At 42.5% G+C, this 1,153,433-nt stretch overlaps 2 protein-coding genes and 3 non-coding genes across 8 annotated transcripts; 1 reads left to right on the forward strand and 4 right to left on the reverse strand.

The window, feature by feature from the left end:
- Positions 1 to 53,519: 53,519 nt before the first annotated feature.
- On the reverse strand, positions 53,520 to 815,158 carry LOC126162664 (atypical protein kinase C). Of its 4 annotated transcripts, none has more exons than XM_049919308.1 (15): positions 815,022 to 815,158; positions 814,619 to 814,781; positions 812,260 to 812,381; positions 795,967 to 796,056; positions 283,896 to 283,946; positions 261,002 to 261,087; positions 255,305 to 255,485; positions 254,781 to 254,879; positions 250,376 to 250,551; positions 247,317 to 247,551; positions 242,651 to 242,831; positions 229,407 to 229,525; positions 226,587 to 226,756; positions 220,928 to 221,043; positions 53,520 to 55,350 (listed from the first exon to the last, which is right to left on the reverse strand). In XM_049919308.1, exons 2-15 carry the CDS (start codon positions 814,681 to 814,683, stop codon positions 55,263 to 55,265), a joined length of 1,779 nt encoding a protein of 592 aa, XP_049775265.1. In that variant the 5' UTR covers positions 814,684 to 814,781; positions 815,022 to 815,158; the 3' UTR covers positions 53,520 to 55,262. The 4 variants fall into 4 exon arrangements, with proteins under 4 accessions (XP_049775265.1, XP_049775266.1, XP_049775267.1 ...); XM_049919309.1 differs by lacking the exon at positions 220,928 to 221,043 and adding an exon at positions 222,105 to 222,220; XM_049919310.1 differs by lacking the exons at positions 795,967 to 796,056; positions 812,260 to 812,381; positions 814,619 to 814,781; positions 815,022 to 815,158 and adding exons at positions 677,092 to 677,475; positions 716,668 to 716,820.
- On the reverse strand, positions 114,472 to 114,545 carry Trnat-ugu (transfer RNA threonine (anticodon UGU)). Its single transcript has one exon. It is a non-coding gene; the product is annotated as a tRNA-Thr (tRNA).
- On the forward strand, positions 114,829 to 114,903 carry Trnat-ugu (transfer RNA threonine (anticodon UGU)). The gene has a single exon. It is a non-coding gene; the product is annotated as a tRNA-Thr (tRNA).
- A 69,485-nt stretch (positions 815,159 to 884,643) lies between the features above and the next one.
- Trnas-gga (transfer RNA serine (anticodon GGA)) lies at positions 884,644 to 884,727 on the reverse strand. The gene is given in 2 exon segments: positions 884,644 to 884,678; positions 884,688 to 884,727. It is a non-coding gene; the product is annotated as a tRNA-Ser (tRNA).
- Positions 884,728 to 952,808: 68,081 nt separating this feature from the next.
- Positions 952,809 to 992,168, reverse strand: LOC126162665 (F-actin-capping protein subunit beta). The gene is made up of 5 exons (XM_049919313.1): positions 991,876 to 992,168; positions 991,299 to 991,510; positions 989,578 to 989,750; positions 972,805 to 972,998; positions 952,809 to 959,978 (listed from the first exon to the last, which is right to left on the reverse strand). The coding sequence occupies exons 1-5, from the start codon at positions 991,876 to 991,878 to the stop codon at positions 959,736 to 959,738; spliced, it is 825 nt and encodes a 274-aa protein (XP_049775270.1). The 5' UTR covers positions 991,879 to 992,168; the 3' UTR covers positions 952,809 to 959,735.
- Positions 992,169 to 1,153,433: the final 161,265 nt, after the last annotated feature.

The following is a 1,153,433-nucleotide window of genomic DNA, read 5'->3' on the forward strand; positions in this document are numbered from 1 at the left end:
ATCGAAATGGCATAGTTACCACATATTTCCCAGCCATATATTACGCACAAAGAGTTTATGAATAAAATCAATATTTTACGCAAACAGTCACATACAAGCGGAATGACCGAGCGAGGTGGCGCAGTGGTTAGACACTGGACTCGCATTCGGGAGGACGACGGTTCAATCCCGCGTCCGGCCATCCTGATTTAGGTTTTCCGTGATTTCCCTAAATCGCTCCAGGCAAATTCCGGGATGGTTCCTTTCAAAGGGCACGGCCGACTTCCTTCCCCGTCCTTCCCTAATCCGATGAGACCGATGACCTCGCTGTCTAGTCTCCTTCCCTGAAACAACCAACCAACCAACCAACAAGCGGAATGGAATGAAATAAAAGAAATCGGAGTTCTCCGGTTCTTCCACGGGCGATGTGGGTTATATGTTCCCATGTTGCGATATTTTAATGACTTGTCATTAGAGGACCAAGTGAAAGAGAATAAATTTTCGTGAACTTGTGTCTTCTTTTTCAATGTATGGGTGAGGCAACGCTAAACAAGTTATTAATCGTTTCACTGTCCATCCTCAGGAAGTTGATGTATTCGTCAGGTTCTGAGAGAAACATTTCCATTAGTATGTTTCGAGTAAAATGTTACTCATTTTAAACCATTCCCTGGACCAGCATCCTGTTGTCTTCTTCTTTAAACACAGAACCAGAGATAATGTTAGAAATGTTTTTTAGACATTCACACTAGTGCCAAAATACAACAGACACGAAAAGTGTCTCCTTCAAAAATAAGGTTAAATTGGCAAGCCTTGTTAGAAAGTTTACGGGCTTAATTGACACATCCGTGGCTATACAAGAGCAAATTTGACAGCCAAGTTTGCTCTTTTAGGAGGGACTTATTAAAACGTTTCGTTGTCCATTCGAAGAAACTTCATGTACTCATCGGGTTGTGAGAGTAATATTTCCTTTAGCGTATTTTCATGAGTAAATGTCTCATTGTAAGCCATTCCCTGGACCAGAGTCTTGTTTTCTTCTTTTTGTTCTTTAAACACAATGCCAGGCCTGCTTTGTCTACATTTGTGGCCGTACTCACAACGCTCGAAATACACACGAAAACGAATAGCGTCTGCTTCAAAGTGAGGGTAAACTCAAAAGATTGTTTGAACGTGTACGGGCTTGCTTGACAAATCCGTGACTACATAAGAGCGATTTTGTCAAACACATTTGATCGTTTACGGGGGCCTTTACCCTCAGAAGCAAAGCCTGGATCTGTTCCTGATGAGTTTCGAAGCGTCTGTTGAGCCGAGCTGCTGTGGGCGGCAGGCAGCAGACGCTCGCAGCAGGCGGACCGCGTGTTTACGTGTCGGTCGGCGCGTGTGCGCCCGCGTCCGCCTTTAGCCTCGCGGGGGCGGCCGTGTCTGTGCCTGCCGCACGGCGCGCCGCGTTGCGCAGATCAGGGCCGGCTGTTGCGCAGGGTAAACACCGCCCCTCTGCGCCCCTCCTTCCCTTCCCCCTCCGACACGTCCCACTGGGGTACGCGACCTGACCTGCCTCACGACAGAGCCTCGCGCTGTGACGCCACCCACAGCAGCTGTATGCTCGCCACTGTCCGCTGCTGCGCCACAGGAAACAGCTTCTCTCTATGACTGCATGTTGGGCGAAGGTCAACAGTGCTTGGGGCACAGCACTCCTCCTCATCGAGTGCTGATCGTACTTCGGCTGTAGTGTTCACTACAAACTTCACCGCACAAAACGTTACTCGCGCCCTTTGGAAAGCACGCTGACCCCTCTGGTAGTTATGGGAAGAACTGAATGAAAACAATCTAGTCAGCGAGTTGTTGCTACGTATCGGGTGGACTAATTATTCATTCTTTTGACTGAAAGCAATCTATGCTAGCAACCAGGTTTAAACAATCCTAAATGACCAGACACAGCTCAACACTTCCCCTCTCCTAAACGTCATATAGTCATCTTTGTTGTTCATTACTTCCCACACTCTCTCTTCCAACATATTCCCATTTTCCTGTATTCATTAAGTTGTTTTGTTTTGTTGAAGTTGTCTTTGTATTCCACATAGACTGTAGTTTCAATAGTTAAGGCTTTCTTTTAACCGGTACTCGTATTACTGTCGATGTTTAACACCCCTCGTAGTTGTCTCATCAAAGACTGTTCATATTTTAGTTTGCTCATTTACTTAATGAAAACTGTTACACAACCACTGCTTTGATTATAATGTTAATGTTAAAATGCAGTACCACCACACTCTCAAACTGTAGGTTCTCTCAAACACCTCCATTTTCCTACATTTATTTATTTCTGTTCATCTTATTGATATTGCTTCACTTCCTTATGTATTCTGTAGTTACATTGATAACTGTCTCTTTAATTGGTTGAGTATCACTCTCCATGTTTCATACCTCCTGATGCAGCCTTGTCTAGTACTAATTTTATTTTATTTTATTAGTTTTGTTTATTAATAGAAACTGTTATGTAGGCATGCTATTCCTATTTTGTGCTAAACGTTTTCCTGTCTACTCCATTGTTATTTATGTACTGCTCAGTTTTTACTTTTTTTTTGCAAAGATGTTACTTACTGTATGTTTCTACTTCAGTCTAGATGTGTTACTTCTCTTCCGATGTTGTTTGCTAACATTTAGCTTCTGTGGTGATAATACACAGTAAATGTCTGAAGAAGGCCTAGTAAGCCGAAAACCGGTTAACAATAAAAGTAACATTGTAGAACAAAAGCAAACTGGTGGTTTTCATTTATTAAAACAATAGATTCAATCGGTTGTAGTTTTCGCATTCGTTGATATATTACCCATTCAAAAAATGGTGCAAATGGCTCTGAGCACTATGGGACTTAACATCTGAGGTCATCAGTTCCTAGAGTTAGAACTACTTAAACCCAACTAACATGAAGACATTACACACATCCATGCCCGAGGCAGGATTCGAACCTGCGACCGTAGCAGCAGTCCGGTTCCGGACTGAAGCGCCTAGAACCGCTCGGCCACACAGGCCGGAATTACAATGAAGCCAGTGTGCAGGGGTAGTAGATACAGTCCGTTGTTAAATCCTTATTGTCGACTGCATCCTTATCCTCACCTGTCGCCACTATTACTATCGTTTCGATATTTGCTTTTTAATGAGTACTAATAAGCATCTTTTAATTCAGTTGATGTTGAGAGGATGAAACCCAGTTCCAGAGCTTACATTACTCCTCTCGAACAGCACTAAGATAGTCGTTTAACTTTAAGTTCCCGTTCATTGGACGCATCGCAGTCGACAGTTGTAAACTTGGAAACGTTGGAAAATCAGCCAACCAGTTGCAAATAAAACTGTACTGCCGTTTCCTCTAGTACTCCGGTGGACACATCCGAAGGTAATGGAGATGTAGGTAGTTAATTCTACATCGCATTTTTTTAAAATCCAACCAATGTTGACTGTGCTTGCTCAGACAGCCGAAACTGCGGAACTGTTTAATATCGAACGGTACAACAGTCAAGTCTCGATGTCATACGACGATTCGCGCCGACGTGTGTTACGGAGTTTATTTAACACTAAGGCTCAGGGGCGGTCTAACTTCATTCCTTTCTCCCTCACTCTCTCTCTCTCTCTCTCTCTCTCTCTCTCTCTCAAAGAGTTGTTTTTGTGTTTCTGAATATGTACGACTTCTTCATAAAGCCTAGCATAGTAAAGATTGGACCTTGAATAAATTTAGCTTTCGAGAATGGAATTTGGTTGTCCTCTGATCCGAAAGCATGATCTTCTACCGCCATTTTAGCTGATTTTCCCACACGCATATCACTCGGTGTCCGTTATACCTGGTGTCGATGCTTCTTTCAGTAGTTCCGTCGTACGCCTGACCACACGAGCAAGTGATCTGCTATAAAAAATGGTTCAAATGGCTCTGAGCACTATGGGACGTAACTTCTGAGGTCATCAGTCCCCTAGAACTTAGAACTACTTAAACCTAACTAACCTAAGGACATCACACACAACCATGCCTGAGGCAGAATTCGAACCTGCAACTGTAGCGTCTAGAATCGCTTGGCCACCCCGTCTGGCGATCTGCTGTACTCCTTCCGGGGAAGTTGATTGGGGGAGGGGAGGCGGGAAGCGCAATTCCTTCACAGTATTCCGATATTCACGAAACTTTCTTGTCGCTTTATCACTGAGTCAAGACCATGTCTATTTAGCACCTTTTTATTGCTATATGCGACAGTTTTAACAAACTGGAGGAAACTGTCCCTTCAGGTGATCGATTTTCATCAGAGATTTGGATCTTTCAGATTGTAGTGCCCGTGGTTGCTAATTGAAAGGTGCAGACTATGTGCAGGGTTTCACTGTCTCAGATTGTTTCTTCTCACAGATATTCAATAAAAACACAACGCCATCATGTTGTACACGCAACATTACAGTCATGTTTACAATGTAGATACCGTCTACATTTCATTTGAGGTTGAAAGACAATGGGAAATCTTCGATATGAAACTTCCTGGCAAATAAAAACTATGTGCCGGACCGGGACTCGTACTCGGAACCTTTGCCTTTCGCGGGCATGTGCTATATCATCTTTATACATATAAATCTCAGTTTGTGCATTCTCGTTCGTTTCATCTGTTCTGGGCAGACGTCGCAAGACACCCGTTTCAGTTCGTCGTTGATTCCTTTACTCAGTCTTTTTGTTACAGAGTGCATTTAACCCTCTGACCGAAAATGCTGAGTTAACGTGCCGACGTCATCTGAGCTACCCAAGCACGGCTCATGGCCCGTCCTCACAGCTTTACTTCCGCCAGTACCTCGTCTCCTACCTTCCATCGCAGGAAAGCTTCTGTGAAGTTGGGAAGGTAGGAGACGAGGTACTGGCGGAAGTAAAGCTGTGAGGACGGGCCATGAGCCGTGCTTGGGTAGCTCAGATGATAGAGCACATGACCGCGAAAGGCAAAGGTTCCGAGTTCGGGCCTTGGTCCGGCACACAGTTTCAATCCGCTGCAGAGTGAAAATGTCATTCTGGAAATCTTCGATAGCACTTCATGCAGGGAAGTTATGCTGAATTCCTGCATCATCACTGACATTACGAGTATGACTCTCTATGTCCATTTTCCACACATGGTTGCGAGATCACGGCTGTTCAGTACAGAATGCCAAATCAAACATCTTTCAGGCGTCTAAATTTCCGAATTGTTATTTTATTGGGATACCAATTTCGGTAATATATTACGCCATCTTGACTGTACCAATGGTGGGAATCTTCCTATTCCTGAAGATGGCGTATATCGTCGAAAGTGGTAGCCGAATAAAATAACAATTTGTAAATTTAGACGGCTGGAAGGTGTTTGATTTGACATTAGGAGTATGAGGCTGATCTTGACAATCCACTTTAACACCAAATTAGCCACGCAATAACCACGATGATGAAGAGGCAATATTATGGCACCTGTGAAATCGTGAAGGAAATAATGTAATGCCTGACAAAAAGAAAATACCGCACCCAGAAGAGGAGGAGGGCAAGAAAGGAAACTTCAGGATGTCGCCAGGATATGTTTTGTTATTTCGGTGACTAAGAAATCGAGCCAAATATTCAGAGAAGTTGTCGGTACCAGACCAGTTATAAGTATTACGTTGCACCCACTCTGAGTTGGATGCATGCATTGATTCGATTCGGATGTCATAAAACCATTATATCCTCTCCTAATGTAAGTTGGCCCACAACAGCTGTAATCGTTCATTGATATGCTGGACAGTGTCACAGCGACGGAGCAGACGTCCGAGCTGGTCTCACATGTATTCTATCGGGGGCGGAGATGAGACATTGCTCGCCTCCGACTACCTGAACATCACGCAGACAATTCGGAGACATGTGCCATGTGTGGACCAACATTATCCTACTCAAAAATGGCACCACGTTGCTGGGAGGTATTATATGAAGACGCAGCATGTCCGTGTCGTAACGTTGTAATGTTAGAGTTACCTGAATTACTACCAGATGTAACCTGTAGTCATTCCCGAATAGCTCCCCACACTATGACACCGGGAGTGTCACCGCTGTGCCTCTACAAAACTTTGGAAGAATGGGTAGTCTGCCAGGCCGCCGCCAGACTCGTCTTCGACGCTCATCTGAGGAACTCCAGTTCCGCGATTCATCGCTGACACAGTGCGACGCCATTCATGCTACCGGTCAGGGCAACACTCCAAACTCAGCCGTTTGCGTTGTTGTGTTAATGGCAGCCTACGGGTGAGCTGCTGCTGCTAGATTTCGATCAATGATTCTATACGACAGACTGTTGCAAGGTATCCATCACTTTTTCTCGCGCAGTAGGCACAAATTTCGATGTTCGTGGTGCACGATACGACGATCCTGCCTTGTGTGGTGAAATGTGACAGACTGGAACCTCGACGAAGAGACGCCTGGTCCCATGTTCCCATGCGGTCCGACATTGGGGCGTTGTCATATCCGAGCAGGGTGCCTCACAAATCTAGGTATTGCACAATTTGACCATTCAGCCAAATGGAGACCGACAATGAGGCCCGTCTCAAACTCTTCAAGGTGCTGATAACGCTGTCTCACACAAGTACACAGCATCTCCGTGTCATCCATGGTAATCATTTCCCATCTAACGCTGCTCATGCCTCCTGTAATTCCCCACCTGGCCTTGGTAACAACACTGAGCACGAATAACACTAGTGCACTCTGGTGGCCGTTCTGCCTGTTACAGAGAATTACAACTTCAACCATTTACATACCCGCCAATGGTGGGTACATGTGAGAACTATTACGTCCAACCTTGTCTTCTCGTTGCTTCACTTTTTTGTCACACAGTGTATTTCTTCTTCTTCCTCTACTTATTTTGATTTTTTAATATCTCTCTCTTATGATGGATTGAAACGTGCACCTCGTAGGATCGTTTCAGTGTGAGCGTGACCTGATGAGACTCGGCAGGTGAAAGTGCTCTCTGTCTGTCACACTTTGGTGTTCAACACAAAGCGATAGTTAAACTGGCGTAAGCCACATAGTGCCTTAATCCAGCAAACTATTAGTCACAGAAATCGAAAGTGCTCTGTGATTCCAAAATCGTTAAACATAAATGAGAGCAATTTCATCAATCGTTTGTCATGTAAATTAATCAAATATTCCTAGACACATACTCTGAACACCCAAAGAAACTGATACACCTGCCTATTTTTTAAAAAGTGGTTAAAATGGCTCTAAGCTCTATGAGAATTAACATCTGGGGTCGTCAGTCCCCTAGACTTAGAACTACTTCAACCTAATTAACCTAAGGACATCACACACGTCCATGCCTGAGGTAGGATTCGAACCTACGACCGTAGCAGCAGCAGCACGGTCCCGGACTCAAGCGCCTAGAACCGCTCGGCCACACCGGTCGGCTGCCTAATTTCGTGTGGGGCCCCCGCCAGAAAGCAAAAGTGCCGCAAAACGACGTGTCATGGACTCGACTAATGTCTGATGTAATGCTGGAGTGAACTGAAACCATGAATCCTGCAGGGTTGTCCATAAATCCGTAAGAGTACGAGGGGGTGGAGATCTCTTCTGAACAGCACGTTGCAAGGCATCCCAGATGTGCTCAATAATGTTCATGTCTTGGAAGTTCCATGGCCAGCTGGAGTGTTTAAACTCAGAAGACTGTTCCTGGAGCCACTCTGTAGCAATTCTGGACGGGTGGGGTGTCGCAAATCCTTCGGAATGCACAATGGATATGAATGGATGCGTACGTACGTTTCACCTGTCAGTGTCTAGACGTATGTCTCCCATACCACTCCAACTGCACACACACCACACCATTACAGAGCCTCCACCAGCTTGAACAGTCCCCTGCTGACATACAGGGTCCATGGATTCACGAGGTTGTCTCCATACCAGCTCACGTCCGTCCGCTCGATACAATTTGAAACGAGACTCGTCCGACTAGGCAACATGATTCCAGTCATCAACAGTCCACTGTCGGTGTTTACGGGCCCAGGCTAAGCGTAAAGCTTTGTTTCGTTCAGTCTTCAAGGGTACACGAGTGGGCCTTCGGCTCCGAAAGCCTATATCGATTCGTTGAATGGTTCGCACGCTGACATTTGTTGATGACCCAGCATTGAAATCTGCAGCAATTTGCGCAAGGGTTGCACTTCTATCACGTTGAACGATTCTTTTCAGTCGTTGTTGGTCCCGTTCTTGCTCGATCTGTTTACGGCAGCAGCGATGACAGATTTGTTGTTCTACCGGATTCCTGATATTCACGATACACTCGTGCAAGGGTCGTAAGGAAAAATTCCCACTTCACCGCTAGCAAATCCCTACTTCATCGCTACCTGGGAGATCCTGTGTCCCATCGCTCGTTCGCCGACTATAACAGCACGTTCAGATTCACTTAAGACTTGATAACATGCGATTGTAGCAGCAGTAACCGATATAACAAGTACGCCAGTCACTTGTCTTATATAGGCGCTGCAGACCGCAGCGCCGTATTCTGCCTGTTTACATATCTCTGTATTACGCATGCCTATACCAGTTTCTATACCAGTGTATATTCCTCTGTACAAAGGTGCCTACTTCACGACAGAAAACCGTCACAGTAAGTCCATAATTCAGTTGTGCAGAATAAATCGGGCATATTTCTTTATTGTGGGTAGCCTAACCTAATTTGTTGTAGGACTAAAGAAAAGAAGGAAAACAAATCAATTATTTTAAATACTGTATTTATTTTCCCTAAACTGGTTCACAAGTAAAGTGAATATTTTCTCTAAAATGAATCTGTGAACAGTTTCTTATTTAATTCTCAGATAAGAGGCAAACTATCTCTGTAAAAATCTAACAAAATAAATTTCCACCATGGAATGTATGATCATGTACCCAAAATTACAATAAATGATCGTTTGAACAAAGCTCACCTCGGATAGGCTGTTCTGGAGACAAGTGCTGGAAACCTGTAATTGAACAGAAGACTGTTATGCAACCGCAGTTGGCTTTCCAAACTCTGTGCAGCTTGCAACCACAAGTTGCAACCAGATCCAAGATCCAAACAAGTGGAGACACTGAAAAAGCAACATAAGTTGTGGCATTTACCTCGCAAATTGTGAGTTGCTCAGAGCAAAACCCACGCTATCTCTAAAGAGGCGACACTTACTCGGTCAGTTGAGCACAAACTGCCAGGCTGTGATCAGGGGCCTCTCTCTCTCTCTCTCTCTCTCTCTCTCTCTCTATGTGACCTCTCGTCAACACGTTCTTGCACTAACTCTATGACTGACCAACGTACCTCCCCACTGTAAGAAAACTACCGCCTGGAGGGAAAGATTTCCAACTTTCGTCGCAGTGACGACCAAGAATTCCTCTGAACACAATGAAACGCCGGAGAAACCTGCCACAACTTCTCCACTGTCGCTTACACTATGCCCATTACCTGCCCAGAGGTTGGTACACTGTATCTGCTGTGTCGCCACTCACTGGCTCAGACATTTACGCTACAGCGCCTATCCTGATGACTTCTGATCGGCTGACATTATCCGGACAGTTACTTTCTAGAATTTTCCCACACAACACGGCACAATGCCTGTGCTACATACCTGCAACCGCGACAGTAAATGCAGACCCGTCACACCAGAAATGCTCAGGAACCTGTGTTCGTCCAGCAGTCTTTCTACACGGTGATGCTTCATGGACACCAGAAATTGGACAGCAGGTTGCCACAACATTTCTACGAACCAGCAGCCCAGCAGCAGAGAGCTTAAGCTGCTACATATTCTTAGTGTTGCGACCTCCCAGGCCCGCGACTGTACCCTCAGAGGCGTGCCTCGTCGAAGGGAAATTCACCAATCCTACACCAGAAGCCACTAATGATGTATTTCCTTCCAGCACTGTTAAAAATGTTAAGCCACCAATTTTACTCGTTTACGTTCACAAGTTGTCAACTGGAGCATCTCCATTGCGGCCGGTTGTAAGCATCTTGCTTCATCTGTTTGTGCGTTCATCCTATTTTCATGTCATCCATCATTCCAATTGTCGTCTTATGTCTTCCCCTAATTCTTTCCACTTTTCCTTCTATAATTCTTTTTTGCAGACAATTTTTACGCAGTGTGTGGCCCAACCATGATTTTTTCGTCTTCCTGATCACTTCCAATAATCTTCTTTATTTCCTTATTTACTTATCCAGTTCTTCTTTCTGCGCCATATCTATATTTTAAAACTTTCTAAATATCTCTCTTCTGTCTTTTTAACTGTCGATGATTGACTGCTGAATAGCAGTACACTCCAGTCCTAACATCTAGCAAATTTTTTCCTTATCTCCACTGGAATTCTTCTACCTATTAGTAACTGCTTCAGCTTTTGAAACGTTCTATTTCCCACAGATGTCCTCCTTCCCATTACTTCTGTAAAGCTTCCTTTCCATGTCATTAAACTTCCCGGGTGCAGAAAGGATATTTGTTATTATGTCTATTATCCATCTATGTTAACTGACTTTTCGTGATTCTTTATTCTCATCGCCTTTATCTTTCCTGTATTCATCTTTATTCCATATTCTTCGCCCCTTCTTGCAGTACTCTACAACATTTGTTCTAGCTCCTCTTCTGATTCCGCCAGTACGGCATGAACATCGGCACATTGTGTCGTCTTTACCCCTTTCTATCAGTTACAATTCCTCTTGATTTCTCTGTGGCCTTACCTATCAGTTGTTCTCCATATTTGTTGAACAGCTTCGTGACACTAAGCATCGTTCCCTTAAACATATTCCAATACTGACGTCTTCAGTCTCCTCGGTCCCTATTCTTACTGTCACTTTTTGCTTTGTGTACATCTTCTTTACTGACATATCTTGTTACTTTATTCCAGCCACTACAGTCTGGAACCGTGCGACCGCTACGGTCGCAGGTTCGAATCCTGCCTTAGGCATGGATGTTTGTGATGTCCTTAGCTTAGTTAGGTTTAAGTAGTTCTAAGTTCTAGGGGATTGATGACCTCAGAAGTTAAGTCCCATAGTGCTCAGAGCCATTTGAACCATTTTTTATTCCAGCATTCTTTTTCAGATTCTCAGCAGTAAGCTTTATTGACTGCCTTCTCCCAATAGATAAAACAAATATGTACACCCTTCTGCATTTCTGTCATTCTTTCTTTAGTCATCCTCGTACAACCTGTAGCATCTCATGTTCCTTTACCATTTCTGAACTACAACCTCGTATCCTCCAATATTTTCGTCAATTTGCAGTTCTCCTTAGGATCACTCTCGTTACAACCTTAGCAACATGACGACAAAACTAATTGTCCTATAGCCTTTGCATTAGTTTTTGTTGCACATTTTAGGTAAGGGATCTATAATGGTCTTAAGTAGAGCTTGGGGCCAGTTGCCTGTATCACAAATTCCGTTAACTACCTCAATAAATGTGGCTATTTATCTGGACCTAAACTTTCTGTGCCTCAGATGGAACAGTGTCATAGCCTAATGTTATGTTTTCACAGAGCTCCTGAACTGTTTTCTCCAACTCCCATTTCAGTATCTTAGGTCCTTGGTCTTCTTCATTTCTGTTTCCTTCCATCTACCGAAGCCAGTCTGGTGTCGACTGCTGTCCAATGTATTACTCTTCTACGTAATCCATCCAAATTTATTCTCCTCTTATATGCATACTGACCTCTTACCATGTTTATCTGACTTCATTGTGTGCGTATATATATTTACTTCTCTAATTCTTAAATGTTTCACTATTGTTCACATTTTTTTCAATGTTCCTTTCTCTTACATTATTTCTCATTCCTCAGATTGTTTCCTGGCCAGTTAACCTTCTTAGTTCATTGGTCTGTTTTCTGTATTTTCGTCAGTCTTCTTCGAGTAGTTTTTTTTTTTAATTTCCTGAACTCATCCATTTTTCCAATGTACTCCCTGTCATCTAATCTTTATTATTCCTTAATCTTTTCACTTTCCCAGTTTCTATCTCGAATACTTCCTATGTTGTATTTCTTACGGTATACTACTCTTCAATGACTTCCGCTCTTCGCCTTACGTGTTCCAAATTATTTCCGACATAGTTACTGTACTCAAGTTTCTGACGTTTATTTTTGCTCTCCCACAGTTTTTCGAGCTCCAACTGGCGCCTGCACGTGAAGAGCGAGGCCACGAGGCCGACGCAAATAAACGTGACTCTTTGGCCTTTCGGCTGGGTTTTTGCCCGAGTGCAGGCGAGGCGTGACGTCAGGACTCAACAAACACAGTGTCACACACAGAGAGTGCGTGGGAACCACGGTAAGTGGAGGGGACTGTTGAAAGACGGCAGGGCGTTGGCCCGGAGCTGGCCTGCCCCACGCAGACACAGTTAAGTATAGATCAGGTCTGCACAGCGTCTGGCGTCACGAGACAGCTGTTGGCTCTCTGCGAACAGCGGGTGATTCGTAAACACGGTTGGCAGGTACCGAGCTGAGAAGTCACAGACCCCTCACTAAACGAGCGAGAAGGTACTCATGGTACCCATGCTGAAACGTAGCAGTTTGATGGCTTGTCACGATTGCATCTGTGTGGCCACGTTCCATCTCGTCTCTTCCATGGGGTCGTTAACCTAGTGTTATTGTAAGGAAATCTAACTCTCCTTTTTTGCATCTTTGTATAAATAGGAGATAACAGCTGTCAAGAAAAGTTGTTTTAGCAAATCTCTTTTACGGTTTGTGAGTTATGACGTGCTGAATTTTCGTATTCATAGGGGTAGTTCATATAGACTCTTTAAAACCTTTTCTGGAAACGCAGAGGTGGAATATCTGTGGAGTATCGTACTGCACGTTACCAAACCGAAATAATCACGTGACATTGAAATTACGCTGCTTTTTAAATTTTGTGCTAAGACCGACAAACATACATTACGCTTATTTGCCCTGTTTCCATACATTTATTTGTTAGTAACAGCTATGGTGTTGAATTTTTTATGTTATCGATAGAACACGAAATTCCTCAAAGGACAAAAGTACAACAAAGTTCTAATTATAGCTACGACAATAGTAAGAAGCGCTTTATGTGTTGACTAATATTGAGACACAGTGCAATGAAAGCATAAAATCGTAGAGCTAATGTATGTGATTGTACGGCCATATATTTATGAGATAAATGTAAGATAAAGTGGGATATACAAGGTGGTCCATTGATCGTGACCGGGCCAAATATCTCACGAAATAAGCGTCAAACGGAAACACTACACAGAACTTCACTTGTCTAGCTTGAAGGGGGAAACCAGATGGCGCTATGATTGGCCCGATAGATGGCGCTGCCATAGGTCAAACGAATATCAGCTGCGTTTTTTTAAAATAGGAATCCCCATTTTTATTACATATTCCTGTAGTACGTAAAGAAATATGAATGTTTTTGTTGGACCACTTTTTTCGCTTTGTGATAGATGGCGCTGTAATAGTCACAAATATATGGCTCACAATTTTAGATGAACAGTTCGTAATAGGTAGGTTTTTTAAATTAAAATACAGAACGTAGGTATGTTTGAACATTCTATTTCGGTTGTTCCAATGTGATGCATGTACCTTTGTGAACTTATCATTTCTGAGAACGCATGCTGTTACAACGTGATTACCTGTAAATACCACATTAATGCATAAATGCTCAAAATGATGTCCGTCAACCTCAATGCATTTGGCAATACGTGTAACGACATTACTCTCAACAGCGAGTGTTTCGCCTTCGGTAATGTTCGCATATGCATTGACAATGCGCTGACGCATGTTGTCAGGCGTTGTCAGTGGATCACGATAGCAAGTATTCTTCAACTTTCCCCACAGAAAGAAATTCGGGGACGTCAGATCCGGTGAACGTGCGGGCCATGGTATGATGCTTCGACGACCAATCCACCTGTCGTGAAATATGCTATTCAATACCGCTTCGACCGCACGCGAGCTATGTGCCGGACATCCATCATGCTGGAAGTACATCGCCATTCTGTCATGCAGTGAAACATCTTGTAGCAACATCGGTAGAATATTACGTAGGAAATCAGCATACATTGCACCATTTAGACTGCCATCGATAAAATGGGGGCCAATTACCCTTCCTCCCATAATGCCGCACCATACATTAACCCGCCAAGGTCACGGATGTTCCACTTGTCGCAGCCATCGTGGATTTTCCGTTGCCCAATACTGCATATTATGCCGATTTACGTTACCGCTGTTGGTGAATGACGCTTCGTCCCTAAATAGAACGCGTGCAAAAAATATGTCATCGTCCCGTAATTTCTCTTGTGCCCAGTGGCAGAACTGTACACGATGTTCAGAGTCGTCGCCATGCAATTCCTGGTGCATAGAAATATGGCACGGGTGCAATCGATGTTAATATAGCATTCTGAACACCAACGTTTTTGAGATTCCCGATTCTCGCGCAATTTGTCTGCTACTGATGTGCGGATTAGCCGCGGGAGCAGCTAAAACACCTACTTGGGCATCATCATTTGTTGCAGGTCGTGGTTGACGTTTTACATGTAGCTGAATACTTCCAGTTTCCTTAAATAACGTAAGTATCCGGCGAACGGTGCGGACACTTGGATGATGTCGTCCAGGATACCGAGCAGCATACACAGCACACCTTTTGCACAATTGGTAAACGGTCCATTTTAACACGGGTAATGTATCACGAAGCAAATACCGTCCGCACTGACAGAATGTTACGTGATACCACGTACTTATACATTTGTGACTATTATAGCGCCATCTATCACAAAGCGAAAAAAGTGGTCCAACTAAAACATTCGTATTTCTTTACGTACTACACGAACATGTAATAAAAAATGGGGGTTCCTATTTAAAAAAGAACGCAGATGATATCCGTTTGACCAATGGCAGCGCCATCTAGCCGGCCAACCATAGCGCCATCTGGTTTCCCCCTTCAAGCTAGACGAGTTTCGTTCTTTGTAGTTTTTTCGTTTGATGCATATTTCGTGAGATATTTGGCCCGGTCACTATCAATGGACCACCCTGTATGCGAGTGTGCTGTTGGTCAGTCTGTTGAGTGCATATACATATCGAACAATTTTCACCTGAAGATACAAATTTTGCACATCACAATGTGAGTCATTGCCTCAACATCATACAGATCTCCTAACTGCTGTGTCTATTTTACAATAGCGTCGATAGGAAACTGCAATAAAAATACCTATGTCGTAGAGAATGAGCATTTATGTGCGTTCAATATTTTAGTTATTTCATTGTGAACGAAGATTAAACACGAGGTACCATAAGGTAAAAACCGAACGATTTAGTCCCTAGAAATACTTCGGTCTTCGGTGCCTGATAAATCGCCCATTTGCCGAATCTCTACGCTCCAAATTCAATCTTTTTCAGGACACATTCATTTGGTGGTTGGAATATTTCGCAATGTGACAATAGCATTATTTATGAAAATACAGTCAGAAATATGATCAGATGCAGTACAAAACCGAAAGATGCCTATCAGTTATTTTCCAACAAAAAAAGCATACCAGCTGTGGCAAGAAATAAAATGACTGTGCGTTTATGTTATAGGATTCTTCCATAATACACACAGTAACCGAATAAACTGATTTCATTTTCAATATTCGAATATACACGTCGATAACGGTGAGCAAACAACGAACTGCCAACAAAACTAAGAAAACATCCATCAGCAAAGCTACTTCAGTAGACCAAAGGATAACATTTACATTTTTAATGGCAGTCACTTGAAAATGCTTCTCACACAAAGCCCATGCGGTGGAGCGGAGCTTCTTGGAATGTACGGCTATCGTACCCGTCGACCTGCTGCAGTACAAACAGCTCTGGCTAGTCCTGTGGAAATCTCCGCTGAGGCCAGAGCGGCACTGGGGCTGTGTGACGAGGCCAACTACTGGGTTGGGTCGAAGTCGTTGAGTCAAGGGTTCTGATCGTTGTCAAAGGGCGACTGGTATTAGCAAACATGCCGGCTTGACCTGTTCCAGTGGTGGTTTGCGGTTTAACATTATCTGCACCATATCTTCATATCCGTTGAGTACTTGGCGATTGTAATGGTGGGCGGCCGGCCGGGGTGGCCGAGCAGTTCCAGGCGCTTCAGTCTGGAACCGCGCGACCGCTCCGTCCGCAGGTTCGAATCCTGCCTCGGGCATGGATGTGTGTAATGTCCTTAGGTTAGTTAGGTTTAAGTACTTCTAAGTTCTAGGTGACTAATGACCTCAGATGTTAAGTCCCATAGTGCTCAGAGCAATTTGAATTTTTGTAATGGTGGGCGCACTTCACCTTCCTTAGGATAAGGGCCCGGGTTCGATTCCCAGCTTGGTCGGAGATTTTCTCCGCTCAGGGACTGGGTGTTGTGCTATCCTGATCATCATCATTTCATCCCCATCGACGCGCAAGTCGCCGAAGTGGCGTCAAATCGAAAGACTTGCACCCGACGAACGGTCTACTCGACGGGAGGCCCTAGTCACACGACTTTTTATTTTTTATTTTTACCTTCATTAAGACCATATGCGAGCACTAGACTGTGGACGAAGACTTTCTAGTCTCCATGGCGGGATGCTGGTGAAGGACGTTGCTTAGAGGTTTGTATCTTGATTGTTAACGTAAAAGTAGCAGCTCCTGTTCAATTGACAGCTACTGTGCCGAAAGAAACATTCCGATAGCGGGATTCCTGTCTCCCATAAACCACTTCCGCTATCGATGCTCCAGACTCGCGTCTAAAACTGTGTGCAGGCGCAGCAGTACCAGTGATAGGGCAGTAGTCCAGCTGTTTCCCCGACAGGTAAGCGCAAGTTTAACATTCTATGCCAGCGTTTTACCATTCCATTAATTAGGGCAAGGTATCTGGTAGTACACTGGTGTTGGAACCCATACGCGTTGGGCAGTTCTAGGAACAACGTTGAATAAAATGTACGTCCTGGATCCGTATTGAAACGAGCTAGACAGCCGAAGAGGGAAATACACTTTTAAGTTCCTGCTGTTGTTTCCGCTGAGATGTCACTCACTGGTGTCGCCTCAGCCCAATGAGTGTATCTGTCAATACTTAATTAAACTGTCCGCCCCTGGCAGCTGAGTGGACAGCTGGCACGGTAACTCAGCGTGTTCGGTCAGAGGGTTACGTACCCTCTGTAATAAAAAAAAACTGAGTTAATCGATCAACAACGAAGCAAGTCACCGAAGAGGTGTCAAATCGAAGGACTTGGACACGGCGAACGGTCTAACCGATGGGAGGCCCTAGTCATACGACATTTACATTTTTTATAATTAAACTTTCGCTACGTGAGCCAGTGTAGACGAAAATCTATTTACAGTACCAATACACAACTTTATAGGAACAATTTTCAGACCGTGCGCTGCAGGATTTGCATTGTTTCTAGTGTTAGTGTCATGACTTCCCGTTAGGCGCCGGTTCTGGTACGGCGACGTAGGTTCCAAAGACAAGCATCAGTGTGCAATTAAACTGCACACAGTCAAAATGGGTTTGGGCAACGTGAGCAGAGCTTAACTCGTAAAAATGTTTTATCAAACCAACAGCACTAGTGCTGCTACTCTTCGTGAGTGTCGACGCATTGAAGGAGATGTCCTCTTCCCGCCACCGGGATTCACGAACATTATTCGAAAAGTTTGGTTTAACTGGAGATTTGGAAATCGCTCCCGGGAGAGGACGGCCAATTGCGCCATAAATTGTGGTTACTATTATCATGGCTGAGAATGCTGGACGAAATTAGCGATCTTCAGTCAGTGCACATTTGAACATTCCACACTCCATCGTTGTTTCGGGCAGCAATTGAGCAAACGTAGCTGCGGTTCCAGGCCGTCACGGATGCAGATGACCTTCGCATTGATCAGCATTTGCACCCTGCAACTTGAACATGGTAGGCAATTAACAAATGTTATCCTCTCATGTTGAAATTACAATAAAATATGTTTCTTTCAATGCTTTTTTCGTTATTTCTCTTCCGTTTGTCCTTGCAAATGTTTACGCAAAGTTTCGTTGCCCTACGATCACACGTTTGTCATGAGGACTCTCTCAAGTGGCGAAAGTCTAATTACAATCATCCTGTACGTATCGACACCCCTCTGACGGTGGAACCTGGCCCTCAAGATCTCTGTGTACGTGGCAGAAACGGCCTGTTGCTTCTGGAATTTCTGCCAATGGCTTGTGTATATATCGGTTGACTTTGCACTGCTGAGATGCGACATATGTTTTGACATCTGGCGACGAGTCTTCTTTGCTTTTAAAAAATAATAATGCTGAGCCATACAAATTTCTCTGTTATTAACTTAATGGTGGCTTTCGTGCTGGGATGGGCGTGGTTATGAATGTTGGCAAACAATGATTTACGTACAATTTCAGACAGAAATGGTCGAAACACATCGCGCCAAATAAGGTCTTTGGTGTCTATGACCTGTGTATGGGCTGGAGATAAATTGATTTCCCTTGTAAATACTCCTGTAGCTATTTGTCTGTGGCTGCAATGAGCTGACTGTAATTTAATGTGCAACAGATGACACCAATCCTGGAGAAAAAATTAGCAACTCTTCTGCCTCCTTTGACGCATTTATGTCCATCGTAAATTGACAAATGAACTCCAGTTGGCGAAACTGTTGCGTATAACAACCTGTGATGAGTCCCCCGGCTTCCTAATATTGCCACTGGACATCGTTATGATGTTAGTTCAGCTAGGATTCCACTGCTGTATCCACTCAGAATTTCTATGCTTGTCTTTCGACACATGTTAAAGCCTCGTTGGCGTATCACAAAGAATCCTGTCAGCTTTCCTGACTGATTTGACCCTATACTCCTAATTTTTAGATACATTTAAACTTCCTTTCATTTTCTACCTTGGCGCGTTTGTTGCCCGTATTGGGACTCTCAGCTAGCGATGGGAAAACCGACAGGTTAAAATCTATACCGCTATTTCCGTTCTGAATAAGCTGTATTTTTCGGTATTTGATTGGTTTCGGGTGTAAGAGGTTTTTTCATTTTTTTCTAATAATTGGGTACAAAAATCAGCATATTAATTTGCCATAGCAGCACTGCGAAAATTTTAGATTATCATATAAAACTTTTTTTAAAGATGATAAATGTGCATTCATTAAATTCTATTGCTTTGAAGTTTTGGATTATTATAGAATTTCGAAAAATCGATCAGCATAAGTTTAACAACAGCGGCTATAGATAGAAACTAGCAACAATACATGACGTAAGAATAGGTACAGCACTGCAGAGAAAATGATGTACCTGCTCCCGTGTATCGTGGCCTGTTACATGCTGCGCATGTACTTGCAGTATGAAAGACTTACCCCATACGGTGGTTTCTCGCTGTTGTCGCCGCACATCAGTTGCATTGCAGAGTTATACCATACCTAGTCTGCAAGTATTTTACGAAGTGCGTTAGCAGTGAAGTACAATCCTCAATTTGCTTCAAAGGATTAAAAATGGGAGGAAGCACAACAAATTTGCAACATCTTATAATGAGAAAACGTTCACTATGTTCCGTGGAAGAGAAGTTAAATTTGATTACTATACTCATAAATTTATTGACGTGCTGTAAACATGGGATAATAACTGAACCCCTTAATTGTGTGGGGGAAAAATTCATGGCATCTAAAAGTGACTATACAGGACAGTCAACAACCTGTCACATTTCGCTCTCTGTCTCCACCCCGTCTCCTTCACCTTCGCAATCTTTGCTAAAGACAATGAGACCGATTTCTGCCGCAGCTTCGACCCTTATATCGATCACTATCTCTTACTCCTTCACATTCATTATAACTTTTCAATCTTTCATCTCATTTTGCATTTATTACTGGAAGCAAAAGCAATAAAAAACTGAAAATCGATTACTTCAGAAACCAGTTATTTTGAGCGGTTTTAACAGTCATGTTAAAACGGAGACGAAAAGAACCTGTGTAACCGAAAACCGGTTGTTTCTGCAACTGTCATCCCTACTTTCAGCGGCCATCTTTGAGAAAGCAGACTGGGTACGTGTCTCGCCCGTCCACTCTGGGTCGTAAAATGTGTACAAAACGGAACGGCAACTCCCCCGTGTCACGTCGGCAGTCCGCCAACTAGAACACTCTCCCTTTATTATGGAATCAAACCACTTTACCCTGCTGCTGCTAAACTACGACATGTATCTTCTTACATACGGAAGAACCACTTTTCACTCTCAATAACAACACTGTTTGCAGTTGGCAGAACAACACTGCCGCTATACCAACTTTGATTCCATAGAAGAGGTGAAGCTCAACTTATGCGCTAAGAATCAAAACTGCTTATAGCTTCTACTATCAATTCTGAGAAAAAGGCTTAATGTGAATAATGACGACTCCAGCAACAAGCACATGAGAAATAAAATCGTTCAGTCAAAGAACATGTCCACAGTTATAGGTAATGTTGATGTCCATTTACTTTTCGTCAGCATGAGGATGCGGAGATGGCAGGCTGTGTCCTGCATCCTCCAGTCTTGTGTTCCAAGCAAAGTTCCTTGAGAAAGTATTAAGCGTGAGGGTTAGGAATATTTAACGCTTCGGTGATATAAAAGTTCAGAAAACCAATTCCGAACATCATATTCCCCATTCATTGACGAAACAGTTCTGAACCAAGGCGTTACACCATTTATGGCTGTTACTGGATGATGTCCCAGCAAGTCTCTAAAGTCGTTGACCTTTTTCCAATCACAGGAAGTTTTATGAGATCCTTCCCTATACAGACTGTGTGCCACGAGCCGATTTCTCTCATGTTTCTGGCCGGATTCCTCCAGCTTGGCTCTGAGCACTATGGGACTTAACATCTAAGGTCATCAGTCCCCTAGAACTTAGAACTACTTAAACCTAACTAACCTAAGGACATCACACAACACCCAGTCATCACGAGGTAGAGAAAATCCCTGACCCCGCCGGGAATCGAACCCGGGAACCCGGGCGTGGAAAGCGAGAACGCTACCGCACGACCACGAGCTGCGGACCCTCCAGCTTGACAGCTGATGTTTCACCGATGGTGGTGGCTGATGATGGTGTGCTGGACCACCTTGTCAGAGGCTGAGATAAATGTTGGCAGCCTTCTGAAGTGTCTACCGCCGCCCAGGTCGCTTCCACTGTAACGTGTAGGTACCACAATGAACAGACCATCCACATCTGCCCAAGGGTTCTGTCACTAGCGACGACCATATTATCGCTTCCTTCAAGCCTTCCTCCACCAGGGGACTCCCCCGTTGGTAAGATTTTTCAGCCTCCTGACTCTTTGTTATACTTAACTTTTGCTTGATCCAGAAAATAATGTACATTCTATATTTACAGTTTTAGATTAGACTCTAACCTTTTCCTCTTTGACAGTGCTAAGTGTAACACTGGAAGTACTTCTTAGTTACGTTAGAAACGTGCTATTTGAAGCTCCCTCGCTGCCTCTCCACCAAAGATATGCTTCTTGCTTGTTTCTGAGGCTTCTCGCCCCTCCCTGCCCAGGTTCATGATCCCACAGCAACTAAGGCATCGCCGGCCAGTGTGGCCGAGCGGTTCTAGGCGCTTCAGTCTAGAACCGCTCGACCGCTATGGTCGCAGGTTCGGATCCTGCCTTGGGCATCGATGTGTGTGATGTCCTTAGATTAGTTACGTTTAAGTAGTTCTAAGTTCTAGGAGACTGATGACCTCAGATGTTAAGTCCCATAGTGCTCAGACCCATTTGAACCATTTTGAACTAAGGCATCCATTTTTGGTCCCTTGAAGCCTCTTCACACAACATTACTAAAATTTTCAAAAAAATTCTTTCGCCATGACATGTGTTTCATAAACACTTCTTGAGTTTCTTAAAAGTGAACGTAATCAGTTTATAGTCATAGACTACAATCGGGCTCCTACATAAGGGCGAAAGCAGTACAGCTCCACAGATGGCCAGAGCAGTTCTTGGTCATACGCACTCCAGTTGGTTTGTGCCTCCATCAGTTTCCGGGAGAAAAGATCTAAAGGTTTCAAATACTTTCCAAGATATCGATGGAGAACTGCACTAATAGCATACTGCCTAGCATCTGCCATTACCGCTAATGTAGCATTCTGGACTGAGCGAGACAATGAAACTGCTTTATACAGGCTCGTTTTGACCTTTTGAAAGGTGTGTTTCACCCTGGCGTCATGGAAGGGGGTGCGGGCTATGGTGTTGTTGCCCATCAGTGTTGTTGGTGGTGCCTGTGTCTCTGCTGCTCCTAATAGAAGTAGTCGGGTAGAATTTAACAATACCCAAGAATCAGCTGCTGAAAGTTAATTGAGTATGGTATGTATTTAAGGACATCGGTCTTCTCTTTGAATGAACAAATACTGGCCACAGAAATTTTATGGACAAGGAATGTTACTTGTTTTTGGTTCAGATGTATTTTTTCATTCACTGTAAAACTGTATTTTGATATCTGATTGATCACCGCACTGACAAGTTTGTGATTTTATACTGTTGTGTAGATGGATATCAAAATATCGCCTATATAGACAAAACATAAATTCAATCTCCATAGTATTTCATCTAAAACATGCTGCCATGACTGGGCAGCATTTTTCAGACCAAATGGCATGTGTAGATTCTCAAAATTGGTTCAAATGGCTCTGAGCAGTATGCGACTTAACTTCTGAGGTCATCAGTTGCCTAGAACTTAGAACTAATTAAACCGAAGTAACCTAAGGACATCACACATATCCATGCCCGAGGCAGGATTCGAACCTGCGACCGTAGCGGTCGCTCAGCTCCAGACTGTAGCGCCTAGAACCGCACGGCCACTCCGGCCGGCGTGTAGATTCTCGAAAATATCAAAATGTGTTTTCACTGTGGTCTTCGTGATGTCTTCTTTTGCCACCGGAATTTGGTTACAAATCTTTTTACAGTCAATCACACTAAAACTTGTAGCTCCAGCTAATATATTCATGAAATCTCTTACATTGGGGAGTAGGTAGCAGTAGGACTGGTATGTGCATTCAGTGTATGGCAATTTCTGCAGGGCCTCCAGGTTCCTTCTTCTTCTCCAGATGTAATGGTGCTGCCCATGGGCTGTCAGATGTGCATATGATACCCATTTGTACCGCTTCCTCAAATTCCGCTTTTACTACAGAAAAGTGGTTGGTTGCTGGTAGTCTCTGCAGCCTTTGAGCGACTGGTTGACTGGGTGCTGTCTTAATGCAGTGCATTGTGGTATGTTGTAGTTCGCCGAAGCGGCCAATAACTACGTGTCTGACTTCTGGTACAACATAATTACAGGGTGAGATGATGATGTTCGTAGAACTTTCGGCTGTATTACTTGTGACTATCTCTATACCTATCTTGAGCTGTGTTGTACAGGGGCTTATTTCCAGTCTTTGGTGGTGAAAGAAATCTGTTCCCAATATTGGCTCAGTAACAACTGCTAGTATGAACCTCCATTTCAACTTTTGATTAAAACCCAGATCAACTGTTACTTCACGTCCGCCATATGTTGCAATAGGCGAGTTGTTGGTTGTAATACGGCACAGAGATGTGCCCATTGGTGCAGTTTCGTTCTGTGTGTATGAAGTATATCATATCTGTACCTAAATCAGTAAGTTAGCGAACGGTTTACTTATTTGTCCATCACATACAAACGGTGCAATGCTCTAAACAAGTATGCTCGATTCACTGCATGTGTGGATGTGATTGCTTTGTCAACGATAATTGGGCCTATTTTGCGCTTGCTGTTTCAGTTAATTTCTCTTAATTGGTCGGTGGCGTTTCCAGAGCTAACGATGTCTCCTTCATGCATGATTCGGCGCTTTTGTGGAATAGTGCGGTCTGCTGCTCCTACTACATGGCGCTGGGGAGATTTGGCAACGCGCATGGAGACGAGCAACCTGTGGCCACACCGCCTAAACTCCTGTAGTACCAGCATTCCAAGTAGGATAATAATATTTCCATTGTGCCATTTGGTCGCCGATTGGTTCTGCCAGCAGAAAAATTGACTATCTTCTTTACTTTGTCTGATGCAAGCCGCGTGTTTACCCTCTGTGCAAGTAACAGCTTCTGAAGTGTGTCCATTCGACATCACGAAACTGTTCGTAATGTTCAGTCGCTGATCACGTTGTATAGCACCAGTCTCATCCGAGCTTCAGTCATTACCTGCTTGCGTGTTCCATTATGCGTGAACTTTATCTGTTACTTATAGTGAAGATTTAATATCACTTTTCTCACAAGCCAGCAAAGCTCTTTTTACTGGTAATGGCAGGTGTGTCAGCGAAACATGACGTTGCGTTCCACCCGTAATTGCTTCTTGGCTCAAATGGCTCTGAGCACTATGGGACTTGACATCTGAGGTCATCAGTCCCCTAAAACTTAGAACTACTTAAACCAAAGGACATCACACACATCCATGCCCGAGGCAGGATGCGAACCTGAAACCGTAGCAGCACCGCGGTTCCGGGCTGAAGCGCCTAGAACCACTCGGTAACAATGGCTGGCTCATTGCTTCTTCCTCGACGATGTTTCTTAGGTCGCGCCAGATCTCGGTCGGTATTATATCGACGATTCGTTCAGTCTGGCATACTTGTTGCGTGCCTTGGTCCACCACTGATTTACACATTTAGCTGATTAAGGTGATCTCAAGTGGGGATATTGTTGTTGCAAGGATCGCATTAATATAATGTTCGAAACCATTCTGACTGCTCAGGCATATGAGCTGTTAACTATTGCGGCAAATTTTTTGCGTGAACGCTACGTCCTGATTTATCAGGTAGGAATTTCGGAATATGTACTTCCATTTGCTGTATGGAAAGTACGCTGGTTTCGGCGGGTGTATTGTCTGTCATTTTTGCGGTCTGCCTCGCTGCTTGCGAGAATAACTTAATATCACTGCGTCTTGCACTTTGAGTTTGAAGGTCAATAACCCGATTTTGCTGATGTCGTTGCCGTAAAAGTTAGATTTGTATCTGAACTCGTTTAAAGTCATGATGCGAAGTCATTGTTGATCTTTGCTCGTTAACTGCGGTTCTTATGTTCCTTTGTAATCCAGGAGGCACCAATTCATAGGAGTCTTCCTTAATACACACAATAATAATTCAGAAATACTCTTTTTACGAATAAACTTATTTTTTTCAGTATTCGGAAATACACATCGACAACAGCAAGCAAGCAAGCAAGGAATAGTCAACAAAACTAAGAAAAAACATAAACATCGGCAAAGTTAGATCAGTAGACCAAACAGCAACATAAACTCTTTTAATGGTTGTGACAAGTCGACGCTTTCTACAATGTCTTCAAAAGTCTTCAAGTCCTCGAGTTCACTCCATATGCAAATTATTAAGATGCGTATGAAGCTCGTGTACAGAATCCACAGTACTTTTGAATGAGATCTTTCAGTATGAGCGATGTTATGACATTCAAAATTTGCGTCACTGTAAAACACGGAAAATAGACGTTGCGCAAAGAAAGAGATATAAAGATGATGATATTGGTTCGTGGGGCGCTCAGCATCGTAGTCATTAGCGTCCATAAAACTTCCCAACCTCTCCATTTCCAATCTCACCACTTCCAGAAACGATGACGAGATAATGAGGAAAAAAACAGAAACACCCAGTCCTCGAGCGGAGAAAATCTCCGACCCGACCGGGAATCGAACCCGTGATCCAGAAACAGCAACGCTGGCCACTAGACCAGCTGTGGGAAATGATACAGCAATATAGGTAACTTAGAAATGACATCGATAGAAAATGCTGGAAAGCTAAAACAAAACTGCTGCAGAAAGAAAAAGTATAGAAAAGGAAATGGTCGTCGGAAGGACAGATTCAATATATAGAAAAGTTAAAACAATTTTCTGCTAAATTACAAGAACAGCTGTCAACATGAAGAGTGCAAAAGCATCTGACCTGCTTAACGTAGAGGCGAGAGCGGGTAAGTGGAAATAGCACAGGATGATTGTAATTAAACTTTCGCAACTTGAGGAAAAACGAGAGTGATCGTAGGACAATGACATTTTGTGGAAAATTTTGTAAGGATATGAGGAAATAAAATAATAGATAACTCAGTGAAAGAAACACATTTTAATTTCCACTTGACAGCGTTCATATCTGGCGATCATGGTGGTTTCGCATCTTGAAACGATAGGTCAACGAATCGATTTTCTCATGGGAGAGCCGACAGCCAATTGCACCACAAACTGGTGGAAAAGTTACTGTTGCCATGGGTGAGAATGCTGGGCGCAATGTGCAAATCTTCAAGCAGTGAACGAGCTGTGTCTCGACAGCTGAACATTCCGTGCTCCACCATTGGCAAAGTGTTGCGAACAACTGTGAAACGATATACGTACAAAATTCACATTACTTACCAACTTTTGCCACGTGACGCAGACATTCGAGTAGACTTCGTTCTTATGTTTCTTGTAAGAGTTGAACTTGACAATAAGTGGCCTTGGAATATTTTGTGAAGTGACGAAGCACACTTTAAGTTTACTGGGCACTGAACACTCTCTCGTATTTGCGGTTCGTCACCGCCTACGAACTTTCATGAAGTTCTCCAGCACATCGAACGCGCCCCTGTAAGATGTGTCTTCATGACACAGTTCATGATGGGTCCACTATTCTTTCAGAATCTCGGACCCCAAAGACTAAGTGACATGCGACGTGAACAGTACACGCCAATCGGATTTGCTTCGACAACGTATGATCCCTGCTCTACGGGAGAGAGGTGCTGTAGACTCAATTGTTTAGATGGACGATGAACACCATCCCACATTGTTCGTGAGGTCACTCGTAATACAGTTCAAGGAAACCGCATCATTCGCCGATAGTTCCAAACTGCATAACCACCTAGGTCACGAGATTTGAAGTCTCATGTGGAAATGAAAATGTGTTTCTTTCAGTGGTTTATTCAGTATTCCTTTTCGGCATGTTCTTACAAATGTACAAATGTTTCTCCAATGTTTCGTTGTTTTTTGATCATTCTTTTGTCATGGGACCCTCTCAAGTATCGAAAGTTTAATTACAACCAACCTGTATATTGATGGACTCTATGAAAGGAACGAAGTGCGTAAGAAAAGAAGAAATGGGTGCCGATTAGGAAGGCATGCAGGATCCAGTATTAGAATCTGAGTCTGACAGAGCTTTGGAAGATTTGCGATGAAACAGGTCAGGAAGGATGGATAATGTTAGTTTGGAATTTCTAAAATAACTGGGGAAGTAGCATCCAGTGGGTTATTCAAGACCGACTCTACAAGGCTGCAAGACATATCATGGGTGTTTTGAAGTAATATCGTCTACACAATCTCACAGATAGCGTGGACAGAGAAATGGGAGATTTATAGAATCACCGTAACAGCTTGTGTATAGTTATCTCGACTTACAAAAGCGTTCAAAAACAAATTGTTGGGCGATGTTTGAGATTCGCAGTAAATTAGGTCTAAGCTATACGGAAAGAAAAAGAAAGGTAACGTACAGTAGCTACAAGAGCCATGAGGGAACAATAACAATGTACGACCCAGACAGATGTGTTCACATTAACAAGGGCGCAAACAAGGGACGCATTCTTTCTCCCTTACTTCTCAACCTGTACATCGCAGATGCAATGACGGAAATAAAAGAAAGGTTTGAGAGTGGAATTACAATTCAAAATGAATGGATTTCAGTGTTAATATCCGCTCAGGACAATTGCTCCACAGTGAAAGTATGGGTGTATCACAGGAAATATGGAACAGAATGAACAGTCTTAAATAATGAAGAGTGGCAGAAATCACATTAGCGATTAAATTAATGTCAAAATTGGTGACCTCATGGGAGACGAAATAGAGAATTCTGCTCTCCTTGAAGTAAAACAACGAATAACAGACGAAGCAAGAAAGGCATAAGAAGTCAAACAGACCATTTATGGCCAAAAGAAGTGCATTAGTATCAGATATAAACGTTACTTCGAAGCAGAAATATATGAGAATATTAGTATGGGGAGCAGCATTGTATGGGAGTGACTCATGGAAAAGTGGAAAAGAAGAGAGTCGAATTTTTTGAGATGTGACGCTACAGAAGAATGCTGGAAATTACGTGGACAGATAAGATTGCACTCTGCAGATTGGCGAAGAAAAAGATGTGTGGAGAACACAGACAAGAAGAAGGGACATGTTGGTAGGGCATGTGCTAAGACATCAGGGCCTAACTTTCACAGTAGCAATGGAAAAATCTAGTGAATAGGACCATACATAGTAAAGTGCTGTCGCGTTCAAACCAGCCTCATCACTTGAGAATAGCTTTGCTTAATGACCTACAGTGTACTATGAATATGTAAATGCTATATCTTCAACGCACTGTACTGCTACTTACACTACTGGCTACACCAACAAGAAATGCAGATGATAAACGGGTATACATTGGACAGATATATTATACTAGAACTGACATGTGATTACATTTTCACGCAATTTGGGTGCATAGATCCTGAGAAATCTGTACCCAGAACAACCACCTCTGGCCGTAATAGCGGCCTTGACGCGCCTGGGCATTGAGTCAAACAGAGCTTGGATGGCGTGTACAGGTACAGCTGCCCATGCAGCTTCAACACTATACCTCAGTTCATCAAGAGTAGTGACTAGCGTATTGTGATGAGCCAGTTGCTCGACCACCATTGACCAGACGTTTTCAATTGGTGAGAGATCTGGAGAATGTGCTGGCCAGGGCAGCAATCCAACATTTCCTGTATCCAGAAAGGCCCGTACAGGACCTGTAACATGCGGTCGTGCATTATCCTGCTGAAATGTAGGGTTTCACAGGGATCGAATGAAGGGTAGAGCCACGGGGCGTAACACATCTGAGATGTAACGTCCACTGTTCAAAGTGCCGTCAGTGCGAACAAAAGGTGACCGAGACGTGTAACCAATGGTACCCCATACCCTCAAGCCGGGTGATACGCCATTATAGCGATGACAAATACACGCTTCCAATGTGCGTTCACCGCGATGTCGCCAAACACGGATGCGACCATCATGATGCTGTAAACAGAACCTGGATTCATCCGAAAAATGATGTTTTGCCATTCGTGCACCCAGGTTCGTCGCTGAGTACACCATCGCAGGCGCTCCTGTCTGTGATGCAGCGTCAAGGGTAACCGCAGCCATGGTCTCCGAGCTGATAGTCCATGCTGCCGCAAACGTCGTCGAACTGTTCGTGCAGATGGTTGTTGTCTTGCAAACGTCCCCATCTGTTGACTCAGGGATCGAGACGTGGCTGCACGATCCGTTAGAGCCATGCGGATAAGATGCCTGTCATCTCGACTGCTAGTGATACGGGGCCGTTGGGATCCAGCACGGCGTTCCGTATTACCCTCCTGAACCAACTGATTCCATATTCTGCTAACAGTCATTGGATCTCGACCAACGCGAGCAGCAGTGTCGCGACACGATAAACCGCAATCGCGGTAGGCTACAATCCGACCTGTTTGTGTATGAGAAATCGGTTGTAAACTTTCCTCTTGTCAGCACGCTGTAGGTGTCGCCACCGGCGCCAATCTTGTTTGAATGCTCTGAAAAGCTAAACATTTGCATATCACAGCATTTTCTTGCTGTTGGTTAAATTTCGCGTCTGTAGCACGTCATCTTCGTGGTGTAGCAGTTTTAATAGCCAGTAGTGTACTTACATCTATGTATTTCAAACACTTTTACTTTCATTGTGTGATTATCAGTATCACATTCAGGTGCCGTGAATCCACACACATCCTCATTTGTATTTTAATTTAGTGTCGTTATACTGAAGTAATTATTCAGTGTTGTATTTATGCTTAAAGTAGTAGTCGAGAAGCTTATTCCCTTGGGTGGTGAAATGTCATTTATAATTTATGTCACAGTTATCTCTTACATTTGAGTATTAAAGCAGAGAGAGTGTGTGTGTGTGTGTGTGTGTGTGTGTGTGTGTGTGTGTGTGTGTGTGTGTGTGTGTTTGGGATCTCCCTCGCCCCCCCCCCCCAAACCTCTGGATCGATTTCAACCAAATTTGGCACAAAAACATTAGGCCTCATGAGCATCAGATCTCTGGGATTCATAACCTCCCAGCTCTAATAGGAGAAGAGATATGGGTTAAAAAGTACTTTTTCCAGCCCCTGACATATAGATTGCACTGCACAACAGGCATGTTAGAACAGTATCAACCTGCAAAATAAACCTGCTTTGCAGGGCAGCCTTCAAGTCAGAGTAAAGAATTGTTTTCCAGGCCCCAAAACATAGGCACCCCTGCATGACAGATCTGCTTTATCAACCTGCTTGTATGGCAAATAAATTATTCTGAAGTCCCTGATGTACAGCCTGCTCTGCAAGACAGGTGTGTTATGGGAGTAGTATCAGCCTCCTTTATTGAACTTCATTGCATGCCGATGAGCAAGGCTGGGGGCAGATGGAAATGGTTAGAGGAGGGGATGGACAGAGCGAGGTGTAAGAGGAAATGGACAGAGCAATGGGAGGACAGGCAGGTGGAAGTTGTAGAGGGGTTGTTAGCAGCTTAAAAAGGTAGAGGGAAAGTTGGAATGCGAAAGAGGGAATAGGATAGGGTCAGAGGGAGTGAGGAAAAGGTAAGGCCAAATTGAGGGGGTTGAGGAAATAGAAGAAAAGAAGGGGAGGAGGAGATGAAGAGACAGTGTGTAGAAGAGGAGACAGAAAGGTAGAGGTGGGAGGATGAAGTGGGCACAACAAGGAAGGAAGAGGTGCACAGAGAGATCGGGAGGAGGAGGTATGTTCAATATATGTGCTGAATGCATAAGTGTGCAATGATATGGGGAAAAGGCCAGTGTAGCAGTACAGTTCAAATCAGTTTATTATGACGCTAGGGGCAACACAGACTTCATTTAGTGTGTCTTGGATGCAGCTAGCGGTCTTAGGAGATTTGTTATAGGTAATTTTGTACTGGATGGGTATTGTCATCAAAGTGAACTTCAACATGGAATGGACGTAATGTTCTTCGTAATATTTGCAGTAAAAGTCACCAGAATGAAAACACATGTGACAAATAATCAATATTGATATACAGTAACAAAGTCAAATCTCGTATGACGAATTTCTGTTTGAATTTTACTTCTCCGTCAGAATTAAACAAGCGACAACAAGAACTAGCACTTATGTCATTGTTCATTACCTTCCTAATTCCAAAACTTAGAAACTGTAATAGTGAATAGTTTAGACTACTTATACATATTTCCATCTATGTAGACACTGATATACCAACTGGGGGTACATCATTCCATAAACTCAATTAGTAATGAATATTAAATAATGAAAGTATATTCAATATTATTTGTATTGTATGACTATGGTCTTCCTAAGCCGTCCAATAAACTTATATACTGTTCAACAACTGTTTTTATCGAGTGTCAGTTTGACTTGCTTCAACGTACTTTCACATGGATAGCTGAAGAGTGCAAGAAAGGAAAAAAGAAGACTGGCTTTAATGTCCCATTAGCATCGGTGTCATTAGAGATGGAGTACAAACTCGGATTGTTTCAAGGATAGGGAAGGAAATCAGCCATACCCTTTCAAAGGAATCATCTCGGCATTTTCCTGGATAGATTTAGGAAGATCACGGAATACCTAAATCTGGATGGCCGGACGCGGGTTAGAACCGTCGTCCTCTCAAATACGAGTCCAATGTGCTAACCACTGCGCCAACTCGTAAAGAGTGCAGTAATAGGGAAGTTTTCGGAGAATCCCTCAAAGATTTTTTTTTCACTCAAGACGAATTTTGCATTCACTGTGGCAAATTATTTTCGAGGTAGTGCACGTCAAACGTAAACAAAACATGATTTCTGACGCATTGTCGAGGCTACCAAGGATTAAATGAATGTTTAGAGCTCACCGAACCAACTTCTCATATGTGCGAATTACTTATGCGGATCAAAACACACCAACCATATGATGTAAAAACGTGCAATAGCCTCGAGCAATCGCAAGAAGAGAATCCGCGCTGGAAAAAGGTAAGACTCAACCTATGTGAAGGAGACGATGATAATAACTTAAAAATGTTTATACTATTTATAAAGGAATACTGTTTCACAGACGTATACTTAACTGAGATTGGTGGTGCGTAGATTTACCTGAAAATTTTGTAGATGAGTTCTTTCTTTACACTCACAACTTATGGGGTCATCACGGTGTTTCTAAACGCACCGCTACGGTAAACACTCACTACTACTTCCCTAACATACGGCGCCGAATTCTCCGAGTAATTCGAAAATGTATACCTTTTCAGAAGGCCAAACACTCCAACAACCCGAAATTAATTGAACTGCATCCAGTAGTTCCACAAAAGCTTTAGAATTAGTATCACTGGGTGCACCCGGTCCTCATCCAAAGAAAAAAGGGGGTGTTAAGTATGTAACTGCCTCATATGATGTTTTTTCCACGTACGTTAAATTGTATGCATTGAAGTCAATGACCGCCAATTCTATTATTAGAAGAACCACAGATGACTATCTCCCGGGATAAGGATATAGCCGCAGATACTGTTAACTGATAATGCGTCGTACTTCACAGGAAACAGATGGAAGGAGGAATTCACGATCAGAAAATAAAACACATAAATAGTATTTCGATTCCACCCCAAGGAAGATTTATATAAAGGGTGTTTAAGGAATTTAATACATTTATACGCTGCTCCACACCACACAAACGAACAGAATGGATCGAGTTCGTCTCGCCATTTCAGAAAATCATTAATAACTTGCCACATACTTCGAGAGGTTTCACACGAACTTAATTAAAGTTTAAGAAACGACAAATGGACGTGAAGAAAAAACCAGTGCCTAAAATTCCCCAGGTACATATATCACCCGAAGAAAAAAATACGCCAAGCTCTGTTTAATCTAGGCGTAAAGGCCGAGCAGAGAATTAGGGCTCACTGTACAATTCCACATAGTGCAAGGAATTTTGTTGTGAATGCGCCCAAAGTCTACCAAACACGGAAAATATAACCGCAAACGCAACACCTGTACACTGGCCCATTTATAGTTACACAAGTTCCTCATCCAGGACAATACAGACTACCTTACCAAATAAGTGTAAAGGACAAGAGCCTTAACCAACACAAAGATTTAAAGTAATATGCATGTTAAATGGATTTGAAAAAAGGGTAAACCAACTCATGAAGTTGTTACGCTTAAGTATACTAAAATGTTTCACTATAAATCACGAAAGATGTTCACTTAGTTTTATGATAAGTTCCCTCATGTTATTTATTTGTGTGTAAACAGATATAAGGTAAGTCTTTAGATATTTAAGATTTTTTCAGTGAAAAAATGTTGTGAAAATCAGTAATGAACTTTATTTGAACGCCGTCATGTGAATTCACTACTAAAAATACATACACCTTCCAACCACAGATTGACAGATGTGGTGCGAAGAAATAAATGTTGCAACATTTGCAACTAGAGCAAACGCACAACCGCAGGAAAAATTTGCATCGCAGGATAGTGACCACGGCGCATGTGTGAAGACGAAAGAGTCTAACGTGCTGCCCAACAAGCCAAACGCTCAGCTAACATTAGTATCAGTAAACCAAGTAGAATATACCCGAGAGGTTACGAATATAAATTAATTACTAAAATAAATACCGAGGTCTGCACTATAATAATAAAATTAATATAAAAAAAAGAGAACTATGAGAAGAAAATATTTATATGGAAAGACAGAAAAAGAGGTAACTACGGGAAGATGTCTACACACTAGGCTACTATTTTCAATGAATAAACAGAAATCTACTTTACGGCTGTATACGAAAGAAGCTAAGCGCTACAGCACAGAAAATCTGAATATGCCATGAAAGAATGAATAATTCTTTGGATACTCTCACGCTCTGAATAAGCTATGACAGACAGGAATGACATTGTCCCTCGTTTACGAAGATACCTATCAGTTTCATCTGCACTCATTCTGTGAATATGGAAGATGCAGAAAGGTAAGTCGAAGTGACAGAGAAGCTGTTAATATTTGCGCTGTCACAAAAATGGGTTGATTTCTCAGAATTAGTCAGAAAATAATGAACTAAAAACTTGAGCATACTACATGAAAATGTATATGTTATACATGTGAATGACACGTTGGTTGGCCTTGGAGCAACTACATACTTACTTTATAAGTTAATATAATGTTTTTTACACGAAACAATGCACGGATATGTCCCAGTAAAGGGAAGAAAGAGAATTTAGGTATCTGGTACTAAAGAACCTTGCCACAGCGCAATACGAATAACTATTTATATATAAATATGTGTATAAATATGATACTGTGCATATTATGTGTGAATACAAAAAAGTTACAGTACGTGAAATGTTGTGAAATTAAGTCACTGTCCTGTACTACCAAAGGATAAGAATAAGGGGTCGGACCGTACACTTACAAAACGTTGCAAATTTAGAATACATGTGACCTAAGGAACAGTGTATATTACAGTAACAAATAACAGAATGAAATTAGCAAATAAAAAAATGCGCCTCCACGCAGGATGGAACCCTCGACCTCCTCCATGCTAACCCAAAATTCTATCCAACTATACAGCACGACTAATATGTGCTGAAAGAGGTAGTTACCGTACAGGTGCTTAAACTGTTGCCACATTGCCACCCTTCAACATCCTTTTTCTGCTGCATGTACTCGGCGGACGAAATTTTGTGAGAAATATTTTTATCTGTGGCATGTGAAAGCGTCGCACTGCAACGTTCGAGTGTGCGAATTTTGCTTACAACCCAAACACACACACACACACACACACACACACACACACACACACACACACACAATATATACACGTTGTTGTGATCTTCAGTCCGGAGACTGGTTTGAGGCAGCTCTCCATGCTACTCTATCCTGTGCAAGCTTCTTCATCTCCCAGTACGTACTGCAGCCTACATTCTTCTGAATCTGCTTAGTGTATTCATCTCTTGGTCTCCCTCTACGATTTTTACCCTCCACGCTGCCCTCCAATACTAAATTGGTGATCCCTTGATGTCCTACCAACCGATCCCCTCTTCTCGTCAAGTTGTGCCACAAGCTCCTATTCTCCCCAATTCTATTCAATACCTCCTCATTAGTTGCGTGATCTACCCATCTAATCTTCAGCATTCTTCTGTAGCACCACATTTCGAAAGCTTTTATTCTCTTTTTGTCCAGACTAGTTATCGTCCATGTTTCACTTCCATACATTGCTACACTCCATACAAATACTTTCAGAAACGACTTCCTGACATTTAACTCTATACTCAATGTTAACAAATTTCTCTTCTTCGGAAACGCTTTCCTTGCCATTGCCAGTCTACATTTTATATCCTCTCTACTTCGACCATCATAAGTTATTTTGCTCCCCAAATAGCAAAACTCCTTTACTACTTTAAGTGCCTCATTTCCTAATCTAATTCCCTCAGCGTCACCCGACTTAATTCGACTACATTCCATTATCCTCGTTTTGCTTTTGTTGATGTTCATCTTATACCCTCCTTTCATGACACTGTCCATTCCGTTCAATTGCTCTTCCAAGTCCTTTGCTGTCTCTGGCAGAATTACAATGTCATCGGCGAACCTCAACGTTTTTGTTTCTTCTCCGTGGACATTAATACCTACTCCGAATTTTTTTTTGTTTCCTTTACTGATTGCTCAATATACAGATTGAATAACATCGGGGACAGGCTACAACCCAGTCTCACTCCCTTCCCAACCGCTGCTTCCCTTTCATGCCCCTCGACTCTTATAACTGCCATCTGGTTTCTGTACAAATTGTAAATAGCCTTTCGCTCCCTGTATTTTACCCCTGCCACCTTCAGAATTTGAAAGAGCGTATTCCAGTCAACATTGTCAAAAGCTTTCTGTAAGTCTAAAAATGCTAGAAATGTAGGTTTGCCTTTCCTTAATCTATTTTCTAAGATAAGTCGTAGAGTCAGAATTGCCTCACGTGTTCCAACATTTCTGATCCTCCCCGAGGTCGGCTTCTACTAGTTTTTCCACTCGTCTGTAAAGAATTTGCGTTAGTATTTTGCAGCTGTGACTTATTAAACTGATAGTTCGGTAATTTTCACATCTGTGAACACCTGCTTTCTTTGTGATTGGAATTATTATATTCTTCTTGAAGTCTGAGGGTATTTCGCCTGTCTCATACATCTTGCTCACCAGATGGTAGAGTTTTGTCAGGACTGGCTCTCCCAAGGCCGTCAGTAGTTCTAATGGAATGTTATCTACTCCCGGGGCCTTGTTTCGACTCAGGTCTTTCAGTGCTCTGTCAAACTCTTCACGCAGTATTATATCTCCCATTTCATCTTCATCTACATCCTCTTCCATTTCCATAAAATTGCCCTCGAGTACATCGCCCTTGTATAGACCCTCTATATACTCCTTCCAACTTTCTGCTTTCCCTTCTTTGCTTAGAAATGGGTTTCCATCTGAGCTCTTGATATTCATACAAGTGGCTCTCTTTTCTCCACAGGTCTCTTTAATTTTCCTGTAGGCAGTATCTATCTTACCCCTAGTGAGATAAGCCTCTACATCCTTAAATTTGTCCTCTAGCCATCCCTGCTTTTCACTACTTCATCCCTCAAAGTTACCCATTCTTCTTCTACTGTATTTCTTTCCCCCATTCGTGACAACTGTTCCCTTATGCTCTCCCTGAAAATCTTCTCAACCTCTGGTTTAGTCAGTTTATCGAGGTCCCATCTCCTTAAATTCCCACCTTTTTGCAGTTTCTTCAGTTTTAATCTACAGTTCATAACCAATAGATTGTGGCCAGAGTCCACATCTGCCCCTGGAAATGTCTTACAATTTAAAACCTGGTTCCTAAATGTCTGTCTTACCATTATATAATCTATCTGAAATCTGTCAGTATCTCCAGGATTCTTCCATGTATACAACCTTCTTAGCAGTCATGGTTTTCCATATATACTGGGTTTGGTCAAAAATATGGATTCACCACGAGCAATTTAAGTTTGAACACAATGCAGATGCTAGCCAAGCCCACAGACTGAGCCGTTGTATTTGACCACGATCGGCATTTGTCCAATGTCCTCTGTGCGCTGCAAATGTCAGTCGTGGCCAGAACTGTGTTCTGTGTGGTTTTGAGTGCGTTATGTTGGAGCTCAGTGAATTGGAACGTGGGTAAATTTCTGGCGCTCGTATGGTGGGAGCGTCCACAATCAAGGTAGCCGAAGTGTTTGGTGTTTCAAGAGGCACCACGTCGAAGAGTTACACCGCTTGCAAGGAAAGTAGTAAAATATCATCCGTCACAGTACAGACGATCGTGTGTGTAGAGTGATCGTTACAGACGGTCACTGAAGTGGACTGTGAAGGAAAATAAGAGGACGACAGCTGTAAAAGTCACTGCAGATTCAATGTCGCACTCGCAAACCCTGACGGCACTAAAATACCATGAAGGGAGCTACATGATTATGGAATGCACGGCGGACTGGAATTCGAAAACAACTCATCAGCGATGCAGGCGCCCGAACAGGAAAACGTGGTGCCGAAGATACCAGACATGGAGTATTGAGTAACGGAAAACAGGAATTTGATCAGTTAAGTCTTGCATCACGCTGTTTCCAACTTCTGGCAGAGTTTACGTCCTAGGAGTGAAACGTGGCGAGCGTTCGGTTGTGATTCACACAGCCATATTGTTGTATTCCATGGGCTCCGTGGCTACTGTGCAACGTCGCATTGTTACTAAGGAATATGTGATCATTTTTGCTGATCATCTCTGTCCCACGTACAATGCTTGCTCCCAAATGGTGATGTTGTCTTTGAAAACGTCAGGACGCATAATCCAGGACTGGTTTTGTGAGCAGGAGGATGAATTGTCACATCTCCCCGGCGACCACAGTCAATATTATTGGGCCTTTGTGGTCTACTTTCGAGAGAAGGGTGCGAGGCTCCATCATCGTTCCTGAACTTTCCAATATTTTCCAGGAAGAGTGGTATAAGAGTCCCTTTAAAACCATCCTGGACCTATATTTATGCATTCCGAGACGACCGGACACTATTTTGAATGTTAACGGTTTAACTACGCCATATTAGACGTGGTGATGTGTTTTTAGGGTTTTCATATTTTTGTCTGTGTAACACGATGGATCTTTATTTTCAGAAAGCTCCACTTCCGACTCCGCCGCATCTGACAAAATAACGACACTGACGTAAATGGGAAGTGTTACGCCACTAACACTGGGCCGACCTTTATATACACTAATTATTCAGTTCTGACATATATTATGTTTGTCAAATTATTCATGTAAACAAAGATTACGTCGTGAGTCTAAAAATTAAAGAGAGTACTACCTCATCGTAAAACTTGTAAACGCAAGTGATTTATTAATGGCGAGAATTATTATGAAATAACTTGTCGCTAAAATGTTACCTTATGAACTTTGAAATCCAAAACGACTTCTTAAATATTGAAACTTCCTGGCAGATTAAAACTGTGTGCCCGACCGAGACTCGAACTCGGGTCCTTTGCCTTTCGCGGGCAAGTGCTCTACCAACTGAGCTACCGAAGCACGACTCACGCCCGGTACTCACAGCTTTACTTCTGCCAGTACCTCGTCTCCTACCTTCCAAACTTTACAGAAGCTCTCCTGCGAACCTTGCAGAACTAGCACTCCCGAAAGAAAGGATATTGCGGAGACATGGCTTAGCCACAGCCTAGGGGATGTTTCCAGAATGAGATTTTCACTCTGCAGCGGAGTGTGCGCTGATATGAAACTTCCTGGCAGATTAAAACTGTGTGCCCGACCGAGACTCGAACTCGGGTCCTTTGCCTTTCGCGGGCAAGTGCTCTACCAACTGAGCTACCGAAGCACGACTCACGCCCGGTACTCACAGCTTTACTTCTGCCAGTACCTCGTCTCCTACCTTCCAAACTTTACAGAAGCTCTCCTGCGAACCTTGCAGAACTAGCACTCCCGAAAGAAAGGATATTGCGGAGACATGGCTTAGCCACAGCCTAGGGGATGTTTCCAGAATGAGATTTTCACTCTGCAGCGGAGTGTGCGCTGATATGAAACTTCCTGGCAGATTAAAACTGTGTGCCCGACCGAGACTCGAACTCGGGTCCTTTGCCTTTCGCGGGCAAGTGCTCTACCAACTGAGCTACCGAAGCACGACTCACGCCCGGTACTCACAGCTTTACTTCTGCCAGTACCTCGTCTCCTACCTTCCAAACTTTACAGAAGCTCTCCTGCGAACCTTGCAGAACTAGCACTCCCGAAAGAAAGGATATTGCGGAGACATGGCTTAGCCACAGCCTAGGGGATGTTTCCAGAATGAGATTTTCACGCTGTGAGTACCGGGCGTGAGTCGTGCTTCGGTAGCTCAGTTGGTAGAGCACTTGCCCGCGAAAGGCAAAGGACCCGAGTTCGAGTCTCGGTCGGGCACACAGTTTTAATCTGCCAGGAAGTTTCATATCAGCGCACACTCCGCTGCAGAGTGAAAATCTCATTCTGGAAACATCCCCTAGGCTGTGGCTAAGCCATGTCTCCGCAATATCCTTTCTTTCGGGAGTGCTAGTTCTGCAAGGTTCGCAGGAGAGCTTCTGTAAAGTTTGGAAGGTAGGAGACGAGGTACTGGCAGAAGTAAAGCTGTGAGTACCGGGCGTGAGTCGTGCTTCGGTAGCTCAGTTGGTAGAGCACTTGCCCGCGAAAGGCAAAGGACCCGAGTTCGAGTCTCGGTCGGGCACACAGTTTTAATCTGCCAGGAAGTTTCATATCAGCGCACACTCCGCTGCAGAGTGAAAATCTCATTCTGGAAACATCCCCTAGGCTGTGGCTAAGCCATGTCTCCGCAATATCCTTTCTTTCGGGAGTGCTAGTTCTGCAAGGTTCGCAGGAGAGCTTCTGTAAAGTTTGGAAGGTAGGAGACGAGGTACTGGCAGAAGTAAAGCTGTGAGTACCGGGCGTGAGTCGTGCTTCGGTAGCTCAGTTGGTAGAGCACTTGCCCGCGAAAGGCAAAGGACCCGAGTTCGAGTCTCGGTCGGGCACACAGTTTTAATCTGCCAGGAAGTTTCATATCAGCGCACACTCCGCTGCAGAGTGAAAATCTCATTCTGGAAACATCCCCTAGGCTGTGGCTAAGCCATGTCTCTGCAATATCCTTTCTTTCGGGAGTGCTAGTTCTGCAAGGTTCGCAGGAGAGCTTCTGTAAAGTTTGGAAGGTAGGAGACGAGGTACTGGCAGAAGTAAAGCTGTGAGTACCGGGCGTGAGTCGTGCTTCGGTAGCTCAGTTGGTAGAGCACTTGCCCGCGAAAGGCAAAGGACCCGAGTTCGAGTCTCGGTCGGGCACACAGTTTTAATCTGCCAGGAAGTTTCATTCTTAAATATTGTTAAGCAAACATCGAAAATGTAACAAATTCATGTTCAAACTTGTATGCAAGTGAAATGTAGTAGACCTCACGGTTAGCTAATATTAAAATGACATTTATATGCAGTTATAAGGAGCAACTTTTAATTTCCTTATGTAAACCAAGTAAAATTTTACGCGCTTGTACAAAGACATGTTAGATAAACTGTATATGAAAAGGGTGTTTAACATATGTGAAATAAAAAGGGACATCAAGAAGAACTATCCACATGTCATATGTTTAGCGTGTGTTAAATGAAGAATGCACCCTCGTGTGAAGCAGTTATCAAACTTGCGTGTGCCCTTTGTAGTGGCGTTGGACACCGAACTTTACTTCGAAGGAAAATTAAATCAAGTAATTTAAAGACTTGCCAGGAATATTTTGAACTCTCGACGTGGTGCCAAAGATACGGTACGGCCTTTTGGACACTGAAATGTGTGGTGGACGACGTGGTCTTTGCAACCATGGTCCGAACTTTATGGCTTCTTCGTCGTGGCATCCAACTTTTTAACTAAAAATATATCAACGTGCGCTTTTCCTACAGAGCTACCCTCTAGACGCAATAACGGCATACAGTTCGTCGTCGTCTACAGCGTTATAGACCCGAGACTGAACTGTTCTCCGTAGCTGCACTGATGGTACCGCACATCCAACACCGCTTAACGTTTGGAGATGTGGCCGCGCTTTATGAGTGGTGGTTACACTTCAATAGTGGAGCGAAGGACTCTAATTCAATCATGCCCTTTGCGAATCATTATCTCTCAAACTGAATCTTCCACGTTTTGTAAATTTGATGCAAATTAATTGTAATATAAATAAATCTGACCTTGCAGGGGATATAAACTTGGTCACAAATAAAGGGATCTGATACCCTGCCAGGCCAGAAAGTAGTTTAGGCGGCACTTGCATATGAAATTTGATTATTTAAGTAAGGTATGTGTGTAAAATGCACCACTACTGTATACTGTCGTTCAGTACTCATGGACAACGTCAGTTTACAGTAGGGGGAAGAGGGGCAGTTATGATAGATATTATTTTGGTTTAGCCGTAAAGCATCTGCTATTAAATAAGTAGCGGCACACTGTGCAGGACAAAAATGCAATATAAATATGCCTTCGCCGAACACACACACGTACGAAAGGAACAATGATCATTCTCTTAAGATGAGAATTAATATGTCAATCAGTTCCGAATATTTTAGTGGTAATTGTAGCGAGAGACTGTGGAGGCGCGAACTTAAGCGTGTGAACTGCTGCACACCACGAAATAATCCACGTTATTCGTGCCTCCCTTGCAGAGCCAACATTCAAGTGACCATTATAGTCTCAAGCGTGAAATCGTTGTTTGTTATGGAAACAGTCTTTTGGGACCTCATCGTCAACAGACTTCTTGTTCCTTCTTGTTTTTATCGTGAGGAATGTCTGCCACACTGGCTGCTGGTAGCTGCTTGTTGCTGGTTTTGTCGAAGCTGTGTTGGGCACAGCCTGATTGCTGGGTCTTCAGCGTGGCTGCAGGTGCTGGCCGTAGTAGTAGCTGCCTACCCTGTACCTTTTGCTTGAGATCATTGCAGGTAAAAGATTTACAACAGATAGAAAAACGTTTAGTTATAAGCTTGAAAAAAATCACAATGACAACGAAAATAAGCGTTAGTCCTCTACTTACTCACTCTTCACGTGAGATACTTTTCCCAAAGACTGAAGACTTGGCGGATATCTTGGTTGTAGAAGTCTCTATTTTAGATGAAAGGGAAATGTTTCACCTTGAAAATCACGTGGTGTCTGTCCTGGAAATGCCTGTCAGGACTTAGTTCTTTCATCTGAGAAGAGAGGAAGAATTCACTGGCTTCCATGTCAACAGAATTTCAGGCTGAAGCAAAATTTGGTAGCCAAAAGAATCAACATGTATGACTGCCTCCTTAGCAGAATGAATGGGGGAGTTTGTCGTGGAACAGAAAGACCTCGTTAGACAACTTGTTGTTTTCCTTTTTCAGGACAGCCTCCCGTAACCTCTTCGGGTGATTTCGGTGGTGTACTTCTGCGGCAGTTTATCCATTATGGTTATATTCTGTTAGCTCCACATCAATTCCGTCTCCAAAAACACCCCGCATCAACTTTGTCTTCAGACTTCTGTGACCACATTGCAAGTGTCTGCAACAGATAGTCACTGTGTCACATGATAGTCCGTTGTTGCTTTATAATTTCCGCCACCTCAGCAAAGACGTTTACAGTGTTTCTCCCCTACTAATGTAGGAAACGAATTACTGCTCGGTAACCCACTTCATCAGTGAGGTGTACTATATTGTTTCTGCTGCTCTAACGACAGGATAACATTCTGTGGCATAGCGATTTCAATTTGTAGTACCGTATACCATATTCCACTTGCAAGTATGTGCCTATGAACAAATTGAAAATTTAATTATGTAACTTTATTTTTTTTTTATTTGATAGTTAAAATTTTAATACTACCTATTGTAGTTGGAAGTCCTTCCTTCTCCATGGTGATTTTACACATTCCACAGTGTGAACGCCAGTGCCAAGTCCCTCTTGCTCTTATCATACATCAATGAGTTCCATTGAAAAGGGAAGATACTGACGGCTAGTTTCAGTAAACTCGTGGCAGTCGAAGGATATGTATAATATGGTAGTTGCTATCTGTTACGTCTCTGCCACCTTCCTGCAAAGACATGTCCGTACACAAATTATTGGCCACTGGTTTGACTGCTAATTTCGTGCCGACACAGGTCTTAAACTCCTCCTGCGGGTCACATACCTGTTTTCATACTTTGAGCTAGAACAATGAGCGGTAGCCGCATCTCCATTGTGGTAGAGATTTCATCTACTGGAGCTAAATACCGCCGACTCCGCAGCGATGGATGCAGCGCTGGAGATCTGAATTGATATGGCAGTGTTTTTTTTTTCAGTGCATGACGTTTCATATATCACAAGTAACCTACTTCCGTTTTGAATTTGCGCTCTCTTCTACTTTGCTGACTTAATTGCATGTCCAGATCTAGAAGAGTACACTAGCAATTCCTTGGTCCCATCACACTTCGTGTGCTTTGAAATTGCGATTCTGTGACACAATCTTGAGCCTGGATGAGGTTGATGCCACAATCAAGTCACTTGTTCCTCTTTAGCCGTGTCACGATCCAAACTAGCTCGCGACTCTATACAGTGACTTACTTTCAAGTCTTGGTTGCACACTTAGTTGTTCACGCCCGTAACAGGAAAACCTCACGCCGAAGATACAAAACCTGGAATGTGGAGCAGTGGAAGAATGGTTCAAATGGCTCTGAGCACTATGGAACTTAACTTCTGAGGTCATCAGTACCCTAGAACTTAGAGCTACTTAAACCTAACTAGCCTAAGGACATCACACACATCCATGCCCGAGGCAGGATTCGAACTTGCGACCGTAGCGGTCGCGCGGTTCTTGACTGTAGCGCCTAGAACCGCTCGGCCACTCCGGCCGGCGGAAGAAAGGCATCTATTCGGATGAGTCTTACTTCACACGGTTTCCAACTTTTGGCAAAGTTTACGTCCCACAAGTGAAACATGAAGGCTGTTCGGTGGTGACTTTGGGAGCCATACTGTTGTATTCCATGGGCTCCATGGTTACTCTGTAATGTTCATACAGTTCACATCGTCCAGGACAATTGTAGTATCTCCCTGACCATCGCAGTCAGTAGGTTTCAATATTATTGGGCATTTGTGGTATACTTTCGAGAGAAGGGCGCGTGATCCATCTCCATCATTGTTATCTGAACTTGTCACTATTTACCAGGAGGAGTGGTATAAGAGTCCCTTGAAAATCACACTGGACCTATATTTATCCATTCCAAAATGTCTGGACGCTATTTTGAATGTCAACTGTTTTCCTACACCGTATTACGCAAGGTGATGCGTTGTTTTTGGTGTTTCCGTATTTTTGTCCACCCCTTATCTGTATAACGGCCAGTGAAACACACTGCACCCTTATTATCAGGAATACGCACTCCCGGCTGTGCCACGCCTAGGATAAAGTAGCTACACTGACGTAAATGGGAAGTGTTACATCACTAACACTTGGCCGAACTTCACAAGCTGATACTATAGTATTTTGAAGACCTCGGGATTATGTTGGTTAAAAATCTCATCATTATGAGAGCTTATTTTTAGAATTTTCAGTACAGCATATGAAATTCCTACAGATGACTACGATGTCTATTGGGCTTGCCTAATAATACTCGAACTTTCCACGTGGACAGCACAACACAACGTCAAGCGCGTGCACGTGCACCTTATCGTCGTCTTGCGGACTTTGAGAAAGTTCCAAGCATTGGCAAAAGGGCACATGAGAGCATCACAGGAACAGATCGCACAGACACATCTACATCTGCATAGATATTCCGCAGGCCACAGTACGGAGCGTGGCGGAGGGCACTCTGTACCACTACTAGTCAATTCCTTTCCTGTTCCAGTCGCAAACAGAGCGAGGGAAAGGCGACTATCTATATGCCTTCGTACGAGCCGTAATTTCTCGTAACTTACCTCCGTGGTCCATATGTGCGATATATGTTGGCTGAACGGAGTGGACAGTGTCTTGAAAGGAGGATATAAAATGAACATCAACAAAAGCAAAACGAGGATAATGGAATGTAGTTGAATTAAATCGGGTGATGCTGAGGGAATTAGATTAGGAAATGAGACGCTTAAATTAGTAAAGGAGTTTTGCTATTTGGGGAGCAAAATAACTGATGATGGTCGAAGTAGAGAGGATATAAAATGTAGACTGGCAATGGCAAGGAAAGCGTTTCTGAAAAAGAGAAATTTGCTAACATAGAGTATAGATTTAAGTGTCAGGAAGTCGTTTCTGAAAGTAAAGTCTTGTATGGAAGTGAAACGTGGACGATAAATAGTTTAGACAAGAAGAGAATAGAAGCTTTCGAAATGTGGTGTTACAGAAGAATGCTGAAGATCAGATGGGAGATCACATAGCTAATGAGGAGGTATTGAACAGAATTGGAGAGAAGAGGAGTTTGTGGCACAAGTTGACTAGAAGAAGGGATCGGTTGGTAGGGCATATTCTGAGACATCAAGGGATCACCAATTTCGTATTGGAGGGAAGCGTGGAGAGTAAAAATCGTGGAGGGAGATCAAGAGATGAATACACTAAACAGATTCAGAAGGATGTAGACTGCAGTAGGTATTGGGAGATGAAGCAGCCTGCACAGGATAGAGTAACATGGACAGCTGCATCAAAACAGTCTCTGGACTGAAGACCACAACAACAACAACAACAACAGCAACAACAACGAGCCCTAATTTCTTGAAACTTACCTTCGTGGTCCTTATGTGCGATATACGTTGGCGGCTGTAGAATCGTTCGGCAGTCAGCTTCAAATGGCTCTCTAAATTTTTTCAAAATTGTTTCTGGAAGAGAACGTCGCCCACCCTCTAGCGATTCCCATTTGAGTTTCCGGTGCATCTCCATAACACTTACGTGTTGTTCGAACCTACCGGTAACAAAATCCAGCAGCCCGCCTCAGAATTGCTTCGATGTCTTCCTTCAACCTGACCTGGCACATATCCCAAACACTCGAGCAGTGCTCAAGAACAGGCCGCACCACTTTCCTACATGCAGCCTCCTTTACAGGTGAACCACTCTTTCCTAAAATTCTCCCAATAAACCGAACTCGACCACTGACCTTCCCTATCACAGTTCTCACATGCTCATTCCATCCCGTCTCGCTTTGCAACGTTACGCCCAGATATTTAAACGACTTGACTGTGTCAAGCTGGACATTAGTAATAGTATATCTGAACGTTACTGGTTTGTTCTTCCGACTCATCGGCATTAACTTCCATTTTTCGACAGTCAGGGCTAGCTGCCATTCATCACACCAACTAGAAATTATGTGCAAGTCGTCTTGTATCTTCCTACAGTCACTCAACTTCGACACCTTACCGTACACCATGGCATCATTAACAAACAACCGCCGATTGCTGCCCACCCTGTCCGCCAAATGATTTATGAATACAGAGAAAAGCAACGGTACTGTCACACTTACCTGGGCGCTCCCTTGTCTCCGATGAACACTTGCCGTTCAGGACAACAAACATACTGGGTTCAATTACTTAAGAAGTATTCGAACCACTCACATATTTGTGAAATTCTGTCAGTGAACAGATAGCTGGCGGTGGTGTAATGACACCAGAACAAGTGGTGACTAGATGGGTTCAGGACAACAGTATGGGAAGGGGAGGAGGCACGGATCTTTCCAGAATGACTACACCGCGAGATCTCAGGATTTTTCGACTGATTCTGTCCGACGGACGGAGTGCAACAGCTGGAATCAGTGAACAGGTTATAGATACAACACAATCTCGAACTGTCAGGGACAGATTATTGGAAGCTGTGTTCACTTCTCCAGTTCCCATGCACCTTTTACCAAGGCAGCAAATCGCAGGACAACAGAAACATGCAAGCCGTGGGGCCAGCGTCAATTGGACATTATGTGGCTTTTGTGTTCAGCGATGAGTCTCACTTGCATTCATGGAGGTCAAAAGTACGCCAACGTTTGAGCAGACGGAACAGTGAAAGGTTATAGGAAGCCCAAGTCTCTCCAACCCCTGGAATCATGGTGTGTGGAGCTACAGGATATGGTAAGACTGATACATAAGGGAGGGTGAATGCTTACCACTATGTGGCAAGAAAGATAACTCTGTTGTCATATCCTTCATCATCCGGGTAAAAAATGTCGTATTTTGGCAGGATAATGCAGATAATGGCACCAACGACTTGAGTGGCCTACCTGATCCAATCACCTGACACACACAGGGCATGTTTGGGATGCCACGGAATACATATACAGACTGTCCCACAGAACACTGACAATGTTCAGTATGCTGTTCAGGAAGGCAAGCTGTTCTGTTTTCAAGGAGAAACCCATATACGGAAATGTCATGGCTTGAGAGCTGGAGAGTGTCGAAGCCTGCATTCCACATTACATCAGCAAACCCTAACACGAGTAGCGCAACGCACTGTCTACATTACAAACGGGCTTTGAACTGCGTACCTTCTACGCCAATACAGAGCGTACACCGACAGTGCTGACCTCACGCACGAGGCAGTTTGTGTCTTTGATTTATTTTAATCGCTCTTTGTACTCGAGCAATTAGGTCCTCTGCTGACGTTACAGGTCTGCCAGACACCGTACTCTTCACACTACTCCACATAAAATAATCGAGAGGTGTAGGATCTGGCGAAAGTGGCGGTCATGGAGCTGGTCCACCCCTACCAATCCATCGATTGGGATATGCGACGTTGAGGTCATTCCACACTGCGGCATCAAATTGTGCTGGAGCTCTGTTGTTTGGAATCACATGTCCATCCGAACATTTAGTGGCATTACATCATCAAAACATTTCTAATACATGAGAGGCAGATCAGTCCTTTTAGTCTGCTTGACAGTAGATATAGCCCAGTGATATTGTCACCAATTATCCCGGCCCAGAAGTTAATACTGTCCGGTATTGGAGGTCCTGGATCACCCATGCATGCAGAGTTTCATCCGCCCAAACGTGCAAGTTTAATATTCTGTCTTTAGTAAATGTGAATTCATCCATGAATGCGTACCAAAGTCAGGAATTGTGACTGGAGTATGTTGTAAATAGCACTGCGCAAACTGTACCTGTTGTGGATAGACCTCTTCCCGTAAAGACTGAGCTTTCTGGAGCTGGTATGGACGGAGCTGGTGTTCATGGACACCAAGCCACATGGCACTTTTACCCGTGTACTGCACGTGTACCAACTACCAAGTGCTGGTAGCGGGGTCCTCTTTGAACATTGCCAACGTGTCCTCCTCCAACTGCAGTGTTACTGCCAAGCGTGGACAACCTGCATCAAATTTCGGCTCCCACCAGAGGCCAAACTGCAGAATGGAGATAGTACTCGCAAGTAACAAGTCTCTTGATGACTGTTAATGTGAATGATGTCTGTTTGGAAAACATTCCGCATACAGTCTTGCAGCAGCTCTCTCATTGCAATCCGCCTTGGTGTATACAAGTCCCATGTCGGTCATTTCCGCGGCTGTGTTCTGGTACATGTCGCACTGCTGTTAACAACATTACTGTACTGGCAGATCACACCTGCAAGGTGCGAAGTAAGATGTGCACAATGGCTGTGTGGAAGAATGTAGCGTTTCCAGACACCAAAACTAATCGGAAGAAACCGTCACAAGAGTTCGTTTTCTGACTTCTATGCTCTACAGCGCCCAAGCCGCGCATTTCCAGATATGGGTTCCTTCTTGCAAACCGATCAGTTTGCCTCCCACCAGTCTCCAAGCAGTAATCTTTATAAATTGACACAGTATGTGTTTCAGGCTTGAGAAAAAATTCCTGGAGATGACATTGGGTTGTTGATTGCTTCCATGCCGTGGGCGTCACTAAAACTGATACTGATGATGGACGTCAGTTCTGAATGGAATGCTCGATAATTATCGTAGTGCAGCTTCATGGTGCAACACTTCCCATTTTTGTCACTGGATCTGTTGTAGCGTTTTTTTATGATCGAATGTTTTTAGACATTACGCGTTTCTTGCCTTCTGACAGAGCGTAAGCAGCACTTCTGTAAGAAAATGTTCGTTCAGCGTCACTCACCTTTTTCAGTAAGTTGAAAATTGTCATTACATTAAGGACACAGTTGATTGTCGAAACTCAGTGTGCTGTGGCAAATGACTCTTAGGGAACCAAGACGTTTCTTTTTTTTCACATTTCGTACAGCAATTTAGAAATGCAATGAATAAATAAATAAAACACCTCTCCAACAACTTCTTGCTCTATAAAATGCAATTTTGGCTGCTGGGGAACTCAATTCGGCACATTTTCAGTGTAGTTCTTACAGAAGTTGTATGAGTGTCCACGTCCACAAAATTTGTTATCCTACGTTATCAGCTCGAAAATGACGGTTAGTTAAAAATCATTTTAATCACTGATAATACAATAAAATAAACTCACCGCTGAAAATATTAGTTATCCCCTTAAAAGATCACACTAGTCGCTTTGCAGCACACAAGATATTGTCAATTCGTGCTAGGTGAGTATGCGACCCTACACTGCTGATTCTAAGTCATAGTAGTGAAATCGTATGTATGTGATAATCAGCTGTATCCAACCAGAGCGATGAGATCGGTCGACGTGGAATCATGACAGAATGGCAGAAATCAGCCATGGTGTTTCAACGTACCCATGACCACACCACAATGAAGTTGCCTCATTGGTTGGCGTATCTATGGAAACTGTCCAACGCGTGCATGTGTGAGAGCCAATAGTGGCCGTAAAAGATCCTAACCGACAGGGACACGACACGGGTATCACATACTGTTAATGACAACTGAATTCAATCCCGACAGAAGTTGTTACAGTCAGTAAATTAAGGTGAATGTCAAACAATTTTTGGGTGCGCTTTGCGCACGTAGCTGCGTGCATTGAACATTTGGATTCGGATGCCTCGTAAAATGCCACTGCTCACAACTGAACACTGAACATTAAGCTGCACGTCTTCAATGGACCATGCAAGAGACAAAGTGAACAACAGGATACTGGAGGCGAGTAGTGTAGTCCAGCGAGTCGCGATTTCACCTCTTTAGAAATTACGTAAGCCATCGAGTGCATCGACGGCTGAAAGAGGCGATTAACGTGTAGTCTGTGGACGATGCAGTTCAGGCTGGAGGTGATTAGTGTTTTGAGAATGTTTTCCTTACCATGACTTGGGCCCAGGATACGTGAGCGTAAACCAGTATGTCTACAGGTGGTGCCTAATTTTTTGCTCGTGTCCGTAAGTACAGGAGGCAGTACAACGCAGTCATGAAGGCACTAGCGTAAACAGTGCATGAACTTTGGAATGACGTTGAGGTGTATTAGGGAAACTTTATCATCGCATGTTTCCTTATATACCGATTTGCATCGATCTCCAAAAAATTGTTCAAATGGCTCTAGGCACTACGGGACTTAATATCGGAGGTCATCAGTCCCATAGACTTAGAACTACTTAAACCTAACTAAGGACATCACACACATCCATGCCCGAGGCAGGATTCGAACCTGCGACCGTAGAAGCAATGCGGTTCCGGACTGAAGCACCTAGAACCGCTCGGCCACAGCGGCCGGCATCGAATCTCCTTCTTGGCTTCTAGCTACTGACTTCTGACAGAGAATATACGTTGAGATTGGTCCGAAGTAATCGAACCCCCCCCCCCCCCCCTTGTTAACTAATGTGCATCACATAGTTTTACTTAAGTCAGTTCTCAATGCATGAGTTATTCACAGAAGAGAAGCTGCCTTCTGCTCCCAATGACACTGCAGTGTGTGTGTGTGTGTGTGTGTGTGTGTGTGTGTGTGTGTGTGTGAGAGAGAGAGAGAGAGAGAGAGAGAGAGAGAGAGAGAGAGAGAGAGCAAGTGGGGGCTGGAGAGGGAGGAGGAGTGGTTGGACGATTAATACACTGGATGGCAGGTGACAATAGTGGACTGTGTTATAGGTCAACACTACAATGAAGCATTTTTCGTTTTGCAATTTGTGGGTTCCAGCACTTGTGCTCGACAGCTTCACGGCAACAGTGTGTCAGATCCCATAACAGTTATTAAAGTTATAAAAGTTGTTACAAATTACACATCTCATCTGATCACCTAATTGTTTTGAGCAGTATAGTACCAGCACTTCATAAAATGTTACCCCAAAAGGATTCAATCCTGCAGAAATACTTTAACCGACGAAACAATGAGGTCATAAGTTGAGATATCTAGGTCCTGAAGTATCGTCATCGGCAGAAGGAACTAAAATGGTTCGACGTCTTTCTGTCGGATCTACGGAGTAGCCGGCCGGTGTGGCCGTGCGGTTAAAGGCGCTTCAGTCTGGAACCGCGTGACCGCTACGGTCGCAGGTTCGAGTCCTGCCTCGGGCATGGATGTGTGTGATGTCCTTGGGTTGGTTAGGTTTAATTAGTTCTAGGTTCTAGGCGACTGGTGACCTCAGAAGTTGAGTCGCATAGTGCTCAGAGCCATTTGAACCCATCTACGGAGTGGAGACAACAACATTACTGTGACCGAGATAGTGGTAATAAAGGAAAGTTGCTGCAGAAGCGTTTGGTGTTCACTTGCGTTTACTCTACCAAACGAATTACACAAGCAGTTGGGTTCAGATAGCGTAGTGCAACAACAACGTGACTTACCTGAGAGCCATAGGACGGTTACAAGCGGGACAGACACAGAGGGAGGTGGCTGCAGCTATTGGAGTTTCCCGAAACTTAGTTTCCAGGACCTGGACGCGATTTCAGATAAAAGAAACCGTTAAAAGAAAGCAACGCCAAGGTCGTCCACGGGTAACATCAGCAAGAGATGACCGTTACCTCCGGTTAACAGGCCGTCGAGAAGGAGACTGAATGCAACTCAGCTGCAACGCACCCTCCAGGCAGCAACACGACGCGCAATATCAACACAAACAGTTCGTAATCGCCTTTGGGAATGTGGCCTCTACGCACGGAGGCCTTGGTGTGTGTCCCATTAAAACCACGACACCGTTTAGCCCGCAGAAACTTGGCGGAGGGACATCAGGATTGGAGTCGTAACGCATGGCGCCGGGTGTTGTTCACAGATGAGTCAAGATTTTGTGTTCAGTGGGACAATCGTCGCTCCTTCATCTGGGGAGAACGTGGAACTCTGAACAATCCTGCTTATCTGTAGGAAACACCGCCGAACGAATGGTGTGGGCTGGAGTCAGTATTGGCGGACGTACGGACCTCTATGCCGTTCAGAATGGCGCTTTGACTGCTCAGAGGTATAGAGACGAGTTCTTCGACCTTTTCTACGCTGGTGCGATAGGAGAAGGGTTATTTCTGGTGGACGATAACGCTCGTTCCCACAGAGCTGCACTGGTGGACAACATGCTTGAAGTTGAGGGAACTGAACGAATGGAGTGGACACCTTGTTCACCGGACTTAAACCCGATTGAGCATGTCTGGGATGCACTTGGCAGACGCATTGCACCCAGACCAGCACCTCTCGTAACGGTTGGAAAGCTGGAATTGCTCTCACGAAAGAATGGGCAGATGTCCCTCAAGAGCTGATTGATAACTTCACACTGTCCATGCGACGCAGGTGTGCAACTATACTGGCCGTCCGAGGTGATCACACGCCATATTAGAGGACAACGAGAATGACTGTTTCACTGTTACGGTAGACTCATGGTGCCTCGCTCTACGTAAACGCCATGTAAACCTCAGGTAAAGAGTTGAGACACCAAAATATCGCACTGTATCACACACAGATTACAATTGTAGCATATATCTGAATAAATTAAGTTACCATACGTCTATTTTGTATGATGTCTCATCTGATCCCCTAATTGTTTTGAGCAGTATAGTACCAGCACTTCATCAAATGTTACCCCAAAAGGATTCAATCCTGCAGAAATACTTTAAACGACAAATTGAGCCCTATATATTCCTCGACTAGTCCTTAAAAATAGCGTACGAGGGCAATTCTTTTTCAACCTCCAGTCAATCGTGAAACGGGAACCACAGTGAAAATCATAATGCTTTATTTGCAACATTAAGCTACACCTTCCAGCTTCTTCTCAATCTAGGCGCCGTTCTGACTTACTCATTTGTCGTAACGTGGCACCAAACTAGCATTCCAATACCCTCGTTATAGAAGACAGCCGCCTGTGTTTTCCGCCAGTTCCCTACACTGGTCTACCCGCGGTCTGTGCCATGATGCTCTTCTGATAGCCAACGGTTCATGTGAGCGAGGAGATGAAAATCTGAGGGAGACAAGTCTGGTTTGTGTGGTGGGCAATGAAAGAATTCCCGTCGGAAACGTTGCAGGAGAGCGTCTTCGTTGCACCTGCTGTACGTGGGAGAGAACTGTCATGAAGCAGAATCCCAAAATATCAGGATCAAACTTAAAGTGTATTTACATTCGTGAAAATCGTACACTGACATTACCTGTCCATGATCATACATGCTTTCTAAATTTGCACCATCTCGGGTAAACCTACGATGATCATGACTATGTCAGGGATACTTCTGAAAAATCTGGAAAAATACGTCTTTTGAAGATATACATGGTAAAACAAAAAAGTTTTTAAAACGAATTTTTGGTGTCCCTGAAGACTGTGTGGTTTCAGTCCATCTGTCCATCATTTTGTTTCCCTGATTGCAATATGAGTCACGGAAGTTCTTTCAATATCTGGAAGTTGAATAATTACATACAAGTGAACGAGAGTTGTAGGACAAGTAATCAGGGCTAGTTTATTGTTGGTGATCTATTTTTATTTCAAAACATATGCATGAGATACATAATAACAAACTTCACGTCTGTTTTACATTTAGTTAATTACATAAAAATAAGTAAAGCACTTAAACACAAAAAGTTTTCTAAAGTACAAATATCCATTAAGAATAAACTAAAAACTCGAAAGCCAAGCACATACTGGAATGTTAAGGATCACCCGTCTACACACTGCAAACAATTGCTGTCAACAAAGCAGCAAGTCGACACAATAAAAACAACAACAAGCTGACTTCCTCCTCAAGGCCAAAATTATCTTCTTCATTAAAAACAGTGTTGACAAGACATCGTATAGAAGTCGACCGTATGGATCGTTTCAAATCAACTTTTCACAGAAAATATCACTTCTCGCTTCATTTTTTTGAACTACATTAAATCTCCGAGAAAGATTTAACCGCAGCATGAGAGGACCAGGAAAACACTACAGAGAAGCTAGGCTGTTGAAATTGTTTGGAATATACTATGAAGATTAACGTTACGTGTTTATACTTAGGTATACATACTGGCGGTGTGGCCGGAGTACGCTAGTCGTTGACAGCAAGTTTTCTCGTCCCGGCTTTGTTATCTGGATTGTAATCCCAATTTCTTTTTCTTACTCGTCAAATACTGCAAAAACGTTATTCACAAGCGAAGCTACATAAACTTTCAAAATGCGAAACTTTTCTCCATCCACGCTGCCTGTAATAAGAGATTTTTTTCACGCGTAAAATACGTCAAAAAGAGTGGAATGTACGGTAATAATACTTGTTCCTCTAGTACAAAGGAACAGATACTTTTTTTTATATTTTTTGTCGGACTACTACACGACGTATCGTTACAAGAGCTGAACGACCAAACTGTTGTACAAAGAGCACACAAAAACGTAACGCTAGCACACGGAAAGAGCACCGCGCGCCGTTCGGAACACAAGAAGTTTCCGTCTCGACTCTTGTGTTAATTAGTGGAGGAGAAAGACCACTTTGCACCAAAACATCGTTAATACTTTCAAGTGACTCTTCGGAAATACTGAGTTTTACTCCACAAAAATAAACGATATCAAATACAACAATGGTATGTATATTTATATGTATATATAACTTTTTATACAGTGCGCTATGAAGCGCCACACTTTAGTGTCACGTTTTCATTTTTTTCATAGCCTCCAATACTTGGAGTCCGATGATCTAAGTAACCATCTACGACTTAAATCTTAATCTACAGACCTGCTTCTCCGTCGTTGAAGAATTTATAACTCTTACATCTAAATTACTTGATACGTAACGCTCTCTTTCTCTCTCTTTTTAAATACACTTCTCTTCGAGAACATCCTTTCTTGCTTCACACTTCCTTTTTTACAGTATAACAATAGCATTATGACAGAGCTAGCCTCCATTGATTTTTTTTGTTTGTTTCTGAGTGACTGTGCAGGAAAAAATTAGGCCTGAATGCGTGAGCCGTAGAAGCAGAGAGAACACGCGGGCGGCAAAGTAGTTTTAGGGTGCGAGTGTCGAGCAGTCCTCCGGCGCACACGGGACAGTGAGGGAGTGTAGTGGCGGGGGCGGGCGAGACGAGGACAAGAGGGCCAGGGATCCAGATAACGCGGCGCGCGGCGACGGTGGCGCCGCTAGAGCGGCAGCGGCAGGCACAGAAGCAGCGGGCCCGCCGCCGCCCGCGGCCGCGCTGCCGCCCCCGCGCCGGGGGCCGGGACTCCTCGCCCGCGTCGTCACACGCAGTCCTCCAGCGACATCAGCAGCGGGTTCACGTACTCGAAGCCCTCGAACTCGGACTGGTCGATCTTCTCAATCACCCGCCTGAAACACGACAAAAACACACACACAACAGTAACTCGGAAGTTCCTCCATCAGCCCACTAGCGCTGCACACAAAAAAGACGTATAAAGTCTTATCTTCCTACATCCATGTTTCGACAAATAATGGGACGGCAACTCAGCTGTCACTATATATTCATGTAATAATGATGACACATTAAGCTATATTTATAGGCCTAATTTTATCTCCTCCTCTGTGATACCAGATGATCATGTGGATATCGGGAAATAACTAAAAATGTGTGTGAATTTCTAAGGGACCAAACTGCTGAGGTCATCGGTCCCTAGAATTACACACTACTTAAACTAACTTATGCTAAGAATAACACACACACCCATGCCCGAGGGAGGACTCGAACCTCCGACGGGAGTGGCCGCGCAGTCAGTGACATGGCGCCTCTAACCGCGCGGCGGGGAAATAACTGTTACACATCTCACGGAGGGTAGCAAAAACGATGTCCGCTGTGCTGAACCTTTTTTCCAGCTTGTGCAAATTTATTTGGTGTGTTGCCGCCATGAACATCTTAAGCAGGAGAGACGAGCCTGCATCGGTATTTTGTACCCTCCACGAGATAATGATTATCTGTCATGGGATCATAACCATATAAGCTGTAATACCGTAAGATTGTGTACTTTAATTATCGTGTATAATACTGTCCATTGCCTAAAGTTAAGTTTATAATGTTCAACAACATAGAGAGTGAAAGTTTCTGGCAGATTAAAACTGTGTGCCGGACCGAGACTCGAACTCGGGACCTTTGCCTTTCGCGGGCAAGTGCTCTACCACTGAGCTACCCAAGCACGACTCACACCCCGTCCTCACAGCTTTACTTCTGCCAGTACCTCGTCTCCTACCTTCCAAACTTGGCAGAAGCTCTCCTGCGAACCTCGCAGGAGAGCTTCTGTGAAGTTTGGAAGGTAAGAGTCGAGGTACTGGCGGAATTAAAGCTGTGAGGACGGAGCGTGAGTCGTGCTTGGGTAGCTCAGTCGGTAGAGCACTTGCCCGCGAAAGGCAAAGGTCCCGAGTTCCAGTCTCGGTCCGGCACACAGTTTTAATCTGCCAGGAAGCTTCATATCAGCGCACACTACGCTGTAGAGTGAAAGTTTCATTCTAGAAACGTAAAGAGTGCTTAGTTTAACAATTTCTCAACCAATATCAAGTCCTTACGACATTTAGCATTATAACAATTTGACCTGTAATATTGTGTAGCTGAATTATTTATTGTGCTTAACATCGTCTGTTACGAAAATTTTAATTTTAACGTTACGAAATAAGTTTCATACACAACACACTATGCACGTGTATTGTATCTTTATGTATAATGTTTGGTTGCATAAGAACTAGCGTCCCTTTCAGACATCAGTCAGTTGTTTCCTGAAGATGGCCTAACAAGCCAAAAACTAGTCCGAGATTAACCAAAAATCAGTAGGACAAAGACAGTGCACTTATTATTCAAACTTAAATATGTAATTGTTCTACCAAGTAGTAACGGAAGAATCCATAAATAAAAATGTGTGCTTATAGCACGTTAGAGTAGAAGACTAACAAACCTAAATACCCTGGCTTTTGAGATCTGATTGTTCATGAGGATATCTTTTGGTTGCTCAATGAATAGACAGGCCTCATAACCAACAGAGTATTAGGCATTTGCGGAAATGTGCTGCATCATACACTCTTAGCTGTGTACATTCCCGTTGTGAAGTGCATACGCCTCTACATCCATTCTCTGCAAACCGCTGTAAACTTCACGACAGACGATGCTTCTCATTTTACCATTAGGGTTCTTCCCATTCCATCCCGTGGGGAGCGCGGGAAGAATGATTGTTTAAAAGCACCTGTGCGCACTGTACTTAGTTTACTTTTACTCTCGTGACATCTCCCGGAGCGATAGGTAGAGGGTTGTAGTACATTCCTAGAGCCATCATTTATAGCTGCTTCTTGAAACTTTGCAAGTAGACTTTCTAGGGATAATTTACGTCTACCTTCAATAGTCTGCCAGTCTTGCAGCATCTTCCTGGCACACTCACGTGGGTCGAGCAAACCTGTGACCTTTCATGCTGCTTTGTTTGTATCGGTAGAATGTCCCCTGTTAGTCGTATTTGGTACGGGTAACACACACGTGAGCAATATTCTAGGACGGGTCGCACGAGTGCTTCGCAAGAAGTCACCTTCCTAGACTGACTCCATTTCCCAGGTGTTCTACGAATGAACCGAAGTCTGCAACCTGCTTTACCTACAACTGAGTCTATGTGATCATTCCAGTCAATACCTTTACAAATAATTATACCGAATTATTTGTATGAAATTGCCCATTCCAACAGTGTTTCGCTCATATTCTAGTCACAGGACACTAAGTTTTTTTGTTTTGTGAAGTGCACATGGTTCACTTACAATTATAGTAAATAAAAACACGTAGCATGGCACATGTGTTCTCGACTAGCTACTCTTTCCTTAACACATATCTTATAAGTCGTCATGTCTGCTCCACGTTGACTGACTTTAATTAGCCTGTAAATAACACAAAGCTACGTATTACGTTACTCGTGTCACCGATAACAGCCGTTTATGGAAATACCATTAAACGTGACACAGACATACTACGGCATCGTTATTTTTAGTCTAATTCTATGTCGTAACATGTCATCGAGTCTTATAAGTTTGTGAATGTTAACAGACTCAGAATGAGATTTTCACTCTGCAGCGGAGTGTGCGCTGATATGAAACTGCCTGTCAGATTAAAACTGTGTGCCTGACCGAGACTCCAACTCGGGACCTTTGCCTTTCGCGGGAAAGTGCTCTACCAACTGAGATACCTAAGCACAACTCACGGCTTGTCCTCGCAGCTTTACTTCTGCCAGTACCTCGTCTCCTATTTTCCAAACGTTACAGAAGCTCTCCTGCGAACCTTGCTGAACTAGCACTCCTGAAAAAAAGGATATTGCGGAGACATGGCTTAGCCACAGCCTGGGGGACGTTTCCAGAGTGAAATTTTCACTTTGCAGCGGAGTGTGCGCTGATATGAAACTTCCTGCCAGATTAAAAACGTGTGTCATGATAATAAGAATCCTTACAGCTCACAGGGGCAGTAAGCATGCTCACCTTGCTTTAACACGGCTTAAATGAAACCATTTACGCGAAGGACTGGCGTGAAGAAAATATCGCTTCTTGCTCACGCACGTACTTGAGTTCGGCCATCAATCCAACAGTTCGAGCGCAGAAGGCCACTGCCGCTCCTATACGCCGCGTCGCAGGTAAAACTGGCCCGCGCTGCATAAAAAGTTCCCAAAGGGCGCCATTACGACGGAGCTGACGCCGCTATTCTCAAGGTGGACGGGGGCCCGGCGCACGGCTCCTTCGCGACGGCGCAAGTTCTGCTAGGGCCTTTGTCCCTCCCCCCTCCCCTCCCCCCTCACGTGGACGGCGTTTTATGGCCGCATTAAAACGGGTACGCCACCGAGTGGGTTTTGTTCCCCCTTATTTTTTTAATTTTTTTGCGACTTGGCTCCTACTCAGCCGTAAAAGCGTGCGGAACGCGTTTCTGAAGGGTTGCACGCACACCGCGCCGCGGTTAATGAAGGGCCGGTGCCGGGCGCGCGGTGGCGTTATTAAATAACTCGGGGCTTCCCCGCAGCGCCGCAGACACCGCCACAAATTACCACCCAGAGGGCTTTTCCGGCGAAAATCCGCGCCGGATTCGTCGGGGTAATTGGCAGCGTTCTCCCCGCGGTAAGAATAACATAGTGTGGTGGATGATAAACGACCATCTGCCGGCCAGATACGGCCATAAAGAGGTGACGCCCGGGTTATAATACCCAGTACAAAGTTTTTGTCATACCACCAGCGGTCGTGGCACTTCACATTACATACACAGATATAGTATTTGCTTAAAACACCTCTAATATTTTTTTACTGTGAAATTTTCTTTCCCCGTATGGTAATCGAGACCTCTGAAATCATGTGCATGTTTAACGAAACCAGAATTAGTCAAATCTGACGTGAATCGCCTCACAAAGAAAGGTGGGGTATGTACTAAATGTGAAGATCATGACTGTTCGACAGTTGGTACAGCTAGGGTTCCACCCTGTTATCTTACGTTTACGTGACAAAACAAGTGAAACTGCACTATATCAACAACTTTGGTGTCCCCATCAAGCACACACAAAGACAGAGAGAGAGAAAAATCTCAATACTTCTCCCTTTGAAGGGCTCCTGAAATCAGTACGTAACGCATTTAACAAAGAGTTCCCAGTATCTATTACGCTGTTCTGTATATTGATACGTTTATGAAAAATTACGGGTCAGTCCGATGACAGTATTTAGGTGCACTGCATGAAACAAATGAGACCAAGCTAAACATTTAAAAAATGAACGGATGATTTTAGTGTACTGTCATTTTTGATGCAAATTTCAAGTCTATCATTCTTTTACAGCAATCGTTTAGAATGATACCTGGTGTAACTTAAAGTGGATAAATTGTTCTGAAATGCTCGACGTACAAGTGACGAACATCTGAAGAAAATACGGCTAGTGAACTTCCATATAAGCGAATGTAACGCAATATGCAAAATATCCAATATAGTTTCGTTACACCTTTATTAAACACTCTGTATAATCAATCACAATTGTGAAAGATTTATAGGAACCTGTACGGAATGAGTGAACATGAGAAGGTCAGAAAGTCATGATTTATACGTTGTTTCACTAGAACCTTTGGCCGGCCAGAGTGGCCGAGCGGTTCTAGGCGCTACAGTCTGGAACCGCGCGACCGCTTCGGTCGCAGATTCGAATCCTACCTCGTGCATGGATGTGTGTGATGTCCTTAGGCTAGTTAGGTTGAAGTAGTTCTAACTTCTAGGGGACTGATGACCTTAGATGTGAAGTCCGATAGTGTTCAGAGCCATTTTTGAACTAGAGCCTTTTCTATTATTATTATTCATGAGGCATTATACTTATTCCAAAAAAACTTATTCCACAAAAATGTGAATGGTCCATCGGACAAAAGAGGAAAGTAATCCAGAAAGCTACGACATATAACGCATCCTCACTGTGTGGATTGATATCTGGCTTTCATCAAAGGTCGAATGGTTTCCTCAATATCTTTTGTCGGTGTAGTGTGGGTAACAATCAATATACGTTGTTTATGTGCCTGATGTAGTTGTTTAAAACGAACTCGACGATACATATTCCCACTGAGTGTGCGGTACGTTTCGATAATAGGAAGCTCGGGAGGTGAAACATGTAGAAAGCTAATGTCAACTTAAGGAAATTTACGGTTATACAGTAAAGAACGAAAAATGAGAAAAAAGTGTGAAATGCCGAGCCAATATTTTAAGAAAGTGCAGGTCGAAACTCGACTCGAAAATCCACTGCTCGTCACATACGATTTGAAGAGTCAGTCGAAGAATTAAACTGTGCAAGATACCGTACCACAAAGTAGATACGTTTCCTGGACGTGAAACGTTTTTGAAGCCAAAGCGAAGAATGCTGTGAAAAACTGCCTTAATGGACGGCGGAAATTCTAAAGCTGATTAACAGATATGACAACAGGTTAAATGCAGGAAATGGCTACGTCGATAAACAAAGGAAGCTTCAAGTGATATGTATTTTATTAGCAAAATACAAGCTCACAGAGTAAAATACTACTCACACCCTGGAAAGGGGCTACTAGTCGCTTTGGAGCGCTGCAGATGATGTAGAACTCGTATCAGATGCTCAAGTGACTATCCACTGCTGACCTAAGTCATGTCAGCGAAGTGGTATTTGGCAATCGCTTATATGCAATGACAGTGGTAAGGTAGAATGCTGTGCGGCTGGTCCCGGCGGAGGTTCGAGTCCTCCCTCGGGCATGGGTGTGTGTGTGTTTGTCCTTAGGATAATTTCGCTTAAGTAGTGTGTAAGCTTAGGGACTGATGACCTCAGCAGTTAAGTCCCATAAGATTTCACACACATTTGAACATTTTGAAGGTAGACTGACGTGTCAGGCAGGCAGAGAAGCGGCTGTTGTGTTTGTATTTGCGGATGAGCACATCGTGATTTAAGATTCCTATTTGTTGGTCTCACGTGCCTGCATGTAATGGCGTACCACACATGGCCATGCAACACAGCACAAGAACAATAGGCGTAAGGAGTACCTAACGAACAGGGTCCTGAGACGGGAGTCCCGCCTTGTCAATGGAAGCCGATTTCAAATCGGGCAGGCACTGTCAGTGAATGATGCACGTCCAATTCAACACGTTTCCGAGGTAATAACTGGAAAGAAGTCTTTGTTCAAGTACAACATACAGTGTAAGAATTTGGGGGTTACAAAATCCTGGCGTCATCTTGAAAGAGACTCACAGAAACTGAATGTGTTTCGTGCCTTTTTTGTTCACAAAGTTCGTGGACCTTTCTTTTTTGTAGCGGAAACTGTGACAGGAACGTCATACCTCGATATGCTGCAAAATTGATTGTTTCCTGGGTTTCACGAAAATTCCAGTGATTTCATTTTTATGTGCGACGTCATCCCGACTCTTTAACTTTGAGGTGCGGCGTTATCTTAACACCACCATCCCACAACGTTGGCTTGGAAGAAGTGGACAACAAGATCTTGTTCATTATTTTTTGGCCTCCCAGGTCACCAGGCCTCGCGCCTTGCGGTTCTTTTATGTGGGGGTATACACAAGGCATTCTTAGTCCCACTTAAGGCAGCTATTCTTCAAGAGTTGAGAAATCGAACTATTGGAGCCGTCGATTTAGTACGCAGGGACCTGTTGATTCGAGTGAGGAATGAAATGGACTATCATTTCGATGTTTCTCGAGCAAAGCATGGTGCTCATGTTGAGTGCATGGTATAGCGTCTCTGCGAACATGAAACTTTGAACCTTCCTCTATCCAGTGAGACGAACAATGAATTTCTATCTTTGTTTGTCTGTAATAAACACCTTATAGGTCACTGCTCACACTGGTACATATCTGCACGACAGTAACTGACTGTAGGCGTGTAGTGTGGTCCGAAAAGTTGCAATTTTCCCTGTTCTGAAATGCTGAGGGGCGTTAAGTGCACCTATGGCCCAATGAGACGATTAACTCTCAGTGTGGGAAGTGTACAGTTCAGGCCAGTGGCTGTTCTGTGATGTTTTGCGGCTATTTTTCCTGCCGTGACTTGAGCCCACTTGTCTATGATACGTTAGCATGAACCGGTAAATATTTTTCAGCATACTGTTGACCAAGTGCGGCCCCTTGTTTTACGTCTAGTTGACGAGTTTGCTGCGGGTAGTCCTATCTTTAAAGAAGACAGCCTCGACTGGAGCGCTGAACCCCCTGATCTTAATCCCACAGAAGTTATCTCGAACAATTTGGAGCAGCGAGTGAAAAACATCAATCAACATTCCCACGGCTTGGTAAGTGTACAGAGAACCCTCAGATATGCACCATACCCTGGCTTGCGGAGTTTGCACGTAGCACTCGACGTGGCACAGACTCAACAAGTCGCTGGAAGTCCCGTACAGAAATATTGAGCTATACTGCCTCTGCAGCTGTCCACAATTGCGAAAGTGTTGCCGGTGCACGATTTTGTGCACGAAGTAACCTCTCGATTATGTCCCACAAACGTCGATGGGATTCATGTCCGGCCATCTGGGTGGCAAAATCATTTGCTTGAATTGTCCAGTACGTTCTTCAGACCAATCGCGAACATTTGTGACCCAGTGACACGATGCACTGTAATTAGTAAAAATTGCATCGTTGTTTGGGAACTTTAAGTCCATAAATGGCTGCAAATGGTTCTACGTAGCGGAAGATAACCATTTCCTGTCAATGATCGGTTCAGATGGACCCGAGGATCCAGTCCATTCCATGCAAAGGCAGCCCACATCATCATGCAGCCAACACCAGCTTCCACAGTGCCTTGTTGACAATTTGGGTCGATGGCTTCGCGGGGTCTGCGCCACACTCTAACACTACCATCGGCTCTTACCAAATGAAATTGGGTCTCATCCGACCACGGCACGGTTTTCCAGTCGTCTAGGGTCCAAAAGATATGGTCACGAGCTTAGAAATGCGGTCGTCTGCCGCCATAGCCCACTAACGGCAAATTTCGCCACACTGCCCGTTGTCGTACGTCCCTCATTGATTTCTGCGGTTATTTCATGCAAGGTTGCTTGTCTATTACCACGGGCAACTCTATTCAAACGCCGTCGGTCTCGGTCGTTATGTGAAGGCCGCTGGCGACTGTGTAGTTCGTGGTGACACATGCTTGAAATTTGGTACTTTCTGCACCTCTTGACACTTTGGATCTCGGGATATTGAATCCCCTAACGATTTCCGAAACGGAATATCCCACGCGACGAACTCCAACTACTATTCCGCGTCCAAAGTCTGTAAATTTCCGTCGTGCGCCCGTAATCACGTAGGAAATCTTTTCACGTGAATCACCTGAGTACAAATGACAACTCGGCCTATGCTCTGCCCTTCTATACATTGTGTACGCGATATTACCGCCACCTGTATATGTGCCATATCGCTATCCCATGACTTTGGTGACTATAGTGTGGCGGTAAACTGAACAGCGTGCGAGCGAGTCCCCACTCTGCCAACAAAGCTACGTCACAAGTCGCTTCTACAGGCTGTTTCACAACATACGAGGGCAGTTCAATAAGTAATGCAACACATTTTTTTTTCTCGGCCAATTTTGGTTGAAAAAACCGGAAATTTCTTGTGGAATATTTTCAAACATTCCCGCTTCGTCTCGTATAGTTTCATTGACTTCCGACATGTGGCAGCGCTGTACGGAGCTGTTAAAATGGCGTCTGTAACCGATATGCGTTGCAAACAACGGGCAGTGATCGAGTTTCTTTTGGCGGAAAACCAGGGCATCTCAGATATTCATAGGCGCTTGCAGAATGTCTACGGTGATCTGGCAGTGGACAAAAGCACGGTGAGTCGTTGAGCAAAGCGTGTGTCATCATCGCCGCAAGGTCAAGCAAGACTGTCTGATCTCCCGCGTGCGGGCCAGCCGTGCACAGCTGTGACTCCTGCAATGGCGGAGCGTGCGAACACACTCGTTCGAGGTGATCGACGGATCACCATCAAACAACTCAGTGCTCAACTTGACATCTCTGTTGGTAGTGCTGTCACAATTGTTCACAAAAATCTGAACGAACTTCTCCTTATTCATGACAACGCAAGACCTCACACAAGTCTTCGCACCCGAGAGGAGCTCACAAAACTTCAGTGGACTGTTCTTCCTCATGCACCCTACAGCCCCGATCTCGCACCGTCGGATTTCCATATATTTGGCCCAATGAAGGACGCCTGCCGCTTGGGTTCTGAGGCCATCCTTGGTTCCTTCCGGCGGCTGGCTGATTTGGTGAAGACAACCAGCATCGCACGCGGAGTGCAAGCTGAGCTTAATATCTGCAGCATAGTGCCCAGAGTCGATCGCGGTCCTCTGGTTTGGAGCCGTGTGGAGGGTCTAAACCAGAGGCTCAGACGACTCTGCGACTATAATGGTTGCAAATTCATCGACCTCCGTTATTGGGTGGAGAACTGTAGGGCCCCCCTAGACAGGTCAGGCGTGCACTACACACCGGAAGCAGCTACTAGGGTAACAGAGTACGTGTGGCGTGCACACGGGGGTTTTTTAGGTTAGAGGGACCCCCCCTTGGGCGAAACGATAAAATACCTGACGGCTTACCAGAGAGGACATTATCATCGTTGATAAAGAACGTCCGTCCTCAGAGACCAAAAACAGGAAAAGTTAACGTAATATTGGTAAACTGCAGGAGTATCCAGGGCAAGGTTCCTGAATTAGTATCTCTTATTGAAGGAAATAGTGCGCATATAGTATTAGGAACGGAAAGTTGGTTAAAACCGGAAGTGAACAGTAACGAAATCCTAGACACAGAATGGAATATATACCGCAAGGATAGGATAAACGCCAATGGTGGAGGAGTATTTATAGCAGTAAAGAATTCAATAATATCCAGTGAAGTTATTAGCGAATGCAAATGTGAAATAATCTGGGTTAAGCTAAGTATCAAAGGTGGGTCAGATATGATAGTCGGATGCTTCTATAGACCACCTGCATCAGCAACTGTAGTAGTTGAGCGCCTCAGAGAGAACCTGCAGAACGTCGTGAAGAAGTTTCGTGATCATACTATTGTAATAGGGGGAGACTTCAATCTACCAGGTATAGAATGGGATAGTCACACAATCAGAACTGGAGCCAGGGACAGAGACTCTTGTGACATTATCCTGACTGCCTTGTCCGAGAATTACTTCGAGCAGATAGTTAGAGAACCAACTCGTGAAGCTAACGTTTTAGACCTCATAGCAACAAACAGACCGGAACTTTTCGACTCCGTGAATGTAGAAGAGGGTATCAGTGATCATAAGTCAGTGGTTGCATCAATGACTACAAGTGTAATAAGAAATGCCAAGAAAGGAAGGAAAATATATTTGCTTAACAAGAGTGATAGGGCACAAATCGCAGAATATCTGAGTGACCACCATCAAACGTTCATTTCTGAGGAAGAGGATGTGGAACAAAAATGGAAAAAATTCAGAAACATCGTCCAGTACGCCTTAGATAAGTTCGTACCGACTAAGGTCCAAAGCGAGGGGAAGGTCCACCGTGGTATAACAATCATGTACGAAAGGTACTACGGAAACAAAGAAAGCTTCATCATAGGTTTAAGAGTAGTCGAATCATAGCTGATAAGGAAAAGCTGAACGAAGCGAAAAAGAGCGTAAAGAGAGCAATGAGAAAAGCATTCAACGAATTCGAACATAAAACATTGGCAAACAATCTAAACAAGAACCCTAAAAAGTTTTGGTCATATGTAAAATCGGTAAGCGGATCTAAATCCCCTATTCAGTCACTCGTTGACCACGATGGCACCGAAACAGAGGACGACCGAAGAAAGGCAGAAATACTGAATTCAGTGTTCCGAAACTGTTTCACTGCGGAAAATCGTAACACGGTCCCTGACTTCAGCCGTCGCACGGACGCCAAAATGGAAAATATTGAAATAAACGATATCGGAATTGAAAAACAACTGCTATCACTTAGTAGCGGAAAAGCATCCGGACCAGACGAGATACCCTTAAGATTCTACAGTGATTATGCTAAAGAACTTGCCCCCTTTCTATCAGCAATTTATCGTAGATCGCTGGAAGAACGTAAAGTACCTAGCGACTGGAAGAAAGCGCAGGTCGTTCCCATTTTCAAGAAGGGTCATAAATCAGATGCGAATAATTATAGGCCTATTTCGCTTACGTCAATCTGTTGTAGAATAATGGAACATGTTTTGTGTTCTCGTATTATGACGTTCTTAGATAATACAAATCTCCTTCATCATAACCAACATGGATTCCGCAAACAGAGATCATGTGAAACTCAGCTCGCCCTATTTGCCCAAGAAATTCACAGTGCCGTAGACACTGGCGAGCAGATTGATGCCGTATTCCTGGACTTCAGGAAGGCATTTGATACGGTTCCGCACTTACGTTTAGTGAAAAAAATACGAGCTTACGGAATATCGGACCAGGTTTGTGATTGGATTCAGGATTTCCTAGAAGAAAGAACACAACATGTCATTCTTAACGGTTCAAAATCTGCAGATGTAGAGGTAATTTCGGGAGTACCGCAAGGAAGCGTGATAGGACCTTTATTGTTTACAATATACATAAATGACTTAGTTGACAACATCGGTAGCTCCGTGAGGCTATTTGCAGATGACACGGTTGTCTACAAGAAAGTAGCAACTTCAGAAGACTCGCACGTACTCCAGGAAGACCTGCAGAGGATTAATGCATGGTGCGATAGCTGGCAGCTTTCCCTAAACGTAGATAAATGTAATATAATGCGCATACATAGGGGCAGAAATCCATTCCAGTACGATTATGCCATAGGTGGTAAATCATTGGAAGCGGTAACGACCGTAAAATACTTAGGAGTTACTATCCGGAGCGATCTGAAGTGGAATGATCACATAAAACAAATAGTGGGAAAAGCAGGCGCCAGGTTGAGATTCATAGGAAGAATTCTAAGAAAATGTGACTCATCGACGAAAGAAGTAGCTTACAAAACGCTTGTTCGTCCGATTCTTGAGTATTGCTCATCAGTATGGGACCCTTACCAGGTTGGATTAATAGAAGAGATAGACATGATCCAGCGAAAAGCAGCGCGATTCGTCATGGGGACATTTAGTCAGCGCGAGAGCGTTACGGAGAAGCTGAACAAGCTCCAGTGGCGGACACTTCAAGAAAGGCGTTACGCAATACGGAGAGGTTTATTATCGAAATTACGAGAGAGCACATTCCGGGAAGAGATGGGCAACATATTACTACCGCCCACATATATCTCGCGTAATGATCACAACGAAAAGATCCGAGAAATTAGAGCAAATACGGAGACTTACAAGCAGTCGTTCTTCCCACGCACAATTCGTGAATGGAACAGGGAAGGGGGGATCAGATAGTGGTACAATAAGTACCCTCCGCCACACACCGTAAGGTGGCTCGCGGAGTATAGATGTAGATGTAGATGTAGAATCCGTGGGAGGCACTACGCGGATGATGAAGAAGTTATTGATGCAGTACGACGTTGGCTCCGACATCGACCAGTGGAATGGTACCGTGCAGGCATACAGGCCCTCATTTCAAGGTGGCGTAAGGCCGTAGCACTGAATGGAGATAACGTTGAAAAATAGTGTTGTGCAGCTAAAAGATTGGGGAATAACCTGGTGTATTTCAATGCCGAATAAAACAACCCCTGTTTCAGAAAAAAAATGTGTTGCATTACTTATTGAACTGCCCTCGTAGTACCGGCCCTGCGCGGCGCCCGCTTTAAATCTGTGGCGACGCCGTATACAGATACGTCTCGGCTGCGTTCATTTTTAGACAAATGCATTAAGAGCATAAGGAATTCAAAAAACGATAGCTTCTTCCGAAACAGAACATTATAGAGTAAATAATATTAAGAACGGAAGTCAGTATTATACTACAAACATAGAACCGAATGCCTGTTCACGTGAATATATATTCCTCTATTACTATCTGTAAAACGAACCCCATGTACTGCAATCAATCTGTAGAATTTGGCTTATTCTTACTTTGTGTTTCTACTAAAAGGTACAAGTTTTCTTTGAAGAACTTGCAACACGAAGAGTGTTTAAAAAGTAGTCACAAGTTTATAATTTTGTGTGTTGTATTAGTCCGATTTGCACTACCTGTCACTGTCTTCGTAAACATGTCTCAAAAGTATGTGTACAATGTTATGCATATTGGGTATTTACTCTGTTGTCAGCTGTCGAAAAGGTTACATTTTTTTGCGTAGCATCAAGGATTTCTTGTTTTGTATAAAAACAAATTAGAGAATCTGTATTAAATTTTGTTATAGGAATGGAATAAAGGGTATGAAATTTTTAGAAATGTTCAATAATGCTTTTGGTGAGCCTGTTATGAGCGAACCAAGGGTATACAAGTGGTATAAACATTTCAAAGCAGGCCTTAAAGGACAGCAGTTTTACAAGCATGGATGAGATTAAAAATGCACAGTTACGAGACCTATAAATTATCCCGAAGAAACAGTTCCTAAAGAATTTCGGGAACTGGAAAAAGAACTGACACAAGTGTATAGTATGTAATAGGGAATATTTTGAAGAGGACAACATTGCTGTAGATTAACAAATAAAGTTCTTACCAAAGAATAAAAATTAATATGTGAACGCACCTCGCATGTCAAGCTTTTTGCTTAGAAGTCCATAATCGATGTACATGTTTCGAAGAAAATTTCAGCAGTGTTTAGAATAGCTACTGCGCACATATTTAAAGCAATATGCCTCAGAATCAGTTCAAAATGGCTCTGAGCACTATGGGACTTAACTTTTGAGGTCATCAGTCGCCTAGAACTTAGAACTACTTAAAACTAACCAACCTAAGAACATCACACACATCCATGCCCGAGGCAGGATTCGAACCAGCGAACGTAGCGCTCGCGCGGCTCCAGACTGTAGCGCCCAGAACCGCTCGGCCACAACGACCGGCTCAGAACCACTTGAATAGTGACCGAGATAGAGATTTTGTGTTCCATAAGCATCAAAGGGTTTACGTGATTTTGAAACTTTCTACAACGATCGGTTTCCTCGCAAGATTATTAGTTTTCCTTCGTGGCGATTCCACTAAACCATGCGGCTCGTTTTCGCGTTCGTTCTTTATGCGTCCAATTGGACGAGACTTACGTTTGTATAAATTGCAGCCCTTTGATTGGGACTGGTAATATTAGCCAACAGTTCTTTTTGGGCCGCCTCTTTAATACACGCTGTAATAACATTAGAGACGATCGAACGCTCGTGAAAATACCTCCTCTTCCTCGTATTCTGCACATTTTCTTGCAATGCTGGGAGATTATCCGTCACTTCCGGATATCGAAGTATATCAGTAAGTATACAAATTTAACTGGCTGCCACTGGCAACTAAAATTCCACGAACACAATCGACGTATATCACTGCACGCCGATCTACACCGCTAGACAGGTAACGGGCAAAAGATTTTGGGTGCCCCCGTAGGCCGGTAGCAGCGTTCTTCCGGGAAAGGCCACTTCCCCCACCAAAAGCGGTGCTCGGTCAAGAGTTTACAGACAGACTATATGTGTGAGTGGAACCATTGGTTTCCTACAGCGTAACGTAAGAACAAATTGCCTGCAACACACGTGAAAGATAGTCGGTAAACCTCGCATCTACATCTACATTTATACTCCGCAATCCACCCAACGGTGTGTGGCGGAGGGCACTTTACGTGCCACTGTCATTACCTCCCTTTCCTGTTCCATTCGCGTATGGTTCGCGGTAAGAACGACTGCCGGAAAGCCTCCGTGCGCGCTCTCTCTAATTTTACATTCGTGATCTCCTCAGGAGGTGTAAGTAGGGGGAAGCAATATATTCGATACCTCATCCAGAAACGCAGCCACTCGAAACCTGGACAGCAAGCTACACCGCGATGCAGAGCGCCTATCTTGCAGACTCTGCCACTTGAGTTTGCTAAACATCTCCGTAACGCTATCACGCTTACCAAATAACCCTGTGCCGAAACGCGTCGCTCTTCTTTGGATCTTCTCTATCTCCTCTGTCAACCCGACCTGATACGGATCCCACACTGATGAAAAATTCTCAAGTATAGGTCGAATGAGTGTTTTGTAAGCCACCTCCTTTGTTGATGGACTACATTTTCTAAGGGCTCTCCGAATGAATCTCAACCTGGCATCCGCCTTACCAACAATTAATTTTATATTATCATTCCACTTCAAATCGTTCCGTACACATACTTCCATATATTTTACAGAAGTAACTGCTACCAGTGTTTGTTCCGCTATCATATAATAATACAATAAAGGATTAGTCTTTGTATGTATTCGCAATACATTACATTTGTCTGTGTTAAGGGTCAGTTGCCACTCCCTGCACCAAGTGCCTATCCGTTGCAGATCATCTTGCATTTCGCTGCAATTTTCTAATGCTGCAACTTCTCTGTATACTATAGCATCATCCGCGAAAAGCCGCATGGACTTCCGACACCATCTACTAGGCAATTTATATACATATTGTGAAAAGCAATGGTCTCATAACACTCCCCTGTGTCACGCCAGAGGGAAGTGGACTAGGGTGTAACAGTGTCGTAGTTGCGCCGTGTAGTGCGTACAGTGCAACGAGTGGCAGAAGACGTATAAGCGTTAATTGAACAGCGCTGGCGAGAGCGGAGGCCGGCGTGTAGCCAGTGGCGGGTGGAAGCGGTGGTTGGGGTTGCAGGTGGGGGAGGGGGGTGGGGCCGCGGCGTCGCCGGGCCGCGCCGGGCCGGCCACCGACCGATCAATACGCGCCGCCGGGGCGCGCGTGGGCAGCGAGGCGCTGCGCTGCAAAAATAGTCGCGCGCCGCTACCTAGCCGAGCCCGGCCGGCGCGGCGGGCGAGCGAGCGCGGCAAACCGCACCTTGCCTCCCTCCACGCTCCAGTCTCCCTGCCCTGCCTGTGCACCTCTGCTCTCCTGCTCGCAACCGGGCACAACTACAAGCAATAGCGGAGACATGTGTGACGTTTTATACTTCTGTCATTAGTGACGTCACCACCTCAGCACTTTCAGAAAGGTAATGACGAACTATTTCAATCAGACGAGGCTCAAAATAATATTATTGCCTCGAAACTGACCCTAGGGTGCATCACTGATACACTGTTCTATGTCGCAATTGAAAATAGTTTTCTGACAGGCCCCACACACACATTCCGGTTTACCTGTCTGGTGTACCTGCACCAGTTAACGTGAACAAACGTGGCACAGGAAAAGCACGCCACAGTACACCTGAGAGCACAGTTTTGACTGAAGGCAATGAGTTGGCTGTAAGTTTGTTACTTGTTTTCACTTTCAACGTTTTTGTGCAAACAGTTTCTTGCCTCCCTTTAAGGAGATCCTCCTTTTTTAGGGTTCCGTGCCTCAATATGAAAAAACGGAATCCTTACAGGATCGCTTTGGTCTGTCTGTATCTCTGAGCGAGTATTAAGAACCCATTTTCTCAGGAGCAGATAGATGGTCCAAGTTCAAAATCATGTCACATAGTGAAGTCTATGGTCGTTTGTCGGTGTAAGAAATTTAAGCTTCTAAATCAATACAATCCAAACATTCGGTCATTTATGTCACATATTTTGACACACGCAAATGCACTCCTCAAAACCTATAGCGTACTATCCATTGACCTACAAACACGAAATTCGGAGACGAGGTACTGGCAGAAGTATAGCTGTGAGGACGGGACGTGAATCGTGCTTGGGTAGCTCAGTTGGTAGAGCACCTGCCCGCGAAAGGCAAAGGTCCCGAGTTCGAATCTCGGTCCGGCACATAGTTTTAATTTTCCAGGAAGTTTCACGAAATTCGGCATTCGCAGGGCTTCACGGTGTAAGTAAAGTAACAAATCTGAAACTTGTTACGCTGTAATTATATCACATAAAAAATATCTTTAGCCATTTGAATATACATTGCATTCATCATCTGTCAAAACCATAATGGACGAAGATTACTACAGCCAGACACAAAATGTAAGTTGCAGTCATGTTTTAGTAAGTAAATAAAAATGCTGTATAAATCTTCTCTCTCTCTCTCTCTCTCTCTCTCTCTCTCTCTCCATATATAAAATGAAACCTCCGGCTCGCTTTTTTTGATATCGAGGAACTTCTGTAGAGATTTTGATACGGTCTTGGAATTCCCGGGAAATATCTTTCCAGTATCGATATTGGTAACAGGCAATCGTTGGGATTCTCAATTCGCAGGGTGCGCGAGTCCTACTAACACTCTCCCAATTTTTATTTTTCGCCTAGTACACAGGAGCGGGATTTATACAGTATAGCTCAATGATTTCCCCAGAGGCATACCTTTAACGACATGTCTTGTTGCAAATCGAACAAACCGTCTGAAAAACAAAGGTCAACACTATAAACATTACAAATTAACACAACTAGAACCACAACAAAACATAATTTTTAACTATTCACGCGGTTACTAAGACATACTAGAAGCGGCGCTGTGATAAGACGCTGGATTCAAACTCTGCATCTAACACGGTATGTGACGGACGGTACGTCAGGTATCACTATCCGTTCCCTCCTTTCCCAGTCTATTCAGAATGGCGCGTGGGGAGGACTACATTCGGTAAAACTCCGCATTAGCTCTAACTTCTCGGATACTCTCGTTGTGGTAATTTAGTGACACATACACAAGTGTTGCGACAAACTTTGAGGGGTTATAGAGGGGTCTCTTGAAGTACAGATCGAGGAGGATAGGACCTAGTGTTTGGAAACGTCATCCAACGAAGCTTCAGAGCGTCGAAGTTATGGACGTCGGCGCCTACCCCTAGGCCACCCCTTCGGCAGCAAACGTGACCTTGTACGCTGACGGACGTAGGCGGAACATCTCGCGATGTTGTTCTGTGATCGTGACTGATTGTCACCATCGCCAGTGGGGAAGGTGGAGCTAGCTACTGCTTAAACAGGCCTTGTCTCCTATGACAGCGAGGCTCATTTGAGTTTCCATCTGCTGTTTATTTATCTCCTTGAACACTCTACAATCTCCAATGTTTTTCTGTGTACAAGAGAAAAATAAACTTAGGATGAAAACGTATGTCCGAAACTGTCATACACCAAGGTAACAGAGCATTGCAGTCATAGGAGATAAGGCCTCTCCATGTGACAGTTAGCTCTATCTTCTCCACTGGCGAAGGTGGCAATCAGTCGCAATCAGAATAACATTGTGAAATGTCCGTCAGCATAAAAGGTCACGTGTGCTGCCGAAGGGGTGGCCTAGTTGCAGGCGCTTATAACTACGACACTCTGTGGCGTCGTTGGGTGACGTTTCCAGACACGAGTTGCTATCCTCTATTTGTTCCTCAAGACATCCCCTACAACCCTGGCAGTCTGTCGCAACATTTCTGGGACACACTGTACATCGGAGGAAGTAATATGTTGCCTGACTCTTCCCGGTATGTACTCTTTCGATATTTCGATGGTAAATTTCTCCGTGGTGCTCAACGCCTCTCTTGTGACGCCTGTGACTGGAACCTGCTGAGGATCTCCCTACCGCTCTCGCGCCTACTAAACTATCTCGTGACAAAACATGCCCCTTTCATTCCATATGCTCTACCTGTTCTGTTAATCAAACCTGGTAAGCGTCGCAGACTCATGAGCAATAAATGTTTTGCAGACATTTCTTTCCTCGGTGAGTTACATTTTCTTATGAGTCTCCTAATGAATCTCAGCCTAGCATCTACTTTTCGTACCATTTGTTTTACGTGCGCATTCCACTTTAGATCGGTCCATATGGATACTCGCACGTATTTTACGGGACTTTGTGTTTCCAGTGATTACTCATGAATAGTGAAACCGAAGAGTAGAGGAGCATTGGTGTGAAGCTGGTACGATGAACGCTCTACCAGGCACTTAAGTGCGAATTTCAGATAAGTCATGTAGATGTCGTGTATGTCGATTTATTCGCCTATTTATATGCAATACATAACATTTATGTTCAGTGTCGACTGCCTATCACCACACAGCTCATTAATTCTCTGCAGGTCTTCCTGCAATTCGCTAGTCTTCTAGCCTGCGAAAAGGCTCATGGGGCTTTCGATCCTATCATTTATGTACAACAAACAGTAACCATCCTACCACACTTCTTTGGGGTACTCCCAAATTACCTTTATGTCTGTCGATTCTCTACTTTTAAAAGCGACGTGTGAGATTCTAACTGCAAGGATTACTGAATCCACTCAGAAATCTGTTCCGATACTGGATAATCTCCGATATCTATGACTTCCTGTATCTCATGAACGGCAAAGCTTGTGGAGTTTCACAAAATCTGTATTTGCGGAATCCAGATTGATTATCAGAGGGGAGATGATGTCCTCCAAAAAATGTCATAATATGTCATAATACATGAGCATAAAACATGCTAAACAGTTCTAAAACAGATTGACGTCAGAGATTGTTGCTTATAATTATGGACATCTGTCCTACAAGGACGACAGTTAAAAGGATCGTCCGCCCATCCAGATTCATTACCTCTGTGATTTTCCTAAATCGCTTCTGTCAAATGCTGGAGTGGTTCCTTTGAAATCGACGTTAAATCTTAATTTTTCTATGCTCTCAAAAAAAAAAGGCGCAAACTGAGAGCTCTTGAAACCTGTGCAGGTGATTAACACACATGCTCTGGTCTCGACGCACTCGCATGGAGGAAAAAAATCGAATTTCGATTCTTCTCTGACCACCGTGTTCGTCTGCATAGTTTTGTTTTGACAAATGATACGCTCCATCATTTTAGGTATACCTAACAAGTATACCGGCAAGTGTTTGGGTCTCTTAACGACAAAATTAATACAGACGGTATGGGATTTGCGTAATTTTGAACCTAAATGTTTGTGACACCTTGTAGGTCGAAACTCGGTTGGTAATAGGACACACACCGAGAAAAGCAAGGCTTCAAGTTGGTATTCCAGGTCGCTAATCAGCTGTTAGCTGTCGAGAAGTTTCATTAAAGCTTAGACGGCGCTACACAGCGAAGGGATCATTACGATAATATATACTGTTTGCAGTATATGATATTAATATTTCTTATACAATACTTTACTCTTCCAAACACTAAGGTATTGGAAAATTGTCGCTGTTGAACCCGCAATGCTCACAGAGAAGATTCTGTGCGTATACACTGGCTGCCCTGACTGATCACAGGTACGACTCATCAGCGATGTGGAAGATAATTTTCTTTTAGTGTGAAGAGATTTGTTTCGACTCCTGTGGGTCATCTTCCGGGCGCCAAATTTATTTCTGAAAACGACACTGCTAGTGAAAATGCAGTTCTACGAATTGTTTTTGAGCCCTGTTCTTGTTCTCTTAACCGCAATTCATATTTTTCGTCTTGTTTTGGATCTCTGTCGGATGCCTCCTCCTACTGGTACTATATGCATTTTTTTGACACCTCTTCTTGATATAGCTTCACTTTTACTTCATACTTATTTTCCCCAAAACTTTATTTGATCGGACACTTACGGCTAATGGCACCTCACAATGAATATGGAGACGGAAGTGTTTGCTCAAATAAAGTTTTGTGGAAAATAGGTGTAAAGTAAAAGATTTTTACTCATTGTCATTCGAAACTGTATAAAAACGTGTGAAAACAATGTACAAAATAGCATTAAAAAGAGGTATGCACCACACCTACACAATAGGGCAAAAAATGACATACTGCCAAAACGATAAAAAAGGGCAACAAAAATCGATCTGAAAAAATGTGTATTTGCTAGCAATGTAATTTCCAGAAATAAATTTTAGACTCAGAAGATGACACACTAAGCTAGGTATCTAAACATACCTGGGTCAATGGAAAGGCGTAAACAGTGTTTTGCATAATGCGGTGTTCAAAAGCAACCAATTTTTTATCATCACGCAGTGTAGGATGATTTTGTAACTGTAACGGACTGCGCGAATTAAAAAAGTTGCGTTTATAAATGTGGACGTACACGAAGCGTAAACAGTTTGGTTACTTTCAGTACGACTTACAAACGTAAGGCTTGGAAGTGGCTCCTACCAACTCATGTAGACAGGCAGATGGTGTACTGTGGCGTTCCGGCCCGATGGCATACAGGGTTCGCGGCCACGGCACTTGGCAGCAGTCAGTTCAGCCGGCCAGATGTGAGTCGCTGCCCCCGCCCACGACTTGGTGATCCCCAAAATACGTCGGACCGCGCTTCGTGTGTTCTAAAAAGACGCCTGTCACACCGCTCCCAGAATAGTGCGGCCGCCGTTCCCGTCTCCTCCAACACCTGCCGCGTGTGTACGACTCGACTGCAACCACAGCACCGGTCGAGCCCTGCCACCCGTGTGTCAGACTGGACTCTCAGAGCTACCTCCGTCCGCCCGCAGGGAGTGTCACTCCCTGCTTTCCACTCTACAAGCTATTCCTTCCTCTTGTGGAAATCCCTGGGAGTTTAAAACCCAATGCCGAAATAGACTGAGACATCCAGGCACGAATCTGACAGCAGCTGTCCCCTATGAGTGGACAGACGTAGAGATGCGATGGCGGGTCGAGAGTCTTCCATAGATTACTTTTGAATACATTATTGGAGTGGCAGTGATCAATGTGTTACAAATATTTGCTATTAAAAACAGTCTTGATCACGATTTATTTATGAAGGTGACCGGTTTCGACCACTACTGTGGTCATCTTCAGCCCATTGAGCAGGAACCTCTTTCTGTTGGAGAATCACTACTGAGAAGTGATTCTTCAACACAAAGAGTTTCCTGCACAATGGTCTGAAGATGACCACAGTAGTAGTTGAAACCGGTCACCTTCATAAATAAATCGTGATCAAGACTGTTTTTAATAGCAAATATCTTCCATAGATAGCTTAATCGGTTAGAGCATTGCCTCCGCGTAGAAATTGTTTCAGGTTCGCGTCGTAGTTCGGCATTCCGCACACTGACTACTCCATTCCTAACGCGATTTCTACCTCACACTGGAAACTGCGAAACGAACCGCTTACAATTAAGACGACTAAGTAATGGTCTTACAGGTTTTCAATACGTCTACAGGCCGATGGAAGCACTTTTCTATTTTAAGTTAGTAAAAATATTTTTTCCTAGTGTAAAATTATTCGCTTTACGCAGTCATCACATATTTTCGAGCTGCATTGAAGACCTGTTATTGCTGATTCCCGCTTCTTTACGTAACGAAGAACGCAACTTGTAGTAGTAAATATTGGAGCGACCTCTCAAAGCTTAAGTATTTCAGTCGAGAACAACAAAACAAATTATTATCATCTATTCACAACAAACGCTTCACATTTGTAGTCTAAGGGAGTGCACTGGCTGCAATTATACCAGTACGGGAAGAATATGAAATGATCGGATTACTGCATTAGTCTGCCTGTATCGTCCCGGAAGTGCAAACCATCAAATCCTACCGACAACTGCCAAAAAGAAACAACATCCATTTAGTATCATGTAGCCAGTTAGGAAGTATCAACGCATCGGTACTGAAATCCACTAATTTGCTAGAGGGAAAGGCAGTCTATATACTCAATTGGACATTTTCCAACATGCTGCATATAACCAGCTCCCTTTTTGCCCCTTAACAAGATTCGTTCGTCGTGTTTGCACAGATGTACAGAATTAAAGAAACAGAAAAAAATTTCACGTTTAAGGCCGACAGCGATTCAGGAAAGTAGAAAGAATTCTTCAATGCAGCTTTTGATCGAACCGGGGACACACGATTATCTTTTTCAATAAATGATAATCTTCGGACCTGTGTTAAGTACGCTTGTGCAGAACCCCATAACGAAGTTCGTTGATAATAATGAACATGAACTCAGATGAGAAAATTGCCATCACTGACAGAAACAATACTCACACACTACTGTTGCATCCGAAGACTGCAAGAAAGATCCTTTTGAATTAGAACAACTTTCCTTCGAAGGTCAAGTACAAAAATTTTAGACGAATGACGAAAAATCGTTCTCATATTTTTCTGGAACTTCGTTTAAACTACTATTTTACACTCATTACAATAATTTAAATGATTTAACAATTACAAACGTACAGCAATACGCTATAAAAACAAGACTGCAGGACACAGTATGGCCACTAAAATGGCAATGGAAACATGACATACGACGAAAATAAGGCATCTGGTACATCTTTATATTTTTTTAATTTGATTTTTATTCTCAAATGTCGCTGCACATTGACTGTCAGGCCCCGACAGTGGCCAACGTTTCAAACAGTCATCTGGTGCACCCATATTCCATTCCCAAAAAAGCAAAGGATTTTCAGACATGGGAGGACCAAAACGAGACTTATGAAGTCTTGTGTGGAAGAAAGAATGAACAGCGTTTAACGAAAGGCTGGTCACAAGGAGTACGAGACAAAGTGTAAACACACATCGGGCAGTGGCAGAGAAGCGAATCAGACTGACAGTTCCACATAAAGCGCCCCTGTATTCGTCACAACTGATTTAGAGAAAGCTCTGTAAATTTAAGTATCGACAGCAGGAATTGTATTTGCATACCCTAACTCCCAAATGTGAATCCACTAAGGTAATCAGTGTGGAACTTAGTTGAATAATCTCTGTCAGATGTCAGAGAAATAGTGATTCTCGTCTTGAAATTCAACACTATTGGCCACCGATAATAGCTCTGTCTTGACAATGCATCCCTGATACTAGTAAACCGTGGTGGCACTGAGTATTATCCAATTTGTACCCTCGTATTTTGCACCATCACAGAGAGAAACACTGTACAGTACTCAAATTACATCCATTTAATGTCCAAATAAGGAGGACAGGAAACTACACCACAAAATTTATTTCCAGAGCTGCAAGAAATCTGAGACCACAACAGGCAGTGATTTGACTTAGCAGACGATGAAGAGTTTAACGCAGGGCAACCTACGTGCCATGATCCTGAAAACCTTTTCTTGCCCCCTGACATACAGGCTGGCTTGCAAAGCAGCTTGATTTGGTAAGCCAATACTGTTCCCACACAACATGCCTGTCATGCAAGGCAATCTATGCACCAGGCACTGGAAAAATACTTTTTCGCCTGTATTTCTATTGCAATCGGTGCTAGGAGGTTATAAGCCCTACAGTGCTGATACTTGTGAGGTCAGCTGTTTCTGTGACATATTTGGACTAAACTGATTCTGTGGCTTGGGAGGAGATTGTCTTTTAGTGAACTGGCCTATTTTGGGGTGTTGAGAGATGTGCGCAAACCTGGCCGCCCCCCCTCCCCAATTCTCAATCTGTATGAGAAAACCAATTTTAACAATGGCCCCTCCCCAGGGAGAATAAACAGCCTACCACATTATACACCTTTAGCAATTAATCCATCTACGAAATGCACTAGCGATGCCCACCACAACCGCAAATGGCAGATTCGACATGCCATTTCGCTCTCTAACTTCAAAGCACTCTTCTGCCGGTTTTGGAAAGCAGGAGTCACACTATGACGTATTGGAACTGCGAGGCGTCCTTTGTCCATGAAATGCGAGGGTCCAGGTTCAAACCCGAGTCTGAACCCAGTTTTAATCTAGCAGATGTTTCATCACACAGCGTGCACTGAAATATTCCTTTCACTTCACAAACTGGGCATTCTGATTAACTGGCGCAAGCACTTGGAAGGGAATGAATTCAAATCTCTGTGAGCACTGTAAAAGGGGAACAAAAATACACTACTGGCCATTAAAATTGCTACACCACGAAGATGACGTGCTACAGACGCGAAATTAAACCGACTGGAAGAAGGTGCTGTGATATGCAAATGATTAGCTTTTCAGAGCATTCACACAAGGTTGGCGCCGGTGGCGACACCTACGACGTGCTGACATGAGGAAAGTTTCCAACCGGTTTCTTATACACAAACAGCAGTTGACCGGCGTTGCCTGGTGAAACGTTGTTGTGATGCCTCGTGTAAGAAAGGCGAAATGCGTACCATCACGTTTCCGACTTTGATAAAGGTCGGACTGTAGCCTTTCGCGATTGCGGTTTACCGTATCGCGACATTGCTGCTCGCGTTGGTCGAGATCAAATGTGTGTGTGTGTGTGTGTGTGTGTGTGTGTGTGTGTGTGTGTGTGCGTGTGTGAAATCTTATCGGACTTAACTGCTAAGGTCATCAGTCCTTAAGCTTACACACTACTTAACCTAAATTATCCTAAGGACAAACACACTCACGTGTGCCTGAGGGAGGACTCAAACCTCCGCCGGGATCAGCCGCACAGTCCATGACTACAGCGCCTCTGACCGCTCGGCTAATCCCGCGCCGCTTGGTCGAGATCCAATGACTGTTAGCAGAATATGGAATCAGTGGGTTCAGGAGGGTAATACGGAACGCCGTGCTGGATCCCAACGGCTTCTTATCACTAGCAGTCCAGCTGACAGGCATCTTACTCGCATGGCTGTAACGGATCGTGCAGCCACGTCTCTATCCCTGAGTCAACAGATGGGGACGTTTGCAAGACAACAACCATCCACACGAACAGTTCGACGACGTTTGCAGCAGCATGGATTATCAGCTCGGAGACCATGGCTGCGGTTATCCTTGACGCTGCATCACAGACAGGAGCGCCAGCTATGGTGTACTCAACGACGAACCTGGGTGCACAAATGGCAAAACTTCACGTTTTCGGATGAATCCAGGTTCTGTTTACAGCATCATGATGGTCGCATCCGTGTTTGGCGACATCGTGTGAACGCACTTTGGAAGCGTGTATTCGTTTTTTTTTGTGGTTTTAGGGCGCAAAACTTCTATGGTCATTAGCGCCCAGCGTGTATTCGTCATCGCCATACTGGCGTATCACCCGGCGTGATGGTATGGGGTGCCATTGGTTACATGTCTCGGTCACCTCTTGTTCGCACTGACGGCACTTTGAACAGTGGACGTTACATTTCAGATGTGTTACGACCATTCGATCCCTCCGAAACCCTACATTTGATCAGGATAATGCACGATCGCATGTTGCAGGCCCTGTACAGGCCTTTCTGGATACAGAAAATGTTCGACTGCAGCCCTGGCCAGCACATTCTCCAGATCTCTCACCCACTGAAAACGTCTGGTCAATGGTGGACGAGCAACTGGCTCGTCACAATACGCCAGTCACTACTGTTGATGCACTGTGGTATCCTGTTGAAGCTGCATCGGCAGCTGTACCTGTACACGCCATGCAAGCTCTGTTTAACTCAATGACCAGGCGTATCAAGGCCGTTATTACGGCCAGAGGTGGTTGTTCTGGGTACTGATTTCTCAGGATCTATGCACCCAAATTGCGTGAAAATGTAATCACATGTCAGTTCTAGTATAATATATTTGTCCAATGAATACCCGTTTATCATCAGCATTTCTTCTTGGTGTAGCAATTTTAATGGCCAGTAGTGTAAAAGTAGTTGCACCAAACAGGAGATCTATTCGCAAAACGCCCGGAGCGAGGCGGCGCTGCCCTCGGTGACGGCGGGGCTTGGTTAACGAGAGTCGAGCCGTGTACCTGGCGGCGGCGAAGCGCATTACCAAATTGCATTAGGGGCGACCCTGTCGCCAGCTTCCGGCGACAACTGCAATCAGTCAGCCGCGACCGGCGCCGGCCATTCACTGCGCGGGCAGCTGGAAGGCGGCGCCATTAGCGGAACACGGCGCGCAGGCCGGGGAACGAACGCCGACCCCGCCCTGCATCAAGATTTACAGCGGCAGCCGGCAGCTACCCACGCGGAAAACCTTAACCTTGCCGTCTTTAAAGCATTTTGTTGTTTTTTCACGATTTAACGTTCCATTGGCTAAGAAGCTGACCAGAAGCAGAAATGAGGGTCAGTGGAAAGAGACATGCTGATGGAACTATCTGGCGTTCACCTTAGGAGACGTTAATGTGTCTGCGGAAAAACTCAAACATGGCGTCCGAATTGAAATTACTCCTGGTCATTCTACACCAACCTCATGTTCAGCATGCCACCTAACGGTATGTGGCGTACACGTCCGTACTGTTTTACGATTTAAATTAGTAGACGCGAGACGAAGCTCCACAGCTGCGACGCCGTTGCGCCAAGTAGATTGCAGGCAGCCACCACAGGGCTCTTTTCTCCGCATGAATAGAAAATCGCGTTAAAAATCTGTCTCTTACAGAACAACAATAAACAGCTTAGACGTTTTACTGTGTCTTTCCATTGTACGACGGTTGGAACTTAAAAAGTGAGAAATATTTATTTAAAATTTATGCACAATAGATGTTTCCAAGATTTACTGTCCTTCAAAGTAGTCACCAGCGCTGCGTATAACGTGTTGTCAGTGATACGGAAGCCACAGATTGCCCTCGGCAGCGCCAGTTGTGTTGGCAGTTTGAATGAAGCGGTCTGTTGCCGCACAAATATCTATATCTGTTCTGAAGCAAATGCCATGAAGTGCTTCCTCTAATTTAGGAATTAAATTGAAGTCATAAGGGTTTAAATCCGTGGAGCGTAGTGGATGGTGTACCACTTCCCAGCCCCATCAGTCGAACAGATCAGTCACAACTTGTACCATAAGCGCCCGAGCATTGTGCTGCAATCTTGTTCATTTTTCGAACAAAGCCTGCGAACAGTTCAGGCCACGTCCTATATAAGCGACAGAAGCAACTTACAGCGCGCAACAATTTCAGGCGACAAAAGACAACCCCCAGATACAGCTAAGGAAGTGTCCTACATTGGTGACATAACTCTCCCTGCTTGTCGTCCACTACAACGGGCGACGTTTGAATGCAAGCGTGTTTGAATGTTGTGGCTGCAGCCCACGTAACAGTGACAGCCGAGTCTTCTCAGCAAAGCGCTGGAGCGGACACACCGGTAGCTATGAAATACTTATTGTCTGATTTTAAAGGGAACTATTTGGTAAACAGATTTGATTTTTTTCTTATCTTACAGCTTGATACCTCCGCTCGGTAAAGGACTGAATTTCTTTTCGTTATTCCTCATAGTGACTGTGCTGCACTAAATGAAGTGAACGACTGCACGAAGTTTTTACAAGTTTTCAGAGGTAAAACCGCATTGCATATCTTTGCGTACGGTTCATTTTTGGCCATGTATCATTATGTATGAAATGTACCCAATATACCGAAATTGCTTATGAAGTTGAGAACAGAAGTACATCTCTCTTCATTCTCAATATACTGCTTTTTAACGGACCGGTCGTGCACGCCATTCCAAATTCCTTCCCCCTGAATGTTTTGGTCAAATGTTGGAGTGGAGGGAAAATACGACTCCCTATAAATTACACAATGGTTTTTTTATCTGAATATATTCATAGCCAAAAAAGACTGAGAAATGAAGAAATGGGGTGTTAAACAGACCAGTGTGAGCTCTAGTTTTGAAAGACGAATATTTAATCACTTGAAAGTAATTGGGGGTAATTAGGAAATATTTAGTGAGTTGAGGGAAAACTGAAATATTTCACTAATACCTGCTACTAGCTACATAAATGAAGTGCCAAAAAGTTTCTCTCTTCCAGGTTTAGCTATTTTGAGCATAAAAAGATGTACTGGTGTGATGAGGTAAGTCTGGAACCGCGCGACCGCTACGGTCGCAGGTTCGAACACTGCCTCGAGCATGGATGTGTGTGATATCCTTAGGTTAGTTAGGTTTAAGTAGTTCTAAGTTCTAGGGGACTGATGACCACAGAAGTTAAGTCCCATAGTGCTCAGAGACATTTTAATTTTTGTGATAAGGTAAGGCTGTATGGTCCGGTAAAGGCTCTTTCGAATCAAATATACGATATTTCGAGAACCTAAGACGTTAGGAAGACAAATGAGGTGTCAGTAACATCACGCTTTCTTAATAATGCTTGAAAATAAAAATAATTACAAAGAAATCGGTCAAATGCTTTGTGAAATTATTTATCTACGAAAAATAAACTAAATTACAGAAACATTTTGCGTGTCTTTGCATGATGCCTGAAACCATGTACAACAAGAGAGATGCACCAGTTGTTCCTCTAATCTATTTTAGTTCTTACTTATAGACAAATCATTTCACAAAACGTTTGCCCTTTTTTTTCAAATATGTTGTATACTTTATTTATGCAGATTCTTTACATTAACTGAAACACTTGCTATTAATATTGATTACGATAAATTACGTTCCTAGCAATCAAATGTCAGCGAATTTCCTTGGTTGTGCAATGTGTTTTATTAGGAATTTAATGTGTGTTATGTAAGGGATAGGTATGTGTACATTTAAAAACCAAGTACTTTGGCAAGACCTTAACAATATGCTGTGAGGTACAGTGTAAATAGTATAAATGAAACAGAGAACATGTCATTGGATTATAGGTGAGTCAGGTAAATTACAGGAAGTAGCTAGCTCCTAACCCAGGACCCACGCCGTTTCACATTACTAACACTACACCACAGACACCTCGTGTGGGAAGTCCCTTATTTTTCCATACCTGCGTTAAACAGTCATTCTTCCACAATTATCAGCTACTGAAAGGTCTTGGTCACATAAGAAACTCTCTCTTTTAATTCATTCATGAGACAGTCTGACGTCTCTCTCCTCATCCGCGTATGTTCGAAGAATTCGTCCGATTCTACCGTTTATAGGCGCCGGTTTATGGAAACAGCTGGTCGGCTCTAGTAACTACTTCGTAGCAGAAGTTCACCTCCAGCACGCTGGACACTCCAGCGTATGGACCCATGCTGCACCATGTAGCAGGAATTATCCAGAAGTCGCCCGCTGTCAGTCGCGTTTGTCACTTATGGTAAGGAAGCAGCCTAAGGGAAACAAGCGGCGACATTTCTGCACGAATCGCCCACCATTTTGCAGGACAATGCTGAAGCGCATATGGCGTACGTTGTGACTGTTTTGTCTGATCTCGCTCTGTCGGAGATTCGAGTCCTCCCTTGGGCATGTGTGCGTTTTTTTTTGTTTTTTTTTTTTTTTTTGTCGTTAGTTTAAGTTAGATTAAGTAGTGTGTATGCCTAGGGACTGATGACCTCAGCAGTTTGGTCCCATAGAACTTACCACAAATTTCCAATTTTTGTGTGATCGATGGAGCTGGAAAGTGCAGTACCACACATCACAGTCTTCGGATCTAAGCTCTTGTGAATTGATTCCTAAATTGAAGGAAGCACTTCATAGCATTCGCTTGAGAACTATTACGGAGATTCGTCAGGCAATGGACCGCTTCACTCGAACTATCAACACAAATGGCGCTGCTGAGAGTATCCTACGACTTCCGCATCGACAGTAATGGGTTATATACGATGCTAGTGAGAACTTTAAATAATAATAAAACTTTGGAACACACATGTAATTTCTGTAAGTTGTAAATAACTAGTTGTCACCATTAAAGTTCCAGCAGCCCTCATATCATTAAATATCTACGCAAACCCTTTTTAATCTGAAAACCTATATGTAGAAACAAAAATCTTGTAACATTCAAGCTCACTAACTCCAAGTGCCTTGTTAAAAAGTGGAAACGAATATGGGTGTATATACAACCACTCACGCGCAGCACACAAAAAGGCGTTTTCGTGGTAACTACTGCAATTTGAAAGTATATGTTTCCATAAGAAAAAGTAAATACATATTTGCTTCAATGTCTCGCTTAATAGAACAGTTAATTTCATCATCCCCGCAACAGAGTCACGTGCCTCTCTTCCTACTACAATTTTCTGAAAATGCCGTTTCGAGATCTTGAACCATTCACGAAATAATAGTGGTGCAAGTCTGAGGTGATTACTTTTGTAAAATAAGAATGGATAGTACGTACAATGAAAGTGGGATGGGGTGGAAAGCAAAGCGAAGCAACTGATGGTTTCAGCTGCATCGAGACTTTCGGCGGGTACGGCGGCGACGAGTGAGAATGTGTGTCGGTGTGGGACTCAGTCACGGGATCTCCTGCTTACTAGGGGTAAACTACACAGTGTTAATCGCAAAAGCGCGCACCATCTCGGCACACTCCCCGGCCGACCCACACTCGCCACCTATCCGCACAGTCCACGTACATGTTCTTCGTGCTGGCTAATTTTAGATTCCCGTTGGAGGTCGAACGATATTCAGCATCCGCACTGAACGCTGCGCATCAGTTGCCCATATAAAAGAATGTGCAGGCTGAGAATGGCAAGAAAATCAGGCAGAAAGAGGTGGTACAAAGCTATATAGAATTTCGAATAACGGAGTTGCTTGCTTGTTGTGGGTACGGTAACTTTAATTTCGCGCACAAGAATATGAGACACCCAACAGGAAGCAAGGTTTCTTTATTTGTGCTTCACTTCATTAGTTTCCTGCCGGTGCGCAGTGCACTGGTGCCTCTCTATAGAGAGAGTGGCCAGAAAATAGCGGACCATATGAAAACGAATCCGTAGCAAGCGGAGGAATAAAATCCAATTTGGAGGCGCACAGTTGAGGTCAATGCTCGTCGGCGAGGTTGGGAGCGGAGTGAAGCCGTAACAGCAGCGAGCGAGAGAGAGAGAGGCAGTGGCTGTGCCGGGGGAACGCCACGCAGTCGCCAGCGCCACCGCGAGCGCGAGCGGATATTGGCGGCCCAGGCCAGCGCCGCTTTGATGCGAGTGCGGCGCCTCGATTTCCCGCGATCGCTCAATAAAGGCGGCAGGCGGCGGGCGGCGGCCGCTTCTAGGGAAACGGGTCGGCCTCGTTCTGGGCCGGCACTCCGCAGGAAGCGCCCGCTCCTAATAGCTCATCCCAGTCTCAAAGGCAGCGCCGCGCCGCATCGCTCCACCCTCCTTGTTTCCGAAGGGATTACGCTCTCCACTGATAAAGTACCAAATGAGAGGCCTCAAGTAGGAAGGCTAGGCCTTGGAGACGAGGGGTGTGTGTGTGTGTGTGTGTGTGTGTGTGTGTGTGTGTGTGCGCGCCAGCACGCACATGTTAGGGGGAAGGGGGGGGGGGGGAGAGAGGAAGCCGTTACGTACCTACACAATTTAAACATGTGCCGAGATTTGCGCTGAAAAACTGGTCTACACAGATGTACCCTTGTCCATTTCACTATGAGCAGCCATTTCACAATAATTAGACAAAGACCTGAAACTTCCTGGCAGATTAAAACTGTGTGCCGGACCGAGACTCTAACTCGGGACCTAGGTACAGCACTTGCCCGCGAAAGGCAAAGGTTCCGAGTTCGACTCTCGGTCCGGCACACAGTTTTAATCTGCCAGGAAGTTTCATATCAGCGCATACTCCGCTGCAGAGTGAAAATCTCAATCTGGAAACATCCCCCAGGCTGTGGTTAAGCCAAGTCTCCGCAATATCCTTTCTTTCAGGAGTTCTAGTTCTGCAGGGTTCGCAGGAGAGCTTCTGTAAAGGTACTGGCAGAAGTAAAAAAAAAATGGTTCAAATGGCTCTGAGCACTATGCGACTGAACTTCTGATGTCATCAGTCGCCTAGAACTTAGAACTAATTAAACCTAACTAACCTAAGGACATCACACACATCCATGCCCGAGGCAGGATTCGAACCTGCGACCGTAGCGGTCGCGCGGTTCCAGACTGTAGCGCCTAGAACCGCACGGCCACTCCAGTCGGCGCGGTAGTAAAGCTGTGAGGACGGGGCGTGAGTCGTGCTTGCGTACCTCAGTTGGTAGAGCACTGGCCTGCGAAAGGCAAAGGTCCCGAGTTCGAATGTCGGTTCGCCACGCAGTTTTAATCTGCCAGGAAGTTTCATATCAGCGCACACTCCGCTGCAGGGTGAAAATCTCATTCTGGAGACAAAGACCTCTTTCCAGGACTTCCACACAGCAAAGCAGCGTAGAGGTTCAAATACTAGACTCGTATTCAAAGGGACCAAACTTCAAATCCTTGTCCCATCTTTCTGATTTCGGTCTATGTACTTCCTCTGAAACGCTTAGTGCAAAATTACTGATTCCTTTTCAGAAACAGACTGTCAATGTCAATTGGCACGCTTCCCAGATTCCTAGCTTGTACTACGTCTAACATAACCTCCTCGACGACTGGGCGTGAAGCCCTGATCTTCCATCCTCCTCACCTCATGTGGTAGGAAAGACTGTGGCAGTACGCCATCGGACAACCTAACATGTTTTTCCGATCATAGCTCTGGTGAAGTTCCATTCTTGCATTCTGCTGGTCTACGAAACGGACGGTACTAGCACTGAAGCACAAAAACGCCGTTTGTGCAGTTTCTGCCTCCCTGTTTAATCTTTATGAAAGGACTACGAAGTAGACAAAGTTAAACAATTCTGCTATTTTTGAAGTAAAATGACACGTGACGGACACGCAAAGAAGAAATAAAAGCAATTATCACAGGAAAACAGGACATTCTTGGCCAAGAGAAAGCTTCTATCAAACATCGGCCTCGAGCTGAGCAGGAAAATACGCAAAATGTGCAGTGCAGCTTTGTATGGTAGCGAATGATGGACTTTGGGAACACGGGAAAGGAAGAGAATCGAAACGTTCGAGATGTAGTGGTTTAGAAAGATTTTGGAAACTTGCTGGTCTGGTGCGGAATGAGAAGGTTCCCCACACTATCGGCGAGGAGAGGAACATACGGAAAACGGTGACAAGAAGTAGCGACAGGATGATACGACGTGCGTTACGGGACCCGGGAATAAGCTCCGTGCTACTAGTGGGGGCAGTAGAGAGTAAAAACTGCAGGGGAAGACAAGAGACTGGAATACATCCAGCATACAATTGAGGATGTCGGGTGCTAGCCCGATTCTGAGACGAAGAGGTTGGCACAAGAGAGGAACTCGCGGCGGGCCACAGCGAACCGATGAGAAGTCTGGTGAGCCCAAAAAAATTAATTAAAGCCTTTAGTGTTATGCAACTATTAACTGAGACGGGACAAGAGACGGTACACATCAAAATATTCCACATAAAATGTTTTGATATATTTAAAGGTCCATTTTCATTCGCACTCTTTCAGTACAGACGCAGCATGCTCCAGATCTTCAGGCTTAAAACAAGTTACAGAGTTAACTAATTCTTCCGACGCTTCTTTACAGACAGACGTCATAATTATAAATGAAAAGGACAACACTATGGATAATCTACAGTTAAATTTACTTTCGTTACCCTGTTTTCGGTTTACAAGGTCATGATCAGATTCATGATGGCCTTGTACGCTGAAAACAGGTTAACCAAATAAATTAATGCTGTAAATCATTCTCAATATTGCGCTTTTCATTTACAGCTAGCAGAGGATCCTAAACACAGTAAGCTAAGACTTGAACTCGATGTTTACGTATTACTGGCATAAACAACTGGCGACAGTAACTGTTCCAAGTTAAAGGCATCAGCTTCAATGCATCCTTTACCGCGGTAGACAAGCCTTCCAACCAGCTTCTCTACCGTTTGTAACGCAGTTTCATACAACAACGAGTTCGTGTACACCCACAACAACAGCAACAAAAATCACACAGAGAGATATCCAGCTAAAGCGTTGGCCATGGAACGGAACCTCCCCTTTCAATCCGAGAACGAAGATACCTGTACTCCCGAGTGACCACAGACATTACTCATTTCATCCTCTTTCACTCGCAAGTCGCCGTAGTGGCGTTAAAGAACTTGTGGAGCGGCGGCCGAACCGCCCCGCGAGGGGTCTCCATGCCACCAATGCCATACGCTCATTATTACTGTCAAAGCTGGACGGTGCAACGTGTGTTTCAACCACATCATGTCGCAGGCAAGAAAAGTAACAGTTGATAACAGCTGTGGAAGCAAATGAAGTCCTGTTAATCGAACTAGCAGAATTACAGCATTATACCGCTTGACACATTCTTTCATTTTTCGATTCTGTGCTGTTTATGTACGACGGCATGGTGAAACTAATGCCTCCGAATCTTTTATGAATCTTTATAAATAAAAAGATTATTAACATTCCACATCTTTATTCTTAGTATCTACGTACTTGCAACCCTCTGCTGTCGAAGGGCTCGAAATTTTAGAATATGAAATGCTCGTGGTTAACTGTGTCGGGGCCTTAGAAACAGTCCTCAAAACACTGGAAGCGTGAATTCGAAAAGTTCCTCCTCACAGGGAGCACCCACTTCTTCAGCATGGCAATACCAGACCACACACGAGCGCGGCGATATCTGCAACAATCCAAAACCTTAGGCTCACTGCTATCGGTTTGTCTACATAGTCCCGACTAGGTCTGTTCATCTGTTAACAGAAACGTAAATAACACCATCGAGGGCTCCACTTCGATATTGAAGAAGAGGTGCAAGGAGAGGTGAGATCGTGGCCCCGCCAACAAAGCCCCATATATGGAAGAATGGTTCAAATGGCCCTGAGCACTATGGGACTTAACATATGAGATCATTAGTCCCCTAGAACTTACAACTACTCAAACCTAACTAATCTAAGGACACCACACACATCCTTGCCCGAGGCAGGATTCGAAGCTTCGACCGGAGCAGCCGCGTGGTTCCAGACTGAAGCGCCTAGAACCGCTTGGCCACCGCGGCCGGCTTTCCACTTTCGAGATCAGGGCTACTGCTGCTGCTCCTTGCATTCCTGAGGCCTACACCAACGCTGCCGACTCCTGTCTCCTAACATGGGTTGCAAGTCAGTAAGTACTTCAGGTGGGCCGAGGAGGTAAGGGGGGAGGGGGGGGGGGGGTGGCGACGTCAACGAGAGCACTTTGGAGATCTATATGCAGGGCTGCAACCACCAGCGCCCATGGGTCGACGGCCACCCTGTGACCTAGCCAACGCCACCTGAGGCTTCGTTGCGCTGGTGGAACCACAAGTCGAGCATATGCAGCCCCTCTTCCGCTGATGACGCCACCGCTCTGCCGGCCTAGATCTGGCGCGGCGCTTTGCAAGAATATCGTGTACTGTTGCTTAATAAATGTGTTACTGTCAATGATGTTTTCTTCGCGTTCTCGAGCTCAGCTTCGTCCTCATCACTGGATTTTGCCCAGCTCCCTCCTGACGACCACAGCAGACCGAGACTGGACTCTTTTTAGGTCTACCGACTTCACAGGTGCTTCCGGAAAGTAATCATTCCGCGATCACGTTTCTTGCATTATGTACCATGTACCCGCTGGGTGACGGGAGAAGAAAATCGAAAACGGAGCGGCAGCGGCGGCTGCGGACGCTGGCCTCATCATCGGCCACGACGCGCCGCGGCCTAAGTGCGCCGGCGCGTGCTCCGATACCGCGGCCGTAAAACGCCAAGTCTGGGAGCTGTTAGGGCGCCAGGCAGGCACCGTAGCGACGTAAAAGCGGGACGCGGCATTTGGACGCAATTCGCTTGAGGGGAGGTGGGAGAGGGGGGGCGGCAACAGAAGCGGAGCCACTCGTAAAAAGGGGGCCCGGCTGGCGCGACAGATAGCGGTGGGATGCGACAGCGCAACTCCTGGGCAAGATGGGCCTACTCCTGGTCCACACTCGCTGTGTCTGCTGTGGGTTATCCTGCTTCTGCATACGTTCTAAAAATTATGGTACGGCAAGCTCACCGGACAATAAATAACTTGCATCCTTTAAAAAGATGCACACTGCCCCCACTGCAGCCCTATAGATGGTGTAGGACTGATAAGAAGCGGTCACGTGACCCTCCGCCGCCGAAGCACACAGGCTGAACAAAAGCATGAATAGACCGCGAGGAATGCGTGCTCGAACATAAACGCAGATGCCAGCCAAGCCTACAGGCTGTGCTACGTCGTCAGTAAATTGCATGTGCCAGCCGTGGCCAGGACATTGCTCTGTGTAGTTGTGAGTGCATTATGTCGCAGTTAAGTGAATCAGAATGTGTGCAAATTGTTGCGCTCACATGTAGGATATTTCCGTAACCAAGGTAGGCAAAGTGTTTGGTACTTCAAGATGCACCGTATGGAAGATTTCTAGTGCATACCAGGAACGGGGTGATCGTGAACGGCAGACGAGTCTGACGAAACATAAGAAGACTGCTACTGCCAAACTCACTGCAGAACTGAATGTCGCAATCGCGACTCCTGTCAGCACGAAAACAGGAACGGAGCTTCATAAGCAGAAAATTGCAGCTAGAACTGTAATTCCAAGACCACTCGTCGGTGATTCAAATTCCCGTAACAAGAGAACAGGGTGCCGAAACGCTGGAACCTGAACTATAGAGCAACGGAAGAAAGTTATTCAGGCGAATGAGTCTTGCTTCACACCGCTGGGATGTAATGGCTACATTAAAACGATGACAAACATCCGTGGTCCGACCAAGATTCGATCCTACGACGTCTCGGTTTCTAGCCACGCGATTTATCGCTACACCACTGAACCCGACATGTACGTAGATAGTTCCAGTTTTGATGAGTGACTTTGAGTGTATCAAAACATGGGACATAAGTAGCCGTGTCTTTTGATTTCATTGACTTGGAAGCATAAATGTTGTACTCCGCCAAGGCACTGTAGACAGTAGTATCTGACAAATTTCAACTCGACGTCTCTACCCGTTCCTGAGGTGAAAAAAAAAAAGAGTCTTAACAAATGCACAGACAGACAGGCAGTCCATTTCTATCACATTGAGGTATAGAACCCTAAAAACAGCTGACATCGTAATAGCTTTGGTGTATACTGTAACTTCTGTTCGTCAGACATCAGACCCAAGAAACAGATTCTAAATACCCATGTCGGCCGGAGTGGCCGAGAAGTTCTAGGCGCTACAGTCTGGAACCGCACCACCGCTACAGTCGCAGGTTCGAATCCTGCCTCGGGCATGGATGTGTGTGATGTCCTTAGGTTAGTTAGGTTTAACTAGTTCTAAGTTCTAGGGGACTGATGACCTCAGATGTTAAGTTCCATAGTGCTCAGAGCCATTTGAACCATTTTTGAACCATTATAAATACCCATGCTGGAGCACCTGAAAATCAATCCATAGGATCTGAACCGTCGTTGTGCGTTATTTTATAGTTATTTTGTAATTGGAAGAGGTAAGAGGGTCATTCGGAAAGTAAAGAACTTTTTTTTTCCTACAGAAAATTTTATTTGATATAATAACTGAACGAAACTCTATTTACATACTATTTTACACCCAACCTACTTTTCTGCGTAGTCACCACTAAAATCAATCATTTGAATGCGGTGGCGTTAACCCAGTACTTCTCCACAAGTATAACAGCACAGTCATTGTTCGCACTTCTCTCGTGAAGTTAACATTAGCATTTGCATCTCGCAACAATATTTGCACGAGATGGTGAGTTATGGAAGTTCTGTGTCTAGCTGTAAGTACATATTCCTTGGAAATAGTCTAGTTAAGAACCTTGTGGACTGTCTCCCTCCGCTCAGGCGTTACTACCGCTACCACCAGAAACGTGACCTCCAGTTCAAATCGTTCTTTTACGCCACGAACACCACTAATATACAGACCACGGTCTGTGTTTGCATAATATTAGCGTTTTAGTCGATCGCAATTCCAAGAAGCGCTTTAGACTTGAAATGTCTCGGTGCGGTCAATAATAACGAAGAGGGAAGAAATTACAGGTCTGCAGAAGCAGCCACCGCAAAGTAGTCCGATATCCCTGTTCACCGGGACGACACCTATTCCGCCGGCGCGGTGCGAATCACTAATGCATGCGCTGGCGATCGTGGCCAAGCGGCTGGTGTGTAATGACCACCATCCATCGTTTCTAATGGAAGTGCCGCGCAACGAGCTACCCGACCTCCCACGTTGCTGCTCCACGGCTCGTCATGTCGACGCCACAGCTCTAGGGGACGAAAGAGCGCTCATACACTGAAACGGTGGAGAAACTGGTATAGGCATGCGTATTCAAATACAGAGATACGTAAACATATAGGTACGGCGGTGCGGTCAGAAGCCTATATAGGACTAGAAGTGTCTGACGCAGTTGTTAGATCCGTTACTGCTGCTACAATGGCAGGTAATCAAGATTTAAGTGAGTTTGAACGGGGTGTTACAGTCGGCGCACAAGCGATGGTACACGGTATCTCCGAGGAAGAGATGAAGTGGGGATTTTCCCGAACGATTATTTTACGAGTGTACCGCGAATATCATGAATCCGGTTAAAATCTCAGACATCACCGCAACAAAGGGCTGGTGGTGTTGATGTTGTTGTTGATGATGATGATGATGATGATGATGATGATGATGATGATGATGTGATGACGACGACTACGACGATTCGATCCCGATCAGGTTCGCCTCTCCGTGTCCCATAATCAGCACGTTAAAGCGCTCAGCTATCTGGGGCGATACACGGTACTGATTACACTAATGATTCACTGGAGTCTGTAAAACAGGCAGTTAGTACTGAAGCTAGCTTACCCGCCTTCAAACATAATGTCACTGTTCGAAATTCACTCCGCACTCGATCATGATGAATTATCAAGCCCAGATTTATTAATTTAATTCAAGACATTTATTGGTCACTGTTGTGTAGCACAGAACTACGCAAAAAATTATACAAATAACAAAGCAAGTTTAAAAAATATATTACCTTCCAATTTTCCTTGCCGTCTACACACCACAGCTCCATTCTTTCTATGTTACAACCTCCTGACCACCACCACAACAACGTCTAAGTGCCGAAAGCGCGGGAACTCAAAGATCATCTCTAAACTTATCGACAAGTCACAGAAATTTTACAAGAAACTCAGCTTACTTATTATATGCAAAGATCGAAACTGTGGGGCAGCCGCATGCAATGTTCCGAATCGAAACCGGTAAACTGTCATAAATCCACCAAATACGATCAAGACACTTGTGTGCTTTACTGATAGATTATCAGTTTATGTAAGACAGCGCATACACGCGTCAGCTATCGTCATAACATCTTCCAGCGCTGCAAAACTTTCTTTTGGAAGAAGCGTGAAATCACTTCACCGGGGTTCACTGATGACGCTTTTAAGAAACTATTTACGACGACAATATGTGGCTTACTGGTAGTAAGTGATCCCGCCCCTTAGCAGTTTTTTGAACCGAATCAAGCGACTGGCAGTTCTCCTGGTATTATTACGTATCTGTGCAACAGTGGTGGTGCAATTGTTTGAATATAATGGGAAAATTCTCTAAGAACAATCTGCAGACCACGACTGCAAACAGAAGCGTTTCTTCTTTGAATCACGTAGTCCGTAGAGCCACGACCCGTAAGTGCTTCCAGCGGCCCCCCCATGTTCGGCCTAATGAGATCGCACAGCGTTAGTCCGTGGCCCGCTCATGAAATATGCAGCGCCCCGCAGCCTGTTACGTCACGAGCAACAGGTGCAGCACGTCCCCTGTGCCGTGGAAACCATCACGTAAGAGCCTGCGCGCTACCAAACGGCAGCGCCATTTGTGACACAAATAAATGCTGCTTTCATGGGACCACCTGGGATCCTTTTGCAGTAACCTCCTAGTGTACAGCATCTCGAGTGCGAGTTCCAGCAAATAAGGATCGTGCATGCCTCTAAGAACGTACTGAGCGCATTCTGGTTCGACTTCACAGACGCCATAGTGCTAATAAGTGTGTGGACCTTAACATGACTAATAAAAAAAATCCAGTACATTTGGCTTGCACGATAAATCACACAAATTTTAATGGTTGACGATACAGCAAAATACCTGGGGATTACATTAACGAAAAACTGAAAGTGGGACTATCATACACAAAAAAGTTGTGAGGAAGGCACACCAAAGATGGCGTTTTATTGGCAGAAGAGTCAGAAGGTGCAAGAAATATGCTTAAGAGACTGCCTAGTCTACACTTGTCTGCCACTTCTGGAGTATTGCTGCACGATATGTGGATCAGCACCAGATAGGATTAACGGAGGACACCGAAAAAATCCAAACAAGGACAGCTCCTCTGGTGTTATCGCGAAATAAGTGTGATGTGCCACGGATACAATAAATGAGTCGGGGTGGAAATCATTAAACCAAAAGCTTTTTCGTTGTGTAAAAATCGTCTAATGACAATTCAGTTACCGATTTTCTCCTCCGAATACCTGAATATTTTGTGTACTCCTACCTGCTCAGGGTGACTCGAAAGTCCGTTAACAATTGAAAATTCAATACTTCCTGGGATAACATAGGTAGAGACGTAAAAATTGACACAAAAGCTTGAAATGACACGGTGTTTTATTGAATCCAGAAGAGTGCACAAATGACCAACAGATGGCGCTTCATATTACACAAAAGCGATAATTAGTATAAAGACGATGTTGCTTTTAGCAAATGCTCAACGTGTTGGCCGTCATTCATCAACAATACCTGTAGTTGAGAGATAATTTTGTGAACAGCACTGCACAACATATCAGGAGGTATGGTGAGAAACTGTCGTCGGATGTTGTCTTTTAGTATACGTAATGAAGTCCGCGACGGACTTGCGACTTCATTTGTTGCAGGGGTTACCTGATCACACGGACTGACGTCTGGGGACGTGAGAGGCCAAGCATGATGGACGAGGCGGCTCAGCACCCGATCGTCACCAAACGATGTGCGCAAGAGATCTTTCACACTTACAGCAATATGGGGTGGAGCGCCATTCTGCATGGAAGTAGTACCTTCCAGCAGGTGTTTATCAGCCAAGCCAGGAACGAACTGACTCCGTCACTACAGCTCATTTTTGGAGGTTCTAAAGCGGCGCACTGACGTGTTGCTGTCCAGCAGTATCTGTTGGCCAGTTTTTGCATTCGTTTTTGGTTTCAATAAAACGCCATGTCATTTCCCAACCTACTTTATTTCGTGAATTAGTAAGTTTTCAAAAGTTAACGGCGTTTTGGGTCACCCTGTCGAATAACAAAAATCAGAACTTGTACGGACAATTTTCGTGTTCATTTTTCCCACATGCTATCTGAAAATGAAACGGCAGAAAACCAGCATGAAAGTAGTGCTATGAACCCTCTGCTGAACACTTCCATGTGAACAGCATAAGAATCAAATAGAATATTAGAGCATCAAATATAATGGGCATGTTTTCCGCCGTCTGCTCTAATACTGTTATCACTTCGTTGAGCACATTTTATTATTATTCCATGAAGATCGGCAAAAAATTTGCACACCGTTTAGTTCTTTTTCTCCAGAGATAGAGATGACGGAACAAATTGTCTGCATTCTGCTTCAGAGTATATCTAATAACGTTCAATGATTGTATCATTACATTGAGTGATCCAGATCAACACAATAAAATAAAGCACACACGTCACATTGGGATATGCCCAGTAACTAAATGTACCGCTTTCGTGTAGTCGCAATCGCATCATATAGATTACAGAGATGACTTATAAGCGCATTAGATTTAACTTCCAATCGACAGTAACGTCATCAAAGTCAGCAATGAAAAAACGAGCTGTGGCCTTGTAGATATGACCACACCGGTATTCGTCGGGAAATTAGAGTAGCTACACATATTACAGTTTAGAGTAACATGACAGGAATTTGAGTACATCATTTTTTTTCCACAGCCTGTCAGCGTACTCATACTTTAGTAGCTATGGAAGTACGTAGCTCTTACTGGTGTGCTGCATGAAATTAAACTGATGACGTATTAATACTCGCGATTGTACAGTGTGTAAACTTATAGATGGCAGACCTCTCCCTAGTCCTGAATCGGTAGAAGTCGGTAAACGTCGGGAGGCTTCGGTAGGCACGCAGTTTCGACTGCTGCCAACATTACGTAGCTGACTGTGTTGTACAAGGTAGCCATTGTCGTCTGCTTCGTTATTGTTTTGCGCTGTACTGTTCTGCGTGTTTTTATTGTGCAGTTGTGCTAAACATTATCAAAATTAGTGAAGAGGCAGTTGCTGGCCCATCTCGGGAGTCGCCAACAACCCCTATCGGTAGGCCTACGGTTAGAAGGAAACCAGTATTACGTAGAGATGCTCGCAAAATTATATTGCGTGTGATTGAATGCTGCGAAAGGGAGCAGAAAAAATTGCTTCACCCCATTTACAAATCTTCAATGAGAGCTGCTACATACACAGAACAAAGCATGCGTAGCATTGGAAGATTCAAACAGTTTTCCAAGAATCATCCTGGCGTATCACCACAAACGCCTGGCAAGAAAAGGTGAGTTTCCATTTCAGATATTTTGTTAGTGATCACTTTGAAGGAGCCCCCTATTTCGTCCGAATTACCTTATATTTCATTTTTCCTTGCTACTGTATTGCTTTGTATGGAAACATCACTGATTACTGTATTATTTCGAAACACATTCATATTACAGTACATTTCCAAATTTAAAAAAAATACATGAAGTGCAGAAGAAATTTTCTTATAAATTTTTCTCTCTCTTTTAACTTAGGAAAAGAAGTGGAGAAATCGAAGTAATGATCGATGATTTCAACCAGCGTGTCATTCGCGACACGATAGCGGAATTTTATTCAGTGTGGAAGATTGTGCCGATCCTGCGAACACTGCTTCCAGTTTTGCACGACAAAATAGGCTGGAAGTGGAGTATTGTCTCGCTGAGAGTACTTTTGTCTATCGGATTTATATGGCGTAAGGTGGAAAACAAGAGGAACGTCCAGACATTGTGCACTGGCGATCTCGTTTCATTGTTGACATGACGAACTTCAGGGAAGCAGGCAGAGAAATATTTTATCTCGATGAATCGTGGATCGATAATAACTTAACGTTTCATAAGTGTTGGCAGAGGAAGGGTGACTTACGTGAAGAGAGTGTCGTTGGTGTCACAACATGGGGGAGCGCATAGTAGACAAACATATATATATATATATATATATATATATTAATGTACATGACGATTTCAGTTTCGTTTACGAACAACATTTAAAGCGAGTTTTACTTCCAAGCCTTTCGTCTGCTTTCGTGTAAACATGACGGGCAATTTGTAGTGCCAGCACTGCAACTGGTAGGCGTGCCTTGTCCCCTCCTCAACGGCTCCTCTCCCCTCGCCAGCTAATGCTTGCTTCCTCCTCTCCCCGCACTCCCCCCACACAACTCAGCCGTCTTACAGTTAACACACTGTAAGTCAATTAGTCTCAGTATTGCCACAGGAATGATAGCTAGAATCACACACGCTCACGTCTCATACTATCAGAAACTAACCAAACGTCGCTACAACCAAACAAGCGCGGAGTACATCTAAACTGTAGCGGAATCGTAAAGTGGATAGTGCTGGACGAATTACTGCATTGAAATAATTAGGATAGTTACCTCCGCGAAAGCTACTGACCTTTGTCCTAGCGACTTAAGCTAACGCGTCTGTTATTATTCGTGTGAATGAAATGAGAATGTGGGACCAGAACTTTCAGCTGCATATTGCGCAACTGTAGATGGCAAGACTGGAGTTTGTGATTACGCTAAATGATATGAGGCGCACAGGAAGGCCTTTGACGATCTGGGCAATCCAACATTAACAGTGGCTCAGGCTTAATTCGGAGATGATTCCACGCAAGTATCGGTGCAGGGAGCTTAGTCAGCCAGCGTCAAACTCGCCCCGACGCACAGTAATGAAGTTTGTCAGCCCTGAAAAGGTGACTCTCCAACGCAAACACTGGGCTAAATCTCTCCGTGTTTCATGTATGCTGGCAGATCAAAAGAGCCATTGGCCTCCGCTACCGCTAGTGCCACGATTAAACCATACAGAACGTAAACCACATTCAGGCGAGAATTCAGGCAGCCTAGTCAAAAGAACATACTAATCTGCTCTGTTTAGAAACAGTCGCCCCAATGTCGTTATCCTACCATAGGTGGAAAAAAGGTAATTTGTGTAATACTTCTGAGTTTATATGAAGAGAGGTAAACAAAAAAATTATAAACAGAGCCAGCAGATAAAAATCAGAGCGAAACATATCTGTTAAAGAAAATGGAAAAAGGAGGAAATGAAAGAACTTTAAGTTGTATAACAGAAGTAAAACGACGTGAAGGGCACAGAGAATAACATACGCTTTATCAAACAGAAATGAAAATATCTGCGAGACTCTATAGCGCAATTACTCTGATGAGCAAAGCACACGCTTTATGCAATTAACTTCAACCACACAATAGAAGAGTATCTACCACACGCGAGTATTTTTGGCAGTTCTGCGCACTCACGTAGCTGAACGCTTCATTGTTTCGTAATACTCTCTCAAGCCGCGATCAATAATAATAATAATAATAATAATAATAATAATAATAATAATAATAACGGAAATACAGTATCGCTGTGAATGCTAAATAGGAGTATATTCAAAAAAACAAGATTATGATATGAATAAATAACAAGAATAACTTGTTACAAAATATGAAGTTAATCGTCGCTGTTACGAGAAATGTACAGCGCATGCGCTACACTTGGTGCAACTCAGCCAAGAGGCGGCAATATGCAGTAACTCAATTAAAAAACAAAAGAGTTCAAGAAAACTATTACTGAGCACTTAATTTTAAGTAACGATTCAATGCCAAGAGAACGCTACCACAGAGGTTATAATTCAAATTGCACTGCAAACTTTAGTCAAATTTAGGAAGGAAGGGGAAGAGAAGGGTCAACACGAAATGAAGTCATCATTAGACAGCAGGAAAGCTTACTGTTGAGTGTTTGTGCATGAAAATCTGAAATAGAACGGAAAATCGCAAATGATGGTGGAAAAGTGATTTCAAAAGAGGAGAAATCCATCTGTATGATCACCATCACCATATTATTATTATTATTTCTTTGCTTTCTCAGACGTTATGTCTGGTTAAAAATGGAAAGTGACGCGGACCTTGATCAAGCGTGACTTCCTTTTAACTGTACGGTATATGTTACATTGCATTTAGGAACTTTCGGGTAATTGAACATGTATCAATAATTACAGATTTCTGTAGTTGTATATATACGTTTGGATGTAGCTGTATTGCCTTGATGTACTGGTGGATATTGTGTGGTATGACTCCTGCAGTTGATAGTATAATTGGTATGATGTCAACTTTATCCTGATATCACATGTCTTTGACTTCCTCAGCCAGTTGGATGAATTTTTCAATTTTTTCTCCTGTTTTATTCTGTATATTTGTTATATTGGGTATGGATATTTCGATTAGTTGTGTTAATTTCTTCTTTTTACTGGTGAGTATGATGTCAGGTTTGTTATGTGGTGTTGTTTTATCTGTTATAATGGTTCTGTTCCAGTATAATTTGTATTCATCATTCTCCAGTACATTTTGTGGTGCATACTTGTATGTGGGAACGTGTTGTTTTATTAGTTTATGTTGTATGGCAAGTTGTTGATGTATTATTTTTGCTACATTGTCATGTCTTCTGGGGTATTCTGTATTTGCTAGTATTGTACATCCGCTTGTGATGTGACCTACTGTTTCCATTTGTTGTTTGCAAAGTCTGCATTTATCTGTTGTGGTACTGGGATCTTTAATAATATACTTGCTGTAATATCTGGTGTTTATTGTTTGATCCTGTATTGCAATCATGAATCCTTCCGTCTCACAGTGTATATTGCCTTTTCTTAGCCATGTGTTGGATGTGTCTTGATCGATGTGTGGTTGTGTTGGATGATACGGGTGCTTGCCATGTAGTGTTTCCTTTTTCCAATTTACTTTCTTTGTATCTGTTGGTGTTATGTGATCTCAAGGGTTGTAGAAGTGGTTATGAGATTGCAATGGTGTAGCCGATGTATTTATATGAGTGATTGCTTTGTGTATTTTGCTAGTTTCTGCTCGTATAGAAAGAATTTTCTTAAATTGTCTACGTTTCCATAATGTAGGTTTTTTATGTCGATAAATCCTCTTCCTCCTTCCTTTCTGCTTAATGTGAATCTTTCTGTTGCTGAATGTATGTGATGTATTCTATATTTGTGGCATTGTGAACGTGTAAGTGTATTGAGAGCTTCTAGGTCTGTGTTACTCCATTTCACTACTACAAATGAGTAGGTCAGTATTGGTATGGCATAGGTATTTATAGCTTTTGTCTTGTTTCTTGCTGTCAATTCTGTTTTCAGTATTTTTGTTAGTCTTTGTCTATATTTTTCTTTTAGTTCTTCTTTAATATTTGTATTATCTATTCCTATTTTTTGTCTGTATCCTACATATTTATAGGTTTTTTTCATCGCTTCTATGCAGTCGCTGTGGTTATCCAATATGTAATCTTCTTGTTTAGTATGTTTTCCCTTGACTATGCTATTTTTCTTACATCTGTCTGTTCCAAAAGCCATAATTACATCATTGCTGAATACTTCTGTTATCTTTAGTAATTGGTTGAGTTGTTGATTTGTTGCTGCCAGTAGTTTTAGGTCATCCATGTAAAGCAAATGTGTGATTTTGTGTTGGTATGTTCCAGTAATATTGTATCCATAATTTGTATTATTTAGGATGTTGGATAGTGGGTTCAGAGCAAGACAGAACCAGAAAGGGCTTAATGAGTCTCCTTGGTATATTCCACGCTTAATCTGTATTGGCTGTGATATTATATTATTTGAATTTGTTTGGATATTAAGTGTGGTTTTCCAATTTTTCATTACTATATATAGGAACTGTATCAATTTAGGATCTACTTTGTATATTTCCAATATTTGTAGTAACCATGAGTGGGGTACACTATCAAAAGCTTTTCGGTAATCAATGTATGCGTAGTGTAGCGACCTTTGTTTAGTTTTACCTTGATATGTCACCTCTGCATCTATTATCAGTTGCTCTTTACATCCTCGTGCTCCTTTCCAACAGCCTTTTTGTTCTTCATTTATAATTTTGTTCTGTGTTGTATGTGTCATTAATTTCTGTGTAATTACTGAAGTTAATATTTTGTATATTGTTGGTAGGCATGTTATGGGGCGATACTTATCTGGGTTTGCTGTGTCTGCTTGATCTTTAGGTTTCAGATAAGTTATTCCATGTGTAAGTTTATCAAGGAATGTGTATGGGTCTGCAATGTAGCTGTTAAATAATTTAGTTAGATGTGAATGTGTTGAGGTGAACTTCTTTAGCCAGAAATTTGCTATTTTATCTTTTCCAGGGGCTTTCCAATTGTGAGTAGAATTAATTGCTCGGGTGACTTCATGTTGCAAAATTATCACTTCAGGCATTTGTGGTATCATTTTGTATGTGTGTGTTTCTGCTTCTGCTTGTATCCACCGTGCATGCCTGTTATGTTGTACCGGGTTTGACCATATGTTGCTCCAGAAGTGTTCCATGTCTGTTATGTTTGGTGGATTGTCTATTTTAATGTGTGTGTTATCTATTGTCTGGTAAAATTTCTTTTGGTTTGTGTTGAATGTTTGGTTTTGTTTCCTTCTATTTTCACTTTTTTGTATCTTCTAAGTCGTTTGGCCAATGCTTGTAATTTCTACTTCTTTTCCTCTAATTGCTCTATTGCTTCTTGTTGTGAGATTTTACCTAACCTTTTTCGTTTTTTGTCTGATATTTCATTTCTCATAAATTGTGTTAGCTGTCTGATGTCTTTTCTCAGTTTTTCTATTCTCATCTGTAGCCTGTGTTGCCATGCTGGTTTTGTGGGTTTCTTCTGTGTGTTGGTTGGTTCTGATCTCTGCCTAGAGTGTAGATTTAGTGTAGTGAGTGCTCCTATATAAACCAGTAGTTGTAACTCTTTCATAGTTGTGTTTTCATTTATTTTGTTGTGTATGATTGTGTTGATAGCTGTTATTGTTGTTTCGACTTGTGGGTTATTTGGCGGTCTATGCAAGAATGGTCTAATGTCTGTATTTGTGTCTTTGTATTCTATATATGTCAGCTGAAATTTTTCTTCTATATCTAACATGTGTGTCACTTTGTGTCCTATTTGTGCTTGTTCTGGTGGCTGTCTTAAGATTTCGTTTTCCTCTGATTGTTTAATTGATGCGTGTTGTTCTTTGTTTGTTTGCTCTGGGATGTTTGAGTCCATTACTGTATTTTCTTCTTCTTCTGATTGCACGTTATTTTGTTCCAGTATTTGTTGTACTTTTTGTTTGATGTTTTCTAATTCTGACTGGGGTATCCTGTTATTTTTTATTATTACACGGATCTGATCAGCTAGTTGTTGTTCTGTTAAAAATTTTAATTCCGGGTATCTGGTAATAAATGTTGTGTATACTTGTGATCTGTATCCAGTTGTGTTGGTGCCTAGGTTTGTTGCTTGGTAATAACAGAACATGAGGTGTCGGTTAACTTCATCTGACCATCTCATCCTCTGTCTTTGTTTTCCTTCTAGGGTGGTTGCTAGAAGCATATCCTGCAAAACACCTCTATTTGGATGTAAATCATTTTCCAGTTGGCTAGCAGTGTCGTTACCATTGTGGGCGGGCATAGGGTTCAAAGCGTCGTCCCCGACCATGACGGCGCTTGTCCGAGGCTTCTTTAGTTCTGTCCTGAACCAACTAATCACACTAAAAGGGGGGTTTAGCCCTATTAGAGGTTTGTTCTTTTCGTCGCCTTTTACGACTGGCAGAACATACTGAAGGCCTATTCTTTTCCCGGGCCTCCACGGGGTTATTATTATTATTATTATTATTATTATTATTATTATGTGACTCGTTTTCCGCAAGAAAACGACATATGACCGTTCTGTGATTTCTAATTTTCCCCTAGAAACCACACGCGGAAAACGAACTAGAAGGAAATAATACCAGAAACAACTGGAGTATTGAAACGGAGAAGTACATACTAAAAATCGAATGAAGGGGAATAACAAAGCGAAGAATTGTACCAAGGCATACAACGATGTCAAACGTACGTTCCGTATGAGGAAGTAAAATACGAACGCCCACAGGTTAAGCAACTAGTGAAATGGTCGCCATTTCAAGATGGAACTGAGCACTTTCACTCATTTTTAGTGTGAACTCGAACGGTGTTTATAAGTTATGGAAATTGAAAACAATAATTAATCATAAAGGGCAAACAACGTATGTTCAAGTAGCCCACTAAAAATATTCACATACTGTAACTGGATGGGAAGTTACTACGGTTAGTTGCAGTCTCTTAATCGGCTTATTTTCTTCAGCGAAGGCTGGTATCGTATTGGAACTTTAATTATTGTATGTGGCTGTGAAAAGTGCATTGATGGAACGCAGCGCCATGCTACTAGGGTAGAGAGGGTGATGGGTGGAAGGGGACGGTCACCATACGAAGGACAGATGGGTTTCAACTGTTTCACCTGGCAATACGTCATGAGAAACTACAAAGGAGACTGATATCTTATCCCATCGCTGGAAATCATGCACAGACGACTTCGGTTCCCCTGATTTTCCCTGACTTTTCGACCACCAAGGCTGCAACCCGGTGCCCCACGGACGACTGCTAAAGTTCTGCAGCGCGAAAACAAACGCGGCAAAAAGGAGGTGTGACTAGAGATTCCAGATTATAGCTGACAGAAGCGCTACAGAACTGTACGTCAAAAAATTATTGCAGTTAGCTATAAAATGCGAATGCCTGTCAGATAATGATTCTGTGTGGTTATGATTTTGCTGTCAGATGACACTGGTTCGGTTCAGTGAACGATCTCTTACTCAGAAAGGACGCTGGCGTGAATGGGCGCTGACGCATAGGCCTGTGACAGCGGGCATCTATCTCTGACAGGACGTCAGTTCATCACTTTCAAATACAGAGGAGCTACGACGCCGTCCGTCTCCAAAACCCCGACAAGGGCGGCAAAAATACCGATAATGGCTGCAAAATTATTAATCATCATCTCCATGACGAGGCAACGAGTGTCACACTGTATTCATTACTCTTACGTACTACTCCTCCGGCTCCGCGTTGGAGTTCCAAGCTTCGTTGCAACGATACTGCGTACACCGGTTGATTACAGGGATTTTTCGTCACGTTCCCGTAAAACTGCAACGGTACTGTCGTCCGCAATAGCGGCACGTGGCTTACATCTGCGTCTTAATACCTGCCAACACACACACACACACACACACACACACACACACACACACACACACCACGGTGCTTCCTGTTTCGCGCATTACAATACGACACGACACTTCACACGCACACCGCTCTTTATGCAAACTTTGCGCCATGCAGAGACCTCGTTTGTAAATAGAAATTGCGTCTTTATCAGATCGCACTGGTACGCCCAGGCTCACACACATGGGACTTTGCTCTGAAGACGCTTGCGTTTGTTGTTATTTCTTCATCCAAGTCGCACTATATGAATGTTGTTGGTTTTCGCAGTTGCTCTAACGAGTTTTTCGTAAATAATACTACTGGTACGGAAGATATGTCTGACAAACGTCACCTTCACACAGTAAGAAAACCAGTGTTAAAGTGCACAGTTCGGTCGAATGCTGTAATACTGTATCAAGCATGTTGTTATTCCCTCTCTCCTCCTCCTCCTCCTCCTCCTCCTCCTCCTCCTCCTCCTCACCTTCTTACCCAGCTTGGCCGGCCGTGGTGGTCTTGCGGTTCTAGGCGCTGCAGCCCGGAACCGCGGGACTGCTACGGTCGCAGGTTCGACTCCTGCCTCGGGCATGGATGTGTGTGATGTCCTTAGGTTAGTTAGGTTTAAGTAGTTCTAAGTTCTAGGGGACTGATGACCTAAGATGTTAAGTCCCATAGTGCTCAGAGCCATTTACCCAGCTTGTGACTGTGATGTTTCGGTATTAAGATAGGAAATAAGCGGTACCGACAGATTGTTGAATCTTATTGTGAAGTTCTTTATACAAGTAGTACACCATCTGTCAAAAACTGGTTTAATAGACAAACAGAAATTTTAAGATGGCGGTTTTAATGGTTCTGATGTTCAACGTAGTGCCGCCGTGTCCCCCCCCCCCCCCACCCCACACCCCTCACATACAAACTTTAATACAAGGCATGGAATGTTCATTCAACCACGTAAAACTGACCGAAAAGTTCTTCTTTGAGAGCTCGTTCAACTAGTCCGTCATATTTGCATCTTCTTCGGTCTTGGCGAACCCATCAGAGATCCATTTTCCACTGTGGTATTTGTGGTAGGATGTACTCATGACACCAACTCTTTTTTAAATGTGTTCTTTAGGCACTACATGAGCTATAAACCTCAGCAATACGGTGCCAAATTCCATCATGTTATCAAAACCTCGTTGCTCAAATAGGCCGCGTACTTCCTCTACATAAATTCCTACAAAACCAGTAGGATTGACCGTGGATTTCCCGATACGCAGGAGAGACAAACATTGGTTGTGGGATTTGATATCTAAGTGACAATTGTAAAAATATCTATTAGGGGAACTCGTGACAGAAGAGGATGGGCACGACGGCATTACGCTGTTTCCTAGATTGGGGAATGCTGCAACCTACTGTAGTGACATGAAACTAATTCTCTGAATGGAATGAAAAGTGCGACAGTCATTTTGACTTGATTTGGAGTGCGAATTGCAACTGAAAGATTGTCCTTAACGTTTCTAATTCTGTTTTTATAATTCTTGCTGAATTTAAACGCAAGGTAGGGCCGTTAATTTTTAATTGTACGCCCTTAAATAACATGTGATGTAGAAATGTATGCCATTCGCTGCAAGTTCGTACATAAAACGTTTAAGTCCATCAGTTATTATGCTCCATAAAAGTGATCAATCTGGAATGTGATCTCAGAGTGGAAGAGGACGGCGCCGAGGCCTTCATGTTTTGATGCAAGTAGATTTCAAGCTATACATTCCCTTTCCTCCCCCCTCTCGCATTTCCAGACGGCGTGAACTAACCTAAGAAAGACTGTTAGATAGCAACTGCGTATTAACTCAATGGAAATGGCAGTTTCACTCACTTAATCTTCTGAAATGGGAATTTTAAAAGCTCGTAAGAAGTTTAACGCACCCAAATCAAGGTTGGAAAGATATGTTTATAAGGCTAACAATAATCCCAACTACAAAGTTGACAAATCAAAAGTAAATTGCAAAATGTTCAAAATGACGAGCTGGTAGCATACTAGAAGTCAATGGGGAACAAATTCTATAGTCCAGCGATGAAATATCTCACTGTCAGATCATTAACTACTCGCAAACCGGAAAATATATCTGACGCACGAGCGAAGGGATTCAAAAAGTAATAGTAACTTGGTATTAAGCATTAAAAATAAATTTATACTTTTCAAAATGACAAAATATTTTCTCCTGTTAACTATTTTTTGACGATTCCATATTCCTTAGTCCAAATTTTTCATCAAGAAACCTTTTGTGTTGGTTTAAGCTGACATTCCAAATAATTTAAACGTTTATGCTATAATTGAAAAAAATTGCTTATCCCATTGTGCCGTATGGGTATGAAGAACGGGAAATATGTAAGCATTTCCTTGATAAAACGTAAAAAATACATAACACAGTTTTAAGTGATTTTCGAGTAAAGTACGTTAGGTTATACTACAAGTTTTTTCTTTTACTCTTTTATTCAACGACAGTCGTTAAACATTAAGTATCACGCTCTGTCCCTGCTTCCCTTACTAACTGAAAAGGTGTGGACAAGCTTGAGTATACTCTTGGAATGACTTTGCAAGCTGAATTTGGATTAAGTTATCAGATCCACAAGGTAAATCTGAATGACCTCACTGTATGAAATGGTATTTGCACCCCATACTGCAACATAGCCACGACTCGCCACGACGCAAGGTGTGTCTTCTTTCATTGAAAAACCTGGCCGCAAAGCACAGCCAACGACACTGCATCTCTTCAAAGCAATTTCAGCTCGCTGTTTCACAACGATAAACAAGCACGAGTAACGGGAGCAAATCTTTCAATCTCAACTCACTAATGCCGCCACTGCGTGTCAGTTTCTCACTTATTAACACAATCGTCATCTCATTTGACTTTATGTGGCTGAGCGAGCCCAGTTTCAGACAACCTCAAGGAAAAAAATTCTTAAATGGTTACGGGAGTTGAAGCAAGGAACAGCGCAACAGTATTCTGCGAGGCTAAGACAGCGCTTTCTTTGAACGCTGTCGTTCACAAGTGCGACATAGTCACATCAACAAACGTCTGGTATTTTGAAGAAATGGTGTAAAATAGGACTTTATGATATTCATGGTTTTGATGAATCTCTGGAAGTAATAACACAGCTGATGATGAGGCAAGCTGTCATACAGGTCATTAATAACGAATAATTACTGAAAGACACACTACAATAACGAAGAGCACCCACCTGTGTCGTATGAGTAGTAGTCATATCGTTTTAATTACCACATCGAGAAATAAAATTAAGTAATTAATATTTCTGTATGTTTGCAGGTACGCGTCTCCAGTCCGGGTAACAATACCATTTCCCGCTGATCGAGCAGCCAAAGCTAATCGGCGCTGCCCACTGAAAATACACTGAGATGACAAGAATAACGGGATAGAAATTTGCACTTATATAGAAGGCGGTAGTATCGCCTACACAAGCTATAAAAGGGCAGTGCATTGGCGGAGCTGTCCCTTGTACTAAGGCGATTCGTGTGAAAAGGTTCCCCACGTCATTTTGGCCGCACGGCGGGAATTAACATATTCTGAACGCGGAATCTTAGTTGGAGCTAGACGCATGGGACATACCATTTCGGTAATCGTTAGGGAATTCAACATTCTGATGATGATGATGATGATGTTTGGTTGGTGGGGCGCTCAACTGCGTGGTTATCAGCGCCCGTACAATTACCCAATCTTTGCTCAGTCCAATTTCGCCACTTTCCTGGATGATGATGAAATGATGAGGACAACACAAACACCCAGTCATCTCGAGGCAGGTGAAAATCCCTGACCCCGCCGGGAATCGAACCCGGGACCCCGTGCTCGGGAAGCGAGAACGCTACCGCGAGACCACGAGCGGCGGACACAACATTCTGAGATACAGTGTTAAGAGTGTGCCGAGAATGCCAAATTTCAGGGATTACCTCTCACCACGGACAACGCAGTAGCCGACGGCCTTCACTTAATGACTGAGTGCAGCGGCGTTGTGGTGTAGAGTTGTCTGTGCTAACAGACAAGCAACATCGCGTGAAATAACCGCAGAACGTATCCGCTGGATAGTGCGGGGAAATGTGGCGTTAATGCGTTATGGCAGCAGACGACCGAAGCGAATGCCTTTGCTGACAACGCAACATCACCTGCAGCGCCTCTCCCGAACTCGTGATCATATCGGTTGGACACAACACTACTGGAAAACTGTGGCTTAGTCAGACGAGTGCCGATTTCATTTGATAGATCTGATAGTAAGTTCGAGTATGGCGCAGACCCTACGAAGCTATGGATCCAAGTAGTCAACAAGGCACTGTGCAAGCTAGTGGTTGCTCATAATTGTGTGTGTTATGTTTACATAGAATGGACGGGCTCCTCAGGTCCAACTGAATCGATCATTGACTGGCAATGGTTATATTCGCCTACTTTGAGACCATCTGCATCCATTCATCGGCTTCATGTCTCCAAACAACGAAGCAACGGTGGAATTTTTATAGATGGCAATGCGCCATGTCTGTACATCCTAGACAATTCGAGCGAATTTATTTCGTCACCCTGATCGCCCGACATCAGTCCCATCGAACGTTTATGGGGCATAATCGAGAGGACAGTTTGTGCACAAAGTCCTGCAGCGGCAACACTTCCGCAATTATGGACGGTTACGGAGGCAGCATGGCTCGGTATTTCTGTAGGGGACTTCCAACGACTTTTTGACTCCATGCCACGTCGAATTCCTGCAGTACGTCGGCCAAAAGAAGGTCGACACGATATTAGGACACATCCCATGACTTTTCTGACCTCGGTGTAAGCGGAACTGTTGAAGCTGTGCCAAGTCAGGGGAGCCTTCCATGATTAAAGCTAGTAACTACAATTTCATTCTATGGGGAGGAGACCGCTTTTCTGTAGTCTTCCTAAATGAGACAAATTATCCGTACGTATCTTCAAGGCAGCGGTAACTGATTCATTCCTCCAGCTCAGTTGCTTAACGAGAGTTCGGTTTGTAATGACAGAGACGTCAAAATTACATTAATTTCACAGAAAAAATGATAGTGTGCTAGCGGGTGTTCAGTCGAGTTGCTGCTTCTGTTTTATGCACAATATTTTGATAGGTGCTGTGAGTTGTACTGGTACTAAAACTCTCCCCTTGGACTCAACCGTTGGCGTCGAGCCGCTGTTTATAGCTGATGCCCGCACTTTTGTTTTCCAGAGCGTGCAACGCACATTCTTTCAGTGTAACCCTGGCCCAGAAGATGTGACGACCGACAAGATTTTAATAAATCGACAGCCGGATCACAAGCCTTGTTTATATTGAACCTCCATACCTGTTTATTATGTTTTCCGACATATTTATTTCGTTATGCTCCTTAATTATGCTGTCCCTGAAACTTGGTAAGTGGACCACCGATACTGGTCTCATCGTATTTCCCTTCTTGATTATTTTCAAGACAGTCCTCGCAACAGCTGATTTGCTCAGGTGTTGTAGTAGTCGGGTATGTCTTTCATATTTATTGCATGTCTCATCAACTGTTCTAATGGCCTACCTCAGGTAAGACATGGTACATTCGCATGGAATGTCGTACACACTCGACTTTCGGTGTCTTAAATCGTTCTTTAGCTTTTTATCCTTGTTATTGGAACTGAAATATAATGGACGTTACGTTTCGGCAGGAGCCTACCTATCTTCCCGAGTAATGGGCCAGTAAGGTAGAAAAACGTTGCTTGATTTCACTTTCTCTGGAAGAGTCTCAACCTGTCGCTCAGTTAGACTATCGGAGTGCGCTTTCCGTCGACATACGAATCGCAGGCAACCCTCTCCTTGTGTGAAAGCGATCGAGCTCTAGCTACATCTACATCCACACTTCGCACGCCACTGTGTCGTGCATGGCAGACAGTATCTTGTACTACTACTACTACTACTACTACTACTACTACTACTACTACTATTAGTAGTAGTATACACGATTACTGTTAACATAAATGAACACGTTATTATTTTTAGTCCCACTCTTGGCGGCAGTAGACTCGTGCTGCAGTCGACGTCACCTGCTGGTTCTCAAAATTTTGTCAATAGTATTCCTTGAAAAGAATATCGCCTTCCCTCCAGGTACCTCCATTTGAGTTCACGAAGCATCTCCGTAATACAAACAGGTTGATCGAACTTGACGGTAAGAAATCTAGTAGTCCGTCTTTGAACTGCTTCAGTGTCTTCCTTTGGTCCGACCTGCCGCGGATGTCAAACACTCAAGCAATACTCAAGAATGGATCGCACTAGTTTTCTATACACAGCCTCCTTTACATTTGAACAACATGTTATAAAATTCTCCCAGTACACCAAATTCTTCCATTCGCCTTCCCTACTACAATCCTTACATGCTCGTTCCATTTCATATCGCTTTGCCACATTACGCCTAGATATTTAAGCACACTACTAATACTGTATTACAGTATTGCGGGATGGGTTTTAGCTACTCATCTGCATTAACTTTCATTTTTCTATATTTAGAGCAAGCTGTGATTCATCACACCAACTAGAAATTTTGCCTAATTGTAAATCATCTTCAATCCTCCTACTGTCGCTCAACCTCTAAACTTAATCGTATACTACAGCGTCGTCACCAAACAGTCGCAAACTGCAGCTAACTCTGTCCGTCAGATCATATATGTCTATGGACCATAGCCTATGACATCTGATTCCTTTACGGCGAACGGTGATCGCTCGGGGAATGGAGATACAAGTTAGGGTGCCAGCATTTGTTTCTTCACTGTGATGCAGAGGAAGAACCTGAGGGATCATGCGTTGTCATTATTACGTGGATCGATTGTAAATCGGAGAAGGGACCGAAAACTAATACGTGGAGCTCTAAGGCTAGTGGCGACAGCTCTAGCGACGAAACGCGTCACCATTTAGGGTTTGTCGTAGCGATTGAAAAGTTATCGCCCCGCGGCAGACAGCGGAGCCAGCACGGCGAAAAATAAACGGAAATTGGTTGGTTGCAGGCGGCGGCGGCGGCGGCGGCTGCCGTGGCGTACATTAAACATGGGGCGTGCAGATTGGCGGGCGCTGCTGAATTATGCATCGCGCCGGCTGTCGGCTCTATTTGATTTGGCAAGATGGATGCGCCGGCGCGCGCCATCAATCAGCCGGCCGCATCCCGCGCTCATTAAGCGCCCTGCCCGGACCAGGCTGCGCTGCGCTATGCCACACTGTGTTGTCTATGCTATGCTATCAAGCGCTGTCCGCTGCTGCGTGTTCCTTACAGTGGCGGTGGCTCATGCCAAGCACCGAGCACTCGGGTGGTGGTGGTGGTGGTGATGGTGGTGGTGGTGGTGGTGGTGGTGGTGGTTGGAGGGGGTGACGGAGGGAGTGGGGATGTAAGCAGGGAGAGAGGTGGTGTTCGCTCTGTGCAGTGCCCGTCTGACCCAATTCTCTCTTGCGTTTGGTGGCGACAGAAACACCAACACTACATCGTGAAAAAGCAAAAATTGCCTCCGTATCTGCAAAGAAGATCTTGCAGACTACTCATCCTCCACGTCCTTCACAATTATGTCACTTGAATGTGCCTAGGACAAATGATACCCGTCTTCGAACTGGCTCGAGATTTCCCGAAGCGCAACAGTGCTCGGTACACTAACGAGCTTGTTCGAACCATTGCCTGACATTTGGCTAGGGCGTCGCGAGTGCAAGAGATACGCGAGAAATCACAAATTACTCGACTCGTACAATCAATGCTTCCACTTAAAATTTCCTGAGACTCACAAGGAAACAGTATTAAATCTTACCACTGTACAAATTCATGACGTATCTAAAAAAAGTCGGCCGCTGATGGCCGAGCGGTTCTAGGCGCTTCAGTCTGGAACCGCGCGACCGCTGCGGTCGCAGGTTCGAATCCTGCCTCGGGCATGGATGTGTGTGATGTCCTTAGGTTAGTTAGGTTTAAGTAGTTCTAAGTTCTAGGGGACTGATGACCTGAGATGTTAAGTCCGATAGTGCTCAGAGTCATTTTATCTGAAAAAATTTGCAATAAGAGTTATCGTATAGGTCTGTATGGATATACACTGTTGAGTACCACTAATGTGACCGCCTGTCAACAGCCTGAATAACCACCTTCTGCGGTGTAAACCACTGCAAGACGTGCAGGAAGAGAGAGAATGAGATTCTGGGAGGTATCGACGGGCAGTGTGGAGCCATACCGACACCAGTGTCGTGACCAGCTGCGCTACGTTTCTCGGTTGAGAATCCATGACGCGAACAGCCTGACTGAGGTGATCCCAAAGATTCTCCACTCGTCTTAAATACGGGAATGAAATGATAATTAAATGGACACCCTAGCTGCAAAGAGGCGTTGATACACTTCATTGGGGACATGTTGAAAATGTGTGCCCCGACCGGGACTCGAACCCGGGATCTCCTGCTTACATGGCAGACGCTCTATCCATCTGAGCCACCGAGGTCACAGAGGATAGTGCGCCTGCAGGGACTTATCCTTTGCACGCCCCCCGTGAGACCCACATTCTCAACATGTCCACACCACTACATTAGTAGTTAGCCTAATAGATGTTTGCCCATCATAGTCATTACTTGTGGCAGATTAATCTACCAAGTCCGGTAAGAGTTTGGGCATAGCGTGTGCGTTCGCACAAGAAGGGCAAACGTCTATTAGGCGCACTACGAATGTAGTGGTGTGGACATGAGAATGTGAGTCTCGCGGGGGGCGTGCAAGGGAAAAGTCCTTGTGCCCTCGGTGGCTCAGATGGATAGAGCGTCTGCCATGTAAGCAGGAGATCCCGGGTTCGAGTCTCGGTCGGGGCACACATTTTCAACATGTCCCCAATGAAGTGTATCAACGCCTCTTTGCAGCTAGGGTGTCCATTCAATTATTTCATTCTAGCGAAAGCTGCAAGGTCATCAACGGTAACTGTTCTTTCTAGAACAGTCACTACCTTCATGCATAAATACGGGACGTTTGATGGCCAAGGGAATTGGGTAAACTTGTCCTGGTACTCTTGGAACCACACACGTATGATGCGAGTTGTCTGACACGTCGCATTGTCCTGCTGGTACATGCCATTGCGCCGAGGAAAACTAAACTGCATTTAGGAGTGGACATAGTCGCGAAGAATAGATGCAAACTTATGTTGATCCATTATGCGTTCCAGAATTATGGGATCGCCCATCGAATGACCTCTGACCAGGGGTCTTCTGACGACTGCTGCACAGTGTTTGGTTTCAGACGTTTCACGTCGTACGCGCCAACGGTAATCTGTTCGATGGAGTATAAAACGTGGTTCATCTGAGAAGCCTCCTCCAGTCACTTAGTGGACGTCCAGCTGAGGTACTGGCGTGTAAAGTCTAGATTTTGTCACCGATGGACGGCACTCAGCGTGGTGCATGAACCAGGCGACTGCTGCTGAGGCCCACTTCCAGCATAGTTCGCTGAACGGTCGTTGAGCAGACACTGCTGCTGGCCCCTTGGTTCGCCTGGGCGGTCAGTTACTCAGCAGCTGCACGTCTACTCGCCCTAACACATCTCCGCAGCCGTAGTTCACACCTGTCATCTGGTCTGACGTGCACTAAGGTTGTCTCACCGCCGGTTTTGGACTTCGCCATGCACGGTATACTTCATCCACGGCGGAACGCCAACAGCCTACAAACTCAGCAGTTTCGGAAGAGCTTCCACCCTTGGACCAAAGGTCAGTGATCATGCCCTTTTAGACGTCAGATAAATCGATCCCTAACCGCTATATGACAACGACTGCATTGTTTTCTGCGTCCCCACTTCCTCCGTCACGCTCTTTATATCCTCCGCTGCTAGTGCTGCCCCCGTCGTCTGTGAGTGGTTACTCCAAGTCGACGTCTAACACAGGCTGTGCATACATATATGTGACTGGACCGTGTTTAAATATTTGTGCTGATTTTTGAGTAAAGGTAACAGGCAAAGGCGAAAACGTTATGCTAAAAAAGTTATCCATGTACAATATCTTATTTCTTTATGAGGAACTAATAATTTAGGAAGTGGTTTGCGAAATAGCATTCCAGTTCTTTTTACACGTTATAATAACTGGTATGAACGTTACAAATCGGTTTGAAAATAAGATGGCAACATTTAGATGAAACAAGGGAAAAAATTCAATCTAGAATTAAAAGTGTAACAAATGAAATATTTTTTGGTAAACTGACTGAATTGTTGACGCGAGAATAAATTAGAGCGGCAAGACCCGCGTTGAAGATAGTACCACCAGACAACACTAGATCGAGAGACGAGCGAAATTTTCAGAACTGGACAGAATTTTGACATCAATCTTTTATTTATTTAGTAGTAGTTTTTGTTACACGTGACTTGCACCCTAGACCATACTGTAGTCCATGCTTCACAGTTATTTTTAATATCAAAGTCCACAGTGCATTAAAAATTCTAAAACAAGTGGCAGAGATAGTATAAAAACAGCCACTAGACTGCGGCCCGATTGAAAGATCGAACAGAACACGTGGTTTCCCGAACTGTGACGTACACTGTTCGAGCAGTTTGAGTCGTGCTCAAACACAGCCCTAATATATCCACATCCAATGGATCACTCTGCAGTTATTAACACCAAATCATTTCCCAAGGATTCATATTACCACTTTGCCTCTACCTTTTCACTCTCTAACACCACGCGAGAAAATAAACCCATAAATATTACCGTTTTCTCTTACTTCATCACGATGGACATTTCTCCCTATGTAGAAGGAAGCAAATAAAATATTTTGATATTCGTAGAAAAATACTAATGAGTTATGTTTCGTGAAAATTTCACCGCAACGGAAACAGCCCTTGGTTTTAATAATTGCTACCCTTACTCGCCTATCTCACCCGCGACACACACACTCTCCCCCCGTTAAGTTGTTCGTAACTGTAACTCCTAAGTATTTAGTTGAATTGACAACCTTTAGAGTTGTGTGATTTATCGTGTAACCCAAATTTCAAGGATTTTCCTGTTTAGTACTATACGGAAGATATCACACTTTTTATTGTTTCGCGTCAATTGTCACTTTTCGCACGACGCAGATGCCTTGTCTGAAACGTTTTTTAATCCGCCCTTGTCTTTTAATGACTTTAGTAGACAGTAAATGAGAGCATCATTTTTTAAGGGCTACTCAAATTTTCCGGCAAATCGCTTATCCAGGTAAAGAGCACTAGAGCGCCCGTAACTCGTCATTGTGGAACTCAAAATGTAACTTGTCAGTAACTACAAACTGAAAACTAAAACTTTCCGACAGAAAATCACGAATACAGTTGCACGACTGACACTACGTTTGCAAGACACGCAGTTTGATGAAAGGTCATTGTACCGACTTACAAGCGCGTTGATCTCACGAAACGCCTGGGCTACCGACTTCCCTGCGTAACATGTGCGTTTAGCGGTACACCTGACTTTCTTGGCCAGGCGTACTGTAGCGCTTCAATGCGCTATCGCGAAGGATAGTATCATGTCAACACTTCATTTTCCAATGGAAAAATACATATACAGGGTGTCCCAGGAGGAATGGTCAACATGCAGGGATATGACAGGAGGGACCATTCGAATAAAAAGTGTAGTAAACATAGGCTCTGAAATGCATTCCTTGAGAGCTATTTCAAAGTAAGAAGATGAAGTACAATGCTTAAGGCATGCATTGCAGAGCCCATGTTTACCAGACATTTTTGTTTCGATTGATCGTTCCTCTCACATTCCTGACTATTCACCATTTCTCCTGGGACGCCGTGCATGATGTACAAACTTCATGAGGTTTAGCTCCGTAAATGACACGTATAGCGGCGACTAAAATCGCTAATATCGTAAATTAACACCTACAGCTTCCCCCTCTACTTATTAATGCTAATGGAATGCCGTTACGATACTAACATCTTGTGTTCACGACTTTTATTTGTGTGTGGTATGTGAGCGACACTTGACTAGTCACGTGACTAGCTGTCGAAAACGTAAGGACAAGCACAAACATTTCTCCTCACAATTCGTTACGACACACCTTTACTGATCATTTGTTTCCGTTTTTAACATGCAGTGATGACTGCGTATTGTATAACTTACGTACAATATGCATGAGTTTCTACGTAAGACGGCAACAAGAAATCCACTTTCAAATCCCCTATTATCTACAAGAAAAAAAACACCAGTAATTTGAATAACTGCACTTGTTTCTATAATAGCACGCCACCAGCACAATGCAAGCTCAAACATGCTAAAAAATGTACTACACGACAAACGCATTTTATAATGGTAATTATTTCCCGAAAAGCTTCGTAAAGAAAACAAACACACAAAAATCTAGCCTGGAAGTAAAATAGAAAAGCAATTTTTTGTAATTAGGATTGCCTAATACGTTTGTTCGGATTTACGGGCATTAGAACCTGCAGCAGCATACATTAAATATACGTCTGAAAGTCCATGCCACGAGCAATACTGTATGATTGACAATCAAACACGGACTATTAATAGCGGTGAATTCCACTGTGCGGTCAGGTCGCAGAGGAGTGTTCAGTGTTTTGCAACGTGGTGCTGCCAACTTCGTCGGAGCAGGCAGTAGTTCATTGCGAAACATAATGTGGTTTACTAAGGTCATTCGCATGCGTTCCCCATTCAAAAGGCACACCGACAGACGTATTCATTTCTCGTGCTTTACGTCTACTACATGCCCGTATACGCTTCGGAAGCTACTGTATATTGTAATGTGCATATTGTATTGTGTATATTCTAATGTGTAATATCGTACCTGTATTACCGAGTTTTCTTTCCCATTTCCTCCTTGTATCGAGCGAAACAAAAATGACTGCCAGTGTGTCCTTAGCTCTCTTATCTTACTCTCGTGATCTGTATGCGTGATACACGATGGCGAAAGCTTAATGGCCGCAGTCTTTCTTGAATAAAGTCTCTAAATTTATCCAAGAGTGTTTCACGAGAACTATATCGTCTTTCTTCCAAGGGTTCACATTTATGTTCCCCGTAGATTTCTGTTACACGTTCTTAACGACTGTAACCGATTCGTTACGATCCTAGCGGTGCGTCTCTGAATTTTTTTTGCTTCTGTTGGCACACCTACTTAATAATGATTCTAAACACTCGAACAATACACAAGAAATTGTCGCACTAGCTCTGTCTGATGAGATTTCCTTTAGGAATTCAATGCATCTTACCAGAACACTTCCAACAAATCCAAGTCTACCATGCACGTGCCCTAATACTGATGTTACGCGATCGTCCTACTTCGTATCACTTGTTAGTAGTACCCTAATACGTGCTCAGAATGTTCACCAGTCATCTTGTAATCGCATACACTCGGGTTGTATCTCTTTGTTATAGGCGTTATCTGACATTTATCCGTATTTAAATATAGCTGCCATTTATTACACCAAAGTGCAAATTTTATCCAGGCCTGTCTGCATTTTCTTACGACCGTCCAACGTTGATACTTTCCCCTACACAACATCATCATCATCATTAAACAATCTGTTAGGATGCTGATCCCATCTGATGAATAGTTCATGTTTACCGAAAAATCTGCCGATGCCTTTACGCTCCTTGGAGCACACTTCAGTTTGTGTGTAATATTCACCATCCAGTATAACGTGCCTGGATCTATTAGTCAAATAATCGTGACGCAAATCACATATTTGCGGAGATATTTCGTGTGACAGTCTGTCGGTCCTTCGTCGACGACGTGGCACAGTGTCGAACACCTTTAAGGAGTCTAGAACGACGGAATGTACTTGTTCAGCTGCATCTGTTGTTTGCAGTATGTCTATATGAAGAAAGCATGCTGAATTTGACACGAGTGGGTTTCCCTTAATCAGTGCTTGTGTTCCAGAGAAGCTAGTTTTTCCCCAGGAACATCATAATGGATTAGCTTAGGACCATGAAACACAGAGACTTCAGTGGTACAGGTCTGTATTCTATCTTTTAATATTTTCGTAAAACAGCAGTAATTTCCACTCTTTTCCTGTCACACTGACTTAAAAGCTGCGCAAGATACTCTCGATAAATAAGAGGTAGGAAGTAAGCTAGTTCTGCTGTGTATTAGATGTAAAATCCAGTGCTTCGCAGCAAACGTGCTCTGCGAGCGGCGGGCACTGTACCCCCTCGGTCGTCATAAAAAATAGGGTGGGTGGTCTGTTTGCAGATTTGTGTAAACGAGGTAATCAATCTTGAGGGAAATGCTTGAAGAAATCTGGACAGCACAGTGCCTGTCACATTCACTGCAGATCAATTATTTATTTAAAGCTGTGTTGTCAGCATGTATTGGGCACTGCGAGGTTTTTCGTTTTCCCACTCAGCTCCGCTATGAATCCTGATTCATTTCCCAACATGACTGACGTCCTACTGCAGAAAACTAAACTAATAAATTCCTTGACAAACTTACATTTTCTACATTCACTTCAACGCTGAAGAGAATGTCACACCAAGCTATCTGCCTTTGATGTTCTCACTGCTACAGATATGCAACATGATTCTTACAATGATGTTGCGAACAGTCATTTGCCATAACCTGCGTCGGACACATGATTTTCATAGTTTATAACGTTACCAATCGAAACGTTCTACATTAAGCGGACGTAAAATGGTCAGCTGCAAATACCAATTACGCTTTGAACAAATCGCAATCCGTGGAAGGGTGCAAGGACTTTGCTAAAAATAGTGCAGTTTCGCACCCCGTCTGAATGGTAAAAAAAACCTCTAGTACACGGCCAAGTACATCACATTTTGCATTTCCGTACTCCTTGACGTGATAACACATGTGACGTTTTCGTAAACTGGACTTTCTGAAAGTAATCAGTGTCTTACGATACACCAAATGTTTTGCGAACCCACCTTTTTTTTGCGAAAGAAGATTCCTAGCACTGCGGATTGAAGGACGAAATCATTGACGGTATTAGACAACATGGATTCGGCATTGTTGCTATTATAAGGCATCCCTGTCAAAATCTATCCTCCCCGACTTCGTAGTTGGCGCTTCTCCCATGTTCTCGCGAACACATGGTGCGCGCGCATTTCGGTCACTCGCCACCATGCCGCAACTGCTCTGCTCGCGAGCGTGAGCAGGCGCGGGTATAGAACCAGGGACGCTTATGAGTATAGGAAGGCGCTCCGCACCGTAGTGCGTGCGCCAGGTTACAAGTGGTAACAGAGCGGTGTCACCAGGGAGGGAGAAAAAAATGTGTGTGAAATCTTATCGGACTTAACTGCTAAGGTCATCAGTCCCTAAGCTTACACACTACTTAACCTAAATTATCCTAAGGACAAACACACACACCCATGCCCGAGGGAGGACTCGAACGTCCACCGGGACCAACCGCACAATCAATGACTGCAGCGCCTCAGACCGATCGGCTAATCCGCGCGGCAGGGAGGGAGACGCTGCTACTTGTTGCGTACGAGCGACAGGCGCATGACTCAGCCACAATCCTCATACCTGGCCGATGTCCACGCAACAGATTTTTCCCGCCAGCAGCGCGCCGAGCCGAGCCGTGCCGTGCCACGCCTCGTCGTGAGCTGGCGTCCAGGTCCGACCGACCGCCCGCGGCTGCAAGTCAGTGCGGCTTCTCGCCGCCGCGCCGGCCGCCCGGGACGGGGTCGTTAATCCTGGCGGCCACAGCCGGAGCACGTGTGCACGCGGCGCTGCCCGATTTGTTGCGCTCGCGAGCGCCATTCCGTTTCGCTCGCTTCTCCGCTTCTGCGGGGCCTCTCTAATTACCCTGTTTGCGTCCAACAGCCTCCAACAAGTTTACAAACGCGCCGTTTCCACGAACTTCTCTAGTTAGCTCAACATGCGATGCGGTGTTAATTAACGCTGTCGTAAATTCTAGCTTTCTGTGAAGTCTCTGACCAGTAGTAAAGGTGGCTACACCATGATTGTACCTAAGCGTGCACCTCTTCGTCCGAAGCAAATCGGCGGCCACAAATTTGTCTTTCTTCAGGGCTCCAAAAACATGTGAACTGCATGGGGAGAGTTCGGGACCGTACAGAGGGGTGTGCGGACGTTTGCCACGCCGGACATTTGCCACGATTTTACCTGCTCCGAAGGGTTGGGTCCCTTGTCTCCTCCCCCCCCCCCCCCCTCCTCCTCCTCCTCATCGCTTACTGAGCCTTTCCGCTGATTTACTTAACATAGAACCAGAATCTGTTTGGATTTCCCGCAACATTTCTAGAGAGTGTTTCGTTGCGGAAACATTTAAATGCATTTCGCATTGAAATCCGTACCAAATTTCGAGCCCCAGTAAAACTTCGCCAATCTTCGAGATTTTGCGTTCGTCTAAATTATACTTGCCTTTTTCGGTGCTCCTGCAGCAGCTTTCTGTCGTGTTTTGTGTACCATGGAGGATCAGTTCAGTCTCTTATTAATTTATTAGGTATGAATCTCTCGAGTGCCGTTGATACTATTTCTTTGAACTTAAGCCACATATGGTCTTAACTTACATAGTTTGGAAGGATTGGAGACTCACTCTCAGAAAGATTTCAACCGAATTTTTAGTTACTTTTACAAACAGATATATTTCGCGTTTAGTTTTGGTGAATTCCTTTGTTACGGAATTGAGCCTCGCTGCGACTGTGTGTTCACTAATCCCTGTACCCGTCGTGATGCTCAGAATTATTTGTGGCTAAGAGGTCAAGTGTGCTTTCCTAACAATTTACAATTTGAATGGCCTCGTGAACTAATTGTTCAAAATAATTTAAAAAAGCAATTAGAACAATTACGGAAGTTGTTTTCTATCTGCAATATGGTCTGAAAATGTATTTTTGTCAACATACGGAAGATACACTCCTGGAAATGGAAAAAAGAACACATTGACACCGGTGTGTCAGACCCACCATACTTGCTCCGGACACTGCGAGAGGGCTGTACAAGCAATGATCACACGCACGGCACAGCGGACACACCAGGAACCGCGGTGTTGGCCGTCGAATGGCGCTAGCTGCGCAGCATTTGTGCACCGCCGCCGTCAGTGTCAGCCAGTTTGCCGTGGCATACGGAGCTCCATCGCAGTCTTTAACACTGGTAGCATGCCGCGACAGCGTGGACGTGAACCGTATGTGCAGTTGACGGACTTTGAGCGAGGGCGTATAGTGGGCATGCGGGAGGCCGGGTGGACGTACCGCCGAATTGCTCAACACGTGGGGCGTGAGGTCTCCACAGTACATCGATGTTGTCGCCAGTGGTCGGCGGAAGGTGCACGTGCCCGTCGACCTGGGACCGGACCGCAGCGACGCACGGATGCACGCCAAGACCGTAGGATCCTACGCAGTGCCGTAGGGGACCGCACTGCCACTTCCCAGCAAATTAGGGACACTGTTGCTCCTGGGGTATCGGCGAGGACCATTCGCAACCGTCTCCATGAAGCTGGGCTACGGTCCCGCACACCGTTAGGCCGTCTTCCGCTCACGCCCCAACATCGTGCAGCCCGCCTCCAGTGCTGTCGCGACAGGCGTGAATGGAGGGACGAATGGAGACGTGTCGTCTTCAGCGATGAGAGTCGCTTCTGCCTTGGTGCCAATGATGGTCGTATGCGTGTTTGGCGCCGTGCAGGTGAGCGCCACAATCAGGACTGCATACGACCGAGGCACACAGGGCCAACACCCGGCATCATGGTGTGGGGAGCGATCTCCTACACTGGCCGTACACCACTGGTGATCGTCGAGGGGACACTGAATAGTGCACGGTACATCCAAACAGTCATCGAACCCATCGTTCTACCATTCCTAGACCGGCAAGGGAACTTGCTGTTCCAACAGGACAATGCACGTCCGCATGTATCCCGTGCCACCCAACGTGCTCTAGAAGGTGTAAGTCAACTACCCTGGCCAGCAAGATCTCCGGATCTGTCCCCCATTGAGCATGTTTGGGACTGGATGAAGCGTCGTCTCACGCGGTCTGCACGTCCAGCACGAACGCTGGTCCAACTGAGGCGCCAGGTGGAAATGGCATGGCAAGCCGTTCCACAGGACTACATCCAGCATCTCTACGATCGTCTCCATGGGAGAATAGCAGCCTGAATTGCTGCGAAAGGTGGATATACACTGTACTAGTGCCGACATTGTGCATGCTCTGTTGTCTGTGTCTATGTGCCTGTGGTTCTGTCAGTGTGATCATGTGATGTATCTGACCCCAGGAATGTGTCAATAAAGTTTCCCCTTCCTGGGACAATGAATTCACGGTGTTCTTAATTTCCAGGAGTGTAGATTGAAGCCATTGCCAACTATAATTGTATGAGTAGGGTATATATTAGTTATGAGACTCAAGTTTTCTTTGAACTGTTCAGCAACTGTTTCATCTGAGACCGGGGGGTCGGTAAAAGGACCCAGTTATTAATTTATTCCGGTTGTCGAATATAGCCTCTGCCCATACTAAGTCACAGGAACTATCTGCTTCAATGCCGCTTGTGAACTGGAACACACATTACATTATTTTTCCTTAAGTTGTGCTTCTTGTTTCTGTTGTAGTGCAGATCATTACAATTACAGCTTTTCCTTCCAAAACCTAGGATGATTCCTCTGTGACTATGTAAATACCAGAGCTAAACAATGTAGAACAACAACGTACGTTACAAGCACAGCTTTCTGTATTAATTCATTTCCTTATTTCTAAGATTTTAAAATTGTACGTCGACTTTAGATGACATGTCAATCATAGATGTTCTTATCTCTATTTAGTGAACGTATTTTCAGCCATGTTTTGAACATTGTCCCGCTACACTTTATTAACTAATGTTTCGCCGAAAGGGATATCGCAATTTAGAGAGTAAATTAATATGGAGTATGTCGTTCTTCTTTTCACACATTCACATACCCATTTCTTCTTTCCTTATTGTCTTTTTGGCATGCAGTTGTAGTAATTAAAGTAGGCACAAATGCAGTGATCAAAAAGAAATGATTGGCGTACATTCGCATTCTCTTTACATCGTTTCTTTCCTGTTGCTCCCATGGCGTGAAAGGAAGCTACCGTACAGGCAGAGGGATCTATATTTATACTTGCCAGAACTAATTACATTCTGACATAATCGTCGGTATTGCTTTCGTTTCCCAAAAGTTATAAATATTTCGACTTCGGAAAAGAAGCTCTCTATTTCGCTAAGATGTCGAAGAAGAAGGTCCCTTACGTACTGGTTGTATCGAGTAAGATGTGGAGACGGCGGTTTGAAAGCGGACAGAAGTAGTGCGAGGAAGGGGCGTCCCTTACCAGAGGGATCGCTACCTGGCGAAGGGGCAAGTGTGGCAAATGTCCGGCATTCTATAGAATATGTCCAAGTGCTTCCCTGCGAAAATTCTGCAGCATTGTCGAAACAACCTTTGAAACATGTGGGCCGGTCCACAGACCCGATCTCTCCCGTGCGTGTTCGTCATTTTTGGATCCCTGAAGAAAAACATTCGCAGCCGTTGATTTGCTTCGGACGAAGAGGCGGACGGGCGCGTAAAATCATGATTGAACACGCAGTGGCAAAGATTTTTCCATGAAGGAACTACACGTCTTGTCTCACTGTTGGATAAACGTAATAATAATTACGCCAATATAATTGCGTCGGCTTCCGCGGCCAGGGTCAGTCGACATAAAAGTTTTCTGTGTATGGTAGCGCGTCATAATGTATAAAACTAATGCTGCTGGAGGAAAAAAAAAACTAACGTTTCGGTCACGGTTGCAGCGGCCTTCTTCTGGGTCTACTCAATAATAATAATAATAATAATAATAATAATAATAATGGAGATTATTTTTCAACTAATAAATAGTTTACTTAATTTTTTTTCATCTGTCTCGTTTACATTTGACTGCCCCTTATGTATGAAACTGCAAGCTCTTTGCTATTACGAACCTTACTATGGATGGACATGTCCGAAAAAACAGACACCACGTATTCACATAACTGATTCGTCGTGATGGGCAATAAATCGACAACTTTCAGTGCGGATGCACATCTACGTTCAACATCCTGCGGGAATCTAAAATTAGCCAGCATGGAGGACATGGACGGGGGCTCGGGACAGGTGGCGCTAGGTGAAAATGAGTCGGCCGGGTAGCGTGCAGAGGTAGTCCGCGCATTTGTGATAAACACTGTGTTCGGATGACGGAGTAGTTAACGCAATTGCCTCGTAACCAGGAGATCCCGGGTTCGAGTCCTAGACCGGCACAGATTTTAACTCACAGCCACCGATTCCGCATAACGTTCTGATGCAGCTGATATCATTAGTTCCTTCCTCTTCCATTTCTTTCGCCCCCCTCCCCCTTCCACCTTCAATTTACATAAATAGCAAAGAGCTTGCAGTATATGTGTTTCACAGGAGCAAAGATGAACAAGGGCTCAGACTCTTACGATGTGCGTTTTAGAGCCCATTTTTACTGGTCATTTTTTTGGTCCATGCTACCGCCTCTCAAAATACGGAATAGTTTTCTCAGGCCCTGCATATACACGAGAGAGAATAGCAAACTAACAGCGCTACACTTGCAGCTATTGTGTAAATCTGTATGAGTCTACCAATCCTTGGCAATCCTGTGCTTAAAACACTGAAGCCGCGTTCCGCTGGACCGGTGCTCAAATCCCATTCGGCCCTAAAATAAAAGTACAACAGAAAGTTTACCGGTACGGCTGGTTCTTTCTATCCTTCTTTTAGAATTTGAGTGAATAGTGACTGCTACATCTGTAAGTGCTCTCTGTTGGCCATCACTGTAGTCAAACCTTCTAGCGTTTCCTCCACCCTCCCATCACATGCGCCTAAGCAGGTTATTGGATCAACTGTTTTGGAGCTCACACCATACTACTTTTATCATTATGCACTACTCTCAATTAATTTCACAAACAAGACAAAAGCGAAGTCCCTTTGTCAAGGCGGATCTCTCATCTGAAAACAGTACGCTATAAGCTCTCGCCTGTCAGTGCAGGAGAGTACTCCTCAAAAGAGAAAACATACAGCACGATTACGTACGTTCCGACTACGCTACTTAAATGGAGGATATGTAACAGTGTTCTTCCCGGAACAAGAGTAGAACAAAAATTTCTTGTTTGCCTCTTATTTGTCTGTAAAATACAGGGAAAAACGATGCTTGAGGAATATGATACAACATAGCTACATCGGCACCCAGACTACACAATCATGTCGTCTCAAATGACTATTTATTTCAAACCTGCACATGCCCCCACTCCTTGCATCTCCTAAAATGAATACATTCACGGAAAGATCGCCGCTGCACACGGTTCCTCTACACTGTATATTATGGATACAGTATACAGTATCACGATCGGGAGGGCAGAACCACCACGCAGCGAACGCCGCAACACTGATAGTATACGAGTTAAGCCGCGTCCACACCGGCTGCGCTGCGACGCACCGCGCAAAACCAAGAAGAGATGTTCGGCGCAGCGCGGGGCCTCTGGTGTGGACGTCAAACCACGCCACTCTGCGCAACAACGAACAAGTAGCCTGCAGTGTAGGTACATTGAAGGAAATGGTTCGTTCATGCGCGGCTCTTTTTGGACGTTTCCCATTGCAGTGACGCGCGAGGGCAATGGAACATTACTGCGCACCTACGAACACGCTGCTACAGTCTGCGCAGTTCTGTGCTGCTCTGCGCCTTTCTGCGCTGCACGTCCTTAGTGGACGCGGCTTTACGTTGAAGTCCATTTACAAGGTGGCTGGATTCTGCAAAGCTTCTCACTGACAAGCGAAATACCCCAGTTCGAATGTCTAAAACGGAATACAAATTATTTAAAAATACGGAGATGTGTGTTTCATCAGTTATCAAAGTCATTCATTCGTAAAATTCACAGTTTACATTCATTCGTAAAACTCACAGTTTACATAAGGAAGACTGTAACAAACGTGTCGATAAGGTTCCCTCGTCAATCACATCCAAAAATCGATGTATGGAAAGTGTTTCAAGTTGTTTAGGAGAGAAGTATTCGAAGCGTAAGTTAACATTTCACGGTTATACAGCTCCTTTAGATCACATTTTACGACGGAAGTGAGGCTTTTTGATCGAAACCCTCGTTTTCGCAGTATTATTCCAATTCCACGTGCGGAACAAAGTAATTTGAAACACGGAAACTGCTGTCTCATATTTTCGAGCAGCACACGTTGAAATAGTAAACTCAGGATTAAGATGGATTTAATTAGTTCCGCATCTGTTTCTGCGCTTGAACGAGATTCGCAGATTACAGGCGGTATATATCTACGAGCACATTACTTTTTACAGAGTCGATAACAAGGCGCAACGAGCGGAGCACCTGCCTCTGTCCCTGGAGGCGTTTATTAAAGCCATCAATCGCGACAGTAATTTAAAGTTAATCAAGAGAGAATAGGAAGGAGCAGACAGCTCTCTAATAACGGCGCAATTAGGGCCCGCAGGCGCGGTGCGCCCGCATCGACCGCGTAATCGTAATGGCTCGCGCGAGGTCCACCGCGGTAGCCAGCCCAGGGCAGCGCCGAGCCGCGCCGCTTACTACCGCAGGCGCACGTCTCGTTCTCATTACTGCCTCCACCACCTCCTTCTCCTTCTCCTCCTCCTCCTCCTCCCCCCTGCCTCCTACATTTCAAAACGACAGCACGAAGCCCCTAAGATACTGCTCGTGTACTGAGCCTAAGTATCCGACAAAAAGTCGCCATACTCATCGCTTGTGAGTAGAACGGTAGAACTACTCATACTTTAACCTGACCCTGGATTTTTTGCTTTGTTACTGTGCATGCGCCACTGAGCACACACAGCCCACTGCCACCAATGTTTGGAGGGTCACTGTGACCCTGGAGTAGACATTGCGCAACTGTTCTTTTATTTAGTGTGAAATGGCTCGTATGAATGACATTTCACCACCGGGAGACGCTAAAAGAGAAGCACTGTTAGAATAACTCAATCGTCAAAGTGATGTGAGTTTCGTGAAGAAAGTAATTCTGAAGCCGATGCTCCTGTCGCCAGTTATGGATAATAGCGAAACTGATCAGTCTGCCGAATCTTCAGCCAGCGACGAAGAAAACACCATCTTCCACAGTAGGAACGGTCATTGTTGGAACACAACTCTCCCAAACAGAACAGCCCTGCCAGCTACTAACATTGTAATCCATATGTTATCCCCAATGAATGGATTTATGAATAACTGAGGACTTCTCAAAATATTCGTGTAATATATTCATTTCTTTAAATGAATAGCATCTTCATCTAATTAAAATGCAAATAAAGTCCTCAGATCCGGATCATTTTCAAGTTTCTTTACTGGAATTTTTTATGAATTTTTTACTTAGTTTCTAATTGCGAATGTATTAATACTAATACTGACTGAAAAAGTACATGAAAAAATTGAAATAAATTGAGTTTGGTATATGAGGGACCACTTTCATCGTAAAATATTTCTCCAGAAAATACCTGAGGGTCACAGTGACCCTTGTGTACAAAATGGAAATTTGTGGTAAGGACTATAGGACCAAACTGCTGAGGTCACTGGTCGCTAGGCTTACACACTAATGAAACTACCTTAAACTAACTTACGCTAACGACAACACACACATCCATGCCCAAGCGAGGACTCAAACCTCCGACGGGGGGAGCCGCACGAACCGTGACAAGAAGCCCTAGACCGCACGGCTAGCCTGCGCGTTGTGTACACTTGATGTGACAATTTCAGAGGTGTACGCTACTAGGGTTAATCGTGATTTATCAAATGGCTGAGAAAAAATTCAGTCTTTAGCAACTGAATATTTGTATGTACAAACCATGTTTCGCCTATTCATGCTAGGCATCTTCGGTGGTCTGTAATTTAACGAAATGTTTTTCATTACATATCTTTTCATACGAGATTCTTAGTTATTACTGGCAGCTCATTTAAGTTACATAACTATTCACAAATATATACTTGTGGTTTTTTTTACACTTACATTCAATTTTATGTCATTTTCATATATCTATATGTTGTCCTATCAGTGAATTTTTTTTTATATAACCAAGATCTCTGTGCTGTTAACTTGAGTTTGTTTGCTACTTGAGAATCACTATTTATCCTTAAATTAATGTACTTTCCCAAGCAGCACATATTCTCAAGTAGTACACAATGCCAATTTAACAGTACAGAGATTTGGTTGTGTAATGAACTAGGTGTTAACCGCAGCTTTGCTAACGTATCAGTGGTTTCATTATGACAAGTGATGCTGAGTAAATAAGCTGCTGTACGTACAAAAACCTCAGCTCTCCTCGTGTGTCTGCCTGTTCGGGTATGGGTACCTCGTGATGCGTTCCGTCTCCACACCCCTCCCCACTGCCACAACGCACGACGATGTAGCACGCAGCGTCAATGTCGACTGGTACGTATGAAAGGGCGTCAGCAGGAGCGCGCATTTGTGCAACGTCCTGGCCCTCTTTTTTTAATTTATCTTACTTCCTAAAGTAGCTTATGTTCTTCCGCAGACTACACGCTATCTCAATGCCGAATTTCGATCGAAATCAGTTCAGCGGTTTCATCGTGAATACGTAGCAGACAAACTTACTTTCGCATTTAATAATATTAGTATGCAAGTATGGATTAAATACGTTGTATTCGTTACGTTCAATTGCATTACGCACAATATATCAACCAAAATAATCATTTGTACAAATATATTCAAACATTAAATACACAATGAAAGTTCTGACGACCGGATGTTTTAGTAGCTTGTGAGTCTTCTGAGTTGTATGGCTATGGTCAAAAAAACTTTTCAGTTCCTGACGTTTCGTTCAGAACTGTGCTGGACATCGTCGGTGGTGCTCCTAGCGCCACTAAGTCATGCCAACAAACGACTTGGACGTTGGAGAGCGACATAAATATTGCGTAAAATTGGCGTAGTCGAGTTTACGCGTTATCTGTAGAGATAATCTTCGTCATAGATGAAACTTAATTATCAACTGACGCCAGTCAAGGATAAAAACTTATTCATCTATTCTCCAGAACAACTGGCCAAAAAACGTATCTGATCAGATCGGAAAGATTTTACAGAAACTTGGCATCAAACCAGTTTTTACACCAGTTAAAAAATTTGTCAAGCACTCCGACTTGTTAAGGATAAACGTCCTCCTCTGTCAGCATGTAGGGTATACAGGATTCTATGTTTTTGTAAGAAGGTCTACTATTGAACTACCAAGAGAGGCGTGAATACAAGACTGAAAGAACGTAGAAGTCTTTGCCGACTATGGCAAATAGAACAACCAGCTGTAGCAGAGCATATTCTTCAGTCAGGAAACTACGAAGTGAAGTTTTGTCAAACCACAACTTTACCTATCACGTTAAACTATTATCTACGACCATATAAAGAAATATCTAAGCTTGGGGATAGTTTCAACAGAAAAGGAGACACTATGATACCTACTGATATACGGGCAATGTCTCTGCAGAATCGACGGGTAAGTTTTGATCCTTGACAGACCACAAACAATAGTTAAGTTTTATCTATAACAAGGTTTATCTCCGCTGATCAAGATTAAGTGTAAATTCGACCACGCCCATTTTACACAGGACTTCTGTCATTCTCTGGCGTCCGACTCGTCAGTCGGCAAAACTCATCATTGTCAAGAGCACCTCCGAAAATTGTCCTTTTCAGTGGATTTTTTTTACAGCTTATTTTTGTTGAAATTAAATTCCCAATGTACCACATGTTTCCAAGTTTTTATGCCAAACGATAAATAAATAAATAAATAAATAAATACATAAATAAAGGTAATCCCGATGTATAAATACGCTGCGATAAAAATCTGAAAATAAGAGAGAATTAGTTCCACGAAATAAACGAAGTAGTGTAACTTGGCCTCTCTGATACTTGTGATTTTTGCTTGTCTGTATGGGTTCAAAAATGGCTCTAAGCACTATGGGACTTAACATCTGAGGTCATCAGTCCCCTAGACTTAGAACCACTTAAACCTAACTAACCTAAGGACATCACACACATCCACGCTCGAGGAAGGATTCGAACCTGCGACCGTAGCAGCAGCGCGGTTCGGGACTGAAGCGCCTAGAACCGCTCGGCCACAGCGGCCGGCTATCTGTATGGGTTTATGAGGATCAACACAGATTTGCTTGTAGAGATAACGATCCCAAAGAAAGAAATCAACGATGTTGTGAACTAAAACTATCATTAAAGTGTTAGAATGTGCAGCGAGACACGTACAGAACGAAAGACTTCGCGGATGTGTCACACACGAAAAAGAGGCGGTGGGTGCGGGACGCTGTGTGTGACAGAAGCAAGAACACAAATGAAGGCTATTGCGACAAAGTGTGGTTTATATCTCCATCTGCTACACATGTTGCGTATTCGAGCAAGCCGGCAGAGCGCCGGGGGCCGCAAAGGATACACCATTTAATTTACGGTGCAGCAGTAGCGGAGCGCAACTTTTATTGCGCAGCGTGATGCACTTTAGGCTTCTGTACCAGCTGCCGGCAGTCCTTGGCAACGAGGTCGAGAGCCACGTGTGCACACTTCGCCTGAAGCTAGCCACTCAACCTAGCTTCCACTACCATCAGATGTCCGCTAAAACACCTGTCACTGGATCACTTCTTTCAATATGTCTTATCTCGACAGTTCAGCACGGCGTGTCGATTCTTACAGCTGTAACAATGAACTTGGTACAGATTTTGTACAGTCTTCAAATTTCAAAGTTTTGCAACTGAAAATTATTGCTTATGGACACCTTTGCAATCCGCCCGCGTTCTGGCTCTGATGGGAAAATCGGGACCGATCGACCGACCGACTTCTGTGTCATCATCCTCTGCCAATGACATTAATGGACGCGGTATGGAGAAGCGTGGGGTCAACACATCGATCTTCCGGGCACTGTCGGCCTTTTTCATCTTGGAATCGCTACTTCTCACACAATCAGTGTATCAACTGGCATCACGAGGCTGAGTGCAGCCCGTTCCAATCCCTCCACCAAGGAAAAATCCCTGAAAGTCTCGAGAATCGAATTTCGCTTTCCAGTCCACCGTGCTGCCCACTGAGAGGCGGAGGCTGACATTTATATTATCAGCATGTAACTAAATCACGAACGCCGACGTTGTGGAACTGTTTTGTTAGAGACATATACAGTTTAGCTGAGACCATCCCTTTTTTTGCCAGTTCATCAAAGCAAGTTCCGTTATCATTTGCATCATCACTGTCACTCCTTTCTCTTTATCACTAGATTCAATGACGTTAACAGCCCACGCGGCTACGCACAAGGACATCTTTCGTGATTGCTTCCCATGATTTCTCTATGAGGTAACAGCGCGCACTACTCTGATTCGGGCCAATGCTGCATCTTATCTTGAGACCCAGTTAATTTCGTTTGGGGGATTAAAGGGACCAGACTGCTACGGTCATCGGTCCCTTGTTCCAAGACTTGAAAACACCAACACAGAGTAAAAACGAAAAATGGAAAAGACGACAGACGACACAGGACAAGAGAAACTTAGACAAAGAACACACAAAACGAATTAAAATCATACAGTGTGACGGTGGTTGGCCGACCATAGAGAGAAAAAAAAAAAAGCGAAAAGCCAACCACCGAGAAACATATTAAAAACTCACGCTAAAACTGTAGGCCACAAGCCAGAGTCAATACTAAATAAAAATAGACACATAGAGCAAATGATAAAAGCCCCCTGCCCGAATAAAACGCAAAACTAAGCCCGCCATAGCAGGGTCATCAGATAAAAGGGCAGGGAGCGTATCAGGCAGCGCAAATGTCTGCCGGAGCACGGCTAAAAGCGGACAGGACAATAAAAGGTGCACCACCGTCAAAACCACCCCGCAGCGACAGAGAGGCGGGTCCTCACGACGCAGTAAATAGCTGTGCGTCAGCCGGGTGTGGCCAATACGGAGCCGATAAAGGACAACGGAGTCGCTGCTAGTGGCTCGCATGGAGGAACGCCACACAGTCGTCTCCTTTATAGCAGGGAGTTTATTGGGCGTGGTTAGATCGCGCCATTCAGCGTCCCAAAGCGCAAAAACTTTTCGGCGGAGGACTGCTCGCAAATCAGTCTCCGGGAGGCCAATGTCCAGAGATGGTTTACTGGTGGCCGCTTTCGCCAGGTGGTCGACATGTTCATTGCCGGGTATCCCAACATGGCCTGGGGTCCAAACAAAGACCACAGAGCTGCCGCAACGGGCAAGAGTATGCAGGGACTCCTGGATAGCCATCACCAGACGAGAACGAGGGAAACACTGGTCGAGAGCTCGTAAACTGCTCAGGGAGTCGCTAAAGATAACGAAGGACTCACCTGAGCAGGAGCGGATATACGCTAGGGCGAGAAAGATGGCGACCAGCTCAGCAGTGAAAACGCTGCAGCCAGCTGGCAATGAATGTTGTTCATAGTGGTCCCCTAGAGTCACAGCATAACCGACATGACCAGCAACCATCGAACCGTCTGTGTAAACAATGCCAGAGCCCTGATAGACAAAGTTAGTTCGCGTTATGGCCGCGACTGGGGTTCGTTTTGTCGAGTGATACGTACTTTCGTCGTCTTTGGTTCTAGACGAGATGATGGACGACTGTCTTATGTGGCTCGTTGAGATGTTACTTGTTTACAGAATAACTCTGTAGAACAACACACTTTACATTTTCTTTCATATTTGTGGAAGCTCTCTCTCTCTCTCTCTCTCTCTCTCTCTGTCTGTCTCTGTCTCTGTCTCCCGTACCAAATTGGAAGATTTACTTCGACTACAAATTCTAGCCAAGACTGCTAGCTTGTCCCGCGAGGCACCAGGTTTTACAACCCAACAACAAGCGGTGTCCGAGGCGGGGAACCAGTGCCCGGCGGACCTTTATTCACTCAGCCACAAAGATAACTCGCCAGCGGACATAAAAAGCAGCGCGCCCAGAGTAAAACTAGAGCTGCAGGCCGGAAAAACCAATAAACGCCTTGGGCCGCTTCTCGAGGCGGGCGCCCGTCGTAAATCTGCGCCAAATTAACCGGCAATCAGGGACTCTCTGCCGCTCCGCGCTGTGGCGCTGCGTTGGGCCCGAGCTGAAAATTCAGATTTACGAGGCGCCGAGAGGACCCGCACATGAGGGAATGAGGCACCCCATGTTTATGAGGTGCGAGGCGCCGACCGGGCCCAGGGCCCTAAAAATAAAGCACGCCCAACCGGAATCCCTGCCCTCCCGAGCCCTCGACGCTGGTAAACCACGCATTCGGGAAGGTGCGAAGAATGACAGCCAGCTTCTACATACACACTCTTCACCAGGACGAATCAAAAAGCATTAGCGAATACACTGTTGAATCGCATGAAGAGTATTATCACCATACCGTGGATAGAGAGGTCAGGATGTGTTTCATGACTAGAGTTGTAAAACTACCATGGCTACCGACGACTATCATAAGTAAGCGTACGCTACGGCAGTTTTTCTAGTAGCTCTGATCAGTTAAGGTCCTACCCATGTCACCTGTGCGTTGTGTGTGTTGTATACCCATTGGGCGTTACCTCGTAACAGTCGTTTTCCTAACGTATGCGACCAGTGTCTTACTAGACTCCCCTCCAAAGCGGAAGCAGTATATCACCGCCTAGAAATTGAAAGAAGATGTACACTAATGGAAAGAAAAATCGTGGTACCAAAAAATAATTGATGTACAGTACTGAAATTTCGGAAAACATTGCATGATCACAGGTTAATATAAGTGCGAGATACGCCGTTGCAAATATAAAACAGGGGTACATTAATGTGTAACTGCCAAAATGTTGAATTCAAGCATGCAAACGTGAATGCACGGTGTTACACAGACGAGAAATGTCAGTTTGTGGGATGGAGTACCATGCCTGCTGCACTTGTTTGTCAATACAGGGACAGTTAACGCTGGTTGGGTATGACTCTGGAGTCGTCGTCCGATGATGCCCCATACGTGCTCGATTGGAGAAAGATCTGGTGATCGAGCAGGCCCAGGCAATATTTCAACACTCTGTAGGGCATCTTGGGTTACAATGGCGATATGTGGGCGAGGGTTATGCTGTTGGAAAATACCCCGTGGAATCCAGCTCATGAATGGCAGCACAACAGGTCGAATCACCAGACTGACTTACAATTTTGCAGTCAGGGTGCTTGGGATAACAACTGAGTGCTTCTGCTGTCATACGAAAGCACAGCCCAGACCATATCTCCAGATGTAGGTCCAGTGCGTCTAGTATGCAGACAGGTTGCCTGCTGGCCCTCAACTGGCTTCCCCGTAGCCAACACACGACCATCACTGTCACCGAGGCAGAACCGACTTTCATCAGAAACACAACAGAAGTCGTAAATGTTGGTGGTTCAGAGGAATGCATGCATATGGGCGTCTAGCTCGGAGCTGTCATTCAAATAATCGATTTGTAATAGTTCGTTGGGTGCCAACTGCTGCGCAGATTGCTGCTGCAGATGCAGGTCGATGCGACAAATCCCTACGCCGAACGAGATGGATTTCTTTCTCGGTAGTGCCATGTGGCCATCCGGATCGAAGTCTTCTTGCGACCGTACATTCCTGTGACCACATCGGCCAGCATTCATGTACAGTGACTACATTCCTGTCAAGCCTCATGCACTATCGCAAAAGGAACATCCAGCTACTCGTAGCCAGATGCAGGTCGATGCGACAAATCCCTACGCCGAACGAGATGGATTTCTTTCTCGGTAGTGCCATGTGGCCATCCGGATCGAAGTCTTCTTGCGACCGTACATTCCTGTGACCACATCGGCCAGCATTCATGTACAGTGACTACATTCCTGTCAAGCCTCATGCACTATCGCAAAAGGAACATCCAGCTACTCGTAGCCATGTTACAGACCTCGTTTAAACTCAGTGAGGTGTTAATAGTGGAGTTTTTGTCGCCTTAAAGGCATTCTTGACTAACACCAAATCATCACGTCCAAGTTCAGTGGTAACAAACACTCACGACTGTAACAGTGTGTATGTAACTGAATCAAACCTGATTTGCATCCTTATTGGGGCGCTACTAGCGCCATTCTTACGCGACTGGCGCGAAGTTGAACAGGGGTCATGTTTCAGACGCAAAAATACGCTCACTAATTTTACAATCGCACCATATTTTGTTTATGTCGCACAACTCCTTATTGCTGTTGCGATTTTTTTCGTCAGTGTATACAGGACAGTGAAACCTATGGAAAAGTTTTGTTCTACATAGTTACCCTCTTGTCTGTTATTCAAAAATAAACAGTATTTATAGCACAACTGAAACTGTCAACGTTTAATTCACGTTCTATTCTATACTGCTGGTTTCTAACGTGAAACAGAGGAATGCAGTAGTAAAAATAAAGGAAACAATACAAATTTGTCATATAGCACTAGAAAACGCAATTTTCTCAATGAACAGGTAAAATAAAAAACCTAACCACAAAAACATATCAAACATCACTTCAATACTTCGTGGACCTCACATAAAGCAAGTTTCTGTTTCTTCTTATACAACTTTCGAATTTACAAGGTTACAATTATTTATCTATACGAAAAAACCATACATTAGTTACAAACTACGACGTTCACGCACTTTATTCAACACGTAAACGTCGCTACAGATACTAGGATTTAGGTTATGACATGTTCGTTATGCCTGCCATCATTGAGGATAACGTACCGCGGCCAAAAAGCGAAATTCTGCATGACTCCCTGAAGTGTTGGAATACCGATGCTGTCGATGACCTCCTGAATGGCTGTCTTCTGCTCAGCAATGGTTCTGGTATTATTGCTGTACACTTTGTATTAAATATAGCCCCACAAAGAGGAGTGACATGTGTTTAGATCCGGAGAATACCAGTGACCTCTGTGCACGCAGAGCCAGAATGCGGTCCCTGAAGTGCTCCTTCAGGACATCAAACACTCTCCTGCTTCCATGGGATTGAGCTCCGTCTTGTATGAAACACATCTTGTCGAAATTAGCGTCTTTTGGATAATGGGGATGAAATCGTCTACCAAAACCTTCACGTACCGTTCGGTAGTCATCGTGCCATCAAGAAATATCCCATCGATTATTCCGTGACTGGACATTGCACACCACACAGTCGCCCGTTGAGAATGAAGAGACTTCTCTGTTATGAAATGGGGATTCTCAGTCCCCAAAATGCGCTAGTTTTGCTTATTGACGATGAAAGTGGGCTTCGTCGCTAAACCAAACAACAATGCGCGCACTAATTTCCATCATGCCCCGAGACCAACCGTGCAGTTTGAACGTCCTAACGCAAACCGTTCAGAAGTTGTGACGATTTTATTTCATGCAATTCAATAAATGTTACCCTATATCAATGGTAAGAGAAAGCTCTTAGCTTTGATCATGATGAAGGACGTCCTACTGAGTACAAATAACAACAAACTATGCTTGAATCAAAAGTAACTGCTTTGGTTAAACAAAAGCACAGAACTTACGCAATCATCTAATTTTTATTACTTAGAAAATGCAGTTTATGTTTTGTAAGGATACAAAATACACAATGGAGAAACACTGAATGATGTGCTGTTCCAATTATGCGCAAAATAAATAACTAAACAAACAAAAAGCAAGTGCAAAAGAAACCACTAAACAAAAAAAGAAAAAGAGAAGTAGTCGGGTCTCAGTTTCTCTCTTACACGTTCACTATGTTTCTTTCCCTACCAGTGCTGCCAATACCACCGGTAATCCTACCATTTACTACGTCATTTGGTAGAAAATGGCTCTCAGCACTATGGGACTCAACATCTTAGGTCATAAGTCCCCTAGAACTTAGAACTACTTAAACCTAACTAACCTAAGGACATCACACACACCCATGCCTGAGGCAGGATTCGAACCTGCGACCGTAGCAGTCCCGCGGTTCCGGACTGCAGCGTCATTTGGTAGAGCCATTCTACTCCTGATGTGTATCATTTGGTGTGCAGATATCTATATTACGTGACTGACAGATGGTCGGTATGTGTAAGAGTGCGTCTATGTTTAAGCTGTTGTCCACAACAAGAGTTTCAAAGAGAGTAACGACTAAGGCAAAACGTGACTCTTTGGCCATCACGTCATGAATTACTGTTCCCAGTAAATAACAGTGTCGTGGAAAAATATCTCTCGGCCTGCTTAAGGCGATATAAGAATTCCGGCGATAGAAGTGGCAGCACGGAAATACTATCACTAGAAGAGCTCTCAATTTCCGATAGCCTACTGTGTTAAAGTCACTTTTGGTTGAACAGCACAACATAAATAGTGAGACCAAAACCAATCAACTGACTATTAACAAACCAACTCTGTAGGGATCTCCTCCGCAATACCGTAAGAGTGGCGTCTCATGTCGTCTGTCGGGGAACGGCAGCTAGGATGGGTCACATAAGTCAAAACTGGTAAAAAATTCTGTTGTTGTTTTGAAAAATGTGTAACTGCAAAAAACCTTTACTTGAATATCTGTTTTGGTGTGAATGGTGAAAAAGAGATTTCTAAGCAAACGGACACTCAGAAATAAAACGTTCTATAATACTTGCAATCCGAGGTGTTAAGAAAAATGTCCGATAGTATGGGCCATACATAAAAAAAGCCTGTTTTTGTGGTTCACAGACTAATCTGATTATGTATCAAAAATATAAGATGATAAAAACAGTTGGTTTTAAGCAACCTTCAACTTAGATCGAACTCGACACACCGCACTGAACTTTTCTGTAAGTTCATGAAGTTTCGATAGAAATCCTTACCTGCCCATTTCTATGACGCAGTTTAGATTTTCTAGCTTTAATCTAATGTAAATCTCTCTATGGACAGTTGTTCATAATTTTCCTCAAAAGTTCGCTTGAAAAACCCTGTATGAGGTGTCACAGATGTCTGCCGACTTTGTACAATAATTTTATCTCCTTTTCAGTGTAGTTTTGCGAACATTAAAACGATCGGCGGCAGTCCTTTCGGTCATTTCGAATTCCAAAACACCTGAAAGCGCATCTTTCATTGTGGTTGCGGACCACTCCCTGCGACCCTCACCGACAGTCTGCTTCTTAGTCTTGGCAACGCGCCCTAAATACAAAAACAATTCTTGTATGACCCATAGCATCCAGCTCCTACTACGCGACTGATTCCGCAGATTAGAAAATTGCGGGGGAAAAAAGCAGGCTTGACTGAGCGGAATTTCAGTAGTATGATACAATACACATTAGACTACTTTAATGTTAATACTAGTAAAGTAAGGAATTTTACTTCTTACGATTAACAGTATAAAATGGTGCTGAAAATTACGCCGACCACGACTTCGACATTCAAAAACTGATTTTAATATGACATCAACTCAAGAGCTACATCACTCAAGTTTAAGCAAACGGCGGAGTGCCGCCTGCGCTTTATTCCACGCACTGCAAGCGTCAGCCGATTTGCGTCAAACGCGAGAAACACCAAATGGCCCACACTAACCGCCGTTACCCTAATAGCAAATGGACTCACCGATCATTTTCCCCGCAGTACCATAAACTGTGACACACGTTTTCATCTCATGATAAAACAAATAATTCTCCTTCTGTCTTAACAGTAATTTTTCATCCGCAGCCTTCTCCCTACCCTGTTTGCCTCCCGTGTTTGGCCCCTCCATACCCAGAGATGTCATCTGAAAGTCTGTTTCCTGTTTTCTATTCCCTGAAATTCGCTAGCAAAATCTTTTAATCAGTCCTCAGAATAGGCATTACACTGGCGAAAACGTTTGCGACGAACTAAGTACATCGCCGTTTAGCGGATTCAGGAGGGAACGTAAGTGCTAATGATATTACATACGTAAAATCTGGCAAAATTCCAGCGAGAATCCTCTTAGTGTTTTCCGTATTCCGTGGGGCCAGTGCCATGAAATGGAGAGCCTTTGTTATGAACACTACGCTGTCGCATCTATAAGGAAACGCCGTGGACGTTAATCTTACAAACAGATGTAGACACCTTTACTGGCGCTTGTGTTTCGTCAAATACAAGCACTATGGAATAAACAAATCTTACGTGAAGAAGGGCAACAGTCCGTGAAAATATACGTCTCACATTTGTTGCCTCGAAAACTGTTTAATTGTTTCCTCCGACTTACCGAAACTTGTACCGCTAGTAGAACCCCAAACAGATAAACTGTGTGTTGAAGAACAAACACTAAACCAGTGTATCCAAATGACATATGACACTAGACTAATTTTCGTACTTCACACGTAGCTGGTGGGTTTAATGAGTGGCTTGTACGTGCACTGCACCTGTCACCACAGGGACTGAAAATTTCTCAGTCCTTTCGAATGGATCTAAATATGCAGCGCGGTCATCAATGAAGATGGAAGTGACTACAGGGCACACGTACTAGGCAGGGGAACAGCTTGGAGATGCGATTCTGCGCTGCACGCGTCATGTGCCATAAAACGTTTACGGCAGTAAATCTGCACAGCCCCCATATTTACGACACACCATCTCGCAATAAAGTATCCAGGCGACAAGTGTATCAAAAAATACATGAAAAATTGATATACCGGGAGAATATCGAAAATGTGTTATCTCCCCCCCCCCCTCTCTCTCTCTCTCTAGCGTTCTACCAATGTTCACACGTATATACATCTTCACGAGTTGAGGGGGTATGTGCTGTTATTCCAGTGATTAAAAAATGGAGTCAAATTCACAAAGAGCTTAAGTAGTATGAACACACTTCTCGGTACGACGCTGCACCTTCTCTGGCCTGGATGCAGGCACTGGATCGGTTGGGAAGGCTGACAGGAAGCTGTTGTATTCTCTCCTGAACCAAGATGGCCCACAACTTTGATAGCTGCTCCTTGATGTGGATACTGGTGCTGCGACGGAGATGGCGATCGAGCTGGTCCCACTAACATTCTGCACCGCTGTACCGCCACAGTTCCCTCCGTCAAATAATGTGACCCTCACCAAGTCGCAGTCGTACTAGCCGATGATATCGTTCGAGGTAGCGCACAACCACGGCTCATCACTGAACACAATGCGATGCCACTGATTGGCAGTGCATGCCTGCCGGTCGCAGCACCATTCCAAATGCAGCCACTTTTGTTGTGCCGGATGCAGACTAAACATGGGATAGTAATACCCTACTATGGCAATTACTAGTCTCCGTCCACTGCTGCGGGATGACACAGAATGCTGCAGGGAATCCATTACCTGTTCTCGGATGGCAGGGTCCTAAGCTTATTGTCTAGTGGCTAGCGTTGCTGTCTCTGGATCATGGGGTCCCGGGTTCGATTCCCGGCTTCCAGGACGGGTTGGGGATTTTCTTTGTCCCGGGACTGGGTGTATGTCTTGTCCTCATTATTTCGTCATCATTCGTGAAAGGGGGCGAGATTAGACTGTGTAAAGATTGGGAATTTGTCCGGGCGCTAATAACCGCGCAGTTGAGTGCCCCACAAACCAAACATCCTCGGATGGCAGGCTCGGTTGTGAAGGAGTTGGGATGTGCTTGGCGCACAATACGGCGATCAGGCGTGGTTGATCGGAATATTGTAGACGTCACGTCATGCCTGCTCTCACACTGTCACATCCGGACACACCACAAATATGGATATTAAACGATTCGGCCAACAGGTCGAATGGGGATGCACAGTGAGGATCCTTACAAATTCTCTAAGGTGCTGATAACACTTTCTCTCATGAGTACGCGGCACTTCCGTGTCTTTCACACGATCACTCAACATGAGTTTGCTTACGCCCTTACACACCTTATCTGGCCTAATAACACCATACACTAATATTCTGTTCTACCTGTCACAGAGAGTTGTACTTCTGGATTAGCACCAAGCGTATGTACGAGCATGGAGTTGCACTGACAACCGACCATGTCTCCTGGGTGCGTCACTGCTTTTGCAGGCAGTGTATACAGTACTTGATAACGGAACCTATAGTTTTCGTACACATGAACCAAATAGTTGCGTAAGACATGTTAGTACAACATTATCTCTACAGTTTTACCCTTCTGACGACATTTAATACAATATAAACGTGTCTTATACAAATATTTTGTTTATATCTACGGTAACTTCCAGTCCCATTGGCCAATACTATGCGTTTTGTTTGGAGTGATTCATAACAGCTTCTTGGAAGTCATTTTTTCTACTTCTGATTCCACAACAATATGTTCATAATTTATTTATACAGTGATATAGCCAAATACATGACACGTTTTTTCTCCATTGCTAGACAGGCTCCCTGACGATGGCAGTGTCAGATTGAAAATTTTAGCAAATAAATGTTCATATTCCTTAAATCTTTACGACCTGTAGGGAACAACCTGCACAGTATTTACTGACAGTTATCGGCATATGCCAGTAGACAGCACTTCAGTTTTACATCACGCAACAGAAATGAGCCAGAGAATTCTCGTACATACTGCAGACATCGTAACATGCCAGTATGGTTGCATTGTACTTTAGTTGATAGAATAATACAAAACATCCGATAATAATAGCAGGAACTACTACCCGCTAGTTTGGATGCAATTATTTGGACAAGATTCTTTTGATTTTAGAGTGAGGCGTAAACAATATTTTTCTACACTCTACTCGTTGCAACCCGCGCTTTTTAGGATCACTGTGCATACTGAAGAGCATGGCTGCTGTGGGAATTTGCGCAGACACGTGCACTTGGGGGAGGGAGGTCTGTAGCGAGTCCCCTGGTACGGCGCAGAAGGGCGGAGCTAATAGGGCCCGGGGCAGGTGGCATTTTAATCTCGGTGTCGCTGCATTAGGAACGCGCATGTCCGATCAATTAATCCGGCGGCAGTGCGGGGGCATTTAACGAGAGGGTAGAGCACACACGGAGGGAGGGGGAGGGAGGGGGGGGGGAGAGAGAGAGAGAGAGAGAGAGAGAGAGAGAGAGAGAGAGAGAGAGAGAGAGAGAGAGAGAGGTCCGAGCTGCCAATCAGCGGCCGCGACGCGAGTGATGGGGTCAGGCGGAGGGGGTGGCGGAGGTGTCAGCTACCCACTATTCGTCACCAACGCTTGGACGTCACACGAATGGTACTCGCCACACAACCACGCCTCACAATGGCTTCTGCAGCAGCTGCCAATGTGAAAATTCTATTTCCTTAAATCACTTTCATGACACAAGTTTAGATGTGAAACTTCTTTATACTCACAGATGCTTATTAACATTAAATATAAATCGAGTGCCCCTCCTACGAGTCGTCAAGTGCATTTTCTCTGGTGTTTCACCACATATTTCCAATTTCGTCTTTACAATGTGTAGCTCGATTTAGCCCAAAGAAATACTGCTCATGAAGTCTCTAATACGATACCCTGTGTCAAGAGAAAACATCGATTTGTTTATCGTTACATCAAAAAGATTTTTAAAAGCGGAATTTTATGTTTTGTCGGTATTTATTAACAGGGAGAGTAAAACATGAAGAATAAATAATATTCCAGCAGCGACTACGTGCCGCCCTGCACGGCGGAATCTGCTACCGCAATGCAGCAGCGCTACTCAGACGCTCGTGGAGTACTGCGTATCGATACAACTAATATTCCACTAGACTAATTTGGAAAAGATGTATCGGATGGGCAAGTAAACTTTCACTTTAAAATCATTCTGTTTATAACAGGGACAAACATGATTTGTCGGCCAGTGTGGCCGAGCGGTTCTACGCGCTACAGTCCGCAACGCAGGTTCGAATCCTGCCTCGGGCATGGATGTGTGTGATGTCCTTAGGTTGGTTAGGTTTAAGTAGTTCTAAGTTCTAGGAGACTGATGACCTCAGATGTTAAATCCCGAAGTGCTCAGAGCCATTTGAACCACAAACATGATTTCGCCGTCGCATTAAATGTGTAATAAGCAGTGATTGTTTGGGCATACTCCATTTGTGCATAGCATAAAGGAAAGAGCAAATATCTGCCGAAACACCAGAGAAAATGCGCTAGACAACTCTTAGGAGAGGGACCCCATATACAGGACTAAAATATAGCATTATTTAGTGACTCCCTGACCATCCATGACGCCACAGCTGGTATCGCGGCTATGTGCCTACAAATACGAATCCATCGACTTGACGGCTGTCAGTTACCAGTTGACATTGACTATGGAGTACTCAGTCCAAAATCCGTAAACCTTTGGCTATGTAGCCTGGCTAGAAATTCAAAACGACTTTATTAACTCATAACGATGTGCCACCTTGCATTACTAAATACTGGACGTCTGCACTCCAAACATAATTTCGGAAGTTCGTTTTCTGATAAGGCTGCAAATCAGTTAAACTGTCTTATTTTCTGAAAGAAAACTATCACCTTATGAAGGGTTCTGAGCCAGCAGGACTTCTGTCAGTGTTGTGGTGTTATTCCGATCTATAGTCACCCCAGGACTTAAATCGCTTAAAGAGATTTTCGGAAAGGACGAGCTTGATTTCCTTCTCCACATTTTACCAATCCCTACAGGTTTCAGTCTCAAACAACCTCGTAGTCGTCGGTAACTCCAGTCTGTCTGTCTTCCTTCCTTCCTTCCTTCTTCAATATGCTGAATTTTCTATTCCTTTTTAGGTGGTACGGCTCTGCCAAGAGTCGCAAATGTAGTAGGCACATCTAAGGGAACTGTGTGTAGTGTGTGTTATGACGGCCAGAAGAATTCATGAGAAAACTTGGTAAGCCAAATACAGCATCGAAAAGCAAATTGAATTTATCGTCACATAGAAAGTCTTTACATTATTGAATTACATTAACAGGATCACTAACTATGGTAATAGCATGATCAATAACACAGAAGTGGTCGTTAAACTGTTTACATGGATCGGAATACTGTATCAACAAAAACACTGCGTCGGGAAAAACACTGCGCTGCGTCGGGAAAAACACTGCGTCGGGAACTTTATAGACAAAGCATGAATCGCAAAGCAGCGGTTTCAACATATCCTCCAAGCCAATTTCATTTAATATGAGATTTCAAATGCTGAATGCGGACAAAACACAGAAAACCGACCAATGCACATATCGAACGCACACCGCCGAGTCTGCCACTCTATTGAACCCTGTCGCCAGACGTCTTTAGGTACTGAGAATACCATAGGAAGAGCTTGAAAACACTAACCTAAGTGCTCAATCCAAAGTTTTGGAAAACTAAGGACAGTATTCTGTGCAAAGTATGAGAACACCAAGAGAAGCGCGCAGAACAGAATACCTTCATCCTTCTAAGAAACATGGCAGAGCATCTTTGTATGGAGCTCATTTCATTGTTGCAGGACTGTTAACAGTGTCATCATTTAAGCTGCGGGAAAAATCAAAGACGGCAAATGAACATTTGGACGAAGTAGCGCTATTTAACTAACCTCTGTAACGTTGAACTGAATACTCTCGAGCCACTGGTAACAAAACCGAGAGCCTTTCACCCTCCTCGGCCACTTGCAAAGCGTAAAACCGTTGTGTATGCCTGTCTCAATACGCTAATATCCAAAACTACAACGCGAATTACATGGGGTTTTCACAGGTACCTTGAGCTTGTCTTTGGGCAACATACAGGGTTTATTTCATCAAAAGCAGATTAAGGAAAAAAATACGTCGTAATTTAAAGTTTTTTTTTCCATACTAACATTATACACTGAGGTGGCGAAAGTCATGGGATACATCCTAACACCGTGTCGAACCTACTTTTGCTCGGCGCAGTGCGACAACTTAACGTGACATGGTCTCAACAAGTCGTTGGAAGAGCCCTGCAGAAATACTGCGCCATACTGCCTCTATAGCTGCCCATAAAAGCGAAAGTGTTGCCGGTGCAGGAATTTGTGCACAAACTCGCCTCCCGATTAAATCCGACAAATGTTCGATGGGTTTCATATAGGGCGATCTGACTGACCAAATCATTAACTCGAACTGCCCAGAAAGTTGTTCAATTGCGAACAACTATGGTCCTATGACATGGCGCACTGTCACCCATAAAATTTCCATCGTTGTTTGAGAACATGACGTCCATGAATGTCTGCAAATGTTCTCTAGGTAGCCGAACATAACCACTATCAGACAATACTACGTCCAGTTGGCCCAGAGAAGCTACTCTCTTTCTCGTAAACACAGCCCACATCATTATTGGCTCACCACCAAATAGCACAGTACTTATTCACAAATTTCGTCCATGGTTTCGTTGGATCTGCGTCACATTCAAACGCTACTACCAGCTCTTACCAGCTGAAATCGGCACTCACTGACCAGGCCACGAGTTTTCCAGTTGTCTAGGGTCTAACAGATATGGTCACAAGCCCGGGAGAGGTGCTGCAGGCGATATCGCAATGTCAGCGAAGGCGCTCGCGTCGGTCGTCTACTGCCGAAGTCCATTAAAGGCAAATTTCGCCAAATTCTCCTAACGGATACGTTCGTCGTACATCCCACACTGATTTCTGCGGTTATTTCACGCAGAGCTGCTTGTCTGTTAGCACTGACAACTCTACGCAAACGCCGCTGCTGTGGTTTGTTAGGTGACGGCCGTCAGGCACTGCGTTGTCCGTGGAAATGCCTGAAATTTGGTATTGTCGGCACACTCGTGACACTGTGGATCTCGGAATACTGAATTTCCTAACGATTTCCGTAAAGTAATACACCGCTGGCCATTAAAATTGCTACACCAAGAAGAAATGCAGATGATAAACAGGTATTCATTGGATAAACATATTATACTAGAACTGTCATGTGATTACAGTTTCACGCAATTTAGGCGCAAAGATCCTGAGAAACCGTTATCCAGAACAACGACCTCTGGCCGTAAGAGCCTTGATACGCCTGGGCATTGAGTCAAACAGAGCTTGGATGGCGTGTACAGGTACAGCTGCCCATGCAGCTTCAACGCGATACCACAGTTCATCAAGAGTAGTGACTGGCGTATTGTGACAAGCCAGTTGCTCGGCCACCATTGACCAGACGTTTTCAATTGGTCAGAGATCTGGAGGATGTGCTCGCCAGGACAGCAGTCGAACATTTTCTGTATCCAGAAAGACCCGTACAGGACCTGCAACATGCGGTCGTGCATTATCCTGCTGAAATGTGGGGTTTCGCAAGGATCGAATGAAGGATAGAGCCACGGGTCGTAACCCATCTGAAATGTAGCGTCCAATGTTCCAAGTACCGTCAATGCGAACAAGAGGTGACCGAGACGTGTAACAAATGGCACCCCTTACCATCACGCCGGGTGATACGCCAGTGTGGCGATGACGAATACACGCTTCCAATGTACGTTCACCGCGATGTCGCCAAACACGTATGCGACCATCTTGTTGCTGTAAACAGAGCCTGTATTCATCCGAAAAAATGACGTTTTGCCATTCGTGCACCCAGGTTCGTCGTTGAGTACACCATCGCAGGCGCTCCTGTCTGTGATGCAGCGTCAAGGGTAACCGCAGCCATGGTCTCCGAGCTGATAATCCATGCTGCTGCAAACGTCGTCGAACTGTTCGTGCAGATGGTGGTTGTCTTGCAAAGGTCCCCATCTGTTGACTCACGGATCGAGACGTGGCTGCACGATCCGTTACAGTCATGCGGATAAGATGCCTGTCATCAAGACTGCTAGTGATGCCTTTGGGATCCAGCACGGCGTTCCGTATTACTCTCCTGAACCCACTGATTCCATATTCTGCTAACAGTCATTGTATCTCGACCAACTCGAGCAGCAATGTCGCGATCGGCTATAATCCGACCTTTATCAAAGTCGGAAACGTGATGGTATGCATTTCTCCTCCTTACACGAGGCATCACAACAACGTTCCACCAGGCAACACCGGTCAACTGCTGTCTGTGTATGAGAAATCGGTTGGAAACTTTCCTCATGTCAGCACGTTGTAGGTGTCGGCTCCGGCGCCAACCTTGCGTGAATGCTCTGAAAAGCTAATCATTTGCATATCACCGCATCTTCTTCCTGTCAGTTAAATTTCACGTCTGTAGCACGTCATCTTCGTGGTGTAGCAATTTTAATGGCCAGTAGTGTATCTCATGCGTCTAGCCCCAAACGCCACACCGCGTTGGAAGTCTGTTCATTCTCATTAGTGCCATAATCACGTCGAAAATATTTTCATATGAATCGACTCCGCCAATGCACTGCCATTTTGTAGCTTGTGCACGCGATATTACAGCCATATGTATATGTGCATATTGCTACCACATGGCTTTTCTCAACTCAGTGTACTCGCGTATTCGTATTATTTAGTCTAATTCGTGTACGAGAGGCGTGTGACACGTCTGACCCCATAGGACAGCGCCATTGTTTCAGCTCCGTGGAGGTGTGATATCGGTTTCTGTATTTGGTAATAAGATAGCGACCGACAACAAAGGTCCCAGTCTTGAGCCTAGAGGGTTACCCACGGAAGTGGCGGTGCTCCGAGCGATCGGTGCGCGGTCTGGGCACGTGGTTCGCGTTATATAGGGCTGGGCCTGGGACGCACAAAGCGGATCATTAGGGCTGCGGCGCTCAATGGGCTCTGATTGCCTGCCTGCCGGCCGGCCGGCGCTGGCGCTCGTCCGAGACGGCTCATTTCGCGCGCCCAGCAGCGCCGATATGCCTCATTTACTGTCGCCGTCTGCGCAGCCACTCTGCCTGCATGCCGAAGTCTCCAGCGTCGGTCTGTCGCAAGCGGTGAGTAACTGCCGCTACTGTCGCCATCACGGGGCGTGGCTACACGTCGGTACACGTCCTACGAAGGCGGTATTCGGAAGTTTCCGAAATTGGAATTTTGCCTGCAAACTGTTACAAATTCATTGAAACACCACTAGGCGTCTCTACACACAGTCTTCTTCAATCACTGTGACAAGTGGGTGCGAATTGAACAGTTTGGTCAGTTGCTGGTTAGCGTACTACCATTGACGTGTTTGCATGACTTCGCTGTTTTGCGAAGGCTGGCGTGAAAGAATAGCGTGTCAGTATAAATTTTTGTTTAAAACTTGTGAAAACCGCTGCCGAAACGCACCAAACGTAGGAGCGAGGTTTAGGAGCTAAAGTTTTAGGTCAGACGTACTATTGTATTACGATTTTCGTAAAGGGGAAAAAGATCGGCTAATGCTGACGACCGTTCTGGTCGGTCAAATGGCTGGTTCAAATGGCTCTGAGCACCATGGGACTTAATATCGGAGGTTATCAGTCCCCTAGAACTTGGAACTACTTAAACCTAACTAACCTAAGGACATCACATACATCCATACCCGAAGCACGATTCGAACCTGCGACCGTAGCGGTCACGCGGTTCCGGACTGCAGCGCCTAGAACCGCTCTGCCACCACGACCAGCTTGTGGTCGGTCATCAACCGGCATGAGACTGAAAAATGTTCAGAAAGTGAGGTAGCTGAGTCTGTAAAATCGTAACAGACAATCTAAGACCTCTGCAACAGCTGAACAGTAAGTTATTGTACATGCGAACACATTCTGCCAGCGCCATACAATATGAGGAGGATTGCGGCGAAGTTTGTGCCACGGCTCCTTCAGGAAGATCGGAAGCAGCATCACATGGTAGTCTGTAAGCAACTTAAACAGCTGATTCAAAACCGTTCAGAGATGCTTCAAAACCGTCCAGATTTTTGAAGGGTTTTCACTGCTGACGAAAGTTGCTTTTAAGGCCACGACCGTAACACTAAACAGCAATCGTCGCAATGGAAGAGTCCGTCACCACCTCCTTCACATTAAATTCAGCATGTCAAGAGCAACATTACGTCTTGTCCATCAAATTGCTTATATTGAGGAAATTGCTCACTAAGAGCTTGATCCTCCTAGTCAGGTGTTCAACAAAGAATTCTATCACGAGGAAGGACAATGTTTCGAAGTTGAGTGACTGTCGGAGCATGCAAGATAACGTAAGACAAAAATTTTAGTTGGTGTTATGAATGGTAGCTTGCAATAAATGTAAGTAGGGATACAATATGGAAATGTTCGGATACAACATTAGTAGTGTCCTGCTTGACACTGTCACATGATTTAAATTTCTGGGTAACGTTGGAAAGCGATAGGAAATGGAATGAGCATGTGAGGGTTCTAGTGGGGTAAGTGAATGGTTGACTTCGGTTTATTGGAAGAATTTTGGGAAAGTGTCGTTCATCTGAAAAAGAGACCGTATGTAGGTCGCAAGTGCGACCTATTCTTGAGTACTGCTCCAGGGTTTGGGAAACCCACCAGATAGGATTAAAGGAAGACATCGAACCAATTCAGAGGCGGGCTTTTAGATTTGTTACCAGCATGTTCAAACACGATGCAAGTGTTACGGAGGTGTTTCGGGAACTCAGATGGGAGTCCCTGGAGGTAAGGCGACTTTCTTTTGGAGGAACACTGTTGACAACATTTAGAAAAACGGATTTTGAAACTGACTGCCGGACGATCTTACTGCTGGCAACATATATTTCCCGTAATGACCGCGAAGACAAGATACGAGAAATTAGGGCTCACACGGAGGCGTTTTTTCCCTCACTCTGTGAGTGGAACGGGTCAAGAAATGACTACTAGTGTTACAGCACACCCTCTGCCACGCACCGTGGCTTACGGAGTACATACGTAGATGTAGACGTAGACGTAGACAATGCTTCACCCTATACGGCACATTTTATTAGGAAATTTTTTACAACACATAAGGGAAAAATTGTTTCCTACCCGCCGTAGTTACAACACGTAACTGTGCCTAACTTCGTTTTCTTCCCCATGATGAAAAGACGAAAAGGAAAAGCTGGGATACAGTGGAGACGATTCACGCGGAATCGCAGAGCGTATAAACAAGCAAATCCTTCCAGGACGAATTTCAAATGTGCCAGAAACATCGGCGTTGCCGAATTTGCTGCTTTGAAGGATATCGTGCAGAATAAGGTATGACGAAGTAATATTTCGGGAACTTTGAAACTTCAACTCGTATTTCTAAACTTTTTCAAAAAGAACCAGTTGAGAAATAGTCGATGACCAGCAAAGATGCACATTCTCCATTGATGAATGTTAGTGAAGAGGATGCTATTCTGCTGGGCCCCAGGAAGCACAGCGATAAGGTAAGGTTATCTGCTAGGTACTGCAGCAGAGGATGATAGTTACGAAACTTGTCGAAACGTCGCGGTATTTCAACATTGCCACCCCGCTGGACCCGATGTCTTTGCATCAGTAGTATACGACACGGAGCCTTCGGGTTGACGACAGGTTTACCTTTCTACTGTCAGACCCCAAAGAGATTGCTGTCGTGAAAGACTTTGTGGGCACAATAAAAAACGCAGAACACTAGTACTGGAGAGCAATTTCAACAGATCAGTCCGGTATTGGAGATCGGAAACAGGGCGAGGACAGTCTAATGTTCGGGTTGCATACATGGCATTACAGTTACATCAGTACTGACGGGCTTGCTTCGTTCCCGCTGTAGTTCTTAGAGTGTGACGAGTGCGAGAACTGTGGCGTTGCGGTCGCTTCATACTCGGCGACTCGTCCTCTCTTACTGAAGCATGCAGGAATGTAAGGCTAGTCGTAACTTGCTGTTAGTACGGAAGATGAGTGCACTATCTAGCTGCTGTAAAGTAGAACTGACAAGGCGAAACGACCGATTGTCGGGCTCAGATGACTTAACGAAGCTGTATTTTGTGAGACTCTGCTCGATATAAGACGAAAAGAAAGTGATGCAAATACGATAACTGCAGATGGGTTCCATTAGAGGAGAAGTGGTGTCTGGAATAAGTTCCATGCCATAGTCCACGCTTCAGACGAAAGAGATACAAATTTAGTCAAGTAGAAACAAAACGGTTGTATTCCTGTTTATGAGAAAACATATGCGCTGCTGCGTAACAAAAAGGCACAGAGGAACGTCACTGCTTTATCTATTCGACAAAAAAGCGCGCTCGTTCTGTATTCATTTGGTCGTGGTAACTTAAGTTTATGTGCTAACAACGAGTTGTGTAGCCCATCCTTCATTTCGGCAATTTATTTTAGTAATCAATCTCCATTTAGAGGTTGAACTTCATCCTTATGCCATGTTTCCCGGTAGTCGTGCTTCATACTCGGAAACGCCTCGGAAGTATGTGGATGTCAACATAATTGGAAGACATTTTCTGAATAGACATGAAATATTAAAACAGATTAACAGAAGTCTTCGAAAAAGTTTTGTCTATATAAATGTATGTATAAATAGAACCGTAGTACATGCTAACCGATTGGTAGTTATAATGGTACATAACTTGCTTCTGCCATTTAGGCAGGTCGGAGATTATGTGACATTTCAATTAGGACTTGAGAATGGCTACAAAGCCGAAATCATGATCGTGTGAAATAAACGAAGAGTAATTTACAAATTAAACGGCGGAAATTTCTTCCGAAAAGGTTGCGTATGTAGCGGCAATGCCGCGAGCCCGCGGTTACACATGTGAACTCGTGTACTCGCTCTGCTTTCTGAGCGAGTCGAGTCCACTTGTACCTGACTGCAGACGCAGGTGGCGACTAGGCTGCGGCGGAGATTCACCAGTACGGGCACACGGAGATGGCGGGTTCAGAGATGCGTCACATTACTCACTGGCGTGTTTAAAGCGAGTAAAGGGAGCTCATTTCTTATCTCAATCCGGAATATTTGTCCCGCATCAGCACTACTACGCCATCAGCATTTGGATCTGTGCATCTGAGACAGAAGTCAAAGGCGTGAGCGGACCGAGGGTAAATTGGACAGAGGGCTGAGACATATGGGAGCCTGCTGTCCGCACGCCCTGTTTACAGCGAGAGGCGGCAGTGTCCGGCCTGGGCAGTAATTGCGCCGCCCCCGGTCGCGGAATGTATAAATCAGACTTTATGAGCGCCCGCGACTAATGACGGTCCGGTTTTAATATCGCCAGCCCCCGCGATGCCGTAAAATACTGTGCGCTGTCAAAGTGTGTGAGGCTAATGGCACGGCGCGAAGGGGCTGCCGGGTAATCACGCCGGCCCGTGTCGTTTACAGCTGCACCGGGAGGCCGCCGCCGCGCCGGCTGGAACACCGCGACACGCGACAAGTTTTCCCCACTGCGGCGGCGGAAAGGCGCTACTTGGTCCAGTCCTGAGCGACCCAGTGGTACCGGGTCACCAGGAACACTGTGGAGAAACTGACAGAAGCCGATGGGGCAAACGTGCTCTACGAAATCGTGATAAGCTAAGGTTTTCGGGAAGCAAGATACCGAAGAAACAATGAGAGAATGACGGGGAGACGAGAGAAGTGGCACAGTGGTTGCGATCTAGTTCTACTGAACTCATTGTTCTTTCCGTAAATCCGAGATCGATTCCGACCAATAAGTCTATTCCAAACCAATTGCTGTCGATAACATCTGTTTTGTTCGCCATACTCTAAACAGTTCATAATAAAAGTTGGTACCTATGTAATATAACACACACTTCCGGCCACCACATTAACTTCTTCAAAGCATCCGTCCCTTTCCGTATCGATGTTTCTATTTCACTATTTAATTATTGCTTTATTATCTAATTGATCAGCTTTCCTCGTGTGTGTCAAGTTTCATATTTGGTCTTCTAGAAATTATCCTTAGCTTCACTTACATGTACTCCAAGTCAGAACAACTTCTCACTTGCAGTGGCATAATAGGATTGCAGGGGATGGCTTCCGTCAACTAATCCTTTTTCAAAGCCCGACATAAGAACACTGTTCATCTTCTTGCTGCCGCTGCTGCTGATGTATTTCAATGGAAGCAAGACGTCAAAATATATCGATTCCTACAATTAACTGTACTTAAAAGACGACATTTTCATACTATTACTTGATTAAAATATCGAAGAAAAAATATATCAACATCTTTCATAACCCTTTACCTAGACAAAATCCAGTTTCAGTTTTGTACTGTTCTGATCAACTGGAATCGTTTTAGATGCATCACACAGTAACATCCTTCGTGGTTTGTATTGTGGCATTTTTCTAGCGAGTTTTGTGTTCGTACGTATTGCGCCCTCCAATCACCTAGCAACCCGGTTCAGTCAATATATTATAGGTCCAAATGTAACTATAATGCTATCAAAACATACAAATTTGTGAGGAGTTCCCAATCTCATTTGGATGCGCTGAACTGTCTGTAAAACTAGCCGCTAACACAACTTAAACGTACAGGATACTTCAGTCTTCAAACGCTTCGTAATTCAGACTGCGGGCTTGTCTGGTGGCATGGGAATGACCTAACTATCCGCTCGACGGTAACCGACAGCCTTGGCTGAAGGCAGCCACTGGTATATGGTCAGTATGCCGACTGGCTTCACGCGATACTTGATGAATACTATTTAGCAGACGCTTTGAGGACAGGGCTGCAAACGTGCGTATGTTACGAACATCGCGATGAAGGTGACAACGCTGAGGCAGCGAGGTGCTTCAGTGCATCGATCTCATGTTATTGTTTATGTGCACAACAATAATAAACAAACTTTATTGGAAGTTTCTGTTCGTAATTTATGAGATCTAAAAAAGGAAAATCAACATACGAGGCTGCGGACCTGTAGCCCTGTACAGTAAACGACTATAGGGTACGTATATCCACCGGAGTTTTCGATCTGGAAATCAGCAACGCAAAGAAAGTTGGAGAAGCGAAGAATTCTGTTGCTTAGGGATGAGCTAAACTATCAATAACAAGTAATATACAAGGTAAAATGAGGAGAAGCTTCCGCCTTCCACGCGATCTTTACATAAATTACACTCACTCGCTAGGTAACGTTCAATATGACGACATTGCACGAAGTAGCACTAGTTCCATCTTTCGGTGAAAACCAGTGATGACAATGTCGAAGCTGAAAACCTGATTGCAGAGTACATGCAACTTAATTAAATTAAATGATCCCATTACTTCTCGCCCCAGATCTGTAAGTTCTTTATACCCTAAACTGTACGTTCCAGAAGTTTGTTCTATTGTAACATAACCCATACTTCTGGTCACTATAAAAAATTGCTTCAAATTATCCACTCCTTTCCGGGCCGATATTTTTACTTATATATATTTTTCAGTTTTTTTCGTATGGTTCAAGTCTTCTTAACTGGTCGTTTAGAAATTATCCTTAACATGTATTGGAAGCCAGAACGATTTCTCATTGTCAGTGGCATAATAGGATTTCCGGAGGGTGACTCCGGTCGACTAATCCTGCAAAGACTGACACCAGAACACTGTTCATCTTCATCTTGGCTTTTTTTCTGAAATATGAATCACGTTCTAAGAACTTAGGTAGTCACGTGAAGTATCGGATATTACTGTGAAAATATGTATGCATATCGCCAACAGTTACCAAAGCCCGATAATCATGTTTCTAGTGAACTATTCGTTTCGACGATCGCGTAGAAAAATACTGCCGAAAATGTTTAACTCTGCAACGTACTGCAAAACGAAAGCAGAAGTCCAGCAACACCCTCTGCTGTAATACAGTACCCCCTCACACCATTCGCAGCAGGCACACGTGAACGCAAAGGGCATCGCCCCCGCCGAAATCTCGCGAAGAGCGTCCCATCGTTTGTAAACAAACATATCTCCGCGGAAAATTCATATGCCTCTGAAATGGAGAAACCAATAACGCCGTATTACTTCCGATCGGTTTTGCAAGCTCACAACACGGATTTCCGATACGATTTCCTCGACAAAGCGTTCGCGTAACATGCGATAAAGAAAACAAAAACTGTGCTCAGGGGTTGAAGGGCCGCTTTTGTTATTGCAAATAAGGGAGCACTTCCGGCGACAACATGGGTGCGGGGCATCGATGTTCTCCTGCCGCAGGCAGTGCCGTATCGAATTCTGCGAGCAACCAACCACACCACCCTCGAATCCACCCGTCTCACGCAAGCTATCTTACGTTCTGTAATTTGAATCGCGGTGTCCGAACCCACGTGTTTGTACGAAACGGCATGTAGAGCACACACAATAATCTTCTTTGCATGACTAAAAGCCTAAACCATACACGAAATCTTGATTTGGCGTGTCCAATCTTCACAGTGAAAACTCGTTTGATGCACCTTTACTTGCTAGTACATCCTGCACGAACCTCTCAATCTCTGAATAACTACTGTCCCAACAGAAAAACTTACCTGCTTCTCTTAGTACTTACTTCACTTCCAAATTAATTGCCTGAGCATCGTCTGATGTAATTCGACTACATTCCAGTTATTTCAGCTCGTAACTTCTTCTCAAGACACTATACGTTTGGATCAACTGAACTTCGAACTCTTCTATCGACTCTGACAGCATCGGCAAAACTTACTGTTCTTATGTCTTCTGCATGGCTTTAATTTCCTTTTAAAATTCCTCCTTCGTTTCCTTCACTACTTCCCCAACATACAGATTGAGTAACATCGGGGAAAGGCTACACACCGGTCACACTCCTTTCTCATTTACAGCCTCCCTTGCCTGTGTTTCGACTCTTGTATCTGCAATCTGGTTTCTGCAGAAGTTGTAAATAATCTTTCGTTCCCATTGTTTCATGCGCGATACCTAGAAAATTTCAACATTGTCAAAAGCCTTGTGCAAATCTAGGAATTATTTTTTCCTGTCTTCTAGGGTAAGTGGTAGAGTTGCTACTGCGTCGCGTGTTTCTACATTTGTTTGGAAATAAAAACGATTCTTCCCGAGGTCAAATTCCACCAGTATTTACGATCTTTTATAAATACTTCGTACTAGTATTTTGCAACCATTATATATTACAAACCTGGCGTAGAGCCTTAACCATAAATATTTTTTTAAGTAGAAAGAAACATGAAGCAACAACGTGTTTTAAATCGTTTGCTACTGATTTATTTTATTTCACTGCTTCGTGGTTAAAGTGATACATGTGTTCGTCTGAAGTAATATGCAGTTTTGAGGTTGGAGGTCGAAGAATCATGTCTGTCTGGTGCTGCCATTAGAAGCAGCTTTCGGAACCAAGAGAAAAATACTAGGGAGCATACGTTGTACGTAGAGATGATACATCCAATGTCCAATTGAGCTAGTTTGTGTTTATAGATAGCATAGTGTATATGTTTTACGGAAATCACATCTAATCACCATCGTTGCCGTTCGAAGGAGACCTGAACTGAGTAAATGTGTTCCCTTCTGTATTATAGGCATTTTTTTCTGGAACAGTAGTAATTAGGTTGGTTAGTAGATCAATCGTATTTAGTTGCGCCTATACAAGATGTGTGAGAAAAGTTACGCAACTGATTTTTTCTATTCACTGTTTTTTTTTTTCATCCAAACAACAATATTGTCCCCTTCAAGGTAGTTCCCTTTGCAGGCTGTACAACGGCGGAGTCATTGTTCCCGGTCTTGGTAGCAGCGCTCAAGTGATAGGGGGGCCTGTAACATGTGGGTCACATTCTTTTGAATGTTCTCCAGAGTCCCAGAATGACGTCATTTTAAGACATTTTTCAATTTCGGGAAAAGAAAAGGGTCACAAGAACTCAGATCAGGTGAATAGGGGCTGTGGAACAATAGGAATGTCTTTTGAGGTCAAAATTTCCGTGATGGAGGTGGCCGTGTGACGTGGGGCGTTGTCATTATGCAGCAAGCATTTGTCCACAACGTCCGGTGTCACTCGATTCACCCTTCTCCTGAGCCTTTTAAAGATATCTTCGTGAAACACTTGGTTCACAGTTCGTACAGGAGGAACAAATTCCTTATGCACGATACAACCATTGTCACAAACGCGAATCAGTACTGTTTTGACCTTTCATTTGCTGATTCTAGATTTTTCGGTCCGGGAGACTTCTCAGTGTGCCGTCCTCATTTTGACGCTTTGCGTCAGTATCATACCCAAAAATCCAGGATTCATCTCCTGTGATCACATGAACACTGACCCATTCGTGGTCACTGGCAATCAATAAAATCAACGCACATTTATCTTCCATGGTCCTTCTGCTCAGTTGTGAGGTTTTCGGCATATTTTGGGACAAACATTTCGTATGTGTAAATCTTCCGTCAAAATTTGATGTCGCGCAAAAGTGTTCATCAGGTAATCTGTCATCCTTATTACTGAACGTCGGTCTGATCCTACAAGAGCACGGACACGTTGACGTTTTCGTCGGTTTGTGCGAAGTTCATCTTCAAAGTGTCCTCGGTCTTACAAAAAAATTTTATACCACCAAAAAACTTGTGCTCTTGATAAGGAATGTTCCCTATAGGGTTGTTTCAACTTTTTAAAGATCACACTCGCAGATTCCCCAAGTTTAACACAAGACGTGATGGCATAATGTTGCAATAAATTCCGCTAATCCATTTTCGTAACACACGTCAGAGACACAACTTCACTGATGGCGCTGTCAAAAACACGTGATGGCTGTATGGAGTCTGATCTCGGACAAAGCATATGGAAGGGATGAACACACCAGTGCACACAAGCAGAACAACGCAACACTGCCAGATTGCTTGCAGTGTTGTCAGTCTCATTTTTTTTTCTCACACACCTCGTATGTAACAGCAACCTCAGAAAAAGACGTCAAATGCATCAAGTTTTATGTTGAAAATTTTTATAAAGATAAACGTAACATTTTCAAGTCTCTGAAAACAAATGCGTTCTGGTATTGAGTTATTACGATCTTTTTCATAATTAAGAGTCGAAAGTCCCTCACGAAATAATAACAGACATTTGAAAATTCTAGGTTCCAACGAAAACTTCGATGTAGTTAGTTTCTATGTCTCAACTGATTGATTATCTAAATGAGCACATAAAAAATAAAAAAGGAAAGAAAGAAAGAGCTACTAAGTAAAAGTTTAAGATCGGTTTTGAGCGTTTATTTCTCAAATATGTGTAAAATTAGTTTTTACTATGAAAGGGTTAATAATGGTCCGGACCACGGTTCGTCGACAATGGTAACGTGGATGTCGATCTACGGAAGGATGGCCACGTCAGGTGCGACTAGATGTAAAGATTAGGACCAGGTCGGGCGAATACAGGGCTCTCGAAACCAAGCGGAACGCTGACACCTCGTTTCCGGCTGAAATCTGCTAGTTGCGGTATCAGAGGCTGTGGTGGTGATAGTCACACACGGCGTGTGACGTGACGCGGCACTGCGGCGCGTTCGAGTTGCCATCGCTGGTGCGTGGCTGCGGGCTAATTGCGCGCCGCCTGTCGCTGGCAGCCGAGTGTCCGCGCCTCCTCCCCCACACCGCAGGCCCACAGTCGGCAGTTAATTAGCCGCTGTCTGCTACACGGCCGCCGCGCCGCGCCACGCCACGCCGCTCAACGTCAACCACTTTATTCCAGTTTTTCCTGTCACCGCAGCCGTCTTCTTCCTGCGACAAGTTTGGAAGAAGCTGTAACCGTCGCTTAGGAGGGAAACGCAAGCTCCCCGGGCAGAATAGCATACTGGTCAATCCGCCGCCCCCCACCTTTAAAGAGCACAGTGGTCTCTATGGAGCGCTATAGATGTCACAGTGACGCTCCGCCGCTCTGATTAATCACGGCAGTGCCAGTCGACAGCTGCGTTCGACCGAAACTACGGTTCGGTAGTTTTGGTACAGTACATAAATAACGAAGTAAATGGTGCGGTTACCGGCAGAACTGCTAGCATTTGTAGCGAAATAAACATACACTGAGGCGAAAAAAGTCATGGGATCCCTCCTAATATCGTGTCGCACCTCCTTTTGCTCGCCTTAGTGCAGCAACATGGCGTGATATGTACTCAACAACTCGTTGGAAGAGTCCACTGCAGAAATATTGAGCTATGCTGTCTCTATAGGCGTCCGTAACTGCGAAAGTGTCGCCGGTGCAGGATGATGTACACAACTTGACCTCTGGATTACGCCCCATGAATGTTCGATGGCATTTATGCCAGACGATCTGCGTGGCCGTATCATTCGCTCGAATTGTCCACAATGTCCTTCAAACCAATCGAGAACAACTGACGCCCGACGACACGGCGCATTGTCAACCATAAAAATTGTTTGGGAAAATGAAGTTCACGAATGGCTGCAAATGTCTCCAAGTTCCTGAACGATCGGTTCAGTTGGACCAGAGAACCTAGTACTCCATGTAAACACATCCCACACCATTATGGAGCCCCCACTAGCTTCTACATTGGGTTGTTGGCAACTCGGGTGCATTGCTTCGTGGTAGCTTTGCCACACTCCAACCTTCCCACCAGTTCTTACAAGCTGAAATCGGGGCGCACCTGAACACGCCACGGTTTTCCAGTCGTCCAGGGTCCAACTGATACGGTCACGAGCCCATGGGAGACGCTACAGGCGCTGTTAGCAAATGCGCTCGCATCGGTCAGCTGCTGCCGTAGTCCAGTAACGCCAAACTTCGCCGCACCAATGGATATATTCGTCGTGCGTCCCACATTGATTTCTGCAGTTATTTCACGCAGTGTTACTTGTCTGTTAGCACTGACAACTCTACGCAAACGCCGTTGCTCTCGTTCGTAATGTGAAGACCGTCGGCCACTGTGTTCTTCGTGGTGAGAGGTAATGCCATGTATTCTCTGCACACTTTTGACACTGTGGATCTCGGAATATTGAATTCCCTAACTATTTCAGAAATAGGATGTTCAATTTTCTGCTTCCAACTACCATTCCGCGTTCAATGTCTGTTAATTCCCGTCGTGCGGCCATAATCACGTCGGAAACCTTTTCACATGAATCACCTGAGTAAAAATGACACCTCCGCCAATTCACTGGCCTTTTATACCTTGTGTACGCGATACTACCGCTATCTGTTTATGTGCACATGGCTATCCCATGATTTTTGTCACTTAAGTGTAATCTAGTCATTATGAGGCATAATCTTACGTTAAAGATTTAACGCAAAAAATGGCTCTGAGCACGATGGGACTTAACATCTGAGGTCATCAGTCCCCTAGAACTTAGAACTACTTAAATCTAACTAACCTAAGGACATCACACACATCTATACCTGCGGCAGGATTCGAACCTGCGACCGTAGCGGTAGCGCGGTTCCAGACTGAAGCGCCTAGAACCGCTCGGCCATAACGGCCGGCATGTAACGCAATACGTCACGTATTTGAGGTAAAAAAAAGTATGTCTTGAGGCAGCCTTGCTCACGGCGCAGAAATTACCTAGAGTATATTCATGCAATATCTGACAATGAAAGAACTTTGCGACTGCCAACAAATTTTGCAAATAATCTCAAACATTTTGGAAACTTTTTCTCGCTCGCGCCTCCACAGTAAAATATAAAAAGGAAAAAAGTTTATTGGTTACTAAATTTTCGCAATTTATGCAGGCGTGACGTTTTAATTCATCTATTCTTTACTGCTAATGCTATTCGCAACACATTTTGCACACATAGAGGGTATGTGAGAAAAGTAATGTGACTGACAAGACTGCGAGCGATCTGGTAACGCTGTGTCGTTCTGCTTGTGTAGAGAGGTGTGTTCATCCCTTCCAGATGCTCAGTCCGGGTTTCAGCTACGTACAGCTATTGCATGATCTTCGAGAGCGCCGTCAGTGAAGTTGTATTTTTGTTGTGTGTTACGAAAATGGAACAACAGATTTTAGAGCAACGTTTCGTCACGCTTTGTGTTAAACTCGGGAAATCCGCGAGAGTGATCTTCGGAACGCTGAAACAGCCCTATGGGGAACATTCCTTATCAAGCGCACAGGTTTTCCGCTGGCATAAGTTATTTTTTGGAAGGCCGAAAATACGTTGAAGATGAACCTCGCTCAGGGAGATCTTCAACTTCAAAAAGCGACGAAAATTTCGAGTGTATTTCGAAAGTGTGCGTGCTCTTGTGAGTGTGCACCTCCACGACAAGCCGTCAACCAAGGTTTCACAAAGCTGATCTTCAGGGTCTTACAAGAAGGGCGAATCGAGTGAGACCGAATATTGCAGGTAAGAGGATGTTGCATACGACAAAGCCCCCTGTACACGGCCACTTCCATCACCCTGTTTTTGACCTGTAAAGGCGTACCTGTTGTTCCACTGCCCCTTATTCACCTTATCTGAATCCTTGTCACCTTTTTCTTTTCCCGAAGTTGAAAAATGTCGTAAAAGAACGTCATTTTGGAGCTCTAGAGAACATTACAAAAAATGTGACCGACATGTTAAAAGCCCTACCAGTTGAAGCCTTGCAGCGCTGCTACCGAGACTGAACAATGACTCCGCCGGAGTACAGCTGCCGAAGGGAATTACTCTGAAAGAGACAGTATTGTTGCCTGAAAAAAACCAGTCTCATTACTTTTCCCGCACACCTCGCATCTGTGTTATACATGGGAGTTCGAGTCTTTAAGAGAACCGGAGTTAGGGCGGATTATCGGTATAAACCTGAAACGTTCTGGTTGACGCACTGATCCTACTGGTTGCATCAGCCGCCTTTTAAGAAATGATACGGCATGGGAATATGTGAAAACGACTATACAGGCCCTCGAGGGGGCGGGGACAGGGGCTTAAGGTTTTGGTCTCCAACACAACATTGCAGAAGAGTTGTCAATGCGTGTGTTCCGTTGTGCACCACGAGTTTGTATTTATCCGCTCGGCACGTCTTACAGCAGGTACGCACTTCAGCGGGTGACTAGCATTAAGCTGGTGGGCGCAGCCTGAATGCAGTGGGCGGAGTTGGCTCGTCGACTGCCGTAGCAAACTTTTCCAGTTATCAGGCAAATGGATGCAAATCCCCGAATTACATGGCGACGGCGCGGGATTGGCTTCTGCCGCCAACGCCGGCATCTCACCCGTATTCCCTTTCCCACACGCTTGGTTTCCGACTTTGATAACAGCAGGTAGATTCAAGATTGCGATGGAACTCTATATTCTATACAAGCTCTTGCGAGACTATGAAAACGGACGCGACAAGAATTAATTAGCGAAATGCACGACCGAACGCTTCGCTATTTGCGCAGCCTAAAAAAGTGTAATGCTATGAATTCATTTTGACCTGAGTGTGGACAGACCTGACAAAGAGCGACTAATTAGTTGTGAAAAGTGTGTGTGTGTGGGGGGGGGGGGGGAGGCGCGCGCGCGAGAGAGAGAGAGAGAGAGAGAGAGAGAGAGAGAGAGAGAGAGAGATCGCAAACTTCGGTAGGGACTGAGAGACGAACTATTATTTTCGATTCAGTGTTGTCAACAACGGAGCAGAAGGTCCCAAAAGGAATGCACATTAGTCAAGAAATCAGTGTCGTTCTCCAGAGATGCTAGGTGCGTCGATCTGGAGTGCACCACGATGTTACTACGTTACTACAGGTGAATTCCGGAGTCGTTCCCTAAGCAACGCGACTGTCCATTTATTGACAGCTCTGTCCTGCTCACAGAAGTTAAAGATATTGATTGGCGACTCCTTGGCGTGTTGTGTGCACCACGAACAAATAGTGGATAGAATTGGAAGGAAAATCAACATTGGCCGTATTTTGTTGTTTTATTGTCAGCAAAATCGATTTTCGGTCACTTAGTGACCATCCTCAGTGCTATAATATACAATTGAAATTTGTAGGCACAGGTATCAAGCTATAACCACAAGCTTAGAGCTCTAAGCTTGTAAGGTATCAAGCTATAACCACAAGCTTAGAGCTCTAAGCTTGTGGTTATAGCTTGATACCAGTGCCTACCGATTTTAATTGTATATTATAGCACTGAGGATGGTCACTAAGTGACCGAAAATCGATTTTGCTGACAATAAAACAACAAAATACGGCCAATGCTGATTTTCCTTCCAAGTTAGACTCCGTCTCTAATGATATCGATGTCGGATGTTTTATTCTACAGTAAGAAAGCACGACATCAGTGGAGGGAGAGACTCACTGGCACTCTACAGAAGCCCCAAATAATTTTTTCCTGTTCTTGTTCTTTTATGCACTGACTGCGCGCGTACGTGTCGTTATTATAAGTTTTAGGTAACTGTTCATTTTATTAGCATCTTGACAGGAAGGGATTCCAATTTTCTCTATCGGTAACATTGCACGTCCGCATAACATGCCGACCCTATGATGATGTGGGATAAGGCAATGGAAAAGAATAAGAAATTTCATTTTATTCGCACAACTAATGTCCATTTCCTTCTTTTGTAAATGTACAGTTTAGATATGAAAACGTCTGCAAGTCGAAATCAGCTATCAATTTTAACAAAACATCGTATTTCGAAGACATGAGTTTTATAACCTAATCTGATTTAGGGAAGCTACCAATGTTAGAAACCGAACGGTCCCACTAAGACGTAACAGAAAAGAAACCAGATCTAGATCAACATATTTTACTCCACTTAGAGGAAGAGTATGAGATAAGTTAACGCCTGCGAAGAAATTCTTCTCTTTTAGATTTTACTAGATTCCTGAACACGATCTAGGTCAGACCTGTTCATTTGGTCGACAGCTTAGCGCAAAAGGGTAAGGACTGACGATACTCAGGTTCGTAACATTAAAACAAGAACTTCCAAGAAGCTTTCAAGTAAATGGTCATACGCATTGTGCATCACGGTGTGGTTTAAAGTTAAAATCCGAGAGATTGCGTTCCTTTTCAAATTACTCTCCGCTACACAGCATAAGGTGGCATCCGGAGAGTAAATGTAGAAGTTCATTCAAAGGTTTGGAAATCGGAAAGACACGCACGGTTCTGTCTCTAGCACGTATGGATACTTAGTGCGTGAGACACTGGGCTCTACTACAGAGTTAAAATTCAAGTATGGCAATCCTGATTTATGTTTTCAGCGATTTCCATGCCCATTCGGAAGAATGCTCGGCGCTGCTCGTTGCTTAAAAAAACAGCGGCCTGTTTCCTAGAATATTGAATATTCTTATTCAACCGAGTAATTTTTCTCTGTCAGTCTACACACCGACGAAACGCTTATTTCTTACAGCGAAGCTATTCAAAGATGTTCAAGGTTCACTGATCAGTAACGTGGAACAGGCAAAACACTTGACTATGGGCAATAGCAACATGAAAAGCAGCATCTCAAAGTCATGTTGATCTGCGTTCTTTTCCGTGCGTTCGCAAAGACGACGGAAAATAAAGCGAGAGGTGCTGGTCTTCGCGACTCCTCCCCCTCAAAGCCCCACAGGCATGCTGTGGGAAGCAGTTTCGGGACTAGGAAATGGGGCATTAGCCGGTGGCTGCCTCTGCAACGACACGTCGACCGGGGCTATTTTCGTCGAGTGCAAAGGGGAGCAATTAAACGAATTCATTACCATGCCAGCGCGGCGGGCTCTGCAAGATCGGATAAATGGACTGTCGCAGGGGGGAGGGAATAAATTACCGCTGCCGGTGGAATAAATTTCCCAGAACAAGGAGCACCTCCCTGTGCTTCAGCTGTGTTTCGTATACTCGACTCTCGACAATTCCGCTGCGCTGCTAGAGCTTTACTTAGCTGTGCCATTAAAATGGATGTGCTTTGGGAAATCACTACCGTACAAGAATACGGATACTATGAACGAGGCATGTGGGATGAATACCACAAACGGCTCCAGTAACTCTCGTAACGTGTTATTCTGTCGTCGTCTTCTTCTTTGACAAACGCTAGATGTGTTGTTCCACCGACGCTCAGTAAAACAACGCTTATTTACCAATAAATGTACAATTTTTGTCAAACTTACGAACGCTTTTCGTGTTGACTATCATCGACGAAGTCTTTAACGAAATGGATACCGTTTGATACGATATTAAATGTGAAGGAAGTGTTTTCACTAAGTATTTAATTGTTTCCTCCTATCATACATAAATAGTGTCAAAACTTTTATTGTGAACGGTGAGCAACATAAAACTAGCCCGGGTGGAGGATATAAGTTGGGTTGCCTACCTTCAGGTGCATGAAATACAGGGTGGTTATAACTAAAGTCCCGCTACTTTGGAGGGCCCCATGAAAACCGAGTGATCGTAGGACAATGAAACTTTTTGGAAACATTTGTATGGACATGCGGGGGAGAAATAAAGAATCAACAATTGAAAGTTTACTAACTGAAAGAAGGGAGGAGTGGAAAAGGCGCCTAGACAGTCTCAGCGTAAATGCTCGTGTAGTGCAAATGTTTCAAATGGCTCTGAGCACTATGGAACCTAACATCTGAGGTCATCAGTCCCCTAGAATTCAGAATACTTAAACCCAACTAAGCTAAGGACATCATACATATCCATGGCCGAGGCAGGATTCGAACCTGCGACCGTAGCGGTCGCGTGGTTCCAGACTGAAGCGCCTAGAACCGCTCGGCCTCAGTGGCCGGCGCTCGTGTAGTGCACTACAGGAACAGTGTATATTTCGCCAATCGAATCAAAAGAGATGAAGATATACACTGCTGTTTGCAGTGAACAGAAGAAGAGAACGCGAAGTATAGCAATTAACTGGTCTACCATAGGAAATAAAACTTGATCAATACACAGATGCAACTGTTGGAATGGAAATCATTAACAAAAACGGCGATATCCTCTTTTTTTAAATTCAAAATGGACAACACGAGCGCAGAATGATTTTACATGCTATTTTAAAAATGCATTAGTTTCAGAACTATCACCACCACCCACCACGTACGTCCCAGGATTAGTACTTACACAGGTCTTCAACTATCCGGAGAACGTGAGAACATTTTTTAGTATGTTTTATTTTTGAACTTCAAATGGAAGACATCGAAGTGAAAATGGAACCCAAATTACTAGTCGTCCAAACTAAGAATGTGAAATTACTGGAAACGGTACCATAAAGCCTCATGGGATTACTGTTACACCTTGTGATTTGTATTTACTGTGACTGAAAAACATGTAACAAGCTAACTAGCTTACTCTCTGTGTGTACCGCGCAAAATTTTGCTCTCTTTGCATCGGTGAGTGCAACTACATTCTCAGCTAGGAAATCTTTGCAGCTAGAGGATGCTGGAATTAGCAACCGAAGCGGGTCTGTCAGATTTACGATGCGGCCGCCCGAAGAGCTTTAACGAGGTACACATGTGTTTAATGAGGAAACAGCTCCCACGTCATGCAATGGGGAAACGCATACAGAAGCACGGTTCTCTTCGCAACGATTCTTAGAAGTGAAGGTGCGAGGTCACATGCATTTGTCCACGAGTTAAAATACCGCAAGAACCACCGTATATCAAACTGCTACACGTAGAACGCTCACGCGAAAGTAATTACACGAAGAGGGACGACAGAGTTATTCAAAGCCAGGAAGTACATGACCGTTGGCGGTAGCTGTATTGCGTAGTCAGCACTTTTTGCCTCGACCTAAACGTTGTTAACTTTAATATCAATAAACTGTAATCATTTTATCGATACCGACTTGCGACACCTGGAGTTTCCGTCTATTTTTACTTCTGTTTCACAGGAAAAATATCAGGTGATGTCTTCTTCATAGGAAACATACCAGCATTTAGAAAAGTTACGAAATACCTAAAGCAATGCGGACAGGCAGGCGTGATTTTGATCCCTTTTTTTCCCAAAATGCGAGAGCAGTGCTTTATTCACTATACCGCTTCGTCCAGTGGCTGGGGTGAGAAGGCGAGGGCAAAACGGTTTTGAAAGCAAAAACGTGTTTAAACTGTAATGTACACTATCTCTGAAGGAAAATTGGGTGTAAAAGGATACGGTTCATCTTACTGACCAAGGGGCTGCGCTGCGTGTATATATAAACAAATAAGGCTTACACTCATATGTATTGGCTCTTAGTTCAGCACAGTATACGAGAAACACATGAAATAAAAACTATGAATGGTATGTCGCTGGTACCTCTTTATCTACGTACAATATTTGATCAAAAGTATCCGGACACCTGGTTGAAAATGACTTACAAGTTCGTGGCGCCCTCCATCGGTAATGCTGGAATTCAATATGAAGTTGGCCCACCCCCAGCCTCGATGACAGCTTTCACTCTCACAGGCATACGTTCCATTAGGTACTGGAAGCTTTCTTGGTGAATGGCAGCCCATTCTTCACAGAGTGCTGCACTGAGGAGAGGTAGAGATGTCGGTCGGTTCTGCCTGGCACGAAGTCGGCGTTCCAAAACATCCCAAAGTTGTTCTGTAGGATTCAGGTCAGGACCCTGTCCAGGCCAGTCCATTACAGGGATATGATTGTCGTGTAACCACTCCGCCACAGGCCGTGCATTATGAACAGGTGCTCGATCGTGTTGAAAGATGCAATCGCCATCCCCGAATTGCTATTCAACAGTGGGAATCAAGAAGATGCCTAACACATTAATGTAGACCTGTGCTATGATAGTGCCACGCAAAAGAACAAGGGGTGCAAGCCCCCTCCATGAAAAACGCGACCACACCATAGCACCATCGCCTCCAAATTTTACTATTGGCGCCGGCCGCTGTGGTCGAGCGGTTCTAGGCGCTTCAGTCCGGAACCACGCGACTGCTACGGTCGCAGGTTCGAATCCTGCCTCGGGCACGCTTAAGTGCGAGTAGCTCTAAGTCCAGGGGACTGATGACCTCAGATGTTAAGTCCCATAGTGCTTAGAGCCATTTGAACCATTTTTTACTGTTGGCACTACACACGCTGGCAGATGACGTTCACCGGGCATTCGCCGTATCACAGCCTACCATCGGATCGCCACGTTGTGTACCGTGATGTGTCACTCCACTGTTCAATCGTCCAATGTTTACGTCCTTACACCAAGCGAGGCGTCGTTTGGCATTTACCGGCGTGACGTTTGGTTTATGAGCAGCCGCTCGACCATGAAATCCAAGCTTTCTCACTTCCCGCCTAACTGTCATAGTACTTGCCGTGGATCCTGATGCAGTTTGGAATTCCTATGTGATGGTCTGGATAGATGTCTGCCTTTTAAGCATTACGACCCTCTGCAACTGTCGGCGGTCTCATTCAGTCAACAGACGAGGTCGGCCTGTACGCTTTTGTGCTGTACGTGTCCCTTCACGTTTCCACTTCACTATCACATTGGAAAGGGTGGACCTTGGGATGTTTAGGAGTGTGAAAATCTCGCGTACAGACGTATGACACAAGTGACATCCAATAACCTAACCACGTTCGAAGTCCGTGAGTTCCGCAGAGCGCCCCATTCTGCTCTCTGAGTATGTCTAATGACTACTGAGGTCGCTGATATGGTGTACCTGGCAATAGGTGGCACAACAATGCACCTAATATGAAAAACGTATGTTTTTGGGGGTGTCCGGATAGTTTTGATCACGTAGTGTATATACTATGAAACACTGTATAGTGCATGCGAGGAAAGTACTTTGCGCCGCTATTTGCTACTGTCTCCTTCCTATCCTGTTCGCGAAAATAATGAATCTGCATGTTTCTATATGAGTCCTTGTCTTCAGTAAGTGATATGCCTTCGCGACGCGTCTCTGAATTCTTTCGATATCTGCTGTCAGTCCTACTTCATAGCAACTGGAAACTGTACTCTAGAAAAACGAGCACCACTTTGTTTCACGCCCGTTTCCCTAACATACGCATTGGAATTTCTCAAAATCGCCTTCCCAGCCCAGCCACAGACAAATAGCATTTGCCTTCTCCGGAACTAGTTTCGCGTGCTGTTCCGCTGCCCATCGTTTCGTAGTATTAACATTACATGTCGAGACGATATTAAGACTCGGTAGGTTTACTGCTGATGTTATAATCAAATAGTACTGGGTTCGTTCTCCGGTTGAAGAACATTATCTTGAAGTTCTCCGCCTTAAAGCATAACTAGCAGTCAGTACACCAAGTGGAAAAACAGACCAGTCTTTTACGTATGTCACCGGACAAAATATCAAAATATTACTCAATCGCTCACCAAAGTCATGGTAAGGAAGTGGTGAGTATGTGTCGATTGTATAGAATCAGCGCGATAAGTTGGGTCGACGAGGAGACGTGACAGAATGACAGAAAGAACCTGTCGTGTTTAGATGGACTCATGAAGAGGCGCTGAACATAACTGCACGTCTTCATTGGGGGAAAACAATGAACACAGTCGCTGACTGGAGTCGGGTAGTATCGTCTGACAAAGCGCCGTTTTATCGATTTTCAAAAGATGCTAAGAGGCGAGTCCATTGACAGTTCGGTGAGGCAGTAACATGCACTGTGAGCAGGGTGCAGTTCAGCTCAGAGATGGTTCTACGATGTGTCTGGGCTTTTCTTGGGACGTGACTTCGGCCCATTCACCGAAGTTATAGTGAACATGAAGTATGAGCAAGTTTGCTCTTTCGTCTACATCTTTATAATGACTTTAGCGCTGAATCACTTGATCTTAATCTCATTTAAAATGTCTCGGACTGTTCGGGGCAGCGAGTCAAACGTAGCATTCCGTCATGTCGTCATGTAGGCATATCCTTAAGGAGTTGGACATTTTAATTGCACCATTACAATTCATGTATTCGCTAATGGGACTCACCATAAATAATCCTTAACAATTTGAGAAGAACAGTGAAATCCGTATCAACAGCACTAGAGGAAAAAATTGCTTTTATTATCCATTATTAAAACTGCCAGTGGCTCAGAGAGAGGTTCAATATACAACACCAAAAATTTTTGATCATTTGCCCAATAAAATCAAATGTCTGACAGGTAGCAAAGCGGGTTTTAAGTCAGACCTAAAATCATTTTTCCTGGACAACTTCTCCTATTCCATGGGCGAATTTATATTTAAAAACTGGTAGACTGAAAAGAACTAGTTCTGAAGAGTAGTTGCATGAGTAGGAATAAGAAAATACTGTGTTCATTAATGTTAACACTAGTCATGTACACACATCCTGTAAACTGACCCGTGACATATCATTTCGACAAAAGAGTAGTTCAAATGATCTATGGAATGACCGACCGACCGACCAACCAACCCACTTGCCGCAATTTGGTAGCTCAGCTGGATGTGACATACCTTAAGCAACTTGTGAACACTGTTCCTAGCTAAATTAGGACCATTTTCAAGGCGATTGATACGCGGTATCAGGGCGATGTCTCGTGTGGCTGGGACGGGTGCGAAGTTGTCTACAGTTATTAAATTGCTTAGTAACACACAATATGGTACGGCGTGGAGGGCTTCTCGGAACCCCCTCCCACCTCCTCATTCGAGACGTAGCGCTAATACCGCCTAACAGTGCCTCTAACCTCCATAATGGCGTCAATTTCTTCAGGTATGCCGTATCAAGTTGAAGACACTCTTTATCATTACATCCCGCGCCTATCATTTGGTTCACTGTGGCTGCCGCAATCCGCGAAGGTAGCGTTATGGAGGACTTGGGAGCAGCGAGCATACAGCGGTCTGTCTCGGGCACGAGGCCGTGCTCTAACGAGCGCCACGCCTGTGCCGCCGTCTGCGCACCAGCGTGCACGTAATCGCATTACGGCGCGCGACACCCCGCGACAGACACCTGCGCGCGGGCCGCGCTGGGGCGTCCAGCCGGGTGGAACCCAGCCGCACCGGAGAGCGGCCTTTGACGCCCGCCGCCGCCGCCGCCTCCGCTGACACTTGCTAGCGCTTCTCTGGGCACGCATTAATACACGTCATTACACGCAGCCGTATCGGCCTTGAAACAACCTCTGCCGAGCTTCTATCAGCTACAAAAAAATGGTTCAAATGGCTCTGAGCACTATGGGACTCAACTGCTGAGGTCATTAGTCCCCTAGAACTTAGAACTAGTTAAACCTAACTAACCTAAGGACATCACAAACATCCATGCCCGAGGCAGGATTCGAACCTGCGATCGTAGCGGTCTGGCGGTTCCAGACTGCAGCGCCTTTAACCGCATGGCCACTTCGGTCGGCCTATCAGCTACAGTCTGTGGGGATGCGGATATCGGTGCACAGATCCGCAGAACTAATTATTTCGAGGGTAAAAGCCCACAGCAATGAGGATATTTGTAATAATTGTTACTGTGTGGTTAAATGTTACAGGTCAGTATCAATATCATAATTTTCTTCTATTTGGATTACATACCACTGATAACACGGAAACAGAACAAAAAATTGTTCAAATGGCTCTGAGCACTATGGGACTTAACATCTGAGGTCATCAGTCCCCTAGAACTTAGAACTACTTATACCTAACTAACCTAAGGACATCACATACATCCATGCCTGAGGCAGGATTCGAACCTGCGACCGTAGCGGTCGCGCGGTTCCAGACTGTAGCGCCTAGAACCGCTCGGCCACACGGCCGGCGGAAACAGAACATCCCCCGACCAAAAGGACTCTACTAGTATCGATAGTAAGCCTTAATTTAAGAAAAATATTTCTGAGAATGTGTGTTTGGAGCACAGCATTGTATAAAAGTGAATCATGGACTGTGGGAAAACCGGAAAAGAATAGAATCGACGCGTTTGGTGTGTCTTGCTATAGAAGAACGTTGAAAGTTAGTTGTACTGACAAAATAAGAAATGAGGTGATTCTCCGCACAGGAGGAGCAGGACGATAAGACGTGTTTTACATCAATGAGTAACTTCACTGGTACCTGAGGAGCTGTAGAGGATAAAAACTACAGACGAAGACAGAGATTTGGACACATCGAACAAATAACCGAGGGCGCTGGGTGCAAGTGCTACTCTCAACGGAACGCATCAAATCAGCCAGGCACAAGATCGATGACAAAAGAAAGACACACACTACATTCAAAAATTGGCCGTGTGAGATTGGGACCCCCGATCTGAGTGTCACGTACATTAGTTATGGACACAGACAATTCATCCGTCTCGGAAATCCAAAATCTCGACGATTTTTGCCTGTTAACGACACTGATACCCGCAAGGCATCTGTCCTGGGAATTCCAAGAGTTTCTAGAATGTTTTGATTTTAAGCCTCACGAAGATGACGGAGGTAATCATCGAAAGTTCGGGATTTTATCTAAATTTGACGCGGCAAGTAAACCGAGAACTATTTATGCAAGTACTCCGTCGCGAAAATCTTCATACTCATGTTTTGATTTTAAGTTTGAAGTCGGGTGGCAAATGGCAATAGACGCGTTTTTTTCGTGTGATGTAATTGCAAATCAACCATCTTCGGATTATTTCCTTTACTTGTAGGGTGGAACCTTGATTATCAGCAAATATCATGGTCACAGGTCAACGGGAATTGTCCTATAGGTTTCGATGAGCGAGTTTGCGAGCGTCAAAATATGTAACACAAATGGCCGTATCTTTTGACTGCATTGACTCAGAGGCTTCAGTTTTTTATTCCGCCAAGGAACCATAGACTTCACTACAGGACATAAATCTCAACCTGATACGTGTATCCGTCCTTGAGAGAAACGATTTTCAACAGTCGGACAGACGGAGGATGGACGAATAACAAACTGATCACGCAGGAGTTCCGATTCCGCCGACTGAGGTACAGAACCCTAAAAACGCCTGATAGTAATAATTACCATTATTCTTTTTAGTCATTATTATTAACTTTTCGGGATCGATTGTTACTACGCTGTCTGGCATCCTATGTCTGGAGAGGGCAAACACGTTATTGATATTTGCAAGGGCGAAAGGAGACAACATTCCCTTCTCCCCGCTTTTCCACACTATCACATGTACTGTATATCTTACCTCCGCCCTACCTCCAACTGCCCTACATCTGAGTCATTCCTGTTTCGTTCGTATTAACAGCTTTCCTTCTTTTGTATAAAATGCACATACAGAGCACCAGGGAGCAACGGACACGTGTTACTGGGCAAATACAAGATGGTAAAGATATGCGCAATGCTTGATGTACCGCCCAAGCCTAAAGATAAGTGACCACACATCAAATCTGCGAGTTCCAAAACAAGTGCTCTCCACAAGTGCTCTCCTCAAGTGCCTGTTGCACGAAGCATTTGTAACCTACAAATTTACATATGGAACGATATCGACATTTTAATCCTAATTACATTACGGAAAAAACCTAAGAAAATATACTAAATCTACTGGCAACCTAACGATTTCAAAGGTACCTGTCTCAGGTAAACAAAAGTATAGAATATTATGAAAGAAGAAACGGATACATTATGAATCAAACACTACGCCACACCTGCAAAGTACAACAGACTAAAACAAACGCGCCAGGACAAGTAAAATGTTCCGAAGAAAAAACGGTCTTTAATAGGGAGGCATGGTCGTTTTAAAAAAAATTCAAGATGGTGTCACTCTGCCTCGTGATGACTGGGTGTTGTGTGATGTCCTTAGGTTAGTTAGGTTTAAGTAATTCTAAGTTCTAGGGGACTGATGACCATAGATGTTAAGTCCCATAGTGCTCAGAGCCAAGATGGTGTCAAGGGAAGTGACCATGAAAATGCGAATGGTAATGATTCATGGAATCCACAAACAGAAGGATAACATACGGTCTACTCCTGGTTAACTGCAATATTAATATTAATAGTAACCTCCGACTTTATACAGATAATGCAGTTACGTTTAAACTTTATTAATGAAGTACTGGCTGACACAAGCTGCATAAATATTCAGTCATATCTCGATAAGATTTTACAGTGCTGCAAAGACTTGCTTTAAATGTTCAGGAAAGTAAGACTGTACGCTTCACAAAACGAAAAATCGTAACAACCTATGATTAGAATATCAATGTGTCACAGTAGCAATCGGCCAACTCATACAAATACCTGGGTATAACAGCTTGTAGGGGTATCAAATAGAATGATCACAGAGGCTTAGTAGTAGGTAAAAAACGTGGTGGACTTCAGTTATTTGTAGACTATTGGGGACCTGCAATCACTCGTGTGACTTATTATAGAACATTGTTCTAGTGTGTGGGACCCGTACCATGTAGGACTAACGGGGGATATTGAACGTGTACAGAGAAGGGCAGCACGAATGGTAACGGGTTTGTTTGACCCAAGATAGTGTGTCAGAGAGATGCTGAAGAAAACGAACTTGCAAACTTCTGAATATAGATGTAAAGTGTCTCCAGAAAATCAACTAACAAAGTTTCAAGAACAGGTTATCAATGATGACTAGGAATATACAATACCATACGTATCGCTCACATAGGGATGTTGAGGACAAGATAATTCGGCACGCACAGAGGCATTCAATCAAAAATGGTTCAAATGGCTCTGAGCACTATGGGACTTAACATCTGAGGTCATCAGTCCCCTAGAACTTAGAACTACTTAAACCTAACTAACCTAAGGACATCACACACATCCATGCCCGAGGCAGGATTCGAACCTGCGACCGTAGCGGTGGCGCGGTTCCAGGTTGAAGCGCCTAGAACCGCTCGGCCACACCGGCCGGCGGCATTCAATCACTCTTTCCGCGCTCCAAACGTGAAGAAACACCAATAGCTGGTACAACGGCACGTACACTCTGCCACACACTTCTCGATGGTTTGCAGAGTATAGGTACAGATATAGACGTACAACCGGAGGTGTGGCAGTTGTGTGGATGTAAATTCAAACATACGACCAGTGAGGTCCCCCAGAAATATTCTACGACGGAAATGCATTAGAAACAGTTAAAGTCAAAATATCGGAATATACACACTCGCATTATTTCATGCAGTTCGCTAGACAACGAATGTATCGTGGAAGCAGGAAAAAAGGATGCAAGGTTAGAGGCTAATCTTGTATACATTGAGGTCCGAACAGAGAAAAAATGTTAGTTGGTTAAGGATACAGGAAAAAAAAAATCTTGATACCTTTCTTAAATGCAACTGCGTAGAGTTATTTACGTAAAGCACGTTAACAACAAGTTCAGCGCTGTACAATGAGCTCTTGCAACACGAATAGGACTCCTAGCCATAAATCTATCGCCCCTGTCAGTCCACAAGGGGTTTTCATGATTATTTCATTGTCAGCATTAAATTATGGTCTCACTGTATTTCCAAGTGCACAGGTCACCGAGCCAACGTATCAAAAATTGCACTTCACATGCGCGTCAGACTATGCAGAAACGTCAGTTTACTTATAACAACGCTCTATTTTTCTTCGCTTTTTTTCTTAATCCGAGAAAAATCTGATTTTCAGTGATACTTTTATTTATACAAAGCAAAATATGAGACGGTTAAACCTCTGAAGGAGATTTAAGGCCTACGAGAGCCGAATTCGTTTTATATTCAAATACGATGTGCCGGTATAGCTGAGCTTCCACGAAACGGAGATCAATCGAATAGCATCAAACGGGCGAGGAGTGAAAATGCCTACAGACATGCTGCCCCTGCTGTGGGCTGCAGAGGGTTTACACACCTCGAAATCTTATATGGTCGACCGAGAGATTACTCCTTTTTTCGGGGTACGGTATGGACTTCTGTTCGCAAAAGGGAAAAGGAGGAGGAGGAATCTTTCCCCCGCTTTTCTTGCGTTTAGCATTTGTGTCAGTGGGGAACTGTTGTACATCCTCATTGCCTTCGATTTCTTTCCAAGGGGCTGCACCAAGTTAAGGATTGCTTTCAATAAGCAGTAATGATGTAAAGTGTCATGCAACTCCTATCACTGAAGTATAGTTCCACAGATTATTTGGCCAACAGCTTTCTGTTATCTTTTAGTGTCCTGCGACTGGACTTGATTTCTTTCGTAGAATTATTTAGTTGTCAAGGTCCATCAAGAATTTAAAAAACTTGCAATATTTTGTAACTGCTACTGTATCAAGAGATATGTCTGAGGTATTTCGACGTTGGGCGGACTTTACACCCCTTCTGAAACTAATCTATAGTTGAAGTTTTTGGGAGATTTAAAGTAGGAGCCACAGAGTGACGATTAAACTGTAATATCTCATTCACTTCAGTTAAGCATTGATCTGAAAATACTACTTTAAATACTCTTTCGTACCTGGAAGGAGGAACAGAGTACTCTCTCGTATTAAGCGTGGAAAGAAAGGGGTGGGAGAGGAATATGCCGCAGCATTAGTCTGAAGTGACTACGCAGGGAAATGAAGCAATAATAGGAAGGGACTACTGTCGACGACGAGGTTATTAACATGGAACACAGCTGGGACTGGAGGCTAACAGCGAAGGAATTCGGTCATCTTCTTTGAAAGAAACTAAGCCAGCACTTGGCATAATCTATTTAAGAGCATAACAGAAAACCTCGATCTGGATGGCCGAACCAGGAAATGAACCGCCGTCCTCACGAATATGACTCCAAGCTCGCTGGACAAAACATTGGTCGTCGACGTCGTTCCTACTTCCATAAAAGAGCGTACTGGTCGCTTTGGAGCGCTGCAGATGGTGTAGGTCTGGTACCCAACTGTTATGTATCCCTTCACCAGTGACTTAAGTCATGGCAGTGAAAATGAGTCAACGTGGAGACCTGACAGAATGGCAGAAACGAGTTACTGTGTTTGGACGTGACCACGACCACGTAGTGACTGATGTCCGCACCTCTGCACGCATACACTCCTGGTTTGACGTACACTCGCGACGGCGTACTACACCTCGACTGGTCCGCTATATAATGCGAGCTTCATCCCACGGAATATGTCTGAAAGTACTTGGAATAGCTGGTGAAGCGCAGCAGTCAACATCCCCAAAATATAGTAGCTTTATGGGTCTAATCATGAAACATTGCCTAGAGCTGGACCTATTATACCTGAAGAAACTAGTCACTCTCTTACTCGACGAATATTAAGGCTAGAGACGATGTTGCACAGTAGTAGCGCGATGTCACTTGGGAGTGACACGTGTTTTGACCGGTGGGCTTAGTTAGCGAACGAACAAAACTTCTGATAGGTGATACATTGGGAAAACAACACTTGTAATAACAATATCACAATTTATCTGTATGCGAAGTGCTCTCGTGAGAACCGTCTGGTGCATTTTCTCTGATGCTTTGGTAGATGTTTGCAATGTGTAGCAGTGGTCAGCGCAACAAAGTACTGCTCGTCACGTCTTTCATGCAACATCCAGTGTCAAAGAAACCGTCGGTTTCCTTCTCATTACAAACAAAATGATTTTTAATCAAAATATCCACGGGTGTACTGCCGGTCACAGTGTCCAACGGGCACAATATTTCGGCGATCATACACGTCGCCGTCATCAGGTGAATTGACGGACTGAGCTCCTGTGAACGTGCCGGCACGGAGATCCGTACGCTATGGCTGCTCAGAGGGAACTGGGTTCGGTCGCGGCGGCGGCCGATTTAAATACCCTCCGCCCGCGGCGCGCTCCCTCCGCTGTCCGCGCCCCGCGCCACGGTCGCGCGGTGGAACATATTGCGACGGCGTTGGACACTGTAGACCGGCAGTACACCCGTGGATATTTTGATTATCAAATATGCCGGGAGAAACTCAAGAATCAAAATGATTTTTAAATCGGAATTTTACATTATCATTAGATAGAATGGCCAAAGATTAGTCTAGTGAAATATTAGTTTTACCAATATGTATTAACAGGAGCTATAACAGACAAGTTTTAACCAGTACTCCAGCAGTGACAGCAGCGACTGGTCTGTGCAGAGTGCCACTGTCATGCAGCAGTGCTGCTCAGTCGCTACGTAAGCCCTGGTTAATCGTTAATCTCCGACCTGTATTGCCTCTGTTAATACATACTGATAAAAAGCATACCGCACTAGAATAACTTGTGGCCATTCTATCCAATGAGAACGCAACACTCCGGTTTAAAAATAATTTTGTTTACAGCGGAAAACAAATCGGCGCTTTCCTTAGACACTGGGAGTCGCATGAAAGGCGTAACGAGCACTATTGCTTGGGCTGACTCTACCTACATAACCCAAAAACTCTAAAGTTACTCCACCTGCATCCCGTAAGGTAATGAGTATGACTTTTCTAGGAGATGGTTGAGTGCGGAACTTTTTTGGTTTCTGATAATAGTCGACCCAAGTCTCATCGTCTGTAACGCAAATGTTCTCATCCGTCATTACGCGGTGCGCCTGGCCTGCCTCACACAAGTTACATCGCTTTTAAACTTCTTACACTACACGTACACTTACTACAATGACAAACACGATTCATTGTGCAATGAATTTCGATTGGTTTGACACATCTTCACTACACAAAAACGATTCACAGATCGCTGCTCCACCGTGATGCAAGGTGAATGCGGGCTGGCCATCTTGTTGTGGTCGCTGCTGCCTTCTCCCGCTTTGTAGCATCACGCTGCCTGCCACTTATCTGACACTTTCTGAGCCTCGAGGACCGAACACTACTACCACCTACCAACTTCATCATACAACTTAACGAAATGTTGTGGAATTTTAAGGTAAAAATGGGTGTACGTATACTTGTATGTGTGGTGTCGTACCTTACAGACAGCACCCCCGCGCGTCGATTCATAATTCATAGTTTCATACCACATGTTAAGTGCTGGCGCCAGAGGCAGCCACATACCAATCGCGGACGCCCTACGAACACGCACCTCTAGGCCGGCGCAGGCAGCGCCGCCGTTGAAGTGTTATTGTATAAGGGGACAGCCGAAAACTATCATGAGCCCCCTCGTGTACTGTGATCGACGCTTGCGAGTACACAGCCTCTCTCGAACAGTGGCTGCTAAATATGGACTTCGCCATGAATCCGGAAATCTGACTACTCTGTTTGAATCTGACTGCTTTTGTGTTCGGCAAATCACTGAGTTACGTAAACGCCTTTTACCAATCTGCTGTTGCGTGTCTCATTCTCCGCTTTCTCTCTTAGAACCCACGCTTCGTTAAAGGTTCAAATGGCTCTGAGCACTATGGGACTTAACTGCTGAGTTCATCAGTCCCCTAGAACTTAGAACTACTTAAACCTAACTAACCTAAGGACAACACAAACGTCCATGCCACCGTAACGGTCGCGCGGTTCCAGACTGCACCGCCTAGAACCGCTCGGCCACTGCGGCCGGCTTCGTTAAAGGATACAACAATATGTACATACGTATGTTCCAGATCTCCTCCTAGAACAATGGATCAATTACAACTACACTAGAGAGAGAGAGAGAGAGAGAGAGAGAGAGAGAGAGAGAGAGAGAGAGAGAGAGAGAGAGATGGGCAGAGACAGGAGGGAGAGGCGGTGTGTGCCACATACGTGATAAGTGAATACTCTAACGATGACGAAGCCGCGGATAAAAAGCTGGCAGGAAATATAATGCAGGAATAGAATATAAAATAAGTTTAGAGTACAACTTCTAGACAAGCATTTTAGGTCTTATGTACATATATAACATGTTACGCATGAATTATCAACCACTAATAATAAAGATAAGTAATATGTTTTAAACGAATAAATTATCGTTCCCATAACTCCCGTAAGCATTATGTAGGCTACAAGACGATACGCGTATGTACTGTAATTAGCGGTACGCAAATCCGTTACCGCGCTGCACATCCAGTGCAACCTTTGTTACTGAGAATAAAGCAGTCCAAATGTTAGTGATCGGAGGATATGCAGGGTATTTTTTTGTGCGCTCCTCTGGAGCAATACATGAGCAGTGCCTGGAACCCACAAACACGAGCATGACGCGGAACTGGCTGGGTGGGGGCCCGTGTCGTATTACATCCGGGAATGCGCGGACGCTGTTCGCCAATTAGCACAAATTGAGGTAGCAGCCGGCCGGACAGCAAGCGCTTGGGCAGCGCCAGTACAGTACGTAAAGCGCTGTGCGAACTATTCGCCTGCTTACGAGAGCTTACGGACTGGCCCTTTTAGCTTTCCTTCTCGCATATACTCCGGTGCTACAACATGAATTTCCCACAGCACTAAGATGCACTTCTCAAAGACACTAAAAAAAAAATGGATAAGTCTATCTATCAGCAAAAACTTATCAAAACCACTATAGTAGTTCCGGAGAATTGCCTTCACATGCATACAGCAGCAGCAGCAGCAGCAGCAGCAGAAGAAGAAAATACTTATACAGGTATAAATTCTACACACATTAAAAAAAGTTTTGCATCACCCCACCCGTTTCCCAGAACTTCTGAAGATAGACGTTCACTTGACTGTGGTTATTGTATCACACAGTCCCTTTGACTGTTAAGAGATGCAACTAAACCCGCCCAAAGATGTAAACAACCATGCACGAGTAGCGCCTATTAGACGGAGGGGGTCCGACAGCTGATCAGTTCCAGTCATTCCACCAGGAAGGAGGTACACAGCTCGTGTTGCCTGTAGTTCAACCATGCCTAGACGGTCAATACAGCGGTTCGATAGCGTCAGCATTGTTACTTTGTGCCAGGAAGGGCTCTCAACAAGGAAAGTGTCCAGGCGTCTCGGAGTAAACCAAAGCGATGTCGTTCGAACTTGGAGGAGATACAGAGATACAGGAAGCTTTTGACAATACTGGCTGCAACATTCTCTTTGAAATTCTAAAGGTGGCAGGGCTAAAATACAGGAAACAAAAGGCTATTTACAATTTGTAAAGAAACCAGATGACAGTTCAAATGGTTCAAATGGCTCTGAGCACTATGGGACTTAACATCTGTGGTCATCAGTCCCCTAGAACTTAGAACTACTTAAACCTAACTAACCTAAGGACATCACACACACCCATGCCCGAGGCAGGATTCGAACCTGCGACCGTAGCGGTCACGCGGTTCCAGACTGAAGCGCCTAGAACCGCACGGCCACACCGGCCGGCTATCAGATGACAGTTATAAGAGTCGAGGGGCACGAGAGGGAAGCAGCGGTTGAGAAGGGAGTGAGACAGGGTTGTAGCCTATACCCAATGTTATTCAATATGTATACTGAGCAAGCATTGGAGGAAACAAAAGAAAATTTGGAACAGGAATTAAAGTCCACGGAGAAAAAATAAAACCTTTGAGGTTTGCCGATGACATTGTAATTCTGTCAGAGACGGCATTGGACTTGCAAGACCAGTTGAGCGGAATGGACTGTGTCTTGAAAAGAGGATATAAGATGAACATACACAAAAGCAATACGAAAACAAAGGAATGTAGTCGAATTAAATCAGATGATCCTGATGAAATTACATTAGGAAATGGCTCTAGGGACTATGGGACTAGCCGGCTGGTGTGGCCGTGCGGTTCTAGGCGCTTCAGTCTGGAACCGCGTGACCGCTACGGTCGCAGGTTCGAATCCTGCCTCGGGTATGGATGTGTGTGATGTCCTTAGGTTAGTTAGGTTTAAGTAGTTCTAAGTTCTAGGGGACTGATGACCACAGATGTTAAATCTCATAGTGCTCAGAGCCATTTTTGAACTATGGGACTAACATCTGAGGTCAGCATTCCCCTGAACTTAGAACTACTTAAACCTAACTAACCTAAGGACATCACACACATCCATGCCCGAGGCAAGATTCGAACCTGCGGCCGTAGCAGCAGCGCGGTTCCGGACTGAAGCGCCTAGAACCGCTCGGCCACAGCGGCCGGCACGAATTACATTAGGAAATAAGACACTTTAAGCAGTAGATGAGTTTTTTTATTTGGGCAGCAAAAAACTGATGATGGTCGAAGTAGGGAAGATATAAAATGTGGACTGGCAACGGCAAGAAAAGCGTTTCTGAAGAAGAGTATAGAATTAAGTGTCAAGAAGTCCTTTCTGAAGTTATTTGTAAGGACTGTAGCCATGGAAGTCAAGCATGGACGATAAACAGTTTAGACAAGAAGAGAACAGAAGCTTTTGAAATGTAGTGCTACAGAAGAATGCTAAAGATTAGACATCTAGATCACGTAACTAAAGAGGAAGTGCTGCATGGAACTTGGGAGAAGAGGAATTTGTGGCACAACGTGACGAGAAGGAATCGGTTGGTAGGACACATTCTGAAGCATCAAGCGATCATGAATTTAGTGCTGGAAGGAAGGTTGGGGGGGGGGGGGGTGAAAGCCATAGAGGAATGTCAAGAAATGAATACAGTAAGCAGATTCAGAAGGATGTAGGTTGCAGTTGTTACTCAGAGATGAAGAGGCTTGCACAGGACAGTGTACCGTGGAGACCTGCATTAAAGTAGTCTTTGGACCGAAGATCACAAGAACATTTTTTAAATTACTAATTGCATCATGACGCCAGCATTCAAATAAATTAAAATTTGATACAAAAACGCGAAACATCTAATAATAAAACATACCTTTCTTCTAGAGATGATGAATGAATGTTAAAACCAGAATTTTATTTTATGGGAAATGGGGAGGAACTTCGCCATTTTCAGAGGAACCATCCCGACATTTGCCTTAAGTGGTTTAGGGAAATCTTCAAAAACCTAAATCTGAATGGTCGGACGAGGATTTTAACAGCAGTCGTCCTGAATATGAATCCAGTCTCACACCGGCGCGATCTCGCTCTGTTCAGTGTGTTGTCGACACAAGAAACATCGCAGCCTGTGGCGGATTGTCAACCAGCAAACCTAAATACAAACAACAATGCGTAACGACAGTACAAAAATTCCATTCAATACGTGAATAAAACCCGTCACAGGGCTTGATTTTGTCGACATTCCAAGATGAACATTAACGCCCCGCTATCGGACTTGTCGCACGAACGTAAATAACCAGCTGTGGGATACATAAATAAAACCCCTCTACTGGAGACGTTTGTGCCGCTGACGTTTTAATTACTTCAGCAAAGCGAATAATTAGTTTCTTGCAACACAATTTAGGCTCTGCCACCAGAAGGCCCGCCGTATTTCACGCTGAAGCGTCAGAGAAGGAAAAAATTCGCGCAGAGAGCAGGAAAGTGATTACTCGCCCAGAGGCAACTGGCTCCCGCCGCGGCATGGGAATTGCTGCCAAGCACGCGACGCCAGGAAGCGAGCAATCTTAAAGAGTTTTTGCAGCAAAATCTACTTATGCGCACACCAGTTGCCAAACATCCCCTTTGGCAGCAATAGTTGCTACTTTCTTACTTGTCTTGTGTTATTAGGCGAAAACTAACCATACTATAGAGCACCTGAAAGCCAACAAATGGAGACCATCAGATAAAATTCTGAAAACATAATTGACGTGGTAAGCATTTAATATCCAGACTTCCATAAGGTACACTTACTGTAAAACGGGAGATAACAATTTTAAACACTGTCCGTGTGCCTTTTGTTTGTGAGACATGTATTTCCACAAACGTGTTGCAAATACTTCATGTGAATTCATTGCCTTACACGTCGGCGTAACAACTTACCGTAACCACAAAAGAAGACAGTGTATTTGCTCAAGCTGGGAAATCTAACAAGTCTTTTACTGAAGCAGTGCTGTCCATCATACAAAATGTTACATTTCTCCCTTACTAGTAGGGAAACGCTTATTAATGCAACCCTAACAATGCAACTTCTGTAGGAAGTTCTAAATAGCGCGTAACGAAGGAATTGTGTAAAGAAGTCGCATATTTTATGGTGAGATCGTTAAAAATGAGATAAAATATGAGGAACTATTATTACGTTACTACAGTACTTCATTCTTAAGGCCATTAATACTAACTGCACAACAGATTATTGTAACACATTAAACCGCACGGCTTAAGATCCAAGAAAGAGGCTTAACATCTTATTAGGGCCATAATTATTGACCATCAAGTTAAGGCGTAGTATTTTTCCTGAGCCAATTAAAAAGTCGTTATGACTTAAGTAGTTCTCTGTCTAATGATATGTTCACTGTATCCGTTTTGAACAACCCGCATCGGCGATGCGTGTCGTTTCGTTGGCCGTGAACAGTAAGCAAACGGGTGAACTTCAACTGTCGCCGATATTGACCACCAGTATTTTGACGAATGCCATCGCAGTGTTGTGAGAGATGAATAGCAGTTTTAATACTAACTGTAATTATATCAAATGTTTCACAACGCTTTTGCACACTAAAAAAGTAAGATGTGATACGCCACATAACGAAACTTGATTTAAGTCGTTTGATGTTGTGTCTCAAACTTTTCAGGTAAATCGTAATGGCTGGATGACTTGTTGACAGATATCGCAGAGAACAGTAATACATTTCAATATACACGTGCGAGCTAATTCATTCGTATGGAGAAAACTGCTGAAAGAAACATTCAGTCCTTATCGTCTCTAAATATCTATGGTTACTACATACGCCGACGTCGACCATTCTGTAATCGTTATGGTCGGATAGCATCACTGAAGCAAGTATTGACAAGATTCAAGTTAAAAATTGTCAGAAAACCCTTCACAGAGAATACAAAGAACCCTGTTTTGTGTGGAATCTATGAGTACTCCTAAGCTTCACACATACAGATTCGCGAAGTAGAACAAATTAGCCCAACAATAACTCACAGAGGATCATGTAAGCAGCTACTCAGCAGATGTTCCATCTATAAACAGAAGTGAGGAAAAAACAGAACAAAAAATGATCAAAATAATTCTGGTCAATAAAGCACTTCTCGCATTTCGTGACAAAGCAATCTAACCAAGAAAGAGGACATTAGAAACTATCCGAAAAGAGCCTAAACATAAGAAAACGTCGCTTAAGTGAAAGATGGCCTTCAGAAAATAGCTACGACGGATAGCCGTGTAAGAGGGAACTAAAGCCCGTCGGGTCACGTCAGTATTAGAAAGTACCTACTCTTATATCCTTATAATTTTGCGTTGTGTGTTGGTTAAAATTACCACATCATTCCGCAAGTGATCAGTGAATATGGTAGTTTGTGACGGAAATGGTATCGGAAAATTTGGATCCCTAGTTTTTGGTTTCTCATATTAAGACTGATTCGGCCGGTTCGGCTACGTGAACGCGTGGAAAATGCACTATTATGTATCGAAACAATATCGGTGTGTTGCACAGCCACTGCATGATATTCAGAGTTCAGATCGGAGTTTGGTTCGCCAATACGCGGTAAGTTTTTATTATAGTCAGACAGGCAATAGTCCGGCGACTTTTGAACAAAAAATAAAAAACGAATCCTGAAGGATAGTTTAATCAGAACGAAATTTTTTAGTTAACACACTATCATGTACGTGACTCTCAGTAATACTTTTCCGATGTTTCTATTTCATCTACGGCTAAATATGGGAACTGTAACCCTGTAACACGTCCGCGGATGATTTCCTCTACGTACGATTCCCTAGCCCTTTCCTTAACAACGGAGGGTCAATATGTTGCAAAAGCCAGGTATAAAAGAAAATGATTTACTTCGAAATTGCTAATTCCTTGACATCATTTGTATTAGGTGTAGATCTTCTACATAACAGCGACATACGAAAAACGAGAAAGACTGGTAATATATGGTACAATAGGAAGTACTCTTTGCCATGCACTTCAAATTGGTTTGCAGAGAATGGATGTAAATGTACATTGCCTAATCGAAAGTATCTGAAAACCACTAAATAGTGCGGAATTGATACTACATGTCATGAGAGGCTGATCCGTCAGTATAAAAACGGACCGGAAGTGTTCTGTAGTCGGCTCGGAAGCAGCAACAGCAGTGAGGGTCGGTCAGGAGGGGTCAGTGACCTCGAACGCGAACGACTAATTTTGTCACCTCAGTAACAAATCCGTCGAGGACATTTTAATCCTTCTAAAGTAGTCCAAGTTAGTGATGTGATTGTAAAGTGGGAGCGCGAAGGTACGACTAGAGTTAAACCAAGGCAAGGCGCTCTTCATGAACCGATAGACAGGAACCGTCGATCATTGCGGAAGGAGCTTGTACAAAATCGCATAAAATCGGTAGAAAACCTCATGAGTTACAAAGTACTACCACACCCAGTTTATAGAGTTAGAAAATGGCGCTACTGGGCAACGGATGCCTGGAAATGAGTGATATGGAGTGATACATCATGTTATATCTTGTGGCAATCTAAAGGAAAAGCCTGGGTTTGAGGAATGCATGGAGAAAGTTACTGCCATCACATGTTGTGTCAGCAGTGAGGGACAGACGGTGGTTTTACGGTATGGGGTCGCTTTTCGTGGTCAGGTTGTGGTCACCTTATAACTCTTAACAATATCCATTTTACAGCACTGCATAGAACAGAGGAACAATTTGGAGACGATGACTGTATCAGCATGACAATGCATCCTGTCATAAAGCAGCATCTGTGACGCAATTGTTGTTGACAATAACGTTCCTGAAATGGATTGGCCTCCCCAGAATACGGAACCTGAACCCAATAGAACGCCCTTGGGGTGGAACAGAATCTCGACATCGCTCCGTATCCATTCTTCCACAGACACTGAGATACCTCAAAGTGTCCTGCGCCGAGTTCATGCTATCATAAAGACAAAGCATGGCCACACCCCATATTAATATGCACTAACAGATGTCTAGATTATTCTCATCATATTTTTTTTGTAAATACACTGTCCACTCATATTAATGTGACCACGTGTGGAAGGCCTTTTGCACTAAGGACTGGTGCGGGTCATGCAGGAAGACAGTCAATGAGAGTGTCGGAGATACTGATAGGGATGTGGAGCCACGCTGGCTCCAGTGTTATGCTCAGTTGACCTAGGTTTCTCTGTCGAGGATTCATGGCGCCAACTGCCTGACTGATGAGGTTCCACAGAGTCTCGACTGGGTTTTAAATCTCGAGAAATCGGACCACGAACGTACACTGCAAGCTCCGTGACACGTTGCATTGTCCTGCTGATAGATGTCATCATGGCGAGGAAAAACGAACTGCTTATAGGGGTGGACATGGTCCCCAAGGACACATGGACATTTGTGTTGATCCACTGTGCGTTCCGGAATGACGAGATAGCCCACAGAATGCCATGAACACATTCCCCAAACCATAACGCTCCCTCGTCCAGCCTGGAGCCTTCCAACGATAATTGCAGGGTGTTTGCTTTCAGTCCGGTAAAGGAAAAAGGAATTCATCTAAGAAGGCCACCTGTCACCACTGTGTGAAGGTCCAGTTTCGCTACTGACCTGCAAATTCCAGCCAATGAACAGCAGTCAGCACGAGTGCATGAACCAGGAGCCTGCTCTGGAGACCCATACGCAGCAGCTTTCGCTGAACGGTCGTTGAGGAGATATTGTTGATAGCCCCTTAGTTCACCTGGGCGACCAGTTGCTCAACAGTGGCACGTCTGTTCGCCTGTACACATCTCCGCAGCCGTCGTTCATGGCCCGTGGTGCAGCAAAGTTACCTCAACGCTGGTTTTAAATAGTGGCATTTTACCACGCACAGTATACTTTAACAACGACGGCACGCGAACAGTTTACAAACTTAGCCGTTTCGGAAATGCTTCCAGTGGCTCGAAAGCGGATCATCATGCCCTTTTGGACATCAGATAAATCGGTCCGTTTCCGCATTACGATAACGACTCTAATGTTTCCCGCCGTCCATCCCACCGAGACGCTTTATATACACTCTAGTGCTAGTGCTGCAAGCTGACGTCTTTGAGTGATCATTACACGGTGACGTTGCACATGGGCGGTGGTCACAATGTGACTAGACCATGTCTGTGTTTCCAGTAAAACATATCCTTATGTTCTGGATCGCCCACATTTTTCGGTTATCTGTGTGGTCTTGGGTTCGCATTAACTTGGATAACCGGAATAGTGCTGTATTATTAAAGTTGCAAATACCATCACTGAAACACTGGTGGCAGCCAGTCCATGAATATTTAGAGAACTGGTTTATTAAAAATTTATTTGAAAGGCCCCGACCAAGTCTTCAGCACTTTTCTCCCAGAGTAGCTTCGGCTGTGCCTACGTTACACAAGCTGCCTGCCTTTCAGACACGAGGCAGTTTTGAAACTTCCTGGAAGATTAAAACTGTGTGCCGGAACGAGACTCGAACTTGGGACCTTTGCCTTTCGCGGGCAAGTGCTCTACCAACTGAGCTACCCAAGCACGACTCACGCCCCGCCCTCACAGCCTTACTTCCACCAGTACCTCGTCTCCTACCTTCCAAATTTTACAGAAGCTCTCCTACGAACCTTGTAGGACTAGCACTCCTGGAAGAAACGATATTGCGGAGACAAGGCTTAGCCACAGCCTGGGGGATGTTTCCAAAATGAGATTTTCACTCTGCAACGGAGTGTGCGCAGTTTTGTCCGTTTAAAAAGCTACAGACAACAGTAGCCTTCAAGCCCTTTGCTGCAGTTGCTAGCGAATTCACGGCATCAGCTTACGGCGACAGCGAGTGTGGGAGGCAGGTCACTTGAGTGGGCTCTTCAGAGTCCGGAGGGGGGGGGGGGGCGAACACAGTCACAGTCACTTTCGTTATTCACATCTCGAGTAGAACAGACGTCCTCCTTAGGATGCACGGCCTGTGGTTCTACACCCCATGACTGCCCGCCAACAGATCTTAGCGTTAGCTGCCGCCTGTCCCGTTGTCCGCGTTCTTTAGTTTGTTCGACGTCCTAGTCTGGCCTACACCTAGCAACTTCCCACCCCGGGTGCGACCCCATGTATTCCGTACACTGAAATATATGCTCTGTACTAGTCCACATTACATGTTGTATCATTCAACGTTAACCTTGGAAGTCCACTCCAAGTTCGTGACCGCACGACCACCTGTACTGTAGTCTCTAGTCTGCATGTGAGCAGCAATCAAATGCGCCACGCGGAGTACACTGGCTTTATAGCGGCGGCGGCTGGCGCTTGTCTTATCGAAATTGTCCCCTTATAGTTGCTAATCACGTACGCCTAACAGACGTAGAAGACGGACTGTGGCGCGGTGCGGCGCTATCCATTTACACACGGCACGCAGAGCTGGCGCGCCGCCATAAAACCGGCTGCCCGGAGGGAGAGCGCGCCGCGGTGCCGACGCCTGGGCCGCCGCGCACAATTAACGAGCGGAGCGGAGCGCCGCTGGCCGGGCGTCGACTTTGATGAAACCCTGCAGGCGGGCCGTATGCAAATGCCGGGCGGCGCGGCGCGGGCGCCGGGGAGACATAATTTAAGGACGGCCGGCGCGCTTTATTGGCGGGGAGGGAACCCGCGCGCTCGTAAAGCCGGCGGGGAATCCCCGACAGGCAGCGCCAGCAGCGCCGGAGCGGCCACCGACTCGGGCACGTCCGCTTCTGCACGGCGACTTAATGTGGGCAGAGGCCACGTGGCAGCGTCATCGTTCTATACCCACGGGCGTACACAGTGACGGGTGGGGTGGGGTGGGGTGGGGTGGGGTGGGGAGGCAGATAACACCTCCCCCCTCCCTGAAAATAAGTGATCGCAAACGGAAACCGCAACCTGGCCTGCCACACAGACCTAGGTATCAAATCTGTGTCAGTTGGAAGAAAGGCAGCTGAGGTGATTACCAATACACAGTACACTGAAGTGACAAAAGTTATGTGGTAGCAATATGCATATACACAGATTGCTATAGTATCACATATACGAGGTATTAAAAGGCAGTGCATTGGTGGAGTTGTCATTAGTGCTCAGACTCATGTGAAAAGGCTTCTGATGTGATTATGGCCACACAACAGGAACTTTAGACACACTGAATGCGGAATGGTAGTTGGAGCTAGATGCACAAGTTATTCCGCTTCAGAAATACTTTGGCAATTCAATATTCCAACATCTACAGCTTCAAGAGTCTGCCGAGAATACCAAATTTCAGGCATTACATCTCACCACAGACAACGCAGTGGCCGATGGTGTTCACGTAACGACTGAGAGCAGCAGCCTTTCAAACAGTTGTCAGTGCTAACAGAGAAGCAACACTGCATTAAATAACCAGAGAAATCAATGTGGGACATGTTGTTGTTGTTGTTGTTGTTGTTGTTGTTGTTGTCTTCAGTCCTGAGACTGGCTTGATGCAGCTCTCCATGCTACTCTATCCTGTGCAAGCTTCATCTCCCAGTACTTACTGCAACCTACATCCTTCTGAATCTGCTTAGTGTATTCATCTCTTGGTCTCCCTCTACGATTTTTACTCTCCACGCTGCCCTCCAATGCTAAATTCGTGATCCCTTGATGCCTCAGAACATGTCCTACCAACCGATCCCTTCTTCTAGTCAAGTTGTGCCACAAACTCCTCTTCTCCCCAATTCTATTCAATACCTCCTCATTAGTTATGTGATCTACCCATCTAATCTTCGGCATTCTTCTGTAGCACCACATTTCAAAAGTTTCTATTGTCTTCTTGTCCAAACTATTTATCGTCCATGTTTCACTTCCATGCATGGCTACACTCCATACAAATACTTTCAGAAACGACTTCCTGACACTTAAATCTATACTCGATGTTAACAAATTTCTCTTCTTCAGAAACGCTTTCCTTGCCATTGCCAGTCTACATTTTACATCCTCTCTACTTCGACCATCATCAGTTATTTTGCTCCCCAAATAACAAAACTCCTTTACTACTTTAAGCGTCTCATTTCCTAATCTAATTACCTCAGCATCACCGGACTTAATTCGGCCACATTCCATTATCCTCGTTTTGCTTTTGTTGATGTTCATCGTATATCCTCCTTTCAAGACACTGTCCGTTCCGTTCAACTGCTCTTCCAAGTCTGTCTCTGACAGAATTACAATATAATCGGCAAACCTCAATGTTTTTATTTCTCCTCCATGAACTTTAATACCTACTCCGAATTTTTCTTTTGCTTCCTTTACTGCTTGCTCAATATACAGATTGAATAACATCGGGGACAGGCTACAACCCTGTCTCACTCCCTTCCCAACCGCTGCTTCCCTTTCATGCCCCTTGACTCTTATAACTGCCATCTGGTTTCTGTACAAATTGTAAATAGCCTTTCGCTCCCTGTATTTTACCCCTGCCACCTTTAGAATTTGAAAGAGAGTATTCCAATCAACATTATCAAAAGCTTTCTCTAAATCTACAAATGCTAGAAATGTACGATGAATGTATCTGTTAGGCCAATGTGGTGAAATTTGGTGTTAACAGACTGTGACAGCAGACAACCAATGAGAGTGCCTTTGCTAACACCACGACATCGCATGAAGTACCTCTCCTGGGGATCATGACCATGTAAGCTGGACCACAGACCACTGGAAAATTATGGTCTGGTCAGGTGAATACCAATTTCTGTTGTTAACAGCTGATGGTAGGGTTCAAGTGTGGTGCACACACCATGAAGCCATGGATCCAAGTTGTCAACAAGGTAGTGTGCAGGCAGGTAGTGACTCCATAATGGTGTGAGCTCTGTTTACATGAAATGGTCTGGGTCCTTTACTCCAAATGAACTGATAATTGACCAGAAACAGTTATGTTCAGCTACATCAAGGCCATTTGCAGCCATTCCTGTACTTCATGTACCCAAACAACAATGAAGCTGTTATTGACAGCAATGTACCATGTCACAGGGTCACAACTGTTTGCATCTTGTTTCAGGAACATTCTGGACAATTCGAGCAAATGATTTGGCCATCCAGATCGTCTGACATGAATCCCATCAAACATTCATGGGATATAATTGAGAGGTCAGTTCGTGCACAAAATCTTGCACCAGCAACACTTTCACAATTATTGATGGCTATAGAGGCAGGATCTCTCAGTATTTCTGCAGGGGACTACCTACAACTTTTTGAGTCCATGCCACATCGAGTTACTGTGCTATGCCAGGCATAAGGAGATCTGATGTGTATTCCGATGTATCCTATGATTTTTGTCGTCCTACTATATTATTAGTGTGCTGCTTGAAACAGCCATACTGATTAAAAATCTAGTCATAACACCTAAAGTGGTATGAAATGGAACGAACACCTAGGATGAGTGGCAGGGAAGGCGAGTCGATGATTTCAGTTTATTGGGAGAATTCTAGATTAGTGCAGGTCATGCTTAGAGGCAAACTTATAGGTAAGACTTATGCAGCTGATTCTTGAGTACTGCTAAAGTGTTTGGGAACCCCACAAAACAAAGAAGCGATTCAGAGGGGTCCTGCTACATCTGCTAGCACAATGTTTGCTCAACACACTAACATTACACAAATGATGCGTGAACAAAAATGGCAATCCCTCAAGGAAAGATGATGTTTCTTCTGGGAAACACTGTTCAGAAATGAAATTCTTTGTTTGTGTGACCATATTGTCCATAGTTGCTTCATAATTATTGAAGGTATTTTAATTCCACCTTTTTCAACTACAAGAAAATTCGCGTTTTTGTCACCAAATGCATTTCCTTTTATTGAAATAAAACACTATCAGTGGTCTCTAATGAAAGATATTTACAAACTGACTCTCTTTCAAGAATGAAAAAGATTCTTAAAAAAGATGTTGATAACATAAGTAAAATCAAATCTTTTTTAACTGTTTTCTGATCTAGAATGAAAGTCAGTTTGTTAATACCTCTCATTACATTTATTTCCAGTATAACAAAATGCATTTGGTGACAAAAATGCTCATTTTCATCTGGTTGCAAACTTAACTGACTTAAAATACCTTCTGTAACAGTTGGGAATGTTTGGAGTACTGACATCTGTGACTGACTTTAGAACAATCCTACTGCCAGCAACTTACATGTCCTGCATAGACTGCAAAGACAAAATAAGAGACATCATGGCTTGTAGGGAAGCAAATAAACAGTTGTTTATCCCTTGCTTCATTTCAGAGTTCAACCAGAAACAGAATGACTAGCAGCAGTAGGAGAGACATATAAATCTTTCACTCTATAAAATAGTGTATAGTATTGTGAAATTTCCTGAAACATTAAAATTTTGTGCCATATGTGGACTTGCAGCAAAAATCTTGCCTTTTCAGAGCAGTTCCCTTGAAAGGCAAAGTTCCTCTTTCATCTACATCTACATTTATACTCTCAAGCCACCCAACAGTGTGTGGCAGAGGGCACTTTACATGTCACTGTCATTACCTCCATTTCCTGTTCCAGTCGCGTATGATTCGCGGGAAGAACGACTGCCGGAAAGCCTCCGTGTGCCCACGAATTTCTCTAATTTTACATTTGTGATCTCCTCGGGAGGTATAAGTACGTGGAAGCAATATATTCGATACCTCATCCAGAAACGCACCCTCTCGAAACCTGGACAGCAAGCTACACCGCGATGCAGAGCACCTCTCTTGCAGAGTCTACCACTTGAGTTTGCTAAACATCTCCGTAACGCTATCACGCTTACCAAATAACCCTGTGACGAAATGCGCAGCTCTTCTTTGGATCTTCTCTATCTTCTCTGACAACCCGACCTGGTACGGTTCCCACACTGATGAGGAATACTCAAGTATAGGTCGAACAAGTGTTTTGTAAGCCACCCCCTTTGTTGATGGACTACATTTTCTAAGGACTCTCCCAGTGAATCCCAACCTGGCACCCTCCTTACCAACAATTAATTTTATATGATCATTCCACTTCAAATCGTTCCGTACGCATATTCCCAGGTATTTTACAGAAGTAACTGCTACCAGTGTTTGTTCCGCTACCATATAATCATAAATAAAGGATCCTGCTTTCTACGTATTCGCAATACATTACATTTGTCTACGTTGAGTGTCAGTTGCCACTCCCTACACCAAGTGCCTATCCGCTGCAGATCTTCCTGCCCCCCCCCCCCCCCCAAATGCTGCAACTTCTCTGTATACTACAGCATCATCCGCAAAAAGCTGCATATAACTTCCAACACTATCTACTAGATCATTTATATATATTGTGAAAAGCAATGGTCCCCTAACACTCCCCTGTGGCACACCAGAGGTTACTTTAACATCTGTAGCTGTCTCTCCATTGAGAACAACATGCTGTCTTCTGTTTGCTAAAAACTCTTCAATCCAGCCACACAGCTGGTCTGATATTCCGTAGGCTCTTACTTTGTTTATCAGGTGACAGTGCGAAACTGTATCGAATGCCTTCCGGAAGTCAAAGAAAATGGCATGTACCTGGGAGCCTGAAGGGACCCAAAACAATTTTAATCTGGAAGGAAAATTCACAATACTTTTATTTTTATTTGTGATTACAGTTAGCAAACTTTTAAAATCCACCATTAAATGTAACCAAGAGGAATATTTTATTATCAGCACTAATTGTGATAGTTCATTGAAGTCCAATTCATGGGAGATGGGAAATGACAATAAGTACAACACCAGATCTGGTGGATACAGTTTTGTGTGGATGTTCAGCCATAATGTTGTCGTATGCAGCATAGCTGCAAAACTAGAAAAATAGAAATACACAGGAAGAACTGCAGGGGATCAACACTTTGTGGAAGGACAGAGAGTTGACATACAACATAAATAAAATTAACATATTGTGTTTAAATTGGCAGAAAGTCTCATGGCAGTTCAATTACACTATTGTTTATCAGCCACTGAAAAAATATCAATGAGTATGTGTCAGGTGCAACCTACAGTTGGATCACAAAAAACTCGTTATGAAGAAAGCAGACGTTGGGCTCAGAGTCAATGGAATAGTCCTAAGGAAATGAAAGAGATAACTTACAATACCCTCGTTTGACTGATTCTTGAGACCACTCATCAGATTGGAAACCTTACCAAATAGGGTCAGAAAAGAAGATCAAAATGAACTACAGAAAAACGGTGTGTTTCAACAGACAGATTTTCATCAAACTCCAGTCAGAAACAACTAGAGAGGTACTGGGCATCACGGAGAGGGTATACTTCAAGAAAAATGTGGCAACGTATTACTATTTCCCACATACAATCACCAAAATAACTGCAGCACTAAATTTAAAGAAATTCACATTATTGCATATGCTTCACTGCAATTATTCTTCCTGTGCATTGTTCATGAATGGAACAGGATGAGGAGTAAACAATAATGGCATCCAAAGCACTCTGTGTCATTCATAAGACAATGGGTTATGGGAATACAGATAAAGATGTACATTGTAGACATGTTCTACGTGTCCTGCCTGGAGGGCACTGCCACTGAAAGCTGCAGTGCAGCCATTCGAGCGAAGTGTGGTGGGGAGCTGTGGGTGACATCCACCATCAGGTCTTCTAGTGGCCTAACCTGTGGGTCCAGGGAGCAGTTAACAACTGGCATCACAGAAGGGTGTGCCACTACTAATGCCCGCCTTCTGTTGCAGTACACACACTTTGATGGCGCATGCCTTTCTCCTGTTGGAGGCCACAGTGTGACCCAGACCTATGTCACACACTCCATGCATAGCCAGTGGGTGCTTACTGGGACACTGTCTATGATGTCAATGACAGTGCTCTGGTAACCCACTGCCTAGAGCTGCAAACACTAGAGACAGGGTGGACAACACCAACCGAGCTGCGACTAACATGCTGTGACATCATTGGGTGTCGGCAGTGGCCAACATGGTATGGTGTGTATGGTAGCAGCCATCAATAAAGGCAACAGTATATTTTGAAACAATAAATGCTTGTTTGTTAATGATGTTTTACTAGAACCTTCAGGTGCTCATCCCGCAAGGGCTGACAATCCAGCCAGATTCTGATATTGATGACCTAATGCTACCACCTCATCTAGCATCCGGTCTAAAGGCAGTTGCATTATTTTGCAAAAACATCATGCCATGACTGTATTGTCTGAAGAGTACTTCCGCTACAACATTCTCAACATGTTTCTACACACTGAGTAATTCGTAAGTGTGTACCAGGCAAACATCAGCCACCAGCACTTGCCCAATACGATGCTGCAAAGCAGACAATGAAAGGAAGTAAGTTAACAATTTGATGTCTGTTAACATTTAAGTTATTAGAAACTAGCCTGTTTGCTTGTGGATAAGAATGGAAACTGGTAAGGGTCAGTCATAGCAAAAATTAAAACAAAAACAACAGAAATGGTAAATTAAGTTAACTACAGTGGAATTAAAACACATGAAGCCAATGATAACAAATGTCCAAATCAATAATTTGTCAAAAAAGAACATCCTGTTGCTAATCGGCACACAGCTCTCCATATTGACGATTATGCTGCATATACAGGTTTCATTTGTCTAGACATACTTCTTTGCATGCCTGAGCACCAAACACGGTTTACAGCAAATAGACCTACTTTGAGTTCCAACTGTGTTCCACAGTTTTCTTAAGAGCACAAGTGATTGATAATCTCCATGCAGTGGCAGTGCTTTTAAAGTAAACTACAACTGCCAAGATTCTGTATCAATCATACTATGCATACTGCAGATTCTGCCTGCATTTCCATGTTTTCTACCTGTGGCCCATCTTGTATGTGTAGCTATCTGCAGGTAGGCTGAATCATTTTATTTAACAATACTACAACACACAGAAAGCCTTCAACTCACTCTGTTTTAATTCTCAAGTTTAATTAAGCAATCATCATATACACGGTGTTCCAAAAGTATTCTTTCAAATTAATATAGGAGGTATTTATTTATTTAATCAATGTGATATGACAGTACACAGTGAGTTACAGAAGTCTGATAAAATCTGTTAACATTGTTAAGCTATGTTATGGGTAGATTATGGTCTTATAATACATTGCAACAGTATTAACAAAATAGCTCCATTAAGTACAGGGCTATTACAAATGATTTAAGCGATTTCATAAATTCACTGTAGCTCCATTCATTGACATATGGTCACGACACACTACAGATACGTAGAAAAACTCATAAAGTTTTGTTCGGCTGAGGCTGCACTTCAGGTTTCTGCCGCCAGAGCGCTCGAGAGCGCAGTGAGACAAAATGGCGACAGGAGCCGAGAAAGCGTATGTCGTGCTTGAAATGCACTCACATCAGTCAGTCATAACAGTGCAACGACACTTCAGGACGAAGTTCAACAAAGATCCACCAACTGCTAACTCCATTCGGCGATGGTATGCGCAGTTTAAAGCTTCTGGATGCCTCTGTAAGGGGAAATCAACGGGTCGGCCTGCAGTGAGCGAAGAAACGGTTGAACGCGTGTGGGCAAGTTTCACGCGTAGCCCGCGGAAGTCGACGAATAAAACAAGCAGGGAGCTAAACGTACCACAGCCGACGGTTTGGAAAATCTTACGGAAAAGGCTAAAGCAGAAGCCTTACCGTTTACAATTGCTAAAAGCCCTGACACCCGATGACAAAGTCAAACGCTTTGAATTTTCGGCGCGGTTGCAACAGCTCATGGAAGAGGATGCGTTCAGTGCGAAACTTGTTTTCAGCGATGAAGCAACATCTTTTCCTAATGGAGAAGTGAACAGACACAATGTGCGAATCTGGGCGGTAGAGAATCCTCACGCATTCGTGCAGCAAATTCGCAATTCACCAAAAGTTAAAGTGTTTTGTGCAATCTCACGGTTTAAAGTTTACGGCCCCTTTTTCTTCTGGGGGGGGGGGAAAAAAAAAAAAAAAAAAAAAAAAAACGTTACAGGACACGTGTATCTGGACATGCTGGAAAATTGGCTCATGCCACAACTGGAGACCGACAGCGCCGACTTCATCTTTCAACAGGATGGTGCTTCACCGCACTTCCATCATGATGTTCGGCATTTCTTAAACAGGAGACTGGAAAACCGATGGATCGGTCGTGGTGGAGATCATGATCAGCAATTCATGTCATGGCCTCCACGCTCTCCCGACTTAACCCCATGCGATTTCTTTCTGTGGGGTTATGTGAAAGATTCAGTGTTTAAACCTCCTCTACCAAGTAACGTGCCAGAGCTGCGAGCTCGCATCAACGATGCTTTCGAACTCATTGATGGGGACATGTTGCGCCGAGTGTGGGAGGAACTTGATTATCATCTTGATGTCTGCCGAATCACTAAAGGGGCACATATCGAACATTTGTGAATGCCTAAAAAAACGTTTTGAGTTTTTGTATGTGTGTGCAAAGCATTGTGAAAATATCTCAAATAATAAAGTTATTGTAGAGCTGTGAAATCGCTTCAATCATTTGTAATAACCCTGTAGTTCGTGTTTTGTATTTAAACACAATGAACGAAATTACTTTTCTACATATTCTTTTGAAGAGTAAAACCATTAATACAAAAAATATGACTTCACAGCTTTACTGAATTGTATGTTGTCTTCAATAGACGTAATACATATGGGAAGCTTGTTGAACAGCTCGAGGCCCAAGAGCAATGTTCCCTTTTTCCAATGGTGTGTGTTTGCAGCACATAACACATGCAGATTTGAGTTCGTTCTGGTGTTGAATTCGTGTATGACACTTTTTTTTTTTTTAAAAAAAAAAGTCAGGATTGAGCTGGTACAATACAATTTTTAAAAAATTTTACCATTTCAGGATCGTGTAAATAAGGCAGTGTTAGGATGAGGTAATGAACAGCAAAACAAATGTATTTTGACAATCAACATATGGTCTCTAAGTCACCTTATAATGTTAGGGAATATTTTTTAGTGATGACATATGATCTTGTGTTGGTGTCACTGAGTGGAAACGTGTATTGACATTCAAATACCCACAGTTCACACACTTGGGCATGTGAATCCATGAGGCTCTTGAACATGTGCTCACTGACAGAAATTAATGTGTGGACAGGAATTCTCAGTGATAGGTTGATTGGAATGTACATTCTTCCATTCTGCCTCAACAGTTGGAGATATTGCATCTCCATGGAATGTGTGTTACCAGAACTGCTGCAGGATGTACCTCTGAATGTTAGACAAAGGATGTACTTCCAGTACAATGGTGTGCCATCCCAGCATTTTTATGAGGTATCATCTGAGACTCATCTTTGCGAACTGATGAATCGGCTGAGGTGGCCCTGTGACCTGCCCATCCAAGTCACCTGATGTCACTCTGGACTTCTTCCTCTGAGGGCATATGAAGTACCGGCTGTATGAAACCACTGCGGAAACAGAAGAAGACCTCATCGCTAGAACTGCCATTGCTGCTGCTACCACTGTGGACATGCCAGGGGTCTTCGAATGGACATGACTATCAATAGTCTGACAGTGTACTTCATGTATACTAGCCACTGGTTGTACATTCAAGCAGTTCCTATGAATGCCAGTGCTGTAATTATCATTCCAAACTACTCTATGTGTAAATTGTCCCTACCATCAGAAACTGCTGTCAGGGACTATATGTACCATAACTAAATGTATTTCTTTTGATGTTTTCTTCCTCCCATGATAGTCTGAACAAACCGTTTCAGAGCGGCTTGTATAAGAATGTCAAATCCATTAACTTACATTTCAACAAATAGTACATATAACGTATCATCAGGTACTGTCCCCTCAACCAGTCTAACACCACTGGACCCATTGTCGATCAGGGAGGATAGGGTACTCACGATATTTATTACAAACCAATGCATTGTGTGTAACTACAATTTCATCATTTCTTTATTTTTTGTCTATTTGGATTTGACTGTGAAGCAGGAGTGTCCAGAAACAATGGTGGGGCTGCTAATTTACTTATTGTTATCTATACCACATCAACCCCTACTATAATCCATTTACAATAAGAAACACACACATACATGATTTCGTGAAAAAAACGTATTTAGGGACATAGTGCTATGGGCAATATGGTGAAAAATAATGAACCATGTGATGAGTGAAATTTTTAATATGAATAAAGTAACAGCAACTGCTGTCTACAGTAAAGTGAAAATGCTAGTCTGCAACCAGACACAATCAGTTCTGCAAGTGCCAAACATCTTTACATGACATATTCGAACATATACAGTCTGCCTTACAAGGATTTTATGTATTTTAACAATACTGTGACATCGTTGCAAACAAGACTCTGCAATTCAACTACATATTAATGGTGAAATACCAGTTAATACCACCAATAACGTTCACTCAATAAAATAGTTTCACCCATCGTACTTTAATCATATACCGATTGAGATCGAATTACAGTCAACATTATGTTGTTGATTCAGGTTTTCAAGCACACTTTCCTAAGAAGATGTGGCACAAAATGATTACCTATCAATTGCATGTAACACAGATCTATCTGTGTTTCTTAAAGAAAGCCTGTTACAGTACCTTGTAAAATATTAAGTTTCCAGCATCATCTGATGATGTCCCTTTGGTCATGAGAAGGTAGAAAGATTAGGGAAGTTTTACTGGTACCAAGGACAAGGGTGATGAAGGAAACATGTCATGTGCCCTATGAAGGAACAATAAGGATATTTTCCAAAAGTGATTTCACGTAACACCACAAAACTAGTACCTGATTGACTTAATGACAATCTAAACATCACTCCTCCCTTCTTTGAGCCCAGTTTTTCAACAAGTGCACCAATATACTTGTTTTTGATGTTTGTCACACTTATTCATTTCAATGAAATCTGCAAACAATTTGGCTGTGTTGTATCACAGTTACAGACACTGCCACTAATGTCCATTACTGTTACTCTTTGATGTATAGAAACAGATGCATTGTGTAACTCACAGAGAAAACGTAATAATGAAAGAGTAACTCCTGCTCACCATATGAGTATAGCTATCTACATCAAAGAGCCTCAAGTCACAGATCCTTATAATGGATGCTTACAGACTCTTACACTGTTTGCAAGTTAGCTCTGAAAGAGCACATTGTCTGTACACTCAGCAATATTTTAATCTTATTTATGTTCCTCCCGACCAACCACTACCTAGCAAACCATTTTCCGTCTATGAGCAACATCAATATGCAGAAAAGCAGTGAAACTTGCTCTCATCAAACTTCTAGTAAGTTTTAAGTTTAGACTTTACACTGTAAAGACCTGCTTGTTTCTTTTATTTTCACTACTAAAAGAATGTTTACATTGTGTCTTCAATTAAAGACATACTTTACATTTTATTTATTTCAGTAACAGACAAAGAAGGGACAGCAATGCCCAACAACACTGGCAGTATTCTCCATCTTTATTCCATATTTGTAAGAGATCCTTTAGTAGTGAGTGGCCTACTGAGACTATAGTTTATTTATTTACAACGGCCGTTAAAATTATTGCTGGTTCTCTTAGAAACGAAGGATTTATATGTTATTTTAGCTATGTCAGATCTTGTGAACTCTATGGCTGTTAATGAATGTTGGTGAATAATGCAATCAGCCACAACTGATTTTAAAATGCTTTTATTTTAGAGCCATAAAGGATTCATAGATTAACCTCACATCTCTAGCATAAGGAAACAATTTAAGCAGGATAGACTTACAAATGAATGAAATAGTAAAAATTCTGCAGAGAGTTATAAGGCTTCTTTATACAGGGTGTTTCTAAAACGAATGTAAAAATGACACAGTTGTTAGAGTGGGTCATATCGTGCAACTTTCACATAGCACCCAATGTCTGCATCCCATTGAATTTGGCACTAGGCATAATTTAAATAGTATTACGTGCTGCAAGGAAGGTAGGCATACAACCTGCCATCAGAGTCAACACAGTAACAGATCTGCAGGGAAACATTATCAATTTCTTTGTGACATCAAGCTAAAAGAGACGGGGTTCATGTTTCATGACCTTTATTGGAGAACAGTTACAAAAACAGCTTGAAATTATGCCCTCCTGCTTGAATTCAAACCATACAACAATACCAGAGTGATTGTCACACCCTTTCAAGCACCATTTAAAAAGTGGGGATCGCATCAGAGGCTGCCGTAATTCACACTATCAGCTCTTCGTCCATCGCAATAGGTGTTTTGTAAGAAACACGTTTCAGGTGTCACGAAAAGGGAAAAAAATATATATATATATATATACACACATACCTGTCACCATTTCAGCTTCAATGGTGGGTTATCCTGTCTTCCCGCAGGCACATAATGATGTTAAATGACACCTAGAGCTGAATGCTAAGGAATGCGGACATGGGTTGCTATGTGGAAGTTGCTTATTATGACCCATTCTATGCTCCCTCTCATTTTTTTTACATTAATTTTAGAAACATCGTGTAAAAACAACATGAATCACGCCACAAGACAAATGGATTGTAGTATATGTAATGGAAAATGAAATAACAACCAAGCTACAGTGGAATCTGTCGAAGAATATTCTTATCAACACTCTTCAGGAGTGTCACTGTGCCCCCCCCCCCCCCCCACACACACACAAAAAAAAAAAAAAAACCCAAGACATTGAACTCCCTACACCTCAATCCCCTGCTGTAACTTTTCTTGGCAATTTGAGAGTGTCGTTTCAATATTTTTGAATAAAAGACTTCACTGGTCTTCCTCGTGCATATATAATAAAGACTAAAGACATATAACAGCAAAAAGGAATAGAGGGTTCTTGAGGAAAATACTGCTTAATGCAGTGCCATGAGCTCCAATCCTAATTTTCCCTCTTTCATGAGGAAAAGTAGTTCTGGTTTCAAAAGTTATAATTTTTAGTGCAAGAGCATTTGGTCACCAAAACTGATCAGTAAACAGGAAATGTATGGTCTGTATTTGAATGAAATTTTCAGTGTGAGACTACAATAATACATTTTACTGTCCTTTTCATAGCACTTAAGAAAATTATACTTTTCATGATATCTGTTGATAAAGGAAAACCACTTAGAGAATTTGCCAACTGCAATGCACTCTCTGAAGCAGATGAGGTAACAGTGTGTAGAATTAAAAACTGCGATTTCACGAAGAACAAAGCAAAATAAAACTTAAACACATAAAAATTTCATTTAGTCATATCACACACTGAAAATCAATGATAATGTTCCTGCTAAAAATTATTTCATAATAAAAGCAGTAAAAATCAAGAAAAATTTCATGTTTATGGTATATGTTATCACCAGGTAGGTCAGCTTCAAGTTACTTTCATGCTTGCATTAAAGCTGAATATGCTCTTCCTCTGTTCTGAATTAACAGCCCACATTCAGTTCATAATCTTAACTTTTTTCCTTCCAGTGTTAAACCAATTCTGAGGGGAATGAAATCATGACATCACAGTTGTTACTGTATATTATATCCACTTAATTTTACCTACATGAAAGGTCAGGCTTATTGTTATTTATGAAATGAATTACTTCACTTCTTTGAAGCTATTTATACCACATGAAACTTCCTGGTAGATTAAAACTGTGTGCCAGACTAAGTCTCAAACTCACAACTTTTGCCTTTTTAACACATTTTTATTAGGTCGCATTCTCGTCTGTTTCTTCAGTACAAATTTTGCAACTGATTTTAAATTAATTTTCTGAAGAGCTAAAAGCTTGAAACTTTCGACATAGCTCAAACTCAATGACAATGCAGTATTAACCCACTCTCATGTCTGGTGGGTGGTGGAAGGTACTTAGTGTACTGCTGCAACACCCCCCTCTTAGTGTTCCACCCGCAAATGTTTCATAGTAAGAACTGTTGCCAGTAAGTCCCTATGTGAGCTTAAGTCTCTCTCATTTCTACCTTTGAGGCCTTTTTGTGAGACAATTGTAGGAGCAAGCAATGTATTGGTTGACTCAGGTGATGAGAAACTGAAATAATCCCGAAATTTACCACATATCTCTGTTGTGATATCAAAATCTGTGAAATCGATTGAAAAGTCTGACACAAACCAGACTAAAAAGTAGAAAATAAATATTTAAATAATTTTTCAAATATAACACATTTTTAAAATGGACAAAAAGTGTAAAATAATTTCTCCTGGCTCATTATAGATTCCTAGCCTCATACAGATAATACTGAAAATTTGTGTTGGTGAATTTTTAATAGCTATGAAAATACAGAATTTAAATCAAAAAACATGGTGTGTATGCAATACATAATTGATGCATGAACAGATCATCTCCTTACTACCATCTATTGCATGCATCCCACATTTTTTGTTTTGAATGCAACACATATTTTTGTAGCCATTCAAAATTCACCAGCAAAATTTTTCACGTCTATCTGTATGGGATTAGGAATCTGTATCTGCCTAGAAGAAATTAGTTTATACTTTTCAGTCTATTTTAAAATGTGTTACATTAAAAATCATTTTATTTCAATAATTAATTTAACACATTTTTATTAGGTTACTTTCTTATCTATCTATCTGTCTGTCTGCCTGCCTGCCTGTTTGTCTTTGTCTGTCCAGTACAAATTGGAATTGATTCTAAACTAACTTTCTGAAGAGCTATAGACTTGAAACTTTCAACGTAACTCAGGAAACAATGACAATGCAATCTTAACTCACTTTCTAGCTTGGTGTGTTGTGGAGGCACTTTTATACCACTGTCATTTTCCTCTTTCCCTGATCCAGTCACAAAAGTTTACTGATAAGAACGGTTGCTGGTAAGTCTCTGTGTGAATTCTAATATATCTACTTTTCACCATCATGGTCTCTTTATGAGATATACATAGAAGAAATCAATATATTGGTTCACTCAGATGGAGAGAAACTGAAACAAACCTAAAATTTACAACGTCTCCGTTTTGATCTCATCAAAATGTGTTAAATCGACTGAAACACTTGGCACACACAAGACTAAAAAGTAAAGAATAAATTTTAATGTACTACTTTTTTTTTATTGGACTAAAATGTACAAAATAATTTCACCTAGCCATTTCACCCATACAAACAGATAGTGGCAATAACATATAAGAACTGCAACATACCAGATACTCTGAATGACTGTGTGGACCTCTATTGAGAGAAAGTGTTGCTCACGTGTTTCAGTTCTACAGGAAGCATAGTATAAGAACAAGCTTTCTTGAAAGTATCACTTTCAGGATCCTTTGCAGAGCCACAGTGCAGCTGGTTCGATTTTCAGAATAATCTGCACTGTCACTGATACTGACATAAGAAAGCTATTTTTCTTTGTATATTTTCACTCAATTATGTCATAGAAAATATTATTCTGAAGCAGTTCTGGGCTTTCACAAAGGATACTCCTAAGAACAGAAAAGGGTAGCATAACAATTCACAAGATATGTCAGTGGACAGCTTACAGGCCACTGTTGAAGTGCTGTAAAATTCCAACTCTGTCATCACTTAATACTTACTCACTCATATGATTAAAATTTAGTAGTATTGTCTCATTCAGTACAATCTCCCGTATTTACTTAACAAAGACCCAACAGAAAGATGATCTGTCATCCTTACCCTAATATATTATACTAACAATAAGATGTACACTTTTCTGTAGGTTCAATTTTTACTTAGAATATGCTTTCTGTAGAACCGAAACATGTAAGTAACACTTTTTCTCACTGGAGATTCACACATTCATTCAGAGTCTCTGCTATGTTCCAATTCTTGTATGTTATTGTCATTCTCTTATTTTCATGGTGTTTTAAAATTGACTTTCTGCAAAGCCAGTAGGTAGTGACGAACGAATATTACCAATTATCTTTAACTCACACCACTGCACAGAATGTATGAAAAATAAAAGAATACAATAAAAAAGGAAAGAAAACAGTGTGTGACAATAAAGTTACAGAATACTCAATTGTGAAGGAAGTGTTCTTTCACTGAAACATTGTAGTTGGTGTTTGTAGTTAATCACACATTAATTATTTATATGCAAAAACAAATGTTACTATTCTTCTATATAATTATTTGCTGCCAATACCCACAGAGTTCAGATACAGCTGAATTCATGATTTCACAAAATTAGCCTGTTGGCAGTAGAGCAAGTGAAAAATTTCATTTATCTCACTTAACCTACTGAACTTGCTACAAACTCACCTCCAATATCAATTTCAACATTTAATAATAACCGTTACAAATATAGAAATTATATTCATCGCAGTGCTACACACTTAATAATGCGAAAGTTCTTACTGCAGTTGTTAACATCACCTTCATCACCATTTCACAACCTTAAATTTTGACTGGTTGTATCATAACATGTTTGTTATCCCTAACATTTTTTCCATAACCCTATAATGTTTACATATGTTCAGTCCCATATGTTGGTTACATTGATGGTAGTGATGGTGGATGCTGGGGTCTGGAGCACAGCCAACATTCTAGCTCATCTCAAAAGTGTTCCACTGGGTTCAGGTCAGGACTCTGGGCCAGCCAGTCTCTATCACTGTGAATGTTACTGTCCACAAACCACTGCCTCACAGATGCTGTTTTATGACAGAGAGCATTACCATGCTGATACAATCAATCATAGTACCTCAACTGTTCCTCTATTGTATGCAGTACACTATGCCATAACATGTGTTCATATTCTTCTGTACCTAGTATTTTTTTAAGTGTGATAATGGGACCACACCTTAACCATGAAGAATGTCTTCATACCATACCACTGCCTCCTCCACACTTCACTGTTAGTACTACATATGACAGCACATAATGTTCCAGACCCCACCATCCATTTGTCACAATTTCAGCATGAGTAATCACTGCAAATCACTCATTTCAGTCATCGACTGCCCAGGCACAAAGCTCTTCACACCATCTCAAGCGTCGCTTAGCACTGACGATAGAAATAAGTGGCTTATGAGGAGCAGTTTGGCCATTGTGTCCCATTCTTTTCAGCTCCATTCACGCAGTCACTGTGCTTGTTGGTAGCACTTTGGAACTCACGATTGATTCCTTCCACGGATATCTTAGAATTTTTTTACAACTACCATCTGCAAAACTCGACAGACCCTCTCTATCAGTACACGAGATCAGCCTGGTCTTTGTTTAGCTCTGGTAGTTCCTTCCTGTTTCCACTTCACAATCATACCACCAACAGTAGGTTTATAAGGGTAGAAATGTCTTTGATGGATTTGTTACTCACGAGACATTCAGTAACTATGTCCAACTTTTGGCACAGCTAGTGGCCAGTTCAACATTATTTATGGGTATCGGGGTACTTACAGTCAGACAGGGAATGTTTGTTGTATTTTTTGACACTTTTTCTAAATTTATTGCATAGTGTTACCATAGACTGAATGCGATATTACAGCAGCTACTGCATGGTTAAGCTATCTTCAGCATTTAGGAGTAATCTTTGCCCACTGACACGGACAACCCTATTCAAATTGTGATTGTCATTTTATGTGCACACTTAGTGTGATACAGTAGTGTGGGTGAGTCCGTTATTGCTGCTGATTGGCCACATCTGTATTCAGACGTGTATGTTTGGAAATAATGGAAATAATGTACGTAGTCTAATTATGTGTTCTTACAGCCTTAAAGTTTCAGTGTGAAACAATTAATATTGCATGGTAATGTACGGGACATTGTTAAATGGCGTGTAGTTAAACTGGCTTGAAATGTGTAAGAACTTCAGAAATAAATCATACAGACTGTGATCTGTCATTAACCATTATCAACTGAGCCCTTCATAATCCACTTCCTAAAATTACCAGCAAAGGGAAGAATGTAAGTGGATATTTGGAGGTGATGACTCCGTCATGTTATACCATCATATTTAATTGTGAGAAACCATCATGTGTGAAAGTAGCTTTGAAGGTATCCAATAGGACTGTTATTTGGCTGCCACCACCTTATTTTAAGGATAAAGTCAGAATATCTGATAGGTTGATTTCTGATGCTACTGTTGCATATAAAGAAGAAAATTTCAAGGGATTGCAGGAAGAGCTGCAGGTAATCAATCCTTGGTCTTGAAATAAAACTTAAGTGTAAACAAGTAGAGCCTTTTGTGCATAAATAGCAAAAAAATCATTATTCTTTATTTACATGTTTGTTAAACAACAGCAGGAAAGAGACACAGCTGTAAAGAAAAAAAAAATCTAGGTATATGTGCGCGTGCAGAGTGCCTGTAAATAGATGAACACATGAACACCCAAAGAAGTTGTAGGAAAAGCAGAGGCCAGACAGAGAACCAATGGAAGAAATCTCTGTGAATTTAATTAACCTACAAGGCATGAGGTACAATGCTTAGAAAATCCTCACTCAAATGATTCTGGCATACAGCTTACCAAGTAATATTAATAAGAAGATAGAAGACGGGTGCATTTTGTCAAAGGCTCACTTACAAACATAAGAGTATCAGAGATGTTCATCCACCTCTAGTAGCGGATGTCACAGGAGCTGTATCGCGCATCAGAAACAGTTTCTCTATAAAAATACTGAGAGTGGGGATTTCAGGAAGAGTCAAGAACTATATTACTTCTGAAATGGATCTGATTATAAAATCAGAGATATTAGAGTTCATACAGAAGTTTACTGTCAGTCATTCTCCTGAAATCCATTAATGAATGGAGAATGAGATGGATGGAATGATAGTTGTATACAAACTGCTTTCTTCCACACACAGTAAGGTGGCCTGTATACCATGGATATAGACATAGAAAGAATGCTATACACCGATAAGTCATAATCTTTGGTGTGGCTATAATAGAGAGCCATTAGATTATGGATTTAAAGACATTCATTGTTGAAGCATACACTTTGGTAATGCATGAATGGGGGCAAAAAATTGAATGAAACTTGTTTGAAACATTTATCTTACCATTAATTTCAAGTGATTTACAGAAACTTCAGAAACCCTAAATCAAAATAAAACCCACACGGACATGAACTCTGCTCCAACCAAACAGGTGTTCACTGTTTGGTTACTGTGCCATCTAGACCAGTTCCATTTTGTCATAACTGGTCTCATGAGTATTAATGCTCAACAAATAATCCAGTTTCAGAATTACAAAAAGTGGCAACTTACAATATTTGCACGATGCATTAACAATATTGCCTAACACCACCAAATGCAGTGTCATCCTTTTTCCCCAAAACATTTAAAATAAAATCAATTCCATCTTATCACAGGAGACATGAATACTATAAACCAGTTTTTCCAGCGATATGTATGGGCATTTTTAAGTTAGTAACAACATTTATTGCTAATGACCTGTGCAACTTCCATCATTTCAGATGTTTCTATAAAAAGAAAATTAGGAAATACATCTTATATTAAACATGTATGCTGAAAATTGATAATGCAAATATTAATAATTCTATGAGTTTGTAGACAATTGAGAATTTGTGCCAAGCTTCAATTCAAATCCATATTCTTGCTTACCACAAGAGTTGCCATAAGGGAGCAAGCTGCAGATCTAATCCAGTGATTTGTCCATCAGTGATCTCCCAACATTACCACTGGAGGTTCTCTCAAAGAAAGAGAGGCAGATTAGAGTTTTATGTATCATCAACAGTTTAATCTATCATCAACATTGAGGTCATTAGAGACAAAAAACAAGCTTGGAATGCTTCAAGGGATGGGAAAGAAATCAGCCATGTCCTTGCAACAGAACAATCCTACCATTTTCCTGGAATTATTTTAAGAAATCATGGAAAACCTAAAACTGGATGGCCAGACATATATTTGAACCATCAACCTCTCAATCCTCCCAACCACAATTACAGTGAGCTTACAAGTCCAGGGGGCTCACCACCACACAACATCAGTCTGTTCTTCTCAAATGGTAAGCAGGAATAGGACAATTGGGAAAACAGAGTTGAAGGAGGGCTCTGGTTTACCCTGCCACAAAGGATATGTATGAAATGAATTAAATGCACTGGAAAAAAATCAAAGGGTAAATGGTGATTAAATCAAGCAAGATGCACTAACAACAAGAAATATTAGTGAAAACTGATCACAGATGTTGAACCTCCAATGTACAAATCCCGGCCCATCAGTTCTTTCACTTCATTTCAATAATCTAGTGACAACTAAGTTTGCATGAGGCTCAAGAGTGCATAATGGTTAAGATGATTGCTCCCAACAAGATATAAATCTGGGATTGAGGCCTGACACAGCACAAATTTTCAATTGTCTCTACAAATTCAATGCAGATTCAGTACATTGAAATGTTCGCACTGATTTGATTTTATGTCTTAGCATTTCACGTATCTTCAATTCTGTAACTCCATCTACAAACATACTCAACAAATCCCAGTTTCTCTTATCTTCCTGGTACTTAGGCGAATTGTACATGGATGGCAGTAGGATCATTTTGCAGTCAGATTCGAATAAGAGTTATCTACATTTTCTCAACAAAGTTCCCCAAAAAGATCATCATCATCCCTCTAAGAGATTCTCATTTGAGTTGCCAAAGCATCTCTGCAACACCTGCAAGATGATCAAACCTTCTGGTAACAAATATAGCACCCCACCTCTCGCTTCAATGTCTCCTTTTAATCCAACCGGTATTCTATATATGGTTTCCTTTACAGATGAACCATACTTTCCTAAATTTCACCCAATACGCCAAAGCTGACCATTCACCTTTCCTACTACTGCCCTTATGCACTCCTTCCACTTCCTATCACTTTGAAACATTATATCTAGATGTTTAACCTACAGGCACTCACCTGTGATACCTGCCATATAGTACAGTGTGATCAACAAATAGTTGCAGACTGGTACTCACACTATAAGTCACTCCTTTTTTGTACATAGAGAACAAGTGAGGTCCTATTACACTTCCCTGGGCCACACCTGATGATACCCTACTCGACTTCAAGGGCAACCTACTAGGTTATATTACTTAAAAAGACTTTAAGCCACTCATATCTGGGATACTAGTCTGTATGCTTGTACCTTCATTAACAGTACACAGTGAGGCACCGTATGCTTTCCAGAAATCTAGGAATACAGAATCTGCCTGTTTCCCTTCATTCACGGTTTGCAGGTGCGTTGGTTGGTTGGTTGGTTCCTTGATAGGGGGTGGGCATGGAGGTGGCTTGGGGGACCGAACAATGAGGTTGTGAGTCCCATGATCTAAGATGACAGAAACTAAGGGAGGAACAACACAAACAGGACAGTCCAATCAATGGGAAAGGAAAACAGGCAAACAAAGAGACAAAAGGAACGGCAGGATGGCAGGAAGATTAAAAAGAACAAAAAGAACAGGAGGGGGAGAAGGGCATTAGCAGCACAAGTGCTGCACATGATGGGGCTCCAGCACAGGCACTGACCTATCCTTGACCTATCCTGAGCCCTACACCATATTGTATCATGATTGTGACACAACTGGGACAATACTACAGGAAAAAGATACAACAAAAGGGGAAACAAAATGGCACAGAACACCAGACAAAACATTGTGGGGGGGGGGGGGGGGGGGGGACCTGATTGGCATGGATGCAAGGCTAAAGGATTTCCAAACAAACACCAAAGTTAACCAAGGGACTTCAATTCTGGAAGGAAATTCAGGTACTTAAAACTGGGAGGACACAACATGTTCACAAATAAAACAGAATAGTTGTAACCATGTGAGGGTCATCCACTGACAACCACATTAAGAAAGGTGGAGGGAATTTTAGTGTGAAGGGCCACAAGGCAGGGGCAGTCCAGCAAACTATGGATCACTGTAAGGGAGGCCCTGCAACTACAAATGGGGGAGTGGGGGGGGGGGGGGCAGTTCACTATGAGTAAAAATATGGATCAAACAGGTAATACCAGGGGGAAGATGGACAGAGGATGGTAGATTACTGCAAGGAGAGGCAGAGGGAATAACACCATGTGGTGGGTGTCCCCTTGATGGCACAAAGTTTATTAGATAGGGGGTGGCTCCCAAGAGTCAGCACACAACTGAGCAAACTGGAATTTGATGTGAAGCCACAAATCCATACCTGGAATGGTCACAGAGAACAGGGGGTAGGTGGCTGTCACCACAGCCCAACCATTGGTAAGCTCATTATCTGGGATACCCACTTGGCCAGGAAACCAAAGTAAATCAACCAAACAAGCAGCACAGCCAAGATTGGCAAGAAGGTTGTGGATGGCAAAGACCAACATGTGCCAGCAAAAACAACAGGCGACAATCTGAAAGCTACTGATTGTGTCTGTACATAACAAAAATCTGGGTGAAGGCGGACTATTAAATAAAGGAGAGGGCTCGATAGACTGCCATTTGTTTCACGATAAATACTCCACACATGGCAGGCAACAGACAGTGTTTCCTGCCAACAGAAGATGTGAAGGCATATTCCAAGTGATCAGTTGATTTAGAAGCACAAGTGTTAAAAATAATAGCATCCTGAAACTCCCATAACGACAGAAGTGAGGTGGAGTCCAACCAATATATCCACCTGATGGCAGGCAGCAGGTAGGCAACGTCCCAAAGCTGCAAAAATTAGAATAGGAGTGGTGAACAGCGGAAGAGTGGTTAGTGATAGCATTGGAAACCAGGAGCTGGGAGCACCAAACCAAAGGGGGGTGAGCCTGAAGACCCCGTTCATGAATGTAAACAAGATGCGATGGTGCCAAGCCATGTCATGGACCTTATGAAGATCGGAGAAAACTGCGAAAAGATGGTGGTGCTGAGAAAAGGTCTCCTAAACTATGATTTCCAATCAAAGTAGATGATTGAAGGAAGACTGTGCCTCCCAAAAGCTGTACTGGTAAGAAGACAAAAGGTCCCGAGATTCAAGGATCCAAATGAGCAGATCAGCCACTATCTATTCCAGTAACTTGCAGGGGACATTGGTCAGAATGATCAGCTGGTAACTATTGAGGGATGACAGATCCTCACCGGACTTAAAGACAGGACTCATGATACTAACCTTCCACTGAGAGAGGAAAACACATTAGAGCCAAATATGATTCAACACCCAGAGGAAATACTGTTGTTGTAGAGGACTGAGGTTCTGAAGCAAATGGTTATGGATGGAATCAGGGCCAGTGGCTGAATTATGCAAAGACAAGAGGGCCAGAAACAGCTCTCATTCAGTAAAATGTTTATGGTAAGATTCTATCTCACAAGGGTAAAACATAAGTGAGAAACTTCAGCCTGCTGTTTCTGGTGGAGAAAGGCAGCTGGATAGAAGGCTGATGCCGATGCTGTTTCAAAATGGGTTGCAAGTTGTTCTGCAAGAACCAATGCATCCACACGAAGGCCAATCGGAAGTCCAAGGCCTCGCGTGGAAGACCGTCATTGGCAACCTAAGAGTGTATGGAGCATAGCCCACACCTGTGATGAAGGGACAGAAGAACCTACGGAGGAGACAAAGCATTCCCAACACCCCCACTTGCTCTGTTTGATTATGTAATGTGCTTTGGCATGAAGACATTTATAGGTAATATGTCTGGCGGATGACTTGAGCCATTTAAGGCATTGCAAGGCCCAATGGCAATCATGGATGGCAATGGCAATGGCCATGCTCCATTATGGGGCCACCGCACAGTGAAAGGGGCCCATCAAGTAGGGAACAACAATGTCGGTGGCATTAATAACTGTATCGGACATGTCACAAATTACTTCATCAATAAAACCTGACAAAGAGGGGATAAACACATTCTGGAGGTATATAGAGGCCAGTCAGAATGATGGAAAGCCCAGCACAGTAACCTGGTCATTGGGAGGCAGGAAGAGAAAAAAAGAATCAATGGGAAGTAGTCACTATCGCAGAGGTCATTGTGCTGAAACCAGTGAAATGAAGGGGAAGAGGAGAGGAAGTGAGCGAAGGATCTATGGCAGAGAAAGTGCCATAAGCAGTACTGAAATGGGTTAGGGGCACCATCATTAAGAAGGCACAGGTCATGTCCACGTGAAAATGGTCTAGCAAGAGACTCCGACTAGATGAACTGCCCCACAAGGGTTGATGGAGATTAAAATCTCCAAGGAGGAGGAAGGGAGGTGGTAGTTGATGAAGGAGGTGGCCTGTCACACGGGAGGTAGAGATTGCGAACAGTGATTGTAGAGTCCAAGTGGACCTGAAAAACTGCTTTCAATTTGATATGAAGGGAGGAGGGGGGGAGGTGGAGCTCCCTGTACTAACGATGTCCATAAAGACCAACGTGCAGATACCAACGGAAGCCCTCGAAGGGTTGACCTCGTTCCAACAGAAAGCATGGAACCCATGAAGCATTGGTGAGTAATCAGCATGAAAATGAAATTCCTGGAGAACAACACAAGCTTCAGAGTCAAAGAAAACAAAGGATTACAATTTTGGAAGGTAACAGTAGTACCCATTACAATTCCATTGAATAAGCATGGAAGGTGGGTCCACATGGGAGGCAAACAAGCTGAAACTGGTCACACTGTGAGGTCACTATCTGTCACCAACATGGTTGGGGTGACATACTAAACTAGTGGTCTGACTCGAATTGCAAGAGGGGAGTCAGTATCCTCTTCTGTCGAGGTGGGCAGAGCCCAGAGAGTGAGTGAGAGAGAGAGAGAGAGAGAGAGAGAGAGAGAGTAGGCTTCAGTGAGCTCTGGAACTGAGAGTGTGTGGATGATCTTGGGGAAAATGGATTGTGCGTCCCAAAGTTGACTCCTGTCAGCAGACCTCTGGTCAAGAAGATGCTGGGGGCAGGGTTCCCGGGAGAGGGCCCCTAATCACTGGCAGGTGCAGAAGAAGGGAGACACTACTTCTCTAACTAGGTAGGGAAGTAGCACATTGGGGGGGGGGGGGTATATGGGAGCCACAGGGGAGGGAGAGAGGAGAGGGGTTGAGACTGAGGTAAGAAGGAGGGACAGGTGCCCCTGTATCTTCCTCTCCTAATTATGAACTGGACAATATGGTCACCATGGATAGTGATGATTATGACAATTAATATGCATGGGCAGCAGAAAACAAGGGCTTCCCTCATGGAGGGGGGTCTCCACTTTCACCACATAGAGGGTCCACTGTACAGTGGGAAGACATGTGCCTGAAATGCAAACAACAGAAACTCCTCGTGGATGGCAGGATGTATGGCTTCACATCACACTGACAACACACAAACTTTACCTTTTCCCATTGGTACCCCCTCAAATGCCAGACTAAAGGCACTGGTCTCAATGCAATTGTCCTCACGCCCTTTCTGAACATGCCGAACAAAATGAACGCCCTGCTGTTCCAGATTGGCCCAGAGTTCCTAATCAGTTTGAAGGATGAGATTACTATGAAAAATGACTTCCTGAACCGTACTGAAAGACTGGTGAGGAGTAATGGACACCAGGTGGTTGCCAAGACAGTCACAGGTGCAAAGCAATGCAAACTGTATGACAAAAGAAGTTCTGATAAACAGCAAAGCCAACCATATCTTACTCAGAGAGCCCACTTCACCAATCTTGTCTTCAGTATTTCCCACAAAAAATAATGGCTTGATGGTGGTGAAAGTGTCACATCAGTCTATGTGGAAACCTGGTAATAGGGAAAGGATTTCACACCAAGCCAGCAAGTCTGCCCCCCCTCCCCCCCCCTCCAAGAGTGTAGCCAGAGGAAGGAAGGCCGTTGTGTTATAAGAAGAAGAATTAAAAAATCCATTGGCAACTAAAGAGATGGCCACTGAGGAAAGGCCAGCTTGAAGCTTAGTGCATTTCATACGTAAAGTACCTGCCCCGATACCTCCAATCCAATCAACAGCTCTTCCCATGGGTGCTACCCAGGCACAGCAAGCGCCATCTGGCATGGCAGCCATTGCCGGGAAATCCAATGGTCCACAATGACAAGCAACCACTCCTATGCATACATGGGGAGGTATCAGCTCAGGTATCAGAAGTGTGATCTCTCTGTTGTCAGGTGCTCAACCACACAGACTGGCTGCTGTGCTGCCTAACTACTTTTCAAGGAAAGAATGGTGTTGAGGAAAAAATGAAAGAAGCAGTAAGGCCTCATGCTAAAGTGGAGGTCAAATTCCAAATGGGGACCAAAAATGCTGAAGAGGAAAGATGAAAATGAGAAAGCAAGAGGAACAGAAACCATAAGGAATGTCAGGTGCAAGGAGGACAGCCAGGCCAATGTAAAAAATGACTCGAGGACTCACAGAGATGGAAAGGACATCCCGTGTGTGCCATGCATGAACTCACGAAAGAGCTGTAAGCCCCTATGGGACAGCGCAATTAGTACATTTCATACTCCTATATAGGAGGGCTAAGGTCCTGCAGGATCCACAGCAGTGATGAACTGTGAGGATCCTGCTCAGCTATAGGCACTCTTTTTTATGTATTATTTTACTTTTAGTAAGATGTGAAGGTAAATGACCAATTTTCATTTCACTAATTTATGAACTTACACATTCTATGCACTTTGACTGTTAAAGCATTATCTGATAAACTCATAAATATTAGTAAGGGCACTAGAATTACTTATCATGGTATATATAGCACGGGAAAATGACTGCTTAGACAAGTAGTTAAATGTCATCTCCTGTTCTGTAACTGGACCGCATAAGAATATTGCTAACCCACAGAGCTAGTTATACAGTGACATCTGAAGACTGTCAAGTAATGGAAGAGAGTGCTGTTCAATTCTAAGTCATTCTGAGCCAGTTATCCACTCTCATCTAGGTCCTGGTAGGATGGATGTGTTCCCATTTAAGTTAAGAAAAACCAGACAAGTGCAAGTGGAGTTTGCACCCTGAGGGTTCTGTCATCATCATCATCATCATCATCATCATCATCATCATCATCACATTATCCTCGTTTCCCCTCTATCCAACATATGGTCAGGTTGGGGTATCAATGGTACTTCGCCACTTTACTCAGTCTTTCCACCACTCTTCTTCCACAATTTGGTTCCATAGCAGGTTTCTCCTCCTTAAACTCAACTTTATTGTATCAATCCATCTTGTTCTCAGTGTTCTTCTTGGCCTTCTTCTTGGCCTCTTGCCCTCAATCTTGAACTCCATCCTTTTCTTGGTATTCTTCCCTCTCCCATCCTCTTCACATGCCCAAACCATTTTGATCTATTCTTTTCAATTTTTTTAGTCAACTTCTCCACTCCAATTTTCTTTGTAACATCTTCATTTTTCACTCTGTCTCTCCACATCTTCCCTAGCATACTGGATTGTATCCTACTCTCCTCTCTTCTAGTCATAGTCCAAGTCTTGGAGCTGTAAATTAGTATGAGTGTGAAGTAAGTCTTGTATAGTACCAGCTTGCACCTCATTGGCATTTCCCTTCCCCACACCAAGCCCCTCACACACTGGTAAAATGTACTACTCTGTTGTATTCTTTTGCTGATTTCTGTCCCCATTAATACACTTCCCAAATATTTAAAGTTGTCCACTATATCAATATCCCATACAGAACGCTAAAAAATTTAATTACAGTGAGTAGCTTTCAGACTTTTGGGAGCACTCTGTTTGTCCAACTGACCTATGTCTTTTCCAGCTACAGTATGTCAAAAAATGATTTTTGCCTAGTTTTGTTAACAATGTAAAGCAAACAATCCCTGCCAATAATACTGTGGTGCATGTCTGTTATAATGCACAACAGACCATAGAAGAACAGAAGATACATAAAAAAACTTGGGGTCAATTTATAATACAGAAAATTTTGTTAAATGAAGTAAAATTATAATGAATTATTCTTAAAATGTTCAAAAATACAACTTCATGACAATGATCTATTGTTTACTGTGATTTTAAAATACTGTCCATAAATGACATAAAATTAGTACAAGAGTCCTTAATCATTGTTGCTAATCAATATAATTGCCCATCTTCATCATTAATTTTTATTTTTGTACCCTTAACAGCTAAAGACATTATCAGAATATGTCAGATTAGAATTAGAAAAATGAAAAGTAGTATTTCTTGATGTATGACAATAATAAATACAGTACATAAGTTCTCACAGAATATAATTTGTTTAGGAATAAAAGGGACAACGCACTGAATAGCAGAAGCACTGAATCATTGACAGATACACACTAAACAGAATGAAAACTCTGTTTGCTTTCTGACCTACATAGTGCTGGCTAGACACGACTGTCAATGACTGAATGCTTCTGCTATTTGGTGAGTGGTCCCATTGAGTCCTAAATTATTTACAGTACTACAATAATACATGTACAAGATATAATGGAAACATACCATGTTCAAAATCTCAGTATACTTTATCTTGTCAGTTCTCATGCGCACTTGTAGCACTGGCTAGTGATGTTTAGTGAGGCAGTCTACCTTAAATAAAATTTTGGCCATTAGATGGCACTGAATGTTAATTTTTCTAAAAATGTACAAAACCTGCAATGCCTTCATCATGATACCCAACTGCAGTTCTGGCCTGAAACCTGCATCATTACTTCCTGCTTTTATCTTCTACATTTACCTTATTTCAGTCTTAACCAACAAAACTTCACTTCTTTCTTTCACTGATATGGCAGCCGCAACATTATTTTCAATTTTAATAACTGCATATTTGCACATTTATTGCCACCTAATGATCACCGACAATTATTTAAGCTACACTATCTTGATACACAGCATTAGTCCATGTACATGTGTTCAGGAGAACTTTGAAGATAAAGTGTGTCAAGCTCTTAAATATGGTATGTTTTTATTTTATCCTCTGTATGCTTTACTGCGATATTTGTATAAATATTACTTCTCATTTTCCTATTTCTAATCTGATTGAGACTATGATGTTCAATGAGAGTGGGTCAACAGTCGTGATGCATTATTTAAATGATTTAATACCACCTGCAGTTGTCAATTTTCCTTTATGGGTTGTACAGTTGCACAATTCTGGTCTTACACCATTATTGAGTATCTGCATTTTAGGTCAGAGGCACCACCATTGCTTCTAGCCTTAGACAGTGTATTAGTTGCACATCCCTCATGTTTGACTCGTTAAATATTCAGTACCACATTTGTCCAAGTTCCAGCTGAACAGGCTTGAATGATGCAAAAGTGCCTTTAGCTGCTCATAATTAGTATCTTAACAATATCCACAGGCTACAGTTTCCTGACTTAACACCTGCACAATACATTTTATAGCTTGTGGAAATTGTTAGGGTACAGAAAAAAGAAACTGTTCACCTACAATAAAACACAGTAATTATGAGCAATTGAAGGCTTTCAGCTGGCACTTCAAAAAATGAGATACTGAATATTTAACCAGTGAAACTAAAGACATGCAACAAATGCACTGTTTAGGACTGGAAGTAATGTTGGTGCCAGATACCTAAAATACTGATCCTTGATAATGATCTATGACTCAAATTGTATAACCAATAAAGGAAAAATTATAGATGCAGGTGGTACTAAATGATTTAAACTGACAGATTTTGATGATGGCTGTAGTCGAAACATGTTAAGGTGTATAATCTCTTAAAAATAAAAATAGCAACCAAGACAGATAATCATCATAATTTTAAAAATAGTGACATCAAGTGCATGCAATTCCACACATTATTTTCAATTCAATTCAGATATGCTAACATATATCCTTCCTTCATTAAATCACGCAGTGTGACTGCAGAGCTGCTGAAAGTGTGGGATTCATGGCAAGTATCCTATGGATAAATTGCCTCCAACTTTTATATATGAAATCTGCATGTCAACTGAAATATACTAGACACATATAAATTACCAAAAAGTGAGCTAATTTACTCGTACATAAATATCATTCTCTTTTTGAATTCACATTTTCATTAGTTACAGGTTTTTATGTATGTAAGAAGTTTTAAACCAAAATAAATAATATATGTACATCAATATTAAATATACTCCTAAGGAAAATTTAAAACAGAGGAGCATATTTCCCATCCCACTTTCTCCTGGGGATGTCTGACACACATGGCAGTAATATTAGGTGGGATCATGCAATGGCTCACTAGTGATGAAGCTTTTTATGCTTCATTCATGGATCCATCAGAAGTTTGAAGCATCAGATTAAATCTAACCAACTTATGCTGGGATTTAACACTATCCTCGCTTCTGATGAATAAATTAACATCATTGTTTCAAAAACATAATTACAATATAATAGTATTTAATTAATTTATAACTAAGCAACCAAGCACTATGTCACAGCCAGTAAAGAGTAAAGCTATAAATTTAAAGGTAGCACAGCAGTTTGGATAATATGGCTGGCAGCTAGGTAAAGGGTGAAACTCACGTGTCATCAGGCGTGAGGTGAACAGGCTCATCGGTGAATTCTGGAGGAAAATTGGCCAGGTCTCGGTCCGACTCGAGGCGAGGTTTGTACGGGGGAGCCACTTGCTTCTGCTCAAGCTGCGGACCAACAAGATGCATGGCTACACTACGCAAGGCAAACTATCTACTTAGGAGCCAGGCCACAGGCAGAAAGGGTCAAAACAGCTCTTAGCTATTGGCTGCTTTCTAAAGCTCACTACATTCTGGAATGACCATGCCCTGAACACTGGTGCACCATCCACCATCACTGATCTCTTCAACAAAGTTCTTAGCGTGCAAATTTTTTCTGTACAGTAATCTATCCTCCTGGACTAGATACTTTCTCTAGGATACAGTATTTTATGGCACCCACGTACTTTCCCAAGAATATAGTCTTTTATGGTACCTAGGATTCTCAACACTGTTACTTACTCAGCAGTAAACTTTTGTATATCTCTAAACTCTTGCAGTCACTCTTTCAGAGCAACTTAGTTGATGAACTCGTACAAAAAAAAGCTTCCAAAATACTGTGAACTATCTTCAAAAGACAATTTAGTTTTAAAACTATAAATAATATATGGGCTATTCGCATTTTGATAAAACTTTGCAGCAATAAACTTTGACATTGGAAGTGAATCACAATGAACATTATGTCGCCCCCACCTGCCCCCCTTCCACTCTTTCTTACACTTACTCCCCTTACTTTCACTTTTTCTTTCCTGTTCTTCTTGCCATCACAAAATCATAATTATGATATTAAATCAAGAAAGACGTGGCAAAATGGAATTTATCCATGCAGTCTGTTCAATGGTGCATGTTTATGTTTCTAACAGGTACTTCGGAACTTTCTATTTTCATTAGAGACGTACTTGATTTTTCTGTTGTAATCACTGAGCCACATGTTACAAATACGGTTATACAAATAAAATACAGGAAGCTTAGTGTTCGTTAAGATTTAAAATAGAAGCAGAAATTTTTTTTAAAGAAATGGCTTCTTGTTTTAACTTTTTCTGTCTGTAAACTTTGTTGCAGCTGAGGCACCAATGTAATAACATACAAAAGAAATTTCCTAAGTGTCCTAAGATTCTTGTGAGGTGAATGGTGCAGCGTGTAGGGGCACTAAAGGGGACAGGGCTCAAACTGTAGCTTGGCTCACTTACGGGTCATCCGGGGTCAACTGGACCGGCTCCAGCGTGAACTGGGGATCAAAATTATCCAGGTCCAGCTCAGATTCCAAAGTAGGGCAGAAAGGGGGAGGGATTTGTTTCTGGTTCAGCTGCAAGAAAAGGAATACTCACCAATGATGGAAAAAAAAAACAATGTTCCACAGGTATTAAATAACATCAACTGACAAGTATACCAAAGGCTTAAGGTAAAAGTGAAAACGGATTTTCACAACAACATTCAGTATCATGTGGAACAAATTTCAGATCAGCAGTAAGAAAAAATTCAACCCAAATATTTCCATTTTTAGTTTCAGAAGAAATGTTCTCTGTCACTGAACTAAAATAACAGGTACATAACAGTGACTCCAACCAGGAGACTTCCACCTATAAGACCCAAGTCCTCATATATGGGTGAGATTACACTTCATAAAAATGCCATGTGATCAAAAGTATCCGGACACTACCAAAAAAAAAATACGTTTTTCATTTTAGGTGCAATTGTGCTGCCACTTACTGCCAGGTACTCCATATCAGCAACCTCAGAAGATATTAAACATTGTAAAAGAGCAGAATGGGGCACTCCATGGAACTCACAGACTTCGAACATGGTCAAGTGACTTTGTGTCAGTTGTGTCATATGTCTGTATGCGAGATTTACACACTCTTAAACATCCATAGGTCCACTGTTTCCACTGTGATAGTGAAGTGGAAACGTAAAGGAACATGTATAGCACAAAAGCGTACAGGCCGACCTCATCTGTTGACTGACAGAGACCACTGACATTTGAAAAGGGTCGTAATATGTAATAGGCAGACATCTATCCAGACCATCACAGAGGAGTTCCAAACTGCATCAGGATCCACGGCAAGTACTATGACAGTTACACAGGAAGTGAGAAAACTTGGATTTCATGGTCGAGCCGCTGCTCATAAGCTGCACATCACACTGGTAAATGCCAAACGACACCTCATTTGTTGTAAGGACGTAAACATTGGATGTGGAAAAATAGTGGAAAAATATTGTGTGGAGTGACAAATCCTGGTATACAATGTGGCGATCCGATGGCAGGGTGTGGGTATGGCAAATACCCGGTGAACATCATCTGCCAGCGTGTGTAGTGTCAACAGTAAAATTTGGAGACGGTGGTGTTATGGTGTGGTCATGTTTTTCATGGAGGGGGCTTGCAACCCTTGTTGTTTTGCATGGCACTGTCACTTTAAAGGCCTACTTTGATGTAATGGACTGGCCTGCACAGAGTCCTGACCTGAATCCTATAGGACACCTGTGGGATGTTTTGGAATGCCAAATTTGTGCCAGGCCTCACCGATTGACATCGATGCCTCTCCTCAGTGCAGCACTCCGTGAAGAATGGACTGCCATTCCCCAAGAAACCTTCCAGCACCTGACTGAACATAAGCCTGCGAGGCTAAGGGTGGGCCAGCACCATATTGAATTCCACAAACTTGTAAGTCATTTTCAGCCAGGTCTCCGGATACTTTTGATCACAGAGAGAGTGTGTGTGAGTGTGTGTGTGTGTGTGTGTGTGTGTGTGTGTGTGTGTTTTCTATTCTGGATTTTTGGGTAAAGTGAACATTTTTTTCCATTTAATATATTCCCATAATGTTCATAATGAATGGCAAGCTACCATCAATATCTATCAATGCTATGTACCAAATTATTCTTTCAAGAGTCTGACAGCTACTCACATGATGCCACTGTATGTCGAATACTGCAAATTTACACAAGGATGAGTTACCATTTCTGTACAAAGTGTTAATTTTCTGTTGGTACCGTATTCACTGCTGTGATAACATCTGTTTCTGTATTATACTGTATCATGCATAGACAGCACAATTACTGTCACTGTTTACTTTATAAGAGACTTGTGGTGTTCGGAAACAAGCCAAGGCCTCAGACATAATTTTCTGTTGAATGTTTTGTCTCCTGTTCAGGGAGCACAGGAATCATTTAGATGAGAGTTTAAAATCTCCACTGAAGAACTGAATCATTTAGAAGATGACTACTGGAGAAATTACTGTCCTTACAATGAAACAAATAGAACATGGCACTCTACATGTTACGGACAAAAAGAAATAATTAAATGAAAGTTTTCCTTTAGTTCTAAAAACTCATTACTGACTGGAGTAACAGATGTTTAAGATATCAATACCTAAATTCTACAGCCTTTGCAAGTCACAGCATGAATACACCCCACTCTGGGCAACAAGTGTCAAGCTGGCAAGCTTGAGTAGCCTCTATGCTCTTATACTTCCAGGAATGGAACAGGGAGGGGAGGAGGGTGTGAATGCGTCTGTGTGGCAACCAACATCCACGACTGCCACACAAAATACCACTCTCTGGCAAAGGTCGATGGGCCGCAATGCAGCACTGCTAGCAGCCTCAGCCAACCTATGGTTATGGTTAATCATGTTGATCACAGCATGGCACTGCTATTGTGTGGACGGAACAGCCAACATAAAAGCAGAAATACAGAATCCTAATGATAGAGACTGTGAGGATTGAATCCAATTTCAACCAACTGCAGGGTCTTCCCACTGTGTGCCCAGTTTTGGGAGTCCAGCAGGGTTATGGAGCAGAGCAATTTGATGTGTTCCCTTTACTGCAACTTTGCTGAACCCATACATAACTACAAAAAGAGATGCCCATCAAAACATGCTCGTTCATTGCGATTTTAGTGATCACCCAAGAGATGGGTTGTGTAGTGTCAATAGTGGTTGCTCCTGTGTCAGATTATGCTTTGGTTCAGTCGTCACCCAAGCAACAGATTGTGTAGTGCAATAGTGGTCACTCATGAGATGGGATATGTCAGTGAGTCCAGTGGTCACCAAAGTGATGGACGGTTTACAGTGATCACTCCTGTGGCAAGACCTGTAGAGTAATTTAAGTGGTCACCACTGTGATGGGTGTTTTGTGACACTATGATCATTTCTGTACCAACAGTGTGAACAGTAAATGTTAATTTACTGAGCAATTGTGGCTTTTATGTGTCAATACATATCTGTTATACTTCCTACGTACATTATTCCAAAGTAGTACCCATTCACTGTGTAGTCAGGGTGCTGAATAGTAGGCAAGCACATAAACTAGAATGACCACGTCCTTTAAATTTAGTTACTCTCCGTGTCTGCCACATACCAGTAATTTATAAAAGGGCAATTGTATCAATCTAAATCCATTGCTGTTACTCTGGCAACAACTACTTTCTTTTTTAATTCAAGATGAATTTAGAACTAAAAAAAGACTGTTCAGTAACTGAAGTTAATATGGAAAATGTTAAAATAAATTTTAAAGTAAAGGATGTTCTTATTCACATCACAGTATCCATGGATTCACATCTGCTTCTGAACTAGTTCTCCCAATAAGGTCTTTCAACTTATTTGTGATATACAGTGTTTCACGTTAAGCAGTATTATAATATTTATCAAATCAATACTAAGAGAAATGATATAAAACCAAAGTCATTACAATGAAAATAACTTTTACTCATCCAAAAAAGTTTAGCACAAACATAAAAAATTGCATGTGTCCAAAATTAATTGTGTTACTGGTGCTGTAAACAGGAAGACATGGAGAAAAAGCACACGACTAGAGTACATGTTTATTTTTATTATTAATGTCTTCATGGAAAGCAACTACTGAACACTAGTCAGTTTCAAGATTCTATCAATTCTAAGCTTTAGTTTACACACACACACACACACACACACACACACACACACACACACACACACACAGAGAGAGAGAGAGAGAGAGAGAGAGAGAGAAATCGCAATCCACTCTGGATGTGCTTAAATATTGGAGTCGGATATGTGCTGATAGCGAAATAGTGGCATAGCTCAAATATTAGTTTCCATAGGCAATATTAAATGTAAAGTCTCAAGTAAAAATAAAATGAAAATTAGTAGCTAGCAGCAGGCAACAGGTGGAGAAGTCTGGAGGAGTGGGAAAATAGCACACACAGCGATCCCATTAATTTTACTCTCACAATTTCATGTACCAGAGTCTTAATCTAATTACAGTTTGTGTTAGTTTCATGTCATTAATCATTCAAGGTGTCTCAATAATATAGTGATAGGATAACACTGAGAAAGTTTATGAAAAATAGATGAATAATGAATTTATCTGTTGTACTTCCATGGAAGAATCTTATTTTCTAAATCTAACTAGCCCATTGGCAAGTAATCACTATACACATGGAAATAAAGTATACATAGCATTTTACTAGTGGTATGCGCATTTAAAGAGTAATGCATCATTAATAATCTAATGAATTGCCATTAACAATGTAACATTTTGCTAAAACCAATATTTTTACATGAAAGTCAACAGAGAATATTTCAGGTTCATAAGGAAACTTAAGGAACTGCTAATCTGGGTAACTATTATATCCATTAAATCAAAATTACTGAAGTTTTACAGTGCCTATACATTGTTACAACATTTATTACACTTACCAATTCCCACTCTATGCTTTTGAAGAATGGATGATTTGCAATATCCATGAAACCTGTTTCTCGATGACAGCCTAATCTGTCAGCCGGGTTTTTATTTAGGAAACCTTTGAGCACAGATGCAGCTTTCACAGAAAGTGAGCGAGGTATACGAATCGTCTTCTCCAAGATAACTGGAAATACACAAATTCAATAAGCTTATTTAAAAAAGAGACTATTTCTTTAGCTGAACAATGAGTACTCTCACTTTCATAAACTATCAGTAGTAAACACAACAGAAATGCACTGAAACTTACATATGTAATTTACCTCTTATCGGTTTGGAGATACAGTATACTTGATAATTCAGGGACCAAAAAGGAAGTAAATTCTGAAACAAACTGCTTCTACATACAGCAAAAATTAGCTCTACAATCATGATGTTCCAAACAGCTGATGAATCAATGGAACAGTTTAAAAAACTGTTCCACACAAGAACATGTTCATAAACTAATTGCTGACTTATGAGCCTGCCACGTATCTTCCCTTCATTTTTCTTTCTCATATTCTGGATTCTAAATCTTTCTGCTCCATTGTTTCCCCACTATTTCTCCTGCAACTCATGAAACTGCCCCCAACCTACTGCCTTGGTGCCAGCCACCTCCCATGCACAACCTAAATACTCAATGTAAGTAAGGGTTCTTGAGCTCCTCCTTTAATGCTCCACTGCCTCCCTCTCTCCTACTCTACTTCCACATTTCCAGCCCCTCCCCAGGTAAGGCTGATACTCAACCAAGTTATAATGCCCACCAGGGGGGGGGGAGGGGGGGGGGGGGGAAGACCAAGCTGACTGACTAATGGTATATTTATTTACACAATCATGTCAGAATCATCATGACTATGACTGATAGTGAGAGGGAGAGAAAATGTTGCCCACAAGTTAACCGATTTATTGCCTTCTTTTTTCGACCTGCCTGTCTGTTGCTCGGTGCTTCTTCTGATTGTGGTGAATAGTAATTATTTTTATAAACATAATTATGCAGTAATACAATGAATCAATAATGCTTTTCTTCTTTCATAAATTAATAAAATTTATTTATGGAAACTTGATTATGTGAATACAATTTTCTCAGTGCAGTAAAAATACTGAACTGTAGCACATAATAACCTGTGCCACAGATGGATTTTCTGGGCAGTCTTCACAGTTCTTTGCAATATTATCTGTTAAGGGGTCAAATATTGTAGATAAGAATGGCAAAACGAATTTTGTGCCAGAACATCTACACTTACTCTATTTTTACAGTCATTGGTAAAATAACAGCATCATACACTGATCAGTCAGAACATTATGACCACCTACCTAATAGCCAGTATGTCCACCTTTGGTACAGATAACAGTGACAACATGTCATGACACAGAAGCAGTGAGGTGTGAATAGGTCACTGAAGGGAGTTGGAACCACATCTGCACACACAAGTCACCTAATTCCCATAAATTCTGGGCAGGGTGTTGGTGAGCTCTGATGCCATATTCAATCACATCCCAAGTTCAGATCTGGCGAGCTGGGGGGCCAGCACATCAACTGGAACTCAACACTGTGTTCCTCAAACCACTTCATCTCACCCCTGGCCTTATGACATGGTGCATTATCTTGATGAAAAATGCCACTGCTGTCAGGAAACATGATCATCTCATGAAGGGATGTACGTGATCTGCAACCAATGTACGATACTCCTTGGCTGTCATGGTGCCTTGCACAAACTCCACTGGACTCATGGATGCCCACGTGAATGCTTCCCAGAGAATAATGGAGCCACCATCACTTGTCTCCATCCCACAGTACAGACGTCAAGGAGCTGTTCCCCTGGAAGACAACAGATTTGCACCTTCCCACCAGCATGCTGAAGAAGATATCAGGATTAATCAGACCAAGCAATGATCTGTCACTGCACCAACATTCAGTGCTGATGGTCATGAACCCATTTCATTTGTAGTTGCTCATGCAATTTTAACAGTGGCTCTTGCATGGGTCGGCAGCTGTAGATACCCTTCGTTAGGAGTGTTTGGTGCACTGTGTGTTCACACACACTTTAACTCTGCCCAGCATTAAAGTCTGTTGTTAGTTCCACCACAGTTTGCCACCTGTCCTGTTTTATTGGTCTGACCAGCCAACAATATTTGACATCTGTAAGGAGAGGTGGCCACCCAACCTCAAGACATCTGGATGTGATCTCACCTTTGTTTCGACATGTGTTGAAGACGCCACAGCACTCCTCAAATGCCCAAAAAGTTGTGCAGGTTCCGAAATACTCATGCCTAGCCTCTGGGCCACCACAAACTGCCCTCAGTCAAACTCAGATTGTGCGCCTTCCCCATTCATTCTACACAAAGACAACATGCTCACTGATACTACATGCACCACATGTGTGTCTGACTAGCAGTCATTCCTCACCAGGTGACACTGCTATCATCTGGATGGGTTTATACTGATAGTAGGTCAGTGATCATAATGTTCTGTCTGATCAGTGTATTTATACAATGGCAACTGGTTGTATTTTTTTCTCATACAGGATCAATCGAAATACACACAGCAACAAATTTTTGTGTGTAGCAAAGCCTAAAATCATCTGTTGTGATAAATCTAACTAACAGTGGAGAAGTATTACTGACTCGAAGAACAAGATGTACTACTAAATTAATAACAACACATCACTCAAATAAATTGCAAAGTCACATAAGACTTTAAAAACTACCAGAGCCTTCTGTTGCAGACAGTAACTTGCTGGTGAAATGAGTACAGCACTGAAATGTACTGCTGAGCAGTTACAACAAACAGATCTCACCTTGGAAAAGGTAATCTTCAGTATTCTGATCTGGATTCTCAGACGCACCAGCAATATCAAATGGACTTCTACCAGCTAACATCTCATAAAGCAGGACTCCAAGTGCCCACCAATCAACACTGTGGAAATAACATCACTGTTAAAATAACATTCAATGTTAATTATGTTTTCTAGAACTGTTCTTGTTATTTAATGGCATTAGAGCTGGGTGTTTACTATTACTTACTCTTTGATTTGCATCACATAACACTGTCATTTAGTTTCTTTAATTGTGTGTTTTTAGAACTGCCAATTCCACATTAACTCTGCTTTTGAACCAACCAACCCTTTCATTTTATTAAAAATAAGTGTATTACCTAAGTTATAATAAGATATTAAAGCTGGTATTATAATTGCATTATTTTTCTCTATTTTATACACAGAGTTCATTTCACAGCTGCGATTACATTTGTAAGGTTATTACACTGCTGTTTCAACTTCTTACGGTAACTGTAGACCTCTCTGACTTGCTGGCCATCATAATAAAACATTCTATCAAATATAAATATTGAAATCAATATAAGGAACTCTGAAAACTGACACTATTACAATGTGCATTCTCTAAAATGCCCCATCCATATTTCACTTACAGCTTCCACACTGACTTACTCAAAGATTTATATCAATATTTCCGTATGTATCTTAGGACCAGAAATAGACATCTTTATTTCTTTTTTGGCATACAAATATGCTTCAGCTCACACTCTTCTTTACAACAGATTGATTAACTAATAGCAGTTAATTCTAGAAAATTGAAAATTCATTTTATAAAACTGAGACACCCGTTAAATTCACAAATTCAACCTACACTCCATATACTATAATTAATTGCTCTAGCTTTAAGTTTAGCTTGCTTGTCTGCTTCGATGGCCTCAATCAGTTCTATGGCCATATGTTATCTGGCCATATGTTATCTAAGTACAGTCAGCATGCCAAGTCACATTTTGTTATTTACTTATCTGATGCTGTTTACTGTACAATTTCCCTTCAAATGTGATCCTAACATCTCTTTCTCAACATGGATTCTAGGGGACAATTCCCCTTCAGCTACACATTTTGGAACTCTCTGTACCTACTGATCTGTACAAAAAGAAACAGTTTAGAACACAACAATATCACTGTAATGCGTAGAAATATTCAAATAAAAATTTGATCAAAACCCTTGTCATATCAGCGCACACTCCGCTGCAGAGTGAAAATCTCATTCTGGAAACATCCCCCAGGCTGTGGCTAAGCCATGTCTCCGCTATATCCTTTCTTTCAGGAGTGCTAGTTCTGCTAGGTTCGCAGGAGAGCTTCTGTAAAGTTTGGAAGGTAGGAGACGAGATACTGGCAGAAGTAAAGCTGTGAGTACCGGGCGTGAGTCGTGCTTCGGTAGCTCAGATGGTAGAGCACTTGCCCGCGAAAGGCAAAGGTCCCGAGTTCGAGTCTCGGTCGGGCACACAGTTTTAATCTGCCAGGAAGTTTCATGTCAGCGCACACTCCGCTGCAGAGTGAAAATCTCATTCTGAAAACCCTTGTGGTTTTTCTTCGTTGTGACTTTTATTTGCAATACATCTTATCAAATTTACAGTTTTCAACTTGTTAAGCAGATTCTATTTATTTGGACTACGAGTGGGTTACAGGAGATAGGATGGGGAGATTATTGAGCAGAAGGTCTAGGTGCAATGGGTTAGCCAAGATTGAGGCCAGGAGGATTACAGAATCAAAGCATATGTTGCAAGGGTAACTCCTATCTCTGTAGTTCAGAAAACAGGAAGATTCCATATGGCACAGGTTGTGAAGCAAAACTGAACTGAAGCATAATGTACTCAGCAGTGTGTTCTGCTACTGAGAGGTCAATTCACCTCTTAGCCACAGTTTGACAGTGGCACTTGTTCTGGCTAACTGCTGGTTGGTGGTTATGGCCACATAAAATGCTATGCATAAATCACCACAAAGCTGGTATATGACTTGACTGCTTTCACCTGTGGCCTTCCATCTGCTGGCATAGGTTTTGCACCCGAGTCTTCCACTTGTGGAAATTTACTGGGAATGGGAGTAGCATAGGGATGGACCAGAATGTTGCCTAGCTTGGGTGGGCAGAGGAATACCACTACTCCTAAAGTGGTATTCTGCTTTACCAAACCTACACAACATTCTGGTCCATCCATGTGCCACTCCCACACCCAACCCTTTCCCATGTAAAACATCCAGCTGCGAGACCTGCCCAATTCAACCACCTAGCACACCAAGCTCTAGTTCTGTCTCATGCATATCCTATCCCACCATGTGGAAACCAGTTGTGTCACACATTAAATCTGGTGCAATTTCTGCACAGCATTTTATGCAGGTATTGCCATCAACCAGCTCTCCACCAGAATGAAGGGCCAATGCAAAATGGTGGCATGTGGAACACATTGCTTAGTGCAACATGCTTGATATCAACAGCTGCTTCACTATCTCTGCCATCTGGATCCTTTGCAAGCTTTTCTGAACTACGTAGAGGTGATTTATCCTTGCAAAACATCCAGTGTTTCCATGATCCTCTTGTCACATGAACTCACCAGCTTTGGTGCCAGTGTTCTGCATTCCTGTCCTATGCACTTACTTCCTCCCTCTGAATTTTTAGTCACCCTTCCCCAGCCCCTCCTTCTATTTCCTGCCTTTTTTTCTCCCTCTATGCATCCCACCTAACTCAACCCCTCATCCCTGTCTACCTGCTGGACTGCAGTCCCCGCATTGTGTGTTCAGCCAGCACAATGTTGCTGCACAAATGTGTGTAAAATACATATATGTGTGTGTGTCACAAGCACACACGCAAGCACTCACATGCCCACTGCCAACTCAACACTTCTGTCATTCATTCAGTGAGTTGTCTCCCATGCATCTAAATTATTAACATTCTGCCATAACTTCCCTCGCAAAATAATAAGGGCTACAATGTATCAAAATTCAATTTCCACAGCTTGTTTTCTGGTGGATATGAAACACACTGACTTCAGCTTTTGTCTTCCTCTTCAACTGCATCACACCTAGACACTTTCCAAGTTCCTACTACATTTGTGACCACTGAAGTGTTGGTGTACTTTTACATCGGACATTAACGACGTCCAGCAAGAGTAGTTTACCAATGCTTTTCAAACTGATGCTTATGTGACAGCAGTTCCAGTACGGTATCAATACAGAGGTAACAGACTGTGTTCAGGCACAAACTCCCTGAATTGATGGCCAAGCTGCTCGTACGGATCACAGCAAAAATATTCGGTGGACAGTGTTGGAGACTTGCCTAGCCGACTTAATACAGCCCCACAGTGTGGGACATAAAGCTTGCTTACTTGCATGAAATGATTTTGTAGTCATTACACTAAATACATGAAAACTTTGGTTCATGGCTCTGGATTTAAATTAGGTTTTTTATTTTTATTTTGTAACTTCGACAATGAAGCTGCTTGTTCATTCTACTGTTGTTATTCATGACCTACACTTGACTGTAAATCTGCTGTACACCACAGTGACTTTCAGTACAAACTATACCCCTGAGTATCCTGTGGGACAGTAAAGACAACATTAACTGTTGAAAACATTAGTGTGTGGAAAACTCATCTTGTTCACAAAATCAAGATCAATTTTAGAGCAATGCTACTGCTAGTAAGACCATCTGTGCCAGAAAACTGACTGCTGGGTTTAATATGTGTCTGGACAACACACTGCCAGCAAACAATCATAGTATGACTGCTGTCTTACAAACCACACAAATGTATAAGAAGGCTTTTATAAACACAAAGTATATAAAACTTGATCTAGCAACCAACACAAGCATGTAATATGGTCTGACAAGTCTAGGCCTACATTGTTTACTACTACTGGACATGTTTACTTTTGAAGAAGACCAGGTGAGACTGCTCCCAGCTGTGAAGCACATGGAAATTCAGCAGTGGTTTGTATGAGCATAATATGATTTTCAATGGGTGATACTGTCACAATGAAAGAAAAGTCAACTAGTTAAGTCCATGAAACAATCTATAAGAAGGGGTGTATTCAGTGGTGGTAGTATTGTTTCTAGCAAGTGACTTCATCTTCCAAGATCATAGTACTAGCACTCACATGGCTAGAACTGTCAGAACAAGTTTGATTATGGGGATGACACAAAAAAATCATCTGTAGTTCCTACAACTGTTGAGTTTCTGTGCTACTGAGGCATTATGGTATTTATTGGAAAAACAACAAAGAGCCCATTACTCTTCCACAAATCCATCAATCCTAGGGGAAATGTAAGTCAACCTGGTGCTAATGAGCCCCTACAGATCAATATCTCATCAAACTGGTAAGTGGTTATTTTTATTCTTCCCAGTGAGTTATTTACACTCAACTAAATGCAGTGATATGAAATTATGAAACATAGTTTTGCAGACCATTTGGATACTACCTTTCACCACACTTTTTTCTGAACTACATACATACCTAGTGAGGTGGCCCAGTGGTTAGCACACAGCACTCCCATTCAGGAAGACAATGGCTCAAATCCACATCTGGCCATCCTGATTTAGGTTTTCCATAATTATCTTAAATCGCTTCACGCAAATGCTGGGATGGTTCCTTTGAAAGGACATGGCTGACTTCCTTCCCCATCCTTCCCTAATCTAATGGGATCAATGACCTCACTGTTTGGTCCCATCCCCCAAATCAACCCACCAACCAACCAACCATAAACATGGGAATTCTCTCTCCAGCATACCCTTGCACTCTCATGATCCCCCTGGCCTTAAACTACACTAACCTGTTCCACTGCCTCCTCTTACCTTTTCCTTTCTCTCTTCTGTCACCTCATTCCTCCTGCATCCTGATCATGTACTGCCTTGTCCCACTGCTCTCCCCTCCCCACCTCAATTTGGGCACTCATTCTCTGTTTTCAAAACCACTCCCTTCCCACTCTCTTCATTTCTTCCTCTTTATTTTAACCTCTCTCTCTTTTTCCCCTTCTGCTTTTTGTTTTTTGTTTCTTCCTCCTTTCTCCCCCCCTCCCCTCCCCACTTCCTACATTTTTTATACTCTACCCTACGTACTCTTTCTTTCTTGTGTGGCCTCTTTCCAGCTAGCCCCTCCTTGTGTCCTCCTCTACTCCCCCCTCCCCCACCCCACCTCCATCAGATCAGGCACCTGATTTCAATAACTGAATGTCAATATAAATCTTTCTATGATTACAGGGTTGTATTTTGGAGGTCTGTGTGGTTGTGTATGTGAATGAGTGTACTACTTCTGTAAAAAGAGCTAGTGTGAATGCTGTTTTGTGGTAAGTATTTCTGTGCTCCATGCATCGATCTGCCATAGGCGAGTGATTGCCTTTCTCTTATTTTAAATACTGCTCCATCCCAGAATTTCCATTATTGTTCAACTTAATTTCCAACACACACACACACACACACACACACACACACACACACACACACACACAAATAAACTCACAGCAACTGACTATACTGCGAAACTCAACATTCTCCGAATTGCAGAAATACCGACAGGTATCACTCGCTCCATTAAGTTAACAAAGTACATACACACTGTGTTCCCCAGCGGTAACTCAATGACTCAATTAACTACTACTTCTGACAATTTTAAATTAATTACTATTTTTGTATTACTTCACTGTTTTCTGTTATTTTCCATGGGTTCACAGTAATTATATATTAATTAGTATCCACAATTCATTTAATAAGTTTTCTAGGCATTTCACGCTTAAAGCCAGTAGATCAGCCTCACATTAAAAGATTAAAATCAAAATATTTTCCCTTTACCCTTCATTCCCACTTCGAACTACTTTTTCATTGTCTTTGCGGAATTTTTAGCACAGAAGTTTAACAGTGTAAGTATTAAATACTGTTATTCAAGGATGAAAATTTGATACTGGGAGTAGGTTGTTATTACACTTTTTTTTCCAATTAAAATTATGTGCTTGACCAGAATTTGTACCTGAAACACTGCTTCCATGGCTGCCTTTCATGACTGAACTACCCATTTTTTATGGACCACTTTCTTCATATCCTCTCAACCATTCCCCACACCATAACTATCAGAAAAACTATTCATCACCATTGATGCCACCACCCTACACATGCACATCCCCCAAGACCCTGCCCATGTTGCTGCCAAACACTACCCCTCCTGACATCGAACAGACTTTCAAAAGTAAAATACCACTTTGTTCTCCTGTCTTCAGTTTGTGTTCGTTATTACACATTTCCACCACTCATGTGTATCGTATACCACTATATTAAAATTGTACAGGGCCAAATTATTATTAGATCATGCAATGCATGTGAAATTTATCATCATGGCTATTTTACACGGTCAGAAATAAGAATAGAAAAATTGTATTTGATACAGATCTACAACCTCATTCCTTATGCTCCTGACCAACAGCATCCTGAGTGATGATTCCTACTCCTTTCATGAGAAGAAAACAAACAAATTTGGAGCAGTCTTGGGAATCCATGACACCTTCATGTACAAACTGCCTATGTGCCACATAAAAGAAACCTCCATTGCCACCCAAAATCCAAACCCCCTTGTCTGGTTTACATCCACTGTGATATCTTCATGACCTGGATCCGTAACAAAGACACTTCCCTCTCATTCCTCCACAGCTTCAATAAATTCTCTCCCATAGCTTCATCTGAGCTTCCTCAGTTCAACTAGTCACCTTCCGGAACACTGACACTATACCTTTCCAATGGATAAATACAAATCCCTGTCCAAGTCAATTTAATCCTTCCAATTTATGACACCCCTTCCATACTAAAAAGTCTCTCCCACACAGTCTGGTCAACCAGGGGTTGAGCACCTGCAGTGATGAGCAATACTATGTTCTATACACTGTAGGTCTGCTTAGGGCTTGACAGACTAGCCTCCAACTCTAAATGGCTCTGAGCACTATGGGACTTAACATCTGAGGTCATCAGTCCCCCAGAACTTAGAACTACTTAAACCTAACTAACCTAAGGACATCACACACATCCATGCCCGAGGCAGGATTCGAACCTACGACCATAGCGGTCGCGCGGGTCAAGACTGAAGCTCCTAGAACCACTCGGCCACACTGGCCGGCCTCCAACTCTACTCTGCCAACACATCCCCAATGCCATATCCACAGATGCCCCTAATACTGTGACCACCCCATGGGTCAACTGCAAAGGAGTCCCCTTTACTATCCAATATTACCCCAAACTAGAACAACTGAACTGCATCCTTTCTCAAGGGCTACAACTACCTCTTATTAAGCCTGAAAATGAGGAACATCCAACCCACAATCCTTCTCACATCTCCAACAATGGTGTTCCTCCAACTCCTTTGTTTACGAAATACTCCAATCCATCCTTATGCCCTACATACTCTCAAATCTCTGTCACATAGGTCTTATACCTGTGATAAACCCAGGTCCTATATACCCACCCAGCACATTCTATCCCAGTCGCACAATAAGAATACACTGCCCTATTAGAGACAGGGTAACACGAGAAGCCACTCATCACTTATCACCTCTGCTGTAACTTTGGCACTATGCACAGTATTTTATGAGGGCATGGCCACCAACCAGCTGTCCACACAAAAAAATTGCCACTGCCAAACTGGTTACAAGAGTAGAAGTGACCAGCTGACCACCTGGTCCAATGTGTGTTTCCGAGCTCATGCCTTTTGTGCAACCACACAGAATTATGTAGATGGGAACTGCCCCTGCAACATATTTGATCCTACATCCTCTCAATTTCACCTAATCCTTGTCCACACCCCCGACCATCCCTGTCACCATGCTCTGAACTTCCCTCTTTATACACTCAACTCAACTCGCTCGCTCACTCACTCACTTACTCCTCTTCCCCGTATCTCTCTTCCTCCACTGTCTTCCTCTCCATTCCTCCACTACACTGCAGGCCACATGCGAGTCCGCTGCCAGCACAAGAGGAGTGTCCCACTCCTATCTCTTCCACATTCTGTCTCTTCTTCCCAGTCATCAACCATCCTTCTCTCTGCTCCTCCCTCCCCCTTTGCCCTCCACACCCTCTTTTTCCTCTCACCAACTACAACCAAAACAACCACTTACCCCAGTCAATCTCCAGTGCTGTACAATGTAGTCAGATGGGACAATTTAGTAGTAGTAGTAGTAGTAGTAGTAGGTGTGTGTGTGTGTGTGTGTGTGTGTGTGTGTGTGTGTGTGTGTGTGTGTGTGGGCGCGCGCGTGTGTGTGTGTGTGTGTTTTTTCTGCATAGTCTCTCCTAGCTCGAGTACAACACATGGAATATTCATACAACCCCGTCAAGAAAGTCTTTCTTTGAGACGTTGTTCAACTGGCGCATCATACAGGGCTGAATATCACTTATGATATCAAAGTGTTGACTCTTCATGCGAATTTCTGCACTTTCTTTCTTTTCTTTCTTTCCTTTTTTTTTTTTTTTTTTGTAGATTTTTCATTGCTAACACTATGCCTCAATGCTCATGATGATTTTTTTTTTCTTTCAGAAAGAACTGTCAATGTTTTGCATTTCAATCAAGTCATTACAAGCATCTATGCATTACTGTTTTTGTTTGGGACACTTCATAAACACTTTTCTCTTCTTCAAAATGTTCTACAGTATGTCATTAACATCTGACTTAGAAATGTTGCACCATTCCGATTTGTGACAACGATATTGACACAATATGGTGGCACCTACATTACTTAGGGCCCTACGCTACTGGGATGTCACAACAGGTCTGCTGACAATGTTAAACATAAGCACGGGACACAATGGAGGCTTCCGCATGTGGCATCTACCCGAGTGTGGCAGCTCTGCCAGGTTCTGCTGGCAGGCCTGCCAGCAAAATACACGGCAACTTATGGCAGCACTCACACCAGGACGCCAGCAGACCTGCCAAGAACTACCTGCCTCATAACCCTGCCTAATTTTAACCACCCACGTGAGTGCTATGGATAGTTTTGACACCAAATCTTTTATGTGCGAGATTCAGAGGAGTTCTGCAACTTGGGATACTTCATCTCAGAACTATTCAAAACATGAGCTAAAAAAAGTGTTGGGAATTATGAGGGTCATAAATGAAGCTCAGTTCAAAGAATAAGCCTCTCCATGTTACAGTCACATTCAAACTGCTTACAATAATGCTCTTTCTGAACTCTGGCTTCCTGGAGATCATGGAAATTATCGACCCTCAAAGCTTGTTCCTGAAGCTCCACTCCAACACAAGAGCGTTACATCACAATCAAAGCGCTTTTACTACCTGGGCTATGCAATTTTCCTCAAAGCCTACTTCCAGACTGAAATAGTTGAGCTACATCTCCTGCTGCAACAAGTGATGCTAATGGGCCGGATCATCAGACATGATAGAATTCAGTCATGATAGAATTGTTTTAAGAAAAATGATGTGTAAACAAAGGAAACAGATTTCTGACTTCTGTGAAAAACATTTGTAAATTGAACTTCAGTTTATAATAAAGTGCTTTTCAAATAAAAACTGAAAAACTCTTCAATGAAAACTTTACAGTAACAACTCAAACTGTAAATATCACTACGTACAATGAATAATTACCTACTGAGTACACACATCATGAAAATGTTTTCCTCTGGTAAGATTACTTTCCTTAAAACAATGATCTTTTTGTCAGTTAATCTTGGGAGATCTCCACTATCTTGTCAAATGAACAGAGCAACATTCTCAGGATACTGGAAAATTTAGCACTGTGATTTCTTAAATCATTATAAAGTGAGTCAAATAGCCCGTAAATAAATTGATCAGCAATGAAGAAATGTAGCCGTAACTTCTTTTTTTGCATTACCTTTTTATTTTGAACCTACACATAAAGTCTGCAGCTCTCCTACTGAGTGGAGACTGAAGGCATTCCTCTGGCAGCTCTAAACTCAGATTGGAATGTATACCACAGAGACAGGCTGGACAGTGGGGAGGCATGTTTATAGCAATAAGAAGTGCAATAGTATCTAAGGAAATTGACGGAGATCCGAAATGTGAAATAATTTGGGTGAAGGTCATGGTTAATGCAGGCTCAGACATGGTAATTGGATGTCTCTATAGGCCCCCTGGCTCAGCAGCTGTTGTGGCTGAGCACCTGAAGGATTATTTGGAAAATATTTCGAGTAGATTTCCCCACCATGTTATAGTTCTGGGTGGAGATTTTAATTTGCCGGATAACGACTGGGAGACTCAAACGTTCATAATGGGTGGCAGGGACAAAGAATCCAGCGAAATTTTTTAAAGTGCTTTATCTGGAAACTACCTTGAGCAATTAAACAGAGAACCGACTCGTGGCAATAACATATTAGACCTTCTGGTGACAAACAGACCCGAACTATTTGAAACAGTTAACACAGAACAGGAAATCAGCGATCATAAAGCGGTTATTGCATCAATGATTTCAGCCGTAAATGTAAATATTAAAAAAGGTAGGAAGATTTTTCTGTTTAGCAAAAGTGACAAAAAACAGATTTCAGAGTACCTGACGGCTCAACACAAAAGTTTTGTCTCAAGTACAGATACTATTGAGGATCAGTGGACAAAGTTCAAAAACATTGTACAATATGCGTTAGATGAGTATGTGCCAAGCAAGATCATAAGAGATGGAAAAGACCCACCTTGGTACAACAACCGAGTTAGAAAACTGCTGCGGAAGCAAAGGGAACTTCACAGCAAACATAAACATAGCCAAAGCCTTGCAGATAAACAAAAATTATGCGAAGCAAAATGTAGTGTGAGGAGGGCTATGCGAGAGGCGTTCAATGAATTCGAAAGCAGAGTTCTATGTACTGACTTGGCAGAAAATCCTAAGAAATTTTGGTCTGTCAAAGCGGTAGGTGGATCAAAACAAAATGTCCAGACACTCTGTGACCAAAATGGTACTGAAACAGAGGATGACAGACTAAAGGTCTAAATACTAAATGTCTTTTTCCAAAGCTGTCTCACAGAGGAAGACTGCACAGTAGTTCCTTCTCTAGATTGTCGCACAGATGACAAAATGGTAGATATCGAAATAGATGACAGAGGGATAGAGAAACAATTAAAATCACTCAAAAGAGGAAAGGCCACTGGACCTGATGGGATACCAGTTCGATTTTACACAGAGTACGCAAAGGAACTTGCCCCCCTTCTTGCAGCGGTGTACAGTAGGTCTCCAGAAGAGCATAGCGTTCCAAAGGATTGGAAAAGAGCACAGGTCATCCCCGTTTTCAAGAAGGGACATCGAACAGATGTGCAGAACTATAGACCTATATCTCTAACGTCGATCAGTTGTAGAATTTTGGAACACGTATTATGTTTGAGTATAATGACTTTTCTGGAGACTAGAAATCTACTCTGTAGGAATCAGCATGGGTTTAATTTAAGACCATCATATGAAACCCAGCACGCACTATTCGTCCACGAGACTCAGAGAACCATAGAAACAAGTTCCCAGGTAGATGCCGTGTTTCTTGACTTCTGCAAGGCGTTCAGTACAGTTCCCCACAGTCGTTTAATGAACAAAGTAAGAGCATATGGACTATCAGACCAATTGTGTGATTGGACTGAAGAGTTCCTAGATAACAGAACGCAGCATGTCATTCTCAATGGAGAGAAGTCTTCTGGTAAGAGTGATTTCGGGTGTGCCGCAGGGGAGTGTCGTAGGACCGTTGCTATTCACAATATACATAAATGACCTTGTGGATAACATCGGAAGATCACTGAGGCTTTTTGCGGATAATGCTGTGGTATAACGAGAGTTTGTAACAATGGAAAATTGTACTGAAATGCAGGAGGATCTGCAGCGAATTGACGCATGGTGCAGGGAATGGCAATTGAATCTCAATGTAGACAAGTGTAATGTGGTGCGAATACATAGAAAGAAAGATCCCTTATCATTTAGCTACAATATAGCAGATCAGCAACTGGAAGCAGTTATTTCCATAAATTATCTGGGAGTAGGCATTAGGAGTGATTTAAAATGGAATGATCATATAAAGTTGATCGTCAGTAAAGCAGATGCCAGAATGAGATTCATTGAAAGAATCCTAAGGAAATGCAGTCCGAAAACAAAGGAAGTAGGTTACAGTACACTTGTTCGCCCCCTGCTCGAATACTGTTCAGCAGTGTGGGATCCATACCAGATAGGGTTGATAGAAGAGATAGAGAAGATCCAACGGAGAGCAGCGCGCTTCATTACAGGATCATTTAGTAATCGTAAAGCGTTACGGAGATGGTAGATAAACTCCAGTGGAAGACTCTGCAGGAGATACGCTCAGTAGCTCGGTATGGGCTTTTGTTGAAGTTTCGAGAACATACCTTCACCGAGGAGTCAAGCAGTATACTGCTCCCTCCTACGTATATCTCGCGAAGAAACCATGAGGATAAAATCAGAGAGATTAGAGCCCACACAGAGGCATACCAACAATCCTCCTTTCCATGAACAATACGAGACTGGAATAGAAGGGAGAACCGATAGAGGTATTCAAGGTACCCTTCGCCAAACACAGTCAGATGGCTTGCGGAGTAAGGATGTAGATGTAGATGCTGGTGTCTTGTACTTCCAGACCAGAGCACTGTCAGCAGAGCAGCCAGTAGAGCTGCCATGGCATCCCAGTGCAGTATGGCCCTTAATGCTACCTGCTCAGAAGTGGCTGCTCAAATACACATCTGTTGTTTACAGTTGTTAGTTCAAGCTGCTACCATAGTCAATGTGGCAACACGACTTGTACACCAATAATAAAATCAAAATATGTCATTTTACATAACACTCAATCATTTATAGGATCAGTAAATACTGTGTGTATTAAATAAGATAAATGTTATATTTGTGAACAGAATGTTATTGAAGTATAACATATCGATTTTGAGCCCACAGTAAAACCTGCTTATCTGTAATCAGAATAAGTCAATGATAGAACGAGAAGAAAGCTACTGATGATTTATGAGAGACTGCCATCAACTGGATCAGTAACAGAAAAAGAATTTAGCAAAAAGAAAAGAAAATCTCTCATCTAAGAAAGAATAGTTGCATCAGTTACCACCACCATTCTCTCTCTCTCTCTCTCTCTCTCTCTCTCTCTCTCTCTCTCTCTCTCACACACACACACACACACACACACACACACACACACACACACACACACACACACACACGAGAGAGAGAGAGAGAGAGAGAGAGAGAGAGAGAGAGAGACTTTATTTTTGAGTCTATGATTGCTTGATACCTGAAGCCATAATCCTCTCCACGGAGGATTTCTGGAGCGATGTAATTTGGTGTTCCACAGAATGTTGAAGTGGTATCACCAGGTCTGATACCTTCCTTGCACATACCATAATCAGTCAATTTTATATGGCCTTCGTGATCAAGGAGCACATTATCAAGTTTCAGATCACGATAAATTATGCCTGTAAACACACAAGTTGAAAGAGAAATCAAAACATTTTTACTGCCCAGATTTATAAAATAAAATGCTATATTTTGTTTCTTAAATATAAAAGTTAGCATCTGTATACAATTCTTCAAGCTACAAGTTTGAAATGATCAACACAAAAATGAGATGTAAGATTAAGAGTGAGAAACAATTACACAGTCTCTTGGCAAAGAGATGCAACATCGCTGAAGTGACTATGTACAGGATGGTAATAAATAAACTTTTGTTACTTGAGCCACTCACTCTATGAATGACGTTCAGACTGTTTGCTGCACAATTTGTGTTGTTAGTAGTGTCAGCATCATGACTTACTATTAAGCACCACTGCTGGTATAGTGACATAGTGTTGAAACACAAGCTTCAGTGTGCATTACAGTTGCAAACAGTCAATACGGTCTGAACAAAGGGAACAGGGTTTTACTTGTAAAGCTGTTTTATCAAAACAACAATAGTGTTGCTCCTCTTTCTGCACCATGGTTGAAGAACAAGATTCACAAGTCTGAATTAACTAGTAATTTGAGAATTGCTCCTGGGAGAGGCAGATGGCCAATTGGGCCACAGACTGTTGAAGACATTACTGTTGGCCTGGCTGAAAATTCTGGATGCAACGTGGGATATTCAAGCAGTGCACGAGCTGTGCCGTGACAGCTGAATGTTTTGTGGTCCATCATTCAAAAAGTGCTGCAAACAATTGTGAAATTGTATCTCTAGTGCAGTTCCAAGCAGTTGTTAACGCATTCAGTCATCACAGTGAACAATGTTTGCAACGTGGAGCATAAACATGGCGTTCAATTAACAAATGATGTTACCCTCTCATGTGGAAATTAAAATGTGTGTCTTTCAATGGTTTATTCACCATTGCTCTTCCATGTGCCCTTACAAATGTTTTCATAAAGTTTCACTCCCTAAGATCACTTTTATTTAATCAGAGCACTCCCAAGTAGTGATAGTTAAATTACAATCAACCTGTATAATACGCTTATGTTCCTTATTACCCATAGTTACTATGTCTTACAAAATTTATGAGAGCAGCGTGTTGTCTCTTTATCGGCTATTTTGCTTCACAGTTTATTAGAACACTGAGATTTGGATGATGTACTTTAAATGAGAGGCACAGAATTTTGAAGGCTATAAATAACTTAAAGCACCTATGTAGCTGACTTATGAGAGAATGACTATTTTTTTCACCCTCTTCACATGGGATTTAACACACTACTACCATTAATGAATGGTCTTACAAACACTTGAGGGCATCTACTTAACAATTCCTACTATTATGGTAATAATGATTGGACTTGTCTTTGATAAGAGATTAGGTGATGTCTATTGAATGCATATGCCCTGGCACTTACTTTATTGCCTGTGTGACATCACAGGTAAAGGATGTCCAGCAACAGAACCCCTCACTTTGAAATTAAATATCTCAAAAACTAAGATTTGGTGAAGAATTTGCAAATGGTTTTCACATCAGTTCCTTTTGTAACATTAAATCATGTTTGAAAACTGCACCTTGTTGCCAAAGGATTGTGTTCTAACCTATGGCATTCCAATACCAAAAAAACACACTGTTCAATGGTATACATGAATTCAACCTTTTGGCTCAGTTCGCTAACCCCCTCTCATATTTCAACAGTAGAACTGATCGTTCCAAGCTGTGGTGCACTATTTAGCCTATAGGCACTACATACTGTGATTACAATGCCAGCTGTTAGTGACTTTTCAAACTGTTTCAAGCCATTTGTATATAATTTTTACAGCTTTCCCAATAAACATACCACTTGTTGCAATCATCTATCAATCTTAGTTCTCAAGTTATTTAATTTTGAAATCAGGGCACCTGTGCTGGACATCCTGTAGTTTGCATTCAGAATGGCTAGCAGTTTTCCTCTTAAAATATCACTTGGGAGTGATATAACCATCTGGTAGCATTCCCAAGAGCACTGTAAACAATACACTGACAGTTCATTGCTGTTAATTTTCTCAATTATTTGCCATTTCTGGAAGAGCAAAGGTGAAATAGTCAGCAGGAATGAAGTAGTTTTATGTATGGTGGTATTTGGGTCAAACAATGATTCTCTGTTAAAATGATAATGCATTCCTCAAACACTAGCATAGATAGCAGCTACTATGTAAGTGCTAGCTGACAACTTGTATGTAACACATTCCTTAGTCTTGTTGCATCTCTTAGATAATACATGAATTTCTTTGTGATTTCTCTCAATGCTCCTATACCTGAATCTCATCAGTTCCTAAACTTCAGTGATTGTGTTTTTATATAAAAGTGAGTAAGAGAATTTGAACTATATTTTGCGATGAGATTGCAATAAAATGCAGATTTCGGTGGATATGTTGTGAGTAAAAGAAGAATTTTTGAGTGGTATAAGTGTTTCATGAATGTCATGAAGGTGTTAAAAATGATCACCATGCATGCTCTAGCATATCGTCAACTGATGAAATCATGGAAAAAGTGAAACAAGCAAATATGAATGATCACCAATCACAAGCGGAGAATTTACTGATTCTGTTAGCACATGAACTGGCTTATTCATGAAATTCTTTCAGAATTTTTGGGTATTAAATGTGCAGCACCAAAATTTGTTCCAAAGTTTTGAATTTAACAAAAACAACACAAAATGTATGTTGCTCAGGAGTTGTCAGATGAAGCCAACAAGATGTCAAACTACTGAAACATGCTATAACAGATGATGACTATGTGTATGAAGCAGAAACTAAACCTAACTCTTTCCAATGGAATGGAATGTCACGATAACATTGGTGGCCAGTGACAGATGGCATCCTAGAGATTCTGTGAAAATGACTCAAAGATACTATTTGCACATGTCAGTTGTTTCACCAGAAATCTGTACTCTTTGGTATGGTATTCATGCACCACATGGGTATATGAGCATAACTGTATCCATGTGCCACATGCTATGGAGAATTTTCCACAGGAATAAAATGAAATAATTACATTTCATTAACAACAGCAAAATAATCATTTAACAATATCTTACAATGTCATAATGTGTGAAACTTGTGAAAATTATTGTTATTTTGGAGGAGATGACTTTGCATGTCAGGAATGTGACAGAAGCAAACAAGTGGTCAGGGGCCCAACAACATGTTGTTGGGGTCTTTTCTGTTGGAGCAGTGCTGGCGTGTAAAATAGAACAAAGTAAAGTATGTCTTTAAACTATGATTTTTATTTGACCCGACCACCTGCTTACATTAAACAAATCATGATATGATGTTAAGATTGGCAAAGAACTGAGTTATTGTTTCATCCCCTAGAAAGCCGAAAGTAAACTGTAACTTCGGCATAATTTTCACAGTGAGCAGAGCTGATTAGCATTATAGGGAGCATTCTGGATTGTCAAAAGTGAAAAAACCTCAATAAATGTGATCAAATGTGAAGGTTATTGTCACTGTGATCTTCAGTGACCTGAGTTATTGCCACAAGGTTGAAGAAACAACTGGATTCTGGTCCATCAAATGCTTTTAATCTGCCAGGATGTTTCATATCAACCCATACTCCACTGCAGAGTGGAAAATTCATTCTGGACACATGCCCAGGTTGTGGTTAAGCCATGTGTATGAGCAATATCCTTACTTCCAGGACAGCTAGACCTGCAAAGTTCACAGAAAACCTTCATTAAGTTTAGAAAGTACAAGATGAGAAACTGGCAGAAGTAAAGCTGTGAGGATAGGTTTTGAGTCATGATTGGGTAGCTCAGTCAATACAGCACTTTCCTGCAAAAGGCAAAGCTGCTGGGTTCGATTCCTGGTCCAGCACACAGTTTTAATTTGTCAGGGAATTTAAATGAAGATACAGGTACACATCTGTGTCAAGCAATTTAGGAGGTGGATGAATGTCCAGGTTTGTAGCAAAATAATTCAAATTTTTCACCATGATAATACATCTGATCAAACTCAATCACTTATTCATTAACTTTTGGCCAAAAGCAATACTGTAATGATGCCCCAGCCCCCACAGTTGCCACACATAGCCATATGTGACTTTTCTGTTGGCAAAAAGAAAGAAAACTTAAAGAGTCAACATTTTATATGCATAGATGAGACTAAAAAGGCTTGGTTGTGACACCTAAAAGCTATTCCTAAATCTGGGCCTCAGAAGTATTCCAGGGATTGGACAACACTCAGCTACATGTGTATAAAAAATAATAGGAACTCTTTTAATGGGTATAATATTGATGTAGATGAATAAATAAAATTCTATCCAAAAACAAAAATTCTCATTTTTTAACAAACCTCCCAAATTTTGTGTGATCAACACAGTGCAAGATTTGTCAGTCAAATTACTGAAGTTTTATAAAGAAAGTAAACTGGAAAATGAAAACGCATCATAATTATCACCAATGAAATTGAATAACAGTACCAGTTGATGTTGATATGTCACACATTAGCTAAGTCAAAAACGTGAAGTTATAATGTGCATTACCTTTATCATGGAGGAAGTTGAGAGCAAGACTGATCTCTGCTGCATAGAAACGAGCATGTTCTTCTGGAAGGCGACGTTGCCTCTGCATGTGGAACATCAGGTCACCTCCACGTACAAACTCAATAACAAAAAACAACCGACTCGGTGTTTGGAAACACGAGTGCAGGCCTACCAAGAAGGGATGGTTTGATGCTGTTTCAAACACATGCTTCTCTGTTTGCACCCAGTCAATATCCTGCAAGAAAGATTTTAAGTCTTCAAGTAAAGAGCGATGCAAGACTAAGTTCGTACTCTTATTATCATCCTCTTACTAAGTAGAAAATGACCATTAACATATAATGCATAACTTACGAGTGACAAGAAGTATACCTGTAGAGAGCAAACATGGAAATTCCTGGATGGAACAATATATAAAGCAAGGGAAAGGAACCATTCACCTAAAGCAGACATGCGTAAAAGAAAACAGTGTTCACTAGCTTTTGAGCTCTAGATCTTTCTCTAGCAGACATTACCGAAATTCACACACATGACCACAAAAATACCATAATGCACACTACTGCACTAGCTGCAACAATAATTATTGATTACTGAGAGCAGTTGCCTGGGCAGATGGATGAGGGGAGTGAGTAGGGAAGGACACGTTAGGCAAGGAGGGGGTAGTGAGGTAGTGCGAGGCAAAAGTGAATAGATAGATGTCTCAGCAGCTGAACAACAGGCTGAAAGGAGTTCTGCCAGAAAGACTAAATAAGGCAGAAAAGGGGATAGACTGGTTGGGTGGTTGGTTAGTTGGTTTGGGGGAGGGGAGCAAATAGCAAGGTCATCAGTCCCATCAGATTAGGAAAGGGTGGGGAAGAAATATGGCCATGCCCTTCAAAGGAACCATTCCGGCATTTTCCTGAAGTGATTTAGGGAAATCACGGAAAATCTAAATCAGGATGACTGGACACAGGTCCGAACCATCGTCCTCCCAAATGCGAGTCCAGTGTGCTACCCCTGCACCACTTCGTCCTTGTTCGGTAGGGGAAGAGGGAGATGGGGAGGGGGAGGCAGACATACATATATACTTACGTTTTTTATATGCACATGGAGGGGTCAGGGAGGAAAAGTCGTGGGAGAAGGCAGCACATTATTGGACATGCAAGTAGTAGTGATTTGGTATGCTTCTGCGAAAACAACTTCAAATGATATTAGTATCTGATAAGTAAAAATAATAAATTATTAAACACATCAGATTTACTATTTTCCACTATTATCACACAATATGTCAGAGTACATAGCGTTTAATACTTTCTATCTTAGCATGGCCATTCGAAGGAGAATAAATTATGTTCTCACGCCAATATTAACCACTGAATTATTACTTGACATTTCATTAAAAAACTCTACAAATTTAATTCCTACCACTGATGGAAGGCATAAAGCATGTGACATTTTGCACATGGAACAGGTGACAGTTTTCGAAGCAGTCGTGCTGTTGGTGGTTGGTGAGCTTGATACGAAGAGATGTATTTATGGAACCATATGAGAGGTGGAGACTCACGTGTGGGAAGGTGGCTTGTTGAATTCAGAAGAACTAGTTGAGACACACTTGGGAATCAGTGTTGAGGTTATGGATGCAAAAAGAAAGGTTGCCTTTGCCATGTATCCAGATTATGACGATCTCATTAATGAATCTAAACCAGACAAGGGGTTTTAGGTGTTGACTGGATAGGAGGGATTCCACCAGATGGTCCAAATGTAAGTCAGCATAGAAAGGTGTCATGCAAGGACTCATGAGAGTACCACAGAATTATTTATAGATTTGGCCTTGAAAAGTGAAATAACTGTAGGTCAGCATGTGGTTGGTAACGGGGATTATGAAAGATGGTGTGAGTTTTGCATCAGGAGGATGCTGGGAAAGTTAGTGTTCCATGGTCACAATGCAGCAGGGCTGGAGGATGCTGCTGATCAAGGACGTCACAATCAGAGTGATGAACAAAGAGTCTGGTGGTAAAGGGACAGGAACTGTGAAAATAGAGTGAAGGAAGTGAGCAGTGCCTTCGATGTAGGATGGGAGGTTATGCACTATTGTTTGGAGGTGTTTGTAACAAAAGCAGAGGTTCATTTTGTAGGAGCATTGTTTCCAGCCACAACTGAACGGCCAGTAGGAAGATCTGTAGGGGTTGGGTTTGTGGAGTTTGGAAGAGTGGTAAGAGATAGTTTATGGAGGATTGATGGTGTGATGGAGGAGATGGATCCAGATGTCAAGTTTTGTGACAGACCTAAGGCCTTGAGGAGCTGCTGGAGGCCCTGTCGGACTTCTGGAATGGAATCATAGTTGTAACATTTGTATGCAGAGGTGTCGGTAAGTTGGCAGAGATCCTCAGCCACTGAGTTACTGCGATTCTTGACCACAGCCCTGGAGCCTTTGCCTTTCGGAAGGATGATAAGTTCTGGATCAGTTTCCACGTTATGGATAGCTATTTGTTCCACAGGAGAGATGTTGCACTCACTAAGATGGAGTTCAGCGAAGGAAGGTGAGGACAGACTAGAAGTGAGGAATTCTTGTAACTGGGTGGAAGAGGAAGAGGATAATGGTTGGAGGAAGGTTGGAAATGTTTCAAAGAAGGTTCTACGTGGGGTTTTGGTTGGTTGTTATCAGTGGGGTGTGGGGCAAAAAAATGTTTCCACTGCAGAGATGAGTACAGAAAAGAATGTCCTTTACAAGACCAGTATGGTTAAACTTGAGCTTTGGGCTAAAGGCGAGGCCTTTGAAAAGTACTAAGACCTCTGCTGGGGTCAGAGCTTTGGTCAAAAAGTTGACAACAAGCATTTGCTCTCAATAATCATTAATCTGTCACTGCAGCTGTATGGTATCGGTGTGATTTTGTTTGTGAATGCGTGTATTTTTTCTGTTACATAAGTCTATGTGCCACACATCCGTCTTCTATAGGCGAGTGTCTGCCTATGTCATTTTCACTGTTGGTTTTACCTCTCACACATACATTGGAATAAAAGACTCTGTGATGTTACAGGAAGACGGAGTTCAGTTGCATGTGAACACCTTGAGCACTGCATACCTCATCATCAGTGACGAGTGCCTTCTTAATAACCTTCATAGCATATATACGACGTGTCTTCTTCAGTTCAACCATAAGAACTTTAGCGTAGCTCCCACGACCAATAACACGAATCAGCTCGAAGTCATTAAGGGAGTACTGTCGTTGTGATCCTGGCTCCAGAGACTCCTCATCAGCTGCAAAACACACAATAGTTAATTAAATCATGGAACTGGACATGTAATCAAGCATGTATACAAAAGTTTTCTAATTAATGCATCATATTGGAGAAACCATAAGGAGAGGCCACCATGTTCAGATAAGGGACTCACTTGAAACTTTGTACACTTTTATTCGTCCATTATGACAACGTAATGTGCAAGTAGTAAGGCACACTACTTAGGCAATTTGAAGAAAATCACAAGGGAAGTTTTGAGTGGAGAGGATGTACCAGTGGACTGACACTTGAGCACAAGATGGTGGTGATCAAGTGGTTAGTGTAGAGATGTTTTGCAGCAGCATTATGCATTGGATCTTTACGACATTCATCAACTGCAGTAGTCAATGAACCTTGAGAACCCTGAGTCACATGCATTTTTGCAGTAAAAATGTATATTTCGTGATTTTCAAAAAATTCACATGTACACCATTCATCCTTGCTACATTAGCAAGGTCTCATCATTATGCAAGTCAGCTGCTGAAGGGGGCCTGTTTCTGTGTCTGCAGGCCAAGGTGTCCAGGTGCAAAGCAGTTCCACGCATATTGGCTACAGGTAGAGAGGATTTTGTATATCACAACAGTCATGGATTTTTTTGAAAACTTCAGACATTTTGTCTTTTACTTGTCGGCATTTATATTTATAATACTTGTTGTAATATTTAAAATTAGTAAACAGCCGAATAACTCTGGAAATTAAATAGAAGTTAACATAAATACACATATTTTCTCATTATATTACTTTTCAAATGTAATATATGAACCAATATGACCAATGTTGAGAAACATAAATTGGAAAAAGAAATTAAGAGCAGGACTTAATCCAGTGATCCACTAATTATGGAGGTCTGTCACTAACCTCTTGACTGTTGCCTTCTCAAAGTGGCAACACACTGGCACATACTCAGTGTGCAAAACTACTCTTGTGATTTTCTTGAAACTGCTTACGTACTTACTTACGTACTTACTACTTGCACATTATCTTGTCCTAATGGACTACTGAAAGTGTACAAAGTTTGAAGTAAATCCATAATCCTAATGTCGTGGGCTCCCCTTGTCAGAACAAAACATGTACCTAAACTTCTTAAAATGTTCAAACTGTACCATAGCTGAAGTACAACATAAAGAAAGAAAGAATAGTGAACTTCCAGTTTTTGAAGCAGTGTTTCTTCCCTCTACTCTAAAAGCTGATATGAGAGGTATAGAATATAGTCGAGAAGAAGTAAAAATTGTGAAGAAATCAAAGTATCTCAGAGTGTGCTAAAAATTCTACACGACATACAAATACAAGAACGAATGAGTTCCACTCCTGGTAACTGCTAAATAAATGATTTATTCTGCTTGCTGCATTTCTGTTATCTCCAATCTTCATTCTGTGGTTACGAAACGGTAGTCTCATCAAAGATTATTACATATTCAAAGTGAACTGAATATGCTCAAATTATGTAGCTTTCAAAAAACTGCAAGTTATTGTCGTTCCAACAATAACATCAGAAGATTAAACTAAGTCTCGAACTTTCCCTCTTAAATTTCCAATGCTTAAAAGTAAGTACAGAAAGAAAATGCAAAGACAAAATAGAGAAACTGATTAAAGTAATGCTAGTCAATCAGAATCAGGTATCATTTCTGATGTGTTATCATTACTCAAATAAAATTTTATCAGCTTATATTCTCTCAGCATTCACAAATTAGTAAGTTAATCCATAAGTGTGAAACAATATAATCTCTTTGCCCAAAGCTGCTGACATTTCTCGCGTGCCAACTCACTGGTTATAGTAAATTATAAAATTCAAGAAAAAAAGAAATAAATTAAATATATGACACTTCTTAAAAGTGACTAAAATGATGGTTTCAGAACGACACAAAATTTCTTGTATGGATTCATAAATGTATGGGTGCGTACCAAACTGTAATTAAGATGAACACAACATAATTATCAAACAGGTGCAGCTCTTAATTAAAGACTCTTAGGTGGAGCCACCTTAAAATATATATTAAAATAAATTTCTCAATAATGTATTGCAGAACTGAAATTATCAGAATGCATTTCACATACTCCCCAAGTTGATTTAAATAATAGTTAGTCCTCAGGCTGTGCATTGGAATGCCACTTAGCTTTATGTAGCAGCAGTTTGGGGGCATGGCTTCCTTGGAATACAGTCCTTAGGGGCATCCTGAAGGCCCTGGTGTTTCAGTACATGCAGGGTGTCCTTCCAACCTGCACACTATTTTCACATTCCCCTGCTTACATCAAAAGGGAATGAACAGAGTCGGTGAAACTTCACTATCAAATCCCTGTTTCTGTATAACTCTATTACACTTTCATTGTCAGTAACCAAGATTTAATATTATTGTTTTGATAGTGTTTTAGACAGTTTTTTTCCCTTTCTGCCATTGGTTATTCTGTCTACAGTTGGAATATGTTTGCAAATGTTCTGCCAGAGTGCACTTGCGTATGGTAGCATACATATCACTTTGAAGGAAAAGTGCATAAAATATAACCTGTGTGCAAAATACATACCGTTACTTTAGTTTACTTGCTTGCTTACTGTGGGTAATGTCCATTATTAGCAAGTTTGTTTCTCTAAGTGTATTATGCACAAGTTTACTGAGTTTTTCTATTTTGTGAGTTTTGAAAACAACACAATATGAATACAGTGTGTAATTTTTCAAGCAAAATTCTGCAACATATGGTTAGAGTGGAAGTAAAGTAAGTTGGTGCACCCAGATCTGATTCAAACATGAACCAAGAAGAAAAACCGGCAAGGGTATACATGCAGTTTTAACAGGCTAAAGTATAAAATGCAGCTCAGTGGTTGTGTGTGCTATATTACTTAAAATGCATATTTTCTTAATATGACAAATACAGTGTGTGATCCCTGAGGTCACGGCAACATTGCTGTTTCCTCAAGAGAATTCATGAACACCAGGGTTTGAGCGCATAAAACATGAAACGTTTGAAATTTAGAAATGAAAATACCAAGAATATTAAGCACGCAGTTGCAGTTGTTATGGCATAAAGTCAAGCACTGGCATGCCAGTCTGGAACAACAGAATGGAGAGGGCTGTGAAAAGACGTCAGCCAATTGCACGCTGACCGACCCCTCTCCAGGATGACACCGCAACAGCAGCGGTCTCTATGCAAAGAGGACATAAGCGCTGTGCCCAACTGGTCATGGTTCAGTTCTACAGCAGATTGAAGACTAGTGTTTTGTACAGCAGCGACTTACGAATTATTTATACTGAAGAAGCTTTATCATTTTGCATGTTGCCCTTTGCTTGCGACACTTCTATGTACAAGTCAAAGGTAAGTATTGTCATCTAATTTTTTTGTAATAAAACCCATCAATATGATTTGCTAGATTTTTGTCAAGCGATCTGAAAAAGCAGATTTCCTAGACACCTCACATTCAATGACTACGCAAGATTAAACAGCAGTAAAGAGCTCTCCAAATCATGTCTTTTACTGTGATTTTCTGTGGTAAACTGTCGGAAAATGTTATTCAGAGACGTGCCAGAAATGATCGTGCAAAGCAAGAAAATCTAGTTAACATGGGCTCCGAAATTCACGCTGTAAGTCCACTTCTGCATCTTCGATAACTCCGAAATGAATCTCTTCTACTGTAAGCCCTTTCCTTTTCATATTTTGAGAGCTGGTAGTCTGGACCAAAACAAGACAAGAAGTCCAGTAAACGCGGGCCCTGAAGTGCATACCTTAAGGGCTGTCAACTTCAATTATACGAAAAGCATCTCTTCTACTGAAGAAGTGCTTGTAAGGTTTAAGGTATGCATTTTACAGCCCATGTTTACTCGACTTTCTTGCTTCAAATGATGGTTCCTGTCACATCTTCGAATATGCACCATTCCTCCTGGGACACCCTGTATATGTTGGCTGAAAGCTGTGGTTGTTTAGGTGCCTGTTTTCAGAGGTGCTATATCATTTTGTGATTACAGACAATCAATTACCATAATGCATTTTGAAACATCTATAAAAACTAACAACGAGTTTTCCAAATTTCTGTGTAGTATGCCTCACATTGGAAAGACGCAGTAAATGTGTCTCATTTATGACAGAAAAATGGGGGCGCGCACGTGCCTGCCCGCCCACCTGCACCCCAACAACTCCTATAGCTATGCTTCCACTGTAGTGATTACTTAATAGTATTCAAATGAATCCAATAATTACACATTCACTAATATGAAGACTTACTCTTTGTTGGATCTTCAACAGGGACAGAGTCTGATGTAAGATCTAGTGGTGGTTCTGGAAATTCTTTCAAATCTGGTAACAGCTCTGATGTAGGTGTACCTGTGAAATGAAATTTCACTGTAATTTCACTGCCATAAAACAAAAATAATTTGTTTTTCATAGTACTGCACTTGGTCTACAATAAAAAAGTGAACATAATTTACCCCTTAATGATTCATATCTAGTATCCGTTCTGAAGAATCAGCAGGTGATATGTTATAAAATTACCTATCTAGCAGGTTTGCCCATAAGACATCAATTGTTAACTGACCAGATTTAAGTATTGGGAGATGCTTAAACAAATACTGAACCATACAAACAATAAGATACGCTATCAATATCCCCCGCTTTTCCTCATTTGTGGTGATGAAAAAATTTCTTATGGCCTGATAACATGAAATTTATCATGCTTGAAAGCTTAATAATCACTGTTTTGTCTGCATTAAATTTTAATTCAAATGTGTGGAAAAAATTTCATGTCTTACTGATTGTCGGGGTTTCTCCATTGTGCTCCTCCTTAACAATGGGCTCAACTTGCTCACTGCTGCAGGGCTTCTGCACCAACTTGTGGCATTTCTTGTGCACCAAGAGCTTGCACTGGATGCACTTGAAGCCTTGGCGCCCCAGACCCCAAATACGATCTTGACAAAAGGCACAAAACGCTCGCTGAAAAAGTCAAAGAACTTGCCCTATAACAGTTGCAATCCATAACCACAAACTGTGGAAATTATGTTTTCTGGAAACAAAACTAAATTCTAACAAATAAAAGAAAGGATAATAACTTCACACACAGTCTAAAAACAAGACTTAAAGGAAACAGGAATTCTTTTGTGCTTATAGATGTTCCTCACTTAGATGTTCAGAAGTTCTTTCTCTGACTTACTGAGGTTTTCCTTATCAGCCTCTACCTCTACCAATTACAACTCTTACTGGAGAAAAGAGGGCAAACAGAACAAGGATGGAATCTTTTAATAAAATTTAAATACCTAAAAGAAAATTATGTACAATTATACACTTACTTAAAAGAAATTTGTTAGCTTCTTCTGTTCTTTTAGTCTGTAATTTACACATTTTCACTGTTCCCTCTAAAGTAATAGTTTTATGAACATTTATTTTCAACAATGTCTATCTGTCGGAGTATTTTTATTGACAGTTTATCTGATTTGCTCCACATGATATATCTTGCTGTTAAAAATTTGAGCAGCTTGAATTCTCTAAATATATGATCTTTGCCTTTTAAATTGTTGTAAAATATGGTCTGAGGCATGTCAAGCTAATTCATTGTCTCAGTTTGCAAATCATCATCTTCTAAAAACTGTGCAATTTTTAGCTGACCACCTAAAGAAAGCAGTTTCATGTTTTGCTTAAATATTCTTCAGCAACTTACACTTGCCAACTAATTAATTTTTGTTTCTTACAAGGAGACCACACAATAACCATTTTTTTGTATTTTTTTTTTATCCTCATGATAAATGAAGCCTAGAACTCAAATATCAATCACCAACCTGTTCGATAGAACTCTACATTTACATCTACATATCTACTCTGCAAATCACATTTAAGTGCCTGGTAAGGGATTCACTGAATCACCTACATCCTAATTCTCTATTATTCCACTCTCGAACAGCAAGCAGAAAAAACAAACACATATATCTTTCAATGCATGCTCTGATTTCCATTATTTTATTATGATTATCATTTCTTCCCATTTATATCAGCGTCAACAAAATATTTTCACATTCAGAGGAGAAAGTTGGGGACTGAAATTACATGAGAAGATCCCACCACAACAAGGTCCCACACCAAATCCTGTATCATGTCCATGATGCTCTTCCTCCTATTTCTTGATAATACAAAACATGCTGCCCTCCTTTGACCTTTCTTGATGTATTCTTAGAATTCTATCTGGTAAGGATCCTACACCATGCATCAGTACTCCAAAAGAGGATGGAGAAGCATAGTGTTGGCTGTCTCTATAGTAGATCTGCTGCATCTTCTGAGTGTTCTGCCAATAAAATGAAGTTTTGGTTTGCCTCCCCCACAACATTTTCCATGTGTTCTTTAAAATTTAAGTTGTTCATAATTTTAATTCCTAAGTACTTAGTTGAATTTACAGCCTTTAGATTTGGCTGATTTATCGTGTAACTGAAGTTTTAACGGATTACTTTCAGCACTCATTTGGTTGACTTCACACTTCTTATTATTTAGGATCAATTGCCAATTTTATCACCATACAGATATCTCACCAAAATCTTTTCCCAATTGGTTTCGATCTTCTGATGACTTCACTGGATGATAAACGACAGCATCATATGAAAACAACCTATAACGGTTGATCAGATTGTCTCCCAAATTGTTTATATAGGTAAGGAATAGCATAGGGCCTATAAAACTACCTCTGAGAATGCCGTAAGTCACTTCTGTTTTACTCTATGACTTTCAGTCAGTTACCATGAACTGTGACCTCTCTGACAGGAAATCACAAATCCAGTCACATAACTGAGATGATATTCCATTAGCAAGCAATTTGATTACCCGCTGCTTGTGAGGTATGGTGTCAAAAGCATTCTGGAAATCTAGAAATATGTCATCAATTTGAAATCCCTTGTCAATAGAACAAAATACTTCATGTGAGTAAAGAGCTAGTTGTATTTCACAAGAAAGATGTTGTCTAAATCCATGATAACTATGTGTCAATGGACCATTCTCACCAAGGTAATTCAAAATGTTCAGACACAATATATGTTACAATATCCTGCTGCATATCAACACTAATGATATGGGCCTGGAATTTAGTGGATCACTCCTATTGCCTTTTTTAATATTGGTGCAACCCACGCAACTTTCAAGTCTTCTCTCTCATAAATTCTCAAGAAAATTGACTTTTAAGTTTTCTGAGTGCCTTTAAATATTCTAAAATGAGATCATTAGTTTAAATGAGTGTTGTGGCTCTGTGGTAGAATGCTTGCCTGCCATATGGGTGGCACAAGTTCAGGTCCTAGAATGGTAGTATTTTAAACATAGATCCGAGTTCTGTGAAGAGTTGATTACACAAAGATGAAAAAATTTGATTTGTAATGTATTTTTAATTTACCCAATCTTTATTAACCATCTTTTATACAAGATCAGTAATAAAGAATTTATATCTGTACATGAGAACTGGTTGTTTTCGCACAATATGTAATAAGAAAAAGGAGGACTGGCATTTTTCATAAAAATGAGGATTAGGTAGATGTTATTCAGAATATATTTAATGAATTTCATATTTAAATGTTTTAGGTAATCGAACAGAAACAAAAAACAGAAAAATGATTGCCAAAAAGGCTCAATCCAGCGATCCAGCAATTATCAGTCTCTAGTGCTATATATTTTTTCCCCATCTTCATGTATTTTGCACTTCACAGAAATGCTCCTTGAACATGCACCATTTCTTAAGGATTTGCATCAGCCAGGAATCAAAAACAAATCATCCACTTGTCAACCCAGCATTCTACCACACAGTGACACTACTTGTCAAATAATGGTATCAGAAATCATTTACAATGTGTAACATTCCCAAATGTGTACCAATAATTGAACATTCCATCAATCCATACATTTATAATCTAACTAGATTCAAAAATGTAAGAAAAAAGGCATATAAATATACAGTTATTTCAAATTCTGGATAAAATTATTGTGCAAGTAAATTAGTTGTTTCCTTCTAACTCCTTCAAGTCAATTACACTTATGAGGGTGGAAGTTAATGGGGTTGCACTGATGAGAAATACTATTCCCACTTACAGAGGTCTGTATCTTCTCCATTATAGAGTTTTTAACAGGCTGAAAATGAAAGGAAGTGGGAGTTAGTCCCACTTACAGAGGGTTTTTTTTTTTCATTTATGCTCAGTTTCCTATATTGTTGTAAGTACTAAATTTACATTCTCTCTCTCTCTCTCTCTCTCTCTCTCTCTCTCTCTCTCTCTCTCTCTCTCTCTCTCTCTCACCCACCCCAATCTCTCCACCCTCTTTCTCTCAAGCATCATGTCCCTAGCTTGTATGCTCCTTCCCTTGTGCTCTCTTAAGCAAATAAACTGGAATGTATTTTTTTAATGAATTGTGTTTCTTACAGTATATCTGGTTATTATGTTCTAAAACATCCCTGGAATGTACACAACTGTGAGTGGGAAGATGTGAGAGTGTGAGAGTATAAATCTTTAGTTATTGGATGAACTTCCAGTGCTGGACAATATTGCCACAGAATAAAAAACTAAATACAATCTTTAAAGGGCTGATAACAGTTCACAATAATGTAAGTTTCTGCAGTAGCATGTCAGTCGGAAGTAATGCCTCAAAGATTCAGGTTCACTCAAGACGATTAGTTGAAGAATCTGTCTTGCATAACTTCACAGTGAAATACAGCATGTGTGGAATACAATACCAGTGGACATCATTTCAGTGAAGTTTTGGAGGAAATTTATGTGAATAAAATAAACAGTCCTTGGTAATTAAGCTCCTGAAATTATTATCCTAGCATAAAATTTTGTTGTATAGTGTACACAAAGTTTATAAGAAGAGTCAATGCCTTGAGAAACTTTCAGAACCAACAGAAAACTTAAAGCAGTGTTGATGGACAATGCTCCAGGTTCAGTCTTACTACTCTTCTGGTTCAGCATGTGAGACTACACAGTTCTGTGCTTTAGCTGTGTGGTTTCTGGAGCAATTTGATACATTCACTCTAAACAGAAACAGCCGAATCTTGTACATGTAACTCATGCTGAAGTACAGCCTTCCACAACTTAACCACAAGGGAAGAAATCTGACATAACTGTATTGCGCTATGCTCAACACATATCAGTGTGATGTACAGTTAGTAGAACAGTGATAATTAATTCACCAACAGTTCTGCCATGAAAAGAAAATTAAAACTCAGCTCAGTCAGCAAAACTAACTGCGACTTGCCATTACTTGACAGATATTTTTTCTGAAGTGTCAGTCATTATCTACAGAGACAATTATGATTGTGAAGAACCACTTAGAAATCTCTTAGCATCCTGTAAAGGCATTTCCCTCCATTGCCTAAGAGTGTATTAAATAGAACAATTGTGACAGTGATACTGCTACCAGAGAGAAATTGCATGAAGATTATGTAAAGCTGTTCAAGTATCAAATGATGAATCAAACACTCATAAATATGTAATAGATACAGCACCATTTCAGAAAAACCATGTGTTGACAGATAAACAATGGTGGACAGCAGAAGTATCTGCATCCATTGAAGAAATTTCAGAAGAATGACAAAATATTTTGGTGTCTGATGCAAATTTTGTTTATAGCACCTTCAGTTCTAAAGAATGGCAGGCTGTATTACATGAAACCATTCAATTTTATTGCAAATTGCATTATCAGCAAAATAGATTTGCAACTGCAGATAAAATTTCATGGGTTCCAGTAAGTGAACTACAAACGAGAAAGAACTTGAGGTTTGAGTAAAGGTACAAAATAAAAAAGGCATAGTAATAATCCAAGTGTAATACAGTGTGCTACACATTCAATTATATCAGTAAACAATGATCCAATCTTGTTACAATGTAGCACAACAGTCACAAAAAGCATAATTTCTGCGAGGAAATCTGCTGGTCTACAATTCTAGTACAACAAGACTCATAATATGCTGCACCATATTTCTGTTATAACAAGTGCATTTCCACTGAAATCATTTTGTAACAAGGTACACCAATGAAGTATTGACTCCATGTCCGTACATGACGTGAAAAAATTTGGATTCTGAAAATTAAGGCAACAAGATTATGATTTAACATGCTGCTGTCAACAACGTCTCTGGAGAGGGAGTAGCTCGGACTGGGCAAGGAGGGGAAGAAAACTGGCAATGTCCTTTTGAGAAATGACAGAAACCAAGGAAAATCTAAGTCTGTATGACCAGATAAGGATTTCAGTCTCAGTCCTTGCAAATGGAAATTCAGTGATTTAATCACTGTAACACATCACTCATTTTGGATTCTGAGTGTGAAGCATAAGAGACTTCTCACTATAGTGCACAATGGTATGTAACATATGCACTTCAGATTTATAACTCATACAGCTCTCTTGTGCACCTGTCCTGAGAGCACATCACAAGAAAGAAAAGAGTGGCATAATCTTCAAAATATTCTATAATCACAAAAAAAAACTCTTTAACTTACTCGATTAAACCGCTTCGCCTGGAAGATGTGTCCATTGACCCGGTACAACTTCCTCCATCTCCGAGCACCTCGTCGATATATACTCCCTGGAAAAAGAGGTAAAAGATCCATTACCAGCTTCCAAACAAATATAATACAAAATACTTTATTGAATATCAATAATTTAAATGTCAATGCAAGAAATTTACACATTGGTGTGAGCATGTGCCACATTTAACAAAATGAATAACAAAATTTTATGGGAAAAGTTATAGGCATACTTCACAAAGGTAAACAAAATCCAACACCAGCATCAGTGTCAACAAAAATGTACTACAAAGTAACAGAGGAATTAAAAGTACATTAATCAAGAAATATTACAGAATTTTCTAGCACTCCACAGCTGCAACATATTAAAAGAATGGCATCCAAAAACCACCAACAGTTGCTGTATCGTGAATTTATTTGTTGACAACCAGTTTCAGTCTTGCAACTATCTTCGAGTCATGTATACAGTTACACAATATTACAGGGAAGTTCCCAGGTGTCAAGCACATAATTATCATCCACTGTATCCATTGCAGCATCTGTCACTTATACACACTGCCACTGAATTATACATTTAGCAACTAAGAAAAAAATGTTTAAGTGACACATACTGTAAATGATGATAATTATGTACTTGGTACCAAGGAGCCTTCCTTTAACCTGACGTAATAATATTTGTGACTTGGAGATGTTCACTTGACCAAAACTGGATGTTGATTAATAAACTCTCTTTACGGGGGTTTTTGGTGGTTTTGTGATGCCATCTTATGGTGGACTGACTCGGATGGGTTGTCATTACTTATCCAATGGTGCCCCAACCTCATAAGTTGCTATGTTTTATCTGCTGTGTCACAATGGTGTCAATAGAAAGACACATGAAGGATAGAGAGCACTTATCTTCCAAGGGCACTATGACCATACATGCTCTAAAAAAAAAAAGAGTATGAGTATTCATTTTTATCTTATCCTCTATATACTCTTCACTTTTCCTTCATTTACTTGTGGTGAACTTTTTTGCATTTCCCATTCTCACATCACTGAACATACTTTGGATTCAAAGTTGGCAGCAATAATTTCATTTGATTTTGACAGAACAGAGAACCAGCTGGCATTGATGCCAATTATTAAGTTTATGTATAGCCAGCTTGATGCTCGCTTACCACTGAATATTATTGCTTCATTCTTTTGATCCTATATGCCGTGTTTATATTGATGGGAACTGATTTAGCATATTGTGTGACACTGTGGCATACTGAGTTGACAGTACATGTGCTGGTCTATGTGGGTCTTCATTAAATTACTTTGCATTTGTGGCTTGTATGATTATCTTTATTAAATCCTTGCCACCCCCCTCCCCGACCACCACCACCACCACCACCACCACCACCACCACCACCACCACCACCACTTGTGACCTGTGTATTATCTACTAGTGAATGTCTACTCAGTGCAAAAACTGAAATGGCACATTGGAAATTAATTTTTGAGAGTGACTATCCTGGAATAAAGCAAAAATAAAGCAAATTACAGATTATGACTGCAAGACTAAATGTAGTTTTATCAATTCAGAACGAAGGGAAGCATCATATTGAGCAGCATTTAAATACACCACTGCGTAATCTAAAAGTAAAACAAAGTAACTAGGTTAGAAACAGTGTTTTTGGCAAAACAACTGTGTTCTGAGAAGCTGATATTGCACCACATAGACCTCATATGGTCATATTCTAATGTTGCCCATAATCAACAGTTTCAAATTGTGGGCTGTACAAGCACTCTTCTCAAAAAGTCATGTGATCACCGAATTTTTGTTGCAAGGACTACATCAGAAGCTAATGTTATGAATGTTCTGTATAACTGGTTTGAAGAAATATTAAGAGACGAGTTTAAATCAGCAAATTTCATTGGAGTAGCATGTGGTGCATTAAATAGGAATGACAAAAATATACTTCCTGTTTTGATTAGACTCTGCAAATTTTCCAGCCTGACTGGTAACATAAATACTCATGTAAACATGAGCCTTCTGTGAGTCGGCATTCTTCCAAATGATACTGCCAATATTGTCGTGGAATGTGTTCAGTCTTTTCTAATATGTTATATACTGGAAGAAAGAATTTTTGCTTATGTCACAGATACCTCACCTTTCAGTTTTAGAGCTCTTACAAATACAGGTCAAGGTAACGAGTACACAATATACTGGAAAAGACATTTAAGAACAATATGCTGACGTAGCATGTGTTATTCATAATCCACTGGAATCTGCATGGTGAAGGCAATACCCGTTTACACCAACAACATCAGTTACAAGATATATGATCGGGAAGACTCACTGGATATCTCTCTCTCTCTCTCTCTCTCTCTCTCTCTCTCTCTCTCTCTCTCTCTCTCTCTCTCTCTCTTTCCCATGGCGGAATTTATCGAAGTCCATACATTACAAGAAAAATAATGCAAATGTTCATTTATATGACGCAAGAAATGAAGGCCAGCTGAGAAGTCTATAGCACAGACTGTGAGTTGTGGAAAACTGTCCTAGATACTCAGGCGTACAAGTTGTATAAGCATCTTACGAAGAGTCTACAGGACAGTAGGAGTGAAAGGACATTCCAGAAACTTATAAAAGATACTTAATGGAAAAATAATTGTGTAGTAGAGAAGTATATGTAAAGAATGAGGAATACTGTTACCATTTTATGAATGCCCTGTAATCAACTGAAAAGATTGTAGTATGTTGTATGTAAATAACATGTATGCTGTTTTGTATTTTAATATGTAGGCTAAATATTTTAAAATATTAGGTTAAGTTGACCTGTTCTATATTACAGGTACACACACAATACATAATGTACCAATCTAACTGGACCAAATAAAAAATCAATCTATCTATCTATCCTAAAATTGTATGAATCATTAAAGAGATACATTTTACGTAATATGGACTTCCCAATAACTTCAGAAAAGTTCTTTGAGGAAGGCATTGAACTGTGGTTTCTGTTTATTCATGCACAACTTAAGCTGTTCGGAAGTTTTCTTACACGAATAAAGAAGGACGACATTACTGTAACTGAAGTTGCAACAGAATACAACAATTTAATTCAGACATTAGAAGGTAGGCAAATGAAAACATTTATTCTACTTACAGTCACAGCACTGTAGAACACATTAGTAGGGAATGGTGTTGTCTGTAGAACTCAGTTTCAGGAAACTTCCAGGGCATTCTACAAAGAGTGTATCCTATTCCCCCAAAAATTGGTCTAAACATTTTATTAAACGTATGCTGGAACTAAGGAAGTTGCTTTTAAATTCTGTTGTAACACACATACATGCTTTGAACTGTACAAAAACATAACTGAGTGCCATGATGTTGAAAACAATATTTATGATATGTACTGTTCCATGAAGCAAGTAACAGAAGAACACTTGGGAATCCACAAGAACCAATTATTTGATTCTTCAGAAAAGATGGGAAATTATCCTACAATGCTTTATGAAGGCTGAGTGTAAGTTAATGAAGAATTCAAGAGGTTTGTGGAGTTCACTTTTGGTATTCCAGGAACCAATGCAGACTGTGAAAATGTGTTCATTGCTACCTCAAAATACTGGTCATCTGAAAAAAGTTGGCTTTCGATGCAGACAATAAGAAGTGTGACGAAAATGAAAACTAGCTGTAACTATAATTTTCACAAAAATATCCCTTCTTGAAAAAGTGGGAACCTCAGAAAAACACAATGAGGAGGGACCAAGTTGCAATCTTAAGTGTTCATATATTACGTATCAGAGAACAGCAATGCTATTATTATTATTTTAGATATTTGGACAGTTGAGCTGATATGTACTCATTTTCAGTTGAAAATATATATACTTATTCTATACAAGGGTCATTTTTAATACCTCTACCAACACATCCATCATAACACCATTTACAGGAAGCAGTATAAGAAAGTTCCAATTTTCATATTCACACTTTATCAAAGCCTCATACTATGAAAATTTGGTTACACCACATTCTGGCCCACTACGAAATTCAGTGTGTTCTGCTCTGTTATGACTGCTTTCCCATAAGAAAAAAGGGAAGTACAATGACTTATCATAGAATCAAATCGAACACTGTCATAAAGTAATTTGGCTATCTAAGAGCTGAGACTACTCCTTCAGGTACTCCATGTTTGCTTGTTTAGCAGCATGAAGAGAATATCTATTCTACAAGAAAGTTATCTAGACCAGTTTATCTATACAATTTTATACACACTAAATAAAAGGAAGAGAGTCATTTCATTACAAATGGCCTGTTTTCTGCATGGATCAATATTCAATTTCGTGAAATTCATCACTCTAGTACCATAATGCTACCACTATTATCATTTTAGGATGGAGCTCCCTAGACACTGGACATCGGACTTAAGATATAAAGCCCAAATATTCAAGGCTAAAATGCTGCTGGAAGTTACGAGGTCAGCAAAGCAAATGACGTCGTAATATTGCATATAAAGCGTCCTCATGATGTCTTTGTCGCCATTCCTCGTCTAATATTCGGGTCATTAAAGGACTAGAGCTCTTCCACGTGTAATAACAAGACGTTTAGCATACTGCTATTTTCCCGCCAATTTCATGGCTGCGACAAACAAATTAACGGTTTACAGCAGAACAAATAGTATTTAATTTTGCCAAACTTAAAATGTTATTAGCGTCCTTCAACGTTACTGCAGCTTATTATTAGCCAGGCTTTTCTAAAATCCTGAGAGAAAAACTCATTACCGCTGCTTTGTCTGAAAAGCTTGGATTCCGCCTCGACGATAATCAGAATATTACTATTCTTTAATGCGCAGAACATTGCATACAGAAGCCAATTTTCCGCCGGTGTTTTTTATTTATTTATTTATTTTACGCAAACAGTCCACAAATAACATTTTACTGTAAACAAGTGGAGCAACAGATTCTGAGTTTTGCACGTTTTTTGAGTTTAATTGTAATTTATTTTTATTTTATTTTGTGTTTCAGCAGTCTAGGACAAACAACAAAGGATTAGTTCTAATTCAATTTTTTCTGATGGGACATATTGCCTTTTCATTTGCCTACAGCGTTTTTTTTACTAGCCGTGTACATAAACAGTATCCCAAAGATATTTGCAGCGGATAGAAGACAACCACACCACCAGCAGCATATAACTGTGGAATATCGGATGTCAGTCAATACCGGAGGCTAAATCTTAAACTATAGATTTTTGACGACGATTCACAACTGATGCAGCGTGCATCATTGACTGAATAAGGAAATACTATGCAACACTGATGTTCCGCGGGAAAGGAGTTAGAGTCAGTGAAAAACTGTTAATAACATGATGGTTTTTTCCCTATCTCTTGATGATACTAATTTCTTTTTTTTATGTTATGATTTCTGTGTTATTAGTTATGATTTAAAATTGAGGTAATCACTGAGTAAACCAAGTTGTTCTTATTTTTTAAAAAAATTACTAATCTTCAAAATAAACAACGTGTTCAATCGAAGTCCCTCAAGTGTTCTGTCAGAGGAAAAGTTTGGGAACTCCTGGGCTATGCTTAAGTTCTCAGATGTCCCGGAAAATGAGAAGAAATATCGACATAACATAAGAATATATGAAAACAGACAAATCCGCTTTAACAATCCATATAAACAGAGGAAATAACAATTTAGAATTCAACAAATCGTCGATATCGAGCTTATTAAAGATTGTAATCAAGTTCTAATGAATCAAGATGGGTATGACAAGTAGCCATGGCATATTCAAAAAACGAAGGCTTCCTATCCTCCTGAACGAGGGGTATGAAGCTGCGCTTACGACACGAAAGATATTCGGGAGTATACTTAAAGTTGGATCAATTCGAAGATACTAACCCAGATTTCAAGAGACATCTTTAAATTAATCCATGTGAATCTTTTAAAGGCTCGTAAAAAATTGCATGGTCGCTTTCTTCTACATCTACATACACACTCTACAGTCCACGTACACTGGATGGCGGAGAGTACTTCATACAATATTATCGACTATTTGTCCTATTTCTGTAGCGTGTAGAGCGAGGTGAAAACGAACCTGAATCTCTATTATCCCACTCCCATTATACTTTTCCAATTGTCGCAACGGAATGAGAGGATAGATCTCATGATTGTGGTAAGGGAATGGAAGGATAGATGTCATCCAGTACAGATTCTCTAAATTTACCCAACAAGGTTTCGCAAAAAACGACGTCGTCTTCTTAACAAGTATTTCAAATTAAATTTCCCAATTATTTCTCCTGCACTTTCGCATGATCTGCACCGCCCTATTACGATTCTAGCAGGCGTATTTTAATTGCTTCTATGACTACTGCCATGTCTACACAATACGACAGCAACGATGAAAAAAATACTATAGACTTTGTCGCACTAGTGTCATGTGTGAATTTCCTTTACAAAGTGTAACTCAACTGGCCAGTGGGCTACATTCATTCACTACATACTGAACAACCCGATACACTTCATAAATTTGCTATATGATACAGTTTAGTTCAAATTGTAATGTCGCACATCATATAGTTTTAATAACCTAAGTAATATAGTTTTTTTACACTTATACACAGAATAAATGCTCAAATATGAATCTAACACAAAAATATTAATTTTGTTTTCAAAAAGTTAATTATTTCTCAAATGTTGGATATTTTTCAAAATTTGGTTACCAATTGTAATTTTGTTCATTATAAACTTTCAAAATAACTTCAAAAATGATTGAGAAGTAACTCATTTGTAATTTTCCCCCCCTTGTGTATTATCTTCGTTTTCTTACTCAATCAGAAGCTGGCATGAAGAGAGACGTGAAAAAAGTTGGTTTTATTCATTATTCACATGTTTCTGTAATTATTTGGAAAATATGTAATATAAGTGTTGACAAACACATACTTAAGTATTCCACATGAGTTGAACCTGGAATCTTTCTGCATCACTTGGGAACGTTACATACGTCAAGACTGCCTACAACATGAAGAAAATGAAATGCACTTCAAGAAACAATATATTTGAAAATAATTACTTTCAATTTTCATATTAGGAATGATATAAAAATTTCTAATCCAAAACATTGTTATTTACAAAAAAAATCATTATCGGGCCTCGATTTATCAAAAGAAAGGACCGATATATCTATATACCGGCGGAAAAATTATCAAGGCACTGGTATACAAAAATATCGTCTCATATTGTAAATATACTGCCTGTTTTATAAATGTTATTTAAGTATTGATTTATTATTAGATATTCTGCACATCAACATGGTAGCAGTCTGCTTATCCCCCTCAGAGCAAAGAGCTGAAAGGAAAACAATGCATAACCACTTTGCTAACAATGGTAACTGCATGTAAGTGGCACAATAAAAGGAGTCCGATGGGTCCATCGTTCGGTTTCGTCACACATCGGATTTTCCCGGAACACGACTTACCTGGGGTGTTTTTTTTTTTTTTTCCCAAACGTTAGCGACCTAGCAGTTACAGTGTCAAAATTGCATGGTGAAGTTACGCGTTGTAGTTTCTGTTAGCAGCGCCGAGAGCCAATTCCTTCAGCGTTTCCCCCTCACGCGTCTCCGTCGAGCATAAAGACCAATCCCTTCATTCAGATTTTCGTTCATCATTTTCAGCAACTGTTTTTGAAGAATGACAATGTGAAGAAAAGGCACCATAATTGTGTTAAAAATTGTTTTCTTACGCAACTGGTGTGTTATTTCTTCACGTCGGAAATCTTGTTATTCCATTCACACCGCCATTCTCCATTGGAATCGGACTACTGCTTTGTGCCACCTATACTTGCTTCACACAATCAAAGGGAAAGACTGGACGTGATGAAAGCTCAAAAAGTACTAAGACTCCTTCACACAGTGAAAGCAAAATTATGTTCTATTACAATTTCAAAAGAACAATTTCATATAGTCATCGAAAACTGCGAAAAAGATATAACAATGAAAAAATTAAGGCGTTCGATGATGGCAATTCGATATCGATTAATCGGGGAAGGAAATTTTGGCTTTATATATCGACACCTTTTGGAATATATATCGATGTATCCATGTCTTATCAACGGCCCTAGCGGTGTGCACGCTGTCTATTTACACAGTAGTGTACAACAACTGAAAAAAAATGAATTCATATTCAGTAATAAAAAGATTAATCTTCCATACTACGTATACCTAGCACTGGTTTAAAGGCACAGCGTCTGACCAATAATCAAAACGTACTGGGTCTTGTGTTCGAACTAGCCACTGATTAAATTCTAAATAAAACTATCAGCCAAATCACTCACCGACATTGCTAAAGATGGCTGAGGAGCGTACATACGGTAGTTCCAAGGGAGACTGCACTAAACGACGGAACAATCCGCAATGATCTGCAATGAGGCTGCAGAATGCTATGGAAACCACTACATCAAAGACACATGATGTGTATCCACAGAATTTATGGCCTATAATTGAGAAAGTGTCGTGGTGATATCTGCATTGGCAAAGGATTACCGATTAGTCCACCATTCTGATCTCCTGTAGGGAGCTGGCAAGGGCGAGGTAACTTCGAGAAAAATATTGAATAACCGACAAAAATGTAACACATTACGAGTCGGAACGTGGGCTGTCATAAATCCGAACAGACCAGAACACCTGCAAAGGCTAGATGTAACGCGGGTCGCTGAAGTGAAATACAACGAAAATAAGAATTTCTGGTCAGACGTATACAGAGTAATATGAATAGCAGCAAAAAACGGTATAACGAGAGTAGGATTCGTTATGAAATGGAAACCAGACGGGAGATAAAGTTACTGCGAACAATTCATCAGAACTGACAGCAAACCAACAACAATACTTCAGGTACAAAGGCTGATGTTACAAGCAAAAGACAAGAAGGCAGAGATACTATATGAATTTTCAGCTACCAACTGTGAATACAGTGCTCAGAAGCCACACGAGGACAAGGTATATTCGCAAAAGGCTTCCGACACGGGAAAATTCCAGCTGGATACATCATGGTCAGACAAATGGCTCTGAGCATTATGGGACTTAATTTCTGAGGTCATCAGTCCCCTAGAACTACTTAAACCTAACTAACCTAAGGACATCACACACATCCATTCCCCAGGCAAGATTCGAACCTGCGACCGCAGCGGTCGCGCGGTTCCAGACTGTAGCACCTAGAACCGCTCGGCCACCCCGGCCGGCAGGTGAGACAGAGATTCCGAAATCAGATACTGTATTGTAAGGCGTAATGACGAACAGAAATTGACTAGGATCACAATTAAGTAATGAAGAGGAGATTGAGGTTTAAGAGACTCGTTTGGAACCATCAACGTGCAAAGACGTGGGATGCTGAAGTACTAAGGAATGAAGAAATCAGTTCTCTAGGACTACAAATACTGCGATAATAAATACCACAGTATGGAGTTCTTTTGAAGCGTAATGGAAATCACTAAATACGGCAATCACAGAAGTTGGGCAGACAAACATAGGTACAAGGAAGGTAAGTGCGAAGACACATTGGGCAGCAGAAGAAATACATTAATCGGTCGTCGAGAAAAGGAAGTACGAATATGTTCAGGGAATACAGGAATACAGAAATATAAGTCACACATAAGAAGAGCACTGCACTGATTCAGTATATACAAATGTCAAAATCTTCGGTGAAATTAAAAGCTGGAGCGTCAACATTAAAAAGTGCGATGTGAATTGTACAGTTAAGCGCAGAGGAGGCAGCGGATAGGTGGAAGAAGTACACTAAATTCCTCTACAAGGGGAAGGTCTGATGAGGCGATTAAGGAAGAAGGCAGCTATAGTAGGTAAAAGGTCTAAGGCAAGTCAGAGATCGGAATAGATCCAACAAATAAATGAGGACGCATGGTGGAAGTAAGAGTGTCGTGAAACTTTTATGTAATGTCTGGATTCTTGCTTTTGGGATGGAGATTTTAGTGTGTTGCACAGTAAGTGGTCCTTTCTTTTTATTCAAGTATTCAGTCTGCAATAGCTGCTACGCTACTTTAACTTTCTTCACTGCTTTAGCCTTTTAAATTGCAATTTTTACACCTGGCAAAACACATGCTTGTGCTGAAGAACTTGCTACCGTAGGCCCAAAACACATCATCATCATCAGCAGCAGCAGCTACACATATGAAAAAGGCGTGACTGCTAACAAACTGTCGAGGTGATCGGCGCGAATTCATCATTTATAAAAAAGCCTTTGTTCCTTCCCTATTCCCATTCTCTCTCTCTCTCTCTCTCTCTCTCTCTCTCTCTCTCTCTCTCTCTCTCTATCTATCTATCTATCTATCTATCTATCTATCTATCCTTTCAGTATGTGCGCTAAATAACAAAGTCTATTTCCTTTTTAATCTCGCCATGTTATGTTATTTACGGCTCGCGAGAAATAAATACGGCCGAATATCAGTGTAAATAAAATATAACAAGTGAGTGGTTTCGATTCACCGAAACTCCTAATTTTATTGCTCGTTCAGTTATGTAGTATTCATTACTCATACATGAATGATTATGTCACTCAAAGCACATTTAAATATTACAATGCAATAATTTCTTCGTTAGGTAGCATCGTACATCAACAGAATATGCAGCTGCCATCAGAGCTTCGTGGTAATGAAAAGATCCTTTTAAAAAATCTAAAAGATCCTTTTAAAAATCTATCATTTGTGTTCGTTAAAAGGTGAGCTAATGCACTCTCGTAGATATGTTTAGCTGTAAGTGCTAACTAATGCGACACACACAAAAGCGATAACGATACGAGAGTTCATATTATGATATGAGCAATAATGCAGATGTTCCAAGTCACAGCACACGAGTGACAATGTATGTTACTGTATGGCATACCAAATCTCCCGCGTGCCTATATTTATACGTGCCTCTTTACGATTAACGAAGGACCACAGGTGGAAGCACAAGCGGCCGAAGACACTGCTAGCTAGGGCATAGCCACCTATGGTAAACTAACATACGCAAACAGCGACACACGTCGGTAAGCCCCTGCATATCAGCAACACTGACTGGCAACTACTAGCTGCTATTAGAGCCGACCAACAGGCCACAGCAGGAACACCGACGAGCTCGCCCACAGACGCACAGACAATCTGCCAACATTCCCTCACACTGTGCTTCCGGTATATGACCTATCGGACACAAGATCGATAACAAACCTAACTGTTGCAGGTTGCTGACGCTGAACGAGGACTCTGTACCAGCACCCAGCGCCAGCCGCCGAGCAGCACAAACGCACAACGTCAAGGTGTCGGCATGCATGATACCCACTACTAACAAAGCCTATCCTTGCACAACCTATCGCAGGCAGCAAGACAACCGCTACTGCTCTTACCACCCGACCTAACTTTCGCAGAGGTTTTTTTCCCTTGGCTCTTGCCTTGGTACTTTTTTCCTCTGCCCTTCAAACCGCTACCCTTCGTCAGATTTCGACCAATCTATCTCCAGATGAGCGCGTATGAATGGTTTATCCTAACCAGACGTACGCAGACATCGCAGTACCCACAACCTGCGACACCTCACATTAGGGAATACTAACCCTTATGAGGATGGCAGAAGACCTTTTGTGTTGGCCATCATGCCGGTGTGGGCGTGGAGGGGCTCCACCTCTATTTAAAAAAAAAAAAAAGATTGACGAAGGATGTTGGAAACGAAACTGAAAATCGACAGTGAAACAGGGAGAAACCTCAATGGTACTCAGATGAAAAAAACTTACTATTTGACTGTTCTGCAGCTGAGGTGTAGAATATCCGAATCTGTTTCCATCTACGAGATTATGCTGGCAATACCTGATCCAACGCGGCTAGATAAACAGAACTCTAGAATATTCTGGAACAAGCGCCAGGCTGAAGTTAGAATCTCGATAAACAAAGCACCCGACTTGTTTTTGACGATGCTAACAACACTTGCTTATCCAGAAACTTTCACTCAGTAACTAGGGTGTACTCTGTAGCGATACTTCCTAGTAGGGACAACCTGGGTACTGGCAGGTACCGAATCTCAGTCGTTCCAAAGGGTCCGCGCACAACATGCCTTAGAACAAGTAATTAATGTAAGGACTGTTGTTTCAAGACACGCGAAGCAAGAATAACGTACGTTTGACCTTGAGAAAGCTGACACTATGTAACTAATTCCCTTGGCAACGGAGGTTCTCGACATCATACTTGCCACTTAATAAACATTTCGCCGGGGAAACTGGTAGTAACTTTATTAAATAACTATTGGATTCGCAGTATGAAAGTGTGTAACGAAAGAAGAAAACAAATAGTGACGTATGTCTCCTACTGCGAACGTCTTAGAAAACTCCACAATCACAGTTTATTCCAAAGCTACTGGGTTGGGCAAAAATATGGTAACATGCCTGAACATAAATGCAGATGCTATTATGCCTGCTGGCTGCGCTGTTGTATTTGGCCAAGAACGGCATCTACGGAATGTCTTCAGTACGTTAAAAGTGCCAGCTGTGGTCAGAAAAATGTTCTATGTAGTTGTTAGTGCATTATGCCGGAGCTAAGCGATGGGCACACTATTGGTGCTCGTATGATTGGAGCTTCTGTAACCAAGGAAGACAATGTGCTTAGTACTTCAAGAAGCACTGTTTGGAAGATTTGTACGGCGCACAGGGAAAGCAGAGAAACATTCGCTAAGGCTCAACTCGGACGACAACGTCTGTTGGGTGAGCGTGACAGTCACTGAAGAGGACTGTGACGTAAAATAACAGGACGACAGCTGCAAAAGTCCCTGAGAACTGAATGTCGCACCAGTGAACCCTGCCAACACCAAAACAACACGAAGGGAGCTCCATAAACAGTAAACTGCAGAGCGAGCTAGATTTCCAAAAGCATTTATCAGTGACGCAAATGCCCGCAACAGGAAAACGAGGTGCCGAAGCCGTAAGACAGGGACTATGGAGCAATAGAAGATAGTCATGTGGTCGGATGAGTCTTGTTTCACACTCTTCCTAATCGCTGTCAGAGTTTAAGTCTGAAGAGAGAAACATGGCGAGGGTTCCGACAGGATTTACGCCGCCTTATCTTGGTATTCCATGGGCTCCCATTGTTATTCGGCAAGGTTCAATGATGATTGTGTGTTCCAAGACGACATAGTCCCTGTTCACACAGCTCGCATTGTCCGAGTATGGTTTCGTGAGCACGAGGATGAATTGTCGCAGCTCTCCTAACCACAACAGTCACCAGATATCAGTGTTACTGAGCCCTTCGATAGAAGAGTGCGTGATCGTTATCATCATTACGTGAATTAAAGGAAGAATAGTCTTATATTGCCTTGAAAATCGTAGATGGCCTGTATTTAACCAATCCTAGACGACTGGAAGTTGTTTTGAATGCCAGCAGTTTTCCTACACCGTTTTAGCCATGGTAATGTGTTGTGTTTTTGGTGTTTGAATATTTTTGTCCAGCATTTGCACTAAATGGAATATCGTCAGCAGAAATAACTTCTTAGCAGTCTGCACATCATACAGATTTCAATGCCTAAATACTCAGTCACAACCGTCGTGTACACGTTACCTTTCCAGCAATATACTGTAGCATCAGCACTGGATACAATCAGGAATGGATATCGAACATGACAAGGTACGACTAAATATGGTAATACAATCACAACAGACTGTTTGTTTTCGCAAATACTTCCATTTGCACATTTGATTCCAGTATTTTTCTGTAAGATCTGAATGTCTGATTATTTCATTTGTATCATACAGTAATCGTGAAATTCAGGTACTACAACGTGAGTGAAACTAAATTTCTTGTTCTACAAAGAAAGGACTGCAATAGCAAAGGGCGGGCGCCCCACTAACAGACGAAAGAATATAGCTACAAAATGGGTCGCTAGCGGAAGATGCCAATTACAGAATGAAGAGAGAACGACAACTATAAACGATGACAGTGGCGTGAAACATACTGAGAGGTAAAAGCTGTAGAGGGAAACCAAGAACAAATCCAAAAGTATCTGTCCACAACACCCCCATCCGTAAACTTACTAGTACCACCTATGGTTCGCAGCCAAATGTGCTCCACACGTCCGTCCTGGCACTATACCTCTCTTAAGCAGAATACGCAGCACCAGTTTGGCGAAACTCCACATATGAAAAACAGATAGAAACTGCGTTGAATGCGACTGGACACACTGTGACTGACGGCCTATGACAAGAGTTCGTCGCCAAAATCTGTCAATTACTGGTATAGCGTCACTTGACATCCGAAGAGGAACTGTCGCAAAAATGGAGAGAAAAAAAAGGTTCAAATGGCTCTGAGCACTATGGGACTTAACATCTATGGTCATCAGTCCCCTAGAATTTAGAACTAATTAAACCTAACTAGCCTAAGGACGTTACACACATCCATGCCCGAGGCAGGATTCGAACCTGCGACCGTAGCAGTCGCGCGGTTCTGGACTGAGCGCCTAGAACCGCTAGACCACCGCGGCCGGCTATGGAGAAAAAGACGCAGGATATCGATCCCAGACACCACCTGCTTGATGTGTACCACAAAAACCTAAGTTGAAGTCATGCACACATCATCAGTGGTTCCATCAGCACCTGGAACTCGCCGAATAGAGCTATGGCGAAATTCATTAGCCGAAAGAGTTGGACAGAACATTAAAGAGGAATCTGTTCCGGGCTTTCATCTGTTGTATGTGACGTGGAACGCAGTAAACAAACTGAAGACAGGAGTGTCACGACGCAGGATGAGTGCCGTGAGTGTGGTGACCTGCAAGACCACAACGCTTGGTCTGCAGAAACCAGCCAGATCCTTACACCACACAAGATCTATATATAGGTAGTAATAAGACCACCAAGACAGCGGAATCTGGAGGTCAAGCTCTATCTAATAGAAAGTCAACAGGGCCTGGCAGAATTTCGCTACTACTTTTATTATTTTGTGTTATCTAAGACCTGGACACGAAAAATAAATAAATAATAAGGCCTGAAGAGAGCTAAGAGTTTCACATGAGTGTTGGTTGCCGTAGCTATGCAAAGAAGAAGAGGCATACCCAGGCCACTCTAGCGTGGAGAGCTGCATCAGACCAGTCTACGGACTAACGACCGCAACTACGGCACCGGTTCCCTCGCTGGTGCCCAAACTAGTGCGCGACGTGAGTGTATAACAGCGCACAGGTAAGTTTTCTGGCCGGTACCAGACGCGCATCTTCACACACAAACGAGTCTCGATTGTGCAGTACACGAGTTCAGCTCACGCACTGCCCGCGGCGCGAGGGGGCTCCAGTGAATGCGGCGCTCATTAGCCTCGAGCGAGCAGTGCGTGCGTGGAGAGGCGGCGACGCAGGGGGGGCGGCAGCTCCGCATGACGGCAAAGTGGGTAACGCCAACTCTCGGACCGTCCACAGCGCGAGCGCCACGTCACATACCCGACTTGAACAAATTCGGTTCTTGTTTCGTAGGCACGTACCGCGCAATACCAGCAGAATACTTTATCTATCGAATAATATTACATTTGCACCTCTTTTCAAAACTATAATTCGTCGATAATTACTTTAGAACTAACGGCTGCGAAGGAGGTGGTAGGAAGATGGTACTGTTACCGACAACTGTGCCGCTAAAGCGGAGTTATTGAACGCAGTTTCCCGAAATTCCTTCACCAGGGAAGGCGAATGGAATATTCCAGAGTTTGAAACACGAACAGCTGCTAGAATGAGTTTCTTAGAAGTAGATACCTTAGGGGTTGCGAAGCAACTCAAATCGCTTGATACGGGCAAGTATCAAGGTCCAGACTGTCTACCGATTAGGTTCCTTTCACATTACGCTGATACAATAGCTCCCTACTTAGCAATCATATACAACCGCTCGCTCACCGATAGATCTGTACCTACAGATTGGAAAATTGCGCAGGTCGCACCAATGTTTAAGAAGGGTAGTAGGAGTAATCCATCGAACAACAGACCTATATCATTGACGTCGGTTTGCAGTAGGGTTTTGGAGCATATACTGTATTCAAACATTATGAATCACCTCGAAGGGAACGATCTATTGATACGTAATCAGCATGGTTTCAGAAAACATCGTTCTTGTGCAACGCAGCTAGCTCTTTATTCGCACGAAGTAATGGCCGCTATCGACAGGGGATCTCAAGTTGATTCCGCATTTCTAGATTTCCGGAAAGCTTTTGACACCGTTCCTCACAAGCGACTTCTAATCAAGCTGCGAGCCTACGGGGTATCGTCTCAGTTGTGCGACTGGATTCGTGATTTCCTGTCAGGAAGGTCGCAGTTTCTAGTAATAGACGGCAAATCATCGAGTAAAACTGAAGTGATATCAGGTGTTCCCCAGGGAAGCGTCCTGGGACCTCTGCTGTTCCTGATCTATATAAATGACCTGGGTGACAATCTGAGCAGTTCTCTTAGGTTGTTCGCAGATGATGCTCTAATTTACCGTCTAGTAAGGTCATCTGAAGACCAGTATCAGTTGCAAAGCGATTTAGAGAAAGATTGCTGTATGGTGTGGCAGGTGGCAGTTGACGCTAAATAACGAAAAGTGTGAGGTGATCCACACGAGTTCCAAAAGAAATCCGTTGGAATTCGATTACTCGATAAATAGTACAATTCTCAGGGCTGTCAATTCAACTAAGTACCTGGGTGTTAAAATTACGAACAACTTCAGTTGGAAAGACCACATAGAAAATATTGTGGGGAAGGCGAGCCAAAGGTTGCGTTTCATTGGCAGGACACTTAGAAGATGCAACAAGTCCACTAAAAAGACAGCTTACACTACAGTCGTTCGTCCTCTGCTAGAATATTGCTGCGCGGTGTGAGCTCCTTACCAGGTGGGATTGACGGAGGACATCGAAAGGGTGCAAAAAAGGGCAGCTCGTTTTGTATTATCACGTAATAGGGGAGAGAGTGTGGCAGATATGATACGCGAGTTGGGATGGAAGTCATTAAAGCAAAGACGTTTTTCGTCGCGGCGAGATCTGTTTACGAAATTTCAGTCACCAACTTTCTCTTCCGAATGCGAAAATATTTTGTTGAGCCCAACCTACACAAGTAGGAATTATCATCAAAATAAAATAAGAGAAATCAGAGCTCGAACAGAAAGGTTTAGGTGTTCGTTTTTCCCGCGCGCTGTTCGGGAGTGGAATGGTAGAGAGATAGTATAATTGTGGTTCGATGAACCCTCTGCCAAGCACTTGAATGTGAATTTCAGAGTAATCATGTAGATGTAGAAGATGATCACGCGAGAGGATCCGCCCCCATTCAGCCTTCTCGTGAGTTCTGTGGCCACAACAACAACCTGCTGTTGCCAAACTGTCTACAACCCTTCTCGATTGCACTATTGTTCAGTTTCACGCAGCTTGCTGTCCTGTAGGATCTTTTGTTTGTCTTAATGTCTTGAAGTTGGGGAAGTTATTACTCTATTTGTTGTTACTATAGTCTGTTGTGCCATACTGAATATTGCCAGAAGATTGTTCGTCAGATGTTATGAGTGGAAATGTTCGGCGTTGCTCTTTCTTGGTCAGGGGATTGCCGTACGATATCAGTTCAGAACGTGGAGTTCACGTTACATACCTCGGTCTCCCTGTTAAAAAAGTTATCAAATGGACAGCAGCTGCTTTGGATATAAACAAAAACTTATGAAAATTTTAACAGGAAGGCTATCATCAGCAGCTGAGACCAAACGAAGCTATCTCAGGAGCTTAGTCTTACGCAAAAGAAATATATATATATATATATATATATATATATATATATATATATATAGTCTAACTGCTGCAACACTCAGAATTTCATGTATCGCTATTCTCGCAGTACAAGTAGGCTTATTTAAGATGACGTTTTTCACTTCTATTCACACTCGCAAGTTTCATTTTCTAATGTTACAAATGAGCAGGCTGACCAGAAAACATAGGTGTAGGTTAATTATAAACATTTTTGTTTTTGTCAGTCTTCTGACTCCTTTGATCCGGTTGGTCGCCAATTACTATCTTGCAGCAAACGGTTTGCAAACTCTTATCTCGGAGAAACGCTTCCACCTTGCGTCATCAATTAGTTGTTAGCTAAGGCGCTGCAGTCATGGGCTGTGCGGCCGATCGCGGCGGAGGTTCGAGTCCTCCCTCGTGTGTGTGTGTGTGTGTGTGTGTGTGTGTGTGTGTGTGTGTGTGTGTGTGTGTCCTTAGGATAATTTAGGTTAAGTAGTGTGTAAGCTTAGGAACTGATGACCTTAGCAGTTAAGTCCCATAAGATTTCATACACATTTGAACAGTTCTTAGGTATTTCCAAACTCTGTCGTCTCCAACAAGTTGACAGAGTTCTAATTTGGAGCAGACGAAAATCAGATTTATTATCAAGATTTTGTGCGTATAATGTGTTCGTCTAAACTGAATAACGACAAAGTTTCTCGCATGTCAATAATTCGATGAAATCACTAAAAAAATAAGTCTTATATTTTCCGTATATTATACAGTAATGTAAACATCATGACAAATGGAAGTTTGGAGCGCTGCTGGAAGTGAAACCCGGGTTCGAGTCCCAGTCTAGCACAGATTTTCATTTGTTCCCAAATATTCTACAGCTGATGCAGAACGATAATCCCAACTAGTGAATCGTTTCTTAATGTGCATATATCATCTTAAAATTTTGCTACAGTAAATAAAACTAAAATGAAAACACAGTGCAGTTCGTACAGAAATGTGCACAGGATGTGAATGAGTTTGAATAAATGTAAGAAGTCTTGTTTCGTGCGGAATGTAGTAACTGCTTCACACCTGCACGAGCTCCTGCCAAAGTGTCACTCCTAAAGACTGAACCGAGTGGGTCGCGTTGAGTTTCGTTCAAATGGATAAACTGGGATGCCGTAGCGCAATAAAATTGTATGTTCCGGATAATTTGCCATCACTAGAAATTGATGAAAAATAGGCGCAGCTTTGTAAGGAGTATGCTCCTATCTGTTTAATAGTAAAGAAATCAGTGGCTGATCTCGCCTCTCTTGAAGATAAACCATAGAGAGGACGTTTCAAAACTGCAAACAAAGATGAAAACACCGAGAAAGTGAACGATATAGTACTGGGCGAACGTCAAAGGTGTACCAGGTGGCTAACAGAAAGAGGCCGGCGCATCGGAACACACGAAAGATCGTTTTCAACTCACCGACAGGATGGAAAAGAAAATATTTTTCGGCAGACCAATACAGTTTCCCGCAAAGGATTCTTCGGTAAAAAAAAAAAAAAAAAACAGTTAAAAATATAGAAAAAATATATGGTTGGAAAAAATCCAATGAAGTAACGACGGCTATAGATGATTTTTTTGCAGAATTTACGGAACTGCATTTCACAGACGGGATAAACCCACTGGAAAATTTGTCCGAAATGCATTACTCTAACAACAGGTCTACATTATGTCGAATGGAATACAACTGTGATCTAAAAAGTAAAAAATGAAAGTTGTGTTGTCGAAACGAGAAATTTTCGCCTTAGAAGTATACATATATCACACCTACTGATGCGCTTGAGGAAAATTATGTAAGTCTGAGTATTTACTTTTAAGCTACTTTTGACCAGTGCATTGGCTGCTGTACGATGCACTGATTAAAAGAAGAACAAGAGACCCTGCGACATTACGTTATCATTCCACTATGACGTCCAGCATGAACCACCTCATTATCAAATAAACTTTACCATTTATCCTTCAGTTCTGTGGAAAGTAAACTCCAAGCCCCGCACAATTACCCGGAAACTGTAGAATACGGGATAAAAATACCGCCTTTCACCAAGCCAAACAACTGTCAGCTTTCCTACCTCACCACGTTCCTACATACGTGTCTTTATTTCGTTCTGCACATCCCATTCTGTTTACAGAAGATCTTTCTGTAATAGCCGAAAGTTCACTGTAGAAACTCAATTTAAAGAGTTCATTTGATACGTTTCTATAGTTTTGTGTTATCTAAGACCCAATCATTAAACAGCAACTTGTTAAGACCGGAGAGATCTGACTCCTAAATGTTTATAGCTCTTGCACGTTTTTCGTGTATCTAAATTCCCAACCGTACACTCCCACGTCTAACTGCTGAAAAATAGTACCTTTGGGAAAATGAAAACGTTTTTATTTATATCCCTTACGCCGAACATGTAAACAACGTACTTTTGGAACACTTAAAAGTCTCAAATGTTTTTCGGTACACAAGAGACAAAAAAAAACTGCCGGGAGAAAGCCGTGCCTGAAAGGGTCGTCTACCATCGCAATAGAGCATCGCATTCACTGGAGAGAAAACCTGCCTACGCAGCAGCTAGGTCGATATTCTCCACTGTCGATTGTGGCAACCAGTCGCGAACACTGAATAACAGACGACACTGCGAAACGTTCTTCCAAGTCAGTCAGCGTCCAAAGTCAGGTTTGCTGCAAAAGGGTGGTGCAGTGGCAGGCGCCGGATCCTGTAACTTCGACGCTCTGTAGCGTCGTTTGATGACGTTTCTCGGCACCGGTTCCTGCCCTCGAGTTGTTCACACTCTGCAACCCCTCGAAGTCTGTCGCATTATTTCTGGGAAATCATGTATACAGGGTGTTCGTAAATTCTTGTCGCAGACTTGAAGAACTCAGGAATGGGTACATAATATTTTGAGTAGGTAACCATGTCTGGGAACGTAGCTTTTCCGTTCTATAACGGTTTCAATTCAGATGTGTAACGCGTCCACATCTGCTGAGGGAAAGAGAAAAGTCCCGGAGTTCCTTGTCCTGGTATGCAAAAGGGTTGACAGCATAATGTGTATTACATCAGACGGTCACTTGCTTTCACTTAACGCCTGCCTAGCACCAGAACTGTTCTGTACGTATAGTACGCTGCGTTCTTTTTCGTTTTGCAATAATGTAAACACGTAATGTTTACGTGTTAATACAAAAAAATGTGCTTAAGTGATAATTGGACGTTTCGTTGTGTTTTCTTTCGAATTTTTACCTAATAATTGAAGTGAGTCACCCCTAATTCAATTCCTCAAGTACAAGTGGATGAGCTAAACATTTAAACTGAAACTGTCGTAGAACAGAAACGGTACGTTTCCGGACATTGGTTCCTATTTTAAATATTATGTACTCACTGCCCTCTACAAGTCCTAGAAGTTTGTAACGGGAATTTCCAAACACCCCGAAAAACTGGTTATGTTACCGACAAATAATATCGGCGGACTGTTATCCCAGAGAGGAAAAAATCATATTAAGGAACATCAGTTATGACGGTTAGACATGAGCTATGAGGGGTCAGAATCAGGATCCCAAACTAAAAAAAATACGAACGTCTGTTTCCTTACGTATTAAGGAAGGAAAAAAGTGAAGTCACGGTTTCAAAACATTAGTCACCCCCTTAAAAGAGCACACTGGCCGCTCTGTAGATGCCGTAGAACTGGTACGTGCCAGGCCATCATGCGATCCCCTACCACTGAGGAAATTTAGGTCGGTCAGTGAAGTGGGGGATCAAAGTCCGATGTATGGAATCAGCGCAGTAAATACGTCGAGAGTGAGGAGCTGTTGCCTTTCGACGTGCCCATGTCCACACAATGAACTACATTGGACTGTCAAACCTGAATACATGAAGTGGTGTATCACTCACATCTACGTAACATGACGTAAGAATAGGGATCTTAGAAAAAAAATCCCAGCCGACAGAGACCGGAGATGACCACCATACCTTGTCAGTCGCTATCTTATTCAAACCTGGTGCGAATTGCTCCCGTCCGTAATGCAGGTCCATCTCAACCACTGTGAAGAAAACTGCACGCGATGCACATATGGAGACAGGTGCCTCGCAAAGGGCCATTGCTCACAGAGGCACATAAAACTACACGCCTTCAATAGGTCAAACACTACGAGAACACTCATTTTACTAATGTTTGAAGATCCTCTTATGTTCTTCCGCGTTTGCGATTTACAATTGGGTTGTTTTGAAAATCAAGCATAACTGATTTTCGAAACAACCCAACTACATAAACAGGAAAGTAGCTGACTGTAAATGTACAGTGTTGTCCAAAAAGTCACGTTTTTGCCACTTTCCAAAAGATGTTCACAGTGCTGGAAACACACATTTATTATCTACGAAACGCTCAGGCACTATCTCGTCTTGACAGGCGTGCTCCATCACCGGACGTTAATTCCATAAAAAAATCTCTATTTGGGACAGCGAGTAAATATAGTAATCAATAGCCCCTCGACTTGGAAGCTCCAGGGATATAATCATTGACGAGTAGCTTCAGGTAGATGTGGCATACCCGAAGAAACTTGTGAAATCTCTTCTCCGCCGAATTGATGCCATCATGAAAGACTAGAGGCGGTGACAAACGTATCAGCATGATGTCACCTGGAGGTGATTAATTTTTATCCATTGCAGATAAGGTATTATTTTACACTGGACAATGACAGTGCATAAAATCGGCATTCGTTTTTCATAGGAACCGTACCGGTATTGGCTTTAAACCATTCACGTACACCACGGGAAATGGATGGCCTGACGGGGATGTGGATCACTCTCCTACCGAATGCGAGTGCAAGATCTTCCCAACAGTACCAATCACTTGATGTTGTTATCTGATGATGGAGCGGTTTGGGGGGAAGAAAGGCAAGGCAAAAAAATATTGTAAGAAAAGAAGTTCTAGACTCAAAACAGGTTTTGTTAGCAATCGTAGGCAAAAACTACAATGTCGGAAAGTAATAACGCTGAAAAAGGGTGGCATATTATTATAAGGATACCTGTTAAACCAGTGTGTAGCAGAGTAGCATCTCTTCGTAGTTGATGTTACGGCGTTATATAAAGCAAATGAGCTAGGAAGCAGAACTCTCTGAAACATCATTAAAGGCATTACACTCCTCAGCTTTATATTCAATTCATGTAGTACTTACTGTCTTCTCCTTGACAAGGCATCCCGGGGGCAGATGGCGCATTGGGGAAAACTGAAACAATAAGAAAGAATGCTGTCAGGAACTAAGCTATTAGCGGCGCCATCAAGCTGCAAGACATAGCGCTTCATGGACAAAAGCCAAAATAAAGTAATTAAATAAAAAAATATCATCAAAAGCTTTGTGCACAGCGATGTAAAGAAGCTCTTTGAATATTTCTGTTGCAATTTTGGGTTCAAAACCCTATACAGGCGCTGCCACATGCAATGCCACGTAGGTCTACGAGCCACATACGGCGAAAAGCCTGGCTACGCAGGTAGTTGCACTCGCTTGCTCAGAGCTATAAATGCGTGCTCTATATAATTCAACGACAAAACAAGCAAAACCGTTGTCGACGCAAACACAATCTGATGTGCCAATATTTGCTCCAAACCTTCACAACATTCGACGTTTCCCAGCGACCTGATGTGCAGTGAGGAACTTCCTTTCCATTTAACTGATTAACGGAATGCCCCACTCAATTCTTCTCATTTATTAGCCAATAAATGTTCGTATCAGGTACCGAAAGGAATATTCACTCGCTTGTCATTTCGTTACCGGCGCGTTGTACGATAATGCATCTTACACTTCCCTTCTATATGTTTTATTTTCGATGTACACCTTATCAACATGGTTGTAACTTAAACTTAGCAAAGACATCAACCGGGAAAGGAATTGTTTGTGATCTTATCAGACCAACCATGTTAACACTAGTCTTAAGTAAACAGAAAAACAATGGAAAACCTACGCGTACTGATAGCTGAAAGTTGAGAAACAGTTGTTTTTCTGACCTCGTACGGAACATTTACTATTACCTTTCTTTGTGCATCAAGCAATACAGTAAATAGCAATTCAGTGTGTAAGAAGTTTTGCGAAGGTATAAATTAACTATAGCGTACAGTTTGATTCGGGAAATCGAACTGGGGGCCGCATCGCTGGATGGCAACAATGGTAAACGATTTGATTAACCTAGCCAACAACAACTGCAACATCCATTTCGCGTCTGACAGGTGAAATTGAAAAACGCGATTGCTGCGAAAAGAAGGCTCATCTGTGAAATGAAGCAGCTACAACAACTATAAGTTCTCTGACAGTAACAAGTCACTATGATCAGCGTCCAAGGGATAATGCCAGGTAACTCACTGCTCTCAACGTTACAGGAAGTCCAACACAGCTGTGAATAACCATCTACTCTGAAACTGCACGAGCATCCACCGAAGGTTTCTAAAGGTATCAACTTCGTACATAACCTAGCGCTGGTAGTTTTTACTCTGAGGGGAGATGTGCGTATGTCACGAAAAGTAGAAACTAATGACACGTTTGCACCACCATTATGATTTAGACGAAAAAGGATCATCAGGCATACAGGGTGTTTCCCAATCCCTATTACAGTGTTCTAGGGGATGTAGAGGTGGCTCAGTAGATAAAGTTTTGATAACGAACCCATGTTCACAAATGCACCATTTGGAGATGAAGTATGATTGAAGACCACCTTCTCATCTCCCGCTTCACGGTATGCAGACAGACTGAGAAGAGGGCGCCGCCGTCAGTCCCTGCTGTAACGAAGACATCACAACCATTTTCTCCCGACTACAACATCGCCTACGTAGAAGAGAACCTGACAACGAGGACTCTAAATACTGTGCATGCCATGTGCTTCTGAAGAGCACGCAGGTCTGAATTTTTAGACACCGTTGTGTGTATATCGTGAAGCGGGAGCTTTGAGTGATCCGATCTTCAAACTTATTCTACATTTCAGGACAAGGGTTTCGTATCGAAACTTTACCTCGGAAGTCCCCTCTAAAATCCCTAGAAACCTGTAGCACTAAGTGTGAAACATGTTGTACACACGGAAGGTCAGCGTGCCTGATCATATTTCTTTGGCTGACGAGACTGCAGAAATGTCAGAAACTTTATGCTGGCTCTCACTCGAAGAAAGAAGCTACTTCTTTCAAGAAATTATGCACACAAAATTACAAAAAGGCAATTTCCAGCGTAGAGATATGACAATATCCACAGAATGCACATTCAGCTTCGAATTAGCTCCCGAAGAGAAATACTTATAAAGGACGTAAGCATAGGGACAAGTAAACGCCACTCTTCACCCGTTACATTTGCGTGTGGGGTGGTAAAAAAGCTTAATAAACTCGCCGAACATGATGTTAGCCTCTCCCCTTAAAAGAGAACTCTGGCCGTCTTGTAGCGCTTTAGATGGGGTAGAAATGGTAACGATCATGTGACTCTCCACCGCTGACGTACGTTATCGCAGTGAAGTGGTGTCTAAGTCCTAGTCGGTTGCAGGGATTCAGCTCATTAAGATCAGTCGACCTCGAGACGTAACGTAAAGGAGAAAAGGGACTATCAATGTTAAGTGTCCCTATGACAACACTGTGAATGAAGTTGGCTGATTTATTACTGTATCCACGTGTCTAAATGGTATGGTGTGCCACAGCCAGCCACGCAACACAGCGTAAGAACAGGGGTCGTAAAAAGATCATAATCGACATGGCCCGGAGACGACAGCCACGCGTATCAGTGACAATCGGCTTCAAGCAGTTGGCGCTGTGAGTGAATTCAGGTCCATCTCAAACAGATACAGCGCTAATATCGTGAAGAGAACAGCAATCAACAGACACCTGGAGTCGGGTATCTCGCAAACGGCCGTTGCTCACCCCGGCAAATAAAGGACGTCTTCAATGGAAACAAATAGCACAGAAACCGGCTGGCAGCTGACAGAGGCATGTAATGTGGTCCGAAGAGTCCCCATTTTGAATCTTTCCATTTACAAATGGCACCGAGTGCAGCGACAACCCAATTAGACGTTTAACTCGAAGAGCGCAGAGGGTGTAGATCAGGCCTGAGGTGGTTCTGCGATATTTTGGGTGTGTTTTTCGTAACGATGACTTGGGCTCGCTCACTCAGGTTCCTGTGATAATTGACCATGATGTTCATCTCAACATTATCGGTGACAAAGTTTGATCCTCTCTCCTACATCATCGTGATGAGTACGCTGTGCACACTATCTTATTCCAAGAAATACAATAGCGGTGTTCACAGAGCTGCACGCATACGGTTATGGTTTGCGCCAAACACTCAGGCACTCTCTCGCACCTTGACCTCACTCCCGATCTTCATCCCACAGAAAATCTTTGGGATTACCTGGAACGTTGGCTGAAACGTAGCAATCAACGTTCCCACATTTTGATAGCTACACAAGATTTGATATATTAATGACTAGTTTCAGCTGGTTATGGTATACCTGAAGAAGCCGTTGAACGTCTTCCTCGGCGAATGATGTCTCCTGCTCGTGAGTAATTATTTTTTCCAGTGTGCTTATGTAGAACTACACTTTAACACTCTGCCACATACTTGACACTATTTTACGCAGCAGACATATATAAGTGTCAGTCAAATGAAAAGCGAACACTCTCCACAACGAGATTTACCCCACTCGGAACGAGACGACCAAATCCTGTATCACTGAACGTGGTTGGACGCTGACAGATCCACAACAGCAACCACTGTTCCACTTCCTCGGCCGACTGAAGCCAATGTCCACTCTTGTCTACCTCCAGGTCGCTGAAGATATGAAACTCACGCGGTGAAAGATCCAGGTAGTATGGAAAACTCTGCAGTGTTTCCCGACGAAATTGCTGACGCGCAGCCTTCGTCCGATTGGCAGTATGCCGGCGCGCGTTATCGTGCAACGAGATGCTTCCGTCCGACAGCATTCCTGGACGTTTTGACTTTATAACGCGTCGCAGTTTCTGCGAAGTGACTTCACTGCGCTGTGCACTGATTGTGGTTCCACGCCCGAGAAACTCTATGAGCGGAGGACCGCTGCAGTTGAAGAAAACTGTTATCATGAACTTACCGGAACTTGGGCAAACAGCTCCGGATTTCGATGACGTGCGAGATGTATGGTGCTGCCAATGTTTTGCCGTTTGTTCTCTGGTTCAAAATAGAGGCGCCAGGTACGGTCATGACGACCTTCTTCGACTGCAAGCGACCTATGTTCGTCGAGTAAACAGAGCGTGGAACCACAATCATGAGCAGACACTTCGCACAAACTGGGACACGTCATGAAGTCAAAACGCCCAGGAATGCTATCTGACGGAATCACACTGTTGCAATCAGATGGAGGCTACACTTTGGCGATTCGGTTGGTAAACACTGCAACATCCTCCTTACGGCCAGATCTTTCACATCTTTGGCTATCTGAAAAAAGACATGCGTGACGTCGGACGAGGAAGTGCAGGAGTCAGTGCGGTTGTGGATGCATCAAGGGCTGACCGCGTTCTGCGAAGCAGGAATTGTTGTGAATACTTTTGACTGGAACCATTCCATACTCCAGATGGGCTGGTGTTCGGTTTTCTTTTGACTGCCCCTCATAAATTCGCGGCTGGTGACAAACAGGCGAAGTGTGCTAAACAAATTAATAACTGCTACCAAAGGTCGAAATACTTTTGGATAGGTGTGTTACGGGAATTGTGTATTACTAGTGCACAAATTCAATTATGACATCAAGTAGGAGGTTCGAGGCCAAATGAAATATCGCCCGTAGACAATGGGAAGAGACAGGGGGCATTATTATGAACATATTGCCTTCATACATCATGTTGAAGGCGACACATGGCTCAACATTGCACACGTGATACATAAAAATCAATAATGTGTTGACGGGGTTAAGAATAGACACCTCCTAGATAGGATGGAGCTTTGAGTGTCAGAGTACCTACTGGAGAACGGCTGTGGACACGCCGGATCGACGAGCAGGAAGCCACCAGAGGGAGGAGAGCAGGATAAAAGGACGAGCACCGCTGCAGAGCCCAGGACAAATATTGGGAGAGCGGCGGCAGGGCAGGAATACGCCCCTAGCCCTCGTCGTTACGATTTCAGGACTGCCGTAAGTCGTTCGACAATGCATTATGCAGGCCTCGCCCGATCCCCCGTGCGCACGCGCGGCAGCCCGCGTCACAGCGGGTGACTGCCAACCAGTCCAGCAGCACGGAGACCGACCTGCGCACACCCCAGAATTTTTCAGCGCCCAAGTTTCGCTTCCCAGGCTGTCAAACACTCTTAAATGCCAAGTCACGGTGGACATGTTAATTATGTATGACCTTCGGCTCCCTCTCCGCTCGTTTAGAAAGACTTTAAAAGTTACCTCCTCTTGGCTGAGCCGTGGGAGTGAAAAGCGCACGGGACGAGATTATTCTTCACCACCACCACCACCACCACCACCACCTCCTCCTCCTCCTCCTCCTCTTCTTCACTGTCTTTTAAAACAAGAACTTAGTTTCGCTGATATTCATTCTGAATGAATATTACTGTGATACAACAAAACATATCATCCCCTGTGAATAATGCGTCTGTGCGTGTGAATTCTTAAGGGACCAAACTGCTGAGGTCATCGGTCCCTAGACTTACCCACTACTTACTCTACTACTTAAACTAACTTAACCTAAATTGCGCTAAGGACAACACACACACACACACACACACACACACACACACACACACACACACATGCCCGAGGGAAGACTCGAACCTCCGGCGGGAGAGGTCGCACGACTGGTGACATGGCGCCTCTAAACGCGCGGCCACTCCTCGCGAAGCTGTGAATAATGTCACAACCTAAACTGTATATAGGCGGGGACAATGTTAGTTTAACCGTAATGAAATGGTAAAACTCCACAGCTGTTTCTGCAACACGTGATGTAATAACATCAGAAACAAGCCGCTTACTAATGATTTTATTTCGTCAAAAGAATTCCGACTGCGAGGCCTACGTTCAATGTCACACACGTTTGATTTAGATGTTTTTTCGCTGTAAATGCGCTCATTCGGTATTTAGTGTAACATGCTTCTATGGTTCTACAATTAAATCTCTACGTCTGTTCAACAAATGCGTAAATGCGCTCATTCGGTATTTAGTGTAACATGCTTCTATGGTTCTACAATTAAATCTCTACGTCTGTTCAACAAATGCTACGTAAAATGTGTACTAACAGAGAAACTGCAGCATAGAAATTATAAGGTAAATACAAAATACTTACTAATCCTTTGATAGCTGCACACGGAGATATATGTATAAATAAATTATTGTGGTAGCACCCACTTACCAATTCCCTAGGCTCCAGTGCCACTATCAGCACAGTGTAAATTACTCTCTAAGGGTGTGATGCTTTTAGAAGATCGATCTTTTCTAATTCCCTTGTTGACATATTTTAGAACTTACGTTAACAGGACAGTATGCAGCTTATCCCTATCACTTTCGCGTGGTCGTTCATCTTTAACCATAGTGCTGGTATGCTGCTCTGCTTTGTCTTCGACAAGCGAGCTACGCTTCCCACAGCTAACAGTGACGAAATAACCATGCAATTTACAATAGAATACTTACCCGTATATTTATGAGATAAAATTCTCTTGGGTGTCCTACATCGTTGCGTTCGACAAAAAGTTGAGTTAATATTTAAAAAGCTCACGCGGGCGCTGAGAATTGTGTTTCCCGCTGGGGGACGGCGCGCGTGTTCATGCATTACTTAATCTGGCGGCACTCACTCATTTTCCTGTTTCTCGCCGTGAGCGGCGATCGTATTTAAACGTCCTAGTCTACGATTTCAGTATATTAACCTTTTACGTTAAAACTGGTGTTAAGTCCATTCTTTTAATACAATGAAAGGTCACATAAAATAATTTTACTCTAAATTATCGCAAATTATGTGATATTTCACTCGTTCAGAAAGTTCTATCGCTGAAAGATCACAGAAAATAGCAGTCACAGCTGTTCGTTGCGCCTGGCACGCAGGCAGTGCGACATACGTGAGGGTACTACTGGTAGCATAATTTCTGGAGTTGAACGGAAGCCACCGGTGGTACAAACCGCCCGATGAGAGGATCTACCATGAGCCACTGGTGGTAGACACCGGCGTGAATGTGTTAAACAAAACGCGAAAAATTACGTCTTCTCATTACTTATGTTTGAGTTATAAACATTTAGCTCCAATATAGAACTGTTCTCGCAATCTGTTTGGAGAAAACAACTTTATTCGTGGATCCATCTACAACGACTTGTATCACCAAAAACGTATATGGCGTATCACATTGCTTTCACAGATTTATTCCCTTTTTGTCTAGCCAGTTTCAGAAAGTACAGATTTCAGGTTTCCAGAGGGTTACATCCCAACAAATTGATCGACTCTCACCACAATCCCACTCTTACCTTCAAATCAGAATTTTGTTTCCTCCTTGACAGCTTTAACAGAACTAGAGAAGATTTGTAAAGAAGCAATATGTGTCGCTATGGGGAAGTCTAGATTTGTGCCATGGCAGTATTACCAAGATACGGGATGTTCCACTATTTGTGACCGCAATATTCGACTGAAATAAAATTTGGACGTTCCTTGTAGATGAACATGCAGTAATTTCTTAATTTATTGTCACGACAATAATATATTAAGATGGTTTCAGTCTCAAACGAAACCGATTATACAACGATGTAATTGTGATTTTCAAATCATTGAAATAAAAAAAGCTAAAAACATGTCACAGACCGTAATTTCTCGGATCGAAATTGAAGAAGCGTGAGGTTAATTACCTGGACCGAAACTAAGGAAGAGCGAGATTTATAAACCTCATCGACCACTCAATGGGGTTATAGATCACCTGTGGCTCTCTTAAATCATTACTAGAGATTTTTGAGATGATTCCTTCGAAACGCCACGGCTTATTGCGTGCCAGCTCTGCTACTTGTGTGTGATGAGCTGTATTTCAACAGGAAGTTAATCTACGGCTTCCCGTCTTCCCTTACAAGCATCCATAAATGGTAACGAAACTAGAACACATCAATATGAACGTTTGTTTGCACATCACACCCGGCATGTTATCCGAGTCCGATAGAGGCTGTGTACGACAGCAACTCGGTTCAAACCCCGTTCGCACGTACTTAATTTTCCATAGTTCGCTAAATCATTTCAGGCGCGTTCTTTTGTAAAGGCCATGTTACACCCCCCCCCCCCCCATTTCTGCATAATCATAACTCGCGCTTAGCCTATAATCTACATGTATGCTCTGGGAACCACCTTACGGTGTGTAGCGGAGGGTACTTCCGGTACCATTATCTGTTCCGCCACTTCCCTGTTCCATCAGCGAATGGTGCTTGAGAAGAACGCGTGTCGGCAAATCTCCGCACGAGACATAATTTCTCCACATTTTCCCATCATTTCGCACGTTTTACGTAGAATGAAGTAATCGCATGTTTTTTGACTGTTCTTAAAACTGTGGAGTGTACGTTCCAACGGTAGAGCTCTCCATGATGCACAATGCATCTCTTTTAGCGTCTGCCACTGGAGTTTAATGAGTGCCTTCGTAATGCTGTCGCACTTTCTGAACGAACAGATGACGACACATGTCGCTCTTCGTGGAAGCTTCTCTGGCAAAGACCCAATTCTGGCGGGCAATACTCAGTTTGGGACCGTTGTCACATACGGCTAACAGAACATCATGTCGGCGAAAAGTTTAATTAACTACGTCACAACTAGTTTTTCTAACCGGTGAAGACTCTCAATGGCCAGTGAAATGAGAACATACCCTTTGCCACGTCACCTCTCCACGTAGGATAAAGCCTTACAAATCGTACCACCTTTTAAATTGCGCCGACAACAAATCCAGCAAAATATCTGCCGCAATAGTGATGCCGCATGTTGAACAGAATGTGTACTAAGTTGTATCTAGCTCTCATAGGTGACCAAAAAAAATTTCAAATTGCTCTGAGCACTATGGGACTTAACATCTATTGTCATCAGTCCCCTAGAACTTAGAACTACTTAAACCGAACTAACCTAAGGACATCACACAACACCCAGTCATCACGAGGCAGAGAAAATCCCTGACCCCGCCGGGAATCGAACCCGGGAACCCGGGCGTGGGAAGCGAGAACCACTACCGCACGACCACGAGCTGTGGACTCATAGGTGACCAGTTCGACAGACCGTTGATATTTATCAGCGTCAAGAATGCAAGTTAGTTTTGTGCTCCGAGGAAGTAAATGTGTTTGTGAAGCCAAATACCTGCATCCTTATAGATACCTGCACCCTTATAGATGCCTAAAGTCTACCTATAATTTATATACCAGACAACTACACTTATTCACTGATAATATAGCGTAGGTAAAAAGTTAAAATCACTCTAGTCTCTATGCAGTAAGAAGTAACTTTAAAAAGTAAGGCGTCATCTTATAAATTGTACCATCACTTTTCTTACTGTACTTGTACATTTGAAATTAATGTTCACTATACATGTTTTACCCATTATTTGACATAATTTATTCATCTAACAATTGTACCGCAATATGTGTTACCTGCTGTAACCCTGGTATGCTCTACCTGCCTCCGTGTAACACACACGGTACAGCCACTACACGTTCCAATCTTAAGCTATTGGCAGGTTATTACAACTAAGCAGCTGACAAAGGGCTTCGCACAAATCCTTACAATAATATTAGTCAGACAAGCTCTTAGAGAGAGTCACACGGTAGAGCAGCGACTGTACACAATGCTATCAGTGCCTTCTCCAAAACTGGAATCTGGCCGCTGGAGCTACACATTTTTAGAGTTTCGGGATTCGTGGCGATTGAATCCAATCCATGATCAGAAGATAGAAACGATGTATACGAAATGAGTCAACAGACAAATCAAATGTGTGAGTGAATTCCTAAGGGACCAAATTGCTGAGGTCATCGGTCCCTAAACTTATACACTGCTTAAACTAAGTTATACTAAGAACAACACACATCCCCATGCCCGAGGAAGGAATCGAACCTGCGGCGGGAGGGGCTGCGCGATCCGTGACATGGCGCCTCAAACCACGCGGTCACTGCGTGCGGCAACAGACAAATCAAGAACTCCCGGGAATATCAAGCAAACTAATGGAAATTATGCATTGTTAGGCCTTCAGCTCCCACAAAACAAAAAGGAGAGTGGCAGTATCGCCTCTACCCGAACTCTACAAAAGAGAACAAGAAGCAAAGCAACATCTGTTGTTGGGATCACAGGCAGTCGTTACAAGATGCTCCTCCTTGACAAAGAATCTGTGAACTACGAAAGTAGTCCTACAAAAGCTTAAACCAGCGAAACAAGAGATCACAATATGTCTTCATCCTGGTTCTGCAAGATCTGCGAAGTTGTTCAGAAGCAAAAATGGTTAACTTCCTCAAATATGTATGGCTTCATCATATCCAGAGTGTGAAAGTAAGTGCGAAGAAAAAAACATATTTTATTGTGAGAGTTGCAAACCTGAATGAGTCGCTAATGTTGAACTTATCAATTTAAGACCAAAAGTAACCTAGTATTCAGATAATGAATATGTATTACAGCTTGAAAAGGGTTTGCTAACGTTTTAGAAATTAAATTGATATTGATCACTCTCACTAAATTTCTTTCTGTAGTTCAGAAAAAAAATTATTTTTATAATTTATAATATCTGTGGTATAATTCAGAAGATAGGCTTATAAATAGTACCATGTTGCAACCCTCAGTCTACTGTGTTATACTTGTCAATTGTGGAAAATTTACTTTCGAAACTTCTAGCGAATGTGTGTGAGGGAACAGACCACTCATTTTTAATATTACACTTAGGTAATATATGTCAGATTTCAGTACAATCATAAAAATGCTGCAAGTGGTACTATTTATGAGATTTTATTCTACATACTGCCCTTTTCAGAGTCTGTGCGCACACATATTTACTCGTGTCGCATTCCAACTGATGCTGCACAAGTCTGTGCCACTCGCTTGAATTTCAGCGTGGTCCGCTAGTGTGCGTGGAAGGAGCGGGTGCTGTGCTGGGGGTGCCGGGTTCGGACCCCAGCGGCCGCGGCGCACGCGCTCCCCTCCGCCACCGCTCCGCCCATCGATCCGGCCACGCCCACCGCCGGCGCACAGCGCGCGACCTTGGCCCACACTGTCCGCTACAGCCGCCAGCGCACAGACCCAACACTATCCCACACGCTCACTCCCGCGTTTTCGGCAGGGGCGGTTTATGATCAGCCCAACACTGGACACAATCCTATCCCTATCAGGGGTACCAGTGAACCGAGTACGCAAGATACCTTCTGTGAGACAGAATGATTTTTGACTCTGCAGCGGCCAGTGCGCCGATTTGATTTTCCTTGGCAGATTAAAACTGTGTGTCGGACTGAGACTCGAACCTGGAACCTCCGCCTTTTGCGATCACCTACTCTGCCGACTGAGCTTCCCAAGCATGATTCACGACCGGTCCTCTCAGCTCACTTTCACCAGCTTTCTCCTACCTTCCGAACTTCACTAAAGTTCTCCTGTATACCTTACAGGACTAGCACACCTTTCTGTAAGGAGTACTAGCTCGCAGCAAATGCAGGTAATTTGTACTGAAATTTGGTATGCGTGAATTTGAAGAGATGACGGCGGGCCGGGAGTCTCCCAGGAACTCTTGTACAGAGGAAAAAGGAGGCTGCCACAACAAAGCCTTACAATCTAAATTTGAAAGTCTGAGAGTGCCTTATCATTACACTACTGCTTTGAAACGATACAGTGGTATGTAATTCAGTTAAAGAACATGCAGTTCCCTTAAAAATGGTTGCTTCATCGTCTATAAGGTCAGATTATATCCACAAAGTAATACCACTTCGTGTATTATAGATTCCAGAAAACTGTTTCGATATTTCAAATCGCTTATGAAATATGAGACACGATTGCACACCTTAAACGACACAAAAAAGGCCATGAGATACTGTGAGAAATGTATACAACTGATAGGGCTGAAACGGGAAGAAAGTTTGCTTTATTTTAGATACTCAATTTATTGTACTGAGCAATTAAATATATTTTTTAAAGAACTACGTGCATTTGCATTCTTCTTTTAAGTCGTGAGTAATGTGATAATTCTCTGATTTAAGCAATCACAGTTAAGAAGGGGCTGTCAATGAGGTAAATATGAAGGCCAACACAACTGTCAAAATTTTACAGAAGCAATGGACATAAAGCCAACGGCGTTGCCGCAGTGGTAACAACGGTTCCCGTCAGATCCTCGAAGTTAAGCGCTGTCGGGCTGGGCTGGCCCTTGGATGGGTGACCTTCCGGTCTGCCGAGCGCTGTTGGCAAGCGGGGTGCTCTCAGCTCTTGTGATGCAAACTGGGGAGCTACTTGATTGAGAAGTAGCGGTTCCGGTCTCGTAAACTGACATACGGCCGGGAGAGCGGTGTGCTGACCACATACCCCTCCATATCCGCATCCAGTGACGCCTGTGAGGATGACACGGCGGCCGGTCGGTACCGTTCGGCCTTCCACGGGCTGTTCGGACGGACTTTAGTTTAGTTTAAATGGACATAAAACCGACCCGTGCGATATCAAATGGATCGAACATGTGAGGATTGTGGTAGGGAAGGGGAATGGTCGACTTCGGTTTATTGGGAGAATTTTACGAAAGTATGGTTGATCTGTAAAGGACACTGCACACAGGAGGCTAGTGCGACCTATTCTTGAGTACTGCCCCAGCGTTTAGTATCCGCACCAAGTCGGATTAGAAGAAAACATCGAAGCAATTCAGAGGCGGGCTGCTAGATTTGTTACCGGTAGGTTCGAACAACACTCAAGTACAGGGTTATTACAAATGATTGAAGCGATTTCACAGCTCTACAATAACTTTATTATTTGAGATATTTTCAAAATGCTTTGCACACACATACAAAAACTCAAAAAGTTTTTTTAGGCATCCACAAATGTTCGATATGTGCCCCTTTAGTGATTCGGCAGACATCAAGCCGATAATCAAGTTCCTCCCACACTCGGCGCAGCATGTCCCCATCAATGAGTTCGAAAGCATCGTTGATGCGAGCTCGCAGTTCTGGCACGTTTCTTGGTAGAGGAGGTTTAAACACTGAATCTTTCACATAACCCCACAGAAAGAAATCGCATGGGGTTAAGTCGGCAGAGCGTGTAGGTCATGACATGAATTGCTGATCATGATCTCCACCACGACCGATCCATCGCTTTTCCAATCTCCTGTTTAAGAAATGCCGAAAATCATGATGGAAGTGCGGTGGAGCACCATCCTGTTGAAAGATGAAGTCGGCGCTGTCGGTCTCCGGTTGTGGCATGAGCCAATTTTCCGCGGGCTACGCGTGAAACTTGCCCGCACGCGTTCAACCGTTTCTTCGCTCACTGCAGGCCGACCCGTTGATTTCCCCTTACAGAGGCATCCAGAAGCTTTAAACTGCGCATACCATCGCCGAATGGTGTTAGCAGTTGGTGGATCTTTGTTGAACTTCGTCCTGAAGTTATGACTGTTATGACTGACTGATGTGAGTGCATTTCAAGCACGACATACGCTTTCTCGGCTCCTGTCGCTATTTTGTCTCACTGCGCTCTCGAGCGCTCTGACGGCAGAAACTTGAAGTGCGGCTTCAGCCGAACAAAACTTTGTGAGTTTTTCTACGTATCTGTAGCGTGTCGTGACCATATGTCAATGAACGGAGCTACAGTGAATTTATGAAATCGCTTCAATCATTTGTAATAGCCCTGTATTAAATTTTGATAACCAGCATTTGAAGCTGGCTGAAGAACGTTCCTACTGCCGCCAACATACATTCGCGCAATGACCACTAAGATAAGGCATGAGAAATTGGGGCTAATACGAACGAATAAAGATAGTTGTTTTTCCCTCGCGCTATCTGTGGGTGGAACAGGAAAGGAAACGGCTAGGTATAGGGTACCCTCCGCCACGCTCCGTACGGCGGCTTGCCGAGTATGTACGCAGATTTAGATGCTAAATTTATGTTTTGCGACAAAAACGAACACCTGGTGTGCGAGTCAGATGTACTCCATATTCTTCACCAGCGAAGAAAACAATGTGTAGATTAGCTATACACAAAACAGGTATTGGGAGCCGCGCCGTGCAATGGCGTAATCTCCTACCAGGAAGTGGTCAATGCTCTGGTTATACTGAGCGTTGTAAATTAATACACTAATAACAAGTGTCACTATAGTAAGGTGGAGAGTAGTGTAAAAACGATGCCGTTGTTAGCCTCTGGAAGGGAGTGTACGCTTTGGGAACGTCGAGGAACCGAGATGCGAGAGTGGCAGCCGTTCTCTCTACGCCAAGTGTGCGGGTGCGCTTTAATCGGATACACGCAGCGATGGGATTGGACCCGTCAGGTGACAAGAACGGCGGCAGGAAATTGCCTCGGCCGCTGGGACGTGCCGTCGCAGGTACGAGCGCTCCCCAAGGAAAGCCACAATTCCAGACAGCAATTTCCCCTAATAAATACAAAGGAAATGCGAAACGCATATATATCGAACGTCGAATCACGTATCCGTACGAGTCCTAAGGTGAGGTGCGACCTGTCTTGTATCGTAAACGACAGAATTTCCAAGTCAGGCATTAGGTTACATAACTACCACAAAAATGGCAATAAGGCTGTCCGGAGAGGCGTCTCTTACTATTATTCTGCAGTACCACGTACACGTAGTAAGCACGAATTGTAAAAAGCTAACTATTATCTTTTTCCTACGAGACTGAATATGTATCGAAACTAATGACGACAGAGGACGAGAGAAGAATGTATTAAATCCATTTGTTGTACAACTGTTACATCATACAGCATAATTCAAAGAAAGATGCAATGACTATTCCTTAGCAGTTCTGTGAGCACTCTCTCAACTCATTTACAAACAAGCAAGACAGCAATATGGCTACGAGACTGGACTCGTTTTCGCTGGGAACTGGCTGCTAACCCTCGTCCGACTACACTGACTTGTGCTGTCCATGATTAACCTGAATCACTTCATACGAATGCTAGTATCCTTCCAGTCACAATGTTTTTTTTTCCGCATCGATGACTAGGAGAGATAGCGGAACATTTTTAATGGTCTTGAGAAGGGGTAAACCCAGCGAGGGGCACGGGACGGTAACTAACATCCAGAGATCTTTGTAAGACGACCTCACATCCTGCCCAGCAATACAGCCAGTCGCGTTAACTCAGCACTATTTTGTAGAAAGCCAGAGCATTCAATGCCTGCTGACTAGCAACAGACGAGCACCCAGATAAATTTTGTCGTGATTTCTTCAAACCACAGTATTTCGACGTTCGCTGATATTTTCCTTTCAAACTGAAAACGCCAAATCGGTCTCCGTTCTAAAAGCTTCCAATAGAGTTGTCACATCAATTCGCGACGTTTTTTCATCGTGTTAATTCAATGTCAAAAACTACTAAAATGTGGATATAAAATTACTGACATGAGCGTGAACGTTACATTCCTAACAGCTACATAATACGTACAAAACCGATACAAACTATACTACTGACCGGCATTAGGTACCTGTTGTAAAGGGCAGCATTTACGTAATTGGTGAATACTGTCATGAACCCCTATTTCAAAAGTTTCAAGTTTTAGTTTTATTTTGTGACAAATTATGCTTCGCCTCACTCCGCCCTCCACACCTCTCAAAACAAGCTAGGATGCTGGGTACACCCTTCGTCCTGGGTTACACGAGATATGTATGCTGTTCTCTGACATGAGGCAGAAGAAAGGGAATATTATTTTTCTTTGAAACGTGAAGCAATTTCGTAATTCTGTGCTGCTTCCTTCCTTTATTCAGGTCATTAAATATTCGAAACATTATGTGAATCTTGAGTTTCTCCCGGCGTATTTGCTCGTTGGACACTGTAGACCGGCAGTTCACCCGTGGATATTTTGATTATTCGAAACATTATGTTTCTGTCCCTTGTCGTGTATAAACGACATCGGGTGGAGAGGGAACACGTCGAGCAGGTGTTCGCTGGAGAACTCCTAACACGACGAACGTATTGCAGTGGAACAGCAAGCCTTTACATTAGTCCCAAAATTGAAAACTCTCTAAAGAATGACTGTTTTAGCCTCAAACAGCTTTCACCAAAACAATCTAAATTATTACATCTACGGCTGAATTAATACTCCGAAGGCTACCGTGAAGTGTATAACACAGAACACACAGCACGAAGGATGTTCAAAAAAATAATGCAACGCACTTTTTTTCTGAAAGAAGGTTGGTTTTATTCAAAATTACAATGCATTACATTATTGCCCTTTCTTTTGGCTACAAAACCCTATTTTTCAACATAACGTCCGTTTAATGACCCTAACGGAAGAGCCTGTATGCCGTCTTGCTGCATCAATAACCTCCCCATTATAAACGTACTGCTTCCCGTGGAGGGCATCCTTGATTGGACCAAACAGATGGAAGTCGGAAGATGCGAGATTCGGACTGCAGGGTGGATGAGGAAGAACAGTGCAATAAAATTTTGTGAGGTTCTCTCGAGTGTGCAGACTTGGGTTAGGCCTAGCGTTGTGACAGAGAAGGAGAGGTTCCTTCGCATTTTTGTAGCGACGAACAAACTGAACGAGAGTGTCCCCGCATGTTCCATCATTGCAGGAGCCATAGCCTTGTGCGGCCGTCCGGTACACGGGCTTTCGGACAGGTTTGTGCGATCTTGTTGCGACGATGACAGACACTTCGCTCAACAGCTCACCGTGCTTTTATTCAAAGTCAGGTCTACAAAGACATTCTGCAAACGCTTGTGAGTATCTGCGATGCTCTGGTTTTCCGCCACAAGAAACTCACTGACACGTTTCTGCGTGGAACGCACCTCCGTTACAGACGCCACTTTGACGATGATGATGATGATTGGCTTGTGGGGCGCTCAACTACGCAGTTATCAGCGCCCGTACAAATTCCGAACCTTTGGTCGGCCCAATCTCGGCACTTTCATGATGATGATGGAATGATGGGGACAACACAAACACCCAGTCATCTCGAGGCAGGTGAAAATCCCTGACCCTGCCGGGAATTAAACCCAGGACCCCGTGCTCGGGAAGCGAGAACGCGACCGCGAGACCACGAGCTGCGGACACGCCACTTTGAAGGCTACGTTAGCGCCGCCACCCGACGGAACTTCATGAAACTACAAGGGCTGAAGCTGGAAAATTACACGACGTCCCACGAAAAATTGCGCATTTTCTCAATCGAAATTGGTTGAGAAAAAATGTGTTGCATTACGTACTGATACTGTATTACACTCATAAATTCCAGTCGCTGATGGTGCGTGGAAAGCTTAACTGTCGCTACGACTCCGCCTAAGCCCGAATTTCCCTCATTTTAGCGCCTTTTATTATGATGTGGAATATACGTGAGAGGAAGTAACATTTTTGTCTCGTATTGGAACATATGCTTTCGAAATTTCCACAGCAAGCCTTTACATTTGTCTACAGCTTCTCCCTCTTAGTCTTGAGCAGCGACGCCCTCACAGTGACAAAATAAATCTCACGAAGCTCTTCTTCAATTTACTTCGTCCCCTGCGTTAATAAAACACGGCAGAGCTCTCGAACTGATGAACAGTACTCGATAAACACACAGCGCGAGAGCCGGAGGTTCAGCACGACACCTGTTTTGTGGGTAAATTACATTTATTTAGGCAATAACCGTGAATACGATTGCTCGCTCAAATTAAACGTCACATGCCTTAAGTCAGCAGAGCTTTGTTAAGGAAAAAAAGAGACGTCGATGGCGCGACGAACAGTAAGATTTAACTTTACGCTGGAATAATGTATAACAGTTTAACAGCAACGAAAGGGACCGAATTACACTGCACCATTTATACACTCTAATAATGGCGAAGATACACCAATTACCCCCCCCCCCCCGAGCAATTACCGCCGGGGGCGGCGGCGCCGTTAAGAAGATATAGTGAGCACTGACTGTCTATGGGCACCGTTATGTTTCTGGCAGTGTAGAACAAGTACATTTCCCCGTCGTGTCGTGTCCCTCTCACCCCCGAGCCCGACCACCCCCCCATCACCCCCTAGTTACAGGTTACGCCCTTGATACTGACACAGACAGCATAGGTAGTTTGGTCAGAGGGGAAGAAGAGTAAGTTCATGGACAGTTCTCTCCCCCCCCCCCCCCCCCAAATACGAAGTGATTTGGTAATACTACTGTTCTGTAGTTCCGTTTACATCTGCATCTGTACTCCGCAAGCCAGCTTGTGGTTTACGGCGGAGTGTACACTGTGTACCCCTGACTCTTACCGTCTTCTCTGTTCCAGTCGCGAATGATCCACAGAGAAAACGATTCTTGTTACGCCTCCGTATGAGCTCGATCCCTCTGATTTTACGTTAATGGCCTTTTCGCATCATATACGTAGGAGAACGCTATATATTGGTTAGCTCTTCTACGAACGTAACCTCTCGGAATTTCAACAGTGGAACACTCCGAGATGCACGTCGTCTCGCTTGTAGCGTGCGCCCTCCGAGTTGGATGATGACGCTTTCGTGCTTACTAAATAAACTTGTACGAAACGTTCTGCTTTTCTTTGAATTTTCTCTGCTTCCTCTATCAAGCCAATTTGATACGGGTCTCAGAGTGACGAGGAACATACCAGTATTGGTCTAGTGATGATTTTGTAAGATTATATATATATCACACTAGCGGAGAAAACCGGCGTTGCCCGGGTATTTATCTATAGCTGTGCGTCCACGTCCGTACGGCACAGCGTCTGGCCTAGCGCTTAACGTTTATGACGTCATATATCCTGAGCTACATGTCATACAATGACACAATATTGTAGGTACATTCAGCGGCATATGTGGATACTGTCTACAAAATGCGTTACGAATGGAGTTAGTAGCAACGAAGTAATAAAATTAAACGCCATGCACGATGCGGCAGTTTTTCACACATATCTCTGTTTATGACGTCACATATCCTCAGCTGTATGTCATACAATGTTATAATATTACAGGTACATTCACTGGAATATGTAGATGCTCTCTGCAAAATTTATTATGAACAGAGTTAGTAGCCAATATAAACTTAAACGTCAAGCATCTTGCGGCAGTTTTTCAAGCATCTCGTTGTTTCTGACGTCATATCTCCTGAACCGTTTGTCGTAGAATAATATATTTCTGCGTGCACGTTCAGCGGTACTGTCTCTAAAACGTATGGCAAATACAGGTGGTAGCAGTAACTAAGTAATAAAATACAACGTCCTGCATCACGCGTTGCTTTCACTGCATGTACAGCGGAAAAGTAATAAGCGAGAAATATTTTTCCTTTCATCGCTTTGTAGTAGCTGTCAGAGAAAAAGAAAATTTAGTAAAGGCTTGAAACTCTGTATAAAGTTTGTTCCAAGTCGCTAATTGTTTTCTTTCTCAAATACTCAATGAATGAAGTCTGTGAATTTACGCGTCAAGGAATACGCTCCTTTCTCACCTCCACCCCCAGCCCTTTGATAGGTAGATGGTTCTTACCCCCACAGCGACTGTCGCCTGACGGTAAGGTATGTGTATACCAAGTCTCGTTGAAATCGGTCCAGTGGTTTAGGAGGAGACGTAAAACAAACAGAGAAAACACACACACACACACACACACATTTTTATATGTATGGATATCTGAAAAATAATGGTCCTCTAACACTCCACTAGGGCTTGCGCGAAGTTACTTTTGCGTCTGAAGATCCCTCTCCGTTAAGAGGTTATGTTGTCTTTGCTGAGGTCATAAAAATAATGAAATCATAACGTTCTCTGTCTTTTGGTTATGTGTAACGACGTGGTAGCGGGTAAGGAGCAGGATGACGTACGTATTCACTAGAGACCTCGCAACAAGCCTCAACTACTGCGATGGCAGCAAGCATTGCACGGTCGCATAATTGCAACGAACACTGTCTAATGGTGGACCAGTGATGCCGCTGGCACAAGAAAACAGGAGAGAACTCGCCCTAGACGAGGTAAGCGACAAACGAAGTGTACGGCAACTTACAGTCATGGCGGGTCCGGGGAGGGATCAGGCACTGCCAGTCGCCGCAAATCATGTGCGCCGGAGGCGACGATGCGCCAGCCACTGACTCCCAATCCCGTATCTTATCTGTGTGGCCAGACATTCAACGAGCAGTCTATCGCGTGACTCAATCGACGGTGACACGTGGTTACTAGAATACGCCGCTGGGCAGCCTTCGTTACGCTAATACAATTAACACTGCCTCTCTGTATGCAGACACGCATGGTGTGCGTACCTCTACGGTACTGACAGTGTTTCTTGTTTAGTTTGCTGTTAAGATTACAGTCAAGAGTAGGGCTGTTGTATTCGACCAAATTGATAAAAAATATCTTATCTAAGTACGTACAGTATCTGGGATGGTTTTTCTCGTAACGGCGAAGATAAGCAAAGCTGTAATATCTCGAAGAGGAAAGCTATCACACAACGCAACTGTCGACGCAAGACAACTGTCGACGCAAGACAACTGACTGTGGCGTTCACAGTTTCACAGTATCAGTAATTCCCCATATATCAAAGTGAGTGGTGAGACTTGCTCCTTCTTGACTCTGAAACACTTACCGAGATGGCTCAGCGGTGAAGGCGATGGACAAGCATAAGGGAGGATGATTGTTTGTATCCCCCGTCCAACTTTCCTAATTACGGTTTTCGCTGATTTTCACTAATTCGCTTAAGATAAATGCCGTGGCATGAAAAAGGATCTCGCGCATTTCCTTTTTCTACCCAAGCCTGTGCTCCCTCTCTAATGACCGAGTAGTCGACATGACTTTAAGTCCAAAGCCTCGTCCTTTTGCTTTCCAGACATGTAAAAGTCATTCGCACTACACTGATAGGGATTCATCGCCCACAGCCGCGCGGGGTAGCCGCACCGTCTAGGGCGCCTCGCCACGGTTCGCGCGGCTCCCCCCGTCGGAGATTCGAGTCCTACCTCAGGCATGAGTGTGTGTGTGTTATTCTTGGCGTAAGTTAGTTTAAGTTAGATTAAGTAGTGTGTAAGCCTAGGGACCGATGACCTCAGCAGACTGGTCCCATATGGACTTACCAAAAATTTCCATCACCCACAGAAGGCAATGCACTGACTGAATAGGTTGTGTAGTTGCAGCAGTGGTTACGCTGCTATCGTTATCACATGTGAAAGTTACGAAAAAGTAATGCCATTGATGCTTCTTGGAGAGAGCATGAAAGACTGTTCATAATAACGTACGTTGTCTTTGATAATGAGCGACGTGATGCAGTGGTTAGAGCACTGGGCACGTAAGAGTATACGGGAGGACAGGGAATCATTCTCCTCAGCTTTGCTCATCGATTCTTCCTGTGGTTTCGCCAAGTCACTTCGAGCTAGTGTCGATATGGTTTTCTGATCACGTACAACTTGGTGAAGGTATAGTCTTTGATTGCCTCCTCTCGATAGACTAAGCTGAAATTATTCCTTTATCCAGTTCGACGCAATAATATCGAACTGGACAAGAAAGTTCATCACCAACCTTGAAGCTGTGCAGTCAGACCGTACGAAAATGTGCTTTAGTATTGTGTGTATAAAAGTTTTTTTTTCTTTTTTCTCCCTCTGCAACCATAGTGACCATCACTCACACTCTATTCCGTCTGCTGGAGAAATTGTCACCACTGTGACCTCCTTCGTATATTCAAGGAGAAGTCTTCTAAGAACATTAGACGTTTGCCCGCACACACACACACACACACACACACACACACACACCGACGAAATCGTAAAGTAGCACAACCAACGTTTATTTCAAACACTTTTGTTAGTCTGGCATGACTTTCGCGAGGTTCGTCAAACTTTCAGAATCCACAAAGCGATGTTTGGGCTCCTGCAATAAATCTGGTACGCCGTCTCATAAAATAAACAACTACTTCCACATATAACGGTAAGTGCACTGCAAAATGTGAAAAAGATATATATAAGGGTTCTCCTAAGCAAATTGGCAAGTAGTAGAGCGATTATTTGCTTCACAGTGTACGGAAATATACAGCATAACGTGAAGATAGAAAGATCATGATTTAACATCCAGTCAACGAGGTCATTAGAGATAGAGTACAAGCTCAGATTAGGGAAATAAATGGCTACCCTTTTCCAAAAGAACTATCCCAGCATTCGCGTCAAGCTACTTACTAAGGAAAATCGCTGAAATTCCTTACTTTGGCACATAACTGGAATCTGAACCCCGTCCTCTTTACTGTGAGTCCAGCGACTTAACCAAATCGCAGCCTCGTTTGGTCAAGAAAAAGTGATGATCTTATTTGAAAACAAGCTGTGTGGGATACAGGATCGTCCTCAGTATGCATCCAACATGTTATCAATACTGTCACTGAAACTTCTCTCTGGTACACTACGGTTTTCTGTCCTAGTGAAACTGAACATTAACCCACTTCCGAAAAGGAAAGAAATAAGCAACAGCATCATGACGGAAGTCGCCTCTGGCGCTGGGAGGAGTGACTTTACAAAATTCAAAGAAAATCTAAATCAAAGCTGGATTTAATCAAAGTTTCGCACTATTATGACTCATGGCTTCACTTTTAGCCTGCATTAATTGCTATCTGTAGCTGAACCAAAGGAATGTCAAATACAGACTTCAAAGACATTCTTGTTAAAATCAATACATTTAATTGCTTTATCCCATGATGTGCAGTACTGGATCAGACGTCGAATGCTTTGATAAATTTTTAATCTAGTTTGTAATATCTTTTTCACAAGCCGTCTACGAATCACACCGCTGCTCACGCAGAAACTGAAGCAGAATATCTAAGTAAAAGTCGTCATACTTTCTTTTCTGCCTCCTTGAAACATCAAGCATTAAAAATTCAATTAGCTCCAGGCCCACTGCTTTCAGCAGAGCCGGCGAGAGACCTGCCTTTTCACTAATCTGATAGCGCCTGCAGGTTTCCTGCGAAAAGAAATTACGTCAGGATGTACAGATGCTTATGTAATTAGAATACAATCCTCATTTGAAGCTTCTACTTGCCAGTAATTTGAGTGATGCCCATTCGCTATCTTAACTTGGGAGATACTCTTCAGCATTCTCGGCCTATCTCCAAGGCGCTACTTTGACAGCCCTACTTATGTATGGTGACAAAATTATTGACAGTATAATTAGGAAAGGTTGAATGTGTACAAACAACCATAAAGCATCAAAAGCAGAACACAGGTGCAATGAAACATGATGCAGGACTGAAATAAACCCATGACACGTTAAGCAATACATTAGTGACTTGCGGGGCAAACTGAGAAACCTCCGTAAACGATAGTACTATCTTAAAAGTTTCGATATCTCTGTAAGTGTATGAATAAGTCAGTGGCAGTATCAGCGATTCGCTGTTAATGAGCTGTGCCACATTCCATTCGTAACCCACGCCCATTTGTAATCATGTATCAGCAGAAGCGTAGAATATTAATTTCAGGTCTTCTTTCAAATCCACCTATGTACGCTGTTACTGTCGTCAGAAAACATCCAGAAATTACGTCCTGTCTTACGACGTCTATGTGCAACCACAGGAAACATAGGTATGAATGTGGTCATGCAAAACAAGCCAGTAACTCCAAAATTCACAACTATTGGAAACTGTGAGCTTCTAGCGGAAACTGCTACGATTTACTATTCGTTCATTGGTATAGCTCTGGGTTCGTCAAAACTGCTAATGCTGAAACCTATTTTTTCTGCTAATTATAGTACCCTTACGGCTTTTACATACTACCACTTACTGTCTTAAACGATTTCATTAGCGATAAAATATTTTAGGCTTTAAGGCTGGTTATCTTTAAAACTGTTTTGTGTCGCACTGATTGGAAAATGCGATTTCGCTAGCGGAAATTACTTTCGCACCAAAGTCCGTTTTTCGGACTGTAGCTCACCTTTATTGCATAAATACGGTTTTGCATCCATAATAAAGGATCCTTTTTCTGAAATGATACACAATACATTTTGTTCATGACACTGAATTGCGAGGAAGACTCAGCAAGACAAAAAAAGCAACAAAAAGTTCCATTCTGTAATTCCTAACGAGAACAAGATTGCGGTAAGTCAATGCCGACGAGTGACATAATGCCTTCGTAGCACATGCGTCGAAGAAACCCTAATGGAACAGAGAAACAGTTACTGAATGGGACAAACTGCAAGATATTCAGAATTTTATAATTGCCGGATACCACTACCAATTTCAGGCTTGCACCAACCCTAACATGCAGCTGCATGCACGAACTATAGTTTACAGTTAGTAAAATACTCAGGGTAGTAAAATGTAACTTTTATGTTGACTGTTTCAGCATAACTCCACGTTCTATCTAATCCTATGGGAAAACCAATTCGCATGCAGTTAACCTTTCCTTGAAGTTCAAGATTGTAAGATATTTGTGCCAGCTGTGGAATGTGGCGATTAAGCAACAAATTACTATCTTTTTCCAGCAACTGGTACAAATATCTCATAATGTTGCATTAAAAATTTCTATGCCTTTCACATGCATTAAGTATTATACTAACTGTCGGCTATTATCTCTGTATAGAACTATGTCTACAGATAAGCGCAAAACAAATTTGTAATAGCGCATTAAATAAATTATCAATACGTTATTGACAGCTAGCAATTTGCTACAAACCTTAGGGTTTCGAATAGTTCACTGACAGAGACCCAGAAATGTATTGCCAAGAACAGATAGGAATGAAGACGTACGCAGACATCGCACTCTTTCTGCTTGTGTGTAAGGAGAACACACAAGAATTTTTGAAAGAACCGACTACCTTTCACAGAATCTCAGTTCAAGACACTTGGCGCATACTGAAAGTGATGAAATAAAGAAACGAGAGAAGGGACTTGTTAAACATCTTTCACGGGGAACAGTGAGTTCAAGAAATGCAGTAACTGCCGTAAGTAAAAATGAAGGCTATATAATTATTGGAAGAATCGTGTGGAAACGTAATTCACCCAAAAATGATTCAGCTTACAGAACCATCATTCGCAAGAAAAGCTAGTCAGTCAGGTACCCTTACCAGGTACGCTTAATAGAAGAGATAGAGCAGGAAAATGGTGCATTTGAAAAGTATGCCATCGAAGAATACTAGGCGATGATACAAGACTTGGAGCGTCAGAAGGGAACAATAACAGAGACAGAATGAGACTATCAAGAAAAAAATTTAAGAGGCTTTTGAGTGAAATACGAGGGAAAATCGGGCAAAAACCACACACTCGCCACAGAGGGATCATAGGATGATTCCATTAGGAAATAATCGCCACGCACGTTAAGACATTTATCCCACGGGAGACGAGACGAACAATTATTGCTTCGTAGAACGCGGTCGGCCGCTGACAGATCCAATCGTGCAGTTGTCGTCCGATTGAAACTGACTTTACGGCGCTTAGCAGTTCTTCAAAGTGCTGCGCAATGATTGTGGTTCCACGCTCGAGGAACCGACGGGCAGAGGGCCGCAGCAGTCGAAGGAGGAAGTCATCATCACCTTGCCTTACTTTGATTTCTTTGGCGGGGGAAATATGGGATGTTTCTGCTGTTGGCTTTGCCGTTTGGATCGGGGCTGGCAGAATGCTGTCGGACAGAATCATCCTGTTGCACGGCAACGCCCAGCACCACACTGTCAATCGTACGAGGGCTACCATTCAGCAGTTGGGTTGGGCAACACTGCAGCATCCTCCACACAGCCTGGATCCTTCACCGTGTGATTTTCACATCTATGGCGATCTGAAGACAAACATGCACAGGCGTCGGTTTCAGTTGGACGAGGAAGTGCACGAGAGGGTGCTGTTGTGGATCTGACAGCGGCCATCTGCGTCCCATGAAACATTAATATATTATCTCGTCTTCCAGCCGGATAACTGTCTTAAAGAGTGCTGTGATTACTTTTGAATGGAAGTACTTCACGGTTTCTTTGTGGCAGATGTTAGATTTTTATTTGACCTTCTCTTGTGGTTAAGCGAAAATGGAAAGATTATCAGAAGACAGCAACAGATGGAGGCAGCATTATAGAAGTCTAAAGACTGATGACATAAAAAAAGAGCATGTCGAAAGAAGGTCGCCGCATTCAGCCACATGTTTGTTTAGTGAGGCAGCGTCACAGAGATACTCATCAAACTCTGGGAGTAGACCCTACGACAGATGCCTCGTGAAATAATGGAGAACGCAAAACTCAGGAGCAGAGTGAACATATGCTAGCATTTGATAGTAGGTATGTATGGCCGCGGTCGAAGAAATTTTTTCGGTTCCTGACGTTTCGCCCAAAGTTGCGCTGGTGCACCTCCAAAGACGTCCAGCGCAACTCTCGACGAAACCTATGGAAGCGAAATGTTTCTTCGACCACGGCCATGCAGCCAGGAGGACTCGTCAGTAAGTATGACATCCGGTCTCGAAAGCCTCCATTGTATCATCGACACGTGATGTTGTTAGGCTATGGAGGAAGTGGCAGACACTGTCCAGCCGGGACGCAGCGAGGGCGGCAGCGGCAGGTACTGACGTGCGGTGTGCGGGCTGTGCGGCGAGAGGAGTATCCAGCAGGCGGTGGCGGGCAGCTGCAGCGCGGCGACGACGGCCGCCGCCTCGGCGACCACCCCGCGCCGCGACATGATCCATCAGGCTCTGGGCGGGCAGCAAGCGCGGCTGCCCGTGGCGCACTGCACACCGGCCACGCTATCCTCCGCGCCTCGGATCGCCGCTTATCGCCGCCCGTTCTGACACATAGGCCCTTATCGGGCAGCGCATGACGGCGCGCCGGCGCTCAGTACAGCCAGCCCTCACTCTATAATGGCAGCCTGCTATCGCCACTCCTCATCACCGTTGACAGTCTTATTAATACCTGTCACTTCGCGAGGAGAAGGCCAAAACAGACGCTGCCTTCGCAAACAACTAACACCAACAGCCAAGGATCTATACCATCAGCAATGAAAGTTGGTTTCAAAACAATGAAAAGTGGTTTTCGAGATGGCAAATTTATTTTGTGTTTAATCTTCGTAACCGGTTTCGGTCATTAAAACCACCTACAGCCCAAGGCTCTAGGTGACGACATGATGATGATGATGATGATGAGTTTGTGGGCGCTGAACTGCGCGATCATCAGCGCCCGTACAAAGTCCCAATTTGTACATTGTCCAGTTTTTTTTACACAGTCCAATCTAGCCACAGTCACAAATGAGATGAGGAAAACACAAACACCCAGTCCTTGGGCAGAGAAAATCCCCAACCCGGCCGGGGATCGAACCGAGGACACCGTACTCCAGAGGCAGCAATGCTGGCCACTGGGCCACGAGCTGTGGACTAGGTGACGAGAGGAGCCAGTGCCTGGAGCTTCAGTGTGATATCAATTAGTATTTGTTGTGTGTGGGGGGATGGGGGGGGGGGGAGGGGGGAGCATGTCTCCTTGCGCGAGTGGTTCGTGACAGACTCTAGTTAATTTCAAACTGCAGCTTCCAGCATTAACTCTTTTGGCCACCTGGAGTCTTGGTCCGAGTTGCTCGCGATTAACAAAACCCGTCACCAACATTATTAACTATCATTATATATTTTTTGCCCCCAGGTCAGTGGTTAACTCTAACATTACACGATTATTCAATTTTTCTTGTTTCCTTCTTCCTTTTCTCTTCCAAAACATCTTCATTCTTTAACTCTGTTCCTGTATCGTTTGCTCTGTCCGTGTTTTGCCTGTTTTCTTCCTTTCTTTTACTTCAAATTTCGTGCTCACAATTTTGTTTTTGCATTCGTCTCCATTTACCACTTCCGTATTGATTCCTGCCTGTTTTAGGTCTTTTTATGTATCTTGACCCAATTTTTTTCTAACTGGACTGTTTACTACATCAAAAATCCTCTTTGTGAGTCTGTTGTTGTTCCTTCCATGTATGTCTCCACAGAATGTTAGTCGGCATTTTCAGATCGTGTCTGAAAGTCCGTCTGTGTGCTCCTGTGATTCTTTGGTTGGTCGCTTCATCCATACACCATCTCTGTGTACTGCTCCAAAAAAATTTCTCAGGGTTTTTCGTTCTATTTGTTCTGTCTCTGTGATGACTGATGCTACGATTGCCGTCGTTTTTGAAGCGTAGAGTGCTTACTGTGCATTTTACTGTATTATAGTGCCTGAGTTTGGCTATCTCCACCGCCACTTTTTACGATTATAAGAAGTATGACCGCCGAGCTCCTTCACGATGTCGAAAGAACTTTCGTATTTTCTTTTAAAGGACACAGGCTATTTTTACATTAATTTTCCACTCAGCTGTGTTTGTTGTTTATTTCTTTTGCAATCCACTTAAAGCCTCTTCAGAAGCTTAAACACAGTTATTGACATCCTGAAATGTAGTAAATGTTTCCATAACTGTGCGATGTGCCTGAAGATGAATCCACACAGGCCTTCGAAATCTTTTGCACATAAAGTAAACAACAAACACAGCCGAGTCCAAAATAATGTTGACAACAGCCTGCATGCTCCAAACCAGAGAAATTTACCGCTACCGTCCTCATTAACCAGCTTAATGGAAGCAACAAGTTTATTACCAATAAAAACTCCGAAAAAAATCCTCACTCTGGGGCATGTACATCAATGTATCCCCAATAAGCGGCGAGGATTAGAAAGGGATGATGTACATTTCTGTCCACTAAGTATTCCTCTTGCGACAGAGAAAGGCCAGTCTTATGCAAAACTTTGATAGAGAACTCTGCCAAACGATATGAAAACTTTAAACGACACCACCATGTCTCGTTGACGTAAGAGACGATACAATCATCACATAAAGCAAAAATGGCTCTGAGCACTATGGGACTTAACATCTATGGTCATCAGTCCCCTAGAACTTAGAACTACTTAAACCTAACTAACCTAAGGACAGCACACAACACCCAGTCATCACGAGGCAGATAAAATCTCTGACCCCACCGGGAATCGAACCCGGGAACCCGGGCGCGGGAAGCGAGAACGCTACCGCACGACCATCACATAAAGCAGTTCGAACAAAAGGGGGCACAAACAATTTACAGAAAATGGGTTCGGTGTGTGTGTGTGTGTGTGTGTGTGTGTGTGTGTGTGTGTGTGTGTGTTTTCTACCAGCACAGACAACAACAACAACAGTGTGTGTGTGTGTGTGTGTGTGTGTGTGTGTGTGTTTTCTACCAGCACAGACAACAACAACAACAACAACATTAATCAGACACTGTGAGCAGCACTATCACATTATACGCTGGCGACATTTGTCCATAGGAACGCATCGGCACTAAAGGAAGTGCAAAAATCCTTAGACAGAATTTCCATTCGATGTAATAAATGGCAGATTCCTTTAAATGTGGATGAGTGCTAGATAACGCCAGCAACAAAGAGAGGAAAGATATAATTCTGAAGACCATCATATCATCTGAATACTTACAAGTAACTTAGAAAAAAGATAAGATGGAGAACGTGCACATTAAATCAGTGGCAGCGAACGTCAGGTGTCGACGTAAAACGCCACTTCTGCTTTTCTTAAAACGTAACAAAAATTTTCCGGAAAGTGTTGTGCGAATGCGTTTGTGATGAGCACTGAGCACACGTGGCACCCATTTTGCACAAAGCTTTGTCATGTTCATTTCCTGGTGCAACATATGACCAACACGTTCCTTTAATATCCCTGGGGCATTAGCAATTCCACGCACCTTCATACGTCGATCTTCCACAATCAATCGTGCATTTTGCAGATTATCTGGGACGCTTTCTCGGCCACATTTAAGCTCGAACACTCATTTCTTCATGGTGAAAATTCAAGGTGAAGAGCCACCACAGACGATTACAAGATGCAAATGAAATATATACAAACTGCAAATGAATGTCGATCGGTCTTAAACTCAATTTAACTACTGCACAATACTCTTTTTTTTTCATTTTCAACACCAAGTTCACTGCAACTGCTTCAAACGACTGCTTATAGTCAGCTGCTGCCTTGAGTGACTTGTAATTTTTCGTGGCTAACACGAGTACCAAGTAAGAAGGAAAAAAAAGCACCCGAGTAGTGCTGCAATCTTTGGGTGAAGCCGAGAACTATTCAGTCATCTCTCTTAGTGACTAGGACTAAGGCAATTTTGATACAGTGGCGGATCCCACTCTGCGACGGGCAGTGTCGTTCACTGGAGTGGGCGCACAGAGAGTGGTGTGAGAGGCACGACAAGCGTGAAGACGCTCGGCGCCGGTGTTTACGGACGTGCTGACAGTACCGGCAACTGGCTGCTCCCCGCAGCCGTGTCCAGCGCTAATTAAGTGCCCGAGGTGGGCCGACACGGCCGTCCCCAGCGAGGGCCCTCGCCGCCCAATTAGGGCATGCGCAACGGGAAACTCGTCGCACCCAGTCCAAAGTGCTCGCGTCCCGCGGAGAAGTGCCTGCCTACACCTGCTTTACTAATTTCCGTCGCACGGCGAGCGAACAAACTAATTAACACCGAACAAGAAAGGTGGAGCCATTTCCTTAAATAATGTTCCCGCCGCAAAGTGCACACAAAAGGGTACAAAAGACTGCGTGATATTTCTTCTTAGGCAAACCATTGTTTACAGCAGCAGTAATGATGTCATGTTCTACGCTATCTAACAAAAGCGTCACACTTCACAGACATAATCCCATAATCAAACTTCATTACACATATGAATTAATTTCGTGCTGCCACAACAGTCCGGTTTCTGCAAAGCCACCCTATGTTACAAACAATGCGAAGCAGCTATTATGATATCATGAATGTGGGAAAAGGAATTAGACCTCGAGCTCTTTAACGAACCCGCAACATAAAGCTATCATGAATCCGAAGATCGGTTTGAAGGCCGCAGTACTTCATTAAACTTGGTCTTATTGAACGTGCTATTCCCTTGCCATCCTCCAACTATGGAAGTGACAGAGGTCTCTATCATTTAACGTGGACCGCCTTTCTTGGCATTTTTCATACGTATAAATCATTTACAAACCAGAAAGAAGCGATATTCGTATAATTGCATACAATGGGTGCCCGCCCTACGAGTCGCCAGGCACATTTTTTTCTGGTATTTCAGCAGATATTTGCAATTTAGTTTCTGCAGTGCGGAGCTGGAGTCAACCCAAATAAATACTGCTCATCACGTCGTTCATGCTAGGCCAGTGCCGACGGAAAGTGTCGGTTTGTTCATCGTTGCAAACAAAGATATTTTTAAAGCGGAATTTTACGTGCGCGTTCGACATAGCGGTCGCGAATTAGTCTATCGTGGTATTCGTTTCAAAGATACATAGTGACAGTAAAACACAAAGAACAACCAGGACGCTTACAGCGACTGAATAGCGCTGCTGCACGGCGTTGGCAAGTGAGCGCGGGCCACGGAGGTTCTTTCGCTGCTGGCGTTGGCGTTCTGATTTTTCTTCATGTTTTAAGAGTCTACGTCGATACATATCGATAAGCTGATTATCGCACTATACTAATTTGGGACTATCATATCGACCCACATATGACAGAATCCAAGTCTTGATGACCAAATTGACAAGGAGACTACGTGGCAATTGGGTTTTTCTAATTTTTTTTTCTTTTTTTTTTTTTGTGCTTAACGGCACGTGAAGTTCAGAATTCTACAATCAGTCGCTCAAAGCATCTCGATGCAACTCTCAATAATTACAGAGAAAATCGACTTTGAATGTTCCCGAGCATCTTCAGTACACTAAATCAAGATCGGTTTTTTAACAGGTAGACTGTGGTGGAATGCTAGCCTGCCAGGTAGGGGACCTCGATTCGATCCCCAGCAAACGCACCTTTCTAAACAAAGGTGCATGTGTTACGTACATTTCTATGAAGAATAAAATACGTAAAGATGGAAAAAAATCGCGAGCGCTCGAGACTTGTAGTTACTGAATCGCTAGTTCTGCTCTTTTCACCTTCATTTCTTTCGTCTTTTTCGATACAATATCATTTGAATATAGAATCTATCGAACAGGCCTATTTGCGTATCAACACACATATAATTGTTATTTTACAAAAAATGCATTTCTTCTAATTTCTAGTCAAACGTCGCCCACAAAAACACTGTTTTCATTGCCAACATAAGTTCTCAACTATCGGCGTTTAGTAAAAGATGGTTGATAAAGTTTGTTTAAATTAAGAAAAGTGTTAGTGTAGTAGAACATGCACCTTCGTTTACAACTTTACCGCGGCTGTCAATCGAACCCGGGCCGCCCACATCACAGGCAAGCACACTAATACAGAGGCACCCGGCCCGTCGGAAGAAACAACCTGTCATTAGGGTATTAAATATGCGCGGAAACTTTCAAGTCGATTTTGTCGAGACTTCTCGAGAGTTGCATCGAAATGCTTTGGGGAACTAGTATCTGACTTCTGAATTTCACGTACCATACATACAAAACAATATTGAAATCTAATTGGCGTGTGGTCTCCTTGTGAGATTTGAGCCCCGTTCCACCCAGTATAAGTCCAGAGTCTTAACAGATGCACCAAGTAACGTGCTCGTAGCAAGCGAAATCATCTCATCTCATAACGGAAAACCGACCGATAACGGAAAACCGACCGATCGCCCGATATCATCCTACAGAACGCACGTTTGAACTTGGAACTTGCAACGTTGTCTGATGCACTGCAGACTAAAATGAAGTACGAATGGTCCTCAAATAAGACTTTTCGACAATTAGCTACCAGTTAGCTGTCTTCAGCCATTCACAACAATGAAACTCTGATAATGTTGAGCTACAAGCAAGTACGTAATTCGCGTGTCAAGAGTTCTGCGTTCCCTGAACAACGAATACGGCTCTTGCAACGCTTAAATCTCGAAATAATACCCCCTATTTGCCACACTGCATGTGCCTTTTTCCAACAACACAATGCTTCATCAACAGAAAATCGCAGTATTCTTCGTAACACACACGTATCATTTACGATTATCCGCCACTAACAATTCCCTAAATCTAATATCCACCTAACGCCTCCGCAACACATCCAACGCTGGTTCAATAAGATGCTGCAGCAAATACGTATTCCTACTCCTACTTCTACATCTAGTGACTTAAAATATTGATTTTACAGCAACGATGTGGGTCTCTCGAACTGTGTAGGTCCACATGGATTATCATCAGAATCAAATCGAAAATAAACGCGGTAAAATGATTTTAATTTACAAATTTTAGGCCACTACAACTTAATAAATCATAGTAACTTTGCAAATCGCTACCCAATGGAAGCGTCGTGTGGAAGGCTCTTAGGAAACTGAACGACACTTTCGAGTCTACTATCACGGTGTTAAATGGAGCATATAAACAGCGGCACAGTCCCGTAATGAAAGAAAAAAAGTCCCGTCATCCGTTGTGATTTTTATAGCTTTAGTCTCAGTTAGGAAGACATTTGTGCTTCTTCACGTTTCACCACAATGAGATGTATAGAACAAACTGTAGCTGTAGCTATTCTATGGCAGTAAAGGAGAAATCATAGCGCTTCGGTTATGGCGATAGATTTCTCTCAGTTATCACGGCAGAAGTACACTACTATATAAAATCAGTTCATGGACGACTAGCACCAAAAGTACACATGCAGCAAACTGGAAGGGTGACTTAAACATTCCGTAAGTTCTTTGCACATCTCCTATTTTGTTGTTGCAACTTTTTGTCGTTACAGACTCAAGTATGTGAGATTGACGAAAAGATTATCTGAAGTGTCACTACGAAGTCGTTTTAAAAAAAACTTGCATCACGGTGCAGTGCTATAGAACTACTTCTCCACTGAATCATAACCTAAGGCTACCTAATTTTTTCAAGACTCATTGCCCTGAAATTCAGTATTACTACACCACGGATCGGCGCCACAAACGAGGATGCCCTTCACGGAGGCAGGCGGTGAGAAATACACTTATGCGTTGTGTTTAGATCATGGCACTTAAAAATACAAGAAGCTTCAGAAGAAGCAGCATTCATGGAAAATTGTAATAATAATTTTATTATACACAGAATTTCCTATCTCAGTAGATAATTATATCTACTGAGATAGGAAATTCTGTGTTGAATAAAATTATTATTACAATTTTCCATGAATGCTGCTTCTTCTGAAGCTTCTTGTATTTTTAAGTGCCATGATCTAAACACAACGCATACCTACAAGTAGAAACTAGTTCTAATGGTCGAAAGCTGAAGAAATAAAAAACAAACGGCCGCTTCCTTGAACGCACTTACCGAGCAGAATATAAAACTACAATTCTTTTTCCTGTTCTTGTGCCCGAAGGAATAATAAGAGTGCAGTAACATGGGTCTGCTGCGGAAATGATATCGCTCCAAAGATTTTTGAAAGCCAAGTTACAGCGCGCTATTACCTTGAACATAGGAAACGCTTCTTACGTTCCAGTAAAGCATCATCTTTCAAATCCTTCCGTGTTTTCCAACAAACTTTAGAGAGTTACTGCATCGGCAACACAAATAACCTTATGGGTTCACGGTTCAGAGTTGTAAATAATGACGCCGGCCGCAGTGACCGTGCGGTTCTGGCGCTGCAGACCGGAACCGCGGGACTGCTACGGTCGCGGGTTCGAATCCTGCCTCGGGCATGGGTGTGTGTGATGTCCTTAGGTTAGTTAGGTTTAAGTAGTTCTAAGTTCTAGGGGACTTATGACCTAAGATGTTGAGTCCCATAGTGCTCAGAGCCATTTGTAAATAATGACCACATACTTACGAAGCTTTAAGAATCGGTTTTAAAGAATGACTCCGGAATATACTAAAAGGCTCTACCTATCGCTCTTGTAGGCATGGCAAGGATATGATTAGATTAATTACAGCGCGCACAGAGACAGTCGTTCTTCCCATGTTCAATACATGAACGGAACGATAAAATCCCTAATAGGTGGTACAGTGGGACGTTCCCTTTGCCACGTGTTTCACAATGGTTTTCAGAGTGTAGATGCAGAAGTAGAAAAATATGGAAAGACATAACACTGATCAATGAATAAATCAGTCAGGAGTTTTACTCAGTGCTGAGCGTCGTGACCCCATGAACCAAGCGTCTCCATCTCGGAAGGTCACCGACTTCTCTTAGAGCCTGCTGAAGAGGTAGACTTGAGATGTTCTTGATTTTAGCAATCCACCTGCTCGCTACTCTCCCCTTTTTTATGTACTCCATCTCTTTTCGCAACATGGCCGAAGAACTGGATAATTTTTTGGTTCACAAGAGAAGAAAGGCGCCTGGAAATAATGAGTTGTTCAATAACGCACACATTAATTCTATCGGTCCTTTTAAGTGGATCATCGTACGTGAAATGCACCAATACGCTGCGTATCTCTGGCCTTAAAAGCCCATCTTTCAGAACGTAAAGGAAAACATGAGTGTTTCAAATCTTTGTGCTGTCTGTTATCGCTCTGTTCTACCAGATCTTTGTGATCTTCATAACCAATCGCCCTAGCGCGATCCGTTTCTTATCTTATCTTCAAAACTTCCGCTGTCGCACATGATTCACCCAAGATAAATGAAAGAATGCACTGTTTCCAGTTCCTTTAATCGGCCTGTCAGTTAAACTTGCGCTCTTCGAACAATTATCGTAAGTTGGGACTTGTTAATATTGATTTCTAATCATATGACAGACTAAGGTTCTTTTACTTTTATTAGTAGCGTAACAAGTTCATCTTCGCCGCTGGCTTAAAGCACGGTATCATGAGCAAATCGGAAATGAGTTCTTCCAGCAACTGAGACGTTTTCGGTCCGACCATCAACAGCTTTCCTAAAGAATAAATATACTTTTAATATTTTTATTTTTATCATCTTTTATTTAGATAAGAGAATGAAATTTATTGCACAGATAACTAAAATTGTGGATGTGTCGTCAGCTTTATTCTTTGGTAGGAGTTATATCTTTGCACATTTTTGCCACCATACGCCTACACCAAGTATCTGTCAAACCACAAGAACAGTGGCATTTGCAAAACAGGACAACGGTAACACATTACGTGAATACGCTGCCACTTCTATGTGCATGGCACTTCTTCGAGGTAACTATATTTGCGTTAGGCAACGTTCGCAAAATGATGTGCTCCCGTTTCGCAATGATAACGAAGTTTGCTATTTATACAACTAAACAGTCTATAGTGGTTTAGAAAATGGAAACTAGGTCTTAATAAACTGCGTTGTAAGAACGAAAACGCCGCCTTCATCTAACAAATTTGTAACTGTGTTATCCACTTTCAGAATGATCTAGAATTCGGTCTCTCCAATCCAGCAGTGCCATAGGAGTCCACGTTTTTCTCCTAAGTTAAGGGTTGAGTGTGCATTCGGTCTTAAATGCTTATGTGTTGTGTTTCTGCAGACCAAATTTCGAAGTGCCCCAGTGTTAATCCAAACATTCGTGGCTGCCTAGAAACTTTGCTAATCGATGTACAAGATAGTTAATTCAGCGAACTGATTCGACGTGGATGGCGAAACTTGGCCCATACGTAAAAAGAGCTGCTACGGTATAGTGCAGAAGCTAACGAAAAACTGCCCAGTGAGACGAACGGAAATAACACTTTTATTCAGAGGCAAAATTACACTGAATCCACCGCGATGTACGATGATGCCCCGAACATTACAAAGGCAGGTACTTGGTTCCTGACAGGGTGTGTGATCACCACTGACGGCAAAGCATGCTCCCATGCTGGTTCAAAAATGTGTGTGAAATCTTATGGGACTTAACTGCTAAGGTCATCAGTCGCTAAGCTTACACACTACTTAACCTAAATTATCCTAAGGCAAACACACACACCCATGCCCAAGGGAGGACTCTAACATCTTCCGGGACTAGCCCCCATGCTGGTCACAAGAGTGGTAAGGAGCTTGCGTGGTAGGAGGTTCCATTCCTACACCAGCCGCAGCTGCTGGATGGTCGTCGGTGCCTGTGGACGTGCTGTGATACGTTACCCCAAGGCATCCTGCATGTGCTCGGTAGGGTTTCAGTTGGTAGAACGGGCAGGGCAGGGCAGTCCATGCGCCGAATATCCTCTCGATACAAGAGCTGCTCCACCCGTTCGATGTGGTTGCGCATTGTTACTCACAAACTATATCAGGGACGAATACACTGCTAAAAAAATGCACATGGGGGAGGGAGTACAGCGTCACAATAACGCTGAGCGGTGACTGTATCGAAGTCATAGATTTAGAAGCCAGTACGTCCGTGCAACATTACGGCTGCCCACACCTTAACACCTGGGCCACCTCGCGGTAATGTTCGACAATGCTGGACGTACCGTCGTATGTCGAGAGGTGGGTAAACGTAATGCAACCAGGAACTCTCGAACGCAACAGTTTTTGTAGTACACCTGTAATGGTGTAGGGAGGCATAAGGTTCCAAGGGGGGCCCTGACCTCTAAATCTTTGAACACGGAGCACTCAATAGTCAAATGGTTCAAATGGTGCAAATGGCTCTGAGCACTATGGGACTCAACATCTTAGGTCATAAGTCCCCTAGAACTTAGAACTACTTAAACCTAACTAACCTAAGGACACCACACACACCCATGCCCGAGGCAGGATTCGAACCTGCGACCGCACTCAATAGTCGATGTCATTACAACACAGTAGTCTTTCCTCAAGTGCGTCTTTCCAGGGATGAATTCGGCCTTGAGTTCTTTTAATGCACGACAATGCGCGACCGCATCGAACAGCGCAGGTAGATGAATTCTTAGAACGAGACGATATTCGGCGAATGAATTGGCCTACCAGTAACCCACACTTAAATCCATCGAGAACGTGTGCGATGCGCTCGGGAAACGTTTTGCAGTACGGAGGAATGGAACACCTTACCACCAGAACTCGTTAGCAACCTTGTGGCAAGCAGGTGAGCCCGTGCCAGAGTATCCATTTCCGTCCTATTAAGAACTATGGCACACCTTCTGTAATGTTTGGTGGACACTCATAAATCGCGGTGACGTCTGTGTAATTATTGTCTTTCAATTAAAGTGTCATTTCTGTTCACCTGATTCAGTATTTCTTTTAGTTGCATTCTCTAATGCACTACTATGTATGGATGAAGTTTCATCGAGTTTAGTTACTCGGCAATGACATATCAAGTGAAAGTTACTTATATCCTCCAGTTTTGCACACCACTGTATGAGAGTGGTCTGACAAGTCTGGTAAGTCTGGTAAGTTTCCATGAACGAACGCAATATTTTTGTTGAACTTCTGTCGTTAGTGAGCTTGATTATTCCAAGGATCGTATAAAGAATTTCAACAATCTACAGTGTGCAGTCCATTGTTGACAGCAATCTAAAATGATCAGTGTGTCGACTGTGATTGAAGAATGGAGAAAACCGAGTCTTCGTGCTGTTATTTAACATTTTCATTTGAAGGGTTGGACTAGCGCCCGAAATAAAACTGAATTGGACGAAGTTCACACGGACTCTGCACGATCGTTAGAGATCCATTTTCTTTTGGCTTAATGAATTTAGACGTGGTTGGACAAGCACTGAAGACAAAGCACGCTCCGGCCATCCAACTATGGTCACCACAAACCAAACCACTGACAAAATCCATGATATTGTCACGCGAGACGGCCGAGTAAAAATTCGTGAGATTGCTGAGACTGTTGGAATCTCAACTGAGGGAGTGCGTAATATCCTCACGAAGAACTGGCTATGAAGAAGCTGTGTGCGAGGTGTGTGCCACGATTGCTCACAGTCGACCAAGAGCGCATCCGACACTACATTTCAACACAAAGTCTGACGACGTTTAATCGCAATCCGCAAACCTTTTTACGCCTATCTGTAACTGCTGATGAAATATGGGTCCACCACTGTAAAACAGAGACAAACCGGAAATAGAAACAATGGACATAGGTTGTTCAAAGTGCATCAAAGACCAAACCAACGACCATTCTGTGGCTCGGTAACATGACGGCCACTGTTTTTCTACACACACCAAAATAATATTTGCATCACCTCGGTTCCGAGAGTTCCGGAACCTGAACAGAAAATTGGAATAGAGATCAACATAACGTTCATTTCCATTCTTTTTATTGCTCATGGAAACCACAGATTGTATGTTGTACCACCATACAGCGAAACCTTCAGAGATGGTGGTCCAGATTTCTGGACACACCGGTACCTCTAATACCCGGCAGCACGTCCTCTTGCATTGATGCATGCCTGTATCCATCGTGGCATACTACCCACAAGTTCATCAAGGCACTGTTGATCCAGATTGTTCTACTCCTCAACGGCGATTCGGCATAGATCCCTCAGAGTGGTTGTTGGGTCACGTCGTCCATAGACAGCCCATTTCAATCTATCGCAGGCACGTCGATAGGGTTCTTGTCTGGAAAACATGCTGGCCACTCTAGTCGAGCGATGTCGTTATCTTGAAGGAAGTCATTCACAAGATGTGCACAATGGGGGCGCGAATTGTCGTCAGTGAAGAATGCCTCGCCAATATGCTGCCGATATGGTTGTACTCATTGGTCGGAGGATGGCAGTCACGCATCGTACAGCCGTTACGGCGCCTTCCATGACCACGAACGGCGTACGTCGACCCCACATAATGTCGCCCCAAAACAGCAGGGAACCTCCACCTCGCTGCGCTCGCTGGATATGTGTGAAGACGTTCAGCCTGACCGGATTGCCTCCAAACACGTGTCGCATATCATCGGAGGATGATTGACTGGTTGAAGGCATATGCGACACTCGTCGGTGAAGATAACGTGATGCCAATCCTGAGCAGACCATTCGGCGTGTTGTTGGGCCCATCTGTACCGCACTGCATAGTGTCATGGTTGCAAAGATGGACCTCGCCTCGGACGTAGGGAGTGAAGTTGTGCATCATGCAGCTTATTGCGCACAGTTTGAGTCGTGGTCGCAAGAAAAGCATTATTCAACATGGCGGCGTTGTTGCCAGGGTTCCTCCGAGACATAACCCGTAGGTAGCGGTCATATACTGCAGTAGTAGCCCTTGGGCGGCCTGAGCGAGGCACGTCGTCGACAGTTCCTACATCTCTGTATCTCCTTCATGTCCGAACAACATCACTTTGTTTCACTCTGAGACGCCTGGACACTTCCCTTGTTGAGAGCCCTTCCTGGCACAAAGTAACAATGCGGACACGATCGAACCGCGGTACTGAATGTCTAGGCATGGATCAACTACAGACAACACGAGCCGTGTACCTCCTTCCTGGTGGAATGACTGGAACTGATCGGCTCTCAGACCCCTCCGTCTAATAGGTGCTGCTCATGCATGGTGGTTTACATCTTTGGGCGGGTTTAGTGGCATCTCTGAACAGTCAAAGGGACTGTGTCTGTGATAAAATGTCCACAGTCAACGTCTATCTTCAGGAGTTCTGGGAACCGGGGTGTAGAATTCCCAAGGACTAATCATAATAGGTTACTTGGAAAAGGGCAGAACCAAAACTGGACACTATTGTGTTTCACTGATGGCTGAAAAAAAAGGCCAAGGTTGGCACGTAAAAAAGTGCTCTTTCATCAGCATAATGCACCATGCCACACATCAGCGACAAAAATGGCGAAAAGGCATGATTTGGGCTTTGAATTGGTCCCTCATCTACCCTATTCAGCAGACTTGGCGCAAAGTGACTTCTTTCTGTTCTCTACCTCGAAACTTTCGCTTGCTGCAAAGGAATATTCATCAACGAGTATTTTGCACAGTTTGACAGAACCTATTTTTCTGACGGGATGAAAAAGCTGGAGGATCTCTGGACTAAATGTATAGCCCTCAGAGGAGGAACTTGTCGAGAAGTAAGGTGATCTGTTTACGAAACAAGCCTTTTTTCTCACTTTAACAGACGTATTGAAACCACCCTCTGAACTGAAGATAAAATTACGATTTTTTTTTTCCTTGTGCAAGTACAGAGCCGCACAAGCCGGTGTTTGTAATGACAGACAACGGTAGCCTGCAGCTGCTCGCCGGGACAAGGTGTCATCGGATACACCGCAGTCGGTAGCCGTCGAGTTGTCGGCGCACACAATGGGTCGGCATGAATGGGATTCCGGCGCTGAGAGGCGGCTGGGCAGGGCCCAGCCTAACGCCGCGTGAAGTGGCTGCGGGGTGCGCGGCGGCGCGGGGAAGCGGGGCGTTTTTCAGCTTTTATTTCGGAGCCAGACAACTGCAAATTACTGCGCGGCGAGGCGGCAATTACTCGCGCGCTGGCGGCTGGCGGCAGCTAATCAGGGCGCGCGATACGCCGCGATGGGCCCGCGGCACGCACCGCCGGCTCTGCCGCCTCTCGCTGCTGCCAAAAACTTGCTGGTGATGGAGCAACGGCGCCAAAGCAAGAGGGAGAACTGGTGCCCAAAGGGGAGGGGCGAAGAACGTGGTGGTGGATGGTCCAACGAGGTCCGTTCAAAAACTAATGACTTTTTCTGAAATCAGACTGGTTTCATTCAGGATTCCATTGCTCTCCACTCTTTTGGGTACACAAATCTAATTTTAACATAATCTCTGTCCAATGCGACCTGCTTACGCCACCTTCCTGGGAAGGCCTGTATGCCCGCATGGCACCACTCTGCTGGTCGACATCGGAGGCAACACCTCGCTGCATTAACAACCTCACCATCATCCACGTACTGCTTCCTGTGGAATGCATCCTCCACTGGGCCAACCAGATGTCAGTCTGCAGATGCGAGATCCGGGAAATACGGTGGATGAGGAAGAACAGTCCAATGAAGATTTATCAGCTCGTCTGGTTGCGCAGACTTGTGTCACCTCTTGCGTTTTCATGGAGAAAGAGAAGTTCGTTTGCATTTTTCTTCAGCTTCCTGACGGTAGTACGATACACTTGAGAGAAGATAGTTGCACAATGAGGGAGGACAACAAACAGGATTACCCCTTCAGAGTTCCAGAAGACCGTCGCCATAACTTTACCGACTGAGGGTGCGGGTTTGAACTTTTTCTGCGGAAGAGAGGTGGTGTGGCGCCATTTCAAGGATTGTCGTTTTGTTTCCGGTACGGAGTGATGAGCCCGTGTTTCAACGCCTGTGACGATGTTCGACATTGAACTGTCACGATCAGCCTCGTAACGGACAGATGGTCCTCTGTTGCTGTTTACGGTCTCCTGCTAGGCGGCGAGGTCCTCAGCGGGCACACGCCTTTGAGTATCCCAACTGGTGGACGAGTGGGTCAGCGCTACCAATAGAGATGTCCAGTTGAGCCGCGAAGTACTTGTTTGTGATCCGTCGATCACTTCGGTAGTGTTCGCGAGTGCAAACATTGCAGGCATCACGCAGTGTGCGGCCGGCCGGGACGTGAGAGATCGGAAAGGTTTGCGCGACCTTGTTGCGATGATTATAGATTTATCCCCAACGACTTACCGTGCTTTTGTCCACTGTTAGGTCTCCGCAGACATTCTGCAAAGCGCCCACGAACACCTGTGATGCTCTTGGTTTTCGCCAAGAGAAATTTAATGACACCTCTCTGCCATTTCGAAGGCTACGCATAGCGCCACCAAGTATCGGAACTTCATGAAGCTATAGGCGCTGAAGTGGGAATCAACCGAAGGTGGATGAGAAAAATGTGTTGCTTTACTTACTGAACGCTCCTTGTAGATTGGAATGCATAATGGCGTAGCCGCGCGGAGTCTGAATTTCCGCATTTTTGCATCTATTACTAGCAGTTAGGACAAAGTGTTCGGATAATAATGAGCGTAGTAATGATACGATTTTGTTGTTGGTAGTAGTGCTTGTTATAGATACTGATAGTTTATTCATGACAGTGGAAAATATCAATCTGACGGGGCAGTGGTAGTAGTGTTGTAGTGGCAGGACACAAGAAAACAACGGCATGAGGGTAACAACGGCAGCAGCGCTCGTGGTTTTGTTGGTGGTACCGATACATACTTCATAACCAGGGAAGGTGAATACGACAGGAAGGCCACAAAAAAAGTTAACTCTGCCGTGGATACCACCGGTAATTTAAGAGCTTTCGGAAGCGATGATTCCAGTATGTGTCAAACTGCTAACAGTGTAGGAAACCCTTCAAAAAGTTTGCTCAGGTAGTACTGGTAAGGTGACTGCTGGGAACTGCTAGGAGAGATAGTAAAGGAAACTAATCGTTCAGGGAACAGACTGGAGAGGAATATTTAACTGAAGTAGTTGACGGAAGAATAAGCTTACCAACAAGAGCGTATTTTGAATTACTGCATGCTGTATGCATGGTTAAAATCGTAAACGAGAACATAAATATAACAAGAGTTACTTTCCTCGTTGTTGTCTTTTCTGATCTCAATCCGCGATCCGCACTTGACGTTTCCAAGTCAGTCCGTCCAGCCTCATCGGGTTTCTCTCGAGTCGTGGTTCATGAGAGGAATTAAGATTAATCACGCGTGAAGGACAGTATTGTGCGTAAAAAATTCGCAAGCAGAGTGTAGTAATTAATGGTATCATTATGAAAGGAGATAAAATGGAGTTTCACTATTTTTAATAAGACCTACACTTTCAGAAATGATCTATTTAAAATAGAAATTTTTTTCTAGTATGCGGCCGCAGTTTTAGGTTCTCTGATGCGCTGTAATGTCTAACATCACATACCCAGGGACCTACAGGAGAGAGTAACGGAGATCATCCAAACAGCTCATTCTCATCCCCTGCTCTAGAAGTACTGATTTAATATGCTTTCAGTTGTGATGAATACGTAAACTCCAACGATGTACAGCACAGCACAGCGAGAAAATTCGAAGCAAAAACCTCTAGAAATCCAAAGACGATTGGGAAGACACAGTGAAAGTATATGAGCTGTAACATTTTAGACAGACAGCAAGTATGTCAACAAAATGGTCTTTGGTCTCTGGTAATTCCGATGAGAGGCAACAAATTGGCTCTCCGTGCAATGTTAAATGAAACATCACGCAGTGCACAACAACGGAGAATGCTGTGCATTCAAACGACATTAAGAAGTTGTTTCCGCAAGTACAGCGCCATCAGCGGACAGAATGGAAACGAGATAAAAATAAACATCTCTGGCTCAGGAGTTACATAATATCCCCACCCAGCAAATACGGAATAACTCGGCATGTAACGGAATGGGACCAAGGTCAGGCTGGGAAGGAGCATTGGGGCCGGATGGGCGCACACTGCCTCAGAATTCGATTACTGTGTGGATGCACTCAGAATACGCTGGTCGCGGCCACAAAGGCTCCATTAGGACGCTGGCGGACTGCCCCGAAGCGGAGCCGACGTCTGCAGCGGAAGGACCGACGAGCGTTGCCAGGCGCCTGTTCCAGCTATTCCGGGATCGCATGTACACCGGAGATATCGATGAGATTCACTTCTGTTTTAAAGCCGCTCTGTTACCACCGAATTCGGGATTACTTTTCTGCGATTTACATAACGCTGGAATGGAGTCTGGATGGCACATGCGTAACGGAAAAGGCACAGGTATTCTCTCTAGATTGGGGTTTCCTTAATCTCTATGTGATATTGTGATGCCTACAGCAAAGGGAAAAAACTTTCTTTCCGTTCTGCCATACATTTTATTCTTGGAGAATATGAAATCTACGTCCGACCTTATTGCTTTGAGTTTCCTGTGGTTTCCTTTAAACATTTTTCTTTATTTCCGCCTGTTGTGATTCTGCTTGGGCAGACCATCGTGGTAAACGAAGTTCAGCACAAGCTTGAACCAGATGAAAAAATGGAGAAGGAAACTAAACGTGATCTCGTGGAAGGAATCATCACGACAATGGCCTGTTCTAAATGTGGATAAGCTGACGTAGGTTTGAACACCGATACCGTCAATGTCCAATGACTCAACCAATGTGCACCTCACCTAGCTCTCTTCACTGCAGACATATGGTAGAACGGTACCTTGTGATGGCCACAGTAGATTGTTTTCTGCCTTACAGGCTTACTCAACCAGTGTCCCAGCAACACAGAAGTCACTACGAATCTGCTCGGTGGTGTTTGTTTAAGTGTCTGGGAACGCGTCAGACTTATTTTATTTTGGCTCCCTAGCGGCATACATTCGGGAGGACGACGGTTCAATCCCACGTCCGGCCATCCTGATTTAGGTTTTCCGTGATTTCCCTAAATAGCTCCATGCAAATGCCGGGATGGTTCCTTTGAAAGGGCACGGCCGACTTCCTTCCCTATCCTTCCCTAATCCGATGAGATCAATGACCTCGCTGTTTGGTCTCCTTCCCCAAACAACCCAACCCAACCCTAGCGACATGCTACACTACTATGTGGCTGGGTTTTCGGTGTGCACCAGGAGTGCAGACATATACCTGCAAACAAATAAAAAATTAATTACTTCACCTTATTTATTCCGGGATATAATTAAAACATTATGAATGCCTCGTGCCCGAGATGCGGTAGATGTTTTTCGTTTTCACAATAGTTTAACCTTCAGCGATTCAGTGTCAGTAGAAAGAAGGCTACATATGCTAAGGCATTTATCTCCCTTTAGCTGTGTAATAATTTCTCTTTATCGATCGACTGTAATGGTCGGTAGTACATATATTTTTGGTAAAATTCGTGAATATGAGCAACAACAGATAGCTAAAGAACCGTGATAATTAGCAACGCCTCTGTATTTCTGTGTCTTACTAAGGACCATATTCACTACTGGAAGCAGAGATAAGATATCCCAAAAAATCTACTCAGTTTCAATGCAAATACATACACAAGCTTACGTTTTAAACTTGGGCTTATTGTGGTACAAAGACGAGGAGTAACTAAACAACAAATTTTAGAACTAGCGTATTATAAAAGAAAGCTCAGTACAGTGGCGTACGATATTTAATTTCGTCGACGTCGTGCGCTGAATTTGTGACGACCACGGCTTTAAAACTGCACCACTATGAACACACATCCCAACACTTGATCATTTGGAAGTCATGAAATCGGCTAATGTAAAGATTACGGTCAACCAAACGTGCTGACGTTTTCCGAATTTTCTAGAGACTGTATCCCAGAGTCACCAATTTGAAAACTGAGTATAGCATCTCACGTCTTCGTAAATTCGTTCCAGAACTGTTGATACTTTGCGTAAAAAGCAACAGAAGAAAGACCGGCCCTCCAACGTATTTGTGTTGCAATACGAATATCGATGTAACTACAACTTCAGAAACAGCGATTCCTCGAGTAATTATTTCCGCACCGCGTGTAAGAAATAATACATCCGAAAATTTTGCAACGTATTAAGTTCGACAGCGCTACAGAATTTACATCGAGCGTAGGGTTACTTACGTAAGTTGCAGTGCCAATTACGACTACAACACGCGAGTTGCTGTGAATGGGAGAGGAGAACACGCGTCCTCCAATTAGTAGCAACGCACACAGGCCTCCCCGCTTACGTTATCAGTAGGAGAATTCCCTATTATCAGGAATCGAGCAATTTGTCTAGGGTGAGGTGGTGCCCCTTTTTCCATCTTCTTCGTTGTTTAGTGTGTGTGTGTGTGTGTGTGTGTGTGTGTGTGTGTGTGTGTGTGTGTGTGTGTGTCAGCGACGAAATAAAATATCGCGACTGCTTCATCATGAAATATACTGTACATAAAACAGGAAAATATTTACACTAATTTCAGAAGAAAAACTGACGCAAAGTTATCTTCGCTATTTGCCCGAGTCAGCACATGGCCTCCACAAAAAAGGTAAAATAAAAGTCATTCACTACGAGCCTACCACAAACGCGAAACCTGTTAATATTTGACAGGCAGCTGTTAAATATTTAATGTGAAAGCAGCGAGTTTGCGCTGGGTCCCGCTGTTTTATCGCACTGTCTCAATCCTCAAAACTCCGAGAGCGTAATTCAAGCGCTTCTGGGTATAAACTGGGCTTCTTGCTTGTTGAATGAGCAACTCTGTATGCAGCAATTGGCAGTTTAACGCGACAGCACTCACAAACAGGAACGCGTCCTGCACTGAAGTAACGAGGCTTAGTGTAGGAGATGCAAAAGAACCAAAGAAGAATGGTGTGTTTCGACACAAGATTGTTCAGCGAGGCCAAGAGCATTACAAAAATGCCTCTCGAGTAGCAGACACTACAAGAGAGGCAGTGTGCATCACAGAGGGGTTTAGTATTGAAATTCCAAGCCGGTAGGTTCAAAGAAGAGCAAGGCAACGTTACTTCCTCCCACAGGCATCTTTCAAATCAGACATGAGAAAATGAGGGAAATCTGAACTCGTTCAGAAGCTTACCGACCATCAGTCTTCCCATTCACCATTCGTGAATCGGACAGGCAAGGTGTCTTATCACAGTGGCATCCTAAGTACCCTGTAACATACACCGAAATGTGGCTGGTAAATCCTATACTAAGGCTTGCCTTACAACTTTATACCGGTATTTTAGGAATTTTTCAGACTGTTTTATGCTACAAATTTCCTTATTTTTTATAACAATAAAATAGTAAGACATTGGCTGAATACGTTACAAAGAATGCATTAGTTACATAATTAGAATCAAGAGCATTTTGTTGGGCACAACAGAGCTACACTAACGTACGGAAATAGCACAGCCTGCAATCGATTTCTCCTCACATCATCTAAATACATCTATAATGAGAGCAGCTCCGATGTCTCCTCGCATTACATTACGTACGATTACGTGGACCGAGATGAGCCGCGGCCTAAATGATTTTTATACACGTCTGCGTCTATCTGGTGGGCAATGAAATGCTACTGAAGAGTAATCATTGCTCTCCTGAGCCTTATAGTACGTATAAAGTAACAAACAGAAGAGATTAGCTTCAGTACTTCTTACGCTAAGATCTGGAAATAAATGATTTTTAACTGGCGAGGTAGCTTCGTAAAATGATGATGAAAACGGAGCGCAGTATCGTAGATTGTGTGACTGTTCACAAAGCAGACCAACGCTGCCCTTGTTCTTCCAGTACAAGTACAAAACGAAAGAGTTTCAACTGGCCTTAATTTATTTTAATCACGATTTTACTGGGAAACACTGGTGACTTCTCTTGTAAGAGTCTGAGAGAGAAATGAAGATACACAGATACTTCAAAATCCTTTCGCCTGCTTATTCCAGCTCATTCACTGGTTACATATGCCTTTTTATTATGCAAATGGTATCGGAGACCATAATCTGTCACATTATTTCCGATAGCGACGGTTTACAATGGTACGAAAATGACGTCATTCGTATCATTAAAATCTCAGTACACCAGTTGGAGATCTGCAGACCACTGCAAAGTGTTAAGAGAACCTGCAACCACCATTTGGATTTGCTACTTGAATAAGCTAGATTCTGGTAGGACAATAAATAACTTCAGTATGAAGCCATGACACCTAACCCGTCCACATATAATTTCATTGAATTTCTTTACAGGATTTCATAAACCGCATTTCAGAACTCATTATAACTCCCTGGCCTGTTGACGTCGCACTCGAGCCCCTTACGCGGCAATTAAAGCCTCGCTTTGTAACAGTTTTAATATATCGTTTATTTGTCAGTTCCAGTTACACACTTTTTTATAATTTTTTTCACTACTTTCAATCTCTCTGGATCATCTTCAGCTCAATGTAGTTGCGTCAGCAACCCCTCGTCAACTGCCGTCCGGAGTGGCCGTGCGGTTCTAGGCGCTGCAGTCTGGAACCGAGCGACCGCTACGGTCGCAGGTTCGAATCCTGCCTCGGGCATGGATGTGTGTGATGTCCTTAGGTTAGTTAGGTTTAATTAGTTCTAAGTTCTAGGCGACTTATGACCTCAGAAGTTAAGTCGCATAGTGCCCAGAGCCCTTTGAACCATTTGAACCCTCGTCAACTGAAGATCATTCAAGGAAATAGTAAGCAGTGATTGTAAAGAAAAATAAGTGTAACTGAACTGAAAAATATACTATGTGTTATATTCGTATCAATAGATCTGTGTATTTCTCTTGTGACATCCATGTCGGCTATGGTGAAGTCCCGATGATGAAGTTCTGATCTCCATGCGCACGTCGGAGAAGTAAAATCGCTACTGAAAAGGCAGTAGACGGATTTTACTACCAAGTTTTCGGTTCATTTCACTGACCCGGTTTTGCTAAGAATAGCCACTACGGCTACCATGGAATTTCTTTACACGGTTTTATAATTCACTGTGGACTGAGTGCCGAAGGAGGACCGCGGCATCAATACAGATTATTTCTTCCCCAGATCTGCTGACAAAGAATCTACCCCAAACGCACACGAAGTGTTCAGGCAATAGGGAAATTGAGGAAGGAATAGGAGCTGGCTGCTGGCCGTCGTTGAGGAGTGTCGGTAAGCAGCACTGACGCGCTTCCTCCCGTGCTCCTGCAAGAATGCAGCATCCCTATGATCAAAGCTACTCATCTGATGGAACCCAGGTCCGGGCTCCGCCAAGACTGGCGAACGATCTGGCACGTCGCATGGCTTAGTCATATTACAGTTCATAACTGTGTAAGTATATTAACACGGTTACTCAAAGTTTTAACTATCACCTCGTAAAGTAACAGGTGCTTTTTCTTTCTTTTGCAGATTCACGTCTGCGGTGCTGCTACACCATGCGTGGGCAACCTCTGGTGATCCGCGGGCCTGATTCACTTTCTTACGCTCGCCGATCACCTAGTCACGTGACACGACAGTGGCGCTCCTAGCGCATGAATTCAGATTATTAGCGTTCATGACGTTACTTTATATGGGTATGGTACCCTTCCCTAACACGCCACGTCGATAAATTATTCCTCCAAACACCCGTTTTAAAGAGCATATTCATTTTATGTTCAACCCATCTTCGAATGTTTACATTTACTTACGCTTCGTGAAGATTGATTCTTTAATTAAGACAATAGCAGCCTTAAAAACTTCCGTTGCAAAATACTATTTGAAACGGCGGTGAATGAGCGCGTGAGACTTTACAAACCACATTTATGACATTTTTCGCATGTACCACACAAACATATTTGGTGAATAATACACTGAAGACCTTTTAGACTGCTTTTCTCAATATTTAATTCGTCATATTTTTCATTTAACATGCCAATAAAACTTTTTTATTTTTGTCTTTCCGCTATTGCCCTGTAAGCTCCTGTTGTGCAAATGTTTCGTAAAAAAGTGCCTTTTCATATCATATTCCTTCACAACAGATGGTTATTCACTACACAACAAGCACACAGGTTCGTCTCTGTTCACTGAAAGAAATAATCATCCGCCCATTTCTTCTGGAATTGGCGACATTCAAAATCATCTTTTCTCTTCTTAATGCCAGACATTTTGCGAATGAATTCAGGCACACGGAAACACTTGCACGAAAATAACAAAACAACTAGAATACAATTGATTTTACGCATCTGTGGTAAGGTAAGTAGTTGGTTCACTAAGTAGTGGCCACTGCTATTGTCGATCGAATCTGCACAATACGCAAGTAGTCGGTAAATTTCCTGACGTTGCCGCCACCAACGTTTGCGATCTATCAATGTGTAAGCACACCCACTAGGTAGTGAACCGTTACCCTCTCTCTTCTCACGCACAGGAACAGGACATGGGCCGTAACTTTGCGTTCAGACTGGAAACATAATTCTCATTGTTATTTAAATCCAGTGGTGACGAAATGGCACTGCGTAGCAGGGAGAAAGCAAAATATTCACTGATCTACGTCACGAGCTGCAAATCCGATACGAGCCGACCGTCGTCTTAAGCATCCGAAAATGCGTCCAGGCGGAGTGCAATGGGAGTGCGAGTGCCTGCCCCCCCCCCCCCTCACTCTCTCTCTCTCTCTCTCTCTCTCTCTCCCCTCTCCCACCCACCCCCCTCCTCTGCTCATAATTCCGTCCGCGGGCCAGATTGAAACCAACTGAAGACCAGAGGCGCGAAAGAATATGCAGTAGACCATGGACAAAGCGGAGTATCGTGCAACAAGCCAAATTATTTGTCTTCTGCAACACTCCATGCTGAGCTGGTGATAGTGTTTGGCAACAGAACACAACCATATGACAGTGGTTAGGTGGTGCACACGTTTGTAGTATGATCAAACAACTCCCATCGGCGAAGAACTAAGTGGTAGACCTCTCTGTTAAGAACAGTGTAGCGCCAAAGAAGTGTAGGTCCTGGTGCTCGTCGACCGGCGTATCACAATCCAGGCGATAGAGAAAAAAGTGGACTCAGCTATCAATTAGTTTTCAACATCTTACACACCATTCTGAACATGACAGAGGTCGCCGCTCGCTGGTTTCCTCCAATGCTCACATTCATTCAAGAAGCTCGTGCTACCGAACCAGCAGCAGGAATGTGGCAGCTGTGCCAGTCCAATCCATGACTACTTAGGTCACCTCGTCACCATGGACGAGTACTTGGTGTTTCACTGTAACTCCAACGCAGAGGAGCAAAGCAAGAACTGAAAAAATATGGATTCAACATCGCCAAAAGAGGCGAACATCCAGCCGTCAGCGGACACGTTGGTGCTCAGTGTTTTAAGACTGTCACGATGTGGGGAAAACCGTTTATGCTCGTAAGGGGAAAACGATGATACGAGGGTACTACCATATCTCCTGATGGTATTACGGGAGACTATCGAGATGAAGCATCTTGGGAAGCTGCTCAACAGGATGATTCTGCTCCATCGCAACGACTCGGTTCTTCCCCCACAGGAAGTGGCGCTTTTTGGGCAGTTAAATTTTGCGTCCCCTTCGTATTCTCCCGACATTGTACCGTGTGATGCCTTCCTCTTTCATTAGATAAAGAAACCAATGCAGGGCACGTATTTCCAAAGTGACGACCAGGTTATTTTCGAGGTGGAACGTTTCTGTAACAGCCAAAATGCAGACTTCTGCAACGAAGGTCTCCATCAAATCATCTACAGTTGGCAAGATACCGTCGCACTGCACTGTGAATTACGAGGTGTGAGAGAAAGGTAATAAGACTGACAACACTGGCAAAGCTGTTGTTCTACTTGTGTAGACCAGTGCGTTCATCTCTTCGAGACGCTCAGTCAGAGTTTCAGCTCCGCACAGCCATTACGTGATTTTTTAGAGCGGCATCAGTGAAGTTGTGTTTTTGTTGTGCTTAGCTTGGGGAAGCCACGAGTGTGGCAATTGAAAAGTTGAAAAAGGTCTATCAAGAGCACGAGTTTTTGGCTGGCACAAATCACTTTTGGAAGGCCGAGAACACGTTAAAGATCAACCACGCTCAGAGAGATCTTCAACTTCAGAAACGACGAATACATCGAACGTGTGCGTGCTCTTACGAGACCGGACCGAGGACAAACAGCTAACCAAGCATTTTGCAAAGGTGTCCTTCAAAGGCTCCGTAAAAGAGCGAATAGAGTGAGAAAGGGCACTGCAGACAAGTGTATGCTCCTTCTTGTCAAGGTCCCATGTCACATGGCCACTTACATCACTGTATTTTTGACCTCAAAAGGCATTCCTGTTGCTCCACGGCCTCGCTATTTACCTGATCTGAGTTATTGTGAGTTGTTTTTTTTCCGAAATTGAAAAATGTCTTAAAAGGTCGTCATTTTGGGACTCTGGATAACATTCACAAGAATGTGACAGACATTTTGCATGCCCTAGCAACTGAAGCCTTTCAGTACTGCTACCAAGACTGGGAACAGATACTTCGTCGGTGTGTAACTGCTGATGGGATATGGTTTGAAGGGGGACAATATTGTTGTCTCAAAAAATAAAAATCTGTCTCATTACTTTTCCCACACACCTCGTACAAGGACTAACGCCGTCACAGTGATTCATGGTCGTAGCTTCATTTTTTCGAGGTGATAATTACTACTTTTGGACTACCACTAGTGAAAAGGAACATTTAAGTTTCTCCTTCAACACTGGTTAGGGATGCACTAAACCTTGCCTCTTATCACTGTTGCGAACAGCAGCTTACACTGGTCGACAACGTGTCATTTTTCAGTTACATAAAAGCAGTGCAATACCACCAGCAGAATGTGTAGTTCCATAAACTAACTCGTTCAGTGCTGTGCGCTCGAAAGTAACACCCGCAATATCTCTGGCAGACGTTTCACGTGTCTGCATTCACTTTTACGCAGGGCAACTGTAGCTCAGGTGAGCAAGTGTGTCATCGTAGGACGACCGAATGGAGCGCTGTTGCGCCAGCCGAAGCGCACAAAAGTGACCAAAGACGCCGTGGACTGGCTGACTGGCCGGACCTATTGATCGGGTAGTGCACCAAAACAGGCAGCCGCGGCAGAGGCCGGTTATGCAGCAGGTCGCGCCTCAAACGCGGTCGCTTCTTCCGAACCACTGGACAACGCTGCCGTCCGCACGTCAGCTCGTCTGGCACCTGCGCCCTGCAAAGTGGGCCGATGCTCAGAACCTCGTATCTTCAGCTATTGGACGCGCTACTTAGGCACGGCAGGATCGACGCAAAAGCAGAATGGGAAAATTCTGTTCCTCGACCATGAAACCCACATGATGCGGAAATTGCAGTCATTCAGTAAGTGGTCTGCTACATCTAAGTATCAGTCTGCTGATAATTGTCAAACGCCTAAAGGAGCCAATAAGAACGATATATGAAATATCCAGCCACTTGTTACTGCAGTCATTTTCTTACGAAGTGACAGCCTTCACCAGCTGAGTTCCCGAAGGCACGTTAGTTTATCGTCGTCACATCTGACCGACGTAAGGAAACAACTAGTCAGGCTAGATATCAGAAAGACACGCTGAAAGGAACTGACAGCGTACTTGGCATGGGATCTGGCTTAAGGACAAGCAAAGCAAAGACGAAGATGATGAATAGAAGAAGGAGAATAAAGACTTCGTAATATCAAATCTGGGAACGACACACCAGAGGAACATGTGAAATCATTGTCCCATCTAGGAAACGAGACTACACAGGATAACCGAAACAAGGAAGATATCGCAGGTAGATTGCTACGTGCAAAAATAACATTCTTCATTTAAAAAACTCTGCGGCTGTAAAACATTGATATGGAAACGAGGAATAAGTTCCTGAAAGTCTAAATCAGGAGGGCACCGCTGTCCAAAAATGAGCCACGGAACATCGGAATCCCTAGAAGATGAAACTAGAAGCATTTGAAATGTGGAACTCAAAAAATGTACAACATAAAGCCAGCAGATAAAGTAGGATATGAAGTAATAAACGGAAGAAACGAGAAACGAAGTCTGTGGACGATTAGTACCAGAAAGATGTGACAAGTTAAAGGGGCATTCGCTACTGCAACCAGAATTGTTAACTAAATACTGCTAGTACAAGAGGGGGGGGGGAGGGGAAATAATAAGGGGCGCAGAATGATTATAATATGAACAATAGATTAGAGAGGTGTTAAATGTAGGATTTTTGTGGAGATAAAAATATTGCCACAAGACAGAAAACGGAAAACGGAAGAAGACAGTATCAAACCTTTCAAAACAATAATTTTTTTAACACAGAAAGTAACAAAGAGAAAAAGGAGGCAGAACAGAGATGAGACTCCAGTCTGGCCTTGCGACAATGCTAAAATTCCGATCACTCTGGGCGAATTCCTTGACCATCTAAACAAGATTAATGCAAACCTCAAACTGACCCTGGAGGTTGGAAAGATTAGTTCATTTTCGTTTATTGACGTCCATACACAGAAGGTCCCCGATGTCACCCTGGGACATGGCGTATACAAGAAACGGATACGCACGCTGTATCTCTCACCGACCATCCAGGGCAGCGCAGTTCGGTACTGACGATACTGGTATATGGACTGGAAACTATACCTGTAACCAACCGATACAGCTGCATCACTTGAAAATTACCTTCCCTTCCAACGGCAAAAGCAGAGTTCATGTCAAGAAAGCCCTCATTTTAATTCCTTGGGAAATGGCAGCATCCAAATTAGAATGCTGTATGTCGAACTCCAGTCGCAAAAAGGGATCAGTGTAAAATAAAAGGAATTTGCTGAAGAACGAAATTCTCAAGAAACATTTTTATTTACTTATTGGCCAAAAGCCACATGAGATTTCCTACTTTTCAACAGAGAACTAACTGTTGACAGTCTGAAAAACACAATCATTATCATTATTACTAACAAGGGAACCTCCCCATCGCACCCCCCCCCCCCTCCCCTCAGATTTACATATAAGTTGGCACAGTGGATAGGCCTTGAAAAACTGAACACAGATCAATAGAGAAAACAGGAAGAAGTTGTGTGGAACTATGAAAAAAATTAAGCAAAATGTACAAACTGAGTAGTCCATGAGCATAATAGGCGACATCAAAGATAGAGGTAGCTCAGGAGCGCCGTGGTCCCGTGGTTAGTGCGAGCAGCTGCGGAACGAGAGGTCCTTGGTTCAAGTCTTCCCTCGAGTGATAAGTTTAATTTTTTATTTTCAGACAATTATCGAAGTTCAGGCACTCACACATAATCAACTTCGCTCTCCAAAATTCCAGGACATGTTCAGATTTGCTTGGACATACGCAGGATTTGACGGTCTACACACGGAAAAACTTGAAAACGTTAAAAACATATGTTTTGACAGAGCACAGGGAAAACTGTGCGACTGTGAAACTGTAGCATTCATTTGTTGCAGTTTATGTGACAAACTCTTATGTTTTCATCACTTTTTTGGGAGTGATTATCACATCCACAAGAAAACCTAAATCGGGCAAGGTAGAAGAATCTTTTTGCCCATTCGCCAAGTGTACAAGTTAGGTGGGTCGACAACATATTCCTGTCATGTGACGCACATGCCGTCACCAGTGTCGTATAGAATATAGCAGACGTGTTTCCCTGTGGAGAAATCGGTTGACCTATGACCTTACGATCAAATGTTTTCCGGTTCCCATTGGAAAGGCTCGTCCTTTCGTCTACTAATCGCACGGTTTTGCGGTACGGTCGCAAAACACAGACACTAAACTTATTACAGTGAACAGAGACGTCAATGAACAAACGGACAGATCATAACTTAGCGAAAATAAAAAATTTAAACTTTTCACTCGAGGGAAGGCTTGAATCAAGGACCTCTCGTTCCGCAGCTGCTCACGCTAACCACGGGGCCACGGCGCTCCAGAGCTCATACTATCCTTGATGTTGCCTATCTTACGCATGAACTACTCAGTTTGTATATTTTGTTTATTTTTTTCATAGTTCCATACAACTTCTTGCCGTTTTCTCGATTGATCTGTGTTCAGTTTTTCAAGGCCTATCCACTGTGCCAACTTATAACTAAATCTGTGGGGGTTGCGATGGGGAGGTTCCCTTGTAAGCAAGGAGTCACCATGCATAAGTTAGTCATCGCAGCTGGTTTGTTCAATAATGAAAGTAGCCGTGTTGACAATCTGAATGGAATTTTTGTAATGGAACGTAACCAGACGTATTTTAAAATAACGAATACCAGTTCATTTTTTGCATTTTAATTTCGTTCTGTTTGGGATGTTATCATATTATCAATAGTACTGAAAATGGTATATGTAACACATTCACGGTAAGAGAAGCAAATTACAACATCTACTCCAAAAAAGTGCGCAGAAGTGTGAACAGCACTGTAGTGTTAGGTTCAAGATGAAGAAATAAAGGAGTAAACAAAACAACATCTACCTAAGCATTTATCTAGCAATTTATGGACACATCGCAACTGGGATTATCGTTAAATAGGGGCGGGAAAGGTGTAAGTCAGAAACACCCAGCCTAATTCGAAACACTGAACACAGGTGGTAGTAGTTCGTGATGTGCAACTGAACTCCGCAAGCCTCGGTAAGTCTCTCCAGCATTCCAATGAAGCGCCATCTGGTGCCTGGATTAATTAAAACTTCACGCCAGAACCCTATAAATTTCGTAATAGTAACCGTGCCATTTCTTTGCGGCGCCGTGATCAGTATTCATCTCTGGGCGTTAATTAAACGTTACGGTATTTCTACGATCATAATACACTGAAATACTTCTCGGCGTCGCGACAAAATCTTACTAATTAAATCAGCAGTGATTCGCTGACAGGGGCGTGGCAGCGCTGCCGGCTTCCGCTGGAGTTGACGTGGCACTCGTGAACGCCGCCGCTCGCCGCGAAAATGAGATGACGCGACAGCCACTGAGTGCAGCTTACGTATTCAGGACGGGCGGGCGTTCCTTCTCCAGCGTCGCAAAATGTGCTGCACTTCCCTCCCAAAGCGACGCTCGCTCCTATTGATATTCTACTGACGAAGTATGTGCTCCAAGAAGACGAGTGCCGCCGCGCTACGGTATGTTGCACTGCTGATGCTCAACATTTCCTCCCATCACTCCAAAGTGACGTGACCGTATTTTCCTGTTCTGCACGCCCGTGGAGGCATCGAACTGTAAAGCAAACACATGCAGACCCGTATTCGACGTAACTGAAGATGGATGGTGTCACAGCGATAACCTAGTTCTTCAACACAATCCGTTGCTGTCATTCTGCTGCGTATACTGAGAAATGGTTCCCTTCCTTCTCTCTACTCCCTCCTAGTCTCTGGTCTCTCCTCCGCCCACTTAGTTCACCGTAGTCAGAAAGCATTTTACGGATGTTCTTTTCACTATCTTATGTCTTATTATTCATCGTCTCCGTTCAGCCGTCTGCGAACATTAGCTTGGAAACGCACTTATTACCTTTCTTCCTTTTCTTATATGTTAATACATTGGTGCGCAGAACATAACGACGAAAGTAACTTTGCGTGGCGTGTCCCTGCCACATGACATAGTTCGATGAACACTGGATCATAGTGTAAAGATGTGCTACATTATAGTACAAAAGGTAACTGAAAGAAATACGCAATGAGACGAACATAAATGACATTTTTATTCGAAGACAAAATTTAACTGAAGTCACCGCGATTCATGCTGATCCCCTGAACATTACAAAAGGCGGTACATGGTTCTCAGTAGAGTGTCTGATCAGAACGGACGGCAATGCATGCTCTGCAACGTGCTCTCATGCTGGCCACATGGTTGACAATGAGTTTTTGCGGAAGGGCGTTTCATTTCTCCACCAACTGCTGGATGGTCGTTGGTGCACGTGGACGTGTAGCAATACTCCTTAACGCATTCCACACTTGCTCCATAGGATTTAAATCGGACCGAATATCTTACGTTCCAACAGCTCCCTGCATCTACACTGTTCGATGCGGTCGCGCACTGTCTTCCATAAAAATTGTCAGAAGCCGAATCCATCCCTAAAAAAACGCACATGGGGAAGGAGTAGTGTCACAATAACGTTAGCCGGTGGGTGATACGCATTTAAAGACTTGGAGGTCAGTATGCCCATGCAACATTATGGCTGCCGATACCGCAACACCTGGACCAACCAAACGTTCTACAGTGCTCGACGTACCCTCATATGGCGAGAGGTGGGAAATCCTGTTGAACATGACTGTTTTGGTGATCCAGGTTTTACGGTGTTGAGACGCATAATATTGCGAAGTCGTACTGCTCTCCAAATCTTTGAAGTGGTACACTCATTGCTCAACGTTATTTTGACACTGCAGTCCTTCCCGTGTGCATCTTTAAAGGGGCGCATTCGGCCCTGACTTCATTTTTATGGATAACATTTGTCGACCGCACCAAACAGCGCACTTGTCGCTAATCCCAATTAGACAATTAAAAGCTCTCTAGCTGTCTAACAAGGAAATCACCCACCAGTCGAATTCTTTGTTTTTATATTTATGGTACATGAAGTTCAGAACTCAAATATCAATCGCTCAAACCTGTTCGATGCAACTCTCAAATAGCCCACAGAAAATCGACTTTCAAGTTTTGCGAGGAACTTCACGAAAGTAATCCCCTGAAATGAAGACTGTTCCCACGACACGTTCAGTGGCTCAGTCGGTAGCGATGGTAATCGGATGATCACCGATTCGGATCTCGTTACATTATTTTTTTCGTTTATTTCGAATACCTATATCATTCAACAAGAAATTTATTAAATATATGCTGCTTAACATATATCTAATAATTATTTTTATGAAAAATGCATGTCTTCTCGTTTCTAATCACACATCACATGCAAAATTCAAGTTTTCATTGCAAATATAAATTATTAATTACAGATATTACAAGAAAGATTGTTAATAAAGATGGTTTAATTTTAAATAATAAATTTATTACATTACAATTTTATTAACGATGTTTCATAAAATATCGACAATTAAGAAGTTATATTTGCATTTAAAAATAAAATAACTGTGTTCGATTTGTAATTATAAACAAGAAGAGGCCCATTTTTAATAAAAATAATGATTAGGGATGTGTTAATTATCATATATTTGACGAATTATATATATATATATATATATATATATATATAAGTGTGTGTGTGTGATACAATTATTCCAACTAACAGAAAAAATATAAATAAAAAAAGATTCGAACCAGCGACCAATTGATTACTTAGTACCATTCTCAATAGCAACAGAGTGATCGCCGCCTTCTGTGTGCAAGCTGCCGTCGTTTTAGAGAACTATACTTTCTCAGGGTCCTAGGAAAACTTTTAAATCGATATTCTTGAGAATTTTTGAAAGTCGAATCGAACTGCTTTGGATTGAGTTCCGAACCTCAGGTACTATAAATATAAAAAAATGACAAAAATCAGAATGGCGGGTGGTCTCATTGTAAGTACTTTCAGGAAAGATTTCGATATCCGACCACTGGACTGGAGTATTTCCATAGTTAACAGTCGAATACACCGCTTCCAACTGGTTGCGAGCAATTCCGCCTGTAATCAACGTAAAAGGAACACAGTTCAAAGTGAACGAAGAGAAAAACAAGAACATGACTCTCAAATATCCACGGAAACAAATACAATTTACTGGCTGGCTGGCAGATCCATCAAATTCAGTAAAACACTACCGTCTAGCTGCTTATTGGCTCCTCGATCCGACAGACGGGCTCTGCCCACCGAACACTTGAATGTTTACGGAGAGCAAACGTCCTCCTAGAACAACGTAAAGTCCAATCCGAAATCGACGCCCCCGCGCGGGAACGTACTTTCGGAATCTCTCGATTTTCTGCACTGCACAATAGAACTAAGTTGGTCGCCAATGGTTCAAATGGCTCTGAGCACTATGGGACTCAACATCTGAGGTCATCAGTCCCCTAGAACTTAGAACTACTTAAACCTAACTAACCTAAGGACATCACACACATCCATGCCCGAGGCAGGATTCGAACCTGCGACCGTAGCGGTCGCGCGGTTCCAGACTATAGCGCCTACAACCGCACGGCCACAACGGCCGGCTGGTCGCCAATGATCACCCTCCACCGACTCCCAAGTACACCAGGATAGCAACACACGACTTCTGCGTCCCCCGAGCGCTGCCGGCCTCGAGTTGCTGCATGAAATTATTTCACATTTCAAGCCTTACAGCCAATCAGAAGATAACGCAAGCATTTTCAATTGCCACTTCCTGCTCTTACTTACAGCCCTTCAGCGATGTGCTGCTTCCTGAGAGGACTTCCACGCGTTTCTCTGCAGTGGCTGTAGTGGACAACGGTCGTCCTGGTGTCGACCACTACTACTTTAGGAGTACCAGGAAAAGACCGTCCCATCAACTCCAGCCTGAAGAAAGCCTCCACCCCCAAAAACCAATCCTGCCGTACACAACAGCTACAGGTACAGCATACAGACGCGAACAGGAAATGATATGTTAAATCTCGTCCGGCCAACTCGATTAAACATTTCCGTGTTTTTCTTACATCAGTACAGGCGAAAGTTAGTATGGTTCCTGACATAAAACCAGACTCATATGGTTCTCCATTCGTGTGCAGAGATTAAGTGCTGTCCCCAATGACAATGTGTTCAACCTACAATCCACCCCGCATGAAGCTGCAAAGTTATCTTTCCGCTCGTAAATAACTTGTATTCGCGCAGCACAGTACTACTCGAATAGGTGGAAATAAACGATTGGATAATGCTTGCAGGCAGAAAGCTTAACAGGTACAAAGTATGGGAGAAAATGAGTTCTCATTTCAAAGAAACTATTGGTTGCGACTGTTTTTCTGGTATGAATTTACTGTGAGTCTAGTTTCATCAAATCGACCAATTCAGTGGCAGCGCACGTTTTCTCGCCTTCCAATGTGCAGCAAAAACGGCGGAGTTCCTGTGGAACATCAACGATAACAGCATCCGGAAATGTTTTGAGCAATGGAAGAAACGAATGCAGACGAGTGAGGTCTCAGATAAGTCTACGAAGGCAATTATCAATAATCAAAAAGTGATTTGCAGCCCGAGTTGGAGTATTAGTCTCGTTTTGTATCAAACGTAGTACATGGCTTTTCTAAAATAGGAATAGTACACTACTCTTCCACTAGCACTGTGTCGAACGAGAGAGTTGAAAATATGTCACACACCTAAATCAAGGCCGAAAAACAGTAGCACACTAATTTCCTTACTACAAATAGTGCCTACCTTTCTCATTTTATTTTTCTTTAGGCCTCATGCATGATGAACTCTGCCACGTGTCTAATAATTTCTGTACATATTGAGAACACTGGAAAACTTCATATTCTCGAGCTGGTGCTACCAAGTATCCCTCCTTTCCCTTTTGTCCTGAAGACAAAGTAATATTACAAAGTTCTGTTGCGCAAGGATATAAGCGTTATTTGTTTTGGAGGTGAGTTTTCTGGAAGCGCAACACTCGATAGGCCACGAGGTGTATTACACGTGGGGGCGCCTCGACTGCCGCCGCAGCCTAGGTCAGGCGCCAGGCAGCGTGACGAACACGTTCCGGTAGACCGGGCACCGGGCGCCCGGGCCGTGGTGTGGTGTGGTGTGGCGTGGCGTGGCGTGGCTGTACTGTGCTGTGCCGTGTCGTGGCGAGCGCTATCTGAATGAGTTGCGGCGCCGTTTCGCCGACAGTGGGCAAGCGCCGCGTATCGACCTCATCTGCGTGCGTTGTGGAATGGGCCAGGGCTACATCCACCCACAATCGCACTCAGCGCGCGCATTCGCTGACACACACACACACACACACACACACACACACACACACACACACACACACACACACACACAGAGAGAGAGAGAGAGAGAGAGAGAGAGAGAGAGAGAGAGAGAGTACACCAAAAAACTACACCAACGGATGCTGGCTTAATGGAGCTGCGTTGGACCGGCTTGCACTCTGAAAAGTGAGCCGTCTGTTAACTGCAAACTGCAATACTCGGAGCTGCGTATCTGAGCGTTTTTTTCACCCCCACACTTCCGCGCCCCTTGTGGCTATCACGAATACTCTCTGCTGCTACTGAAAGTGACTGACGGGTAAAATGCAATACTCGCATCGAGTCCCGATACAAACGGTATCCAGAACGAATGTCTGTGTATGCGAAGAACAAGAAGTATGTCACTCTTACAATGGACTGTGACTCTTCGTGGTCGACGTGTTTTTAAAAACGTAAAACCACTATTTGTCACTCACTACATCTCTCACATCGTTTAACTCGGTAACTACCGCAAAATATGAACCGCGTGTTTCTTTACCCAGAGGATCAAATATTCCATCATCCTTGACCCCACACTGTTTGTTTGCTCCACACCAATGTGTAAAGCGCTTTAAAAATCTTGCGAGCAACTCAACTTGACAATGAGTGTAAGACTGTCAGTTGAAATATCGGAACAAGAGTTAACAATATCCCGGATGCAAGCCCGAAAGATAATGGAATAGCACAAAATATAAACCTCCTGACAAGCATATAATCACCACCAGTTCACGTAAAGATGAACATTTTGTTCACAAAATGTTACTACGTAAACAGTGTTATGTGGCTTACCCAGTTCGTACCACAACTTCTCAATGCATTCAATCAATAAGCTATTATCCAAAACGTGTTTTCTCGGAAATGTTTTCCTAGTACGACGTATACACTTCATTTATTTTCGGTATGCGTTAGTAAATCGCTGGAAATCTTTACCGCGAATCTCTTACAACACGATATTCAGATAAAAATTCGACTTTGATGTAACTAATACGTGCACTTCGAGTCTCTTGCCACTACATGAGGATGAAACCGAGCAGAAAGGAAGTATGCACTGATAGCGCGTACAAAATCACAAATTCCAATTTTTATTTGAATATCGTGTTGCAAGAGAGACGCTGTAAAACTTCTGAGCGATTTATTAACGCCCCACCCAAGATAAATGAAGTGTAAACTTCGTACGGGGAAAACATTTCCATGAAAAACTGCAAGCATAAACTTCAAGCGCCCTCCATTCTCGACACTGTGAAACACGATCCAGATAGCATCTACCGCGCTGTAACTAGGTGCGGGGAAAGAGGATAAAAAATGCGGCGTGCGATGTGAGTAATGCTGAAACATTCGCCCGACTACTGGCTGCAGGCGGCCCCGCCGTTAGCGTACAAAATTCCTGGGGTCGTTAAGCCGCAGAACTCTGCACAATAAAGCCACTTCTTCACGGCCGGCGCCCGGAAGACATTATCAGCGAAACGTGAGGCCGCAAAATGGCCAAAGTTGCGCCAGGAGCCGGCACCGGCGACCCGTGGCTCGAACGCCAGTATTAATACTCGCCCGGCCGCACCGTGTCGCAGCAGACGCGGGTCGCGTCGCGTCGCCCGCCAAGGTGGGTCGACTCGCCCGACACCGGAGCCAATCTCTCGCTCCGAATTCAATTCCATTCGACTACCGCTTCGGATATCCGGCAGCTTCTGCCCTGCCTGGCCTTGTACCGCTCTCGGTTCCTCGCGCCGCCTCTCCCCCCCCCCCCCTCCAACACACACACACACACACACACACACACACACACACACACACACACACACAGAGAGAGAGAGAGAGAGAGAGAGAGAAACACCCCCTTCTTCACGCTTCGCTTTTCTGCCAACGTACGAAGTGCTCTCTTGTGACGCTGGCAAAATACGGCGGTCCCACTCCGATTCTTCGATCTGCTGCTGAACGTGCGCAGACTCTACAACCAGTCACGAAACACTTTCCCATTGCAGTTTTTTTCCGAAGCGGACAGACGAAAAATTCATGTGCACTCACCGGTGACAAGTAGCCCACACGCGCGGGCAAATTTTTTATATGCAGAACCAAAATGAATGTCTTGCTGCTTCACTATTTTATCTCCGAGCGGCTTTCCTTTTCAAAAATCACATAACAAATAAGATCCATTTGGATGGCAAAATTCTTTACCCGCTCGCGACGAGTAAACGACTGCCGGCAGCAAACGAGTTAATGAAAGGACGCTGAACCTTACTGTCAGGTAACCACACCTTCGAACATACACTACGTACATCACTTAGAAAGTTTGCACCGCAGTAACGAAATCGCTGTGCATGCAATGCAAAGGAGAACTAAAAGGTGCTATATGTTAGCGATGGTTACATCCACAGTAAAATGTTCAAATGTGTGTGAAATCTTATGGGACTTAACTGCTAAGGTCATCAGTCCCTAAGCTTATATACTACTTAACCTAAATAATCCTAAGGACAAACACACACAGCCATGCCCGAGGGAGGACTCTAACCTCCGCCGGGACCAGCCGCACAGTCCATGACGGCAGCCAGCGCCTTAGACCGCTCGTGTAATCCCACGCGGCACATCCACAGATAAAATGTATATCATAAGCCAATATGCTGTTACCCAACATGCGTTTAAAACTGAATCAGTGTGGAATTTCACCTCTTGTAGCACACGTCTCCAATTACATCCGTATTAGCCGTAAGCCTCCTTACAGTGTGTGACGGACTGAGAAGTGCACCACGATTACTTCTCACCCCTGTCTTTTCCAGTCGGGAAAGGTGCGCGAAAAAACTATTGCTGTTATGTTAGAATATCCAAAATCCAATTTTCACCTTCACTGTCTTTTCCCGAAATGTATACGTGAGGAAGCAGTATGTTGATGGACTCTTTTTCGGGGTTTACGGGCTCAGAAATTCAACAGTACGGCCCTACACCATAGTGTTACGCGCAACACCTCCCTGTGTCTAACGTCTGTCAGTAGAACTGGATAAGTATCTCGGTAATATTATCGCGCTTCCTAAACACAAGCCTGATGAAAGGCGTTGTTCTTCTTGGATGTCATCTATACCCTAAAAGGTAAAGAATGTTAGCTGTCTAGCTTCTAGAAGTCTTCCATATTTAGTATCTCTATACGGCGCGTAGCTCGGTGGGAAAGTGTGTGAGTGGCAAGCTATAAATCCTACGGTCTGCCATTCGACCCTAAGACTATCGTAGGATATTTCGTTCTTTCAATTAACGATTCTTTCATCTCTATTAATGGTTTGTCAATGTCAAAACATCCCACGTTGCACCACACTGCCATAGCTGTCAACCATGAGACTGAGCCGTTATTAATCACACGGCGAATATGGAGGCGAGGCCTAGGACCCTCCTCTGGAATTTATTTTAAAAATTAGAAACTTGATTTAGGCCTTTAAATGGTATGTTTTAGGCACTTTCCGGCCATAAATAAAGACTTCTCAGGAATAGTACAACTGTTAATGAAAAATCAGGTTACGTGGAAAGTCATCAAATACGTATCTTGAAAACTCCAATTCTATTGTGTTTTTTCGCATTCGCTCAGGCCGTCCGCAAATAGCTCATTCAACTTCATAACTCATACAAAGATTTACTTTTTCTACATCTAATATCTATAACTTCTATTTTTTTAAGACATCAGCTAGTGAACATTTTTCTTTTATGTAACTACATTAGTTGACGAAGAAACGTCTTATATCTTAATAAGATTGTATAACAACAGATTTCTCACGCCTGGTACGACGAATGTAGTATTTAGTGTCTACACCAATCAAAGTATCTTCCTGCCGTTTCTATATTTACGTATCTATTTATTTTGTAATTTAAATTCCAGAACACAACCAGAAATAGGTACTACAGAAGGTCTGATAAATATCACAATCAAATCTGTAAGTAAGGTACGAGGGCAGTTCAATAACTAATGCAACACTTTTTTTTTCTCGGCCAATTTTGGTTCAAAAAACCGGAAATTTCTTGTGGAATATTTTCAAACATTCCCGCTTCGTCTCGTATAGTTTCATTGACTTCCGATAGGTGGCAGCGCTGTACGGAGCTGTTAAAATGGCGTCTGTAACGGATGTGCGTTGCAAACAACGGGCAGTGATCGAGTTCCTTTTGGCGGAAAACCAGGGCATCTCAGATATTCATAGGCGTTTGCAGAATGTCTACAGTGATCTGGCAGTGGACAAAAGCACGGTGAGTCGTTGGGCAAAGCGCGTGTCATCATCGCCGCAAGGTCAAGCAAGACTGTCTGATCTCCCGCGTGCGGGCCGGCCGTGCACAGCTGTGACTCCTGCAACGGCGGAGCGTGTGAACACACTCGTTCGAGATGATCGACGGATCTTCAGAAATTGAAGAAACGACTTAAGCGTGTTCGTAGGCACAAAAATCTGAACGAACTTCTCCTTCTTCATGACAACGCAAGACCTCACACAAGTCTTCGCACCCGAGAGGAGCTCACAAAACTTCAGTGGACTGTTCTTCCTCATGCACCCTACAGCCCCGATCTCGCACCGTCGGATTTCCATATGTTTGGCCCAATGAAGGACGCAATCTGTGGGAGGCACTACGCGGATGATGAAGTTATTGATGCAGTACGACGTTGGCTCCGACATCGACCAGTGGAATGGTACCATGCAGGCATACAGGCCCTCATTTCAAGGTGGCGTAAGGCCGTAGCATTGAATGGAGATTACGTTGAAAAATAGTGTTGTGTAGCTAAAAGATTGGGGAATAACCTGGTGTATTTCAATGCTGAATAAAACAACCCCTGTTTCAGAAAAAAAATGTGTTGCATTACTTATTGAACTGCCCTCGTATTTAGGATACTATTAGGTTTATGAATTATTGGCTCTTCGTAAGGAGGCATAATTCTTAAGAAGATATAATTCAGCAGTTGCCTCATTTACAATAGGTTGTACTCTACTTAAGTGAGAGTTGTTTAAATTTTTTGAAGCTTCATCACTGAAAATTTTTACCAGAGGTTGCCACTGTTAAAATTATTCTTTCGATTGATTCGAAAAAATAGAGCTGTCTTGTACAAAGATAATTCAGTATTTTATGGGGTTAGCGCCATATACATTTCGACAAGGTTTACAAATAGACTGTCTTCTTCAACTTTTTCTAAAAAGCAGTGAAGGTCCACTACAGTTCTTCAGCATCAAAATATTTGGGGCTTTTCGTACCTGTTTGTGCAGCTAAATGAAGGAAGTGGCAGGAACATATTTGTATTCTTACATGTGACTCAACTTTCTTCAAAAGAGCAGCAACTCCTTTTGTATGAGCTACCATTGTATTTGTATTATCAAATGCGAATGAAATGCAGGTTTTCCAGGGAAATCCTTTTCTTAGCTGCTCTTCATTCAAGATTGGCACCTGGTTAGAAAAACCACAACAGCTTACACACGAATGCCTTGAACCTTGTGACGTAACTTGCTTCGAAAGCAGTTTTAGTCCCATCCTTTATGATCACACGCAATTTTCGTCGTCACTCAGCACAACCTAACTTGGCATGGAGTGGTAACGAAATTATTCATAGACAAGTTTACTAGTACTCGTTAAGGAAATCAGTACAACATTTACGTGCAGTAACACATGATTAGCGGAATTTAACAGTACCTTTACCTTTTTTTACATCTAATTGTTAACTATTTTCGTGATTTTAGTAATTCCTCAAAACTCCGAATGAAGGTGATAAATCTGTAATAACTACGGATTTAACAGACGGCAACCATACTCGGCCGGGTAAGTACGTGGGTCAAAGCTTGGAGAAAGCCTGGGGCGTATCAGCTTGAACAGGACTAGGCTGGTTAAGTGGTGTGGTGTTTAAATCAGCCTCCTGTGGTGTTTAAATAAGCCTCCCAATTGTGGACAGGTTCACTTCGTTTTATGAAACCTAAGATAGGTTTGCCCATCTTTCGGAAGCTCATCGTCTGACGGTGAGGGTTACGTCGGAACATGGAGTGACATGGGTCTGTTTCCATTTTACTTTTCAATCACTACTACTACAGTTGTTCTGGCATCTGGGAATGCGATGTCCAACACTGAGAAGTTATAGAAAACGTCTTACCGCCCGTCATGGTTCATTCAGATGTTGTAAAACCAGAATTTTGATTCGTAATCAAAAAGCTGGACGCACGCTGATGAGGAAATACTACGTTTTGATAGTTGTAATTCTCAAGCAATCAGTGAAATCAGCCACTGAGGTATTAGAGGAACAGTATGGCGCACAACTGGCGATAAATCATCCTTGATTACTTGCCGGTGAGGTATGGGAGGAGGGAGGATTTTGAACAATGGCTGTTTCTTGGGCAGGAAATGGCAGCGTGATTTCAAACTCGGAGGAAAGGACAAAGATAACGCCAGTCAGAGGTATCGTGCAGAAATCGACCTTGCCAGTAAACGTAAAAGGGATAAATTCTTCTCTTGTTCCTGAAGGACGAGCGTTCTTACAAGACCAGTTGGGTTGTCAATAGTGGAGCAGCGTACGCAAGAGATTCTCTGAAACCAGCGGTGTTTGTGGTCCGACAAGATGTCACTTCTAAACAGGTCGTGTGACGGAACAAACGTGTAACACGACCTTCTCGGAAAAAGACGACCTTTTGCGTGAGCCATTGTTAATGTTAATCGGAACTTCAACACGAAACAGTTACGAATGCTTGCAAGACTATTTCGACAGTATCGGCGCCGCGCCCGACGCTTGACTCCACGCACCCAAATCCACGTAGGAGCCACAGTCCACGTCACAACACGCAGGTAAACTCTCCGAGCTTAGCAAAACCCTCGTGTAACGGTTCCTCGGATTTCTCCCATGCAGAGTGGAATACTGTTCGTTTTAATCATCGAACTTTGTACCCTGAAATACTTTAAAAAACAAATAGTTTTATAGGCTGCCTATGTTATTATCAATTCTTCTGCATAGCCAACCCAAATAATACATTGCGTGCTGCTGTTCTAATCGCTCTAGCGACTAAGATTATCCAGCCACGATCATAATACTACTACTCCAACCTGCAAGTAGATATCGACCCGTTATCCTCTGATTGGGAGTATTACTGTCAATACATTTTCGCTGAATATTATCAGTTACTCTTTCGGAAGGATCGTATAGTAACATTAATCTGGCGACGACCTCTCATTAATTTTATTACGAGTAGCCATACAGGCACAGTCTGTCGGAGTAATCAAGAGCCATGGGCAATTAATTAATCTCAGGCGGAGGCATAAAGAGGGGAAAAGGGGGAGCGCATTACTACCTCACAGACTAAATAAAAGTTGTTCATTTAGTACACTTGCTTTAGAATAGTTACTCCTGAGATATGGCACAGTTGAAGTGCACAAAACCGGCACACGTTTTTGTTTTTGATTTGAGAGCAACATAAAATAGTATAAAGCTATTTTAAAAGTATTCAATGTTTACTCTGAAAGTTCAAATGGTTCAAATGACTCTGAGCACTATGGGACTTAACATCTATGGTCATTAGTCCCCTAGAACTTAGAACTACTTAAACCTAACTAACCTAAGGACGTCACACAACACCCAGTCATCACGAGGCAGAGAAAATCCCTGACCCCGTACTCTGAAAGTATTTATTATTTACTTTATTATGATATGAACCATTTTCATTTTACTAGCAGAAAATAATTAAAATTAATAAAAATAAACAATATAAAGAAAAAGGGTAATATGCTGTTCACTGCATCTGAGTTGCAGACGAGCACAACGGAAAAACCGTTACACATTTAGCCTTAGGTCGACGGTCAGAGCTGTTGGAGACGGCGGTCTTGTGTGTGTGAGATGTGCTTGGTTGTGTGAATGTATGAGTGTGTTTTCTCTTGTAAAGAATTCTTTGGCCGAAAGCTAAATGTGTAAGTGCTATCTGTAACTCAATGTGTCATCTTTACGGTAGGTAGCAATCCTTTACCTAATATTGTTGATATTCCAGCTTGGAGTTTCCATTGTTTGATTTTGACTAATAAAAGTAATTATTTTAGAAAACTTTGCACTTAGCAAGTTTGAAAAATAGTTACCAAAACCCGAACCCTTGGGGAAAAAAAAAAATCACTCAACAAAATTAGAAAAGGTATAAAATCAGACAAAGCATAATCCAGTTTCGAAGTACAAGTGTAATATAATAGCTTTCAGAAGGTGACACAATTTGATTCTTTTCTGAACCTGAAAACCAGGACGTAGGATGTTCCTGTAGGATTTTTTTCTGACAGTTTGGTTCTCTGGCGCTTAAGGAAAAAACCACTTTTTCCCAACAATTTCGTCTTAGAAAGGATGTTCAGTGTTATTTACCTTTGCCAACTGCACAGGCATTGTTCACAAGTCATTACAAATAAGCCCAAAGAAAGAAGGTTCATAGTAAGGTAATAGTAAACCAGCTCTTAAAAATTTTTATCCAAAATTTTAGGCCTGCCTCTTTGGTTTCGCTGCTTCCTCGAGGATAGTGCACTTCACGCTGGACAACCACGTAAGCGTCATTTTAGGAAGATTATGCTGTTTACAGCGGTTCTTCCATTCCATCTACTCTATTTAATCAACCTTCCTCATTATCCTCTTGGAATCTGCATCTACATGGCAACTCCGCAATTCACATTAAGTGACTGGCGGAGCTTTCATCGAACCACCTTCAAGGTATTTCTGTATTGTTCCACTTTCGAACAGCGTGCGGGAAAAACGAACGGTTCAATCTTTCCGTGCCACCTCCGATTTCTATTGTTTTATGGTGATGATCGTTCTCCACATTTAATTGGGCGCTAGCAAAATACTTTGCATTCGGAGGGGAAAGTTTGTGTCCGAAATTTCATGCGGAGATCCTGACTTGTTTTCATGATAGTCACCCCAATTCGAGCATCATGTCCGTAGCCCTGTCTCTCCTATCTGCCAGAAAATCGGAAGTGGAAAAGTGTATGTACTAATACAGGCACAATTTAACCTACATTTTGTTAACCAAATAAATTTTCAATCTAAGACCTAAATCATAAAAATTAACCTTAAACCTTACTTATCGAAGAACACATCTAGTTTGAAAAGTTTGCTTATATGTAGGAGAAATGACGAAAAACTTAACACAATATAACAAATTTTACCATTGTCGAAGCATGTAGTGACGAACTGATACGCAACAAGTGAAGCGGACGACTTGCACACTTCGCAGCAGATTGTGCTGAAGCCTGAACTGTTTACACATTACAGCAGTGGGTTTCGCATTGTCCTGCTGGAATTGCCCAAGTCCGTCGGAATGCAGAATGGGCATGAATGGAAACAGGTGATCAGACAGGATACTTACGTACGTGTTACCCGTCAAAAGTCGTATCTAGACGTATCAGCATCCCATATCACTCCAACTGCACACGCTCCACACCATCACAGAACCTCCACCAGCTTGAACAATCCCCTGCTGACATGCAGGGTCCATGGAGGTTGTTTCCATACCCGTACACGTGCATCCGCTCAGTACAATTGTGTTGCCTCTTCTTTCGCGAAGCTAGTCGCAGGCGATGCTCCAAAAACAAACAGTAAAACTGTGCATTGACGGTTGCATTCGCTTCAGATCTGTTCCAGAGATTCGACAGGCAGCAGACCGCTCCATTCGCTCTGCTAATGGTATACTACGCCTTCCACATCGCTGGCAACGTGTTCTACACAACGCTGATGACTAATTTGAAGGACAGTAACAGGTGCAAACATGTAACTCTTCTGTATCGGTTGTGAATAAATAGTTGCCACTATTTAAGTTCCAACTCTCGTACCATAGCAGCTGGTCGCTTCGAGTTGAGCACGTCCGTGATTTGTTAGTAACGGAAAAAAAAACTTTCGCGCAAAGTGCATCCCCTAACCTAGCAGTGATCGTGCTACTTACCCACCTGCACGAGATGTAAGCGGTCAATTTGACTTGGCACACCAGTTTTCACCGTCAGTTAACATTAAGTACACCTCAAAGTATTACTGTTTCTAGAAGTTTTTTTTTTTTTTTTTGTTATTTTACAGGACAACTACACTCTTAAGAAGCTCTTACGTTATCTGCCGCTTTTGGATTCCGATATCGTTCGCTAGATCCATGGCGTTACAGTAAACGCCTCAGAACCACGGGCAGCAGGAATACTTGATTGGAGCCGCATGCTGCCCATGGGCCGCTGTTTGACGACGAGTGCACTAGGGTATAACGGAATGCAAAGCCAAGAGACCGGACGGCATTCGCATTAGGGTGGGGGGGTGGGGGTGGGGGGTGGGGATTTGGGAGTCCACTTTAGGGCACTTTCCCCTATTACACGTGGAATTTCATACTGAACATGGTGGCCCTATCAGAGGGAATAATTATCTCAGTGGTTGACTCATCAGGAGAGGCGGGAATGAGTAATCAGTCAACACGCAGCCGGGGCGGCAACAAATGAAGAGACGGACCAGCAGCGATCGGCACCGCAGGTCAGGGTAGACGGGGCGAGGCGTCCATAATGCAGAGAGTGCACAGCGGAGGACATCCGGCGGGCGGAGGTGTCGGGCCGCGGCGGGCGCTGACGGCCGGCCTTTATTATTCAATTACGGCGGCACACGCGCCGCGGCAAATAATTCAGGCGGCCAGCGTCCCAAGCCGGGCACAAACAGGCCGCTGTCTGTCCGCCCAGGCAAGCGGTCTCACCGCACTCTCCGCTGGCTACTGGCTCACAGTTACCACCTTCAGACATGGGTGTGGCGCAGTGGACGATTTCCAAGTCGGCAACGAAATTTTAGAACGCAGAAATGACCAAGATTGACGACTTTGTCTGTGGTTTGTAGATTTTCATACACCTTCTGAATCACTTTTAACAACATCGCTATTAATAGTCCTTAAGTGGTTACGGATTCAAATTTTATGTCGTTATAGCCGTGCGGTTAGAGGCGCCACATCACGGATTGCGCGGCCCTCCCGCCACAGATTCGAGTCCTCCTCGGCCACGGATGTGCCTATGTTGTTCTTACCACAAGTTAGTTTAAGTAGTATGTAAGTCTAGGGACGGATGACCTCAGCAGTTTGGTCCCTTATGATCACACACATTTATGTTGTTTTACAGATATACAATGACGGAAAAATCGCAAACCAAAAAGTAGAGAAATGAAATTTAGGAAATACATCTGCCTAGGTAAAATAGTCAAGTGATTAACACTGCAAGATCACAGGTTAATATAAGTGCGAGGTAATCCATTGCAAATGTGACATGGTGGTACATTAATACAACCGCCAGAGTGTCAATCGCAACCATGCAAACGTGCATGCCTTGTGTCGTACATGTCCCGGATGTGAATTTGTGGGACGGAGTTCCATGCCTGTTGAAGTGGGTCGGTCAATACGGGGACGGTTAATGCTGTTTGTGGATGACGCTGAAATTGTCGACCGATGATGTGCCGTACGTGCTCGATTGGAGACAGATCTGGTGATGTCACAGGCCAAGGCCACATGTCGACTCTTTGTAGAGCACGTCGGTTTAGAACAGCAGTATGTGAGCGTGAGTTATCCTGTTGGAAAACACCCCATGGAATGCTATTCATGAACGGCAGCGCGGCAGGTCGAATCACCAGACTGACGTACAAATTTGTAGTCACGATGCGTGCGATGACCACACGAGTGTTTCTTGTGTCTTACGAAATCGCACCCCAGACGATAACTCCAGCCGTAGGTTCAGTGTGTCTAGCATTCAGACAGGTTGGTTGGAGGCCTCCAACTGGCCTCCTAAACAAACACACCGCCGTCACTGACACCGAAGCAGAACCAACCGTCATCAGAAAACGTAACACACCTGTACCCTGCCATTTCTTCTCAGTTAACACCACTCAAGTCGAAAATGGCGTCTTGAAAGCGCCGAGTTCCTACATTTTTTCATCAACTGGCATACAATTTTATTTTGTCTTTCCGAAAATTTGGGTTGATTCTGTCGAAGAATACCCAGAAGGAGAGCCTTTCGCCACAGCGCTTAATTTCATATTGTATTGTGTGGTACCTGGAAACGACGGAGAGGCTTTGTCCCCGCCGTAGCCCTCAGTGGTTCACAACCCCACAACAGGCTACAGCAGTCCTCTCACTCCACCACCACCACCGCTCCACACCGAACCCAGGGTTATTGTGCGGTTCGGCCAACAGTGGGCACCCCCCCGCCTCTCTCTCTCTCTCTCTCTCTCTCTCTCTCTCTCTCTCTCTCTCTCTCCGCGGAACGTCTCACACCAGACGAGTGTAACCCTAATGTTTGCGTGGTAGAGTAATTACGGTGTACGCGAACGTGGAAAAAGTGTGTGCGCAGCATAGTGTAACTGAGGCGGAATAAGGGGAACCAGCCGGCATTCGCCTAGGCAGATGGAAAACCGCCTTAAAAAGCATCCACAGACTGGCCGGCCCACCGGACCTCAACATTAATCCGCCGGGCGGATTCGTGCCGGGGACCGGCACGCCTTCCCGCCCAGCAAGCAGTGCGTTGGACCGCACTGCTAACCGGGCGGGCTAATTTCATCTTACTCCAATTATGGTTTCAGCTCTCAGACTTGCGAATCTCGATCAGTCTAGAACAGCAGCTCAGGCCTTGCATCTCACGTTCAAGATCTTATATTCACCCGCATGTTGAATCGAGCGTTTCTGCTGGGAAGGTGACTTCATAGAATATGTATATCGAGCCAATCTGTGTTCACCAGTGTCCTGCATACAACTTCCACCTCCTAAAATTGGTATCGCGGTAGATATGAACTGACTCGACCCAGTCAAGGAACAGCTGTTCTCTGTGACACTGACGTCAGCTTACGAAACTTATTCTTACCGACATTAATCCTCCCTCGTATCTGTCATTTCATCAAATCTAATCTGAGATGGAATTCGCTCACGGCAAATTCACGCAATACGCACACTGTAATAATAACGTAACCACAAAGCAATCAGAAAGAGTCTACAAAAGTAATATGTATTTCTCATACTGTATGTTATCCCTATTTTGTGCTTGTCTCGGTTGTTCAAAAACAAACTACGTGCCGAGCTTCAATAACCTTGAGAACTGTGGTGTAAAACGAAAGTAGTTGATCCATTCAACGGAACAACGTACCATGAGACTCTTGTCGCTAGTAAAACGCACCATATTTTCAATTTACATTAACGCTCATCCTGCGTTGTATATTCATATTTCCGTGATCAAGTTGGACTTTGCGCCAGTAGAACTGAAATGCGTCCATTCCATGACACTTAAGTACATGACACACAAACGGAATAAATTTAAAATAAATTTAGTAAGCTGCGCAATGAAACATGCTTAATTCTTCAAAGGCACGAAGTGAACATACGCTTAACTGTGGTCCAAATGCAATCACTAATCATAAATCAAAAAGCCACCAAAGTGCCACCTTTGGCTAACAATATAAAGACGAACTTTGAAAATGAAGAATACGTATGTCAAGTGATGGCTCAGCACAACACTGTTGTGCTGTGTAGACCTAGAACTTAATCTCTTGGGTAATTTTCTTTCATTCGTTCCACTTAGATCCCGCATTGCTAACAGGAGTTTCTTGTCTCTGTATGCATCATTACTAGGACGAATATGCCTACAGGCCTCTGCCACGGCGTTCAGGAGGATTTAACAACAAGAAGCAAAAATTAGAGTTCAGCTAATTTAGTTGTGGCTCGTGATGCAGGCATTCAAGTGTCGAGATGTGTTTCAAAAGGCAACATGTGTCAGAGCAAAGGAAAAATTTAATGCTAACACGTAAGTATAATCCACTACAATCTGTAACACACTCCGTCGATTTGTAGGCTATAAACATACAAGAACAACTAAAAACAACGTTTGTGCTGTCACTCGATTGAAGGACGTGTTTTTAACATTACGGAGGTGATCGATACCACTTGGAGACTAAGTCCATACTGAACAACATATACCCATGTAGTTGTGTTTGGAGAAAAGTCCTGTCGCATGGTCACAGCGACAGCAATATTTCACAACTAAACATCTTTTTAATTTGACGCCATATTGACTATTAATCGACCGTGACTGTTTCGAATAAATAAAAAGGCTTTCAAATACTGCTACCAGTCACAAAGTGCGTTGACAACTAAATTATTTATTCAACGGCATGTTTCTAGACGATAACTCATCACCAGGCTATATTGGCATTGCTTGACACTTAACACCTCTTTATACTGGTGTTAAAGCTTCTTTACAAGACTGCTGTGGTCACTCTGTAGAGAGAGAGAGAGAGAGAGAGAGAGAGAGAGAGAGAGAGGTAGTATGTTTTTGTGGTGTAACAGTTTTCTTCTCATGCATTGAGGCATCGCTATTTCCATGGCTCTGATGGCCTACTACGGCATCGCTCTCAAAATCCACAACCGTGACTTCAAAGCACGTTGCACGAAACAAATCCGCAGGGCAGAACACAAGATGGCGGTCAAAACAAGACTAGTTTCTATTTGACTATCGATATGTCGATCCTGGTGTTGTCAGCAGCAATATCTTCTGCATGTCTTGCTGTCGTATGACTGATGTTGGTTGGCGTAGTAGATCAGGATCTCACTTTTTGACATAAAACCATGGATGAATATTTCCATTTCTTCCAAAATGTCCACTTTCGAGCTCTGTTCCAAAGTATATAGTACTTTGGAGTCATACAGAACTATAAAGTATGTAAAAAACTTACCTTTCTTTTACCTTCTTTATAAATCTTATTGGTCTGTTTCCATCGATTAAATTTTTGTAACGATTTAGAACCGCGAAATTCGGTTTTAATCTGCTCTGTATACCTGATCAAGAGAATTTTAAGGGCAGCCTGTAGAAGGAATTGGGGTGGCCAAGTCAACGTCGAGCGTGCCGAGACCACTCAGATAGAAGAACGTCACCTAGTTCTTATGCACGCCTTCTCTTACCAATACAGAGTCTGGAGACGTCATTTGGCTTCAGTTGAAGCCCACATTTGGTAGGTTTTATATTATTAGTTACGCCCTATGAATCTATGTCGTTTCAAAGTGCCAGCAAATTGATGTCTCGAAAGCCATCATTTATTAATACGATTTTTAGAGATGAAATGACGGGAAACTTCATATTGGTGGTTAGGGAATTGTCGAATTATTCTTGCGTATTCTATATGTGTGGCGTTTCAAGGGAAAGGTACACTGAAGATCAATTAAAAACACTTTTTTCTTGGCACTATATTACAATTAAATATCAGTCAATAACATACTAGCGATTACATCCTTAAGAAGATAATAACATACAAGGCTATGGCGTATATTACTGAAGGTCAGGGTAGAGTAATGAAGAGAGACACTAAGTTACAAAGTGACGGATGATGTATTGGAGGTGCGCGTCTCACTATACAAATGTCTTTTACTCACCTTCGCGTTTTCTGGTACGTTCGGTGATTTCTTATTAATTTGATAGGAGTATAATCTATAGTTGAGAATAAAATTCAGTCATCAGTTGCAAATGTGTTTTTATTTCGCTTTATCGGTTTCGATAAATTAATTTGTCTTCAGAAACCTAAATAATTTGGGATATTGTAATCCTTTAGACCTTGACAATACTTTTACGTAAAATATAAGGAGTATATTACAGAAACTTACTCAGTATTGGTTTAACAAATGTCAATATCATCTTCATGGAAGCATGATGTCATTATACGTCCAAAACTGTACATATTTTGTGTGATTATTGTGAACACAAATTTATAGTAACTGAATTACATCTATGTACACATCTAGTCGTCGTGCTAACAGCAAGGAATATACATAAAAAACATGCAAAAAGTGTGAATAAAGTATATAAACAAGTTACATATAATATCTTTCAACAAAGGTCACAAAATCGTATTATATAAAAGGAATTGTGTAATTTTCACATTCTATAAGAGAAGCTACGCAATCAAAATCGTGTGTATTTTTTAATTCAGGTTGAGCATTCAACAAATCTTTTAAATTTAGGTGGGAATATCTGTAAACTTCAAATTCTTGTAAAAGGTTCATTTTATAGCTCTTGTCCGCTACATGCAAAACTTTTTATGTTAAGCATCGATCGAGGGGGAAGGGAGTGTTTCCTGATTTCGTTGTGTTCTGCAGAAGTTGACTTACGTGAATTGTCTCAATCACGTATAAAATAATATTGTGCAGTATTCTATTATGTAAATGAAAGTGCGCTGTCTCTGAGGTGCTTGTTGGAGAGGCATAATGTACAAGAGAGCTAACACTAGTTGCAATAAGATACTTGCAAATTTCTCCTTTGAAATCTTGTATTTCATATGTTCTAAGGATGATGCTACTGAATGGAAACACCGATCAAATGAGAATGATGTTAGGGTTTTACTAAAATGTCAGAATGATGAAATAATATTTATCTTATGTGCAAGAGTATCGTAAATTTCTATCACACTGTTTGGAATGGAACTTTTGTGTTCTTACTGACTGGACATGGAGCTTTCCTTTTTGCCTCATATCACGTTCATGGATACTGAAGTTTTTATTTGTGTATACTACAGACATAACACGATTAAAATATGGAGAAGGGATGAAATGTGCGTTTTAATACAGATAAAGTAAGAATTTTACGTCCGTTCATTTCGTACATAAATAGTGTGATTTGAGTGCCAGATACAAGTCAACTGTCACTCAAGTGCGCTGCAGTAGTGTATACCGCGTTGAGACAGGCGTAGCGTATGCGCGAGCCGCGTCGTTTCTGAGCATTCAGCAGCACGGTTAACCCCGGCACGCCCAGCGCTGACGTTGAAATACAAGGCCCACGCGAAGACTGTTTTAGTTGCCAGATTTGACGAGGAGAGGTGTCCAGCGAAGACGTGCAGCTCGCAGGTAACTTATGCAGCGGTGAGATGGAGGACGCAGGTCAATAGGAAGCCTTGGCTGTGGCGGGGTGGGGTGGGGCGGGGTGAGGCGAGCCAGGAGTGCCGCCGGCCAGTCGATAGCCACTGACCGCACCGCGGCGCGGCGCACAGCACGCCAGCCGACAAGTTTCTTCAGGAGGAGGACGGGGCGGCGGTGGGCGCTCCGGGATAAAATGGTGGCCAAGTTTATCTGCGAGAGCCGCACTGCCACGGCTATCGGCGTCCCAAGCAGCGTCAGAAATGCCTTCGGTGCCCACTCTTGTGCTCGTCCCTTTTGGTAGTGTAAGACGTCGTGGTCTCCTGACCTTCATTGCTTACATATTCCGCTCTCACAATCATATTCCGCACATCAATACGCTTCATTCGAACCCAAACTCGATAAGAGAAAGTCAATGTTGTATGAATTCATGTAAAAGATATGCAAATAACAAGTAAATCGCAAGTGCACACCGAGATTGAAATACTCGAGGCTAGGATACACACACACACACACACACACACACACACACACACACACACACACACACACACATATATATATATATATATATATATATATTTTTTTTTTTTTTTTTTTTTTTTTTTTCAAGATACGACGGCCACAAAAGCTTTTAGTTCGGGAGAGGCAAACTGCACGCCAGGAGGCCGGTCCCTTCAGTGGACGAGTCACCTATCTACGTCGGTCGGCGACCGCCCGTACAAGAGACAGCGTTTGCTCGAGTGAAAGGGAGAACGACCCCGTGTTCGGCTTAAAAGCAAATTCCGCTACTTTGTGTGGGAGCGCCCAGCCTACGCATTCTTTACAAACATAGCACCCAGTTTCAGAGGTTTTCACAGGGAGACAGCAAACGCCACACGCCGATGCTACGGATTTCCGGATTGGTCGCCTTAAACGAAACGTCATTCTCCCGTTTTAGAAGAGCAATGTTGATTGGCAGACGATATTCCTGACGACTTGAGCTGAAGGAGTAATGGAAGAGACCGAAAGATATACCCCTTCACGTCTGGCGTGGAAAGGGGCCGTTCCATTGTCGCTCTTTGAGCGAGAACACGTAAGGAGAGCGTGTGCGCTCGTACATGTACTCGAAGAGCGAGGAACAAGTCTCTCCTCAGTACTTCACTGGGAGAGCACCTCTGTCGAGAGTGAATCTGAGTGCGACTCTATATTGAATCCTCGCAATTAAGCGTTGTTCACTGTGCTGGCCGACACACTTATTGTGCAGTGTGAACAGACAGTTATAGTTAAACGCCTGCGAGCGAATTTTTGAGTGGCATCGCAGTGGACTGGTTATCTGACCGGTGTACCACGCCAATAGTTGGACTAGGGGCGAATAGGAGTCCTTGACTTCATCAAGGCGTAGGGAGAGTGACTGGTGAAGGTCAATCCAGATAGAACAAGAGTTATCTTATTTGTCAGCAGTGAGCCGCGCAGACAGCAGTCATCGCAGCTTACGGTATTGTGCGCTACAGCTCTTGCGAGCCCCATATTTCCTCCACAACAGTACACTTCACTGCATTTCACACGCGACAGCCTCGACCGTACCTAGCAACATTCTAACGGATAATTATTCAAGTTGAGTAGGCACGGCTCTCAGCCATTCTGCCAAATCAATAACAATCTTAAACTTTGTATAGAAATTTCATTAGCTAATCTTATCCTTAAGAGGTAACTTCACATTCCGAAAAGAACCCGGAAATAACTTGTTCAGTTCATAACTAAAAGTGCCATTATGATTTCTCAGAATTTTTGCAAAATAAATAAGAATTTTCGTTAGTTTTATGTTTTTCTTACACTAACTAGCACTACTCCAGTACCCAAGTATCCCACTAGTTACGTAAGAAATTTTGTGAATTTTTGTGTCATTTCCTTACAGCAGACGACTCCACAAAATATTTACTGCTGAAAGTTTTTCAGGCGTTTCTCTTTAGTAGTAGTGGGGGGGGGGGGTGGAAATTGCATCTTGCAGGAGCCACAGGGTAAAGGGTACATCTCAGATTAATCCGTTGCGCAGAATAACAGAATAGCACCCACATGTCGCTCACAGTAGTTGCGATACGAGCAACTCTGCTGACAGCAGTGGTCGTTCTCCTTTTACCGCTACTCATTACAAACACACTGTTTCTCTTTCTGTTATTTCGTCACTTGCGATAGTGACCGACAGATGGCTTGAAAGAAAACAATTGAAGCGAAGTGTAAATTTATAATGTTGATGTACCTTGAATTGCTGTAGAACACCCGCTCAGTTGTAATGAATCCTTGGTTGAATTGCCAACAATTACTAAGGGAACACGAGCCTAATAATACAACAAACCGATCCATTTATGCAAATAAAAAGGCATACATAACTAAACAAGATAAAAAATTAAGTACCCATAGGATCCTTCACGCTAAAGACGTGCAATATAGTATCTAGCCCTGATAATGGCCTCAATTCGGCGAGGAAGAGAGTCCATGAGATTCTTCTGGCATGCCACTCATTGACGATTAAATCACGGCATTGCTTGTAACGTGTATCATATACAGACGCCATTTTGAATCTGTCGGAAGTGACGGAAACACGGCACGCTCTCTCAGGAGACTTCAAATAATACATACGTAACGTTTCGCATTTGCAGCATTGTTTTCGGTTGAGAAAAAAATGCAGTGCATTACTCTCTGGGCAACCCTCGTAGTTCAAGCGGGAGTCGGTTCTGTGATATTTTGGGGTTGTTTTTCGTACCATGACACTAGCGTCACTGATTCATGTTGCCATAAACAATAACGTGAATGATTCTTCAACATTCAGTGCGAGCTGATGTTGCCCTTTCTTTTACACCTTCATTATTTGTTCCTTTGGATACGCCCGTATTCCAAGATGACAACAGCTGCGTTCACAGGCCTCCAGACACATACGTTCGTGGTTTGGAGCACAGTGAGGCACCCCAGTGCACCTTGATTGGCTCACTCCATCGCCCGATGTTAATCCCATAGAAAATCTCTGCGATTATTTCGTATAGAGGGTGGAACGTAGCAACGAACATCCCGCCGCTTTTACACCTCTATGCCGTGCTCTAATGATCAATGAGTGGCTTTAGCTGGATATGGCATACCAGAAGAACGTCATGGACTCTCTTCCTCGTCGAATTGAGGCGGTTATCAGGGCTAGATACTATATTGCCCATTCCCTTCAACTTCTTATCCTCAGTTTGTGGGGAACCCACTGCGCACAGATTATCCGGAACTTCAGATGCTCTGTGATGACAGTGTGAGCGGTACTGCTACTAATGCCCGACATGAGACCAATGTCTTCCACCGTCCGCCGTTGGTCATTTTTGACGACAGCATCCACAGCAGCAGTGACAGAAGGGGGTAATGGCACCACGAGCACGTCCTGATGGTTTGGTTAGTGGGGTGCTCAACTGCGTCGTCATAGTGCCCATACTAAGTCCCAGTGTCCACACAGTCCAGTGTGTCCACACAGTCCAGTCGAGCCAGTGTCACAAACGATGATGGTGATGATGAAAACACAAACACTCAGTACCCGGGCAGAGAAAATTCCCACCCCGGCCGGGAATTGAACCCAGGACACCGTGATTCAGAGGTAGCAATGCTAGCCATTAGACCACGAGCTGCGGAGCTATCCTGACCTAATGCTGGCTTTCAATGACACCTGACCACCTGTAAATCGTCTGTAGGACTCAATCACATGCACACATGATATAATGTGTTTGCCACACACAGCAGGCAAGCTGGTATGAATACCACTTCCTGACACTCCTTCCACAGTAAAAATACGCAGAGCTCACTGTTCATCTTCCCTGGCCTCCATAACGAAGTCGGACGCACTCGACTCGCTGACCTCACGTCGAGCTCGTCTAACAGACAAACGGCACTGCGGACAACTTTCGCAGTTTTCGTTCCTAATTCGCAATGGAGGGCACTTCCATACACACACTACTTGCGTTACCAACGTCCGCGCCATGCTCGTTATATAGCTCGTTTACATTTCACTGTCCCTTATACTGAGTTCCCTTCGTAATGTTGATCTGAAAACTCGTCGAGATACAGCTGCATTCACTAACAGCATTACGTCCTGCCGGTTTGAAAGCGATTGTTATTGACAAGGTGTGACACTTGTCTGTGCTCCCTGTTGGTTGAGATCACTTTTCGACCACGTGTTACATGCTCTCGAATGGTAAAGATATGAACAGTTCGCGTTGGCATAGCATCGATTTCAACCAAACTTAGTGCACATATTTCTTACTATCTGGTAAGAAATACCGTGGGAGTGAACGACAGTAGGGGACAGGAGGAGATGGACACACGCAGGGGAGAGGAAGAGATAGGCAGAAAGAGGGGTAGGGGGGAAATGGACAGAGAGGAGGAGAGGGGAGGCGGTGCAGAGATATAGGAGGAGATGTTATCGAAGTTGTCTGGACTAAGCTGCAGAAATTTGGCTGGCAACCTTACACATCCTCCATTCAGTCCCAATCCCTCCCGATGCGATTTCCTTATTTTCCCTGAAGGAAGACTTTGTTGACGTCCATTTGTTTCGAAAGATGAGGAGCACGTCTGGGTACAATCATCGTTCCATACGCACCCGGAAACATTTTTCCACGAAAGTAAGGACCGTCTTGTCTCAACAGTGGGATAAACGTATTAACAGTTATGAGGATTACTTTTGAACTAATAAACGCGTTACTTGCTTCTGTTGCCATCTGAATCGTTTTCATTTGACTGTCCCCTACAGTAAGTCATTTGAAAACAGCTTTCCATGAAATCTGCCTTTTATTCACTAAAGTTTCCGCACTACAATGACGGAATATATTACATGTTGTCCATCTGTCTGCAGCAAAACGGGAATGATATAAAACTTCCCGCGAGAGGCCGACTACACATTCTTGATTAAGTGGGAGCACGCCGGTCTTAATCGAGGAAGCAGCTTCGCGATTCGAGGCGAATATGTATTGGTGACACTGCTTGAAACCGGTCCGTTTGAAGTAATAAAAACAGCGATCGATAGACGGAAAGTAAGTGTATTTTCCAAAATTAAGTATAGCGGTCAACTCCGTGACGACAAATACGTGGAGTTTTGAATAAAGTATGTTTTTTATTAATTTCCGAAAAGAGTTACAGGATATTGTCTTGTCTCCCGTGCGTAATACACATTGTTGAAATTATTTTAATAAGAAAGTATTTTCTTGAACAGTTACATGTTCAGGCGTGTTACACACGATGTTTTGAAATAGGGGCAAGCACCAGTGCCTAACTGTTCGATTTTGCGTCCTATCTCTTGGACTACTTCCATACTGGTAATATTAGAGTGATTTTTAGATTTTTGCAGTAAGCCATTTAAGTAAATTGTAACTCTTAAAAGAACTAAACCTTTCATTTCCCTTTTTAAAGTCTACTGGATACCGAAGAGATACCTAAAAAGACACTAAACGTCTGTGAAAGGACAGGTATCTGCTTTGACTGGAAAAAAAAATAGATGCCAGCTACAAATTTTAGATGAAGGACACAATAACGTGCCCATACCTAGTATCAAACAAATTCTTTCTCGCAAAATTTAGTTCACCGCCACTTTCTGTTCACCCTGTATTTCAAACTGTAACGGCACAATTAGATACTTCTATAATACAAAAATGTTTCAGGCAAAATTCCGATAACGGTACAGAATAAAAAACAAACGACAAACATATTCACAGGTTTAACGAAAGCACAAATGTGAATTAGCTGCCACCTTCCTAATATACTTGCTGTATTTACTTGGAAATTGTGCTTAACAGGACAGTATCATCATGCAAATGACGTTGCTTCAAGACGTCTATTGGGCATCAGCAGCAGTGGTAAGATACAAGCAGCTAATATCCATCAATATGTTCCCCCAGATTCTTCCACCACTTTCACTCAGTCATTTTATTTTGCTCTGTAAGTCAGAGGAGGGGAAGAAGGAGAGAGAAAAAATTATAAGGAATGTTTTGGAGACTGCGATTTATTGTAAATTCATGAAATCATTTCTAGCATTTCTGTCAACTTTTGCTAATATTTAATTAGCACAACGCGTTTCAGCAGCTTGCTGCCATCATCAAGTGGATTATAGTTACGTTTACATTACATTAATGTGCAGTGTGATCACGTTCATATGCCGCTTGAGCCCGTTAGGTTATGTATCGAAACACAACCCTGTACGGAAAGATACCTATTATTTAGTGTGTATTGATTTGATCGCAAATACGTACAAAAAAAAGTTTAGTCTTCACGGGACAGGATCTGAAACAAATTTATGTATGCAGTTAAGACTACTTGGAATGGTGTGAGCACCTGCACGCCAAAGTGTAAAGCTATGATGTGTTTGTTACTGTGTTGTGTGTGCCAGACAACTAAATTCCCAAAAAAAAATCTAAGTTAATGCACTAACGACGTGAGGTAAACATGCAAATCACTTAATACGTATATTAAAACATATCTGTTTTCTGTACAGGATTGTATTTCGATACATGGTCTCACTGTCATACACAGAAAATGAACCTTATCACACTTTTAGATTAATGTTTGTACATGTCGCTGTAATCAACCTGATAATGGCACCACGCTGCCGAAATGCGTCGTGCTAATGAAATATTAGAAAAAAGTGAATGAAGCAGTAGATGTGTGTTTTTGTAACAAACAGAGTAAGCAGGCAGAAAAGAAGCAAGCGTGGAGGTGTCGGAAAGTAGAAGTAGGAACAGCAGCCTCATCTTCAGAGACCCTTAGGCGAAAACACAGAAGCGACAAGATGTTGCTCTTATTTCATAGTAAAAGTAATAGCAAAGCACTAGAAAGTGGTAATAAAAGCTAACACACAATCTATGTTAAAACGACCACCTTAAGACCTGAAAGCCCCTCCCAGACACTCCTTTACTCCTTCCTCATGTCCACCCACGTCCCTCCTCCCGGCCCACCTTACAGCCCCACCATAAGCAGATAAGCAGACGCGCACGCGCACACTCACGCACGTGAGAAACACACACACACACACACACACACACACCACGTGAACTCTCTCTCTCTCTCTCTCTCTCTCTCTCTCTCCCTCTCCACCTTCTCCCTTTCCGCTGTTGACAACAATTTCGACTTCGCTTAAACGACCCTTACAACAGCTGTACAAGTACACAAGCGGCAGGGCAGGGCTGCTGGCTACTCACGAGCGGAGGGAAGGCGGCGGCGTCGTCGGCGGCCGCGACCAGACGGATGCCGGCTCTGGGGCCACTTACCTGCGGCACAACACGCCACACCGCTCGGGCGCCGGATCAATGCCACATCGATCACCGCCTGCGCACGCTTGCTACGGCTGCCGCTCCGGCCACGCCAGCGGGAGCGGCAGCGGCTGCCACCCCTCTCGCGCTGCCCCACGGCTCACGACATCCGACGCGACGCTGGGCTGCGCCACTGGCGGCTTGCATTAATCAACTCCCGGCGGCCGGCGCCGCTTCCGGGGAAATGCGCCGAGTGCGCATCTAACAGATTGAAAACTCAGCTACCTGTCTTGATCGCTTACGTTTACTGATGTTCGAAAACACGTGGGAACCGCACTGACGGAAATGGAATACGTCAAACCATGAAGCACCGCTGTTCCGATCTTTATGAAACTTTGAAGATGTTCATGGTACGCAAATCCGCCACCATATTAGAGCACTACTACTGCTGCTGCTGCTGCCACCATTGTAAAATACTACACTGCCCGAAGTCTTGCACGACAGAAGTCACTGCACACTAACACGGTTTCGGGGTGTTGGCCTCATCATCAGGTGTATAAGAAATCTAGCAGTAGCAGGACGTCATGTCGATGCCCCAACACCTGGACGTAGCTGCCGAGTCACACAAGTGCGCTGTATCTGCGTATGACTGAATGAACCCACGGTGGCAATTTTGGGACAAGAGGAATTTTTCCAGGCCGCGACTGAAAGTTGGAGTTCTTTGTAGCCACAATTGTAGGGTGTTATTAGACGCTCAATTTACGGTTGATATTTACCTATCAGTTGGTAGGATATGGACATAACGTCCTACTACTGCTACACTTCAGATACACCTGATGATGGGGCTAAAACCCTGAAACAGTGGTGGTGTAGAGAGACTTCTGTCGTGCAAGACTTCGGTCAATGAAGTACATTACGACAGAGGCGAATTTGTTTTCCATGAGCATGTTGCAGAACAGCTGTGGATGTACCACAAATATGAACTCTGAGGAGAGGTTCATCGTACAGCCGGTATTAAACGCTTAAACGTTCATCCCATTCGGAAGTAATGTCCATCGTCAATATTAGTACAAGTTGTGGCCCACGGCCACGAACATTCGTTGCGCCGTATCAGGAAACAGCATCCGAATGTGATCTTGAGCAAACTCTTCTAATGACTGAAACATATACCGGTAAGGTCATGAAGATATCTCGCTTGAGGTTGGTATGAGAATATCTCTTCCCACCCCATCTCAGACACGATCTATGACAGGCATGGGTAACTTTTTGGTGACCTGCGGCCCTGATTCATATGCACTGATGGAAAAAGAATCACAGAACCAAGAAGGAATTTTCCGACATACACGAAAGATGGTACGCATGTTTCTAGGTCTGAAACAAGATGTCTATTCAAATTTCTCGACAGTCGCATAAGAGTGGTTTTAGTAGCTCGACTATGACGATGAAAATCTGTTCGCTTTAAATACACGCTGTACCGGTGGTAACCGTTACTTACCTTTGAGACTAATGTTGACGTTAGTCAAGAGAGGTGACACAGACGCCGTATCAACACCTCACTGAGTTTAAATGGGGTCGTGTAACAGGGCTAAGAGGAGCTGCATGTTCCTTCTGCGACACTGCAGAACACTTTGGCAGGGATGAAACCCCTGTACATGATTCCTGGCAGCGGTGGTGAGGAGAATGTACGGTCGCAAGAAGATCGGGCTCCCGTCGGCCACGTGGCACTTACCGACAGGAAAGACCAGCGTGTTCGGCGTGTGGCTCAGACGCACCGTACTGCATTTGCAGCACCAATTTGCAGCAGTTGGCACCACAGTGACACAACGAACTGTTACAAATCCATTAATCCAAGGACAACTCCGAACCAGACGACCTGTAGCGTGCATTCTACTGAACCCAAACCATGACCCTTTGATACTTCAGTGATGTCAAGCGAGAGCTCGTTGAAGGGCAGGGTGGAGGCCTGTTGTGTTTTCTGAAGGACGCTGGTTCTGCCTTGGTGCCACTGATGACCATGTGTTGATTAAAATGAGATCAATTGAGGGCGTGCAACCAATTCCTGCGGCCTCGGTATACTGGACGTACACCTCGAGTTATGGTCTGGGGAGAGCATTTGTACGACAGCAGGAGCACTCTCGTGACTGCGAATTTGTACTTCAATCTCGTGATTGAACCTGTTGTGTTGCCATTTATGATCATCATTCCAGGGGTTGTTTTCTAACAAGATAACGCTCCCCTCATACCGCCGTTGCAACCCAACATGCTCTATAGAGGGTCTACATGTTGCCTTGGCCTGCGCGATCACCAGATCTGTCTCCAATCGAGCACATATAGGACGACAACTACAGCTTCATCCCAAACAGCATTAACCGTCCCTGTATTGAGGGACCGAGTGCAACAGGCATGGAACTCCATCCCACAAACTACCATCGGGCACCTCTACAACACTATGCGTTCACGTTTCCATGCTTGAATTCAACATTCTAGCGGTTACACCAGTTATTAATGTACCAGCATTTCACATTAGCAAAGACTTATCTCACGTTTACATTAACCTGTGATCTTGCAATGTTAATCGCTGAAATATGTCCTAGACAAATGTATTCCACACATTTCATTACTCTGCATTAACTATTTTTAGGTGTTGTGACTCTTCTTCCGTCGGTGTACTTACTTAAGATGAGGGGCCACTTCGGCACGTGATCCACAGCAACGTTCCTAACGCAGAAAGCCCAAACATAACGTCCGTGATAATGTTTATCGGACAACGCACAAACATGTATGGCGCCCCTTCCCGACAAGCCATACCATCAAACTGTACGTTTTTGGCGGCCGAGGTGGCCGAGCGGTTCTAGGCGCTTCAGTCTGGAACCACACGACCGCTACGGTCGCAGGTTCGAATGCTGCCTCGGGCATGGATGTGTGTGATGTCCTTAGGTTAGTTAGGTTTAAGTAGTTCTAAGTTCTAGGAGACTGATGACCTCAAGAAGTTAAGTCCCATAGTGCTCAGAGACATTTGAACCATTTTTTGTACGTTTTTGAGAGTTAATTCGCTTTATTTTCAACCCATCTTGAGATGCTTACATTTACTTAAGCATTGCGAAAATCGTTTCTTTACTTACAACGTTCCTGTTCACATAAGCTTCTTCGTCGCCATGACTCCCACTCTTCGTTCTGCCTCTTTTGTACTCTCTCTCAGCACTCAGTGCCGTAGAGAGCAATGGACAGATGACACTCGTTGACTTCAGATAATCTTTCATCCGACGATCGCAGCTGATTCTTGCTGTCGTTCCCAACTTCATCCTGGCTGCTTGCGTCCCTACGTTGTCCGCGCTTGGAAGATGGCCGTCGCTAGAGATTGTAGAATATCGCACAAATCGGTCGTTCCACTCTTGTGTTTGGCGCTGGATATCAAACTTGTCCTCCGCAGACAACGACATCATCAGCAAAGAGAAGTGTCCCTGGTAGCGGCATGTGCAGGTCTGATGTGACAGTGCCCATCAGAAGAATGAACAGCAGTCGTGATAAGGCCGAGCCTTGGTGGACTCCAATAGTGATGCTGAGACCACTGAATGCTCCTGCAGATGCTTGGACGTAGCTCCTTGGTTCGATGTACAGAAGCCGTATCCAATTAACAAGGCACTCTGGAATTCCATGCTCTCGAAGCGCTAGACAGGTTAAGTCATGCGGTGACCGATCTAAAGCCTTTTCGGGTCTCTGAAAGCAAGGAGCAGTGGCTCAATCCTTTCGTGGTGTTTTTCAACAAGCAGCTGTGCAGGACGGATAGCGTCAGTTGTGCTACAATTTTTCACAAATACGGCTTGGTTCCTTGTGACTTCGGCTACCTCACGAATTAAGACGAATAAACTTATCGTACGCAGTTCCGTTCCCTGGAGGGAACCCTTTAGAATCCCACCAACAGAAAGCATTTCCTGCACTACCACTAAACCTACGAGTAGAAGCGGCGCCAACTATTATAGATACGATGCTATGGAAAATCTTAGACCACATGAAATTTGTGTGTGTGTGTGTGTGTGTGTGTGTGTGTGTGTGTACTTTGCTGAATTGAAAACGGTCGATCGCACCTACGACGTCGACGCCACATAACGTTGATGTAATCGGAACTCGAGGGACGGTATAATGAACGACACGGGAAATCCCTTGACAAAACTCGTGCGGCTACCAAAACTACTCGTACACACGCAAATGCCGGCGTAATGTGATTCTATAGGGCATCTGCCCACTTAAGTAATGGATCTGTGATTACCTGCCAACCTCGTTATCGTGTAAATGCTTGTAGAACGACAGCCAATACGGATTTTTTGAATACCTACCACGCAAACAAGTAATAATTATGATATTCCTTTTATTTAATTATCATTAACAAACACCGAACTAAATCTAAAATAATGTGATTTTCACATCAAATGTGACAAATAGTGAAGGACTGACTTTTCCCTTCGGCAAAAGTGTATGGAGTTGATACCTACTACATCTCTTAACACTGAGTGTTAAATACACTCCTACTCGAGTTTCAGATAATCTCCAGAAACTCTGATGGTGCCTATTCAACCTTACAAATAGTAAGTAAGCTTCACTTTTGGCAGCAATGTAAAGAACTAACGTTGCGATAATGCTGAACTTATCTGGAAGACCCTCTTCCTGTAAAAATTTTACCAACAGAAGAATTCGAGTAGAGATAATTTCTTACAATCGGATATCACAATTTTTTGTCCACGCAAAAATGATTCTCAAATATTAAAGCATATTTTAAACGTAAGACTGAAAGAAACTTCTCAACCTTTCCGCGAAACGTTGGTGCCACACCTGCGAAAGCAGCTTGCGGTACACAGTAGACCGCCTTCCAATTAAGTCTTTGTGCAACTCAGTGACAGCTGACGTATACGAAACAAATTACTTTGTTATGTTTCTCAGCGTGGACTACATTTTCCATCTCCTTGCCTTCATTTAAATGACGTACTGCATCTAAGAGCGTTCAGTCTATGTTTATGCCCTGAACCTGAGTGAGGAAATAGTTATTTTTACGATAATATACTTGCACTACTGTTTTCTTTTGGTTCCTCTTAACTGTCATCAAGTTTTAAGTACATGACCTGTTATATATTACAAAGCATAGTTCATTTTGTTAACAACTGATTCCTTTTCAGTCACTTACTAATATTCAAGCGTTTCTACAACTTCATTCGACATGCAATACAGAATTGTAAGTGCATAAACTTCTCTCTGAAATGCGAACAGTGTAGCACAGCGGGTGGCCGCAAGACGGATTGTTCTCGACATCTGCTAGGACGCCCTCCTGCTTCCATGGAGATGGTGGCCAGCAACTACCGCTGATGGCTGGATTGTCTCCGGAAAAGACGGCTCAGTCCCTCACTGTTTAAGGCAAAACAGCGCCGCAAGTCGTCTAAAGCACAGTATTTGAAAACTGTCTCAACAAGTTTGTCAAAGCTGTTCATGCCATTTGAACAATAAATCCACCGACAGTCGAAACTACACATGGCGGCATGGAATTTACGAACAACCTGCCAAAGAAACATATCTCCATTGTCTGTAAAGTAAAATACCCTCCAAAAGAAATTAGAGGAACCTCTGGTGATTACTTAATGCAAGCTTTGATACCGAAATTATGTTACTGAAATCACTGTAATTGTCTCTATTAGTATGTGTGACATCAGACCAATGAAAAATGCCGTTTGTGTCAGATGAATTATGCTTTATTTCTATTAACAACTGTAACAGTTGGAATTCAAATAACCTGAATTTACACGTCTGAGAGATTGGTCTAAAGAACGGATCCTAAGATTTCACCTCAACCTCAAAAGATTCAGTCCACAATAACAATCCTATTCAATCCTGCTTTTCCTATTTTTACAACCATTTTGCTCTAAAATTCAACAGCCTCCGGCAAAATATGAGTAAAGCCGACGGTACAGTTGCAGTACAGCGAGACAAGTCATGCTTCTGAATTATTTCATTTCGGATAAATACTTGCCACCCGCCAGACAAAACTGGAAAAAGCAATTAACATCAGGCGATCCGCCCAAAAAATGACCACAATCTGAAGGAACAATCGCTTGCCGATGTCGGACTAGGAATCGGGAGCCACGCGAAATAGAACACAACACATTGGTTTCCTCTATTCACAGGGCACATCAAACTCCTTTTACATACAGTGGGAGAAGCTGCAAATCACTGTAAGAAGGAAATAAGTTCATATAATCATATTCCCCATAGTCCTTCGTTCATGGAACAAATAAAAAGCAGTCATAAATTAGGTCCAAAACTTCCTCACACTGCTTTCACACACTACATTGTCGTGTAGTTTCTCAGGTTTTCTTTGGATTTCGGATGTCTATTGTATGAAGTGTTTTGAAGTGGCTCCACAAACCATAACACTCAGGATTTACATCGGCGGGAAAGAGTAGGGCATGGAGCTCGTCATTCCCTATCTATCAGTCTAATGGCAAATATGACCCTACACATCTCGAACAATATGACTGATACTTGCTGCAGCCTCATAATGCATAATGTAAAAACCACTTGCGGAGATGCGCGTCCTATACCAGGTCTATAAATAAGGCCTGATTTAAATTCTTCTACATGACGGTTGTGAGGATGTGAAACGTACACGACAAACTAACCTCAAATGAACGCCAATGCCAAATACAAGCAAGTGATAATAGCAACACACCGCCATCTGAAATACAATGAATCCACTAGCAGATACTCAGCTATCGTTAAGAACAATCGATTACCAAACAAAATGATTTTTAATTACTTGTTGCAAAATTCAGTTGGTGACCTTTACATCTAAATAGGGTGAACTTCCAGTAATAAAACAGAAAACTAAATATTTTCGGACGCAAATTATATCAATTTTTTCGTTTTGTTTTGGTGTAGGAATCTATTCCCAAAGTTGGTAAAAGTATTTCAATCATCCCTATTACTAGACCACTATATCAGAACCACAGTTCTACAATTGCAGATTGGCTTCGAGGACAGTGAAAATTTGGTTTTCAATATTTCGCGTCATTATTGCCGAGTTTAGTAATTTAAAGTGCTACGACGCATGATCTTATGCTAAAAGTTTAACACAATAACACATGTTTTACATTTTGTGTGTGTGTGTGTGTGTGTGTGTGTGTGTGTGTGTGTGTCCCGCGACACAGTGCCGTAGCACTCTGCCAGAGCAGCCAAAAGAAAAGTGCGCAGCTCAGTGATAAAGTTGAGAATCGTAGGGTAATTCTTTTCCTGCACTTTAACGGCAAGAACATCGCAATTATCGATGATGAGTTGGGCGAAGGGTACGGCGATAATGCACCATCGCATGACAATGGTTAAATGGCGTAGACGATCCCACTGAGGTCTAACAAGTCAACGGCGAAGAATGAAATGATACAAGATCTCTCTGTCAAGAACCGGTGAGCTCAAGAGAAATAGAGATCCTGGTGCTCGAAGACTGATGTATCATAAATGAAGCGACAACAACGGGAAACAAACACAGTCCTACATTAGTTTTAAACACCTTGCGTGACAGTCTGAACGCGATTTAGGTCCCCTCTTACTGGGTGCCGTTACTGCCCATACACTTTCAAATAATCCGCCGAACTGAAACAGTGGTGGAAATGTTGCATGTGTCTCATGTGAATACAGACGTCCTCTTCAGCTGCTTAATAATAAAGGACGAGTGGCGGGTATCACTACGACCTTGAGACAGGAGTGCAAAGGTAGGGATATAAATAAGTGAATCCAACTTCATCGAAAAACGCGACTACCCAACCATTATCGGATGAGATACGTGGTATTACCACATTAAGCTGAAAGGTTCAAATGGCTCTAAGCACTATGAGACTTAACATCTGAGGTGATCAGTCCCCTAGACTTAGAACTATTTAAACCTAGCTAACCTAAGGACATCACACACATCCACGACCGAGGCAGGATTCGAACCTGCGACCGTAGCAGCAGCGCGGTTCCGGACTGAAGCACCTAGAATCGCTCGGCCACAGCAGCCGGCCGCTGATAAGGGGAAAACCATAAGAGGACCATACTCCTGAGAAGGTAATGGGAAGCTGTGAAGACGACGCCTCGCTGAAACCTATCTAAAGTGTGTTTCCGGTCAACGAAATTACCCCAGCTGATTCAGCACGGGACATGGCACAAAACAAATGTTGCTTCCTTGGGCAATCTAATTTCGCTTCACTCCTTATGATGCTCATACGGCACCCAGTACCTTTTTCCTGTTCTCTCGGTTTAAGACGACAATGCGTGGCAGGCATTTCTAGAATCCCGACGAGATGATTTTCGAGGTAGAAAGTCTTCCGAATGGCCAAAATGTGCCGCACTGAAGGGTTAACATGTAGAAAAGATTTAACACGGTCACTAAGTTTCGCTGTTGCAACCTGGTTCTTTAGAGGTCATAATTAAAACTTCGTTACTACACCTTCCCCCCCCCACCCCCACCCCCCCACACGGTAGACTACTTTTCTTCTCTGTCTTGGTCATATTATTGCATCGTATCACACGGCGGTTACTTATTTTCTAAATCTTCCTAACACTTTTTCTTCCTCTCGCAATTCCATTCGTTAACTGTCGCTAGCAAGCTTTCGAGTAAATGTGGGGTGTTTATTTTCGGATGGTTGTTGCGATTACCACCCGTACCAAAGATTCACATTTGAGCCCGCTTCAGCATTGTAAGTCTCGGTTTATCTAACACATGCGCTCTTATGTATCCGCTCTTTGTTCCCTATAGGAACAACATTATTATGATCGTTGCAAACGTATTGTTTCTGTCCTGCCCTCGCACCACGATGCTAGAACAACACTAAACACCAGTGACCGCAGCAAACCCAAGTGGCCACAATGAAATCCAATTTGCCAGTGTAATTAGGCAGCTTAGGCAACGGTACAGTGGTGAGCTTCGGCTCGGCGCAGTGTATGTGGCACAGTAAACCGCGTTCGACGCCAAGAGCGTAGACTATAACCAGCGCTGGCGTCGTGCAGCGGTACGACGTCATTAGCACTCGCAGGCGCCCGTGCGATTTGCAGTCAGGCGTCAATGGGAACTGCGCTGCTTGTCCGACCGAAAACAAAAATTCCAAACGTATCGACGACAACGGGTGGTTCTGGTAACGACGGGCGCGAACAGTGCACCGTGAATGTAAATTTATAACGCCACTACCTCGATAACGACCGGTACTCACTCCTGGATATACTGCATTTAATTTCATGATCCCGCTGCAGTGACTAATTTAATAGGATCCTACTGATACGCGACCCAAATCCAGTTGTTTGGAGCATAGTAAATTCACACAACGTCTCTCTCTCTCTCTCTCTCTCTCTCTCTCTCTCTCTCTCTCTCTCTCCTGAATGACAAAACACTGCAATCTCGTTACACAGCGCATAATGCCCCCCCGATATCGGACTCCGCAAATTAGGACAGACGGAGCTAAAGCAAGCGGGCGCTATACCGCCTATTTCCGGCCCTGATTTCGGCTCCAATCTGCGTTTGACATATAGAATTCCCGCCTCAAACATACGTTCGTTCTGTTCGTGACGTTATTTTACGCAGAATTAGCGTTGTGGCGTTATGGGGGAGATTGGCCTCCAACAATATATTAGTAACGATTCAGAAAAGACAAAATCAACGTTTCGCGGCCATTAGATCTGAACTACTACGAAGTCGATAGCACGCTGCTGCACAAAAGCAGACTATTAATAAACAGAGACAACCATTAAAGCGCAATAAATCCATCACAGTAGACTTTCAAGTATTCACGCTACCACCGTAAGCTGCTTTTACTGAATAATGCTTTACTGACGACTAATTTCAATAGGAAGTACCAGTTTTTCGAGTGCACGTAAAAATATTTTACAATAAAAACATAAAAACTCTATTTGCAATGTTATACCTACTGATGTACGTCCTACATCTGTGACGGACTGCCGGCCGTGGTGGCCGAGCGGTTATAGGCGCTACAGTCCGGAACCGCGCGACCGCTACGGTCGCAGGTTCGAATCCTGCCTCGGGCATGGATGTGTGTGATGTCCTTAGGTTAGTTAGGTTTAAGTAGTTCTAAGTTCTAGGGGACTGATGACCTCAGATGTTAAGTCCCATAGTTCTCAGAGCCATCTGAACCATTTGTGACGGACTTGTGTTGATATGTCATGCGGAAATCGAGAGGAATACAGAACGCCAGCTTGTAGTACACTGTAAGCCGTTTCCAATTAAAGCTACGTGCAACTCAGCGACAGCTGACCTGTATGAAACAAACAACTTTATGGCGTTTTTCGCAAAGCTGCAGCGCAGAGTACGGTTGTTCAATAAATTTTTTATATGTACTCCTTTATTTATATGAAATCTGGACCTGAGATCAAGTACAAGAAAATAGGTTTAAAATTTATTACTCTCCTTTGACTTCTGAATGTAGGAGGGCTGTCCAGATAGTAGCAGACGTCTTTGTTATCTTGGCGGCAGGCGGGGCTGCAGCCGCCATCTTGATGCCATAACGTTCCTACATTCACTACGCATCCAGCGCTGGTAGCGTGTTGTCTGTATCTCTGCTGCTTTGGTCTCTGTGACGTGTGAAAATGTGCGCTGCGATAGAAAATCTCGCCACTCGAGAGGGGCGTACTTTGATTAGGTTTATGACGGTGAAAGAACTGCAAACTAAGGAAATTTATCGCGACCTTTGCGATATGTATGGAAAAGGAATAACGAGTGAAAGACGAATGAGGCAATGTTGCAGTGCCGCGCGGGGTAGCCATACGGTCTACGGCGCCTTGTCACAGTTCGAGCGGTTGCCCCCAGTCGGAGGTTCGAGTCCTCCCTCGGGCGTGTGTGTGTGTGTGTGTGTGTGTGTGTGTGTGTGTGTGTGTGTGTGTGTGTGTGTGTGTGGCTTTAGAATAAGTTCGTTTAGGTTAGATTAAGTAGTGTGCAAGCTTAGGGGCCGATGACCTCAGCAGTTTGGTCCTATAGGACTTACCACAAATTTCCAATGTCGCATTGATTTGACAAATGGCCGTAACAATGTTCACGGGGGGAGGGGGGGGGGGGTTGCCGACAGTGGTAGACCTAGCCTTGTGACTCGCGAACTGGTGATGAAAATCAACAATAAAATTCGTGAAAATCGTCGTTTCATGATTACGGAACTTCCGCATTTTCCTCTAATTTCACGGAGTTTGGTGCATGAAATTGTGACGGGGAAGTTTGATTACAACAACACACACACACACACACACACACACACACACACACACACACACACACATATGCCAGAGGGAGGGCTCGAACCTCCGACGGGGGCAGCCTGGAAGATTACAAGAAAATGGTGATAAAGTTATCGATCTGGGGACGAGACCTGAGTGAAGCAAGTCGATTGTGAAACAAAACGGCAGTCGATGGAATGGGAACACACAAATTTTCCCAATAAACCTAGTAAGTGCTTCGAAACGATATCAGCAAGGAAGATCATGGCTACTGTGTCTTGGGACTGAGAGGGAGTGATTCTCATTGATTTCCTTGAACGTGGCACAACAATTAACTCTTAGAACCGTTGAAAGGCGCCTTAGACCTCACGGCTACAACGCGCGCCTTGTACATTCTTAGTAAACGTAAAATGAAATGTGCCGAAGCAAAGGAATGAAACAAATAGGACGGAAACACTGCACTTATTTCCTAAATTAAGGGAAAGTATACTAGTGACAGTGCACAGAGACGAGAGTTTCTTAGTCTACCATTAGAATTCTAAACTTTTTTTTATTTGCAAGAGAACTGAAAGATCAGTTTTTGATCAAAATTACTTACTTTGTCAACCTCATTCGATCGTTCTTCTGAACTGGCTAGAAAATTAGCGTTTATTGCTTTCCGCGAAACTTGAAAAAATATAAAATGTGGCTGTGAAATCAAAGGGTGTGCAAAGAACGAAATCGTAGGCTATCGGTATAATGCTGTTTCAGTCAATGAAAGCAAAATGTCCCTGTGACAGAAGCCTTGACCCTGATACTTAGCACGCATCACAGCCCTTTTGCGAAATTTATCACTTCACAGACCAACATTTATTACATTTCTCTTTCCAAGAGCTGTCGAATGACATCTGTTTTGAAATTGCGCCGTCCCATCAATAAAACATAACTGTAAAACACGTACGAATATAAAAATGTTAATGGTATTAACTCTTCTGCAGAATACTTCCCACGTAGTATACCGTCAAAACATTATCGCCATACTTTGTGTCCGTTAAAGGCCGCTTAGTTTACTAAAATAAATTTAACTCTTACTTCAACATTTCTTTTTGGCCGGTTTCAAAGGCAAATGTTAAATGTAATATCATCAAAATCTTTACCAATGACGTGCAGATGTGTCGTCATATTTAAAACCAGTTCCTGTTATGTGGTGAACAGCAATATTTGCCGCAAATTATCATATTTTTCTGTATGTAAATACGATAACGACAAAATAACTATGCGCACACATTGTCCTGCACGCTCTGGGTGTCGTCGTACGTGTATGAGGAAACACAATTTTGGGTGTGGGAACAAGTTGCTATTTCCGCGTTGGTTTTACATATGGGGTTAAACGCGTTATTGAAACACATTTTATCTTAGGATATCAAACCTGGAATTAAAAATGGCCTCGTGCAGAAACTGGCTATTAATGTAAACTGATTATTGAGGCAATTTTCCTACTTGTCCCAAGAACTTGTTCCTAGAGGCCCTAGTGCCAACAGTCTTACCGCAGAGGTAACACCGGTTCCCGTCAGATCACCGAAGGTAAGAGCTGTCGGGCTTGGCTAACACTTGGATGAGTGACCGTCCTGTCGGTCGTGCACTGTTGGCGAGTGGGATTCACCCAGCCCTCCTGACGAAAAGTGAGGGACTACTTGACTGAAAAGTCACGAAAACTGACAATGGCCGTGAGAGCGGTGTGCTGACCGCAAGTCCCTCCACATCGGCATCCAGTGACGCCTGTATGCTGAGGGTGGCACGGTAGCCGGTCAGTACTGTTAGCCAGATACAGCCGCGGTTCGGCTTCCGCGATGAACTGTAGATCCCGTCTCTTGCAGGTTGGGGATACGGGAACCTCCCAAGTGGCTTCAAGTCGATAGACTAGCAACAGAATCGGGAGGCACACGAGATTTTTATTATTATCCCTTGTACTTTTTTTTTAGTGAAGGATACAAGTATTCCTTGTTTTGTTTCAGAAATCGTCCGCGCTCATTATCAACCAGGACTGTGAATCGGAACGATGTACCAGTAGGCCTACAACCAACAGTCATGATGAAAACAATGCGGATGTAAGGTCACCTACTGCTTCTGGAAAATCTAATCCACCTAGTAGAGTCCGTTATGCAGGATCGTCGGTACCTCTTGAACAAAACGATACTGTAGATGAGGAAAAATCAAACAAAAAAGGTAGAAAAAGGAAACGTGAGGTAAACCAACCGGCAAAAAATAAAAAATTAAGAAATTTAGGTAAAAGCCATTTGTCTTATCGAGGAAAAGAAAATCCACAAGCACCTCGAGAAGCAGGCCCAGATTGCCTTTGTAAGAAAAAGTGTTTTTCAAAGATTGATGCTGACAAACGACACTCGGTGTTTGAAGAGTTCAACAGAATGGGAAACTACAACATCCAAAACGCTTATCTATTTGGTCTACTAGATGGTAAAAAAAAACTGCCAGAAGTACGAAAAAGAGAGGAAGTCCCTCTCGAAGAAAATTTACCATTACTTACAATATCTTGGCTGAAGGGCAAAAAGTAGAAGTATGTAAAACCGCGCCGGCCGCGGTGGTCTCGCGGTTCTAGGCGCGCAGTCCGGAACCGCGCGACTGCTACGGTCGCAGGTTCGAATCCTGCCTCGGGCATGGATGTGTGTGATGTCCTTAGGTTAGTTAGGTTTAAGTAGTTCTAAGTTCTAGGGGACTGATGACCACAGCTGTTACGTCCGATAGTGCTCAGAGCCATTTGAACCATCTGTAAAACTGCTTTCCTCAACATCCACGGACTGCAAAAAAGTAGGGGAAGAGTCGAAATTTTGGTTAAAAAACCAATGGCGCTCATACTCCACCATCAGATAAAAGAGGTGCGCATGGGCACCACAAGAAAAAGTATTCAGAAGACGATATAAAAAAATGTGCATACTTTTATATCAAAACTTTCCAAATACGAAAGTCACTACACCAGGCGCAAAATTCCTTATAAGATGTTTATGTCTGTGGAATACACAGTTAAACGTTGTTTTGAAGAATATACTCAGTTCTGTTCAGAAAGTGGTAGCAGTCCTGCATCTTCAGACAAGTACAGAAGAATATTTACGGAAGAATTTAATATAGGATTCAAGTCTCCTAAGACAGACACATGTAAGGACTGCGACTCACTGAGAATTGAACTGCAACATGCCGAAAACGATAGAAATGACGCTAAAGTCCAAGAAATTGGAAACAAAATCGAGAGACACCACCTACATGCTGCTGCCAGCCAAAAATTTTTGTAAGTTGCCCCAGAGGACAAAGAAGCCCTTGTTCTAACATTTGATCTCCTACAGGCGTTGTCCATTCCAAAATTATCCACTGGACCTGCATTTTACAAAAGAAAATTGTTCTACTACAACCTCAGCATTCATGTTTGCTCCAATAACGTAGGGTATTTTTATTACTGGGACGAGGCTACTGCTAGGAGAGGAAGTGATGAATTTGCAAGTTGCATATTGAAACACTTCACCGTGAATGACATACAGTGCAAGAAACTAGTAGTAATATCAGATAACTGCTGTGGTCAAAATAAAAACTGGACAATAGTAGCTCTCTGGCTTAAATTATTGACAAGTAGCCGTGTAAAACGTGTTGAATGTTTTTCCAGTAGTTGGACATACTATGTTGCCATCAGATAGAGATTTCGGCCGAGTAGAGCAGTATGTGAGGTATCACATTCAGCATGTGCACTGCCCGGAGGAATGGGGACAGATCTTGAAAAACGCCCAACTCTCACCTCACTTTAATGTGTACAGAATGCAGCAGGGAGATTTCTTTCAAGTTTCTTCACTGAAGGCATTGTTTAGAGCACTCAAGAATGTAATTGCTGCGTCTGTAAAACTTCTGTTGGTCCGCGAAGAACCAGATTCTCTGACTGTTTATAAATCATATTTCGGATCTGGTGAAGAAATATCACTGAAGCTGAAAGGTCGTCCTCTTACAGAAGATTTTCTGGGGATGTTTAACGCACCTCTTCCACTGCTGTATAACACACCAATACCAGTCAATAAGGAAAAATTGCGCGATGTCCTCAGCCCGTTCAAGTATATTCCAAAGGCAGATCACGGATATTACACAAGCTTAGTTCATGAGCATTAAATGTAAAATTATTGTACCTAAAAACTACTAATAAAACAATTGGTAATGCAAGTTTTGGCTACTTTATTTTATTTCCAATGTGATTATCATGTTACACCACTGCATTGTAAACATCCTGGTAAAGTTCCATCTATGTGGTAACTGCCACGTACCAGAAGCAACATTTAACGTCAGTTGTTGTGAAACGTGGTATCTGGCACATAACAAGGTAGCAATGTCTCATACGTGAATGAAAAATATGGTATCCACGGGCATCTTTCCTCTGAATTTAATTCTTATATTCGCAAACAAAATGTTATGAGGAGCAGCTATGACGAATTTTTCTTTTCAGTACACACAAAATATCTGCGTAACATAATTATGTGAGTTTTGTTAAAGAAAACTATTTGATATTTTCCTCAAAACTTAACAGCCGATTTCCCGTAAGTTTTCATTTTGTCGGTTACCGTGTTTTACGACCGAACGCCTCAATTATGACTATCTACAATATGATGCAGCATCCTTCCTACCAAAAATCCTCAATCGTGTTACAAATTTCTCTTGATACTCCCGTACGATCGTGCTTTCGATAATGATCATTGATGTGCCATTGAATCAAATGCTTCTCAGAAGTAAAAAAAAACACTCCATCTACCTGACTGCCTCGACCCGCTGCTTTCAGAATGTCGAGTCACAGAAGTGCAAGTTGGATTTCGCATTACCGATGTATTCGCAATATATGCTGGGTGCCACGGGGGGGGGGGGGGGGGGGGGGTTTCCAGTCTGTTCGCGGTACCTCAGAAAAGTACACTGACAAGGAACAAGGACACCGTTGTTGCGGGCCGAGTGTACGTGCGACGTTGGCAGTGCCCACCGTGGTGGTGCGCTGACCTGCCGGCAGCCGGCTTCGCGCGCCGCGGCCACACACAGGGCGGGCGCGCGCGGTCCTGTTAATGCTGGCCGTCCGGCCCGCCCTGCAGAGTGAGCGCCGCAGTGGCCGCAGATCGATGCTCGGATGAAGCGGCTCAAATTGCGACGTCCTCGGTCGGCGGAGGGCCGCAAAACCAGACAATCAGCCCGCAATTGCTCTCTCAACGGCCACGTGCAAATATCTGCCGCTCTCCCATTCCGATAAGAACAAAAAATTAGTTCTCTTTCATTACGTCGCGCTCATACGCGGCTGCATTTAGAATGTCGTTAACCTTAGCGAAATATATGGTATTACTCAGCAACTTTAACTTTGCATGATCGGTATCGGGCCACATATCCATTTTCAGCGGCACGCTACGTATCGTCAAACGAACAGTCTTTAGGGCCTGTACTGCAAACGATCGTAAGTGCGACAGTGGTACTACGTAGTTGATTTGGTTAAAAACAAGCGAGACGTAACTAGAGCACCAACATCTACAGTGTGGCTTCGACTGATACTTCGAAAGTAATTAACATATTTACACAGGGTTTTCCATTTATCTTGACCACTCCAAATAATTTGTTGTCCAGAAGCAAACCAAAAAATGTTCTTGTAACTGTCTTTATAAAGAAGCTATCAACAGCAGTACGCTTTTTTAAAAAAAATAGCACTCTAGATTTTTTTATTTGGTAATCCACTTCCACTCTTCGCGACTTGAAAAACGTATCACAGTGTACTATTAACGTAAACATGGTGTTCTTAAAAACGGAACACAAAACTGACTTTGACTGTTCTGCGTCGAAATCTGCAGAAGCGTCACAATAAGGCGAGGAAACATCCGTCATGAATGTGAATTCTTGTCAGGATTTCGTTCACTGTATAGTTCCTCTGCCTGCATAGTATTACGTTCACCTTCAACAACGTAAAAAGATAAGTAATGTAAATGCATTTTTTTAATCACGGACTCCCTTTACTGTATTAATGTATTTTTAAAAGCACTACAGTACTGTTCAGGTACCTATATTCTCAGTAACAAAACATTATTCCAATTACTGTTCTCCCAACTTACGTTCTACATAGTTGAGTAGCATTTGTACCTCCTCTTCGTTGGTGTACACTGGGCTCTCACAAACCTTCAACTGAAGGTGGTCGACTGAACGACGGGAGTGCATTATCCTTGTGTTTCCATTTATTCACTGTCACCTCCAGCAGGCGGACGAGCTACGTTGCTCCCTGTATGTGCACCGTCGGCTGGTACTACAGAGTCAAAGTTGATTTTCCGTTACGTTTTTATTATCATCATGTTTGCGTGAATGGTATACAGTGATCCGATTTTGAACAGGGCTTGAAGAGAGAAAGAAGATTACGTAACAAAAGATATAAGGTGCTATTTACAAAACACGTACTCCTATTTGTATCTTGACAACGAACAAAGTTACAAGAAACACAGTCAGGCTGGTTAACGCCCCCCTGATAACTAAACAACACTGTTTGATACATTTTTTATTTTGCTTCTGGACAAAGAGTTATTTGGGATGGCCATGATAAAAATGTTCAAATGTGTGTGAAGTCTTATGGGACCCAACTGCTAAGGTCATCAGACCCTAAGCCTACACACTACTTAAGCTAAATTATCCTAAGGACAAACACACACACCCATGCCCGAGGGAGGATTCGAACCCCCGCCGGGACCAGCCGCACGATCCGTGACTGCAGCGCCCTAGACCGCTCGACTAAGCCCGCGCGGCACCATGATAAACTACACACCCTCCATAAGCATACATACCTTACGAAAAGTCTCATTGTCAATTTGTTAAAATGCAACAAGGGTTTGTATGTCAGGGTTCAGGTCTGTTTCCTTTTGTGTTCCACGAAATTGTCAAACGTAAGCAGAACGATGGCTTATTGTGGTGGTTAGATCTTTATTTCTTGCGTCATGTGACTCAGTCGAGAAATCTCGGATCCGTTCGGGTGCAAGTATCTCTCGTCCAGCTATAATGCACCGAGCGACCGGAAGTAATGCGAAGTCGAGGCAACACGGGTCTGTCATCGACTGCTGACACCTATGTGATTCGTATGTCTCCGTAAAGTAAATAGCGGAAGTGGTTACCTGAAGCTCCACATTCTGATCGCCCCGTACGGTTCGGCGGAATCGAGACGACCTCCGTTCGTCAAAGACTTGCGGTCGTCCTGTGCGGTGGTTTGTGCGTTTGGAAACGCTGTCTCTTTCATGCTGAAGATCCAACCTCCACTGTACACTCCGTAAATTCGGTTTATTGCGTCAGCTAGTAAATACAGAGAAAGCTCGCTAATCCAGACTAATTGGACAGTGTCTCAGTCTAAATCGATGAAAGCTCGAATTACGAAACTTTTTTCTAAAATGGTTATGTGCAGCTACAATTATAAAATATAACATAAAAATGTAGCGTTTAAATAAAACATGGATGAACTGCAATACTTGAAATACTGTTTTTTGCTGTGATGATATCACAATACAGTAATGAACTAGATGATTAAACGAATTACAGTTATAACACATATTCAAAGTTTAAATTAAAGGAGTTTGAAGTATTTTACACTACTACACCTAATTTTCTTTTAAGCGGCCATGAGATGGCTTTCAACGTAACTCGCCATACACGGTACATACGCATTCGAATGTAACCGCCCTTCTCGTGACTTCCCGCCGCTCTGTACATTTACACCCTTCCCCTATTGTATTCAGCTAGGCTTCTCCAGGTTAGATGTGTCAGAAACCGCACGTCAGTACTACAAGCACAGAGAGCAAGGTATCATTGCGGCGACTACTAACACCAACTGAGGAATTCCTGTTCTCTCGGGGGGCGCTGCGTTACATGCCATCTCACGCACCTTAATTCTTCTGTCATCCATCACCATATCATGGATTTTATCAATGATTTCTGGAGTCGTAACCTCCACAGGGCGTCCAGAACGTTCAGCATCATTTGTGCCCATATGGTCACTCCGAAAATTTTGAAATCACTTATAAACTGTTCTAATCGAAAGTGCAGAGACACCGTAATGTTTATCAAGCTTCTCTTAAGTCTATTGGGGCATTTTGCCTTTCATAAAGTAATTTTTAATCACCACACGAAGTGCTTTTTCGTCCGTTTTTTGACAATCACTCGACTTCCTTGATTCACGCGAATGCCAAACACAAAGAAATACACCAATATGGCTGAAACTTGGTATGCGTTCTTTCCAAAGATGCTACTAACTAAACATGACCTCAATACGCGCCGGTGGTGCCATCTCTCGGACTTTGCACGGACTTTTCAAACGCCCCTCGTATTAAAATGGAAACTGCGCAAGTAACAACTTTGCGGTTGTCCTCATACAGACTTAGCGCGGCTTGCATAAAACAAACCGGCAGCTTCAACCACTCTGTATATGTCGAGCGGTAACTACAACACACATGAAGAACATCAGCTCTGTTCAGTAAAATTCTCTGCCGCGCGGGATTAGCCGAGCGGTCTCAGGTGCTGCAGTCGTGGACTGTGCGGCTGGTCCCGGCGGAGGTTCGAGTCCTAAGTCCCATAAGATTTCACACGCACAAGTAAAATTCTCTAATACTGAACACTTTAACTTGGACGCAGCCTAGGACCACAAGAATGACAATATACATTTAGTACTGTCGCAGTAAACAATACTAAATCCAGAATTCATTTTAACTCTGCAGCACAGTGGGCGCTGATATTAAACTTTCCGGCAGACTGAAACTGTGTACCTGGCCTAGACTCAACCTCGGGACCTTTGCCTTTTGTGGGCAAGTGCTCTACCAACTGTGCTATCCAAACACGACACACGACCTGTCCTTACATCTTTACTTCCACCAGTACCTCATCTCCGACTTTTCAAAGCTCGTAGAAGCTGTGTTGCGAAACGTGTAAGATTAGCACTTCTGGAAGAAAGGATATCGCGGAGATATGGCTTAGCCACAGAGCGTGGGGTTGTTTCACTCTGCAGAGTGAAAATTCATTCTGAAAACAATCCCTCAGGCTGTGGCTAAGCCACGACTCCGCAATATACTTTCTTACAGGCTTGCTACTCTTCGAATTTTCGCAAGAGAGCTTCTGTGAACTTTGGAAGATCGGAGATGAAGTACTGGCGGAAGGAAAGCTGTGAGGACGGGTCGTGAGTCGTGCTTCGGTAGCTCAGTTGGTAGAGTGTGTATGTGTATGTACGGGTATTGAACCGGGGACCTAGAAACGACGGAGAGGCTTGGTCCCGCCGTAACCCTCAGTGGTTCACAACCCCACAGCAGTCCCCCCATCCCACCGCCGTCCCACACCGAACCTAGGGTTATTGTATGGTTTGGCCCCCAGTGGACTCTCCCCCCCCCCCCCTTCCCCTGGGGAACGTCTCATACCAGACGAGTGTAGCCCAAAATGTTTGTGTGGTAGAGTAATTATGGTGTACCCCTACGTGGAGACAGTGTTTGTGCAACAATCGCCGGCATAGTGTAACTGAGGTGGAATAAGGGGAACCAGATGGAAAACCGCCTTAAAAACCGCCCACAGGCTGGCTGGCACCCCAGACCTTGATACTAATCCGCCGGACGGATTCGTGCCGAGGACCGGCACGCCTTCGGGCGGGACAGTTGGTAGAGTACTTTTATGCAAAAGGCAAAGATCCCAAATTTGAGTGTCGGCCAGGCACACAGTTTTAATCTGGCAAAAAGTTTCACAATGAAAACTAAGTGTCTTGCGATGGCTCTGTTTTACCCTGAACTGACACGGCAAGGATACCGAGAGTGTTTTATACAAGTTTCACAATGCTAACCTTTTATTACTTTCAAGTGCACTGAATGTCAGTCAAATATTACACGGCTTTTATAAACTTTGGTACGCAGTTCTGACTGATGATACTAGCTCGCTGCCCGGATCGGAGCTACGACGTTGCTGCTGTCATAATGAGCTATCGAACAGTGGAACGAGCGATGAAGCGCTTTAACTTCTAGCAGCGGCGGCGTATCGAACCTCCTGAGCCCGTATCTTCGCCGACGTCTCTCACTCCTGACAGCGACTGTTCTTAGCTTGTGGTTCCGCCATGGGATACCAACTTTAGTGTGGGACCTCACACTTCGAAGGTTCGAAGGACACCACATATTTGCCCTTGGTTCTGCGCAGCATGCAGCAACAGGGTGGGACTAGCGATTTTAGGAAGTCTGCGCAACTCCGAAACTCTTTTTGTACGTGTGTGTGTGTGTGTGTGTGTGTGTGTGTGTGTGTGTGTGTGTGTGTGTGTGTTCTACCATGCTAATGGAGGCGAGTTTTAGTAATCTGTGTGATGTTGGTTAAGGACTGTGTGAGACTGATCGAAGCGAAATAGGATCTGCGAGTGGCCGCCATGAGAGCGCAGTCGGCCAGCTAGCAAGGTGAGATGGTATCAGGCAGGGTGCAGGGCCGTAATAAAGCCGGTGGAGCGGTGCGGTGCGACTCGACTCGGCTCGGCCGGCTGGCTGGCTGGCCAGCTATATTGGGACTGCAGGGGTAATTTCCGATGGAGCGGCCCGCGGCCGGCCGCTTTAATTATATTTTATTGGCGCGCAGCAGACTTCTCGGCGAGTTGCGGCCCTGATGCATCACCTCATTTCCGCGTCCCAGCCGCGAGCTGCACCTCAGCGCCCTACTTGCTGCCAGTGGGTGGAGAACACTACCAGCCCACGGCTCCCGAATCTACTTTCCTAAGAATGCGGATATCCATGGACGGTAACACTGTTCCGTGAATCGTCAATCACGGCAATTCTACGTCCTGAGAGTGCTGGAACTATCTAGCGCCTAGAACATAAACACTGCGGCGAAAACGTGAATCTCCAAGTGATTCCACCCAAGACACTCTTACACACTCTCTAGATTGACACAGACGCGAGGCAAACTAATGTTATAATGAATACTGACGTAATCGCCACTGCTATAGTCAGGGATCGAAAACAAATAGTAGAAAGCTTTCCTCACTTACTTGCAGATAGCACATTCTTATTTTCACTTGCGAATGATTAATAGTTTCGGGCCATTAAGCCATTCAATGAGGAAATTGCATTTTAGACTAATGTATAATAGCCCACGTGTAGAGAAATACAGTGCTTCATTATCGACATTTATGGAATATGAAATGCAACTCTACACAGTGGACCGGCTTCGATCATCACGTTATCATCTTCAGACCTACATCCATATTTATGGGCGTTGGCTGTGCATGGAGCAGGAACCACTGAATGACGATATTCAACTGTTTCGAGCAACTGCTCAGATCAGTTGACTATCGTCATTCAGCGTTTCCTGCTCCATGCACAGCCAACGTCGATCAACATGGCTGTAGGTTTGAAGATGACCACGTGATGATCGAAACCGGTCACCTTTTAATAAAGGTGGCTTGAGATCTAGGCTGTTATACTTTGATCGCTGATACCTCCAACAATGTTTTCAAAAGTAATATCATAATGCTACTTGATGCTTCCAGTCTCGTAGAGCATCTTTTTACGACAACATATTCAGCACTGACTGGATACATTTACTGCTTTCTTTTTACTTACATCCACAGTTCCGCAATATTTTAGAAATGAAAACATTTTCCCTGGACTGCTCTTATTCACGACTGTGATTTCGGTCTATCACTTCATTCTCAAGCGACACGTGTAATAACGTAAACCGACGCACTTCAGACTGAGATATGGAGAGCTATAAATTCGTCAAAAAAATTGTAACATCTCCATAACAGAATGTTTTCTTGAAGCAGAACTGCATTTCAGCAATTTGTGTGTTTAGCTGTCACTTGACAATGGCGTAACAAGTCACAATCGCGATCGTGAACAAATAACTCATGTTGAATACCAATTCAGACGGGAAGTGTTGTCATTTCTAAAACATTTGTCGTAAACGCCCTAACTGCAATTTCGGCTTTACATGATCATCGGGTGGTTCAGACGCTGAAAAATAGCAAGTCTCAATACAGCTGAGAAGTGAGCTTGTATGGGTATGGTGGCGTTCGCTATACACACACACACACACACACACACACACACACACACACCATATATATATAATTTACAATGAACATATGCAGACAGTAGCGAAAACACCCCCTAAAGAAAAATTACATGTCATGTTGCTAGCAGGAGTCGATTACGAATCAAATGGGAGATGTACACGGAATGGACAGGGATTCTATGCCTTCCCCACTTTAATCATCACACAATGTTGTTGAATCCTTGGCGACAGCATTATTACACAATTGTGCACAGTTGTAACTACTACTTCATAAAGATAATGTGATGACCATGGAGATGAACCCATGTTTTCTGAAACATAATTTTTTTTCGGCGAGTCTGTATGTAGTAATCGTTTCTAAAAAGTGTGACGTTTGCAACGGTGAAATATCACATCTAAATCACGAGGTTATCGAAATAAATACTAAATTCACAAGCCCAAGGATTTATTATGCTTGATGTAATTCGAAGTGGTGCAAATAATCTGTCGGCTTCCTCCAAAATCAATCAGTTTTAAGTCCAATCCTACCAAAGGCGCAGACTGGCCTTTCTCACATGCACGACGCTTTGATTGAAGATGACGTGACTTTCCAACTTCCGAAAGAAAAACACTAAATGTATATTAACCGTTATCTCATGCACCAAAAGCAACGGATCTTTATTATCACATAGTCGTAAGTCTCTGTAACACTGTTTTTCACTTCCCTTACAAAGAAGTCTTACGTTGAAGTTGTAAAGTACAATGCTATTCAAAAATGACTATGATGCGCAGGGATCTATTAGACAGATCGAAAGTGCATAAGAGGCGGTACAAAATCCCACACCTCATTTTTGTAGCATTCAACTTTAGTCAACTCACGCGTCTCATCAGTAACAAAGCTACCTTTTGACCCAAGTACCGCAAGTAAGAGTGAGGCTTCAATACAATTTATTTTGGAAATGTCAGTTTTTGGAGCTAACTAGATACCTTCTATCAGGTTTAGAAAACTAAGCACGAAGCTGTGGTACATTACTAGTTTTTAGTGGATAGGTGGCAACAGCTCTAACAGATTCCATGTGACTTTTTAAGCTCTCCTGGCGAATATATTACAAATCCACTTCTCGGGTTTGCCGCCAGAAAACATCCTGTAACTGAACTTTGTCGATGCAACTGTTTACGTCTTCTGGTGGTTCGGTACTTACTGTAGCAAAACGCAATGAAGAACCCGTCTTGGAGCAGCAATTACAAATAATTTAAATCTTACTTCATTTAATACCCGTTTCACATCTAGATGTACGTGACTGGTCTGCAATGTGCGCTTACATGCTTGGCTGAGAAACGCGGAACCTCCTTCACACTATTTCTTTACCGTCCCGCTCTCGAACAGTGCACGGGAAAAGCGAACACTTAAAACTCTCCGCGCGACCTCTGATTTATTTTATTACTATGGTCATTTCTCCCTAAGTAGGTGGACGACAGCAAAATATTTTTGCGTTCAGAGGAGAATGCTGGTGGATTAAATTTCGTGAAAATATCTCGCCGCACGTGCAATCCAAACTCGGGGTGTTGTTCGCCTAGGTAGCTGCGAGATTAGCCCGGCGGACTGCTAAGAAAAGGAGCCTGGGTTCAATTTCCGGCTGGGTCGGAGATTTTCTCTGCTCGGGGACTGGATGCTGTGTTGTCCTTACAGTCGTATAGTCGTAACATTAAACTAGTGAGATGGCTGAACAGACACGCCCGAAAGCAAATAAAGTGACAAAAAAATATATCCGTCACACTCTCTCCTCTACTTCGCGATAATACGAAACGAGCTGGTCTTCTTTGAACATCTTCGATGTCCTCCGTCAATCCGATACCACACAACATAACTCTGCAAGAGGAAGTAAAAGCGTAGTGTAGGCTGTCTCTCAAGAGATTTGTTCTTTCTTCTACGTTTTCTGCCAGTAACAATCTTTGCTTCGCCTTCGACACAAACGTTCTATATGACAGTCCTGTTTAATCAGCTTGTAATTGTAATCACTAGGTATTCAATTGAACGAACTGTCTTTACAGTTGTGTGAGTTACCGTGTAAAAGCAGAAATCTAGGAATATGGAATAAATTAAAGATCCGCCGTTTACATTAATTCCTGTGAATGTAAAGAGTCACTTGCGTATCATAAGAACGATATTTTCTGAATCTGGGCTGGTAATATGTCAAGGGATTGTTTCCTTCGAGGTGTTTCATAATCTTCGAACACAGTTTTAATGTGCTACGGCCCACGATGCAGCTAAAGGAAGGCCTTCTATCATATAAATCAGAAACCGAGAAGATCTTCTTTTACCGCCGTCGTTGACCAACGTTCGCTTATTTCGCTAGGTTTGTAAAGGTAAGAGACTGCGACGTAACTGGCACAAGTGCACCAATAATGTGGTCTACCAAAGGAATAGATACTGCAAATTTGTATGAGTACGTTTCCGACAACGCATCGCGTTTCGTATAATCCTTACACGTCGTTCACTGACTGACTGTTCTCTATAAACAATCAGCCCAAACAAATTCGTCGGAGGGCTGAGGCGCTCGCCTCCGTGCATAAACAGACCAGTGAGATATTCTGCGGAACGCTCAGAAAGACGGGCTGGAAGCCGCAGGTTACGAGACAAACGGCTGCCCTGTTTGCGCGAAACGAATGGCGGCGTCACGTCATTTGCTGCCTTCTGCTGCTGGCCGCGTCTTTGAAACCGGCGCAGCGCGTCCCTGGGATATTGTGAATAACGGGCTCGCCGCTAAACGAAAGGGCCCCCAAAACAAGCGTAAATCTCGCAAATATTTCACAGCGACAAAAACGACCTGCAAGGGGGCGGACGTACCGCAATAAGGACGTCCCTGCGCGCACAGTGTCGGTGTGCCGTTATTAATTTTTCACTCCTCAAAATATGGTTTTAAAAATTGCTAAAAAAGAGGGAGAACCTGCTCTGCTTCATCTCTTCTTACCTTGCCGGTCACCCCAACGTTTTCTCTGTAATTACGCATAGTTTTTTTTTTAACCTAACCGTCTCGCACAATAATAATCACACCAATGGAGCAGCAGACTCTGACGCACGGTTCGTAGAACTAAATACCACAAATGCACAGCACTCCCAAGAAAATTAAAAACGTTTTGCTTTGGGGTACACATCAGACGGAAATTAGGGAGAACGTACAGATAGATAAAACGCTGCGTGTCAGTAATTCAACCAGAGTTTAATGACATTTCACAATCGCCTATTCCAATAAGGTCAATATATTTAAGAATGGGTAAGAATGGCAGTCGGTGACGTTAAGAAAACCGATACGTAGAAACTTCCATGTGTCATCCCTCTTATGACTGGTTTGGTGCGGCCCAGCAGGATCTGCTTATCTGTGCCAACACATCATTTCATATTAGCAGTTGCACCCCACGTTGTCCGTTACGTGTTCGATATACCCCGTCCCTCTTAGTTCTTAAGTTGTACACTCCCTCTAGTACCACGGAAGGCATTCCCTGATGTCTTAACGCATGTCCCATCATCTAGTCCCTTGTTGTTGTTCCTTTCTTTGCGGTTCTGCAGAGAACCACCTCATCGTTTAAATTTTATTATATGAAGTGTATGACAAGCATTCCATCAAGGGTATTCCGTACGATGTGAAAAGAAATGAAAGAAATAAATTATTTTAAGCACACTTCAATAGAACTGTTTACGGTTACGAAATATTCACTCGTACTTGGAGGAACATAGACATTTAAGAATTGAGACAAACAGTATTAGTAGACTATTGCAGTATTAACATTTTGTTGTGAACCTACTATAGTTCAAATGGTTCAAATGGCTCTGAGCACTATGGGACTGAACTGCTGTCGTCATCAGTCCCCTAGAACTTAGAACTACCTAAACCTAACTAACCTAAGGACATCACACACATCCATGCCCGATGCAGGATTCGAACCTGCGACCGCAGCGGTCGCGCTGTTCCAGACTGTAGCGCCTAGAACCGCTCGGCCACTCCGGCCGGCGAACCTACTATAGTCTTAAGGCCATTATTAGACGGTAAAATAATTGTTACTTTGAGACACTAATAAGGTATGTTTCAGTTTGTAACTATAGCTAAAAGTATTAGAACGGAAACTTAATTAATTTTTCATTTGTTGTAAGAACTAACACGGAGACAGTTTTCAATGGAGTAGAAAGAATTATCCACCAGAGAACTGTTAAACTCACTCGCGAACTCAACTTCTGACCGACCTCTGCTCTCTACAGCCCCCTCCCCTTAGCCACAATATAAGTTTCTCAAAATTTGTTGATATCTTGTGGCTCCAAGCAGGCGACTTCGTGCTGGACTAACGTTATGCATGCCTTTGCACAGAATGTTTTTACTTCCTAATTTGTACTGTCCTCACCGTTTCAAGTCGTCAAAGCGGCGTCAAATAGAAATACTAGTAACAAGCGATCTAACAACCCCAGACACGATCTTCCGGCCAATATCGTCATACGTTCATTTAATATATTATTATTATTATTATTATTATTATTATTATTATTATTATTATTATTGACTTTTTTCTCAGACTTAAGTCTGGTTAAAAATGGAACGTGACGCGGACCTCGGTCAAGCGTGACTTCCTTGTAACTGTATGGTATATGTTATATTGCATTTAGGAACTTTCGGGTAATTGAACATGTATCAATAATTACAGATTTTTGTAGTTGTATATATATGTTTGGATGTAGCTGTATTGCATTGATGTACTGGTGAATATTGTGAGGTATGACTCCTGTAGTTGATAGTATAATTGGGATAATGTCGACTTTATCCTGATGCCACATGTCCTTGACTTCCTCAGCCAGTTGGATGTATTTTTCAATTTTTTCTCCTGTTTTCTTCTGTATATTTGTTGTGTAGGGTATAGATATTTCAATTAGTTGTGTTAATTTCTTCTTTTTATTGGTGAGTATGATGTCAGGTTTGTTATGTGGTGTTGTTTTATCTGTTATAATCGTTCTGTTCCAGTATAATTTGTATTCATCATTCTCCAGTACATTTTGTGGTGTGTACTTGTATGTGGGAACGTGTTGTTTTATTAGTTTATGTTTTATGGCAAGTTGTTGATGTATTATTTTTGCTACATTGTCATGTCTTCTGGGGTATTCTGTATTTGCTAATATTGTACATCCGCTTGTGATGTGATCTACTGTTTCTATTTGTTGTTTGCAAAGTCTGCATTTATCTGTTGTGGTATTGGGATCTTTAATAATATGCTTGCTGTAATATCTGGTGTTTATTGTTTGATCCTGTATTGCGATCATGAATCCTTCCGTCTCACTGTATATATTGCCGTTTCTTAGCCATGTGTTGGATGCGTCTTGATCTATGTGTGGCTGTGTTAGATGATACGGGTGCTTGCCGTGTAGCGTTTTCTTTTTCCAATTTACTTTCTTTGTATCTGTTGATGTTATGTGATCTAAAGGGTTGTAGAAGTGATTATGAAATTGCAATGGTGTAGCTGATGTATTTATATGAGTGATTGCTTTGTGTATTTTGCTAGTTTCTGCTCGTTCTAGAAAGAATTTTCTTAAATTGTCTACCTGTCCATAATGTAGGTTTTTTATATCTATAAATCCCCTTCCACCTTCCTTTCTGCTTAATGTGAATCTTTCTGTTGCTGAATGTATGTGATGTATTCTATATTTGTGGCATTGTGATCGTGTAAGTGTATTGAGTGCTTCTAGGTCTGTGTCACTCCATTTCACTACTCCAAATGAGTAGGTCAATACTGGTATAGCATAAGTATTTATAGCTTTTGTCTTGTTTCTTGCTGTCAATTCTGTTTTCGGTATTTTTGTTAGTCTTTGTCTATATTTTTCTTTTAGTTCTTCTTTAACATTTGTATTATCTATTCCTATTTTTTGTCTGTACCCTAGATATTTATAGGCATCTGTTTTTTCCATCGCTTCTATGCAGTCGCTGTGGTTATCCAATATGTAATCTTCTTGTTTAGTGTGTTTTCCCTTGACTATGCTATTTTTCTTACATTTGTCTGTTCCAAAAGCCATCTTTATGTCATTGCTGAATACTTCTGTTATCTTTAGTAATTGGCTGAGTTGTTGATTTGTTGCTGCCAGCAGTTTTAGATCATCCATGTATAGCAAATGTGTGATTTTGTGTGGGTATTTTCCAGTAATATTGTATCCATAATTTGTATTATTTAGCATGTTGGATAGTGGGTTCAGAGCAAGACAGAACCAGAAGGGACTTAATGAGTCTCCTTGGTATATTCCACGCTTAATCTGTATTGGCTGTGATGTGATGTTATCTGAATTTGTTTGGATATTAAGTGTGGTTTTCCAGTTTTTCATTACTATGTTTAGAAACTGTATCAATTTAGGATCTACTTTGTATATTTCCAATATCTGTAGTAACCATGAGTGGGGTACACTATCAAAGGCTTTTTGGTAATCAATGTATGCGTAGTGTAGGGACCTTTGTTTAGTTTTAGCTTGATATGTCACCTCTGTATCTATTATCAGTTGCTCTTTACATCCTCGTGCTCCTTTGCAGCAGCCTTTTTGTTCTTCATTTATAATTTTGTTCTGTGTTGTATGTGTCATTAATTTCTGTGTGATGACTGAAGTTAATATTTTGTATATTGTTGGTAGGCATGTTATGGGGCGATATTTAGCTGGGTTTGCTGTGTCTGCTTGATCTTTAGGTTTCAGATAGGTTATTCCATGTGCAAGTGTATCAGGGAACGTGTATGGGTCTGCAATGTAACTGTTAAATAATTTAGTTAGATGTGAATGTGTTGAGGTGAACTTCTTTAGCTAGTAATTTGCTATTTTATCATTTCCAGGGGCTTTCCAATTATGTGTAGAATTAATTGCTCGGGTGACTTCATGTTGCAAAATTATCACTTCAGGCATTTGTGGTATCATCTTGTATGTGTCTGTTTCTGCTTGTATCCACCGTGCATGCCTGTTATGTTGTACCGGGTTTGACCATATGTTGCTCCAGAAGTGTTCCATGTCTGTTATGTTTGGTGGATTGTCTATTTTAATGTGTGTGTTATCCATTGTTTGGTAAAATCTCTTTTGGTTTGTGTTGAATGTTTGGTTTTGTTTCCTTCTATTTTCACTTTTTTTGTATCTTCTAAGTCGTTTGGCCAATGCTTGCAATTTCTGCTTTTTTTCATCTAATTGCTCTATTGCTTCTTGTTGTGAGATTTTACCTAACCTTTTTCGTTTTTGTCTGATATTTCATTTCTTATAAATTGTGTTAGCTGTCCGATGTCTTTTCTCAGTTTTTCTATTCTGATCTGTAGCCTGTGTTGCCATGCTGGTTTTGTGGGTTTCTTCTGTGTGTTGGTTTGTTCTGATCTCTGCCTAGTGTGTATATTTAGTGTAGTGAGTGCTCCTATATAAACCAGTAGTTGTAACTCTTCCATAGTTGTGTTTTCATTTATTTTGTTGTGTATGATTGTGTTGATAGTTTTTATTGTTGTTTCGACTTGTGGGTTATTTGGCGGTCTATGCAAGAATGGTCTAATGTCTGTATTTGTGTCTTTGTATTCTATATATGTCAGCTGAAATTTCTCTTCTATATCTAACACATGTGTCTCTTCGTGTTCTATTTGTGCCTGTTCTGGTGGCTGTGTTAAGATTTCGTTTTCCTCCGATTGTTTAATTGATGCGTGTTGGTCTTTGTTTGTTTGCTCTGGGATGTTTGAGTCCATTACTGTATTTTCTTCTTCTTCTGATTGCACATTATTTTGTTCCAGTATTTGTTGTACTTGTTGTTTGATGTTTTCTAATTCCGACTGGGGTATCCTGTTATTTTTTATTATTACACGGATCTGATCAGCTAGTCGTTGTTCTGTTAAAAATTTTAATTCCGGGTATCTGGTAATAAATGTTGTGTATACTTGTGATCTGTATCCAGTTGTGTTGGTTCCTAGGTTTGTTGCTTGGTAATAACAGAACATGAGGTGTCGATTAACTTCATCTGACCATCTCATCCTCTGTCTTTGTTTTCCTTCTAGGGTGGTTGCAGGAAGCATATCCTGCAAAACACCTCTATTTGGATTTAAATCATTTTCCAGTTGGCTAGCAGTGTTGTTACCATTGTGGGCGGGCATAGGGTTCAAGCGTCGTTATTATTATTATTATTATTATTATTATTATTATTATTATTATTATTTTGGCCCTCCATTCAGCCTACCTCTATCTACTTCTCCCATTCACTGCTGAATTTTATTTGCTCTAGTAACTAATGAGGAGGTATTGAATAGGACTGGGGAGAAGAGAAGTTTGTGGCACAACTTGACTAGAAGAAGGGATCGGTTGGTAGGACATGTCCTGAGGCATCAAGGGATCAAATTTAGCATTGTAGGGCAGCGTGGAGGGTAAAAATCGTAGAGGGAGACCAAGAGATGAATACACTAAGCAGATTCAGAAGGACGTAGGTTGCAGTAGGTACTGGGAGATGAAGGAGCTAGCACAGGATAGATTAGAATGGAGAGCTGCATCAAACCAGTCTCAGGACTGAAGACCACAACAACAACAGTAACAAACTCTAATGGCATTGCAAATACTCTTCTGGGGGTTTGTCGTCGGATCGTATTGTGCAAATCTCAATATTTCAACCATACATCTGATCAACATCTTCATATGTTGGTAGTGGCTGTTGTCACAACTACAAGACGCGATTGATGACGATCGCGCTGTGGCGTCGACATTTATCAGGCCAGGAGCAGTAAATACGTGTGCGCGGCAGGACGCTCGCAGTTGAAGGAAAGCGGCGCTCCTAGTGCCCCTGCCCGGAGCCGTAGAAAGGTCAACCGCGCGTGCGCTGTGAGGTTCAAATGGCTCTGAGTACTATGGGACTTAACAGTTGAGGTCATCAGTCCCCTAGAACTAAGAACTACTTAAACCTAACCAACCTAAGGACATCACACACATCCATGCCCCAGGCAGGATTCGAACCTGCGACCGTAGCGGTCGCGCGGTTCCAGACTGTAGCGCCTAGAACCGCTCGGCCACACCGGCCGGCTGCGCTGTGAGCAATGACAGTGCTGCCGGACGCTCCTGTGGTTAAACTCTGAATTAAATCTCAGTAAAACGCTGCGTCGGGTCACGAATAGGAAGTTCTTAATTTAATGGCAGCCAGGGCTTGATTCCAGGACCATAGGAGCGTCCGGCAGCAGTCACTGCCCAGAGTGCACGCACGGTAGACCTTTCTGCGGCTCCCGGCAGGGGTACTATGAGCGTCGCTTTCTTCCAACAGCGAGCGTCTTCCCGCGCAAACGCATTGCCTGCTCCTGTCTGATAAATGTTGACACCGTAGGGCGATAATCATCAGTCGCGTCTTGCAGTAGTGACAACAGCAACTATCACTACCTGACGATGTCGATCAGTTGTATCGATGAAATATTGTGGGATTTGTACAATGTGATCCAAAGTCAATCCTGAGAAGAGTATTTGCAAAAGATCCGTCGGAAAGCCTGGAAAACCACACTAATGTCATTCGCAAAACGAAGGATATGATCCATTAACACGTATTACTCACTCATTTTTCCTGCTGCACGATTTGGAAAGTTATCTGGAAGCTGCTAAGAAAAGTTTTGGTTATACGGAATTTCCATCTCTCCGTCCTGTTTCGATTCTCATTTGCTCAATATTTGATGGTCTCTAACGGAAGCTGCAGTACTGTATATGTACATATAGCTACCGATATTCTAAACTGTTCAAAAGTTCTTTATGAAGATTATTCTAGCAGTACAAGACAGAAGTATTGTAACATGCTACTGCATTCTGAAACCATGTTCTCCCCAAGTCACGTTTCCCAAAAATCTGTGACAACATTCAAGCTATACAAACCGTAAAAAGTCCCAATCACGAAGACTATTGACCTAATGGTTAGAGGCACTAGTCAGCCAGCTCGCGCAGCATTAGTTGCATGTGGCTCTCACGGCTAATAAAACATGCCTGGTATACGATCTGATGGTATGTGAAGTAAACGTGCCGCTCACGTCGGATTACAGCACGCTAGAGTCCTCAGCATAACAAACAAACAAACAAACAAACATGTAAATACATATAACATCGTCACGCTGAGGCAACACCCCACTCGTTGTGAGTGTGTACTTAGCCACACACTGAAGCTTAAGAGATAAACGGCATCCACCCAGGACAGGCTACAGACTCTATCAGGCAGAACTCGTAAATTATCTGATAACGATACAGCTGTGAAACGTAACATATGGCCTAACTCTCAAATGAGAATCCAAAGTGCGTTCCCATGCTGGTGTGTAGATTTTCCTTTACCTTAATTCCGCCGAGCGGTACTGGTCGTCCATTCATTTCACTCAGCGGCCTGAATGCGACCGGTTGCAACATTAATTAGTAGTAGCGGACCGTTAATGGCACACAGATAGTTTTTTTTTAAGGAAATCTTTTAATGGCATCTCTTTTCGTCTCTATTTATCCGTCTACAATAGGTAGTGCATCGTGGTCAGTACTGCCACTGAAATCGGCACACACATTTTAAGGATTAAACAGCGACCATCAGATGCACAGAACGCGTCCCACATCATCTCGAACTCGTTTACGTAAACAGAATCGGATAAGAGGCCGCAAGGTGAAATCTGGATCGCCTGAATACCAGTCCACCCAATTATAACCATCTTACCCATGCGAAGACTTATACAGAATACACCCTTCATTTAATTCTGACCATCTCATTCTTTAAATAATAAACACTCCGCAGAAAATTGCCGGGCGGGATTAGCCGAGCGGTCTCAGGCGCTGCAGTCGTGGACTGCACGGTTGGTTCCGGCGGAGGTTCGAGTCCTCCCTCCGGCATGGGTGTGTGTGTTTGTCCTTAGGATGGTTTAGGTTAAGTAATGTGTAAGCTTAGGGACTAATGACCTTAGCAGTTAAGTCCCATAAGATTTCACACACATTTGAACTTTTTTTTTTCTCAGAAAATTACGCACTTGGTGCGTGGCGCTACACTACAGAAAAAACTGAAGTTCCCGGTTCCTCGTATCGTCGACGAGGAGATTTCAGACTGAGCACAATGTTGAGGGAGGATATCAATCGTGTACTTTTCAAAGGGATCCGACATTGCAAACAGTGATTTAGGGAAACAATGACTATGGCCGAACTCTAGTTTCAACAGTCGTCGTCAACAATGCTGATACACTGTCTAAAAGTAAAACACTATACTGTGCTACAGGTTTGACCTGCGCGCAGAGTGCAATCAGCGATGAAAAGTGTTTTTGCGTCCACACGATATTTACTCGCTGGCAGGATTTTCACCTCTAATTATTTTGGTCCCACTGCCAATGCGACAGTACGCCATACGATTATCACTCCAAAGCAAAGCTCGTTTGGAAATACGAAAGTGTTTGGAAAAATTAAACATGTTCGTCTCTATACACATGATATAGAAACATGATGTTAGAACGGGAAAATAACAGGGGACAGTACTGCCACTGAAATCGCCGCACACATTTTAAGGATTAATCAGCGACTATCAGATGAACAGAACGAAAAATGGTTCAAATGGCTCTGAGCTCTATGGGACTTAACTTTTGAGGTCATCGGTCCCCTAGAACCTAGAACTACTTAATCCTAACCAACCTAAGGACATCACGCACATCCATGCCCGAGGCAGGATTCGAACCTGCGACCGTAGCAGCAGCGCTGTTCCGGACAAACGCCTACAACCGCTCGGCCACAGCGGTCGACGTTTGAGAACTCCAACGTTTGGCACCCGCTTGCGAAGGACATCTTCAAAGGGGGAGTGGGAGGGGGGGGGTTGTAACTTCTATGAATTACTCCACTTCGGTGTGGGTTGAGCATATCTCGCTGATCAGGTGCCAGTTCTGTTTCTGTAGGAGCACAAACCGCGGGTGTAGACTGCTGGCACTGTGAGAAGGAGTCTGGACTTCCTCCCCGCCATGCCGCCCCTCACTCCTCGAGTGGTCCAAGTTTTCGTCTGCTTACACTCTCGGCTGTCTGTCATGCTACTGTGTCCGCACAACACGTTATTAAAATAGTTGACGTTCCACAGTTGCATTGGCTGAAGAAGTGTGAAAATAATTGCCGAAACGGTTGATGTCTATTGGGAACGTACGCGTTCTTCCTTCACTATCAATACACCATGAGTCAGTCTGCTTTTTCTGCATTGGCATATCTCATCTTCCACTCACGACCTACTGCCTCGACTGTCACACACTACCTGAGTAGCAAGTGACAGTGCATTCAAGAAACACACAAGCCTACCGCAAACAGGCTCAAAATTCGTTCAAATGGCTCTGAGTACTATGGGACTTAACTTCTGAGATCATCAGTCCCCTAGAACTTAGAACTACTTAAACCTAGCTAACATAAGGACATCACACACATCGATGGCCGAGGCAGGATTCTAACCTGCGACCGCAGTGGTCGCGCGGTTCCAGACTGTAGCGCCTAGAACCGCTCGGCCAGTTCGGTCGGCTGCAAACAGACGTAACAACATCGTACCTAGGAACTACGCAGGTTGAATGGCACAAACAAGTGTCGATGTGGTAACTTTCCAAAATATGTTTTTCGTAAACAACTCGCGCTAGAATTCTTCAACGAACACCACTGACATTCTAATGAATTATTACAATCTGATTATTGGCTTACAATACGAACCCCTGACTACCAATCCGTTCTGTGAACACCTCATATCAATAGCACTTCCTGTTTCTGCAATATTTGCGGTGCGAATTCTATAATACGTGCTGCAACTCTATTCATGCACGCAACACTGCCTCAGGGCGTTCGTTTTGCACTGGTGCGGACGGCGGTTCAGGGCGGGTGACGTGCTTTCCGGTGACGGGGGAACAGCTGGAGCGCGCGCGGCCCACACAACTCGCGCTGGCGGGGCGCGTCAGATACGCTGCGGATGCCGGTCGCGGCCGGCCGATCGATAAGCGCGCGTGCATGCCGCCGAGAGCCAGCGCGCGCGGCTCATCTCACGCAGGCTGCCAGGCCCCGAGGCTGGTTCTCCACGACCTCGGCGTGTCCGCGTCAAACTTGGTTCCGATCCAGAGTACGACAAATGATGCAGTAGAGCCACCAAAGTCATTTCGGTGTTTCACTATTTACATTTCCACGTACGAGGTGTAAGAGAAAAATATTGAGACCGACAATACTGCGAGTTATCTGGCAACGCCGTGTTGCTCTGTTTGTGTAGAGCGGTGAGTTCACCCTTGCACACGTTCAGCCCGAGTTTCAGCTCCGTACAACTATCGCATGACTAAGAGCGCGGTCAGTGAAATTGTGTTTTTGTTGTGCGTTACGAAAATAGATCAGCGGAATTAAGAACAAAGTTATGTCGTCAAGTTTGGTGTTTGGGAATCAGCGAGTGTGACGTTTGAAAAGTTGAAACACGTCCAATGAGGAATATTACTCATCAAGAGCACAAGGTTTTCGCTGGCACAAATCACTTTGGGATGGCCGAGAACATGTTGAAGATGATCCTCACACAGAAAGACCTTCAACTTCAAAAACCGACGAGAACGTCCACAGTGTGCGTCCTCTTGAGTGATCAGACCGACGTTTAACAATAAGGAAGATGGGTGACCGCTTAAACACTTTCACCTTACATCAAATATGGCCCAAGTTTTGCACATGCGAAAGGTCTGTGCCAAAATGATGCGGAAAACCCACAACTGAACAGAACACTCGAAGAAATGTGTGCGTGCGACAACGAATGGTTCAGTCGTGTGATCACACATGATCAATCCAGTTTAGAATCCAGAATAGAAAATACAGGGTGCCATTTTAAAAAGTCATATCTTTGTAAAAAAAAAAGTTACAACGAAGAAAATCATGCTGATTGATGTCCCCCTGACAGCTAAAGGACATTTGCTTGAAACATTTTGTAATTTGCATCTGGACAAACAGTTATTTAGGGTGGTTAAGATAAATGGGACACCCTGTATACAGTTTTGAGCAGAAGTGCGTCTTGTTCTATAATCGAAACTATCTCTACAGAGTGGAAGGCACTGGGCCAAAACAAGAAAACACAAATTATTTCTACTTCTCTCTATTACTCATGTGCAGGTCAGGCAGCAGCTTCATCTGGCGAACTGCTGTGTGTTCTTAGTTTTCCCAGTATTGAATGGTTTTAACAACTCTTCCAACATAAGAAGCTGAATTGGGAGCTTCTGAAAAACCATTCGGTAATAATTCGCAAAGGGCTGAGTTAATTTAACAAGGCTGTAATTCTTATGTGCCGCATTTTGATAAAGCAAGATCGCAACAAAAAATTAATCAAAGTTCTAAGTGAAGTGCGACCTATTGATCTTCATGTACAATTAACCTATTTAGAAACTGTAGCTACAGTGTGTCTAAGTTAAGGCGGATTACATTTATTATTCCTGGAATAGGACGATGTTCTGTACCGCAGACGTTCGCGTCCTTTAAATACCTTATAGCATCAAGATGCTTGTTCGTAGTATCTAGCCGTCTCCTCGCTTCATCGATCTGTGGTGCATAATTTCCACCAGCTGATGGTGTTCTACTAAACGCCAAAGAAATTATTCGTGTGGAGATGCTACGAAGAAGATGCATGAGAAGACTTGTTACCAACGAAACTCCTAAAGTCAAGAACACAAACAGAACAAAAAGCGTTGCTGTTTTCACAGAGCACCTTCTATTATAAAAGACGGGTTAGACCGAAGTTTCATCCAGGGAGATGGATGCTAGTAAATCTTGCGAAAGCATAGCTTATCTCTCCCAGGAGGAACATTTCTCGCGATATTCAGCGCCTACAGCTACGCCCTCTACGAAAGTTTCAGTGAAAAAACCCATCCACAGGTACTTCGCGTGTGGCTGTGTTTCAACGAGTATGGAGTCGAAGACCGACTTCTTCAAGGATTGTTGTGTGTTTACAGCTTCGTCCACCAATTTTTCAGTAAGAGCGAAATCCATGTAAGGCGGTGTTATCAATATTTTCTCCATTGGAATGTGTTTATTACAGTGTGGGTTGTTGATAGTTTTTAAAAAAGGGTTCTCTCTCTCATATATATACATATATACGCTGAAGCCCGCCGAGATAGCCGAGCGCATTAAAGCGTCGCTTCTGGGATACTCTAAGACGAGGCGGCGCCCCGAATAGATTCCGCCTCATGGATTAACGACGAGTGCTGGTCAGCCGGATGCGGTTTTTAGGTTTACCCTGTCCACCTAGGTAAATATGGGACTGGTAACCACGTTTCATCTGAACAGACGCTACACAAACTTTTAGAAGACGTTCTCACACTTGTACATTTTTTCCTTTTTTAAAGAGGTAGTTTGGTTATATTCCAATACATCACATTATTCCCCATTCTTTTAGCTATAAACCCTACTTTCCAACATAATCTCTGTTCAACGCGACGGCCTTATGCTATGTTATTGGGAGAGCCTGTACGACGCATGGTAGCACTCCACTGGTCAACGTCACAGCCAACGCCACGTTGCATTAATAATAACCTCCCCGTCATCCACGTACTGCTTCCCGTGGAGTGCATCCACCATTGGGCAAAACAAATGGAAGTCGGAAGGTGCGAGATCCGGGCTGTAGTTAGGATTGAGGAAGAACAGTCCAAAAAAGCTTTCTGAGCTCCACTTAGATGCGCAGACGTGTGAGAGGCCAAGCGTTGTCATGGAGAAGAGGAAGCTCGTATGCAATTTTTGTGGCGGCGACTACGCTGAAGTCGTTTCTTCAATTTCTTGAGGGTAGCACAATACAATTCCGAGTTGATCGTTGCATCATGAGGAAGGATATGAAGGAGAACACCACTTTCATAGTCGCAGGAGACCGTCACCATGGTTTTACTGGCCGTTGGTACGCCTTTGAGCTTTTTCTTAGGAGGACAGGTGGTGCGGCGTCACTCCACAGACTGCCGTTTTGTTTCCGGCTCGAACAGAATGTTTCCTCGCCTGTGACGATGTCCGACAAAACAATGTCACAGTGAACCTCGTAACGCGCAAGCAGTTCAACACAGATGGTCCTTCGGTGTTCTTTAGTCTTCTGTTGGGCGCCGAGGAACCTAGCGGGCACACAGCTTTGAGTACCCCAACCGATAGACGAATGTGTTATCACTACAAACAGACATGTCCAGTATAACAGCAAGGTGTTTGTTTGTGATCCGTCAATCGCCTCGGCAGAGAATATCCGCACGTTCCAACATCGCACGAATCAGAGGTGTGCGCGGCCGGCCGGCACGAAGGAGATCGGGCAAGTTTGCGTGACTTGTTGCGATGATGACAGACGGCTCGCCCAACGACTCGCCATGTTTTCGTTCACTGCCAGGTATCCGTAGACATTCTGCAAGCGCCTATAATTATCCGTTTCCGTCAAAAGAAACACAGTGACAGCTCTCCGCTTAGAACGCCACTAAGTTAAGGCCGCCATTTTGAAGGCTACATATAGCGCCGTTGAAGTGGGAATATTCCACAATGTCCCACAACGAATTAAGCATTTTTTTAACCGAAATTAGCCGAGAAAAAAAAGTGCTGAATTACTTATTGAACGGCTCTCGTAGTTTCGATGATCCTCATGTTTGTAAATTTATTCGCGTGGGAGATATTGTATCCTGAAATCGGATGAATCGTTTTGAAACATACTACTCTTTTCGTCGCGAAAGCTCTTCGGGAAAGCACAGTATTGCTAACGAGTAACCAAATCGTGGTGGAGAGGGGGTGGGTCTTCATAGTGTATCAAAAGTAAAGTAGAGGCACTGAACTTTTCAGTGTCTCGAATGCGTCCAGAGTTTTCTAGATAAAGAATCACGGTTTCTGGAGTGAGCCGCTTCCAACAATCAAGAGCGCGACGCTGCTACCCAACGTCGCAAGAGAAACGTCTCACCTTGTTCTTGATCCGACACCTCCGTTACCAATCTGTAGCAGCTCGGCATGAGGGGGACGGATAAGGCGTCGGCGGGGGCGGGGCACTGTGCCTTGACGTCCCGGCGCCGGGAAGTGCCTTATTGAGTTAGCCGCAACTCACCTTATTGGGTTTCCTGCTGCTCGGCGGTAGGTGCCGGGGGCCAAGTTGGTGCTACCTGCCCCCATCAGGCCGCGCCGGAACGCCCCCTTAATGTTCCAGTGAGCCCTCGATATCACAACTTCGTCGCCTCCTTCCCACGATCGTTCCAGTGTTAAGCACCCGAATTATCGCCGCCATTGTGCGTGACACCATAGCCGCCAGAGTGTATTTGCTGCCCGTGTCTACACTCGCTCGATTTAACAACGCTGCACAAATGGAGAAACAGATTTCTCAGGACTACGAAAGCAAATACCACCTCCCTCCCCCACCTCCCTCTCTCTCTCTCTCTCTCTCTCTCTCTCTCTCTCTCTCTCTCTCTCTCTGCCCCCCCCCCTCCCCAACAAAGCATCGTACTTGTACGAAATACTCGTATTGCACTCAGATACCTTGTTATGTAGAATATACATTAATGGTTGGGTATATACTTACTGTGGAAGCTTGTGTAATTGCTTTAGTATCTGCACACAACGGATATTAGGAAAACGATCGCACTTCCTCCGCAGTAACAACTGGATAACTACAGTTTTTTTAAAAATAAAATACCCGCCAAACGTGGCTGTGGTAGACCCAGCACACAATACTTCGACCACTTGAGAACGACGCTGGGATGTAAATACTATTAAGTGATGAAAAATGTAGGAAGAGTCCGAAGCACCAAGTTTTTTGCCTTTAGAACATTTTGATGGTGATGATGATGATGATAAACCAACGTTAAAATACATTACGTCGTTGGAGTCTTCCTCGAAGGCTCTTTCCTACGCCACAAAAAAAGTTTGCACTTCCATCAAAGCTATAAGGCCGGTGTCAATTCAGGAGCTACGAAACCTTCCCCTGTATGTTTACTAATTATGTAAGAGTGACAGAAATGACATATTTCGGTACGTATGTCCTCTGAAGATTCTCCTTGACTTGAACACAGTGCCTCTCTTCCCAATTCAATGACACACCTCATTGTTACAGCGGCCTGTCTACGTGCCTTTCGTCCATCGATTACCGTGAGCTGATTTTCACTTCCGTGCTCACGTATTTGTTTATTATTTTTGCATCCGTGTGACAGAAAGAAGCAATTATGTTGCCTATTCACATGTCTTAATTGCGGAGTAAATACGGAATAGCTTGACCCTAAATGGAAGTGTTCTAGTATTATATGACTAAACATTTTCCTCAATGACGATATGATATTTAGATGAATTTGGGTTATCGTGGGATATCATTTACTTTTGTAGTTACACCTCCAAATTGAATACATTCTTAGCTTTCAAACACACTGTGTCATTCACTTAAACAACATGGCAGTAAGTATTTGTATTCCTCTCAACGAAACTTTAAAAATTATCACCGAAACAAGTTTTAAACAGTCTGGTACTTGGAGGCTAATATGGAATAGTCGGTAAATATGGAACAGGTTTGTAAAAATGCCGATAATCATGTAAATTTGGGCAAAAACACATACTTTACGTACACAAAATACGATTATGAAATTGCTCGTAATTTAAACTCTCATAAGATTTAGTTCACATGCCACTAACAGAATAAATACTTCAATACAGTGACAAATCCGTTACGTTCATTAACTTCAAATCCAAGTTCTCAAACAATTATTTGTTTATATAGCAGAGGTGATTCGTTTCACGGACTTCTGTTTGCGTAAGTGACATACCTGATCTTCGTTCTCAGCACCGTAGTCAATGCGGATTTAAGGGAATCCCCCGGAATCCATATTGCCCGACACGCCTTCTGCGACTTCAGAACGTAGCAACAGAACCAACTGTAGCGATAGCCAAAACCCCGCATTGCGTAACGAATAATTACTGCCTATTTTTGAAAAGTTCCAAACAAAAATTCTTTCAAACTACGAAAACAATTTTTCTTTAACTCTCACGATGTTTCGACACCAACCGGACTCGCTACAGAACATCACGGAAACATTTTGAAGTAGATCCTGCGTCTCTTACTTCTGAGTACCACTCGAGGCAAGAGAAACCACGTTATTGCATATTTCCGGACTATTACCTAATACAACCGCGCGACTGCTACGGTCGCAGGTTCGAATCCTGCCTCGGGCATGGATGTGTGTGGTGTCCTTAGGTTAGTTAGGTTTAAGTAGTTCTAAGTTCTAGGGGACTGATGACCTCTGATGTTAAGTCCCATAGTGCTCAGAGCCATTTGAACCATTTTATTACCTAATACATGAAGTTCAATTATCTTGTCTATCAATATCAAATACTAGAAACCTCTATGCTTTCGAGGCATTCTAATGTGTAGGACAGAACATCTGTAGAAGCAATAATGTAGCTGGAAAGAAAATATCTGATGAATGATAGTATCAGCAAGGGTTGTTGTTGAACTCCAAGAAAGAACTTTACGTTGTTATTGCGTAGAAAATTTGGAGCAGGAGGCATGCACCGCGAAATGACTAAGAAACTCTTCGTGTCTCTGTGACAATATTTCCCGCCTTCGATTGTAAATATTACCTATTTTCAACTGTTTTACAATTTCAGCTGTTACAGAATTTTCAAGTGATAGCTGACGCACATGAGGACAAGGCACCATAACCCGCCTGTTCCAAAAAGTTTCGAAACTGAATTAATAACACACTGAGAAACGCGAAGATATTCTACATCCCCCCCCCACACACACACACACACACACACGCGCGCGCGCGCGCGCGCGCTTGAGTACAAGGCACAGAACGTTCATACAACCATGATAAACTATCAGAAATGCTCTTCTTTGGGATGTTGTTTAATTCGCGCGCCACATTGGTTTACATGTCGGTAATGTCGTCAAAGCGCTGATCCTTCATGTGAATGTTTAAACTGTGGTGTTCTGCGGTCGGTTCGTATTGGTTACACCAAGTATCGTCACCCGTGATGGTTTTTTCCAGAAAAGAACTGTCCGCATTTTGCATTTCACTCAAGTAGTGGCAGAAGTCCACAAGTCGTTGGTTTTGTTCAGGGGTCATGGTGTGTTGGGAGAAAGCTGTACACACTTTTCTCTCCCTAAAAACATTCCGGAAATTCCTTTGGAGACTTAACTTACAGACGTTGCTCCATTGAGATTTGTGACACAATGAAGATAAACTACGGTCACGCGTCCAGAACTATCCGATCATGATATTATTGCACTTGGCCTCCCATGACCATTATCTGAAACTCGCAGCGACGTTACGTAAACAAAAACTACAGCGGTGACTAAAGAATAAAAAAACATCGTATTGCGAATGTTTTCAAGGCAGATGTGCATGTACGAGGGTAAGTTAATTATTATCCGCAGTTTCGTTATATTTTTGTTTATTTTGGCAGTACTGTCGTTTTACGTTGATAAGGCATGCTTCGTTTATTCGTTGTTATATTTTTGCAATTTTCAAGCTGCTAGTTTAGTTTCGCTATCGCTGCCATGCTGTTGATCATGGCTGCTCCGCTGTCTATTGGCACCAAACAAGAACATCGTTCAGTGATCAGTTTTTTGTGGCCGGAAGGCGTATCAGGAGCCGAAATTCATCGAAGACTTCCGGTACAGTGCGGAAACAGTGTTTGCCACAACGGAGTGTCTACGAATGGATTAAAAAATTCCGAAATGGTCGCACAAGCGTACGTACGATAAACGAGCCGGGCGACCGTTTACCGCCACTAATGAAGAAATCACTGACCGTTCACGTGAAATGATTCTCTTAGACAGACGATAAACTACTGACGAAGTGGCACATCGTCCGCAAATTAGTCACGGCTCTGCCTATGAAATCATCCACAAAAGACTTGGGTTTCACATAGTTTGTGCAAGATGGGTCCAAAAACACCTCACACAGGTGCATAAACAAACGCGCTTGGGAGTCTGAAGTGCTGTAGAGAAAATTCACAATCAAATACGAGCTACTGATTCGGTCATTATCATTTCCCGCAAAACCCCAGTGATAAAATGATACAAGTTTTCCGTGATAGTACTTCGCGCATTCAAAATTAAATAAGGAAGCAAGTCAAAGTTGCGTCATCAAGGAGGTCATTAGGAACGGAGCAAAAGCTCGGATCAGGGAAGATGGGGAACGAAGTCTGTTGTATAATTTTCAAACAAACCATCTCGGCATTAAACTTAAAGCGGTTAAAGAAACCGTGCAAAAACTAAATATAGATGGCTGGAAGGGGATTGCTTGAATGTCACATCCTGCGACAGCTTCAGTTCTACTCAGAACCGAATATAAATTATGTATATTCCTATGTTGTTGTTGTGGTCTTCAGTCCTGAGACTGGTTTGATGCAGCTCTCCATGCTACTATATCCTGCGCAAGCTTCTTCATCTCCCAGTAGGTACTGCAGCCTATATCCTTCTGAATCTGCATAGTTTATTCATCTCTTGGTCTCCCTCTACGATTATTACCCTCCACGCTGCCCTCCAATACTAAATTGGTGATCCCTCTATGTCTCAGAACATGTCCTACCAACCGATCCCTCCTTTTAGTCAACTTGTGCCACAAGCTCCTCTTCTCCCCAATTCTATTCAATACCTCCTCATTAGTTATGTGATTTACCCATCTAATCTTCAGCATTCTTCTGTAGCACCACATTTCGAAAGCTTCTATTCTCTTCTTGTCCAAACTATTTATCGTCCACGTTTCACTTCCATACATGGCTACACTCCATACAAATACTTTCAGAAACGACTTCCTGACATTTAAATCTATACTCGATGGTAACAAATTTTTCTTCTTCAGAAACGCTTTCCTTGCCATTGCCAGTCTACATTTTATATCCTCTCTACTTCGACCATCATCAGTTATTTTGCTCCCCAAATAGCAAAACTCCTTTACTACTTTAAGTGTCTCATTTCCTAATCTAATTCCCTCAGCATCACACGACTTAATTCGACTACATTCCATTATCCTCGTTTTGCTTTTGTTGATGTTCATCTTATATACTCCTTTCAAGACATTGTTCATTCCGTTCAACTGCTCTTCCAAATTCTTTGATGTCTCTGACAGAACTATGTCATCGGCGAACCTCAAAGTTTTTATTTCTTCTCCATGGATTTTAATACCTACTCCGAACTTTTCCTTTGTTTCCTTTATTGCTTTATTCCTAGTCAAAATGAAAACATTACGTGGATTCTACGCTAACCGCTGCAGTATTATATATAAGATAAGCTGAACGTCAAATTCTACCGCTCGTATGAAAAAGTACAACACCAAATAAGTTGCAAAGTTACGGCTGCCATATGGACAGGCGAGACATCGTTGTCACAAAAGTTTTTAATGAAGCCAAAATATTTTAATTAGATAGAAAATATATCAAATTTATCGCTCCAGATTCACAAATAATACATTTCTTATCGATTTATACACGTACCGGGCCCCACAGCACCTTCACAGTCAGTACATGAACACATTTCGAACAAAGGCATCAATAATTCAAAGTTCTGCTACCAACCAATCGCAAAGTGTTTCAGAGAAAGTGATCAAGACGGCAGGGAATGGATTTATCCTGCCCACAGAGGGCCATTTCGCATTGCAGATTTCTTTCCGGCGCGCCTGGCGGACTTAGACTCGTTACAAATGCATGAACGCTGACGCCAAGGGGCTTTCCAGGCCTCACGTATACCAGCTATCAGAAAATAAAATCGCGGGCAGTCTCTGCGTTGATTCAGGATCCGTTCAATATTTCGATAGATACTGCCGGGGTCAGCGAGCGAAGCAGCAGCGACAATTCGTTCGCTAAGACGGGCAGTGGAGGCCTCGCCGCCGTCAAAATGAAACCATGGCCGCCACCAAAAAAATAAGGCCACACAAATAAAACGTAGAAGTTATCTGCTCTGAGGTCACGCTTCAATTATTGGAAGGTACATACAGAAGAATTCTCTTCAACAGAGATGTGCGATATTTATTACACGTATCTTCAAATTTGATCTCCCAGAACGCTTAACTTTACAAACGAATTTCAGTGATGCTAAACATTTTACTTCCAAGTAACTGATTTACGGAAATGTAACCATTTTTATTTATGTATATATCTGAGTGGGGGGAAGGCTCCCCAACGTTTGCTTCACTGCGAATGCACAAATATCGTCCGAACTAAAAAATGGTTGGTTCAAATGGCTCTGAGCACTATGGGACTTAACATCTGAGGTCATCAGTTCCCTAGAACTTAGAACTACTTAAACCTAACTAAACTAAGGACATCATACACATCCATGCTCGAGGCAGGATTCGAACCTGCGACCGTAGCGGTCGCGCAGTTCCAGACTGAAGCGCCTAGAACCGCCTGGCCACACCGGCCGGCGTCGTCCGAACTCCTACGGGGAATAGGATTTGCGGGTAGTGAGTTGAAAGTACGGAGGACTGCAATGCAGGTTTCGATAAGTTGAAAATTTGATTCGGTCAGGGACCGTGTCCGCAAATCCGAATCGGTTAAGGATAACGCTCATGCCAAGCGGAAAATCCGAATTCGAGTCCCGTTCCGACACAAATTTTCAACTTCCGGCATCACATTATCACAATGCCCCATGCGGCTAGCCTGCAGATTTCCTTCCCCTTTCCTTCCCGTCTCTATATTTGATGTTTACATTTCCATTTATACTTCCAAGCCAACAGTACAACAAATATAAAAATAAATAAAAACTTCAGCGGGCCTTTTTACTTCTTCATCTACACTCCTGATATCTCATTCCCTTTATTTCCACGTCACTGCCATATCGTCATGTATCTGTCGGAGGAAGTAATATTTTGGCTGACTCTTCTCGGAATTTTAACACGACGCTCTCTGCAATGTACGACGGCTCTATTGCAGTGCCTGCGTACCGAATCCAATAAGTGAATCCACACTGCTCTCGAGTTAGTAATCCCAGCTGTCAAGGGTCCAGCACTGACGCATGGCCCCACACGAGGAACTGCACACACTTTGTAAAACTTTTGACTGCTATATGTGTTGCCAACCCGAAACTAATCCAATTTTTAAATCAGATGAAGCTTTATTTTCTTAAAAAAAATGAGTGAATGTGCTCTGACACGTTACAAATACTTGGCATTCACATCTGGACTTAATTTCCTTATAACATTGAGATTAACACTGTGTGTTTTCCCAGACGATATACCAAAAGACGTGCTCGCGCGCGCGCCGCTCGCTCGATGTAGCGCCTTGCTGCATGGACAGATAGCCCGGCACACGACTGTGTTAAGCGGGCACAATACTCGCCAGGACTTGGTGCCAGGCACGGCGGATGGCGGGCATGCTCCCAACACCGCTGTTCCACGAGGCGCGGTGTTTAGCCTTGCTGAAACCTGACATCCCACCAGTCCGCCGCTAGAGGGGGCGTCTTCAGGGATGCTGCCTTACGATCACCTTCTTACGTGTCAAGACTTCCAACGGCTACGTCTTGTTTAGCTGACACAAACGCGATCTGCGGTACTGAACACGACTGCCGTAAAGTAAAAAAGAGCAAAGAAAAAATGAGGCGGAATGAAGGCACTACACATGAGGAAAAAGTGATGGTAGCTATCATAGCACAAAATAAAACGCACGAAATACAGGGGGACAATTACTGAAGTATGTGAAAAAAACCGTAAATTCGTTACAAACTACGGTGTACACACACTTTATTCAACATGTAAACGTCACTAAAGATATACGGGTTTAGGTTATGACAAGTCCAATATTCCTGCCATCATTGGCGTTGATGAGATGCAGACGAATAGCGAAATTCTGCATGACCCGCTGAAGTGTCGGAACATCGACGCTGTCGATGACCTCCTGAATGCCTGTTCACAGCTCAGCAATGGTTTTGGTGTTATTGCTTGTCTTTAAAACAGCCCACAAAAAGAAATCGCATGTGTTCGGAATCGGAGAACATGGTGGCCAATCGAGGCCCATGCCAGTGGCCTCTGGGTACCCCAGAGAGAGAATACGGTCCCCAAAATGTTTCTCTAGGATGGCAAACACTCTCCTGTTTCGGTTAGGCCGAGCTCTGTCTCACATGAACCACATCTTGTCGAAATCAGGGTTACTTGGCACAATGGAGATGAAATTATCTTCCAAAACTTTCACTTACCGTTCGGTAGTCTCCATGCCGTCAAGGAATATCGCGCCGATTATTCCGTGACTGGACATTGCACACCACACAGTCACCCGTTGTGGTTGAGGAGACTTCTCGATCGCGAATTCTCAGTCCCCAAAATGCGCAAACTTTGCTTATTGGTGAACCCAAATTATGACGATTTTATTTCATACAGTTCAATAATTGTCACCCTGTAAGTCTGTAATTCAGAACCATAGATATGTACTTCTTGTCTTGATCGCAAAATTAATTCATTACTAAAAAGACTGTTTTCAGCAGCTAGTACATAAATAACCATTTTATAAATGAATGTCTATTTCTCGCTGCAGCACTAAAACGTAATTTCCAGGGACGTTTCTCGTTCGATATTAAAGGCTTTCTGCACAGCATTTACAGGTATTTTTTGCCTGTCCCGACAATTTCTGCACTTCGTCTCTTAAGAGACGCACTTACACTTCACTTAAAAATCTCAACACAAATCTGCGTCGAAACTTCGGGCTTTCCTGATTTTCCACACTTTTTTTCGTGTATTGTACGCTGTAAAATACTTCGCTGGAGATCTGGCAATTATTTCAGATTGATAACGCAAGAACTGTAATGATGTTTCCAGGAATAACTGTTTGTTCAGTGTTTAAGTGAAGCGAAAGTGTGTGTGTCTCGACCGATTACCATCTGAGAGGTTCCGAAGAAATTGTCAAAACAAGTAAAAAGTAACTCAAAATTCACTTAAGATATCTTTCACAATAGGCTAAAAGCATCCCGAAATTAAAAATATTGCTATTGCAGCATGAAACAAGCGTTGAATTCACGAAACGAAAATTTATTACTGTTAATTCGGCGCGCGTTTCGGCTCTTGTCATGGTCTCACGAAAACCTTAGAAGTCAAACATTCACAGTGTAGAATTTAATGTGTGATCATGCAAAACGTTAATAATGGACTCATGATGGCATCAGCTGAAATATGTAGCGAATGAACAGTACTAAGTTTCTCTCGTGATCTAGACAGATTGTAGATTTCAATATGCATAATGATCGCAGAATCTTACAGAGAATTCCTTTCCTTCATCAACGAATTTTCTCTCACTTTTCTATTGCCTGCCTACTCAGAACACGGTTCCTGCTCCAGTGCTCTCCTTAGAGAATTAGTATGCGCGAAGCCGATGTGTAGTATTGTCTAAGAGACGGTCCAATGACATTTGTAGCATTCTACGGGATCTTCTGTTGAATCTGGGCGTAATTCAAGCATTTATGTCCCAGACCTGGAGACCTAAAGTTATTTTCATCTTCTCGTGGAGCGAATATTCTGACTAGTCTAGAGTTGTATTTACGCAATTTTCCAGAACTACAAATGTTAACATTCAATTTAATACACAGGTTTCTTTCCCTTGCAACTCCTCCTCTAAATTTCAGGTGGAAATGGCTCGAGTAATTTAATGTTCATGATTATGGATGCATTATCTTCATTTCGCAACGTTTTTCATGAAATTACTTCTGACGTTATTCTTGAAAGTCTGCGTATGCTAATAATGAACGGCAGCTCTACAGTGCGAGTTCCTTCTGTCACGCTAGGCTTTATGCCCGTCTGCACTCATATCCGCTATAATGCTTTTTACCCGCCCATTAACGTCACAGTATAGTTCCATCACACGCCAAAAATCTCAATGAATAACAAAATTTTGTTAGTACAGTATCAAGGTCTGTAGCCTAGAAGCAGCTCCACTAACCTCTCCTTCCACTACCCCCCCCCCCCCCCCCGCCCACACACACACACACGCGCGACTCACTGATATTATCAATGCATGGGTAAGCGCTGTAACTTCAGTGATGAAGCCGCCGACAAACTCATCAAAACCACATTACTGCTACTCATATTCACGCTCTGCGCTAGTGCTGGTTGGCAATTCATATAATGTAATTCCACACACGCGTGTTTAACATTTATGTAGGAATCTGAGTAGCGTTAGCGACACATCAGAGGCATAACGACAGCTGTTACAACGTCGGACGGAGGAATGTGTGCAATTACACGTTTTCACCGTCCAATTCTCGGACTTGGTCTTTATAACGACGCAACTACTTCTATTCTGTAATTAATCACACGGATGTCGACAGGAACCTGTTTTTTTTATGATACATAAAAGGTGCACTAACTAACATAGAAAATTACTAGTTATGTAATGTAAGGAGTGTTTAAATGAAAAGTTACGAAGTCGTAACAACCGAACTCGTTGAATTTGCGTATGCCGCTTCGGGATAGCGTAATGAGACATCTAGGGATGCTAATGCAGTGTCGTCACCTCCAAGCAAAAAAAATCAAAGCTGTTCACTCAGTACGCGAGGTGTTGCTCACAGACTTTTTCGACGTACTAGGTCCGATACTCATCGAATTGCTCGGGTACGGAAAAACCACTAACAGTGACGTACACTGTGAGACACACCGTAACCTATGCTATCCCAGTAGGAGCTAAGACCCTAGGCTACTCACGGAAGGAGTGATCCTGCTCCACGATAACGCGCGCCCACTCCTCTCCTGTTGTTGTTGTGGTCTTCAGTCCTGAGACTGGTTTGATGCAGCTCTCCATGCTGCTCTACCGTGTGCAAGCTTCTTCATCTCCCAGTACCTACTGCAACCTACATCCTTCTGAATCTGCTTAGTGTATTCATCTCTTGGTCTCCCTCTACGATTTTTACGCTCCACGCTGCCCTCCAATGCTAAATTGGTGATCCCTTGATGCCTCAGAATATGCCCCACCAACCGATCCCTTCTCCTAGTCAAGTTGTGCCACAAATTTCTCTTCTCTTCAATTGTATTCAATACCTCCTCATTAATTATGTGATCTACCCATATAATCTTCAGCATTCTTCTGTAGCACCACATTTCGAAAGCTTCTATTCTCTTCTTGTCTAAACTATTTATCGTCCACGTTTCACTTCCATGCATGGCTACACTCCATATAAATACTTTCAGAAACGACTTCCTGACAGCTCAATATACAGATTGAATTATATCGGGGAGAGGCTACAACCCTGTCTCACTCCCTTCCCAACCACTGCTTCCCTTTCATGCCCCTCGACTCTTATAACTGCCATCTGATTTCTGTACAAACTGTAAATCGCCTTTCGCTCCCTGTATTTTACCCCTGTCACCTTCAGAATTTGAAAGAGAGTATTCCAGTCAACATTGTCAAAAGCATTCTCTAAGTCTACAAATGCTAGAAATGTAGGTATGCCTTTCCTTAATCTAGCTTCTAAGATAAGTCGTAGGGTCAGTATTGCCTCACGTGTTCCAACATTTCTACGGAATCCAAACTGACCTTCCCCGACGTCGGCTTCTACCAGTTTTTCTATTCGTCTGTAAAGAATCCGCGTTAGTATTTTGCAGCCGTGACTTATTAAACTGATAGTTCGGGAATTTTCACTTTTGTCAACACCTGCTTTCTTTGGGATTGGAATTATTATATTCTTCTTAAAGTCTGAGGGTATGTCGCCTGTCTCTCACATCTTCCTCTCTCGATGGTAGAGTTTTGTTAGGCCTGGCTCTCCCAAGGCTGTCAGTAGTTCTAATGGAATTTTGTCTACTCACGGGGCCTTGTTTCGACTTAGGTCTTTCAGTGCTCTGTTAAACTCTTCAACTCCTCTCCTAGGTTATAAAAAGTGTAACGTCCAAGTTCAACTGGAAGCAGCTTGAGCATCCTCCCCCACAGCCCGGACATGTTACCCTGTGGCTTCAGTGGGATAGTTATGCTCAGGCCTCTGGTGATTACTTTTGACTTCAGTTATAATTAGTTATGTTTTGCACCTTTTCTTTTGAACACCGCTCATACATCTTGGATGTTTCTACATTTAGACTAAAAAACAGCCACAACAGGAAAGATGTAAAACCAGTTCATGAGTCGGTATCTCAGTCGGAAAAAGCAATGACTGCGAAAAACAAGGTTCTGCCTTCGAATGGAGGGCAGATACACAGTTTTTATCTGCCACTAAATTTCTGAATAGTGAATTCCTCACTACAGTGTGAGCGGTCCACTTCTGAACCGCACCGTGTCCACAACGCCTGTTAACTGTCGGGAAAACCTTCCCTTAACTGTACTTTGCACAACTATCCGAAGTGTTATTTGCCGTTAATATCAAATTATGTAGAAGAGGTCTGCCATCTGTCGTTTGATCTACGTCTTGATTTTTTTCTGTTTCCTCGTTCTACAGCGGTTTCGTGAACACTGCCACAGACGTATTACGGATCTTCTTGTGCAGTTACCTGGTTACACATACATCTGTACAAATCTCTTCACTTGTTCGGTCACAATGGTTATTGCGCATTAGATGTCACTGGAAATAACTCGTTCAACATTGTATCTGTGTCCTAGTTAATGAAGTCATTGTAACGGCGAACAGGAAGTCACAGCTGGCTGGATGTTCACGAGAAACTAATACGATGAAAAATCACAACGTCGAAACGCAGGAGCAGCTCAGCGCATATGCAACAGTCTGAGTAAACTTCTCTATTTGAGAAGAAGGAAGAAAGATTGCATCACCAGGTCATTAGAGACGCAGCGTATGCTCTGACAGAGGAAATATTAGGAAAGAAATTCACCGTGTATTTTTGAAGGAAAATATCATACCGTAAGGTATGCATGACCGAACGGCAATTTGAACCACCGTCCTAAAGACCACGAGTCCAGTGTCTTAACGCCTGTTTGTTGCAGAATGAGTCTCTAAATCTCATATATGAGGTACTGAGAAATACACGAGTAAAATGTTAGTTAATTGTATGTAACAAACCCAGCTTGTGTCAAAAAACATAATGATATTACACAAGATGGGTTGATAAAGAGTGTTAAGTTTAGATCGAACTGCGTATCTAGGGGGATCAGTAAAAATTGCACTACAGCTAGTCAATGTTCACAATCAGCGACTCGTACCAAGCAGCAAGGACCATTCTCTTGCTTGGAAAATACAAACATTAGCAACAGAGTATCCAAAATCCTTCACTGTGTCACTGAATGGACAGATATACTACGTACAAGTTTCGGTCACAATGAAATACGACTCGAACGACGCATTTCACACCAATGTTTCTCTTTTCTAATGATAAATTGTAATGTCTAGCTCATTTGTGCCACACATTCATGTTACACAATAGTATTCCCTCCGCTTGGCTGGAATATCATAGACACCAACTGTTTGAAGGTTTTATGGTCAGAATGGTGATGCACCCATCTTTCCATGTTGTAAGAAACATATTTCAACATTATGGTACACCATACCACATCAATAATGCTCTATGGGATCACCTGATAGTCATTTTTTTATTTGATGAAAAACTAAGGTTCAAATTTATAACTAAAATTCAACTTAATCGGAATAGGAATAGATGTACTACCTAAAGCGACTTGTTAAATTTGTACCAGACGGGGCCTCGAAACTGGATTTCACATTTATCACGAGCGTTCTCCTGATCACTTAGGGTCGAGTCCCGGTCGGGCACAAATTTTCATATGTCGCTCTAGGTAGTACGTCTATACCTTCTGCAGTTAAGCTCAGGTATTAAATTTCAAATCAAGTTAGTGTATCGATGAATCTGCCGCAGATGCGCGGTGACCTGACCGTCGCGGTTACCCGACGGTGTCTGTGTTCAGTAGTCATAGCAACACAATCGGACGTACTGCACAGAAGACGGTCATATTGAGGGCACGCTGGGAGCTCTCAACTATACACGAACGCCACAGTTTTGCCCCTGACCGTATTGAGGTTTTTCAGCTTTTATATATACGTATAAAATCAGGGCAAAGCCGTATCTTGTTATGCAAGCGTGTCTAACTTTTGTGTGCCTTGCACATACTGAAGACAATGCCGATTTATGAACATCGCACTCTGCGGCCTGCGCGGAGAAAGAGGGCATGCGTGTGGAATTTCCGAAGAGCTACGAAACATGGAGCGTGCACAGTGGCGAAACAAGCGGCGCGGGAACAATGGAGGAGAAGCAGCGTGGCCGATTACAGCACGCGAGAACAGAACAGAACAGAGCAGAACAGCCACAGGTAATCGCCCACGGGCGCGCCGCACAGCCCCGATAACACAACGCCCGCCGGCTATCTCACGCGGGCCAACGGAGGGCGGAACAAAAAAGCAAAAATTAAAAAAGGAAAAAAGTAGTGCCGCATTTTCAGCTATGCCCAATACGGGACAGCCAACAGCTCTAGCCTGCCGGTGCACAATGAAAGTATCGCCATACTTTACACGGCTTATCTACGCATGAGATAAACCGCCCCGCATTCCGTAACACTTCAAACAAATCAATGGCTGACGACGAACCTAGACCCAAACGAGGAAGTAATATCGCAAACGGAAGTTCCACAATGTCGATACCGACCAGTGATAAGCGTCCGTGACCACAAACGGCCTACACTACCGAAATTCTAAAAGCTGCCATTTAGGGCGGTATTAGTGATTCACAAATCAATCTCAAAGCTCGACGCCACAGTTACTGTAACAGAAGTCAACCGAAAACCTGCGACGGGAGGGAGAAGAAGAAGAAGAAGCAGTACCTATGCCATGAATTTACACTCGCACAAAATTCTGTTTCCATTTTGGTATCTGTGCACGTGATTTTCGTCTCAAAGACATAAGACTCCTTAATGGTGTGCTTTCGGGTATTCAGGAGAGTTCCTGATTCCCAACTAGGCTAGCTGAAGACGAGGTAGCGAGTACACACAATAATATTGCGCTTGGAGATGATGACTGGGTCGGTCGTCATAATGTCGTGCAGAAAAATTTAAGTAGTAACTCGGTTCAACACCCGAAAGCACATCACCGGTCAGTCACACCCAGGAAACCAGACACATCACAACTTAATATTCCGTCCATTGATGATGCCAGCACATGTCGGCTGTATTCGAGGCATTATCATTACATGATATCCTTGCCGTGCGATGCATTTTCAAATAGAGTCTTCTCGTGCGGACTAGGTGACCCGAAAACATACGATTACTTTCTTTAAGAACGGAACCAAACGAGAAAAAAATCACTTGGGCAACTGGCAAATTAGTGGTCAAGGCAGCGAAAAAATGATCTAGAAGTTTATAGCAACACTAGTAGCAGGTCAGGGAGTGACGTGTACAGGCCAAATATTTGGACGTTTGAAATGTGATCCATAACGTCGGTGTAAGCATCATTATAGATCCGCAAACGAAGAAGAAATGTTACGTGCATTAGAGACGATGATTCCGATGCAGGAAGGTTGGAGATGGAAATTGCCCCGCATTTCGATTTTCACCTTACGTGATTTAGAGAAACAACAGAAAATTTACATGTGTATGGCTGGAAGGTGAAATGAATCCCAGTCCTTCCGAACACGCCAGCAGTCTCTTAAGCACTGCGACAGATCACACGAAGTACAGACGCGAGTTCATAAAATAAACCCCTCGAATTTTTCACCAAAAGTACCCGAGAACTTAAACCACCCATACAGCAAAATGACATACTACAATCAGAATAATAAAATTGTTTGTCCTGAGAAGCAGTTCCTATTTATTCGCTTCACAAATGTCATTTCGATTATTTCACTGTTAGAAACTCAGTTATCCAAGTCAGAGATGTCATTTAACACATTGTTCACTACTTCATTCTGTACCACGGCGAAGCTGCGGCAGCTCTGCCTAAAGCTATACCAATGACCTTTAGTAAAGTCACGGTATAAGCACCTCGTCCACCAGCGACCTTTGTAATTTGAACCTGCAGATCAATAACTTCCACTGAATGCAATAGCTGTTGTGGTACAAAGAGACAGAGCATATCAATAGAAATAAAATAATAAAAAACACAGGAGTACTCTGATTTAGTAAACATTATGAAATTAATAATGGAAAACGGGAAAAGAAAATAAGCTACATAGTATGCTTTTAGTAAATACTAATCAGCTTTCTTGTTCACTATCTTGGAATCCTTGTAAACTCAATACTTTTTCCCTGAATACTTCTCTTCTTCAGCTTCTATATTATTCTTAATCCTCTTTTATTTTGTGGATCTCGCTCCTTGTTTACTTCTTACCCCACAGATTTTTTAAGATTTTTTGGTTAACGTATTCTCTTGCATTCAATACAAACGTCACAAAAAAAAAATACAAGTCGTCTTTTTCTCATTACTTCTGAGGCGTTTCCTATGTTTCGATAAATTTATTCATTACTACGTAATTTCCAGCCTTCCACAGATTTTAGTAGGCCTAATATTTTCCTAATGATTCGCCTTTCTATGTAGTATATCAAATTTGTCTAAATTATATATTAATGTGAGACATTCGGTTTCTTGTAAACATTCTGGCATCTTTTCGAAACTATTTTCTTGGGTTATCTCCGCATGATATTTAAATTTTTAACCTCTTCAATTTGGTCAATAACTTTTCAGAAATGTTTTGCATTTTTAAAGTTAGTAAAAAAAATTGTTTTTCTGCAGAAATTCTTAAGGTGTCCTTACCGGCTACTACTTGCAAAACATGAATTTGTGTTACAGTAAAATATTTTCAGAAAGCATAGCACAATCATCTGCAAATGCGAGACATTTTATTGCAGTACGTGTGTTACTTCTTCTCAACTTTACTGCTGAAATCTTATAGTCACTCAGTTTTTCAATCCAAATTTCCAGTGTTCTTTCTAGAACGCCATTAAAAACAACTGGAGATACGCCACAGCCTTGCTGTGCACCTGTCTTTATTCGGAAGGGTTGAGATATTTCTGCCATAAATTTCACTTTAGATACCGTGTGTGTGTTTCACGAATTAGATTTGCTAATTTTTACTTTACACCAAATTCTCGACCTATTTTATCTACGTTTGTCTATGACGGAATCAAAGGTCTCTTTGAAATCAACTGATATTACTATAATATTTTGAACTCAATAACTTCAGATTGAATATTTGTTCAGAACACTATCTGCCCTACCTAAAACCAACTTGATATTCTCCTAAATGACTGTACAGTGTTGTTTCTACTCTATTTAGTAAAATCATGGAAAATATTTTACATGCAACTGGTAGCAAACGAATTCCCCTGAAGTTGTTAACGTCAGAATACACGTAATTTCGCCTGCCGGTGTGGCCGTGCGGTTCTAGGCGCTTCAGTCTGGAACCGCGTGACCGCTACGGTTGCAGGTTCGAATCCTGAATCGGGCATGGATGTGTGTGATGTCCTTAGGTTAGTTAGGTTTAAGTAGTCCTAAGTTCTAGGGGACTGATGACCACAGATGTTAAGTCCCATAGTGCTCAGAGCCTTTGAACCAGCCATACACGTAATTTCAAATTTGTAACGCGCACCGTTATTAGTGGAGCCAGTCGTAGAGGTTTTTGTTAGAGCTATGACATTTGCACTCTCAAATACAAGAGCTGTGGGCAAACACAACATGCGCAAGAAACTAGTCTGGATAACGTGCCATCGCGGATTTTTGACAAACGTATTGTCCACAAATTTCCAGGTATCTGAAATTGTACAGTGCTACATCTAATAAACTAAAAGTAACAGCTGAAGGGGTCATCCAATCATTTAAACAATTCGCCGCAGCTGTGGACCCGAGTTTAATGGAAGTCACTTATATGTATCACTTGGTTCGACAGTAGGTTCTGGCGAAGATTCTGTTGTCTTATAGGCTAAGACCTGCCTTTGTTTGCAGTTGACGGGCATTACGCTTTTCACCACTTCAGTGAAAGTTTCAAACGTCCACAGGCATTTTCCGCCGCAGTCGCAGTTGCCTACGTGTAGAGCTCATAAGCGCCGACGTGTTAGGACGCAGTTAAGATTCGCTGATACGGGGACTGTTCGGTGGGAAGTACTTGCTGCTATTCTGACCACGGGGATTTGCATACGTTTGCATTTTAAACGGCGGCGCGAGAGCTGAGATGCGCCGCCGCGTGACCCCATATATAACGGACCGACGCTTCCAGACAGCTGAGGCGGGAAGGTACGGCGCGAGGCAGGGCCTAACTCGGCAACTCAAGGCCTCACACGGACAACCACGACCTCAGTAGTTGCTAGACCCTCTACCCGAGTTAGCCCCCAAGCCTATGTTAATCATTAATCACATCGCCCACGTCTCACCTGTTTTCCTAAACATAGCTACCAAACAACAGACCTGACTCACTTGTCGTAGCTACGGCAATGACCTACCTTGATTCTACAGCATCTGCTTTACGACTAGAGGTTACTAATCTTTGTATATCAGATGTTTGTAACTGAAGAGCAGGCACTTACAGATGCCCACTATGAGCTGTCACTATCTCACGGCAGCGAACCTTGGTGGATATTCTAATTCGATAATGCGGAAACGATTGCCGTTCTCAAAATATTAGTTCCAGTTTTAGCAGCCAGGTGCAAATATGGCGCCGGCCGTAGTGGCCGAGCGGTTGTAGGCGCTACAGTCTGGAACCGCGCGACCGCTACGGTCGCAGGTTCGAATCCTGCCTCGGACATGGATGTGTGTGATGTCCTTAAATTAGTTAGGTTTAAGTAGTTCTAAGTTCTAGGGGACTGATGACCTCAGCAGTTAAGTCCCATAGTGCTCAGAGCCATTTGAACCATTTTTTTTTTGCAAATCTGGCGCTGTGGGTGCAAAAACGACGCCTAGACATGTTTACATACGTAATGGATCAGGAACGGGCTGTGGGCAGAAAAGATGAAACAAGTGAGAAAGGCATAATGTTGATTTAATTATTAGCTGCAGGTTGCACAGTTTGTTGAATATGAGACGAGATGCCGAATTCCTAAAACGACGTGATCATCAGTTGCTCGCAGCAGTCTCCTGTGAAATCTGAGCAAGGTGTTCTATATCTGGCCTATAAATCTGGCAGGAGACAGAAGTATCCCTGGTAAATATATTCTTTTCGATATCCTAGGGTCTAAAGTCACATGGATTCAGATGAAAACCTTTCAAGATAACACGTTCGAGGAATGGTGCATTAAGCAGATCTTTCACTAGGCGAGCAAACTGAGGTATTGCCGCATCTTGCATGAAAACAGTGGTTCCACACAGTTGCGCTCTTCCAAAGTAGAAATCACACGCTGTACAAGGTGGTCTCGATAACGAGCAGACGTCACGGTACACTATGCAGGACCTCTGGGTGTATTCGCTTCAAAGGAGACTAGACAGAGAAAAAACGTTCTTGTGAATCCATGCCACACAGTCACACATGGAGAGTGCAACGGCTCTTCGTGCACAACACTCAGTTCAGCAACACACCAAATTCGGCTGTTCTGTTTATTCGCTGCACCCTGTAGTGTAAAATCGGTTCCACATTAATGCATTAGCGTATCTACCAAGTTTCGCTGCCATACGATTATTACAGGCCAAACTGCGCCTCTGTGAGTATCTGCATTTTAATTACGACGACGCCGTAGTAATAGTCCGTACTAATATTATAAACGCGAAAATAACTCAGTCTGTTACGCTTTCATGAGTAAACCGCTGAACCGATTTTCTGAAATATGGTATGGAGGCAGATTGTACGCTGAGGAAGAACATGGGCTACTTCAGGAAGTGTGTAGTACGAGAAATTTACTGATTTCAAGAGTTTAACGCGAAATATGGAACAGTTATTACTCTCTGAAAAAGCCAATTAGTATTTGACTTCTGAACATTATCGCATATCCCCAAATGCTTTTATTGTTTGATGTGTTCTGCATTACACGTTTCAACATAATGAATACGATCCTCAACGTGTTTAATCCATTCTTCTACACTAAGATCAGTCACAAACCAGATGCATTTTAGCCGAAGCTGAAACTGCCATGCGCTTTTCCTTAAACCTCCACAGGACATTAGGCACCCCGATTTATGTATATTTATCCGTATCAGCGGCAGGAGCGGGTCGCGCTCGTCCCCCTTTCACTGGCTCAGAACATTACGTACGTTCACATCCACAAGATACACGACTTCGATAACTGCCGTCAGTGGTTTCTTTCCGATCGTAGCACATTCAGTATCAGTGAGGGTTGCGATACTATGGAACTGTGATACGGCAGTTTGTGTGTCGGGCCTCTGGAGCCCTTCAGTGATCTGTTCTGATGATGCCAGGGCTGCCGCCTTTCTGCTGAAAGCGTTACATGAGTGTTGAAACGGCTTTTAAGACCAGTGATCGAGCTGGTTGCCTGGATGTCTGATTTCATGTTGTAGGTACTCCACCTTGCCAGTCCCGTGTGGCTGGAAGCTGCCATCCATCACATGCAACCCAGATCCATGGGCACAATGAAGAAGGCGTACATGCCGTTGCAGGTTGTCATCCGTATCCTCTGCAGTAATCAGAGTGCCCTAAGAAAACATGCAACGACATATTCCTCAAAACATGATGCTGCCCCGGAAAAAACATCGTCGCGATGTTTTACTTTCCACAATGTTGTATGGTTTTTTACGGTAATCGCCAGTTGAGTTGCACCACTGCTTACGTCCTTTGAAAAAGGTCCGCGAACCGAGGCAGCAGCGGGGAAGTTGCAGGTGTGTCAAGCCAATCCAGATGCCTTCTTTCCTCACCTCATCACCATGCCAGAGTCCAGCGTGTGCTTCTATGATCCCGAGAGAACAGCCACGAGTTGTGGATGTTGAGGAACAAATCATCTGGAGATAGCGTTGGTTTAGTTTTTATCCAACTTTCTGTGTGTCAAAAAGAACTACTGCTGTATGGTACCCGGCAACGTAATGTTTTATGTAAGGGTGAATATACATGAAATAAGATTACTTTTCTGACAGTCACAAATCGTATACATTGTGATTCGTTTGTAGGGAGCTGACAAAGACAAAATGGCAACCTTACATATGACGTACCGCTATGAGTTTCCAGTACTGCAGCAACACAATTTAAGATACATGCTCGTATACTGAGTTTTAAAAAAAACGCGTTTAGCATTATCAGTGTAATACAATGTTTCGGAATGATTTGAGTTTTTTAATGCGTTCTTTATCATAAGACATTAAGTAAATAATTATTTTTTGTTGCAGAAAGGCGTTATTGAAAATGTTGCACACAAAAACTGCATTTAGCTGTAACAATATATTCAAATGAGGATCGTAGATTAAATGAATGTGAACGAATATAAAATGTGCCTAATCCAACAATTACGAGCCACACTGAAAACAAATACAAAAATACATACAAGAAAATAAAAAATTTTGGCAGTTAAGTCTTTCTCAGCTAAGATGAAAACAAATTACAAGACTACATTCCTAGATTTGAAGAGATAATGTTCGGTTTAAGAAGCATGTCGGACGCAAGAAATTGCGGAATAATTTCAGTGCAAAATCAGGCACGGCAGGCAAAAAGTGTGCTGAAAATGTCCCTCCAAGAAATATGGCTGAATCCGAGCGAAACGATGAAAGCTCCAAGCAAAAGATCAAGGTCTATCCTGGGAGCCGGCGAGCAGCCCACGCGAAACAAGAACCGACCAAAGCAAAGCAGCAAAATTCTGGAACTGCAAATCGACATGTAAAAAAGAAGTGTTTTGAAGACTGTGGGGAAACCACCACAAAAACACATTCGAAAAATAGGGGAAAGGTATAGCGAACTGTGCGAGGAAGATAGAATGGAAGAAATGATCAGATGCATTAAACAGGAAATATGCATTCATGCAAAGTTTGCGGGGATGGGAAAAGAAGCGGGGAAGTTGTACCGTACTGCCTGCAAATAGTGATGTAAGAACTAAAACATAGAACATTTCCTCAGACTAGTACTGATCGTTAAGCTGGGGGATATAGTTTAGAAGGGTGGTACAACTTATGCACCCAATGGTAGAAATTAGGAAACCGGACTTCTAATTTGTACCACTTGTAGATGTTTGGAAACTTTAGTGTAGGATCTTCGTTTATCTCGGAAGTTTCATTCCGTAAATCAGATACCAAGAACAACATCCTCCAGTTGAGGATGACACTGTAGAAAACAATGGAAATCAAAAACAAAAACAATTGGAATATCAAAAACATTAGGAAAAGAGTAAGATTGCCACTCACTGTAAAGCTGACGCGTTGAGATGCGGGCAGGCACAACGAAAAGACTGTTGCGTATTGAAGCTTTCGGCCAAAGCCTTCTTCACCAGAGAAAACCAGATTCACACAAGCAAGTACACCCGACGCACACTTGACCGCTACCACCGGATCCTCCGCCGGAGTAGTCTCATCCTCCTCTTAACATTGTGGACATTGTATAAATAATTTCATAACTTACTCTTTAGGTGGTTGTTTCTGTCTTCAGTCCTGAGACTGGTTTGATGCAGCTCTCCATGCTACTCTATCCTGTACAAGCTTCATCATCTCCCAGTACCTACTGCAACCTACATCCTTCTGAATCTGCTTAGTGTATTCATGTTTTGGTCTCCCTCTACGATTTTTACCCTCCAATGCTAAATTTGTGATCCCTTGATGCCTCAGAGCATGTCCGACCAACTGATTCCTTCTTCTTGTCAAGTTGTGCCACAAGCTCCTCTTCTCCCCAATTCTGTTCAATACCTCCTCATTAGCTATGTGATCTACATATCTAATCTTCAGCATTCTTTTGTAGCACCACATTTCGAAAGCTTCTATTCTCTTCTTGTCCAAACAATTTATCGTCCATGTTTCATTTCCATACGTGGCTACACTCCATACAAACACTTTCAGAAACGACTTCCTGACACTTAAATCAATACTCGATGTTAACAAATTTCTCTTCTTCAGAAACGCTTTCCTTGCCATTGCCAGTCAACATTTTATATCCTCTCTACTTCGACTATCATCAGTTATTTTGCTCCCCAAATAGCAAAACTCATTTACTACTTTAAGTGTCTCATTTCCTAATCTAATTCCCTCAGCATCACCTGACTTTATTTGACTACGTTCCATTACCCTTGCTTTGCTTTGATGTTCATCTTATATCTTCCTTTCAAGACACTGTCCATTCCATTCAACTGCTCTTCCAGGTCCTTTGCTGTCTCTGACAGAATTACAATGTCATCGGCGAACCTCAACATTTTTACTTCTTCTCCATGGATTTTAATACCTACTCCGAATTTTTCTTTTGTTTCCTTCACTGCTTGCTCAATATACAGATTGAATAACATTGGTGACAGGCTACAACCCTTTCTCACTCCCTTCCCAACCGCTGCTTCCCTTTCATGTCCCTCGACCCTTATAACTGCCATCTGCTTTCTGTACAAATTGTAAATAGTCTTTCGCTCCCTGTATTTCACCCCTGCCACCTTTAGAATTTGAAAGAGGTTATAATAAACAAAATCACGAAACTGGAATAAGGTAGACGACTCTACGTAGATGCCTGCTCAAGATGTCCACGGATACCGTACGTGATAGTGATACCGCCGCGCTACGTATAGTGTGGACGATGTGAATCGCTGCAGCAACGCAGACCGCAGGGCACAGTGGCGGGTGTGGGGCGCGCGGGCGGCGCTTCCTGCCGGCGCGTGAACAAAGGCGAGCGCGGGTGCGGGCGCGCCAGCTCTGTGCATCTCGACAGGGGCACAAAGGGGCCCCGCGGCTGTGCGGCTGTGCGGCGCAGTCTGTCCGCCGTCCGCTCGCCCATACAAACACCAACACCCATCCGCAACTGTGCGTCTCCGGGCCCGTACGCTTACTCACGCACTCTAATGCGGCTAATGGATTAGCGGAAAGGCCGGAGGTCCTCACTGGCTACCTCCATTTAGCCACAACGGACTAAAAAATTACTCACCCCACACCAAAAGCTGAAGTTTTAACACCGCGGATGAGAGCACCTCTGTATTTCTCCCTACAGGGGCTCTATCTGCTCTAACACTGCTTCAAAATATTAACACTTATTTTGAAAACCTCACTGTACACAGCATTATCGAAGTGTAGGAATCGACGCGTGAGGAAGGCCATTCCGTTAATTTCGCTTGGGTGAAATCACACTGAGGGATCACTGGAAATGAAGCTGTCGACCGCTTAGCCAAAGAAGCTGTTCCGACACAGCATACCACCTGGACTGCAATCCCAAGTACGGATTACGAATATGACCTACGCAGATGTATGACAGAAAAGTGACATGGGAATGGGAGGAAACAGCAAGACACAAAGGCAATAAGTAGGCGACAAATTAACCGCCGTTCCCCTGTTCCACGGAATCTCATACAAATTCAGTGCCTAGGCACCTCGCTTCTCTAACAGCCACACTAAAATTTAACCAGCCGGCCCGTTTGGCCGTGCGGTTCTAGGCGCTTCAGTCTGGAACCGCTTGACCGCTACGGTCGCAGGTTCCAATGCTGCCTCGGGCATGGAAGTATGTGACGTCCTTAGGTTAGTTAGATTTAAGTAGTTCTAAGTTCTAGGGAACTGATGACCATAGATGTCAAGTCTCATAGTGCTCTGAGCCATTTGAACCATATAACCAGGGATGTTTCCGTAAACATCTTCACGGGCTGCACATCTTAAGACACAGCTTCCTCCTCTTCTGGACCAGAGGTGGACACAGGTCACCTTCTAGTCTTACAATTCTTTAACAACAACTTGTGTAGCTTGGTAATCTGTTGTCAACCTGCGTGACGGCTTCGTTAGCGACCCAGAATCATGGATTACTTCACGTAATATGCAGATTCACTGTTGCCGCAGGCATCCGTATCTAAAACCAACATATCACTGACAAACGGACTGCACGCAAGTGTGTGTATTTTATATACGTATGAGCTAGACCCGTATTAAATTCTCTGCTCTGATACACCATAAAATCAGTATAAATAAGGGGAACAAGCCTCACATAATGACACTCTAAAATATCGGTAGAAAAAAGCATATTAATTCAATTATTTATTTATTTATTGCTTTCAGTACACCTCGGAAAGCGTGTCTTGTTCACTGAAACACCAGAGCTACTGGTTGAGCGATCTGGTTGAACGGGTTCTGACTAACAGGGCACGCGGATCTTCACATGAAGGCAACATTCGCTTCAGAAAACCACAAAGCGCCCGAGAAGAATTCCACGCTGGCTCAAGGGAACGCACTTTCGAATGCCTATACTCTTACCTGCTGAAAAAGTAACACGGTTGATCACTCAGGTTCATTGGCTACTGACTTCAGTAACACGCTTTACAACACTATCTCTCCCCCAGAGGTACACGACACCACACACACCCCGCAAGGGCTGTCGACAAACTCCTCGAATCACGAGCCCTCAAAACGTTCCACGAACTTATTCCCATACGGATCTTTCAGCCAATTTCCTGTTCCCGCAAGCAGGCGTTCCGCAATGTTCTGTTTCCTGAGAATACTTTCAGATGTTTCTCCGCAACGAATTTTGGGAAACACCGGCCGCTATGGGAAAATTCCTCGTTGCTCAGATTAGCCCCGGCGGCTCCGACCGTCACACATTTAGGAGGATTACGGAAATACCGCCCTATCATCTTCAGTAAATTATTATTGATGATGAATCATACATAGCCTGCCAAAATGCAGTGACAAATTGCAGTTATCAGTCAAATAATAGCAAAGGATAGCGAATGCTGGAGTAAATGTAGTGTAAGATGTTGGCAATCTAGCCAACAAGGCACCCTGTGCTTTACGTGGAAGAATGGCTAATGTTAATGCACAGAATTTGCAATACCTTTTCTCTACTACTAACTATACACTATTTTGTAGTAACTGGCGGTTTATAGCTCGAAGAAACCATTCCAAGGTAGTCACCGCCAGTCAAAATTGGTAATGGCAGTAAAAAATCTCTCGATTCCATCGTCTCGAAAGAACAAAATTTTATTTATGTTTCAACCTAAAAATTACTGTTATTTTAAAGAAGGGTCATTCTGTGTCAAATATTGCAGACAGATATAAAACAAAAACTACCAAAAATTAGAAAATATGTACCACGTGTTTTAAAATATCAGGTAACACATCTTTAAATTTGCGACAAATAAAATAAAAAATATCAACCTCAGGCATAACAAAGAAACCTTCCCCCTAGAACCGGAAACTTATCCTTGCGAGTAATTTAGAGAACAGAACTGTAACGCAGGAACGGGCAAAAAATCGTGTTGTACGACTGCTGACGACATTTTTTCGATTTTTAAGCGCAAGACTCCCTAGCGTGCACGTGTTTTTCATAAGCTTCTGTAGAAGCTGGGGGGTGAGGGGCGGGGGGGGGGGTGGAGAGGGGGGGGGGGAGAGAGAGAGAGAGAGAGAGAGAGAGAGAGAGAGAGAGAGAGAGAGATATATGAGGAGGTGGGGGAGCCAATACTGATAATACGTGCTGAGGTCCACGTGCCATAGTAGTGCCGTATGGAACACGGTCGTAATATCGTGCTCGAACGTTCAGATCGGGCGTGTACAACGGCGGACCAGAACGGCGCTGGAGGGCTAGCGGGTTGTGGAACGCTGGCGCAGCGAGCGCTCGGAGAGAGGAGCCGCCCGGAGCCGGCTGCAGCCGCACTGCGATCGGCGGTGACCTTTGGGGGGACCCCACGTGCCGCGGCGCCGCCGGCCGCGCCCTACCACACACAGCCGGCCGGCCAGCGGGCGGGGATGCGCCGAGCCGCGCCAGACATCGATCCTCGCACGCGCACCGGGCCCTGCTCCGCCCGGGCACCGCGTCCCTCGTGCGCGCTGCGCTACTCCACGCCTCTCTTACTCCGCTCTAGATCTCTCTCCTAATACACACCACGGCACTTCACTCTGCATCTTCACTACACTATCTGATCGACAGTCTCCAGACATCCACGCGTAATGCGGAATTGACCACGAGATGTCACGAGCTGCGATCCCGCCAGTATAAGAGGGAGGTGGCGTGCACTGTGTTGCCAGTTGAGAAGCAGTAACTGCAGAATAGGTCCGTCTGGGGAGCTCAATGGCTCTGAACGTGCATCTGAGCAGTATTTGCATTCGAAACGCCAATGAAAAACCACAACGCAGAGAGTGACTGTACCAAATGGCATGAAATTAGCGAAAGCGATCACTCGCGAGTTTCAAAAAGCTATCACCAGTTTAATATCCAAAATGATTGCGCGTGTTGTTCTTCTGGAATTCAGACTGAAGAGTGGTTTGATGCAGCTCTCCGTAATACTCTATCCTGTGAGGGCCTCTTCATCTCCGAATAACTGCTGCAGGTAACTTCCTTCTCAATCTGCTTACTGCAATCACCTCTTTGTCTCGCTCAACGATTTTTACCCGCGGACACTTCCCTCCAATACTAAATTGGTGATCACTTCTCAGAATGTGTCGTATAACCGATCCCTACTTTTAATCAACTAGTGCGAAAAATTCTCTTCTCGCAATCGTATTCAGTACCTTCTCGTTATTTACTTCATTCTTCTGTAAAGAATAGGTGTTAGTATTTTGAAACCAAAACTTTACTAGTGTTGGTTAGGTAATATTTAAATCTGTCAGTACCTGCTTTCTCCGTAATTGGAATTGTTACATTCTTTTTGAACGTTGGTGCACACCAGGTGGATTAGTTACAACTCGGGCACGATTATCCCCACTTCGTTCAATGCTAAGCTGCATTCCAGTGTTGGAGAGCCGCTGGAATACTGATACGACTTAAAAATGGGAACATCAACATGGGCTGAGGCGTGAATTGGACTATGTTTTAGGGAGGGAAGCTTACTGGGGTAATTGTGCAACTGTCGCAGCCGCAGTGCCAGATTGGCGTATCTCTCTAGTGAGCAGGAGACCTATGTTTGAATCCCGGCCTTCGTACAAATTTTGATTCATTACTTCGGAGCCGGCAGGTGTGGCCGAGCGGTTCTAGGCGCTTCAGTCTGGAACCTCGCGACCGCTACGGTCGCAGGTTCGAATCCTGCCTCCAGCATGGATGTGTGTTATGTCCTTAGGTTAGTTAGGTTTAAGTAGTTCTAAGTTCTAGGGCACTGATGACCTCAGATGTTAAGTCCCATAGTGCTCAGAGGGATTTGAACCACTTGAGCCATTACTTCGGCCTGTATTCAGTACCATGTTCCAAACTTATACAACACTTGACGTCAGCGACATAGACCTATAAATAAGTCCATCTGTTTGACGACCTTTCTAGAAAATGTTAATGACGTTCGTTTTTTCCACTCATTATCCAATTTCGTTGCTATAGTGTCATACAATAAACTACTATCAGAAGGAGAGAAATTTCTTTCGCATATTCCTTGTAGTACGAGTACCTCACAGGTTTCACAGCCGGTCCAGTTGCCTTTCCACTGTTGAGCAGTTTTACTTGATTTTCAATTCCGCGATCGCTCATATCAATATCTGCCATTTCGGCATTCGTGCGATGATTGAGAGGAGGAACCGTGTTACAGTCTAGAGACAGAGAGAGAAAGAAATTAATATCAAATACGACTAACAAAGGATACTGAACGCAGACAAAGGAGGGAAGCACGAATGTTCTCGGACCGGTCTGATTTGCGGATAAGCGACACATAAATGCTGAAGAAGCTAAACTGGCAGGCGCTCGTAAGTAGGGGTGAACTATCCGGCGAAATCCTGTTTACAAGGTTTCGAGAAGCAGTAAGCCTAATGAGGGATTGTGTTTATTCAAGATACGTGCAGAACATAAAGGTAGCATGAAGCGAACATCCAGTTCCTCTCCTGCATATATCTCTGTGGCTAACTGGAAGTGCGCTGCTTGCACCCTAGCTAGAAACTCTTCACAGGGCAATAGCTCTACAAAACAAAATCAATACGCAAAACAGCGTGAAACAATAATGATAATTTATTGAAATAATCATCATAAAAATACACTCAGCTTTGGCTTCCAGAGAAGGCGAGGCACTGATGTCAAGTTCTGTAACTATCTAGCGTAACAAAGTAGAGGTTACTAACTAATCAAACTGAACTTCAATATGGAGAGTGTTCCTCTTAAATCGTGTGCTCAATGTATGGATGTCATTCTGTGGTTTGTTTGAGGGATCCAAAAAACTAGTTCCGGCTTTCAGCGCTCTCTGTGGTGGCAGAAGTAACTAGTGGCGAATGGAAGGTCTATTTGACTGCCTTAAACGGGATCACAGAATATTTATTGGTACGAGCGCCATCCAAGAAGCGACTTGACCGTACTGTATGTGAAGCGCCACGTGCTCACCGCCTGGTGTGAGGCGCCCTCTGACGATGACGCTGTGTGAGTACCGCGGCTGTCGGGAAGACAGCACAAGTAAAACAGGAAAACAACACAGTTTTCGGTCATGTCACTCCCTCAACCCGTCGTACGACCAAAATCCACTTTATCATGAGACGATTCGGTACATAGTTTATAGAATGCAGATATAAAATTTATAAACCAAGGAATTAAAGAAGTAGTAAAACACGAAAAATGTGTGGGATAATATACGAAAGGCCGCGCAGTTCGTCAATTGATATTGCGAACCAGTCTGAACGCCATCTTCTGGAGTGTGAATATTCTGCGTCAGTGCACAGAGCTGTCCCAAAGTATTATCTGTTAGATATTAACAAAGTTCGCAGTCATATTTCCACAGACGATTCGAAAGTCGTTTGGCAGTATAATTGGAAGGCTTGTACTTCAGTACGCAGACGTGGTACCAAAGTACCGTATTCACAATTGAAGCCCGTCATCCTCCATTAACACCGTATGAAGTGTAACTATGTAGAACACAGGAAAAGCAACATGAGCGCTCTCATACTGGTTATTTGTGTCATTCACTTGCAATAAACTTCATTTTAACCTAGTACAGGCGGAGGGATGGAAGTTCCCCAGAGCCGAATATGAAAACACAAATATTGACTGAACGTTGATTAAAGTCAGCAGTTCACAGCAGTGGCCGGCTACAGTGGTAATTACAGAGCTGATATGTTTGACAGCATCCGTTCTCCGGAATGCATGGGCAGTTGGCATTATTACCCGTTAAATCAAATAGGTTATTACGCTCCCCGAATATACTGCTGCGGCATGCGCGAGCGCCATTCTGCTTAACTAACAATGGAGACGGTGCGGGTGTGGAACGCAGTCCCGGAGTAGTTACAGAGACACCGCCACACTCCCTTGCCACATGTCTTGCGTGTCGCTGAACATGCAGCATGTCAAACTCTGCGCGAGTCCCCTGTCTCCCGCCCCAACGATGCCTGTGAATACGAAATACAGATGGGACGGCAGCAGTTCGTCTCAACAAACTGAAGTAACGGTAAGTAATTTCAAATTTTATGCTATCGCCTCATTCAGTCTTCACTTCGGTTATAATTTATTTGCGGATTAGACGCACAATTGTACATCAACCATTACCGAGGCAGTCTTCACACGTAGAGAAAGGCCGGCATCAGTACCATGCTCCTAACACAACATCACTAGTAACACTAGTATTTTATGCAGGAATCCTTTCTCCCTGGTATTTTCTGGAGTGTTCAGCTTTAGTCTGTTACATCTTTTAGTACACAGGGTGAAGCGAAATTCGCGCACTCGGGCTTCGCAGCACGACTCCTCACATGCCAGCGATAAAAAAATGTCAGTCACAAAATTTCTTCCGCCGAGTACATCCAGTAGAAAAAAGAACGTTGAAGGGTGGCAATCTGGCAACACTGTAACCACATGTATGATAAGTACCTCTGTCAGCACATATTACCGTTACTGTACACTTGGTGCAGTGGGTAGAGTTTTGCGTTAGTATGCAGGAGGTCGATGGTTCGATCCTGGGTTGAAGCATGTGTTTTTTATTTGGTAAATGTAGTTAAGGTGGTTCGGCATCTGGCATCTTAATCGTCAGCAGCGATTGCAGCAGGTCCCCGAGAAAACATTCGCGCTTACATACTACAACCGTACGAATGGAATATTAGTCAGCTTTGAAAGAAGCCCTTTCCACGTCGTGGGCGTTAATTTATTCGCACCACTTCATCTACTAGATGCGAAACCTGTTTTCTTTATACCCTCCTCCGACGGTCCCATTAGTACCAACTACTACTCTTGCCTCATTGAGGTCCATTACATTTCGTTAGGGCCTTACGTTACCAGTAGGACTATCAAGGTGCTTTGCGATTAATATCCAAACTCAGTTACTATTTGTATGTGTTATCACCATGGTCCCACTAATTATGCCTTTCAGCACTGAGTGTGGAAACCACATGCTGTTTAGTACATATCTCAATGCATTATTATTATTATTATTATTATTATTATTATTGTTATTATTATTATTATTACTCTATCGATGTGATTGTGGAAACATCACGTCTATTACCGTTAGGGTAACAGCGTAATACGAAACCGAGCATTTCACAATCAGCAGAATCGGCTTGGATCATACAGAGCAATATCTGTCAGAAGGGTAATGTGCATTAGGTGGAACAGCCCGCAGCACTGACGGCTTGTTTATACTGTATGCGCTGTCTACCAGACAGGGACTAGTTGCGAGCGGAGTAACGCGCCCGTGACAGACTCCAATGTATATGCATAAATGTATCGAATTTTCTCTACCCACGTCGACGCCATTCAGATAAAAATGTGTTACGTCATCTGGAGCTGCACCTTCGGGAGTCAGGTTCTCTCCTTCCACCATCACATGACAGAGGCTATTGACGAAGCTATTCTCGAAGTCATACACCAAGAACCTCAGCGAAGTACACGTACTATAGCAAGGCAGCTGCGTGTCTCGCAACACACGGCCATTAACTTGCTGCCCGAGCATGGGCTGCACCCCGATTATTATGCTTTCATGTGACACCAGCATCCTGCAGATCGCCATCAGCGGATGCAATTCTGTGAATGGTTCCAACCACAACAGGAAGCCAACGATGACTTCGAAATGTGGTCGGATGAAGTAACATTCACTCATGAGGGTGTCTTCAATACGCACAATGCCCACAATTGGTGTGAGGTTAACCCGCCCCACACCCGCGACCGTGGCTATCAAGTTCGCTTTGGTATCAACGTCTGGGCCGGAATATTGGGCGACAGGTGTTTGGGCCCCTACATGTTGCCTGACCGGTTGGTTGCACGAAGGTATTGTGCATTCCTCTCAAACTACCTGACTGATGCGCTCGAAGATGTTGCACTACATGTTCGGCAGGGGATATAGTTCCAACACAATGGTGCACACACTGGAATTAATGAGCGACAGTATTTGAACGCAACATTTCCAGGGAAATGGCTCAGACATGGAGGTCCAGTTGTATCGACACCTGAAGGAGCACATGTACTCTACTCCGCCGACGAATGTGGAAGAACTGGTAGCGCGCGTTCATGCTGCTGTTGTTACTGTGGGCGCAGCTTTGCTGTGAGAGGCTCACAGCTGTATGATCCGGCGGGTTGCGCAATGTTTGGACGTGCAGGGAGGTCGCTTTGAGCATCTATTGTTCTGAGACAACGTATTCTATTGTTAAGGTCATGCAGTCATTAACTGCACTGTGCTACCATATTTGGCATCTCGAAATTGATATTGTTTTTGTAGTTATTCTGTCCTATAACAGGTCATTCGTTTCAAATGTCTATTTCGTATTTGTCTAACCACGTACTGGTTATGTTCAGCGTTACAAAATGTTGTGAATTTAGGATACATGTGACCTAAGAAATGGTGCATATTACAGTATGGAATGTCAAAATGAATTAGCAAATAAAAAAATGCGCTCGAAACCCAGGATCGAACCCTCCATCTCCCAAAACTCCTTCCAACTGTGCAGCACGACTAATATGTGCTGACAGAGGTAGTTACCGTACATGTGGTTACAGTGTTGCCAGATTGACACCCTTCAACGTCCTTTTTATGCTGGATGTACTCCCATACGAAATTTTGTCACAGACATTTTTTATCGCTGGCATGTGAGGAGTCGCGCTGCGAAGCCCGGTTGGACGAATTTCGCTTTACCCTGTATTCCTCTGTTGCGTGTGGTTAATGCTTTTCTACTTTCTGTGATGAATATTATAATTTGATATAAAATAGGTTTCTGATACTTCCCCTCTCGAAACAGAATGTGCTACTAGGTGAAACAGATTCCAAATGCAATTAGCGATGAGAAAATATCGCTGTAAGCAAGAGCATTCCAAACATTTATTAACATAAATTAATTGGAAGTATGAAATGTTTGTCATTATAAGTAATGTACCAAACTTGCCACACTGATGAAGCGTTTTTATTTTTTTAGTAAAGGAGGGAACTTAACTACTGTATTAGAAATATTCAACCAGTTAGACAAACTAAATCACAATAATTAATATTTTTATGTGAAACAGTGTTCGTAAACCCACCTACAGAAACGTACACATGGAGAGATTTAAATGTTCTGCACGAGTCAATCCACTTTCAGTTCCCTAGAACCTGTATGTTTCCTGATGTTCGGAACACAATGCATTTGACATGCTAGCTGCAAGTAACTTGGTAACCTAGTCGCCGGAACTATCGTACGATACCTTAAACTGCACCAAGTGCCATCTAATTTACCATGCGCAACTTCGTCAAGTGTGGCGCCGCCCTCGCAGGTCTGTATTAATGGAATATTAAAACACAGTCTGGCTTGGAGACTGTAACCCACGTGCAGTAGCAAACAAGTTAAGGGGCATCTCACAGCTGCCAGTCTCAGCTCATGTCGTCCAACGGTCGTTATCTCACGCACAGTACGAAAGATTCTGCATTTCTGTCACCAGATATTACATATAGTGATATGTTAACATGTTGCCACATGACTGGATTTTAGTTGCTGGTTTAATAATTCGTTAATTTTTTGACATTGTTACTTCCCCAATTTATAGGTGTTATTCGTATCTGCGCTAGAAGTATTTCTTTTTCTTTTTTTTATTGTAGAGAATCATCAGCGACGAATTAAATTACAAATTTACAATATCTTCTTCTCTATTTCCCGCTTTCCAAACTTCAGACAGAAATGTACGCGTGCAACCAACTATTCCTGTATATAAATTTTTAGGTTCTCTGTGATGATATTACTAGAACGGACTGGATTTAATGGGCGAATAACTCTGGTGTTTAGAACACATGAACTGGCTTTAGGAACGCTTCGTAGATGCACTTCTGTTTCACCCGCAGACACTTAACGGACGATCAAACGTGTAACAGGGCATAATCAAAGGACGAAAGATTAGAGCTTAACGTCCCATCGCCATCGAGATCATTACAGACAGAGCACGCGCTCGGAATATTTTAAGGATGGGGAATGTAAAGGGTCGTGCCCTTCGTAAAATAATTATCCCGGCATTTTTGCCTGGAGCGGTTTAGGGAAATCACGGAAAATCTATATCTAACTGGCCGGACGTGGATCTCATCCGGCGTTGTCTCAAGTGCGAGACCAGTGTGGTAACCACAGCGCAGATCCACGAGTCCTCGTGGTGCTCATCAATGCAAAGTGCATCTTCCACAAAAATCGGCTACAAACAGTTCTTCAAACGTTTACAGTCATATTGGATAAAGATGTATCACTCACTGCTCTCTGACCAAGTATGGTTAACCAGAGCTCGCTGTCTTTTCTCATCGAAAATTTGGAAATTTGTGATAAGGTCCTATGGGACCAAACTGCTGATGTCGTCGGTCCCTAGGCTTACACGCAACTTACTCTCACTTTAACTTACGCTAAGGACAATACACACACCCATGCCCGAGAGAGGACTCTAATATTCGTCGGGGGGAGCCGCGCAAAACACTCCCTAGCCCGTGCGGCTACCCCGCGCGACTTTTCTCATTGACCAAACACAAAAACAATAATATCGTTCTTTGACGTTGAGCGTCTACAAAAATACTTTTGCATTTCAGTTTTCGAGTACTACTGTGAACTTAAGTAAGTGATGTTACATGTCGTCGGCCTCCGCTGTAAATCTTTCAGGCATTATGCGTTATGTGGAACCAGCGGCAAAGCCGGGGAGAGAGGGGGGGTTCGAGCCTGACGATGCGAGCCCCCCTCCTCCTCAACCCGTCCCCCTCCCCCCTTCCAAGAAGTACATCTGCTTCTTCTTGCGCTAAAGAAGGATACTCTCACACTTAACAGTCTCGAAAATGTTCTTGCTATTGTAGTCGATATTATAGTAGATTAACGAAATACTTTCGCTTACTCTAGAGAATTTATAGACGGCACGTGACACAGCATTTCTACGAGCTTAGGTCCCACAACCAAAATTCTGGCTACTGTGTGGAGTACAACGGCCGATGTCAGGATACGCGGATACTGGGTTTCACATCAACTGATCTACACCTTGCATACTTCTGAACCGAATATCAAGGCAGTTCGTCGAATATATTTAACCTCTACCCCATTTGCACAACTTTCACTCAGTCACTAGCATCTTACACAACAACTCTAGTATCTAACCGCCTGGTATTTCTAATGCAAATAAAATTACAGCACGTTTCGTACGGATAATTGAGTGTTACTGCTTGCCTTCCACCCGGAGATTCCAGTGTACTCTTTCTTGTTCAGCACATAGGAAATAGCGCCGTTGTGCTCCAAGTCTGCGGCAGTATATACCGGGACGGAGACAGAACGCGACGCTGACGGCGCCCGAGCCCGTAACGGCCTGCGGCGGTATTTAAGAGGAGCGACGCAGAAATCCCCCCGTAACGAGCGAGGCCGCTAATGAGTTTTCCGGCAGGGCGCTCCTGCGGTCGATACCACTCATAGCCAGGCGCCACCCTCCGACAGGTACGAACGTCGGGTGTCGCTGGTTTCACAACCCCGCAAGGTAAAAAACAACAGCCCTCCTCCATTCTCAAATTCGACTAAAATATATAAAAGAAAATACGAACAAAAAATCGATGCTGCCTCTCGAAACAATTTTCTGCGTTAGCTTGCGGGACAGGGAGATCAGCCAGACCTGGATGGAAACCGCGCGGCAGTCTTGTACAACGGCCAGTCTGGGTGTCGTTTTTAGGCAGTTTTCCACGCTCTTTTACGCAAATGCTGGATTGGTCCCCAATGTCCGACGCAGAAAACAGGTTCACACGAATCGCAGACTAACTGACGGCTGATGCGGCAGGAAAGTGATCCGGACAACAACAAAAAAAATCCCCCATCACTAATACAGCGGCCCTCTTGCGACGGAATAAATGCCAGTAAAGGGTGAGTTTAAGATTATTCTGAGACATTTTTTGGGTTCAAAAGGATGATGTTAAAACTCTTAACATGACCAGAAAAGATAGGATTTGCTCGTTTTCGGAAAGATACTCCTTTAGCCTTCGGTCTGGACCAAAAATTTTTGTCCATTACTGCAAGTATAGCTTACCATTTCCCTGCAAACAAAGAGCTAGGGTATCACACTTCTTTTCCTTGTCTCTAACTATTAGAAGAGTTCATTCAGAAATGTGCCATATAGATGACTGACTTTTAGGTTATATCACTTTTGATCACTCGTTACTATCATCTACAATAGGATTTATTCGTAAGCTGTTAAGTTTTTGCGCCTCATAAACTATATACAGGGTGATACCAAATCCCATCCAAAAAAAATCGGATTTTGTTCAGGACACTTTCTACGTTTTTTAGTACGAGGAGGCGTTAGTCTCTGGTCGCTTGTTACAGGGTAACTGCATTTGGTTTGATATCTTACCCCCCATTTATCTTTGTACCTGTGTTGTTGTTGTTGTGGTCTTCAGTCCTGAGACTGGTTTGATGCAGCTCACCATGCTACTCTATCCTGTACAAGCTTCTTCATCTCCCAGTACCTACTGCAACCCACATCCTTCTGAATCTGTTTAGTGTATTCGTCTCTTGGTCTCCCTCTACGATTTTTACCCTACACGCTGCCCTCCAATACTAAATTGGTGATCCCTTGATGCCTCAGAACATGTTCCACCAACCGATCCCTTCTTCTGGTCAAGTTGTGCCACAAACTTCTCTTCTCCCCAATCCTATTCAATTCTTCCTCATTAGTTATGTGATCTACCCATCTAATCTTCAGCATTCTTCCGTAGCACCACATTTCGAAAGCTTCTATTCTCTTCTTGTCCAAACTATTTATCGTCCATGTTTCACTTCCATACATGGCTACACTCCATACAAATACTTTCGGAAATGACTTCCTGACACTCAAATCTATACTCGATATTAACAAATTTATCTTCTTCAGAAACGCTTTCCTTGCCATTGCCAGTCTACATTTTATATCCTTTCTACCTTGACCATCATCAGTTATTTTGCTCCCCAAATAGCAAAACTCCTTTACTACTTTAAGTGTCTCATTTCCTAATCTAATTCCCTCAGCATCACACGACTTAATTCGACTACATTCCAATATCCTCGTTTTGCTTTTGTTGATGTTCATCTTATATCATTTCAAGACACTGTCCATTCCATTCAACTGCTCTTCCAAGTCCTTTGCTGTCTCTGACAGAATTACAATGTCATCGGTGAACGTCAAAGTTTTTATTTCTTCTCCATGGATTTTAATACCTACTCCGAATTTTTCTTTTGTTTCCTTTACTGCTTGCTCAATATACAGATTGAATAACATGGGGGAGAGGCTACAACCCTGTCTTACTCCCTTCCCAACCACTGCTTCCCTTTCATGTCCCTCGACTCTTATAACTGCCATCTGCTTTCTGTACAAATTGTAAATAGCCTTTCGCTTCCTGTATTTTACCCCTGCCACCTTTAGAATTTGAAAGAGAGTATTCCAGTCAACATTGTCAAAAGCTTTCTCTAAGTCTACAAATGCTAGAAACGTAGGTTTGCCTTTCCTTAATCTATCTTCTAAGATAAGTCGTAAGGTCAGTATTGCCTCACGTGTTCCATTATTTCTACGGAATCCAAACTGATCTTCCCCGAGGTCAGCTTCTACTAGTTTTTCCATTCGTCTGTAAAGAATTCGTGTTAGTATTTTGCAGCTGTGGCTTATTAAACTGATTGTTCGGTAATTTTCACATCTGTCAACACCTGCTTTCTTTGGAATTGGAATTATTATATTCTTCTTGAAGTCTGAGGGTATTTCACGTGTCTCATACATCTTGCTCACCAGATGGTAGAGTTTTGTCAGGACTGGCTCTCCCAAGGCCGTCAGTAGTTTTAATGGAATGTTGTCTACTCCTGGGGCCTTGTTTCGACTCAGGTCTTTCAGTGCTCTGTCAAACTCTTCACGCAGTATCTTATCTCCCATTTCATCTTCATCTACATCCTCTTCCACTTCCATAATATTGTCCTGAAGTACATCGCCCTTGTATAGACACTCTATATACTCCTTCCACCTTTCTGCTTTCCCTTCTTTGCTTAGAACTGGGTTTCCATCTGAGCTCTTGATGTTCATACAAGTGGTTCTCTTATCTCCAAAGGTCTCTTTAATTTTCCTGTAGGCAGTATCTATGTTAACCCTAGTGAGATAAGCCTCTACATCCTTACATTTGTCCTCTAGCCATCCCTGCTTATCCATTTTGCACTTCCTGTCGATCTCATTTTTGAGACGTTTGTATTCCTTTTTGCCTGCTTCATTTACTGCATTTTTATATTTTCTCCTTTCATCAATTAAATTCAATATTTCTTCTGTTACCCAAGGATTTCTACTAGCCCTCGTCTTTTTACCTACTTGATCCTCTGCTGCCTTCACTACTTCATCCCTCAAAGCTACCCATCCTTCTTCTACTGTATTTCTTTCCCCCATTTCTGTCAATTGTTCCCTTATCCTCTCCCTGAAACTCTGTACAACTTCTGGTTTTTTCAGTTTATCCATGTCCCATCTCCTTAAATTCCCACCTTTTTGCAGTTTCTTCAGTTTTAATCTACAGGTCATAATCAATAGATTGTGGTCAGAGTTCACATCTGCCTCTGGAAATGTCTTACAATTTAAAACCTGGTTCCTAAATCTCTGTCTTGCCATTATATAATCTATCTGATATCTTTTAGTATCTCCAGGGTTCTTCCATGTATACAACCTTCTTTCATACCTGTATTGCAATGAAAATATCTACAGAATAGTTCAAATGACTCAGCACTATGGGACTTAATATCTGAGGTCATCAGTCCGCTAGAACTTAGAACTACTTAAACCCAACTAACCTAAGGACATCACACACATCCATGTCCGAGGCAGGATTCGAACCTGCGACCGTAGCGGTCACGCGGTTCCAGACTGAAGCGCCTAGAACCGCACGGCCACACCGGTCGGCAAAGGTATGTCCCCGCTGTGTTCCTCGCCTTCTAACAAAACAACATAAAGAGCAACGAAGGACCGTCTGTGCGGAACTACTACGCGTTATAAGGCTGACCGTGACAATTTTTTGTCGAATATCGCCACAGCACCACGTTGGCTCATGTCGACCAACGGGGTGGTAGCATGCGGGGATTCTGGCCCTCCCAGTAAGACGGCGTAAGGCAGTCGCACTGAACGAAGATTATGTTGAGAAGTAAGGTTTTGCAGCCAAAAGAGTGGGGAGTAGTGTGCTTATTGGAATCCTGAATAAAACAAACCTGCTTTCACAATAAAGTGTTGGATTAGTTATTGAACGCCCGTTGAAATAATACTGCAGTGATCTGCCTCAGTAGGAACCCTCTCTTACCACATAGTCGGGTAAAATAGCTGTTTTGCACTTTTTTATTAATTAACGAATGTCGGCTATACAGGGTGTTACAAAAAGGTACGGCCAAACGTTCAGGAGACATTCCTCACACACAAAGAAAGACAATATGTTATGTGGACATGTGTCCGGAAACTCTTACTTTCCATGTTAGAGCTCATTTTATTACTTCTCTTCAAATCACATTAATCATGAAATGGAAACACACAGCAACAGAACGTACCAGCGTGATTTCAAACACTTTGTTACAGGAAATGTTCAAAATGTGATCCGTTAGCGAGGATACTGCATCCACCCTCCGTCGCATGGAATCCCTGATGCGCTGATGCAGCCCTCGAGAATGGCGTATTGTATCACAGCCGTCCACAATACGAGCACGAAGAGTCTCTACATTTGGTACCGGGGTTGCGTAGACAAGAGCTTTCAAATTCCCCCATAAATGAAAGTCAAGAGGGCTGAGGTCCGGAGAGCGTGGAGGCCATGGAATTGGTCCGCCTCTACCAATTCATCGGTCACCGAATCTGTTGTTGAGAAGCGTACGAACACTTGGACTGAAATGTGCAGGAGCTCCATCGAGCATGAACCACATGTTGTGTCGTACTTGTAAAGGCACATGTTCTAGCAGCACAGGTAGATTATCCCGTATGAAATCATGATAACGTGCTCCATTGAGCGTAGGTGGAAGAACATGGGGCCCAATCAAGACATCACCAACAATGCCAGCCCAAACGTTCACAGAAAATCTGTGTTGATGACGTGATTGCACAACTGCGTGCGGATTCTCGTCAGCCCACACATGTTGATTGTGAAAATGTACAATTTGATCACGTTGGAATGAAGCCTCATCCGTAAACAGAACATTTGCACTGAAATGGGGATTGACACATTGTTGGATGAACCATTCGCAGAAGTGTACCCGTGGAGGCCAATCAGCTGCTGATAGTGCCTGCACACGCTGTACATGGTACGGAAACAACTGGTTCTCCCGTAGCACTCTCCATACAGTGACTTCGTCAACGTTACCTTGAACAGCAGCAACTTCTCTGACGCTGACATTAGGGTAATCGTCAACTGCACGAAGAATTGCCTCGTCCATTGCAGGTGTCCTCGTCGTTCTAGGTCTTCCCCAGTCGCGAGTCATAGGCTGGAATGTTCCGTGCTCCCTAAGACGGCGATCAATTGATTCAAACGTCTTCCTATCGGGACACCTTCATTCCGGAAATCTGTCTCGATACAAACGTACCGCGCCACTGCTATTGCCCCGTGCTAATCCATACATCAAATGGGCATCTGCCAACCCCGCATTTGTAAACATTGCACTGAATGCAAAACTACGTTCGTGATGAACACTAACCTGTTGATGCTACGTACTGATGTGCTTGATGCTAGTACTGTAGAGCAATGAGTCGCATGTCAACACAAGCACCGAAGTCAACATTACCTTCCTTCAATTGGGCCAACTGGCGGTGAATCGAGGAAGTACAGTACATACATACTGACGAAACTGAAATGAGCTCTAACATGGAAATTAAGCGTTTCCGGACACATATCCACGTAACATCTTTTCTTTATTTGTGTGTGAGGAATGTTTCCTGACAGTTTGGCCATCCCCTCTTTGTAACACCCTGTATACCCTCAGCGTGTGCTGCATAACACCGAAACTTTGGAATAAAGTCTGGTTTAAATATTAATGTAAAACGCGAAGTGTTGTTCGACATATTATCATGCAGCGATTAACCGCTTGACCTTATCCCCAGCTTTTTTTTCCTTTTTCTTCAGTAAACCTACACGTAACGGCGCTGCCGCCACTGCGCTCTATCGCACACATTTTACTCCGCGTTCATTACCGGCTCGCTGTAAACACGGCACCAGAGGCGTGTCGCCGCCGGCGTTATCTGCAGACGCCGTCCCAGCCCGCGCCGACGCCCACCGGCGGTTCGCCGCTCGCCTCGCAGGCAATCGCCGCCCACGCACCAAGCAGATCGCATCACCGTGTGTGGGGCCAGTGCTAATTACATTCGCGCCGTTAATACGCCGTCCCGCTTAAACTGCGTTTACCGAGAGAAGGAATCCATCCCGCCGGCCTCATCTGCGTAATTAAAAGAGCCGCGCCGGACAAGGCTTCAATTTACTGTGCTGCTTCCATTGGCCCAGCGTGAAAACTCCCCCCCCCCTCCCTCCCACCAACTTCATCGGTGCGCAAACTCCGCCCGTGGTGTTCCGCTATCTGAGCTTCATCAACTGCTAGGATTAGCTTCGTGTTTGTCGGCGCTACGTCTCGCCTCAGGTGAGGAAACCAGAGTTGTACGGAAATTAGAGCGAAGCCTGTGCACCTACCCCGTTCAAATACAGATTGCAAGCTTTACTTAAATGTCATATCGGATGACGTCAGTAGTGCCATTGTACATGCGAACAACGACGATAGAAGCAATTTCTTTACTTTAAACCAATTGCAAACAACACTCACGTAATTTTAGTATTCCGTTGGACTGAAGTCAGTCGTGAATTCTATGATTAGGCCCCCATTCTTAGTCAGGATACCTCACGTGCCATATATATATTATATATAAACCTGTGGAGAATTCGGGTATAGCTTTTGATGTGCAGATCAACACGGAAGATAATGCTGTCGGCATGCGGGGGAAGACTTCTGCTTTCTCTCTATTCTCTCCAGAAATTTCGGATGTATCTCTTTAGGGTGACCGACCGTTGTGACCGAGCGGTTCTAGGCGCTTCAGTCTGGAACTGCGCGACCGCTACGGTCGCAGGTCCGAATCCTGCCTCGGGTATGGATATGTGTGATGTCCTCAGGTTAGTTAGGTTTAAGCAGTTCTACGTTCTAGGGGACTGATGACCTCAGATGTTAAGTCCCATAGTGCTCAGAGCCACTTAAACCATTCTTCAGGGTGTAAAAAATAAACTTCAGAATCCATCATTCTCTTGAACCTCCACTATTGTGCTGTAGTCTTCTCAGTGCGGTCGTCCATCGGGTACTTTCACTGTAGCAACTATCATTTCATCATAATCGTAACACAAAATCTAACTTATCCTGTTTTCTAGTTCTGTCAACCATGAAACCAAAAGTTTTTTCTATCTCCTCTGCAGTCCGCCTCCGGATGAGTTACCCAGCACTTTACGAAAATTTAACACCCTTTGGCTCTTAATAAACTGCTAAAGTACTTCCTTTTGTCATCCGTCAAAAATTTTGGTGTGCTGCCACAGAGTGGTGCTAATATTCACATCTCCTCCAACTAACGTTTCTTTCTACTCCAGTTTTCACTCACGTTTTCTTATCTATTCCTTCTTATAACATTTGCGTCACAACGTGTGAAATGTAAAATATGACGAATGCCTACTCGTATGATCTAGAGATCCAAGGCCTTAATCCTGCCGTAAATCAATGAACTGACGATGTATGTATAAACGTTTTCCTTTACTTTGATCACACGCAAAGTTACGTCCAATCAACAACTCAAACTATTTGTACATTCTTTCAAGTGTGAATCTTTTCGTTGCAGATTTCGTTCATGTATTTTGTTTCCAATACGTCGGTTGGTTCTCGTTCGTATGGTTCGGTTTGTGTTGTAACTAGACTTACACAGGGTGTCCCAGGAGGAATGATCTGTATTCAGGGATACCGCTGAAACTATCATGCGAAGCAAACATCGGCTCTAAAATTCATACCGGTACCTTAAGAGCTATGAGCACTTGTTCAGTAGAAGAAATGTTTCACAGTGGCGAAGATAAGTAAATTCTAGTGGCTCTTCAGGTATGCACTTTAGACCCGTATCACTGGACATTCTTGTTTTGGATATACTGCCACACCTCTAAATATGTAAAGTGAAGAGCTTGCAGTGTAAGAGATTTGTTTCACAGTAGCGAAGATGAACAAGGGCTCGTACCTCTCCCTGAACACTGATCGTGCTTTGGGACACCCTGTATAGGAGTAGCAGATGTGTCTACACTGGCGTTCTCGTTTGACTAGTGTTGCCGCCGTCGGCATTTTTTGCTTTTAATGGTGGCTGCAGTTATGGAGTGAGTTGAAGCGTAGATCGAGGTCACTGTTACGTTAGGAACTCACAGTTTGGTTATGATTTTTCCACAACTGACTAATGTCTAAAGATAATTTTTTAAACACATAACCATCACACAGTTTCATTTTTGGATTGCTTTCTGATACGCTTGAATACGAGGTGGTACCCAAAATTTATCGGTATTTGGAATACCCTAACTTTCGTCACCTACGACAACCTTTGACAAAATGTTTCCACCACACTTCCACGCGTTATTGCTCTGATGGTCTTGAAGCCAAGGCACTCTAGTATCTCACAGAATCACATTCCCACCTTTCCTAACGTTTCCTGGTGGGATGCCAACTGACGGCCGTTCGGAACGATTCTCACCTAAGGCTCTGACTGTAGAAGTTCGCTCAAAAATCTGATGTGTTTCTATACCGGTTTCCCTACGCTTAAAACAAGATTATACGGACACGCTGCTCTACTGGGTCAGTCATCGCAGAACCGCAGACTCGCGTAAGCACGACAATGGAAATATGCTCACTAACAACCGACCGAACCACTCATCCCACAGCGGTTACCAAACTGATATAAAGAGGATACATGGGGAGACACCTAGCGGTATTTGAATATACTGATAACCATTTCTGCCAAAATTCAAATGTCGGGACCTTTTGGATACCATGTCGAAACACATCATACTCCCCTGAAACCCACTACTCCCCTAAATAGCAAATGGCGTGTGACTAGGGCCTACCGCCGGGTGCAAGTCTTTCGATTTGACGCCACTTCGGCAACTTGCGCGTCGATAGGGATGAAATGATGATGATTAGGACAACACCCAGTCCCTCAGCGGAGAAAATCTCCGATCCAGCCGCAAATCGAACCCAGGCCCTTTGGATTGACATTGTGTCGCGCTGACCACGCAGCTACCGGTGACAGACACTATTCCTCTCAACACCCCTTACTTCCTCAGTTTTCGTTTCGGTACTGTCTACATATTTCGAATGGTTTATCACTTATATTGCAGAATCATTTTGGTAGATTCGTAACAGTAATAAAGACACAACATTCTATACATTTTGACAACATGAGCTTCCCAGTAGCAACGCGCCTGAGGTAACGGGGACTAGCAACTTATGACTGAACAATGTCTCCAAAACGTGTTGTACATAAAAAACTAAAAAAGTTAAATGAGTGGACTCGTTATGTTTACTAACATTTTAGACAGACACTCAGGGGAACAATTTACGAAATATACGAGCGCCGTTCAGTAAGTAATGGAACGCATTTTGTTCTGAAAACAGGTTGGTTTTATTCACGATGCCAATACACCATATTATTCCCCATTCTTTTGGCTATAAAACCCCATTTTCCATCACCATCTCCATTTAATGCAACGGTCTTCTGCAGTCTTACCGGGAAGGCCTGTATGCTGGTCGATATCGGAGTCAACGTCTTGCTGCATTAATAACCCACGTACTGCTTCCCACGCGGACGAAGGAAGTCGGAGATTGGGAGATCTGGGCTGTGGGTTGAATGAGAAAGAACAGTCCATTGAAGTTTTGTAAGCTCCTCTCGGGTGTGCAGACTTGTGTGAGGCCTTGTGTTGTCATGAAGAAATAGTAAAGTAATTTGTTTATATTTTTTTGGAGACGAACACGCTGAAGTCGCTTCTTCAGTTGCCTGAAGATAGCACAATACATTCAGAGTTGGTCGCTGAACCACGAGGGAAGAGTGATGAATCTATGTTTCATCGCCTGTGCGATGTTCAACAAAAACTGTCACGATTAGCCTCGTAAAGCGCAAGTAATGCAGCACAGATGGTTCTTCGTTGCACCTTAAGGTCTTCTGTTAGGCGGCGAGGAACCCAACCCAGCAGGCACACACCATTGAGTACCCCAGCTGGGAACGAGTGTTTCACCACTACCAAGAGAGACGTCCAGTTGAGCAGCGAGGTATTTGTCTGTGATCCGTCGATCATCTCGAATAAGTGTCTCCGACTTTCCAACATCGCAGAAATCACAGCTGTGTGCGGCCGGCCGGAACGCGAGAGATCTGACACGTTTGCGCGACCTTGTTGCGATGACGGAAGCCTCGCCTAACGACTCATCGTGCTTTTGTTCACAGTCAAGTCTCCATAGACATCCTGCAAGTGCCTATGAACATCTACGGTGCTCTGGTTTTCCGCCAAAAGAAAATCAAGACAGCTCTCTGCTTGAATTTGTAACAGACGCCATTTTGAAGACTACGTATAGCAGCGCCACCCATCGGAACCTCATGTAACTACAGGGGCTGAAGCGAGAATATTCCATGATGTCGCACAATAAATTCTGCATTTTTCAATCGAAATTGGGCGATAAAAAATGTGTTGCATTACTTATTGAACGCACCTCGTATGCATGGTATTTTCAGGATATTAATAAGTTTTAAGTCCTTAATAAGAAGACCATCTCTACTCCAAACTCCCTGTTCCCTAGGAAAAAAGCAATTGGCTTCTCATGTTTTGTTTTGATAATATTTTCCTGTCGTTAGTGACAGGTGCAAGATGTTCGAGATTCTGAGAAAAACATGAGTAAGCTATAGGGTGACACGGGTAATGCTCGTATACAGTATGCACAAGTACCAAATGGAAACAATATGAAGGGATGATCAAGAATCAAGTGCTGGGATTAAAAAGGACATAACAGAGGGATGCAAATGTAATCTTTCGCCCCGTTTTTCAGTCTATACACTGAAAAATGCTCGAAATAGGTTCAAGACTAGCATTTAAGTTCGGGGTGACAGAATATGAGTGATACGATTCGCTTATGATACTTCTATCATCAGTGAAAGTGAGAAATAATTACAGGACGTGTTGATTGGAATGTACAGCGTAACGAGTAATGAATATGGGTTAAGTAAAAACCTAAGAAAAAAGAAAGTAATGGGAAGTAGCAGAGGTGGGACTGGCTATAAAGTTAACATCAAAATTGGTGGTCACGAAGTAGACGAAGTTAAGGAATTCTGCTACCTCGGAAGGAAAATGACATGTGACGGAGGAAGTAAAGAGGACATAAAAAACAGACAACCACTGGAAAAAGGGCATTCCTAGCCAATAACAGTCTGCTACTGTCAAATAGGCCTTAATTTGAGGACGAAATTTCTTAGAATGTACGGCTGGAGCACAGCGTTGTATGGTAGTGAGACGTGGATTGTGACAAAATCGGAGTAGAAGAGACTCCCAGAATTTGAGATGTAGTGCTACAGAAGAATTTTGAAAATTAGGTGGACTGATAAGATAGAGAATAAGTTGGTTCTCCGGAGAAACGGCGAGGACAAGAAAATATGGAAAACACTGATAAAAGGAAGGGACAGGACATCTCATAACATCAGGGAATAACCTCCGTGGTACTAGAGGGAACTTTACATGGTAAAAATGATAGGGAAAGCCTTATTTTGAAATACAGAAGAGAAATAAGTGAGGACGTAGGCTGCAAAAGATACTCTGAGATGAACAGGTTGGCACAAGAACTCGGTGCGGGCGGAGTCAAGCCAGTCGGAAGATTGATGAAGTCATCGATCTCTTGTAGATCGTGTCATTTACTAATCCCGCCGAGTCCGTTTATGGAGTGTTTGCACGGTAGCCGGATGACCCGCACTAGCAGCAAGGCCGAAGAGGTCGGACAACGCAGAGAGGTGGGGTGGGGTGGGGGTGTGGACGGACAGTCGTGTTGGCAGCGGGGCGCGCCGCTGGGCAGCTGGGGCGAGCCGCGCCGCAGGGACCGGCGGCGACCACTAAATGGATTACATCGGCTGGCAACCGGCTTTAATTCCCGGTACACGGACCCGGTTAGCGCGTTACACGGCGGCGGCGCCGCTAACCGCAGTTTTACACGGATCGCTTCTGCCCGCCGCAGAATTTACGGTCACTAATTCCGTCATCTGCGTTAGCCGGCGCGCGCACGCCCTAATAAAGAACACTGCACCATTCCCGATATTGTAGTCGCGCGCTTCGGCAGTGAGCGGAGACAGCTGCGAGCGTGACCGGCCGGCAGCTGGTCTCACTGCGAGACACACATTTAACGGGCTTTTACTGCACATTTCCTTTTGTTGTAAACGGATCCTTGATAAACTGAAAAGCACGATCACAATATATCGAGAAAGAACTAACAAGGGACATAGCGCAAGTTGCGATCGCAATTGCAACGAAGTTTTGGTTTGCGTGTATGAGTTTTACACATACATAACAAATATGCGCACAATATTTGCCATCGACAATCGCACTGCACTTGACAATTACGTGCATTTCAGTCGCCGTCGAAATGGAAAGTTCGCAATAACTGAAGTTCTTCCCGTGTATGGCTTTCATCGGTATTAACTCCTTCCAAGACTCGTCACATATTCCAGTCTGGTCATATCTGTATTCCATGCTTTAATAGTTACACGTTTTGTTACTGTCCTGAGCCAAGATGGTGTCTCTGTTGAAACCTTGCAGACTATCCCTGGAGAGATCCAGTGAATCGAGCCATTCCTGTTTTCGTTTTTTTAATTTTTTTTTTAATCCCCAAACCCCAAGCAGAAATACCCCTGTCGTCAACATCAGCACCTAGAACTGTCCTCGCCAATCTGAATTTTTCAGGTACATAATCGTCAAGCGCCCAAACATCTTAGTGCTGGTCATCCTTCCCCTTTCTCCACCACGTGACGCATATATCGTAGACGATGTATGTCTTGCACCCTACGATATCATTTCTGTATTGTATTGAAGCTTAATCTTTTAGTTTTCAGCCGGCCAAAGTTGCCGAGCGATTCTAGCCGCTAAGTCGGGAACCGCGCGACCGCTACGGTCGCAGGTTCGAATCCTGTCTCGGGCGTGGATGTGTGTGATGTCCTTAGGTTAGTTAGGTTTAAGTAGTTCTAAGTTCTAGGGGACTGATGACCTCAGAAGTTAAGTCCCATAGTGCTCAGAGCCATCTGAACCATCTTTTTAGTTTTCCCAGAATCTCAGAACACAATTACCTGCTTTGCGTTTTCAACAGATACATCACCCCACCTTTCCACTCCTGTAGGCTTGGCAGATAAGCAGACGACTGGCTTCCATCACTTCGTAACAAATTAAAAGACCCAGTCGAGAATCTGTGCAATCATCACGATCGGATTGCTCCCGACACTGATCGTCAACTGGGAAACCTAGCGCTGGTGGCCACAGCACTGGAGTCGGCGTGGCTCCACATCCTGTAGGTACTAACCAGAACCTCGCTGACACTCTTCCTGCAAGTCTCGCAGCGGTCCGCTGTGCAAAACGTGGTTATTCAGGCTTCTGACAGGTAGTCACATTACTATGGCTGGGCGGCGTACAAACAACACCTCGCAAAGAAGCGTGCAAGGAGTCAGTCTTCCATTGATTTCTCCGTTTATGCACTTGGTAGAAACCTTAACATACGGTACAATACCAGATATTCCACGTCGCACAAACCATAGGGACTTACGGAATATGTATTATCTCGATGCCCTCATAGAAGAACATAATATAAAGAGCGGATAGTGAGAAGCCGTGCAGAAAACGACAAGTGTGATCAGACATTAGGCAAGCCACAAGCCGCAGGAGGGATTGGAGGGGGGGTGCCTGTTGTAATCAGACGGCAGACTGTGCCACTTGGCAGCGCGGGCCGCCGCCGCCCAAATGATCTCATTTGCGCCGCCCTCCTGCCACCGCCTGATTACGACCCTTTTAAAAAGTGGATCGCTCGCTTTGAGGAGCACTCACCTCACTTCCCCCGCTGCCGCCCCCAGTGCGGGTCTCGTTCCGCGCTGCCTCCCGCTCCGCTCAGTTTCTCGCCTTTGTTCGCCGGGTCGCTCCGTCTCTTTTCTTTGAAGCCTGCGGCGCAAGTCAGTTGCCAACAGCTTCGTCCGTGTCTTCCCCCGCGGTTGACCGGACGGGCTGTGGCGACCGCAGACTATTCAGCGACGATACGCGGTTTATTTTCCTTTAAACATATCAGTGTTGCACCATTGCCGTGCAAGCTACAGAGACTGTCGCGAAAAGGCAGCTGACAACTGAAGCTGTCACATCCACAGACTTGTCTTGTGAAAAGACTCCAACAAAATTTGTCTGCGCTGAAAACATGTCAGTTGCCCTTTTTTTTCTCTTTTCTTCCAGACCCATCTTTCGCTTTCTTTTACGCCTCGTCCTTCAAAACCCAAGCGAAGCTCTCATACCGGAAGACTGCTTTCACGTTAATATTTGACAGTAAATACACGAGCAGAAAATTTTGCTGCTGGAAGTGCGCTACCATTACCTAGCCCTTCCACAACAGCTCAGAGAGAGAGAGAGAGAGAGAGAGAGAGAGAGAGAGAGAGAGAGAGAGAGAGAAGTAGCAGATGTCAAGTGAATTATGAGTGTACCCTGCGAGGGGCAGAGTGGGGCATTCTATCCCGCCCCCTCCAAACAGACAGACATACTAATTCAATATCCTTCTGAAGGAAAAAAGAACATTTAGTGGATACTGACTAGTATCGAGTGTATTCAGTGCTATTTGTCGTGAAATATGAAAACTACTTCAAAATTCAACCCGTAACAAACAGGAGTCCCTCGCCAACCCATGACCAGACGTTTTGAATGGGCGAGAGATCTGCAGAATATGGTGTAGAGGTCATGAAAGCACGGGCAACGTGTGGTCTTGCGTTAACTTGTTGAAAGATAAATGTCACGAATATCTCTGAGACAGGGTATTTTCACCAACGTAAAACGCTCTTCTCCAAATTACCGGCTAAACAAACTAGTTGTGTTGTCTATCCCATACCATCTCACCAGGTGCAGGGACCATAAACTGACAAATGCAATCTGACAGAGTTTGTTCTCTTCGGAGCCTACAACTCACCAATACATGAAACGTTTATGATGTACGCAGAACAAGGTTTCGCTGAAAAGAAGAAATGGTACCGCTCCGGTGATTACTTTGTTACTGGGCATACCTCTGTTAGTGCGCCTCTCTCCGTTACTAGCGCGTTTTTCTTAGCTACCACATCAAGGGAAGGGGGAACAATGTTCGCCATGTGATTCTTCAATTTCTCCAGGCGTATTTTATGACGAAATAAATCTCGGGTGAACAGCCTGGTATGAGTGTGCATAGGACACAATATTTCGGCTATCGACCACGTTGCCATCATCAGGTGCGCTGATGTACCGACCGGCGGTGGGCCGCCTAGGGCGCAGCGCCCAGACGGCGGGAGAACGGACGCTGTACCTGGACCGCACCGACTCGTAGGAAGCGCCTGAGGGAGAAGCGGGAGGGGGATTGTCCTATTTATACATGGCGCCGGCCCACCGCCGGTCAGTACATCAGCGCACCCGATGATGGCAACGTGGTCGATTGCCGAAATAATATTACTTAAAATCCGTCTTGATTGCAAAAGAATTTTTTATTATTCATATGACCGGTTTCGGTTCATTCAGAACCATCTTCAGATCTGTAAAAATAATTATACTAATTTACTATTTCACGGAAGCAAATGTTTTTCATCCTATCTAATCAACATCAAATGTACCAGAACGTACCTGATATTTCAGTTACAGGAGTAACCCGTCCAAATCCAGCAACTTTCACATGCTACGTCACATAAAATTGGTTGGCAGAGTGCACGTCATTTATGGCTCTGGTACATTTGTTACATTCCATCTGTACATACTGTATTCAGTAGATCTTTTTTATATTAAAAATATTTGGTTAAAATATGTAGATGTCAAAGTTAAAATCTGTACTTGTCAGGATTAAAAAACAGTAAAATTATCATTTTTATACGATCTAAAAGCATAGGGCGATTTATATATCTATGGTGCTGGTGTGAACTTGTTTTCCTCTACGGTCTGCTTCCGTGGTTCCCGCCATTTTGGTGTTGTGCCGCGGTGCGCTCAGTCGTCTGATGTCCATCGCCGCGGGCAAGAGGGCCGCACAGGAGGGCCCCGTCAACGACGCCAGACGCTGCACGCGTCTTCCGGCTTCTCCACCGCGCACCATCTCTCACACCAGCACCATAGATATATAAATCGCCCTATGCTTTTAGATCGTATAAAAATGATAATTTTACTGTTTTTTAATCCTGACAAGTACAGATTTTAACTTTGACATCTACATATTTTAACCAAATATTTTTAATATAAAAAAGATCTACTGAATACAGTATGTACAAATGGAATGTAACAAATGTACCAGACGCCACCTGTCGGTTATAGTGTTATAATTAATATAAATGACGTGCACTCTGCCAACCAATTTTATGTGACGTAGCATGTGAAAGTTGCTGGATTTGGACGGGTTACTCCTGTAACTGAAATATCACGTACGTTCTGGTACATTTGATGTTGATTAGATAGGATGAAAAACATTTGCTTCCGTGAAATAGTAAATTAGTATAATTATTTTTACAGATCTGAAGATGGTTCTGAATGAACCGAAACCGGTCATATGAATAATAAAAAATGCTTTTGCAATCAAGACGGATTTTAAGTAACATTAAAAAAATCACTGATTGCTGTTATCCCATAAGACATTATGTCTGTTTTTGCAAAGATTGCCGAAATATTGTGTCCTACACACACTCATACCAGGCTGTTCACCCGAGATTTATTTCGTTAATGTCCGCCATGCTGCCACTCCCTGGTGTTCCAGACGTCGCTGCACAGTCCGGGTAGATACTTGTCCCGCCGCAAACAAGTTCATTTCAGGACTCTCGGCACGTGGCTTGGCTGTACGATCCTTCACCGGCGACTAACAATGTGTCTCCTCTAGGGCGTCAGTCGCGCCGGATCACTGAGATCTCGCATATCGTTGCGTATGGTTCACCTGAACGCATCGATTTCTTATTCGCGTTTACACTCTTGGAATCCTAACCAACGTGAGCAGCCATACCGTAAGACGATGTTCCAAAGTTTCCGTCAACCAGAGTTATTAGTGTTCGCGCGTTAGCGACCTTTTGCGCTCCTAACTGTTCACGTGGCTATCGTCTTTTGTTCTTATTGCATTAGCATGAAAAAAAAAAAAAAAAAAAAGAGGAGAATGGTTTCAGGTTCTGTAAAAGCTGATACAGCATATAAATGTGCAAAATTTTCTGGCTTGATAACGCCATCTTGTAAATTTTAATTAATTGGTTCAAATGGCTCTGAGCACTATGGGACTTAACATCTGAGGTCATCACTCCCCTAGAACTTAGAACTACTTAAACCTGACTAACCTAAGGACATCACACACATCCATGCCCGAGGCAGGATTCAAACCTGCGGCCGTAGCGGTCACGCGGTTCCAAACGGAAGCGCCTAGAACCGCTCGGCCACACCGGCCGGCAAATTTTAATTAATTGTGAATATATCATTGAATACGAACAAATGTCTCGCTCGATATAACTGACAAGACTTACAATTGAAGTACATAAGTTTTAATTTATAGCTGAGAGTAACTTGGATTTCTAGTCTCGTTATCAACTCTTGGACCGGCTTATTAGTACCTTACGTGAGGCTCCAGATTCTCACTCCGGTGGTGGTCTTTTATCCTACCAGTTTCGACAATTTACACCGATCATAAACTAACTGACGCGCCTTGGTCATGGTGTAGTTACTTACCAGCCATCGACTTTGGCTCTGAAGTACTAACAATTACTTGACGTGAACTCTTGTTTTTGGGGTCTTCAGTCCAGAGACTGGTTTGATGCAGCTCTCCATGCTATTCTATCCTGTGCAAGCTTCATCTCCCAGTACTTCCTGCAACCTACATCCTTCTGAATCTGTTTAGTGTATTCATCTCTTGGTCTCTCTCTACGATTTTTACCCTCCACGCTGCCCTCCAATACTAAATTGGTGATCCCTTGATGCCTTAGAATATGCCCTACCAACCGAACCCTTCTTCTAGTCAAGATGCGCCACAAATTTCTCTTCTCTCCAATTCTATTCAATACCTCCTCATTAGTTATGTGATCTACCAAGCTAATCCTCAGCATTGTTATGTAGCACCACATTTCGAAAGCTTCTATTCTGTTCTTCTCTGAACTATTTATCGTCCACGTTTCCACACATGGGTAGACTGCACACAAATACTTTCAGAAACGACTTCCTGACACTTAAATCTATACTCGGTGTTAACAAATGAACTATAACAACCAAATAATAAAAACCCCAAAAAAATTATTATTAGGCTGTAAAACCACACAGTTTGGTGTTTCACGAGGCACAGTACGATATTCTCACGATGAGAAATGCGCGGTGTGATATTTCCTCACGCACATAAAGTAGATGGTGTTACCTACTTCATGCGATGGCTAATCATTTGCGTATGTAAACATGCAGTACACTTCATCTCTGTTCCACGTTTGTCACGTGTCGCCTTCATGGCATTGCAATTTTAATGGTAAGCGTGTAGAAATGAAGGAGCGTTACGCGTCGGAAGATGTGATCATCAATGTCTACGGAGGCGACTTGTGAAAAAGAACATGCGTATTCGAGAGAAACCAGGGAAGAAGGCAACGCTGTGTGCAACACGGCCGGCAGCTGGTAGTAACGCGAGCAGACGCCGAGGGGCGTCTCCGGCAGTGAGCCGTGAAACAATACACAAGCAGCGCAGCGCAGCGCAGCACAGCACAGCTGCGGGCGTACATCGATCCCCAGTCCCGCCCGCATCAACGCCTCACCGCGGCAACAAGTTACTCGTCTGGACCTACCCGCGTCAATAACACGCCACACACACGCATTCTTCCGTTCCACATTGGCAGCCAACTTCCGCGCGTCCTGCACGCATTTCCTTGCCGTCTGCACTGCCTCGAAAGGCAGAGAGAATTTAACGAGACACAACTGTTACTGGAGACACGGCATCAGCGTACAACTCACATACTCGGGTTGTAAATACCGTATGGAATTCATCTTCTTCTTACTGGGCACCACAGCCATAAATTTATGAAATGAGACATTTGAACTATCAACGAGATACATCAGCTAAGAAACTGATCTACAAAACAACGTTTGTCGATAATTTTAGTCATATTCTGACTACAGCTAATCGAAACCGAAACACAAATTCAAATCGTAGTTTCCATGTGCACACACAGCAAGTGAATTTTTTAAATTTTCGAATATCCCCATTTTGCCACGCCACTCGTTTCGAATAACTTCATTGTATTAGCTTTTCTTTAGACATACTCATAAACATACATGCATATATCTATAAAACGATTATTGCGTCTATAGTTTCTTTCTCTGGTCAGCGTCATATGTTTGCTCATTCTTCCCCGGCTTAAGCGCAACGACATTAAACCAGACCATCGATAACAATTACATTTGTAAATAAAAACACATGTAATCAAATGTTGCGAATCTGTCATTTTGATACATGTGTCACCTTGTTCCAGACAGCTGTTTCTCTGCTAAGTTGAAGGCATTGTGTAACGGTTTTGTGGCAATGTGCTTTTTATACAGCTCAACATTCCAGAACAGCTTAAAACACCTAAGCTACAGGTTTATCCAAACTTTTGTCACCATTCAAATGGGATGAATATTTATCTGTTAACCGTGCACAAAACATGTAAGTCATTCAACTTTAGCATAGTAATTAAACAAACTTTGGCACAAAGACCTTTCAACTATCAATGCTACGAGCTTTAATTTTTTTTTTCTTTTTTGGAGATGAAGTACCATAATGGCTGATCGTAGAAAGAAGAGTTACAGCACGCTTAATCGACGTATATGATTCACCGACTGTAGTCGATCGAATGTTTTGGTACTGTATAGTCGGACCCATCAGGCCGTTTAACAGTTCGCCGCGTTCATCAAAAATTTGCGAAAACTTTACCAGTAAATGACAACTATCAAGGAAATGCACGCCGTCCAAAAGCCTGATGATCTGAAATGAACGCTGCTGTTGTACTGGGCGGTGTATAGTGCAGAGTCGTTCGAAGTCAACCATGTGATGCCGTTTTGAAACTGGGATTTCGTACTCAACTGCCTGGCGTATCTTAAAATACGACCTTGCGATGTGGTCGTTCCACCTTTAGGTGATCCAATCGCCAACGGAACAAAAACGCGTCAGAACTGAATGCTGTCGGATACTAGCTGAACTGACAAATACAGAAATCAATCCGTCGTTCAAAATTTTTGACCACACTGGTTCGACAAGTACAGCGGCGCACTATTGGTGCACCTGCGCTTTACACAATGCGTTCGTCGCAGCGCGCTTTTCACTACCAAGCTGATGCATGCTTATTGATGAATCTCCTCACACACAATCAAACGCCACCACTTCAAATAAAATTGTGTGAAAAATTCTTTGTCAACAGCCTCGGGCAGCTCTCTACGGCTTGAATGACCTAGTTTCTTGTAGAGTATTTTTGTTTGTAATTTATGTTAATCTTTGGTTATAAGACACACTCCAAGGTTTCTTGCAGTTGCAACAAACAGATGTCCATGAGAAGTTCTACGCTGATACATGTTGATTACACAAAAAATGGTTCAAATGGCTCTGAGCACTATGGGACTTAGGTTCTGAGATCATCAGCCGCCTAGAACTTAGAACTACTTAAACCTAACTAACCTAATGACATCATACACGTCCATGCTAGAGGCAGGATTCGAACCTGCGATCGTAGCAGCAGCGCGGTTCCGGACTGAAGCGTCTAGATCCGCTCGGCCACAGCGGCCGGCTATAAATAAATGTCTGATGCTTTTTGAACAGCCTTCGTGCAGTGTACCCCGAAATTTAAGCAAGAAAGTGTGGAATTTGTAAACGGAAACAAATTTATATGATAACAAAACGACCGAAGACAATGTACTTCAACGTCTGGGCCTATAGCCTGGAGTTCCAACACTGCCAGTCACTTCTGATACAACAGATTCAGCTACAAAGCTTGTGTAAAGGTGTAGTACGTGATAATACAACAGCAGCAGCAGCAGCAGCAGCAGCAAGAACAGACTTCGTCAATCCAGTCGAGTGCTGTTCGAAGATTAAAATGTAAGATAGGTGGGATAATAAATGCCTGTCTCTCAGCAACGGAAGAAATTAACGCTAACACGAAATGCAGGAATAGGAACGTAGCTGAAGAAGTGGCCACTAACGATGCCGATCTTTCATTTGCATCGATTCTTTTTCCACGTAAGGGCCTTCTGATTTACATGGCGGAAGAATCAAGGCCACATTTTCCTTTGAATGAGGATAATAATGCACTTGTACCTAGTACAAACGTGTGAGTTACTTACTCACTACCAATGCTTGCATATAAAAATAAAATAATCCAAATTAAACGGGCGTCTCTCTTTTTCAACTAGAAGGTGTAAGTTTTCAACGGAATTTCCAACATTGGATCATAACCATAGATGTTCCTAACCATTGTCAACACTTACTTTGCACGTTTAAGATGGCAACACTCATAATAGTTAGCGTGGTAAATTCTCATCCTTGAAATCAACTATCCAACAGGCCAGAGCCTATCGAAATCATTAACTTTTATAATGGAAGGCAAGCGTGGAACATAAAGCATTTGCATCAGAGAAAGCGGCCGCAGTGCAAATCGGGCACAGAAGGTAGAATAGAAAAGGTATGCCTGTCGATTTGTCTTACCCATATTAACATAATTACTCCCCCATGTGCATCCCCGACAGTTAAACATGTCAACAAAAATTTTATTTTCTTACCGCTAGCCGAACAAATAAAACCACGCCACACATGGAGAGTCTGATCATAGAAGAGGCATTACTTCCAAAAATTTCCTTACTTACCATATCCCCTGAAGACAGCGGATATGTACAGGTACTTACCTGAAACAAAAATCGGAAGCGCTGTCACTTTCTTGTACGAAATTCACATCAAACAAAAGTAAAAATAAACATAGTACAAACACACACAACAGACAGTAATGAAATATTACGTAATCACAAAATCTACTCTTTCAAAACATACTCATTAATATGAAGCGTGCTAGTTGTAGTAATAAATAATTCCACATCCACGATAACCGAAGCTGCTACAAGTAACGACTACGCTAGGATTCTCGATAGATTTACTACTAGAATTAATAGTTTTTTCATACATGTAATTTCTCACTCCCTGCATTTACTCCACTGTAACGTTAAAAAATTCTGAACGAAAGTATGTTTTTTTTTTACACTTTATTAGAGAAAGTATGTTTTTTTACACTTTATTAGACGGCCTGGCAACTTGCGAACCACGAACCTACAGCACAGACAGACAATCTCGAAATGGCTCTGAGCACTATGGGACTTAACTGCTACGGTCATCAGTCCCCTACAACTTAGAACTACTTAAACCTAACTAACCTAAGGACAGCACACAACACCCAGCCATCACGAGGCAGAGAAAATCCCTGACCCCGCCGGGAATCGAACCCGGGAACCCGGGCGTGGGAAGCGAGAACGCTACCGCACGACCACTAGATGCGGGCACAGACAATCTCGAAATGCAGCTTGTGACATAACTGAGTGTCCTTACATTACCGAAATTCAGACTTATATTTTAAGAAAATTAAATAGATGCGTTAGTTTCTTAAACCTGTATAAAGATAAATGGTTTAGTACCGAGGTATCCACGCAAAACAATGATACTGCGTGTATCCGAATTTAGTATACACGTTAGAATGGTGTCACGTTACTCATGTATCTTAACAGCACAAAGTCGCAGAAAGTCAAAGTGAATAAACATAAGAGATTTCATGGGCAACATGGTGATGTTACCAGCGAAGAATACGGAGACATATGCCAGAGTGACGTGAAGCACTCAACCATTCGCCCACGCCTGCTGAAGAGGCGGCCGCAAGCTATTCACGGCAGGGCTTCAATAATGCACGACAATTCTGGCACGACAATTCTGGCACGTCTATCAGGAAGTTCAGCAGAGTGGTACATTATCAATCAAAACAGAATTGCTATGACGACAAAAAAATCAATACGCATAAAGCCGACGGGCTGACATCAAGAATGCTTTACATTATTTAAAATAGTGTCTTAATGCTGGATGTGTAAATATCTATTATCTGTTCTTCATGTACAACGATGTCACCACCAATATAATCTTGCCACTGCCTGATTAATCTGACATCAATTTTCGCTGTTATCTTGTGCCGGTATAATCGACGAGTACACAAACGGCGACGATGTGTAATGATGTACACGGAAGTTGTTTCCGTGGCTTAAAACGTCGTTAAGATATGGTAGTAAACCGGAACAGTACAATAATGATAGTGAAGAAGATAAGGATCCAATTACATATGTGATTAGAGCCGTATAACACAAATCTAAATACACTATCTTATTCATTTATTCACGATAATGGAGGTTAAAAGCCGCGGCTGCAAATTCAATCATTTGAAGGAACCCGTATTTCCTACAAGTCGTGCTTCAAAGAACCATTAAATGAACTGAACATGGGGAAGGATGAAACTACTACTATATAAATACAGACATCCCACAAAACGGGAAAGAATTTTTAACATTAACATGCATGGCACTTAATCTTATACATGTTTTCTAACTTGTCACTGGTATCTGAATCGATACGGAGTCACTTGTAGCGACAACTCAGCTGAGCGACAAAGAGGACAGCGAGCAGTCCGCCTGTCGCGTAGGCGGCCTGCAACCCATGACGACCTGGTTCGCATCACTCACTCAGCTCTCGTTTATGTTGTCTATGTTCAGTTGGCAAAATTAATCTCGCTGCTTCTTATTTTTAACTGCTTTAATAATAATCCTTGTACCATATTAAAAACGAGAACTACAATCCGATATCTAACAGATAAGTAAGTCAGCTGCTCGTTTTCCCTATCTACTTCTGTTTTCTTGCTGGCATCTGATCTGCTAATCGTACCCTATTATTTCTCGCTCTTCCACTGAACATTTAACTTGCTCTACATATTGATTCCTTTTGCACTGATGCCATACTTTCTGTTACAAGTCTTTACTCACAATTCGAGAAGTAACAATGAGAATGACATTTCTAAAATTCATTATTTACTTTTCCATATATTATTATTATTATTATTATTATTTCTTTCCTTTCTCAGACGTTATGTCTGGTTAAAAATGGAAAGTGACGCGGACCTTGATCAAGCGTGACTTCCTTTTAACTGTGCGGCGTATGTTACATTGCATTTAGGAACTTTCAGGTAATTGAAATGGTTCAAATGGCTCTGAGCACTATGGGACCCAACTTCTGAGGTCATTATTCCCCTAGAACTTAGAACTAGTTAAACCTAACTAACCTAAGGACAGCACACACATCAATGCCCGAGGCAGGATTCGAACCTGCAACCGCAGCGGTCTCGCGGTTCCAGACTGCAGCGCCTAGAACCGCACGGCCGTATCGGCCGGCTCGGGTAATCGAACATGTATCAATAATTACAGATTTCTGTAGTTGTATATATATGTTTGGATGTAGCTGTATTGCGTAGATGTACTTGGGGATATTGTGTGGTATGACTTCTGTAGCTGATAGTGTAATTGGTACAATGTCAAATTTATCCTGATGTCACATGTCCTTGACTTCCTCAGCCAGTTGGATGTATTTTTCAATTTTTTCTCCTGTTTTCTTCTGTATATTTGTTGTATTGGGTATGGATATTTCAATTAGTTGTGTTAATTTCTTCTTTTTATTGGTGAGTATGATGCCAGGTTTGTTATGTGGTGTTGTTTTATCTGTTATAATGGTTCTGTTCCAGTATAATTTGTATTCATCATTCTCCAGCACATTTTGGGGTGCATACTTGTATGTGGGAACGTGTTGTTTTATTAGTTTATGTTGTATGGAAAGTTGTTGATGTATTATTTTTGCTACATTGTCGTGTCTTCTGGGGTATTCTGTATTTGCTAGTATTGTACATCCGCTTGTGATGTGATCTACTGTTTCTATTTGTTGTTTGCAAAGTCTGCATTTATCTGTTGTGGCATTGGGATCTTTAATAATATGCTTGCTGTAATATCTGGTGTTTTATTGTTTGATCCTGTATTGCAATCATGAATCCTTCCGTCTCACTGTATATATTGCGTTTTCTTAGCCATGTGTTGGATGCGTCTTGACCGATGTGTGGCTGTGTTAGATGATACGGGTGCTTGCCATGTAGTGTTTTCCTTTTCCAATTTACTTTCTTCGTATCTGTTGATGTTATGTGATCTAGAGGGTTGTAGAAGTGGTTATGAAATTGCAGTGGTGTAGCCGATGTATTTATATGAGTTATTGCTTTGTGTATTTTGCTAGTTTCTGCTCGTTCTAGAAAGAATTTTCTTAAATTGTCTACCTGTCCATAATGTAGGTTTTTTATGTCGATGAATTCCCTTCCTCCTTCCTTTCTGCTTAATGTGAATCTTTCTGTTGCTGAATGTATGTGATGTATTCTATATTTGTGGCATTGTGAACGTGTAAGTGTATTGAGTGCTTCTAGGTCTGTGTTACTCCATTTCACTACTCCAAATGAGTAGGTCAATATTGGTATGGCATAAGTATTTATAGCTTTTGTCCTGTTTCTTGCTGTCAATTCTGTTTTCAGTATTTTTGTTAGTCTTTGTCTATATTTTTCTTTTAGTTCTTCTTTAATATTTGTATTATCTATTCCTATTTTTTGTCTGTATCCTAGATATTTATAGGCATCTGTTTTTTCCATCGCTTCTATGCAGTCACTGTGGTTATCCAATACGTAATCTTCTTGTTTAGTGTGTTTTCCCTTGACTATGCTATTTTTCTTACATTTGTCTGTTCCAAAAGCCATATTTATATCATTGCTGAATACTTCTGTTACCTTTAATAATTGGTTGAGTTGTTGATTGGCTGCTGCCAATAGTTTTAGATCATCCATGTATAGCAAATGTGTGATTTTGTGTGGGTATGTTCCAGTAATATTATATCCATAATTTGTATTATTTAGCATGTTGGATAGTGGGTTCAGAGCAAGACAGAACCAGAAAGGACTTAATGAGTCTCCTTGGTATATTCCACGCTTAATCTGTATTGGCTGTGATGTGATATTATCTGAATTTGTTTGGATATTAAGTGTGGTTTTCCAGTTTTTCATTACTATGTTTAGGAACTGTATCAATTTAGGATCTACTTTGTATATTTCCAATATCTGTAGTAACCATGAGTGGGGTACACTATCAAAAGCTTTTTGGTAATCAATGTATGCGTAGTGAAGCGACCTTTGTTTAGTTTTAGCTTGATATGTCACCTCTGCATCTATTATCAGTTGCTCTTTACATCCTCGTGCTCCTTTCCAACAGCCTTTTTGTTCTTCATTTATAATTTTGTTCTGTGTTGTATGTGTCATTAATTTCTGTGTAATGACTGAAGTTAATATTTTGTAGATTGTTGGTAGGCATGTTATGGGGCGATATTTAGCTGGGTTTGCTGTGTCTGCTTGATCTTTAAGTTTCAGATAGGTTATTCCATGTGTAAGTGTATCAGGGAATGTGTATGGGTCTGCAATGTAACTGTTAAATAATTTAGTTAGATGTGAATGTGTTGAGGTGAACTTCTTTAGCCAGAAATTTGCTATTTCATCATTTCCAGCGGCTTTCCAATTGTGCGTAGAATTAATTGCTCGGGTGACTTCATGTTGCAAAATTATCACTTCAGGCATTTGTGGTATCATTTTGTATGTGTGTGTTTCTGCTTCTACTTGTATCCACCGTGCATGCCTGTTATGTTGTACCGGGTTTGACCATATGTTGCTCCAAAAGTGTTCCATGTCTGTTATGTTTGGTGGATTGTCTATTTTAATGTGTGTGTTATCTATGGTCTGGTAACATTTCTTTTGGTTTGTGTTGAATGTTTGGTTTTGTTTCCTTCTATTTTCACTTTTTTTGTATCTTCTAAGTCGTTTGGCCAATGCTTGTAATTTCTGCTTCTTTTCATCTAATTACTCTATTGCTTCTTGTTGTGAGATTTTACCTAACCTTTTTCGTTTTTTGTCTGATATTTCATTTCCGATAAATTGTGTTAGATATCCGATGTCTTTTCTCAGTTTTTCTATTCTGATCTGTAGCCTGTGTTGACATGCTGGTTTTGTGGGTTTCTTCTGTGTGTTGGTTGGTTCTGATCTCTGCCTAATGTGTATATTTAGTGTAGTGAGTGCTCCTATATAAACCAGTAGTTGTAACTCTTCCATAGTTGTGTTTTCATTTATTTTGTTGTGTATGATTGTGTTGATAGTTTTTATTGTTGTTTCGACTTGTGGGTTATTTGGCGGTCTATGCAAGAATGGTCTAATGTCTGTATTTGTGTCTTTGTATTCTATATATGTCAGCTGAAATTCCTCTTCTATATCTAACATGTGTGTCACTTCGTGTTCTATTTGTGCTTGTTCTGATGGCTGTCTTAAGATTTCGTTTTCCTCTGATTGTTTAACTGATGCGTGTTGGTCTTTGTTTGTTTACTCTGGGATGTTTGAGTCCATTACTGTATTTTCTTCTTCTTCTAATTGCACATTATTTTGTTCCAGTATTTGTTGTACTTGTTGTTTGATGTTTTCTAATTCTGACTGGGGTATCCTGTTATTTTTTATTACAACATGGATCTGATCAGCTAGTCGTTGTTCTGTTAAAAATTTTAATTCCGGGTATCTGGTAATAAATGTTGTGTATACTTGTGATCTGTATCCAGTTGTGTTGGTTCCTAGGTTTGTTGCTTGGTAATAACAGAACGTGAGGTGTCGATTAACTTCATGTGACCATCTCAGCCTCTGTCTTTGTTTTCCTTCTAGGGTGGTTGCAGGAAGCATATCCTGCAAAATACCTCTATTTGGATTCAAATCATTTTCCAGTTGGCTAGCAGTGTCGTTACCATTGTGGGCGGGCATAGGGTTCAAGCGTCGTCCCCAACCATGACGGCGCTTGTCCAAGGCTTCTTTAGTTCTGTCCTGAACCAAGTAATCACACTAAAAGGGGGGTTAGCCCTATTAGTGGTTTGTTCTTTTCGTCGCCTTTTACGACTGGCAGAACATACCAGAGGCCTATTCTTTTTCCGGGCCTCCACAGAGTTATTATTATTTTTATTATTATTGTTATTATTATACTATTCATGTACTAATCATACAGTGGTGCTGATCACTAGGGAGATCTGGTTATGCATAAGAGTCAGTCGTAAGGCCTTAATCTTGCCGCGTGGAATAACTGCATTAATTAATCAATTAATTAATCTATTTACATAAAAGTCATTCTCCTGACGGGCTGATACGTCATCACCCAGCCAAACTTCTAAGAATGGAAAACCCAAATTTGGAGGTGATGTTCGTTTTACACTGTAGGCGTTGTTTAAGAACGGATTTTTCGAAATTCCACCCATGTGAAATGGGGGAAGAAAGGTTTTTTGAAAATATGTAGCTATTACGTCAATTCTGAAGAACTACGAAAATTGGTATTTGGTATGTCAGCCAGAAATAAAGAAATAAGTTTGCCATAATTTTTCGAAATTCAAGCACTAAGTAGGTAAAACAGTGACCGATTTTTTAAAATAAATCATCATCAAATTACTACTAAATCATGTTTGAGACTACGTCTACGAAAATATGTATCTGACTTCTCTGTTGGAAATTTAAAAAAAAAAAGACGTATTCATGAGTTTTTGGAGATTCAGACCATAAGGGGGTCAAACAGTAGATGAAAAATTTTACTAAAATATCTCATTATGAAAGCATTTTTAAAGCTAAACTAAGAGAATTTGTATTTAGCTTCCGGGTTAGAAAACGAATATGTTTCACTGTTTTTGGAAATTCAACCATTAACGGGGTGAAATGTGGATTCAAATTTTGTAAGAAAATATTTCTTTATATTAAAAAATGTTCAAAGCTAAATCTATGAAAACTGGTATTTCACTTCTCGGTTAGATACAAAGAAATATGTGTTATGGATGAAAGTGGCCAATGCTTCTATGGTCTTACTTAGCGTGAAAAGTTTATAAAAGTTGCAATCTGTGAACACAAAATCTCGATTAAAGAGAAAAAGAGGTGCAGATCATACAGTCTATGCGAGAAGTTTTGATATGTCACAAATACAAATTATAAGAGATATAACAATAATTTATAAACATACGGGATGTGAGAAACGCAAAAATCGAAAGTAGCCTGGTCTACATCAACGCTCCACAAGCCACTTTATGGGCTTTGTGGTGCGTGGCGGATTACACATTGTCTACCACTTTTGTCCTTCATTGTTACAGTTAAGAATGCTACTTCATAAAGGGAGGCATGATCAGTTCTGTACAGATGGTGTAGCCACCTCATCGGTCTCATATTTATCGAACCGACCAGAAAGATGACATCACAGAAGGAACGTTATTCTATTAAGAGTTCGTCGCATTACAGATGAGCTAGCTCATTACAATTGTGGAGAAGCTGCTGTTACGTCGTATTGACCGACTAGTGTCTGTCACGATGCAATAAAGCCACGGCGTTAAGTTAACGAATATCGCACCTTTTCCCATTAAAAAGCAGCCGGAAGGCCGCCGGCCGGCTAGCTGGCTGGCTGGAGAGGTGTGCTGATTTGTTAACCTGGTTTCGCAGCTCGCAACAAAGGCACTGAGAGCGGCGCCGCCGGCAGAGGAGCGCCGTCCCGAGGGAAATACGCGCCCGACAGGAGTAATGGAAACGAAGTTAAATTATTGCCAGGCTCTTCTCTATCTCCATCAACGGGCCCGTTCCCGCTCCCACTTCCACTGTAAAAACTTTTACACCCGCTCCGGGCCGCGCTTCCTCAGCGAGGCACTGAAATGCGACAACAGTCTCTCTCTCTCTCTCTCTCTCTCTCTCTCTCTCTCTCTCTGTGTGTGTGTGTGTGTGTGTGTGTGTGTGTGTGTGTGTGTGTGTGTGTGTGTGTGTCGTCGTGCACACACTGGAATGTAGTCGGGAACGTATCTCAGCCCATTATCACACTGCCAAAAAACATCTGTATCCTCAGTGACAGTATTCAGCTCGGATTTGGTGCGTAAGCGCGCGGAAGAGTTCCTCTGCACAAAGCCAAAAATTTTCTACCTGGCAGTGAAACACTATTTTGTTTGTCACAACTTGTAGATACACAGCAGAGCTTCGATTAATTGGATACGAATCAACCAAAACGTGGGTGGGTGAATTAAGCCGCGCTTCCAGGCATATGTCTGGCACTAACGCTTCGTCTTCAAATGCCGAATACGTCGTCACAGTTGACGAAGACTCATGTAGCAGTTTCAAATTTGTAATGGCCTTAAAACAAAATTTTCCAAGGACGCAAAAACCGACCGCACTGCATGATAAAAACATGAACCAACTAGATGCGTTCCAGTTGGCAGCACTTCCGCTGGCGGTGGGCTGGCCAGATAGGGAATTTCCCTCTCGCTGTCCCGGGTTCCCGGGTTCGATTCCCGGCGGGGTCAGGGATTTTCTCTGCCTCGTGATGATTGGGTGTTGTGTGATGTCTTTAGGTTAGTTAGGTTTAAGTAGTTCGAAGTTCTAGGGGACTGATGACCGTAGCAGTTAAGTCCCACAGTGCTCAGAACCGTTTGAACCTCTCGCTGCCAACCACCGTTGATGATGTTCTACGTTGACGTGCGAACGTTCATTTGTGACAGACCGTTGTTCTTACTGTTTCCGTTAAACTTCAAATAATGAAGAAGGAGACGAAAGGTAATAGCAAACATAGCATAAATCGAAAATATCCGGCTGGAATTGCAACAATACCGGACATTGAAAAGAAGAGTGATATCATTATACGACATGCCAATGTACTTGACGTGAATATGAAGCTGTACACAGAGAAACGATGAGAATGACAGAAAACCAGGATTTAGACGCTCTAAAATGCTTGAATAATTATCCTTCAGATGGGTTCTTCACTGCAACTGAAGATTCACCAAACACCGAATTTGTATCTGAATATCCAGGACTTGAAAAATGCGACCAGAGAAATCTTTAAGTCTAGCTCTAATGTGATTTTGATGGCCATGGCTATAAACTACTAACGAGCGATGAAACAAATGGAAGTACTGGAAGGAAAATCAGCATTGGCCGTATTTTGTTGTTTTATTGTCAGCAAAATCGATTTTCGGTCACTTAGTGACCATCCTAACTGCTGTAATATACAACTGAAATTGGTAGGCACTGGTATCAAGCTATAACCACAAGCTTAGAGCGATGACATAAATTGATTTTCCTTCCAATTCTATCCACTATTTGGTCGTGGTGCACACAACACGCCATGGAGTCGCCAATCAACAAATGGAAGTGTCATCGACGACCAAGACCTTCGGAAAGAGTCTTGGGAGAGCCCATGGGGTAATGCTGTCCAAATGCTACGTCGTCACTTCCCTGTGTAATTTGTAGGACGTAAAATACAAAAGATACATATACAGTTTTGTATAATTCGGTGTTTATTTCTTCGACATTCCTATGAACTTTGGTACAGTTTATTTTCCTAAATGATTGCTTATCTGGAGGGGAAAGAATATGTGTTACCCGAACGGCTACAGCTCCCTCCCCCAATTACTTCGGGTAATTGATGCACTACTGGATTTGAATTTCACGTCTACGCACTTTGATAACTTTTGAGTAGTTTAAACCCACAAAGTGAGCTTCTGAAAGGTTGTAAAATATGCACCTATCACAACCTTTTCAATGGATTCAAAATTTTTCTACAAAAAATTCCTGTAGTCGTAGAAACAGATGAAAGACAGGTGCTGCTTAATCTGGCGAAAATACAGTGGATGTTTTGAAACTAGATAACTACACACGGCGACACTACCTGGCACTTCCTAGCTAAAACGTGTTTACGTAAAAGAAATGTCACAGTTCAACGGCTTAAACTAATGTGTTCTACGTGACATTCAATACCAGTTATTATTGCGTTACTTTGTGTTTTATTAAACGTACATGCGCCTACGTAAGCAAAAAGAAATCACTGCTGAAAGAAATAGTTCGCTTTATTGATATCATGACAGCACTCCAGGACTGCTCCCGTCCAAATGAACATGAGGAACTTGTGCCTGGCTACCTCGAAACACACGCTGCTGGCTCCACAGGAAATACAGAGAGTAGTTGTCCACCGAAAATAATAAACACACAATTCTCCCACATTCTATCTAATATAAAAACACAAAATTTGATAGTTATTGACAAAATACAATTATTGCTTTCAATTTATTAGGAATGTTGTTTTTAATTCAAGTTACTGATGAGTCACAACAGTAAGACCAACTGCTCGATAGCGGGTTGGTCCACCTTTGAGCGTAATACAGCAGTGATTCTACGTCCCACGGATTCGGCAAGTTCTTGGTACGTTTCTGGAGGTATGTGGTACCGATTGTCTACACACAGGTCACGGGCCGGTGGTCTTTGAGCGTGCAGCTGGCGCCCGACATCGCCACCGGGTTCACATCACGAATTTGGTGGCCCACCCATCAGTCTGAGTTCACGACCATTGTCCTTATACCATTGTAGCGCGATTATTGACTTGTGACATGGACATTTATCCTGCTGGAAGACGCCTTCAGGGAAGACATCAATCATGAAACAACGCAGTATGTCCGAAATAATACACACGTAGTCCACAGCCGTCACTGTGCCTTCGAGTACTACCAAAGGCCCAGGGACGCCCAGGTAAATGCTGCCCACAACATAACACTGCATACTCCAGCCTAGGCCCGTGGTGGCGTGCATGTTTCGACCAGATTTACCTGGATGAAGGCGTATCTGTAGACTGGCATCGACTTGGTGTAACAGAAAATGCCATTGATCCGAGCAGACCACACGTTTCCACTAGTCCCCGGTCCCATCTCGATGATCCCGTGCCCACTGCAATCGTAACTGACGATACTGGGAACACGAATGGGCCGCCTGCTTCAGAGCCCCACGTTGAACTATGTGCACCAAAGAGTATGCTCCAAGACCCTTGAGCGTGCACCAGTCACTTATTCGTCAAATCTGCCACATCTCTACCTATTCTGCTTTACAGAGCGGGCAACCATCCGACATCCACAGCATGTAAACAGTAATGAGGCATGGACGTCCAACATCAAGTCGTCTGTTCATAGTGGCCTTCATTCGCTTTCCATGGATGCTGAAGACCGTCGGACGCGAACAGCCTACCAGCTCCGCCGTTCCCAAGTGCATCCTGTGTCAGAATATTGTGTTGCAGTTTGGATCAACAGCGCATGCATCAGACTCGTCGACAGGTAGCGCAACTAGACTATGCGCACCGACACACGAACAATCAAAAACTGTACAACTTTCTAGTTGCCTATTGTCAGCCGTGTACGTCTCCCTCATTTTTTCGGCGAGACTCTGCTCTCAAGTGGGAGATTACAAGAATAGCTGGTAGTCCGATGTCCCTGTACACGGGTGCTTTCCTGTACTCAGCAGAAACAGCCTTCGCTCCCGTCATCCACCTGTACATTGTACAATATTTTTTATGGACTACAGAGTAACAATAATAGATCTTTGGCAATAACTATAGCAGAACAATGCTACTCCAGAACGGTTGAAGATGCCCTGCTTCTCGTCCAGGCAATCTGATTCGGTAGAGTGCCGCAAGATCTGGTCCGCGCTCAACAGAATAAGAACAAACAGTGGAAGATGTGCTGACTCAATTTACAAACAGCCGCGCGGGATTAGCCGAGCGGTCTCAGGCACTGCAGTCATGGACTGTGCGGCTGCTCCCGGCGGAGGTTCGAGTCCTCCTTCGGGAATGTGTGTGTGTGTGTGTGTGTGTGTGTGTGTGTGTGTGTGTGCTGAGGATAATTTAGGTTATCTAGTGTGTAGGCTTAGGGACTGCTTAGCGGTTAAGTCTCATACGATTTCACACACATTTGAACATTTTCAACAATGTACAAACAACAACAACAACAACAACAACAACAACAATAATAATAATAATAATGTCTGTGGACTCCTGTGCGTTGTAAATACTGTACAGTTAATTTACAATTATGAATTTTTCCATGTTTTACATGTGTGTATACGTTCTGGTAAGAAAAATATTTCCTTGGGTGGTGTGATACTAGTTACGAGCTAAACCAATAAATAATTATTACATATTTTTTTACTCTCTAGAGAGAGTGCTGCTCAAGTTCAGTATATTCCAATAACCAAATATTTGGCCAAACGACCCGCTTAAAGCCACGTATCAACACTACACCAAGTTTAAGGGGAAAAAGATGTAGACGTCGTGTTAGTCCGTGATTAGCAACCTCCCTCAAATTAGACGTTGTGTTACTCCGTGACTTTAATATGGTCGCTTGGTCGAAACTAGTCTATGGGTCATTACATCACCTTTTTGGTACTTCCACGATGTAGTTCTTCAAAGTAATATTTCAGTTTACTCTCAGTGATACTAAATTTATTTATTTTCTTCAGAAGGCGCAATGCGTCCTGATACCAAGAATAAAAAACGAAGGTGCGCAATCACGGAAGTACACCTCATGAAACGACTACCCAAAGTGAAAGTTCATTGTTACAAAGTAACTGTGATGAATAATCCGTTTCAAGTGGTAACGGCTAGATTCTGAAAGGCGAAGACATAAGCTCTCAGCTGCGACTGCTCCTCCAACAGCACGAAGTATGAATGCTCCGTGCTCTTTCATTAGTAACAGCACAACACTGGTATTTGCGTCTAAGGCTAAATAGGCAAACACACTCTGGAAACGGAAACCACCATACGGCGCTGAGTGGAGGGTACCCTGTACGACCACTAGTCATTCCCTTTCCTGTTGCACTCGCAAATGGAACGTCTCCGTACGAGCCTTAATCACAGACTCAGCGGTGACATCATCTAAAATTTCAGACGTGGTAGTATGGACCACAACGAAACAAAAATGGCTAGAAACTTTAGACGCGTTTCACAGATTTTAAGGTATGTATTTTAGAGCTCATATTTATTAGCCTTTGTTTTTTTTTTTCATATTGCCACCTCTGAATATTTATTGGTGGAGTTCTGTGTCACCCAACAGAGTTGTCGAAGCTGAAAGCTACACTAATTTTAATTGTTGGTCAAAAACGGTCAGTGGTTCACGGGAAAGGGTCAAGTTTTCAACTAGAAGAGCAGGTCTTTTCAGAACTGCATGTGTGGGTGTGAGAGAAAGACAACAATGTAATCCAGAAAGTAATCAAGAGAAGCATGCATTTTATGGCTGTGAGGACGAGGAGTGGCCTCATATTTAAAGAGACGTCCATATCCACAATCTGTGTAGAGGAAATCGTCCTGACAAACCGTTAGGTCACATCATCACCGGAGAATATAACGCACACCTGCAACCCGAAGAGAATATCTTCACGCAGCAAACACTGGAAATGTTTCAGAGGAAAACGTTGCACAACAGATAACATAAACGCTACCAAAAAAAAAAAAAAAAAAAGTTCAAATGTGTGTGAATTCGAAGGGAACACACACACACACACACACACACACACACACACGCGCGCGCGCGCGCGCGCGCGCGCGACCGAGGGAGAACTCGAACTTCCGGCGGGAGTGGTCTCTATTAACAACAGCTATCAACGAATGAAGTAGACATTTGCTGCGATCAGTGCACATACCGAGAAAACCCGTGTTCTCTCGCAGATTTCAGTCCCAACGAAACCTTCATTCTTGGAATTTAAAACAGAAATTTCGAGCGGCAAGTAATTTTACATTAATGATGCTCTTAGGCGTCTATGGAACAATGGTTAAGTGAAATCTTAGTACTTACAAGGGAACCTCCCCATCGCAACCCCCTCAGATTTAGTTCTAAGTTGGCACAGTGGATAGGCCTTGAAAAACTGAACACAGATCAATCGAGAAAACAGGAAGAAGTTGTGTGGAACTATGAAAAAAATAAGCAAAATATACAAACTGAGTAGTCCATGCGTAAGACAGGAAACATCAAGGATAGTATAAGCTCAGGAGCGCCGTGGTCCCGTGGTTAGCGTGAGCAGCTGCGGAACGAGAGCTCCTTGATTCAAGCCTTCCCTCGAGTGAAAATTTTACTTTCTTTATTTTCGCAAAGTTATGATCTGTCCGTTCGTTCATTGACGTCTCTATTCACTGTAATAAGTTTAGTGTCTGTGTTTTGTGACCGCACCGCAAAACCGTGCGATTAGTAGACGAGTTTTCAAGTTTTTCCGTGTGTAGACCGTCAAATCTTGCATATGTTCAAGCATATATGAACATGTCCTGGAATTTTGGAGAGCGAAGTTGTTAATGTGTGAGTGCCTGAACTTTGTTAATTCTCTGAAAATAAAAAATTAAACTTTTCACTAGAGGGAAGACTTGAACCAAGGACCTCTCGTTCCGCAGCTGTTCACGCTAACCACGGGACCACGGCGCTCCTGAGCTCTCTTTATCCTTTATGTTGCCTGTCTTCCGCATGGACTACTCAGTTTGTATATTTTGCTTATTTTTTTCATAGTTCCACGCAACTTCTTCTTGTTTTCTCGATTGATCTGTGTTCAGTTTTTCAAGGACTATCCACTGTGCCAACTTAGAACTAAATCTGAGGGGGGTGCGATGGGGAGGTTTCCTTGTTAGAATATAGTTGGAGAAAACGCATGTTTGTCGTGCATTATTATGTGAGAAACCGAAAACAGTAGACGCTGAGATGCCCTCGCAGAATTTTACAGGTCGCGGTATATGTTTCTTTGAGGAGGTAAATACCCATTCTAACGTGATTTGGCTATCACTTCGCAGGGGCGCCGCTGCTTTCGTCATCCTATGACAAAAAAAAAAAGGAGTTATACGTCAATAAGCCTCAAAATGGCGCATGTAGGAGAAATACGTTGTTGTTAATGCTACCTTACTACCAATGGAATATGTTGTTTTACTGGAAAAAAAGCTAATGCCTTTTCATTTACGATGGTTCATTGAACTGCTACTGCGGCCCTGCGGTCGTTACTAGCGGTGATGGAGGCGCGCGTAATACCACCACATAATATGGCGGCTGCGCTAGCCGTATTCGCCGGGTCCAGCGCCGCTTAAACGCACACAAAGCCACTAGGCGCGCACAGCCGTTACCGGGGGGACAGCGCAGTAACCGGGGCCTGCACCGCGTGCGCCGACCGTAATGGTGACGTAGTACGACCAGCCGTTGCCGCAGCTTAGCGCTATAGGCCAGGGCTGCCGACATAATATTCAGTACGACCCGCTTCTTGCCATCCTCGTCTTAGTACCACAGACCCCACAGTGGAACAGCAATAATCGAAGCACGTTCGTTAATGTGTTACGGTTAAGTTCTGAGATAGGGAACCGGAATCTGCTTCGGCACTTGCATCCGAGATAGTAGGCCGAGATACTCTCAACTAGAACTCGCAAGCCGGAATAATGATTACTGGCCTGCATTATCGGCCAGCAACTCTCTAAGACTTCTCAGTCGGTTCGTCAAATACTTTTACGCTAGTGCTGGTCTGGTCTTCTACTTTCACATTAAACGTGAGTCGCTTAAGACGCAATACCCGTTTTAATTGGTTGTCAACAGATAACAGTACTCCGGCAGCACGTAACTCTCGTAGGCTTAATCCTTCTTACTTGCAGAAAGAGAGAGACTGAAGCAAGAATTTTTTAAATGGAATGATACACTTCTTTCAAAGGCATTCTAAATCTCATTAAGAGATTAGTACAGCGATATAACGCTTGTTTAAGTTGGCGTTAAAACCTTTGGCAAAAGCATTCCAGTAATCTGTTGCTGTGTACGCTAAGTGGGGTCTTCGTGCCACTCTCCGCAGTTACACGCAGCAAGAAAATAAGAGTGAGGACACTAAGATCAAACTTACTCCTTCCTGAAAATACCTTATGCGACATAGATACAGGGTCAGTTACGACTTTTGTAAACGTAACTACACCTTAGATTCTTGTGCATCAAATGGGACGTAGGAAAACTAGTTCAGATGTTTCCAGAATGAGATCTGCACTCTGCAACGGAGTGTGCGCTGATATGAAACATCCTGGCAGATTAAAACTGTAAAGCTTGGAAAGTAGGAGACGAGATACTGGCAGAAGTGAAGCTGTGAGGACGGGGCGTGAGTCGTGCTTGGGTAGCTCAGTTGGTAGAGCACTTGCCCGCGAAAGGCAAAGGTCTTGAGTTCGAGTCTCGGTCCGGCACACAGTTTTAATCTGCCAGGAAGTTTTATTTCAGATGTGTATACCTTGTCATGCTTCAGTGAAAAGCTTTTGCGGAAGCAAATAAGCAGTCGAAAGGCTTGGTACAAAGCCGTGGTGAAAAGTAATGCCTCCGAATTCTTTTATGTGAAACTCTTAAAGCTTCGTAAATAAAACAAAATTTATTGGCGTTCTACGTCTTTATTCTTCATGTTTGCATGTTTGTTTCTCAAAATAGTCACTCTGGCGACGAACATGTTTCTCCTAACGAGAGACCAGTTTGTTGATACCGTCACTGCAGAATGTTTGACATTGTTGGCGGAGCCACAACCTCACCTCGGCTTGCACCGCTTCAGTACTTTCAGGAATTTACGGAGGATGATCGACGACAGTTAAGCCAATGCGTTGTATTATTGCAGATGTCGCAGCGATAGTGAGTGGTCTGGTATTATCGTGCTGAAGGAGACGGTGCTCCACGTGTGGACAGGCTCTTCTAATCAGAAACATTATTACGGCACGCTATTTCTCACTCGCCGATATAGTTACGTCACACACCACCATGTTACACGCTACAATTCGCAGCCCTGTAGCGGCAGAGCGCTTCAAGTACGTAGACATCCAGAAGAAAAGATGCAGAACAATGATAACGTTTGTATTATTTAATATGCTTCAAGAGCAGTCACTTGAAATATTTGGAGGTGTTACTTTTCAGCAAGCTCTCGTACAACGACGGAGCCTGGCATCAGAGCCCCTCTTGTCAGTTTTTACCTCAACAGCCGATTTACCGGAAGGTTTCCACGCCAGCGTTAACAAGCACTGTATCACTGTACTCATCATTCCAAGTGCTTTCGAATGCCGTTAAAAAAGGTACATCGTTTCCATTAAAAAACCGCACTTGCGTCAATATCTCTGATAGTACAACAGTTACGAAAACTAGAAGAACAACAAAATTACTGCCGGCCGGAGTGGCCGAGCGGTTCTAGGCGCAACAGTCTGGAACCGCGCGACCGCTACGGTCGCAGGTTCGAATCTTGCCTCGGGCATGGATGTGTGTGATGTTCTTCGGTTAGTTAGGTTTAAGTAGTTTTAAGTTCTAGGTGACTGATGACCTCAGATGTTAAGTCCCATAGTGCTCAGAGCCATTTGAACCATTTTTTTTAACAAAATTACGTGCGCCTCTGTGTATCTGACTAAAAGCCTCATTCCGGTATCCTGAACCGTTCGTGAAATAAAAGGAGTGATAGGTCTCAAGCAACTCGCCTTCTGTACACTGCGCAGACAGTTTGTCCAGAAAGTTTGCCGGAATACGATGACTGGGCTCTATCCATTAGACTCCTTTACTACAGTTTCGTCTGTCAGATCCCCACTGTCAAATTCCAGGGTTCCAACAGCAACGACTATTTACGTGAAGTGAGAAACTACTGTTCCAAACATTTCAACAAGTTTTGATTTACCACAACTTTAAGTAAAGTCAACGAAGGACAGAATACTAACTAATTGTGGCTGGAAGGTATTAGCTCCGAAACTGTAGCTTACCCGAGATGGGAACCACGTTTTTCGACTGCAATTTCAACACACAGCGCAGGCAATACAGCAAGTTTTAAATTAACTGAATTTATCACCTAGCACACGTACTCTGCTCCAAAAGTGACTCATACCTACGAAAAGCCGTATATGTCTCAATACATTCACTAAAACTGTATTCATCCCTCTATGTTAATGATGCACACTAAGTATCAGAGGAATCTGTGGAGGTAACAAATACAATGACTTTTAATATTTTAAGATGCTTCAATGGAAAGTATTTCTTTCAAAAGTAGGGTACCTCCACTTACTTCTATAAAAGGTAGTTGCAAAGGAAGCTCTATAATCTTATTAAATTGCCCGAATCATCGCTTCGTAGTACCGTGACCTTTTATTTGCCTTCGTCCTCACTGATGCAGTACGTCAAGCGACGACTCATAGGCGACCGTGGGCAGAATATGAGGAGCTTGTAGAAATGTGCTGCGAGCGAGACGAAGTATACAACGTATAGAGACACTGATTAGCATGAAAACACTCATCAGTGTACTCGGAACAACGCTCGTCACTTCTACAGTGGTAAATCAGTCTTAACAAGGGTCGCCAGCCTAGCTTCAACAAGCGAGCCAGGCTCAAAGTGTCACTACGCCAACATGAATGAAAAATCACCAAATTAAGTTAGTTATATCACCGTTTGCTGATTAAAAGGCTTTCTGAAATTATACGGTAGTATGCAGGGAACCAACATCCAGTAATACAGTTCCAATTGCAAAAAATGTTTATGACGGCGGAAGATAAAAAGAACCGGGGAAAGAAAGAACAACTTCTGAACACACTAATACTGGTATGCGCTGAACTACGCCAAAAGAAGTAAAACGTGCGCGGGAGAGAGAGAGAGAGAGAGAGAGAGAGAGAGAGAGAGAGAGAGAGAGAGAGAGACAGAGACAGAGAGCAAGTTCTCTCTTTAACAATGTCGACGTTTTAAACTTTGCTTCACAGTGCGGTAAAGTAATATTCCTCAGACACGCAAACCCACGCTTTAATGCAGACAAATGTCTTTGAATCAAACTTTTGAAGTCTGGTAGGAAAAACTGCAGTAACTTTTTGAGAGAAAACCTTACTTCCCAGATCTGCCTTAATGAACTACCTTAGCCTAACTTCGCTTGCCAAGAAGCATCAGCTGGATTCGCATTTCAATACAGCACTTCGCTTAATTCAATTAACGCAGGTAAATGAGAAGTTAAAGAAGAAATCATCCCTTTCCTCAGCGAAAGAAGTATGCAGGTATTTCGCTTGAGTCAAGAAAGTCTATTTAAAATCACTCCCGTGGCCGAAAATTTGGGGAATTGTGATATCACGCCCTACATCCAGCGATGTCCGCAGGACGTGGTCGTGCCGTAGCGTTCTCGCTTCCCACGCCCGGGTTCCCGGGTTCGATTCCCGGCGGGGTCAGGGATTTTCTCTGCCTCGTGATGACTGGGTGTTGTGTGATGTCTTTAGGTTAGTTAGGTTTAGGTAGTTCTAAGTTCTAGGGGACTGATGACTATAGACGTTACGTCCCAAAGTGCTCAGAGCCATTTTTTTAACATCCAGCGAAGCGACAACACATTATTTCAGTAGATTACTCTTACTTTCCATTAGGAACTGCGTCAAATGTGTAAGTTCTCTCAGGTTACCAATAAAGTTTACATCGAAAGCCAGTGTCGACCGATCAGAATTATTACATACTGCAACCAAATATTTATTTGGGCATTACCGAGCTTATCTACATTTTGCGCACCAGTACAAAACACTGTATCCCTAAGAACGCAGTTTCGATTATTTTCCTCACGTTACCTCCATGGCCCAGTTGTGCCTGGATAAAAATAAGCACGAGAGAGAGGGAGACGGAGGGAGAGCAAACAGTTATCCTAGCTCCGAAATGTGAAAACCATTTCCCGACGTACAGCTCGTTATTACAAGTTTCTCGCGTCCAGGACGGTTTCATAAAGCTGAAGCTCTAAAGTACTTCTAGAAATGGCCGATCAATTACTGGAACAGACATGTTTCGCCGAAAACGTAAAAGATGAAAGCGGTAAGGAAAAACCTGTGACGGAAGTACACTTACTGTTCTCCAACGTTCTCATTCTTAGCTTGTTTCAGGAATAACAACAGTACTCCTAACATACTGTTACAGTTACTGTATGTCGCTGCTCAACACATTTTGTCCTTGCAGAAACGTCGGGTGTTATATCTCTTGCTAAACAAACCTCAAGGATTCGTGGCCCTTGATAAGGAGTCCGCATTATTGATCTCTCCTGGTTTTTTCATTACAGAGCGGAGTGGCAAAGCATTCATTTCGTGATAAGTTCCGCACGGATGCAGTATCTACGAAACTGCAAGCGAAAGGCAGCAAAATATGTGTGAGACATGGTGAAGAACAAAATAACAAACGGTTCTTCTTCATTCGAAAACTTTTCCACCTTGCTATTAGTATTGAGATGTCCCTGATGCAGCTGAACAAGGGTAGGTAGTAAAGCATTCGCGGTAACGGGTCGACATCTGTGAACGAGAAGTTTTCAGACCGGACAGATTAAAATTGTTCGCCTGAGAAGAAAGGCTTGTAGTGCGGCTGGGAAACGAAATTTCGGAGGAAAGAGGGCCGGGCCCCGACTGTTTCGTAAACAACCGCCCCGGAGCGGTAAACTACTTAGATTAAGTCCTCCCGGCTTCCACCGCGCGCAGGATTAACGTTCATTAGCTCCGGCTCCCCAGAGCGGCTCTTCCTCCCACTTCCGTGGTTGTTCTCCAAGAACAACTTGCAAAGGCTGTTAAACCACGTACGCATTTCTCCGTGGATTGTGTGTTCCAAATTCAAAGAGTTCTTCCGTCGTATCTCCAGCAAAGATCGTACGTCGTATAAACAAGATGGAAACACGGGGATTTTAAGTTCAAATATAGTCCCGACTAGTATAAACGTAGCATTTCGCATTTCACAAGATACCCCTGAACGAATAATATAATTACACCGTTCATTTATAAACACACACACACACACACACGAACGAGCGCGCACGTGCTCCCGAAACTTGAGATATTGTGTCGAGAGTTTCTGCAGAAGAACTGAGAGGGGTATTTTCCGCAAAGTTGATTTTTATGAAAGGGCGGTAAGTTCCTGCTAGTATCACATCATGTGTTCGTCAGTATTCGACATGATGCTGCATCACTCGGCTCCAGGCAGACGAGTCACAACGCGAAGCGAGCCTTACAAAGTTTTTTACAGTTGTAAATTAAACACATAAAACATTTATGTCTCACAGATGAATAACAAACAAGACAGTACACTTTGGGCAGACTAAAAACCACTGCAGAATATTCTGTAACGCAGATGGCCTCTTTTTGAATTGTAAATAAAGTCCTAGCCGCTCTGGTGAAGTCCATCTACATACCAGCAGTGCCTTCTGAAATTCTCTGGAGGAAAAGTGAAATAATAAGTGGTGGCCGACAATAGGCTCCAGATTTTATGTTTACCATGTGCTTCTTAGACTGACATAAGTAGAGAATAATGTTGTTCCCATTAAAGAAACGCACAGGACCAAATTCGTGGATCAAGCGGGGTTTACAGAGGGTTCATTTTCGCTCAATGCAGTAAGCGCAGCCCCATAAAACCACAAGGCCTTCTCTTTTCCCCTGTCAACTTTACAGTTTTTATAAATATATCAGTATTTCCAAAAAAAAAAAAAAATAAAATAAAATTCACTTTTGAATTAACTGCTGTCGGTCGGAGTATGAATCAAGTGGATCATTAATGGGACGGATCAGCGAACCGCGAACTCGGAATAGACTTGGGAAAAAATAATAATAATAATAATAATAATAATAATAATAATAATGGCACAACTTAATTAAAAGAAGCAAACTGTTGAGAGGGCACGTGCTCAGGCATTACGCAATCGTCAATTTGGTGATGTGGGGAGGATTGTGGCGCAAAAATTGTAGAGGGACAGCAAGGCCTGAGTACAGTAAGCAGGTTCAAATGGATGTAGGTTGCAGTAGTTACTCAGAGATGAAGGGCCTTGCACAGCGTAGACTAGAGCTGCACCAAACAAGTCTACGGACTGAAGATAACAACAATAGCGGCGGCGGCGAATCAGATCCCATAGGCGAAACAATAATGCGGAGTTAGATTAGCCCAATTAGGTAATAATCTTGAGCAATGACCTGTTACATAGGAATGGCAAGCCGTGGACATACAAACACTCATCGCTTGGTCTCAATTCAAGTACGAAACACTTGTGTCATCAGTGGAAATTAATTCATCCCTATCTAATAATACTTATATAAACAGACTGCTTAGACGTATGTATGTCATTTCACCTTGTTAAATTTCACTGAAATTTCTACAAAGGCAACACACACAGATTTCATTAATGAGCATATGAAGCTTCAGTTCACGCCTGTCGGTTTCATCATCATTCACTTTACTGCCACACTTACAGCTTGCGGAATTCTTTTAATCGCAAAATTCCGTAAGAGGAATAATTCTGCATTGAGGCGATCGCATTAGAGAGCACAAACATTCCCCAGGGGGCGGTACACATAACGAGTAAATCCCTTCAATGGGTCCAAAAGGATCACGATATCGCAACACCTGTTTCGACGAGTGGCTGTACGCAAAGTAACGACTGTTTTGTTCACCGGCCATAGCTCAAAACATTTCTTATCCATCAACATACTTAAAGTAAATCTGTTTTTCAATTTAATTACGTGTATTTTCATGACATTTGAAAACCATTTAAAAAAGAACTACAGTATACTGACAGGACAGTAATTAATGACTGCAGAGAAACGCATCGCAAAAAGAAGAGTACGATTTGCTGAACATGAAATTGTTTCCAAAGCACACTTTCATCTGCTTCGTCGCTCCAAGGGTTTATACATTATTTATACAGCCTAAGTTACGTGGGACACATTCTATACTTAAAAAATGAAGATATGACATGTTTCCCAGATGAATGTGTAAACTACAAAGGACAGCAATCGTAATAAGTAGGCGTACTGCGGACGATCAAAGTTTAGTATAATGGAAGGTCGTAAAACATGAATGTGCATGCTTTCATCCGCACAGGCTGAAGTCTGATTACAGGGCGGATGTATGCGTCAAGCGAGAAACGACTGTAGTAAATCACGCAACTAATTTGTACCGTAATTACAGTCATTATACGGGCAGACGTATTTTGTAACAGCAGCCTATCACCCCGGAGCGGAATGTAAACACGACGGTTCGCGAAATATTCCAGTTATCAACTACCGCGTTTGCTCACTTTGCCTTATCCACTGTGCTAAATCCTTCGTCATACGTACAGTTTGTCGTCTTATTGCTGGACAGACGTTGCGCATATATTCCTCGCATTGGCATTTCGTAAGCCGTCAACAGTACTCTGTAAACCGTCAAAAATAGTTTCGCAATTACAGCTTCTGTCTGTCTGTTACGTAGCGAGACAAATTCAGTCAGGAACATTCATTCACACGGGTATGCTGAAAAAATAAATAAATAAATAAATAAGGTCGACATGTTATTCGCCCTGCTCTACCCCAAAATCACTTACCCACCTTCCAGTAAGGTTACACGTCTTCAGTGTTTCTGATACCATCACTTCAGGCGATTTTCTGCTTTTGGCATTTTCACTTGTAAATCTTCGCAATCAGAACTCGATCTCGATTAAAATAGTAAGTATTTAAGATGAGAAATTCGACTAACTTGACTTTAAAAAATGTCCATACACGTGGAGCTCATAAGTGAAAATATTGTCTGCAAATAACTTTTCATTTTACAGATTATGCTGAACTTCGAGTCTATGCCTCATGTTAGTAACTAGTTGTCACTGACATTAACAGTTTTTTTTAATACTTTATGACAATATCTATCCAGTCACTCATACCAATTATCCTACATGCAGAATAAATGCGAGTCTTAGAATATTCTAGCACTCTACGGTGTGAAAATGAAAGAAGCATTTTTTATGAATAATTACTGAATAGAGTAGTTGAACAAATGCCGGGAAAAACTCTGTTTTTGTCTAATTTTAAATTTTGTTGTTACCTCTCTATCCTAATGCCAACAGCCCTGCCGCAGTGGTAACGCCGGTTACGTCAGATCACCGAAGTTAATTGCTGTCGGGCTTGTCTGGCACTTGGATGGGTGTCTGTCCGGGTCTGCCGACCACTGTTGGCAAGCGGGGTGCAGTCAGCCCCTTGAGAGGCCACTGGAGGAGCTACTCGACTGAGAAATGGCGGCTTCGGTAACGAAAATTGATAACGGCCAGGAGAGCACTGCGCTGACCACACGCCCTTCCCTCCATATCTGCATCCAGTGACTCCTGTCGGCTAAGGATGACACGGCGGGCGGTCGGTAGCGTTAGGCCTTACTAGGCCTGTTGGAACGCAGTTTTATCCGTCCTAACGCGCTGACTTTAAAAAAATTTGTCATAATGTATTTCTGAACATCCTCTGTGCTTCCAAACAACAGTAAACTAAGTTACAGCACAGCAATCATTTTACAGTGTTATTTGAGGATTCGCAGTTGACTCCATAAATAGCAAATGCGAATTAACGAGTAAACACAATGTATGAATTGACAGCTTTTAAGCTTTGTTTCTATAACCTGTACCACTACAGTGCAAGTGCTAAACATTGCTGGTTTGCAAAGCTTTCTAAAAGGTATGTCTTCACTACCATTATTTACGGTCTGTACTTGGGCGCTATGGCCATAATGGTGTCCTCGAGTTTTCATAAACAACCACTAACTACTCCTCTCTCTGGTGGCCTTTGTTGCACATGTCCTCTGTCACGATGCGAGAATTAGTGTTTACTAGCGATCGAAGTAACGTCGACATCGTCGCTAGGTCGATAACGTCGTTAAGGAACAAATCACCACCACTGTCGTCGTCAGTGCCGCCGCCATGAGTGCGACGTGGAACAGAATACACGGAGAAGTCTTTTCTGAGTTACGTTATTAACTTTTATGCAGGGAAGTATTTTCTTTCTTTTAATAACTACCAGCACTGAAAGGTAGCGCATTCCAGATGTATGTTTTGTATTCAAGCTGCAGGCAATGACATATTAAATTTCTTGCCTCATTTAGTCGCTTTGTATTTCATGAATATCGTTATCTTTGAGGTAACTATGATTCAAAATGTACAAGGGACATACTATGACAGTCACACGCTGAAGCCGTAAGGACCCCATTTGAAGCGGAAAAATTTTGTCCAAAGTTAGATGCTATAACGCTTGTGACTGTAAGAACATAGAGGAATAATGTTATCCACAGTCTTGGAGCCATATTAAAAAAAAATAATAATAATAATTAAAGAATTACAAGCATGTCAAAAATAAAGATAGAAAAATGAAGATAAAGAGAAACATACAAAGGCAGGAGAACTGAAATTCCCTTAGTGGAGACGTAAGCAGACGGAAGTTATTGACATAACGCATGTATTGAAACAAAAGATATGAGACTGTTCGCAATTATTTGTCGCGACTACCATGGCCGCTACTTGTTTTGGGACTCAGCTTTAATAGGCTTCAGGTTACTCGATAAACACAGTTTACTGAAGACATGTTTTTAACACCTCAAAAATGTGTCTCTTCTTATCGCTTCATCTCGAGTTGTACAGGATATCTTTCGTTCATAATCTTTTATCCAGAGATGCGTCACGCGAAACATCAGGATCAAAAAGATGTCTAACGCATCTCTGGACTAAACGTTAGAGCTGAAAGTGTTTCACGGTCCACAACCTGGAAGAGTCACAACAACATGTTCTTTAATTCCAACGGAAAGCCTAAACGCTAGAGGTACTGTGCAGATTCAGGGAAAAAAAAAAGAAAAAAAGGACAAACAGCAATGTTCTTAACAGTGGAAGGAAAGACTGGGGTCGTGTGTGGACTCAATCAGCTATTCCTTTGAACACATTCACCACTACCGGAAGACATGTGATGGAACAAGCTTTGGCAGCATCAGTCTCGTTTCTCTATAATAGTGTCAGGTTATGCAGGGTGGCCAGAACCGGTCTGAAAAGCTTGTAAGGCTGTTGCGGGGTACATTGTACCGGAAATAATTGTTCAGCTTGGGCTGTTTCCGAGTTAATTAACAATTATGTTAGTCAATCACGCCGTTAGGCGCGCACATTCAATAGAATCACCAGGTAAAATTGGTTCTAATGGCTCTAAGCACTATGGGATTTAACATCTGAGGTCATCAGTCCCCTAGACTTAACATTACTTAAACCTAACTAACCTAAGGACATCACACACATCAACGCCCGAGGCAGGATTCGAACCTGCGACCGTAGCAGCAGCGCTGTTCCGGACTGAAGCGCCTAGAACCGCTCGGCCGCAGCGGCCGGCCCAGGTATAATTAGTGGCAGTTGTTCTCGTAGTGTAGATGATAGCGCACGAGACTGCTCAGCCTTTGGACCTCGTGTTCGATCTTTACTACCATTCCATGTCCAATTTTGCATCGCTCTCTTGTTCGGTTGTAGGAAACTAAACAAAGAACGCGTTTGGCGACACTGTCTCTGACGCGTAACTTGAATTTGCGCGTAGAACGGCCTGATTGTTTAGCTTCAGTAACTCCGAAAAGGCGCAACGAATCAAAATTATTTTTTCCTTACATTTATTTCTCAGCACAGCCTATCCTGCAACACCCCTACAAACTTTGCAGACTGTTTTTGACCTCCTTATAAATTATTTGTTAAACTGGAAGAAAATGGACCAACACATCCGTACTAAACTGCTCGCCCACTGCCACCACAGTTATCAATTTGATGAAATTGCTCCCGTGAAAAGTCACAGTTTATGTGTCACACACGAAGGGAAACGGCAGAAAGTTCCTTAATATTGGTAGGAGTCGCGTTTCATTTTGTGCAAGTTGTTGAAAAAAGAAAGTAAGGAAATATTCTGCGTCGCAATAGAGGTGACTGAGCATCATATTAGAGCACAGAAAGAGCATTAAATTATGTTTACTGGACAAAGGGTCTTAGAGCAAATGAGGAGAAATCAAGGACTGTAAAATATTTTCGAAAAGAGAAATTTCATCGAAAATTTTTATTTAATATTAAGTGGGGAATAAATATACAGTAATCAGTATGAATAGCAATCCAGAATGAACTAGAAGTACTCCACTTGCACGAGCACGTACCATCACAGAGTCAAGTTTGAGAGCACCGTCATTACAGGTAGCACAACCTCTTTCTTATAATACGACCTACACAGTGTATCTGAAGATGCTTCCCACATCCCATCACCACACAAAATACGCGAACGACAATGGACGCCTAACGTGATTTAGAAAGTGCCGCCCATACTGCCGAAAGATGCGAGCACTCAGCAGCAAGACTGCCATTTACTGAGTACTTGCGTCTCCCATATCTGAGTGTTATCCAGACGTTCGCAGATCAATAGCGTCGTTGCCGCCCTCGTTTCGTTTTTACTGCGGCTGGCACCACTCCCGAAGCTACCACTGGAAAAACACCTCCTCCTCGTCGGTAAGACGAAACAGATGCTGAAATTTTGTTTTCGAATCACTGTTCTGCTTCATTTTTTTTTTACGTATATACAATGACGTAAAATGCTTATAGATGCTATTGCCAACATGTTAAAGTACATCGTTAAAAAGACATCTTACAGAAAAAAATTTAAAAAGATGTACTTAGAATTTATATTAACAACAAAAGTAGACAGCAATAACGGAGACTGATCGAACCACCATTTAAAACTAATCAAACAGTCCTAGCAGATAACATCACTTTTACCATAGTATGAACGTATGGGAAGAGTAAGAGAGATCAGGCTGACGAGTTCGTAGATGACACGGAGAAAGCAGACAAATAAAGAATAATTAAAAACATTAATAAATCGGACACTTCTTGTCTCAGTAACCGTGACATTTACATGTCCCTTTACCACAGGACTGTAGCACTTCCCTTGAGAAGTTTGGGAGACGTTGTAAAAAAAAAAAAAAACAAGAACAGACTCGGAGATACTGCAGGGGAGTTCGAGAGAGTTCCTTGCGCGTAAAAGTTACTGATGGAATGTCGGTGGAGCAACGCAAATTGTATCACTATTTTAGACACAGTGATTTCAAATATACTTCAGTCACATTTATGTCCTTCCGCGCAGCGGAAAAATGAATATATATATACTTGTCGGCGCGCGGGCACACACTTTCTTTCCACGCAAGGCTTTCCGGAGAAAAATTTGCAAGAACGTGAGGACAAACTCTTAGGCGACAATCAGAGGACGAACCACAGCATTAGGCCAAGAATCACATATGCTGTTTGATGAATAAACAAATCTGACGTCAAACGATACAGTTACAGTTAAAAAAAAGTCCGTGGTGACCGCTTTACTTTTAATGGAAAATTTATTACATCGTGTGTGCAAGTGTGTCACAATAATATATCGGACAAGGCACTCTTTCTGCAATTGAATAATATCAATATGCCTGAAATTTTCTTCCGGCATGTGTTGCATGAACACTAACACCTCCCAAGATTCTTCCAAAGCTATAGCAGGGCAATGTGACACAATGGTAAGAAAGTAGACTCTTACTCGGGAGGAAAGAGATTAAAAGTTCTGTCTGGCCGTCCTGTTTGAGCTTCTTGTAGCTCCCCTGTGGCAAATGTCGGGATGGATTCTTCGAAAAGAAAACGGACGATAAATTTTAACATGTTTCCTTGCTGAGTTTCCCAAAAGGAGTATTACAGCACCACTGCTGTTCTGAATGTGCATAAACGACCTATTTGAGAACGCAGGAAGATGTAACAGTCTGATCGCGGATGATGCTGTTGTGTATAGGGAATTTAGAATATCAGAAAATTTGGCGAAATGCAGGATGACCTGCAGAAGATCTTTACTTCGTGTATGGATTTGTAGTTGGCCATACACATATACAAATTTAATGTATTGTGCATAAACATGAGGAAAGATGAGTTACACGATTGTTGAACAATAACTAGACACTCTTAGACCCATCAAACACCAGCGAAAACGCGTACGGAACAGTTTAAAAGCGAACGAGCAAATGAATTCTATCATGGTAAAAGCGAACTCCAGACAGAGATTCATTGGAAGACTGAACAGTAGGAAGTGTAATACACCCACAAAGGAGGTAGCTTACAAAACCCTCTTTAACCAATATTTCAATATTGCTCACCTGTCCGGGATCCTTACCAAATAGAGTTGGTAAGACAACAGGGAAGATCAGAAGTAGAGTGGAGAGTTTCATAACAGATTAACAGACGCCGCAAGATGGTCATTGTGCATCAGAATGTGATTTACTGTTAAAATTCCGAGAGCGCACGTTCCCAGAAGAGGCAACCAACATACTGATACAACAAACATACATTTCACGCAAGATCCCTGAAGATAAATTAGATATACAACTGGTTTGTATAGCCTGATACGTATTTTTTGTCGATGACTTTTATTTCACACAAATTCGACGATTTTTGACGTTGTTAACACTTGGAAATGGTCTAGTGCCCAAATACAGACACTGAAGAAAAAAAAATAACAATCAAGTGATGGCAACATCTTTTCGACAATTTTATATGACTGTGGCTCCAGAAAAAGAAAAAAAATTATTAAATTTAGAAATATTGGAGGTCAGACGGGGGCTTACCAGCAGTCATTTTCCCGGCACTGGAACAAGAAAGGAGGTACATTAAGTTCCCCCTGTCACAAACCGTAAGGTAGCTTTGGAGGTACAGACGTAGATCTCGGCGTTGACGATATGTTCAACTCTAACATTTCTTTTCCGAAGCTAGGAATTACTCGTCAAACACACGTCACCTTCGTGGATAATCGATATGCTGCAGTTGCATTCTGATTTTGGTTTTAATTTATCTTAAATATCTTAAGGCGAATGCGGGGGTCGTTCCTTTAAAAGGACACAATTGATTTCCTTCTTCACCCTTATCTAGTGCGATCGTATGCTGTGTCTCTAACAGTCTCAAAGTCTAACTTACATGGTGTCCCAGAAATTTGCCGGCCGTTGTGGCCGAGCGGTTCTAGACGCTTCAGTCTGGAACCGCGCGACCGCTACGGTCGCAGGTTCGAATCCTGCCTCGCGCTTGGATATGTGTGTTGTCCTTAGATTAGTTAGGTTCAAGTAGTTCTAAGTTCTAGGGGACTGATGACCTCAGATGTTAGATCCCATAGTGCTCAGAGTCATTTGAACATTTTTGAACCAAGAAATTTATCAACAAAATCTCAGAGGTTGTAGATGTTATCTTGAGGAACAAATCGAGGATAGGAACCAATGTCTGGGAACTTCATCCAACGACGCTACAGAGCGTCGAAGTTACTGGTACTGGCGCCTGCCACTAGACCACCCCTTCGGCAGCAAAAGTTACTATGCACGCTGACGGATTGTACGCGGAACGCCTTGCAATCCTGTTACTATTCAGTGATCGCGACTGATTGCCACGACTGTCAGTGGTGAAGGTGCATAGCTGCTGCACAGAAAGGCCTTGTCTCCCATGAATGCGATGCCCTGTTGCCTCTGAGGATGACGACTTCGGACACGGATTTCCAACGGCAGTCTACTTGTTTCTCCTGGAACCTTCTAAAATCTTAATTGTTTTCCGGTACGCAGGAGAAAAATAAATTGCAGATGGACACCTGCGTCCGAAAGTGTCATCCGCCACGGTAACAGAGCAACGCAGTAAGTCGCGATTACTGAATAACTTAAACATTGCGAGACGTACCGCCTACGTTCAATCAGCTTACAAAGTCACGTTTGCTGCTGAAGACGTGGCCTGATGGCAGGCGCCGGCGCCTGCGCCTAAAACGTCGACGCTCTGTAGCATCGTTGGATGAAGTTTCCGACACGGGTCAGCATCCTCGATAGTTCCTCACAACACCCTCTAGAACTCCTGGACGTTTGCGACAACATTTCAGCGACACCCCGTATATTAAACCCTGATCTAATCTTTCCTCACCCAAGTGCCAAGCTGCATCGGTCAGTCGCTGTGACGACATACTGTATTAGTTTACAATAATTATACAGATAGATTGAACAGCTTCTAGAAGCAGCTAAAACTTTGTAGATATAGCATGGGCGAATTACGTCTTTCTGTAAGGCGTGGAAGTCTTGTCTGCTCCCTCATTCTTTTAACAGGATCCCTTCAAAAGCGACGGCGCAGCACATCATCATCGCAGCACCGCTTCATGTAATTCTCTGCGAAATGATACGTGGGAAACACGCAGTACGCAGGGAGCGGGGTTCTGTGGAAATGTTAATAGCAGCGACCTACGGCCTCGAAATGGCCTTGCGCAACTTCCGACGTAGCTGTAGCTACCGCACGTCAACGGTGTCACACACACACATACACACACACACACACACACACACTGTACGTAACAGACTGTTTCTATACTGGCTGTTTAAAAATTTGTGTTCCATACCAAACGTCTGGAAATAAATAACATCGGGAATATGGGCCGTTCTTTGCTATGCAGCCATCAGTCTACTGACACTACAGGAGATACTCAATGCGGTTACTAATCATTTTAGAAGAAACAACAACGCATGCGATCACATCCGGCTGCCCTAGGATATGGTCACACACTCGGGAAACGCAGTTCTGTGAAGTGTAGACTTTTCTGGTGGGTGTGGAATACACTAATGGCATTAAATGTCCCTACAGTCAAAATCTAACGAGTCATGTAGTGTGAGCGGAGATGTCTGCTAAGACCAATCCATCACTCATTAGAAGTTTGATTTACATAAGGTCTAACGAGGCGCATAAAATGCACTGAAGCCCCGTCGTATATAAACCACATGCGCTATTTTTCTGCATGGATGATTTTCTCCAATAGCATGGACATTTTATTGTACAATAATCTGTGATAAAGAAACACTTGTTAATTTGTCTAGTAAAGTGTACGACCCTTTGACTAGGTCAGCCACAAAAGCTGTCCACACAATGACACTAAAGCGAACCTTACGCCCTGCTCAAATTAATAACTGTTCAAGGGTTTGCATCTCCCCACACGTGGTTATTGTGTTAATTTATTATTTCAATAGGTGAATTTTAGCGATAAAAATTTCTACACTCATTAAGACTCGAGGGCCCACAACAGGCGTAAGAAAAAAAATCTATGCTGAACGGCGTTCCAGTAACATGATTACGAAGTCCATGCGGTGGTTGCTGTCTGAATGACCGGTACCACTAGCCGAGGGAAAGTGGACGAAAGACACAAAAAAATCCGACAATATGCGACTACACTGGACACAAATCTCTGATCAAGTCGGCCTAAGTGAAGACATTACGTACCATGAGACGTGTTACTAGCGTATATTACTGTTTTTGTTGCTCCTTTCTTCATTTCGGAGACTGATTTGATGCAGGTTTCTCACGATACTCTGCCCGGGCATGTCTTATTTTCAAATAACTGCTGCACCCTTGGTATATTTGAACCTGCTTACTGCATTCATCACTTGGTCCCCGTATACCGTTGTTCAGTACCGAACTGACAATTACTTGAGGCCTCAGAATGTGTTCTATCAACTGATCCCTTCTTTTAATCAAGTTGTGCCACAAATTTTTCTCCCGATTCTGTTCAGTGCCTCCTCACTAGTTACGCGATCTATCCATCTTATCTTCAGCATTATTCTACAGCATCGCATTTCAAGAGCCTCTATTCTCTTCTTGCCCGAACTGTTTATCGTTAACGTTTCACTTCCATACGCGGCTACACGCCATACAAATATTTTCGGAAAAAATTGCTAACACTTAAATCTGTATTGTGTGTTAACAAGTTCCTCTTTTCCAGGAATGCTTGCCGGCCCGGGTGGCCGAACGGTTCTACGCGCTACAGTCTGAAAACGCGCGACCGCCACGGTCGCACGTTCGAATCCTGCCTCGGGCCTGGATGTGTGTGATGTCCTTAGGTTAGTTAGGTTTAAGTAGTTCTAAGTCCTAGGGGACTGATGACCTTAGAAGTTAAGTCCCATAGTGCTCAGAGCCATTTGAACCATTTGAAGCCAGGAATGCTTGCCTTGGTAAAGCCATTCTGCATATTACGTCCTCTCTACTTCGGCCAGCTCAATTACTTTGTTGCCCTATTTACAAAACTCATCTACTTCTAGTCGCTCATTTCCTGATCTAATTCCGTGATTTAATTCTACTACTCTCCTTTAGCCTTGTTGTACTTCTGCTGATGCTTATCTTATTAACTCTTTTCAACACATAATCCATCCCATTCAAATGCTCTTCCGAAGTTCTTTGCTATGTCTGACGGAATTACAGTGTCATAGGCAAATGTAATATTTTGGTACAGACGAAAATGTTACACACACTCTCAGAGAAGAAAGGCGAAGTTCCTTCCATGAAATGTCAAACTTTGCATTTAAAGAACATATATTTCAGATACATCGTCAAACAAATTTGCTTTATTCATGGTATACTTAGCGCAAGGATCACGTAACTAATTAGGAAACACTGAACAGATCTGGGGACCCAAGAAATTTTGTGCCACAACTTGACCAAAAGAAGGGATCGGCTGAAAGGAAACATTTCGAGACATCAAGGTATCGCCAATTTAGTACCGCAGGGAAGCGAGGGAGGTAAAAATCGTAGAGGGAGACCAAGAGATGAATACAGTAAGAAGATACAGAAGGATGTAGGTTGCAGTAGTTATTCTGAGGTGAAGAGTCTCGCAAAGGATAGAGCAGCATGGAGAGCTGCATCAGACTAGCGTTCGAGCTGAAGTCAACAACAATAACAACAACAACGACAACAACAACGACGACGACTCTGCAAGAGAGACTCTCTTGCAGACTCTGCAAGAAAGCCGCTCTGCATCGCGATGTAGCTTGCAGTCCAGGTTTCGAGAGGGTGCGTTTCTGGATGAGGTATCTAATATATTGCTTCTCCCTACTTATACCTCCCGAGGAGATCACGAATGTAAAATTAGAGAGATTCGAGCGCGCACGGAGGCTTTCCGGCAGTCGTTCTTCCCGCGAACCATACGCGACTGGAACAGGAAAGGGAGGTAATGACAGTGGCACGCAAAGCGCCCTCCGCCACACACCGTTGGGTGGCTTGCGGAGTATAAACGTAGATGTAGATGACGACCAATAAGCCTAGGATATGAGAAAGTAGGGCTCGTACGGATAATTGCAGTCCATCATTTCTCCCTCGTTTCGCAAGAGAACTGAGCAGGAAGAGGTACAAAATACTGTCTCCACTCTACCGAAAGTACGGCTTGAGAATTTATGTGCAATCATAGTTTATTATAGTTGTCCAGCTGTCTGATATGGAGTCCAGACATTCAGTGAGAGATACTGTAGTGCCATACTACAGAATCCTCTTCTACCATAAACAGTTGACAAAGTATGGAAAAAAGAAGCTTCATAGAAAGTAGACCTTCCGTGCAGCTGGGTATAAAAAATAGGCTGTAAAATGTCTCGTTAAAGCCTTTTAGTTAATTCATTGCGTCAGTTACACCTAGGTCGCGGTCTCGCGTTCAGCAGCCGAAGAATCTCGCTGAACGAAGCTTGGAAAACAAGCTCTGCGAATAGTTTCTGTGAGCACTGTAGGGCGTCGGTGCAGCGTTAGATCAAACTTTTCTCATTCTCTGCTAGAGGGCTGGATTTAGGTTTTCGGTGGCATCGCCCTGCTAAGAGAAGTTTGCGCAAGGGGAGGAGCAGGGAGTGGAGGGCAGCAGAGCAGATAAACGTCAATGCCGAAAGACGCTCGCCCAGCCCGCGCACCAGGATATGGGCAGTAAAGTGGGATTACACTGGTTGCCCGGGGGACACAAGACGGCGAGACACGCTCGGGACTTTTTACAACCCTGTCTTGCGGAGCGGGCCTCTTATAAGCCCGCAAACTGGAATGCTGTCGGCGATGGCACGAGTTACATGGCGCTCTTAATGGAGCATAGCGTCTGGGGCAGTGACGCGGTCTCTCAGAAGGCGTCGAGTCGGCTGGCTACAGGTTATGGTGGCGCTCTCGGGAGTTTCGGTTTTGCGGAGGGTCTCATCCATTTCTCAATTCTCAAGGGCTAGTGGAACAGTTTAAAAAATTAATTTACTCGTCATTCAAAAGGAATCTCATCATCATCGGAAAGCACTTGTTACACCATTTCTTCCGAGGTATCTTCTGGTCAAGAATTCGTCTTCTGCAAGATGAATGAACCGGGGTACACACTGTCTCTCTTGGGAACGACTGACGGGCTACTTGAAGGAGAGGTAGCGGCCATCGTTTTTCGGAGCAAACATTAACGGCCAGTAGAGCTGGGTGCTATCCGTACGCCACTCCGCAGCGCCACTGGCAGAGCATGACACAAAGATTTTCTGCAACATGTTGCACAAGAGATCTAATTACGTGGTTGTTATTAAAACTGTTACTATACTACTACTAAATCCCCTAACATCGAGGTACGTTCACTGTCGCACAGCCCTTCAACTGGTGTGTGTCACTGACCTATTACGCGAATGAGGCCATGCGACATATGGAAAGAAATAGTTTAAAGGCAGAGCACTCCAAAAAACACTGTAGTAATTGCAGCTAAGAACTAAGTATAATTTTTTTTAGTAGCACGTGGCGGTGTCGTAGTGACAGACAGAACTGCAGTAGAGTCTCGGGCGCTGACCAATTGATTTAAGCGCCTCTGTAGACTCAGATAATCAATACTCGTGTAACTACCTTAATGAAAAACACTACGGAAGAAAGATCACGATTTAACCACCATTCGACAACGACGCCATTACAATGAATACAAGCTCCGGTTGGGCGACGGAGAGGACGAATTGGGGCGCGTCTTTTTCGAAGGATTTATCCCGGAAATGGCCTCAGTTTATTTACGGAAACAACGAAAAACATAAACCTGGCTGGCTGGACGTGGACTTGAACCCTGATGTTCCCGGAAGCGAATCCAGAATCGTAATTACTGGTCTACCCCGCTCGGTCGAATAACGTTAATTTTACCCACAAATAAGTATCATTTCGAATTACTAATCTGCATTACAGATGTGTGGAACGGAATTGATCCATTACAGGTCCCCACGAGGATAGTATAAGCGTTACTGTAAATTCCTGAACTGTATCATGATGGCGTTCCCGTAATGTCAAATGATACACGACGAACATTATGCGACTAAGCTTTCAGGTTACGAGGGCGAAAAATTAGCTGACGTTCCTCTTCCTCTCGTTTAGCAAGTGTCTGAGAATTACAAAAATTTTAAAAGCAGTTAAGACCGACAGACGCACGGCGCTCTGCAGCTACACCATACAACGTCCATTCAATACATCGAGAGATACGAGAAATTCGGTGTAGTAACGCTGACGGAATTTCTGCAGAATAATTCAATAATTATTTTCTGTCCACCGCATTGTTCGCGATTTTCTGCAACACCACGAAACTGCTGCTAGCTTAAGGCCATAATAGTAAATGATAAAAGCACCGTGTGGGTACCTGTGACACTCTACAACTTTTATTGGAGTGTCCGCCAAATGCTTTATGTTCAGCTAATCCATCACCACTGGTTACCCTGTATCTAGATCCCTAAGGAGGTCAATAGCTGACGAGAAGTTCTGGACTGGTGATAATGTGAAACGGAGGAACTGTTTGCATGTAGAAACCTGGCAAAACCAAAATTCTGGTGCTCCTATTTGGTTACACTATGTAGGAAGGTGCTAACAGGTTTTCAATTCTACTCTACAATGTAATCCATCAAATCAATTATTAAGGTTATTTTTTGCGTATGTCCTGTAATAAAATCAGGTTCCGAAATATTTGTCTCCGATGAAGTCAGAAAAATTATAGCTTCGCCGAAGTCACCACTACTATTCATTAACTGTAGAAGAAACAGGAGTATTTTCTACAATTTTTCTGTGCGACCAAGACAGTGACAAGCGACTCAACAATCTTCAATTCTTTTAGTACATTCATTAGAAAATCTACACTGCCAATCCAGAGAGATAAAACTCAAATTCATTCTCTCCGTTTCGCTCTGTATCTGCTTTTGTGGTGCTTTTAGTTTCACGGGAATATGCCTCACGTTGATCGTAAGTTCTAAGAGCGTATCCCTTCACAGAGATAGGTCTCACCCTTCAGTCAATCTCACGGTAGTTTTTTTTCAGGATGGGGGCTACGGCAGAGTCAGTTTTCAGCGAACTGGGATCTGACAACATTCCGTCGGTAAGGATGCATGAAGTTTAGCTCCTGAACAGTGGACTTTACACAGAGTACAATGCAGTAGTGATTCATCGTGTAGCACGCTTATGCGACGCCTTGTTGGTAGAATATCACTGTTAAGGTGACATTTCTTCTGGTGGCCTGCCTTGAAAAATGTGTCATTGAATTCACCATAAAATCTACAGAAAATTCAAATCATTCTTTAACTCCCTCCAGACGTTATCGATGTCTTTAATTATAAACAGGATATGTCGGTGGTCCAATGCTGCAGGTTCTGTTCTATTCAAATTTATCTTTATTGTAACTAATTGAGGTCGGTGTCTGTCTTATGAAACTTAATTTTTCCGCTTGTGTGAGTTTTATTACCAAATATTAGTTGACCACTTGCGACTGGGGAGCACAGAATCTTTATGCGGCCACAAGGGAGGTAATACTTAGACATCCAGCGCAACTCCAACTTCCAACTTGGTGCTTCAAAGAATTGTGTGTCATACAGCATAAAGTAACAATAGCACACAGGCATCTGAAGAGGGCAGTGCGTTGCTGAAACGCGAGATTCCACACTATGTTTTGGAATAGCACTGATTCAAGCAAAAAATGTAAGCAACTGCGTGAGTTTAACTTCATGTCCCATCGAAAACACCCAATCTCCTTCCTCTAATATACCACAGAACGTATTCGGCAATATACAGTAGGTCGAACATGTTGTTTATGGCTTATGTGTACCCACACAACTTCTGTATGATGTGTAAAGAGGTTATGTAAATGTCTTGCAGGGTGACAATTATTGAACTGTATGTAATAAACTTCTGAACGGTTTACGTTAGAACGTTCAAACTGCACGGTTGGAAGCTGGTATGATGGGAATTAGTATGGTTTGGTTTGGCGAGAAGGCCCACTTTCGTCTGGATGGGTTCGTTAATAAGCAAAGTTGGCGCATTCGGGAGACTGAGAATCCGCATTTCGCAACGGAGAAATCCCTTCACCCTCAACGGGTCACTGCGTGGTCAGCAATTTCCAGTCAGTCACGGAATAATCGGTGCGATATTCCTTGATGGCACGGTGACTACCGAACGGAATGTGAAGGTTTTGGAAAATGACATCATCCACATTGTCCACAGTAACCCTGATTTCGATAAGATGTGGTTCATGCAAGACGGAGCTCGACCCCATCGAAGCTTGAGTGTGTTTGAAGTCCTGGAAGAGCACTTTGGGGACCGCATTCTGGCTCTGGGGTTTCCAGCATGGGCCTCGATTGGCCGTCATATTCTCCGGACCGGAACACATGCGACTCCTTTTTGCGCGGCTATATTCAAGGTAAGGTGTACAGCAACAACCCCAAAACCACTGCCGAGCTGAAAACAGCCATTCAGGAGTTCATCGACAGCATCGATGTTCCGACACTTCAGCGGGTCATGCAGAATTTCGCTATTCCTCTGCACCACATCAACGCCAATGATGGCAGGAATATCGAACATGTCATAACCTAAATCCGAATATCTGTAGTGACGTTTACTTGTTGAATAAAGTGTGTTACGCCGTAGTGAATACCAATTTCGTACATTTCAATAATTTTCATCCTGTAAGTTGAAAAGTGTGAGCAGCAATACTATCTCCACGTCAAGAGTGACTTTCGTCTCCAGTGCAGCAGAGTCGGGTTTGTGACTGCGGAACTTCTACCCGTCAAGAACTTACAGAAGGTGAATATAATCGTAGTTTAGTTTTCCATGTGTGTAACTTTCATACACAGTGTGAGACTCGCATAACTCGGTAACTGATAGCAGTGTTTGGGCCGAAATTGTGAGATTGTTTGCTGTAAATTGCTTCCGATGATGGTTATTCTTTCGGCAGTCGGAGTAATCTCAGTACCATTGCTTTAGTATACTGGTAGCATTGTCCACCGTTTCCATACTCATAAGTAATTCATATTGATAGGTGCCACATTCAAACAAAATCATCGGTACGCTGCTACATTGATACGACCTCAGTTCGAATTAGGGTATTAGAATGGCATGTACGCGGGGGAAAATGTGAAACTAAAGTTTCTTTAATACAAAATTATTCTGGATATCGTGCATCGTCATAGTATAAAGTAACTACAATGACATAAAATCGAAGGTTTATTTCTCAAGACTCTCTAAATTTTCTCTTACGTTAACTGTGAACTCTATGGACATTCCTTAACATGCCGGTGGGGATCATCAACTTTTACAGCGTTCTTTTCTCTCTCGCATACCAGCCACCATAATCCTGGAATCTAACTACAAGAGCCAGAACCAGATGTTCGAAGACAACTCGTATCACTGAATACCTATAGAGGGAAAATTTCACATGACAACTCCCGGGAAAAGTTTCCCACATTGATGGAGGAACCTAATGTCATAGTCGCACTCGCTGATAGGGCTGATTGTTATCTTTAGGAGCTTAAGATTCTCTGGCCGACTTTCCCAATAACATTATTGTGGGAAAAAACTATTTGCCAATATGCATTACATAGAATTTCAGAAGACGGCATACAACGAAATGAATTACCATATCATGGACTGAAGATAAGGTGATGCTCGAATGAAGGACAAAGAGGTGGCAAATTTTTCAAGTTCACAGAATTATTAGATGTATATAAGTTTATCCCCATCACTGTTATCATGGGATTCAGTGAATATGTGGAGCTAGAACATAGTAAGAAGCAGAAAAACAATTTACGTATCTAACCACATTAAGCACTCTGTGCCGCTTGTAATAACCTCCACATAAACGCAGAATTCGTAAGGAAACATTCACACATTCATGTGCGAAGAATCTTTATTAACACAGTTGAATATTGACTATTCTATGACAAGCGAAATGTGGCCGGAGAGTTCATGTATCGAAAAACATGGAACGGAAATCTTTAAGTACAGATCTACGAAAGGTACACATGCCGGCCGGTGTGGCCGTGTGGTTAAAGGCGCTTCAGTCTGGAACCGCGTGACCGCTACGGTCGCAGGTTCGAATCCTGCCTCGGGCATGGATGTGTGTGATGTCCTTAGGTTAGTTAGGTTTAATTAGTTCTAAGTTCTAGGCGACTGATGACCTCAGAAGTTGAGTCACATAGTGCTCAGAGCCATTTGAGCCATTTTTTGGTACACATGTCATGTCTCAAAAACTGCAAAGCCACTGGAGAGCTCGGCCTGTTACTTTATTTTATCATATGGCTCAAAGTAAGTATCGACCTATTAACTTTACCACAGGAAAAAAAAGAAGAACGTCTGTTGAGTTTTGTATTTCTACCTCGAAATATTTAAATGGAGACGTCTACCACCTGCTACGCAGCTGTTCATCCACCTTTATTACATTGTACGGGTTATCTTTACAGTCGAGTATCCCGTACTTTGAAGCGTAATGTTCCAGCCACAATAGCAAAATCATATGTACGAACCTATGACTCCTATCTGGGAAACTGAATCACCACAGTTATGAACACAATACTATACGCATCCTTACGCCATTTCTCTACTGACATGAATATCTATGTCAGCAATCGTGATTGAAACAGTTTCCTAAAAGCCTTTGGGCCTCACTTTAGACGGCACTGGAAGCAGCCTGCGAGGATTATTACTTTCAAAATATCTTCATACGTAAACAGATACATGTAGGACGACCTTCGTATCTTGGATAAAGGGCCACATCCGCGAGAATTTGTACACTTTAAAAATGCCAGCACCTTTACGTTGTCATGATGCTCCAGATCTACGGACAGCTTTTACAGGTGCACATTTAAAGAGTCCTGCGAAACTGAGAAACGTTGCAGGTCGTGGAAGTAGTCGCGCTTCTTACGAAATATTTGTTGCTAAAATTTCTCCGCCGTCAGAAGGCCAGAAATGCACTCCTTTTCCGTATCCGCAGTTATAGTCGATTCATTCTCTTCGCGATCTTTACGGATCATCATACATGGTCCATGACACACATGTTAACATGTCCCTTTGAAAACAGATTCATGAAATGTTTACTTGCTGCTGCGATCTCATAGACTGAATAGTGTTCAATACTTGAGGTAACTTTTGATACACTTCAATATCTGCACGAGCTCCACGAGATCTAAAAGGCCAGTAACTTCACTGTACACTCTTAATTCCTTCAAACGTAACCATGGGTGTACGACCACACATGATCCTGCTGAAGCATATAATACGACTGTAGCAATTCTCCTTTTCTCAGATAAATTAAAATTTCTCGCCATTTCCGCTGGTAACTGTAAGTTGTTCTTTATAATTTCTTGTGAATAAACTCAGAAGATAAATTCCTCTCAAACGGTTTTCAGTTATTTGAAGGCAACGGACGATTGATTGCAAGAAGGACACGACTGTGAACGAAATGTCATGGCATGTTTACAAGTAGCCAAAACGGTAAAGTGACCATTTTTTTATCAGCAGACTTACGTACGGGCCGCTTAGGCTTGATGCTGGAGAAGGTTTCAGAAGACTTTTTGATATCAGTGGGTGCTATTATTGAAGTTGTTAAATATTATTGCGCTCAATAATGTGCGGTGAACGTATCATTTACAATGCAGGAAAAAATATCTGCCACTGTCACACTTCTAGCCGACGCATTAAGTGTTTCGATTGTCTTATAATCACTAGCGAGAGATAAAAATGGTAAAGCTGCCATCAGTTCAAAGGTTGTTCTGAACAAGACAGTACTTTACCAGACATGTTCATTTTGAAGATTTTATCGTTTGCATTCCTCGGACCAATAGACTGATTGACCATTCAAGTTCAAAGGGAATCGACAGTTTGACGTGGACTAATAATCACAGCTGAAATAAGCATTTTTTCGGTTTAACAAACTTTGAAAGCAGTGAAAGGAGTTCTGACAGGTAAGAATCCTAGGACTGGCCAGACCTAGTATTAGTAGTCTAGCACTTTAGCACTAAGCCACTCTTTCTGATGAATTATTTCGTAAAATTTAAACCGATTTGCCATGTGGCTCGTTGCCGAACAAATGCCGCACGTGCGCGACACTAACGCGTTTCGAAACTATAAACAAGAATAATCCGCCTGACCAGCTAAACGCGTATCGTAGCGAATGACGGCGTGAATGAAGCAGAGTGCGGTGGTACTCGCGCGCAGACGACATGGGAATGCGGAGCTGCGCGCTTGCCGGGAGCAGGGAGAGCAGTGGCTGGCACCTGTGGCGTACGGCGGGTCGGGATCCTCGTCCTCGGAAGCGGACAGTTCGCGGTGGCACTCGACGAGGGCGGACTGGTGCAGCTGGCAGTGCTCCTGGTGCTGCTGCAGCGACCGGCCCAGTCCGCCGCCCCCGGGCCCGCCGCCGCCCCCGCCGGGCCCGCCGCCGCCCCCGCCGGCGCCCCCGCACAGCACGACGGCGAGGGCGCCGCCGGGCCCCAGGTCTAGAGAGGGCCGGCGCGAGGCGACGGCGGCGGCCGGCGGGCCCGGGGGCGGCGGCAGCGCGTCCGCGGCGGCGGCGGGCGCGGGCGGGGGCGGCGGCAGCTGCTGGTGCAGGTGGTCGTGGCGCGGGTGCGGCGGCGGCGGGTGCGGCGGCTGCTGCGCGCGGCGCGGCGAGCGCCCGCGGTCGGGCAGCACGGACGTGGCGCTCCAGTAGCCCCACGCCATGGCCGCTGCAGTAGCCGCAGCCGACTGCGCCGCGCTCGCCTCGCCTCGCCGGCCGCACCGACCCGGCCTGCCCCGGCCAGCCGCGCCGCCCGGGACGCGCCGCGGCGCACCGCGCGCATGCGCACTGCGGCGCCGCCGCACCGCGCCCGTCAAGTCTCCTGCCCTGGCCCCCAGCTTCCAAATTAACCCTTCTTCGAAACGCGCACTTTCGGACACAGGTATCAAACGTGTCGGGCAGATAACTCCACTAACTGCTGCGTCTTGCTTCAGTTCAACTGCATAGAACAAATTCTATGGATATATTGGCACTACATCCTACTGCTATGAAACCATAGTTTTCCATACTACACCACCACCACCAGTAGTAGCTGCTTTGGATATTAGTATCATATAGGGACGGCAACAGTAGTCGTAAAACTGCGGCCCAAACCAACAGTTAGTGCGACTCGCATTACCCAGCCGTATTTTATAATACACTACTGGCCATTAAAATTGCCACACCAAGAAGAAATGCAGACTATAAACGGGTATTCATTGGAGAAATATATTATACGAGATCTGACATGTGATTACATTTCCGCGCAATTTGGGTGCATAGATCCCGAGAAATCACTACCCATAACAACCACCTCTGGCCGTAATAACGGCCTCGATACGCCTGGTCGTTGAGTCAAATAGAGCTTGGATGGCGTGTACAGGTACAGCTGCCCATGTAGCTTCAACACGATACCACAGTTCATCAAGAGTAGTGACTGGATCATTGTGACGAGCCAGTTGCTCGGCCACCATTGACCAGACGTTTTCAGTTGGTGAGAGATCTGGAGAATGTGCTGACCAGGGCAGCAGTCGAACATTTTCTGTATCCAGAAAGGCCCATACAGGACCTGCAACATGCGGTCGTGCATTATCCTGCTGAAATGTAGGGTTTCGCAGCGATCGAATGAAGGGTAGAGCCTCGGGTCGTAACACATCAGAAATGTAACGTCCACCGTTCAAAGTGCTTTCAATGCGAGCAAGAGGTGACCGAGACGTGTAACCAATAGCACCCTATACCATCACTCCGGGTGACACGCCAGTATGGCGATGACGAATACAAAATGGTTCAAACAGCTCTGAGCACTATGGGACTTAACTGCTGAGGTCATCAGTCCCCTAGAACTTACAACTTCTTAAACCTAACCAACCTAAGAAGAACATCACACACATCCATGCCCGAGGCAGGATACGAACCTGCGACCGTGATGACGAATACACAGTTCCAATGTGCGTTCACCGAGATGTCGCCAAATACGGATGCGACCATCATGAAGCTGTAAACAGAACCTGGATTCATCCGAAAAAATGACGTTTTGCCATTCGTGCACACAGGTTCGTCGTTGACTACAATACCGGAGGCGCTCTTGTCTGCGATGCAGCGTCAGGGGTAACCGCAGCCATGGACTCTGAGCTGATAGTCCATGCTGCTGCAAACGTCGTCGAACTGTTCATGCAGATCGTTGCTATCTTGCAAACGTCCCCATCAGTTGACTCAGGGATCGACACGTGGCTGCACGATCCGTTACAGCCATGCGGATAAGATGCCTGTCATCTCGACTGCTAGTGATACGAGGCCGTTGGGATCCAGCACGGCGTTCCGTACTACCCTCCTGAAATCACCGATTCCATATTCTGCTAACAGTCATTGGATCTCGTCCAACGCGAGCAGCAATGTCGCGATACGATAAACCGCAATCGCGATAGGCTACAATCCGACCTTTATCGAATTCGGAAACGTGATGGTACGCATTTCTCCTTACACGAGGCATCACAACAATGTTTCACCAGGCAACGCAGGACAGCTGCTGTTTGTGTATGAGAAATGGGTTGGAATCTTTCCTCATGTCAGCACATTGTAGGTGTCGCCACCGGCGCCAACCTTGTGTGAATGCTCTGAAAAGCTGAACATTTGCATATCACAGCATCTTCTTCCTGTCGGTTAAATTTCGCGTCTGTAGCACGTCACCTTCTTGGTGTAGCAATTTTAATGGCCAGGAGTGGAATATGCTTCCACCAACAGCGAAATCAGAATCTCTAGACTTTATTTTCCTTTCTCACTAATAACGAGAGTATGTACGGAGAGAATAATATTAAAAAATGAGCTTAATTTTAAGAGACATTCGTGTATTCAGCCTTGAGCTAAGTGAAGTTGGCCGCTTACGTCACAACCGGAGTGGTACGTATCGCGGCCAATGCGGGGTTAATATAAGTGAGACGGGGAATATTTTATTGGTTGTCTTTCAAATGCTCACAACCCACGAGCGTGCGCAGCTAGCACCAATCAGCTGATAATGTTATAAATGCCAAATGGACAAAACACGAACTCACGAATGGGCATTATAGAGACGGTCATTTCCAAGTGTGGTAAGTATCTGCAGCAAGTAATATGAAATCAGGTTAAGTCTGTTGCAATTCGATGCAATATGTGACAGACAAATGACGTTCAAAAAGTTTGTAAACATTTGTGAGAGTATAATTACTGTTTTTAATTACTATAACATACTAATGTATGTTGGTTACCAAGAAATAGCAAGATCGGTATGGGAAAGTGTGGTAAGGTGGCCAGGACGAGAAAAGTGGCCATTCCCTGCCGAAAAGTGGTCAAACTAATTGTCATATAAATCGCCATTCTTGTCAGGGAGGCTAACAGAATAACCTCGTTCCGTTACATTTTAATGGGTACTGAGCCGTGTTGCGGCTCGCGTTGGTGCTGTTCGTAGGTTTCCGTCCTCTGTTGAGAGGCCAGACCGAATCGTTTAGTTGACATGATTGCAGTTGTTGGTCTGCTTCTCGTGTTGACTGGTGCCACTTGGTTTCGCAAGCTTTGCCTGTCCGCAAGTGACAGCAGCGGTTGTTATCGGCGTTGTTGTTCTTCTGGGTCGTGTCAGTGTGCAGTTCGGAATGGGGACTCAGGAGGAGCAAGTCCGCACAGTGCGAGGAACACGCCAGGACTGCTGGCAGCGCGCAAGGGCTGCCGGATCGGAGGCCTGTGGTCACGAGGGTACAAGACCTCGTTGTAAACCGGATCCTGCAAGCTTTAAGTTGTGCATTTGGACTCAAGTAGAGAAACCTCCACCATTATGAGATCTTGCAATTCTCCAGTGACTTGGGTTCGTGTTGCTGCTCGTAGTGTTGCCGAGGCGAAGTCGGATCTGATTTGCTTTCCTGGACTCCTAATTACTATTTATTGCGTTCAGTTTGTTACTATTTGTTAAGTTCAACCATCGGTATTTTTTCTGCCTCGTGGCCGCTAACGCCCCAGATACCTCCACTGGGTGGTTAGTGTATGTAACGGCAGTGTACGTTTCCTCGCCTTGCAGCTGCTGTCCGGTGAAGCGTGTAGTTATGAAAGCTTTCTTGATTGTAGATTGGTTGGCTATTCTTCTACTCTGGTGGTAATGATTCCTTTTTTGTTCCGGGCGCTCTAAGCACAGTATTCCGCGGGCGGAGTCCAGACAGCCGGTTCCGGCTTTGGCGTATTTTTGCATCTTTGCATTTGGTTTATTGGACGTCAGGTAGCCTCAGCAATATTATCATTAGTCATTCGTTAGACTACCACTAGTCTGGGTTACCATCTTGTGAAGTGAATGCAACTCTTGTCTGCTTATCTCATTGCTTGCGAAAGTGTTTTTTGCCGAACCTACTCAGAAGTCGATTCCTGGTGCACCGTCTGTGACTGGCCCTTGTGTTTTATTATTGTATTTGCTATTTTATTGTATGTTTCTAAATTTTTTTACATAATTGCCATTTTGGCGTTACAGCAGGTTTAAATGATTGTGCTACCAAGTTAACCATCAAGTTCTCTCACCCGTTTGGTGATCAGTTGCCTGTCTTTTTAAATTAACCTTTGCCATTGTATTGCTGTTTTACAGTATGTTTGTTAATTTTTTTATAATTGCCGTTCTTGGCGTTAAAGGCCTTCAGCCGTGACTGTGGTTACTTGCCTTAAAATTCTAATTGGGATCACATTGGCTTCGTTTTAAAACATTATTTGTTGTGTCTGTATTTTATGCTCATTTGGTAAATTGTAATGCATTGAAAGCACTATTAATTACACAGCTGTTTATTCCTTCATTAATAACGTGTGACATCTTTATTTATTGCTGAGTCTGGAATTACCGTTTTAAAATAAATGTGTTTAATTGCAAAAGGAAACCAATAGTAACTGATTACGGCCCCGTCCACAATCGTAACCGAATCCTGCCTTCCTTAACTACCAGGTTTCAGGTACATTTTTACTGAGTCGACTGACGGAAGGTAAGTCATTTATACGAGGGTGGTTTCAGAAGTTCTCGGAACCACCACGAGAGGTCAGCGCTAGCCCAGCGAGTTGTTCACGTGATATTTATTGGACTGCTGCCTGTAAACACGTGCCACGTCAGTGCTCTTCCAAGAGAGCTGTTGCGGTGACGTGGCTCTGTTGTTATTCCCGCGTAGGGATTTGCGGGGATGGGAAAAAAATCGAAATTCAAGCAATGATTAAGTACTTCGTAAAGAAAGATATGAACGTAAAGGACATTCGTGCCGATTTCGAGATTACACTGGGGGACTCTGCTCCTTCATATTCAACTTTCGCCAAGTGCACAACTGAATTTATATTTCGTCGGGAGAGCTGAGATGATGATCCCCGCTGTGGTCGGCCAAGATGTGTCACTGCTCCAGAAATCATTGCGAATGTGCACAAAATGGTCAAGGAGGATCGCTGATTGAAAGTGCGTGAAATTGCTCACGCTTGCCAGATGTCATCTGAAAGGGTACATCACTTTTTAACGCAAGAATTGCTGGATCAAACACGCATGAGAATGGACATATCGGAACAATGATTAGCCCGTTTTAGGAGAAACGTACAAGATTTTTTGCGCCGGTTTGTGACCGCAGATGAAACTTGGGTAACTACTATACCCCAAACACAAAGCAACAGCCAAATCAGTGGAAACATGTAATTCTCCACGACCAAAGAACGCAAAGACAATTTCTTTAACGTCAGTTCTGGGATGTGAAGGGGAGTCTATTTGTAGATCCTTCTCCCCACTGGGCAAACAATTACTGGTGAATACTATGCTAAGCTCCAGGACAAACTGCAACAAAAGATACGCGAAAAACGGCCAGGTTTAGCAAGGAAGAAAGTCATCTTCCATCAAGACAATGCGCGCTCGCACATATGTGCCGTCGCCGTGGCAAAATTACACGAACCAAGATATGAATTGTTGCCACACCCGACTTATCCACCTGATATGGCTCCGTCAGACTTCCATCTCTTCCCAAAACTGGTGGACGAAGGTTCACTTCAAACGAAGAACTGAGAGCCAAAATTGACAAGTATTTTGCAGGCCTGGAGGAAACTCATTTTCGAGATGGATCAAGTCACTGGAAGATCGTTGGACCAAGTGCATTAATCTACAAGGAGACCGCAATGAAAAATAGAAAAAAGTGTCAGTGATGTAAGTACTTTTATTCTACTCTGTTCCGAAAACTTGTCAATCCACCTTCATATTATTCTTTTTATCTCACTTGTATGGAAAGTAATTTTTTTTGCAATATCAATGTTTAAACAACGTCTTTTGGCCTACAAATGTAATTCCACGTTGTTTCTTTCGGCTTGATAGTTTATACAGAAAGCTGCTATCCGCCATTCTATCGCTTTGCTACAATTTTGAATTAATTAAGTTGTATTATTTAAAACAGTCTTTGTTCTGTAACACTTGGTCTTATAGAAAAGTCCAACTGAAAACGGTCTGCAGCAATCGCCTGGTATTCTTTCAGACACTAGAGCGCTTTCGGAATTACTCCTTGTATTCCTTCACAGCTGGGAAGCGATGATAAGCTTTAACCCTCTCCCACTCCCTTTCTTCGCTCCCTGTTTTTATCCATGCTACCTTCATAATTTGAAAGAGACTATTCCAATGTCAAAAGCGTTCTCTAAGCATATAAACGTACATTGCTTCCCTTTAACCTATCTTCCAAGAGAAATCGTAGGGTTGGTATTGCCTCGCGTGTTCCTTCTTGTCTCCGAAACCCAAATTGTTCTCCTCCGAAGTCGCCATCTGCCCTGTTTCCTTTCTTCTGTAAGTAATTCGTGTCACTATTTTGTAACTATGACTCTTGAATTGTCACACCTCTCAGCACTTGCCTTCTTTGGAATTGGGATCTTTAAATTTCTCTGTAATTCTGAAGGTATTTCCAGTAACCATTTTTTCAGCACCATAAATTTTCCTCTTTCCAACTCTCACAATCCTTCATTGCGATCAAACAGACTGTGAAGGCAGGAACATGCGAACGGGGAAGGAGTAGAGTCCAAGTAGTGTACAGGGGACGGCCCCTCTTAAAGAAAAGACCGAACAGCTACTGGAAGCCAACAGAGGGCAGCGGTTAGCCGCTCTGGGGGATCGGGAGAATGCGTGGGGAATCGGCAGCACGTGTGAAACACGCACGCGATTACAGAGGAGGAAACTGCGCAAGGATTCCGGTTTAATTACGGAGCAGTTGCCAAAGCCGCAGCCGTGCCACCACAAAGCCCGGCATGCTTCTCTCAGGCGCCCGCCCGGCAGCTGCCGGCCGCCCCCACTCTCTCCATCTCACCCCCCTTCACCCCCCCTCCAACCCCATCCCCCTCACACACACACACACACACACACACACACACACAGAGCTTCGTCTCATTTGGCAGAGGGGCCATTTCGCGCGTGATGTCCCAACGCAGGTCATCACGGCGGATGCAGCGAGTGAAGCGAATAAAAGCGCAAATTCACAAAGCTAGAGCCTCTCACACAGAGAATAGAATTTAACGTCGCGTCGGTCTAGACCTCTCTAAAAATGGGACAACCAGCTCAGATGGTGGTCGAAGTCCGAAGACATCGGGCGCATATCTGCACTATAGCCATTATCGCTTGAAACTGTGTAAAACATGGAAAATATTACTTACTACCTGGCAAAGCCAAGTAGTTACCTCGCCGCAGTGGCAGCACCTTAGTGTTCATGCCCGAGAAACATGGAGGGGAGGCAGTGTTAGAGTGCACTCCTATATTCTTACAGGCGGGTAGGTATTACATGCCGCCTGTCTATCGCCACGTTTCCAAGCGACACAGTATGCGAAAGACTAAAATTAATATCTAAATCTGAGAGCGATGTGTTTGTGTGACGGCCGAGAATCTATTTTGCTAACCCCGTCAAATATCGGTTTCCGAGTGTCACTTATCTAAAACGAATAGATTATGTAAATCAGCTCTCTGAAATGAGAGTATCGACGCCTTCGTGGATGTTTTTTATTATTATTTACTGGAGGCGCCAGATCACGCGCATTACGGAAAATAATTGTGAAGTTATCAATGGCCGAACTTTACTGTTTACAAAAATTTTGGACACTTACAACGACTAGAAATATTCAGAATGGTTAAAGACATTGCAGGCAATCAACAGAGAGTATTTCGCGTGATTTTCTACAGCATTAAAATCAGCAATGTTGCAAGAAGTAGTGGCGTAGTGGACGGGATTAACACACAGTTGTGATGAGCCAGCCATTGCCAGTCTGAGTCCCAGCAGGAACCTTGACATTTTTAATTCGTCACCTAGATGATTTTATTCATTTAATTTGTTCAATTAATTATATTTATTTTATTTTTATTATTTGCCACGTCGTTTTAGTCATCGTATTAGCCTTTTTTGTATGCCCAACACGATTTCGATGATGCTTCAAAAAGTCGATCCCATACCTCCCATTGTGAGTTATCGAATGTTTTGTCACCAGCAAGCAAATGACTGTGGACGAGAGCATTTGCCAGTACGAGAAACTGGTGTAACAGTTTTCAAGTTAGCTTGATACGGAGGATACCATGGTTGTCGCCAATTTGTTTTGTTAATTTAGGAAATGTTTCAGGATTTGTGTATCTTGTTTCGTCAAAGACAAGTAAAATGTTGTTCTCCTCAAAGACTACACGGTCCATTTTAGATTGATAGTCCGACATTTTAGCTTTTGAGTCATATATGAGAAGTGAACTCTTAAAGAAACCCATGTCACTGCTTTCACGCACAACAATTAAACGTTGAACGGCACTTTCATTTGAGAGTACTTCTCACACCGAGTCACTTTGCAACCTTTATTTACGGTGTAATGTACGTGAATCCATATCTCACCTAATTGAATCATTGGTCGCTATCATTCTGCTGCTTCATTTTTTCGTAAAAAAACTAATGATGTGTGACATTTTTCAACTAGACCTCACGTTCGTACATAATCACACGTTCATTTTGGCACCTTTTTAAAACTCAATCTCAAGACAGAACAATTATTTTTCTAAGAGTTTCCTTGCTAGCCTTAAACTTAGTTCTATGTGACAAAAGCTGCGCAGTTCTCGCATAGTTGGTTTTTCTTTATGTTGTTCGTAACAGCTAGAAATTGCTGGGTCATACTACATGTATCCTTATCGTCAATAGAATACTTACAGTGAGCACCTACCATCTTCTTCTTTTGTTTATAAACTCGAAAAATCCTTCCGTAATTTGCACATCACCATGTTGTTCAACTTTAACATTTTGGCTGCACGTTCTGTCGCCTTCTCCACCGGTACTATAAATCCCTGCTCTTCCTCACCATCAAAAGATTTATTGACGTAACGTATGCCGTCGCACCTGCCCGCGAGGACACTTTCGCCTCACCTTCCATGCTTGCACTGTGGCGTAACAATGCGCACTACTTTAACCGGAGTGTGACTGAAAGTAGTCAGGTGATAAAGCTGGTCCCTGCTACTGCCGCATTACCAGTTCTCCATGCTGGCTAATACTAGTCAACAACAATATTACTGCACCTGGAAGCGGGACGCTTCGATCAGCATATCTTGAGTTTATATCGTGGCATTTCTCGAGGACACACTGAAGCACTTGACAGTACACGGGTGTGTATTGATTTATCTCGTAAGATCGTTCGCCTTTCGTCACAGCGCAATCACAAAGAACGCCTGTGCACCAGCTCCCCGCAGCACAGCTACGACACAGTGGTTGCCGGCCTGTCCGCTTCCACACTTCACACACAAGGTCGTGCACAACATAACTAAATAATACATATCGGTTTTGTAACCATACTATTTCCGGCAGTATACACCACTACTGTCGACAATATATTGCTATTTTTCTGGAAGCTTATAAATACAATTTTTCCAAAATATGGGGGTTTTCCGGTTGATGAACTCATCGAGGTTCAGTCTGCGCTCCTCCAATAGGTTGAGGCGTTTGCCATTCAGGAAATTCTGCCTGGAACGAAATAGATGAAATACACTGAAGCGCGGAAGAAACTGGTATAGCTATGCGTATTCAAATAGAGATATGTGTAAACTGGTAGAATACGGCGCTGCGATCGGCAATGCATATATAAAACAACAAGGGTCTGGCACAGTTGTTAGATCGGTTGCAGCTCCTACAATGGCAGGTTATCAAAATTTAAGTGAGTTTGAACGTGATGTTACAGTCGGCGCACGAGCGATAGGACACAACAACTCCGAGGTAGCGATGAAGCGGGGATTTTCCCATACGACCATTTCATGAGTGTACCGTGAATATCATGAATCCGGTAAAACATCAAATCTCCGACATCGCTGCGGCCGGAAAAAGATCCTGCACGAATGGGACCAAGGACGACAGGAGAGAATCGCTCAACGTGATAGAAGTGCAACCCTTCTGCAAATTGCTGCAGATTTCAATGCTGGGCCATCAACAAGTGTCAGCGTGTGAGCCATTCAACGAAACATCATCGATATGAGCTTTCGGAGCCGAAGATCAAATCGTGTACCCTTGATGACGGAACAACACAAAGCTTAACGCCTCGCCTGGGCCGTCAACACCGACAGCGGACTGCTGATGAATAGAAACAAGTTGTCTGGTCGGACGAGTCTCGTTTCAAATTGTATCGAGAGGATGGACGTGTACGGATTGGAGACAACCATGGACCCTGCATGTCTGCAGGGAACTATTCAAGCTGGTCGAGGCTCTGTAATGGTGTGGAGCGTGTGCAGCTGGAGTGATACGGTACCCCTGGCATGTCTAGATACGACTCTGACAGGTGGCACGTACGTAAGCTTCCTGTCAGATCACCTGCATCCACTCATGTCCATTATGCATTCCGACGGACTTAAGCAATTCCAGCAGGACAATGCGATACCCTACACGTCCACAATTGCTACAGAGTGGCTCCAGGAACACTCTTCTGAGTTTAAACACTAACGCTGGCCACCAAACTCCCCAGACATAAACAATGTTGAACGTATCTGGGATGCCTTGCAACGTGCTGTTCAGAAGAGATCTACATCCCTCGTACTCTTACGGATTTATGTACAGCCCTGCAGGATTCATGGTGTTAATTCCGTCCAGCACTACTTCAGACATTACTCGAGTCCATGCCAAGTCATGTTGAGCCATGTTGAGGCACTTCTGCTTGCTGTCGGGGGCACTACACAACATCAGGCAGGTGTACCGGTTTCTTTGGCTTTACACTGTGTATGAATGCGTAGTGTGTGTTCGCATTCATGTAAGTGACTCGCCTCGATGGGCAATGGATCGTCCTCCTTCGGTGTGGATGTACAAGAACGTCCGACCTTCTGCGGTAATCTCGGAGTAGCAAGCATGAAGGAAATGGGCAGCAACTGCAGACAAGTGACGCTCCGTGGGAACGTGCCGAGATAGTCCACGCATTTGCATAACACTGTGTCCCTGGTGGTGCTGTGGTTAACGCACCTGCCTAATAAGCAGGAGACCGCGGGTTCGAATCCCGGTCGGGTGCACATTTTCAGTCGTCGCCACTGATTCCGCCTGATGTCCTGATGCAGCTGAAATCAGTAATCCCTTCCCTTTCCTTTTTCCCCCGCCGCCTTCAAATCGCATATAACAGATGAAAGTCGGAAGGCTTTTGACGTGTAAGCATAGAGGTATGTGATCTGGTGTTGTCGTGGTGAAATAAGGCAGTGTCCCAAAGCCGGTCGCTTCCCATTAATGTCTGCCTTGAGACGATCCAACTACGAAGGGTATGTGATAGTCTCATTCGGAAGAAGTTCATAAAACGGACACCTTTGCAACCCAACCTCATGCATAACAGAACCTTTCTCGAATGCAGCCCTGGTTTAGGAACCAATAGTGATCACTGCCCTGTCTTGTGCCACGATTTGCTCATCCGGGCGTTGTTGTATACGATCCACTTCTCGTCTCAAGTTACCATCCGTTCCAGAAAATGAGCATTCTGATTGCGTTTCAATAAGGAGTCACAGATGGACATGCGCTGAATCAAATTCGCTTCACTCAGTTGATGAGGAACTCATACATCGCGAATATTTACGTAACACAGATTCTTCAACTTCCTGGCTACAGCAGCACGAGCGCACTGCTTCAATGCCAATATCATTCGTGGATTGTGACTATCACTCATTAAGCCGTTCCGCGTCCGTAACCTTTGGCCGTCCATATCTATGTTTGTTTGTTAGGGTGAAATTTCCAGCTCAAAATCTACTAAATCACTATTGACGTGCTCGAGCCGTTACTACATCTTCCTCGCATACAGCACATACCTTCCCCCGGCATCGTGAGGCGGTTTTCCCCATACCATAGTAGAACGGAATACGACGTCGGAAATGTTCCTCCTTGCTTTCCATGGCTTATAAACATACTTTCACGCTGTTCCATTCAACGCCAGGCACAAACACACACTGACATACCGTATTCAAATGGCGCGTCACGCTGTCGACCTCCACGTCGTACGGCCTGTTAGGGAACTGTGTTGTCCTGGGCGGCGGGAGGGGGCGCGTACGGCGGGTGCAGGGCTTGCTGGCGCTATAAATGGAACGCGCGAGCAAAACGAACTTACGGGACAACCTAATACAACGGTCTAGAAAGCATTTACAGTGTGATGAGTTTTCCTTAGTCACGACTATACTTGTGTACTGTAACGCCACTGCATGTTTCTGATAACGGAAACGGGAGGCCAACTGCAATGGTATCGTAGTCGGCTAGTAGTTCGGGCGGACGGGAACGTTGACACACACATACCTGGATACCAAGAGATTTGTTATCAACATGGCAATAATTACAGTTACGGAGATTTTGCTCTTAAAATGACGAATTCACTGACTTGCAGAACATTATTCTAAATTTAAAAATAATTTATGCTAATGATACGTTGGAAACTTGCTCTAATGACTATGGACAGTATGGGTGCTGATAATTGCTTATCCAATGCGTACATGTCGGTAAAAAAATTATTAAGCAAAACTAGCTAATAATATAACGATGTGTATAAACATACTCCAAAATCACTCTGTACATTGTCAAACCACAAGACAATCAGTGTAGAGCAGAAAAAAATTACGAAAAATCAACGGAGCACATCGGACAAGAAGTTAGTAACTCCCAGGAGACGACAAGCTAATGCTGCCTAACACCACCTCCAGCCTTCATAATAGTGCAAATAAGCCAAGGTATTTTCTATGCTACGAAGGTCTGGTGATTTAGCGGACCAATCGAAATGCGAAAGGGTGGCACTGAGTTCGTCAAAGTAGGAGCGTATGCGTGCAGCCCTGTGAATACAGCTGCAGTCATCTTGCACCACAGGAGAGTCCACATTACGCTCATCATGAAGGTGTAGAGAACGGAAGGACCACACTTGGGTATCGAGAAAGTAGAAATAAACATCCTGGTTCGTGTTCGCGATAACCTGAATGAGCGGGACCAACTTATGGTAAGAAAAGTACCTCAAGACATCAAAGAACCACCACTTGCCCCAACTACACGTTCCACACTCACTGCGAGTTACACGCTTCATTGGGCCGCCAGTACTTTCGATATATTGCATCATTTGAAGAGGGGCAAAACTGTAACTCATCGGACTGCACAACACGACTGCGTCAGCTACTGCCCAGTGTCTGTTGTTTGGCCTACTATTGAATTACTGCTGCGTTACGTAACGCTGTGAGAAATGACCTTTTGCGCGGCACTCGACTCAAAATATCCACTGAATGCAGTTGCAATGTTGGCTAGAGATCTGGTTTGTAATGGTCCTGCATTTACTGACAGCAGCCACTCCTGTCTATTTTGAACCCGACTGCAAGTGATAACGCACGTCAACTGTCTCCGGTCCCTGTCATATCTAGTGCCTTCACATCGATCCTTCTTAATGCGCTGATTCTAGGGAATGCTAATATTTTGACATGTGAGATAAACGTATTTCGAAACAACATATTTAAGGAGGAACGCTGATGAAAAACTCACACTATTTAAAAGATATACCAAATCCACTCTTTTGAAGATCTAGCAATGAAATTTTGTACCATGGTTTAAATCAAATTAACATATTCACTGTTACATTACTTCGATTATATATATATATATATTAGACTTTTTTACGAAACTCACAAACTTCGTTTTCAAACAGAAACTACAAATGCCATTTCTAAAAAATTTTCTCTGTTTGATCACTTTGCATACAATTACCTTCTCTCATGAGGTTTTTTGAATATATCAAATATGAGAATTTTAATAATTTTAAATTATAATCCCGTAATTGTAACAAAGAGTTCATGCAAAATTCCAAATACTTTGCCCCATACCTCAGCTTACACTCACAATTTCAAAATTTATTGTTTAGCAACATTTACTGGGTTTATGGAAAAAAGTGGGTTTATGGAAAAAAGTGTACGAAACTTCATAATTCTAGGTTTTTAGATTCTGAGAAAAAGATACATAAACCTTAAAAAACAATTTTCAGGAAATGCAATTTGATGTTTAAGCTATTTTTTTTATTGTGTCAATTTTTCAGAAGGCCTCGGATTTGTTTTCTTTCCCTTTAAGGTTTCTGTTAGGGTTTCTTGTTTTCTGCATTCTTGTCCTTCACAGAGCACACATCTTCAACTGACTTTCCAGCTGCAGAGATGCGTTGTATCTTTCTCAGGATGACTTGAGTGACATTTCCTATCTTAAAGCCCATTCTCTGTAATACCATGATCCACCCTACATTACGATCTTTAAATACAACAACGGCATCGTAAGTTGTGATTCTGACAACTGTAGCAGATGTAAATGTGGTTTTAAGAGCATCGTTTCTGCATGAGTGAATTTAGAGACTCATCTGCTTTCTGGGGTTTGCCATGAGCATACTTTTTAGAAATTCAGGGTCGGCCAGAAACAAAGTGGGCTCGACAACATCCAGGATATTATTTGGAAGCCTCTCCTTGCGAATGTAGGGGTTGTTATCGCTACGAGCCTGCAAATGTTAACACCAGGTAATGTGGCACAGATGATGAATGGGTTGTTCACCTGTTGACACCGTGTGGAAATATGTAGCCCATACTGCATTTTTCGTGTCACACTGCATAGGTTCTAAAATTACTGAATGAAAGAATCGAACATTTGCGCTTATTTCCGTCAGTAGCACAAGAAAAAACAAGAATTGCTTTTTCAAAAACGAAGCAGCTGGTTTGTTATTGTTTGTAAGACACGAAACAGAGTCACAGACGATGTGTATAACCAAATTGTATATATCACAGCCTTCTAGATGTATCGCATATAAGTTTGAAAGTAATCCACGTAACCGTTCACAGAGCTAGTATTGAAATGTTGCTTCAAAACGTGAACGTGGCACGAGGGTCGCGTCACATTTCAATTATTTTTCACGCACTTCGCATGCGATTTCGTCACTGAAACTTTGAGAACTTATTCTCCGTGAGTTCTACTAATAAATAAAAATAATTTGAAAATTGACGTTTTCGGTCAACTTCATGAACGTCCCCTATTAAAAACAAAGTATTTTAAATTTGCCTTGTTTTGTTCGATAAACAAAAACTAAACACGCCTCATACAGAGCGGTTGTGAAATGATTCACAAATCAGTAAGCTCACCGTTTTTGTATGTGATTTACCCATACACTTACACCCTATTAACGGTAATGGGACATTCATTGCAGAAAATTTGAACTGCAACAAGTGCAGGCAGATATGAGAGCCCAGGTGAGAAAGTCAGCAAAACTATTACGATTACTGCAGCTTCAGACCGTAAAAAAATGCATTTTGAAATTACGAACTCCACTACGGCAATTTTGTATTGTGTTTCATATATTTCACAATTACAAAACAGATGGCTTGTACTCGACCACCTCCAGCCGATTACACATAAGCCTCTGCTAGTTGCGGAAACAGGATTCTGGGCGAGGAGCTTTCACTTGGAATTATTCGTGTATGCTTCACAGTCATGCTTTCCTAATCGCTATCCAAGCGACGGAAGTTTGGTAAGCGATACGTCGATCCAGCTTCAACATAGGGAATTACGAGAGCGATGTTGCTCGTTAGGTAGCGTCATTGCGCGAGAATATCCAATAACGCGCACTGCAAATGAGCTACGTGATTGGCAACAGCAATATTTAGTTGATGGCCGAAACTCATATGCAGTCATTGCTTCTACAGAACTAACACCGAACAGCCAGTCCGGACAGCCAGTTGTTTATCAGACTTATCTAACGCGCAGTAACGAACATAATCACCAGCACTCCTCCTCAATGTACACGGATACGAGAAATGTTATCTGTAGGTACTGCAGTATTTCTTCATACCCATAAAGTTACCACGAATGAGACCGACAAGTAATCAACAGTTAACTGAATCCTCGCTCTTCAAGTGGTTTTGATGACAAACGGACGGGATGTTCAGGTAACCAGACATGTAATTCAAGCACTTTCAACCACCATTTCATTTCAAAAAAACGCTCACTTCGCCAAGGTATTTGGTGATTTTTTTTTTTTAAGGATCGAACCTTCTTGAAGATGGATAGGTGAGACTAGTTCGATTCTAATCCACACTTCTTCCCTTTCACCTCATTGAAGGTGATGTGTTGTTAGTCACGTAACGTAATTCTGAAATGAAGTAATGTACATGAACCGGCACAAGTACAGTATGCTAAGAAAGAAACTCCACAAAGTGTGGTGTTCAATGTTACAAAGTGCACCCTTTTTCTTTATCGGACAGTACGAAATTGTAAAGCGAGAAAAATCAAGAATGAAGCCTTTACAAGAAATTAACTTCTAACTTTGTGTTTGCAATTCTCATTCACAACTGAATAAAAGTTTTAGCCAACTTCCATCGGGTTCATTCTGCTCCTCAGGTGGTTCACACCAAAGAACAACTTCAATCAGTTACATTTTTCCAGGATAGATCGTCGTTTTCTTTCGTTTAAAAATCTCATTGCACTATATACGAGTAAATCTCTTTTACTGAGAGAATCACTTAAAATGTCCTAGTGCTAGTTCATTAAAAAATTGCGCTGCACATACCTTCGATTCCACTTCGGGCTGTGTGATTTGACAATTCTGTAAATTTATTATATTCTGTTTTCATTACGTACATCACCGGAGCGTTGCATTCATTTTGAAATTGCGTTATACAGTGTACAACAAACTGGGCACTAATTATGCTAATCAACAATGGCTGAACAGCGCGCCAGAAAACTCAATTACTCTGAATGATATTTACTGTCATTAGAAAATTAATTTTTGGAATAAATCTATGCATGTACTTCAAATGGACAGTCCTGAATTAGAAGTGCAATGTAACAAGAATTAAAAGATGAGAAATTGTCCCAAGCAGGAACGAGTCATGTTCGCTGAAAGAGATTAGTGATATTTCGCGAGACTATCTTGTACACGAATGAAGACAAAAATTTGAGCCAAACTATAACTTACGCATCGAAACTATTAGTTTACCTTGGCGCCAGTTTCAAGTTTTCGATTCTTGTGGTTACCGTTAGGTGTCTCCCTGGCGCGGCCAGCCCACTCGCTCCGTCGTAGGAGAGATGGCCATACCATCTTTGGGATAGTTAGTCTCCGCATGAAATTTTGTTTCTTTTTTCTTTTTTTACAGAATTTATTTTATTTTATTTACAGGAGCCAACTAAGTACGTTCCTAAGACAGGTTCTACTAAATGCAGATGGAGAGAAGGCAACTTCAGATTGCTATTAATAAAGTAAAAATGATAGTTATTCAGTCAGAAAAAGTTCTGTAGAGTTAAACATTCCAAGGCAAACCCTAGTGGGAAATATAAAAACCAGCTGTGATCGAAAAACTGTAATGGGTCCGGGTTATCGTTTGTATGTAGCCAAATGAACGACTTGTGTGATTTCCTACAATTTCTCAACAAAACGTAACTGTAAGTAGTACTTCAATAAAAACATGTTATTGGATACTCTTTTAATTACATTTCCTCGTTGTTTTCAAAGTTTTTTGACAGCTAGACATCTAATCGTAAGCCTGACACACGGGAAAAACGGCCTAGTGCTACATAATTTTTTAAAAAAGTCTTTCTTAGTTTGAAATGTCGTCTAACCTCGTGAAGGAAATCTTATCTTGTTTTTATGAATATTTAAAGCGATATGTAAATTTCCCAGCGGTTTTTTTTATATTATGGTTTGATACTGGCATCTGAAAAAATCATGGCCATCAGTCCCTAGTCTTGTGAAATCAGGTGAACCATTCTGAACCGTCCTCTACTGTACGAGCACGTCGACAATTCGTGGCACTCGCTGTTTGGACTAGTTTGTAAATAATGTTGCACCTGCAGTTTGTGCACACTATGTTAACAACTTATAATTTTCTACTGAATATGCCCATTTTCTCTACATGTACTGTAATCGGCAAAATATTTTTTACTTTTCTAATCCATGTATAGGATCGACAGTTGAAATTGTAACGATACGGTAGGAAAAGCTGAAGGGAAGTCCCGCTACGTTACGGAAACAAAAGCGCGCCGAAGGAATAAAACGAGTTCGCGGAGAGAACACACCAACTAACAACAAGGTACCTGTCAGTCGTTAGCTACCAGAGCGTACGTGTCCCTGTACGAAAGTCAAGATAAGGTGCCTCACATTCCATGGAATTACAACGTCGAAACGATGTTGGTTCTGAATCTAAAGAGGTGAAAAGCTAATACTATGCTCCATGGCAACAGCTAATTGGCAGAAGAGGAACATTTGAGCTGCGGAAATGCTGAGGCTAACGTCTACGTAATACTCGTCGACGCTTCGTATTGTTTTCATTGTAATAGTAAAAATGTATGGAGCAGTATTTAGTGTGTGTTTATTACGAATATACTGACAGAATTCAGCTTACATATGTATCTAGACCATCACTGATCCAAATCATCTTACCTATGACAGGATCCAGCCCGAATCCTAAAACCTATTTTCTTGTTGTAACTATAATGAAAGTCAGTAAGATTTACTAATTAACAAATTCATTGTTCTATTTGTGACATGAGCATAAATATGCGAGTGCACTTGCATTAATACGGTGCCTTCGTAAAGAAAGTACGTCTGCAGATTAACTTCAATGATAACTCTAGATGTGAATTTATTCAGAACAACGCTGATTATTTTCGTAATCGTTAGTGTGAGGAAATGATTTTCTGATTACCTAAAATCCCATAGTAAGGTGCAAAATTAATACTCCCATGAAAGTTTACTTATGGAAATTGAGTTTAAGGACCACAGCTACTTTGATAAATGTCCAATTTCGACTAGAGTCCTTCCTATTACGTTGTAACAACTAGTTACAATTATTTTGTGTAACCTAACTAAGACAGTGTAAAATTTGCACTGCTCTATATACGGATTATCGTGAGGTTAGGAGGCGCGGAAGTAGCTTTTACTCCGGGTAACTAAGCGAAGCATTATGAACACGGTCACGGTCAAAATGCGTTAAAATAATAAGACGAGCAAACGAGCGTGGTATACGAATGTGGCAAGTACATCTGCAATGCAAAAATAAAAGACTTAAAAAGCTGCCCCGCTGACTGACACATTCGTCACGTAGTAAGTTTCAATGTCTTCTACCACGTAACAAACTGTCGCAGTAAGAGCATTGTGCGAATAACTCTCAGACTTGGGCACGTAAATTATTCGATATGACAGAGCACTCACATGGAAATGTTAGCCGGGCAGCATCAGTGTCGGCACACGGAGCGGCGCAGAATGCAAACCGGTCCCCCGCACGGACCACTTTCGCCACACGTGAACGGCGGGCGACTCCTGCTGGCCACGCGGAGGTTCGCACAACACCGCTACCTGTCTCACCGGCCAGTGCTAAGTGGCGCTGTCTCTTTAACGCTAACACATCTAACGACGAATACGAACCGCTGCGCCAATAGCTGCAAAAACAGTCGTCGATCCCATACTCACCCTCCCATATTAAACATACACATTTATGCATCATTCCTAAACGACGTCTCAACTACAAAGAAACACTCGAAAACTGACAAGTTTACTGATCATCGGACCGAAACAGCACAGTGTATTGCTTACAATTAAGGACAGTTACGGTTCAACGTCTCCTCCATACTTAGATTATAAGATGATTTACGATTAAAGCGCTGAACGAAAAATGTGTTCGCGCCCCTGAGGTCAATAGCGGCAGAGCACTACCTCACTGCAGAAGGATGTGAAGGAAATCATCCTTGGGTCGATTAAGAGATACATTTAGTGTACCAACGGAATTACAGATCGAGGTGCGCGAACACAGCCTGGAGCGCTGCGTTAGCTTCCTTGCATATTTCCCATAATCTTTTCCCTGAATATACCAACATACCAATAAACAGTTTATTTGTTCTCACAGGTCTTCATATCTCCCAATAGTCCAGAATGGTTCTAAATAATTTTAATAGCTGGCCAAAAGCAGACTTGGGTTTTTCGTTTGGATTAATAAAAATGGTTGAAATAGCTCTGAGCACTATGGGACTTAACTTCTGAGGTCATCAGTCCCCTAGAACCTAGAACTACTTAAACCTAACTAACCTAAGGACATCACACACATCCATGCCCGAGGCAGGATTTGAACCTGCGACCGTCCAGACTGAAACCCCTAGAACCGATCGGCCACACCGGCCGGCTTAGATTAATACAAAGACAACTTATTCAACGGACTTAATTAACAGTTCTCCCCAGTTCCTGATTCAGAAATTCAGTGTTGTAAAAACGAATCCATAAAAACATTTATACTATATAAAGTTTATCTACAAAAAACGGCAAACTGAGATTGTGTTTGAAGCTGTGACATTTCCAAGGTGATTACATATTTCCATGAACCTACGTTAATACCTGAGAAAACAAAATCAGAAATCTTCACATAACACCGGCCGTGAAAGCCTACATTGTATGATAAAACCAGAAATAATGTCAACAGCATGCTTTCCTTTGAATCCTATGAAACAACACAGGGATATAAGCTTTCGTTCTGTTTAATACAGATGTCGCTAGAAAACAAGCATTAATATACAGATCGGCACTTCCATGTTTATCAAGTGCAGTTTACGTTGTTCATTCAAGTACCTGAATACGGCGCGAAATACAGAAGGCACTTGTATAAAGAGCTACACAACACCACAAAATATATACCAGCTGTTAAGGGCAATTTCCAAAGGCATTCAGTATCCACAGTATGAGGTAGAAAATTCAGAGAAAACATTGCGTGCCACTGAAATGTAAACAAGATTTTTGTGAAATAAATGTTATCTTGATTTCTGTTGCTCGTATTATACTGCTCATCAAAGTCATGTATCTGCGAAACTCTGTATTTATGTACAAACGATGTTTGAAGATTACAGAACCTCAAGATTACACAAGCACATGCCGTTGAAGGAATAATACAGCAAACCAGGTAATTATTACAACCAGCATATTCACAAGGGTCATAATCGAGGAACATTTGACAAAAAGCTGAGTCACTATAGCACATATTTAATACCTTCGCATAACCGTTCGCGGCGAGGCTGGCTGAGAATAGTAACACCTACGACTGATAGGAATCAATTCGCACGAACCACTTCTCAATTCTTCTTCGACGCATAATGCTCCTCTTTATTTACCACTGCTTAATCCCACTGTACTCTGACTACGCTTCCACTTCGAACCATGCTGGAATTCCAACCGGCTCTCTACTTATAAAAAAGCCACGTTTCCACACTCACGACAAGAGCAATAGCATTATCGATCGCCCCAAGGCAGTATTCTTACACTATGGAGGCACCAGGTGGTATGTTACCACAACAGAATTAAGTAATCAGTTTTTGAAAACCCTGTAATTCGCACCCACTGGTCCCCAGTGGTTCCAACCTATACACCAGGGCAAACATTGCGGTCGCACTACACTACACAGGGGTGCGATCATGTTCAATGGGGTTGCAGACCTACGATGTCCTTAGAGAAGGGTTGAACGGTCCGGAGGTGTCAGAGTTTGTTAAGAAAATCTTCCTGCTGCTCATCGGATAACGAACTGTTGTTCTCGCCCGCGAAATGGGTGGGAATCAAGGCCCCAGCGACAGCGAAAGGGATGGTTGCCCCTAACTGCGGCTTTTTCCTGCCAACTCTGAGCGGCGGTGTGTCTGGGATGTTTCCCTTGGCCACTCGTAAGAAAACCTTGTGATTTGAACGCTAGGCATCGCGGTTCAGATCTCCGCAGGGGCGTCAGGAGACAAGCTGAAATATGGCAAAGGGAGGGTGTGATGGCCTTCTCATCCTGTGACACGTCCATAATGGCACTGGCCAGAATTTTGGTGCCAGAGTGATATCATTAACCCACCTTACACGTCCCGTGATCTTTGGAGCTGTGGCGTTTTTATGGCAACAGTCGAGACTTCGCTGTTTAAAACGTCGTCGAGCCCACGGAGCCCGTCGCAGGGCGCCACGCTTTTTCACCTTCACAGGGGAAGGTTGCAAGCACATTTCTGCCGAATTTCAAACTTGAGCATCGTAATGGGTAGGAATTACGGGGTTTCGAAAAAGTGATCCTTTAATTCAGTCGCACAGTGTAGTTCCGAAAACGGTGTGTTGGTACCAGGGTGTCCACATTATTGTGCCCACCGCCGGCTGTATAACGCCCGATGAAATGGATATGAAATGAAATGGCGAGTAAATCATATCTGTGCCCAGAGCACGCAGAGGGCAGCGGGCTACGAGCGAATATATTTGGTGGCATGCCGGCGCGTCTGCACGGTGCGATGTGGGGTGTTCCCGACAGAGCACGGAGTGCTGCGCGATTTAGTGAGGAGGCGGCGTGGGTGGGGGGGGGGGGGGAGGGGGGAGGAGGGGAGGGACGCCATTAGCGTGCGACAGCTCATTCATTTTAATTACAGTCGCACGCAGCTGGCAGTCACGGAGCGCAGCGACTCTGCGCCCTTAGGGCCGACTGCCACGTCATGACGACTCCGCCGGCCAGTGTGGCCGTGCGGTTCTAGGCGCTTCAGTCTGGAACCGCGTGACCGCTACGGTCGCAGGTTCGAATCCTGCCTCGGGCATGGATGTGTGTGATGTCCTTAGGTCAGTTAGGTTTAAGTAGTTCTAAGTTCCAGGGGACTGATGACGTCAGATGTTAAGTCCCATAGTGCTCAGAGCCATTTGAACCATGACGACTCCCTGTCCGCAGCTCTCTCCAGCGTCGTTTCTCCGCTACCAAGAGCCCTGCTCACGAAGCACACGGTGAACACTGGCACTACGTCTGCGGATTCCGAACCGTTCGTCTGCAAATGAATGCAGTACGGTTACCCAAGACGAGCATTTTCTGACAAATCAAATGGTTCACATGGCTCTGCGCACTATGGGACTTAACATCTGAGGTCATCAGTCCCCTAGAACTTAGAACTACTTAAACCTAACTAACCTAAGGACATCACACACACCCATGCCCGAGGCAGGATTCGAATCTGCGACCGTAGCGGTGGCGCGATTCTAGACTGTAGCGCCTAGAACCGCTCGGCCACCCCGGTCGGCATTTTCTGACAATGTAGATCTTTAGATCTGATGTAACTGAGACACGTATGTCTCAAAGAAAATATAATCGTGTCAAATCTATAGATCACCCACGCCTGAGGTATGCGCAGGATTTACCCACCACGTCCAAAGGTGCGGTGTTGTTCAAATACCGGAGAGCCTCGGCAAAAGTGACAATTTAAGAAGGAGAAAACAAGTTGAAGACGTGCATTGAAGTTTCTGTTAGGGGGGGCTTTGGACTTAGGTAGTCCGTGCAGCTCTCTTACTTATACTACTAAGTTGGTATAATGGCTAGCACACCTACCTAGTAAGCAAGGACACCCGGCTTCAAGTCCCGGTCATGGCACAAATTTTAATTCATTTCTTCAGCTTGTATCAAATGTACATCTTGTTTTCACGACGTATTGCCTGATCGATAAAATTGTGGGAATTCTACATTAAACAAACTTTTCTTCTGTTAATATTTCGGAAATAAACCGTTTGGCCATCTTTGGGGGGAGCCGTTAAGAAGGTAAAACACTCCTGTTCACCTTATACACCGGTAGAGCGAGCCAATCATGCGTACCCATAAAATGATAATGGAACAAATACCGTACAGGCGGCATAGGCATGTGCTACAATGACGCCTTCTGTGACGGATGCTTTATCACAAATTCCGGTCAACAAGCGAACAGTACCATTGTCTACGAGAGCTAGCTATTAACAGTGCCGAATTCCACATTAATCACTCATCAACCGCATTTCAAGGTTTTCTTTAAAATCTAATCACGGGTTGATGATATAGATATTGAATACTTTGAGTTCTCTTAGGCTTCAGCGTGGCCTACCTGAATACGACTACAGTACTCGGCGAGGGTAGTTCTATCAGAGTGTATCAGGCGGGTACAACGTCGATGTTCCACGCGACGTTCCTAAACTGTATGTAGTACATGCCCAATATATGACAATCCACAATTACAAGTAAAGTTATACAAGGCTGTCTTTCGTACAATCAGGACATCTCATACCAAGTTAACGACCGTGGCTATCCTTGATGCTGACAGAAGAATAGCCGTTTCTACCACACATCCTATTTTAAGAGACAGGTTCCCTACGAAACTAAGGGAGACTATAGACCTTAACCTTTCCTCTACAGCTTCTTGCACCTTCGATTCGAACTGCAAAGCCAGGAGTATCTTTCATAGTGGATAGGCATCATCACTAAAAACATTTTTTGATGTCTTTGACTTCTCCTTACAGATGTTTCTTACCAGTGTTCGTAAGTGCACCGAGGTCATCATCCCCGTCTATGCAGCATGACAGCTGTCCACTTGCAGGTACAGAGAAGTCTTTCTGGCGTACGAATGACACGATATCCTACGTTGCCGTCGGTTTTACGTTTAACCAAGACATCCAAGAAAGTTCTTTTCCGGCTCCATTGTAAATTTTGTGTTCCCATGAATGGAATTCCGATGGTCCACGTAATTATGGAGTTTCTCCTCGCAAGTACCTTATCCCCCTACGCATTCGCACTCTGATTTCTTATCGGCATCCGCGGATATTAAAATTTTGTGAATCATTCTAACCCAAACGCTTCACCGGAAATTTGGACCATATTTTCGTCTGCTAAAGTCAAGCCTCGAAATTTACAGTCCACAGACTATGAACACAATGACCTATCACGATTACATTTTAATACAACACAGCTTGTCAAATTCCCGATACTTTCCGTAACTATAACTACCTGTCGTAATTTATGAAACAGTTTGTGATATCTTCAGTTAACGTTTCCGCAAAGTTGTCGTCCCATCTTGCATACAGCTACATATTAGTCATATAGTTCATGCATGAAAGGTACGTTAAGTTCACCACAGTGCTGAATAATATTAACGAGCAGCACTCTCAGTAGAATAAGTGGTCTAAAGTGTACCTGTAAATGTATTTAATAGGAACCTTGACAGAGTCACCAATTTTATACGGAACATTATTCGTCACGTATGCCACACAAGCAGAAGTCAGACTATGAATGGACAATTTCAATGGATGAAGTGTCCTAGAAAAGACTTCTGGTAGTTTTATACAAGTTTTTGGCAATTACAGAATGGACCTCCGTTACGGAAACCGAAAAATTAATGAACAAGACTTAAAACAGCTTCTGTTATGACGACGCGCTGAAACGTAAGGCCTCCGAATTTTTATGTAAAAACCCTTTTTAAATAAAACAAACGTTATTAACATTCTACATACTGATTCTTCATGTCTACGCATTTGCAGCCTTCTGCCGCTAGAGGACTCCGATTTATAACGTGTAACAAGTCTATATGTAACGTTCGTATGCCGGTGAGTGAAAAATAGCTTTTTGTAATCGAGTTTCGTAGTCTCGACTTGGCCGCATCCGATTTTCATCTGTTTTCGAAATTTGGAAGAACACAATCGAGGAATTCACTTTCACAGTGATGAAGCGGCGCAAGCAGAGGTCAGATTATGGCTCCATCGACAAAGTCAAAAATTCTACAGTGACGGTATCAACAAACTGATCTCTCGTTGAGAGAAATTTGTTCGTCGCCAGGAGGACTATTTTGAGAAATAAATATGTACTCAAGAAGAAAAAAGATGTCTTATATTAATAACGTTCGTTATGTTTGACAAAGCTTGTTTTGAAATAAGAAATTCGGAAGCATTAATTTCAAGTCCATCCTCGTATGTCCAAAACGGGGCGCAAGTGTAATTACGTTGGAGACAAAGAACGGCATGACGCTATCGTCGGCTACTGCAGATGTTAACAACGAATCTACTGAAGCCAATGTAGGGCCACTCCGTCCCAAATTGGCAACAATAGTGTCTCAAAACTACAATTTTACTGAAATTTCCTGGCAGATTAAAACTGTGTGCCGGACCGAAAGTCGAACTCGGAACCTTTGCCTTTCGCGGTCTAGTGCTCTACCATCATCACATATCAGCCCACACGCCCCTGCACAGTGAAAATCTCATTCTGGAACAATTTTACTATCTTCATCGATCGCAAGCAATGAATTTAACGGAAATCTTAATACTGAACTGTCCTTCAACTTGTAACAACAAAGTAAGTGTTATTGCGTATATCTGTAGATACAGCTGCGGATATACGTATCGACTTCCGTAAGTTGAACCGCAAACCTTCAGTTAAGTTACTAGTCGAACCGAAGCTTTGACATCGAATGATGAGTCATGGTCGGAGAGTTCTGTCGGTAAGAATATATCCCTCGAAATACAAGTGTTTCGAGTCAAGTTCCGATTGGGCACACCGTTTAAATACTTATTTCCTCCACAAAGGACGATATTATGAGGACAAACTGATTATTAAACACAAATAATTTCTGCGCCAGTTAGTTGCCTACAGTACCACTACGCGTTTCGATGCTTAATACCACGATTTTCAGATGGAGAATTAGTACTTTGTATTAATGCAGAGGAAGGACGACATTTCAGAGCAGCAGGTACAGTGAGAAGAGGTTATGTTTTGTCTTTTGAGGTAAAGAAGATCGAAATAGATGCCGCATACAGCTGTTTGTTATTTATGCTCTTCACAGTCTGTAAAGTGTTGAACTGTTTCTTTACTCCATATACAGATGTTACACATACTGCAGTATGATACGGTAAACAAGTGACTAACGCAGAAAAATGTTTCACTTATGTTTTTTAATGTGCCAGGATAATACATACTTATCAAAAAATTCACAACTAAGTCTCACAAAATCCTGACAAGACGTGACAACAGTTAACTGACAGCTGGGTTAGTGTACGAAGTCCGAAGTATGCGAACGCCTGTACAGGTCGGTCGAAATAGATAGGTTTACTGTTGGAGACTACTTGCCACCGAAGACGATTTGGTTAGTGCTAATAAAAGCACTTGTTTGGTGAAGAGAGCTGCATTGGTAGAATTTATTAAATACCTCTCATTAAGCGATATCCAGAATCTCTGGCAAATCTGAAGCCATTACTCCATTCATTTTAAGAATGTCATCGTTCGTAAGTGCTAGCAACGAACTGTGCATTAGCACTGCAGAGAAGCAGCAGTACAGACGATAAGTGAGTACTGTGGTGACCAATATGAGATACTGACTAAGCAGTAAGCAATTCCTTGGGTAGCTAAGAAGCATTCACTACAGCCTCTCCTGATGCATATTGATGTGCTACGGTTAGTGAAGGACGTATAAGTCCCAATTTCAAAGCATTGTGTAAATTCTTACAGTTCGAAGCATTACGTATAAAAACAAACGAAAAACATTGGACTTCAACTCTATGAAGGACATTCTTTAGTGATACGAAGAAAATTCACTACACTGAAAATATACACCGTGTTACCGTTCTAATATTCAGGTCATAGTTTCACTACGTTCCACAATCACATAGGCTTACACTACTTGGCAAACCATCGTTTTATGGTTCAAATTTTACAAGCCTCTCGACCCAGAAAACAACTTTGTGCCATATTCTACAAATAAACACAAAGATGATTAAAACCATGGAGATCACCTGTTTAACAGGCGTTGGCCCACCTTCAGCATCAAACATAGAAACGATTCTGAGTGGAACGCATTCCTCAAGTTGTTGGTAGGTTTCAAGAGGTATATGGCTCCAGATGCCTACGCATGGGTCACCAATTCCCGATTATGTCCCGGTGCTTCGTGGGTGCGCAGATGGTGCCCTATAGCGTCCCAGATGTGTTCGGTCGGTGTCGAATCAGGCGATTTTCGTGGCCGAAACATCAACATGAGATGACTGTCATGTTCACTAAAATCACTGCAGCGTAATTCAGGCCTTGTGACACGGATATTTATCTTGCTGGAAGGCAACAATCATGAAGGGATGCAAGGAGTCTGTAATGATGTTCACGCAGTCCACTGATGTCATGGTGCCTTCGATTACTACCACTAGTATAACGGAATCCCGGCTGAATGTCACCAATAGCATAATAGTAACCCTAGCGGCCTGTGACCACGGCACGGTGCATGTTACGAGCAGGACATGAAACGTGAATTTTCATCAGGTCGCGGTCCAATCTCGATAATCCGCGCCCGATGCAGTCGTAATTGACGGTGTCATTGGGTTAACATGGAAACATGTCGGGGCCGTCTGTTGCAGAGATCCACTTCGCGCGATGAACGATGAACGTTCTCTTCCTAAACACTTAGATAACTGTGCTGGCTCAAGCCTATCATCAGATCTACCACGAATCTCTGCCTATCGTGTTTTACAGGGCGGACATGCTTCCAACATCCACGTCCTGTGATGAGACGTGGACGTCTGCCACCTCGCTGAATACTCGTGGCTTCACAGTTTTCAACCACTTTTCACAGATCCTCACGAGTGTATCATAGAAACAGGAAACAGGTTCGCGGTTACCTAAACCCTTGTTCGCACGCGCCGGTCCGCATCAATCAGCCATTAGCGAAAGTCGCTGTTGTCAGTGCCGTACCGCACCCAGAAGGATTCCAATTCGTCTCTGTCCCGTTTTATACGTTCCATGCCGACTTACGTGCCAACACCACCTCCATCTCCACCACCACCACCAACAGGGCAGCATTCAGTCTCGCGGTGGGCAGTGGTCATGATGTTTGGCTCATAAGTGTATCTCTAAAATGAGCCACAGACAAGGCGCATAGTTCGAGTAGCAGGTGACAATAACCATGTCACTAGCAGAAATATTCCACCTGATGATGCAAATATTGTGTGCGAAACCGGTCGTGTCTCTGCATAAATATTTTTAACAGTCGCAGCGATCCTTCCTATTAAACATGGAATATACGACTGAGGATGCCCTACCTTGTTATTTTCAGAAATATTCCAGCCGGAAAGATTCCGGCAGGTATCAGGCAGAGGATGTGTAACACTTTTCGCCTAACATCTGCAAGCCGGCAGTCACATTCCAATTTCTCGCTTACACGAAGAGGCAATACCAGCGAGTGCATTTCACAACACGGGTTCACTGATCTCCAGTTCCACAGTCCGTCTGCGTGGAAATCCGAGAACACAGTCAAGTTGTTAGCTAGCAGACCAGCGCAAAAAGGCGCCGAGTAATTTCAGAGAAGAGCTGCCTGCAAGGCGGCCATCTCCGACAGAAAAGAAAGTGCCCCGGACGGCAAGTGGTCTCCCGTTTACAGGCGAGTTGGTCGGGATGAAGAGACCTCAGGCCGAGACGTTTCATTTGCTCCGCGCCACTTGATGCCCTCTGACGCTTCGCCACCTCCACCAATAGCGTCTACGTGGTTCTTCACGAGAATATCAATATAATATGGCTGTCGTCCGTACGCCGGACTACTTTACCAAACGATTTAATGTTCGAGGAGGAGATCAGTTAGCTTCCTGATGCCTGAAAACACAAGACCGCAAGCTGCTAAAAGAAACAAGGCAAAATAGAACAAACATGCTAGCTCCCTAAAGTACTGGAACGGGACTCAAACCAGGATTGTTGCGTAACGCCAGCGACAAACTTTGAGCTACTGAAATACTGCCTAATACTATGTTTAAATGTCAGAATGTTTCATTACAATCAATTCTCCACTGCTGGATAACATCTCATTTTACTCACGCAATACGTATAAAAAACGGTTTCCACAGTAATGGCAAAAACAATAAAAGTAAGTTATCGTTCACCATATAGACAGACACTGGACTAAACAGCTGGCTGTAACTTTGATTCCGTCCAGGTATTACTTATTTACTGTAAATGTAATACATAAAGAAGACAAGTTATGACCAATGACATTATTGTCATCACATCCGTGCTTAATAACGTATCATCGTGTACTAAAGAGAAGCCACTCTAACTTCCACGATACGCCAACTTATCAGCAATGTCTATCAGTCACGTTTGTTACCCAACTGTCAAGTGAGACCATACGAACGGAAGAGGGATCATACTGTAGAGCTTTTGTGATTATTCGTGTACCTTACGAGTTAGGCACGGTTCGTACTCACTTGATAATTAGAGAAGCGACCGTACCTCTATGCCTGTATAAATATCTGTATTTGAGGTTTCTGCCTGTAGATGGGAATAATACTCGAAATCGCAACCGCGATAAATAAAAAATAAATGCTTTAGCACTCGCGAGTGGAAACATCGGCGTTTGTAATAAAGAAACCCTCCCGTTATAGTCTTTGACTGCGCATCGCAGTTAACTGCCAATTACTTGTCATTCTCTATTAAGTGTTGCGTTTAACGTCTCGGCGAAGTCCAGAAAGAGGAGATGGAGTTGCACAATGGGGCTGAAGGATACTAGCATGATTCAAACCCCTTCCGAATACGTGCAATACTAGCGAATATGTGTTACAGTTATGAGCTACGTCTGGACACTATTACATATCTGGGAATCTAAGAGCATGTACCCCTATAAGCAATACGTTTACAGGAAATGTGATGGAAGCTTCTTTTCAGTACTACCTGGGTAAAAATACATTAATAACATGAATAATTCATAAAGATAGGCTTTGAAGTGTTTCCCTCTAATTCATAATCATATCCCGTTTGAAAAGAAGACCACCACAGTACACAGTATATACCTAATTTTAAGCCAGTTTTGCACCCCATCAAACCAAAACAAATACAGTGACTATATTCTAACGGTTCCGCGATGTGCAACATCGGGATTATTGGAGTCCTTACAATATGAAACCCTCAACTACGATTTGAGATTTTTCACGTCTTGCTGAGATCTTGGCAGCTAGGATGTATCAACGTGCAACTTACGCTGTTCAGAAGATTCCTCAAATCATTCCAAATGCTGTGGCACTTCTTGTAACTGCAAAGGATTACTTAGCGAGATGGGAAGATATTCGCTTTTATTGCGAGTGACAACAGACTTGCACGGATATACCGAGCGAGGTGGCGCAGTGGCTAGCACACTGGACTCGCATTCGGGAGTAAGACAGTTCAATTCCGCCTCCGACCATCCTGATTTAGGCAAATGCCGGGATGGTTCCTTTGAAAGAGCACGGCCGAGTTATTTCCCCGTCCTTCCCTACTCCGATGAGACCGATGACCTCGCTGCCTGGTCTCCTCCCCCAAATAACCCACACCCTTGGAGGGATAGGAGCAACCGATGTATTTGAAGAAAGATTTTGTTCAGATATGATATTAATTTATGCAATACACACTGTTGTTGGCGACCTCAAACTCATCGGAGACCAATGAATCGTAGCAGTACCGTACTAGACTTTTTTCCTTTATGTTTGCTGCTTTTCGGCTGCTGAAGCGCTGACTGGATCAACAAGAGCAGCTCATGTCGAGGACTTATAGCACACGAGTTGAAAACTGTAAATTCAGTACATCTAGGTAACTTTCTGAAGTCATCTGTACGATCCACACGGCACAGTAAAATCTATAGCGTATCACTTGTAGCAACCACAATGAATGGAATCAAACGCAGAGCATAAACAAACAGCTGTCCTTTCATTGCAGAGTTTAAATGGCGGCCAGAGGGGGGAGAGATGATGAAGTCGTCACGTGGTCTAAAAGAGCTAACACGTAACCAAACTACGAGCCTTTTGTGAGGGCCGACGCAGCGCTCTGCTTTCAAAGTCTGCCTCGGGGGCGAAAACATTCGCGCGGAGACTAGCGGATAGCGGACGCCCCCGCGCACACGAAATCCCCCCCCCCTCCTCCTCGACAGCGAGTGAAACGCTGTAAACAGACTGCACTGCGGTGCTCCCGCTGCATACAAAGCGACGCACACGTCCTCCAACACAAGGGCGATTCGCGAGTTGTGTTTAACGATGTGCGGGACATGTTGAATAGCGGAGAACGATGAGGAAAGGTGGGAGTTCTGAGGCAACCCAATTCATCAGAAGGGAAACACTCCCTCTATGGTGAGGCGACGACAAGCGGAACGACGTCAAACACGTAGCAGAAGACACGATTCCTTCTGCAACACTGAGCACACATTTATAACGTTCATACAAATGTTTTTAGAACTGACACTGCAACAGATAACATAAAAAGACTTTCAGAAATGCATCTTGTTCTCAGATGTAAAGCAGTATGGGACATAAAGCGACGATACATACCGTACAGAGCACTTGAGTACCGTCCGCATAACTGAAGGAGGGAGATGATGTTCAATCTGTGCATTTAACAAGTAGTAAAGTAAAACAAGGTAAAAATTGGAAACGGAATAACAAATAAAAAAATCTTTGAAGTTTGCCGATGATGTAACTCTATTAGAGACGGCACAGGACTTGGAAGAGCAATTGAACATAATGGGTAATGTCTTGAAGAGATATTGTAAGGTGAACTTCAACAAAACAAAAACAAGTGTAAGAGACTGTGCGCAATTGTGTTAAGTGATGCTGAGGGGATTACGTGACGAAATTACGCATAAAAGTAGATGTGTGCTGTTATATGAACAGAAATGTTTCTGGTCATGCCAGAGGCAGAGAATGTAAAATACGAAGTAGCAACAGGAGAGCGAGAGTTTCTGAAAAACAGAAATTTCTTAATCTCTAACCTAAATTTAAGTGTGAGGAGTTTTTAAGTATTTGTGTGGATCGTATTCTTATAAGGAAGTGAAATGAAAACAATAATCGGTTCAGACAAGAAGATAATGGAAGTTTTGAAATGTTGTGTTACAGAAGAATGCTGAATATCATGTGTGTAGATCGGATAACTAATGAAGAGGTTTGAATGGAACTAGAGGGGAAAATTTATGACAACTTCCTCTACATCTACATGATTTTTCTACAGTTCAAATGAAACTATGTGGTTCGAGAGACCTTTTCAAGTCTCAAGAATCTATGATTATATATACGCAGACGGATGATGCGACGAATGAAAATCTGTACCACGCCCGGTTCGAATCCCAGCCTTGGAACATACTTTCAATAGTCGCTCCAGCCTGCATATATATATCATACTCTGCAATTAATACTACAGTGTTTGGCAGAATGTGCATAGAATTACTTTCTATTTCTCTACCGTTCTGCTCTTGAATAACATCCATGAGAGTTCTAATTTTATTAGCAGACCCGCCGCACCGAAAAACGCCTTTGTTTAATGATTGCCACCTCAACCCGTTTATTATATCCATGACGCTCTCTCTCTCTCTCTCGCCTTTCTGCGGTAATACAAAACGAGCTGCCCTTCCTTGAACTTTCTCAGCGTCCACTTTTAATTATATCCGGTACAGACCCCGTCGCGCACAATACTTCAGAAGAAGACGACAACCGTAGTGTGTGAAGTCTTTTTAGTCCATTTGTTTCACGTTACACCTGCCTCGATTCCTTCACAATTGTCGTGATTCAGCTTGCCAGAATTTCTTAACCATTGTCTAGATTATGATTGCCTGCTTATGTCGAGCTGAATGAGGGAAAGGAAATCGGCCGTGTCATTTTCAGAGAAACCACCCCAGCAAAGGCTTCAAGCAAATTGATGACGGACTTTTTTATCTGAATAGTTGAAAGAGTATTTGAATTGTCGTTCTCCCGAATGTGAATCCATTGTCTTAATCACTTTGCGACCTGACTAGGTGAAGTAAGACGACAGTGATTTCCTAAACAAACGCAGATCGACTTCCTATTGAAGTAGAACTGTCGACGGTACCCAAGTGATTATTTCAAAGACACATTCTAACTACAAAGCGAAAACGTAGTTCTACTACGAAACATCACGATGGAAATAATACATCAAGTTGACTAAATAATACAAAAGTTCAATGTGTGTGTGTGTGTGTGTGTGTGTGCGTGTGTGCGTGTTTTCAGTAGACGAGCAGACTACTATTTGGAGGATAGTTTGGAACACCTATGGTACTTCCGATTAAACACGAATTCCGTTCTTGTTGCTAGGGGTCCTTCAAGCAGACTCAGCTCACCAGCGCAGTCACTTGTAAAGCTTGGACTCCTACTCTCCTTGTGCGCGACATTTCTCCCGTCTCTGAGCCTCTGCCAGTACACAGTAGACGAGTAGCGCGGCCTTTTGTTGGCGTCTCCGACAGCTAGACATCTCTCTGGCGGGAAGAAAGCCGAGGGTCTGCAGAAGTTGCTTGTTAAAGATATTCCCGCGGGCCACGAGAGGGAAGGGAGTGAATGGCCAGTGGGCTTTTCCGTGAAGAAGCTCACGCATCGATCCAGTTAAGGTGGGCGGACGCAGGCCAGCGCGCATGCGCGAAAGGCGCCGCGCGGGACTTCCGACTACTCACTCTGCCGGAAGGGGACCGACTTCAGAGAAAACTAAAGAACACCACCAGGGACTCTCCGAGATCAGACTAAAGGGCGAGCTCCCGTATCCAACAATACAAGCCTGCAGCAAACATACCACGGTAGCCTATCCTATTTCTTGGAAGAACTGGTTCTTTATTCTCCAGGAGAAATGAATATTTAACTTTTCAGAAACTGTACGCCTGGAAGGTGTCAGTTATTACCTTTGTCGATGCTTCCCCTAGCGTTCATCTTTGTAATTAGATGATAAATATATACAGATGTAAATGAAAGATGTAATACTACGTTTGCACATGCATTTATAGCCAAGCAACAACGTATTCCATTTTTAAAAGCCAGAAACAACAAAATGCGGTTAATGCAAATACGAAAAAATGCAATATTCATTACTGTATAAACTGCGAGCTAGGTCCGACAAAAATAATTTACCTTCCAAAACAAGGAATTTATCTCTATCGAAAAATTATTTAAAAATTCATCAAATTATTACGAGGAGTGGGAACCCACATCTACAAAGAGCTCATTATTTGTTCTCCTTATATTCGATTCATGGGTAGTGCCATAAATCTGTACACACATAAGCACAACTTATATTTTGTCATGCTACCTGTGTGATCCCTGTACGAGAACACACATTTTTAGTCCAACACAGAGTAAGCCTAAAGAGTATGAATGATGAGTATGAATGATGAGTATGTATTTTTCCCTTGGTATGGAGACGGAAAAAAGAGAGACGGGGGGGGGGGGCGGACGAAGGGCGGGATGGAAGGGGAGTTGGGGAGCATAGGGTGGGGGGGGGGGGGCGGAGCGAGCTAGAGATTAGGAAGCGGTGTGGAGGAAGCGAGTATAAGGGAGTCGCGCATACGGGAAACGGTACGTAAAGGACGGACGGCTATTCAGATTCTGAGTGTCATCTTCAAGTGAATTTTTAAACAAATGTCTGGTTCTCCAAACAAAATTTGTAGCGCTGGAATGGTACGAACACTGACGATACAAGACGGCTATCCAAAAACGTAACAAATAAATAGCCATCGATACTGGATGCGTATTGCTCTATACGCATTATTTCAATAGAAAATTTCACTCGAGTAATAGACAGCGCAGTGGAAGTGAGAGAAGGTTAACGGTTGCTAGCTGCTCCGTCTTGCGGACGACTCACCTGGAGTGAGGCGCAAGGTGGCGACAGCGCGCACAAGAAGCAGCGTGGTGGCGGCGAGACCAGCGGCGTCCCGGTGGAACTGCCGCCTATGCCGCGCCGAGCCTCCAAGGGCCACGCCCACGAATGTAGCGTAAACAACAGGGTGGGGCGGCCTCGGGGAGGGGCGCGTCAGACGCCGCACAATACCGCCACGGCGGCAGCCAAGCAACGCGGGCAAGCATAACCTCCACAGCGGCGCCAAGCAATGCACGCAAGCCCACCCACGAGAACGGCGCCAGGCAATGCGAGCTAGCCTAACCACGTCAATGGCGCCAGTAATGTAGGCCAGCATAAACGTATCAACGGCGCCAGGCAATGCAGGCAAGCCTAACTACGTAAACGGCACGAAGCTATGCAGGTAAGCCTAACCAGGAGAACACCAGCGAGCAATGCAAGCTACCCTAACCACGACAACTGCGCAAAGGAATGTCGGCAGCGCATCCATGACAACAGTGCAAAGCAGCTGTCCTAACACTTAACATGGAGCCTGCCAATAAAATTAGGTAAGAGTCTATGGCACGTCATATTACACTCTAGCATAATGCAAACAACAGTGCAAAGTAATGTAGGCAAGCACAATCGAAAAATGCGAAGCATTGCAGGCAGGCCAAAACCTCGACAGTATTGATGCAATGAAAGCAGACCTGTATTCAACTGCAATATAGAAATACAGGCAAGGCTAACCTTTGTGCATCATTTGTGTGAAGGTTCAGTCCAACCATTTTCCTTCCTTCTTACTTCTCTTTTAATGTCTTCGTAGCCAGGTATAGAACAGTCATATCCTGAATGTGGTTGTGGGAGGAAGGGGGTGATTATATAGTAATTTCAATTTAAAATACATATTGCTGCCACTAACCATATTTATTGTATTATTGTTTCCATTATGCATTTATGACACTTATACTTCCATCTTGAGTATTGTTTGTCCACCTAACAAGGAAACATTACCAACTTAAACTCATATTTTAAGAAGAAAAAAAAACCTTGCAAGATTCCAGCAATCAACCCCTGCGCGAAAATCTGGGCCATAATTCTGATATTAGGCAATTATTAGCTGATGAATGTACAGCTTTCAAACATGCGCAGACACTGTCACTCGTTTCGCCCCAATGCAGCCGCTTAATGCCCGAGCTTGAGGTACTATATCGTGCAGTGAGAAAGAAAAGAAAAAAAAGCACTCCGTCTTCAGGCCACGAGTGGCCTACCGGGACCATCCGACCGCTGTGGCATCGTCAATGGAGAATGCGGATAGGAGGGGCGTGAAGTCAGCACACCGCTCTCCCGGTCGTTATGATGGTATTCTTGACCAAAGGCGCTACTATTCGGTCGACTAGCTCCTCAATTGGCATTACGAGGCTGAGTGCACCCCGAAAAATGGCAACAGCGCATGGCGCCTGGATGGTTACCCATCCAAGTGCCGACCACGTCCGACAGCGCGTAACTTCGGTGATCTCACGCGAACCAGTGTATCCACTGCGGCAAGGCCGTTGCCTGCAGTGAGAAAGAAGTTTGTGAAATACTGTTTTCCCATTGCTAACATGCTATGTTCGTTGTGTCAGGGTGCGGGGTTTGTTAGCTGTAGCTGGTGTCAGACATCTCTTTGTTTTGAACATTATGTCGCGGTTCAAAAATACAATATAAATAAATTAAACGAAGAAGTCTGCTGTTATTAACATCGCTGTTGTGCGTTATTTCTTTCGATTTTAAAGCTGGCACTCTTAAAGTGAAATGTACTTCCAAGAGATGCGCTATTCTTCAATATAATGGCACGGTTAAATTGTGAACCGAAAATCAACAACATCGTTTCGTCTTACTTCTTACTTCTTCAAGTACAAGCATATTGTTAAAATAATACTAGTCGTATTATTGCGTGAGGCTGACATATTACATACTCATATTACTTATTTTTCACATGCAATAACATCTGTTCTTGAACAAGATTTCAGAACATGTTAGACTGGTGTGTCCATCCCCCGCCCTTCCCCCCTCCTCCTCCCCCCCCCCCCCCCCCCCCACTTCTCTTCCATCACCCTCAATACCACGCGAATACGAGGGCTCTGCTTATCATTCCGCCGCAAACCACTTTGCGTTCGTGCATTAGGCGCCTGCTGTGTGACGTAGCAGGTGCCAAACAACCAGTGCGCGTACTGTCTACATTTCTGCGCGGGATCGATTGTCAGAGAAGATATCTTGCAAGTGCGACTTTTCTCCTTAAATTATGAGATAACGATGGTGGTGTTTCCCTGTAACAGCAGTACCAGAAAGAATTAACACAGGAAATAGAAAAGAACCACAGAAGAGTAGCGTGTTTAGTCATTCGTTACCTTAGTAAGCGTGAAAGCATCACGGAGATTCTCATCCAACTTCACTGGCACAAACTGTGAGGTTTGCTGTCGAAATTCTGTGAGTGTACTTTACTATGGGAGTCAACCAATAAGTTGCAACTTCCTACACATACACTCCTGGAAATGGAAAAAAGAACACATTGACACCGGTGTGTCAGACCCACCATACTTGCTCCGGACACTGCGAGAGGGCTGTACAAGCAATGATCACACGCACGGCACAGCGGACACACCAGGAACCGCGGTGTTGGCCTTCGAATGGCGCTAGCTGCGCAGCATTTGTGCACCGCCGCCGTCAGTGTCAGCCAGTTTGCCGTGGCATACGGAGCTCCATCGCAGTCTTTTAACACTGGTAGCATGCCGCGACAGCGTGGACGTGAACCGTATGTGCAGTTGACGGACTTTGAGCGAGGGCGTATAGTGGGCATGCGGGAGGCCGGGTGGACGTACCGCCGAATTGCTCAACACGTGGGGCGTGAGGTCTCCACAGTACATCGATGTTGTCGCCAGTGGTCGGTGGAAGGTGCACGTGCCCGTCGGCCTGGGACCGGACCGCAGCGACGCACGGATGCACGCCAAGACCGTAGGATCCTACGCAGTGCCGTAGGGGACCGCACCGCCACTTCCCAGCAAATTAGGGACACTGTTGCTCCTGGCGTATCGGCGAGGACCATTCGCAACCGTCTCCATGAAGCTGGGCTACGGTCCCGCACACCGTTAGGCCGTCTTCCGCTCACGCCCCAACATCGTGGAGCCCGCCTCCAGTGGTGTCGCGACAGGCGTGAATGGAGGGACGAATGGAGACGTGTCGTCTTCAGCGATGAGAGCCGCTTCTGCCTTGGTGCCAATGATGGTCGTATGCGTGTTTGGCGCCGTGCAGGTGAGCGCCACAATCAGGACTGCATACGACCGAGGCACACAGGGCCAACACCCGGCATCATGGTGTGGGGAGCGATCTCCTACACTGGCCGTACACCACTGGTGATCGTCTAGGGGACACTGAATAGTGCACGGTACATCCAAACCGTCATCGAACCCATCGTTCTACCATTCCTAGACCGGCAAGGGAACTTGCTGTTCCAACAGGACAATGCACGTCCGCATGTATCCCATGCCACCCAACGTGCTCTAGAAGGTGTAAGTCAACTACCCTGGCCAGCAAGATCTCCGGATCTATCCCCCATTGAGCATGTTTGGGACTGGATGAAGCGTCGTCTCACGCGGTCTGCACGTCCAGCACGAACGCTGGTCCAACTGAGGCGCCAGGTGGAAATGGCATGGCAAGCCGTTCCACAGGAGTACATCCAGCATCTCTACGATCGTCTCCATGGGAGAATAGCAGCCTGCATTGCTGCGAAAGGTGGATATACACTGTACTAGTGCCGACATTGTGCATGCTCTGTTGCCTGTGTCTATGTGCCTGTGGTTCTGTCAGTGTGATCATGTGATGTATCTGACCCCAGGAATGTGTCAATAAAGTTTCCCCTTCCTGGGACAATGAATTCACGGTGTTCTTATTTCAATTTCCAGGAGTGTATATCGCGAATAGACTATGCAGGTAAAATCAGAAAGTTTAGAGCTCACAACTAATCTGACCAAAAACAGTTTTTCCCTCACACCAATCGCAACTGAAACATAACGAGGGCAGGGGGCGGAGTGGAAGGAAAGGGGGGGGGGGGCGGGGGAGTGACAGTGGTACACCACGTACCCTCCACCACATATCATGATGTGTCTTGCGGCGTACAGATGTAGAACTCATCAGTTGGATTTGTAGCGTCAATGCTTTGTATCACAGATGTCACCACACTAAAACTTTACACCAGTTAAGTAAATATTTTTTGCGTGCTTTCATGTTGGGTGTATTTTTCTGAAAGTCATTAAGAGACTTATTTACTTTTGTATGTTAAATATATAAAATAATTTGTTAACTATTCTAGTTCGTGCGTAGGGAGAATGGTAACAGTCGTTAATATTCAATTACCTAACATTGTTCTCTCGATTTTAATCTTAGCTCTAGGCAGTGACCCGTAAACAACTCTATCGCTACAGCAGGAGAGTCATCTGTCTGTAGATACTTAGTGCTACCCGTGTGAAACTGTGGCGGGTCGACAGATACATCCTAAATGTGACTGGTCATACCAATGTGCATTTTCAGTAAATAATACGATAACTGTCAAATATACCCTAAAATGTTAGCATTTAAAATAGTATTAATTTTATGGCAGAAGGCAGGGTGCAGGAGACAGAGCATAATTTCTTAGAAAATAAAAATTCAAAACTATTGTAAATTTGTGTTTACTAAAAGCAAAACATGGTACGACTTTTTAATACACACTTACTACCGTCAACGTCATTAAATGAATGAATATGAGATTTGTACATGGTATTTTGTTGTGCATCGGTAACGTTCACTTACGTACCAATACTTTCTACAATCACATTTTAGTAGTGTCTGGTAACAGGGGAAAGGCAACACGAATTGATGGTAAATCGCTACTGGAAACTTTGAAATCCTAGACACATTTCGCAGTCGCAAGAAGAATAGCAGCGAATGAAGAAATACACTCATCGTCATAAAAAGAGCTGCACCCGGAAGGGTATTGAGGATTGCTATTATTGTTGGCAGGCAGACAGATTGTACCACACATATGAAATGAGTACACTTTCAATTATGAAGTACGAACATGCAATGCGTTAGACAGCCACAAAATATACAGGCAAGAATGGCAAAGGGCCCTCATGGTTGTGAATACAAGCGTACAGATAGCACGGCATGGACTTGTACAGGTCTCAGATACCGTCTTGTGATACCCCAGCTCAGGTCGTTTGTTCCTGAGCGTGCTGATCTCGCAGTTTGTTGGGTGAAGATGAAGCTCTGATGACACGCACCATGGCATCCCCATACATTCTCCATCCAGGAGAGATCTGGCGATGCGGTTGGCCATGCAAGAGCATAGAACCTACCGTTACGTTCGGAAGATGGCAGCGGTATGAGGACGCGAGTTGCCCTGTTGAAATAGGGCATCGGCGTGGACGTTCATGAATAGCAGAGCCAGTAGCAGGACCTTATCCACGTGCCGTGCAACTGTCACAGGGCCCGTTAGAGGCACTAACGGTGTACAGGCCCATACGAGATCGCTTCCCACACCATCACATCACGCTGGCGCAACGTGTGATAGGAGACCACAAATCGCACTTCGTGGCGCTCTCCACTGCGCCTCCAGACGCGAACTCGGTGGTTGTCGGCTCCAAGACAGAAGCGAGACTCGTGCAGAAGACGACCCGCTGTCGGTATGCGGGACCTCATATCCAAGGCGTCCTAACGATTGGCGTGCGGCGGGCCCTACTTCATGCAGCCTCTTGTCAATGGTACTAGCATAGAAGGCAGGACAGCACAGTGAACGGCACCTACCGTTGCCGTTGTACTGGCCCGCGTGTGATGACAATCCGCCGGTGCCCCCTCCTGGTGTGGTGCATGTTGGACGTCCGGTTCCTACATGTTGTATAAGCAAGCCTTCCTGTATCCATATCCTACAGTAACACAAAAACAGTGTTGCGCGGTATACGACGATTGAACCACTCATTCACTCGCAGCCCCACTATACAGCCCCTCTCGAACTCAACTAGTAGACTGCTGTGGAACATGTCGCCTGGGCATAGTGTACGTTGAGGTGAAATGCTGGTGATGCTACCCGCTGTCGTACGGGCTGGCACGGCCGTTTGGGGCCCCTCTTATAATTGGTCGACGTCACGGCTCACTCACTCTCCCCCAGTGCACAGCCAACGTGGAAAAGCAATCACTGGCATAACTAACGGTGTCCAACATACACATCCAGCCTGCAGTGTTCGGTTAGGTCCTTTTGGGTGCAGTTCCTTTTATTATGGTGAGTTACATTTCAGGAATAAATATGGTCGAAGTACACTTGTCATAATCAATATCCATTACATCTTCTCATTTTCTTAAAATTGAGACTGGATTAACACATATGTCTAAGTAGCACAGCAGGGTGCTAGTACGGTTTCTGAAGATTGAATCTTACAGAATGCTTACGTTATGTAAATACGACTGAAAAAGAAGCCTGTGACCATTGAATGGTACTTACATTTACAGTACGGTTTAGCTATGTAATCGAAGCATCCATTCATCTTTCAGCCTTATATTAAAAAAGTTTTGACTTTTGCTCCTTGAGAGACTGCTCAGAAAAATCAAATATACACTTTGTCTATGCCCTACTCACGATGGAGATTGCGGTAGTCAGCAATTCAAACAGTGAGATTCTTTATACGATGCCAGAACCGCCGGCGCCACACAAACGTAGAGCAGGCAGCGAGCGCACAATGGCTTGGAGATGCCCTCCTCTACTGTGGTGAGTCACGTGGCGTATTCCTGTGACATGCGGAGCAGAATAAAGCTATTAGCGCAGCGACGGGAAACGACTGTTTCCAGTCTGCATGCTTACAACATATGCATCGGTTGCCCTCTTGTTGACGACCTACGCTGCGAGTCTGGACTGTCTGTTGTTTCACATCGGCTGCATTTCTCAGGGCAGTACGATGAACTTGGTCTTTATTCACGGACTTGCAGAATTTCACAGTGATCATTCTTCGGGCAACCGCAGCTACCTCTCAACATATAACGAACTTGTAGTTATTGTTGAAATATATAAAAAGAAGCTCCGTTCCAACAGAGATATAGATCTCCGAAACGCGTGGTGGGCAAAATAATTCAAATGATATAGATTGGCTCTTACCATGTGGGCTGTAACTTCAATGGATACAGACAGAATTTTATAGATGTGGGAAACCTACGTATTGCAAACTAAATAGTATTCAAAGAGGAAATTTGCTCCTGAGAGTATCACAATCTTTGTACGACAAAAAATACTGATCGTGTCGAACAGCCTGTAAAGTTGTTAGGGTATTATGGATCCGATATTTAGGAACTCCTCCTCTTGAAGCGAATTCCAGCGTCTTGACAAAATTGTCAAGATTTTCGTGGTCGCTTGTTGGCAAACTGTCTGTTGGCTTCTGTCTTTGGCCGAGGTTTGTTTCAAGATTTTTCCGACGTTACACTAGTACGAGTGGCTGGCATTCTCAAAGCTTCACACTCCATTGCTGGTGGTGGACTGGAGTCGGAATCGCAGCCGCAGATTACGTGTACTCGGTGCGCCGTCAGCGGGATTTTCAGTGGTCATTACCGCTGATATTCTACCATTGCTACGCTACCTGCAACATTAGGTCATTGCTCACACGAATCCAAGATCAGTTCACGTTGAGGCTTTCCTTCTCCTTGGTGAAACTGAGTGTGGTAGCTCTTTCCCACAGTAAGAGCTTCCGTGTCGGTGAATTTTATTATATGGTGCGTTTCACACAGCGTCTGTTCACCACGGCCGGTTTCTCCACCTTCCCCAACCTACAAAGCCGCTTAATGTTCGGTGATCCTGATGTTGACTGAACACCCAGTCATTCCAACATAGGCTTTTCCACGTGTTCATGATATCCGGTATATTACTGACATTGCAAGTGGGTCCCTTTTTGTCCTTCGCCAATCCGAACAATCTTTGACCTTTTTTTGGCTTATAAATAGTATTTACGCCGTGTTTACGCAATATATGGCAGATTCTGTCTGTCACCTTGGGAACATATGGCAGAATGGCCGCATTGGACATTTCTTCTTCCGATCTGCAGCTTCACCGAGTGATACTTCTCATGTAACTGGTGGAGCATTCATTGCTCGTCAGAACGCTTTCCAGGTGTTACATCTCGCGTCTGAGGTCCTGCGCCTCACATATTCGTCTTGTGCGCTTTACGATAATGTTAATCGTACCTCTCTTCTGGCTCAAGTTGTGATCTGACAATTTGTACAAGTATCGGTCCGTGTTTGTCGGTTTCCGATACACACTGCGTCCCACATTCTTACAATCCCTCGTAATTAGCACTCTAGGAAGTGTAGCTGTTGATCCCTCTCTAAAGTAAATTTCATGTTGGCACGGACACTGTTCAGAAGCTTTAGGAAGTCAAGAAGCTGTTCATTACCATGGCTCCACGCAACGAAGATGTCATCGATGTATCTGTACCATATCTTAGGTTTACAAGGTGCCAAGTATTAGTATTTCGAAATGTGTACCATAAAAGTGTTGACCACCACTAGACTACGTGGACTATTCATGGCGACGTCTTCCAGCTGTTCGAAGAAGTTGCCACTCCAAATGAATCCAAATGAAATAGCACGTGGTGAGACATGCATAAAAGAGCTTGGTGATGTCGTGTGCGAAAATGAAACTGATACACCACAGAGAACTGCTGAGTGACAGTTCGGTAAACAAAGAACCAACATCAATTATCGACATGCGCGAGGCGTGAAACACTGGAACTTTGAACAATGGTCAGTAAAACATCTTCCTGTGTACGACATCGCGCCGCAAGCTCAATGGTATCAGGTCGCGAGAAAATACACGATAGGATGGATATCGCACTCGAGACGCTAGCGAGCCCGATAATGAAATAATGTGGGAAGTGTGTTCGGCTGTCCGTGCCGATTAAATTTAACGGCCGCCGTGTCCCGCTTATTTCCCCTGACAGTACACGCTCGGAATTTATTGCTCTCTATGAAGGGCCGTAGCTGCAGCTCTCGCGAAACAAAATTCCGATCCATTACCAAACGGTGCTGTCCCTGTGTGCAAACGTTACCAACTTCTATAATCTCGTCAACTCTGAAGAGCGACCAATTTTCAGCGCCATCGCTGGAAGAAAAAAAAGAAAAAAAAAAACTCTAGACGAAGGATACAGCTTGGTAGTAAAATTAAATCCCGATTTACCATTATTCCTACAGAAAAGGCAAATATAATTTCATTTCATATCAGCATAATCTTACCTGTGTATATTAAACTATATGAATTAATGTAAACTCTTCCATTTACATCAGTCTGTGACTTGGCTGAGTACCTCCGAACGGCTCCTATTCCCGAGAAAGCTTCTCTCTATTCGTTATAAGGACATTACATCAGTGATAGCCACACGTAACTTCGTGACAAGTAAATAAAAACCACCTACAGCCGTCCTTATGATTTTATTTTATTTTGTCGCTACCAGTTTCAACACTTCACTGCGTCATCTTCAGGCTGATTTTGATGCGATACAGGTTGATATGATCCCCATGCATACCACATCTGTTGCCAGCATTACTGGATACGCAGATAATGTGTGAACACTCCAACCATCAACTGCCAACTTTTCTTTAGTTTCATTTTTCTAGGACTATTTTGGAGTGAATTGTTGGGAACGACTAAGTATCAGTCAGTCCCGTGGTCAGAAAATAAGCATCTGAAAGTAGATGCGGCAATCCCGCGCTGCCGTCTTGACCTAGTTCCTCGTAGAGGCGGTTTGCCGTAGCCTTACTTAGACTTGTTATCAAGTGTCAAGTATGTCATGTGGATGACAGTTATGAGTGTTCGTACACAGTGTTGTGTAGTGTCTGTGTTGTTATGGATGAAAGGAACGTACACGGTGAAATCCGGTGTCATCACATAGATTAATTCTTTCGAATAGCAATAATCGTACGCCGAAGTAAAGGGTCTCGATCTGACTGACGGACCATCAACAATGTCACACGCCCTCACTCTTTGTGAGTTTCAAATTAACTCTGGTGACTGGGGCAAACTGGGGCGATCAGCAACTCTACGTCACCACCTGATATCTTAACGGCTAAATAAAAGCAAAGAAAATTTCTTCCACAATCAGGAGTTGAAACGTGCGTTGGAGACCTCGGTTAAGGAGGCGGGTGTTCGATATGTGTGGAAAGAAATGGTTTTTACGACTCCTGCTGTTAAAACAGCGTAGTCCAACGGACCGAAAAAAACCTGCTTTATTTTCCTATGCAATTAAATAGCTACTATTCAGTGGCGAAACTAACAATTAATGTGCAAGAAGCTATGAGAGACTGCTGCACTAATCCAAGTGAACCACGTACTAGCTAAAAATTTGCGAAGTCCTACTTTTAGTAGACCGCAAAAATCGGTCTGTATGTCTCGTCTCTCGCTGCAGCCTAGTTTCTACAAGTCTTCATAGCCATCTCCCATATAGTTCATTACCTCAACACAAACTATACTGAAAAAGCTACGATAAATTTCAGTTCCCTCTGATTTTATGAAAACAACTCTAGGCAAGAAATTACCCGTCCGCATCGTTCGGCTGCAGCTTTGTTGTGTCTGACAGATATCTGTCACTTACAAAAATAAGAAGTGAGAAGTTGCGGGCTGACAACACCATTACGGCCAAACTTTGTTCCAGGCGCCAACTTCGTAATTCAGTCGGCGCTTAACAAAGCTCTGCAGTAGCACTACTTTTTCCCTTCAAGTCACTGTTTTCATGTGTAATGGCCGTAGCTGACACAAATATGACGAAGAGCTGTAATGATTAAAACTGAACAGAATCAAGAAGGAAAAATACGATAATGACAATAATCGTGGAAACTAGAGAAGGTCCGACGCTGAGAGTGAGAAAGAGAGAGAGGGGGGGAGATAGAGGGGGGGTTGGGGGTAGAGAGGGGGGCTGGGTCGGAGGAAGCGATGAGGGCCTGCCTTACAGCACTAACGAGGGAGAAACATGAGAAAAGTGCAAACAAACACGAAGCGAAATACATAAGAGTCAAATTCTCGCAAGTGAGGAAAATTCTAGCCCTGCTCTGATTTCCAACTGCGCAGTAACTACTTTCTGTTGATATTCTGCCGCTTTATGAAACGGACAGGAGAAGGTCGTTAAGCTTAACCGCCTATCTGCCCATATAAATAGTCCTCCAATGTCAGCAAATGAACTCATACATACTGTGACAAGATCGAGATGTTCAATCTTGGGCACTGTAATAATTAATATGCAGTAGACTGTGGCGTGCCAATATCACACATATTAACCGTACACGACTTTACTGCAGTCAGTTAACAAATCTGTAGCGCCACATTTGTCGATACCGCGCCACTTCCAGAAAATAAGTTCCAACAGTACAGATAGATATCTGACTACAGCATTATACGCCCTATTTTCGTCGTTACGTGAATTACTTCATCGCGTTTCGTCTGTGCAGGGTCACTAATGTTTGTAAATTGCGCCCGCTGTAGATTAGTATCGCAGTTTGTCAGTGAAAGATTTCTCTCCTAGCGCCAGCGGCAAACAGGCATCCACAAATAGGAGCTGGTACAGCTACGGACGAAAAGGCTACGGTGACGCTTATCGAGCCGTAGGCACGCGTGCTGACGTCACTTGGTGACGTCACGCCCCCTTGCCAGCAGGCTACAAGTTGTTACCTCGATCGGCTTGCGAACTCCGAACGCGCCTCAAACCGGCCTGACTCGCCCGCGAAGCACTAACTTGGGAGTTTCACAATTAGAGCTACACCGCGTCGGCTGCGGGCTACGTGTCAAAAGTTTCCCCTTCGAAATTTGCGAGGCACGCAGTCGTCGACGGATACAAGCGCGTTCGCATGTCTGCTTACAAGACAGCTTATCTGCTTGCCAGTCGGCGGTGTCGGCGACATGGGTTGCGTGTCCCGTCAGACACAGAGGTCAGGAAGTAACAACGGTATCGGAAACCACAACATCCCTGCGGGGCAGACGCTGAAGGTCTTCATTTCACGTTTCTTCTCATGACGCCCGTGAACTGCAATGCACACGAGGCAACGCACGAGAGGAAATAATCCTCCTTATCGAACTGAGGATTTATTACTTACGTTCATGTAATTCCAGGGTACATGCCCATAACAATAGCAAAAAGGTATGGAGGGATCTTACTACAGTTGACAAGACCGGAAAACAGCACGTATGGTACAAACAGAAAAGGAGGTGAAACGGTAGAGAGAGGAAGAAGTGGAACGGGAAGTGAAGAACTTGCAACCTCTCATGGCAACGTTATGTTTTAAACTGTTGCAAGATTCTTCCAATATAACAACAGAGTTGCAGGCATACGTCTTCAGTATAATCTGAAAGAAATCACTGTTCTGCTGACATCTATTAGCGAAGTGTAAGTTAAAAGTATACTGGCTTACCCCGTTACATCTGGTGGGTGTATTAGCAGAACAGTGAATAATTTGCGCGTTAGCTTCTTCAGCGATGGAAAAGTAACGTCATAATTCTCCAGATTCGAGATGTACATACACTGGTGCCCAAAACTAGAGCAACAATCGTAAAATTTTGCAAGGTTGCGTTTATTTTGTCACAAAACAGTATAAAAATGTCAAAGTAAGTTAGTAACAATGGAAATGGAAATGCCGTGTGGCTAGGGCCTCCCGTCGGATAGACCGTTCGCCTGGTGCAAGTCTTTCGAGTTGACGCCACTTCGGCGACTTGCGTGTCCATGGGGATGAAATGATGATGAAAGACACACAACACCCAGCCATCACGAGGCAGAGAAAATCCCTGGCCCCGCCGGGAATCGAACCCAGGACCCCCTGCGCGGGAAGAGAGAACGCTACCGCAAGACGACGAGCTGCGGACTTAGTAACAATGTAAAGAATACAAAATGTAAGCAACTGCAACATGCAAAACGGTAGACAAAACGTTCCTCGTTTTTCTCCAACTTAACGTATTTGTACACTAATTCTGACAACTGGTTAATGTGTTCAGCATGGGTTGTGACTACCTCTGGCGGCAATATAGGCTTGTCAAGGGCGCAACAAACCGTGAATGTCATCAGCCTCATGTTGTGGCAATAATAACCATTCTTCCTGCAGAACTGCTCGCAGTCTTAGAGAATGGCTGGTGAATGATGCCGTGCTGGACCCCGTCTCCCTAGTGCATCCCAGACTTGCTTTATGGGATTCAAATTGAGACAGCGAGCAGGTCACACCATGTGTGCATCATCTTCCCTTTTCAAGGAAACACCAACCACCCGTGCTCTATGAGGTCGAGCATTATTGTCCATCAGTACAAAGTCTGGGCCCACAGCACCTTGTGGCAACCGCACATGAGGTCCGAAGATCTCGTCACAATATCTGACAGTAGTTAAACCTTGCCGATTCACCAGTACAATTTCACGAAGAGGTGTTCGAGCTGTCAATATAGCCCATGCCCACACCATTAGGGATCCTCCTCGATATCGGTCTCTTTCCACAATGTTTGGGTCCCGAAACCGTGTTCCTTCGGATGTGAATCCGTCGAGAATCACTCTCCAGACCACATCGGGACTCTCTGTGAAATGAACATTGGCCCACTGTTCGACCATCCAGGTGGCATATTGACGACTCCACTCCAGACGTTCCTTTCTGTAACGATGCGTCAGAGGTACACATACAGCAGGTCTCCGACACTAAAGGCCACTCGGCCAAAGCCTTCTATACACCATTTGCCTCGACGCAACACTTCCAGTGGAAACTGCGGTCAGATGCCAGTTGCCCTGTAGTACTAAGGTGGTATCGTCGTGACCTTACAGCCAAGGAACAGTCCTCTCTTTCTGATGTTACACTTGGTCGGTCCTGTCCTGGTCTTTGGGATACAGCTTTATAAAATATCGACTGTCCTGTTTCCATTTTTTCTATGGCCTTCCACCGCAGAGAGTCTGGTAGGGGTCTTCTCTGAAGCACACTGCACCGTCTGTGACCGTATACCACAGACTGCGGATGTGGGACTACCAGGCAAACACTACCCTGTTTGATAGGTGCCCTGACGTCATCGTTGGCACGGTTGTCCGTTGATCGGAATGCCACCTTCCGTCCAGAACACGATCGTACTGACGTCTATTGACAGTTTGTACGATTATATGATGAATTAGACGCACAACGGGGAAACAGCGGTTTGTGGCTTTAATTTTGGACACCCGTGTAGTATCATTCTGTAGGGCACCTGCAGCGATGAATCAATTGTCTTTCGATGCGCTCCACTTCTAGTTAATAATTACTGCTACATACTTTTTATTGTACGAAATATTTTAACGTCGCTATTCGACCAAATAAGCGCAAGCCTTTTATGAGAACTGAAGCATGTATGATGGCTCTCACACTACAATGTACAGTTGAACAAGGCTGAGCATAGCTATGGTGATTATGAGTTCCTTACTCTTGGTCTTGTGTCACTGAGTTAGTGCTTCGTTTCTAATGACATCAACGTCGAGTAACGCTTAACTGCTATTATGTCTCATTTCCGACATTTTCTTCATTCCACAGAAACATTCATCCAGTAGACTTGACTGCTGAATAAGCTGCGACTCCGATTATTTCTAGCTGACGACAGTGACTTCTTTTTTTACCCTGGAAGATACCTTTTGTTTTCAAGGACACTGGCACAGAGACCGATACGAAAGCGTGGGTCTTCAGAGAATTAAAAGTACAGCAGCAAGCGCCGGGGAAGACAGTGACAAGGACTTGGCTAATAACAACGTGCGAGCAATAAACGTCGCAAGTTATCCCTGGTCACAGCATGAAGGGATCGGTACTGTCCAGAAACCACAGTAAGATCTTGCTTACACCAAGTCATTTGGGGTTTAAACCGGCAGGTCCTCAGCGGTCGGTTCAATTGTCTGCCTGACATCTCATTCTTGTCGAGTTTCTTTACACTTTTTTTTTTCTCCGCTGTTTCTCATTTTAATGCTAGCTGCCTGAGTAATGTTGTCCGAAAAGATACTGCCTGGTGTCTTAGCCGGCCCATGTTTGGCCGTGGTCTGCCGAAATGTTACCATGTCCGGCCACGTAGAGACGGAACAGTGGCGCCTATTCTCAGGTTTTTCATCTGAATGTAGTGTTTACATTTACGGAAATTAAGGAAAAAGGAATCGGGAGTTCTGGAAATTAAAACTTTTTATCCAGGAAGACAGAAAATACGAAGGGTAGAAGTGTGCCACTACTGAGGTGTACAGGGCTGAGGACCTCAGCGACGCATTCCCAACAACATGGCAAAATTCCTCTGAAACCAATAAGGAATTTGACTCGTTAGGAACAACATAGTTTCAGAAAATTCAGTCACACAGCAAGTCTCATTCTTTAAGCACGTCTGGAATCAGATTAAGTTTGACTGGGGCCGAAAAACTGATAGGAAAGTGGTCAAAAATCAGTATATGTGCCCAACAACAGAAATAACACTTCGAAAACTAACAACATCATAAAACGAAGCAAAAGTTTTAGAAAACCATGGCTATCTCGATACTTCTGCTTACGGTAATTAAAATTAGGTGTTGAGGAAACAATAAAAAATACACGATCTTTTGCTTCTTCTAAACTCGCTATATCCTAACTAGGGTATGCAGTGCACGTAGCTCCTTATGACTTGACATGTAGCACGAGAAGCTCCTTCTGATGTACAACTGTACTATCTTAAAATGTCTTCCAGAGGGCCTTTTGCTATGTACGTGTTTCCTTCAATAGTAAGTAGTAACAATTGATATTCTCTCGCCCGTCATAAAACGTCCGACGTATTTTCTTGGCTTTATAATATTATATAGTGGTTGCTCAAAAACATGCTGCAGGAATAATAGTGCACACCCATGGTCATTTTGTAGGCAGCTGAGTACAGAGTTAGGCATTTTGATTACTGCTTCACACTATACATATTCCTTGTGGATTTTGCTGTAGATAATGCAGTGCAGTTCAAATGGAGGAATGATGTACATAATTATAATACCACAAGAGAAAATGACATTCATTACTCCATATTAATGTTATCTGCAGCGCAAAACGGGATACTCAGTGTTGTAACCAAAACTTCCGTTCCCCTGTTAGTGACCGAAAATAGACGGACGGAAAAGTAAAATCTCAAAATAAACTGAAAAAGTTTCTCCTTCACAACTGCTTCTATTCTGTAGACGAATATGTATTATTGTAACGTATGGAAGGAGATGGGTAGAAATTACTAACAGACATCCGGTAAAAAGAAAAAAAATTTGAAACTGATCAGCAAGTACGCATATTTACAAAACCATTTGTGATGTGAATCTATAATGACTCGTTGCACATCATTACGACTTACAGTGCAAATGACTCGGGGAACATGGAACTAAGAACATCTGATGAAGAACCTCTACATTTGGTATTTTCAGTAGACAGGATATTCGTAAGAGACGACGTGACACACAGATTCCAAAAGCCTAAATTCGTTTTTTGGTATTTGGGGCAAAAGTCCAACTTTCATATTTACAGTGGAGAACGCGGAATCTGGAGAACCGGATCATTCTGGCTCTCAGTTGTAAACTAAGGCATGGCCTCATGAATAACTTTCTCACGTTGTAAATGATTTCGTAGCCTTTTCAATTCCAGACTTTATCGTTCACCTGGATGCACAACGTTTGTTCAAAATGGCGCTTAATTATTTGAAAGACGTCGCATGTTCACCTTTACTACCTTTTAATGAGAGAGTTATTGGGTTTAGATTGTAGAGAATGCCATGATTCGCACTTTTAAATAATGCAAAAATTCTGCCACTGAATACAAGCAGTGATCATGTGATAAATGAAGGACACAGAAAACAAGTTCCCACAGATGTGCTATACAGAGTCACTAAAGGAAGAAAACTTAGCCTGTCAGAACCACTTACGGTAAACAAACATTGAGTCCAAAATGCAAAGCTGTAAATAATCAATTACAGCCCCGCACATCCCTATTTTTAAGCTTCACATGATGTAGCCAACTAGCGACACGGCCGTAGATCGTCACAATTATCACATACGGCTACAAAAATATATACCACAAAGTAATTTCGTATTTCTTACCGTGGTTACCTCACAAACTTCGGCATTATAAAAATACAATTTGCATTACTGTAACGCTGTGTATTTTGATCATATACTGTGTTACATATCATCCATTGCGTAAACTAATTTGCAACGTAAAACATTTTTGTTGCACAACCCAAGAGACTAGTGCTCAGACAGTTCTCAACCAATGTCACGACCTCACAAATTGCAGCTTACAACCATATAACCTGTAATACTGTAATATCGCACATTTCAATTATTTACTGTTTACTTTTGTCCATGGCAGAAAGTTTAATTTACAATGTTAAAAACATGTTTGGTGCACAACAACCTGTACAAGCGGACTGTATCTTTGTTTACAATATTTGGTTACCTAAGAACTAGTGTCCCTTGCAGTCGCTAGTCATCTGTTTCCTGATCATGGCCCAATAAGCCGAAAAATAATTAGAAATAAACAGAAATCAGTAGACAAAGAAAGTTTACTTGTTATTCAATCTTCAATTATAAAAACAGCCTTGGCGTTTTATTTAAGAGTGAGAATGCTGAAAAATTTTTAATCTTATGTGGAAGACTATTGCAAATTTCTTTAACATTATCTGTAACGAAAGTTTTAACAGCTGCTGATCTGGCTGAGTACACACGGAACTTCCTTCTTGCTTTGTATCACGTCTACAGATATTTACGTTTTTATTTACATACTCTACACACAGAAGAACGTCGTTACCATATGGATAAGGGAGGAAATGTGCGTTTTCATAGAGCTAACATAGAAATTTTACGCGCATTAATTCTACTAAACAAACTGTGATTTGCGAGCCAGATACTGCCGGACAAGGCTGTTGTCGCGAATCACGATGACGAACACGTTGTAGCAGCTCGTTTCTAAGTGTGGAAACCACAGCTGGCTCGCTTCACGATGGCAAACACGTCCCGCGTGACGACTGCTTACGGGTGTGGGGATTCTGGCAGCAACTGCGCAAGTTGCCACATGTGCTCCGAGGACGGACGAAAGGGAAGTTTCACTGTGGGCAAAGAAATTGGCAATAACTCTGAAGCGTGTGGGGCAATTCTGGGATGAGTGCGAAGAGTGTGACGGCGGTGGCGCCGCGAAGGGTGGCTTCTGTGGCGGCAGTTCCCGGAGCCGGGGCCGGTGCCTCCTGGAGAAGCCGAGGGCGGCGCTCGCATTACCGTAAAAGCCTGCAGCGGCGGCGCGCTACCTGCCAGCAGGGGCCGCGGCCTGGGCCGGGGTAAATAAATCCGGGCGCGGCGGGCGGACGCTTTATTCCGGCCGGCGGCGACATAAATCACGCACGAGGCCGGACGGCGCGTCTGGGGAGCGAAAGCTGCACCAAGTCCGCCGTCACCCCGTCGCCGTCACAGCGGACGTTTTATACGGACGGGCCTACAGCCTCCGTCGCCCGAGTAATAAATTCTGTTTTCACTGCAGCGACACTGACCGCTACACGTGACGCGAATACAGCACGCGTTGGCTCAGAGACGACGCCTTTGGGCAACTCCCGTTTGTCTGAGTACTTCTCCATGACCGGTATTGCGTTGCCCGCTTAACGAACCACTGACTATAAACCAGTGCCCAAATGCAGCAAGGTATCGTCTAGTCCACTGATGTTCCCTGTTTTGTTTTCACAGATCTATCGCCAGCGCTTTGAAAAAATAAATAAATAAATAAATAAATGTTCACCGTGGAATTCACCTGCACACCTAACGTCATTCTACATGGAAGATATACTATAAAGATTTTATGAAACGCATGACGCTTAGCCGTCTGCATTTGCTTCCTTACCACTGCTCGTTTCCGTCACATATGTGAGGTCTTCTTTCGGACATAAAAGAAAGAACACGCACCATTTTGATCCAGCAGACACTATCAATCAAGACAAAAAGGAATTAAAGACATTAGCTGCCACTGGGCACTGATTTATATCAAAGGGGTAAAATGAAAAGTTCTCTCCAGCTTACTAAGCAGATGCGCTGGCCACTACACGATCCGTACATGCCCCACTGACATAAATAAATACTCACTGGCAACTTAGGCCTTTAGTTCCTTTGTGTCTTGAGTCATAGTGGCTGAAGAATCAAAATGGTGTCTGTTCTATCGGAAATGTCCAAAAGAACACCACACACAATATATATATATATATATATATATATATATATATATATATATATATATATATATATATATATATATATATATATAAAATTGCTACATCAAGAAGAAATGCAGATGATAAACGGGTGTTCATGTGATTACAGTTTCACGCAATTTGGGTGCATAGATCCTGGGAAATCAGTAGCCAGAACAACCACCTCTGGCCGTAATAACGGCCTTGATACGCCTGTGCATTGAGTCAAACAGAGCTTGGATGGCGTGTACAGGTACAGCTGCCCATGCATCTTCAACCACAGTTCATCAAGAGTAGTGAGTGGCGTATTGTGATGACCCGGTTGTTCGGCCATCATTGACCAGACGTTTTCAATTGGCGAGAGATCTGGAGAATGTGCTGTCCAGGGCAGCAGTCGAACGTTTTCTGTATCCAGAAAGGCCCGTACAGGACCTGCAACATGCGGCCATGCATTATCCTGCTGTAATGTAGGGTTTCGCTGGGAACGAATGAAGGGTAGAGCCACGGCTAGTAACAGATTTGAAATGTAACGTCCACTCTTCAAAGTTCCGTCAATGAGAACAAGAGGTGACCGAGACGTGTAACCAATGGCACCCCATACCATCACGCCAGGCGATACCCCAGTATGGCGATGACGAATACACGCTTCCAATGTGCGTTCACCGCGATGTCGCCAAACACGGATGCGTCCATCATGATGATGTAAACAGAACCTGGTTTCATCCGAAAAAAAATGACGTTTTGCCATTCGTGCATCCAGCTTCGTCGTTGTGTTCACCATCGCAGGCGCTCCTGTCTGTGATGCTGCGTCAAGGGTAACCGCAGCCATGGTCTCCGAGCTGATAGTCAAAGCTGCTGCAACCGTCGTCGAACTGTTCGTGCAGATGGTTGTTGTCTTGCAAACGTCCCCATCTGTTGACTCAGGGATCGACACGTGGCTGCATGATCCGTTACAGCTATGCGGATAAGATGCCTGTCACCTCGACTGCTAGTGATACGAGGCCGTTGGGATCCAGCACGGCGTTCCGTATTACCCTCCTGAACCCACCGATTCCATATTCTGCTAACAGTCATTGGAACTCGACCAACGCGAGTAGCAATGTCACGATACGATAAACCGCAATCCGATAATTTCTCCTCCTCACACGAGGCATCACAAACGTTTCACCAGGCAACGCCGTCAACTGCTGTTTGTGTTTGAGAAATCGGTTGGAAACTTTCCTCATGTCAGCGCGTTGTAAGTGTCTCCATCGGCGCGAACCTTGTGTGAATGCTCTGAAAAGCTAATCATTTGCATATCACAGCATCTTGTTCCTGTCGGTTAAATTTCGCATCCGTAGCACGTCATCTTCGTGGTGTAGCAATTTTAATGGCCAATAGTATATATGTATACAAAAAATTAAAGCGATGATGTACTTCTCTAAAGGTTTTAATGGTGTTAGCCACACCTGGGCACTGAAATGCGTTAATGGTAACATGTGGAAATTTATGCTAGGCCGGGACTCGAACCGGGATTTCCCGTTTTACGCGAGCGGTCGCGACATCCACATCAGCGATCGGAGCAAGCTTCCCTTTCAACCAAATTCCCAGCCTGTTAATCACTACCGACGTACCGAAAACTACACATGAACCCCGTACTCCCATTCCCGAATACCGTAAAGATCGTTGGCCGTCGCCACCTTATAGAGTGTAATCGTCTCCGGTTCAGTCTCGTTGAACTCTTCGGGAGGACAGAATTTTCCCCGCGGACAGTGCTGCCCATGGCGAAAATGTAGTAGCTAAAAAAAATCCAGTCGGGTTTTCTACCGACTGTCATTGATAGGGAACACACTTCTCTGCTCCCTGCATTATGGCGTGGCCTACAGGGTGTAACTAAGGTCCCTTTACTGACTTCGAGGACATGCTCCTTACACTAAAACAAGAAAAATTGGACAGTAAACATGGAATCTAAAATACATACCTAAAGAGCTACTAACACTTAAGTGCAGGGAATGCTATATGGGAATGCAGGCTTTCTGGGCGAATTTCGATGATTAACTCTTCACGATTCATCAGGCGAATCAAGGCGTCGTTCTGCGGCAACGCTGAAGACATGAATAGGAAACTTGTCAAAACGTTCCTGCAGAACGACGACACCTTGACTCGGCTGGTAACCTGAGAAGACTTTGAAAGACGTGCACTTCATTCACCATTCAGTGCTCGTATCTCATATTTCTAACCCCAGCATTCTGGTACTCAATAAATAATAATTCAGATAATATTAATCATTTCTATGGGTTGCCTGATTTATTTGACGATTTTTACAGTTTGTCTCACACTGATCTGTGAGAGGAGCTTGGCGCCAGGAATTTTCTTCATTTATGGGCGAGGGCAGCAGTCTTCCTAGCAGCCATAATGACTTCCCGTTTCCCATTCCTTTTCCGATCGCCAGCGTAGCACGTGGTGTCGTTTGAACATCCTGTAGTGGCCAAAGTTTCTCCTGTTCTCAGTTCCTCAACCTGCCTCACCAACTTTGTAACCGCTATTTCTGCTCAATTTTAACGTAGCGAGGTCGCCTCCCTGTGAAATTCCGGCCCTATGATGGCCAGTTCAGGTGCTCGCCCCCTTTTTCGCGGGCAGGCGCCAACCGCCCTCCGCGGATGGGTGGTGGACAAACGGGCAGTAGTTCTGTTCTGGTGTGACCGTGCCGGAGATCGGAGGTGCCGCTTCCAGGAGATGAAGTTCGGTAAGCATGAGCGCCGATGCGCAATGTAAATTCGCGCCCTGCGGCCCAGAGGGAACCTGATAGGTCATTGTGAATAGTTTCGCGTCTTGCGGGTTTTAGTGCTTTAGTACGGGAGGCTACCGAGCGATTCACGCACAGTAGCATCTTCTTAGTCTTTGGCTAATTCCTGGTGGTGGTCGTTGCATGCCTGCAACCCCTTCCTTTACGAAATGGGATTCTATTTCATAATACGGCGATCATTACTAAAATTCCTTTCCTCCTGCTATCGTGGCGTGTTATGAACGTACGTTAGGGCAGGCTGCTGTACTCGAATCTTTCTTCCCCCCACTCCCATTTTGTTGTATTATTGTTCGATTCTCAACTGTTTAATAAACGAGTCCGTAAATCTTACACTCTCTCTCTTTCCTTACGTGAACTCACCCCTAGTGTAATAGAATAATGCGGAACTATAACGGTTGCTATAAGATCGTGCAGGTCTCGCGCCACTACGATAGTATAAAGATTCAATATCGCGCGCCTGGCACGACCATTGCACGCATGGCACCGATAACAGTAGTAATCATGTTCAACTATTCTCCACTGATAAACTGGGAAGTGTTCACGGCTCAGTGTGAGTACGTGAGCACTAAATCCACATGATTTGGTGGAAGTAGTGGCCTCTGCTTTGCCTTGCTGGTTTAGACAAAAAATATCAACAATCACAGCCCCTGCAGCAAGGGATAGTAACCTGTAAAACAGAAAACGAGCCACCGCTTTTAACTTCATCATAGAAGGGATGCGTTTCACAGTATCTAAGACGAACAAGTGGTCATAGCTCTTAATGTACGCATCACACAGCCCATATTTACTAGAATTCTTTTCTTGTTCTATTGTAAGGGCCCTGCCCTCAAACTCTGTGAAGAGAATTTAGTTAAACCCTGTGTGGCTGCGTCTAGTACACCATTGCTTACAGGCATTCCAGACAGTCCGTGATTATACACCAGTAAATCGGGTAAGTTCGTTACGGTGTCGTCACGGGCACTCAGAACACGTCAGCTACTTTCTGCCATTGTTTCACGTCTCCACGTCATGCAATGATTCCATAAAGCGACTGGTACACACAACCACCACTTGACCCCCGTGATTCCGCCAACGCTGGTGGGTCAAATGATTGCCTGGTACTAATGTGCTCGTGTAAAAGGGCGAAGGGTCACTAATATTTTGTTTGGTGAGGGTGTAATGAATGCGTGCCGCTGCTGTAGAAACTCCAGCTGTCGGCCTTGAAGGTGAGGCTTTGCGAGCGGCTACCACTGCCACGACGGCACTGCGCCACTGCGGCAGCGGCGTGGAGCAGTGCTGAGCTGCGCCGAGGGCGTGGCGTAGCGTGGCGGGGTTTTTACGGGCGCCGCCATTAGCCGGGACAAATGCCCGCCGTGCTTTACGGCGGCACTCTGCGGTCGCCTGGCCGGGAGTCTACACAGGAGCCGCATTACCGCCACACGCTCGTCTGCCGGGCCACGCCGTCAAGCGCTCCTCCAAAACACTGTCTGGCCTCGGTTAAGAGTGCAGTAGCGTACACAGCAGTCACGGCAAAAGACTTGCCTCGCGGCCTCACGATACTCTTGTTGTTGTTGTTTTGGTTGGTGGTGGTGGTAGTATTAGTCGACCACAATATTTCACGCTGAAACACTTGCCAGTATATCCGCAACTGTTTTCCTTACTCACCACTGTACCTTTTTACTGTAACGTCATCGCGTGTTTCCGGTAACGGCCAAGCTAGGACAAATTTAACAATATCGTCTTTCGATGGTAGTGGTGGTCCTCATTCCGGAGACTGGTTCTATACAACTCTCCACATTTATTTATTCTTTGCAAGCCTTGTCATCTCTGTGCAGCTACCGCAACCAACCCAGTTTCAACTTGCTCACTGTAGTCAAGTCTTGGTCTCCTACAATTTTTAGCCCCCACACTTACCTTCATTGCCAAAGTGACGATACCTGGATGCCTCAGGACGCATCACTCCTCTGAGTCAAGTTTTCGATACGTGTCTGTTCTTCTCATTTCGATTCTACACTACTTCATTACTTGTTCGATCTATCCATCTAGCCTTCAGCATGATTCTGTAGCACCACATTTGGAAAGCTTCTATTCCTTTCTTGTCTGAACTGTTTATTACCAACTTTCAATACCTTACAACACGCCAGACAAATTACCTTCAGAGACGACTTCTTAAGATTTAATTCTATACTCGACATTAACAAATTTCTCTTTTTCAGGAATCCAATACTTCCTGCTATCAAAAATCTACTACACTTAAGTTTCATTTCGTAATTTAATTCCCTCAGCATCGCCTGATTTAGTTCAACTACATTCCACTACCCTCGCTTTGCTTTTGTTGTAATCTTACTGTCTCTTATCAAGACCTTATCAATTCCTTTCAATTGCTCTTCCAACTGTGGTGTTAGCAGAAAAAATAAATAAATATAAGGTTACGGTAGGTCACTGTAAAGATTGCGACTTTCTGCTCAGTTACCGAAGAGGATTGGTCGGGAAACCATAAAATAGCTTTTGTCGAGCAACGATTCCAGCATCCACCTGACGTGGTTTTGGAAAACCCATAGGGTACGTAAACCAGGATTAGAGGAAGGACATGAACACGATGGTAGGAATATTACGGGTTTTACATACGACCCCGTCAATGATTCCGTTATTCTGCGACGGTGCATGCGTTCTGATTGTGTCACTCTCAAAGGAACTAGCCCAGGATTGGCCGTATACATTTTAAGGAAAAAGCAAATATGCAGAACACGGATCTGAATACCATTCCTCTATCATGCGATTCCAATGAACTGATACGTCAAAAAAGACTTTGTTAACGGAAGGTTTCTGAACTACGTATCCACCCCATTCCCCCGCCCACCACCACCACCACCACCACCACCACCACCACCAAATCGTGTACACTGCAACAAATAACGTCTGTTGACCTACCTGGTGGAATCCGTGGTATATTCTGTTCCTGCCGATGGTGTCCAAAGCAAACCATAGCAGACTAAGACTCGTATTTTTAATACACATTAGGAAGTACTATATATTAACAACTACTGAGCTTAATTTAAATAAAACTTGCAATTAGACTCAAAGGAGATCTCTAAATATGAAAACCGAGATGGCGTGAATTTTTTAAAAAAAATCCCACTCCAATGGTCATCTGCCCAGTGCGAACTACTTCCGTATTTTATGACTGTTGTACCCAAAATAGATACATTATGTCTATCATAGTGTACTTTTCAGAGGAACTCAAAGTTGAGACAGAGCAAGTTAACATTCATCAATGTAATTTATTCGCTTGGCGATGGGTCACGAGCTGATATAACGGACGAGGTGGCGCTTTGGTGAGACACTGGACCAGTATTCGTGAGGACAGAGGTTCTAATCCCCACCCAGACATCCGGATCTAGATTTCTGTAATTCTGTAACTTGCTCAAGAGAACGGGATGGTTCCCTTGAAAAGGTCACAGGCGCTTTTCATTCTGTTCCCATTCGGACCTTGAGTATCACTTCTAATGTCCTCGCCGTCGACGGCATGACAAACCCTAGTGTTCCTTCGTGTGGGCACACGTTTATGTATATTTTGTAACACGCTTCATTCAGCCCGTTAGTTCGTACTATTTGTCCTATCACTCCAATATACACTGAGTTTTGGGGCAACAAATATCTCTTTCCTGCTTAATTCCCTTCAGGCATCAGCTGTTAAGTCGTGGAGGTGTATTCCAGTACACATGCATCTCATCGCATCCATATTTAATGAGCACGCGAGTGATAGTCACGAAGTTTTAATTATTCCCGAGAACGAGACGTGCTGGAGAGGTTTGAATTGATGTGTGGATGCTAACATGCTAGAAGTGGAGAGTGGTAGGGAGGGGGAGATAGAAACCGACGTGATAACAGTCGGGGTGACAAAGGAGAGAGGTTGAGGTGCTGTCAACAGAGTGACGTAGTTACGCACGCCCAGTGAAAACGGCGACGTCTATGCACTAGCAACATCACTAATTTCTGCTCAAAGTAACGAACAGCCAAACCGTAATCTGACTCAAGGCATCAAGTGCCAAGAGAGCACCGCGTTCTCAACGGAGTCGTCTAGCTGCTAACGCTGGTCTGGAAAAGAAGTAATAATAATAAATAACAACAACAATAATAATGCTAGTACTAACTCCTGGAAAGGGCATAGTTCAAAGACAGTCTCCTGGGGCTCAGAGAGCCGACGTCTTCTATTCCCAGAGATTTCACTTCCTGTTATAACTTGAAAAGTCTGTACGCGGTCCTCCTTGCATCACTGCACCTCCTCGAAAATGAAGAAAGTCCGTTTGAATTTTACCAGAATTCAACGGTTGCCACCATCTTGAGTAAATAATTAAATCCTCTAAAATGATTTCATCCGAAATCAGTCAAAAATACCGTTCCTGAGTAAGTCAGATACCTGCGTATTACAGTCTCATTTCTCTCTGAATATTTAATAAGGGGTTCATTAGCATTTCAAGTTTTGTGAAGCTCGAAATAAAATTATCCTAACTGTAAATTCAGAAGGAAGGAAGTCAATAATGGGTTCGTAATGCATTAATTAGTCACCGATTCTTTGTTAGTAGCATCTCTCAAATGCAAATGTAGGCCTCCTAACAGATGACAAGCGTGGCGTGCTCGCTCTTTCCTAAGATGACAGGCCTTCCTGTCATTGTGGTAATGCAGATTAACCGCATGGCACTGTTACTGCATTTCTGAATTTTTGTTTCGGATTTGTTTTCCTAACGAAGAGGTAGGTTCTCTCTTTTCTTCACGGTATTTTTCCGTAGATTTTTTACTTCTATTTCGCTAGAGGAAAACGTTACAGGATCATTCTGTTACAGAGAGAAGTGAAGGCCATGGTACTGGAAGACGAGCGTTTCACAATCCAGACGATAGTGGAAAACTGAAAATCAGTCGTGGATAAGTTTGCTACATCTTGCACATTTTGAAAATGGCAAAAGGTCGCTGTCCGCTGAGTTCCGCGACTGTTCCCACCCATTCAAACAACCCGCCGAACCGACGCTGTAGCGGAAATATTTCAGCTCTGTCAAGGTGGTCCACACGAGTTCTTTTGCCAACTAATCATCGTGGACAAGGTCTGAAAGTACAATTGTCAACCAGAGACAAAGGAGCAAAATAAGCAGTGGAAACAAGTGCACTCACCACTGCCGTAAAACGCGAACACACGATCATCATCGCATAATACGAAATTGCAGTGCCTGTGTTGTGAAGAAGTATGGTGCAGTGTTCCTTCTGACTCAATGTACTTCTACACAACGCAGGCACTGCAGTTTCGTATGTATATGCCGATAGCAGGCCAGCGAGTTACGAATAAAAAAATGTCTCCCCTGTACAGGAATAATATTCAAATGGTTCAAATGGCTCTGAGCACTATGGGACTTAACATCTATAGTCATCAGTCCCCTAGAACTTAGAACTACTTAAACCTAACTAACCTAAGGACATCACACAACACCCAGTCATCACGAGACAGAGAAAATCCCTGACCCCGCCGGGAATCGAACCCGGGAACCAGGAATAATATTAATGGGATGTATGAGAACAGGTATGACACATGGAAGTATGGATAGCCAAAACGATTATGGCGATCTCTCGCGTAACGCGGGAAATCAAGCCTCGAGTCCAGGTGCGCCACAAATTTTCATTGTCATCCCATTACAAAGATTCCGAAAAGCATTTGACACAGTGTCCCATCGCATGCTGTTAACTAACATATGAGCGTATGGGATACGTTTGCAGATATGTGATTGGAGGGCTCGAAGACTTCTTATATAACAGAATCCAGTACGTTGTCCTCGACGGCGAGTGTTCATCAGAGACAAGGGTATCGTCAGCAGTGCACCTAGGAAGTGTGATAGAAGCGCTGTTGTTCTCTATACACATAAATGATTTGGCGGAGAGGGTGGGCAGCAAAACGCAGTTGTTTGCTCATGAGACTGTAGTGTGCAATAATCTTTCGAAGTTGAGTGACGATAGGAAGATACAAGACGACTTAAACAAAATTTCCAGTTGGTGTGATGAATGACAGCTTCCTCTGAAGGTGGCAAAATGTACGTTAATGCGGATGAGTAGGAAGAACAAACCTGTAATGTTGGGATACTGTATTGCTAGTGTGTGTGTGTGTGTGTGTGTGTGTGTGTGTGTGTGTGTGTGTGTGCGCGCGCGCGCGCGCGCGCGTGAAATCTTATGGGACTTAACGTCTTACTAGTGTCCGGCTTGACACAGTCAAGATATTTAATTATCTGGGTGTAATGTTGCAAAGCGGTGCGAGGTGGAATGAGCATCTGAAAACTGTGGTAGGGAAGGCAAATGATCGACTTCGGTTTATTGGGAGAAATTTTAGAAAAGAGTGGTTCATCTGTGAAGGAGACGGCATGCAGAACGCTGGTGCGACCTATTCTTGAGTACTGCTCGAGTGTTTGGGATCCGTACCAGATCGGATTGAAGGAAGAAATTAGAGCAATTCAGAGCAGGGCTGCTACATTTGTTGCCGATAGGTTCGAACAAGACGTAAGTGTTAAGGAGATGCTTCGGGAACTCAAATGGGAATCCCTCGAGGGAAGGCGGCGTTCTTTTTTGGGAGACACTATTACGAAAATTTAGACAGCCGGCATCTGAAGTTGACTGCCGAACGATTCCAACATACAGCGCGCGTAGGGACCACAAAGATGAGATACGAGAAGTTAGGGCTCAAACGGGGGCGTACGGATACTCGTTTCTCCCTCGTCCTACTTGCGAGTGGAACACGAGGGGAAATGACAAGCGCTACAGGGTATCCTCCGCCACGCACGTTATGGTGACTTGCGGAGTATCTACGTAGATGTAGATTTAGACGTCGTCCTTATTCGCAACTGCGAATACATTTCGTGTTCGGGCAAGCTGATGCTCTACGTGCTTCGGGACTGCCATGGCGTGAAAGCTAACAGATTATGCTCGCAAGACGCAAACCGTCCGAGAAGCATACTACTGGAGTCTCCTGACGATTTTACCGAAGACTTACGATGACGCGGAAAGCTACCAACAACAAAGTCGCAGTCTGAACAGACGACGAGGTGATTTTTGTTTTCCATGTCTTCCAGCGTTAGGATAAATGTGTTGCATTAAATATGAATGAGTAAAGAAGGACTAACACTATTGTCATGTTCCATGGTCGCGAGTAGTTTTTTTGTTTTCTTCGCGGTCACTATTAAGACTTTGTGACTACACTTGATACTCCACGGAACACTGCGATGACAAAAGTCGTGGAATACCTCCTAATATCGTGTCGGGCCTCCTTTTGCCTGCCGTAGCGCAGCAAAAAAGAGGTTCAAATGGCTCTAAGCACTATGGGACTTAACATCTGAGGTCATCAGTCCCCTAGAACTTAGAACTACTAACCTAAGGACATCACACACATCCATGCCCGAGGCAGGGCTCTAACCTGCTACCGTAGCAGCCACGTGGTTCCGGACTGAATGGCCTAGAACCGCTCGGCCACTGCAGCCGGCTCCGTAGCGCAGCTACTCGGCGTGCTACGTATTCAAGTCGTTGGAAGCCGCTGCAAAAATACTGAGCCATGCTGCTCCTACAGCCATCCATAATTGCGAAAGAGTTGCCGGTGCAGCATTCTGTGCACTGATTGACCTGTCGATTATGTCCCATAAATGTTCGGTGGGATTCATGTCGGGCGATATGGTTGGGCACGTTATTCGCTCGAAATGCCCAGAATGTTCGTCAAACCAATCACGAACAACTGTGGCCCGATGACATGGTTAACTGCCATCCACAAAAATTACATCGTCGTTTGGGAAGATTATGTCCCTGAATGGCTGGAAACGGCCATTTTACTCGATAATCTGTTCAGTTGGACCAGAGGATCCAGTCCGTTCCCTGCAAACACAGCCCGCACCTTTACGAAGCAACCACCAGCTTGCACAGTGCCTTGTTGACAACTGGAGTCCATTGCTTCATGGGGTCTGTGCCACACTCGAACCCTACCATCAGCTCTTACCATACTCATGTGACACATTCATCTTGTAGGTACTCTTCAACTCTAGTCCTGAATGGTAGCGAAATACTAAGCATAAGTCTGAGGAAGGTAACGGCACTGCTTAGCAGTTTGGCCTCCAGCTCGGGAGAACTGCGGTTCAAATCCTCTCGCAGCCATCCAGGCTTAGGTGTTTTGTGGTTTCCCTTAAAAAGCCCAAGGGAAATGGTGAGACGATTCCCCTGCAAAGGACACGGCCGATTTCCTCCCCCACCGTTGTGCTCCGTGTTTAACGTCCTCACCGTCGACGGAATGTTAAACACATACATTCTTTCCAAATTCTGTATGCACCAAGGTGCTCTTACCAAGGAAAATCAGGACTTATCTGACCAGGCCACAGTTTTACAGTCGTCTAGGGATCAACCGATTTGGTCACGAGCCCAGGAGAGGCGCTGCACGCCATGTCGTGCTGTTAGCAAAGGGACTCGTGTCGGTCGTCTGCTGCCATAGCCCGTTAACGCCCAATTTCGCCTCACTGTCTTAATGGATACGATGTCGTACATGTCGCATTGATTTCTGCATTATTTCACGCAGTGTTGCTTGTCTGTTAGCACTGACAATTCTACACAAACGCCGGCACTCTCGGTCGTTAAGCGAAGGCCGTCGGCCAGTGCATATTCCGTGGTGAGAGGTAACGCCTGAAATGTGGTATTTTCGGCACACTCTTGAGACTGTGTATCTCGGAATATTCACTCCCTAACAATTTCCGAAAGGAACTGTCCCATGCGTGAAGATCCAGCTACCATTCCACGTTCAAAGTCTGTCAGTTCGTGCCGTGCGGCCATGCTCACAGTGGAAATCTTTTTACATTATCATCTGAGTACAAGCGACAACTCCGCCAATGCACTGTTGTATAATACAGTAGAGCGTCGATTATCCGAAGTAATTGGGGGACATGGGTGTTCGGAAAACTGGTTTGCTCGGATAATCGAACTGTACATGTTTATTTGCCAAAAAGAAGTACTGTACAGTAAATTTATTCATAAAAACAGGCATCTCTTTTAGTATTACAAAGTAACATACAAAGGCAACTTCAGTAGGAATATATAGTATGTGGCACAGTTTATTAAACAAAAATATATACATATTACATACGCATTTTGCAAGAACAATACACGCAGTATACAAAATTAACGTTTAAAGAAATCCTTTATTTTGGTCTGTCTACGCAAGCCTAAACGCTTACGAGCAGCTAAGTCACGCACTTTTTTCATTACAGATATCTGAAACTGGTCACCTTCATCTTGGGTTTCAAACCATCGCAAGGCAGAATCTAAACAAGTGAACGCCTCAGAAGCTGTTGGTATACTTTCATCTTCACTTTCTGGAGCACTGATTGATGAGATGCTGGCGGCGTCATTTTTATCAGTGCCGACGTTTACAATCTCGCTGTCCTGCATGATTTGGTGTCCTGTATCTGCATCATCGATATTCATCCATTCATGAACGTCTTCTTCATCACATTCGTGGCAATCTATTTCTTTTAGCATATCGAGAATTTCGGGACATATCATTCTGTTCGTCATTTTCAATCATATCTTGTGAATTTTCTTCTGTGTCCAAAATTTTATTCCAGGCTTTCTTCAAATTCTCTTCCTTTACACTATTCCATGCTGCGCTGATCATGTAGGACGCGTCTTTCAAGTCAATATTCTTATGATTTCTTAAGAGACTTTCTTCTCCATCCACAGGTGCGAGCGAGTATCCAGTTCGGTTAAGCGTTCGTTCGGTTGACCGACGTTCGGATAATCGACGCTCTACTGTACTTTGTGTACGCGATATTACGACCATCTGTATATGTGTATATAGCTAACCATTTACTTGTGTCACCGCCATGTATAGACGGTATTTCCGAAACTGCTACGTCGACGACTCCAACTTGCAAATGTACAGCTGTAAGAAAGTGACACGTGACGGTGCGGTGACAGCAGGTCAGCAGCGGCCGAGGCAGTCGGCAAGCGCGGCATGGCGAGCCGGAAAGCGCAACGCGCAGGCGGCCACACCCGGCGCTGCGCGGCGCAGAGCACAATCGATAGCGGCGTCCGCGCTGCCGCTGCGGACCAGTTGGCGCGGCGCAGCTCCTGCCCGAGCTGGTCCCCTGAGCCTGCGTCAGTCCTCTCCTCGCCGCCAGCCACACCGCCTGCCTGCCATTCCCGCTCGTGTTGCACTGCGCCACCGCCGCGTTGTCACCACGCGGTATGGAGATAACAGTAGTAGTAGTGGTGGTGGTGGTGGTGGTGGTGGTGGTCTCAGGGCAGCGCGACGGCAGCAGCTGTGCTACGCTAATGAACTTAGTTTGGCCGCTATTAACAAGTGCCAAAGCTACCATCTGCAGAAGCCTGAGCAACTGCACGAAGCCAAGGTAGCCATGCGGTTTTGAGACTGGCGTGAACAACTCAGACTATACAACCGTGGCCCGTAGAAGGGAAGATCTGGGCGCACAGCTGTAATCTCTCTGATACTTTCAACTGCAGTAAAGCTACCACCGGAAATAATGATTTCGACATTATTGACCGCAGAGGCTGAATCATCGGAAGAAATTAGTAACCTGTTACCAACTAAGCAAGTCATTTCCAAAGAGTGGACAACTGATAGTCTGGCATTTGTCTTCCACGTCACACAAATGAAGTGAAAGAATCACACAGCATTACTGGCCGAGAGACCTATGTGGTGTGTTCGTCCGCCAAGTGCAAATAACTTTCCCGGCCGGAGTGGCCGTGCGGTTCTAGGCGCTTCAGTCTGGAACCGCGCTACTGCTACGATAGCAGGTTCGAATCCTGCCTCGGGCATGGTTGTGCGTGATGTCCTTAGGTTAGTTAGGTTTAAGTAGTTCTAAGTTCTAGGCGACTGATGACCTCAGAAGTTAAGTCGCATAGTGCTCACAGCCATTTTTTGCAAATAATTTTATTTCAGGCTATTTCCGCAACCTGCGCGTCCATACGATAAAATGATGATCAGGACAACATTATACCCAGTCCCAGAGCGGATAATATCTCCAACTAGGCTGAGAACCGAACCCGGGACCCTAACGTGACAGTAAGCCGCGCTGACCACTCACCTACGGAGGCGGACTCCACATCACCCAAGTATGTCTGTCGATCGTTCTTCTCATACACATCATTTACAGAGTGGGAAAAAAACTGACAAAGGTAAGCACAATTTTTCACATTATTATATATGAGGATGCAACGCTGTGGAGCTATTGCATAAAATGACAGAGCGCAGTTATGAATGAAATTAACTGAAGATAATGGTTTCAAATATATATATTTGGGACCGACGGGAGGCTTGCTAGAGTAGTCTGTGCACTTTTCTTGACCACTGTGTCCAAAGGGCGTAATGGGCACCGCATCTTCTTAGTAAGCAGGAACCGGCTTCGAATCCCAGTAGCTTTCACCACTGATTTCAGTCAATGCCCACAGGCAGGTTATGCGTTCCAATTCCTCTGTGCCTTGATAATGATTTCAACTGGACAACTTTACATTCAAATCCACGGCTCATTACGCTGACATGACCTATAATGTTTTCCAGATCAAGCTTCACTATTAAATCTGCTGCGATGGAAATACCCCAAAGCCATAAATTTGTGAAGCTAACAAGCTTAGTCGGACAAAACCGCACTGCTGAACAGACTCTGACACATTCGCTTCGCAGGCAAACTTCTGCGCGAGTCGCTCATTGGCTGTCGTTCAATGACCGTAACTCAACAAAAGTTTACTTTTGACCTATTATCAGGAAAATTTTGCTCCAGTCCACGCCCCTTACTCCGCTCTGACATTAGCTTTTTCTGGTCCCCATTCTCATGAGAGCTCATCCTAGAAAACAACCATTAATACATACCAAGGCAGAAACACACAAGACACACGTTCTTCTGTTGCACAGTATAACATCCAGACTTGGTAAATTACAGCTGCCACTCAAAGACCTCTCCGTACTACGAGCTACCTATGGCCTGTTGGCAAATGGCCATTCTCCTACTTGACTACGTGATCAACGAGAGCATCCAGTAGAAATTTCATAAATCTCCCATTACAGAGAAACCATCGAGGTGGAAGGAAGGAAGGAAGGAAGATTAGGCTTTAACGTTCCTTGTTGGAACGATTTCGGGAATCATGGTAAACCTAAATCTGGATAGTAGGATGCGAATTTGTACCGTCGTCCTCCCGAATGCCAGTCCAGTGTGCTAACCACTGCGGAGAAACTGTGGCGAGGCTGTTTTCCGTGGAAGGTCATCTTATGAAGGCAGCACCTTGTACTACGGTAAAAAAATCGGCAAAATAGTGACACGTATTCACGTGAACGATCTAACCGAAGTTGTGAGGATATCACTAACAATCGTTACGAATTCCGTTGGCTTCCACCTGGAAGACGCAATAAATCGATAAGCGGCGAAACGAGAGCCAAAGAAACATACCCTCATAAAGATTCAAAATTTTAGAAAGAAGAGGGAAATGAAGATAATGATTATAATAATGATGATTAGTACGAAGATAGCAAAGTGATATGAGCTGTTCCGTCTCACAGGACTTGTCCAGGTTCCTTAAGGTTGCTAAGAGCACGCTTCGACTCATAATACGAGGGCGAGTCAAATGAAAACCTTAAATTTGTAATAACAAATCGAAATTTCGCGCCGTTATCCTGTAAGTTGGTAAGCGTCCAACAAACAGCGTGCAGAATGGCCTGTAGGTTGCAACATAGTGCAGATGCACACATACCGTCGCAGGATCAGTATAAAGATGGCCGCCCCATCTGCGACTTGCACCAGGGAAGAACAGCGTTCTGTTATTTGGCTTTTGCGTATTGAAATTCATCGACGAATGAAGGTTCAGTACGGTGATGCATGTTTGTCACAGCAGCAAGTCTACGAATGGAGTAGGAAGTTCGCAAATGGTGTGACTTCAGTGGAAGATGTTTCTCATCCAGGTCAGGCACAACGAGTTGTGACTCCAGAGAACATTGCAGCAGTTGAAGCCATAGTGAAGGAGAACCGCCGACTGGCACTGAATGACACTGCAGGATGTTCACAGATTAGTCATGGGTCAGCACACCACATTGTACATGATGTGCTCCAGTTTCACAAAGTGCCTGCAAGATGGGTGCCACGGCAGCTGACTCCTGAAATGAGAGAACGACGTGTTGATGCTTGTGAAGAGCTTCTTCGGCACTTTGAACGAAAAGGTGATGGCTTCCTTGAAAGAATCGTTACAGGGGACGAAACCTGGGTTGACTTCCACCAACCGGAAACGCAGAGACCGAGGAAGGAATGGCGCCATTCCTCATCACCAAAACCGAAGAAGTTTCGAACAGAACCATCAGCAGGGAAGGTTATGCTAACTCTCTTTTGGGACGAAAAAGACGTCATTTTGGAGCATTACATGCTTAGAGGGACCACTGTAACCAGAGCATCATACACAGATCTCCTAAAAAATCGTCTGCGGCCTGTAATCAAATCAAAGCGACGTGGATTGCTGTCAGCAGGTGTCCTTTTCAAACACGACAATGCAAGGCCCCACACTGCCCGTACAACAGTTGCAACAATCACACACCTGCATTTTGTGTGTCTTCCTCATCCACCATACTCACCCGACCTTGCCCGAAGTGATTTCCATGTGTTTGGACCACTCAAAGACGCAATGAGAGGAAAGAAGTTCCGTTCTGATGAAGAGGTACGCCACGCGGTCCATGAGTGGTTTCACGGACTACCAAACCAATTTTTTTTCTAAAGGAATTTATGCACTTTGTAAGCGCTGGAGGACTTACATTGAGCGCGGGGGAGATTATGTTGAAAAGTGATACAGCTTTGTACCACTTCTGCACAATAAATATTTTTAAAAAAAATTTAAGGTTTTCATTTGACTCACCCTCGTAAAAAGCATTTCCAGAGAAACTGAGCTGACTGTTAGAAGTGCTGTAAGACTGACTACGAGACAGAACTAATAAAGACGAAAGCATCTCTCTTAATTATATTTAAGTTTTCTTTATTTAGGCACCGAATCTGCTGAAAGACGAATATCGAGAAAAGTAGAACAACGGAACTGGAATGTAGTGGAATTAAATCAGATGATGCTGAGCGAATTAGATTAGGAAATGAAACTCTAAAAGTAGTTTTGGTATTTGGCCACAAATCTAAGTTACCACGGTTAAAGTAGGGAGGATACGCAGACTGTCAATAGCAAAAAAGTGTTTCTGAAGAAGAAAAAAAAAAGTCGTTAACATCGAATACAAATTTAAGTGTGTTCTGAAGCTATGTGCCACGTTACAGCGGCTTACGGAAATTAACTTGAAATAAGATATTACACTTTTTTAATACTGTGATGATAGAGAAGATTGCTGAAGATCAGATGGGTAGACGTAACTAATGGGAAATTACTGAGCTAGCTCGATGAAAAAAGAAATTTATGTCTCAACTTGACTGAAAGAAGGGCTTAGTTGAGATGATACATCTTGAAGCACCAAGGTATGTTACGGAATCGTCAGTTTGGTAATGGAAGGAAGTGGGGATGTGGGGCGAGGTAAAAGTGTCAGAGAGAGAGAGAGAGAGAGAGAGAGAGAGAGAGAGAGAGAGAGAGAGAGAGAGAGACCACAGCTTCGCTATAGTAAGCAGGTCCAAATGGATGCAAGTAGGGGTGGTTATGAAAAGATGATGAACTTTACGCATGCTACACTAGCGTGGAGTGGTCGTCAGACTGAAGACTACAAGAGCAACAACAAGAACAAGCACTGTCGACCTTCACAAATTACCTTTAGATCCAAACCAAGAGCGGCAAAGCGCAGATTGTTGCGGGAATAGTTTTGGATCTGAAGATGAACTGTGGACCAATTTGAAACCAGATATATACGTTGCTCTTTCGGTTTACTAACAGTCACTACGGTATCCCAAGTACGTGTCGTCTTCAATTATGAGACAAATTTCATTGTTAAGGTTAACTGTTGGGACTACAACAACGTTGCGTCGGGGGGGGGTGAGAGTGAGTGAGTGACAGAGAGAGAGAGAGAGAGAGAGAGAGAGAGAGACCTCTAAAAGCGTAACAGTTAATAACAGATTTCCGATTACTAATGGCTGTTGTTATTAAACAAGGTGCTGTAGGTACAAACATTGATTCAGCATCAGAGCTGGCCGGTGTGGCCGGGCCGAGCGGTTCTAGGCGCTTCAGTCTGGAACCGCGCGACCGCTACGGTCGCAGGTTCGAATCCTGCCTCGGGCATGGATGTGTGTGATGTCCTCAGGTTAATTAGGTTTAATTAGTTCCAAGTTCTAAAGGACTGATGACCTCAGATGTTAAGTCCCATAGAACTCAGAGCCATCAGCATCAGAGTAAGACGTAGATGACGTCTGAAGTGACTACATTCAATTGAAATGTAGTCTACGTACTATTCTGATGCTATGACTATATTTCACTTGAAATTTCGTCTACTCTGATGTTGAATCAATATTTGTAGCTACAACACCTTGTTTAGTAACAACAGCCATTAGGCTCTTTTCCAAAATAAGAAAATTCTGACAAAATAACTATAACAATAATAGCCTCTTCACCGTTCGGCGAGATCCTGTTTATGGTTCAAATGGCTCTGAGCACTATGGGACTTAACATCTGTGGTCATCAGTCCCCTAGAACTTAGAACTACTTAAACCTAACTAACCTGACATCACACACATCCATGCCCGAGGCAGGATTCGAACCTGCGACCGTAGAGATCCTGTTTAGATATTAACAAACATCACAATCATTTCCCCGGCGAAATAAATGCAAAACATTTTAAAACGCTCGTAGGTAGCTTATTTCGCACCCACTATTTAACCGCTAACGAGAAACACAGGTGACATGGAACGTTCAGTATTTAACCACAACGTCACACGACCTCAAAGTCCGGAAAAAAACAACAACAAAAATCCGTTTTTACCGTGGAGCGTGAGCGTCAAATCTGTGCAAGACCAACAGCTAATGCGACGCACCCGTCCGCTGAATCACGAGCGCGGCAGAAATTTGAAATATTTAATGCGTCACAGCGGATCTGGCACCAGCGAATATTCCGTCGTTGACATTCAAAGTTATTACGCGAATTCACCGATGAAAAAATACAGAAAACGTGAAATCAAAGCTTGCTGTCAGCCATACATCACAGCAGGCGACAACATTACGTTCCCCATTGCCTGTTCCACACACACACCACACACACACACACACACACACACACACAAGCCGTAGAAAAGAAGCTCTGCGAAATGAAATCCGTGATGATCTGACGAGGCCCGATGTGTGTTTCATTTTCATGCCGTAGTATGAAATAGCATATTCCCCTAACTCCCTACCAATATTCTCTCTCTCTCTCTCTCTCTCTAACACATTGGTTGCCATAGGCCACAAATGTCAGCAGAGTGAAGGGGTATAAAGTGCGCACACGCACACACACACACACACACACACACACACAGAGAGAGAGAGAGAGAGAGAGAGAGAGAGAGAGAGAGAGAGAGAGAGAGAGAGAGAGAGAGACGAGTGTGAGGACGCTCCTCATATACACACACTCCGTATAACTAACATTCGGAATGAAAATCAGGATAGTTTTCTAATATACTTGGAAGAATTTAGTCATTCTTTCAAGCACAATCTTGGGGATAGATATAAATAACGTCACTTGCACCGATACGTAGTTAGCGAAGGAACGTGCTGTGTAGATAATACTTTTAAAGAACCATAGCGAAATTAAAATCACTGCCCGAAGGAACTACAAAACGCAGTTAATTAGGGAAACAATTTGAAATATTTTTAATTTTCGCTGTTTTTGAAGAAACCACTGTACATGAAGCTGCTGCTTCACTGCCTGTGAAGAAATCTCGACTCTGACAGTGCATCAAACAACCAAAATGTGTGCGAGTAAGCATAAATCTTTTTTCTTTTTCTTTCGCTACTCACGAGAGGTGGGCGGCCTGTTATAAAGCTTTGTTCTTTCCAACAGAATATACCAGTAGGCTGCGAGTGGGGCAGAGATGTACACAGCTGGCGATATTTGGCAACAGATTTCCAGTCCGATGTTCGTATGATGAAACACGGTATCTGGGGAGTTGAGAATTTTATTTTGTTTTCAGGACTTTTTTGATCCTCCATTCTCACTCCAGAAAAGAGAGAGTGGTCTGATAAGGGACTTATGCTCTTTTCAGCCACAGATTTAGTTTTTCTGTTTTTGCTCCATTTATTTTTAGATAAGGGAAAACGATCAATTTGATGTATTTATTTTCTCTTTTTCTTCTTTCTGGAATGGTTATGATTTTGATTTGGATTCGATGAGGTAAATTAGAATCCTGGAATTCGCTTAAGGTGAGAGAAACGCCGCGAAAAGTCAACTGGGATTATTTTGTAGACAGTAGGTTTGATTGTTATTTTCCTAGTTTATCTTTCTTGGCCTTCTAATAATCGACGGTTGATATTGCTGGTTAGTATTGTACGCAGTTCTATTTCGTTACATTTTTTGTTTGCCCGTAAAGATTTTCCCGTTGACAACATTTGATTCGGTCCTGTATCCGAACGAGTCTGCTTGTGAGATTGCCTGTAATTTTACAATACAGGGCCTCCAGAAGATCCTGAACTATAAGTGGAATGGGAAGAGAGATACTGGAAGACATCGAAAAAGATGGGAATTGAGTTTAGAACAGGCAACAGCCTAATCCTTGAAAGGAAGATGATATATTCTTCGTCTGTTTTTTAAGCGTTGGACTAATGTATTTGCTGGGTAACTACTGAAACCTCAGAAAATTTTAAATTGATTTTAACCTTACACAGTTCCATCCTCAATGTATTAGTAGTTCGTCTGTTTAGTTTCATTTTATGAGCAAGTCCTATAAGAGTGTATTTTGAAATTTTTATACTGGCCATTTCGCACTTGGCGTTGTTTGGGGCGTGCGTGCTCGATTTTGTAGCCATCCTCAAGATTCTTCTTCCTGTACTGAATAACCTTCTTGTTTGGTTTTGGTTAGCCGTCCACGTAGGCGCTGCGTATTCGAAAACTGGTGTAATTAAGGTCTTTTCTATATGAACAGGACTCGCGTGAAGTGCCGTTTATGCGTCCTTAACTAATTTTAAAAGGCCTGAACTTCATTTTGGTTTTTCTATGATGTTGTCCTGTGAGGCTTCCATGATAATGTAGTATCCATAGTTAGTCCACGATAATTGGCTTCCATTTTTGGTGTTATTCCTCGTCCCCATAGTAATTATTTCACGTCTTCTGGCGTTCGATTTTTATTTCTTGTAAAGTTTTTGTGCCGGATACTAACATGTTGACCTTTTTGGCCATTAGGTTTTATGACGCACATGGTCATGGAAGAATTTAGGTGGTCTGCAACCAGTGTACGACACTCCTTGGCCATCACAGTGAATTGCTCGAGCTTCACTGAAACCACGGATGGTTCAAATGGCTCAGCACTATGGGACTTAACACTGAGGTCATCAGTCCCCGAGAACTTAGAACTACTTAAGCCTAACTAACCTAAGAACATCACACACATCCATGCCCGAGGCAGGATTCGAACCTGCGACCACAGCAGGATTGAAGCGCCTAGAGCCGCTCGGCCAGACCCACGGATGCCCACGTGAATGTTGCTCAGAGCATAAAGGATCCCCCCACCAGCTTGTCTCCGTCCTGTAGTACAGGTGTCAAGGATTTGTTCCCCTGGAAGAAGGCGGATTCGCGCCCTCCCGTCAGCACGGTGAAGGAGGCATCGGGATTCATCGGACCATACAACGCTCTGCCACTGCGCCAACGTCCAGTGCCGACAGTCACGTGCCCATTTCAGTCGTAGATGTCGAGGTTGTGGTGTTAACTGTCGCACATGCAGGAGTTGTTGGCTGCTGAGGCCCGTCGTTAGGAGTGTTCGTTGCACTGTGTGTTCAGGCACACTAACTCTGCCAGCACTGAAGTCTGACGTTAGTTCCGCCAATTTTCGCCGCCTGTCCTGTTTTACCAGTCTGTCTAGCCTACGACGCCCGACATCTGTAATGAGGGGTGGCCGCCCAACCCACGACGTCTGAACGTGGCTTCACCTTGGTTTCGCCACGTGTTGATGACACTCATCACAGCACTCCTCTGACACCCGGCAAGTCGTGCAGTTTTCGAAATGATCGCACCGAGCCTTCGGACCATCGCAATTTGCCCTCGATCAAACTCAGATAGATCGCGCGCCTTCCCCATTCTACTCACTGACAGCATGGTCACTGATACTACTACGTCTGACTAGCAGTCATCCTCGCCAGGTGATGCTGCTATCCCCTTAACTGATTTATATCGATAGTAGGTCGGTGGTCATAAAGTTCTGGCTGATCAGTGTATATCTCCCTTTCAAGACACTGTCCATTCCATTCAAATGTTCTTCCAAGCCCTTTCCTCTCTCACACAGAATTATTATGTCATCGCCAACCCTTTAGCGTTTATATCTCTTCTCCATCAATTTTAATTCCCTTTCCAAATTTTTCTTTGGTTTTCTTTACTGCTTCCTCGGTTTACAGATTGTATGACATCGGGGATAGACTACAATCTTGTCTGGCTTCCTCCTCAACCACTGCTTCGCTTTCTGGTTCTTTGACTCTCGCAACTGCTTTTGGTATATGTACAAGTTTTCGCTCCCTGTATTTTACCGCTTCTTCCTAGTATACGAATACCATAATTTTTTTTTTAAATCGTGATAAATCGAGGAAAAAAATAGTCGTGTGAGAAGCACAATCGTGGGCTAAGATTTCGTTCCCAACACTTTAGATGGCAGTTGGGTGGGACTATAACTGTTGGCGTGTTTCTGGAGTTATAACTGCCCCGCTACGTATATGGATCCCACCCTGTGCTCGCCCGCTCTGGGCCGGCGGCCAGGAAGCGCCGCTGTGCTGTGCTGCTCTGCGGCACTTGTTAGGGCTAGGGTTAGGGCAGGGTCGGCCCCACGTGCCGCGCTGCCAGCAACTGGGACACGGCGCCGCTGGCTGCCTGCGACCTCGTTAGGGCGCCTCGCCTCTGCAGGGGCGCAGCCCGCAGCCACCGGCTTGTGCTCGGCCCGTCTTCCTTAACCCACTGTGTATGCATATTCTATGCACTACAAAGTACCTGTAAGCATGTGCCAAGGTTCCCCTTGTCCAATAACGTGACACATGTTACGCACTGACTTCCTCGAAGTATTTCGCTCTAACCTGCCGAGCTCCTTTCCATTAACGTCAACAGGGACAACGGTGACACTTTCGTTTCCCCTCTTTCAACTGCTGTGTTATTTTCTACGTACCACACACGGCTCTGAGCACTATGGGACTTAACATCTATGGTCATCAGTCCCCTAGAACTTCGAACTACTTAAACCTAACTAACCTAAGGACATCGCACAACACCCAGGCATCACGAGGCAGAGAAAATCCCTGACCCCGCCGGGAATCGAACCCGGGAACCCGGGCGCAGGAAGCGAGATCTACGTACCAAAACGCTTCAAAAACCACCTTATCTCTAGACTTTTTCTCTAATTTCACAATCTTTGCTAACATGACATATTACGAAAACGCTCATACGTTAAAGAAACTGAACAGCAACGGCAAAAGTTACCTCAGAAACGGGCAGCTTTGCAAATTCTGTTAAACCAAATATAAATTAATTAAACATACAAGAGACTTTTTTTTTAAACTATGTGAACTCTTTTGGACAGGCATGTACACACAAATGTTTAAAAAATTGAAGTATGCAATTCTAACTACACACCCTTCGAACTTAAGGGAAAAAAAGTTCAAATGTGTGTGAAATCTTATGGGACTTAATTGCTAAGGTCATCAGTCCCTAAGCTTACACACTATTTAACCTAAATTATCCTAAGGACAAACACACACGCCCATGCCCGAGGGAGGACTCGAACCTCCGCCGGGACCAGCCGCACAGTACACTGAAAAAAGAATAGTTTCAATTCTGACAACCAAACGCAAATCTAGCGCTGTGCACTGTAGAACAGTAAAACATACACAGCAATTACAGTGCTACACTGAGAGAGTATCGCCGACTGAAAGGTCTGTGGAGAGATCCGTTGTGATTAAATGTTTTAAAGATGATTGTAATGAAATTCGAAAACACGGGGAAGCTAGGCGTGGCACCTGCAAGAGAAAGGCTGTCTATCCCGGTGGAAGGTATACTAGTGCTGGTGCAGTATCACAATAGTTGTGCATCGCATGGTCAACAGTACGGAAAGGTTTGTTGTCTATATTGCTCTGGTACCCGTACAAGATCCAGACGGTGCAGCAACTGAAACGTTCAGAATTTGCTCTTTTATTTCTGGCCCTATTCGCATTTCATGACTTGCGGCCGGGCAATATTCTGTGAAGTGACGAGGCACATTTTACACTAAAGGGTGCAGTGATTATACAGAATTGCCGAATTTACGGTACTGTTAAACCGGGTGTTGTGCACTAAGAGCCACTGCATTCTCCGTATGCGACTGTGTGGCATGGATTCATACAAACGTTTATACTCTGTCCGTATTTTTTCAAGAGAATACACTCAAAGGGCTTGTCACGTGTACCGCGACATCTGCACTTTATCGAGACCTCCGCGTACAGCATGTGACCTGCTTTGGAAGAGTGCAACTGTGTGGACACCACTGTTTTCATGCAAAGTGGGGCAACACCCCATGTCGCTCGTCCAATGAAAGATCTGCTTAATGCAACTTTCCACGAACTTGTTGTCTCGAGAAGTTTTATAGATGCATGGCCTGCAACATCACTAATCTGAATCCGTTTGACTTTACACTCCGGAAATATATAGAAGAACGCATTTACCACGGACACTTCTGAATCTACCTTATCTGAAAGCCAGTATAGAGGAACATGTTGTTCAGATTCCACCAGGACTGTTCCGAGTAACTGTTGATCATGTCGTTTTACGGATGCAGCATCTCGTTGACATCTTCGATGCTCATACTGAACAAATTGTGTAAGCGGTCGTTAATAATAGAATCGACGTTATGCCTTTCTCACTTGTCTGAGGTTTTTGCTCACGTCCTGTTCCTAATCCATTACATATGGAAATATTTCTAAAATTGGAACTTTTTTTTAATCGTAAATCAGTTACGCATTAACGCATTAGAGTATCTATCACTTATCGTTGCCACACGATACTTACAGCCAACTATGGACCTCTGTGAATAGCTGCACTTTAATTACACCCGCCCGCTGCTTCACGTGCTACTAAAATATACTAAGGCAACTTTAAAACTTCATGGAGTCTTCAGAATAATAATAGCAGCATTTTTGTTGTTCTGGGATTTTCAGACGCCATATAAAAGATAGTAGAGACGTTATTGGCGTGGGTTTGTGTTATACTTACAAATGCAGGATACTGTCCAGAAAACGTTTTTTTGTTTTTGAGTACGGCTGATATAATTCTCGAATGTAAATTAACGGTCATCTAAGTTAGTCAAATGCCAGGTACTTTGATACATTTTCTTTTCGCTTATTTGTACCGCGCCACGTTGCCAAGGCATGTTTCTACTCCATTACGTGACATAGCCCGGTATCTCACTTATGGATAACGGAGTAAGAAGGGCAACGTTCGCAAGATTGTGATGTCTAAGAGAAGTGAGGCATAATCTTGGGGCCGGCCGTTGTGGCCGAGCGGTTATAGGCACTGTCCACAATTCTACCTATGTAATGTACCTTATAGACATTTGCCCATTCACTCATTACTCGCGCACCCTTTGGCGATTCCCGTTGGGAATGTGAGTCTCACGGGAAGCGTGCAAGGGATAAGTCCCTGCAGTCGCGCTATTCATCTGTGTGCTCGGTGGCTCAGATGGATAGAGCGTCTGCCATGTAAGCAGGCGATCCCGGGTTCGAGTCCCGCTCGGGGCACACATTTTCAGCTGTCCACATCGAGGTATATCAACAACACCCGTCGGCAGCTGAGGGTTTCAGTTAGTCATCATTTAATCAGCAACTGTCCATACGACAGAAGAAAAGGTTGTCTGTTGTGAAGTAAGCCACCAAGAGGCTGTACGGAAAGATGGGAAAATATAACATCGTGATTGCTGCCTCGCCGGAAACAAAGCCCGAGCCCAAGAGCATTTGTCAAATAAGATGTGCGCATAACCAGATCCTCCGAACAGACTCTAAAAGGAAGCAGAAACTCTACGTCGTGTAACGACCGCCGCCACGAAGATGAACAGGGCGTGCGAAGTTTTAATGGCTCCGCTCCGCTCCTTGCGGCTTCCGCCTGTCAGCGCCCTCGCCTTCGCACGCAGACAATGCAGCCAGCTGCCACAGCAACACCGAGCTCTGTCACAATACGAGGCAGACACTGTACACAAATTCTTCTCGTTATCTTGAATCTCAGATTTAGAGCTACGAGGTACTAGCACTAACTAAATAAATCGGACACAGTTAGCCGTTTCTCCACATCATTTTCTGTCATCAAGCTAATATTTACCAGTCACTGAATCAATACTGGGTAGAGTTACAGATGTGTGAAGTCTGTCCATAATGTAGAAAGGTCACAAATATACAGTTTAATTTAATCAACTTTTTCCTACAGTCATATGTGCTAATAATTTGAAAGTGTCATCCAAAACCTAAACTATACCATTCATTTATACCGAAATACAAATAAAATATTAGCAATAGTAATGAATTACTAGGAGGCGCCGGCAAGTGAATGCCATACTTTGAAGGACAACAAAGGTAATATTATTTCTGGAGACAGTTTTAAGACTGAGTATACATCAAGTGAATCCAGCATTAATCTGAGTACGTGTTACCAATCAGTCTACTGTATTGTATGAGCATTGAAAGGCACAGATGGAGAGAGAGGGGCAAGGCACAGATGGAGAGAGAGGGGCAAGGCGCAGATGGAGAGAGAGGGGCAAGGTGCAGATGGAGAGAGAGAGAGAGAGGCAAGGTGCAGAGGGAAGGGCGGTGGGTGGAGAGGGAAGGGCGGTGGGTGGAGAGGGAAGGGAGGTGGGTGGAGAGGGAAGGGAGGTGGGTGGAGAGGGAAGGGAGGTGGGTGGAGAGGGAAGGGAGGTGGGTGGAGAGGGAAGGGAGGTGGGTGGAGAGGGAAGGGAGGTGGGTGGAGAGGGAAGGGAGGTGGGTGGAGAGGGAAGGGAGGTGGGTGGAGAGGGAAATGCTAATTAGTTACAACTCAGAAAAAAATTTATTGCTGTCCTATAACCCCTCTAACGACACACAACAGTTTGGGGCCTTCTGTAAGTGATCTGAAAGGAAGAGAGACTACATGTAAACAAGGAATGCAGGGAGGGGAAGGAAAGTGAAAGGATGGGTAGGATATCGTGATATTTAGCCACACAGGGCACTGTGGTAATGCAATGGCGAAGGTTGAAAATTTGTGCCGGGCAGGGTCTCGACCCGGAATTTACCGCTTCTCATGGGCCGTTGGCTTAACCGCTTCGGCCATCTGGGGAAGGTCCCTGACACACTCCAATTTCCAAATTATCGCACGCTGCAATGCAGCGTTCCTCGTCCATTATACTCACCACTCGCACATCCAGATTCCCGTTGGAGTTCGGACGATATTTGTGGATTCGTACTGAAGCAAACGTCGAGAAATCGTCCTTTTTTACAGATACATACATTTCTGAAGAGTGACTAATTCAAGTTTAAAAACGACAAGCATCCGAATCGCATCTGCTGGCGATTTACGGTCACCACATGTGCGACTGTATTCCTGCAACCAGGACACACCACGTCGACTGCCAGACGGACGAGCGAGGGGATTTTTGCTCGTTTGGTGTTATAGCGCAGAATTAATCTGCGTCGCAACAGCACAACGCGAGTGAAACAGCCCCGAGAGGAAACAAAAAAGGAACGGCGAAAAAGAGAAAACAATAAAAGGAACGGAAACGGTGCAGGCAGTGAAAAATCCATTAGAGATGCAATTGGGGCCGGCTTATTTCACTCGCACGGCGCACGGCACACGCTGGTGCGGAGGGCCCGGCAAGGCAGGGCGCGTGCATAGAAAGCACCGTGATTAGCGTCGGTGGTTGCGGCGACGGCAGCGGTTGCTGGCCAGGCAGCGCAGCGCAGAGCACGGCAGAGAGAAGCGAAACGGAGGCGCTCTTCGCGCTATCGACCTGGTCGCGCTGCCGCTGCCGGTCTGGTCGAGCTCACTAGAGCCTCTCCTCGGCTCTCAGGGACGGAGCAGGTCGCTGCTCACTACCCGCCACTCCAGCCGCCCACCCTACCTGCCTACCTACCTGCGCCGCCCCTGTCCAGGCACCGACGCGGGAGCGGCTGCCGACGGACGGTGCTCTGTCGTCGCCGTCACAGAGTTACACGACCAGCCGTACCGTGGCTCCGCGATTTCTCCAGGCCTACGATAGCAGTACGTTCACTCTTACGGCCACATCACCTTTTATGCGATTGCTAATGCAGCAATTACGTTAACGACATCTCCGAATTCGAGTAGAGTACATTATCAGAGTACATTATCAGAAAGGAATGGGAACGGGAGTGTTAAGATAACTGATTTCTCGGGTAACTTATCTTTCAAAATACATTGAACCAGACAAGTGCCTTAGGACCGCTTTCGTTCTCAATATACGTACACCGTCCGTGCAAAACGCTCCGAGACTGATTTTATTCCTTGTATACAAGCGAAGTCAGCGCAGTAACTATGACGACAGGCTGAACTCGCAACTGAAAAAATTTTCTCGAGCTTCCAACAACGTCAAATGTTTTAAAACCCACGAGCTTTCGGCCGAGTGCTTCTCGGCCATTGTCAAGTGGTGACTGTTTTGGTTGCTGCCTTCTGCGACGTCACTGGTGTTCGCCCGAGGCCTACGAGAACGACATGCCGCGGCGCGTACGTCACGAAGGTAGGCCTTCGCTTGCTCGCTCAACTTAGCAGACAAACTAAGTATTGCACCTCTTAGCTCGTAACTAAGTGTATACGTACAAACGAGAACTCAGTCTTCTACTGGAATCCGCTATTATGGGATCTTACTGTTATTAGTCCTACAATGATGGTAAGTCCATGGGCCTACTTATAATCTGTTCCAGCTGTATCGGTGTACAATACAATTAACATCACGCCAAAATGATTATCATTTGCATAAGGCACCACTTCTGGTACGAAATGAGGACTGTTAACACAAAAGACTAAATGCTCTAAACAATCCGGTATACCAATTATATCGCGTATTGATCTTAAATTAAATTTTGTTGTAGTAATGTTAATGATTAAAGACTTCATAATAGCAGATTCCAGTAGAAGACTTAATTCTTGTTAATAAGTACACGTCCAGCTGCGAATTAACAGGTTTAGAAACGCATTTTGTCTGCTAAGCTGGTGACGAGATTTGTGATGATCAACACGAACCTACTACAAAATGATGACGTGCCGAAACTCACATGATGGCTCAACGTTTTGATGACGTAAATGACATTCAAGCCGAAGCAAAGCTCGAGTTGATCATTATCCCAAAGAAGGACTGTTCTAACACTTTCATATGGTTCTTTGAATGTTCTGAGAGTTGTACTTAAATAAGGGGAAACTATGTAGAAAATCTGAAAGATTAAAACCACCATGTTGACGTTTCTCTATTTTCATTAATCTAGCCTCGAAACACACACATATTGTTCACTGCATGCCGATGTTGGTATGAGCTGACTCATTCTATTTGTGACTTATTGGTATTCTTTTCATAGAATACTACACTTCTGCCCTTTCTGAATCGCGCATTTTTTTTTGTCAATACTTGAAGTTCACAGTAAACGTCTTGGGAAGAAGATCATCCTGCAACAGGATAACGTATGTCCTTACGTTGCTGGTATCACAATGAAGAAGATCGGGAGATGCCGAAAAGTATTCCACGTCCTCGCTACAGTCCCGACTTGGCATCTCCGACTATCATCTTTTCGGTTCTATTAAGGAAGAGATGCGTCACCAACGCTAGGAGACATTGGGGGATGTCATACAAGCAGTGTGTGAGGATCTCCGGGAAGTTGAAACGAGAGCTTCCATCTTAACTGTATTCTTAAACTTGCAGAACGATGGGAAAAATGTGTGCAAAGCAACAGAGACTACGTTGAAAAGTGACAGACAGCATGTAGATTAAGATGATGTAGATTAAGATGAAGTTTGACTGAAGAAAAAAAAAAGATTAATAATTTCAAAAATTGCTCTTACTTTCAGAAATTGATCCTGTTCATCTCGTGCAAGTCTAAATTACAAGTCGCAGTCTAAATTACCCACACCTCCACTGCTTCGAAGGTATTGCAAAAATCACACGCCTCGTGAAAAGCAAACGCAACAGGAACTTTTACGGCTCTCGCGTTTCACGTGCAGTAATCGATATCTGCACAGCTCCAGGACTTTTAATATGCGGAAATATGTCTATTCATTTAGCTCGTTACCTTCAACGAAGACTCTTACGACGGAAATCTTAGTGTGTAACGAGGAGTGTGTGCCAGACATTATAACTGGAATGAAACTATGGAGATGGATTATGTGGCAAAAAACCTTTTTACGTCGCGGAAACGCCAACCATTCATGAAGTTAACTGTAGTATGTAAAATCAGGTTACCGGAAGCGTATCGCTTTGATCGTAATTAACAGAGAGAAGAACAGTGCCATCAGTGGCACAATTACAGTAATTACGCCAATTCACGCTCTACTTGGCAGCACGCGACCACTACGACGGCGACACACACCGTTTCCGTCCAAAACCACAAAAGTCTCACGGCGGGATTCAAATGATTCATTATCCCTGAAGCTCATTATTTCGTTTCTAAAATTCTAGGCTGAGAGAGAGCCGCAGCAGCAATCTCATAAAAGAGGTAGCCGTAAAATTTAGGCCACTCCTGTATTCTAATCGTCGGTCATAATAAAAGTTCGAACTCGCTCTTGTTTAATAGCTAAACTTGCAAGTAGAACTATCGGAAAAAGATAATGTAGACGTTAAGCCACTGCGTCCGCATAAGGCAAGAGGGGAATCATATTCCCTCCAATCTCTGACATTTAGGTTTTCCGTTGTTTCATCGAATCACTCGAGACAAATGCCGAAACGGTTTCTTTGGGAAAGGAAACTGTTGTTTTTTTTATCCACTTTTTTTAAAATCAGAGATGGTGTTACGCTTCTGATGACCTCAACGTCGACAGTACATAAAACAGTAGTCTTTCTTTCTAGTAAAAGGAATTGCTACGACTCCTGCTTAATCACTTCCTTTATTTATCTACATATCCATTCGTCTTGCATCTCGGTGCATTATTTTACCCCGGTCCCGCTGAATACTAATGTGCCGGTCGACCTCTGTAACACAATTCCGTTCCCAGGGAACAACACAGGAGATCACATACTGGGAGGACACCCGGTCACACGTAATAAAATTCAAATTTACGCGCCAATGGAATTCGAACCAGTGATCTTTCAATTGGCCGCTCCTCAGCGAGCTCGGACAGACGAGGTGGTAAATTAAGGAGTTTTCAAAACGACTTCTCTCTTTCGAAAGAAGAGACAATGAGATGTTCCTTGCCTCTGGACTTTTGTTGTTTGGTGGCCTACATCGTTTCACGGTTGTACCGACGCTGAAGATGACATTACAACCGAACTTTAATACATTCATACCGAGAGGCACATACCAGCTTCTGTTAAGACACAAAATGTTATTGATGTCAGTGCTCTTATTTTGTGACGGAGAGTAAAATAAGAACGGAGTCGCGGCCCCCTAGGTTTTCTTAGTCTGCTGCAATCATGTGACGCAATCGATCCATGCTACGAGTTCGTTGAGTTGTTGACAGATAGCAGTGTATATCGGCTATTTATCGAACTTTTAAATGCAGTCAAACTGGGAAAACCTTGCTGCCTAGCTCCATATACGACAAGTGAGTGCGTGATTATTTTGCATCACATCGGCTCCAAAGAACTCAACTTGTACTTGGCAAAAATGAACCTTTCCTTACTTCAGTTTCAAATACGTGATGTGGTATTCGTCATAGTAATGTCTTCCATGCCAACCCGCACGGGTTTCGAAAACATCAACCATACGAAATCCCACTCGCGATTTTTCTCACGTGATTAATTGAAAACCAAAAAAATTTTATTCAGTACCACATTAATACTTCATAAGGGAAGTATGATCACATGGGGTATGAAATGAAATTTGTGACTGCATCGAGGATATTTTAGTAAGATGGACTAAGCGTGTCGTCCTCGGCAGTCTGGGACACATGGAGAAATAACTCCAGGAGTGCCCCTGGGAAGTGTAATGCAGCCTTCGTTGCTCATGTTGTATATAATGGTCTGGTAGACGATATAAAACTAACCTAAAACTTTTATGAAGTTATGTGCTATGAAGTGCTACCTGAAAGAAAACTCCACGAATATTCAGTCAAACTGTAATAAGATTTCGAAGTGGCGCAAATTCTGTCAACTTGAATTAAGTTTTTAAAATTATACAAATCGTGCAATTCGGAATGCGCGAAAGTTAAGTACGTATCCTATGTCAACAATATCAATAAATCAGAAATAGAAGCATTCAACTCGTATCAACGCCTGCTACAGTAATTTGTGGGCATATGAAGTACGTTGAACAAGATTATCTCCTTGCTAATTTGCATGGACATAGGAAAGATTGGTAATGCTTTCCCAAATCGTACTTCTCTCTTACTACAAGCGGTAATACATGTATCATGACTGTATTTCTCGATTTCTGGATAGCATATGAATCAGTATCACGTTAAAATATGTTAACAAAAGGATTTACATATGGGCTATCAAGAAGAATCTGAGTCGACTGAGGATTTCTTGTTAGGCAGGACGCAGCATGTTACCTCGCTCAGAAAGCCATCAACACATGTACAAGTAACTTCAGGTGTCACCCATGGACATGTGTTGACGTGGACGTCAATAAACACGCAACAAGACTACACAGGAACTCGAGACACAACCATAGGTGTAAGCATAAGCGGCCAAAAACACTACTAGCTAGGGCATAACCGCCTATGGCAAGCGACAAACGTCGGCAAGCCCCTCAATATCAGCAATGTTGACTGGAAACACCAGCCCCTCGGGTCTTGCCTTGGCACTTCTTTCTCTCTATCCTTCAAACCGCTACCCTTCGTTCGCAGTACCCACATCCTGCGACACCTCACTCTCGTGAAAACTAACCCTTATGCAGAGATGGCAGTAGACCTTTTGAGTTGGTCACCATGCCGGTGTGGGCGTGAGAACCAATCAGTGTCACCATCGAACAGAGGAGGCTTCATCTATGCAAGGAATAACACCAAATCGTGTCCTGGAGCTGAAAGAAGAACTTGTGGCTGGAAGTAACAAATCCTTCACTATCTGGAAAGCTCTCAACAGGCTGAGGCCTAGGGTCTCAAATTGCAAATATAACCTTGCCCGATGCGGCTACTTCGATAGGGAACCACTACGTGCCTGTCGGAATGTCCAAACGGACGACCACCTACTGATGTGCGCAAACCTCATTACAAGCTTTACCCCGCTAAATTTAGAACTAGCTAATGATAAGGCCATCTGTGTAGTTGATTATTGGACAAAATATATTTACACTTGAAATTATATTACAGTTGACTTACACTAGATTTTAATGTATGGTGTTCTGGACACGAAAAATACATACCTGGCAGACAGTCTTAGCAGTAATTTCAAATTTTCTGTAGACGATCTGTCCATTCATTAAAGTCTCCAACCAAGTATTTATGTCTGTATGTGAAGGCTAATCTCAGGAACTTTTCTAGAGATCTTAATATTGTAATAGACAGACTGATTCACGAGGGAAGTTTGTTTACGTAACTTACTACCATTACGCCAAACATGTCGTCTGGTTGTAGATACTTAACACAAACAGTATTTTTATAATGAAGAACTACCTGAAAAAAAAAGCTGGCTCAAATTTCCAGTCAGATTACTTCCAAGTGGTATGAATATTGGTAACTTGCTTTAAATGTTCACAATTGGTACCAGTGAAGTCATATAAGTAACTGGCTGTAACAATTTGTTAGTGTATGAAGTGGGATGATCAAATAGGTTGAGCCGAAGGTAAAACAGATGATGATTATGATGATTATTAGTGTTGTAGGGCGCACAACAGCGAGGTTATCAGCGCCCGTTCCCAAAAGTTCAATTCAGAGCCGAATTGTGAGAGAATTGGTATTGTTTAAATTGCAAGATTGGACACAGCACATCAAAACAGGGAGATAAAACTAAAAATAAAATAGCAGTACAGGTAGCAGACTTCGCCAGACTAGCGGGATACAAAGAACATGCTGTTAATTTATAAAGCAGATTACTCGATGTTGGATCCTGCGACTACCCCTGACAAATACATCCCTTCCCACAGCGCTGTATTCCGGGTTGCCTGCACCGCAGGGACGGCATTAAACAGCCCGTGTCTCGACGGTTATTTAACAGTGGTCGCCTTGGACAACTTTGCCACACCACCTGCAGATGACGCTGGCATCATCTGGCAAGGAGAGCCAACAGGCGACGAGCTCGTTACCTCCGGCATGGAAAGCCAATCACGCAGATCGAACGTAGTCATTCGTGCAGGGTTATAACCTGTGACCCGTGTGCTGCAAAGAGAGTCGCATTTCAACAGTCTTGTTCTACGGTCTATCGTCGCAGTCACGAAGTTACCAGCAAGCGCGGTGGACTACTAAGAGACGCTATAGTGGAATGTGCCTTATTACTAAACAGGCTTAGTGGAACCGCGACAGCTCTAGTGCAGCAGTGCCGATACAAACTTAAGTTTTGGGGGGACATTAGTACTGGAAGTGATGAATTGTCACCGACTTAATGTCCGTCCATGTGGGATATTGTGTACCAGTGTTCATGAGATGATTTTTGTGACTTACAATTTACAGGTGTTCTTTTATTCATACTAATTTATTAATGTAGTAGTTTCAGAACGCTGCATTAGCACAGTCATTAATGGTGACACAGTTCAACACAAGTAGAGAGCACGTAATAACACAATATCCTAAAACGTTATTCATGTGAGTGGACCCACACCAAACAGGACTAACAGGGGATACTGATCGTGGAGAGAGAACGGCACCACGAATGGTGACAGGTTCGTGTAACCGGTGGGACAGTGTCACAAAAATGCTGCAAATGCTGAAATGACGGATATGAAATACAGACGCCACGTACCCAGTAACTCTCGACATGTGTGTTCAGTGGTAGGTAGTTCAGATGTGTTGGAAACATCAGCGGGTTTCTCTAGTAGCGCACGGCGCAGAAGGCAGCGAGGAAGGCAGCAGTTTGCTCGGAGAGGAGTGGCGGGCGCTGCGAGTATTCAGGACGCGGGTGCGTGCACGCCTCTTCGCTACCGCAGCCGCACAATAAGCACGCGTCGTCCATATAAAAACCCGGCTGCCCGCCCGACTGCTGGCCGCCCGGGTGGGCGCCTCATCTGCACCAGAGCACCACCAGCGGCCGCGCCAAGTCGCCTCCATTCCCTGCGTGGCAGCCTACCAGGCCCATGTCGGCGTCCGGTATCAGTATTTACAAATCGTCCTGTTATTAGAGCGCGGCGCAGAACGCTCTAAATAAACGTTGCTAATGTCAGTTAATAAAAGCCCCTCGCATCGCGACAGCAGTGACGTTTTTCCATACAGATAACAAACTCCACACTGACAATCGTTGAACTATCAAAACGAGACCAGTCTTACCAGACATTCGCACTGATATCCTCCCATAGCCACGGATCAGGACGCATACTTGTGCGTTCGTGAAACGCCTTTACCAAAGAAAGAAACTCGGCATGATTACTGATCAATGAACATCATTTCAGATTCGGAACCCATTCGTAATACCTGATTCGCTGGTGAACTTATTAACGGGTTATCAATTTTATTACGAGGTTTACCGAACATTAAATGCAGATCAACTCATAATTAAAAACTGAGACTCAAAAAAGACCACACAGATAACTGACGTACTCAGGAACAGTAAGACATTGTCTGTGCCGTGACCTTCAAATGGGTTCAAATGGCTCTGAGCACTATGGGACTTAACTGCTGTGGTCATTAGTCCCCTAGAACTTAAAACTACTTAAACCTAACTAACCTAAGGACATCACACACATCCATGCCCGAGGCAGGATTCGAACCTGCGACCGTAGCAGTCGCGCGGTTCCAGACTGTAGCGCCTAGAACACGATCGTCTTTCGACTGTTGAAATCAAAGCAGGGCGTGGAATCTCTGCGGACTGACGTCGGTTCTTAGGGTCCCAGAGGCAGTCTTTGGCCACTTTTGGCGGTTGCCACTCCTAACAGTAGGTACTATCACTAATTTTCGACGTCGGAAGTTCAGTGCAGCGCGTAAACTCCAAAGTCACTATACCTCAGACCGCAGCCGTCCCAGCCCCAGTTTACCAGCTTCTCTTCACACCAACAGTAGCAGAAACACAAATCCAATACGAACGCATACGCTCTTGGAACTTGCCGCCTTGAGTCAGGTTACAGTTTGCCTGCCTGTTCATTACTTTGAGCAGAAAATAGTAGGGACGGTTGTGTAAAGGTGTCGCCGTTGTCACTCGGCGCACGTCACTCGATATGGTAACGAGATATCTCGACTCCCCTCACCCCTTTGTCACCTTTGGCTACCTGGTAGATTCAGCTCTCTAGCATGATAGCATTCGCAAAACAATTCAAAACCTTCCAGCACATTAATAACTCAGCTGCAATTTAAGTCATTTTGTGGAATTCTGCAGTTATGAGCAAAATTTATTTGGCTTATTATACTGACGCAACAGAAACACACAATAAAGACGATAACAAATAAGTTCGATGAAACATAAACCAAAACTCACGGATAATCTTAAAGTCCATACGTAGTCCGAAATCAAAGCGAAACTGGTCAACAGATAGCAGCCGTTACAGAGACCTTTCCATCAAACGAGTACACAAGAGACTGTGTCCGCTGCTCCGCAGACGTACGGTTACAGTCAATGGGCGGTCAAAGGGTCTCGCCAGATGACGTGACGTGACCTCCAGAGGCGCGGCGTCTTCCCAGAGCACTCCTCGCTGAGACCGTTTGTAGATTGCGGCACCACCGGTGGTAAGGGATGGAGGTACGGATAGAATTCAAGCAGCTGTAAGAGCTCCTTGTCTTTTCTTAGTGTGTAACTACACTTTTGATAATTATAGACATCCATCATCACATTCATCGGTTACTATCCCTGTACGTAAGTATTACGAAGGCTCCTCTCGACTGCATGTCTGTAAACTCTAATAGAACAAATCTTTGTTAAGCTTCAATCTCTTTTATTAATGTTGAGTCCCCTGTGCACACACCACTGTAAGTAGAAACGATGTTGACTACCTTCCACGGTCGATACAGAGTTAGGTCTCAAGCTCCGGCAGCTTGTGAATTTCTACACCAAAATTCAAAGACAGTTGTTACGGCCTGACAGTTTTGTCACGAGCAGTATGCAACCGGCTGATTGGCGTTTACGACACAACAGGGAGATCAGAAAGAGAACCATGAAAGCAGGTAGTCAAAACCCATCAGGTGAGAAAGCTATAAAAGTCCTCATGGCGGTCTATTTTCATTGCAACTTTTTTTATCATCAGTCTTCTGCATGGTTCGACGCGGCCCGCCACGAATCCTTCTCGTGTGGCAACTTCTTCATCTCACAAGGGCAGGCCACGACGTTGGGGCCACAGATTTACTCCGAACTTTGTACGCCTTTAGTAGGCCAATAAACAACAGTGTACAAGTAGTACGGTGCATTACTCTGTCAATTCCGAGAAAATCGCAAGAGAAGTTTTGCGAGTCTATTATGTGCCTTACGCATTCGTGCGTAGCTACCAGGTGTTGGAATTTATGGTGGTCAAGAAATTAGCGTCTGAACTTCGTAAGACGAACGTGTATAAGGCGACGGCTCGACACCCGCTTTTTCATCACTGGTCTCATTATTTGATTGATACATTTGAGAGGTAATATAATGAGAAAAAACTACGCGTATTTGCATGAAGCTTCAATTTATGTTTTCCATGTCTGTATGACAAACACAGTCCTACAAAGGCTGATGTCGAGAGCACATTCGACGAGCAACTGTACATTACTCTTGTGGCCTGGCACATTGTTACTTCTTTATTACTGAGTGTGTTTCTATATCACTGATTGTTAATAACGTCATTCGCATCATTATTTATCTAGATTTGACTTGGGCTTCTCACGCCTGTCCCTCGTCCTTGGAAATTTAATTACAAATAAATAGTCAAACAACATATGACGTTCACAACTTCATGAAAATGCATGTCCTTTTTTTTATTGTATTACCTCTCAAATGTCATATACATTAAATAATGAGACCAGTGATGAAAAAAATATAGAATAAAAAATCGTAGTGGTATACGAACCGTCGTCTCGCCCACGACCCACTTGCCACGCGCGAACAATAACCACTTGACCACAATAACTTAGTACGAACGTCACCTTCACACTGATACATCAGTTACATAACAGACGTCAAACTTCTCTTGCGATTTTCTCGGAATTGCCAGAATAGTGAACCTTACTACTTGCACATTGTGTTTTTTTAACGTCCTACTACAGGTGTACGAAGTTTGAAGTAAATCTGTGATCGCAACGTCGTGGTCTCCTCTTGTCAGTGTAGCACATGCACACCACGTCCTCAAATTTCTGCTGGATGTATTCCAATGTCCGTTCTCAAATACAGTCTTTTACCCTCTACAGCTCCCTCTAGTATCATAGTAGTTATTCTCTGATGTCTTCACAAATGTCCCATCATCTTGTTCCTTATTCTTTATCAGCGTTTCCTATTAGTTTCTTTCTTCACCGAATCTGCGGAGGGGCTCCTCATTCCTTATCTAAATAGTGCACCTAACTATCAGCATTATTCGATAGCACCACGACTGAAACACTTCATTTCTCTTCTTTGCCTGTTTCCTCACAGTGTATGTTGCACTACGGTACAATGCAGTGCTCCAAATGTACATTCTTAAAAACTGCGTCCTCAAATAATGCCAGCAGTATTTGACATTGGTAGTCTTTTCTTGGCCAGAAAAGCCCCCTTTTCTTGTGCTAGTTCATTTTTTATGTCGTCCTTGCGTCGTCCGTCACGTGTTATTTTGCTTTCGAGGTAACAGAATTCCTTAATTTCGCCGACTTCTAGATCACCAATTTTAATGTTAAGATTATCTCTGCTCCTTCTGATTACTTCCGTCTTTCTTCGATTTACTCTCAATCCATATCCTGTAGTCATTAGATTTTCATTCTAGTTAACTCCTCCCATAAATCTTCTTCACTTTCACTGACGACAGCAATGTCATCAGCGAATCTAACCTTCGGCATCTTCCACCCTGCATTTTAACTTCATTCTCGAAACTTTTATTTCTATTTCGGTCATTGCTGCTTCGGTACATCGACTGCAGAGTAGTGGCCAAAGACTGCATTCCTATCTTATCCCCTTTTTAATCGGTGCACTCCGTTCTGGATCTTTCAGTCTTACGTTCTTCCTGTTCCCTCTTGATTCTTGTCTAACTGTATACTTTTCTCAGAATGTCCAACAACCTGCATCATTTTACACTGTCTAACATTTTTTCCGTGATGACAAATCCTATGAAGATGTCTTGATTTTTCTTTAGTCTTGCCTCCATATCAAGCTCAACGTCAGGACTGACTCTCTGGTGCCTTTACCTTTCCTACGGCCACACTAGTCATCTCCAATTTTCTTTTCCATTCTTCTGCCTTTTATTGTTGTCCGAATCTTGGATTCATGAACTGTTAAGGTTACTGCACGATGGCTCCCGCACTTACCTCCCTTCCTATTTTCGGGACTTTGTTTCGAAAGCCTGACGCCCCGTAGCCAATCTCATGGACTCAACTTGAATAGTAGCTTAGTTGCCACTTCCCCCCCAACGATTTTACAAAGTCCGAAGTAATGTTATGTATCCCTTCCATATCGACTCTAATTTCTTCTTCTATCCAGTGACGGCAGCAGTCCTCTGTCTAACAGAGGCCTTCAAAGTACTTTTTCCGTCATTCTGCTCTCTCCTCCTTGTTTTACCGTGGAGTCCCCGTTGGGCTCTTAATGTTGTCGCCCTAGCTTTTGATTTCACTCAAGGCTGTATTAACTTTTCCGTTGTGCTGAACCAGTCCTTCCCACGACCATTCCTTTTTCGATTTCTTCCCATTTTTCATGCAGCCATTTCGTCTTGGTTTCCCTGCACTTCTCACTTATTTCATTTCTAGATGACCTTTATTTCCGTATTCCAGAAGTTCCCTGAACAAGTTTGTATTTGGTTCTTTCGTCGATCAGCTGAAGTAATTCTTTGGTTTCCTCAGATTTCTTCACAATTATCTTCCATGCACGTGTATTTACCTGGCCAACTTCGGTGACTGCCTTTTTTTTTAGAGACGTCCTCTCCTCTTCAACCGATCTGCTTAATGCGGTATTCATTATCCCAGTATCTATAGGCTCAAAAAACTTCAAACTCATTCTTCAGTACTTCAGCATCCTACTTTTTTTGCACGCTGGTTCTTCCGAACGAGTTCAAATGGTTCAAATGGCTCTGAGCACTATGCGACTTAACTTCGGAGGTCATCAGTCGCCTAGAACTTAGAACTAATTAAACCTAACTAACCTAAGGACATCACACACATCCATGCCTGAGGCAGGATTCGAACCTGCGACCGTAGCTGCCGCTCGGTTCCAGACTGTAGCGCCTAGAACCGCACGGCCACTCCGGCCGGCTTTCCGAACGAGTCACTTGAACTTCAGCCTTCTCTTCTTCCAGGTACAAACCCGTTTTCACAATCTGGAGCTAGAGCATGGTTGCACCTGCATTACATCCTTCAGACATTTTAAGGTGCGCGGGCTACGCACAGACGGCATCCACCGACGAATACCGCCTGTTCTGGCACCGGTGTCGACCTGCCAGGCTCGCTGACGTTAACGTCTCCCGCGCCGGAGATAAACGGGCCGAGTAATTTCCGTGCGATCTGACTAGCGGCGGCTACCGATAGTTACTCCTCGCTCCAGCGGCTGACGTGAACGGCGACAAACCGTCTGCCCGCACGCTCACTATGTCCCTGTCATTGCCGCCGCTATCGTAGTATCACACACGCTGTATAGAACCACGTACTTAGAAATTTTCTTCTCTCTTATCCTCTTTTGGCCATGAATATTTGCTCAGTTATGAGAAGTAGTTATAAAGTTTAAAATATCACCTCCAAAAAATAAAGTTATGTTATCAATTTATTGCTCACTTGCAGGTACGCATAGCAATGATGGCCGTTGTAGTCTCCAGCCCTGAAATGCCACAGAAGGGCGAGGATTTTTCTGTGTCCCAGTCCCTCCAGGACGGCTCCAGGTCCACGCAGACTGCTATCAAATATGCACCGGGATCTTTCCCGGGTTAAAGGGTGACCAGGGTGATGGGCCTGCCAGCCTCCCCTCCTAGCGCCGCAAGGAAGCAAGGCTATGATCTACCTGCAGTGAGGCCAATAGCCCTGTCACGGGCTTCCGCCACGGACGTCACATTTTGACTTTTACCTTTCACACGTCTCCAGACCAGGCACACATTGAAATCCCCGTGCCACAGTACCGTAACACACCACTAGAGGAGTGAAAAGAAAAAGATACAGCCTACTGGAGTATTAGCTGTATTGTGGCGCAGGGATTTCTGTGTGTACCAGAAATTGTACACATGTACCTGCCAAGATGCAATAGAATTAATTACGTAACTTTATTTCTTTGAGCTGGTAATTAAAACATTATGATTACTCCTCGTAACTTGGGTGGAAGTATGACAGTTCAATAACAGAATAATCTCTGGGCGTCTTACGCGAAACAGCTATGGCACTTACGAGCTATTTATACTTCACATTTTGCTGGTCGAGTTGTGAGCTCCTGCTGTATTACTTGATTATACTATCTTCTTACCGCAAACCCAAGCTCTTTTGTAAATACTTTTGCAGTTGTGTCACACAAAATAACAGCTACTATCCATTAATGACTACAAACTTCAAAAATTATTTTACGTGAAGGTACCTGAAATGCTGATGTTGCTAGTTAATTTCGTCGCACTGCAGTCTTCATCTTGAAATCAACTTTTCAAAAAAAAAAAAAAAAAAAAATTACAGGAACTAACGAGAAAAGACATTTGTGAAGCTTGCAAAAACACCCTAAGTCTCATTCCTCGTGAACTATCACTGCTTTTGGGCCCATACATTCTGCGAACTGCAGCTGCTGTTCTGTATCTACTACTGAATACCGCTACTTTAACCTACACTAAGGATATCTTTTAGAGCAGTGTGAAAAAATCCAAATACGTTTTTTCAAGTTTACTGCGAATCTTGCGAAAGTCTATAACAATATATACTACAACATATTTTTCCCCGTTTGGGCACATTTTATACGTCACGTAGCGTCCAAATATTAAGATAAATTTGTCTTGAAGTTTTTTATATGTGGTTATCTAACACACTTGCACAGACTGCCGCTTGTGGGAATGCTGCTTTACTTACTCGATCAAATACGTGGAATGGTTCAGTGCGTGCAGAAATAAATGATCTTACGAACAGAATCCACTTGAAATGGTGCTAATCGACATTTATGTTGCGCAGTCGTTAGCAATAAATCTGTCAAAAGAGCTGGAAAGCCATAAACAGATGGTGAAGTTAGATTGCAGGTGTGCTCATGTTGGCGTCGTTAACTTGTCAGGGAATGGGGCATCTGATACGTTTGCTGTTGTACCTCACCGATAAACGATACGCGAGAGACACTTATTATGTGCATTAGTTTATTCGTCTACAGCACTCTAAAGGTCGCCAGTACCTTCAGCAAGACAATGCACTACACCACCCATCCCTAATTGTGTCACAAACGATGGAAGAACAATCCACTGTTATGAGGATGGTTACGTACCACCTAAGTTATCTCGTCTTCATCCCACTGACTACATCTAGGACGTCCACGACCCAGATGTATGCGGATGCCGACCACTGCCTAAGTTGCGTACGTTTGATGCATGTGAAACCTTGGCAGAATCAGCTATTCTAAGATAGTATTCCACGTTTATTATTTGGCAGTCTGTCGACTCTAAATCCTCTTAAAAGCATTCTTTGCATCTCTTTTAGTTTATTAATTTCTCTGCTGAAGCTAACAATGAAAATTTCTTGAAAATTTAAGATTACAACTGACAAGTTAGCTACAGAGTTGCCAAAGCGATGCTTCCGCTGTTCTGCCAAACAGTCGTAAGGGCAACAGTACAGCAGTGCGACTATCAATCAGAATCAATCTAAAAGTACAACGCCCCTTCAAGCCGTGGTTAGATAACCCGGACAGCAGTTTGACTCGACGTGTTGCCTAACGTCCAAGGCGACTAGCTAGAGCGTTCTTGACTTTGGTTTCCAGCATCTTACCTACAAAACTCTTGATCGCTACTGTCAATCTCAAATAAAAAAATTTACTCTCGTGATCATTTTTTCCGTTTCTTAAGTTCCTTCCGCTGCATTTATTTCATTTCCATTCTTTTGTTCAGGCGATTAACTCAGCGAAATTTTATGACGTGGAACATCATCAACAATGTTAGTAATTTACAGTAAAAGCTAATGAGGTTTGGTTAACGTATTCATGTTATTCTAAACTTACAGTGCTGCACCATTCAAATTCTGAATACCAGGTAGATTCTTTTTCATCGCTTTAGAAACCAAGAGCCACTAACAAGTATGTAAAACACTTACCACAACCACCCATTGGCGCCTTCGCAGTTCTTTAGTGCTGAAACTTACCTGAAACAAGGGAAACATGCATTTTAACGATATGGCAAACATGGAATTTTGTCCTGCTTTCACCCTTGAACGTAAAATGTTAAACAGGAGTACGAAAGGAAAAAGAAAAAGAAAGACGAGAAAATCATCAGCAAGCGTCTTAAAAAAGGACGAAGAAATAACGTGCTACATTTTATGTATTATAAGCCCAACACACATGAGGCATTATTGCCTATTTTAGTTCCCTTTTTCATCCAGCTGCTACGTAACAGCTACCTATGGCAAACTGTCGTGCTGCATTTCTAAAATGTTATCAATGGCCCTTAAATTTATTTTTCACGAAAAAATCTCAGTTCTCCCGGTTGGTTTTATCTGTGAGGCAGTTCAGTCTCTTATGTACTGTAACTCCTCCAGGGAATTTCATTTCAATGAGCTGGAGTCGTCTTACGTTCATGGTTTTTCTAATGAATGTTTCTGATGATTCTCTTATTCTTGTGCGAAAGAAGTAGTTAAAGTGCAGAAAAGTGCTTATGATACAGTATTACGCATTGAATTTTATTTATTTATTCGCTGGGAGGTGTAGACAAACCTGGTTCTCTTTGCTGTCGCAAACGCTAGTTATAGGTTCACTCGTCCCGCGATGTAGATCTGACGGACTCATCCGTAGCCGCAATTTAACTTTGCAATCAGTTGACCGTCTCCTCACGCAGAAGGCGACACCAATTTAGTAGCACAAAATTAAGTGGACGTCGATGAGGAGTGCGGGTGGTATCTAAACTGACTGCGCACTCCGCGAAATAAGAAGTTCATTAAATCACCTCCACCAGTAACTACATTTATAACGCCAATCTCGTCGTAGCATCCAGAAACAAGTGATTTCGATGCACGTTATCACAGAATTAAGCACGAACTATACAAAGATGCTATAATCAAAGTTTTCTGTCGCGTTCGCTCATGGTACACCCCTACACAATGACCAAGTATGCCTAACGCTTAATATTGGCAATTACGCAGAAGTAATTCGTTTATTACGAAGTAAAAACAGATTCAGGTTATTTTTTGCCACTAGAAGAGTTAAGCCATATCACGTTTGGCTTCGAAGCTTTCAACTATGTCGTTTTGATCTCAAAGTGATAGTTTCCGTCCTGCATCAATACTAAAAATTTGTATTACCCACACTGAAACGCCATGGTATCTCGCACTTGTCTTCCATACTCTCACTAGCCATTCACACAAGTGACAATTGTGAACACCATGTCTTAATTCTCGAGCTTTCTTTCTTAGTGTACACCTGTAAGATATAAATAGTAGAGCCCAACCCTCTTTTAAAATTATGTAGATGTTTGCACATCGCTTGAAACTTAACACGTTAGTCCTTTTAGCAGCGTTGACAGAATGATCATTTTCGGAGAAATGTAAGAACCACGCGAGCCAACACTGACCCCATGACTTACCTTAGAAGACACGATTGAAGAAAGGTAAACCTACGTTTGCAGAATTCGTAGATTTAAAGAAAGCTTTTGACAATGGTGAATGGACTACAGTCTTCGAAAATTTCAAGGTACAAGGGATCACATGTAGGCAGCAAAAGGATATTTACAACTTATACAGCAACCAGAGTGCAGTTGTAAGAGTCCTAGGACATGGAAGGAGTGGTTGAGAAGGTGGCGACGCAGGTTTCTAGATTATCCATGGTGTCATTCAACCATTACACTAAATAGCTGTGAAGAAAACAAAGGCGAAATTCGAAAGAGGATTCGAGGTCAGACAGACGGAATTAGAACTCCGCAGAGATGGCGAAAAACTTTCAAAATCGGTTGAACGCAGTAGATAACGTCTTGAGAAGAAGTTTTAAGGTAACAGTAGTAAAACAAGGGTAACGGAACGTAGTAGAATTAAATCAAGCGATGCCAGGGGAATTAGAAATGGAACACTGAAATTAGTATACTTGCTATTTGGGCATCTAAATAACTCATGATGGCCGAGGCAGAAAGTATATAAAACGCGAACTAGTAATATCAAAGGAAGAGTTCCTGAAAAAGGAAAGTGTGTTAACATCGAATAAAATTGAAGTGTTAGGAGGTGTTCTATGATGGTATTTGTCTGCAGTGTAACGTTCTACGTTAGTGAAAGGTAGACAACAGGCAGTCCACATGAGAAGAGACTAGAAAAATTTGCAATGTGGTGCTACAGCAGAATGCCGAATATTAGGTGGGTAGATTGAGTAACTAATAAGGAGGTCTTGATCCAACTGTGGAGAACAGAAATTTGTGGTACAATTTGGCTAGAAGAAGGAATCATTTGATAGTACGTGTCCTGATACATCACGGATCAGTCAGTCTGGTAATGGAGGAGTTGTGGGGGAGGGAGTGGTGAGAGGGAGGCGTAGAAATTGTAAAGGGAGACCAAGGCTTGACTACAGCAAGCAGGTTCCGATTGATGTAGATTGTAGTAGGTGTACAGAGATGAAGAGGCCTGTAGAAGATAGACTAGCGTGGTCAGCTAGTTGCATGAAGTCAGTCTTCGGACTGACGACGACGAAAACAACAAGAACAAAAAACGCCTTATACAGTGACACAAAGCGGCTTCTCAGACACGTTTCTAATCCCCCTAGTACAAAATGCGTGACGATGAAGTGATCTTCGATTCTTAATGAAAATAAAGGTTCAACGTCCCGTCGACAACGAGGTCAGTGGAATCGGAATTTATTCTTAGTACGAGCAACGTGTAGGTGAAAGTTGTCTGACTCGCACAGTAGACGCCGAGCTGTTTCTCTACGCCAAACGGGCGCGAGTGTAGGTACAGTAGGGAGCTGCCCCGGCGTAACTCAAGAATGCGCCGTACGGCTTCATTTGGCTGAAAGACGAGGCGGGCGGCAGTGGCGGCCGGTGGCTGGCGCCTGGGTGGTCTTATTAACCTAGCGCACCGCAGAAAAAGCGCGCCGCGCGCCGCCTTCCACGTAATCAGCGAGCGAGCCGACACCGATTATTCAGCGGCGCCGCTGGCCGCCGCGTTATTACCGAGCCCTCCATCACAATGGCCTCACTTCACTTCAATGACACTTTTCTTAATTAAATTCGCAAAATACGACGCCTCGCCCTCCTGTGCTCTTCGACAACAGCCGTATTATATATGGTTTGAACTTCTTACGGTTGGTACCTGGCAAGCAAATTCTCACGTCAAAAAATACGACTGCTCTTTTACGAAATCAGTAAAGTTCCGTCCGATACAGTTACTATCCTCGCTGGCAGATGATTTAACGCGGAACTATGTAGAAAATTTGAGTACCGCCACTGGAATTCCAATCTGAACGTTCTAATCAGAGGTTTCCGAAATTAAGCTGAAGTCCATAAGGAACTTTTTTTTTTTATAACAGCAGTCCAATTCCTGGAAACCGCTAGTAATTAGCTGAATGTGGCGTCCTACTGCAGCGAAGACCGGTTACTACCCACAGAGCATACTGTCGTGTGGTGGCTTCCTTACAGAAGTACTGAAAGCTACGAGACTGCGCAGAACTAAATATTAACAGTTCTGGCGATGAACTGACACTACTGCATGAGTATACATAGTTGGCTATGGCCATGATTGTAGAGTTTTCTTAATAAACAAGAGTCTAGAATTCAGTGTGATGTCATACCCCGCACCCGGTTTCTGACCGCTAAGCAACATCAGGGACTGTTGGCAACGCTTGGCTATAATAAACATTATCTAAAACATATTATCAGGGAAACCAATCAAAGTACATTTACGTTAATGTGTGGATGCTAATTACCGTCTCAGTACGAAGTTCCAATGACCTTGAAGTCAACGAGACATCAAACTGCGTCGGAACATGTGGCGTTAACAAATCTATGTTATACTTTCACCAAATGTAATTGATAGCGGCTATATATGAAACGCTTATTAACTGTAAGAAAAAGAAACTAATAACATACAATGAGGATACAGAATGCTGAGACGTCACGAAAGTGGACATCTGAAGATCACATCCGCTTCCTACAGCCCGCTAGCGGTAACCGCTGTGAATCGCGCGCCGTGGTAGTTTTGTTGCTGCATGTACACTACTAAAAAGGGCTTTAGATTAACGCCAGAAGAAAGTTCTGTGTTTCCGTGCGACGTCGTATGTTCACGTGTGGATTGTCTTCGGCGGAACGGTACACTAAGTCTGTTTGGTAGTGAGTAAAATGAAGGAGCAAGTATAGTGCTACTCTCGGTGGTGTGCGTAAAGGGCGAGACATTGGAAAAAAATGTAAAATTGTCATACCCAATGTACTGAAAACTTTTTACTGATCTGGCCAACAGTGAATAATATAAATTTTGCACAGGTTTATGACAAAAAACCTTGTGGTATTTCCGAACTGACTGTATTCCGTATTAACAGCGTAGAAACGTCGTCAGAATCCTTGTGAGCACGTGCTTGATCCAGCAAGAAAGGGATATAAATGAAAACAGAAATTACGGAATTGGACTGTTTTGAAAATAAGTTAATGCGTAGAACTGTACTTAGATACTACGAAAGAGGAGACTATTCCACGGCTAGAAAAAATACAGTGATCTCTGTGGAAAAAATAATTATTCTGGCTCAGAGACCTCCGTTCTTTGTTTTCTCCGCTCACTTGGTTTTTGGTTCAGGTAGTATAATTAAGGACAAAAATTTTTACTGCAATGTGGAGACATTGCAGCAGCAAGAACGAACTTTTGTGTAAAAGTCACTTACTGTGGGCTGAGGACAATAGTCCTATAGTGTACTTGATAAAAATTAAGTTTCACAAAACCACAAGCAAAAATATGTTTTCCTCGGCTTCAACGGAAATACTGGCTCGAAGGTACCTATAGTTGTTTCTGTATGGTCTATATCGGCATATGAAGTTTCGAGGGGTAGGGAATACTCTCGCTCCTATCAAGTCGAGCCATCGGAACAGATGATGATGTTTGGTTTGTTTTCATGTATACCCCTTTCTTGCAGGATCAAGCACGTGCTCACAGGGATTCTGACAACGTTCCCACATATTAATACGGAATACAGTCGTTTCGGAAATACCACAAAATTTCGCCGTCATTTTATAAACCTGTGTAAAATTTATATTATTCACTGTTGGCAAGGTCAGTAAAACGTTTTCAGTACATTGGGTATGACAATTTTAGATTGTTTTCCAATGTCTCGCCCTTTACGCACACCGACGAGAGTAGCACTACACTTGCTCCTGCATTTTACTCACTACCAAACAGACTTAGTGTACCGTTCCGCCGAAGACAATCCACACGTAAACATACGTCGTCACACGAAAACACAGAACTTTCTTCTGGCGTTAATCTAAAGCCCTTTTAGTAGTGTACATGCAGCAACGAAACTACCAGGGCGCGCGATTCACAGCGGTTAACGCCAGCGGACTGCAGGAAGCGGATGTGATCTTCAGATGTCCAGTTTCGTGACGTCCACTATAGTAGAATCCAATTAGTCAATTTAGAGTAATTTAGGTATTGTAGTTTTATTTGGAAGTATGCAAGATTTTTATTGAAGCTGCTAAGCAGTTTATATTCAACATGCTTGTTTAAAACAAAAAGTATCATTTGTGCAACGCAGTATAGAAAAAGTTCATACTACATTCAATCTAGTTACCTAGATAACAGACTAACGTGAAATCGGTCAATAAATAAACGTCTATATCAGAATAACGTTTACAAAGTTCTATAAAATGTGTGTTTCAAGAATGTGTGAAACAGGTAGTGGAAATTCAACATCACGATATAACAGAACTGTGTAATACTGCTTAAGACACTGGAGATGGCTCTGAGCACTATGCGACTTAACTTCTGAGGTCATCAGTCGCCTAGAACTTAGAACTAATTAAACCTACCTAACGTAAGGACATCACACACATCCATGCCCGAGGCAGGATTCGAGCCTGCGACCGGAGCGCTCGCTCGGCTCCAGACTGTAGCGCCTAGAACCGCACGGCAACCCTGGCCCGCGACACTGGAGAAATAATCTTTTTCTTGAATTATTAGAGGAGAACGTAAAAATAAGGCAGGCTGCGCTACTGGTTCCTGAACCAGAATGTATACTTCAGCATTCTCCGAGACCAAACGCTGCACTTTCTTCTACATCTTCGTTTGGATCCTCCTCTTTTTTAAGTCGTGCCTATAGTACTGGATGCATGCGTCCCTGCCTGACGAGCACTCGCCTGATCTATCGCACTTCGACTGGCCGGTTAAATCCTGCGATCTTAATCCCACCGAAAATGTCCAGGAGCATTTGGGCAATCCATAAATTACAGGTAATTTGGTGCCTCTGATCATCAACGAGTGCCTTCACAAATTTTTCCAGGTATGCTACATCCCAGTGGACACACTAGCCCAGACAAGTGAGTCCTTTATGAATGATAGAGGCGCTGTTACAAAGTATTCAAGTGACGCCTCCTGCGGGTGACTTTTTTTTGTCCGGCTTTCATCGAAAGATTTCCAGTCTAAGCTTACGGGTTCTAGTAGTAGTGCCTGTATGAAGCAGAACGCCGGCCATAGTGGCCGATCGGTTCTAGGCGCTTCAGTCTGGAACCGCGCGACCACTACGGTCGCAGGTTCGAATCCTGCCTCGGGCATGGATGTATCTGATGTCCTTAGGTTAGTTAGGTTTAAGTAGTTCAACGTTCTAGGCGACTGATGACCTCAGGTGTTAAGTCCCATAGAGCTCAGAGCCATTTGAATCATTATTTTTTGAAGCAGAACACGACGGCTGAATGCACGGCGGTGACAAAAGTCAGGGGGACGTTCAATACTCTTGTAGTGCGCTAGTTCGACGAGGCTTGGAGAAGTCGCTGGAAGTCAGCCGCTGCATGTCACCTGCGGAAATACTAAACCATGACGCCTCTAAGGCCGTCTGTAACTGCGAAAGTATTGCCGGTGCAGCATTTTGGCACGAACTGACCCCTCGATTATGTCCCATAAATGTCCGAAGGGATTTGAGTCGGGCGACCTAGGTGGCGAAATCATTCGCTCGAACTGCCCAGAACTTTCTTCAAACCAATCGCGAACAGTTGTAGCCCGGTGATATGCCGTATTGTCATCCAAAAAAATTACATCGTTGTTTGGGAACATTAAGTTCATGAATGGCTCCAAATGATCTCCAAGTAGCTAAGCAGTCAATGATTGGTTCAGCTGGACCAGACGACCCTGTTCACTCTGTGTGAACACAGAATACAGCATTATGAAGCCACCACCAGCTTGCACAGTGCCTCGTTGACGTTTTGGGTCCATGGCTTCGTGGTGTCTGCGCCACACTCGAAACCTATCATCAGGTCTTGCCAACTGAAATCGGGAATCATCTAACTAGGCCAGAGTTTTCCAGTCGTCTGGAGTAAAACCCACATGGTCACGAGCCCAAGAGAGGAGCTGCAGGCGATGTGTTGTTAGCAAAGGCTCTCGCGTCTGTAGTCTTCTGCCATAGCCCATTAACGCTAAATTTCGTCACGCTGTCCTAATGGATGTGTTCGTCGTACGTCTCTCATTGATTTCTGCAGTTATTTCACGCAGTGTTGCTTGTCTGTTAGCACTGACAACTCTACGCAAACGTCGATGCTCATGGTCGTTAAAGCGAAGGCGTTGCCTGAAATTTGGTATTCTCAGCACACTCTTGATACAGTGCATCTCGGAATACTTAATTCCCTAACTATTTCCGAATGTCATGTCCCATGCGTCTAGCTCGAACAACCATTCCGCGTTCAAAGTCTTAATTCCCGTCGTGCGGCCAGACTCACATCGGAAACCTATTCACATGAATCACCTGAGTACAAATGACAGCTCCACCAATGCACTGCCATTTTATATCTTGTGTACGCGATACTACTGCTATCTGTATACGTGCATATGACTTTCCCGTGACTTTTGTCAGCTTACTGTGTTTTCACGTGCGTTATATGATTACAGTACAGTTGTCGGCGCCGTGGCAGATGGTGTAGTTTTCAAGGCGGAGTCGATGGAGCACCTATGGCTGCTACGGGCAGAGCTGCTGGCCGGCTGAGGGCGGACGCTGAATGTTTCATGGCGCGCCGTTGCGGAAGCGGCCGTAACGAGCAGTTTCCCCGGATGGCGCGCCGCCGCGGCCCCTGCTTAATCCATTAGGCAGCCAGGCGCTCGCGCCGCCTGTGCTGACGATGTCGCTGCCCCTGCTGCTTACCTGGCATCCCCTGGCGCCGCCCTACAACCCGCTCCCTATGCCTGACGCAAAGCGTTCCCGCACACCATTATTAGCAGCTCACATCACTTGCGGATCCAAACGTCGTGGACCCATTGCAGATTATCGGCGTAAGTGAACTCGTAATTAACGTAAGGACGCACTTACGACACTGCACGATAGAGCATAATATAAGGATAACCCGCAGAACTTAACGTACTAGGCGTCTGAGAAGCCCTCGTACCTCTTCATAGGCAGCGAGAGAAAACGCGTGCCCAAGTCGCTTACTCATCTCAGCAGCCTAAAATGAAATCCATCAGCAACAAAGCAGCTGAATTTCAAGTACTGTTGTCAACAACATTAAAAAGTATTTGAAAATAAAAGGTTTTAAGACAGATGTTTGTGAATGAATTATCTGACAACGACACAGAGCATCAAGTTCTAGTTAGTCGTGTTTAGTTGGTACAACTTCCAAATGCCGTGCCCCTTTCAGAAATGTTACTGTCTGACGAATGTGCAACATATCGCGGCTCATACAGGAGGAATGTGCAAGTAACTCGCCAATTTCATAACGTGGTTCAAATGGCTCTGAGCACTATGGGACTCAACTGCTGTGGTCATAAGTCCCCTAGAACTTAGAACTACTTAAACCTAACTAACCTAAGGACATCACACACATCCATGCCCGAGGCAGGATTCGAACCTGCGACCGTAGCGGTCGTGCGGTTCCAGACTGTAGCGCCTTTAACCGCTCGGCCACTCTGGCCGGCTTTCATAACGTGGAGCGGGATGTCTTCATGATACCTGTCTGGACCTTACCACGCGGGACGATCAGCTCTCACGTTGCTCAGTGTCGGTGCAAGACTAATGAAGTACTCTGTGAACGCTTTCACGCCTTTACAAGTATGACTTTTGAGAACTCTTGAGATACTCCGCAACATGTCGAGGAGGACACCGAGATGCAAATATCTCTGCGTAACGCACGATGGCGCACATACAGACTCGCGTGATATGTAGTTTTTAGATTTAAGTACTCCAATATACAATATACTGTTTTTGCCTAGCAATGCCGGGACTTCTCGTGCACACTGTACATCGGTAGTGTGTTTAATGTACTGTCTACGACGATCGAGGGTTTGATGCGAGACAGACCCTAATGTGTATGTAGTAAGGGACAGGATCTATAAAGTGTGTCGGGGAACGACGCCGTCTCCGTTTTATGAAAGTCATCTTGGTGAATATATAAAGTCAGGAAGATTCCCACTCGAGTATAGGGTAGAGACAGTTAGCCAGTTTCACACACAGCACATGCTGTGCAAGCAAGTGGAATTCCCACTTACTAGCTGAGTAGATAAGCTATAGCAAAAAATTGGAGATAGCTAGATCGTCCTAATACCTTGGCTACACTGTTCAAAGCAAAATAGCTTGAACGCAGCATGACAAAGTGAAAACTGGGTAGACAAATGCCTGCTTCTAGATTGTCAGGAAGTAGTCGTGCAGCTTCTCTACGAAAGAAGCAGTGAACAAGACGCTCAAGTGAGTCATCAGTGAGAACTGTACTTTGTTTACGGATCCTTGCCTAGTTTAAATGACAAAAGGAAGCCCAAAAGACAGTCGAAAACAGATGTGCTATTCCTGAAGAGCTTAAAGAGTTCACCTGTTCGGCACCAAACGTTACAGAGATCCTCAGTGAAATCCTATGTGAAGCTTCAAAAGAAAAGGCCTCGTGCATTACGTAAAAGAATGCTTTGAAAATTCTTAGTACATGCCTTCAAAGATTATTCTATGACGATTTACACCCTTTTATCTCACCCTAATAAATATCGTACAACTAGCACAATGGTAAAATTCTATGTGACACCAGGAAATTAAAACGGCCAGGTGCGAGTAGGACTCGTGCTCTGATGATCCCGCACAAACGAATTATGTGTACAGACAGCTTATCCATGCACGGCATCGAGAATCGTGATGATTGATACCTGTTATCGACATTGATACTGGCAAGATATCGATCCCGGGAATTCCAAGACTTTCGAGAATGTTTTTATTTTAAGTTTGAAGTCGGATAACAAATGACAAAATGAATATTTTTCGTTTGATACAATTACAAAATAACTATTTTCTTAAATTTTTTTACTTTTACTTCTACTGTGAAAGTTCGCTGCTTGCCAAATTTCATGATTCTAGGTCAACGGGAAATACTCTACAGCTTTTGACGAGTGAGTTTGCGAGTATCAAAATACGACACACAAACTCCCGCATCTTTTGACTCCATTGACTTACGGGCTTAACATTTTTACACCGTCTAGGGACCACACATCGTAGTAGGCGAGGCGACATAAATTTCCACTTTATACGACTACCCGTTCCTGGGAGAAATAGGTCAACAGATGGACGGACAGACTGACAAAAAAGTGATCTTTTAAGTGTTTTGTTTTTACCGATTTAGGTACGGAACCCTAACGAAGGAACGAATATTACGATTTAGAGTCCCCTCGGCAACGAGATCACATGAGACCGAGCAGAACATGGGGATTCGGCAAAGAACTGGGAGGAAGTCACCGTTATTCTTTTCCAGATCACCACACCGTGTTTTTCAGAACCCACCGAAATGGTTAATCTTGACGACCGGATGGTTACTTGCATCCTGCTCCTGCCGAAAACGAGTTCAGCGTTTTTAAACACGTGACGCTTTGCTCGGTAGATAATATCAAGTCACACACAAAAGCACACTTAAAGTTTTTCTCAAGCTACATCTGTTATGAAATAACGAGGGGGAAAATAACACCGGTGACAGGTGCCCTTCACTATACACTGCAGCGTCTAACCACCCTGAACTACAGAAACAATTAGCTGACAGCAAAATGTCTACCGAATGTAAGGTTGCGTTATTTTTAGTGCCCAGCTTACATACTGGCAGTGTCCGCTGTATCCACGGAATGCAGAATAAATCGAGGCCAGAACATTTTGCAACGGAGCGTCCGAGATGGCGCAGTGTTCAAGACACTGAACTCGTATTCCGGAGAAGCAAAGTGCCATTGTCAGTCCCTCAATCATTGCATCTCAGTGCTGGGGTGGTTTTTCAACCACTGTCGTCCATTTCTAGCTAGTGTTCTGTTAATCTCTAACATTCCTTACTCTCTCTGGATACGGTCGCCAATGGTGTCGACGGTGAGGCTAGGAAAACGCGGCTAGGCTACGCACGTAGCTTACGCAAATAGGAGGTTACAGCCAGTGAGTGCAGATCCGCAGTCTGGCCGCAAAAGTCGATGCGACGCTGGATGCAGCATGGCTCGCCCCACTATCCGCTCCCATTAGCCGGCGGCGGGTTAATCGGTATTCAGTATTGCCGTCTGTACGCCGTAGGACTCTAGAAGCACTACTGTGATCGCTGAATTGCGCTGCCCTCAAACAGCAAAGAAAAACAGCCTCCGCTGCGCTGTTCCATTCTCTTTTCCTCCGAAATCACCCAAGATAAGGGTGAAAGCAGAGCTATCCGAAACTACAGTACGTAAATGTTTCGTGAACAAAAGCTGGAGAGGATTGCAAATATCTTCAGCCCAAAAGAATTATTCAAACATCTGAAACAGGAGCTAAATATGAATGCGTGGCGTCTGTTCTTCCAGGGCTTTCGACGTCTTGCGGTACACTCGCAGTAGCCAGCAAAGACGACATGGACGGTGGCTTTGGATAGGTGGCGCTATCTGGGGATGTGGGTTGCCTGGGAGGCATGCCAAGATAGTCCGCGCAATTGCAATGAACAATGTGTGCGGCTGGCGCATTGGTTAACGCAACTGCCTAGCTACCGGGAGATCCGGGGTTGTAATCCCGGTCCGGCACACGTTTTCAATCGTCGCTGCTGATTCCGCATAAAGTCCTAATGCAGCTGACATCAATAGTTCCTTCCCTTCCCTCTCTTCCATCCCCTCCTTCAATTTACATAACCGTGGTACTACTTTGTTCATGGAGACGCCCTTTCTGTTAGGCTTTTCTTAGATTAAATGTCAACAAAGAAACCTTCATGGCAGTACCTGCAAAGCAGTATATTGGCATCCTATTAGCGTGATTGCATACGTTTGCATCACACTTGCTGACCGGTCATGCTCCACAAACGAGGAAACCTGCAAATGTCGATATGCAGGATAAAAATAGAACATCACACTACTCTGAAGAAAATCGTATGAAAATTAGTTTAATAATAAACATTAAGCACACCATATGACGAAGAAGTGTTGAGGAATTATTACGTCGTGTAAGTAATTTGTGTATGGGATATTATGCGTTGATCTCACTACCGCACAACGCCCATAATTTTCATTCTTAAAACTCCTCGATCAGATGCGTAACACCATCTAATGTAAACCGGCTGCTACGTCACCCTCTGCCAAATGGCGCTGTTCCCACCAGATCGGCTTTCCATGCCTTGGGACAGCCGCTTCTCAGTCAAGTACTGCCTCTATTGCCTCAGGAGCCTACGAGCGCCCAATTTCCCCACCAAAGAAAATTCGCTGCCAGTACTGAGATCTGAACCAGGGGCCTCAGAATGATACATAAAAGCACATACCTCTCAGCTACAGAGGTGGACAGAACATAAATTACATACTTGAAAATTTGATCTCTACGTCTTCTATTCAACAATTGTTTCCTTATAATTATAACGTGTCTTTCCCAGACTTGCATAAAACGGAAAATGTACACTACAAAAATTCAATCTATTCAGTGTAAGATTTTTTAAATTTTTGCAATAATGTCTATCATTAGAAATTCCCATCATTATCAGTTTTCCAATAATTTTATACGAGTACACTTACACGGATTATTTTATTCTGGATCTCAAAAGTGCATGTGTATTATGTTGCAGTATTCTCGAATCTACAACAGTCTACAGTACAGTTTGTGAGATATAATTCAAACATATATTGACCTCCAGAAGTTACAGGATTTTAAAGACAGCAACAAAACAACACCAACATAACCGATGTGATTCTTGTAAGGTGCTTAGCAACGTTAAAATGAGGCAGTGACACGGATATATGATGTATCTGAACCGCCCACTGACTTTGGGTGACACGTGTGATCCTTCACTAGTACTGATAAATACAACGTCGATGCGGGGCATGACGCCCACACATAGCAACAAGGGCTGCACAACTGCTCACTGTAAACGGAATTAGGTCTTTTGGCACAGCTTGCTGGAACGCCTTCCACGGCTGCAGAACAGTAGTCTCGAGCTTAACAACGATTCGCTGTGGCAGTGCTAGTGTTGAAATACTACGACTTAGTGTATCCCAGGTACATTAATATTCAAATCTATTTATGTGAAGAAAGCGAGCGAGGTGGTAAACGCAGACCCGTGATTCCCTCGTGTAGCAGATATTCGTCCACCAGGCGAACCGCGTGGTCGTGAACCGTGGTTCACACATACCACTAGAAGAGCGCCAACACCGTTGCAGGGCCTCATCCGTACAGGCTGTAATCGCTACAGAACCGCTACGAAATATGTGGCGCAGGGTGTGTAATCCCCACATGATGCCGCTCGAGATAAAAACAAAGGTTCTACCATGTCGTATCTGTGCCACAATTTTTGAAGAGATGCGCCAGATTATCGGGCGATGAATCACTCTCGAAACTAAACCCAATGCTTATTATTAGAGAACCGGGTGCTGGCTCCAGTGTTCCCAAGTCTTCTTACGGAGGAGAAGACACTACATTTGCAAAGTCACGCAGTCCTTTACGCGAAAGGAACGCAGAGCATATATAGCACGCTCATGAAGCCGACGATACATAGCCTGAAAACAGAGGTGAGCGCAGACGCTACGAAGTCCAGGCAGGAAAGATGCTGTGCTGTCTGGAAATCTTCGTGAACTTAAGGCAAGATAACTGGACCTGGTTCGTAACGATTAGTCGACTTTGCACGTAGTGCCGTTGTATGTATCCCACCTCTTAGAGGGAAGGAAGGAAGGAAGGAAGGAAGGAAGGAAGGAAGACATTGAGGTCATTAGGGGCGGAGCACAAGGTCGGATTGTGTCAAGGATGCGGAAGGAAACAGACGCGCCCTTTCAAAGGAAACATTCGGCATTTGCCAAGAGCGATTTAGGGAAATCACGGGAAACATAGATCTGGATGGCCGGACATGTCATCAGTATGTCTTCGCTGTGTCATCTGGCTTTCCTCGACGCAAATGCTGTGTGCCGGACGCAACAAGGACGCAGTCAGAAACAATACCAAAGACGTCAGCCCACACAGACGGGTCCAGGCATACTAGGAGCCCTCGTTCTAGCGTCACAATTTCAGTATTGTCACACCCCAGTTCAGGTGGCACTTTGTTTTCACGGCGTAGCGTGTTTCAGTGGTTCTCAAAAATGCTTTGCCTTCTGAGAAAGAGTTTTTAGCCGACATTAAGCGAACAAATATTTTTAAAACCTTAACAAACCGTTTGTTCGAACTCTAATAAATAACTAACGAAACTGTGTACACAGACTTGCGGGTGTACAGGCACTTCTGTATATTACGTACTTTTGTATATTACGTATTAGAAGCGCAAGGAAAATGAGAAGGATAAACAAATTGCATAACGACAGCAATACGCTTACCGGGAAACACTAGCCGGCGGTGGTAAAGGGAGTGAAGCGAAACGAGAATGGCCGGCATTATGCAAGAGACCGGCCTTGCAAGGTAGCAGCCTGATATTCTCCGCCCGTCCGCCAAGGATAACTGCGCGCTCTAGCGCCGGCCATGTGCTATACAACGTGACAACCACGTCCGCCTACACGACATCCTGCCTCACTACCTTGTGTTTCCAATAAAGTATCTCGCAGTCTAGCATCCGCATATCATCGAGATTATTTATAGTTGAATCATCGCATAATGTGGTTGATACTCCGAATGAGCAACGGCCACATTTCTAACGGTAACATTAAAATACAAAGGCGACGTTTCGTTTCACACTCACAGGATGCAGAACGCGAGAGTTTGTGAACATCTACGAAATAACAAGTAAATTCCACGTAAGGGCAAACGCTTACTTAAGTATTTGAGCATAACTAACGAAAGAGATTCCTTTAGGGCCAGTTTCATCTCTAACTCTTTGGGAAGACGAAAGGTTACTTTTACAATTGAATGATTCTACATTCTTGCAAAAAAATTTTAATGATGAGTAATGGAGACTATTTATTCTAAGTGTCGATATAAATTCTGTTAAATTTCATGATAAGATGCAACCCTGTGGCGAACTGGGACTCGAACCGAGACCCCGGCCTTCCGCGAGCAACGCTCTGACTCACTGGGATATTCAGCCGCAACTCACGGCGCGTCTACAAAGCTTCAATTTTGTCAGTACCTCTCTCCGCGCACGCTCCGCTGAGGAGTGGCAGATTCATTCTATAAAATTATGATGATAAAGACGAGCTTCATATTGATTTAAATGTAAATTGGGACTGTCGTTCATTCGTAGAGTTACTTGAATAGGCGCCAGCAAGACATCTGAGTACTTGTACAAACACAGCTACTATCATTCTTCGTACACGTTTTTGTCCAATGTTTTATTTTAGGTGGAACTGTGGAAAAACTTAATTTACACAGTGTTCTGTTAATTTGATTGCCAAAATCATCTGTCCCATATATACAGCAACAGTTGGTGATTCCACATGCGCTTAAGTACTTCCATAAAACGTGATTTGTAATTAAAGTTGCTATAAACACAACCAAAAACATTCCAGTTCCTCTTTACGTATTGCTATTACCCGCGTTTTCTACTTCTAGTGTTACTGACGAAGTCCACTCATATTCCGTACAGAAACATGATACTCTACATATAGAAACCGATTCAGTATTGTAATAAAAAAATATTTCATTTATCATTGCAACAGTTCACTGATGAGCACTCGAGGTGTGGGGCCATATTTTTAAACATCCAGAGTGGAAGATGCGCCAGCATTCCTTCTCTAAAACAAGAGCTTACAAAAACAAAATAAAGAGCCCAATAATAAAAACCCTTTTTCGAATAAAATGGCTGCTTCAGCACTCAACGTGGAATGTATCTGTGGTTCTTATTTTTCTTCTAATTTTTAAAGAAAGCGATAAAAGCAGATGTCACAAAAGACTTTCTAGAACAGTCGGGCTTTTACAGTCAGATTTTTGTCCGCGAGCGCGAAACACATTCCACTGCATTTCAAAGTTGCGTCCAGAAATGCTTGCCATTACACTGGTTTATTCAAAAAAGAGACACAAAACGGTTCGGCATTATAAAAGTAACGTTTTTTAACAGCATCATTAAGATCAAAGACAACGAAAGACCCAATGAAAGAGAGCAATGCAGGTACTGCCGCGAGTTTAACGAGCACGTTTCCGCACTTCCTTGCAAATTCTGAATTGCGCCCTGTGAATGCGGATGGCGCTGTCGGCGGGTGCTACTTTAACGAAAGGCTGCTGCCCCTAATATGCGCGACGAAGCACCTCTGCTGATGTCACACATTCTCTCAGCAGAAGACTGATAACCACGATAATGCTATTTCACGCAATATTGCGTTGTTGCAGACATTAGTGCTCAGGCCACATCGTGAAGAGAACTATCGAGCCAGTACTCAAGTGTCCAAGGAATAGAAAAGCAACTGGAATCACTCAACAGAGGAAAGTCCACTGGACCTGATGGGATACCAATTCGATTCTACACAGAGTACGCGAAAGAACTTGCCCCCCTTCTAACAGCCGTGTACCGCAAGTCTCTAGAGGAACGGAAGGTTCCAAATGATTGGAAAAGAGCACAGGTAGTCCCAGTCTTCAAGAAGGGTCGTCGAGCAGATGCGCAAAACTATAGACCTATATCTCTGACGTCGATCTGTTGTAGAATTTTAGAACATGTTTTTTGCTCGAATATCATGTCGTTTTTGGAAACTCAGAATCTACTATGTAGGAATCAACATGGATTCCGGAAACAGCGATCGTGTGAGACCCAACTCGCTTTATTTGTTCATGAGACCCAGAAAATATTAGATACAGGCTCCCAGGTAGATGCTATTTTTCTTGACTTCCGGAAGGCGTTCGATACAGTTCCGCACTGTCGCCTGATAAACAAAGTAAGAGCCTACGGAATATCAGACCAGCTGTGTGGCTGGATTGAAGAGTTTTTAGCAAACAGAACGCAGCATGTTGTTATCAACGGAGAGACGTCTACAGACGTTAAAGTAACCTCTGGTGTGCCACAGGGGAGTGTTGTGGGACCATTGCTTTTCACAATATATATAAATGACTTAGTAGATAGTGTCGGAAGTTCCATGCGGCTTTTCGCGGATGATGCTGTAGTATACAGAGAAGTTGCAGCATTAGAAAATTGTAGCGAAATGCAGGAAGATCTGCAGCGGATAGGCACTTGGTGCAGGGAGTGGCAACTGACCCTTAACATAGACAAATGTAATGTATTGCGAATACATAGAAAGAAGGATCCTTTATTGTATGATTATATGATAGCGGAACAAACACTGGTAGCAGTTACTTCTGTAAAATATCTGGGAGTATGCGTGCAGAACGATTTGAAGTGGAATGATCATATAAAATTAATTGTTGGTAAGGCGGGTACCAGGTTGAGATTCATTGGGAGAGTCCTTAGAAAATGTAGTCCATCAACAAAGGAGGTGGCTTACAAAACACTCGTTCGACCTATACTTGAGTATTGCTCATCAGTGTGGGATCCGTACCAGATCGGGTTGACGGAGGAGATAGAGAAGATTCAAAGAAGAGCGGCGCGTTTCGTCACAGGGTTATTTGGTAACCGTGATAGCGTTACGGAGATGTTTAACAAACTCAAGTGGCGGACTCTGCAAGAGAGACGCTCTGCTTCGCGGTGTAGCTTGCTCGCCAGGTTTCGAGAGGGTGCGTTTCTGGATGAGGTATCGAATATATTGCTTCCCCCTACTTATACCTCCCGAGGAGATCACGAATGTAAAATTAGAGAGATTAGAGCGCGCACAGAGGCTTTCAGACAGTCGTTCTTCCCGCGAACCATACGCGACTGGAACAGGAAAGGGAGGTAATGACAGTGGCACGTAAAGTGCCCTCCGCCACACACCGTTGGGTGGCTTGCGGAGTATAAATGTAGATGTAGATGTAGATGTCTAATGACTGACATTGAAGTTAGCATCTCCCAAACTGAAAAAATTATTAAAAAATAACCCAAATGACTAGTAATCAGTGTGTGACCCATTGTAAATGAGAGAGTTTCGACAGGCGCAAAGCAACGGAAGTATTTTAGGTTCACTGGAAATGCGTTACAACTAGGTGAACGAAAACGTCACCATCTTGAGTGTCATAGCAACTGAGCCGTAATTCGGTGGATTAGCTCACAACATGGTTTATGCAATACTCCATTACGGTGTACGATATATTTAACGTCTCGTCGCCGCCAGGTCATTCACTGTTCACAGAGGCCTATCTCTAATATTAACCCATAGTCTTTTGTGTAGTGGAGAGGAGGTCGTAACGGAAAGAATATTTATACAGTGGACCAAAAATTCTATGGTCAGTACTATGCAGGCGATAGAGGATCCTAAAGTGAATCCTTCAAGATGTGAAACTAATGGTCGGAAATGAGTATTTCAAAGTGAGTCAGCGTTTCAGGTACGCATTTGTAAAGTGCCTGCCGCATCGACAATGTTCCTGACCTGTCGTCGAGCGTGGAGCGTTACTCCTTACTCGACACACGATGCAGATGGATGTAGTGGTCAAAAGCCCAACGAGTGCAGAAAGAAAAATTTCGCAACAGGCGGCATCCTTATTGGAAGAAATTTACCGCTTTGGTAGGAATCTTACGACAAACTGGGTTCTTACAACCAGAAACATTTATCCAACAACCCGCACAATCTAAACTGAGGAGGAGGTGGAGGGATCGCCTAGGAGAAGATTCATCACCTATGAAATTACCAGTGAGAACTTCGAAAACTACAGTTATTACAGCCGTAGCATAAACAACGCGTAAAAGCCATGGGAGCAGCCGATTCTGAACGCATACGTCAGTGCTGTCTACAGATTTTCAAATGCAATACTGAATTCTACACAGTTTGTATTATTCACGGTCGCAGCCTCTTCAACCGCTGTAACCATATGCTAAGCTCGTCGCAGATCACCAGCAACAATTTTTCGTCCATTTTTGAGCACGAATTACACAAGCTTAACTAAGAGACCTTATTCGCTGTCAACCTGCACGAGGCCTAGTTTTCATTCGGGACGTGCTGCCACATTAGCTGGAGAATGTATGTCTCAATGTTAGAGTACGTGATTTCAACACAGTGCGGCGGTGCATCAGTTCATTTCAATATTAATGTACTGAGCACCACAACAACAAGTAACTAATTAATAAAATAGAAAATCCGCTTGATTAGCCAATCATGTATGATTTTTTAATTTGTTAAAATGTTCCTCAGTTAACGATGTTCACCTGATCAAATTTTTGCACAATAGATAACATCACTGCTGGACTCTAATGTGAGGTCCTATCTCAAGACCAGCGTGATCGCTGTATTTCACTCCAATGGATACTTTCCTACGGGGCTACATGAAGTAGTTGGAGTTTAAAACGCCAGCAGGAACTGAAATACATTTGGTTGGTAGGGTACTCGCTGCCTATCTCGCTGGACAACAGACAAATTTGATATTTGAGACAGTGAAGAAACGTTCAGAGGCTGATTTCATTCCTGGCGTATAAATGACGTCAGAGTAATACCTACGGAGGCGGCTTGAACTAACAACTGTAGACAATAGACGTGCATTCGACAAGTCAGTTGTAAGTATGGAGTGTTAAATAATAGACGTGCGGTCGCAGTGTGTTAACGCCATTGCGTCACAAATCTCAATGGAGCAACTTCTCTAAATCAAGTGTTCAAGACACTGTCCAGAATGTTTTAAAGAAGAGAAAAGTTTGTGTCTAGTTTTTTCCGCACACCTTGACTCCGGAACAAAAACAACAACGCGCGGACTCTCGCCGAACTAGACTGAAATGCAAGACGCGGATAATTCTTGTCCGGAATATACCACCACGGGTGATGAGACTTTTGTCTACCTACCAAAAAACGGCAACGTGCGGAAACTCACCAGAAGGGTCAACATTTTTATGACATAACCGACATTCAAGTCAATGTGACGCGCAAGTTGATCATCATCCTCAAGAAGGGTTTTTCTGACAGTTTCACATAGTTATACGAACGTTCTGTGCGAGTGCGGTGAGACTACGTTAGACACCTGAAGCATTAAAACTTATCTTCACTGTATTTTTTATTGGTTAACTTTCTGTACTGACCGGATATGTAAAACACCACCTCAGCTGTCTTTAAGAAATGTTTTAATTTGCACTAACAGCTACGTTCACTGAAAATCCTCAGGTGACAGGTGCATAGGACGTGGCCGAGTGCTTTGGCACCCACGGAAACAGCTCCAGTAGAATGTTGTTTTATGACAAGCTTTAACACACAATACAAAAAACTGCAAATGACACTGCAGCATAATGAGAAAGGGCCAAACCAAAACAAATACTAACTGTATGCAAGCAAATCATAAACAACACTTCATGCTCATGTACGTAGCTGTCAACTGCGCCACTCTAATGCATGGAGACTGGTGGTCGCTGTTCTGAAGGTTGCTACTATTTTAAATTTCTGTATGGTGTAAGTTGCTTTGAGTCAACAGTCTTCTTCTCCTGTGCCAAACTTTTCGTCTCAGAGGAGCAATAGCAACCTACATCCTCAGTTATTTGCTAGAAGAATTTTAATCTCTGTCTTCCTCCACTGTTTTTACATTCTATAGCTCTCTCTAGTATGCAAGTTATTCCTTGATGTCTTAACAGATGTTCTATCATCCCGTCCCTTCTTGTCGGGTATCCCATACATTCCATTCCCCTCTGATTTTGGGCAGAACCTCATTCCTTACCTTATCAGTTCGCCTAATTTTCAACATTTGTCTGTAGCACAAAGTCTTAAATGCTTCTGCTCCGGTTTTCCCACATTCCATGTTTCATTACCATACAATGCTGTGCTCCAAACGTACATTCTCAGAAATTTCTTCCTCAAATTAAGGCCTATGTTTTATACTAGTAGACTTCTCTTGGCTGGGAATGGCCCTTTTGCCAGTGTTTGTCTGCTTTTGATATCCTTCCTGTTCTTTCACTCATTTGTTATACTGCTGCCCAAGTAGCGAAATTCTTTAACTTGATCTATATCGTGACCATCAATCGTGATGTTAAGTTTTTCGCTGTTCTCATTTCTGCTACTTCTCTTACTTTCGTCTTCCTTCGATTTACTATCAATCCATATTCTTAACTCATCAGACTGTTCATTCCATCCAGCAGATCCTATAATTCTACGCTTTCACTGAAAATATCAGTCTCATCAGCGAATCTGATCATTGATATCATTCCACCTTGAATTGTAATCCCACTCTTGAACCCTCCTTTTACTGCCAACATTCCTTCTTTGATGTACAGATTCAATATTAGAGGCGGAAGACTACATTCCTGTCTTACATCCTTTCTCTTCCACTCTTATTGTTACCTCTTGGTTCTTATACGTATTATGATTACCTGCCTTTCCCTATACCTTACCGCTATTTTCCTCACAATTTAGAACATGTTGCACCATTTGACACTGTCGAACACTTTTGCCATGTCGACAAATACTATGAATACGTCTTGATTTTTCTTTAGCCTTGCTTCCATTATCAGCCACATCATCAGAATTGCCTGTCTGGTGCCTTTACCTTTTCTAAAGCCAAACTGATGGTCATCTAACACATCCTCAATTTCCTTTTCCATTCTTCTGCATATTATTCTTGTCAGCAACTTGGATGCATGAGCTGTTAAGTTGATTGTGCGATAATTCTCGCACTTGTCAGCTCTTGCCGTCTTCAGAATTGTGTGGATGATGTTTTCTCCGAAAGTCAGATGGTATATCGCCAGTCTCAGACATTGTTCGTTCACACCAACGTCAACAATCGTCTTGTTGCCACTTCCTCCAATGATTTTAGAAATTCTGATGGGATGGTATCTATCCCTTCTGACTTATTTGATGTTAAGCCTTCCGTAGCTCTTAAATTCTAATTCTGGGTGCCCTATCTCTTCTATATCGACTCCTGTTTCTTCTTCTATCACATCAGTCTCCCTCCTCCCCCCCCCCCCCCTCACAGAGGCCTTCCACCTACTCGCTTTCTCCTCTGCATTTAACAGTGGATTTCCCATTGCATTCTTAACGTAACCACCGTTGCTATTAATTTCATCAAAGGTTGTTTTGACTCTCCTATACGATGAGTCAGTCCTTCCGACAATCATTTCTTTTTAGATTTCGGCAGATTTTTCACGCAGCCATTTCGCCTTGGCTGTCCTGAACGTCCTATTTACTTCATTCTTCAGCGACTTTTATTTCTGTATTCCTGAATTTCTCTGAACACTTTTGTACTTCCTTCTTTCATCGATCAACTGAAGTATTCCTTCTGTTACGCATCGTTCCTTCGCAGTTACATTCTTTCAACCTATGTTTTTCTTTCCAATCTCTGTGTTTTCCCTTTCTGAGATGTCCATTCCTCGTCAACTGAACTGCCTACTGAGTTATTCCTTATCGAAGTATCACTAGCCGTAGAGAACATCAATCGTATCTCTTCATTCAAATGGTTCAAATGGCTCTGAGCACTATGGGACTTAACATCTGTGGTCATCAGTCCCCTAGAACTTAGAACTACTTAAACCTAACCAACCTAAGGACATCACACACATCCATGCCCGAGGCAGGATTCGAACCTGCGACCGTAGCAGTCGCGCAGTTCCGGACTGAGCGCCTAGAAGAGCGAGACAACCGCGGCCGGCTCTCTTCATTCCTTAGTACTTCTGTATCCCACTTATTTGCGCACTGATTCTTGCTGACTAGTCTCAAACTTCAGCCTATTCTTCATCACTACTAGTCTGGGATCCGCGTGTATATCTGCTCCAGGGTATGCCTTACAATCCAGTATCTGATTTCGGAATCTCTACCCGACCATAGCGTAATCTAACTGAAATCTTCCCGTACCTCCAGGTCTTTTCCAATTATACCTCCACTATTGTGATTCTCGGACAGATTATTCCCGCTTACTAGCTGTAATTTATTACAGTACTGAATTAGTCTTTTTCCTCTCTCATTCCTAGTGCGAAGCCCATATTCTCCCATAACCCTTTCTTCTAGTCCTTCCTATACAACCGCATTCCAGTCCTCATGACTATTTGGGTTTCATCTTTCTTTACGTTCTGAATTACCTGTTCAATATCTTCATATACTTCCTCTCCACATGGCGACAGTGGCATGTATACCTTTAACTACCATTGTTGTTTGTTTGCTGTCTATTCTGATAAGAAAAAACCTGTCACTGAACTGTTCTCAGTGACACACTGTCTGCCCTACCTTCCTGTTCATGACAAACCCTACTCCCGTTATATCATTTTCGGCTACTGTTGACATTACCCCATACTCACCTGTTGCTAAAAACTAAGTATCCATTTACGACCATTAGATCGTAATCGCAAATGAATTAGTTCAGGACTCTGAACCACCTGTATGATTTTAACAATAGAAGTTTGGAACACCATGCGTAACTGTGTTTGCAGTAGAATTGCGCTCAAACAAAACTACAGTTCGGTAGTTTTGATATACAACATAAGTGACGTAGTGAACTGTTGTTTACTGGAAATATTAGTGGTATTGATAGGGAAAGAAACATAAATGAATACGTGAGAGAGAAAAGTGAAGCCGACCACTTCCCAAAGTTTTTTATTTGCTTGTTTGTAAGCATTGCGCATAATTAGAACCGCACATTATTCAGAGTTAGACCACTGTGTATTTTATGTAGTTTTACAATATACATTGCACTTTAAAAGGAAGGAAAATTAGTTCATAGCATAACTTCTGCGGTTTTTTTGTAACCAAAACAATCATTCTGACTGAAGTACATTTATATGCACAAACATAAAAATATGTACGTAAGTACTGTTGTTATTTTGTACTCAGTAGAACGTTCTTCATCATGATCAAAGCAAGAGTTTCCAGCTGTTACTGTACTACTGTAGTAGCCACAATAATGCGTTCACTATGCTGTTTGTAGTAGCTTACCCGCATTCCTAATTTCCTATTCATTATTAAACCTACTCCTGCATTACCCCTATTTGATTTTGTGTTTATAACCCTGTAGTCACCTGACCAGAAGTCTTGCTCCTCCTACCACCGAACTTCACTAATTCCCACTATATCTAACTTTAACCTATCCATTTCCCTTTTTAAATTTTATAACCTACCTGCCCGATTAAGGGATCTGACATTCCACGCTCCGATCCGTAGAACGCCAGTTTTCTTTCTCCTGATAACGACATCCTCTTGAGTAGTCCCCGCCCGGAGATCCGAATGGGGGATTATTTTACCTCCGGAATATTTTACCCAAGAGGACGCCATCATCATTTAACCATACAGTAAAGCTGCATGCCCTCGGGAAAAAATTACGGCCGTAGTTTCCCCTTGCTTTCAGCAGTTCGCAGTACCAGCACAGCAAGGCCGTTTTGGTTAGTGTTACAAGGCCAGATCAGTCAATCATCCAGACTGTTGCCCTTGCAACTACTGAAAAGGCTGCTGCCCCTCTTCAGCAACCACACGTTTGGCTGGCCTCTCAACAGATACCCCTCCGTTGTGGTTCCACCTACGGTACAGCTATCTGTATCGCTGAGGCACGCAAGCCTCCCCACCAACGGCAAGGTCCATGGTTCATGGGGTGGGTGGGGGGGGGGGAGACGAAACTTTAATAGTCATGGGTGACTGGAATTCGGCAGTAGGAAAAGGGAGAGAAGGAAACTTAGTAGGTGAATATGGATTGGGAGTAAGAAATGAAAGAGCAAGCCGCCTGGTAGAATTTTGCACAGAGCACAACTTAATCATAGCTAACACTTGGTTCAAGAAGCATGAAAGAAGATTGTATACATGGAAGAAGCCTGGAGCTATTGACAGGTTTCAGATAGATTATATAATGGTAAGACAGAGATTTAGGAACCAGGTTTTAAATTTTAAGACATTTCCAGGGGCAGATGCGGATTCTGACCATACTCTATAGGTTATGATCTGTAGATTAAAACTGAAGAAACCGCAAAAAGGTGGGAATTTAAGGAGATGGGACTTGGATAAACTGACTAAACCAGAGGTTGTACAGAGTTTCAGGGAGAGCATAAGGGAATGGGGGAAAGAAATACAGTAGAAGAAGAATGGGTAGCTTTGAGGGATGAAGTAGTGAAGGCAGCAGAGGATCAAGTAGGTAAAAAGACGAGATGTAGTAGAAATCCTTGGGTGACAGAAGAAATACTGAATTTAATTGATGAAAGGAGAAAATATAAAAATGCAGTACATGAAGCAGGCAAAAAGGAATACAAACGTCTCAAAAATGAGATCGACAGGAAGTGCAAAATGGCTAAGCAGGCATGGCTACAGGACAAATGTAAGGATGTAGAGGCTTATCTCACTAGGGGTAAGATAGATACTGCCTACAGGAAAATTAGAGAGACCTTCAGAGAAAAGAGAACCACTTGAATGAATATCAAAAGCTCAGATGGAAACCCAGTTCTAAGCAAAGAAGGGAAAGCAGAAAGGTGGAAGGAGTATATAGAGGGTCTATACAAGGGCGATGTACTCGAGGACAATATTATGGAAATGGAAGAGGATGTAGGTGAAGATTAAATGGGAGATATAATACTGCGTGAAGAGTTTGACAGAGCACTGAAGGCCCCAGGAGTAGACAACATTCCATTAGAACTACTGACAGCCATGGGGGAGCCAGTCCTGACAAAACTCTACCACCTGGTGAGCAAGATGTATGAAACAGGCGAAATACCCTCAGACTTCAAGAAGAATATAATAATTCCAATCCCAAAGAAAGCAGGTGTTGACAAGAGTGAAAATTACCGAACTATCAGTTTAATAAGTCACGGCTGCAAAAAAATAACGCGGATTTTTTACAGACGAATGGAAAAACTAGTAGAAGCCGACCTCGGGGAAGATCAGTTCGGATACCGTAGAAATGTTGGGACACGTGAGGCAATACTGACCCTACGACTTATCTTAAAAGCTAGATTAAGGAAAGGCAAACCTACGTTTCTAGCATTTGTAGACTTAGAGAAAGCTTTTGACAATGTTGACTGGAATACTCTCTTTCAAATTCTGAAGGTGGCAGGGGTAAAATACAGGGAGCAAAAGGTTATTTACAATTTGTACAGTAACCAGATGGCAGTTATAAGAGTGGAGGGGCATGAAAGGGAAGCAGTGGTTGGGAAGGGAGTGAGACAGGGCTGTAGTCTCTCCCCAATGTTATTTAATCTGTATATTGAGCAAGCAGTGAAGGAAACAAAAGAAAATTTCGGGGTTGGTATTAAAATCCATGGGGAAGTAATAAAAGGAAGATATAAGATGAACATCAACAAAAGCAAAACGAGGATAATGGAATGTAATCGAATTAAGTCGGGTGATGCTGAGGGAGTTAGATTAGGAAATGAGACACTTAAAGTAGTAAAGGAGTTTTGCTATTTGGGGAGCAAAATAACTGATGATGGTCGAAGTAGAGAGGATATAAAATGTAGACTGGCAATGGCAAGGAAAGCGTTTCTGAAGAAGAGAAATTTGTTAACATCGAGTATATATTTAAGTGTCAGGAAGTCATTTCTGAAAGTATTTGTATGGAGTGTAGCCATGTATGGAAGTGAAACATGGACGACAAATAGTTTGGACAAGAAGAGAATGGAAGCTTTTAAAATGTGGTGCTACAGAAGAATGTTGAAGATTAGATGGGTAGATCACATAACTAATGAGTTAGTATTGAATAGGTTTGGGGAGAAGAGAAGTTTGTGGCACAACTTGACTAGAAGAAGGGGTCGGTTGGTAGGACATGTGTTGAGGCATCACGGGATCACCAATTTAGTATTGGAGGGCAGCGTGGAGGGTAAAAATCGTAGAGGGAGACCAAGAGATGAATTCACTAAGCAGATTCAGAAGGATGTAGGTTGCAGTAGGTACTGGGAGATGAAGAAGCTTGCACAGGATAGAGTAGCATGGAGAGCTGCATCAAACCAGTCTCAGGACTGAAGACCACAACAACAACAACAACAACAACAACAACAACTGATAACGCGAAAGTTTTTTGTGAATAACAGAAACATGTTTTATATACATGCGACGAAGTACTGAAGCGAAGTTTGATGTATTTTGTTTTGCGGTTTTATTTTGCCTCTGTTTGAAGAAATTGCGTTTTTTAGCGCTATATGGTAAATCTGTTTTATTTTTTTATGTTTACCACAATGTCCCTCTGCCTCAAGTTACAAATAAACGACTTCCGAATAAAACCTGAATTAAATATTGACAATTTCAGTTTAGCTATCAGCACATGTTCTTTTTAAGTAACAGATAGGAGGATAAATACGTTGAACAAAAATATTTCGCAGGTTACGCAGCCCTTTATATAGCCTCATTCAGTTTCTAGACAGTTCAGTGCTATCGGTGTCTAAGGGAATCTAGTAAGAGACTAATAGCATGCGCACACAAATCGATCGAAATAAGGTAACGCCCGATAGGTATGCAACACACATAACGTACAGATAACGCAGTTACGATCGTAACTGGCTAAGGCTATTAAGGAGACTACCGTAGTCTACACTTACAATAGACTACGGTAGCCTGCAGCAGTTTTACAACTCTAATTCGGAATAACACGAAGTCTGGATTCTACATGTGGCACAGTCAGCGAATCGCAAGCGCGCAGCCAAGTGCAGACGGCACGGTGGTTGCGCATGGAGCAGTGCCAGATCGCTTCGCCGTTGACAGGCGGCGGCGGTTGGGAAACCAGACCAGAGTGGTGGCGACTGCTGCTGTGCCGCTTCGTCCCATCCAACCCGTCTCGCCTTGTTAGGCGCCTGACCCCGCCACGGCGCAAGACGATCGCCTCCGCGGAGGCGCGTTTCCCGCCGGGCGGTCCAGCCCCAGCCGCAGACTGCGAACACGACCGCCGCTAGACCCCGCCTCCAGAGCGACGGCACCGGTTCACCCGCCGCGCCGCGAAACCTGACTGCTGCTGCTGCGGCTAAACCCTTCAGTCCGCAGTCTGCTCCGTGACACCTCTACCACATCACGCTACTGGTTTTAGTTGCTTCCTTTTATGATACGACCGAACGATGGCTTCTTCTTCCTTTTACACGTACGGGAACAACAGCACACGCGTCAAAGACGGTATAACGCAGGCAAACGCGTGTACGCTACACCGTCAGCACGTTGCCTCAGCGGCATTGCACTCTTTATCAATAGAACTTGAAGTTGCATGGGGCTTTTTAGTTTCTTCGACTCATTTTTGTGTATTATGAATATCTGCTATTATATTTTTTTACTAAGATAAACTTCTGAACGAGACTTAGTGAATAATCTGTGAGGCCACACGCCCGCAGCTCTTGCTCTAGCGATTAGCGTCTCTGTTTCTAGATAGGTGAGTCCCGAGTTCGATTCCCAGCCGGGATAGAGTTTCTTGGATCTCTGGTGCACTGGGTGTTTGTGTTGTCCTAATCATTTCATTGCATGACATCTTCACCACGAAAACGTCGAAGTAGTCGAAGTGCCGTCAAATAGACTTGCATCTGGCGTCCGAACAACCACAGGCCAATAGTGCAATACAATCATTTGAAGTGCTGGAACCACAAGGGCCATAAGCACAGAGTCATCGATTTTGAGACTGATTCATGTATGTATGCTCCTGACATCTGTTGGTCTTGTGGCGAACCAACTTTATCTGTATTAGCAGCACCACACTGTACATATGCACGTTCACGAAATGTTCTCGGCTATTCATTTCCATTTCGGCCCAAAACACAAGGCACGATTTTGTTGCCTTGCGCTGCTTAATTGTTATCTAGGGTTGAGAACGTAACTTGGTGGTTACATATCGTACTAGTTGTGATACCTCATAACCGGAGGCGTATCGGCAGTTTCATCTGAGTCCAAGCCACCAGAATACGCTTATTGAGAATGATGATAACGAGGACCATGAAGTATTGGAATACACCATAATCGCGTGTGTGGTGCATTTATTATCCGTTCTTTATGTTGTGATTCTAGTTTCACATTAACTATAAACGTTACAACTGTCAAAATCATTTTTTTAGCTCAAATACGAGGGTTTTTTTTTTACTGTCAATATACGAAGCAATCACAAACACTCAACAAAACCCTATTAAATATTCGTATATATCGTACAAAGCCCGATCGGTCTTTGCTAGTGTCATGAAACAGCGTATGAGATTTCTGCCACGCACAGGAAGTTATATTTCCTCAATGAAACACATGCGCGAAATGTACGCCTTTAATTATCAGCTGTGAGTATAGATTTCGATAATGTGATCAATGCGAATAAAATATAAGGGACACTCAACGAAAACGAGACAAAGAGCAAAAAAGTAAGTAAACTATTATTTCAAAAGCATTCTGCGGTTGCCTACGGAACCATGATTGTACCAAGGCGTGCACCTCTTCGTCCGAAACAAATGGATGGCCACGAATGTCTTTCTTCAAGAGCCCAAAATTATGGAAATCGGATGTGGAGAGATCGAGACTATGAATTATGTGTAAGAACTTTCTCTGCGAAAATTCTGTACCATTCTCGAAATAACCGTGATAACATGTGGGCGTACGCTTACACATCCTTCGTACAGACTTTATCTCTCCCCATGCGATTTCCACATTTTTGGAGCCCTGAAGAAAGGCATTCGTGGTCATCAATTAGCTTCGGACGAAGATGTGCACGCCTCGGTAGGATCATGGTTTCGTAGAAACGGCAAATATTTTTTCACGAATCCAATTACCGTCTTGTCTCATAGTGGGATAAATGTATTAACAGTTAGGGCGACGACTTTTGAAACGTAGTATAGAGGCGACCCGGTCATCAAGTTCGCGTAACTGTTTTTCCGCTTTCCACCATACTTGCGACGGGCGAACGGTTACCGTCCCATCAGCTCTTTTTTTTTGGGGGGGGGAGGGGGGGGTGTCTGATAAAGGCTCACGGTTTTCTACTTGACGCGGAAATAATCCGAGTTATGTTGTCGAAAACCACAACGATTGTATGTACAGAAAAAATGTTACAATTCACACGTCCGAGCAGAACAGCAGTACATAAGAAGCCAGGCATCTTACGAATAACACATGTAAACTGACACGTAAATTGACAGTGTTTATTGCTCCGACCTCTGGGAATGATTTGTTAATGTGAAAAACGCCTGCAAATTTCCCCATGGTTCAGATAAGTCGAAATGTAGGTTCGTCGTATAGCAGGCCGAATACATCAAGTCAAGGATTGAAAGAAGGTGAGTGACTACTATCTCCAAAGGCTCACTCTCTGAAGAGCACTGGGGTCTATAAACCATCCTTCTGATTGAGCGTAATTTTATTACGCTTATAAATAATGGAAAATCCATTCTGTTCCAAGACTTTAGTTTTAAAGAAGAAGCAATGTTACATAGAGAACTAGTTTTGTGGAAATATTACCTTTTAACATGATATTACGGAATAACAAGAAACACAGATCCATTATCGATCCAACAACATGTTGAAACACTCTTGGTGTACGTATTATCACCACTTAGAAAACGCTATGTCAGTCTGTTTTATTATTATTATTATTATTATTATTATTATTTTATTTTTATTATTTTTATTTCTATTTTTCTCAGACCTTAGGTCTGGTTAAAAATGGAAAGTGACGCGGACCTTCATCAAGCGTGACTTCCTTTTAACTGTACGGTATATGTTATATTGCATTTAGGAACTTTCGGGTGATTGAACATGTATCAATAATTACGGATTTCTGTAGTTTTATATATAAGTTTGTATGTAGCTGTATTGCATCGATGTACTGGTGGATATTGTGTGGTATGACTCCTGTTGTTGATGTATAATTGGTATAATGTCAACTTTATCCTGATGTCACATGTCCTTGACTTCCTCAGCCAGTTGGATGTATTTTTCAATTTTTTCTCCTGTTTTCTTTTGTATATTTGTTGTATTGGGTATGGATATTTCGATTAGTTGTGTTAATTTCTTCTTTTTATTGGTGAGTATGATGTCAGGTTTGTTATGTGGTGTTGTTTTATCTGTTATAATGGTTCTGTTCCAGTATAATTTGTATTCATCATTCTCCAGTACATTTTGTGGTGCATACTTGTATGTGGGAACGTGTTGTTTTATAAGTTTATGTTGTAAGGCAAGCTGTTGGTGTATTATTTTTGCTACATTGTCATGTCTTCTGGGGTATTCTGTATTTGCTAGTATTGTACATCCGCTTGTGATGTGATCTACTGTTTCTATTTGTTGTTTGCAAAGTCTGCATTTATCTGTTGTGGTATTGGGATCTTTAATAATATGCTTGCTGTAATATCTGGTGTTTATTGTTTGATCCTGTATACTTCCGTCTCACTGTATATATTGCCTTTTCTTAGCCATGTGTTGGATGCGTCTTGATCGATGTGTGGCTGTGTTAGATGATACGGCTGCCTGCCATGTAATGTTTTCTTCTTCCAATTTACTTTCTTCGTATCTGTTGATGTTATGTGATCTAAAGGGTTGTAGAAGTGGCTATGAAATTGCAATGGTGTAGCCGATGTATTTATATGAGTGATTGCTTTGTGTATTTTGCTAGTTTCTGCTCGTTCTAGAAAGAATTTCTTAAATTGTCTACCTGTCCATAATGTAGGTTTTTTATGTCGATAAATCCCCTTCCTCCTTCCTTTCTGCTTAATGTGAATCTTGTTGCTGAATGTATGTGATGTATTCTATATTTGTGGCATTGTGAACGTGTAAGTGTATTGAGTGCTTCTAGGTCTGTGTTACTCCATTTCACTACTCCAAATGAGTAGGTCAGTATTGGTATAGCGTAAGTATTTATAGCTTTTGTCTTGTTTCTTGCTGTCAATTCTGTTTTCAGTACTTTTGTTAGTCTTTGTCTATTTTTCTTTTAGTTTTTCTTTAATATTTGTATTATCTATTCCTATTTTTTGTCTGTATCCACGATATTTATAGGCATCTGATTTTTCCATCGCTTCTATGCAGTCGCTGTGGTTATCCAATATGTAATCTTCTTGTTTAGTGTGTTTTCCCTTGACTATGCTATTTTTCTTACATTTGTCTGTTCCAAAAGCCATATTTATATCTATTATTATTATTATTATTATTATTATTATTATTATTATTATTATTATTTGCTTATTATCCCTCACTTTCAGCCACCGAGCCTCCCACCAACACAGAGTCTTCTTGGTCGCAAGTGAGGGGGCTGAAGAGAGAGCAGGTTGTGGAAGTAGCAAGCCTCCTTGGGAGCCGTATCAGGGAGTTCATTTCCCCGGATCCTTACGTCCTGGAACCCAGCAGAAAATTATTTCTGTATCCTGCCTTTGCAAGGGAAGGAGAGCGTCCTGCAGATCATCCGATCTTCTGCGTACATCTAACCAACAGCGAGAAGGGCACCCCTGGAAGCTGAGTGGGTATCACGACGCCGTCTCTTCTGCTCCAGTGCCTCCAGCATAGCAAACAACTCTGCATAACAAACTGAAAACGGCTCTGGAACGTTATGCTAAAGACATTGTCGGCGAACACAACGGAGCATCCGTTAAAATCCCCGTGCTTAGACCCACCGGTGTCAACACTAATAAACTCCTTGTGGCGGTTTAAAATCTCGTCAAATTTAATTTTAAAAACATAATCCCGGGAAAAGACTGCATTCTGAGTGCAGAAAATCATCGTTCACACACAGGTACGTGCTCCTGAATTGTGAACTGTGTTTCCTTCAACAAGTGCGAACGACTGGTGGAACAGTCGCCCTAGTATGACAAACTTTGAAATGCTGTTTCACACCCTTACAAGCTGTACAAAGCGCATTTAAGTACGACGTAAAGAACTGAAGGTACGTATAGTCACAATATTTGTTACGTTGTCGATGATTTCTTAGGACGACGTCCACCAGGCGAAAGGAAATGCGCCGCTGCATTATAACATAAGAGAGTGAGAAACCCTGACACGTCAGCCCACGGGCACCAACGTCCGTAATGAGACACGTCCGGTCCACGTGTTCCCGCTCACTCCGCTCCAGAATCGCCCCGTTAATGTCTCTTTTCCTGCAATATAGGCCGGGTCAGTCACACGTCTCGCTAACGGCGAGCGAAAAATTTTCGCTAATAGACTCATTGCTTTCTTGCGCCTTGTCCTTTCAAAAATTCTGTGCTTCCTGTTTTACAATTGCATGTGCTGTGCAATGTTTGTTTCCTTTGCTACCACGCAGCTCGAAGACCCACCTGAAAACTGATAACTCTTCCTACTTTCCACATCGCACTGACGGAAGGATGTGTTCCAATGCTTCATGTTGCCCCTAAATACTGTTTTCTGGATCTATTGTAAATACAGAGACGTATTACAAATGTTTAAGATCAGAAAATACAGCTAAATAATTTACAGAACACCTAATGTAAAAGGGTTGTACCGTAACGAAATGCGGCCTCATAGTCTTTCAGTGTACACGAATATTTATGATCGTACACGTACATTCAGTGAGTTCCGAACCCTCAAGATCAACTGTAACCACTGCTTACAGATAGTAAATGATGAGAAACAGACGTCGAAGTCGGCATCCGGCGGGAAGATTAAGGCTGCATCGAGTTGGTATACACAATTAGCCTTCACCGGCCAACAGCTGCAATCGCTTAACGCGTTAAGCACCAACAGCATCCATCAGGCACCGAAATTACCATACATCGTCATTGCCATTTCAAATACTACACAACGTTCTTTCCCACTTGTGCACGCATAAAAATGTTACACAGGCAGTTTGATAGAAGTCTAAGTTCACATTTTCATCCTAGTTTGCAAAGTTAATTTATAAAAACGAAATGATTTTCAGAAATATTTTGTGGATCATCTGATTTTATCACTTTCTCGGTTGTCACCTACTGCAGTGCGCATTTTTAAAATTACGAGGGTTGGAATTTAAATAGTGGCAACTATTTATCTACGGCTCGTACAAAATAGATTCGTGTTTCAAAGTTTTACTGACCATCAAAGTAGTCACCAGCATTGTGTATAATCCGCTGCCAGCGATGTGGAAGTCGTAGGATACTCTTAGCAGTGCCAGTTGTAGTGACAGTTCGAGTGGCGCGGTCTATTGCCCGACGAATTTGTAGCAGTTCTGAAGCGAATGCCGTAAAGTAATTCCTTCAGTTTAGAAATCGAGTTGAACTCATGAGGGCTTCATTAAGGGGAGTGCAGTAGGTGGTATAGCACTTAGCAGCCCCATCAGTCAAACAAATCAGTAACAGGTTGCACTGTAAATGCTTGAGCATTGCATTGCAAAATGATGGTCAGGTCCTGCAGAAGGTGTCATCACTTCTGTCTCTATGCTCTTCGTTTTTGGAACACAACCTACGACCAGCTTATTCCATACGCTGGCACTTTCGTTAACAGCCTGCAATGGGGTATCGTGTCAAATGCTCTCCGGAAATCTAGAAATATGGGATCCGCCTGATGCCCTTCATCCACTGTTCTCAGTATATCAAATGAGAAAAGGGCAAGCCGAGTATCGCACGAGGGATGCTTTTTAAAACCATGCTGATTCGTGGACATAAGCGTCTCAGTCTCAAGAAAGGTTATTACATTCAAACTGAGAATATGTTCAAGGATTCTGCAGCAGACCTAAGTTCGGAATATTAGTCTGTAATTTTGCGGGTCCGTTCTTTTACCCTTCTTATACACCGTAGTCATCTGTGCTTTTTTCCAGCCGCTTGGGATTTTGAGCTGGGCGAGAGGTTCACGATAAATGCAGGCTAGATAAGGGATCAATGCCGTAGAGTACCCTTCGTAAAACCGAACTGCGATTCCATCCAAACACGGTGTTTTATTTGCTTTTAAATCTTTCTGTTGTTTCTCCACTCCAAGGATGCTTATTACTGTGTTGTCCACACGGGAATCTATCCGATAGTCAAATGAAGGTATATTTGTACCATTCTCCAGCGTGAACGGTTTCTTGGACGTGAAAATTAAGACTCCGGCTTTCATTTTGCTATCTTCAGCTGCCACACCAGACTGGTCAACAGGGGATTGAATGGAAGCCGATTAGAGATTTCACATAGGGCCAGAATTTTCTCGGGTTCTCTGCCAGATCTTTTCCTAAGGTTTGACGGTGGTGGTGGTTGCACGCTTCGCTCATGGATCTTTTCACAGACGCGCGAAAACCGTTTGTCATTTGTGCGTTCTCTTAACCGAGAGTACAACAACCTCTGCATCCTCCACATCTTCCGAATTTCGTTATTAAGCCATGGTGAGTCTTTTCGATCCTTTATCCACTTCCTAGGCACGTAACTCTCCGGATCACTATTTACAAATCTGCTTAAACTTTGTCCATGATTCCTCTACATCCATCCTACTGCCACTAAGTGAGGTCAATTCACTGTCTAACTGAAATTCTAAACAACTGGTTATCTGCTCTATCTAGCAGAAACACTCTCCTAGCCTTCTTCACCGATTTATTAACTTTCGTAATCACAGTTGCTACAATGACCTCACGATAGCTAATCCTCGTTTATATACTGACATCGGCTGCCAACATCGTGGAATAGTGGCATCGCTCCTATTTAAATGGCAAGCAATTCGTCGATTATTCCAACCGGCTTCTTTGTGCCCCACTACATCCTCTGTCAAATACTGACATCTGCGTATGTTTTTGACGCGCCCGTCTGCGAGGCATAGTTATCATCCAAATGAGTACAAGTAACTTAATTCTCGAAGGCTTTATGCCCATGGACTATCCTCGTCAGCTGCGCAATGAAACTGTGCTGCAGAGAAACTGCGCTGCAGAGTCACATATTCATCCATATACAGCGAACGTTTAAAATTTTATATTTTCAGTCAACACCTATACGAATATCAATTCGTGGCCAAATCGCGTAACTCCTTCGTGGTGCGTAATTTTCCTTTTTTAAAAGAGTGTATTAATTAAGCACGATAAATGAATTTCTTCAAGACGTCAAATATTCACTGTCATAATCACTGGAAGCTTATCATGGTCCTTAGACAATATACCAAGTTATGACACGGCTGCTTGAATTAGACGCCGCGTTACACGGTTTTAAAAGGCCGTCTGCAGCACCTTCCCAGCACGGGGACAGGTGATTACGGAGGAGCAGTAGCCCGACCGCCATGGCAGACGAGATCTCTGCGCCGTCCGCGCCTTTGTACAGGCTGAGGCGGTCAGTAGTGAGACGTGAAAGAGCCGCTTTCAGGCACACAGGGCCCTGAACTGCTGGGAAGGGACAAAGAGGAGGACCTGCAGAGGCGTGGGAAGCCCGGGACTGCGAAACGCGACACCGGCCGTGCCAGGCCCAGCTGGTCGTCGGCCGAGTCTTTCCTGGTGCCTTGGGGGGGCGCAGCTCCAAGGTCCAGCCCTTACACTAGGTCTGAAGTTGCTGCCGCCCTACAGCTTTGCTGTGTCGTACGATCCTCGCGGTATGGGCCTTACCCCAGAGCAACTAACTGCAAAGATGAGTATAATAAAGCGCATCATAACAGTGTCTTTTGGACTTTCTAGATGTCAATACAGAATTAATGATTTATTAACTTATTTATCGTACGATGACAGAGAAATGGAGATAACTATTTACAACAGATACATTCGAGGTGTAATAAAAAAATACGGTGAATAATTTTATTAGACGCCAGAAAATAATATGCATGCAATTTGATTTTATCTCCTTCAAAGCACTGTCCTTGGCTAGCAATGCACTTACCCCATCGTTGAACCCACGAATTGAAGAATTTCTGGAATGCTACCTTTGGAAGGACGTTCAGCAGTTCTGTCGTGGCCCTCTCAATATCAGGTATGGCGTCAACACGTTTTCCTTCAAGACTGATTTAATTTTTGGGAAGGGCCAGAATGAGCATGCTGCTAAATCTTGTGAGTAAGGCGGATGTGGACAGACAAGAGCACTTTTCCGCCCAATAACTGGAGAATCAAAGGTGAGTGGGGCACGGCGCGTTGTCGTGATGAAGAAGGAAGCTAGTGACCCATTTTATGATCTCTTTCTTCGTACACCATTTCGCAAACGTTGCACTACGCCCTTGTAAAATTCGACGTTTACAGCTGACCCCTTGAAACGAACTCTCCATTATGCCCACAAAATCGAAAAAAAGCACGATTCTGATATTCAATTTTGACTGACATGCCTTTTTAGGGCGAGGAGATTCAGTAGTTTTCCACTGCTATGTCTCAATTTTCGTATAAGGGTCTACCGAAAGAACCAAGTTTCATCTCCAGTTAAAATTATGGACATATATTGAATATCTATGAAAAGTGGTTGGAGGACGACTGGGCTACAAGGTGGTGTTCGTCCATGCCTTATCATAGAATGTGAAGGTCGTAGGCTTGTCTGCTCTGACAAGCAGGATGGGAGGCGATCTGTAATGTAACCCAAAACTCTGAAAAATATGATTTCGAAAAAAATAAGTTCAAATTAATACGTACAGCCTTTTTGCGACATCTTCAAAAGTCTATTTTCGGTGCACGTCTTTGCCTCGATTTTGTGTGTGGAGAAACTGACATTTGTTTCAACACGGCACCCTTTTGTTCGAACTCAATTTTTTTTCTTTTTCCTATGTATGTTGATGATTTATACAAAATTATTTTGTTGCAAGACCAATAGGTGAGGTGCGCTGCGGGAATTCACGCCGATGACCAATGTTCCGGCTACAAGGGGTCCTTCCACACGACGTAGTGCTTACAGTGAGCGTCCGATGTGGACACAAAAAAGATTTCTTAAAGAGAAAAGTGTAACGAATAAAACCATGTCATCAGATTTAACATTACTTCCTATTTTACTTGAAAAAAAAATCACAAAAATCATCCATTTTTCGTGCGTGCAAAGAGAATTAGCTCCTTCAGAAACAGTCAGACACGTATCAAAAGGGTTAAAATTTGCAACATCAAGCACCTCATTCAATTATTCTTCAGTACCACTTACGCTCTCGCCCTTTTCCTCGTCCCTGTGAAGCAGCAGATCAGATATGCAGTCACAGGTTTAATCGGGCCTTTCAGTCAACCAGATGTTCACTGTAATGTTAGAAAAAACGCGGTCACCATCAACTCGTAAAAGGAGATTCTGTGAAGTACTCTAGACAGGATTTGAAATGGTTCTGTGGTCTTCACTGTATATCTCGCATGAAGAGAATAGAAAATCTCCTGTAGTTCTGCGACAAACTCCTTAATTCATCGTAATTCTCTTTCGCATAGAGAACTACTAACTAGTTTGTGATGTACATGTAAATAGTTTGTGATGTACATTGGAATATTAACAGGAAACAAACGAGAAAAAAGTAAATGGAATGATTAATAAGAGAAAATAACAGTCATGCATGCAGTAAAGGCTTCACTAAGACGTTGCTAATTAAACTGTCTATCTCCTGCTCGATTTATCCACAATTCGAGATGCGCTGTTAAGAACGTTGCTGCAATAAATCAACGATGTAATACACCACTTTTGAGGGGATGGGGCAAGAAGAATTCTGAAGAATAACAGTTTTGCTCTATCCAGAGGGACTTCACAGTTCATTAGACTTACATGAGAAGTAAGGAGCGCCCATTAGCTCCTAATAGGACAAAAGACGTTCCGCAGTATTTTCTTAGCTTCGTAATGCTGATATACACTGTCGAAAGGCGTGTAGGAAACTGAGATGCAGGAATGAATTTAACTCCTTCGTAATATAAACATTGAACTTATTATTTTCACGATCTGAAAATGAGTACAACAGAAATAACAACAAAAGAAAATATCTCGTCGTGCAGTTATACAAGAAACGCTCGACGATTCTCGTAAGTTCCGATGTCGTCCATTCCCAAGCACCTAACAATGTTAATCCCACGAAAAAGCTATCTATGTATTCGAGGCAATAACCTTTAATCTTCCAAACTAAAGCAACCGAAACACGTACGCAGTCACGATGTATACGTATGTAGGCACTATGCAAAACACGGCTGTGACATGGAAAATAATGGCTCAGTGTTCTACTTTGTGAAATTTAAATCTGTTCAGGTTGTAAGAAACTGCATGAAAATACATACACGTTACATTTTACTGTTTTCGTTTCCTTCTCGTCTGTAATGCCTGCAGTAGGTAACTGAAACCAATGAGGCAATAACGTCATCACTACGTCGTGAGAAGCTCAGTACCACTGTGTTATTTAGACTAGAGAGTAAACTGAAGCTTTGTGTCCGACTCTAAGCGTGCGATATTTGAAAATATCTTGAGATAAAATTCAGTACTAAAGCTCTTTGTGACTCGTACTTAACCTGCTCCCGACTTCTTGCTGAGAAATCTGTGGCAAAGAAATCAGATCCTGCAAGCAAGCACCTATAATACTTCATTATCAAATCGATGATAATAAAATAAATCTGTACTCCAGAGACAGTTCTTTCGTCGCTATCTTTTTGATGCCTCTCTCTCTCTCTCTCTCTCTCTCTCTCTCTCTCTCTCTCTCTCTCTCTTATCTATTCTCTTTCCATTTAACTTCCAGTTGACACGAACTCTCGAACTTGCTGAACGTGTTCCCAATCTGTATACTCTCGCCGCAGCCAGCACAGCCGGTTTGGAAATGAAAAGTCAGTTCGGGAGCACATCCTGCAGTATAGAAACCGCAGATACAAAGGCGGGATACAGACTCTGGCTATGTAGCCGGTATTTCTAATAACTCGTACACAAACTTCCATATCCGAAGCACGGCTAACGCCACTCCTTTTACACTACTAAATCCATCATTTATTCTAAGATTATTCTACGAAATATACCTGTTTTCGTTTAATTTTCAACCAGCTCATTACAAAAGTCTCTCTGCCATGCGTCTCAAATTCAACATATGATTAGAATTTCACTACCGCATTAAGAAGGTATAAATTTAATGTGAATTAGACAAGATCAGTCTATAAGGCTGAAAGAGACGGTCTACGAGCTCCTATCTTTAGTATCATGATCAATGAAGTATTAGTTCTTATTGTACTATCTGGGCAGTCTTTACGTTAGGTATGAACGTTATGTTGTATTTTCGGTGGAGGTTGTGCGTTTATACCGAGGTACAGTCCGTATGCTTTCCTCGACATACTGTATCAACTTACAGCAGTATAATCACTCCACATGCTGTTCTATAGTGGATGGTAATTTGTGTCAATATTAGCGAATTACTGTTTTACTGCATTCTCATATGGAGCGTGAGAAATATGACATGCCTCGTAAGTACCTTGATCTCTCTCGTCTCATAACATTCGTCCGTGATATACAGGGTGTCCCAGAAATGTTGCGACAAACTTCGAGGGGTTGTAGAGGGTGTTCTGAGGAACAAATCGGGCATAGGAACCACAAATGTCATCCAACGACGCTACAGAGCGTCGAAGCTATAGGCGCCGACGCCTGCCACTAGGTCACCCCTTTGACAGCAAACTTTGTACAATGAGTACCGTAGGCGGAGCGTCTCGCAATGTTGTTCGTTACTGTATTCAGTGATTGCGACAATCGTCAATGGAGAAGATTGAGCCAGCTACTGCGTAGAAGGGCCTTGTCTCCTATCAATGTGACAGATTGTCGCCTCCGTGGATGACGGTTTCGGTCACAGGTTTCCATCAACAGTTTATTTTTCTCCTGAAACCCTCTACAATTTCCAATGTTTTTCGTTATACTGAGCATTGCATTGATAGGAGACGAGGCCTTCCTACGCAGTAGCTAACTCCACAGGCGGTTACGACACCAATCAGCTGCGATAACTGAATAAAAAACAACATAGCGACACGTTCGCCCTACAGTGCGTTAATGTATGGTCACATTTGCTGCCGAAGGGGTGGCCTAATGGCAGGCGCCAACGCCTATTACTCCGACGCTCTGTAGTATTGTTGGAAGATGTTTCCAGCCACGGGTTCGTATCCTCGATTTGTTCCTCACGACACCCTCTACAGCCCTTCCCCTTCGAAATTTGTCGCAACATTTGAGACACCCTGCATACAGATCTATGGCACAGCCTTCCTTGTATAATAGTTAATCTTCTCAACTATTGTGTTTGGAGAGAACAAAGCCGTGATTCCTCCAACTTGTGCCGTTTTCCTGTCCTGTGATAAATACAACCGTTAAAATAAATAACACAATTAAATGGATTAATTTATGTCACAACCGAGTAAATGTAATTTAACAATCAACAGCTTGTATGTGCAATGGGAAGCTCTCTTCGAAAGCGCGAACGTAGTGTCTGTAGAAAGGCTGCAACTCAAGCGAGGGAATTAATTAAGGAAATAACTTGAATTTTTTTCCCTTTCCAAGGCACTTAGAACCTATAAATAAAGTTATGCGTGTGTTTTAGTCCGCATGTGTGGTAATAAACCTGTCGGCCATTCACATTAATGAAGAGGCACTACCATTCGAGAAACATCTTCAGACTAACTGGATTGTAAAGCCATACTGTCACGCTAATAGAAACGCCGATCAAATCCCACTCCCAGTTACCCTAAATTTATTCAGGGGAAGTATACTTCCCTCTCTACATCTGAGTTTGTGTCTGATAGCGTCAACGACACCTTAACTCTAAACTCCTTCCTTTCTTTTATAAGATTTAAGTTCGACCAGAGTTTTATTTGATCAAGCATCTACGGATTGTGAAGCGCCGACACGTCTCCACATACGTTCCAGATCCGCAGTAGCTGGTACCCTAATGGCGTCCTGGTAGGACGAGGAACTTGTGTCGTGTTGACGGCACCTGTTACCGGTTGTCAAGTGCACTCAGGGTGGCTGAAGGGGAACCCGAAGATGAATCGGGTGGGCGAGCAATAACGGCAGCGCGGCGATAAAATCTGAATGCCGGCCAGGAGGCCAGTGCCAATATCGACGCGGCTGGCGCAGCCGTGCCGAAGACGCGCTCCGCGGCACAGGACGGGCATGAATTGCGAACGCGGTGGCGGCGGCGATCCCTCATACCGCGCGCGCCAGGCCCGCACTGCGGCACGGCGGCCGGCCGGCGGTTGGTGGGTGGGTGGGTGGCGTACCGCGCCGGACAGCCGGGGCGCAACCGAGCTCCGCCACGCCCCACCCGCCGCTATCTGCAAAACGCTGCTGCTCACACGCACACCTTGCTGCGGCGAGGAGGGATGGAGGAGGGGGTGGGAAGGCGTTATAACACCCCCACGTGGACGTACACTGTGTACCGAATGTTACATAGGAAATTATATTATGTGAACAAAACAGTGCGGGCATTAATGTGAGGTGCACTACCCTCCGCCTTAATGACTGCTTGAACTTTGCTGGAGACACTACCAATAAAGTGACTTCAAGTCTATGGGGGAACTGTAGCCCATTCATCCCTCTAAAGCCGAAGTTCCAACTCATCCCAAAGATGTTGCCAACTGAATTCAGCTTGGGACTTTGGGAAAGTCAGCCCATTTCAGGAATGGTATTGTCCACAAGCCACTGCTTCACATATGTTGCTTTATGACAGAGTGCAGTGTCATGCTGATTCAATCACTCATCTCCAAACTGTTCATCTATTGTAAACACACACAATGCTGTAAAAAGCGTTCATGCCTTTCCATATTTAACTTTTTCTGAAGTGCAATTCCGGGGCCATATCCTGACCAGGAACAACACTGCCATACCATAACACCACTTCTTCCATACTTCACTGCTGGCATTATAAATCATGAGAGATAACATTCTCTAGGCGTTCGCCAAACTCAAAAGCCTCTATCGTTTTGCCAAAGTGTATGTTGTCACTAACCACTCCGTATCACTCATTACACGACACCCATTATCCAGATGCTTCAAATGGCTCTAAGCACTATGGGACTAAGCATCTGAGGTCATCAGTCCCCTAGACTTAGAACTACTTGAACCTAACTAACCTAAGGACATCACACACATACATGCTCGAGGCAGGATTCGAACCTGAGACTGTAGCAGCCGCGTGGTTCCCGACTGAGGCTCCTTGAACGGCTCGGCCACCGCGGCCGGCCCACTATCCAGCTGTGTCTCTATTTACACCACCTCAGTTGTCGCTTTACATTGACTACAGAAATGTATGGGTTATATGACAGGAATGCTCGACCACTGTACCCCATTCTTTTTTAACTCCCTACCCACAATCATTGTCCTAGCTGGAATGGTAAATAGTATTTTGAAATTCATGGGTGATTGATGTGACTTTTGACGGACACTTTCCATAATGCCTTTCAGTCAATGCACGAGGTCTGCCTGTTCTTTGTTTCGCTACGATCGTTTCTTTGCGTTTCAATTTGACATTCACATCATCAACAGTCAACTTGGGCAGCTTGAGAAGGATCGAAATGTCCCTCATGGATTAGTTAGTTATTCTGGTGACATCAAATGACTAGCCCACGTTTCAAGCCACTGAATTCTATTGACCGACCTATTTTGCTGTTACTAATTCTCTACTAACAACATAATACTTCCCACCTTTTATATTGGTGGGTCCACCTCTCTTTGCATTTAGCAGTCAATTTCGGTTTACATAAGGGTGTCCAGATACTTTTGATCAGATTGTGTACATCTACTCTAGACCCTGCGACCCACTGGGAAGTGCAGCGGAGGGGGTACTTCCCATTGTAACGGTTGTGCATGCTTCTTCCCGTTGTGGTCACTTACAAAGGCGATACGAATGACTGCTTAAATGTATCTATGCTTGCTATTAATCTAATCTTTTCTTCGCGATCGTTACGAGACAACTTGTAAAAAGTTGTCCTATGTTCCTAAATTAGTCAAAGTTGGTTCAATAGTCGCTCTCTGACATTTACTAGTCCAGATGGCTACACATTTAACTGCAAGCATGACAAGCATACAGGATCAACCGTTTTGCGCAAACCTGGTTGAGCGTCTGAATGGAATTTGGGTAAGCATTTTATTGTAGAAGCCGCTTGAGGCTTGACCGACTTTGAATGCACGAGCCTACCAGCAAGAAGATGCTGGAGCTTATGTACGCACAGGCGGCCAAGAAGAACGGCTGCGATATGTGAGGCGGGCCAACTGACTCCCATTCCCCCTCCCCCCAATCACGCTGCCTATATAGGATGTTCCAGGAGGAATGATCAGTATTCACGGATATGCCAGAAAAGATCATTCGAAGAAAGGAAAATAAGTCCAGAAACATGGCATCAAAAGTTCACAGCTTAAGAAATATTTGCACTCGTTCAGGAGAAGAGATGTGTTCCACAGTATCGAACAAGTGTTCATAGCTCGTAAGGTAAGGATTTTAGAGCCCATGTTTACTCGACATTTTTTCTGAAATGATCTCTGAAATAAAGCCTATTCTCCCTGGAACACGCTGCACAGTGGTATCGGCAGTGGGAAGGACACAGGACTATTAGTAAACTTCGCGGTCAGCCTCTCTCTGTCGTGTTTCGTTGTTCGCATTATGATGTATACGGATGAATAGATAGTGCATAGCGCACACGGACTAATATGAATACTTTACTCAGGGTATTAACTGTGAATCCAACTACTAAAACGCGTTGTTTTCTTTCTACCACTATACATCTCTAATATTATTTACTTAAAACTCTGTCAGCGCAGGTCTTCTGTTTCTATTACTAGCTTACGAATCGATGTGTTGGCTTGTTTAACACTTCACACAAATTTTACCTTCGAAAAGTACTTCTTGTACTTGTTTTATTTACAACGTCAGTGCCAAAGGTGAAATTTCTTATGTTGTAAACATAAAGTACTCATTTTAAGCAAGAGGCACTGCCGTTCCCTCCAAATACGAATGGTGTCATAACGAAAATACGCATTTCAACAGTAGCATGTACAGTAGCTATTGTGGTACCGTATCTCAGTTTCATTTTCAATCCCACAGCGTAGCAAGTTTATTTCATTATGATATAATTTAACGATGTTCTCGTCTGCGATCTATAGCAGAACAATACATTTTTTTACTCTTCTGACGTTCAATCGTGTTCCTCTCTACGGAGACAAAGACAATGCCAGACAGATCAATCTGCGTTCATCGGCTCACTGGAGTATAGGCTTTCCTGTCGAGATCCGCCTTATGTCATTAGTATCCATTACAAGAGCCACAATTATCTGAATAATACCGCGGAAGAAGATTCCAAAGTCGAAGTATTGTATATGAGTACATGGCTGAAGTCCAGCAATTTATGTGCTCAAAAGGTAAAGAACATTATTCTTTTATTCTTTCTCTGTGTGAACTAATGAACCCAAAGTTTTGTTTCCACGATAATCTGCTACGTAGCGACGGAAGCGAAGAATTATTGTTCTCACACTTCAAATTTCTCTCTCTGTAAGGAGGCTACACGGTAAAAAGTAAGTAAATAACAAATTTCACACATATCCTTTTTGGGAATTGTCAGACGATATTGTGACCATACAAACGAAAGACTCTATTCCAGATGCATCAACACGCTGGAACATGTCATATTTACGTCGCTTGCACGTAAACAAGTCGTTCACACAGTGCTGACACAACTCCAAAACTCTAATATTGTTGGATCAGCGCGTACTATACTGCTCCAGAGCACGTCACAATGCTCATCCGACAGACTCCCGCATCCCTCTTCGAGGAGCTACGCAGCAACGGCTCTACCCGCTCTCATAGCTTCACCTCGGCCAGCGCCTTGGCTGCTTTCTGAACCTCACCCAAGTTCTCCTGTATCCCTTGCGGGCTGTCAGTATGCAAGTAAAGACACTGTGGAGAAATGGCTGCTAAGCGAAGGGGTACTTTCCAGAAATAGTCTCTGCATCGGCTCGCGCGCTGATTTTAAACACCATGGGACAGGAGAATAAAGCTGTGTCGGACAGGCACCCGAATTTGGAATCTTTCCTTCCGCGAACAGTGCTCTTACCTGCTGAATTACCCACGCACGACTTATGAGCCGCCCTCACAGACTTACTATTGGCAGTACCTCTCGCCTGTTTTCCAGACTTCACATAAGCTCTGCCAAGTCTTAAAACATCCCGCATTCTGCTGCAAAGTGAAAGATTAATTCTGGACACAACGCGCTTGCTTGTGTTAAGTGTGAACAGCGTACCTTTGCACCACGCATTGAACCCAAGGTGTCACACACTGGGCCTGTGGAAATGACTCATCAGCCACTGCTCCGAAAAATGTCTACTAGTATTCCTGGCACCATGTCGCCAGAATGAACGGACCACTTCTGCCCACGGAAGCGGCCACTCGTCCGATGCTGGTGGGCCCTGGAGTTTCTCCGAGTTACGGTATTATTAGTCACGCCTGGTCCGATCCGTACTCTGGAAAGTTGAAGTGGAGCGGCGCGGTGGGCAGTTCTTCTGGCCCGCGCAGCAGTCTAGATGGTGCGGTGATCTGTACGCCATCGAGTTAAAAGTACGACGGGACCGGCAGGAAATCAGGCGGGAGGCGAGTGCGGGGTGCAGATAGCAAGGTCGCTCGCCGGTGGGCGGAGCGTGTAATCCCGCGCCGCCAGAAGGGCCGAGACAAACTGCCTGGCGTCGCTTCGCTGTCTCCAGATCCACCCCCTGCTGTTCGCCTACGTCTCCTCGCCACTACCAGCTCTCCTCTCTGCCGCCAGCAGCGCCCGTTTGCGGAGCTTCTGATATTAACCGTTACAACTTCTCTGTCTGTCTAATCGTTTTCACTTCTCTCTCTCCCCTCTCTCTCTCTCTCTCTCTCTCTCTCTCTATCTCTCTCTCTCTCTCTCTCTCTCTCTCTCTCTCTCTCTCTCTCTCTCACACACACACACACACACACACACACACACACACACACACACACACACACACACACACACAAACAAACTTACGTTCGGCCAGCCACTACCGCTACGTGTGGTGTAAAATATTTGATACCAATTAACAAGAAATGCCGCGCTGCTTCTCATTAAGGCGGCGTCTTGCAGCGAAAGCTGGCGGTAAACGTAGCTACAAAGGGTTGACAAAAAGATCGAAATACCAAAACCACAACACATTACTACGCCTAATACGGTGTAGGAAAACCGTTGGCAATTAAAGTAGCTTCCAGTCGTTTCAGAAAGGATAAATACAAGTCTTGTATGGTTTCCGAGGGAATTTTAAACCGTTCTTCCACATAAATACTGGCTAGTTGACGTAACGACGTGGAAGTTAAAAAGCAATAACGCACCCTTCTCTCCGAAGTAGAACACAAGGGCTAATCAATATGGAGACCCGGTGACTCTGATGGCCAGGGGAGAGATGACAATTCATCCTCGTGCTCACAAACCGGTCCTGGACGATGGGAGCTCTGTGTACAGAGCCTTGTCTTGGAACAAAGAATCGCTATTGCCGCACAAATATTGTACAGTCAGACAGACCTGATCAACCAAAAATCTTCACATAATCCTCAGCAGTGATGTGGCCTTGCAGCGTAACCATGGAGCTCATGAAATACCACGACATGGCTGCCCAAATCACCACCGAACCCCCATCATCTTCTACACTTGCCACCAAGCAGACAGCATTGTAGGCTTGGGACGGTGTAACGAGACTCATCCTAACAAACGACTTCCTTCCATTGCTCCATAGTCCAAGTGTTATGGCATCACTCTACGTTTTCCTGTTATTGGCATTTGCATCACTCATGTACGGTTTTAGAATTCCATCTCGCTCTTCAATTACAAACTTATGGAGCAACCTCCTTGTTTTGGTGCTGACACGGCCGCAAGCGCGACATTCAGTTCTGCTGAGGTACTGCAGCTGTCGTCTTCTTTTGCGTCGCAATCCTCCTCATCGTCTGTTACGATGATTCTACACACACTTTCGACCGAGTTGTGACAGCGAATTACGTTTCTCCGGTTTCCCCGTATGCGGTATAAATCTTCGATACTGTGCCTATTGAAACATCAAACACTTTGGCTCCCTTGGTTACGGAAGCACCCATCGTATGAACAGCAGCAATTTACCATGTTCCAATTCACTTAGCTCCCACATAATGCTTTCACATCAACACTGAACATTGCTGTAATCACGAATGACACTTGCAACGTACTGAAAAATTGGACAGGAGCCGTTCGTGATCAAATATAACAGTGAAACCTGCAGGATAGTCTAACACCAGCATTTATGTTCAAGCATGCATTTGTCGCAGTGTTTCTACATTTTTGTGCAACCCCTGTCGCCCTGGCAGTGACAGTAATGAATGGAAAGCTTCTTGAGATGTACAGTCGTCACTTTCAAATGTCTGTAGCTATCCATTCTATGGTCGCCCAAGTGTACGAGAAGTATACGTTATGCAGTTGCCTCAGCCAGATGATGACTGCAGGAGTAAAGCGGTTTTTGTTTGGCCTGGAGGTGATGGGCTGGTCTTTCCCTAATCCTCCTAAATGGGTGGTGATCGAAGCTGGGTAGGCGGATTTTTTTCCCGTTGGCGACCAGTATTGGTCAACATCTGGAGTATTTAAAAGTCCCGTCAGGTAACAGCACCTTACAGAAGCTCTATTTGCGGGATCAGGAATTGGTCAACGAAAATGAATACGTTCCGCTCCTGATTCTGAATGCTTTGAAGTTTGTACACGGGCGCCAACTAAACAGCTGGCGCCGCAATAGATGACAAAGGGAGTGGGAGACGTCCGACAAAGGGTGTCGCATTTTCTCCTCCTTTCCCAGTATTCGGAAACAACTGAAGTTGAAATATGCGGGTGCAAGGTTTGTCATGGTTCACTTTTTCGATCGGCCAAAGCCCGTACCCAGTGTATCTGAATCCCTGTCTTTATCTGAAGCCTAACTTTACTGTTAGGTTCTGAATTAATGTCGTTCAACAAACACGGTAACCCCCTCCGTACAAGAAGTAAATAACCCGACGTGTGCGAACTAACACAAACAAGAGGTACAGGAACGCTGCATGCAGTAAGATGGAGCGGATGCAACCGTATGTTGACCATTCACAGAGTCCACGCATATAGTAGTGCGAAATATCTATCACATTCATCATTTGTAACATGGAGTGCAATTTTAATGTGACTGTAGTGTTTAAAATGGATGAGTAACATTGAGCAATGGTTCAAATGGCTCTGAGCACTATGGGACTTAACTGCTAAGGTCATCAGTCCCCTAGAACTTAGAACTACTTAAACCTAACTAACCTAAGGACATACACACACATCCATGCCCGAGGCAGGATTCGAACCTGCGACCGTAGCGGTTGCGCGGTTCCAGACTGTAGCGCCTAGAACCGCTCGGCCCCTCCGGCCGGCTCCAGACAAGTGTGCCGTATTTCGAAGCCTCCAGTTCTTTGGATTTATCGGGAGTGGCGAATATCACAGTCTGAAACGAAATTCGTATCAGAATTACTGCCGAAAGGTGATCTTGTCGATCACTGGTGGCTGAACTCTGTCACAGTTCGTGGCAAAAACATTGTTGGCTACCAGGTTTGAACTGCCGTACAACATTAACCTTGGCGCCTTCAGATGGTTCAAACGGCTCTGAGCACTATGGGACTTAACATCGGAGGTCATCAGTCCCCTAGAACTTCGAACTACTTAAACCTAGCGGTCGCGCGGTTCCAGACTGAAGTGCCTAGAACCGCTCGGCCACACTGGCCGGCCTTTGCACTTTCCGGCGATCCTACCTTTCATCACGAAGGTGTTCACTTACTTCTAAGAATTCTAAGTTCACTTCTTTGTGCGATCAACGATTCGAATGAAAACGCTCACTTACGGATATTGTATGATAAGGGGCAGACGACCACAGGGACAAAACATACTGCTCGTCTCTTTAAATTTTTATTTTGAAATAGAAGACCACAGTATACTGTTTTATAGAACAATTTCTCACACAAATAGTGAGTGACAAGTAAGTGTGTGTGTGTGTGTGTGTGTGTGTGTGTGTGTGTGTGTGTGTGTGTGTGTGTGTGTGTGTTTTCTCCAGAAAAAGTGCTGCTGGCAAGAGCAATGTCCATCAGCGTTTGAGGGATCCGAAAGAAGATAAATGACGCGACAGAGGCAACGCCACTTCAAATAAAGCTGAATACACACCAACGACGTGATAAATAGTCTGCTTTATTACGCACCCTGCTAGACGAAACGAGATAAGGCTGACAAAAGAAGGCCTCCAACCGCTACTCATATTTACTCATCACACAAAGAGCTGCCTACGCCGTCTGATCAGGTAGAACTGATTACTACATAGCAAACAAAGTGTTGAAATTGGGGGCAGAGAAAGATGAATATCTGCTTTAGAACCTGCGCGTATAGGGTTGGCGTTTTGCGTGTCTGCGAAGTGTAATTACACAAACCATTGGAGACAGAGCTCATATCGAACAACAGCAAAGCAGCTATCTCCGCACCAGTACGCTATAAAAAAGTTTTCCGACATTTTCTTCTTAAGGGTGCTACAAATCATACGGAGAAAGCAACACCGATGCCAATAATCAACGCCCTAACAACGGACGATCTGCCTGACCAACAAACAAATTGCAATCGGCGACTGCCCAGTTCCAATTTCTAGGTGCCTCTAGTCTCCAAACTGTTCCGCGATCCATCCAGGCAAATTTTTGTGTGTTTTCCAGTTTCTCTGCATTCTACTCGACGCAGAAGCACCGTTAAGTTTCAAAATTGTTTACATCCGTTATTTTTTCTCCGATGGCTGCATTCTGCTTTAAGGTGTGCGACGACGATTACCTATGCGGAAATCGCAGACTGACTACGTGATTTAAATGAAGAAACTAATGCGTTACTGAATTCACGAGACAACGCAGTACGTTATGTTCATCACCGTAAGTAACGTATTCTCACAAATTAGACAATTATTCTCGCAAAATCTTCCATCAGTGACAAAATTTCTAAGAGTCATTTTACCCATTACCACATACTGGATTCTATTTTCGCTTTATCCCATGCTGAATTCGGAAACTGTTACACAACTGAAGTTTTTCCATTAGGTGCCGCTATCGCTGTAACAAACAACGCTTTGGCCCCGCCAAAAGGGAGAAAAATTGTACAAATATTTCTTTCAATTTAAAGACTTTGTGGCGTATCATGCCGTTTACTGAGGATCTTTTAACAATTTCGATCTGTGCTCATAGGCTACATGCAGTAGAAGAAAAGAAAGAAGGTAAAACGTGTATTGAAGAACGGGGTGCCGGCCGGAGTGGCCGAGCGGTTCTAGGCGCTTCAGTCTGGAACCGCGCGACCGCTACGGTCGCAGGTTCGAATCCTGCCTCGGGCATGGATGTGAGTGATGCCTTTAGGTTAGTTAGGTTTAATTAGTTCCAAGTTCTAGGGGACTCATGATCTCAGAAATTAAGTCCCATAGTGCTCGGAGCCCTTTGAACCATAAGAACGGGATATACGCTAGAATAATAATTTTTTCTTGACATAGGTACAGTTAAGTAAATGTAAAATTTACGTAAGCGAAGAATTTTCATAAAAAATTGTTTTACAGTATTTTTGTTGTGTGTTTCATACTGAAACCACTGGAAAACCAGAATCTGTTCACTTTTTGTCGCATTCTGCACAACGATATTCTTGTTATTACTCTTGCAGAGTTTAGCACCCATTAAGTTTGCAGGATATATAGTTTGTAACAGCTAATACGTAGTGCTTCATTTACTAATGTTGTTGGCAATCACATTGGTAACCCCAAAGGCCCTGAAATGACATCACGTCCGAACTCCTTCAAACTCGTTCGATCTTCTGCATTGATTTCGCTGCAGATTATGCAAGCACTGGCTATAGCCACACCAAGAAAATTCCACATTATGTGGTGCTACCATTTAATTTTCACTGACAATGTCGAAGGTTATTGACTTCTGGTCACTTGGTAATTCATCCAGTAGCTGATATCTCGTGGCACTTGGTCACGTCAGCAGCTGGCGGATTCCGTAATTTCATTCCTGAGAAGAGATGAAGACTCGATTTTTTAGTTGTCATTGGTTGCAGACAGGATTATCTCGCTTAATGCTGAAGACAACAGTCAGTAGTAACTTACGCCACAAGAATCGAAATTTTAAGAGACGCACCAACACTTATCCTAAAAAGACGAAGTTTTCTGCACTGTAGAATCACTAATACGGAACGACGCACTGGTAGCGGAGCCTCTAAGAATATGAGCTATACCAGTAACCACGAGGGACCGTTGGTCTGACGCAGGAGAGAGCGACAAGGAAATGCTGAAAAACGTCAACTGGCAGATGCTTGAAGACAGATGCCAATACCCGCAAAAGTCTGCTCTACAAAGTTTCCAGAAGCAGTTTTAAGCTGAGGCTGTACAGACGTTCTTGAGCCACTCTACCTATCACTCGCGTTGGGACCGTGAATACAAGGATAGACTAATTTCAGCGCACACACAGGCTTTTAAACAGTCGTCCTTCCCGCGTTCCACATAAAATTATATAAAATTAGAATGGGAAGTAACCGTAACATGTGGCACAATAGTAAGTACTCTATGTCATGTGATTCACTGTGGTTTTCAGAGAATGTATGTAGATGTACAAAGACGGGTACTGTGTGTGCCCCCCAGTGGCCACAGCTACTACTAAAAGTCACGGTTTCGCTACGACAGGACTGGTTGGCTAGGGTACTCGACTTAAAAAGGGTAGTTTCGCTTAGCAACCTGAAATAAAAAACATGTTGAGACAGTTTTTGGGTTTTACTGATACGTGGCGCCATACGCATTCGCCTCTCTGAAGAGTTATACAACAGTAATTTTAACCTACTATAATATTAAAGCAAACATTGTGCTGTCTGCTCCTCCGTGTTTTTTGTTACCTCGCTGGAGTCCCCCTTCCCGTGGGACTTAAATCTCTGTCTGTGCTGCAGCTAGGAAGCGCTTCTCACAATATTCTCTTACGGCAAGGAGACAAACGTCATGGGATAGCGATACGCACATACATAGATGGCAGTAGTATAAAATATACACTGTGTAAAAGGGCAGTGCAATGGTGAAGCTGTCTTTTGTACTCAGATGATTGATGTACAAAGGTTCCCGACGTAACTGTGGCCGCACGACGGGAATTAACACCATTTGAACGAGGATTGGCAGTTGGAGCTAGACGTGTAGGACATAACATTTCGGAAATCGGCAGGGAATTCAATATTTAGAAATCCACAGTGTCAAGAGTGTGCCGACAATACCAAACTTCACGCATTACCTTTCACCACGAACTATGCAGTGCACGATAGCCTTCACTTAACAACCGAGAGCATCGGCGTTTGCGCAGAGGTGTCAGTGCTAAGAGACAAATAACACTGCGTGAAATAACCGAAGAAATCAATGTGCGGCAAAATTTGGCGTTAATTGGCTATGGCAGCAGAGTACCGCCGCGAGTGCCTCCACTAACAGCACGACATCGCCTGCAGCTCCTCTCCTGGGCTAGTGACCATATCAATTGGACCCTAGAATATTGCTCAGCGGTGTGGGATCCGTACCAGATAGGGTTGACAGAAGAGATAGAGAAGATCCAACGGAGAGCAGCGCGCTTCGTTACAAGATCATTTAGTAATCGCGAAAGCGTTACGGAGATGATAGATAAACTCCAGTGGAACACTCTACAGGAGAGACGCTCAGTAGCTTGGTATGGGCTTTTGTTAAAGCCGAAGAGTCCAGCAGTATATTGCTCCCTCCTACGTATATCTCGCGAAGAGACCATGAGGATAAAATCAGAGAGATTAGAGCCCACACAGAAGCATACAGACAATCCTTCTTTCCACGAACAATACGAGACTGGAATAGAAGGGAGAACCGATAGAGGTACTCAAGGTGCCCTCCGCCACACACCGTCAGGTGGCTTGCGGAGTATGGATGTAGATGTAGATGTAGACGACCGGAAAACCGTGGCCTGGTCAGATGACTTCCGATTTCAGTTGATTAGAGAGCTGACAGTAGGGTTAGTATGTGGCGCAGACCCCACGAAGCCATGAACCCAGTTTGTCAACGAGGCACTGTGCAAGTTGGTGGTGGCTCCATAATAGTGTGGGCCGTGTTTACATGTAATACACTGCGTCCTCTGGTCCAACTGAACGGACTACTGACTGAAAATCATTATATTCGGCTACCTGGATACCATTTACAGCCATTCATGGATTTCGTGTTACCAAACGTCACTGGGCCACAGTTGTTCCCTATTGGTGTGAAGAACATTCTGGACAATTCGAGCGAATGATTTGGCCACGCAGATCGCCCATCATGCATCCCAACGAACATTTATGAAGTTAAAGTCAAGAGGTCAGTTTGCGCACAAAATCTGGCACTGAGGACACTTTCGCAACTATGGACGACTGTAGAGGTAGCATAGCTCGTACTTTTGAATGCAACTTTGAACGACTTATTGAGTCCATGCTACACTGCGTTACTGCACTACGCCGAACAGTTCAGATGCGACACGCTATTAGGAGGTATCCCATGGGTCTTGTCACCTCAGTGTATTTTCCTCAGAAACATGATCGTCACCTTGTTCTCCCAAACGTAGACGGATTACCTGTTTACTGGTATACTTTTCACGCACATAGTGCACTCGACAAAGTAACTCCGGTAAACTGAGATGGAATTTCTGAAATATCGAAGACATTAAGCACCATCTATTCGTCGCGATTTTCCGCACCTCTGTTTCACAACACATTTTCACAGCGCATACGGTCTAAAGCACGTGAGGACGACTGGCGAGAGACAGACTGGAGAAGGAAACTGGAAACAGGAACTATGTGACGAACATTTCAAAACAGTGAACACTTTATTTTACTGTGTGTCATTGCATCATTCACGCAAAAGTAACAAGTGATGACTTACCAGGTGTACCGCTATGAAATGAGCGTTTTTTTGTGAAAATGAAACACTAATTTTGAATTGAAAAGTGAAAACATTTTATTCAAAGTACTGACCATTGCTTTCTATACATTTTTACCACCTTTCTGGCAATTTGTGGACACCACGCCAATAGAAATGTTCGTCTTTTGAAGCAAACCAATCGGACACCCAATTTTCGACTTCTTCGTAGGAATCGAAGTGTTCCTCAGCCAATGCGTGTCCCACTGATGAAAACAAATGGTAGTCGGAAGGGGCCATGTCTGGCGAATAGGGCGGGTGGGGTAGCAGCTCCCAGCCAACTGCTTTGATTGCATCCTGAACCAGTTTTGCTTTGTGTGCAGGTGCATTGTCGTGTAAAAAAATTACTTTGCCATGTCTTCTGGCCCATTCTGGTCTTTTTTCGATCAATGCATAGTTCAAATTGATCATTTGTTGTCTGTAGCGATTAGTATTAACAGTTTCACCGGGTTTTAGAAGCTCATGATACACCACTCCCTTCTGATCCCACCAAACACAGAGCATTGTCTTCTTAACGAATCGATCTGGTTTTCCAGTCGATGTTGATGGTTGTCCGGGATTAACCCATGATTTTTTCCAGTTTATGATTCTTAAAATAAACCCATTTTTCATCGCCAGTAACAATTCGATGCAAAACTGATTTTCTTTCATGTCTATGAAGCAAAATTTAACAAATGGTTTTTCAGTTTTCAATCTGTCTTTCATTCAGTTCATGTGGTACCCATTTTCCACACTTTGGATCTTTCCCATAGCTTTCAAACGATCATAAATTGTTTGATGTGCAACATTTAGCATTGCTGCCATTTGCTTCCGACTCAAAGCATCATCTTCATCCAATATTGCTTGCAATTCGGCGTCTTCGAACTTTTTTGGTGGTCTTCCACGTTCTTCACTTCTTATATCAAAATCATTATTTCTGAACCGTTGAAACCATCTTTTGCATGTTGCTTCTGATAGAGCATGATCACCATATGCCTCGACAAGCATTCGATGCGACTCTGCAGCACTTTTTTTCAAATGAACACAAAAAATTAATGCTTTCCGCAAATCATCACTTTCTGGTATAAAATTCGACATTGTTAACACGATGAAAACGTAAGATGATGTTTGTTCCATGACTTGATGTATACTAAATATCTTTGGCACATGTCATACCAACCAAACAAACAAAAAATTAAGGCTCGTTCACAACAAATGTTCCCTATCGGCATTTCATAACGGTACACCTGGTATATGTAAGTAGAGTATATTTCCAGCGGCGTCACATCATCTTGTGCAGGTCACAGTGCTCGACAACCAGCCGCAGAGCTGGCGTTTGTTTCCATTAAACTTAACTTACAAGGAATAAAGTATAAGACAAAACACTAGTCCATACAGGATGGTCGGCTTAATTTCGACCTTGGGAGACGTATGCCGATACGAACCGCCTCGCCGCCAGTGCTATTTAATAAGGGCGGTCTTCGCTCGGAGTTTCGACGCCAGGAGCGGGCTTTGCCGGCAGCTTAGCGGTGATTTAGCGCGAATCGCCGGCCGCTGTCTTACCTGCCGGCTGGCTATTTAGAGGCGCTTAAGGCCGGCGCGGCGAGCACCTAGCGATAAGCCAGCCCGCCGGCTGCCGGGCGCCAGATGGCCGCCGAAGCCAGTGTCCGCGGCCCGGCGAGGCGAGGCGAGGCGCGCCCATTCGTCACTCAATAATGGCCGCCCTCAGTTAGCGTCAGCCGCACGCCATCTTCCATTCCACGCGCCCATCTGCGCCCGGCATTAGCGTTCATGGCCCGTCCCTCACGGCTAAACGCAGCCAGAAGTTAACGCCGTCGCGAGAATGGATTGTCGTCCTCATTTCGGCTATTGAAGACATTTCATTTCACTAACTACCGTCAAAAAGGTCATGGCGAGATTACAACACGCAAATAATACGTGCTCGTTAAATGGACGAACGTCTCGGCAATATATTCCTAGCCATGGCATTCCGTTAAACATCCAATCTCGAACAAAACACGAAGAAACTGCAGTCGATTAAAGAGACTATTACTAACCGCGAATGGAGCTAATATTTGTCTCATAGAAATTCAAGTCCGCCTATTATGCAAACTATTATTCTTTTTAATGCCGAAGCATAAATCAGTACCTTTTTACCGTTATCAAGTGTTATTTCCTACAATCTTAGGCTCTGTAAGGCCTTTATTACACAGCTTCCCGTTGTTATTTCTGTGGTACCTGTCCTCATTTACACGCTTATCTGTTGCGGAAATACATACAGGAACGGGTACGTATGTTTAATGAAGCAACATCGCAAATTACAACTTCGAACTTGATAAAACACGATGTTTGTGTTGCTGCTGGGTACTTGGAGCGTTTTCATGTTCAGGGACAACATGTGAACATGAACTGTAACAGGACTTTCGATGTGACTTCATCTAGAGTTCGGCGGTCTAAGGCATCAGGGTATGAAAGCAGAGCTGGAAAAGGCTCAACGGTTTTCACTGTTCATGACTAGAATGTGGATCGTCAGAGTAACAACGAGGGGGTATTCAACAGGATTTGCGTAAGGGCAACAGTTTAGAAATTATCGCCTAATCAACATTGACAATGACGACGTTGCTAATGGCAACGGTCACGCTGAGGATGACTATAATGACATTGCTAATGATGGTGGTAACGATGGTGTTGAAAGTGATGATGATGATGACGACGACGACGACGACGACGACGACGACATTGATTATAATTATGCTGATAACGAGGATGCTACCTATAGTGATGATGACTATAATATTTATATCGATCGAATTAGCTATCTTCTGCGACGAGTCGATCTATTATTTGCCACGGCCGTTTCAAAGGATCATCTCGGCCATTCGTTTCAAGCGATTTAGACGCACCATGGGAAACCTAGACCAGGGTGATTGGGCATATGTTTACACACTGCTGTTCCGAAATAAGAGTCCAATGTATTTCTTCTTCCTCTCTGATCTTTTCTTGGTTCAAATGGCTCTGAGCACTATGGGGCTTAAGAACTACTTAAACCTAACTAACCTAAGGACATCACAAACATCCATGCCAGAGGCAGGATTCGAACCTGCAACCGTAGCGGTCGCGCGGTTCCAGACTGAAGCGCCTAGAAATGCTCGGCCACCCCAGCCGGCGATCTTTTCTTCATTTACTTACTAAAATAAGTAGTCTTTCCACTTACTTTTCAATCAGTACATCGAAGAAGCAATGATAGAAATAAAAGAAAGGTTCAGGAGTGGAATTAAAATTCAATGTGAAAGGATATTCGCTGATGACATTGCTATCCTGAGTGAAAGTGAAGAAGAACTGCATGACATGCTCAATGGGACGAACAATCTAATGAGTACAGAATATAGATTGAGGGTAAATCGAAGAAAATCAAAAGTAATGAGAAGTAGCAGAAATGAGAACAGCGAGAAATTTAATATCAGGATTGATGGCCACGAAATAGATGAAGTTAAGGAATTCAGCTACCAATGATGGACGGAGCAAGGAGGACATCAAAAGCAGACTAGAAATTTCAAAAAAGATATTCCTGGCCAAGAGAAATCTACTAGAATCAAATATAGGCCTAAATCTGAGTAAGAAATTTCTGAGAATGTACCTCTGTAGCACAACACTGTAGGGTAGCGAAACATGGACTGTGGGAAAACCTGAACAGAAGAGAATCAAAGCATTTGAGATGTCGTGCTACAGACGAATGATGAAAATTAGGTGGACTGATAAGGTAGAGAATGAGGTGATTTTGCGCAGGATCAGAGAGGAAAGGAATAATCGAAAACAAAGCCAAGAAGAAAGGACCGTATGACAGGACATCTATTAAGACATCAGGAAATGACTTGCATGGTATTAGAGGGAGCTGTAGAGGGCAAAAACTGCACAGGAAGACAGAGATTGGAATATATGCAACAAATAATTGAGAGCGTAGGTTGCAAGTGCTGTTCTGATATGAAGAAGTTGGCATAGGAGAGGAATTCGTGGCGGGCGGCATCAAACCAGTCAGTATACTGATGACCAAAAAAAAAAATTCTTGTTACAAAACTTGTAACTCACCAAAACATGTAATCATATTTTATTTACGTAAATTTAATACTGGTTTGTATTACAGGTACGTATCAAGTATTAAATTATTAATACATGTTGTTAATTTTCATAACGTTGTATCGCGAAACATACGAGTCCGGGGCGTTAACCACTGTGCCACCACACTGTATGGTGTTCTCTGATCTGCTCCAACATTCTAGAAACATTTTGGAGTTTGAAAATATTCATTTCACTGCCTTATTCTGACGACCATTTATAAAACTCGTAAGCATATATTTTCAAAGTGTGCAAATAAAAGCGGACAGGAGGAAACGTGAGTTGCGCGTGTAAGAAGCATATTGGCGGCCAAGAGGATTGTGCCGCAGCGCACGTGCAGTCCCCAGCCAGTGCTTCTCGGAAGACCTAAATAGGGTCAACTCGGCGGAGCGCGCTGAAAATTTAAACACATCTGGCGCTCCAGGGCGGCGCAGCAACATTTCGTGTGCGAGCTGGCGTCTTTGCGCGTCTGCAGAGTTATGCAGTAGCTGTCTTAATACAGGCAAGTCATCAAGAGTACCTTCTAGGTAAGTCTCCCGTTGCTCCGGGAACTCATCCGCTTGGTGGACACTACCACAAGTTCCAACTCGCCACGCTACAGTAGAAGCTAAAACCCTGACTCAGGACAAACCAATCCCTTCCCACTGATACGCTTTTGAACAGTTCTGTCCCCCAGTTGATTCACTACGAACAACAATCCTTAAATAAATGGAGTCAAACAATCAGCACCAAACGCGTAAATTACGTGTGTTCATTGTAAGACATATTCGCGTCACATGCGTCATGTTGGTTTCAGGTACATAAAATGGCTGTTCAACTGTCTATTAGTAATTTACACGGATGAAACATAACAATAGAAGCAAACACATTCCAGGAAATATGGGCCCACAATCAAGGATCTCGCCATGGTATTGTGAAAGTTCGGGGCTATAAGCCGCCTCTGAGTACAGTTTGAAATATTGACTTACTTAGTATAAATGTACGACTATTTGAACTATAAGCCTTTCGATTAAGTCGGCTCAGATTCCACTCCGTCCCACGGTTGGGGAACGTGGCACAAGCATAATGTAGTACCAGTATATAGTCCACGATGATTAGGTAGAGAATGGCCTGTACTTCGGTCTCTAAGGTGACTTTAACTCAATGCTCTGCATTTCTCTGTCTTGAGTCAGCTCAAAAGTTAAGTGTACAACATTCCCGTTGATATGGTTCTAGAACTTGGAAAGTGAATTGAACAGCCTAGTGAAGCAATGAGAGATGATTCGGAGGTGCTTCAAAGAATTCTAAAATCTCTGCGGAGGCGAGTGCAGTACTGCACTGAAATGCAGCGAAAACACGTAGACCCATACTTCGAACAGGTACAAGTGTGCAGTGAAATGTAAAATCTAACGTGTTGAATCAGTATAGTATTTCATTTTAAATTAAGCCACTAGTGAAATTTGAGTAAAATTAGATCAGTTTATATCTGTGGCACATTTGATTAGCTATGACGATACTACATACTGGAGGCAGTGCCGGCTTGTAACATTCGCAATTATCTTCCAAGTGGCTTGTTTGCGGACCCATGTTCACTGGAACATTTTCATTTCTAAATCCGTTTATTTTCACCACCCGTATCAGTTTTTGCTGTTAATTCACCCACTGTATAGCGAACATTAAAGAGTGACGCGGTGGTGTCAAAGTAAGTTTTACCTCGCAGAGCGACTATAGGAAATTTTAAGGCTACAGTATTTTCAAATGAGAATATCCAAAAAATTGATTATATTTATTTTAGGTTTGCAATGCAAATAGATTACCGTCTTATAACTATCCTCCAGGCGGTGTTTACATCCACACATCATACATTTTAAAACCAATGAACTAACAGGAGATGCTTTCGGAGAGTGGACGTAAAAACTTAAGCAATGAAATGTCTGCTTCAGAAGCTAATGCCGAATTCAAATGGTCCAAATGGCTCTGAGCACTATCGGACTTAACATCTGAGGTCATCAGTCCCCTAGAACTTAGAACTACTTAAACCTAACTAACCTAAGGACATCACACACATCCATGCCCGAGGCAGGATTCGAACCTGCGACCGTAGCGGTCGCGCAGTTCCAGACTGCAGCGCCTTTAACCGCTTGGCCACACTGGCCGGCGCTGAACTGTTTTCAGTACGACAAAAATTTATGTAAGAGAAACGCTCAAACTGTAACGAATCTCACTTTCAATAATGTCGAAGGAAAACTAATTCTTAAATTCGAACTCGGCAGTCAATCTTCGTTGTGAGAACAATTTCGATATAAGGGCATTCCGAGCTTCAGATGCTACTGGGTATTGCCGAAAGTCCAAAGAATTCAGTCCTGAGCAAGTGCTTGTGTTACATTTTGTAAGAGAATTAATACTTGTACGGTAATTCCTGCGCGTATCAAAAATACGGCAAACGCTGTGTCCAAGAACTATTCATAAATTCAGTATTTCATTGTAAGGAGACAACACGAAGCCTGGCGTGACATTTAACAACAGTCAGAGTGGAAAAAATCTTATCTAAACAACTGTTGCGGCTCTGGACAGACTTACAACGAAAATTATATGTACACATGTAATAAGACTCGTTCGACATGATTTCCATTAAAATCACGCAAATGAAATGTGGAACCCCAAACTAACCAACAAACCAGCTACTCGACCACTAGTGTCATGTCGCACGTTACTCACCTTGTTATAAAAACAGTACGTGACTGGCGGCAAAGCACGAAGTTCCGATAACAGTTTCGTTTCAGTAATTCAGAAAACAACAAAAAAGATAACTAAACACTAAAAGCCAGCTCTTAACGAACATAAATGTTACTACAGCACTTGTGACGACGCGAGGTGAAGACTTAAAAACCTGCCTTTGTGAAGCTCCAGGTCTAAATAGCCGAGAGAAATTGCTATACAGATAAGATAATCTGCATCTTCAGGTTTGGACTAAATTCGACAAGCGAGAGAATGTTTAACAAGCTGAAATTAACTCTTGTCCGTCTCTCTGGACAATCAGAGGTAATCATCACTTACTGAAAACTTTGTTCTTTATATAATTACCTTCCATCAATGTGGTGCAAGATGCCCAGTTACAGCTACTGACTTATTTACACGTTCGTTGAACACTTTCGGTAATCACATACAAAATACGAAAACAATAATAAACTAGGATGTGTGTATTTCATAGCCAATTGCAACGTTCGCTACGGCGTGCCCATGCATAAGCTATATGGTGACTACAGATCCTCATCTACTAATGGGCATTAGTACTGGCGTTACCATCACCACCTCACCCTCAGTAATACAACAATCTTAGTCGTCCTGAACGTCTAAGCCAGTTTCGACTTGTTCTGCCATTACATATTCTGTTTGGTCAAAGTTATTCTTGACCTTCAGGTCATTTTCTGTTCTTCGTAAAAAACAAAGACGAAAAGGAAAAACAATTTATGGAGTTTTCGCACTCGTTGTGTTCTTCGCAGTTGTGGCTCTTCGATTACTGTCGACACTCTACAGAGGTCTGTCCTCCTGATGACATCCGATTGTGAGAGAAAGCGTAGTTTTACCACGCCTCTGAGAATCTTCAGCGTGATACTTCTATCTGTTTTGCTTAAGTGACATGTAGTGGAAAAGGAAGTGGGCGGGCGGTAACTGACACATGAGAATTCTGAAAGACAGAATTACGTCGTGTAGTAGTTGTAACAATGACTATTATTAGATCAATGATATACAATATCCGACGAATGAGTGTCTTCAAAATGCTATGTGGCAGTCGGCGAAAGCAGGGGATGATGAGAATGAACGCGACTACAACGTTAATTCTGAGTGCACGAAAATTCACCAACAGATTCTCTCCAAATAGTGCTGCGTTTCTCACGAAACGAAAACACCGTATGAAAGGTTTTATCTTCGTGAGAAGTTCTGTAGCGAGATTAACTTTCAAGACAAGAAACGGTTTGTGGCTTGCGGTCACAATAAGCACAAATGTTCATCACAAGTACTAGTTAACGACAATCCTTAGGCATTTAATTATATAGCACTTCGTATTTGAGGGACGCTATTTGTCTTCTTTCCTTCTTTAACTTGTTACACATCATTTGTCGGCAAGGTGAACAGCCATTTGCTACCTCACGTTCTCTTACGGCGGGTCGGAAGAAAGAAGACTCGTCTGGGCGTATTTTATGCAATAACATTTTGGGCCTAGCAATACAGTCGGCGAACTGTAAATACTGATCACATAACATCTCAGTACAAACGATATCTGTGGTGGACACACACACACACACACCCGCGCGCTCGCTCGCTCGGTGAACGTAAGTGTGCACGTTAATGTGACCCTTAAACGACAAATATCGAGTAACCTAAGCAGGACGTTTAGTAGTTGTACAGACAGATGATCACCGACACACTGCACGGTACTCTTTAAGGTGTTGGTTAACGATTGGGTTCAGAGCACCCATTTGGCTTTACGACGTTTTTAAAGCTCACGAGTGAGCAATAAGGCAATGCACAAGCGTTTCTAATATCAGCTGATTCGACTGTGCGAGTTTGCTTTCTAATAACGTAAGCGACGTCCCTTGCTGAAGAAAGGTGGCCTTCCACGTGACGGAATTTATACACCCGTTTGTTACTTTGGCCAGTGACTATGCGTCTCAGTGTTTGCTTCCATTAAGTTCATTTCTAACACGCTAATCTTACTAGAAACATTTACGACAATTTTAAATGTTTCCTTATCAAAGCAATAAAATGAACCAATTCCATTCTACTTTTTTATATTTATGTTCAAGACTAAACAGAAAATACAATGAACGAAGTTGCGTATTTCGTTTTGTACTTTGTGACTGCAATTTAAAAGCACTAACAATACTCATATTTTCCACCATGTGACATTCACATCTTCACTCAAAGGAAAGGTCTCCGACAGATATTTGGACCTGTTTACCAAACACAGAAATAGAAACGACAAGAATTTGGTAACACGAAATTTAGTAACTGTATCATTCAAAACAGAGACTTGGCAGAAGGTTCCAGTATCCACTCAATGTTGACAAATAGCGATTTTTAAAATATGAAATCCCATTTTTAATACGTCCGTAATCCCGAACTGTAGCGTAAAATGTGACATTCATGGGATCCTACCGTAGATAAGTCACGTAGTTTGCACTTGACATCTTCGCAGGTCATTATCAGAAACACTCCAAGTCCTTCCATAATATGGTGTCCCGCCAGCGTTGTTCCCGAAGTGTCAAAGGAAAACAAACACCACTGACGTTTGATAAAATCGCTGTGCGCCTCCACTGTATACCTGCCCTTCAAACAATGGACGGCATCGTCAATAATAGGCACTAGCTGCCACCTGAACACAGACTGCCCATGTTGACAACTGACATGGGCCTCTTTGTTAGAGAATAAATGCATTGATGATTGCTTCTTAAAATCAATACTTGCAATAAAGCGCTCGCGTTCAGAAGAAATATACAGGGAAGAGAACACGGGGCCTGAACGCTGAAAATCATTTAAATTCATATGGGTAGTGCGTTGTGTTACGTATGAAACCCAATTAAATGAGCATTAAACACTGGAATATTTTAAAATTTCACAGGGCTTGGATTATATCCAGCAATGGTACTTGTCAAGTTTTGTTCATTTCACCAAGTTAAGAAATCTTTTTTTTTAATCCAACAAATTTTGCTTCGTGTCTCTGTGACACAAGGAAAGGTCGGAATAGTGATTTCAAGAACAGCTTTAATCCTTATCGTAACGGAAACTCCCGCGACATGAGAGTTATTCACTGTTCTTTGCGATTAGTGTGACGAAACTGTTTACGATGATCACGACCATGAGAGTTACACCGTGATATACATTTAATTTTTACTCCACGTTCTAACTACTAAGGCTAAAAGAAATTCCTTGTAAGCAACTACAAAGTTGGACAAAATTCTGTTACGATGATCTTCGTATTGCAGATTCATTGTTAAAAATAAAGGAAGTCATTGTTCGCTTTCCATAAGTAGATTTGATTCTTCTCTCTCTTTGTTATTTGCACATAATTTTATGTTTAGACGGAATTATATCTAAGGTTTATAATTTATATAAAAAACAGCTACCAGCCACATGTATGGTTTAGAAAGGTTTATTATCTTCAGACCATGACCGGTTTCGGATTTATCTTTACAAATCCATCTTCAGATGGCAGATTACAAGCGTTCTTAGTTGGACCCAGTTTTGTTTATGTTATTCATTTGCTGCAGCTCTGCAGCAAATGAATAACATAAACAAAACTGGGTCCAACTAAGAACGCTTGTAATCTGCCATCTGAAGATGGATTTGTAAAGATAAATCCGAAACCGGTCATGGTCTGAAGATAATAAACCTTTCTAAACCATACATGTGGCTGGTAGCTGTTTTTTATATAAATTATAAACCTTAAGTACAACAGCCACGTTTCTCAACATGTCGACTTTCGACAAAATAGCGGAATTATATCTATTTTACGTTCGGATAAAATTCGTAAAAATATTAAAAATATCTCCAAGAGCTGGCCTTAAAACGAGGTGCGATTTCCCTAAATTGCTAATACCAAAACTGCTCGTTTCTGAAACAGTGAATTTTTAAAGCGCAGTGTAATAGCTATAACACAAATAATCAATTAACGGAAAAAAGATCTGTCAACTTGGTGAATGGAAATGAGTGCTTTAGTGGCGAAAGAGGCACACTGACATGAGCTACCGAGCAATTCACATATACTGTATAACAGGGCCGACAAACATATGCGCTCCTGGAGCGCGCTCGGCGAGTGCAGTCGAATATTTTCAGCGCGCCGGTTTCCTCCCACCAAACGCGCCATTCGAGGCTGATGCGTGCGTGAGACTGCCATATGCTGAAGCGTGCACATGTGGGACACTTAGGAAAGCGTGTATTGAAACACAGTGCGGCTACTTCTAAGAGGCGAATACTGTAGCATATTTTTGTAAGCAGGATTTTATAACGCGTTTATTTTCAGCTTTTGATTTCTCTGGCAAAGCAGTAACTATCACTATTCAATTAAATAACTACATTAAAGTCTACTAATACGGTAAACAGAACTACAGAAAGTTTTGATGTTAATAAATTTTTGATGTTTATAAAAAAGATAAAATTCCATGCTTATAAATTCACAGACGTGTCGGTTTTAGAAAATGTAACACATCTCGAACTATGGTTCATTATGCTGTCAAACACGTGGAGATAGATTAAAATCTGTTAAACCCGATCGTTGGCGAAACTTTTGAGAATTTCGTAACAGAAAAGAAAGACAAAGCTAGCACCCATGTATTGAACCAAACACTGAAATGAATTTAGCAGCTTGTCTTAGTAGTCGAAGATATTGCTGTCGAGGTAATATTTTACGAACGTTTTGTAAACTGTTGACAAGCCTTTGCCCTATACGTCTATCAGCTCAAGTTGGAAGTAATGAGGAACATCAGCACCCAAAAGCGAGAACTATCTGGCATGCAAGTAGAAATCAGTCTACAATCGTGCAGTGTCCTGGAACCTCTATGAAGACTCGTCACGTAATATTTCAGTTACTGAAACGTAATCAGTGATGTTTCGTCTACAAATAACTGCCTCGAGTTCCGTGAAATGTTACATCTCATGAACTTTAAGCTAATTTTCAGCAGGATAAATTTTGTTTGATAGCATCAGTCTTGGCTGCCATGATTCCCCCGCGGCGTCCACTTGCAGCGTTGCTGTTCCCTCTTATCCTCCGCGACCGGAGTGCACGAACTCGCCGAGCGCTGATTGGCCAGGCTTGCTGTATGATGTAGAAAGCATGACGCCTCTGTGCCATGGGTCGTTTTATGTCGCTCCTTATTTCTTCCGGAGGCTCGTTATCTGCTTCTCATAATTAATGAAGTGTTTGCGTATAAAACTTTCTCCGTGTCCAAACCAAGTTATGTCTGAACCAAAACTCGAGCTTTTGAAGACATTCGTTAGGAGCTGCAAGTAAACTCTAACAAGGAGAAGCAGTGGTTAGAAATCGGGAACTATACTCGAGAAGACGGGAATACAAATTTCTGTAAGTCGATCATGACGCGGCTTGAATACAGAGAGACGTATGCGGCGACGAAAAATTAGGAAGCCATAACAAGAACGCAGTTGGTTCATGTTTTGTAGAGCAACGGGAAAACATGTTAAAAAAACAATGGAGTCAGATCAACGCACAAAAAAGCAATGAGATAATTGCCTCCTTTCGTTCAGCTGCCAACCACGCACAAATAACAAATGCACATCCAAAGGGTTAATAAGTGGTCAATAAACTTACGTACTGCGCAGTTAGAAAAAAAAAAACACTAGACGAAAACTAGGTGTAAATCCCTTGCTCTCACTACCTTGCTCTCATTGGGTGTAAGAACACAACTGGCGGGGCTTCTGTCACGTTACTACGTACAATGGATTCTACGTGGCTACCTGCATGTGTGTTAGTGACATGGTCTACTGGAGACAAGTACCACATCAAGTGGGTGTCCATATTACATTGATCACATGTGTTACACACCCTGAACACACTTGACCAAACGACACCAAATCGACACTCCAATATTTCCAAACCTGTACGATGTGCTGATGAAAGTTTAATCCTTTTACGTTCATCTTTTTTGCATTTTCAAGAAAGAAATATGTCATTCATACAGATGAAGAATGGTGTGAGTACACGATGGTTACTGGGTTTGTTAATAGTAATGGAACTTACCAAGTGGAGATCCGAATATATCATGTCCAGAGAATGTTCACTTGCAGCCTACCACCTGTTTCGGACACTGAGGAACGCGAATCATCGGTATGAGTGGCATGGGAGGATAATATCGAAAGATCGTACATATAGATAGCTGTAGTGCCATAACAGCAGAACGACTGGTGACGTAATAGACTCAGGACAAGAACCTAGCAGAGTAGGAGGACTACACCACATGAAGGTGACATGACTGTTCCACCAGCTCTGAGAACAGATGGATGAAAATAATTTAAATCTGGGCAGAGGTTGCAGACAGAGTGTCACCAAGAACCGTCGCGGAAAGTTAACGAGAATCTGGGTTGAGATCTCGAGTTGGCATGCGCTGCTTAGCACTGACACGATACTACAGACAACAGGGACTTGCCTGGGATAGAGCTGGAGTCAACTGCGACATTTACTGGCATTCTGTTGTGTTCAGCGATGTGTGTCTGTGCCTGTGGCCAATGTGAACGTAGGCAACCTGACGAAAGGACACATAAAGCACTGATTCTCAAAACCCATACCTCACCAACTGCTGGAATCATGGAGTGGGGAGTTATTGCATGTGAAAACAAGAATGATATGGTATTTATTAGAGGGAGGCCGTATGATTGCCTGTTATGATACTGTTAATGCCTAGGATGGCAAATGACATATTCCAGCAGGATAATGCAAGACCCCAGATTGCAATTCACAACAAAACACCTTGATCCTTCACTGACCTACCCAGTCCACTGATATGTCACCCACGGAGTATAGCTAAGATGCGATGACAAAATGTACAGTGTGGTCAGAAACAGGCTGAAAAGCTTGTAAGGGTGTTGCAGGGTAGGTTGTGCTGAGAACTAATTAGTAAGAAAAAAATTCAATATGTTACGTCCTTTTCGTGTTAATTAGTATTGAAATTAGCCAATCAGTCCGCTGCACGCGCAAATTCAACCGGTCCGCCAGATACTGTTAGTGTCAGTTGCTCCGACAGCGTAGATGGTAGCGCATGGTACTGCTCAATATTTGGCTAGGTCGATCCTTACTACCATCGCGCGTTCAATTTCTGTATAGCTCTCCTGTTCGGGTTAGGAAACCGAGACGAAGAACACGTTTGGCGACACAGTCTCAGGTGGGCAGCTTGAATTAGCGCGCTCAACGGATTCATTAGCTGAATTCAATGCTAAATAACTCGGAAACGGTGCAACATATCTATTTTTTTCGTAAAACTTATTTCTCAGCAGAAGCTACCCTGCAACACCCCTACAAGCTTTTCAGACTATTTCTGACCACACTGTATACTTTCAAACTAACTATCAGTCGAGAATTTTTATAAATTGACACATAATTTGTGTCAGGTACGGTAATAAATTGTTCTAGTTTACATTCGGAGGCCGTTTGCATCCATTCCACCAAGAATCCAAAGGTGTATTTGTGCCTGCAGGGGTCACACAAAATACAGACGTTGACGGTGGACGTCAGTTCTGAAATAATCATTTAGTACCCTTGCATGATAAAAGTTTGATGAATATCGGACTCGTACTTCACGGTGTAACCCTTTCCGTCTCCACTGGTGTCCTTCGCCAGAGGTCGGTTCAGCCTGTGATCTGCGAGCAGTGAAGCCAGCGTGTGGACCGTGCAGCGGCAACAAGCAGCGAGCGGCCAGCAGAGAGACGGACAGACGTACCTGGGCGTTCGAGGTGTCCCCCGGCGGCGCCGGCCACGCCCTGCAGCAGGATCTTGGCCGGGCTGAGCGCGCACAGGCAGCGCGGCAGCAGCGTCTCCAGGCTCACGGGGCTGCAGCCCATCTTTCACTGCACTCCACTGCACATCACTCGACACCACACCCACTGTGCTACCTGTCCCCGCAACGTCCTCCTCGAGTTAACAATTCGTGAGACACTTCACTCGCTGAGAGTTCACGCTTTGCTTCTAATGGAGGAAAAGACCTCGGATGTCCTCTGTTCATCGGTTACTATGCCGAAAGACTTTGCGTCCAAAGTCGAGGTAGGCAGGACTTTTCGCACGATACAGTTGTTATCTTCTAATCAAATTTCGTTAGATCTGAGTCCTGCAATTAAAAATCACTACTTAAGATATCAATTGTAGGTGAAAGCCATATGGACCTCGCTATTCTTACACAGAAGAAACAGAACATCCGCGTTCGACAAATCCACAATGACAACGATCATGATAAATCAATAAATAACTGATGTAATACATTTGATTTAATCATGTTGTATGATATAATGAAGAAAAAAACAATAGCTCATGCGCATCGAAATTTTTAGAACCGGAGCGCTGTGTAACAGAACGAACCATCCATGGTCGGCTTAGAAATCCCTCCTACATACCCCTAAAATGGCGTACGATAGACCACGGAAAACCTAAATCACGATGGACGGGCAGAGATATGCACTCCTCTCTTCTCGAATACACATCTCTGTTCTTAATCACCGTTTCATTCCGCTCGTTATAAACAGAGAAATTTATCACTGTTTTTCTTCTAATTTCATTAAACAACATTTACAAGCGGTTGTGTCTTTCTTGCGACAAAAGATCCGAACACCGTTTCTCTGGCTCCTGCCGTTACCATTCCAAGAAGTAAGTCGTACCGAACGTCTCACTGTTCAAGACGTATTTTCAAATATTCATTGTGAATGCTTCTCTCAGTCATCTGTAGAATGGATGTTGTACGTGAAAACAATTCAAATATCTAGAACCTTTAAGGCATCTTAAATCGATGTACATGACGAGTTCGAGCTTCGTTTACCACCATTAACGCGCATTGTTTTACAATCCGAACTATTCAAATAGAATGGAAACATCCCCCATGCTGTGGCAAAGCCATGTCTCCACAATATCCTTTCTTTCAGGAGTGCTAGTAATGCAAGATTCGCAGGAGAGCTTCTGTAAAGTTTGGAAGGTAGGAGACGAGGTACTGGCAGAAGTAAAGCTGTGGGGACGGCGCGTGAGTCGTGCTTGGGTAGCTCAGTTGGTAGAGCACTTGCCCGCGAAAGGCAAAAGTCCCGAGTTCGAGTCTCGGTCCGGCACTCAGTTTTAATCTGCCAGGAAGTTTCATATTCAAATACCCCTCTATGGCTAGATTAAAATATCTCCAAACAAGCTTTCGTAATAACCACTGCTGAATCAACACACAATGAAACACGCATGAGCACAGAATGAGTTACCACACAGTCAGAAAATCTTCCTTGGTACAGAAAAGCATTGCTCCCAGAAACTCGTATAACACGAAAAAATACGAGACTCTTTAGCTTTAAGTTACTCCACGAATCGTATTTTGACGGAACCGTTGACAGAGTGTACGCCGTGAAAACGATGGCCATCTTGTTCACTCCGGCTTTGAACACATTTTTTAATCCGGAGTTTTTTAGTGCACTGTCTCACATAACGATGCAAGATTTTCATCTGTAAAGTCGTTAACTATGCCATGATGCCACGAGTTACGTACTATTCTAACTAGGAGCCAAACAGCTAAAAAGGGTACCCCTAACCGAGGTCGTTAACGTGTGCTAATGTGGTGGCATTTAATCTGGATACAGCGAGTCGGAATCCTTGCAACGATATCAATTATCTTCAATAATCATCCGTGGCTGAGACTTCCTGATAACCAGACCTTTTGTCAGCGACCTCCGCATTAAATTTCCGAGCATCTCTCCCCTCGATTATCGAGTGATCCAGCAGTAGTCAGCACGCTGTACTCGCATTCCAGAGGAAGACGGTTCAAATCCGGATCCGGCCATCCTGATTTAGGTTTTGCGAGATTTCCCTAAGTCGCTTAAGGCAAATGCCGTGATGGTTCCTTTAGAAGGATACGGCAGATTTCCTTCCGCATCCTTCCTTAAGCCACCTTGTGCTCTGCCTCTAAAGACGTCGTCGTCGACTGAACATTAAACATTCATCAGAGTGAGGGTACGTCACACTGTCATGACAATCCGCCCGTCAGAGGATTGCGTTATGCCCGCCGGACCCTTTGGTGCTACTGGAATGGAGTAGGTTACCCGCTATTACCTAGTTCCCCCCACTCCCCACCCCTCAGCCTTTTGTATCACTATCATCGTCAATACAAACCCCACAATGCAATCTATTTATAATCGTCAGAGACTGTTCAATTAAACAGATGCACTTTGAACAATGCATTTCAAATCTCGCGAGCGAAATGTGTCAACTGGCACGACGCGATTAAAAAAAAAAATATGTCCAATAATACGGCAGAAACAGCCTCTTACGGTACCCCAGCCAAGCGTGTCGTATGCAATGAATACACCCAACGTTTAAGAGCGAAAAGGATAATACTCTGAGATGGGACGCCTTGCTTAACATTCCGACGTAGTGACCCTTCTCTGATACATTGGATTCTGCTTACGATATGCAGTTCTTGTTTCTCACAGAGGATTGCCACGCTGGACACTATCGTTCTCTTTCGACAGCAGCCCGCGTCCAGGTAGAGGAAGGAGAGGACGTTCAGCTGGTGGTGCCGCTGTCGAGCCGCGGAAGACCGTGTGCCAGCCGGCGCGGAGCCTGCAGCAGCTGACGTAACGGCACACACGGCCGCTGCGGCTGCTTACTGTTATCCAGGCAGGCCAACACACGCCGCACCAGGACAACTTGCCTAACCGCACGCTGATTCAACCGACACAGGCGCCCTCCTCACTCCCTGGCCCCATTCCCAGAACCATTCCTCCTTGATGCTCACCTTGTCAATGCGTAATCTGCAAGTTGCAGCAGAGTAGTTCCCATGTCGAATGCACTTTCGCACTACATGGACTTCTTTCCAGCGCGGGGAACTTCGTATGGCAGTGTTTACAAAATCACTCAGCGCCTAAACCGAAAATTAACTTTTACTTACAGCCTGTTGGCTGATACGGTGCAGGGGCTAAGACGGTGGACTCGTATTTGGATCGGGGGAATCCAGATTACTGCTCTGCCATCGTCATTTGCGTGTTCCCTGTTTTCCTTAAAATACTGCAGGGCAATTCTTAAATAGTTTCAAAAATGGTTCAAATGGCTCTGAGCACTATGGGACTTAACATCTGAGGTCATCAGTCCCCTAGAACTTAGAACTACTTAAACCTAACTAACCTAAGGACATCACACACATCCATGCCCGAGGCAGCGGTCGCGCGGTTCCAGACTGTAGCGCCTAGAACCGCTCGGCCACCCCGGCCGGTCTGAAATAGTTTGAAGGAAAAGGCATCCCCCCATCCTTGGATGAATGACCTACACTACAGCTTCGTCCCTAAAACCACAGTTGGCGGCCGTGTGTGAATTTCTACACTTCATTTCTTCTTCTTTCTCCGAGTGAACAACTAATATCTCACCGTGTTTAGTTGATCTGCACATGCACTTGGCTGGAATACCAGGGCGCAATCTGCTTTCAACCCTGCGAGTCCTGCAATGAGTCATCACTGCTCCTCAAGTAAAGCGGTCATCATTTCGAATGTTGGTTTCAAATCCGCTCAATTTGATTTGATAGCTCAATTTAAAAAATTAAAAAACTGAAAGACGTTATACTGTACGAAAATTATATATCGTAATTCAAACATTACTCCGTTTCGGAGGAAGGTTCAGTAGAGAACGGTTCTCGCCCCTGTGGCCTTCTAATCCCGATCGTGCAAAAGTTTAAATTAGACAAATTTTACTCGTCCCCTATGCCCTTGTTACCGAAGTTTTCCATTCATAAGAACAATCTGAAGGAAATGTAAGTCAATCACGAACGAAGTGGCTTACAAGGCGCTTGTTTCACCGAGTCTTGAATATTCTTCATCAATCTGGAACAGTTACCAGAAGAGATAGAGAAGATCCAACGAGCGGTCAGTTTCGTCACAAGACGATTTAGTCCGCGCGAGAACGTAACAGAGATGCTCAACAGAAGAACTCCAGTGGCAGACGGTACAAAAGAGGTACTGTGAATCACAAAGAGGTTTAGTACTAAAATTTCGAATGTGCACTTTCCGAAACAGTCGGACACACATTACTTCCTTCCACAGGAATCTCGTGAAATGACCAGGACGAGAAAAGTCGAGAAACTGGGGCCACTACAGAGGATTGCCGACAGTTATTCTTCCCACGTGTCATTCGTGAGATAAAACAGGGAAGGGAGAATCAATTAATGGTATCAGATGTATCTTCCGCCACTCACCGTTAGGTGGCTTGCGGAGTATACTGTAGATATACATGAAGTGAACCTACTGGCTGAAGAGTCAAGCTTGTAATCTGTCGCGAAAATCACAATACACTGCCAAAAAATTGTGTTTTCCACTATCACATCAGTCTTCGGTAGACTCCCACATTTCTAAAGCGAACACGTATTATCTAAAAACAAAGAAGCAGTAGAGCATGCGCTGGAAACAAGATCACGGAAAGCTCGGTGAGACAACACAAGCGACCCTTCAAAAACAACTTTTGGTTGTTCGCTTCAGGGATAGTTCAGCACATGCTTAGAAAATTTTTTGCTGTTAATATTTAAGATTTCGTCCAACACAGGCCACTACATACAAAGCACGAGCTCGGTTGAAGAAGTTCTGTCGGCGGGACTGTTCTGGCTCAATGTGGAACGGGGTATGGCGCTCGAAGCAGCGGTCCCGTAACCAAAGCGACGAAATTCGAAAAGAAGAAGCAGGAAAATGGCCAAATCGCAGAATATCAGTAGCGAACGGCTAACCGTCGGTGTTTTGGAACACGACACTACACTCAGGCGTGGAAACCGATGGTTGGCTCTGCAGACACGCCGCCAGTCCGCCGATGGCGAGGCTGCAGATTACGCGGCCAAGTCACGCGACCGAGACGACGCTATTTTCCGCCTCAGCGCCCCACCCCGCCAGGCACTTTGCGCACAAACAGTGGCCCCTTTTCACGCTGATACCAGATGTGGAGCGACCAGGTGGCGCGGTAAACTCTCCCAGTGCCGAAAACTCTCAGTTCAAGGCGACTGTTGTTCTTGTGGGTCTTCACGACTTCCCGCTACATTGCCACTCTTTCGGTTGAATACGTCAGTTTTGCTGTCAATAGGTTTGTTTCACTATCCGTTCAATGCACAATTTCGGGGCCGCGCTAGTGCACTCGTCAGTTGGCTGTTGTGTCCGCCAGGGCCAATGTCGGGAAGAAGGTAGTGTTCTCCAGCCTGGAGATAATGAGCTGGTCTTTCCCCAATCATCCTAAACGGGTTGTGGTGGGAGGCAACATGGCTGTTTGTGATTTCCCATGATGTACAGTTTCTTTCCCACATACGTTGTAGGAAAAAATTCCAAAACTAATGCCACAAAGCAACACTCCACAGAAGCTCTTTTAGCAGGGTGCAGAAAATGACCAGTGAAAATGTCTACAATCTACTCCTGATCCTGATTAGCTGAAACGTTTAAATGTTACATAAGTTTGTGGAACGACTTGGAGCTCGCAGCATCGAGGACTCGGACGGCAGCCCTCGTGGGCTGTAGAAGTCGTATGCCCTCTGGGAATGGAGGTAGCGTACTTCAGATGACAGATGAAGCTCACCTTTCGTAGTCAACCGAGTCATTTCTGGCAACACGGAGAGATTTCCTGAGTGCTTTCCTGTGCGGGGGAGGTGTATTTCGGGTTCAGTTGTTCCGATTTTGTGGGCGATTGCCGCCGTTTTAAACAAGTGTGCTAGTAGCTACTTGGACCGTGGTATTTCATCTACATCAACATTCCTCAAGCCATCCTTCCCTGCTGCACTCGCGAATGGTGCGTGGGATGAATTACTGTCGTAAGCCTCTGTATTGGCTGTAATTTCTCGAGTTTTCTCATTGTATACGTATCGTGAGATGTATGTGGAAGGAAGTAACATGTTATCCGACTCTTCCCGGAACGTATTCTCTCGGAATTTCAACAGAAAACGATTCCATAACGAAACGTGCAGTTCTTCTTTGGATCTTCTCTATCTCTCGTATTACTCCTACATGCCAAGGATACCAGGTTGACGAACAATACTCAAGAATCGGTCGACCACTTCTTTCGTGGATGACTTACATTTCCTTGCTATGAATCTCAGTCTAGCATCTGCTTTTCCTACTATTTGTTTCGCGTGGACATTCGAATTAAGGTCGCTCTGGATAGTTACTCCTGGATATTATACGGTAAATACAGTTTCCAGCAGTTTGTCATGAATAGTGTAGTTGTACAATAATGGATTTCCTTTCCTACGCATGCGCAATATGTTACATATATTTACACTCAGAGTCAACTGCCAGTCCTTGCACCGTTCATCAATCCTGTGTTGTCCTTTTGCAAATCGCTACAGTCTTCTGGAGCTGCTATCTTCTTGTAGACAACCCTATCATCTGTGAGTAGCATTACGGATGCTTGCGACATTTCCTATGGGTACTCCTGGAATTACCTTCAAACCTGTCGATTTTATTTCGCTAAAAGCGACGTGTAGAGTTCTCTCTGATGCGATACTGGGGACAGTGTCAAGTGGGCACCGTGCAGGAGCAGAGCAAGTTGAACGAAACGGACTTGGAGAGGCTTAATTTAAGCAAGTAAATTAAATTTGTCTTCGTGTAAATATGAGTGTTGCGTTTTTTGAGGCTCTCTCTTTATTGACATCGCACTGCCACTCTGCTGTGTTATGTGAAGACTATCGGCGGAAGTTGTTAGAAGCTAGTTGGATGTTGCGTAGGAGCTGTAAGTGGCGTTCAGTTTAGTTTAGTCCAGTTTAGTAGTCAGATGTCTGTACCCTTCCTGATAGTAATTACATAGCTACAGTGCTTTTAATGACTGACTTCAGAGTTGCGAAGTTTAATCTGGTCTAGGTGGAGTCAAAGCGAGGCTGGCGACCCTATATGTAGAATGAATGGTAGTGTTCAAGAGTAGGGAATTAATCCTGGTCCGCGATTACTCGTTTCAGATTGTATCCGCGGAGCAGTAAGTCACATAATTTGTCTCATGAGTATCTAACGTCCCTTCCAAAACGTTACCATTAGAGTCCGGGCACAAACTCAGATCGGCAAAAGACGAGGAAGGAAATGGTCCTTTTCCTTTTCACAGGAACTATCCCGGCGTTTCCTTTAAATGATTTAGGAAAATTATGCATAATCTAAATATGGATTGTCCGACGGACATTTGAAACGCTGTCCTCCGGAGTGACAGACCACTGTCTTATCAACTGCACCATATCGCTGAGTTTTATTTCTTTAGAACAAACAAAGCAAAATTTTGGTGACGAACGAAATATCTAACGACCAATATAAAATTGACTACGTTGTGCTTGCTAACACGTAACTAAAATAAAGTCTTAATTAAGGACATCGTTAGAGTTCTTATCAGTCCCTTGTCCCCTCCATTAACGATGTAAGATGACATCGAGTGTTCTGGGCAGGATACCTGTGTTAGAACGACATAACAGTCTTCTTTGGAACCTATTGTTCCATTCCCTTTGCAGCTACCAAAAAGACATGATAAACAAGAGCTCTCTTTAGAAGTTTCGAAGTACAGCGGAGGAGTCTATATGAACTGCATTCGTCAAGTCTCAGCACAAATCTGCGTGACTACATGTCAGCAGCTGCACAGTGCCTTCATAAACCAACCACAGCGAAGAAATATTTTGCTCTGTTTCATGTGTAGGACGAATTTAATCTTACGTCCCAGAGAAATTGTATCGTTGAATCAATTATTAACGTACGACGAACACTGGTACGTCTGCGAAATCAATATCTCCCTCTGGGTCTTTAAATACTATTTTAACTGGAAGGCATGCACGACAGTTAAAAATTCCCCCCCTCCCTCCCCCCCCTCACTCTCTCTCTCTCTCTCTCTCTCTCTCTCCCTCTCTCTCTCCCTCTCTCTCTCCCTCTCTCTCTCTCCCTCTCTCTCTCTCCCTCTCTCTCTCTCCCTCTCTCTCTCTCCCTCTCTCTCTCCCTCTCTCTCTAAAGATATACCGAAACTTGTAGTCACTTTTCCATCATATTTCAAGAAATCGTTCACGGAGCCCGAACGGTACCATCGTCTGCTTATAGAAACGACGAGAAGCGTGGGCAGTAGATTTATAACGAACATGGACAATCAGAAATTTGCAGTTTTGTTCAGACATCGCATGGCGATGAAGAAGTAGCTAATGTGTCTTTCACTGTCATATTATACGCACTTTTACGAGGAAGAAAAAACACTAGATGATTTCTAGGTAGCCCTACACCAAATAATTTGCGAAAAATGCCTTGAAAATATCTCACGTGTTTGAAGAGATAACTGCCTGTCTCGCCGGTATGTGCTTGTGGGTTCAAACGACTTACGGGAAATCCGCTGCTAAGTTAAACTCAGTAAGTCATTATACGCTGTTCTCCACTCTCGACAACATACACCAAAAAACATAAACTGCTAAACAGTCTCTAAATTTACAACAGTAGCAGCTGCAGGCACACTATCATCTGTGCCCTCGGTGACTCAAATAGATAGAGGGTCTGCCATGTAAGCAGGAGATCCTGGGTTCGAATCCCGATAGCGGCACACATTTTCAACATGTTCCCAATTATGTATATCAAGGTGTATTTGCAGCCAGGGTGTCAATTTAATTATCATTTCATTCTAGAGAAGCTGCACGGTCATCATTGGTATCTGTTCTTTCGGGAGCAGATACTACCTTCATATATAAAAAAAGATTCGCTGAACACGTTTACATTGTATTTAGATAAAGGGCAGAAACAAGATTGTAGGAGAAAGAAAAAAACTGCGGAATACTCTTGGAACATAAATAAAAGAAGCGCCCATTTCGTCACCACGAATTCTGTAACTGAGTTCGCCGCTGTCTTTTCACTTGGCTCCGGAATTGTTCCTGCAGCTTTCCGTCCGGCTCTTGGCAGTGTTTTTTTACAGTAACAGTCACCTGATTCCAGATCGAGGTGAGTACAGCGGGAAGCAAAACCCGCCGCGGCGCACAATCAATTTTACAGTCCGTGCGCTGTCGGCTGTCACTGTGCCTAGGACGGCATCCAGCGGCACTGAAATACACTGCGGGGATGGATGGAGTCCGTTTTCCCTCGTTACGTGCTCCAGCCGGACGGGACAGGACACGACATGATTAATGTAAAAACCAACTGCAGATACCGGCGTGGACGAGGTGAAACACGTTCGGCTTATAACAAACAGCGCCGTATTTTCGTTTTACGGCCGGCCGTATTTTTCAGTAATTCGACTAAAACTCCGTGAAGTACCAAACACCGCCGTACAGATAAACAACGGAGTGATATGGTGAGTCGCTCGATATTGTTTGGTAATATCAGCCTCTGGGCAGTAGAAGAATACAAGAAACAACGGGTAATACACAGTTTTCGCCCTATTAGTACTGAACAATGCATTGTTTACAGATCGATGGCTGAGAGGGTAAGAACCAGGGCACCATTCCCACAAAATTCTGGGCTCCATCTCGAGTCGACCGTAGAATTTCCTTTTTTGTCACTTATTCCTTCTTTCAGCCATGGCAGTAATTTGTTAACGCAGAAAGTGCCAAGTTAGATCATTAACTGGAGTCTACGTTAAATTGTATATCCCGAAATATCCGACCGGATGTCAGTAAAAAGATTGGAGCAAGCAAAGGCATACCACTCCAATACGACCATTCCCACAAAGCACTGCGCTAGTCAAACCAATCTTCGAGTTCATGATGGCTTTGCTGTTTAATAGGTCGCACAATGACCAAAAAACTAAGAACTATTTTCTTTCCCGATTATATGTAACAAGTTAAAATTGTGCGCTGGACTGGTATTTGAGCCCAGATCAACGTCTTTGGAGCCCAGTAATCTACAAAATATTTTCGCTGGAGTACGTATCGCAAACAGATTCATACAGCTTACTGGTTTTTCTGTCGTTAGGCCGTTTCTCGCTGGCTGTTGCATTAGTTTTGCAGACCACAGTAGATTATAAAGAGCGGCTGACCTCTGCGACTGTGGCGTCAACAGACGTCGTCGGAAAAAAGTGGAAAGTACGTGAAAGAAATTCATATGGAATAAAATACATTCCACGGCTCTAAACCGAAACCTTTTTGAAAGTTGTGGATGCAGAAAAAAAGCCTTTATTAGTCATGATCGGAAGTATAATTTATTATTGATAACTGGTGCTGCTACATTAATCAGCCATCTTCAGACCTGTAATACATAGAAAATATCCTAACTACGTGTCTCTACACTTCCAGAATTCTGGCTGCATGCTACTTGAGCATTTAGGGACTCCGAATTGCATCACCATTTTACATCAAACTGACGGCTAATTTACGAGCTCTCTTATAATGCTGTTAATCCTAATCTGATATATATCATGTATAAAAATATTTTTCATCCAATGTAAATTATGATTCTATGTTGTCGATATGTAAGGCTAACTGATTGCTGAGTAGGCTGGCATTGTTTACAAGTCTTTATTACCAATTAAATAAGAGTAACTTTCTCACGGTTGCATGAGTTTCTTCGTAGTGAAGATTTATTTTGCACGCTGCTTCTTAGATACTAAGATAGAAGCCATACCACGTTTCCGAACGGCTTCTGGAACACTCTTACTATGGGACAACTTACCATAGATTTCATGACAATTTTTACGCTTAATATTTTTCTGTAATTCTCTATTATTGTAATGATAATTTATACTTCGCCAAATAACGACATATATAGTTTATACGCTACTGCTACTTCCCGCGTAATTATAAGCCACTGCTTTTTATGTTACCCATTCATTTAAATTATCTCAAATTACTTCGGTTTGTCAATCGTTCAGTGGTTTCTGCTACGATCAACACCCAGCAACAGCGCCATCTGGTGGAGGAAATTACTTTCTTGTAAGCCTTGGCGTCAGTTAATATTCTGCCTGCTACGATACGGGCATTCCCCTGTTTACAAACACCGTATGTCATGAGCTAACTATGATGTTTACTTTCACATGTAGAACTAACTTAGTATTAGACATACACAGTGAACAGGAGACTGTCATACAACATAGTCAACATTATCCGTTCTTTCTGGCGTCACGTCTTTACAGTAACACACCGTGTCAGTTTTGTTCTTACTATGGACATGTGGAGAATATTTGATTCTGTTGTTAAAGAGGTTCTTAGCGTAAGTTAGTTCAAGTAGTGTGTAGGTCTAGAGATCGACGACCTCAGTAGTTTGGTCCCTTACGAATTCACACACATTTGAACATTTTTTTTATTATACATGGCACGCAACCATCTCGATAACTTGAGTAAGCATCGTAGTCTCAACTTACATTTTTATGTGACATATTCATGCACTGGGTGTGTATCGTTATGATTTAAATGGCAAATGGCTCTGAGCACTATGGGAATTAACTTCTGAGGTCATCAGTCCCGTAGAACTTAGAACTACTTAAATCTAACTAACCTAAGGACATCACACACATCCATGCCCGAGGCAGGATTCGAACCTGCGACCGTAGCGGTCGCGCGGTTCCAGACTGTAGCGCCTAGAACCGCTCGGCCACACGGCCGGCTCGTTATGATTTAAGCACATCTTACAGATAATTTTACATCTTTGTTCCATCAGCTTGTGTAATAAGCAACGCAGCTTAAACAAAATTATGACGCTGTGTCCCGTGTCTGGTGATGTACACTAAACAAATAACTTGTGTCGTAGTACATACATCAACAAAATGCCTTTCGACATCTGTCTCGGGTTGTTCGGTAGACTCGTGCTGGCGAAACGTCAAAAAAAAATCATCAAACAAATGGTCGCGACCATTTGTAGCTGCAGTTTATGGCGGGTCATGGCCCATCGAACATAGGCCGGTGTGAGTTGGAGGTTACACCATTAAGTTAAGTAACGGTTTAGACTTTGTACACATGTACTGTTTATGTTTCCCCTTTTTTTCGTGTATAAATGTACAGCTATGGTGTTCTTTTAATCACTGACAAAGGTCTTCTTAGGCACTTGTGGGTTTTATTGTTCTGAAGAAGGTGTAGTTACCTACGCCGAAACCTGCGTTAACACTAGGTGCTTTTTCGCAATCGAGGCGGGTTTCTAGTTTTTTAATATATTAAAATATCTATCTACAAAAAAAAGTTTTTGGTACAAATAATCCGAAAAATTCCGTATTTATCTAATATTTTTACTTTTTTATAATGCTTTTGTGTTCACGGCGCCTTTCAGCACCCGCAGTCGTGGTGGTGGTGGTGGTGGTGATGGTATGAATAAAGGTACGATAAAAATCGTTCACTATAATAAGCAAGAGAGCTATCGATGGCTCTAGCACGCGATATCAAAAGAGCATTAGACGATTTATTGGGTAGTAATAAACTGATGCAGACCTGTTACGACCATGGGGCTTTCGCGAACGTACTGTTAATTAGCTAAAAATAGTTACCTTAGGAACGCGGTCATGCCAAAAGTGGAGCGACCGGCCTGCGGGAGACATTCAGACAAACAAAGATGAAGAAACTAAACAGAATGGGAACGAAGCGAACCTAGAAAGGAAGAAACTACACGTAAAGCGAACAGATTGAATTCCAGCCCACACGTGACAGGACTAGAGTGGAAAAACGAATATATACACCGTAGTGGCAGAACAGGTTGAGAAATTTGATTAAAACAGTGGAGATCGCAATAACATTTATTTATTACTACCCATTTCGGCCTACGTTAAAGTCATCCACAGATTTTCTTAGGCTCCCTGTGACTGGTACTGGCGTCTCCTCGGTTCTTCACGCGGTACCATGATCGTACACTATGCAAGATACCTCACATGGAAAATTATATTAGATCCTGAAACCGACAAGCAATATCGGAGACAATAAAGAAGGAATGCATTACGCGGTGCGTGGTTTCGCCGCTTTTGGAAGGTAACCCTGGTAAAGACGAAGCACTATGTCAAATGGGAGGAATGGGCTGTGGAAATGGGAACAAAAAGATTCCAACTACGGCCTAACGTTTTAGGGGAAAGCACAGCCGGCTGCGGTGGCCGTGCGGTTCTAGGCGCTTCAGTCCGGAACCGCGGGACTGCTACGGTCGCAGGTTCGAATCCTGCCTCGGGCATGGATGTGTGTGATGTCCTTAGGTTAGTTAGGTTTAAGTAGTTCTAAGTTCTAGGGGACTGATGACCTCAGAAGTTAAGTCCCATAGTGCTCAGAACCATTTGAACCTCTCCGCTCTGACGGACCCTACTCTTGTGTAACGTAATAATCAGAGTTTATACCCTTTTGACTCCACGTATACCTGACGAGGGGTATACACTCAGGTGAAAAAAAGTCATGGGATAGCGATATGCACATAAGCAGATGGCGGTAGTATCGCTTACAGAAGATATAAAAAGGGTAGTGCATTGGCAGAGCTGTCGTTTGTACTCAGGTGATTCATTTGAAAAGATGTCCAACGTGATCGTTGCTGCACGATGGGAATTAATACATTCTGAACGCGGAATGGAACATTCCTTTTCGGAAATCGTTAATAAAATCAGTCTCCCGAGAACCACGGTGTCAAGAGTGTGCCGGGGATACCAAATTTCAGACATTAACTCTCACCACGGGCGACGTAGTGGGCGATCGCCTTCACTTAACGACCGAGAGCAGCGGCGTTTGCAAAAGTTGTCAGTGCAAACCGACACACAACACTGCGTAAAATAACAGCAGATATCAATGTGGGACGTACGGGGAACGTATCCGCTGGGACAGTACGGCGAAATTTGGCGCAAATGGACTACAGCAGCAGACGACCTATGCGAGTACCTTTGCTGAGACAGTACAGCGCCTGCAGCGCCTCTACCGGCTGCTGACCGTATCGGTTGGACCCTGGACGACTGGAAAACCGGGGACTGGTCAGATGAGTCCCGATTTCAGTCGGTAAGAGCTGATGGTGGGGTACGAGTGTGGTGCAGACCCCAAGGAGCCATGGACTCAAGTTGAGAACATGGCAGTGTGTGAGCTGGTGATGGCTCTATAATCGTGTGCACTGTGTTTACATGGGATGGGCTGGGTTCTCTGGCGCAAATTAACCGATTACCTAGTGGAAATGGTTATGTTCGGTTACTTGGTGACCATTTCAGCCATTCGAGGACTTCATGTTCCTAAACAACGATGGATGACAATGCGCCATGTCGCCATGCAACATATGTTCGCAGTTGGTTTGAAGAACAGTCTCCACAGTTCGAGCGAATGATTACGCCACCCGGATCATCCGACATGAATACCATTAAACATTTATGGGGCACAATCGAGAATCCTGCACCGGAAACACTTTCGCTTTTATGGACAGCTATAAAGGCAGTATCGCTCCATGTTTCTGCAGGAGATTTCCAACGACTTGTCGAGTCCATGCCACGTCGAATTGTTGCACTACGCCGGGCAAATGCAGGTCCGACACGATATCAGGCGAGGTGTCCCATGACTTTTGTCACCTCAATGTACAGATATAAGGCTCTTCTGTAGATTCTACTGCGCAATTATTTCACCTAACTGTCATGACGTAAGTGTTAATCGAGAATGTTGCGAGCAACTCCAGAAATAATCATCTGAAAGCATTATAAAGCAACGGGAACTGGTCCGAAGAGGAAAGAAAGCACCGAGAAACGATAAAAAGTATGGAACAAAAAGAGAGGAGAAAGCATCTCACTTGCCAGATCCGCCCGGACGCTGGAAACAGATCATGACAGACACTGACGACACTCCAAGTGGCGAAATCCACAACGGCTCCAGCCGCTCTTCCGTCGTACCGCGTCTAGCAAAAAACGGCAGCCCCTAGAACGGCACGTGCCTCCCGCGCAGGCAGCGCAACTGGCACGGCGCCGCCGCAGCTGCGGATGAGTACACAGGCGCGGCAATTCGGACACGTTGCCACGACGACGGCTGATAACGGAGCGACTCTCAAACAGAAACAAGCAGGCGCCCTGTTCCCCGGGTAGCGGCGCAGCGCGGCGGGGCCATTGCGGTAATGCATTCACACGGTGCCGCGACAACACGCGCCGTCATTAACATGGCCGCCTGGGGCGGCGCACCGATGCCGAGATGAGGGCGAGATCGGCTGATGCGCCGGAAGGGAGGCGTAGCGTGTACAGGCGGGTGGGTACATGTGCGCCAAACACAACCAACAAGGCCAGACCCACTTCTCGGCGCCATCCGACTCAACACGCATGGCGCATAAGTCAAACAAGCTCTGCGCTATACAGGGTGTTACAAAAAGGTACGGCCAAACTTACAGGAAACATTCCTCACACACAAAGAAAGAAAATATGTTATGTGGACATGTGCCCGAAAACGCTTACTTTCCATGTTAGAGCTCATTTTACTACTTCTCTTCAAATCACATTAAATATTGGAATGGAAACACACAGCAACATAACGTACCAGCGTGACTTCGAACACTTTGTTACAGGAAATGTTCAAAATGTCCTCCGTTAGCGACGATACATGCACCCACCCTCCGTCGCATGGAATCCCTGATGCGCTGATGCAGCCCTGGAGAATGGCGTATTTTATCACAGCCGTCCACAATACGAGCACGACGTCTCTACATTTGGTACCGGGGTTGCGTAGACAAGAGCTTTTAAGTGCCCCCCATAAATGAAAGTCAAGAGGGTTGAGGTCAGGAGAGCGTGGAGGCCATGGAATTGGTCCGCCTCTACCAATCCATCGGTCACCGAATCTGTTCTTGAGAAGCGTACGAACACTTGGACTGAAATGTGCAGGAGCTCCATCGTGCACGAACCAAATGTTGGGTCGTACTTGTAAAGGCACATGTTCTAGCAGCACAGGTAGAGTATCCCGTATGAAATCATGATAACGTGCTCTATTGAGCGTAGGTGGAACAACATGGGGCCCAATCAAGACATCGCCCACAATGCCTGCCCAAACGTTCACAGAAAATCTGTGTTGATGACGTGATTGCACAACTGCGTGCGGATTCTCATCAGCCCACACATGTTGATTGTGAAAATTTACAATTTGATCACGTTGGAATGAAGCCTCATCCGTAAAGAGGACATTTGCACTGAAATGAGGATTGACACATTGTTGGATGAACCATTCGCAGAAGTGTACCCGTGGAGGCCAATCAGCTGCTGATAGTGCCTGCACACGCTGTACATGGTACGGAAACAACTGATTCTCCGGTAGAACTCTCCATACAGTGACGTGGTCAACGTTACCTTGTACAGCAGCAACTTCTCTGACGCTGACATTAGGGTTATCGTCAACTGCACGAAGAATTGCCTCGTCCATTGCAGGTGTCCTCGTCGCTCTAGGTCTTCCCCAGTCGCGAGTCATACGCTGAAATGTTCCGTGCTCCCTAAGACGCCGATCAATTGCTTCGAACGTCTTCCTGTCGGGACACCTTCGTTCTGGAAATCTGTCTCGATACAAACGTACCGCGCCACGGCTATTGCCCCGTGCTAATCCATACATCAAATGGGCATCTGCCAACTCCGCATTTGTAAACATTGCACTGACTGCAAAACCACGTTCGTGATGAACACTAACCTGTTGATGCTACGTACTGATGTGCTTGATGCTAGTACTGTAGAGTAATGAGTCGCATGTCAACACAAGCACCGAAGTCAACATTACCTTCCTTCAATTGGGCCAACTGGCGGTGAATCGAGGAAGTACAGTACATACTGACGAAACTAAAATAAGCTCTAACATGGAAATTAAGCTTTTCCGGACACATGTCCACATCTTTTCTTTATTTGTGTGTGAGGAATGTTTCCTGAAAGTTTGGCCGTACCTTTTTGTAACACCCTGTATATATACCGAGCACACAACCTGCAGTTGTACACAGTCCAGTCACATTAATGGACTACTTGTCACAAGCCTGAATAACCACCTTTTGGAGCGTAGACGGCTGCGAGATATGCAGGAACTGAGTCAATGAAGTTCTGGATGGAAGGATGAGGAGTCATGCCGACTCCAGTGGCACGAGCAGCTGGCTAGGTTTCTAGGATGACGATCCATGGCGCGAACTGTCCGACTGAGGTTGTCTCACAGATTCTCGATTGGGTTGACATCCAGGGAGTTTGGTGACAAGGGGAGTATGGTAAATTCATCCTGGTGCTTTTCGAACCACGCACGTACACACTGAGAGCTGTGCGAAACATTGCATTGTCCTGCCGGTGGATGCCTGCGTGCAGAGGAAAAACAAACTGCATGTAGGGTGAACTTGTTCCCCAAGGACAGAAGCGTACTTGCGTTGATCGACCGGTATTCTGCCTTCTAGAACGAAGAGCTCAGCCCACGGAATGGACGAAAACATTCCTCTGGTCAAAACACTCCCTCCTCCGACCTGGACCCTTTCGACAATTGTTGCAGGGTGTTTGCTTTCGTACGTCTCACGCATAAAACGTGATTTATCTGAAAAGGCCATTTGCCGCCACTCCGTGGACGAGTAATTACCGTACTGGCGTCCAAATTCCAGTCTTTGTCGCCGACGAACAGCAGTCAGCATGGGTGCATGAACCTGACGCCTTCTGCAGGGGCCCAAATGCAGCAACGTTCGCTGAACGGTCGGGGGCTGTTGCTCAACAGTTGCACGTCTATTCGTCCATACAGATCTCTGCAGCCATCATTCACCCCTGTCATTTAGGGCCCGTGATGCATCACGGTTGCCTCGGCGCCAGCTTTGATTAGCGCCATTTTGCCATGCACGTTATATATTACCCACGGCGGCACGCGACCAGTTTACAAACTTAACCGTTTCGGAAATGATTGTCCGCTTGGCCCGAAATCCCATGATCATGCCCTTTTGGACGTCAGATAAATCGCTTAGTTTCCTCATTACGACAACGACTGCACTGTTTTCCGCGTCCCCCACACAGGCTTTATATCACCTCCAGTGCCAGCGGTGCCACCTGCTCCACGTTGACGTCAAACATAGGCGGTGGTCACATTAAGGTGACTGGACTGTGCATAAGCACACTGGACGCAACATTAGTCAACCACATCATGCAAATATCGAGAAACATCGCCTCTTATTTTGATAGAGGCCACAACTGACGGATGAAGAGAGTCCCCACTTTCTGTAGAAGTGCGACATCCTGATGGAATCAGTTGTTGTTGATTAGATCTCGTAGAGCTACCGAAATGTCCTCTTCAGTAGCTGACTAATCACGGAGCTCCTTTTTGTCTTTTATTTATTTATTACAGCTATCAAATTGCGCATAAGTTGATCGCTATGCGTCGCTAGTCGTCCAGATTGGCCCAGTAATAGGGAAGGGTTGGTCTACAATGAATGCACACCACTTTTAACGGTGTAACACTTTCAGTCGATTTACCTTTCTTGATCTTAGATCTGCGTTTGTAGTGCCTAGCCACTGCAATTTAGGTCTTCCATGTTGTCTCCGGCCTTGAGATGGTACGGTGCGCTGATGACTGAATTAGGTGGTGCCCGTGTGACGTGTCCATCATACCGAAATTTCCATTCTTGCATATATTCATTGAATAGAGCTACTCCAGCTAGTCGTCGGATCATTGTACTGCTGACTTGCTCGATCTGAGAAGTGCCTAATGATTTTCTCAGTATCCGCATTTCCACGGCATGTGGAAATGTATTTTCTAGGTGTGAGCCAACACTCGGTACTGCATAATGCAACTGACCTCGCCATTGTACAATATATCTTTTATTTTAGATATATAGGCATCTTCTTATCACAAAGAATCTTCTTGAAAATTCTGAAATTAAGATAAACTGGTTTAGCTGGTCAGCAGCAGAGCTATATGGTGCCTAAGTGTTCCTCAAACCGGGAACGAAAGTTGCATCTCGGAGGACGGGGTTGTCCACACCATACTCATCACGGAGATACAGACGAAAAGGCAACACTTCCTTACCGAGAACGTTTAAACAAACATCTTGACTCACGCTCATGGTAACCTGAAAAAGTGGACACAGATCTTCGTGTACGAGAAACACCGCGAGAACATCAGCGTTTCTGTTGTCTTATTCCAACATCTCTCCGTAACTGATCACAGCGATGGCCTTTTTAAGTCCAACACAATTTACTAAATATACAACTGATATTGATCAATACATGGTGATTGTCTCCATGGCTTAGATGAGACAGTATCTCCTCATTGCAGTGACCTTTATCATTTCAATTCCGACTATGAGTTCATGTCGTCAAAACAAACTGAGGCAGGCTTTGTGCAATCGTAAACTACAAAATGGCGTCGGTTTTGGTGAAGCACGTCATCATGTCTGTCCTAGTTTAGCCGACAGAGTGAAATTTCAATTTCAGGTCCAGTCTACTGCGGTTTTCGTGCTTCATTCCTCGACGATATTGGAATGGTCTCTCTAATGAGCACCTCGGCAGATTTTCTCCCAGAAAGCTTGCGTAATCGGCGTGATTAAGTCAGCCTAACGATCTCGAAGCCGGTGTAGTCCCGGTCCCCCCACGTCCTTCCCCATCCGCAATCGCATACCGAACCATTACTCTGATCCCGACTTACGGATTACTTTCTAGCAGATACGTAATCGATAGTGAAGTCTGTTAATTACCCATGCTACCACTTCTCCACGATGTGTTACAGCAGTGTCATTATTATTATGATTATAATTATTATATTATTATTATCACCAATCAAAGAAGAGAAAGAAAAATTAGATGGTTCAAATGGCTCTGAGCACTATGGAACGTAACTTCTGAGGTCATCAGTCCCCTAGAACTTCCAACTACTTAAACCTAACTAACCTAAGGACATCACACACATCCATGCCCGAGGCAGGATTCGAACCTGCGACCGTAGCGGTCTCTCGGCTCCAGACTGTAGCGCCTAGAACCGCACGGCCACTACGGAAAAATTAGCGTTTAACGTTCCACTGAAGAGGACATTAGAGACATTCCGCGAGATCGGAAGAAAATCGGCTGTGAGTCTTTCAAAGGAACCTCCCCTTCATTTTCCGTAAGTGATTTAGGAAAGCCACGAAAAACTTAAATATAAATGATAGAACTAAGATTTGAACCATCTCCCAAATTCGAAGTCATCGTGTAGCCAGTGCCCCAACTCACTCGCTATGGTTAAAGAAAGAACGAGCTATCAGCAAGCACGACAAAAATAAAAGGGAGCAATGAATATACAGACTTGCATGGGACAGAAAAAGAGTTGAATATAATTGCACAAATTACCGCTAAAATGGACAATGAACCTACCTCTACTCTACTTAGTGTGACCAACTAATGCATTAGGGTGTAGCCTGTTCTAAAACTTAGTGTCTTAGTGTAAGTCAAGTCTTACCAGTCAGGAGAACAAGGTTTTTTTCTTTTTTTTTGCAGCAATGATATGGTGATAATGCCTTTGTTGTAGCATGTATATGAATGAACAAGATACACATATACAGTGGCATAAAAACACAAGGTAAGTCGGCTAGCGAGGCCATTATCCCCAGAGCGTGGGAGAGAAACACGGAAGTATTACGAGGAAGCGGACGTTGTTGTCCACGTGAGAGATGAACACAGCTATGACTCAAGGCGACGACGCGCAGCTATGAGAGATGCTGCGGCAGTAAAAGTGGGTGTGAGTTAGACAATCGCCGCCCCACTACGCGGTGCCTCGCACCCAGGTTTCACCCGGCCACTGACTTCCGGATGTGACGACTTCTCACTGGGACATTCCGCGTGGTTCCGCGGCTGGTACGCTCTTCCACGAGAGGTTTCTTGCTCGAATCCTAGAGACAGCTGCTGCTCACAGCGAGAGCTAACGATAGGGCGTAGCACCGAAAAGAAGCCGGTTCACTTCCCTGGGTGACTGTCGCCATTAAGGTTATCGAACGAAATGTAATACACTGCAAAACACAGAACAACCGCGACACGCCCATTTCGTGTGCCCGATTATCATGGTTCATTCTCCAATCCAGTTACAGTCTTTGGCTTTTCTACTTAACCTCCACCATTATTTATTCTCCGCGAAGTTCGAAGTTTTTTTTCTTTTTTTTAATTGTACATTTCTACACGATGTAACACGGAAACGTCAGCAGACAGATGTATTCGGCAAAAACAAGAAAAAAATGATTAACAAAGAAGGGTGACTTACGGGTTATTGTTCAAGAGATTAATAGCCTGGGATCATAGAAGACATTGAAGACGGGTTACTAACTTAGCTCAATGCCCGAAGTTACTATGGAAAGACTGAATTTTGAGCACTCTACGAACAAGAATCTTTTGGTGCCTACTTATGTCAAATCATCTTCTCCTTGTTAACCAAGGAAGTACCAAGTTTATTTGCACCATTACAGTGAAATTGTATTGCTCTGTTGACGCTTTCGTTATCATCAGTCATCTGAAAGGTACGATGCAGCCTGTTATAATTCTCTGTCCCGTGCAAATTTCTTCCTCTCAGAAGTCCTCCTCTATTCAATAAAAAACTAAAGATTTCTTTTTTCTGAAACATACCATTATGAAATATTTAAATACATTTTTTGTCGAACTTCCGTTCTGCCGCAAGGAAACGCGAGAGAAGGAAACACGAGAGAAAATTCGAAACGTCCATTTAGTACACAGATAATCTGCATAAACTGAACTGTTTTTGAAGCTTTACACAAAATTTCATGTAACAAATCTTTTAATCACGTCCACTCGACGCAATGTTTAATACAAGCGTGAACCAACTTCCCCATCACAAGGCCTCCGCGAAATTCACAAGCCACCGTAGCTGACTCATCACACGACTCTGAATATTGTCATTCCTTATTTTCGGACACGCCAGCTACTGCAGCGGCAAATCATGACGTATTTGGAAGTTGTGCAATGGCGGCTTCGAAAACAAACGTGGCCGCAAACAGCACTTCACTCACCTTCAGTTACATGACGATAAAGGTTAAGGTCGCCATTCAATCACGATAATCTCGTATAATTCGGAGAACGATGCTTGAGCACTGCTAACTGCGGCTGCGTTTTAATTCACGCATACCTTCAAAGGGCTCAAGGTGCAGCACATAATATGATCTGAGCTTTCCAATGCAGAAAAATAAGTCGCTCGGGCATGCCTACAAATATGGACGATAGAACATTTAAATCATGGACCTCCAAGTTCGGTAACTGCTTCGACACGAATTTGACACTTGGAAAGACTGTTACAGTATACATATTTTGTTCTTTGAAACATTATTTTGGTGTAGCTTATCCTTACGACACTTCGTTAATCGCTCTTTGAAGCACGGAGTTCTGCGGTAATGGTTTGCCGTAGAATGACAGCAGATTTTGTTCCTCCATCACTAAATTGCCTCGGAGACACATGTCATTAGCTAAGAAATTACGCACAAGACGGTGTTCTATTAGAATGTTCCAGAATCTAAGCAACGCAGAAGGGAAAACTGGAATTTGGAACGAGCATAGTTGTCCACCATGTGACGGGCGTTACAATCGTAATGCTAGCAAAGCGGACCTCTGTGACAACATGTTAGCGTCTCGTCGCTATTGGAGCTGACTTACTACGCACGACAGCAAACTCTTTAGCGCAGTTTCGTACCCTAGTTGGCAGCTTCAACGGCGGATAGGGGCAGTGCGTTGTGTATCCCGGAAGAGCAAAGGCCTCCAGTACAAAGATCATGCAAATACTACAGCATATAGCCACAACTGCATAACCTAAATTAATATTCAACACTCGTCAGCGGCCGGCCAGAGTGGCCGAGCGGTTCTAGGTGCTACAGTCTGGAACCGCGCGCCCGCTACGGTCACAGGTTCGAATCCTGCCTCGGGCATGGATGTGTGTGATGTCCTTAGGTTAGTTAGGTTTAAGTACTTCTAAGTTCTGGGGGACTGATGACCTCAGAAGTTAAGTCCATAGTGCTCAGAGCCATTTGAACTCGTCAGTGTCTAGTAGGAAACTTCTGGAGAATCAAGTGAGGAGCTGACAGGCTGTACGACGCAAATGTGCCAGTGGAACTTCCACCCAGTTCACGCAGTAATTCTACAACCGCCTACTTCCGAATAAAAACAGAGGGGAAGACAAAAGAATCCCAATACTCATGAGCACTGGCAGTAAAAGGAATGACAATGACAGACGTTAAACCACAGACAGCAACATCGACCACGCGACTGATACACAGAGTGATTCCAAAATGACGTAACAAACTTTCATGATAGTGAAGGGTAAATTTATCAATTTGAGGCGGCAAGGGACCCGAGTCCGGAAACGATCAAGTGAAAGTTATAACCGAAAATCTACAAGTTCCGCCTTGGCCTCGGGCAGCGCTCAAACCAAGAGCTGCAACTTCCGAACCATGATCATGACGTACTGATTCCCGCTGAATACTCCGTAATATCATCAGATAACATCTCCTGTTAATGGACTAGTAACGGCGCATGTAAATTGACGTAGCAGAAAACTAAAATCCTAAATCTGCGGTCCGGTAATAATTAGTTCTATTTACCTGCCAAATTTCATAAGTTGGTAAAATTACAATTGTTGTTCAAAATGGCTTCCACCAACGTCAATGGAGGCATGGCCTGGTTGCACAAAGTTCTGTCGCTCCTGCTCCAATATCCCCGACGTTGTTTGAATAGTGTCGTAGGCAGTGAAATTTCTTGCAAGAAGATACTATCCATTCTCGACAGGGCTCTCATACACAAGACTTTTCACATAGGGGCGCAAAAAGACACTAAGTGGGGTGAGATCAGATGAACGTTCCAGATGAAACAGCGCTTCCTCTACCTATCCAGTTTTCAGGGACTGTCTGATACCCGTGCTCATGAAACCTCAGTGCAAAGTATAGTGGGGCTCCATAGCGTTGGAACCACTTCTATTGACGAATAGCAAGTCTGATATTTTTCAGGAACCTACAATCTTAGCAGACAGTACAAGTATTCCACAGTCAGAGGTTTCAGAACAGTTTTTACTTATAACTTTCGACTTGGTCGCTTCTGGACAAGGGTTCCTTATCTCAAATTGATACATTTACCCCTCTTCATCATCCTTGAAATTTTGTATCATGACGGAAACACTCTAAACAAAGTATCCAATGAGCCTCTTTTAAAAGGACAAACACGTGAGCAAATTGGAGAATCTGCGCGAAAACTCTAAATATGCGAATCAAATGGCATAAATTGAAAAGTAAGGTGAATTTGAGTTAATTGCGAGATTATTAGATACTGAATATAAGCTCAGACTGTCAGACTGCACACGAGTGGAGAAGCTAATTGCCCTTGTCCTTTCAGAAGGAACCATCTCAGTATTTTCTTTAAGCGATTTAGGAAAATTACAGAAAATCTGGAAGTCTGAACGGAGACCTCATGCCTGCACCACCTGTATGCATGCTAGGGGAGAGAACAATAAAAATATGATTTTGTGTGTGTGTGTGTGTGTGTGTGTGTGTGTGTGAGAGAGAGAGAGAGAGAGAGAGAGAGAGAGAGAGAGAGAGAGAGAGGGGGGGGGGAGGGGGGCGGACACGTGTTTGTTGGTTCTTTCGACTAGTGGCCAGTGGATCAACACCGTATTCGCGAGCCATGAGAAGTGATTTCTTTATGGTGCTTCACGAGACTGTCAATGCTGATGGCATGACACTACCACTCAAACAACAAAAACCCGCATTCTCGTACAAAGGTCGTGCCTCAGCGGGGTTTACTGCTAATGGAACTATGTACTGTTACATAACGCAGTGAGAGCCAATCGCAGCTTCGGCTGCATAACTTGTAGTGATCAGAACATACCGATGAAAAACAAAAACCGTTAACCCACAGGTTTTGCCTTAGGGCAGTACACAAACGCCATGTCTGTACTATGTTCTCTGAGTTCATGATGCACCCTTTAAACCTAAATTGTGTGCGTTCATTACCGACTTGGATCTCATACGTATGGGTAACAAATGTCATTACAAATAAATATTGCACTCACTCGTTTATGACACGTCCGGGATGTCTAGATCGTTTTTCTATTTTGTAAACTCGTTTTGCACAAACGCCGGCCATGCAGACTGCTATACTCTGAAGTAACCACGCAGAAAACCACAAGTATGTCAGCGGAGAAGACGTTTCTGCGTCAAACTGAGGGAAACACAGATTACAAATTCTGTGGAAATTTCGCAGTTTGGGTTACTATTTGTTGAAACGATGATTTAGATCGCTTGGAGGATTTAAATTCGGCTGACCGCATTCGCTGCGAGATCCACAATCTGAGCACTTGTTGAAGATACGTTATTATCTTAATGCAGACTATATACGATCTTCCAGGTACACCTTACTAAGTGCTGACATATATCTTTTCTTTTGACCGTGAAATCAAAGTAAGATATTGTATGCAAACAAAATTAAAGATTTTTCCGCACCAAAACAAACGCATCTGATCACCGATACACTGGAAGCAGGCAGGTAGAGCTGCGATGGGAAGCCCGCTGTCATCTATTATGGCATATTTGTTTACGGAAGATTTCGAGGAAAGTGCCTTGCAGTTGCCGGCTTTGAAACTTACGAGTTTTTCAGATCTGTAGACGATATTTTTGTTGTTTAGCCACAAGGCAGTGATAATTTGAACGACTTTTTACAACATCTAAATTCAATCCATCCGAATATTTGCCTCGTGATGAAGGTGGGAAAGGATGGCTGTCCTCACTTCCTTGATATGCTGGCCAGGACGACGGTAGATGGTACGTTGGGACATGTCATTTATTGGAAGCCTATTCACACGACTTGTAGCTGCGGACTGATAGTTGTCACCATCCGGCTCAATGCGAAGAGGCACATCGTACCTTAGTTCACATGACCCATATCATCTCTGACCCTGATAGTTTATCAGTTGTGTTAGCCCATCTCGAAGTCACCGTTCGTCAGAATGTTATAGTGAAATATCAGACGTGCGTTGCGCCCCAAATGTGCACCGGGTGAGTGATAATACTGTGGTGGCACCAAAGTCTACGGCCTTCTTGCCTTAAGCAGGGAACGTTTGAAACAGGATTGGTCTGTTTTGCGGAAATACGTGAAGTGTGTTTTTCGACAACCATCTAAGATCACGGCCCTTCTGGGTCCGTAAAGGATGACCGCTGTACTGAGCATAGGCAGCGCACATGCTTACAACAGCCACGCAAATCCGCCTTTGCAGAATACTGTGTTGGCTTTGGTCATCTTAAGGAGTATAACAACACGGAGATTCTGGCAAACAATTCCAGTGATTAGGATAGTGTTACTAAGGAAACGGCTGTTTGTGTTTGTGTTTGTGTGTGTGTGTGTGTGTGTGTGTGTGTGTGTGTGTGTGTGTGTTTTACCTTTTTGGAGTTTCTCTGAAAACCGAGATTTTGGATTCCCTTACGTAGCGCTTACTTGCTACACTTTTGCCTTGAATATAGCAGGGTATGCTCCTGTCGAAATATCGGTGGCCTTCGACATCACGCGGCTGCACTCCTTTAAGTTATTTGAAGAAGTAAATACACAGCCACAGTGCGCAAGGAAAACGACGAACTCTCCTCCCCCTACAACCCCCCCTCCCTCTCTCTCTCTCTCTCTCTCTCTCTCTCTCTCTCTCTCTCTCTCTCTCTCCCCCCCCCCTACCCTAGCATTCGTGCCTATCCCATTACGGAGGCCCACCAATCGTAACAGAATAAGTACCCAGTAAGGCACTTCTTCAGATCAAGATCGGGAAAACTTTCTTTTATAAACGAACGCGACATGGTGTCTGACAGTGTTCAGCTAATCGGGGACAACCCGACATCCTGAAAAAGATGCCAGCAAATAGGTCAAATTGTTAACTGTGCGAGAACTGGTTGAAGAGGAATATGATGTAGCCTAACAGTTGGATGATCTTATCTTTAATTGAAAGTTTTTGGGTTCCTTTACTTTCGAGAACCGCAAATTAGACAGGCCAGCTTGAAGCTGTGAAACTAATATGGCGCGCATCTGAACTCGAGTAAACGAGTAGAGGAGCAGACTTCTCGCCGGCCGCGTTCAGAAGCGACACAGGTGGTGGGCCCGGGCCGCTCCTGGTCTACCGGTTCGCCAGTTGGCCGGACGTTTAACCGGCGCTGAGTGGGTCGCTGGCTGCGCCGTCCGCATTCCTGTGGTCGCGGACTGCAGACCTCGCAAAACCCAACAGCCGCCGACTCCGGGGCTGGCCGCGGCCGCCGCTACTTTCACTACGCACACACTCCGCACTTGCAGCTGTGCGCGGTCCCTGCTGTCATACAAAAGACCGAAAAATTATGTAAGTAACGTGCAAGGAGTTCCCGTGGCAAGCGTCACCAGCTAGGACGTACCAGGCCTCCTTACCATTGCGGTGATGATCTACGTCGACATACCTATTCAACAAGCCACCGTATGGGGAATGGCGGAGTATACCACTGCTTGTCATTCCATTTCCTGTTGCACTCGCAAAAGGAGAGAAAGTAAAACGGCAGTTAGTGTGTTTCCGAAGAAGCCCCAATTTCTCTTACTTTGTGTCGCGGTCCTTCCGCGAGATGTACGTTAGCGCCTGTAGGAACTTACTGCAGCCCGTCGCAAACGCCGGTTCTCTAAACTCATCTTTCCTCCAAAGTTTCTCTTTCAGTTCACGACACATCTCCATAACAATCGCGTGTTGATCGAATCCACCGGTAACAAACCTAGCAGCCTGTGAACTGATTCGATGTCTCCCTATAATCCGAATTGGTACGGACCCCATGCACTCGAGCAGTACTCAAAAATAGGTCGCTCAACTGTTCTGTACACGGTCTCCTATAAAGGTAAGCGACACTTTCTTAGAATTCTCCTAATAAACCGAAGCCAACCATTCGGCTTCCCTATAATCGATCTCAGGTGTCCGTTCCATTCCAAGTCGCTATGCAACGTTACGTCTTGATATTTAGGGGACTAAATAAAACTTAAAACTGGAGGGCCGGACAGGGACACGAACCGCCGTCCTCCAGAATAGGGTTGGGTTGTTTGGGGCAGGAGACCAGACAACGAGGTCATCGGTCTCATCCGATTAGGGAAGGATGGGGAAGGAAGTCGGTCGTGCCCTTTCAAAGGAACCATCCCGGCATTTGCCTGGAGCGATTTAGGGAAATCACGGAAAACCTAAATCAGGGATTGAACCATCGTCCTCCCAGAATATGGATCCAGGATCTTTTCACTAGGCAACCTCGTTCCATCCCAGTCAGTAAGATGTAAGGCAGTGACGAATGCATTGTTGACTGAGAAAACCCTGTAAGTTATTCAATAACCTGATTGAAAATGTTTTTCGTGTATCGTTAGCAATGCTGTCTTTCCTGATCTAAGTGTGAGTTTTGGAGTCTGTGTGTAACTGCCCAGCGTAGATCACAGATCGAGTGAGTTAAGGGTTCAGAATCATGTTTGTATCAACGTTGACGATGAGAGACAAGGGAGAGGTTAAATACTGAAGTAAGCACTTAGCCTACTCCTCTCGAGTAACACCTTGCGAGTCCCTGAGTTTAACATCCCCATACGACGCATGACTGACGAACAACAGTGCCACATTATCTCACTCCATGAGATACTTCGAAGACGTTTAAAATTTAACCTAGAACTTATAGCGAAAAGTCTAGAGACCAGGCACTGCAGGCCAACAGCCCTTGATCCCCTGCCGACCAAACACGGGCGAAGAAAATGTTTTCACCATCACGACTCGAATCGGCTATTTACGAAACCAGCGGTACCGCACACGCGTGACAATGCGACCTCGGTCATGGAGGCGGGTATTCACTCTGTTACTAATATTATTCTAAACGCTACCACTGTGTACTAAAATGGTACGCAGCACTGATGCACTAGTAAGACAGACGGAACAGTCAACTTAATCTGCCCACAGTTCCCAATACCTGGATACTGTTATGCAGTGAGTGTTCGGCTCATTTACGTTACACACTCAGATACACGTCACACAAACTCATTCAGCTTTAAGAGCAGTCTTCAGAGCTTGCACGATTTATCGTTACTGGTTACATACGTATTATTCCCTCAGAAAACGGGCAAGGGTAACATCTACTCGTGCGATGGAGAAAGGAATAAACGGTTAGGCCTGCCAAATTTCATCTAGAGAGAGAAAAGGGGGGGGGGGGGGGACAGGTACTACATATCTATACCAATCATGTCCGCTCGGGAGACATTCAGAGCGAAAATTGTGAAGACTGACCGAGAAAAAGGTTAGATACAGGAAGGGTCATCGCGTCAACGCCAAGCGATGGACAGACAGTTCGGCTGTTCGGTTGGAGAGGAAGCTGGTTCTAGTCTGTTTACGAATATTATCCAGGGAGGCACCGAAACTGATTTTTGGGAAAATATTCAAGACCAAAATTTACATGTTTGTAAAAGGACTTTGGATTACTTCTCGTCAAATACACACATCAAAAAAATTTTGCATCGCCCCGGTTCCCAGAACTCCTGAAGACAGACATTGTCTGTAGATATGGTATCACAGACACAGTCCCGTTGACTATTCAGAGATGGCAGTAAACCCGCCCAAAGATGTAAACAACCATGCATGAGCAGCGCCTATTAGACGGAGGGGGTCCGACAGCCGATCAGTTCCAGTCATTCCACCAGGAAGGAGTTATAAGGCTCGTTTTGTCTGTAGTTCAACCACGCCTAGACGATCAATACCGAGGATCGATCGCATCCGCATTGTTTGCCACGAAGGGCTCTCAACAAGGGAAGTGTACAGGAAACTCGGAGTGAACCAAAGCGATGTTGTTCGGACATGGTGGAGATAGAGAGAGACAGGAACTGTCGATGACATGCCTCGCTCAGGCCACTTAAGGGCTACTACTGCAGTGGATGACCGCTACGTACGGATTATGGCTTGGAGGAACCCTGACAGCAACACCACCATGTTAAAAATGCTTTCCGTGAAGCAACAGGACGTAGTGTTACGACTCAAACTGTGCGCAACAGCCTACCTGATGCGCAACTTCACTCTCGGCGCCCATGGTGAGGTCCATCCTTGCAACTACGACACTATGCAGCGCGGTACATATGGGCCCAACAACATGCCGAATGGACCACTCAGGATTGGCATCACGTTCTCTTCACCGGTGAGTGTTGCATATGCCTTCAACCAGACAATCGTCGGAGATGTGTTTGGAGGCAACCTGGTCAGGCTGAACGCTTTAGACACACTGTCCAGCGAGTGCAGCAAGGTGGAGGTTCCCTGCTCTTTTGGGGTGGCATTATGTGGGACCGTCGTACGCCGTTGGTGGTCATGGAATGTGCCGTAACGGCTGCACGATAGGTGAATGCCATCCTCCGACCGATAGTGGAACCATATCGGCAGCATATTGGCGATCAGTCTTCATGGAGGACAATTCGCGCCCCTATCGTGCACATCTTGTGAATGACTTCCTTCAGGATAACTGGAGTGGCCAGCATGTTCTCCGGGCATGAAACCTAACGAACAGGCCTGGGACAGATTGAAAAGGGCTGTTTATGGACGACGTCACCCACCAAACACTCTGAGGAATCTAAGCCGAATCGCCGTTGAGGTGTGGGACAAGCTGGACCAACAGTGCCTTGATGAACTTGTGGATAGTATGCCACGACGAGTACAGGCATGCATCAATGCAAGAGGACGTGCTACTGGGTATTAGAGGTACCGCTGTGTACAGCAAACTTGACTACCACCTCTGAAGGTCTCGCTATGTGGTGGTACAACAGGCAGTTATGGTTTTCGTGAGCAATAAGAAGGACGGAAATGATGATGATGTTGATCTCTATTCCAATTTTCTGTACAGGTTCCGGAATTCTCGGAACCGAGATGATGCAAAACTTTTTTGATGTATGTAGGAGTCCCACACATCATAACCACTCGTTCTGGCCTCAGAAGATGTGCTAACGATTTATAACACAGCACAAAAAAACAGCAACCATTTAAGAAACTGTTAACTTAGAGAATACGTATTCAAGCTTGATCAACGTTATCAGTTTCGTCATATCTTTACTATAATCTGTGTTATTAAGAAAGCATTTCAATTTAGTTTCAAATAACCTTAACATCCGAAACCGACTTCAAAGTAGTTGCGTTTTCACTGCGATAGCTCTTTAACCTGAAGGAGAAATTCGTATAACAACGTATAACTTTTGCAAAAAGGAGCTATATATTTTTGCAAAACCAGTGGTGTGTTAATATACTGTATGTTGCCATGATGTCTAGTTGATAAAAAACACAGTCTTGCTAGAATGAGACGATACAGTGCACCTGAGCAACTGTTCTAAGCGGTTTAAAAAGCCAACTGCGCGTTAGCATTTGTTACACAGGTTTCCTTTTCTTTGGAAATACATAGTACTTACCGACCGTGCTAGTCTTTTTCCGAAATTGTCAATTTCTAGTGCTTGAATGTCACTGTTTCGTTTAGATACACACTCCAATATCTGACTTCGCAAGAAAGAAGATTGTGGCTCTGAAATGAAACCAACAGATAAATATTTTCCAGGCGCAAACATCTGCGGAAAACGGCATACTATGTGCCAAGGTGAACTGAAGTCACCGAAAAGAATGGCGCGAAGTTTATCCAAGCATTTATTGGAAAGGAAATGTTTGTACTACCTCGTACAACAAAGGTGAGCTCGGATACGGAAATGGTTCTCCAGTATTGAATCGACAGCTAACGTCGAGGTCATTAGAAAGGCAAAACTGTGTGTGTGTGTGTTAAATTGGGAGGATCGGGAGGTGGTTAGCATGATCACTGTCATCAAAGATAACCAGCCTGACTCTTAAAAACCGTAACACTGACGGATGCCACATGTTTAAGAAGGGGTTCATAAAGAATTCACAATGAAAGGCAATAGGAACAGTACAGTTCACGAAACATTAGTTGCGCTTAGCAGCACACAGCGATTCACAACTATCGACAGTGCTAAATGAATAATAAATTTCTTCATTTCTTGAATGAAACAGCACAGTAATACAGAACAAACTTTGCAATAGTTAATTCGAATGCAGAAAGCAAGAAGGCGTATAACGGGAACTGGGCAGAAATTTCAAACAAGTTTTCCCCTCCTCAAAAGCAATGCGTCTGCCACCACAATGGGTCTAGGAACTAGAATTAAACTGTCTTCGTTTCAGAGGTTGTTAACGTCAACATTCACATTCCGTTTAGAGCTTCTATTCATGGATTAATGAGAGTGACAAGGCCACCTTGTCGCCTGTTTCGAATGCTAAGCTGTTACTCTCGAAGGGCTGAGTATTGTCCTCCATCGTACGTATCAATAGAAGCAGAAAATTTAACAGAATCTCTTCAAGTCTGATATAAAATCAGGCAAGTCGGCTTGGATGGACAGGATTTTCCATTAAATAATTAGACTTAATTTGCAAGTTTATACTGACAAACCGTTTATCACACCTACCATACAAGAATGAAACAACAATGAAGATTAATTGAAAGGATTCGTCTGCATTACTGCCAACGGGGTTAATTAACTCCGTTACAGACGCGCTCAGGTTAATGGCTACCTTTTTTTTCGTTTTGTGCCAGCAGCTTATGCACCACAGTGTAAAATACCCGTTGTTTGCAAAGGCGGCGATGATTAATTTACTTCGATGTCTTTCATTTTGTTGAACTACTGACGCGGGCTGCATCCACAGGGTCGTGTCTCCGTCAGTGGCCGTACCAGCGACAGCGAGGAAATCGCTGGGTACGCAGCATCGAAAAAGAGTTTCGCATTTTATGCGCGCGTACGCTACGCTCAAAATGGTGCCTTCCGCAAACTTTTCCTCTAAAGCTCTTTTAAAGACTACATTACCAACGCTGCGCTGAAAATGTGCGCTTCGAGTTCAGTTGATTATTCTGCAGTCTTTCCTCGTCGTCCCACCAAAGTCGCTCAAAATTCTTTCAGGAAATACGACACAAAATCTGCTGCAGTCCTCTGGAAAAACTTTCCTGCTACGAGAGTGAACGAAGAGGCTTTCAAAAGGTGGCCTGCTTTAGGTTCTTTCCCATAGGTACTCATAAAATTCGAAACGTGCCAAGCGCCAGACTAAGCACAATCTCCTAGTAGCTTGATTAAAAAATGTGTGGTTGCTAAAAACATGACGCTAGGTAAAGCATTCGGCATCCCTTTTCGTTTGACACGGACGTGCTAACGACCCATTTCGAGTGTCCAGTAAACATGTATTTCGTGGAAATATTTTAAGAGTTGAGCAGCTACACAGATATTTACACTTTATTTAAATGATTAATCCTTTGAAGCAATTTCTGTCGGCAAACTACCATTAATACCTAGGTAACTGAGTTAGTAAAGATCAGGGGTAAGAAGCTGCTGATTGTATGAAGCGAAGTTAACGAGCAGCTAAACCGAAGATTATCAACAGATGTTCAGAAGAATACTGGCAAAGAACTATCAGCACCGTTATTGTCTGGTTCATTTACAACCATGATCTGTAAGCAAACGGAAAAGTTATTTCAATCAATCATGATCGTCAGTCACAAGTAAATCAAATGGGTGCATTTAACTTCTGTCCACGCACACACGCACACTTCCTCTCCTAGCAACCGAAAGACATTGCTTAAAATAAAAACAATACTAATATTTAGAATGCGACTCATACAGAAACGATTAACAATTAAACCTGAGCACATGGTTACGACAAATATGAATGCGTCACGATTTGTTAATCGTGAAGCACAATACTGGGAGAAAGATACCCACAAGTGAACTCATCATCATAAATTTCTTTATTAAGTCTGCCATACCCAACTAATCCGACAGAACAGCTTCAGCTTCACATGACAGCACAATACAGCGTAAGACGTAAGACTCACTAGAGGGCCACGCAAGCGGCAGCGTATCACCATCGATTGAAGTAAGCTCTTTAACGAACACACTGTATTACAAAAGTATTGAAATTTTTAATTTGGTTAACAATGCTTTGCAGTTGGTGTCTGCGAAACAGCTGCAAAACCGGTATTTCATTACAACGTTCCAGACTACCTACGAAACGTTAACACATTCGTATGTAACTGAACACAGAAACACATAGTCCAGCTAGCTCTCTCTCTCCCTCTCTCTCTCTCTCTCTCTCTCTCTCTCTCTCTCTCTCTCTCTCTCTCTCTCAGCCCCCCACCCCCTCCCATTTTCTCTCACGCTCGTAGCAACAACGGGGTTGTGCTGAAAAAGAGAGGGGGAGGGAGGGAGGGAAAGGGAGAGGGAGGGAGAGAGAGAGAGAGAGAGAGAGAGAGAGAGAGAGAGAGAGAGAGAGAGAGAGAGAACATATGGAACACTTAAACATGTCGAGAGCAATATTTACTGTTTTTAACGAGAGTATTATGGGCGAATAACTGAATGCTAACTATGATGTAACTACTGTTTCGTCACATGCTTGGAAAATTGGTGATCCATTTTAAATGCATAATACAGTGTATCCGTTTGCAATTGTATTCAGCCACATGGAAATTTTATCAGCTGAGAACGCGTGTACGTACACATCGGAGATAAATAGTCGCCCACAGTATAACCGACGACACATGCTCTCCAACTCACGTTGAGTTCATGAAACAAAGCACACGCTAGCACGTAAATTTACGATAACATATTCAACGTATTTGTGTTTCAACGACGCTCTTTCGAACGAAAGAGCGAACATTAGCGTTTCGTAATGTGTTTGCTGAGACAAGGTGAGTGCGCCAGCCGTCGACGAGAAGCGTAAGCAACCGACAGGTGTTTCCTATCATCGGACTTCACAACACTTTATTACCAGTGTCGCAGTCCTGTTTTACTCATGTAAATAACGAAGGATGAGGAGAAACGCCGGCCGTGGTGGCCGTGCGGTTCTAGGCACTTCAGTCCGGAACCGCGTGACTGCTACGGTCGCAGGTTCGAATCCTGCCTCGGGCATGGATGTGTGTGATGTCCTTAGGTTAGTTAGGTTTAAGTAGTTCTAAGTTCTAAGGGACTAATGACCTCAGATGTTGAGTCTCATAGTGGTCAGAGCCATTTGAACCATTTGAGGAGAAACATTTGTACGAGTATCCCGCAAAACCATATATCTTCCTGGGATAGTGCTGTCACTTCTCCTTTCGTTCAAATGGTTCAAATGGCTCTGATCTCTATGGTACTTAACTTCTTAGGTTATCAGTCCCCTAGAACTTAGAACTACTTAAACCTAACTAACCTAAGGACATCACACACATCCACGCCCGAGGCAGGATTCGAACCTGCGACCGTAGCGGTCGCGCGGTTCCAGACTATAGCGCCTAGAACTGCTCGGCCACCCCGGCCGGCTCTCCTTTCGTCATAGACGTTACTTTAGTGTCGCGGCGACGTATTTTATAACGGTTATGGTTGTTGACAACGTCTACTACTGGCTCATACCGACGGAAATGCCGCATAGGTTAAGAGACTCGACTCACATTTAGAAGGATCAGGTTTCGAACCTGCTACCGGTCATGCCGGTGAACTTTCCTGGTGTTCCCTACATCGGTGAAGACTAATACACTCAATCCTTTTCCCATATGCGTTTTTACTTCATCTCTAGTAACCTCGTCTTCGACGGAACGGTAACTACTAATTTATTTTTTTCATGTATTTCACATGCTCAAGGAGTGACAGACAACACTTAGTCCGCGAGCAATTGACAAGGTTTCAGTTCTAACGACACTGTCTCTTTCATGGGTCTTGATGCAACAATCATGCGGACTCGGCTACTGTCAGCAATGTGTTCAAAGGCTGTTCTGAACTACCAGCAGTTCAATTATTTCACTATGGGAATCCTCCTTGGTACGGTACAGCGGTACCAGATACTACAATATCTATTGGAGTATCTGGAACATTTTGAAACCATTTCCGATGAGGTTCGCAAAACTTACGTTTCATTTATATTTATATCCAAATTCTTAATACATAGAGGTTATGCTTAAAGTAACACTAGAACAAAACTACAACGAAAGGAACCTAAAACATAGATGCAACAACGCCTGATTTCCCATCAGTAGGCGACTATCAAACAGCTACACAAAAGTTCGTACACCTGAGTCGTTTCTACACCTCCGTGCTGCCTAAAGTCACAGACCGGACTGAAAAAACTGCAGCAGCTGCAGAATATGCTGGAACATCACAATTCTGCCAGATCGTCATACAAAGAACGAAATATTGCTCCCGCCTGACACAGGGAGCAAAGTGAATACATCCAAAATTACTGCCGAGCGAGGTGGCGCAGCGGTTAGTTCACTGGATTCGCATTCCGGATGGCGGCGGTTCAAATAACCACCCAGCAATCTAGATTCAGATTTTTCACAATCTGCCTAAAGCGCTTATGGCAAAAGCCGGAGTGAATCTTTTGAAAGCGATATGGACAATTGCCTTCCCCAATCAGAGTATGTGTCCCGTCTCCAAACATCTCGTCGTCTATGAGGTGCCAAACCCTAATCTTCCTTCCTTTCTTCAAGCCTTTATAGCTTGTTTGAGGTATCTCCAGCCGACGCATTACTAGTAGTAAAGGGCCTATGTCAACTGGACATCGAAATTCGACAATAAGCTGTACATTACTCGTTGAACGATTGTGAATTCAAAACAAGTAACAGATAATTTGTCAAAACTGCGTTTAACAGACAGGAAACTGCAGAGACCAATATTAGACACATGGCATAGTCAAGGAGAAGCCTATCACGCTGGACAGCGCGGGCCGGTACTGAAGTAAACACACTGGACTCGTACTCGGCCGGACAATGATTCAGATCTCCGAATGGCTACCCAGAATTGGGCTTTCCGTATTTTCTCTTAATCAGCAAGGCAAATTCCGGGATGATTCCTCTGAAAACGAAACGGCCGAGTTCCATTAGAGCGCGAGCTCCGTCACTAATGACAACATCATCGAAGCGACGCTAATCCCCTATCTTTCTTCGTTTCTTCTTCCGAACCTGCTGTTCGCGCAAAGGAGATCCTTTTCTTTTGTCCTGATATTTTACCTCTATTTTTTTTTCTCTGCCCCGGCGAGAGTTCTTATCTTCCGGGAGGAATGCTGTGGATGGCATGTGTCACTCATTCGTGAAAGCCACGTCGTGAGAGTTGCCGCGTTTTAATCGTTCGTTTTAGTGTCTTCCTGAGGTGAAGATTGGGAATAAGCCTGGTATTTGCTTAAATTGATGTGACAACACGTTTAGAACATATATAAGCTGGACGATACAACAGGATAGCCGTCGTTAATCGGGGAAGGGAATCTGATCCGGCTGTAGCTCCCTGTCCTGTCCCGCATGCTAGTATTGTATGCGTTACCGGTTACGGTATACGTTCACGTAAAGAAAGAGCAGGCGTAAAAAAGAAAGACACGAAACCCTGTATGGATACGGGACAGCATTTTCCTCACTGTCCTTACATTATCTGATACCAGCGTAGCGTAGTCACAAACGTCGAAGTGTATATAAGATTTCACTGTCCACAATTATGTTACTGCAGTTCACCAGAGCCACAAAAATTTTAAAAATAATCTGCTGGCGTCATTAGGAAAGCTTTCCGATTCACGTGACAAACATAGTTTCTGCGTAGACTGACGCAGTCCAAAACCTTACATACATCGTTCATGAATCGCGCTTTGTTTTTCAAGGAGTTTAGCGTGGAAGCGTTAACACGTGCGTCGTTCAACGTCCCCCACCCTCTCGCCACTAAAATGTACACGTATCTAATGAATAGATCTTTAAGTTCTTTTTGTCAAAAATTTTCACAGAAACGGACAAGAACTACTGTTCAACGAAACGATCTTCCTTTCGAGAGAACGCCTTAAACTAATAAAATAAATTACGTACAACGCGACAATTTCCCCTAACAAACGGAGCTTACACTTTTTAAATGGAAGATGCCAGCGTTGAGACACTTCCACCGTTCACAAATAAGAAGGTATTCCGACTGAACGGCTGCCGAAATGAGAAACGTAATTTCTTTGGAGTCGATTTATAAGAGGCTGAATCAGAAAAGAATAACTCATGTGTCACAAGAAAATTAATAATGAACATAGATCAGCAGAATTAGTACAGATCATAGCCCAAATTGTCCTCGACACAATACTACTATTGAACATAGTCGCCATACATTTGTACACATCTGCAATTGTATCGTTGAACTCGGGCATCAAGAATAGTTTGGAAATGTGTTTTACTTCTTGACTCATTAACTGAACGCTGTTTTAATCCGAATCACGCAGAACGTGTATGGGGAGGCTGTAAACGACAACAACAATGTGCAGCATTGGGGGAAGAAGTTTGGTGACGGAGACACGAACATTGCAGATAAACCGCGCGGTGGCCGACCGACGACATCTGCAGCAGATGCCAATCGAGGGCGTGCTCATGATGTGATTGGAGGAACATCAGTTCACAATCAACAGCTTCAAAATCATTCTGAGAAAAATGGATCATGAAGAAAAGCCCTGATTTTTTGGAACTGGTTTTGATGCCTGGTTCAACGATGGAGCAAATGTGTAAAAAATGCATGGTTACTGTGCTGCACTGTAGTCGTACACAGAACAGTTCAGGCTGTAACATTAATTCCGCTGTTATATGTGCATCATTAATTTTTTATGATACAGGAGGCATTATTTTTTGATCCACTGTCGTAACTTTGAAGTTTTTTTGAAGCTACAACGACATAACGGTCTTGACAGCGCATTTGATGGTCATGTTAAGATAATGCTGCTGAGGTCTGTAACACTTTATAAGAAACGCTCTGGATTTACTACGATCTTTTTTTAAGAAGACACCAATTTGTAACATCCAAGAAGGATTTTTGTTCAAGCTTATCAGGTGTAATCACGAAATCTAATTCTGAAATTGAGAGACCTACTTGTCGCCAATCTTATTCTGAGAACGAGAACAAGTTCTGCTTTATGTATGTAGCACTCGTATATTAATGACACAACGTAGTTCCAGCGAGAGGCTTCCACCAACGTTCTCTTCATCAGGAATGATTGAGATCTATGACTGCTTCACCAGAGTTCTTACTATGAACCGGTCCATCTCTGATCAGTTCTGTACTCGCTGTGACACGAAAACCGGTCTGATAATTCAACGAAAATGTCAAGTAAATTAACAATTTTTCTTGTCGGTCATGGCTTGTAAAATTTCTTAGTGAAGTTGTCTTGCATCCGATCGCCGGACTTTTCTAGTCTTAGTAACAAGAAAAAGGCAATAACGAAGTACATCGGAAACTTTTCATGGGTACAACAATGGCTCCCTCTAAAATTATCCTGTAACATACAGTTGGAACATAATGTCACCGTGTTAGCTTTGTAGGGGATCGGTAAAAAAAGGGCTTGTTAAACGAACACTACTGAAGCGAGGAACACAGATCTATTCTGATAGGGTACAAGAAATTAGGCGATCCTTTACGAAACCAAGGGTAGCTAGATGCATGGGCTTCTACTGAACACCTTCGGCTGAAGCCCAGACGCCTCCATCATAGTAAGTCCACCTACCAATGGCGACTCGACGGTGCCTGCGCAGGATTTCGGTTGTCACCCTGTGCTCCCAGACATCCCCGCCCACTCACACACACGTACACACACGCGACACACTGCCAGACGCGGAAATTACGCGCGGAACACTACACAGCACACACCAACTCTTGCCCGCCGCGCCGCGGGAGTGACTGAGGTCTCAAGACCGGCTGTAGACAGCAGCTGCCGCAACAAACGGGAACCGGCGGCGGCCGGTCGGTCACGTGACCGAGTCACTCAACTCGCGAAGCGGCCGGCCAATCAGCTGTTCTGCTCAGCGCTCAGCCAGCGTCTGGCGATGCCCCTGATCTCGGCGTTCACTGTCTCAGTGTTCCAGGCAGCAAAGCTCTTGGTGTAGCACAGACAAGAGGAACATACGGCGCCGTTACGTAGCACTGAAATCATGCCTGAGAAAACATTTAGATTCAGCTTTGTTCTCCATCGGCGGACTGACTCAATTCAGAGAGTAACTACAGTAGACAGAAATTTTTGTTTTCCTCTTACAGTGTACAGAACGATAATCACCTGTTTATTCGTACAATAACCGGATTCAACTGTGATCTACAGTCACAACAGCCACACTGAAGATCAGTGTTGCAGCGTAGAAACCCTTGTAACAAGAGCCGGAAGTAATGATATCTTTACTGAAGGGGTCGGCAGAAGAAAATGCCGTCATTTTAGCAAAGATTACTCTCATCTGTTGTATACCTGAATACACCACATGCTGATAATTTCACATTTACCGCTACAAACCACTGTCTACTTTACAAACTGTTCTGTCTTTTCCTATTTTTTCTTGTCTTTGAATTTAACCAAACATAGAGGACGCAGTAACTCATAATATCCTTTATTGATTTTTTTAATATTAGTCTTCTGTCTGGTTTGATGCGGCCTGCTACGAATTCCCCTCCTGTGCCAACCTTTTCATCTCAGAGCAGCAATTGCACTCTACGTCCTCAATTATTTGATGAATGTATTCCAACCTCTGTCTTCCTTTCAGTGTTTATCCGCTACAGCTTCTCTAGTACCATAGAAGTTATCCCCTAATGCCTTAATAGCTGCCTTATCATTCTGTCCGTCCCTTCTTCTTGTCAGCGTTTTCCACATGTTCCTAGCGTCGCCGATTCTGTGGAGAACCTCCCAATTTCTTACCTTATCAGTCCACCTAATTTTCAACATCCTTCCATAGCACCATGTCTCAAAGGCTTCGATTCTCTTCCGTTCTGGTTTTCCCACAGTCCATGTCTCACTACCATACAATGCTGTGCCCCAAATGTATATTCTCCGAAATTTCATCCTCACGTGAAGATGTATTCTACTAGACTTCTCTTGGCCAAGAATGTCTTTTTCGCCAGTGTTAGTTTAGTTTTTACGTCCTCCTTGCTCCGTCTGGCACAGGTTACTTTGCTGCCCAGGTAGCAGACTTCCTTGACTTCGTCTACTTCGTGATAACCAATCCTGATGTTAAAGTTTCTAGCTGTTGTCATTTCTGCCACTTCTCATTACTTTCCTTTTTCTTCGATTTACTCTCAATGCATATTCTCCACATTAGACTGGTCATTCGAGTCAACACATCCTGCAATCCTTCACTTTCATTGAATCAGTGAATCATTGACATCCTTTCACCCTGAATTTCAATTCCACTATTGAACCTTTCTTTTACTTCTCACGTTGATTCTTCTTGTGGATTAGCACAACTGTAAAAATGAAATCACTGATTGTCACTCGCTGTAAGAGAAAATGTGTTCTTGGTGTTCCCCCGTTTGTATGTATTTGACATCTTGTTGCACACCATTAGCTGCACGTAAAAATTACTTACCTGCCACAGTATTGGGTGATATGGTCCATTATCAGTGGATTATGGGACATATTAAGATTTTATACCTAACTGGCCCGTCGTTTAATTTAGACTTCCACAACACGTAAGTAATTTTTGCTACGTTAGTGTATACAGTTCTTGTGTTATCGATATAGGTACGCATAAGTTTCGTTGTTTATCCTCTTGGAGGCCAAGCTGAGATGGGCATCAGAGGCGCCACATGTGTAAGATGTACCTCAAGATGACGGAATGGACAGCGGACACAGTAACAAAATTACTCCTCGTGTACATACGCAAGGAGTAACAGGGTATTTTTTATTTTCATTTATTATTACAAAAAAGTGACCAAAAACACGCGACAAAACTACATCTTTGTTTCAAACGTCCCGCACTTTATTACTTTTTCAAATTTCACAAAAACTGTATTACTATTCCACGCTGGGAATAACCTATAGATTAAGCATATTTTTAAAAAAATTCAGATACGATTACCAGACTGCAGGTCTTTCGTCATGGACAAACCTCACTTTGGACAGAGCAACTTTAACTGCTCGGACGAGGCGGAAGGGCTTAATTATGACAAAATTACTCAGAAAAAAGTCCGAAAACGTTGTTGAAGAAACTATAAATGTGGAAAAGGTTTATTCTGATGGTACATTATTTTTGCAAAAAAATCGCGATTATCGCTTATTTTATAGTTCGAGTAAGTAAAATGGGCCCTTAACCCTAGATTACTAAAATACTCCTAGAATTTACGATTGCAGGTGGTACTAATTCGCGGTTCAAACAAATCTGGTACTGTCAGTACATGGTGCAAAACAGTGAATTTTGTAGTTATTCTGTATGTCACACACCACTGCGTACCTTATAGCTGAATCAATTAGCGCATAATCTACAAATGACTTACTCTGAATAAAATATGTAGTTGTAAAATTTACGATGGTTTCGTAAAAATGTAACGTTAGCTCTACCCTTAGGCAAATGTCGCAATAATTCCTTTGGAAAGGACAAGGTCCATTTCCTACCTCAGCTGTCAAAAGCCGTTTTTGTGCTACGTCTGTAATGACCTTGTCGTCAACGGCACGTAAAACCCTAAGCCTCATTTGTTCCTTTCCCGCACCTCACATATACACACTAACTGAATACAAAATAATTCGTCATGTTTTATTCGGGTCCTAAGTTTAATGAAAAACCTTTAAGAATTCTCATCCTACAACAATAAAAAAATTATTTGAATATGGCATAAATGGGAACGGAACAACTGACCGAGGGTTTCCGCTAACGCCGAGGCATTACTACACTAAAGCGTTCATCGAACCGTAATCTCACGCTGTTAAAATTTAATAGTCTCATTCGCAGCGTTCTTTTTTTTATTTGGTTTATTGCGATCGAACGGAAAGTATCGATAAGGTAAGAGCGCAACGCAGGGGAGCGCGCTGGATATTGCAGTCAATAAAGGGTGTGTAAACAGGGGGAAATGAACTGGGGCAGCTGTCCACCACGCCGCACAGTTCCACACAATAGAAGGCAACGTGAAGGAAATTTCATAAAAACTCATGAGATGGAGACAATGAGAACATACTATACGTTGTTATTTACGATTCGGTTGCAATACGTACTTTCGCTGTCCTTTATACACTGATCAGCAAGAACATTACGCCCACCTATCTAGTAGCCGGTATGACCAGCTTTGGCACGGGTAAGAGCGGCGATGCGTCAGGGTACGGAAGCAGTGAGACCTTGGTAGATCGCTGGAGAGTTGGCATCACACCTGCACACGCATGTCACCAAATTTCCGTAAATTCTGAGGAGCGGAACAATGAACTCTGGCGTAACATTCAATCACATCCAAGATGCGTTCGAACGGGTTCAGATCTGGCGAGTTGGGGCGGGGGGGGGGGGGGGGGGGAAGCTCATCAAATGGAACTTATCACTGTGTTCCTCGAACCAATCCATCACACTCCTGCCCTTGTGACACGGCGCATTATCGTGCCGAAATATGCCACTTCCGTCGGGAAACATGGTCGTAATGAAGGGATGTACGTGGTCTGAAATCAGTGTACGATACTCGTCGGCCCTCAAGGTGCCTTGCACGAGTTCCATTGGCCCATGCATGCCCACGCGAATGGTCCCCAGAACATAATGGAGCCGCCGCCAACTTGTCTCCGTCCAAAAGTACAGATGTCATGCATCTGGTCCCCTGGAAGAAGGCGGATTCGCGCCCTCCCATCGGCATGATGAAGGTACTTGGATTCATCAAGCCATGCAAAACTGTGCCACCGCGCCAACATCCAGTGCCGATGGTCACGTGCTCATTTCAGTCGTAGTTGCCGATGCCGTGGTGTTAACTTTGACATATGCATGGATCGTTGGCTGCAGAGGTCCATCGTTACGAGTGGTTGCTTCACTCTGTGTTCAGACGCCCTTGTACTCTGCCCAGAATTAACGGCTGATGTTAGTTCCACCACAGACCGCCGGCAGTCCTGTTTTACCAGTCTGCTCAGCCTACGACGCCCAAAATCTGCAATGAGGGGCGGGGGGGGGGGGGGGAGGAGGAGGAGGCGAGGGGGAGGGGCAACCCTACGACGTCTGGACGTGTTTCACCTTGGTTTCGCCACGTGTTGAAGACATTCACCACAGCACTCCTAGAACACCCAATAAGTCGTGCTCTTTCCAAACTCTCGTGCCGAGCCACACAATCTGCCCTCGGTCGAACTCAGATAAGATCCCGCGCCTTCCCCATTCTGCATACGGACAACACGCTCACTGGTACTGCAGGCACCGTAAGTGTGTGAGTAGCAGTCATTTCGCCATGTGAAGCTGTTATTGCCTGGACGGCTTCACATCGACAGCAGGTCGGTGGTCATAAAGCGCTGGCTGATCATTGTACATGTAATGTGATCGGATTGGGTTACATTTTATTATGATTTCGCAAGAACAGTTTGGGAACCACTACTAGTTTGTTTAAAATCGATGCGATACATCGTTTAAAATGCGTTGGATCATATAATGCTTCAGGACCTGTATGAGTTTTTTCGCACAGCTCTGTGCACAAAAAGATGAAAATGTTTGCAATTTGTTACAAAATGCGAAGCAACTTTCAGACCATCAGCGCCTGCTACAATAATAGACAGCTGACATTCGACACAAATAGATTAAATGTTATGCGTCCAAACAGACCAAAAGATGCAATGTCCTTTGACTATGCGATCGGCACGAAATACCAAGGCGTATTTTTCTTGGATCCCTCAGTTATCTCGCCAACAAGGTCAAGCAGACTGTACAGACAACAAGGCTGCGCCAGTGAAGCGCCAATCAGTGACACACAGTTAACAAGAATCAGCGTGCTCCTCTAGAGACTACAGAAGAACTAAAGAGGACTGGGAAAGACTAGGAAACCCAAAAGTGAAAACGTTGTCCTGCAGTGACAAATAGTAAGATAACCTAAATCTGCTAACAGGAAACACTACAAATCTCATAACAAAATGGTTAGTTAAAACAATAATCTTCGTTTTATAGACCACTGCTGACCCTCACATGAACAGTTAGAACATTTTTGGTTGAAAATAAACATTTAGTTGCAAAACAGGGATTTTTTTCTGTTCCTATCTACAGGATAAACATATGTGCTTTCAGATAAATTACAACTTCACTGTTTTCTTTTAAGTGGTGCTTGCTCCATGTAATGTTCAGAAGGTCTTAACTTACATAAATTGCAATAGCAACACTGCATGTTGTCCTTCTATTTACATAAAATTGTTCTATAAAGAGAAGTAGAAGAATACATTTACAACCTGCATAAATAAATAAGAAACTGAAAAAAATTGTAGCAAGTTCAAAAAATTTACTGCTTTCACTTTTACATCATTCACTTCCTCACACAAAGGATGGCACTAGGACGGCAGGTAGTTGCATCAACTTCGGACGAAAGTTCTTCGATAAGCAAGAAGAATAGAGATTAGATTCGGACAGAATAACAGCCGCGTGTTTACCTGTCTCATAGCACGACCAACTTAACTGTGAGCTCTGTTCAGTGCTGTCGTTCGTTAAGTATGATTAATTGTGCGCGTACGATGAATGTGTGGGCGGTGGCCACCCCCGTGGCAGGGAGTGCTTGTTGCACTTTCTCCGCGCTCGCCGCGTATCTGGATCTCGCCAGAGAGGAAGCAGATTCGCCCTCGGCCGCGTCCGTTCCCTCAAGAAAGCGACGCAATACTTTTACCAGCACTCCAACCGCGCGAGGACTCTGGTGTTAATGCACTCTGCTCGCAGGGGCTCTCACAGCAGTAGGGGGTCATTATCAGCACACAAGGGGGTACGTCTCTACCGCATCCTCCTGTTTGCGGTGTCTACAACACTACGTAATGACATCACGGACAAGTGGTAGATTACGTAGTATTTCATCACGTACTACTACAGGAGGGAAAATAACAACCGGTGAACAGATGAAAATTTCACTGGCGGTATACTAGAGAGTCGAGTTCACGTAAATTTGCGTCCACTGTCACAAGGGCACAGAGAATAATAATTAGTCCGCTGAATATACATAATATCTGAAACATTCAAGCTAACAGAACTGGTGTCAAGTTCACCAACAATTTTATTAAAACATTGTTCAGGAATACCGACGCAACTAGCTGCGGTAAAGAACAAACACACCAATTCGTGGTTGTGTTGGTCCAGCTTATTCTTGTGGAACGTGTGCCAGTGACTCGCCATGCTGAGACCACTTACGCATGTGAATAACCGGAGACAAAGGAAGAACATGACCAATGAATGTTTCATGGACACCTCAGGTAAGCCGGCACGCAAGTACACAAGGCACAGTCACATAGTCTGCAATACCAGCCCACCGTAGCATGGTAAACGTTGAATACAAATAGAATATAAACGTGTGTGTGTGTGGTTTGAGGTTTTCGGGTGCTAAACAGCGTGGTCATCAGCGCCCAAACGCATAGAAACAGGAACACATGCAGTGAAGGGACGAAGACTGACACCGAACAAGGAGAACGGCTAAAAGACACAGACCTGACGCAGTTCCAAATCCTCACATACAGAGGCAAAACAAGAGGAGAAGAAACGCACTAAAAGAGGAAAGGAAACACAAGGAAAAGAGAACAGAAATCGAAGTGAAACAAGTAGGTAATCGTGACTGGCGGACCTCTTACCTAAAACCTGGGTGAGCCAGTCACCCAGCAGCACATTACAATCCTCTCCCTAAAATAATCCGAGGCAACAAATTGGACAGGACACAAAACTGTAAGACCTTAACCACAGTCGTTGCGTCGTCTTGCAAAATAGAGGGCAAGTCCGGTGGCAAGGAAACCACCGCCCTCTGGTCAGAGAATAAAGGACAGGCAAGTAAAATGTGGCGGACCGTAATCTGGACGCCACAAGCACTGCAGATTGGGGGGGGGTCCTCCCGCCGGAGTAAAAAACCGTGCGTTAAGGGACTGTGCCCGATGCGGAGGCGAGTGAGAAGAACCTCATCCCGCCTGCATGACTGGTAGGACGTACGCCATGGCCGCGTGGCGGCCTTGACCAGACGCAGCTTATTTTCACCGACTGCCAGCCACTCCTCTTCCCATTGACGCATAACACGAAAACGCAAAAGGGAGGTAACAGCATGGAGGGGGACGGCACATTCAACAACGTGAGGGAGGGAACATGCATCTTTGGCAGCCACATCCGCCAGTTCGTTTCCCCTAACACCCACGTGCCCCGGCACCCAGCAGAAAGAAACCTCCTTCCCCTGCCGTTGCAGGTGGAGTAGGGCATCATGGATGTTCTGGACGACCGTATCCGCTGGGTACAAGTGTTGCATGGTCTGAAGGGCACTCAGGGAGTCAGAACAGATGAGAAACTTAAGACTGGGAACACATCTCATCTGCTCCAATGCCCGCAAGATCGCAAACAATTCGGCATCAAAGATGGTAAACGCTGCAGGAAGCCGTAACTTGACGACTCGATCAGGGAAAACAACAGCACAACCAACAGAGTCTCCCTGTTTAGAGCCATCCGTAAATACTGGTACATGGTCGGGATGCTGGTTTAAAATATCATAAAATAAGGAGGTAAAAACAAACGCAGGAGTGCAGCTCCTCCGGTACTCTGACAAGTCTAAAAGGACGCTGGGCCTCTGGAGCAACCAGGATGGCAGACGGGTAAAACCCTGGAGTTGGGGTGCCGCACGCTCCACACCAAGGGACTCAAGCAAATGCATGGCACGAATCCCAAATGGTCTCGTTGCCCTTGGGCGACTGGAAAAGAGACGTTCCATAGGCGGTCGGGCAACAGTAGGGTATGCAGGGGAGGTAGGACAGTAACACGGAAATATCAGTTTGGTTCCATAAACTAGTTTTCGAACTTTCTCAAGTTCATCTGCAGACGGAGAACGTAAAAGTTACATTATTTATTATCGTAGCGTGATGCAGGGTAATGGCTCCACGGGAAGAAGAGAAGAAACACCTTAATGTGTTGTCTGAGTGATACTTATCTGACAAGCTGCGTCGAAAAACTTATTTCTTTGTTTGCCGTGATGATCCTCTCTTCTTTCAGGCAGGTTGTGCCAAAAAGCTTTTTTCTCCTCAGTTCGATGCAGTAACTCTTGATCAGTAACTCCACCTACCCACGTAAACTTCAGCATTATTCTCTAATCTCACATTTCAAAACCCTCGTCGGCCGCTATGGTTGAGCGGTTCTAGGCGCTTCAGTCGGGAACCGCGCTGCTGCTGCTGCTACGGTCGCAGGTTCGAACCCTGCCTCGGCCATGGATGTGTGTGATGTCCTTAGGTTAGTTAGGTTCAAGTAGATCTACGTCTAGGGGACTGACAACCTCAGAAGTTAAGTCCCATATTGCTTAGAGACATTTGAACCATTTGAATCAAAAGCCTGCTACTTACCTCTTGTCTGTAATGCTGATCGTAAAAGTTTCACTTCCACATAAGAACGTAAGACTACACTTCAAATAACTTACATTCAGAAAAGATTCGTAACACTCAAATTTCGATTTGATGTTCACAAATTTCTCTTTTTGAGAAACGCTTTTCTTGCTTTTGCCAGTCTGCATTTTATAACCTCATTACTTTCGCCATCTATAGTTATTTTTCTGTCCGAATAGCAACACTCATCTATGATTTTTAGTGTCTTATTGCCTAATTTAGTTCCATCAGTATCGTCTGGATTTTTGTTCTTTGGTTTTGGCAAGTCGCATTTTTATGTCATTCTGGTACATTGGAAATTGTCTTAGTAGAAAGAAAACCAAAGAAATATGTTTTGGTGTTTTATTTCAAGAAGGAAAAAAAAGGAATTTCAAAGTCTCGTTAGGTCATAATATATTCAGTCATCGAAAAACATTACAACATGAGAAATGTTCCTAAATAGGGAAAACTTGTGGAGTAACTCCGTTATCTCCTAACCTTCCAATTTTCTTGCCGTGGCCTGTCATGCAAAAACATTAAGCTATAAACTTGGCGGGGCTTGACAAGTACAAAATATTTTATATGAACATTTTCAAAAAATCGTAAATGTTTTACGCTTCTAATCGGTTATTAGGATAAACAGTCTTACCATAAAATTTGGTGAAAGTATGAAACTAGATTATCACAGTAAATACTCAAGACCAAGCACAGAATGATCCACATCCAACTACGCACAACCGAATGGCGTGAGAACAGCTAAGACTCAAATTACTCTAGAGCCACAAACACCACATCCGCAAAAGCTAACAATTTACCAAGCTAACAATAACCGTGGCGCGGCAGTCTTGTCAGACTAGTAACGAAAGATAATGTTTTATACTTTTCTTTTAAGTGCTACTCAAACGTGCCGTCAGATCATAAGGGGTTAAATTCGACCAAATTTCATTACCCTTGCTTTACTTTTGTTAATATACTCCTGGAAATGGAAAAAAGAACACATTGACACCGGTGTGTCAGACACACCATACTTGCTCCGGACACTGCGAGAGTGCTGTACAAGCAATGATCACACGCACGGCACAGCGGACACACCAGGAACCGCGGTGTTGGCCGTCGAATGGCGCTAGCTGCGCAGAATTTGTGCACCGCCGCCGTCAGTGTCAGCCAGTTTGCCGTGGCATACGGAGCTCCATCGCAGTCTTTAACACTGGTAGCATGCCGCGACAGCGTGGACGTGAACCGTATGTGCAGTTGACGGACTTTGAGCGAGGGCGTATAGTGGGCATGCGGGAGGCCGGGTGGACGTACCGCCGAATTGCTCAACACGTGGGGCGTGAGGTCTTCACAGTACATCGATGTTGTCGCCAGTGGTCGGCGGAAGGTGCACGTGCCCGTCGACCTGGGACCGGACCGCAGCGACGCACGGATGCACGCCACGACCGTAGGATCCTACGCAGTGCCGTAGGGGACCGCACCGCCACATCCCAGCAAATTAGGGACACCGTTGCTCCTGGGGTATCGGCGAGGACCATTCGCAACCGTCTCCATGAAGCTGGGCTACGGTCCCGCACACCGTTAGGCCGTCTTCCGCTCACGCCCCAACATCGTGCAGCCCGCCTCCAGTGGTGTCGCGACAGGCGTGAATGGAGGGACGAATGGAGACGTGTCGTCTTCAGCGATGAGAGTCGCTTCTGCCTTGGTGCCAATGATGGTCGTATGCGTGTTTGGCGCCGTGCAGGTGAGCGCCACAATCAGGACTGCATACGACCGAGGCACACAGGGCCAACACCCGGCATCATGGTGTGGGGAGCGATCTCCTACACTGGCCGTACACCACTGGTGATCGTCGAGGGGACACTGAATAGTGCACGGTACATTCAAACCGTCATCGAACCCATCGTTCTACCATTCCTAGATCGGCAAGGGAACTTGCTGTTCCAACAGGACAATGCACGTCCGCATGTATCCCGTGCCACCCAACGTGCTCTAGAAGGTGTAAGTCAACTACCGTGGCCAGCAAGATCTCCGGATCTGTCCCCCATTGAGCATGTTTGGGACTGGATGAAGCGTCGTCTCACGCGGTCTGCACGTCCAGCACGAACGCTGGTCCAACTGAGGCGCCAGGTGGAAATGGCATGGCAAGCCGTTCCACAGGACTACATCCAGCATCTCTACGATCGTCTCCATGGGAGAATAGCAGCCTTCATTGCTGCGAAAGGTGGATATACACTGTACTAGTGCCGACATTGTGCATGCTCTGTTGCCTGTGTCTATGTGCCTGTGGTTCTGTCAGTGTGATCATGTGATGTATCTGACCCCAGGAATGTGTCAATAAAGTTTCCCCTTCCTGGGACAATGAATTCACGGTGTTCTTATTTCAATTTCCAGGAGTGTATTTCTCCTACGACTTATCTTAGAAGAAATATTAAGGAAAGGCAAACCTACGTTTCTAGCATTTGTAGACTTAGAGAAAGCTTTTGACAATGTTGACCGGAAAACTCTCTTTCAAATTCTGAAGGTGGCAGGGGTAAAATACAGGGAGTGAAAGGCTATTTACAATTTGTACAGAAACCATATGGGAGTTACAAGAGTCGAGGGACATGAAAAGGGAAGCAGTGGTTGGGAAGGGTGTGAGACAGGGTTGTAGCTTCTCCCCGATGTTATTCAATCTGTATATTGAGTAAGCAGTAAAGGAATCGAAAGAAAAGTTCGGAGTAGGTATTAAAATCCATGGAGAAGAAATAAAAATGTTGAGGTTCGCCGACGACATTGTAATTCTGTCAGAGACAGCAAAGGACTTGGAAGAGCAGTTGAACGGAATGGACAGTGTCTTGAAAGGAGGGTATAAGATGAACATCAACAAAAGCAAAACGAGGATAATGGAATGTAGTCGAATTAAGTCGTGTGATGCTGAGGGAATTAGATTAGGAAATGAGACACTTAAAGTAGTAAAGGAGTTTTGCTATTTGGGGAGCAAAGTAACTGATGATGGTCGAAGTAGAGAGGATATAAAATGTAGACTGGCAATGCAAGGAAAGCGTTTCTGAAGAAGAGAAATTTGTTAACAACGAGTATAGATTTAAGTGTCAGGAAGTCGTTTCTGAAAGTATTTGTATGAAGTGTAGCCATGTATGGAAGTGAAACATGGACGATAAAAAGTTTAGACAAGAAGAGAATAGAAGCTTTTGAAATGTGGTGATACAGAAGAATGCTGAAGATTAGATGGGTAGATCACATAACTAATGAGGTGGTGTCGAATAGGATTGGGGAGAAGAGAAGTTTGTGGCACAACTTGACTAGAAGAAGCGATCGGTTGGTAGGACATGTTCTGAGGCATCAAGGGACCACAAACTTAGCATTGGAGGGAAGCGTGGAGGGTAAAAATTGTAGAGGGAGACCAAGAGATGAATACACTAAGCAGATTCAGAAGGATGTAGGCTGCAGCAGGTACTGGGAGATGAAGAGGCTTGCACAGGATAGAGTAGCATGGAGAGCTACATCAAACCAGTCTCAGGACTGAAGACCACAACAACAACAACAACAACAACAACAACAACAACAACATTTCTCCAAGGTCATAGTCATTACAGATGGGCCTCAAGCTCGGAATGTACAAAGTAAAGGTAATCATGATCGTCTTCTCCAAACGTTGTAAGAATAACTACGTCATGGATCCCTGGAGAAGACACAGAAAACCAAAGGCAGGACCAGGGGGGCAGGGGACTCGAACCGCACCCCTTGCGAACCTGAGTCGAATATCGTAAGTACTAAGCCCCCATCGCACTGTGAAGTGAAGACATACATCTTCCAGTAATAATGAAACTATACGTCTTCCAGTAATAATGAAACCCCGTCAAATTACAAACGGCAGTCTTCGACTCATTTAGATTATAAGTGAGCCTTTTGCAATATCAAGTAACCTTGACTGATGTGGCAACCACCGTATTTATAATGTATTTTTCACGGCGTAAGTTCTCCACGGCAATGAAATCCCACCGCAACAAAAGGCGTCCGCAGCCAGATTGCCGTCGCAGACGCCGAGTCCCACAGCTAACGATTCACAATACAGAGGGGGCGGGAAGAATAAACTTGGAGACCTTGGCACATTCCGCCGAAATTGGCTTCTAACTGATCCAACAGCGTCTGAAAGCAGCAAGCTGAAGCCTTCGGGCCGCTAGCTTTTTTCCTCCGAGCCCGTCTCACTATTCAGAGTCGCCACTCCGGGGCGACAGAACTGGGTCAAGCGGAAGGCAGCCAGGCGGGCAAGAACACACACACACACACACACACACACACACACACACACACACACAGCAGCAGCAGCAGCAGCAGCAAAATCCGCGGAAAGGGAGCCACCGCCTCGGCGTTCTGCTGAGTGGCGAAAGGGAAAGGAAAGCAGACCACAGGCGCAGCAAAACACTGTGCCAGCAGCAGCAGACGTTGCCGCTTTAAAGCGGTCTCGAAGATGCGGCAGGCGGAGGGCGACAATTTATTGGCGCCACTCGAACGCCGCAACTTCCCACTTCCGAGAGCCCTCTCCGCCTCCGCCTGCGTCTCCGGCTCGCTAACACGCGGCAGTAAAGAGGCTGGAGGCCCGCGACACGGCGCTCTCCCATGTAACGCGAGACGACTTCTGAAACTCATTTTTCACCCGCAAGCCTCCCTCGTCCACAGTGCGGCGCTTTCGTCGCCGCGACATCACACCCCGTGTCTGCTCCTTCCCCTCGTCTAGCAACAAAATAAATACGTATCCGGATATCACTACCTGACAACCTTTTGCTGTAGAATCTTCCAACGTATTCCGAGCTCAAACATAATGAGGTATCTCGAACAGAATGACCACCTCCAGACCAAACAGCACGCATTTCGAAGAAAAAAAAGTTCATTTGAAACCCAATTCGCACTTTTCTCACATGCCGTACTGAAAGTCATGGACCGAGGCAGCCAGGAAGACGCAGTGTTCCTTGATTTTCGATAAGCATTTGATTCAGTACTACACATACGCTTATTACCAAAGAACGATATAAAGCGAAATTTGTCAGTGGATTAAGGACCTTTGGTAGGAGAATACAGGCCATTATCTTGGATGGACAGTCATCGACTGATGTAGAACTTTGGGTGCGCCTTGGGGAAGTGTTGGGACCCATGCTTCTCATTCTGCACTATATTAATAGTAACCGCAGACTTTTTACACATGATGCACTTACCTATAATGAATACAATCTGAAATAAGCTGCACAAATATTCAGTAACATCTTGATATTTCAAAGTGGAGAAAATATTGGAAACTTGCTTTAAGTGTCCTGAAATACATAATTGTGTATCCACAATACGAAAGAACGTAGTATCCTACGACTATAACATCAATGAGTCTCAGCTACTCATACAAATACCTGGGTGTGGCACATTGTAGGGATATCAAATGGAATGGTCACATAGACTCAGCCGTAGGTACAGCAGGTGGTAGTCTTCAGTTTATTGGTAGAATAACTGGGGAGGTAGCTTACAAATCATTCGTGCGACCCATCCCAGAATATAGCTCAAACGTGTGGGACCTCTACCAGATAGGCTCTAATGGCTCTAAGAACTATAGGACTTAACATCTGAGGTTATCAGTACCCTAGACTCAGACCTACTTAAACCTAACTAACCTAAGGACATCACGCTCATCCATGCCCGAGGCAGGATTCGAACCTGCGACCGTAGCAGCAGCGCGGTTCCAGACTGAAGCGCCTAGAACCGCTCGGCTACAGCGGCCGGCACCACATAGGACTAATGGGGGATATTGAACATAAAAAGAGAAGGGCGGCACGAATGGTAACGTATTTATTTGTTTTGCTACTGAGTGTTACTGAGATGTTGAAAGAACTCAACTGACATCCTCTTGACGACAGACGTAAACTATCCTGAGATGGCCCACTGACAAAGTTCCAAGGACCGGCTTTATGACTCTCTATGATTCTTCGAATATACTAGAACCTACAATCGGTCCCACGGGGATCGTAACGACAAGATCAGAATAATTACAGCACACACAAAGGCACTTAAACAGTCATTCTTCCCGCGCTCCATACGTGAATAGGACGGGAAAAAGTCCTAATAAATGTCATAATGGGACTTGTCCCCCACCCCCCACCATACACTTAACAGTGGTTTGTAGAGTATAGATGTAGGTGTAGACATATCAAAGGTGGAGGAGACAATGGATACACAGTGAAACGCGGTAACACAAATACGCTTATCAAGAAAAATCAGTCAACATTGGAAGACAATTGAGCCCCCCCCCCCCTCTCCCTCTCTCCACTACACACACACACACACACACACACACACACACACACACACACACACACACACACACACACACACACACTTGAATTTACCATTAGAGGACTGTACCAGCTTGAATACTCTGTCAATTGTTTTTTACACAGCCGTAGCTAAATTCACGAGCATGAGATGCAGTACAAGGCTACAGTTCAAAACTTCGTTTCGTATTCCCCGTCGGCTTTATTCACTGGAAAGAAATAGACTCTCTCAAGATCGTACCAGGCCAATAGAAAACATATGATGAAAGCCAAAATGAAGATGTCTGACGTTTTTCAAAAATGCGACAACAGCAAAATGGCCAAAAATTCAAATAAATAGAAAGAACAAAAAATTAAAAATCAATGATTCGGTAATACACCACAGCGCCGATAAAGAAACTAACGAATGGAGGAGAAGAGAAAGTGCTGATAAAGCGCATGTTAGCCACGACCACTAGGGTCGTAAATAAAGGAGAATGGTTCAAATGGCTCTGAGCACTATGGGACTTAACATCTGAGGACATCAGTCCCCTAGAACTTAGAATTACTTAAACCTAACTAATCTAAGGACATCATACATATCCATGCCCGAGGCATGATTCGAACGTGCGACCGTGCGAATAAAGAAAAAGGGAAATGTACACTTCAAGAGTGGCTCTTAACGTTGGATGCACCCACAAATCAATTGTGTGACCATCAGTCAACTTCAGACTGAGTTCCAGGTTTTTTTTTTCCGAACTGATAATTTGTCAATAAAGGCGCGTTTGGTAATTAGATGTTAGGTTACCTCTTGTCATTTTTGTAGTTGACATTTATCTCAGCAAAGATTCAAACTGTCAACATTCTGGAGTGAAATTTCATACCGCTATATTCAAGAAGTCAGTAGATACCGCAAAAGACGTAAACCTACTACTTGCCCTAGTCTGTGAGAACTTATCAACTAAAACAAACTTGGGATGACGTCGCTGACTAAGCGAAGTACTGTCGTTCATCAGAATTGAAAACCATGAAAAACTTTAGCAGTTCTAGGATAATACATTGGTGGTCCTTTTGAAACGCCTGCATTGTTAGGCGTCATTATCACAAAACTTCACGGTCTCATGATATTACATATTCAGTAGAAAAATCATTCACTCTTTGCAAGAAACAGTAGAAACAATAGAGTACCATGATACTGCGTAACCGAACCGAACTGCGCAGGTGGTAGAGCTCTCGGAACAAGAGGATATTCGCCGAATAGACTGGTCTGCCTGTTACCCCGACGAAAATCCCACCAAGCCCGTTTGGGACACGTCGATATGCACCAACGACCATTCACCAATTGTCAACAGCGCTGGTGAATAAATGGAACGCCCTACCACGAGAATCCCTCACCAGCTTTGTGGCCAGCATTGGAGCATGACGCAGGGCATGTAATGCTTTCCGCGCTGATCACACACCTTATTAAGAACCATGCCCTACCGTCTGTAATGTCAAGTGGACCACCACGAATCGCGCTGATAGAGTAATTAATTTCTTCGAATAAAAGTGTCATTTCTGTTCGTCAATTGCGTATTTCTTTCAGTTAGCTTCTGTACTATAGTGTCTCAGTTTTTTCTATGTATTGTCCTATTTTCATCGAGCTACGTTATTTAGAAGTGACATATAAGCGTAAGTTACTTTTATTTTTTTATTTTTTTATTTATTGTTCCGTGGGACCACATTAAGGTGAAGTCTCCATGATCATGGAACGAGTCAATACATGAAATTATAACACGATTGTAGAAACAGATAAAATGAAATATAAGAAACATATTCAGGCGACACGTCATTAGTTTAAATAAAGAAAATCAAGAATGTAACACTGGAATTTGCTTAATTTTTTTAGCTCTTCCAGGAGCTCCTCGACAGAATAGAAGGAGTGAGCCATGAGGAAACTCTTCAGTTTAGACTTAAAAGCGTTTGGGCTACTGCTAAGATTTTTGAGTTCTTGTGGTAGCTTATTGAAAATGGATGCAGCAGAATACTGCACTCCTTTCTGCACAAGAGTCAAGAAAGTGCATTCCACATGCAGATTTGATTTCTGCCTAGTATTAACTGAGTGAAAGCTGCTAACTCTTGGGAATAAGCTAATATTGCTAACAGCAAACGACATTAAAGAAAATATATACTGTGAGGGCAATGTCAGAATTCCCAGACTATTGAATAGGGGTCGACAAGAGGTTCTAGAACTTACACCACATATAGCTCGAACAGTCCGTTTTTGAGCCAAAAATACCCTTTTTGAATCAGAAGAATTACCCCAAAAAATAATACCATATGACATAAGTGTATGAAAATATGCGAAGTAGACTACTTTTCGTGTTGAAATGTCACTTACTTCAGATACTGTTCTAATGGTAAATAAAGCGGCATTTAGTTTCTGAACAAGATCCTCAACATGGGCTTTCCACAACAGCTTACTATCTATCCGTACGCCTAGGAACTTGAACTGTTCCGTCTCGCTTATAACATGCCCATTCTGTCTGATTAAAATATCAGTTCTCGTTGAATTGTGAGTTAGAAACTGTAAAAACTGAGTCTTACTGTGATTTAGCATCAAATTATTTTCCACAAGCCACGAACTTATTTCATGAACTACATTATTTGATAATGTTTCAATATTACACACAAGATACTTCACTACCAAGCTGGTGTCATCAGCAAACAGAAATATTTTTGAATCACCTGTAATACTAGAAGGCATATCATTTATATAAATAAGAAACAGCAGTGGCCCCAGCACCGATCCTTGGGGAACGCCCCATTTAACAGTGCCCCATTGGGACTGAACATCATTACCACTCTCAATATTGCGGAGAATTACCTTCTGCTTTCTGTTCTTAAAGTAAGAGGCGAACCAATTGTAAGCTACTCCCCTCACTCCATAATGTTCCAACTTCTGCAGTAATATTTTGTGGTCAACACAGTCGAAAGCCTTCGTTAAATCAAAGAAAATATCTAACGTTCGGTACCTTTTATTTAATCCGTCCAAAACCTCACAGAGAAAAGAGACTATAGCATTTTCAGTTGTTAAGCCATTTCTAAAACCAAACTGTACATTTGACAGCAAATTATGTGAATTTAAATGCTGCAGTAACCTTGTATAAACAACCTTCTCGATAACTTTAGCAAACACCGATGGCATAGAAATAGGTCTAAAATTGTCAACATCATCAATGTCTCCCTTTTTATAAAGTGGCTTCACTACCGAGTACTTTAATCGGTCAGGAAACCGACCACTCCTAAAGGAAAAGTTACAGATATGGCTAAGTACTGAGCTAACATACATGGAACAATACTTCAGTATTCTGCTAGATACCCCGTCATATCCATGAGAGTTCTTGGTCTTTAGTGATTTAATTATTAACTCAATCTCCCTCTTGTCAGTATCATGGAGGAGCATTTCAGATGCTTTTTTCTACGAGCTCTATATGACTCCCTGTTGGGACTAGGTTTCTATTTAGTTCACCTGCAATATTCAGAAAGTGATTATTAACTACTGTACATATATGCGACTTATCAGTAACACGGACATTCCCACTACGCACTGATTCTATATCCTCGACCTGTCTCTGCAGACCAGCCACTTCCTTTACGACTGACCATATGGTTTTAATTTTATCCCTAGACAGCTATTCTATCTGCATACCACATACTTTTTGCCTTCCTAATAACTTTTTTAAGCACCTTACAATACTGTTTGTAATGGGCTACTGCATTTAGATTGTGACTGTTTCTAACGTTTTGATATAATTGCCACTTTGTTCTACAAGATATTCTTATACCTTTAGTCAGCCACCCAGGCTGGCTGTTTGTGCTAGCACCCTGATTTGAACGTTCTAACGGAAAGCAACTTTCAAAGAGCACGAGAAAAGTCTTGAGGAAAGCATTATATTTATCGTCTACTGTATCAGCACTATAAACATCTTGCCACTCTTGTTCCTTGATAAGGTTTACAAAAGTCTCTACAGCAACTGGATCAGCTTTCCTAAAACGTTGGTAACTATATTTAACCTGCGTTGCAGCACAAAAATCTTTTAGACTTAAAATTTGTGCATCATGATCTGAAAGGCCATTCACCATTCTGCTAACAGAATGCCCTTCTAGTAATGACGAATGAACAAAAATATTGTATATGGTTGTTCTACTGTTCCCTTGCACTCTCGTTGGAAAGAATACGGTTTGCATAAGATTATATGAATTAAGGAGGTCTACCAGCATCCTTTTCCTTGTACAATCATTTATACAATTTATATTGAAGTCACCACATATAACTAACTTTTTGTATTTCCTATAAAGTGAACCAAGAACCTCCTCTAGCTTTAGCAAAAACGTTGTGAAATCGGAGTCTTGGGATCTATAAATAACAACAGTTAGAAGTTCAGCTCCGTTAAATTTAACCACATCTGCACAACACTCAAACACCTTTTCAGTGCAGTACTTTGAAACATCAGTTGACTCAAATGGGATGCCGTTTGTTTTTCACATACATGGCTACTCCCCCACACCGCAAAGAGCTCCTAGAAAAGCTGCCAGCCCACCTGTATCCTGGTAAAGGAAGCCTCTGAATTATCTCCTTATTTAAGAAGTGTTCAGATATACCAATAATTTCAGAGTCAACATCTATAAGTAATTCACTAACTTTATCTCTAATGCCTTGTATGTTTTGATGAAATATACTAATTCCCTCATTAATCGGATACCTAAGCTTTGTCGAAAGTGGTTTCTTTGTTAGAGAGACTTCCCTTAAGCAGGAATACCTGTCAGCTGACTTCAATCTAAAAAAGGTACAGCTCTAACACCCACAACTACCGGAATTTTCCTATGAGTGATCCCACCACCCCCACCTATGCTGTCACCTATAAGCTTTGCCAACCTCCCCTTTCCATACCTGTTGAGGTGCAGGCCATGTCGAGTGAAATCCGTCCTGCTGATAGACTCCACCGACACCACTGAAATGTGACTCATGCCTTCTGTCATTAGCGCACCCCCAAGTCTCATGTTATTACGCCTGACGGCTGTATTAAGAAGAGGCCGATCGTGACGCTGAAACAGTTCCACGAAATGCACATTCGTGTTGCCAGTCTGAGTGGCTATCTTTTCCAGGTCACCATCTATGTCATACTCCCCATCCCTATCAATACTATTACCAACCCCACCCACAATCACTACCTGATCCTCTTTTGTAAAATCCCTACATAACCCCCCTATGTTAAAAGTCACCTGAGCCAATCCTGCATTAGGCTTCACAATACTCCCCAAAACTTCCTGCAACTGCTGGCCTACACCTCTACCATGAGAACTACCTAACAGCAGAACCTTCTTCTTTCTCTTAGACTTTGCAACTGTCCTAGCCACCGTAACTGCTGAGGTCTTCTGCATACTTCCTACATCTACAGCTACTAGAGATTCCTCTCCACTAGACTCTGACAGTTGGTCAAATCTATTACAAACACCAATAGTAAAACTATCTGAAAATCTCCTTCTCCTAGCAGATCTCTTGCCAACAGCCAGCTCCCATTCCCCAACCCCATTCTCCCTCCTCATCCTATCTAGCTCCTCCTGTGCGTTTTTCAACTGCACCTGAAGGGCACAGATCTTACGCTCCTGCTCCTCTATCAACTTACTCTTGCTACATAACCTGCAGTTCCAGAAGAGGATCTCACCAGAATGCCCACTGGCTTCCCCACTGCATTCCCCCCAGTGAAAATACTTCGAACAAGTCTCACACCGCAATCCACTACTCACGAACCTACGGCAAATCCCACACTTCTCACTCACGGTAAAATTTTACAGTTATTGAAACAAGAAAACAACTTTATCTAAGTTCCGCTACTACAATAAGAAGATGTTAAAAACTGATTACAATAATCACAAACTTGCTCCACAAGGAAAGTAACTACTATTATTGACATTATTAACCAACAACAAATGAGAATATAAGAAATACTAACACAGAAAGAAAATCAAACGTCTAATGACAGTAACGAAACTGAAAGCAGTTCGCAAACATTTCTTCTGAAGTTATTTCACCGGAAAACACCAAGAACACCGGCTGAAGACTACTAAAGTTCCTAAATAAACTACTATACACAAACAATTAATTAGTACTTAGCTTTCGATGCGCCGCTACAGCTGCAACTGGTCAGCGCGGAATGTAAACACGGGTAAGAGGTTAAGTTGCTCGATACGAAACACAAATATCAGGTCACAACACAAGAAAGGCAAAGGTGAATGAAGAAACCACTAATAAGTCACTTATATAGTAAATATTAACACAAAAACCGTTATATATCTGCAACCTAAAAATAGATGAAAACTTAAAGAGAGCAATCTCACACGCAGTCACGCGCGTATGACGTCACACCAAAGACTTTCGTTCTTAAGTTTTGCGCATGAGTGTATATAGTGACATCCTGTATTCGGTAACTCACTTTCAACACTATTTATAATGCCTGATGACTAGTGTGTGGTTCTCGCGACTTTCTTATAAACTATGTTCTCTCCTACAGCGATTAATCTGGTACACCTCTCTTCACATGCTTCAGTCAAAAACGTGCCAACGCTCTTTGAAACAATCAAACCTATTTCGTACAGTTTACTTGCTACCTGCTTCATACAAGATTTAAAAATAACTGTATAGACAACTGAGGCGTAAAACAACATTTTCGCGTTGACTGTTTGTTCGACAAGACCAACAGCTTCCCAATAGCACGGAGCTTTCATTATTTCTGTCCACCCTATATATGACTTGGAACTGAACACAAACGAAACACAAATACGGGTCTTCCACACAGCGCAAACTGTCGCTGGGCTCTGTTATTGAGGAAGTCTCGTTTCGAAGGGAAAGTCAACAGAATCCTTATTTCGGCTCCATGCTACAGGTGGAGCGGAAATGTTACACAATTCTCACGGTCGCAAACAGAACTAGAAAATACTCGCCATTTCATTCAAACCTTATTCGCTGTGTGTGCCTCCCATCGTATGACATTCTATTACATCTGCACTCAAAAGCATTCAATCGATGCAGAAACAGTTCCAGCGTTGTTTCGTGATTTCCTGCCCTTTCATTTTTCCCACTCTACCAGAAGGGAGGGAGAGAGGGAGAGAGGGAGACGAGTTGACTGCTTAAACCGACAGCCACGAAATGGTCTATTACAAGCAGTCAAAAACAAATGCACCAGAGCTCCATTTCATTACTCCCTTACAGTGCTTTCCATTATACATTATACAGTGCTTTCCATTATACATTATGCTTTCTTCCCATTCGAATCATGAATGTGGCGCGGGAAGAATCACTGTTTACATACCTCTGTGCATGCGGTCGGGAGCACAGCGCTCGCTTTTGTCACTACAGTCGTGTGTAGACAACGGGGAGTATATTCGACGCAAGAAAATTCTTAACATGGCTAGTTCCTTCTCAGCAGCTACATAAGAGATACACAGAGGACTGTAGTACATTCCTGAACTCCTCACTTAACAGTGGTTCTTGAAACTTCGTTAGCAAGCTTTCACAGAATAGTCGACATCTATCTACGAGCATCTTCTAGTTTCGATTTTTCATCATTTCCATGACGTTCTTAACCGAGTCAAACAAACCTGTTATGGTCTTCATTGTACTGCGTGTGTTCAAGTTACCCTGCTGAGCCCACGCACTACAGAATATTCCTCGACTGGTCTCAACAGTGTTTTGTAAGCAACCTTCTTTGGACAGACTGACAGCATTCTGAAAATATTCTAATAATGAACCGAATATTCCACCTGCTTTACCTAAATTTAAGCGTAAGATTAAGCCTAAGTGATCACTTGCTACTATAAGCACGATGTGACGGACGTACATTGGAGTAGTATGAAGGGACGAGTAGGCTTGCGCAGGATAGACCAGAATGGAGAGCTGTATCGCAGCTCTTCTTTGGTATCGTTCTAATAAACCACCTCACTCCAAATTGCACAACTAATAGGCACTGCGATTTCCTCGGACTTCTCTGGGGGCTATATGTCACTTGAAATATGTGTTAGAGTGTTCAGACTCGAATCTTATGCTTTCCATGATACCTTGCTGCTTAAAAATTACGATATCCGGCAATGCCGAAAGTAAAATTCGGGTCATTCTTATTTTGGCCAAGCTATATGCACTAATTCGTGCAATAACACAGTGGCATTTAGACAACGACCTTGCCGCATTAGATGGCCAGACGTCCAACAGAAATCAGCAAGCAACATGATATTTTTTTCCGTACGCGACAGCAAACGTTTCATGAAGATAACTGCGCATCTCTATTCCCAGTTCTTCTGAAATTGCGGACACTATATATAATCACACTCGCGTAAGCGGAACACAGCTTAAGATAATCTCAAAGCCTCTCGTGGATGAAATTCCCGTATATCCAGATTTCATTCAAGGCTTCGAGGTCAATGCTGCACGCACAGTTCTGTGTCGAACGAAATCTGACACCTCCGCTCTTGCCGAAGAATAGAGCATTGTTCCCCGTGACGGGTGCGTTACCAAGTGTTAACAGTTGTCTCGATATTGAGGTCAGCTGGGGAACACAAAGACAGCGGCCAACTTTCAGAAACAAAAAGGACATTCACCCGTGTCTGCAAAGAGAACAGACACGTGTGTATCAAAATATGACGTGAAATATTTTATTTCGCGTCCATAAATTAAAACGCTCATACGGCGCTGGAGTGATTTCCATTCTGTCATATGCTTAAATTTTAAAGCGAGTAAAGCTTCCTTACTGTACAGCCTGGGAAAGTGGGCAGCTCGATCACTGCTTACATTTCCGGCCGGCGGCATTGCACCTGCATCTATGACGTCTACATTACGAGTGCTCCAGAAACAGCAGGTAGTAGAGCCTACATTAAAGGGACGACGCACCACGAAGGAATTATCCAAATGCACCGCCTTTCCTAGCTTTGACGATATCGGTTGGACCCTGAACGACTGGACAACCGTGGTCTGGTCAAATGAGTCCAGATTTCAGTTGGTAGAGCTGACGGTAGGGTTCGATTGTGGTACAGGCCCCACGAAGCCATGGGCCGAAGGTACTGTGCGAGCTGGTGATGGGTATATGATGATGTGGGCTGTGTTTATCTGGAATGGACTGGGTTCTCTGGTACAACTGAACAGATCATTGACTTGAAATGGTTATGTTCGGCTACTTGGAGACCATTTCAGCCATTCATTGACTTCATGTTCCAAAAAACGATGGAATTTTTATGGATGACGATGCGCCATGTCAACGGCTAACAATTGTTCCCAGTTGGTTTGAAAAACAGTCTCGACAATTCGAGCGAATGATTATGCCATCCACGTCGTCCGACATGAATCCGATCGAACATTTATGGGACAATCGAGAGGTCGATTCGTTCACAAAATCCTGTACCGGCAACATTTTCACAATTATGGAGGGCTACTGAGGCAGCATGACTTAGCATTTCTGGAAGGGTCTTCAAACGATTTGTTGAGTCCACGCGACCTCCAGTTGCTGCATTATGTCGGGCAAAAGGAGGTTCGACACAGCGGTAGGAGGTATCTTGTGATTTTTGTCACCCCAGTGCATACCTACTCAAATTATAGTGCAACAGAACGTACAACAAGATATTAACCGATTTCCGTATCTCGGCAGCCATATCTGCAGTAACGATGACGTATGAGAAGCAGGTGTCATGAGCAAAATTGGAAACGCTTTTTTTCCCACGAATGTGGCCCATATGGTAACTAGACTCTGTATGTATGTGCAAAAAAATTCGGCTGCATTTGTCTATCCGCCTACAGATGACTATTTACGCATGCGAGACCTGGGAAAGTCAACAAAATCAGAACACAAGCTCAATGTTTTTCAGCACCGTTACTTGAAACGAATTTTGATGGTCATCTATCATGACCCTGCTTCACATTATGAAGGGGTGAGAAGTGGTTTACGTAAGCTGCATAATTCGTTGCTAAAAGAAGGCTGACGCTTGTGGGGAATATTTTACGCACGAAAGATTGGGGATTCTGCAAACAGTACAGTTGTGGAAGCCAACGGATGGAACGGATGGACACAGAAGTAGAGGAAGACCTAGTAATACCTGGATAAGAACTTTTGCCAACGATGTTTAAATCACGGACATGAACTGCAGGGAAGCTGGAAACCTGGCAGGTCATCGAGTTCGCTGGAGGAAACTTACTGGCCAATATGCTATACGTCTTTGGAGGAACTGCAACTGGTACTGTATTATCGAGCCCTTGGTTAACGCCTAGTAATTTACACTGCCGGAAAAACGCAGCATCCTCGAGTAGAGTGTGGTACGTGTATTTTGAGGGGTGGTTGTGTTACTGATTCATCTACCACGGTCATCTGCGACCACATGGCGCTCACGAGGCCTGTCTGTGTACCCTTTGCTTTGACTCTGCAGACAATAACTGTGCTTAGACGTGAGTAGTGCAGCCTTCATCCCAGAGTTCAACGATGGTCCGCCGACGAGTACACACTACTACAGAACAGCTGCAGCCATCTGGACGGAGTCACATTGTGGTCCTGCTGGGTGGACATACCGACAGATTCCTGCACAGGGCACAATATATTGCTTTCAGTAGTGGAACGTTCCCACACCCCTAGATCGAGTTCTGAACGTCCGCGTATTACGAGTGCACGTCAGGTTGACGCATTACGCGAGCAGCTATGGCCGACCGAACGTCTTTCGGGGACGAAACCACGGCGCATGTTGTCATTTGCTGTGTCACCAAGGGCCACTGGGAACCCTCAGCTTGCAACAGGACTAACATCACGTGTGCCTCTGGCCAGGCTGCCACCGTCACCATGACACCGGCAATCATGGCTACTCTGGTGACGTGAAAGAGTTTCTTGCATGTCTCGCACAAATTTTATTTTCAAACTATGTAGTTTTCTGGTTATTGAATCATTTTCTAGAAAACGGCATAGTAACCGAAAACTTAGACCTTACGAAACTAAGATTACTGAGAAATTTTGCTTGATGCGGCGCGCCATGATTTCTTGTCTTGGGCTGATGTTTTACTCTAAGTAGTGCTTACACAAAATGGCTTGAATTATTTGTTGTATATATTCCAATCTCTGTGTACCTCTACATCTACCTCTAGTATCATGCAAGTTATTGACTGATGGCCTGAGCTGCCAAGGAGATTGTACGTACGATATTTCTCGTATTAATATGCCCAGACTGTCTTTGGGATTATGTGTATGACATTCTCCGTCAACAGAAACACCAATTGTTTTTTTTAATTTATTTATGGCTTTGGGTATCATCCACACAGCCAGCCGAAGACCATAAAAAAAACAACAATTACCTGCCACATCCATTTAAACTAAACTTAAGCAAACGATCTACGTAAACACATACTGTTTTGTTTTCTGTTGCTAAATTGGTTTTAATGTTTGGAGTCAAGACATCACCAGACGCTATAATAGTTTCGTAGTTCCTGAAACCTGAGGGAGCCAAAGAAAATGTGATTATCATGAGCCTCACAGCCGCATTCACATGAAGAAGATGTGACCATGTTTAGGCGGTAGAGATGATGTCGGAATCTATCGTGGTTGAAGCGAAGTCGCCCCATTGTCACTACAAAGTTTCTGTTGTATCTGCAGTTTTGGTATCTACTACCTGATGGGACGTTAGACACCTTTGCGGCATCGCGTCTCCCTTAATTTCGTAAATTGTTGGAGATTTTCATTCCGTCGAGCCCTGATTTTAGTCCTTATTGTACGAAGAATATCGTCCGGTGGCATTTTACCATACATCACTAAATCAGCTTGGTCAGATTGTCTCCTTTTTCATTTCCTTTCATTTTAACTATATATATGACAGTAGTATCTGTTCCCGAAAGAACAGTTACCGTAGATGACCACGCAGCTTTGCTAGAAATGAAATGATAATTAAATCGACACCCTAGCTGCAAACAAGCGTTGATGTACTTCATTGGGGACATGTTGAAAATGTGTGCCCCGACTGGGACTCGAACCAGGGATCTCCTGCTTACATAGCACACTCTCTATCCAACTGAGCCACCGAGGGCACAGAGGATAGTTCGCCTGCATGGACCTCCCCGTGAGACCCACATTCCCAACATGTAAACACCACTACATTCGTAGTGCGCCTAATAGATGTTTACCCATCATACTCATTACTCGTGGCAGATTAATCTACCAAGTCCCGTACGAATTCGGGCATAGCGTGTGCGTTCGCACAAGAAGGTCAATAGCCGAGGAGCCATATTTTAACTATGTATATGACGGTAGTATCTGTTCCCGAAAGAAGTTACCGTAGACGACCATGCAGCTTTGCTAGAAATGAAATGATAATTAAATGGACACCCTAGCTTTCACACTTAACATGGTCGTCTTATTTAAGCGCGAAAGCTCCTGTACTGCTTCTATAATCAGATATACTGGGTAATTTTTGGTATTATTGTTGATGTACTATTTTAACATCATCAATGCTGAGCGTGAGTCTGATAAAATGATGTAGTTTCTTCTTGCACTTATTTTGCATATCTAAGTTCCTCTAAAATCGGTACAAGTTCTGCAGTGAGTATTGGCTCAACTTCTGGGAGCTTGAATTTGCCTCCTCGATTAGTCTTGCCATCTACGAAGGCACTTCCTGCCTCGTCGTTTTGTTTAGACAACTGTCTTGGCGACGGCCATGTTGCTAGGTTCACGGCTAAAATTTTCTGATTCAGTTAACCTTGTCTGAACTGAAGGCGCGTCTCGATATTCAGTTTCACTAACGTGTTAGTGTAGCGCATCCTAAGCAGCTTATATTTTAGGAAGTGGCGACCTATTCACGGAAAAACGAAGTATGAAGTAAAATTCTGCTAAGGGTGGAAGTTTCTTCTCAATCTAATATCTGCCTGCATATAACTTTGTAGTGAGATCTCTAATCTAATAAACTGTCATGTTTCATGACAATTATTACCTGATGGCTCGACACATGTACTATCATTCTGTCCTTTTTTCTTCTGATCAGCTTTTTGGATGTTCGAGATGTCAAGCAGGTTGTAGAGGGTGTTTCAAAAAGAATGACCTGATTTTGGGCGGTAGTAATTACGAAGCATGGGACGTGTCGGCAGGAAAATGTGTGTTTGAATGGGCGTGCGCTAGAGTTTCAGAAAATCGCCGTTGGATATCAATCAATGCGTCTTCTCAGTTTACAGCCTGTCAGAAGCAAGATGGTGTTCGCTTAATAGAACTGTCGGCGCTTTGGGACTGATCCGCTAGCACCCAAAAACATTCGTCTGTTGGTATCGCCAACTTGAAGAGACGCTTGTGCAAGGGTAAGAGTGCAGGTCGACCTCGCACTTCTGATTACATGGTGCAAAGAATTCGCTAAGAGTTTGAGCGGAGTCCACGAAAGTCTATTCGACCCAGAAGCTGAGAACTAGCAATGCCTCATACGACTGTGTGACGAGTGCTAAGGCGTCGTTTGATCTGTAAACAACACAGGCTACAATTAGTGCAAGTTCTTCGGCTTGGTGATAAAAGGTAACGACTTCAGCAATGTCGTGATGTTAGCCGCAAAGTAAACCAACATAACGTGCGCAAATGAGGACTCCTGAATCCTCGTGACATTACTAAGCACGAGTGAGACTCACTGAAAGTGAACTTTTTTAGCCAATTGTCGTAAAAAGTGTAGGGTCCCATCTCTTTTTGAGGATAACATGATGACTGGAATCAGCTATCTTCAAATGCCGCAGAACTGGCTTTTTCCACAACTTCAGTAGGGCCCCGAGGATTTCATTTTCCTACAGGATGGAGCTCCACCACACTAGCCCAACAACGTTTCACAAAGACATCCGCCTTAACGCTGGATACAGCGCAAGGGACCCTGCATTCTTGGCCTCCAAGATCGCCTGGCATGGCCTCATGCGATTTTTTTCTTGTGGGATATGAGAAGGAAAGTTTGTTCATCTACCTTTTACCTCGTGACGAAGAAGTGACGAACAGTATAAGAGCAGCCGTAACTTGCGTAAAAGTAGATACATTGTGCAAAGTTTATGACGAATTTATCTATCGTCTAGATGTTCCTGCTGCTCGTGGTGGACACAGTAGAGCATTTATAATAGCATTACCAAAACTTTAAAAAAATTTTGAGTATTTTGCAATTATCCCAAGTTTGTAGGATATTTTTATGAATAAATACGGAGTTTTGAAATCAGATCATTCTTTTTGAAACACACTCTTCGTACTATATTTCTCATATTAATATGACCCGGCTGTCTTTGGGATCGTGTAGATGACACTCTTGGAACACGGAGGGTTCATTATTGTTACTTCACCTGACTGACTGTGGAAAGTTACCGACATGCCTGTTTGATGATTCCACTAACGACCTTGTGCTTCCTGAGCAGCCATTACCTTGCACACCACGTCCACCGTGGAGGTGGTGTCGATAGCGGCGCCCTCCGCAGCGCTCTCCAGAGGCGGCACTATCGCGGCGCCCTCGAGCTGGAGCACAATGCGCCGGCTGAGTTACAGCTGGGATATCCGGTCGGCCGAGCGCGCGGGAAGAACGCCCCGGCCCGCCCCACCCACACGGGCGCTCGGCTGCGTCCGCTATTTGCAAACAAAGGGGCGGAGCTGCCGCACAATGTGGCCAGACCGGCGCGTTGCTCCCATCACGTAAGACGTGTGGACACGGTGGTGCCTCACAGGACTGGCGCCGTAGGTCACCACACGATGATAACTCCCTACATCGCAGGCCCAACATTAGGCACCACCAAGTCTCTCCCAAGTTGATGGATCGGGGTGACGTCTAGGGAGTAACAATCTAGGGAGTAGGTTAACATGCAGGGATGATCTCCACCCAAGATAAGATGATGTGTCCTCCCTAAATCGCGTAACAAATCTCATCTACTACCGTATCTGATCGTATTTTTTTTTGTCATCTTTGGTATACTACCGTGCTAAATGCTTTTCGGATGTCAAGAAGTACTGCATCCATCTGACTGTCATGGCCTATGGTTTCCACGATGTCATATTAGAAAAGCGGTTTTCGCTTGAATTCTTCGGAATTCGTGCTCGTCCTTAGGAGGATGTCATTCTGTTGGAAGATAACGCCTACGCTTAAGCTCAGAATCTACAACGCCGAGAAAAAGAATGAAACACAGTGACAACAAGGTTATGTTATTGACATGTGATGTGACACGTTCTACATTCACTGTCGGAGTACATGATGACAAATTCAGACGAAATGAAAGACTCGATCACAGTAAAAGGTGACCAATGGCCTCAATACCCAGTGCAGCCCCAATGGCGACAGTCTCTCTGAAGGTGGCGGCATTTGACAATGTCGACAGGAAAATACACTCTGAAATTCTGAAGGTAGCAAAGCTAAAATATAGGGAGCGAAACGGTAGCTACAACTCGTACAGAAACCAGGCGGCAGCGTCTTAAGAGTGATAGGGAAGCAGTATTTGTGCGATGGCAGTGACACAGAGTTGTAACCTATCCCCAACGCTATTCTATCTGTACAATAAGAGCAAGCAAGGAGAAACTTGCAAATGGGATAACAGAGTTATTGAGTTATTTCTGACACTCGCAAACAATGCGATAATTATAACCTTATGAAGAAGGGCACAAGGTGCCTGAAACAGGTACAGGAAATAAAACTTCTGTGCAACTGCTTGCTGATTATTTCAACAAATAAATAAAAACCTGCGGTGTGCCGGCTGGCATTGTAATCTTGTCAGAGACTGCGAAAGGCTAGGAAGAGCAACTGAACGGAACGGATAGAGTCTTGAAATGAGCCTATAGGATAAACATCAACAAAAGCAAAACAACGGTAATGAAACTTAACTGAATTAAATAGAGCGATGGTGAGGGAATTACATTAGGAAATAAAAGTTGAAATGTAGTAAACGAGTTTTGCTATTTTGGCAGCAATGTAAATGACGACGGCCAAAATTGGGAGGATATAAACCTCAGATTAGCAACAGCAAGGAAAATATTACTGATAAAAGAGAAATTTGCTAACATCGAATGTAAATTTCAGTATTGAGATGTATTTTCTTAAAGGATTTGTTTCGAGTGTAGTCTTGTACGGAAATGAAACTTGGGACGATACGCTGGTCAGGCAAGAGAATGTAACGAGAATAGAATGTTTTGAAACGTAGTACTTCAGAAGAATGCTAAATATTAGATGGCTAAATCGAATGGCTAACGAGGTACAGAACCGGAGGGGGGAAAAGAAACTTGTGGCACGAATCGGCAAAAAGAAGGGATCCGTCGATAGGATAAATATTTCAAGTTACATCTATTTGTACCTGCTTATTACAGTCAATGCTTGTTACCCCCCCCCCCCCCCACACACACACACACAAACACACACTTTCTTTCAAGACCTGACTCACTATTTGTCTCACCAACCTATCATTTTCTTTAATAAAGTCGTGTGCCGGCCGCGGTGGTCTAGCGGTTCTGGTGCTGCAGTCCGGAACCGCGGGACTGCTACGTTCGCAGGTTCGAATCCTGCCTCGGGCATGGGTGTGTGTGATGTCCTTAGGTTAGTTAGGTTTAAGTAGTTCTAAGTTCTAGGGGACTTATGACCTAAGATGTTGAGTCCCATAGTGCTCAGAGCCATTTGAACCATTTTGAATAAAGTCGTGCCCTAAATTTCTTTCCTCCTCAAATCGATTCAGTGCTACTTATCAGTTACCCGATCGTTCCACCTATCTTCAGCATTCTTTTCCAGCAATACATTTCGAAAGCTTCTGTTCTCTTCTGGTATGTTCCGTTTATTAGCCACTTCCACGTAAAACCACACTCCCAAAGGATTCTCGCAGAACACTTTTTATCACTTACAGTTATATTCGATGTTACCATGTTTCTCTTTCACACGTAAGCTGTTCTTAGTATTGTCAGTCAACACTTTATATACAGGATGATTACAATTAAAGTTAAATTGTCAAAACGCTGTAGAAATAACACCGCTGGTCAGAATGACGTCAAATTGCGACGGAATACCGGTATTATTGGAGAAGGGAGAAAACGTTTGGAAGAAGAAAAAAAAATAGTTTGAAAATTGATCACTACATGGCGATGTATGTGTCACAATACGTAAATGAAAACACCTGTCTTGCGCACGACCCACTGAAGTTTGTATAAACACGCCTTTCGCGTCCGCGGCGTTCGCCATGACTGTCTCTGTGCACCATCGAGCTCTGCTTGTAAAGCTGTTATTACAAGAATGATGACTGTGCACACGTCGCTCTGCAGAAGTTCCGGACACTGAACAGTTTGAAAAAAGGCATTGGTCCGATGACTGCCGTGGGTCTAGAGAAAATGATTCGGAAATCCTAAAAGACGGGTTCTTTGGTGTGCGACCTGGTAGAGGGAGCAAACGAATTGCTTCGATGTCAGTGGAAGCAGTGGCCACAGCAATGCAAGAGGAGACGAGTGGTGGTGTGCAAGCGTGTAGTGCACGGAGAATTGCCCGAAGATTGGACATACCCGTGAGCACGAAGCGTAAAATCCTACGAAACATCCTTCTTTGATATTCATTCAAAATTACCCATGTGCACGAGTTGCTTCCTGCTGACCTGCAAGAGAGATCTTTGCTCTAGAATTTCTTGCTCGCATGGAAGTGGACAATGATTGGCAGTGGAAGATTTTGTGGACAGACGAAGCCCACTTCCATCTGACAGGATATGTCAATACACATAATTGTCAAATATGGGCAACGGAAAATCCACAGGCAAATCAACCTGTACCATTTCATTCTGAAAAGGTCAGTGTGTGGTGCGTATTTACGGCATCATTTATCATAGGGCCATATTTTTTCAAAGAGACAGGTCTTCCGGTCCTGTTACCTCTATCTCCACTGGTAAGCGCAACCAAGTCATTCCAGCTCTCCAACAGCGTGGATGTGTGGATGGTATCATTTTTATGCACCTCCGCACATTGCAAACCCAGTTAAGCAGTTGCTGAAGCGCCATTTCGGAAATGCTAGAATTATCAGCCGCCATTTCCCTAAAGCCTGGTCGTCCCGATCAACTGATCTTAATCCGTGTGATGTCTGGCTATGGGGCTATCTGAAAGATGTGTTCAGTGTTCAGACTACATACTTAGCTGCATTGAAGGCACGTATCGCGCAACACATTCTGAACGTGACCTCGGAAAAACATCGATCAGTTGCGGAACATGCTGTTTCTCGATTTCAACTTGTTGCAGAAAACGGTAGACAGCATATTGAACATGTTTTGCGCCAGTCACACAGAAATTAACAATCCGATTTGATTCTGATTGATAGTTTTTATGCGGTTTTTGGTCTAAGGACAATTGAAAACCGATTTTACCATCCGATGCGATATGTCCTTGGGCGTACGTAACTAACGGTAACACACCTGTACATCCATGCACACTGGGTAGTACAGTTTAACGTCAAACGTACACTTTAGGCCTTGTTGTATGATTCATTTGTCATTTGTAGTCGATCACTATTAAATTATAATGCTTACAGATCCTTCTATTGCTTCATTTTGCAACTATTTATTTTCTTCTGCCATACGTTTTTCCCCTTCACCGACGATATTCCGTTACAATTTAAAGTCATTCTGACCAGTGGTGTTATTTCTACAGCGGTTTGAAAGTTTAACTTTAATTATAATCACCCTGTACTCTTTTACGTAACACACAGTCGCTTAAACACACATTTAAATTCGAATAGTTATGGTGCGAAGAGTAATTACATAAATATGCTTTTAAAGTAATGGCCAACGTAATGTCAAACGCTATCCATCAGTTGCAACATATGTGAAGCTATTTTGTTTTTTATTTTCTGGTGAAGGTCTGCAACGAAAGGTGAAGAGAAGATTTTGTGAACATACCGAATACCGAGACTGGAGACCACGGGTAAACCTACAGATATATGATATGGTCCAGTACAGATTTACAAACATTTTAACAAGGCCGAAGCCAAGCTATTTTTTTTTCTCCACCGACAGAACGATTAACAACTAACATATCGAACTTTTATTGATCTACTATATACAGTTATGAATCAAAACATTATGAAGACCTGCATGAAAGCTCGTTTGTCTGTCTTTGGAAAGAGATTCATCACTGATTCTCCGTATCAGGGATCCGACAGTTTGTTGGTAAGTTTGTGGAGGTATGTGGCATTAGATGTCTAAGCACAGGTTATGTAATTCAAGTAAATTACGGACCACTGACTTCCGTACGCGGTGACGGCACCCGATAGCGACTCAGGTGATTTCCACAGGATTTACATCAGACGAATTCGGTCGCCGAGACATCAAAGTGAGTTCACTAGAATGCTCCTCAAACCAATTATCATGGCTCTGGCTCCGAGACAGGGACAATTATACTGCTGAAAGATGACATCGCCGTTGGGGAAGACGTCAACCATGAACGGATGCAGGTGGTTCGCAGCTGTGAGCTTGTCTTCGACTATTACCACAGGTCCCACGCAAGCCCATAATATAACACTGCTCCCACCAGCCTGCATCCGTGGCGCGCTGCACGTTCTGAGCCGCCGTTCACCTCGATGACTGCGTTTGTGGAGACGACCACCGACCTAGTGTAGCAAAATTGCGATTCACCCGAGAAGCCAATCCGTTTCCACTGAATGACGGTCGAGTCCCGATGGTCCCGTTCCCACTGCAATCCTAACTGACGACGTTGTTGGGTCGACATGTGAACACGCAGGGGTGGTCTGCTGCGGGGCTCCATGTTCAACAAGGGACGACGATCGGTGTGCTCCGAAACACTTGTGCGTGCACCAGTATTGTGCTCTTTCTACAGAGATGCCACAGATTACCATCTATCTTACTTTACAGAGCAGACAAGCCTCCGAACCCCACGTTCTGTGAAGGGTCGTGGACGTCCAACCATTTAGCGCCTAGATGTAGTTTCACTGTTCTTCTACCTCTTTCCGTAGATGTTCGAAAGAGTGGCACGTGAACATTCGACCAGCTTCGCCATTTTCGACATACACTTTCACAGACTCTGTGTAATAATAATCTGCCCTTTGTCAAAGTCGCTATGCCAATGGATTTCCCCATTTGCAAACCATATCTTCGTTAGGGCTATACCCTTTCCGTGTCTGCTCCGCTTATACACTTTTGTTACCGCGTCGGGTGCTCGCAACGCCACCAGGTGGCGTCCAACGTCGCAGTGGCCACTGGTCATAAATTATGGCTTTCAGTGTATTTATATTCTGTACCTCTCTACACTATGAAATACGGTGTATCCTGGATTTCTCAGGAATTGTCCACTTATTACCCAAAAATTCCGTACTGTCTGACACCAATAAGCGCCGAAAAGAAGTAAGATCACGGTTTAAGGTCCCGGCATAAACGAGAGTATTAGAAATAGAACACTACACCGTATTAATGAAGGATAGGGATGGAAATCAGCGTGCCGTTTTAAAGGAACGGTCACGAAATTAGCTTTAAACTGTTTACGGGAATCACGCAAAATCTATAATCTGGTTAACCGAACCGCCATCCTCTCGAATCCACTGCGCCACCCAGCAAGCGTCGAGGTATTCACATGCAGCAGTCCTGCATTTTTACGCAGGCTCTCAGCTCTGTTTCATCCGTAGTTCCTTCTTTCCCTTTTTTACCTAGCCGGCGCATTCGGTGATGACTCTTTCGCCAGTGGTTCTTCGCGGGAAGTCAGCCTGGCTGTGTCCACCGGGCCGCGCACTATTTCTGCACCCTATAAATTACGTTTATAGCTCACACAAAGATCGCGAAATGTCGACGAAGACAATTACAGCGGTCGCTGTTGCTCACGGCGTTCTCCGTCCACCTCCGGAACCTCGTAGCTGAGTCGATAAATTGTGGAGAAATGCAGCCGTTTCCTGCGGAGCGTTTTTCGGCGCCATAACAAGGTGCTACACCGCGAGCAGTTTCACTGGCCACCGCGAGAAAGGAATGTGCGCATCGGTTTTTCGCCACATTCCGCACAAAGGACAAAAAATAAATGGAGACGCAGGAAAGCATGGCACAGGCTACATATACTTTCACCTTTTACACACTTCAAGCCACAGAACAGCGCACAGACGACGGTATCAATCACTGGACGTATTTGTCTTCTCTCCTACTCCATTCACACATTCAGCGCACGTAAAACGCGATTCTTGTATTTTATCTCTGAAATCTTTACGCAATGAGCGCGTAGGGGCGGGGTAACACGTAGTACGTGCAGAAAGTTGAGTTCCGTTTTCATTTCATTCCGCAGCCTAAATTCGGCGCATGACTCCTAACTGCTTTGATACAAGGAGAAGCAAATAACCATTTCGAGTTCTCTGTGTGTTCTTTATGCAGAATAGTGTTTGCGTAGAACCTGGAAGTTGACTGAAAATCCCGCCGCTTGAGAGATTACATTTGTATTTAGTTTCCAGAGTGCGAAGAACACTAAACTGGTTGATAGACATCGACAGATTTGAGAGGTTTACGGGGAAAATTTAATTAGTTATTCAGTGATAAGGAAATGGGTCCAACAGTTCAATTAAATACGTCATAAAGTGTACGAAAACGAAGTGGGCATATATGTTTGGTTAATGTGGAATTGGATCGTGCAGTTGAAATCGTAAAAAACCAACAACACTCTCAAGCTCGCAGTATCCGCGATTTCTAAGAACTTTCCGCAAAATTCAGTATCAGTTCTTCATAAAACTGGTTCTGAAAAACAGAATTTGCGAAAATTGTGTGTTCGTTGAGACACAAAAACTTTTACAGAGCCAACACAGTAACAGCTTCCGGGTTCTCGACTTTTTCTGGAGATTACAATAAAGATGATGAAGATTTTCTATGCAAGACAGTGACCGTGGATGGGACTTGGGACGCTATGGAAACCCCCTCCCTCCAATCCAATCGAAACGGCAATCAATGGAATGGGAGGCACACTGCCTCATTGAAAAAAAAAAAGAAGCCATGTGCTGAGTCCTTTGGGATAGACGTTGCACTGCTGGCGCATTTCTCACCGCGATGTGGAACAATTAATGACAATATTTAGTGCGAGACGCTTATCAAACTGAATAAGTGATTTGACGGAAAGCTCACGAAGTATTGTTTTCATTCGTGACAATTCCCCACATTGCGCAAAAGTCACAACTGTTACAGGGCCCTGACCTCGCCCCTACTGTCTTCCATCCCGTATTTCAACTGCAAACGCACCTTGGTGGCCAAAAATTCAACAACGATGATGAGCTCAAAGGCCATTCTATCATGTCGATGATAACCCAAGCGCCAACGTACCATGAGGAAGCCATACAAAAACTTGTGCCACGCAATAACAAGTTCCCATAAAATGCTAGCAGCTACGTAGAAAAATAGTTTACGATTGGCACCTTATATATTCCATAACGCTTTGCACAGGCGGATTACGGAATGTCTGGCAGTACCCTACACTCGGTTTGTTTCCACCTATCATTCCGACTCATATCAAGCTGAATAAAATTAAACTTCTTAGCAACTCAAGCAGTGAAATATAATGAAAATATGGGAGTCAGTTCAAAGATAACAATAACTTTTCCTAACTCACTAGTGTAAGACCAGAGACACTGCAGCCCCAAGCTATCCTGGTCAAGACGATTGCGATAACTTCTTGGGGAGCAAATACGTCTGTTCTCAAGCAGATCTCCTCTCGGGTGTTATAAAATGCTGTTTACCAACATGGAAAGGATTTTAACTTCCCCATCAAATAGACAGATCGCCAAGTGATCACTCGACGAGAAGCTGCGGTGAGGTTAGGAATTTAAGCTACGATACTGGTACGAAGTATGGTGACCAATAACTTCAAGTGACCGTCTTCCCTCACCTCCAAAACACACTCCAACCTTGGTCCATCCCCGGCCCTTACGTAAGTAGTTATTCGGTTTGGCATTGACTGATAGAGGTGTTGAATCTCCTCCTGACGATATCATGCCAAAATTGTCCAATTGGTGCGTGATTAGAGTGTCAAAATCCCGTAATGCTCCAAACGTTCTCAATTGGGAGAGATTTGGAGACGTTGCAGAGCTAGGTAGGGTTCGGCAAGCATGAAGACGAGCAGCAGAAACTCTCGCCGAGTGCGGGCGGGCATTATCTTGCTGAAACGTCCGTCCAGGACGGCTTGCCACGAAATACAACAAAACAGGGCGTATATTATAGTCGACGTAGTGCTGTGCTGTAAGGATTCCGCGGATGACAAACAGAGAGGCCTTTCTATGAAAAGAAATGGCGCCACAGACCATCACTCCTGGTTCCTGGGATGTATGACGGCGACATTTAGGTTGGTATCCCACCGGCTCAGTTCGAAGCGGGATTTCATTCTGAAATTGTAATCATTGAATAGTCTGTACCTTTACATCACATTTACCGATTTCTGTCTCATTCGGATAATTTCTCCGTAGTGAGTCGTTTTTGTCTTACGAGTGTACATGGTGGTTAAAATTGAGTGTCACAAGACAACCGTGCGTTGGCGTCCTCGCGTACAGAGGCGGATACGCCACCCAAACCGAACAGTGTAAATGGACCTGCCTAGCGGGCGTCGCAGTCACGGATCAAGAGCGATTACACGAGTCGCGACTGTAAACTGATTTGTGACGTAAATCCGCCTCGACACAAATGTCTGGTCAGCTGTGAACACGCTTCCAGTGGCCTGCGCCACAGCCGCGGCCCGCCAGTCGCTGTTTGGACAGCGACCCGGAGCCTCTCGGGCAGCAGGTGCGCCCGGCACGGGCTTACCGCTGCGTCAACACGGCCCGGCGCCGCTGTTTGCCGAGGACACCATAACAGCCAGCAGGCCGGCCCGCACTGTGTCGTTAACGGCACCTCCCCCAAGAACACTAGATGCTTGCCCCAGTTGCACACATTAGATATTGTCCGAGTTTTGTTCTATCCCCGACCCTGCAATTCACAGGTCATCGCAGAACTCTAGTCGTAGTGAAACAGACACTGCGGCACATCGATACTCCGATTAAAATTACTTGATAGTTAACACTTCACGCATCCAATTAGACCGCTCAATGTCACGCCCGAACAATTAGACCACTCAATGTCACGCCCGAACTGCTCGCCGTCGCCAAACTGCCACAACAAATGGTCAGTTCACTTCCAATTCCTTGTCTGGCTTTTGTTCTTGATGTGTTTGGATCCCGAGTCCTAGCTTTGGCCCTTTTATTTCGCGTTTCATCAGGCATGATAATCACCCTACACACAACACACACAAAGCGATTTTAACGAAATAGGAACGTTTCGTATACAGCATTAGCCAAACACTACTGGATCCTTTTGCACAAGACGCGATTCGGCGTCACATATTCAGTTATTACCACCACAGAGATCAGCCTACAGTATATCACCATCATATGACATTGCAAGGGGCCGAACTTTTTGAAGGCACAAATCATTGTTGCAACTGGTAGTGTAGGGCAACTTACTGCATCAACATCTACACTCCGCAATCCACTTTACCACGCGTGGTAGAGGGTACCTCGGTACCGCAAATGGTCATCTCCTTTCCCGTCCACTCAAAAACAGACAGAGCGACAAACGAGTATCTACATGCCTCCGTATGAGCCCTAATTTCTCGTATCATATTTTCGTGGTGCTTACGCGCAATATATGTACGTTGGAGGCAACAGAATATTTCTACACTCAGCTTCAAATTGCCGGTTGTCTGTATTTTCTCCACAGTATTCCTCGGAGAAAAAAAAAGTTCAAATGGCTCTAAGCACTATGGGACTTAACATCTGAGGTCATCAGTCTACTAGACTTAGAACTACTTAAACCTAAGTAAACTAAGGACATCACACACATCTATGCCCGAGGCAGGATTCGAACCTGCGACCGTAGCAGCAGCGCGGTTCCGGACTGCAGCGCCGAGAACCGCTCAGTCACCGCGGCCGGCTTCCTCGAAAAGAATGTCGCCTTATCTCCAGGCATTCCCATTTGAGTTCCCGAAGCAACTCCGTAACACTTGCGTGTCGTTCGAACCTACCAGTAACAAACCTAGCAGCCCGCCTCTGAATTGCTTCGACGTCCTCCTTCAGTCCGACCTCGTACGGATCCCGAACACTCTAGCAGTACTCAAGAATAGGTCGCACCTGCGTCCTACACGCGGTCTACTTTACAGATGAATCACACTGTCGTAGAATTCTCCCAATAAACTGAATTCGACCATTCGCCTTTCCCACAATAGTCTTCACATGCTCGTTCCAATTCATATCGCTTTGCAACGTTACGTCCAGATATGTCAAGCAGGACACAACTAAGGCTGTATCCGAACATAATGGTTTTTTTTTCCTGCTCATCTCAAACTGTAAATTTTGTCTAAATCGTCTTGTATCCTCCTACAGTCACTCAATTTCGACGCCTTACCGTACACCACAGCATCATCAGCAAACTGCTGTACACAGCCACCGCCTCAAAATGTTTGTTTTTGACAAAATAAGACCGCTGTCCATCCTGTCCGCCAAATCATTTACGTATGTAGAGAGTAATAGCGGTCCTATCACACTTCCCTAGGGCACTCCTGACTATATCCTTGTCTCTGATTAACTCTCGCCACCGAGGACAACATACTTGGTTCTGTCATTTAAGAAATCGTTGAGCCACTCACATATCTGTGAACTTATTCTACATGCTCGTACTTTCGTTAACAGCCTGCAATGGTGCACCGTGTCAAATGCTTTCCGGAAATCTATAAATATGGAATCTGCCTATTGCCTTTCATCCATAGTTCGTATTATATCATGTGAGAAAAGGGCAAGCTGAGTTTCGCACAAGCAATGCTTTCTAAAACCATGCTCATTCGTTGACATGAGCTAAGTCTCAATAGAATTTATGATATTCGAACTGAGAATATGTTCAAGGATTCTGCAGCAAACCGATGTTAGGGATATTTATCTGTAATTTTGCTCGTCCGTACACCGGAGCCGCCTGTGCTTTTTTTTTTCAGTCGCTTGGGACTTAGCGCTGGGCTAGAGATTCACGATAAATGCAAAATAAGTAAGGGGCCAATGCCTAGAGTACTCTCTGAAAAATCTAACTGGGATTCCATTCGGACCTGGTGACTTATTTGTTTTCAACTCTTTCAGTTGTTTCCTTACGCCAGGGATACTTATTACTATGTCGTCCATACGGAAGTCTGTTCGATGGTCAAACCTCGGTATGTTTGTACGATTCTCCTGCGTGAATTATTTCCTGAATGTGAAATTTAAAACTTCAGCATTCGTTTTGCTATCATCAACTGCCACACCAGGTTGGACAACAAGTGGCCGGATAGAAGCCTTGGACCCACTTAGCGATTTCGTATACGACAAGAATTTTCTCGGGTTCTCTGCCAGATCTTTTGCTACGGTTTGACGGTGGTAGTAGTTGCATGCCTCGCGCATAGGTCACCTTCAGAGTTAGTAGTGCCATAGCACTATGTTTAAGTATCATTCCTGACGTGCGGAAGATCATGGGTTCGAATCTCATCAACGGATAAATTTTATTTAATTGTAAATCTTTATCAAACTGACTGATTATTATTACTTTCAGTTAATTGGTAAATGTAATTTTTTTAATATTTTGTCGCATGATTTTCTTCATCGTTACAGATCAATATCCCTAACATCGGTTTGCTGCAGAATCCTTTAACATATTCTCAGTTCGAATATCATAAATTCTATTGAGAGTTAGAAGCTTATGTCAACGAATCAGCATGGTTTTAGAAAGCATCGTTTTATTTGCAATATTTTTCCTTATACCATTTTCTGTCGTTTGCAATCTGCCTGTGTCAAATCCAAGTGTCAACTAGCACTGCATATAGGCTGGAATCGTGTCAGCTTGTATAGTCCGTACGAGGGTAGTTTCTGGTAATCGACGAAAGTGGAAAGATACAGTTCGCGTGTAGTGCTGGAACTGAAATTTTTCAGTCTTTTGTTTGTGCTTTATACAACTGCCACGAACAACGCAAGCGTGATTAATAGTTCTGCCGCAGGTTGATCCCAGCAGTGTTCTCGGATGCATCGCACATTGTGGTTACGTTAGGAAACGAGTGTATATTCAGGGTTACACAATGCATCGTCTGCCGTAGTTCAGTCATCGGTCAATTAAAATGCTGTGGACAGAGTCGTTCGCGTGCCCGCCACATCTGACGGAAGCCGCTTCCAACACTGCTCCGCGTTACATGTACAGCACTTCATCACTTGTCAAGTGATCCGCCACGTTCGCGAGTCGCCTTTAATCGAGTGACAGACGATGTAGCAACGCTGTAACGGCGACGGACATCAACAGTCAAGTAATTTTAATCGGGCTATAGGTAGTCATGATCAACGGTACCTAAAAACAGAAATCCCACCGGCTACTACAGAGGAGTCACGCAAAATTTACAGCGTGGGAGTCGCATCCAGAAATTATATGTTACGTTCCCAGGAGTCTGCGTTAGCAATGCCTATACCTGGATCTCAACAACAATCTCATTTGCCAGATATTTGTTAACAGGACAGATACGATATCAATACACGACCGGAGAATGAATTTCGTCACCCTTCTGTTCTATTCAGTGTTGACATAAAGCCTCAACGGGTGTGAGACATTCATTCCATCTCTACAGGAACCAAGCAATAAGAGAAAGTAATAAGAAATTTGGAAAGATCAATGTTCACGAACTTCGTTATTTTGTCTGAGACAGCAAAAAGACTTGAAACACTAGTTGAACGGAATGGAGAGTGTCATGAAAAGAAGTTGTATAAGATGAACAACAAAAGTAAAACGAGGGTAATGCAGTGTAATCGAAATAAATTACGAGATACTGAGTGAAATGATCAAAGAACGTGAAACTGAAGATAGTAGTTAAGATTTGCTACTTGAGAAGCAAATTCGCTGGCAAGAAACAGGATTGGAGAACTGCATTAAACCTACCTGAGTGCTGAAGACCGAAACAACATCGTCAGTCTAATCACTGAACAGGTCAGATGTGGTATCTCGGCATTCCGGTGTGGAAGTGCTTCTGCACTGGTGGAGAATGGTGCTGGGGCGCGTGTTTCGCTAGTGGCAAACCCTAAGAACGATGTTGCACACGTAGAAACATCTGAAACCGTTGCCACAGTTGCTCGCAATATTCAACCAAGAGCAAAGAAACAGAGAGATAGGGGAAAAAAAGCATTAGTTTTCGTTTGAAAATTACGTTCGTCCTCCGCTACCCCAAATACCTGACAAAAGTGTTGCATCCAGAAAGGGAGGAAGACACGAAATGAAATTTCACTCGTTGAGAGGGTATGCGATGTTATTTTGGCGATTACAAAATCCCGTCAAAACTACACGGAACTTGGCAGTGAGAGCCCACTTGTGGCCTCGGAGTCTTGCGTCAATTCGAAATGACGCGGCTTGAAAACCGAGAAGGTTTTACTAAGAGCCCATTTATCCATACGACGCTGCACCCTCACTGGCCTGGATGCACGCACCGATTCGGTTGGGAACGGTGACACGAAGTTGTTGTATCCTCCCTTGAGGCAAAATGGCCCACAACCGTTTTAACTGGTCCTTGATATCCTCGATACTGGCGCTGAGACAGAGTTTATGTCCGAGCTGGTTCCACACATGTTCTTTTGAGGAAATATACGGCGATCTTACCTGTTACAGCGTAATGTTAAGCGCCGGCACACCAGTCGGGAACGAGAGAGCAGAGAGGGCTGTGAAGAAGTCAGCCAATTGTACGCTGATGACAACGCGACAGCAGTGGCCTCTACTGGAAGAGAACATAAGCGCTGCACCCGTTTGGCCGCGGCCCAGTTCTACGAGCAGCTTCAAGACCAGCGACTTGAATAGAAGCGTCAAGGCTCATTACTTTGCACGTACATTCTATGTAGCTCAATCTTGGAACTGTTATACTGATTCCTCAGAATCGTATTTCGTCTGTCGTCCTTTGCTTCCGACACATCTGTTTAACACAAAGTTAAGTATTGTCAATTACCCTTCGTAATAAAACTCATTAATATTATCTGCCTGAATGTTGTCTAACGATCCGAGAAAGCAAGTTTCCTAGACTCCCCATAGTTGACGACTAGGCAGGATTCAACATACTCGGTAACCCGAGTACCTCAACATCACTCAGAAGTTCACAGAGACAAGACCCTGCTGTGGAGGAGCACTGTCCTGTTGAAAAATGGCACCAACATACAGTCGCATGAGTCGTAACACACGAGAAAACAGGACATCTGTGGTGTGCCACTGTGGCGTCAGAGTTCCCCCTCAATCACTACCAGCCGTGACCTGGAGTCACACGCGATGACTCCTCACACTAGGACGCCACGCGTTATTTCGCTGTACCTCTCCAAAATATTGGAAGATTGGCATCTCGGCCCAGGTCGGCGACTATGGTCATCAGAGGTAGTGCAGAACCGCGATTCATCGCTGAACACAATGCGACGCCATTGATCAGCAGTTCGTGTTTCCCGGTCTCGGTACCACTCCAAACGTAGCCGTTCGTGTTGTGCTGTTAACATGATGTGAAGGGGTTACTCTGTGCTTGGCGCACAGTTCGGCAATATTCTGTTGTGGCACTCAGATGTGATTATCCGGGATCTTGGGGACGCTTGAGCCTATTCTCACGTTCCCATGCAGTCCAACATCACATTCGAATGCCATACAAATCTGGATACTGTAGGATTCGACCAGACGGCCAAATCAAGGCCTACTTTGTGGTCACTTTCAAACTATGTCAGGTGCTGATAACGCTGTCTCACATGAGTACGTGCCTTGTCCGTATTCTTCAGTGGTCACTAAACATCTGACGCTGTTGACGTCCCTTATTATACCCTACCAGGCATGGTAACAACAATAAACGCAATCAACACTAATGTGTTCTGGTAACCGTTCTACCTGTCACATAGAATTTTAACTTATCATATACATACCTGCCGATCGTGCGTATGTGTACGAAATTTCATTTCCATCCGACCATGTCTTCTGGATGCTTCACTTTTCTAGTCAGGCAGTGTGTAACATCTACCAGTTAATGCCGCTATGGTGAAGTTGTCACGAAAAATACCTGATTGCCTCACACAAGAACAGTAGGTATTTCAATAGGCTTCGGTTTAACAAGGGAAGACGAGAGACAATGGAAGGGCGAGTAATCACTCCCTGATTACGGGAGACGCCTGCGTCAGCTGGGATCTCGTTCCGGTGTGATTAGAGACTAAAGCAGACGGACTGACGGGCTTATAAGGTGGGCAAGCACAGTGTTTATCGGGGAGCACGGCAATCAGGGGAGCCTCCGACCGGGATCGATGTCGGTGCGGCGTTATGATGAGACGGCGTGATCAGGCGGTGCCTGATTCGACGCTCTCTACGTCACGCGCGTGACAGCGACGCTCCGTCTGATTTACGGCGCGCGCCGTGATCAATCAGACCCGGTGCTGCCCTCTGGGGGAATCACGCATACGCCAGCGCCTCACCCCGGCGCCGCATCGGGTGCCGCTGAGAGAGCGATGAAAATGTAAGTGCTAAAACCAATGCAAAATTTACTACGGCAACAGCTCCACAATGCAGCGCACTTTCCTCGTACACTTGGTGAAATGACTGTACCAACAAGGCGAGAGAAACGCGATATTGCAGTGCGTGTCATGGCCGCCGAGACAGCCACACAAAAACAACTACGGGAGCCGTAGGGATATGGCCCTCAAGTAACTTCACAGTAGCTTCACCAATCTCGCAAAAACACACTTTAGTGATCCGGTCAGGGTAGGCTTCCTGTGGAACGGTGGCCTACTCTGCGCACCCTGGCGTGAGGGTAGGTATCGATCTGACGTCTTTGTGCAGTGCAGTAGCATGGCACTGGCGCACACGAAAATAATCGACGAGTGCTCAATCCGGTTCAAACAACATATCTTTGGAAAGCAGCCCATAAAAGTTATTGTCCGCAAATTGTTTACAGATCATCTGATGAATCCTTACTGATGGCTGTATCAGAGACAACAGCATGAGCTCCAAAGGAGAGAGAGAGAGAGAGAGAGAGAGAGAGAGAGAGAGAGAGAGAGAGAAGGGGGGGAGGGGGGGTTACGTAGGGATCGGTGAGGCACACCAGGAAGATTACTTCCTGCACGAACCGTAGCTGGGAGATCAGCGTGTCTGACACCATGCTGACAGAACATTTTGATAGCTGGCTTCTGCCGAGGAGCTAACTGAATGAGAATTAGCAGTTCCGGTTTAGAAAAGCAGACGTTATCGCCCGGGAGAACAGTGTGCCAAGCATATTCCAAATCCACGCTGACGTCCAAATGACGCCACAGACAGACGAAAGAGACAGAGATCGACCGGAATCTAGTTTTGTTTTTTATACAATAATCGATCGAAAAGGACCCACTTCCCTCGTCTCTTTTCATCTGGTTTCGGAATTGTAAATAATAAGCAATTAATCATCACCTTTGTACAAGCTGTAAAATGTACAAAGTTTATTCTTATAACGTACGTTTAGTGTTTCGCTTTCGGCTGCGAAGTAGTTGTCCAACACGAGAAAACGTTACGTGCTGCTGCCCGCAGAATAAACACGATTCTTTTAAATTCACTCTGCTGGAGCCTTTTAAAGCTGAATAGTAAGTTAGTTGGAATTCGTGATATGAATACTGACTTGCCTTTTTTTTCCACGCCAGTATTTCAGATTTCATTCTTTTTTTTTGGGGGGGGGGGGGGGCGTACAGAAAAAATGAGCGAATTTAGGAATTCTGTTGAGAATCTAAGATCTAAGAGATTCAAAATTATATCAATGGATTAAACTATCTTTCCTCCCCCTGATGTCATTCAACTTTTTCTCTATAAACGACTGAGTTGTTATTCTGTCTTAACAACGTTGTAGAACCTCACCAGTTAAGACGATTCTGCCGGACTAGGGATCAATCAGATACGAGCAGTTTCCAAGCTGTATTCTGTAAGAGGCAGTCAATCGAAAGAAAGTCAAATGGAAAAAAAGCTAACTATGTTATTTCAAAATTAATCGCCAAGTCTGGTAATATTTTTATTCCACTCTGAGACAAGACGGTACCTTAATGGAAAATGTTTGCGGTTGCCTACGCAACTATGATTGTACCCAGTACACGGCCACGAATGTTTTTCCTCGGGGCTCCAAAAATAGGAAACTGAATGGTGAGAGATAGGGACTGTGTGGAGAATCTGTAAGGGCTTGCCAGCGACAGCGTAGTCGAAACAACCTTGGCAACACGTAACAGAACAGATACGACTATAAATACTATTACTTAATTCAAAATCGGGTATAGAATGAACTTTGCCACGGGTAGAGTGGCCAATTTTGTAGATCGACGCAATGTCAGCATAAACGGTTCGCAGATGAAGCAATCAAACCGAAAGAAACAACCAGGAAAAAATACGCAATGGCCACTTCTCCCGCCTTGGCCACTTTATGCCACCTTCACCTAGTATCATCTCTCCGTGGAAAACATATTTAAAGAGGGACGCAAAATTATGGGAAAGACTCCTGGATGAAACAGGATGAAACATGGCTACAACCTAAAAGTGCAAAATACAACAGAAAAGTTATTCAACCTCGCGGAAGACATCGGGAAAGAATAAGTTTTATGAACACATCCACAGATCCCCAGCAACAGGGAGCCGCTGGGGGCAGTATTATGCTACAGTCCACATTCACCTGGGCTTCCATGGGGCCGAAGGCCCAGTTACATCTCCAGACTACACGAACATTACTGCAGGCCACCTGCTTCGAATTCATGTCTGATGCCTCCCACGATTGCGATGGTATCTGCCATCAGGATAACATTTCTAGTCATAAGGCTATAACAGCGCTACGGTGGTATTAGGAGCATGATAGTGAAAAGTGAACTTACGTTGAGTTCCTGGCCACCAAATTCACCGGACACGAACTAAACGGTACATAACTGGGACGTTGCCGGGAGCAAGCTGGGCGACCACACACCATCGACCCGTAATTTACGGGAAATGCATGACAAGTGTGTAGCTATCTGGTGCCAAATATCCCTGGACACCTACCAAGGACTTGTCGAATTTATGCCACGTGGAATCGCTGCTGTATTGCGTTCCAACTTTGGGTCAATACGCTGTTTAACCAGATGGTCATACTATTTTGGCTCATCAGTGTACGAATAAAATGGAATGAAGAAACCAAGAGAGTACACGGAGAAACAATAGGCTGCATGGAAAATTATAAAATAGAACCATAAAGCTTTGTGTGACCTAGTACAGTCCAATTTCGCTTGATAAAGATTATTATTATTATTATTATTAAGTGGCGTCGACAGGGTTAAAAGTGAAAAACTTAAGAGTCTGACATCACGCCAACGAGCTAGTGACGAAGTCTCATAAGGTTGGAAAAAAACTGGCGATGGCTTTTTTTGAGTTAAATATAAAGGAGTCGATCAAAAAGTTTCCCTTTGAGGGCGTTGTTGCAGCACAGATAGAACGTAGCGCAACTGCGATGCGGGTGTACAAGCACCGACATGCAGGAAAGGGATTTGTGTGGCATTTCTGTCTTTCCAATCTACGTGCGGAAAATGGAGGAACGTGAACTATGGCGACGAAACAGGACCAACCAACTGTTACTTTTTTCTTGGCTGCCGAAGGACAAACGCCAGTAGACCATCCATCGGAGAATGAAGAGCGTGTATGGGACAGCATGTCTGTCGAAAACCACCGCTGTGGAATGGTGCGCCAAGTTCCTTGCTGGTCGCGGTTCGGCACAAGCCAGTTGGTCTGGGAGGCCAACATCGTCCAATACGGACACGTGGGGGAGACACGAATACTTGCCCTATAGTCCTCATCTTTCCCCACGCGATTATCACATCTTCGGACCCTTAAAAAAGGCCTTGAAGGATCGACGATTCCTGTAGCACGAGGGTGTGCAGCAGGCACTTACGGTCTTCTTCAAGCAGCAAGACACGTTTTTTTACTAAAAGGAAATCTTCAACCTGAGGTGTGAGTGGGATGACTGGCTCAATGCTCACGGCAATTTTCCCTGACTTGCATACCGAACACTGGACTGTACGCCCTTCGAACTGCATCCTTCAACACCACTTACATTTTGGCATCAAAGTTAAGTGCTTGAGGTGAACGACGGAAAACAAATCCGGATGGAGGGATGGAGATTCAAACCCTCCTCCTACTGAATATGATCTAGTGCCTTACCCACAGCCACAGCTCGTTCACAAGTCAAACAAGGAAGATCTCCCGGCCATTTTACAAAAGTCACGAGAGAAAAATGATTGTGCCATTGGCTTGCATGATTCGAGGGATGATGTTTACACAAGTTATGATCCAGAGTTCTCTAAATTATGAGTCCTGCGAAACATTTCTGAATTTGTAAGGAGACATTAAAATATAACAGCGCTTACGTACGAGGATTCGGACGTGTTTGTGACGGCCTAGTTTGTTCTCCAGACGCTAGTGATGACCTAAAGAAGCCACGAGGGCACGACCGGTTGAGCAGCGCAGTCCCAGGGGTGCGCCCTGGTGGCTGGGCAGTTGCTGGCCGCGGCAAAAACAGCGGCAGACCTGGGGCGCAGTGGAGTTGGCGTGGCTCCAGAATGGGGCGTGGCCGCCCCGCTAGGTGCCTCACCGCAGACACCGCACCCTCACGCAGCACAAGAACATACCCGCAACGGCATAGCTGAATACCACCGCCACTTGTGCACGAGAGATAATATCAGTTCTTCTTCTTCTTCTTCTTCTTCTTCTTCTTCCTGTCGTCAGCTACACTGTTTACAGTCGTCATCCTCCTGTCCACTCTGTCCTCAGCTCGTGTCTTCAAATCGCTGCACTCATTGGAGTCGTCTTTATCAGTTTATCAACGCCGTTCATCCTAGACTGTCCCATGGTATTCTTCCCTTCCGTTGCACCTTTGAAACCCTGTTTACATAAAAGATTCCTGTATGAATATATGACCAACAGATGTGGGGTCTATACGTCCCAGTAGCTGAAATCTTCCCCAAGTCAGATTTCACTTCCATTCGAGGCAGTATTTTTTTGTTGCATATTTTTGTCCGTTCACGATTTTCTTGAACTCTACGGGCACGTCGTATCCCAGTCTCGACTACGCTGCTTCTAATGCAAATGTTTCACTCAACCACTATGTTATATTCCATAATTCTCAACAAATAATTTGGACTGTCTGTATAAAGAAAATATTTCGTGTTTGGGGCTATTTCTGCTTGTTGTACTCTACGACATCATTTTTATTTCTTACCTTCTGTTGACTAACTAGAAGGGGTCGTCGGAAGAAAGTGCTATGCGTCAGTTTCGTAAGCATTATTCTAATCAGTCTGTTTTGTTTTCACAAAAATGGTTCAAAAGGGTCTGAGCACTATGGGACTTAACATCTGAGGTCATCAGTCCCCTAGAACTTAGAACTACTTAAACCTAACTAACCTAAGGACATCACACACATCCATGCCCGGGACAGGATTCGAACCTGCGACCGTAGCGGTCCCGCGGTTCCAGACTGAAGCGCCTAGAACCGCTCGGCCACACCGGCCGGCTTGTTTTCACATTCATGACATGCTGGTAACGAGTGCTCCTACATATACGCCTACAACGCGCTTCTAGTATAGAGTGTGTACCAGAATTATACCGACAAACTTTCAGAGGTGATAGTATGGTCGAAAACAAATGGAATATAGTGAACATGAGCTCCAAAATGCATATCTTAAGAACTACGAGCACTTATTCATCTACACTAAAGTGAAACACATCCCTTCAATTGAACAAGTGATCATAGCTCCTACTGTATGCATTTTAGAGCCCTTGTTTACAAGACAATTTTTTCTTATTCTGGTACATAATACCACCTCTGGAATTTCGACGGTGGAGTGCTAATTCACCGGTATAACCGAGCATATAATATGCAATAACAGAAAACACGTTCTTGTGGATTAGCACTTTTCTCCGTCAACCCCTTTAATCCCATCTCATTTCCACAATAGACATTGTGTACAACTGTCAGCTCTGGTATTCCTGATTCGCATACGTGTGTCGAAGGTCTTGTCTAATTTATTTCAGGTTCTACCCTGCAGATGTTATCTCCCAGTCAGTGAGCATTTGATTCCAGATGTGTCCCTAATTCAGCCAAGGCTGCTACACCATTCGAAAAGCGTGAAATACCTACTGGTCATCTCATATTCGACCTTATGCTTCCACACAGTTCCCTCTCAATTTCTGCACAAACATGTTAAATAGAGTACGTGACAGCGTCCCCTCAAGTCCCGCTTCCCTTGTAATTATGTGCTATTTTTCTTGTCGTCAAATTTCACAACCGTCTGCCTTTCCCTACAAAAAAAAAAGGTCCGTCTACATCTATAAATTATCTCTGTTATTTAAAGTATCATTAAACGTAGACGAACTGCAAAATATCGGGCTGGCGCCAGATGCTGAGATGTGACTGACTGAAGCAGCCACTGTTCGTGACAGCCTGATGCCAGCGGCAAGGAGGAGGAGCATCCGACGAAATCGGCGCCACGATAAAAGATGAGACTGCTGCACAAAGCAATTGTTACGACGCATGTGGTCACACGACAGACGCTGGAACGTTCTACAAACCTCCGAAGTGCATAGTGCTACTACAACTCTGTCATGACGGCATCCCCACGCGCTTTCGCTATGCAAGCGACGTAAGTGGAGCACACAGGATCTTCAGGAAGCGCCTCGCAGTTCGCCTCGCACACTGCTGTGAGTCACCTAGTGTGTGTTCCGTTCCTTGGCTGGCAGTCGCGGAAGGCTGAGTGCAGCTCGGGCGCAGATCCTGTCGCTCCAGGAAGCAGCGGCACCGCCCACCCGCTACTTGACTACGAAGCTGCCGACACGGAGGCGCTGCTGCACGTAGTCGACGCAACTCAGTACCTCCAAGTCGGAGGGCGTCGTCGCTGTGGCAATGCGGCAGCTGATACTGGTTAGTCTCGCTGACAGTAAGTCAGTCAGAAGTGGGGCTCCAGCTCCGATGGAGAAGTGTGGGGGAATAAATTAATCGTTGCCTCTGAAAGGAACTTTTGCAGCATCCGCCTAAAGTAACGAAGTCAAACTAAGGAAATCTAAAGGCGAATGATCGAACAGACATCCCAAGACAACTCCACTCGAATTTGAGAACGCAATGACCAAGTTGTCTGGTAAGATGCTGACCCGACCGTAACAGTCAGCAACATGTTTATTAAAAGACGTCTTCACTACACCATGAGCTGCTCATCGTGTATTGCAGTTGTCCTTTAATAAATATCTGTAAGCTGCGGAGCACCAAGAATTCAAGATTTTCAAGTCAGCAACATAGTTCCTAAGAGAAATTGCCGACGCTGTACTCGACAGATGCTACGGAAGAGGTGGTAACAGCGTTTGCTGCACAAGTAATGTTGGAAACGCATTATCAGTACTATGGCACCTTTATTATGCAACAATTTAATTACGAGTGGTCTTCTTTGCAACCTCACAGGGCAAAATATCAGTGACCTCTTGGATGAACACAACGGTCACTTTGGAGCTCTGTAGATGGTGTACAGCTGGTCATGTGACTCATTGCCGCTGTCGTTAAGTGCCGCCAGTGAAGTTGTGTCAGTCGGTTGTACGGAATCACCGAAGTAAGATAGGTCGAGATGGAGACGTGACAGAATGGTAGAAAACAGTTATTGTGTTTGGACTTGCCATGATCACACCGTGAATGAAGTTATCCGATTCGTTGGTGCATCAACATGGTCTATCCAACGTGTCTTCGAACAATGGAGTACCAAACGCAGCCGTGTTGTAACATGACTGTCGAACAGTGGTAGAAAGAAGATCCTGACGGATCGAGACCATGTGTCACAAACTGACAATAACCATCGGCTTGCTACTATCATTGGGTGCATTTCCACCTCAACCAAATTCTGAACGAATATTGCCATGATAACTGCACGCAATCGACAGTCAGGTACCTAGCAGAGGGCCGTTGACCACACAAGCGCGTTAAGTTGGACCAACTCAGAAACTGACAGCAGCTGACTAAGTGTAGCGATTTTGTCTTTTCAAATGATGCATGGCTTAGAGAGCACTGATAACCCAAAGAACAGTTTAACCTGAAGTGTGGAGGGTGTATCTCAGGCCAGAAGTGGTCCTATGACGCACTGGGCCCGAACATGAACCAGAAAGTTTATTTTAACATTGACTGTGAACAAGGGTAACCCTTTTTTCTACATAGACATGGGAACTACGTTGTGGACATTCCCGTCTTCCAAAATGGTAAGAGGCGTGTTCACAGGGCTGCACGCAAATGTTCCATGTGTGACGAAAACTCAGACACCTTGCCCCCATTGAATCAACAGAGAGTAATCCCATAGAAAATGCCCGGAACTATTTGAAACAGTGCATGAAATGTAGGAATCAACATTCCAGCAATTTGAGATTTTATCTACAATGAGTGTCTTCGGTGGATATGGAATACCTGAAGAAACTTGTCGCCACTCTTCCCCACGAAACTGAGACGATTATTAGAGAGAGAGAGAGAGAGAGAGAGAGAGAGAGAGAGAATAGTTGGACACATACTGCAATATATGTCGTCGGTGGGAACAGCAGGTAAAGCAACGGTAGACCACATAGGAGTACACAGGACAGATCGTCAACTATATGGGGTGCCGCAATCATGTTGAAATGAGGTGGACAGGTAGCAAGCGACATAAATATGGAACTGCATCATTCCAGCCTCAAGGCTGATGACTAAACCACACACAAAACGGATGAGGTAAACATGGTTATGAAATGGCAGCACGTGTTTACGCATTAATTATAAATAGAGACAACAACTGCGTGCATCCAGTAGTAAGTGCAAGATAACTGAAAAGTCAATTCAGCACGTCTTATGAAGAATTAGGACAATATTCAATATTTTGGAACTACTCGCCAAATGTCGATCAACGACTCGCAATTATTAACCTTACATTATGCATCAGAATGTCGTTCGAGATAGTACTGTAAACATCGAAAAGCTTTCACTAACCTTCATATATGATAATTGGTCGATTTCGATCGTCTATAAGCTTGCTTCAATACCACTACGCTAACAAACTGATACTATAAACAGATGACTAAAAGATCGTCCATCCGCCCCAGCCTTGGACAACAACAATACCGCCATTAGCGCGTGATGGCAGGATTTTTGTCTCCTGCAGTCTCTCCTCTGCCAAACTGCCATCCATCCCTTCACCAAAATAAAGCATCTTTACAATCTTAGATAATACACCTCTCTGCCGAAATATTAAAACAGAGCAAGGTGGCACAGTGCCTAAGTCACTGAACTCGTTCGCAACACGAATGGAGTTCATACCTCGGCGTGATCATCCAATGGTATGTTTCCGTAGTTTCCCTAAATCATTTCTATCACCCAGGGAGTTCCTTTAAAAAGGGGAGATTTTCAACCTGTAGCCTGCATCCAATGACGCTGTCGAAAAGCTCTTCTTTGCGCGGATTTAAAATGAAGTCTACTGGGAGGGAGTGGGGAGTGATTAATTTTTCAGTCCGGTGCGCTTATTTTTGAAATCTCAACCAGTGTGTGGGTGGAGGTAAGACAGGTTCCAGAAAGGGAGACTACACACTCTGAGAAGAAAATGATACCTCAGCAAAGGCAATGAGCTTACTAATACTGGGGGAGGCCGAGGCACTTTAGCCATAGGAGCACGATGGAAAATTGGCATTATTTCGTTAAACTATTTTTAGAATAGATCAGGGACTTTCAACCTGTGGGTCGTGACCCTCTGGCGGGTGGCAAAGCCTTGCTGAGGGGGTCGCGGTCGTAGAACAGCATGACCATCTGCTATGGTATGAATATCACACACAAGTGACAAGGTTTTGTGAAAGCATCTCACAAATTCGCTCATGTTCAGATCTGGTACTTATTTATAATAATGAATACGAATTTAATTTAAACCTGTCGGAGAGTTCAAACACGCAAACACTTGCAGCAGCGAGAAGCTACACAATGTCTCTCGATCTCTTCCCAGTTCTGCGGAAAGGAACTACAGCGGCGAGAGTCATAAAGTCTTGTACAGATAGCATTCACCTCTGAGAGGTTTGCAGGGAAAGGGAAAGGACCACAGCGTCATAAAGTGTATTTTTTTCGATTTTCATTCGCTTTCGCCACTGCCACTTTTACCAGACGTGGAGGGCTGCACAGCTCTTTTAAGAAACTTGTTCATTTTATGCTCGATCAGAGCGATGCGCGAAGACAAAAAAATGGTTCAAATGGCTCTGAGCACTATGGGACTTAACAGCTGTGGTCATCAGTCCCCTAGAACTTAGAACTACTTAAACCTAACTAACCTAAGGACATCACACACATCCATGCCCGAGGCAGGATTCGAACCTGCGACCGTAGCAGTCGCACGGTTCCGGACTGCGCGCCTAGAACCGCGAGACCACCGCGGCCGGCTGCGCGAAGACAAAAGTCACGTCCGTACTTGCTGGCGTACTCGGACAACTGACTGTAGTGACCTTCCTTCCTTCGCACAAGGCTGAGGGATGGACCCTCTTCTGGGAGCGAAGTTCTAGCGCTTTATGCGCTTCTCCTTCTGAAATGGTGTGGTGGTTATGACTGTAGTGACCAAAAACGCGCGACTATATCCCCGCTGACCCCTTCTCACCCCCACGCCTCTACCGCGGCAAAGAATATAATTGTATCTCTGCCTGCAAAGCACTGCGACCTCTTTTCACATTGCATTTGATTTCTCTATCAGTATAGTATCAGTACAAAGAAAATTATATACGTATTATGGTTCTGGGAGTCGCTAGAATATTCTTCGTTGGAAAGGGGCCGCGTATTCAAAATGGCTGAAAAACACTGGAATAGTCTGCCATGTAGGTTGGTGGCAACAATACCGTCGTCTTTCCACAAACGCGTCAATACAATTGGATTGTCGAGCGAGGAAGGGCACGCATTTCGTGTTTCCTTGTTAGTGAAAGGAAATTTTGCTTGCTTCAGATACTTTGTGCACTCCAAGACGACGTTCGTACTAAACAAATAGCTACAAAAATTAAAGTCCATAGATTAGGTTATTTTGACAATGTATATGGCGATAAATGTTTAAAATGATTTCGTAAACAAACTGAAATAATTCCAATACGGCGATGAGACACAATGGCCCACTTAAATGGTCAGCCTGTACCTCCATCATATCCAACGCAATTTTTACGTAAGCAATTTGTGTGCTGTATTGATTTTAAACCGGTAACACTATGTAACGCTTGATTTTTTCCCCTTGTTTTTCTCCAATGTCCACAACTTGTGTTCAAGCACTCAACTAAAATGACTGCAATATAAATTTTAAATTATCACTTCTGAGACACAGAAAGACATATTTTGAAGTATCAAACGTACGTATATCTCCGAACGTAGCCCTCCGATGACCTCGCTCTCAGCGAGACGTTAGTTCCCTGGAATGTAGTCATGTCTTTGTTCATCGTCGTTCTATAGTTGTGTGTTTAGGGTGGCTCGAAACTATAAAAAGAAAACTGAAAGACGCAATGTTTCTGAAGCAACAATGAGACTAGCAATTATAGAACGTGAACAAGAAACCTCCACAGATATAAAAGAAATCGCTTTAAACAGAAATATGGATGTAATATGTGTGAAAAAAATAATGGTGGCCGCGGCCAAGCTAAACCACCTGATAGAACTCAAATAACGCGCAGAAAGAAGGTAAGTATTCATAAGTAGATTCTAGATGATGATGATGAGCATGAGAGTGCCCTGTTTCTTAAACCATTTTATCACTGCAATCCAGTTGATGAATAGATTTAATGCAAAGTTGTCACCTATGGGCATATCTATTCTGGGTTGGAAATGACATGAAAGGACTTTTTATCTATGTCTGAGCTTTGAAGATCTCTATCGGGCATTCAGGCGAAGACTGATAAAAATTCTGAGCACACTTTTCTGTCAAACCGTTACTATAACAATAATAACACAATTTATGACTGTAGTTCTTGTCATAAAGCAGTAGCAGTTTGTATTAAAATCAACTTTTGGTCTCAAAGTCGATATATTTTTAATTAAATAACCGACGTCAAAGGGTAAATGATAAAATCTTAAGGACTAACTTTTCCCAACTGCTTGGTAACTTGCCTCATGGGTGCGGCACGTGTGTTGGTCCAGGTGCACTACAGGACTAAATATTTTTTTATGAATAGATAAATAGTGACGAGACTTTGTTGTAGAAGTGCTGAAGTAATGTACCAATTTATGCGCATAAAAATATCAATGGAAACTTCTTAAATACAGACTGGAAAGAAACCAAGAAAAAATGTGGGCCAACCTGTTCCGATCTCCCCGACCTAATGTTCAACAAACCTTGTTACAGAAACCAATCCAGACTGACTTTCATATAGTTCATTGTTCTCAGAGGATGTCATCAAATTATTCCATTACGCTAGGTACACATGACCGATTTTTCGGTTGACCGATTTTACTCGGCCGATAACGCAAATAAGCGCGCATTGAACTTTCGTTAATCGGGCGAGAACTGTTGGCGCGCATGACCGATCTATCGATAGGTGGAGTACGAAAATGCACAATTGGGAAGACAGAAACGAAACGATTAGTAACCTTTGAAATGTGAGGTGTTGCAGGAGATTTCGAAGGTCAGGTGGCTCGATCGAGGAAGCAACGAAAACCTCATGCATCGTGTAGTAAGAAGCGTAATAAAACGGGGAGAGAAAATAGTTGGGCACATATGTGTCGTTGGTGGAAACAGCAGTTGAAGGGACGTTAAAGGAAAGGAACCACACGGGCACGCCTAGACAGGAGTACATGAGACTGATCTTCAACGCTGTGTGTTCCGGTTGTCATACTGAAATGAGGTGGACAAGTGACACGCGACAGAAATATGGAACTGCATCATTCCAGCCTCAAGGCTGATGACATAACCACACACGAAACAGATGAGGTAAACATGATTTATGAAATGGTATCATGTGTTTACGCTGTACTTATACCCAGAGAAAACAAACGGCGTACATCAGTAACAAATGCAAGATAACTAAAAGGTCAATTCAGTAGGTCTTATGAAGATTTAGGATAATATTCAACATTTTGGAACTACATTTTTGGACAACATGGATGTGGAGAGAAGCAGCGATTAGTATGATGAACCAATAATTCGAAAACAGTCTTAATCGCATTTCTTATTATTATACCGTCAACCGGTTTCAACCCGACGTAGGGGCCATCTTCTGGGCGTTTACACCATTGGTCGACTGCTGGTGGTGTCACTCCTATCTACATAACGCCAGGAAACTATTTATTTTGGTACTTCAAAATATCGATCAACGACTTGCAATTATTAACCTCATATTACGTATCAGAATGTCGTTCGAGGTAGTACACACATAAAAAAAGTTCTGCATCATGTCGGTTTCGAGTATTCCGGAACCTGTACAGAAAATTGAAACAGATCAACATAAACATCATTTCCGCCCTTCTTACTGCCCGTGAAAACCTTACATTGCATGTTGTACCACCACACAGCGAGACCTTCAGACGTGGTAGTCCAGATTGCTGTATACACCGGTACCTCTAATATCCAGTACCACGTCCTCTTGCATTGATGCATACCTGTATTCGTCGTGGCGTACTATCCAAAAGTTCATCAAGGCACTGTTGGTCCAGATTGTCCCACTCCTCCACGGCGATTCGGCGTAGATCCCTCAGTGTGGTTGGTGGGTCACGTCGTCCATAAACAGCCCTTTTCTATCTATCCCAGACATGTTCCATAGGGTTCATGTCTGGAGAACGTGCTGGCCACTCTGGTCGAGCGATGCCGTTATCTTAAAGGAAGTCATTCACAAGATGTACACGATGGAGGCGCGAATTGTCGTCCATGAAGAAGAATGCCTCGCCAATATGCTGCCGACATGGTTGCACTATCGGTCGGAGGATGGCATTCACGTATCGCACAGGCGATACGGCGCCTTTCATGACCACCAGCGGCGTACGTCGGCCCCACATAACGCTACCCCAAAACAGCAGGTAACCTCCACCTTGTTGCACTCGCTGGACAGTGTGTCTAAGGCGTTCAGCCTGACCGGGTTGCCTCCAAACACGTCTCCGACGATTGTCTGGTTGAAGGCATATGCGACACTCATCGGTGAAGAGAATGTGATGCCAATCCTGAGCGGTCCATTCGGCATGTTGTTGGGCCCTTCTATACCGCGCTGCATGGTGTCGTGGTTGCAAAGATGGACCTCACCGTGGACGTCGGGAGTGAAGTTGCGCATTATGCAGCCTATTGTGCACAGTTCGAGTTGTAGCACGACGTCCTATGGCTGCACGAAAAGCATTGTTCAACATGGTGGCGTTGTTGTCAGGATGCCTCCGAGTCATAATCCGTAGGTAGCGGTCATTCACTGCAGTAGCAGCCCTTGGGCGGCCTGAGAGAGGCATGTCATCGACAGTTCCTGTCTCTCTGTATCTCCTCCGTGTCCGAACAATATCATTTTGGTTCACTGCGAGTCACCTGGACACGTCCCTTGCTGAGAACCCTTCCTGGCACAAAGTAACAATGCAGACGCGATCGAACCGCGGTATTGGCCGTCTACGCATGGTTGAACTGCAGATTAAGGAAAACGTACATCTGGGTTGCCGGACGGAGATTATTGGCAAACGCTTCCTCCCGACGGATTTACAACGTCTAAACTATATTGCAACGAACCACTCGGCAGCAACACGCACAAAGGCAGAACGTTTTCTACATCCACACCTATACTCTGCAGGCCACCATATGATGTGCGGCAACGGCGACGGCATTCCTCATTTCCTGTTGCAATGTGAGCACAAATCCCTCTAATTTTACCTCCATGTTCTTTTCGCGACATATATGGAGACAGAAGCAATATAATATTTGACTCTTCTAGGAACGTAAACCACACCACGATGCCCAATTTATCTCTTGCAGCGTCCGCCACTCGGGCAGATTGAGCATTTACATGCACCTGTCGGGTCTTTCAAACAACAATTTCTTGAGACACCCGCGGTGCTGCATAAACATTGTAACTCTTTGGATGAATGACGAAAACGGAAGACATTTTGGACCAGTTGGCAATGAGTAACGCGTGTGCAGTCAGTTGTTAGGACATCTTACACAGTCCCTTAGCTATCTAAACAAGTAGATCCAACCAGTAAACCTCCAAATCTTTAAAGAATCGAACTCCTTGTATACAACAACTTCAAACGTCTGATTACTTATGAGTCAATGTGTTAAACATTTGACTCTAAACGTAATATCTAACTTCTTCTCGCTTACATGCTTAAAGTTTCTAGGACGTGGACAAATGCTCCCGTTATCAAACACTGTATGACTATATTCTGTGCAATCTGCCTTTCGTTTAAAGCAAAAGCTAATTTTTCATGAATTTCGACGCTTCTGATGTCTCCTGAACTGTGTGTCGTAAAATGATATAATTTTACAGGTACATTCACTAGTATCTGTGGATGTTGTTCGCAAAACGCGTTGCGAATAAGTTAGTAGTAAAGAAGTAATAAATTAAAACGTCATGCCCGGTGCGGCAGTTTTACTGCATGAACAGTAAAAATGGAGTAAGCGTTAAACATGTTTTCTCTCATTGTTTTCTGGGCGGTTTCAGTGAGACAACATTTCGTAAATATTTTAAATTACGTATATTCTCAGATTCTGGATGAATACAGTCTGCGTGTTTGTACGCCGTGAATTATGCTGCCTCAAGAAAAATGTTCAGATGTGTGTGAATTCCTAAGGGACCAAACTGCTAAGGTCATCGATCCCTAGACTTAACACTACTTAAACTAACTTATGCTAATAACGCCCATGCCCGAGGGAAGACTCGAACCTCTGAAGGGAGGGGCCGCACAATCCGTGACATGGCGCCTCAAACCGCTTGGCCACTCCGCGCGGCTGCCCCAAGGTATAAACACAGTTTCTAACTGTAATTCTTGTCTTAATGTGCTAACCCTGTAGCATAATAGTATCCCCTTAGTAAGTAGAGAATGTCAGTACTGAAGATTTGGTCACTAATTATATAACACTAGCTGCACCCTGCATGCTTTGCAATGCCATTGAAAGAAAAAAAGTCGTTTTACAATTTGTGTATTGAAGCGCTTTTGGATACGCAATATTATGGTTTCTCCGCCTGGCGCGTCTTGAACGACTGATTTTAAAGTTTGATCCAACGTTGCAATGCGATACTCCCGTGGTTTCATATACTTTTTTTTAAAGAAGTTTGTGAAATTTGTTGCCAATAACTTCACTACTAAGAAGTAATAAAACAAAGTGTCATGCCTGATGAGGCAGTTTCTCACGAATCTTAATGTTTATGACGTATCTTCTGAACCTGTGTCTCGTACAGAGAGATACGTTTGCCGGCACATTTAGTGATATATATGGACACTGTATACAAAATACGTTGCCAAGAGAGTTGGTAGTAACGAGGTAATGTATTAACGCGTCATGCCTGATATGGCAGTTTTTACGGCATGAACAGCGAAAATGTAGCAAGCGATAATCTTGTTTTCTTTCAGCATCTTTGGGGGGGGGGGGGGGGCAGGGGGGGGGGGCTGTCGGCGAGAAACGTTTTCGTAAATGTTTTTAATTATAAATTATGTAAAGTTTGTTGTCAGTCGCTAAGTGCTCCCACACTCAAATAGCGGATGCATAAGTCAGGGTATATTCGCGAAGTGGCATTTCATTGTTTATGACGTCATACCTCCTGAACCATGTGTCGTACTCTTCTTTTTTTCTACCAGGAACCATCGCGGGCAAAGAACAACAACTCACCAACGTTTCACCGCAATCGGATGAATGATTTAGGAACGCACACAAAACGAATATACAAAATTGAAAATCGATTTTTTCTACCTCTGTAAGCCTTTAGATAGGCAAGCTCTAACAGCAGCCGAGGTCCATGCCCCGGGATAGTCGCTTAATAATACAGATGGTTAAATGGTACGTCCTACTCAAGTTTTTGGTGATGCTTTGAACAGTGTCTAAACTACGTGGAATCACAACTACGCTCGACTAAGGAAACAGTAGCAGTTTCGTCAGTCACTACTACGTAAAACATACAAACTGCTAAACTGTGATGTTACGAGCGCAAGTTTAAAGAAATGTTTTCGCTGGTGGGCGTGTTGTGAATGGCTGATGCAGAATACTGGCGCTAACGCGACAGTGTTTCCCGAACCGCTGACGTCACAGACATGGCAGAGCTGAACTGACGACCGCAGCAAATGCTGGACTGTCCTTCCCGCCGTCCCCGGGAAATCGGAGAGCAATAACCATAAAATGGTGGCCACGTACGCCCCCGCCCCAAATGACTCCGCTGGAGGGCCATTAAAACGGCGGGCAGCCGTGTCCCGCCAGCCACGGAGGGCCACCGATAAGGAAAATGCCGCATCGCTCATTACAGCTTTTACGGACGGGAACGGAGACCTAATCATTTACCTCACTGCATGTGGGGCACACACAAACACACACAGAGCGTGACGCACAGTGCTCGTAACCGCTTACTGTGGAGGTGGCCGACGTAATCCAGCGGTAAACGAGGGCGGTGCTTCACACAGTAACTATGGTTAGTTCCCCGCGTAAAAACAAATGCCACGTGGTGTATTGGTCGCGCCACGTGAATTCCATTCGCAGAGGAGAGACGGGCACGATGACAGGCTGGTACCTAAGTTCGTAGCGTTTTTTCGTACGCTTAACAAACACACGATCGAGAATTCGGTCACTAGTAACATAATATCCTTCACTATTAACAACAATCTACCAACGCTTGTCTTGAGGCGAAGAACTCGTCGAGCCATGCTCGGGCCGCTTTTTCATCGGAAAGAAAGTTCTTGAAGGTTTTCGATAGAGAGCGGAAAAAGTGAAAATCTGAGGGCGCTAGATCACTTGACTTGGGTACGGAATGACTTCCCAACCCACCTGCTGTACAATGTTTCTCGACAGTCTAGCAGAATGTGGGCGGCTGTTACAGTAGAGTAGCATCACTTCCCGTAATCTTCCTGGCTGTTGTTCTTGGAATAAGTCCGGAAGGCGTCTCAGTTGATAAGGTAGCAGTGGTGGTTACACCTCGGGGAAAAAGTTCGGTAGTCTTTACACGAGGAGTTGCTGCTTTGTTTGGGATCAAACATTCCTTTCTTCTGTGTACGTTGATATAAAGACACCGTTTCTCGTAACCTGCAACGATAGAAGATAGGAATGGTCCATGTTGTTCCCGAGCCAATTAATGACGAGCACGTAAAGACACAAGTATGGCCACCCGCCGATTTTTTATTTTTTTTTTTATTTTGGATTAGGGGAAGCGGTACCCATACATCCGATTTTTGAACCTTCCCCGTCGCATGCAAATGCCGCACGATGGTGGAATGACCACAGTGCATCTGCATTAATGCGTTTAAACCATCTTCTTCAAACTCCAAGGTCTTCCTGAACGTGGAGAGTCATTGATGTCTAAAAGATCCTCCTCAAAACGAGAATACCGTTTCTTTGCCGTGCTCTGTCCAATGGCATTATCCCCATACACGACGCAAATTTTTTTGGTTGCCTCAGTTGGTGTCACCCTTCCACAGAATTCAGGCAGAAGAATACGCCAGAAATGTTCCCAATTTTCCACTTGGCACCCCATTCCCTAGCGTCCACAGCACCACTCTCTATCTCCAAATGACAGAACGACATTATCTCAAATCAAACAGCAACATTGAACTATAAATAAAAAATGACAATCGATAAATAAACCCATAGCATCCGGAATACCAGCATACAAAACAAAATAGCCGAACTATTGATTATAGTAATTTCAGACGCCTGCAGGCGCTGCAGGTGGGGGGGTGGGGGAGGCAACAAGAGTTCAGCATAGCAGAGGTGAACAAAAACGAGAACTTTCAGGAATCGAGAAATCCGTTCCCGTTCTCGATAACGAAAATAAATCGAATACACAGCTGTGAACTTTAACGATACTTCCAAATCTTAACTAGCCACTTCAGTGTTACAACAAGAGTGAAATCCTAGTACGTAAGAAGTGAGTGTTCACAGGAGTTACCTACCAGCCTAGCGACTCCATAAATTGTGGAACTGATATAAACATTGGCAGTTTTCGGTACTAGTAGCTCTTAGCTCTCTACCTACTGCCGGCCCCCTCCCACCAATAAATGTGCTACAGCTGTTTTAACTTCACAGATGGTCAGATAACGAGTGCCACTGGAACGCGTCACATATCTGACAGTCACTGCTCCACTCCTTCCCGATATATGCAGAAAAATACATTTATTCAAATCTTATCAGAAGTTTTCTTGAACAACAACGCACTGAACCAAACACAGCACTTTGTTGACAGTGACTCTGATCCATACAGGCAATGTATTCAGCAACAGCACATATTAAAAATCAACACCTGTACACAGGACACGATCAGCACTACACTGTGACAGTTACTGGCGCTACCTTGAGCCAACTGACACTAGCCCCCTGGTGGCTTTCCATGCCATGGCAGAAAGAAGCCCAATCAATATTCATGGCAATCCCAGCGGCATTTATCCATATTTTCATGGCAATCACAAATATTATAGCTGTTTATAGTAGCATAAGTATTTAAACTACTTCATTGTTTTCAATATAACTTACTAACAAGATATTTTATCTTCTTTCACTTTCAAAATCATTACTGTTAGTTAATGGGTCATTTCACAGCATGATTTTATGTGGTACTGTAAATATACTAGAATTTTCACATTTTAAAATCCACCTTTCAATGCAACACTCACTGCTGTAGACCAAATTCCTGTAGCAATGGACAGCGGACACAAAATAGAATTGAATACCAATCCAAGAATTTTTTATCTCAGGAGAAACAACCAAAGTCAGAGGACTGAATTGAGAAATAAAAAGAAAAGTTGGTTCCCATGAATCTGAGAACTCTTCAGAATTGAGACCTTTGTCGTTTTCAGACTGCTCGTCACTAGTCTAGACCTATAGTACTGTCAGTGCACACTGCCAATGGAGAGGGGTAGAGTGCAGAGCTTGTCTTGTTGGTCACATTGACTTCGAGTGCGAGGCAAGGCTGGTGTGCACGCATGTAAAACGCAAGTAACTGTCTTATGGCACAACAAGTGCCTACGTATGAATCAAATAGAGAACTCGGCAATGGTCTACAAGCAGTGGTGCCACCTCAGTCTAAAATGAACTCACATCAGAAGTTGGATACTAAGAAATTGAGAATTATAAAGAAAGGAATGTTATGTGCGTTCCCGGCTAAAAATTGTGTCCTTGTGACACTGTAACTGCTGCACAGTGTGGTTGCTAGCTCTTCATGATCTGCTTCTGAATGGAAGTGACAGAGGAAACTGCACAGCTTAGCTATCTGTATCAATGTTGAATGCCAGAAATCTTTACTCACTCCCACTCACAGAGGGGCTCAATAGCAGTACAAAGGAAACAACAGCTTTTTCTGGAGAGCAAGAACCATATTTTATGATCGCAGAAATTATGAATAATTTATGGTGGCATGTTGAAAATAGACCTCAGAAAGCAACCCATGGCAAGAGGGAGCTGTGATGGTCTGGAGATGTTATAATTATGCAAAAATCAGTTGCTTGTTGAGGTGACTGGTGCTACAAATTAGAATGGCCATGTTAAGTTGCTGGACAAACACATTTTCCATCTACCTGTGATCCTAATGTGAGCCACAGCACTATCAACTCTGACTTCTACGACGAGCACTCTCACATCTGCCACAGTCTAACTGAGACTGCTGGGTATAGAGAACATGCTGGAGCAATAGCTAGACTCCCCTGCACTTGAAACCAATGGAAAAACTCTAGGCCTTTCTGGAATAATGGTCAGGGATAACAACTATGCAACCTTGGTCACATGAGTGCTCGACCATTGGCATCACCCACATTTACTCCATACTGCAGAAATCTGCTGCTGTTATTACGCATTGAGGAAATGCTACATCCTTATTAGGATGAAAGTGACTACTTTTTTGTCCAGTGAACTTGTGCATTCAATCAGTAACACACAAAAATTTTCTGATTATGAAATTTTATTAATGTGGTGTCATGATGCTGACTTACACTACATGCATACCAACAGACAACCATTCAACCATATTAAAATATGGATTAGCACTGTCACTTTTGTTTTCATTCTATACACCAACATTCACTGACATTGAAAAGGTTCATTGTCATCAGTCGAACTCAATTCAAAATATGCATCACTTCTTCTTGCATTGATTGAGCATTTCAAGTCAGCATATGGATGCGTTTCTGATGACTGAACAGACCAATCCTGGCATGAAACAAGTGCCCACACAAATCACTCTGAATTGTGGAGGAGAGAGTGGAATTTTAATTCACAGAGCTTTCTCACTTGTCACTTGGCCTTCAAATATGTGAAATTCCCTCCTCAGTATGTCCTTCCCATACTTGCATAGTTATACCAGCTGTCTTCATGGTCTGTTTCAGCTGCTTCTTGAAACACTTAAAATTATTTCCATGAGGTCTACTGATAGAGCAAAGTTCATCACAAAGGACCTGGTGGGGAAGCCTGGCATCACTCATGTGGTGAACATGGTCTAGCCATCTCAGATGATAAATGATGTTCATTGCCTCAACGCTATTTATATGCACTTTCTCAAGAACCACAATGTTGCTCACATAGTCTTACCACTTAACATTCAAGATGTATCTCATTTTGTTTTGTTGGTGAGAGTACTCAAGTTTTTTGATATTACAGCAATAGACTGTACAAGTTTCGTAGCCATAGAGGAGCTTGGAAATAACATCAGCTCTGTTCACCAGGAGTTTGGTAAGGAGTTTTAGACCTTTAGTCATGAAGACTCTGTGCATTAACCATCCAAATGCTACGTGGACAGCTGCAATTCTTTTATCAACATCCTATCTATAGGTACATCATTTAGATAGGATGCCTCCAAGATAAGAAAAGTGATAAACTTACTTCAGTGTTGTGACTAGATGGATATACTAAACCCAGGAATTGCTGATCCTGGGGCACACTGTGCGAGTACCTGCTCCCCCCCCCCCCCCCTCCCGCACACATTCATGGTAAGACCAAAGTGATCATATGCAGTTGGCTGCTTGTCATTAACTGTGCAGGTGTTATGGGTAAACTCTCCAGGTGGTAGAGTAGGAGACACGGCATCATCGTTGTACTGCGTGACTACCACGTTTAGCTCACATTTTATAGGATCTTCTCCATTCAGGGTGGGCAGCAGTAATCCCAAATAGGCCTGCTCAAGGACTGAGCAGTCACAGGGTCTCGGAAAGACAAGCATTGCACATCTGCTGCCAACGTGCAAGTCCAAATTAGAGGCTTCCAGTTTCACCCAAAATTCTGCCTTCACCATCCTTATCCCATTACTGCTGAACTTGACTTGCAAATGTGACAGCTGGAAGAAGTGACACAAAAAATGTTTTGTTTAAGGTGGATCTCAGCTTGCAAGGAAGTGACCCACATGCTAACATCTCACAACTACACTCCACAGCAAAAATGAAGTGAGAAATGCAAGTGCTTAAATCAGATATATTAAAACTGCACCATACTAAAACTGAGGTGTCTGTCATAACTGTCGACTGACACATCTTCCAGGCATTTTTACACAATGTACAGGAAAACTCTGCTGCATTCCTAACATTTCATTAGTAAATGAGATCCATCTGTGACTTAACTTTATTGTGAATAAACAGGTCAGCTGTAATACAAAACCAGCTTCACACTGTGATTAGGCAATAGTTTGATTGAATGGCTCCATTACTTGATTATCATTTGGCTTCCTCACATCTGTGGCATTTGTCTCCTGACCGTCAGAAAAATGGAAAGTTTGGCACAAGCATATCTCTGGGTTGCAGACTTATTCTGATCATATTTAAGTTAATGTTTAAAACTCCTTTCACAGGCTTCCTCTTAGTTTGTACTGGATCACAGCTCCTCACACAGAATCTATCAAGAAACTGAAACATACAAAAAATGCAATAACAACCTAACCTCTTTACCAATGAAGTATGGCAGCTTGGTGTGCAATATATTAATACAGATAACTTGATAAGTATTTCTTGAAGTCTTCCTAGAGCATCAAATATTCCATTATTTCTCGGATGTGCATATTCCGCTAATTGTTTGTGTACATTTTCAAACCTGAGTCAATATGAATATTTTTTTTCTTTTTCTTCTTTGTATTTGTTGCAGATACCACACACACTTGCAGTCAAGCAACATATTTCCAGCAGCAAGAAGAGTAACCAGCTAGTTCATGTTTTCTAGCAAAGACAGCCGACAAAATACAGGAAGATCAGATATACATGTAACAGAAAGGCCACAACTTTAAGATACATTAACTGCCAGAAGAACAGACAGCCAGCAGATGGAACTTCATAAGGGTGGATTCACACTCATCTAAAATAATTTTAAGAGACATCAAATTCACCACGGACTACAGAAATTATGCTATTGTGTCAAAAACTAACATTCTGAGCCACAGTTGTGTACGAAATACAGGCTTTTTCTTGCAGGAAAGAAAACAGTAATTAACCACTTTTAACACTTCCTTGCTCACACAGATCACATTGTTCACCCACATGATCTTCCTGCTCTGTTTTGTCCAAATCAGATAGATTGAGTTCATGCCATTTTCAGTACCTTTCTGTTAACTCTCCATATGTTAGCTTCAGCCAACACATTTTCAGTCATGCAAGTGGCATTTTTTCTTAAACATTATTACACCTAGGAGGACACTGGTCATCTGAGCAACCTCCACTACAACAGTCCGAAACGAAGTAAGTCTATGTTACATCATTGTTTTTCTGGATTCAATCCTATTTTCATGTGCACAATTTTAGGTATATCAAATCTAATAATAGTTAATTTGCTTTTTACCTACAAAAAGTAAATATTCTCTTCACTTTTAGTTTGTTGAATAAAAGTCAAAGGTAAAAAAACCTATAACAAGGTTTAGCAGAGATCCTGATGTACGTCTGGAATGATTCCGAAAGTTGAGTGATGAAGATCCTGAAAGTGATATTGCTGGTTCAGAAAATGAGGATTGTGTACATGAGATTCAGAACAGAACAAGAAGTGTCACAAAATGATGAATTTGAAGCATGGGAAGATGTTAATTCAAGAGGATGTAGTACTGTCAGAAAGAGATGGAGTGACTAGATGAAGGGAAAGTAAATATCATACCAATGTTAGAACAAAATCTTTACCTGGACCCAAAATGAAGCTCGTATCACAAAGACAGAAATAGAAATTCTGAAGTTATTCTTTGATGAAAATATATGAACATTTATATACAATGTTCAAAGTGTTGTAATATGCTATCTATGTCGGACATGAGACCTGTCATCCGTGAGAGTGACTGTGTCAGGAATTATTACGTAACTGAGGGTTCATAGTGTTATTTATTCACACAAATGTCACTGTCAGAACTGAGCCCGAGAACATGATCATTAACAACCTTCACACAAATCACAATAAACCCAATTGTCCTTACACATTGTTTACATGTGAACATGTATACACGTTGGAGGATTTTCGATTTTGATACACTCCAAGGCAAAATTACCACTGGAAATGCAGCTGTGAAATAAATAATTTCTACAGTAAATGGTGAACATGTCTTTTATATGAGTCCTACAAAAAACTTACATTACAAATTGTCTATCTTTGGGTCGCTGTCTTTGACTCGAAAGCTTTCAAAAACATGAAGAGAATAACAAGCCTCCAATTGCTGAATCTGCTTTAGAAAGTCACGATTCATTTCCCAGAACACTAAAATTCCTATAAGCGTGAACCATCTTTTAATCAAATAAAGAAAAGTCATCCCACAAACAAATAATAAATATTTCTATGTCTCCCACCCAATTCCACTTCAAGTGTGTTATTGGCAGATCATATGTATCCCTTCTTGCCAAAATGTTACAAACTACAGTTTATCAGTTGTAATAAGTAATTTCATCTGCGTAGTAATTATTTTCTACCCAAATAACTTTGCTATTGCAACAAATGAGGTAACATCCAAGAGCAGACAAGAAGAAGATTACGTGACAAGGTTAAGAGTTTTCTATCCTACACAATAAGCAGAGCCACAATATGTGACAATTAAGAAATAACTCCCCCCTCCCCCCCACGATAGAAAAGTCTGGAATGGGGTCCACTCAGTCTCATGAAGCCAAATGAGGAGCCACTTGATAAAACGAGCACTGAAATTGACACATAAGCCACCGAAGTGTCATCAAGTAGACAGGCGTGCACCAAGCTGATGGTCAAGTGACATTTATTTATTTTACATATCACTTGCAGTTTCAAAAATATCTATCTACCTGTCCAAGTTCATATTTATTGAAATATCTTTTAATTTCAAGCCTAAACTACCAGTCACACTTATTAACTGTGTACCCATCTGAAGCTATGTCACAAATGTTCAACACATTCCAGTAGGGACACAGTGTTTGCTACAATCCCCCAGAAGTCCTACACTTCTGACTTCTTTGTGTGGCTCCTGCTTATAATATGAAGGAGAAAAGGAGATTACTGTCTGTTTCAGAAATACTGTCATTGATTGCAAAACCATCATGGTCAATTTTGAAACCAGATTCTACAAGCAGCTCCAGAATTTCTTCATTAGTCAAACTGTCCCCCATTTTATGACAAAATTTTTCAGTCAAGGCAACTGTGGAAGCACACTGCAACAATGAGTGCACAGGAATTGATCACATCTTTAACACATTTTTCAGCAGTAACATCCCTCTAGCAGCTCTCAAATGTACTTCAAGTGTAAGCAACTAACTTCAAGCCATCACTGATCAGAAAAAATGGATTGCAAAGTAACTATCATGAAATCTGCACTCAGGGATTCTTCAGGTGCTGACTGTTAGGGAAAGCACAAGGTGCCCTCAATTTCTATGGACAGTGGGAATGCATTAATAACACTGTGATTTTAGTGTTTCATGAGTATGTTCGAAACATTTGATCACTTTAGACGTGCATAAAATATACTAATTCTTTCAAAACATTCTCCACTCATTGTGTGGCTTTGTCAAGACTATCACATTCTGAAATCTACAGTATCAACCCGGTTTAATCCATCGAGCACTATCGGTTGACCAATTAAACACTTCCTGCTTATCTACCAAAGTTGGATCAATGTGATCTTTCTTCTACTTGTTGCCTCATATATCAATCACAGCTGTTTAAGGATGCCTTATAATGATGATGGGGATATAAATTGTTGTGATTACTATTAGAGCTTTTTTATGTAAATGCTAGAATATCTTTGTCTGGATTGCTTTCACTGTAAACCAAACACAAATGTAACAAACTAACTAACTAACTAACAAAAGAAAAGCCCTCTGAGAACCCAAAACTAACTTTCATAAAAACCTTCCAGAATTAATTAAATAATACATATTATTTCTACAACACTATGGAGGAATTACCAAAAATGTAGCCTAGTATTCTTTGTCCACATACAACACACTTTTGTAAAGATATAATAAAAGAACAGAGCAATTTTTTTCATATCACATACATACCTACATTCTTGTAGCCACCATGGGCTGTGATACGACCTTCAGTCAGCAGTGGCATCGAACACTGTGTTAGTTACTGGGCTGGCAACAGTAGCAAGTCACTGACAGTCACACATTACAGAATACTCAATTCATGTGATACCTTGTGAACAATTGGCACAGGCAGGAACATTCCTGCCATGTGCCGTAATCTTGAATGTCACTTACAACATATGAACCACAATGTACTGTTGCTATATAATCTCATAAGTGTGTTGAAATAATGAGACTACTTAAAACTTTGTAACTTCCTTTGGTTTCAAAGTAACCTTTCATTTAAGTATCCTAAATTTACAGTAGCAAGACTTGTGGATTGTCCCTAGTGGTCACTAGAACATGATGCAAGACATAAATCTAGCACAATTTCATATAAAACAATGGAATGTCCGTATGGAATAACATTTGGATCCTTCCTGCCAACACCAGATTTTCTGACTTGCACAGGTGGGACCTCTACATACAAAATATCCTTCACTAGAACCAGTCCTCCACTTACCTTTCCCCTTCCATGCTCCCCTCCAGCACTACATACAACCTTCCATTCAGCCAATGCACCCACTACATCCGGACTCTGCATCCAGCAGCCCTATCCCTTCCCCACCCCATCCCCATCCCGCAAGGTCACACAGGGAGCAAAGCACCATCCCCACTTGTATCCTGCTATCCTCCCATTCCCCAACCCATACTTCCCTCTCAAATCCCGCCACACATCTCAGACTGAGGCTCACATCAGACTTAGTCACAGACCACAGTCTGACCATAGTGGCTGGAGACAGTAGTCGCCTTTGTGTGTGTGTGGGGGGGGGGGGGGGGCTTAGTGTGCACAGGCACGCACTTTACAGTTCTAAATAAGGTCTTTTTGCTGAGAGCTTAAACATTTAGTAGTCTTTCCACTGTGCCTGTTTGCAACTCAATGCCTCCTCCATATTGTAATAATTTCATAAAATGGATTCTGGAAGATGACTTATTTCCATAGTGTTTTAAACAAATTCAGATATCATGCCATCTGCTTGGGGGGAGGACCGATACAAGTGCACTATTCCTGGCAACATGGAAGAAATCATTCCAAGAACTTGGAAACATAATAAGGAATAAATTTCAGAAATAATTTAAACATGTCCAATTCCTTCATCAAGCAGCAAGTTCAGTGAAATGTCTGCAAGTGACATGAAACAGTTCTTACTAAATAACCGCAAGAAAACCCAGAATATCACTGTGACAGTGGTACATTAATAACAAAATGTGGAAAACAATGAGGAATTGGAGACTGTTGCACACACAGTTCAAAAAAGGGCACAATGATATTGGCAAGTAAAAATTAGTAGAACTTTGTGTGCCTATTAAAAGATCAACGTGTGAAGCATACAACTTCCACTGTCATACATCAGTGAAAGATCTTGCTGAGAACCACAGAAAATTCTGGTCGCATGTAAAATTACCAAGTGGCTTGAAGGACTCTATCCAGTCAGCCACCAACCAGTCTGGTGTGGCAGTAGAAGACAGCAAAGGGAAAGCTGAAGTTTTAAACTGCACATTTAACAAATTATTTATGCAAGAGGAACATACAGACATAGCATTGTTTGACCATCTCACAGACTTCCATATGGAGGACACAGAAATATGCATTTCTGGTTCTGAGACATACCTGAAAGAGTAAAAAGCGAATAAGTCACCAGGGATGGATGGAATCCCAATTTACTTTTACTGGCCGATTGGTCAGCTGGCATTTATCATGAATCCCTCACCCATCAGAAAGTCCCAAGCAAATGGAAAAACAAAAAAACCAATGCTGGTGACTCCTGCATATAACATCAGTTAAAGAACAGGCTCACAAAATTATAGACCAATATCCTTAACATTGGTTTGCTGCTTAATTCTTGAGCATATTCTTAAGTATGAATATAATAAATTTCCTTGAGGCAGGAAAGTTTCAGTCCATAAATCAGAATGGGTTTAAAAAGAATTACTTGTATGGAACTCACATTGCCCTTTTCTTACATGGTATTCTGTGAACCACAGACGAAGAGCAAGACAGATGGCATATTTCTACAATTCCAGAAATTGTTAGACACAGTGTGCCACTGTACACTGTCAATAAATATCTGGGCACATGGAATAGATTCCCAGAAGTGAGTGGCTTGAAGACTTCTTAAGTAACTGAACCTTATATGTTATCCTGGTTGGCGAGTGTTCATCAGAGACAAGGGCACAGTCAAGTGTGTCCCAGCAAAGGGCAGTAGGACCACTCTTCTTCTCTATACACTTAAATTATCAGACAGATAAGTGACAACAATCTGTAACTTTATGATGATGCAGCTGTAGTGTACGGAAACGTGTCTAAAGGAAGATACTGAAGCAATTCAGCGGCATTCTGCTAGATTTGTTGCCAGCAGTTTTAATCAACAGATGAGTATTACAGAGATGCTTTGTAAACTCAAATAGAAATCCCCATGGGGGAAGGTGATATTCTTTTCATGAAACATTACTGAGAAAATTTAGAGAATTGGCATTTGTAGCTGACAGCAAATGATTCTACTAATTCCAACTTAACAACTCACATAAGGACCACAAAGACAAGACACAAGAAATTAGGGGTGATACAGAAGCATATTGGCAATCAGCAATTTTTTGTTTGCTCCTCCAACCACCATATGGCTTGCAGAACATTTATGTAGATGTAGACATTAAATCAGCATTTACTGTTTGTATAAGCCACAGTTATATAGAAACCACCCGTTTCCTTGCTGGACTTCAACCTGTCATCAGTACTTTAGTACTGCCTTCAAAACATGTGCTTTAATAAGATGGATTTCTATTACAGGTCGTATGGCCATGCTCTGCTATAAGGACTAGCATACCCACTCATTTACAGATGGACCTTCATTCTTTAATTGGAATTTGAAAGTAAAAGCGAACTGATATTTTAGAGGTGCATGGAGTATTGCCAAGAGATGAACCAAGTGTTGGAGAAATCCCTAATACTCATCATCAACTGCACGCCGAATCTCTAGATTACCAATCTACAAATACAGGGCTATTACAAATGATTGAAGCGATTTCATAAATTCACTGTAGCTCCATTCATTGACATACGGTCACGACACACTACAGATACGTAGAAAAACTCATAAAGTTTTGTTCGGCTGAAGCCGCACTTCAGGTTTCCGCCGCCAGAGCGCTCGAGAGCGCAGTGAGACAAAATGGCAACAGGAGCCGAGAAAGCGTAAGTCGTGCTTGAAATGCACTCACATCAGTCAGTCATAACAGTGCAACGACACTTCAAGACGAAGTTCAACAAAGATCCACCAACTGCTAACTCCATTCGGCGATGGTATGCGCAGTTTACAGCTTCTGGATGCCTCTGTAAGGGGAAATCAACGGGTCGGCCTGCAGTGAGCGAAGAAACGGTTGAACGCGTGCGGGCAAGTTTCACACGTAGCCCGCGGAAGTCGACGAATAAAGCAAGCAGGGAGCTAAACGTACCACAGCCGACGGTTTGGAAAATCTTACGGAAAAGGCTAAAGCAGAAGCCTTACCGTTTACAATTGCTACAAGCCCAGACACCCGATGACAAAGTCAAACGCTTTGAATTTTCGGCGCGGTTGCAACAGCTCATGGAAGAGGGTGCGTTCAGTGCGAAACTTGTTTTCAGTGATGAAGCAACATTTTTTCTTAATGGTGAAGTAAACAGACACAATGTTCGAATCTGGGCGGTAGAGAATCCTCACGCATTCGTGCAGCAAATTCACAATTCACGAAAAGTTAACGTGTTTTGTGCAATCTCACGGTTTAAAGTTTACGGCCCCTTTTTCTTCTGCAAAAAAAAACGTTACAGGACACGTGTATCTGGACATGCTGGAAAATTGGCTCATGCCACAACTGAAGACCGACAGCGCCGACTTCATCTTTCAACAGGATGGTGCTCCACCGCACTTCCATCATGATGTTTGGCATTTCTTAAACAGGAGATTGGAAAACCGATGGATCGGTTGTGGTGGAGATCATGATCAGCAATTCATGTCATGGCCTCCGCGCTCTCCCGACTTAACCCCATGCAATTTCTTTCTGTGGGGTTATGTGAAAGATTCAGTGTTTAAACCTTCTTTACCAAGAAATGTGCCAGAACTGCGAGCTCGCATCAACGATGCTTTCGAACTCATTGAGGGGGACATGTTGCGCCGAGTGTGGGAGGAACTTTATTATCGGCTTGATGTCTGCCGAATCACTAAAGGGGCACATATCGAACATTTGTGAATGCCTAAAAAAACTTTTTGAGTTTTTGTATGCATGTCCAAAGCATTGTGAAAATATCTCAAATAATAAAGTTATTGTAGAGCTGTGAAATCGCTTCAATCATTTGTAATAACCCTGTACATGTATCTACCACATCACAGTTGAATAATTTTAGTTACATCCATTTCACTCACATATAATTTTACTACATACCACACAAAATTAAAAAACTATGCCTTCTTATCAAGTATTTAATATGCTGCTGTATCTACTACCTTGGAAGAAAAAAAAAAGAGGAAAAAAAGCAGGAACAATATGATGTTTCAGTTCAGTCACATAATGAACAGTATGCAGAGCACATTCCTCAACAGAAAACGGACTCAACCTGGTGTTTCCATCAGGAGATAAACTAAAGTGCTTCAAATCAAGAAATACAGAGTTTTAGACAGAGAGAAGTATTGCAGGTACCTGCCCAATCCACTTTCATCATCATCATCATCATCATCATCATCATCATTTAAGACTGATTATGCCTTTCAGCGTTCAGTCTGGAGCATAGCCCCCCTACCACAGTTCCTCCATGATCCCCTATTCAGTGCTAACATTGGTGCCTCTTCTGATGTTAAACCTATTACTTCAAAATCATTCTTAACCGAATCCAGGTACCTTCTCCTAGGTCTGCCCTGACTCCTCCTACCCTCTACTGCTGAATCCATGAGTCTCTTGGGTAACCTCGCTTCTCCCATGTGTGTAACATGACCCCACCATCTAAGCCTGTTCGCCCTGACTGCTACATCTATAGAGTTCATTCCCAGTTTTTCTTTGATTTCCTCATTGTGGACACCCTCCTGCCATTGTTCCCATCTACTAGTACCTGCAATCATCCTAGCTACTTTCATATCCGTAACCTCAACCTTGTTGATAAGGTAACCTGAATCCACCCAGCTTTCGCTCCCATACAACAAAGTTCCACTTTAATAAAATAAAAAATACAGTTACTGGTTGTCATATTATTCTGTTAGTTAGCAATTATCCTACATCAGTTAAATAGGATTATAGTTGTAAAACTACCATAGGCTATCACAGACCATCAGAAGCAGGCATGGACTATGGTCGTTTTCCCAGTTGAATTGGTCTGTTAAAATCCTATCCGCACGGCCTGTACATTATGTGTGTTGCATACCTATCAGGCATTGGCTCATTTTGGTTGCTTTGTTTACTTATCCAACCAGTGTCTTACTAGATTGCCCTTGGAACTCGAAGCACTGAACCCTCTATAAGCTGAGTGAGGATATATAAAGATCCGCATAACCTACAGAACATTAGTAAATGATCAATGTTTTTCAGCATGAATCACTGTTTTGAAGTGTGGGAATTGCTCAATACAAGGACCACTGAAAGCAAGGTAGAAGCCATGTTTCAGTACTGTAGAACTAAATGTATATCGTAAGACACTGGCTACTTGTCTATGAGATAACCACCACAGATGTAGACTGTCTGAAATGTGTCCCACATGTTGCTCTGGAACCTTTACACAGATCAGGAAAAATTTCGAGGAAAACTTCTGAAACAACTAATGAAATGTCTATACCTACTATGTCTGTGACCTCATGAACACCACAGCAAGAATTTCGTCAGATACTCCGATGACAATATCTGACAGATTTAGATGAAGTCATCAACAGAGCTGTTTATGCTTCAGGAGCCTCGATATCAATGTTAGAGAAAGTTTTTCATTTAATCTGTCCTGGCTATGAGCCACCTAACCACTACAGTAAGGGTACCATGTTACTGAACGCTGAACATCAGTGTGTTCATGCTGCTATCACATATGAGATAAAATGCTGAAATGCTCTCGCTATGCATGGACAGATGTGTCTGGACACACAGAAATTAAATTCTTTGTTACAACACCAGAACCACTTTTCATCAAGAGTATTTTCCCTGGTGAGTGCAGAGAAACAGACAATTAAGGATGTGAAACACACACTGGACTAACACTGAACAATGTGTAGTTCTAAGTATGTGCAAAACAAATAAATAAGAAACCAAAGAGAAGTTGTTAGCTCCAAGTTTCTCTCTTACACATTCAGTTATGTTTCACTCCTATCAATGTTACCAGTAATCACATAATTTACTACGCCATTTATGTACTGTACAAAAACTACAGAACCATTGTTTTGATATGGCTCAACTCTATATAGGATACATTAATCAACTAAAACAAAAAATGGCTTCTCATAAATATGAGAGTGTTCCTCCAACTGTAATATGTATCACATTCCACTGATATTAACTGAAAACTGATATGCAGCACACAAAAGGTCTTAGTTGGAGTGGGGGGAAGCTCATGATAGTTTCACTGTAAATGATGGAGGGAAAAAAAAAAAAAAAAAAAAAAAAAAAAAAAGGAAAATACGGGAGGCAGTCGAAATCTTGAAGCAGCCTAACAACACCCACCAACAGGGAAGATCAGCTACAGGCTCCTAACATCCTGGCTGCCAGAAATCCCAGTATGATAGCTATGTGTAGCTGCAGGGCAGTGGTTTCATCAGGCAATGCAACCACTGGCTAAATAAACAGTGTACACACAACTGATGTCATTCTTCTAACATTAACAGTGTAAAAACATTGCCCTCAGGAAGCTTGATTCGTAGTGGGCAACCAATTGCCAACAAGCTGTGCAACAAAGAAATCATTACCCACATGTCCTGCCCTCTCTCCTTACACCCACCAATGTTATTTTAGTGTCAACAAAATCTAATAAATGTGATATTGGTGGTCTAGTGACTAAGTCAAGGAAACAACATATTGATGCACCCACACCTCAACTACACAGTTTCTGCACTGAGAAGGCCACCACAACTTGCTTGAAACATCGGTAAGTATTAGGTTTTTAAGTATTTTATAAGGTGATACAGCAACAAATCTTTTAATGACGGTACTGAAATAACTCTGTGCTTCCATGCCCATATGGATCTGGGCACACTCACTGCTAATCAATATTCATTACATGCTCCGACTTTCTTCTAACTAAATGGTTAAGTCAGTCAGTCCATCTGGTGGGGCACGACATGAGTTGGGCTGTTGCTGATTTGTTTCTGGAAGAGGAGAGAGGGGTGCAGCTTCCCTCTGCTGCCCCCTTAGCCCCACTGTGCACGCTCTTGTTCACCAAGTATCTTTCATAGATTGTCATGTTACAATCACACTTTCAACTCATACACATCATAAAATGGTAGGAAGAAAGGAAATTTTTTATAATGGTATACCTACCACACAGTAAAACATATATGATAATAGTAAATAAAAATAAAGAGTTGTACTTGGGATAAGAACTGCATCTTCTTCTCTCCCTCTCTCTCCAATGAACTTCCCTGCAAAGCATTTCAGGATATAAAAAATATTGGTCTTATACTTACCATGAATGGTGAGCTCAGAATCCTTGTTGACCTCATAAAGACGTATGGCCTCATCTAGTTCCATCTGCGTTGAAATAATGCATGGGTCCCCTGCAAGAGAGAACAAGTCAATGAGTAAATACATTACTGGTTTGTTTCCAACCTGTAACAGGTCTGTCATTATCACAGTGGCATGCTATGTTTCTTCTTTTGTTACTATGGATACATTATATAGGTATGAACACTCAAATTCATTGCACAGACAAAAATTAGCTGGAGACGGTCCAGTAAAATTTGTAATTAAAATTCTTCTTTAGTGTTCTGCTAGGTGAGTGAATGCTTCAGCATGAATTTTTGGCAACAAGACTTGGCTCCATCTAAATGCGATGCCAAATGGATGATGATCTGGACCAGTGAGGCATCAATTTTTCCCTTATTGGCATTCTTTTCCTCAGGTGGTACTGGCTGTGCTTCTAAAGTGACATATGTTCTGGTGATTCATTTGGTACTGCCTTACTGGGATCAGATCCTGTGTCATTAAGTCTGCAGTATGCCAAAGGCAGAATCCCGTAACATGGTAATATAGAATCTGCTACTTTTGTTCCCAGGTCCCTGTCAGGTCAAATACCTATAACTTCTATTACGTACAGAGTCAAAGAAAAAAGCTGACTGCCTAAGTACCTTATCATTTCAGCCCATGGCATGGCTAGTTTCCAAGCAGTGATCTACAACAACTAACTTGATAGGTTGGTACAGTTATGTGTGTCATTTGCTTCCTTGATATCTCTCCTCAATTTTGTGAGCCATGTAATCAATGTTTTCTTTGCCTTACTGGTAGAGGAGATGGTAGACACACACCTTGCAAAGTTTCAGATAGCCTTTCACATGTATTGGGTTGGGTTGTTTGGGGAAGGAGACCAGACAGCAAGGTCATCAGTCTCATCAGATTAGGGAAGGATGGGGAAGGAAGTCGGTTGTGCCCTTTCTAAGGAACCATCCCGGCATTTGCCTGGAGCGATTTAGGGAAATCACAGAAAACCTAAATCAGAATGGCTGGACGCGGGATTGAACCGTCGTCCTCCCGAATGCGAGTCCAGTGTCTAACCACTGTGCCACCTCGCTCTGTTTACACATGTATTAATTAATCTGACATCTTGGGAGGCAGGTGGAAAATTCGCTTGATGTTCTGGAGTCCTACGATAATTGTGAATTCCTTTGACATACTGACAGCATACACAATGTACGTCATTGCTTTGGTGTCTACTGTTCATCCTTTTGTCTTACAACTGCCAGCTGGTGAATATAAAACTGCCACTCTTGTGTGATAAGATGACAGTGGAAAGCATGTGTATATATGCTTTCTGAGCACATTATTTTCTAATGGGCCCTCACCTCCTCTTCTCACTGTGATATCCAGGAATAGGGGTGCTCCATATATTCTGCCTTCGTTGTGAACAGTATGCCAGGTTGGTGAAACTTCAAGTGGTTCAGGAATTCATATACACCTAAACTTTCTTGCTGATGTGGGTATGTGGCCCTCTTGGAACAGCTCATCATTCAACCGCAGTGACATGAGGATAACAATAAGTGTGTGTGTGTGTTGGGGTTTATGGGCGCTCAACATCGAGGTCATCAGCGCCCTGACACACATTAAAAGGAACGAATGTGGAGAGACCTAATAAAACTGAAAAACACATTCAAAGAAAGCAGGAAAAGAGAGAAATTACTACATAAGAAAGTAAAAGCTAAGGGAAGGGAAAACATAGCAACAAGAATGACACAGGAAAGTGTCATTGGCTGGCCTCTTACATAAAAGATGGGCGAGCTTGTCACACAGTGAGCAAATTAATATCCTCTTCCTAAAATCTTTGTAAAAACATTTGACAAGGCACAGAACTTTAAAACTTTGACCACATTCATCCGAGTGTTGCCTAAAAGAGTTGGCAGGTCCGCCGGCAAATCAGCCGAGGCCCGCTGGTCAGAAAATAAAACACAATCCAGTAAAATGTGGCTCACAGTGACCTGGACGCCGCAAGCACCACACAATGGAGGGTCTTCTCGCCGGAGCAGGAAGCCATGCGTCAAAGGGCTGTGGCCTATTCGAAGCCGAGTGAGGAGAACCTCGTCTCGTCGACGGGGCTGAAAGGAAGTACACCACACACGCGTTGTGGGCTTGACTAGACGGAGCTTATTGTCAGTCACTTCCAGCCACTCATCCTCCCACCGACACATGACTCGGGAGCTCAACAGCGAGGTGAGTGCGTGCAACGGGATAGCACACTGAGATACGTGTGGATCAAGACACGCCTCCTTGGCTGCGAGATCTGCCCTTTCATTCCCAGCAATGCCGACATGCCCCGGAACCCAGCAGAAAGCTACAACCTTCCCCAGCCGCTGTAGCCGGAGGAGAGCATCCTGGATGGTCTGGACTGCTTTATCCGCCGGATACAAATGGTGCAATGATTGAAGGGCACTGAGTGAATCGGAACAGACAAGAAATTTAAGCGAGGAAGAAAGTCTCATCGGCTCCAGTGCCCGCAAGATCGCAGACAATTCTGCATCAAAGACAGTAAAAGTCGGAGGCAGGCGGACCTTGAGGACACGATCCGGAAAAACAACTGAGCAACCCACGGAATCCCCTTGTTTCGACCCATCCGTAAAAACAGCTACATAGTCGTGATGCTCAGATAAAATAGCAGAAAATGCTGCAGTAAAAACGGTGGCAGGAGTGCAATCTCTCTTATACTGCAATAAATCTAAAATCACACGTGGCCTCATTAGTAACCAGGGTGGCAGGCGGTTAAAACCCAGGATTTGGGGTTGGACAGACTCCACACCGAGGGACTCAAGCACACGGTGCACTCTGATCCCAAACGGCAACGTAGCCCGGGGACGGCGGGAAAAAAGGCGATCCAGAGGTGGAAGGGCAACAAGATGGTGAGCAGGCGAGCTGGGAGCTGCAAGAAACTTACAAGCTTGGCGCACCAGCAGGAGCTGCCGCCGGATGGTAAGTGGCGGTTCGCCAGCCTCAGCACAGAGGCTGGGGACGGGACTGGTCCGATAAGCACCCGTAGCCAGTCGAATCCCAGCATGGTGAACAGCGTCAAGGTCCCGCAAATAAGACGGCCTCGCTGACCCATATACTGTGCAGCCATAGTCCAGCCGTGAGCGCACGAAAGCTCGATAAAACTGAAGGAGACGCGCCCTGTCCGCTCCCCAAGACCTGTGGCTGAGGCACTTGAGGATGTTCAGTGCCTTCAGCGTTCTGACTTTCAAGTCACGTAGGTGTGGCAACCATGACAACCTGGAGTCAAAAATGAGGCCCAGAAACCGCACTGTGTCTCCAAACTGTAGGACAGTATCCCCCATATGCAAGGCAGGCAACGTAAAAAGACGACGAGAACGATTAAAATGAACACAAACACACTTATCGGCAGAAAACCTAAAACCCGTCTTTGCAGCCCACTCCTCTAACCGCCGCACCGTTAGTTGCAATTGACGGCTCGCGGATGCAACACTAGAGGAGGAACAGAAAACAGCAAAGTGGTCCACAAACAAGGAGCACTGTACTGGACTCCTCACTGTAGACGTTATACTGTTGATTGCTATGGCAAAGAGGGTAACGCTTAAAACACTGCCCTGGGGGACACCGTTCTCTTGCTCAAAGCGATCAGACTGTGTTACCAACGCGGGTCCGAAAAAACCGCTGAGACAGGAAAGACCGAATGAAAATAGGGAGGCGGCCACGAAAGCCCCATTGATGCAGTTGTGCAAGAATACAGTGTCTCCAAGTAGTATCATATGCCTTACTGATATCAAAGAAGATACCGATACAGTGATGCTGTCGGAGGAAAGCCTGCTGAATAGCCGCCTCGAGGAGGGTCAGGTTGTCGACTGTGGATCGAAATTTTCGGAATCCACACTGAAAGCGGCTAAGGAGCTGTCTGGTCTCTAGCAGCCAGACCAGACGACGGTTAACCATCCGTTCCAGAGTCTTTCCGACACAGCTTGTCAAGGCGATACTACGATAACTACTGGGACATGTGCGGTCCTTTCCTGGTTTGAGGAGAGGGATGAGGATTGCCTCCCTCCACGAGGTTGGGAACACTCCTGTGTGCCATATGAGATTAAAACATTCAAGGAGGATTTCCTTTGACGCCGCTGGCAGATGTCTAAGCATGGAGTACCGGATGCGGTCGCAACCTGGTGCAGTGTCAGAAGTCTCAGTAAGAGCCGACTCAAGTTCCCACATGGAGAAAGGGGAGTTGTAGGCCTCAGAACCGTTCGACCGAAAGTTCAAATTCGCTCTTTCGACAGTCGCACGGTAGCGACGAAACGCTGGATCCTGGGTTGCAGTGGCAGTACTTTGTGCGAAATGCTCTGCCAGCGACTGAGCTATGGCGCTGGGTGTCGTTTGGAGGCAGCCCTGGTTCAGGACTGCAGCTATTGGTAAACGGCTGCGTTTACCGGAAATCCTCCGGATGGCTTCCCATACCTTTGTGGAACAAGTGGAACGGTTGATGGAGTCCAGAAACTCCTGCCATGACCTTTTCTTGCTCTCTTTAATGACACGGCGTGCCCTGGCTCTCGCGATACGAAAGGCGGTAAGATTGACCGCTGTTGGGCGGCATTTAAATCGGCGAAGAGCCGCACGCCTGTCACGGATGGCTGAACGGCACTCTTCTGTCCACCAAGGCACAAGGCGCCGCTTACGAGTGCCAGAAGACTGTGGTATGGACAGGTCAGCAGCATGGTGGATCACAAGCGTGATGTGATCCACCCATTCCTGTACGCTGTTGTGGCGGTCAAAGACAGCCAACCGAGTGAACAGTGGCCAGTTAGCCCTGCCAATCATCCACGATGGTGGCCGCTGCTCCAGCAATACACCATCCAGGAGATGAATGCGGATAGGGAAGTGATCGCTGGAATGTAGATCGTCAATGACCTCCCAGTGAACGGAGTCAGTGAGGGTTGGAGAGCAGAAAGAGAGGTCAATGGCTGAGAATGACCCTGTAGCACTAGAGAAATGAGTCGGAGTACCTGTGTTGAGGATGCACAACACTTGAGATGTTAGGAGGCTCTCCAAAATTCGACCTCGAGCGCAAATAGAAGCGGAGCCCCACAGGACATGATGGGCATTGAAGTCTCCCAGGAGGACAAACGGGCGGGGGAGTTGGTCGATAAGGTTTGTGAGAGCCTCTAAGTTCACTGCATCCAGAGGGGGTAAATAAAGGGAGCAAACAGTAAGCCTCCGACCGGAATAAATTGCAACTGCAACTGCTTGCAGGTCAGTATCCAGGGGGAGAGCAGAGGAGTGGTGGTCATTATCGACAAACACGGCGACTCCGCCTTTGGCCCTGTCTCCAGTCAGGTCATCTTTGCGATACAACCTATAGCCCCTGAGTACAGGAGCATCAGATTGTTTTAGATGTGTTTCCTGTAAACACAAGCACAGGGGGCGTTGCCGTGCTAGGAGGTGCAGTTCCTCCACATGTGCCCGGAATCCATTCATGTTCCACTGAATAATGGGAGCCATCTATCGGGGCGGGAGTACCTTCAGTCGCACTTTCTGTCGGGGAGGAGAACCCACAACAGGTGGAGGCTCAGTTTTGGGGCGAGACGATTGCCCCAGTCTGGCATCTACCTCCATCGCCTCAGAAGAGGAGTCGAGAGAGACGTCAGAGAGAAGGACATCCACATCAGCAGACTGTACAACTTCAGTCTCCTTTAGCGGGCGAGTCTTCACCTTTGGCTTGTGCTTCGATGTTCTGGCCTGAGGTGGCATTGGAGCCAAAACCTCAGAAGCAGTAGGGGGTGTAGAAGCGCTAGGCATGGCACAAGACTGGACCTGGGAAGGGGCAGGAAGTTCCATGACGTCAGCTACCACGGCCTGGTCAGAAGGCCGGGGAGGAGCAGCAGGCTTCACAGGAACAGCAGCAGCACATGTACATTGACAAACACAGGTGCTAGTGCTGACAGTAGCAACCTCTGTTTGTGTAGCGGCATCAGTTTTCAAGACTGGCTGTTTCAGAACGGAAGAAAAGGAAGCAGCGAACGTGGGCGGCTGCAGGGACTGGTAAATTTTCTTTGCCTCACCGTACGGGATGCGTTTGGTGGTTTTAAGTTCCTGGATCTTCCGTTCCTCAAGGAAAACTCTACATTCCCTACTCCACACAGGGTGATCCCCAGAGCAGTTGACACACTTGGGAGGAGAGGAGCAATCAACTCCCCCATGAGCGGCTTTACCACATTTCCCGCAAGTGGCTTCCCCTTTACAGCCGAGAGTAGTGTGGCCAAAGTGCTGGCATTTAAAACACCGCATGGGATTGGGGTAATAAGGCCGTACACTGAGACGTAGGAAACCTGCCTTCACATGCTCTGGCAATTTGGTGCTGTTAAACGTAAGGATAAATGAGTCAGATTTCATGAGAGCACCATCCACCCGTTTCATAACGTGTTGCACGTCGACAATTCCTTCCCGGGACCATTCAGACTTCAGTTCGTCTTGGGGGATGTCGACAAGATCTCTGCAAGTCACAACACCCTTGCTGTAGTTCAAGGTGTTGTGAAATTCAGTCTCTATCGCAAACTCCCCAAGAAATTGTGCCTTCTGAAGGTTCTGGACTTGCTGGAAGCTAGATGTTTCAACCAGCAAGGTGCCATTGCGCAAGCGCTTTACAGACTTTAACGTGCCAGCAATACCCTCTAAGCCCTTCTGTATATAAAATGGCGAAACTTTTTCAAAACTCCCATCTTTTCTTTTAATTATGAGAAACACATTCTGAGAAGCAGAATGCGTTCTGTTACTAGTACCTGAATTAGGAGGACTGGCTACACGAGCCCTCTTGTTAGATTGGGTGTTAGAACCTACCAGCGGCCCACCCTTTCCGCTGGGAGGAAAAGAAAAGTTCGAGGGTTCCATCTCGATCCCACGAGCAGCTAGGGAACTAAACGTCCGCTCAGACAGAGCCCCGCATGCCTGAGTAAGCCCTATACAACTGGGGTGTGGCAGGTGCCCCAGAGGTTGCCCGCTTGCGACTGTTCCACCTCAACAGCCATGCATCTCATAGGCGCGGAGCACACCGGAAGATTGAGGGGTTTTTTATAGAGGTTTGTTCCATCCTCGCGATCCGGGCGGTCAAGCCAAGATCCCCATTCCCTGAGACACACAACATTCCACCGCCGCGCCGCACGATGGTCGCTGAAGTGTACTCAGAGCTTACGGTGACGGGGGACAGGGGGCGCTTACCAGTCCCCAGCTCAGGAACCCCGGGGTCGCCAAGCCCGTACCCAGCAAATGAATGCTGAGCCCCTGGGGGCGATAACAATAAGTCTTGCTGCTAAAAATTCATGCAGGACCCAAGACTCGACATAGTGATAAATCCAAGAATTGCTAGAAAGGGTGTTCATTTTTATCAAATGCAAAATGCTACCTTTTTAAACCATGTTTGTGGAACTAACCTCAGCTCAAAGAGATAAAACTACATTCACAACTTAATTATCAATAAAAGTACACGATGGAATAACAACAATACTGTGAACAGGATAAATTGCTACACACAGTATGGAGGAGACTTTTACAGACAGGTATAACAACATTCACACAAGCAGGAAGTACACACATGGCCACGATTTCTCGCTGATGTCGCTGTACTCTTGGATGTGATGACCATGCGTGTCTAGGCTGTATGAAATGGACTTCTTGGTACTGAACGGATGACAACTGCAGAGGTATTGCTGGTTGTTGGTAAGTTTGATATGGATGGAGTACTGATGTAGCCGTCATTGATGTGGAAGTCAACATCAAGGAAAGGGGCTTCTTGGGTTGAGGGGGGGCCAGGTGAAATGAATGGGGATGGTGTTGAGATTCTGGAGGAATGTGAATAGGGTGTCATCATCCTCAGTCCACATCACAAAGATTTCAAAAAATGGTTCAAATGGCTCTGAGCACTATGGGACTTAACTTCTGTGGTCATCAGTCCCCTAGAACTGAGAACTACTTAAACCTAACTAACCTAAGGACATCACACATATCCATGCCCAAGGCAGGATTCGAACCTGCGACCGTAGCAGTCACAAAGATTTCATCATCCAGTTAGAATCAGGTGAGGGGTTTGGGATTTTGGATGGTTAGGAAGGATTCCTCTAAATGGCCAATGAATAGACTGGCATAGGTTGATGCCACAAAGGTGCCCACTGCAATACCATAGATTTGATTGTTGGTGATGGCTGCATGGGTGAAAAAATTGTGGGTGAGAGTATAGGCTGCGATGGTGACTAGGAAGGAGGTTGTAGATTTTGAGTCAGTCAGGTGCTGCAGAAGGTAGTGTTCCATAGCAGCAAGGTCATGGGCATTAGAGATGATATAGCAGAGCAAGACACCCTATTGTAAAGGCAAGGAAACTGTTGGTGTCTTTTGCATGGGGGGGGAGTAGGTTACAGGTAATAAGGTGAAGGTGCTGGTCCACGAGAGCAGAGATTTGCACAGTGATGGCATAGTAACCAGTCACAATTGTGTGTTCCGGTTGGTTGGGTTTATGGACTTTGGAATGCAGTGAGTGGTAGAGGTTGTGTGTGTGTGTGTGAGAGAGAGAGAGAGAGAGAGAGAGAGAGAGAGAGAGAGAGAGAGAGAGAGACATCATGGACAGGTTATGGGATGAGATATGGATAAATCTGACTGCTGCAAAGTCCGTCTGCCAAGTAATCCCAGCAGTTTGCAACCTCAGTGGCGGAGGCTTTGTGAGCAAGTATAATTATAAGGTCGGGATCAGCTTTTAGGTTATGGATTGCAGTTTTTTCTGTGGATATGTAGTTGGCTTCCAAGTTCAGGGATTTGGGGAATGATTGTGATGCAGGGTTTCAAGCAAAGAAATCCTGAATTGTTAACAGGAGGACGATTTGTGGGTAGCGAGGTGGACCACGGACAGATGCAGAAGTGAAATGAGTCAGGCAGAGTTCAGTATTGATTTTGTGTTGAGTATGGTTGGTAGGGTTAGTGGTGAAAAGATTTTCCACAACGGATAGTGCCTTTTGAAAGGAGAGAGACACAGTAGTCATGTGTGTATGCATTGCGCTTGCCTGAATGTGTGCGAGCTTTCTACTCTGGAATAAGGCCTTTTGGGTGAAAGCTTAAATGTACAGCAGTCTTTTCATTGTGCCTGTCTGTAAGTCATTGGCTCCTTTACATTTTGTGTAGCAATCTATCCTTTCCATAATATTGTAATTACAAATAAAACATTTTTAAGGTTAAGTGCAAACATGTAACAACTATTTTAACATTGGGTCCAAAAGAGGTTCCATGCAGTATCAACAATTGGGGGGGGGGGGGGGGGGAACAAGTTGATTCTGCAGTTGCAGTGCATCAAAGCAAGAAAACATTAATTTTCAGAAACATTCAGTGAATAGACTGAGCTACATATTGCCACTTCCCTGCCTCTCATCAATAACATATCCAAGTTTAAAATTAAAACATCATCATAGACAGAGACAAAATTTTTGAGATTTACTGTACAGGTTCTACTGAACCAAGAGGCATTTCATCATTTGTTGCAGTCCTCCAAGAGTATTTCAGTAACAGACATTGGACAGACACGAAAGGTTTGCAACAATTCAACTCTACCTCATAACATAAAAGACCTCAACAATAATGAAATAAGGAAACTTAAGTAAATTGATAACGCCACGAAGTTCAGAATACTGACAGTAAAGTCCCTCAATTACAATGCTATAATTTGGTGAAGACATTTAGATCTGAACAGTCTCTCCACAAACATTATTTGAAGAATCCCAAGCAATCAACCAAATGACAATCTTAGTCACTTACTGCTAGGTGTGTTAGGCGTGTGATGAACCAGTGAAGTGTGGCTCAGTCTTCATATTTTCTGGGAGTGTTTTAGATTGATTATTTTTATCAGACTGCATTAAATCACTGCTAAATTTGGGTACTGCCTGAGTAACTAGTAGTTTTGAGAAGTTCCACTTAATTTTTAATGACACTTGAAACTATCTTTGAAGATGTTTACTCTTTTATTTCAATTATTAGTGCTCTAATCATCAAGTCAGGCTCTACATTTCATGTAGGGCCAGCTGAGGAGCCTAGAGTCACAACAATTTAAAATATTTGTATCACACAAACTGCAGTCTGTCACACTTTATGACTGTGTCTGGTTTATCTGGAAGTTGACCAAAAAAAAGTTCCGGGGATTCAAATTCACTCTAACAACAGTAAGAGAGATGTACCGATATAAGTTTGACTAGATGCTCAACATTCTAAAGTGTTATGCCGTACTTCCAAGAGTTCAGTCAGGTTTCTGATTCCACATTATGCACAACCACACTGTTCTCAGTTCAGGAAGTGAGCATAAAAACACAGTTCACAGCACCTTATGTACATGGCTGAGTCAGCCATCAAAATATTGTTCATAAAATGGAATCAACAAGACAGGTAAATACCAGAGAAACAATCACATAGATAAAACCTGGGAGATCACATTTTGGAGAGTCTTCATAGTGTACAATAGAAGAAATCATGAATACAAAGTTGACATGTCAAAGGATAGGAATAAAAGTGAGGATCAGCAGTAGGGAAAGGATTAAATGCAGCAGCACATAACCAGGTAATTAACAGGAGGACTGAGGACTGTTAAACATTCAAGGTCAGAAACATTGCAAAACCAAACCAATGGAATAGCTATATGGGAACCACGGTGGGCAGAAAAAAATGGGCAGCAGAGAGAAAAAATACTGAAAAAACATATTCCAAATCAGGTGCACACAAAGAAGTACACCAACTGAAATAGTGATAAGCATTCCATGAAGTTTCGGAACTGCAGCCTGTCATGTCCACTTCTTGCCATGATATTTCGACTGACAACCATTCAGCCATCTTCAGGTGAGTGTTTAGTACTTGAGATTGCTAGTTCATGTTGTTGACTTAACATTAAAAAAAAAAAAATGGTGCAGACATACATGCATGAAGGTAGCCACTACATAAGCAACCTGTGTCAAGTTTTGCATCCCCTTCGAATATTGGTCCATCTGTAGTATGCAGGAGCATGCATATTGGTGACACTGCATGCACGCTCTCTGCTGGAATGCAGGTTCACAGAGTTAAATTCAGATATTGAATTAATAAAACTAGTTGTCACTGGACATGTCACTAGTCATGAAATGTTTTCTTTCTGTAGATATTAAAGAAATTATTGGGCTCCCCCAGTTACTTAATTCTACCAATTCCTTAATAAATGAATCTCACAAGGACCTCATTGCAACCAAGATTTCCATAGCAGAATAATCCATGTAATATTCTGTGGAGAAGCAACATTTGACTATGGCTGACTTGCTGGGCTGTAAAAGGCAAGTGTGGTGATCGTGTTCAATGCACCTTTCGCACACTGTGCACATGTCTAACCAATGTAGGCTTTTCCGCATTGGCAAGGCATTCTGGAGACATCAGCCCTCTGCAGTCCCACATTGTCCTTTGTCAAGCCGAGAAGAGCACAGGGTGGAAGATTACTTTGGCATAATGTTTCCTTATGATTCTGTTTAATTTCAGTTAAATATTGGTGGCATATGGACTTGAACAGCTGCTCCTCCTCCTCTTTATCTTGTCAGTGGTCATGTTTCTTCCTCCTTAAAGATGTGCAGTTCTGATGTGGAGAATATCCATTATCTTTGAACACAGACTGTAGGTGTTCCAGCTCCTTTGCGAAACTGTGTCCACCTGTTTAGCTGAGTGGTAATTTGCTTGCCTCTCAAGCAGCGGGCTCGGGTTCGATCCCTGGCCAAGTTGGAGATTTTCTCCACTCATTGACTCGGTGTTGTGTTATCCTCATCATCATTTCATCCTCATCGGTGTTGAGTGAAATAAGACTTGCACTTGGTGGCCAAACCCGAATGGGACCTCCCAGCCAACAACACCATACTATCATTTTTATTGTGAAGCCGTCTCCATCAGACATAACATCATAACATCTGCCCAGTGCATGAATGGTCGAAGGATGTTCATATTTTGTAATGGATGGTGGCAGTTAGATGCAAACAAATACAGGTCAGGTATGTGTGGGCTTATGGAAAACACAATGGCCAATGATACATCCACTTTCCCACTGACCAAGACATCGAGAAACAGCAGACAATTGCCTTTCCCCAATTCCATTGTAAATTTGATATTCTTGTAGATTGTGCTGCAGAAAGCACAAAAGACTCACTTGAAGATGGCTGAACTGTTGCCAATTGAAATATTGTGGCATCGAAACTTCCTGGCAGATTAAAACTGTGTGCCGGACCGAGACTCAAACTCGGGACCTTTGCCTTTCGCGGGCTAGTGCTCTACCAACTGAGCTACCCAAGCACGACTCACGCCCCGTCCTCACAGCCTTACTTCTGCCAGTACCTCGTCTCCTACTTCCCAAACTTAACAGAAGCTCTCCTGCAAACGACGACGACTCAAGGCAGCACAGGAGGAGGCAATGCACAAAAAGGTGAACAGGAACCAGGAACAGGCAGGGTTACCCACTGAGCTAATCAAAATTAACTAAGATCAATTTATGTTTTGATTCAACTTGGGTGCTGAGAGAGTGACTAGGAGATTACTTTAAGGTACGGTAAATCCTTAGTTATTCTAGAACTTCGAGAATATGGCCCTTATGTTCACTATGGAACACTGAAAGGTAGGATGAATTACTGGTAACAGAGTGAACTGTCTCAGAAAAATGGGAACCCAAAGCTGAGTTAGAGCCCAAGCCACATGAATGTTTAATGAAACTAACCTCAAATTTTCTACCCACCTGACTGATATACTTGTACGAGCAGTCATTACACGTAATTCTGTAAGCCCTCTGCCTGTTAGTCCAGGGAATAAAATAAGCTGCGACAATCTTACGAGGTGAAAGCTGTTTGCCAACACAACATGAAATCCTACGAAACCATCTTACAGGTTCATTTACCAAATGGAACCAATGTAATTATGTCCTCTTGCTGGTCTGAGGGTGGAGTCAAGGAACCTGTCTGGTGTTGAGTTTCACACTGCGTTTTTCAGATTATATGTTAAATTTCAGTATGGAGACTGCATTTACCTTACATTTCTCTGTGTAGGAACTAATAATTGCCCATCCATTCTTTTAGCAACTACTTTTAAGCAAGAAAAATAGAAAGGATGATATAATTACTACTTACTTTTACAGGATATGATCAGGGAAAATAGAACCTAATAAAACAATTCATGATGGACAAACAATAAAAAATCTACAAAATAACTGCAACTTCTAATGTAGGTACAGTTGTGGAATAAAGAGGAATATTCCATAAGGGCTGTCAGCTTGCACCAGTAACACAGAAAACATGCGACAAATTCTGTAAACAACAGGGCAAACGTAATGTGATATTAATGGCAGATTTATCAAACAATGTAAGCTGTAGACAAGTAGGTCCCCACAACCACATATTCTCAGTTTCCCACTTGTTGGCTTCGCCAACCAAACACCCTGTAACCTTCCAACCTATCCTACACTTTGGGCAAAGCTACATATCAGTTTGCGACCAAAACCATGTTTCTGTGCTTTTACATTTGTGGGCTTCACCAACTAACAAAAAAATTGAATCTACACCTCAAAAGGTAATGCAACAGCAGCCATCAGCAGCCATTAACATTGCAGTGGTAGTGAAAGCCCACGACTCATTACTGCATATTCCTCTTGGCCCCAGCTGTGTAGTTTGTGCCAGGTGGTACACCTTCCAGAAAAATTACATGAAGCAGAGTAGTATTTGGTGACAATGAATATTGGTTAAGAGTGGATACTGCATATAGTGTACTTGAGAATGCTTTGGTCTAACCACATGCAATAGGCATCACTACAAATTTGTCATTACCAACTGAGGTCAGTAGAGAACAGCCAGAAACCTAAGAAAATGCTTTAGATATTATTTCAGTATCATCAGTACAACTTGAATGCGTGTTATACTTTGACTAACAGTTCAAAATTTAAGTAAACTGATAACATACTTAAAGAGAAGCACAAAATATGCTAAAATACAGTCTTTAGATGAATCCGAAACTGACTTCTACATGACCGTAATATACTCTCACTGTATAATGAAATATATATAATTTTATGGCCCATATTTTATACAAATCACAAATTTAAGCCATACACACTTGTTCAACCCAGTTGATAAGGTAGTTTAGACTGAACTATTTTGGCAAACTAAATGATTACAAACCTTTGAAACACAATATTACAGGAGATTGTTAAAGACAAGATGAACTAACTGAGCAAGGAATGAATATGCCCTACAACAAGTCAATGAGTATGAATGACTCATAAAAAGCATAATGAAATGAACAGAATTGGTAAACACATATGACATGTATTGTTGTTGAAAACTGTAGAAATAATCACTGGAGCCAGTCTAGACAGAAGTACTTAAATTAAATTGATGATTATGTAGGATGCACGAGTTATGCTGAACCGAAGAGGATAGCTGACGTGAGAAGAACGATCTGCATCAAACGAACTTTGGGGTTGATGACCAAAACAACAACAAAAGTCAGCTGCGGTTAGCAAGGCCAGCATCTATCAACCTGTACAAAAGTGGATCAACTGAAGCATTCAACAGTGCTTTGCCAACTCAATCCTACTGTCACATTCCAACATAATCTAGACCCCTAGCTATAGTACTGATTAATGCAACAGCACATCCACAGTTTCATATTCACATTCACTGGTTTATTGTCAGAATTCTGTTCTCTTACTGAATGCACACATTTGATATCAGATGCCACATCACTATTACATTACAGGATGGAGCAGACACGCAGTAATGGTAGGTTCAGTTGACCCCTTGAACTAATTTAAATAATATTCAAGCTAACTAGCAAACTGATGTATCATCTGGACTTCAAGGTTTAGATTCCTGTGCCTGTTCCATCACTCTGATACACAGGATATTAAAATTCATTGAAAATAGGTAAGTAGTCATTCCTGTAACACATTAAATAAGTAATGAACTAAACTAAGAGTTCAACATTCTAGATCCAAGACGAAGTTACATTTATTCACAGTCTCCATTATTGTTTCAATTCTATGGCACTGTTGATTCTTTCTCTTAGCACCAACGGCCAACACTTTCTAGAACGTACATGTGTTACCCACTACACATTACAGATATGCTACCTTGGAATCTGATAACTGTTTTTGCTATAATTACTATCTTACCTGTATCAACAATACAGCCTTTCAATGCAGAATACTACGTAAATGAAATTGAAAGCAGGCTAGCAGTAAGTTACCAAGTAGTGTGTGCCCAAATTATGCTGTAATATAGGAGCGCACTCCATATGTGACCACAAATGACACCACTGGGATTTATGGATTATATTTATAGTGGTAATAGCATCTCTACCCTGAGCAAGTATTACTGCAGATTGCACTTTGTCAAATTTTTCTATAATATAAACGAAGTGGGTAGTCTCCATTATAACACATTGCAAATTCAGTCGCTGTGCCTTTTATATATGCATTTTCTATCTGCATTACAAGCAACTTATTTGTGTAACTGATCAGTCAATAAACTTTTCCTGTTATAAGTACATATGCTGGATCAGCATATTTCATTTTGACCTGAAACAGCCAACCATTACTGATCGTACAACAACATAAACTTCACACCAAGGCTTTGAAACATGGTTCTCTATCTCTCTTTCTGCAAGACACATAGTATTTTGGTTTACATTTACACTCAACTTTTTATTACATTAATAGACGCCTTCTCCTGACATTCAATCTCATTTCAGGCAAACATCACTATTCCACATTTTTTACTACTTAAGAAATTGTCAATTATCAGGTGTGGTAACTTGGAAGAGGTGGAGCTACTACAGATTAAAGTATTGAAATATGTATTACTCAACAAACAAAAAGTTTCTTAATATTTCCAAAGTTTTCCCTTTATGGTTGAGATAAGATAACCTGTCATTCCAATGAATATACGAAAGTAGCCCTTTATGATACAACAAAAATTACAAAGCTCAAAACAACACTAAGAAAGTATCCCACTAATGGAGCGTTTTGAATAAGTCGCTTTTTGTCTAATAAGGGGAAAAATCAAACACTAATTTCCTGAAACCTCACTGATGGTCCCCAGTCATACACTGAATCTCCATAAGTAAATTTAAACATTTTTAAGAAAAGTTTTGTTACAGACTAGTCACAATTCTCAGTATTGTGCCTAATTATATACAACAAGCAGTGTTAATTCAACAGAACATGTCATACATTTTGGACGTAACATGCAGTCAGAAATTTAAATACGCACCTTCCTCATCAACCCATTTCATAGTAAAGACTTGGTCTGGGGGAAAACGACAGATGTCTCTCATCTCTTGACATAACTGCTCAACTGTGATTTGTGGATCAATATAAGTTATCATGATTTCCCTGCAAGAAAAACAATGATTTATATCCATTATAATTTACAGTCACACAGTTTACTTGAAACTATTTTACTATATCACATCATAATTTTAACACACTAATTATTACACAGAAAATATGACAACTACATGAAAGACAATATAGAAAACTAAACTGTCAAAATACATAACTTCATCAAGATTTACAAATTCAGAGAAGTAACAGTATGAAATACCCGCTGCCATAACACAATGTTTTTGTTCATATACAGGAGTTACAAACACCTAACAGGAATAAACACTGTGGAAAAATGTGACCACCAGAAGTAAACAAAAATGTGTAAAGTTTCTCAACAAAATCTATCAGAAGGGGGACACAATAAGGCTTTTACTTTTGTCAGTGCCCTCTCCCAGGTACGCAAGGACCCATGATTGAATAGATGATTAATATTATAAACCAACAGTGTATTTCTTATCCAATATTAATCAAAAACATTCAAGACCTTTCAATACACACATAGCTCTGCTATAAATAGACAAACTATAAAACCAAGTGAGCAAACACTTTTCTGAATTTCTGGAAATAGCTCTCACATAGCTTCAATTTATTCCTTTGATTGCCCATAACTAGTCTATAAGTTGAAGCACCCACATGGGGCATAGGTGTATGTAGACATGTGAGAGTGGACATTTCACATGAATTCATCAAAGCGCAACTCCCAAAGCCATCAAGTTTCGTTTCTTTTGTGTGTGCCTTTCGACAGCTTAACACTACTACTTTTTGGGGAGTGGTCTCCTTTAACACAAAAGTATTTTCCCTCTCATTGAGGCTACATAGAAACTGTCATCGTACTACCCAGTATGCACAGGTGTCAAACACATATGACATCCTTCTCCTTGCCAATTTTGTTATGGCATCCCAAGTTCCACTTCTTAGGTATGTAAAAGTACACAGCAATGAATTTCAGCAAGATCAGTGACCTTGTTTCCAAGAAACTTCACCACAACTGGATGTTTATATCCTGGTGCCCTTATCTTCACCAAACATGATAGCTACTGAATTTAAAGTAGTTATGGAAAACAATGGGCATCTGAAGGGTGTTAACACATTTCACAGCCAACTGGTAACCAACCCAGACAAGCTTTTTTTCAGCTCAGGGCAGGGTCATAAAGCAATCAGTGATAACTGTTTTTAAAAGATAAACAGTCTATGGAGAAACAACCTTTATTGTTTTATAGTTTGCCAATAATGTGTTTTGCCTTGTTTAGGGCATTTTCAGATTGGCTGGCACAACAGGTGTTAAACACAACAGGCGGCCATCCATGTGAATGCCTTAGCAGGCAAACACTGTTTTCAATATTTTAAGAGTAGCTACTGCGTGGTGCCATGAGATAGAATAACGTTGAGTACACAAGAAGTCACATTTAAAATACATAAAAGATCTCAGTAGGTAGTTGTCCTTGTTGAATATTAAGTCCTTGCACACTGCCCTTATAGAGTATATAGCACAGTTCAAAAGACACCAAAAACGGGATCAGGCCTACAGAAGTGCATCACAAAATACAAACATGAAAGAAAAGCCAGCGTACACATTCTGGCCACACAAATAATACTCACACAATGCAAATGATTAAGGGCCATCTATTTTAAACACAGCGACATCAAAGTACTCATAAAAAACATCTGTCTTGCCCACAGAGATGGGTTCTTCAAACATTATACTCAAATTTCTGAGAAGATTGGAAAGAATACAACCACGAATGAATGTCTGAAAGTAAAATGAACTATTGGGACACGGACTTCCTGTTCTATAGACACAAAATCACTTACTCATATTAAAACAGATACAAAAAGAAGTGTGTATTCATCAATTAACTTTCCTCCCACACAAAGTGCCCGAGTTTTTCCTTACATCCCTGAATCATTCAGATTTGAAAATACACGCAAAACATGGTTCATCTATCATAGTTTGAAATCAGGAATCTTATTTAACTTCGTAAGAATATAAAAACGATGGTAGTTATGAAACCAGAGTGATTAAACCGGTAAGAAGTTAAATTAAAATTCTCTGCGGACAGCAAGATTTTTGATTAACGTTTCTGATCACCGAGAATTTGGAAACGACAACTGTCCGAATCGAATGTACAGTCACCAATATACCTCAGGCATTTCGACCCTTTGCGAGTCAGTTGGGATCTATTTTAAAGAATAACTAATATGAAATATCGTCGGGGTGCCTTGAAACAACGAATCACACTCACCCATTATAAGCGGTCTTCACCCTTATCTCCGGAACTTCGTTATCAGGCGAAAGCTGGGTAGGCATTTTTATGTTTCCACCTTCTTGAATGCTTCGTTAACCAACTGACTTGAGAAACAGAAAGCTTATCTGTCTCCGTTAAGTCTAATGAACGGGGATTTGTCCTGAAAAAGCACACATCATATGACCACATCAAGGTCAGTACTTTTGACAGCACACTACGAATGCACAAACAAACTAAAAATTAATCACGAAACTGTTTTATGTCATTACAAACACACTGGAATAACATAGCTAGAGAACTAACAGAAAACTCAAGTGACCGAACAGTTGGCAGAGAATTTAATTTAGCGCAAATTATCATTCATCCTTCCCACTACAACATTCAGCGAAGAGACACAAACCTAATGCTTCACTACTGTATCTACAATAACTGTGTTCAGCCACTTTCACTACCACTTGACATAAAAATAACAAGCACCACAGGTACACAACACAACGCCTTCCCCCAGTGTCTCGAATGACAACAACTCATGACACATCTCTGGTTATTTAAACTGACGCATGGCGGCACTCTCGCAGCAGACTGTATATCGAAATTTGAAAAGCGTGGTCCGCAAAGTGGTCCGAACGATAAATATAGTAGTAAGTATGCAAACAAATTCACAAAACCAATAAGACGCAAATAAAAATTCGATCGCCCTGTTACAAGTGCCCTGAATGTGAAAAATAAATCATAAGTAAAATGAACATAATAGTGACTCCTTCTTTTCAAATACAGTACTAAAAAGTAAATAAGTATAGTTCTAACACATAGCTTACTTTTCTAATCTAAAGTACTCTAAACTCTGAATCTAACATCAAACGCAACAATTAAATACAAACAGGCCTGTATTAGACGTTCCAATTTCTGTCTATTTTATTTTCATCTTTCTCAGATAGACTTCTTCTCAGTTTCGCATGGATTAATCGACGTATCATCAATTACATGTTAAACTCCTCAACTGAAATAAAAACTGTAATCATAAACAATCTGAAGAAACACCGAAATCAGCAGGATGACAGAAAGCGAGTGGGATATTGCTATGGTAGGGATTCAGTAATCAAGAATTCTCCATGGATCATTTTACATTGGAGTGTAGTACAGGATGTAGTAACGCACACTTAATAATAAAATAAACTAGAACTAGTAAACTATTGTATACATATCAAGCACAGCAATAAAAAGTACACTACAATAAAACTCCTCAGAGGTAGTGTCAATCAGCTATACTGTAATAAAGAATGGAATAAACCCTGTGCATAATAACTGGATAGAGTACACTGGACATAATCATACAAGGTAGAACCACAACACATAATAATACAAAAACTGTAGGAAAATTTGTTAAGTGCTAATATCCCTCTCAAGAATCCCAAAGAATTCTTTAATTTGGTAAAACAGATGATCTGATAGCAAGTTGTACCATATAATTTTAAAAATTTGTAGGTCCATAGACCTAACATTGATTGGTAATTTCTTGATAATTCTGAGTGGGCTCACTTCGTGAGAATTTCCAGTTCTAGCTAACATGTTCCTTGATAGGGCTAAACTGGCCTTAGCTCTGGTGTAATATTCATGAATTGATCCCTTAGTAAACAATTCTGAAATATTATTTTTAATATGCAGCAGAGACACACAGACATATGAAATTATAATAATATACTTGGAAAAAAGATGATGACAGTGCTTCATACCACCTGTTTTACACATTACCTATAGGTCTTTGCTTGCATAGGTATTTTTTTTATTTTAAAATATTCTTGATGAGAGGCGAAAGTCCCCTCACAGTCAGACCATATGACATATGCAACTGAAATAGCCCATAGGAGGTCACCCTAAAGCAATCCAAGCTCACCACATCCCAAGTTTGAAAATGAGCTATGCTGCTCAAGACATTTTTTCACATACATGTTTGGTATGTTCCTCCCACCAGAGTTCAGAGTCATTCCAAAGTCCTACAAGTTTTACTAACTTATTTTCTCCTTCATTTTACATCCCCATTAGGACTTGTTGCCAACAGCCTTGCACAGTGGTAACACCAGTTCCCATCATATCATCGAAGTAAAGTGCTGCTGGGCTGGGTTAGCATTCAGATGGGCAACCATCTGGTCTGCTGAGTGCTATTGGCAAGAGGGGTGCACTCAGCCGTTGTGAGGCGAACTGAGAAGCTACTTGATTTCGAAGTAGCGGTCCTGATCTCGTAAACTGTCATATGACTGGGATAATGGTGACTGACCACATGCCCCTCCATATCTACATCCAGTGACGCATGTGTGTTGAGGATGACACCGCGGCCAGTCAGTACAGCTGGGCCTGCATGGCATGTTCAGGTGGAGTTTAGTTTTTTATGAGGACTTGTTGGGATCTATTTGGATTACACTGGAGTTTATCAGCTAAAAACCAGTCCAATGCTGTGTCACGATTTTACTTCGTTATCCTGTTCAGACCTGAAATTCTCTGGTGTGTGAAAAGTAAGGTTATATCATCAGCATAACATATGACCCAGCGAGTTATGTTACTAGGCAACTCATTGATTGTTGTAATGAAGAAGAAGGGTCTGAGAATAGATCCTTGAGGAACAGCTGCACTTTCATGAAGTACAGCTGTACTTCCATGAAGGATGAATTTACATTTCCAATTGGGGCAAATTGTTTTGTGTTGCTTAAATAGGAACTCATCACAGGAAATGTGCTCCCACACACATGCAAAACTCCAGTTTCCTTAGCAGAATTTCAGCAGGAATGCAATCAAATGCTTTGCTTGGATCACATTACACCGTGATACAATCTATGTCTACATTTACATGATTACTCTGCAATTCTTAATTAAGTGCGTGGCAGACGGTTCATCAAACTTCCTTCAAGTCATTTCTCTACTGTTCCACTCTCGAACAGCATGCAGGAAAAAAACACTTAAATCTTTCTGTGCAAACTCTGATTTCTCTTATTTTAGTATGATGATCATTCCTCCCTCTGTAGTTAGGCACCAATAAAACATTTCCACAATCTGAGGTGACTGAAATTTTATGAGAAAATTCTGCCTCAAGGAAAAGTGTCTTTGTTTCACTAATTGTCACCCCAATCTGCAAATCAAATACACAGCACTCTCTCCCTTATTGCGCAATAATACAAAACGACCTGCCCTTCTTTAAACTTTTGAGATGTCCTCTATAAATCCTCTCTGATATGGATCCCACACTGCACAGCAATATTCTAGAAGAGGACGGAATTGCGTACTACAAGCAGTATGCCCGCATCTCGTGGTCGTGCGGTAGCGTTCTCGCTTCCCACGCCCGGATTCCCGGGTTCGATTCCCGGCAGGGTCAGGGATTTTCTCTGCCTCGTGATGGCTGGGTGTTGTGTGCTGTCCTTAGGTTAGTTAGGTTTAAGTAGTTCTAGGTTCTAGGGGACTTATGACCACAGCAGTTGAGTCCCATAGTGCTCAGAGCCATTTGATTTTTTACAAGCAGTATATTTAGTAAACCTGTTACATTTTCCAAGTGTTCGTCCAATAAATCACAGTACTTTGTTTACTTTCCCTACAACATTATTTATGTGATCATTCCAACTTACGTTTTTTGTAATTGTAATCCCTAAGTCTTTAGTTGAGTTTATAGCATTTACATTTGTCTGATTCAGCATGCAACTGAAATTCAGTGGATTCTTTTCACTACTCACGTAGATGAGTTCACACTTTTCATGTTTAGAGTCGACTGCCACTTTTTGCGCTGTACAGATATCTTGTCTAAATCCTTTTTCAATTCGTTCTGATCATCTGATGACATTACATGACGTTAAATAACGCATCAACAGCAAACAATCTAAGATTACTGCTCAGATTGTCTCCTGAATCGCTTAAGTCGACTAGGAACAACAGAAGGCCTATAATACAACTGTTTTACTCGATGACTTTCCGCCAATTATTACGAATTGTGATCTTTCTGACAGGAAATCAAGAATGCAGTCGCACAACGGAGATGATACTCCATAGGCAAGCAATTTGATTAAAAGTTGCTTGTGTCAAAAGCCTTTCGAAAATCTAAAACTATGGAACCAATTGACATTCTCTGTCAAGGGCACTCAGTACTTCATGATAATAAAGAGCTAGTTGTGTTTCCCATGATCGGTATATTCTGAATCTGTGTTGCTTGTTTGTCAATAAATCGTTTTCTTTGAGGTAACTCCTAATGAGCGAACATCTTGTATGTCCCTAAATCTTATTACAAATCGACGTTAGCGATATGAGTCTGTAATTCAGCGGATTATTCCCATTTCCTTTCTTGGGTGTTGGTGTGACTTCCGCAGCTTTCCAGTCTTCAGGGATGGATCTATCGACGAGCGAGCAGTTGTACATGATTGCTAAGTGTGAAGCTATTGCATCAGCACAGTGTGAAAGGAAGCTGACTGGTATACGATCTGGACTGGAAGTTTTGCCATTGATAAGTGATTTGAGCTTTGTCACTATACCAAGGATATCTACTTCTAAGTTGCTCATGTTAGCAGTTGTTCTAGATTAGAATTCTGGAATCTTTAATTCGTTCTTTTTGTCTTTAAGAGCTGTTATGTTTGATTCACAATTTTCAAAATAGCTACTGCTGTGTTTCTCCCCTGTGAAGCCTAGAACTGATTGCTACTGTGGGAGACTGTTTTTGTCGAAGTAGCTGCTTATTTGTATATGTAGCAGTGCCTCAAATACCTTTCAAACTAATAGCTGAATTGAAACTGCTCTACAACTGTGGAGCAGTTGTATGTCCCCTTTTTTAAAAAACTGGAATAACTTTTGGTAGTTTGAGCGAATCTGGAATAACTCCAAATTCTACGGATTTATCTATATCTGCATCTATACTACTATACAGGGTGAAGAAAAAGCGCTGCAGTGGGCAGTTGGCATGCGATTCATCATCCAAACTCAAGACAAAAGTGTAGTTATCAAAACCTAGTCCCACCAACAGGTTTAATAGAAATGCGATTTAAAAAATGAGGCTCTGGCAATGCTATCACTGCATGCAGTGTGGGCAAGAACAGGTAACATTGTGTCAGAGCTGTCCTGTTAGTTCATTGAGATGAGACAATGTCATGGGCAATGGATATGCAGGTTCACTAATGGTTGAGCTGAGTTCACATCAAACATTCCTTTTTTCAGTTAAAACATCAATTTGTATCCAATTTACATCTCCACAATGCAGTATCTTGTGGATTTCTTTCTGTTACTGTTGCCTTTCTTTAAACAGTAAGACATAACACGAACTTTCTACAGATGTAAACGAACACTTTGTTTTGTCCATGACACAAGTAAAGCCAATAGAAAATAATAGTTGACACAGAAACATAGTCTGTACCTAATGAGGTACAAAAAGCACAGTAGGTAAGCTACACTAGGTTGCACACCATGCTATGCACAAAACAGGGTGTATGAAAAAGAATCATTCGATTTAAAAAAAAATACTAACTGTTACATTATTCGATATATGTGTGTGAACAACAAACTGTTGGAAAAAGCAAACTCTCCTGTTTTACATGGTTCACGCTAGGTAACAACAGTGTGTGCCCACTACAGTTCTAGTAAACATGGCGTTGACAATAGAAAGCGTTTTGTGTTCTACATTCTGTGCAGTGCGGATCAGCAGTAAAAAACTGTTCAGCATGACTTTCGTACTAAGTATGGTGTAGATCCTCCAACAGCACAGAGCATTAGACGATGCCACGAACAATTCCTAGAAACAGGTTGTTTGTGTAAAGGCAAATCGCCGGGCCATCCCCGAGTGTCTCACACAGACATCGAACGCCTCCACCATAGTTTCACAAGGAGCCCACAGCAATCCGTTCGCCGTACAGCTCGACAGCTCAACATGCCCCCAATATGCATCTGGCTTGTGTTGCGTCGACGCTTACACATAAAACCATGCAAAATTCAGCTACTGGAAGCTGTTCATGAAGGTGACAAACAACAACGTGTGGAGTTCCGTAATTTTGTTCTTGGCAAGATGGAGGATGACAGTTTTCTTCCACACTGAGTGTTTATTATCGTGATAACATTCCATTTAAATGGAAAGATGAACCATCATAATGTGAGAATATGGGGTATGAACAACACATGAAGCTGTACAATATGAGAGGGACTGTCGAAAACTCAATATGTTTTTTGGAGCTTCACAGAGCACATATCTCGATATGCTTGAGAACTTCCTTTTCTCACAGTTGGAGACTGATGCGAACGACATAATTTATTAACAAGATGGGACACCGCCACACTCACATCTGAAAGTGCAGGAATTTTTAAATAAAAGGATTACTGAACCATGGATCCGTCGCGCTGGACCAAATGATTCAACCTGAATACCGCATTGACCTACGCCATGTATCTCAAGGGGGCAATATTGAACACCTATGAAAAGGTATGAAAAAACCTTTTTGAGTTTCCCATTCAACAAAAAATTAAATTCATTCTATGTGATCATTAGTTTCAGAAATATAGACATGCCAAATCAGATGATTCTTTTTGATATGCCCTGTATAACATATTTGCCATTACTGGTGGAATGACACTTGTATGTAGTGAACTGATCAGCACATTGATTTGCCAGTGTCTGAGCAGAACCTTCTAATAATCTCTTAACAAACTTAATTCTATTTTGATCACTCATTCCTTCAATGAAATAGCTTTTGCATACTGCAGGGAAGTACACAGCACTGTACTTGCCTTCATCTGAAATAATTTTGCCACTCGGTACCTGTGTCATAGAATACCCTACATTTCCTGAAGTACTGAATGATTCTAAATTTCTTATTCTACTATTGACTAATTTCACCATTTACAGCTACCACACTATCTACCACATTCCCTAAACTGCTAGCTATACCTACTAGTTCAACCACCAACAAAGTTTCCTTGCCATGACATCTAGCCACAACCTTCCTAACCATCTCCATTAGAGCTTTCTTTGTCTTTTCATCCTTTGTATTACACAACTGCCTGACTGAATCAATCTCATCTTCCAATTCAGTCTCCACCATATCAGTTCTAACAATTAAATTCTTTTCCATCTCCCCAAACTTTACCATTAATTCCTCCAATTTATTGCTCCAACCCTCCATGGGACTACTTATTTCAGCTTTTAATTAATCTTTTAAATAACCCATATAAATATCTCTACTGCCCATCTGGCTCATCAACATGCTAAACTTTTCTTTCACGGTCCCACTATTTCTTCCTGTATTTGGAGCTCTGTGCTTCATTCTCGCTAGCTGTAGTCTCAGAATCATTAGGTGTCTTCTTAATCTCGTTATTCATGGCTTTAGTTAACAAGTGACCTGAAAAGCACACTTCTGCTGTACCATGGCTCTACTGCTGCTGATGACTGCTACAGTTGTCGCCTGCTCTGATGTGATGAGCTGCCGAAATACGGCATGGAGCGGATGCATTTCAGAGCAGTGTATCATTTGGCTTGGCAGCGATCGCAGCTGCAACTCCCGGCTGGATGGTCGACGCTTGGACATACGTTTTGCACAGATATGCTGGCCGATCAGCGACACTATTCTCGCAACGCTGAACTGGCTTCACATGTAGGCTGGGCCGTGCACGTCTCTGCAGGAGTTATAGCCGACGCGACTGCCACGCTCGTGTATTTTTCATTAGGTGGCCGTGCGGAACTGTATGGAATGCGTTTCCGAAGTCAATAAACATGGTATCTACCTGGGCACCTGCATTTACTGCTTTCTGTGTCTCGTGGACGAACAGAGTGAGCTGGGTGTGACATGTTTGTTGTTTTCGGTACGCTTGTTAGTTTCTTCGGAGGAGGTTTTCGGTCTCCAGAAGTCTCATAACACACAAGCATAAAACATGTTCCAAAATGCTGCAGCAAATAGTCATTAGGAACGCTTCACTCCTCAGTAGACCTACAGTGCAGTTCTCCTACAAGAGGGGCAAGTTCTTTCCACGCTCTTGTAGTAACGAACTTGTATCCCTTCAGGTCCAGCGGTCTTTCCTGTACTGACCGATTTCACTTGATTTTCCATCAGTTGGTCACTTTTTTTCGATGTCTGTCAATTCGTCGCTCGTTCAGGGGTTTAAAAGGAGGAACTACAGTGTACTCTTCCTCTGTAAACATTTGTGGAAAACCAATTTTAGTATTTTGGCCTTTTCTGTGCCATCTTCTGTTTCAGTGCCTTTGTGGTCACAAATTATCTGGACAGATGAATTCGATCGGTTTACTAATTTAATATAAGACTAGAACTTCATAGTGTCTACGGAAAGCGTTGGTTTGTTTGCTGTTGCGAACTAAATTATTTTTAAGGCAGAATTTGGGTGCCCATTCGACAGAGCAGTCGCAGGTTAGTCTAACGCGATATTCATTTTATCGATACGCATTAAAAGGGACAGTAAAACAGGAAGAGTAGAAACCAGTACTGGAGCAGCGACTGAGCAACGTTGCTGCATTCTGGTAGCAATCAACGCTGATATATTAATTAAACGTTTTATTGTAATTTCAAACTACCACAATAAAATCAGTTATTCCTTCCACAACAACGTTGCAAATGCCTTGTACCAAGTGGCATGTCGAAAAGAAGAGCACTTTCAAGAGGGACGTCAAACTTCTGTATGAGTCACCAGCAGACAGAAACCGAAGGGTGTTTTTTACCGATCTGCTTACAACCCCCATACAAAATACAGGATGTATCAAAAAGAATCATCTGATTTGGTCCGTCCATATTTCTGAAACTAATAAACATACACAATGAATTTTGTTTTTTGATTAATGGGAAACTCATAAAGATTTTTTTCCATACCTTTTCATAGATATGCCCTCTTGAGATGCGTTGCATATGTCAATGTGGTATGCAAATTGTTCCTACACTGCACTGAACATGTTTTGCGTTACAGCTTCCACAGATGCTGTTGTGCAATGTTTAAGTTCATTCATTGTTGTTGGTAACAGAGGCACATAAACAGCTTATTTTATAAATCCCCACAAGAAATAATCATATACATTCAGGTCCGGTGACCTTGGAGGCCAGCAAAGTAAGGCATAATCATTTGGTACAGTGCGACCAATCCATCGCTCAGTAATCCTTTGATTTAAAAATTACCACACTTCCAGATGCCAGTGAGGCAGTGCTCCACTCTGCTGGTAAATGAAGTCATTCGAATCAGTCTTCAACTGTGGGAAAAGGAAGTTCTCATGCGAATCGAGGTATGTGCTTCATGTGAAAATGTTCTCAGTAAAGAAAAATTGGACTATAAACCTTTTCCCATCAAACTGCACAAAACGCACTAAATTTTGGAGAGTTCCTCTGATGTTGTACAACTTCATATAATTGTTCCCTACCTCACATTCTCACATTATGGTCGTTGACCTTTCCATTTAAATGGAATGTTGCCTTGCCAGTAAACACTAAACATGGAAGAAAACTGTCATCATCCATCTTGACAACAACGAAATTACAGAACTCAACACATTGTTGTTTGTCGCCTTCATAAAGAGCTTGCAATATCTGAATTTTGTATGGTTTCATGTGTGAATGTCGACGCACCACACGCCAGACAGACATCAGGGGCATGTCGTTGAACCGTCAAGCTGCACAGAAAACAAATTTCTGTGGACTCCTTGTGAAACTATGTCGGATGCATTTGAAGTCTGTGTCAGACACTCTGGGACAGCCTGATTGTTTGCCTTTAAACAAACAACCTGTTTCTCGGAATTGTCCATGCTGTGTGCTGTAGGAGGATCCACACCAAAGCCACGCTGAACAGTTATTACCGATTCGCATAGTACAAAAAATAGAACAAAAACGCTTTTGGCTATCCAAACAACATTTTTACTAGAACTGAAGCAGGCGCACACTGCTGCTACCTAGCAGGAATCATCTAAAACTCGAGAGTTTGCTCTTTCCAACAGTACATTGTTCATGTACATATCTCAAATAACATGACAGTTATGGTTTTTTAAAATCAGATGATTCTTTCTGATACATCATGTATTTTAGGAACATGTGGCATCACCATAATCACAGTAAATATATTTCAAAGCCAGCAGCAAACATCACCATAATCAACCAACAGATTGCGACCACATGCGAAGATGGCTCAGTACCAGAGCCTGAAACATTCAGTGTGAGGTTTTCTGTGCTGCACGATGGATCCTCCCCCATCCTCCCTACTCACCAGAACTCTGTTCATGCAACTTCAACCTCATTCTACAACTAAGGAGACGATTGTGTTGGATCAAGCGAGGTGGGGCGGTGGTTAGCACACTGGACTCATATTTGGGAGGATGATGGTTCAAACCTATGTCAAGCCATCCTGATTTAGGTTTTTCACGATTTCACCAAATCACTTCAAGCAAATGCCAGGATGGTTCCTTTGAAAGGGCATAGCCAACTTCCTTCCTATATCCTATACTTCCCTAAACCGATGGAACCAATGGTCTTGCTGCTTGGTCCCCCTCTTGCAGATCAACAAACCATTGAATTGCAGGTGTTTTGCAAACAGGGCAAATGTTCTCAAAGCATTTCAGCAACAGGTGGCACAAATTGAAATCGATGCCAATGACATTCAATGCCTTCCCCATCGTTGGACATGCTGTGTGTGCATAGGGTGCTATTTTGAAGCACAGTAGTTGATTTTGATTTATTTTTGTTCCATTTGTACTCACGTACAATAAATGTGTGTGTTTCATTCCAACCTTTACCAAGAGCGCCTGTACTGGAACACTATTTTATGTTGGCATTCAGATACACACTGTTGTACTGGTTCAAAGCACATTGTGGTATCTGCATGATATCACACCATTGCAAGACAAACTATAGTTGCCATGACTTACAGAATGACCCATGTATGATGCATTTAAAAAGTTCTTTTTAAATAGGGATTAGAGTCAAACAAGCAATGTAGATTACAAAATGAGTTTCTGAATGTACCAGTGTACAAGGGGGGCAGATATACTATGATAGAATTCTGTCAGGAGGAATTGAGCAGTTGATATATTCAGGTAGATAATTGGGATACTAACTGAAACTTCCATATTAAGAAGTATGTTACCTGAGAATTTACAGTGGGAGTTAATACACTATTCTACAAAATCTATTGAAAGTTTCTTTGGATTTTATAGAAAGGCTGGATCAGTCATTGTGCCATAAGGCAAGCATTGGGAGTAATAATTAGGAAAACAATCAGAGGAATTACCAAGATGATAAGAATAAAAGAATTTGGGGAAGCATCCACAGCATCAGATAGAAATAAGAATCATGATGAGAATTGGAAAGGAAACAGAGATAGGAGTAATGAGGAGAACAGGAATCAGAGGGGTTCATGGAAAAGAAATTACAGGAATGAACCAGTACCAATGCATGAAAACAGATTATAGAACTGAATAATATAGAGTAATTCGAAAGGAATTTGGAAAACTAAATTTTGTTCCAAGTGGGGTTGACTAAGGGACAAGAAATAATGTAAGGTATAGAACCAAGAGGTCAGATACTGTTTATGGGCACAGTAGCAGGGCTTTTTCATGACAACAGTAAAAGCAAAGGAGTAGTGGAAGAGAAGGTGTGTGAGATGGAGGCAGTTACAGGAAATAATAATTTATTTGGAGACTGGTTTGAGCAGCATCATAGAAGAAATTCTTATAGGAGAAATTTTTGTGGAGAAACTAGGAATGAAGGGGGAGAAACTAATACTAAGGGTCTGTATAATGAAGGGGATAATAGTGGCATAAATGCAGAGTTTTCCTCTGCATTGGTTTGGCATCTGTATTAAATAAGGAATCAGAATCAGGTGTGAAGCATGAGCAAGTACATTGTGTTGTGGTACTGAAAATGAGGGTGTAGTTTGCAAAATAATAATAATAATAATAATACTGAGCTAAGTGAACTGTAAACCAATTCAGTGGAAGTAAGTGTTAATTGTGTGTGGGAAATGGTGCCTGCATGTAGACTTTTTGTGAATAGGGATGTGCAAGGAGGTACTTGCTCCAGTGTTATGGGTGAATTAATTTTGGTCAGACAGTTGTTTCTGTATCAGATGGTTTTGCTGGTGATTTTTGTAATATGATGAATATAGGTGCAGATAATTATGTTTTCGTGTTAGAAGCAGCAGTGATACTATAAATCCCAGTTATGTAAATTCTGTCACAAATATTGTGAATGAAGAAGTGGTCAGGTACACTTATTTAGTGAATCAGGGGAGAATAAGAAGGAGAGTGATTTTGACTGCTGTGATTGGTACCCAGGACCAAGTGGTTTTAGAACTGGGCACCTAAGAATTGGATGTTTAGTAAGCATGATTGCATATGGCAAATCACGGAATTAAATGTGGAGAATCGTGGATACAAAGATGTTTTCAAAGAAATATTTAATGAGAATAAAGATGTTAAGTTATTGGGAGAGAATATATGATGGAGAAAGTGGATAACAGTCCAGAAGATGAAGATGAAGATGATGATCAAGTACAAACTTTCTTGATTTATAATGATAAACTGTGTGTGGATTTGAAAGACTGTAGATTAGACACTAAACAGAAGGGAAAACATGAGTATAATTAAGGAACCAAGAACTGGGTAGGCTTTGCAAAATTCCACCAGCCATTGGTATGAGAAAAGCAAAAGACAGAAAAATATAGAGTTGCTTCAGAATTATGGGGATTTAATGTAGAAAAATCAGAATTTAAAGAAGCTTATAATTTAATATTTGGAGAGGATGATAAGATAGAATTATTTGGTATAAAGCTCACATGTGCCACGCGAGACACTGTGCATATGAGGTAGAAGAGGACCTGTCAACTGAAACAGAATTAAAACACAGTTTTTCTGAATAAAGCCTATAATAAATATTAAATTGGGAGACATATTTGAGACTGCTTTGGTGGATACTGGGAGTCCCACTTGCGAAATTGCAGAGAATTTTTATGAGCACATTAGGAAAGAGAAAACAGATGAATTTTCAGCCACAGGAGTAGAATAAAAATACTGCTGGGAATTACACTAAGCCATTAAGGCAAGAAGTAGTTTACATTAAACTTTGATGGAGAATCATTTTATCAAGCTTTTTTTGTGGTACTACATTTGTGAAAAAATGTGGTGCTGGGCACAGACTTTCTGGGTAAACATAATGCAAATACATACTGTAAGGAAAACTTACTTGAAACAGATGCTGGAAGAGTTAGGGAGAAAGATAAGTTTAAAAGTGCCTTGACTATGAAGGATTTGGTGATAAGTGGAGAAGAGACAGTGAAAAAGGGAATAGGATAAGATCAAACAGAGATGTACACCAGTGTACATAGTAAATTAAGTGTTTAGCTTATAGTTTGTTTTATTTTTTGTACATTATTATGTATATGTGTTTAGAGGTAAGAATGTTGGTGAAGCAGTGAGAATGAGGTCACATTATGCAAACAGCAGATGCTAACAAGCTAACAACCAGTGTTGTGGTGAATCAAAATGATGGATATATGAAGCAGATAATTTTTTTGTGGTTAGGTTAAAGATTTTGGGTATCATACTGTCATGGGTGTATGTTGGGCATATTTTACTGCAGGAATTGGTATAATTTGGGAGTATATTTATAACAAGATGGCTAGAGTTAAGAATTCTGGATGGGCTAACTGTATGTATTTTTTTCTTCTGCAATTTTCTTCTGTGTATTTTTGTTTGAATGTTGGAATTGAAACTATGAGCTTCAAATCCAGGGAAGAATAAAGTGTAGTTCAATAAGCTATAATAGCTCCAATTATTGTATAACATCTGAATGTGCTTAATTTGAATATGCAAAGGGAATGAGTTACAGGGGTGTGACATTATATACTCTTGTTGAATTAGTGACGATTTTAGTTTGGTCACACACCAAAGTTCTTTTGGTGTGTGGGGGTCAAACTAGGTCAGCTATTATTATAATAAGGTAAAAGCAATATAAAGTTATAGTGCAAGATGTCTGTGTTACTTTTCATTCCTGCATATCATTACTTTGGTTTGTGAGGACGTTTACTCTTTGGGATTCGATTAGGCTCAAGTACAGTGTTGTGTGCAGTTTTGTTTAATACACTTTAATTCATGGCGTTTAGCCATGGCAAAGTAATGAGATACAGCAGTCAATTTATCGTGTGTTTTGGACGAAGTAAGGATTAGTTTTTTTCCTGATGCTTGCTCATGACACCAGTCATCTGTTGAAGATTCTGAGCATTATTTATGCCACATCTAGAGTGCATTTTGATTCGAGAAAATTTGTTTCAATGTAGTACAGTGGCTATGGCTTCAGCTGTCCTGGCCTTGAGGGGAACAAGTTGTTGCTGCAGATATGAAAAGTCTGTACTTACCAAGCACATCTTGTGAACACTTCGATCTCTTTGTTTGTGTCAGGTTTTGCTGCTGTAAGATCTAGACCTGACCGTGTTGCATCTGGGTAACTGAGGGATGGGTTTGGTATGACCAGTCCTTGGTATTCAGTTGCATAGAAATAACAGGTGACTTACTGGACGATTTTTGTTTCTTGGTATCATCATGTCAACTGACTAACAGAGCAATTGGAAACAGGGTCAATGAACTAAGCTGCATCTTTGTTACGAGCTTGGAGGCACATATCAAGAAATCAAAGATGCACTGTAAAGTGTTTTGTTTGTGCTATGAAAAAATGGTGAAAAGTCTGTGACAACTAAAGTTTAATTTTGATTTTCATTTTGTTTATTGTGTTTACCCGTGAGAATGCACTCACACATGCACACAAAATCATGGGAGATTAGAACCATTAATTTGTTTACAGATTTGTACTGAATTTTTGGTATGCACACGCATACAAATATTTCAGTTGTTGTTGTTGTGGTCTTCAGTCCTGAGACTGGTTTGATGCAGCTCTCCATGCTACTCTATCCTGTGCAAGCTTCTTCATCTCCCAGTACCTACTGCAACCCACATCCTTCTGAATTTGCTTAGTGTATTCATCTCTTGTCTCCCCCTACGATTTTTACCCTCCACGCTGCCCTCCAATATTAAATTGGTGATCCCTTGATGCCTCAGAACATGTCCTACCAACCGATCCCTTCTTCTGGTCAAGTTGTGCCACAAACTTCTCTTCTCCCCAATCCTATTCAATACTTCCTCATTAGTTATGTGATCTACCCATCTAATCTTCAGCATTCTTCTGTAGCACCACATTTCGAAAGCTTCTATTCTCTTCTTGTCCAAACTATTTACCGTCCATGTTTCACTTCCATACATGGCTACACTCCATACAAATACTTTCAGAAATGACTTCCTGACACTTAAATCTATACTCGATGTTAACAAATTTCTCTTCTTCAGAAACGCTTTCTTTTCCATTGCCAGTCTACATTTTATATCCTCTCTACTTCGACCATCATTAGTTATTTTGCTCCCCAAATAGCAAAACTCCTTTACTACTTTAAGTGTCTCATTTCCTAATCTAATTCCCTCAGCATCACCCGACTTAATTCGACTACATTCCATTATCCCCGTTTTGCTTTTGTTGATGTTCATCTTATATCCTCCTTTCAAGACACTGTCCATTCCGTTCAACTGCTCTTCCAGGTCGTTTGCTGTCTCTGACAGAATTACAATGTCATCGGCGAACGTCAAAGTTTTTATTTCTTCTCCATGGATTTTAATACCTACTCCGAATTTTTCTTTTGTTTCCTTTACTGCTTGCTCAATATACAGACTGAATAACATCAGGGATAGGCTACAACCCTGTCTCACTCCCTTCCCAACCACTGCTTCCCTTTCATGTCCCTCGACTCTTATAATTGCCATCTGGTTTCTGTACAAATTGTAAATAGCCTTTCGTTCCCTGTATTTTACCCCTGCCACCTTTAGAATTTGAAAGAGAGTATTCCAGTCAACATTGTCAAAAGCTTTCTCTAAGTCTACAAATGCTAGAAACGTAGGTTTGCCTTTCCTTAATCTTTCTTCTAAGATAAGTCGTAAGGTCAGTATTGCCTTGCGTGTTCCAATATTTCTACAGAATCCAAACTGATCTTCCCTGAGGTCAGCTTCTACTAGTTTTTCGATTCGTCTGTAAAGAATACGTGTTAGTATCTTGCAGCTGTGGCTTATTAAACTGATTGTTCGGTAATTTTCACATCTGTCAACACCTGCTTTCTTTGGGTTTGGAATTATTATATTCTTCTTGAAGTCTGAGGGTATTTCGCCTGTTTCATACATTTTGCTCACCAGATGGTAGAGTTTTGTCAGGACTGGCTCTCCCAAGGCCGTCAGTAGTTCCAATGGAATGTTGTCTACTCTGGGGGCCTTGTTTCAGCGCAGGTCTTTCAGTGCTCTGTCAAACTCTTCACGTAGTATCGTGTCTCCCATTTCATATTCATCTACATCCTCTTCCATTTCTATAATATTGTCCTCAAGTACATCGCCCTTGTATAGACCCTCTATATACTCCTTCCACCTTTCTGCTTTCCCTTCTTTGCTTAGTACTGGGTTTCCATCTGAGCTCTTGATGTTCATACAAGTGGTTCTCTTATCTGCAAAGGTCTTTTTATTTTCCTGTAGGCAGTATCTATCTTACCCCTAGTGAGATAAGCCTCTACATCCTTACATTTGTTCTCTAGCCATGCCTGCTTAGCCATTTTGCACTTCCTGTCGATCTCATTTTTGAGACGTTTGTATGCCTTTTTGCCTGCTTCATTTACTGCATTTTTATATTTTCTCCTTTCATCAATTAAATTCAATATTTCTTCTGTTAGCCCTCATCTTTTTACCTACTTGATCCTCTGCTGCCTTCACTACTTCATCCCTCAAAGCTACCCATTCTTCTTCTACTGTATTTCTTTCCCCCATTCCTGTCAATTGTTCCCTTATGCTCTCCCTAAAACTCTGACAACCTCTGGTTCTTTCAGTTTATCCAGGTCCCATCTCCTTAAATTCCCACCTTTTTGCAGTTTCTTCAGTTTTAATCTACAGGTCATAACCAATAGATTGTGGTCAGAGTCCACATCTGCCCCTGGAAATGTCTTACAATTTAAAACCTGGTTCCTAAATCTCTGTCTTACCATTATATAATCAATCTGATACCTTTTAGTATCTCCAGGGTTCTTCCATGTATACAACCTTCTTTCATGATTCTTAAACCAAGTGTTAGCTATGATTAAGTTGTGCTCTGTGCAAAATTCTACCAGGCGGCTTCCTCTTTCATATCTTAGCCCCAATCCATATTCACCTACTACGTTTCCTTCTCTCCCTTTTCCTACACTCGATTCCAGTCACCCATGACTATTAAATTTTCGTCTCCCTTCACTATCTGAATAATTTCTTTTATATCATCATACATTTCTTCAATTTCTTCGTCATCTGCAGAGCTAGTTGGCATATAAACTTGTACTACTGTAGTAGGCGTGGGCTTCGTGTCTATCTTGGCCACAATAATGCGTTCACTATGCTGTTTGTAGTAGCTTACCAGCATTCCTATTTTCCTATTCATTATTAAACCTACTCCTGCATTACCCCTATTTGACTTTGTGTTTATAACCCTGTAGTCACCTGACCAGAAGTCTTGTTCCTCCTGCCACCGAACTTCACTAATTCCCACTATATCTAACTTTAACCTATCCATTTCCCTTTTTAAGTTTTCTAACCTACCTGCCCGATTAAGGGATCTGACATTCCATGCTCCGATCCGTAGGGCGCCAGTTTTCTTTCTTCTGATAATGACATCCTCTTGAGTAGTCCCCGCCCGGAGATCCGAATGCGGGACTATTTTACCTCCGGAATATTTTACCCAAGAGGACGCCATCATCATTTAATCATACAGTAAAGCTGCATGCCCTCGGGAAAAATTACGGCCGTAGTTTCCCCTTGCTTTCAGCCGTTCGCAGTACCAGCACAGCAAGGCCGTTTTGGTTATTGTTACAAGGCCAGATCAGTCAATCATCCAGACTGTTGCCCTTGCAACTACTGAAAAGGCTGCTGCCCCTCTTCAGGAACCACACGTTTGTCTGGCCTCTCAACAGATACCCCTCCATTGTGGTTGTACCTACGGTACGGCCATCTGTATCGCTGAGGCACGCAAGCCTCCCCACCAACGGCAAGGTCCATGGTTCATGGGGGGGGGGGGGAATATTTCAGTATGTTTAGGATAATATTTAGGATAGGAGATGCAAAGCTTTTATTAAATTCTTGTGTTTAAAGAGATGAGTATAATCTCCTATGAGTGCATCACAATGTTATATGCTCTTTGTGAGAACACTCACTATGTATATGGAGTAACTCATGGGGTATAGAGGTGGAACATTACGTAAATGACTATGAGAAACTATAAAAATAGACACGCCCATGCACACACGTCCTGTTATAGTGTTAGCAGCTGAATCGGCTGGTGTTGTGACAGCCAAGAGGGCGTATTTTGACAGCTGTGGGGGTCATGTTCGGTTGGAGGAGCTTTGTGGCGTTGATAACATGTGGCGACAACTTTGAGGTGCGATGAATGGCAAAACTCAAAAATCGAGAAATTTGGACAGCAGGTCAGCTAACCAGAGTCTCTGACCACACTGTGGGACAAACGCAGCCACTAATGTGGACATCGAAGAGTATCCACCATGTCTGACTTGGCTGAATAAAAATGGTTCAAATGACTCCAAAAACTATGGGACTTAACATCTGAGATCATCATTCTCCTAGACTTAGAACTACGTAAACCTACCTAACCTAAGGACATCACACCACATCCATGCCTGAGGCATGATTCGAACCTGCGACCATAGTAGCAGCGCGGTTCCGGACGGAAGCGCCTAGAATCGCTCGGCCACAACGGCCGGCTACTTGGCTGAATAGAGTTAATATCAAATAAACGAAATACTAATAAAAACTAAACCCAACCAGCGACAGACAAACCAGTAACATGGTTTCAAAGACAAAAATTAAACGAGTGCTTGAGTAAAGACAAGTCCTCGCAACAAGATTTAGTTTCTGAGTTACTTAATGTTAAATGTTTCTGACATAAAATAATCTTTAAAAATTAATAATAAATTGTAGGCTAGAATATATATATTCTGCTTAGAAAACAGTCAATTTTCTCGTAAGTAAAATATAAAATAGTGAAAGTAGTAGCAGCATTAGTAAAGAGATGTATTTAGGGATGTATAACTGTAACTACTTTCAATTATTTATTTGTATTGTTGAAAGAACTACACAAAATAGGGTACAATTTGTGATCAAACCATTCAACATACACAGAAGATACAATTAGCATTAGAAATCTGATATAATTTGCATCCAAGTTCATGTGTAATATTTATGTATAACATTAAATTTATAGTTTTAAGTATTATTTCGGAAGTGCACGAGCGTGACTCGTGTTAATGCGAAGGTATAAATAACAGTCACCATTTTCGTACAGGACTGTCGCTATGTAGTCGTCCAGCAGATGGGATTGAGATCCGGAGGAGACAGGATGCATATGTGGTAGTAAGTCGTCTCATGTGTGTGTCAGATATATTTTTAAGATTTTGAATCAAGTGAACTTGTAGCATTGTGAACTTGTAACATTTGATAATGAATAGTCTGAAGCTTTTCAGCATGTGTATTCAGAATATTTCGGGTTAGGAGACTTGTTTTAAGCTTTAAAAACTTCTTTAGTCAACATGGAGGGTGATCTGCACTTAGAATTATGTTAGTTTGCAATTAGGAACTTCCACTTTACACTTTTGGTACAGTAACATTAACTAATTTCCGTGGACTTTCGGAAGTTTATGCAAATGAGTGATGTTGACCAGTTTATTTAAACCCTCACAAAGACAGTTATTACTTCAATAAGAAAAGGCTGTGAATTTTAAGAAGTGATAGCTTGTTTTTTCTGCAATAAATTCAGAAAAATTAAAACCCCTTGAGAAGTCATTTTCTGCCTGCATTAACTTCTAACTGAATTTATTTTGGGTTAATGTAACAGGTGCTTTGTTTGGGAACTAGTCAGGAACTTAGCCAATATTTTAGAAATCGAACCATGCTTTAAGGAAAGCCTATAAACAGTGTTTTTTCCTTGGCTTTAAATTTTTTGTTCATGTCAATGTACATGGAGGCTCGTAAGCCATTATCTGATGAAAGCAACAGTGTTTAGCTACGATATTCATCAATTATTTATCCAGACAGGATTAACAAGAGTTAGCAAGAAGAATACAACTCCATTTACTTTCATAATATTTCAAATAATTCTGTCCTACAGGTCACAAGAGTGTGGAGCTGCACACATTGAATGTTATTCAGCAGCAGATTTCGCCTTCACAGAGGATCAAAGATTTTCAGTTTTGATCAGACTACCTTTCTTGTTCTTTCTGTGCTTTTATTTGACAGTAAAGTTATTATTTTTGGCTCTTCTTTCCTGCTACCTTTGTACTGAAGTCAACTCGGATTCACAAGCATAATGGCGGTGCATGATATTTTTAAGTAGTTTACTACGTTTAAAGGACTGAAAATTCAGTCTACTGTAACTTTACAATTTTATTTTTAGATTGAAATTTTCATAAGCGCTGTAAATCTTGCACGATATGGCAACAAAACTTGCTGTTTGAAGGATTATTAATTTTATATTTATCGTTCCAAATCACTTTTTAGTGCTCCTACACAAGTGTTAATTTGAAATTAGATCTTTAAAAAGAAATTACACCCGACAAAGGATTTCCCATAATACCAAACCACTGATTTATTCGAACTCTGAAGTTCCAGTCGATCCTTTCGAGGACAACAGTTGGTACACAGGTTGTTGTTTCATGAAAATTCTTCTTCAATTGTGTAAGGGTCCTTGGATGACAGATGTAAACAACACACTTTAGATATCTGATTAGAAAAAGTCCAAGGGATTGGTCAAGTGCGCTGGCAAAAGAGGATCACCCATAAAGCAGACCAGGCAGCAGGAGGAGTTTTCCTACAATATACCCATTGTAGTTCGTGCAGAGTGCGTCATGGCCCCATCTTGCTGGAATCACATATCACTAACAGCAGTTTGTTCCAGATTAGGCCAAAAAAACTCTATCCTCTTGATGGACCACTGAGAATTCACAGTTACTGGACTTCCGTTTCATTCTCAAAAGTACCAGTAATAGTGTGGGAACACTGCTAGATGAAGTAACATCGCTGGTGATCAATCTAGGTTGACTGGCTGCTGATCTGACGAGATTGTCGCGTTCGGTTTCTTGTTCAGTGTATGTTTATATCGTTGATAAAAATTTTATAAGAGTATGTGGATCGAGTAATTATTCGTAATTATCTCCTATCCCTGTAGATCTACATGGTGACTTCCGACGATTGTGATTGCACCCAAATTTCAATATTCTGGGCTATTGCACAACAACAATGCTGTTAGCGTACCCACATTGTGCTTGGAAATTCACACTTGTGGACAACGTTTCTCAAGTCACGACATCAGCCATTATGGATAACGTTCCACATCCTCTTCACGCAGCATGTTGTGCTCTGCTCTTCTTCCACTCTGAAGATCTTCTGGCCACAGGGTACACCTCAAACTACCGTGTTTCCAGACAGATCACCCCACTTTGTGGGTCGCCATTGTGAACAATATATTCGTATTGAGTGACACCAACACCAATGGCACTAAATTTGTCACTTTTTTAAGCCTCTCAGGGGTACATGCTGTCACAGTAAGTGATGTCATCCATGACCTACAGCAGACAACAACTATGAGATGGTGAAGGCACTCTACTCTGCCACCTCACCCACTCCCCAGAGGAGCAAATCCACCACAACTTTAAGACGAATTTTTAAGTGACACGATCCCATTGCAACTGTGATGTTGCCTCCACACACAGACTGACATCTATCTATGTCCCACCACACGTTATGGACTCTAAGGGTTGTGAAATTACCTTTGAAAGTGCATCCGGCAGTGGTCGCCCCTGAGCATGAACCCTTGGACTCATACTTTCAGCTTGCTGATCAAATACATTCGATCATACAACACAGACAGTACATCAATAATAGCGACCACAATGGCGTCCACGTCACTTGCAACCTCAACAGCAGTACAAATGATGGGCTGTCGACTAAAAGCTGAGCCAACCTTGCTCGACTTTCAACAACATGATGGCACCTGGCCAGAGTGATAAGCTCCACATGGCATGAACAAATCCCCACCTCCCTGCCATCCACCTCATGTCCTCACCTGTGCAGAGCACAGTCAACTACATCACATCCTTGAGTCTGCAACATGCCACTGATCAAAAAATGGTTCAAATGGCTCTGAGCACTATGGGACTTAACTTCTGAGGTCATCAGTCCCCTAGAACTTAGAACTACTTAAACCTAACTAACCTAGGCACATGACACACATCCATGCCCGAGGCAGGATTCAGACCTGCGACCATAGTGGTCACGCGGTTCCAGACTGAAGCGCCTAGAACCGCACGGCCACAATGGCCAGTGCAGGACTTTTAAGTTGTCTTGATACCCACACTGACAACTATGGACCACATCTACAGCGCCGCCTCCATGAAACTAGAGTTAGGTACATGATCACTTCTGTGACTGATTGTAACTTGTTGACACAGGCTCAGAGGTCAGAACTTTGCCACCCTCCTCGCCAGGGCAAACAGCGTCCCATGTGTTTGTTCATCTCCATGAAGCAAATAATTCTACAGTCGAAGTCTATAGCTCACAAGGCTGCACACTAGACCTCGGCCTCAATAAAAAATTCACTTGAGCATTTATTATTGTGGATTTAGCAGAACCAGTTATCAGTGCATATTTTCCCTGGCACTTCTACTTGGCTCAGGACCTAACTTAAGGTGCGCTATCTCACGCAGCCCGTGCCTGCTCCGCTGCAGGTGCTGTCGACCACAGCCCTTCAATGGGCCAACCCAACGTAATGGCTCAAGCTACTTCTCGCGCCTCCCCCCTCTCCCCACACACACGTCTAACAGACAACGAGTCCTTCAAGTGTCCCTCAACACCATTAACTGTATTCAGCACATGCAGCAACTCTACTACAAGACGTGTGAAACCAACTTTCACCTATTACATGATAACCACGTCACCTGACACAGAATTCAAGACATTGAATGGGAAATCCATGCAATGTGGCAACACCTCCACCAGCTATGTTAATTGCCTACACCTGTCGTCATCACCTCACTGACAATCGACTGCCATACACAAAGAAGCTGACAACACTGTTTCTGGATACCCATACAGAGGTCAGTATTGCACCAGTCGCTTGCCCACCTACTAGTGGGTTTTTGTATGCCCTCCTGCCAGAACGATTCAGAGTGTGCGCCATTATGAATGGAACAGTCCACGAGTTCATGTCCACACCCAGCCCCTGCTGTGCCACAGACAACGTCGCTACCACCGGATCTACTTAGCGGTGCCAAAGCAGCAGTGGAAGATCTGTTACAAGCGGGTATGATTCTCCCCTCCGACAGTTTGTGGACTTCTCTCATAAAATTAGTTCCCAAAAAGAATGGATCTCTCAGGATGTGCAGTAATTACAGACTGTAAGATGGTGTACCTATAAATGCCCATGTGTGAAGATAACATTCACAAAACGGCCGTTATCATGCCTTTTAATCTGTTCGAAGTTATGTTCATGGCATATGGACTGAGAACACGCCACATGCATGTCGACGCTATATTGATGGTTTACGTTTCTCACCATATAAGGAATCCAACAATAACCAACTCAAACAATTTTTAATCTGCATCTTGCAAAATTGTATGAAAAAATATCAACTTCGATCAAGGAAGTCGTCGTCCTCGGACATATTGTGAGTGCTTGGAGCATTCGTCTTACATCACAGCATGCAGAGACTATCCAACAACTGGGTTCTATCACAAGACTACGTCGGCTCTTAGGTATGATAAATTTCTACAGAAGACACATTCCACAGGCACCCTTCCTGCAAACGCCCCTGACACAAGCCCTCACCCGCAGGAATACCACAGGCAAAAACAAACTCACATAGAAGAAAGAAATGCAGTCCGTTTCTGAAAGTATTAAGGACTGCCATACCCAGGCCATCACCCTAGCACACCTCCTCCCTTGCACACAGCTCATCATAAAGGCAGATGCGAGTGATACTGTTATCAGAGCTTCGTTACAAGAAGAGGTGAGAGGTGTACAGCAGCCACTCCGTTTCATTTCATGTAAGCTCATGTTGTCACAAAGCAAGTGGTTTGCGTATGACAAGGAGTTATTGGCGTCCTACAAAGCAGTATGTTACTTCAGACAGGATGTAGAAGGATGCCTCCTTTTTATCTATACCGATCATCACACACTTGGCGACTCTATTCAAAACCCACCCAAGGACGCCTGCCCCTGATGGTTTCGGCATCTAGACTAGGATGCACTAGTTTCCTTGGGATGTCTATTGACCGTCTATTCATATCAAGTTCTGAGAAATCAGAGAGGCCATACTGGATTTCGTCGTTTTAGCTGGACCTCGTATTTGATGGGTTTTCTGTTATAACTTATGTCCTATGAACATAAGCTGTTTCAGTTATTGAGGAGCTCTCAGAAACGCATTGGGATTGCTGCGATTTGTTATAATTACATGTAAGGTAATGATATATTTGTGGTTAAAGCATGTGGGAGGTGTAAGCTGAAATGCACAATGCTGAATTGCAAGAATACATGGTGGTGTACTGCATAGATGGTCAGGTTTCGAAGTGGAATGTAGTTGGTGCCCTGGTTAATGTCCTCCGATTTCCTCTATTTTTTTTATTTTTTTTATTTTCTTTTTTCTAAAACATTCTGGGAACTTCTTATTAATTTAATAACAGTATATTCTGTAATAGTTGATGTTATTTATGTATAAATGTGCAGTCTTCCAGGAGTGAATTGTCACTCTCAATAATTTATAAATTTACTCACTAGCTGTTTTAAGAGTCTTATTTCCCAAACAAGAACATCTTCAGACTGAGATTTTCACTCTGCTGCGAAGTGTGCGCTGATATGAAACTTCCTGGCAGATGATTAAAACTGTGTGACAGACCGAGACTCGAACTCGGGACCTTTGCCTTTCACGGGCAAGTGCTCTAGCAACTGAGCTTCTGTTAAGTTTGGAAGGTAGGAGACGTAGTACTGACAAAAGTAAAGCTGTGAGGACGGGGCGTGAGTCGTGCTTGGGTAGCTCAGTTGCTAGAGCACTTGCCCGTGAAAGGCAAAGGTCCCGAGTTCGAGTCTCGGTCCAGCACACAGTTTTAATCTGCCAGGAAGTTTCAAGAACATCTTCAACTGAAGTGAACATGAAGACAAAATGCATTCTGGTGCTGGTGCAGAAATTTTCTGGCTGCTGTTTTTTCTTGTTTCAGGTACCATCAGGTGCAAAGGGAGAAGTTTATTTTTATGACTGTACTTTTTAGCGCAACTTAAAACATACTTCACATTCACAGAACACTTTTAACATTTGGAGAGCTTAATGTTAACACTTTTCGTAAAACATATGTAAATCATGAGTGTGAAGTTGGCAGGTTCTAACTTTCAGAGAAAGAAAAGACAGTAATAGTTTCAAAAGTGCAATGAATGTACTAATTAAAGCTATATTGAGTTGCTGTTTTAATTTGTGTCCAAGAATGGATACCACAGTCACAATGATACTCCATATTTGCAATCTTTTTTATGGTTTGAGAAGAGTGTAATGGTAATGCGACATTTATTGTTCTGGTCTACAGAGCACGTATAATTTTGTATGTGCAACTACACAATATTTATTTATACATATGTTTCTCAAATGAATAAACAGATAAATTAAAATGAAATCAATGAATAGATCAAGTCCAATAAGAGGAGGCCAGATATGACTTATAAACCACACACAATGACTGTGCACTTGCAGAAAACATTTCTAAAATGAACATAAGCTGGTTCGTCAAACATTATTCCCAGGCTTCCAAGTAGTTAGGCATTGCAAACAGCATTAGTTACAATATTTCTAAAAATCATTAAGTCACGGCAGAAATTATACCAGGTGTGACCATCATTCCACATGTGTGCTTATTTCCCAAGGAGCAAAATCTTTCTAGGTTGGGTAAAGAGCTAAAACCATGGGGGCGAAAAAAAGAAGGGAGCTGACACTATAGACTTACCAAAGTCTAACATATATAGTCGCGACATTCACTGCTATGAAGATTGTTACCATCTGAAAGCAGCCATATAATTAAAGTTTGTTTTTAATTATATTTGTAGTTAATTAGCGAAATAGTTACTAATTTTTGCGTTCTAGGCGTTATTAAATTATCAACAGGCATGAATGATCATTAAATACATGTAAAAACAGCTGAATCTCCTTAATTCATTGACATACGCTACAGCTTACTGATGATGAGTTTTAGTGATGGTAAGTTCCTATGGGACCAAACTGCTGAGGTCATCGGTCCCTAGGCTCACGCACTACTTAATCTAACTTAAACTAACGTACGCTAAGGACAACACGCACACCCATGCCCGAGGGAGGACTCGAACCTCCGACAGGGGAAGCCACGCTAACCGTGTCAAGACGCGTTAGACCGCGCGGCTACAAATATGTGTATAACTACAGCGTACTCCACTGAAAACGAGAAAATATAAACAAATATCTCATGCATGAGAAGGATATATTTCTTTTGTTGTCTGTCCTTATTATGACAGGCACTTTCCTTGACATTTGACAACTTTGTAGGGATCCCAATGTTTCGCACAGTCTTACAATTCTCTCGAGTTTTTAATACATAAATATTTTTGTAAGCGTAATTACTTTTGTTTCAAAATCGAATGTGCTGAAGATTCTTGTCGTTTGTGGCTCAGATGCAGCAACAATTGTGGAATTCATTTCTTCTATGTCGGGAAACCGGCTTATTGCTTTTGTTCCTTTATTTTCTGGTTTGTGTGGTTTCTCCTTGAGCTATAGTTGTTGTAGCTTATCTGCTACGTTAAATAACGTAAGCACTGCATTCCATTAGCGTTACCTACGTTCCACATTCACTGATTTGACTGGAAGTATAAAACGTCTCGTTTGTGAGTAGACGACGTCTTTCTGCTAAATCTCAGGTCTTCTGCTGTTTCCTAGCAATTCTGTTGTTGTTAAGCACCACCACACCTTCCAGTAAATAGCTTTAGGTTACAATAAAATCGTAAATAAACTGTTCTGTAATGTAGCAGTGCACACTTCCGAGGGTCATTACGAACTCTAAAGACAAATGTGGTGTCTTCTTCTTGTTGTTGCTACATTTTATTGCGCCGCTAGAGACGATCTCATTTGTAAAAACCATTCTACAGACAAGTATAAACAATTACGATTCGCTTTCGCTCTCATAAGACCTCGTCGAACTCAACTCCACTTGGAGGGCTGCAATCGCAGTGGGTGAAAGAAAAGAGATGGAGTGTCGCGACTGTTCTGTTAGACTGTGGACTTCCTCTGTACACTGTTTTGAAACCAGAGTCGGTGAGGCCTGGGGCCATCTTAAATAGCCCAAAACACTTCTGTCATGTGTACGCAATAGCTCTTCTAAATATTAAAACTTACAATGATTACATGAATAATGTAGTGGCAGGAAGACAATTTCGAAAGCTTTTCTGTTCTTGAACGCCTTTTTATGTAGTAAAACGACACATTTATCCTTGTTAATGTAACTTGTTTTTTTGTTGATCTACAGGTTGCCGAATACTTTGAGAGGTGGTAGTACTCATAGAAACAAGAATAATAAGTCCATTAAACGTGAGTCTGGAAATGCATACTTACTGAGATATGTCCAATAAACATGGGTCCAGAAATACATACTTTCCACGATAAATGCGTGTTTACACAAGGTGTTCAATATTTCGTCCATTCATGACACTACACCTCTCTGTCCTTCGGCAAAGGAATGAAGCACCCTTCGAAGTATATACCATTATTGTTGTACCTGCTGGCACACATTGAAGACGCAACCCTGTGGTGTCTGCATAGTGTTCACTGGCACAGCATAGACCAATTCTTCAAGTGTCCTCGTAACTGAAAGTCTAGGGAATTGAGGTCTGGAGAACGAGCAGGCCAAGGTGTGGGGTCCGTCCCCGACCAGTCAAGTGGTCCTGAAATGACTGTATCAGATGTTTGTGCACATTGCGACGAAAGTGTGCTGGTGCGCCATTAGGCATGAACCACATTTGTATTCGTTGCTCCACTGGCTCAGGCAGTACATTAATCAGGAAATTTTGGAAATTTGTAGTAAGTTCCTATGTGACTAAGCTGCTGAGGTCATCGTGAAACGTCTCTGTCGAGTCTTTTCATACATGTCTGCCTCATATGATTCAGTTACGTCTCATTTCATCCACTGCGTAATTGCGATTTTGCTTATTAACTCCACCAGAAAGACTGAGCAGTGGAACTGAAAGTAATTCACTATATATCCAATGTAAAATGCAAGCAAATGGTGCCTTGTATTCTAATTTTATGTTCTACGTGAAATCAATGAGCCATATTTAGCATGCCCCTCCGTTATGTTACCTTATGTGTGGTTGAATGTGAGTGAATGGGAGTTTTACGTATCTGTTCGGGCTTATTTTGTGGTGGAAGCTAGTTGGTTGTTGTCTTCTGGGAGCAGAAGATGAGTGCCTTTCGTATGGCAGGTTTCACAGGCTCACCAACTTAGAATTGCTTACCTGAGCAAAGAGGTTCATCCGAGGTTCATCCCTTTTGTCCCGAGATTTGTGTGTTTGTCACGTTGGTGGTGGAAACGATCCCTCTGGTCGCTTCCGTCTCAGCCAGGGGTTGCTACGAGCTCTGTGCAGAGCAGGCACTCATCTCCAGGCTGTTGGTGAGTACGGTTCGCAGATCCTAAGTAAGGCTTCTAGCACTAATGACAAAGTAGGAGGTAGTGTTAATCGCGATTTTCCTATCTTAAATTCATTGGAATATTTAAGTCGTTCAGCCTAACTGAAACCTTACGAATTTCTGCTCAGACTGTGGTATAATTGGTTAATAATAGGTCATGATCGTGTTTAAAAATAGTTGTGGAGGAAATTGGTTTTGTTCCTTTGGGACATCGTCGTGTGGAGCATCCACTATTGAACATGATTAGGAACAGCTAGTGAACTTATATCTCATGCCAATGTGAAACTAATTGTGTTTTTTGCGTGTGGTTTTTTTTTTTTACTATTTTTGTGGTTTCTTGGTGATAGTATATGCTTGTGTTCGTATTGTACTATGGGTTTGGTAAATCATGTACGTTTCCACTTTCCTACTGCATACCGATAGGTTTTGCCAGTGCTAATTTAATCTGTTTTGTGTGGGATAAATTAGTTGAAACATCGGATTTTCGTGAATTAAGGCGAACTTTTGTAATGGTTTAATTCTTAACGGACAACATGTACCTTGAATCATCAGAAGGTTTTTGTGCCATGATGATTTAGTTTTCTATTATAGTGACAAATTCATTTTATAGTCGTTCCCTAAGAAAAGAAACGCTTCTTGTATTTGTACTTTCCACTTAAATTCTGCTTTGAAACCATTAATGTGTGACCCAATTCACCACGTGATGAACTCCATTGTTTGCACATGGGCACATGGCTTCCCCTTCTCATCTCAAGTACTTACACTGACCAAATCGTGCAACGGAAATAAACCTCTTTGCAAATTAGTGCATGTTTGTAAAGGTGGTCAATTATTCCTGTGATCTTTCTCTGTCGTGTGAATCTAGATTAAATAATTGAGAGGATGTTTCCAGTTTCCCCTTCCTCACCTTTTCCATTAATCACAATAGTTAAATTGTACAATATAATTTTACTTATCGAAAATAGATTAATGTAGTTCATGTTCAGACACCAGCTAAGTGTACCCATAGGATGTGCACGCTATTTCAAAAGTCTTTACTAACAAATAAATGTGCCGTAAAGGATAATACTGTGTGTCCTGCTACTTCATTTGTTTCCATTGAATTCCAAATTTGAATTAATTCCAGTTCAGTCATTCTTGTATGTTAGGAAGGGTTTGGGCTGGTGGCGACCCTGTAAATTTTATTGTAAAAAAATTGTCTTTTGACAGTAGCTTAAACTCAGATATTTGCCAAGTGTGGATGCGATTCGGTGCTTAATATGGTTCGATTCAGTCCATTATCATCGATAAGGTTACGACGTGTAGCTTACACCTACAACTTGAAATAGTTCCCACTGTAGACCAGTGAACTATGAGTTTACATAAGTAGCTTACGATCGGTCCCTAGACTTACATAATATTTAATCTAAGTTAAACTAACTTACGCTAAGGACAACACACACACCCGTGCCTGAGGAAGGACTCGAACCTCTGATGGGGGGACATTAATGAGGAAGTCCAGATAATGCGCCCCAGTTAACCTTTGTGGTAGCATGATTGGCTCTGTTAACCTATCATCAAGTACGCCTACTCCTAAGATGACTGATAACTGTTGTTGATGCCCTCTTTCCTGAAATACTTGGAAATTTACATCTGCCCATACTTGCTGGTTATGGAAATTCACAATACCATCTCCTGTGAAACCTGCCTCATCGACAAATAAAATCTTGGATGTGAATAGTGGATCTGCGGTACACTTCTGCAGCAGCCATTGACAGAACTACCACTTGCCATGATGATCCTGAGGCCTTATCCCTGAACACATTGTAGATGATAGGGGTACAGCTATAGATCATGAAGTACCCCCCAGATAGGAGAGTGAGACAAGCCTGCTGCTGCTAATCGTTGCACGCTAGTTCCAGGGGTTTCTTCCACCAAACATAGCACACTCTACTCCATGTCAGGCGTGCAGACTGTGTGGGGCCTTCCACTGTCAGTCTTCTGAGCTGCAAGGGTGCGTGTTCCCTCAGATGCTCGAAAAGTCTGTCGAACAGCTTATTAGAGGGCACCCTGCACTGCAGATATTTTTCAGTGTAGAGGGCACAGGCTTGCAGGCTATATCCATTTGCTAAACCATTAAAGGGTATCATATCTGCAATTTCACTTTTTGAATAGTCGACTTCCATTGCTAACAAGTAGTGGGAGAGAGAAGATGAAAATGTATTACCCATTTGTACCTACAAGCAACGCAATAGCAGTAAACATATAAGTGAATTCGCGTTAGGAAGATCGTAAAACACCATGATATGTACCCGGGGTTGACATTACTGAACAATAAGACACACAGACTAATGTAGCCTACAACATGATTTGAACCACAAAACTAACTGCAGACTATCTAATTGTAAGTAGAGTGCTGTGAATAAGACATCATAATGCCTTGCTGACACATTTGATGGAGAGCCAATGGGATGACTGTGCTAATATCCAAAACCAAGCGTCATGGACCCCTTCCTGTACCACATTTATCTCGAAAAGTACGTTTCCAGACCCATGTTTACTAGACTTATTTTTATTGTTTCGATGAGTACTACTGCCTCTCAAGGTATTAGATACTTTTTTGAACACCCTGTATTTCTAATAATCAAGAAGAGGAGGAAGTGAGATGAAAAGCATAATTTCGTAATTCATTTAATTCTACTTTTACTGTATTTGTATCGATAGCACATAAAATTGGAACTATGAAACCAATGCTTGTTAGCTTACTGGTAATGCTTCTTGTATGTTACATTTTCAGTTTGTATGCACAACATTTTTAATGTTCACGTTTGCAAAAAACTTACCTCGTTGCTAGCTCATAAATGTGTGCAAAGAGGGAAGACGCAAGGCATGCTACCCTGGCCTGTGCATGTCAACTAAGTGAATGAGTACTGAAATGTCAAATAAATAGAGCTGCATAGAGGTATACCTCCATGTAGAACAGAATAACTGTTTTATTAGATTGTCAGTGCGTTAGTTTTACATCTTACTTAAAAATGTAACCTATGATGTGTCATTCAATGTGTGACCATTAATAGCAATCTACATGGTAAACAACGATATAATTATATTAACAGAATCTTCTGTCGGTTCTTGGTAGAACAACATTATAATAATAAATGAGAAGCACCAGTTTGCTTTTGTTCTACAATTTTACTTTTATGTCTGAAGATGGCCTTGTAAGCCGAAAACCGATTATCAATAAAAGTAATATTGTAGAACAAAAGCAAACTGGTGCTTTTCATTTATTATTAACGATATAATTTTTAAACATGTGCCAGTCTCGTGCAATATTATAAATGTGATTAAGATAATGATCTCTCAAATACTTAGGCTGTGTAAAATGAGTATTTTAATTTAACATATATTTAAGTCTTTTTTAAGTAATAATAGCCCAACCTGTGTAACAGGTCAACCTTTCTAATAGTAGCTTGTTTGTATCTTTTCCCATACTAATTTTCACTGGTAACTGTCAGTTTTTCAGGAATAATCGAACATATCACAATTGAGGTATATGTCTGCCTTGATCATCTGCTTCATTTTACTTTTGAACTTCATTTTGAGGTTTTCAAAGTATACAAGTCTGTATCATTCTTAGTCATATACCAATAGTTAGTTATTTTCATCTTCCAGGTATCATTTGCATGACAAATCTAAATGATGTTGAATGAGTTATTTTATATTAACATGTCTTTTTGTAAATATGCTTCTATGCTGATTATTTACTAATTTTTTGTTTTTGTTAAAAACATACAGATATAAGTAATTCCTAGTCATAACCACTTACTCATTACAACAATAGATAGGCACCTACAAACTAGGAGGAATTGTCAAAAGGAAACGTTTTCAGTTTGCTTTCAAATTATACTTTGCTGCCTTGTAGGCATTTTATATAACTGGATAAGTGACCAAAACCTTTGACTGCAGCATTGGGAAGCCCTATTTGTGCTACAGACAACCTTAATGTGACATAATGGACGTCGGTTTTTTCTTTTAGTATTGTAATTACATTGCTCCTGTTGAAGTGCAGCTAGGGTTGCCATATCTAGCTAAGACCTCCTCGGGACACTCTGAGATGGGGGTGTAGAAACGAATCAAAAAATTTATTTTATGTTATTCATTTTTATTTAGGACACAACTACATGGAATTTGTTGAGGCAGAGGTAACTGGTACACTATATTTTTTTGTTAGCAAGTTTTTTTTCCCTTCTATATATTTATAAAACTCCATGCAAGTCAGCTTTTAACTAAACTGGCACTGTAAGACTAATTCCATAGCCCTGGCAGCAGTCGATTTCTTTCATCAGTCCTCTCGGCCAACATCAGCAAAAACACTCTTCCTACAGTGACATTGTGTATGGGAATAGGAAACAAATAGCTGCATAATTTTAGCAGGTGAAATTTGCTTTCAGGAGTTTGGTTTTCTTAAGAAAATAAATTCGCTTTTCTTCCAAGAAGTGTTTAGACTTCCATTGTTCCAAGTCATGCTTAGCTTCTAAAAAGCTCTTCAGATACATATGTTCTTGTTAACAATTCTCGCCTGAAATCTTCACACCAGCTTTAGTCAGGAATATAATAATGTCTTCAATCATCACCCAATCTGGGGCTTCAGATAGCATCATCAAATCAAATACTTGATGTTTATTAATAGAAGTAGCCCATTTCCCTATGTAATCATATGTTGTGGTAAAGTAAGTCATTGTCTCACCCTCAAATTTTGAAATAAAATTAATTGCTTCTTGGTTAGGGTTCTCACTTTTTAATTTGTTCAAATACATCTTGGTTTTGCACGCCAATAAAACTTGCATTCTTCCTTTCATGCAGACATCTTTGAGTGCCAATTAATATATTTCTTATTTTAATTATCAAGACCTCATTCTTCTCCACACTTTTATTTCAAACCGAGCCAAGTTCGAAGTCAATTTCACGGAAGCAAATTTTCAAACAATTTCCAAAATTTACTAACAATTGATAGACTTTTATTCTTCAAGCAGGTTGGAATACTAAAGACACAGTTAACAGGCTTATACATTTTAACTGCACTTGACATAAAATATTTACTTACAGTAGAAAGGTCTATACATTTTAGATACATTTGACATGGAACATTTATTTAAGCCATAACACTAAATTAAACGTGACCCTTTTGTATGGCCAGGGCCAGTGAAACTTAACCTACTGTACAGATAATAAGCATATGGTGTGAAAAAAACAGTTTAAATCGTGCAAATGGAAATGTCGTGTGGCTAGGGCCTCCCGTCGGGTAGACCGTTCGCCTGGTGCAGGTCTTTCGATTTGACGCCACTTCGGCGACCTGCGCGTCGATGGGGATGAAATGATGATGATTAGGACAACACAACACCCAGTCCCTGAGCGGAGAAAATCTCCGACCCAGCCGGGAATCGAACCCGGGCGCTTAGGATTGACAGTCTGTCACGCTGACCACTCAGCTACCGGGGCAGACTACTCATGCAAATGGTGTGCAGAGAAACTAAGTAATTTCTCTCTCTCTCTCTCTCTCTCTCTCTCTCTCTCTCTCTCAAACACACACACACACACACACACACACACACACACACACATACACATACACGCTATTGCCCAAGTGAATAGTGTGCTTACAGTAAGATTTCTTTCTCATCAGCACAAATAACTCGCTTATAGTTATGTCGAGGCAGACTGATTCTCAGTTGCAATACTGGGCGCACCTCATGTCTTCATGACTCAATAGTGAACTGCCATACCACGTGCAGACTGGGGGTCAGAGCACCAGTGTGTAGATACTTCATTTAGTCCTCACTCGTGAAAGCCATTAATGCCACATGCCACCCACCCTGCCTCCATCAAAGGATGGCACCTGTATCTGTACAGTATGTGAGACCTACCATCTCCACAATCAGTGACCCATTCTCCTCATCTTTCACCAGATCAATAATGTTTTTTTTTTGGCAGGTGTTATGCCATGAGGACTATTGGCCACATATCCAGATGCATCAATTGTGTTGTAGTGGCACCTTCTCATGCTTCACCCAATAGATGAAGCTATCGATCTCCATAAAAGTAACTTCGGATCTGTGAAATGAGATTTTGCAACCTTATAATGGAAACAGTACATGTGGAGTTTAGATATGCCAAATATAAACATACCCACATAAACAGGTTTCGTGTACTCTGCGAAAACTTTACCATCTCCAGGGCAAAGAAGTCTTTCTTGAGGATTGCGGTCCATTTAAAATTTGGCATGATGATACAATCCAGTGCGCCATAACGCCCCTTCCAACAGGGCGCTAAGTGAATTTCGCGAAGTTCTCTCACATTTTGCCTAGTTATGGCGAAAATTGCATTGTTTATAAGTTTGTAAAAATCCTTCTCAAATGTATACATCGTGAGAGACCTCTTTTTGGTGTTTACATCAAAATATTCCTTCAATCATAGACGCTGCTTGCGACAGGTACTCACTTCTTGTGCAGAAAATTCTTAAATTTTAAGATTTCATTCTCCTGAGCAGGCATTAAAACACATACTGGGTCATTGCTAGAGCGATCTACTGGATGTTTTGTTAAGCTCTCACTCATTTGAAGCATGTTCAGGTACCTAAGGCAAAGATGCCACGTACTATGATGTTTCGACATTTGGGAGGAGAAGGGGCAGGATGTTCTTCTGGTCGAGCAGTAATGCTTCCAGTCAGCCATGGAGAATAATAACCAACCTGAATGCTTTAATCACCAACCAGCAACTCTGGGAAAGTAATTGGGTCCAACGATCATGTAGGTGACAATACCATTATCTGTCTCACAATCCCTCAGGGTATATACATGAATGGATATATAGGAGTTCTGCATCTCAAATTTTCTGATCTGATAATTCATGGGGAATTTAATACTATTATATTCATAACATCCACAAATATTCACAAGGTATCATTCTGGGCCACACAGAATACATCTTATAATTTCTTTTGCAAACTGGAAGCGACCACAGAAAGAAGTAATGGTATTTATTTTGCACTTTAACAACAGCCTTTTTACCAGCTATATTCTTTGGAAGCCAGATAAGCGATGACCATCCATGCTCTGTGTCATACACATGTTTGTGAATGTCCAAATACAGAACTCTATGGAGATCTTTAATGAACCTCTTTTTGGAAATGAAAGTGCTGAGCCTGTATCATCTTCAGGGTAAAATCATCAAACTATTTAGCAATTGAGGTGCCTCATGATATCTCACCTTTCTTACTTCACTTATGTATCACAGCATACTTTGACACAATCTCCTTCGGTGGGAGAGTGAATTCACAGCCTATCACAGCAAAGTATTTAATGGCAGAATACTGTGGATCCTTTAAGGTCTTAGAAAATACCCTTTCCTGAACAGACACCCATTCGTGAAACAAATTGCATCTTGGTACCCAGCTGTGTTACTGATGTAAGTAAGCAAGATCTTGTCTCCAAGTGCACCTTGAATCACTGAAGGTGGTAAATCTATCCAACATACTTGAACATCCTTATCCTCTGAATCACTGAAGTTGGTAAATCTATGCAACACACTTGAACATCATTATCCTCACTGTCACAACAGGTGGAGTGTCTGCTGCTAGCCAATATATGTTTGCTACAATTACTATGCAGATCTCATCCCAGTAGACCAGCTGCCAGTGACAGTGGTGCTGCTCCTGAAGGTCTGGCCACTGGACAGGAGTGAATGCTACAGGCCTAGCTGCTGGCATTGCTGCTCATGGTGATGGTGACAAACATGTTGATGGTGCCTGTGACAGGAACAGCAGCTCCAAGTCACCAAGAATTTTTGAAACAGAACAGAACAACAGTCTACAAATATCTGAAAAATTTACAAACATACATAGTCAATCAATTCTGAAGCATTCTATAAGGGTCCAAAACCTTAAATGCAGTAGATATACTTACTTAGGAATTCTTCCTCACCCAATTAACTCATGGCTGCATGTCCACCACTGAGCCTCTACTCCAAATCCCTCAAGAGCTCATGATGACCTGGAACTAGAGGTTGCTACATGGGTGAGGGGGGGTGGGGTGTTACAGGCAGTGGTGATACCTGAAGTACCTAAGTGGATTGAACATGTCTGTGAAAAAAATTATAGACACACACACAAAAATAAAAGACATACTCATGTAAAAATCAACATATTGATCACCACCATAGTCATCATCATCAACAACAACATTACTACTATCCAGCACCAGGCTTGCAGGGGCCCACTGACCCATGACAAAATACATGCCTTGGTGCATCTAGCTCACTAGAACTATAACGTTTTGTTGATTATACATAAACACAGTGGCACTTGATGTGCATACAGACACAAACATATATCGAGAAACCAGCTAAAATGATACACTGGTTAAGCAAAACACACAATGCATAAGGAGTACTTAAGTGGAGAGTCAGGATCATCATTGTCATCTGAGTCACTGTAAGGCAGTAACCTTACAGGAGTCTTGAAGGACTCAATAAAAATCTGGGATGGTGTGACCAACACCTAAATACATGTGACGACATTTGCTTGCCAAACTGACGATACTGGCAATGCCAAAAATTTATTCTGAAAAAGCAAGAAAGACATTGGCTAAGTAGAAAATATAGACATCAACATGAACACACACACACACGCACACACACACACACACACACACACACACACACACACAACACACACATTTATAAATTCTGTGTCATCATTAGCATCATCATCATCATCATCAACCCCCTGTGATGGGTTAATGTTAATACACCAATCCACAGCACTTGTGATGCTGTAAATGGGATGGCAGCCAGCACATTTAGTTATTCTGAAACAGAAGGAATGATCTGGTTAAGTAAACTATGCGATAAAGTACAGATCCTCATACATTCACTCATGTGTATATATATCACCCCTAAAACAACAGTATAACAGCCTGCTCACGATGATCTGGCCACTGGCACAGGCGTGATCACCACGTAGGTGGCTGCTGGCATTTCTGGTGATGATGGTGGTGATGTAGATGTTGGTGCTACCTATGACAGGGACAGCAGCACCAGGTCACTGAGCATTCCCGAAACAGAGCAGAACAACAGTCTATAAGTAACAGAAAAATTTACTAACATACGCCACCAAGCATTTCTGAAGCATTCTGTAAGTGTCCAAAAACTTAAATACAATACAGGTACTTACATTCAAGAGTTTCGTCCACCCCAGCACACCACACTAAAATAGCAAACGTCTCATCATTGAAGAGGTTCAATGCGACATTGCTCTTATCAACAACTCCTCGAAATGAGGATGCTTGCTGCTGCTGCTACTACTTGGTCACTTCATGATGATGAATTCTATGTGACGAGCACATATGTCGGACTAATAGATGCTAGGAGCTGACTGAGGAGAAAGTACTCTTACTTAGTCATCTGCTTTTGGTCAACAGAGAGGTGGTGGTGGGATGGGAGAGGGGGGTGTTGGAGATGTGTGGGGAGGGGTAAAATTACATCAGTATTGCTTCACAAAGAAAGACGAAATAAATATTCCAGAATTGGAATAAAGAACAACTGTCAACACGAGTAACTTAGAAGTAGATATCCTCAGCGTAGCGAAGCAGCTTGAAACAATTAAGAAAGGCACGACTTCCGGTCCAGACTATATACCAGTCAAGTTCCTTTCAGAGTATGCTGACACAATAACTCCATACAATCAAATACAACCGCTCGCTCGTAGAAAGATCCATACACAGAAACAGGAAAGTTGCACAGGTCACACCAATACTGAAGAAAGGAAATAGGGGTAGCTCGCTGAATTACAGACTCGTATCACTAACATCGATTGCAGCAGGATTTTGGAACATATCTTCTGCTCGAACATTGTGAATCACCTGAAAGAAAACGATTTATTGACAAATAGCCAACACAGAATCAGAAAATATCGTTGTTCTGAAACACACTTAGCTCTTTATTCTCATGAAGTAATGAGTGCTATCGATGGGGGACGTAAGATTGATTCCATATTTCTAGATTTTCAGAAGGCTTTTGACACTGTTCCCCACAAGCGACTTCTAATTAAATGGCGTGCCTATGAAGTCTTGTCTCAGTTGTGTGACTGGATTCGTGACTTCCTGTCAGAAAGATCACAATTCGTAATAATTGATGGCAAGTCATCGAGTAAAACAGGAGTAATATCTGTCGTTCCCCAGGGAAATATTATAGGCCGTGTGTTGTTCCTGATCCGCATAAACGATTTAAGAGACAATGTGAGCAGCCCTCTTATATTGTTTCCTGATGATTATGTTATTTACCGTCATGTAACGTCATCAGATGATAAAAAGTAACTGCAATATGATTTAGGCAAGATATTTATGGTGAAAAAGTGACAGATGACTCTGAATCGTGAAAAGTGTGAAGTTAGTTAGTTAGTTGGTTGTGTGTTCCATTGATCAATTGCATGGTATGGTACCCGTTATGATGTGGTCATGTCAAGTGCACCAGAATGCACATATGAAACTATATATATATATATACACTCCTGGAAATAAAAATAAGAACACCGTGAATTCATTGTCCCAGGAAGGGGAAACTTTATTGACACATTCCTAGGGTCAGATACATCACATGATCACACTGACAGAACCACAGGCACATAGACACAGGCAACAGAGCATGCACAAAGTCGGCACTACTACAGTGTATATCCACCTTTCGCAGCAATGCAGGCTGCTATTCTCCCATGGAGACGATCGTAGAGATGCTGGATGTAGTCCTGTGGAACGGCTTGCCATGCCATTTCCACCTGGCGCCTCAGTTGGACCAGCGTTCGTGCTGGACGTGCAGACCGCGTGAGACGACGCTTCATCCAGGCCCAAACATTCTCAATGGGGGACAGATCCGGAGATCTTGCTGGCCAGGGTAGTTGACTTACACCTTCTAGAGCACGTTGGGTGGCACGGGATACATGCGGACGTGCATTGTCCTGTTGGAACAGCAAGTTCCCTTGCCGGTCTAGGAATGGTAGAACGATGGGTTCGATGACGGTCTGGATGTACCGTGCACTATTCAGTGTCCCCTCGACGATCACCAGTGGTGTACGGCCAGTGTAGGAGATCGCTCCCCACACCATGAGCCGGGTGTTGGCCCTGTGTGCCTCGGTCGTATGCAGTCCTGATTGTGGCGCTCATCTGCACGGCGCCAAACACGCATACGACCATCATTGGCACCGAGGCAGAAGCGACTCTCATCGCTGAAGACGACACGTCTCCATTCGTCCCTCCATTCACGCCTGTCGCGACACCACTGGAGGCGGGCTGCACGATGTTGGGGCGTGAGCGGAAGACGGCCTAACGGTGTGCGGGACCGTAGCCCAGCTTCATGGAGACGGTTGCGAATGGTCCTCGCCGATACCCCATGAGCAACAGTGTCCCTAATTTGCTGGGAAGTGGCGGTGCGGTCCCCTACGGCACTGCGTAGGATCCTACGGTCTTGGCGTGCATCCGTGCGTCGCTGCGGTCCGGTCCCAGGTCGACGGGCACGTGCACCTTCCGCCGACCACTGGCGACAACATCGATGTACTGTGGAGACCTCACACCCCGTGTGTTGAGCAATTCGGCGGTACGTCCACCCGGCCTCCCGCATGCCCACTATACGCCCTCGCTCAAAGTCCGTCAACTGCACATACGGTTCATGTCCACGCTGTCGCGGCATGCTACCAGTGTTAAAGACTGCGATGGAGCTCCGTATGCCACGGCAAACTGGCTGACACTGACGGCGGCGGTGCACAAATGCTGCGCAGCTAGCGCCATTCGACGGCCAACACCGCGGTTCCTGGTGTGTCCGCTGTGCCGTGCGTGTGATCATTGCTTGTACAGCCCTCTCGCAGTGTCCTGAGCAAGTATGGTGGGTCTGACACACCGGTGTCAATGTGTTCTTTTTTCCATTTCCAGGAGTGTATATATATATATATATATATATATATATATATATATATATATATATATATATAGTTATAATAGAAGGAAACATTCCACGAAGGAAAAATATACCTAAAAACAAAGATGATGTGACTTACCAAATGAAAGTGCTGGCAGGTCGACAGACACACAAACAAACACAAACATACACACAAAATTCAAGCTTTCGCAACAAACTGTTGCCTCATCAGGAAAGAGGGAAGGAGAGGGAAAGACGAAAGGATGTGGGTTTTAAGGGAGAGGGTAAGGAGTCATTCCAGTCCCGGGAGCGGAAAGACTTACCTTAGGGGGAAAAAAGGACGGGTATACACTCGCACACACACACATATCCATCCACACATATACAGACACAAGCAGACATATTTAAAGACATATTTTGTCTTGCCTTGCACATCTATCACAATGTTAGTAGTTTGAAGTGCCTTTGTGAAATGGTTACTTGTTATGCTACACCTATAAAAGAGCTGTAGCTGATGATCCAAACATGTAGTGTTAATGCAAATGCTGCCATGTTTTCTGGAAAGTTTTTGAGTGTTTAAATTCAGTACGAACGTCAACAGGACCGCCTTGCATTGATTCATTCTGTTTCGAACAGTCTATAACAACGATTTGAGCTAGCTCCATAACTTCCTTTGCACTGAGCAGGAAACCCTCATTCTCTTCACCCTCTTAGCAAGCAGCACGATATCTAGCATACATATAAAAAAGAAAGCTGTATCATTATTGACTAGTCCTGCTGTAAGTTGTCATAGGGGTAAAATTTGGCATTTAAGTATACTCGAGCATTAAAAAACTATTGTCGAAATGATTCGAATCGGATTTGAGGTTCACTTTCCATTCGGTTGAAAATGTGAGGATGATAAGTCGAGGTGTTTCTAACTGGACTGATGTCTTAATGGTCCATGATTGACGAGATGAGCATGGAAGTAGAGTATATTCAAACAGCTTCTATGTTACGAAATTTAAAGGCAATTGAGTCCCAGATCCAAGTATTTTTCAAACTTTCAAGCGTTGTTCATCAGTTAGAGAGATATGGCGGGGCCTACCAAATTAATTTCTGTTGCACAGTCCTGTTCTCTTCTCCATTGGCACCATGGATATATGTGGTACCATCTATTCCACTTCTTACTAATATAAGTTTCTTTTTCATATTAACTAGAATTCTCCTCATATCTTCAAAGAATCTCATAAGCATTTTGCGAGGTATTCATGCACTAGATCAATTGTACTCGTCTGCTGATGGTGGTTTAACCATAAACCATCCTGCATTTTCTAAACTGTTCAAGTCCGTTTTTTAAGGTTGATGGGGTACCTGCATTCCTACTGCGGTCAATTTCTACACCATTCAGCTTGTATATTATGCCCTGAAACAGAAATAGTAATGCGTTACATGTAAGGTGAGATGCTTCCGTGGGATTATCGTCCTTTCTCATGAATTTACGCACCAAGCATAGGAAACTCCTGCTTGGAATGGTCAAATCATACTGATGTTGGATCACAATTCAGATCTCAGCACTATTCTTGAATGTTGCTGATGCAAAAGGTTTGTGTGAGAAGTATTCTTGATGAATGGTTTGTTCATCATACTCGACTGGAATGGTTACGTTTAGTGATAATTTTGTTCTTGCCTGGTTTCAAGTCTAGCGATTTAAGGACTTGACGGTTCTTTGATGTTAACGCACTACAGTTTGGTTGTAAAGAAAAGCACTACGGGCTGTGTACGAATGTTTAATATCATACGTCCATCCTGTTTCAAATTAAGGCGCATCACGATCTCTTCATCACGAAAATCGACGACATGGTCGCTCTGGTCCACAATCTTGAGCTAAAGATGGTTTAAGGTCGAAACAGTCACTGCAAGATAATGTCAGCACTTGGTGTCTCCAAAATTTTGTATCCCGCACCTACTGTAGGGAAAAAACGATAGGTGCTACGAAGCAGAACATTGTTGAGAAATGAATTTGTTGCAATACTGGACTCAATTCAAATTGTGCTAAATGGTAGTATATCCACTGAATGAGCTGACCCGTAAAATTTAATTGATTCATTCTGCAGCATTTGATCCTTTGAGAAACCTAGTAACTATACTATTGAATTTTCCTTTGTACAGTCTGTTATGTGCTTAGTCGTTCTTATTTTATCTTAAGTGTGTTGAAGTTCACGTGTAACACTAAACCTGCCACTGTCTCTTTTCAATATTCGTTTCAGTCATCAGTGCTGTATGCGCCGTGATGTATTTCCAGAACTTTAGCACTTCCCAGATTTAGATTGCACCGTTTGAGTGCAATGATATTTAGAACTGTGTTGTATGTTTCTAAGCGTAGCAGTGCAATACTCCACCCTCCTTCGTCTAGACCGATTGGCAGCAAGTAATTCGTAATTAGTACCGACGATCGACTTCTGAAAGTCAACGTGTATGGCAATGCTTCTCAAATTCAACTGATGGACTGGTGTGCGTGATTACCATTTTTATATCTTCCCTGTAGTTGTCAGGATGAACATAAGACATAGATGTCCGCAGATGTATATATTGAACTTTTGGTAATGTTGAAAATTATAAAATGTGTGGTTACTAGCAAAGTAATGGCGTAATTACCCTGGAGGCCTCAAATCGCCAAAAAACTATTTTGGCATCTTCTCCTAACGTGTACCACCCAGTGAGTTCCAGGTCCTTCCACAAAGTCTCAATTAAGAATTCCACATATTCTCGGGTAGTGTTTTCCTCATGAACACTCCATGAAATCTAGGGATTGATAAATTAAAGTAGGTCGAGATTTTAATGTGGTCTCTTGGACGATACAGCAAATAATTTTTTTAAATGAACAATCCAAGACCTTTCCTGCGAGGCTTTAGATATGAGCATTTCCATATAGCCACAGATTCCATGAATCTACACTCCTGGAAATTGAAATAAGAACACCGTGAATTCATTGTCCCAGGAAGGGGAAACTTTATTGACACATTCCTGGGGTCAGATACATCACATGATCACACTGACAGAACCACAGGCACATAGACACAGGCAACAGAGCATGCACAAAGTCGGCACTACTACAGTGTATATCCACCTTTCGCAGCAATGCAGGCTGCTATTCTCCCATGGAGATGATCGTAGAGATGCTGGATGTAGTCCTGTGGAACGGCTTGCCATGCCATTTCCACCTGGCGCCTCAGTTGGACCAGCGTTCGTGCTGGACGTGCAGACCGTGTGAGACGACGCTTCATCCAGTCCCAAACATGCTCAATGGGGGACAGATCTGGAGGTCTTGCTGGCCAGGGTAGTTGACTTACACCTTCTAGAGCACGTTGGGTGGCACGGGATACATGCGGACGTGCATTGTCCTGTTGGAACAGCAAGTTCCCTTGCCGGTCTAGGAATGGTAGAACGATGGGTTCGATGACGGTCTGGATGTACCGTGCACTATTCAGTGTCCCCTCGACGATCACCAGTGGTGTACGGCCAGTGTAGGAGATCGCTCCCCACACCATGATGCCGGGTGTTGGCCCTGTGTGCCTCGGTCGTATGCAGTCCTAATTGTGGCGCTCACCTGCACGGCGCCAAACACGCATACGACCATCATTGGCACCAAGGCAGAAGCGACTCTCATCGCTGAAGACGACACGTCTCCATTCGTCCCTCCATTCACGCCTGTCGCGACACCACTGGAGGCGGGCTGCACGATGTTGGGGCGTGAGCGGAAGACGGCCTAACGGTGTGCGGGGCCGTAGCCCAGCTTCATGGAGACGGTTGCGAATGGTCCTCGCCGATACCCCAGGAGCAACAGTGTCCCTAATTTGCTGGGAAGTGGCGGTGCGGTCCCCTACGGCACTGCGTAGGATCCTACAGTCTTGGCGTGCATCCGTGCGTCGCTGCGGTCCGGTCCCAGGTCGACGGGCACGTGCACCTTCCGCCGACCACTGGCGACAACATCGATGTACTGTGGAGACCTCACACCCCACGTATTGAGCAATTCGGCGGTACGTCCACCCGGCCTCCCGCATGCCCACTATACGCCCTCGCTCAAAGTCCGTCAACTGCACATACGGTTCACGTCTACGCTGTCGCGGCATGCTACCAGTGTTAAAGACTGCGATGGAGCTCCGTATGCCACGGCAAACTGGCTGACACTGACGGCGGCGGTGCACAAATGCTGCGCAGCTAGCGCCATTCGACGGCCAACACCGCGGTTCCTGGTGTGTCCGCTGTGCCGTGCGTGTTATCATTGCTTGTACAGCCCTCTCGCAGTGTCCTGAGCAAGTATGGTGGGTCTGACACACCGGTGTCCATGTGTTCTTTTTTCCATTTCCAGGAGTGTATTAAGCCTTTTGGTTTCGTCAAGTTGCTGCTGTGCATATTCCGCGTTTTTCACTGTTCTGGCGATAGCTTCTACACTCCTAGCCAGAGAGCGAACAGCTGAAATCCCTGCCAAGGCTGGAATGAAAAAGGGAAGGAATCCACCTGATGAACTTGGCTGTGGTAGGACCCCCCTCCCCCTCCTACAAACTATCATATGGGCGGCGTTAATATCACATTAAATTTAAGCCAGATTACTAACAATCCTTGAGGATGTAAGTTCTTGGGTTTGTTCGTTGTACCCTGGAAACTGTAAATATTTCCGTTGACCAATTTGGGAGGTATGATTTTTCAAATGTTGTCTTGTGTTGTGAAATACATACAAAACCATCTAAATTAAATTTACGTTTATGATAATCTACCATTTTAATGTGAGTGCAAACGATCTTTAGAAGCTCATTATCACATGATCAATTGGCTTGGTTTTAATTGCTCTGTGAACAGATCAGTCCATTTGAAAGACCATTACAGTTAAAACGCACCAACACTTACCGTTTTACGGTCTGGTTCAACTGCTCCACAATAAAGTGTTTCATCTGAGAGAAGGTTGAATAGCAATGTATTCCATACCGTTCCATTACCGTCTTGATAGTGCATCGCGTCCATGCATCCTGTCACGTGACGTCCGTTCACAGTCGGCCACTCTTGGCCAGTCTCTCACTACACCACCATTATACAGTATTAACAACTAACGAAGGAATTACTACTAGACAAGACACTGTCCATGAAAACAAAAACTACTGTAAATGCTACACTGCGTTCCTACGCCAACAATTAGAAATTATGGAAAAAGAAATAAAAGACTTTTGGGCAAAAGAAAAAAAAGTGACTGAGGCTTCTTTTTCTGACAGTCAACAACAAATCGTTATGGAAGGACAGTGTACTAACAGGTCATCTGAAGATATTGCTAAGGCTGTGACTTTACGTTTTCTGCCTTATAAAGCGTTGTCTTTTGTCAAGTATGTATTGAAATATCCTCTTCCTAATGAAGTCACTATTAAAAAGAAGACTCAGGCAATTTAGTGTTCCACAAGTTTTATAGATTTGAGCCTTTGTGTTTTGAGAATACGAAGCTTTTAGAAAACTTCGAAAAAGACGTAGTTCAAAGACTTTACACTAGCATTCCATCGGCCTTGGAAAAAAAGTTCAACTAACATAAAGATTAATAATAATAACAATAATAATAATACTCTAAAACCTGGAAAATCTCGACTATCTTCATACCTGCCTATGAGCGAAGTACGTGTGCGCCATGTCACTATAAGCTTCAGTGCAATGCCACGTTTCAAGAGGGTTCACAGTGACATCACAGCTCACAGCCTGCCTGTGCGTGACCCCTACTGTGTATTCTAGTATCTGTGCTTGCAGTTAATTCATTGGTTAACCTCAGAATGGTTTGAGAATAAATATTTAATCCCTTGATACTTTTGTTGAGTGCTTCAGCTCTGGTGGAATGACATTTAATACTGCCATTGATCATCTGAATTTTCACCTCAACATACAGATGACTGTCTGTCTTCTCCCTCTCAACTGGCTGTAGATGGATGACCTTATACACCTATCCACACTGTAAAGTATAATGACGTAATTACCCTGTTGTTTCACCACACATACACACACACACACACACACACACACACACACACACACACACAAATCTTGTAGAAACATCCCAAAAGTTCCAGAAGTATCGTCTTTCACTCAACTGTTTACTTTTATCAATAACAACGAAGCTATCTTGTCAATGACCCCAGAAATCTCTACATAAGCGTGTAAATTCATCGAATGTCGTGAGAGTTGCTCCATGCGCCTGGTAAATGTGTTTTCAATTCATATTATCCTGTCTGTAGGCAATAAAACATTTTGCATTATCTCTCATTAGTTGCTTTGGGGTTCTTTAATACATCTGATTTTGGCAAAAGACGTCAAAATCTCCATGGCGCCCAAAACAGAAGTACCTGCGTATTTGATCCTGATCTTCCACTATGACATCGTCAAATATGAACGCTGTACCAGATTTTTCGACTTCAGGTGCTGCGACCTCTTCACTTTGGATGAAAGACTTATATGTAATTCTGTCAACACATCAAAGTAATTCCTCATGTAGCTGGTACTTGGGTTGAAACAGTGTTTATAAAAAAATATATGTACATTCTCGAAGCAAACACCATCTGGATCTAATAGCAGAGATATTAGGACATTTGTTTTGCCTCAAGACAATGGGCCAACAATGATTGATCTAATGCTACTGGACAGTAGTGATGCATTCTTGTTATTCTGTTTTTCCTAATTATTATCAGACCTATCCGTTACAACACGTCCTTGTGGAGAGGCTACTTCGTCCATCTGCTCATGCTGAACACTATATGGCTACACTAACATACAAGAGGTTTTGTAGGATAAAATAAGAACACAGATATCAGACACGTGCTTAATTTATTTCTACAGACAACTATACGTGGGTATATATACACACTCATGTCATGCACATGGTTCATTTATTTCTGTAGATAGCTGAGTATATACATGTACTCAAATAAAAATTCTATGCCTACTTCATGCATAGTTCCACATATCGACATGTAACATACAGCAAAATATTGAGCTACATCTTCATCCATGGGATTCCAGATTTGCCGTAAAAGTTCCCATAAATTGGTCCACAATGTTTCGTAGAAGCTATAAACGTAAGGATGCCAGCTCTATCTCTGGTCAAGTGCGTGCTGTACAGCAAAATAGCTGTACATTAAATTCTTGAAGGTCTGTTCCTGCATGTGAATCGATTCCTTTTCGTTAAAAGTTTTTATTATTTGTGGGAAGTCACCACCACTGATCACCTAGTAACACTGTAGGTGTTGTTTGAGTATTTCGAGTAAATTTGCCTGAAATTGCTAATGATTTTCTACACAGCCTAAAACACTCTGTAGGGGTTAATATTACTTTTGCACAACAGTAATGGATTTTTTTTCAAAAATCACTGCTGGTTTGAATTAGTGATCAGAGAACATTCCAGTGCTAATAATTTTACATCCACTTGAATTTAGGGTGTAAGACTTGTTGCAAATGGATACGTACTCCTGTTGAGGCGTTTTCTTTGGAGTGTACTCCAGAACAACATCTGGAAATAGGAAAATAAACAGAGTTGTACCATAGATCTGCAGTACACTACAGCTATACATATACACAAGAACATTGATTATGCTTACATGATATTGGTTGTTTAGGTGAAACCTTACGTTTCATGATGGTGATACCTCGCCAGTCACACATTTCAAACTGAAATCATTACTTACCGAAGTGATATATCCTTATTTCGCAATGATTTGGCTGGTAACTCGATGAAAAGAATTGTCTGATTGATGTACTGCTGCTGTTTGTGACAGGAGGAACCTAAGATTACAATCTGTGCTAGGATAGAAGATGTTAAGTGTGTGTTAAATGGACATGTTACCATAACCCAAAATTCTACGAGGGCAGTTCAATAAGTAATGCAACACATTTTTTTTCTGAAACAGGGGTTGTTTTATTCAGCATTGAAATACACCAGGTTATTCCCCAATCTTTTAGCTACACAACACTATTTTTCAACGTAATCTCCATTCAATGCTACGGCCTTACGCCACCTTGAAATGAGGGCCTGTATGCCTGCACAGTACCATTCCACTGGTCGATGTCGGAGCCAACGTCGTACTGCATCAATAACTTCTTCATCATCCGCGTAGTGCCTCCCACGGATTGCGTCCTTCATTGGGCCAAACATATGGAAATCCGACGGTGCGAGATCGGGGCTGTAGGGTGCATGAGGAAGAACAGTCCACTGAAGTTTTGTGAGCTCCTCTCGGGTGCGAAGACTTGTGTGAGGTCTTGCGTTGTCATGAAGAAGGAGAAGTTCGTTCAGATTTTTGTGCCTACGAACACGCTGAAGTCGTTTCTTCAATTTCTGAAGAGTAGCACAATACACTTCAGAGTTGATCGTTTGACCATGGGGAAGGACATCGAACAGAATAACCCCTTCAGCGTCCCAGAAGACTGTAACCATGACTTTACTGGCTGAGGGTATGGCTTTAAACTTTTTCTTGGTAGGGGAGTGGGTGTGGCGCCACTCCATTGATTGCCGTTTTGTTTCAGGTTCGAAGTGATGAACCCATGTTTCATCGCCTGTAACAATCTTTGACAAGAAATTGTCACCCTCAGCCACATGACGAGCAAGCAATTCCGCACAGATGGTTCTCCTTTGCTCTTTATGGTGTTCGGTTAGACAACGAGGGACCCAGCGGGAACAAACCTTTGAATATCCCAACTGGTGAACAATTGTGACAGCACTACCAACAGAGATGTCAAGTTGAGCACTGAGTTGTTTGATGGTGATCCGTCGATCATCTCGAACGAGTGTGTTCGCACGCTCCGCCATTGCAGGAGTCACAGCTGTGCACGGCCGGCCCGCACGCGGGAGATCAGACAGTCTTGCTTGACCTTGCGGCGATGATGAGACACGCTTTGCCCAACGACTCACCGTGCTTTTGTCCACTGCCAGATCACCGTAGACATTCTGCAAGCGCCTATGAATATCTGAGATGCCCTGGTTTTCCGCCAAAAGAAACTCGATCACTGCCCGTTGTTTGCAACGCACATCCGTTACAGACGCCATTTTAACAGCTCCGTACAGCGCTGCCACCTGTCGGAAGTCAATGAAACTATACGAGACGAAGCGGGAATGTTTGAAAATATTCCACAAGAAATTTCCGGTTTTTTCAATCAAAATTGGCCGAGAAAAAAAAGTGTTGCATTACTTATTGAACTACCCTCGTATGTGGAACCTACACTAAACCAGTTTCACTGCACCGATCATTTGACTTAAATCACTTATTAGGTGAATGCTGGTCTAACAGAAACGCTAGTAATGTATGATTACCATCTTCAATTTTCTTTATTCAGCTTTATTTTCACAGGAGTGGGAAAACACACTAGCATAATTGGGCTAAATTTGAGTTTCCCATCAAAATTTTAATTTCCTGTCATTTTGCACAGAGGGCAATTGACTTTTGGCAGGTGGGGGGTGCAGGGTGTAGGGGGGGGGGCATTGCATGACTCATTGGTGACATCATTGGTAATATACATTGTCTGAGAGTAACCCTTGTCTACCTATCACTGCTGGTTGTTTCACCCACAGCTATTCCATCCTTCATTTCCTAATCGGACAGAACTCAAAAGATTCCTGAGAGAGTACCCCCTTACACGAAAATAATATCAACTATTAAAGATCATACTTCTATTATACGAATAAAAAAGTTTTCAAGTGTGGTAGAAACATTAAGATAAAAAAATCTATTTCCTTATCTTGCGTACTACATGATCTTCAACACACCCAGTACATTAGACTGATAACTTGCAACCTGAAACTTCAGTTGCGTTCATCTTCGAGTCTCTTGAGGCTTTTACGGCTAATGACTATTGGCATTTAGTTATAAGAAATCGACCCGAGGTTACGTTTTTGTGATAAATCTTCACTGTGCCATTGCCTTGAAATGGCATACTGCAAGTTAAAAAAAAAATTTGCGAAATTCGACGTGTCAGTATGGCATCTTTCGCATGGACGCGTCGAGTGACAAGTCATTTTGACGTCACTTCCCAGTAAGCTGAGTGTGGCCATTTCTTGACGAATCTGGCTGGAGAGCGTCCCCCACTTCCCAATATTTGTCAAAAAATACGATGTCAGAGCAGTCTGTCCAATGAAATTCCCGTATTTTCGCGCCCAGAGGGCTACGTGACTCCAGATAAAGAAAGCATACTGTTTTGGATCTGTCCTGTCAGTGACTCAAACGACCCCGTTATTCTATGTAACAGCATGTTTACAACCCTCCTTTTTTCGTGAAGGTCTGTCAGCAAGCATTTCAGGATGAGAAAGCTGCAGTCCTATGTTTTATGAAAGCTCACTCCTCTCGTTGCGTGTTCTGCCGAGAGCGCAAAGTCATAAATATCTTCCCCTCTCTCCAAGTTGTTTTCATAGAGGCCATGCTGTGCAGGTGTGCATTGCTATTGACAGACCGGCACCATGCCTCCTCTGTGTTTCTACACAGTCTGTCGCTACTCGCTAGCCGAGACATGGAACTGTTCTTTATAAAAAAATTTAAAACATGTGAGTAGCAGTCAGGCTGCCCAGAATTTCTCCATCTTGTAATGCCCCAAGGACAGGAAACCCCAATCAACAAACTTTGTGGAAACTTAAAGTAGGGAAGTAAGTCATCTTGACAGTGACGGCAACTGGTGACAATAAAATCTACACTAGTAATATTTTGATTAACACTTATATCATTCAAATACTGAGAACAGCATACAAAAGGGGAGATAAAAGGAAAGGATTATGATAGATTCTTTATCAAACATCTATAGAATAAATTCAAAATCATATGAACGAAGGTTAAATCCAAGAAAGTAATTCAGTCAAAGATAACATTTACCATGGCAGAGAGTTGTAGTCGCATCGAAAAGGCAATTCAATGCGACTACAGTGCAACTTGGATATGGAAATGTTCAGTTAGTTAGTTGCTCTTGAGTCGCTCTAGAGTACTTTTGCGATAGTTGGCTGGACGCAAACGCTATTAGATTGTTTCAGTTTTGGAAGTCGGATAATTCGTGAGGTAGAGACTGAAGTATTGCTCAGTCATTCGACTGAAGAAAGTTAATCTTTAGCGTTCTCAACACGAAGGTATAGAAAGACGAGTGTTAGATTTCAATTGAGTGATATTCGTTTATCGGACTTAGCCTTGGTACTGATGAACAGCTATAAACCTTGAGAGCAATAGATCAACGACAGAAAAACAATTCGTTGTCTTGAATAGGACATAATAAAACAAAGACACTAAGAAAGACAAGTACGCCGATTAGTCAAAAGTTGTCGTCAGCGTCATGACTACTGAACTGAAATTAATCTTTAATGACATATTGCTGTGCGTGTGTTGTAGGGACAAACAATTAATTACAGAAAAACTATAAAATCTGAGTCAAAAGATAAATCTTACGTGTCGCCTAACTCATTAAACGGACAATACAATGCCCAGCTAGCACTCAAGCTTATTTCAAGGTGGATATTGAGTTTACGTTCAGTTGAAAATTCAAGATTGAAAAATCAACCTGTTACACAGCTTGTTTCAAGGTGGGTATTGAGTTTAGGTTCAGTTGAAAATTCAAGATTGAAAAATCAACCTGTTACACAGTTTACATCAAGCTGTAAAAATTTAGCTTGAATTAAAATAATTTTCCCAAGCTTGAAATAAACTGTAATTTCCCTGGAAGGCTGTACAGCAGATGCGCGCGCAGCATAGCTTCCATAGACGTCCACGGGAAGCGCCACAAGCGTTTATAAGCCGTGACGTAAGGGTGTTGCCGTGTGTGACGTCATGACGGCGCGGAGTTTGGTTTGAGTGTGGCTGTCTCCAGTTCTGTTTTATCTTATTTTATTTACTTTTCTGAGCCTTGCTATGTTTACGGCCATTTTACCTTTGTGACGCGCGTTAATGGTTGTGGTTTGTTGACAAGTTTGTTTTATACTAGAAAACAGTTCGGTACGTTAATGTTACAAATGTTAAATATTACGTAACGTAATTAATTAGGTTCAATAAATTCAGATTAATATTTATATAGCTTAAAACAAGCTGTAAATACCAGGCTGTATTCCACGTGTGTAGATACAGCTGGAGCCAAGCTTGATAAGTCAAGCTTGAAATATAGCTTGAATTCTGCCAACTTTGATGTTTATTTCAAGCTAGAATCCAGCTAACAGGCTTGAATATTCCACCTTTGATCAAGCTTATATACTTGAACTTTACAGCTGGAAACAAGTTTGAAACCGGCTTACTGTGCTATCTGGGTGTGTATTAATGCAAGTTGATTGACCGTTTAAACATTATAAAGTGACTAGATGACTACATGAATAATGGACAGTGAAAAGTGATTAGTTGAAACCAATATTATGCTGTATTTAAAAAAAAAATTTACTCCAACGTAAGTTATCTCTGGAGTTACGTCAGACCGTTGTTAATAACTTGACGTAGCAACGGCATAGCAACGGAATAGCAGACAGCAAATTTCATCCTCGCTATGTATGATGTGAAAAACGACCGTAAAGATGAAATCAAGAATCAAAATTTTATTTCATCACTGAACTAACCGGGCATACAAATAAAAATAAACGACTGCAGTTTACCAGTTCATGCCCGCATCTCGTGGTCGTGCGGTAGCGTTCTCGCTTCCCACGCCCGGGTTCCCGGGTTCGATTCCCGGCGGGGTCAGGGATTTTCTCTGTCTCGTGATGGCTGGGTGTTGTGTGCTGTCCTTAGGTTAGTTAGGTTTAAGTAGTTCTAAGTTCTAGGGGACTTATGACCACAGCAGTTGAGTCCCATAGTGCTCAGAGCCATTTGAACCATTTTACCAGTTCACACAAGCTGAGAAGATTGTTGCGGACAGATAACAGAATATTTCTAAACCACGTGAGGAGTTGTGTTCTTACGAGAGTTACAGGTGCTGTTCCACGTCACACCGACGGGGACGAACATCGTTACGAGTCGCGTCTCATACCGGCGAGTGAAGGAGGAGGGAAGGGACGGCACAATCTCCTGGTGGGGCCTGCTCATGCCTACCACAGCGAATCTTCACTGCACACAATATTCTTTGGCAAACGCTGTCCTAACTGAAGTCGCCTATTTTACAAACTATGTTAATGGTGCCCTTCCGTCCGCTTTGCTCTGCTGTCTGTGAAATTGCCAGCCCAGCCCAGGCTCAGATCTAGGAGGGAGGTGGGGGGGAAAAAAACCTTGTTTGTCAAAGCGCCTAGCATCCAGTGCACATTGATCCGTGATTCATACAATTTTGAAAGGCATCCTTGTCCGTTTTTGAACAGATTCTAAGTTGATTTTTGAATGCGTGCATAGTGTACGCGATGTCTCTGTCAGGGGAATCTCCGTCGCAACAAGAAATAAAAACCTTTCCCACAGACAAAAGCGGACGGGGCTATACGAACCGAGCCGAATGAAACCGAACAGGTGAATTCCAATCGCTGTTTGTTTATGTCGTTGACTGGGTGTGCGAGAGATAAGCGTTGTTATAACTGTTAGCAAAATCCATAGATTCGAACTACTAGAATGGAAATAAACGATTAACAAGAATAACAGGTAAGAAAGACTACATATTACCTTCTCGGCATATCCAAGAAAATGAAATTTTGACAGAAAATTTTTGGCAGATCGGTACACTATTAAGAGCCAGTTGTACAGTCAACCGCTTAGTAGCCGCTTAAGTTCTATTCTCGGAATAGCGCGGAAAACACGCTGTACGAACACTTAACAACGCCTAACCGAAGAATAAACGCGGGATAATTGAACCAGTGATTCCGGCAAGGTTAGCGAAGTTAACCAGAGAATAATGTTTGACAATGGCGCAGAATTAGTGATGACAAGATTGTGTGTTAGAACGAGGAAGGAGAGGAAATGGTGACATAACACACATATTATATGGAAGAATATGACGATTCCAAATTTATATAAAAATTTCGTACTACTACTACTTTTTGATCTCATGCTTGAAAAACTGGAGCATATGAATGAAATGTGAAACTATTTACTAACATAATAATTTTTGCTCGTAATAGGCCTGATACGCATTTGATATTAATACTTCATGAATTATATTCTGTCGTGTTGTTTATGTAAATGTGTATATTTCAGGGAGAGCATAAGGGAACAATTGACAGGAATGGTGGAACGAAATACGTAGAAGAAGAATGGGTAGCTCTGAGGGATGAAGTAGTGAAGGCAGCAGACGATCAAGTAGGTAAAAAATGAGGGCTAGTAGAAATCCTTGGGTAACAGAAGAAATACTGAATTTAATTGATGAAAGAAGAAAATATGAAAATGCAGTAAATGAAGCAGGCAAAAAGGAATACAAACGTCTCAAAATTGAGATCGACAGGAAGTGCAAAATGGCTAAGCAGGGATGGCTACAGGACAAGTCCAAGGACGTAGAGGCTTATCTCACTAGGGGTAAGATAGATACTGCCTACAGGAAAATTAAAGAGACCTTTGGAGAAAAGAGAACCACTTGTATGATTATCAAGAGCTCAGATGGAAACCCAGTCCTAAGCAAAGAAGGGAAGGCAGAAAGGTGGAAGGAGTATATAGAGGGTCTATACAAGGGCGATGTACCTGAGGACAATATTATGGAAATGGAAGAGGTTGTTGATGAAGATGAAATGGGAGATATGATACTGCGTGAAGAGTTTGACAGAGCACTGAAAGACCTGAATCAAAACAAGGTCCTGGGAGTAGACAACAGTCCATTAGAACTATTGACAGCTTTGGGAGAGCCAGTCATGACAAAACACTACCATCTGGTGGGTAAGATTGTAACCTCCCCACAAAATAATAATAAATAATATGAATATAATTCTAATTTTAGTGTAACCTCCCCACAAAATTCATTTACATTTATAACCTCCCTACAAAATTATTTTCACATTAACCTCCATTATTTAAGTATTTGTTGCAGTTCATTTTGACAGTATGTCTTATATCGCATGGTATAATGACTGAATATTTTGGAAAGGGCAGCTAGAGTACATACATATTGAGTACACGTTTCATTACCTGTTAATTCGAAGTTCACAACTTTTCAGCATAATATGCGATTCTTCTTTCAGCTTAATAATCCATTTTGTATTTTTTCCAGGAGAAGCTATTCATGAAATTAATGTGCTATAAGCAGTTAGTTATTAAACCTGTTCTAGTACTCGAATTTGTTTTACCCATTTGTGTGTGTCATTCTTGAATGTGATCACATACACTCTGCTTGTTTCATAACCTTGCTACAGCTGACTCATGACGAATCATGTTACTAATCCTTATTTGCAGCAATAAGTCAAAAGCAAATATTTTCATGCCCCAGCAATTAATTATCGATCCCAACGCAATGCATTGCTGGCACAAAAAATGTATTACCAGTCCCAAATAATGCTACTAGTTTAAGAGTTATTTATAGTACTAAATATAATGCAGATTTGTCAGATGTATTGAATCCATTATATCTATGTATTATTGGACCACAGACGTTGAGTAATAGTTATAGTGTGTTACATTTTAAATATGTCCTATGTTACTTGAATGATGGGTTCTGAGTAATACTGAATGATGTTTTGTAATAATGTATAAATGCTATGCCAATAATTTCTGTAAATAATATTTTTGTTATACTCTATAAATGCTATGCCAATAATTAACTCTCATTTTGAATGATGATTTCTGAATAATACTGAATAATGTTTTATAAAACTATATGAATACTTTGTAACTCGCCAACGAATGCCACTGTTTCTTATACTTTAAATTTGTCTTATGTCACTTACATGCTATTATATATGAATACCAGTAGCTTGATGCTACACTCATTAACTCCTGTTTTGAATGATGACTTCTGAACAATGCATAAAAATGTTTAGTAACTGGCCAATGAATGCCAATGATTACTATAACTAGATGAATTATGTAAATGCTATGCCATTAATTAACTCTTGCTTTGAATGATCACTTTTGAATAATGCATAAAAATTGTTTGTAACTGGCCAATCACTGCTAATGTTCACTGTAATCAGATGACTTATGAATAATGTTCTGTAATACTCCATACATAGTACAGAAATGTTTAGTAACTAGGCAATGAGTGCCAACAATTACTCAAATCGGTTAATAGACTAGTGTAATTCTCTATGATGACTAGCATAAGACTTAATGTCCTTCACCTTCTGACCTAATTACCAGAAATTATTGCAATATCCGTTTGTCCTGTCTATCCTCATGATCATGGAGCACTATATTTGGATTTTGTACTAATTCTACATTGGTGAAAAAGTATGTGGTGTTGACACATCATGCTGACCACCACCTTGAACGATGGAGATGTTATTATGGTCCCACTGTTTGGTGTACCTAATGTACTGCCAAAATGATAACATTGAATATTAATACGACATTTCAGTGTCTTGGCTACACTGATTAATACTTCAGGGAAGAGAACTTCAGATTGTCTCACTTTGTGTTGTGCTTCTGTAGAAAGATATGGACTTTCAGTGCAGCTACATGCAACCTACTGTGCTACAACCATGATGCAATTCTTCCCTTTCCTTTCCTAGTTCTTGTAAAATGGTAGAGACATATACAGTGCGTGTGCACTTTATGTCATTTGTTAATATGTTTTGTACTCATTGCATATCCTAGTTCTTGTAAAATGGTAAAAAAAATATATATACAGTGTGTGTGCACTTTATGTCATTTATTAATATGTTTTGTACTCATTGCATATCCTAGTTCTTGTAAAATGGTAAAAAAATATATACAGTGCTTGTGCACTTTATGTCATTTGTTAATGTGTTTTGTACTCATTGCGTATACATTTTGTCATTGCTTGATATGTTCTGTACTCAGTGCATGTGCACTCTATTTCATTTCATGTTCTGCACTTATATATATATATATACTCTGTGACTGTAAACTTAGTTAATTAAGTAGATTTTAGAAAAATTTGTTGCTCATGGCAAGTCCAATTGACTCACCATCGCTGCCAAATTTTTGCCCCCCCCCCCCCCCCCCCCCAGTGGAGGGTTATGTAAGAGGTCCAAGCAGATGTAATTTCGATGTATTGCTCATGCACTGCCTGCGATATGCAAGGTCTCTGACCAGAGAGCAGTGTTGACTACAGTAGGAACTGTGTGGCTGTAGCAGAAAGTTGTTGCTAGTCTGGAGTCTGCTCTGGTCTGGTCTGGTGTATCCATCGACTTCATTGAGGTAAGAATTTTTCCTTTTTTTTTATTCAGAATGATCTTTCAGGGCCATGACGCAGCACTGCTGTCGTCCAAAATTTACCAGGTTAAATTCACAGTGAATTATTGAAAAATCATAAGTGAGCGACAATTTAATTGAGAGGTTAGTTACATTGTTTTATTACCAGGTTACTGAATTTATTTTTTATTGGGATGTTATACTGAATGTGAATGACATAATTATAATTTTTACTGTTGAGAGGTTTAGGAATTTTTCTGTTGTGAGGTTACGCTAAATGTGAATGAATTTTGAGCTTAGATTAAATCATCACCTGCAAAGAAAAACTTCATTATTCATATTAGCATATTCTTCATATAACTACTCATCATCATTCATTATCATCTACAAAAAAGACACTTCATTATTCAATATTCATATTAACATTTACTTCATACAACTATTCATAGTATAGAGTTTCTTATTTCTAGCATATTTCATCACTAAAACTAAGATGTGTAGTTCTGTCTGACAGCCTGCATCAATCGCCTCGTATTCTGAAAGAAAAAAATTAGTTAAGACTGCTATCATACGATGTGTATAGTATATTCTTGTTAATGCTTGTTATTTCTGATCCATATACTCTTCATGATGAGGTATTGCATTTTATTTCATTCATTCCAAAGGTGAAATTTCCACTTCATAGTAATCCACTGTGGTTTGTTTAATTTATTTCTTTTACACGTTACTGCTTTCTGAAAATGATGAATAAGGATTAATATCTTGCATTTAAATAATATACCCATTAAATAAAAACTGGTTTCTAGTGATATAATTAAGCATACAGCATAGCATGACAGAAAACATATTATGTCAAAAACAGAGAGAGTGTTCAGCTGCAAAAAGAAATGTACACAGAGTATCATAATTTAGTAGCAAAAAATGTAAAATAGTCAAGCTGTTGAGATATCATAAGGCAAAATGTCAAAGTCAACTGGTGTTTGTTATGTCTTAAAGATTTCGTAGTGCATACAAACAAAACAGGAAAACAATCATACATACACGAAAAATGGAAAATGTGCACGGTCTGATACATAACGACAAGAAATGACTTTCTTTGTGTTCAGCTTGTATGTTGTGTAGTTGATAGAGGTGAGAGTTGAAGACTTTAATGGAGAAAGAATTTGATAAAATTAATATGTCACTAGATAGAATTGCATAATTGGTCATAAAATATGTTAGTTTATCTGGAAAAATGTGCACGGTCTGATGTGTAACGACAAGAAAAGCGACCTGCTAACCTTACCTTGCCGGGCACTTGCCAAGAATCGTCAGTAAGTAGTCATATAAATATAATTGCATAAGTGGTCATATAAAAATCAGGAAATGGCATTAGAGTGTGATAAATCATAAAGTATGTTCATTCAATAAAGGGTTTAATATTGGAGACATGGTGAGTGCCTTTACTTTTTCTAGTTCTCAGAGTTTCGACGTGTACTAGGGTGTGTTAGGGTGAGGAATGGCGCAAATTCTGTATGGACCTGCATACAGAAGCTCAAATTTACTGCATCTACTCTTTCCTCTGTTGGATAAATAATGTGTGCGTACTAATATCTTCTGCCCAATGTGAAAGTCACGGCGTGTACAAACCTGTTTTTGCTGTCTTCTCCGGCGCTCTGCGGCACGTTTGATGTTGTTCAGCGCAATGTCAATTATTTCATGGTGTCGTAGTCGACGAGATGTAGGAAAGGATACTAATTCTTTAATTTTGTTAGGTGGTTCAACATTTTTCAGTATAATAGTCGGAGATAGCATAGTAGATTCATTTGGTATTGAGTTAATTACATCCTGGAATGACAGTATGTGTGTATCCCAATCAATATGTTTTTTATGACAGTATATTCTACATAGTTTACCAATTTCTTTCATTAGTCGTTCACAAGGGTTCGAAGAAGCGTGATACTAGGATATACAGATCAGAGAAATGTTTCTTGCTCGTAACATACGTTTCCATATACCAGATCGAAACTGTGGTCCATTGTCGGAAATTACTTTCAATACATGCCCTACATGGAGTAAAAAATGTTTTACAAATGCATTCGAAACAGATTTAGCAGTAGCTTTGCGTAACGGAGTGAAGGTAACAAATTTCGAAGTGAGTTCAACAGCGACAAAGATGTAACAAAAACCTCTATTAGATCTGGGAATTGGACCAAAAATGTCTGCAGCGGCCATGTGTATCAATTTAACAGGTACACTGGGATGTAACGGAGGAAAATGTGAGGTCGTGTTTGACTTAGCTTTCTGGCAGATTTTACATGACGCTAAAACTCGTCGAATACGTTTCCCCATGTTGGCAAAATAACAGTTCTGTCTCAGTATAAGAAAACATTTTCTGGTTCCGTGATGTGCGTAACTTAAATGAGTATACCAAATGAATTTGTTAACAAGTTCGTCAGGAATGCATAGTAACCAATTGTTGCTGTCAGGGTGAGAGCGGCGAAACAGAATGTTATTGCGTACAGTGTAATGGTTTCTAATGGTAACATTATTCCTATCTTGGCAAAGGTGTTTAATTTCTTTCCATACGTTGTCTTTGCTCTGCTCTTGTGCTATGTCTCGTAATGACGACGAAATGAAATTTTCAAATGCAACTTGTTGAATATACATGGCGCTAAAATTTGCTTGGCAGAAGTTGGTTCCGATGTCTTGCTGATTGTTGCTGAGAGAACGGGATAGTGCGTACACAATATTTTGTGTACCGGGAATGTGAGCAATTGTAAAATTAAATTCCTGTAAATAGAGTTTCCATCTGCTTAATCTGTCGTGTGTAAATTTTGCTGAAAGTAAAAACTGTATCGCTCTATGATCTGTGTAGACGGTCGTATGTCTTCCATAAAGAAAATGCCGAAATCTCGTAAATGCCCATACAACACATAATGTTTCAAGTTCTGGAACAGAATAATTGCGTTCAGCAGGTGACAGAATGCGACTCGCAAAGGCGATGTTTTTAATTACTGTAGAACCATCTTCTTCAATTTCCTGAAAAATGTGTACGCCTAAAGGAGTGTTAGAACTGTCGGTGGCAATGGAAAAATTTCTAGTAAGATCTGGATGTGATAAAAGTGGTGCATTCAACAAAGCTTGTTTCAGATTGATAAAATCAGAATGTGCTTGGATATCCCAGGACCAAATAGTGTTTTTACCCGTCAATTGACATAATCTAGGGGTGTCTAAAGAAGAGTAATGAATAAATTTACGAAAAAAATTAAACCCAAAAAGCTGCGTAGTTGTTTCTTTGTCGTAGGTACACTAATGTCACGTAAAGCTTGAAGTTTTTCCGGGTCAGGCGCAATGCCTTCTGCTGAAATTACATGTCCAAGAATTTTTATAGAAGTTTTGCCAAAGTGTGATTTGCTAAGATTAACTGTGAGTCCTTGTGCACGAAAAGTTTGCAACAGTTGTTCAAGAATCAGATTGTGTTCAGACCAGTTAGCTTCTGCAATAAGAATGTCGTCTACATACGTTGTGATTCTGTCTTTTAGTTCTGTCGGAAGTATAGTATTCAAACCGCGAATAAATGTTGCTGAAGAAATAGTTAAACCGAACGGTAATTTACAAAATTGATAACAGTCACCAAAACAGAGAAAAGCCGTGTACTTTCTGCAGTTCGGATGGAGCTGAATTTGCCAAAATCCCAATTTCAAATCTAATGTGGAATAAACAGCAGTACCATGAAATTTCTGTAGAAGTTCTTCTAATGTTTGAGGGCGATCTGTTTCATTAATAATAATGTCATTGATGTGGCGCGAATCAAGTACGAGGCGAAGTGAACCATCCTTTTTCTTAACAATATGGAGCGGGTTTATGTACGGACTAACTGCCGGTTCAATAATTCCTTGGTCAAGCATAGCTTGCAATTCTTTCTTAACTTGTTCTGTGTGAATATATGGAATGGGATAATGTTTGGCTTAAATGTGTCGTACTGTTTAACTTGAAATACATACATAAAACCGGACATAGTACCAGGGATGTTGTCAAAAACTGGAGTTTGCTGTAAAAGAATTTTGCGTAGTTCCGTGCGTTCGTCATCTGTATTTGCACTGCTCTTTTTAACTTTATCAGAAGTCATCTGTATAACGTCATAGTCGGCTTCGTCTGGAGTATTATAGTTGTGTACGTACGTATCTGTGAACAATGTGGAATGACAGTCTATGTTACGTGAAGCAGAAATGACCTCTGTACGATTAATTGTTTGTTCTTCTACAGATAAAGAGTGCTGAAATTCTAATGCCAGTTGTACATTTTCATCCTTTAACATTAAATAGGAATTTTGAAAGTCTATAATTGCGTCGTGTTGTACCAGAAAATTCGTACCTAAAATAACGTGTTGCCAATAAGGGAACAATCCAAAAATTTGAGTGAAACGTATGTCCTGCAATACAAAATGATAAGTGTGTCTGTAACTTTACATCTACTCCTTTACCAGATACTGCTCCTTTTACTTTAGTTTTGCCTAATGGTAACGTAGGATAGGTATTCTCTTTGTTACATTCGTTGAAAGTTTCCTCATTTATAACTGACATAGGTGATCCAGAATCGATTACTGCTGAAAATCTGGATGATCCAATCTTTACTTCAATGACAGGGTGTGAAATGGTTTTTTGAATAACTGGTTTTTCATGCAAAAGTGTGTCTCGGATGTCGTCAAAAGTAATAACATTTTCGTGAATAAGATTCTGTGTGTCAAAAGTATTGCTTGCGTTGCTGGAAGATGCAACCTGTACTGTATCTAGTCAAATTCTTTCTGACGTGCTGTTATTTGCGGGAGGATGCTGTGGCATTTCGACTATTTGTACTGTTCTGTTATTTCTTCCTGACGTATTACGTTCGGGATGATATCTACTGTCTGGTTCATTCATGATAATCTGTTGTTGCGGATGATTTTGTTGCTGGTAAGACCAACTGTTATTAAACGTACGCTGAAAATTGTCCTAATTACTTTTACGTCTGTCATGATAGTCATTTCTATACGGTGCATTGCGATATGAGTTGAAATGGTGTGTTTTCTGTACGCACTGATTTCCTTGTTGCTGTGCGTTACTACTTGGTGGAGCCGACGCTATACATGTAGGCGGCAAAACATTAAAGCTTGGTTGACCTTGCACATTATATTGTTGGTTAGGTATGCTAACCGGCTGGTTTTGTTGCTGTTGTAGGGAAAAGCCTCTATTGTTACCAAAATGTGGTTGCTGATAATTTTGACGATTGCTCAAAATGTTGTACATACTGATGATTACAATTTTGTCTGTTATTAAAATTACGCCGGTAGTTGTCATTTCGGGAGTGTCTAAAGAAAACTGTCACTTTCGGTAAAACTTGTCGTATCAGGTTTTCTTTACTCATCCTTAATCGATAGTTGAAGAGCTGTTTTGATAGATATAAAGGATAGTAAAAGAGAAGGCAGTAGTGCAGAAAACTAAAGATGAAATAGCACTACTACGGCTCGGGGCCCTGTGCACGCTACGGCACATATTCATGGAAGTGTAATGAATCCCCTGAGGTCACTTACGCGCTGCAAATAAATTTTAGTTTCTGCGTTACAGGCAGTGCCGGTGAAAATTCAAAAACAAATTGTTGTATCCAGGCCAATACTAGTTTCTGCACTACAGGCCAAGCTGATGAAAATACAAAAACAAATTGTCGTATCCAGTCCAAAGGATGTATTTGTGTTCTGTCATTTTTAAATACCTTAGATTTTTTTACGGATAAAAATTGCTTATAATCAACGTTATCGTCTCTGAATGTGTGAACTGGTTCAGGATTGCATGAGAATCTGTTTGTCTGTGTCTCTTCGGATTCTAAGTTGCGTGGTCTCTGTAAATTATTTAAGTTATACTGGCTGTGTGAGTGTGACAAATGTTCGGAACGTGGCGTATGCTGTGACGTGTTAGTGACTGAAACATTTTTCATTTCTGTCACTTTAAAACGTTCGTCAATTTGGCTGATCTGTTGTTCAAATTTCGTATCTACTTTCGCATCCAGCGTGTGTGAAAGTTCTGCTGACATTAATTTAAACTCGTCGTGTAACTGTGTTGCGTTTTCAGAACATTGTTTAGCGACTGCACTATTTTCATCTGTAAGTAATTTCGTTGTGGCTACACGTGTACTACTTAATTCTTGTGCAACAGATCTAATTTCTTCACTACTATTCCTAGCACAAGCCTCAACTTCCTCACGTAATTGTTCGTTAGTATCATGACGTTGCACGGTAACCGTTGTAATCTGTTCACTAAGTTGTTTGTTCTGTTCGTTAAGGTTGTCGTGTTTTTCATTCGACTGTTTGAAACTCTCATTAAGTTGTTTGTTCGATTCATTAAGTTTTTTGTAGTTGTTGTCTAGTTTTTCACTCAGTTGTATGAAATAGTTGTCTTGTTTTTCATTAAATTGTTTGTGCTGATTGTCTATTTTTTTATTAAGTTGTAGCAATAATGCCATAACTCGATCCCAGCCAAAATGAGCGACTCTATTTTCTGTGCTGTGTGATGGTGTATCTGAATGTGTCACGTTTTGTGTAAACATTTGACCATTATTTGATTCACGAAAAGGTTTGCTACTCGGATGACCACTGTTTTTGGTCACTACATCGGAATCAAATAAATCTGACGTACTTTGAGTACATTGTTCACCTTAATTAGAAACAATTATCTGTTCGTTACGTAAATTTTGCAAATCGGGTGTGTCAAGCTGAGCAGCGTTCATTGTAACGGAACGTGCCGCGTCATCAATTGTTAAATTTACTGTGGACATAATTGAATTTGTTTGCCCATCATTAGAATTAAAATCATTACTAGTGATCGGCAGGCACTGATTATCTGTAATTATAGGATTATCGCTATTACACTGAGTGTCGCAAGTATTATCGGTCAAATTATTCGAGTCGGCTATTTCACTCATTGCACATCGCGATATACTGTTAACAGTTTTTCGCTGCATTTTTCACAAATCAAAATTAAGCACAAAATGAAACAAACACGAAGCAAAAATGGAACAAGCACAATTACAACAAAGAGCAATAAATTGCCGATGATCTGTGAAAGAAAGAGTGACAAATTAGTAAATGCGTTGCGCCAGATGCAAACTACATTTAAGTAAATAAGAGCAGATACATGACTACTTCTCAGAGATTCACAAAGAAATACGATCCTGGCCGGTTGTTGCCAAAGTGTAACCTCCCGACGAAATAAAAAAAAAAAAATAATATGGATATTGATTCTGATTTTAGTGTAACCTCCAAAACAAAATTCTTTCACAGTGTAACCTCCCCACAAAATAAAAATAAATAATATGAGTAATGATTCTAATTTACGGTGTAACCTCCCCACAAAATTCATTTACATTTATAACCTCCCTACAAAATTCTTTTCACATTAACCTCCACACAAATTTCTTTCTGATTTAATCTAAGCTCAAAATTCATTCACATTTAGCGTAACCTCACAACAGAAAAATTCCTAAACCTCTCAACAGTAAAAATTATAATTATGTCGTTCACATTCAGTATAACGTCCCAATAAAAAATAAATTCAGTAACCTGGTAATAAAACAATGTAACTAACCTCTCAATTAAATTGTCGCTCACTTATGATTTTTCAATAATTCACTGTGAATTTAATCTGGTAAATTTTGGACGACAGCACTGCTGCGTCATGGCCCTGAAAGATCATTCTGAATAAAAAAAGGAAAAATTCTTACCTCAATGAAGTCGCCGGATATATCTGCTCTTATAATAAATTTTTCCGACACAGCTCTGTGCAATGCTGGCCGACCTATCTGTCATTTATGAAAGGGAGCAACTGATTTTTCTATTGCAATAATCGGGATGATCATGCATAGGAGAAATTAGTAAATTCTTTAAATTGAAAAAATGGTTGTTATAAGTTACTTTTTATGATGAAGATTATTATTACGAGAGTTTTAAAACATTTACATGCGACTTGAGATAACATTACTACATATGCGCGAGGCTGCTTTTTACCTTATACAATAATACTCAGGCTCCGGCATCGCTGCACCGCGACCGGGCCAGCCAACACGATACACCAGACCAGACCAGAGCAGACTCCAGACTAGCAACAACTTACTGCTACAGCTACACAGTTCCTACTGTAATCAACACTGCTCTCTGGTCGGAGACCTTACATATCGCAGGCAGCGCATGAGCAATACATCGAAATTACATCTGCTTGGACCTCTTACAAGATGTATGAGACAGGCGAAATACCCTCAGACTTCAAGAACAATATAATAATTCCAATCCCAAAGAAAGCAGGTGTTGACAGATGTGAAAAATACCGAACTATCAGTTTAATAAGTCACAGCCGCAAAATACTAACGCGAATTCTTTACAGACGAATGGAAAAACTGGTAGAAGCCAACCTTGGGGAAGATCAGTTTGGATTCTGTGGTGTCACCACCAGACACCACACTTGCTCGGTGGTAGCCTTTAATTCGGCCGCGGTCCGTTAGTATACGTCGGACCCGCGTGTCGCCACTTATCAGTGATTGCAGACCGAGCGCCGCCACACGGCAGGTCTAGAGACACTTCCTAGCACTCGCCCCAGTTGTACAGCCGACTTTGCTAGCGATGGTTCACTGACAAATTATGCTCTCATTTGCCGAGGCGATAGTTAGCATAGCCTTCAGCTACGTCATTTGCTACGACCTAGCAAGGCGCCATTACCAGTTACTATTTGCTGTAAAACATGTACTGTCAAGAGCGATGTTCACCAATTATGGATTAAAGTTAAGTATTCCAGAAGCTACGTACCTTTTTTGCTAGTCTCAATCCCTTGTCCTGTTCCAGACCTTACGCCAGCTTGCGTGAGTTTAAACGCGTGCCTTTCGGCTTCCTCATAGTGGATTGGCTGTCTTGCCAATCCACAATAGATTCTGTAGAAATGTAGGAACACGTGAGGCAATACTGACCTTACGACTTATCTTAGAAGAAAGATTAAGGAAAGGCAAACCTACGTTTCCAGCATTTGTAGACTTAGAGAAAGCTTTTGACAATGTTGACTGGAATACTCTCTTTCAAATTCTGAAGGTGGCAGGGGTAAAACACAGGGAGCGAAAGGCTATTTACAATTTGTACAGAAACCAGATGGCAGTTATAAGAGTCAAGGGACATGAAAGGGAAGCAGTGGTTGGGAAGGGAGTGAGACAGGGTTGTAGCCTATCCCTGATGTTATTCAATCTGTTTATTGAGCAAGCAGTAAAGGAAACAAAAGAAAAATTCCGAGTAGGATATAAAATCCATGGAGAAGAAATAAAAACTTTGAGGTTCGCCGATGACATTGTAATTCTGTCAGAGACAGCAAAGGTCTTGGAAGAGCAGTTGAACGGAATGGACAGTGTCTTGAAAGGAGGATATAAGATGCATCAACAAAAGCATAACGAGGATAATGGAATGCAGTTGAATTAAGTTGGGTGATGCTGAGGGAATTAGATTAGGAAATGAGACACTTAAAGTAGTAAAGGAGTTTTGCTGTTTCGGGAGTAAAATAACTGATGATGGTCGAAGTAGAGAGGATATAAAATGTAGACTGGCAATGGCAAGGAAAGCGTTTGTGAAGAAGAGAAATTTGTTAACATCGAGTATAGATTTAAGTGTCAGGAAGTCATTTCTGAAAGTATTTGTATGGAGTGTAGCCATGTATGGAAGTGAAACATAGACGATAAATAGTTTGGACAAGAACAGAATAGAAGCTATCGATATGTGGTGCTGCAGAAGAATGCTGAAGATTAGATGGGTAGATCACATAACTAATGAGGAGGTATTGAATAGAATTGGGGAGAAGAGGAGTTTGTGGCACAACTTGACAAAAAGAAGAGACCGTTTGGTAGGACATGTTCTGAGGCATCAAGGGATCATAAATTTAGCATTGGAGGGCAGCGTGGAGGGTAAAAATCGTAGAGGAAGACCAAGAGATGAATACACTAAACAGATACAGAAGGATGTAGGTTGCAGTAGGTACTGGGAGATGAAGAAGCTTGCACAGGATAGAGTAGCATTGAGAGCTGCATCAAACCAGTCTCAAGACTGAAGACGACAACAACAAACATGACCATTCGTTGCCAAAGCGTATTTTGTGTGCGTTAGAATTGCTGCAGTATTAGAGAGGCCTATTTTATCCAGCAGAAACTGACAAAATAGACGTAATCAGATCGAGAAATCGCATCACTCTTGGGTACTACTGGTATTAACAGCTTTTTGAGTATTAGGCAACGACATTTTGATTTTTAATGTAGCAAAACGTTTGACGAACTTCGATGAGGTAGCACATTCTTCCGCAGAAAGGATAGCACGTCGTGCAAGATTAGAGAGAAAAATGCTGGCACCTAAGAATTGAAGTCATGCGTACTGCCTCGCTTGTCTCTTGTGCTTACTGGTTTTATGTTTCCTGTATTTAATGTTATGTCACACGAAAGAGAAAGTTATTAGCTAATAGGCAATAAAGAGTGCAAATTTTTTAATATGAACTCTTGCGGCCACAAGTAATCCCGCATCAATTTGGAGTTTTTTTCTTTTTTCTTTTTTTTTTTTTTTAAAAAAAGGGGGGATGTAGTATGTCAAACCGGTCGACTGAGAGCAGGAGAGGCATCACAGGACATTTTCATTTTCTCTGTCCAGAGTATGGGTTTGATGGTTTCCATTACAAAATATATACGTTTGAATTCCACAGAGCGAATTACAGTGACGTGTGATAGCAGAATGCTGTGTGAAGAGGCGTAGCATTGCACTTTGGCATATTTAAGACCAATAACATGTCTCGCATTTCCTCGAACATACATGTTTTATGTACCTAACTCTTCAGAAAGATGCGCACTACAAAATGAACGTATGTTTGAAAAACCGATTTTTTTTAACAATTTTGTGACTTCTTATCTGAAACGCTCGAGTGTGTGCGGGGGGGGGGGGGGGGGGGGGGCACGATCAAGTTTTTGCTTCGGCTCGGAAATATCGTAGATATGAGGCTGGCCCAACCAAATGCAATTCTCAAAAAAATTTAACTGCTACAGTTACTTAATTTATTAAGAATCACTGTTGCTAAGACAAATGAATGAACTGAATAACATAATGGGGACTCGTTATTTGGAAATCAAATTAATTGGATTTACATATCTCGGTATATAGTTTGTATATCAAATGAGGATAACATGAAAGTCGACGAAACCGTCAGTTTTGGAGTCTTTCAGCATGACGATCCAGGAACTAACATTGGAAAGTAGGACCATACAGGAAAGGTTTTAGGAATCAGTGAACAAGACACTTGATGCTCAGGACTGGATACCAGAAGGTTGTGAAGACGTTCGTGTTTGGTGAGTTGCATGAAACGATACAGACACGCGAATTAGAGCAACTGTTTTTCAAAAATTTAAAATGGTTCTAATGGCTCTGAGCACTATGGGACTTAACATCTGAGGTCATCAGTCCCCTAGAACTTAGAACTACTTAAACCTAATTAACCTAAGGACATCCCGTAAAAAGACTGTGCCCGTTTGCGTTCAGTCGCCGGAGGACCTTGCATGCACCGATCAGATTATTGCCTGCCAAGCTGGACCAAATGTCGACAGCGATCTTGGCGAGCACGAACAAAGGCTGCGTGTGGATGTTCCCGTGCCCACACGTGTTGATTGTGGCTTCTGAACATAGACTCGTGCAAAGGATGTCTCATCCGTACAAAGCTCACGCTTCGGAAAGTCCGGTGAATGGCACACCTTTGCAAAAACCACTGGCAGAATTCAGTTAGACGTGAAACATCGTCTCGGTTAAAGGCGTGACGCTTCTGAACGCGTGGAAACCATCTTCATAACCCACACTCCAAATTGCGGGACGGCTACACCCATTTCCCGTGTAACACGACGCGAGTTTATTGAGAGTGTGTTTTCCAGCAGTGCTAACGCCTCCTCTTCAAGCCCTGGTGTAAAAATTGGTTCAAATGGCTCTGAACACTATGGGACTTAACTTCCGAGGTCATAAGTCCCCTATAACTTAGAACTACTTAAACCTAACTAACCTAAGGACATCACACACATCCATGCCCGAGGCAGGATTCGAACCTGCGACCACTGCGGTCGCGCGGTTCCAGGCTGTAGCGCCTAGAACCGCTCGGCCACCCAGGCCGGCCCCTGGAGTAAGCGCTGTGCGTTGACGACCGCGTCGGTTAGGCCTTCGCACCTGTAACACAAAAGAATACACTGGGATTCGAAGGAGGCCTTAATTGCACATGTAACATAACGAGAACGTGCTAATGAAAAACTGTCGACGATATAATTTTGTTATGTAGGTACTTACAGATGGAAACTGCCCATGCAAAATGTGAAGCTGGATACGCCTGTGATCCATCTCTACAGGGATAATGGAAAAACTCCACTCATATCACTCTCGTCGCTATGATGGATTTCTGAAGTGTTACTATCACTGTCACTGCCATCGTTTAATGAACTTACCATCTCCTCCATTGAATTTTCCAAAAGATCCTCATTCTGCCACGCTCTTTCCATCATGCTCTGCGTATGTTTGTCGGCTTCCTTCCACTCTTCAGCGTGACATTCCTGACAGCTTCTCTTGTGAGTGCTTCGACTGCAGAGAGGGTAGATTTATTATTATTGCTGGCAACGTAACCTTTAGTTTGAGCCCATATTAACTCTTTTGGGATGAAACGGCAGTGATAAGGTGGTAACCTTACGACTTTGTGTTCACGTTTTTCTTCTTGCCAATTTGTTGATTTCGTACAGGGGGAACTGTAGCTTATGGAGAGATGTTTTTCACATAGGCTCCATCTTTTTAAGATCATCACTTACATCCATGTTATGACGCTGAAGCCAATCAATCATTCCCTCCTTTCGGTTTGCTATGGTCAGTGCCCTGTCAACAACAACTGAATGGTAAGGAGTATTATCTAGAACATTGGTTGGTTTACCGTGATTTGATATTAGTGAATCTTCGAACCACTTGGTAAATACACTACTGGCCATTAAAATTGCTACACCACGAAGATGACGTGCTACAGACACGAAATTTAACCGATGGGAAGAAGATGCTGTGATATGAAAATGATTAGCTTTTCAGAGCATTCACACAAGGTTGGCGCCAGTGGCGACACCTACAACGTGCTGAAATGAGGAAAGTTTCCAACCGATTTCTCATCCACAAAAGCAGTTGACCGGCGTTGCCTGGTGAAACGTTGTTGTGATGCCTCGTGTAAGGAGGAGAAATGCGTACCACCACGTTTCCGACTTTGATAAAGGTCGGATTGTAGCCTATTGCGATTGCGGTTTATCGTATCGCGACATTGCTGCTCGCGTTGGTCGAGATCCAATGACTGTTAGCAGAATATGGAATCGATGGGTTCAGGAGGGTAATTTCAGGAGGGTAATACATAACGCCGTGCTGGATCCCAAAGGCCTCGTATCACTAGCAGTCGAGATGACAGGTATCTTATCTGCATGGCTGTAATGGATCGTGCAGCCACGTCTCGATCCCTGAGTCAACAGATGGGGACGTTTGCAAGACAACAACCATCTGTACGAACAGTTCGACGACGACTGCAGCAGCATGGACTATCAGCTTGGAGACCATGGCTGCGGTTACTCTTGACGCTGCATCACAGACAGGAGCGCTTGCGATGGTGTACTCAACGACGAACCTGGGTGCACGAATGGCAAAACGTCATTTTTTCGGATGAATCCAGGTTCTGTTTACAGCATCATGATGTTCGCATCCGTGTTTGGCGACATCGCGGTGAACGCACATTGGAAGCGTGTATTCGTCATCGCCATACTGGTGTATCACCCGCCGTGATGGTACGGGGTGCCATTCGTTACATGTCTCGGTCACCTCTTGTTCGCATTGACGGCACTTTGAACAGTGGACGCTACATTTCAGACGTGTTACGACCCGTGGCTCTACCCTTCATTCGATCCCTGCGAAACCCTACATTTCAACAGGATAATGGACGACCGCATGTTGCAGGTCCTGTACGGACCTTTCTGGATACAGAGGAGGAGGATATTGGTGTTTAACGTCCCGTTGACAACCTGGTCATTAGAGACGGAGTACAAGCTCGGATTAGGGAAGGATGGGGAAGGAAGTCGGCCGTGCCCTTTCAAAGGAACCATCCCGGCATTTGCCTAGAGTGATCTAGGGAAATCACGGAAAAGCTAAATCAGTATGGCCGGACGCGGGATTGAACCGTCGTCCTCCCGAATGCGAGTCCAGTGTCCTACCACTGCGCCACCTCGCTCGGTTCTGGATACAGAAAATGTTCTCCTGCCGCCCTGGCCAGCACATTCTCCAGATCTATCACCAATTGAAAACGTCTGGTCAATGGTGGCCGAGCAACTGGCTCGTCACAATACATCAGTCACTACTCTTGATGAACTGTGGTATCGCGTTGAAGCGGCATGGGCGGTTGTACCTGTACACGCCATCCAAGCTCTGTTTGACTCAATGCCCAGGCGTATCAAGGCCGTTATTACGGCCAGAGGTGGTTGTTCTGGGTACTGAATTCTCGGGATCTATGTACCCAAATTGCGTGAAAATGCAATCACATGTCAATTCTAGTATAATATATTTGTCCAATGAATACCCGTTTATTATCCGCATTTCTTCTTGATGTAGCAATTTTAATTGCCAGTAGTGTATAATGTGGTTCATTTCATGGTGATAATTTTTGTTGCTTTAAAAAGCAGGAAGACTTGGAGAAAAGCCTTGCGACGTGCCTGTCCGTAGAAGATAAAGTCTGCCCCCCTTGCCACAAGGCACTGCCATTGTTCGTTTAGCTGTAGCGTCTGTCCAACCGTGTTTGACAACGTGACCAGTACTGACCCGGCACATACGAAAATCACAAAAGTCCAGCGGTCATCTGGAAGAAAATAATGAGACATTTGACTAGACCCTGAGTTTCGTAAGTCTATCCACTGTACCAGTGTGCGATTTGCAGGGGTGGATGGGGGGATTCCCCCCCCCCCCCCCCCCTCTGCATCAGTCTCCCCTCCTCTGGTTTTAGTTTATGCAACCCAACCTGGGATGTTTATTTCCCACGCACTGGAAATTTGTGGAGCCGAACACTGAAAGTTTTTAATACAGTCTTATTATTAGTACCATTAATACGTTTGCTTATCAATTTTGAAAAAGTGTTATGTAGTAATTAAGAATTTCAAAATATTTAGAACTAAATCATCATTCTCATGTAATCATTGTTGCTTTCGTCTAAGATGCGCCATCCGTTTACTTGCGAGCTTGCGAGGGAAGTAGTGTGGCAGTCATACCGCAGCAGTCGTACCGCAGAGTTGGGTAAGCTGGGGGCTGAAATTCCTACCCCGTGCCCTGACACAGGGTGGTGACCGGTCCGGTACCTGTGCGAACATTTACCGTTGGGCCACCTTTTGGCAACGGTATGGCGTGGTCTAACGCGCATGGGACGAAAGCACAAAGTAGTGCGAAACTGCGAAGTGAGCAACGGTACCTACCAGACGGGATCGGACAGTCTGACTTCGCTAGTCAAGAACCACGCGGGTGGAGCTTAACACAGGTTCCCCAGCATCGCGTACTCCAAATTAGTTGGTGCCGTTCGTTTGTTGCCTCGCGTCCGCCAAACACACGGCGATCTTCACACGTTCCCGCTTCAGTAGCTTCATTAGTAAGTTGAGTGCGTCTGGGCCTGTGAGAACTACGGAGTTTTAGGATGACATTCAAACAAAGCAAAATTTCTGATTTCCTTAAGAGCAGTGCATTACCTGATACGTGTACAAACTGTGACAGTCAGGATACTAACAGTGGTGTTTAAAGAGTTAAAATAGACAGTGAAAGTAAAAAAGAAAACGGTAATGATGGTGCTAATACAGGGGAAGAGACTGAATCTCCGGTGACTGAATACTGTGTCACGTCTCAAGGTAGGAATGGGAGTAACAATACTCTTGAGATTTTAGTAGGATATTATGTTGCCTTATCAAGTTTTCAAAACTGGCAAAAGACTAAGCCGTGGCTGTCCGTAAATGACAAAAACTTAGTAATATACATAGTGTGTTCACAAGTTCGTGAACTGAAGGTGGAAAGCAGTAAACGTGTGCATATCGATAACGCGTTTTTAGCTGGTGGTGTTTCTGCTAATAACGCCAAAAAACTAAATGATAAAATCTGGGATCATAAAGTGCGTAGAAATTATGAGTATAAAAGAAAAGAAAAGTTAAGAAAAATGCGTAAGTGAAAGTGAAAAGTTGTGGGGAAAACAGCATCAAGAAAATGTAATCGCAACTGCTTCGTTGTTCAGATCTGCATATGTAATAGCTAAACAGAAGTTATCATTCAAATCGTATCCTGCAGTAATCGAAATACAAAATCTTAATGGTTTATTGAATGAAGCGTGCTTCATTCTGACCATGCATACTGAAATATCATTATGTTTGTAGGAGAAGAAATGGAAAAGAATCTTGCTCACTTCCTTGTAGAATCGAGTACAAACTTTAGTATCATTATGGACGAAATTACAACGGTTTGCAACTTGTTTAATAATATATTTACGTTTGTCCCTTGAGGAAGTTGCTTGCAATTATTTTTTTGACATTGTTGAATTAGAAAGTGGGACAGGAGAATGCATTTTCAACACACTGTTAGCAGCTCTTGAAAAGTATGGCATTACAAATGATGTACTAAAAAACCACCTTGTAGGTATTGCAACAGATGGTGCCTCAACAATGCTTGCACCTTACAAAGGGGTAGCCACTCTACTGCGTAGTCATTTACATAAGTATTTAACTGTCATTCATTGTATGAACCACAAAATGGAATTAGCTGTCCACGATGTTATGAATGAAAATTCCTTATATTCTGTGTTTTCTCGAAGTCACAAAAATCAGAGACTACTACAAACTGTTTTACAAGAATTATCCTCGCAGCTATTAAAACTAGGCCGTATTTTTCGCGTACGTTGGGTTGCTTCCTCATTTAATGCTGTTCGAGATCTTCTTGAAAGTCACACTTCTCTTGTCCATCTTTTTTGAAAAAGTGAGACATGATGGTTCCCGATCAACTCAGGAGAGATCTAAATTGAAGGTTTACTAAAACATCTCACAAAGTGATTGCTTTAATGGAATTAGTTATGCTTTATGAGGCCCTAGAAGTTCTGCAAGTATTATCATTCTTTATGCCAAACATAAATTCTTCAATCCTTAAAGCAAAACAGGAAATTGACATAGCTATAAGAACTTTTGAAACGCTGAAAACAAATGACTCGTCACGAATTAGGATGATAGTACAAGAGTTGGAGGAAAGGCGCACATACAAAGGGGTATTAATTAAAGAACCATCTTGTGTTGAATGTAACAGATTTCAGACATTTCGGAAGAAATTTTTTCAGTCTTTGGGAGACAATATAAAAAACCGCTTTTAGAACCTAGATTTCTTTCCGGATGTAGCCGTATTAAATTCAGATACATGGCCTTCAGATGATTATAAACGTGTGTTTTATGGTGACATGTCAATTTCTCGCTTGTGTAATAAGGTGGATTTTAAATTACGTGAAAGCACGTGTGCGTCACTAGTTAAAGATTTTCGAATCTATAAAGAAAATCCTCAACACTTGCCCAATTCTGTGAAGTAACTTGTGAAAGATGTCAAAGTTGTACCTATATCCACGGCTGAATGTGAACGCGGGTTTAGTGCCATGAATTTAACACTGACTGATCAGAGAAATCGCTTACAAATTCCGACACCCTCAAATCTACATTTCATTTCAATAAATGGACCTCCACTGCATTGCTTCGATGCAGAAAAATTTGCAGCAAGGTGGATCAAGTCTCAGCACCATAGCGCCCTTGACAAACCAACATGCAAACTCTCGAATCTTCAGGGGCTCATTCATCTCGTCTCTTCAACTAAACTCCATAAGTTAAAATGACAATTATATACTGTAGTACTAGCTGAACCGGCCACACTTTGCTGTGGCTTTGTCATAATACGATGATTTAACAAATTAACAATCACTTATAATTTCAGAGTGTTAAAATTAAGCACAAAATAACACAAAAATTTTAATTTCACATTTTATTCATCTCATATATTAGTATAGTTTGAGTATTGTATATTACATGAATCATTTACAAAGTTGTGAATTAACAACATATGAAGATTTATTAATTTTATAAATGAGGTAAATCAACTTTTCCCACTCCCCATCTTCTTCTGCCCTTCTCTCTGTCCATCTGCTTCTCTCCTCTGTCACCTCCTACCCCCTCCGTCACTCTCCCCTTCACTAAGGTCAATTTCTCTCCCCCTCTAAGTCAATCTCCTCCTCCCCTCTCTTTCTGTCCCTGTGACATCCAACATTAATATATTGAAAGCAGTAATTTGCGTCTACAATTGCCATAAGGACAATGCTGAATGTTTTTTTGTAGTTGATGTATTCACTTCCAGTATTCGGAGGACACATAATTTGCACATTTTTGCCATATATGGCTCCTATGCAGTGAGGGAAATTCCACTTCACTTCGACATTTCTTACTACCTTCTGCCATTCTTCAGTATCCTTTGGAATCTGAAAAGTAAAAGATACTCATTACTACCCCTATTTTTTCAGACTGATGACAGAGAGGACACAGTATCAAAAGATGAGGGCGATGTAGCTCTTGAAGAACATGTACCTCCCACATATGTCAAGCACATATTTTCAAATGTTCTTTTTAATGCGGCATTGGGGGACTATGATCAGCAAACTCCGAGCATCGAAACATTGCTTGCGAAACCTAGCTGTGAAATTGTATATGGGGGAATTAATAATTGTGACGAATTTGTTCAAACAGAAACAGAAGAGCTCGAATTAGTTCGATTTTAGGAATAACTATTTTAACAGTTCTTTAATATCCATTGTAATTTGCTTAAAAATGCCAATAAAACATTACTTAAATGAAATCAGTATTGAATGTAGCGTGCTTACCTTTATGCAATTCTTCAACACCAATGAAATAGCAGAATATGATACTTTAAATAAGTACATTAGTGACTTGTATGAATCGCCAGTGGCTAAAAATCGTAATGTGATGGCCCATCGAATTCTTGGTGAAATACTGCCTTGGCAGTTGTTATCTTTCTTTACAATAAGAGGTGTAGTTAACTGCAGCAAGTAATTGAAGTCTTCAGTCGACATTCTCGTAAAATTACTAAATAATGCACCATCGTCTGCTTCTAGTTCCTAGGATACTATTTCGTGGACCTTCTTTAAATACTTTTCTCTTCCACCATCGTTTTCTTTTCCTTTGTTTTTCATTTCCGTTGTTAACTGCCTGTGCAAGTACCAAGTAGGCCGCCGCTGCGATCACTTTATCATCCATTATACTGCAAGACCGACACACGTGTGGCACAAATTCTGTTGCTTTGGTATAAGTTAACCTGCCGCATGCAACATACGCCGCAAGATGTTGCCTGTTGTAGCATACTACAAGAGGACGCACGCCACATTTCCGTAGCATGCCACAATATTGCAAGACGTAGCCTCAGCGTAACGAGGTTTTAGAGCCAGGTCTGTTTTGTATGGTGGGTGTGATGTGTTGCGTACGAAACTAAAACCTGCAATCAGATCCAAACATCGTGGAGAACTGTGAAGAGGTGTCATCCTGCAGGAAGATGACGCTCGCCCACATTCTGCCAAACGGACAGCCGACGCAATAAAGGAGTCGAGATTCGAGGTGCTGGAACATCCACCATACAGTCCACACCTGGCTCCAAGAGATTTTCATATGTTTGGACCCTTAACTACAGGGAAGAAGATTTGAAAGTGATGAAGACGTCATTGCTGCGGTGCAAAATCGGTTACGGATGCAACCGAAAAACGTATTTTTCTGATGAAATAAAAAAAAAAACTCGTAAAACATCGGGAAAACTGCATTGAAGTCCAGGGAGGTTACGTAGAAAAATAGCGCATGTTTCAGTTTTCCATCGTCAGAATAAGTACAGCTTTTCACAAATGTGCCTTTACTTTTTGAATTCCCCTCGTATACCTGTATGCAGATGATTTTGTAAATAAGCTTTACCTATAATGTACTTTTAAAGATGTAACAAGGGATGCCTTTTCTGATAGTGCATACGCGTGAATATTGAGTTTCGGCATTAACATCTATTTATAAATAACTGTTTAACCATGGGTAACGCCACGGTCCAAGCTAGTAACATATAGAATTATACTCACTCCCTAAGACATCCCCCCCCCCCCCCCCCCACTGGTAAAAGCACAAATCGCACGCTGCACTGGACTAGATGTAAAACCACCGCTCAGCCTGACCAAGACGCTGCTTCAACGAGCTCTCACAGCACACTCCCCAACCATCACAAGTCCAGCCCCAATCAGGCCATACCAGACCCTCCCACATCATAATGGCCGTCGCCCCTATATAGCCTTGGTCCACCCTCCTCCGCGAAATATACATCACTTAATGAAATTCACTATTTCACCAGCCTCCCTTACAACTTTTTATACAGACTACTTACAAATGATTTGACTGCACTATTAGCTGCGCATTGAAACTTAAGTCTAAAATTATATATAGACCACCCAATAATTAAAGTTGAATAATTGTTAACTTCGTTGCAACGCTCAAAAAGTGTTATTTCATTGAAACGTCCCCTTAGAACAATTTATACACGACTTTGCTTAACCTAACACACAATAATTTTAGCGCAACGCAATCTGACTATCAAAAATCCCTGCAAAAGAATGGCCCTGAGTAACATTAAACTATACCTTTCAGAAATCACTTACCTCACAAAAATCTTCGTTACTCGAACTACTGCAATACAGCGAGCGCCACTACTGCCAGCTAAATAAAAGATTCAAACAACTGAAGGCACTAACTACTGATAGGGATAGTTAGCAAATGAAAGATTTTAATAGAGAACAAACACTGTATTTACCTTAATATCATCAAAAGTCATAATATATGTAATTTCAAAACTCCGCCATCTCTCTCCTCACATCCACCACTGCTGGCGGCTCACCTCTAACTGTGCAACGCTATGCGCTGTTCACATCCAGCTGCCGCTGCCCAACACTACAATGGCAGACAACAATGCAAACTAGCCACAGGCTGCACACAGCACAGCCAGTGATTTTCATACAGAGCGCTACGTGGCATTACCAATATAAAAATCTAAACAGCCTACTTACATAGAGAAAACATAAACAGCCTACTTACATAGCCCCCATGCTCCCCACAAAAAATTTTTACAAATGGTGTTGGGCACTGGCCAATACAGATTTGAAAAAAATTTTTCACAATTACAGTAACAAAGATATAAAATGCACACACTTATTGATACAATGTTGGTCAAAAGCTAAAATTTTCTCACAGTCCATAAAGATAGTCCTGATCATTCATCATAATAGTAATTACAGTTTTTTTTTCACAAAGTCTCATTAGTAAAAGAAATTGCACACAGAAGTAGTGGATTTCCATGCAGTCTTGAAGAAGTAGTGTTGTCCTTCCAACAGAAAGACAGTGCTGACTCTTGACATGCTGACAGGTAATGGGCCACAACAGAGCAAACCCACAGCAGAGTCATTCGAAGTTCTGACGAATATTGGTAGGTAGGTCATCACAGAGTAGACCCACTGTAGTCCTGGTAGAGATTGTGGTATTGGTGGGCCACCAGAGGTGCAGACCCACTGCAGTCCTTGTAGAAATGGCCAGCAGCCATCTGCTGCGACTGTGCAGGTGCACAGTCACCATTGAAGAGTCTTGCGGATAATAGAGCAAGTCCATAACCACCACTTGTGCACTCACAAAGTTTTTGGAATTGTCCTTAGAACCAGCAATGCTGTTATCCAGTCCCTTGCCGAATTAGTAACACACGTGCAAACACTAACAGTCCCAACTTCTCACATAATGTCCATATAGTATGACCAACAGAAAAGTGTGCAGTGAAATGAATGCTTACAAGTTAATAATATGATGAACTGGTGTCAATTACAATTATATAACATAAGAATACAATTACAAAGATACAAAATACATCATTAAAAACATAACAATACAGATAACATTTGTAGTACAGGCTTTACAAAAGAATAGAAATAAACATATACATCAGTGTTACAGGAATTATGACATAAGTAAATATATAAAAGATCAGAATAACTTGCGAAACATCAACTTCACACATGAGCATTAAAACAAAACAGAATAGATAATGTCTAAGCATCTTTACAAAGTAAATAACAGAGTATTAGAAAAATTCTACAACATAGCTCTCATCAGCTAAACACATAAAGACAGGAAAAACACAAATACACAAGGGTACACAAACATATAGAGGGATGACACAAAAGGAAAGGACAAGGTTTGTTTTACTGCAGTATTTTGCATGGAGATCTCCCTTCGTTCATCATTATTCCCAAAAAGTCCTATCTAAGCCTGCTTTCTGTATTCTGTTCACATCCTCTGTCAAAAATAGTTTTTCTCCACTGTACAGTATCCTTTTTTTTTTTTTTGCCAGACCATTTTCTGATAGCTTTTCAATGCATTTCTTATAAATTCATCATAGTTAGTTTCTTATATAGTCTACCCCTCTTAAGCTAACTTAAATCTACTGAGCTCAGATATATATACCAAGGGACGAGGCAATGCAGCATCACATAACAAATCAACACAAACAGCAATGACAAAAAATGCCAATTTGCAAAGCAAGCAGCAGTAAATCTAAATTAACAGAAAAAATGCAAAATTACAACTAATATGAGCCAATGTGCAGCAACAAGAAAAGCTTAACAGAGTAATACAAAGTTAAATTCAATAACACTATGCCTGGCAAACAGCAGCAACTTATACCTAAACATGACATAGCTCAAGCAGAAAAAATATTACAGTAAAAACAACAATGCAGACAAGGGAAATGTCTATTCACATCTTAATGTCTATGTAATTAAAGTGGTGCACCACAACAACTTATTGTAAAAAAAATATTACCATGTACTTGAAAAGAAAATTATGTGTTACTGTTACTAGTTCCTTCTTATTGTTCTTTCCTTTCCAAGTGCTCCTTTTTTAAAGAATGTGGATCATAAAATAATTATTTCATAGATCTGTTGACAGAAAGTGTTCACATTAGCAAATGCATTTTATTTTATAAAAGCAATGCTGCAACACAGCTGGAAACCAGATATCAAATGAAATAAGCAATTACGCAAACCAAAGCATAAAAATATCATTCAATAGTCATGTGGCATTTCGTAAGTCAGTAGCTCTCAACTCTCGTAGAAAGACACTTGTCATAATCAGGTGTGCAGATGTACGAATATTTCCCATCAATTCATAAGCATTTCAGTAATTAGCACAAAGTACGAGTAATCATATGTTTTCAGGTAATGAGCGTGTAATATTTGCGATGCTTTCTACAAAGGAATGTCAATAGCAAGGTTAATGGAAGTAATGAGGGCGTCGCATTTGCAATATTTTCTCTAAAGGAATGGCAATGGCGGGGATAAAGGCCTGCCTTTTTTCTTTTTTTTCTACCTGTGCTTCCGGAAAGGCACACCCTAATGGCTTGTTCTCCAGGTGTTTGACACAGCTGTGTGCCCACGACGCATTACGTGCAGGTGGTCACTTAACTTTCTTACGGAAATATTTACGACACCAGTTTCCGCTACAGTGACAGTCTCATATGAAAATTTCACAGGTCGAAAATTTCACAGGTCGAAAATTTACGTCACAAGTGTGTAGAAACAAAATCCTATGAATATAACAGTGTCCAAAAAATTTTCGCCGGCATTGTGATACATTCACGCATTTACACACACATTTCATAACTCTTAAAGTACGATTCTCGGTTTCCAACATCCTTTTTCACAAGTCAAGAGTACTTAACTTCTTTCATTATTCATATACATATAAACACGTAATCACATTCCTCATATATGGTAGCATCATCTTATTGACATAAACATACCTCAACAGCATAATACACATCGTCGTCGTAAAAATAACATCATAACACCTCAGTCAAATCTCAAAAAAGTCGTAGCTTTCTGCAATAATTTCAAACCATAAAAAATATTCTCTGCTCATTTCAATATTGTCATCTGCCTCAAACGTACTTTAAAAATCATGATCTCATACCAAATACATCATTCAAAGCTCTCATAGTATCACAATGGTTCCGAAAAAATATGAAGAGTTCACACAGTACAGACAAAATACAATTTCGTAAGTGTGAAGTTATCCAACGGTGTAATTACGTAAACATGTGTCACTGACGTAGTAAAAAAAATGTTTATCTCTCAGTTAAATGATCAGATAGCTGTGTAATTTATGTTTTAGAGAAATATGGTACCGATGTGTAAAATTGTATAAGCAAATACCATATTAGCTAGGGCTCCTTGTGCTTGCCAAACACATGGTACACAAAGTAGGCGTGTACCCCCCTGAGGATTATTGTAATTATACCCTCAGGTGTTACAGATTACAGCAATGGAATGAAATGTATCACGGAAAAATTTCTTTGTAATTCAAAAATCTGTAAAAATAAATGTTTTAAGTACAAAATTAATCACTCAAATACGTGTCCTGTAGCGCTAAATATGCGTCTTGCTGTAAGCTAATCTCTGTGGAAGTGTCGTAGTTATCGTCCTCCGTAAGTTCTGCAGAAGTCAATGTAATTACCTCATGATAAACAAAAGTGAAATGCTTTGCGTATAGATTTCTTAGTTATTACGCTTATTGTTGTGATGAAGAAATTACTGTGCTGTAACGTATTGTTGTGCTACGGAAAAGGCTGTCTCATTGTAGCTACACCACAAAAGTTACTACTAAAACATGTTTTACTTTCCAGAAGAATTCAGAAAAACTGTGCAGATATAAAACAGAAACACCGCAAAAGCAACATTGTAAATTGTCACTCATTAGTAGCGTCGTGATAAAATCGTGTAGCTGTCACATAAACTAACCATTGTCTCATCTGGTATCTCACAGAAAGTACTTTAAATCCGGAATGTATTTTCAAGTACACCAAAATGTTGCATCAAAATCTCATTAGCAATACTGGTAAATGTTCTAAGTATGTGAGCCTTATAGTCATTACATAATCGTGCAACTAACAAGCAAGAATGCACACACACAATAACACTGTGTCGCCTGTTCACAATAACAATGCATTCGTAATTTCTGTTTAAATAAGTTCTCTTGGTTCTTGACTGGATATTTAACTTTAAACATTGTTGCATGGTAACAGTTTCTAAAGCATACTAGTAACGTGAAGTGAAACGTTTTATGGCAAAGACAAAGTTAAAAAGCAGATTATCTTTCAATAAACGCTTTTACATGTGAAATGTGGTGTAATCTTTTACCCTTTATAGCGCGCAGAGTTTCAACTTCAAAGCAATTATCATGTTGTATACGTCAGTAAAGAATACTGGAATTTTTCTCAAGGTTAGCGTCTATGTTATTTTTCTCTGAGCCAGCCGGCGCACGCGGGTGCCTGCGGTGCGAGTCATTGTCCGCTACCTCTTTGTTGGCGCGCGCCGTTATTGGGATTAGGAGGCCTAACATCCACAAATTCGCCTTGCCGAGAGGGCCCAGCTCTGTTTAAAGCTCGCCTGTTCTGATGGAATTCAGGACTGTCGTTTTGTCGGTAGTTTACACAGTTTCTTTCGCGTCGGTCACGTGGTGGAGAATTTCTCCCTGAATCGTAACTGCGCGCTGAACTGTTGCGTCTGAAATTATTCTGTCTCCCTTGATAATAATAGTTCTGATTACCATATTGTCTGTTTCTATGGTTATCTCTGTCATATCCATTACTACGGAAATGCGATCTTTCTCTGTAACTATTACTCTGCCAGTGGTTGTCATACGGGTGGTGTCTGTTTTGGTCACGATTTGTGTTGTGAGAATAGGTTTGTCGTGGCTGTTTATTATTTCTTTCATCGCGGTATTGCGACGGATGTGACCTGTAGTTGCTGTGTTCCTGTTTTCGCATCACGCGATTGTCAGTGTCAATTTCTAGTTCTTGTAACAGTCCCTGAAAAGCTTCAATGTCGTCTTTGCAACGTCCTGCCAAAATAATATGCCGTAAATGTTCAGGCAGTTTGATTAAGCAAATGCGGATGAGTTCTGAGGGGCTGTATGGGTTTGACAGGTACTGATTCTTGTGCAACATGTCTTCAAAATATTTGACAAGACTGGAAAATTCAGATTGTTCGAAGTGTTTCATCATTATGATGCTATGTTTTACTCGGTCTTGTGTAGCTTGAGACCAATATGCTGAGAGGAAAGCATGATAAAAATCTCCTTCACTGTGACAATCGTGAATGACCGATCGCATTCTTACACCTGGTTCATTCTCTAAGTAGTCACACATAAATTCTAACCTGTGCTCCAATGACCAGTTGGGAGGGAAACAATGAGAGAATTTATGGAGCCACGCTTGTGGATGAATGTCGTTGGCAGAATTCTTAAACGTTTTGAATTTACGTGTAGTAATGAACAGCTTATAGTCAAAATCATCGTGTCAGCGAGTAGCATATCGGTCATTGTTACGTCGTGTCGGCGGTTCCATCTCAAAATTCGGTGTACCTTGCCAATTTCTTTCATAATTACCGAAATGCCCTGTGTTATTATTTTGTGGCTTTTGCGTTTTCTAAGTTCCTCTTCCCGTGTTGGAGCGCGAGTGTCCTCTAAAATACGTAATTCTTGTATTACCTGTGTCAGCTGATCTTGTACTTCCCGGATTTCTCTTTGGTGTTGCGTATTAATTTGATTCAGATTTTGTTTCAGTTTCCTAATTTGTTCGCACTCTTCTGTGTCATTAAAGACTACTGGTTTTGTGTCATTCAGATTATCATCTACCTTCGTAGATAAATTATTTAGCTGATCCGAAAGTTCAACTACTTTCTCTGATAATGAACTAATTTCCCCCATGTGTCTTTCTACTGTGTCCTTTAAGTTTTCCTGAGTTTTTGCAAGTTGCGTAACTGAATCGGTAGATGCAACTGAGTCCATTTTAGCTTGCAAGGTCTCATGATTTTCATGAACAGTAGTCTGCAGTTCTTTTATGTCTGCTTCGTGATTCTGTAACGCATTCTCATGACGCGAAAAAATAGGTTGGAAATGCTCACAAATTTGTGTTTTTACGTCATTACAGACCTTTTGACATTTCGATTCGATGTTATGTAACTCAGTAGTTAAATCTTCACGTGTTCGTTCAAGTGTGGTGTCTAACTTTTGAAGATTTTGTTCCATTGTGTCTAACTTCTGAAGCTTTTGCTGTGTTTGTCTCTGATTTTGTTCCATTGTGTCTAACTTCTGAAGATTTTGTTCCATTGTGTCTAACTTCTGAAGCTTTTGCTGTGTTTGTCTCTGATTTTGTTCCATTGTGTCTAACTTTTGAAGATTTTGTCCCATTTGTTTCTGATTTTGTTCAAGCGTTGTGTCTAACTTTTGTAGCCTTTGTCCCATTTGTTGCATTAACTGTAATAACAATGCACTGGTGTCTGAAACATGTTCCTCAGTGCTTTTCGGCAGTGAATTTGCACCGGCAACATTCACATTTTGACAAGCGGAAAGTTTGTCTTGACTCATTTGAGAAAACGGTGAGGACGCAAAACCTGAATCTGCAGTATTTGCAAAATTGTGTCCTATCATTTCGGATTCCTGAGGCGAGCTGTTGCCGACCGATCGATCGATAATGCTTCCCTGTTCACTACCTGTTTCACTGCCTACGCCATTGTTTGCGCCTGCTCCATTTCCCTATGCACAGTTACCAAATTACTACTTTGAATATTAGTTATTTCATTACATGGTGGGGCCAACACACTGCTTTAGTCTTCACTGTCATTTCTCAGTTTACTTTGGAGCCGAGTGTTACGTTTTTCACACGCCATTATTGTCACAATATTTCACACGATAACACAGAAAAGCACAATTTGAAGAGCAAAAATAAGAGAACACATTAACATAGCACTGAAAATAATATGTAGTTAATTACAAGCGCAGCTGCGAAATACTTGGTGCAAATCTACATGCATACCACAACTGTTTTACAGTACAACAATGAAAGACTGCAACTACAAAGGAGATTCCCTCTACAATTACGCGCTAGCAATAAACAAAAGCTACACTAAATACACAAACTACAAGAAAAATAAGAAGATTCCAGTGAGGTATCCTAGGCTAAGGGTCGACATATGAAACGTCCCCTTTTGAAGAATTTATACACGACTTTGCTTAACCTGACACACAATAATTTTAGCGCAACGCAATCTGACTATCAAAAATCCCTGCAAAAGAATGGCCCTGAGTAACATTAAACTATACCTTTCAGAAATCACTTACCTCACAAAAACCTTCGTTACTCGAACTACTGCAATACAGCGAGCGCCACTACTGCCAGCTAAATAAAAGATTCAAACTACTGAAGGCACTAACTACTGATAGGGATAGTTAGCAAATGAAAGATTTTAATAGAGAACAAACACTGTATTTACCTTAATATCATCAAAAGTCATAATATATGTAATTTCAAAACTCCGCCATCTCTCTCCTCACATCCACCACTGCTGGCGGCTCACCTCTAACTATGCAACGCTATGCGCTGTTCACATCCAGCTGCCGCTGTTTAATCTCCCCACGGAAAATTACCCTCTACCCCGCAATAATTAATAATGGTCAATCAAATCATCCACATTTATTTACGTTTGAAAAGTATCTGAGCAGATTTTCTAGTAATATATGCGCCGACAGCTCGTCGACGCCAAGGTATTTTTCTAGTACGTTTATTCTTTGGAACAACAGAGGTACAGAGATGTATGCTCCATGGTTAATATATATATAGAGAGAGAGAGAGAGAAAGGAACAGCTTCGGAAAGTATCGGTTGGAAGATTTTCGGTTTGCTAAAGGAGATTTGTTTACTCTTCTTCGCGCTAAAGCGAGACAGGAAAGTTTGTGCCGCTAGCGTGGTAGATAAAGAGAAAGAAGGACTTCTAAAAGTAAATTGCATGAGACTTAAAATCCACGGAAACGGAACATGTACGGAAATGGATTCAATATACAATTTTCTTCAGAAATAAGGTTTGTGACCATTTTATTCTAGAGTGAATGACGAATGCGTTCTCTGTCTGAATCATTGATGATTGTCTGGGCCCTGTAATTAATTGGGAAGTTTCAGCTGTGACGAAGAGAGCCTGCAATCTCTGAGTTTTTTTTTGAAATCGTCCAAAAAGGCTTCGTCCACATCTGAAATTTTAGATCTGTCGTAAACTGAACGAAGTGTTCAAACGATCGTTTTTCCCAACTGAATGCAGCGCTTAATAATAATAACGTATGTAAAGATCTTTTCTAGCAAGCCAGCCGCTGAATATTAAGACGAAGGGCTCCACCAGAGATTCTACTAGGCTGATTTCATGTAACTTATATTTGAACTGTAAACAGATAAAGGACAGAGAGAGAGAGAGAGAGAGAGAGAGAGAGAGAGCGCGAATGGAATTCTAGAAGTTACTCAGAATCCTCCCATTAATATAATGTTTTGTCTGTCTTTGCACGGATAAGCCTGATAAGAAAACCTAAGCCCTTGACTTTATTGTACAGAATTGTGTGTGAGGGTGAGAGAGCGATAAAGGCGACAGATACACTTCTGTACAGACAAAACATTACACCAAGTTAGCGGCTAGCTGCATTAACACACACACATAGACTTTCATCAAAACCAAAGCAGTAAGAGAATTCATTAGAATGGCGACCATGACAGGACACGTTTTTGGACGTTGTTAAAATAATTTTGTTCTTTGTTTCATGTGAACTACGACGAGACAACTTAACGTGGATAAGAGAAGAAATACTCGCAGTCGTATTATTTGATCTACAAATAAAAGCAGCACGCTGGACGCAGAAAAAGGGCCAGATCTATACTTTTTTATTAAACTTGCTAGTATTGTGGAAGTAGACGTAGATTTGAACATTTACTAATTGTGTTCATAACAGAAGTAGTTTGACTGACCTGCCCTAGTTGCATTTACCTGTATAAGTACTATAACAAAGTAGCCACAGAAGTATTCTTGTGAAGGGAGATAGATATACATCTTGACTGTAGAACATTTATATGGTTTTAACTAGGGCAATGTTTAAGATGAGTCAAGCAGAGCAGAGCAACACCCAACAGCCTTCAGCTGTGAGCACTGATGATGATGATGTAGTAAGAAGTGTTGTAGAACCGATCGCTATAGATAGCGCAATAGAACGCCCGGTAGACACGGCTGGAGATGTATCAGCCAGTACGCAACATGGATTAGACCCATTGGTCATTATCATGAGGCAGATGCAGATGTTAACAGAGACCGTGAATAACATGAATACAAAATTAGCCTCAGTTACTGAAGGGCAAAACCATTTGAATACAAAATTAGCCTCAGTTATTGAAGGGCAAGAAAATTTGAAAACCGACATTAACGCGAAATTAGCCTCAGTTACTGAAGGGCAAAGCCATTTGAATACAAAATTAGCCTCAGTTACTGAAGGGCAGGAAAAGCTGAAAGCTGAGATTAAGCAGCAGTTACATGACAGTTTTTCCGAACTAGAACAACGGATAGAGGCAAAGACAAAGGAACTTAAAGATCAGGCCGAAGAGACGGAACGAAAATTAACTGCACAAATCGAATTGGTTAAAGCTCAATGTGAGGAATCTACTCAACGCGTACGTGTAGAAATGAAGGAGTACGTGGCTATTAAGATAGATACCGTACGCGAACAGGTGGAAATGGTTCCGCAATTAGTACAAAAGCAAGATGCCATGTCATGTGCAATTGCGCAACTTCCTGAATTGGCACGTACGCAGACGGACCTAAAGGAAAGTGTGGAACATCTGACAGAACGTCAAGACGTTATAGACCACCAGATTAATGTATTAACGGGTAAATTATCCGAAATCACATTAGAAAACAAAAGGCTAATGTGTGAAAACGTTGAGCAAAATGTTAAAGAAGCATTCCAGAGTCTGTGCGGCAAACAGGAAGAGAATTTGTTTGCGAAAGGACTAGAGTAAGTGCGACAGCAGTTAGGTGCTGATCTCGAGCATTGGAAACAAGCGATAGCAGAGTCGATACGCGTTTCACAACAAGGCTCAGAACAAATGAATAGAGGCCAGCAGCAGAAGTTGCCAGCGACTATAGAGCCAGTTACTGCACATTCGCACACAATACCGACTTGTGTAACTCAAATATTAAATTGCCACGAGCTAGTTGTTCGCGTGAAGTTTTATCTGACGGAGATTACGAAAGCCTTTGCCATGCCGAAGAAAAAATGATAAAGCATCGGCAATTTCAGATTTTTAACACTGACAAAAGGGGGGTCCATCCGATTGTCTTTATTCGAAGTTTTAGAGGAGTTCTACCCAGAAATTGGTCGGAGTGGCAGAAGATCAGTTTCGTTACTGGGTATATACAAGGTTCGGGGGCGATCTGGGCCTCGGACATGACTTCTGTTTGCTCGACCTATGACGATTTTGAGAAAGCGTTTTTAGCAAAGTTCTGGTCAGAAGGAGTACAGGAACGCCTAAGGCAGGAGGTGCTCTACCCAGAGCCTTTCTCTTTTTCGAAAGGAAGCCTTAGGAAGTATTCTGAAAAATATATAAATAAAACTAGATATTGGGACAGACCTATGCCTTTGCCAGACATAATAAACATACTTAAGGCAAGATTACCAACTAGCATCCGGAATCAATTAATTTACGGCAACGATAAAGACCTGGAGTCGTTCCTCACGACGTTAGATCATATAGACATTATAGAAGAGAACAACCAGAAAGCCCGTAACAACAGATTCCAATATAGGGAGATAGAACCTCCGCCAAATGGTAGGCAAGGGAACGCACAGAGATCGATAAATAGTGGAGAAAACCCTCAAAATCTCAATAATAATACCGGCAATAGTCTTGCGAGGGGCTATCCAAGGAACAACAGGAATGGGAAACGATACAATCCCGTATGGGGGAACGAAAGGAATTTCAGACCACAAGCTTGGAACAATAACAGTAAGAGAAAGTGTAACCAACTGGGGGGAATAAACTCAAATAACCAACATCAGTGGGGACGGACATCCGCGAATCAACCGGTAATTACCGAAGTGACGGATGAGGTCAACCACCAGGTGAATCAAAATCCAACAAACTTGTAAGGACCCACTCGTGCCCCGGAGGAGCGGTCAACAATAGGTTGAGGGGCAACAGGATATGTGTACCCATGTATAGGGAGATAGAACCTCCGCCAAATGGTAGGCAAGGGAACGCACAGAGATCGATAAATAGTGGAGAAAACCCTCAAAATCTCAATAATAATACCGGCAATTGTCTTGCGAGGGGCTATCCAAGGAACAACAGGAATGGGAAACGATACAATCCCGTATGGGGGAACGAAAGGAATTTCAGACCACAAGCTTGGAACAATAACAGTAATAGAAAGTGGAACCAACCGGGGGGAATAAACTCAAATAACCAACATCAGTGGGGACGGACATCCGCGAATCAACCGGTAATTACCGAAGTGACGGATGAGGTCAACCACCAGGTGAATCAAAATCCAACAAACTTGTAAGGACCCACTCGTGCCCCGGAGGAGCGGTCAACAATAGGTTGAGGGGCAACAGGATATGTGTACCCATGCTAACGTATAATGATGGACGATTACTGGCAGATGAATTGACCGAGGACTTAGAACCCCAAGATGAGAATAAGGAACAGGTGGCAGTAGCCAAAGTGCAAGTCATTTTGGAAACTGTACCTATAGTGGCGGTTTTAGACACAGCTGCAACCACAAATGTTATTTCGGAGGCTCTATTCAACAAGATCAGAAATATAAGACGAGTACCAATTTTTCCAGTTCAAAATTGCAAAATAATAGGCGCCGTTGGGGCTCGATCGGCGAATGTAAAAGTGCAGTCACTACTTAGTGTAGAAGTAGGAAAGGTAGCAATATTAAGCACATTCCTTGTTGTGAAAAATTTGGTGGTAGACTGCATTATCGGAGTCGACAGCCTACGTCAATACGGATGCAGAATAGATTTTAAAACAGGAAAAATTTGGTTAAATGTAAATAAACAAGAAATTGAGTTGGACTTGTTGAAAAAAGAAAGCCTTACCAGAAAATATAATAGTGGGATCAGTGTGCAAGTAATCTGGACTGCACAAAATTCTAAACAGCACGTGAATAATGAGTTCAAAGTCAAAGGAGATTTCGGTCAATTAGTGTATGAGAAGTTAAATGAATCCGACTGCATCACTGAAGATCAGAAGAAGCAGCTCAAAGAATTATTATCAGCGTATGAAAACGTGTTTGATGAAAGGCCAGGAGTGATTAAAGGATACATATGCCATCTCTACGTTAAGCCGCACGAAACGTATTGTAGAACTTTCTATCCTGTTCCCTGGAGGTTAAAGGCTCAAGTTCAAAAGGAAATAGATCGCATGTTGAAATGGGGTTTGATCGAACCCTCTACAAGCCCATACTGCTCCCCATTGTTGGTTGTGCCAAAAGCAAATGGAACTGTGAGACTGGTACTCGACGCCAGGGAAATAAATAAAATTATAATTCCAGTGAGGACACATCCGGAAAACATAGACGAACTGATACAACGGTTCCAGGATGTCCAATATTTGACGAGCATCGATTTGCGGAGTTCTTATTGGCAAGTCAAGCTGGATGAGGTATCAAGGAGATATACAGCTTTCATTTATACAGGAAGAAGTTACCAATTTACTGTAGTTCCTTTCGGACTCAACATTAGTGCTGGAATTTTTATAGCAGCGCTAGATTACGCATTAGGCCCAGAACTAAGAAGCAGGATAACAGTATTTGTTGATGATATGCTTATTACATCGAAGACCTGGGAAGAGCATATTACTTTACTGAGTCGGGTGTTGGACGTTTTCAAAACCATGGGAATAACTGCTAACCTACAGAAATCACATTTTGCACTAAATAGAATCAAGTTCCTGGGGCATATAATTGACGCAAAGGGAATTTTACCGACCAAGGAGAAGCTAATGGCGATTAGTAAGTTTCCAACACCAAGAAACAGGAGGCAATTAAAAGGGTTTATGGGTCTTGCATCATTTTTTAGAAGATTTATAACGAATCAGGCCATGAATGCAGCAGCTCTGAATAGTTTGCTGAAGAAGGATGTGCCCTGGCTCTGGACATTAGAGTGTCAAGAAGCATTTGAAGAGATAAAGAAGCAATTAGTAAATGCACCGCTTTTGTACCATCCGGACATGCAAGAGGAATTCTACTTGTCAACAGATTCGTCAAATGTGGGTCTTGGAGCGTGCCTTTTCCAAGTACGCAAGATAAATGGACAGCTTACCTTCTGTCCTATTGCGTTTGCTAGTCGTGTTTTGTCCAACTGTGAACGAACGTACACGACGACAGAATTAGAGGCTCTTGCGGTCGTCTGGGGATTTAAAAAATTTCATTATTATTTATATGGGTCGAAGACTATCGTATATTGCGATCACCAATCATTAACGTTTTTACAAACGTGTAAACTGTTACACCCCAGACTGGCTAGATGGACTCTCGCTCTGCAACAATACCAGTTTAAGATCGTACATGTCTCAGGGCAGCAAAACATTATTGCGGACGCTCTATCAAGGTCACCGCAGGGTTTAACCAAAGAGATTGAAGTAAATAATTCCTCAGAATTCCCTATATTGCTGCTGCAGGAAAATCCATATAAGACGTACTACATCAATTTGTGTGTGCATATGGCCCAGTTACAGAAAAAGGATGCTCAATGGGGAAGTGTCATTCAAAGGTTACAACAGCAACCTTCGGATCAGATCGCAAATTATTACAAGCTGGTAAATGGCGTATTATTTTTCCGCTGTGGAAGGCCAAATAAAGTCCGTTGGTGTGTTTGTATACCTGAGGCACAAATAGAGAAACTTGTCTGGTTCACTCATTTAACCTGGGGACATTTCGGTGCGACAAAATGTGCAGACAAGATAAGTGGGTACTGTTATTTCCCCAACATGAAGCGCAGAGTGCATGAGGTCTTAAAGAGGTGCATAATCTGCCAAAAAACAAAGCCGGATTCAAAAGGGACTAAGCACCCATTATGCTCTATATTAGTACAAGAACCAAAAGGATTAATTTCGTGCGATCTGTGTGGACCGTTACCTACTTCAAGAGGTGGTGTTAAATATGTGTTAGCATTTCTAGATGTGTGCGCGAAATACGTAAAGCTATACCCGATAAAGACGGCTACAGCCAAAGTAATTGTATTAAGATTGATAAGAGATTATCTTCCACATGTTGGTACACCAAAGGCGATCATAACTGACAATGCTAAAATATTCACGGGACTCTGGTGGAAGCAGACTTTGTCTCAAGTCGGTGTGAAACACGTACTAACATCATTTTACCACCCACAAGGTAATTTGGTGGAGAGGATTTTTAGAGAATTCAATCGATTTATGAGGACGTATTGCCATAATAAGCAAACTGCGTGGGCAAATTATGTGGAAGAGTTTGAGCAAATATACAATAACATGCCCCACTCCTCAACGGGATATACACCTCGTGAATTGATGTTCGAAGCAAAAGAGGAAAATTTCTGGACTGACCATATCCCCAAAACTCAGGAAACCGAGATGCCTTGGGAAGAAAAAATAAGACAGGCTATCATAAATATGACGAAAAAGGCTGATCAAAGAAAACAACGATATGACAAATTAATCAAGAGGGTACAGACATACCATGTCGGCGAGAAGGTACTAGTTAAACGACATACCAAATCATCCGTAATAAAGAAAAGTATAAAGAAATGGGAGGCACTATATACTGGACCATACATTATCCTACAAATTCCGAATCCTGGAGCTTATCTGTTAGCATACCCGGGATCGAACAAAATAAAAGGGTTATTTCCTCATAACGACTTAAAAAGATATAATGAAGATTAGAAGATAGGGAGGAATGGTGTTCCGAGTGACAGAGATGAACGCTCGTAAAAAAAAAAATATATATATATAACAATAAACTGTGTGTGTGTAGTGTTAAAAGCCTTTAAATTGAAATAGTTAGTCAGTGACATAGAGTATAGAAATAGTGACTAATTAGTACTATTGAGTGTTGTAAAAAAGATAGTGGAGATAGGCTTCACCTGTGGTTTGGGTGAACATAGAACTTTAGCATTGCTAATGTTATCAAGATGTATAAAGGATCTGACTGACCTTCAAGAAGAATGAAATGTTTCCCCGCAAATGACGCTGAATAATCTAAAGAGGTTCGAGTGAAGATTCATATATAATCTCATGTGAACGCTTAAATGTGTAAATATGTGAAGGGATGTGTTGTGGTAGTGAATCGTGAGTGACGGTTAACGCCGCAAAGATTATTTCCCGTGCAAAACAGTTGACGTCGGCGCGAGAATTAAAATCGATATAGACGATACAGATATCCTTTGTAAGAGACTCGCACCAAACGCGAGAATAAACTGATTCATGTTGAACTTTAAAAGGAATAGGTGGTATAATTCGAAGTTAAGAGTTTTAATTTATTAATGAATGATTAAAGAAAGTAGTATTCATAGATTCAGTAGTAATTTAATGGTTCGTGTTCGTTTGGGAATTTTGTGTGAAAAATCCATTTCCACATATGAGCATGGATGAACGCTGTATGAATCAGAGAGTAAATGAAAGAAGTGAATCCGCATTCCTCAATGCTAATAACTTCTACATTTCAGCACTCAAGCGTAGAAATATATGTATTTAGAATAAAAAGTTTTTTTTTGAGTATAGCTAAATTATATGACTTATCAAGGAAATATGGATGATGTCTTGGAATAAAATGAACTACACTTTCCATTATTCGATGATTTGAATCCAAAATCTATAGTCAGTTACATGAATCCTTTAAATTACGAAGAACAAATCAGTCATAGAAAATCTGTTAAAACTTTTGGACTTATAAGCACAAGTGGGGAGGCAAAGTCAAAAGGAGTATTCAAACGAGAGTAAATCGGTTGATGCTTTCGGCAACATCATTAATTAAGAGTTGAATTCCTTGAAGTACGTCGTAACAAAAAGGATCCATGAAGCCACAAGGATTTTGCTTTCAAAAAGGAGAATCTTGGACGGTGCAACCTAATCAGTTCTCTTACAGGAAGAGTTTCCCTTTTGATCATTGCTAATTCTTTTGGAATGAATGTTGCATGTGAATTCGAGTATCCCTGTCCCTTCTACTCTTCCCATTGTGGGCCGCGTAGAAAATCAACGACAGAGGGGGTCGCATAGAAGACCGACTACAAATGTGGACGTCGGGGACATGCAAGACCCGGGGGAGTTTAGCACCGCAAGATATTGTCCTAGGAGCAAGATTGTAAAACGCAAATTCACGTTGTTTATTGTAAAACGTTTTTTTTTTTGCTAGAGGCACAAACTACTCTTCTCAAAATCGTGATACAAATGAAGCCCTATATTTCCTTGAGAGATAAATTTCAAAATTATTTTTTGTTCTTCTATAGGCTTTCCTATCTTCTATGTACCGTAGGCTGGGGGTCTAAGCTTAAGAGGTTTTCCAAGGTTTCCCTGCTTAAGAAAGTTCCCGAATGGGTAGACCCTGACATAAGTTCGTGAAAGATCATCTTCCTTGGTTGTGCACAGCAAACATAACACCTAGATGCACGTAAAAGTAATACAGCCGCGGTACCGGTCTCTTCATTTCTTCTGTCTTCAACATTTCTTTTCTTCGTCTAGTTCAAACATAATATTCTTTTTCAGTCGGAGGACTGACAATCATCACTTCCGGGTTATCCACGCTAATAGATAGCTCGCGAAGTGTGTTCGGTGAATAAAAATTGACCTCACAAACTTCGCTCGCTGCGAGGGGCATTGTAATCTCCCCACGGAAAATTACCCTCTACCCCGCAATAATTAATAATGGTCAATCAAATCATCCACATTTATTTACGTTTGAAAAGTATCTGAGCAGATTTTCTAGTAATATATGCGCCGACAGCTCGTCGACGCCAAGGTATTTTTCTAGTACGTTTATTCTTTGGAACAACAGAGGTACAGAGATGTATGCTCCATGGTTAATATATATATATAGAGAGAGAGAGAGAGAAAGGAACAGCTTCGGAAAGTATCGGTTGGAAGATTTTCGGATTGCTAAAGGAGATTTGTTTACTCTTCTTCGCGCTAAAGCGAGACAGGAAAGTTTGTGCCGCTAGCGTGGTAGATAAAGAGAAAGAAGGACTTCTAAAAGTAAATTGCATGAGACTTAAAATCCACGGAAACGGAACATGTACGGAAATGGATTCAATATACAATTTTCCTCAGAAATAAGGTTTGTGACCATTTTATTCTAGAGTGAATGACGAATGCGTTCTCTGTCTGAATCATTGATGATTGTCTGGGCCCTGTAATTAATTGGGAAGTTTCAGCTGTGACGAAGAGAGCCTGCAATCTCTGAGTTTTTTTTTGAAATCGTCCAAAAAGGCTTCGTCCACATCTGAAATTTTAGATCTGTCGTAAACTGAACGAAGTGTTCAAACGATCGATTTTCCCAACTGAATGCAGCGCTTAATAATAATAACGTATGTAAAGATCTTTTCTAGCAAGCCAGCCGCTGAATATTAAGACGAAGGGCTCCACCAGAGATTCTACTAGGCTGATTTCATGTAACTTATATTTGAACTGTACACAGATAAAGGACAGAGAGAGAGAGAGAGAGAGAGAGAAAGAGAGTGCGAATGGAATTCTAGAAGTTACTCAGAATCCTCCCATTAATATAATGTTTTGTCTGTCTTTGCACGGATAAGCCTGATAAGAAAACCTAAGCCCTTGACTTTATTGTACAGAATTGTGTGTGAGGGTGAGAGAGCGATAAAGGCGACAGATACACTTCTGTACAGACAAAACATTACACCAAGTTAGCGGCTAGCTGCATTAACACACACACATAGACTTTCATCAAAACCAAAGCAGTAAGAGAATTCATTAGAGCTGCCCAACACTACAATGGCAGACAACAATGCAAACTAGCCACAGGCTGCACACAGCACAGCCAGTGATTTTCATACAGAGCGCTACGTGGCATTACCAATATAAAAATCTAAACAGTCTACTTACATAGAGAAAACATAAACAGCCTACTTACAATATTATTACAGTTATTATTGAGGCACCACTTCCTCCCCGGATTTTTACTGCTCTTTTGGTTGCACTACTCAGAATTTACACACATATTTAATAGTTCATTAGTAATGGACGAACATATGCAAAATTACGAACAAACAAAGACACATACAATAAAAATTATAAATATTAAGAACTAATGATTGTAAATTGTGTTACGACCTCCGACAATACATATTCCCTTGCTATATGTGTACTTGTTTGGCAGTAGGTTTTATATCAATTTTCAATTTAAGTCCAATTAAAATATGCCACACTGCTGAATTAATTACGCCATGAAATATGTGAATATACCAGTCAAGTATCTCGCTGAGAGCTAAAGATCGATTGTCTGATCTTCTTTATACATTAATTAGTGAAGAAATTATTACACTTTTGCTTATTGGCGGTCACAGGAAAACTTCTCGATTCTGTATCTGTTGGAAAGGTTGGGTGTGTCTGCAGTTCTTGTTCTTGCTTATGCTCACATTCTAACCACTAGTGCATAGAATTTATTTATGTGAGCGCAGTTGTTTATCCTTGTCTTCTTTGCAGTAGTAGTATTCTTTGTGGTTGTTTTTGTTGCATGTGAAAAGTCAGGGCTCCGTGTTGTTGTATTCCATAGGATGACCGGTGTCAAGGCAATGTTCTGCAATAGCGGATTTTCTCGGCTGTTGTAAGCGTGTGTGACGCTTATGTTCAATACACCGGTCTTCCACAATCCTGATTGTCTGACCAATATATGACATGCCACAGCTGCAAGGAATACGATAGACACTCTAGCCTTACGCAAACCAAGATAATCTTTTAAGGTCGCCAACAGGGCCTTAATCTTAGAAGGTGGTCAAAAAACACATTTCACATCATATTTCCGCAAAATACGGCCAATCCTGTTGGAAACGCTTCCTGCGTAAGGCAAAAAGGCCGTAGACTTAAGGTGCCACTTCGTTGCTATCTTCACTCACCCGTTGCACAGAAGGCTGATAGCGCAACCCACGTTTGATCTGCCTCTCACTATAATCATTCTGTCGAAAGGTGACTTCGAGCTCAGCTGCCAAACTTTCAGGGTCTGAGATAACGTGGGCCCTTTGAACCAAGGTGCGAAGTACTCCTTCACACTGAGCTGGGTGGTGACAACTATCAGCTCGCAGATACAAGTCAGTGTGAGTAGGCTTCCTATAAACAGAATGTCCCAACGTCGAGTTAACAAATTTGTTTCGACATGTGCTGACTTCAACTTACTTTTTATTCAATGGTCAGTACTACGAACAGACTGATGGAGTTGCAATGGGAAGCCCGTTGTCACCAACTGTGGCCAATTAGCTTATGGAGAAATTTGAGGAACGTGCATTGGAGTCAGCGACGTTGAAACCTACGTGTTTTTTTTTTTTTTCAGATATGTAGACGATACTTTTGTTGTTTGGCCTCATGGTAGTGAGAATTTAAACCTGTTTTTGGAACAACGGAATTCAATCCACCCGAATATTCAGTTCACTATGGAGGTGGAAAAGAATGGATGCCTTCCCTTCCTTGATGTGTTGGTCAGAAGGAAGCCTGATGGTACGTTGGGACATTCTGTTTATAGTTAGCCTACTCACACTGACTTGTATCTGCGAGCTGATAGTTGTCACCACCCAGCTCAGTGTGAAAGAGTACTTCGTACCATGGTTCACAGTGCCCACGTTATCTCAGACCCTGAAAGTTTGGCAGCTGAGCTATCACATCGCGAAGTCACCTTTCGTCAGAATGGTAATAGTAAGAGGCAGATCAAACGTGGGTTGCGCTATCAGCCTTCTGTGCAACGGGTGAGTGACGATAGCAACGAAGTCTACGGCCTTTTTGCCTCACGCAGGAAACATTTCCAACAGAATTGGCCGTATTTTGCGGAAATATGATGAGAAATGTTTTTTTCGACCACCTTCTAAGATTAAGACCCTGTTGGCGTCCATAAAAGATTATATTGGTTTGCGTAAGGCTGGTGTCTATCGTATTCATCGCAGTTGTGGCATGTCATATATTGGTCAGACAATCAGGACTGTGGAAGACCGGTGTATTGAACATAAGCGTCACACACGCTTAAAACAGCCGAGAAAATTCGCTATTGCAGAACATTGCCTTGACACTGGTCATCCTATGGAATACAACACGGAGATTCTGGCTTGCACATCCAGCTATTGGGATATTGTTATTAAGGAAGCTGTTGAAATCAAACTATCAAGCAACCTTATAAAGAGAGATGGTGGATTTTGTTTAAATGCTGCTTGGAATCCGGCTCTGTCTCTCATCAAAAAACAGAGGGACGGAATTAGTGCTACCTGACCTGCTGATTAATAGTCGCTATCGATATTTCTGATGTTGGTTATCTTCCTTGTTTCTCCTCTGCGAACAGAGGTATTAAATTTCCTTGCATATTGCTTCCTCCTTGCATCTGTGCCTTGAGAATGGCAGGGTGTGCTCCTGTCGAAATATGGACGACGTCACCCGGCAGCAAACCCGTAAGTTATTTGAACAAAATATAACGTATTTAAAACAGCTTGGGAAAGTGTGCCAGCTAGTCAAAAAAACGTGGAAACTTTGACGTAACGTCTCATCAAAGAAGATGGTGGTGGTTAGTGTTTAACGTCCCGTCGACAACTAGGTCATTAGAGACGGAGCACAAGCTCGGGTTAGGGAAGGATTGGGAAGGAAATCGGCCGTGCCCTTTCAAAGGAACCATCCCGGCATTTGCCTGAAACGATTTAGGGAAATCACGGAAAACCTAATCAGGATGGCCGGAGACGGGATTGAACCGTCGTCCTCCCGAATGCGAGTCCAGTGTGCTAACCACTGCGCCACCTCGCTCGGTACTCATCAAAGAAGAGTCCCAGTTGAATGAGTGATGAAGAAAATGGGGCATTTGCAATGATGTCCATCAACAGACAAAAGGGAAAAGCAAGATCTGCTGATAAAACCAAAAGTTCACAAGAAAGAAAAACAAGATCAGATGTCGAGTGTTTTTACTGCAAGAAGCGTGATCATACAGCTCGCGAGTGCCGGAAGAAAAAGCGAGACAGAGAAACTGAAGAGTGGCGAAAATAAATCCGGCTGTGCATTTATTGTGTCAGCAGATAACGTAAGAGTTGTCAGACACTCAAGGGAGACATATGCTAAGTGGTTTGAACGTGATCAGTCAGATGTGTGGCTGTTGGACAGTGGCGCATCGCGTCATATGACTTTTCGCCGGGAATGGTCTTCGAAGTTCCGTCCACTGATTGGGGAGCATGTGTTACTGGGTAATGATAAAGAATGCCAAGTCGCCGGTGTTGGTACTATTATTGTCAGCAAAGAAGTTAGCGGTAAATGGAGTGAGGCATGTCTCGAAAATGTTTTGTATGTACCAGGTATTGAAAACAACTTGTTTAATGTCGGAGTATGCATGCCAAAGAAAATCACTGCAGCTTTCAAGGAAGAAATTTCTGGTTCTGATTCAAAAAATTGGAAAAAACGATTGAAGAAGAACTGGAAGCTCATGAAGACAACAAAACCTGGAAGATAGTTCCTAGAACTAATAGACAGAGAGTTATTGACTCAAAATGGGTGTTCAAAGTTTTATTTGACACAGATGGTAAGATTACTAGGTACAAAGCACGGCTGTGCGTAAGAGGTTTCAAACAGCACTATGGTGTTGTCGACAATGAGGCTTTTTCACCAGTGATTTTTCTTGGCAATTGTCACATATAATGATCTAGAGGTGTTAGAGTCCGATGTTCGCACAGCATATCTGTATGGAAGCCGTGAAGAAGAAGTTTACATGAATATACCCGAGGGAGTGGGGTTTAAAACAGAGAAACCTGTAGTCTGCAAACTTGAGAAATCGCTGTATGGACTTAAGTAAGGTCCTCGGTTTTGGAACAAGAAATTTATAGACTTTATTTCACATTATAGTTTTCAAGCAACTGACGCTGATCCATTTACACTCCTGGAAATGGAAAAAAGAACACATTGACACCGGTGTGTCAGACCCACCATACTTGCTCCGGACACTGCGAGAGGGCTGTACAAGCAATGATCACACGCACGGCACAGCGGACACACCAGGAACCGCGGTGTTGGCCGTCGAATGGCGCTAGCTGCGCAGCATTTGTGCACCGCCGCCGTCAGTGTCAGCCAGTTTGCCGTGGCATACGGAGCTCCATCGCAGTCTTTAACACTATTAGCATGCCGCGACAGCGTGGACGTGAACCGTATGTGCAGTTGACGGACTTTGAGCGAGAGCGTATAGTGGGCATGCGGGAGGCCGGGTGGACGTACCGCCGAATTGCTCAACACGTGGGGCGTGAGGTCTCCACAGTACATCGATGTTGTCGTCAGTGGTCGGCGGAAGGTGCACGTGCCCGTCGACCTGGGACCGGACCGCAGCGACGCACGGATGCACGCCAAGACCGTAGGATCCTACGCAGTGCCGTAGGGGACCGCACCGCCACTTCCCAGCAAATTAGGGATACTGTTGCTCCTGGGGTATCGTCGAGGACCAGTCGCAACCGTCTCCATGAAGCTGGGCTACGGTCCCGCACACCCTTAGGCCGTCTTCCGCTCACGCCCCATCATCGTGCAGCCCGCCTCCAGTGGTGTCGCGACAGGCGTGAATGGAGGGACGAATGGAGACGTGTCGTCTTCAGCGATGAGAGTCGCTTCTGCCTTGGTGCCAATGATGGTCGTATGCGTGTTTTGCGCCGTGCAGGTGAACGCCACAATCAGGACTGCATACGACCGAGGCACACAGGGCCAACACCCGGCATCATGGTGTGGGGAGCGATCTCCTACACTGGCCGTACACCACTGGTGATCGTCGAGGGGACACTGAATAGTGCACGGTACATCCAAACCGTCATCGAACCCATCGTTCTACCATTCCTAGACCGGCAAGGGAACTTGCTGTTCCAACAGGACAATGCACGTCCGCATGTATCCCGTGCCACCCAACGTGCTCTAGAAGGTGTAAGTTAACTACCCTGGCCAGCAAGATCTCCGGATCTGTCCCCCATTGAGCATGTTTGGGACTGGATGAAGCGTCGTCTCACGCGGTCTGCACGTCCAGCACGAACGCTGGTCCAACTGAGGCGCCAGGTGGAAATGGCATGGCAAGCCGTTCCACAGGACTACATCCAGCATCTCTACGATCGTCTCCATGGGAGAATAGCAGCCTGCATTGCTGCGAAAGGTGGATATACACTGTACTAGTGCCGACATTGTGCATGCTCTGTTGCCTGTGTCTATGTGCCTGTGGTTCTGTCAGTGTGATCATGTGATGTATCTGACCCCAGGAATGTGTCAATAAAGTTTCCCCTTCCTGGGACAATGTATTCACGGTGTTCTTATTTCAATTTCCAGGAGTGTATATTCAGTGGTCTTAATCAGTGGTGATGTTATCTTGTTAGCATGATTTGTAGATGATGGTCTTAGAGAAATCTTTCAAATCACTGTCGGTGAAGGCCATTGCTTTGTTGGAGTGGAAATTGAGCGAGATCGTGTGGAAAAGAAAATGTTAATATGTCAACACCAGTATACGAGAAGAGTAATTGAGAAATTAGGAATGTCTGAACCAAAAGGTTTAAGTGTTCCTGCTGATCCTCATATGTCTCTATTACCTACTGACGAAGAGTTCAGCGGTGAAAAAGTACCTACCGTGAAGCGGTTGGATCTCTTACGTTTTTGTCAGTTATCTCTCGACCAGATATTTCATTTGCAGTGAACAGTGTGAGCAGATTTTTGAAGAGTCATTCTAATACACATTGGCAAGCAGTGAAAAGAATTTACAGGTACTTAATTGAAACACCAGATTACGGTATAGAGTACTCAAATAGCGGGAGCAAAATGCATCTGATGGGTTTTTCTGATGCTGACTACGCAGATGATCTTACATCGTGAAAGTCAACAACAGGATTTGTTTTTCTTTTGGCTGGTGGTCCTGTAACCTGGACTTCTGAGAGACAAAAAGTTGTTGCTCTAAGTACAACTGAATCCGAATATGTGGTTGCTGCTACTGCTGCTAAGGAGGCAATTTGGCTGAAAAAATTACTAGGTGGTCCGGGAATCAAGTGTAAAGAACTAACTATATTACAAATCGACAACCAGAGTGCAGTCAAGCTGTCAAAAAATCCTGAATATCACAAACGCACCAAACATATATATGTATGCTATCATTTCTTACGTGAAAAAGTGCAGTGTAAAGAAATAGAAGTTGTTTATGTGTGTACCAAAGAAGAACTTGCTGATTTATTGACCAAGACATTAACCAAAGAAAAATTTGTATATTTTCGCTCAAAGCTCAATGTCATTATTGGCAAATGCAATCACTTAAAGAGCGGGAGTGTTGGAAAGGTTTTGCATAATTGCATCTGCGCGCGTTTGAAGCTCTTGTTCTTGTTTATGCTCACATTCTGACCTCTACAGCATAGAGTTTATTTATGTGAGCACAGCTGTTTATCTTTGTCTTCTTTGCGGTAGTAGTATTCTTTGTATTGTTTTTGTTGCATGTGAAAAGTCAGCCGTTTTAAAGAAAGCCAGTTATTTTAATAATAAAATAAGTTCATAAACAGCTTTATTAATCTCTCTTAGCAAACCTCCACTATTCGCATCAGTATCTTTTTACATACAATGATTACAAATAAGACCTGCACACTGGCATAATTGTGATACTCGAGTCTTTCATATGACGTATCATCCTTCGTTGCATGATTAATCGTTCACTTTGTATGAACGCGAACAATAGTTAGCTGCCATTGTGTGTTCAATGGCTAAGCTAACTTCACGTCCGTATTATTTCAACTTTTATAGATACTCATGGCGCAGCCAATGCGCGTGGAAACAGGGTTGACACAAGTTAGCGCACGGACCTTACCAGCTCTGCAGCCGACTACGCTCGCTAGCCCGGCCGGCACCGTGGCCAGCCTTTACTTCAAGGAGCGTGTGCCGTTCAATCGCCGCTCGAAGCCAAACCCTCGCTTTCACACATAAACGAAGTCGGTTGTGTCACTCCCGCTATCACTTCCGTCCCCATTGTCAACCCTAAAGCGATTTTGGACGGATTATAGAGGATCACTTTTGTACTACGGCTACAACTGAACAGTAATGTTCTGCATCCCAAGTTACAAGCCAAAGCGCATGCACAGGGTGTCTCACGAAGGACGGCCAGGAGGAGTCCGCGGATCGCAAGGCGCGTTTGCCAGCTGTTGCCACTGTATCTGCCAGTTGTTATGCGTTCTTGGACACCAGTACTTTTCGTGTGCCCCCTACACTGTGGGACTTAGCCTACTGGTGTTTTATTTTGAGTTTTTTTTGTCGTGTTTAATCACTTCAAATATTGTTGGGAGCTTTCCCTTCCCGTATGTCGCTGGGACCGGCCCTCAGCCAGGATCATAGTGAACACCATGTGAGTGTCGTCTATACTGTACAACTGAGTGTTCGATGTTTTGTTTTGAGTTTACTATCGAAACTCCATTCCTTATGATATACACGAAGGATCAACGAAAGTTTCTTGTGCTGAAGTATGCAAAAACAGAATTATATGTGGATTGTCGGTTTTAAATCATACGAAAATTTCAGTGTGCATGTTCGCGATGAATTGACGATATGCATATTAGTGAAAAAATTTCAAGAGACTGCATCTGCGTTATAGAAACGAATGCCTAGAGAACCTAGCGTTTTAACCGAAAATAAATTACATGAGATACAGGAGACCTCGGAAAAAAGTCTGAGAAAATCTCTGCACTTCTGACTGGTGTGTCAAGAGCATCCTCGCAAAGCTGTACACAAACTAAAATCGAAACCATACAAAATAATGGTAGTGTCTCCACTGCCTGACTGTTACAGTCTGTTCAAAATGGGTAAGTTGATCCTGAGATGCTTTTATTTCTGATGAAGCATGGCTGCGTTTGTCAGGGTACATAAACTCTCAAAACAGTCGACGCTGGTGCTCCGAAAATTCTCATGAGTTACATCAACCACCTCTGCCTGATGTGAAAACAGGAGTGTGGTATGCAATTAGTGCAAGACGAATTATTGGACCAACCTTTATCCACGAAACAATACGTTCTGACAGCTACGTGAACAATATACTGCATCCTTTTTTTCGAGAACTAAAACCTAACGAAAAGATGTACGGTTATTTCATGCAGCAACACGAAGCGTTTTTGATGATAGGATAGTTGACTGGCCTTCTCGTTCTCCAGATCTAAATCCGTGTGAATTTTGTCTTTGGGGAATGTTAAAAGACAAGATGTATGCAACCAATCCCCACACGCTTGAAGAACTGGAAGACAGGGTTCGGCTAGCCGTTTCCAAAATTTTGGTAGCCGAAATTCGTCGAGTGTTTACTGATACATTCAGATGTCAGGCTGCTCTTACGACAGGGTGACATCATTTTGAGCACCAATTGTAAGTAAAGGTAAGCTTAAGTTAATGAGACAACAACGTTGTTTATACTGAAGTCAGGGGAAGAACACGCACAGCTGACTACCAGGAGATTAGCCTCCTCAGTCCTGGTGTCCCCTATGGGGGACATAACACATAGCATTATTTGAAATTTTTTCCCCAGTCTCATATGATGTTAGCAACACTGAAAAGTGTTTTTGAAGGAACTTCAGAGATGGCAACACCTCATGCAACAGCAGTTAATCATCGTTGTACTGAATCTTATTGTTGCCAGGCAGAATATAAAATGGCTGACAGAAGAAAGCATGTTTTCAGAGGAGATGCCCTTTTATAAGTTTTTTAATACTACTTTATACTATTTTAATCAGTGTAATTTATATGGAATAATGTAAATGAATAGTCAGAGGATAATTATTTAAAAATATAATTTTAGTAGTTTTACAGTTGTCTTTGAAATATGTATTAAAATTCGATTGTATCCTGTAGAGGACATCAGGACTTAGTGCAATGTATAACATGATTTGTCAACAAAACATATTTCCTCTTTTTTTACAAAAATAATATTTTAAGTATTCATTTTATATTCTGTGGTGAATATTAGATTAATATTAATTATGTTTCAGGAAACTGTAATCTACAGGTAAACAATTTTACAGTTTTTAGGCCTAATTTCGAATTTTTTTCAGATTTCAAAGGCATTTGAAGATTTTGTAAATGAATTATTTGATGGAGATGTTAGTGAATTGGAGCTCTCTGATGATGGTGATGATTACCATATTAGTAATGAACTGGAATTAGGTATAGCTATGAAGATGAAGAAAAAGCTGAAGATAGGAATGATAACAAATCTGAAAGAATATGCTCTAGTCAATCTACCACTGACAGGACGTTTTGGAAGAAAACTTTGGATTTTTTACCCTTACCACCTGCACCTGAACGTGAGGCACAAGTAGCAGTTGGTGTGAACTTACCACTTCATGATTATGTGAGTAAATATCTGCCAGAAAATATTTTTAGCATCCTTATCACATATACAAATTGGAAGTATCTTAAAAATACTGGGAGAGAGCTGAAATGTACTGTAGATGAAACGTTTATCTCAGCAACAGTGATAATGTCATACTTGTGCTATCCTAGGATTAGGATTACTGGGCCAAAAAGACTAGGATGGGAGGTATTGCTAAAAAAATTGCCATGACAGATATTTTACAATTAGAAAACATCTGAAACTTGTTGATGATGACAAAGTGTCCCTCAAAGTAAAACAAAATAATGAAGTTAGGAAAATACAACCTATTCTTCAAAGTGTGCATACTGGTTGCGGATTGAACACCAGGCCCACTAACGTTTCTGTTGATGAACAAATAATTCCATTTTGAGGTCACAGTCCAGCAAGACAAGTCATAAAATCGAAACCTAACCCTTATAGACTAAAGAATTTTGTACTGGCTGGAGCTGATGGCCTTCCTTTAGATTTCTTCTTTTACCAAGGGGAAGGTGATCCTATAGTGACTGACACTCAATATGAAAATTTGGATGTAGGTGGAAAAGCTGCTATAAAACTGACAGCCACTGTTCTTCCTGGAGTCACCATATACATGGACCGTTATTTCACATTGGAGTCGCTTTTAGACAAACTGCACGGTGAATCTGAGTGTCAAGCTACTGGAAAAATTACGGAACTCCAGAATTACAAGAGCTTCCAAACTATCATTGGACAAGGATATGAAGAAAAATGTTAGGGGATCCAGTGATCAGTCAGTTGGAAGTGATGGCTAAGTTTGTGCAGTGAAGCGGTTTGACAATCGCCCTGTTATCTTCATGTCCAGTAGAGAAGGAGTAAATCCAGTTAATAAAGTCGCCACTGGTGCAGGAAAGAAAAAAAGTACATTCAAATGGATCATCCCGCAATTGTAAACACCTACAATTCAAATATGACTTTCTCAACAGGTTGAGCAGCTATTATAGAATAAGTGCCAGAACTAAGAAGTGGGCTGTAAGAGTGATTATGCACTTCATTGATTTCACTATTTGTGCTTCATGGCTAGAATACAGTCGTGATCAAGCTGTCTTGGGTACATAGAAGAATGACGTTCTAGACTTCCTCCAGTTCAGAGAAAAGTATGAGGAATATCTATGGCATACACTTGAAACTGAAGTGGTATCTGATGATTATCCTGACATCGAAAATCTAGTACCAAAGCGTTCAAAATGGCTCAAATGGCTCTGAGTACTATGAGACTCAACATCTGAGGTCATCAGTCCCCTAGAACTTAGAACTACTTAAACCTAACTAACCTAAGGACAACACACACATCCATGGCCGAAGCTGGATTCGAACCTGCGAGCTTATTGGTCGCACGGTTCCAGACTGAAGCGCCTAGAACCGCTCAGCCATACAGGTCGGCCACCAAAGCATTCAAATCTAGAGTGATCACCCTCCTGAAGCCCTTCAGACCAAAAATGTTCTACATCTACCAGAATTTCCTCAACCAGTTACCAAAAATCGCTGTCGATTTCCAGGGTGTTCAGCTAATAAGGCATGTATAAGATGTTCCACCTGCAAAGTTTTCCTATGCCTGCAGGATACAAGCAATTACTTCAAGCTTCATCATGACCTGTGAAGACTAATTAAATTAAACTTGTCATCACTAATAAATGATTATGATAGAGCTACTGTATTCCGAATTTTTTTTTAATCTACTTTTCTTTTGTTCAGTAGATATACCTAGGTACAATTTTGTAAAAATAAAACGTATTTTTGTAGTAATTTAAATAAATAATGTATCGTTAAAACCAAAATAATGTTCTTAATGAAATATGATTTGTGGAACTTCATTATACCTTGAGACCTAATGTCTCCTGTGGGGGACATCCCTTTGTAGGACTAGGATATTTTAAACATTTTACTTGTGTTTCTAATATTGCTAGTAAGTAAATTATGGAAGAAAATATAAGAATTTTAAATAATTTTCTCAGGACTGCGGAGGTTAGTGTCCAAGAGTCGAGCGTGGCAGCAGCTGCTGAATGCATTGGCAGTGGCCAGTGGCAGTGCTGCGCCACCCGCAGACCCATCCCAGTTGTCTTTTGTGAGACACCCTGTAATTATTTCATACTTAGTACAGTATAATTTTCTCAGGACTGCGGAGGTTAGTGTCCAAGAGTCGAGCGTGGCAGCAGCTGCTGTATGCATTGGCAGTGGCCAGTGGCAGTGCTGCACCACCCGCAGACCCATCCCAGTTGTCTTTTGTGAGACACCCTGTAATTATTTCATACTTAGTACAGTTAAACTTCCACTTCCATGAGTGTTCATTGTGACACTATTTACCTAACCAAGTTTCTGAGAATACTAATACTTATTTTTCAGTTAAAGTCGATAAATTATTTTTTTCATATGAGACAGTATACCTCATTAATTACATACCTTAAAAAATTTTAAATCCTCATTTACTTATCCATCATTAAAGCACCATGCCTTACAGAAGGTTGACATATTCGTTTGTTCCTTAGTCCCAAAATCCTGACGAGAATCCACTAAATTACTTATTAGGGCCATTCCAACAGACCCCCGTCCTCTTAAATAAATTTACCCTAACATTACAGTGGTCATTATACATCCTTTCGCTCACCATAACATATGCATCTCTGTTGATGGGCTGCAACTAGTTACTAACGTATCCTGGTTACCTATAAAATAATAACATTCACAAAGAAAGACCGCACAATAGCATCTCACATATAAGACAGGATTTCGCTTATTCCATGAAAGCAGAGTACTAGTTATTTGATTGTGTTTCATGTTACTTCAGTTATTGTCTTCAGTGGTACCCAGTTGTACAGGTAATAATTAGTATATTATTAAAGATTCATGGTTTCTGAACTTTGTGTCCTCCTTCAGCCTCCATTAATCGCTTGTGTGCTGTATAATAGTGAAAGTATTTTTTCGTATTCGTGGGGGAATACAGTCCTTTGACTGTCTTATTTGTCAGATGTGCTAAAAGATAACTTCCCTCATGGTGAGTTCTTACTATTTGGAAGGGAGTAGTGAACATCAACCACAAGTAGTATATGGGTTTATAATGAGTCTGCAATGCATTTCATCAAAAGATTAATTTTGCATTCTCCTAACTTTCTGTCATGGTGTCTGTGGTGTCTTCAATGTGCACTTTCAGCATTTCAGGTTGAGGCTTATTTTATCTTCTCTTCCCAGGTGGTCTCCATCTGAGGCAAACATGGGACTGAATCCAACCATTCATTACCTATTAAACCAGATGGGGTGTAAGGCATAGAATATAGGACAGATTATTCACTGTTTGTTCAAATGCTCTCAACAATGCTACCTGTTTGGTTTGTTTACTTGCTGCACATCTTCCGATAAACCTATTGAATATGCAAAATCCTTGCTCTGCGATTAGCTTGGGAACTAAATTTCGAGATTTTGTTGGATTTGTTGATCTCACAGAAATTCTCTGCATTATTTGCAAGTAAAAATTTGATCCATTGTCTGACAATATTGCGGTGGGCCTACCCACCATGGGAATAGCCATTCACTATGTATTTAATTATTGGGGCAGCAAAGGCGAATTTAATTGCATGTAAGTTAATGTTTTTAGAAAAGATATGATGCTTGCCAACTAGATATTTGACTCCTCCGTGGGCAGAGGGCAAAGGACCTGTTAGGACAAGACCAACAATACTTACAAGTTTTGTGTGTATGATTGAGTGTAGTTTCATTCTACAACACTGATCTGACGGTTTAGCTTTTTGCAAATCAGAAAAGTTTTTAGTATTTCCTGAGCACACCATAACATTTCTTTGCATCATAGGGTCCTCACACACAGTATCTATGACAAATCATGGTACCCTGACATGTGGTAGGTATACAAACACATGAGGAATATCTTTCCCTTTTTCCATCTGAGATTGCTGTCTTGCAGTTCTTTCATATTTTTGTGCATATTCAAAGAATATTGCCTGTAGTTGTTGTCTTTCATTAACATGATTTTAAATTCAGGGATTTGTTCCACAAAGTCCTCAAATTCTGGCATATCTTGTGGAAGTCATGATAAAACATTGGCTGTTACACTGTGTGTTCCCTTTACATGTAAAATTTCAAAATCATATGTTTGCATGAACACAGTCCAGTATGGCAGACGAGCTTCCAACAATTTACAGAACAAGAAGAAACTTAATGCTAAGTGACCACAACAGGCCTACATAAGCTTGCCAAACAGATAATAGTTCCACTTTTTAAATGCTCCGGCCAAGGTTTCTGATTCCATGTTCTCATTCCATTAAAGTACAACTAGCAAAACTGATAAGCCTAATCTTACTTTCGCATTGATCATCAGAAAGTTGGAATAGCTGTGCCCCAGTCCTGAAAATAAGGCATCAGAGGCAATACAAAAATCTTTTTTCATATCAGGATGGTATAATATCTTGGTATGTGTCAAGCCATATTTCATAGCTTCAGAATCTTGTTGACATTTTTTCATTCAAGACCACTGTGCATTTTTCGTCAACAGTCTCAACAAGGAAACAGTTGTTAACAGTTTACATGGGACGAAATACCTAAAGAGCAAGCATAATCCATCAGAGATTTTAATTGTTTTTGGTTCAGGAAACTAGAAAGTATTCTATAGTACTCATTTTATCAGGAGCTGGGGTTATTCCTTTAGGATAAATTAAGTGTTCTGGAAATTCAATTTCATTTGTAACAAATTTAGATTACAGTAGGAAGTAACACTGGCAGACAGAAATTTCTGCAATACCCATTCCAATAATTGTAGGTGTTCTGTCACATGGGGTTGGCTATGACAATGTCATCAACTTGAGATTTAATTTTATCTCGTCAGTCAGGTCCACGCACAGTATCAAGATCTGTTTAGGCCAAAAGGTAACATGTAATATTGATAAAATCAGCCAGCAAATATGGAGGCCGCATATTTTCTGGATTCCTTGGTAACTGCAATCTGCCAGTATGAAGACCAGAGGTCAATAATGGACGAGAATTTAACTCCATGGAATGTTTGCAGATGTTCTTCCAGATTTTCTGGACATATTCACACATGTACAATAATGTGATTGATTACTGTAGCATCCAGCACTAGAAGTATCTTACCATCTGGTTTACCTACAGCTGGTAGTGGACTACAATATAGAAAGAGCAAAGATTCAACGACTTGTCACTCTAACACACGTCTATTCTCTTGGTTAACTGCCTCTCGCTTTGATCATTGAATGGAGTACATGTCCTTACATTATATTTCATGTACTTTAACTTCCATATAATACTGATACATATTAATAATGCCTAGTTTTTTGTCAAATACACATGTATATTTTGATAGTAACTCTTTAAGTTCTTGTTTTTGCTGTAGTGAAATTCAAGTACATTCTAATACTTTGTTACAAATAACATCAGTACCTTTATGTGTTGAATGATGTTTAGACGTTACTGTTCAGCAACTGTTTGGTTCAGGTAAGTTTCGGTATTATACTTCAACAAAACTTGTCATGATGTCTACTTATCCTAATCAAACCCACAATAAAATCTTTGCCATCTATTTGTAGGTGTTATTTTCCCAAGTGAAGATCGATTTTGGCATTTCTCTCTCAAAGAAACTCAAGACCAAAATTACACCATTCTATTAATTCCTCTCTCACAATAAAAAAAGTCCATCACTGTATTCCCTACCTTCATGTCTATCTGCCTTTGTTTGATGGTCTTCTATTTACCACCTACGGCACCAACTACTTTGCAGTTTTGTACTGAGTAAGTAATTTTTTAACATAACTGATTTCATTACATCATGTTCAGGATAATACATTAACCAAACTCCAATATCAAGTAAAATAAAAATTGGAAAAGTTTCCACAACATAACAAATACAAGCTTGTACAACCTCATCTAGTTTCTCTTAACATTTATGATGAGTATTTGTCAACTCATCTTGGATGTCCATGTCGTCGTTATATCTCAGCACGTTGGTTGTTGGATTCAAAACTGCCTTGACCTCATTCAATGACCACCATTGATCAGCTTAATGAGACCAAATCTAGTTTGTCAAACTTATGGTCACAGGCCATGCATCCTCCGTGACCTCAACTACACTGATCATGCGGTTCTGATTTCTCCTCTGTGGTTCAACATTATGATTTGATTGTGAATTTGGTTGCTGGTAAGTATTTTACACATTAAACTCTGGCTAATTTCTTTGATTAGGGTACCACTGATTATCAGAATTATCATGACTTACATTAAACCGTGGCTGATTCCATGGACCAGAATACCACTGCTTATTGTTATTATGGTTACTCCATGGACATATTCTGTAATTTTGATAGTTGGGATGATATCTATCACTGGTTCTCCTCCCCCATTTATAGTTCAGAGACCTACCATTTGACAATCCACCACCCAACATCTTAGGAGCCAGAGGTGGAGCAACAAAGCCAGCATGAGCATTAGCTGTTAGCTCATGACAGTGATTGTACTGGTGGTGTGGTGATGTTGCTTGGCTCACACTATTTCAGCTTCAGTAACTGTTACTGTTATTACCATGAGCTCTTTTGCTATCATTTGTCAAATCAACCAAATTTAGAATAGATAGAAAATATTCCAGACACGATTCATGGACTTGTACCAGTTTTTCTCCAATGTCGATCAGTAGTTTCTCTTCAAGGATGCAAAACATATCTTTGTGGGATAAGGGTTCATCCCAGAAATGGATTTTATTTAATATTTGAATATCTCTCCTTTGTTTGACATTTTGCGGTTCATGATAAAAAAAGTTCCTTATCCCATCTCTGCTGTATACACCTGGACCAATACTTCACCAAAAGAGCACTATCAAAGTCTTCATGGAACTGACAAGATTCCCTGACTGCAGGTGTCCAAAAGCCAGCCACACCATGTACAAACTCTGTGTTAAATTGTATTATTGGCCAGACCATGTTTTGAGTCACACACCTTTGATAGGTTTATTAAAAATGACTGGATATACACTTTTCTTTTCTGGAATACACACCTGGAATTGTCTGTATTTTAAGAGAATCTCTTCTAGCAAAAAAGCAGAAAGAGTTGGCCCTCCCTCCAACTCTTAGTTGTAAGATTTTGTGGCAATTATTACCACTATATAAACTTTGTCAGCATATATGTTTTTGGGATATTCTGGGCTTTGACTGATATCATTAGTCCTTACCACATTGGCTGTATCATTTCTTAATAACATTACAACATTCTAGTCTTTTTCTATATTACCGATCTCAATACTAAGGTGAGATTATACACTCTCTTGCCACAGAAGCAAATCTTGTGTTAGCGTCTTGTGTGTTTGTCCTAACACATTGTGAATCGTCTGTACTGAAGTGCATTGCTCCATACATACTTCAGTAATGGTTTGCTGAAATGCCTTCTTTTTCTGTTTGGTGGAAAGATCCTCTGCTTGTGTTACTACCTACTGAAGTGTTGATTTTAAAGTGCTTTGTTTTAATTGTAGAGTACTGAAGTCCTCAGTTAATCTGTTTGCTGATTCAGGAATACTCTTAATAGTGTTTTGTAAACCTGACATTTCGCTCATTATGTTTTCAAGATCTCCTCATACCATCTCAGTTATATGTTTGGCAACTTCGATTTTTAACTGCTCAGTTTGATTTTAAGCTGTACAGTAATTTCTGGAATCTCATTAGCCAGATCATCTTAGTTACTGGCCAAACTGTTTTGCTTTTCATTCACAGCATTGAAATCTTTAGCCAAACTATCTGTCTCATTTGATGTATTTTATTGTTCAATTATCAAACCACCTATAACAGTTTCTAGTCTTAGGAGCACTTGCATAACATGATCTGGTGTCATAGCAATATAATCAGCAATAGCTTCGATTGTAGAAGATGAAATAGCCTCACTTGCTGAAGCAGTACTGTTCTTTGCATTCTCATAACAAATTCGCCCTCTAGTATCTGATTAGCTACATTTTATGTATTTAAGAAATCCGTCACAGTAATATGGCATCTTGGTTTTACTGTATTAATGTATAAGAATAACTGGTCGACGCCAGTGGCGTAGCATTGAGGTGCTGGGTGGCGGGGGGGGGGGGGGGGGGAGGGCGGGGGGGGGGAGTTGGATAGGCCATGGCCCCAGGTGACATGAATGAGGTAGTAGCAGGCAGTGGCCAAGCTGGATAATCCTCACTTTGTGGTAATTAGATCACTTAATAAATTCTCATCAGGATTGCAAAAGATTTTCAAGGTAAATGTACAAATAGAAAAGTTCAAAATGCAGCTGTTCGATTTGACCTACACAATTATACTGTAAACTAGGGTTACTTGAGCCCTCAGTGTTCAGCTCAAAATGGAAAAACTTTTGGTCTGCTGTCAGAGGTAGATGAGAGTGTTAGAAAATCATAATTTTCTGATAGGTAGCAGCAGTGTCTCTAGCATAGATAAATTTGTTAGTTCATATACTGGCCACCAGATGCTTTGTTCTGACAAGTTCGCAACAGTGAAAAATTATTGTTTCTTTTATTCCTCAACTTTTATCTCTGTAGCAACTATCAAAGAATACAGATTGTTGGTAGGTAATTTTTTTTCATATTTCATACCTTTTACAACTTTATCTGCACTCATTTTAATTTTTTTATAAAGTAAACCGTACAAAGATATTGGTTTAAAAACTTATTAACTTCCATGTAGAAGTGGTCTACTTTAATCCATTGTTTTTGTCATGCAATTTGGGCTCAAGTAACCTGAACCATATTTCCCACCAACAAATGTGATATTAGTATGAACTCAAGTTGCCCATTAAAATTTTTCATTTGCAAAACCTAACTACTGTTTGTAAAATGTAATTTATTCAAGGGGTTTTCAGTAATTAGCAAATAGAAGACTAGGATTTTCTAATCAAATGCATGAAGCCCACCAACAAGGTCTGGTAACAACCAACATCGAAGGACATCATTTTGCTCTTCATATGAGAAGTCATTATTGGAAACACGTAGTCTCTAAAACTTCTGAAGATAGTTCTTTTTACAGTCACTTTGAAGTGCAACATATCAGGCCCAATAGTTCATGTTTTCTGTGAGTGGGTATTTGTCTGAAAAAAGATCTTCCCTTGTAAATGTAATTCAGTATGATTCATAAAATGTTATCTATCTTATTAAATGCTGTTCCGTACAAAAAGCTGCCTGCATTATGAAAAACTATGCTGCACTTTGTGTGTCATGAAATAAATGTAATTAACAAATCATCTAAATCTAGATTAGTCCTCTTGTCCATTCATATTCTCTGACGATTCTGCAACTTCCCTCAACTTCTTTTACTTCTCATTTCGTCTCTCCAAAAGTTACAAAAATGTTTCTCTATTGCTTATGAATCTCTCTCCATCAAAATCATTTTTGTAAGATTTGACAATTTTGTTGATGCCTGTAGGATTCCCAAGAGCAAACTTTTCCAATGATTTAAAAAAAAATTGTGGAATGATGGCCAAATCTACTCTTGAGTGATGTAATCAACTGGTTGAACATTTCAGGATATGGTTTTCTGGAAAACCCAAGAGTTTGATATATTCTTCATTACTTTGAAGTTTAGGTTTCTCAATATGGAGATCAGCAACACCCTGATTACCCACGCCAAATTTCCTCAGATTTAAGTGTGTACATAATCCACCCCCCCCCCCCCCAATACCCCACAGGACACCTACATTTGCTCTAAATTCTGCAAGGGTTTCTAATTAGGTCCTCTAAATCTGTAGTCTGGAGGACATTCATTTTAGGTTAAATGTTCTAGGCAATAATTGATTGAGTCTTAAGAGGATTCAGGACACACATTGAAGCGCAAGAATTGATGCAGTAAACATGACACAAAATAATAACAAAAAGATCTTGACAATGCTAAAGAAGCTAGTAGAAATAGACAAAAACTTGAACACATGAATGGATGCAGAAACTTTGTTAGTTGGGATGCAATCATTTTCCTGTTTGTGTTTCTTGGGTCTTTGGATAATAGTGCTACATGATGTGATCGATGCCCAAAATTATTTGCAATTGGGTGGACTTGACATAGATCAGCCTTACAGATGGTTTGGAAGAGAAGTGATTGGAGTACATAGACAAAGCTTTAAGATACGCTAAAAATTTGCATGAAGATCTTGGCATTTCCATTGAACTTCCAAGATAAATTAGGAGGAGCCACATTTCTGGCGATGGAAGTATAGATTCTGGCTTGTCACATGAAGATGAATTAACACGAAAAATGCATTCTCCAGTAGACTGAGAAATTGGTGGTATTCGAGAAAGGTGTCGACAGCTCCAGAATTTGGCCCAAAATATGTGCTCCCTAAGGCTATCAGTAATACAGGGTACTGATGACAAGGAATGCAACCTCGACCAGGTTTCTCAAGATACTGACAGAGGAGAGTGTGTCAGTCTATGAGCTTTTGTAGCTATAACAGATTGTAAGAAAGAACTTACTGATACTGGCCCACTGGATTTATTATAGTTTATTTTGAGTCTCAATCTGTAAAAGGGTTACCTAATACAGTTAAAATGCTGAGCCATAAGTAATGCTAGTTGTGAGACAAGCTTCTCTAAACTGAAACTGATTAAAAATTATGTAAGATCTACAATGTCTGTGTTGAGATTAAGAAATCCAAGTATTTTGGAAATCGAACAATAGATAGAAATTGACGCTCACATTTGCATTAGAGAGTCTGTGTTACAAGAAACGAGCAGAACAAAATTTTAATTTAAGAAAGACGTTTTGTTTAGAACTCATTTGAAACAGTGACAGAGTATCCCAGATTTTTTTTATTTCCAATTTTTTGCATGCTTTATACATTCAGTGTGAGGAAAATTAGCGCTTTCATGAAATTTAAAACTTTTTTCTGATCCAGAATATGTTTGGAATGATTATTGTATTTCAGGTTCATTTGTGAATATCGCTTACAAAGTGAAGTCTTATATTCTCATGTCACATGTTCTTTCTGTTAGAATGAAGAAGCACAATACAGTGAATTTCATTTATCATTATTTATTATTCAAGAAGATTTACATGGAAGACACATTGCACCTGAAAAGTCGCTCTGCAGCAACGAGCTCTGCATGTCTCACCTTCCGGGTCACGGAAGGTTAGCAGCACATCATTTTGCTGTATAATCTAGGATTCTCAACTAGTGACTGCAGTTATGTTGAGAGATGGGATTAAACATTAATACAATTAAAACAATGAAATTAATGGATTATATTCATTACAATTAAACACACTGTACAGACCAATATCACAGTAGGTGCTGGAAAATTTTCCTCTTTCTTAAATACATAGTTGAACACGTTTACATTTATTTGTAAACACCTTTACCAATGTTTCATGTGTAATCGAATGCAGATAATCAGTTGTTGTTGTTTCCGGATCATCTAGTGTCCTTGGGTTATTTTGATACATAAATGTTTTAGCTGCATCCCAGAGGGGCCAGAGACCTTTTGCAATTATTCTGTTTCCAAAGGTTTCATCTAAAAGTCATAGGGACTGGTGCAAAACAAAATTAGTGTGACGTTTCAGTATACATTTTTGAGCCCATGTTTACTGGATATATATTTCTTGTTTTGGTCCATACTACCATTTCTGAAAGTTGCCTGCCCTACAATCTTACAAGGGAACATCCCCATCGCACCACCCTCAGATTTAGTTATAAGTTGGCACAGTGGATAGGCCTTGAAAAACTGAACACAGATCGATCGAGAAAACAGGAAGAAGTTGTGTGGAACTATGAAAAAATTAGCAAAATATGCAAACTGGGTCGTCCATACGTAAGATAGGCAATATTAAGGGCAATATGAGGCGAGGAGCTCCGTGGTCCCGTGGTTAGCGTGAACAGCTGCGGAACGAGAGGTCCTTGACTCAAATCTTCCCTCGACCGAAAATTTTAACTTTTTATTTTCAGTTTATGTGAAAAACTCTTATGTTTTCATCACTTTTTTTGGAGTGATAATTACATCCACAAGAAAACCTAAATCGGGCAAGGTAGAAGAAACTTTTCACCCATTCGCCAAGTGTACTAGTTAGGTGGGTCGACAACATATTCCTGTCATGTGGAGCACATGCCGTCACCAGTGTCGTATAGAATATATCAGACGTGTTTTCCTGTGGAGGAATCGGTTGACCTATGACCTTGCAATCAAATGTTTTCGGTTCCCATTGGAGAGGCACGTCCTTTCGTCAACTAATCACACGGTTTTGCGGTGCGGTCGCAAAACACAGACACTAACCTTATTACAGTGAACAGAGACGTCAATGAACGAACGGACAGATCATAACTTTGCGAAAATAAAGAAAGCAAAATTTTCAGTGGGGGGACAGATTTGAACCAAGGACCTCTCGTTCAGCAACTGCTCACGCTAACCACTTTTTTTTTTTTTTTTTTATTAATTTCGTTTTGTTCGCTTTCGTTCGTTGCATCTGGTCGGGGCGGACGTCGTAAGACACCCTTTTATGTTCGTTGTTGATCTATTAACTCAGTTTTTTTTTTATTACAGAGGGCAGCTAACCCTCTGACCGAACACGCTGAGCTACCGTGCCGGCTCATGACATCCGTTAAAGTTCGTTTGTTGATCTTTCGACTCAGTTTTTTTATTACAGAGGCCAACCAGCTCTCTGACCGAACACGCTGAGCTACCGTGCCGGCACCACAGGACCACAGCGCTCGTCGCCTCACATTGCCCTTAATATTGTCTATCTTACACATGGACGACCCAGTTTGTATATTTTGCTTATTTTTTTTATAGTTCCACACAACTTCTTCCTGTTTTCTCGATTGATCTGTGTTCAGTTTTTCAAGGCCTATCCATTGTGCCAACTTATAACTAAATCTGAGGGGGGTGCGATGGGGATGTTCCCTTGTTAGCAGCAGTATTAGTACATATATTGCATTGTCAGAGATATCATAACGATTTTTGCCAATAACTTTCGACTCTCTCGTTTCCATGGTCTTTTATCTGATACTGATACATTTACCCTTCTCCATCAAGCCTGAAAGTTTGCATCATCATCACAGAATCGGCCAGTATACAGTTCCCTTTTTGTGACTCTCTGTGTTTTCAGTCTCAGTCACCTTAACTCGCAAATAAAGATAGCAATACTACCTGATGAAAATCACTGCTGTCTTGGCAAACATACGCTTTCATGCAGTGCACACATAAATCAATGCTGGAGAGTGGGTTGCAACAAAGTTGCAAGGTTTGCAAGCAGCAATACGAATGAGGTACAGAATTGCTATAGAAACCTATTACCAATAAGTGTCCTTTTCATACCACTGCTTTTCAAGCCCAGTTCACTCTGGCCGACTCATCACATCATGTCACATCACCGTCATGTCATGTCATGGTGTATTCACACTCCGATTGTGTGCAGTGGAGTTTCTCTTAAGATGTGTGGATTTTCTGGTGACCAAGTCAGCTACCTAGGCAACATAGGTAAACATCAAAACAAGTCTTAATTAACTACTCTCAAAAATTCGCAATATAGACACAACTGCCAGCAATTCATGCGCTCATGCAACTGCCAATTCGGGTCGCTGCATGTGCTCGTGGCCTGCACACTGCATACTACAACCACGTGACTCGCACTCGCAATTTAACGAAGCGTGAGTTACTACACAATCATCAAACCCCTGCATGACAGAGGCCTCATAAGATGGATTAATGCATGAAATTAAGTTCATACATAATTATGTAAAAAAAATAAATAGGTAACTCTATTCTTTAACAATGTTAGGCTAATTAAAGATGGGTTGGTTTCTGTCTTTAAATGATAATCAGTAATTATAACTCCTCTAGCTATTTTGAGGTGTGTATGTGGAATATGCAGGCCTGGAATAGATGACGCCAAACAGAAGCAGCTTATACCTAGCAAGAACGGAAGTATGGTGTTCTAGAAAAGATACTTGCTGTTAATTTCTCTTTTTTTGTTTACTTAGCGGTCCCGAGACGCGACGATGCTTGGATCAACACATATTATTTTTTTACTTCTTGCAGGTTTTTGTCTTTTTTTATTTTTAATTTATTATCTATACACAATGTAAGCTTTGTTCCGTTATTGTAAAACTTACATAATTTTTCGACTTCAGATATCTGACGTCGCTTGTGGAAGAACACCCAGTGGGAAAAATATCCAAATCGACAAGGAAAATTTGCAATGTTCCACAAAACAAAGCACAATAATGAAATAAAAATTAGGAAGATACATAAGCACAACATTCACTGCTATAACAGTAGCGAACACGGCGAATATAGGTTAACTTCCAATGCTGGCAGACGATGATGTTGTCAAAACTCTTTCCGCGAGAAACTCTGACGCAATGTGACGGTTCGTTGAAAGTCTGTGTGAATACTGCCATTTTAAATGCATTGCACAATGTTTTGGCATGAAGTGACGTGAGGATTAGTGCAACACCATCTGGAGTATCTTAGAAGGCTCTGGTCAGTGTGAAATGGGCTTTCCGATGCCACCTGGACGGCACGAGCGGCAAAACTGTGGTGGTAAAACTGGTGGGGGAGGGGGGGGGCGTTGGGACTAAGGGCGGGAGAACGAACTTATCTAACTCAGCCGCCGCTTTCACTGCTGCGTTTCACTGTCTACTACAAACAGTCGAGATACATTATAGGGCAAAAAAATAAAATCTTCGACAGGTGCAGCGATGCTAGTACCCCAAGCAACAAAAGAATGACATATCAAATGAGGAACAATAATTTCACCAGTACGAAAAGGAAAAGTTTGTACTGTAATACACCTTGGTAATATATATATATATTTCACAGTTGCACAAACGTAATTGATTCAACGAAATTGAAGTGAATGGTGACCTAGTGTGTTTATGATCGTAGGGAACTGATTATATTTACTTGCTTGCCTCATCTTTTCTGATGTTATGCGTCAACTGTAGACCGTTTCGCAAATTTATTTATGGATTTCAGACCCATTCTAATACGCTTTAAAGTACTGGAAATTTTTATATTCTAGGACATGAGCCGATATTTATTCTTATAAAAGACTTTTTGGTCTTGGTCTTGACCTTTACCTGTACCTATCGTATTTATCTATTTTGCTCCCAAGTATCAAAATGCGTACATCCCGTCTAAATTCTCTTACCCGCCTGTAACGTATAGTCCTCCAGGATGCGCACTTGTGACGCATTCTTCTTATTCATGTACATACCTTAATCTAGTAACTAGCCCATGACATTTAGCACAAAACCCAATACAGTTCACTTTCGCTATCACTGTTGTATCGTCAATGAATTGTAATATGGTAATTGTCTGTCCTTGATAAACAAACAACAGTCATTTTATCCCCTCGTCCCCATTTCAGAGAACAAATTAACTTCTGTGATCTTACCGTATACCTCTCGTAGTTTTCCCATCTCATACAAATGTCAGTACAGGCTTTTCCAATTTGCTTTGGAGGAGGAGATAAGGTTTCCATCTCCCTCTGTTACTGATATTGCATTGCCTGAGGAAGGTAAAACATTTTATTTCATCCCCCAAATTTGCTTTGGAAGAGGAAATTAGGTTTCCATCTCCCTCTGTTACTGATATTACACTGCCTGAAGAAGGTAAAACATTTTATTTCATTCCACATTACAAAGTGCTGTCCAGATTTATAGTGCCACAATGAACTTCTGAAATATGACCTTATCTGCATTCTTCACTCCATATACACATTCTGCACTAGTGAAGTTGCAGAAAAAAGGCGGGAGTTATGTGACATGTTTGTCCTGGACTCTGTCCGTAGTATACAATTGTTACAACAGTGTACAGCATCATAGTAATGTCACAACAGACATGTCCACTGGTGCCTCTGAGAAAAGTAAGGATGTCTTCGAATTAAATCACCCTCACCCTCAGACTACCATGACTCCCTTCACAGTGCCCATTTCAAACAGATTAGTTTCACTGCCGCACTCTTACGTGAAGGGAGAAAAATATATATTGGCTGTCACCTGATTTTTATATTCATAAATATTCCTCTTGTTGGTGTTTAGACATGCAGCAGTTCTGGATGTGTCATCATATTCCTAAGAGTTTTCTTCCCCTGCATGCATGTCTGTTGGTTCTGCGATCACCTGGGCTGCTTGAACACTCAGCTTGTGCGCCAAAACCTTTTTGTAAGCAGTGGGGCTTCTGCTAGCTGCAGCTGGATTGCAGCCGTGGGATAGCCTCACAGCAGGTGTAGCACTTGACAGCTTTGAATTCTGGAGATCCTGGTGGTGTCTGTGTCTGATGTGTATCGTCCAACACCAGTGCTAGGTGCTCTAGCACAGTGCAAATTAATGTGAAGCCTGGGAGACTGCACTGATCTGGGATTCAGCATGGGGTGTAAGACTCAAAGCCTTCCCGTTACATATCTTCATACCTCTTCTTAGACACTTAACACTTGGTGAGTGGGTCTACCCAAAGTTACTCCTAGGTAATGTGCAATATCTCTCCATGAAAACCGCAAGTAACACATGCTCACAGAATGCAGATCATGGATAGGGGCCATCTGCATACTGTTTGATGGTGTGTGTTTTGGTGACATTGACAGGCATAACAGCACCACACATCCAATGTAGGTGCAGCTGAGAATGATCTGCATTTGTGCTTCTTGTGTATACACCCATATTGTTGGTGTAGAGTGCAACATAGTTACTCCTTTGTCATGATATTGGCAGGCCCAACTACATTGCCTTGGGGCATGCAAGTTAGGAAAGAGTGCCTTGTGGACACCTTGGCATGCACATGGAATGTGAGGTATGATTGCAGCTACACGACATGCAACACAGGCATCACTTGGGCACCAGAACATACAGGAGGCAATCGCACCACATACAATCAAACACTGATGATGTACAGAAAAATTTCTGCTTAAGAATGTTTATTGGTTCACAGCATTCGCAACTTCCTTAAATATGTGCTGAGTTCTTACAGGCGCTCCTCCTTTTGTAAGTGCCCTGTATACCATACCCTGCCCCTCCTGGTGGTCCTGTTGATGATGTTCCTTCTGCCATTACTCCCTATAGCTACTCTTTATTCAGAGGCGTTTTGCACGTGGTTCACACCCACACTCATCACCTGGTGTCTACGTCCTCCACAATAGGTCCACTACCCTGCCAATGGAACTGCAGTTCATGTACAATACAAGCCAGTAGGACCATGTTTTCTGCCAAATCTGCTAGTTGAGGTGGTGCAGAAAACATGACTGTTTTAATTGCAAGAACAGCGAAACAGATTTTTTTTTTTCCTTCCTGTCTATGTAGGCACTATTGCATCTTCAAGTTACCTACGCATTGGTGGTTAGTAGCCAGCATATCTTTTGATAAGGTTTACCCCAGCTCAATTTCAATTACCTCCTTAAAAACACTGCCCTACAATACAGGAGACTGACCCAAGATGCAATTTCATCGTAATTCCTCAGCTACCACAATTTACTAATTTGTCCAAGTCCACACATTGAACCTTCACTGTTCTGGTTGTTTGGCCAAATAACACTGTAGATTCCTACGTCCGTAAGCCTTGGGAGCAGAATGATGACAGCTACTTATTTATTTATTTATTTTTAGAAGTGACTGATGTGTAACTGATGTCAGTATTATCATGTAATGTACTTGAAAGCAAACAATGCCAATATGGTTTAGGATCGAAAACATGACTTACAAAAAATGAGCGAGTTTAAAGCAGCCATAAATTAATATGAACCAAAAAGTTATGTTATGTGGAAAACAATTTTCAGATGTGTTTGAGAAAGATGCAGCACATATTGATAAGGAAGTAGCTGCCAATCATTCATAAGCTAACAGTCTGTACCTTCAAAACAGGTTACCTTCCTGTAGAGACATTACCGTACTAACCTACACATCCAATCGGCAAAACTGTCTGTTGACACCACATTAACCCATCAGTTTTCTTTTGAAAGGCATCACTGTGGTCTCATAATACCAGTACTTTAATTACACAGGAAACTACCAAATGTAAAAGAAAATTTTCATGCAGCGCAAATCTGAAAATATTTTCCTGGAAATCAGACTGCAAAGTTCCTTCAGTGAACACAGCATGTGAAGTAAGTATTGGTGATAAATTTTTTCTTCATTACCAGGATTCCTAGTTCTGAATTATTTTAAGTCTGTCAGTCACATTCTGTGGAAGAACACTGTCAGCCTTAGCAATTAAAGACACTGCATAAGCCATTCCCCAATTTAAACTACATAGAGTCAGCACTGTGAGAGCAAGATGAGCTGCTTCCCCCACTGATCACAATGAGGCAGTGCAGTGAGCAGAGCTTGCTTCACATGAACCCACAACAAAACCTGATGAAAATTGCTTTTTAACTCTTAAAAGTAAAAGCTACACTCCAGACAAATACCTTCAGGAATGGCCACCTGAAAGATTTATATTCAGTGTCAACCAATTTCTCTTTTTCAGAAATGCTTTTGTCATGCGAATGCCAATCAACTTTTTATATAATCTCTACTCCAGCCATGGTCAGTTATTTTGCTACCCAAATATCAAAACTCATCTACTACTGTTAAGTGTCTCACTTTCAAGTCCAGTTCACTCAGCATCAACTGATTTACCCTGATTGTGTTCCACATTGTTTCCTTTTGTTGATGTATCAATTTTTACAGGCAGTGTTTGTTACATTCAAATAACCTTCAACATCCTTTGTTGCCTCTGACCTAACAGAACATCATCAGCAAACCTCAAAGTTTTCATTTCTTCTGCCTGAACATTAACATTTTTTTTTCCAAATTTCTCTTTAGTTTCCTTTAGTGCTTGCTCAGACTGAGCAAGATGGGGGACAGACAGCAACCCTATCTCAGTCTTGTCCCAATTACTACCTACCTTTCACATCTTTGGCTCTTAGAAAGCAGTACGATTTCAGTACAGGTTGAACATAACCTTTGTTCTCTGTATTTTTTTCCCATCTACCTTGTAACTGTCCGAGAGACTATTGCAGTCAACATTAACAAAACTTACAGTATATCTACATTTTCAAATGCTATAAATGTAAGTCTGCCTTTTATCAATCGATCTTCTCTGGTAAGTATCAGTATCAACATTGCCTCACTTGCACCTCCATTTCTCCGTTATCCAAACTAATCTTCCCGTTGGCTTCTAGCAGCCTTTCCATTCATCTGCAAACAATTCATTTTAAGATTTTCTACCTGTGGCTTATTAAACTGATGGTTCAGTAATCTTCACAATTGTCAGCACCTGCCTTCTTTGGAATTAGTATTATTACATTCATCTTGAAGTCTGAGGGATTTAGTATGTATCATATGTCTTGCATACTGGTGGAATAGTTTTGTAATGGTCTGTTCTCCCATAGACATCAATAACTCTGAAGAAATGTCTATCCTAGGTGCTTTGTTTTGATGCAGTTCTTTCTGAGTTTTGACAAATTATTCTTGCAGTATCACACCCCCGTATCATCTACTTCCACCCCTATATCACCTACTTCCTCTCCCCTTTACATAACGTTGTTTTCAAGAGTCTCTCCTTTATATAGGCCTTCTGTATTTTCCTTCCAACTTTCAACCTTCCCTTCTTTGGTTAATATCACACGAGGTCTTGGTATACATACAGCTGCTTCTCTCTTCTTCAATTTTTTAAAAATCTCCTAACAATGGAAAATCCAGGCTGGAATTTCAACAATGTACGGAAGAGATCTCCACCCCCCCTCCCCCCATGAACCATGGACCTTGCCGTTGGTGGGGAGGCTTGCGTGCCTCAGCGATACAGATAGCCGTACCGTAGGTACAACCACAACGAAGGGGTATCTGTTGAGAGGCCAGACAAACGTGTGGTTCCTGAAGAGGGGCAGCAGCCTTTTCAGTAGTTGCAAGGGCAACAGTCTGGATGATTGACTGATCTGGCCTTGTAACAATAACCAAAACTGCCTTGCTGTGCTGGTACTGTGAACGGCTGAAAGCAAGGGGAAACTACGGCCGTAATTTTTCCCGAGGGCATGCAGCTTTACTGTATGGATAAATGATGATGGCGTCCTCTTGGGTAAAATATTCCGGAGGTAAAATAGTCCCCCATTTGGATCTCCGGGCGGGGACTACTGAAGAGGATGTTGTTATCAGGAGAAAGAAAACAGGCATTCTACGAATCAGAGCGTGGAATGTCAGATCCCTTAATCGGGCAGGTAGGTTAGAAAATTTAAAAAGGGAAATGGATAGGTTAAAGTTAGATATAGTGGGAATTAGTGAAGTTCGGTGGCAGGAGGAAGAAGACTTCTGGTCAGGTGACTACAGGGTTATAAACACAAAGTCAAATAGGGGTAATGCAGGAGTAGGTTTAATAATGAATAGGAAAATAGGAATGTGGGTAAGCTACTACAAACAGCATAGTGAACGCATTATTGTGGCCAAGATAGATACGAAGCCCACACCTACTACAGTAGTACAAGTTTATATGCCAACTAGCTCTGCAGATGACGAAGAAATTGAAGAAATGTATGATGAAATAAAAGAAATTATTCAGATAGTGAAGGGAGACGAAAATTTAATAGTCATGGGTGACTGGAATTCGAGTGTAGGAAAAGGGAGAGAAGGAAACGTAGTAGGTGAATATGGATTGGGGCTAAGAAATGAAAGAGGAAGCCCCCTGGTAGAATTTTGCACAGAGCACAACTTATAGCTAACACTTTGTTTAAGAATCATGATAGAAGGTTGTATACATGGAAGAACCCTGGAAATACTAAAAGGTATCAGATAGATTATATAATGGTAAGACAGAGATTTAGGAACCAGGTTTTAAATTGTAACACATTTCCAGAGGCAGATGTGGACTCTGACCACAATCTATTGGTTATGACCTGTAGATTAAAACTGAAGAAACTGCAAAAAGGTGGGAATTTAAGGAGATGGGACCTGGATAAACTGAAAGAACCAGAGGTTGTACAGAGTTTCAGGGAGAGCATAAGGGAACAATTGACAGGAATGGGGGAAAGAAATACAGTAGAAGAAGAATGGGTAGCTTTGAGGGATGAAGTAGTGAAGGCAGCAGAGGATCAAGTAGGTAAAAAGACGAGGACTAACAGAAGAAATATTGAATTTAATTGATGAAAGGAGAAAATATAAAAATGCAGTAAATGAAGCAGGCAAAAAGGAATACAAACGTCTCAAAAATGAGATCGACAGGAAGTGCAAAATGGCTAAGCAGGAATGGCTAGAGGACAAATGTAAGGATGTAGAGGCTTATCTCACTAGGAGTAAGATAGATACTGCCTACAGGAAAGTTAAAGAGACCTTCGGAGATAAGAGAACCACTTGTATGAATATCAAAAGCTCAGATGGAAAACCAGTTCTAAGCAAAGAAGGGAAAGCAGAAAGGTGGAAGGAGTATATGGAGGGTCTATACAAGGGCGATGTACTTGAGGACAATATTATGGAAATGGAAGAGGATGTAGATGGTTTTTTGTTCCCTGGATATTATTGAGCAACTGTCAGCCCGTGAAGTACTCGTGTCGACAGTGTAGTGTAGTGGCACTGTCTTGCGTATGCACGTACTAAACCCATTGTCATTTTAAAACTTTGCACTTCTGCTCTAGCTGTTCCAATTTTGCCATTTTGCAATTTCTTCCAGTCTCTTTTTTAGATGCCTTTATCCTATTTTATTTGCTTCATTTTTATATTTTCTTCTTTGTTAATAAAATACAATGACTCGTGTTATCCAAAGGATTTCTATTGGGCCTTGTTTCTTGCCTATTTGATCCTTCGCTGTCCTCACGATTTCACCTCACCAGTATAACTTGACAAATAAATAACAAAAGTGGAATATATTAATAATAATGATAAACGATTACAACAGTGTAACTTGAAAACCAACTAAAATATTTTTCCATTTGATCTTACTTTGGAACACTTTATACAGAAAAACCCTGGGTAAGATACACATAATGAAAGGCATAAAGGTAACCACTAACTGTATAATTAGCTCTGGTGGATGACAATGATGATGACGATGATAAGCTCCCAAGTATTTTCATTCTTGTTTTAATCAGATTTGATTATTAATGACAGAGAACACTGTCTATTACATATTGCAGCACCAGATAGATGGACCACAGTATATCAACATTCATAAACTCAGTTTTGAACGAGATCTGCTAGTGTGTTCAGAGGCTACGGTGCCTCTGCAGTTCAAGAGATTAGCATCAGTGTCCAAACAGTCTGAATGGAGGGCTGATGAATTTCGGTAGATATAACTGGCACAGTGTGAGTACTTTGAAAGCCACATGTATTCCACTAGCCAACACAGCACCATTTGCGCAGAATGTAGAAGTACACAGTCCAATCATATTAATGTGAACACTTGTCAAAAGCCTGAATAACCACCTTTTCCAGCGTGGACTGCTGCTAGATGTGCAAGAAGGTTCTGGAAGTTGCATACAGGGATGTGGAACCGTGCCGACTCCACGTTCCTCGGTTGGTTATCCCACAGATTCTGGGTTGAGTAGTTTGGTGGTGAGGGGGGAGAGGTAAACTCATCTCAGTGATGTTTGAACCATACATATATGATGTGACCTGTGCAACACTTTGCATTGTCCTGCTAGTAGATGCCATGTGCACAAACTATGTGTAGGGATGTATATGGTCCCTCGGAATAGATGTGTACTTGTGTTATCCATTGTACCTTCCAGAACGAAGAAATCACCCAGGGACTGCCATGAAAACATTCCCCAGACCATAACACTTCCATTATTTGTTGCAGGGTGATTGCTTTCAGATGCCTGATGACACCCACAAGTGCAGCTAAGAGAGGTCTATGTCATATACAGCTCCGAGGAATACTGATGACCTGAATGTTTGATGAGCAAGTATATCAAAGGCTTTAAGGCTTCTTTGTGTGTCCATCTTAAGAGACTACTGTAAAATGCAATGAGTCTTAGTATAAAGTGTGAAGATTAAATACATGTTTAGTTGCTCCTTCGGCAATGTTACTAATAATTACTGTAACGTGTAACTGAGGATTTGTCAACTTTTACTGCATCAGAAGAGTTTGATAGATATGGACTCTTGTATCATGCACGGTACACTTCAAGCACAGTAGCACACAAACGGTTCACAAACTTAGCCATTTCAAAAAAGCTTCCATCTTTGGCCCAAAAGCCAATGATCATGCCCTTTCAGATGCTGTATCAATCACTCCATTTCCCAGTTATGACCCTATTTTCCGTGACCCCCGACACACTTTCTATACCCTCCACTGCTAATGCTGGCACCTGCCATCTGTGAGTGGTTATTGCACATTGGTCATATTAATGTGACTGGACTGTGTATTTACATGTGGGGAATCTTAAGGTATGAAATAACAGAAATACTGTCATTTGGGCCCATTACTTCATCCACAGCAACCCTTAAATAATGTACGCCACAAGTTATAAACCACCACACAGAGATTCATGACACATCAAAATTTTATAAATTTTGAAAGGAATAAATTGTGATATGGTCTGCATGCCAACTTGTCACTTCTCATTTCTTCTGCTTTCTTCGTACAAGAACACACACTCTTCTCTCACAAACACAAATAATCACTCACTGACCACCCTTCTTTGCACTATTATAAAATGCAGGTGTTAATTCACAATGATAATTACTCTTTAATAGAATAAGCTGACCAAAAAACAATACTGTCTTCCTCTGATTTGTACATGCACAGAAATAGATCTGTCACTAGTCAAGTGCAAGGAATGCTCTACAGGCGTTGGCAATGTGTGGCTTCTTTGAAGAAACTGCATCTTATAAAACCCTACCTTGATCAAACTTTTTTTACTGTTACGTACAGCAACATGGAAGGCTTTTTACCTCCGTACAGATGAAGGATCATAACATATTTTAACTACACATGGTATACATAATTTTCTTTTTACTTTTGCATTTCTGTGCTCTAGTGATCAACAAGTGCTTTTATGTTTTTCTTATATTATCCATTAGTTGCACCTCATTTTATCCGGCATCAGCAGTGTGTTGTACACTACATTATGACATAACAGAGCCTCTTAACCTTTTGAGCACCAGAGGTTTCTACCTGAAACCACCAGTACCAGTGCCTTTTGCATGAAACCACCAATGCTACTGCAAGGCAGACACATCTAGTGTTACACTGAGATACACCTACAAATGTAGTGCATTGTAGTGGTCACTTAAGCATTCAAAGCAACATTTGGCATGGAGATTGCAATATGTGAATTGCATACGATTGTGACACGTGGTTTCTTTAATATCGATTACGTTGAGGAGACCATTGACAGGGAAAGTAAGTATATCTAGATATTGTAACATAAATGAAAGTTTGTACTACTGCTTTTATGAGTATAATGAGATCAAACCAGTGGGACAATATGTACATTTGATGCAAGTTTATTCAATTTTCAGCCCAGTGTTGCTTGTTATGTAGTACTATAATTTGTTTTAGACATTATGAGTTTATAGAAGTTCTGAGGTGTGGTATTGTGTCTAGGAAAATATTCGAAGTTGGTTTCATATATACAGGGTGTCCCATTTATCTTGGCCACCCTAAATAACTGTTTGTCCAGATGCAAATTACAAAATGTTTCAAGCAAATGACCTTTAGGCGCCACGAGGACATCAGCGTGGTCGCCTTCATTGCAACTTTATATATAAAAAAAAAGACAAAGGGAAGAACAGTGGTATGACTTTTTTAAATGGCACCCCGTATTTCCTCTCCTAAATACCTATTCAAAAATGTATCACAGTGTACCATTCAATGAAAAACAACGTTATTAGTTACATAACACAACATTGACTTCCACTTGCTGGAGTTGTTAGAAAACAAAAGAAAACCAAGTAAAAACGTAACACAAAATTGACTGACTCTCTTGTACCACTGCCCAGGAGTAGTACATTCAAAGGTGCTCAAAGTGGTGACCCTGGACACTGATATAATGGTGCACTCGTTGAATGAAAGAATTATTTACTGCTTCCAGTGTTGCCTGCTGAAGAGAATTACAAGCAAGCACGATATGTTCCTGCATGTCCTCTGGAGTTGCTGGAATATTGCGATAAGACTACATCTTTAATGCATCCCCAAAGAAAGAAGTCCAGAGGATTTAAATCAGGAGACCTAGCAGGCCAAGTAACTGTTCCTGCTCGACCAATCAATCTGGCAGGATACCTTCGGTTCAGAACACGACGTGCAGGCAAGGCATTATGTGCTGGACATCCATCGTGTTGATACTACGTAAGCTTTCTGGTTCTTAGCGGCACTTCATCCAGAAGAGGAGAAAGAATTCATCTGAGGAAGTTGGCATACGCTGTGCTGTTTAGACCACCACTGATAAAATAAGGGCCAATAATTGTAGTACCAAGCATCCCACACCAGTTGTTAACTCTTCATTGACCCTGATATTCACCTATCTAAGCCATAGTGGGTTGTCATTGGACCAATAATGCATGTTCCTTGTCATTTGTTTGAGAAGGAACATTCATCAGTAAATGGGTCGGCAGAGAAGTAGCTCGGGTCGGCAGAGAAGTAGCTCGGGTCGGCAGAGAAGTAGCTCGGGTCGGCAGAGAAGTAGCTCGGGTCGGCAGAGAAGTAGCTCGGGTCGGCAGAGAAGTAGCTCGGGTCGGCAGAGAAGTAGCTCGGGTCGGCAGAGAAGTAGCTCGGGTCGGCAGAGAAGTAGCTCGGGTCGGCAGAGAAGTAGCTCGGGTCGGCAGAGAAGTAGCTCGGGTCGGCAGAGAAGTAGTTCGGGTCGGCGAGGATTTGCTGCTGTGCCAACTGACAGAACTGTACACGATTCTGGAAATCATTCCCGTGCAAGGTGTATATGGTAAGGATGGAACCAATTACTTGTAAGAATACGATATACACTGATGTTAGGAATTCCAATCTCACGTTCAAGCTCTTGTGTGCTCACATGTGGATTCATAGCAATGGAAGCGAGGACAGTAACTTTGGCAGCTTCGTCTGTGCAAGTGCTACGACGACTGCATTGTCGCAGTTTGAAACTTCCCGTTTCCTGAAGTGTCGCAACAAGACGAGAAAAAAATCTGTCAGTAAGGTGGGTTCTTGTCAGGATATGTCTCTCCGTACAGTTCCACTGCCTGCGTAGTATTTCGTCTACCTTCAACAACAACAAAAGAAACGTTATGTCGATGCAGTTTGTATGCCAAATCTACACAACAGTATTTGGAAGGACTAAACTACTGTACTAAATGTACCCGTACATAAGGAAACAGTATTGCAATTACTTTTCTGCTAACTTAAATTCCCCATAGACAAGTAGCATTTCTACCTTCTCTTTTGGTGTACATTCTACTCACACAACTCTTCCACCGACGATGGTTGATGGAATGACTGGTGGTGTAACACCTCCGTTTATTTCGACCCGACCTGATCTGATCGAATAGCAGCCCAATAATTATTATTAATGTGACCGTTTACCTAATGGGGCTGGCAATCGGAATTGACTGCTACAGAAGTTGTTACTTTCCAGTTCGTCCTTCTTGAATGCTGTAATAATGAGATGTCTGGTAACAAGAAGAACACCAACACAGTTTCACTAATTATGAACCTATATTCGTCTCAAAAAAAACAAAGAGGAGGAGACAGCCACTGCCTTCGTCATACATATCTAATTACGGCTAATCTCAGCACAGGCTTTTTCGTTTTTCATTATCGTCACATGCTAATCCAACACTGCAATCCGACAACACTGCAATCCGACAACACTGCAATCCGACAACACTGCAATCCGACAACACTGCAATCCGACAACACTGCAATCCGACAACACTGCAATCCGACAACACTGCAATCCGACAACACTGCAATCCGACAACACTGCAATCCGACAACACTGCAATCCGACAACACTGCAATCCGACAACACTGCAATCCGACAACACTGCAATCCGACAACACTGCAATCCGACAACACTGCAATCCGACAACACTGCAATCCGACAACACTGCAATCCGACAACACTGCAATCCGACAACACTGCAATCCGACAACACTGCAATCCGACAACACTGCAATCCGACAACACTGCAATCCAACAACACTGCAATCCAAGGAGATGCTGGTGCGGTAGACGCGAAACCAAAATGTTGGCACTAGAAATGTCACTGACCACTTCCGTAATTATACTTCTTCACTTTCCTGGTATTATTCTAGTACAAAGGGGTTAAACCACGGCGATGGCAACTCCCTTTGTCGTTAAAGCCTTACATTACAACAACTGGCCTCCACACAGCTCTACCCGCAACATGGGACTGGCTCAACTCCACACACACTCTCGCTACACGACACAATCGATTGTTCGCCCTATCGACCTGTGCCGAGTGCAAATTTATAGTAAGGGCCTACGGACCCCTTACAGTGTGCATTCTACTTATGTTTACATTTGTCCTCTGTCAACATCAGCACGTGGGTGTGTTCCATTACTCAGAGTACCTGCACTAAGCACTGGGAGTGTCAACATCAATGTTGTGTTTTGTAATTAATAATGTTGTGTTTCAGTGAATGGTACACTGTGATACAGTTTTGAATAGGCATTTAGAAGAGGAAATGGATTACCAAATAGAAAATACAGGATGCCATTTAAAAGAGTCATACCGCTGTTCATATCTTTGTAAGAACAAAGCTACAACACAGGCAATCATGCTGATTGATGTCCCCCTACTTCTTTCAAATAACCGATTGTTTACTTTTTGTCAATCTGATGTTACATTTGATGCTTACTATGACAATAAAGATCAATTTTTTGAAAAAATTGGAAGTTAATTTTTTTAAATATTACTAGGACTTAAATTGAGTGAGTGCTTATTCGCCATTTCTACAATATTTAAATTCTTTGCTTGCCCTCATTTTGAAGAAAAAACACTTAGTTCCCTAACTTCAAAGCTCTTCCTTGAGTGTTCTGTATATATGCCTTGTCAACACAATGTTATCTCCTGGCCAGTCAATCTTTATGCAGACTCAGTGTTTATAGGCAATTATTCTTCTCTAAGTACAGAACCCACATATTCAGAAATACGCTGTGGCATTTTGTTGAGACTATTTAAAATAATGTACTACGAGACACTTAAAGTAGTAAAGGAGTTTTGCTATTTGGGGAGCAAAATAACTGATGATGGTCGAAGTAGAGAGGATATAAAATGTAGACTGGCAATGGCAAGGAAAGCGTTTCTGAAGAAGAGAAATTTGTTAACATCGAGTATAGATTTAAGTGTCAGGAAGTCATTTCTGAAAGTATTTGTATGGAGTGTAGCCATGTATGGAAGTGAAACATGGACGGTAAATAGTTTGGACAAGAAGAGAATAGAAGCTTTCGAAATGTGGTGCTACAGAAGAATGCTGAAGATTAGATGGGTAGATCACATAACTAATGAGGAAGTATTGAATAGGATTGGGGAGAAGAGAAGTTCGTGGCACAACTTGACCAGAAGAAGGGATCGGTTGGTAGGACATGTTCTGAGGCATCAAGGGATCACCAATTTAGTATTGGAGGGCAGCGTGGAGGGTAAAAATCGTAGGGGGAGACCAAGAGATGAATACACTAAGCAGATTCAGAAAGATGTAGGTTGCAATAGGTACTGGGAGATGAAGAAGCTTGCACAGGATAGAGTAGCATGGAGAGCTGCATCAAACCAGTCTCAGGACTGAAGACCACAACAACAACTACAAAATTGCTGACCAATTACTCTATCTTTTGAATCTAGGGATGTCTTTGAATACATAATTTAGAAAAGGTGAAACTTCGAGCGTAATCCCAAAAGTAAGGTATCCTATTTTTTTTTAATAAGTACATAAACCTGTTTATTTCTACAATGGTTTACATCAGTTTACAGCTTGAACATTCAGTTATTTTTGGACATTATCACCATTTCTTTCAATGCATTTTTGTAGGCACTGTGGCAGTTTTTGTATGCCCATGTCATACCAGCTCACCGCCATGCTGTTCAGAAAGTTATGAACCTCTTCTTTCACCTAGTCATCGGAGCTGAATCGCTCTCCTTCTAAATGTTCTTTCCACCTAGGGAACAGATGATAGTCACTGGGCTGGTGGGTGGGTGATTATGTTCCACTGAAACTGTTGCAGGAGAGCAATAGTATGCCAAGCAATGTGTGGGCGAGCATCGTCATGGAGAATGTGTACACCGTTGCTCAACATTCCTCTTCTCTGGTTCTGAATTGCCCGTTTGAGTTTTTTCAGAGTCTCGCAGTACTTGTCAATGTTAATTGTGGTACCAGTGATTCAGATCCAACGACAAGGTGAAAGAAGAGGTTCATAACTTTCTGAACAGCATGGCGGCGAGCTGGTATGACATGGGCGTACAAAAACTGCCACAGTGTATACAAAAATGCATCGACAGAAATGGTGATAATGTCAAAAAAATAGCTGAATGTTTGAGCTGTAATCTGATGTAAGCCATTGTAGAAATAAACAGGTCTGTGTACTTATAAAAAAAAATAGACATTACCTTTGGGACAATTACCTGTTTTTGATATTATGATTTTGGCAACTAAACTAACTGAATTTTTACTGTAGTAACAGGGATGAAAGTTTTAAAGATTTACCTTACTTCAGGATGAGCACCGTTTACTTTCAAAGTTTGTCAAAACCAATGATAATTCTCAGTCCGCCAAAGGACTTATTGCTAATGATCTTGTGCAAACCCTATGGCTCACTCAATAGACAAGAAATTTCAAATCATAGCACATACAGGAAAATATTAATTACCTTAACATTTTTCTATTGTTAACAGTTCTGACACCAATCCGCAGTCCTCTTAGAAGTCTATCATGCAAACCTGTTCACGCAAAAAACTTATTACTTTCACCAAAGATCCAATATCCCAGTTTGGCCGTGGACAGAAAGTAATGGATTCGTACAGAGAGACCTTGAAACCATTTTCTGCATGAAGTTACTAATATGTTTACTTTTTGTTTAGTGAAATATCAATTGAGCTACGGATCTGACCAGAAAATTATATACTTCCAACCACCAGTGCAAAGTGATTGTGCATCAACCACACATATCACTTTCAAACAGAACGATATACTGATTCATGTTTTTGGCTAAATAAAAGAGAGCCAACAAAATAATGTCTGCCATACTCAATACAGTACTGTGCACTAGATCTAACTATTAAAGAGAAGCATTTTTCTTCCTAGTCACAGTTCTGTTAATGTTGGTGACATTTTGATTAAACACAAAGAAAAGGGCTATGAAATCAAGAAAAAAATTATATTCACTGAAAATAATTTTATTTTCTCAACCCATATCTATGAAGGTATCTGATGTACCCTCCAACCATAGTTTCAAAGGATTCATAGTAACAGATATGATACTCTCATTCTCTGACATCAGAGTGCACTGCACAACATATGTAAATTATTAATACGAATGCAACATAAATTTAGGCAATAAAATTATCTGCATGTAGTAACAAAATACTGTTATTTCCATGGAACTGCTGTTCTATTGGCAAGCACCTGCAGGCACTGCAGAAGATAAAAAACACCTGCACATTACAATAATATTTCAAATAAATGTTGTGCTTATATACACGGGGAGTACAAAACAGTTTACTTAGAAAATGGTTTTAATTAGAATACAAAGTTGATTTCACTGCTATAATAACTAACAATCTGTAATCTTGTTAATTACCTCACTAGCATCATTACAGCATTTTGGGAATAATGCACCTTCCCAACAATTTAGCCAATTTTTATTGAGGAAACAACTTTGCATATAGTTCGACACGTTACAAAGGTAATGCGTAGCATTACTTGTACCATTTATGCATCCCTGTCTCTCTATTCAATTTTTGGTAACTACTGCATATTTCACAACAATTTCAAATTCTTAACAATATAATAGGCTATGGTTGTGACACACACACACACACACACACACACACACACACACAGACAGACAGACAGACAGAGAGAGAGAGAGAGAGAGAGAGAGTTCTTGCAAATAAAAAAACTGTAAAATGAAGCAGACTTAACACAGTGAAAAGTGGCAGTTACATGTTAGCAAACAATTGGCAGTTTATCAGGCTGGAAAATGCTTTTATGGCAGCCACATATTTAATGCAGAGCTTTATGAATGGAATGTTTGTGAAGCAACTACAGGCTCATCTTCAAAATGGACAACTAACATGAACTAAAAATGTTTTAAGAAAGTAACAGAACTAACAGTTACTTCAAATTGTAACTCTTGTTGAACAACAAGACGAAGCAATTTTCTTTGATTGAATTTCACATTATAACACAGTCTACCCCCCCCCCCCCCCCCCCCACTGGAATGGAAATAATGTGTAGCAGTCAAACATGCATTTTTAAAACACAATATCACCAGCATCTTTTAACATACAATATCACTAATGAATAGGTAAAAAAAAGATAGCAATAAACTTTCCTTCCACATGTTATGCTGCTACCATAGTTTTCAGAAAGAAAAATCTCAGACACATCTCAGAAGCTTGGAACTGTCACTTCAATTTTCTCTTACACTTATTTTCCCTGTATTACAGCTGAACTTGTTAACATTTCCAAATATCAAATTTACTTTTTTACTTTACAGTTTATACAAAGAACGAATACAGTATTTACAAATTTAGACCAAAGCACTTTCTTCTGTGTGTGTGTGTGTGTGTGTGTGTGTGTGTGTGTGTGTGTGTAAATAGATGACTTTTTGTATGGGTATCTGATGTCTGCATGAAAGGTTTTCTGTTTGATGATATGATTGATAAGTAACATTTATAAATTTGAAGGCATAAGAAAGGCAGGACAAGTAGGGTTTATGGACTACATTGACAGAAAACAGAAGACTTAATACCTGTACCAGTCTTTAGCATTGTACAGTGTACTTTTAGAGAGATTAAGTTTGGTAAAACTTGAGATGTTATCAAGTTTAGTAAAACTTGATATGTGAAATAAACAAAGGAAGATTGGAAAGACAGCATGATGAAAATGGAACTAAAAAATTATTGAAGATTAGAATCTATGAGACTCTAGACATCCCACTGAGCTACTAGAAGAATACAATTCACATCACGGTCCTACAAACAGTGAGGGCCCACATATAATAATAGTAAATTCATTACCATAAAATGAAGAAGAAATTGCCAAACAGATCAAAAGACTAAAAAACAATAAAGCATTGAGAAAGATGGAATCATAGCACAAATCTTCACATCAGCAGGCTCAAACATCATAAAAGAAGTCACTAAAATTATGTAAGACTCTGGCAAACATAACAAATACCACAAGACTGGAAAAAGGTATTAATTCACCCATTACAAAAGAAAAAGATAGAGAAATGATGCAAATGACTGGAGGAATCTCATTAATACTAGTTGCATACAAAATTCTATCCCAGTGTTCTCTCAACAGAGCACAGAAACAACTTTAACCACAAATTACAGCATATCAGGTAGGATTCATACCAGGCCATTCATGTCCAGAGCAAATCTTTAACCTAAAGCTAATCGCAGACAGACAATTTAACAATGTTAACTCGCAACATTTCATCAGTCCAAAATCAGACTGGACTTTTGAAAGAAACTGCAGATAAAGCGTTTCCAAGTATCTTTTTAAAAGACGGAGTATGTGACCTGCCATAAAGAAACTCCAAAGTTCATAGAGATGAGATCTGGCAAATATTTCATGAAAATGGAATTGACACTAAAACACACAAAGTTAGATTTCAAAAGCCAGAAACTGCTTACCCATCTTATCCAAAATACCTGCAACAAGAAATGTACATCAAAATACACAAAATTAAGACATTACCATACAATAACCAAACCACAAAGCCTTTCTGGATCAGAAACACCAATTTTGGACAGAAAAACTGGCACTACAAATACCAGAAAAAGGAATTCAAAATCTTAAGAAACATTCTCAGCCCAAAGCTTGCAGGCAAACAATACCAACTAAGGAACAATAAGGAAATCAGACAATAAATGAACAACAACACTGACATTAAAAAACCCAACTTAAGAATCTATGGGCATATTAAAAAAGTGAACCCAGTCAGCTTTACAAAACAAGTAGTCAAATATTGAGGCAACAGGAGCGAAGCAAATACTGACATGATGGAAATGGGTTGGCGAGATCAAAACTGATGTGGAACTGGCAGGAATACCCCTGAAGTTCAAGTTTGCAAAATCTTCAAGTCCAAAACTTCAAAGTGGCTAGCTGAACGAGAGGAAAAAATCAATGAAGATCACTAGAATAGCATGGTCTATACGAGATAATGAAACGAATATGTGAACGCAAATGTCCACCTATAAGTACTTTATGCACAGTCTTAATGGACTTATTGACAAAAAATAATAAAGGAAAAGAAAATTGGTGGTTTGTTAGATGATCGCCAGTTAACTTAAGGAAACAAAGACATCAATGAGAGAGTTAACAAAGATACAAAAGTGTGAAATTATATCAATATTATTTGGTAAGGACATTGATGTCGTGTGAAAGCGATGACTTAGATGTCCTGTTGAATGGGATTAAAGTATTGATAAGATTAAAGTACTGATGAGAATAACGGGTGAAGCAAGGATGACATAAAATGCAAACATACGAATCTTGAAGAGAAATATAGGCACTAATCACAGACACATTTCTGAGAATGTATGTCCCTAGAACAGCAGTGTATTCAAGTGAATCATGGACTGAGGAAAACCCAGTAAAGAAGAGAATTTAAGTGCTTGAAATGTGGTATTACAGAAAGAGGCAGAAATTTCAGTGAAGCAGGTTTTCAGCACAACTAGCAACAGAACAAACATGGAAAGAACTAATTAAAAGGAAGAAAATGATAATGTAAGAGAAGAGTAATACTAGAGGGAGTCATACATTGCACAAATTGTTTGGACAACAGAAATTAGAATTTATACAACAAATAACCAAGGATGTTGGTTCCACATGCTATTAAAACAGTATATCCTATAAATGTTTGGATATGAATTAAAAAAGAATATGGGCATGCAGAGAAGCAAAAAGTGCTCACTTCCTTACATTCAAACAATACAAATCACAATAAGCAGCTCATAATTATGTAATAATAAGACTTGCCATTAATTTTAAGTGAAAACTACAGAAAGCTTCATTCACTGCAAAATGAAAATATCTAAAAATAAAGAAGCTACACCTTATGCAGTGCTGTTGAAGTTTTTCTACAGATATTTGTCAAAAAGGATCAAGTTAACATGCTAGAACGTTCATATACAGTCATAATTACTTGAGCTTTACAGTCTATGCAATACTCATGAAAGTCTCATACGGCCAGTTACTTTGCTTTCCACATTTTTCAGACGGTTCTTATTCTTGGAACAAACGAATTACTGTTAACCAATAATAATAATAATAATAATAATAATAATAATAATAAAACAAGAACTCAAGAGGATGTCACCTTTCTAAGAAAAGGCAGAAAGGTTTTGTTAACTTTGTGATACAAGACATTTTGATTTTAGAAATATCTGGTTTCAAACAAAAACCTTATAAATTTCTAATGTACTATTTGATATTAAGCATGTAATGACATTCATATTTGCAAATTATTTGGAAAATGTTAAAGCCTTACATCTATCAAATGTACAAAATAAAACAAAAACCAACCAGTCAAAGTTTTCATGAGACTTTTTCAGACATTACTGATGTCAATTTTTTTCTCATATTTCTTCACCCCTATCTCCTACAAAGCACTTGCATGTAATCCCAAGAATTAGTCTCCGATGCCCTGTAGATAAATAGCATGTTAAATTTAAACCTTCCTTTATTCATTCCAATCCACAAACATGATGGGAGAAAAAAAGTAAATATTCTGTTCTGTTGCTGCGAACAGATTGGAAACTGAAAAGTGGATGATACACAAAATATGATAGTATTGACTCAAATGGAAGTAACATTCTCTCTAAATGAACTGCAATATTAACTGTCGACCAATGGAATTAAAAGCAATATACTCTAAATTTATCCCGTCCCCCTAAATGCTGTATGCTTCATCAACAGCAAATTCTTTTGTAAAACAAAGGCTTCTTTATTCAAATACTGAAAGTGATGTTAATAATTTGTTAGATGGGGGTTATGAAAACTGAAACCTACGAAGTTTTTAATGGCATATTATCAAGGCCATAAAAACTGTAAACAATTATCACATGCATTTTTCATATCCTGTGATCAATGACACTTATTAGAAATCGTTGGCATGAATCTGTTCCTTATGCTGTGAGAAGTCAATTTTCTCAATTGCTGAAAAACTACAATGTGTAGTACACACAGTTGCCTCTACCAAAAGAGGGCAACAAGTGGAAAGTGAAACAAGTCATCTTTAACCTGGACAATACTGACTACTGACTGCTTCTACTACAGCAGTAATAGTAATAATAATAACAACAACAACAGCAACAACAAAATAATATAAAAAGCCTCAGGAATGCAACCATGCATGTGAACTACACCTTACAACATCTTAAGCAGCAATACTGGTGCACGTGTCACAGGAATCTAGCAAAAATCATATGCAGACTTTAAAATACTATGTTAGTACCCATGCACAATCATCATAAGAATAATAATAAATACAACATGATACAGCGGATTTTAGAATGTTATAAAGCAGTACTGTGTTGTAAGCCTCATATGACAGCTCTTACCTGAATCTCAGGAAAAAAAAATGTACCACAAATGTCATCTCATTATTATCAGACTACTGAGCGAGTTTTATTGCAGACCGGTTTTCAGTCATAGTAACAAAAAATAGACATATCACGATCAACATAATGCTTTCTTCCTGTAAATTCCCATTTCTAGATACACATTTAGATATGACCTGCCATCTTTCTACGACTTTACATTACCTACGCTGATAATGAAAACTGTAATGTTATAACCAACAAATATTTGTAAATATACAGTTGTGTTGGGTATGTTTATTAATAACAAACCCACCACCGTTATGGAACACATTACAATAAGAACTGTGACTCATTTGATCAACAGTGATTCTCCGTATCTTGTTTCTGCACTGTAAAATCTCTATGTACAAAATGGATAGTGCTCTAAAATAGAAAAAAATATTTTGCAAAATAGTTTAATTTACTGTTATGATTTGTCTTAGTACTATTCATAATAGTCATGGGAAAGAATTTGTACAGATTACAGAGGTGTTAAACAGCTGAAAAATATACATATGAAGTGCAAATCTGGAAACGAACGTACATTCCACATACCACACAGCATCCACACCCAAACAAAAATTTAAATTTCAAATTGTCCTACTATGTAAAGATACTTCCATACCAAAATGGAACAACTGAGTAAGATGCAAAATGTTACTCTATACAATGTACTTCTAAGTACTAAGAGGGTATCCATACAAGCAGCACAACACAAATGAGGCCTAAAACCACAACCTGGTATTGCAACATTTATAAAATCTCTCTCTCTCTCTCTCTCTCTCTCTCTCTCTCTCTCTCCCCCCCCTCCTCACATATGCCACAGATACACGACGACACATTCGCAAAATAAGATCCACAATCCAGTGATGTGTTCTCTCTTCTTATTTACATGTTGTCCTAATTCAAATTTGTGTTTAAAATATGCAGTAGGCACTTTGGTAATTTTTATAGCATTAAAAGCCTGAAGTATTCAGAGTAGTTTACACACTTCTTAAGGTGCAGTAAGATTAACAGGAATCTATTCATTAATATAATTTTCCAAATGAGTAACTGTTTACTTGTGCAAAACTCTTTCTTATACAAAGAACTAAGTGGCACCATATTAAGTAGTCTGCAAACTACTGCAGCTAATAGGCCCCTTAATTTTGATACAGCAATTGTTTTAGTAGAAACCACTGCAGGTAGATGAATATAAAGATCTTTTATATAAAAAAACAAGATATAATGGAGTGAGGTGTTTAAAATTAAATAATAAGAGTTTACACATTGAATTCAGAAGTGAAAACATATCTGCTCTAAAGAAAATTTTTTTTTTGTCAATTTGGGTTACACCCAACATTAACTTTTCTGTCACTCTGTTGCCAATTTTTTACAATATCCTTTGCGTGACTGATCAGACAGTACGGCTTCTGGGCACTCGCTTCTTTTCTGTTCAGAAATGTTGATTAATCAAATTAATTTCTGAGCTAGAGCTCTTCTGTGGGTTGCAGAATTTATATAGCAAATGTAGCATACGAAACTTTGAATATCACAATTTGGAGATGTTAACTAACACAGAGAAAAAGTTAACAGCAGAATGCTTCCTCTTTTCTTTGTTTGACAATATGATTGAAAATTAAACACATATACAAAAAATTAAAGCTCCTATGAAACACTGAAATGCATACTTGCAAGATGTCTTAGATCACAATGGACAGTGGCAATATAAAACATAAAAAATATGGTTACATGAACTTATGTAAAATAATTAATTGTATCTTTTTGTATTGTCCCAGAGATACTTAACGGAGTCCAACCTTAGGATTATCACCACTGTTTTTCATACACACACTTTTCAGTTCACTGGTTTCAATATAAAAAGCACCAAAGATTTATTATACATCTCACTGATCATAATCCTGTGACCCAAGTATTTACAAAATTTATTTATGCCACATTCCTCTTTAAGTATTAATTTCACTCCGTGTCATACCACCTGAACAACAAAATGGGAATATTCTCTTGCCCTCAATCATAAACAACTAACTGATCTTCATTTTCTACAAATTGTACCACAATCTTTTGAACTGTAGAATGGTCAGCTGATGCACCAAGAAAGCTCCAAGCTAATACAAATTCTAATACATTGAGCAGTTTTATTTTAACATGGCCACTCTACAGTTCTAACGCACTTTACATTTCCCAACACTTTTATATAACATAGTAATACCACAATCTGTGGCAGCAGTATTGTAAATTGCTCGCCCACATGTAATCCATTTTCTCCGAATAAAGGAAACCTTTTGAAAATGCTTCATAACTTGAATTAGGTGAGCACAGTTTCACAGGATGAAGTTCAATGATAAAGTTGAGAGAGCTCCAAGTTGGTCAAATCATAAATGCAGAAACCTTTAGCATCTGACAGCTGAGATTTAAGAAATTGCATACTATGTTATTTAGTGATGCAGAGGCGCTTGAAATGATGCACTTGTGTTTAAACTCTGTACTTCTCCATGCACATTTCTGACATAACATTTTGAGACACAGTATTTTTCCTAAGCAAACAAATCTGTACATTAAAGGTTCCACTTTCTGCAGCTATCAAACCTCTCCAGCAACTTTAAAGATTAAAATAATCAATTCAACAACATTATTTCTAAAACAATTAACATGAACAACTGTGAAACTCATTACACAGTCAACTGCCTGCAATGATTATGACAGCGGAAGACACACTCAGGCTTCAGATTTACACCCCGTTGCCTTCTGACATTCTCAGCTCAATAATGTCAGTTTTGGACATGGAGAAGCTATTTGTAGAAACACTTATATGTCCATCAGTGTGACGGATGCTGTCAACACATAGCAGTTTGCACAACAGTCACTTGATGTCTCAGTTTGTTTCTGTTTTTGCGTGTCTCCTCTGGATGGCAGCTGCCAGATCTTGCTTCAGCATGGCTTGCTGTCTCTGTTCTGCCAGTGGTTGCATACTACGTAAACCATTAACAATGTCCTTTGTCTTACTGAAGTAAATTTCATTTAAAGTATTACGTATCTTATTCTCCATGTCCTCCACCATTCGACCGATATTGGCGATGTGGGGAGAAGCTTCACTAACATTTGCATCTTGCTCCACCTGAAAATCACATAAATAAATTCATCTGGCACACAGAATGACCTGGTGATCATATTAAATATATTCAAAAGTATAAAATAGTGAAATGAATTAAATGCACAGAAATACCAATTAATGAATCAGCTCGGGATGGACTCTTAAGATGGAACGACATGAATGATGTCATTGCAAACTATTCACGTGCTGGATCTTTGATGTAATGATTATGTTATAACATTTACAAATTTGTGTCAGAGCTGGTCTTTAACCAAGATTTTCATCTTTCTATGAGCAGTCAATTTAACCTTCAGGATATCTGAGTATGCCTCAAGGCCTAACTTGAACCTTCAGTGTCACTGATTTTTCCACCTAAAACTTCTTAACATTCTTTAGCCATGGTACTCTACAGACCCTGTTTCCCCAGTGCAGCTATTTCCATATAATCTGTAAAAGGAAGCTCTTTTAGTACAATTCAGAAAACATATGTGGAAACCGTGAGTGACAATGAAGGTTTAAGTCAAGTCTGGAGTTGTGATAAGTTGACCATTAAGTTAAGGCAACACCACAGAAAGTAGGAAATCTGGTTTAAAGTTCAGCTCTAACACAATTTTTCCAACAGTCATAATACATTAATTATAAAAGTATGTTTATGATACGACATTAGTGACAAGACAATTAGACCAACAACTTCACATTCTAAATGTGTAACATAACTAGTGCCTCATGTTAAATGATCATTAAGTCAAATCATAAAACACAAATGAGTCTTAAACTTATGTTACTGTGAACTTTAATCAGTCCACAGAATTTAAAGATTCGTCACAGGTCTTTTATTACTCATATGTGGTAATGTGATGTAATCCACCTGCCCTCACCGATGGTCATGTCCCACATCATAAACCCAAGAATATAGTGTCTGGAACATCATGAAACTAAATTAAAATCCAATATGAATAGATAAATAATTTACAAGGGCAAACCGAAAATGTCTTCCCCTGACTACACAAGAATGTTTCACGGTAGCAGAAAATGACAGAAACACGATGTGAATATGAAGAAAAAACTTTTGAGTGCATCAAATACAAAAGAGTGCCCACTAATGAATCTTCTCATAACTACAAATGCAATATCTTACGATGACTCCAACTCACTATATCAAAAGAGTGGTGTGAAGAAATAATAGCAATACAGAAATATCTGGGAGCATGCAACAATCCACCTGTCCCAGCAATAGTATAAGCAGTTAATGTGCCTGGGAAGCATAATGTTGCGAGCTTTGGGGCGATAACTGTCTACTTTCCACTCTGATCGACTTAGCGTAACTGTTTAGGAAAAAAATTGTTCTCAGTCACATCTCAAACTGATATATGACTAAAAAAAGATAATTCCTAGATCTGCCTCTACACACAGATGGTGTTTTTCATACAAAAAGTTACCCAAACTACAGACAATTTTTACTCCAGCTGACAATGAAACACCTAACCTAATTTTATACATTTTATTATGTGACCACATGCTCTCCTCGATATAACCATTTTAACATTTGACAACAATCTGTAACTGAATCGAAACTGGTTGTGTGAACAATTTACTTGCGAACTGGAGAGTATGACCTAAATAAACAAAGGCTGAATATATCAAAACCCATACAACTTACATAGCTGCTATAGAGACTGGATGTACAAAATAGCCCCCTTTAATTTGTACACCAGCGACTGGCTTATTACATGGTGTCTTTGTACTTGTAATACACAAGGTTTACACATATTGTTTTTATGCTAAAACTAGTTGTTGAATTGCAGGCATTTAAGATCTTATATGTTAGTATTATCAAAGGCTTGAATAGCCCAAACATGCATCTTTAGCAAGTTTAAATTTAAACATTTTTATCCAAAATTATTTGTTGAAGGAACAAAAAAGTTTGCGTTCTGGCATAACGAAATTTCTGTAATATATATGTCAATAAACAATGAATGAGTGTGGGTTAATTCATTGAAGTGAACATTAGGATTTTTCATGTTCATGATCCAGAAAGAGAACTGATACAATCATCTAGTAAATGTTACATTGATGTTCACCCTATCATTACACAGCCACATTTGTTTCAGCATATAAGTCATTATCTTACTACTGTTCTTGAAATTAATTTCTTTGTCATTTTTTCACCATGTTGTGAGCTCCCACTTCTAAGCAACTTATGGCTACCTTCTGGTGACTATCCCATGTGACTCCTAATTTCACCCCAACTGGTTTTATCACACAATTCAACTCTATGTCATCTTTACTTATAGCTTTCTATTGCTTTCACTCTTATTTTTAATTTTTTATTTGTTGTTCCACAGTTCAAATTCAAAATATAACAACTCCCCATAAATTGTCTGAATTTGTCCTTTTAACTTATTTTTCTAACAACAGTATAACAATATGAAAAGGACAGATTTCTTCATTGTCCGGAATGGACGGTCATCAGAAGTGGCTAAGGCAGGAGAATATGGTGGGTATGGCAGTACTTGGAACTGCATTTCCACAATGTTTGCCATGGCTTTCTGACTTGTATGGAGACGCGTGTTGTGTTGCAAGACCATATTTTTTGACAGTGCACACACTCTACACACTTCCAACAGTCGACTGTGAATATCCGCAGTGTTTACACCCTCCTTCCACAGAAACACATCTTCCAGCACCGCAATTGCACTTATATTGATTGTTCTGTCACTTATGGTTAGATGAAAGTACTACGAGGGCAGTTTGAAAAGTTCTCGGAATCACCACGAGAGGTCAGTGCTAGTGCAACAAGTTGTTAACGTGATATTCATTGGACAGTTTCCTGTGAACACGTGCCACGTACGTCAGTGCTCTTGGAAGAGAGCTGTGGCAGTGATGTGGCTCTGTTCCTGAGTAGTGATTTGTGAAGAGGGGGGAGGGGGAGGGAAAAATCAAGATTCGAGCAGTGATTAAATACTTCATAAAGAAAGGTACGAAAGCAAAGGATATTCATGCCGATTTCCAGAACACACTGGGGCGACTCTGCTCCTTCATAGTCCACTGTTGCCAAGTGGACAAATGCCTTTAAATTTGATCAGAACAGCTTAGATGATGATCCACGCAGTGGACGTTTAAGATGTACCACTACTCCAGAAATCATTGCAAAAGTGCACAAAATGGTCACTGAGGATTGCTGATTGACAGTGCATGAAATTGCTCAAGCTTGCCAGATGTCACCTGAAAGGTTGTATCACATTTTAACTGAAGAATTAGAAATGGAAGGATTATCTGCAAGATGGGTGCCACGACTCTTGATGCGACCCTGCACACGTTCTGTCACCATGGCAAACTTACACGAACTAAGGTATGAATTATTGTAACACCCAGCCTTATTCACCTGATACGGCTCCATCAGACTTCCATCTCTTCCCAAAACTGAAAATTTTTCTTGGTGGATGAAGATTCGCTTCAAACGAAGAACTGATAGCTGAAGTTCACAACTATTTTGCAAGCCTGGACGAAACTTGTTTTCAAGATGGTATCAAGGCACTGGATCATTGTTGGAGCAAGTGCATTAATCTAAAAGGAGACTACATTGAAAAATAAAAAAAAGTTTCAGTGATATAAGTACTTTTTTTTCCTATTCCTTTCAGAGAACTTTTCAAATCACCCTTGTACATATTTGCAACTGTAATGATGAGTCCAATGATGCACGATGAATGGTGGGGAAAAAAAAAGTGTAAATCAATATCTAACAGCTATTGTACTTCTGACAAAGGACTTTGAAAGTTGAATATTTCTAGCATTTTTGTTCACTGGGGCTGTCTGCAACTCAATGCCTCTTCCATGAGGCAAGTAGTAATCTATTCTTTCTACACTGTTATTATTCCATCCTGGACTTTCTATTGGTTGTTTAAGTTGTTTTCCTGGTGTTAAAGGTCCCATAAAACAAAACTGAACTACCCTACTATAGCCAATTATACTTGCAATCTTCTATTTTTGTTTTCCACTGATAGTAACCTTTGGACACATGCTCAAATCGAATTACTTGTCTTATATAAGTATTATCACTAAGTTGCCTGGATTAGACTGATGGGTTTGAGAAAACAAACTACTACTACATCAGTCCCTCCATCCTGGGAGTGTCTCCCAACAAAATTTTTCTCAGTGGGACAAGACTGACAGCCAAAAAACCATTAGTACGCCTGGGATACAAAACGAAGAATGGAAGGATAATATCAGCTATAAATAAAAGCCAAATTTTGATTGGGGGAGGGGATTTATGCTGGCCAAAATCAGATGAAGGCCCTTCAGAGCACATCAGTGGCGAGAAACACATCTGCATCCATCCAGTAGGCTGCTCCTTGTAAAATACTGTTGAGACAGTCAAGGCCAATGAAATGACAGGAGTAAATAAGGTACCATCCTTAGATTAGAATGATGAGGGATGTATAAGGATAAACAAATTAAAAGGTGGGGTCTGGCCAACCTCTTAGTCCAAGATGTCCAGAGGCCCTCTGGGGCAGAGATTGCAGTAGGGAACCACCAGCCACCCCTAACCAGAGCCAGCAACACCGTAATATCTGACCTTCAGATAAAACTGTTCAAATTGTATTATAGGGTAAAGTGCAAAACTAAGTTTGCTGCTTTGATGACATCAGCTAAAATGGGAGGTGATGCGGTGGCAGAGTTCAGCATTTGCTTTTTCACAGTGAAGGCAGAACAACAATTAGTGTGTCCACTGAAAAACACAACTACAGTGCACTGGAGTACTTTGTCAACAACGTATTAATGGGTGAATTGCTACTCACCATATAGAGGAGATGCTGAGGTGCAGACTGGCACAACCTCAGAGTCTATGGCTGCCAGGCCAGACTGCGAGCTACAGTGCATGGTGGGAGAAGCAATCCAGGTGGTGGGGTAAGGAGGAGGCCGGGGTAGGAAGGGGGAGGGCTAACAGGACAGGGGAGTGGGAAGAGGGTAGGGCATCTAAGTGTAATTGGGAGGTTAAACAAAGGGTAGAGGGAACAGAAAAAGAGTGAAGTAAAAAGACTGAGTGTGTTTGTGGACACGAAGACTGTTTGGGCTGGACTAGGAATGGGAAGGCGTCAGGCAGGTGAAGGACAGTGACTAATGAAGGCTGCCTAATTTCTTTTGTTTTAGGGCACAAAAACAACTAAGGTCATATGTCCCATGTCAGAACTGCATACCCTATTTTTAAAAGCAGGCGACAAAAGGAAAGACAGCTAAAATCAGGTACTTTGAGAAAGGTCCATAAAATATGCCACAGAGTAACAGAGGTCCTAAACTGAAGATTAAATGTCCTTCGCCATATTACTATGATGAATAAGAAGTAAAATGTGGCCGACAGCCTGTGAGTCATTCACTAAAATGACCGATAACTCAGATGGCAAACATAAATGAGAACGAAAGTGGTTAAAAAAAGGGTATTCTATCAGGAAATGGCGAACAGTCAGAGGTCGAGGGCAATGAGCACATAGTGGTGGGGGAGTACTACGTAACAAATGGTGATGGATAAAAAACCATTGCCTGATATGCTACCTAGTTAAAATGATGTCACAGCAAAAGGACCAAGAGGTAGTCATCCAAGCTGATGGGAGATGCTTAATTCCTGGAGCTTGTTCCCATAAAGGGAGGATCAGTGGTGGTGCCAAAGTGACACTGCCTGCTGACAGGTGGAGATACAGATATAATCGGAGGTAGTGGAACAACTAGCGGGCTGAAGCACAAGGACTGTACCCATGACAGCTGCCTCGTTTCCCATCAGATTGATGTAACCAGGAACCCACGTAAACATCACAGTGGATCCATGCAGAATTAGCAAGTGACAGCTTTCCTGTACCCTTTGCACTTAGGGATGGACAGTTTACAGCACACTGAGGCTCCGGAGGCTACTGATAAAGAGTCAGAGCAGATGACACAATTGAAAAACCTTTGTCCCTGGATGTACTGCGTGGCCTGAGACAGCGAAGAGTTCTGCTGTAAATACTGACCAGTGTTCCGTAAGCCGATACCAAAAATCGTCAGTGCCAATGATGAAAGCACACCCGACACCACGGTCAGTCTGAAAGCCATCACTGCACACAAAGGTACTATAGGAAGTTCCATGTGGAGGTCGTGAAACTCACAGTCATCAAAGAAGGAGGCGTACGACAGGTGGCCAGGCATGGCAGACAAATGGCATGCGTATCTGCTGACGAGAAAGTCACGGCGGTATGACAGCGGTAGTTCGGCTGCTTCAGCATACAGGCTCCCACCCGGGCTAGTGTAAAAGAGGGCACTGTGATTCTAAGAGCAGCTGTAAGTCCTCTTTGTTGGACCGAAGACTGCAAATGTTCCATTTAAGGAGGTTCATAATGAAGAAAGGAGAGGAGGGAAAAAATGAAGGGATGTCATCTCGACGGCTGCCAAGTTCCAGCCTTCGAAGACTCACACTACAGGGCACAGAGGCTGAAGGATCCTGCTCCTTGAGGTCTACAGAGGCGTCTGCATTCTCTTTCAGTTGGTCTGTGAAGTCCACGGCAGAAAAACAGTTGGTGCTGTGCAGTGGTGACATGGAAGTCAGCCGAGCAATGGTATCGCGTGGCGACACTGTTGAAGAGGATCACTTGAGTCGTCAAAGGAGAAGACCGTTTGCCTTTGTTTGGCTTCTTGGAGCCTTTCCAGCTGTCAGAGGAAGACTCACATGTCTGCTGGCTGGAGCGATGTATGGAGTCCTCGTGGGAGTATTCCTTCTCTCCTTTCTGGCCTGCCGGTTGTGTAGCAGTTGATTTCACCCTGTGAGGCAAAAGTTTGGTGGCTTGTTGCACAGCTGGAGGAGGAGATGGGGATGCTACCATGACACTGGGCGATTTCACAACCACAGTGTGAATTTGAGGCTGCATGTCTGCATGGCTATATCCTTCGTGGAACGAGATGTAGGAACAACGGCACTGTACGTGCCAAATGGTAGAATGCAGGGTCTCCGACTAGCCAACAACTAGTAAGCGACCGGGTAAGGAATTTTTTCCTTCACCTGGATCTCCTGGACAGCCTACTCATCGAGATACCTGGGACAATCTCTAGAGGTGGCCGCATGCTCGGCGTTGCAATTGATGCAGCGGGGAGAAAGAGGTGGACAATCGCTGTTGTGAGCATCCCTACCATGATTACACATTTGGTCGGGTGTTGATAGGACATTCAAGTGTGGTTGTAATGATGACACGGGTTGCAGCGCATTGGGTTCAGAATGTACTGTCAACTGTGATAATTTCATAGCCTGCTTTGATCTTTGACAGAATCAACACTCTATGAAAAGTGAGCCAATGGACTGTAATGACACTGATTGGGGGTGTACATTTGGATTTCTGCCTCAGTCAGATCATGAGCAGCCTAGAGTAAGTAACACCACGGGAATAATTTGGTTTTTGATGGGCCTCGACACGAACAGGATAGCCAAGGAGGAGCGAAGCTGCAAGCAGTTGTGCTTGAGAATGTAAATGAGAGCAGGATTTCACAGGGCCAGCAATTGCATCAACTTCCCTAATAATAAATGGATTTACCACAGCAAAAGACTGGTCATCTTCAGTATGTGAAACCACAAGGAACTGTGGTGTATCAGAGGGTCTTTGAATCGTTAGCCTTATTCCATTTACGCTTAGTAGATGTAGACTGAGAAGATTATGTTTGGCTCATTGCAAGGAAGTCCCACACAACTGCCAGTGTCTCCTATGGTGCGCTAGTTCCAACTGGGGGCCCCCCTCTCAGAAGGGAATGCACCCGCCTTAGGTGATTGTTCAGACCTCAAGTCACACCTCCGTAACACCTGACAGAGGGATCAATCATCAATTTAGGAAGATAGCGGCTCAGACAATCACCCCTCCCTGCACCTAGCCTTTAGCAGGGGGGTAGTTGCGAACCCTACCTCTCAAACCGGGGTTGGGAATTATGCATTACCCAGTCACCTGTTACGCGTCAGATGTGTGGACTGGCCTTCAGGAGTCCACAGAGACAAAGAAGAAATAGATGAACCTCAAACACTGAAGCAGAGGAAGGGAAACAAAAAAAGAAAAAGGAACAAACACAGTGGAGAGACTGTTCTGATATCTGCGTCTGAATGTGCAGAACATATTTCCAACAACTTCCCAGACATGTACCCCAAGGGAGGGGAAAAAGAATAGCAAGAGGATACACATGCAGCACAGAAGGGAAAAGGTGCTGCAAAGGCTGGGGCCCTGTTGTAGCCTAGCACGAACCCGCCAAACAGTGCCACCGTCCCTGGAGGCAATGATGGTTGAGGCCAAGAGGGTTATGGGAACATAAGATATATTTCAGGTAGTGTTCTCACCCATGCAGTTCAGAAAAGATGGTGTTGGTAGAAAGGATGAATGACAAAGGTATAGGCTGTGAGGCTGTCATTGAAATGAAGAATGATGCACTGGGTAGTTTGATCAGTCCAGCTGTTTCTTGGCCACAGTTTTTCAGTGGTCATTCATGCAGGCAGACAGCTTATTAGGTGTCATGTCCACGTAGAACAAAGCACAGTGGTTGTCAATATTCCATTCAGGATTTTCCATTGTTTTAATCATGGGTAACTTCTTGCAGCCAGTGAGGTTCGCAAAGAATTGTAGATTCCTGGCAGGACATTCTGCAGACACATCCATGCAGTTACAAAATCCTTTATGGTAGGCAGCTTGTCGGTGGTAACTACAGCGTATCACTTCCTATTCCATGTCACTGGAAGTTGTTGGGATAGCATCAGCTAAGTCAGGGCCAGTATTTTAAATCTCAAGACATTCTCTTTGGTAGCCTCCATGGCCAGAGGATCTACGAGTTCTTTTTCTGGAATTCTAACATGGCTAGGGGTCCAGAAAAACAGGATTGGCCTTTTAGTGTTTTGGCATTTAGTAAGATGGTCTTGAATGGACAATACCAGTGGGTGTTGGAGATGGCAGTGCATCACTCCAAATTAGAAAAAACTCTTAAGAGGAGGTGTAGATGTATGTAACAGGTTGCATGATAGTCACTAGTTCTCCAATGAAGACATTACATTCTGGTGGTGGGGAATGTTGCTCATTGCCACCTCACACTGGCTAACAAAACACTCGCCACAGAATAGATGGGTCTGATTAATCTTTTGGTCTGAAGGCTGTATTTAGGTGATGCTGTGGGTGACATACTCCAAGCGGGTGTGCTGAGAGAAGGTTGAGGAAAGTCGCATACAATTAGGTGCAGGAAAATTTCGTGAAAATAACGTGAAAACTAACACAAAGTGTCGCAGAACTTGTCATTTTCCCACATGGAAAGTGTTGACAAATCTGAGGACAACCAATATTTATAACTGGTAGTTATTTAACACTAAAATTTCATTTTGACTTTTTATTGAGGATTGTGTGTAATCTTAAAATGACAGTTTATTTCCCATTACCTGGCTATGATGTGACGGCAAATACAGCACCAAAATTGGCAAAAACAAAACAGCACCAAAATCAGCAAAAAATAACACCAAAATTGACAATATCCCCAGCAGGTTGATATCTACAGGGCTTGTCTGGAAGATAGCACACATGGCATTATGAATCCACAGGTGAAGCTTACGAAGTCTAAGCAGCATAGTATGAAAGAATTGTGAAGTTGCTACAAGAGTGGTGTGACCAGCATCCAAGGAAGTGTTGCTGAGGCAGGGTAGAGCACTATGTTTTGCCTTGCACTTCAGATTTACCTGGAATACATGAGGCAGCCATGTTAGATTAATATCAGTCACTTGCCCTAAAAAGAGTAAAGTTTCTTCTACTTGAAGTAGCTCCTTAAGCAATAACAATTTGCATGTGGGTGGGTGTTCAGTGATAGCAGAAGTACATCAGACATATGTTTAGACTGTAGGGTCCATGCCCTCTGTAAATTCTTTAGTTACTATTAGGAAAATGGTTACTCAGGCCAGAGCCTGTGTGCAGTGAAAACAGAATGCCTAACTGAACATGGAAAGAACGACTCAATAAAAAATGCAGATAAAAAATTTTGGGAGGTGTACCTCTCTAGCTCCACTCATGCACAGTAACTAGAATATGTTGCAGTAATGTGGAGTCATAAGCTTTTAGCAGGGGGGGGGAAAAAACTGACAAAAATGTAGCAGCATGTAAATGCCATTATTATAATAATGGCTTTCTAGTGAATCAGGTATGCTGATAGACCAGCCCTCCCTGAATTCACACAAATTTGAATAGAAGTCCTTCAGTCTCAAGAATCCAAATAGGTTGGATGTTCACCATTTGTTCTAAAGACTTGCTTATAACATTAACATTTAGCAGATAGATAGGGTGACAGCTGTCCAACTTGTGAGGATTCTTTGGTGGCTTAAAACTCACCCTCCTATCAGAGGCAATTATGTGTGAAAGAATATGCTCTTTGTATTCTAAGGGTAAATAATGTAGCATCTGACTATCTGGATCTGGGCCTTTATTGTGGCACAGTGCACAGAGCACTGTGGTGGTCCCAGTCACTGTATGCTTCTGAAGGTTGATAATCTGAGAATAGGTAAACAATATCTGATCATCTTTTACGGATGTGGCTCGGGTGAAGAGTGTTGCTACTTGTTCAGCAACAATGGAAGTGTCAGATTGAATGACACCATTCTGATGGATATGTAGGATGCCAGATAATGACTGGAGCCTGTGAAGGCAGTGCAGTTCGTCGCATACTTGTGACAAGGAAGTATGGGTTTCAATAGTGGTTACAAATCTATCCCAACACTCTTCGTGTTTTTTTTAAAATTATATAGCAGGTCTGCGCTTGGAGCCTTTTGAAGATGTGTGCACACCTTGACGGATGTCATTTATGTTGCCTGAGTGCTCTTCTGTGCGTCTATATCTGGATCTATTTCACTGTTTCAACATTCAACAGGTGGCCTACAAGGAAGATAGAGTGCTGATTCTGCCATTAGTAGTATCATAGTAATGGTATGTGTACAGACTACTTCACTTCCTCCTTGGGAGACAGGTTTGGGATTTAAAGAAATAGTGAAGCTATGTCAATCAGTATTCTTTACGTCCCAATAAATAGAGTTTCTGATGGGCATTGCCAAGAAAGAGTGATTGGAAAATTATCACCGTCACTATAAACATTCCTGTAAATCGACATGAGAAAGCAGGAATTGCCCCATTAGGTCTTGTGAGAATTTAAATTCCCTAAAATGAATAGTGGTGGTGGTACTTTCAAGATCAAAACCATAATATATGTGTGTGTGTTGATAAATTTTAGATTATAAGAATTACTCTATGGATACCACATTCTTCTGCAAGCATGCTGATCACATTTTCAATTTCAATATTTCATTCTCTAAGAATGACTCCATTATCAGTAACCAAAAATGATTTAACATTTATCCAATTCCAATTTGATCACACTGTTTGTGTGCTTTCCTCATTTATATCATAAATGAAACTGATGTCTGGATAGAGCTTTACCCAAGGCCTTTATTTATGAAGAATGTGAGAGGAATGCATATACAGTCAAATCCTTTTTTGATTAATGTTGTTTTTTCCAAAAGTGTCCTTGCAACTGGAAAAGGAGCAAAGAAGAAAAAACAATGGCAAGCAGCATTGATATATTAGGTCCAACCAAAAGGCTGTCACCTATTATGCAAATGCTTTCAAGGTCAGCCAATTTCAGAGACATTTTTAGTACCCGTACAGTTCACGAACAGGAGCTTTCAATTACTCTACTTTACATTAACACTGCAATGTAGGTTTTGCATTTATTATTCTCCAGTGCATCATTCAATGCAATGTGGATGACACACACCTTAGGTTATTCAAAATGCTGATGTTTAAGCCACAGCATTTTTCAAAGCTTCTAATATCTACAGCCTTGACTACATCACTACCTACCACTTACACTGAAATGGAGTGTGAATAGATGATTAGAGGGTTAGATAAAGTGTATTTTATATGGTTAGTGTGCATTTTTGTGTAATTCACTGCATACAAAGCTCATGTCCTACAATCACAGCTAGATCCTGTTATCAACATCGATTCTCCTCCTCCACAGATAAGGTGGTTGATGCATGCTTGTGTGCCGAGGTTTGAAAACATTTCAATCCCTAGTGATACATTGCCATTCAGTTACCTCGATGCTTCTTCCTCCCTCCAGTCAACTATCCTTTCCCCTACCCCTCACCTCCATTTTTGTTCAATGGGAAAGCTAAATGATCATTCTCTTATTTGCAACCAGTTTCTGTTAACAATGAAGGAGGGCAATTACCACCAATGAGCAAGCTTGGGTCTCCGAATGGGTCTTGTTGGAACCAAGGTTCTTTTGAAGGACAGGAGAACTCTTTATGACCAGAACATTATTAAACTGTAACAACAGCAGCAGTGCAAAACTATTTAATATTTACATAGTCTGAAAACTGTCACCAAGCACTGCATGCATTCGCGATCTTTACCAATGTCGTAGAGAGGGCGAAAACATATGGGAGAACCTAGTTCTAGTACAAGAAGCCCTTGTCGGTTACAGATGAAGGAATAAAGACAACAATAACACAGAAAGTTTAAAGAAACAAAGAAATCAGTTAACAGAGCTGCTGTAATCTTAAACTATCTGTACTAACAATTAACTGCAGCAAAGACAAGTGAAGGTGAGGAAAAAGAGAATGAGGATGCTGGTTATTTGGAAATGCAACATAATAAGATCATAACAAAAAATGTTTTGAGTGAGTTTGAAGCATAAAAATCCTTAGGTTTTTAATTTGGTATAGACAACATTGCTTCAACTAATGATATTGCAAATGGGGCTAATAAATTCCATATAACTTCATGTTTTTAACAGCAGTAATTAATACAGGTTTTACACCACAATCACATACCTGTCTTGTGAGACTTCCTCCTAAGTTCATGGTTCCTGAACCAGTCTTATTTGTCTGGAGCCACAGCATTGCAGTGGATGTAAGTTTGTAATGCGCATTTCTTGTCTTCTCTTGAACTTCAACCACATGAATTGAATCCCAACAGCCCTTTATTTTCTTGGATCCATCACCAGCCTTTTTAATAAGAATAACACCTAGAAAATAAAAATGAAGGCAATGATATATTGCCATTTTAAAAACATTAACTTTCAAAAATGAATACAGCTATAAATTTATATATGGATTTTTGCTCTCAACTGCATCCTGGTCCTTGAATTATAGCTCTGTGACCCTGACAAGCTATTTTAATGTCACTCATCAGATCTATTTCTTGTACCTACATCTTTTACTTTAGGTGACCACAAAGTATGTAATACTGTAGAGGTTTACATAAACCTTGTTGCAACGCTTTTTCTCTAACTCCTGACTGAGTCATTGATTGGGATTATGTTGTACAATGTTTTTATCATCTTAACATAACCACGCTACATTTTTAATGTCAGTATTTGACCATCAAGGTCATGTAAACCCATTTGCTATTGCTTTTGCAAGTAAATCATTAATGATTTTTCGGTCCGAGATACTGTGTTGACTATTATTCTAGCATGAAATCCAATCTTCATTTGTAGCTTTAATCTGGGGAAATAATTTAAGGCTTGATATTACCAATTGTGGGTTTTCTCTATAAGTGATGTCTGGTACTGTATACACTCATTTTACCCCTAAACAAAATATAAGCTTTCAAAACTCTACAGAGTGCTTTACCACAGATGGGAACAGTACAGCGAAGCACCTGCAAGCATGACACTCCTTGCAATAACTATACAATATTCTTAGAAAGTGTGTACATAGAGAAAGCAATGACTGTACAACTTACTTCATAACTAACTCTGTAAGACATAGGTCTATATTTATGACTAATATGAGAAGTAATGTTATGTAATTGCAATATTGTAAAAGAAAGTTACATTATATGAAAAAGTCCACCTGTGGACAGAGAATCTAAACTTACATGAAAGCAAGTCAGGAATCTGTGCTTTAATTTTTGCAGAAACACTGTTATTTACGAAAGGCATCCATCTTTCTTAATTAATGGCAATCTGTGTTGCCAGAAATTTCACACTGGCTTACATTACGATCACAATTATCAAAGAATAGTGGGTGATTGATAGAACCTGCAAACCTTTTCTTACTACTGTTTAAGAATGCAATTCTTTTATCCACAATATTCTTTTTACCACAACACAACAAATATTGGCAGCTACTTTTGTGACAGTTCTACTCCATACATCTTCCATGCTATCTTCAGAGGAATGGAAGTGCTTTTCCTCATTGCTTGGTCAAATAACATTAATTTTAGGAAACTGCCTTTTCCACCAGCTGAAGAGTAGACAACTGGAGAAATCAAGAACTAAATGCCCTATAAAAACTGCTCATTTAACACATATGAGCTTAGCTTTCATACGTGGTCTTAGCTAGGCCAGTATTACACTACCATGTTTCTTGGACAAAGAAATATGCTCAAATATTTGTCAAATTTCTTTGACACAGATCTCTCACGTGGCACTAAAAAGTTCAAGATGGCAGACAACAATAACTGGTTATTATGTGCTGCAGTTGCATGTACCACAATTGCATTGTGTGAGCATTTGGAAGGGAAGTGGCGGAAAAAAGGAAACACATTTGCCTGAAGCTGTCGATCTTATGTTGAGATAATAAAAACATTCATCAAAATTTATTAAGAGAGCTGCAAGCATTTCACTATTTGCCCAGTAAAGTGACTCCTAATATTACAAAGCAGAATAATCACTTGAGTAATGCTGTATGTCCAGAAACACTTCAGTAACACTATATGTATAGAAGAAAGGTTCACCATAACACCGATTTCTTGCTACAGAAGAAAGCTAATCTTATTTACTATACAGCACACAAATACCACAGCACACATTAACCAAAATAATTCCAGAAACGTGTGAAGTTATTTATAAAGCACTGAAGGAGGAATATCTGAAGATAAATAAATGTTTACAGAACTTTATGGGTATTAAGAACTATTTTTACTTTTGAATAATGTAATTAACAGAATTAGTGTTCGAACTAATACAAGATTAATGAAAATTACGAAAGAGATGAAGCACTTTTTAATTTGTGGCACCCAAAGTTCAGAACTAGACAAACTAGAATGGAGAGCTAAGAATAATTTTTTTAATTTTAATGTGTGTCGTCTATTCTGACTTGCTGAAAAGTTGCCTTTGTGTTTCCTGATGTAGATGTTGATGGCTGTAGCTGCGATTGTGGATTTGAAGTCACCTGCAGCATAAGTTACTGGCACATGATTAATAGTGTGTGTTGTACCCCTTGCTCACTCCCCCATCTCTGTCGAAGCAAGGTTATTATAATGAGTTGAAGGAACACACCAACTAAACTTTGCAGCCATGTTTACTATCACACTAGAGACGTCAAATAGCTGTAGTGATGTCAGCACTTCAAGTGATTACATTTCACACAGCAGTGAACAGAAGACAAACAACTTCTGATCAAATTTATGGCAAGGCCCTAGATTTGATAATATTTCTTTGACAAAAGGTGAGATGAAGTTCCATATTACACTATCAAATTTCTTGAACATTTGACGTATCAACATTGAAAAAGAAATATTATAGGGTAATATCGGCCTTAAGTTGCTACAACAGATTTGGTGCAAATTGTGGCAGGCTCTCTTAACGAGATATAAATACATTAATTTCATGTAACCTTTATACGTACTTTGTATAGAATAGGAGGCCAACATACACTTAACTCACATATTCTGTAGAATATTAAGAGTATAGCAGGTGGTTGATATGGAAGCCACCACAAATAAAATGTCTCCAATTAACTCCCAAATTTATAAACCACTCATTACTTCAGATTCATCCTGCTGGCAGCCTCCAAGCTGTCAACAGCACTGGCTTATGTGTTTCCAGACACACATTTGTGCTGCAACATTTAAAGATCTGTTCACCACAATATGTTACAAGTTATACCAACAGAAAATAAAGTCCTATTTTTCTGTATGCAGTAATTCCTATTCCTTTTACTGTTTGTGCAGTAATATGACATAATATCATATTCAGAAAGATCAAACATATTGATTCGAAGAATTCCCAACAAGTGTTTGAATACATTATGCTTATTATAAGGGCCATTCAAAAAGAAACAAGCCAGGGACATAATTACAGAAACCAGTTTTTTTTTTTTTTTGGGGGGGGGGGGGGGTGTAGGGCGCAAAATGTCTAAGGTCATAAGCGCCCATTATAGAACCACAGAATGCTGGGACTGCGAGGGTAAAAAACCGTTTCCAAGTCCAATACAGAAAGGAAGAAAAAACAAATCTAAAACGCCAAGATGTTACAGAAGGGTACCTAAAAGACGCCGACAGGACACCGGAGTCACCAGGTAGAAATCAAATCTCATTTGTCATATTACTGCTTTTTAAAAAACTTAAAACATGAGCCACAGCTTGCACATCATCCACTAAAATGTCTGGAAAAGTGGGCGGCAGCCTGACCCTGATACCGTATTTACCCGAATCTAAACCGCACTTTTTTGTCTTGTCTTTTTTTTTTTTAAATCCAAAAAACCGCCTGCAGCTTAGAATCGAGTGCAAAGTAAGCAGAAGTTCTGAAAAATGTTGGTAGGTGCTGCCACAACTAACTTCTGCCGTCGAATACGTGTAGCACTACACAGGCATGCTTGCAGCCACAAAGATACATACTGGTGCCAAAACCTTTGCGTCAGTAAATAAATTAAAAGGAAAGGTAGAATAAAGTAAACATTTTGCCATGTATTCTTTTGTGTTTGCTTGCTATCTCATTTAAATCCTGCCTGCCTAATAAACCTCGAAACTAGAGTGAGACAACAGCAAACGCGGAAGAATATACATATCATGTCATTTTTTTTATTCGTATTATTCTTATGCTGAATAGTGATACAGTCAGAAATGAAGCAAGGCAACTAACTAGATTTTTAAATCTAAGATGACTAATTTCTGTGCAGAATGTAATGTACTAAAGAGGCGTCTGCAAAGATTTTCAAATGGAGAAAAATTTTCGCTAAACTCTCGTTCAGAACATTACCGTATTTACTCGAATCTAAGCCGCACTTTTTTTCCAGTTTTTGTAATCCAAAAAACCGCCTGCGGCTTAGAATTGAGTGCAAAGCTGAAGTTCTGAAAATGTTGGTAGGTGCCACTACAACTAACTTCTGTCGTCTAATATATGTAGCGCTTTGCAGGCAGAAAGATAAATACTGGCACCAAAACCTTTGCGTCAGTAAATAAATTTAAAAAAAAGGTGGAAGACTAGCTTTTTTTCCTCCACCGAGTTTCGACCACTGCATTTTCATACATTATCCAACGAAGTAAATACAAATTCCGTATTGTTCATCTTCGAATGTAGCAGCATTTCAATGCACTACGAAAATCCAACTGGCAAGACTGTTTGGGATGTTTGTCAAAATGGCCAAATCTGCATTCTGAATTTTTTCCTACCTGTGAGAAGAGATGGTTGCTAATAGGAACTTTTATAAATTGTGAATCACATGCAGTATTCTCTTCACCATAATAATAATGATTATAAACATTTTGCTATGTATTCTTTCGTGTTTGCTGCTATCTCATTTAAATCCTGTCTGCCTAATAAACTACGAAACTAGAGTGAGACAACAGCAAACGCGGAAGAATATACATATCATGTCATGTTTATATTCGTATTATTCTTATGCCGAATAATGATACAGTCAGAAATGAAGCACGGCAATTGATTAGATTTTTAGATCTAAGATGTCTCTAATTGTCTGCAAAGATTTTCAGACAGAGAAAATTTTTCGCTAAACTTTCGTTCAGAACATCTTCTATCATACGCAGTCTATTATTTGGTTCTTGTTGATCATTATTAAAGAAAGTGGCAGTGTAAGTAACAACAAATAGCAGTCTCTTGACATTGTTTTGCTAATGAGACGATTCCTCTCTTTAAAAATTGTGAGCGGCAGTAGCGCGCACAAAAGCAAGCCATGCCGTGAGCGGCGACAGGTCGTAAACACTCATTATCAGAATGTGACAAACAACACACGACACAGTACAATAATGCATTTTCAGCTTAGAGTGACGTAAACACCTATGACAAAGAGAACGGCATTTACCAGATCAAAGCAAAATAAGCAATTGATTCAAACCAGACGAAGCACGTGAAAAAGGAAGGGTACCCGTATAAATACAGATGGAGTGCCTGACACATAGCGATGGCTACTTGGTAAAGCTTAACTGTTAAGCTTACGACTGGAACCAAACTACGGTAGCTGTATCGTCATCCATTCGACCTAAATTGTGTCTGATGTTACAATGGACCAACTTCGTTCCGATTTGGAGGTGCGGTCTAAAACTTTTCTCTCCCCTTGAATTTCGAGTCTCAAATTTCAGGTGTGGCTTAGATTTGGGAAATTTTTTTTTCTTTGATTTCGAGTCATTTCTCAGGTGCGGCTTAGATTCGAGTAAATATGGTATGTAAGTGGCTAAAATAGGGGCAGAGGATCAGGAAATGTCTGACTGTTAATGGCTGGCTACAGAATGGACTGCTGGGTGCAGGATCACCACTCAACAAGTGGCGGTGACTAAAGCGGCAGTGCCCTATTCGCAACCGAGCTAACATTACTTCCTCATGGCGAGGAGATGACTGGGAGGAAGCTGACCAGACTGTTGGGAGAGATTTGACTTTTCTGAATTTGTTCCCATGAACCGTGCACCAAGTGATGTGATACGCCAATAGAAAAAATTAAGAGTATCTTACGAGGGAAAAGATTAAGAGTCAGTCCGGCTATAGAAACCAGTACCTGTGTGTTAGAAGTATTGACCCAGGCTTTTGAGACACTTGACCCATTATGACACAAAGCCATGAGTGGCTGTCTGATAAAATTCCCGGGACTGCAATGTTAACCAGTTCCACACATACAGCTGGACATCGTATCAAAGGTGAATCGTTTGCCTCTCAGAGCCTTCTCAAGGGGACAATAGATGGAGCACATAACCGCTTTCTGCATTTCAAGGCATAAGAGTAGATCAATGCGATAGTGTAATGAAATATGGGTAGACAACATTAAAAACTTCTAGGAGCAATATGGATGGATTCGGCATAATACCACAATGTATCAAGAAGTTCACAAAAGTTCTTCATCTAGTAGATTAACTGTCAGGTAGCAGCTGTAGTTGTAGCTGCCATTGGATATCTTCTGCTGGATAAAAAACTACTTGTCTCATAGGTATTTTTAGCACATACGAACATCGTAACTTACTAAAAAAGTAGCATACACTGACTGACGACGAGACAGTGCCCAACAGGAAACTACAGTACCATCATGTTGTAATTTTTAGGGAAGCTAGAACAAGTTTAATGTATACACGAGGTTTACTACAGAAACCCACCTTAAAATGTGAATAAAAGCAAGATAGTGTATTTCTACAACAGAACAGAAATCAATTTTAATAATTTGGAGCAAAAGCAATACATTTCTGCACTTAACCATAAAGATCAGAAACCCAACCATATTTTTAAGACACACTGGTATAAAACAAACCCATAAAATGTGAGGCAGAAAGGCATTCCAGATAACAATACAAAGGACATTAAACATATAGTTAAGTATAATTACTAAGTTTAGAGTAGCTATCAAGATGGCCTGGTGAAAGGCGATAAGAGATTTCAGACAGTGTAATGCAGATGCTATGGTATGGTTGAAGGAAGGCATGAATGATAAAGGGTAGGAACAATGAACATTCATAGGAATTGTTGGAGAGAAAAGTCAGTCTGAAATATGAAAACTAGTACTTTAGAAAATTTTGATAATTATTTGCAGCCTCTTTTCAATATTTTACATAAAAATTGAAATGAGGTATTGGTGAAGGGTAGGAACTACTGCTCACAACATCACACATTCACCATCAATGAATCATCAATTTGGTAAGGGAAGGACATGGAGATGTGGTAAAATTGTAGAGGCAGACCAAAGTTTGATTCAGTATGCAAATTCAAATGGAAGTAGGTTGTTGTATTTATGCAAAGATGGAGAGGCTTGCACAGGATAGTGAAGCATGGAGAGCAGGATCAAACCTGTCTTTGGACTGATGACTACAATAACACACCTTAACCTGGTTCAAAACGGGTGTTACATTTACTGAAGAGGTATTTAAATTATTTCAACAAGCAATCCACAAGGAACATACCAATCTTTGACAATGTTATGTTTGTCTGGCAATGTATTCTGTGATGTTAGAGAGTCTGATGACTGACATCAGGCTAAAGGAAGTTTGCTCACAAGCTACACAGTATTAGGGTTATATCATCACTTTTATTACATTCTTTTGAACTATACTGGAGGCTTTCCATGCACAAAAATTATATGAGACAGTTGGTTCATTGGCAAAAATGCCAATTTATTCGGACCATTTTCACATGTCCCAAAGGATAATAGTTACAGCGATCTTATTGTAAATTAAATGGGTTTTGGCTGCACACCGATTTAACTCATTGTAACTACATTTCAATTATTAGGGAATTTGAATCAGGAACTGCGAATCTTAATTGACTTCAGCTGCACTATTTACACTTATCAGCCCGAATGTTATGACCACCATCCCACAATCAATACAAAACCATCCAGGCAATAGTAGCATCAGCTGGTGAGAAATGACTGCTAGTCAGACACATACATGGTGTACACAGTATCAGTGAGTATGCTGTCTGCGCGTAGAATGGGGAGGGCACGTGATCTATCCGAGTTTGACTGAGGGCATATTGTGATGCCCAGAGGCTCAGCAGAAGCTTTTCGGAAACAGCACAATTTGTTGGGTGTTTAACGAGTCCTGTGGCGAGTGTCTTCTACACATACAGGAACCGAAGTGCAACCATGTCCAGACAGGATCAGGTTGGGCGGCCACCCCTCATTACAGATGTCTGACACTGTAGGCTGTGCAGATTGGCTAAAAACAGACAGGCAGTGAACTGTGATGCAACTAATATCAGACTTTATGATGGGCACGGTGTAAGTGAATCTGAACATGCAGTTCACCGAACATTCCTAACACAGGCCTCTACCCAACAACCCATGTCCATGCTGATGTTAACACTATGACACTGGCAACTACAACTGAAATGGATATGTGACCATCGGCACTGTACACTGGTGCAGTGGCAGGGTATTGTGTGGTCTTATGAATCCCAGTACCTTCTTCATCACAGCAATGGGAGGGCATGAATCCGTCGTCTTCCATGGGAATGGCTCCTTAACACCTGTACTTGGGACGGAGACAAGCTGGCAGCAGCTCGAATGTGCCTGGGGAATCTTTACGTGGGCATCCTTCAGTCCAGTGGAGCTTGTGCAAGGCACTACGATGGGGCCAAGAGGTATCATACACTGGATGCAGAACACTTATACCCCTTTGTAGCGATCATGTTTCCCGACAGCGGTGACAGTTTTCAACAAGATAACATGCCATGTCACAAGGCCAGGAGTGTGATGGAGTAGTTCAAGGAACAAGGTGTCAATTTCCAATCGATGTGCTGGTCCCCTATCTCCCCAGATGCTGAACCTGGCTAAACACTTCTGGGCTGTAACTGAAAGTGGCGTCAGAGCTGATACGCCGCTGCCCCCCCCCCCCCCCCCCCAGCCCGATAGTCCATGGTGGGTAGGTGGGTGTGTAGTTAGGGATCTTATTTGCAGCTGCAAATCCATATTTACAGTTCTCAAAGTGAATGTTGGGCAACCAGTCACCCCTCTAACCAAACAGTCTGGCAGTTCATTCCCTGGGATACCCACAAGACTTGGCACCCAGAAAAAAACAACTGAACATGCAGTACGATTACATTCAGAGAGGTGGTCAGGAATAGCAGATACCACAGGGTGAGAACAGCAACATGGATTGACAGCCTGGAGACAGCTCACTGAATCACTGGAAATTAAAATGCAGTCAAGAGAGGTATGTTTCATTAAACACAAGGCTCTGTTAATAGCTAACAGCTTCACTGAAAGAACACTAAATGTTCCTAACTGGTGCGAGAAGTAAAATAATAACCCATCTTAACCAAGGTTTTAGAACTGTCAGTGCAAATGACAGTAACACTCTGATATTCCTGAAGAATTGAGAAGAACAGATGCTGGGAGGTCATGGGGGTGACAGACTAAGTCCTTGAAATAGATTGGTCATAATTCACTGTGGGGATTTGCGGAAAAACATGCGGAGAATATTTTGAGAAGGTTTGACGAGGGCCAAATGGCCACAAAGCTCATTTCAACTCTTAATCCCACCTGAGGGCAAATACCAGGGTTCTGAAGCCTAATGCACAAAGACATTATTTGTTATTTTTGATGATTAAGAATCTCTTGAAAGGTAACTGTAAAGTTAGCATGATCGGTACTGCCGAAATTGAAGGAGGCACATCTTTGCTTTGGGAAGAAGACAATCTACAGCACTAGTCTGGCAGATGATAGTCGCCACTCATACTCCATGGCAGTGGACTGGATCCAATAATTTCAAAGCTGAAGGTGCTAATGAGCCATAAACACTAGCAACCATAGGCCAATCGGGACAAGACTGGGGCCCAATAAATGAGGAAAAAAGTAGTGCGGTCCCCACTAGAATAGTTGTTGGCAAGCAAGCAGAGAGTGTTAAGCCTTCGCAAGCAGCCAGTCTTACATGCTGAATTTGCGCCAGCCCTGTAAGTTACTTATCAAAGATGGGTATGAAAAATCAGGACTGTCCAATAGCTGTGTATTTAAGTAGAATTCTGAGTCAGGATGGATCCTGGTATGATGATGATAATGCACAATTCAGGTATCAGGGAGAAATTAGAAACCATGGAAACAGGTCCCTGCAGAGACCCTCTGGATAGTGCCTTGGAACTGGTGTTCAGCCAAGGCTACAGAATGGAAACTGCATCAAATGCAAATGTCACTGACATACAGTGCTGGAGTTACTGCTAAATTGGCATGAAGCCTTGAAAACCCATCATGGACAATAAGTAAAATGTCAGGCTCTAAGCCCTGTCATATGCCTTATGTAGGTCAAGAAAGAAGGCAAGGAGGTGGCATTTAGAAAAACACTATCAGAGAGCTGTTTTGAATCTAATCAGATGACTGATTGTTGATAGTCCTTCCCAGAAGCTGTACTGACAAGAGGACAGAGGGCTTTGCAATCCAAGAACACAGTATCGTACTGGGCTCCTACTACCTTTTCAAGTAGCTCGCACACCATGTTGGTGAGGCTAATCAGTCAGCACTATTGATAGAGGTGGAGATTTTATTCAATTTGAAGATTGAGGTGACGATCCTGTGTTGTTACTGTGAAGAGAAAACATCCTAGCCAAATATGGTTGAAGACCTTGAGTATATGGAGTCTGCGAAACTTTCAGATGTTGGAACATCTGATTGTGAAGTAAATCAGAGCCTGGGTCCATATCAGTCAAGGTGACCTGTAGACAGGGCAACAGCTATTCCTGAGGTGCAAGTGATCACTTCGGAGACATCTCCTAGAACCTTGTTCGGGTAATCTGACAAAGAAGAATAACCTGGTGGCCAAAGTATATAATTTCAGCTGGTTCTTTGAACAGCCCAACATAGTAAATGGTTCATTGAGCAGTGAAAGATTGCTGCCTCTCTGGGCAGGACCAGGGAAACAAGGTTCCCGCAGATGGAGCTGCAGCAATACAAAAGGGGAGGGCCTATCGCTCTTACGATCTAATTTATTTGTGCATTACTGAAGGTCAAATTTGAGGGAGGAAATACATTAGGTACTGCTAATGATCTGCCCACAATAACGGTGAAGTTCAGTATCAATGAGACAGGATACAAAAAAAAATTTTTTCCAACCTTCAAAATATCAAAGGCAATAAGAGACCATCTCTTGGATTCTGCAATCTTTAATTAGCGTAGCACACTATAGGGATTGGAGAGAATACTCATTTCCTCAATTGATGTAGACGCGGTAGTAGGTGAATTTTTGTGAAGCAACTGGCCAACGTCTCCAAAAATCAGCAATATATACAATCCATGTGTTGGCATTAAAAGCGTCACATTGGGAATGGGAAAAATGGCTTGACATCTAGCGGTAAACCCTGATTTTGGTCTTCTCTAGAAGTGAATCCCTAGCAAATACAAGGACAAATCTTCCAATGGCAACCTTGTTGTCTGACAGGTCTATGTGCACAACATACAAAATGGAAACCACATTTCTCCAAATGTTTGTGTAGTCCTGCTGAAAAACAATAATATCCTGTACCATGTTTCGTAACATCTCGGTAATAGGTAAACCACCAAGTTTTTTTTACGTGAGATAATATCTGGAACTAGCAAGGGTTCACTGTTTTAATTCATGTGGAACCATTTTGAAATTTACTAACGAAAGAGATTTCTCCGAATACCTTTTCTACATTATTCACAAAGAACACTGGCTTAGTAAAGGACAGGACACTCCATCTGTTCAGGTGTAATCCACGAACTGAAAGGAGTAAGCTGCTTTGTTTTGTTCTCCTCCCCAGGCATGGCCAAGGAGGGACATTTTCTAGGGTCACAACAATCTATACTTTTTAGAGTTCCGGTTAGTCCAAGGAGATTGCCGATGCCCCACTTCCATTGATGTGCGACTTTGATCTTTTTTACAGAGCCAAATATTCACAGTGATGCTGACTACACTGACTGAGGGCTCTCCTCACAGGTACCACTCAGCCAGAGCAATGGCCACCTGGCTTGCTGGAGATGACCAGCTAGTGCAAAATAATGCCACATCGTGCAGACAAACGTAACGGATGCCCTATGAATGAGTTAGGTTGACAGCAGTGAAAAGCTTCAGATAAGGCGGCAGCACAAGAAAGGAAGATACCACAAAAGCCCCCACCCATGCTCACCACACACGTACTGACAAAAGAGTTGTGAGCCCCTGGGGCAAACCATTAGCTGAACAAGTCTTTCGACCAGAGGTTAGGAACACAAAGGAAAAGATTTTAAGCCTTAACATTTCATTCCAAAATAATATTCTAGTTCCATCACATTACTATCATTAGAAATATAAGAGAAGGGTCAGGTATGCCCTTTGAGATTAGCTATGGGATTCCATTTCAGTATCAGTTATTTTTGTAAACATCCTGCAAAACTTAATTTGATATGGAAGTTAACCCATAATCTTCCTTCCTTTATTACAGCAATATGGAATTCCCACATTGTTCCTGACAACCACTGCCTAAGTATGGGACTGTTTTCAATTTTGAAACCTGTAATCGATCCAAATGTTGGTTTGAACACTCTGATATTTTTCCATGCATTGCCTTGCTGGGAGGTGGTAGGCTCTATATCTGAGTCTTTGCAAGCTGATCCCTGACAGTTGCAGTGGGCTGTGCGCAACAGTTTCATCCAACTACCTCAACCAATAACGTAATCCGAATTTGTAGAAGTCTCTATGGCAACGCCTCATTCTTGTTACAGCTATTTAATGACTACTGTTTTCGCATGCAGCCATCTGCATTTCACAGTTGAAAGCTGGCAACAGTGCTGTGGGCAGTCAAGGATCTTCTTTCGCTGTCTCTACTTGAACCTTAGTACAATATTTCTTTACCGAACCCTGGCTTTTATTGAGGATCTAAATTTTAATACAGAATCCAAGCCAACACATTCAAATACACACAGCAATTTCAGAGATGAACGTCACATTAACTGCCAGCAAAGATCTAAGGACCCACCACGGGTCAAACTACAGAGTGTTGGAACAGTGGCCTCTCAGTTAGCCACCATGATTAATGCTCTGTCTGGTATCCTCCTCTTTTGAACCCAAGAACTGGTTAACCAGAACGCAAAGGCATGGGTGGGGGGAGGGAATATCCGGGATTTCCCAGTTAAAAATACACTTTTTTTTCCATTTTAATGGGCAGTATACTTTCCCTTGGAGCTGTAAAACTTATCAATCCTTTGAAAAGTAAAGGTTTTATACACTGGTGTAGAACTTTCGGGCACTTCAGGAAACAAAACACAGCAAAAAAAGGTGTTATGGAAAGCTCTTTGACGAGCAGCAACATGCACACTGTGTACTTCTTATTACGGAAGTATAAATAGGAATTCCACCAAATACAGTACATTAGTTTCCAAAGCACTGACATCAGCATTGAGATGCACTTTCGTTAGCCAATAGCAACATCACAAGTTAAGTAGCGGAAATAAATGAACAGGAAAAGTTAACAATTTAAATGAATATACAAATTAAGCTTTCACATGTAATATTAGTCTTTTTTTGCATGTGTTACCTGATAAGGTATATCAAACACAAATGTGCCAGTAAAATTTTAAATAATGATGTAACTGGATGGCATTCTAGGTCCAAAAATTTTCTAAGCGGTACGTTTTGAATGAAAGTTGAATACTCTGCAAGTTAAGAAATTCATCGCACACTGTCACACTAACATAATTCATCTTGCATAAAAAGAAATTTACTCTGAAAGTAGAGTTTCTCAAACCATCATTCAAAATATTTTCCTGTGACCTGCTAGAAATAGGTTCATTTGAACAGCTGCCAGGGAGCATCAGCGAACAGGCATTACCGCCATGCGCAACTATAATGATGTAAAGGCCCCATACTTCACGTTTCCTCAGCCTCTACGCCTTTCGTTGCATTTCTGTTTGGAATTTTGTGTGTACTGGAGCATCATGTGACCATGTGCAGCACCATGATATGTTGTTCAGAGGGGACATACGGAGTTATTGTACTTAGGGAAATTGTTTTACCACATCTTATCCAGATAAGGAATGCAAAACAAGAAAGCAGTCCTTGGCATGAATATTCAACTCCAAACATGACTCTATAACTCAAGAGTACCCTATATTTTGTTATCAATACTGATTTATAGGATTTCCGATCAGGTTTACACCCACACAGCACTGCAAAAAGCTAGTAAGAAGGAACACAAATTTCTTGCAAAAATAAAAGAATGTTGTTTGTATATGCCTGAATTAACGACTAAGTTTTTCCATCACTTTTTCAAAACATATAAAAAATTAACAAAGTTATCTGTGAAGCCAAGAAACTTTATAATTGGCAGTTTATAATGATATGAATATCGGGTCTTCAGCCAGAAAATATGTCATCTTGACACAAAATTTTGGTAGTCCACCTGGCCACCATCTTCAGGTGAGTAGCCAATCACCTAATTCACTGAAACTGAAACCCAACCTCAGTGGGGCTCCTTTATACACCACCTGCAGGTCCACCGCGCACGAGTGAATGTAGCTGCCTTCTAGCACAAAGCAAGACAGTGCACCTATGGTTAAAACCTGTGGAAATGATATACTGATAAACACTGTTGACATCTTTTGATGACTGAAAGAAAGACTGTTTTATAATGTCAAACAAAAGAGAGATCCAATTCTTACTCAAAGAATCCCCTAATCCCTGTTTATAATACTGTCAGACAGCCAAAAATCCTGTTTTGTTTGCATTAAAAAACATTGGTCTTTGTTTGATTTTGATTTATCGCTTCCACAAGTTTTCATCACCAGTGCTCTGTTGTGCTTTGCAATAGAGGGCAGTTATGTCCGTGCACGCGCAGTGCACCTACAAGACATGTATAAAGGAGCTGCCCCTGCTGTTTGATTTCAGTTCTGGCGAGTTAGTGCGATTGTTTACTCACCTGAAGGTGGCAGCCAGGTGGACTTCCGAAATAATGTGTCAAGATGACGTTACATTCCAGCTGGAGACGCGATAAGAATATCATCAGTTACTATGCTGGGAAAGTTCACGGAGCGAGGGCAACTTATATTCTAGTCCAAGAGTAAATATACTGCCTTTCGGGGGGTTACAATGGTAGAATATGGTGTACTGCTTACCAAAGAATGGTATTCTGTAAACTTAAGATGGAAACAATACAAATTAAGAAATAATGTCAAGCCCAGAGGATGTACCACACAAGTGTTGAACGATGTCTTGTGATAAAAAAGCATTGTGTTTTATGGCAGGCTGACTTGCAAAATTGTATTCAAGCTGTCAATATATTTGAAACTAAACTTTTCATTCAATACTACTGACCAAATTCGCCTGCTTAGTCATCTTCAAGTGAACATTTACCTATGTTCGTACGTATATAGAACAGATATAACATTATGTCATAAAATGAACAGGAAATCACAATACTCCAAGCAGATCGAAATTTCGTAAACCATGTTAAAATGGATAATTCGGCTTAACGTGCAGATTCCCATGTCCTGATTCATAATAATATAGGCCCCCTACCTGGTATTAAGCTTTTCAGTGTGGTTTTTGGGATGCCTATTTTCTTGGAATACCAGTACTTTATCATCTTGTACTTGGTTCTTTATTATGGCATTACAGCGTATGTGCCAGAAGATGAAAATGTGCACTTGAAATTCAGCGAATGGTTGAAACTGGCCAACAGTGTGGAATGAAACACTGTTTCAAATAGATTGCCTGCCTCTGTGGAAAAGATTAATAAAAGCCAAATTTCTTTCGTAAACCAATAAAAATAACTTCATTGTTCTGCAAGATGATTAATGCTTGATTGCCAATGATGTTGAAATGAAATAACATCAGAAAACAAGCTAATAACATATTTTAGTTTTCCATAATTATGTGAATGTATTTTCATTCACTTTACAGCCCCCAGCCACAGAAATCAGGTTTGTTTTCATCTGACGCGGGAGCTGTAAATTAAGACAAAACAGCAAATCACAAAACGCAAACACACGTCACATGAAGACCACCCTAACAACTCAGCCCGTTCTGCACCTGTGTGAATTTGGCAACTAGGTTGCACCAGAAAAAATTTTTTGGCTAGCATCTGGCTGCTACTGCACATACAGCTAACAGCCTCAGTTCAAATAGCCAGAAGTAGGAGAAGGTTCTGCTCGAAGAAACTTCAGCTCTGCGCATGTGAGTGAGCACAATGGCAACTGATCAAACTAATGTAAACAGGTGTGACATCACACTCATGGAAAGCAGTTTGTTGTAACGAAATACTGCATAGTTTTCATCCTATAATCTTTCGCTCATTTTGCTGTTGGTGTACGCTTGCCTGAACACTGTTTTGTTGTAAATGGTGCATTTCCTTTTCAGCTTAAGTTTCATTTTGGTATTTTTCTCTCACTTATGTTTTATTGTTGGAGTATTATTTTGCAGTAGTGAGGCAAAGTAAAATTCTTTGTTAAGATTACAAAAATTTAACTGAAGTCTACAACAATGAAAAATTTCTGGAATTCTAAAATATTCACTGGTTTTTCCAGATGAAGAATTCCTGGGTTTTCCCCAAATTTCCCAGGTCTTGTTTACCCTATCAAGAGAATCATTCCTGATAAGAAATTCCCAATGCTCATTCGGAGATAAAGTAAGAATAACAGTCTCTCTAGCAGTGCATTTGGGACAATTCTCCATTTACCAAACATGGCAGAGACAAACAAATATATGATACTACACGAAACACAATGAGAAAAAGTGTCCCATCTGTTTATCATTATGGGCATCTTTTTTACAGAAGCCTTTATATATTTCGGTCAACAATATTACAATAATAAATCTACAACTTTAGACTTCAAACTCCAATGAATGCCCCTGTTTAAGTGTACCACCTGCAAAATTTACCACTTATCAGATAATATAACAATAAATTATTTGAAACTGTAGCATCACAGTTTTGTCTTGGAACAAAAAATACTAACCTGCAAAACCATGCTCCAGGTCCCATAAATAAACAGAAGATACACCACCTTCAAAATACATTTCTCTATACTGGTCAAACGCATGATTTGCATCTATTTCAAGTTTCCTGAGTCTTTCTGATGGCATTGATCCATCTTCTAAAGGTGGGTCATAGGTGTTACTCCAAGGAGACCTGTATTGAAAACACATGAACTTTCTGTCATTTTAGAATTATTCAAGAATACACCGTATTAAAAATTTATCATCTAACACAAATAATTTCAATGCAGTTACCACTAAATCAACAAAACTGAAACGAATAGAGTAAATAAAAACAGAACTAATACTTAGTTGACTTTTTTTGTATCATTTACTCTAGTTTCAAACAAATGTGGCACACTGGTAACATAATTATTACCCCTTTTCAAGAAATGGCAGTTCTTGCTTTCAAATAGAGCACAACATCACACAGTAAGTACAGTAGGTCTATTTCAGAAGGTCTGTTTACTGAAATAGCCTAAACAAAATGTTATGCTTGCAACATAAAAGCTTCTCATTTCAAACAAAACTCCACTTCTTTAGACCAAAATTCCAAACTAGTTACAGTAGTGTGCACAAATTTATAGCTGCTTTTTAAACATGATTTTGTGTGTTACTGATAATGTCACGTCTTCCAACCCTCCTCTGAAATCTGACTGATCTGTAGCAATGACTGAGGTCCAGGGTAGATTGGAGTTTAACAGTTTTGGTTCAGAGTTGGAGAAGCCAAAAGAATGAATTCAAAATAAAATATAGGTTACGGTAAATTATTAACCTGTATGAAGACTATGTTTATGTTCAGCCATAACTATGACACTATAAATAATTGCCTACTGTTTTAGCTTCAAACTTGGTAGTTTTACATTCTTTGCTGAATGAAATTTCTACACAAAACCTCTGTTGAAAAGTTCAGTGTCATATTAGGGGGGGAGGGGGGAAAGCAGCACTTACTGTGGTATGTCTAGTTACAATTACAAATGTCTCATTGGTGACATGACAAGCACACTATGTATCAAACTTGTGTATTTACTTGCCTCCAGCAATCATGTGATCAATGTTGGGTATGTCAACTATTAATATTGAGGCAGCAGCCAGGTTTTTCCTGGATCAGTTTTGGAATTAATATGTAAACCTTTAAAAGATGCACTTTTGGTTGCCTACATTCACACCAAAGCACATGCCCTTTTCTTCATAAAGAGGCCTAATTAAAATATCAATATAGCTATTAAAACTTCATGTTAGATACCAGACAGATATCCAAGTATTCTGATTCACAAACTATCAAAATCCATTGGATGAGGAGGCATAAATTACTTTACTCACTTTCATATCAGACAGACTTTCAATCACCTTGGTACACATGAACTACATTTGATACTGTTTTACATTGCTCACAAAATGACTAATTCCACTACACAGAACGTGATGTTCTGGCTGACATATTCAGTGAGCAAAATTGCTGGTCTTATGTTAATGAAGTGCTGCATTCTACCACTTGTGCATACTTTATCCATTAAACATGCCAACAACACCTGCATTTACTGAGTTTAAAAACCAGCGCCAACAACAACATTAAGAGTAATACACTTATCAGTACACTTTAATGCTTACACTTAAGCATTTCAAATCCGCATAATGTAAAAATTCTAACGGGGAAAAATCCACACTGACTTAGTCAAGCAACGACACAATGTAACGTTACCTGTATGAATCACCATCTCTATTGTAGTCACAAAGAAGATAATCTTTCCCCATTTCCTTGTCTCTTGCTATTTTCAGGGGTTGATCTACTGATGAAAGTAAATCTTCACATAGACTTGGTACCAAATCTATTAGGTCACTTAGATTTTTCTCTATCTGCTGGGGCGGCAAACGCCGCATGAGATCCAAAGCACAATCCATCTGCTGGTCCGTCTACAAAATAAAATGGTTGGAAATCACTGTTTAAAATTTGTTCTTTCTACGTCATAATGCTATTTACGTGCAAATATTCGTTTACTGTCTACGGAGATACCCGGAAGTAACACTAACATGCGCCGCCTATTATCCAATACATAGCTTTACGTTACTCAACAAGCATACATAATACGTAACCCTCCTTAATGACACAAATTTGAAGGAGAACTGTGTACAAAACATCTCACAAACATCAACAAACATTTGACAGAAATAGGGTGTGAACCTCAAACGAAGATGAGTCATCCTTTCAGATGTGTTTATTCCATGTACGCAAAGCAATTAATGTCAAAAACTTCACTGCGCATTTATCAGTAACATACCATTTTGTAGATGAATGTCTATTTATGTATCTGCCCGAACAAGATTCTGTGTCATACACCCGTTGTCCAAAAAAATGGTGACTCGTTGCTATCTATGCGTCGGAAGAACACGGTGAATGATAAGGACCCGCTAATCCAAAGGCTAACCGTGTTCTTCGCGTTACTGACAATCTTTCTTCTCAATTACACATCATTTTGCACATCTTATCAAAAATATATATGTACTACACCCGAATGATACTCTCGCCCTAATAATACAGCCTGAGATCCCCACACCTCGACCAAACACAGTCTCTGGGAACTGATTCCGTATGTAGAAGGCGTAGGATTTATTTGGATACATAATCTCACAAGGAGAACGACAGTAAAGTAGGCAGTAGTTAGATCGGTGCTATACTTCTCATAGGTGACCGTTATTATTTACAAGGTCTTTGCAGGTGACTATAAATATTTATGGCTGTGCGGAAAGACAACAGAAATACGAGTGTAGAAAAATTATGACAACCGGATACTTTATAACCATCTCTGTAAATGTGTTTAGAGAAATGCATACAGTTGTTCGTACTTTTTACGACTACAGATGAAAATTGATATTAAAGCTGGAAGCTATCAAACTTAAACAAGCAAATCAGCGGTACATTGTTATGTTGAGTCATGGTGCTGGAGTGCCAGTCTGCAGTTTAAGTGACAACGCACTATTTACAGACTGGTGAGAGAGCTATATGTCATTTGAATCATGAGAGTAGAAGGAAATGTGCTGCTAGCAAAGTGTCAGTTTCATGGAATGTAATTTATTTTTTCTCACTTCTGGCAAAGTCCTCTCCCACTAACTCATGAGTTCAACAGGGGTGTAAATTATATGGGACTAAGTCCTAATATGTATCAAATACAATAATGAATACTCCATAAACATAGGGGAAAGCACAGTAAGTGAGCCGCGCGTGGTTAGCCGAGCGGTCTAAGGCGCTGCAGTCAGGGACTGTGTAGCTGGTCTCGGCGGAGGTTCGAGTCCCCCTCGGGCATGGGTGGGTGTGTGTTTGTCCTTAGGATAATTTAGGTTTAGTAATGTGTAAGGTTAGGGACTGATGACCTTAGCAGCTAAGTCCCATAAGATTTCACACACATTTTGAACACAGTAAGTGAAGTATTCTGACTTTAGAACAGATCCTGTAGTCACTTTGAAATTTGAAAATAAATGCAGCATGGTAATATGGAAGAGAATGTATCCAAAAGACGTAATAAAAAATTAAAGGCTACAAACACTCACGGAGTCCTGATGCTTACAGCATGCCCTGTTCTATAATGAAAACTGCAGTCTGTAAAATTGGTCAAGCACAGACAGTCATGTTGGCATGCCCTATTCTATACTGAAAACTGTAGTTTGTATATACTACTGGCCATTAAAATTGCTACACCAAGAAGAAATGCAGACGATAAATGAATGGTTATTCATTGGACAAATATATTATACTAGAACTGACATATGATTACATTTTCATGCAATTTGGGTGCATAGATCCTGAGAAATCAGTACCCAGAACAATCACCTCTGGCCGTAATAACGGCCTTGATATGCATGGGCATTGAGTCAAACAGAGCTTGGATGGCGTGTACAGGTGCAGCTGCCCATGCATCTTCAACAACATACCACAGTTCATCAAGAGTAGTGACTGGCGTATTGTGACGAGCCAGTTGCTCGACCACCATTGACCAGACGTTTTCAATTGGTGAGAGATCTGGAGAATGTGCTGGCCAGGACAGTAGTCGAACATTTTCTGTATCCAGAAAGGCCTGTACAGGACCTGCAACATGCGGTCGCGCATTATCCTGCTGAAATGTAGGGTTTCGCAGGGATTGAATGAAGGGTAGAGCCACGGGTCGTAACACATCTGAAATGTAACGCCCACTGTTCAAAATGCTGTGAATGAGAAAAAGAGGTGACCAAGATGTGTAACGATTGGCACCCCATACCATCACGCCGGGTGATATGTCAGTATGGCGATGAGTAATACACGCTTCCAATGTGCGTTTACCGCGATGTCGCCAGACACGGATGCGACCATCATGATGCTGTAAACAGAACCTGGATTCATCTGAAAAAATTACGTTTTGCCATTCTTGCACCCAGGTTTGTCGTTAAGTACACAATTACAGGCACTCCTGTCTACGATGCAGCGTGAAGGGTAACCGCAGCCATGGTCTCCGAGCTGATAGTTCATGCTGCTGCAAACGTCGTCTAACTGGTCGTGCAGATGGTTGTTGTCTTGCAAACGTCCCCATCTGTTGACTCAGGGATCGAGACATGGCTGCACAATCCGTTACAGCGTTGCGGATGAGTTGCCTGTCACCTCGACTGCTAGTGATACGAGGCCGTTGGGATCCAGCATGGCGTTCCGTATTACCCTCCTGAACCCACTGATTCCATATTCTGCTAACGGTCATTGTATCTCGACCAACGCTAGCAGCAATGTCGCGATACGATAATCCGCAATCGCGATAGACTACAATCCGACCTTCATCAAAGTCGGAAATGTGATGGTACGCATTTCCCCTCCTTACATGACGCATCAAACAATGTTTCACCAGACAACGCTGATCAACTGCTGTTTGTGTATGAGAATTCCGCTGGAAACTTTCCTCATGTCAGCACGTTGTAGGTGTCGCCACCGGCGCCAACCTTATGTGAATGCTCTGAAAAGCTAATCATTTGCATATCACAGCATCTTCTTCCTATTGGTTTAATTTCGCGTTGTAGCACATCATCTTCGTGGTGTAGCAATTTTAATGGTCAGTAGTGTATATATATATATATATATATATATATATATATATATATATATATATATATATATATATATATATATAATGACAAGAGAAAAAAATTAACTCTCAACACTCGCAATTAATTATATTCTTCTTAATTCTTCAAACACTTTAGAAGTTTAAGGTTTAGTCAGTATGTCAGCCAGTTAACTTGAACTTTTCACATGTTTCAGTTTTACAGTTATGACAAACTGTCATTGAATGAACTTTCATGGAATCTCAGTATGTTTCTTACTTCTTGTTATTTTTCCTTCATAGGTATTTGTCAGTGTATGTATGGCAGCTTGACTGTCAATCTAATTCGAAGTCGTTGAACAAGGTGTCATACTCAGCTTATATCATTGATCAGAGACATGACAGCTCGGTATTTTGCTTCATCTATTGAAATTGTCACAAGGCGCTGCTTTTGGGTGTACCAGATATTAGGTCTTCCTCAGATGATAAGAACTCCACTGGTGGAGCAACTAGTTGAGCATGGGCAAGAAGCACTGAGCCTTCCTAGTTCCTTTTCGATACTGGAAAATGCGTTTGTCCATTTTTACAGTGACTAACCACTGGTTTACTATTCAGTTCTTTCCAGTGGCTCATCACTGACACGATTTTCTTCTTCTGTCACAATTCGACACGTCTTAGGAGTAGCTACTGGATTTAATTCATCGAACTTAAACTCTCTTAATATTTCTGTGTGTATGTAAATTGATTTGATAAATTCCTGTGAACTTATTTTAATTTCCATCCCAAGATATGACATTTTCTTTCAAAATATATATATTATTTCAAACTTCTGATCCCACTTGTTTAAAAGTTCAGCAGTGCTGTTTGTTTTCCTTCCAATAACCAGACCATAGTCAATAAACACTAATGCTATAATGATGCTTTATTACAATACAGGGATCATCATCATTGTTAGCAAATCCTGATTTCATCAGGTAATTTGAGAATTTCTCATTCCAGGTCCCTGGAGTTTGTGTAATGCCATATAAACACTTCTTCAGCTTATCCTCTCTATTTTTAAATCTGTCAGGTTGATTCATGTAGGTCTCCTCTTGCAAACTGCTTTATAGAAATGCTGTCTTTATGCCAAAAGTTGATATTTTCATTTTATTTTTGGCTGCAAGACTGAGAAACAGTGTAACTGATTCGTAATGTGCTGCATGACTTAAATGTTTCTAAATAGTCTCTTTCTTCCTCTTGCTCAAAACCTCTTGCAACTACATGGAACGTTCAATAAGTAATGCAACACATTTTTCTCTTGGCTAGTTTTGGTTGAAAAAATCCGGAATTTTTTATGAGCCATGGTGGAATATTCTTGCTTCAGCCCCCATAGTTTCATGAAGTTCTGATAAGTGGTGGCGCTATATGCAGCCTTCAAAACGGTGTCTATAACCAAGTGCCTTCCAAGCAAAGAGCTGTCAGAATCAGAATTTTTAGTACCCCATAACATACAAAGTCAAATCACAGATCTGATGTACTCATCGAGTTTATTTATTTGTTATTTGTTTATTTTCATTTATTTATTCATTTTTGCAGAAAACCAGAGAATCACAGTTATTCATAGGCGCTTGCAGAATGTCTATAGAGACCTGGTAATAATCAAACACATGGAGAGCCATTGCGTGAGGCATCTGTCATTATCGCAACAATATCTAGAAAATCTGTCCGATCTTTCCGCATGCCGGCTCTCATAAAATTAAAGAAACGACTTCAGCATGTTCGTCGTCCAAAAATTCAAACGAACTTCTGCTTCTCCATGATAACATAAGGCCTCACACACATCTGTGCACCTGAGAAAAACTCACAAAACTTTGTTAGACTGCTCTCGCTCATCCATCCTACAAGCTGTATCTCGCTCGTTCAGGTTACCAGCTGCTTGGCCCAATGAAGGATGCACTCCATATGAAGCAGTACGTTGGTGATGGGGAGGTTATTGATGCAGCAAGACGTTGGCTCCAAAGTCGATCAGTTGAGTAGAGTGGTACCATGCAGACATTCAGGCTTTGTGTAAAAATTGGGTTTTGCAGCCAAAAGAGTGGGGAGTAATATGTTGTTCTGGAATCCTAAATAAAACCATCCTGCTTTCAGAAAACGAATGTGTTGTTTTTTTTTTTACTGATCTTCCCTCGTAATTTAGTTTTATAATGTTTGTCTTGGTTTTTACGAGATACTCAACCGAAGGTTAAAGTGTTGACATGTTTTTGAAGCTCTACAAAACTACAAGTTTTCGTTGTTTGTTGTCCACAATCAGAACGTATCAGTCACATCCAAAACTCTCAACTTAGTAATATCTATTTTTCATCCATGCCACAGTGCGGTTCTGGTTTGATGTAGTATAAAGACTGTGCAGTTTGTCGCTTCAGCCACAGACTTTCATTCAGGTTTCGTGCATGTATTGCTCATCACGCTGGTTCTACAACTACACGTATTTCTCTTCCAAGTCTTCCGTTTTCCTGAAGTGTGCAAGTGTTCGTCTTGATGTGAAAAATCCGCACTTCACGCAGAAGATTTTTAATGAGATCATTCTTTATTTCAGTCCCATTGTCTGACTTTATAAACGTTTTGCTTTTTTCTCAAAGTGATTTTCTACTATATTCATGAAATTTTTCAATTTGGAATCAGCTTCATATGTCATTTTCAGAAAATAAACAGTTCAGAAATTGGAAAAATCGTCTTTAATTAATGAAAAATACCTTGATCCTCGTGGCAATATGAGAGTCATTTCACACAGCTCAATGTGAATTACGGTCAGAGTATTTTCTGAACTCTTCGCATTTGTCTGATGAGATATGTGATGTACTCTGTAGATACAATCAACATTTACGTATTAAGTCCAGTGATCAATGTAATCAGGGGCATTTCTTTTTAGTATCTCTCTGACTTATGTAACATTTTGATGTGCTAACTTTTCATGTCACATTTTAATTGAGGTTGCTGCCATACACTTCTAGACTCTCTTGTGTGAAACGACGTTATGTATAGCTGTCATTCATGTCTGCCTATCCTACAGTTTCCAGACTGTCAGCGGTCTTGAAAACTGAAATGTCCACATTTGAGGACTGAACATAGCCTTTATTTAAGACTTGAGTAACAGAAAATAAATAAACTTTATATTCGGTATGTACACATAAAATATTCTCCAGAACTATGTCATACCACTGTTCTCTATCAGAGGCATCTAAATCAACGTCTCCCACTCAAATTCCTTCTAATTCAGTAAAATCGCCAGTCAACATTTTCATGTACTGACTTACTTTTATGTAATTCATTAACCATTCCATTCTAAATGTCATGTGTTGATCGGCACCACAATCTTGGAACAAAATGCTTGCTTTCTCGATCGGATTGTAAATTTATGTAATTTACGTCCAACAGTGACTAGTGTTGTCATTTGAAACCATTTTATTTTTTACTGTCAGGTTTTGTGCTTGTCTCATTTCTGTCTAACGTTGCACTGCTGTGATAAATGTTTATTTTGTTTTGAGAGAAAAGAACTGTGAGACATGTTTGGCAGTTCTGTCACACTTAATGTGCCTTCTTCGAAATGGAAACGTTAAAAAACAATGTGTGCAGATTTTTCTCAGATGCTGATACACATTCTTGTGCACTATTTCAGTGGTGAAGCTGCGACAGTAACATTCCAAGATTTCTTGGTGTCATTCAGCTCTCTTTCAAAACTTCATCATTTGCTGCTATACCTTCCACTTACGCAGTTATGCACTCAGTTTTTAATAGTTGACTTACTAGTAACATAATTGTAACTGAAAAAATGTATGTTCAAACCTTCAGTTGTTAAATTGGTTATCTTGCCATATAGTGTTTCTAATTTTTTCAGCATTTGACTTGTAATTTGCTATTTTTCTTAGCAGTTTTTTACTTTACTTGTAGTTTGGTTGCTGTCTGGTCATCACTGAATACAGTTCCTTTGATTTTAATGTGAAGTCTACTTTAAATACCAAAAGACATAACTGATGTTTCCATGATGATACTCCAACAAAAGTTCCAATCGTCTATTAACAGAAACCATCGATAGCAGACAAAGATCTACTGTCTATGACGCTGAAGCATCTAACTAACTTTTCTGACTGTCTTTTACTCACAATTGCTAAAACAGTGTTGTGACTTTCATTTACTGACACCAACTTGCTGGCTGAGGCTACTTTGGATTGTATGCTGATATGCGGCTCATAGCTGTCACTAGCCTGTTTGTGTGTTCCTATATGAAAACTGTATGTACCTAATTCTCTACCTGTGTTCTGTGGGCCCATAAGCTCTTCATAAATTCTGTTTTTAATTATAAGTAATTAACAGTTTCACACTCATACAGTTTCTCCGTGCTCTGTCAAAACATACTTTTATAACGTTTTTGAAATTGTATTCCGTTTTGGAAGTTTTGATTCTTGATTTCCTTTGTTGTAACATAGTTCACATCTATTTATTTGTTGTTTTCACTTATGTGAGACGTGTATGGGGTGTCTCGCGTGCTTTCACTATTCATTACATTTACTTGCGACGGTAATGCCTCCTTACCACATGATTTATATTGTACAGCCAATGTGTAGTGCGAAAACCGCCAAAACTACCGAAAGAGAATAAACATTTCAGTGACTGGGTGGACAGCTCATAAAGTTGTGAAAAAATTAAATAAATGGCACGAAGGCGTTATGGACCCAGCTCTGCTGCTTCACGCCCAACATTTTTTTAATTTTTTTATTTTTGGATATTCCTCTGCTTCGATTGCCATTAGAAATATACAAAATTATTTACAAAAATGCGTAAATATACATGGATATTGAAAGAAATCAGTGATACTATAAATCGCACATTATTTCGTAAAGCAAAATTTTTTTGGAGGTGCTGGTGATCGAAGCCAGGGCCTTTCACATGCAAAGCGAACGCTCTACCAATTTTTTTCTGAATAAGCAGTCTTCTTTTTATTTCACAAAAACAGCAACAAAAGTGACTAGTTTATAATGAAATGACATAAATAAGGTGGCAGTTAATTGCAGTATTAATTTACAGCATTCATAAAATGAGGAATGATGTTCAGTCCTTAACAGTAGCGCACACTTAGCATATTCACTGTCACCTTCAACTGGTGGCAGTTCTGCAGCCTGAGTTCCTCTTGATATATGATCTAAAGTCCCCTCCAGGGTAAATTATGTGGACGGAAGAGCAGTCCCGAACAGCAACATCGCAAACTCCTTCACTGCATTATTATTTTTGTCAGTTTCAGCCTTCTAACTGTATCCTTATGGAGTTTAAAATCTTCCTTTGTAACAGACACCATATTTTTGCCGTCATATTCTTGAATCTGCTGTACTACTGATTTATTTTTCGTGTGTGACTTGTGTGGGAGGTTAGGGTTGGGAACGTGCCACAGAAGTAGCGGGGACCCTCTGTGGCACTGCTAGTGCTTTGTGGCCCAACCCATCCCCTCTCCAAGAGGAATCCATGTGTCTCTAACATATACTCATTCTGTTGAAGACAATTCGGAGTATGTTGCCGTATTTCTTATTATGGTTCGGATACTTAAGTGTTTTTCTAATTCAGTTTCCAAGTATATCTTGTATTCAATATGTTCGTCACTCCCAATATTGTTAAAAATGTAACTTGTATATTTACCCATTAACCAAATCACTGCATTATTTTTTGCCTGAGGGTAGTAACTTTCCTCTTGTCTGAAGAATGCTGTAATGTTTTAGGATTTTAAAGGCTTTTTGCTGAGGTAGCTTCGTTCAAGATAAAACTCCCTACTGTGTTTTAGTTTAAAACTTATTTTTTGTACATCGATCGGCAGTTCTACGCTTTCTGGCTTGGCAAATGTCGTATGGTTTTGCTGTAATGCATCCTGGATTCTTACACATTATGCTCAATGTTCGTTTGACACATAACGCCATCGCTTTAGACTTGATGTCAGGAAGACCCATTCTCCTTGTGCTTGGATCCAACACTCCTGTCTTCACTGTCACTCAAAACAATTTCCCTTTCCATAAGAACTTTGCTAAGGTGTACATGAACATCTTCGGCACCAACTATGGAATGGGGAGAACCAGTGCTATGTAGCAGACCTTGGATAAAATATACACACTGATAAACTGTATTCTCTGGAATTGGTCCATGCTGCGTTGGCCGTTTTCAATCAAAGCGTCCTTGATTTTCCTTCCCTCCTCCCGCCGATTTTCTTCTATCATTTTTTAAAAAGGGAAGTTGTCAGCGCTATTCCAAGAGCCGTGTGTTCATTGACATGGTTTGCCCTCTCAATGTGCAAGTTAGCAAGCCCCTTTATATTCAGAAATTTACTTTTGTTTTCATTTATCCTCGCACCTGATGCGGAACAATATTTTGCAAGTGCCATCTCTAGTCCTAACACATCTGCGTGGTCTCTGATGATCACATCTACATTGTCCACGTAGGCACCTACCACAGTGTTTGTTCCTTGAACGGTAATGCCTGTCAGTCTACACTGTAGCTTTCTCAGGAGAGGTTTCAGTGATGTAAGGAACAGATGCATCGATAAGGGGCTTCCTTGGGTAACACCTCTTTTTATTTCGATTTATTTTGTCAGTTATCAGTTGTCAGTTAATGGAGATTTGTGCGGTAACACCCATTGCCATGTTCTTGATGATGTCAGTGGTTTTTGGAAGGAAGTTCATTCGGCTCATTGTCTCTATTAGGTACTTGTGATTAATTTGATCAAATGCCTTATGGAAGTCTATGAAAAGTAGTCCACATTTTATGTTACTTGTCTTTATTAGCGCAGTGCCATTGCAGTACGAAACTACAGTTTTTTTTAAAAATCGGCCTTCTAAAAGCACAAGTGTGCTGTTGGCCTATGAGGTCAGCAGCGCATGGTATAAAATGCTTATTAATTACTCGAGCTGTAATTTTATAATTCGAATTTAAAAGTGAGATCGGGTTAGGTTATTTGCTTTTTGCAGCCTCTGTTCCTTGGGTTCAAAGCAATTTTGCATTGTTTGAACTCTGCAACCCTGCGAAAGTTCTTGTTATTTGAGCAAGACTTCATTGACAATTTTGGTGAACTTTTCCCCTATTAGGGTCCAGAATCGTTTATAGAATTCAATGGGCAGTCCGCCAGGATCTGTTTTATTAGTGTAGTTGAAGTTTCAATATTGTATTCATTTTGTTGTGGAAATATTACTGTAAACTAGACGCTGACTTTCTAGCCGTGGCTGGTAAATGACATAAAATTGGTAATAAAGGTGATAATCAATAAGCTTCTTCATTTGTTACAATTATACTTCATATGCTTCATTTGACAAGTGACTCTACATACAAAACACAGTAACACTTCATTTTACTGTTTGTGAAAGAGGAGAACGTGTTACAAAATAGTCTGGAGAATTTTATCTGTTGGAACAATATGTCGATGGGATGTGAAGCAATGATTTCATTTAAAAATGAGAAAGTGGCTTATTAACACGATGCAAACTGCCTCATCACGTCTGTCGTCATTTGCTATTTTGTGTGAATCTGAATACTTGCTTCAGCATGTGAGTAAGACAACTCCACTGTATGGCACATGGTTTGTTACTTTTCTATTTTTCACTTAACACCTCCTACTGGTAGTAAAAGAGCTTTTCTGTATGTGCCAACGAATTCAATAGCAGACTACGAATTTTGCCAGATAGCACTACCAATGGGACTTTGGCCCTATACTGAGAATGTAGTTCCAGGCTGTGGATACACGCCATAACTAAACATAGACTCATAAGGCACCAACAAGTAGTCTCTAGGATGGCATAAGAAGGCCCAGACAGTGAGGCATGAGCAGATCCCAGCTATGCTGCTCACAATATGCCACAAGTCAACACTGCACTACAGCCTATCAAGCTCTTTGGAGAACTGATCCACTGGAATCCAAGCATTGTTGCTGCTCTACTACTAAATCTGTTTTAAATTCAAGTATGACATGCTTTAATTTTGTGATGTTGCTCATGTAATCAGTCAATGCCAATAAAATCTAATTATCTACATAAATAATGCTTACCTATATTAACAGCCTCAGGGTGACCCAAAAGTCCTTTAACACTTGAAAGTGCACTTCTTCATGGGATAACGTAAGCAGACAGGTAAAAATTGACACACACGGCTGAAATGACGTGAGGTTTTATTGAAACCAACAACGAGTGCAAAAACTGGCCAACAAAAGAGGCTGGAAGCAATGAATGAGTGACCCCACTTGAAAATCGTGTATAAAATGATGAGTAGTGAGAAAGGGAGTCAGATGCGCCAGGAATCGCGGCATGTTGACGTTATCAAAAACGGTACTGTTAGTAAAGCTTTACTATCAGAATGGAGAATCTGCAACTGGAGCTTTACGCTCCTGACGCCATAAGAATGGTATCTGAACAGTTAACGGTCCTGTGACAGGAGTCACTGTGGGGAAAATGATCACAAAGTTCAAAGCAATATGTTGTTTACGCGACTGGCCCAGTAGTGGGCGACCAGATACAGGTGCTACTGCTACTCGGACAGTTCAGGAAGAAATGGAGACTTTAGCGGATTCATCTCCACTTGATGAAGTCAGTGCTCATGAAGCCACATGTCGCATCAGCGTTCCATGGACTACTATTTTGTGAGCACCAAGGTGTGTCCTCCAGCGGCATCCATACAAAATGCAGCATAATCATTAACTGTTAGGCGCCGATATGTGACATGGACAGCATTTGCTTCATGGGCACTTCAAAAACTGGGGGAATATGACGAATGGTTGTCTAATGCGTTGGACTGACGAAGTCCATTTCACAATCAAAGGGTCTGTCAACACCCATAGCTGTAGAATATTGGCTACCGAAAACCCTAGTACTGTCTTGGAAACCCCAATGCATTATGAGTAAGTCTTGTTATGGCCTGAATTTACCCTTTCTCGATGAAGAAGTGCGAGATGCTGCTTTTCAAACTGCCAGCTTGACTGGTGCGAGGTGCACTGGTATGTTACATCGTCCCTACTAGGCCCATAAACAGCTGCTGGATATGACTTTTAAACAAAAGTTTTTCTGTTCCATTTAAGCAGGGTGGTAAAGAAGCCTTTTGTAATTATTTCAGAATAAAAGCAGTCTTGGCTGCTAATTTATTTACTATCAACAATGCTTTTTGGCCTTTTGAGACATCATCAGACCATTTATAAAACAAGAAAACAACGATATACCTGGATGGACATGAGGAAATCCGTTTTAAAGAAGGTTTTATCGAAGGTGAAGCCGCTCTGTGGGTGATGGAAACCAATGAATATTGTCAAACTTAATGAAAAATTCTGCACAGATACAGAAAAGATTTTGTAAGAAAGTATTTAGTCTGGGGCCTTTTAGTGTACAGCAAGGAAGCCATCGCAAGTACATTGAGAAGCACTTACATAAAATCAGTATCCCACAGAGACACGTTGCCAATCTTAAAGCCATGTAGCCTACAGACATTCACGAAAACCAGTCCAGGTGTCGTAGAGAGACCTTGACGATTTTCTGACTGTACTTGATTCAGTTGACATCATACATAAGGGGGCAAAAGCAAAAGCTGTTAGTGTTGCAGGCCCATTGGCCCACTTATAGTACGTGATGTGTCCCAATGGTAGGAATGAATCACATGTGAATTTTTTATCCACACAAGCCGCTCAGACAAGCAATTCACGTGGGGACAAAGAAATGAATGGTGTAGCACGAAATAAAAGGAAGAGGCTAGATTGGAGATTCAGTCCCAGTTACCAGACTAATAATGTGGCAACCAATGGCAAAATAACCATAATAAGCATTGGAACAATGGTCCTGGTAACCAGTAGACACATAATCATGGTAACCACATGAACAATGGTCCAGGAAACTGGTGGCATGCAAATACAAACCACCACTGATAGACTCAGAACCGAGAGCTAATGAGACAAAATAATATGAACTGCTGAGAACAGCATCCAGTATCACACTTACCAGCTGTACCATGTCTGTAAAACTAAAAGTGGTCATGTCTCACCAATGATGATGGCTGCAGAATGGATTGGGGACGTTCGCTGTAACCCACAGTTGCATGCACTAAGACATAATGATGGAATAGACATAAGGGAAAAGGTGTGTTCAGAACTAAATCAGTGCACTCGAGAGCACAGTGTTGTGTCCCTAACACAGATGAACACAAAAACAGCGAATATACTAACTATCATTATGATAGACACAAGCAATGGGACATAGCATCTCGGAGGTAGCGAAGAAGTGGGAATTTTCCCTTACGATGGTTGGCAGCTGCATGGGATTTAAAAAAGTTCCAGTTTTACCTCTCTCGCAGACATACAAAAGTCTACTAGGACCTCCAAGCGTTAAGATTTCATCTAAGCTGTAAGCTATTAAGTGTTTCGTTAATAATATGGTCTTTATTCCTTTAGCAGTATGACTACTGGGTCATTCATATCAAGGGAGAGAGTAATGCAGTGGCAGATCCACTTTCATAGCTACTGGAAGGCTTATCAAATGTGGTAGAATAACGTACAGATTTTTGGGTTTCTGATTATGAAAGACACCACTCATAGGAAGTACGACTTAGATAGGTGCAAATACACGGAATCATTGCAGAGTGCTGACCCCATGTAAAACAATGACAAACAGCAGTTACTGCACAACCCTTCACGCCAGCTAGTGCAACATTATAAGATTTACAATAATCTTTTGTTTTACAGATGTAACCCATTGTCAAATCATTAGTGTATTTGCATTTCACCTAATTATGAAAATAATTTAATATGGTATCCCCATCATTCTTGGGGCCACTTTGGAGCTTAAAAATATGTTCATAAGATCAAAGAAAGTGTAGCACTTGTTAAAAACTTGTACTATTTGTCAGAAAGCTAAAGAGCCAACAGATGCTGGCAAATAAAACTGCATCAGATTTTGCTGAATGAACATTTACAGATTATGTCAGTTGATGTCAAGGCTCATTACAGTGTGCTCATAGGGGTGGAAGTATATAGCACCACTATACAGTCTGTTTTCCAAACTTGTTAACCTGTACACTATGAAAAGTTTAATTAGCACTCTTATCATCTGGGACTTGAAGATAAAATACCAGGGTTTGTAAAACACAATTCCACATTACTTGATATGCCACCAATTTCACTGACAGATGGTGGCAAACTTTCTTATAGAATCAAAATATTAAACACATGGTACACCCAGTATGTAATCCGTTGTCAGGACCTTCAGGGAGTTCATTAGGTTTACCTGAACTTATTGTCTGCATAAACAAATTAACATGATTAATTTACTGTCACCATTTGAAGAGGTGGTAAGTAATTTGCCCCACACTTCAATGAATTTCCCTACCAACAAGTTAATGTTTAGGAGATTGGGAAGGAGTGAGGTGACTGATGCACTTTCTTAGTTTTTAGGACACATGTCGTGGGATGAGAAATTGATTCAGGCACTTATCACATTAATGGATAAAGCTAATCTGAGAAAGAAATACTATGATAAAAGGCTGTCTAACATGCAATGGCTTCGAGTTGAAAAAAAAAACATCTCTGGGAAGTCACATAGCTCATGTCTCCTTTCAAATAAAAATAAAAAGTGGCAAGTTATGTGTTTACAACCTTCTGAAATCGTCAGAGTTTCATATTCAGGAACCTATTTGTTGGCGTATCCAAAAACACATAAAATCCGGGGGCTACATCCTCACAAGGACATAAAGATCTATTTTTCAGTGAAATACATGTTTAGATGATAAGGATTCCTGCGTTTTATATGATGTATATGTTGTGTGGAATAACCATTGTTATCTTCCAGTAAAATCTTGTATATAAGAATTTGTACAGATGTTAATTATAGTAAATGTGTTTAACTGCTTAACTTTTGACTATATTGGAATAGCTTACAAAAACTGTGGGTGCAATTGATAGTCAAAGACATATTACAAAAGGGCATATGTTAGACAATTTGGGCTGTGCAATTAAATTTTTGCTGGAAGACATTTCGTATGAGTACTGGCTGACAAATATTAGTGTTACAAGACATTTCACATTATTCTAAGAGTATGAAATAAATGAAAGGATTTTTTGTGTGTTCATATGTATATCAAATTTTTCATTAGAGAAAACTGTCCTTGCAGTTTTAGTCTTTTAGGTTTCATTGACAGAAGTATATTTCTGTATTTAGAGGATAACAAATTGTTCCAAAGACAATGTAAATAGTTAAATACTGTACTTAATAATGAAGTTACATGATGTTACTACGATACTGTTTTATTCGATTGCATTTTCTCTTTAAATTTCTACAGTTTGTGTTCTGAGACTTAATGATAATAGAATGTTTTATTATGAGGTTTGACACCATTCATTTGTAAAGGATACCTCATCTGTAGGATAGATTTTTCCACTGAAAGACTTCTAGCTTTATTTATTTTTTACCTATTCTTTGATATTAATACTTGGCTCTGTTTTGAGCATAAATGCAAGCACTGATAACTAGTATGGAAATAAGCAATGGCATCAGTTTCATCTTATTCTCCCTGTAGTGTTATTTGTTTGTTGCACAGTTATCAGTAATGTCATTAGGCACTTGAACCCAGGCTGCAGTTTTAAAGCCCAATGACAACAAAATTGTTGCCCTATGAACAATTTCTGTGAAGAAAAACATGTATAAGTGAAAGTTCATTCCAGTGAAAGCAATGCTTCAGCCCATGCAGATGATCTGAAGAAAACAGACTTAAATTGTGCCTGCTGAGAACTTTGTTTTGCCATCCATCCTTTACCAAGTGATGAACTGTAGCCTCCTTGTATGTGTGACACGTCAGACATTACATGAGCACACACAATGGATGTCGTGTAAGCTACGTGCAAGCACCATTTGCCTGTCACTAAACAGACAGGATGTATGGCAACTCTGGCTAAACTGACCAGAGTAACAAACAACACAAACTCTGTCTAGGTGGATTATTAACGCCCAGCTATGCAGGAGGTACCAGCTGCTCATTCAAAATGATCAGTATTTGTGGTGTATCCCTGAACCATAGACCTGGCCATTGGTGGAGAGGCTTGCATGCCTCAGTGATATACACTCCTGGAAATGGAAAAAAGAACACATTGACACCGGTGTGTCAGACCCACCATACTTGCTCCGGACACTGCGAGAGGGCTGTACAAGCAATGATCACACGCACGGCACAGCGGACACACCAGGAACCGCAGTGTTGGCCGTCGAATGGTGCTAGCTGCGCAGCATTTGTGCACCGCCGCCGTCAGTGTCAGCCAGTTTGCCGTGGCATACGGAGCTCCATCGCAGTCTTTAACACTGGTAGCATGCCGCGTCAGCGTGGACGTGAACCGTATGTGCAGTTGACGGACTTTGAGCGAAGGCGTATAGTGGGCATGCGGGAGGCCGGGTGGACGTGCCGCCGAATTGCTCAACACGTGGGGCGTGAGGTCTCCACAGTACATCGATGTTGTCGCCAGTGGTCGGCGGAAGGTGCACGTGCCCGTCGACCTGGGACCGGACCGCAGCGACGCACGGATGCACGCCAAGACCGTAGGATCCTACGCAGTGCCGTAGGGGACCGCACCGCCACTTCCCAGCAAATTAGGGACACTGTTGCTCCTGTGGTATCGGCGAGGACCATTCGCAACCGTCTCCATGAAGCTGGGCTACGGTCCCGCACACCGTTAGGCCGTCTTCTGCTCACGCCCCAACATCGTGCAGCCCGCCTCCAGTGGTGTCGCGACAGGCGTGAATGGAGGGACGAATGGAGACGTGTCGTCTTCAGCGATGAGAGTCGCTTCTGCCTTGGTGCCAATGATGGTCGTATGCGTGTTTTGCGCCGTGCAGGTGAGCGCCACAATCAGGACTGCATACGACCGAGGCACACAGGGCCAACACCCGGCATCATGGTGTGGGGAGCGATCTCCTACACTGGCCGTACACCACTGGTGATTGTCGAGGGGACACTGAATAGTGCACGGTACATCCAAACCGTCATCGAACCCATCGTTCTACCATTCCTAGACCGGCAAGGGAACTTGCTGTTCCAACAGGACAATGCACGTCCGCATGTATCCCGTGCCACCCAACGTGCTCTGGATGAAGCGTCGTCTCACGCGGTCTGCACGTCCAGCACGAACGCTGGTCCAACTGAGGCGCCAGGTGGAAATGGCATGGCAAGCCGTTCCCCAGGACTACATCCAGCATCTCTACGATCGTCTCCATGGGAGAATAGCAGCCTGCATTGCTGCGAAAGGTGGATATACACTGTACTAGTGCCGACATTGTGCATGCTCTGTTGCCTGTGTCTATGTGCCTGTGGTTCTGTCAGTGTGATCATGTGATGTATCTGACCCCAGGAATGTGTCAATAAAGTTTCCCCTTCCTGGGACAATGAATTCATGGTGTTCTTATTTCAATTTCCAGGAGTGTAGATAGCCGTACCGTAGGAGCAACCACAACCGAGGGGTATCTGTTGAGAGGCCAGACAAATGTGTGGTTCCTGAAGAGGCGCAGCAGCCTTTTCAGTAGTTGCAGGGGCAACAGTCTGAATGATTGACTGATATGGCCTTGTAGCACTAACCAAAACGGCCTTGCTGTGTTGGTACTGTGAATGGCTAAAAGCAAGGGGAAACTACAGCTGTAATTTTTCCCGAGGTCATGCAGCTTTTGTGTATGGTTAAATGATGATGGCGTCCTCTTGGGTAAATATTCCAGAGGTAAAATAGTCCCCCATTCCGATCTCTGGGCGGGGACTACTCAAGAAATACAAAATCAAATAGGGGTAATGCAGGAGTAGGTTTAGTAATGAATAAAAAAATAGGAGTGTGGGTAAGGTACTACAAACAGCACAGCGAACGCAATGTTGTGGCCAAGATAGACACGAAGCCCACGCCTACGACAATAGTACAAGTCTATATGCCAACTAGCTCTGCAGATGACGAAGAAATTGAAGAAATGTATGATGAGATAAAAGAAACTATTCAGATAGTGAAGGGGGACGAAAATTTAATAGTCATGGGCGACTGGAATTCGATAGCAGGAAAAGTAAGAGAAGGAAACGTAGTAGGTGAATATGAATTGGGGGGAAGAAATGAAAGAGGAAGCCGACTGGTAGAATTTTGCACAGAGCATAACTTAATCATAGCTAACACTTGGTTGAAGAATCATAAAAGAAGACTGTATACGTGGAAGAAGCCTGGAGATACTGAGAGGTTTCAGATAGACTATATAATGGTAAGAGAGAGATTTAGGAACCAGGTTAAAAAATTATAAGACATTTTCAGGGGCAGATGTGGACTCTGACCGCAATCAATTGGTTATGAACTGTAGATTAAAACTGAAGAAACTGCAAAAAGGTGGGAATTTAAGGAGATGGGACCTCGATAAACTGACTAAACCAGAGGTTGTACAGAGTTTCAGAAAGAGCATAAGGGAAAAATTGACGAGAATGGGGCAAAGAAATACAGTAGAAGAAGAATGGGTAGCTCTGAGGGATGAAGTAGTGAAGGCAGCAGAGGATCAAGTAGTTAAAATGACCAGCTCGTAGAAACCCTTGGGCGACAGAAGAAATATTGAATTTAATTGATGTAAGCACAAAATATAAAAATGCAGTAAATGAAGCAGGCAAAAAGGAATACAAACGTCTCAAAATGAGATCGACAGGAAGTGCAAAATGGCTAAGCAGGCATGGCTAGAGGACAAATGTAAGGATGTAGAGGCTTATCTCACTAGGGGTAAGATAGATACTGCCTACAGGAAAATTAAAGAGACCTTTGGAGAAAAGAGAACCACTTGCATGAATATCAAGAGCTCAGATGGAAATCCAGTTCTAAGCAAAGAAGGGAAAGCAGAAAGGTGGAAGGAGTATATGGAGGGTCTATACAAGGGCGATGTACTTGAGGACAATATTATGAAAATGGAAGAGGATGTAGATGAAGATGAAATGGGAGATACGATACTGCGTGAAGAGTTTGACAGAGCACTGAAAGACCTGTGTCGAAACAAAGCCCTTGGAGTAGACAACATTCCATTGGAACTACTGACGGCCTTGGGAGAGCCAGTCCTGACAAAACTCTACCATCTGGTGAGCAAGATGTATGAGACAGGCAAAACACCCTCAGACTTCAAGAAGAATATAATAATTCCAATCTCAAAGAAAGCAGGTGTTGACAGATGTGAAAATTACTGAACTATCAGTTTAGTAAGTCACAGCTGCAAAATACTAACGCGAATTCTTTACAGACGAATGGAAAAACTGGTAGAAGCCGACCTCGGCGAAGATCAGTTTGGATTCCGCAGAAATGTTGGAACACGTGAGGCAATACTGACCCTATGACTCATCTTAGAAGCTAGATTAAGGAAGGGCAAACCTACGTTTCTAGCATTTGTAGACTTAGAGAAAGCTTTTGACAATGTTGACTGGAATACTCTCTTTCAAATTCTGAAGGTGGCAGTGGTAAAATACAGGGAGCGAAAGGTTATTTACAATTTGTACAGAAACCAGATGGCAGTTATAAGAATCAAGGGGCATGGAAGGGAAGCAGTGGTTGGGAAGGGAGTGAGACAGGGCTGTAGCCTCTCCCCAAAGTTATTCAATCTGTATATTGAGCAAGCAGTAAAGTAAAAAAAAAGAAAAATTCTGAGTCGGTATTAAAATTCATGGAGAAGAAATAAAAACTTTGAGGTGCGCCGATGACAGTGCTATTCTGTCAGAGACAGCAAAGGACTTGGAAGAGCAGTTGAACAGAATGGACAGTGTCTTGAAAGGAGGGTATAAGATGAACATCAACAAAAGCAAACCGAGGATAAAGGAATGTAGTCGAATTAAATCGGGTGATGCTGAGGGAATTAGATTAGGAAATGAGACACTTAAAGTAGAAAAGGAGTATTGCTATTTGCGGAGCAAAATAACTGATGATGGTCGAAGTAGACAGGATACAAAATGTAGACTGGCAATGGCAAGGAAAGCGTTTCTGAAGAACAGAAATTTGTTAACATCGAGTATAGATTTAAGTGTCAGGGAGTCGTTTCTGAAAATATTTGTATGGAGTGTAGCCATGTATGGAAGTAAAAGATGCGCAATAAATAGTTTGGACAAGAAGAGAATAGAAGCTTTCGAGATATGGTGCTACAGAAGAATGCTGAATATTAGATGGGTAGATCACATAACTAATGAGGCGGTATTCAATAGAATTGAGGAGAAGAGGAGTTTGTGGCACAACTTGACTAGAAGAAGGGATCGGTTGGTAGGACATGTTCTGAGGCATCAAGGGATCACCAGTTTAGTATTGGAGGGCAGCGTGGAGGGTAAAAATCGTAGAGGGAGACCTAGAGAAGAATACGCTAAGTAGATTCAGAAGGATGTAGGCTGCAGTACGTTATGGGAGATGAAGAAGCTTGCACAGGATAGAGTAGCATGGAGAGTTGCATCAAACCAGTCTCAGGACTGAAGACAAATGGAAATGTCGTGTGGCTAGGGCCTCCCGTCGGGTAGACCGTTCGCCTGGTGCAGGTCTTTCGATTTGACGCCACTTCGGCGACTTGCGCGTCGATGGGGACGAAATGATGATGATTAGGACAATACAACACCCAGTCCCTGAGCGGAGAAACTCTCCGACCCAGCCGGGAATCGCACCCGGGACCTTAGGATTGACAGTCTGTCACGCTGACCACTCAGCTACCGGGGCAGAAAGTCCGGCCCCGGTAGCTGAGTGGTCAGCGTGACAGACTGTCAATCCTAAGGTCCCGGGTTCGATTCCCGGCTGGGTCGGAGGGGATTGACAGTCTGTCACGCTGACCACTCAGCTACCGGGGCGGAAAGTCCGGCCCCGGTAGCTGAGTGGTCAGCGTGACAGACTGTCAATCCTAAGGTCCCGGGTTCGATTCCTGGCTGGGTCGGAAATTTTCTCCGCTCGGGGACTGGGTGTTGTGTTGTCCTAGTCATCATCATTTCATCCACATCGACGCGCAGGTCGCCTAAGTGGCGTCTACTCGAAAGACCTGCACCAGGCGAATGGTCTACCCGACGGGAGGCCCTAGCCACACGACATTTCATTTCAGGCCTGAAGACCAAAACAACAATAACAACACAGCTTCAAAAGAACTCTAAATGAATGCAAATTCAGACAACAACGAAGCATTATCACTGGCAGAAATACATCGCTAGGTAGTAGAGAAATGACAGTGATCTGCTTGCTGAACAACACAACATAAAAAAGGAAAAGTATATTCTGTTGAATTTTATGTCGAAGGTTGTGTGCCTTGACTCTACATCAGTTTAATTTCAATTATAGTATGTAATTTGTTAAAAGAAAGATCACTACTTATGTATACTAGCAACTTTTATCTTCCAGGTGGATTTAAATTTTGTGTGTTATTCACCCCTATTTACAAATATTTCATGTACCCTATCCGATGTGCTGACTGGTCGCCTTATGAGCCGTTACTGATCAACCTTGACGCTTAGCTTTCCTGATCCTCCCTCACACTTCTGGCTCGTCTATTCACTACCACTCACCATTGCAACTGACCGCAACCTACAACATATAACTAACTTCTGCCACACACTGCTGATGTAGTCAATGCCCACTGGCAGCTAACGTCTTTAATTCCTTTGTATCTCGATTCATAGTGACTGCAGGATCAACATGGTGTCTTTTTTTAACATGTCTGAAAGAGCAGACACCACATATATTTAAGAGATCAGACGACCATGCACTGGAGAGATATGTATTCAGTAGAACAGTTCGTAATAGGCGGGGGCCCTTCACCGTATACAGTCACTGTAAAGAAACTTCTAAACAAAGAGACTACTGCATAATAGGTGTAAAACAAAGTATAGGGCTATGATAGAGAGATGCTGAATGAAATGAGTTTGGCTGTCAAGAGAGGAATGTGTGAAGCTTTCAATGCCTAACATAGCTGAGTATTATCAAACAATCTTTCATAAAACACAAAGAAATCATGGTTGTATGTAAAGGCTGTTACTAGCATTGTAGCTAGTATTCAGTCAGTCGTGAATGAGGCAGGAATTGAAACTGATGGTAGCAAAGGAAAAGCTGAAATGCTTAACTACGTTTTCAGATGTTTCTTTATAAAGGAAAACCCAGAACAATTGCCCCCAATTTAGTATTCATACCATTGAAAAAAGAATAAAATAACTGTTAGTGTCAGTGGCGCTGGGAAACAGACGAAATAGGTGAGACTGGGCAAAGCTAAAGGCCAGATTGTGTCACTGCCAGACTATATACTTAATTTACAGCTTAGTTTGCCACACTTCTAACTATTACCTGTCATAGATTTCTCAAACAAAAATCTGGTCCCATTATTTGGAAGAAAGACAAGGTGACACCCATTTACAAAAAGGGTAGTAGAAGTGATCCACTAAATTACTTTCAGTATGCTTGACATTGAAATTTTGTAGAATCTTAGGCATAATCTGTGTTCAAACGTAATGAGATATTTAAAATTTTAGATAGCAACTTGTAACTGGAACCAAGTAGTGATCGATATAAAATGCTAAAAATCAAATGAAGTCTCGAGCGCGTTTTCATATTTTTATTCGGTAACAACTGGTTTTGGGCCTCTCCTCGGACCATCTTCAGGTTTTTCCCCGTTGCAGCACAATAATAACACATATTCAGTATGGAGGGACGAAAATATGGCTAAAATGTCTGAAATACAAGCTACAATAATTAAAAAGTACGATATTATACTGATTATGGCTACTAGTGGCGGCAGACGGAGTGAGTTCCTTAGAAATGAGGATAATGAGGTATCTCGGACAGAATGACCCTCTCCATTTCAACTGGCATGGATTCCGAAAAAAATGATCACGTGACACACTGAAAGTTTTCGATCTAGGCAGTATTTCTTGATATTCGGAAAGGACTAGATTCTGTACCACCTCTACGTTTATTATTAAAACTATGATGGTATGGGGAATGAAGCGTAATTTGCTGACTGGATTGAGGAAATTATTGGTGGGGAAGATGCAGCACATTATCTTGAATGGAGAGTCATCGACAGATGTGAAAGTAACTTCATGTGTGCCTCAGGAAAGTGTGTTGGGACCCTTGCTGTTCATACTGTTTATTAATGACCTCACAGACAATATTAGCGGTAACCTGGGAATTTTCGTGGATGATGCATTAATCTATAATGAAGTATTGTCTGAAAGAAGCTGCATAAATATTCAGTCAGAAGATTTCAGAGTGTTGCAAAGATTGGCAACTTGTTTTAAATGTTGAGAAATGTAAATTTGTGCATTTCACAAAACGGAAAAACGTAGTGGCCTTTGTCTGCAACATCAGTGAATCACAGTTGGTATTAGTTAACTCACACAGATGCCTGTGTGTTAAGCTTTGTAAGGATATAAAATGGAATGAGGATATAGGCTCAATCATGGGTAGTAGACTTCAGTTGTTTGATAAAACGCTGGGGAAATACAATCAGTTAACAAAGCAGACTGCTTACAAATCACTTGTGTGACACTTCCTAGAATATTGCTGATGTGTATGCGATTCATACCATATAGAACTAGCAGGAGATACTGAACATATACAGATAAGGGCGGCACGAATGGTTACAGACTTTTTGTCCTGTTGGAGAGTGTCACAAAAGTGAAACTGAACTGATAGGCTGTTGAAGTTTGAAGTATACTATCCCAATAAAGTATCATGAAGCGGGATTAAATGATAACTCTAGGAATTTACTACAACCCTCTGTGTATCTCTCTGATAAGGATCATGAGGACAAGACTAGATCAATTACAGTAAGTTTGGGGGCATTTTCTCATGTACCATATGTGAATGGATTAGGACAAAACCCTAATAACTGGCACAATGGACTATATGCTTTACCATCCACATCACTGTGATTTGCAGAGTATAGATGTAGGTGCAGAATCTATAATAATTTGTTTACTTCAAATGGTAAAACTTGTAATCCTAACCTATCTGCTCCAAGTATAAAAAATTACCTGTTATGTAACTACTACAGTGCCCACAACTAAAGAACCATATTTACAACGATGAGTCTTGAATACTGCATAATTAATGTTTACCCTATTTGGGGGCTACATATAATAGATTTCCAAAAAATCATATACCAGCATACTCTAGTATATCATATCACCTATTTCCCACATGCTTTATGTTCATCAGTGACACTATACTACGTTTGTGTTTTATGTGTCTATGGTTTTTATTACATAATCACAGAAAGCAGTACATTCTTACTATTTCTTTTTGCTCTGTTGTACAAGGTGAAACTCATGTAAGTTCTTTCTCTGTAAATCCAAGCAACTGTAATTCTTAGCAAATGAATGTGCTACACTAACTGCGTTTTAGTTTACTGACGATATAACTGTTATTATTTTACATATAAAGTTAATCCCATCATATGACTAAATGTTTTTTTCCAGATATCTACGACACGCTCTAGTGGAAACTGTGATGTACATTCTCTGGCGGTCAAAAGTAATGAGTGTTGCTGCAGCTGGATTACTGCAGCGAAATGAGGGTCACCACGAGCAGCTGCAGAACAGGATAACATCAGTATTAAAGCAAATGATAGGGTCATAAACGATGTGTTGCAAATATATTTAATAATCATCTGTTAAATATAGTAGAAAGTATATGGATAAACAGTTCAAGACAAAAATCACAGCAGTATGTTGAAAATGCAACTCTCATAAAATTCAGTCATGTGAATGTATCACCAGCTTCTCCTTCTGAAATTGAGAGAAATTTATGTACTCTCAGAAATAAAAGCTCATCTGCATTCGGTGGGGTTTCCAATAGAGTACTAAAATTTTGTTCCAATATAATAAGCCCTGTATTATCTGAAATAGGTAATCCATCACTGACTCAAGCCATTCTTCCAGACAGACTGAAATAAACTTTTGTTAAACTGCCCTTTAAGAAAGGTGATAGGAAATATATCAATAACTACTGACTTGTTTCATTACTGACATTTTCCAAAATTTTTGAAAAGGTGATGTATTCTAGAATATTATCTCACATGAGCAACAGTAATATCTTCAGCAAACCACAGTTTGCATTTCAGAATAGTTTCTCTATTGAGAGTGTTATTTAGAAGTTGACTCAGCAAATTTTACAAGCATTAAATAAAAAAATAGTATCAGTTGATATTTTCTGCGACCTGTCTAAGGCATCTTACAGTGAGAATCACAATATTCTCCTAGGCTAACTGAAGATTTGTGGGACTGATTGTGTAGGTACTAATGGATAATATCATCTCTAATCAGAAGAATGCAGGAAGTTGTACTTAGTAATTCTACTTACATAATCACTGCAGATTTTTCTGACTATGGAGGAATGATATGTGGGGTTCCCCAAGGCTTAATCTTAGGTCTGCTACTGCTCCTCACATACGTGAACAAACTTCTATTACAGACACACAGAATTATTTCTTTTTGCAGATGACAATAGTATTGTCACCATTCTGAGAATACATACAGCAATAGAAGAAAATGTTAACCAAATTCATAAAAGCATCACTGCATGTTGTCTCACCATCAGTTTTAAAAACACAACATGCTTAGTGCTGCGCATCCAGGGGCATCAGACCAGTGATAAGTGTAATGCATGGCAATAAAATAATAAGTAGGGTAGAACCTCCAAATTTTTAGGTCTCTATATTGATAAGAATTTAAACTAGAAAAAAATACATTTTAGCGCTTGTAAAGCAATTTAATTCAGCCTCATCTGAACACAGAATCATTGCACATCTTGGAGGAGTCAAATCAGTAATCTGACGTTTTTTGCGTATTTTCATTCAGTGATGTCATGTGTTTTGGGGTGAATCATGTTTAAGGAAGAAATTCTTCTTTTCTCAAAAATGTGCTAAAAGATGATGATGATGATGATGATGTTTGGTTTGTGGGGCGCTCAACGGCGTGGTTATCAGCGCCCGTACAATTATCCAATCTTTGCTCAGTCCAATTTCGCCACTTTCCTGGATGATGATGAAATGATGAGGACAACACAAACACCCAGTCATCTCGAGGCAGGTGAAAATCCCTGACCCCGCCGGGAATCGAACCCGGGACCCCGTGCTCGGGAAGCGAGAACGCTACCGCGAGACCACGAGCGGCGGACTGTGTTAAAAGAAGAATAATATGTGGTGCTCACCTATAATCATCTTGTAAGCATCTGTTTAAAGGGTTAGCATTTTGACTATTGCTTCACAGTAAATTTATTCCCTCATGAAGTTTGTTGTAAGTAATCCACTGCAGTTTAAAAAGAGCAATGGTGTACATAATTACAAAACCATAAGGTAAAATGACATTCATTGCACCACCATAAAATTGTCTTTAAACACAAAAAGAGACGCACAATATGAGAACTATAATTTTGATCACATAACTAGTGATATAAAAAACCTGACACACAGCAAAGCAAAACTTAAAACAAACTGAAAAAGCTTCTCCTTGACAAAGCCTTTCATTCAGTATAAGAATATCTATAACTGTAATGTGTAAAAGGTGGTGGATAGGAATTACTAACTCACATCTGTATATTGAACAACAATAAAGAATGTAAAAAAACTTATAAATGTTCAGCCTATAGTCACGTTCACAAATTAATTTTCCATGTGAATTTAAACTTACTCATTCCACATCATTATGATTTATTGTGCAAATGATCGATGGAACATAAACTAACTAACTAATTCAAGCTGGACCCACTTTTATTTCATGATGTTGCCCATGTTATCAGTCAATGACAATAAAGTCTAGTTCTTTGTATAAATGAAACCTATTTGTATTGACAGCCTCAGATGATACATGTATATAATATCTATATGGCCACTGATGCTGGAAGAAAGCTGTAAGTAAATATTTTCGACCTTGCTTGAAAGTTAATCTCGGTTAAAAGGAATCTGGTGATCCTTATTGTGACTAATTAAAAAAGAAATGTAAATTCATACTCTGAGATTTACACTCTAAAAAATAAATAAATAAAAAAAGATGCACCATGAAGAAATTACCCAAATGGGGAAATCAGTAGGTGTGATATAGCTGTACAGATAAACAAATAATTACAGTTCCAGAAAAAATTGCATAATTTCTTCAAGAAATAGAGCTTCAAGACTTGAGACAGTCAGTAACGCATTAGTCCATCTCTGGCCTTCTGCAGTTAGTTATTTGGTTTTGCATAGATTGATAGACTTGTTGGATGTCCTCCGGAGGAATATCATGCCAAATTCTGGCCAACTGCACATTAGATTCTCAAAGTCCTGAGATTGTTGGAGGACCCTGCCCATAATGCTCCAAACGTTCTCCATTAGGGAGAGATCAGCTGTCGAAGTTAGTGTTGGAAAGCATGAAGGCAAACAGTAGAATCTCTCTCTATGTGCAGGTGGGTATTATCTTGCTGTTGTAAGCTCAGGAAGACTGCCATGAAGGGCAACCAAATGGGGTATAGAATGTCATCGACGTGCTTCTGTTTTGTAATGGTGCGTGGATAACAACAAAAGGTGTCCTGCAATGAAAAGAAATGGCACTGCAGGCCATCACTCCTTGTTGTCAGACTGTATGGTGGATGATAGTCAGATTGGTTCTCCACTAGTGTCCAGGGAGTCTCCAGACACATCTTCACTGGTCGTCAGGGTTATTTCAATGTGGGACTCATTACTGAAGACAATTCTACTCCAGTCAATTAAACTCCAGGCCGAAGACATGTTTGGTGACACCCTGAACAGATATGAGGTACCAACCTGACTGTCATCTGCCATATGGCCCAACAACCAAGAATGAGGGTCTGGGGTGCCATATCAATGCACCGTTTTGTTGCCTTTCATGGCAAGCCATCCTGGGCTTGCATTTTAGCAAGATAATGTCTGCCTGCAAATGGCGAATGTTTCTATAGCTGCTCTTCATGCTTGCCAAACTCAACCTCAGCCAGCGAGGTCGCCAGATCTCTCCCTAATTGAGAACATTTGAAGCCTTACGGGTTGGGTCCTGCAGGCAGCTCAGGATTTTGACAATAATCTGTGGAAACTCGACAGAGATTGGCATGATATCTCTCAGGAGGGCATCCAACAATTCTATCAATCGATGCAAAGATAAATAACTACATGCCAGAGGTGCTGGTTTGGTCAACTTGTAAGGCTCTTCTTCTTGAATAAATGATCTATTTTTTTCTGAAATTATAATAATTTGTTTGTCTCTATATGTAAAGCACGTCTACAGATTTCCGGCTCATTCGGATAATTGCTTCATGGTGCATGTTTTTTTTTTGTGTCACAGAGTGTAATTACATTCTATTACACAAAAAAACATGCAGCATGAAGCAATTATCTGAGAGAGTAATTACATTCTATGACAAAATAGAGAGGCTAGTTATTAATCCTGGGGATAATTGAGGTCCCACATGAACAAGTAAATCCTTAACACTTGTTGGACAAAGATTCTTAAGTTAATTTCTTTGTGAAAGGAATAGCATTTCATAACAGTTATTGCAATGAATCTCAATATGGAATATGTCTTTCCTACATTTACTGCATTATGGCTATTCCACTTTGCTCCACAACATAACCCCAAAGTGTTTAATGGTGGTGACTGTTATAGAAATTGTTATCCACTTATGTAAATAAATAATAATGGGCTCTTCTTGCTATTTATAAGTAATATGTTATATAGGTTTCTGATAAGCGCCAAATCCAAGACTCAGCATCAATATCCACACTCTCAAGATAGGTCTACATGTTATTACAGTTCATTGCCTATATGCACCAGCGATAATTGCTAACAACCACAAGGAACCTCTGATTTTATAAGCCCATTTTCAATTTCCATTTTTATCCACTTATTAAATAATCAAATACTGCAAGTATAGTGAAATATTTATTAGTACTGTATCTCACATAAGTTTACATATAAATATTATGATTTTACTTACATGTATGTAAATAATTTCCCTTTTACTCATACATATTCAGCTATTCTTCAAAGTTATAAAAGCTAAGTGTTATTAAAAATGTTTCACTTCTATTTTGAATTGATGAAATTCTTTAATTTTGTTTATTGTAACAGGCAGTGCACTTAAATCTATTTTGAGTAGATGCTACACAAGATTATTTGTGTATCCTGAGTAGCAACAGTCCTGTAACCCTGTAACACTTCTCTAGGGCACTTCAAAAACTAATTTCAGACCTGACAATTTCTCTCTGCTGAGAACACATGTAACGCCGGAAATGCATATCCTCCTATTTCCATCTATTGTGCTATTATTTTCTTTCCTTGCTTTGTTACCTCAAGATATGACATTTCTGTCTCTTTGTATATTGTAATTGTTTTACTGTTTGTATATATATATTTATACATTTATGTCGATGTATAATTGGTTTGTTTCGTAAATATTATTTGTATTTTTACGCTGGGTCTTGCCTAGGGAAAACTGCTATCGAACGATTACATCGATAGGTCGTGTGAAGAATCAAAGTGTGTAGGATCTTTGGTAGTGTTAACTCTGCCGCGTGGAGCGCGGGCTGAGAAGGAGTGTGGCGGGAGTAGCGAGTGGAGCAGGTGTGTTGTGTGACGCTCCCGCGAGTTGCCGCGCTTTCGGGGTTTGGCAGCATGTAATTGCGCTCGACTTGCGATGATAGTTTCTGACATGGTGTCGCGGACGGGAAACATTAACTAGCGCACATCAAGAGCCCGTTTCGTCTGGTGACCGTGTCGAGAAGAAGGCGCGCCAACATCCAGCTTCTGCAACAGCGACGGCCGACAATGAGTGACTGTCGCCACCTCCTCGATCGACGGCTTCAAACCTTCAATCCACCAACAAGGAAGACTGGAAGCAAGTAAAGTTTTAGAACTGTATGGCAGACCTCAGCTTTTCAAACTGTACCATTTTCGTAACTATAATTACAGCAACTTAGCATGAACCTTTGTTGCTCATTGTCCCAATTGCATTACCAAGCAGGGTCCCTTCCTTTTCCGAAATGAACCCGAGTGTCGTTGAAATTTAAACGCCAGCACTAAAGTAATATAGCTAATTCTATTTCACTGCTTTAATTTCAAAGTTCAGTTAGCTGGCTACAATATTCAGATTACACAAGCACAAATTAAGAGTGCGAGTTTTGTTACCATATTTTAGCTTACCTGTGACTGCAGCTCAGCTTGGTACGTACTAAATTTTACTATTGTTAATTGTTCAGAATCATTTAATTCAAGTTCAAAGTTAAATCTCTTCTTTCTAAATTGCGTAGATTCAAGTAGCTTTTGAAATGATTGTTGAGGTAGTCCAAGACTAACCGTGTTTTACTGAATTTCGATGTGCTTCAGAAAGAAAGCTCACTATTAACTTCAGTCACTAAATTAACTTTCGATTTTCCGGTTTTATTAATTCTTTTGCTAAATTAAGTCAGGGTGTAGCGAAATTTATTACTTCTGACAGACTTTCAGTTTTCACACTACACGTGTCAACCTTCAGTTGCCACGCTTCTAGTGCTAATTATATGTGTAATAACCTTTCTTTTTCAGTTACTATAGTAATTGTCCTTAGGACTGGCGACCGTGATTTCCCCCAAATCTCAAATACCTAATTACCGCTAGTTAATTGTTAACGTAACGGCTGCACATTTACTTTCTTTATTAACTTTACCCCTTTTCAAAATTAATTTCCACCAGTTTCATTAGCACATTTCCTTTCATTTAGATGTAACCCTTTCCTCCCTCTTTACCGACAGGTTAACTTCGGTGACGATTGCTTTTCCAAAACTCCCATTAGGTACACGCGGTTTCATTTTTCACTGTCATTAAGGTCGGTAAGTGAGGGGGAGGTTACACGTGGCGACCTGGTGACAGGACAATCTTCGGATTTGAGGTTGTTCTGGACACGAATTTTGCATTGTGCAAATCTCGTAACAAAGTACTGGTTACGTACAGGCCGTTACGTCAGCGAGAATAAGTAGTGGGAGTAATCCTAATTATATTTGAGGTTTGGCATTTATATTGAAAATTATTAAAATGAGTGAAGGCAACAATTGCCAAAATTTGGTAGACTTGGATACGGAACAATCAGTCGAACAGTGGGAAACGCGCACCGCGGTACCCATTGTTCAGGGGCAGGCGGCTAGCATGAAAGACGCGACCGCTGAAACGCAACAAAGAGCGGAAATGGAATTCCACACTTTAGAAAATGTTTCGGAATCGGAAGTGAAAATCAGATGTGAATCCCTTGATGACGAATACGGGGGGACAATTAAAGAGGAAGCCGCTACGGAAGTAAAACCGGTAGTTTCCGGGAATTTAACTGATTTATTGAATGTTTTGATTAACGAAATCAAGAGTCAATCGGCAGAAATTAAAGCTCTGTCTGCCAAGCAAGAAGATCAGGCTGCCAAGCAAGAAGCTCAGGCTGCCAAGCAAGAAGCTCAGGCTGCCAAGCAAGAAGCTCAGTCTGAAAAAATTGAACGGATGCTAGACAATCAGAACAAAGCTATTAACGTTGTTAACAACAATGTTGGAGTTGTTAATACAAAAGTTGATAAAATCAAAGAAGATATTGTTGTAATTAATACCGAAATCGGTAATCTTAAACAGGAAATGATAGGCGTTCAGGCGGAAATTGCGAGCATAAATACTCGTTTTTATTCCGAAATTAGCAGAATCGAGAAAAGTGTAGGAGAGTCAGTTGCTCCGATCATCGAGAATAAGGTGACGGAACAAATTCAATTAGTGAAAAAAGAGGATCAAAAGAAAGTGGAAACTTTAAAGGCTTTAGTGTCCGAAGTAGATACTAAAGTGCGGGAGCAGGCTAATACCTGCGAAGAGAAAAGGAGGGAAGTGGAAACGCTTGCGACAGCCACTTTCCAAGTAATTACGAGAGTATCGGAATTAGAAAAGAAACTTGACGAAAAACAGAGCTATGTGCCAATCTATGCACATAGTTCGGAATTGTTGACGAAAGAGGAGCGGTTCGACCCCTTGAAAAAAGGCGGTATACACGCGACGGATTTCATTAAGAATTGTGAAAGAGTTTTACCCAGATCATGGACTAATGAGAGAAAAATTAATGCGGTTATTGATGTGCTGGCTGGTGATGCCAAGCGTTGGGGCCTAAACCTCAACATTACGAACCTAACTTTTGACGAGTTTAAAAATTTGTTTCTGGCTGAATACTGGTCAGAGCAAAAACAGCAAAGTGTCTGGCGCGAATTTGTCGTATCGAGGCCTTTCGATGCGAATTCGCGCGGTTCGATGAAGGAGTTTTGTGAGGGCTGGATCCGCAAGTTGGAATATTTGCGTGATCGCCGCACGGAATCCGAAATAGTCTGGGAACTCTACAAGAAGCTTCCAGATGATACAAAACGCTACGTAGGAAGCAATTATAGGACAGTCAAGGATATCCTGGAAAGAGTTGAGGACGAGGACAATTGGCGCAATAATCGCGACAGTGGTAGGGGCCGTGGTAACAACAACGAGTACCACAGCAACCACAACAATGATAACTATGGGAATAATGCATACCGCAATCTTGGCAGCAATAACAATAGTGGTTGGGGCCGTAATGAGAATCGGTACAATGCAAATAATAACAGGAATGACGGAAACCAGTATCACACTAGCGTGATACGGGCTTCGCAGAATAGTAATAACGCCAGAGGGTGTGATCAGCCGCCTCAGCAGCATCCGGGGAGCGTATCTGCTGGGACGAGACAGGGAAACCATTAGCCGCGCCGGTGAGGGGCCGACCGGGCGTGGAGAAATTTTGCAGGCCCAATAACAAGAGAAAACCCAGGTGTCGTCGTTATGAAAATTCCGTATGGAATAATCAACGGCGGGAGAGTGTGCCAGTGTTAAGAGAAAAGAGTGCGCCCACAAGTAGTAGATCAGTTGTATACACGGCAGTAGAAAATACATTCACTGTCAGTGAGAACAATTTAAGTAGTGTTCCGGAAATCGATTATAAAGTGGCAGCTGTAACACCCACAGCGGAACTGGAGATTGAGTTTAAGAATGATTCGCAAGTGTTGACAGGAGATCAGATGTCGGATAAAACGTCCGTCATCGAGAGAGGAGATGCAGAGAGGGATGAGGTCTGGTTAAGGCAGTTCGGTCGCTTATACGACGAACTAAGAGATTATAGGGGTCTGTATGGGAGAAGTATTTATGGGGAGCGCGTGCAGGATTTGCCGCGTCTCGTCCCGCAGGAAGATAGTGTTTGTGAAGTGATAGAAAGTTCTGGCCCTAACCGGCAGACTTTACTAGAAATAGTTGATGTTAATGGGGAGCACGAGCAATATTCGTCGTGTTTCGTCCCGCAGGAGTTAGATGTTGAAGTAGTAACGGGAAGTTCTGGCCCTAACCGGCAGACTTTACCGAAAGTTTCAGTGGTAGAAGTAACCGACCCATCCGACGCAAACCTCCAGTTTAATCATTGCGAGAGTATTAAGGAGAAAGATTACGAAAATTTTAGCGATAGCCGGACACGATTGGTAGAAAAGCACATAGATTACAGCGTGTATGAGGTTAGAGCTGACATTATACGGTCAGACGATAGCAGTGTGGGTTGCGCCGATCTAGAGGAAGTAATTGCAGAAACTACTGGGCACATTCCTCCAGGTAGATTGGCGGATGAGATCAATCTGGCCAAAGAGGAATCAACGAAGGTGACAATTAGTGAAATGATAGCAGGGCAACACCCACTAGGTGACGAGTTAGAGGAAAAGGTTTCGGTATTGGAGGCGAAGCTACAGACTACGCCTCAGGACAAACGTGTTGAAATTAAAACTGTATTTGAACAGAGGCTGAAAAAGCCGCCAGATAAGCCGGATTTAGGGTCAAAGCCGGATGGTTTTTTCTGGAATGACCTGGATATAGACGAGGATTTACTGTGGGAAAATAAAGAAACAGCCGAGGACAAGTGTAGACAGATAGTAGTGTCTGTTAATATGCATGACCTACAACTAAACGTGTTGATTGACACCGGTGCAGAATTGAGTGCTGTATCTGGGAAAATATTTGAGTTACTGAAAGACAGACCTGGCATCGTAGTTATGCCAGTAGCAGGAGTGAAAATTATCGGTGCTACTGGGAAGGCCAGTAAACCGGTCACAAAACAGATTTTTGTCAACTTCGAGATATGTGGGGCACGATTTGAACAAGAGTTTGTCGTCGTGCCAGACTTGACTACGGAAGTAATTATCGGGTTAGATTGGCTATTAAAGTACCGTGCAGTGATTAATTGCAAAAGCAAAACTTTTACATGTATGTCACTAGATAAAACGATAGTAGTTAGCTTTGACGAGGCAGGAGACGGTGTGCATAGGCAATACCAGCCTATACACATTGTTAACTGGCCGGATGCTATTGACGTAGGTATGAATTTGAACTACTGTAATGTGAGGAATCTCGGCCTTGACAGAAGTAAAAGTTTAGTGGAGGAGATAATCAAATTCCCTCCACGGATTGACATTAGTATTGGTGTGAAAAAAGATCATTTGCGAGAAGTAATGAAGCTAAAAGCCGATGCTCGCATACGTCGTCATGACGCTAAAGCGCGTTTTGCTAAGTTTGCAATCGGAGACTTAGTACTTGTAGAAGCTCACGAGAAATCGAGCGAGATAGACAATGAAATCTCTAAATTTAAGTTTGTTTATAATGGACCATATAAAGTCATTGGTATACCTCACACAAATGCTTATTGCTTAGAGTATCCAAGCTCTGGAAAACGATTAGGTATACGGAATATTGTAGACTTGAAATTGTACCAACCTAGGATCGATTAATACCACACAATGGGTAATTTGTACAGTATGTAAATATAGAGTGTAAGATTTAAGGATGTGCCATGTTACGATGCTTTTGCCTGACCTAGAGGTCATTAAAGAAGTTGTAATTAATAAGTAATTAATTTTGACTAAATGATTTAAGAGTAACTGATTAGTAATCATCTGAAAAATCCAAGCTGCTAGTTTAAGTTTTCAGCTGAGTCACAGTAGATTAAGCAATGTAAATATGATTTTGTAACTTGCTGTAATATTTCATGAATGTGTGTTTTTATTAGTCATTGCCGATGTACTTAGACGCTGTTTTAAGTTTCAGGCTAGTACATGCGTGTCATGATGGACAGTGTTGAGTTATCCACTGTGATAGTATTAATGGACTCCTTGAGATTACTCGGGAGTGAGTTTTTCCTAAAGAATTCAGTGAAACGGACGTTCTGGAAATGCCGTTACGCAGGCGAGTGAGATCAAGCGTGCCGCACAGGCAGGCGCAACAATACTTGCGAGGCGAAGCCGCTATCGGCTCTTGTGCCGCTGTCGGCTCTTGTGCCGCTGTCGGCATTCTTTGTACTCGCGAGTACGGAATGTGGAGTTGCTTTTCTTCCCGGACAGCTGATGTGAAAGAATTCTGCTGTCAATATTTATGTTTTTTTTCGATCTGCTGTATATTATTTTCTTGTTTAGCGTTAATTGGACATGACGAGAAAATTAATTATGAAAAGGTTACATAAAAATGTGTATTCTATGTAATTAATTATTAGTTTGCGTATTTTGATATACCTGTTTTTTATGACCATGTACTCTGATCAATTTTGCAAATAGTATTCCATTTTATATAGTGTTACGAATTTTAATGATTTTGGAATAGCTAAACCATTTTCTATGTTTTTTATGAATTTTGATATGTTGTCAACCTGTTTTACTTTGTGCAAAATTTTGTCTAAAAATTGGTTTATGGTTAATTAGGCGAATGCTAAATTTTTTTGATGTTTTGAGCATATGCATTTCCGCTGTTTCTTTTTTGGGACATTTTCTGAGTCTGTTTATATTACACGAACATCCTCAGACAATGTGGGGCACGTGTAACGCCGGAAATGCATATCCTCCTATTTCCATCTATTGTGCTATTATTTTCTTTCCTTGCTTTGTTACCTCAAGATATGACATTTCTGTCTCTTTGTATATTGTAATTGTTTTACTGTTTGTATATATATATTTATACATTTATGTCGATGTATAATTGGTTTGTTTCGTAAATATTATTTGTATTTTTACGCTGGGTCTTGCCTAGGGAAAACTGCTATCGAACGATTACATCGATAGGTCGTGTGAAGAATCAAAGTGTGTAGGATCTTTGGTAGTGTTAACTCTGCCGCGTGGAGCGCGGGCTGAGAAGGAGTGTGGCGGGAGTAGCGAGTGGAGCAGGTGTGTTGTGTGACGCTCCCGCGAGTTGCCGCGCTTTCGGGGTTTGGCAGCATGTAATTGCGCTCGACTTGCGATGATAGTTTCTGACATGGTGTCGCGGACGGGAAACATTAACTAGCGCACATCAAGAGCCCGTTTCGTCTGGTGACCGTGTCGAGAAGAAGGCGCGCCAACATCCAGCTTCTGCAACAGCGACGGCCGACAATGAGTGACTGTCGCCACCTCCTCGATCGACGGCTTCAAACCTTCAATCCACCAACAAGGAAGACTGGAAGCAAGTAAAGTTTTAGAACTGTATGGCAGACCTCAGCTTTTCAAACTGTACCATTTTCGTAACTATAATTACAGCAACTTAGCATGAACCTTTGTTGCTCATTGTCCCAATTGCATTACCAAGCAGGGTCCCTTCCTTTTCCGAAATGAACCCGAGTGTCGTTGAAATTTAAACGCCAGCACTAAAGTAATATAGCTAATTCTATTTCACTGCTTTAATTTCAAAGTTCAGTTAGCTGGCTACAATATTCAGATTACACAAGCACAAATTAAGAGTGCGAGTTTTGTTACCATATTTTAGCTTACCTGTGACTGCAGCTCAGCTTGGTACGTACTAAATTTTACTATTGTTAATTGTTCAGAATCATTTAATTCAAGTTCAAAGTTAAATCTCTTCTTTCTAAATTGCGTAGATTCAAGTAGCTTTTGAAATGATTGTTGAGGTAGTCCAAGACTAACCGTGTTTTACTGAATTTCGATGTGCTTCAGAAAAAAAGCTCACTATTAACTTCAGTCACTAAATTAACTTTCGATTTTCCGGTTTTATTAATTCTTTTGCTAAATTAAGTCAGGGTGTAGCGAAATTTATTACTTCTGACAAACTTTCAGTTTTCACACTACACGTGTCAACCTTCAGTTGCCACGCTTCTAGTGCTAATTATATGTGTAATAACCTTTCTTTTTCAGTTACTATAGTAATTGTCCTTAGGACTGGCGACCGTGATTTCCCCCAAATCTCAAATACCTAATTACCGCTAGTTAATTGTTAACGTAACGGCTGCACATTTACTTTCTTTATTAACTTTACCCCTTTTCAAAATTAATTTCCACCAGTTTCATTAGCACATTTCCTTTCATTTAGATGTAACCCTTTCCTCCCTCTTTACCGACAGGTTAACTTCGGTGGCGATTGCTTTTCCAAAACTCCCATTAGGTACACGCGGTTTCATTTTTCACTGTCATTAAGGTCGGTAAGTGAGGGGGAGGTTACACACATTAATGAGCTTTATTTCCAAGGAAGTATTCATTACAGTCATAAAGTTAGATCAGCCCACAATTTGTCCATTAGGTGACACTGCAGAACTGTAACAAATGTCCACCTGAACTCCAGGAACAAAACTAAATCATCTTGAGCATTTCTGCCTGCCATCTTTCGGATTTTGCAAATATCTGCTGAAACACCATAGAAAATGCGTCTGATGAAATTTAGGAGGGACATCTGGCATATTTTGGAAAATCATCTTAAAAAAGCTTTGCTTTGCTTGTGAGTCGTTCATTTTCTTTCCTTCTAACTCAATCCCGCCATACATAATTGTTTACAACACTCTTTTACATCCTCATTGCACATGTCTTTCTATAAGAAGATATATATTTACGCCTCGATAAAATTATTCAGTTTGTACCGCAGCATTCTGACCTATGGTCGTGTGAGAGTGACTTGTGAAAGCTATAACATTGTTTAAAAGGTATGGTTGCATTGCATCTAAATGATGTTGTGTGTCTCAGAAGCGAAAGTGTAGTTTGAACCGATTGAAAACTCGTTGCTAAGCTGTGTTTGACACACAGTCTGCTTTGAGATCATTAGAAGCAAAATACTAGATCACACTGAAGGTATAAATCTGTAGTGACCTCTTTGAAGGAACCACACATGGAGATGCCGGAAATGATTTAGAAATCTTCTGGAGATGTGGAAGCTGGTACATGTCGTTTATAAGTAAAGAGCATCTCTGTTACACCTGCATATCGGTGTATTGATCCTAGTAATCAATGTCTTTAGTCATTAGATAAGCATTATCATCTCTACTTGATAACAACAAACATGTACACTAGTAGTCTAGAATTAAATGGATATGTCAACTGTTGTATTTGACATAAAAGTTTCTTATTTTCAGGATTCTTTCTGAGAACTTTCATCGCAAAAACATAAACAAGACGTTACACCACAGTATTCCTCTCAAATTTTCCTAGGCTCAGAGCTACTCTCAGCTAACTATAAAGAGCAGTAGCATGTCAGGGTACGTACAGTGAAGTAAGTAGGCTTAATAACACCCCTGCTCTAATGCTCAATGGGGAAGCAAACGGGTGTGGCACAGGCCTCCACTATATAACACTCCCAGCCATCAGTGTTTGATGGGGTGGTGTACTGGAGAGAGGGTTACTTTACACATGGCTATAGAATGTGTACATGGAAGAGATGATGTGCTCTCCTGGATCACTGGTCTTCTGATTGTTGCATTATTTCTCATCTGTCAGATGAAGCTGCTGACTGTCACTGATAACAGGAGAGTTTTTATTCTCATAAAGCTGCACATGGTAGATTATGCATCACTACTATCACAATATGGGGTACTTTTCTCGTCATATATAACTGTTGCGCTTTTCAGGATTAGATGCCAACTTGATGCTTCATATAAGCATGTTTGTTTCTCAAATGGGCTTGATTCATGGTGAGTGGATATAAGATCGATGTGTTCAACACAGAATGGAAGTAGCGAGCTACGACCATGCAATTTACTGCTTGTTTTAATAGCTGCTATCTGTCACACACATTAACTTTTTGGTGGAGTATTTTATAGTCATAGAACCTAAAAGTTCTTTTTTCGGCTCTTGAAATATTGGACATGTTCTCCAAAAAGACGAGTGTCCTTGAATTTTTGAATTTCCATTCAGAAAGTGTGTGTAAGCTATTTATCACTTTAATTTTGGGACAGTTTTGAACTTACCATTATTTTTAAATGTCGTTCAAAGTACAAATGTGCTTCTTCCATTTTCAAATTCCCCATTTATTTTAAATTAGGTTACATGGGCTATGACAGTTGTGTGGGGGCCCACTCGAATTTTTTTGTTTTGAACAAAGACATACACATTACTATTCTAATTCTGCCAAAGAGCACAAGTGAGCTTGCAAAGGGGGTGGGGAAAACTGTTTAAGCATAACACAAGGGACTTAAAGCTAAGGAAAGTCAGCTCCAACCTTAGTTGGTAATTATTCAAATCACTCAAGTAGGGTGCGGTAAATGGTTTAGATATTAATTAAAGACACAACTCTTTCCATATAATCCTATAATAGATATTCCAATAGCATTTACTGTTAGTTTTAAACTTAGGGCAAGGAGATAAAGATGCAGTTCTACACAGACTTTTATAAAAGTCCAAATATTAAATGTGATAGCACAACTGGACTTTTAACTTAAGATAAGTCATTTCCAAATTAAGGGTGGCAAGCTGTTGTGTCAGAGGTGTGAAGGAAACTGTTAAGATGTGATTTTAAACTGAACTAATTAAATTTCTCGTCATTTTAAACTTTGGACAGGATTCTCAGCTTAGAACATACAAAATCTGGTAACCATGCAGTCTGGGCTAGTAGGTGCAGGTACACAACTTTAGGGTATGAAGTCACAGCTCTGGGAGGGGGGGGGGGGAAATCTATCAACTATGCAAGTCCCGGTCATCTTGGATTCTGTACTTAGCTCAAGTGAGCTACTTGGATTTCCCATCAACAGGGCATATGTCCATTTTGAATTTCTCTGTTACACTGGGCTCTGAGTTTTGGCATAGTACGAGTGGGAGGTGGGGGGAGCACTGGCTATTTTGAATTTCTCACCATTTTGCCTATATCTGAGGACTGCAGGAGGGGGAAAATCTGGAACAACACTTGCTGATGTTATTGGTAGCGTCATTGGAAATCTGGCAACAGTGCAGATTGCACTTGTACCAACACAGTCCAGCTACTATTTGAAGTTTCTACCAGTATATACCAGAACAACAGCGATTGGTACTATGATGTCAGAGGGGAAGGGTGGGGAGTGCTGGTTATTAAAATTGCAGCATCATAAAGACTGTGTGGTTGCTTTGATGGTACATTTGTCCCTTACAACATAGTGCAGGTGGTCTATCTATCCTGCCCTGTAGTAGAATGTTTCCAGCCCAGTTACAAATACTTACCATTCAGAATTTTATGATTCTCTCAATAATAAAATACTTCACTGAATTGTGATGTACGCATATTTGTGCGTATTCCAAAGTTTATTTAATTTATTGCACTATTAAAATATTTATTCGAGAATGGAGAGTGCATAGAGAGCAGCAGAATCCATGCAGAACTATTCTGTAACCAAAAACCTGTTAATTTTGCATTTGAAAAACTAATGCATAATTTAATTTCTGTGCTTAATAAGGTTAAAGAAACGCACTGCTCGCTGTTTCATGAGGCCATAATGACTATTGGTGTTAATGAAATAGAGTGTCAACATTTTTAATACATTCAAAAGAATGTAAAGTGAAATAGATGTCTCACTGCATAAGTGGGAGTCGAAGAAGCAATGCTATCTTTGAGATCAAGATGGTTAGCTATTTGAAAATTCCTGGTTCTTTATTCAGCTGACAGGATTCCAGTTTGATCTATTTTCGAGTCCGATGATAGCTTGTCTAATGATGAAGCAATAAATCTAAATATTATGATGAATATCATTTCTGATTTATTTGTGTGCTTTGAAAAACTGATAAAGGTTCTGTCATTACTGAGGATTAAATTAATTTTTTCATATAATATCCTAGTTCTTTGACAGTCAAGTGGGAATCATATCTGCTTAGGTTGGGTAAATATATTGGTATGAAGTCTGATAACTGTTAATTGAGTTTGTAATAACTATGCACTGTTCCTCTGAAATTTTCTCTCAAGTGACAATGGTTTTGTTCACTCTCTAGTCTGTAGTAATTCTATTTTACTTTCTCTAAAGTTTCTCTAAAATTTACCGACGTTTTGAAGAGATATTGAAGAGCATCAGTTTTGCATTCATAGTCATTCTTTAGTTTTACTAATGGACGAGGCATTTCTTTTTACCTTCTTTATGTTTCTTTAAGCCTTTCTCAAAATGCAATGACTTTCTGATGAGCCTTTTTTGCAAGTGAAATTTGCGTTTCATTGTTACTAATGAGTGATACCAATCATTTAAATCTGCATCAGAAATAAAAGGTAACTAGATAGCTTCAGAATATATATTTTCCCCTTTCATCACCAGTTTCTCTAATTTCATTTACTTCCTTTCTATTGGTTTTTGTGAAGTTTTTAGTTGCCTTAGTCCCCATGAAGATATTTTGCATTGTAACAGAAGCCAATCAGTTCACGTTTTGATACCTCACTATAAATGATTAGCTGTTTGATCTCTTTAAATAATTTAATATCTAACGTATATTTCCAAATAAATTTTTAAAGTCAACATCTATTTTAAACTGTGCCTTCATTTTATACTAGCTGTCCCAGCCACAAATTGCTGTGGTACAGTCTGGTTAAATGGGAAAAAAAGGAAAGAGAACATGCACATTTCTGACTGGATACACATTATAATCTCTCATAATCTTCTTCTCCTCCTCTGTCTGTCCATCTCCTCTCCCCCTCTCTATTCCCAGATGCACCTCTTTCCACTCTCTCTGTTCATCACCTCCTCCCTGTCCCACTCCATCGTCTCCTCCCCTTTGTCTCCATCTCCTCCTGTTCCCTCCCTCCCCCTCCCTGCCTCTGTCCATCATCTACTACCCTCTTTCTCTGTCAATCTTTTCCTACACACTCTCTCCATCTCCCCCTACAACCTCCTCCTCCCCTCTCTCTGTCCATCCATATATATATATTTCAGTCATCAGTCTCCCGACAGGTTTGGTGTGGCCTTCCATGAATTGCACTCCTGTGCTAACCTCTTCACCTCAGAGTAGCGCTAATTTACTAGGGATATTTAATTATATATTACATGTGAGTATTCAAATACAAAGTTGCATCAAAGTTTGGAAGCAGTCAGTGAAGAACTTTTGGAAATTTAAGATTTTGAGCAAACAAACATGCATTTCCCCTATAAACGTTACTTATATATTTAAACAAGATTTAAGAGATATAAATGCAGATATTTTTGTATGTTGTAGGTTCATATGTACACACATCAACGTGTTGGTTATTTTTTCTGTGTGTCGGAACAGTCTTCCTTAAAACACTTCATGATGCTTTCTGCATGGTTGTAACTGCACTACTAAGTGGACCATGCCTGTCAGGATGGCCTAACCAGTTTGTATCCACGTTTCCACACTTCAGCATCTTATCTTCTCCTCAGGGGAAAGTAAGTTCTAATGATTTTGCTCTTGCAATATGTACTGATACTAAATTGATGAAAATGATGTAAATACTGATGTAATGTTGTTCAGTATTCCATTCTCTGATACCAGAAGAATTGTCTCCACTTAAACCCATTATACCCTGTATATTAAATGTCACCCTCTAGTTGGTACATATATACAAGCATGTATTCAAATGCAATGTTGTGTCAAAATTTCAAAGCAGTCAGTGCAGAACTTACAGAATTTTAAGATTTTGAACAAATGGACATTTACATGTTCATTTATATACATGTTAATCATTGTTTGTTCAACCTCTTAAACCTCCAAAATTTCTTCACTGATTGCTTTGAATCTTTGACACAACATTACAATCAACTACACAAATGCTTTTGTAACAATACTGGAGGGCCATATGGTGTATATAAACATACATATAATGTACAAGGGCATACAAAGTTAGCTGAAATCTCATTTCTTTCTTTAAAATCTTAGATTTTATCAAATTATTTTCCAGTTCCTTTGACATTTTGACATGATATTGTGTCATAACATGTGCATTTTTATATACCTCTGTCACACCATACTCATTTAAGAATGTCATCCGTTTTAAATGGATATTAAAATCTTCTTAACGTTTCATCAATACATAACAGTAACTTTTTATATTTGCTCATTCTCTGAGTATTCTTTTTAACTAGTTCCGTAAATAATGCTGATTTTGGGGCCCAAATGAAACATTTATTATCTTTATGCTCTACACTAATGCATGCTTCTTTTGCCTTTATCCTCTGTTCAATCTATGATTGTCCTCTATAGGGGCTGTAGCTGGCTGTAGATGAGTAATCTATCTACACTCCATCCTAAAGATCTAGTTTGAAGTTTTGTTAACTTTGTTGTTATTACTCCTTCAAACCCTTTATACCTGATATCACCAATGTACAGACTTTTTGAATTTTTTTTTTTTTTTGCTTTACTGAATATCCTGCTAGCTTTAAACCGACCAGCAATGTTTGTGCATGTTCTGCGCTAAGTACAGTAATCTCAATTTTGCAGCGCCAGTTGTTGCTAGAAGGTCATAGCACAAGGATATGAGTTTTGCGATGATGAAAGCACTACACTGCCAACGTGTCAGTAGCTCGTAATTACGTTAATTCACTTGTTCTGGCCATCTGCTTGGTATGGCTGTCTGGAAAGGAGTGCATGAGTGTAATCCCATGTCTGTGGATGGTAATTCTGTGTTGAATCTGTACTAGCATGTTTGTGTGGTGTAGGTGTTTGCTGCATAACTTTACCCCAGTATGGATACAGTTGTGTGATTGCTCCATCACTGCTTTTTGTAATTTTTTATGGTAAAACTTGGATGCACTATAGCTTTGCTACATGCAAGTCCATCAGAAGATCAAATTGGTTCATTATCAGTTACAGGATTCTAATATAAGTGGTGTTTCATCAATGTTTACTGCATTTCATAGATTTGTTGTTGTCGATTGCTGGTTTCTTTACACAGAGCATTGCCATGAAAACCAGACTGTCGAAAAGGGCATGATAGGTTTTCTTAAATTTTGGATATCTCTGACAGAAGCTCTTTTGGTCTGATCATACAGGAGGGCAATATAGTGTGAGTCACTATTAGTAGATGAGTTACATATCCAAAAAAGGCAAAACTATTTTATTTATTGTTGTTCCTCTTCATATGAAATATGTCACAGTGGGTCTCAGATCAATCAAGCTGAAATGGAACCTGAACTACATAACCATGCTAGCTAGAGCTTTCCCCATTAAATGTTCAATGAAATAAAATTTTAAAATTTTTCTTTTGTTGTCTGACATGCCAAAATACTTGGAGAATTCAATTTAATTCACAGTTCTCTTAAAAATTTATTCATCATGGAAATCGTTAGAAATTTTGTAAGTCCTTTAATCCCTGTGTTCAGAGTGGTTGTATCAGTCCCTCAATAGAAGTGATTTTCTTGTGTCATTATTGAGTAATTTAAAATTGTAATGGAAGTTTTATCAACTGGCAACTGTTATGAATCTCAAAATTAGATTCTGTTACATTCCACAGAATTTCGAAAATATCTAGCATATTCAAGCACCTGTAATTTTTTATGTTTATTAATTGAACTCAACTTTAAAAAACTGTCTCAACAACAAAGCTTGCCTTTTTAGTACAGAATGACTATTTTCAAATGTCGCTGGAGAAAAGATAAATAAATAATTCAATTACTTCTGTCTGGATCATATTCTCTTTCTATATTCACACCAACAAATGGTAGAAATTCAACATTTTATTTCATTTTTTAAAATTATTACAGGTCTGGAAATAGTTCCAATTAAATAATCTTTCCTTGGCCTACAATTATCCCTTATATTCAATGTTTATGTGCAAGCACAACACTGAAAATGTGAGCACCTTTTTACTACAGAGTATATGAAATTGAAGATGATAAGATCCTTATTTATAATCTATTTATTAAATATAAATCAATTTTTTATATAAAATTCACTAATATTAGTTAAAACTCTGTTTCAATTTATCGCAAAATCAAAAATGAGATTTTTAATTATAAGCAATTTATTAGATAAAACTTAGTTTTTCTAATGAAATTAATCGATTTTTGGTTAAAATCTGTATTTCAGTTTGTTACAGAGTTAAGAGCAGCACTATATTAAATGTTTTCATCATAAATCAATGAATGGAAACTAGTGCTAAATGTAAATTGCAAAGGGTAGGTTGAATTCACTAAAAATTATGAAGAACTAAAATATATTTGTATGAATTTTATAAATACAAACTCTTGAAGCTTTAACAAGAAAGCATGTATTTCAGATGAAAGAAAGTAAAAGGTCATAAAACTGGTTGTAAACGTAACATAATGTACATGATAGATAAATTTGGAAGAAGTTCTGCTTATAAGATATGTGTAAATCGAAATGCTAAAAGGTATTAAATTTTCAGTTGTCTCATGTAACATATTAAATAAAAGAAGATGTTAAAAGTTGCAGTAAATGTAAAGAAACAAACAGTACAGCAAAATTAGATAAGAAAATAAATAACATCTACTCCTAAGAAATGTCAATTTCAGGAAAGAATTAAGCAAAAAAATTGACATAACCCTGACGATGACTGCAAATTTATAAATAAAGGGGATGAATTTCCTTTATAAGTCCACAATCATTGTGAATAAAACCACATAGGTTGCTTAATAAATGTCATTATTGATAACAGGTCTTGTGAAGCCTGGCTCACAAGCCATTTCCATCCAATGAGAACTTCCCCGTCTATCTATACTAGTGTAGTTGTGGGCGACAGGTTTGAATTATTAGTGACGATGATGGTTATTACAGTTTGCCATCTTTCTCACGTGAGCCTGGAAACTAATTTTGTGGTCAGCCAGAGAGTGATGGAGAACTTTCTGACCTTAGTTTCAAGTCTGCACAGCCACATTTTCGTCCAGCCCACTGAAAGAAATGTTCCTATTCTCTTTCTGTTTAGCATGATCAGGAGTATTATAATTGAAGGTATAAAGTTTTAGTTCAAAATTTTAGTTCAGGACTATTATAATCGAAGGTACAAAGTTTTAGTTGAGTAAAATCTCTCACGTACAACACTTTGAAATTCACTATGTTCAATTGACAGTAAGTCTTTCTATCCTAAATAGCACTTTTATCAGTTCAGAGGCGACCTCTACTGTAGTTCCTTCAAACTTGTCCTTCGCCCTGACTAATAGTATTCTATAAAGATTCAAAAGAAACGCTCTCCACAAATGTGGAAATAATATTCCACCTGCCACCCGGATTTGTAATTATCAGGGACGGCACACTAGGAGTTACTATAGCGAATTCTAAGCGACCCAGAATGGTGTACAGTCCCCACGAGTTCGCTATCCATTTTAACCGCAAATAAGCGATTTGTCACAGTCCATCTCTGAGTTCATCCAAGGCAGAGCGCAATTCAATGTTTAACAGACATGGATCTCACAGTGGCTGAATGCAAAGTGAACCTCTTCCCTACCTCTCAGGCTGTATTTATATAGGTGTCACAGCGGACGTCCAAGGGAATATCTGTTGTCTACTGCCTTAAGACATGGCAGCAGCCTCAGAACGACTGATTTCTTAGACACATAATCTTTAATAACATAGTTATGAATTAATTCAGACTCTTCTTAATTTTTTATGTATTTAGATAAGTTGTTTGAAAGCACAGAAAAAATTTGAACTTTCTTGAATAAAACTTTGCCTTCTATAATTTTTATAGTGGAGCTTCGTTACATCTGAACCATATCTTTACTACAACTTTTATTGGCTGTTATTAATACTACAGCTTAAAATTTGGTATAGGTCTATTATTTAGTAGGTTTTATCATCTGCTGTAACCAAAATTCTCTATTACTAAAATTACAGATACTTAATCTACTACAAATGGGTACATTTTAGTTACAAATCTGTTTTTATTAAATTACTAAAAAACTGTAAGAGGTAGCTTAATGTGGTCTCTTAGTTAGGTTTTTAGGGTGAACTGAAGCATAAAACAAATTTTTACATTTCTAAGTCCAATTGTTAGGGCCTTTCATTTGTCCTAAAAACATGGATTCTGGTCGTAATTTTGGTTTTTGGAGTTGAATCTTGTACCACTTATTTATGAGCTCCATAGGCACCATCTGACCAAATTCAGGCTTTCTAGCTTTGTTATTTAGTGCCACTTATTTTTCTCTTAAAACGAATTTTTTACATAAGCTATCAAGTATAGGTACATAAAGACTTCATACACTCCTGGAAATTGAAATAAGAACACCGTGAATTCATTGTCCCAGGAAGGGGAAACTTTATTGACACATTCCTGGGGTCAGATACATCACATGATCACACTGACAGAACCACAGGCACATAGACACAGGCAACAGAGCATGCACAATGTCGGCACTAGTACAGTGTATATCCACCTTTCGCAGCAATGCAGGCTGCTATTCTCCCATGGAGACGATCGTAGAGATGCTGGATGTAGTCCTGTGGAACGGCTTGCCATGCCATTTCCACCTGGCGCCTCAGTTGGACCAGCGTTCGTGCTGGATGTGCAGACCGCGTGAGACGACGCTTCATCCAGTCCCAAACATGCTCAATGGGGGACAGATCCGGAGATCTTGCTGGCCAGGGTAGTTGACTTACACCTTCTAGAGCACGTTGGGTGGCACGGGATACATGCGGACGTGCATTGTCCTGTTGGAACAGCAAGTTCCCTTGCCGGTCTAGGAATGGTAGAACGATGTGTTCGATGACGGTTTGGATGTACCGTGCACTATTCAGTGTCCCCTCGACGATCACCAGTTGTGTACGGCCAGTGTAGGAGATCGCTCTCCACACCATGATGCCGGGTGTTGGCCCTGTGTGCCTCGGTCGTATGCAGTCCTGATTGTGGCGCTCACCTGCACGGCGCCAAACACGCATACGACCATCATTGGCACCAAGGCAGAAGCGACTCTCATCGCTGAAGACGACACGTCTCCATTCGTCCCTCCATTCACGCCTGTCGCGACACCACTGGAGGCGGGCTGCACGATGTTGGGGCGTGAGCGGAAGACGGCCTAACGGTGTGCGGGACCGTAGCCCAGCTTCATGGAGACGGTTGCGAATGGTCCTCGCCGATACCCCAGGAGCAACAGTGTCCCTAATTTGCTGGGAAGTGGCGGTGCGGTCCCTTACGGCACTGCGTAGGATCCTACGGTCTTGGCGTGCATCCGTGCGTCACTGTGGTCCGGTCCCAGGTCGACGGGCACGTGCACCTTCCTTCCGCCGACCACTGGCGACAACATCGATGTACTGTGTAGACCTCACGCCCCACGTGTTGAGCAATTCGGCGGTACGTCCACCCGGCCTCCCGCATGCCCACTATACGCCCTCGCTCAAAGTCCGTCAACTGCACATACGGTTCACGTCCACGCTGTCGCGGCATGCTACCAGTGTTAAAGACTGCGATGGAGCTCCGTATGCCACGGCAAACTGGCTGACATTGACGGCGGCGGTGCACAAATGCTGCGCAGCTAGCGCCATTCGACGGCCAACACCGCGGTTCCTGGTGTGTCCGCTGTGCCGTGCGTGTGATCATTGCTTGTACAGCCCTCTCGCAGTGTCCGGAGCAAGTATGGTGGGTCTGACACACCGGTGTCAATGTGTTCTTTTTTCCATTTCCAGGAGTGTATTTGCAACATTATTGTAGTAAACTATATGTTAGCAAAGTTTTCAACATAAATTTTAACTTTGAATTTCATACTTAATTATGACGTAATACTTGCACACTACACGCAGACGCTATAAAGTGATGTGGCCCTACTAGCAGTGAACTGGGGTAAGTCCAAGCACACTCGCTCACCTTGTATCTCACACATGATATAGCGCTTGTTTTGCTTCACAGTGTTATCATGGCCTCACTGCAGCTTATGGTGCAGTTGTTTAGTGGGATTTGAGGGGCACAACCTCTATTTGATTGTTTCCACAAACCTCAGGCTCTCATACCTTTCAGATTTGCTCTCCTTACTATTGTGCTATCGATCAGATTGTCATTTTGGTTGCTACTGCAGCTATTATTCTGATTTTATTTCTTGTTGTTACTGAGGCTATTTTTTTAGTACAGTTCTTAAGAATATCTAGAGGAAAGAAGATGAAAGCTGTGTTTTTCGTTAGGAGTGGAAAATTTAGTGTTTTTTCGTCCATAATTCTGAAGAGATACGCCAATATCAAATATGTAAAAAATGCCTGAGTTAAAACAAAGGGAGACGAACGATGCAAGTCAGTGAATGTGTCGAAACAAGAGGTACAAAATTTGCCTGAAACATCAAGCATTTAAGAAGAATTTAACTGCATCGTATGTGGCATACTTAAAATGAGCAAAAGCTCCGAAATTCTTTAGTAATGGCATACTCATGGCATCAACGACAACAGCAATGGCCAAAGCATTTGGTTACGAAAAGTCGCTGAACATTTTAAAACAGCTGTTTTGCATGTAACACTTAAAAACGTCGAATTATTGATATGGGATATAGCATTAAAAATAATCTAAACAATTTAGTTGAAACGGGAATATAGAGAAGTAAAATTTTTAGGATCTATATCCAGTACTGAAGAAGTCTCCAGTGAGTTTTGTAGTCACGTTAAAGATTTTAAGTCTCTAGATCAGATATTTTCTTTAATAATACAATGAACATCATTCTTGGAAGTATTAGAACTTGTTACCAGCCTGCTCGTTGCAGGTTTCACTAAAATCCTGCAAGACCTTGTACCAGAAAGGTTAAAAATTTATGTTCATGGCAGTGCGGCACACCACATTTTTTCGTAGCCCCATAATTTAACTACGATAAACGGTGGGTTATGAATCTGAGCTCTTATTGTCGCATTAAATGACTGGAATGTACTAAATGAAGAATTTTTCTCTGCCTAGGGGAAGTTAAAAGTATGTGCGGCTGTGCAGTGCAAACTTTGCCCATGCATCTTGTTATTTTAGCAGCAGAGGCTGGCCACTCAATCCTTAATCACTGCCTTACCTTCTGTGTGTCATTACTCCATGTGTATTCACTTGCATTCGCCCACTTCCGTCTCTACATATTTACACACTTGACATAACTCAATGTTACACGCCTTTTATGTTACAAAATATTTGTTGCACTTTTAACCATTATTTCTCAGCGTAATTTCCTAATTTTAGTAAGGCACTTTATTGCAGCAAACTTTATCAATGCAGAATTGACTGTATGGTTTAATACATGATGGAACAATGCTCCAGTTATCACATGAAATAAATAATTGTCACCTTACACACAACTTTTATATGTTTGTGAGTCCAGACAGTTTTCACAACAGCAGTTAGCCATAGTGGGACTCAATGAGACATGTGGTCACATACCATAAGATTTCTCCTGATAATTCAAATTGACACTATGAAGATTGGCTGCCACTCTGAGGGAGCAAACTTTATTCTACAGCTTGGTAGGAAAAGACTGCAGTTAAATTTTGGAACTTGAATTTATCTGAAATTTTTGTTTAAAAATGACTTTACTTTTAAACCTGAATATTTGTGTTATCTACATTACTTCTATCTCAAAACTTAAACACAAGACTGATTACTTGTCTTGAATTTAATTGTAACAAACTCTACTAATGAAAAACTCTATTGCGCAATGTGAGTAAAAAAGTTATCTTGTTAATAAAGACCTTAGGAAATGTGAACAAGAAAATTTACTTTAACTGAAGCACCATATTCTCAGCAGATTTAAATAAGGAAAAAGACCATAGAATTTACTAACAATTCTGTAGGTCTGAGGGAACATCAACATATTGTAAAGATGTTTGTGATAAGTTTTTTTAATAATTGTGAAGTTCTGAAATACATTTGTATACTCAAACTTATCATATAAATTTACTTGTACAGAGGAAACAGAAAACTTATGAAGGTATATAACAATTTTAGGCAGTTAACTTATATTACTGTATTTTCCAAGACTGCATCACACAATTAGAAATACTGAATGAGCTTTCAGACAATTCTGAAAACGTTTAACAAACCTAACAACTGCGTTAACTTGAGTATGTACACGTTGTGATGCTGTTGTTGAGATGGTGGAGGATGATTGTAAACTAGAACTATCTTTCCCTATCTAGCAATTGAGAGCTAATAAATTATTTCTGAGAGTCTGTGTATTTCATTAGCTGTTACTCCCATGGGTGCAGTGCAGTATGGGAGGATGTAAGTGCTGTAATTAAGCAACAATATTTCATTAATATTGAAGAGAAATGTAAACTTTAGTAATCCTGTTAGAATGGTCAAGAATCAGACAAAATAACTAGCTACATAAACCTTGTAAATAATGTTTATCAATTGTGTCTTAGGTGGGCACACATGTGTGTAGTGCAGTGCAAAATTATTAAAACTGTCTTTACTCAAGTAATCAGAATATTTCCACTGTTGGTTTCCAGTTTCAGCTCAGTTATGATGATGCAGTGATGACTATTTCCAAGGACTATGGATGATAGTCATCCAATAAAATAGTGCTTTAGACAGATCTGGAAAATGGAAGAAAAATACTGTTCTGCATGTTAAAACAGGACTGTATGATGGAAGTTCCTTAGTAGCATCCAGAAACCATCAATCAACATGACTTACGATCGACACCACTAAAATGTACATGGGTACCATTAAATGAAAATCGACATGATGCACCTTAGGTGATTGTCGATCTACATTTTGAAACTATTAACATATAAAAGCACTAACACTGACAATACAATCTAATTTAACTTTCCAAATGATACAAGATTTAGCCAAAGTGGTTCAACAATATCTCTACAAGACTACACATCCACTTTCCACCTAATCGAATCACAATCCCTCCCAAAATTTATCTTTGTCTTTTTTCTTTCCACTCATGCATTGAGTAAAAAATCAGGTCCACAGAATCTCATGCTCTTGCAGTTGTAATTCACACACTTGTTGTATAACTGCAGACTGCCATGTTCAAACGAATTATCTTAAATTCATGCCCTCAGGCTTGGCATTGATTCAGCTACCACACAAACAAAAATAGTTGCATTGCTTAGTAACATCTATGATATGCTAAATTGCCCTGCCCTATAGGAGCAAAGTTTTAGTTTTTATATGAATTTTTTATCAAACTCTTCACATTTTCAGATTTCATAACTATTAAAATTTAAGGTAGTTCAGTACATTGATTACACGGATTGATACTCGTAATATGGATCTAAGAAAGCACGTGTTTCTGATGATTATCTATATACAGTATTGAAGATGATTTGCATTTGTTTAGTATATCTCAGCAGAATATCTTCAATTGTTACTTGCTTTATTCTAAGGTTGTTTACATTGATGCACCATGTGCATGGACGTTGTATTTAAGAAATCTCTCCATTAATGTACTTTTATGAGCTGGAAACCAGGGAAACTTGCTGCATATAGATTCGCTAACCTTGATTCCTAGTTACATGTTTGTTAGATAAACATATAATATGTTACTAACAGAGTCAAAATATTTTTCAAAAATTTTGTTAAATAACTGACATGACTTTAATCAATTCAGATTAACGTTCTTGCATCAAATGTGGATTTCTGAGGCTAAAACATGATTCACTACTTTTTATGGAAACTATCTTGGTGGAGCTACATACTACTCCTCTTAATACAAACACATCGATTTAATAATAAAGAGGTATGGATGATGACACAGCATGATGTCTCAAGGATGTTAATGTCTGTTGAGGATTAAGGCTGTATGCTCATCTCTTGGTACTTGATTGGATTGGTGGGATACAAGAACAGGAAGGACCCTTCATATGGCCTCTTCTACAGTGGTGGATTATAGACATGGAACATAGCATGAAAAGAGTAGGTATCTGACAAATGAGCACAGCCTGAAAAAGAATGGGGTTAGCTCAAACATTGTTCAATTTTCAGAATCTGTTCTGAACCCTGCAGATTGACAGTCTGAAGTTGTAGGAGTGGTACAAGTGATGCTTTTAAATGTATTTACCAGCTCATTTTGAGAACTGTTACCCATTGGTAACTCTAAAGGTTCCCTTAGACAAATTACAAAATAGAAGAAAAATTGCAGTGACAAAGCATGGTCCACTCCCAAGCTGGAAAAAAATGCATTCTTTTAGTGTTAAATGGCTGAGTGAAGACAGCAACAGATGCCTGGGCCAAATACATGTTTTATTGTTATTATATGAAAGCTAAAAGTATCTACGGTAAGGAAGAAGAAGCAGCTAAGGAGGCATATAATGTTAGCCCCAGTTCTGAAGCCACAAATTCATGCAAAGCAGCCTGGAAACTGGTTAACAAACACAGTAAAAGACTGATTACCCCAATAAACGCTTGTAGCCCAGATAATTTTAACAGATATTCTCTTCATGTTGTTAGGAATAATGTAGTTGAAGTACCAGATTTAGAAACTAATATTACAAACTTTATAAGCATTAGCAACAGTTGCACCTTGAGTAGATGGAGGAAGTTGCTTCTAGAGGTCATAGTGAACAGATACATATGGCATGGCGTATGCTGTTCTGAAGGGTACTGCATCTGGTATTGCTTAATATTTAGCTGCTGTTATTAGCCAATGACATGAGGCTGGTGTTTTCCCAGACTTCTTAAAACAGCCAAAGACAGTGCCATTGCATAGTGAAAAGCCAACTATTATGTTACTTCAACGACAACAACCTCTTACTGTATAATTAACATGCATGTAGAAGAGGGAAATATACATTTTTTGCAATACTTGATGTAATAACAAAAGTAATGTAAGCATTTGGAGAAAAGAACTGCATGGCTTTAATTCTTTGTGATCTAAGGACAGCATTCAACAATCTATTACATCTATCATAAGATACTGTTGGAAAAATTAAAATCTTATGTTATAAGTGTTGTCGTGTTTGAAACTCTGACATTTTACCTAAGAGGCAGGCAACAGAGTGTTTGTATGCAGAGAGTGATGTCTCATGAAATAGCACTTGAACACAATGTACCACAAGGCTCTGTACTTGGCTGTCTGTTCTGTTTAATCTTTGTCAATGAATGGAGTTGTGATGGTTATACTCTGCTCCTTGCTGATAATGCAGCATGGGCAACTGAGGGCATAAATTCAGCTGAGGCACTAGAGGACACTGATATTTTGTTTGAAGTAGACGAAAAGTGGTTCAAAGGAAACAAAATGAAATTAAGTGAAGGTAGAACACAGAAAATACTATGCAGCCTTGGTGACTGTGGACTCATAGCCAATGTTGATAGTGCCACACTCCTAGGAATCACAATTGACAATGAGCTGACATGGACCAAATAAACTGCACACGTGTGTCCTAAGCTCTAAAGGGCATATTATCGCCTCAGGAAGCTCAAATGTATGATAAAAGCTCAGTACTAAATCAGAGTATATCATACGATATTCCACTGTCACATCACAGATGGACAGCTTCTACGGGGATGAAAGTAATAACGAGTTACTCCTACAGAAGAAGGCTGAAAGAATAATATCTTCCAGCAAGAAATTAGACTTCTGGAGACACTTTTTCATGGACTTCTGTAGACACTTTTTCAAGCAGTTGGGAATAATGACAGTGTTTACTCAGTATGTTTTCAACTCCCTTGTTTGTGTAAAAGAAGATCAAGGAACCTTCTGCAAGAGACTAGAGATTCACAACAATAACACATGAAATAAGACTGACCTTGATAGCCCAAGATGTCGCTTAAATAAGACATTGGACAATTTTCCATCAGCAGCCCTGAAGATGTTCAACCACCTATCGCCAGATATTCCAACATTGCAACTGATGATATTCAGAGCTAGACTGATGCATGAGTGAAGGCTTCAGCTATGAAATTCTGTAAATGAATTTTTCTCTATTAATGACATTGTGAACTGGTCAACATGATACCATCAAATGTGAAGCCATTAACTGGGAACATTTAAGGGCTGAAAATCGTTGTTTACAAAGACTGTTTATAACACCAGTGCTATGTAATGCTTCTTGTCTGCTGTAGTAGCTTTAGTAGTGGTGTTAATACACAGTATAATAGCTAAGATGTGTCACAATCTGTCTGGCTATGGCCAGTGAACGCTGTTGACTTAATAATAGTAATAGTAACAAGTTCTAGTATCGAATATCTTATTATTTTCGCCTTACAGTATCCATTTTAATACAATAGTTCAAACTGTAATACTGCATTCATTTTACATATTATGTATTATTGCAAACTTGGTAATAAAGATTTAGGAATGGTATGTCTGCTAATACCAACTGAGACATTAGGGAAACTGTTTAACTATACACCAATCTTACTGTTCAAAATTATGTTTATCTTACCAATTATTCATATCCACAATAACTGTAATTTGTTGTCCTTGGAACAATCACAGCCACTTCCCTTGTCAGAACCATGGAAATCACACTGTTTTACTTCTCGTAATATATGAAGTTACACATTGTTTTATGAAGAGAACATTTCACCAACTCACAGGAATCCCTTCAGTCTGTATGCTCATATTTCTGAATTAATTTACATGACACTGCATTGTGTTCATGTTACACTTTGTGTTATGCAAGTACGACATTCAACAGCTTCATTGGAAGTTCACTGATGTTTTTATTTTCTCCACTTATTCATATGGACTTCTCTGATAAAGTTTCACATTTTGTTACCTATCCTTAACTTATATTAACTACCACCTCCGAATCTCGGGAGCCCAGATTAGTTTGATTTCTTTAACATTTACTGTGAATACACCATGCATAACTATATAGTTCAAGGATGGATCTCACATCAGGGCCTTCACCCTGCCACTGGCACTGGCTTGATTTATCTAGAAAGTATTTAAGGTTACAAGTGTTCATATTTTCAAAACTAAATATCAAACTCAGCTATGTCATTTATATTAAACCATTTTGGAAAATAAATCCACTCATGAATTCATCCCCCTTTAAAGCAAAATTATTAATGAAGATTAAATAAATTTCATTTTCATGAAAGAAAACTCTTAACTATACATACTACATACAACTATCATTTAAACTCAAAAATTTAAAAAACAACATTAGTCTAGCCTAAGTACATTTGCTGCATAATATCCACACAAATAGTATTTAATTATTGTACTTAACAAATTATAGGCTTTTCATGTTATTTAAATTCAATTATTCCTAATATTTCTTTATATCCTGGTATGGGAATAGCCCTCATATTATGTTAGCCTAGGATAAGAAGGATCTCAAATGGTCAAGTATATAATATTCGCAATTTTCAATTACTTTTATTTAATAATGACAATATTGGATGGATATGGATTAGGACCTTCTCTCAGACTGTGAATCTCTGAGGCCAAATAAAATATCGATCATATTCTGACTTTCTCCTAATGGTGCAATCAGTCATATTCACCAAGGCCTTCAGCACCTTGTCCTTCCACAGAATTCCTGCATTCTTTATCTTTAGCAAACTGTCAGCCCATTCATTTTTCTCTTCCTTTCTGGACATTAATTCAACAGGAGTGAACCTAGTGGTTTTATGTGGCACATCATTCATTGTTTCCTCAAAATGCTTTATATGATCTATCCATGTTGTTTGTCTTGCATGAGTAGCTGTACATAAATATATTGAGCTCCTGAAACACTTATTCAATTGGGCTTGCTTCAGGATGGTAATATGATGATTTTGTTTTCTGTTAACAGATGAAATTTGAAGCATGGTCTGATAAGTTTGCTCATGGGTTTCTCACACTCAGGATGTAACCAGTGAACTGTTTATCGATGATGACTACACTAGTATCTGTTTTGATGGAATAAATTTTAAAATGTTTGGTAAACACATCTATAAATCCTACAATGGATCTACATCCATCCCTACAGTGGGGCAACAGACTGCAAACATCGACTGACACTAGGTCCAGTGGTCTGTTAGGTAGGATGGAATGCAGTGATGCTTTGTTACTTCTAAACGACGAATATTATCCTTCATGCTGCCTGATTTCTCTTCGAAAATTTGAGAATACTGAAGGAGAATATTTGGCAGAGGATGGGTTTGATCTGCTGCCAATTGCTCTGACTCCATCAAATTCTGCTCTATCTTTTGGGCCACATCCAGTACATCTATTGTTTCAACTTGGAATTGATATTGTGTCCAATTTCATTCTTTGCAATATACTGAACCTTCGCCTTTTGGCAATATCAGCCATGTATTTCTTCCTTCTGTACTAAGTCTATCTGGAATTCAGCTCTGTTGATATGGAACAACAATTTTCCTGTGGAGAAGTCGATACATCCAGTCATCTCCTGGATAGCTACTATGCCCAAAATACATTCTGCTGTCAATCCTTCAACAAATAAGAATACACTTCTTTTGGCTGTTTTTCTTAGTGTGACATCTAACTAAACTTGCTTCCTTGATCTAAAGCCTACTGTTCCAATTATCTCGCTGTTATGTACAAAGAAAGCTGGGACTTAAACGTCATGTGAAAAAGATTTCTGGATGTACCATTCACTGATGTCCAGCATCCAAAACAACAGGGACTGGAATACCTTCAACTACTGTATAAATTTCAGACATGGGTATCAACAGGTATTACTGGTCAAATTCTCAAGATCTTGGCAGAGCTCTTCTCTCAAATCTTTTCCCTCATTATATCTTAATATATTTACATCATGGTCATAGCCTCTATTCTCTTTTACAGCCACTTCTCCAGTGTGTGTCGTATCACCATGTCGATTAACCTCATCTGTCATATCTGTAACTACAGGGCCTGTGACTGCCAATCATTGTGGCTTTATCTGTCATATGTGTAATTACAGGTAGCTGCAACCACCATATATTGTGACTTGATGTAAGAGTTTCTGCCTGTGCCTGTGCTTGTCACTGCACATTGTTGCAATCAAACAATGTCTGTTTATTCTGGTATGTCGAGTAATAAGGATGGAATGTCTGGTCATTTCTGCTCAGACTATTCCTGCTTGATAGGAAATTATTTCCATTACCAAACCTGTTTTTTCTAAATCCATTTCCATGCTAGATTGTTGTTAGAACTATAAGGCACTGGTCAATTGAGATGATTATCATGCCCTGCTAAATGATTTTCACAACCATAGATCACATTGTTACTATCGATATATACATGACTTGGTCTAGGCCTCAATCTCATATCATATTGTAAAACGTCTTTGGAATCGAGAAATGCTATGAACTCTTCTGAAAGATGTATTATTTTTTTCTCTGATGGCCACAGACACCTTTGTCTCGAAAATTCTCAAAATGTCGTTGTAAGTCATAGGCTCATCCCAGTACCTTTATTTATGGAAATATTTTTCAAAGTAGCGACGTAGGTTACCATTCTAGTACAAAAAGTGCTCTAGACTGAAAACGTCCTTTCTTAACCTTTCTTTTATTCCACAAGACCAAAACGTTTTTAAAAACGTCTTATATCTAACGTTCAGGGCGCTCCATCTCCTTGTGTATACACAGAGACAAAACTAATCTTCCGAGATTCTATCCAAGACCCAGGCAATTCTCCTGTAAAGCCACATATGAATACCACTGGGTTAACAGATTTCTTCTCAGATACAAAGGTTTGAAATTGTCTATGGCTGAAGAGTTCCTCCTTCATCAACATTTCTATATACAAACTGGTAGACGGAAGAGACCCATGTCCTGATCTGATGTTACACTCATGTTGTGGGTACTTACTTGCTTTACTGTGTTATGACCCTGTGCCAGAGGTTTGTAGTGCATCTTGCTCTCTGAATTCTGGTTGATAATTGTTAACGCCCTTCCAGCGTTCTCCTACAGCCTTCCTAGTAACCTCTACAGATTCCTTGATTGTAGATCGCCACCAGACAAAGTTTGATCTCATTTGGTTTTTAATCTGACTCCTATCAGGCAGGTTGTCAGCTGAAGTATTCTCTAGCGCGTCCCTCACTGTTTCATCTACATGCCAAGTAACCTGTTCTTCCTTTGTCCTCGCCCATTTGTCGATTTGTTTTGAAAAATAAATTTTATGTTCTTGGAAGTGTTCCCTTACCTTACCTTATCTGCTCTTAGACAGTTCTTCGACTGTTTTAGATAACTTAGCAGCCATTTCTTCTGTAACACTTTATTTCGTATTCAGACAAGTCATTTTGGTTTCAAGCTTTTCAATAATATCAGAGAATTTTTCCTGAGTCTTCCTTACGTTAGAAAGTTCCTTCACAAGATGACCTTGCTTCCAAGTTAACTCTTCAGTTTGAGTTTTCATGCTTGCCTCTGCCTGAGCCATCACATTTGTTGCTGAGCAGTATTTGCTGCCTGCTTTCCCATTTCAGACTGAGCCTTAACTAATCAGGATGTCCTTGTACCAACAAGCTTAAATGTTGCATAATAGCTACTAATGGATCTGCTTTTGCTTGACTACAAACATGCAGATTAACTACAATTTCCGTGATTGTTACCAATTGTACCTTGTCATGTTAAAAATTCTGTACAACATCCTCCAGGACATACTGTACATTTTCTCATGATATAGACTGTGCCATGTCAAGTACTGGCTGTACACTATCTTCAGAGCCATATTAATTTACTGTTCTGAAAACATCTTGAATTTCGGCCTTGTCTTAGCCATTCCCTACTTGACCTTCTTAAATTATTGGAACAAGATCTTACAATTATAACAAATTCCTATCTTAACTGCACATAGGAATCACACAAACACACACACACACACGCACACACACACACACACACACAAATATTTTACACACTGAAAGCTCTTATAAGAAACACAACATTAACTACTATTACTACCTGTAGGAATTACTTAAGCACCTGGACAGTGTAGATTAATCTACTCCCAAAAAGTTTAAACATTGATTCTAGTGCCACTTGATGTAGAGAAAAAGAGAGTAAACTAGTCAAGCAGCACAGGGGGCATGAAGAAAAATACTGTGTGAGCCTGCCTAAATTTAGTGTCACAGCAGTATGAAACGCTCATGTGAGGAACAGAAAAAGTGTCTTTTGGCAAGTCAGCTCCACAAAGGTAGTTCACGAGACAAAAATTACAAAATTATCTTATAACAAATCTATAATACAATAGAAATTATTATTACCATAATAAAAACACTGCATAAGTCCTGTCACTTTTCCAGCGACTAAGAGCTAATAAATTACTTCTGAGAATTAGTTTATTTAATTAGACGTTTCTTCTAAGGGTGAAGCATGTAAATTTTGTTCATATCTGACAATTAGCAAGTGGTGTAATTAAGCAGTCATCTTTCATTACTACTAGAAGAGAATTCTAAACTTTAGTAATCCTATTAGAATAGACATGAATCAGACAGAGCACCTAGTTGCATAAACCTCATGAGTAATGTCTGTGAGTTGAGGAACGCACATGTGTGTACAGCTTAGTGTAAAATAATTAAACCTGTCTTCACTCAAGCTAATCAGAAAATTTCCACTGCTGGTCTTCTTGGCAGAGGCTAGTACGAGCTCAGTTACGATGATGCAGCAGCTTATCTGAAATTATCTCTGAAATTACTTCTTCTGTTCAACACAGTACAGAACCATCTGCATGCAATGATGAATATGGGCTATGGATGATAGTTACCCAATAAAATAGTGCTTTCCTTCTAACTTAAAACGGAAAAAACAACTGTTCTGAAAATTAGAACAGAAACATGTGATGTAGGTTCTTCACTAGCATCCAGAAACCATCGATTCACGTGACTTGCCAACTGCAACACAGAAGTACATGGGTCCCATTAAATTAAAATTGTCATGATGGACCTTTGGTAATTGATCTCTATTTTGAAACTTTTAACGTAGAAAACCACTAACACTGACAATATAATCTGAGTTAATAACCTCTAACTTCCTGAACAATACAGGATTTCGCCAATAGCAACTCAACAATGTCTCTACAAGATTTAATTTCTCTCCTAATATGTGTACTTACCTCCAAGTCTAATCGTAATCCTCCCCAAAATACACCTTTGTTCTCTTTTTCCCTCCCCTCACGCCCAGTGTAAAACATCAGGTCCATAAAGTTCCATCTCTCGCAGTCAGAATTCATACGTTCACCATAACTTATGGTACACGACATACAGACAAACTTCTTTGTATTAAGTTCCTGCATTCAAGGGAAACGACTTTTTATCACACAAACAAAAATAGTCAAAATTCTTTAGTACTATTATAACTCATGTCTTCACATCTCAATATTGGTGAACATAATGATAACAAGACCTTGTGCTGATTGATGTTATTACCCGCCTGGTAGCCACACCCAACTTTGTCATCAATTTTGCTTTGGAAAACTTTACATGCCCCAACTTACGTAATGGAGATGAATTTTTCCCATCATCTGCTGCTGTCACTTCTAATATTAGGGATGGTTGCACTAATTCTGAAATCTTAACATTACTAATGAGAGGAAGGAATCGACTCTAATTTGCACCTTCTGCCCACCTATCTGCATCTGTCTTTTTCACTATTTGCATATGGTTTCACGCTCCAAGATCAATGAGTCCGCTGAAAGGAGAACCCAAAGTGGCTTTCTTTCTTAAATGCGTTTACATTACCTTGCTGATCGAAAACTATTAAACCTGAGATGGCGTCAAGCAGTTTCTTTTACAGATTAACAGTTAATGAAACCATTAACATTTATTGCATTACAGACATTCATTCAGATAAGTTGTATGGCAACGCTTTCCAAATGTCATGGTTTCCCCTGAATACGAATGTACCATTGGTATGAGAAATTTCTCACAGAATTTGCTCATAAATTATGAAAAGTTTTGAATATAAATTTAGGTTATGTTACAAAATGATCTTAAAGAAGAAGAGTGCAGTTTACAAAATGATCCCTTCATGCTGTCCAGACCAAGAAAGGTGCTGCAAATTTTGAAGTTATGCCACAAGATCGCTACCCAAAACTCGCAGATGTAGCTGTGAAAATATTCTTTTTTTTGGATCAGTAACATTTGTGAATGTATTTCTTCAACGAAGTACATCAAACCTCACCAGTGTGATGCAGTGACCAATGAGTCATTGGAGCACAAACTTCGTTGCGCTACTGTGCAAACTGAAATCGATATTGCAGAACTTGTCAGGACCAAACTAAAAAAAAACTATCCTAAATATTTAAATACCTCATTAATATAAATACAAGAGTTTGGGATAAGTAACTAAATAAAAACGAAAGTTTTAGTAGTTTATGTATCATGACACTTACATATAGGGATCAGGTAAGTCTCACAATTAATGACGACTGACATGGGGCTCCCACAACCGTATATCGCAAACCCATTTCCCAATACCGCTTTTGGTTGGTCTGGTAAACACATCAAAATCGATTCTGGAAATTTATTTCTATTTGTCAGTTTTCCAATTCCGCAATAGATACTCGCCCCCATGCAAAGGTGCATGGCTGTTAGGTCCCGTCTTGTTTTTAAAAATTTTCAGCTGATATGGACAGAGCGGCTTTTTACACAGTAAAGGATAAGTTAAAATATTAAACTGAAGTTGATTACACCTCGTCTAATTGAAGAGAAATAGCGATTGTGCTGACTAAACCAGAAACTGTAACCGCTTTTATCAGGCGCACATGAAATGGGCTAGTAAATCCCCTTCAGACCTTAACACAATGAAAAAATGTTTCCGAAATTCGCTTTTCGTCGCATGTTAACATAGTGACAATCATCTCTGCATTTAGCCGCACTGCTGTGTCAGGGCCATCGCAAGTTCGAATCCTGCCTTGGGGATGGATGTGTGTGATGTCCTTAGGTTAGTTAGGTTTAATTAGTTCTAAGTTCTAGGGGACTGATGACCTTAGAAGTTAAGTCCCATAGTGCTCAGAGCCATTTGAACCATTTTGAACCTTAACATGTAAACACTATTATAACTCATGTCTTCACATCTCAATATCGGTGAACATAATTATAACAACCCCTTGTGCTCATTGAGCCTTTACCCGCCTGGTAGCCACACCCAACGTTCGCCATCAATTTTGCATCGGAAAATTCGCTTTTCGTCTTTCGAAAGACGTGTCGCATGTAAACATAGTGACAATCATGTCTGCATTTAGCCGGCACTTCTGTGTCAGGGCCAATATAGGTTGGCCAAGGTGCCGCCATATTTGAAGCCAACTCGTAGCCGTTATTTTTCACAACGTCAGGTTGCGAAATACTAGTATTCTGCGAGCAACGGATCGTATGTTTGTTTTTGTTATACAATAGCGTTTGCTGCCGCCACTCACAGAAACAACGCACTTCGGTAAAAGATTGCGATAATAAAGTGCGTTTGTCATGTAGTGAGTCATCCTAAGCGTGATATTTGCGATGTGCGAGATTCTGCATTATTTTCGTGACTTTACTGTGTTGTCAACAGGCGTACTTTTGTAATTACGGATGTATCTTCCCGTTTAGATATAATCAAATTCGTTTATTACTTTTATATTTGGTTATTCTACTTCTCACTTGAATGACATTTCATGCTTTGAAATACTGCGTGGCTTATTTATCAGAGGTACGTTCAACAGATCATTTGTATATATAGTAAAAACAAATTATGTGTAAACAAACGTGCTTGTAACAATTAATTGTCGTCGTTATTAAGGGGAATTACATTTACGTAGCTAGAATTTCTGTTGTAGCGTTATACCGCTTTCTGGGGCTTAGAACAGTAGTAATGAAAGCCAGGACTCATGTTTTATTATACAGTATATTGCGTTAGGATATTTGCTTTTCGGAAAAGAGCAATTGGGAAATACTGTACGATCAATTCATTCAGGTTGAATATTAATACAAGGGTGTATCCTGGTGCATGACTCAACACCGTAGCTGAGTGAACAGCGCACCGGCTTGTCATGCTGAGGGGACCATGGTTCGATTCCCAGGTGGGTTGGATATTGTTTTCCATTCAGGGACTGGGTGCTTGTATCGTCTTCATCATCATCATTTCATCCTCATCGACGCACAAGTCACCAAAGTGGCGTCATCTCAAAAGGCTTGCACCAGGGGATCAGGTCTACCTGGCAGGAGGTCCTAGCCACACGACATTTCACCATAAATCCGATGTCAACCTCCTGCTGTGATTGCATAAAAGCCAGTATTACTGTTCAACAAGCAAAACCCTTAAGGAAAGTTACAGGCTTTCAAGGACAGTTTGACAATGGATAAAATAAACGTTGTGCACTGGGCTAAAAAACAAATCTCTACTGACAATTTAATATTTCTGTTCTAAAGTTAATAGGAATGAAGAGGAAGGAAATAAAATGCGTTTATCATACACACTAATTGACAAGTTTAATACTAAATAGTGCTCTGTTACCTAGACCTACAGTTATTTGACGGTAAAATGTAGCTGAGACTAAGCATCTACATTAAGCAGACCAATTAACAAGAAATGCCATCATTGCCCTATAAACAATAATAAATGTGTGCACTTGTTATATCTGTTTCCGTCTGTCGTTAACTGATTTAGTTTTGGGTAATTTCCAAGAATGATTGCCTATCGAACGCGTGGGCTCCTAACGATATATATTGAACGTGCGATTCGATGTCGACCATACGATTCTGGTGGCGCGAGTTATGGATATTCACTGGAGAAATGACAAAAGACGAACCATTATTAATTTATAGTTAATAACAAATGAAAGTACGAGTAGTAACGTTACTTACTTTACTCGCCAGCCACGTCTTATTTGTGCACTATTACTCGTGATCTGTAAGCTGTCAGCAGCAATTCTTTTTCCTATAACCTGGGTACTCTCTTGCTATGTCAGTCAGAATAGCAGGAGAGTATCAGTAGGGTCAATTTTTCCAGGCAACCTCAAGTTGTAGAAATATAGATATCGCAAGAGGTATAACTTTCCACGCTATATAAACGAGGAAATAGATTTCGTCATGTGAGGCTCTCGGCACTCGAAACTGCAACGCTTTCGCTTATTGCTGTTCACACCGAAAACGATGAAATACGTTCCCCTGGCAACGCACTACACGTTTACCATAATTCGCGCCACTAGAATCCTATGGTCTACATCGAGTCGCACGTTCGATATATATCGTTAGGAGCCCACGCGTTCGATAGGCAATCATTCTTGGAAATTACCTAGTTTTGCATAAATGATGTAATCTAAAAATGAAGTACTGTAATGTTAAGAACAGCTTTTCAGAATAGTCTAATATCATTCCTCTCCAGATTCAGAGGAAACCGTTAGGTGATCAAGCCCAGCAAATGAACTCGGTCTCTGTCCCAACAATCTGAATGCATCAATATACTGTGTGATCAAAACGTCAGTATAAATTTGAAAACTTAATAAACCACGGAATAATTTAGATAGAGAGCTAAAAATTGACACACGTACTTGGAGGTTTTATTAGAACAAAAAAAAAAAAAACACCCCATATTGCTAGACGCGTGAAAGATCTCTTGCGCACGTCGTTTGGTGATGATCGTGTGCTCAGCCGCCAATTTCGTCATGCTTAGCCACCTAGGTCCCCAGACCTCAGTACGTGCGATTATTGGCTTTGGGGTTACCTGAAGTCGCAAGTGTATTGTGATCGACCGACATCTCTAGGGATGCTGAAAGACAACATCCGACGCCAATGCCTCTCCATAACTCCCGACATGCTTTACAGTGCTGTTCACAACATTATTCCTCGACTACAGCTATTGTTGAGGAATGATGGTGGACATATTGAGCATTTCCTGTAAAGAACATCATCTTTGCTTTGTCTTACATTGTTGTGCTAATTATTGCTATTCTGATCAGATGAAGCGCCATCTGTCGAACATTTTTTGAACGTTAGTATTTTTTGTTTCTAATAAAACCCCATGTCATTCCAAGCATGTGTGTCAATTTGTACCTCTCTATCTACATTATTCCATGATTTATTTAGTTTTCAAATTTATACTGACTTTTTGATCACCCGGTATAAACTTAAGAGAAAATTATTCTATACTACTGACGATTGGTAATTCCTTAATACCCTTTCTGCGACTTTTAACATACACTGTGGACAATTTATGATTCGAAAAAACACTTTCACGTAAGATTTCGATAACTAAACAAATATTCTGTTGCATCAGAGATATATATACTAGTAATGTTTATATAGGTCGTTGTGTGCAGAATGTGCTGTAACAAAATATGGCGGCCAGTGCTGCTTGATGCTGCCACCTAGATCTATGTGAACACATAGATAGCCTCTCGATGCTGATTATGAATCTCTTTGGTCGAGGCCGTTATGACACTACATAAAACGAATTGGAAGGAAGGGAGGGGGGCGGGAGTATTCGCTAGAGGAGTATGACTCGTGAGCCAGGCTTGATTTATAATCTCATTTCGACTTTCCATCATCAGCTTGAAGCAGAGACCTACTGTTATCACTGCTTATGGTTCTAAATGTGCAGCAAACTGGCTTTACTGCCAGTTGTAGTAGATAGTCAAGATGGTGTCCAAATATCTTCAGAATGGGGTACCATCACATGTGGAGTGCCGCAGGGCTCAGTTCTGGGCCCCCTACTTTTTATTATATTTATAAATGATCTTCCTCTCTCTACAGAATATTGTAGATTCACCATTTTCGCGGATGACACTACACCACTTATTGATAATTCGGAAGATAAGCTTGAGGTAACGGCAAATAAGGTTTTAAATGAAACGGTGAACTGGTTCAACATTAATGGTCTTATTTTAAATTACTGTAAAACAAACTACATTCAGTTCCACAAAACATCCAAAGATGAGGAAATATTTGTAAAGGTAGGTGAGCAGACAAGAAACAGGGTAGATTCCTCAAAATACCTAGGCTTGCATATTGATAGCAAACTGAATTGGTCCAACCACATCGTGGATCTGTGCAAAAGACTAAGTTCAGCAACATATGCATTGCGCATTGTTTCTTCTTATAGAAATATGGAAACCATGAAGTCAGCGTATTATGGTTAGTTTCATGCAATTATGGCATTTGGAATTATATTTTGGGGAAATCAGCCACTGGCTAAAAAGTACTGTGTGTACAAAAAAGAGCCATAAGGATCATGTGTGGAGTCCATCCTAGAGCCACATGCAGGAATCTTTTTAAGAAGCTTGAAATACTTACATCCACTGCACAATATATATTCTCATTGATGTGCTTCATAAGGAAACAAAAATCCATCTTTAAGCTGAATAGTGCATATCACAGTCACAATACTAGAAGGAAACATGATATCCACTATGAACAGCCAAATCTAAGTATGGTGCAGAAAGGTGTCCATTTCAGTGACTGTAAGATTTTTAATGCCCTCCCTTCAAGAATTAAGTGTTTGATAGATGATGATCTCCTGTTTAAAAAAACCTTAAGGCAGTTCCTATTGCAAGGATCATTTTATACAGTAGAAGAGTTCCTGAACTACAGTGTTTAACATCTCTTGTATTGTAAATTGCAAATGTATGCCCAAATTTGTATTTGTAATACTGAATATTTTTATTGTAAACATATATTTTGCAATATTTATTTCTTTGTAACACTTATTATTTTGTAATCTTTATCTCTCTCTAAAACGTATTTTTGCAGTGGGACCTAAGTTACTGTTCACTGTTTTTTGTTTTGTAATCTCTATCTATATCTAAAATGTATTTTTTTTGTAGTGGGACCTAAGTTACTGTTTACTGTTTTTGTTTTGTTTTATGTATTACCATAAATTCTGGCCAAAAGCTTGTAAAATTGACACGTTCCATATCCTGTGATACTGTCACAACATGGATCACCGGAACAAGAGATAAATAAATAAAAATAGTACATCACAGTTTGGTCATAGAAAGGAAAAGTGAACTATACATGCCACAGAACTCTCAGTGAAAGACTTTTAGAACCATTCACAGACCATGCTCACGTACAGGTATGTGATCTGAGCAAGGTCTTTAACTGTGTTGACCACTCTGTTTTGCTCTCTGAACTTGAGTACTATGGGATATGTGACAAAATCATACCTCAATAAAAGCAAGCAAGTGATTTCAGGAAGTTATTTGACAAACACACTTGAGGTTGTTGATGGAGTGCCACAGGAATCTAAATTAGGAACACTTCTATTCCTTGTACATATAAATGACTTACCAGGACACATAGATGTAAAGACGTATATGTATGCAGATGATACAACTTTTTCTTGAAAACCTTGTTAGCAGTATGAATATGGCAAAAGAAAATGCAGTATCATGGTTTAATGTGAATGGTCAACTATTAAATGAGAAAACGAACCAAAATATGTGGTTCAGTCTATCGAAGACTACAAAAATACAAAAAGAAAATGCAATATTTTTAGATGTCATACTTGACAATAAACTAACATGGAACTGTCATGTTGAACACATAGTGGTTAGGCTGTCTGCTGAAGATACTTACGTGCCATGTGACATTTGAATATATAAGGACAACGTACTTTGCTTTTTTTCAATCTGTTTTACGCTATGGATTAATGCTCTGGGGAAACAGCAAAAAAATGAGTGAAATTCTCGTGGTCCAGAACAAATCAACCAGAATAAAGGCAAAGCTAAATAATAGAACATATTGTAACCCATTGTTCATTAAATAGAGAAAATTAACAGTTATTAAGCTATACATTCCAGATAGTGTTAACTACATACAAACCTAACCACCAAATTTAGGTGTAATGAATCACAAGCATGACTACAATACAAGAAATGTTACTTCTCTGCTGTTGCCAGAAAATAGATTAGGAACAACTAGCAAATGTCGTAAGTACATGGCAATTGAAATATATCACAAGTTGTCTAAACATGCTTCAAGCATGCCAGTCAAAGTATTTAAGGAAAAGTTACATAACTTCTAGTTAACTAACCCATTCTACTCATTAGAAGAATTTTTAGAAATGCTCAATATAAAATTAAATATGTGAAAATGTATTTTATAAAATTAATAGATTAAGTGAACCAATTAAGTCTATTGCATGTTATAATGCTGAATGACTAATAAAGAATATAAATCTGAATCTGAAACTGATACATAACTGAGTTATTATTCTTTTAAATTCGGCAGTATTGATTTAACTGAATGTAAAGTTATATATTTCAGATTATTGAGATTAGTTATTTATATTAATTACATAATGTATTTATCATCAGCACACATATAATCATCAACTGTTCAAATAATATTAAATAATGAGCAGCAAATGTGAAGTGTAGTCATATACTAACATAATACTCAGTACAGTGTATAAAGTGATACGGTTAAAACCTGTATCATGTGCTCCTATAGGGAATCCCAGACTGTTCTGTAGGTACCATGAGTGTAAAATACTGAGAATTTGAACAAACTAATTACACTGTTCAAGAAAGATAAGTATATTATCTACAAGACATTACGACACTAAAAAAATTCATAATTACAACAAAAACTACAAAAATTTTCATATATAGATAATCCTGGTGAAATAAAATAATTGATTAACATGTTCTATAGCAACAGAAAAAGAACAATGGTCATTATTTTACTCATTTATCTTTGTGATAGTTGATTACCCATATTACTTTAGTAACAGACTCTCAGAAACATTCTCATACCCATTATCATATATACAGACTAGTTCTTCAACATACTACCATTAGTCAACAGAGTGTTAAAACATAGTATCAAAATTTACATGTAGCAATAAATCGAAACATAATGAAATTTTTGCTCTGCAGATGAGTGTATGCTGATATGAAACTTAATGCAATATTAAAACTGTGTGCAGGATTGAGATTTGAACTCATTACCTTTGCATTTTGTGGACAAGTGCTCTATGAATTGAGGTACCCTAACATGACTCAGAAGCCATCCTCACAGCATTATTTCCACCAGTATCTCATCTCTTACTTTCCGAACTTCACAGGTACAAGCCCTCCTGCTAAACTTGCAAGACTAACACTGCTGGAAGGAAAGGTGGCCTGGGGGATGTTTCCAGAATGAAGTTTTCACTTTGCAATGTTCAGTTTTATTCTGTGAAAATATCCCAGGCTGTGGCTAAGCCATGTGTCCACAGTATCCTTTCTTCCTGGAATGCTAGTCTTGCAAGTTTCACGGGAGAGTTTCTGTGAAGTTTAGAAGGTAGGAGAGTGGACTGGCAGAATTAAAGCTATGAGGTTGGATCATGAGTCATGCTTGAGTAACTAAGCAAAGCACTTGACCACTAAAGGTAAATGTTTAGAGTTCGAGTCTCGATCCAGCACAGAGTTTTAATCTGTCAGGAAGTTTAAAATTGAAACGTGGTTAAGCAGAATTAATCCTAGCAATGACAGTATGTGCTAATGTTTGCAAAATATGGAAGCAACTCATAATCTAATTCAGAAACATGACTTCACAATACATGCTACATGAAATATGTTAATTGATACAGTGCAATTGTATTTATGTATTATTCGATAATGGTCAGAATTTTCTACAAATGCAGTGAAGGTAAGCCTTCAGTTTCTTTTTAAAATTTTTTATTAATTGTAATGCCATTGTCTGTCAGAACTTGGTTTTACTTTATTCTGAAATGGTACTCATTATATGTAGCAACAAACATCTTATCTTGAAAAACAATTCAGTTAATTGTCATTAAATCATTATTCCATATACTCACTCTCATTATAAAGACTACAGATTAAGCCCAGCGTTACTACCCTTTCTTATTCACAAAACAAACAGATCGCAGATATCGTTGCACCCTAGCATATACTGCATCAGTATAATTGCATCAGTAGAATAATAGAAACAAAGAAAACTATTGTGCCGCCAACCACAAAACAGAAATTTCTGAAAGGGGTCCATAATAAGCAGGATTAAAATTAGCCACTGCACTGCTAAGTATAGTTATCACTTTTCCCACAATGTAGTGTAAGTTTCAGCTTAAGAAATTATTTTTACAAAACCCTTTCTACACATCAGAAGAATATCATATTAATATGCAAAAATGAAGTGCTTTGAAAAAAATGGTTTTAGTACATGGTATATTATTTATTTGAAATATTATCATATGGTAATCAATGACATATGCAGAAGGATGTACAATATGTAATGTATACAGAATTATAATGTTTGCTGTACATTATTCAAGTGTAAAAATATACAATAAACTTCCAGTTCATGTTAAATCAGTCTGTTAAAAGAAAAGAAAAAATTCCAGGAGGGTTTATGCTTATGTGCTGCTCCATGACTCTGCTGTCAATCCCATTATTCTTGGCTTTTGTGTAACTTCTGTGTTTTTTTTTCAGTAAATGTGTTTTTTTCGTATCCAGGGTGTAATTATAAAGTTAATAAAATGTTTTCTTGCCTTTAAAATAATATTTTTCATCAGGTTATGGGCCCAGTATATGCGTAAAGGCAAACATCATAGTTTAATTAAAACAATATTTGAAATGAGCCTATGTCTGTAAAGATACATAGCCGCTAGCGGCGATTATAAGGTCAGCATTGATAAGCTTGAAGGACCTGAGGACTGGGCGAAATGGAAATGGCATATTTCTATGGTGCTGCGTTCATATGGACTAGGAGATATTATTAACGGTACGCGTGAACGTGTAGAGTTGCCGCAAGATGCGACAAGTGCACAAAAAGAAGCGTATGTGGAATGGCACAAGGACGACGCAAAGGCAGCAAGTCTTATAGCAAGTGCGCTAAGTAAACCTGTTGCAGAACTCGTCGTAACGTGCAAGAATGCTAAAGAAATCTGGGACAAATTACACGCCCGATTTGAACGTAGCAGTACTCAGCGTTTGAATATGTTGATTGAAACATTTTTCCGTGTTAAACGTGATGAAACGGAAGATATTAGTGCACATGTGGCCAAACTGCAAAAGTTATTTGTGGACCTGAACGATGAAGAAAATACGCTATCTGAAAGAATCTTAAATGGTCGAATTTTGTCTACACTGGGAAAAGACTACGACAATTTTAAGGATCTCTGGGATACGATACCGACAGAAATGCAAAGCTTGAATTTATTAACTGAAAAGCTCTGTACTATTGAACTGCGTGAACAAGACATTAATGGAAGTGCAGCTTTCGTCGCTTCTAAAACAAGAAAACGGCAAACAATTAATCAGCAAGTAAAGTTGACGAAGTCACAATTAAAACAGAAGTTTCCATGTAATATATGCAAACAATTAGGTCACTGGGCAGCAGAGTGTCCACAGAACACTCGTGACGGTAATAAAAGAAAAGAGAAGAAGTGAGAAAGTGAACATGCTGCATTTACTTCATACGCTATGGGTGTGTGTACCAGTAATCACAGTGACCCAAATTAATGGTATTGCGACAGTGGCGCTACAAATCGTATCACTCCCAACAAACAGTATTTTGTTTCGTATAGTGAATTTGATGCTCCTCAAGTAATTTCATTGGGAAAACAATATGTCAAAATGTGTGCGTACGGTCAAGGAACAGTTTACATCCAAATTCGACGAAACAATAAATGGTACAGTGCTAGAATGGACAATGTTTTGTACGTCCCTGATGCAAGTGTTAATCTGTTCTCTGTGAGAGCCATTGCCTGCAGAGGCTACAGTACTAATTTTAGTTATAATAATGTCTGTGTTCGAAAACAAGTCAATGGCAATATTGTTATCACAGGTTATGTGAAAAATGGACTTTATGTGTTGAATATATGTGTTGTTAGAAATGCAAAAATGAATCATGTGGACTTGATGACTTCATCCGAAACATTGCAAGTGTACCATGAAAGGTTTGGTCATCAAAATAAACAACATGTGAAGAATATTTTAAAAGGAATGAACATGAATGTGAAAGATGCCAAGAGTGAATTTTGTGATGGCTGTGCGGTTGGAAAGATGCATAGGCTGCCATTCAAAACACGAACAATACGCTCTACCGGTACTGGTCAATTAATCCACGCGGATGTCAGTGGACCAATGAGCACGAAATCTTTTTGAGGTATGGAAATGGAAATGAGCGTTTGGCGTCATTGGCCGGGAGGCCCCTCGCGGGGCAGGTCCGGCCGCCTTGGCGCAGGTCTTATTACATTCGGCGCCACATTGGGCGACCTGCACGCCGGATGGGGATGAAATGATGATGAACACAACACAACACCCAGTCCCTGAGCGGAGAAAATCTCCGACCCAGCTGGGAATCGAACCCGGGCCCGGAGGACGGCAATCCGTCACGCTGACCACTCAGCTACTGGGGCGGACTTTTTGAGGTAAGCAGTATTATGTATGTTTCAAAGACGATTTTAGTAAATTTCGTCGAAGTTTCTTTTTAAGACACAAAAGTGAAGTGTGTACTGTGCTTAAGCAGTTTTTAAATGAAGCACAAACTAATGGACATGTTGTCAATGGTGGCAAAGAATTTAACAATAAGAATGTCAGTGAACTGCTTGCAGACAGGGGAATAGAGCTTCTGATTCCTCCTCCTTACATTGCTGAACAAAATGGTGTGGCTGAACGGGAAAATAGGACCATTGTTGAAGCTGCCCGGTCAATGCTTAATCCGAGTAAATTACCTAAAGGGTTGTGGGCAGAGGCATGTAACACAGCAGTCTACCTAATAAATCGTACTGGAAAATCTTCAGTTGAAAATAAAACCCCTTATGAACTATGGTTTAATCGACCAGTAGGACGACTTGATCATATCAGAATTTTTGGCACAGGCTGTTATGTTCACATTAACAAACAATTCCGTTCCAAGTTTGATGTTAAGGCAGTGTTTGGACGATTTGTTGGATATGTAGATGACAAGGATGGGTTTAGAGTTTGAATTCCATCTAAAAGAAAAGTGGTGTTGAGTCACGATGTGAAATTTAAGCCAGAAAGTGTTTGTGATTTACATACTGATCATGTTGAATTTGCTCAGGAAGAATTTAATGATCCGAATTCATCTAAAGATGACCAACGTAAATCTCCTAGACTGTACACTTCTGGAGGAAGTCAAACTCAAGAAAAAACTGGCACTCTCGATTCTAGACAAAGTCAAGAGTCGAGTGAATCTGATGAAAATAAAGAATTAACAGAATTTCTAAAAGTAGAAGCTGCTGAATCTTCTAATGAAGAGAAACAGAAGAATAAAAGACAACGAGGAAAACCAACCGTGATGGAAAGTGGTGAATTTTGTATGGCAACAAAAGTTGATGCACTTGAACACAAAGATCCAAACTGTGTTTCAGAAATACTGCATTCAAATGAGAAGGAAGAATGGATGCAAGCTATCAGTGAAGAACTTTAATCACTAAAGAAAAACAATACCTGGGTGCTGGTTGACCGTCCGAAGAATGCCAAATTATTGCAAAACCGCTGGGTTCTACGGCGAAAGGTCGCAGTCAGTGGAGGTACTCGCTTTAAATGGTACAGGTTGAGTGTGTTTCTTAAAAAAGAGTCTTTATGCGTTTAAGCAAGCGCCACGTTGCTGGAACAAACTTTTTGTTGAGTTCATGAAGAAAGCTGGTTTTTCAAACAGTGATGCAGATCCATGCCTATTTTATCATAGACAAAATGGAAATAGCCTTTATGTGGCAATCTACGTTGATGATGGCCTGATTGACGGCAGTAACAAGAAAGAAATTGCTGTTTTTATGGATGTTTTACAACATGAATTCGAAATAACAACTGGCAGTCTTGACAATTTTCTTGGCATAAAAATAAAGCAATATGAAGATGGAGCAATAATGATAAGTCAAGAGAAATACACAGAAGAAATTCTGCAAAGATTTCGAATGGCAGAATGTAATACAATCTCGACTCCTATTGGACGTGAGTACAATAATCAAAACGAAGAAGTTTCGTCATCTGTACCCTTCTGTGAAGCAATTGGTTGTCTCATGTACCTTTCAACAGTAACTCGTCCAGACATGACTTTTGCAGTCAATAAAGCTGCTCGAGCTATAGAGAAACCAACCACTGAAGACTGGAATAGAGTAAAGCGCATTTTCCGGTATTTGAAAGGGACCTTAAGTTTTGGACTTGTATATAATAAAAAAGAAGAGTTAAAGATTTACGCTGATGCAGATTTCGCAGGTGATAACCGGACAAGGCGCTCAACAACTGGAATTCTTGCAAAGTACTCTGGTGGTGCAGTGTCATGGACAAGTCAGTTGCAGAAGGTAGTGGCCACATCTACAACCGAGGCGGAAATAATTGCAGCTAGTGAAGCAGCGAAAGAGTTAGTTTGGTTACGTCTTCTGTTATCAGAATTTAGTGGAAATGTCGGAGCAGCCTCCAGTTCTTTACATTGACAATGTTAGTGCATTGAAGTTAGCAAAAAATCCAGAATATTATCGACGTTCTAAACATATAGAGGTCCGACATTTCTATGTTCGTGAAAGACATCTGAATGGTGAGATTTTCTTGGAACACATTGATGGACACAACCAGTTGGCAGATATTTTGACGAAACCGCTTGAATGAGTTCGATTTAATTTTCTATGTTCAGAAATTTGCATCCAAGTGACAAAGCAATAATTTCATGATTTTTTCTTTTGGAGGAAGCGTTAAAAGAAAAGAAAAAATTCCTTGAGGTTTATGCTTATGTGCTGCTCCATGACTCTGCTGTCCATATCTTTATTCTTAGCTTTTGTGTAACTTCTGTGTTTTTTTCAATAAATGTGTTTTTTTTTTCGTATCCAGGGTGTAATTATAAAGTTAATAAAATGTTTTCTTGCCTTTGAAATAATATTTTTCATCATGGATAAGAATAAATAAAAAAACAGCTAAGACGTTATCTTTTGAATAGTTCTTCCTCTTCATTCCAGGATTTTTTTGACAATGTATAATATTTTGTGAAATGTGTTTAATTTCAAGTATTCCTATAAGAAATGATTATGTAGCGCTGGCATATTAAAAGCTGACCGAATGATTTTATATGAATTAGAATGTAAGCCTCATAATTTATTTGTATACTGAGTACAATGTACTAATTTTTGAGACTTAAACTTTGATGTTAGAAAAAATACAGTTAAAAATATTCATTTAGCAAATACGTTAAGATCATAATCTTTTCTTTCCAAATAAAAGTCATACAAGACTTCATCCTGCCTTCATAACTTCATAACAAATGTACCTAAAAATGAATTTGAACTAGGTTTGTTTAATGCTGATCACCTGAGAGACCATGGAGATATATGGGTGAAATTCATTACTGAGAAATTAAATGTGGAATTAGAATCGCCAAATGTAAGGGCAAATGAACACTACACTGAACACTCAAATAATGGATGTAAGGCATCATGGAGGAGTATAAAAGCAGAGCTGGGTACAGATATAAATTGTAAAGAAACCACAAGTGCTGTCAATATCACAACAGATGAATTTAATCAATTTCTTTGCCACTACAGTAAACCCCACTACCACATCAACTTTTGGCCAGCTTATTTCCAATTCAGTGTATGCTCGTAATGTTGTACTCCATTTCTGGCAATGAGTTTCTTCAAAACTGTGCAAACACTGTGCTAACTTTCAAGTGGACACAAAGACGAGTATGTGATGTGGTTAAATCTATGATATTCTAATTCTGAGGACATTTGTGGCTTATCAAATTTTGCAATAAAAAACAGTGGATCTTATATCAAACCCTCTTTGTACACTAATCAACTGGATGTATGTAAGTGGCCTTTTTTTAGAGCGTCTAAAAAGAACAGTTGTCATCCCTATCCACAAAAAGGATAACAAATTATTCACAAATAATTATCGTCTAATTTCAATGCTTATTACACTCCTCAAAATAATATAATACAGTGTACAACCAGATATTTGCAGGCATTTATCTGAAAACAATATTCTGACTAAATCTCAGTATGGTTTTAGGTCCAAATTACGAACAGTGGAAGCAGCTGAAGAAACCATTTCTTTTATACAAACCTCAATTGAATCTAAGTTATCTACCAAAGCCATTCTAGTAAACCTAAGCAAGGCACCTGATTCAGTAAACCATACGCTACTACTGGGGAAACCTTGGTGTTACAGAGTCAGAGACTTAGATCTCTCACTCATAAGCTACTGTCTCAGTGAGAGGAAACAAATTGTAGTTTATAAAAACCAAAACTCCCAATGCAACCTCAGGTGTTCCTCATGGTTCTGTGCATGGTCCTTTATTGTTTATAATATTTGTGAATGATCTTCCTGGTAACACGCCATGTAAATCAGTACTTTATGCTGATGACACAACATTTGTTAGCTCTCAAAAAGACATCAACAGATTGAAACTGGAAAACAAAATGTACCTTAACCTGTCTAATACATGATTCAAAGCCAATGAGCTGTCTATCAACTATGAAAAGACAGTGAACTTCATTTTCAGCTTATCAAGCAATGAAACTGAGTACTCAACTATTCAGCTACTTTGTATAAATCTGATTCCAAATTAACCTAGGACAAGTACATCTACAGAAAGCTCGCACATTACCTTTTTACTGAGTAAACTACGGACATGTGTAACAACATCTCTGTTACTTAACTCCTACTATGCCATCTTTCACTGCCACCTGCAGTGTGGTCTCATTTTATGGGGTAATTCTGGGAAAAAAAATCATCTGTCAAAAAAAGCCTATCAGGACTATTTCAAGAGTTAAAAACTCTAAAACATCCTGGAGATCACTTTTTAAAGACTTATATCACTTTGTATATACTGCTGCTTACTAAAGCTTAAAGAAAAGTTAAATAACTACATCCTGAGGGAAGATGTACACCAACATAAAACTAGGCAAATGAAACAGATAGCTATGCCCACAGCCAGATTGATGGAAACATAGTCTAGTTATGAATTAAAATTATATTTAATACTATATCTTTACAGGCACATCATGTCTTGCATAATGACTTTATTACAAAAATGAAAAATGGTTGAAAGAAAAGGCTTTCTACAATATTTCAGACTTTCAAAACTGTTCTAAGAATGGCCCGAGGTACAAAATAATTTCTAAGTGTAAACTATTTTGTATTTACCTTAGTATGTGAATAGTTTATTTGATGTTTGTGTATATTATTTTCTATGTATTGTAAAATTAAGAAATTATTCTCTAATGTATAGTTTATGTTTGTGTTATTGTTAGTATGTGTACTGTAATTGTGTCAACAAAATGTATTTGTACAAAGTATGTTAACTCCATATGAAGACACCAATTGTATAAAATTGCTCAAAGATGGATCAAAATAAATAAATTACTACCATAATCTGTGTTTTTATTTGAATACTTGAACATAATGTATCTATTTACATATGATTGAACTTGTAACCTCATGACCATTTACATATTGTTATTACTGTAATAACCTGGCATGTACTACATCCTAGTGATACACTCGCATCAAGGATCCATGCAACCTGAAATAAAATAAAAAAGACCTTAGTCTCGTCATCGTATTTTTCATAACACTTCAATAACACAATATCACTTCATAATCTTCTCAACATCACATTATCATCCCATTATAAACAGGCATAATATTCCACAAAGTATCTTAACACATTACTATAATCATCTAGAGTAAATAGTCCAGTATATGAACAGGTACCAGTAAATGAACAAGTGAGACATAAATTTAAAAATTAACGTTTAAAAAGCCCTCTACTGTGTCTGGTGATTTCAGTCATCTTCTACCGGCAAGTGGGGAGCTAGCTGGCAGCTGACTGCACCTGCACATCAGGCAACCTCAGCAGTAGAAAGAAGTGGACTGTGTGACACAGCTGTCAGTGTTGTTTACTGCTACCCCGTACTAAGATAATAACCATTTCACAAGTAATTTTAATGGTAAATTTTCCCATTTTGGTAAACATTGTTGCTTGTTTTGTATACTATATACGTAAAGTAATAGATAAATAAATTTTCTAATGATAAAAAATAAATTCAAAGTGCTCTATTTTGAGGTTAAGTGGGTGCTCAGTAACTGGACAGTTAAAATCAATATTTGCCAATGATACAAATGGGCCTAAATGAACTGTTTACTACAGCAAATACATTTTAAGTTCACTTTTCAGTATTCTTTATGCCACCAGTTTCCAGTAGGTAAACAAGAATTTTGAGATTTTTTTTCAGGAATTATTCCACTCAGCTAAATACAAAATAATTATTTATTTATTTAATTTTGATCCAACATCAACTGATACCAAAATAAAATATTTTGTTCCAGTCTTCTGGATAAGTTGGAGCGTTACTTATTAGAGTTACATATTACTGTCTAGTATTATTATCTACACACGTTTTTCTAAATTTAGTCGAGAGAACAATGTTACATATATGGACTATACATAAAGACAATTTGCTATTGAAATACACTGCTTAGGAAATTTGTAGTTTGTGACACAATCTTCAGATCTGAGATTCAAGTATTTATGGTCTGTGACACAGTCTAAGATTTGAGATTCATATACTTTTAGAAAGAGGATCCTTCATTGTATGGGTGTACTAAATCTAGAAACTCATCTATTGCATACACAGGATTATTTAGGAGCCATAATTTTTTTTTTTTTTTCGGTTCTGTAATGGGCAATTTGGAGATATTAGGATGGAAGCAATCCAGTAGTTTTATGCCTGGATAGTGAGGGCTTTTCTCATAAAGTGTTGTTCTATGGGAGATATTGTCAGGTCTCTCTCTACCTCTAGTGTTGAAATTGTGTATTTCTTTATGAACTGTTTTGTTACTGTTTACTGCCATAATGATTGGCTTAAGTACATACAGGTTATGAACAGTGAGTATTTTAAATTCTCTAAACAAATTTCTGTATGATTCCCTGGCACATTTATTTCCCATGATTCCAAGCACCTTCCTCTGTAGGATAAGTACAATTTTCATAACCGAGCGAGGTGGCACAGTAGTTCTCACACTGGACTCACATTCGGGAGGATGACGGTAAACCCATATTTGGTCATCCTGATTTAGCTTTTCCATAATTTCCCAAAATCACTTCAAACAAATGCCGGGATGGTTCCTTTGAAAGGGCACAGTCGACTTCCTTCCTCATCCTTCCCTAATACGATGGGTGCGATGCCCTCGCTGTTTGAACCCCTCCCCCAAACCAACCAATCAACCAACACTTTTTATATTACTGTTACTGCTAGATCCCTTCACCTTTATCCCATAGATAGGATTCAAATAATTCAAAACATATTTGCCTCAGAGTGGTAATATCACAAAAAGGTGTCAGTTTTCTTAGGGCATATATGGTTGCAGATAGCTTTTTGCAAATATCATTTACATGATCAGACCAGTTTAACTCTGCATCAAGTGCAGATGTATTCATCACTCATTAACATTAGTGTTTCTTGAGTTTTTTGCCTCCCAAAATCAAATTCAATATAGACTATTTTATTTGTATTTAATTTTAGTTTATGTTCATTAAAATACTGCAGAATTATGCATCCTGCAGTATTGGATTTCGTTTCGAGTTGCAAATAGGTAAGATTATAGCATATTAATGTGGTACCATCTACATATGAATAACTTTAGTGGATTTTGTTATAGACTGAATAGCATTAACATAAATAATAAAAAGAAGTGGTCCTCATATTGACCCCTGTGGAATACTAAAGGTAATGTTAGTGATGAAACTTCCTGGTGCATTAAAACTGTGTGCCGGACTGAGACTCGAACTCGGGACCTTTGCCTTTCGTGGGCAAGTGCTCTACCAACTGCGCAGGAGAGCTTCTGTAAAGTTTGGAAGGTAGGAGACGAGGTACTGGCAGAAGTAAAGCTGTGAGGACATGCTTGGGTAGCGCAGTTGGTAGAGCATTTGCCCGCGAAAGGCAAAGGTCCCGAGTTCGAGTCTCGGTCTGGCACACAGTTTTAATCCGCCAGGGAGTTTCATATCAGGGCACACTTTGCCTGCAGAGTGAAAATCTCATTTTAATGTCAGTGGTGTTTGATTTGCATGCTATCTCTGTAGTGCTAATAGACACAAACTGCTTCCTATTTGTCAAGTGGGATCTAATCAGATTATGGGCTGTGCCTCAAATGCCATAGTTCCACAGTTTGTACAGCAACATGGTCATATCAACACAGCCAAAAGCTTTTTGTAAGTCTGGAAAGATACCACATACATTGTCTATTGTTTGAAAATAGTTTATATTCTTAAAATTAAGCACCAGTCCAGATAACAGTTAAGAGGGCATCATTCGATGCATGGTTATTTGTTATAAACTGGCTCTGTTCCCTCAAATCAGTCTGATAATCTGTTTTCTTTGTCATAGATGTCTGATGAAGAATTAAACTTATGGAGAAAAGAAACTATGAGCTGCTGACATACTGAGAAAAACACTTAGATGATGCATTAGAGGCAGTAAGATCTGGAATCTTGAGTTTAAATATAGCCGCAGCAGAGTATTATGTTCCAAAAGCAACATTATCAACAAAGCTAAGTGACAAAATCATTGAAGGAAGGCAGATGGGTGCAATGCTTACCTTAACAACACATGAAGAACGTTGTTGGAAGACTGGTTATTAGGAAAAGCAAAAATTGGTTTCCCAATGCATTCAGATGAAGTGAAAGATACTATGCACCACTTTATGGTGCATACAGGAAGGAAAAATTGATTTACAAATAGTAGTCCAGGATCAAAATGGTTAAAACTATTTCTGAAAAGACCTCCAGCAATTTCACACCATAATGCGGAAATCATATCAGAAGAAAAAGCTAGTTTGACTGAATGCATCATACAAAGTTGGTTTGAGGAACTTGGAAAATACCTTCATGAAGAAAATTGCCAGGACATACTTCTTGATGGTGAGCAAAAAATTTAATGCTGATGAGATGGGAGTTGAATGTTGCTCAAAAATTACAAGAATTTTTTTCCTATTACTCCTGGCAAAGAGAAAGAGTGTGCCACTGTACAGATAAATCTTTCTGCTAGTGGTAAAATTGTAAAAGCAATGTATGAAAGGATTCCAAAACACATTGCTGAGTGCTGTAAATTCCATCTGACAAATGTTTTGTTGGTTTGAGTAAGCTAGGCTGGATGTTTGCACTAACCTTTTTTCCCAAATACTTTTATCCCTGACTGCTGGAAAAAATATCACTTTTCCTATTTCGTTACTTTTAAATTGGCATAAATCTCTTTTAAGCTAAGCAAGTTCTGATGAGAGAAGAGAACACTTATTTTCAGTTTGCCACCAAATACAACAAATGTCCTTCAGCCTTGTGATTTCAGAGTTTTCTATCCATTGAAAGCATCATGGAAGAATACTATCAAATGCTTGGAACAAGAGTATGGTGTATCAAAGACAGTTACAAAGGCAAATCTGCTTCTCTTCAACGATGCTTTTGAACCTGTTGTAGATGAAGAGGAAATACAGTAAGCTCTTAAAAATGTGGAATCTTTTCTTTCAGTGCTAAAGATGTAGATTTCAAGAAAAGAAAGCAGTTTTGCCAACAGAAGCTGAGGAAAAACATGTTGGATGAAGAAAAGCTATATTTGCAGAATGATTCCCATGCATTTCTAAGGTTTTTGGAATCTGAAATACCTACAAATACATCTGTATTTTTCAAAAAAGTTTTACTTGATTAATCAAGAACCATTCAGATTAAAGAGCCAGTTTTGTGTCCCACATGAAAGAAGTATTCATCAAAGTAGGCCTAAAGCAGAATATGCAAACCATTACTTCAGATGAACCATTATGGACCACTGGAAACTAAATTTGATAGATCTGTTGAACTCAGAACATTGCAAGCAACGGTTTCTGTAACATCAGAAAGGAGATGTTCTTCAGACAGTCAGACCGGAGAAACTGTTTTAGAAGAATACACCTCAGACACATCTCTTCAATCTAAAACACTCATGTTGAATGAACCAGAAAGTATTCTTGGTTCTGAGGGTCAGAACTCTAAATTCCCAACAGCAAGCTCATCTCGGGAAGGTCATCAAACCCCTGAGGATTTTTGGGAGGACGATCTTCACTGGCCAGCAATTGATGGTAAAAAAATGGAAAAAGAAAAGAAATACAAATAAACTTTCTTATGAAGGTACTTCAGAAAAATGGGAAGAATATAGTGAAGCCTTAAGAGAAATCTGAAGTACTGTGACAATGTGTGGACCAGCACATTGGAAATGGCCCAAGAAAGGGAACAAGATATGACACCAGAAAGAGGAGATAAACAAGATTATTTCACATACTAATGCAATCTGTGGAAAATCTTTGCTCATACCTCACACTTATAATGTTGAGGAAATAATGAAGTATAAAGAAGTCTGATATGCTCTTTTTGTTATGAACATTACACTTTCTGGGCTGACAGAAGTGGTGAGAACATACATACGCTCATTTATATTTGTTTTCTCATTAAAAAAAGCAGAAACCTCGCTATGGACAACACATTCTTAAAATTAGAAGCAATGAGCTTAACAATATTCCTCATTCTGTTTATGGCCTTACTTTGCACGAAGTTTCACTCCTTTTCTAATAATTAATAACAGCTGTTCTACATATAAAATACTTCTGTTAAGTTAGACAAAATATCTGCTCTACAAATGGAATAATCATTACACCATGACTTCCTAGCTACCATGACTGTGGTAACAACAGATCTAACCCCACTGTCTCACATTAGTTGGCTTTATCATAATTGCAATTTCACAAAATAAAGCACAATTTTAAGTGCAACCCAAATAAGTGTGAAAAGTGCTGGAAAACCATGCAGTGCATAATCACAACGAAAAATATTTGTCACTTCAACTAGAAACATAATCATTAATAAAACACATATGCAGGTTTAACTTCAGAGGCTACATATTGGCTTTTATTAATTATGATGTTGGCACATTTTCTAACCATTTTGCCACCTTGTTATGTTAACACAACCATAAACCCTTACAGACAAATTTTCACAGTAGATCAATAACCTATGGTATCTTACATCTATAAATTGGTGTTTTACATTGTAACAGGAGAAGTTTTCTGTTTTTGAAGAGAACTGGGATGCCATCTCACAGACAATGAGAAATGAAGTTCAGTACCTGGTGGGGAAAATTGAAACACAGATAGATCTGGTATGGTACAACACTCTAGCTGAGTAAGGGAAACTAGGAGAGGATAGTGTAGGGAACTGGTTGGTAGAATCAAATGAAAGACTCCTGAAAAAATAAACTTGGGTTCATAGTAACATGAGCAGTGAACAAACCACCAGAATGGCTATGAAACCATCCACACAACTACAGAGGCATAATATCCCAGCCTCCATAAAGTTATTGGAATGACATTGGGAAAATCTTAACAACTGACTAACCTAGATAACACAAAATAATTGTTAAGCTTGGCCAAAGCATTTATATGAATATCTGTGGTCTTGTTGTGTACACCATGAACCACGATCTTTTATATATTCTTTTTCATTTAACGCAAGTGTTTTTAACATTGCTTTTGACTTGTATGAAAAACTTCTGTCATACATCACGCAGTGTAGTAAAATGTGAATATCCTTTTTCAGATGATACTTAAATTATTAACTAATATGCCTGTCAGTGCAACTACAAAGCCACAGAATCCTCAGTAGTAGGAACTAAAGTAAGTACAGAGCAGATGCTTGGTTGGTTGATTTTGGGGGAGGGGACCAAACAACGAGGTCATAGGTCCCATCACATTATGGAAGGAAGTCAGCTCTGCCCTTTCAGTGGAACCATCTGTCTGAGGCAATTTAGAAAAATCAAGGAAAACCTAAATCAGGATGGCTGGACATGGGTTTGAACTGCCATCCTCCCAAATGCGCATCCAGGGTGCTAACCACTGTGCTACCTCACTCGGTACAGAGCACTCTGATACAAACTACACTCCTGGAAATTGAAATAAGAACACCGTGAATTCATTGTCCCAGGAATGGGAAACTTTATAGACACATTCCTGGGGTCAGATACATCACATGATCACACTGACAGAACCACAGGCACATAGACACAGGCAACAGAGCATGCACAATGTCAGCACTAGTACAGTGTATATCCACCTTTCGCAGCAATGCAGGCTGCTATTCTCCCATGGAGACGATCGTAGAGATGCTGGATGTAGTCCTGTGGAACGGCTTGCCATGCCATTTCCACCTGGCGCCTCAGTTGGACCAGCGTTCGTGCTGGACGTGCAGACCGCGTGAGACGACGCTTCATCCAGTCCCAAACATGCTCAATGGGGGACAGATCCGGAGATCTTGCTAGCCAGGGCAGTTGACTTACACCTTCTAGAGCACGTTAGGTGGCACGGGATACATGCGGACGTGCATTGTCCTGTTGGAACAGCAAGTTCCCTTGCCGGTCTAGGAATGGTAGAACGATGGGTTCGATGACGGTTTGGATGTACCGTAGACTATTCAGTGTCCCCTCGACGATCACCAGTGGTGTACGGCCAGTGTAGGAGATCGCTCCCCACACCATGATGCCGGGTGTTGGCCCTGTGTGCCTCGGTCGTATGCAGTCCTGATTGTGGCGCTCACCTGCACGGCGCCAAACACGTATACGACCATCATTGGCACCAAAGCAGAAGCGACTCTCATCGCTGAAGACGACACGTCTCCATTCGTCCCTCCATTCACGCCTGTCGCGACACCACTGGAGGCGGGCTGCACGATGTTGGGGCGTGAGCGGAAGACGGCCTAACGGTGTGCGGGACCGTAGCCCAGCTTCATGGAGACGGTTGCGAATGGTCCTCGCCGATACCCCAGGAGCAACAGTGTCCCTAATTTGCTGGGAAGTGGCGGTGCGGTCCCCTACGGCACTGCATAGGATCCTATGGTCTTGGCGTGCATCCGTGCGTCGTCGCGGTCCGGTTCCAGATCGACGGGCACGTGCACCTTCCGCCGACCACTGGCAACAACATCGATGTACTGTGGAGACCTCACGCCCCACGTGTTGAGCAATTCGGCGGTACATCCACCCGGCCTCCCGCATGCCCACTATACGCCCTCGCTCAAAGTCCGTCAACTGCACATACGGTTTACGTCCACGCTGTCGCGGCATGCTACCAGTGTTAAAGACTGTGATGGAGCTCCGTATGCCACGGCAAACTGGCTGACACTGACGGCGGCGGTGCACAAATGCTGCGCAGCTAGCGCCATTCGACGGCCAACACCGCGGTTCCTGGTGTGTCCGCTGTGCCGTGCGTGTGATCATTGCTTGTACAGGCCTCTCGCAGTGTCCGGAGCAAGTATGGTGGGTCTAACACACCGGTGTCAATGTGTTCTTTTTTCCATTTCCAGGAGTGTATGTGTTTGTGAAATTTCTACATACCTGAATTTTCAGTTTTTTTTACAGAGCAGAAAACTGAAAATTCATGTATTTACAAATTTAACAAACTTATAGTTTGCATCAAATGTGTTAATCGTTACATTATTCATTCATTCATACAACTGATGGCAGTAGTCAATGAATATGACATGTAAGTGTTAGTTCCATGATCTTTTCTAAGGATCTTACATGTTTGTTTGTTTAAATGGATGAGTAATAATTGTTTTGTAACATAATGATGAAATAAGTACTAACTTTCAGTTACACACTTCAGTTTTGTGTTTCATAATACTCATATTTGCATTAGTATCATTTTGTATGGATACAGTCAGCAAAGCATAGTCACAAAATAAAAGATAGGTTGAAAATACATTTGACTATTACAAATAACCTATCATAAACATATTAACTGATTAATTTAATAGCATTTGACTTGATTGTATACAGTAATAATCATAATGGTGTTTAGATGAGACAAGTCCATGAATGAATGTTTACTTGCTGTGTAGCAAAACAAGTTCCGTTAGATAATGTAATTATGTGCAGAATAGCTAGCTACAGGATACAATCTTATAATGTATTTTACACCATTAATGAAATGGTTGTATTATATATATACTGCCTGAGTAAAAATAGAAGCATCCAGAAGGGAAGAAGGAAACAAAATGAAACATCATGGTTTAAGAGGCTATGTGATGTTATTGCAGTGATTACAAAATTGAGTCAACTTTACAAAGAACTTGGCAGTATGTGCCCACTTTTGAGTGTGACTTTGCACCCTCTCATGCACTGATTTGGCTGGGCAGGGTGTAATTAAGCCATTGTATCCTGTCCTATGGCAAGCTTGAGACAGAGCAAACTGCAGTTTTCCATCTGCTCTAGTTACACCCTCTCCCTACAAATGGTCAGTATTTTTCAATACGTAATTGCTATTTGGTTTTGATTATATGCAACATTTACATATAAAGTAGGCATGAAGCTGACCAATGATTATTCAGATCAGATTTCATTCAATTTCATTATTGCAGTTATATTCTCAATCAGCAGAATGCAAAAATATAATTAGTTTTGTCTAAAAGCAAGTTTGCTAAAAGCTATGCCTAATGAAAAATGCTAGTATAGTAAGTAATAACACATTTCATGTGACCTCATATGTAGAAAGACTGGCATCCTGATTTTTCAGAAACACATTTCAAGTTCTGTGAAGCTAATTAACTTATAACAAGAAAGAAAGTTGCTACTCACCATATAGTGGAGATACTGAATCTCAGGCATAACAAAAAGATTTTCACACTTAAAGCTCTCGGCCAATGGCCTTTGTCAACAATAGACACACATACACACACACACACACACACACACACTCACGCAAATGCATCTCACACACACAACTGCAGTCTCAGGCAACTGAAACCACACTGCGAGCAGCAGCACCAGTGCATGATGGGAGTGGTGACTGGGTAGGGGTTACTGTTACTGTTTTGTTTCAATATGAAGAAAACAGCAGCTGAGTCTCATCGAATGCTCTGAAGTATGTATGGTAAGGATGCTATTAGTGAAAGAACATGCTGTGAGTGGTTACAATGCTTCAAGAATGGTGGTTTTAACGTTGTAGAGTGGCATACTGGTGGAAGAGAGAATGTTTTCAAAGATGCAGAATTGGAGACATTGCTGAGTGAAGACTCATGTCAAACTCAAGAATAATTGGCACAACTAGTGGGAGTAATGCAGCAAGCCATTTTAAAACATCTCAAGGCTATGAACATGATTCAGAAAGTAGGAACTTGGGTACTGTGTGAGCTGAAACCAAGAGATGTTGAACAGTGTTTGTGTGTTTGTGAACAGTTGCTTCAGAGGCAAAAACAGAAGGGATTTCTGCATTGCATTGTGGCTGGGAATGAAAAATGGGTTCATTATGATAACCCTAAACACAAAAAATCATGGGGATATCCCGACCATACTTCCACGTCAATGGTCAAACAGAATATTCACAGTTCCAAGATCATGCTCTGCATCTGTTGGGACCAGCTTGGCATCGTGTACTATGAGGTGTTAAAACCAAGTGAAAGAATCACAGGCACTTGTTATTGAACACAATTAATGCATTTGAGCAGAGCATTAAAATACAAACTGCCACAATACAGTGACTGGCATGATAAAGTGATTTTGCAGCATGACAACACTCAACCCCACATTGCAAAAGAGGTCAAAACGTACTTGAAACAGTCAAAATGGGAACCCCTATCCCACCTGCCGTATTCTCCAGACATTACTCCCTCTGACTATCACCTGTTAAGATGAATGGTGCATGGTCTGGCTGACCAACACTTCTGATCTCATGAAGAAGTCACAAATTGGATCGATTCGTGGATGGCTTCAAAAGATGAAAAATGTTTTCGACACACAATTCATACACTACCTGAAAGATGGGAAAAGTTGTGGCCAGTGATGGAAAATACTTTGAATGATACACATGTAACCAATTTGTTTCATTAAAGCCTCAAATGTTGGGGAAAAAACAGTGGAAGCAAAGTTGTACACCTTGTAGTTTTCATTGATATTGCAACAGTAGATTACCCTGTTCTATAGAACACATTACTCAGCATGAGTACACTTCTTTGATCTATTAAAAAAATGTGAGGTGTCAAGCCTGTTTGGGTCACCAGGTGTAATTTATTGAGACTTTAATAAAATTTTCTTTTATACATGTACTGGTAGCTGCAACTAAGGTACAGGATCCAATGTAGCATAAAGTTTTGTAATGCCTACATGACCAATCAGCCCATTCCTTCAGGACAGAAGTGGGCTTCTTAGGTAAAAGTCGCTGACAAATTACACTTTCAGTCATCTGTAAAAATGCACTAAAAGCATCCATACCATCAATCAGGTGATAGGGAGATATGAGAAAGGGGCTACCTGATTGTTACTGGTCACATCTGTAGGTGCAGAATGCAGTGGAATCACCTAGTTGTAATTAATCTTCCAGACAGACACTCTACATTTCCAGCTTTCAGGTGGAGCAGATAGTCTTTTGCCATCTGCCTGCATCTCTGTTACATCTGAGTGGCCACTGAGTAGTTCGAATACGAAACACCTTCCTCGCTCCTTGTTATTTCCATATTTTGCTAAAACGTAGGCTGGTGGACACTCTTATAGACTAGACCTGATGAACCCATAGTTTTCAATGAGTGAGGTGGCACAGTGGTTAGCACACTGGACTCGCATTCAGGAAGACGACGGTTCAATCCCGTCTCCGGCTATTCTGATTTAGGTTTTCCGTGATTTCCCTAAATTGCTTCAGGCCAATGCCAGGATGGTTCCTTTGAAAGGGCATGGCCGATTTCCTTCCCCGTCCTTCCCTCACCCGAGCTTGCGCTCTGTCTCTAATGACCTCATTGTCAACGGGACGTTAAACACTAATCTCCTCCTCCTCCTCCCATAGTTTTCAGAGTATGTCATTAGTTCCTTTTAATCCTCTCTTTTCATTTCAAACCAGCCTCTCTTCTGGGCTCACAACCCATCCCTCTCCCATCCTTGAAATAGGCTGCCTTCACATGAGTGTGATCTGTGGTGTGATCTATACATATTGGTGTCAGGAAGGGGCCCAATGGGTGGCTATGCTTTTAGTTTGTTTGTATTATTGTGTAGTTGATTAGAGAGAGTTGTTGTTGTATTTCACAGTGAGTCTGACTGCTGTATCATGCCAGCCTTTACTGGGCATACACTGGATCTGCACATTCCAGTGCCAGGGCAGACTCTTCTGCTCCATTTGCTGCCTCATCACTTCACTGTCTGCCAAAGCATTGGATAAGTCTCAACGAGTGTGCAGAGCTGCATTGTGGAGCATGCCTAAATGCTCTATTGAGCACCTGCTCATTTTAATGTTGTAGCCAACAGACCTTCTCACTTGGTGCATGCTAATGCTAAATAAGGTAAGGGGGCGTGAAAAATATGTCTGTGCAATTTTCATGAGCTCCCCACCATTGCATGGGCAGAGCCGAGTGCACCATTGCTGTGTCCATTTGGCACAGCTCTCCTGCCACTGCCGTCACCTGAAGCCAGTGCCCTCCAGCTGCATGTCATCCCTTCTATCTTCTCCTCCTCCTCCCCCCCCCCCCCCCCCACACAATGTCACCCACTGGTGCTGCCCATCCATTCAGTGCAACAAGGCCTGTGAGCAAAGCTGCTTGCATAATGGGACACCAAGAGTGCTGCTGCCCAACTGCGTGGCCAATCTGCCAACACACCTCCAAGAGAAACCACCCCACTTTCACTGACAGGCATCCTCCGTCAGCCACCTCCTTGGAGGCCTGTTGTCATTGCTGGGAGTCCCCTGCTGGCATTTCTATGAGGGTCCTATTCTCAATGCTGCTTCTACTGCACAAGCTGCAGCCATCTGGGCACTGCGTGCATACAGTCTTCAACCACCTACAAAGGCCAAAGTCCTCAGCAAGCTGTTGCCCAGCCATCCCCCACTGCCCCCCAAGCATCACACAGCACTGCACTGATCCACAGTTACATAAGTACCCCTGAACACTGAGACCGAAAAATTAAGTTTTGATGGACAGTGTTCATGATAACAGAGAACAGATTGACATAACTCTATTGTATGGAATTAAGTACTGAATTCTGGTGTTAATTTATATTAGCATAAAGGAACTTAAGTTCTGAGAGTGCTAACAATTTGTCAGTAGAGGTTTGCTTATTAATGGGTCCATGTTTAAGTCAGTTTTATTAAGTTAATGTAGAATGAGACATTGATTCCAGAGAATAGTAAATCTGTCAGATGGCCAAGTGAGCCACTTCATCATACAATGATTTGATTTTAAGCAGATATATGTAGGTACGTTTGTTTCAAAGGAAATGTGAATAATGATTTAGGGAAATGTTTGATTTTGTTTGTAGAATATGAAGCTCTGTTTTTATGATTTTAAGTACATTTTTCAGCCAATCTCCAGGGACTTGTGGCTAGTACAATGTGATACGTAGCCACAGAGTCTCACAGCTGTTTGTGGTATCCTTCTCCACTTTGCATTCAACCCAGGATCCATCCTATTTCCTTTAATCTTTCCTATAAGCATCATTTCTGAATTTCTGGTGAAAAATGGGATCCTGCTCCTTGTTTCACAGGCATGAGCACCTCAAGGGCTCTGTAACCTCTGCAGATCCACACTGCATCTGCAAGGCCTTCAAAATTATTGGTGCACTAAATCATTTGTAACTTCATGGGAGTGTACTTTTGTTTCAAAACCAGGCACAGATGTGACATCCATTTCCAGGTTTTCAAAGAATAGCCACAAACAATACATTTTTTTTCATTTGCACTTCCTAATGAGATTAGAAGGTTATCAACCTGCAGATATCTGTACAGTTGTTATCCACAATTAGCATCTGCAGCCACAGAAACCTCTAGCATGCTCTTTTGCCTGCTTGATTGTAAGACGAAACGATTATTGAACTTTCTCCACTTTCCCTTTCTTGCCTTTCTACATATGATTACATTCTCTCTCCCAACCTTGTATGCTTGTCTGTTTGTGTCTTTTCTCTGTAAGTGTGAAGTAGTTGCCTAACAAATGTAAAGAAAGCCACTTGAGAATTAAAATCTTCAAGGTTAAATATTGCTGGAACTCAACATGCATAGGAACATAGTGCGCTGCACATGAAGCGACGATTTTGTGACTAGAAGCCTTAACAAGTTTTGAAGAATTTGGATACTTTAATTCTATGGATGATCAGTCTCTTTTCGAGATGTGATGCTGCCAGTAATTGTCAATACCTTTGTTATCTACATCTGGGTCAGATTTTTGAAACTGTAGAACATTCTACTTGTCTACTAAGTAATCTTACTGGAAAGCCAATGGCATCATTTTTGCAATCTTTAACATATCACTGCAGCTTTTGCTTTCTGTTCTTTTGATGGAGTCTAACAACCTAAAATTTTTCAGTGATGTACTTAATAAGCATGCCTTTTCCACCACATGTTTCCAAGCTGTGATGTAATGTTTTTTGGTATTCTTTAGACCCCACAACTTGTCATGTTCTTCTGGTTGATTAAGTCTTCTATTGTTTGCCTGCTAACAACTAGTTGTTCACGAGGTAGCAGATTATCCAGTGTAAAGGGTTCATTATGAAGAACTTCAGAGATACTCTCAATTTTTCTTCAAGCAGAAACCTTTCAAACATGAGACAAAAAGATCTGAAATAATACCATAGAAGAAAGCTGCTACTCACTATATAGCAGAGATGTTGAGTCATGATAGGCACAATAAAAAGATTCACACAATCATAGCTTTTGGCCATTAAGGCCTTTGTCAGCAGTAGACACACACACACACACGCACACACACTCACACGACGCAACTTGCACACACGTCTGCAGTCTCTGAGAGCTGAAACTACACAGATCTGAAATATGTTTCTTTTAAATTTTGTATGCAACTTGAGAATCAATTTGAAAAATGTTGTGTGAACTTACTGAATAGTTTTGCAGATGAAATATGAAATGACATTCTGTTTTCAATAAAAAATTTTATTTTCAAGCTTTCATAATAGTACTGTAGGGTATGGATTGAACAGTGTCAGATTTTATTTTTAGAGGTATATCCTTAAGAAAGTAATATTGAATGCCATATAAATGTTCCAAAACCCAGTCTACTGAAGGTGCTAAAGTAATCCACATTGTGGTTGTATGCACCAAAAACTTATGATGTGAAATGTTAGACTGAATTCCTTAAAATTCTTTACTGTGAGCAGGTGAGCCATCAAAATACTGATAAATATTTACCAGAAATTTGGATGCATCTTCACCTAGACATTGTAAAGACTTTGTATGGGCTTCCTTCTATTCTTTTATTTATTAGCCATTGACCACATGTAGCAGAATGGGCTTTGAATTGATATACAACAGCAATCACCCTATTCATTACTGTTCACATAGCATGATAAATAATTTATCTATATTAACCTGTTGAACAGAATTGTAATCATAGTCCTAAAACTCAATTTCCACACTACTAATATTCAAGAATTCTCTTAAATTGTAGAATGGATTATTTATTAACCATTTATACAACTTACTTGTAAAGTTAATAAAAGGTGTATTGATTCAGAATGTGGCAGTTTATTAAAAAATTTTAAACAGTTCACTTTGTGAGAATTGCCCATTTTTGTCAGCCTATACCTAGGAATGTCAATACTCTTCTTGAATGAAATTTTCACTCTACAGCGGAGTGTGTGCTGATATGAAACTACCTGGCAGATTAAAACTGTGTGCCGGACCAGACTCGAACTTGGGACCTTTGCTTTTTGCAGGCAAGTACTCTACCATCTGAGCTACCTAAGCACAACTCATGCCCCATCCTCACAGCTTTACTTCCACCAGTACCTCATCTCCTACCTTCCAAGCTTCACAGCAGCACTCCTGTGAACCTTGCAGAACTAGCACTCGTGGAAGAATGGATATTGTGGGGACATGGCTTAGCCACAGTCTGGGGGATGTTTCCAGAATGAGATTTTTGCTCTGCAGTGGAGTGTGTGCTGATATGAAACTTCCTGGCAGAGTAAAACTGTGTGCCGGACCAAGACTCAAACAGACTCGAACTTGGGACCTTTCGTGAGCAAGTGCTCTCCCAACTGAGCTACCCAAGCACGACTCACACCCCGTCCTCACAGCTTTACTTCCGCCAGTACCTTATCTCCTACCTTCCAAGCTTCAGCGAAGCTCTCCTGCGAACCTGGTTCACTTTGTTTATCACAATGTTTGTGTGGTGTTTATGTCTCCCTGAGGGATTAAAAAAAATCAATGTCACAAGAACATGCCAATAAATATTAGTTAAACTCATTGGATCCTGTTTATAAAGTAACTCAGTAACACTCCTTACACCAAAAAGCTTTCTCGATTTGGGTACACTAATCATAAGCATTTCAATGCAGATTTTCTACCAATTCAAAGAGGCAAGGGCTAATAGAAATCTAAAGAAAGTTTCAGTTGTCCACTAATGGTTTTTGATCTTTCAAGACCTTTAACCAAAACTAAATTATCTACTTTGAATGGTGTCATTTTTAATTTCTTATGTCTCTGGCTTCTAATTGCCCCTTGCTTCTCCATACTTTTTCTAATAATTTCTTCTTTCTCCAGTGGTATAATACTTTTTCATCCAGGATACACAGTAATATCTGCTATGAGGCGAGTTGGTTTACTACTGAACAAAATTTAATATGGGAAAAACTGGCTTTTTCTATCATGTGTTTCTGAAATCTGACCAAGTTTGTTTTGAAATCTTAGTATCCATTTGGTAATGTTCCTTTCAAATCTTAGTATTTACATGAAAAAGGTCTTCCAACATTTGACTGGTTAGTCCATATTCTGTTTCAGGCATCAATTTTCTCAATTTTTCAAACATCTGTTGTAGCGTGGACTTCCCTACCCTGATAAAACCATACCAAGAAGAATTTGCACTAGTCCTGAAACATCCCCAGGTACCAGTTCATGCTTCATGTCCTCTTTCTCAGGTCGGTAACCCATATTGAAAAATTCAAGTAATCCAAATAGTAGAAAAAAATGACCATAAATACATGCTTGTTCGTGTGTGAATGATGTGTGTATGTCTCTCTTTTACTGACAAAGGCTGTGGCCGAAAGCTTTATGTGAGAGTCTTTTAACTGTGCCTGTCTGTAAATTTGTGTGTCTCTTTTTACGGTAAGTAGCAATCTGTCTTCACCTACACTGTTGAACATAAACATATATAATCACAAGTAATGTTCCCCATACTTTCACAATGCAAAAGACAACATAAAAATTAATCAATTATATTTTACTTATCCTTGCCATATGTAAACAGTTGTCCACAGTTTAATCTTCAGGGAGGTTATCTTGCACTCATTATAGTCAATACTTCTTAAAAAAAACCATCATTGGTCTGATTAACTCAAATCTTCATAAATTATTCTACAAAAGACAATAAAAGCCATTATTCTCTGCAAAAATATAATCCTACACACAGTACCAGTTGTGACAAGTCCCTCAATTCTCAGCTGGAATTATCATGTGCCATCATGCCTGACATGAGTTCATCACTACAAACTCTTCTTCTACTCAAGAAATTTAAGGATCAAAAAATAATTAGCTTTTTTCTCAATGATGTCTAGAAGTTAAAATTATGTAGTTTGTATCTCCAGGTTTGCAGTGTCAGCTTTTCAGGAATTTGTGTAATTAATTTTGATAATTGCAGTAAATTATGACATGTTCATTAGTTTTAATATTATTCATTATTTATTGGGATTCTTACTTCATACATGTATTAGAACCATTAAGGCTGTGATTAAGTGCAAACAAAGTGCAACACTATAACAGAGTCAGAAGAATTTACACAAAATGACTGTCTCCTCTCATATGTTGCAAGTGGCTCTCTGTCCATCTCCCTGTGACAAACATATCACACTTCTCAAAGCCAACATAATTCTTACGTACGGCCTATCAATTTTTTTAAGCAGGTTACTGATAAATCTTGAAATTTAGGTTAAATATTAAACAAATATTGGTAATTTCAGCATAATATCTTCATTTATTCACAACAACAATAAACCCTAAAAACAGTATAAATTTCTGTTCTTAATAGATCAAGGAACTTGATGTGGTGGTTGTTGTTGATTGTCACATAGACAAACTCACACTTTAAAATTCTCTTCTTTCTGAACATGAATTTGCAGGTTTTTTTCTATTGTTTCCATGTTATAGAAATCCAAACATGACATTTAAACTATTATTTGTGTGAATTAAGTGTGTTTTAGAATTCTGATTTGATATGCAGTTTATGTATTTAATGCATTTAATACCCAGACTTTATCTCAATTTAACAATTTTGACATGATCTAAAATGCAATGAGTTCACTTTGTCCTTTAAGTATACCAGTGGGATACCATTTATTGAAATGTAAGAACATTTGCAAATATGCAATTCTTGAAGTCAATTTTTTTGTCAGATTGTGTAGCAGTTTGTATTCTTGAATAGTTTGATAGATATTTCTGCTTTTTTACAGAACACTTTGTCTTTGTCAAAGTGAATCAAGTATTAGCCACAGTTAAACTTCTTCTCAAGATATCATCCTCAGATATGTACGTGTTGCAAACAGGATTATAATTACTGTTCATCAAAAACTTTTCTTCCTTTTATCAGCCTCTAAGAATATAAACTGCACATTGTGAAATAACATAAGTGTAAGTGTCAGAGAAAGTATTCTGAAGTGCATTTCTTCATTTATGGGTTTTATTTGCTGACATTTGAGTATGCAGACTCGTATTATAGTAACCAATACATAGCAAAAAGTGTTGTAGTTTCTGATACATGACCTAATTCATTATTGTAATATTTGATATGAGACTTAAAATATTATATAGTATAAAAGATAACAGTGATTCTGATCCTGTGTGCATTAAATAAAGAGTAGTGCACCTCGATATCCATATTTGATAATTGACTTAAAACATAATATAGTGTAAAAGATAACAGTGATTCTAATCATATGTGCACCAATTAAGTATAGTGCTCCTCAGTATCCATATAACTAATTTTGATAAATATTGTTTCAGGAAAGCTGTAACTTTATTCTCAAAGGTTGAATCAGCTCCATATAAGGAGCATAGCTTTTAATAAACAAAGAAAAACGAAATATATCAAAGAATAAACACCAGTCTCTGTTCTCCATAACAATGGAGCTCCTGGGACATAGGGGTACTTGTCTGCTATGCATCTGCCGGCTTTTGAAAGTCACAGAGGCCACTGTAGCTCCTCCTCCAAGGCTCTCGAATTCATTGCAGGTAGAGGGTTCTCCACCTGCATTGTCTCTTTGTACTGAGGTTCAGGCAGTAAGGGGGTCACCTCTTCTGTCATTGCAGTCCTGCCTCTCCCTCAAGCTTCACTCAGCCTATGGAAATGGTTTGTTGCTTTCCATGAGTCTCTATCTTCATTAAGTGGCTCTCTCTTGCTAATACTTTGTATGGTCTTTAGTAAGATGGTTGCAGGGGTGGTTGTATTGCATCTGTCCATGACCAGACATGGGAACAGTGCTCCAGGTCCTTGTGTACAGTCTGGTTGCCATGTCTATGCCAAGAACCTGGTGTCAGATGTAATTTGGAAATGTGTTCTTGTACTTGCTGCGGAACATAAGGCATGCCTGTCACCATTGCTTCCAATAGGGCAGCAAAAAATTCTGCTGGCAGGATTATGGCTTCTCCATAAACCAACTCTGCTGTTGAAGCTGCTAAATCTAATTTGCAAGAGGTCTGTAATCACAATAACACCTCTGGTAAGACTGAAGTGCAGTCTCGGCACGGCACAATAAGGCAGCCTTCAAGGTCCTGTGCCAATACTTAACCATACCATTACTTTCAGGGTGGCAGGCTGTCGTGTGGTGGTGCCAGAATCCACACAACTCCACAACTCTGTCAGCTCTAAAAATAAGGTCAATTGAATTGGCAGCCATGGTGTGTGATCACATTTAGGCCGCAACTGAAACGAGCAATACAAGTCACCGGAAACACTCATGCAGATGTCTCCACCAATATGTCAGCCAATGGAAGTGCTTCTGCCCATCCTGTGAACTCGTCTACAGCAGTGAACAAATAACAGTACTCCTCTGAGGGTGGCAGGGGTCCTACAATGTCTAGGTAAACATGTGCGAACTGCTCCGTAGATGGTGGAAGCTCTTCTACTGGTCTGTGCACATGTCATCCAACTTGGCATTTTTGGCATGCCATGCACATTTTTTTCCCACCTATGGCAATCTCTCTTAATGCTTGACAGTATAATGTAAATGGATAGATAATGAATCTACTCACCAAGCAGCAGTAGGAGAACATACACAAAAAGGTTTAACTTTTACAAGCTTTTGGAGACAGTGGCTCCTTCTGGCAGAAGAGTTGAAGGGGAAGGAAAAGGGGTGAAGGAAAGGGATTGGAGACGCTTAGGAAAAGGGGTACAGTTCAGAATAATCTTCCAGAACCCCGGGTTGGGATGAGAAGGAGAGACTGATTGTTAGGAACTGCACCAGTCAAGATTTGAAAACCTGAGAGCTTAACGATGGAAGACAGGGTACTATGCAAGACAGAGATTACTACTAAAACATCATGCATGAATTACTAAGAGTCAAAAGCTAAGTGCATTGTATGTAACAGATGTGGGAGGGTGAAAAATAGACAGGTCAGGAAATGCCAGATGTGGAAAACTAAAATGGAGTGAAAAAAGGAAAGAATTAATGTAAATTAAGGCCAGGTGGTTGGCAAGAATCAAGGACATGTGGTAGTGCTAGTTCTCACCTGCGGAGTTCTGAGAAACTGGTGTCTGAGGGAAGAATCCAGACAGCATGGGTGATGGACGTTCCAAAGTAGCTGATTAATACATTCAAGACGAGGATAATACTGATTGACAAGTGGTGTGCTCGAAAGAGCAGCACCAGGATTGGATGTGACGGCCTGGAAAATCTGCTTTTGAACTAGGCTGTTGAGGTAATTACATCCTGTAAAGGCTGAGGCTGAGGTGAGAATGGTGGTATATTGCTGTAAAGAGTCTGCATCCAAACAAATATGTTTGCATCTAATGCCAAGGCTGTATGGGAGGGAACATTTGACTTGCCAAGGATGGAAACTGTCAAAATGTAAATGCTGTTGTTTGTTAGTTTGTTTAATGTGGATGGAAGTGTGAAGCTGGCCTTCAGTGAGGATGAGATTTACATCAAGGAAAGTGGCATGTGATTTGGAATAGGACCATATGAAATTTAAATGGGAGAAGCTATTTAGAGATTCCAGGAATTTTAACAGGTTAGCCTGACAATGAGACCATACGGCAAATATGTCACCAATGTTCGGCCCTTTACATCAGCATGACTACCAGGCAGGTAGCAGTCAGGATGAATGGATGTAGGCAGAGGGTTATACCAGCAACACACAATATCCTGTTGCAAAGCATGCTCTACAACATGACAGTAATGACCTCAGTGTCTGTTTCACCACACACACCATCTGGATTCTTCCCCCAGACAACAGTTTCTCAGAATTCGGCAAGTGGGAACAAGCAATACAACATGTCCTTGATTCTTACCACCCACCTGGCCTTAATTAAGGTTAATTCCTTTCTTTTCTCACTCCATTTTAGTTTTCTACATCCCTCATTTCCTGACCTGTCTATTTTTTGCTGCTTCCCCCCCCCCCCCCCTCCAACATCTGTTACATACAATGCACTTAGCTTTTCACTCGTAGTATCTTATGTGCAATTTTTTAGTGTAATCTTTGTCTTGCAGTCATACTGCCTTGTCTTCAACTGTTAACCCCTCATGTTTTCAAATCTCATCTGGTGCAGTCCCCAACAATCAGTCTTTCCTTCTCATCCCTTGCAGTAAGTTGCCCATGACCTGAGGTTCCAGGTGACTTTTCTGAACTGTAACCCTTTTCCTAAACCTCTCCAGTCCTCCTTCACCCCTCTACCTCCCCCTTCAACTCTTCTGCCAAAAGAAGAAGCCACTGGTTCTTAAAGCTTGTAAAAGTTAAACCTTTTTGTGTGTGTTCTCCTGCTGCTGCTTGGTGAGTAGAGTTTGTATCTATCCATTTACATTATATTGTCAGTAATTGATTATTTTCATTTCTTAGTGCTTGGCCACACAGAATGGTCCATCAGCAGTTTTACAGCACTGTTGGCACTGGGGTGTTTTCACGCAATTTGGGTGCATAGATCCTGAGAAATCAGTACCCAGATCAACCACCTCTGGCCGTAATAACGGCCTTGATACGCCTTGGCATTGAGTCAGAGGTCAGATGGCGTGTACAGGTACAGCTGTCCCTGCAGCTTCAACACGATACCACAGTTTATCACGAGTAGTGACTGGCGTATTGTGACGAGCCAGTTGCTCGGCCACCATTGACCAGACGTTTTCAGTTGGTGAGAGATCTGGAGAATGTGCTGGCCAGGGCAGTAGTCGAACATTTTCTGAATCCAGAAAGGCCTGTACAGGACATGCAACATGCGGTCGTGCATTATCCTGCTGAAATGTAGGGTTTCGCAGGGATCGAATGAAGGGTAGAGCCACGGGTCGTAACATATCTGAAATGTAAGTCCACTGTTCAAAGTGCTGTCAATGCGAACAAGAGGTGACCGAGACGTGTAACCAATGGCACCCCATACCATCACGCCGGGTGATACGCCAGTATGGCGATGACGAACTCTCGCTTCCAATGTGCGTTCACCGCGATGTCGCCAGACATGGATGCGACCATCATGATGCTGTAAACAGAACCTGGATTCATCCGAAAAAATGACATTTTGCCATTCGTGCACCCAGGTTCGTCGTTGAGTACACCATCGCAGGCACTCCTGTCTGTGATGCAGCGTCAAGGGTAACCGCAGCCATGGTCTCCGAGCTGATAGTCCATGCTGCTGCAAACATCGTCGAACTGTTCGTGCAGATGGTTGTTGTCTTGCAAACGTCCCCATCTGTTGACTCAGGGACTGAGACATGACTGCACGATCCGTTACAGCCATGCGAATAAGATGCCTGTCATCTCGACTGCTAGTGATACGAGGCCGTTGGAATCCAGCACGGCGTTCCGTATTACCCTCCTGAACCCACCGATTCCATATTCTGCTAACAGTCATTGGATCTCGACCAACGCGAGCAGCAATGTCGCGATAGGATAAACCGCAATCGCAATAGGCTACAATCCGACCTTTATCGAAGTCGGAAACGTGATGGTACGCATTTCTCCCCCTTACACGAGGCATCACATCAACGTTTCGCCGGCCGGAATGGCCGAGCGGTTCTGGGCGCTACAGTCTGGAACCGCGCGACCGCTACGGTCGCAGGTTCGAATCCTGCCTCGGGCATGGATGTGTGTGATGTCCTTAGGTTAGTTAGGTTTAAGTAGTTCTAAGTTCTAGGGGACTGATGACCACAGCAGTTAAGTCCCATAGTGCTCAGAGCCATTTGAACCATTTGAACATCAACGTTTCACCAGGCAACGCCGGTCAACTGCTGTTTGTGTATGAGAAATCGTTTGGAAACTTTCTTCATGTCAGCACGTTGTAGGTATCGCCACCGGCGCCAACCTTGTGTGAATGATCTGAAAAGCTAATCATTTGCATAACACAGCATCTTCTTCCTGTCGGTTAAATTGCGCATCTGCAGCACGTCATCTTCGTGGTGTAGCAATTTTAATGGCCAGTAGTGTATTTGCCTCCATCTTAGAGTGTGGAAATAATCATGTAACTCACATTCAGTGATTCCAGCGGTGCAAGCGCCTTGAATCTCGTCGTCAGTATACACAGCTAGTCTCACAGATTCTTAACAGTTTCCATCGCTTTTAATTTCCATTGCTGATCAAAAGCATTGCCACAAAATGGAGATACATAAAAATATGCTGCTATCAAAATATGTTTAATACAAATATTCAGTGGGCTATTTTACCGATATAGATATACACCGGAGCGTCCAATGACAAGCATACGTATCTTCAGCACTTGTCCACACTACGCAGGAAAATCGGCTGCTGGCCCAACTGGAGAGGCATCCAGTGCTGGCTCAGAGTTACCAACACTGGGCAGCCCCTCGGACCTGTTCCTAAGGCATAGGGAGTCAGCCGCGCGACCTGCTCCCTGCTTCGCCTTTCGCCCAGTGATACGCGAACCCACCACCGTCTGCCACCCACCTCGAATGGTTGCGGATGGGGGGCTCTGAACACTATGGGACTTAACATCTGTGGTCATCGGTCCCCTAGAACTTAGAAATACTTAAACCTAACTAACCGAAGGACATCACACACACCCATGCTCGAGGCAGGATTCAAACCTGCGACCGTAGCGGTCACGCGGTTCCAGACTGAAGCGCCTAGAACCGCACGGCCACACCAGTCGGCTGGGACGGATTGGTCAGATGTTGCGTATCAGAAGATGCAGCGGCACCCGGTTCAGCAGGGGATTGCAAAGGCACCATAGATGTCGCAGGTCTCATTACCAGCGCCCCGATGTCGCCACAACTTGGATTTTTAGCAAGAAACATGTCGATGGTAGGGAACTCAGCTTCCAGCTGTTTTACAGACAGCAGCAAATTCGCTATGTGTCCGCTCACAACACGCATAGTCCTTAGCCATATCGTAGTGTGTTCACTTCCCATTGATATTAAGACACAGCATCATCACTGAACAACACACAGTCTTAAGTAAAATTAATATTTTCATCCAATTTATCTGAAAACCATTCATATACCTGCATGCATGCGTAATCGGGGTCATATTCATTCAAGTGATGCAATATCTGCAACTTGTATGGACGAAGCCTCTCCTCTTCCAGGATTTTGTGGATGGTTGACCTTGGATCACCCAACTTCGAGGATGTCCGACGAAGCGATTTCTTAGGGTTAGCATAAACCTTGGCAAAGACAGCCTCTTTCGTTTCGTCGAAGTCTGTGGTCGTCCGGAAAGGGGCTTGTTCCAACGCACTGCCAGTTTCTTTAAACTTGATGATTAATTTCCCGACGGCAGTGAAACACATACGTTGACGATAAGGGTGTAGAGGGTTAAAGTCTTCCGCAATTTTGCAATACGACCATCCTTCTCGTCCACTTAGGAGTAACAAATCCACTCGTTCTTCTTTAGATAAGGCGTCATTCAACCTGGAAAAAACAAAATTTATTAGAATTATTATAATTTATAATATTATTATTTATTAATATTTATAGAATATGGAATATGCATTAGAATGTATTAGAATTCCTTATGCGCCCAGACTTTGTGGAAACACTGTATGTCTTGTGATTGAATTTAAAAAACTAATAAATGAATGGAAAAATTTATTCGAAATCTTTCAGTGAAATTTATGTAGCGTATCTTGATTCATAATCAGCTGGAAGCGCCAGTTTTCGGAAAAGTGATCCGTTATGCGTGATTTGTCGCGAAATTCTTGCCAGTACGTCAAATCTTCAGCAATGTCCACCACGTTTCTTTTCCGAGTGAGATTCACACGAAAAAATGTCACCTGCCTTCGTGCGATGCTCGTGGCGTTAGGAATTTCTATGTTCTGAATGTTTCTACGATCGGTATCTCCCTGACGAATAAACAGAAGAATATTCCATTAAGTTTCGGGTGTGCAGCCGCAAATATTAGAAGAAGAAGGAGATTTCTTGCGGCTGCACACCCGAAACTTAATGGAACAGTCTCTGCGCCGCCAAAACCTGAAGATTCACATCAAAACAGAAGAATAAATACAACAATTAAGAATTTAAATAAGAATGAAACATAAGAATATGAGAATTTAAAAAGATTGTGATCCCTGACAATGTCACATACACAAATAGTATGTAATAAATATATGACAATGTGAAACCCAGCTGTAATTTTGCCATTAATATATCTCCTCTTGTGTCTCTTAATTTAATAAGAAACATTCGTGTGTGAACCTTATACGAAATGAAAAAACTAAATAAATTAATAAATAAATAAATAACTAGAAACAACACTCGGGTTTCAAACACGGGACACGAAGAAACAGGCAGCGATGCTAGCCACTATCTCACATTTGGGCTGAGCTTGTCGCACGCTAAAAGGCATCTAAATTACGTTGAAAACTTTGACGGTTGTTTTATCAGAAACGGGTAAACCGAGACACGTGTTCGTTTATTTTGGCTCCATCTCCACTGAGAGAATTTTTGGGAAATCAGGTTATAGCACATGCCGTGTTCTCTTCAGTGTATTGAAGATCACTTCAGATAACTGCAGTTGGTCCACATTCTTTCGCATGGAGGACCCAAAGCTGGAGTCAGCTGATTTAGTAAAATAAATAAATCACACTTATACCGCTTTTAATTGCTTTAATAAAAGGAAAGAAAGAGCATCACAACAGCAGCAGTTCTGATGGCATAATAAATCACCCAGATACTTTTTTTAACATTTTTGCATTATGTGACACTAAATTAAATATTTATATGCGTTGAAATGCAGACTTTTGGTTGTATACAACTCACAGAATTCCATTTTAAATTTTCTCGTCTCTTTCACATTTTGTATTTCTCAGTTTTCTGAGCTTTAGCCTGCTGCTGCATAACGTAATAGTAAAAACCAGCTCAGCTCATTTCGTAATTAAAAACATATTTTACTGTTGCTGTAATTGTTGATATTTGTAACCTTTTTCGTTTCTCAGTCCACGGGACATTCATGATAGAGAATACTCTTCCCACATTAGCATTTGTTCTGGAACGCTTAAGATGAATTTGCACAGATTTACTAATTGCGAACACTGCTCTCCGCGCCCAAACAAATAGGTCCATTTCTCCTAACACGACTTACTACACCAGTTATCACTATTCTTGCTGAGTTGTGAGACAGTGAACTGCTTGAGGAAGCAAAACTGTTCAAACAATGATCGTCTACTGATAAACTTTTATCTTGCAGAAATATTACTGTCCTTATTACTTTACTCCAAACAGGCTGTGGGACCATTCCATTTGAAAACGGAAGATTATTTCAATTTCGTTGCTCATTTACACTGAAGCGCCAAAGCAACTGGTATAGGCATGCGTATTCAAAGACTGAGGTAAGTAAACAGGCAGAATACGGCGCTGCGGTCTGCAACGCCTATATGAGACAACAAGTGTCTGGCGCAATTGTTTGATCAGTTACTGCTGCTACAATGGCAGGTTATCAAGATTCGAGTTTGAACGCGGTGTTATAGTCTGCGCACGAGCGATGGAACACAGCATCTCCGAGATAGCGAGAAGTGGGCATTTTCCCGTACGACCATTTCACGAATGTACCGTGAGTAGCAGGAATCTGGTAATAAGTCAGATCTCCGACATCGCTGCGGCCGGAAAAAGGTCTTGCAAGAACGGGACCTACGACGACTGAAGAGAATCGTTCGACGTGACAGAAGTGCAACCCTTCCGCAAACTGCTGCAGATTTCAATGCTGGGGCATCAAGTGTCAGCGTGCGAACCATTCAAGGAAAATTCATCGATATGGACATTCGGAGCCGAAAGCCCACTCGTGAACCCTTGATGACTGCCAGACACAAAGCGTTACGCATCGCCTGGGCACGTCGACACCGACTTGGACTGTTGGACTGTTGCCTGGTCGGACGGGTCTCGTTTCAAATTGTATCGAGCGGATGGACGTGTACAGGTATGGAGACAGCCTCATGAATCCATGGACCCTGCATGTTAACAGGGAACTGTTCAAGCTGGTGGAGGCTCTATAATTTTATGGGCCGCGTGCAGTTGGAGTGATATGACACCCCTGATACGTCTAGATACGACTGACAGGTGACACGTACGTAAGCATCCTGTCTGATCACCTGCATCCATTCGTATCCATTGTGCATTCCGACAGACCTGGGCAGTTCCAGCAGAACAATGCGACACTCCACACGTCCAGAATTGCTACAGAATGGGTCCAGCGACACTCTTCTGAGTTTAAACAGTTCTGCTGTCCACCAAACTCCCCAGACGTGAACATTATTGAGCATATATGGGATGCCTTGCAACGTGCTGTTCAGAAGAGATCTCACCTTCTTCGTACTTTTATGGATTTATGAACAGCCCTGCAGGATTCATGGTGTCAGTTTCCTCCAGCACTACTTCAGAGCCGGCCGCGGTGGCCGAGCGGTTCTAGGCGCTTCAGTCCGGAACCGCGCGAGTGCTACGGTCGCAGGTTCGAATCCTGCCTCGGGCATGGATGTGTGTGACGTCCTTAGATTAGTTAGGTTTAAGTAGTTCTAAGTTCTAGGGGACTGATGACCTCAGATGTTAAGACCCGTAGTGCTCAGAGCCATCTGAACCATCTGAACTACTTCAGACATTAGTCGAGTCCATGCCACATCGTGTTGCGGCACTTCTGCGTGCTCGCGAGGGCCCTATACGGTATTGGGCAGGTTTACTAGTTTCTTTGTCTCTTCGGTGTATTTAAATAAGCCGCACATGTTGTGTATAACTGTTCAATATCAGAACGTACTTTCTGAATATCACTAGCTGATGCAACCTCTATTTTGTGCAAGACAGATGTCACTTTGAGTGGTAAGAATTTCTCCTCTTTACGCCATACTATCACTTCTACATGTTTCAAAATCACAGTTACTTCTACAGTATTGCTACTGCCTTCTCGAATTTAAGTATTGGTCTCTGAAATACATTTGCCTGTAAATATGGCTCAGTTTGCGGATTCTGAAACAAGTTGTCAGAAATTTGGGTACTTTCTCATCTGAGAGGAAGAATGACTTAAGAGCATCATATACACTCCAAGATAAAGAAAGCTACGCACTACGGAGGAATTACCAGAAAGAGACGGAAGTAGGTAGATGTACAGACTGAGAGGCACCCACATGCTTTGCTCATACTGTGGCATCAAGCAGTCAGGCCTGCAAGATGAGTGGTCTGCCAAGCGAGTGGATTTATTCTTATTTCTCGAGTAATATCAATGACTGATTATGAGCTCTAGTACCCATAATTAAGCTACAAATTATTCTCCTGTTTGAATATTACACAACGGAAACGGATAACGCACATCTGACTATTAGGAGTTTACACAACTCTGTTCACTGCGCTCTGGGAATACCACGTTTTCTTTTTTACCCAACGGCTTTGATCAACACGTGGCCATTGCACTGAATATGAATGGCGCACACATTATAAATTCTGGATATCATGACTACACACTATTCGAAGAACAAGGCCACCAATCTTTTTCTTTTCACTATCTTTTTTATTCCGATAAATTCTATTATGATTCAAAGATAACCTAAACACACCATTACATTTTATACAACAATACACATGAGAAACTCCGCCCAGTGGGCATGGCTTTACATTGGTGATTCTCTATCTTATGGTCTCATAATTATCTAACGCTACAGTGCACTTTCTGGATAGGATGGTGGATCTTCTGCTATATCTCACACTTCGACTCTCACACCCATCATCACGAAAATTTACTCCAGACCAAGTGGTACAAAAAGGAACATGCATAACCCACTGCCTCTGAACCTGTATTGCTACTCTCCCATGCAAACCACACATAATTAAATTACACGAAATACATCATACCTTGGACGAGTACTTCTCTTTATCCTTTGTCTCATACACAGATTGAGACTCACACAGTACTCACCATGTGGAAGTGCTCGTCTCTAATTTCAAGTCCTGCACACGCCATTTCTTAAATATTTCCAACTTATAGTACACACGCCAGTAATTTAGCTTAACTTTAGCACTCGGAAGTATTTCAACTTAGTACTAGCACTCGCAAGTATTTCAGCTTATTGCTACACGTGGTTTCATTGTGACCGTTGGTCACTTCCGAAGATTACTACGACCCCCTTAATATTACCTGCCTGTCATTTAATTCTCCCCCCAAAAGTTCCTGAAACAGAGAAATAATTATTCCAAACTACTCTTAAGTATTTCACATGCATACCATTCTCTCCACTCTTTTGTCTTTACGGAGCACACCTAAGACAGGTCTTACCAACACAAGATCCAGCGATAGAGTACTGAAACATGGCCGTTCTGCAGGTCATCTCGCACCTCCGCCGAGGTGAGGGAGCACCATGCTACCGTATTGGTCAGCCATATTTCAGGCGCTCAAAGCTCAGGTAAATTTCATCTCTTTGGTTCCACCAAAGGTGACCAAAGGACCGTCTCAAAGATGATCATATATTGCACATTCACTATCTGCAGTTAGCAGACGACCATACATTCATTCATTTCACAGATCTCACCAAATTGGATGTAGGGATTTATTTTGTGGGAGTGCACATGTGATCAATTACATAAATAAATTGTCCTTCTTTCCTACACTGGTATCTGGCTTTGGTGTATTAAGTGAAATTGAGTTATTATTACAAAAAATATGTTGTTATGACAAGAATAACGAAGAATGTTGTACCTATTTTCAATGTCGGGCGGTACTGTACCCTTTCAAGACAAGTAAATGATTACAATTTCAGAAAAATTGGGTGATTCATTAAAGAGGAGGAGCTTCACAAAATGAACAGATCAGTAACGCATTGGTCCACCTCGGGATCTTATGCAAGCAGTTATTCCGCTTGGCAATAACTGACAGAGTTTTTGGATGTCCTCTGATGAATATCGTGCCAAATTCTATCCAATTGACGCATTAGATAGTCAAAAATCCCGTGTTGATTAGAGGACACTGCCCATAATGCTCCAGAAATTCTCAGCTGGGGAGAGATCCGACGACCTTGCTGGCCAATGTAGGATTTGGCAAGCACGAAAACAAGAAGCAGCAACTCGCGCCATGTGCGGGCGGGCTTTATCTTGTTAAAATGTAAGCCCAGTGTGGCTTGCCATGAAGGGCAACAAAACGAGGCACAGAATATCGTCGACTTACCGCTATGCTGTAAGGGTGCCGCGGTTGGCAACAAAAGTTGTCCTGATATGAAAAGAAATGGCATCCCTGACTATCACTTCTGGTTGTCAGCTCGTATGGTGCGCGACAGTCAGGTTGGTATCCCACCACTGCCAAGGCGCCTCCAGACACGTCACCGGCCTGGAACCTCATTGACTGGCGTATTGGTGTCTTCAGTGATGAGTCCTGCTTCAAACTGAGCACCTATGACTAGCGAAGGCTGTCTGGAGAGCTCCATCACTAAGGACAGCAGTTTGCAGCTAACCACAGCCTGGGACCCAGTCATCACGAGATTGAAATGGGACGAAAACATTACCATATTTGGTGAGTAAGCGAGCATCAGATACATCACAGCCACTAGTGTGCCTATATAGCGGCGAGGCAATGGCCGAGGAGAGCTCGATCGAAAGCTCGTGGGATTTTAATCAGTCGTCCTGCCACGCTGCCGGGATAAGAACATGATTCCACGATTTGCCGTGGTGAGCTATCATTTCCAAGCAGCCAGAAGAATCCAATTCAAACGGTCATGAGTTACCGGTTGTCCACCTGCAATTGCCAGAAGTACTCTCGGAACTGAATTCGGAATGGATCGATGCGGCCGCTATAGCACAACGGGCGACATCACGGAAGAGGAGCACAGAGAAACTGAAAGGGAAATTCATCGCGTTCTCTCAACAACAACCCGGGGCAGAACGAAAAACAACAGAACGAAAATCAACAGAACGAACTGTTATCAATATGACGGGGAGAGATATCGACGTGGGTGCCATTTTGGCAGTTAAGGTAGGTCTTAACTTTGCACCAGAATCTCGAAGTATCCCTACCTACGATATTATATTATAAGTGGGCTTCAGTCCGGAACCGCGCGACTGCTACGGTCGCAGGTTCGAATTCTGCCTTGGGCATGGATGTGTGTGATGTCCTTAGCTTTAAATAGTTCTAAGTTCTAAGGGACTGATGACCTCAGATGTTAAGTCCCATAGTGCTCAGAGCCATTTGAACCATTATAAGTGGGATTGAACAAGCAATTCTCAAGATGTCTGGTGAGGGTGGAGACGAAATTCGTTGCCGAACGTGCTGGATTATTTCAAAATCTAAACTACTGCCCCTAGCTTGGATAGGGCTGAACGCAACGGACTTGGCACACTGCGCAATGATTCTCTCCTTACGGTCCTGCCAGCTGACAAAGGCAACGTGTCCGTCATTCTCAATAAAGTTGACTGATTCTCGAGGAGAATACTTATCGAAAATTGCCACGGGATCCAAAGTCAATATTAAGAATTTCCTGCCTTAGGCGCTGAGACCAGCTATGCTTTATGTGCTACCAAATACCCACAAAACGGATTCTCCTCTTCGTCCCACTGTGAACGTCTTTGCGTCATCACCTTACAGACTGGCATAACATTTGGCCAGTTGCCTTACAACGCATGTGGGTCGTTGTGTGCATCGCATCAACAACGCTGACGATTTTATCAACTGATTTAAACATCTGCACCTTGGGCAAGGTGATATAACGGTCAGTTTTCATGTGGTCTCCCTATTTATGTAGTATAATGTCAGAGACTGTATAGATCTCCTTTCCCAGTATGTGTAACACGGTTGTTGGGCTGTTTAAGAACTGTTCGACATCTCCGTATTTCCTATATGGCGGCCAGTATTTCGACCAGTTGGGTGGTGTGGCGATGGGAAGTCCGTTAGTTCCATCCATTGCCAACCGTTTTACGGAGAAATTTGAAGACAGCGTCCTGGGCATGGCTCCGGTTAAGCCAATTGTTTAGAGATAAAATAAAGTGCTTATGAAACCGAAAAAAGTCAAGCCATAAGTTTGAGTAAACTCAATCAACGATGTAACAAAGGAATCAGCGTAATTCCGCAAGGAACTCCTCGACAGAATAGGAGGAGTGATCCATGAGGAAACTCTTCAGTTTCGATTTAAGAGCGCGTGAATTACTGCTAAGATTTTTGAATTTTTGTGGTAGTTTATTGGAAATGGATGCAGCAGTATACTGCACACCTTTCTGCACAAGAGTTAAGAAAGTGCGATCGAAATGCAGATTGGATTTCTGCCTACTATTGGCTGAGTCAAAGCAGCTAATTCCTGGGAATAAGCTGATATTGATAACAAGAAACGACAGTAAACAATATTTACATTGACAGGCCAATGTCAGAGTACCCAAACTAGTGAACAGGAGTCGACAAAATGTTCACGAACTTACACCTTTTATTGCCCTAACTGCCCATTTCTTACCAAAAATATCCTTTGAGAATAGGAAGAGTTACCCCAAGACATAATACCATATGACATAAGCGAATGAAAATAAGCAAAGTAGATTGACTTTCGTGTCGAACGATCACTTCCTTCAGATACCGTTCGAATAGTAAAAATGGCACCGTTAAGCCTTTGAACAAGACCTTGAACGTGGTTTTTCCAAGGCAGTTTGCTATCTATCAGAACACCAAGAAATTTGAACTGTTCAGTATCACTAATCATATGCCCATTCTGTGAAATAAAAAAAAGTTCGGTTTTGTTGAATTGTGTGTTAGAAACTGTAAAAACTGGGTCTTAACTGTGATTTAGCGTTAGTTTATTTTCTACAAGCCATGAACTTATGTCATGAACTGCACTATTTGAAACAGAGGTAATGTTGCACACAACTTCCTTTACTACCAAGCTAGTGTCATCAGCAAACAGAAATACTTTAGAATTACCTGTAACACTAGAGGGCATATCACTTATATAAGTAAGGAACAGGAGTGGCCCCAACACTGATCCCTGGGGCATGCTCTACAATGTTCCTGAGTGCATTGCGTGTTCCCACCTCTCGCGATATGAGGCTACGTAATGCACCTGGGGACATTATCGAACATGATCGTTATGGTGTTCCACGGTGAACGGACCTGCAAATCTCTGAACATGGTACACTCGCTAGCCGATGTTATTGTGACGGTGTTACCCTCCCCCACGTGCGATTTTCAGGGGAGCATTCGACCTCGAAATAATTTTTATGGATGACAATGCGCTACCGCTTCGAATTGCGCAGGCGGAGGTGCTGTTGGAACGAGAAGATTATTCGATGAATGGATTGGCCTGCCCATTTCACTGACTTCATCGAGCACATGTGGGATGAGGTGGGGGGACATACGCTACTGGCCATTAAAATTGCTACACCAAGAAGAAAAGCAGACGATAAACGGGTATTCATTGGCCAAATATATTATACTAGAAGCGACATGTGATTACATTTTCATGCAATTTGGGTGTATAGATCCTGAGAAATCAATACCCAGAACAGCCACCTCTGGCCGTAATAACGGCCTTGATACGCCTGGGCATTGTGTCAAACAGAGCTTGGATGGCGTGTATAGGTACGGCTGGTCGTGCAGCTTCAACACGATACCACAATTCATGAAGATAGTGACTGGAGTATTGTGACGAGCCAGTTGCTCGGCCACCATTGACCAGACGTTTTCAGTTGGTGAGAGATCTGGAGAATGTGCTGGCCAGGGCAGCAGTCGAACATTTTCGGTATCCAGAAAGGCCCGTACAGGACTTGCAACATGCGATCGTGCATTATCCTGCTGAAATGTACGGTTTCGCAGGGATCGAATGAAGGGTGCTTATAATGTGCGTTCACCGCGATGTCGCAAAACACGGATGCGACCATCATGATGCTGTAAATAGAACCTGGATTCATCCGAACAAATGACGTTTTGCCATTCGTGCACCCAGGTTCGTCGTTGAGTACACCATCGCAGGCGCTCATGTCTGTGATGCAGCGTCAAGGGTAACCGCTGCCATGGTCTCCAAGCTGATAGTCCATGCTGCTGCAGTCGTCATCGAACTGTTCAACAGATGGTTGTTGTCTTGCAAACGCCCCCATCTGTTTACTCAGGGATCGAGACGTGGCTGCACGATCCGTTACAGCCATGCGGATAAGATGCCTGTCATCTCGACTGCTAGTGATACGAAGTTGTTGGGATCCAGCACGGCGTTCCATATTACCCTCCTGAACCCACCGATTCCATATTCTGCTAACAGTCATTGGATCTCGACCAACGCGAGAAGGAATGTCGCGATACGATAAACCGCAATCGCGATAAGCTACAATCCGGAAACGTGATGGTACGCATTTCTCCTCCTTATACGAGGCATCACAACAACGTTTCACCATGCAACGGCGATCAACTGCTGTTTGTGTATGAGAAATCGGTTGGAAACTTTTCTCATGTCAGCACGTTGTAGGTGTCGCCGCCGGCGCCAACCTTGTGTGAATGCTCTGAAAAGCTAATCATTTTCATATCACAGCATCTTCTTCCTGTCGGTTAAATTTCGCGTCTGTAGCACGTCATCTTCATGGTGTAGCAATTTTAATGGCCAGTAGTGTATTGCAATACGTCGACATGCACCAATGACCATCCAGCACCTGTCAACCGCTATGGTGGAGGAGTGCAACGCCCTACAACAAGTAATTCTTACCATTCTAGAGGCCAGAACGAGAGAACGTTGCAGAGCATGCATTGCAGTCCGTTGTGATTGTACCCTCTGTTAAGAACCGTGTCCCAACTTTTGTAACACCCAGAGGACCATCATAAATCGCGATGGATTCAGTATAATTACTGTCTTCGAATAAAAGTGTCATTTTTGTTCGTCTCACTGGAGGTATTTCTCAGTTATCTTCTGTGCTATACTGTATGGGTTCCTTCTAAATGTGATCCAAGCTGCGTCGAGCTATGTTACTTGGCAGTCACATATGATGCAAAAGTTACTTTCGCCTTTACGTTTTGCACACCAGTGTATATACGAAGTATGTTTTGTGTAGACACCGTGGGACGGAAGGATGTCGAACACGAGAGAGGCGACGGGAATTGTGAGTACCTGCTGAGTCAACAAAGTGGCACGCCGTAACCGGGTGCTTTTGTCTCTTGCAGTGGGCTTCGCTACAAGTGTTTTCGCAGCTGCACAGGATTTCGCAACCTCGCGTTGACCGTTGCTCTCAGCATGTGCTCAAGCTCAGATAACAGCCTCTCGTTCCCTACACCAGACCAAGCATACGACATGACTCCATACTCTGCGGACACCTGAACGTCGTTGAGTTCTCAAGCAATGATAACAGTACCATCTCTGAGAAACTGTGTCAGTTGTAAGAGATTGTAAAGCGCACAGCGAAAAACAGTAGTGTGTAATGCCTTTTCTAAATTACAAGGTCCATTTGTTTTCCAGGACGAATCTTTCAGTCTGCATTGAGTGCTGATTTCAAACTTCCTCGTAGATTGAAACTGCCGGACCATAACTCGAGCAGGGAATATTTCCTCTCACGGACATTGCTCGTACCGTTTGAGTTATCTACGTACGACTCACCATCAACTTTCACATTTGCATTAATTTTTGGGATAAGCGAGATACAGAGGTGAAACTGATGTCCGGTTGTTGTATAACTAATATAGATAGTTGAACAACAACAAACCACGTCAGTAAATCTACAGAGATAACTTGGAACTTAGCCCTTCTAGTCTACAGGGCGCTCAGAAATTCCGCTACAAACTTCTAGGACTTGTAGAGGGGAGTGAGTACATAACATTTTAAACAGGAACCCATGTCCGGAAATGTACCGTTTCCGTTCTACGACGGTTTCAGTTCAGATGTTTAACTCGTCCACTTACGCTTGAGGAACTGAATTGGGTATGACGCACTGTTACTAGTAGGTTATAATTCGAAAGTAAACATAACTAAACATCCATCTATCATTTAGGCACATTTGTTTGCCTTAACACTTAAACGTTACGTATTTACGCCGTTCCTGAACAATAAAGAATCCAGAATACCGTAAGCACAGAACGTAGTGTTTGAGTGTTGATGCAAACAAATGTGCTTAAGCAATAAATGGATGTTTCGGTATGATTCCTTTCGAAATGGAGCCTAATAATAGTACTGCGTCATGCCTAATTCAGTTCCTTATGCAGAGGTGAATGAGTTAAACATTTGAATTGAAACCGTCGTATAAGGAAACGGTACGTTTCCGGACATGGGTTCCTATTCAAAATATTATGTGCTCACTACCCTCTACAAGCCCTAGAAGTCTGTAGCGGGAATTTCCAAACACCCTGTATATTCTACCAGTAAACCCTCTATTCTTTAAAGAATCGAACACCAATGCATAAAACTTCTTCACACACCTGACTACTTTACAAATGACGGCACCCCCCGTCGGAGGTTCGAGTCCTCCCTCGGAACACTTTTAAGGTTTTTGGTCCTAAAATTTAAGGAAAAGGAAAATTTAGGCAATTTAGAATTTCAGTAATTACCTCCAAATATCTTGAATGATTTTCAGTTTTTTAAAAGGTTATGGGTTCTGGTATTAAAAAAAAGGGAAATTTCTAAAGTTTAGAACTCAGTCGACATTCTAAAAAATTGGTGTGATTTTCATGCTTTAAGGATTACTTGCTTTAATGTTTAAGGCAAGAAAGTACGAGTTTTCTGTATACCTATGAAAACTAAGAGAAGCAATGCTACTGCTCTCAGCTGTTTATTCTACTAGAACCACTGGATTCTAGCTTGACCAGCTCCAAAGCTTATTTTCCCTTTCGAACTCTTAAGAGAAGGTTCCAGTTTAATATGAGGCATCAATGCAGTACATCTACATACATGTCTTAGAGGTACAGGTACAGATATTATGATCGATGGTACCTTAATATGTAACCAATTCAGTGCGTTAATTGTTTATTTCTCTGCATGTAACAGTCTTACTGCAAACATATCACATAATTTACTACCTAAAGTTTTCTGCATGGTCGTAACTGCTCCTCGGACTACGCCTGCTTGTATAGATTTCCCGTTTTTCTTCCACGGGTGTACTTTTCAGTATCTAACTTTCTGCTCATTGCTCAACGGAAAATAAACACTAATGACTCTGGCTGTGCCACCCGGATTTGGAGGTACCAACCAACATAAAAACGTACTAGTAGTAATAGGTAAATTATTAATCTGCAGGCCGGCCGTTGAGACCGGGCGGTTCTAGGCGCTTCAGTTTGGAACCACGCGACCGCTGCAGTTGCAGGTTCGAATCCTGCCTCGGGCATTGATGTGTGTGATGTCCTTAGGTTAGTTGAAACTTCCGGGCTGAGACGCCGTGGTCGATGTATAAAATTTCCACCTGACGTTTCCTCTCCATCTGCGGGAGACACCTTCTGAGGTCGTCCGGCTACTGCCACTGAGGCGAGCGACATGTCGAATGTGTGGAGGGACCCCTTGGTGTTGAAGGTTCAGGCTTCAGTTAGCTCATGCCTTCTGTCAGAAATGTTTATGGGGAACGAAACTAATTGGTTTTTGATGTAGGAAGTGTTAATTTTGAGTTCTTGTGTGATGTTTGGTGGCGGCTTCTAGATGTTAAAGAGGCGAGCGGTCGTCATTTTCGGAAATTTGGTTATGTGATGGTCTGGTATGATGCCTATGTTTCGAATGAGTGGGTAAGGAGAGTTCTGCGAGTTGCGAAAGACTGTTTCTGATTTCCTGATGATGATGTCTGTGATTGAGGGGAAGTTTGTGTTGGTGTATAAGTCTCTGTTTGACAGATAACGGGGCGCATTTGACGCCAGTCTCAGAAATTTGTTTTGGACTACTTTGTCTCTTCTGATGTTAGTGTCACTGGCTAGCGACCAGAGTTCCGACCCATAAAGTATTGCTGGTAGTACTAAAGTTTTATACATTTTAAGTTTTGATTTGACTGTGAGGCCGTTTCCTTTTAGCAGAGGGTATAGTTGATAAATGAACTGTGAGCCCTTGTTGCATATCTGTGTGATATGGTCCTTGAATGTAAGTCTTTGGTCGAAGAATATTCCTAAATAACGAATGTTGTCTTTCCAGGGTAGGACTACATTGTTGAATGTTATGCTAACATTGGGGCTCATTCTGCGGTGGGTAAACATTATTGCCTGCGTCTTTGTACTATTTATTGTTATTTTCCACAGATTTACCCACTCCTGTACGGCTGCGAGATGTTCCAGCTTTTTTGCGATGAAGAGAAGGTTTGGGCTGCTCCTATAGATGGCAGTATCGTCAGGTACTCTCGCATTTATAGAGCGCATAGAGGGCACCACCATTCGTCACGTGATGCCGACGGTATGCCTATCTTTGGAAGGCGTCATCATTCTCTATCTTCGACCATAGATACTATATTTATGGTCGAAGTTCTCGATTAAGAGTAATCGATTGTCATTCCGCTGGCGCAACGTCGACATCCATATTTTATCCAACTTTAAAACTTCCTCTTTTCTATTAAAATTGTTATGGTGTTTGTGAATTTCTATTGCTTCTCTACACATGCGCGCATGATAATGGGATGTTCGTGCTAGAACGCTTGTATCATTAAATTTAATTTCGTGATTCCCATCGCGGCAAACATGCTCAGCTACGGCCGATTTTTCGATGTGTCCTAAGCGACAGTTTCTTTCATGTTCGGCTAAGCGGGTGTTTACACTTCTTTTCGTTGTTCCAATATATACTTGTCCACAACTGCATGGAATTTTGTATACTCCACGTGTTGCTAGGGGATGTCGGGCGTCTTTTGCAGTTCTTAAATATTCCTTAATTTTCTTGGCGGGTCTGAAGATTGTTTCGATCCCATACTTGGCCAGCACTTTCCCGATACGGTCTGTGACCTTATTAATGAACGGTAGGAAAACTTTTCCAGTAGGTGACCGTTGTTGCTCTGGACTTCTGGCTTCTTTTCTTCTTTGATGGAGGGCTCGATTAATTTCCTTGCTCAGTGGCAGTAGCCGGACGAACTCAGAAGATGTCTCCCGCAGTTGGAGACGAAACGTCAGGTGGAAATTTTATACATCGACCACATCCTCTCAGCCCGGAAGTTTCAACTGAAGACAACGCCGGCCGTTTAAGCCTACATTGTATGATTGTCCTTAGGTTAATTAGGTTTAAGTAGTTCTAAGTTCTAGAGGACTGATGACCTCAGATGTCAAGTCCCATAGTGCTCAGAGCCATATTAATCTGCAAACGAAGTAAATGTTCAAATGTGTGTGAAATCTTATGGGACTTAACTACTAAGGTCATCAGTACCTAATCTTACACACTACTTAACCTAAATTATCCTAAGGACAAACACACACACCCGTGCCCGAGGGAGGACTCGAACCTCCGCCGGGACCAGCCGCACAGTCCATGACTGCAGCCCATCAGACCGCGCGGCTAATCCCGCGCGGCAAAACGAAGTAAATACTGATGTAATGTTTTTCAGTACAAAGTCCGTAGTCAGCAAGAGAAATATGTGCACTTTTACCCGTAAGAACCTGTACGTGTCACGCAAGCCAGTTCATGATGTGCGGTGCGATGTACGTCTGGTATTGTTATTTGTTATTTCCACCCCCTCCTGTTCCATTTGTGAATGGTGAGCGGAAAGAACGGTTGTCGGTAAGTCTTTGCGTGACCTCTAATTTCCTTGTGTTTCCCGACCATGTCATTTCGCAAGTTTTTTAAAGAGAGGAAATAATATGTTTCTGACTCTTGACTGGAACCGCCGCACTCAGAAGACGAAGGTAATGCTCTGTAGCTGTAAGGTGCCTTTGCATGGTCAGTTACCATTGCAAATAACAATCGGAAAGGGTCTTGAAAATGTTTCGTCTCATGGTGCTGTTTCACATCATTAAGACACGCAGACCACACACTGGGTGTTGTGTGATGTCCTTAGGTTAGTTAGGTTTAAGTTGTTCTAAGTTCTAGGGAACCGATGACCATAGATGTTAAGTCCCATAGTACTCAGAGAGAGCAGACCACACACATGCTACTACATCTGCACCTCAGATTATGGGCTATTTAAAACAAACGTCGCTAGAGTCGCTTTAGAAATATACATTCTTCTCATAGACTGTCCGCTTGAATCTCGCTCTTTTCCGATCCTCCCGTTACACAGGAACGACAAACGACAGTAAACCAACTGCTCTATACAAATGTTTGAATTAGGCACTGCTGTAAATGACCTGAAGCTTGCTAATGCCAACGCTTTATTTTTCTAGGTCACCTAAGAGGTAACGATAGGGAGAAATTGCCCCCTGCACACAAGTAAACAATTCTAAAGCATAGTTGTCACGATTTAAGGAGCTTTTGCGCATGCGCAACTGGCGTGACTGCCTTACGGGCCAGATACATACTTTGATAAACGACGTGCAAGGTTCACGGCGTGCACACTGCACAGCTAGCCCTTACTACTCACAAGGGAACCTCCCCATCGCACCCCCCTCAGATTTAGATATAAGTTGGCAGAGTGGATAGGCCTTGAAAAACTGAACACAGATCAATTGAGAAAACAGGAAGAAGTTCTGTGGAACTATGAAAAAAAATAAGCAAAATATACAAACTGAGTAGTCATTGCGAAGATAGGCAACATCAAGGAACGTATAAGCTCAGGAGCGCCGTGGTCCCGTGGTTAGCGTGAGCAGCTGCGGAATGAGAGGTCCTTGGTTCAAGTCTTCACTCGAGTGAAAAGTTTAATTTTTTATTTTCAGATAATTATCAAAGATCAGGCACTCACACATAATCAACTTCGCTCTCCAGAATTCCAGGACATGTTCAGATTTGCTTGGACATATGCAGGATTTGACGGTCTACACACGGAAAAATTTGAAAACGTTAAAAACATATGTTTTGACAGAGCACAGGGAAAACTGTGCGACTGTGAAACTGTTGCATTCATTTGTTGCAGTTTATGTGACAAACTCTTATGTTTTCATCACTTTTTTGGGAGTGATTATCACATCCATAAGAAAACCTAAATCGGGCAAGGTAGAAGAATCTTCTTACCCATTCGCCAACTGTACAAGTTAGGTGGGTCGACAACATATTCCTGTCATGTGACGCACATGCCGTCACCAGTGTCGTATAGAGTATATCAGACGTGTTTTCCTGTGGAGGAATCGGTTGACCTATGACCTTGCGATCAAATGTTTTCCGTTCCCATTGGAGAGGCACGTCCTTTCGTCTACTAATCGCACGGTTTTGCGGTGAGGTCGCAAAACACAGACACTAAACTTATTACAGTGAACAGAGACGTCAATGAACGAACAGACAGATCATAACTTTGCGAAAATAAAGAAAGTAAACTTTTCACTCGAGGAAGGCTTGGACCCAGGACTTCTCGTTCCGCAGCTGCTCACGCTAACCACCGGACCACGGCAACCCTAAGCTCACATTCTCCTTGATGTTGCATACCTTGCGCATCGACTACCCAGTTTGTATATTTTGCTTATTTTATTCATAGTTCCTCACAACTTCTTCCTGTTTTCTCGATTGATCTGTGTTCAGTTTTTCAAGGCCTATCCACTGTGCCAACTTATAACTAAATCTGAGGGGGGTGAGATGGGGAGGTTCCCTTGTCAGCTACATGTTTACGTCAATACCGCCAGGTGGTGACACACTACACAGGCTTTTATCCCCATTTGCTTGGCATAACTCCTCCTGATCGGTAGCACGTTGCTCACAGAAGATACGCCAATTCTCTCACTATATAGTAAAAGTAGCTATACGACGTTATAGTTATACTCATAGAAAAACCTATTTCGTAGGATTCTGAATGAGATAGAATATATTAAGTTTTGGATTTTGTCATACAGTAACCCATTTGAGGCACTGAGAACCATAAAACACATCATCGTTGATTGTGAGACTGTAGCATTTATTATGCTTCTGACATCTGTTAACCTTATGGTGGTTCAGGTTTATCTGTACTGTAGGGCCACATTGTATGTATATATGAAGATCCACGAAAAGCTCTCATGGGTTTCGCTAATATTCACTTGAATGTGGAGTCGAAGACGGTGTGTATTCGGCCCTTATGGCTCTCAACGCCTCTCTTTTATCCTAGTCAAATAACCTTGTTGGTAGATAGTACTACTTGAATTTAACCATATCCGCAAACGACAATTGCCGAGCGGTTCTAGACTCTTCAGTCTGGAACCGCGCGACTGCTACGCTCGCAGGTTCGAATCCTGCCTCGGGCATGGATGTGTGTGATGTTAGTTTGGTTTAAGTAGTTCTAAGTTCTAGGGGACTGATGGCCTCAGATGTTAAGTCCCATAATGCTCAGAGCCATTTGAACCATTTTTGAAACGACAATTTGTTCAAATGGTTCAAATGGCTCTGAGTACAATGGGACTTAACATCTGTGGTCATCAATCCCCTAGAACTTAGAACTACTTAAACCTAACTAACCTAAGGACATCACACACATCCATGCCCGAGGCAGGATTCGAACCTGCGACCGTAGCTGTCACGCGGTTCCAGACTGAAGCGCCAGAACCGCACGGCCACACCGGCCGGCCGACAATTTGTAGTTGGTTGTTTAATGTGCAGGAATCGGCTTTCCTGTGCTGGGTCAACATGAACTCTGGTTGTATCTGCTTTAAGTGGTAACAGAAAAGAAAATTACCAGGAAAAGTTAAAAGCATGCAAACTCCCACTTACACAAAAATGCGAAACGGTGAGTTGTGAAAGTTTAAACACTATTTTGTCCTTGCCGTAAACTGTACTTAATCAAGTACAAAAAATTATTATTATTATTATTATTATTATTACTGACAGCGCCTGAAGTCCTATAAATACAGTATGTTGATAAGCATAACTATTATACAGAAGATGCTATAAATTTTACACTCCCATAATTATCTGAATTTAAAAATCTGAACACCCAGAACGTATGCTTACTAGCCGCCACTGTAAAAAGCTAAAGTTTTAAGCCATGGAAATGGGCATAAGAAAAGTAAGTACCATGTGAAAATGTCATTAAATACAGCTAAAGAAACCAAGGAGGAGTTGTGCTACGTAAACGAAAATTGGTACGCATGTTTCGACATCTGAAAGATGATATCTATTAAAACTTCGCGCCAGTCGCATTAGTGACGCTAGCAGCGCCACTATGAGGATGCAAATCAGGTATGTGCTAAATACACGCTGTAACGGTCGTGAGATTGGACGTGGTGAGTGATGTTGGTCAAGAATGTCTTTAAGGTGACAAAGATGCCACTATCAACACCTCACTGAGTTTGAACAAGGTCGCGGAACAGGTCTATGAGAAGCTGGATGTTCCTCCTGCGATAGCGTGGAAAGGGTTGGCAGGAACGTAGTCACTCTACGTGATTGCTAGCAGCAATGGTCAGGAGAATGTAATCACAAGAAGACCGGGCTCTAGATGGTCACGTGGCACTACCGAGAGGGAGGATCATGGCGTTCGGCATATGGCACTGGCTGATCGTACTGCATCTGCAGCAGCAACTTGAGCAGCAGTTGGTACAGCAGTGACAACGAACTCTTAAAAATAGGTTACTTCGAAGACAGCTGAACCACACGCCCTGTAGCGTGCATTCCACTGTCCGCAAACCACCGACGTTCGCGACTTCACTGGTATCAAGCGAGAGCTCATTGGAGGGCAGGGTGGAGGTCTGTTGCGTTTCTTCTTCTTCTTCTTGAGGAGTTCCTAGATACCAGGACGCAGCATGTCATTCTCAGTGGAGAAAAGTCTTCCGAAGTAAGAGTGATTTCAGGTGTGCCGCAGGGGAGCGTCATTAGGACCGTTGCTATTCACAATATACATAAATGACCTGGTGGATGACATCGGAAGTTCACTGAGGCTTTTTGCAGATGATGCTGTGGTGTATCGAGAGGTTGTAACAATGGAAAATTGTACTGAAATGCAGGAGGATCTGCAGCGAATTGACTCATGGTGCAGGGAATGGCAATTGAATATCAATGTAGACAAGTGTAATGTGCTGCGAATACACAGAAAGATAGATCCTTTATCATTTAGCTACAAAATAGCAGGTCAGCAACTGGAAGCAGTTAAAACCATAAATTATCTGGGAGTACGCATTAGGAGTGATTTAAAATGGAATGATCATATAATGTTGATCGTCGGTAAAGCAGATTCTTCATTGGAAGAATCCTAAGGAAATGCAATCCGAAAACAAAGGAAGTAGGTTACAGTACGCTTGTTCGCCCACTGCTTGAATACTGCTCAGCAGTGTGGGATCCGTACCAGATAGGGTTGATAGAAGATATAGAGAAGATCCAACGGAGAGCAGCGCGCTTCGTTACAGGATCATTTAGTAATCGCGAAAGCGTTACGGAGATGATAGATAAACTCCAGTGGGAGACTCTGCAGGAGAGACGCTCAGTAGCTCGGTACGGGCTTTTGTCAAAGTTTCGAGAACATACCTTCACCGAAGAGTCAAGCAGTATATTGCTCACTCCTACGTATATCTCGCGAAGAGACCATGAGGATAAAATCAGAGAGATTAGAGCCCACACAGAGGCATACCGACAATCCTTCTTTCCACGAACAATACGAGACTGGAATAGAAGGGGGAACCGATAGAGGTACTCAAGGTACCCTCCGCCACACACCGTCAGGTGGCTTGCGGAGTATGGATGTAGATGTAGATGTAGATGTAGAAGTGGAACACCGTCAAAAAGTGACGAGAAACAGAACGTTCATAGCATTTTTAGCAGGTTTTCAGAGAAAATCACCCTTTGAACTTTTCTGAGGACCTGTATTTACTGAAATTAAGGAGCTTTTGAATACGGATGAATAGCTGAATCGTTAGCGTTATAGAATGATAATGCAGATTTCATCCTTTCCTTTATCGAGGGTTCAAATGTTGGTGTGGATGTTTTTTTCGTTAAATTTGGAATAACTACATCTTTTAGTTGTAAAATTCATCAAATATATTCTAATTAATTAGTATATAATGATTATTTTAATTAGAACACTGTTAATAAAGATTATTTAAAATAAGGAAACCTCACTAATTAAATTTTTAGGACAAAACTGAAAATTAAATACTGGTTATTTGGACAGTGCCACCCGTTTTATAGCACAGATGTGATCTCTCACGAGCCAGAGTGATAAGTGTCGTGGAAACATGGAGAAAAATCACCGAACCACTGCAACATGAACTCAACAGATGTGATCTGGAGCAAAGTTTTTCGCGAGAAATATCAAGACATATAAGCTGCTAGACGTAGTGGAACTAGTGAACAAAGCTTTGGCACACGTCACTGTCAAACGCTGGCGGGATACAGAACGACAGGCCATACAAGGAGAAAAGGTCGCGCTTTTTGTCTTCTTTGATGCTGTTGTTGATTAACTAGTTATCAATGTAGCACATGACATTTCCAATACTGAAATGTTTTTCTCGGAATCGGATATGGAAGGAATTGATAGATTACCAGACGACTGACAGTATATTAATACCTTCAGTACTTAACTATGCGGTGAAATTCTCGAGTACACTGTTGCATAACACGTATCTCGCCCAGAAATGCTACCCTGCTTTTATGAGAAATTTTCATCACCTTTGTTTTTAATTAAAATACTGTGATAGCTATGACGGAGAGAATGTTATGCTATCCTCTAAGTAGTCGCCGTATTGTTGGCGTTTTGCCGAATATTATTTCATTTTTTTTAAAAATTAAATGATATTCGAAGCTATATTGTATCTCTGCTCGTCTCTTTTTACGTCGTAACTGCATCTAATCACATCACTGCAGGTCAGTTGGTCCAGCCGGATATTCAGTGCTGTCCAAGTTAAATGCATAGGTGTAGCTGTTGTTCTGTACTATCGCTCAGTCGATGTGGTAAGGCGCAGCACAAAAAGTATCCTTATTATCGTACTCGACTGTACACGAGACAGCTTGGCGTCCGTTGCTTGTGAAACGAAATCCAATGAGATTCCAGCAAACGCGGAAGAATACATGGTGTAATGTTTACGTAAGGTTTATTCTTATGATGAATAGAGCAAAGACACACTAGACCTACACCTGTAGTTATGTTCTGGGGTGCGATTTCGTATGACAGCAGGAGCACTCTCGCAGTTATCGCACGCACCTTGACTGCAGATCTGTACGTTAATTTGATGATTCGGACTTTTGTGTTGCACTTCATGAACACCATTGTAGGAGGTGTTTTCCAACAGGATAACGCTCACTCACATATCGCTGTTGCAAACATGCTCTACAGAATGTTGACATCTTGCCTCCGCCTGCTCGATCACCATATCTGTCTCCAATTGAGCACATATGAGACATCACTGGACGACAAATCTAGCATAATCCACAAACAGCATTAACCGTCCCTGTACTGACCGACCAAGTGCAACAGGCATGGAACTCCTTCCCACAAACTGACAACCGGAACCTGTACAACACAATGCACACACGTTTACATGCTTGCATTCAACATTCTGGAGGTTACTCGGGCTACTAATGTACCACTACTTCACATTTGCCATGGCTTATCTCATGCTTGCATTAACCTGTAATCTTGCAATGTTAATCACTTATATATGTTACCTAAACAAATGTACGAGGTGCTATCCAAATTTTTCGCGACTGGTGCTGCCATTTTTTGAAAACCTTACCTTTGGACCAATGGTCACCATCACCCTCGAAGTAGTTCCCATCCGCACGAACACACCAGTCCCAGTGCTTTTGCCAGAGGTCAAACGTTTTCTGGAAGTCCTATTCTGTGAAGGTGTTTATCACCACAAGCGATGCTTCTTGAATCCTCTCTAGAGTGTCAAAATGATGGCCTTTCAACTTCAGTTTCAGTTCTGGAAATAGTGCGAAGTCGCAAGGTGCCAAATCTGACGAGTACGGTGGGTGGGGTACAGCCGCCATGTTGTTTTTTGCCAGAAAGGTCCTGGTGAGCAAGGACGTGTGACGGGGCACTTTGTCGTGATGCAGCAGCCAGTTCCCTTGACGCCAATGTTTGGCCCATCGTCGCCGCACGTTTTCATGGAGGCAACGCAAAACATCACAGTAGAACACGAAATTCACTGTACGGTTGGCTGGGACGAATTCTTTGTGCACAATTCCCTTGGAATCAAAGAAAATGATAATGATGCTCTTCACTTAGCTCTTCACCTGCCTCGCTTTTTTGGGTCTTGGAGAGCCCAGGCTCTTCCACTGGGACGATTGTTGCTTTGTATCTGGGTCATAACCGTAAATCCAGCTCTCCTCGCCGCTGATAACCCGTGACAAGAAGGCTGGATCATCAGATGCGGTCTGACGAAGGTCCGAGTACTCTTCAACACGCTGTGCCTTTTGATCGACAGTCAAGATCCTTGGCACAAATTTTGCGGCGACACGATGCTTGCCCAACTCATCGATCAACATTCGTTGACATGTCCCATAACCAATACCCACTTCATCCGCAAGGTATTGAATGGTTCGACGTCGCCCTGCACGAACCAGTTGTTGAAGTTGGGCAACAATGTCTGGCGTTGTGCGGCTAACGGGCCCTCCGGTGTGAGCATCATATTCGACGTCTGTATGGTCCACCCTGAACCGAGCATACCACTCAAACACGCGCGTACGGCTCATGCTCTGTCCCCCAAACACTTGTTGAATCATTGCAAGGGTCTCTGTAGCACTTTTCCCGAGATTCGCACAGAATTTGATACACACGCGCTGTTCTGTTCGCGGATCCATCGTAAAATCGCCACGCACCAAACTCAGAGTATTACGGAAATCACTGTGGACACGCAACACATCCTCCCAGCTGAATGCCACTCCGCACACTGACTCATCAGATAAGCAGCTCTCGCCACCTAGCGGTGAAAAAGATCTACTACTCCTACTTTCCAGACGGTAGCATCAGCCTCGAAAATTTTGAATTCCACCTCGTATTCCCTAAATTTCATTACTCTACATTAACCGTTCTTTTTTTTGTTGCGATTTTTTCCATCAGTGTACATACAGTGGTGTCCAAAATTGATGGACGAAAGTAACTTTCGCATGATATTTCACTGCCAAGTAACATAACTCGATAAAATTTGTACCATACATAGAAAGAACTGTTACACCATAGCACAGAAAATAACTGTAAGAAAAAGGTAATGAGGTGAACAGAAATGACACTTTTGTTCAAAGAGTACAGTTACACTGAAGTCATGGCCTCGTAGACATGGCTGTTAATAGGGTGTGTGATCACCATGGGCACCAACGCAAGCTGTGCAACGTGCTTCTATTTTTGCTTCAAGATTGGTAAGGAGTTCTTGTGGAGTGGCGTTCCATTCCTCCACCGGCGAGGTAAACAATTGCTGGATGGTCATTGGTTCATGTGGACACACTGCAATACGTCTCCCCAATTCATCCCACACGTATCAGACGGCGTTTAAATTGGGGAAACGGACAGGTCAGTCCATTGGCCGAATATCCTCTCGTTCCAAGAGACAAACGGGATGTTCAAAAAGTATCTCCGCAGTGCCGTATGATTGTTAGCCGCGCGGACCGAATGATTGTTCGCCTGCCTGGGTTACTTACTTTCAAGTGGCCTCTCCCAACATTCCACTGTTTCGTTTATCTCAGCCAGCGTCGGTAGTATCGTTGGCGTGTGTCCTTACGTGTTGACGTGAACGTTTAAGTTTAGTTCCTTTGTTCGTTTGTTTCCTTTTTGTCACTGTTAAAATGCTAACCATTAAAGAACGTGTGTTTTTATTCGAAGAAGTGTTCAAAGCTGGCGGTAAATACACAGTTTCAGTTCGTCAAACATTTAATTCAGTTTTCCCGGAGACAACATTCCGCATCGCTATACTGTGCGAGATATGATTAACAGATTTCGAAGTACGGGTTCCGTGGCAGATGCACCGAGAACTGGTCGTCCTAGCGTTTTGCCTTAGGATGAACTACTCGATATTACCGATAAAATGTCCATGAGTTCGAACACGTCAGTAAGAAAACTCGCCCACGAAATCGATGTTAGTGTAGGAACGGCCCACACAGCTGTAAGGAAAAAAATTAGAACTTTTCCCATACAAAATGACAGTCGTGCAAGAACTGAAAAATACTGATCATGGCAAGAGACTGCATTATTGTCAATGGTTCAAAAATTTCGTTCAACAAAATGGAAGGGATATTCTTAATGAAATTTTTTCACTGATGAAGCGTGGTTTCCTTTATCCGGGTACACGAACTTGCGAAATTCTCGTATGTGGAGAACTGCAAATCCATTGCGTATTCATGAGGAACCACTTCATTCTGTGAAAATAGGAGTTTGGATTGCACTTTCTAGACGTCGGATTGTGGGTCCCGTATTTTTCAATGAAACAATAAACGCACGACGATACTGCAGTGATATTCTGTACCCACTCATCGCCGAACTTGTGTTAAGGGAAATACTGAACGGTTATTTTCAACATGATGGTGCAACCGCGCATACAGCTCGCGTTTCAATGTCACTGCTTGCTTATGTTCTTGGTAATCGCATAATTTCACATGGACTTTGGCCTCCACGATCGCTTGACCTAACACCACCTGGCTTTTTCTTCTGGGGTGCAGCGAAAGCAACTGTCTATAAAAACCGTCCAAAATCCATCGATGAATGAAAACTGCAAAATCCAGTTTCCCTGCTTCTGTTAGAGAAGAAATGTTACAGCTTGTGTTTGGAAACATTGAATTGTGTATTCAACAACAGATGGGACACTTTCAGCGCTTAATGTGAAAATATGTATGTAAAAATGAATATTCAAAAAAATAAATAACTCGTATTTCACTGAGTTTCATTTCGGTATACTCACTGCGGCAAACGGCAGCGCGGCTAACGATCAGACGGCACTGCGGAGAGACTTTTTGAACAACCCGTACAACTGCGCTGTTCGATGCGTTCGCGCTTAGTTATCCACAAAAATGACCTCAAGGCCGAATGCACGCGTGAGAAGCTGTACATGTGGAAGTAGTACAGTGGTACAATAACGTTAACCCGTGACTGTAAAGTGTTGAAAGATCTGCGATTGTGCCAAGTGCATAGGGGAGTGGACCAACGAGGTGTGAGGTCGGATGCTCTTCTCAGATTAGAGGAGAATCAGTCTGCTTAGTGACTCTGAACGTACCCTCATATGGCGAGAGGTGAACACGTACTGTACCCAGGAACACAGTCGAACATAATCGTTTTGGTGATCCACAGTTATAGTGGTTCAAATGGCTGTGAGCACTATGCGACTTAACTTCTGAGGTCATCAGTCGCCTAGAACTTAGAACTAATTAAACCTAACTAACACATCCAAGCCCGAGGCAGGATTCGAACTTGCGACCGTAGCGGTCGCTCGGCTCCAGACTGTAGCGCCTAGAACCGCACGGCCACTCCGGCCGGCACAGTTATAGTGGAGGGGAGGCATAATGTTGCATGGATGTACTGACCTCCAGATCTTTGAACACACCACAATCATAGGTCAACTTCGTTTTGACACTTTAGTCCTTCCCATGTGCATATTTCCACATGTGTATTTAGCTCTGCGTTTATTTTTATGGATGATCATTCGCGGCAGCATCGAGCTGAGCAGGTGGAAAGCTATTGTAGTGAGAGGGTAGTGAGTGGCCTACCAGTTCCCCCGATTTAAGCCCTGTCGAAGACATGTGGGATGTGTTGTGGACACGAATTACAGTACGTTCACATGCACCAATAGCCGAGCAGTGGTTCTCAACCGCGCTGGTGGAAGGAATGGAACTCCTTACCACAAAAGCCCCTTGCCAATCTTATGGTCAGTATGGGAGCGCGTTCCGGAGAAAGCATTGTTGTGATGACTCACGCTATTGAGAAGTATATCTTACTTTTGTAATGCCTGGGGACCATCATGAATCGCCATGGCTTCAGTGCAACTATTGTCTTTGAATAAATGTCATTTCTATTCATCTCATTGCGTATTTCTTTCAGTTTGCCTTTGTACTATACTGTAGCAGTTCTTTCTATACAGGACGGTCAGAAGCAGCCTGAAAATCTTGTAATGGTTGTACCTCCCCTCCTAATCGGCCTACTAGATTCTGGTATAATTGGCTGTCATCACGTATGCCTAATGAAATTTTAAAGTGAGTAATGCCATCATTACCTAAGGAAAATAATACCAGTTAGTAGGAGAAAAATGTGCAACAGACCCTTCTGAAGGAAGAACGTATTCTAAATACTGATGATAATTTTGAAATGGGTGGAAATTCAGTGCAATCGCTCACGAACCACACAGAGGGAAAACGGTACCACGCAATATTTGTAACACAAAAAATATTGACAATACAAAAAATGCTGGTTAGCTAGATGGTGGGGTCATGTTACACGCATGGGAGAAGCAAGGTTACCCAAGAGACTCATGGATTCAGCAGTAGAGGATAGGAGGAGTCGGGGCAGACCGAGGAGAAGGTACCTGGATTCGGTTAAGAATGATTTTGAAGTAATAGGTTTAACATCAGAAGAGGCACCAATGTTAGCACTGAATAGGGGATCATGGAGGAACTGTATAAGGGGGGCTATGCTCCAGACTGAACGCGGAAAGGCATAATCAGTCTTAAATGATGATGATGATGATGATTATGATGATGATTATGATGATGATGAGCTGAAAAGGGATAATTAAACGGTCGCCAGCCCACTAGGACAATGAATCTCCAGAATCTAAACAACGGTAATGGCAAAGAAATTTAAGCAAATAATCGCTGGCTTGGCAACAGAAGGTTGTTATGCTTTTCCACAACACAGCACTTCACTAGAAAATAAACGAATCAGAAAGCACTGAGTTTGCAGTTACTTATTCTGAAATACTAAATTTTCAAAACAAAGTTAAATGAACTTAATAAATGAATAACCGGCGCTAACTAAAACTTCGTTACGTAAAAAATGACTTTCGTTAACCTCAGTGTAAGGGAACGCAAAATTTAGAAAAATGCAAGCTATTTACTTTTGTTTATTGAAAGACTGAATTAAATTTTCATTAAGCAAATGAGCAACTGATTTTACTTCAATATAACAAGAATAAAATACATATCAAGCTAGCAAAGTCACTGGCTAAGCTAAAGACAGAATAAATGAAATTGTGCACTCTTAATTTGTGCTGTATCTTTAGTTATTAGTTTTGCTAGTGAAATTTTATGTTACTTTAAGTGAATGAAGTTACTGCAAATTAGTGAAGCCTCTGTTATGCAACACAAGAATGAACAGTTACTGAGGCAGAAAATTCAGACTGAAACTGGTAATTAAAAAAAAAAAACTGGCAGTAAATAGTTAATCAGTTTTCATATTTTTACGACACTCAGTGATTGCATGGAAAGGAAAGGGACGCTGGTAATAACGTCTGAGAACAATGAAAAAAAAAGGTGACCTACAAGTTTTAACTATTGCACGTTATTATTCAAGTTAGTGATACTTTGCGAAAGAAATGCCACTGGGTAATGCCTCTACAAGGTTAGTTATATTTTGTCACTTTACAGCCCTACGATGTTGTAGCTGTGTGGACAACGAAAAATATAGCCGACGACAACGCTGAACTGCCGCTGTTGCTGGTTGAGAACCCCGAGTCGTTTCCAGACCCACGCATGATTTTGGTTCAAATGGCTCTGAGCACTGTGGGACTTAACACCTGGGGTCATCAGTCCCCTAGACTTAGAACTACTTAAACCTAACTAACCTAAGGACATCACACACATCCATGCCCGAGGCAGGATTCGAACCTGCGACCGTAGCAGTCTCGCGGTTCCGGACTGAAGCGCCTAAAACCGCTCAGCCACTCGGATAATTATGGGACAGGTAATAGGACTGCAGCTTCCTCTGCCTGTCCACTCCTACCGTGCTCTCTATACTTGAGGGTTAACGAATTAGGTGCGTCTACACTGCCTCGACCGTAGCTGCACACTGCATCTGCGGGAGCGCCCAACAAACACTTCCGCATTTTTTCATGACTCAAGCTGCTCTGGTCCCTCTCTGCTCGCAGTGTGACAGACTCTCCATATGCAAAGACAAACAACGGCACAGCTACTGCCATTCCATCGTTGCTATCAATATACTTGGCTATTACCCAGCAATTTTACAGCATTTACATTATACGATGCGTGTTTCTAAGTAAGCACCGTTTTGAAATTTAAAAAAGACGTGCTAAGATATCTCAATGATTTTATTTTTACGTGATAACCTGTACCTTAATCTACGCACTGACGCCATTACAGTCTGATTCTTCCTTGTCTACGTTGTCTGAGCGTTTAAGATGCCTCCGATAATCGTGAGTCCCACCGACTGTGAAGTACGGGCTGTTATAAGTTTTCTTAGTGCTAAAGGCCTAAAAGCGATGGATATTCAGCCGGCCGGAGTGGCCTTGCGGTTCTAGGCGCTACAGTCTGGAACCGAGCGACCGCTGCGGTCGCAAGTTCGAATCCTGCCTCGGGCATGGATGTGTGTGATGTCCTTAGGTTAGTTAGGTTTAAGTAGTTCTAAGTTCTAGGGGACTGATGACCTTAGCAGTTAAGTCCCATAGTGCTCAGAGCCATTTTGATGGATATTCATCGTGAGATCTGTGCAGTTTACGGAGAAAACATTATGAGTGATGGTATGGTAAGAAAGTGGGTGAGAGCATGTAAAGATGGACGCACAAATGTCCATGATGAACAACGGAGTGGGCGTCCTTCGGTCGTTAATGAAATTTTGATGCAGCAAGTGGACAATAAGGTGAGAGAAAATAGACGCTTTACTATTTCCTCCTTGCGGGATGACTTTCCTAATGTTTCTCGTAGTGTTTTGTATGGCATTGTGACGGAGCACTTGAATTACCGAAAATTGTGTGCACGTTGGGTACCGAAAATGTTGACGGATGTGCACAAAACCAAACTTTTAGACAGTGCATTGACTTTCCTTGAGCGGTACCGCAACGACGGTGATGATTTCTTAAGCCAAATTGTTACGAGTGATGAAACATGGGTGGCCTACCTCACACCAGAATCAAAGCAACAGTCCATGGAAGTTGAGCGAGGGCATCGTTTTGCTGCAAGACAATGCCCGTCCGCATGTGGCGAATCAGACCAAAGATCTCATCACATCTTTTCGATAGGAAACTCTAGATCATCCTCCGTACAGTCCCGATCTTGCGCCCAGTGACTACCCTCTGGTCCTGCACTTGAAGAAACACCTGGGCGTCTTCAAGTCGATGACGAAGTCAAAACAGTGGTGATGCAGTGGTTAACAAGTCAGGCGGCAGACTTCTATGAGGAGGTTGTTCAAGAACTGGTACAACGTTATGTCAAGTGCCTCAATATTGACGGAAATCATGTAGAAAAGACTTTCATGTAAAAATAAAATTATTGAGATATCTTAGCACGTCTTTTTTCAATGTCAAAACGGTACTTACTTTTAAAAAAACGCCTCTTAATTACAGTTATATACATTCACAAATAAATATACTATTGCATCAATCACATATTAAATATAGTTTCTATAATAAAGCTTACAGATTCATACTTGGAAGTGCAGTAGAAGTTATTGATGGACATTGAACGGCGAAAAATTTTGGATGATGCAGAAGGTATTTATCTGCATTTTCGTATTACAAGGTGTCGCACGGTAGATCGTGCGAGAAATAACTGAAGGAAAAAAATCGATACGTTGCACCGTTTCCGAGTTAATTAGTATTGAAGTTAGCCAGTCAGACCGTTATGCGCGCAAATCCAAGCAGCCCGCCAGAGACGATATCGCGAAATACTCGTATATTCTTGGCTTCGTTTCGTAAGACCGAACGAGAGAGCGATACAAAATTGGACATGGGACATTAGTAAGCATCGGCCCTGAGCCAAAGGTTGCTCTATCATCTACGCTATGAGAACAACTGACACTAGTTGTATCTGGGGGACCGCTTGATTTTCCAAGCGCAACGGTCTGATTGGCTAACTTCAATGTTAATTAATTCGGAAATGGGGCAAGGTATCAAGTTTTTTTTACCACTTATTACTCAGGACAACTTACCCTGCAACACACACTATTTTCATCGAACTATCTTGCTTGGCAGTCTCGCATCATGAAAAAGGTACTGTCACCCTTAACAGGCGCACGCCAGTATGCAATCGTATCTGTTTCACAGATAAGAATGATATCCGCTATTTACTATTCAGACAGTTGAGAGCGTTTTTCATGACTGGTAAGAAGGGCTTCAAGAGTGCAGTGGCTTAAGATACACGCAAAAATCTACAACGTTATTAAAATATAGTAAAAAATCGAAACTAAATATTCACTCGGTTGATGACCGCAATATCACAGTATTTTAAAAAGGAAGTTACTACATACGATGACATTCCGTAGCTCTCTTCAAACCTGTGGCACAGTTCGCGCTGCCACTGATTGGGGACATATAGTTCAAGGTGCAGTTCTAACAGTGACGGGACCTGACATTATCTACATAAAGATTTGGTATTTTTGATGGTCACCTTGATTGCCAGTAAATATTCTGGGGTCAGCCGTGACTCGTACATCAAAACTTGGAAATAGCAGTGCAACACTATTTAGGAATGTCGTAGATGACTGGTTAATTATATTTTATTCCAGGTATGTGTTTTCGGTTTTCCCAACTCACCTTGCAAGCAGAGCTAATACAGGGAGATCTCAGAGCACCACGTCATAACTTCCGCTTGAAATTCGTATAGGTGCGGTATCTTCGGACATATGAAGTTTATTGCTTTGTGTTTCAACATCGGAACGAATCACATTGCTTACGCTGAGCTACTTGTTAAGACATTAAAGGGAACAACAAAAAGTCGGAGAAGTAAGTTGCCTTCCCACTCTTAGTTCTGATATTGTTCACTTATCTCGGCAAAATCCGAGAAGATACTCACTCTGTAATAAAAGTCCCTCCCTGGTCACGTATGTGAGTCTCTTAAGAGAACATCAAATTTCCCCTGGTTTATCATAAGTGGACTTCTTCGAGCGTGTGAATTGAGCACTTGTACTAAAAGAAAGCACTCAGAAGTATATAATAAAAGCTGGCGTGTGAAGGTCTGTAAGTCCGCATCTGTGCCCCATTAATCTAAAACTTGGCCACAATCTACCACTCCAGACTGCCTGTCTGGAGTTCCAGGAAGGAAAATAAGTAGCTGTGCAGGTGGAGATGTACTGTTTCTAACAACCACACCATCATACAGCGTTCTGGCTGCATCCCATTGCCATGGGCAATCTTTCTTAGAACGAAGGTACAAAGCCATCGTTCACGACGATTTGTCTTTCGAATGATGACTTAAGCTCTACTTCTGCATTATTCTTTCTTTGTCCACAATAGGTCTTTAAAGCTTTGGCCGGCCGCGGTGGTCTAGCGGTTCTAGGCGCTCAGTCCGGAACCGCGAGACTGCTACGGTCGCAGGTTCGAATCCTGCCTCGGGTATGGATGTGTGTGATGTCCTTAGGTTAGTTAGATTTAAGTACTTCTAAGTTCTAGGGGACTGATGACCACAGATGTTAAGTCCCATAGTGCTCAGAGCCATTTGAACCATTTTTTTAAAGCTTTGGGCGGAGAGTTGACGTTAAAGAGATTTCTGAAGTTCTTCGTCATACATGAGAAAGTAATTGAGGCTTCTGTGAACGAGCAATTTTTGGTCAAGGTTTATATGTAAAACTGTGGGATTTGATGATAATAGATCTGAGACGTCCTGGAACATCTGTGTAATTTTGTCGATTTCGCCTGTGGCGGAAGGGGAACAGGATATCAGATGGCAATTTATTTTTATGCTAAATATATTTTCCTCTCGGCTGTGTTCTGTATTTGTTTGCCTCTGTAGTTTGAGTGGTGCGAGTACATAGCTGCCACACTTAATACCCAAGTTCGATTCCTGGTATCACCAAGGACTTTTCCTTGATGGGAGGACTGCTGCGGTGTGTACTCAGTCTCCTGTTATCAGTTGAGGTGCGATTTGTCTGAATACTACCGGCTCGCCCGCCGGGCTAGCCGCGCGGTCTGACACGCTGCTTCCCGAGTGGGAAGGCGTGCCGGTCCCAGGTACGAATCCTCCCGGCGGATTAATGTCGAGGTCTGGTGTGCCGGCCAGTCTGTGGATGGACTGGTTCCCCTTATTCCGCGTCAGTTACACTATGTCAGCGATAGCTGCGCAAACACTGTCTCCATGTACGCGTACACCATAATATACTCTACCACGCATACATTTGGGGTACACTCGTCTGGTATGAGACGCTCCCGGGGAGTGGGGGGGGAGGGGTCCACTGGGGACCCAGCCGGACAATAACCCAATAACCCTGGTTTCGGTGTGGGACGGTGGTGAGGTGGGTGAAATGCTGTGGTCTGTTGTGGGGTTGTGAACACTTGAGGGCCGGCCGGAGTGACCAAGCGGTTAAAGGCGCTGCAGTCTGGAGCCGAGCGACCGCTACGGTCGCAGGTTCGAATCCTGCCTCGGGCATGGATGTGTGTGATGTCCTTAGGTTAGTTAGGTTTAAGTAGTTCTAAGTTTTAGGGGACTGATGACCTTAGAAGTTAAGTCCCATAGTGCTCAGAGCCATTTTTTGAACACTTGAGGGCTACGGCGGGACGAAGCCTCTCTGTCGTTTCTAGGTCCCCGGTTTAATAAACAATACTACCAGCTCCACGGTATGGAAGATCAGCGAAACAGCCGCTAGTGTGATTTGCTGACCACATGCTCCTCCAAATCGCATCTGCATGACCTTTCGAATCAGGGGATGACAAGGCTGCCGGTTCACATCCATTAGGCCTTCAAGACATGGACTAGGAGCTCATTAGTTTTGTGTTCTATATTTCAATGTTAACATTATACTGTGATCAATTTATGAATTATAAAATTCCACCTTCAAGTATCTGTATGGAGACTCTGAGAATTCCCATGTCCGCTAAAGGAACTGGAGAAGGTAAAAGTAAGGATTCAGCATGTACCACGATCACCGCTAGATTCTTTAAATGGTGGCCGCCTTAATCCCACATGGACCACAAATGTTACCTATGCCTATGTTCATGAGAGCAACTATAAGGCACATCATGTGTAATACTTTTCGTCGGAGGGCATATACCACGATAGCTACCACGGATCGCAACTGGTGGCCACCTTGATGCCACTTGGACCAAAAGTACTACCGTTGTTGGTGAGTGCAACCGTATGGTATCGGCGTAGAGATGCGGCAGTATTCGTGGTACATTCTGAATCTGTGGATGCTTTCATTTTTTCCAGTCGCTTGACGCAGTTCTAACTTCAGAATTTTCGATTGCTTTGAGCTACCTTTATTGTTACCTGAAGAAAAAAAAGGGGGCTATGCTCCAGACTGAATGCTGAAAGGCATAATCAGTCTTAGATGATGATGATGATGAAAAAAATGGTTCAAATGGCTCTGAGCACTATGGGACTTAACATCTATGGTCATCAGTCCCCTAGAACTTAGAACTACTTAAACCTAACTAACCTAAGGACATCACACAACACCCAGTCATCACGAGGCAGAGAAAATCCCTGACCCCGCCGGGAATCGAACCCGGGAACCCGGGCGCGGGAAGCGAGAACCCTACCGCACGACCATGAGCTGCGGACTTACCTGAAGATACAGTCCAGTGATTCCGAAATCGTTCGCTTTGTAATGTGAACATTGCGGCACCCGAGTGGAAAATATTTTTGGCACAATAAACCGTAGTACTGTTTCGGTATTTCTTGGTTTCATTATGACTGGATAGTCTGTGTGCTAAAATTTTTGTGCTTGTTTACAGGGGACATCGTACCTTTATCTTATTCAGAAGTGCCTGTTCTCCAATATTTTCCTTTTTCCTCTCGCCTTGCTAATCTCGGAAGTGCGGGAATCGTCATCATCTCGCAGAGCGAGTGGTGTCACAGCAATTCCAAGTCACATGCCGAGCCGAAAACTTGCGCCACAGGTCTCAGTCATAGCCTCAGCACATATAGCGCAAACGGGTGCATTTCAGCAGATCTGCGTGACGGCAGACAATTCACAGAACTGGGGCAAGTTGTTGGCCCTGAGAGAGGAGAGGATGTTAGTTAAAGTTGGTCTGGCGTTGAAGAAGAAGTGCAAAACTTTTGTTTCCTTCCAGGAAACCACTGTATGACTTGTATATCACCTGAAACTGAAGTATAGTCTCCGAAACGAGCTATAATACATTGAAAAGAGAAAAATATGAACTTGTTGCGGTTTCCTCTTCTCAGTTAAATTCCACAGTCAATAACACGAACGAGAGCAAGGTGAAATTTAAAATATCGTTTAACACGTCATCGATGCTATGATCATTAATGATGGAGGATTTGAAAGTTTCTTATGTACTTAAATTCTTGTTCGTAAGAGTCAATTTGGTATATGAGAAATGTGTAAAACTTATTTTGGCATCGAAGTAGGTAAATTTCGGTGCAAGGCAACAGAACTATGTGAAAATGTAACTTTGAACGGAAATATGTGGAGCTCACGCTATACGACATGAAACCCCGACTAGTCGGTACAACGAACAATTCGTCTGGAGAAAGCAGTCCGTTTTCAAAGAATTTTACGTACGCCATATGACTACAAAACAAAAATTTCAGATTAAAATTTTGGCTATGAATATTGCTAATCTTTATCTTTAGACTTGCAACAAACACTGTATCAGAGCTGTCATTATAATTACAAATCAAATGAACAGAAAAGCCGGCCGGTGTGGCCGTGCGGTTCTAGGTGCTACAGTCTGGAACCGCGCGACCGCTACGGTCGCAGGTTCGAATCCTGCCAAGGGCATGGATGTGTGTGATGTCCCTAGGTTAGTTAGGTTTTTAGGTTTAAGTAGTTCTAAGTTCTAGGGGACTGATGACCTCAGAAGTTAAGTCCCATAGTGCTCAGAGCCATTTGAACCATTTTTTGAACAGAAAAAATAACGCATCTTTCTGATAAAACTCCTTGAACATTCACAAGATTACTGGTATTAAGCCTCTGAACTGATATACTATTTTCGCAAATACAATATGTATTGCCTTACTCTGCCTTACAAAGGACATGAACTTCGATGGTAATTAAATTTATTGGCCTACCTGTACGCACGGAACGCTATTCTGTGTTGCATCTTGTTACTATTAGGAATAATGATGTGACTATCAAAAGACCAAATTTCATTTGCCGTACTTGTGATGTGCGATACAACACAGTACCTTACCCATTTTCATAAAATGCTTCTCAGTACACAACTCGCGATGTGCAATGCTAGTGCACAAACAGTAATGAGAATAAAAAATGAAAATGGGGAACTGATGTTAACCACTGATAAATGAAAACAAAGACTCCAAGTTTAACTAAGCTTCATTAAGTCATGACAATAACATTTTCATAAAGTTCTCACACCTAGACAAGTTAGCAAAAATATTTCTTAATAACTCTGCTGTGTAAAATTGCCTTCCTTGACACTTGTTTCAATTATAAGACGAGGCCATGTGCTTCATTACAACATTTCTACAGCAAACTTCAGTCATACGCAATGTTCTAACAATAAGAAACTACACAGTTACAAATATAAAAGAACTGGATTACCAAAAGTAGGCTTTTACCATTCTTCCATGAATATAATCTCATTCGCTCAATATCTTTCCTCAAAGCATATTATTACAAAATCGTTTCCAAATAGGGTTGCCAACTGTCTGGTTTTAGACTGGACAGTCCGGTTTTTAAATAAAAACTGTGGTGTCCAGTCGAACGTCCCGACCAGACTCCAAAAGTCCGGCTTTCGGGCTCCCTTTAAGCTAGCCTAAATTCGTTTTTACTAATTTTTTTTGCAATTTTTTACAGAAGCCAAATAATGAAAATTGAGTAAGTTAAACTTTTCAGTTTGATTATGCTTTGGTTTCAGTATTTTGTTTAAGATAGCGTCACAAGCTTCGACCATAAATATAATAGACTGGCCCTGACGTCATTTTCGTGGCTCCAACATCTCTGGGCTGAAGTCACGTGAATGTTGGCAAAACATGGTTGTTTCGTGTTGCGCTTATGGCTGTACTCAGCGTTTTGTCGGGGAAATGGCATTACATTTCACGTGTAAGTGTTTCTATGATAGTGCAGATGCGTTTATTGAAATCTGCTGAAGTGACTTTTATATGTTTTTTACACTTGAAATAGAGTATCACGTAAATTAAAGTGTTGAAAGTGATGCCTGTAAAGTCAGACTCATATTACATTTTGGAAAGTATCTGTGATAATTCGGTTGCAGAAGTAAGTATAATCGTTTCTCGTTCCTACTCATAGGTTCACTAAGGATGAAAACCAAAGGCATCTTTGGATACAGGCCCTGAAACGGAAAAACTTTAAGCCATCTGCACATACGCGCCTTTGCTCGAAGCACTTCGCGGAGAAGTGTTTTGATAGGTTAGTTATTATTTACAGTGTATATCTATAATTTGTATTTACAGTGTCTGTCATTTTTAAACCTAGGCTCCAAAATTATTTCCTGAAACTGCAAAGTCTCATCTTTCATCTAAAATAACATTTTTTTAAACTGATAGGTTAAACTTTTGTAAAAATAGTGGGAACTGAACCTTTGAAGTGCACCTAAAATTGATACTCTAAAATGGACCTGCTCCTAAAGTAAACAATTTTGACACCTATAGTTGACATAATTCCCATAGCCAATTTCTTTTATAAGTGACTAGAGCTCGAAACGTGGCGAATACAATGTTTAAAGTTTTGACACGAGCCCACTCTTACTGTTTAAAAAAATTTTAACGACGTTTATAACAATTTCGTCCCGCTGCCCACCAGAGTGGCGTTCGATGTATTTGTTAGATTTTATAAATGGTACTTTGAACAAATCCAGGTCAAATGTAGTTCTGGCATAATTTTTCACAAATAAAAAAGTAGTTTTGATTGGAAGCGTTTGGCAGTCATTTGAGAAATGTGGGTAAAATCCGATACAAACATAGGATGGCAGACCGCTGATTTGAAATCCCGCCACGTTTTGCCAACAGTCACGTGGTTTATGTTGGAGCCACACTAGCCCCATAGCTTCTGCACAGCAAGGCCAGTCTACTAGTATCTATGGTCGAAGGTCACAAGCTGAGAGCATAGTGGATTTGTCGCAACGAATTCCATTGTATTTTAATATACGTTGACGCGTTCATTTGTTCGACAATCCATGCCAAAGAGGTCAAAGAGGCTTTGTATTTTTATTACACCGTCGTTTTCATTGTCTTCCATAGTCAACAAGTCGATTAGGAAAGACTGGCCGACAATAACTTGTATTTTCTTATGACAGCTGCATGTCACTTCCACGTGGACAACGAAGCAGAGTTACAATATCAGTTTATGTCCATTTGTTTTTCTGCATAGCGACAAAAAACAACAAACACAACGAGCCGTGACAACGTCGCATTTTCATATTATTATCGGTGCTTCCAATGAAGACCTACAAATTTTGAAAGGAATCTCGCTTTCGAACAAACGAACGCGCCGAGTGTACCCATTGTTGCGTGCGGCTGATTAGTGAAGTATTTTGTCGTGGTCACGTTAGGTGAATCGCACTCGGCACGCGTTTAGTTTAAAATTGATGTGTTTAAGAACGACATTGTAGTGATTGAGTGATACATGTACGCATATAACATCTCATTATAGTGAGCTTCTCAAATGCAGTAGGCTAAAGTCATTTCAATGACAAATTGCTACACGAAACAGACTTTTCGAGATGAGTTTCGAAACGAGATGAGTATACCGGATATTGAAAACATGCCGTGTAAGTTTTGCAGTGAAATACGACTCAGTAAAAACGGTAAAACATCATGCCAGTACCAAGACTCGTACTGATAAGATGCGGGATGTGTTAAGAAACTACACTGTTCAAAGGTATTTCGTGCCATCGGGAACTATTCAGGAAGACGAAGTGTCAGCAACGGAACTAATATTAGCATATCATGGAGTGAAACATTGTCACACTTACCTTTCACGAGACTGTGGAAATGCTCCACAATGTGTTGGCTCCACATTCCCTGCAACGAATTCTGAAAAAAGTTGGTTCATCTCCATTCTCGATTGCATGTGATGCTTCAAATTAAGGAATTATTAAATTATTTCCAGTTGCTTTCCGGTACTTCATCAAGAAATGTGAACAGATTTTTACGAAGACGCTGACGAAACATCAACTTCTATACCCAAGAGGCTTAAAGACACCATCAACAAGACTGGTCTTTCAGGATCGCAACTAGTTATCGTGCGACAACTGTTCCGACAATTACGGGAAAAACCAATCTGTTTTCGAGCAGTTGAGAAAAGTGTTTGAAGCATCACATCTTACTGCAGGGCATTCCTGCACAATACTGCGAAATATGGACTAAAACTACCGTCATACCGTGTTGAATCGTTAGTGATTAAGGTATTTAATGAGCTTTCTCCAAGCGCGAAAGTTCTTGCAGTCAAAGTACTCCACACTACTCCAGCATGTTCCTACACGCCTTTTCACTCTTTTTTGCCTGCTGTACATACATTGCTCCAGAGCTGGCCATTGTTGAAGTCCTATTTTCTAAGTCAGGGTGAAGACAATCCCGCCAAACTTACTTGGATATTCGTAGCTCATGAAAACAACAGTAAAGTGTATGAAGTAACACTCCAGGAGATTTACACTTATTTTGTCCAGTATGTTATGCACGTGAAAAGTGATTATACACAGATAACTGAAATATATTCTGAATTCCTGGAGTTGCGTTTGGAAATTATTAATTATTATTAATTATTGGATTCAATGTATTAAAAGAGCTGAAAAAATGTCCGCAATATGATCAAGCTAAAATTTGTCAGAGAAGCTCAGTAATATCTAGAAAAATGGTTTGACTTTAGTGAAGATTCAATTTTCGAGCTTAGCTCCCAGTTACAATTTGAAGAGCTCCTTACAATGGAGAACATAATGAAACTTATAGATTATTTCACTATAAATGTAAACGGTGACTAACTATTTTCTGAAATATGTGCACTGAATGACGTCTTTCCATTCACTAAGGACTTACCAGACTCAGTCATTTCCAACAAATGGGTGAAATTTTTTGAGGTACAAAGCACGTAATTTGCTGAAAGTTATTGTACATGTGCTAACGGTGCCACCGTCCAATGCGTTTATAGAGCGGATTTTCAGTGTGATGCTAAATATCTGGAGCGATGAAAGAAACAGACTGAAAATGTAAATGGTGAAAGCTGAACTATTTGTGAATTTTAACTGCCGTGTGAAATGTACTGAATTTGCTAAATTTGTCAAATCCGACAACGGGAAAGAACTTGTCGAAGCTGTGAAGTCAGAAAAGAAGTATAACTTCAAAATATAACTAGCTAATAAACTAGAGGCCCGCAGAAAAGGCTGGATTCGCAGTATTTAAGTGAGATCGTGTTAAATAAATTCATGCTTCCTGAAGTAGCAGCTATATGTGTTTGTATCGTGTGATGTATTGTGAATAATAACAATAATATGAGTAATAATAATAATAATACACTACTCGCCATTAAAATTGCTACACCACGAAGATGACGTGCTACAGACGCGAAATTTAACCGACAGGAAGAAGATGCTGTGATATGCAAATGATTAGCTTTTCAGAGCATTCACACAAGGTTGGCGCCGGTGGCGACACCTACAACGTGCTGACATGAGAAAAGTTTCCAAACGATTTCTCATACACAAACAGCAGTTGATGGCGCTGCCTGGTGAAACGTTGTGATGCCTCGTGTAAGGAGGAGAAACGCGTACCATCACGTTTTCGACTTTGATAAATGTCGGATCGAGGCCTATCGCGATTGCGGTTTATCGTATCGCGACATTGCTGCTCGCGTTGGTCGAGATCCAATGACTGTTAGCAGAATATGGAATCGGTGAGTTCAGGAGGGTAATACGGAACGCCGTGTTGGATCCCAACAACCTCGTATCACTAGCAGTCGAGATGACAGGCCTCTTATCCGCATGGCTGTAACGGATCGTGCAGCCACGTCTCGATCCCTGAGTAAACAGATGGGGACGTTTGCAGGACAACAACCATCTGCACGAACAGTTCGACGACGACTGCAGCAGCATGGACTATCAGCTCGGAGACCATGGCTGCGGTTACCCTTGACGCTGCATCACAGACATGAGCGCCTGCGATGGTGTACTCAACGACGAACCTGGGTGCACGAATAGCAAAACGTCATTTGTTCGGATGAATCCAGGTTCTATTTACAGCATCATGATGGTCGCATCAATGTTTGGCGACATCGCAGTGAACGTATATTGGAAGCGTGTATTCGTCATCGCCATACGGGCCTATCACCCAGCGTGATGGTATGGGGTGCCATTGGTTACTCGTCACGGTCACCTCTTGTTCGCAATGACGGCACTTTGAACAGAGGACGTCACATTTCAGATGTGTTACGACCCGTGGCTCTACCCTTCATTCGATACCTGCGAAACCCTACATTTCAGCAGGATAATGCATGACTGTATGTTGCAGGTCCTGCACGGGCCTTTCTGGATACAGAAAATGTTCGACTGCTGCCCTGGCCAGCACATTCTCCAGATCTCTCACCAATTGAAAACGTCTGGTCAATGGTGGCCGAGCAACTGTCTCGTCACAATACGCCAGTCACTACTCTTGATGAGCTGTGGTATCGTGTTGAAGCTGAATGGGCAGCTGTACCTGTACACGCCATCCAAGCTCTGTTTGACTCAATGCCCAGGCGTATCAAGGCCGTTATTACGGCCAGAGGTGGTTGTTCTGGGTACTGATTTCTCAGGATCTATGCACGCAAGGTGCATGAAAATGTAATCACATGTCAGTTCTAGTATAATATATGTGTCCAATGAATACCCGTTTATCATCTTCATTTCTTCTAGGTGTAGCAATTTTAATGACCAGTAGTGTCCATTTTGGAGGTGTCTGGTTTTGGCTCCAGTTAAGTTGGCAACCCCATTTTTAAATAACGCTACCTCCAATACACGATGGGCCAGTTTCCACCCTTTTTAAATCAAGTACCTTGCTGGACTCTCTAACACACCCTGGTACTACTGCTCTCTGTCTTACTACTGTCAACTTCACCGGTCTCAAATACAGTCTTACAAAGAATATGATTCTATTGATACTATAGAGGTTGAGTACATGTATCAAATTCGCTACTAGATTCACATATATGTCCAAGACTTCCTGAAATCCTCATGGCAAATAGGACAGCTCCCTTTCAGACTGAACAACGGAACTTCACCAACTTGACCTTATACTTTAAGGAGGAAGAAGCACACGTTCTGCAACATATCGGCCCCAGTAGTGCATCCCGGGAGAAAATTTGGGACATACTGCTGAGCAGGCAGTTATGACCTTCTGAATGTACAGCCTTTAAACATACGCGCACCGGTTGTGTTCACTCGCTTCTCCCCACTACAGCCGCCGTATGGCCGAGAACAAGGTACTGTACAGCGAAGTGAATAAGAGATTTGTGTTCATAATGTCGGTGAACCAAAAATCGATAGTGCGGCACTTGCAGGACTGATAAGGAATGACAATCAAACTGCAACGTTTAAATGTGAAAGAGCGAGAACTCCCGAAAGTCGCCTCTGGTAAGCACTATTGTATACGGCTGTTCGTCTAAAGAAAGGGCATGAGGCTTTCTTTGAGCTATTATTTATACATTTCAGTTTCATTGCAGAAATAATAGACAATTTCACGAATGAAGACGTGCTAGATATAAAGGAAAATAGTGAACTCATGGATTCAGCAGTAGAGGGTAGGAGGAGTCGGGGCAGACCGAGGAGAAGGTACCTGGATTCGGTTAAGAATGATTTTGAAGTAATAGGTTTAACATCAGAAGAGGCATCAATGTTAGCACTGAATAGGGGATCATGGAGGAACTGTATAAGGGGGGCTATGCTCCAGACTGAACGCTGAAAGGCATAATCAGTCTTAAATGATGATGATGATGATGATGAATGAACTGACGTTCACTGCTTATTTATGAGAGGATGAAGATAGCAATAATGAGTCTGCTCTTTCATCAGTTACATTCGCCGAACAACGTCATTGATACAACGGGACAAGAATGTAAAATCGAGGTAGTAAGTAATGATGGAGTCTGCTTTGAAGGTGAAATATCAATGGATACCACTTTGCTACTGTCCGTAACGGAGGAGCATGTGGAGAGAGGTCGCCTTTGGGAAAAGTGGAATGAAGGGAAATCAGTTTTTCAGGGCGGTTCAATGGCTGGCTCTGAGCACTATGGGACTCAACTGCTGTGGTCATAAGTCCCCTAGAACTTAGAACTACGTAAACCCAACTAACCCAAGGACACCACACACATCCATGCCCGAGGCAGGACTCGAACCCGCGACCGCAGCGGTCGTGCGGTTCCAGACTGCAGCGCCTTCAACCGCTCGGCCACTCCGGCCGGCGGTCAAGAGGAATTATAAATTATTAAAACCAAAGATAGATCTATTTGGAGTAAATACGTTGAAAAGCGGGGTACGTACCTACAGAAGTTTTCCAAGATTAGCATAATCCGTCCAGATAAATTTAATAACGCATTCAGAAGAAGGGTGACAAACTAAATGGAGGTGGCACTAAAAAAGTTTGAAGCATTTGCTGGGTGGGTTTGCGCTTTCAAGGAAAATACATGGTATTGTGTAGCAAAAAATAACCTATGTTACTTCAACTGAAGACCTGGGTAACGGGACAGCAGTACTTCCTGCATGTGAAGAGTTCGCCGCAAGCACTAGAGCTATTACAGAAATGGACGGTAGGCTGAATGTCTACAGTATGGATCAGAGAGGATTTCATTTAGAAATCAGGTCCGATCGATTTCTTGCCAAAGAAGAGACGACAGATGTCGACACAATCCAACGGTCCATCAATATCACGCCCCACAGCAACACAAATATGCCAACCGCATCTGCTCAGGGGCGCTTGCTGTTACCTCCGTTTATAATTCTAAAAGAGCCGACTTGGACGCTTGGGCAGTGACTCACACGAAGTTGTTTTCACTGTCAGGTTGTAACAGGGGATCATCTTTCGGAAAAGTCAGCGAGGAACATTACGGATGAGGCTACACAAGGTGCTTTCAAAAATTGTACAAGATGACAATTTTAATCGTGGACTCGTTTTCCGGCTTCTAAAGCTTGTCAGTGCATGAAAAACATGGAGCAGAAGACGCTGCAGCTTGTGTACTAACGATACCACCAGGTGGAACAAGATACTGACAACCACTCGATGTATTTGGCTTCCTCCTTTCAAGGGTTTTGTTCGCAGGTTTACCAAATCGATACGAATTCTGGGCGTCGATGCGAACTTCGCCCAGCATAACAGTATCCATCAAAGGCAGAGTCTTCTTCACAGACAGTTACGTGCACCAGCATTTCGTCCAGTCTCCCAGTACCCCTGGGATCGAAGCGGCTACACCAGCGACAGGCCAGATCACGGAATACTACACACATCAAAAAAAGTTTTGCATCACCTCGGTTCCGAGAGTTCCGGAACCTGTACAGAAAATTGCAATAGAGATCAACATAAACATCATTTCCTCTCTTTTTATTGCTCATGAAAACCACACATTGCATGTTGTACCACCATACAGCGAGACCTTCAGGGGTGGTGGTCCAGATTTCTGTACACACCGGTACCTCTAATACCCAGTAGCACGTCCTCTTGCATTGATGCATGCCTTTATTCGTCGTAGCATACTATCCACAAGTTCATCAAAGCACTGTTGGTCTTGATTGTCCCAATCCTCAACGGTGATTCGACGTTGATCCCTCATAGTGGTTGGTGGGTAAGTCGTCCATAAACAACCTTTTCAATCTATCCCAGGCATGTTCGATAGGGTTCATGTCTGGAGAACATGCTGGCCACTCTAGTCGAGCGATGTCGTTATCCTAAAGGAAGTCATTCACAAGATGTGCACGATGGGGGCGCGAATTGTCGTCCATGAAGTAGAATGCCTCGCTAATATGCTGCCGATATGGTTGCAGTATCGATAGGAGGATGGCATTCACGTATCGTGTAGCCGTTACGGCGCCTTCCATGACCACCAGCGGCGTACGTCGGCCCCACAATATGCCACACCAAAACATCAGGGAACCTCCACCTTGCTGTACTAGCTGGACAGTGTGTCTAAGGTGTTCAGCCTGATCGGGTAGCCTCCAAGCATGTATCCAACAATTGTCTGGTTAAAGACATATGCGACACTCATCGGTGAAGAGAACGTGATGTCAGTCCTGAGCGGTCCATTCCGCATGTTGTTGGGCCCATCTGTACCGCTCTGCGTGGTGTCGTGGTTGCGAAGATGGACCTCGACATGGACGTCGGGAGTGAAGTTGCGCATCATACAGCCTATTGTGCACAGTTTGAGTCGTAAGACGACGTCCTGCGGCTGCACAAAAAACATTATTCAACATGGTGGCGTTGCTGTCAAGGTTCCTCCGAGCCATAATCCGTAGTTAGTGGTCATCCACTGCAGTAGTAGGCCTTGGGCGGCCCGAGCGAGGCATGTCATCGACAGTTCCTATCTCCCTGTATCTTCTCCATGTCCGAACAACATTGCTTTGGTTCACTCTGAGACGCCTGGACACTTCCCTCGTTGAGGGCCCTTTCTGGCACAAAGTAACAATGTCGACGCCATCGAACCGCGATATTAACCGTCTAGGTATGGTTGAACTATAGACAACACAAGCCGTGTACCTCCTTCCTGGTAGAATGACTGGAACTGATCGACTGTCGGACCCCCTCCGCTTAATATGCGCTGTTCATGCATGGTTGTTTACATCTTTGGGTGGGTTTAGTTACATCTCTGATCAGTCAAATGGACAGTGCTTGTGATACAATATACACAGCCAACGTCTGTCTTCAAGAGTTCTGGGAATCGGGGTGATGCAAAACTTTTTTTGATGTGTGTATTTTGACACTGTTGGCGTGCTTCGTGCATTGCGCCAAGGTCGCTGTTTCTATAATGTGGCTGGTGCCAGAGATAACTTTGCTTTCAACATTTTTATGTTGAGATCCACAAATGCGGTATAAATGAATGAAAGGAATTAGTGTGTCATTAAAGAAATAGTGAAGCGCGATTTAATTATTAATATCGCTGTTGAGCGTTAATTTCTTTGGATTGTGTAGATGATACTGTTAAGCTGAAATACATCTGCAGAAGTTGCGTTATTCTTCAGTGTGAGTGGAATGACTAAACTGTAAATCGCAAATTATAACTTCATTTCGTGATAATTCTTCGGCTCCTTAGGTTTATTCATTTTTATTCTGAATTACGTAACATTACTTATCTCCATTTCGCGCAAAATAATGTGTGTTTTCAAACATGATTTCAAGAGACATTGGGCAGACCTGCCCTCCTCCCCTTCCATCTCCCTCGTCTTCAGCAGCTCGCGATTTTCTTATTGCTTTTCATTATTTACATACACAAGAGTGCAAAACAAATTATGTATCCCATTGTCGCACAATTCAAAACATACGTCAGCATGGGCATTACTATTTACAAAAGCACGTTATGTCATCATAAAACATACTAAAATAGTAACGCCGAGAAAACTGAAACAATACATAGACACTCGTGTAGTTGTATACACAGAAAAAAATCTATGACTACGACTTTTAAAAAAATCTTCTGATCTTGTATGTATGTTTTGTAAGCAAATGAGAAAACGATATAGGGTGTGGACATTCGTATAGTATATTTATTTATTAATCAGTGTTGTTGAAAAGAAAGCAACACGTAAAATTCGTACGCTCACTGACATACGCATTCTGTCGTGACGCACTGAGAAACATTTGGGACTATGCATTAGACCGGTGGCACAGACGGTCAGTCCGGACAGTCGTTGGCTGGGCTAGCGGTTGAGGCCCCACTGGTTTCTTCATCTCCTGACAGCCTGCTGAACAATCCGCTCGACCAGCAACCCCATCAGAATTTTTCTATTTTATTGTAGAAACTTTTTTATATATGCGAGGTGTCCCAGAAGGGATGGTCAATATTCAGGGAAACGACAGAGGCGATCATTCGAAGGAAAGAAGTCTGCTAAACACAGGCTCTAAAACGCGTATCTCAAAAGCTATGAGCTCTTCGATACTATGAAACAAATCGATTCTACTGAAAGCTCTTTGCTTTCTGTATGCTGAGAAATTGATTGGACCAAAACAAGGAAAAATTGTTCGGTAAACTTAGGCTCTAAACGGCACACCATAAAAGCTGTAACCGCTTGTTCACATTCACTGTAAAGCGCATGTTTGCTAAACAATTTTTTCTCGTTCTGGTCCATAGTACCTCCTCCCAAAATATGGAAAGCAAAGAGGTTGCAGTACAAGAGATTTGTTTCAAAGTATGGAAGATGAAGTTCTCAAAGCTTTTGAGGTACACATTTTGTTTAGCGTAACAGGTTTGTTTGGAGTTCTCTAGATCCATATATAGCTTGAAGTCTGTGAAATAGTCTCCTTCGTGATTGTTGACCATGTAGTTGATGAAGATGCCGTTTAACCACTTAATTTTATTATTTTTACTGTTTGGGAAGCTTTTTGTATCAGGCCATACAACATCAATTGGTTCTATAGAAGGGCACTGGTTGTCACTGCTGCAAAGTACTTGTCGCGCAAGCATTAGGTAGCTGCATTGGGTGGAGCAAGTGACACACAACCAGTACGTAAATGTTGCAGTTTTACAGCAATCCATTAGTTACACGTGTTGGTCTCAGGATCATCCTATTGCTCTTTCTCCTTCAACTTTTAACTCAATAACATTGGTAATCCAGTTAGAGTTTCCATAAAACTTCTTTTTTCCGTGTAATTTTCCAAAACCTATTTATTGAAGTTTAACTTTCAGGTCACAGTTGCACACTGTCAAAATTATGGTCCAAATTTGCATGCGAATTTGAACCTCGTTCTTCCTATATGCGAGTCCAATATTAGACAGTCGTATCGGTATTTTTCTATATTTTTCAGTGAAAAAGTGTTCTGCAATTGTGAAAATGGCACATTTACCATCATAAATAGAGGGTGCAATTATGACCCTTGGGATATGCGAATTACTAGGTAATTAATTGCAGTGTAATGACCAAGTTTGTTATGGGTTGCTACGTATCAGGATAGGCGAGAGAAATGCTGAGAGAGGGAGCAGATTCGTGCTGGTTTTCTTTTAAATTTTTTTTTTGTGGTTTTAGGGCGCACAACTTCAATGGTCATTAGCGCCCAGACTACGTTAGGAATGCACCGCGAGGTACAAGTTTAAACCAGCAACTAAAAGGGAAAACACGATAAAAGACAGATTGACAGGCAGAGGATTAAAAAAACAGCATAATCAAATGTCCTTAGACAGGTTTGTCAAGTTGATAAAACAGAGAACGCGAGCAGCTGCGCCTGGGTCATCCGCTAAAATGGCATCTAGAGTACATGGCAGGCCAAGATCAAGACGCAGTGCATTAAAATCCGGACAGGACGTTAAAATGTGACGGACCGTCAGCAATTGCCCACATGGGCAGAACGGCGCCGGCGCAGCCGTCAGCAGATGGCGATGGCTGAACCGGCAGTGTCCAATTCGTAACCGGGCCAAAACGACCTCCTCCCGCCGAGAAGGGCGTGAGGAGGACGTCCAAGCCGCGGGAAGAGGTTTCAAGGCCCGAAGCTTGTTGTCCGTAAGTGCAGCCCAATCGGCATGCCACAGCGATAAAATTCGCCGAGAAATGACCCTGCTACAATCTGATGAAGGGACACAACAAGAAGCTGTCCGAGGCTGGAGGACCGCAGCCTTGGCTGCGGCATCTGCAGCATCGTTTCCAGGGATACCGACATGGCCAGGAACCCACATAAAGTTAACCGGAGAACCGTCGTCCACCAGCTGCTGAAGAGAGCGTTGGATCCGGTGCATGAAAGGGTGAACCGGATACGGATCACTGAGACTCTGGATGGCGCTCAGGGAATCGGAGCAGATGACATAAGCAGAATGTCGGTGGCGGCAGATGTAAAGAACGGCCTGGTAGAGGGCAAAGAGCTCAGCTGTGAAGACCGAACAATGGCCATGCAGCCGGTATTTGAAACTTTGTGCCCCGACAATAAAAGAACACCCGACCCCGTCATTGGTCTTAGAGCCATCTGTATAAATGAAGGTCATATTAATGAACTTCGAACGAAGTTCGACAAAACGGGAGTGGTATACCGAACCGGGGGTAACCTCCTTTGGGAGCGAGCTGAGGTCAAGGTGAACGCGAACCTGAGCCTGGAGCCAAGGTGGCGTGCGGCTCTCGCCCACTCTAAAGGTTGCAGGGAGTGAAAAATCAAGGTGTTGAAGGAGGCGACGAAAGCGAACTCCAGGGGGTAGCAGGGCAGACACATACAACCCGTATTGACGGTCGAGAGAGTCGTCAAAAAAGGAACGGTAAGACGGGTGGTCGGGCATTGACAGTAGCCGACAGGCATACCGACAAAGCAGTATATCGCGCCGGTACGTGAGTGGCAATTCACCGGCTTCAGCATGAAGACTCTCGACGGGACTAGTATAAAATGCTCCGACGCAAGACCTAAACCCCGATGTTGTATGGAGTTGAGGCGGCGTAAGATGGACGGCCGTGCAGAGGAGTAAACGAAGCTCCCATAATCCAGCTTGGAGCGGACGATCGACCGATATAGGCGAAGTAGGACGGTTCGATCCGCTCCCCACGACATACCACTGAGTACACGGAGGACATTTAGAGAACGGGTACAACGGGCAGCCAAATATGACACATGTGGAGACCAGCTGAGTTTCCTGTCAAATGTAAGACCTAAAAGTTTTGTTGTCTCCACGAATGGGAGAGCAACGGGACCGAGTCGTAAGGACGGTGGGAGAAACTCTTTGTAGCGCCAGAAGTTAATACAGACCGTCTTCTCGGCAGAAAAACGGAAGCCATTGGCGACACTCCAGGAGTAAAGACGGTCAAGAGAACGCTGAAGACAGCGCTCCAGGAAACATGTACGCTGCGCGCTGCAGTAGATGGTAAAATCGTCCACGAAAAGGGAGCCTGATACATCAGCTGGGAGGCAATCCATTATTGGATTGATCGCTATGGCGAAGAGAGCGACGCTCAAAACTGAGCCCTGTGGCACCCCATTCTCCTGGCGAAAGGTGTCTGACAGGACAGAACCCACACGTACCCTGAACTGTCGATCCATTAAAAAGGAACGAATAAAAAGAGGGAGGCGACCGCGAAGGCCCCATGTATGCATGGTGCGGAGAATGCCCGCCCTCCAACAGGTGTCGTAAGCCTTCTCCAAATCAAAGAACACGGCCGCGGTCGGGCGCTTCAGCAAGAGGTTATTCATAATGAAGGTCGACAAGGTAACCAGATGGTCAACAGCACAGCGGCGCCTACGAAATCCACATTGTACATTGGTAAGTAGGCGTCGAGACTCGAGCAGCCAAACCAAACGAGAGTTAACCATTCGCTCCATCACCTTACAGACACAGCTGGTAAGCGAGATGGGTCGATAACAGGAAGGCAAGTGCTTGTCCTTCCCCGGCTTAGGAATCGGTACAACCATAGACTCGCGCCAGCGTGCGGGAACATGTCCCTCAATCCAGATGCGATTATAAGTACGAAGAAGGAAACCTTTACCCGCAGGAGAAAGGTTCTCCAGCATCTGAATATGAATAGAATCAGGCCCTGGAGCCGAGGACCGTGACCGGGCAAATGCATTTTCGAGTTCCCGCATGGTGAATGGGGCATTATAAGTTTCACGATTCGAGGAGCGGAAGTTAGGTGGCCTAGCCTCCTCTGCCTGTTTTCGGGGAAGGAAGGCAGGGTGGTAATGAGCGGAGCTCGAAACCTCTGCGAAAAAGCGGCCGAAGGCATTGGAGACATCCTCAGGGGCCACAAGGACGTCATTCGCGACCGTCAAGCCAGAAACTGGTGAGTGGACCTTAGTGCCAGATAGCCGGCGCAGGCTACCCCAAACAACAGAAGGAGTAAAACTGTTGAAGGTGCTTGTGAAAGCAGCCCAGCTGGCTTTCTTGCTTTCTTTAATAATACGACGACACTGCGCACGTAATCGTTTATAATTGATACAATTCGCCACTGTAGGGTGGCGTTTAAAGGTGCGTAAAGCACGTCGACGAGCACGTAGAGCGTCTCTACATGCTGCGGTCCACCAGGGGACCGGTACGCAACGTGGATAAGAAGTAATGTGAGGGATGGAATATTCAGCAGCAGTGAGAATGACTTCCGTGAGGTGTGCGACCTGACTATCGCAGCTTGTGAAGGGTTGATCCTGAAAGGTCGCCCTGGAAGAGAAGAGCCCCCAGTCTGCTTTGGAGATGTTCCAACTAGTTGAGCACGGAGAGGGGATATGATGCAGGAGATGGAGAACACACGGTAAGTGGTCGCTCGAATATGTATCAGAAAGTGCATACCACTCAAAACGGCGTGCAAGTTGGGTAGTACATATAGAGAGGTCTAAATGGGAATAGGTGTGTCCGAAAGAAAAGTAAGGGCGCCAGTGTTGAGGTGGACAAGATTGAGCTGGTTGAAAAGGTCTGCTAACAGGGAGCCCCTCGGGCAGGATGCTGGAGAGCCCCAAAGGGGATGGTGGGCATTGAAGTCTCCAGTTAACAAAAATGGTGCAGGGAGCTGTGCAATAATTTGCATCATATCTGCCCTGGTAATGGCAGACGAGGATGGAGTGTTAGCGGTACAAATGGAAAATGTGTGGGGAGAGTAATGCGAACGGCAACTGCCTGCAGGCCGGTGTGCAATGTGATGGGGTCGTAGTAAATATCATCCTGGACCAGCAACATAACCCCTCCATGAGCCGGAATATCTGCCACAGGGGGTAGGTCAAAAGGCACAGAGGTGTAGTGTGCCAAGGCAATTTGATCGCATGAGCGTAGCTTCGTTTCCTGGAGGGCTACGACGAGCGGACGGTGCAAGCGGAGCAGCAACTTCAAGTCCTCTCGGTTGGAGCGAATGCTGCGAATATTCCAGTGAATAAGTGCCATCGTGAGAAGAAAAAGAAAAAGAAAATGCAAGAAGGGGTCACCTCGAAGGTCGCTGAGGGCCTGGCTTCGAGCGAGCACTGTCGCCGCTATCAGTAGGCGGACAGTCATCGTCCATTGGTTCTATAGGTTCATCGGCCATCTTGGTAAGATGGCCGGGAGGGGGAGCTTCCTCCGCCGGTGAACGGCCAGATGTTCGGCTAACAGCGGTGCGGCCTGGCGAAACGGATGACGGCCTGGGGCGGCAACCGCTGGATGGAGCAGGAGAAGAAATGCGCCGTGGCGGAGAAGGAGAACTGTGCTTCCTAGGAGCCTTTTTGGAAGGTCGTTTGGTGGAAGTACTGGTCGATGGCTGGGAGTTCGAGGTACGTAGGAAGTCTGCACGGGACGGTTCCTTCTTGAAGGCCCGTGCATCTGACTTCTGGGTCTTCGTCTTGGCAGAAGCTGATGAAGGGGCTTGTGTCTGTGGGGTGACGGGAGGAAGAGGAGACGTCGACCGCGCGATCTTAGCACTGGCCGAACGGACGACCGTGGTGCTGAAGGTCAGATCGCACGTCTGGGTTGCCACCTCCCTCGTAGTCCGAAAAGAGGCGAGGACAGTACTGTATTTCCCCGCTGGGAGCAGCGTGGGCTTCCTACTAGCAAATACACTCCTGGAAATGGAAAAAAAGAACACATTGACACCGGTGTGTCAGACCCACCATACTTGCTCCGGACACTGCGAGAGGGCTGTACAAGCAATGATCACACGCACGGCACAGCGGACACACCAGGAACCGCGGTGTTGGCCGTCGAATGGCGCTAGCTGCGCAGCATTTGTGCACCGCCGCCGCCAGTGTCAGCCAGTTTGCCGTGGCATACGGAGCTCCATCGCAGTCTTTAACACTGGTAGCATGCCGCGACAGCGTGGACATGAACCGTATGTGCAGTTGACGGACTTTGAGCGAGGGCGTATAGTGGGCATGCGGGAGGCCGGGTGGACGTACCGCCGAATTGCTCAACACGTGGGGGCGTGAGGTCTCCACAGTACATCGATGTTGTCGCCAGTGGTCGGCGGAAGGTGCACGTGCCCGTCGACCTGGGACCGGACCGCAGCGACGCACGGATGCACGCCAAGACCGTAGGATCCTACGCAGTGCCGTAGGGGACCGCACCGCCACTTCCCAGCAAATTAGGGACACTGTTGCTCCTGGGGTATCGGCGAGGACCATTCGCAACCGTCTCCATGAAGCTGGGCTACGGTCCCGCACACCGTTAGGCCGTCTTCCGCTCACGCCCCAACATCGTGCAGCCCGCCTCCAGTGGTGTCGCGACAGGCGTGAATGGAGGGACAAATGGAGACGTGTCGTCTTCAGCGATGAGAGTCGCTTCTGCCTTGGTGCCAATGATGGTCGTATGCGTGTTTGGCGCCGTGCAGGTGAGCGCCACAATCAGGACTGCATACGACCGAGGCACACACGGCCAACACCCGGCATCATGGTGTGGGGAGCGATCTCCTACACTGGCTGTACACCACTGGTGATCGTCGAGGGGACACTGAATAGTGCACGGTACATCCAAACCGTCATCGAACCCATCGTTCTACCATTCCTAGACCGGCAAGGGAACTTGCTGTTCCAACTGGACAATGCACGTCCGCATGTGTCCCGTGCCACCCAACGTGCTCTAGAAGGTGTAAGTCAACTACCCTGGCCAGCAAGATCTCCGGATCTGTCCCCCATTGAGCATATTTGGGACTGGATGAAGCGTCGTCTCACGCGGTCTGCACGTCCAGCACGAACGCTGGCCCAACTGAGGCGCCAGGTGGAAATGGCATGGCAAGCCGTTCCACAGGACTACATCCAGCATCTCTACGATCGTCTCCATGGGAGAATAGCAGCCTGCATTGCTGCGAAAGGTGGATATACACTGTACTAGTGCCGACATTGTGCATGCTCTGTTGCCTGTGTCTATGTGTCTGTGGTTCTGTCAGTGTGATCATGTGATGTATCTGACCCCAGGAATGTGTCAATAAAGTTTCCCCTTCCTGGGACAATGAATTCACGGTGTTCTTATTTCAATTTCCAGGAGTGTAGCTTGCGAGCAGCCGAGGTGGACACTTTCTCTTTGACCCGAATTTCTTGGATACAGCGTTCTTCCTTATAGATGGGACAGTCGCGGGAGGACGCTGCATGGTCACCCTGACAGTTCACACACCGAGGAGACGGAGGTGGACAGTCAGCCTCGTGGGCATCCCTGCCACAAGTGACACATTTAGCCGCATTGGAACAAGACTGGCGAGTGTGATTAAAACGCTGACACTGGTAGCAGCGCGTAGGTGTCGGGACATAGGGGCGAACAGAAATAACCTCGTAGCCTGCTTTGATGCGCGATGGCAGCTGAACACTATCAAAGGTCAAGAAAAGTGTCCGGGTTGGTACAAGGTCATTGTTGACCTTTTTCATGACCCTATGGACAGCCGTCACGCCCTGCTCATCGAGGAAAGACTGAATCTCCTCGTCAGTCAATCCGTCGAGTGATCTAGTATGTACCACACCACGAGACGAATTCAAAGTTCGGTGAGCCTCCACCCGGACAGGGAACGTGTACAGGAGTGTGGCTCGAAGCAGTTTTTGTGCCTGAAAGGCGCTCTCAGTTTCTAGTAACAAGGTACCATTACGCAACCTGGTACAAGACTTAACAGTTCCGGCTATGGCATCTACGCCCTTCTGGATAACGAAAGGGTTGACAGAGGAAAAATCCTTTCCGTCCTCAGATCGAGAAACGACGAGGAACTGTGGGGCAGGAGGTAGTACTTTTGTCACCGGCGGCTGGTCAAGTTTCCGTTTGTGGGCAGAAGTCAAGAGAGAAGAAGAAGAGAAATCCATTGCGGAGGAATCCCCCATGATTTCCAGCGTCTCCTATGGCGCGCTCCTTCCTTGTGGGGACCCTCTCAGAGGGCACTCCCGCCTTAGGTGAATGTTTACACCTCAGGTCACACCTCCCGAGAAACAGACGGAGGGACCAATCGGCATGGTCAGAAGGTATCAGCTCAGGCAATCACCCCTCCCTGGGCCTGGCCTTTACCAGGGGGTACGTGTGTGCCTTACCTGTCTACCCAGGGCGGGGAATCACGCGTTACCCCGTCACCGGCTACGCGTGCGAACGCGTGGGTAGGCCTTCAGGCACGCACAGGGAGGAAGGAAGAAGAGGAAAAAGAAGAGAGAGAGGGAGAGAGAGGACAGACTGTCTCAAACGCCGAGGCGGAGACCAGAGAAGGCACGGAGAAGAAGGCAAGGAGAAGAAGGCAAGGGACGGAGTGTGTAAGACAGTGAGATGGAGAAGAACAAAGAAAAGAACCAACCAAAGGAAGAAAGAAACCAGAAGAAATGAGAAACCAAAATGACCGCAAATATAGGTCATCGAACCGTCCGTCTCCGGACGCAGGCGCTAACTACCCCCTTGAGGGGGAGGGACTCCTTTTAGTCGCCTCTTACGACAGGCAGGAATACCTCGGGCCTATTCTAACCCCTGGACCCGCAGGGGGGTCGTGCTGGGGTGTTGACAGATGTTTCTTCAGGCCGCCTTATACAGCTCTCAGGCCCATCTCGGTGCCGCCCTGTGTGCGTGCAGACGCAGCCGATTGCAGAAAGCGCTGACGCCCCATTCACACCCGGTGACGCCTGTTGTCCTGGGTCACGGTGTAAGTGCCCCACTATGGGTTTCTGTACGAAATTTTGCCCAAATTTACCTCCCACTCTAAGAAAAGTCTACGCTTTACAAAAAGTATGTTCCCACGAACTGTTACCCAACTTAAACTCGTATGCTAAATGAACCGTGAATTTACTTTCAAAACCTTTTCTTAAGAAGCGATTCATCAAGAACATCAACACATTTAATCAAACTATGTGAGAGTGGAAGTAGTTGCCAGTGGATAACTGATGAAAACAAATTTCTTTCAACAAATGGAACTTTGTTCCTAAAAACCTTTTTTTTAAACAGATCTAAAATTATAATCAGAAAGCACCCTCTAAATACCAAGTTACAATTTATTCAAGGGAGAAAGAAGAAATATTGACAGTATGAGCTGTCGGGCTGAGAACCTTGCTGCTCCCTTTTGACACGGCCGTAGTTACGACCGCTCATAACAACCTCTGAAAGACTACACTCGTGCAAATCTGCAACACACCAGATTACTTTAAACTAAAATTTTGAACAACTCACACAAGCACATAAACTATGCACCCTGTAGGAGGGATGGAAATGGTACAAAACACTAACATTTAAAAAAAATTAACTTGCTACCGAAGGTGCAACTTGATTTTAAAAAAACCTCTTACGGTAGAAGAGTGGCAACTTGACCATTTAAATAAAAACCCATGAAATGCGGTCTTACATAAAATATACAAACATGCTCTACATTACACATATACCGCCTCTCAAGATGATAGGCAAGATAAAAACATATTTCAGTAATTCGGCCGTTACACTTCAAGGAATAAATTCGTTAACACCGAATCCGACAAACATGACAGAGGCAGCTATTAACGTACGGCAGACCGAAAGACAGACAGACAGACACTAACTGCCTAACAAATGCGGACGTGAGACAAAATGGCTCCGAGCACTATGGGTCTCAACATCTTAGGTCATAAGTCCCCTAGAACTTAGAACTACTTAAACCTAACTAACCTAAGGACATCACACACACCCATGCCCGAGGCAGGATTCGAACCTGCGACCGTAGCAGTCCCGCGGTTCCGGACTGCAGCGGCAGAACCGCTAGACCACCGCGGCCGGCACGGACGTGAGACAGACGAGCAAGCTGGGGACGAGAGACTGACCATGGAAACAAGTAGAATTTAACAAGTAAATGAAACAACATATCACGAATAACTTAACTTCTAATAAACTGCAATGTCTGACGAAGACCTGGCGCAGCACCCCCGAAACGCTCTCCCGAACCGTCCGCTGCCAGCCGCTTCAACAGACGCAGGAAGGCACGCCGATCTCCCGTCTCACGGCGTCGCAGTTCGTGCCGGCCAGACCGATGTCTTGGGTTGACTCCTGTTGCTCTCGTGTCGGCAGCGAAACCACTACCCTTCGCTATACGGCGCGGCCCACTGGACTGACGTGGCGACCTCACATGCGCCGACGCTCAAGACGGACAAGTCATCTTGTGTCCCAGTGCGCGACCGACTAACCGATCGATCCAACCGCCAACGACCACTGCCTGAACAAACTCGAGCAGACTGGCGGCCTGACACATACTAGCACTCCAGACGACAGAGAGACACACTGCCGCACAAATGCGAACGAGAGACAGACCAGCAACTGGTGACGAATGACTGACCCAGACTCACTCCGACTGACCAACTGCCGAGTTTTTTTTTTTTTTTTTTTCCTTTATTGAGTTTCGATTCCCCCTAAAGGGGGCGGGCTGGCAGCAGCTTATTACGCCGCTCTTCAGCCTACAGAATTTGTTTTAAAAAGATGAAGATAATAAAAAATAATAACAGTTGGCGATAAAATTGGTGACTTAAAGGTAAAAATGGCGGAAAATTCTGGAGCGTAAAACATAAAACACAGGGTCGGTGAAGCTAATAAAATACACAGGAAGCAGAAAAATAATAGACAGACAATTAAAAAAACACGGCGACAGTCTGGGTTCTGTTCGCAAGAGATATAAAAAGCACACCCAGCGACAGCATGATTTCTGTTCACAACACTGTGGAAGGTCGAACAACACTGAACACACACTTAAACACTGCGCTAAAAGTTGGCACAAATATGACATACCACACCCGAGAGCAGATGGGGGGAAACTGGTCAGATGACGGGAAAAAGGGAGGGGGGGGAGGAGAGGAAAAGTGAAGGGGGAGGGGGGGAAAGGAGCCAATGGAAGAGGAGGATCCATAAGAGGGGTGGGGGGTGCTGAGCAGACGTGCCAGGGATTGGGGAAGGCAGAGGAGGGGAGTACAAAAGGACTCGGGGGGGGGGGGGGGAGAAAGGAGATGATAGGCAGGGAGAAAACACAGGATGGAAGGGGGGAGGAAGAGGGAGCTCAGGGAAAGGACAGAGGAAAGGAGGGGGCGTGAGGATCAGAGTTGATAGGAAGGATAAATGGAGGGAGAGAGGGCATCATCCGGGAGGGGGAGCTGATGGAAGCCACCTTGGGAAAGGAGATGTAGGGTGTAGAGATGGAGGGTAGGGGGGACACAACGGTGAAGACGTGGCAGGGGGCGGGGATGGGAGAGGAGAGGAGCAACCAGTGGGTGAGGGGGTTCAAGACGGTGGGAGGTGTAGAGGATGCGGATATGTTCGAGGAATAGGAGCAGATGGGGGGAAAGGAATGAGATCATAGAGGATCCGCGTGGGGGACGGGAGGCGTATACGGAAGGTGAGGCGGAGTGCATGACGCTCAAGGATCTGGAGGGACTTATAGAATTTGGGGGGGGGGGGGCAACTGCCGAGCTCATCGCGCCCTTTAAATGCACGTGAACAGGCAACCTTCCCCTTTCCCACCAGAGGGAGAGACCAAAGCTGCGATTGCCACAGCGGCGCCACCGCCAGAAACGGAGGGCGACTGCTTCACACAACGCGCTGCGGCGCGCTCTTCAAAACAGCAATTTTTACCACGGCTCACTAAACTTTACTAAACAGAGCCTAATCTCAATTGAACTGTAACTAGTCTGAACAAAAACTGTCTTTATATTAAATGCGTAACTGAAGTAAAACAATTATCTGTCCCTAATCAAAATTTCCACTTAACTCGACCCTTGACAACTTTGTTGCAGACTTCTCGAAAGCATCACAGCAGACAGCAAGCAGGCAGTGGCTAAGCTACACTTCTATTTTTAAATAAAATTTCCAAACAGTATTCAACTGTTGCTTACCACGTAGAGTAATGTGGTAATGCGTAACGATAAACTTTATTTAAGCAGTGGGATAGGGAGAGCAACTATTCCTGTGAAATGATACACGAAGGCAACGATTTTAGAATAAATTATCTATTCAAAAAGACAGAGTAAAATTTCGCGTAATCTTCACACATAACATTGGTCTGAACAGTACTATGCTTGTCAAAGTGAACAATGATTTGTGAAGGGTACGATGTTAACAGAGAATTTCTTTAAAAGCCAAACAGTTTAATGAGTTGATATCTTAGCGCATGACTCAGGGCACTTGGGAGGTGTTTCTCTCAGCTCTGAGCAAGTTAACTAGCTGATATTAATCGTTCCGACAATCTAGCTGCGCAATGCTGCCGTCTTAGCTCTAACTTCTTCTTATGACATTATTCAAAATTTACTTTCTTTTCGCCTTCCAGTATATATAAGTCATATTCATCCTTGCTGTCCTATACGATAAATCTTTCTTCTTCTAACGGATACAATCGGAAGTCAACATAGCACTACTGAATACGTTCATCACCCACCACACTT

Source organism: Schistocerca cancellata, chromosome 2 (assembly GCF_023864275.1).
Source record: "Schistocerca cancellata isolate TAMUIC-IGC-003103 chromosome 2, iqSchCanc2.1, whole genome shotgun sequence".
Lineage (NCBI taxonomy): Eukaryota > Metazoa > Arthropoda > Insecta > Orthoptera > Acrididae > Schistocerca > Schistocerca cancellata.

Bases quoted from the DNA above. Each gene is read 5' to 3' on its own strand.
- LOC126162664 (XM_049919308.1), bottom strand. From the start codon at position 814,683: ATGCCTACCCAGCTTTCGCCTGATAACGAAGTTCCGGAGATAAGGGTG. The intron at 250,552-254,780 runs GTAAGTCTTCAT...TGTGTTTTGCAG, and splicing joins TGTTGAAGATCCAACAAAGA to CTGATGAGGAGTCTCTGGAG. The intron at 226,757-229,406 runs GTGAGATCTGTT...GTGTATTTCCAG, and splicing joins TGAAGATTACCTTTTCCAAG to TTATCTTGGAGAAGACGATT.
- LOC126162665 (XM_049919313.1), bottom strand. The intron at 972,999-989,577 runs GTTAGTATTTTT...TTTATTTTCTAG, and splicing joins CCTGGAGCATGGTTTTGCAG to GTGTTATTCTTATTAAAAAG. The intron at 959,979-972,804 runs GTATGTGATTGT...TGTGATTTTCAG, and splicing joins GAGGAAGTCTCACAAGACAG to GTGGAGCAAGATGCAAATGT.